The sequence below is a fragment of the Camelus dromedarius genome, chromosome 1 (assembly GCF_036321535.1).
Source record: "Camelus dromedarius isolate mCamDro1 chromosome 1, mCamDro1.pat, whole genome shotgun sequence".
NCBI classification, from domain to species: Eukaryota; Metazoa; Chordata; class Mammalia; order Artiodactyla; family Camelidae; genus Camelus; species Camelus dromedarius.
The window spans coordinates 91,690,008-92,789,161 of NC_087436.1; the positions used below are offsets into that span (position 1 = coordinate 91,690,008).

The 1,099,154-nt window shown below is 39.1% G+C and overlaps 3 protein-coding genes, 2 non-coding genes and 1 pseudogene across 9 annotated transcripts; 3 read left to right on the forward strand and 3 right to left on the reverse strand.

Annotated features, from left to right (window-relative positions):
- Positions 1 to 354,793: 354,793 nt before the first annotated feature.
- On the reverse strand, positions 354,794 to 645,541 carry LOC105089317 (uncharacterized). Its single transcript, XR_004131307.2, has 6 exons — positions 645,271 to 645,541; positions 644,368 to 644,438; positions 557,400 to 557,551; positions 409,065 to 409,307; positions 365,944 to 366,009; positions 354,794 to 355,191 (listed from the first exon to the last, which is right to left on the reverse strand). It is a non-coding gene; the product is annotated as an uncharacterized LOC105089317 (transcript).
- On the forward strand, positions 543,195 to 543,298 carry LOC116148988 (U6 spliceosomal RNA). Its single transcript, XR_004132637.1, has one exon. It is a non-coding gene; the product is annotated as a U6 spliceosomal RNA (small nuclear RNA).
- A 464-nt stretch (positions 645,542 to 646,005) lies between the features above and the next one.
- Positions 646,006 to 860,567, forward strand: ATP8A1 (ATPase phospholipid transporting 8A1). Of its 5 annotated transcripts, none has more exons than XM_031435242.2 (37): positions 646,006 to 646,240; positions 676,742 to 676,856; positions 678,235 to 678,334; positions 679,309 to 679,407; positions 685,285 to 685,330; positions 700,886 to 700,926; positions 706,997 to 707,070; positions 712,952 to 713,021; positions 714,597 to 714,724; positions 717,799 to 717,910; positions 719,249 to 719,414; positions 720,673 to 720,800; positions 723,325 to 723,402; positions 724,347 to 724,435; positions 730,483 to 730,527; positions 737,220 to 737,292; positions 739,433 to 739,538; positions 741,130 to 741,212; positions 745,525 to 745,574; positions 749,223 to 749,292; positions 754,855 to 754,939; positions 757,181 to 757,320; positions 771,100 to 771,238; positions 774,486 to 774,550; positions 791,629 to 791,801; positions 810,295 to 810,478; positions 810,569 to 810,679; positions 817,000 to 817,074; positions 817,179 to 817,301; positions 820,751 to 820,829; positions 826,711 to 826,772; positions 828,992 to 829,048; positions 829,927 to 830,034; positions 850,360 to 850,448; positions 851,146 to 851,238; positions 858,618 to 858,709; positions 859,892 to 860,567. In XM_031435242.2, exons 1-37 carry the CDS (start codon positions 646,192 to 646,194, stop codon positions 859,987 to 859,989), a joined length of 3,495 nt encoding a protein of 1,164 aa, XP_031291102.1. In that variant the 5' UTR covers positions 646,006 to 646,191; the 3' UTR covers positions 859,990 to 860,567. The 5 variants fall into 5 exon arrangements, with proteins under 5 accessions (XP_031291102.1, XP_031291099.1, XP_031291116.1 ...); XM_031435239.2 differs by lacking the exon at positions 706,997 to 707,070 and adding an exon at positions 710,286 to 710,359; XM_031435256.2 differs by lacking the exon at positions 730,483 to 730,527.
- Positions 860,568 to 875,734: 15,167 nt separating this feature from the next.
- SHISA3 (shisa family member 3) lies at positions 875,735 to 880,606 on the reverse strand. Its single transcript, XM_031435289.2, has 2 exons — positions 880,278 to 880,606; positions 875,735 to 877,294 (listed from the first exon to the last, which is right to left on the reverse strand). The coding sequence occupies exons 1-2, from the start codon at positions 880,552 to 880,554 to the stop codon at positions 876,855 to 876,857; spliced, it is 717 nt and encodes a 238-aa protein (XP_031291149.1). The 5' UTR covers positions 880,555 to 880,606; the 3' UTR covers positions 875,735 to 876,854.
- A 65,622-nt stretch (positions 880,607 to 946,228) lies between these two features.
- On the reverse strand, positions 946,229 to 946,544 carry LOC105089355 (histone H4-like; annotated as a pseudogene).
- Positions 946,545 to 1,044,388: 97,844 nt separating this feature from the next.
- On the forward strand, positions 1,044,389 to 1,072,119 carry BEND4 (BEN domain containing 4). Its single transcript, XM_031435294.2, has 5 exons — positions 1,044,389 to 1,044,922; positions 1,052,021 to 1,052,587; positions 1,062,812 to 1,062,903; positions 1,067,978 to 1,068,218; positions 1,071,797 to 1,072,119. Exons 1-5 carry the CDS (start codon positions 1,044,445 to 1,044,447, stop codon positions 1,072,012 to 1,072,014), a joined length of 1,596 nt encoding a protein of 531 aa, XP_031291154.1. The 5' UTR covers positions 1,044,389 to 1,044,444; the 3' UTR covers positions 1,072,015 to 1,072,119.
- Positions 1,072,120 to 1,099,154: the final 27,035 nt, after the last annotated feature.

Sequence of the window (1,099,154 nt, forward strand, 5' to 3'; positions counted from 1 at the left end):
AGTCCTCAAAATACTACTATAAAAAAATTTATTGACATGGAAGGATAACTCTTGATATAAATTTAAAAAAGGGGGTTACAAATAGGATACCACTTTTAATATTTTTATGTTAAGAAACTACTTTGAGGTTTTACCTATGAAATAAACATATGTGCATTTCTTCAATCTTTTGGTTTATTTGTGATCATTTATATGCACACGTAAATTATATACAAGACTATATTTTATATGTGTTTACAAAACAAAGTGCAATTCAAACTTACATTTCTTTCAAGTTTCACATCTTGCTGTGATTTTTCTGCTTCTGCTGGATTCTCCATCACACTAATTCCTTGTGAGGCAACTCCCTTCTTTAAGTTCAGATTTAGTCTGACATGGTACAGAAAGTTTCTTCCTTAATTGCCTCAAAATATCCTCACACAAATCTGTGTATTCGATATTCATGTTTCAGGGTCAATGGGAGGTGACTGCATTGCTGCGAGGCACAGAAATTAAAACCGAATGTAACGTGTGCCTGTCTATGAAATATTTTGGCCATTTCCCCAAAGGGAATCTCTAACCAGCTATACTTTCTCCACAGTCTGGGCAATTCTTGCTACACTGTTACGCTGTTTCTTCCCTCCTTTTCCTCTCATCACTGAGCTTCCACATAGCCACTTCCTCGGATAGAGCTCAAAGCCCCTCTTATTGTACATCTTTGCCTTATCCTACCCCATTTTGTTCATCCCATGGGATCTTCTTCCGCAGCCCAGATGGCCATCAGTGAGCGATGCTGATGCTGCTGCTGCTGATGACGAAGATGAGGACGATGATGATAACTAATGTGCTATCATTAAACTAACATTTCTTATAAACCAGGCTGAAAGAGATTGTCTCACTCAATTTTGAAATTAACTCCAAAGGGTAGAAACTACTAGTTTGTTCATTATGTAGATGAGACCAAAAGATTCATTAATGTGTCTACAGGCACAAAGGCAGTAAGATCAATGAGCTGGGACTTGCAGGCATGTAGCCTGATTCCAAAGCCCATCATTAAGTTTTTTGTTTTTTTAAAGGAAGACAATTCTTGTCTTCAGAACAATTCTGCCACCAATGTTTAAATTGCATTTTTTTCTTCCATGTTACATATTTTTGTATCTAGGCTTGGAAGCAAACAGTAAAAAAATTCTAATGGAAGGCAATAATGACTATTGATTATTTATTATTTCCCTTTCTATATATATTTCAAAAAATTTCTATAGTAAAATATTTGATGTTCTAATATAAATAAGAAACAAAGTTTTTGATAGCAAGATTAAAGAAATTTTACTGAGGTAATTTTATTTCCAATAGAATATCTTGGGTGATAATATAAATTGATGGTATGAAAATATTTAAATAAATCTTTGCCTACTTTCTGGCTTCCTGAGTACATTTTTCTAGCAGTATAAGAAAACCGGTTGTTGGGAAAAAAAAAACCTCAAACTTTATTAAAATTTTTATGTCACGAAGTCGGAAAATCAAAGCCAGAGGAATAATTGCTTGACCAATACACCATTTTAAGAGTCCGTAATCGCTACTGACATTGTTAAAGTGGTTCTAGAATTCCACACATAGAGGCTTATTTTTTATCCACAAGAAATCATTATACTATAACTTGATTCACAAAGTCTCAAAAATTTTCCAGTATTTAGCTTGATTTTCTCCCCCATCCTTGGGAAGACACACTACTTTAAAGAGAAAGAAATACCTTTAACAAATACTTGTAACTTGTGATCTGTCTCAAAGGAGAGAAGAAAGGTTGTGGAAGGTGTCTTTGATCGAAAATCTGAATACTATCAGTCTCCACATTGATGGGAAAAGTGTGGTAGAATCACCCCTGCTCTCTCCCTCCTGGACTGGGGCAGACACTAACAGGCACCTGCCCTCCCCTCATGTATGAACGTCAGTCTCTTGTCTGTTAATTTCTTTTTCCACATTTCTGTACGGTGGATTCAAACCTGTACTTATGATACCATTTCCACATTAAATCATAGACACTAACACTGTGGTGTTTTGCAGCTTATCCAGAATAATAAAGAAATGCACCATTTGCAGAACCTGAAATTGAATAAATGTCATTCAGATGAACTTAATTATTAAGATCATTCTTGTACATCTCTCGCTGAAACTAAAGTTGGACTGACGGTAATCAATTGCAGTTTTAAATCAAGGAGCTAGGGTTCATCTGTGAATTATATCTGTTCATATTTGTCACATAAGCCATTATTTGGATAATTGAGACCTAAATGTGCATTAGAGGCCAATGTTCAGAATATTTTTGTTTTATTATTTTAATCTACTAGAGAGCTAGAAGGAACACTATAAAATAATACCATGAGTGTGAATGCTGAATGTCTGCCCAGTTCAAAAGTCTGGAAAGGGACTACTAACACTCTAGAAACTTAGGTGCATGAGTAAGAACTTAAGAGGAGTGTATGACAGTCACTCAGAGTCAGGAGAGAGAACCCTAGTGTCAGGGTGGATGCTGCAGACAGAACTGTCAGTGTTCTCAGTCATAACATTGATCGCTTGCCCTTCTTGAGAACTACATCAGATGCGAGAGCTTACTTATGCTAAATTGGATTTATTTAGCAGGAAGCAAAACTTTATGAGCCATGTGGAGAAAAGTAACAGAAAGAATTGATCTCTAGCTGAGAGCAGGAGAATGACAGCAGGGAAATGGCTCTACACATCTGCAGACTTGAGGAAACGTCTCCCTTGGGATCATCCCGAGGCTGAATCAGTGGTGGGGAAAATGTACACTTGGATTCTGGGGAGAGAGAAGAAGAAGCTCTGAGAGCAGGAGAGCGAGGTGAGCCGGGAGCACGAGGACGGTTTCAAACAGCTGTGAGAGGGGACTGCACTGAGGTATGACGAGGGATATGTGTGGTTCTCCGGAAAGACTGCTCCATCTTCTATTACAGTAGTGAAACAGGCATGGAGAAATTAATAGTCCCTTTGGGAATGAAAAAGTAAATAATTTGAAAAATTAGAAGAATCAGAAACCTAACAAAAATATGTTAATAAAAAAAATCCCTCTGCAACAAAGATTTCTATCTGAAAGATTATATGATCTGAAAAAAATTTTTAAATAATAATAATTAAAAAAAACCCTTTCCTCTAGCTCAGTGATACAGTGCATGCTTAGCATGCATAAGGTCCTGGGTTCAATCCCCAGTGCCTCCATTAAAATAAATAAATAAATAAATAAATAAATAAATAAATAAATAAATAAACAAACAAACAAACAAACAAACAAACAAACAAACCTAATTACCTCCCCCTCAAAAATAAATGAATAAAAATAATTTTAAAAATTAAAAAAAGAATCTTTTATGTCCCTAGAGATCCCCAAAATATTCTAATTTTATATAAAATCACTTTGGTCTTTGAATTGCATTAATACATTTTGGAAGCTAGACAGCCATACATTAGACATAAAGTGAAATACATTATTTTTCCACAAGATATGTTTTTTCCCGAACTACTAATAGTTAATTGATATTTATTTTATGTTTTCTAGTAACTTTGACAATATTTAAATTTCAGTGGCTTATACTCCTTTTATGCATTCCCTTATTTAACTAGGTGAATATGTTCTTTAATATTAACAAATGATCTGTTAATAGTAATTAATTGTCTATCTGTCTGTCTATCTATCTATGTATCTAAAAATACTCAAAAATATACCCTATGACAGACATTGAGCTATACCGCAGAGAAAAAAGGAGGTAATTACTTTTGCCTCCTATCCTGACTTTGTAAGTGATAAATACAACCATATTTATGACAGGCAGATTATATTTTGAAGCAGTCTGCACCAATAGCTATGACCCTTGAGCCTTAGGACCCTCTAGGCAATTCCTGGAGGATAATTGCAAACAGTTGTCCGAATAAAAAATTCTTTTATATTATTTAATGTTTAATTATCTGAAATTAACTTAAAATAGCATTTACTGGTAAGCTTTCATTATCTATTAAGATTAATCTTCAAAAATAATCACATTTTCCTTTGACTCACTGGAAGAATAACAAAATTAACCTGACTTCTTAGCAACATTCCCTTGAGTTTCTCCAGAAATGTAATTTTAATTTATATTCTTAGCTCCTGTTTGACCAAATGGACGAATGAACTTGGTGGTGGGTGGGTGGGTGGGTGTGTGTGTGTGTGCGCGTGCGCGTGCGTGCTTTCATTCTCCTTTTGATGCTGCCTTTACAGTAATATTTTCCCCTCAAAATCAGTCTGCTTTGTCTTATTTCTATACATGAGAAAAAATTATAGTCTCAAAATATTCTTAATTTTTCCTCCTTCACAAAATGAATCTCTCTTTTCCATCACAAATCACAAAGGTGTTTCTGGGACATAATCTTTGACAAAGACAGGAACAACCTCTAAAATATCCTGAGTGATTAAATATAAAATGAATTTTAGAAAGAACGTCATCCTCAATTAAACTGCAACTTGAGTCTATGCTTAAACTACAAAAACAATTCTGCCTATAATATATTCTGTGGTCTACAAAGATTTCTTCCCTCTAAATTGTTTGTCTGGACTGAGAAGACTAAGATGAATATTAAGAACTAAGCTCTGTTTGGAAATGTCTTTAACTCACGATCTATATTAAGCTTCTATCTTGGTACTGGACACTGAAAGTTGCAGATGAAGTAGGAACACTGTCAAGGAGCCAATGATCAGGTGATAAGCAACTGTGTATGTAACAGAAGAAAATGAGTGACATGAGGAAGGTACAAGGGCTTAGTTCTATCTGTGGAGCAAGACCTCAGGAATTCTTCCCAGAGAAGACAATACTTAAGCTGTATCTTGAACATAAGGACTTACTTATATTGGCAATCCTGGTTGCAAGGGGAAGAACATGACAGCTAGAGTGTATACTCTGAATTACAAAATAGTGATTTGTTAAAGAATCTGATTTTTATTTAAGAAATGAGTTGGGTTTGGCTGCAGCATAGGTTGTGAGGAGAAATAGAAAACTGAAAGGTTGTAAAAGCTGAACAAGTTAGCTCTAAGGAGGTGACAGATCCTGGAAGGTCCTATCTACTATACGAAGGGATGTGGACTTTGTCTTGAGCAATGAACATCAGCAATTTTTTTTAATATGAGAGGAAATGAGTGTACAATCTATAGCAGCTCTCATGAAAGTAGAGAGGAGGAGTTAGTTAGGTCGACGGAATAAAATGTATAGAACTTGGTGACTGATTGCCCTGGGTGGAACGGAGAGGTGGCTATCTAAACCATGTCCTGAAATAGAATTTGGATGATGGGGTGACTAATGGTAAATACTTGGGGAAAGATAATGTTATCCTTTTGTTCATGTGGTGTTGGAGGTATTTTGAAGCCATCTACTTACAGGTATCCCCCATAATCTTATATATACAGGTCCAGAGTTTAGAGGACAAATTTGTGCAGTAAATATGGATCAGAGAACTAAATATTTATTGGGTACCTACTATGTAGCAGGTGGTGTTCTGGGGATGTATTGATGAATGAGATTTCCGTCCAGGGACGTTTGGTCTATTGCATCAGACTAAATATGATCATCAACAGCAGAAACTGTCCTAATAGAGAAGGATGGAAGACCATTTTTGTAAAAAGTAAAAAGAGGAGAGGGAGACGAACGGGGAGAGAAAGAGAAAGGGAAAAAAGTGATGAGCAGAGGAAAATCTCATATGGAATCTTGGCGAATATTGACTTTTAAAGGGCATCTCAGGGAGAAAAATGCCATAATGAATAACAATGTTTCGAGACATAAAAAAGAGAACTAGAACTTTAAACTAGAAATTTAGATCTTAGAATCCAAGGAATAGGAAAGCCAAGAATTATGACCAAAAAATGTTAAACAGATTCAAGTAATACGAGAGAAAAAAATAATCTACTGGAATTTAGCAAGGCCACAAGCAACCTTTTAGAGAGTAATTTCAGTCAAATAGGAGAGGAAGAAGCTTGATGGCAGAAGGGTAAGGAGTGACTGGAAGGTGACATCTCCACTTTGAGATAAAGGCAGCAAACACTCTTTTTAGCAAGAAGTTTGTGGTGGAAAAATGGAAAAAAGTATTTCAGAGACAAAGGAATTTTATTTTTAAGTGTTCAAAGATAAAGACTTTATTGAACGTGTAAAAGCAGTGAGGAGAGACAGAGAGAAGAGTCAAAAATATAAGAAGGTAAGGACTGATAGCGGTGACCTATTTTATGAGGACAGGAGGAAAGAGAGGAATATTTTTCAAAAACACAAATTGAGGGATTTGCTTTGAACTTGAAAAAAGAGACTATTTTTTTCAGACTAGTTGAAATGGAGCAACAATGGTTAGAGAGATAGATAGATAGATGATGGATTGGAGAGGGAGTTATCATTAACACTCTAAATAAAAATTCTATATTTTAAAGTATTTATATGGGAAGAAGGTAGACCTTGTTTCCACTGAGAAAATAATGTCCCTGCTTGATTTCACTGGTTAAAATTCACTGCTTTCCTAAATGTTTATTTGTTGTATGAGCCTTCTGATTGCTAAAAAGATTAGCTGTTATAACCCTTTTAAATTGAATGACCTAGCAAGCAGCATATTATATTGGTCAATTGCACATGACTATAAGGATGACTGCATTTAATACACTAGCATAATTGCAAATCTGCTTTTAAATTATTGCCAACATCCTTTCTATTAAATGACTTTGTATGTGTTTTTTTAAAAAATCAAACAAGTTTTACCAGTAAGGCAACTCTCCTGGTATATATATATATATTTTTTTCTCCTGGTATATTTTAATATAGTGTTTTTTAAATTTTTAAATGCAATTTATATTTATCAGGATGTTGTGAATCTTTATAACTCCACCAGGTAACTAAAAGGCATCCCAGACTTAAGTATCTTAAACAAAATAATTGATACTCCATCCTATTTATCTCAGAAAATAGCACTACCATTGACCTTGTTGCTTAAGCCACAAAGCAAACAAAACAAATCTTGTAATAATTCCTAACTTTTTCCTTTCTCCCATATTTATGCAAACCCACCAGCAAATATTGCATCCAACAACTTCTTAACATCACCAACATGATGCGTAAAGACCAAGCCACTTTTAATAGTCATCTAGACTATTGCAATCAACCCCTTACTTTTCCTCACCCCTCCAGTCTTGACCCCAGTTGGTAATTCACATTTCAGCTGATAATTCTTTTTAAAACCTATTTATATTGTTCATTCTTTCTTGAAACCCTTCAGTGGATTCTCATGATACAGAAAACAATACAGCACCATTACCATAATCTGTAAGGCCCAGTATGAGCTGATCCTTGGCTATCTCTTGAGCTTCATCTCTTACCTTCCTTCTCCTTGATGACTGCACCTCCTAGTGCACCAAACACGTTTTAATCGCAGGGCTTTTCCCGCAATAAAACCACTGGTCCCTGCCTGGAACAATCTTCCCTTACTTCACTTACTCACTCAGCTGTTATCTGTTATTGGAGATTTTTCCTGACAAGCTTCAAAAAAATAACTTCCCATTAAACATCTGTCCTCTTAACCCAGCTGTAGTTTCTCTACTAAGCACTTACCACCAACTGACAGTATCTCCCCACCTTAGAATTTAAGGTCCGTTAGGACAGGGGTTCTAGTAGTTTTGTTGACTGTTAAATCCCCAGTACTACATGCTAATGCTAACAGTAATAATCAGTATGTGCTGAGTAAATGGATGAAAGAATCTTATTCTCTGGAAATATGTTTGCTGATTTTCCTTTCTTGTTAATTTGAGCAGGTTTTGGAGAGAGGTGGTGGTATGGAAAGAGGGAATACCATTGGGATAGCTTGCTCATGCGCATCTGTGATTACTGATTATTTTGTAGCAATCAGTTTATTGGACTGGGTTATTTTGATTAACTGAAATTGATCAGAAAGCTATGGATTTGCTTAAAATGTGATTGATGTGAAAGCAAGGTTAGAGAGACACATAAAGCTATGTCATAGATTTACAAGATATACAATATTTTCAGACTGTTCAATAACATTTTCATGTATTGATGAAATCATAAAAGGATCAAAATAAACATCAAGATTCAAAAGCTGGCAATTTAATTTATTTAATGCATTTCCTAATATTGCATCATATACTAAATAAAAATAATATAAATTATAAAGTAAACCTTTCAGCTTATCTGTGCTTTATTTATTTGTTTGATTGTTGTTTTATTAGTGGCTATTCGAAACCTGCTTCAGTTCACAAAGATTGGTTGCCATTGGGGTTTCTAGGTATAATTAAATTGTCTAAATTTAATGAATAATTTTGATTTATGTCTAATCCCAGTTATATGATTTATAAGTTGTGTGACCAGAGAGAAGTTATTCAGACTTTTCTCATCTATTACATGAAGATATTAATATACTTATTTCATGGGTTGCTGTGATGATAACATAAGATCATGAGTCTAAAATGTTTAGAACAATCCTTCATAGAGAATAATCCTTAAATAATCTATTATTCATAACACTGTGCATAGGTGTTTTGTTATCTAAATATTGAGAAATGTTTCTCTATCTGTTAAGGTATTCATGTTTACGTCCCCTCAAAACACACATGTTGAACTCTAATCACCAATGGTGGCACGGGAGGTGGGGCTTTGTGAAGTAATTACATCATGAGAGTGGAGCTCTCAGAAATGGGATTAGCACCCTCAATAAGAAGAGCCCGGAGAGCGAGCCCACTCTTTCCACCATTCTCGGCTACAACAAGAAGTCAACCATCGGTGATTCAGAAGAGGGCTCTCACCAGAATCCGACCACCTGGCACCCTGATCTCATTCAAACTTCCAGCCTCCTGAACCATGAGAAGTACATTTTTGCTGTTTGTAAGGTATCTGGTTTATTTCACTTTGTTACACCAGCTTGAACTAAGACACTGTTCTTTCCCATAGAGAGGACACAACAGATTTTCAAAGATCACATAGTTAATAAATGTCAGAGCCTGAATTAAAACCCAAGTAGATTCACTCCAGAGTCTATGTTCTTGGTTTCCAGGTCACCTCTAGAGAGGTATCAGGAAACATGAATTGATTTTAAAATATATGTGTATTTTTCCCTGAAAATAAGACTAAGAAATAATTGATAGCTATTAAATATATGTAGTATAGGAGAACAGAGAAAAATAAACAAAAAATTTGAATGTGAACAGACTACCATTTGAAAAATAGAAACCAGACTTATGTTACCTATAAATAATAAGAGTGTTTACATTTAAATTATATTTAAATAAAGCCTTAGGAATCCTTACCTTTAAAGTCAGGTTTGGGAAAAATTGATCAAGATTTAGATTTTTCTGAAATCATGAATCTGATTCAATTTTGAGATCAACAGTTTGATATTGTCAGATATTTTTATATTTTTAAAATATCTGACAATTAATCACTGCTACTGCTAAAATGCTGATGGCACACAGAATGCCACTGACCTAAGCCCTGGGACCAGTGCTGACCAGCGTTGAATGCCAAGCCCATGGAAGAGACATGTTCACCAGAACTGCAGCTCCAAGAGGCTAGAAGGGAGAAATAGCTTCAACAATTAAAAATCATGATTAACATAATTTGAAGAAAGGTATTCTTGTGTAAAACAGAGATAATGTAACAAGAATAAATTGGAAATGCTGCCTTTAATTCCAAGAATTCATTGTGCAGTAAAAGCTTAGGAATTGCTGGCATGAAATTTGTTTGCAAGAGAATGTTCTCACATCTTAGCTGAGCCTAAGCAAAGTCTGATACCTCACACATTCTCCACCGGCTTTCATCACTCTTGACAATTACTCTGATTATTAATTTTATGTGTCAACTTGCCTGGAACATGAGATGCCCAGATACTTGACTAATCACTGTTGTGTGTGTTAGCCTGGGAGTTTCTGAATTGGATTAACATTTGAATTGGTAGAATAAGTAAACTCTGAGAAAAATGGACCAGTGGTGAAGAGTTGCCTCACCCTCTCACCTCTAACCAACTAAGAAATTTCTTTGCCTTGTCATCATGTCTTCTTCTGGTTACAATAGAGAAAATGATCCATTCTCGATCAGAGGCTAATCTCTTCTGCGCTCCAGAGATGGTCTCCCCTCAAGAGTATGTCTCCTGTGTTTTCTCTTCCCCAGTATCATCAGTATCTTCTTCTCTATTGTTTATAACCTCATCACCATGCAATTTTCCTTTAGTACATCCCCCTAGACAGCGCCTGCAACAACAAAACATGCTTCATTTACTGCCTTTCATCAATTTCCCTTCATGGCCAAACACACTGACAGGTTTTCTTCTAAACGTTACAGTCACACTTCCTCAAAACCTATGTGCTCTAATAAAGCTTCTTTCTCCTAGTACTCAAAGAAACCTCCTTAGAGGTTTCCAAAGACCTCCATATTGGCAAGTTTATTTTAAAAATCACTGTTTTCAATATGTGTAGACTTTCAGGATCATTCCACACAGTGCAGTGTTGGTGGTATAGTGGTGAGCAAAGCTGCCTTCCAGGATCATTCCACACAGTTCATAATGTTTTCCTTTGTGAAAAACCCTTTCAATTTCCAGAACACACTACACCCTGGGTTTTCCTTTTACCACCTCTCTGTCTCCTTAGCACCTTTCTCATCTACCCCACCCCCCTAATGTTGCCAGTACTCAGTAATGAGTATTTTTCTCTCTTCTCTCTGCAATTTCTCCCTTTGCATTAAATAATTTCATTCCTATGGATTTAAATGACATCTTTATTATGTATGATTCTTTCAGCTACAAATAACAAAGCCCCCAAGTTGTATTGGTTTACATAATAGAAGCTTAACTGAGTGAATTAATCAAGTTAGGAAGCTGTGTTGTAACTGACATTGTTTTTGTCTTTATCTCATGGTTGCAAAGTGGCTGCCACCTCTTGAAATATTCTATTCTTACACAGTGACATCCTGAGCTGAAAGCAAGTGGGAAGCCTGGAGAAAAATGTTTCCCCTCATGTCTCCATGTAATAGGAAAGATAACATTGATAGAAGCTTTCAGAAGTACTTCTCATGTTTTATTGTCTAGAATTGGATCATATGTTCATTCATAGACCAGTTGTTCTTCATGTGAAAATGTTTGCCATAATTTGGTTAAAATCAAACGAATTCATTTTCCTGGCCTTGAATTCGTTTCTGTATAAATTTGGAATTCTCTTAGATGCCTACTTTGAAGCCATTTCTCTCTTTTTTTTTACAAATCATCTTTGTGTTTCTTCTCACGAATCCAATCAAAATCACTACATTTATGAGAAAGTAGATCCAGCACTTGGTCTAGAGGGGAAGTTATGTTTGATTTTTCGTCAGTGAGAAGAAAAGAGGAACTTTTCTGAAAGGGCCTTTAGGAATGATTTTTTATCTCATGAGAGGGTGGTATGTGCTAAAAGGGACTTCAATTTATGCTGCTTCCAGCTTCCTCATGTTTGAACATGGCTTGATGGTTAGAGTTGCTATAGTGAACTTGTAACTATGGGGGGAAGATTAAACACACACGTACACACAGACACACGCACGTGCACAAATTCCCAAGATTCTTGAGTCTTTGAACCAATACTTTTACCATTGCTTTGACCTTAGCAAGCCTTTACCTTCAGAATTACTGCTATATGAGAAAAAATAACTCCCACTTTTTAAGTCACTGTTTGTCAGAATTTTGTTACCCAGATGGCGTATCTAATTGATACACCACCTATATGCTGTCAGCTTTCTAAACTCCACTTCTCAGACCTCTGTGAGCTGTCGCATCTGTGCCACAAGATGAATATTTGTTAGATAATTAATGAATAAAAGCATTTGATCTTTGTTAACAAGATTCATCCTTGACATCTGCAATTGGATGCTACAAATCAAATGTATTATGGTCAAAACTGGATTCTTAACATACCCACTGGTTTAGAGCATATTCTTTTCTACACAATCTTTAAATAGATGGGACAACATTCACTGTGTTAGGTTCTCTAGAGCAATAGAATAGATAGGATGTATATAAAGAGATTATAAGGAATTGGCTCCCAGGATTGTGGAGACTGAGAAGTCTCAAGATCAGCAGTGAGCAAACTGGAGACTCAGAGCCGATGGTGTGGTTCTGGTCTAAGACTGAAGGCCTGCAAACCAGGAGAGCTGGTGGTGTAAGTTCCAATCCAAGTCCAAGTCTGAAGCAGGAGAAGACCAGTGTTGCAGCTCAAAGACAGAGAAAGCAAATTCTTCCTTCCTCAGCCTGATGGTCCTATTCATGCTGTCAGGAAACTGGATGAGGTCCATCCACACTGGGGAGGGCAATGGGCTTTACTCAGCCTACTGATTCAAGTGTTAATCCAGGAACACCCTCACCAGCACACCCAGAATAGTATTGAACCCAAATATCTGGGCACCCAGTGACTCAATAAAGTTCATACATGAGATTGGCCATCCATTCCAACAAATTTCATCTTTGATTATTCTGTTTGAATAATCCCATTGTAGTGAATTTAAAATTCATTTTCTATCGTGATGTTCAAGCTATGTATCTGGATTCATGCTCCTTTTTCACTTTAATCTTCTATGACTTATCCATTATTATTCACTGATGTCTAGAACCAAATGGAAAGCATTTTAGTTTTGTTTTGGCTTTGTTTTTGTATCTGAAGACCATGCTCATTCCCACTTCTAGACCTTTATCACAATCATTTATTCTTTCTGGAATGCTCTTTCTGCTCTTTGCTGGCATCAGTCTTTCATTTCCTGTAGGTCCTTAAAAAGGGTATCCAAAGAGAGACTTTCTCTGATATTTATACTTCATTCAGGTTTCTGTTATTTTCTATATCATATTTTTTCACTTCACTGTATTTACTGTGAATTATTTTCTTAAAATAATTTAATGTTTTTAAAATGCATTAAAAGGAATTGGATAATTGTTATTTCCTTTGTATTTATTGTGTATGTTTTATTGTCAGACAATAGGACAGGTGTAAATTATGCATGATTTAGAGACTACTTGCCCTTCTCAATGATATTTAAATTCGTGTTTAAATAAAAATTGTATCAGTATCTATTGCTATATAACAAATGACCTTAGAACTTGTTGACTTTAAATATCAAACTTTAATTATCTCAGAGTTTCCGTGACTTAGGTATCTGGGTGCCGCTTAGCTGGTTGCCTCTAACTCAGGTCCCCTCACAAGGCCACAACAAGGGGAGAAGCCTTATAAATCACTCATGTGACTATTGACAAGACTTAGCTCTTCCTGTATTATTAGATGTAGGCCCTTTGTTCCTCACTGACTTTGGCCAGAAACCTCCCTCAGTTTCTTGCCACACAGGCATCTTGGTGGTGACTTGCACAGCACGTCCACTTGCTTCCCTTTGAAGAAACTAACGAGTGAGTGAAAATGAGCAGCAAGTTGAAAGCCATGGTCTTTTGTAACATAATCTAGAAAATGACATTCTATCACTGTTACTATATTCGTTTTCCTAGGAAGTAAGTCTCCAGGTCCAGCTCACCTACATTTGGAGGGGATTACATGAGGGCATGAATATTTGGAAGTGAGATCTATTGGAACCATTTTAGAAACTTCCTACACCAAACAGAATTTTCAGTTTGGTTGTTATGCTGTGACAGCTGCCTGATGCTTTTCGTCCTCTAGAACGTAACTCGCAAGAATATATATTCAAATGTCGGTTTAATACCGTATCTTCAGCCTCCTGGTTAGTGTGGGCTCATGTTAGGCAGCTGTGGTAGACTGAGTAAGGCCACTCTTCCCCCACCCCCTTGCAAAGATGTCTACCTTCTAACCCTCTTAACATGGGAATGTGACCTTAATGTGGTAAAAAGAGACTTTGCAAGTGTGAATATGTTAAAGATGTTGAGATGGGAGTTTATTCTGGATTATCTAGGTGGAACCAATGTAACCACAAGGGTCAGCATAAAGGGGATGCAGGAGGATCAGAGGGAACAGGAGAAGTTGGAATGATGCAAGGAAGTGGCCACTAGCCAAGGGACGCAGGCAGCCTCGAGAAGCTGAAAAAGATGTGACTTTCATGATACCTTATAATAATTATACCTGTACTATTATTTAATTATAAAATACTATGTAATAGTTGAGAGAATTAAAGTAATTAGCCTTAGAAACAAAACAAGGGAATTAGACACTTTTGTCTTTAAATACTCACCAAACCATGAGTTAAAACATCAGCTTTGTTCTTTCCAATGACTGAATGACCTAGTAGGTACTGAAATAGATTTCAAAGTCCCTTACAAATCTAAGAGTCTACAATATCATAATTTTTAGATGAATGATGTGTAAGTTGAATTTTTCTATTTCTGTGATAACTTTTGAAGTTATATTAGGTCAGCTGAACATGTATATAAATCTAAAAATATATGCACACAATTTTTAGAATTATGTGCTACAAACAAATCAGTTCAATGACATACACTTCAATAATCAAATTCTTCTTAGAGAAAAGTAAAACATCTTTTAGCATTTCCTGTTATTTTGTAATTCACTAAGGATAAAGAGAGATTTAGTGAAGTATATGTTTAAATTGTATCCATATGCAAATGTAATTTAATACATTTTAGAAAATCTACTGAAAATACTTCTGCTAAAGTTCTTGAAGCACACATTTCATACATTGCTCTTGAAATTTTATCTTAAGGGACTCTCATGACTATTTTCCATGTTTAGAACTCCATATTACTTACACTGCTTTTTCTGAAGCAAATTGTATTTATTTAAAGAACTGTAATGTACACTATTACTTTCAAATGTTTATATTCTAAGAGAATTTAGATATTAATAGAATTTTAATTTCAACATAGTCCAAGGAGTCATAAAATTACAAATTTCTTTAGAACAAAGCCAAAAGCACATCCAAATAGAATAAGAAAAAAAAAAACTATCTGCCAATTTCTAATATCAAGTTTCCTATCAAGAATCAACCATAAAATGTCTTTGTAAATTAAAACTGTTTATAATAATAATGCATCAAATGTAATATTTGTTTGATTATGGCTTGCACTTAGTCAATAATCTTTCTTCTTTAATTTATGGAAACAGATAAATCACTGATATTTCACAAGAAACTTATCTTTAGAACTCTAAGTTTATTTATGGTGGACTGGCAGCTTACAATTAAATAGAGAAAAAAACTTATAACTTTCTGATGTCTTTGAAATGTCATATAGGATAATGAAACAGATGCATTGTGATCCATGTTTTGAATTTTTATAAGAAATTAGTTTGTAGTTGGGTCTCATAAAAAAATGACAGAATTCCATCAAGAAGAAATAAAATTTTAAAACCACACACAGAAAAACACTTGAGTAAAATGTGTGTGTGTAGTTATTTATTTATTTTTTATTTATTTATTCATTTATTTTTTGGTATTTCTCTGTTTCTTTGTTTTTCATATCATCAGCTCTTTGTTGAAACATAGTTGATTTACAATATCAGGTATATAGTAAAATGATTCAGATTATATTTCATTATAGTTTATTATAAGGTTATAGGTATATCTGGAAAAAATGAAAACACTAATTCAAAAAGATACATGCAGTGTTCATAGCAGCAATATTTACAATAGCCAAGATATGGAAGCAGGTGTCCCTCAACAAATGATTAAATTAAGAACATAATGGAATATATGCAATGGAATATTACACAGCCATTAAAATGAACTAGTGCCATTTGCAGCAACATGGAAGGACCTAGAGAATACTATGCTTAGTGAAATAAGTCACACAGAAAGAGTCAAATGCTATATAATATCACATATATATGGAATCTAAAAAGTAGTACAAATGAATGTATATACAAAACAGAAACAGACTCACAGATACATAAAGCAAACTTGTGTTTGTATTTTACAGTTAGAGTGAATGAGGAAGAGTTCAGGGGATGAATATGGTGATAATTGTAACAGTCTAAACAGTTGTTTGCAGTCTCCTTCAGAAAAATAAAGTATTTTTCACAGTGAATGTAACCCAACTTTCTGCTTCCCTTTATTCAGATGAGACAGTAAAAAACAAGTGGTCAAGTATGAGGACACTTGGAGACACCCTGTCTAAATTTGAATCCCAGCTCCATCCCATTTAGCTGAGTGAAAACGAGCAACTTAACCTATGTGTGACTCAGTCTTCTTATCTCTAAAATGGGGTTAATACTCGAGAATTGTATGTACATAGTAGTGTACACTTGGGAGTTATGAGGACTTAAAATGAGGAATAAAAGCACATTAAATACTAATGTGCCTGTTCACAGTACCTATTCAATAAATATTAGCTACTGTTATTTTTATCATCCAAATGTTGATCAATTTAATTCATAGGAAGTATCTTCAAATCTTTTCAAATTATTTAAGTACTGTTCTTACTCTGACAACTTTTCCTTATCTGGCTTATCATGTAACTTCTTAATTCCACGTTCTTTCTCCTGAAGTCTTTTCTCTTTATGTCCTGATGTTGGATTTTTTTAAATTTAAATTTGCAATAAATGCTTCTAAGATTTAGTCTAAATAAAAACTATACAGCAACTGAAGCCCAATCCTATTTGTGGGTAAATATACAGAGCATGATTCTCAGAGCAAGGCAATATCACACCTCCCACTACATATCTAGACAATGAGACATTGCCTCTTTTTGCTCCTCAAAAACCAGCATCTTAGATCATAACCTGGGGATAATCAGATATGTCCTTATATCTGAAAGGAGAGATGAAAAGTTACAGGTACAGCTAAATGCTTCTCATAGTAAATGGTAGCAGAGTCCAGAATCCATCAACTACAATGGTGAGTATGCAGTGGTTGTGATGTCATGGGTATTAACCTTACCAACCGGCTTCCTGAAAGAATCATTAATTATGCTCTCTGCTACCAATGTTCCCCTAGCGTCTTTGTTTCCAGGCTTCCTTCTAAATTTCAAAATGCTTGTCATACTTCCAATAAGTTTGCTTTCCATTCATGCGAATCAAAGCCAATTTCTATTGTTTATAACTGAGATCTTTAACTAATATTGAAATTAGTTCCAGGAATGGATGACAGACTACAAGTCCTTAGCAAAATGGAAGAGATATATGATTAGTTTAAAGCCTAGATGGGCCTGAAGACAATGAAAACATATCAGTATTCCAGGATGAGAACTGGATACCACACGGTATACAGTGATAATTTAGCTAATAAGTTACCCATCTCTAATCCCCTGTAATCAAGTAGCCATTGAAGGAAAGGTTTTGGGTCTAATGAGACATAGGTTTTCTAAGACATAACAAAGGGTATGATGAATTTAAGGCTGTAGGGTGGTGATATGACTCCTTGTAATGAGACTAAAAAGCTAAAAGAAGATAAATAAAAAATATATTGAGATCAAATCCCTAAATTCTTGGTTCAAAATATGGTGGATTGAAGAGATGGACAACAACAATTACTCTCATCATTGTATGCTCATGCTACTCTTGAAGAGGTAGAGTCATTTCTTGTTTTCTTGAATCTAGATTAGTCTTGTAACTAGCTTTGACCAATAGAATAAACTGGAAGTGATAATGTGCATTATGGGACCTGGACTTAAGAGGGCCTAGTAGCCTCCTCTTTCAGTCTTTTGAGATTCAGCTCCATGGAAAAAAGGCGTGAGTCAGACCTTTGAATGGTGATAGGATTCAGTGGGACAGAGAGGCCCAGCCAGTCCCCAGCAATACTAACCATTCCGGCTGAGGCTTCAGAAACATGAGTGAAGCCATCTTGGACCCTTCAGTCCTAGTTACGGCCCCAGCCAACACATGGTGGCTCCTTATAACTGTGCTAAAATACACTGCTTGTTAGAGCCTCAAGAGTAAGGTAACTAAGAATTCATATAAATTTTTATTCTATGGATTCATTCTATGGACATAGTGTTCATTGAATTCAAAGAATTACTAAGTTTTTATGTAAAGTTGAGTATACTATCGGAAAAGAGATGTTTGAGAACTAGAGTAGAGATTTAAAGGAGGATTTGGAGACTCCAAGTACCAAAATCAGCAATGCCCACTGAGTCTCCTTTGGCCATCAAAGCAACCTGTCCTCACGTCTCTGGCCAGACTGAAGCTCTCTGACCCAAGGTAGTTACTATGAACTGCTTCCTATAATAATAACTTAAACCAGATGCCAGCCCATTCCCAAGTGATACAAAGTCAACTTAGAAAGAAATATGTAGGACAAAACAATTTCAGAGTTTTGTTAACTAATAAAAAGGATTATAATTTATGCATTACATCTGGAAAAGAATTTTGAAAGCATATGAACAAAAAGAAAAGAATGTAGCTTTATATTGAAGTGAATTTTCTGATTATGCTGCACGTACCAAAATTATTGCTTCCTCCTATTTCCTGTGCTATTGCTGTCATGTGTTTTATTATTATATATTATATAAACTCACAGTAACTTGCTAGTCTTTTTGCTTTAGATGGTCAATTATATTTCAAATAGATTAAAAGTAATTTTTAAAAATCTTCTACATCTTCCTTTGCCTTAATCATTTCTAGAATTTGTTTTCTTTGTTTTGTGTGCCTGCACAAGTTTCTCTCAGATATATTTCTTCTGTTTGATGAACTTTATTATTTCTTGTAGTTCAGCTGCTGGTAGTGAATTCTTTCTTCTTTGGCTTGTGTGAAAAAGTCTTTATTTCACCTTCTATAAAAGAACTAGACTTCATCATTTTGTACTAAGACTACATCAAGTCTTGGTTTGTGCTACAATTTAGTCCAGAGAAACCATGATTGTTACTCAGTCTTTTGAACCAATGACATCATCCTAACATAACTGAGAGAAAAGGAAGTAGCAGGCATCCTGAGACACCTGTATAGCCAAAGGAGGTAGATAAGTTATCCAAATATATAGGAGCTTATTACTTCTGTTTAGTTTCTGGGGGCCCAGTGGTCTGGAACATGTCAGAATATCCATTACATTTTGCATACCCACCACTAATAAAGGAGGAAAAAGAAACTTACTCTTTGGGCTTTTTTCCTAAATTCTGGAGATAATATATACCTGCATCTGATTTACCTTCAGTTTATAGTAGGTCTTGGAAAAAGAGAAGAATTTCCATATCTTTCAGACTGCAGTTAAAGCAGCTCTACCTTTACATCCTTACAATTCAACTGACAAAAATGATGATGCAAGAACTTGCAGGAGATCTTGTGCTGTAAAAGAGACAACAGGAATCACAGCAGAGGATCCTTGGCTCTTGTAGCAAAGTAATGCTTCTTAAGCCAGTATTTTCTTTTGAGAAATGGATCTTGGTTACATATTGGGCATGGATAGAAGCAGATTTCTGGACGAGGGACTCCAAGTGACCATGCAAAATAAGCTGCCCACAATGTACATGATGATATCTACCCAGCACAAATATCAAGCATGCCCAGCAGTATTTCATAATTAAAATAAAGAAAAATGTATGAGACCAGAAATGAGCTAGTTCTGTGATGACAAACATTTAGTAAACAAATTGCTTTCACCCTTAGCATGGCTTCTCTGGCCATGCCGACATCTAAGCTCTCTCCTATAACATACACCTCTGGCCACACAAAAAGTTCTCCAAGATCCTATGACTGAGAAGAAAGAAATCTGAGTAGAATGGATGACAGGAAAAAAAAGTAATAGAACGGTTTATTCTGATTTAAAATGTCTACAGGGAGGTTGCACTGGAAGATTGTATAATCAATTCAAAAATTTCTTTCAAAAGGCAGAACTTCAAGTGGTGTATCTCATCCTCTGTTTCTCTTAGAAGGAAAAATGGCTTATGGCGAACCTCTACGTCAATGTGTTGGCAGATGCTAAGGTCTGGCCAGGTAACCAGGGGGCTTTAAGGAATACATTTACAGGACTGGACCAAACTCAGTACGGCTGATATGTTTCACTTAAGGTGACAGTATCAGGGGTGGCCAAGACTGTTGCCTGCATTTTGGAAAATATATGATGGGGTGAAAATGAAGGGGAAAGAAAGGAATATGCATGTTAAAAAGAAGATTCTAATTAGTGTTATAACTTAATAAAAGACCACTACAGCAGTATACAAAAAGGTTTACCAAAGGCTCAGATCTCTTGGGAATGAAGTTTTAATCTCACCTTTAAGCTAAACTTCCTATCTGTTGAGGGCAGAGTAGCATAAAAATTGTGATTAGAAGAGGAAAGTAAAAAACACCGTCTACAGTCACATACTCAACCGTAGAAACAAGTCTTATACCCACATTTCCTTCCTTGTTGTGCTATCTAAATATGAATGTGGTTTTTTTTTTTAAATCTTTACTTAGCTTATTTCGTTTTCCTTTCCCTTTCTTCAAGTGTATGCAGAACATACTGTTAGTAGCTAATTTTACAAACTTGCTCTTAGAACGCAGAAAATAGAAGCAAAAAACACATTAGAGATGCAATGAACATGACGCAGGGATTCTGTGCTTGCATCTGGTAGTTACAACTGAGGAGATTTTGATTTTAGTATTTAAAAGAGCAAAATTTGGGTTACAATATTTATATTTTCTTTTTTCACGTATATTGTAAAATTATCCAGGGGAATACACTTACTGTAATTAAACTATCAAATACTGTTATCTGTCCTCACTCATGTGAATATTTGCAGAATGGAACATTTTTTAAAATATAGTGGAAGATAACTGATTTCATGCATGTATGCATTTGTGTGAATGTAGATATTTATTTATCACAGATGTCAAGGATCATAGTCAACAGAGATGAGTTCACAGAATAAGCAATGACCTGTTCTACTCTGAAGCCCACTTTTGCACTAAAAATATGAAACTTTTGTTCCATAGTACTAAAAGGTTGCTTGCTGAAGAAGCAATCTGGAAAAGTTATCGACTACTTCAAGCAAGAAGTCATGTAATATAACTAAACCACATAAGAAATGAGGCAACCTTTAAAATTCTCTATGAAAAAGCATCACAGTTTAATCTCAGTAATGCATTTTAGCATAAGCAGAGTTTGTTTATACTTTTGAAGCAACCCTAAGACCCAAAATACCTCATTTCTTAGTTTAATTATATTTTTCTCTTGTTCTGTGTTCAGTGTAGAAGAAAAACAGCTGGTGCCCATCCTTAGGGAATAAATCTCTTCTCACTCTTGAATTCTATTATTAAAAATACTTCAAGCTGCTTTTCTCTAAAGTCATTTACTTTCTCAAGGCCACATGGGAAGTTTGATATGTTATATCTGTGAAGATTTGAGCTAGAGTTGATATATAAGATAGCCCTTCAGAAATTCAGCTATCTGATTTATTACTAAAGAGCTGTCTTCTTTTTTGTTTGTTTGTTTCTTTCTTTCTTTACTATGATCAAGTGAAATTTATTCCCGAGATGCAAGGATAGTTCAACCTACACAAATCAACCAATTTAGTACAGTACGTTAACAACATGAAAGAAAAATTGACATGATCATCTCAGTAGACACAGAAAAAGCATTTGATCAATTTCAGCATCAATTCATGATTAAAACTTTCAACAAAATAGGTGTAGAAGGAACTTACATCAGCACAATACAGTGTAAAGTTCACAGGTAACATCTTTTGTGTGTGTTCTTCTTTTTTTTAATTGAAGTGTAGTCAGTTTACAATGTTGTGTCAAATTCTGGTGTACAGCAACATGTTTCAGTCATACATATACAATTAAGAGCTATACAATTAAGAGCTATCTAGTCCGTCTTATTAAAAGCTCTACTTTCCAAAACGAAATCATTTCCTAAGCCAAGAACATTCTCTGCAGATGTTTCTAGTGGAGTTGAAGCACTATTTCCTATACAGTACTTCCAGAAAAGATAAATCCAAAAGTATAAGCAATAACTCTTGATAGAACATCAATGTAGTTTTCATCATAGTAGGTACAAAGCAAAACTGTAACAAATTCAAATATATAGGGACAATTTAAATCAAATTGATTAGCATTTGTGTATAATCAGTCACGGGCTTGAAATGCTTTTTAATCAGGTAATGACTTCATTAAACATGGTTAATCACATACCACCTTGAACTCATTTTCTAAACATAGAATTAATTATTCAAATTACAGCAATTAAAACACACCAGTCAATGCCTGGATTCATTTTTAAAACTACAAGCTTGTCAAAAAAATCTACTCATCATTTGCACGAGTTGGAGTGTATATTGACTATCTAACTTAAGAAAGTAGACTTCTGAATCAAACAATACTATAGGAATAAAATATAGACAACCCTGGGAAATTATTTCTTAGCCAAGTCACATAACAGACTTAGAAAATTAAATAGGATGTAGAGAATATATTTGAATCTTGAAGGAAAAAAAAGCTCACTTAGTGTTTATACATAATTTATCATCCTTTTTTCAAATATGGCGTGCATGTTTATCAGAGGACAATGCTCAATTCAGATAAAGTATAAATACATTTTGCTTACTCCACACAAAATCAACAGATATGTATAGAACAGCTCAATGAATGGTACTATGATAGGTACATCAGATAAACAAAAGAAATACAGCCTCCTTGAGAGATGTTGAATCCACCTTGGGATGCAAGATATAAAATGAGGAATGCTACAGATAACATGCAGTAAACACAGTCAACAGGAAAAAAGGCTGTTGGGCTTCTGTTTTAACAGGTACACTTGGAAAACATATTTCCTTGTATGTCAACTGAAGAAATAAAACTGGATTCTGTTTTATCACACTCTCTACATGGCCACTTTTGACCAAGCTGGCGCTGAGTAGTTTATTTTCCTGAGTATGCTTATTTACGGACTCCCTAAGAAAAGGTTTTGCGTGGTCCAGTGAACATTTAGGAGATGGAATGGAGCATATTGCTTTAAATTTTCCCAGTAAATTTAAGAGATTTTTAGTTATAGCAATTTAAGAATAGTAATTACTTTGTACAATACATGCTTTTTAAAATAATTTGGCACGACTTAATTGTCCCATACTTAATTCAATATTATGACTACTAATGGTCCACATTATAATAATATGTATCCAGAATTGTAACAAAAAAATTTCAAACTTTGTTTAAAAAGTGTTGGCATATCCATAGAGGCATCAAGGTACATCAGTAACTTTGACCTATTCACTGAAACCCATTGTATCAAAATTTCATGTAAATAGAATTTTTGCAAGTTCACAGATCAAAGTGTTACACTGCATAATTCTTCACAATCTTGCTTTCATTAAAGTAATCTTTTCCTTACTAAAATGACCAAATATATAAGCAAAAAATGATCATATTTACTTCTGAAGAAGTGATAACTCTTCGTAACATCACGTGAAAGTGATAATAAAATATATAACTCATTTCTAAGGAACATCTAATTTTCATGTACTATTTGTAACATAGAAAAAAGGTTAGAAGCATCAGCATGTCCTCTATTTATAGACACGAGCTATTCACACAATGTGCTTCAAAATGAACAGCTGTCACCAAAGAAGTAAGGCAAAAAATGATTATAATAATAATTTCAACTTCATTCCATTTTTACCTTATAGCTCAACATCAGGTATGAATTTTCTGGCTCCCTGTGTCATTCTAAAGCTGTATTTACAACATATTGAAATAATATTATTGACCTAGTAATTTAGTTTAATGAGAATTATGCTTCATTTTCAGAAATTTATAAAATAACACTGAATAATTTTATTGGAAATTGTTTCTGAAATTACTTTATCCGTAATAACTCAACTAGAGGAAACAATACGAAAGAAAAGTTGCCCCTTCTTGCCCTGTAAAATGATATTTTAGTAAAGCTATCTGACATATGTCGATATTTTTTTTGAGACTAGACTATGATCACGATAAATGGTAACTCATACAAGCAATACATATTTAAATTCCACCCTGAAGAACTATATTCAATGGCTTGTAGTAACCTGTAGTGAGAAAGAATATGAAATAGAATATGTGAACATGCATATATATATATATATATATATAACTGAATCACTATGCTCTACCCCAGAAGCTAGCATAACATTGTAAATCATCTATACTTCAATAAAAAACAGGGGAAAGTAAGTTCTACCCTGAAAATTAGTAAGTTTTCATATATATGTTTGTCACACATAATAAAAATACACTTTATTATGTACCCATTGAATATTGTTTAGCTGCAGAATTAGTGTCAGGAACTGAGTGTATCTTGGTGAATATAAATAATGTATTTCCAGATGCATCATTCCCTTCACATCCATTTGAAAAGGAGTGACTGGCTTGGTAAATATTTATGGAATAGAATATAGCGATTTTCATTATTTACTTATTTCAATTTGATTTCAGGAGAGTCTGTATTTTAAGGTTCAACTCAAATGCAGTCTCTTGCATGCAGCATTCCCTTTTCTGGTATCAAATCCAGTTTCTCCTCCTCTAAGTTTGCCAGAATACTTGGTCCCTTACTTATTAAATGGATCACTTTCATTTTTTCATTATGATTTTGAGCAATATTTTTCCCAGCAATGATTCAGATGCTGACATTTCAACTCTGTTGTAGGAAGCATAAATTTTCAATGTCTTTTAAATCAGAAACACCACCATATTGATCCCACTCTTGGAAACAGGTGTGCAAACAACTAGGTAAAACAGAGTATGACTATGGTACAGTATATCCTGGGGACATATGCAGATTTCCTAGGTGGTGGTTGCGATGAAGAGGTCCCATCCCAAACAAAGGAGATCTCACCTGTCCAGTCCGCATCATTCTTCTACTGGATGGAAGGATAGATAATAATTTAAAGAAATTTCATTGGTAGTCAAATCATGTGTTATCAGATGAATCCAAAAGAGTTACAGAAATTTCTATACTGAAGGTGTAAGGGAGCTACATTTCAAGATATTGCAAAGCTTAGGAAACTTAATTGCATTCGTTTACATTTTCTTATTTTAAAATTCCTTAATTGAACATATTTCTCTGTTTTTCTTCTTTAGTCATCTCATAGTTCTTTTATTTCCCAGGTTTCTGTAATCAACAGTTATAAAATACTTATATTTACACAATGCCAACAGTCCATCGACATAAATTATACAGCACAATTAGTATGTCGGCAATCTACTATAAGCTAGAAGATAAGTTATGTTTTAAGAAAAAGTAATTTCCTTAGAATGTAAAATACAGACATTGTGCTAATAAAACTTTATAAAATACTCTTAGATATCATGTTCATTCATTTTAGGTGTATGTACCTTAAAAATTATCAAGTGTATAAATGCAGCAGAATGTATGATACAAAATAACAATATGAAATTATAAATTTTAATAAAATACAAATCTTTTTTTTAAAGAAAAATGCTTCCCTTTTCTTGGATATAGTACCTACTGCTAAAATTTAAAATATTTTTTTTTAAATACGTGATTGAAAGCATCAAGGGCAATTGATAATGACTTTACATCAAAAAGTCTAAGATAATACTCTGACAAGCATTGCCAATTCATTATCTCCCATTCTCTCAGACTGTGAGTTAAGATATACAAGAAAGAGCAGAGAGAAAAATGAAATACAGATTGGCTAGAATAAAATAATTAAGAATTTTTTTAACATTTAAAAATTAAGATTTGACATTGACAAATATACAGTAATTTCACAAAGTTTGCCAGTGATTATTAATTAAGAGTGATCTTTCATCTTGTCTGTCAGCTTCCTCTACACTTATTAAAAAAATTTTTACACCCATTTGGTACCATAGGGCATTATTGTCTAAATCCTCACTTGCTTTTTCCAGCAGTGTCAAAGACCTCTAATAACCGTAAAACTCAAAGAGCTTTGTTGTATTTGAATCATTCCCAAAATTCTATGTCTCATTGAAACTGGCAAGTACCTCTTTAGGAAAAAAAAAAAAAAATCTGCTATACTTTTAGTAACTACATATTCGCATTCTAAATTATAATTTAAAAAACCCAAAACCATACTTTTTAAATTTTAAAATAAGCTGTGTTTCATCTTAACGATAAAGTGAAGTGTTAGAGGCATTTCAAATGTTCCTTTCCTCTCTACACACTGGGGAAACATAAATGATTGTTTCATCTTTAGGGAATCATATTTGTGCATTAAAATTTTTTTCATCTTCAAATGTGTTTGAATTATTGGGTTAAAAAACTCTATACATTTTCTAGAATTTTTTTCTCATGACTTTTGTCTTGCATGATAAAGTTTATTTTTGTTAGGTAAAGCAAAACTTTTTTACTCTACTAATTAGAAATTTTATCTATCGATGGCCACTTACTGAGATGAGAGTGTATTTTCTGCCTTTGGTGATGATTTAATAGAGGATATTATTCCACTACATTTATTATTTTCAAGCTTTAGAGGGATTATGATGGTGTGCACTGACCTTTCCCTCCCTGATTTTGTGAACAATAAGTTAATATGTGCCTTAGCCTAAATTATGTCTTCCCAAAATTCATATGTTGGAGCACCTATCCCTAGTACTTCAGACTGTGACGATGTGGAGATAGGGCTTTTAAAGAGGTAATTAAATTAAAATGCAGTTGTTAGGGTAGGCCCTTATCCAACATGGTGTCCTTATAAGAAGAGGTTAGGATACAGACGAGAACATACAGAAACACCAAGCTGCCTACAAGCCAAGGGACAGATCTCAGAAGATACAATTCTGCCAACTCCTTGATCTCAATGTCTAGCCTCTAAAACTGTAAGAAAATGAATTTCTATTGTGTAAGCCACTGCATTACATTGCTCTGGTAGCCCTGGCAGCAAACTAAAACAAATGGGAAGAAGGGGAAAAAACTCTCTTTATTTAAATTTATTTACGGGAATAAGTGAATGGAAAATCTCTTGGGCCACTCACTCATTCAAACAAGACAATAATGCACAGCATAATGGACCGTTGCAGATCTGATCAGGCAAGAAGTTAACGGATTCTAATAGGATCCTAGGACTTTAACAGAATCAGGTCTTACTCCTTGAATGACTCTTTTCTGGGTCAAAGGAGTGAAAAGTAAGTAATTCAGAAAAGTCATAACTCTATTGAGAAACAGTCTAGAAGGAGAAAAAAGAATCCTAAAAAGGGAGTATTTAAAGATTTATATACATGAAAAATGTTCCTAAGGATTTTTTTGGGGGATAAATAGGTGATCCACATAGAATGATAATAAAGCAAAACACCTCCGTTTTGCTCTGCCCACTTAAAAATACTCCTGCATTTTTATTTACGCTTTATTCTTTTCCTCTAAAAGGTCAATATAACGGAAAACACACTAAAAGTAATTCATATATAAATATCTTTAAACCTTAGGAGTTAAAAATACAATTTTAAAACCCATTGTTCAATTTTTTTTTCAAAATCTTTTATTTGTTCTTTCATACTTATAATAAATTCACGATATTTGAATAAATTTATTATAGAATTGAGTTCAAGTTTGACCTGTATTAATCACAAAGTTTTCAAATACTTAATGCTTCTATAATTTGGACAGAGTTTCAATAGAATCTTTACATAAGTTAAAATTAACAAGATATCACTGAAAGTGTTATAGGTCACAAAAATTCAATTATAAATGGAAGCTTGATTTAATAAAATGCTGAGCAACTGGATTTTACTTTAAATTTATAAACAGAGGATTTAGAATATTCCTAAAAATCACTGAATGATTTCATAATTATCCAGGAAACAGAAATGACTCAAGGTATTTTAACCAAAAGAGATTTAATATAGGAAATGACATATTTGTAAAACTTATGAAAGGGTGACTGTTGACTAAAGCGGAATTAGGAAAGGTCAAAAATCACAGGATTCCACCACTGATGAATCAACTGCTACCAGCACTAAAACACATCACTTGAAGCTTCTGAAACACACAGACGTGCTGTCTTCCCAAATGTTTACCTACCACAGTCAGAGGAGAATAACGCATCCCCCTCTCTGTCTTTCAGATCTCATGCAGACGGCCTGCACTAGAGGAGAGAGCCTAGAACTTTGACAATGGGGCTGGAAAGCAACAATTTCCAGAATACTTATCAATAAATCTTAAAGAAGTATTGAGCCAAGGAGAAGTGTTTATCATAAAATACATTCTGTTTGAATTTTAATTTTATCGTGCCCCTTATTAGGAGAAACATAAGTGTTAGCTGACAGGGTATCCCAAAGTGTTCCAGTTACACAGGGCTATCCTTACTCATATTTAAATATAGCTAACTTGAGCCCTTATTTCAATGTAAGTTGGAAAACCAAGTTTTACCTCTACTATTTCAACATATGAGGGCAGGACTTATGTTTATGTATACTTTTCTTAATTGAAGTATTGTTGATCTACAATGTTGTGTTAATTTCTGGTGTACAGCATAGTGATTCTGTTTTACATATACATATATTTCTTTTCTATTTATGTGTAATTTTTAAACTTTTCATATGTATATTATTATGTATAAGCTTAGGGACATTTTAGGTATATTTATGTATATTATGTATGTTTACTTTTAAAGTGTAATTCATGTATATTTTAAAAATTTCATGTAAAATTTTGCCTGTATACTATACCCCTTAGTTCAAATTGCATTCTATCGTTATTGGTCCACAGAAGGCTCCTGTTAAAGACTGAACTGTGTCCCCCTAAAATTCATATGTTGACACTGTAGTCCTCAGTCTCACTATATTTGGGGATGAGCCCTCTAGGGAAGTAATTAAGATTAAATGTAGCCGTATCAGTGAGTCTCTAATCTGTTAAAACTGGTGTTAGAAAAGAGATTTCTTTCTGAAGGAGCATAGAGAAAAAAGGCCATATGGGGAAACACTGAGAAGGCGGCTGTCTACAAGACAAGAAGATAATCTTCACCAGACACTGAATTTGCTTACAGATGTCTAGCCTCCAGAACTGTGAGAAAATTAATGTCCATTGTTTAAGCCACCCAATCTGTAATATTTTGTTATGGGAGCCCAAGCTTACTTATCTAGTCTCTCTTTTTCCTTTTAACAGAGGTACTAGGGATCGAACCCAGTACTTCCAGCATGGTAAGTACATGCTCTACCACTGAACTATACCCAGTCTCCAGTCTCTCTTTTATGTTTTGTGTTCTTTCAACTTTGATGAGTCATTTCCTATACCCTTTGTCTCCACAAACCACTTCTTCCCCTTTGCTTTCTAATCACTTGAGTGTGTTAAGTACATCTTTTATTCTATCGCAAACTTGAAAAATATAATTTTGCATGCATATATTATAACTTACAGGAATGTTTTTGTTGTTCTATCTTATTACTCATTGCATGTTTTTTCACTTGGCACACTGTTCTTATGCCTTATCCATGGGGCTATGTGTAAATCTAATACCTTGCTTGTAATTGCTGTAGACTGTTCCAAGGTCTGCTGCCAGCATGATTAATCTACCCATCTTCCAGAGGTGACCTGCATTCACTACGTCAAGACAATGCCAAATAATTACTCAAGTATGTAATTGCTGTCTTTTACTCTGTTCTCAGGTTTCCTTCATTTATTTTGGCTTCTTTATCTTCCAAGACACTTTTCTCCATGCCCTAATTATATCTTTTCTTACTTATTCCTAGACCCCCTTTTGAAGAGTCTTTGTGAGAAAACTAAAACTCTCAGATAAATTCAGCACTATTTATTATATTCTAGGCCATCCACAACATGCCTTGGGGCTTTGCCCCTAATACTAAAGGAATCAATTAATGCAGAAATTAGACTTCTTCTAAAAAACAAATTCAAGCAGTTGTGGTTTAAAATGGCATTTTCCCCTCTCTGTGTACTTAAATAACAAAATTTCAAATAACAAAATTTAGCAATATTAATTCTTCCAATCCAAGAATGCAGGATATATTTACAAATCATTTTCAACTTACTTCACCAACATTTTATAGTTTTCACAGGATAAGTCTTTCATCTCCTTGGTTAAGTCTTTCCTGGGTATTTTATTCTTTTTGATGTGACTATAAATGGGATTTTTCATTAATTTCTCTTTTTGATAGTTTATTATTAGTGTATAGAAAAGCAACTGATTTCTGTATATTAATCTTATATTCTCTAAATTTACTGGATTCACTTGTTAGTTCTAATAGATTTTTGGTGGAGTCTAGAATTTTCTATATATAGCATCATGTCATCTGCAAATAGTAACAGGTTTACTTCTCTCAATTTGGGTGAATGGAATTCTGCTATTTGCAACAACATGGATGGTTTAGTGAAATGAGTCAGATATAGAAAGACAAATACCATATGACATCACTCATATATGGAATCTAAAAAAATAAAATGAATGTATATAACAAAACAGAAATAGACTCAAAGATATAGAGAACAATCTAGTGGTTACCAGTGGGAAAAGGGGATGGGGAAGGGGACAGATAAAGGTATGGGATTAAGAGATACAAACCACTATGTATAAAATAAAGAAGCAACAAGGATACAGCACAGGTACAGAACAGGAAACACAAAGAAATATAGCTATTATTTAGCAGTAACTTCAAAATAAACTGTATCTATAAAAATATTAAATTACTATGCTGTATACCTGAAACTAATATAAATCAACCATACTTCAATAAAGATTTTTTAATCAGCGCAAAAAATACTAATAAAATAACAAAATTTAATTTAAATTTGAAATAACAAAAAGTGTTTTCAGACTCTACAGCATAAGAATATATTTTATTTTTACATTTTAACCTTTATCCTGTCCCAGCAGCACCAGTCCCATCCCCTAGGGCTTCCTCCATGAATTCAGCTTCAGCTGAATTCCACTGTGGGAGTAAAATAGACAGTTTTGGAGTCTTGTTTTATGTTTCAATCAAATAAGACAGCGTCATTTTAAGTAGGCATTGAAAATTCCAGACTTGACCTTCAATTAAAAGAACTCAAGGAGAGGCTCCTTATGCCTAACAGTCCAAAGCAGAAGACGACGGGCATTAGGATTCCCTCCTGTCCATCACTTGCTATCGTACATCATCTCCCAGTAACAGCTGGTGACACACAGACACTGTGCCTCTAGGAAAGCTCTCTTTTCCCCCTTCCATCTGTTTCAGTCCATTTACTTCAGAAATAAAACACTGTTTTACCGGTCTGTTTATATCTTATCCACAATGTGATTTAAATCCGTTCAGTTAGGGGAAGCAGATTTTGCATTTTGAGGCTAGTTTTACTATACAAATTAGCGGAACTTGAAGGTCTTCACAATTTGATGGTCAGAAAATTTTTATAGGGAGTATGGAAAAATATGATGCTTATATTATCACAGAAAGTAAAACTAATATGTAAATGTGTATGAAAATAAAATAAAAAATGTATTTCTGAAGTTGAATTTAAACTTACATGATCGATACTTTATGTTCACTAGAGAACAGTTCCACCGCTTTGGTTAGGAAATAGCAGTGGACATCAGTGTGTGTGGAAGCAACCACACCTTCCTTTACTGCTTCTTCCCACTTGTTCTGAATGTCCAGACTAGAAAGATATTAAGAGTTTTTACTTTTCTTTTCTTTTTTTTTTTTTTTAAATTGTAACCTCTTCTCCCATGTTTGATGAAAATGCAAGCTCTGGAATCAAACTGCCAAACTCTGAAGCATGATCACTATTTTATGTGTGTCTTTGGGCTAATTATTCAATGTGTCTAAGTCTCAGTTTCTTCATCTGAAATACGGCACACCTACCTCATAGAGTTGTTAACAAAGATTAACTGCTCCTATCCTGCTGTAAGCATCCAACGCAAGCTAGTATCAGTGTTGCAGAAATAATGAGATGGTCTTTTTGAATGAATCTCTTTGTTTTGGGTTTGAGGAAATGAAAATAATAAAATCTTATTCCTAATATGGATGTTTTTAGAATTACAGTGTTTACTCCTAAATTCATTATTACAACAAAGCTAATTTTGTCTAGTGGAGCATAAAATCAATGTTTATATTGATACTTTCTAATGCACTGCTGGTTTTTTTTTTTGTTGTTGTTTCTGATTTAGTGGATTTCTTTTATGTTTAATTTTTTAAAATTTTATAGTGCATATATTTTTTGCTTATTCTCAAGTAAATCTTTTTTGTATCCAGTATGGGAAATTAGAAAATGCATGTTAAATACATTCTTCTTTTCAGTTGCTTCAAGTTTAAGGTATTAATTTGTTCATAAGGCAAGTAAACACATGAATCATAAGCTATTTCAAATGTGTTTATTAATTTCCCACTTTCTAGCAGTAAATGGGCTTTACCCATTGTTTGTCACACACTGTTATGACAATTGTTACTCTGCTCGACTTTGAGCTGCAGACTGTCTACTCAAGTCACCATGCAGAAGTCTAATACAGATCTCAATATTAATTGCCAGAATGAAACTATCAATTCTCCTTCTCCCAACAAAAGTCCCCAATTTGTCCTTCCCCAGCTCTCAATAATAGCACTATCATTCAGCCAGTTACTAGGCAAAACAAACAAAATACTTTATCTGTTTTCTTCAAACTTCACATCCAATCTGTCAGTAAGTCTAATAGGCAGTATATTAAAAATAAATTAAAATTCAAATTACTTGTCTCCATTTCCATCTCCATAAGCCACAATCACCTTTTGAATGGTCTACTATAGCGGCATTTTGTATTAGTCAGAACTGGGCTGCTTTGCTTGTTTTTTGTTTTTCAGAGGGCAGGAAGTTAATTGATTTTGATTCTCTTAAAAACACATAATACATGAGGCCATTACAATTTTTAGTCTTTTCAAGCAGCACAAAAGTATTCAGAGAAAATGTGTAAGTTACCTCCTCTCACCCTGATCATGCCTTTACCTCTCTAGAGGAACCATAGTTAAATTTTTAATACATATCCCATAAAACTTTGATTTTCTTTCCTATATACTTACATCTGTGGTTCTTCACTAGAGTGATTTGCCTCCCAGGGGACATTTAATAATGTCTGAGGAACTTTCTGTTTTGTCATGACTGACAAGGGTTATTATTGGCATCTTAGTGGGTAGAGGTCAGTGACATTGCAACGTCTACAGTGCACAAGACAACCCTCACAACGAATGATTATTTGGAATAGTTGACATTTTGAAAGGCAAGTTTTTGTGTTGTTATTGCTGTTGCTAAATTCAATGTTTATATTCACAGAATTGTTCAACCAATCAATTCTAGAGCCCCCATTTCAACCCCAATTTTTTCAACCCCAAAAGAAACCCCACATCCATTATCAGTCACTCCCCACTCCCCCTCGTTCTCCCCATCCTAGGCAACCATTATAGATTTGATTATTCTGGACATTTCATATAAATAGAATCACACTTTTTTTGTGACTGGTTTCTGTCACTTAGCATAGTGTCTTCAAGATTTATCAGTGGAATAGCATTATCTACATTTTATTTTTTTCAACGCCAAATAATATCTTATTGTATCAATATACCGTATTTTATTCAGTCATAAACTGTTTCCACCCTTTGGCTATTATTTATAATGCTGCTTTGAAAATTTATGTACAAATTTTTACGTGAAATTAGCTTTTCATTTCTCTTGGTTATATACCTAGGAGTGTAATTGCTGAATCATTTAGAAACTTCAGGTTTACTTTTTAAGGAACTTTCAGACTATCTTCCAAAGTGACTGCACATTCTTACCAGCAGTGTATAGGTTCCATTTTCTCCATACTTCATCAATACTTGTTATTTGATTATTATGCTATTTTGATTATAGTCATCAAATGAGTATGAAGTAGTATATCATTGTGATTTTGGCTTTTTTCCCTAATGACTTATGAGTTTAACCAACTTCTATGTGTTTATTTGTCTTTTGTACATCTTTTTTTTTTTTAGAAATGTCTATTCAGATGCTTCATTCATTTTTAAAATTTGGGTTATTTATCTTTTATTATTAGGTTGAAATGTTTATATATTCTAGATATGGTAAGTTTATAAGGTATAAGATTGGCACAAATCTTCTCCATACTTTTCAATTTTTATTTTCTCAATGGTATCTTCTGAAGCACAAAAGGTTTTAATTTTGATGAAGTCCAATTTTCTATTTTAACTTATGTGACCTAACTCATATTTTAGTCCCATATTTTCTTTTAAGAACTTTATCATTTTAGTTATCATATTTAGGTCTAGATTTTATTTTGAGTTAGTTTTTGTGTGTACTGTGAGAAAGGAGTCTAATTTAATTCATTAAAAAAGATTCTTCTTTTCCCCATTGATTTGTCTTGGAATCATTGTCAAAAATCAAGTGAATGTAAATGTGAGAGTTTATTTTTTATCTCTCAATTCTATTTATTTTTCTGCATTTCTAACTTTATACCAGTACCAAATTGTCTTGGTTAAAGCAGATTTATAATAAGTTTTGAAATTCGGACGTGTGAGTTCTCCAAAATTGTTTTTCTTTTGCACAGTTGTTTTCTCTAATTTACCTATTATTGAAAATAGGATGTTAAAATAGCTATCTACTGTTACTGAATTGTCTATTTTCCCTTTCAGTTCTCTCAGTCTTTATATTGTGTATTTTGGGGGCCAATTGTTAAGTTCATATGTAATTTATAACTTTTATATCTTCCTTGTGAATTGAGACTTCTTATTATGAAATGTTCCTGTATGTCTCTATTTTTTTATTATTGATTTAAAGTCTATTTATCAGATGTTGGTATAACTACATCAGTTTTCTGCGATTGTTGCTTTCCAAACTTTTATTTTTAACCTATTTGGAGGTTTGATTCTAAAGTGTGTCACCTCTAAATTCTAAATAGTTGGATTTTTTAAGTCTAGTTTTACAAATTTGCCTTTTGATCACATTATTTAATCCACTCTTACTTAATATTATTGATATAGTTGTATTTGCATTATTTCACTTTACTTTTTGTTTTCCATATGTCTCTTGTGATTTTTGTTCCTGTGTTACTCATGTATGGCATTTTTTGGCATTAATTGAATATTTTCTAGTATAATATTTTAACTCCCTTACTGTTTTTTCACTATATATTGTTTTAGTTATTTCCTCAGTAGTTTTTCTAGAGTTTACCATTTATATCTCAGCTCATCCACTTCAGATTTATGCTAACTTCAACAAGATATAGAAATGTTGCTCCTATATAGCTCTCTTTCCTGTTCCTTCTCTTTGTGTTTTATTACAGTTGTTCATATGTGTTAGTGACTCAACAATACATTGTTACAATTATTCCTTCAGATAATTTTTTTTTCTCTTGAAGTAGAGAGAAGAAAAGAAAGTAGGTATATATTGAGTTCCTTTTCATTCCCATCTGCATCCTTGATGATATTTTTGTCAAATATATTGCATTTCTTTCTTTTATAACTCCAACACAATTTATAAGTATATAGATATAGACATAGATACAAATATATGCAATTGTTTTAGAAATCTGTTAAGAATAGAAAGAAGATGTAATACATATTTGTAATGGGGCTTCTATACTTAAAAAATTTTCTTTATCAGTTTACTTTGTTTTTTGCTATTGCTACTTTTTTAGTTACTATATAAGCTCATTATATTTCAATTTGAAGAGAATTTAGCTGCTAATTTATTGAATTTCCTTTGTACATGACAAGACAAAAATACTCTCTGCATTTACTCAAACTCAGAATGTCTCAACTGAATACATATTCTCAAATATATCCCTCCTCTTGTTTTCTTATCTCACTGTCCATGAAAAGACACCACTGCACCTCTAGTCATCCAAACTCAAATCTAGAAACTCCCTCTAACTCTTCTTCTCTCTCGATTTCCAATTGGCAAGTCCTATCCATGTTTTATTTCCTTCACATCTTCTATAACCTCCTTGCCACTGCCTGGGGGAGACAGTCATCACCTCTCCTCCCTTCCATCTATCCCTCATTCTTTCACAGGGGGAAATGACTATTCTAAAGTACATTATTCTAAAGTACAGTGATTATGCTGCGTACTTAGTAGCTCAGAATGCCCAGTACAATAAATGTCCTTCATCATCTGCTCCTTGATCAATTTTCTATATATAAAGTGGATAAACCGCAAGTTTATACTGTATGGCACAGGGAACTATAATGTAACCTATAATTGTAGTAACCTATAATGAAATAGAATATGAAAGTGAATATACTATGACAGGAACATTATGCTGTACATCAGAAATTGACACAACATTGTAAACTGACTATACTTCACAAACCAAGTAATAGTGGTTTTGCCTAAAGTAAGAATAAAGAAAAGAACAAAACAGGCAAAATTCTCTCCACTCGTGGACTTTACATTCAAATGGGAAGAAAAGAAAAATAATAAATAATAATTAGTATTAATAATAGTTACTATGGAGAATATAGAGCAAGCTCAGGGAAACTGGAGTTGGATTTTGGAAGAGATTGCAATTTTGTATAGTGTGGTTAGGGGAGGTGTCATTGAGGTGATATTTGTGCAAGGACTTGAACTCCATGTAAATTGTAAGCTGCACAACTCCTCTTACCTTACACTATTTTTCCATAGTACTTCTTACTTTCTAACACACACATACGTACATTAATTACTTATTTATTATGATTCTCTCCCCCACAACTAAAAGATAAGCTTCCTAAAATATACGTATTTGCCTTGTTCATAGATTTCTTGTTCCAGAAATAATATTCAGCACCTAATAATCTCTCAATAAATATTTCATGACTAAAGTTACCACATTAAATTGGACTTCAGCAATACTTGAAGAAACCATTAAGTTAAAACAAATCTAGTTAACACCCAGACTCATATATTGCAAAATAAAAGTTTGCCATGGAATCTCGTGAAAAAAAAAAAATCACACAGATTCTTGGCTCCATATATCAGAGTCTCACAAGTTAACACCAATGTGTAAAGCCTGAAGCAACAGCAGCTGGAAAAACATATGTAACTCTGCTCCCCGCCGGTTCAGAAGGATAGACACAACACAGAAACAGAAACGAGAGCAACAAAGATTACACAAATATCCTGGCAGCAGAATTTACTTTAGTTTATAATGAACACTTGTATCTTGACTCTTTAAATATCAGCACAGTCTGAACATTTAATTTTCTAACGTGAAAGCAATTTGCTCTAATGTTAGAACAGAATTTCAAGGCTAAATATCTGTGTTCCATTTCAGTCTTCTCAGACGTGTTTCTGAATTAATTTCCCTCTTTCAGTAATATTTCAAACTGTTATGTATTGATTGCTAGTTATATGCTGGACATCTTTTCATATATAATCTTCATGAAATTCTTACAAGGTAGAATTTATTATCTCTGTTTTATGGTTGAGAATAGAAGGAGGAGAAAGGTTAGGTAAGCTGCCTCAAAATCACATATTGAAAGGTGTAGCGGAGACTGGAGGCTGCATTTGCCAGCTTTCAAAGCTCAGGCTTTTAACCATTAAGTGGTATCCATGGGAGGTGGTTAGCTCAAGGTCTTCCTACTCTGCCATCTTGGCTCCTCCTCTCCCCTTCCTTAAATTAAATTTAAAAAGTATTATATCAACATATATACTGTACAGAATTGTTCCCTAAGTAGTTTTTTTAAAGACAGAAATGTTACTGCACTTAAAAAAGAGAAAACTTGACATTTTGCTTTAAACTACATATTTTTCAGAAAATGAGGAGAAATCTAACTTCATATCAAATGTTTAAGGGTCTCCAGAATTTCTTTTTATTTTTAATATTTTAAATGAAATGATCATACTAACTGTAGGAACTTTAAATGGTAAATTTTAAAATAAAAAAGAAGAAAGTAAGATCACCAAGCATGACCCCACTCAGAGACAACTACTGTCACTATTTGCTAGGAAATGCCTCCAGTATCTTTATTGCTCATGTATGTAAATATATTCATGTAGACACAGTTCTTAGTTTTGAAAAAATAAAAAGTTGTCTAAACTCAGCCTTGTCTTTGAAATAATATTACTTTTGTTTTTGTACTGATTATTATTGCAGAAATCACAAATTTGACTAGTGTCCATAATATGTGATAATTGTCTTTAAATGATATTTTCTTAAAATACATATTTTCTATACATTTTTTTAAAAAGGGAAGGAAGGTTCATGGTTTGTACTGGTTTTATTCTTAAAACCCAAAGAATTAATACTGAAATCATGATGAGTAATTAATGAGTAATTAAATTAATAACTAGAAGTCATCATGGAAAGGAAGTAATATTTAGTTACTAAATCGTTAGTCATTATGAGTACTGATCATTAAGTAATCGTTTCATAAAAACTATGTGATATTTTATAAATACATTGAAAATATTTTATTGATCTTCCTGGCTCTCTTTCCACCATAGTTATTTCTTAAATTCATTAAGTAGTAAACAGTGACTGGGTGTCAGATTCTGGGCTGACTCTGCAAATTAAAGATGTCCTTTTTCAGAGAAACTATGAGATTCCTACTTGTATGTTCAACTTAAGGTATATTCTAAGGCCAGCTCTGCTCAGTCAATAAAAAACAAGTGTTTATAGGCCAGTAGATCAAGGATTCATCATGATTCTTCTCTGTTCTCATATTTGGATTGAAGTACTAGGACTTTTTCTACCTTGTTGTGTATCCCTGTTCCAGAAGCTGTCCCTGTCTTCTCCCCTGAGTCTGAATCTTGTCCTGATTTTCTGTGTGATACGTGTATTGCTTCAGGCCTGTTTTCTTTCCACCACAAAGGTCTCACAGATCTCAGTAGTTCAATGACAGAATTTCTTTTTATCCACTCATTTAATATTTATTTAGTATTTTCAATGTCAGACACTCCACTAAACACTAATTGTGTAGTGGTGAGTAAAATAAACCATAATATATTTGCCCATTTTAGGTCAGGCATAGTCCTTTTACAATCAAGATTGGTTATACCAATAATAATTATTATAGGTTAACTAGCAATTGTAATGGCAGTTCTATGATATAACCACATACACACATGCACACACATATGCACACATGCACACATACAAGTACATATACAGTAACTAGGAAGCCCTTGCACGACCATTTCCTTATTCAGTTAGATATTGATTTACAGTCACCTTGATGTTAAGCTTACCAGTACAAGCATGCCAATAGGTTGAAAAGCATTAAGTACATATTTTCCTAAATTTGAATTCAACCTTTAATTTTATAGTAACTAATATAGTAACAGAATTATTAGTTTCTTAGTCATTCTGGCAATGTGATTAGCAGTAGCATGCATTTTAGATTTTTGCAGCTGAATGTATTTAGTTACATTAAGACAATAAATTCCTTAAGTAAAAGTTTAAGAACATTTACTAGCCCATATAAAGAATTTATATCTATCATACAGCTTCTGCAACTGATAAATATAGCCCTAAATCAGGAATCAGCAGACAGGTCAAACCCATGGGCCAAATATTACCCTTGGTGTTCTTTGGTATGGCCCTTGAGCGAAAAATAATTTCTATATTTTTATAAGGTTGTAAAAGAATTCAAAAAGGGATGTGTGATTGTGCCTATACCTGGTCTGCAAAACCTGAAATACGATCAGCCTCTTTACGGGAAAAGTTGTGCCAACTCCTGATGAAGACTTTGAATCAAGATTCTTACTCAACAGTCTGGGTAACATATCCAAATGCTAATAGAATGCTATTGAAATCTAAATTAGATATCTCAGTTTGTGTCTAGAAGTTGAAAATGCAGATTTATTAGAAAAAGTAAATGGAGAATAATTCTCTTGTATTTCTCACTGATATTTTTAAAAATAAAAATGCTTACTCAGACATCTGCACATGGTTTTTGTATCTAGCCAAATTGAAGACCTATGGACACTTAAAGAAAATAATATATCTTCTAAGTTATTGAAGGATTTCAGAACTGTCAGTTTTTCTTGGAAAATTTGAACATGATAACTCAGTCCAATGAGGGTCTATTTATACCATGTTGTTCCTTTCATTTTTTGCTTATACAATATTGATAGTTTAAGTGTTTTAATGAATATTTCATTTATTTATTTCTATGGCTCACAGAATGTGACTAAGAGCTTAGAGAATCATTAATAATGGAAGGGACTCCCTTGCTTTTGTTGAGTTTCCTACGTCAACTTGGCAGAAGCGTAATGCAACATATGGGTCTCACCACAGGCGTTTAACTTCAACCTATTCAGTTTTCTAACACAGCCAGAAGTAGTAGAGAATTCTAATATTGTAGAGACCTTGATGGAAAACATATCCTCTTGATATTACTATATCAAAAATTTTCACATTCATTATAAATAGGCTTAATCAGAATCAATTACTGTTCAGCATCCTGAGAGTTGAAAAAAAAAGTGTAATAAATCTCAAAAAAATTGTTCTTTAATAAAGTGGATAGAATCTGTAGGATGTCTCTGGTCCCCAATGTTGGGGCCAAATGTCAATGTACATGGTTCCTTTATTTGTAAAATGCAACCTAACGGTAACTGTCCAGTCTGGGGTTGTGAAAACATGTGAGATTAACTTCCCAATTTTAATAATTAGACAATAGTTAAATAATGGTAGAAAATCTATAAGAACCTATGTAAAAAATATCATTGTTTTTATGAGTATATAATGAAATGTTTAGAGATAATGAGGTATCATGTCTGCAGCTTACTCTCAAGCATTTCAGAAAGCATAAATATGCTACAAACACCTACACAAGTACATGTGTATATGTATTCATGTGTGTGTGTATTCATCCATTATTTTGAACCTTAGATGCCATGATTTCTAGCCTTTGCCATGAACTATATATACTCACATTGACAAACATAGCTTTACCATTCCCCTTACTTTTAGGCAGAATTTTTCCCCCAGCTATAGGCTCCTGTCTTCACTTTTCTTAACTCTTTAACTTTCAAAACCTTGCAATTTAAAATTCTTTCTTGTCTCTTAGAAATAAAAATCTTCTCATAGCCTTTTTCTAGTTTTACAACCCAGCAATGTCTTTCTCAAGGACCTAGGAGTCATCCCTTTAAAATATAATCATCAAGAAAGATAACCTTCCTATCTCCTCATCTCTGTGGGAGGGGAGGAGCCTAACTTAGATAACCACCAATTAGCAAAGATAGTCACATTGACCAGCCTTAGCTATAAAGTCCTCTAGTACTTATCTATTAGATCACCCCAGGGTTTAAAAATGTCCCCACCTTTTGCTTTGTAAGAATTGAGCTCAGTCCCTCTCTCTTCTATTCTAATAGTCTTAAATAAAGTCTTCTTTGTCTATATCCATCAGTGCAATTTTTTGTTGACAATGCACAGACATATACACATACATACACACACATTCATACTCATACAAAGTGAAAATGACTAAATAAATATAATAACATTAACTTTTGGGAAACCTGAGTAAAGGGCAAATAAGAATTTTTTTTCTTACTAGTTTTCAACTTCTCTATACTTTAGTAATTACTTTGAAATAAAAAGCCATATAATCATGCAAAAAAATGTACAAGATATGTTCTATAATATCTAGAAAACTATTTAAATGAAAATTCAAATACTCAATTCCAAAAGTACACTGAGGATACATGCTTTCCATAGCCATATCTAAAACAATCCTGTAGCCACACCAAGTTGAGATGTATCTGCCAACACCATAAATTGTTAAGTACACTAAGAAATAATTGTGGTGTGGTATTGCACATAATCATGCTCAAGAAGCTGGAGGCAAATTTTGTTCTTTAGGACAAATGTAAAGTTTCTTCCTACTTGAAGACCATTTAACAATGTAAACTACATATAATATTGTACATGAAATTCAAAGGTAGAGATCAAAGAACTGTTGAGACTTAAAATTAGAGTTATTCTAATCTTACCAGTTATGTAGTGGCTTCTCACACTCAAATAGTAATTTGCTCCATGATATCCATAAGAAGTGACCATATTGTGCTTGCATAATTATTCCTAGTAGCAGGGACCTCGTTCATTCTAATTTTGGACTTTTTTTTATATTAAAAAGAAACCTTACCTTTTCACAATTTATACTTATTAGTTCCTGATCCATCCTCTGGAAAACTTGAAAGTAGTGCATAAGTGTGTCTTTTAAATATTTAAAACAGCTTTCATTCATCTTTTTAAGCTAAATATTCTAACCAGTTCCTCTTTAACCACCCTGGCCTCTATCTCAGTGCTATTTTTTTTGAAAAGAATGCAATATTTGAATTAAACAGAGTAACTGAGAAATGGTCAGACAAACACCTAATGCTAGAGGTGATCAAATGATGGCAGTCACATCCAGCTTCCCTGGACAATGGTGACAGCAAAGCTAGAGGAAGAGCAAGATGTCCAGCATGGGCCATGGTGAAGGGGCAAGATATGGTATCTGTGGTTCAGAATAGTGGTTGTGTTGTTTTCACCAAATATTTTCTGGAACAAGTCTGTGTTCCTTACTTCTACCCAGCTTCCTTTGTTCCTATCCATTTTACAAGTCTCATGTTTCAACATCTTCAGCAAATCTTTCAGTCTATTCCTTTGCTGTTTGAATCAGCCAGAGACAGTTTAATTTGCTCAGTTCTAGGAACCCCAACTGATATTGATATTTCTTTTTACCTAATCACCTGATTATTGAACATTTTTTTCTATGAAGACTATGTGTCAAATGCTTCTGTGAGACTTAGGGAAAGAAACTGAACCTCTCTGGACTTCAGGTTCTTACTTATTAATTAAAATTATTTATGCTACCTAATAGCGGAGTTGAGGATAATAGATACAATAATGAAAGAATCAATTCTAACACAGAAACTGGATCAGAGTAGGAAAGTAGGAAATAAAGTTATTTCCCTTTTGTACCACCCTTCTCCTGCCTTTCTTACTTGTTTTTTGCTTCTTTGTTCATTCTAATCTCCACCTATTCTTTTCAGGTGTAATTCACACTTGTTAGCAGACAAGGAATGAGTGCAGAAGTCATCGTGCTCTTTAAAAGAAGTCCAGAAGAACTGATCTATATAATCATTTTGTGAAATAGCAACAAATTTACTAACAAAATATATGAGTATATCTTCTGTAACCAAAAAGTAATACATATAAGATTTTTTTGTAATCATATTTCTGACATTTCTATTAATATTACTTAGCTTTTTTGGCTTTTGTTATTTATTTTATTTCTTGCTTGATGTCAAAGGTTGAAGAATATTAAGCAGGAAAACTGAAAATTGAACATTTTTATTATTATTTGTTTTCATTTTTTATATACTGTTGAATTGGGAAAACTTGACATTATTTGGCTTTCATATAAGTGTGCTACCTAATATTCCATGGACACCTACTTTAAGATCTAATGGTATGATTCTATAGCACCTTGATTTGTCACAAAATCCTCCTACATTGAAATATTTTCTAATTTCTGAAAAAGGACTGTGGACTCTAGACTCTACTTTTCAAATCTATTACATTTGATTAACAATATATTTGCTAAATGTTAAAAATACTGTTTGACAAGCTAGTTTTTTTTCCCCACTCTGTGGCATTTATTTTCTCATTCCTGAGCAGAAACCTCTGACAACGTGTGAGGTGGGCTCTGTCATTAGCCTGATCCCAAATGCAGCAGTTTCAGAGAGCTCTGACATCTTTCTAAATTGCTTTAAGATCTCATTATTAAGTATATCTTCATCTCAAGGGAGAAATATATACTCGGTCTTTGCTCTATAATTTTTTTTACAATCATTCTCTTTAGCTCCAGTTAATAATCAAAGTATCTTAATTCTATTTCAATAGGGTCTCTTGAATCCTATTATACTTTTCATATCCTTACTGTCTTAGTCTGAACATTATCAACTTTCATATTGACTGTTACAATATCCGCCTATTCATCTCTTTTCCTCAAGTTTCCAAACCCACACTTCTGTCTTCAAAATGTAGAAAGTCTAGGATTAGTTCATGGAAGATCTGTATAGTTCTCTAGACATTATTTTTTAAGCAATGGAGAACATTAAAAGAAGCCATATTATCTATGTCATGTTCCTGTTCCCATTATAGGTAATATGTCCTTAAGCATTATCAATTCTATCAACTTTTCTACTATGAAAGTGAGAGTTGCTGGACTATTTCCCAGATACTTCATGACATGTCAGTCATGTGCGTAAATATATCTGCAAACATGCAAAAAATAATAAGCCAAATGGAAATAGGAAAAATGAAAGACATTATTAATCGTAAAGCTAGTTTTAAACCTATATATGTATGTATATCTATTTTGTATAATAACAGTTCTTATCTCTGTGCAGTGTCACAGTGAGCATTTTACAGAGTTATCCTTAGTATATTATAGTACTATGTATGTTGTTTTTTATTTTAAAAATGAAATGTGACTAGATCTATGATGCTTCAAAATATCCAACAACAAATATTGCTTAAGAAGTTATCAAAAGAAAATGTCATGAATTCTGAAAAAAAGGTAACAAAAGTCAGGGTTATTCTTAAAGGCCCAAATGAAGTAATTTTACATAAAATGTTGTAATAATATTTGTGATGGATAATAAACTGAACTAACTTTTAAAGAAATCTGAATCAAGAAGATAAGTGAAGAGAGAGGTGCAAAATTTTAAAATTATACTGTGTTCAAATACACAACTAGAAAAGGACAAAAGTCATCTAAGAACATAAGAGAAAAGTTAGTGATTAATATATGAGCAATAAAATTGTAAAGAAGTGAACAAAGTCATCAGATACATGAGTATAGATTGGGACAGTGTTTAGGCCATGGAGAAATAGATGGGTAAATACAAGTTTGGTCAATGGTAACACTAGCTTCCTGACTGTTAATTAGCCGTCTTGACATTTAACAGATGATTTAGCTAAAGTTTACTCCATTCAGCAAAGGTTACACAAGTGGTAGCAATCAATAAAGAATTAGAATTGATTTTTATGAATCAGTTTGATGACTTTTTATGTCAATATAAAAAAATTGTGATGGATAAGTTAAAATCATCCTTCAAAACAAATTAATATTAATAAACATCTTGAATAATATTAAATGATGTGCATTAAAATAATTTATGTACAATATTTATCTGCTAGTGGTCATGTTAAGTATTATTTTAAAATGATAAATTAGAAGTGCACATATGAAATACTTAAGTCAATTTGGCATAAAACCAGAAATTCCACTTCTGAGTATATCTCCAAAAGAAATGAAATCACAATTTCAAAGAGATATCTGACCCCTCCCACCCCCATATTCATGGAAGCATTATTTACAATACCCAAGACCAAGACATGGAAACAACCTAAATGTCCATTGATGGATGAATGGATAAAGAAAATATTGTATCATACACAGTGGTCTAATACCCAGTCATAATAAAGAAGAAAGGCCTGCCATTCATTAAAATATGGACTGAAGGCATTATGCTAAGTGAAAAAAGTAAAAGAGAGAAAGATAAATTATGATCTTACTTATATTTGGATTTTTTATTTTAAAAGCTCATAGAAACAGGGAACAGATTGGTGGGTGTCAAAGGCAGGGAATAAGGGGTGGGGAAAATGAATGAAGGTGGTCAAAAGGTATAACTTCCAGTTATAAGATAGATAAATTCTGGAGATACAATGTGCAGCATGGTGACTATAGTTAACAATGCTGTATTGTGTATTTGAAAGTTGCTGAGGGAAGATCTTAAAAGTTTTCATCACCAGAAAAAAAAAAAAAAAGGCATGACTACGTGAAATGATGGATATTAACTAAACTTATTTGCAGTAATCATTTCACAATATATACATACATAACACGGGGGTTAGGGGTACGGACTACCTCTTCTCCCATTCAGTCAAAAATCTGCAGACTGCTGTCTCTGCCTCAAAACACAAGAACTGATAAATGACTCATTCAAAGGCAGGAAGCTGAAGCAACTGGGACAGAATAAGGACTCAAACCCTAGTTCTTTTCATTTCCACATGTGATCTCTAATCAAGCATAAACATTTCCCTATACTTAGCTCATTTAGAGTCTGTAAAATGAAAATATAGGTAATATTGAAAAAATGTGCATGTAAGTGGACCCATGTAGTTCAAACCCATGTTGTTCAAGGGTCAACTGTATATGAAATCCCTATGTTGTATACCTTAAACATATACAATATGTCAATTATACCTCAATAAAACTGGACAAAATAAGGAATAATACTCTCTTCCATAATTAAAATTCAGTCTCTGTTTATATACAAACATTTGAGTTAGTTCATAGTCCCTGTAAACCACATATGGGAAGACATTCTGCCTTAAATGAAGCTTGTAGCCAAAACCAAAAACAAATTCTGATTTTTTTCAATACTGGCAACAGAGATGTGTATAATAAAATAAATTTAAAACATTTTCACCTACAATGCTTTCTAAATTGTTATGTTTATCATTTTGTGGCCACTGTTAACAGCTATCTCCCCCTTTTTCTAGCTTAAAATATTTTAGATAGCTTGAGAAATATCTATGAGTCTAAACTGTTTTCTTCTAAACAAGAATCTCTCTACTCTTGTTGGTTTGCAAGTTTCTAAGGGATCATTTTAAGTGAGTGGGAAACAGTGTTTACTTAATGAAAAGAAAAAAGTTGGCAACATTTCTAATGCACTGTACTTGTAAGCCAAGATACATTAGCACTCTTTCTGGACAGAATATGTTAAGACATAGACTTACAGGGAAAATGAAAAGGCCTTGATCTCATTCCTGTTTTTAGTATATAGTGTTGACATGCCTCCATCTACAGTTGGCTGAAATTGCCTCTGAATGGCAATTACCATGCCTGTCTCTGAAGTATAAAAAGGTCAAATTAACAATAAAATAAACTTCTGGCCCCCAAAAGTTATAGTAATAGCTGAAGTGCTGTGCAAGATTGTGCTAGCTAAACAGTGAAAGTTGCCATTTTATACTTAAATATGCACAAAAATATTTGCATGAATTAGGTTTTTTCCCGTGTAAAAAGAAGGGTTACTGGTTTGAATATTATGAATGATTATCCTCTAGTGTCATGCAATAAAGTTGACATTACAGTTTTGCTTATCTTTTCATACCTGTGATCTTTTCACAGCTATCTACGATTCCATCTCAATTGTAATTTTGTTAACTATTTTCCTTTTGATAGACTATTTTTGCTGTCACACACAATGCTACTAATTATACTTTCAATTTACCTATTTTTCTCATTGAAATTTCTATAGGACAAAAATCTAGAAGGGGAATTTTAGAGGGGGCAAAGGCTATGCACATTTAAAAAGAATCATGGTAGACATTGCTTTTGTGCTTCAAAAATCTACACAAATTTACAATTCCACTAAAAGTTGATAGGAGTGCATATTTTTCTATTCTCTTGATGACTATATTAATACTCTATTTATCAGTACCCATGAGATAAATGCAAAGAATTATGTTATTGTTTTAAATTGTATGTCTAATTATTATTTAGGATGAATACTTTTTCTAAATATTTATTGAACTTCTCTCTGATTTTTTTCTGAGATTCTTTTAGCATCTAATTTGTCTTTGGCTTCTATTAATATATTTGCTTTAAAAATATTTAGAAGCTAGTTTTGGTGTTATACTTATTTATAAACTTTGAAGGATAGAAAATAAGTAATGTTTTCACATTGCCATGTTTAAATAGAAATTTCTATAGTCATTCATTGAAATTCTAGTTGCTTTTGCTTTCTAAATTTTGAAGCTATTTTCATAGGTTGCCTAAAGTATTAAAAAGGTTTGACCTTTTTGGTTAAATGCAACTTTTAAATTAGCTGTAACCAAATTTTAAAATAAGATAATTATCTCTCACCACTCCTTGTCATTTCATACTAGAAGTACTAGCTAATGTAATAAGAAAAAAAAAGGAAAGGAAAGGAAAGGAAAGCCAAGCCAAGCCAAGCCATACAGATTGTGAAGGAAGAAATAAAATGTCTTTGTTTGTAAATGACATGATCACTTCTATGTAGAAAATCCAAAATAACTGACAAATAAACTTCTGGAACCAACAAGCCATATAACAAGGTTACAGAATGCAAAGTCAATATACAATAGTAAATTACTCTCCTACATAACAATAACAAATAAGTTGAATTTCAAATAAAAATGCAATATCATTTACATCATCACCCCAAAATTATATGCATAGGTGTAAATCTAACAAAATCTATACAAGAGATATATGTAGAGAAGAATAAAACTCTGATGAATGAAATCAAAGAAGTAAATAAACAAACAGTCCATGTTCATGGACAGGAAAGACAATATTGTCAAGATGTCAGTTCTGCCCAACTATATTGATAGATTCAAAGCAATCACAATTGAAATCCCAGAAAGTTATTTTGTGGACTAGACAAACTGATTGTAAAATGTATTTGAAGAAAAAGACCCAGAATAGCCAGCAGAGTATTGAAAAAGAACAAAGTTGGAGAACTGAACTACCTGATTTTAAGACTTAATATAAAGCTACTGTTACCAAGGCAGTGTGGTATTGGCGAAAGAGTAGACTAATAGATCAATGGAACAAAACAGAGGGCCTAGGAATGGACTCTCATAATTGTAGTCAACTGATCTTTGACAAAGGAGAAAAGGCAATACAATGGAGCAAAGATAGTACTTTTAACAAATGTAGCTAGAACAAAGACATCCACATGCAAAAAAATGAACCTAGATGCAGACCTTAGACCCTTCTCAAAAATTAACTTAAAAAACATATCACAGAACTAAATGTTAAAATCAAAACTATAAAATTTCTAGGAGATAACATAGAAGAAAACTTAGATGACCATGAGTACAGTGATGACTTTTTACATGTAACACCAAAAGTACAATCCATGAAAGAAATAATTGGTAATCTGGACTTCCTGAAAATTAAAATCTGCTCTGCAAAAGACAATGCTAAGAAAATAAGAAGACAAATCACAGATTTGGAGAAAATATTTGAAAAAGACACATCTGATAAAGGACTGTTACCCAAAATATAAAAGAACTTTTAAAACATATCAATCTAGAACCGACATTTGTATTAGAATAAATTTGATTAAAGAAAGTAAAAGGCCTTATGTTGTTTCTAAAGTTGAATGTTTTCCCTGTTAGTAATGAGTTGTATATTTAAAAAGCATTTATGGAGCACTTATTATTCAGTAGGTCAAGCAGCCAAGTAAGAATTCATTAATGCAACGAATAAAACATTGTATTTTGAAGGATTAAAAATTATGAAATAAAAGCACCTGCATAGGAATTTTGATTTGCTCTTTAGGCAGATGCATTTAAAAAGATAACCTTACTGTATTGAGCAGCAGTTTAGCTTCAGGAAATCCAAGATACCTTCATGGAGCAGCTACTCTGTGTGTAACTAGCACTTTACCAGGCATAATGGTGGTTGTACTGAGGCTAAAAAAAAAAAAAAAAACAGCTAGTATCTTCTGTGCATTTAATTTATACCTAGAACAGCTCTCAGAATTTTATATGTAGTATATAAATTATTCCTCCCAGCACCACCACTAAGGGTAAATATTATTATTATGCATATTTTAGAGGTGAGAAAACAAAGACTCATTAAATAACTTGTCTGAACTAACATAATGAAAATGGAGCTACATTCAACAGGTTCTTATGGTCTAGCTAGGGTCACACAAATCACAAAAGTGAAATATTTCTTAAAAGAGTATATTTTAAAGACCTATGAAAACTATAAATCCTATGGCAGTTCATTGGGCACAAAGTCAGTAAGACTGGGATGATTAAGACAGCTTTTATAAACTTTTAAAATTTAGGCCTGGAAACATAAGTAGATTTAGGAAGTTATAGGAAAAGATGAGGATCTTCTAGGACAGAGGTATAAGAGCAAAGAGAATGAAATGGGGATAATCATCAAGGGCTTTCGCAACTGATGTGGATGGGCCTGGGAAGGCAGACTTCAGGTCCTGTCAGAGAGCAGGCATTTGCTGGGCTAACTGACCAGCATCCATTTCCTCTTCCACAGATTAGAGCGCCTCTGTTTTCATCCAGGTGTCCACGCTTACTTGCTCAGTTCAGACATTTCGTAATTTGATTCCACTATGGGAGGAGCTAGGTTTAAGAACTGTGAGGCAAGCCTGAAGCAATATTGTCCACATGGCTCTGTTAGAAGCAGGACCTTTTTGGTCCTATCATAATTCTCTCCAACACAGTCATTTGGATACACATGTAAGTAAGTAAGTCCAGAAGCCATTATGTGCCCATAAATAGCGTGCATCCTCCCAAGAGCAGCGTCAACAAAGAAGAAGGGAGGTCGTGCAATGGAGACTGGAAATGAGGGCCTGGACTTCCTGAATCTCAGTACCAGTACAGTTTAGAGACTACATTCTTGTTCCAAAGGATACATTTCTTTATTTTTTTAATCCAGTTTGATTACATGTTTTCATTATAACTGAAAGTATACTGATGAATACAGATAATACCATGAGAAGCAGGTAATAGGAAAAGCAAAAATTAAAAAAACAACAAAAAAAATTGCTTTTCAAATTTGAGTTCTCTCATTCTCCAGATGAGTGACATTTTCAAGATATTTAATTTCTCCCCGAGTTTCAGTTGACTCATAGCAAAACAGGGAAAAAAAACTGAATTATGGAGCATTTTGCAGAGGCAGAACTGACAGGGTGAGATTAGATGGGAGTGAGAATGAATGTGCACTTGAAGAGCTCAGATTTGATAAAGTCTGTTACACTGGCTTTAAAAGTGTTGGCTCCAAGGAATGACGTGACTGAAAGCATTAGTACATTTAACTGAATATTATTTTGCTTAAAGAACTTCAGGGTAAGAAGCTATGAAGCCCTAATAGTAATTATGTATAAAGATTAAAGTTTGTGTTAGGTTGTTGAGCACAGGAACAGGAATGGAAAAACTGGCTTCAGGAATATTTCAAAGACCAGAAAAATAAATAAATTAATGGTTCTCTACTTTGATAGAATGACAAAATATATTGGCTTAGTTCTACTCAAAACTGACATTCGAAATGACTATTTTATAAGAATGCAAGAGTTCAACTCGTGGTTTGGCAAAAAATTAATATTTGACTTATAGGTGGTTTTGGAGCTTTGTAAATCTGTGCTTTTCCACCTGGTTTGTAGTTCACAGTTCAGTTAAAGACCCTGCTAAAACATATGACACTTTGCTGCACACTAGAGAGCTATAGAATAGAATTATATATCAAAGGGAAATATTAGATATGTATTTGGTAGAACTGTACAGTAGGGATTTAGAGAAGTTGAAATCAAGTTGACAGCAAAATAAATCAGATAGCATGAATTTGAAAGAAACATTAACCTAAAAATAGTCTTAGGTTTGGACATGTTTATTTACCAGAAAAAAAAAAAAACCAGTAACACCTCAGATTATATACATTTTTCCCCAACCAGGAGCTAGACTTACAAAGATAAAGAAAACTGAAGAGCTGGAAAATTACTGATATATATTATAGAATAAAACTGTGGATTTTAAGGATGACTGAATTATCTAGAATGATAATTTCTCTATAATATTGAGTTGGTTATTTTCAATGGGTTCTTGTTCAACTTTCCACTCCTCTAAAAATAGTTCAAATTTGGAGTAGGATGTGGATGGAACACTGAGAACGTTCCTATTTCAGAGAAATAAAGACTTCTGCCCCTGACATTCCTGCTATGAGTGCAGACTGCTTGGTTTCCATGTTGCTTTATTTCCTCTGCAAACAAGAGGGGAAAAGATAATATTCCTAAGGTGATTTATAGGTTTGTTTTTTAGCAGCAGCTCATAAAACATAGGTTGTAAAGCATTTGGAAGGTATAAAATTTGGGCCTAATGCAAAATCATATGTACCGAAGATACCATGCTGCAAAGGACAGCTTGTATATTCCAGGTGTTCAAACTGAAAAGGCTAATGACATCAGAGCAACTATAATTCATGAAGAAAGACAGAGATCTAAATTCCCCAAGCCAGAGAAGGAAGTAGTAAACATTGTAGGACTTTATTCATTATTAAAATATGCAAAAATTAAATAGCCAGGGCCTCCAGCTAAGAACACTATGGCACTGCAAAATGGATTGCAAATTAGTTATTTAGTTTATGCTAGACTATCAGAAGAATCAAGCAATAATTTACATTAAAGGATTTCTCATTTTAATTTTTCACCAGTAACTGTGAGAGCAAAATATGCAAACCAAGAAGCAATAAGGCAGCTGTCAGTCTGAATGAGTTTTACTATCTCTGGCCCTTCTGCTTTCAGCTTTTTATATGTGCTTCTTTGGTACAACCCCCTCAGTGCCTTGTACTGACCCAGTTCTGAAGCCAGTTCTGATTAAGCTAAGAAATATAGCTGTGCTGCCATCAGGGAGCCGACAAAATCAAGTCAGCGTCTCGCTTTAAGGTCTTATGCTGTTGCCTTGTTTAATATCTCACACGGTCCCTCCCTTGATGGAGACTCCACTTGAGGAAATTTATCTTTATTGAGCATTTATTTCATGTTAAACTCTGTCCTATAAGCTTTTTTAGCTTCAAATATTTTAAAAAATCGAGTTAATCATATGACAGTACGTGGTACTTAATCATCACTGGTCACACTGTTAAGACTCCTTGTTAGTTCATTATTTTTTTCTTCATCCACTTTCTCCTTTCTCCACATCATCCCCAACTGGATGATGGGAAAATGGCCGCTACCACACAATGCAAGGAGGAAAGAATGTATGAAATGCAGGAGTCTTTCTGAGGCGCCCGTTTGTACTGCTCTCTATCATGATGGCAGTTCTTGGAAAACTACCATTCAAATAGGCAAGACTCTCAATAGCATAGATCCTAAAGGAATAAAGTTTGGGGTCACCATACCAGTCAAGAAACCATAGTCATCTGGGGTACTTTCTGAAGCCAAAGGAAATAGGGAATTAGTAGCGAGAAGTGGAATTTTTCAATACAAGCTACAGCAATGTGATCGTTTGCAGCAAGGAGGACTAGAACTTACAGCTATTTCTTCCTTGTTTTTGTCTGTGTGTGTGTATATGAATGAAAGCATTATGTAACTTCATGTTTCTTCTATCAATTTTAACCATTGAAGCAAGTAACAAATTACATGCAGAAGCAAGGTAAAGAAAAAAGGAAAAGTTAAGAGAGAGAGAAAAAATACCCTATAGATATCCTGTTGAGACTTCCTAGGTCAAATGGCTTTATTTTATTCTTTTTTATGGCTGAGTAGTTTTCCATTGTATAAATATACCACAACTTCTTTATCCAGTCATCTGTCCATGGACATTTAGGTTGTTTCCTTGTCTTGGCTGTTGTAAATAGTGCTGCTATGAACATTGGGGTACAAGTATCTTTTTGAATTAAGGTTCCCTCTGGATATTTGCTCAGGAGTGGGATTGTTTTATCATATGGTAAGTCTATTTTTAGTTTTTTGAGGAATCTCCTACTGTTTTCCATAACAGCTGCACCAAACTACATTCCCACCAACAGTGTAAGAGGGTTCCCTTTTCTCCACACCCTCTCCAGCATTTATCTTTTGTGAATTTTTGAATGATGGCCATTCTGACTGGTGTGAGGTGATACCTCACTGTAGTTTTGATTTGCATTTACTTCTTTTTTTAATCACAGTTCCAATTTTTCCCCAGGCATTTTCCCAACATCTGTATTTTCTAGTATCTACTCTGAGGAGGCTGAGGTAAGTAAGGTGGAAATGAACTACATACTTATATACAGAATTTTGGGGTTTTGGCAAAAGAATGTTTAACAAATATAATCAGCATATGTGTGCAATAAATGCCCTTTATTGTATTCATCTGGAAAAAGAATGATCTCAATAACAGAAATTTCTATTTAAGTAGGAAGAAAAAGACCTATTTCAGTTATCTGTAGTAAATTAAAACAACAGCTCTCCTCTGTCACATATTACACCAGTCTTAACTCAAACGCAGCTGGGGGATGTGTTTCCTGAACGGCTCACCCAGTGTCTGGCAGACTAGGAGAACTCTCCATGGGGCTGCTTAAGCCTCCTCATAGCACAGAGGCTGGATTCCAAGAGGCATAAAGTGAAAGCTGTGAATTCCCTAAGGACGTGGCCTGGAAACTGGTACATCACTCTCACTATACCCTAGTGATCAAGCAGGCACAGATCTGATCAAATTCAAAGGGAAGGAACATAAACTCCACCTCTCTATGGAAAAGTTATCAAAGTATTTGCAGTTATTTTTAATCACCACAAAATTACACAGACATGTGGGAAGGTATTTTTACATAAATACATAAGTAAATAAACAAACAAATATATATGTATGTGTGTATACACACACACACACACACATAAAACAACAACAACACAACAAATCTCAGTGTCCTAGCCCACTAAAGTTTGTTTCTCATGCATGTCACAGTACAATGTCATTAGTGAGAGTCAGAGGAGGGGCTTTGCTCCAGAATCAGATATAAACGCAAGGTCCTTCTACCATGTAATCACGACTTATACTTGCGTTTTGTCCTCTTCTGCCATCAGCCAGTGTATGGGGAAAGGGAGAGAGAGAGTAAGCACGGAGGATGGTGAGAGAAGGCTTTAAAAATGCCAGTCTAATAGTTGACGTAAATGATATCTCATTGGCTAAAACTCTCTGGCTAACTGAAAGGGAGGATAGGGGCTTTGGGCTCCTTATATGCTCAAGAAGAACTAGAAGTAGGTCCTGTGAGCATCTAGCTAACCCCCGAAACATGTTTCAAATTGCAGTTGTGTGGTGGATGCCTGCGTAAACCGGGGACTCTCATAAGCCACAGACTCTTTTCTGTTAAACAAATACAAAAGTCGGTGCAGCTTTAGATTCTGCTGCTCCAGTAGGCTGACTTGTGATCTAGACGTTTCACGAAAAGCCCACGGTTCTAGACAAGTGAGTGTCTAACTCAGTTTCTAAGCGGGGCTGATACTCTCTGAGAGTTTTGAGCCCTTGATTTGTCCAACAGCCCAAATCCTAGAAAAATTTGCCTCACTTCATATTTAGTCCTGTTTCTTTAACTGTTCCTTTTCTCCTGACTTCAGACTTTGTTCTCTCTCTCATAACACTCTGAATATAATGTCAATGATACTAGTTCATGTTGAGTTGAACGTGTCTCTTTAACTAGACTTGCAGATCTCCAAGTATGATCCCCAGATTGACAGGAAGATCATCACCTGGAATTTGTTAGAAAGGAAAATCCACGTGTCCCATCACAGACCTACTAAATGGTCTACTAAATGAGTGACTCTGGGGATGGAGCTTGGCAATGTGAGCTGTAACAACCCCTTCAGGTGACTGATACCAGTAGGTTTTAAATCCACTGAATGAGAATATGCTCTTTCCTCTCCTTCTATGTTCCTAATCAGCCCATCTACCCGATTCCTAACCTCCTGTGTTCTTAGTAGTCTACGTTGCTCCTGTTTGCCCAGAAAGCAGTCTCTGTGTAAGTATTAATCTATTTACTTAATTAACATTAATTTTATTAAGAAATAAATTAGGAAATTCATAACAACTTATTAATACCTAGAATAACTTCTGAGATTAGCTCTTGTTTGTATCTTTAATTAATTATATTGTTCGTATGACAAAAGCTGTCCAGTTTGTTTTTCACATTTTTCCCTGTGGGCTTTAATATCTTGTTCTTTTTTACTTGACTAGCTAATTTCTTCCCATCTTAGAAAGTTTTTTTGGATGGTTGTGTAGAATTTTTGAATGTTCTTGATTTGTACATTTCTTCCATTACGTGTTGGTGAACATAATGTGATTATCAATCATTTCTTTATAAAGGTATTTAATATTGTGCATGTCCAAGATCACAGGTATTAGAGTAGAAATAAAAATGTTTAGTCTGGCACTATTAAGTTCTCAAATTGCTCTTGTAATATGAATGTTTTTCACTTCAAATGTATTTCTTAAAATAAGTAAATACTGGGATACCAGCGTAATATATTTGCCATGCAGTGATTACACACAATGCTCTAACATGTCCCTCACATTCCTCAGAGGGAAATTTAACAGTGTTACAGAAGATGTATCCTGTGCTTTTGCTGCGGCACAATAGGGGATCCATTTTAAGCTTGAGACCAAGCAGAAAATGGCTCATTTCATCAAAGAGATTTAAGACGCCTCTCCTATCACCCAGTAGCAGAGGCTGCTGATAAACAGTAGGAAACACACACCCACAAACACACACATTTCTCAGGTTAACAAAAGCAAAAACTGCAGTATCACACAGCCACTTTCCAATGTAAAACAAGTAGCTAGTTTAAAGCAGAAGATACTAAAACAATATGAGGTCTTTTATTACAATCAATTTATACAAACTCAGTACTTACAGGACCCAGACAATGATAAAGGATTTGCTGTGGTTAGAACTCCTTAAAGTTCCAAGATATATGACTTCACCAAGTGTTACTATAAATAGTTTAGTGAATAGGAGAGACTATTTTTCTATTAATAGTTTAATAATTAGCCAGAAGAAACTCTCAAGAATTCTATTTTAGCAAGAATTTTATTTTCATTCATAAAATACAAAATAATTGCCTCCTTTCTATACACTGAGCTAACTCAAGAGGTGTTCCTGCGAACAGAGAGAGAGAGTACTGACATTATTTATCTTACATTCTAATGGAGAAACACTCAAATATACTAGAGGGGAGATATATATTTTTTTCTTAATTATTTTAATTATTCATATACATAAATAGAACTTATTTGATGACAAGTTTAGTAAATTGTTTATGTTATAATCAATATTCTAGTTAAAATATATATTCTGAAATATGAAGTTCTTATTACTATGAGAAGAAAGAGAGAATAAATTTTGGGGAGGTGGGAGGAGCAATTGACAGTCCTTGCCGTGAAGAACATTTATCTGTGATATGTATGAAATTAATATAAAGTCAGCATATTAAATTTAAAGAGTTTTTTCTTTGTTTTTTGCTGGGCAAAGTGTGTGTCCATTCTCTCACAGAGACAATATTCTCCACACATTTTCGCATAAGACAGTAACAGAATTTTTCTTTTTTTTTCTTTTTTTTTAATTGAGTTATAGTCATTTTACAATGTTGTGTCAAATTCTAGTGTAGAGCACAATTTTTCAATTATACAAGAACACACATAAATGCATTGTCACATTTTTTTTTCACTGTGAGCTACCACAAGATCTTGTATATATTTCCCTGTGCTATACAGTATAATCTTATTTGTATAATCTTATTTATCTATTCTATATATGCTTATCAATATCTACAAATTTTGAAATCCCAGTCTGTCCCTTCCCACCCTCCGCCCCCTTGGCAACCACAAGTTTGTATTCTATGTCTGTGAGTCTGTTTCTGTTTTGTATTTATGTTTTGGTTTTTTTTAGATTCCACATATGAGCGATCTCATATGGTATTTTTCTTTCTCTTCCTGGCTTACTTCACTTAGAATGACATTCTTCAGAAACATCCATGTTGTTGCAAATGGCATTATGTTGTCAGTTTTTATAGCTGAATAGTATTCCATTGTATAAATATACCACCTCTTCTTTATCCAGTCGTCCGTTGATGGACATTTAGGCTGTTTCCATGTCTTGGCTATTGTAAATAGCGCTGCTATGAACATTGAAGTGAAGGTGTCTTTTTGAAGTAGGGTTCCTGAGTAACAATTTTTCTTAATCATGATTGCATTGATTTTATACAACAGTCTTGTAATGTCCTTCAATATAAACTAATGGACTAATCCAGTAAAAAACAACTACTCTATGGTTAAAACAATGAAGGGAACAAGGTTTTTAAGTGTTTTCAATGAATGAGTAAATGCAGTGTCCCCCTCAATACAAAGTAGAATTATCCCTGTGTACACATAGTGATTATGTTTTTCAGTAATGGCCATGAAAGTTTGCAAGACGTAATCTATATTCTGTTAATTCACCTTGAAGTTTAATGGGACATATGTAGCTTCCTTTTATTGAAATTTTTTTTAATCTCTTTTAAGTTTGTAAGACATGTATACATTTATTTCTATTACAGCTTTATTATATTGTATAATTGCTACATGTGATTGTTTGCAAATTTTCCATTAATAATAATTATTAAACAGTTAATATCTATTATATCTTTTCATGATAAATACTAATCGACTTCACAGTCATTTTGCTGCATATGCTTCTGTTCTTCCTCTGATAAGCCCTCTCAAGTTTAATTTAGGATATAAATTGTCTTATTTATATTTCAATAGCTGGCATATTACATGTAGTCAATCATTGCTTATTGATTCTGTAAGCGATTTTACAGTACTGTGGTAAAAACTTACGTTATTTATATTAATTTAGATAATGTTAGTTGTTATAAAAATACACACCAGCTTTCCAATGGTTTACCAAAATAGAAATATGTTTTTTTAATGTAACTATCCAACACAGATGCCCTAGGTTGCTTGCGAGCATCTTTCATTTACTTGGTGATTCAAGGGCTCACATCATTTCCGTCTTGTGGCTTCACACCTTTCAGTCTTTTGTAATGGAAGAGGGAATTCTCTAGACAAGCCCAAATGTCCTAAAGCATCCATTGTATATAGTAAATTAACTTCTCATCTACTAATCTAACATGATAACAGTTATGTGGATCCTTGGGAGGTCTTTGATTAGTCAATCAAATAAGGAATCATGTGCCTGTGTATGTGTCGGTGTATGTGTGTATGTATTGTGTCAGAGTGTGTAATTATAAAAATGGAGTAATACTATGCATATTATTATGAAATTGCTAATTTCACAATACAGCATATCAAATTTTACCATGTCATGGCATATATAATTCTGCAATATAAGTATATAAAAATAAATCTAATAATTTTATTAACGGACATTTATGTAGTTTTTATTTTTCTGTTATGGCAACGTATGAGTTTGTACCCAACAATACGTTCTTAAATGTTTCCATGTTCTACATATAATTCTATATTATGCATATATGAAAGTTCATGAAAGAATTCCCCTACTGATGGATAATTAGGTTGTTTCTATTTTTCTATCGTTATAATACTACAATGAGTATACTTGCAAATATATTTGTGAAATAAGCATACATTTGTGTTTGATTTGATTTCACAAGTGGATTTTCTGAGTCAAGGTACAAGTGTGACTTAAACGTATAGATTTGGTGACACTGTCCTTTGAAAAACAGAGTATCAATCTCTTTCCACCAACACTTAATTCCATCTCCACATTGCTTCTACTCTGGATATTTTTGATCTTCTTAATTTTTCTAATCTAGTTAGAAAAAATGTTAATTTTTTCTTTAATTTGCATTCATTTCATTACTTGTGAGGTTGAGCACATATGCATTGGCTACTTAAAATCTATTGTGAGAATTGACTTCATACATTTTGACATTTTTCCATTGGATGGCAATGTACTGATTTTCAGTGTTTGTATAAAGGCATAAATAAATAGTTGCCCTTTTCAATATGTTTTTAATATTTTTCTGTTGTTCACACATTCCCTGGCTTAGTTAATTTTGAAAATTTTAATTTTTATGTATTTATATCTGTAAATATTTTTTCTCACTTGTTCTGGATTCTGTTAACCTTAGGAAAGCTTTCCACACTCCAAGATTATGAACAGTGATCTTCCATATGTCTTCTAGTACATTTTTTGTTTCAATTGTTCTAACTAGTTCCTTCATTTACCTAAAAGTTAATTTCTATATAAGGTATAATTTCTGTATAGATATATAAAAGATATACCTTTATTTTTTTCAAATGGGTTTTGCTAATCCTAAATCCATCTCTTCCCCCCTCATTTGAAATACCATATTCTTAATTATATTTTGTTCATGTATCTATTTGTTTGTATCTCAGTCAAGACCACATTGATCTAAAAGGTCTTACAATATGTTGTCAGTAAGTAAGATGTATCCAAGATGTATCAATATTGGCATTCTTTTTTAAAAAAAATGACTTAGACATATTCATATATACATTCATCCTATACTTTTTACAATCAATTTGTGAATTTGTAAGGTGGGGCTGTGCTTGTAATTGCAAGAATCTTTAGAATATTTTGGTGAGAAATATCATGTGATTAACATGATATATGTCTCCTTTTATTTAGGTTTATTCAGATTTTCCTTTATAGCTTGGGACAAATTTGCATAGTTTTATTCATATATGCTTCACAGCTTTTTTTTTAAGTAAACATGTTACAACTTTCTTCTGCATTTTCTCATAGGATATAATGGTATATAAGAAAATAATAATCTTTGGACTATTGATCACATATCTGCTTTGCAGGTATATGACTTTACATTTACTGAGCTCCTATTATTTGCCATATAGCATGCCATGTGCTTTGCTTGCATTCTGTCATCTAATCTTTATCCAAAAATACTCTATAATATTATTGTCCCCATTTTAGAGAATGGCATACTGAAGATGAAGTGATTATTGTTTGACAAGTAGTGAAGGAAGATACAAATCAAATCCAAGTCTTCGCAGTCAGAACTCAACACTGGGCTGTTATCTAAGTTCTAGTAATTTTTCATTAGGCTCATAATTTGCAAGTAGACAATTATTTCTTTGCAGATATTTGTGATTTTGATTTATCTTCATAACACTTCTATTTTTCTCTTTTCTTTTCACATAGGGCTGGAATTGATGGGTTTATTTTCTCCTAGAAGTTTTAATCAACTTTTCCCAATATTCCAATATTTCAGAAAGGGTATATTTGTTTGTGAACCCTCTCTGAGTTTGCTAAACACAGGGAAGTACTTAGAAATCATCTCAAAATTTCAAGTGTTATGTGAAAAAAAAGAAGTTTATTAACAGCATCAGATTTCAAAGCTTGCAATTTGATTTTGAAATTTTATCTCAAAGAACAAATCCACAACCTCACTAAGAACCATATATATTTTTTAAGCTGGCTCTACAAACTTTTACCTACTCCACAAAGGTAATATCCTTTCAAAATAATTTTATTGTCTAGTGCTTGCTTTTTAATTTTATCTGTAAGGTAATAGAGAAAGATTTACCTGTCCTCTAAACTCACTCTTTTTTTTTTTTTTTTTTTTTTTTTTTTTTTTTTGCTGCAAAGTCTAATTTGGTATCTTTCAGGAGGCTACTCTTAAAAGTCTGTCTTTCTGTCTTTTTCAGCTTTGCCTACACTGAGAAGGCTTTGCTGGGAAGAAACTGGTATTTTAAGTGAGTACTCTGCATCAGGAATATTGATAAGCATTTTCCTTCATTTTACGGCAATTACTCATTTAATTCTCACAAAAACCTGATGAGGTGGGTGTTATTTTTTCTATTCCTAGATATCAAACAATTATGTTTACATTCCTTGGTGATTTAATTCTTCCCTTTCAAACATCAGAGCTGCTACCTGTTTCCTTTGCCCTTCGTTTTCAGTTAGCAAGTGTGATTTCATGCGTAGAAACACAAATTTGTTTGTTTGCAGGTATATTTAGATAATGCTGCTGGGTGAGCTCAGGCTGCAGGTTAGACAATCTTGTTTCACATATTGACTCTAACGCTTACTCAGTAAATTGGTGCAAATTGCCTAACTTCTCTGTGCCAGAGTTTCTTCAATGGCAAAATGGAAATAATAATATTTATAATCATAGCAGTATTGGAATGATAAAATAAAAGAAGCTGTGATAAGTGCCGAGTTACAATATCTGAAACAGTATATGTCAATAGGAACTATTGTTAATAGTATGCTTCAGTACATCCAGTGAAACAATGAATAGAAATATTTACTGTTGTTTTAGACTTTTTTTGAAATATGTCTCTATTTAAAAACTGAAAACATTTTAAGGAATACAATATTTTGCTATGATTATTATTTTACCAGTTTCAACTTAATACAACAGCGAAAATTATAATACTTAAGAAGAAAGAGAATTTAAAAAATCAGAGCATTTCACAATCAGAGTGGTGGAATAAAGCAATGGCAAATTCTAGGACTTATGGGGATTTCTCACCCATATAATTGAAGTTTTATTTTTCGCTGCCTGGATGTCTAATGCATTTAATATTGCTTAGAAATATCCCAAACCACAAAACTCTAATGGAATAAACAAGTTATCTTTTTTTTCAATGCTTCATGGCTCAGTGTTATTGAATACAATATAGTCCAAATTTCATTTAGTTTTAAACATTTTTCTCAAAAAAAACCCTCCCTGTCAGAGCTACTCATTCATTTGTGCATTCTTTCTACACAATTTCATGTCATCTAACTAGACGATTAAGAGATACATTTTAATAAATTATCCAGATATATATTGCTTCGCATTTGAAGAATAAAAATGACTGATCAGATGCTGCCAGAATGTTACATGGGGTATAAAAATTAAATAAATAGAATTTGTAATTGATGAATCTCGTAAAAGTTAATTATCTAGGTAAATTAAATATATTCAGGTCTAAAAAAATTACCATCTAAAATCAATGCCATTAAATAATTCATTGTTTTATATGTTTGTCAAACTCACAAAATTTTCTGGTGAATATTTTATAAGTGGATTGTATTTTAAAAAGTCTTTGATGTCTCTTTTTTTAAGCTCCAAGGTTAATTGTCAAACTTTCTCATCTATGCACTGCATTTTGACATCTGTGTTGGGATAAAGTAGCCAGGGAAACACAAAGCGGAAAAAAATAAATAACAATAGAAATGTGGCAGACACAGATGTGACGCACTTGATTCTCTTCAAAAAACGAAGGTTTGCTGTCCAGCTGCAAAGAATATGGGTCAGCTGGAAACCTCTAGCTATCAGTTCTCCAGAGTGCCCCTCAGCTTCCAAGGTCATGCTGTTCTTGGGGCAACCCCCAACAAAGACTGAACAAGGTACGATGGATATGAATATGGGAGACAGGTTAGGTGTGGTGTGTATGGAGAGGAGTCAACCCTTCAAAGCAGGGGAAGTAGCATATGTGAAAGCCCATAGGTCAGGAAGAATTTGTTCCTCTCCCCTTTTTTCCTGTGTTGGAGACTTTTCTCAAAAGCTTGTGGGATAAAAGGAAAGAAATGCTGTGCACAGCTAGATAAGAAGCACTCCAGTCCTCTGCTGAATCGGCTCTTATTGTGCATTGCTCTGCAGAACAATCATGTGGTCTTCTGTGTCTCCTTTGCTGGAAGATGCTTCTTCAGCCTTGAAGCTTTAATTCATGTCACCTTCTCTATAAAGACTTTCCTGAAGTCCTGGCTCAAGTTTAATCATTTCCTTCACTGTATTTGGAAGGCTAAGATTTTAGCATAAAATGACTGAACAGTTACACCCATGAACTCTTGCTCACATGGAGTTGTTTTTTTGTTGTTGTTGTTGTTGTTGTTTTTTACCGTTACAAAGGAAGTAGCATCGGGTTACACAGAGAGCAGATCCAGTGTCCTCTCACGCCCTCAGCAGAAAGTGATTCTTTCAACAAAGGTGGCTTAAAACCATCATGACAGTGAGTGAAGGACCACTGGTCCCTCAGAACCAGACGCAAAATGCTCACATTGGAGAGGCAGAAGCCATAGCAGCAGCTAAATGACATTTATATGAGCCAAGGAAAGCAGCTGGCCAACATCAGACAGTACTTACTGGGGGAAAACATATCCAGTCTTAAAAGTTATTACATGAAGATTATTATTTGCATAAACAAAGACAAAGCGATTGTGTGATTTGTCAAATGGGTTCCAGGAACAGAAGCCAGTATCAGTGCATGCATCTCGATAGCCACAAACACAGGGATGCAAAAGCATGTTGGTACTGCAAACAAAAATGTATTTTGGGTGAGGACATTTTTTATCCTCACTTGTTAAGGATTCTCAAGTGCTTCAACAAGTAGGCAACTGGTGATTTCGTAGTATATTATTTACTATTTATTTTATGTAAAATTGTGAAATAATTATATATATTTTTTCTAATTACAGAGTTTACATCTAGCACAAGTGCATTCAGAGCAGCTGTCCTTTTCTCTTTCCTCAAAAGTTCCTAGCCAGAGAATATGAATTAGCATTGTTCATATATCCTTTCAGATCCAGAGTTGCTCCTTAATTTGAGTAAAATCTAATAAATAGCCCTTTTGTAAGATTCTAAGTTAAATAGGCCTACTTTTGTCTCAGTTTCCTCAATGTGTATGTATATAATATTGTTCTTTGTTCATATCTTTATCCCAGCATTTTTTGTTATGTGTGTAAATACATATACTTACATAAACATTCACACATACAGATGCATGTGTGTATATATGTGTATATGTTGTGTAAATACACAGTGTAAAATACTATATGTATATATATATATATATGTATATTTTACCCCTTATTGGACTGTGAGATTGTGAGAGTCTTGTTAAAAGGGACTTCATTTACATGATGTCATAGATGTAGGATGCTGTCTCTCATTGTATTTTGATAGGTGAATGAATAAATGAACAGATGGATCCACGGCCAAAAATTTGCAGTTGGGTTTTAAAGTACGGTCTTAAAATAGTATCATGAAGTTATATTTGGAGATACTGAAGTTGAGTTAAAGGAAGCGAAATTTTCAGAGGTAATCAGTGAGGAAGTAAGCTTTGCGGATGAACCCGGGGACTCTCTGACAGTTATGCAGAACGGCAGCTGACAGAGCATATCATGTTAGAAGCCCTCTCACATGAGAGAGTATAAAAGACTGCTTTGTCTTCCCATATCTCCGTCCCTGAGCTGTGTTATCTGATGTTTTTCTGGCAGTAAGAATGGGAAGGAGAGACTAAAGCAGTCCAATAAAAAAGACTATAGTAAAAGCACCAGAGCAATTCAAAAATACAATTCTTTGCACAATAAATATAATCTCTAAAATATCTGTAATTATGTTTTTCAATGGACTATTTTCATAATTGGATAATTTAATAAATTTTATTAAGGAGTTTACTAAATGATTGAATTCTTTTGGTGAATTCCCTTGGAAAATGAATAAGCAACTCTTAATATGCTACATATGTATTGAGTTTTCTTAAGGGAAGAAAATCGTGTATATTTAAACATCTTCTGTGGCACACGTGGTATTTATCTACAAAGAGACAGTATATACCCAGGCTCAGGTCGTTTGGTAATGAGGAAATAATTCTGCTCATATTAAAAAAAAAATTATAAAAGCATGGTAAATGGAGTGGTTATATGCATAAACACCATAAAGTGTAGAAAAACAAAATGTAATAATTTGCAGAACTTTCTTCTAAAGAGATCAAACTGCTCTCTAGTGCATTATCTCATTTAACCTTAACTTTCTCCCTGTTCAGAAAGCAACTGAATTTATTGCCTATAAAATATTATGTATTCCCAGCTTCCTTTATACATCCTGAAATAAAAAAACTTACATTAGACAAGAACTTTACAAGCTTACTTAAAAGCTGAATTTAGGCTATGGGTGTTGCTATTATCATGAGGTCTAAAATCACTTATTTTAAGACAAAAACTTCCGCAATCTAAGTGTAGTCTAACTAGGATTACAAACAGTGGCAGAAAACCAGAATTTCTTAATTAAGACAACATAGCATTTAACCAGGCCACAGGACAGGAGTGATTCAACACACCTTGCATTAGTTGAGGTTTGCAAGATCATGACTCTTTTGTCACTAACCTCTTAGTGCGAGACATCAGTCTTACTCTCCTGAATTATTACCTTATTCTCCTGCGTGGTCTACCAGTTTCTGTTTTCATTTCCACAGCCTCCACCAGCAGCTGGTCATCCAGTTCCATCGGGTCTTAATATCTGTTTTTCCAAAGAGCTCTGTAAATATTTTTATGTCTTTGACATCTACCTTTATTTTTATTCCATTAAGGCTTTTAATTTTTTTTCAATACAGAATATCATAGCATATGCCAAATAAATGTTTTCCAGAAATATTATGTCTAATCTGTAATAATTAAACAAGTTGTTTGACAAATACATGATGTCACATTATTTTTCTCAGCCTAATTTGTTGTGGCAAATTTATATGCATGTTTTCTAATTTTTTTAGTACATTTATTTATATAAAGATTTTTTAAAATTTCAGATACTGTATTTTTATTTCTAAAATGTATTTACTTATTTATTTATTCACTTATTTTTAATTTACATCCATTACTCTTCACTAAGCCTAAAGAAAAGGAGACTTCTTTTCCTTTTTTTTCTTGTGGTTAACACACTAACAAAGGCCTTTTACATACTTCTGTATCTCAGCTAGAAGGGTTAGTGTGCAACTTATGCCTGAGAAAACATACTGAGAGCTAACTGCTTCAAGAAAACCCTAAAGAAGTAAATTAACCAGATAAATAATATTTAGTAATTTTCTGTATGGTACAATAAATGTTAGCATAATTTAACTTGAACAAAATCTGTATTTTAAAGTATTTTTTAATTAAATTAAATGTATATATAGTTTTTCTGACTAGATTTGGAAAACCTCATGAACAACGTCTTAAATAATCATACATACATATATGACATGTTTATTATTTTTTCACCTACCTTCTAATGCCAATTCCATTGTTGTTCAAAAATATTTATCTCAGTGCTTGCCAACATTAAACTGGTTTCCAAAGAATTTAAAATATATATGTTGAGCAAATTATTTTCAAATAAAGATAAGCAAATAGAAATGATGCATTTCACATGACCCAGGTCATTCATGGCTTCTTCAGCCTCTTTGACAGGGACACCTCATGTGGTCTGCAAGTGGTTCCACTAGAAAGAAGACCTTCTCTTAGGTGATATGTTGGTATCTGGCTTACAGGGTCCACAGGCCAGTGCTGGCACTCCTTCTTCTGATAAGAGGTTCTACTCCCCTGGTCACACAAATGGTAAACGTTCCCAACTAGATGAATCAGTTTCCCCTTTATGTCTGATTGATAGGTTGGAAGTATTTGAGCAGAAGGCCATATGTTGTGTTACCCAGTGCATTGAGACAGCTCATTTTTATTAGTAGAGAATGGAGCCAACAGAGAGAGAAGCAGAAACATAAGCAATCTTTATAATATTTAATGTTTTGTTTTGTTTTGGTCTTCCCTAAAACCAGCTCTATATCTGTACTGACCAAGGTTTGTAAAGACGAGCAATACATGTCCCATTTGTTTATACCAGGATGGAGAACCCAAGCTTCTCTAAATAACACAAGAATGGAGTCTGGCAGCACCTCTTGTTATGACTCCCTGGTGCATTCCTAAGACTGCCCCCCAACTCCCTGACCACCCCCATCTCAGCTCTTTCTTCCTACTGGGCTGAACAGCAATCTCAAATCCCTATTGATTCTAGACCAGGTCTCTTTCAGTGATGACTGAAAACCATTCACCCACCTCTTTCCTTCAATGACAAATTCCTTTATCCAATTATCATTAAAGTGGAGAGGTGCAGGAGATATATAGAGACATATTAATAGAACTGTAATTCAAAAAACCCAACTTTTTCTTATATTATTAAAAAAAAAAAAAGACCTGCAAGGTAAATTATTGAATATGTGCCAATGTTAGTCTTCAGTTCTTAATCGATAGAACAAGAATCACTCAGGTTGTTCATTTCTTCTTATTCCTACGTAAAACTTATCAATTTGGATCATTTGTGTTAAGTAATCTCCCCTGAGCTTGCATTAATTAATAAATAACCACTTTAATATCTCTTTTCTAGGGGAAAATGTCAAAGAGTACCCCCCTAATTTTTTTAACTGGAAAAGAAAGACTCAAAGGAACAACAAATAAAGTGATTCCTTGCAAAAAAGAGTAGAGAAAGAAGGCACTTTTCTGTATGGTATATATACACATTTATACAGTGGAATATTACTCAGCTATAAAACATAAAGTAACTCCATTTGCAGCAACATGGATGGACCTCAAGATTATCATATTAAGTGAAGTAAGTCAGACAGAGAAAGACAAATATCATATGATGTTGTTTATATGTGGAATCTAAAAAAAAAAAACAAATTTTATTTACAAGCCAGAAATAGACTCATGGACATAGAAAACAAACTATGGTTATGAGAAGGGGAAAAGAGTGAGAAGGGATAGATTAGGAGTTTGGGATTTAAAAAAAAAAAAAGAATGATCCACTAAGTATTAAGCTTTTAAGTAAATGTGCTTTTATAAATTATTTTTGTTTTCATTTATGATTTTAATTTTTGCTTATTCTTAACATAAAGATAATGCTGCTAATAACATATATGGTTAGTGTGTGCCTTTAAAATTTGCCAAACTGTTTGTAAGACCTCACGAGTCTCTCTCTTACATGGCAGGTTGAAACCACGAAGTTTTCTCCACGGTGTTATCAAAACCCACTGGTATATTAAGAGTAGTTAAAATGAGTTTGTTATACATTAAAATATAAACGTTTCACCATAATTAATTAATTTTGAATGAGTTCAAGGAATTTGATATTATCCCTGTAATGACTGTCATTTGTGTTGCTGTTTCTTTATCCTGCATGGATGAGAAGGACGTGGAACACTGGACAGTGTCCTTGGAACTGAGCATACGCTGTATCTGCCCCCTTTTTCAGCCTCACCCCACACAGAGGATCTCCTTTCAGAACTTAGTGGTTGTGCTGAATATAAATTATGGAAGAGCTTTACTTCCTTAAAAAATAATTTCAGATTCATCCAAATATGAATGCTTGTGGAGTACTGCCATGCATATAGATGCCATCCGTTATGGGTGACTTTTCATCGAGGAAAAAGGAGGCTGAGAATCAACTGCCCAGATTGCCACTTTTATTTACTCAGTAAATCTTCACTGGGTTCCTAATAGGGAAAAGTCACTAAAAATCTCTTAACTCTAGTTTTGATTTCTTCTAATTAGTAAAAGAAGGATTAATCATAAATAATACGTTTATCACCAGTATCTGAGTAGGAATTGTTGTTGAGTTCATTTCCTAATAGTTAGATCTATCTCATTACTAGACAGATGTTTTTAAAAGACTGTCAGTTCTCTTGCCGCCAAAGATATGTCTCCATGGGCTTGCATTAACAAGGAAAAACTCATCTTACAAAAGTATGAATATAATGACATTTTGAAAAAGCACTGCATGATTTGGGAATATATCATCAATCTCAGCCTGTTAGATTAAATAAGGTTTATTTTAGCTTCATTTATTTAGGCTCCTTAAGCCAGTCAGTTGTAAAATTCAATCTGATTAATGTTAAACACACAGATGCCCAGTAGCAAAGAGAACTAATTCTGGAGCTTCTATAAAGGATTTTTAAAGCACAGAGGCTCAGAAATAATTATATCTTTAATTTGAAAGTCTACATTGTTTTGCTTTCAGTTACTATATATGTACGCAGATACATTCATGTATATTATATATGTATATATTCTTTAATATTTATACATTTTAGATATAATGTATACGTATGTTCTTTAAGAGCAAATTTTAATTTATTTTTACATACGAATTCATTTCAAAAGCAGTATTGAAAACAAATTTTGGTTTAAAAAATCTCATAAGGCTCAAATGATTGTCAATTTGTTTATCTCATAGGCAAAGTCTTTTTAAAAATACACCTCTGATTTTTCATGGTGAAACTTCTCATCTGGGGATGTAGAAGAATCTCAAATATCACTCTTTAAATGAGTTTTTACTATTTTAATGAAAATCCATCCTAATTATTAAAGAGGCCTTCTCAACTACTAAAATTGAGTATCGATACCCTTATATAATGGAAAAACAATTTTCCTAACATATGAAACTATACATTAGTTAAAAAAGGAGACCCTTTCTTCAGAATGAAATAAAATGTTTATTTCCCTAAGAACAGAACTACTGCAAGACAGACAAAAATGTCAAACAGCTACAATTTGTATAATCAGTAAAATTCAAAAAGTCATTATATCTTAACACAGGAATAATCTGAGGTCTCAAATATTTCTTTCAGATGGAAGGCTTCGTTGTCAAAATGTATACTTCAATTAACACAATGAAAAAAGTGTGGATACAGCAACCCTTGATCCCTTACCTTTAAAACATCTTAAGATACTTTTGCTGATTTAGAACAAAAAGGAAAAGCAGCATTAAAAAAAAGCATCTAGAAGTTGGAAATTTTCAGGATTTTAAGGATAAGTTAAAGTTCTGGAGTGTGTGTGTGTGCTTGTGGTGTGTGTGTGTAAAGACATAGAGAGAGAGATTCTGTTATATAGAGAAATAAAATCAAATTGCTATAAAATGTTTCTGAACCACAAAATTTAAGAAAATAATGACATATGTGTCCTGTATCCCAAAGACAAATATTATGGATCTCAAATTTTATAGTAAAATAAGGTATTTTTATGAATTAGAAAAATTTTTTAATCCTGATAGTCAATAACTCAGAAAATATACACAATTCCCAAAAATAAGATGCTCAGAGAATTATCCCAGAATACCAGGCAAGATTATTCGTATTACTAGTTATGTATTACTATATGTATTACTAGTTACACTAGTTCAATAAAAGAAAAAAAATCGTTATTTCCTCAAATTTTTCCTAACGTGGTAGAATCTGTTTTCCCTGGAGAAATATCGTAGATGATAATAAAAGGGGGAGGAAGAAAATAGATAATTAAACACACATACACTGCTGTAGAAAGTTATTCCACTGTTACATGCTTATATAACCCATCTATTTTGTCTCAAGCCTTCTCTGAACTCAACAACAAGTAAATAGTTCTCTTCTGTGGGACTTTACCAACAAGAAGAGAAGCAATCTTTAAAATTTCAGATCACTAAGAAAGCCCTCACCTCCCTCACCCACACCCCAGACCTGCCGAAACACACCCCAAAGCAAGGCGTTTCAGTTTGAGGCCTTGGACGTGCTTAGTAATGCTATTCACCCCAGCCCTATTTTTCCAATATAGTTTTTGACCTGAGAAGTCCTGGCATGACCATGACAGGAATTGTTGAAGACCCCAAAATATGAAGCAAGATTTTACCCTTGGAAAGAACAATCTAAAACATACCCACGAGCATGAAAGGAACTGGAGAAATTAACCATGTTTGGCCTCTCTGCTAATGCGTCTATATGGAGCTAGTCAGCCTGCCTAGTTCTTAGGCAGGGTAGTTGCCTTGGTCCAAAATCTATGAAGAATAAAAGAACCAGAGAGGAAATGTCACCTAGGGGCAACCAGACACTGGTGCTTTTACTGTCCAGCTGCACGAATACAAAGAGAGGGAGAATGTCCTATATGTTTTTTTTTTCTGTGTATATATATTTTTATTGAAGTATAATCAATTTACAATGTTGTGTCAGTTTCTGGTGTACAGCATAATGCTTCAGTCATACATGAACATACATATATTCCTTTTCATATTCTTTTTCACTGTAAGTTACTACAAGATATTGTATATAGTTCCCTGTGCTACATAATATGAACTTGTTGTTTATCTATCTTATATATATTAGTTAGTATCTGCAAATTTATCCCTTCCCACCCCCTTCCACCTCTGGTTACCATACTTTGTTTTCTATGTTTGTGAGCCTGTTTCTATTTTGTAAATAAGTTCATTTGTCATTTTTTTTAGATTCTACATTTAAATGGTATCATATATCATATATTTTTCTTTCTCTTTCTGGCTCACTTCATTTAGAATGACAATCTCCAGGCCCGTCCGTGTTGCTGCAAATGGCATTATTTTATTCTTTTTTATGTCTGAGTAGTATTCCATTGTAGAAATATAACACAACTTCTTTATCTAGTCATCTGTTGTTGGTCATTTAGGTTGTTTCCATGTCTTGGCTATTGCAAATAATACTGCTATGAACATTGGGGTGCATGTATCTTTTTGAATTAAGGTTCTCTGTGGAAATATGCCCAGGAAGGGGATTGCTTTACCATATGGTAAGTCTATTTTTAGTTTTTTGAGGAATCTCCATACTGTTTTCCATAGTGGCTGCACCAAACTACATTCCCACCAACAGCCATTCTGACTGGTGTGAGGTGATACCTCATTGTAGTTTTTATTTCATTTCTCTGATAGTTAGTGATACTGAGCATTTGTTCATGTGCCCATTGGGCATTTGTATATCTTCATTGGAGAATTGCTTGTTTAGGTGTTCTGCCCATTTTTGGATTGGGTTTTTTGTTTTCCTATTATTAAGTTGTATGAGCTGTTTATATATTCTGGAAATTAAGCCCTTGTCAGTCTCAGCTTTTGCAAATGTTTCTCTCATTCCATAGGTTGTCTTTTTGTTTTGCTTGTGGTTTCCTTTGCTGTGCTTGGAAGCTTGTAAGTTTAATTAGGTCCCATTTATTTATTCTTGCTTTTGTTTCTATTGCTTGGGTAGACTGCCCCTAGGAGAACATTTTTGAGACGTATGTGAGATAATGTTTTGTGTATGTTTTCTTCTAAAAGGTTTATAGTTTCTTGTCTTATGTTTAAGTCTTTAAGCCATTTTGAGTTTATTTTTGTGTATGGTGTGAGAGAGTATTCTAACTTCACTGATTTACATGCAGCTGTCCAGTCTTCCCAACACCATTTGCTGAAGAGACTGCCTTTACTCCATTGTATGTTCTTGCTTCCTTTATCAAAGATTAGCTGACCAAATTATGGGTTTATTTCTGGGCTCTCTATTCTGTTCTATTGATCCATATGTCTGTTTTTGTACCAATACTATGCTGTTTTGATTACTGTAGCTCTATGCATCCTAGTATTGTCTGAAGTCTGGGAGGGTTATTCCTTCAGCTTCATTCTTTTCCTTCAGTATTGCTTTGGCAATTCTGGGTCTTTTGTGATTCCATATAAATTTTAGGATTGTTTGTTCTAGTTCTGTGAAAAATGTCCTGGATAATTTAATAGGGATGGCATTCAATCTGTAGATTGCTTTGGGTAGTATAGCCATTTTATCAATACTAATTCTTCCAAACCAAAAATATGGGATATCTTTCCATTTCTTTAAGTCATCTTTAATTTTCTTAGTCAATGTTTTGTAGTTCTTTGTGTATAAGTTTTTCACTTCCTTGGTCAAATTTATTCCTAAGTGTTTTATTTTTTTGGATACAATTTTTTAAAGATTGTTTCTTTACCTTCTTTTTCTGATATTTCATTCACAAACTATCTAGGAATAGGGGAAGTAATAAGAACCTTATATTTTCAGAGCTTATGTGACATGACCAATTTATAAGAAAATTAAACAGACTACTTAATATTAAACAAAAAAGAATAAAGTGGATGTGCTATGTCTACCAAGCATTGCTGAGACCAATTTCCCAATAAGTAATAGTCATCATATTTTAAAGTAGTCATAATAATTTTTAAATAGTAATAGTAAGTTTAGAAGAAAGAATTCAGGGAGGAAATCAAGAAGAAAGAATTTATAAATATAAAGACAGGTATAAAAAAAACAAGAAAAATGCAGGAAAGGTAAAACATACCAAAGACCTTTCTTCTTTGAAAACCTCAAGAAAATAAATAAAACTCAGGACAATCTAATCAAGAAAAAAAAAGAAAGTCAAAGCAAAAATTAGGATGAAAACATTCAGTGCAACCATAGACATGAGAGTGAGTAAACATTATAAAATATTATAAGATGTACAACTCTTATATCTATAATAAATCAAAATATTAATGAAATATAGACTTTTTAATTGAAATACATCATTGGAGTTTTTGTAGCCCTTCCGAGAGAAGACCAGCATCTATTCTTAGCTCTCCCTGTAACTCTTACAACAGCTCAGATAAAAGAAGATGAAATTGCCCCCGTGGGTGCCTTGCAATAATTGGTCCAACCTCCAGTTCCTGCTTCACCCTCACAGGTCCCTCAGCAGCTGAGCTTTGCCTCCTTTCATGTCCTGCATGGTTAGAAGATGATCTTCAACAAATTGAGAAGAAACCATAATTTTTTTTTAAGTTACAGACTTTTTGTTAAAATCATTAGAAAATATGCTGATTCTTCACAGAGGTACTACTTATTTTGTATATATTTGTTTAAAAATGAAAATGGCTGTAGTTTAGAATTGTATCATGTTAAGAATCAAAGAAAATTTCCAGAAACGGATCCAGATATATTTAATATAAAGTTACAGAAAGCACTTCATATTTTTCAAACTGTTTTAAAAAAATGTTTTCTTATCCTCACAGTAACTGACTGAGGTGATATAATCATTGTCACTATTTACACAGTGCCGTGGACACAGCTGCCCAAGGTATCCCTTTAAGGAAGGAGATGCTGCTTGAACTGCCAGGCATGCTGTTGGCAAGTGCCTTTTCTATCTCAGCCCCTTCTGGGTTTCCCTCAACTGCAGAGAGCCACTGTCACCATGGGAAGACCCTTTCTAGTGCAGCCCACAGCCAAATCTGGCCCAGTGCCAGATGACTCTGACAGGCAATTTTAGCTCCAGAGCTCCTGGAGGGTTGGATAAGAGTCATCAGGTCTGCATCACAGTTCAAGTTCTCAGCTTTATCTTGCTTCCTTCCTCTACTTTCCACAGATGTTGATCTCAAGGGCTGTCCCTCCACCCTTTCCAAAAAACCACACCTGCTTAAATAAGATTAAGCTATTTGTTTAAACCTACTAAGTTCTTAGCATGTGCTTAACCATACTGTGTGAAGCCTGTGGGAAGATGGGATTTGCTCAGCAGAGGTGGGGTGTTGGAGATGTGAGAAGGTCAGCTCTGCCTCACAAAGGAGGTGTGATATAGACTAAGTTGGAAAATGGGTAGGTTTTTGGCAACCTGGAAAAGTAGCATAGTGTGTGTGTGTGTGTGTGTCTGTGTGTGTGTGTGTGTGTGTGTTCATGTGTATGATATGAGGGGGCTGAGAAATGGGAACAAAGAGCAGTAAGAACGACGTGTTGAGAGTCAGGAGTAGTGCATGGTAATGTGAAGTTAGTGTGCTTGGAAATGGCCATGGGATTCCATCAGCCTGAGAATGAGCTACAGAAGTGAAAGCAGTTATGGTAGCAGATTGTTTCTCCAGGGTACAACTCTCTCCATCTTAGGTTCTCAGGATGAATCAAAATTATACTGCCCTTTACATTAACTTGATACACTATAATAAAAGTTTTGATTTTCCTTTATAGAAAGTCATGATTGACCACTTAGCTTTATAAACACTTTACCACTTAGCTTTGCTGCAGTGCCAAGTTTACTCTCAAGGATGGCTCTAGAAGAGTCTCAGGGAGAGTCTAAAGATGGCAGAGAATTCAACTGGTAAAGACTAGTTCTTATCTGAGATAAGAGATAAGGAAGGAGAGCATGGAAACTTTGAAGAATGAAAAGATTGTGGCTGAGAGAGTGCAGCAAATAAGAAACTGTTGTTTGAAGAAAAGGACTAGATAGAAACATTGAGGGAGATGATGAGGTCATGACACAATCGTTGGTGAGCAATTTAGACTCTAAATCGAGTGAAACTACCAGGTTAATAGCTGCTGCACACTCTGAGAATTTACTGTTTAGTTTCAGAGACTTTCAGGAAAATGGATTTCTTTTTCTCCCAGAGCTTGAATGAAAGTCCCTACTTCTGAGAACGAAGACACTGTCCTAAGATTAGACACTGTCCTAAGATTAGACACAAGTTACTGACCAAAATCATCAAGTTCTATTAGAAATAGTGACAGTAGAAAAAATAGTTTAACCTTTCAGAAGAAATGAACTCCTTTGGAAGTGAACATAATAACACCTTGTAAAAAAGAAGAGTCGGATTAGAGATTTGAGGGTCCCACATACAAAATGGGAAAACGGGATAAAATCAGCAGCCAAAAAATGCAGGGCATAATGAAAGTTATTTCTGTCCAAAATTCAGAACCTCACCCTAGTTAAACAGAGCACTCAAGATGACATTATAGGAATAGTGCTGATAATAAAAAAAAAAAAATTAATTACACAAGAAACACATTGAGACTGAGACTCAAAATTCCATTGATAAACTTCCAAATGAAAATACACTTCATACTTGTTATCTAGTATTTAGAATAGAAAATATTATTATTGAAATTACACTATGATTTTAGGATCTTCGCCACTATTGTGTCCCTATAGAACTATATTCTAAAGTGTGCAGTAAGCATGCTAATTTTATCTGATCTACATGTAACTAACTGTCAATGGTAAAAACCTTAAAAGAACTTCCAAGATAAACTCCCCTTATTTGGAATTTCATATGCTGATGAGTCTAAATATTTAACAATGTAGTTTTTTTTTTGAGCTTGAATTAGTCCCAAACTGCTCTAGGTGATTATTTTAAATTTCTATGATAGTAAGTTTAATTTCCTTATTGCCAGATTTTTATATTTTAATTTTAACTAATAATGAAATGTCTATTATTTTGTACAATATTAATTTATAGGGCAGGATAAGGTAGTCTGCGTCCTTTGAGCTCTTTGTCCCTCCCTATAGGACATGGGAGCAAAGACAGCCATCACCCTACACTTGTACATGACATATTTGCTGAACACTTATTATGTGTCTGATGCTGTGTTATCTGCTAGGTAATAATACTTTCAAGTTTATGCTGTGAAATATGATCAGTATTAACAAGAGAGACACTTGTTTGTCATATATATCCTATCATGACTGGAAAAAAACTGTGAAAATCCAGGACCAATGAGACTTGGTAAACAGGAATGAGAGAGGAGAAATTAGAAATAGTAGCACAGTGAACTGGGAGCAGCTCTGTGACTCCCCTTTCTTAACTTCACAGATCACCAGGACTGTTTTTATAAGCTGCTGTATTCCTAAAAAAAAACCAAAAAACCCTTCCTTACTGCCTAGGCCAGCAAACTCTTCACTGAAACTGGCCTTAAGGGTGTCTTGCCCTTTGGGGCCCAGAATGCCAAACCTCATCCATCCTGTTCCTCAGGGAGGAGAAGGGGGAAGTACACTTTGAGGGCACTGTTTCCCAAGTAAGCCATTAGGAGTGTCTGCTCCCCTGTGAACTTTCTGGCAACAGATAGAACATTCTCAGCCTCCTCACTGCTTCTCTGGAGTTCTTTCTTCTGCCTTCTCAGGAAGATGGTATCTGATTTTGACCATTAGCCTTGTTGATTCCACTAGGTGCATCATGTCCCCAAATTTCCTGCCCTCCCTGGAGACTGGAGGCCTGGGGGAAAGAACCCAGGTTGTTGCAAGGGGGCCTGATAGGATTCTGGGCAGAGAGACAGGATCCTGCTGAGACAGCAGGAAGCCCCCAGAGCGCTCTCCCCCAAGGATGAAACAGGCAGAGCTCAGGTTCCAGATACAGCAGAGGCTGAGTGTGCTGTGGTCCCAAAGAGGGTCCCTCCTTGGTGGCAGGGCTGGGAGCAGCCGGGGTCTGGGAAGGTCAGCCAGGCCCCTCCCCCTACCCATAGGCCTTACCCCTCTGTTTACAGTAACCCGCCCCAGGCCCCTCCCCTAGAGGGCATGGGATTCCAGGGTCCACCCTCTGTGTCAGTGGTTATTTGACGATTTGATTTTTTTTTCTTTTTTTTTTTCCTCTGTAAACTTATAACTTGGCTTTCCCCTCATTTCAATTCCTGTGATTTATGCCAATAAAGTTTGCCATTATTTTCACCTGTTAAAAAAAAAAAAAATGGAAGTACAGCAAACTAGACACTGGGGGTAGGGTAACGAAGGAAAGCAGGGAAGGAAGAAAAGAAATGAAATTCCTAGCCATTATGAAAAGATGTGACACAAACTGAAAACAGAAAATTTAACTGCACACATGTGTCTGTGCATATGCACGGACAGAAAATACCTCTATTCCTTCTCTTGGATTCTCATTGGTTGTACATAGATGGGATGTTTCCTGGTAATGGCCTGAGCTTATATACATCCACAGCAATTAAGCACTTACAGATAGGAACACACAAAAAGATGCTACTCATTGAGAAACGGAAACTGGAAAAGCGTGGGAAAATTTAACATCTTTAGCACCTAAAGTCTTTTTGACTCTTTTCTCTTAGCACTTGCCCATGTCCTAAGCCAATCTTGTCTCCTTTTCCTAAACACCAGGGAATATAGAGCTGTCTTGTTTCTCTTTCTGAGAATACCCAACAACCTCAGTCCTTAGGAATACCAGGGCATAGAACATACCCCCAGGTATGCCCCGGGTTTAAGACAGTGATAGGCACTTTTGCAATTGACATGGGAGATAAAGCCTTCTCTGTGGAGCACGCACACTGCTTCCTTGGCTACATCCTCTGGGGATTTTAAACACCTGGATTGTGCTCCCTCTTTCCAGGACACCTACAAGCATCTACGGGGAGGGAGAGGTTCTTCCTCCACCTGGCTGAAACCTGGGGGATTAGAAACGGGTCATTTTCTCTTGACCTATTTTCCTCCCATGTTTGTTTAACAGCACATAAATATGAGCAAGTCTTTTACTCTCTCTTGGCTTTAGTTTGTTCCTATAAAAATAAGGATAGTACCTGCTCTCAGGGGATTTTAAAGAAGTAAATAGATAAGTAAACCTCTGAAAATGTACTATTAGTCACTCAAGAAACATTAGATAGCGTCACCATTGTCATCATCATCCTCATTACCATCTTGCTTACTGATTATTGCCCCACAGGCTTCTGTGTCTACTCCTTAGAGCTACCTTTGGAGGGAGCAGCAATCTCACCTTCTACCCCTGCAGGTCCTAGCTTTATTCCCCAATGCGTACAGTGACCTGAATGTGCTAGGACTCTTCCGCAAAACACGGTCTTCATTCAGTCATTCTCTCCTTCATGTAACCATTCAACAACACCTAGGAAGCAGCAGACTGTGCATTCAGCACCAACATTAAAGCTGAATTTAAAAGGCAGGAAGAAGACAAATTCTGTTCCCACTTTCCTGAATAACTGCTAGCTTCCTATTAACTCCTTTTTAATTTTTAGCTCTACTTACCAAAGACTATTTTGCTGAACAGGGTGCTCACTCTATCCAGATCAGTTTTCTGTGTGCTGTTACCTCTAAATCAGCTACAAGAGCTTCCTGTGATTATATATAAGTTTTAAAAAGTCAAATGGATTTAGTACTGAATAGAGTGATTGCAACCTTTTATTGAACTCTTATTCTTGCCCCAGTTACGTTTTTTTAAAAAAGTAAAATTTAAGTAAGAAAGTAAAACTCTAAAAACTTATTTTTTTACACCATTAAAGCTTTCTCATAACATTGTGAAGTAGATATTGCCATCTCCATTTTATAGATAAAGATGCTGAAGATCAGGGAAGTTAATTAATTTGCCCAAGTTACACAGATGCTAAGTAGCAGAGTTTTGATTGAAACCTGTCCAAGTCTAAAGCCCATGTTGTGACCATGACATTACTCTACCATCCTTGCCCTGCCTCAGTAATGTATATGAATCAAATTAACTTTACCATAATAATTTATTCATACATCATCTTATAGTTGCAATACCCCCACCTAGATTTCCCAAATTTCTTTCACAACATACCTATAAATCATAATAGACAAAATATCCCTTTACAGAAAAGGAAATTCAGACTATGGGATTTAGATGAGATGGTGTCAAGTCTTCTTATAGTGAGGGGCAGAGTTAAGACACAGCTTCTGACCCTGAACCCTATTTGAGAATTAAAGCCTGTAGATACAAGGCTTTAAGCAGTAGAACACGGTCTACCAGAAATGATCTGAACTGGAAGAAGTCGAGTAAGGACAATTAAAAAAAAAAAAAAAACAAGCTCCCTAGGCAGAAATTGAGGCTAAAACATCTATTCTAATGGCTAGTACAGAACTAGTACACAAGAGCCAAAAACAAAATTATCACCTAAACCTATGATCAGTCAAATGAGAAGACTTAGCTTTCAGCTTCCAGGTTATAAGAGAAACATGCTTAGGTTTACTCAATCAAGGTTTAATGTAAGAAAATCTACAGAAGAAGGAAAATGTAAATCTGATCACATTACTTCCTGGTTTTACATTTGCCAAGTTTCAATAACCTGTCTGATGAAGACGAGAATCCTTAACGTGGTTTACAAACCTTTCAGTGTAAGCTATGACTTTATCTCCGACCTCATTTCTAGCCATTCCAGCTGCCCAGCTAAGCTTATTGCTGCTCTTTAAAAGGACCATGATCTTATCTCTAAACTTGTAAAATGCGTTGCATGCTTTGAATTCAAAGACAAAATGGGAGGATCTGATTGGTCTAGCAGTTGCCAGCTGGTACTATGCAAAACCTCTGCTCATAGAGCTGGTAGGAAAGAAGCTAGCAGGTACATAGTGATCTTTCTTAAAGGTACCATTCTCTTTCATTGTGACCCCAGGTGATCTGTGGTTGCAAAAACTACCTGCAGTTAGTCAGTTCCTTCAAAAAGAGTTTGTGGGAGTGGAATGCCTAGCCCGAGATGGACAATCACAGCATAAGATCCAGCCAGAATGCAGAGTAGACAAGCAAAATCATTAGCAGCACCTCAAGGATACAGTCACACTCCATTGCATAATTCCTTAAGACTGAGTCCACGAATTTTTAATCATTTTATATAGGGTAGTAGGTATGAAGATGCTAAACAATGAACTTGGCTTAATGCCTTAAACAAACAACAGCCATTGGCAAAGTCATTCATTAAGGTTCCATTTACCCTTTTATCATCAACTCTAATTATTTGTTTGAACTGAGATACTGTTATTACCAGGCAACATTGCAGGCAGTAAAGGAAAATATGCTTACATTTTTCAAGTATGGATTGCAGACTTTTGCCAAGTCGAGCTTTAGTCTGACATACTATGTTAAATAACAAGGTTGTTAAGAAAAGGATTTTCTTTACAACAGACATAGGAACCTCATTAGTGAATTTGCTAATTAACTTGGCTTAAATAGATAAACACACTGAAGTAGGAAGACAGGCTAATCAGTTTTGCTAAAGGAGCCTGGCTACTTTCCATTTCAAAAACCCTTGGGCTTATAATGAGATATATTATTTCTAGTGAATAATTTTTAGAAAATGAATTATAACATTACTGGGACATTTTAAAATTTCACATCACTGTAACCACATTAAAACCTGATCACTGGATTGATGATCACAATGGCTATTACAATTGTCTCTTTCAAAATAATCATTAAGTATATTGAAAGTTACAGTTGCATATGGTACTATTTTAATTATCCTACATACAACTGTCAGCTATCATTAAACCAGTTTGTGTTATGGCTTGGCACACTCCAAATAGAACATGTATTCTGCAATTTGGTATGAACAAATCTGACTTGTCAATTAATCAAATAATTGAAATAGTTTTATACAGTTTTTAATTTTTTTTGCATTGCATAAACTAAGGAATAAATTTTTACCACTTACTGTGCTAGTGTATTATTTTTGCTTTCTCATTTCACCAGTGCATGAGCCAAGATACCATCAGGAAACACAAATATTTCAATGAGCAGACTTATAAAGAGACTTCACTTACAGAGGAGTGGGCAGGAATAAGGAAGTGAATAAAGAACGGGGAGGCACCCGCAGTAACAATGCAAAGCCATTACCGTTCCCAGAGCTGAAATGCCAACAGTATAATCAGCATTCACTGAGAAGTAGGGGGCTTTGGAGCAGTGGTCGGCTGGCACATAGATACGCCCAGAGACCCCATAAAGCAGAAAGGAAGGAGGAAAGAAACACTGGTCTTTTCCTCCATTCCAGTACAATCTGACAGTGGCTCCTGTTGGCTTGACCCAAACAGAAGACAGTCAACTAGGGAAACTGAAGATGTAATTCCCAAGGCTTGGCCTCCTAAAGCAGAAGATGTTGAAGAAGGGTGGAGAGTGGATCAGGATGAAGCAGACACACAATTTACACAGTTAGTAATATAAAGCTGTATAAATGGCGCTGTGTGAAAATGTCTTCCTAAGAAGGCTTCTTACTATAAAAATTTTATTTTGTATTATAAAATAATTCAAGTACACAGAAAAATAGAGAGAATATTCTACTAAGTACTGCTCTATAACAACCTGGCTTTTTCTCATCTTAAAAATTGGCCATGTTTACTTCATAAATTAAAAAAACATATATACATGGTTGAAGCCCTCTATAATTCTGAACCTGTTCTCCTCTGTTCATTTTTAAGCCACTTTATAATTGATAATTCTACACGTGTATTTAGAATTTTATTTCATGCATATATATAATATAAAAATATATATAATTATATAAAATGTATGCATACATAATAAATATGTATAGAGTTCCTTAATATGTCTTAGTCTTCAAATAAATTGTATTAGACTGTGTATATTTTTAGACTCACTTTTCTTAGACTTTTTTTTAATTGAAGAATAATCAGTTTATGATATTGTGTCAATTTTTGGTGTATAGCATAATAGTTCATTCATACATATACATACCTATATTCCTTTTTATATTCTTTTCCATAGGTTACTACAAGATATTGAATATAGTTCCCTGTGCTTTACAATAGAAACTTGTTGTCCATCTATTTTATATATAGTAGTTAATATCTGCAAATCTTAAACTGCCAATTTATACCTTCTTACCCACTTCCCCCATGGTAACCATAAGTTTGTTTTCTAGTGAGTCTATTTCTATTTTGTAAATAAGTTCATTTGTGTCCTTTTTTTCTTTTTTAGATTCCCCACATAAGTGATATCATATGGTATGTTTCTTTCTCTTTCTGGCTTACTTCATTTAGAATGATAATCTCCAGGGCTATCCATGTTGCTGCAAATGGCATTATTTTATTCTTTTTATGGTTGAGTAATATTCCACTGTATAAATATACCACAACTTCCTTATCCAGTCATCTGCTGATGCACATTTAGGTTGTATCCATGTCTTTGTTATTGTAAATAGTACTTCTGTGAACAATGTTCTGTGAACATTGGGGTGCATGTATCTTTTCCAATTAGAGTTCCCAGATATATGCCCAGGAGTGGGGTTGCTGGATCATTCATAACTTTTTAATTTGAAGCATTCAGGTAGATACAAAAAATCCTAGTTCATGCTTCAAGCTTTAGCATATTCCATTGTATTTGATATGAAAATGTTTTTATATAAAAGGTTGTCAATTATTAACAATTAGAGAGAATGCTGTAATTGACATATTTATGATCTTCTCTTTGTGGCTTCAGCATCCGCTAAGCCTGGCCAGAAATATACCATTTCACTTGACGGATGTGTGCTGCTAGACTCCTTGAGCCATGACTCAGTGGCTCAGGTCACGTAATCACCCAGTTTTCCATAATACAGCACCCAGTTTCTATCCAGCATTCATTCAGGGTGCTGGCAGGGTGAGAACCATATCTTGAGAAATACTGTTATTTTCTAAAGGGCACATGATCTAGAAACAAAACTCCAGTCACCAGTTCTAGCTATTGAATGTGGCTGAGTGAAAACACTCAGAATAGCTGGAGAGGATGTAATGTACACTCATCAGACAGCATCAGAAAATTGTCAAAGAAGTGAAGAGTTGTAAGAGAAAGATTTAGAAGGAAACTGAGAGGTGAGGCTGGAGAAGACTGAGAGGCTGGGTAACTGAGCAGTGCTGTCCACAGACAGACAGGAAAAACAAAGACTGGACTTTAAGCCCACAAGCAGAGGACCCCTGGTAAATAGTTTCAGGGTCTTACCCAAGTGAGAAACTGAAGCCTTCTGCCAGAAGAATGGTGAATGAGCTTGGAAAAACTCCCAGCTCAGTCAAATCTTCAGAGAGTACAGTCCCCACCAGCAGGTCAACAGTTTGACTGCAAACTTGTAAGGGTCCCTGAACAAAACTATCTATCTAATAACTGTGTCTAATATTTACCAATCTCAAACTCCCAACTAAAATAAACAAAGATTTGATGGATGGGACATAATATAGACATACTTATAGACTACTAGAATATAAATATAGACTACTAGACATAAAGTAGACACAGTTGAAAACCTAATTCAAATTATTTCCCTTTGGTATATGAGCACTAGTACGTAGAATGAATTAATTGCATTGGTGAATATGGGAGAGAGAAGTTAGAAGGTGTTCTGTACTACATAAGGTAAGCTCTTCAAGGATGCCATTTGTCTGATCAGCTGGAGAGAATAATAGAGCACCTGACAAAAAGTTTATAAAAGAATTTTGAGGAAATGGGATTATAAAATTAACTGCAGAATATGAACTATGCCTATATTGAAGATTTGCTGAGAGCTGATCCAGTTTATAGGGTACAAAATGGTAATAAATTAAACATCCTCCAGATCACACACACTTTTTTTTTAAAGTGATTTTCCCAAGGGAAAAAAAAATCTGTATGGGAGTTTATTTCTATTAACTAAGGTAAAAGGGAGGAAAAATGGTTGTGTTAAGAAAACCACTTTTACTTGCATTACTGCTGACAAGGCCAAACCCAGTAAAACAAATATGCTAGATTTCATCTGGCTAAATGATTAACTTGGCAAAAGCAGAAGTTGCTGACATGCTAATAAGAAAAGATTAATTTGTAAAAGATCTGTCATTGCCTCTGTAGAAGATTATGTAACTGCATGCTATATTTTTTTTTTCTAAAAAATATTCGTTAATGCTGAAATATCTCCAGAAGATTGGAAACTCTTAAAAAAAATCTGAGGGCTATGCAAGGCAAATAGGTAAGACAATATTTTTATCTTCTTTCCAATTGCTTTTCTGTAAACTATGTACTAACATGACATGGCATTCACTTCAACATCCTTATAAATGTGAAAACAGTGTGCTCTTCACTTCAAATTGGTTTTGACCCATGCGTATGTATAAAATGTGGCCTAAGCAAACACTTACTATTCTAGAGTATTTCTGATTCCCCTCACTTATTTATGTGATGAGAGCCCTCCTTCATTTTTATGCTTTTACAATCTTTGAATTTCAAGGAACTATAATATCATGAAACAAGTCATGAAGTCATTGGTACCCAGGCCAGAATTAAGATATTTGATTTATCCTCTTTCTTTATGATTTAAAGAGTGTATCCTAGGATTAAGAGCCCCTGGAACCAAAGTTCAATAGACAGAAACTTGATCCATACTTGTGAAAATGTCACATACCCTTGCATTGAAGAATTTCATGTCCTAGAGGCATATTTCCTTCACTGCTTCAGCCAGTAAAATTGTTTCTCCTCAATTGTTATCTGAACACATGGCCTAGACACATTTTCATTTTGTTTCCTTTCTAGCATTTATACAGTACTTTAAAAATACTTCATCATTTTGAAATAATGAAACAAACTAAGAAAGTTAGTTGAAGTATCTTAGACAAGAAGAACAATTCTTATACCATGAGCTATGTGAACTCAGTTTGACATTGTATTGAAAATATGACCTTTCTTAAACTGGGTTATTAAAGGTGACTACAGGCATTCTACATTAAGAAAGGAAGAAGAAAAAACACAGCAAATTATAGTTGTAAACCTATTGTGCTGACAAATAAAGAACCTGCTCACAATGTTCCTACTACTACCTACTTATTTTAAAATATGGAAAACTTACTGATTTCATTTAAAGAGTATCCTTTGTCACTAACTGGAGTTTTAAATTAAATCACAGTGTGTTGAAATTAGTTTTAAATCGAAAGCTAGAGTACAAACCATAAATGGAAAGAGCTATATACATTTTAAATATACACTGGCTTGAAAGATTTTGTTAGTACTGTTAGAAAATTTTTGTCCCTCAAGTGAAGAAAAGGATCTTCAAAGCTAAAGTAATTTTGATTTTTTAAATAATAGAATTCTTTCAGTTAGATAACTGACTACCAATGTATGGAAAAAATAAGTTTTTATTATATCTCAGTATAGGATAGCTAAAACAACAGAAGTCACTGTGATTAAAATGTCACCCAAGTAGTAGGACCTCTTCATTATGCCTCTTGGATATATTCCCAGTCTCTCTTCAAATAAAGTTCTGTAGTCCTTCGCCCTTGAAAATGTTGCCTCGTATCTCTACCATGGGTCTTAATTAAAATTCTCATTTTATGTGTGTATATATTAACTAAGAATCATAAAGAATTATTTTCCATGAGATTCTATTGTTGACATCAGGTCTTTATTTGTGCATTTTTTTTTTCACTTGGACCATCTTATCCGACTACATCAGAACAAATATCCGAGAATTTATCCCAACAACTGTGGTATACCACACAGTTTTAAAAAATAATGACTTAAACCCTAACAAAAATGATTTTTAAAATACACAGTCTATCCAGGATACGAGTCATTATTCAATTATTAGATGTATGGAAAGAAAAGAAATATTTGGGCTTTTTCTCCGGAATTGCTATATTTTCTATGAAGGTCCATCGATGATTGGGAAACAATATAGCTACTGATATACCATAACATTAAATTAGATGTAATTAGTCTAACGCTAGTAGGGAGAAAGTGTTCATAGTGACCACATGAATAAAGAATTTCTCTTTGAAGTTCTTTAAGTAAGTATTCCTATATGATTAAAATTGTTCAAGGTTCAGGGAATATCTGTTATATCTATTGGATTTGATCTTATGAACAAGTCTACTTCTCACCTTCTGTCCTTAATAGCGCTGCAGATTCTAATCATTTTCTTTCTCTTTGCCTTTCAAGAGTGATATGTACAAATCCTTTATATTATCCTCATAATGCAGCCTTCCTGATTTCAAATTACTTTGATTACTTTAGTTACCCTTATCCATGGTTTCGCAAGGTCCTTAAATCAACCTTTGAATTATGTAAAACATTTCATTTGTGAACATTCAATGATCATGTGCAAGAATCACATCATGATTACTTTTTTCCCCTGAACTATACTTTTCTTTTGATGACCCAAATTATTCTTTCTACATAGAAGTGCAAAGCATCAATAGCCTAAGAGAGTGGTCTAAAATTTTTCCTACATGTATTTCTTTGAATATTAATTACATAGATTCCATCATCCTCTTAGTATACTTTGGATTGTTTTCTCCTAAGTATTAATTTTTACTTTCACATATTTAAGCTTTCCATTGTCTTATGCAAATGAAGAAAATGATATATTTCTTATTTTTGTTGATGGTGGCACACAGACCTAGCCTACCTTTCCTGATACAATGACCCCCTACCCTCCTGGGTGATTATTGTATTATGCAGGGAAGGAAAATAAAAATTGTGAAGTTGACCAAGAAAGGCTGGAGGACAGGATTTTGCAATGCTTCCTTAAGAGCAGCCCTACAGGTCACTTTGCACATTTTCCCTGTTATACTTTGACTTTGGAAGATACAATCTCCTCATTACCAAAATTCTGACAGTATTAGTCAGCCAGAGCTGCTATAACAATATAGCACAGACTCAGTGGCTTAAACAATGAAAATTTATATTCTCACAGTTCTGGAGGCTGGAAGTCCAAAATCAAGGTGTGGGCAGGTTTGTTTACTCTTGAGGCCTCTCTCTTTGCCTTGAAGATGGCTGCCTTTTTGCTGTGGCCTCGTATGGTCTTTCTTCTATGTTCGTGCATCCCTGATGTGTCTTCCTCCTCTTACAAAGACAACGGTTTTATTAGATTAGGGCATTGAACCTTAATTACTGCGTTAAAAGCCTCATCTCTAAATACAGTTGCACTAGAGGTTAGAGTTTCATTGTGTGAATTTGGGAGGTACAGAATTCAGTCTATAAAAATAGGCTTTATCTTCTTTAAAAAAAAAAAAAAAAGAATCCAAAAGGCCAAAGCTCATAGCTGTGAAAAATCTTTGGCACCAGTAACAAGGGTGAGACGGAGTCATGCTCCCAAGGTGTATTATTATGTATACAACAGATTTATTTCTGTTAAATCCCTTTAGAGGACAATTTCCTCATTTTAACTACACCAGAAATTAATGTAGAAAAGAAGGAAGTACTTGGTATTATTTTTCTGGAATAACTTATTTTTGTCTTTGCAATTGAATCCTTTATTAGAGCCAGACTGCAGGAGAGGTATCTGCACATTTACCAGGGTATGCATTATGCAATTGCTTTACTAAGTCATCCATGTTAATGGATACCAGAAAACAGAAACAAATGAAAAGACAACATTATGTCCATAAACCCATGGGTGATGTTTCTCCTTAAATACCTCATATGATTCCTTAAGAGTCACCCAGCACAGAGTTATCTTTCAGTATCTATGGGCATTGGCTCCAGGACCCTCCACAGTTACCAAAATCTACTGATGCTCAAGTCCCTATATAAAATGGCTTAGTATTTGCCTATAACCTATGCAAACCCTTACGTATACTTTAAATCATCTCTATGTTACTTATAATACCTAAGACAATGTAAGTGCTATGTAAATAGTTGTCAGCACTCCAAACTCAAGTTTTGCTTTCCAGAACTTTATGGATTTTTTAAAAATATGTTTGATCCACATTTAGTTGAATCTGCATATGTGGAACCCACAGATACAGAGGACTGATGGTATAAGAAATAGAAAACCACCTTCAAACTCAATTCAGTTAATATTGGCCTATCCAAGAAAAAGTCCCCAGAATCTCAATTTAATACATATTTTTTGAATTATTTATATCTCTTTGCTGTAGTGAGCCCTTGCAACTTCAGATCTTCAGGAACAAGGCAAAGCAGATGACTCACACCATAGCTTTATAACATGCTTTTCTTAGGTACCTGGTCTTCTAGAGCATCTGAGATTTCCTGCACAATATAACTTAATCAGCAATGCTTCACAAGAAAATACAAATACATGCAGAAGAAATGTATCACTCTGAGTTTACTGTGGGTTTTCAAGGATATAATGAGAATGGGCAGATTTTGTATGTGTGTGTGGTTGACCTGTATTGGTTTCAGATTTTATTACTAAATAAATGATGTGAGAAGGAATAAATGAGCCTCTTCCTTTAAGTTCATTTTTCTAATCATTCATTGTTTCAGAGCAACAAAAAATCTCTTCCAGCCTACTGAATTATTACCTTCTCACCCTCCTTCTCCCATTCCTCTCCTCTTTCATCTGGTTTTGTTTTTAATGTGTGTATATATTGGACTGTTACCAACATAATGAAAATGACCAATTGGAGAGAAAACAAGGTGAACAAATTTTCACTATGAAAAAGAAGTTTGCTAGGTCAGCAAAGCATAAGGGGCATGCCTGCTCTATGTGAATTGGAAAAGAGTGAACAGTCATTCTTCAAAATGAAAAAGAGGATAAGAAATGTGGACTTCCAAATGATTTCCTTAAAGGAAATTAATTCCAGCCCCTAACATATAAGGTTTTAACAATAATGAAAACAAAGTTCTTCTTAGTAAAGTATTCTCTGTTAGACTGTATATAATCAAGTAATCAATATTTGCTGTGCAGTGGCAAATAATATAGTTGACTCAGAGAAGGAAGAAAGGGTATTATATTCAAAACATATTTTATACATTTCAACAGGAGACAGTTCAAATTCTCTTCAGAAACACCTGTAGTAAAGATTTAAAGCTAATGATGAAAGCAAGTAGGGAAAATGTGGAACGGGTCTCTGTAGCCTCCTTTTAATAGTGATACATTTGTTTTGTTTTGTTTTGTTTTTGTTTTCTTTTCCTTAAGCATGAAGATGCTCATTCTGCTGAGTCATGGGGAAAAAAAAAACAAAGCAAGAAGCCATGCACCCCTGAGAAAGATGAGATAGAAATAAAACTTTGACATGCCATCACAAAAGCTAAAAGGATTCATGTTTCACTAAGTCTGTGTTCTTGACAGATATTTAAAATGAAAATAGCTTAGTTAACTCTGAAAGGGAAGTGGCTAGGAGGAGGAATTTGGAGGCTCACTTTGAAAAGACAGGCAACCTATTTTTGGTTGTCCCAGGGTTTTCTGAGAATTAGAGGTTTTCTTGAAGGGATAAAGAAAATGGAAGGAAGTTAAGAGAAATGAATTCCAGTCAGTATGAACCAAATATCACACAGTCTCTGGAGCTGAATTGACTTTACAGTAATTATTATGGCACATTTATGTCTGTAGTTTTCTCATGGGGAAAATTTAATCCAAATTACTCTACATTTTGTTATTGTCTAACTTTAAAGTACATGTTAAATGTTTGATCACAACTGACAATGTCTGGGAGAAAAACGCTATTTTCATCATTTACCTGGTCAAAAATGCTTGATGCCTCAGTAGTATTTACAGTATGAAGTCATCATCCATAATATGGCATTTCAGTATTTCTAGCACATATCCTTAATCTAGTTCTTAATATATTACCTCCTGGGATTATATTCTCAATCTCCAAGTGTAATGGGCTCAATTGTGTCTCCCCAAAATTGATGTGCTGAAGTCCTTAAAGAGATGATTAAGTTAAAATGGAGTCATTAGGGTGCATCCTAATCCGATATGACTAGTGTCCTTAAAAGAAGAATATATTAGGACAGAAACAACATAGACAAAGGGAAAACAATGTGAGGACACAGTGGGAAGCTGGTCACCTCAAGTAAAGGAGAGAGGACTCAGAAGAAACCACTCTGCAGACACCTTGATCTTGGACTTCTAGACTCCAGAATTGTGAAAAAATACATTTCTGTTGTTTAAGGCATCTAGTCTGTGGTATTTTTTTTTTATGGGAACCCTAACAAAGTAATACATCTAATTTTAGTTAAAGTTGACTAAAATTTTTCCAAAAGAAAGTCTAGTATTTATTGACTATTTATTGAACATTTCCTAAATGTCAAATATATATATATAAAGTAAAACTATATATATAGTTTTACTTTAAAAACCTGAAAGAGGATTAATATTATTCGTGTTTTAAAGATATCACTACTCTGCCCCTAAATTATGTGGTTGTTAGCACTGGTTACACTATTTGAATTTTACTCTTACATGTTATAATATTCTATCTTCCCAGTATGAACTCTTCATAATCTTACCCATTCCAGCTTAATTTCTTTTCTTTTCTGGAGCCCTGGTTGTTGGACTCTTGATCAAGAGTCTGTTCACTATACCAAGCATTCTATATCAGACATCCCCAATGTTAAAATTACAATAAATTTAAGAGCAAGTTCAGTACAGTGGAAGGAGAACAGACCATCTTAATTCTACTGATCAATCTTTCCATGACGTGAGCCTTCCTAACCTTTGTGGACTTTGTACCTTCATCTGAGGAATGGGGTTACCCCTGACAGAAAGGCTCTTCCTGTGGTTTAATGTAAGTCTGTACACAGTGCCTGGTTATTAACAGACTCATATTCATCAATTAGATCACAAATAGCCTTTAACATAAAATCTGTGACTCTATCATAAGATTTCTCGTATTTGTGAGTCTATATAACTAGAACTTTAAGTCTTTTTTTTAAAATATCTGATATTTCTAAGTCTTGACAATAAAAATTTCATTATTTTCACAGTAGTATCACTACAGCAAAACAAATATTCTTTGGATCAGTATCCTCAGCTAAGAATTGTTTTCTCAATAGGTACTGCTAAGCTCATAATCAATCGTGAAATTACTGAGAGCAAGAGTTGTTGTTAACTTGAGTTGACAGGCAACATAAGCCAAAGTAAAGAATTATTAAGAAGAAAATTCTGCCCTCCATTATTACTTTATTTGTTGATTCATTCACTCAATAAGTAGCTAATGAATGACTAACATGTGCAAAGCACTGAGATGATACAGAATTTACAAGAATAAATCAAGAAGGACAGTGTTAATAGGAAATGCATAAAAATGATTAATACATGATAAAAGTGAAGGTTTTCATACCAGAACTGCACAAAAAAATGCCAAGAGTCTGTAGGTTGAAGAAATTATTTTTTAACTGACTTGATTAAGACAGACAATATAGAAGGCATGTAATTTAAACTGAATTGTAAGAGATGAGAAGTATTTAGTCCTTAAGGAAATAGGAATGTGGAAGAAGCAAAATATGTTTTTAATGAAGATGAGGATGCACTAGACATATATTCTATGCCTCAGTGGTTCTGCTTAGCTATAATGTAGCTTTCCTGATGGAAAACAATTGAAATTAAGCTGGAAATTGTGAATGTGTTGAATGCCAGAATTAAGAAGTTTTGATTCTGAATAAAATAGAGATTAGTTACAGATTTTTGCACAAGAATACATTACTCAATTAAAGCAGTGACATTTCTCTAAGTGTACCTCACTCTCCAGTTCACTCTAACAAGGGCCAGGACTAGCCTGATATTTGAGTTACAAATCAGTATATCTCTGCTCTTGCACTCAAGTTTAGTAAATGTAGACTCTTTAAAATTCCTCTGGATCAGAAGCTTCAATCTATTACCTACAAATGGTCTTTAGGAGTTCCATGAACTAGGCATAGCCCAGAAGAATATGTCACAATCATACACACATACACACGCACACACACACGTATAAACATACACACACATCAATTTGATTGTCTTTCTGTCATGTTGAGAAACGTCTATTTGTATATGGAGGAAATACATCAATATTTTTATGTCTTTGCTATAAATAGTATAATATGCTGCTGTGCTTACATATGTGAGTATAGTCATTACTCACACCACATTTTATTTAAAATAGTTTCTGGCTGATATAATTTAATCAACACACATCTCTTTGTCATTGTTTATATTGGGCTTAACTTCAGTTGGAAACTGTCAAAGTAAAGAAGGTTAAATAAAATTAAAATTATTTTTGATTTTAATTTCATTGAAGAATGTAATTGGCCATAAAACCACAGTATTTATAAAGGCGCAAATATTTTTGCCAATGGTAACCTAAAGCCTTTAAGGCTGAGAAAACTGCTCAAATGTGTCCAACCTGAGAATGTGTCACAGCATTGGTATTTCTCATGAGAAGTTAGCTTTGTTTCAAGAACCTGGGAATTAAAGCTATCTTGAATCAAATCCGTCCCATGAAGCAGCCTACAGTACCACATATTCCATTTCCAATCATCAAACAGAGCTGTTCACAGTTGGAGAGAACTTGATACAACCATATTTCCTGGCAATGAATAAGCTGGTTTGTAGCTTATTTGGGAAGAAAAGTGAAGCAGTACTTGTGACAAATGATCCCACCCACAATAGAAACATTTGTCTTCTAACATTAGAGAAGGTCATGAAGAATTAGTGATGCTGCCTTTTCTTATCAGCATGCCGCTACACGAAACTACTGAAACCTCTTTGTGCAGCCAAATCTTAGATTTCAGCTTATAATGTACTTGGATGACATCAGAAAATGATTTCTATTTGGAGAGTTCCGTTTAGAATCTTCAAAATCCTCTGAATTTCCCCTGCTATTAAAATCTTAAACTGAAAGTAAATGCTTGATCCGCTGTTCAGAAATGAAATAACTGCAGTAGCTGGTAATACTGCTTTTGCTGTTTGGGCAAAGAAAAATATGTAAACGAGTCATGGTTCATAAAAGTTGTCAAATTCTAGCCACGGATTTTGGAAGAAAGCTTGGATTTTTGCTGTGAGACATTGATTTCAGAGAAGCTACTGATCCCCACTTTTTAAATGCTTTGCACAAGAATTGAAAGCAGAAGACTGAGGTTGCTTTCTTGTGGCAGAGAATTTTTCATCTCCCAAAAAGTAAATCCTAAAATGTTTTAATGGACTTCAGGCAGCTGTTTATTTTTTTAAATGAACAAGAAAGCCTAGCTCAAAATAATTGGACAGGAAGCTGTTCATTCAAGGCTTCCTTTATTCAGTGAAAACTTTCGATATATAATCAAGTCTATTTTTAACTGCTTTATCTCAAAGCTTCTGAGAGAAGTATGCTAAAATTTCCCATTATAATTTCTGATTTACATTTACACTGTGATTCTGTGAAAAGTTACTTAATGTATATTTGAAATAGTCTGTATTTCATGTTCATGATGAATATAACTTCGTCATCTATTGTGCCTTTTACAAGATCTCTTTTCTTTGACCCATTTTCTTTCTCTCACCTTAAATTCTATTATAACCATTGTTAAGGTTGTTACCTCCAACTTTATAATGATTTGTATTTGCCTAGTATTCTTTTTCATTTTTAACTTCAATATATTTTTAAGAAAAATATCTTGAAAAATTGTGGGCCTTATTTTTAATTCAATCTAAATGTCTTTCTAATTGAAAGATTAAGCCAATAGACACTTCTTTGAAAATCCTGTTATGTTATAACTCATATGTGTTTTACATTAATTATATTTTACATTCATTTTTTTCTCCATTTAGGAGTCTACTGGATTGATTGACCTGTCTTCTGGTTGTTTCAAAGTTATACATGTGTTCCACACTATTCAGAAACACTGTTCATTGTTCTTCATTTTTTTTTCCTTCTTTTCTTTATACTGAATAATCTCTATTCATCTCTCTTTACCATCTTTGTTGATTTTTCCTTTTGGGAGCAGCTAAAATTTACTCTTGAATGCTTCTAGTGAATTTCTAAATGTCAGTTTCTTTTCAACTTCAGAATTTTTAATCTTTGTTCCTTTATAGATATTATTTATTTGATGACATATCTTCATCATATCTTCCTTGGATTCTTTAAGCTTGGTTTCCCAGGCTTGGACTGGATCCAGTGGGAAAGACAGCCCAGCATTCTTGGCTGCATATGCCCTGTGTAGAGCACTGGGTTGGAGTTTCCATAACAGGGAGCTGGAGAATAGGATAAGGGAGAAATTCACAGTTGGAATGTCATAGACTCATGTTCTTATCAAGATTTAGCAGATTTTCTTGAATTAATGTTTCTCTATTTTCTTTGTTTCCTATCTCTTGTATTTCCATATCCTGTATCCATTCCTGCCATTAGGACAATTTCCAGAGGCTAATTTAAGTGACTTATTTTATAATTTTCACATTAAATTGTTATTAGGAAAATGTTCCATCAAGACTTTTACTCTGCCATTCTGAAGCTCTGTCCCACCATTGTGAATGAATATTTGATTCTGCATAGCATGCTCAGGAAAAAGGACAATGTTGAGCATTTTGCTGCAGCTTGTATGTTGGAGGCACTAGGAGATGATGTTAAAAGATATGTTAGTACTACGTGGTAAAACCTATACTCAGGATTTGGACTGGATCCCATGGATAAGAGAAAGCCATCCAAAAAGTTTAAATAAAATAGTTATATAATAACATGTGTTGTGATGTTGGGGAAATACAGTTAAAAACCATAATCCCCTGCCAATCCCAATTCTCTCCAAAAAAGAAAGAAAACATTTTTATTATTGTATAAGCATTAAACCAATATAAGATGTGTTCCACAGGCAATCTGCTAAAGGGATTGTAAAGACCAAAAAAAAAAAAAACAAAAAAACAAACAAACAAAAAACTCTCCCTGTTATATAGCCAAGTAGATACAACCCACTAGATTACTGTTCTTGCAATAAACAATAACTAATCCTCAATAAGAGGACTTGATGGACCATTTGTCACACATAGTTTATCCTAACACCTGGTAATTGGGGTGGTCATCTATGTTAACTAATGGACTTAATCCAAGGGAAAAATAAATTTCTCATACCTTTTTGACAAGGGGTTTGTATCTTGAAGGTAGGCACCGGCTAAATTTAGGCTCTGACCTCCCCATAAAAATTGGGAAATACGGGGACAGGAGGCTTCCCCTATTGATGATTTTAATTCAAAGAGATGGCTTTGAAAACGGCATTTATGGTTTTAAAACTGGAAAGAAGGCTTATTTAGCTTTTAAAAGATTTATATAGATCTCAAAGTCAGAGAAATAAGTGCCAAGTTTTCTAAGGAAAATACTCCAAGAAAAAGGAAGGGAAAAAAGATCTCTTTCCCTATTTATACCAGTGAAAATTCTCTTCCTTAAACATTTTTTTCCATGTATATTTACCTTTACAGTTATAACATCATTCAGTTCAAAATGAGAAGGTTTGTGACATGTGCTTATTATTCATTGATCTTGGAAAAATCAATTATACAAATCTCTCTGCATAAAGAATAACTGAAGCAAAATGATACTGCACTTGTATAACAGCTTGCTTTCCTTGCAGTGTTGCTGATCTAATCTTACTGAAAGCCCAGCAGGACATATTGGGAGAACTGAATATGTGAAGAAAATCTGTTTTCTTCCACATTTTATGGGAGCAACAGTCACTATCTCCCACAAAACTGTGCCTTTGGTTCATACAGAAGAGGAGCAGAATTTGTCTTCCACAAATATGTCTCTTTGGCATAAGGATTATTTTAAGCTAGCTATTTTTAAGAAATTGCAGGGGGGCATGTAGAGATCTGCAGTAGAGTTCATACTCAGCATGCATCCAATCCCCAGGACCTCCATTTAAAAATAAAATAAATAAATAAACCTAATTACCTCCCCCCAAAAAAACAACAAAAGTAAGTAAATAAATAAAAAGAAAGAAAGAAACTGCAGACACAGGAGAAGCTCTGAAAACCTGGTGAAAGTTACCCTCCTGTAAGAGAAATTTACATTTATAAGGAAGATCTCAATTTGTAAAGGTGTCTCTCTGTATATACACTAGGAAGTGGAGGATGAAAAAAATCTCTAGAAACTCTTATTAATGGTGAAGGCAGTAATTTAAATCTATATACTAACCATAAACTTGTTTACCGTGCTTTTCCTGGTAACCTCCAGAACTGGCCTTTCCTATCCAACTTTTTTTTTTTTTCTTTAAATAGAGACGGTATTTAAGATGGTGTGTTGGGCCATTTGGGAAGTTATTTATTTTTTCTGGATTTCTCCCACCTATATAGAAAGTATACATGCTATTAAATTTGTTTGCTTTTCTCCTAATTAACCTGTCCTCTATTATAGGAGGCTCTCAGCCAAGAACCTGGAGGGTAGAGGGAAAATTATTTTTCTTCTCCCACACTGTATTTTTTTCCTTCACCAAGAGTAGAATATATGAAATAAAATGGCTAGATTCAGATACAATGACATTGAACAAAACTGGGTGACTTTTAAACTATCATTTAGTTTTTATCATGAACCAAGATTTACACCTTGTTTTCTCCCTCTTTCTTTTAGGGCATGCTTCCTCATTGCCTCACTTCCCCCACCCTGATGCCACAAAACTAAGTAATGAGTGTGGAACTGAAGAGTATTAGAAGACTTGAAAAAAATCCAACTTGCCCCAAAAATGTACTCACAGAGGAGTGTCAGGTCCCTCCTCCCCACTTCTATGTGACTGGAACACTCTCATCTGACCCAGATACACACACCACTATTTCCCCAAAAGAGTGGCTACTAAATTAAGCTGCAGCAGATATTTTTAAAACTTCAATATTCCCTCTGCCATTTTGAACCAATGATCATTTTGACATTTTCACTTTAACCCCACTTTTGGTCTTTGCTCCATCAAAGTTGGCTAGAATTGAATAGATTATGTTAGCAATGTACATAACTAACCATAGAAAAAAATTGTACTGAACTGAGAAAAAATTGCTTACAGATTAGATAACAAGATAAATCAAAGCCTTTTATCCAGTGACTAATGAATTAATGAAGATAAATTTGAGTTGTCCAGTTCTTTACTTATAGTAGGTATTCAGTAAATCTTAATTACCTTTCTTAGTGAAGGTCCCACTTACACTGCTAATGTCAACATTATAAAATTAGGACTTTATTAAAAGGAATATTTACTCCTGTCAAGGTTGTAAGAGTATCAGACAAAGGGTAAAGAAAACCAAAAATTCTCTACAAAGAGGCAATGGATGATTAACTGCCCAATAGGATAAGCAAAGAGGATTTAAATCCCAGAGTATGTCAGTTACAGACCAGAGGCTACAAGTAAAAAACACTTAGATCCTAATAAAATATTTTCTCCTATATATTAAAAAGGTTTTCTTCAATGTTTATATTCTAATTTGTGTGGAAAGTTAAGATTTTAGAGCCAAAATTATATTGGAGGCTCCATTCTATCACCTTGAATTATTTAACAAAGAAACTCCATTAGAAAAACTATAATGGAGAGGAAAGTTCCACTAGGAGCAAACTCGTTTCAATGAGTTATTATCCTTATCCAAATAAGATTTATCTGAAAGTTAGGGAATCAAGAAGTCTGATAAGTTGATGATGAATATATGACTTAGAATATCAATAAGATGATAATATGATAGAATCCACCTAATTGGCACACCGTGGTGGAAACAAAAATATGCTAATTTAAAAAGTATTCCTATTTTCAAAGGCTCTTAGGAATACCTTGTGCTGCAAAATATGTCCTTTTAATTAAGGCATTGTTTGCAAAAACAACTTGAGATGCAATTTTTAAAATGCAAAAGTTAAGATTTCTTAAGCACATATAGCACATATTATAAACAAACTGTCTAGTAAATACCTGAAATAAATTATTTCTAGGAGTGTGCTTCAATAACTTTCTTGCAAATGACATATTTATAAAACTAAATTCATGAGTAAAATCATGTCCTGTAATTGAATGTTGATGGGTATGTGCAGCTGACACAAGCAAAACTATTCAAAAGTTAATCAAAGATGAGTTCATATCTAGATATTAGATTAACAAAACTAGACACTAATAACCTTAAATTCAAACCGATTCGGACATTATATCATCACCCTACTAACAGATTAACTACTAAAATACATGTGACATGGATTTTTACCTCTTTATTGATCTTGTTTCTGTGCGCTTTTTGCTGCCCAAGTAATTCGATTCAGCGCCCAGCTCCCTCTATCCACTCTGTAGTTGGGGCTTCTTAGATGCTGATTAAAACATGATTGAACATGTATGACTGAAGCATTGCACTGTACCCCAGAAATTGATACAACATTGTAAATTGACTATACTTCAATAAAAATAAATAAATAAATAAACATGATTGAAGACAACTCGAGTAGCAACTCTCATAGAGCTGACTGATTCTATAGTGTAATTTTCATTCTTTTGCATGTATATTCTATAGGATACAGATAGGACTTGATGGAGAACAGATATAAACTCATTTCAGGGCTTAAATAATGACTGCTTGGGAGAAGAGAATATTTAGTGAATATAACAAATAGAAAAGTTTGTGATAACAGTGATTGGCTTTACAAGCCAATGGATGGTTTTCAAAAACAGATGAGCTATAGCAATATACTGTGCAATGTGACTATACCCAACCACGTGGTCTTGTATAAAATTAATAACTGCTCTAAGTTGAATATTCTTATCTGTAAAATAGAGATAATAATACTATCAGTCTCAGAAGACAGGTGGGAATTAATGATGAAATCATCTATGCAAAGTGCTTGGCAGGAGTATTATTCAATAATAGTAGTAATTCCTTGCTTTTGATTTAAATATAGTCTCTTATTAATAACATGTAGAATGGATATGGTAAGACATATGAAGGGATTATTTCCTTCTTCCTCTCCTTTCAAAAGTCAGCTTTGTCTTGTGTCTTGTTACCTTAATTAGAGCGACTGAGTCAGTAGCCTCTCTTGCCCTTCCAATACAGTTACAATTAATGAACACTGTTATGAAAACATTCAACCTGCTTAACCAAAAAAATCTTAGTGTAGCAAATGCCCTCCAATGGTAAAAGCAGCGTCCATAAAATATTTTTCATGAAAAGATTATTTTAATGAGATAGAACTGACCCATATCATTGTGTAACTTTCAGGTGTACAACATATTGACTTATGTACTACAACAGGATTAATACCACAGCATTGGCTAATATCTCTATCATATCATATACTCTATCATATCATATAATTATCATTTCTTTTTTTGAGAAGAAATTTCATTTCTTAGGCAATTTTGAAGTTTATAATACAATATTGTTGTCTATAATTACTATGCTGTGCATTAGATCTCCAGAACTTATTTATCTACTAGTTGTGAGTTTGTACCCTTAAACAACATCTTCACAATTCCTGCCACTCTCCAGCCTTGGTAACCATTATTCTGGTCTCTGTTTTTATGAGTTTGGCTTTTTTTAGATTCCACATATATATGGTAACATACAGTGTTTATCTTTCGCTGTCTGATTTATCTTGCTTAGCATAATACCCTCAAAGTTCACCCATATTGTTACAAATGGCAAGATTTCCTTCCTTCTCATGACTGAATAATATACATACCATACCAAAGCTTCTTTATCCGTTCATTCATTGGCAGACACTTTTAGGTTGTTTCCATGCCTAGCCTATTGTGAATAAAGTTACAGTAAACATGAGAGTGCAGATATCTCTTCAAGACCCTGCTTTCATATCCCTTGGCTATATAACCAGAAGTGGAATTGCTGGATTAAATGGTAGTTCTATTTTTAATCTTTGAAGAACCACCATACTGTTTTCCATAGAGGCTGAATCAATTTATATTCCCATCAACAGTATACAAGAGTTACCTTTTCTCCATATCATGGAAATATTTTTGTTCCCCAAGCGTTTTTTAGAATAATGCCAGGCTTAACAAGAGTTTCCTGGATATTTCTGGAAGAGTACATTTTAAAGCATGAATTAAAATGAATCACAAAACCACAGACACTTAACACTGAAAGGCACATCAAGAATCCTTTATCAGTGTTTCTAATTCAAGTACCAACAGTGGGCAGGCGGGTGATGCAGTTGAGTACATCAGGCAATAAGGAAGATGAAAGTGAAGGCAAATGAGAAAAAGCACAACCCTTCTAAAAGAGGCAGCTTTTATCACCTTCAACCAATTGTTGCCATGTGAGAAATTAGACTCAGTGCTGTCATGTCTTCATATTTTTTCAAGATAAATGGGATACTTACATATTCATGTACAGTCTCATATTGTTAATAATGTCAACTCACATAGAAATTTTGAGAGTATGTCTCTGGCTAGTGATACCCCACAGAGAGTTAGTTCATGAATTCTGAGCTGTGCTGCTCACCATTCTCCTCACAAATGAGAAAGCTGATACAAAGAGTGGCCACTGAACAATGAATTTCAATATGCATACCCAAAAAAATATATGTAGTGATAAGTTTAATAGTTGACAGGTAAATTTCTTTATTCTATATTAAAATAAGAGCATGGTTTTCTTATATTCTTCATCTAGAAAAATCAACCTTCTGTCAAACCTACGTTAGCCATCCTCCTTTATCCATCTTACCAGACATTCTGGTCCACAATGCCCTTTCTCTTACTATTCTCTTTCCTTCACCTAGAATCTGCTACTCAACATCTCTGCATTTTAAAATGCTAGTTGTACTTCAAGGCCACAAACAATATAAGTTTCCTGAGGGCAAATACCATGGATCTCTTATACAATGTTCTATCCTTTGCACTTTTCACAGTGACGGAGGCATTAAATATGTTCTATAAGTATTTATGGAATGAATGAGTATATGAGTGAATGAATGAATGATCACTCCAGTCATAACAAATGGTTTCCTTCTCTGAGAACTTACAGAATTTCATACATTTATAAGAGCACTTGTCTTAACCTGCCTGGAAATACTCCCTTCTAGTACATTCTAGAAGTGAAGTCATGTTGAACTGTTGTCAGCTTTAAAGAGAGCAAGTCTCTTTTAAATGTAGGGCATTTAGGGCCACTCTTCTTAGAAAATGTGGGCTCGAGGAGTGAATTGTGGGGCATCAGAAAAGTCACATTCACAGTTATGTATTCGGTTCTTCTTTACCCTCCCTACAAGTGTTCAAGCCCTTTTTAAGCGGCCACTATGTCTACTTTGTCCTCTCACTCACATTTAAGCCAATGTCTTCCCACAGAGTAATCCCTGCACAAAGTGAAGTGAATCAAACGTGATAAGGAAATGTTTTACTTTAAATCCACGTTTCCCAGTATTTTTTGATGGCATTGTTCATTTTCATCTCATCCTTCATAGATACCCAAAATATCAAAAGGAAGTAGAGTACGCCTTGCAAAATTTAAAATGTCTAACTTTTAGTTCAATTAAATTAAAATCTGAGTTATTGTCTGATCTAGGTGCTGAGGGTACAAAGACAAACACATACAAATAAGCAAAAGGAAGCATGGCTCAGCAACACACTCAATAATGGGAGGATGCTCTAGGCACTGTGGGAGGGAAGGACACTGATTAATTCCATCTGATGTGATGCATGAAGTTCTGTTTTACTAAGGAGCTTTGTTGTAATGTATCCTCTACATTAAAAATAAAATAAAATAAAACAAAAGTAAAGTAGTAAAATAAAAGTAAAGAAAAATAATAAAAGCAAAATAAAATAATAAAACAAAACCTCTCCTGACTTACTGAGCAGTGTCTCCTTACCTATTGAGCATTTGTCTCCTTACCTAGGACACAGATTTAGAGATACATATGACAAATTTATCAAAGTAATTTCCTTTCACATTTTCCCTGTTGAATTTCCCATACTTATTGGGAAGTAAGATCAATATTAATCACAGAATTTAAAATTTGATTTCATATTTAGATATGAAGTTAGAGTGACGAGAGATTACTGGTCACTATTCCCATCACATGTGCTTTTTTGCTTTCCAAGGTATTTACCCTCCAGTTAGGAAGGTTATTGAATTATTTATCTATTGCTGCATAACAAATCCCCTCATATCTGGCAGCTTAAGCCAACAAACATTTATTATTTCACAAAGTTTCTGAGGCTCAGGGATCTCGCGGTGGCATCACTGTGTGCTGCTGACCCAGGATCTTCCACCAGGTGCAGTCAGACTCTTGTCTGGGGCCGCAGTCACCTCGAGGCTTCACTGGAGTTGGAAAACCTGCTTCCAAGATCACTTGTGTGGTTGTTGATAGGTTTCAATTCCTTGATGGCTGCTGGCTTGAGGCTTCAGTCCCTCATTGTTTAGACTTCTCTATTGGGCTATTCACAGCATGGCAGCTTCCTTCCACCAAAGCAAAGGATCCAAAAGAAAGACAAAGAGCCTGGGCACCAGAGATGAGTTCAAAGAGTTGGAGGCTGATCAAGGGAAAACCAAGATCATGAGATGATAACATTTCACAAGATTCAGGTGTGGCATCTGGACTGGGTTGTATGGGAGAGGAAGTCCCTCACAGCCGGAGACCTTCCAGAGATAGTAGGAGGCCACCACCCAGAAGACGAGAGAACAAGGGAACTCCTGGGAAAGAGAGATGGGGAGTTAACTGTCTGAGTGATGTCCTTAAGCCAAAGGAGAAGTTCTGGATCAGTGAGTTCCAAGATGCAGCAGCAGTTTGAGGTCTTCTACAGCTATAGGGCCTGCCTTATCTACGTCTAGGTGAGTGCATTTTCATGGGGTATGCAAGACAGTCTCAAAACAGCTAAAAATATGCTTATTGGGGCTCTATTTAAAACAACTGGATATGCAGGAATTTGAGTTTGGCACCAGTGAGGTTTAAGCTAATGACTCTGCTGTGAAGAAAAAATAGCATAAGTACTGATATGCAGGGACAACTTTGACCCATTTATATATCAGCATCCAAGATGGAAGCTACAATCTTTCATAACCTAATCTCAGAATTGATATATATCATCGCTTCTGCAATATGAAAAAAGATTACAGACAAACCCTGGGATGAGGCAAGAGGAGGCTTCACAAAAATAAGAAATCTAGAAAGTAGAAATCATTGAAAGCCATCTTGGAGGCTGGCTGCTATGTCTACAAGGAATCACAGCCTAGGAAGAGAGGTGTGAGCCATGTACAACACCAGTGAGTCAATCTGACTGTCTAAATATTTCATTCCTGATGTTTTGCTCTCTAGTTTCTTAATCTAGATATCTTATCTTTGTCATAGCTAATTTCCTAGATTCAACTCTTTGCTTCTTTGAACCAAAAGTAATCCTTGGCTCTTGTTTTCTTTAGCTGATCTTTTGGATTTCAGCTGTATAAGCCCTGACTCGATACACCCTTTCATCTGTAAGGTAGAACTCAACTTCTTTCTTAGTTCCCACAAACCCCCAGGGGTCTGTTATCACAAAATTACAACAAGGGGCAGAACCTTTTGAGCACAAGCTACTATAAAAACCTTCCACCAACTTCATATGAAGACAATTCATTAACTCCATATTGTCATATATAATAATAACAAACATAATCTTTTCTCAGGGGTTATTATTCAGTAGCTTCCATCTCTCCCCCTCCAGAAAACCTCTGCAATAAATGAGCAGGTATCCAGTAAACCATCTGTAATTCCTACCTGAAGAAACCAGAGCCTTGAGAGTAGACAAGTTATATCTGTTACTCCTTGCCTCTGTGGACCTACTGCCCTTGACTGTGTTCATAGTAGAAGCTCACATTCAGGTGTTTCCCTGGAGAAAAAGGAAAGCAGGTGACATTCAACTCTCAGTATCCACACTGTCCTATAAAAGTTATGACTGGGTTGACCTTGAGCAAGGAAAAATCCAAAGCAGTAATTCTATTTGAATATGAGTTTAAAGTTTTGATACTTATATCTCACTCTGTTATAAAATGTCTCATACTTTTCTCCTTTTTTTTATGACCAAAAAAAGGGGTTTTGATAAACAGTAATTTATTTTTTTATACCTGTCAAATGAATCAGGTTGTTGTGAAAGTACATTTACTTGAGGACATGTGTGGCATACTAATTTTATATAAAAAGTAAATTTGGGAAATAAGAATTAGTATTTCAAATAAAATAAAAATACCTGAATCCAGATTTCCTGAATTTGCTCCCCCTACCTTTGTTTTTGCATATGCCACAAATATATTGACTGTATTGTGTCCTGTTTTACACTGACACAGAAAATTCACTTAAGTTGTATTTAGTGGCTTCCTCATCTGATATGCAAATATATTATAAACATTAGTGTTACTAAACATATAATGAATGAGTTGCACAAGTAAAAATGTCAATGAGAAATATGTTCTTGCACCTTAGAATATTTGGAACAATGAGAATCATACCAATTCTTCCAGCAATGAAAGATGTATGTGTTTGTGTGTGTGCACAAATGAAGATATTGGACAAGTGAGGGAGTACTCCTGTCAGCTGGCATATGGAGAATTCATATTTATTGATACCATAAGCTTAAGAAGATGAAGTGTCCTGAGGCAGTAGTATTGAGGCAGGAAGGAAAGGGGCAGGGCATAGCCGTTCAAGGAATAACATAGCAATTAACACCAAGGTGGCAGAAAATTCAACTCCCAGTAGACCCTGAGACCCAAGATGGCAGGAGACTTGCCTTCTAATAGACCTTGAACTTCATTATACACTCATTGTAACAGATTAACATGGTGAATGACACTCCCACAGGTGCCATGACAGTTCTGAGGCTGACCATAAGAGGTCAAAAAGTGGGTGGTGGCCCAATTCCTGGGAATCCCAGCCCCTTCCCCAAAAGTAGTTAGAATAATCCTCCCACTTTTTAGCATATGAATTTACTGAGCCCATAAATACTAGCAACACCACACCTCACGGCCTCTCGCTCTGTCGCCTCCTGAGATGGCCTGCACTCTGTCTATGGAGTGTGTATCTACTTTTACTTTAAACTAAGCACCTAACCCCCACACCCCGTGACCTTACTCTTGCCTTTTGAGATGTCTTGCTCTCTGTCTAGGGAATGTGTATCTCTCTAAATAAATGTACCTTTACTCAAATTGTGGCTTACTTTTGAATTCTTTCCTACATGAAGCGAAGGACCCACACTTGGTGGGGCGTCTCCCAGGGACTCAACCGAGACCTGGGACACAGCCCTCCTCTAGCCCACATTTTCCTGTATCAGTGTTGCTGGGAAACTAGATTGTCAAGTGCTTGATCCCAGAAGAATCCCCCACAGTGTGTCTGCCAGGAGCTGTATCTGTCCTTAATGGGTTACTGGGACTGGGAAACCATCCCTCCCTGGGACTGTGGAGGGCAATTGGGTGACTGGGTAATTGTCACTCCTTCCATCTTTGTTGATAATATATTTTTAAGCAACTGATACTTAAAAAAAGAAAACCTCAATTTTCTCTGTCTACATGGTTAAGTTAGAGAAGATTAGAGTAAATCATTCTAACCTGCCCTTAATTCCGCTTGTCCTGTTAGCAGACATGCAGAACAATCCCTGTCTAGACAGAGCAGCTGCTTTTTACTATCATTGAAGGGTGATCTTTGAGTCATATCCTCCTGGAGGTGAAAGAGATAAACAAATGTTTGAGTTGAAATTAAAGATACCTCTTTATTGGTTACCTCTGAGTCACACTTAACAGGGTCATTTATGGTTCAGACCTGTTTCTGCATAAGAAAAATACATTTAAAATTGTGCAATGCTTATTATAATGTATAAGGCCCTGTGATAAAATGGAGAGTAAACAAACAAACAAAAAGATATGGCCTATCATGTAGCTTAGAGTCCATCTGAAGAAAAAGGTGTCAATAAAGTAAACAAGAAATAGTTTAATTGGGGTAAGTCCTGTGATAAGTTCAGAGCAGTATGTAAGCACATGGTAGACTCTGACCTTGTCTGGAGGGTCAGGAGTGGGCTGTTTTTGTTTTTGGTTTTGGTTTTGGTTTGGTTTGGTTTGGTTTTGGGGTTTTGTTTTTGTTTTTGTTTTTTTTTTAAGAAACTGACTTTTGAGCTAAGATTAGAAGATGTAAAGGGCTAAAACTGATTTTTAGTTAAGAGGAAGGATGATGAGGAAGACACTGGAGAAAAAGAACTAGTAACAGAGGGATCGTGTCATAGTCATAAAAAGAAAGGGAAATAAAAAGCAAGTGCCGATGAAGCAGAGAGAGAGAGAGGGTGGCATAAGATGAGGATGGAGATGTGGTTACGGATCAGATAATTCAGGTCCCATAAATGTGGTGACTACTACACTTCTGAGAATGAAAGATGGGGTGATTAATTTTTCCAGGACACCAGGCATAGATCAGGACTTTACAAGGCAAAAAATAATTTGTAATATTTCTGCATATAGGCCACGTTAAAGATTTTGCTCTTTATCATAAGAGCAATGCGAGCTAATTGGAAGTAATAAGCAAGGAAGAGACACGATTATATGGTTCTTTAGAAAAATCTCTCCAAGTTGACATAGAAATGGAGGATGAGAGACCTATTAAAGGGCTATAGAACTTGTTTAAGTCAGAGATGCTACGAACTTGGACAAAGATTGTTACAGTGGAAATAAAATGATTCAATCATAGATTAGAAATTATTGAATTAGGTTGAAGATGAATTATAAAGGCTTCTAATCCGCACAAACTAGATAAAAGGCAGCAGAGGTCAGATTTGGGGATGATCATGCTGAGGACATTTTTTGGTATCATGTGCAGCTTGCATTCATAGATGACCGGGAGCACACTTCTAGTTGAATAAAGTTGGGTTCACTGACTAACTGCAATGAGGGAGAACAGGTACCATGGAGAACCATACTCCATCTTAGTAAGAACATGTGAAAAAAGACTTATTTAAAAATGTGGGCATGTGTTAAGTGATTTGGGGAAGATGAAAAGAGGCAGAGATTCGCTCTGAATTGGGTGCTGTTCATCAGAAGCAGCAATTCAGCAAAGAAAACTGGGGCATTGGGAGCCTAAGAAACATTCCTAAAGTCACAAAGTGACAAAGCTGATATTTTAACAAAGGCAGCTTGACAACAGATTTACTCTCAATTGCAACTCCATGGTATGATTTTTATGCATGACAAAGTATTTATATATTTATGATTTTTGTGACATTAGTCATTAAAAAAAAAGAAACTTGAAGATAAAAAAGAAGAGAGTCTCTTACACTTACCAATTATGTAAACCTAAGTAAAGATATCACTTAAATGAATTTTGTTTATTTCCCCTACAACATAAGGCAACATAACTTAAAAGACTGAGTATTAAAATGCCAACTGTACATGAAACTTCCTAGCATTGTCTAAGACCTAAGAGGCACTCTGTATATGGTAATTCACTTTAGATTAAAAGTTTGGGACATGGTTTGGTGCAAGATTTGTCCTGAAGTTAAACTATATCAAATCAAAATGGAATACCCAAGGCTGAAGGGAAATATATCTGAAAAGAGTTTTATTTTCAATGTCTTATAAATGCTGCATAACCTGTTTGAGATAATGTCAAGGGCTTGGGAACAACAATAAAGGTAAAGAAATAAAAAATAATCATAGCTATGAAAAGTTAGTGAAACTAGTATTTAATCCATCTTCGAATGTCTCTGATAAAAAGGAAAAACAAATGGAATATTGATATGCGGTTATATGACCACAAATTCTACACATCTTCTGAGTTTGTTGGATAAATAAAATTATCTTTTCAAAATATTATGAACTGTGAAAACATAAAATCCATGTGGTTGTTACAGCACTCTTTCTTTTGCCTTTTACAGCAAGTACTCTTTAAGAAGTGATTAAGTTCCCACATTTCGGAATATTCATGGTTCATGGCTTGTGATTTGGCATTTATAAAATAAGTATCTGCCTGGGCACTTAATAAAATAACACGTTGGGGAAGGAAATCTGTGGGTAAAGAAGATATTTGTTGGATCTGATCTTCCATCTGGAGTCTGCTATCAGTGATGGTAGTGGCCTTGAGGGATGTCTTCAGCTAACTGACAGAGAAACAGGCATCTTTCAAGAGCTGAGAAATGAATCTTTCATTGGCTGTCAGGACCATTCCCACAAGCAGCATGAGCTAAATCGCTGGAAAGGATTGTCCAGAATCTATCATTCTAATGCTTCATCAAACCCACTTCACACTCAGAAAATATTATACCTTGAAGCTACTAAAAATATTTAAATCATTGAATTGTCAAGATGAAATTGAAAAAGGTAAGGCTGTTTTGTAAAAGACCATGTCTTTAATTTAACCCAGATCTGTTTGAAAAACTCCAGGCAATATCCTGTAACCCTACTCAATGTGTGATGGAATATGTATCAATTCTTTGCATCCAAGTCATTTTATGTGTCACTTTTTCATTAATATAAAATCCAGCACATCTCTGCTCACCACCAGGAGCCATACTGTTGTCAGCCATTTTTCTGAAGTTATTTGTTCTTATTAAAAATTAAGAAGCAAAGGAACATATCTAAAAGTTGTATAGAAAGATATTAAGTTGACCTAGTTATTTATATAGAAACTACATGATCTCTAATCTTCTAGAAATTATGTTTAAATGCAAAAAATTATTATGGAAAATGGCTGTTACGAATTTCCAGTAGGTTTTGAAGTAAATAAGATCAGACTGCTTGGAAAATTAGCCTGTGATTAACCATGTAGCATTTACAACATCTGATTTATAACATCTCTTGTAATTTTACGTTTTGCAACTTTTCCATGTATACTGTAGGCTTTTTGAGTGCAGAAAAATATTTTGTAATTGAAAAATTTCCATGACAGATCTAGCATAGTTTTTTTTTGTATTTTGTTTGTTTGTTTTTGTTTGTTTGCAATTTAGTATATAGGAAAGAGTGGAAACATAGTGATTAAAAAAAAGTCCTAGTTTGGAATCCCAGTTTTGCTTCTATATGGTCTTGGGTAGTTTGGTTTGGGTTAGGTATAGAACTCATTTTTACCAACTAAACTTAGCTTTCTCACATGCAAAATGGATATCAACCTTGCAGGGTTGCTGTGATAATCACCACGGGTGCTCAAAAAAGTATCCATTTTCACAATTTGCTTTATAAATATCAATTGCTTTAATTGGACACTGGCATAGAATATAACACCTCCCGAAAATACCCAGATTTTAAAAAGAGATTTCTAAGGCAGGAAATTTTTTTTCCTGATGATCTCTTTGGTCTCTTGCTTGCATTCCAAAGCTCAGAATATATATCATTCTCATAGAGCACTTTCAAAGAACACTCAACAATTCTAATCTCTTTGTAATGATGTTTTATTTTTTGGGTGGGGTGGGTGGTAAAGAGAAGTCCAATATCATGCCAGTTCAGGAGTTGAGTCCTCACTAATGACAGTCGATGAAAATCTTTCCAAAATACAGGGAAATCTCCTCCTGATCCCCAAGGATCTGATGACTCACTTGTGTTTTACCAAAGGGAAGAATCCAACATGTTTTTTACCTGTGTTGGGAAATCAAATACCAGGATGGATTGTTCCCTGACTTCTGGGAAAAGCAGGTACTGCCTAAAGCTTGCAGCTGGGTAAAGCCTTCCATTCAGCAGAAGGCATCATTTCAGGTCCCAGGGATTTATCTTTTCCTGACACAGAGAAACTTTAAAGATGAGCAAACCTACTCTCCTGGGTCACACTCAGTGAAGAGGCCTCTTTTTCAAATTGGCAGAGGTAGATATATCTCAAAGCTATTGAAACCTGTGCTTTTGTGCTTTGCTTGGAACAGGTCTATTCCAAGACCATGGGAGAGCTCCCAGACATGTGTTCATATGGGCAGGTGCATTATTAATATGCAAAGTAAGAGATTTTAACAACAAGCAGTTTAGACAGCTGTCTCTTTCCTCTGCTGTCCCCTGAGCTACATTTCCCCTCATGCCACGTGGCTTTGGAAGGAATGTCATTTCAGCTGGGGATTCTGGTGAGGAAAAATTGAATTGGGAAAACAATTGGCTAGATTATATCTACTTGCTTTGCTGTTAGTTTTGTGTATAGTTAAATTGATGCTAGCCTCCTAACTAGCCACATGTTATCGTGACATGATGACACAGGGCCAGAGATTCTTTAATAATATGCCCTATGGGGTCTAGTCAGGAAAGTAGATAAAGACGAGAAACAGGTTTTGCGGACCAATGCTGGTCTGAAGAAAATTTGTCCGATCATCACATATAAAATGCTAAGCAGATGATTTGACACTTATCAGTGTCTAGTCAAAATAGAACTTCTTTCAGATCATAAATATACCTGATAACCCAGAATATGCAATCATAAATGTGCCATAATTTTTCCCTTTCTTGATGGAATCATGCTAAATTTAAATTATAGAGAACAAATTTGGAGCCTGGGCTACACATACTGATCACTTCTAAGGCACATGTTTTATTCATTCCAGCATACAGGGTCATTTTAGCACATCCAATGCATCTGGTCTTAATGAGATGTGGGACATCCAGAGGAAACCAAGTACAGTTCATAATAAAGGCAGTAAGGAGAAGAGAGAATTTTTAAACCAAAGTAATAAATAGCCTCCCAGATTACTTGATAATCCAGTTAATGAAAATGGCTGTTTCATATAAACATTTGTTGGAAAATATCAAACCAGTTGCTGATTTGACAAGAAACACTGAAATCAATAAAGCAAATAAAATTAATATGTTCCTCTGACAGGCACAATGAGGGCCACCAAAGATGTCTGCATCCCAATCTCCAGAACCTGGGAATGCGTTCCTTCACATGACAAAGGAATTTTTCCGATGGGATTAAGGCAAAAACCCAGAGATGGTGAGGCTATTCTAGATTATTCTGTATTATCTTTTTAGGCTCAGTTTAATCCCATCTTTCCATAAAAGCAGGTAATTTTTCCCAGTCATGGGCAGAGGGAGATGTGATTGAAGAAGAAGGGTCAGAGAGATACAACATTGGTGACTTTGAAGATGGAAAGCAGGAGTCAGGAGTCAAAGTATGTGAGTGGCTTCTAGAAGCTAATAAGGGCAAGGAATTAGATTCTTCTCTCGAGCTTCCAAAAAAGAATGCAGCATGGCTGACATTCCTTATTTTAGCTCAGTGAGACCTTGGCCAGACTCATGACATACAGAACTGCTTGATAATCAATTTGTGTTTTTTGTCACCAAGAATGTGGTAATTTGTTACAGCAGCAGTCAAAAACTAATACAGTGCCACTATAGTCATAGTAATGCATATGGTGAATTAGAAGAATATTTGATTAGCTTTTAGAAAATGTGACATGTCCATAAATATTAAAGTTCAGCTATCAAAAGTAATTTAGTGTAGCCATAAGTCAAAGTTGTTCAAGATATTTCTGTGTACACCTGTAGTTTCAGTGTAATTATCAGTAACACTTTTTTTATTTGGTTAAGAAATTACATTGTCAGGTTTTCTAAATTTAACAATTTCCAAACTTACATGAACATTACAAATAAGGAGTTCTGAAGCTCAAAGAAACTCTTCTAAACCAGGAGTTAGCCAACTTCATCTATGGAGTAAATCTGGCCCACAAGCCTCTAACTGTATTAGTGAGGTAAGAATGATTTTTACATTTTACATGGGTATATTTTAAATGGTTATATGAGAATCTACATAATATTGTCAATTTTCCCTAATAGTCAACAAAGACTAAAATCTCTACTACCTGGTCCTTTAAGAGAAAGTTTGTCTACCACTGCTATAAACTATCAATAATAAAAAAACAAATTTTGAGCAGTCCTCCTAGGGAAAGAAGGAATTCTTTATTCTATCAAAAACGATTATACAAAATTTTGTCCTGTGCAGAGATGATTAAAGTGTATACAACCACCTCCACATTCATTGCAGCACTATTTACAATAGCCAAGACATGGAAACAACCTAAGTATCCATTGATGGATAAAGAAGTTTAGTGTGTGTATAGATAGATAGATGGATAGATAGATGGATAGATAGATAGATAGAAAGATAGAAAGAAAGATATACACACAAATGGAATATTATTCAGCCATATAAAACAAAAAGACGTCCTACCACTTGTGACAACATGGATGGGCCTTAAAGACATTACACAGAGTGAAATAAATCAGACAGAAAAAGGCAAACACTATGATTTCACTTATATGTGGACTCTAAAAAACAAAAAAGCAAACCAAAAAAAGCCCAAACCATCAAACTCATAGAAAAAGAGATCAGATTTGTGGTTATCAGAGGAGGGGACTAGGGGAGGGAGAATAAAGAAAAAGAAAAAAAGCATACAGCTAGAAAATAAAGGGGAAAATTATTACAAATATGTTTAAAGAAATCATTTGATTTTTTAAAATGCTGTTCGCTTCAAACATCATAATGTTTGTATCTGTCAGAATTCAAAATTCATAATTCATTGTGTTTTATTTTCTTGCTCAGAATCAACATTAACTTTCAAACTGAATTTCATATTTTGAATCATGTATTCCTGTTTTTATGGCGGACCCACATAACTTAGATGTGCCTTTGCAAATTCAGGAAGTGGCTCAGAGTCGATGCCTCTGCCGCCAGGTCCCCGAGGCACCCCCGGGGGGCAGGGCAGTGCAGGTTCTTACGTGCACTGCCCTCCTGGGCAGGTGAAGGTCCTGGCCTTGGGGAAAAGGTCTGCTCTGGGACTGAAATACTGCTGCATGTGGCACAGCTCGGGGACCAGGACCCTGCTGAGCTCCCCCTGCTGGTAAGCTGAGCCTCCGAGAAGGAGCTGATGGCCTGTGAGGCCAAGATGCTCAGAAGGTCATTATCAGGGAAACTAAATTGTCTTTGAAGGCCAAGTTGCGTTTTTCTGCAATTCCCCAACTGGCCACAAAGAACCTCTTCCAGCTGCATTTAAAATGAAGAGAGAAACACTCTGGCTTCTGTTGAGCTGAAAGTGTCCTAACAGACCAGAGAGCCTCAACAGCAACTTGTAGTTTACAAACAACAGGGCTTCTTAGGAGGGTGGGGTCAGAACCAGAAGTTTCTGTGCTCTGAAGGCAGCTTCCCAGCCACCCCGCTCTGAGCACAGAGCCCCAGCCAGCCCAGTGCTGTTTCATTCTATACCCACGTACAATTATTTCAGGGACCCTCGCAAAGACCCTATCCCAGCAGAATGTCCGCTGTTCTCCCAGCGTGCCGGTCACTCCCTGCTCCCCATTGTACCCGCTTTCTCTCTGCCTGAGACTCCCTCGGCCCTGCTCAGGTGCCGCCTCCTCAGAGAGGCTTTTCCCCGTGACCCCGTCTAAAACGGCAGCCGCCATCACTCTTTACAACCTCGATGCAATCCATTGTTCTTTAGGTCACGTCGCACAACCTGATCTTTTCATCACGTGTCTGGATACTTTTCTCTTTCTCACCAGTAAATGATACCATTGCAAGGACTTTGTCTGTTGTGACCCCTGTTGAATTCCCAAGGCCTAAAACCACGTCTGGCACATGGAATGACTCAAGAATTATTTACTAAATGAATGATTGAACGATTTAAGTGTTGTTCGCTGGTTGGAGAGCTAGCCTCTAACGCATTTATATAATGTGAGATACCCTTCTAAAAATTGCTTCAAGGTGATCTTGAGTCTGTACAAGAGAGCATTTGGCAGTTCCTTTCACTGGAGAAGGAAATAAGAACTGACTTTCGCAGGCTGCACAACCAAATTTTATCTTGGATAGAATTGTTCACTTTATGCGTTTTCCTAAAGAAAGTAGAATACTAGAAGTTGTATATTTCTAGATAATATCTCATTTTCATGGAATCATGGGTATTATATTTGTATGGTAATATCAATGATGCTTACTAACACAAAGAGAGAAATTACTGTATCTTTTGCCTGAAGTTCGAAGGATAATATCAAAGTAAAGAAAAATGAAGGTGGTTTTTGCCTTGTTTGTTCTCTTGCTTGCTTCTTTTGTGTTTTATTGTGTAGTCCAATGATTAAATTCTCAACCAATAATGTATTTATGGAAATAAACAAGGAAAGTACAAAGTTTTGATGGATATGGAAATTTTATGAATACTGCAAAAGAAATGCAACCCATGATTTATTCTTCCTCTGATTTATCAGGAGTCTCCAATCTTTTGGCAACTGAAATTGGGTAGTGGAATAGAAGTGATCATAGGAGATGGAATTATTTGTCATTCTGACTGTCTCCATGCAGGTACAAAAAGCTGCTACTTTACAGAACTCAGCTGAGTGACACATACAGCAGAGGCCAGTGGGTCAGTATGGTACTTGATAGCACCAGCATTCTATGATTCTCTGATAAATCTCAGTGACACTTAACTAGGTTTCATCACAAGTGCTGTGTGGCATAAGGAAAAGGGCAACTAGATTCACACTCCAGAAAGACAGGAAGGACCAATCAAACGCATCAGAAGCTCAACATAGACTGAGTTTATAGATCAATGAACTAGACCTAAGAGATCTGGGCTATAGCCTGGCTATTTTTGCTCTTAATAACCTCCCATAATATCCTCATGTAACCTGTTTTGAGAAGCACTAAGAGGTATATTAACCACGAAACTAATCAATCAACAAATATTCCTCTGTACTTATTATATATAAAGAGAATGCTAGGCACACTGGGGAAGACAGAGTCTGAGCGAGTTCCTACATCTTAATCCTTGAGAAGCTGAAAACTGATTTAGAAGAAAGACATAGACACAAAAGAGATAAACAGCATGATTTAAGTGACTAATGCATGGTCCTGAAGATTACAGATACAGATTCCTCACTGCAAGTTAGGGCAATCAGGAAAGATTGGCTTGGAAGAATGAAGAGTCTTTTGATAAAGAGTAAAAAGGAAGAGAAGGCATTGCTGGCAGGGCTAAAGATTACTCAGTGAAGAACTCAACCAATTTGGCAGAGACAGAGGGTGCACGTTAAGAAGTAATAGAGTACAAGATATAAAAGGAAATTGTGGAGGACCTGAAAAGACAAGCAAAACAATTTGTCTATCATTTATTTGAACAGATTCTCAGCATTGTTAGTTTTAAAAAACCCTTTTATGGTAAATATTTTGTGATGACAAACTTACTAATATTCTGAAGGAAATTATAAACATCTCAAAATATAAGCAAACATAATATCTTAACAGCAATAAAAAGGAAAATATATATAGAAAATAATTTATAATGAAATAATATGTATTTTGGTCTGCAGGTGCTTAAACATGATTATAGTAGAACACAGAACACAGTCTGATGACATCTATATTCACAATCACCAGGAAAGAATATTTTAAGAGAGTAACAAAGTTAGTACTGATTATTCTTGTCTAAAACCCCACAAATATAATGGGTGTTAGTGACATAATCTTCAGAAATATTAAGTAACTTTTCATCAAGTTATAAAAAAAGTCATCTTTCAATGTAAATGTTAGCGGCATCTTGGAAAATTCATTGTATATAATAATGTACAAAACATGTTCTTATGAAAAATAGGGAAAGTTTTTAGGTTCATTTAACTTGACGCAGACTTTTGACCAAATGGTAGATAGAAATCATGCAAGATGCTGGGAAACACTTTGTGTGAAGTTGCCCTGCATTTGCAGCCTTGCAAGCCTGGATCCTGCATCCTCAACTATGCCAGTAGGAACCCTCCAGTTCCCATGAAAACCCATCCTTTGCCATGAAATTCTAAAACACTCCCTAGGGTTCAGTATCACCCCCACTGGGAAACACTGGCCTACAAAACAAGGAATCCTGACAATGGTTGGATAAGGAAAGAAGGTACTAACGCTGGTGGTGCTGAATTAACAGTACATATTCCTGGGGTAGTGAGAGAAATCACAAATTTATTGCAATAGTTCTGTTGAAATGGAGCATAGACTTGAAATAGGAAAATGACACTAGGAATATAAAAAAGAAGACAAAAGTATAAGAAAACATTAAGGGAGAATCAGCAGAAATTGATGGTTGATTGGATGTGAAGAATGAAAAGAGGAAGTCAGAGTGTTTTGTGTATTTCTGTTTTGTTTCTTTCTCTTTTTTTCTTTTTTGAAGTAATAAATCGCCATTGCCCCCCCCCTCCTTTCTTTGATGGCTGCCAATTTTAGAGTAACAACTATATTTTTATGTGTTTTTTTTTTCCACTTATTGTTGGGTTTCTCACTTTTAAACATTGTGCCTTTAATTTCAGTAATGGAGTGAATATAGTAGATGGAGGGGATGTCCTATTGGGTGATACTTAATAAAAGCTAATGGATACTGACTCCCCACACTCCTGCCCCTCTAATAGTCAAACCATCCTATTTTGGCGATGGTCAGCCATTGCACACCATCTGCTACACCTGAGACACCACAGCATGGTGTACGCATAAATGTCTTCTAAAGGCATCCCACAGACCGGAGCGATTTTCTGCTTAAACATAACCACAACCAACTCTTTTCCATTTTGATTAGTATTCAGCATTTGCAGTGGGGATCACGCAGAAGAGTAAATAATCAAAAAACATAAACAATGTCATGTAATTTTTAGAAAATAATAGAATTATTGATTAAAATAGAAATGTTATGGTGGGGTGGATAACTGGTATTGGGAGTTAAGGGGAGAGACTGAAATTGTAAATGTTGGTTTTCAGGTGATGATTTATTTTAAAATAACTTTATAAATAAAAGCATAAAAATTTTCTTTCAAAATTTGTATCTCAGGGAACTGATGAAACTCTAAGTACATAGAGGAGTTTTTTTGTTATATTAACTGAAAATTTTTTTTATTTAGTAAATATATGAGTGTGTGGTATTTCTATAGAAATGGGTGTTGCCCCTAAGGGACAGCCACATCATACGATACTTCTTTAATTCACTGCAATGTAGTTAGTAACTTGGATGGGATCTGTAGTTATCATTAATACTCTTTGTCCATTTTTTTTTGGTTCTAATTCTTCTGAGTATATAGTAGAACGACATGAGGATGCCATCTAACTGAGTCAGGACATGTAAACTAGTTTTAGCCAATAAAATGTAAATTAAAGAAGCAGATATATCTCTTCTAGGCTAAACCTAAATTGGCATTGTGATACATCCCAGAGCTCATAAGTCCTTCTCACAAATCAATCTAGAAATGTCTGGAATTGAGGCTGCTCCTTCAGCCTGAAATCCTAAAGAAGATATAAGTGAAACTTCTTTCCAAAGCATTGTGGACAAACTGAGTGCATAGAAATAAGTCTGTTGCTCTATTTACTTTCTAAAAGGTGCAGCAGATATATAAGGGATACCCGTGTGCAGTTGTGAATCTTCAGTACCTACCAGAGGTCTTAGAACATGATGGGGATGCAATACAGTTTTAACAATGGGTTGAATTTAAATGACACTATAAATCAAAAATCTCATTCTTAGGTGCCATGTGGAAAGAACTTCTGTTCTTGTTTTAATCCAATTAAACAATTCTGTTTTTACAATTATAAATTTTCAAATATGTTTGACATTTCTTTCTTAAATGTGTTCAGTGGCCACACTTTTTCTTTACACTAAAAATCTGTAGCTGATTTAAAGCAACAATGAAGTGATTATTATAAGAACTAAAAGAGCCTAAAAGCGTCCAACCCTAATCATATATCAAATTGTATGAAAACCTAAATAGAAGACAATGTTGATTATCAAAGAGTTGTTTTTCTCAATAGCTTTTAAACATATGGCCACATGAGTCCCAAAATCCTCAAGGAAAGTGAAAACGTGCTCAGAACTTAAAGAGGCCTCAACAACCCATTAAAATTTTTTATTTTATTGAATAAAGTGTAGTGAGAAACCATCCAATTTTCAACTTTCTGTTGTCTTCTAAGGAATATGAAAAACCAACCAAAACTCAGAAACATGCACACCATAGCTAGTTCCTCTGGTTCAAGAAATTCCCTGAAACCGAACTATACATTTTCATGGTCAAGAACAATCAGACATTAATTTTTACCAAGACTCATCATAAAGCATTTTATCAGCTTCCACAGGAGAGCTGAAATTGCTCACTTTCCATTTGGAGAAGACAGAGTCACTATGTACAGTCATGTACTGACCTAAAAGTTGGTGGACCCATGAGGTGGGACAACATGATGCTCTCCACTGGTCAAGCGTTTGAAAGTATTATCCTTAAAATCACTCTTCTTCTCTTCTCTATTTGCCTTTTTTGTCCTGTCTTGTCTTTGTTATCTCTAACTTTTTCTCTTTCCTTTTCCACTGCCAATAAAGTTTGGTTTTCCCATAGCTGTCTTCTCTTTTGACAAAGATTTAATGATATAATTCACACTTGAGATGGTATAGATTGGAGACAGCTTAATATGTGCAATTAGGAGAATTTCCCTTTGCCGGATAACAAAATATATCCTAAAAAGATCCAGTTTTCACAGAAGACAAGAGCTTTTGAGAGCTTTTCAACCCATAACCAAGTATTCTGTTATAATGTAAATGCAAATGCCCCTTTACACAGAAACTCTATATTAATTAATCAATTAATTAATTTCATAAATCCATTGTTTCTTTTTCTCTCTTTACTTTGAATCTAAGCCAACATGAGCAAAACACACAGAGATCATATAGGGAGACAAAAACTCACACTAACATGCTCTATCTCTCATTTTTCTCTCTTACACACACACAAACACACACACACACACACACACACACAGATGACAAACAATTTAGTTCTATCCAAAGTCTCTTCTCTAGTGATCAAAATATGAAGTTTTGGCTAATGTTAGGGTCTTGGGGCTAAGAAATTCTGAGCAGAGCTTCTTGAGGCTGTAATGTATGGAATAATAGGAAGAAGGTGTCCAGCATCATATTAATGGGACCAAGCAGAGCTTTGAAAGCAAAGGGCCATCAGTGAGAATATATAAGAGAGAGAGAGAGGCTGTTTTGGGGAAAGTCTTGGAAAATTCCAACATACAAAAAGATTTTAAAAACTTACATATTATATTTCACATAGCAAATTATGTCCAGGCACATTTTTTAATATAGCTCACTAGAAGCTTTGCAATTTGATTCAATGTGAAATATAATATGCTCTGTTAATAAAATGTATAAAGTCTTGACCAAATTTGATCGAACCCTCTCTGATTATCAAATTTTAAAATTGAATTGCTTTTCAAGTTAAATTCCAAAGAACTGAAAGCCCAGATTTCTATGCTCCTTAATATCTCATCTTAACAGTCTCAGCAGGGGAACTTTAGGGACCCAAAACCAAAAATTTGATATTCACTGCTTTAGCCCATATATATTTTCTTGCATATAACATACTACATTACTGTCCACCTTGATTTTAACAACAACAAGTAATTTTAAAGAAATATGTGTATTGCTTAATTTATCTCTGCTAGTCCTTATCTTACAAACTAGCGTCTCTTCGGATGATATTGGAAAGTAGACAAAGAACTGATAGTTGTGGCTAGAATTCTGCCAAAGCCCCTTTCACAGTTTGTATCCGATTGTATCCATATCCATAAGGACACCATGATCAATTGTAACTGAATGCAATCATTATCAGCTGATTTCAAAAATAGGATTTGCATAATAATAACTTAAAGTGTGGCCACTGAATAACATCAAAATTTTCAGGACAAAAATGAATACCTCTCTAGAAGTAGAATAATTTCAGTTGTGACGTATAGTGAAGAATGTTTTTCTAGATGTGGGAGCCTTATCTGATATCCATAAATCCTTCCGCCTACTTCTATGCATGAGTCTATTTGTAGATCAGAAATTTAATATTCACTATTTCAACAATTTGTGAGCTACCCAGAAGCTCATCACATGTCATTTCTCATTTTCCTGAGGCATGAATTGGAATTACCAAAGCAGCAAGGGTAATGAGAGGGAAAGAGACAGTTAATACATTTGTGAGGCCAACCAGGGGAACAAGAGGCTCGTCTCACTTCCCCACACAGTCGAGGTGAGAGCATCTCATTGGGATAACGGCTGTGAGGGAAGAAATCTTGATCCCTTAACAAATTTGTTTGGGAAACTTGAAGTGGATCTTAGCAGGCAACAAATTAGGAGCCCAGGTTTTTAGTGGGAATAAGCAATACCTTAGCATCGACGCGTCCCTCTTTTGCAGAAAGTGAAGCCTAGTGGTTCTACGCGAGCTGCCCCATTTGGAATGTATAACAAACAAGCGGGGGCGAAATTCAAGGTTTGACTCCCATCGAAATAGGAGGTGCAGTAACTAGGGGGTGTAACTTCACTCCGCTGACAATAGGATGCTTATCAAGAACTAAGTATGCAGCACAGTCATACAAAAAAAGAACCCTTAAAACAGCCCAGGGCTATGGGGTGGCCTCTGGGTCTAACCCCAGCTGATGTGATACAGAGCAGCACGTTTATTTGTACCTTGACCCGTGGAGGAGGAGGGACATTTACTCTTCTGACTTGGTTGCAGAGCTGATTCAGAAACTTAGCTGCAGATATTGTAAGTGAGGATCGTCCCTGGCGTCAGCTGAGTGGAGCTGAAGCCAGGAAGGACTGACATAACCCAAGATGCCTTGTGACTATGAAAAAGTCCTGTATTGTCACCACAACTAAGATCTCCAGAAGCATAAGACGTAATGTCAGATTATTTCAGGAGAATCCTATTAATAGAAATCTAAAACAAAAGCTTTTTCAAGGCCACACAATCATTGAGCATATCTGCTCCTCACCTGTGGTACACTGGTTTACTTAACTATGTAGCTTTATTATTTTATATATTTTATCTTTTCCCTTCTTTCACAAGTCAACCTTTTAGAATGTCCTTGACATTCTTAAAGTTTTCTTTTCTACATGGACTTTAGAATACTTTTACCCTATTTTAGTTGCTGAATTTGTAGATTAAAGAGAAATGACATATTCCTAACACACAAATGAATGAATCTTCCTTTGAAAGCTAATTTATTCAAAACTCCGTTTCTGTCTTGTTAGCAGTGGGAAGTTTCATTCGCATAGATCTTACCCATTTCTTGTGAAGCTTATTCACTTTTCCATTTATCATTTTGTTCCTTTTGTTAATTTTTATTATACTTTAAATGGATGATTCCTATCTATGGGAAAGATTATTTTAATCATTTATTTACCTAAAAAAGAAAATAATTTACCATAGTTTGTGAAGAGTGTATAAGAGAAGAAATGAGAAATGAGTTTAGAAAGATAAGCAGAATTGTATCATGAGCTATTTGGAAGCTTGCATGTTAATCCTGTAGGTAATGGAAAGTCTTAAAATTGTTTTAAACAGAGGACTCACTGCTCATATTTGTATTTTGGAGAATTGTACCTTGTGTCAGTGTGAAGAATGGTTTACTGGGGCAAAACTGAAGTTGGGAAGCCTTCAGAGATGTGTGTTATAAGTGAAGACTGAGAAGGGACTGGACTGAAACAGTGAGATCCAGGAGTGAGAAAGGCGACCTATTTGCTTTTCTTATAGGAAAGAAAATTAACAGGGCTTAGTCACAGCTTGAAGAAGTGTTGAGGAGGAAGAAAGAAGAGTCTGTCGATGAAAGAGGGAACAAGCTGGCTTGAAGTGTCTCTATAAATCCCCAGAAAGAAGAGATCAGTGATAACCAAAAATAGAACAAACATAACAAAGAAAGCTTGGAATCTCACTGAATGATCAATAAAACATTAAGAGGGGGTGTCTAATTATGACCCTTTAGTGATGTCTGTGTACGGAAACCAGATTGCAGCAAACTCAAGAGCAAAGAATGGCAGGAAAAGAGAGCAAGACACTAATGGAGCCATAGTTACATGAAGTTTGATCATAGAAGGAAATAAAGAATAAAATATCCTCTTAGGGGTTATCAAAGCCCAAGGAAAAGAGATCTTCATTTTTTGTTTGTTTTTGCTTTTGCAGAACATAATGAGATGTATATTTCTGTGTGAACTCAAAATATAAAGAACGTGTGCATCCTCTGAAGTTTTGGGGGATTAACAGCAAGCTAAATCCTGGCAGAGTTACAAGTGGTGGTATTAGAAACTTAGGTAGAGGTGGAAAAGACTGCTGTGGTTTCCAGAAATAATACACCTGGAATAAAATGAAGCTCATTTACTCGTGGTTTGCAAGGCTTTAAATATTTAGCCCCCGTCAACTAAAATCGTAACTTCTGCTTAAAAAACTAGTCATGAGTGGATTCTTCTTCTATAGGAATATTTTATTTTGATTTTATTCCACTTTCCCTATTTACTAGTAAAACAGGCAAAAAAGCAAGGTCAGGAATTCACATAGCTAAATTATCATTGCCACTTTAGAACATGCTGTAAATGTTTAAGCCAATTTTACACACACATGCACACACACATATTTAGAGAGATTTATTTATTTACTTATCTATGTAAATATATTTTGGCCATCCTGAAATAACAGCAGAGAATGATGTTAACTGAAAATTTCAAATTTATTTATTCAGCAAAGTAAAGGTAGTCAAGCTTAATATTAGTTAAAATACATCTGTGATTAAGGCTGCATACTCAAATTTCTGATTATTCTTTAATTCTGTGCCATGCGCAGCATGCACATAGCCACTTTAGCCATCTGTCTTTCATATATGTTTCGGGGGCTTTTGTTTTCCAAGAAATAGTCTAAGACCTTGCTACTCAGTGTGTGTTTCATGGACCTGATGCACTGGTAAAACCAGGAAACTAGTTAGGAATGCAGAACCTCAGTCTCCACCCTAGGGCTACTGACTCCGAATCTGCATTGGAATAAGATCTCCAGGTGGCTTATATTTCATATACCCTTTAAGCTGAAAGGCACTGATCCAAAATAAAACACTCATTATTTAGGGCAATACAGTACTAACTGCACTGCAGAAGCAGAAGGAAAGCCACCAGAGCTTTCTGCAGTCCTCTTCACATTGATTTAGTAAGATGTACACCATCTAAAATTGTAATGTTAATGGGAGACTATTTGCTTCCAATCTAATAGCTCAGTTATGATTTCATAAGCTTTCATACAGGAAAGAGCATTACTCAATTTTAACACCATACTGAGTACAAATTCCTAAAAAAAATCCCTTTGTATACATATTAATTCAAATTAAAATTTGAAACTAGCATCACTGGAAAAGTTTAACTCTCCCTTTGGAAATTTTACATTCCTGTAATTAAATATTAGAAAATAGATTTGTTTAAAAGATTCAAATAGAGTTAACATGTGACATAATTTGAAATAAAGTTAACATATGAAACATTTGATGAATGAGGATCTAGCCTAGTATATCACACAATCCTTAATTTGTACACATGTAGTCAAAGAAGTTTATTGGAGTGATGCACTAATTCTCCTGACTCAGCTCTGCCAGATTTGAAATTTTAAAAAATGAAGAGAAGAGAGTCAAGATGGTGGAGTAGAGAGACTCACAGCTCACCCTCTCCCACAGATATACCAAGAATTACATCTACAAACCCATTGAACCGCACAAAACACCTACTGAACTCTGGCAGAGTGTCTCTCATTTCAAAATAGAGGGAGATTCTCACAAAATTCGGTAAACAACAAGTTTATACTGTACAGCACAGGGAACTATATTCAGTATCTCGTAGTAACTTATGGTTAAAAAGAATATGAAAACAAATATATGTATGTTCCTATAGTACTGAAGTGTTGTGCTATACACCAGAAATTGACACATTGTAAACTGATAATACTTCAACTAAAATTTTTCCAAATTTTTAAAATAAAATAAGTAAATAAATGAAAATAAAAAATGAAAAATGACTCCTGCTAAAAATAGTTTGAGACCTGTATTCATCATGTTTTGCTGGAAGACAAACAATATCAAAATCTCAGTGGCTTACAACAAACATATTCTCATGCCTCCAGACATGCAGGTGGCTGCAGGGCCATTGATCTAGGCTAGGCATGTTTGGGACAGGTTAGACTCCAGGCTTCCTCTCGGGGTCAGGTCTCCTCCATCTGTCTTCATTCTGGGACTCAGGCTGAAACAGCTATTGCCAAATGTTCTTCTATTCACAAGTGGCAGAAGCACAGGAGTTTATGTGAAAGTTCAGGATGCTTCTTAAGCCTGCACACTATCTCCATCCACATTCCGTTGACCAAAGTGAGTTGTTTCACCCATCCCCAAATCAAAGAAGCAGGAATGTATGCCCCACCCACAGTAAAAGGCACTATAAATTTACATGGCAAAGAATGTGGGCGCCTAATTCCAGCACACAGAGGAAGTGCATTGGCCCATCAATACTGGAACAATTAGCTTTAAACTTTCATTTAGTTTTGACACGGCTTATGTGCCCTGCTCTCCTATAAGCTTTTTGAAACCAAGATCATTGTAAGCATCCTATTCCAACCTTCCCTAATCCCCTCAAAAACTAGGGATTAAATCTGTTTTGTTGAATGCATTTGAGAAACAAATTTAAAAGGAAAATAAATCGGTCAATTCTTAAAACAACTAAGAATGGAACACAAGGTTTAAAGCTTCCAAGTTTACTCTTCAAGCTAAGTAATCATCTACAGAACAAAGTCGTCCCCAGTTTGGGGGTTTTTTTCTCATTTCAATGTTCTTCATAAGAATTTCTACATCTGCAGAGAGTTTTCCCTTAATTATTTATCTTATTATTTTGAGAATTTGTATCAATTAATTCACTTATATAAAATGGACCAATTACAACTACAACCTCTTTATATGGTGTTGGCAGAATTAAACAAGCAAGTAAAGAATTTAGTATAGTACCATGTACTTAATGAACATTCAAAAGCTGGCAGTCTTCACCCTTTTCCAAAGTTTACATTTTTATTTAGCAATAAATTTCCATTTGAACTTAACAATATTTTCTAATGGAATATCACAATATTTTCCATTGGAAATAATATTTCCAATAGCTGGTCACTAGAATTCTGGTACTATTTCTGCCTGCCTTCTATATTGCCTTTGTATATTCAGATTGCAAGAGACCTATGTAACTTGAATATATCATTTTACAGATAAAGAAACATACCAGAAAATGGCAGGGTATTGTTTAAAACCAATCAGAAGATAAGCATTGGGATTAGGGCCAGAAATTCGGCGCTCTAACTGCTAGTTCAGTGTTTGCTTGTTTCTTTTACTAGGCTGCATGGGCAGTAAATGTATGTTGCCATTACCTTTCCCCAAGCTCATACCCAAAATGCCAAAGGAATACACTTAATTATCTAATACTTTCATTTCCTATCCCCCAAACTTATACCCATTTAAGACCCTGTTGTTTGAGGATTCACTCTTTATAGGCTCTACTCTAGATTTCTTAGAGGGCAGCAAGTGGAGCTGAGTTTTTCACTAAGTCTGGTTGTGTGCTAATGGCCATCTGTGATCAACCCTCAAGCAGAGGCTAATGAGAAGAACTGTAGGACCACGCTGGCGCCTCTGTCAACGTGCTGTGAGACCCAAGCACAGCATGGACGCGTTGGACCACGCAGTGCCTAGCTCCTCTGTGTTGTTCATCATGGAGAGAAACTGGAAAATTTGGCTTGTTGGCAATAATATAAGTAATTATATTTGGGGGGGGGTGGTAACGTCTCCTTTATCTTTGTTTAAATAAGTGGAAATAAATAGACATCAGCACCATCTAGCACATCTGTTTGGCATGTATTCTTGAAGCCATTGCTATAGAGTATGAGTTCCGCTTGAGCATTCATTTGTCCCAAAGGATTTTTAATTATGAAATGTCCAACTGTAACTTAATATTTTAAAATTACAGGCACTAATTCTCCTGATGTTCAATTAATTCCTTCTTTTAGATCATCTGTGCTGCTGAACACTTGTTCACTTCCTAAGAATGACTATTTAGAAATGGAATATTACAACCATGACAGTGATTTAACTCAAAGAAATCTCAGGATAAAATCTGTTTAATCTTATATTAGTGTTGGTTAATGAAAATCGATTTTTATAAACTTAAAATGTAAAATCCTTAGGAGATTGTCTGCAGTTATTTGTAGGAATCAATGGATTTAGGCAAATTCCATAGCAGAATGTTGTCTTTATATAGAATTTATAGGATTACAACCTTTTGCATAGCTTAAGTTACAATTTTTTTACATGATGTAACATTCAAATAGCGCCCCCAACAGACGGTCTAAGCTGAAGATGTACTAAATCTTCACCAACTCACGGCTTTGGCAATGATTGTAACAAAGCAGTTGGTACAGAAAAGTCAGGCAATCTGAGTTTTGTGGTTCATATTTTTACTTAATTTTATGACTTACATAGTTTAGGAAGAAGCATTTCTTTCACCTTTTCTCTGTAAGATACAGTTAATGATTAATAAAATCTGAAATAAAAGTGGCCCATTGCTTTCTTGTATAGAGATTTTATGGGGCGAGACGGGACATTGATCATTTTAACTTCCTCCCTAAGATGGCATGTGACATTCACCCACCTTTGGATTTGCCACACACAAAAAGAAAATCAGTATTGTGTCACCGAGGGCAATGCCCTATAGCACGGATGGGAGGAACTATGGTAGCCCGCACACATGTACCATATATCACCTTTAAAAAAAGAAATTTTATTGAAGTAGAGTTGATTTACAATGTTAGTTTCAGGTGTATAGCAAGGTGATTCAGTTATACATACATATCTATTTTCCCTTCAGATTCTTTTCCAGTGTATGTTATTACAAGAAATTGAATATTGTTCCCTGTGCTATACAGCAGGTCCTTGTTGTTTATCTATTTTACATATAGAAATGTGTCTGTTAATTGCTTTGATATCAAAGAGGGCAGATGCAAAGAAACGAATTAACTAAAACAGAGCACAAGACGTGAGCGTGTGTGCTTGTGAGCATGTGTGCATGTGTCTGTTCGTGTCTGTGTGTGGGCATGTGCATGGTGCAGTGGACCAGAAAATTTCTTTAACTATCAAAAGAGAAAAGGATAAAAAGGAACAGAGTTATGTCAGTGATTTTGCTGGCTGAATGCTTTCCTGTGGGAGGGGAAAAATCAAGAATAAAGACAGAGCTTGGCATGCCGGTCTGTTCTGACTTTTTTTTTAAGCTAGGATTTAAGATTTACTTTTACAAAAGCAAGTTGACAAATATTAAAATGTGATACTTGTATTTTGAACATTATAATAGAAAACACAGAACATCCAATGTTAAACACTGATCTGCCATTCCTGACTTGGATTTATATAATGAGTATTTTATATTTTACAGAAAGGAACTTTCAAAGTTTTATCAATGCTTACAGTATGTACTATTATTTCTCATCAACATCTCTGAAACCTAAAAGGCTGATATTACGAGTAGTTATTTTTCTTGAATATTCTAAAACATGCCAGTTTCGGATTAGCCGTCAGATTTTCTGGCCTGTTCTGACGTGGCCTTCAGAATAAAGCTAAACTCCTTAGCAAGGCTCAAAATAGATGTAATTCTCTGGTCATAACCAGCTCTAATCTCCATGAACCATGGTGCCTCCACCGCCCCTTTTTGGATGTTAGCACACTTTAGTATCTGCAGGTAAACTGAGTGTTGGACCTGATAAAATCTTATGTCTGTTTTTGTGGGATTAATCTTTTAATACCATGCATGCTGACTTGATTCTGCCTTGGATGAGTCCCAGATCTCGATTAACCACCATTCCCCTCCACCGATGTTCCTTGGTCCTAGCTCACATGACCTCCAGTCTTTCCGGCTATTGAAAACCTCCATATTCCTTGTGAGGTCACCCAGCCTTTCCAGTTTCCCATCTCCAGCTATCCTGGAATTTTAGGCATAACATTCCTCTTCATCATGTTACACCTTCTTCCAGGACAATCTCCTGCCGTCCTTTACCCTAGATTCCCAGCAGACACAAGGGGTGTCTCATGAGCCCTAAGCAAGTTGTGCTGTCTCGCTTCCCTTTGCTCAAGTTATGTCTTCTGAAGGAAGAAAAGAAGAAATCTCTGGCCTCTCACCTCTAAACACACACACACACACACACACACACACACACACACACCTGCCCTTCTCCATCAGGCAAAATCTTATTCAAACTACAAAACGCGGTAAAAATTATGCCTCCGAACTGGACCATCCCCTCCTATGCTACCCGATGCTGAGCATCCTGAGAGAACTACTTCCTCCTCTCTCTATGTTTTTCTAGTGTTTTGTTCTTGCTATTAACATGATACTTATTATTTACTCATCTCTGTATTTCTAGGTACTTTGTTATAAATAAAGCATTTGATAAATACTGTTAAAATAATTGGTTAGCCTCTTGCATAACTCTGTAGTTCAGCAAATTTTGAACTTCAACCCCTATTTCTACATGTAAATAGTTTCCACATTTTTAATGTAGTGCTTTAGACCAAATTTTTTTTTAATTGGAAATGTTAGTAAGATGTAATATAATGTAATAAATATAAGATGAGCTCCGAATAACTGTTCTCACTGAAGTTAAGAGAGCCTAAATTGTGATCTTACAGTCTTCTCAATATTGGCTCCTATTATTCTGAGTCGTTTCCTTCTCTAGAACTTCAAAGAGAAAAGTGTTTGGACTTTTCCTTTATCTACTTGCTTTCTAATAGTTCTGAAATCCTAGCACCTGCATATGTCCCTCCAGAGTCCGAGGTAGTGTCCTAAAGTAATGACACACCTTCCCTCACAGAAGTGCCAAGAGGACAATTTTGCTCCTTTTCTCTCTTAGCTACCAACGAAAATACAGGGGCAATTGAGGAAAGACAAAGATAATTCTTCTTTTCCTTCCTTCATTAATTATCAGGTGCTTATTTAATCCTGAATTTTTCACTACGTGTTTTCATTTTTGTTTGCTCGTTTTATTCTGAGTTAATCCAGTATGAAACATCCCTTTCCTGCAGGAATTTTTGCTCAATTTTTACCACCTTAGGTCTAAAACCTTACACTTCACTTATTCTTGATATTCTACTTTATTCATTGTCCATTCTCCAATTTGGGGACTCATTTTGCTTCTTTGAAATACATATATGTCCCTACCTATCCCTCTATCTATCATCTATCTATTATACCAGTTACCTGCTTGATATCTTGATATTAACTACCCTTTCACCATAGTTTATTTATCATACATTGCCTGTCTGGGTAGGCTACACGGAGTACCTTCTTTTGGCAACATCCTGCCATGATTATAGTTCTTACCCAATTTCTAATTTCTCAGTTCATCTAAGATTGCTTCTGCATGAACAAAACAAGAAGAGAATAATAAGCAAATTATGCTATAGTGCTACACTCATCAAAGAAAGTTCTGAACATATTCTTTCCCCAGTTTCCTTTTATGCCACAAATAAAAAGGAGAAAGCTTTCCTACTTTTTCACCTCACTTTCCTAACCTGAAGCTACTTAGCTTCAACACTCACTCCATGAACCCCTGATCTAGAGCAAGTCACTTCTGCTTTTGCATGAAATATTTCTCTTTCAAAACTTTTGTGATGAACAAGATGATGTAAATTGGGCAGAGCCTTTACAGAGAACTAACTTTGGGACAAAATTAAACTCAAAATTTAGCATGTTTTATCAGAGGGTCACAGAATTTTTAAAAATTCCACGTATCTATAACTCCAAACTGTGACTTCTGTGTGAAAACATCAACACATTCTGAATGCATTTCAGTTGGCTTAGGAAGTTATTAGGAATGGCAATTCTAAAATTGAAATACAAACCATGTCTAAAGTGGGCGGGGTATTGGGGTATAGCATGCTTGAGGTCTTGGGTTCAATCCCCAGTACTTCCATTAAAAAGCACACTCGTACGCACACAAAAGACTCCAAGGGAAACAAATGCATCTAAGATTGCATCTTCTAATGGGAAGATGACACAGGCTGGATCATCCCTGGGCGCTGTTAGGATGTCAATTACAGCACGGTAGTCCGGATGTCTGTCTTGCCATCCAGTAAGTGTTGCTCCCACACCACTCGATGTACAGCTTCCCGGGGCGCTGTATCTCTCAGGGAATGCTTTTCTCTTTTCTTATGTGAATTCTTCCTCTGACACCCAAGGGCAAACATAGTGCAATATAGCTGCAGTGTTTTCTCAGTAGCATGAGCATGTTCCAAACCTGACAAGTGAATTTGTTCCTGTGGGGGTAGGCAACAAAGGTGACATTGAAATGTGGCCTGAATGTACTGGACTAGTTTCCCTGAAGTCTTAGATAGGACTCTAAACAGGAACAATGGGTGGTGAACTATTCTTGTAGGTTTTTTCTGACACTGGTCCAGATTTTCCCTCTGCCTCATATACCAGACACACATCTTTCTGAGCCTCCAGGACTGTTAGCAGGCACCTTGCCGTTTGGAGGACATTTGGCTTCTGTGTTTTAATACCTGAGCAAATGTTCAATGTGAACCAACACTTTTATTTCCCTTAGGGAAGTTCTACCCTTTAAAGTGTTTCCAGTTTCCATTTTAGAATATCACAACAATTTTCATCATACAATTATGCTTGAAAATGAGCAAGACAATACATGGTAAAGTTTAGACCTAGATTTATCCTTGAAGTTTCAAGTATTAAAAGTATTAAATCACATTTCTAAATATGAAAAGGAATATCTGTATGTACATGTGTGACTGAAGCATTATGCTATATACCAGAAATTGATACAACATTGTAAACTGACTGTACTTTAATAAAAAAAATAAAATAAATAAAGTAAATTAGATTTCTATTATGTCAAAAAAGAAAATATTTAACTTCCCCTTCACCAAAATAGGGGTAAACTACATACATAATTTCTGCCACATTAGTGTAAAGAGATATTTTTAGAAATGTATCTGTTCCTCTCAAAATTATTCTAGGTCAATTCTGAGAAGCGTGTTCTAGGTCCAAGTTTGCAATTATATCAAACCTAATAAAAATTAAAATGGTTCTGATATGCATTAAATTTTATAATTTTGCTTACCTATCAAATGTTAAATACACATTCCAGAAATACAACAGAATGCAATTTTGAAAGCAAACAGATAACAGACTTGGTATTTACTCAAATTTGAATTGAGTTAAAGTTCTTTAATGAATTTATGGAGAAGTTATCCATTTTTGTTTTATTTAGCTCGAAGATTCTGATATTGAATCATTCTTTTCTTATAGTCATTCTGTGATTAGTCAACTTCTCTTTTCACACTAAAATGTCACCTTGTTAAAAAAAATGTTTTATTAAAGAGGTTTGCATAAGAAAACATTGTTTACTCTCCTTATTCTAATATGCACATCACATACCCTACTTAATTTTGCCTAAGAACAAAGCTTGAAGTTAAAGATAATTTTTTTGTATTGGGAGTATGCAATCAACCTTTCACAATATTCTAGCCTATCTCATTCAAAGGAGATAAAAAAAAGCATCATGTGAATTCTTTTAGAATTAAAGTTTATGAGAAAACACACAGTTAAGCTTTGTCATCACTGTTTTATGAAGACACAGATCACGAGACAACGTGGTATAATTTTTAAGAACAAATATGCATTGGAGCCAGAGTTATAATAATCCAGCTCCACAGTTGATAGCTATGTGATCGTAGCTAAATCACTTAGCTATTCTGTATCACCATTTTCTTATCTGTAAAATGGGAAAGAAATATAGCTACTTGGCATAGAGTAAGTATTCAACAATATTGCTATTAACTTTACTATCATCAATATTACAATCCAAGCATTTTTTATTACAACCAAAGTAGAAGAAATACTTTATGAGGCAGAAGAAAAGATGCAAACATAATTTGAAAATGTTTATCGACAATAAAAGTATGTGAAAAATTTAATTACACAGAAAGTTGAGAGTATAATTTGGGCAAAATAGGTTATTGTAAAAAATAAAATGATTTGTCACCCATATAAGGTCCTTGAGCTCTCTCTATAAAATATAAGAACTCAAAAGGTAAATAAAGATTAATTATAGTCCATGATAAATTCCATTGTATTTCACTGAGCCAAGGCTGGTAGATATTGCCAATCATGTAAGCATTTTCATAAGGTTAAAAATACCGATATTTCCCTTTATCAGGAGAGAACCCAAGATATGTTGAGTATATCAAATATTACAAATCAATTTTGGGAGGAAAGGTAAGAGATTCCAGGGTGTTTACAGTATGTATTTTCATTATATTACATTACTTCTTAACAATCATTGAAGCAAAATATTTGGCTTTTAGTACCTATTCATAGTACCATTAACAATGAAATGTTTCAAAATTTGATTGAAACTATGCTAGGACAGCAGCATTTGGAAAAATGTTTATCACAAATGATACATGGACTAAACCATGCAGTCACTGGTTTACAGATATTTAATTTCAGACTGACTTGTGGTAACAGTAACCAACATGTTTATTGAAGTTTTTTAAGTGCATATAACTGAATTACTTTATTTAATAACAATATAGTGGTTCACTTTCGTTTCCAGTGAGGAGAGTGACTAAAGGAAAGAAAGTGCATGTGTTTTGCTAAAATGAATTCAAACCACAGAAAGGGAATCTTAAAGGTAGGATTAAGCATTCCCCACAAAAGTAAACAATATTATTATCCTCATCTGAAAATTAAGAATTCCTGCCTTAAGGATATTTAGTAATATATTTGGATCACCCAGTACATGGAAGAGATAAGACTCAAAGCAAAGTGTTTGTTTCTAATCCAAATAAAAACATTATAAGTACTATACTATATGGCTCTCCTAGACACAAACCATTTTTAAAAGCCATCTACTTAGCAATACAATTTGCTAGATAATATGAATGCTTTACAGATCAAGCACTGCTTCTTTGCTCCAGAAACTTACAGCCACCTAAAATTTGAAGGATTAGAAGAGGTACATTGGGCTTTTGCAGCTCTGAATTTGTAAAGAGTAACAGGTAGCTGGTAGAATTGCCCATGCTCCAAACCTCCATTAGATTTCTGCCCTTCAACTTCCCAACGAGAAATCCCAACCTTAGTGTTAACTTCCTGTTGACTAGAATAAGCCTCAGAAAATAGGTGTTGTATTTTTCTTTCTCTATCTGGCTTGCTTCACTTAGAATGACAATTATGGTGAAAAAGAATATGAAAATGAATATATGTATGTTCATGTATGACTGAAGCATTATGCTGTACACCAAATATTGACACAACATTGTAAACTGACTATACTTCAATAATATGTGTGTATATATATATATATATATATATATATATATATATAAAAAGAAAGAAAAAATTGGTGTTGATTTTTGTTTTGTTTTGTTTTTTTCAAAGAAAATTTGTCTTGGTCCTTTTGGTCATTTTGTGTAATCGGAATAGTGATACATAGCAGGTGGTTTATTCCTGAAATAAGAACAACATACATAACTTTGACTGAAAAAAATAGTAACAAAAACAAAAACAAAACAAAAATATTTCATGAGTATAAAGCTGTGCAGGATTGGTTGTCAACTTGGCATCATCACCACCTGTCTCTTCAGGATCGGGAACTTTGTTTCCCAGGATCTCCTACATGCTTGAGGTAGAGGAGTTTGTCATTGCAGTGAACTTTCATGAGTCGGAAGCTCAGCAAAGCAGAGGCCATTATCATCAGAGGCCAGGGTGGGCAGACTCAGCAAGCTCCCACTCAGCATCCACGATGCTCCATAGGCTTCTGCAACATTACAGGGACACAAGCCTTTGTCACGACCTCCAGCTTTCTCATTCTGCGTCAGAGCTGCTTACAGGTGAATGTCAGGGGGACTCTTTCTCCAATTCTATAGACACAGATTTTCAGGTATTTACTCCCCCAGCTCTTCTCTTTGGTAAAAATATAGCCATTGAAATTCCTATATTAAACATCATGTTCACCGAATACTTGGAGAGGCCCAGTTTTCCTGACCACAGACTAATACACAATGCAAATGAATTAACTCTGAATAAGGAAACTAAACCCTCAGACAAAAAGAAAGGCAAGGTCACTAAGATCACAGCATGATACTCATCCAACATACCAGTATATAGGATCTATTTCAATGTAGTTGTTTTGTAAGACTACATTGCTTAATCAGTGTATATAAATTAATGTGTATTTCATATATTCTCAGCAATAAATTAAATTCACTATTTTCATCAATCAAAATAATATACATATGATAATAACTTCTTTTGTTAGAATATATATTTTACATGTGAAGATAACTTCCTTTCACATGAGCATATGAGCAACTTCAATCTGGACACACTAGTAACACTCCTTAATTTATAGGTGTTTTCTAAAGGAAAACAACCATTTGCTTCAAGTAATTGCTAACCTAATATGTTAAAAAAGCCCTTCAATAAAGCAATCAGTTTTCCCCCAAAACTGATCATGATTTTAAAGCACTTAGTTCTAAGACACCATTCTTTGCCTGTAGATGTGCTCAGCATGCATTAGATGTCTATGTTTTCATGAGCAAAGATTATTATTCTTTTATTCATAAGTTTACAAAATTGCTTATTTTAATTTTCTTCTGTAGTTTCTTCACTTACCCTTTCAGATGTTAGTGCAAACATCCTTTAGACTACTCAACAATATTTATGGTCCAGCTCAAAACTATTCTACCAGCTTGACTTCACTCAGCTCATTTAATATTCAATTTCAGTTCCTGCTTAAATTCCAATGTTCAGAGGTTATTATTAGACATCACAACTATATATTTAACGTTTACTTGGAATTCCAAAGGTACTCACTGGTTTTTAAGGCCACTTATTCAATCACAGATTACTCATAAATACCACTGCAGAGGAAGCTCTTGAACTTCTAGAAACATGGACGTTAGCAGGTAGGTAATCTGCCTCACTTCATCCTGAAGATCTAAATTGTTCAGAAGTCTCTTTACTTTATTTGACTTATCACTAGCTAACAGCTGGTATGCTTTATTCCAAAGTGTTTTTTGGAAGTGATCATTTAGGTACCTGATAGAACCCAGTACGCAGATGTATAATAAAATAATGAGCTAACGGCTTTAATTTATGCGGTTGATGCCTGTTTTTCTTCAGTGCTCCCCTTAGATACTTCATTTGATTATCTTTGGTGGTTCTGCAAAAAGATGACTGATACATCAATAAAGGTGCTTAGTACCAAACTTCATATGTTCGGTGACTCCAAGAAATCCAAGCCAAAGAACTATCAAATAATGATAGCGGGCAGTCCACATGCTGTCATTTTCTATCAAATTCTATTTAACATGAAAACAGTTTCAAGCCGCATGCTGGAAAAACTCACCTATTAAAATACACCATTTTTAGCAACACTGAGTGTGATCGATTTTTCTTTCTGTTACTTCCTGTGAGGCTTGGTGACTCTTTTTCGCCCTGATTTGTTTATACTTCAAAATGATAAACAGATTGATTCTGACCAAAAAGTCAGAACAGGAAATTATATTCAGTAGTCTATCCATATTTGGCTTAAGACTGTCAACTACAATTTGAGTAGAGGAGACAGAAAGACATTTAACTTATATTTATAAATATTACTTCTAAACATTAAATTGAAGATTTTATTTAAAGGCCTAAATAAATATTATATTTCATAGTTTTTATTTCATTAAAGGTATTTATAAAAATAGTACATTATATAATTACCTGAAATAGATATACCTGGCTTCCATCCACTTTTCATCTGCAAGCCAATGAACTTCAAGGCCCTGACCTCTGACGCGTCTAGCACTGTGTTTTAAAGCTATAATTAAAGGACAAGGTCAATCTCTTCATGAGGCCTTTCAATTTAATGGGAATGAGCTAGTAGACATCTTCGGTACCAAGGGGAAAGATTTTGAAATTAGAATTCAAGCCAATGTGTAGCATAGTGAGGCTTGTTGCTGCATCTTGAGCAGGACTTCCGATATCCTATTCTAAAAGTCCTATGTTGTCTGTAGCTTTTTATCTTTTACAAAATGCTTCAACATATTTTGCCTCATATCCACCTCACAACAATTCTATGACAAAAGTAACAGAACATTGTTAAGCCACATTCTGCTGAGAAGAAAAATGTCAATGAGATTAACAGGTCATTCAAGATCACTCCTGTCAAGTTGGAACCCAAGTTACCCTATTGTTCTGTGTCTTTTCAGAAGTACAGACAAATCAACATGTACAGGTGGATTTTGCTAGGCACCTAATGCTATAAATTGCAAGAAACAATAAAAAACTATTTTATAAATAAAGAAATCTTTTTACTTGCTTGTAAGAAAGGCATTATGTGAGTTTAAAGTAAATTTCAATTAGTGCTTTATTGTAAGGTGAGAATTTCTGTTTGCTTCTTCTCTTACACACATAATTACCAGTGCATGGAAATCAAGATTCACAGTGTAGAGTGAGCTTCTCATCCTGCCTCTATTACCACGAAGCTTTGCTTAAAGTGAAGCCTCTACTGGTTTTGAAAAGAGCTTTGGGAGTTTAAATCAACTTCAGGAGCTTCAGAAATAGATGGGGTTCTGGTTCTTCAGATTTGAAAATCCAGTGCAGAGTAGTTTTAATCCCCTTGATTTGAACTTAATACTTAGGTAATGATTTTTTTTTTCCATCATAGAGTTAATAACTAAGATCTGCAGGCATTTGCTTTCTCCTGGAATCTGAGTGATTCAATGTATTGGACATATGGATGTATAAAATATTTTTCCAAAATACGATAATTTTTTCAAAAAGTTTATAAATTACCCTAAGTATCCTTGTATGAGCATCACCCCCACGCTTTATGTTCAGTCAGTGTCTGCTTTCATACACAGGAGACAAACATGGCAAAAAAAAAATTTCTCTCTCTCCTGTGCACCCTGAAAAGTGCACAAAAGGGATGCACTTTTCATGCATGTCAGCATGAGGCCTTGTTTCTCTGTCAACATAGAGTAATTCAACATGGAAGCACAAATTCCAACTCTAACTAACTTTCTAATGAGATCCTCAGACTGAACCTGATTAGCTCCATTTTAAAAACCCACAGGATATTAGCACTGTGTGAAGAATGTTATTTGGTCTGTGTGTGCATAGAATTACCAAGTTAAAAGTAGTTGCTCCAAGTGGTTCTGGAAGCTGACTGAAGCTGTGATTTTCTTTGTGATGTCATTTTTCTGCACAATCCCCTTCTTCTGAACTCCAGAAATAAATATTTATGCACACATGTGTGCACCTGTGCATACACATGAAAAATATTTCAGCTCTTACCAGAAGTTATCCAATGACAACTATCTCTGGTTGATTTGACAACAGATGACCGACCCTGTATCTTCTAAGGGAATATCCTTTCATTCCTACCTTCTCAGAGAATGTCTCCACTTGAACTTTATCTGTATGTGCTGCCTGGCGACTAATCCAGACCATCCATGTTACCTGCATATAGGATTAATTCAACCCATCTTACATGTCATACAAAATGCTTCACCGTTTAGCTATAAATGATCCTGTCAGCTTCATCTCTGGGTACCACCCAAATATGTTCTTTACACCCATGGAAAACACCTCGTATTTTCTAAACACAACAGACTCTTCTCTCACCTGTGTTTTTGCAGAGTCTGCCCCTCTATTCACAACGCTGAATCTGGGTATTTCTACATCCCACCTCCTCGGTGAACCTTATTTCAGCCCTAAACGCTGCTGTGCTTGCTTGCCGCACTGCTCCCATAAAGCCTGGAACAAACCTCTCTTACAGCATGAATCGCACTGAATTGGGATGAGCTGTTTGCTTGTGTGTCCCTTTCATTTTATCAGAGGATTTTGAGATGATAGACCACTCGTGCTTATATGCCTAATGTCCAGCTATTGCTTGGCACATAGTAGGCCTTCATTAATGCCTGTGGAACCAATAAATAAATGAAATGAGGAGTAAAAGCCATGTGTTTATAACTGAAATCTGGAAAGCCTCCCCCACTACACTGCGCTGACTTGGTTAATCCTAAAATCCTGTCTCTCGGTTTCTGGGTGTCTTCCCTGTGCAGCCAGTCATGAGGCCACTTCAACCTCAATTTAAACTTTCACTTAACTCAGGTGGCATGAATCCCACCCTTCCTTCACTTCAGTTTGGTTTGAGTTAAAATAGATTCATTAATTCATTCACTCATGCATTTATCCAGCCCATGCTTCAACCCCTACTGAGCTCATCTGGGACAGGAGCCCCATCTCAGTGGTACTTTCTGTTCCAGTTTCCTTCTGCTCCACACACATAGCTTAGAAGGCTCCTGACTGGGCAGTCCAGACAAGCCGATCTGACTCTTCCTTAGTTTTTCCTGTAGTGTTTTTGGGGTTTTTTTGGACATTTAGTAGTCTAGTATAACAGCCTAAAAACAGATCACATTTTTCCTATTCTTCCTACATTTACTTTACTACCCCAAGTTCATCACTTAAATTCATTTTCAGTAACTTCAGAGGAACAAAGCACTAAACTATAGAGGGTCAACTAAATACATAACAGTTTGCAATGTTGCCGTTAACAGGAATAAACATTTGCTAATTCCTATTTTAAGCTCAAGTCATTTCATCAAGTCCCCTTGAGAATTCTGATGGAGCTGCAGGATTTTCTACTCTCGGGTGCATTTTTAAATAACCAGGTACGCTGCAGAGATGGTGTTTTTTCTTCCCAATGTGTCATTGGAATCTAACCCAGAGAAAACTCAGATCACAATCTCTTCATTCCAGGGACCTGGAAAAGTTTAAAGGAAATAGTGGAACAAGCCAGGCAGACTCCATAACATGAAGAAATGAGCAGCCAGAGCCAATTTTCTGGCAGAAACCAGAAATTTAAAAAAAAGAGAGAGGAAATCAGTGGAGATGTGGCTTGGGGACATTCTTGGCCCCTCAGTTTGACTAGACAACCTGGATAAGGGGAAGGATAATTGTTTCCCCTCTGAGGTGTCGGGACACAGTCCTTCTAATATCAGTGAAATACACACGTAGGAGGAAGAGATTTTGATTATCTTTTTAACCGTGCATGGCGAAAATAGTTTTGCCTGAGAGATTTTGATCAGTCTTTCCTCAGGCTATTCATTTCAAACATGGGTAGTATTTTAGACTAAACTGAGCAAGCAAAGGAGTAATTGGGACTTTCTTCTCCTTGAGGAACAGATGCAAGCCAGCTGCTTCTCTGAGGCCCGGCTTCAAGGTCTTCTGATAAGCAGGGGAGGTCCATCTTTGCAGGGGACTAACAGTTCTGCCTTACCATCCAGAATCATCCCCAAATAATATATTTTATCAGATGTAAAGTGGCAATTTTTCCTTTTGATAAGGTATCTCAGAGTATATTCAGACTTGAGGCTAGCCTAGAAATGAATTTTATTCCATTCTTACTGTAGAAACTGCTTCCCAAAGATCCACGTGCAATGAATAAGGTAAACCAACCATCTTCACCATGGTAGCAGGAATTCTCACCAAAGAAAAATAACTTTGATCCTCTAATCTGACTCTCCAAACTGTTAGGGCTCCTTGTCTTTTTGTATCTGGAAATTCAGCCTGATGGAAACCCTGAGAAGAAACGCGTAATGAGCTTGTGGAGAGCAGCAATTTTGTCACAGTCGAATTGCTAAAGGAATTGAAATAGAGTTTTCTCTCATTGTTGCTCTCCCAAAATATCACATTGGACCCTTGATTTTCTGCCTTCCTTCCTCCAGAATGCCTTCTTTCCACTCAGGTCCACCTGGCTTCAAAGCATTAGAATAGTTCCTTGCAGTGAAACTATCATATTTTTGAGAAATGGTTCTATTTCTAAACACTTAGGGACACTTATTCTCCCTTAAATTATTCATGTCTTTTAATACCTTCTGTTTCCCTAAATATATATTAAAGCCTATCTTATTCCATCTTATATGCGCAGTACTCAGAACACACTCCTACACACAGTAGATGATTATAAACAATATTTTTTCAACAATTCCACGTTGAGACAGTATTGCAGGATGGTTAACAGCAGAGCTCTGAAACTCTCTTGCCTTATTTTGAAATCCGGCATCACTATTTCTTCACTGTGTGACCTTGGACAAATTGTTTAATTGTCACGCACCTGGATTTCCTCGCCCATAAAATGGATACGATGATCATAGACTCCTCCAAAGGTGGTTGTGAGAATAAAATGAGCTAATACATACATGGTGTCTAGCACAAAGTAAATGTTCTATAAGCATTAAAAATTACTAAACAAAGGAACAGTTTCTATACGAAGCTCTGATATGTGCTGGACACTGTACTAAGTGTTTTACGTGTGTTATTTGATATAAATTTCAGTAAAATATGATAACATATATGTTATCAATATTCTAAAGGTAAGGAAGCTGATAATCAGAAGACACGAAAAGTAAGAGAGTATGTAGTAGAATAAACATTGAATCCAGCTGTTAAATTTTTTTTTCTTTTTTTTCTCCTTTGTTTATATACACTGATACTTACAGGTATACACTGGGTACTCAGAACTTCTTACATATATGCCATGTGATCTCCATAATGATCCTTAATAATCAAAAGATACAAAATAATGATCAGGAGATAAAAAAAAAAAGAAGGGAGTATATAGTAGAATTAGGATTGAATCCAGATGTTTGATTACTTTTTAATTTTTTTCTTTGTCTATACACACTGATACCTATAAGTATACAAGGGTACTCAGAACTTTTTACATGTATCATTTCATGTGATCTTCATAATGATCCTTAAAAATCAGAAGACACAAAATAATGATCAGAAGACAAAAAATTAGGAAGTGTATTGTACAATTAGGATTCAATCTAGATGTTTGATTGTTCTGATTAATTTTTTTTCTTTGTCTATATACACTGATACCTAAGAGTATGTATTAGATATTCAGGGCCTTTTACATACAGCATTTCATGTGATCTTCATAGTGATCCTTTCACAGTCAGAGGTATTATTATTCTTGTTTTACTGGTGAGGGCACTCATGCTTGTAAACACTAGTTTAAATTCAAAAGTCAAATAGCATATTTCAGAGACAAAATTGTGAAGCGTGTCACTCCTCTCCGAAGCCAGGGCTCTTTCGGCCCCACAAAGCGTGATGCGGGCTCTTCTCTTCGCCCATTGCCCGTGAGCACTCCTACCGTTCATTTAGTGAGAGTGAGCACCTGACGTTTCCCTTGAGAATCTGAACATGTCCTTTCTGAACAGTGCAATGTTCCCAGTAATGACCGATTTTCCTCTGTTAGATCACGTGGAGCCGAGGAATCACCAGAGGGTTTTGTTTTGCATGTCCCAGACTTCCTTCTTTACCTCCATCCACAGGCATTCCGTGACTGGCCTCATCCGTCACTATCTGAAAAGCCTGTCACTGGCTTTCATGAATCACAGAAGACCTGAAACATTCATGCAAGAACATCATCTGTTTCTTTGTACTTGCCCACCCCTGGACTTGTGGCCAGACCATGTTGCCAGAAGCCACATTTAATTGCCAACTGTATCAAGCATGTTTATGCCCTCTTTATAGAAGTTTTAGATCTACCAGAGTGGATAAGAAATAAGTAAAATTATACTTTGAAATTCTGTAAGCAAAAATAAGAGGCACATGAAGAAATTCGTGTGTTATTTAGAAATTTTTAACAGCAGAAAAAGAAAAAAATATTTGTATTGGTAACTGAAAATCTATTCTTAATAATAATTAATCACGGTTGTTAGGAATAAAGTAATTTAGAGAAATAATCCTGTATTATTACACTAATACATTTTTCTTCTAACAAAAATGACTCTGAGAAAATACTATTTGTTTAGCTTATTAACAATTTCTTTCTTGTCTTATTATCTTGACTGCTAATAACCACCACTTCATGGGAAATTATTACTATTTCTGCCACATTTTATATGCTAACTCACCCCAAAGTCATTTTAATCATCTGACCAGTTGTTAGTATTTAGTATCATTTCTATGGATATCATAGAAATGACAGCAAATATTATCCATAGTGATACCACATAAATATATATATGTATTTACATATATGTATATAATATAAAAATATTTGCTTGGGAAATGCCAAAAAAGACTATAATTTTCTCTTCTTACTATCATAGTAGTTATATATGGTGGCATAAAAAAGAATAATGCAAACCAGAAACATGCTATGAATGTTGATCAAGGTGTTAAAGATTGCATTTTTTACTTAAATGGCTATTCTTTGGGGACTCCCTTCAGAAACACTTACCAGCCAAGGTGACAATTCCATTAGCATTTGCTGCATCTATTTCTTGAAACTTTGTGTAATCCCTGTGTACGGTTTTTCAATTTGTTTCTTTTTTTCACATGTACTCAAACTAAAACATATAATGAACTAATTCAAACAGAAGGTTTCCAGATACAGTAATAATTCCTCACATTTGTATGCAGCAATAATATCCTTCTTCTAAAACATCCCGTCGGTACCAGGTATTGTTTATTAAGAGATCTTGAACTTCCTATTATCTCTAGTTCCAGACCACTGTCACTCAATTTACTTTCTCATCACTCATGAAAGTATGGATACTTTTGAGTTGAAATAATAAAATAGAATAAACACCAAACTCTACCTATGCAACATATATGGCACTTCAAATTGGGATACAAATACTTTCTGTAATCCATAAAAGTAGAGTTGGCTAATCAAACACCAAATAGTTAAAAGTCTGTCTATTTGAGGCTGGGCCAGGATTCCAGTATCTGCAGCCCTGCTCTGCCAGCTGGGGCCACTGAAACCACACGGCTTGCTCAGCACTGCTTTTGTAGCTGGGATGACGCTAAACTGAAGGCAAAACTATTTGGAGTTGCTCTAGCGCCATGATTCTGTTCATCTGGGCTTTGTCGGTTATATCTACTGTCAAAGAAAACTGGATAGCAGTTAAAGTGGTAAAAACAGGCTCTATTCAGGAACTATCACCACAGAGGGAAAGAGGCCTCAGTAGAGAACTGGGCTCAGTTCAAATACAGCAAAGACAGGTGGGGACTTAAAACCAAAGGTCAATTTGGGGAGTTGGGAGATGGCTATATTAGGGGGATTCTGGCTAAGCCGACCTGACAGTGTTCTTACTGAAGGCCAGGGTGACCAGATATTAAAGGTGGGGGATTCTTGCTAAACAGACTTGGCAGGATTCTGCAGGATTCTTGCTTAAACTGGACCGTATAATGACAAACACGGAAACCCAAAGATGGAGGCTGAGAAAGGGGTTCAGGGGAACTGACTGAAGTTTGTTCAAGGAGTGAATCTTTGTCACCACTCCATCAACCCCACGGGGCCTAAAACTAATATAAGGCCCATGCTTCGGATTAGCTTCGCTTTGGTATTTTTAGGTCCCCTTTGAGGGAGTGCTGGACAGATCATGAAATCTCAGAGATCATGCTACTTCTTAACAGAAATTTGTCCCAAATGTCTCCATGGGAGACATTGGTTCCCTCAGAAGTAGACCTCAAGACCGGATGTCAGTCAGAGCAGTTTACTGAGCCTGTGGTGCTGGGAAGCACCAGTAGGGCACTGGGGAGGTGAGGGGAGGGAAGACGGGAATGAAGAGTGCTTCATCAAAAAGGATGCCACTGTGGGTACTGGAGCTCGGTCCTCACGGGGGACAAGGAAGCTAGGGGATTTACCCACTAACTCTGATGAGTCACTGATTGAGGACTGTCCTTGCAGAATGGTTAGTTCTCCCATGCACGTGGACATAATGGGCTTCAGTAGTCGAAGAAAAACCCTGAGACCACTTGCTTTTTCTCTGAATAGAAAGCCTCAGTTTCAGGAAAATACTGAGTGTCCAGGGTTATATGATGGGGCACTGACATAGTCTACATTTATGAATCTTTGCTTTCCTTTTGTCTACTCTGCCCTGAGATCCACTTGTTTATAATAAGAACTCAGTATTTCCTCATGGGAATCTAATGGCAACTGTCAACCTCGTCTACAGTAGCTTGTTTTGGCTCTACATTTTTAAGATAAGTTTATTGAGATATATATTTATACACAGAAAGGTTTACTTTTATTTTAATATGAACAATTATTTCAAATTTTGGCAACTCCAAGCAACCATGTAACCACCATTCAGTTAAGATGAGAATATTTCCATCACCCTAAAAAGTATGTTTCTTTATATCCAATTTTTTTCTCTCACATCCAGGCCTTAGACACCGATGATCTGATTTCTGTCTTTTCCTAAATTTAATATAAATGGGATCACACAGTATGTAATCTTTTGTGTCTGGCTCCTTGCACTTAACATAATGCTTTCAAGGTTCATTTGTGTTTTTCCAAGTACTAGTAGCCTGATCCTTTTTATTGCTGAAAGTCATTCCATCATTTGGATGTACTACAACTTCTTTGCCCATCCACCAGCTGATGGATGTTTGGGGTTGTTTCCATTTTGGAGGAGGCTTCTCTGCTCCAAATTCTAACTTTTTGTTTTGTTCGACCTCACTATGTGTCTGTCACACGAACTTTCATTCTGTAACAAAAGCCCCTCTGGCATTTCCTCAGTTCAATTCCCTGCCTTTTGCTTTGTCCGACAATAAGTCATCCTCTTTGCTTTCTACTCTCCTGTCATTTCTGTCTTCTCTCACCCCTACTAACACCCAGATTTCCAACAGATTCCCGTTCATTTTAAGAAGAGCTTAGCAATTTCTCTCATTTCCCAAGTTCCTGATAACTCTGTGATCCTGACACAGGAATAAAGTGTGCAGCTAGAGGATGACCGTGTCCTAGGTCTTGGTGTGAGTCCCTGGGATGCGCCCCACCAACTGTGGGTGCTTGACTTCGTGCAGGAAAGAATTCAAGAGCAAGCACAGTTGAGTAAAGGTAGATTTGTTCAGAGAGATACATACCCCATTGACAGAGTGCAGGCTGTTTCAGGAGGCAAGAGAGAGGCCACGAGGTGTGGGGTTGGGTGCTCAGTTTAAAGTAAAAGTAATTACACACTCAGTAGAGTGTGGGCTGTCTCACTCAAAAGGGAGAGGGGCCATGAGGAGTGGGGGTTGTTAGTTTTCATGGGCTCAGTATCTTTACATGCTAACAAGTGGGAGGATTATTCCAACTACTTTGGGTGAAGGGGCAGAGATTCCCAGGAATTGGGCCATCATGTGAAGGAAAAGCTGGGTTGGTCTAAAAAGATAACTCACAAATCTAAGTATTGGAATACTGATCTGAGTTCTGCTAGACTAACTTGTAAATCTAGGTTAATTAGTGTTGGTTTGCTGTTTATGTGTTTTTGCTAGCCAGCTGGATTTTCAAAGATACATATCTGGCTTTGGAATGTTGGTTCGCTGCCTCCCCGCCTCAACTTTTGTGATGATAATGCTGCTAAAGCTGTTCCATGCCTGTTGGCTGAATACCCCAAGCTTGTACTTTACCCTATAAAACCTCATGTGCACATCTTGAAGGTGCTCAGAGCTTCGGAGCAGAAGCCCCTCTGAGCCTGCCAGCGTAATACATCTGAGTACTCCTACCCTCCGAGTGGTGCTTGTTTCTTGACTGGCCTGTCGTTTCCGTAACAATCACTCATGCTTTGACCTTTTACGATCATCCTTAAAACTGTCCTGCACCCCTGGGAGGGCCATTTAGCATGCTACTGTATTTCAATGAGCATATATTGAAGCTCAAAGTCCACTGGGAGTTGAATCTTCCACCATCTTGGTGCTAATTGCTGTGTCATTCTTTTAATGACCGTGTCCCGCCCTCTTCCCTCCTGTCTCAGTTCCATGACCTCATCTTCCCACAGTTGCTCTCTTCCTCTTAGCAGATGAGCAAAGACAGGTCCCTTGCTAAAAGGAATGGATAATGTCAATAAATGGTAGGTATCAATAGTACTTTCTTCCCCACTGACAGTGAGTCTGGAAGCCAAAAATCAGTCAATTTTAAAACACAGAATTCATTTTGGAGCATTAGAGACAGGAATAGAAATTAGTGAAGGGTGGGAAAATAAACTGAAACAAAGAAAGCAGGAAAGAGTCAATGTGAAGGGAAACGCTAATTTGTTTTTTGGTTTTATTATAAAATATGGGTATAAGGGAACTTAAGCCTAAAGAAGGGGGGAAAAAGAGAGAGAGAATTCAGGATAAGAAATCATTGTGAGAACAAGATCGCTATAAATGTTACCAAACACAAGTTCGTGCCCATCATGCACAGTGAGGCCAAACAAACAGAAACATCAGAGTTTGGGGCAGAGAAACCTTTACTTCAGGGCCAAGAGAGGAGGATGGGTGGCTCGTGTTCAGAAAACCCCAACTCCTCAATGGTTTTGGAGAAGAGTTTATAGGCAAAATTTGGGGTGAGGGCTGTAGGGCGTGCGACTTTCTTCGGCTGGGTTGTTGGTGAGATAACAGGGTGGTGTTCCAGGACTCCTGAGCTCAGCCTGAAGCTGCCATCCTCCACCTGGCTGGGGGGCTTAGTTCCTGCAGAACTGGAAGGTATTGTTATGTATATTCATTGAGGAGGAACCGGACCTCTGCCCCAAGGCTGCACTATTGTCTCTTGACTGCTCCTCCTTTCTTTCTACATTCCCTCCCTTCCCTGATTAGCAATTGTTTAAATTTGCCCTTTGAAGCTCAGGGAAGCTGGAGGAGGCTGAATGAAGCCTGCTTCCTACAAACAAGAAGCCGGGGACAAGGAAAGGGCTTGTGCCAGGGAAGGCCCTATAGGATCCTTCTCCATTTTGTAAAAATATAAGGGTACAGCAGATACATGATGTGTGTGTCCATGCTAAGACCCGAGGTCCAGAGAATTCTTAGGTTTCTGTTTATTACAGAAACCTACTCTTGTCTTACTGAGACAGGAAGGGGGCAGGGCACAGCCAGTCAAGGAAAGATACAGCAGTTAACATCAAAATGGTGGAAGACTCAGCCCCCAGCAGGCCTTGAGGGTCAAGATGGGAGGAGATTTGACTTCGAGCAGATCTTGAGTTTCATTATAGCTCATTGTAATATATTAGCGTGGTGAATAACACGCCCACAGGCACCACGGCAGTCCCAAGGCTAGCCACAAGAGATCAAAGGGTGGGCAATGGCCAGCTTCCTGGGAATCCCAGCTGCTGCCCCAGGCTAGTTAGACTGCTCCTTCCACTTATTAGCGTATGAAGCCACCAAGCCCATGAAAACTGGCAACAGGGTGCCTCGCTGCCACTGCCCTCTCTCTCTCCCTCTTGGGAGATGGCCCACATTCTGTCTATGGAGTGTGTACTTAGTTTTAATCTGAGCACCCAAACCCCCACACCTCGGGGCCTTTCTCTTGCCTTTCAATGTATCTCTCTGAATAAACCTACCTTTACTCAACTGTGGCTCGCTCTTGAATTCTTTCCTGTGTGAAGCCAAGGACCCACACTTGTCAGGGCACATTCCAGGGGCTCAGCTGAAGCCTAGTACACAGCCCTCCTCACGCCCCACATCCGTTTTTCCTGCATCATCATGTTTGTCTTACAGCAGCTTGACTTTTGGACTGTCCCATAGAAATATCTGTTCTGTGGCTGGGCAAGAACTGTTATGGTGATTAATGTCTAACACCTATAACTTACACTGTATATTATGAAAGTCACTCCAACTAGTTAAACAGCACCTTAACTGGGAATAACTACATTTGAAATTATTGTGACATGTCATCTCTGATTATCAAAATAAAAATATAACACTATGTCCAATATTCAGTGAAGTAAGAGAAATTGTAACTCATGATTAAAATTCATTTAAATTAGAGAGTCTTTCTTAAACAAACTTGAAAGTGGCATTTTGTTTCACTTGTCTCTGTGAAAATTCTTTTCAAAACTAACAGAAAAAGAAATACTTTCAAATAACATTTTTTATCTTCAAAAAAAGTAAAATGTGGTTAACTTACAGTGTCTATAACTTCTTAAGCCCTATGTCAACAGCTTACACAATTCTGTCTTGTGAAACAGAATGTTGAACATTTATTAGATTTTTCCTTGAAGCATGAAATTTACATTTATCTCCAAGATTTTTTTTTTTTAATTGCTAGGCTTGTTTTGATGAAAAACTTTCACCCTGTTTCGCCACCCCCAACTTTTTTTTTTTTTTTTTTTTTTTGCAGTATATCATATTCTTGAATTTTCAATACAGGCACTTTTATAAAAACTCCATTTATTTCATCTCAAGTCATTTGGACACAAGATGTCATCGGTTCTCCTACAGTGGGATTTTGATTTATCACCAGATTAATCTGCTGAAACCTGAAGTGCCAGCCTGAACAAGAGGCTCACATCTCAACACTATATTCAACTCAAACAGTAAGAGTTAGAGGTTTCAATAGGCAGACATTGGAACTCACCACATCCATAAATGTCCATCTAAAATACGATTTATTGCTGAACACATAGTCTCCTGTCCACCAGTTCCTATTCAACATGTAGTCTCATTCATGAGCAATCTCAAAAGCTATGTCTTTAAATAGATAAAGTGTGTTTATCTATGACTTTTCTACTTGTAAAGTTATATATGTATGTTTCTGCTATCAAGTCATTTGAATGGATTTATAGTATCTTTAGAAGTCACTCATGGATTAAACTGCCACTCATATTTTCAAATATGTAGTATGCAACATTTTTTGAATACATGAAACACACGTTCATGGTAACACTGTTTATCTTAAAAGACTTTCAAGTAAACTGAGTAAGTTGAGATTTGGTTCAAATTCTTTATTTAACATTCAACACTTTTTACAGTCTGGCTCCAACATAACTTTTAAGACTTATTTCCTATAATTCTTTTGAGTTTACAATTAATTTTATTTAAACCAGTCCATTTGTGATCCCCTTAAAAACTTCGCAGTCCCCCCCCAACTGCTTTTACCCTCACTCTTCTCCCATCAAGTAATCTACTTTCCTTCTTTATGTTTAATTAAATTTTACACATATTTCAAGATCTACATCTATTTCCAGCTCTTTGAGTTGTCCTTTTTTATCATCTAAAGTGAAGTTATCTCTACTTTCTCTGAAAAACCATCTAAATATTATATCCATAGATAAAACATTGTATTTGTCTGTTGGGGATGTTATTTAAAATAATATGGAAAAATTTTGACCAATTTAGGTGCTTTGTCTATGATGGGCTGCTTGTTATATAGACAATATCTCCTACACAAAGTTTAGGACTTCTCAGAAACCTTCCCTAAGGAATAGTCTGTCATCCTCTAAAGCAGCTGAGAGTGGAGTATTGATTTGCACCAGTACTGGAGGATATGTGAAGTTTGGTCTAACTTCCAGGCTGTGTGGCATATGGAAGTTAACTATGAACCAGAAGGTAGGGGTACTTTAAAGAGTTATGCAGTAATTCCCCTGGACAGCTAGAATGAAAGTATAAAAAGTTCTTGTGTTACAGGTGTGACATTGATGTTAGGATACCATGGACAGAGAAAACATAATGATTGCCAAAATGGTTTCAAATGTTCAGATCATAAGACACAAACATAGATGTTCTGAACTGGAGGAAGAGAGTAGTAACTGAGCTGTTTCTCACACAGAAAACTCTATCTGGCATTGAGAAACAGAGGGAATTATTTATTTGATCTTGGTTACAATTGAGGAGATCAACAGCAATGTATATATTTTCCAATTACACAAGTATACTATACTAAAATACTGCTTCTATTTTTTTCTTGAATAATTAATGTATACTCATTGAATTTCTGATGGCTCTCTATTTTGCTTTTCAAGTATATTGTACTTTATTAAGGGGGTATACCCTCTGAGAGCAGTGATATGAACAGAATAGGTGTGTAGAATCACTGACTAGTTAAAATATTTCCATTAGGAAAATACCTAGTTTAAGAAAGAATTAAATCGGTATTGGTTTGGGAAGAACACATAAAAAGATCCATTTATTCATCTACTCTACAAACACATTAAAAGTGTATCGTATGCCACTCACTTTGTTAAGACCTGAGATAAAAATTTGTTTTTAACGTAGTAGCCCAACTCAGTCTCTCCATTTGTAAAATAGAGAGGGTATTTACCTCTCCGTTAGTTTTCAATAGTGGCCTTAACAAATTACCACAAGCTTAACAGCTTAAACAATAGAAATTTATCTTACAGTTCCCCAGGTCAGAAGTTTAACATGATCTCACCAGCCTAAATAACAACAAAGTGTCAGCTGGACTGTGCTCCTTTCTGGAGGCTCTGGGTGTCAGCTGGACTGTGCTCCTTTCTGGAGGCTCTGGGTGTCAGCTGGACTGTGCTCCTTTCTGGAGGCTCTGGGAAGAATCTGTGTCCTTGCTCTTTCAGGTTTCTTAGAAGAATTCAGTTCCTTGAAATATCAAACTGAGGTCTCCACCTCCTGGCTGGTTGCCTGCTGAGGGTTATTCCCAGCATTTAAAAGTAGCTGCATTCCTTGGCTCATGGTCGTCTTCCTCCATCTTCAAAGGCAGCAACCTAGGTTGAGTCCCTCCAGCTTCTTCTCCCTTAGTCGCATCTCTCTGACTCGCCATTCCACTTCCAAAAGCCCTTCCAGATAATCCAGGATTATCTGCCTATTTAAGATCTTTAACTCTACCTCCTTCTGCAAGTCCCTTCTGCCTTCCAGGTCACTATGGTTACAGTGGTTAGAGGATGCAGACATCTTTGGCGGTCCATTATTTAGGCTTCTTCATCCTCCCATGTGTATTATGAACGTGATGGGTGATTATTCATACCAAGCACTCAGAGCACTGTATAGAAGACATGGAGAGCTCCACAACTAGTAGTTATCTGCTGCAGTCACTGGTGCTGTTACCATTACTATGATAATTTTCTCAAGGAGTTCAGATACCGGCAAGAAGCAATTGTAATGAAGCAGCAAAAAGAATCGGTATCTATGAGAAACAATCCAGCTATATACTTCAAGGCTAGATGCATTTTAAACTAATCTACTCTACAATAACCCACATAAAAAGATATCCAGCCAAATGTTTTATTAGTGTTTAGCCATAATATGTGTATTCCTTAAGAAGGAAACACTGCTATTGGCAAGAATTGAGAATGAATATTTCCTGATCAAATTTTTTAACCTAACTATTCTTATTAGATTATTACAGTGAGAATTAGAGGACCAGCAAGTATGATAAAATCTGTCACATAGTCACATAGATACAGTCCCAGTATCAGACTCAATACAAAGAACATGCATCTGACTTAAGGTTGGTAATTATTATTAGCGTAAAGATGACATAGCTTTTCCAAAATGCAAACCCTATCCATAAAAATGCAATGGAAGTTAAACAAGCGTAATTTACCCTCAATTTTATGGAAAATACAGGGTCAATTTCACCAAGTTATGATATAAATTCTAATACATGGATTAGCTTTTGTGGAAACTAGAATATAGTCATAACTATTTTTTAGCCCCATCTTAAAGAAAAAAATAATGAATAAAGCACTTGAAGTTTCTAAGATTAACGCAAAGTCAGTGCTACCACAAGGAATGAGTGGAACAACAGATATTTCTTTTTTTTGAACATTTTTTTTATTGAGTTATAGTCATTTAACAATCTATCTCTTATCAGCCACCTACTTTGGACAATCTCATCCACACAGCAAGAGGCCATTAGCCTCTGCCCAAACTTGCCCATATTTATAGATTGACTGACAAGATGAGGTGGCAATTCAGTCAATAACCTTTGACACAAATTCAGACAAATCTTGTGCTCCTCACAATGACAAATTACTCTAGAAAATTAACTGTCGAAAGTGCAGCAATATGATGAAGATTGATTACTTTATTCTTGCAAGTCTGCTTTGAGTTGGAGTAACGGCCTCATTTGGACACAGATGGTACCTACAGGGAAGGACAGATCAAGTCTTCATCTCAGCTGAAAAGAAGAAGATGAATTTTCACGGGATAACAAGGGTGATGATTCTTTTTCCCAGAAAAGGAGCTTGTGTTTTGTGAGTGCCTCTTTCAGATTATCTTTTACAGTCTCAGCAAAGAGGGAGATCGTATTTTTAAACATTTTGCCACCACTTCTGAATAAACTGCCTAAAGACAATTTTAGACACTTGCTACAACTTTTCTGAAAAGTAGAGTTTGTGAAACTTTCCTTCAACTTTTTATATCTTTTACTGACACAATGTAATGGTTTTAAATATTTAAAAATTTCACATAGTGTTTTCATAAAAGACTTAAAAAAGCATATATTAGATCTTAGATTTTTTTCTTCAAAGATTATAAACAATAGCCTACGGGCTAAATTCTATGAGGATTTTAAATCTTTCCTATCCTTTCCAGATAGGTGTGTTGGAAGGGATATTAACCACTTCAAGCAAAAAGATCAGTAAAATTGCTGTTTTAGTTTCCACAGTCTATTATTTATTTGATTTTACATCAACACTTCCTATTGCCAAGTGCCTTATAAAAAGATATTCTTTTATAGAAATATTTAAAATTATATTGCATCTCCCTTCAAAGTAACTGGAAGCTTAATCAAGCATCACCAAAGCAGGCCTGAAGTTATTGCTCTAAAGAATTATTCCCAGAGGGCAGTTGCCCCATTAGAAGACCTACAAAAAAGGGGGGGGGGGCTTGGAATAAGATGAGATGAGAGTCTAAAAATCTTGCATAATGGAGGGTCGGCTGTGAGGAAGATCCAAAGTCAAGAGCAGGGTAGGGGGACACGGGGGACATGAGGGACATGGGGGACATGGATACATGATAGCTCCAGCGTGTATCTGTAGGAACACTGCAGAACCAGATATGGTGGGGAAGAGCCTTCAAGTATGCAAAGCAGGATGTGTGCCACAATTCACGAGAGGCAAACTCTTCAAATAAAGAAACCTGGCACTGTTGTTACCCTACGCATCTTAACTAATTAATCAAAAGAGCCAGGATCAAAGAATCAAAGGATCTTCTCAATCTTTCTTTCAAAGAGAAGAAGAAATGCAGCAATGATCATCAGAGTGCATGGAATCATGTAGTTAAAACATCTGCATGCCCGACTGCCTCTGACCAGGCTGTTTTGGCAAAATGTGAGACTAGTGGGTATTTGCGTGCAGCTATTAGAGAACTAATATGCTGTGATGACTACTAGCCATAATAGAAGAAATCACTGAAGACCCAGCAGTTTCTCCATCTCTTTATTTGATCATTTCTTATCAAATCAAGTGAGGCAATAGAATAGTACAACATTGCCCCAAACTAGAGTGGTTGAACAAAAGGGTCATCTGCTAGTTTTACAAACTGGAGGATAGCAGGCTTACTCCCTGGAGATTCTGATTCAGTAGGATTGAATCGGGGGGTCCAGTATTTTCAACAGACGCCTAAGTGAGTCTTATTATTTGGCATGTGTTTACTAGTCATTTGGCAGCTTTTATTATACTGGCCTAGAGCATGGGTTCAAGAGTCAGATGGATGTGGCTCTTTTAAATACCAGGTTCATTACATGGGGAAAAATGATTGCCTTTGATTTATACCCCAACTTCTTGATTTAAAAATGAGAATAATCACAGTACTTGTCTACTTGCCTTAAGTAGGTAATTTGTGGAAGGTGCTTGGCCCATTACTTGGAGTAAAATAAACCCTGAATAAAATGCTAAGACTGTTACCATCATCATTTAGTTCAGTTATTATGCTGTTCATGCTATTGATGACCTGACGTCATGTCTTTTAATTTTTCCTTAGAGACCATCTACTACCTTCAAGGCAAAAGCACAATGCGAGATTGGAGGGTTTTAATGTTCTCTTCTTTCCTTTTCCATTCTAATTCACTCCTTCATGGTGAGTGTTTTTAGAAGAGAGTGATAAAATGTATCAGTGATAAAATGTATCAGTACAAACACATGTTTTGATATGTTTGTATCAATACAAATACCAAACTCTCCATATACACTACTGGTAAATTTGAGGGTCATTAGAACTATAAAAAATAATCATTTGCTTCACAAAATAATTCCTCAGAAGAGTTCTTTGAGTAACAAGTGTCAAAAGGCTTTCAAAAAGTGTTGATTTACAGAAAGTAGATTTACATAGATCTTCTCTGAAACACAGATACTGTATAAATTGAGGCATCCCAGAAGGTAATCAAGACCCAGATTTCATCATCACCAACTTAGCTGATGGCCCACGTTATCCACTTTCGATAAAATTCTTATTATCATAGTTAACCACAGGGTTAGGCAAAATTTGTACTGCAAGACATCTTAAGAAACATAGTGTTAGACATGACATTTGAGGGCACACTATCTTTGCTCTGGAGTTAGCAGACTTAAGTTTCAGTCCCAAGGTTTGTTACTTTCTAGATGAGTGGTTTTGGTAAATTTATATAACTTCTTTAGTTTCAGTTTCCTCATCTGTAAAACAGAGTTAATAGTAGTATATCAAAGGATTATACATATTAAGACAAAGACATTAAATGAGATTATTATAAGGTAATGTATAAAATACATAGCATAGACCCTGACACATAGTAAACGAGCAGTTTTTCAATAAATGCGTGTTAGGTAAGTAACAGGTATTTTGCAAAAGAAAGAACAGAAACTTTCAATTAAAAGTGGCAGATCGAGAATGCATATTTAGCTGTTCTTTCTCCCTAAACCTCACTTAAATGAAAATAAATGGATGGTGTTTTTTGGGAAAAAAAAAAAAAAAAAAAAAAAGGTACAAATTCCCAAAGGGAAAAGAAAAAATAAAGGAATAGGAAATATTTTAGAATTTTTATTTACACACTTTGTATATGAATACATTTTAGAAGACAGAAAGGAAATGGATGTATGATAACTGACTTAGCAGATCAAAGGAGGCTGAATCTTTAGTTGGCAGGGATAAATCCAAGAAATACTCAAATTCGCATCTCAGAGCTGCAGAGGTTTTTATACATCTGAAAAGAGTCATTAAAGTTGGTCTAAAAATAGGAAGATTGGTTAAAAAAAAGCTTAAAGTTACAATAAGAAGTTATGGTGTTTTCATAATATGGTCAAAAATTCTTTGAAAGTCATCCTGTCAAGAAGTGAGCCATGTGTGCCCACCCCTTGAACTGGGGCAGGTTTGTGACTGTTTCCACCCATACAGTTCAGCAAGAGCAACACCAAGTGGCTTCTGGTGTTAGGTTACAAAAAGTCGTACACCTTCTGCCTTGTTCACCAGAATACATGCTCTCAAAGCTGCGTCAGAGAGTCAACAACCTTGAAACTGCTGTGATGGGAAGATGGGTAGGCGTTCTCGATGACAGTTTCAGCTGAGTCCCACTTCAGGCACCTCCATCAGGGCCATGATTGAAGAAAGTATCTTGTATCTGGATTTTCCAAACACAGCTGTTCTGTCTCCCAATCATTTGTGTCACTCCCAGTCATTTATGCTACCCTCACTGATGCCCCAAGTATCATGGAAGAAGAAGAGCCATCATCTTGTGCCCTTCCTTAATTTCCACAAAATCTATGAGTATAATGAAATAGTTGTTATTGTATATTGCTTAGTTTTGAGGAAAGGGTGGGATTGTTAAGCAGAAATAGATAACTGGAAAATGGATCCACACTAGGCAAAGAGCCCCAGAGAGTTCTTTTCTGTGCTGATACCTGGGGAACTCCCTTTGCCAAGACCCAGTAATTCACTAGTGGGTAAAACAGTTTCTCTAATATTAGAGAGGATATCAGTCATAATTTGAGAACAGAAATACTACACAAAAAACAGAGAATGCATGAAATTGTACATAATAAATCTTAAGATTACCAGCATTCTAACTTCACTTAGCACACAAATCTGGCAGCTAAGATGCACCTTCCAATACTGTATCTTAGAAAAGTCTTATCTTAGAAATCTGATTAAACCAAGAGAAAAGACTTAAACATACTAACACCAGGAGGTTCCAGATAATATAAAACAATGAAGACTCAGTCAACAAACCTTACTGACAAACACAAAATTTCCAAGCATTCTTTTATTACATCATTCTTACATAAGAAGTTAGTTAATAATTATTTGAGCAAAGCAAACTATCAGAGGGGAAATGAGTCAAATGAAATAGCAACTATCTAGGAAGATAAAAACTTGGTAAATAAATAAAACCCTCATTATCATTAATATCCAGAGATAACACAAGATGATGCATTCATGAAATAGAATGCTATAAAAATAACATTATGAAAATGTCTAAACTCTTAGAAATATGATAGCAGAAATAAAAAGTTCAATAGAAGGGTTTGAAAATAAGGTTTAAGAAATCTCTCATAAGAATAGGCAAAAGAATATAAGTGGAAAGGTAGAAGATCTTGGTGATCCACAATAAAAAAAAATTATAAAGTTCAAAAAATAAATGAAATTAAAACAATCCAAGAAAACTACCCAAACTGAATATATGTTATAAAAAGAACATCCCAAAGAATGTGCAGCCTAACAGATGCAAACAGACCCATCTAAGGCTCATCATTGTGAAAATTAAGAACACTGGAAATAAAGGGGAAAAAAATTTAATTTTGGAGATCATGATAAAGAAATACAGGGCAAGGTAAAGAAAAAAATAGGTTTATATAAAAGATTCAGATTAAAATAGCAGTAAATTTCTCACTGGGAACACTGTGTATTAACTAGCTATTGCTGCATAACAAATTATCCTCAAAGTTAGCAGCTTAAAACAACAAACATTTATTATCTCACAATTTCTATGAGTCAGGAGTCTGGGAGTGACTTAGCTGGGTACTTCTAGCTCAGTTAGGGTGTGTCTGGGACTATGGTCATCTCAAGGATCAATTAGAGGAGGATCTGCTTCCACATTCACTCATGAGGTTGTTGACTAGCTTCAGGTCCTTGCTAGCTGCTGACTATAGACACTAGTCCCTTGTCAAGTGGGCCTCACCATAGAGCCGTTCAAAACATGGAAGCTTGATTCTCTCTGCAAGAGAGCAAAACAGTGAGAGAGGGAGAGAATGAATGCTCTAAGCAGAAACCAGTCTTTTTATCCAGTGTCAATGACATCTCACAACTTCTGCCACATTCTATTCATTAGAAGTGAATCTACACTCAAGAGAACTACCTACACTCAACAGGAGAGGACTACAAGAGGATGTGAATACCAGGAGATGGAGACCACTTGGTGCCATTTTAGAGGCCGCCTGCCACACAATGGGAGTTAGAATACAATCAAACGATGGTTAAAAATTGAAAGGAAATAAATTTCTCCAAGCTACCATTCTGTGCCCAAACTAATAATTATGCATGAACACAGAATAAAAGCATTTTCAGACTTTGAAGTTCTCTAATTTTACCCTGCACACCACCGAGGTAGTGGATGGTGTGGAACACCACTGACATCCTCCACACAGATGGAGACACAGACTTGCCAACTGCTGTGAATACTGCCTGCTAAATAGTCACAGCTAAGTCCTTCTTTGGGAATTGCCCTTGACTGAAGAATGAGATCATACCTAAAGTTATATCTGTTTTCCCAGGACAGCCTGCATCCAGTGACTGGTCAGTGGGGGAGGGTAGAAATACTAAGCATCCATCCTCAGTCTGCAATAACGCTGAAGAGCCATCCCAGCTCCAGAATTCCCTCCTGGATAAGCTGAGACTTCTGTTCGGTCTTGTAGTTCAACTTTTCGTTCTGCTCTCACTTCTTCACAAGTGTTCCTGAGAGCACTCCTGAATACATTTCTTGCATACCAATTTCCTTCTTGAGACTATTTCCTGAGGAACCCAACTCAAACAATCACTTACCAGAAGTGATTGAGGAAGCAGAGTCTGAAAATGAGGATTTGGAGCTAGATCATCACCAGCTGGCTGGCAATAAGAAGGTCATCAAGGGTGGTAATGAAGTGGTGAGAGCAACTCACATATTATAGCAGTGACATTTTAAAAATGTACATTGATTGTGAAGTGGGATGGGAAATCAATTAAAGAAAATGCACCAGCAGGTGCACTATCTCAGACACTTGATAAATTCTGGAGAGGTTGCTATCATAAGGACAATGGAATAGGATGGCAGTTGCTTGTGCTGTTGATGCTTTGGAGAAAGAAATGAGATTTACATCTGCTGATGCCAGAAGCCAAGAAATCTAAGTGTCATATCTAGGGCTTAATGATAAGCAAAGCTGAGTTCCAGAAAAGGTCAGTTTGGCAACTCTAGTAACTATGCTATGCAAAAAAACAGGGCTGAGATTAGGAAGGAGTAGAGTGGGACCCCAAAACTTTGGTGGAGACACCTGGATGGAGCAGTAAAGAATCAGAGACCTGAGCTTCCCAAAACCTCTAAGGCTTTACAAGCAGCACACTCCTCCCTGTTACAGGCCAGCACTCTCCCATTTTTTAAAAGATGATGCAGAGGTCTCGCTCTGCCTTTTAGGACAACACACACTCCTCAGGATCTACCTGCACTCATCCTCCTAGTTACCAGACCAAAAATTAGGACCAACTCACAATATAATCCAGAGATATGCTGACCCACTGAAAAGGGAAAAAAATATTAGTCTAAAGGAGTCACAGGATACAACAAACGTATATTAGTAATACCCACAATAATATGTATAGTTGTGGAATCTGAAGAGCTGAATCAAGGTGGGTTAAGTACAAAGTTGGATATGGAAAAATTACTGATATGGGGATACTCTCTCCCTTATGAAAACCTGATATAGGAGGAGAAAGGCCAATTCAGCGTATAAATGGGTCGGTCCATTACATGTATGCAAGCTGAAATATATATTGCTGATACAGAATAGTCTCTGTCAGGATGGCCCTGAAAACTGCAATGTGAGAAATCATCCCAGTGGGAAAAGCTTTTGGCTCTGCACCTGCTCTATTCCATGACGTTTTGAGAGAGACATTGTCCAAGGTAAAATATGAATAAATTTATGTTAGAAATGACTTGATTTCTTATTCAGAGGCATAGAAAGACAAAGATTGGTGGATAAGAAGCAAGGAGTTCTAGGTGAAGCATGTAAATGGACTTATCTGAGTGGTCATGAAGCATAAAGATCTTTGCATCACAGGCCAGTGCCCATCAGAGAGAATGCACTGTGGGAGAGGCAATAAACAACCAAGTAGACAGTATGCTGTAGTCAGTTGACATAAGCCAGCCTCTGTCTTTGGGCGTTCCTATCCTGTAACAATGGATTCTTGACCAAAGTAGTCATGGTGGCAGCACTGAAGATTATTCATGGGCCTAAAACATGATGTCCCACCTACCAGTGCTGATCTAGCTACTGCAGAAACAAGGACCAATTCTGAGTCACCGTATGACAACATCTCTTCAACCACATACTTGGTAGCAAGTTGATTTTTAGAACTGTCCACAATGAAAGGGGCAGCTCTTCATCTTGACTGGAATCAACACTGATTCTGGTTTTGTGTTTGCTTTTCTTTTGGAGCATCAGTCAGCATCCAGGGAACCTGAACAAGAACACTCATGAAGTGACTGTCGGACATGTTCCACAAAACAAAAATTAAACCAAGAAAGATGAACTCACAGGATTCAGTGATTACAAGTTCCAACAGAAGAGACAAATGAAGGGAAACCACAGATTGGCAGTGAAGGAAAATCCAAAATGACCATTGTGCAGCCATCTTAAACAGATATCATTCCAGAATCTTCCAGAAGAGACTTCTTACTAAAAGATTTAGGGGGAAAATCTGTCATGTGTGTGTGTCTGTGTGTCTGTTTGTGCCTGTGTGTGTGTATAGTACAGACACTCAAAAACTGGACGGAACCACATCTGTTAGGAAAATCTTGGCAAGAAATATATCAAAGCAAATAATTCTCTACATATTTTCCTAGTTAGTTTGTGAACTTATGCCTTGTTTTGTTCTTAAGAGAATTTCGTGAACTCAACTAACTGTAACATTTTTATATATAATTTCCAATTTTTACTTCAGCTTAGCAAGGTGGGAATTAATATTATTTTTGCCTGTTTCAGAGTATAAATAGTATCTTTGAGGGTTAAATAACTTGTTCAAGGAGAATAAGTCGTACTCCAAACCAGAAAGTAGCTCTGTTAGAGTAATTATAAGTGATTCTTTTCTACCTCTGTTTAACAAAGTTTCTGAAATATGGTTATGGTGATTTTATATTGAAAATAAGTTTGCAAATAAGAAAAAAAAATGAACTCAGTAGGTGTTCAATACATATTCATTGAATTTTCAAGTGTAGCAGCAACACAGACAATTGTCATTCAAGAGCCTCTGGTTCCACTTGAAAGAGACTTGGTTAAATTTCATGCCAGGAAATTGTATTCTCAGCCTAAATTGTCCATACAATTTCAAGCAAGTATGTCATTTTCACTCTTTAATCTAATAACTCTGAATCATTGTGTTTAACAACTTAGTTACCCGCATTTCACAGCTGACTGAAGAGATTTTTATTTAAATAGTATAATAGATTTTATGTAACAAACATAGTATTTTGTAATAGTAGAAAGCAATCCTTTCGAATAGAACAGAATATCGTCCTAATAAAAAATGTCACAGCTATCAGTTCCATTAGTAACTCTCGGGTCTTCTCTTTTCACTTTATATAATGTGCTCCAAGTGTACTATATACATAAAAAGGGAAATAAAACTGGTAGTTTTACAGCCTCTGGGTAGACAACCTTCTTCATAAAAGTAACTCGCGTTCACAGAGGAGATGAAAACTACAAGCAATGGGATGAATTTAGAGAATATACTGAGCTACAGGCCTGAGAAATACTGCCCTGTCACCCCCTCCCCTTCAAAATTATAAATGGAATTCATGAAAAAGAATTTCCTAGTATTTTCCTAAAGAATATACTATGCATTGCAATTGGGCTATCTTAAGAACTTAAACTGTACCTACTTAAAGTTTAATGAAATCATTTTCTTTATTTTAGCCACTCAGGATAAGAATGAACAGCAGCTATGTCCTCAATGGTCTAAATCAAACTTGTTTTGGGCAGCCATAGATTATTTTGGAAATCATTATTTTGGAAAGTGAGTCGGTCAAATATCTCTCGGGGAACTTCACATATAAAGAGCATTGGGGTGTAAGCAGGTCTAATAACTATTACCCTTTCCTTCAAATCGAGTCCAGAACTAACTAAGGGGTAGGGATGAGTCAAGCATCTGAAGGTGAAGGTATCACTTCTAGCGCTGATAATGTCAATATTGGAGCACGTGAATTAGAGAAGGTGCTACAGAGGCAAAGTAGCGTCTTCTTCATCATTAGAGGAGTGAGTAAAAGGGAAGAGCAAAACTACGTGTTGCTCAAATAAAAGACTGAGTCATCCCTTTCAAACACATTGTCCTGGGCATTTATATGTGATCAAAAACCCGTAAGACTTCACCACTTTATGAGATGTAGTTAGTGATCAAGTGAGGAAGAGCAAATAGTAGCCCAAAAATCGACTGAAATTCTCATTTCCTCCCCACACTGAAAATTCATTCACGGCAGAAGTTGGCATGTACATCCTCAAATTCTAAGTCTGTTTTAGAAAATACTGAGCAAAACAAAATGAGAACATAAGGACAACACATGGCTTGGAGAAGTTAGAGGTCACCATTTGGTGGATGTTCAGGCCAGTGCCCCAGAGGATGGAGGGCTTAGTCAGTTTGAAGAAAAGAGTGGGATATTAAGAATGAAGAAAGAAGGGTTACAGGTTTTTTCAAGTGGACAAATGGTATGAGTAAAACTACAAGGGTGTATTAATAATAAACAGTCTATTTTGAGAAGATGGGTAGACCTTATGGGCTGGAGGAAAAGGTCACATTGGGATGAAACTGTAATAGACAGAATGGAAGTCTAGAACTGAATTATTGAAGCAATTGATGGCTTTGGGTAAGGGTCAGTGGTTGCTTTGTTTTATACAATTGAAGAGACAGAAGGGAGCTACTGAAGGTTTTTAAGCAAAGTTGTAATTTTAAAAAATAGTATTTTAGAAGAAAAAATAAGCAGGCAGCAAACTACCAAGTAAATCAGAAGAATATCAAACTTAGGATAGAGAGATAGAAAAGCACAATTGTCTCTCTTAGCCCCTCACTCCTTACTCGCATTTTTCCCAGTCTTGGACATCCAGACCCACCGTGATAATCAGATTAAAGGCATATATGTGAATGTATATACTGACATTCAAGTATTTTCAGTTTTAAAACTTTACATCAAAAATGATTTTTCTTTTATCATATAAGCTTGCGTTAGTTGACATATTTATGTTCAGCTCTTAAAATTATCTCCTGAAAATATTTAATAAAACTCAAAGAGATTCAGATGCAAAAAGCTCTTCTTACTTGCTTTTTCATTTTACCTCTCTTCTCATTCTATTTTTTTGTTTGTTTTTGAAAACCCATTTATTAGAAAATGTTTAGAAAATCTGATTTCATATGTGAGACCTGGCCTTTCATCTACCACATGGAGAGGTTCCATCCTGCTCTTTATTCCCTCATCCAGGTACTCAACATCTTTCCCTTCTCCTATTCCACGTGTTTACCTTGTGTGTTGTGATCACCCTGCACAAGCAGGGCGGACCCCTACTGCTTGGTTCAGATGTCAAAACTGGTGACACCACATACATACCAAAAGGGTATGAAAAGTTTTATTAGTTACATAATAAGGCTTTTGGGGGATTTAAGGACAGGCTTTTCAAGAAAATGGCTTGAGAGGGAAAGGAAAGGAGACTGACTTGGGGTTTTCTACTGTGGTTAAGATCTATAACCAGGATGAGGATCCCAGTGTGTGGTCAGGGGCTTGCGTGGTTTGAATCAGCCACCAGAGACAAAAAAAAGAAAGTACCAGACTTTCTTATCAACTTTCCCAAACAAGGGGCATGAGGGAGAGGTAAGGGTTGTGAAATACCATCATTGTCTCTCATTTGCCTGTTGTCCCAGCCTCTCCAGTAGACTCCCTTCCTCTGTTCTATGCCATCTGCCGATCCATCTCTCCCCATCGTGCCAACCTTGTACACTTGGGTATCTGATGATGCCATGACACTGTTCAAACTTCTTCAGTGGTCCTACATCCCTAAGTAGTAATTTTCTAATGTTCTCCTTGAGAATTTGGGGACTGAAATGTGGGGACTGAAGAATATTTAAAGTGGTTCACAACAAGAGAAATAGTTTTGAAGTCTATTGTTTTATTTTAAATATCATGTTGATTTTGTCTTCCACTGCAAATAGTCATATGACCTCCGGTCCATAAAAATAATCTCCTACACACCACTTTAAAATAAACTAAAAATGTACAGCACAACTTCCTGGAGGGGTCACCACATTGATCCTACAGCTTTTGTACTTAACCAAGCATAATTTAGGGCATGTGTACTCAACTTAGAGAAGCATAACCTTATGCAATAGAATAGAAAGACTTCTGTTTAGTGCAGGAGATCCTTCACTCTCCTGAGTCATATCTATCTTCAGTCCTGTCATCTTTGTCTGCCTCTCCAAACCATATACAACAAGCACTTCATGTTGTAGTAACAATGGTGACCTCCATGTTTTCCTTCTCTGTGGCTTTTTCAGGTAGTTAGATAAGTGGGGGCACAGGGCAGATAAGGTGGAGGAGAGGTAGAAGGGTCCAAAACATGATGGTATGCCCGTCTTCAACATAAAGGGACTTTACTTCCTCTAAATGAGCCAGCAAGAGACCAGTCAGAACCTGATGGCTACAACTGCGTGGTACCAATGAGGACCCAAACCAGACATGACCCAATGCTCATTGAAATATAATTAGCATTGCAGTTTAACAACAGCCCCATGGATTTTTCTGAGTGCCTCTGGGTAGAGGCTTGTGCAAAAGGGGACAAGCATACTAAGCACTCCAGGATTCAGAGCCATCAATCAATCAAGAGACCACCTCTCAGCAAAGGTATAAGAGAAGGGACAAAGACCATTGCTATTCACTCTTTGATCAGCCTGCCTCTCACTCTTGGAGGTGTACTTTTGCTTTGCTAGTAAAATCTTTAAATCTTCACAACACTTTCATCTCCTGTCTGAATTCTTTTCTTCCCAGCAAGACAAGAACAAAGGCTTTTTCTCTTCCCCCTTTGTGGTGTCCCCTCTATCTGAAGTGTCCTCCCCGCACCCCTTCTTAGACACAGCTCCTCTTGTGGGGCTTGATATACTTGATCTTCAAATTAAGAATTTTTCAGTCCTTCTTTGAAGTGTTCCCCTAGGTTTTCTCTAAAGATTATACAAATCTACATTATAGCAAGGGTCTTGCCACTTTTGCATACCTGCCTTCCCCAAAGATTTTGTAGATAAGGACAACATCTTTCCAACTACACGGGCTGACACAGAGCCTGCTGCACAGCAGGGACTCAGGACACTTTAGTTAAGTGAATAAAGAAATATTTTTGAAGTGGCATTTGTGGTAATAATTGTTGCAGCCCATCTTTTTAAATACTGTGAAAGAAACATCTCTAGTAATAATACAGTTGCAATTCTTAATTTATCTCATATGAAAGCTGATTTAAATACAGTTAAAATTATAAGATTCATTTATTTTAAAAAAAAAGTATCATAAGAATGATCTACAGAGAAAAAAAAATTGGTAGTAGAACAGTCAGAAAGGAAGTAAAATAAAGAAGAAGCCTAAAGAAAAAGAAGAGTGTGAGCCTGGAAATAAATATGTAAAACCTCTCTGTGGACACTCCCAAAAGTGAGAAGCAGGGACAAGGAAGTGCACACAACCGCTCAAGGCTGAGGGGTGTGGTGGGGGGAGAGAATTTACACAAATCACGAGCGAGTGAACTGGGGCAAGAGAGAGGCAAAAAAATTTAAATGTGAAGTAAGCCCATGAAAATATAATTATATGTGCTGATAAGGGGACAGTGGCTTCAGGTGGGCAGTGAGATAAGCTGAATGTGTTATTCTGTGCGTGTGTGATGGGAATACATAAGTGAAAGATGAACTTTCTACCACTGGTTATGAGTTATGTGTTGCAAAATGCGTATCCAAGTTGATTTTTGTAATGTGTTTCTATCCATATAGCACTGGAATTGTGGCTGTTGGGATATTTGTTTTCTATAAGCCCTTCTACTCACAAAGTAAGAAGAACATGAACAAAAATAAGGAAAATGAAGTGATAATCAAAATAATAATGTAACATTTACGTTATAGTCCACAACCTCAGTTGTGTTAGAAATATTTTTTTCTCTGACATAAAGTAATTCCGGTTTTGAGCCCCATAACACTCAGTTGGAAGAAAACAATCTTAGTCTTTTTTAGATCTCTCTTCCAACCCAACTCCCCAGGATCAAGAATCTAATGACCCTAGCAAAGAATGGAGAGAGACAAAGGGAAAGATCTAGACCTCACTAATCAATTCCTGAGCTCGCCTTTGAGATATCTACCACTCTGCACAGAAGTCAAGTCTCAATCTGGCAGCTCTCGGGGACCCTCTGCTCTTAGATGTACAGCTCTCTGCTCCCATCCTTCCTTCACAGTAATTTATTTCTAGATTCAGAGGGAATCCCTCTCACTTCAAGTTGTGGGTCAAGATATATTGCATCTACCCCAAATCCTTCCTTCCTCTGGAAGGAAGGGAAACCAAAAGCCAAGAGAATTGATGACTTCTTCTGTCAGCCCTTAAGTAAATGACATTTTGTTAAATGGGGAGGGATCAATAAACCATAAGGGAGAGAAAGATGATCTTCTCATAAACATTATCCTGCCTTAGGAGTTATCATTTATTGCATGCTTACTGCATGACAGCCATTGAGATCATCACTTCATGCTAGTTAGTGTGTTGGGTGGCATTGCTAATAAAGGGATTCTCTCATATTGAGAGAGAAAGTTCTCAGCAGGAGTCATGAGAAATTATGAGTTAAATTCACTGAATTCAGAAGCAAGTGCACAGAGGTCACTGACACACTGGGGAAAGGCAGAGAGAGCACAGAAAAGGAGGTGGAAAGGCTGCAGGAGTGTAGCAAGTTAAGGGCATAGTTGAAGCTTGACCAAGTAGAGCTTAGGGTTCAGCAAAGACTGAATTAAGAATGAACCTGCTGAATCAGTAGTCCTTGGCAACAGAGCTCTCTCCTTATGCAAATGATGTTATCGTGGGAAAAAGTCATATGTTAATTAAATCAATAGTAACTAGCAAGAGAGTATTTTGCAAAAAGATGCTGTCCAGGTAGTTCTAACATGGAAGAGAGTCTGGGAAGAATTTTTTAAAGAATTTTGTGAATCCATCAAAGAATGATATAAAGAAAGAAAGAATTTGAGTTACATACGAAGAAATTAAGTTGGGTCTGTGTACTAGGGAACTTCTTCCATTCCAGACACTTATTTTGTCTGCTGATGGCTCCTTTCATTGACCAGGTAAAAAAACTAGATATATCCTAGGTCCACCCTCTTCCACTCTTCTGATCCTATCATTGCATGGAAGAAAGCCCTTAAGGGCAAAGGGAAATGGTTTAATGCTTGAAAGATAGCAGAATATGCCACCCCGAAATATGCCACATTGGGACAAGGATTATTTTGAACAAAAGTTACTTGGAAAACAGCAGGTGCCCATTCCTTTTTCTTTGTGAAAGTAGATCAAATCCCCATATAGAAAATGCTTTTTCTATACCAGAAGGAAGGTAATATTTATATCATCAGAAACAGGGAGTCTCACACTTACTAGAATGACTATCATTAAAAAATACAAGAGATAACAAATGACGGTGAAGATGTGAAGACAAGGGAACCATTGGGTACTGTTAATGGTATGCCACCATAGAAAATAATATGGAGGTCCCTTAAAAATTAAAAGTAGAACTACCATATGACCCAGCTATCCCACTGGTGGATATATAACCAAGTGAAATGAAAACAGAATCTTGAAAAGAAATTTGCACCCCCATGCTCATTGTAGCATTGTTCATAATAGCCAAAATATAGAAACAACCTAAGTGTCCATCGATAGATGAATAAATAAAGAAGGTGTGGTGTATATATACAATGGAATATTATTCAGTCCCTGGAGAGAAGGAAATCTGCCATTTGCAACAACACGGATTAATGCTGAGGATGTTATGCTAAGTGAAATAAGCCGGAGAAGAACAAATGCTGTGTGATCCCCCTTATATGCGGAACCTTAAAAAAAATTGTCAATCTCATAGAAATAGAGAGTAGCATGGAGAATACCAAGGAGAATTGGGGGGGGGGTGTTGGTCAAAGTATACAAACTCCCAGTCATATAACAAATAAGTTCTGGGGATCTAATGTACAGCTTGGTGACCATTGTGAGTAATACTGTATCATAAGCTTGAAAGTTGTTAAGAGAGTAGATCTTAAATGTTCTCATCATGAAAAAGGAAGTGGTATGTATGGGATGGGGTGGTAATCATTTCACAATAAGTGTGTCAAATCAACATGGTGTACATCTTAAGTCTACACAATGTTATATGTCAACTCTATCTAAATAAAGTTGGGGAAAAAATAAGCAGAGAAGAAAAAAAAGCAGGGAAGAAGAAAAAGACTGAGTTAGTTCATAAATAAAAACAAATATGTCAATCAAAATGTGACGGATATATTAGAAAATGGCTAATAAAAATGAGTTTTTAAAAGATCATAGTCTATAAGAAAATGGAGTTTTAGAAGTAAGAAAACAAAAAAATGAAAAAATAATGTAAACACTAATGTTATTTCATTTGGAAAACTTTATATTCATTACCATGAACATGGTTTCAGAGGGAGCTCATATACTTCAGAAGGTCATAGAATAATGGCTATTATTTTTTTGATTCATACATGAAATGTTTAAAGGACATGGAGTAAGAAATCAATATTAAAGAGCTGCTGTGCAATTTTAAGATTAGATGCTTACTATATATATATATAATTTATATAGTATAGCATTTTGATAAAAATCCATTTAATTGAAATAGTAAATAATAACTTGCTATATTACAGATGCAATAGTTAAAATAATTCATTTTATTTTTTAATAAAAATTCAGATGAAACACAAGGACCCAGCAGTGAAAAATCTTTCTTTATCTAATTTTGCTTTCTCTGTCTCCTAACTGGCAGCCGTGGGATCGGGGTATGAACTGTGTTTGGGAGGAGGTGACACTTGAAGATGCCAGAAAAGAGTGAAGTATATGATGCAAAGTGAAAACGAAACTGCAAAATGTCAAAAAGACAAAGAACTAAACCTCGCTTCCTTCAGCTTGTCAAACTCAGTTTCCTCTGCTACGTGCAAACGATCTTTTGGAAAATAATTAAGTTCAAGAGATGACAAGGTCTAAAATGATTTCTGAGGTTACTAGAATTCTCAGTGAACATTTCAAGGTATGTAGGTATATCTGAATGTCACACAAAGCTCATACTGTGTACGTGGATTAAGAAAGAAGTCCAAAAAGAGCAAGAGGGGTTTCTGTCAACATCCGCTACCAGCGCCAAAGGCAACCCAAACTCTGAACGTTTTCGGGACAGGGAGAGAGAGCAAGGACTGGCTAGGAGTAAGATTTAAAGCCACCATTTCTCTACTTGTAGTTTACTAAGAAATCAGTTCTAAGAAACGTGTTTTTCAAGAAAGTAGACTACTTTGTCTCCTTTTTTGGGTTTGTTTTAATTTCAGCTTCATTCAGGTATAACTGACATACAAAATAGTAAGAAATTTGAAGTGGATATTGTGGTGATTTCATATACATATACATTGTGAAAAGATTAACTTAGTAAATTAACACACACATCACCTTATATATTTATCTTTTCTTTTTCTTTCTTTTTTTTTTTTTGATGAGAATATTTAAGTTCTACTATCTTAGTAAATTTAAATTACACAACAGTGTCATTAAAGGCAGTCACCATGTTTTACATTTGGTCCTCTGAACTTACTCATGTTATAGCTAAAAGTATGTATCCCTTTACCAGTCTCTCCCTAGTTTCCCCACTCCCTAATCCCTGAGAAACACTTATCTACTCTCTGTTTCCATGTTGTGTTTTGTTTTATAATCTGCAAAACAACACAAGTTTATGGTGATTTTGGTAAAGATTCCAGGAACAATTTTTACAAAACAAAAGTTTTTGCTGTAATATATATAGTGATAAAGGAAAAGATTACAGAAAGGAAAAAGTTGCTTACAATAAAAATCGTTTAATTCTTTGCAGATTTGCTTACACAAGACCCTACCTGTTAATATGTAGTAACATGGAAAAGAGAGTTGTCATAGCCACATAAAGCAATGTTCCTCAAACTGACATCTTTGGACAAGTAGTCATATTGGTTGGTAAAATACTGAAATACTTAGATTCGTATGGTAAATATCTTCTGTCCTATGTGCCCTGAGTGCCTTCCTACTAAGTTAGCTGTGAAGCCCTGGAATCTCTTATGGGTCCGGGTCTGACATAACTAAAAGATATTTTTTCTTCATATAAGTGCTTTTCCTGTTCCCAAATTTTGTGCCCACATAGATATGACTGTCTGGAGAAACTGCATTTTTTTTTTTAATTGACACAAAGAAGCTGTCTAAGCTGGCAATGCCACTCACCTATTTCAGAAACTGACTATGCACTTGCCTAGCCACCAGCTATACATAGCTAGTGCAAAGTAACCACAAAACACTTCTAACGGTCATCTACAAGACTGAATGTTGCAGTTTCTCCAGACAGAAACTCCTTGGTGACTCCAGCTTCAGCCCTCTCTGAGATCCATCCTGGCACTAGCTTGTAACCAAGCATTGCCATTTTATTTCAATGCTTATATTTGCATGTAAATTTAAGATTAAATTATACCAAGTAATTACCAAAAATGAGAAAATTTTATTTCTAATGTATTAGTAAAAACATCCAGCTGCCAATAGACAGGCAAGTCTAAATGCCAAAATGACAATTATCCTGTACTCATGTTGAGTTCTTCTAGTGGTTATAAAGACAAAACTCATTTGCTCAGTATAACAAACATGGGCTTGGCAGAAAATACATTGTACATTCAAAGGGTATAAGTGAATGAAGATGGTTTGATGAAGGGAGTATTCACTAATGTACACTGGGACTAGCAAGAGCAAGGAGCTGTTACCACGCCTAAACCCAAGAGGGTAGATGGGGGAACAGTGTTACCAGAATCCAGGAAAAGCCAGAGGCAATCTGGCTCTGACTGAGCCAGTCAGCCTCTAACTGAGGCTGGCTCAGAGGAACCAGGAGAATAAATACCCGTAACTGAATTGTCCCAGCTCCCCAATCTTCAGCCAGCACTCAGCACAAATGGAAGCCAAATATCAGGGGAAATGCTCAGAACCACAATCTCACTGTGAAAGAAAAGAACAAGGAATGTGAATAGACTTAAAGACAGAGGCAATTACAGATAATATTATTTGTATAGATTCAAATCCTTCACAAGGGAACACAAAATACCTCCTAATTGTTTCCCCTCAGCAAAACAAATATGTATAAGCAAAGATAATTTATTTTATATAATTAATTTTCAGAAATTACTATTGATTTTTTTAAGTGAACTATTTAGAATTTATAATATCAATACCACCTTAAAAGAAAAGTCTTACTTTTATGTCTAGAGCAATTTTTACAAGCTGAGATGCCTGTTATAGGAACACAGATGAATATCTGAGTGTCAACACTTAATGGATGCCATTAAAAAACTCCATTGGTTTGGAACTCTGGTGATTCTACCATTTTGCCATTATAAGTTTATAGCTATTGGTGCTGATTTGTGGAAGCTTTCCCTTTGAGGGTTTTGTGGTTATAAGCTGAGGGAAGTGAATTATACTATCATAAAATGCAGAGGGAAGAAAAGAACACCATTTAAATACATGCATACAGACAATGTAGTTTATTAGGGTGGCCATAATAAAGTATCAAAAACCAGGCAACTTAAAAAATAAAAATGTATTGCCTCACAGTCCTAGAAGCTAGTAGTGAGAAATCAGGCTACCATCAGGACCAAGCTCTCATGGCCCTATCGGAGAATCCTTCTGTGACTCTTGTAGTGCCTGGCATTTGCTGGCCAACTCTGGCATTTGTTGGTTTATAGATGCGTCGCATCAGTCACATGCCCATCTTGCCCCTGTGACTTCACATCATTTTCCCTCTGTGAATATCTGTCTCTGTGTCCAAATTTTCCCTTTTTATAAAGACCCCAGTCATATTGGATTAGGATTTCCTTTAATGACCTCATTTTAATTGGATCATCTCTGTAAAGACCCTATTTCCAACTAAGATAGCATTCTGAGGTACTGGGGGCTAGGACTTCAATGTATCTTTTTGGAGGGACACAATTCAGCACAACACAGATTGCACACAAACAGCATATTTTTAACTGAAAGTAAAAGATAATAAAAGAGCAATAAACACTCCATACATTTGAAGGTGCCGAATGGAAATGTTTGGGGTTTTTTTTTAGCAGATTAGTAAGTACATCTTCAGTGTTAGTGCGTGGGCTATTTAATTCACCTCCGTGAGCATTATTCTGATTTAGCACTTTAAATCTTGGAAAATGAGCCAAAATCAGCAAAGTGAATTTAACAGAATTGTGGTGAGGTATAGGGAAGTTGAGTGAAGTGCCAAGTACACTAATAGTAAAACTACAAAGTAGATTTAGAAGTAAGAAAAAACTAAATGTCACACATTCAAAAGAATCTGTAGAAAAGCCAACTTCAAAGGGATCAACAAATATTATATATAGGAGATTCCTACTTATAACTCAGTTCTTCCTAAAAGGTTTCTTTTACTCCAAAATAAATTATCCCACTTTCTATTTCTATTTCACAATAATACGCATCTTTTATGTCACCTTTTTAAACAAATAGTCATTCTAAACATTATTTGAGTAATTTCTGTGTGCCAGGTGCTATGATCAAACAGAAGTTAACATGACAGAAATATATTTTAATGGGGAAAATGATATTAAGCAAATATTTATAACTGTAATGAATAATCAAAATATTATTCAGAAAGGAAGAGGAAAACCTCATCTAGTCTGAAATTTAAAAAAAAAAAAAAAAACAAGCTTCTCTGAGAAGTAGAATGATGTTGATCTAGTTGATAAGATCAACTGCCTGGAAGTCTTAATGGAAAATTTCTTGGAGTGGTATTACTGTAGATAAGTACCTGGAAGGATGAGTGAAAGGAAATGCAGTCATCAGTGGAGAAAAGAAGCCAACCCAAAGGGACCCTGTAGGCTGGGAGTCAGAGAAATAAGAACCCCAACTTTCCCGTCTCTGATCTCCTGATGCCTGCTGTTAGCCAAACTCAAATGGAAGCCAGATCCACCTCCTAGGGCATAAAGCTGGGGGGAAAATAGTAAAGAGTGAATTTAGTGGGACAATGAGCTAGCCACTACAGATGTAATGGAAGAAAATGTGATCTGTAGTGTGGAAATCAATATTCTGAGAAATTCAGGGACTGGATAAAGAAGATGAGAAACCAGCTGATGTTAAGGGGCTTATCACAGTGCCTGGAACATAGTAAGTACTCAAATAATGGTACCATCATTATTTTTTATGATTATTATTGTTTTAAAATATTATTACCACTGCTGGAAATGAGACTTTAAAGCAAGTAGAAGTGCCATCCAGGTAGATTTCTTTCAGGACTGTGTTGGGAATTTAGAGCGACATATTTTTACCAGTATAAACACTGACCCTGGTGCTAAACTTTTCAGTAAATAAAGAGAAATGACCAGAAAAAAAGTGACTCAATGACCAGAAGGGAGGTAAGTCAAAGACAGAGCTAAATGGATTAGCCTCAAAGAATCAGGGATTTGCATAAGCTGATCCTTGAAAGCTTGGCAAGGGTTTAGTTGGTAGAGATGAACAGACAGGGAAGTACACAAATTAAAAGGAATAAATAATCAAAAATGTAGATATATAAGCTGTCGAAAGGTAGAGTAATTCATTTTAGATAAATGATCAACTGTAAGTAGGAAACATTGGTTTAGGGGACTTTTTAAGAATTTCTTTTTTTTTTTTTAATTGAAGTATAGTCAGTTTACCATGTGTCAATTTCTAGTACACAGCACATGTTTCAGTCATACATACACATACATATATTCCTTTTCACGCTCTTTTTCCTTATAGGCCACTACAAGACATTGAATGTAGTTCCCTGTGCTGTACAGTAGAAACTTGTTTGTCTACCTAGTCTACATATAATAGTATCTGCAAATCTCAAACTCCCAATTTATACCTTCCCACCCTTTTTCCCCTCTGTGGTAACCATAAGTTTGTATTCTATATCTGTGAGTCTGTTTCTGTTTTGTAAAAAAGTCATGGCATATTTATACAATAGAATACTGCTCAGTCATAAAGAAGAATAAAATAATACCATTGCAGGATCGTGGATGGACCTGGAGATCATCATTCTAAGTGAAGGAAATCAGAAAGAGAAAGAAAAATACCACATGATATCACTTATATATGGAAGGCCTTTAATGTAGTTTATTGTCATATTTTCCAGGACGTTTAATACAGGTAAGGAATACTGGCAATGGACACAACAGAGAGTCAGTGAATGATTTGGGGAAAGGAAATAATGTGATTGGAGTAAAATAAACTGTCAAGTGTAATTGGGGATGAAGATTGGTCAATAATATTAGAGGAGGTGATGCAAAGAATGAACCTGGAGGAACTAGCAGAAATTGTATAGACATTAGGGGGAGAGCAACTTATGCAGAGAGAACAGCATGTACAAAGGCACAGAGATTAGAAATTATAATATTGAATTAAGGCAGGTTTTCTTAACACTGGCACTGCTGTATTTTGGTTCATATAATCCTTTGTTACCGGAGGCTGTGGTGGTCATTTTAGGATGTTTTGCAACATCTCTGGCTTCTAGATAGTATATGCCAATGACACCCCTCACAGGTATAGGACCATTCCTTGTTTTTGTGGTTGGGTGTCTTACACTGCATCTAGAACAAAAGACCAAGACCCAGAATTTCTGCATGAATCAGATTCATTCTGTGTGGTTTGTATTTTAAAGCCTTTTCTTAGGGGAAAAAAAGAAATTAACAAGAGTTTTTATGTTTGTACAAGACACAATAATATTTTTTATAACTTGAATGCAAAAAGGGCAACAAAAATTCTACTACTCCCTGTGAATTTGAGTGATTTGGAATTTCATCACCAGCGTCTCTAGTAGGAGATTAACTACTTGCAGATAATAATGAAATCATTTAAGTGCTGGAATGAAGTATTTGAGAGAGGAAGTCATTGTGAGGCATATAATTTTCTTTTTCTCTCCTATTTAATTCCTTAAATATATGGGGAGAAAAAAGTGTAGTTCCTTGAAATTTCCCATATGAAATCTCGTGCTGTTGCACTGACAGACACTTTGCCTGCAGCAAATATTTTCTTTTCATAACATCCTTCTTGTCGAGCTATTTTTGCTGAAAAACGATTTATTAGAAAGTCTCTACATTTGATTGGTACAGTCTTTAATATCCAGCCTGAATAAATCACGTTGGCTGGCTATTAAGAGCTATACTAATCAAACGTAGAGGCAAATGCGTTAACTTCTAAGTCTGTGTGAGTCATCATCCGATCTTCAGCAGGACCTCCTGGTCCTGAGTGTGGTCTCTGCACTAACAACATCAGCAGCAATGGGGAATTCTTTGGAAATGCACATTCCTGGCACCTGCCCAGCACTGGGAGAAACTGTCAAGGACATGGCCCTGCAAGCTGTGGTTTTACAAGCCCTCCACCAGATGCTGACGCTTCTAAAGTTTGACAGCCGCTGGTCCCATCCACAGTTAGATTTGGATAAATACATATTTTATTCCCAGCCTTTATCCTTTCTGTTTTCTTTTTTGTTTTTATTTTTGTTTTTTTGTTTTCTGTTCAAGTATAGTCAGTTTATAATGTTGTGTTAATTTCTGGTGTCCAGCATAGTGATTCAGTTACATACATACACACACACACACACACACACATATTCCTTTTCATATTCTTTTTCATTATAGGCTACTACAGGGTGTTAAATATAGTTCCCTGTGCTATACAGTATGACCTTGTTGTTTATCTGTTTTATTTATAGTAGTTAGTATCTGCTAATCCTGAACTCCCAATTTATCCCTCCAACCTCCCCTTCCCCACCCCATACCCATAAATTGTTTTCTATGTCTGTGACTCTATTTCTTTTTTGTAAATAATTTCATTTGTGTCACTTTTTTAGATTTCACATGTAAGTGATACCATATGTTATTTTTCTTTCTCTTGCTGGCCTACTTCACTTAATATGACAATCTTCAGGTCCATCCACTTTGCTGCAAATGGCATTATTTTATTCTTTTTTATGGTTGATTAATATTCCATTATGTAAATATACCACAACTTCTTTACCCAATCATCTGTCGATGGACATTTGGGTTGCTTCCATGTCTTGGCTATTGTAAACAGTGCTGCTAAGAACACTGGGGTGCATGTATCTTTTTGAAATAGAGTTTTCTCTGGATATATGTCCAGAAGTGGGATTGCTGGAACAAAGGGTAAGTTTATTTTCAGTTTTGTTAAGGAATCTCCATACTTTTTTCCATAATGGCCCCAGCGTTTGTCTTTAACAGTGGTTCCTAATCTGGCTGAATATTAGAAAAATCTTCCAGTTCTTTTAAAGAATACCGATGCCCAGATCCACCCCAGACACAATGAGTCAGCATCTCCCAGGTGAATCTGGTAACCAATGGGAATTGAGAACCACTCATCTGCAACAACATAGTTTGTGGTGGGAAGACTATAGTGTCAATGAATCTGAATCAGTGTCCTGATCTGAATTTTTATTCATGGTTTAACTCTAGGCAAATCATAAAAGTTGCAGATTTCTCCATCGTGATATTTTGCAATTATCTAATGAGTTGAATTATGTGACAACACATTATAAATTCTAAAATTTGCCACTCATGAGTGTTCCAAGACAGGCAGTATCAAATCTTGGCTAGAACTGTAGAATCTCTGGCCCCACTAGAGACTTGAAATGATATCTGCATTTAAAAAAAAAATATTTTAAATTTTTTGTACAATTTTAAGGTAACTTTCCATTTACAGTTATTACAAAATATTGACTATATGCCCCATGTTCTACAATATATCGAGCCTGTTACACCTGATCATTTGTGACTCCCATTCTCCTCCTTCTATAATGCCCCCTGCCACTGGTAATCACTAGTTTGTTCTCTGTATCTGTGAAACTTCTTTTTTGCTGTATTTTTCAGATTCCACATATAAGTGATATACAGTATTTTTCTTTGTCTGAATTATTTCACTTAGCATAATGCCCTCCAAGTCCACCTATGTTGCTGCAAATGGCAAAAGTCCATCCTTTTTAATGGCTAAATAGTATTCCATTATATATATATATATATATCTATCTATATATAGATAGATATATATATATATCTATCTATATATAGATATATATATATATCTATCTATATATAGATAGATATATATATATATCTATCATATCCTCTTCATCCATTCACGTGTTGATGGACACTTAGGTTGCTTCTGAATCTTGGCTATTGTAGATAGAGCTGCTATGAACATCGGGGTGCATGTATTTTTAGTGATCTGTCATTCACACACACACTGTCTGAAAAGCAGTGTTCTAAACCCTGAGGCCAACATAAGGCATCATCATCACACATTAAAAAGAAAACACTTTTGTGTAAAATTTTTATGTGAAATTCCCTGTGACCCAAATTATGCTTAGCTGTAAATGAGTGTGGGGTGAAAAAAGGGGGAAGAAATTTAGAATAAGAATTTCAGCTTCACATTTTCACTGCAAGCTTGTACTTCGAAACTGAAAATGAAGACTTTATGAGTCTGTTTGTCCAGCAAGATATAAATGAATACAGGTCCCTTTAGGGCTTGCTGGGTTACTAAGAAGTGAGGAACAACTCAAGTTTGAGGAATAGCTCTCTTCATGGATGCTGTTCAGAGGTTGGCAAAGAGCAGGGTAATATATAGATGAGCTGATGAACAACTGGGAATAGCAAAAGTCTGCAGGAAAATACTTGTCAATAAATGCACATACACATTAGTAGTAGTAGAAGTATGGACTGTCATAAACAGAACAAGTTTAAACAACACATTATAGATAAATGTCATTGTAATGACATATCAAAAAAAAAGTTCAATAAAGTGGCAGAAAACAGTCCCTCATATGAGTGCTTGAACATATTGAGTTTGATTTTCTTTAGCAGGTATCCCTTGCTGTTTACACAAGTACTATTATTAAGGCACCAGACATGATTCGCCTTGCAATAAAGCTTCTGTTTTCCTCTGCTCGTTGGAGAAAGTAATGAACTGCTGGGTGAACAGCAAGTCTAATAAATACCCCCATACACTTCAGCTCATCAGTTGTGTAAATTTTATCGACTTACCAGGATCATGTTATTTGGATTTATTGTCTGTAAGGATGAAAGGCTGTAATAAAGGTGAATAAATGGGTCCCATTGGCCCATAAATAACTGTTCAACCAAAAGAGCTGTGGAAGAGCAACTTGGTTTTCCACCATCTGGTGCATCGGAGAATATTATCAAAGCAGCAGTAGGTGGTGGTGGGGAAACATCCGTTTCATTTCCATCCTTGGGAAAACAGTAGCATTTGGAAAACACATGCATCCTCTTTCCTGAGCCAACTACCTAAATACCATCCAATATAAAAGGATTTATTTTTCCAATATTTTTCTGCTTTAATGAGCCCCATCATGTTGTAGATGGAGGAAGTGTTAGACTGGGAGACTTGACATCTAAAAGGTCCTATTTTCCTCCATAACAGAAAGAGCTCCATCATGAATAATGCAGAGCTCCAAAGTTAGGGAAAACTGCTGGGAAGTTTCTGAGTAAAACATGAGTAGGAGCCATGGAATTCTCAGAGGACGTAAAAAGGTCATACCTCAAACCTTAAACTACATGCCCCTCCATGTTAATTAAAGCAGCTTGCATGAAGTCCTAAAAATTAAGTATTAATCCTTGGAAAGCTCCATTCCTCTTTCTTTTATAATCTAGCCATCCCAAACATGTAAATTGAGCACTGCTAAGCTTCAGGCGTTTTGAAATCTCATCATCTTGTTTAGGATCATTTTTTTTTCTCTTGCTAAATAAATCTGTCTCCTTAATCAGATTCTGTTCTCTGTAAGTCTCATCCTTTGCATTTTCACAGGCATAGAATCAGGTGTACAAAAAGTTGCAACTGAATTTTTTTTAACTGGTTCTGTTTTATGTACCTTTTGGCCCCAATCTGATGAATGTAGAAAACTGAACAAAGTTATTTTTAGGTCAAAACCTAAATGGAGGATTGAGATGGAGAAGCAGAGCTTACTTCTTGCCACACTCACGTTTAGAAAGTATCACGTCTAATTTTTCCAAATCTTTTCTCACATTCCTTTATCAAATGCTTATGGTTACCAGCATCTTAGAGAGTAGGGAGTTCACTTAATAAAAAATTGGTTCTAGTGTAAGATCTGATGGTGTCACTTTATTATTTCAGTTTCCTATATACAAAATATTTGATTAGATCTGATAAAATGTATATTGCTCTTAAGCTCTAAAGCTCTATAATTATATAGTTTCCAAATCTTCTAAAACTTCATCTATCTATATACTCACTAGTTAAAATCACTTTTAGGAAAGAGAAGAAAAATGTACTGCTAAAAGCCCTGTATGTGGCTCTCCCACCAACTTACATTAATTGAGAATTTACTAGGAGTCAGGCACCATTCTGAGCACCTGTTATGTATTATCTTGCTACATTCATAAAACTCTGCCTCTGTTTTACATGTGGGAAAATTGAGAGTCAAAGATGTTAATTAACTTGTCTATTACCTCATAGTTAACGAAAGGGGACGCCGAGTTTGAACTCAGACAGCAGGGCCTGCACTATTAACAACGCTTTGCAGCTGTGATGTGCCATCTAAAAATACTTTTGCTTCAATATATGTAAGCCTGTGTTATAATATTTTGATGTGTATTTCCATCATTTTTATTGTATAATCTAGAGAGCAAGGTAAGGCCCTACAGAGCGTCTGATTGTCTCAGTGGGCTTGGAGCACTTCAGATAATAAGTTACGTACTCAAGCCAGCTAAGCTAGTCTCTAATAGCATTGGACCTTTTCAGAGAGCAGGTTTTGCTCTTGGAGAAGAGTCTACATGATCAGTTAACACAGATATAATTTAACATGTGGTCCCTTCGAGGCTAGTTCCACAATCTAGTTTGTGTCCTACATTGGAGCGCATGTCAATTCTATTTGATAGGTGTATGAGTAAGAAACACATACTGCTGTGTATTGTTTATGTGCTATGCCTCTTTATGGAGCTCTGCTCCCTCTAATCTGTGGCTCTGACTTATTGTCTCAGACTTATTGCCTGAGATGGGAAATAAACCAGTTTGCAGTGAAGAATGTGGGGTCAATGGCAAGCCTCATACACCACTTACTGACAAAATACAAATGAGGTGAGATTACCTCATTTGAAGACTAGTGTAAATGGAAGAAAATAGGATGCAAAGGAAGAGCAAGGCTGAAACTTAGCCAGTTTCCCCAAAGGACAATGATCCTGCAGCAAAAGTGACAAAAAGTTATCTGAGGAGTTCAGTTCCTAGAAAAGAATTAAATAACCAGCTATACCAAAAGAAGTGAAATTCAGCAAACTGACAAATCAAGAAACTAGAGTAAGCATAAGGAATAACTTCAAAGGAGTAAGGGAGACTATTAGTAATATGAAGAAAGAATAAGTAGTTTTAAAGAAGGACTAGGCAGAAATATTAAATGTGATAAAATATTACTGTTAAATAAAAAAATTCACTGTGTGTAGTGAAGAGCCAAGTAGAGTCGAAGAACAAACTGGTAAACTGAAGATCAGAAGGAATCAGAAATGAATATATAGAGGAAGAACACACATAAAAATAAAAGGAGGTGGAAATCTGAGATAGAAATGTCATCATCCATGTATTGGAAATCTAGCTAAAGAGAATATTACAAAGGTGGAAAATATATTTGGGATTATCAGAGAAAAGTCATATTACCTTACAAGGAGCACAATTGAGCCTGACACGGATTTCTCAATAATAGCAATGAAGGCCAGGAGACAATAGAATAATATCCAAATAATTACAGAAAACAGCTGATATTTTGAAATTTTATATATGGATGGGTGATCATTCAAAAACGAGGTTGAAGCAGGCCTTTATTAACAATAGCAATAGAAACAAAGAAAATTTACCACCAACAGACCTCACGAATGAGATTTCTGAAGGATGAACTTCAGAATGATAGCAGGAGATGAGGTACTATAATACAGACAAGCCTTTTGAAAATCTTTTTCTATCCACTGATCCACACAAGAACTTTACCCTTGCCATATCAACACACCACAAAATGCTATTTCATATCTACCTTTTTTGCAAATTGAATATTCTCTCCCTGCTCTCATACATCACATACCTGGTAAATTCCTAACAATTGTTACAGTCTCAGTCAAAGCTTTTCCTTTGTTGCCTGAGTTTCCAAACAATTCGAAGCCCAACTGAATAAACCCTGTGCAGACCTCTATTATAGCCTGTGTTGCATTCGTTGCCTATTTAATAAATAATTACCAAACAACTATTGTCTCAAGCATGCCTTAAGACACTAAGAAAGCAACCACAGACTTATGGAGTCTCTGCTCTCATTAAATATTTGTTAGTAAACAGTCACAAATTGTGTTGTTGCAATTAATAGTTACAAAATCTTTTCTATTACTGACGTCTCTGAGGGCAGGGAAAACTATGACTCATCTTTGGACTCGTATTTCAGTCAGTTGATACTCAGTCCATCACAACCTGCTACATTCATATGGACACGTATGGAGTGTGAGGGGCCCAGACAGAGCCTCCTAATTATGTTTATTAGTAGAATGAGTCCCGGTCATTCGTGGGCAAGAATCACCACCTTATATCTAAAGGCAGTAGTCGCGCATCACCTATTCTAGGTGAGTCATTTCGGAGCTACAGTCCACACTTAATACAAATAGGAGAATCGCTCACTAGATAACCTGCTTGCAAGTATCACTTTTTATTTTTAATCTGCAAATAAAAGCATTACATACTAAGACTTTAAAGCAGAAAGAAAAAAGTTTGCATTATTCAGAATTAGTGTAGTGTTTAGAATTATTTAGGATTAGAGAGAAATGCTGTGTTTTCTGCCACCTGGCATGATTTGGGGGAAATCACTTAACTAAGCTTTGTTCTCATAATTTTTAGAAACTGTTACTAATAATGGCTGCCCAGTTATTCTTTATAGGACTTTAAGTAGATGGAAAGGAACAGAGAGTGAAAGCTCTTTAAATCTCAGTGTAAACAAGAGAGTCCACTGAAATGGAAGCTCCAAACAGGCAGGAATTGTTAGCTGTTTGTTCACTTCTGAATTCGCAGTATCAGACCAGAGTTGGCACTGAGTAAATACTTATGGAATACCTTAATTATATATTTTTGGTGTCAATGTATCTATAACAGAGACAATTTTTTTTAAGAAAACCAACAATTTCTTCTTCCCAATTGTAAATCTTCAAACTAAATTAACCCTAAAATGCTAGAAGTTTGAAGCATTTCTTACTCTGAAATCCGAGATTCCTTTTGCCAGAATAATCAGTGAGTAATTGTATTACTACAGCTATAGAGTGAAAATGAAAGTTTCTCTTTAGATTGTTGAAAATTGGGTTGCACTAGAGATTTATTAAGAAAAAGAAGGCAGTGTTTTGATGGCATCTAATTATTGTGTGTGGGGTTGGGGGAAAGCTTCGGAGAACACCCTATGTCTATTTAATTCAGCAGCTCAAAATTAGGCTCTCAAGTGTCATCATAATATGGTCTATTACATTTAATATAATTATGAGATATTCAAAGCAGTGTGGTCTTCGTCATTAAATTCTTTTGCCCTCTGTTCTGTTTCTACAATTTAGTCTACTCCTTCCAAAATGTATCAAGTCAATCTATAAACCTTTGCCCTCATTCTAGTTATAGACTTATCTCTCTCTCCGCTTTCCTAAAATGACTATTATCATAAGAAAATCCTAAACAAATGCCACTAACATGTCAGTTCTCACTATGGGCTTTCAGATATTTGTGCCACTTTTACAAATTTTTCATAATATAATGTATTAAGCAAGAAATTCAAGAATATAATACTTCTTAAAATACTTATTGTGTTTCTCCATCTATCTAAATTTGGGGGAAAAGGAATTTAGCCTGATTATGATGATCTAAGTGTATTAAGAGCAATAATTATTAAGATTTCAGTGAATGGAGTGGTGTCAGTTTCTCACAGAAAAATCCTGAATAATACGAGACATCGTATGAATTATTTATCATGCACAAGGTAATAATATATGTTAGCATGTACTGCCAAGAATAAATGGTCAGGTAGAAAACGTTACTGTAGAAATAGCACACTTATTCCTTCAACAACCGTAGCCTGGGAAGGGTCCTTATTATAAGTCAATTACTGAACCAAGAGGGAGGCAGGAAGCTTGGGTCCCAAAGGTTGAGTATTTTATATTATAATTTATTCTCTTCATCTAGCCAGAGAAAGTAGTGCTGCTGCCACTGGAACAGATCGTAGTCTGAAGTCAGTAAGGATCTGACTTGGTAAAATGGATTTGAGGGAATAGCCTATGTCTTGTTAGTTAGTGACAACATTCATCACCCCTGCTGCCACCTTCTGGCTGCTAATAGTGTCAGCCAGTAACGACGAATTACCTTTCCTGGGGATTTGACCTTCCTGAAACTGGCTTGAGCTGGGAGACCCTCTACCTAGACTGCCTTTAAATACTTATTAACTCTTGGTGAACCTTACCAATAAATCCTTCAAACAGTACACCACCATGGTGAGTAGATAAACATTCTTACCAAGTGAAAAAATTCTCTACAGAAGTCCAATAGCAATACATGAAATACATAATTAGACTTATACAACAAAAACAGGGCAGAACTGGAATTTAACTCTAGCATAGCCATTAAGGCACTTGATTTGGGTACGTCATTTCTTTTGTGTGTGTGTTTATTTTCTATTTTATAGAATCAAAGAAGACTGAATAGATAGACAGCTGCAGAAAAGAGGAAAAAACTAAAGATCTAACAGACTGAAATTATTTGCGGATGGTACAAGCAACTTCTATACTTTGGTTGCCTCTTAAGCCCCCGTACAGAGCTTTATACCATGTGTCCTGGGTGGTGTGGAACAGAACGACCCTGAGACAGCCGTATATGATTAAGACACTCAGGACAGTCTCAGGGAGAAGCCGTGCCTTTGAGAAACAGATCTCCTGAATAATCTTCTTTTGCTTGTGTTAATTTGATCCCCTGTAGAGTAGATTTCACTTCTCTGGGAAATGCATTTTTATGGAAGTCCTCCCATCCTGCTATTCTTGAGGTTGGGAGCTCTTCCAGAATAAAGCCTGAAACTTAATCTTTGTGATTCCTTTGAATTACCCAGCAAGTTACTGGTAAGCAGAGGACAGGTAGTGTTTGCATGCATGGATTAAAAACCTAGGCTTATGATTAATTATTTTATGATTAATCATACTATGTAATATATATATTATAAAAATATAATACATAAATTTAGATTATAATATATGTAAAGATTTTATTACAACTGTATTATATTACACTATATTATATTATTGATTCACTGAAATGCAAAGTTATGTTATTCTGGAACAATGAAAGTGTGGGGTATGGGAAATAGGGCCTGTATTTAGTCTGAACTCACGTGATGTAAAGGTTATATAAGGACAAAGAATTCTATATGAACTTACATACATCAGGGTAAATGATCAGTAAGTGAATTTACCACCTTAAAATTAATGTGCCAACAGTTCTAGAAAGTAAAATTTTTCTATAAATTGCTTGACTGAATAAGAGTCAGAATGGGTTAGCAGACATCTGTATGAAATGATTAAATGATAATAAAGTACAAATATTAATCCATATTTTTTTCTCCAGAGGTCTCAGAAGACTTTCTTTTTTCTCTTGTGAATTGTTTTTTTTTTCTCCCCTACTTTGCTGTATTGTCTGTGAACGCAGGGCCTGCTCTGTCCTGCTCACCCTTAAATCTCAGTGCCCAGCACCATGAAGGGATGTTATTTTCTTACGTTTCATTTGTAACCAAAATAACAAAATAATGATGATATCCTGATATGAAATGTTAAACCTCTAAGTTCTGCAATTGCTTCAAATTCTAATAAATATGCAGACTTGCACAGTGAAAACACAACAGAAAAGAGAATCAGATTCTTTTCCTAGCTTTGTCACTACCTCACTTTGTGAATTTGGCAAGACCCTTAATTTCTCAGTGCTGACTTCATTTGTAAAATCAGTAAACACTGCCTGGCATCACCCATAAAGGGGGAAAAAGTAGCAGAATTCAAATGACAGAAGCCGGTAAAGACATGTGACCTCTCTAGTCTAGAGCCTTGTTTGTGAGACTAACTACATTCTTTTAGCTCCCAGCTCCTTAGTGAAACTGCTCTCTCAAGGATGTTTTTGTTTCCAGAGGAACTACAACTGTATCAATCTTGTGTTTTGCTGCGTCTAAAGATGCCTGTCATAAGGTCTGAAACAAAACAGACGCTCAAATATACATTTGTTAATGGAATTAGGATAATTGCTGAGCTCATCGTTCCCTTCGTCACCTTCCTCACTCTCTTTGATGTCCTGGTAACACTGCTACCTCTACTGCTTCATCCTTCTTGAAGTGTTCCTTTTAATAGCATCAGAGATACCACACTATGTTTGTTTTATTCTCCCTTCTTCTTCTTTCCCTTCTTGGTGTCTTACTTTTCCTATGTCTTCAAATACACGTGTTGCCCAAGTTCAACTCATGATTTTCTTCTCTGTATTCTCCACAGGCTCTTTCAGGCAACGGACTCCAGTGGTTTCCATTATCTGCATTATCCATATAATTTTGGGGTTTATGTTTCTGGTGCCTCTACCTTCCAATGCCCAGTCTCACATTTTCAGTAGATTTCTCGATATTTCCAAATTGGGGACTCCAAGAGCCTTCAAGTCGAATGTCCAAAAGTGAGGTTATCATTTTCCTTTGCTGCCAAACCAGTCTTCCTGTGTCCTCTGCATCCTTAACATCCTTATTGTTCCCACTACCTTTCCCTAAACTGTCATAGGAAATTCATCATCAATTCCTGTCAAATCAATTCCATTTTATCTTTCTTACCTATTGCTTTTCCTGTCCCCATTGTCACCTCCTAGTTCAGCTTTGATTTCTGTCACTTGACCTGCTGTGGTAGCATCTTCACAGGTGTTACCTCGTAATGTTTTCTCTCTGGACCACTGTCACCATGGAGAGAATGGAGAAGGAAAATAGCATAATCTGTGTTAGCAACGGTAATAGCTGATGGGAATACAAATAGAGGTGGGTCCGTCTTCAAGAATTTTAGTCTTTAGTAGGAAACAGACACAAATGCGAAAGAGTGACATAAAATATAGTGAGTCCAAGTCCAGATTTGCATAATGCGTTATGAGGGAATCACTTACAATAAAGACACAATCCCTTATCTATATGGAGCCAGTATTTTTCTCTCACTGACTCATACTTTCTGCTACCTAGGAGACAGAAAAGCACAGGGATGGGTCAGACTGAGGACATAATCCAGCTGCAGAGCTTTTGGCCAGAATGGCCATAAGGAGGCCATTGGTGACCTTTGTTCAGCTGTTTGATGGAGTGAGGATTAGGAGAGTCAGAGGCCGTGGGGTGATTTCCGAGCTAGAATTAAAGCAGTGGACACTGTGATGGCAGTGGATGCCATGACACGCCGCCAGACATCCCGACAGAAATAACATCAGAAGTACCACCCACCAGGCGCTGGGACTACTGCCAGGAGATCGGCCCTGGCCGTCAGCCCTCTTTAAGGACTGCTTCAGCTGAAGAAAATGATCTTTTCCAAGGTTCTGCTTCCTTCCCGGAGGTGTGCTTATTTAATGATCGGTCAGTCCAGGGATGAAAAGGCCTCATTCCGTCACCCCCACATGGGCCTCCCTGCCCTGGAGCTCCTGAGCTTCCCACAAGGTCAGTGGGGGCCCTTGGTAGGGTTACGGCACAACTCAACTTCCCTTTCTGTCCAGCCTTGCTTTCTACAGCCCCCATCTCAGAGAATGAACCCATCTCACAAGAACCCAACCCGTGACAGCTGGTACTAGGGGTGGTCTGAGAAACTAAAATGGGATTTTGCAGCTTGGTACCCTATACATGGGGGAAGATAGAGCATCAAATGCCCTTGGAACATGGAAGCAGGCCGATTGTTAAAATTTTCTTTGATGATGAACTGAGATGGTACAATGGTAGAAGATAATATATGAGCTGATACAGCATATCAGGAATTTGAGTAATATTGGGGGAAGGACTGATTCTAAAGAAAATGGAATCTGGTGGCCATCACTATGCTAGATTCGTGCTCGAGAGAAGATAATAAAAAAGCTAATAGTTATTACTGGGTTATTAAACTAAGCGTGAAAGTCAACAAGATTCTTCTCTCCTGCAGTGGGTTGTCAGAGAATGTTGCTGATTGTAAGAGAAGGCGTGCACTAGAGAAAGATGAAATTCCAAACAAGACTTTAACTTATGTCAAAGTCAAGGTGATAACTGGGAAAGAATGAGAGCCTGCCACATGGGATAGGGACATCTGGTTGCTTCACATGAGCTTACAAACGCAGCCCACTCCTCTTTTTCAAAGGCTGGAACACCCCTTACTCTCTCTATCTCCCTCTCTCTCTCCATTGATTGAAAACAATTCATAGACCTATTCCCTACAACACAAAATGTACCACCCCCTACTCAGGACCTGCTCCCCTCCACCTCTCCTCTTGGTCACTAAGCCAATCATTAAAAACAATAATATTAAGTCAAAAGATATCCCAGTTGGAGAAAATGGTGGGTCTGCAAGTAAAGAAAAGAAAGTGCATCCAGAAGGAACTACAAGATGTAGCCAACACTTTTCCATAAAAGACACTAAAATATACATGGACTGGATTCTCAGGATGCTAGATCAAGAGATGTCAGATATACACTTGCATGAAAAAGAGTATATTGATATAGGAGCACTGTTCCATGATATAAATTAAATACCCCACAAAGTCTTTGGTGATGGTGTAGGCATGCTGAAGGATGGCTCCTGGAAGTGTGGGAAAAGCTTTGGGCCACATGGAGTGAGGTAGAAATCTAGAACTGTCATGGAATATAGTGGAATAAAGAAAAACAAAGGCTCAGAAAAGTGGATGTATCATCTAAGACCAGAAAACCGACCAGAGGATAATGTAACGGTAGGGTGCAGGGGATAAGTCGTTTACAGAAGCTGTAAGGGATGTGCTGGTGAAAGAGTCACCATCTCCGAGTTCAGTGACCTCTCACCCCGGTCGGCCAGGTCTCACGGTAAAAGACGCTGTTACTCAACCAGGCTACCAGGAACAATGGATACAAAAGGACCCCCAAACAACACAGGGCAGGGAGCAGCGCTTACTTTGTCAAGTGAGATGAGTTCAATTACCAAAATGAGAGGCAAGATGGTAAAGGTCATCAAGGGGCCTTGACCCACTGAGAATTATGGAGACAGTTCATAGAGCAAAGTTTTCATCAGAGTGAAATAAATAGGGAGCTGTTATCAGTACTACTGAACCTGTGCAATGAGAAGCGATCCAGGAGGGAAGATTAAGAGTCAGGGAGCAGTTGACCCCTAAAAGAATGTCATAATATTTTGTCTGGTTCCAGATCTGGGCCAGATTTTGGTCCTAATACACAAATACTGGACTCACCAGGCCCCAGGGAGGAAAAATACTGCAACCACATAGCAGAAGAATCTTGTAGTATTTTCCCCAGTCCTTTCTTAAAAGGGATTTTCAGTGGTAACTACACATTTGGTAAAGCAGAATAATGCCCAGATAATTTAAGGACTTGTTGGACATGGGGTCCGAATTGAATTCAGTATCCACGCAGGTGGCACTACTCTGATGCATGATCTTAGCTCCAGAGCATCCAGTGAAATTAGCTGAGACCTTGGTTGTGACATCATTGAGTTTTACTCTTCCTCTTGCTTAATCTTATTTCCCTTTTAATCCCACAGATATTCATCCCAAGAGCCTCCCCAATATACTTCCTGCCTGCATATATCTATCTTAAACCTTTTTCCAAGAGGTCCTTACACACTGCTAGTGACTGTCACCCTTCAATCTGGACTCCAGAATAAACACACAAGGGGTGGAAGTGAACCCTGCCAGCAAGCAGAAGCAGGGTTGCTCCACCGAGCCCACGCTAGGTCAGGTGATACACAGTCCATCTACACATTGTGAGCATGAGAACACATACTTCTGATTATAGAGTACAAAACTGGAAGAGGTTTTGTTACACAGTATTATTGTGGCAAGGAGTGACTAATGCAAGGCATTTTCTTTCACATTTTACAGATGAGAAAATCAATACTTAAAAATAATGAGTAATTTGGTCAGTGTTGTACACTGGTAAGTGTTAGAGAAAGTTTTCAAACCAATTCTGGTGAGGTTATGCTACAACTTCTCAACAACTTTCTGTGGCTTTGCATTGCCTCCTGGATAAGACTGAAAATTCTTACCATTGGCATCAAAGACCCCTGGAATAACGTCTCAGTTTATCTATCCTGAAGCATTTTGTAATACACTTTTTCACAGTAAGGACACTTGGTCAGATTGTACTCAAAACGTCTTAAATATGTTCTCTGCTTTCAAACCCCTGATAATTGACTCATGCCTTCCCTTCTCATCAAATGTCATTCGCCCAGTCGCTCGCAGTCAGAAAAAAAAAAAGCTATTTCTTCCATGAATATCACTGATGGTTTAAGAACAGAGTGATGATTCCTACCTCTGAATTACTGGGTCACTTATGTCTCTCTTATGACACATTGCCATGTTTTTCTGAGCAACAATACCATATGGTAAGCTCCAAGGGACAGAAGGTCTATTTCTAACCCTCTGCACATAGGATAGAGGCTACCAGCAGTAAGTTCTCAAAAATATTTAAAATAAACGACTGGTGGGTAATAAAGAATTGTGGGAAAATATAAAAGCTATATACCAGTGTAAGTATTATCTCCTATGTTTTAAATTCTAAAGGTTTTGTTAAGTAAATAAGTTGACATTTCCACTGAGACAGACTTGAATTGAAACCCTGTTTTATTAGTTTAGCAAGATTTTTAGTCCCTCAAGACAGCAATTCTGTTATTTATTGATTGAGAATACTGTCTACCATGTAGGGTTAGCATGAGGACTGAATAAAATGCACATAGAAGATTATTGGCCCAGAAGTTACTGAAATTAATGCTAAGTGCCCTCCTCTACATGCTTCACTCTTCCTCTCTTTTAATCCTTTTACTTCCTTTTCCCCATAAGAATCCTTATAATTGGAAATATTTGTCCGTTAATTTTTTATGAGTAAAAAACCCTCATGTATCACAATCTGGTATGCTGTCTGGTATACATTTCTACACACAAATGATCGTGATGAAGCCATAACTTTGCACAAAGCATCTAACTTCCTTGGTATCATTTTTTAAGTCTGGGTAGTGAACAGTCTACTCTAGACAATCTCTAAGGACCCTTAATAATTTCTATAATTCAACAACAAAACTGATGTGGGCAAGATTTGTGTGTGTGTGTTTTGTTATATGTGGGACTGCAGGTCACCCCCTTTATTTCTGGTATTAACATTTGCATATTGATTCGTAAAGAGTCAAATCACAGATACAAGTTTAAACACACAGCAATGCAAAAAAAAAAAAAAAAAAAAAGATATGTTAACAACTAAGAACAGAGTATGCCCAGGCCAGAGATGAGCACATAACCATGAGAATGTCATCAACGAATCAATTTACCTTTGAACTTACGCATTTAAGAGATGAAAAATCGAAACCGTCACACTACAAGCCTTGTGCTACAGCATGCCATGGAGTTCTGCACAGTCAGTGTGCAAACTGTCACCAGACTGGACAAGAAGAGCTACCACTATTCCAGGAGCCAGAAACTCAATTCCTAAAACGTTTCATCTTCCACTGTGACTCCTTCCTTCCTTCCCACCTTTTTTTTTCTTTCTCATTCTTTATTAATAACCAGCGTGATTTCTTTTCATTGCCTTCCTATTTCATTGCTTTGGAGTAAATAGCTGAAAAAAATGGATGCTGTCTCTCTCATTAGATCATTATCATTTTGGTAACCTCTGGATTTGAAGAATGACTCCTCTAAGATGAGGTGGCAGAATTAGCTACTGATCCCTAGTGAAATTAATATTAAAATGCAATAATAAGGAAAAGAAAAATAATGAATATCCTCCTATCTTAATGGGTTGATTAGGTCAGATCCAGTAAACATTTAAGAAAAGGCATTATAAATGGATCACCTAAAATATGAGGAACAAGGACTTTGTGTGGGCTCTGTCTACTCATTTGAAATAATTTATTAGCTGGGAAAATGCTACCTTTAAGAAGACAATGCGAAACTGCACTCATGTTTTATGCTTACTCATTAAAACTCTAATCTGTGAAAATATGAAACAGGCAAAAAGGTTTGATGAGAAATGGGCACTTAACAAAATTAAATATGAATTTTATTTTAAAACTTCTCGGTTCATAAAAACTAAAGAGCAGGAAGAAAAAAAATGCTAAACAAGCCCAACTTTAAAATTAACAGTTCTCACTGGCGGTGAGCGCCAGCCAAAGCAGGGAGGAGAAAATGAAACGATGAAAATACACATGAAAACACCATAGGATGTTAGCAATTTACGTGGAAGCATAATTCTGTTTCTAAGGAAAGTGAACTCTGGAGTCATGTTAGTTCTCCTTAGTACTGTCTTTAAAATTGGGGTTTAAATAGTTCCGTCATCTTTAATAATTGGGGGAACATAAAGAAAATGCTGAGCGGCACCCTGAACTCTTCCCTTCCATCTCAAGCCCATTTCCTGCTCCTTGTAAACCTCATGACAAATTGTAAAATATTCAGAATGTGGAATGTGACCTGGTCACATGCTCAGAAGAGATTAATGTCTCCATCTGCAAAAGTGAATAAAGGCAGCAAGACTCCCAAATGCTCCGGGTCCACAAAATGCTAAAATACAGGGAAAACATGCTGTGGTGTTTCTTTTCGGAGCTTGGACTCAAGATGAAAAATGGGCTGCCATTTGGTAGTTCAAAATTAACTTGGCAAATTGAATCTAACTGTTGCCCTATTCCCAACTCCAATGTCAGCATACGGTCCTCAGTGCATTTATAATTCAGTGAACAAAACAATACACAAATAAAACTCACATAAACATAAAAAATGGGTATTATTCAAAATTCAGTATTTCATGCGAACCTATTGTGGACCAGTTGCTTTACTTGGCACTGGGAGCTGCAGAAAGGAAATAAAAATGTTAATTTTACTTAAGGACTCACCGACTTCAGCATTCTGGGTATAAAATTAGGCAACTACAAGGATAAAATTCCACAGTTTGGGCCTAAATAGCCTCAGAAGAGAAAAAAGTCAGAGGAAGAAAATGGATTTGTAATGAATAGAGATGAAACAGGTGATTTTCCTAAATTGAAATAAGTCTTCTCTGGGAAGACTTCAGTTAATTTTAGAAACAGAAGGAACCTTTAGAAATCACTCATGGAAACCCATCAATTTTACCAGTGAAAACCTGGGTACACAGGTACACGACGAATTAGCAAAACTCAGGAGATCTGGCTGTCATATGTTACCTGTGTAAGTCTGAGCATGTTGTGTTCCCTCTCTGGGTCTGTTTCTTGATCTGTAATTTGGAAATAACAATATTATCTTCCTTCTTGAGTTTTTTGAGTATTGAGTAATGAAAAACACATACAAAGTTTAAAATATTGTGTGGCAGATAGTAAGCAGTCAATAAACATAAGTTCTTAATATTGATGTTATTGGCAAGAGAGCCAGTGCCCTGCTTTCGTGATGCTTGATCAAAAATTTTGTTCATTCCTGCAGTGTATATTGAACAATCTGCTAAAGGGGGTAGATCTTATGGTAAATGTTCTTATTAACAAAAAATAAATAAAAATAAAGAGGATGAGAGGAAGTTTTGGAAGTTATGGATGTTGATGCTTTCAGGAATACATACTTATCACCAAACTCATCAAGTTTGTAAATATGTACAACTTTTTGTCAGTCATACCTCAAAAAAGTAATTAAAAAAAAAAAAAAGAACTCCACTCATCAGGCCACACTGCCCTCAATGCATAAGTTGACTTATGTATTCTTGAACTTTTAGACTTACACAGCACACCCAGAAAATGAGTCTGCAAATGGTACTGTATTAGTGGAGGTGCTGAAAGGAAAAGTTATACAAAGACAATAATAGAATCAGAAAGAAAAGAGTGAAAGGAGGAATCAGTGTTAGGAAAACAATGAGTCTCAAATTTCTTCATTTCATCTAAGCAGACACTAATGTAGAACAGTCTTAACTCTTGGAACCATAGACAACCACAGGGATCAGCTGCAGATATAAAAAAGAGAATAAGTGAGTCTCCAGTTCTTGTTTTGCTTCTCAACCCTCTTTCAGAACAATAACACGACACTGGTGAGAAGAATTTGAATCCCAAGCTAGATGAGCCCGTGAGAGGGCATCCAACCTCTCTTCATGAAAATTTAAAAATCCTGGGGAACTGAAATAGCTTTTATGCTGCCTCACCAGAGGATTATCCCAGCAGGGTAGTGTGATAGTTGAGAACAGAGACCTCAGGGCACATAGAAATTGATTTAACACAAGCTCTGCTCAGTTCCATTATATGCAAAATGGGGTTAATAATAGTACCTCTCTTACAACAAAAGTTTAAAGGATTAAACAAGTGCATGTATGAAATATGCCTCATAGAGTGAGAGACACATGTGAAGTCCATAAATGTTAACAATTCCAAAATATATGGGCCAAAATATATATTTTTTTTAAGTTTAACCTATCTGGTGATTTAAAAATTAAAATTAAAATAGGAATAGATCTTATTTATCAAAGTTGCAACGGCCAGAAGTTAAACCATAATAGTTTTTGAGGAGTGTTAGAAGGCAAGGCTGAGGAGAGAGGGGAGGGTCAGCAGAAGAAGCTCTAGGGAGAGTGGAGGGAGCCGGATGAGGGTGCACGGGAGCAAACTATCTCCAAAAACTGCACTGATGCCCAAAGTGCATCTAAGGAGGTCAACTTGCCAAATAAAGGGAAGAGAAAAGAGGCCATTGAGATGCATTTCTTTTAAAAATAGTAAGTATCCTAACTACCTTTCCTATATCAATTTGAGATTTTAATCTACAAATCTATCATGAAATTGAAATCATAGGGAAAAGACTGTACTGGAGAAATATATCGTTGGTATAGACATTCTATGTCACCCAGTAGTTTTGTGAGACACTTCCCTTTAGGGAAGGCAGTCTGTCATCATCCTGAACCATCAGAGGAAATAGCTGTGGGTAGAGGCGAGCACTTTTGACTCCGAGCAGGCAGCTTGCTTTGAGGAACATCACCCCTTAAACAGCATTCTGTCTGAGTCACCTCTCCCTGGGAAGGAATGACGTGACCTATGTCTCATCTTAGAAGAAAACAAAAACAAAAATAGAAACAGCGGATTTCTAATGGAAAATAGATTGAAATGCTAATATTCGGTCTTGACAAATGATAGTGCACTTCAGTAACACTCGTGAGAGCATGATAGGAATCATGGTATATTTTTGTTACATATGAACTTATTTGTTATTATCAACCAATAACTGAAAGTACATACTGTTTACATAGAAAGCTTCAAATCTGCTTCCTCTGGGATCCCAAAAGGCTCATCAGTATTTTAAGTAACTAAACATTCAAAATCTTTGATCACAACATTGACTTTAATAGAGTTTAATTTTTTTTTCCTTTTTGGGGGGGAGGGGACAGTTAGATTTATTTGTTTACTTTTTATTGGAGGTGCAGGGGATTGAACCCAGTACCTCCCACATGCTAGGCATGCACTCTACCACTGAGCTATACCCTCCCCCAATATTTCCTTTAATTAATTATTCGCTCATTCATTAAAGATCATCTACTGATCTTTATTAAGTTATCACCAGCACAAGCTGTTGTTAAAAGCAGCGGCCACCACTTATGTTCAGTCTGTATGTATATACATATTGAGTGATTCTTATGATGTCATGAGCAACTGTGACTTATTTGGAAATATTCCAGGCTCTGTGGGAAAGACTTGGGATGTTTAAATCTCGCTCTAAGCTTCCATTTCCACAGGTAAACACAAACAGAGAGAAGTCACGATTGATCTCGAACTCCTTAAAGAGGAGAGGGAGCTCCAGGGACTCAAGAAGAGAAAGAGCACCTTGCGTGCCTTTAGCTAAAAGGAAACAGATGTGGGGTGATGAGTGAAAAAAATGTGTTTTTGTGTCACACCAATCAACCTCCCCAGGAATCTGCGAGAATATAGACAAATTGGCCAGAGACAGGCAGAGAATTTTACAGCTGACAGTTCAGAAGCGCTGAGGCACCCTGGTGTGAAGCAGCAGCCCTGAGGATCTGAAGCTGCAGGAGCAGCTGCGCCAGTCCCCCGGCTCAGCACTTTCCCTCCCAGCCACTGCCAGGCCGTGCGTGAGCCCAGGGCAGGAGCCGGCAAGGGAGCAGCGGCCAACTGGGCATTTATTCAAATAACAAAGGCCGCCAGAAAACGGTATCCACTGCTTCGGAGAAAATTTCTGCAGAGACATGGAAAGATCAGAGACAGTGTTTTCTCAAGATTATGCATTACCATGTATGAAGACAATAAAAACCTAACACTCTAAATGATAAGAATTTTGTTTTGAGACACAATTTTATTTAATTTATTTCTGTTTTTACCTTTTTATTAGAGTATACTCAGTTTACAATGTTATGTTAACCTCTGGTGTACAACATAGTGATTCAGTTATGAATACATGTATTCCTTTTTATATTCTTTTTCATTACAGGCTATTACAAGATATTGAATACAATTCCCTGGGCTATAGAGTAGGACCTTGTTGTTTATCTGTTTTATGTATTGTGGTTTGTATCTACAGACCCCAAACTCGCAACTTATCCCTCCACCCCCATTCACCCCAGGTAACCATAAGTTTGTTTTCTATGTCTGTGAGTCTGTTTCTGTTTTGTAAATAAGTTCATTTGTGTCACTTTTCTGGATTCCTCATATAAGTGATATCATATGGTATTTTTCTTTCTCTTTCTTGCCTACTTCACTTAATACGATACTTTTTAGGTCCACCCATGTTGCTGCAAATGGCATTATTTTATTATTTTATGGCTGAGTAGTATTCCATTGTATATCTATACCACATCTTCTTTATCCAATCATCTGTTGATGGACATTTAGGTTGTTTCAATGTCTTGGCTACTGTATATAGTGCTGCTGTGAACATTGGGGTGCATGTTATCTTTTCCAATTAGAGTCCCCTCTGGAAATATGCCCAGGAGTGGGATTGCTGGATCATATGGTAAGTCTATTTATAGTTTTTTAAGGAACTGCCATACTGTTTTTCATAATGGCTGCACCAAACTACATTTCCACCAATAGTGTAGGAGCGTTCCACTTTCTCCTCACTCTCTTCAACATTTATCATTCATGGACTTTTGAATGATGGCTATTCTGACTAGTGTGAGGTAATAAGAATTTTGAATCACTCAACTTGAGTTAAAATTCCCATCTAGCCACATACTAACTGTGTCAGCGTGGACCACCCACTTTGCCTTTTAGGATGTCAGTCATATAGAGTAGGAGTCGGTCAACTTTTTCTCTGAAGGGCTAGATAGGGAATATTTTAGGGTCTGTGGGCCAAGAGGCAAATCTGAGGATATTATGCAAATACTTATTAAAGAAGAGAGAGAAAAAACATAAGTAGTTTGTTAATAAAATTCAAATGAATCATGAAAACTGAAGTCTAAATATGTGTCACAAAATATTGTTATTCTACAGAATTTTTTTCCAGCAATTTGAAAATCATTTTTATCTCATGAAATGTACAAAAATGGTTGGCAGGCTGGATCTGGCACCTGTGCTATAGTTGGCCGACCTCTCAGCATATCCTGACTCATGAAAAATTAGCAGCAACTGTTACTAATCATTGCTGTTACTATTTAATAATTTATTATTTAAAACTGATTAAGAAAATATTATTATTATACACGGAAGTTCTACTGATCTGTCAAGTCCCAGATAGCATCACACCTCTTCATTTGAACACTACCCAAAACTCTGAACCAAACACAAACATATAAAGCATTGTAGTATAAGTATAAAACAGCTTGGCATTTATTTCTTCCATAATCACTCATGAAAATCAAGTATGCATCAAGTATCAGATACTGGAGATAAAAACATCGGTAAGTCCATGTCTCGGTCTTGGAATTGATTACAGACCAGGAGTAAGATAGACACATAAAGACACAGGATAACTGGAAGTGACAAAGTATCAATAGCCCAACTGGAGGCTTAAGAAGGAACCCTGGGGAAGCATAAGCCACCAAGAATTTCTTCTCCTACACAAATACATGAATTTTCAGACCAAAACCTGATGTGAAGACCAATTAAGCTCCATCAGTAGAATTTTAGATTTGAGACAGATATTTGAAAAGCAAGATTGAAAAAACATGTCTTCTTATTCTCAACCCATATTAAAGCAACAAGAGATTTCAGGCAGAAGATCAGCCTTGGAGATCGAGACAGACAATCTTCCCCACTCACAGAAAGGAAAGAGAGAAGATAAGTACTGAAAGAGAACTAATTTTAAGGCTGCAAATCGGGAAATCAAGGTTATTGGGGTTGGACTGTTCTCAGGGAAGAGTAATAAGTGAAATAAAAATGCTTAAGCTAGACTCCTGTGGTGTGTATGCTACCCAAGAAAGACACATCTCATCACTGACTGCAGTGCGTAGGCTGAAGAGCCACAAAGTTGTTGAAACTACATGTTGAGTTGGGTAACTTTATCTCTGGCAGATGATAGAGGCTGGGGCACTGGGAAGCAGAGGACAGCAGCGGAGAAGATCGAAGAAAGGAGCTCGAGGTTTGGAGGACTGTTGATGTCAACATGGCTAAGCAGGGTGTCCTATTCCCATAGGATGGCAAGTGAAAGCCAGACACAGACAATGAACTGGAACAGGGATCACAACTTAAATGCCTTCTGAGTCAGGGAGATGGAATAAACGAGCAATGAGAAATGAAAAGAAACAGAAGCAGACTGGCCAATGGTAACCGTAGAGGGGTAGGCTGTGGCTAAACGAGGAAAGAAAGAAAGGAGGAAAGACATAAGGAAAGAAGGGATGGGGGAGGGAGGAAGGAAGAAAGGATAGAAGAATAAATAGAGCTTAGAGCTTGTCTACTAAACAAAACACCTAGATTTTGTCCTGACTTAGTTTTGATACATGGACTGGAAAAAAAAAAAAAAAAAAAAAAAAGAGAGAGAACCTAAGAGATTGGAGGTTATCCAGAAGGAAAATAGCATGTTTATTAAAAGGATGTGGATTGAAAGTTTAGAAGGACAAGAAGTATCCAGGAAAAAAAAGCATATATATATATATACACACACATAGATACATATTCTTTATTGCTTATCTGAAATTCACATTTAAGTGAGTGTTCATTTTTTGTGTGCTTTGTACATTAACTCTTTTTTTTTAATTGAAGTACAGTCAATTACAATGTGTTGATCTCCGGTGTACAGCACAATGTCCCAGTCATGCTTATACATATATATATTCGTATTCATAGTGTTCTGTATTTCATCTGGCAAGTCTAAAAGGATTGCATGGCAAAGCTAAAAGGATTTTGCATACATAATTAAGATTTCTAATCAGTTAACTTTAAGTTAATCAAAAGGAGATAACCCTGAGTGGGTCTCACTTGTTAAAGTGAGACCTATAAAGAAGGTGAAGTACCAGAGATTCTCCTGCTGGCCTCCATGGAGAAGCAAACAACCGTGTTGTCAACTTTCTAGGGAAGGGGCAGCCTCTGGGATCTGAGGAGCTCAGTCATCCCATGGCAAGGAACTGATTTCTGCCAACAACCACATGAACTTGGAAGAAAATTCAAGTTTCAGATGAGACTGCAGCTCTGATTGACACCCTGTTTGTAGCCTTGTGAGACCTGGAGCAGAGAACTCAGCTAAGTGATACCCAGACGCCTAACCTCTGAAAATGGTGAATTATATTTTTAAGCCACTAAGCTTGTAGTGATTTGTTGTGACAACAGAAAATTAATACAGAGTTATCTCAGATTTCTTAGCGAATTTAGAAATCAAGAACTTGAGTTTTGAGTCTGAGACTGACTGCCACTTTCCAGATGAACTGGGTTAAGAGGATGCTGTTATACCTGTGATTGGGCTAGGTCTAACTTCAGTCTAAGTTCTTCCATTTCTAAAGAGTGAGGACCTCATGCCACAAATCCTAAAGATAGTGCCCAATAAAGCAATTACCACCATTCTTTAGCTGTTCTGACAACTGGCTCATCAGCACTTCCACCGTTGCCCTGGAAATTCCTCTTTGCCCCCATACCTTCCCCATCTCCTTTAGAGAAGGAAGATTACAGCAGTCAACAAAACTTGACTACTCATGAAATAAGAGCATTCTCAGTAATTCAACAACACTTACTAAATTCTTAACAAGCCCTCACAACAACTCTGCAAGGCTGGGATTATTATTCACATTTTACTAATGAGTAAACAGGGCTCAGATGGATTAAATGACTTTTAAGGTCACAGATACAGCAAATCATAGAGCTGAGATTAAAAACTAGTATGGTCTCATCAAAATCTATGTTCTCACTTCTGTGAAATAAGCCTTCTCATCAAAGCATAGTTCCTCCAGCTCAAGCCCCCATCCATGATCCACCCACACACCATTTAGTGATTTATAACTGGACCCAACATTGACATTAACTCTGTAATCTAGGTTACCGATGAATTTTACCTATGAGGTTGTTTTTCCCATGTAGCCTGTGTATCCTCCACAGGTACTTGATACAGTAAACATGTAGAAGGTCAGAGAGTGGCAAACTTCCCGACCCAAAAATAAGTTTCTGCTGTATATCTCCGTGCTCACCTAATTCTATGGAGCTTTTACTTTCTGGATATAAAGAGAAATTATATGAGCTTTGCAAAGAAAAATTACAAATGGCTTCTGCAGCCAAGGATAACTGCTAACACATGCCCAGGGCTTAATTACCCTCACTGTATAATGACTGCATTCAGAATTCTGAAAAAAAGGATTCAGTTTTAATAGCCTATATTTCCTATTTCTAGATTTATAATTCTCTGGGAAATAAATGAATAGTGTTTTGCAACATTTGCTCTGGTAGGCAAAGAGCTTACAATTTATGAGAAAACAGAATTTGAATAGATAAGTCATTCAGAAAGACTGCATCACATTTTATCAGATGCCAGAATCAGGATGGTATTGATTTTTTTTAGATAACCTTTCATAACTGTAGCATATCTCTTAAATAAATATTAACTAGCAAGAGAAACATGTTTAATAGGGTATCAATACCTTGAAAATACTTTTTACTCTACAGAGTGTTTCCTATTAATGTAAAATATATTTTCCAGGGCTTATATGATGATTAAAAGGCTACTGTAGCCTTAAAACAATCACATAGACACACATATATAAAATAATAAATGCACATGCATACATATATATATCTTTACATGTACACATTTTGTATGTTATGTGCCTATGTGTGTGTATGAGTGTGTGATGTTAAATTCACATGATTTGCCCTAATACTGACTGATATGACTCCCAAGTGCCCTTTTGTTCATCTAAAGGGCGTCTGATGATGGACAAAAATTTACCTTGTTTTGATTCTCCTTGGTCTGACTTAAGGCACAGCAAAATAACGCAAGCTCCGTTGGGCAGAAATTTTCATCCATTTTATCAGATCACAAATATTGGAATCATGCCTGGGACACAGTAAATATATGCAAAATGAATATAATAAATAAATGGCCTAAGTTTTGACTATTTCTCCATATATGCAAATGGAGGACGGGAAGAAAATGTTAGGTGTTAGCAACACATCTTGCTTTAAAATGCAAATGCATTTAAATTTGTGAGCTTTTTACCTCCTTCTAGATAAAGTTTAGCCCACTCATTTTATTTCAACTGGAAAGATTGTGAGGTAGGATGAAAGCAGAGTGCATCTTTCTCAGTGAGGAAATGGAACAATTTTCAGTATCATTAGGATCATTTTAAATAACAGCAGTTTGAGGATGGATGGGTAATTGACATCCTTTTCCATTTTTCTCATTATGCTTTAAATTTTGTTTTAAAATCAGGGCTGCCATTCCTGCATATAATATATACTTATAGCATTGCAAAGTAAAATCTTACATTTTTAAAATGAGGACAATTACACACTTACAAGCAAGTACAACATTACTTCCTGTATGTGGAAGCCACATTGGTATAATTAAGCAATAATAATCATAGTACTTAACTAAAAATTAGGATTGAAAAAATAAAATATTCATCTTCCCTTAAGAGACACACCTTCTTCTATCTCCAGAAAAACACTGACAACAATTCCATTATGAATCTTTCATTAATGTATCAAATATGGTGCTAAGACCTAACTAGCCCGTACGTGCTACTGCAGAAATAATAGCATTTAATCAGACCTTTAGACTTAAAATCATAAGTATTAAACCCAAAGTTTCTATGAGGCCTTATTATTCAGTGTTGCAAAGTATTTTGCAGAATTCTTTTCAAATATATTGGTGGTGAATTCATGAAGGCAGAGTAGCTCATTGATGAGATCACAAGAGACTCATTTCCAAAATCAGAAATTTCATCTAGAGCTAATTGGAAAGTTAGCCCCATAAAATTGTTTTAATGGTCAATATCCTGCCACTCTGCCTAATTTACCCAAAGGGAACAGTTTGGGGCTGATGAGTCAGAGGGATGAGTCAGAACTGCTAGGCTGTATGTGGTGGTGGAATCCTGCAAACAATTATTTCATTTCTAGACGCCACTTAGATAAATAATGCATAACATTAGAACCCAGCATGAGGCTCAATATTTTGACTTAGGAACAGCTTTGTTCTTTCTCGCAGGGCAATTAATATCTGGTTAGCTGCCTCTGCGAATGATGAATTGTTTCTTAAAATGGTGTATGATTGCTTTTCACCTCTTCCCTTTGGCGCTTTGTTGCACATAATTTTTTTATGAGCCCTTGAGTGCCTGGATAGCAGTATAAGTGCATTCGAGCACCATGGAAATGGCCTTGAGACAAAAGCCTTAAGAACAGGCTTTTTCTGCATCACAGAATCAAATCAGATCTCTTGCAAAAAGGAGAAATCAAAAAACCAGCTTTCAGGGTTAACACTAAGATTCATGGGGAGGTATTTTATTGAGGACATTTCTTGAATATGGGAAAGTTCTCTTTACCCAGTTTCCACTGACTTTCCTGCAGTCGATGTGCCACTTTTACATACGCCCTTGCTATTGCTTAGGTTTCAAGTTCATGTGTCTGCAGACCCATATGAAAAATGAATTATCCGTCAATGCGTGAGCTGGGGGAAATATGTGCAGGCAAAGCTACCTTATGCTTTAAAAGGAAAATACAGTGGCTTGAGATCCTGAGCAGTTTCCAGTAAATCACAGACACGACGTCCACAAACTTCTTTCTACTGATGAGGCATGTTGCATTCTTACTCTCACTCCCTCATTGCTGAGATGAAGAGCATACGAACACCGAGAAGTGGCATCTGCCTTGAACGGTTCAAAACAAAGGGCCAGCAAAAGCCACAGGTCTGACAATCCCAAGATCTGCAGTAAATGTCCACAGAACTGGTTAATTAAAGGGAAGAGATTATAGATTTTATCAAGAACTTTTTAACAATGGGCTGCTTAAACAGTTACTCAGAATGTCTGCTTCTGAATAACTTGCTGTAAATAATGTACATTTCAAATGAACACAAAGTCTGATTTCTGCTGTTTGGCTTTTTCCAAAAGTGTTAGTTCAGTTATCAATGATAAAACAAGAACGTTTGATGTCTTTGGGTAACTTCCTTAGCACTGGCCCAAGTGTTGAAATACTGAAACCAAAGGCAAATTCAAGAAAACAGGAAGCAAGTTGACTGAACGTGAATGAGTAAGGCATCGCAGGTCACGCTGCAGTGCCACACACTTCACAAGACAAAGCCTTCGGTGTGGGATTGGGTTCAGGAGTAAAAGGAATCACGTTTTCTTGTATTTTCCTTTGTTTGCACTTGTCTTAGTCTGTTCAGGCTTCTATAGCAGAATAACATGGACTGGGTGGCTTACAAATAACAAACATTTATTTCTCGCACTTCTGAGTCTGGGGAAGACCAAGACCCAGGAGCCAGCAGGTTCAGTATCTTCTGAGGACCCTTCCTCCTGGTTCTTGCTGGGTCCTCACAAGGCAGAAGACACAAGGAGTTCTCGGGGCGGGAGGGCTCTTCCACAAGGGCACTAATCCCATTCATGTGGACTCCACCCTCATGACCTAATCACCTCTGAGAGCCCCACCTCCAAACAGTTTCACAGTAGGGGGTTAGAATTTCAATATACGAGTTTGGGGAGGGGGTGCTGTGCACATTCAGTTCATTGCACTGTTGAAAAGCAGAGAGCAATTGCAAACAAAAGGAAGAAAAATGTTTCAAAACTTATCTAGAGAGAAATCAAGAGAAAGAATCCAAGTAGAGTTGTCAGTAAAACCATACTTTCTCATCTTGCAGTCTATGATTGTTTTCTCACTGTTTTATTATTTCAGGTCTAAATCTTCTTTCAGGGATGAACTATCTTTCGTTCACTTGTATGCTCACTTACACTCCCTCACTCTCTTTACATTGAATTTAAAGGTATTTTAGAGATTTGAAAGTAATTCTTCAAAATGTTTTTTATATAGATGTGTATTTTTTCCAGAGAGAGAAGTACATAGATGAATAGAAAACATGCACATATTTCTTATTTTCCTAGAGAAGAACTGGTCTTGTAGTTTCCTGTCCCAGAACAGACTGATATTGATACAAACATCTATCCATTAACTAAAGCATTGGTATATTAATCCCAGAAAGAATCCTTACTGAAAATGGATGTGCTGGTGGAAAGAAAGGAAAGCCACTGCCTCTTCCACTAACTTTCTTGTAGGTGGAAGAAATAACTGCTGAATCACGGACGGCGTGTTGAGCTTCAAGCGATCTTTCCGGAAAAAGAATGACTACTTGAGAAATAATTTATTCTGAAAGTTGCTCAATCTTTCCCGTCGGCATAACTTATTAATACCCTTAATGGCTTTCCTGCAGTTGTTGTTTTATCCTGTACGTGCAGCTGGAATGAAAAGGTTAATCATAGCTCACGAGGGTTTATTATTGTTGGAGGCAATTATTGGTCTGAATGGAGTCCAGGTACTTCGAACCCTCCAGCATGATGAAGAAACCAGTTCTGAACCGGGCTCATGCCCTGCATGCTACGGAGTGCATGACAATTTCCACTCTCAACAAATCTGGAGTTTAAAAAACATGGGAAAGTTAAAGGGGCCCATCCAGCACCTGTTTACTGCTGGCTGCATAAGTCAAACTTAACATCGGATAAACTGGCTTTTTTTTCAATTGACCTAACAATTTCCAATTAATTATTAAGAGTGTCATTTCCAGAGTCAGAATGACTGAATACAAAGTTAAGTGTTGCAAGTTTTAACCTGTATGACCCTGGGCCGGTTGTTTTACCTCAGTATCCTTCGGCACAGTTTATTTATTCATAAAATGAGGATAATTGAAGCACTTAATCTCCAGGATGGTGGTGAGCCTAAAGTACAGCAATCCGTGGAAAAGGCTCAGCCCAGTGCCTAACACACAGCAAGCACTTGGGGAATGTCAGCAGTTATTATGATGTGAATATTATCATTATTTTTGTTACTGTCCCAGTAGGATGAAAATGAAAGGTAATAAAAGGAGCCTGAAACCCAACAGAGATTGTTTTAAACTTAAAAATAATGACACATGTACAAAATTCCATTTATGAGTTCTCAGGGCTGAAATACAGCAACATCCTCAATCCCCGGCATTCTTAAGAAAATGTGCTGTCGTTTGTCTGTAAATTTGACACTGCTGACTCAACTGTCCTCCAGTCTGAATGAGGTTTCCGTCATGGTTATGGCTGTTCACTGAGTTGCATACAACCTTTATTGTGGTAACTAATGGCACACATTTTTTCCAAAGAGTAACAGGGTACATGATAGGTCGTAATAGTTGAATGGCAGACATAATAGTAAACCGCTCAATAAAACCATGATACTGTAGCTTCCTTATAATTCATGTTTTTGGATGTTTTTATTAGAATGGAGCCAGTACATCTTTGTTCATATCATCACAAAATGTTAACTATTATTAGCAAAACACTTTCAAAGCAAGAATATCTAATATTTTGTAGTCTGAAATTTTGTATCCTCTATTGTCCACGAGTCCAGTCTTACTGAAAAACTAAGCCATACGTCTTGGGGGTAATTTTCTTCCATTCTAGAGGATGCTGCCATTTAATGGTGCTCCTTCCTGTGGAACTCTGGCCAACAGCTTAAAATGCCAGATGAGGGGATTTGCCACCAGAAACCTGACATCATCTGTTGGCTAGAAAGAGACCAATGATAGTTCCTGTCCGGGAAATAATATTTGTTTTCTGTAATAGCAGTCACTAAATGAAAACCCCAAATTTATTTCATTTGCTTGTGACGAGAAGGATTCTCTTCATTGGCCACACCCCTTCCTCAGACCTTGCTAAGATAAGGTAAGGGGGCTGTGAGAAATCCAAGGGAAAATAAGCAGAGGAATATAAACGTTTAGTTTAATTACTTGCCGGGTGTATATTATAGATGGTGGATCCACCAAGTCTTGCAGACAGCATTTTCTAGGGCCAGACCTTGATGAACAGACTTCCCCTTCCCTTCTTTCATTTGAAGATTAATGCTTATCATCTCCTCTCCTCCCCTCTCTCAAAAACAGGGCTCTCAAAAAGTAAGATGGATGGAAATGAATGATGGACCCTTCTACCACAGGCAGAGAAGGAAAGGTGAGGCAGCTCCTCGCAAGGAGGTGGAGGGGCAGAGGTGATGAGGGAAAGCAGGGGAGATTGCACAGGGCTGGGGACCTGCCAAAGCCAGAGTGGGAAGAGGGACAGCCAGAATGGGGGACAGACTTAGAGAAGGTATCACGATGGGGTAGTCAGGGATGGAGTGAACACCTCCCAGTCAAGGATGAGTTGAATAGAGAGGACAAGCCACTGAAATGACACCATTTGCACGCTATTCAACTTTTATAAAATAGGAATCAATCCAAAGTAAAAGGTATTTTGTACATTTTTGTGTCCCCCCTAAAATTTACATATTAATGCCCTAGCCTCCAGGACCTCAGAATGTAACTGTATTTGGAGATTAGATCTTTAAATAGGCAATTACATTAAAGCAAGGTCTTTTAAGGTGGGCCCTAATCCAATGTGACTGGAAATTCGGACACAGACATATGTGCACACAAGTATGAAGACAGAAAGAGGATATCAAAGATAGACTTACAAACCAAGGAGAGAACCTTCAGAAGGAAACAACAGAAATGCATTTCTGTTTAAGCCAGCCAGACTGCGGTGCTTCGTTATGGTAACCCTAAGCAAACGAATATACCTGGTCTCTGACGAGCTTTTGTCTAAGTTACAGGAATATCATTTATTGACGAGTGTTACTACCCCACTGTCCAGCTTTTAATGCCTGATCCTAGAATTTAACAAATAATAAAGCACTGCTAAGTTTCCAGCGTGGTGACAGGTGCAAAATTTGCAGGGATGAATGTGACTTTGCCTGCGCTCTGTGCTGCCTACATTCTCACTGGGGAGACATGGGTGTAAAAATATACATTTAGGTGGAAACTGGCCGGGGCGGTGTGGGAGAGCCAAGGAGGGAACGACTGCCCAGCCTTTGTAGTTGGGGGAGACCCTGGGACAGTCTGGTAGAGAAACCCTCTGGTTAAAGCGTCCTCAAAAGGTAGGTTGAAAAGCAAGGATCAAAATGTCATTTTCTGCTGTTGTATGTAAATATTTTATAAATAATAAAATTGTTAAAGCTTAGGGATTTTAGGATTCTAGTATTATTCAGGGTCAATGTTCCTTACTGAAGCAACCCTTTAATGCTGAGCATATCCATAGCATGCTATTTGCGCATCTCCTAGGGGCATGTATTAAGAGGCTTTTGTCAGCAAATGGAAGACACCCGGCTCATGCTTCTTAAGAAACATGAGAACATGTTGACTCACGCAGGTTAAAATCCCACTCACATGCTTACTGCAAGCACAGCTGCGTCTGGGAACACAACTGATGTCACAAGGACTCTCTCATTTCTCTCTCCCCCATCTCTTGGCACTATTTTCTTCTAGTTTAATGTCCTTCTCATTTACACTCTTGACTCTATGGTCGTTCTTGGCACCTCTAGATTTAGAAGGGAGGAGTAGAGAGCGGATCATATCAGCGGTAAGAGGAAGCAGATCCTTCCGCCCAGATGACCCAGTTGCGGAGGTGGGGCAGTTTCTATAAAAGCTTGAGCTTCACGCTCCCTGTTCTTTTGTGATCAAGTAGGAGGCCAGTGGGAGTGTTCCTTCACATCATAATTAAAACTAGGGATACCTACAGACCTAGAGTTTTCCAGTAAAATAGATCAGCAACATTTTTAGTATTTTATCTCATCAGAAACACCTTATTTCACATATTCATCATGAGGGAAATGCGATGGCTTGTGGAATAGAATATGCTTACTGGTCAGACCTAAAGAAGTGCCCACCTTAGAAACTGGGGGCATAGACTGCACCAAAGACTAAACCCTGCTTGCGCCATGTGGGGTGTGTTAAAATTGAGGTGGCATTTAGATAAAGTGTAATGCATGAAGCACAGACACAAAACAATAATTATATACATCCTAGTTAATACAGAATTATTTTGATTTCACATGTGTATGTCTTATCTCTCCTACTTTGACTCCGATATAAACATTTCTTCAATTTGTCCTATGTTAAAAAGAGCAAAGATGCTTACAGTATGTAATATGCGTCAAGCACTGTTCTTTGTAAATATTAACTTATTTAATAAGAATATATAATATACCTTTATTGTTCCCATTTTACAGGTAAGGAACTGAAGCCTTCCAAGGGTTAAGTGACCTTTGCAAGGTCATGTAGATAGGGGTCAGAGCCAGAATTCAAACACAGCGTGGCTCCAGAGTTCATCATCTTTTTTTTACTACGTTATATTACTACTTCCAGTAGGTGGTGTTCAATTAGCGTGTACTGAGTGATTAAATGACTGGAGATGTGATAGATAAATACAGCTTCAGCCTCAAAGCAAGGAACTGAATCTAGTATTCTTGATTATTGCACTAAGATTTTATTCACAAGACCATACTGCCTCTGGAATGATTCACTTTGGTGTTCTTCTGAATTAATTTTAAAATTTTCTGAATTAGACTATCTTTTCATTGGTATGCATCCATCCTTATTTCCGAATGAGAATAGATTTTTCTTCTAACCAGTGTCCCACTTATTTATTTCATCTTGTTTAGCTTAAGATCCTCTCCTAAAAGCTCTGGGAATCTAGAGAGTTCTAAATCAGGATGCTAATCTGTAAGATTCATTTAATCAAATGTTACCAGTCCTGTCAAAATATTAAAGATGTGATTTAATACCCTGTTAGAAACATATTTACACACAGGAGATTTTTACAGTACTTAGGTTTCTGTCTGCAAGAAAATGGTGAATGTGTGCATGTATACATTCTACTTTCTGTATAAATATATCCATGTTTTCTACACTATTACACAAGGGCAATTTTCCATTATGAATCAGCTTTGGTCTAGTCTACAGAGTAATTAATTATAGTCTGAACCTGATGAGTTTTAGCCTTCGAACCATGCATTCATGGATATTGAGTCTGTACACACACATACACACACACACACACACACACACACCCTTATCTTCTACCCTACAGCCACCCCTGCTGGTGCTGCTGTCATGCACCAAATCCTTGCTTAATTGGCTCAGAGGTATCAAAAGCTCAGAAGAGATGGCACTGAAAGTTCTTGTGAGTTAAGAACAGTCTGGCCCAAAAGTATTCCTCTTGATACTAGATAGAAGTTTGGCCTAAACAGAGCTCCCTAAAGCTGCCTCTGCTCTCCAGAAGCCAAATGACAGACAGGTTTGTCTTTCCCTATCCACCATTCAAATAGATGATCAGAGGATTCTTGGCTATGGATTTCTTTATTTCTATTTTTAACCAATTTATTAATTCACCAGAAAACAGCCATTGCATAACTAAAAGGTGAGTGGTAATAGATGCATTTAACAAGTTATCATGAGTTTTATTTTGTGAGGAAAAGTGGTAAATGTTTAATTTGATAAAAGTCTTTAGGATACACCCAAACTCAATGAATCTTACTAAATTCCAATAATCATAATAACAACAATATAAATATGGGAAAAGAAACACTGTGCTTCTGTTTGAAATCATGGAAGAAAGATAATCTGTAGGGGGAGCATTTCCCAAGAAGAAAGAAGGAACACAGAATTATAAATTAGTAAAGTTAAAAATATAGTCAGACTTTAGTAATATTAAAAATGTTATAGATATTCAATTAAGCTTTTGAATTATTTGTATAAACTTTATATATACATAAAAACAAATATACATGTACATATATAATATAACATATACATAGAAACTTTATATGTACATATATGCATGTTTTAGATATATTTTATATTTCTTTATATTTCAAAATCATGAGTCAGGGTTACCTAAAATTCAAGTCTAGAAATCAGTCATAGAAAACCGCACAGTACAGAGAAAACAGCTAAACAATCTCACAAATTTCAATCTTGTTTTTCTTTACTTTCAAAGACCGTTAATAAAAGATTTTTGTACTTCAGATGAAAATTCTGCCATATTCTCTTAATCATTCCTGTCAGTTCTAACTCCATTATCTGCCTTTTTTTTATAGCCACAAGTTTAGACACTATTCCTATAGTTTTCTTAAGTGTTACTAGTTCTCTCAGTTGACATCAATGTGCAGAGATGAACATTTAGAATCTAGTTATCAGCTTTCTTGTCATTTAGATTGTCAGTTTCATTCATCTTCCCATGAGCGAGTCACTATGAAATAACTTAGACCTATCAAAGGAAAATGAACTCGTGGGGCTTCTCACTGTTTCCAGTCCTATTCAATGTAATTATTAGTTCCTTATGTGCACAGGCTTTTGGTATTCAGAATTTGGAAAAAATTAGATCTGATTATTACCAAGAAAAATGTCAACTTTTTCATTATCATTTTAAAACACTCACTGATAGCTATCAAATTTTCCAAATGATAATATGCTCTGAAAAGTTGACATTTTTCTTGGTAATAATAAGGTCTAATTTTAGAAGTGGAAAAAAATGGTCAATTGCTATCCTCTTTGGGCTTTTGATGGGCTGTATTTGAAAAGACAAAAAAAGATGAATGTGCATCTTAACATGTTTGGAAAAGTCCCATCAAAAGACATTGAAGAGTCAACATTAGGCAGCCAAGGAAACTGTGGCATTGAAGATCCTTAACAGAAGACCTAAATAAAGGACTAAAATAAATTATTACAATGCAAATACTGAAACACATATAATGGAATCATGTAACATGCAATCTTTTTCAATTAAATGGTCAACTGTACACTGGCTGAGGGGGAAACAAATGTATATAATCATTAAAAAGCAAATAAGGAGAAAACCATGCAGTACTGTCAATACTGAGCTAAAATCCCTGATTAAAATGCACAGGTTTCCAGCTAACTTGCCGTGTGACCTGAAAGCGTGATTTGTCTTCCCTGAAAGCTATGGTCGGCATGAGGCGAGGTGTCTGGTCAGGTCACCCTGGGCCCTTGAAATCTAGTGACATACAGAACAGTCAAGCAGAAACCCCTATAGAGTGTAAACACGTGAAGAAATACCTGGAGTGAGGTGCCTGATTGGAATACTATCAAACCACAAAGAAAAGGCAGAAAAGGTCCAGGGAAGGAAAAATGAAGGAAAGTATACAAATACAAAAATCATAAAGGAAAGTCAATAAATACTTCAAGACAAACATTTTTGAGTAGTTTTGATGTGTCAGTTATTGTGCTAAATGCTTTCACTTGTTATGTAATTTAGTCCCAGAAACAATTTATGTGATGTGCTCAGTACAGTTTCTGCTACATGGTCAAGCTCTACAAGGCAGCAGTGGCCATGACTATTAGTTTTGTTAATCATGCTCATTGCCATTAATTTTTCTTTAAGATGTAATGATATTAAGTGAAGAGGAAAGATATGTGTCTGGGGTGGGAGAGGGGCAGGACATATTTATTAATGTGCCAGATTTTTACATGACTTAGTGTATATCAACTTAAAATAACTCTGGGAAGTAACTTCATCATCCTCAATTTAGGGATAATAATGCTGAAATTTTCTCTTTCCTCTTAAATTATTTTTTTCCATACTCTCTTTCTTACCTTTGCTCTTTCCTTCCCTCCTTCTTTTCTTCCTCCTTTTATTTATTTATCTGCTTTCTCTCAAGGAACCAGAGAATAGTTGGTTTGCTTAGCTACAAAAATAGATATAATTCAAACTAAAATAAATGTGTGTGTGTGTATATATATATATATATATATATATACACTATATATACACACACACATATATATATAAAATATACACAATGTGTGTATATTAATGAAAAGAAGGGAATCTTTATTAAAGTTTAGTTGATTTACAATGTTGTGTTAGTTTCTGGTGCACAGAATAGTGATTTAATTGTGTATATATATATATATATATACACACACACACACACACATTCTTTTTCATTATAGGCTATTACAAGATATTCAATATATTTCCCTGGGCTAAATAGTAAGACCTTGTTGTTTTTCTATTTTATATGTAGTAGTTAGTATATTCAAATTCTAGGATCCTAATTTATTCCTCCCTTGCTTCTTTCTCCTGGTAACCATAAGTTTGCTTTCTATGTCTGGGAGTCTGTCTCTGTTTTGTAAATAAGTTCATTTGTGTTGATTTTTTTTATATAATACATATACTTGTAGCATATACTTGTCTTTGTCTGACTTACTTCACTTAGTATGATAATCTCTAGGTCCATCCATATTGCTGCAAATGGCTTTATTTAATTTTTCATGGCTGAGTAGTATTCCATTGCATATACATACCACATCTTCTTTAGTCAATCATCTGTTGATGGACATTTAGGTTGCTTCTATGTCTTGGCTATTGTAAATGGTGCTGTTATAAACAGTGGGGTGCATATATCTTTTTGAATTAGAATTTCCTCTGGATATATGCCCAGGAGTTGGATTGCTGGATCATAGGGTAAGTCTACTTTTAGTTTTTTAAGGAATTTCCATACTGTTTTCCATAGTGGCTGCACCAAATTACATTCCCACTTACAGTGTAGGAGGGATTGTGAAGGGAATCTTAAAAAAGGGAAACTGATAGTGGAACATATTGAAAGTAAGATTTGGATTAATAGACCAATGCATGACACATATTCAGCTTGAGGAGTATTCCAGGTTGGTCTCTGAGCTTCCTTACATCCATCAAAGAAATTTGAGCAAACTTACAGGGGTCATTGTATATGTGGAATGAAAACAAAACAGATAATACAAATCATCTTATTTTTTCCTGATACTTAACGAGAGAGAGGACAGAGTAAAACTATTTTACTCCCTTCCCCTCTCCAAAGCCACCCCTTTAAAAAGAATAAAAGAAATGTAAAATCTGTCTTCAATGAAACAGGGGGACATTTGTGACCCTAAAACACAGTATCATAAAGGGAGAGTAAATGACTAAGGAGAGATAAAGTCAAAGCTAAGAGAAAAAGAAGGGAGGAGAATTTTAGTCTCCTGGCCAAACTCCAGAAAGGCTTAGGAATTGCAGGAACAAGTTATATTTAAAGGCAGAGAGGAGGTGAGAGGCTGAAACAGGAGAACTGTTCAAAAATCTGTTTCACAGCAATCAGATCTCCACATAGTCCTCATCTCCCTCCCACTTATGGAGTCAGGTGACCATTCTTCCCTGCCCTTGTAGGAGTAGAAGTGTTACCTCTGGAGAAACTGAGACAGAGTGGCCCTTGCTTTGGGGACAGAGGATGTGGTTTGTGCGAGAAAGAGGAGACAAGGAGGCCTTAGTGAGCCCGGGGTCTAGGGTACCATCTCCCTTGCCTTCATTGGCTCAGGACACCAAAAACCAGGTATCTGTTCATTAGGCAGAAGACTGAAGGACCTTCTTTTGGAAAGCTGAATCACTCCAGAAAAGAGTCCTGTAGATACTGACAGGAGAACAAGTCTAGTTCATGACATCAGAGTGAAATCACCAATCTACAAGCTACCTCCATGAAATCAAGTCTTTAGTGCCCCACTCGTAAATATGATCACTAAAGTTCTGAGTATGAAAGATAAAGCATGACAAATAAAAACTAAAACAACACTTAACTCAGAACAGAGACAATGTAGGTTAAAATAAGAACATTAAACATATATACCTATATGTATAATATTTGAAAGATATTTTAAAAAGATATTGCATCCTCAAAAAAAGATCAAAGTCACATTAAAAGAAAGAATATTAGAAGAATTTAAAAAATCCCCTAGAGATTAAAAAGTGATATCAAAAATATCAATTTCCAAAAAATGGACAAAAGAGGTTAGGAAAAGCTAACAATTTATTTTTTAAATATTTATGTATTTATATGTAAAATAGAAGAGAAAAGATAAAATAATTAAAGGAGCAATCCATGAGATTCAACAGCCAGTTTCAGGAAGAAAAACACAGGAAATACTTGAGGGGAAGAAATAAAGACCATTTCTCCAATCTAGATGGACATGATTCTCCAGAATGTAACTCAGTGAATCAAAAAGTTTCTGAGGCACATTACCATGAAATCTCAAAACACCCAGGATAGAGAAAACATTGTAAGGAAAAATTCAGAGCAAATAAACATGTCACATATAAGAATGGCATACCAGAATGGCAAGCGACTTCTCAAAACAACACTTGAAGCAAGAAAACAAAAAATAAATTATTTTAGGACATAATCTTTGTCATCTAAAGTTTTATGTAAGTCATCTTTATTAATCAAAGTTTTGAGTAAAATTATGACATTTTCAAATTTTCAAAAAAGATACTGCCTATGTATGTTTCCCTAGGCAGTTGCTAGAAGATATTTTCCAGCAAAAATGAGGTAAGTAAACTAAAATAAGAAAGGTTCTTCAAAGCGGAGAGTTAGAGGGACTCCCCCAGGAAAGTGCTCTATAGCGTAAAACATTTCAGAGCAAACAGGAAGTTGGAGCATCCAGGAAAAAGATTTTTCTTCAGAAATAAGCAATCAATTATACAACAGGTTTGACCAAATAGGAAATTATAACAACTAATATTTTATATACTTGTTGGGGAGCATCATACATCTTAGATCTCAACATTACTTTAATACGTCATACCCTAACTATTTTATTTGCATGTTAGTAATTCTCAGTTGCATGTCAAAAATCAAGTTCCTCTTCTTTCTTAAAAAGTCTCAGCAGCATAGACTGTGAGGTGGAAAACGTCACTTCTCCCCCTTTATTGTCATTGTGAAAGACAGCTTTTTTCTGTGAAAGGCAAAATTTACAAAATTGTATAGTGGATGAGTGAAAAAGTTCTATTTAACCAATTTCTATAACAAAGATTTTTTTCTTTTTCTAACCAAACTGTGCTTCTGACACTTCTCCATTTAAGACTCGCATTTGTCACTTTACTTAAATGCTGACATGAATCAAACTGCTGAGGGCTCTTTCAGGAAACAGCCTGTGACTTTTTTCAGTGTTTTTTAAACCACTTGCGTGAGCTGGGTGTCTGGTGGTAAATTTGTTTTGAGCTTTCAGGAGCCTGGAACTATCTGGGTCACTGCTCCACTCTGGACACATACCTCTCGACCATATGCTTTGAGAACACCTCACACCAGCTCCGCACAGGAGGAAATGCTCTTGAGTTGGCTGGTGCTTTTGCACTGATTGCGCAGATCAAGAAAAATCGTCCAGGGTCCATGAACAATTCATTCTTATTCAAGTTATCCCCTTTTGCAATTGCACTAGAACCTATTCCCATAAGGTATCGGAATGTGGTCTTAACTACAATACAAAATACAAAGAAATTAAAATTCATCTTAGTAAATGTTTTCCAGTGTCTACATCCCTGTCATACCTTACATTCTTCACATTCCTTTAAATAATTAAATGTATCACTGGGGACTCTTTTAATGAGATTGATTTGGAACATAAATCAAAGATGTGAAATGGAAATTAAAGATTTCTAGGTGTCACTGTCTTAAAACTCTTTTTGAAGACACTTCCAAATGGACTATTATGCTGCCTCCAAGGGGGCCTCTGAGATCATCTGACTTTATACTGAATGGTCCACATGCCCAGGATGGGTGGCGTTTAAGCCATATTTAAGTCACTTTGTAGGCTAGGCTGAAATTTGACTTCAACAATGGAAAATTCCTGTGGTTCATATTTGGGTCTCACAAAAATAGTATAAGAAAAAAATGAGATTTTTACCTCCACTTTAAGAAATGTTTCAAGAAATCTGTGCAGAAGAACCAGAAGGAAAATGAGAACTTGCTATATCTATGCAAATTGGTACTTGTTACTCATTTCCTGATACTAGACATTTTCTTTTATGCATATTCCTAGTTCAGGAAGAAGCTAAGACAGTAAGTAAGAAGAGCCACCGGCAGCCCGACCAGAGCCCACAAAATCTAATAGAACCTATTAGCCATTGGTGAGATGCCTGAGCTTGCAATACGTATACTCTGAAATGCACTTTGGAGAACTTAGGAAACTCACCAGTTGCACGACTTAACCTTACCTTGTTCATGTGAAGTGCTGAAATCAAAGTTAACTTTGGGCAGTGTCAGTTAAATGTCTGCATTTATTTTTAAACATGAATGAAAATCTACAATATTTCCCCTGAAGGCAGACAAGAGTCTTAATGGTTGTTAAAGCTTTCCAAATATCTTTCAGGTACATTTTTAAAGCCTCGGGTCTCTTACAATGAGTGTTTCCGTCTCATGGAATAACTTCTTCCTCTTCTTTATCATTTTTATACCCTAGACGTAAGCTGACATTTAGCAAGGGCTTACGGAAAAAAATAAGATCTCCTTATTATTGTAAGGACCATTCTTCAGGTCAAAATATGTTCTACTAGAAGGAAAAAAAAAAGGTAAAAGAATCCCATATTATAGGAAGATTTGTCACCTTAGTTTATTTTGTGGAAACTAGGAGTTTCCAATCATATTTCATATGGCAGAGTGGTGAATACTGGTCCAATATTATTGGATACTTGAAGTTCATCTTTGTCTACTTTTTGTGCACGTCCACTAAGAGTTAAGATGACTTTTGAACCCTGGGATTATCTTAAAATATTTGTCTGTAACAAAGGCTTTACTGCAGACAGACTGCATTATTCACAAAAGGTCTAGTTTTGACATATGGTTCTCTGCATGAGTTCAACTGCTGGCTGACTCCCCATCTGTGAGCTTTCCTGCCGGCCAGAATCAATACCATTTTGTAACAGGGCACGGCCATTATTCCTTTGTAGAAACAGACATTTGTCTCCTGTGTCCCAAGTCATCCATGGTCTGTACTACATATTGAGTTGCTCAATCAAAAAAAAACCGGTATCTTGTATTCTGTTTCATGTTTGTATGATTTGTTCTCCCAAAGGAATTTGCCAAGTCAGGAACTATGTTTTGCATATTTTTGAAACTATCATAGTTTCATAATAGTGCTAGATACATTGGTAGGTGTTTATCAACTATTGAATTGAAAGCCTTATGTAGACACTAACCACTAAATGCATTTTGTATTTTATTTCTGTAATTTAATGAGAAAACCCATTATAGAATATGAATATTTATGCACAACCTTACCTTCCCCCAGGCATTAAGTCTTTAGGAAGTCTAAGTAGAAAACAGTAACAGCTTAGCCATGACACAAATTAAAGTAAGTATATCCCAGAGAAAGGTGGATGCAAAATGTGGTGGGTGCTACCACAGGATGTGGGAGGTGGGGGATAAATAATGAAACTTCCAGGCTATCTCCTGCTCTTTTATTTATTTATTTACTTACTTACTAACTAACTAAATAGGAGAGTCATTGTAAACTGAGGTTCCCCTAAAAGGAAATTGAACTTGACAGCTAAGAGAGCAGAAGTAAACATTCACCGCCCTAACAAAGCAGAGAAGAACATGGCAGAACTGATTACCTAAGATGTAGTCTACACGATTCTCAGAACAGAAAAAAAAAAAAAAAAGAACAAGAAAAAACAAAGTAGGACAAGAGAGAAAAGTTATTCTTATTCTTGACTAAGAATAAATCATACTTTCACAAGTGTATAGTTATGTTTACATAACTATAAACAAGAGTTTTCACTTAGTAAAGTAAAATGTATGATTTTTTGAGAATTTTTATAAAATTCCAATGAAAAATTATCCTCTAGATATTTGTAGATAGATCACAAGAACTAAGTAGACATTTTTAACTATTGCAGTTGTGATTCTGTTGCCAGAGTGAGGAAAAGATGGGCTGTGTGTGTGGAGGGCGACTATTGGGAATTCCTTTGGCCTCCTTCCAATTCCTAGCCCCGCCTTAGTTTTCTCCTCTATTTTACTGGAAAGTGCATTCCTATTGTTTCCTAAGGAAAGAAAACATACGTATGTATTTTATTCCTTTTAAACAGCTTTTAAAATTTACTCTTTATCCATATGCTATTCTGAAGTTTCACAACAGTATTACTTTGTGTGTGTTTGGTGCGCCATCGTGCTCAGCCATCAGTGGATCTTTCCAATCTGAATTTCCCCAGCTTCCTTCAACCCTGAGAATTGCCTTGAACCATTTCTTTGACAGCGTCTCCCTTTGATTTTATCTCTTCCTTCTTTCTGGAACTCCTCTTATTTTTCTCTGGAAACTCCTTTCTCTCTTCTTTTCCTTTTTGTTTTTCTTCCTGGGTGATTTTTTTCAACTTTATTTTCTAAGCCCTCTATTAAATTCTCATTTCTGAAATCATGATGACTTTTAACTTCCATGATCTTTTCCTTGCTGCCTGATTCTTTATTTTATTCTCCTTCTCTGGTTTCAATATTGAAATATCTTCATTTATTTTTCTCAAAGTATTCATTATGTTCCCTTTTTTTTTCTTTCAGCTTTCTGTTTCCCCTGCATTGTCTCTGTTTCCTCCTGTTCAGTCTGGTCTTTGTCGTTCACGATTTTAGAGATTTTCTTGATTGATGCATGGATTTCTGTTCCCATTTAAGAGTAAACAGGGAAAAGCTCACTGGAAGTTGTGTGTATGCAGAGTGGAAAGTCAGAAAGCTAAGCATCGGGCTTCATTAAAAATCGTACCTCAGTGCTATTGTCTGTACATCGGTTCTCTTTTCTCTCAACCTGCCCATTTCTCCAGAGAGAAATCTCTGTCTCCTCCCAGGACTGAGGCCAGAATTCTCTGAACCAAATGGGTAAAGGGGCAGAGACCTTCCCATTTAGTATTCAGACTTTCACATGGCCCTGCTCTCTTCACATCCTTGGGACTGGAAGACGAGGTTTTACTCTTCAGAGAGTGACATTTCCCTCTCCAGCAGGGTGAGAAGGAAAACTGTCTGTGGAAAGACATCTGGGCATCTCACTGCTTTTATACAATTGATGTTACACAAACAAGACCCAAGACTATGACCTCCAGTGCCTCCAAGACTGTGACGCTGCTGGAGAGAGAAGGCAGGAGGTTTTATAGTAAAAGTTCATGAGTTCAAGGGATGGAGCCAGTTGCCATGGGGATTGTACACAGGGTAACAAATTGTTGCAAAGTTGTTCTCGTTTTTGCAGATGCAGTAGTCCCCTTCCTTCTGCTGGGTGTGAAGCTCATCTTTGGCTTTGGAACTCTCTTAATATTCTTGTACCTGGAACAAAGGATGCATAGGAAGGGGCTCCGTGGAAAAGAGCTCTAGAAAAAAACTTGTGTGGTTTAAAGTCAGATTGATAAATGATAAATGGGACCTCCTGCTGTAGGTGGAGGCTGGCAGCTCCAAAAACAGGACACAAGGAAAACCACAAGGGGTCAAGAGCATGGCACTAGGGGCGAGAGCAGGGCACTGAGTGTGAACCCTGCATACAACACCACAGTGGGGTTGGGCCGACCACCCAAGCCTCCCTCCTCTCCAGTCCAACCCCGGTCAGCAAGAGCATGAGAAAAACCCTTTAAACCATCATATAGTTAAGCAGTTACAAACATCATTACAGATATCAGATGGTCACAAATGATGGCAGTAGTGTCTTGCTTGGTTACACTCTCTCCTGGACTCCTTTGTGAGATCCTGGGAAAACCCCATGAGAACTTCCGTTGCAGCTCCTTGACATCGGAAATGCATGCTTCCCTTGAAATAGCATAGACATCTCCTCTTAAGCTCTGCTTTCCCAGAGTTTCTATCTCATAGGGACATTACTCTTGAGGTCCACTTGCCCATAAGCAGAAGATCTCTTGGTATAGAACTAAACATCCCCCAGCTAGCTCTCTCACTCTACCCTTACAAATCCATGAAGTGCATAGTAATCTATACTCTGCTGTCTTGGGCCATTTCATCGTCCTCAAGCAAGAATCAGACATCAGCCATTTTTATTTCCCTGATATAGGGAACACATTTCAGTATCTCTAATTGTGGTCCAGGGAAGCCCTCTTCACGAGGCTGGAAGAAAAGAAAGAAAATAACAGCATACAAAAACTCTCTCCAAAGAACTTGGTTGATAAAATTTGTTTTCCCTACTTTCTGAACAACTGTGCATTCTACAAATAAGTGATAAAATCAAGAGACAGAGAGCAAATTTCGCTTCATTTCTCTTACAAATGATGCCCTCATGATCTGGGACCTCACTATGAAACGTCGTGTTCACCCTACCATTGTATCTTGTTGCAAATTTACGTGTAAAACTCTGCTTCACAAACTCTTTGGCCCACCATCAGAGGTACTGATGCCTCTACTTCTTGAACATGTCTGTTCAAGATATTTGATATCCTTATCACCTTCTTTTGTTGAGTCTTCTCTTAGACGACTGGTAGAGATTAGATTTAGAATGGAAAAAATTAATAAGCCCTTTGTACATAGTCGGTTGCCAAATAATTTAATGTACATGATGAACAAATTCAGACCAAGGTTTTAACAATTTTTAGGGCCTTGATATATTATTACTCTCCTTCATTTGCAAAAAAAAAAAAAGCACATTCTAACTGAAGATTCCTGAGGAATGAATCTGTAAATGTAGAAATGTAAGCTCCCTGACAGGTGGAGAAAAAGGAATTTTAAGCTGGCACAAATGATTATGATGAGAGTGAAGTATAATGCGGAAACACCCAGATGACAGAGCAGGCAGACAGTTTAATTCTAGGGGAAAAAAATTCACAACTGCCACACTTCAGTTTGAATGCTACTCTAACAGCATGGGTAATTCTTTATACTAAACATCTGAGTTCTTCTGAGAATTAATTCAATTACAAATGTTGAAGAAAAATGTATGATTAGCCTAGTCCCCTAGCAGAGTCTTCGTCAATCCCAATATTCCATTTTCAAGTTCTAGACCACAGAGGGTCTGAATGTATGGCCTTATGGTGACTGTACACATACCCTTTTGGCTATGGTTATGAAAGATGTCCTTGGAAACACAAAACAAAGTGTTTGCTGTGTATACACTCAGAAAGTGCCACATCAGGATGTCCTAACAAAAATCAGTTTCCTGAAGTTGGGTTAGGGTTAGGGATAAGCCTGGGCCAGCTTCTGGGCCTAGTCCCCAAGATCCTGTATGTTGAGATGATGTTTATGTCGAGAAGAGTACGACGATACTGAGTTCTTTACAGCACTTTAGGGCGTTTAGAGCTGTTTCATCCATGTGATCATAATGAATTTTTGTGTTGAATCCATGAGATGTTTATTATGCCATTTTAGGCATAAGAAAACTGAGGCACAGGGAGCTTAAACAACTAGCCCAAGAAGAACATCTAGGTAGTCGCAGGGCCCAAATACCAGCCGACTCACTTTGGCAAAACATCTAGTGATCTTTTTTGTGTGAAGTCCCTTATTTTAGGTTAAGGAGCTTTGCCTTGGGATCCCTTTCACCTTTGTTCTAGCCTATTCTGTCTCCTCTTCTGCCTTCCTTTCCTCTCCTCTCCCCACCCCCCATCTCCTTTTTGGGGAGGACACCTTCCCAAGTGCCCAGTAGACTAATGGCTCTGGTTACCCTGAATACTATCAATGAGAAACTGTTCAGTGTCCCTTCTGGGGTAACATTCTAGGACTGTGAACCTCTTTTTTTACATGTTTTATTTTTTATTTATGTATCTTTTTATTGAAGTATAGTGGGTTTCCAATGTTGTGTTAATTTCTAGTGTACAGTATAGTGATTCAGATATATAGATATATATTCTTTTTTATTATAGGCTATTGCAAAGTACTGGGTTTAGTCACCTATGCTCTACAGTAGGACTTTGTTATTTATCTGTTTTATATATAGTAGTTAGTATCTGCAAATCCCAAACTCTCAGTTTATCCCTCTACTCTCCCCTCTCCTTTCTGGTGACCATTAGTTTGTTCTCTATGTCTGTGTGTCTGTTTCTGTTTTGTAAATAAGTTTATTTGTGTCATTTTTTTAGATTCCACGTATAAGTGATATCATATGGTATTTTTCTTTCTCTTTCTGGCCAACTTCACTTAGTATGATGATCTCCAGGCTGATCCATGTTGCTGCAAGTGGCATTATTTTATTCTTTTGTTATGGCTCTATAGTATTCCAATGTATCAATATACCACAGCTTCTTTATCCAATCACCTGTTGATGGACATTTAGGTTGTTTCCATGTCTTGGCTGTTGTAAATAGTGCTGTTATGAATATTGGAGTGCATGTATCTTTTCAAATTAGCATTCCCTCAGGATGTATGTCCAGGAATGGGATTGCTGGTTCATTTTGTAAGTCTATTTTCAGTTTTTTAGGGAATCTCCATACTGTTTTCCATAATGGCTGCACCAAACTACATTCCCAGCAACAGTGTAAGAGGGCTCCCTTTTCTCCTCACCCTCTCCAGCATTTATCCTTTATGGACTTTTTAATGATGGCCACTCTGACTGATGTGAGGTGATACCTCATTGATGTTTTTGTTTACATTTCTCTGATAATTAGCAATATTGAGCATCTTTTCATGTGCCTTTTGGCCATTTGTATGTCTTCATTGAAGAAATATTTGTTTAGGTCTTCTGCTCACTTTTGGATCATGCTGTTTGTTTTTTGTTACTGAGTTGTATGAGCTGTTTATATATTCTGGAAATAAAGTCTTGTCAATTGCATCATTTGCAGATATTTTCTCCCATTTCTGTAGGTTGTTTTTCTGTTTTATTTATTGTTTCCCTTGCTGTGCAAAAGCTTATAAGTTTAACTAGGTCCCATTTGTTGATTTTTGCTTTTATTTCTATTGCCTAGATATACTGCCCTAGGAGAACATTGCTGCAATTTATATTAAAGAATGTTTTCCCTATGTTCTCTTCTAGAACGTTTATGGTGTCTTATCTTATGTTTAAGTCTTTAAGTCATTTTGAGTTTATTTTTCTGTATGGTGTGAAGGAGTGTTTTAACTTCATTGATTTACAGGAAGCTGTCCAGCTTTCCCAACACCACTTGTCAAAGAGACTGTTTTTACTCCATTGTATATTCTTGGCTCCTTTGTTGAAGATTAACCATAGCTGTGTGGCCTCTTTCTTGATTTCAAAGTCTAGTGGTGCTGTTGACTCCTTCCTGGAAGGCTCAGCTCTCAGTAGGCTGAAGCAGCACTGGTCAGTGATCTGAAGGAGTCATACCCACCAAGATGCCACTGCCTGATGTGAGGTCAGGTGTTTCTCATGGTTTCTAGACTTTAAGTTCATATAAGGCGACAAAGAGACTCAGCCTTGGCTATGAACCATGAATGTCAGTAGCACGCTGCCTGGCAATTTCTCTTGCTCCTACCTTTTCTCTCTCCACTCAGTCTTGCCTTAATCAGAGATTCCAAACAGAACATCAGAGATTAAACTCTGGACCAGCCTCCTCCTCCACTTCCTCCTCCCTGCATTCCTTCCCTTTTCCCTTCCCCTCCTTCTGTTTCCTCACCTCCTCTTCCTCCTCCTTGTCTTCTTCCTCTTCCCCCTCCTCCTGCTTCTCTTTCTTGTCCCTCTCCTCCTCCTCCCCTTGGGCCATGTAATCTGTGGTTTGCCATCATTCTCACCCTCCCATCACTTTACATTAAACCAGCTTCACTTATCTGCTTGAATTTTCTGTCTTCTGAACATTTGAAGTTGTGACTCCTGATCTAGGTCATTAGTGTTCACTTCACTTCCTGTAATCATTCTTCTTCCTTTCCTTACCTCACATGGACATTTGGTCTCCCCAATGCCAGGAACTCCACCCTCAATTTTTTCGACCTTAACTCTTTGATCTTTAGCTTGCTGTATTTCCTCAGCTACAGATTGCATATTCAACATCAGCTTTATAACATCTAATTTCTTTCATTTTAAAGAAGATGTCAAATATGACAACATATTAATGATTATCAATTCTGGGTAGTGGTAGGTGACATTTATTTCAACATTTTATGTATTTTATGTATCTTAAGACATTTCCCAAATAAGAATAAAACTTTTAGTAACTCTTACTTCTTCAAACCCCATACAGTTTAACCCTGGATGCAGCTGTTCATCGGGTGTGCCCTGAGCTATCCCTTCTTCTTCAGCCTGTGCATGTGCAGCTTTAGACATAAAATACTCTTCCCAATGTAGTAAATTACAGCCAAAGACAGTTGTGTCTGAAGACAGTGTATTTGAGTACTGTTCAGGGAACAATGCCTTGATCCAAAGGAATAAAGCTTAGGGGTGGAATATCAGACACCTACTCTCTAGTTCAGAGTTTCAAAGCAGGTCATGTACAGAAAATCTGCATCTGGGTGACCCCATCTTTTCAGGATCAAGACTGAGGTGCACAGGTGGCTCTTTGGTGTTTTACAGCTCTGTAATTTGTTTTCCTTCCTCTGGGCTGTCACATTTGAGAGCTGCCTTTCTGAGCCTCTTGCATGAACAGAATGCTTCCCTCCTCACGTGCAACCCACTTATCTCCTGCTCAATCATCACGAATTTGCTTACACAGCACTTTCTCAAGCAGACTTGACAAGAAACCCCAAATCGGGTTGGGTTCCTTCAGTTATATTTTGTCATTGTAATTATTTGTTACGTGTCTGTCTTCCCACCAGGCAGAATGCAACGTGGAGGCAGGACCAGACCCAGCTTAGTCACTGAGGCATTAGAGTGCCGTGCTCATCATCAAGTATGCAGTATGTATTTAACAAATACTTGTTGAATGAAGGAAGGAGGAAAGTGATAATGGGATGGTGAGGCAAGATAATTAGTTTTCTAGCGTCCATGAATCAGCCAACATCTTGAGCTTTTGGCTTCTATTTCCTACTTCTCTGCACATTTAATTTCATCACCTTTTGCCTGGGCTGAGATTCTCAATGAAAGTGTCTGGGGAAAGGTTCACACAGGGATGATTGTGACTTTTGTAATCATTAATAACTGAGGGTTTTTGTGGCAGAAGTCTCAGTACCCCTCCTGCCACTGAAGCCTAAGAAGAAAACACTTAATTCTCAATAACGTCTGTCTAATAAATCTGGGCTTCAACAAAGTTAATTAACTGGAAAGCATGTAACTTGGAAAACCCCATTAAACCTCTCCTAGATTAAATGCTGATGAGAGGCTGGACCAATACCCACGTTGAATCTCTGACTTTGCTGTCAATCTTGTGGAATGGGGCAAGTTGGCTGCCAGTGGAACCACCTGGATACAGTGACAAAGAATATGTTAAAGCAACTTTTCAGACAAATGGGTTATGAACACATGTCAACGTTTTATTTCAAACATGCCCTAAAGGAAAAGGCTCTTAGGAAGACTGTCTCAGTGATTTCTCTGTAGTAGAGATATTTTATAGTAGAAAAGATAATAAAAAGGCTGGGGGAGGTGTCTGATTAAAAAATAATTAGGAAAGAAATTAACGGTTGTCTTAGTCAGTTTGGGCTGTTATAACAAAGTACCATAAGACTGGGTAACTTATAAACAACAGAAATTTATTTCTCACTGTCTTGAAGTTGAGAAATTGACGATCAAGTCACCAGCAGATTCGATGTCTAGTGAAGACCTGCTTCCGGGTTCACAAATGGCCGTCTTCTCCCCATGCCCTCACGTGGAGGAGAGAGAGAAAAAGCAACTTATACTATCTCTTACAAAGGCATTAACCCCATTTATGAGGGCTACACTTTCATGACCTAATTACCTCCTAAAGGTCTCACCTCCTAAGACATTGAAGGTGAGGATGTCAACATATGAATTAGGGCGCAGGACACAAACATTCAGTTTATAGCATTCCACCCCTGGCCCCCAAAATCCATGTCTCTATCACTGGCAAATACATTCATTCTATCCCAAATAACAGCAATTATTGCCAGAAAAGACCGAGAGGGTCACAGGGTCCTGGATATGTATTTGTCCTGTCTCCCTGAGCCTGGCAATGCCTTTCTTTCCTTTCAAGCGTGCATGCACTAATGAGCTAGATTCTCTGGGAAATACAGAGAAAACTGGCACAGACAGATTTAAAACTTTGGCCAAAATTACAAGGCCATTTAGGGGAAGATCTAGTTTTGGAACCCAAGGTGTTCATCCTTTTCCCACAGACTACAGTTTTATTCAACAAGAAAACTATGACCAATGACCCAGGGCACAGAGAACACAAAGTTCAGGGGAAAACTGGAACAGTACACAGCCACTCAGTTTTCTGAAACGCACAGATGTGTTGATCAATTTCAGAGTCACAGTCACTTTATAGAATAAGACTAAAACTCTATCGGGCATTTACTATGTGCCGGGCACTGTGCTCAATGCATCACCTGCATTATTTTTTCCAATCCCCTAACTCCACTGAGAGATAGAAACTATAAACCCCTCACTGTACAGATGAAGAACAGAAGCTACACTTGGAGGTACCCTGGAATCCCCTGAGGGAAGAGGGATTAAAAATGCTGAAATCTGAGTCTTATCTGGTGAATTTTTTATTTAACTGATGTGGGGTGGGGTTTATGAAGCAGGAATTGTTTAATCTTCCCAGATGATTCTAATATACAGCACAATCTGAAAGCCACTGGGGTAAGTTACAAGCCCAAGGCCAAACAGACAGGGCAGATGCTTGAACCCAGGTACAAGCATTTAGGTCAAACACATGAACCCAGGTGGCACAGCTAAGCCTTCTGTACTAACAGAACACTATATTATTCTGCCTCTGCTTTGTGTGCATCCAATGGCATTTCATGCTCACAAAGATGGTTAAAGCAGGCAGATTTATCTTCATTTTACAGATGAAGCACCTGAGGTAGCAAGTTGACTAACTTATCAAGAGACATTGCAAATCGTTGGCAGAGGTTGGATTTGAACCCAAGACTTTCTGGTGTCAAAGCCGTGAACCCTGGAGTATAACACCACTATACTAGAATCTTCACTGTGCACAGTAGAGAGGTAGAAACAGCAGGGGATTAAGAACTTGCTCAGGCTGAGAAGCTGATATCTTTATCCCCCTCTATTGTGATACAGGAAGAAATAAGTTCCTATCATTGCAGTGTATTTTCTCAGACACACATGCAGAATGATGCTTAATATTGATATAGAATTAAAAGAATGCCCTCCTTATAAAACTTCAGGAACATGAGGCTTAAATTAATTTCTGCAGACCGGCCTGATGATCTGGGTATCATTTACAGCATTACTTCTATGGGAAAATAACAAATTCACAAATGAGCTTCTGGGTGACAACTGCAAGGTGGGGGACTCTCTGCACTGTATAAACACCAGATGTGAATATTATAACTGCTAATTTGTGTATGTAGAGAGAGACGTAAAATGTAAATATAAACTGAATTCATCTATTTAAAAATATCAGACCATGATACCCATTTTTTATCCTCAGAGGCCGACAGAATGGTTTTCAAATTTGCACTGTAGCACTAAAGATTGTTTCTTGGAGATACATTTCGCTATTCCTGGCAGCTAGCATCTGTCATGGGAGCCACATATGGTGACTTGGTTGGTGAAGTGCTAAAGAATTAGAGTGGGAAGCACCCACCTGATTCAATTAGTCATCAGTCATTTCAGACGTATCGAGCTTTGTTTTGACAGCCAGGGCCTTTGCACTAACTAGATAAACAGCCGGTGTTCCCCATTGAGGCTCACAAAATGAAGGCCACCCTTGATCTTATTGCTTAACTGTATAGTCTCTCCCCTTCTAGCAAGCCTGCTTCAGTCATCACAGTCTCCTCAAATTTCCCAGCAGCCATTTTTCTCTCTTGTTCTGGTAAAGCCCTCCTGCCCCACCCCGAATCCTATGTGTATTTTCCCTTTCGTGGAGCGGAGGACCAGCTTAAACGTCAGGTCTTCCTGGAAGCCCCCCAAAGGCTGCCGTGAGGAATTTCTCCTTCACATCTCCTGCATCCCTTTATCACAGAAGACTGTGGCTGCGTCATCCTGCTCACCAGAGGCCACCTTGCGTTCCCTCCATAAATGCAGGAATGCCTGCTCTCAGCTAAGGTGTCAGAAAGCGCTGGGCATTTAGAGGAGTAAAACCTGGATGCTCCTAGAATGGCAAGAGATACAATTACATAAACAAATTCATTATGATCGCGTTGAATCAGAATTGTTAAAATACTTTATTGCATTTATTTAAAAATAGATAATATACTTATAAGTAAGTTACAGAAATGTGAAAGAGTAGAAATTCTGCCTTTTACCTTTCTTCCCAGTTGTTCAGCTTCCCTCTCCAGAGGCAACCAAGCTAATGGTTATTGTCTATCCTTCCAGGAATATTCTATGAATATATAAGCAAGTATATATGTGCACATATACAGGCATATCTACATATATATAATTTAAACGAATTTTACCCCAGCATTGTAAAAAGCAAAACAAAGTTTTGCAGCTTGCTTTTTCACTTAATTCTGATATTTTGTATATCGCTTGATCAGTGCATAAAGAACTTTCTCATTTGCTTTTAAATTTGGTTATGTACTATTCTATCATAACAATAAATTTATAGATCCAAGCTTCAATTGAAGAGTATTTGGTAGTTCTCAATCTTTTGCCATTACAAGCAATACTATAGTGAACAACCTTATATATACATCGTGTGTGTGTGTGTGTGTGTGTGTATGTGTGTGCAATTGTTCTTACCTGAACTGCCCTAGAAAATATAAGAATGCCTATGTCCTCACACCCTTACCAACATGTTACTGAACTTTTGATCTTTTCCAATCTTATGTGGGAAAAAAATTCCATATCTCAGTTTAATTTGTATTTCTTTGATTATGAGTGAGTTAAGTCTCTTCTCATGTTTTAAAAAAATTTTTTAATTTCCCTTTTTCTGAATTTTCTGTATATATTTGTTCCCAATTTTCCATCTGGTTGTTTCTTATTGATTTGGAGGAACAACATAAATCAAGGAAGTTACCCTTATATAAAGTGAGTTGTATATGTTTTTACCCTCAGTTAATCATTTTTCTTTTGAATTTGCCTCGTAGAAATTGGAAAGTTTTATAAAACTGAATTTATCAATTTCAGAATGGATGAGAACTTTCAAATTGTGACACAAACCACAGAAGCCTTAACTAAATTTTTTTTTTTTATTGAAGTATAGTTGATTCACAATGTTGTGTTAGTTTCTGGTGTGCAGCACAGTGATTCAGTTACACACCTATATATTCTTTTTCACATTCTTTCCATTATGGTTTATCACAGGATATTGCGTATAGTTCCCTGTACTATACCATAGGACTCTGTAGTGTATCTATTCTGTATAAGTAGTTCGTATCTGTTAATTGGGAAGTCCTAATTTATCCCTCCCTGCCACCTCTGGCAACCACAAGGTTGTTTTCTACCTCTGTAAGTATGTTTCTGTTTTGTAAATCAGTTCATTTGTATCATCTTTTAGATTCCACGTATGCTATTTGTTAACTAAAATTTGAAAGTATATCTGGCTTTCCAGCTAGAGGAGAGAAGAGAAATCACACCCTGGTTTTGGTTTGTTTCATTTCCACATGCATCTTACATATGACACAGCGGTGTATGTGAGACTAATTAGGCTTCTTTAGGAAGCAGCCAATGAAGACTTGTTGTTCCAGTTACTATGGCTGAAAAACAAATTATCCCAAAACTCAGGGCAGAAAAATGCCATTTATTATGCTCATGGATTCCGTGAATCAGGAATCAGACAGGACACAGCGGGAAGGGATTAGCTCTGCCCCAGGATGTCTGAGGCCCTCTGCAGTCTCAGAGCTGGGGGCTTGGGATAGTATTACAAAGGCTGAGTCAAACCCATTAGCTGGGACTGTTGCCTGAAGAGCCCTCGATAGGGTGCCGGCAGGCTGCTTGGTTTTCCTCACGATATTTGGTCTGGGTCCCAAGGGTGGGTGGAACAGAAAGAGCCAGCCAGACTGAAGCTGTAACATGAGACACAAAGCATCACTTCTGCTGGACTGCGCTGGTCAGAGCAGTCACAAGCCTGCCCAGTTTCAAAGGGAGAGAAGATGGACTCTACCTCTTGATTGCGCGTGGCAAGTTTCTGCAAGAGCATGTGTGACTGGAATACCACGTTGACCTTTTTGAAAAACACAATCTGTCATACCTGTCCAGGGATCTGCCCTGCACATCTTCAGTCCAAACAACAGTCTCAGGTCACAGGCTGGACTCACCTGTGGGGCCCATTGGATCAGAGGATGATGCCTGGCTTTCCTGTTGCAACAGGTAAAGAATTATCCCCGTGTCAATCCGTAGGGCAGGTTCCTGCACCACTTCTCGTGAGTCTGGTTAACGAGGTTGCTATCTCCTTCATCAAACTTCTCAGGGCAATACTGGTAGAAACAAGAAACAGTCAGTTCTTACTTATCTAGGACGATTTCTTTTCTTCCCCCAACCCCCGCCCCTGCCACCCCATCTTCTGCTGGTGAATTTTGTGTTTATTATTATTTTTTATCAAATAATGGAGAAGATAAGAGGAAAAATTCCCATCAGCTCACTTGATTATGCATTAGTCACTCTGGCATGGTTGGTGCTCAGTTAAAAAAAAAAAAAAAAAAGAAGCTATTTACCAAAGGCAGAGTGTGCAGATTATCTCTGGGTTTCAATTATCCATATTTGTTTTCTTTTGCCCTGATTAGCATCATTGACTAATCCCATTCTTAAAAAGAATTTTATATAAGGACTCAATTATTTCATATGGAATATATTTTGCTCAGTTAAACAAGTTAACAAATGCAGTCTTTCATTTGGCTGAAATATACAAGCATATTTTAATTAGAAAACAAATAAAAATAGGCACATGAAAATAAGTTCAATATTGCTAATTATCAGAGAAATACAAGTCAAAACTACTATGAGGTATCACCTCACACCAGTCAGAATGGCCATCATTAAAAAGCCCACAAATGATAAATGCTGGAGAGGGTGTGGAGAAAAGGCAGCTCTCCCACACTGTTAGTGGGAATGTTGTTTGGTGCAGCCATTATGGAGGACAGTATGGAGGTTCCTCAAAAGACTAAAAATAGACTTACCATATGATCCAGCAATCCCATTCCTGGGCATACATCCTGGGGGAACTTTAATTTGAAAATATAAGTGCACCCCAATGTTCATAGCAGCACTATTTACAATAGCCAAGACACAGAAACAACTTAAATGTTCATTGACAGATGATTGGCTAAAACATTGTGGTATATTTCTACAATGGATACTACTCAGCCATAAATAATAATAAAATAATGCCACTTGCAGCAACATGGATGGACCTGGAGATTGTCATTCTAAGTGAAGTAAGCCAGAAAGAGAAGGAAAAATACCATACGATATCACTTATATGTGGAATCTAAAAAAAAAAAAAAGACACAAATAAACTTATTTACAAAACAGAAACAGACTCACAGGCATAGAAAACAAATTTATGGTTACCAGAGGGAAAGAGGGTAAGAAGGGATAAATCAGGAGTTCGAGATTTTTAGATACTACTATATACAAAATAGATAAACAACAAGTTCATACTGTATGGCACAAGAAACTATATTCAATATCTTGTAGTAATCTATAATGAAAAAGAATAAAGAATATATATACGTATATATGTGTATGCATGTGTATGTATAACTGAATCACTAAGCTGTATACCAGAGACTAATACAATATTGTAAATGGACTGTATTTCATTAAAAAAAGAAAAAGGAAAAAAGAAAACAAACAAAAATAAAGCTATTGGTTTATCACTATGGCTTTTTGCTCAACAGCACTAAGAAGTACATTAAATGTGAAAACAGAAATTGCAAATGTCTTAAATTGAGTAGCTAAGGTATATAGTGTGTTTGGTATGTGAGTGGACCGAACTGGGAATGTGGAGTGAAGACAAAGAACTACCACGGGCAATTGTCTTGATTCCAATAGAGTAAAAAAACAGTGCTCACGGGACACCAATAATCTATTGATTTAGAAATTGACAGAGGTAGTCAGCAGACGGGGTAGGGAAGCAGGGAATTCAGATCATAGAACTGCGACAATCATCGTAGATAATACTTGTAATGCAGCAGACACCAAAAGACTGAGCCATAAAGGCGGGACCTCATGTCTCAAAGGGTGGCCAGCAACTACCTGTAAGCCAGCTGTACACGGGTCTCAGTAAAAACCAGTGGGTGCATCATAGCTCTTAGTAAAAGTGGTACATTTGTTTCAGGAGAAGCAAATAGCTTTAAACTAGCTTCTAGGAAAAAGTCAGATTCTACTCATTGAAGAAATGGGTAGTTGAGATCAGATACTGAATTTATGAAACCCTGAGATCAGACACACAGAAGAGGAGATTCAGGGTACAAACCTAGTAACCCCAGAACAAGCATCAGGCCATAGGCTTCTAGAGCTGAGCATAGGATTTAATGTCAAGTCCTCATCCGTTCTTTAGAAAAGATGATTTTTTACAATCATTTCCACATTGCTCCTTTGCAGATTGGCTTAAAAACTTGGGAAAGGTTTGAATCTGTCTAAGCGGGAGAAAGGATTCAAGGGAAGCTATGAGAAAGCAGATTTCAAGAAAAAGAGGCAGCTGCAGAGAGCACAGTTTAAAAGACGCTGTAACAAACAGAATGATGCTGACCTCTGAAGCATCCGTTATTTCTTTCCAATAGATCATCACTTTCATCAAGTCTTCTTGAAAAATTGAACTCTTCTTGATTCCTTTCAGTGTTTCAGTGTCCGCCGGAAGGGGAAGTAGGCTTTGACTCTCTGACAGGACTGTCACTTTGGACCTTGCAAGCAGCCGCTGCACGATGCATAACGTTTTACCCCACTCAGCCTCCTAGTAATGGGTGAGGATAATTGGACACCATCCTCTCAGCAACCAGAGCACCATGACACCTGATTTTACATTTTGTGCCCATTTCGTAACAAAAGGGACCATTACAAAATCCCTCATGCTGCCCTGAGCATGTTTTAAATCTGTTATAAAACTTAATTACAGCTTTTTACACTGATTTTGTGCCCTATATAATCCAAATCATTCCACGTTTCAGTTTTATTTTAAGACTTATACTCAGCTCTGATCTTTAGAATCATTTTATCCCCCTCTCTCAAAGTATTTCATCCCACCTGCAAAAAAAGTACTGATTATTTCAAATTGTCTTCTTATATGAACACGTAGGAAAAATATATATATATATGTTTCATGTATCATTTGAGTGTCATGCAGTGCTTTACTGAGCCCAGCGTTATTCTAGTCTTCATATTACATTTTATGGCACAGAGACATATATAAAATAATAATGATATTTCACATCTATTGAGGATTTATTACATAACAGTCACTGTTTAAGAGTTTTATATGTAATATAAATACCTCACTTTTATATGTATGTCTCAAATATATAAAATAATACTGATTTTATCTATAATATCTCATTTAAGTCTAACAACAAACTTACAACATTTAAATGTAAGTTGGAAGAGTTTAATGTGATTAAAACTGTCAAAAGGAAAGAAGCTGAGTCCCTCCTCTTAAACAGATTAGGCTTCAGCCCTCAACTGTCTAAGATCTTTAGCCAAATCAATGTTTCCTCTTCCTTCAGCAGGGAACTCCCTCCACTGATGAAAGGGTTTGTAGGCTGCAGCCGTTCTTTGTACACTAATTGCATGGCTGAATACTGCCGTGTCCTCATTTGTGATACTAGAATCGTTCTAGAAGGAACTATGGAGATACCACTACTGATCGTCAAGAGCTTATTATCCGAAAAGATTTAAAGATCAGAGTCAAACTCATGTCATAGTTGCACTCTGGACCTTTGTATCTCGTGTTAGTACTGGACCAGCAGATAAGTTGTTTCCGCTCTAAGGCTAGCGTCTACTCTCATTTGATATCGCTATTCTTTTGCGTGGACAGTTTACTTTTATATTTCACCCTAATCCACATCAGTGTAAATGTACAAATATACTTACCTACAGAATGAGAGTAAAGGAGTTAACTGATTTCAAACTACTATAAAAAGCTAGGGCTTTGTGGCTGGGACTGTGGCAATTTGAACATTATATGCTACTTGCCAGTTTTATCATTTGTTCACAGCTAGAAGTTTGAGGCTTTTCTAAAAAAAGTATATAGTCAGTGGTGGGATAAAATAAAGAAGTTTTTATTCAAGTAATCAATTTATTCCTCCTTAAGTTTATGGGACAGAATACAGTCCTTTGGTATCCTAGGGGGATTGATTCCAGGCACTATCCCCCCAACCCCTCACCTTCTTGGATAGCAAAATCCATGGATGCTTAAGTCCCTTACATAAAATGGCATAGTATTTGCATGTAACCTACCCACACCCATCATCTTGTACACTTCAAATCATCTCCAGATTACTTTTAATACCTAATACAGTGTAATGTAATTTCATTGTATTAATACAATGGAATGGAATGTAAATGCTATGCAAATAGTTGCTAGTGCCCCCAGAAAATTCAAGGTTTGCTTTAGGGAACTTACTGAATTTGGAGGGAATGTTTTTGATCCTCAGTTGGTTGAATCCATGAATGTAGAACCTGTGTATATACAGGGTTGACTACACGTAGCTTCTGTAAAATACTGTCAGAAGAGGTCTGTTGAGAAGGTGCTCGATGTTTGTTGAGTGAATAAATGAAAACAAGAGAGGTAATTGTACTGAAAGACCAGGAGAGAGAAGGCGTTCACTAAGAGATGGGAATTAGAGAAGAGGTGAGTGATGTGTTAGCCATACTGAGGCCAGGCAGGCTGGAGAAGGAGATCATTTAAAAGAGGGAAGAAGACGAGATCAACAATACGGGCATTGGAATGAATGACTGTGAGCAATGGTGGTCTTAACAGCGCTGGACCAAAACAAAACAAAAAAAATGAGAGCTTGAGAAGAAGGTAGTGGCGGTTTTTGCTGGGGCCCCTTCCTAATGTATAAATGACAGTCAGAGATGAAGGAATGCTGCCTGCAAACAGCATGTTCCCAAGAAGAAAAGAAGGGGGTGGAATCCCTAGCATTTCCTTCAAAAACTCACTGTTGAGGTTAAGTCTCTCCTCACGTGGGGAGGACTGAATGATGGTTTCCACGTAACGTAAGTTATCCTAATAGAGGACCTTCCCACAGAGGAGGAAACACCCGGCAGGGAAAGAGGTGTTTTCCCATGAACATTTCCCAGTTTGTCGGCTTGCTCCTGCCGTGCCACTAAGTCCTAGACTGAGGAGAAGAACGGCAACCCTTTCCCCCACTTAATAAAGCAGCACCCCAACACCAGCTGCTGATCTTTAGAGTTTTCTTGTAAGTCAAGGGATAAAGCCCCCCAGGGGACTCAAGGATCGCTATGAGAATTCAATCCCAAGGCCCTGCTGTACCCGAGTTTGTAAATTGATTCCCAATTCTATTTACCTTCCGTCTTAGGTTGAGTTCAGTGCCTGAGCTCAGGATTTCTGGGGAAGTGCTTTATAAGGAAGTTTGCTCCATAGTAACCAGTCATGGAGGAGGAGGAGCAGGAAGGGGAAGGGGAAGAAGCCAAGAAAGGGTGTGATTCCAGATGGAGTCAAGACTCTGCCTGATCCCACAGGGCTGTTCAGGATTTTATGTTCTGCCCACATAAAAATGCATGGAAATTTTAACAGTCTCAGATTAAATTTCAATTGGTTGAATATCACAGCCTTTCTAAAAGCATAATTATGGCTTGCATGTACCACAGTTTGTACCAAGTACATTTCTGCTCCCTGGGCTTCTTAAGAAAGAACATTGATTTTAAAATGATGTAGTACCACACCAATGTATTTATTATGTATATTTGTTATATATACATATATTCACATTGTCATTGCAAAACAATTATTTTAATAGTTTTTAAACAATCTTAAACTTACAGAGACTGATAAGCACAGTATGATTTTTTTCTTGAATCATTTGAGATCATGTTGCTAACCTAATGCCCCAACACGTCCTAATACCTGTGGGTACTTCTTTAAAAAAGGATATTCTTCTACACAACCATGTAAACCAGGAAGTTAATACTGATACATTACTACTATCTAGTCCTCAGATCCTTTCAAGTATCACCAGTTGCCCCAATCATATCCTTTATAGAAAAAAAGCTACTTATTTAGGATCATCTGTTACATTTGTCACTTGTTTAGTCTCCTCCAGTTGAATACTGCCCTCAGTTTTTCCTTGAATTTTGTGACTTTGAACAGATTTATTATTTTGTAGATATCTCTCCTTAATGTTTCTTAAATTACACCCCTCTTCTCCAAATCCATAACCAACAACCTTTTCTTTTTCAGCTTTCTTATCCAAATACTGCAGAAGTTTCTAACTGCTTTCTCTAGATCCATTTTGACTTTGCGAATCCTGTAGACCACTGTCTGAATGAATGTTCTAAAATAAGTCCATCCATCCCCAGATTTAGAGCTATTAATATTCCACCTTCCTCCTAAAATCTCAGGATCAAGTGAGAAGTTAGGGCCATCAAAAGTTTGTCTTACCAAGTAACCCAATCATGTGACCAGAATAGATCCAGACACTTTTATACAGCAATGTTCAAATATTTTAGGCAAGGGTCTCTTAAAGAAATTTTCTGTCAGTTCTTTATATTTTCCCAGACCACTCTGTTCTTGAACATGAGTATCTCATCCACTAAAAAAAAAAAAAAAAGACCATGTAATCTGCAGTTGTTGTCCATTCTGAGAGTTTGGTTTCAAAGCCTGGAATGCCACCATAAAACAAGACAATAGATCCTGACATCCGCGATTTTTAACATCCTTCCATTACACAACATTCACTCTGTCATCTAAAAAGGGGAGAATCAATCCTTCCCCAGCCATGGGAGTTGAATCAGCAAAATCACCCAAGAGGAGTGACATTATTGATATAAGAAGGTTTTCTTTTGTTGTTTGCAATGTATTTTTGAATGTTTCAACCTGAAATATCTCTTAGGTGCAGTTAGTTCTTCTAGAGCAGTGGTTCACTATAGTTAGTGTTTGGTTTTGTCTCTGTTTTACTAAGAGATTAAAAAGCATCCTGCAAAGCCATGCTACTTCTTGACTTTGGCAAAAGGATTTCTTCAATAAAATTGCTGTTTGGGATAAAATAAAATCTCATGTAGATGAAATTAAAAGTCTAAATATTTATGATTAATTTTAGGAGATTGGCAGACCCTTATCTATAACTTCATAATGTTTTGAAAGATTTTTCAGTCTTTATTTTAAGCATCATAAAATGGGAGTGTCTTGAATCATAATGTCATAAATTGTATTCAAAACTTTTTTTCAAAGTGGTCAAATATTTAATGGGTCATGTATTTTTGCATACTAGAATTTATCATGTAAATTTACCATACAAAATGTCAGCAGATCAAAAATAAGTGATTAAATATACACTCACTTTCCATTGTGTTTGGCATCAAAAAGCTACAAAGTAGAGAGTTTACTACTATGTCATTGCTAGAAAATTTTATGATCTATTACTATTTTCTCTTCTTAATAGGATCATCCTAGTTATTTGATTTACTTAATCGAATTATTCTAAAAATGACCATTATCCAAAAACAAACAAACAAAAAAACAAATAGGCATGTAGGCTTAGATTTCAAATATTTTTATAGTTTATATACTAAATTGAATATAAAAAAGAATTATCTCACAATAATTCATTTCCAAGACAGTATTTGCAGACTGAGGACATATACTTTCTGACAAAATGACTCCATTTTGGTTTTTTTTAAGCCAACCACAAGATAAATTCTCAAAAACTTGAACAAATGTAGTAAGCCCTACATCACTTTGCAAGTCAGGAAATTCCTAACAGCACTTCATTTTCTTTTTCACTTTATAACATAATGAAACAAATACGAAAGCAAACTTTTTATTCATTTATTCATTCAACTATTTATTGATGAATTTCTATAGGGCCAGTTAACTATTAGATATATGTGTGTTTTTTATGTTTATGTTTCTGAAGGTAAAATATATAATCAAAATCATTATTCAGAAATAAAGGAAGAGATGAAATGTTTGTGAAATAAACAACCTTGAAGTAAAAGGAATGGACATGAATGATTTAGGTAGACTAGAAAAATTGATTGAAACAATCCAGTAACTCATCTGAGAGTTTGACTCCACCCATTTGAATACTAATCACAAGTCACCTGTGGTAGACACGGACAAGTGCTGCTCATTTTCCCTTTTAATGAAAAACTGGGTATCTAGCTGCAAGGAATGTGGTCAGCGGAGTGCCTCCAGCTCTCTCCCTCAGGATCTGCCTTAGCTGCAGAGACCCACCTCACTGCCAGCCAGGCCATCCTGGGGCAGCCCACATCCAGTCTCTTCCCAAAAGTGGGGGGGAGGGTCCACAACTTGAGCCATTTGGAAACAGAAAGGGACATGTCCCTAATGAGTTAGCTGAGGCTTCAAACCTCTAGACCTGCATCACAGTTCAGCTCCTCCCTCTACCCAGCCCTGCTTCATCCATTTTCAAAGGCATCAATCTCTACAAAATACCTTGTATCAGTTCCTTTCTGCTCTTTAAATTGGCTTTAAAATATTCTTTCTTTTGGAAACGGTGAAGTCAACAGGTAATAGTTCTTTTTATGTTGTTTTTGTATTGTTTGTAATGTTTTACAGGCAAAATCAAAGCTGGTAACAGTTACTCCGGTCATCCTTGCACTATTATTTCAAAATTTTACTGAATGGCAATACTCACTGTGAACCATTGATCTCAACCTTTCATCAAAATAATATGCATTTAATTGATATGAATACTGATTTATTTAATTGATACTGATACCCAAAAATAGATTATGAAGAACAGCAGGCATGGATTTATGCTCAATGAGTAACGTTTTTTTGTAAATTTACATATATTTCTGGTCAGCTTTTGAATTCTAGAGAGGGTAGTACCTCTCTAGAACATGTATTCCCATTACTGAACCTCTTTTCTCAATGATTGCCACCATTTTTTCCAAAAGTCTAGGCCTAACTACTTTAAGAAAAAAAGGAAAAAATCTTAGAAAAAGTGGTTCCAAGACTTCCATTTCTTACCTCTTTGAGTTGACCTCTCCAAAATTACTAAGAGCATAGAGAAAGGATTTTTTGTCCTTTTTCATTTATCTCAAAAAAAATGCCTTGAGCAACAATTCATCTACCCAAATCTAATACTTTCCTTCTTCTTAACAGACAAGTTAACATAGTGTAACAAAAACACCAGTAGACAGGGAGTCAAGATTTATGAGAGTGCCAAGTGATATTGTGAATAATATTGAGATAAGGCTTTAATAACCCAGCACATTCATAGTGTAAATCAATCCTCAGATAAATATTCTCCTTACTCAAAGACCAGTATTATTACTGCTTCTTTTCTTTACCCTTTGGTGACCTCCTCCTGCCCACTCTTTTCCTTGTCCACAAAAGCAAGTCTTCCTTCTCGACCCTTCTCTTGGTGGTCAGTGACTGTGTGCATCACGGAAAACATAAATATCTGGAGCTTCAACCTGACAAATGGTCACGCAAATGTCTCTTTTCTCCATAGAGACTCTTCCTGGCAATTGTCTTCATCTAAAGCAGATACTGAACAAATCACTTTTTGCACTTATTTCAACAAGATGCATGAGTAAGTATGATAGTCTATTTACTTCTGACCTATTTAAGTACGTCGCCTTCTCACTGGTGAGATGTCACCATGATGAAACCAATAATTTTTCCCCTTACCTCAACCCTATGTCAGACATGGGAACCAGAGGTTTATCTAGAGGTTTTGGAAGTTTTGGAACAGTAACACCAAAGCAGGCGATGACCCAGCCAGGGTTCAGATTTCTTTCCAAATTATAGTTTTATAGGTGAGATGACTATATCAATTACACTCACATAGTTTTGTGTGGTGCTATTTAGATTGCAGGAGCTGGGGAGAAAAGTGGGATACAATATAGTCTTCTCTACATTTTGGAAGATTAATGTTTCAGTTCCTGAAGAATAATCTAAGACAATACAGTCAAAGTGCCCTTCTTTTACATGAAGTACAACTTTAGAAACCTATATAACCACACGATTGTTGTAAAGACCATATAGAAGTAAATAAACACATTTTGTGATTTTTAAACACTAAAGACAATAAAAGGTAATGAAAGGGGAGGGTAGAATTGAATTTGAGTCTAAACTTCAATCTAATAAAAGTGTGCTGTGCTGAAAGGAGTAATTATTCTGATTTTTTTACTTCACAAAATGTAAACTGATAAGATTTCTCATGTCTTCAGTATTTATGAATCCCTTATTTTGTTAGTATTCATATCAAAACTACCTCCAAAAATATTTAAAGAGCTATTGAACAAAATGGTGGGGAAAAAATTTTTTAATGATTATAAAACCAAAAAAAATTTAAGAGAGACATGAAATCCTAGGATGAGATTATTATTGTTGTGCATGGAATTTGATCCTGAATATTCAAGATGGGCATGTAATTTGAAGAGACAGGTGCTGAGGAAATATAGCATAAGAAAAAACAGTGTTTTTGTCTTCCAGGAGCTTAAACCAATGAGGAAAAATTATACAAAGAAACAGTAAAATTATGCTATAAAACCAAGGGCAGAGGTAAGAGCTTCTGGAAAAGGGCAGAGACACATTTCTGCAGACTCGAGGGAAAGCTGGTTGGGAAAGCTCCAGACACATTTTAAGGGTGAGAGAAGAGACTGGAGACAATCCATTTCAGAAGACTTTATCTTCCTACAAACACAGTAAGTGAAGTTACCTGCTGCTTTGGAAATGGGCTGATTGTTTCAGGGTCAGTAGAAAAAGTGTGCAGTGGCCACTGGGGAGAACACAGTAGGAACTAGACTTTTTATTACACCCATCACTAAAGGAGTCTGTCAATAAGTAAAAAATATAGGCAGCTGAGTTTTCTCTAAAAATATTACGAAGACATTCTCCAATGATCTTCTTGTAGGTCAGAGAATATTTGGTAGGCCAAGCAATTTCTATTAGCAATTCTGTGTAGACAGTTTTATTTATTAAATATACATTAGAGGAAATGATATTTCTCCTTCAGAGTCTAGACTTGTGGCACTGTAAACTGATTCCTTTAAATATATGGAAACTAGCTATGTTTATTTTATGACTAAGAAAATCTCATAACTCTCAAGGCTCATATCCAACTCATATCTCTAAAATGTTTTTTTAATAAATTAGAATAAACATATAATCTCTTTTCTGCAAACCATGGGCTATTTATCCAGACCAAACAAAGATATTTGAACATGTTAATAATTTCAGTGGGGTTTTCAAATACAGGACTGGGCTGTGCACACAGAGCCTGCTTGGGATACCGTACTCCATTGTAACCTCTCCAATTCACTTGCTTTTTAATTCCTGCTGTTGAGGAATATTATTATTAGCAATCAGGCCTTAAATCTATAGAAATACAATTTTCCCTTTATAGATTCAACAGTGGAGAGACTGGAGGTTATCTGGGGCTTGGAAGAAGGTACTGTGATCAAAGGACTTCAAACTCCCTTGGATTTGATCTGCGTAGAAAGTGAAGTTGTAATGAATGGGAGAGGTACACACCTTCCATGCATATCATTTTATTGGGCTATAATTGGGTAGATCATTTTTCTTAAGAGTATAGAATGTCTAATTAAAGGCAAAAAATGGAATTAGCCTAAATGTCTGTTAATACTTTTAAAAATAATTAAATGTTATAGAATATCCATGCAACCACTAAAAATACAAAAGATCTATATACACTGAAATGAAAACGATCACAAAACATTACGAAAACAAGTAACAGAATAAGACACAGGGGTAAAATCTTGTTTTTGTATACCAGCAAAAGTTGTGTATATGCATACATTCTTAAAGACAGAACAAAAATATTTTAGAGGTACACAACAAACAAACTCAACAGGGGTTACAGCTGGAAATAGAATGGGGGGGTCCAAATGCTTTCAATTTTTATTATATAGGTATTATATTATCTATATTATTATATTTTATTGAATAGATATCTATGTTGTTTGATTTCTGCATACATAATTAATTAGATTTGTTATTAAACAGAAACAATATAAATTGTTACTAAATAAATTTATTGAAGACAAGAATAATCTATTTTATATTTTTTGGTGATTTCAATTAAAAATAGTAAATATTTATTTTGTTATAATTATTGACTAAATAATAACTCTCTCTGTTATTGTCATGTAGACGTGTCCAGTGTGCCACATATCATTCCTTGCCATTCTGCCTTTGTTGCAACTTCACATGTACTATGCAGAAGGATTGAAGAGTAGATAGTCTGGTTGTACACAGGTTGTGCAGCTCAAAGGTCCTGCTGACAAGGAGCAGCATCAGCATCTGAGAGTTTGGTAGAAATGCAAAATCTCATGCGCCACTCCAGATCTACTGACTTGCAACCTGCATTTTAACAAGATTCTGAAGGGAGAAGAGATTCACATTCTCATTAAAGATTAGGAAGCACTGCATCAGAGGACTCATCTTCATCCTATGATTCTGTAACAAGTATTTTATTTTTATTCCAATCATATGTTTGTGAAGAACCTAGAAACATAGGGGTAGAGAAGACTTAACAGAGATTAGAAGGGCTAAAGCATTTGATTCATTTCCATATTACCTTTCTAGGGTTGATGGCTTCAATCATTTCCTTTATTTGAAATCACCTCAAAACAAGTAAGATCACAGAAGACCACAAATCTGAGTATAAACCTCTACTCATAGTCAGATAGAGAACAGCATGAACCTCTATGGGTTTTGACCTGCAAATTGAAAGTGGCTATTAAAAGATATGCCACACAAGAAATATGTTGTTTGTATAAACATGTATTTATTCACATTTAGATGAAAGTTCAGAAAGCAAAAGGCAGGGTGAAATGAAATGTGGGCAGAGTGAAATAAGGATTGTCAGACTACAAAATGCAAAAAAAAAAAAAAAGCACATATCAGGACTGCTATTTTCTGAGTGTATTCAAAGTATAAATAAAATACATTGGAATAAGATTTTTTAAAAAAAAGACACCTTAACAATAGCGAAGGGCACTGTCGTTTCATTCATTTATTCTTTTCCCATTGATTTATGCCCCCTTATATTTAAAAAAATGTAAAATAATATTGCCTGTCAAATTGTAAACAGTAAAAGCTTTTGAAATAAATGCAAACCTCTTTTCTATTTCCTGGAAGTATTCCATTTCCTATACTATTACAGATTAGGTATTCTGAAAATCCTTCTCCACAAAGCAAATAGAAATGCTAAGTGAAATATAACATATGTACTTTTAAATTCAAAGCTGTACTAACAAAATTTAAATGAAATCCCCAGGATACTAAAGCAAAGAGGTCATTGAAAACCAAGGTGGTGAGCACAAGAGCCAATGCTCAGCAGCCTTGGGGAAGTTGTTGATGTCAGTAACCTAGAGTGTTGGGTTTTAATGCTCAGAGGATACATGACACCTGTGCCAAATGAACCTTGGACCTGATATCTCACCCAAAGCCAGGATGTGCAAAAGACTACATCTTCAGTGAAAGGATCAACTTAAAAAATAGATGCACCAGGACAAGGAGGAAATGACATTCATGCCTGGACACCTGGGCTCTGGGTAGAAAAATTAGTCTCCTATAAGAATTTATGTCATGTGTTATCAGAATTCAGTTTCAACTGTCTATGTTTTCTGAGAGATTAGAAATTAAATAAAATGTTCTTAGGGTAATGATACCCCTAGAATTTCTGGCCAAAACAAACTGAAATCCTCTCTTGATACATTCTCTCTCAACACAGGCCATACAAGACTCCCACGAATAAAGCCCTCTGATGACATGAGAGTCAACAAGCAAAAAAGCAGAAGAACCAGATGATACAACTATTAGAGATAGATGATAAAACAAGTATGCATAAAGTGATTAGAGGCAAAAAACAAGGAAAATAAATCACAATGAGAAAAGAATACATAGGTAAGAAGAGAACCAAAAAGAATATCAAAAAAATACAGTTTTTGAAATATAGAGAAGTGTCATTGGATGAATTTATTAGATTGGCCACAGCCAACAAAGAATTAATGACCTAGAAGAGATTATTCATAATTTACTCCCAGAATATAAAATGAGAGAAAATAAGAAAGAGGAATTAAGGAGTATTATGTATTTCAAAGGACCAGGATAGAGGGAATGGAGAAAAGGCAATATTCTTAGAAATAATACCTGAGAAATTTCTAGAATTAATGACATACATATTTTTTTCTTATTCTAGATTCTCAGAGTGTAAATAAAAACAAATCCACACCTACATGTACTGTAGTATAACTATAGAATTTTAAATTATGGAAAAGATTTTAAAAGTAAGAATTCAGATTGTTACAAAAAGACAATAACAAAACTGCAGACTTTTAAAAATGGAACAGTATCTGTAGAGAGTTGAAAGACTAGAAAGGCAACCTATTTTTCTATACTCAGCTAAAATAGCATAGTGAAATAGTGAGGACAAAATAAATTCAGATAATCAAACAGAGTTTACCACTACCAGCTTCTTATTTACAAAGGCTGTAAATCTGGGGAGAAAGAAATATGAACCTAGAAGAAGGAAGTAAGTTGCAGAATTAACTTTCCAAACAACTATAGCAAATAAAATGGAAGATAATTACCTGGGCTAAGCATTTTAAGGTCTTTGTATTGTTCTATAAAGAAGAGTAAAGATACTGATCGTCTTTAAACTGCATAAATTTTAAACTGTTTCAAATTTGTCATATTAAAATGTTAGAGTAAGTCAGTTAAACAACAGAGGGAAAATTATAACAGTCAAATCAGTAGAAGGGAAAAATCAGGATAAGGAAAACTTGAATAATACAAAAGGTAAAAGGAAAGGGTGGCAGGGGGAGACACAAACAAAAAGAGAAATTAGGAATTACTCAGTGTAATGGGAAAAATAATCCTTAATTCTGAAAATGGAAGTTGTTTGAAGATAACATTTTAACAGAGAACCGTGCCCAACCATCCACCTCTATCCCCATATACACACCCCAGAAGGAGTTTGGAGTAGAAGGCGGTGCCTTACCTAACATTTTATCCAGCCCTGTCTTAGAGTTGCTTGATTGCAAGCAATATTTGTAATAATTGAAATAATTTTTAAAAAATTACATTTTATTGGAACAATATGTGTACCTTACAGATAAAACAAAAAATAGGAGCTAAAATCTCTGCTATCAGGAAAGACAGGAACCAGACTGAGAACAAACAGCTAATTTCTTTAGAACCATCCAACCAAAATGAATGATTCTTCTCTCGGGCTTCAAATGACCAGTCTGATTGTCCAGGGTAGGGCTAAGGGGGACAGACAATTTGATTAACAGATGCACTAAGAACACAAGGAACTGAGCAAAACAGGATCAGTGGGCAGGGTTCCCCAAAGGGAAATCAAAGTGCCATGACCAAAGGAAGTAAAAAGAAATCTTCAGCTGAAAAAAAAAAAAAAAAGAATTTGCCAGAGGTAATCTGCTGGATCTTTGTCCAAGCCTAGCAACAATCATTATATAATATTTGACTCAAGGGGGTATACATTCTTGAATAGTTTTTAAGTTCTTCTTCTTTCTCCTTAAGCATCCAGACCACCAGGGGTCACAAATCAAATGACTGCTGGCATCAGACAACTCAAGGAAACACGGAAAGCAGTATTGGAATAGAATGATAAATGGCAACTGACTTTCAGCATCGGGAATAAAATCAGAACCGGTGAAGGGAAAAGAAAACTGGAGAGCCCCTGGCTCAGCCCAAGGAAGCAGAAGTTACTCAGCTCAAGCTGATTGCTGCCATGCAGAAATGCCGGCCCACTGGAGCCAGATCTTTTTGGAGTAAAATTAAGAGTCAGGAGTTTATGCAAAATAGTCAGATTTTTAAATATTGGCAACTGACCTCATTTTGAAAATACTGTGTGAACCATCACTAGGCAAATCATTCCAACAGAAACAGCTAATCCTGCTTATTCGCCATCCTTGGATTGGGGCTTGTGGATCAGAGACATGTGGATGGACTGTCTATGCAAGTTAATGGGAGGGCGTTGGGAGAGTCTGTCCTTTGGCTTCCCTCCTCTCATCTTTCGGGCTGTCATCAGCTATGCATTTTATTTTTATATAGATTAAAAACCTTGCCGTGTAACACTACTGTTTTTGTTTTAACCAGTTATCTTTTAGAGAACTTAAAAGTAGAAAGTAGATCTGTTATTTGTACCTTTATTTTTATTTATTTCAGGAGCTCCAATTTTTAAAAATATACTTTATTCTTTTTAGGGAAGTTTTAGGTTCACAGCGAAAGTAAGCAGAAAGTACAGAGCTCCCATATACCCTTCTGTCCCCAACCCCCTCCCTCCCCGCAAACTTCCCCACTATCAACGTCCCCACCACAGTGGTACATTTGTTATAACTAATGAACCTAATGATGCATCATTATCACCCAAAGTCTATAGTTCACATTAGGATTCACTCTTGGTGGTGCACATTCTATGGGATTGGACAAACACCTAAAGATGTATATCCACCATTGTAATGTCATACAGGGTCGTTTCACTGCCCTAAAATTCCTGTGCTAGTCTATGCACCCCCCTTTTCCCCCAGCCCCTGAACCACTAATCTTTTTACTGTCTCAGTAGTTTTCCCTTTTCCAGAATGCTGTATGGTTGAAACCATATAATATGTAGCCATTTTAAATTTACTTTTTTTACTTAGCAATACACATTTTAGTTTTCTACATGTCTTTTAGCCCATTTCTTTTTAGCCTTGAATAACATTCCATTGTCTGGATAAACCACAGTTTATTTATCTATTCACCTGCTAAAGGACATCTTGGTTGTCTTCAAGTTTTGGCAATTATGACTAAAGCTACTATAAACATCCATGTACAAGATTTGGTATAAACATAAGTTTTCAGCTCTTTGGATAACTACCAAAGAATAGGAATGCTGAAATGAACTGGAAAGAGTATGTTTAATTTTGTTACAAACTGACAAACTCTCTTCCCAGGTGGCTATACTATTTTGCATTCCCACAAGCAGTGAATAAGAGTTCCTTTTGCCATACATCTTGAATTTGATGCTGCCTGTGTTTCAGATTTTGGCCATTCTAATAAGAATGTAGTGGTATATCACTGGTGTTGTAATTTGCAATTCCCTAACGACATGATTTTTGAGCATCTTTTCATATGCTTACTTGCCATCTGTAAATCTTGATAAAGTTTGTGTTCAGATATTTTGTCCATTTTTTAAGTGGGTTGTTTGTTTTCTTTTTGTTAAAAGATCTTTATTTTGTATAATAGTCTTTTATCAGGTCTTTTGCAAATATTCTTCTGCCAGTCTGTGACTTGTTTCCTGATTCTCTTCATCCTTACTTCTTTTGAAGATCTATGTTTCTGTCTGCTGACCAGCATGGTCAGATACCTAATCATCACTTCAAAATGTAACATCCTTCTCTATTTATCAGATATTAAATAAAGGCAGTGCATTTCCCTACATTGTCAAGATATTTATTACTTAATTGATTACTATAGAACCCATTATAATTTTTAGAAAGAATGTTAGCTGATCTGGGTTATCAATCTTAGACATGTTTTAAGCAAATATCAAAATTACCCTTAAAAGTCTCCAAGCCATAAGATAAGCAGTTATTCCTGGTCTAATATTTTAGCCAAGCCAATAGCTACCTGAGGAAAATATATTCAAAATCAACTAAAATTAAAGGGAAAAAAAGAGAAAAGTAGACTGTTCCAGAGCCTTTTTTTTTACTTAACTCAAAAACAAAAGCTATGCATGAATAGCATTTAAAGACTAAAAAGACTTAGAAATGATTATCACACTGTTAAACCAAAAGATTCAATGGTTGCTCGGAAATTCTGTAGAGAACTGTTTATTCCACTCCAGAAGATCACTGGGAAATGTCAAGCTTCATTATCTTTTGTGAAAGTATGACTATGTGTGTGAAGACCCCTCTGCTGACCTTGATTACGGGAATACACTTGACGGAAGTTTCTAGCTTTTTTTTTTTTCTCATCTTTATTATTTTATCTTCTACCATTATTATGGTTTTGCCTTTCTCACAACATAAAGATTTGCCCACTCCTCTGGATAGATTTTTAATCTAAGGCAATGATCTTCCAACATTTCCTTTTAAGTAATAGCCTGGGTTCTGACCTAAACTAGTTTTCTGGAAAGAGAAAAGTGGGCCACTGTGGGCATAGGAAGAGCCAAGGAGAGAAAGGAAAGCAAAGACAGAGCATGAATTAGCAAGTCCAAGAAGGTGGGCAAAGGGCACTAGGTATGAAGCAAATAAAAATTAGCTTAGGTTAAATAAACAAGAGAAGTTCTTTCTGGAATGATAGAGAAAAGTAATATAACAGGGAATTTGTAACCTGTTGTTTGGTCAGGGAGAAAGTTATTAATGTGGAGTCAGTGACAGACCTGAAAATATAATCAACAGTCAAGAATTATTTAATCAAATATATGCCCGTATCCTCACTCAAAATATAATATCTGAAAATTTTTATTGCTGACTTTATAAATTTCTTAAAGGTAAAGGAGAAAAAAAAATACTTGAACTTTTTAAAGTTATCCTTACTTAAACTTTTCCACTAGTAAACTGGTCCAAATTATTAACATATCTTTGTAGAGAATAACGTTCTTTAAACATATAACATAAATAGGTAGTTATTACAACTTTTCATCTGTGTTTTTATTATTTGTTTCTTCTTGGAAATTGGCCCTCCTTTGGATCCATCTTATTCAGACATGGCATAGTGTTATTTTGAAAAAATGTATGCAATGGTTGAATTATAATGAGCAAATGAAATTTCTAGCAAGGGAAAATAATTTTAACTCCACGTATTTGCCTTAAAAGCAAATAGAAATGGAATCACACTTGAAACAAGCAAGAACGAGAACACACACACAGAAACAGGAGCCCATCACTGAACTGCTGCACAAAGAAGTATTAGAGTGAGGAGCTACCCCAGCTTCACACCATGCAATTTAAATGCACTGTGAGCAATTAACACTGACATAATTGAAACTGTCTCTGCACCATGGTTCAGTTAGGTCGTTTGAACGTTGTGCTAGAAAAACCTGAAGTTATTTTTAAGAAAAACAGGGGAGATAGTCACTATATTTCATTTAATTCAGGTACCATCCAAGATCGTAACAAGGTAAGAGAGACAGTCTGTGACCCACACTGCCCTCTGCTCCAGGCTGTTCCTGCTTCAGAAAGTAACGTAAGTGATATCGTATGATGTTTGTCTTTCTCTGACTTACTTCACTTAGTATGATAATCTTATTTACAAAACAGAAACAGACTCACAGACATAGAAAACTAACTTACGATTCCCAAAGGGAAAGGAGGAGAGGGATAAATTAAATTAGGAGTTTGGGATTAACAGATACAAACTACTATCTACAAAATACATAAACAAGAAGGTCCTACTGCATAGCACGGGGAACTATATTCAATTGCTTGTGATAACCTATAATGAAAAAAGAATATGAAAAAAAATATAGTTGTATAACTGAATCACTTTGCTATACACCAGAAATTAATACTACTTTGTAAATCAACTATACTTCAATACTTCAATCAAAAAAAAAAATTGTAGCGTAAGTATTACTGCATTGCTTCTGGGAGAAACTTTTCTCACCACCACCCTTCCCACCCAAGACATGTTTAGGTGTCTTGATATAGGTTTCTTGGCATGTATAGCATAAATAAACCCTTGCAGCATTGAGCCCTTTTTGATCACTGAAGAACTTTTTTATTAATATTTTTTCTTTGTATGTAAAGGAGGAATCATAACTCTATACGCAACTGTGCATATAACCCTTCTCTTCTAAAGAGGACTCAGTGCTCCTATAATTTTCATTATTTTTGTCAATGCCAGATGTAAATATAACTATCAAATATATAAATAAATGGTTAATAAGTTGAAAAAATGTGCTTTTAATGTGATCTGTACTGTTCCTTTGCAGTACTTTTTATGACCATGAGTAACTGTGGGTGTAAGTATTCACGTAAAGTCCATTTCACTTATTAGACTGTAAAATCTAGGAGGGCAGGAATCATTATTGTCAGTTCAGTGCCCAATGCCAAGAATGACACTTGGTATAGTATTAAGAAAATACTAAAAATAGATTAGTACAGTGAATGAGTTAGGTAGACAGGAGACAGATAAATAAAATAATTAAATATCTGGTAGATAGGTAGATAGATAAAGATAGATAGAGATACTATATAAATATTAAAGAATTAAATCTTAGAATTGTTATTCATTTTATAACACTCAGCATGAGCAAAGTGCTGAATTAGAGAGATGAGAGATGGAATGGATAGAAAGGAAGAAAGGAAGAAAAGAAGGGAAGAAAGAAAAGAAAAAAAAGAAAGAAAGAAGGAGAAAGAAAGAAAGAAAGATTGATTCTTCAAATTAAATGGAAATAAAAGTAATTTTGTTCTTAGTATCACACTGATATAAAATGAAATGAACTGAGATGACATTAGAAGAGCTGTTAGAAAGGATTTACCATTTACAAGAGACAGTAGCCCTGGACCACATTGCCAACAGATACTGTCCGACATATGCCTGTGTGTATTTGACGTAAGTAAGGGGCCGCACCACACGGTGCCACACAGAGGTTGCACTCAGAACAGAGTGCACCCCCGGGGGTTGTTGGGGGACCAGTTCTCTAGAAACAGGAAGATGAAGTGTCCCCTGCTTCCCACAGAAGGATGTGATTGGCTGGTTTGAATATTTCCACAGGATGGCTAGGAACTGAAATCCACTCTTCAGGGATAAGCAGGAATTGTGCCTGCTCCCTTTGATAAAGAAGATTGTTTGGCTAGCAGACCTTAACTGCGGGGACAGCAAAAGGAGGAGAACCTACGTCAAGTCATTCTAGGCCCTCTGGGTTTCACCAGATATGAAGGCAACGCATAATATTGAACTTTTTGGGTCTTAACACCATATATAATTCACCTTCATACCAACACAGTCATAGAATACAATTTTTAGTATTTTTTTTTTATGGAGGAAGTGACTCACAAAGGCAAAAGTGCCTGGAGCCCATGGAAGTCATATGTGGCACTTCAGGGGACTGACAAACATAGAACTAGTGTGCCCCCATCTATCTCAGACTAAAACAAGTCCCTTAATTAATTTCAAGATCCATCAAAATCTTGCTGTGCTCTGAATCTTGAAATTTGAAAATGATGAGGATCATACATCAAAAGTTACTGCATGAAGGACACGAAGGAGAACTGTTTAGAGTCAGAAAATGTGATTGATGTGGTTTTCTTTCCTGGGTATATAAATAAATGAACTTACATGTATACAAGAAGTCCTTGTCTTTAGTCACACTGTCTTCCTTACCTAGAATGTTCTCCCCACTCTGCCTTGCTTAGCCAAGTTCTGCCCTAGTATGGAAGATCAACTTTCATTTCATCAAGTGATTTTTTTTTAACAATCTGGTTCTCTTTGAAATCTTTTCTGAACATTTGGAGAATTTATTTTCTAAGGCACTCATTTTGAACTGAACCTACGATGCCTTGATTATTAACTAATTCTTTAGATTATTTCCTAGTTCCCTAGGCTGTAGAATGTTAAGTGCTAGGCAATAAGTCTTGCATGTTTTTGTGTTTTTAGCCCTCGTGTCATTTCCTGCTCACAGTGGGAACTTAGTCAAAGATAAATAGCGGTCTTTTCCTATCTACTCTTTCTTCTTCTGCCTCTTTTAGTTGACACATTCTCATCCCTGCAGCCATTTAGACTCAAAACTTCAGGATTTCCAAAGATAAATACAGATTCCTGGGCACTGTGGGGTGAATGTGATTCCAGTCTGTCTGAAGATTTTATTGTCAAAAAGTGCAGATTTAGGGCTTGGGGAGGAGGGTCCACCTGCCTAGAACACCAAATCCACGCCATCCTCCCTGATGACCCAGGGTTCCACATCCACCTCTGTCTTTCCTCAAACCCTTCTACCCTCCTACACTGTCCCTCAGTCATTTACACTGTTTTGTCTCTGAAACATTTCCCGTATATGCCCCAGTTCCGTATTCTCTTGCATTGCTAAGTCAGGCCTTCATCAGTTCCCTTCTGAATTGTTGAAGTAGCCTCCATATGGGTCTCTCTGACTCCAGGTTACATCACCTTTAATTTATCCTATCTCTTACCACCCGAGTTATCTTCATAAAATAGTTAATTTTCTACTCAAAAAGACAGTCTCTTGATCTAAATAGTCAATTGTTCATTCAACATCCAATTGCTTACAGCATAAAGTCCATGTCCAAATTCTTCTGCGAGAACTAGAGGTTCCCAGCAGTATTTCAGTAACTGCTTGTCCAGTCTTCATCATGTGTCATAGCACACCCCTTAAACACTATGCCAGCTGGATTCACAACTCCCTGAGAGGCTAACAGTATTCCCTGTCTCTCTGACTACATTCAAGCTCTTTTTATTCAAAATGTCTGTCCATGAACTGCGCTCTTAAGTTATAGCTCCATTATTCTAAATCCAGTTCAATTCTCAAATCTGTTAAGTTTTCTTGTTGTCCCTTCCAGGAAGTCTGTATATCCTGTTCCCTATGTTTTTCAAACTTCTCAACATTATTCCTTTCCTCATTCTTGTGTTTTCACAATTTATCATAGAAAAATAAATGTGTGTATGAGATTTTCTGCTAGAAATTTTCTGTTTGACAAGAATTAATGTCTGATATTTTTCCATCCTTAATAGTTTTTAGAAGAATGCCTTGCCCAGAGTGAGTGATCAATAAATGCTACTGAATTGAGCATTTCCTGAACTGAAAGAGGAAACGCCTCTAGGACTTTAGTGTCAGAAAAAAATTCCAATTAGGTATGTCCACCTAAAATGGAACTACAAGTCAATGAATTGTTGTTCTGTGCGTTACGCCATTAATCGCTTTAATTTCTTCCTTCGAATTTGAGTGTAGCACATCGCCTACTTTCACACAAGGAATTTTGTTATTATTAGAAGCAGCAGCAACAAGCAGTAAGCTGATTTTTTCCTTACAACAAGATTTGTCAAATATTTTCTAAGAAAAGGTATTTCACAAATAAAGAGCTCCCTGCATGGAGGAGTTTTTGATATATCCAGTTAAACAAGATTGAACCAATCTTTTTGCTGCAGGATTTCAATACATTTTTAATGCATTGTGAATATCAAACAGAAAGACAGTAAATAGAATTCCCTAAACATGTTGTTGCACAAAACCTTTTATCCCAAAGTACACTGCGTATTTGATGGTGGTGTTTAGTGGAACATTTTGGGAAACACTATTCATGAGTGCAAATCTGTCCTAACAGGAGTATAAATCTATTGTAGAGACTACATCATTTTTGCAAGAGATAAAAAACTTAATGACTAACAAACTTATTTATATAAGCATATTGAAATATCTCTCTCAAAAGTTAAGGATCCAGTCAAAATAATATTTACCAATGTAAGCCATGTTAACACTTCTTTATAACATTAATGAAGTGGTATCTAAAAGGAGCAAAGTCCTTGAATGCTTGATTAAAGTAGCACACATACATTTTTTTCAGTACAAAACAGCAACTAAACAAATTTTATAAACCTATGAGTTTGTGCATACCATTTGGACTTCATGGAACCTAACATTTACAGACTGAGCAGGTTGTCAAACAATGTGAAGTCATTTAATATTTAAGCATTTAATTTTTATTTAATAAAAATCCTTTGTGTTATATAGATGTCAAGTTTATATATATAAATGTGTGTATATATATATATAAAATACAGATAAAACATAGATATATATATATATGTTTGTATCAGGCAAAGATTGGGGATTATAGAGACAGCAAATCGTCACTAGTTTAAATACTTCTTGAAAAAAAATCTAAAAATGTTTGATTTGATCATAATAATGATTTAAACATTGACTTAGTATTGTTTTACTATAAACTGGTTTGCTCTTACGAATACATAACGCACAGTACACACTGGGGGAAGCTTGTGTTCGTCTGGAATACTTTGAAAGGTTCTGTTCATTGGAGACACTAGAGCATCAGCCATGGTTATTACTTACTATTCTCTCAATACTCAAGTTAATCTCTAAAAATATGCATTTATTTGGTTTACTGCTTAGGCATCATAAAGACAGCAAAATAATTGAGACTAAAACCTGCTTATGGAATAAAAATGACACGTGCTGAAAATTTTTTACTGTTTCACCCTAGCTCATGAGCCATCATTAGTGGGACTGAGAGCTGAGACATGTTTTTAAGCTGATGCAACCGTATGTGGTCCAAGCTGAGCTAGTCCTGCTCTTTTAGTGGAAAAGGGACAGGAAACTGAAGGAGATCCACCAAGTACCTGTGAGTGACTAGGGCGCTAGTAAGCCCTGGAATCAGCCTGTGTGTGTGACTCAGGTGCAGCACGTGCTCTTGGCAGCTGCAGATCAGACTGCCCCAGACAAGGCTATTCTGCACGGACCAGGAAACAGTGAGGGAAAATGAACAGTCAGTGAGTCTGTTCTCTACGTCTGTGAGTCTGTTTCTGTTTTGTAAATAAGTTCATTTTTTGCGTCATTTTTTTAGATTCCACATGTAAGTGGTATCATATGGTATTTTTCTTTCTCTTTCTGTCTTACTTCACTTGGTAGCACAATCTCCAGGTCCCAGTGGGGTAAGGGGTGGGTGGAGGGATGACTGAGACTTCAGGACTTGTAGACATTAACTACCATATAGAAAATAGATAAAAATAGATATACTGTATAGCACAGTTAACTATATTCAATATCTTGTAATAACCTATAATAAAAAAGAATATGAGAAGGAATGTAAATATACATGACTGAAACATGCTATACACCAGAAATTACAACACTGTAAACCGACTATACATTAAAAAACATATTTTTTTTAAAGCAAAAAGACCTTCAAAAAATAGTCAATGGGAAATAGGAGAGAGAAAAACAGAGAGAGTGAATACTTCCTAAGTTTCTGCTGACTTCAAAGTTCTCTTTTCAGGTGTTTCTCAGGCTCATTCACATTTCAGTTTTTGCAAATTTTGAGCCACTCATGGATTCCAAATTTCCTTTTAATGTTTCATTCTGCTAAGCTAGTTCAAGTGAGTTTATGTTACTTGCCATAGCAAAGCTTTAAATAATGCATTCATAAAATTAACTTCAGCATAATTGTCTCTACAGCAAGCTACCGCCAATGCCCTCTAGGGAGAGACCGCTAGGAATATACTTGTGGTTGAATAAGCTGAGTCTAATGTACACAGCAGCAGAAGAGAACACTCCCCAGGGAACTGTGGAGCAGTGGAGGGTGCTAGGACCGATCCACCACAGGGCTTGGACTTATGATTTGGGGAGAGGCTTTAAGGAAGTTCGCTGCTGCTCTCGGTCTGGCTGCTGGCAGGAAGTGTGGGTAAATCTGTGACTGGGTATCTTTTTAAATCTTACCTAGAAGGAGAGAAGACTTGATGGAGGCTGAAGATGTAATTTGTAGAGAAGCAGCACTCACTCATCTTAGCCAGTTTTGGTCACACCTTTGTGATGTGGACAATGTTCGTGGTTTTTACAGGTTCACATATGATTATTGAGTGGTTTTATTTTCATTTTAGTAGAGTAGCCTTGTCTAATTCTGATATTCTGTAAATGATGCTCAGCAGGAGAACACCAAAACCCAGCTGATGATGTCAAGTGATGCTTTTCTTTTTCTTATGGTAAGAAGACAGTGACCTGATCTTATCCTCAATCCCTCCTCATTATTAGATCAGTGACACTTTATCTGCCCTGGTTCACCCTGGTTCATCTTCTGTTGTCATCCAGGCTCCGTGTGTTTGAAGCTGATCTTCTCTGTAACCAATGCCCACCTTGTCCCATGCCATCAGTGCAATGGTGGGCATTTTTCTGTGTCAAAGAATGTAATTCTAGTAACCAAAGTGTCAGTCTCTAAATTGTGCAGAAGTTCAGACAACAACAGCAGCATCTTCATACACTGTATTTCTAAGTCTCTAAAGCTAGTTCTTAACTCAGACAGCTTCTCACAATGTTGAAATACCCCAGATCTGCTCTACAGTTATTGCCAGCTTGAGGCCACACACTCACTCATTTCTCTCTCTTTCTCTCTGTGTTCAGAGCAACATCTGGCAAAGCTTTCTTATGGTGGGGAAAAAATGGGTTTTATATCCCTTAATTTGTTTAGGAAAAAAAAAATGTACCTTCCACTATGAAAACAACTTCCAGGATTCAGAAATGATCAGGGATGGCTTCCCTACTGGAACTGCTATTACTATGGCTCCACAATGTTTTCTGTCCCACTCTATCAGATATCACCCTTGGCTGCAGTAGTCTGAGGTTTTCCAGGTTAATTAGTATATATAAATTTTTTTTATTTTACTTTTATGAAGATGATTTAAGCACAGTTTGAATGTCTAAGGGAAACGGAAAGCGCAGGGATCACTGATCTGACCATCAACTAGGCATGGAACACACAGAGCCAAGTGAGCACCATCACAGAAAGCATTTCTGTAGATTCTAGCATCGTTATGACAAGCGGGCATTGTCAAGTTGCGCTAACTGAATTAAAACATTAAGTCTTCCACGTACAAGTTGTGTGACTGGCTGGGCTACTTAATCTCTCTGCACCGTGGTTGCTTTATAAAATGAAGTGAAGAATAGCATTTATCTCATAGGGTTACTGTAAAGGCTCAAAGAGAAAATGTGCAAAAGGAGTTTATCAGAGCTCCTGAGGCATAATACATCCTCAATAATATGCATACAATAAACACACACACACACACACACTGTTCTGACATAAAACAGTCAAACGGCTTACTAGAGAATTTGATAACATTTAATGAAAACATTTGTAAAAACAATAAAAGAATGAGCTCTTCTTGTAGAACAAATACCCTTGAATAGTTACAAATTTCCCTCAATTTATAAACACAGATACTCTCTCATCTATTCATTTCCTAAATTCAGAATCTGTGCTAGATTCTGGAACACAACAATAAAAGCACATATCTGTGATATTAGGTAATCATTTTACCCAAGAACAGGCACCCACGGACTTGGTTTTTCTGCGTAGTTTTACACTGCGGCTGAAGCATGTGAAATCGCAAATTCTAAAGAAGAGTAGTACCGCAGCCCGCCCGGGGTCATTTGAGAAGTGGACATATTTTTTATAAACGCCGCACTATCTGCCCTAGTCTGAAAACAAGTCTTTTGTGATTAAGAATGAAAATATGCTACCCTAGGTGCCAGGAGCAGTGAAAAACTAGGCTTGTCTACCAATAGAGGCTATAATCACTCAATCAGTGCTTTTTCTTCCAGAAAGTTGTTTCCACAGCATAGAGAGAAAAAAAAAAGTTGCCAAAATAACTCATCCAGATAAAATATTGAAATACATTAAATTCTAAAAGAGAGTAATAGTAGATATTGCACTTTCCAAAATATATTACCCCTTCTATATTTCTGTTGGTATTTTTAAGATTTCTCTTTCGTTATTCAAAGTACAGTGAGTATTGGTTTGCCTTCAGCAGCGATAATAAACACTAGGCAGATGTGTGAAAAATGAGCTAAAGACCAAAAAGGAAGAATATTCTTAATTATGACTATACATGCAGTTTGAAATAAATAATTTATAAAAGAAACGCTGGGGGTTTTTTGTTTGTTTGTTTGTTTTGCTTTTTTCCTTTTAAATGGTACTTCTCCAAAAGGAAGTTATATTACAATGTCCACACATAAATAGTCCAGTGGAAAAAAATGCCAGGTCTTATAGATACATAATAGATCAATTATTAAAAATTTTAAATAAGGGTACTATTTTTAAAAATCTCTTTTATCATTTGTATCTGGTGATGTACATTGAAAATGGCTCTTAGTTACATTTAGATAGTAACATTGAATTATAAGATCTGAATAGTACCCTAATAAATTTTTCAAGAAGCCTCAATGTAACTAGTGATACCTTCTCTAAGGAAATCGACTCTCTTACAGTGTTTATTACGCACTTGCCATGTGTCAGGTTCTGTGCTAAGTGTTTTACATACATCGTATAATTTTCACTCAAGAATAAACCCTGTGGAATCCATATCATAGCCACCATTTCACAATTGAGAGAACAAATCTCAGAGAGACAATTGACTTGTGCAAGATCACATGACTAGCGGGCGGTGAATCTATTGTTCTTGGTTACTAAGCTACATTAACTTTCCTGGGCAGCCTTATGTTGAGTCCTGAGTACATGCTAAGCCCTCCATTATCTTATTTACTTGTACAACTACTATGCAGGGGTCGGTATCTACTCATTTTAAAAATGAGAAAATAGAGTTCAAGGTCACATCGTTAGTAAGTTAAGAGTGTTCATTGCAAAATCAAGATCTAAATATAGGTTTGTCTAAATCCAAAATCATTCTTGTAATCTGCAAGTCATACCTGCCTGAAAAAAAAAGCATTTTTTTATTCTGTGTATATCTCATTCAGACTAGCATTGCCTTAATAACTGATAATATATTTTGGAAGCAGTAGATATAATTATTACTACCATTATTATGTATTTTTCCACTCTACCTGAGAAGGAATCTTTTGCATGGTCTTGGAGAGTTCTTTGAAAAGTGTCAAGGGTATTGAACTATATCTTCAGAAACAGATTTGAATATTTGAATTCAGGCTTAATAAATGCAGTTAGAAAATGTAATGGAAAAATTTTAAGTGGCAGAAACAAGATTACCTATTTCTGACCCCACTGTGGGTACTTTATCACATTCCTAGATCAATGAGAAAGTGGATGCAGGAAAAGACTAACGTCTCTAACAGTCCACGTTGTCTCTGAATTTAGCTGCTAAGAGTGGAAATGTATTAAAAATTATTTAAAATAAAAACTGAAAGATTATCAACTTAATGGAACGTTAGTGTGTTCACTGTTGCTTATGCTTTAATTGTAAACTTACATAATCACAAGCACTCCCACTAAACTGCCTATGAGTTTAGACTTAACGGGACAAAAATATCTCTATCCACAAATCAGATTTAACAAGCACAATTTACGGTAAATTTTGTGACAATAGGAAAATCCGTGAATTAGAAGAAATGACACCCTTGCATAACTTTTTCACGTGTCCCTGCTTTATACTCCATCACGCTTCCTTGCCCATGAGAAAGAGTTCGCAGGCAGATAAGAGCAGTGGTGTGTCCAGCAAGGAAGGGCAAGGCGTTGGGGTCAGACTTATCTCAGGTCAACGAAAATGTACCAGAGTATGAATGATGCTGAAATGAGGAGCATTTAGAAGAAGAACAACTTTAAAGATGTAATTACTAGGAGGCTCTAAAGAAGAGAATATGAAAGCCATTTAAGCTCTGAAACCTTAAGTCTTCAGGGAAGAAAGGTACAAGAATATTAACTTAATGGAATGTTAATCTGTTTACCGTTGCTGTTTGCTGTATTTGCTGTCCATTTATATAGTCACAGGTGCTCCCACTCAGCTGCTATTTTAGCTTTGCAGAACAAAATGCCCCTGCCTAGAGTTTTATTCAATAGACATACTTTATTTGTGAGCTTTTGTCTTTAAATGTTACAGATGCAGCATTTAGGAATAGGCTGTATTCTCTCTCCTCCACTCCCAATTCCAAATCACCAAAATAACATGCCAACTGCCCCAGACTGAAAGTTCAGGTGCTCACTCCTGAGCTAGTCAGAAGTGGCCAGGGGTCTCGGTCTATTGTACAAATTGTCAGAACTCTCTCTCTCTTTCTCTCTCTTTCTCCCTCTCCCTCTCTCTCCCTCCCTCTCTCTCTCTCTCTCTCTCTCTCTCTCACACACACACACACACACACACACACCCCCCTAAGAAAACATGGTGGATATCCCTTACACATGCTCAGAGCAAAGTTTCAATTCGACTCTTTTTCCAAGGTACAGTTTGGGAAGTGTGTTAGACCCCTCTCAAGGGATCCTCCCAGATTTTACCTTTCCCTCGTTTGAGCTGTCCCTGCAGCAGGAGCTCCGTGTGAGCCGCAGTCCCCTTCATGCAGGTAGAAGCTGACCACAACTTTCTTCTCACCAGCCTATGTTGTCCTCAAGTCCTGTCCTGGAGCTCCCCTCCTCAGGGTTTAGAAGGCATAAATGAACAGAAAGGAGAGGAATTTCACATCCTTTCTTTGTCGAGGGAAAGAGTTAGTGGATAAAGTCTTACCCCTTTCACTCCCCAACCCCCTCCCCAGTGAACTGTCCTGAGGCACAAGCATACAGCTCCTTATTAAATGGCCCCAAAATACCAAACAGTCAGACTCACGCAGTGACAGTCATCTCAATAGCACATCCTCAAACGGATTATCTCGCTGTGTCTCCTTTCCTCGCCCCTCACTTCTGCTTCCTGGGATTAGACTCTCTAAGTAAAAACTATCAGCCTTTGCCTCGGGCTCTGCTCAGTCTGGGGAAAGCAGGCTAAATCAGGAGGAGTTTCTTTACCTCGTTGATTCATTCATCAAGCAAATAATAGAAGCTGAAAAAACTAAAGCTTTCAGATGCTTCATACATCGCTTCAAAAACATTTACTGAGCGGTTATTAAATGTGCCGTGGATGCAGTGGTGCCTAAGAAGACCCTGCCTCTGCCCTCCAGAAGCTTACAGCCCCTTCGGAGATACATCAAAATTGTCAACAAAGAAAAGTTAATTAGACACTGTGTTAAGTGCTAAGAAAGAAATCAAGTGGTATCCTGAGAAAGAAACTAGTCGAAGGGGACTCCCTTAGACAAGGCTGCGTTGGTGGATGTTTAACAGAGTTCTTAGTTGTGAGCAGCAGAAGCCGACTCTGGCTGGTTACCAGGAAAGTTCGGGTAGCTTACAACATCGCGGAGAGGACTGGAGAACCAGGCTCGGAGACAAAGCATTCCAGGACAAAACCCGAAAGCATGCAACTGAACCGGCCTGATGAAGGAATAGTTGTGATGTTTCTGCACGATGGTCATAAGTTGTTTCTCCGGCTCACCGATGTCACTTTGGTACGGAGAACTTGACTTTCTAACCACCGAAATACTGCCACCATTTCCACCGTGGAAGACATCACTGTTGCCTTCAGTGACAGCCAAAGGGGAAAAGGGGCTCCCATTCCGAGCCTTGGGGAGTATTGAGAGTGTGTTCGCTTGGTGGGTCTTGGTCATCTATCTGCATCTAAGGCAAGGGAGCCGGGATTTTGAGTGATGGTGTTTGTGTTGGGCAGGTGAATCTCCTGATGTAGGGATTCCCATACATGGAGAGAGGCAGCCATAACAGGTCAGATGCCATTAGAAGAGTATATAAAGGCTTTAGAAATTTACTTCAGCAAATTACTGTGTAAAAAACTGTAAAAAAAAAAAAAAAAAAAAAAAAAAAAGGTTATGCTCAGATCTAGACAGAGACATAATAAGGCTATGTTAAAGAGACACTGTATCTGGATCACAGAGGGCAAAAATGACACAAGATGATGTTGGAAAGCTAGACAGGGCCACATCCTGCAGGACACCACCTCATGTTGTCCTTTAAATGTCACCCTTGTCTAGCTACCCTCTGTTCTGACAGTCAGTGTGGAGATAATCTGGAATCTATGTAAACCACAACTGTGAACTTGAAGATTCATTTTCTCTGCACTGTAAAGAGTTCAGGCACCCAGTAAATTCTCATGTGGAGTGAGTGGATGGTACAAAGGATGAATTTTTATATAAAGATTTTAGTCTTAAAATTGGAATATTTTAATAAGACTTCAACATTTCCATTTGGATGCTAAAGTTCTGAACTGGAATATGACTAATAATCATGTTTCTCCAGCTATTTATGATGTTTTGAAAAACAGAACTACAAAAAATATTACTGCATTTTCTTTTCAGGTAAACTGTAACCATATGCATATTTTCCTAAATCACAATATAAATCCACAAATAATCATTTATGGAATTAATACATCTGTAGCTGAGTTTCTGTGCACATTAATTTTTCCATCACTAGAAATTAGATTTTAAACATTCTCGTTAGAAACCCAACTTTGGGCAATATTTAAGGACAAATAGTATGTCGCCTTGAAGGTTTGAAGGTATTAATACATAGTGTGTGAAATACGTCTGTGTAATACCTCCAATCTTTTATTCTCTTTCTGAAATGACACATGATACAGAAGCATGTAAATATTTTACCTTGGGGAGAAATCTGGGGGTGGGGGGGTTGTTACAAAGAATAAACCAGTTTGAGATATGTGGCTACCTGCTACACATTTTCTGAGTTTGTAGCAAGAGATTACTTACTATAATAACTAACAGCAACTATTTCTGAGCATGGCCACATGAAATATCACATTTACTCCTTACCTGAGTGAAGTGGTTACTCTTCCCATTTTACAAACAGAAGAATGATGGTTTACTGACCTTCCAAATATTGCCAAGCTAACATAACAAAGAATGTCACATAGCTGCATGGAACACATGAGCTGGAGAGTCCATCCAGCTCCTTGGTCAATGAATGTGATGGCCTTACTCTCCAACACTGTCACCAGATTCTGACCATTCTTCAGTAAATAGCTCTGCTGGTATGTATTTATAGACTAGTTATAGTAGCAAAATCCTCACTATGTACAGATTCTTCTAATAGAAGGACAATATAAAGAGAAAAGACTAAGTACTTGCTGAGTAATAGCATACGCCAGCATGGTCACAGGAGACATCACATGTATTCCTTGCCTTGACTGATGCTGCAAAGGCTTCTCTTCCAGGGGAGCCTACAGGAGGAGAAATGCTCAGAGAAGTTGTGCATGAAGAGAACAATGTGATGTAGTAAGTCCAGCCTAACACTAGCTAATGATAGCCTGGTTCCATGGGTCTCTACATTTCTCTGGAATCAGAATCCTAACTGTCTATTTTGGGGCTTAGTTCTGGAAGTCCCCAGAATGCATCTCATATGCACTTACAGATACATTTGGCTGCAGTCACTAAAATAGCAATGAGGTTTTTTGTAGCTCTTAATGTGCTGAAACCACAAAGGTGTTCTGTGCCAAGAGCAGCGCTTGAGACGATCTGCTTTCATCAAGCAGTAACCTCTTGAGAATTTCTCAAGAACACATTGTAACAGCTGAGAAGTAAGCATCTGGATTCACATCTGAATTAGGAGCAGTTAAACATTTTCTCTTTGTCTTCTAGTTCTAGTTCGTTCTCCAAATATCCTAGCTTCCTTGTATGTACTTTAAATTTCTATTAGCTTTTCTTGAATGACGTATAAAGGTATTATCCACCCATTTCTTCCAGATGTCACCTATGGGGAAGCTATTCCAAGCTGATTCTCAATTTTGCAGATCTGAAAATCTGATTTAGTTCGTTCACTCAGAAGACAGACTCAAGCCAACAAAATTTTAAAATACTGATTTCTAAATCGGATGCCAACTTACTAATTTATAGGAAGGATATTTATTACCTAGGGACATAAATATTCATGTTTATAAGTGGACTATGATTAGAAATTTTCAGTTATTCTGATTTATATTTATACATTTATCAACATCTGTATTTTCCCAGTAACATGAGTGTTCAGAAGAGCTGACTTTCCCTACTTTATTAGAAAGAAACAGGTATAACACAAAATACGCCTACCAAAGATATTTAAGTCGTGTACAATAGAAAAGTGTCAATATCTATTTGACACTTGGTCTACAGATGCCAACTTTTCAGGTGTTTCCATTTCATTGAAATGATGAACATGGACTGGGAAAAAACTGGGTAGAGAGACATAAATCATTTTTCTCACTTGTGGTCTCCCAGCAATTATATTACAGCATCAATTCAGATGCTCAGGCAACTGAACTACATACGTCATTCAAAAGTCCTCAGATGAGAAGTTGATATAATGTCTTCCTGACCTGGCATTCAGAATGAATTAGTAATATTATTTTTACTAAACTCAGGTCATACTTTGAATAAGGTAGAATTTTTTTTTAATTTAAAGAGATAGAGTGTATGTTTTAATGATTTTAAAATTCCAAACTTTGTATCGCTACACATTTTCTACTTCCAAAAAATTAAGTGCTCCCTCTTTCCCTCCATCATTCAATTATTACTAATGTCACAGATTTGATGCCAATATTAATGTCCTTAAAAAGGTAAAATGTTATGAAGGTAAAGGATGTCTTACACACTCACCTCACAATATTATGATTGTGATCTCTGCCAAGGAGTAATAATCAAAAGCAAAGGAGAGAATGCTCCTAAGCAGAAGAGGCTGGCTCCCCAGTTTTGTGTTATCACTACTACAGTTTTCACTCTCCGTAATCTATTACTCAGGATTATTTTTTAAGGTACTTTTTATTCTCGATTCATTAGCTGAATAATAAGGTAGAGATGCAACAAAATAGTAGATATAAAATAGACCAGTTTTTATAACGCTGCACATGAATGATACAGACTTGAATAGAACAGAGACTTGGATTATAACTAATGGAAAAATAAACCAAACACTCAAATAGACATTATCTAAGATAAACTCAAATGACGTGCACCATTATCTCATAATAACTCACTATGTCTATATAGTTCTTCTATCATTTGAATAGTGTTTCCAGTGGCAAATCTTGTTTTCTTCTGAAAATGGCTTCAAACATAGTTGTAATTATTTCTTTTTCTATTTTAAGAAATATACCTGCTATTGTTGATTTAGTCGAGCGTCTGTAAGATCTGAAGCAGCACACTGAGCACACAAAGAATTATGGCTGTGTCTTAAAGTAAGATTGATATGTCATTAACTGAACAAATTCTCTCATAAATTGCCCCTGAAACTAAAGGATCAGCTCTTTTGTGGAGGAGACTGGAGTCTTCACATTGACAATTTCATGTAGTCTTTTTTTCTTTCTTTCTTCCTTCCTTCCTTTCTTTTTATTCTTATTTTTATTGAAGTGTAGTCTATTTACGATGTTAGTTTCAGGTGTATAGCAAAGCGATTGAATTATACATATACTTTTTTTCAGTTTCTTTTTCATTGCAGTTCATTACAAGAAATTGAATATAGTTCCCTGTGCTCTACAGTAGGTTTTGTTTCGTCTTCTTAAGTCTACACACTAGGGTGTCAAAAATAGGAGGTGAACTTAGGGGATCTAAAGAAAGCTGGAGATAGCTACGTGCTACATCACAGCTCTTCCTAATTCTTTTATCATATTCCCTACAAATGAATCACGTTCAACAGGTAAGAAAAGCACTTTCTATAGGAAAAAAAAAATCACCAAAATAATCACGAATGCTGTCTGTTTCTCAGACAACAGGTAGTTCACTTTAACCATCACTTTCCTTTTTAACTCTCTCCTGACTCACATGTTTGTTGAAAACTAGCTGATAGGCACGTTTATGAATGTGTGTCTGTATCTGTCGGTATCTGTTATACCCTGAAACTCAGTGGCCCTGTTTTTCTCTTGTTCTTGCTGCTACACATTTCAGCAATTTACTCCAAGTCCACATCTGCCTAAGTGCTTTAACTATTCCAGAGAGCAGTTACAGTATTACAGAGATCTTCTACTGCATGCTAAACCAGATATTTAACTTGTTCAAATGCTACAAAGGCCAGTGCAGTGGTATGGCCAACAGTCACTCCCTGAATTCTACAACCCTCAACCTTAGGTTCAGAGAGTTGGCTATTTTTTGTTTTGCTTTGTTTTATTTTAAACTGAGTCCTTTAGTTCTCTTGGGTAGCTATGCATTGCTTTGCAACTAATTCTGAGACCTGACACTTCCAGGAGAAGATAGATCCTACAGTGTGAGCAGAGTTTTCCTGGTTGGGGTTAATTTATGGGGAAATCGTGTTAAGGACTCTCTCTAGGCACATGGATATTTGAGTTCAGGGCCTTAAGCTTTAGGCATAAGTTGCCCTCATCTATGTTGTCTGGCTCCCCATGTCACCTCTACTGCCTGAATTAAATTGCATTTTAACTAGTCCTTTATCCTAGGCATTTATTTTATACATTGGTTATAAATTTGTTCGGCTTTCTTAAGAGTTCAGCTTTGTTATAGCTAAAAGCTGATTGTCTGCTCATTGAGAATGACTGCTATGTTTAGGTCAGTATATGACTAGGGTGGGAGTTTAAATTTATCTAATAATGAAAGTCCCTTTTGAGGATCAATATATACACTGGAAATTCTTTGGCCCTACTCCTTGGCAAAACGGCATTAAAAGTCTAGGACAGGGAAACTGAAAGGTACTTCTGGGTAATTTTGTGGGGCCAAGAAGTAAGAAAATGATTTTTTTTTTCATTATGAAGACATATCCAAAGGAAACAGGAGTCAATTTGAAATGGCTTCCAATGGCCAAATCTGGACAATTTAAGGAGCAAAATAAAATAATGATAGCGATAAAGTATAACCCATAGAATAAATCAGGTATCCATGAGATCATGCTAATATAAATGGATAATTGAATAAAAATGAGTAAAAAAAAGGGAAAGCTCTTCCTTGTCATTAAATTCCAATGAATAAATTTAGCAGTAATGATGAAAAAAGAAAATCCACCATTTAAAAAATATCACATAAATAATTGTTTAGGCAAGATTTACCAACAGATGCTAAAATTAGTGGGCAAAAGTAAGATAAGACACAGGATTTACACAGTCTCCAAGTGTATCCCCTCGAGATAATGATTAATTACAAAGTAAAAAAGAGCTCCAGTAACTCGACAGTGGGGAGACTTGGCAGATGCCACGTTACACCACGTGCCTCCTGAAGTCGTGTTCCACAAACGGCACAGAAGCATGTCTGTGTATTTCTACCGATACTATATAACCTGAATTTAATCAAGAGGAGACATAGCTCAAATTGCGGCCCATTCTACAAAATAACTAGCCAGTACTCTTCCAAAGTGTCAAGGTCATGAAAGATGAAGAAAGCTGACACATTGTCCCAGATTAAAGGAGACTATGGTGTCAGGCCAGCTAAACACAATGTGTGGCTCTAGGTCAGATAGAGGACATTCATAAGACAACAGACCAGATTTGGATAGAATATGCAGATTATTTCACAGTACTGCATGAGTATTAATTTCCTGGGTTTGGTCATTATACTGTCATTATATAAGAGGAGGACGTGTGGGAAATCTATGTGAAGAGTATAGGGGAAGAGTAGGTGGGAATTCTCTGGGTTTTTGCAAATCTGAAACTATTTTAAATATTTTGTTTAATGGGAAAATGTTTTTAAAAATTATAAAACAGATTTCTGCCCCCTAAAATGTTGGCATCTTTCTATTTGTCAGGAGCCCATTCATGAAAGCTGCCTCTTAGGTGACCCTGATATACGCTAGAATCTCTAGCTACTATTATCTAAACTTTGACCTTGGCGTGGACTCCCATAGCAGCCTCCTAACAACGGTCTCCTGTCCACTCTCTGTATTATAGCCAGAATGAGCTTTGTGAAACCTAAGGATGATCATATCACTTGCCTCCCATGACTCCAAGTTTTCTCTAAGGGTCAAGATGCCAACGTGCCCTCCAGTAAGAGCTTCTTCACAATGACAGTCCCTTTTCCCACGAAATGCCTCCTTCTCTCTTTGGCCTCACTGATTCTACTAATGTTTCAAACACCACCTTAAGCCTTCCCTGACCTTCTTGACTTGGTCCAACACCTCTATCATAGACATCGTAACATATGGTTCTATCTTTTTTAGCATCTGTCAGTTATAATTGTACACGCTTGTGTGGTTATTTGACTAATGCTTGCCATTCCCACTGCACTGTAAATTCCATGAAAATTTAATCAGCATTGTATCTCCAGCATTTAGACCAAAGCATAGGATTCAATAAATATTTGTTGGGGAATTAAATAAATAAGGTACATACAAAAGTATCTATGGTTCACTCTTCAAAAAAAAAAAACTGAAATGTTTTTCCAAAAATTGATGTATGAAATTAAAAAGTATAATTTTTAAATTTCACCAAATAAACATATAATTTAAAGATATTAACTTCTTTATCCTTTCTTGCTAAACACACATTTTCTGTGTCTAACATAGATTTTTGGAGTTGCCTAAGACAAAGTTTTTCCTGAAATAATTAGGGCAAATATTAGTAGTTTGTACTTAATATCTTCACTCTGCCAAGGAAATTTTAGTGGATTATTTCAAAAATAGATATTCTTAAGTAGCATAATATAAGTAGAAATAAAATGTCAGACAGGAAAATATAAATTTATCAATAGAAAGATCAGCATTCTTCTGTGATTGGGATTCCCATTTGGTTTATAGAGTCAAGGCAGCAGAAGCCAAGAGAAAAATCCATTCACACAAAAAAGGAGCCCTACCATTTCTTTAGACAGGTCCATATTTCCTTATTCTTGGTACTGCAGAGTTAGCTTTTATATGAAAGAATGGTAAACAACAATGGCTCCAGGTTTTCTTACAAATCCTCCTCCAGCTTGGTGTCCAGCAAAGCTGGATTTGAATCCTATCTTTGTTAACTTACAAATTGCATAATTAAAGAAAAAAATCACTTCCTTATGAACCTTTCTTTTCTCAGCTAAAATAGTGTGGCTAAAAGACCTTACTCTAGAGGATTCTTTAAGATTCAAAGCTATCGTGTGTGCGCACCTAGTACCTGGAGGTCCATGTACATCGTGTCTCCCTGTTCCTATTATCCTCCCTTAAAAACATTATATTTCTAAAAATTCTGCTTGAAGAGATATATTTTATGGCAGAGAAAAGGAGTTTTGAAAGTTATTGTGAAAAGTGGCATTTACATTTAATATTACCTTTTATTTCAAGCTTCACATTCAGGATTTAAACGTCTCTGTCCAGAGGAAGGAGGAACAAGTGACAGCCACAGGTCAGTTTATTATCCAGTGCTCAAGGCTCCCCTATATTATCAGATAAGATGTTTTTATTGGGATTCTGATAGTTCTGCTTCCTGGGATCGGAAAAGCTGAAATAGACATATATAAAAAAGAGTAGATGACAGAAAGCTGTGATATGTAGTCCAGGAGAAAAGAAGCTCGGTTTCCACAACTAAAATTTAACCTTTCATGCTGACAAGAGCAAAGAATATTCAACCGGGAAGTCCCCACTGGCCTCAAAGTCTCTACTTAAAAGAAGATAAAGACCGGAAGTGAGACAGAATAGAAGGCTTACATGAGTGCTATGGACTCAACTGAGCATCTCCACCTAAAATGTACATGCTGAAGCCTTAACCCCCAGGGTGACTACACCTTTAGGAGGTAATTAAGGTTAAATGGGGTTATAAGGGTGGGGCCCTGATCCTCTGGAATTAGTGTTTGTACAAGAAGGGACCCCAGAGAGCCCCTCTCACTCTCTCACTGCCGTGTGAAGACACAGGGGCCAATCTGCAAGCCAGGGAGAGAGCCCTGACCAGCAATCAGCCCTGCCAGACCTCTGGCTAGGATGTCCAGCCTCCAGAACCATGAGAAAATGCATTCCTGTTGCTTAAGCCACCAGTCTGTGACCATTTGTGATGTCCGGCCCTAAGTAACACAGCGAGGGATGTGTTTGACTTGACTTTCATCCCCAAAGTTCAATGGGCACAGTTTGAAAAAACAGATCCTGATCATTAAAACAAATAATAGAATAACCTATCCTAATAAGTAATTTAGTGAACACAGAGTCCAGAACTCACCAGCTAACAAGTTTATTTTCAAAAGGCCTAACCCCTGTGCCACTCATACGGACTATTTCAAGCTCCCTGTGTCTTGGCTTCAGAGTCTGCTTTTACTCTGGCTAGATGGCAGACTGTGAAGGGAAATTCCCCCTTGTCTAATTAAAGGTATAGTTAATTTATCCCCCTTTTTGCAACACAAATAGTGAAGTTCTGATTAATCAGCTCTAGAGCAAAAGTAAACACTGCTTCACTTAATTAAGAATTATATTTCTCTGGGGGGTTGATTACAGCAGGGAGTTGGGATAAGCCTCTTCTAAATAAGTGTTGCTTGCAGGACAATCTCAGAGACAGACCTTGGGGACTTGTGCATCAGGATAAACAAGAATATGTTCAGACATCAATTAGGTCTCTCCACATTTTCATTCTCAACAAGGAATGGGTGTAGAAAGAGAGGCCAAGGGGACTTGGAAGAATTTTAGAATGATTGAGACACAAGGGTCCAGTTAGTTATTATCCAGAGAACAACTATTCAGGTAATCACTGCTAAAAGAAAAGCCAGGTGAGTTATATGCACATAGAACTAGCATGGCTACTGTGCATATTCCAATTTAAATGCTACCTAAAGGTAGCATCCTGATTTACTAAAAGTATAATAATCGCAACATTGCAACGTTACCTTAGTATCACTGTATCTAATTACATATGATCATTCCATCAAGAGCGACATTTCATTTTCCAGTCCCATGCCCATGGGTAACTCTTCACTGTCTATTTCTGAAGAAGAGACATAATCTCAGGTTAGGGAGCACTGAAGATCTCGAAGGTAGCAATCAAAATCTCTACCTGGTTCAAGGTCCAGGCAGATAACAGGAAAGAGCAAACAGGCTTGATGTAAGGAACTGAGGAAGATGGAGACTGATACCCTAGAGAACTTTGATCCTCTGGCGGATGACAGGCCGGGGGTGGTGCAGAATGGAGAGCTTCTCATTGTCAAGCCCTCATCACACATGTGGGAAGGAATACCTGGCCAGTGTATCCTGATTTTTCAAAAAGAAAAATGAAAATCCTCGTTTTCAGTATAAAATATTCTGGCTTTTATATGTTTGCTGATTGTAAAACTACTTTTAGAATAAGCAAAGCCCTTCTGCACACCTTATCTCCTCTCTCATTCTTTGTGACCTCTGAATGGTGAAAATTGAGCAATGTTTTTCCCTTTTATAAAGGTAGGAAATGTACATTTTCTGATATATATATATATATATATATATATATATATATATTTGAATACATATAGCATATATTGTGTTTCTGTTATAGTAGAAATAATACTGAAGTAGGATTCTGGAGACCCCAGTTTTTATGTTGGTACTGCCCCTGATTAGTAAATTACCTGCTAGATCCTAGACATGCGACAATGAACCGTAGCACCTCCATCTAAACACTTGGTAGGTAAGATGTGTGATCTAAGGTTCCTTTCACCTTCAGTATCTACAGCATTTCAGCAAAATCAGAAAGAGAAGTTAGAAGTCACATCCTCCAGCTGCTCACTCAATGTTTGAAATATTTCTACAGGGCAGGCTTTATGGCCATGTGACCTGTGCAGTCACGCTGGCCCTACTCTTACAAGGATCCCGTGCTTGGTTTGATACTCTGCTGCTACTAATTTGAAAATCTTAATAATTTACCAATAGGCTCCACATTTTAACCTTATACTTGGCTTCACATATTATGTAGTCTGTCCTGATCTCTAGTGTATGACCTGTTCTAGGGTCTTTATTCAGTCTACCCTACCTTTATTCTATGTTTGGAGCATTGTTTTATTGATTCTTTACTTCTCCAGCTAGGATATTGCTGACCTGGACTCGGCTCAGCTGAGGATGGTTCTGTTCCACTTGTATTTCATCTTTCTCTTGGAACCAGTGAGTTTGCAAAGGCATGTTCTTCTAATGGCAATAGCAGAAGTGAAATAAAGCAAATAGAAGCATAAAGAGCTTTTGATGCCTGGGCTCGAAACTGGCACACTACCACTTCCACCTCATTCTATCGGTCAAAAGATGATATATACCCAAACACAAATTCAGGAAGCAGAGACATACACACTGCCCACAGTGTGAAGGCACTACAGCCGTCCATACTAAAATGGGTCCAGGCTCAAGGTGGGGTGAAAAATGGGACCAACAACGCCATCACCACCGTACCTGTTTCTGTCTGTATTTTCCCTGTACTCCCTATTCTTCACTGTAGCAAAATATCAGAGTAAAAACATTTCAAAATAAAAAATAGCATCCACTGGAGATATCAAGTCAACATGAACAAAGTCATAGGGTACTGTTTATATCTATTTTTTCATGATTAGCATATAGTAAAGAGTTATAAAACAGACTTCAAGAGTTCAGAATCCATTTATCCATCCTCACAGAGTATAGTAACATCTATATCATTCTACCACCCAAAAATCCGGTCCCTTTTATAAAGCTTGTTCTAACGCAACATATATTTATTTTTTAGAAATATGAACTCTTTGAATGTAAAGAGTGTTCAGATTAATCTTATCCTTTTAGTGAAATTATTATCCACTTTCTCTAAAATATGGTTGAACAGCTATATCACATATCATTTAGAGATCAATTTCTTTGGGAGCACTTTTTAAACTCTTGAAAATGTAAATTAGAATAATTAAATAGATGAACAGTCTACAACAAAGTTGAAATCAGTTTCTGTTCCTTTTTCTCTTAAGGTTATCTATCCTTGAGGCTAGAGTTTTCAAACTAAAATTCTTCCTTGACTATTTTCTCTTCTGAGTACTGTTCTAAGGAGTCTTATTGAACCATGTGTTTATAAATCATCCTTCACATTTTGGCAGATTCTCTGAGTGTGAAGGGAACCTTTATGCAGCTATGCCAACAGGCAGCTCTTAAATCAGAGGAATGTTTTTAAATTAGTTGCTTACTTAATCATCAATGGAACATATTTTGTACATGTTAAAAGTAATTAGCATTCTTAAAGAGAATCTTAAGTTGTGTCTTTATGACAGTTTGGTGAAAACTCAAAGGATATCACTACACAGCTGTCACCACATAGAAATAAGGGAAAAGAATAGATAAGAAAATTCCGCAAAGACATATTCAATAAGACGCTTTGGAAATGGGAATGTTTTAGGAAGACTATTTTCTGGTTAATTATATTTTCAGTTGAAAACTGGTTTAATCCTTGTTAAAAATGTTGGAAAATGGTATTTGTGTTCTCTAAAGTAGGTGCAAAATAATTACTCTTTGGTTTAGTATCAGTATCCCCTTTTGTTACATTCATTATTGTTGTAGAATAGAATGAAATTAGAAAATAAAATTATGCTGAAAGAATATTGACACCAGGACATCTTTGAAAATGCTTACTTTTAAAATAAACCATTGAAAACAGATTGCTTTGTTGTCGACTTCATCATTTTCTCTAAAGGAGAGCAAAAATAATTTAATTTATTAACAAACTGGGTTCTTTCCACTGAAATTTTACACAGATGCAGTTAAACATAAACCAGTCATTTTAATCTGAATGAACAGAAAATATGACACTATTGGTTTCTTTTACAATTTATTTCAGAAGATTCTCATAGAACACGATAATTAGCTCTAGTTTCAAAGACATATGAAGTATATCAGAGCTTCCAGCTTGAGAGTTTATACTGCATTCTGTGTGTGATTCAGACAGAATTGGACACATCTGGAAAAATAATGAGAAGGGTCTAAATTCTGTTTTTGTGTGTGAGTCCATAGGGAAAAAATTAAGACTGGATGAAGTGGGGGTAGTAGAGTGGATTGAATCATGAATTAAAGTTGAACTCCCATGGGACTTTCTGTCCATTTGACTTGATTTTTTAAAGTTTGCCTTTTTATTCTTCTTTTTTTTTTTTTACTTTTATAAATGATACTTATTTTCATTTATATGGCTTAATTGATGAGGAGAGCACTACAGTGTGATAGGAATAAAAAAGCAGAATTTTTTTTTTTATCTTCTGTACCAACCCCATCACTGATTTTGGAACCATGTTCTGGTTCTTTAACCTCCTAGAGCTCTGTCTCCTTATCCATTGTCTGCTTTCAGAGGATTCCATGTAACATACATTAATTACTTCAGACAATACCTAACAAGTAGTAGATGCTAAAGAAATATTGATTTTCTTGTTTCATCACATTTTTCAAGAGACAAGTTCATTCTGCATTATTGTTTTCAAAATAAGAAGTCACTCAAATCTTAGCCTCTGAAGTGAGGAACTATGCAGTTTGACTTTCTGAACATTTAGCCAGTGATGTCATAGCATTATACAGCAATGTTGTTGAAGCAGGAAGTGATTCATGATAAAACTGAGCACAAAAGTATCATAAGATCTTACACAAGGGGAAGTTGAAAAAGTATCAGTAGCATGAAATCACTTTAAATCAGACTAGACAAAACCCTAAATGGATTTCTGCTGTGTCATATAATAAGAAAAGTAAAGACATTTACAAAGTCACACCCCCTGTACAAAGCCAATATGTTTCTTACAAATAGTACGATGACATTGACTTTCATGAGATGCCTTCTTTGAGTGACCATAAATTGCGTTGTTCAAAACTTCTACAACAATAGACTCTGTTTCAAACATGGATAAGAAGCAGAGAAAATATATCATAGATGATATTTTAATAAAAACTTTCCAAGTTGAGGGTACATATGCTCTAATTATTGAAAACACACAAAAAAGTACTAAAAAAAATTTAAGAAGGAAAAAAAATACATATGTCCCATCAGGCAAACACAATCACTAATAAAATGCTTATGACTTTGGTAGAATTTTCCAACCAGTTTCTTACTATATAATTACTAAAATATTATTATTCCATGTGTATATGTTTTCCTTCCCTTTTGCTTATCTTATTTTTTTTTCCTCCTCTTCTCCTCCACTTCTTCTTCTTTGTCCTCTTTTAATTTCCTCTTCTTCCACTAATTGGCAATTGAGAAATTTTCCAATTAAAATATATTATTGGGTACAAGACATAGGTATATATCTCAAAATTAGAGATCACATTTTTCTCTGACCTACGTGAAATCATGCCACTGAGTTCACACTCATACTGCTCACTGCACAACAGTTCAATAAATTGAGAGATGAGGTGCTGGGGCAAGGAATAGCAACTTTATTAAGAAAGCCAGAAAACAAAGAAGATGGTGGACCAACATCCCAGAGAATCATCTTGCCCGATTCAGAATCCAGTCTTCTTTTACTAAAAGGGAAGGGGGTGTGGGTGGTTGTTGCAAACTTCTTAGTACTGGCCAGGCCCTGGAGGGATGTAATAATCCTTTGTTCCTGTAGTGATACATGTAGGTCTGGTCATGATGTTCCTGCAAACCTCCCACAAGACAAATGTTATTCTCTGTTCTGCAACTTTTTTTCTCTATATGAATGAAAAGTGTTATATCTTTAAAGATCAAGCCTTGGAGGCAGAGCCTTGGGGATGGGCTATCATGTATACTTCAGGCTACAGGCAACACTCTCTTACAAGGTGCAGAACCAGCATGACCAAGCACAGGCAACAGAGGACAAGGGTTAGAGCCAAAGGAATAGATCACATATGGAGTCAGGTTTGTTCTTCTTTGTTACAGTCACACACAGGGAAGCTAATTTCTGGCCAAATGGTAATTAAAAAGGAAATCACAAACTTTTGGTCAACTCATCTTTGACAAAGGAGGCAAGAATATACAATGGAATAAAGACAGTCTCTTCAGCAAATGGTGTTGGGAAAACTGGACAGCAGCATGTAAAACAATGAAGCTAGAACACTCCCTTACACCATCTACAAAAATCAACTCAAAATGGATTAAAGACTTAAACATAAGACAAGATACAATAAACCTCCTAGAGGAAAACATAGGCAAAACATTATCTGACATACATTTCAAAAATTTTCTCCTAGAAGAAATAAAAGCAAGAATAAACAAATGGGACCTAATGAAACTTACAAGCTTCTGCACAGCAAAGGAAACCAGAAGTAAAACAAGAAGAAAACCTACGGAATGGGAGAAAATTTTTGCAAGTGAAACCGACAAAGGCTTGATCTCCAGAATATATAAGCAGCTCATACGACTCAATAAGAAAAAAATAAACAACCCAATCCAAAAATGGGCAGAAGACCTAAACAAGCAATTCTCCAAGGAAGACATACAAATGATCAAAAAGCACATGAAAAAATGCTCAATTATCACTAATTATCAGAGAAATGCAAATCAAAACTACAATGAGGTATCACCTCACACCAGTCAGAATGGCCGTCACTCAAAAATCCACAAATGACAAATGCTGGAGAGGCTGTGGAGAAAGGGGAACCCTCCTACACTGCTGGTGGGAATGCAGTTTGGTGCAGCCACTATGGAAAACAGTGTGGAGATTCCTCAAAAGACTAGGAATAGACTTACCATATGACCCAGGAATCCCACTCCTGGGCTTGTATCCAGAAGGAAATCTACTTCAGGATGACACCTGCACCCCAATGTTCATAGCAGCACTATTTACAATAGCCAAGACATGGAAACAGCCTAAATGTCCATCAACAGGTGACTGGATAAAGAAGAGGTGGTATATTTATACAATGGAATACTACTCAGCCATAAAAACCGACAACATAATGCCATTTGCAGCAACATGGATGCTCCTGGAGAATGTCATTCTAAGTGAAGTAAGCCAGAAAGAGAAAGAAAAATACCATATGAGATCGCTCATATGTGGAATCTAAAAAACAAAAACAAAAACAAACTAACAAACAAAAACAAAGCGCAAATACAGGATAGAAATAGACTCACAGACAGAGAATACAGACTTGTGGTTACCAGGGGGGTGGAGGGTGGGAAGGGATAGACTGGGATTTCAAAATTGTAGAATAGATAAACAAGATTACACTGTATAGCACAGGGAAATATACACAAAATGTTGTGATAACTCACAGAGAAAAAAATGTGACAATGAGTGTGTATATGTCCATGAATGACTGAAAAATTGTGCTGAAAACTGGAATTTGACACAACATTGTAAAATGATTATAAATCAATAAAAAATGTTAAAAAAAAATAAAAAGCATGTATCAGATCAAAAAAAAAAAAAAAAAAGGAAATCAAATCTTTCTCTCAAGTCTTGAAACCTTCCAACCAAGTTTCTTGGAAGACCTAATTGCCACTCCATAAGTTTGCTGCTCTTGGACTCTGTCATGTTAAACCTAAAACTGTCTTGCAAACTCCAGCCCCCATTGTTTTCTCTTATCCTACAACCTATCATTTATTTGTTTCAAATTAGTCATCCCACCTAAGTTATCCTTCTCCCCTGACTCTTAGATATTAGCATATTGTGATTCTGAATCACGTATACAGAAAGGAAGGAAGGAAGGAAGAAGGAAGGAAGGAAGGAAGAAGGAAGGAAGGAAGGAAGGAAGGAAGGAAGGAAGGAAGGAAGGAAGAAAGAAAGAAAGAAAGAAAGAAAGAAAGAAAGAAAGAAAGAAAGAAAGAAAGAAAGAAAGAAAGAAAGAAAGAAAGAAAGAGAGAAAGAGAGAAAGAGAGAAAGAGAGAAAGAGAGAAAGAGAGAAAGGAAGGAAGGAAGGAAGGAAGGAGGGAAGAAAGAAAGAGAGAAAGGAAGGAAGGAAGGAAGGAAGAAAGAAAGGAAGGAAGGAAGGAAGAAAACCTGAGAACCAGGCTTCCAAAGACTCTCCGGTCCCAAGAAGGAGCAGTGGAAGGCTAAGGTGGGATATCCTGTCGCGTTAGTAAATCTTGTCTCTGCTACAATTATATTAAGCAATTTTTATTGTATGAGAAACTATTTGTGAGCGTATTTTAGTGGCCAGGCAACATTAATACAGCATAATTTCCAGACTCTATTTCCTACATTAAAGGTGTTTCATTATTATAAATAACAATACAATCATATTATCATGCACACCCTCGCCAACAGTTGCTATTTGTGATCTTTTTGACAATAGCTGTTCTGATAGGTGTGGGGTGATATCTCACTGTGGTTTTTATTTACATGGGGAGAGTGTCAAGATAGGAGTAGGGGATTAAGAGGTACAAACTGCTATGTATAAAATAAGATACAAGGATACATTGTACAGCACAGGGAATATAGACAGTATTTTATAATAATGTTAAATGGAGTATAATCGATAAAAACACTGAATACATTATGTTGTATATATGAAACTAATATAACATTGTAAATCAACTATACTTGAAGAAAAAAAGAAAGAAAAAGAAAACTGTACCATTCACAATAGCGTCAAAACAATAAATACGTAGGAGTAAATGTAACCAAGAAGTGAAGATTTGTACAATGAAAACTATCAGACGTCCATGTATAAAACCATGGAGCATTTTTCCTATCTCAACGGTAAAGCACAAGAATATTTTAACCCCTCACTACAATACACAGCCACTATCTAACATCTACCTGCGGGGAAAAGGAAAAGGAAAATACAAAAAAAAAAAAAAATCAGCATTTGTGTTGTGTCTATCATGTGTCAAAATTTCAGAATCACTATGGAGCTACTTAAAATCTGCACTGCCCTACACGTATTTTGACTTTTTTTTTTTAACTTATCATCGTCAAAATCCATTCTCTAAACTATGGTCAAAGCAAATCTTTCCAAAACAAAGTCAATCAAGCTATTCCTCTGTTGAAAACAGTCATTGTTTCTTATTCCCTATAAGATATAGTCCAAACTTAGCAAATAAGAGCCTCTATGGGGTAGTATTTGGGTGTCTTTCTGGTTTCCTGACCTCTATATTTCATGCCCCATGACAGCAGTTCACTTGTGACTATGTGTGCCTCCACACTTTCTGCCCATTCTAGTCAGACAGCCTTTCAAACTTGTATCTATATGGGAAACACCTGCTAACACCAAAATAGGTAGTACCCCTTCTCTGAGAGTTAATCTGAGAGTTTTAATACTTTTGTGTTGGGCACTATGATATTGACACTCTATGTGGGCTAGTGATTGTGGTTACTAGTTTAAATTTTTGTTCCTTTCACTTACTTCATAAAACAGTAGTACATAGCACAATGCATAGGGCATGGTGGTGTTCAACAAACGTTTTTTGAACGGCACTGAAATCTCATCAACTCCTGAAATATGAAGCAGAAGATGTTCCTTTTTGGTGCTGTAAAGTCTCACTGTCAATCAAATCAATGAAAGTTATAACTCGAGTTAATTAAAGGGCATGAAGAATCAAAGCAATCAGTTCATACCAAGGATCTTTAACTGTTCAATTGGTTTGTCATGACAAAAACATGATTTCACTTCAGTTGGAAAAAAGGTGTGATTTCAGAGGAGAAAATTCATATTCTCTTGATTGTTTGACATTTTCTAGTTATCTTGATGTAGTTTAAATAGACCTTGAATGGCATGGTTTACCCTACTTTCTTTTCCGTGCAGCAAAGAAACACTGAATAACTGGCATACCTGCTCATCTGATGTTTCTAGGTAATTATTTAAGGCCTGTAGCCGTCACTGTAATAGTCAACTTCCTCTGTTTATCCAGAAGAAGCACAGTGACATTCATCACCAAGTTGCCAGGTGATGTCAGCTTGAAAGTGTCATGTTTAAACTTTTAAATGTGTAAGGTTTAATTTACTTGAGTTTGCTTGAGAAATATTTTATACTTAATCCTTTATCTTCAAGTTAGACGACTAACTGCCTTTGAAAAATTACACTAATCAATTTCATATTCGACTGTATGGTAAATGCTGATAAGTAACCCTCATTTATCAAAAATATTCAGCTCTACTTGAATTATTTTCAGAACATAGTGCTTTGGGTAACAGTTGCCTTTGGTGATGCTCAAATTAGGTATAAAATGTAAAATGTATAATGAATTAGAGTAAAAGTATAAAAACGGAGAACTCAGTGAGATTAAGAAAATAACATGTCTAATATATCACACAAAAATCACCATTAATCTTTACATGGAAATAAATATTTTGTATGTAAATGAGGTGAGCGTGACCTTTACTTGAATGGTCAAAATGTACTAGACTTTTTCTTTAACAGTTATCGAATAATTGTATTGATATTTTACTCCTCTAAGCAAATACTCTACTTTCAAAATTTATTACTTTTAAACGCAGCCCGACTCACTGAACAGATTTTTAACCTACATGAAAAATGAAGGAGAAATGAGGCTGAGTCAAGGAAACAATTATAAGGAGGTTGTGTGGAAGGTGTGTAAAGTGCAGCCTTAAATCGGACTCAGCCAGGCCGCTTTGCTTTTGTAAAGGCTCAGCTCGTCTCACGCCTGGACCATTAAAATATCTTTCTCTAATTTTTTTTAACACTAGACTAATTCCAAAGCCAGCCCAGAATATCGCTGTGGTAGAGGTCTAAAAATCAAACTTTATCACATTCTTCTGAAATATCTTTCATGATTTTCTATTGCCAAGAGAACAAAACTGAAATCCCTTACCATGGGTCTAAGGGCTTTCAAATACATCTTCGGTTTACCTTTTAAATCTAATCCCTATTCCATTTCACTCCCTAATAAGAATGCTAAAGCTCCTACACATTGAATTTTCTTAGTCTTTTTCAATTATAGTATATACTTATAAAGGTTATTTATTTAGCCTTTATCTCCTTCTCCAAAGGAAAAACTCGTATTATTCCTTCAAGACATCTCAAGTAGTGGCTCTTCTGTGAAGCATTTGGCAACATTTCCAGGCAGATCAGTGGCACTTTCCCGTATTCCCACACTCCTTTTGTCAACTATTAGAGCACTTCTCTTCTTGTGCTCCAATTACCTGTTGTATCCCCTTATCTTTAAACTGCAAGTTCCTCAAAGGCAGAGAGCATACTTCTTTCTGTATTTCTAGCATGAAACACATGGAAGATACTCAGAAAGTATTTTCTGAGTGAATACATGAATGAATGAATGGTTTGTTCTCTGTGTGTGTGTGTGTGTGTGTGTGTGTGTGTGTATGCTTTCCCAAGAGGAAATGCAATTCATGCAGAACACAATAAACTACCAGGAGTTTATTAACAAAGGGAACACCTTCCAAGATGTCATCATGGAGTGACCACCAGGCATATTGAACTAATTCCAGCTAGCCACCAAGTTCGTACCAACTGTAGACTCAACAGACAAGGAGAGGGAATAGTTCCTGGAAACAAGAAAGACAGAGAGACATATAGAGTTAAAGGCCTTGAGAGGCACAGTGACTTTCAGTCAACGGGCACAGATTATTGGAGACCACACCAAGGAAGTTAATTATGGAATAAATACTTTGATCTATTCTATTTCTTCCCTCTGCCTGTGTCGGTAGCCCTTATTGGCAGACTTCAGCTGGAAGCCTGGAGACCTGGGAGCCTCTTGGCGAGCCACATGGAGAAGGATGGAGAGTGGATCTAAAAAGGCAAATGGAGACACCCAGCATTTTATATATACGTTAACATTATATGTTACACATAATGTTATCTTGAGGGACAGCCCAATAAGTATCTATATTATCCTTTCCCCTTGCCCAGGTTCTGAATAAACTGAAAAACAAAAGTTAAATTTGGGAAATCAAACTATCCTTTTTTTTTACTGGAGAGAGGCTAGATTGAAGAATGTGACTTTAAGTCTACTTTCCAAGTAGGTTTGCAAATACTCAGTCTTAAAGCTAAAAGACTTACATCTATTCATAACACTCTAACCTGGGACAGTCCTGCATGGTGCACACAGCTGGTAGAGCAGGATCCGGGCTCCCCTCAGCAGATTAGCCCCAGGAGAAAGAAGAATAGCATTGAGCAAGAACATCTGGTTATTCTTAGTAAATGCTGTTGCAACGCACACTCCATAGTAATGTGAATTTGTAGACAACACGTATCATGACTGACTTTCCTCCTGGTTCTAGACTCCCAGTTATCAAGCGGGAATACATAAGACTCTGGAACCTCAGGAGGGGGAAGAGGTGGTAGAGGAAAAGGTGAGACACGGCAGTGAAATGATAGCTAACCCCATCTCAGGAAGCTGGGAGGTGGATGGCGCATCCTCTGTCATCAGCATTCATTCCCCCGACCCAACCCGCCTATATCAGATTGCTGAAATTAGCACCAACAAACCTGAAGATTTTTGAACTTGCAGCCTCTGTTTTAGCAGTCCCTGCCAATCTTAGGATCCAGAATGATCCCTAGCAATATTTAACTTTGATCAACAACAATCTCCAGATGGTGTCAAACTAGTTAGGATTTGGACTGATTTGAAATGTGAAATCAGATCTTCAGAAATCCAGCCAGCCCACCCTGGTCATTCATTAACCTCTCAATGGCAAAACCTCACATTTCACATGATTAAAAATTTTAGACTCTGTACATAGTGTTACAGAGATGTAGTAAGTAAAGGAGAAGAGACGGGCACTTAAAGGAAAGCCCTCTTCACTGAATCAAGAGCAGAAAACCATAGACACCATTGATAAAATCACTGGCTGATTTGGTGATTGATTCAACCTCCACGCCCCCTCCCCCCCCTAGAAGTCAGGAGCTGGGACTAAAAGTTCCAACCCTCTATTCACATTGGTTCCCCCAGCAATTTTAGGAACTTTTCGAAAGTTACTTCATTACAATAAACCCAGTCATGGTGGAAAGAGGTTTGTTATGAATAATAAGACACCTATTTTACCTTTATGGCTCTGAAATATTTTCAGAAACTGAGGACAAGAAACAAAATATTATAACCAAAGATACTCCTATTGCTCTTATTGCTCAGGAAATTCCAAAGGTTTAGGGAGTTGTGATCCAGGAACTGTGGATAAAGACCAAATGTGTATTTCTTGAAAATATCACCAGAAGAATAACAATTTGGGAGGCACAGATCCAGGTAACCCTGAAAGCGTGGTCTGAGGAAGAGAGAGTCAGGGAGTCATAAAGACAAAAACCCCGAAGCTGGTCAAAGTTGCCAGGGGAGAACTGTGATTGACTCTGATGCAAGTCAGGAAACACTTGTCCTTGAGGACTCACAAGTTTGTTTTAGGGCAGGCGTCTGAGAAACAGATAGACTGTCACGAGTTGTTTCAGGGTGAGGGTCCCATAAGCATCCTGAGTGCTGGGCAGGTGTTCTGAATCACTTTATTCGGTCAAAATGTCAGATCCCATCCCGGCTGAGACATACATAAATCATACTTCCTTCCTGGCCTCTTGGCTCCGTTTTAGAGAGCTCTCTGAGCAATACCAACTCCATTTTGATATTCCTTTCACAATCCTCAGGTTATTTTTCCCTGGAAAAATCTTTTGTTTTGTTCCTTTAGTTAAGCAGCAAGCAAAGGCTCTTTCTAGAAATGGAACTGTCAGAGACAATTTCATTGCAACACTGTGCCATGCTCTGTAATGGGTAACCCGCTTGTCTACTGATCATTCCCCTTATGGAACAAATGCTTCTTTATTACATATGGTTTGAGTTCTCTATGCCTACCTATTAATGCATGTCCTTGCAGAATTAGAATGTGTCTGTTTAAAGAGTTGCTTGAGGTAGATGAGGCAGAGAGATGGGGAAGGGGCGATGGGGAAGCGTAGATCTTTCCTTCTCTTTCACTGCAGGAGACACTGTGCTGACCGTGGGCCTGAGCTCGGCACAGCACGACCGAATCTGGACTTCCAATGACCCTTTCATGCTATATATAGAGAGGATGCATCACCCAGGTGTTGAGTCAAATTATGTTTAAAGTTTATGGGAGTAACAAAGAACAAAACCAGGCATCAGCAGATCGAGAAAGGTTTCCCCAGAGAAAGGAGCCTGATGATACACTCTCAGCATACCAACACACAGTAGTGTGCAGTGTGAATTTTACATCATTTCTACGATTCTCAACATTCAGTGAAGTCAGGTTAAAAGCTAGTGCTTGGACTTTGTGTCTCTGGGTAGAATTACAAATCTGTCTCTCCTAGGTTTCTGATTAGTAGCCCAAAAGGGAGAACTGAGTCCCTTTCATAAGGTTTTACGGGTAGTGACAAGAGAAGTCAGCAGGGAAGCATGGCTGTGCCCGGAGAGTGCTGATACCACCACAGCTGTCATGGGCGGAACCCGCGTTGTGGCAGCATGTCTGGGGGCTGAAGCAAAATACTGTGGGAGACTTATTTCTGAGCACCCATGTGACAGCTATCTGTGGCACTCTTAGAAATAGCTAGAGGACATGTTGAGAGATGCTAATTTCTGTCATTCAGACACATAGGAATGATGCCTTGGAAACTTGGATATTTAGAGTTATTTATGATGATGTGGGATAGCCATAAGCTGGTCAAGCCAGGGAACATTTGGGTTACATAAGCCTCATTTATTATGCAACACAAGCTATATGAACTTCTTTTTTCATTTTTATAACCCAATATAGAGAGATGAAAATTCTATTCTAGCAATTTTTTCCTCCTAGGGGAGTCTCTCTGTTTTGGAAGAGATTTTTGAAACTGCCATTTAACCAGAATATCTTTTTTTGTCAAAGAACTTACTCTGTCTGGTAAATAAATTAGTTTAATATGTATATAGTCAGTTCTTGTTTTATAAACAGAATCTCGGCTGATGGGTGAGCCCATCAATTCAATAAAACTAATCCATTCAAAACACAAAACAAAAGAAGAAATTGTCAGTCTGTGCAGTCAGGAAGTAAATGTATGTTTCTTCTTTAAAAGTCCATGGGGAATTAGATAGCTGGATTGTATCAACCAGAATACTGCTGATTTTGCAAACAAAAAAATAAGATACCTTGATTCCATATAGTCTATTCTTTCATCAAGTGGTGAAGTCACTCAATATTTGCAAAGCTTTTGGTGGAGTCGGGGTGAGAGTGGAGTAGGGAGGAGGAATCTGAAGGAAAATGTAATTAATTGATAATGTTTTCCTTAGAAAGTCTTCACAGTAGGAGGAAAGTTTAAATAAAATCATGGTATTGTTGGAGAGTAGGTTCCTGTCTTGTCACAGAAATAATTCAGTGGTGAGACACAGAGGTCAGGAAAGTAAGGTCAGGATTTATTAAGTGGTAGGATGCTCTCAAGGGTGAGCAGGCAGACTCAGGTGCGCAGCTGGGCTGAGTTTCTTTGGCAAGCTGGTTATATGGGGTGTAAAAATGAACGGCTGGAATGTTTATTGGGGAGGAAGGGGTTATCGGTCGTATTTCCTGATTTACACTCCCGCTCCACCTTCCTGAAGGGAGGAGGGATTTTTGTCCTTATTTAGTCTTGATCAGCAGTGTCATGATATCAGTACATGATGGGTACTTCTTGTACTGTTTGTTTTTCTGAAGGGAAGGTAATTAGGTTTCTTCATTGATTTCCTCTTGGAGGAGGCATGGGGGATTGAACCCAGGACCTCTGGGGTGCTGAGCATGCGCTCTACCACTTGAGTTATACCCTTCCCCCACCTATTTCTTATCTTCAAGGCTAATTTTATTGTAGAGGGCATAATGAGCAAAAGGTTACATAGGAGTGAGGGCATAAAAGATTACATTCAGACGCCGGAGATTCTTGCTTTATCCCACCTTTCTTTGTCTGCCTCCAGGACACTTGTCAACCCAAGATGTGTGGTTTCTTATAATCCAGAGTTTCCTGCTTTTCTTTGTCTGCCCGAGAACCCCTGTTGTATGCAAGATGTATGGTTTCCAGCCATTTGGCCCCCTTTCTCTGCTCATTTCTAGCTATCTATCTGCTCCAACAGTGGCACGTGCTGTAGCTGAGACCAAGTCACCAAGATGTCTTGGACAGTAGTGTTATGTATGTTTTCCTCTTAGCAGTCTCTTAATTATTATTATTATTATTTTTTGGAAGGAGGTAATTAGGTTTACTTATTTATTAATTTTTTAGAGGAGGTGCTGGAGATTGAACCCAGGACTTCGTGCATGCTAAGCATGTGTTCTACCACTTGAGCTATACCCTCCCCCTTGTAGTCTCTCGGTTAAAGTAAGATTTTTTTCCCAATACCTAATAAAAAAAAAAAGTCAGGGTAGCCGTGACTATTCACAATATTCACAAGCTCAAATATGCACCATCTCTTTTTTCAATCTCTGCTCAGAGATGTGGCCTGTCGACTGAAATAAATGCACAACCTAAAAGTTGAGTTATGTTTTATTTAGCGGACAATTCTGAGGACTTAGCCAAGATGACAGCCTCTCAGATCGCTCTGAGGGACTGCTCCGAATATGTAGGGGAGGAGCTAGGTTATATAGGAGCTTTACAACAAAGACCAGGTAATTGGAACATTAAAAGATTGCTTGTTAACTAAAGAAAACCAGGCATCTCAAGTTAAAGAATTTACGGCTTTTGTATGTATGGGAGGAAGCAAAGACTTGGGCTTATCGAATTCATTCCTTTGACAAGCACCTAGCTTGTCAGTGTCCTGTCCTTTCTTATTCTGAGTCCCCTCAGGGTGCACCACTGTGAGTGGCTGCAGAGGCTGGGCTGCAGGCTTGTCTTCACTGGGGGATGGTGGCAGCCACTGATGACTCGATGGCTTCAGCATTCTTTGTTTCCTGATGTGGCTTGCAGTATTCTTCATTCACAGGTCTGAGTCAAATTTATCATTGAAAAAAGAATCAAAGCCACAGAGGATTTGAAGCCATGCCCTCCTTTATCCTGGAGAAAACATGGTCAAGATGTTTCCAGCACTGTTAAAAAGAAATAACAAGCCCCAAATGGTTGCATTTACCCCCAAGACAGAAAACCAAGACTTAATTTCAGTTTCAGCCCCTCTGGGAACTGTGACCTTTAAAGCAGCCCCTCTGAAGTTTTCTGATCAACTCTAGTGAGGCGATCTGCATGATAAAGACCTCTGCTGTTTCTTTTCCCAAAAGAAGATAACCTGCACTGAAATAATCCTTTTTTTGTTGTTAGTAACTGCCTTGCTCCATCCTCCATCCTATAAAAAACCTTGCAATTTGGCCAGCCCCTCGTGGCACCCTTCTAGATGCTAGATGGGATGCTGCCCAAATCATAAATCGTTGAATAAATCAAATTAGCTCTTCTAACTGACTTAGCTGAATTTTGTTTTTTAACAGTAGAAAACATTGCTCAACATATTGTTCAAACAGAGATAGAGGAAGGTTTTTAATGATATCAAGTACCTCAGAAATGTTCATTAATATACTAAGTTAGAAATAAAGGAATAATGGGGAAGGAAGAAAGGATGGAAGTAAAGAAAAAAGGAAAAGGAAGGAAGGAAGGAAAGAAGGAAGGGAGGGAGAAGAAAAAGAAAGGGAAGAAGGAGGGAGAGGAAGAAAACAGAACAGGAGAGGATGGGAGTTAGAAAATCAAGCTTGGTTGTAGCTCCTTTCCAAAGGCTGCAGTTACCTCATCCATACTGGGGAAGCGTAGGGGCAGACGGTCCCTTGGTTCACATCAACTGAGAACACCACAAATGTGTTCAAAAGTGAAATTCCAGTTGTTACTTCCGCACACTGACTTCTCTCAGTTCTACACAGTGCATAGTCCTTACCATCACCTGGTAAATCTCCCCCATTCCCCCGAGACTGTGCCCTCTGGGATCCCAACTCCTTTGGAAACTATTACTCTCCCCCCCCCCCCCCGCCACCCCACACACACAGCTTTAGGTCTTCTAAGACGGTCTAACCACTTTCTTGCCCCTAATAAATTTTTCCTTCCCTAAGTCCCCCACTTCCTTGAAACTCTGTCCAATACAGGCCACTTCCTCTCACTCCTTCCATGGCACAGATTTGGGAAGCGCTGTCAGAATGTTCACTCCCGATTCCACGTCAAAGCCGCTACACGTCCATCCTTAGGCAAAAGTCTGCCTTTTAATTTGAGATCACTGCCCTCCTCACAGCAAGTCCCTGCGGGCTTCTGCCTCCTTCTCTCCCCTGCAACACTTTTTCACCGAGTATGCTTCTGTCTCACACACCACAAACAGGCTCAATCCTCCGCCTACTTGGAAAATTTTCGCTTGATCTTATGACCCCATTGGCTCTTTCCATTCTCGTTTTCTCAACCAAACTCTTCCTAAACAAGATGAATATAGTGTCCCTACTTTTGTTCACTCCTTAATCTACGACAGCCCGATGTCTGCCCCACAACATATTGGCAGAGCATCCACACACCTGCCAATCACCAAATGCAAACACCCACTGCAGAGCCAAATTACTTAGCTTTTCTGTCGTGCTTGACATTGTTAACTCTTTAATGCGCTCTACTTCTTTGCCTCTAGAACACCTGCTTTCCTACATTTCCTCTCTCATCACTCCATCCCAGTCTCTTTGGCTTGACAAAATCCCTCGTGTTTGCCAAGGTTTGTTTATCTCTTTTCCTTTCATAGTGTTCAATTTCTCAGTCAGGCATACCCACTCTTAAACTTCTAAATTTTTATTTGTAACTATACCAGAGAAGTTTTCTTAGGTGTGAAATACTTACTACATAGATTTATCAATAAGACTAAATACAAAGAGGTGTATAAAATATCCAATGCCATGCTTGGTACATAGGAAAGACTCAACACATTGTGGTCATTATTTTACCTCAGAGAATTTTCAACTCTCTGTGTTGGTTTATTTGGTAATTGCCAAATATGACTCCATCACAGAACTCAGTTTAAATTTAAACATCACAGTTTAAATATATATGACTATATGCTGCACCTAGACAGCAGACGAGACCTCCAAGACATACTCAAAATTAAACTCTCATCCCCTCTCTCACCTTCTTACCTCCTCTCCCCTGCCCCTTCTCCCCCCAAAAAGGTCTGCTGCTCTGAACTGCATATTCCCTGTTTGGGGTGAAGGCATCCCAAATCTGAAACTTAAGTCATTTGAATTCCTTTCTCTTCCGGATCACACCCACTCTGCATTGACCCCACTTCCCCCCCAGCCAACTGCTCACCCCATGTGGCGGATTCTACCTGCTCAGCATCCAGGACCCGCTCTCCTCTCTAATGGACCCTATCCAGTCAGGTGTCTTGTCGTCTCATTCCTGAACTGTGATGACAGCCTTCTACTAGGCTTAGTGTTCGCTTCACTAGTCCAGAGTCTACACTGAAGAAAAAAAAAAAAGAAGAAAAGCAATGTTTAGGCAAAATATGTCATGTCTTTATCATTACGGGAAATAATCTTTCAGCAGGCTTCCGGTGCCCACAGGAAGACGATTAGCAGGACCCACAGGGCTTTTGCATTGCTTGTCCCTGGCGACCTTCAGAGGCGCATCTCCTGCCGGTGTCTCTTCTGAGCTCAGACAGGCAGCATTAACCTCCTATCATCTCAGAAACACGCAACGCCGCCTCATGTTCTTATGAGCATCCTTCTCCTCCCCTGGATCACGCTCACACTTCTTATCCACCTGAAAACCATCTATCAATCTTTTAAATTCCAAGTTATTAGTTCTCCCTCCCAGAGAGTCTTTTTCCATTATCCCAGAAACATTAATCACACAACATGTCAGAGTCACACAACGTGAAAGGGTGAGATTCAAATCTGGGCTCGGCCTCTTTGTAACCATCTGATCTTGAGTGAGTCACTTAGCTTCTCTTTGCCTCATTTTCCCCACCTGCGAAGTGGGAATAGTAGTCATATGGTTTAGCAGTTATGAACACCTGGAAGAGAATAAGTGTCCAACAAACATTAGTTACATGTACATGTGCAGAATTATGCAGGTCTCACTAGGCAGTAAATTAGCATTTTTCTCGTACTAGCCTGTCTTCATTACTGGATTATCAGATCTTCCCTAAGACTTTATGCTATTATAAATCTCTGTATCTCTAAAACTTAATGCTGTGCCTGGCATTTAGTAGCCCTTCAATAAATATTTGTTGAATAAATGTATAAAATGATGGCTATTTGCTATCGTTACAGAGATATTAGTGAATGGGAAATACTGAGGACTCGGGCAGCTCCCTCCCAGCCGAGAATCCTCTATTAAAGGCTGGTCTCCAGGTGCAATTACAGCACATTTGTGAGTCAATATTCTCAGGTGCCACAAAATAACTTTCTGAAGGTCAGGGAGTGGGAATTAATATATAGACAAGCGTATTTATAAATCTGGGATCTAGTATTCAAAGGTAAGGAAGTTTCTAGTTTTGTTCCTCCTGACTCTTCTCCCTTCTGCACAGCTCTCTCCATCCGCACAGGCAGGCTTGTCTCCGGGACGAATTACGCTCTCCCATCCCTGGTCCCAGTGCTTTATGATTCGATACCCTAGCAGGGACTTTTGTCTTTTTTGGTGGTCTGGGCACTACCATGTTCTGGTTTCCTGCTGCTACTGCTGGTCTGAGATGAACTACTGGTGAATATGTTCTAGTTTCAAGCTCTTGCAGATGATCATTCTTGATGGCTTTATTAGATTACAGAGCTATTGGCCGTTACATTAGGTGAAGAAGAAAAAAAGAAAGAATAGGAACTAACAGAAATTAGGAACCCACCATGCGCCAGTCACTGTGCTGGGTAATTTACATGTGCTGTGGTGTTTAATTCCCACAAAACAGGTAATTGTTTTATCCCTTATTTACATATGAGATCACTGATGCCTCTAGAAATTAAGTAACTTGTCACAGAAGCAGCAATTAATAAAGTAAATACATTAATTGATGAAGGTGATCATTTTGCCTCTTAAAGATATTTTGACTTTTTTTTAACCTTGAAATCTAACCATGAACCCAAGAAAGTGTTAAGTAATTATGCATGATTAGAACAGATAGCCTTTAGGATAGCATAGAGCTAAGTGATTGGTGAATCTGAAGTAACCACTGAACGTAAAGATGATAAAAAGATTTCCCATTTCAGTGGGGAGCCCAGTAAAGAATCCAACAGAGCTATGTTCAGCCAGCCCATAAAGTTCTTGTTTTTATAGATTTTCATGAAAATACTTGGAGAACACAGGAAGATATTTTTTTAAGTGTATTTTAGCCAAGAAGTCATTTGCATCCTGGAGTCTTTTTTGCTCAGTCCTCCTCCTTATCAGCCCCTCAGCAGCCAGTGTTCCACCTAGCTCCTCACTCTGACAGTGAAGTGGAAACAAAGAATTGATGCATTTTAGGTCAACTTTAAACGAGAAATGTTTGTGCTTGGACTCAATGACTACCAAGTTCAGAGTTGGCTCCTTAGTGGAATAATTAGAGAGAATGTGCTGTTTTACATTGTCTTGGTGCCTTGAAAATTGAGTGGAGTCAAGCTAACTTAATGAGAAACTGCAAATAATAGGCATATTTTATGTGGACTGACAAGAGTTGATCATAATAACATCAGTATACCTTATAATAATGAATAAATATCCCTTTAGCTCTTGCATTATTGCCTGGTTTTGAAACATGTATCAGACACTAAGGACCATTGATTAGACAGAAGTGGAGCTGGTTATTTTGATGCTGATTATGGAAATGGTCTCATTTCTTATAGAACACACTGGGCGGATTCTAGAATGTAAACGACCTGTGATTACTTACATATGATTGCATATTTCACATTTCCCGGGAAGAAGACTACAAGCCTAGGGCTCATGTCCTTTGTGGAAATATTTTTGGGATTCATTCTGCTGTTTTCCTCTAAAACAAAAGTAGTGTAAGTAAATCTTGCTATTCGAGGAAACAGAATATTTGATCTGATTCAAGCGAAACTGCTCATGCAGGGAAAGGTTTCTCCACTGATTATAATGACAACACGAACAGTGCATTCATCAGTGCACAGCCCTCAGAACTGGGTCTATTTTATTACCACAACCAAGTCAAGGACTAAATTTTTGTGTATGTTTAGTAACATTTTACCACACCGTCCTTACATGGTAAATTAAATTATGCAAAAACCAAACAAGGTTTTTGCAGAATTCTACAATATTTAAGTTAGGGTATAGAAAACCCACCAAAATAAGTGGACCTAGAGAGCTGGAGGAAAGAGAGATCAGGAATCTTTCCTTCACAACTTCCCACATTTCTTGAAGTATCAGTGTCCCTCCAGGATTAAAGTTCCTGCCAAGAGGCCCTCCTCTAAGGTTTCAAGTTTTACAGAATCTGTGTTACAATTTCTCCCTTTCTACTTTCATGCTTGAAAGAGGTAATGGCTTCCTACTATTTCTAGTCTCTGGGTACCTTCACACCCTTGCCGATTCCAATAACCATGCCCATTTCCCTGTAAGGTGCCCCTTTGTTAACATTTCTTTGCCAGACCCAGCTGAGTGGAATTCTATTTTCTGCTGGGACTCTGACTGCCCACGGTGAGGTCATATGCAATATTATTAAGCAAATATGTACTCATTAAATGTTTCCATATCTAATTTGAGAGTCTAGAAAGGAAAGGAAGGAAGGAGGAAAGGAAGGAAGGAAGGAAGAAAGGAAGGAAGGAAGGAAGGAAGGAAGGAAGGAAGGAAGGAGGAGAGAGGGAGGAAGAAAGACCCAAACACTTAACCCAGTGATTTCCATCCAGAGATGTTCCAATTAACAATGAAGTGCTCAAATTCATCATTTTGAAAAATATTGAAGCTAGTCTTAGATTAAACCCTGCAGGTTAATCAAAACAGTGAGTTCTATTTTAGTTTTGTTCAATTTTGCTTTGGTTAAAATGATGACAACTCAGTATGATACGAAGTGTTACCTTAGGGTAATCAAATAGTCTAATTAATGATTTTATACATTTGAATAAAATAACCATGTGACAGATAATTATTTACACTTAATAAGGACAATGAGGTGAAAATAAAAATGAAAATTTCAAATTCACTGAGGAAAATCTGTAAAAAGGAGTTCTAGGAATTGAAAGCTTGGTAAAGATTGGATTAATACTGTGACCTCAGTGAAGAAGGCTCTCCCTAACTCTGGGGCCTCTCCCTGCAGGCTCCGCCTCACCCTTAAGGACACTCTGCCACCCACCCATGAGCATTTAGTCCTCAGAGGCCCCAGGAAATCAGCCATGCTAGCTTTCCATTTTGAACATCCAGCACTGTTAGCTTCAGCCCCATGCATTAGGCAAGGAAGACAGAGTTGGACAAAAACTTCACATATATCAACCATAAACGTGAGAATCAAGCTCACAGACCAGCCCTAAGCTTGACCTCTGGGTGACCTCGTGTATCTAATTCTCTGTTCTGCTCGCCTCACACCAACACCCCTGACGCAGAACTGGGTGTGACAGGCTCTTCTGTGAAGGCAGTCCATTTCACACGGCGGCTGTGGAACTGGTTCACCCCCTTGACAACCCTTGTTTCATGTAACCACCCTCCAGTGGATGACTGCTGTGCTGGATTCAGCGAGCAGTTTCCAGAGCGTCAGAGGTAAGATTTGCCTAACAGGCCCCTGTGGGGCCAACACATGCTATTGTTGGTGCCCCTAAAAGATAAAGTCTTTGCAAAATTCTCTGTCATTCTGATCATTCTTTTCCAAGGCTATTTTCCTTGAAGGTCATATCTTGGGTATTTTGGGTACAGTTAGTGGTCTCTACCTTGAGATCATCTCTGATGCCAGGCAGAAGTTTAATAATCAGCCTTGGGTTAGTGTCTTCAATTTTATATGGTTAACATCTACCTATTTTTCTCTCTCTATCTCTATTTCTCTCTCTCTCTCTCTGTATGTATATGTATGTATAGTGGTATAAAGACATACACTAATATACAACAAAAATTCACTTAAATATTGTAACTATTCTTAATACCTTTTCCTCAGGGAAAAGGACTTCTTTTTCTTTTTTTAAGACACATGTTTATAGTGCTACACACATCCGAGAAAAATAGTTACTGAATTTTACAACCTACCAGGCTATCTGCAAATACTAATTAACAAAAAGACACCAAGTGAAAACTTCTGGGTCTTGAGGGGGGAGACACAGGTCCTGGTGTTGGCCTGTCACCTCCCTCAGCGACCTCACCCAGTCCTGCGATCTGTAAGGACCCCGCTTTCTCATCTGTAAAGCGAGGAGACCGAGTCCTTCTCTGACACGCTGCCTCCACCTCCAATTCACCATCTGTACCAACAGTCTGTTCCTCCCTGTGATAGCACTGCTCATATTTATAATTTTCACAGCTTGTAATTACATCCCCGAGTGGGCGAATACACCTACTCAGGGTTGAACTCAACTACCCCGTTAAGCACCCACCCAGACCTCCTTGTTAAGTTCAAAGACGCTTCGTGGTTTTGAAAAGAGTAATTGATGGGCCTGAGCAGTGAGACCTGGGCTTGAAATCCTTCTCTGCTGCTTAGAAATTGTGTGGCTGCGGAAAAAGAACTGAACTCACATTTTAAATCTAATTCCTCATCTGTGGAAATCAGATAACAAGCCCTACCTACCTACTTCATGGAATGGCTATGAGTCTTAAAGAAGCCAGCTCCGCCAAAGCACACAGCACATATGAAATTCACTAAATACACCTGCACTTGACTATTTCGATTCACCTTTGGGAGAATTCATCTTTAGGAAAATTCAGCTTGTTATGCTTTCTAAGATCAATGTGAAAAATGCAAAAGCTGGTTAGTGCTTTTATAAGAAAGACTACAAAAGTTATTAGTAATGACAATTACCCATAATATTAAAAATATGTACAGAATTACCTGAGTGTTAGAGTAATTAATCAGCTAACTTGACTCCTTCTTAAGAGAGGATAAAACTTTTGTCAAAGATTAAAATGATACCTACAAGAAAACTATGATTTTAAAACAAGGCTGAAACAGTGAAACACAGTTGTAGCGCATAGTTGAGCATTGAATTCTGGCTATTAATGTGTCCCAAGGTCACCACAATCTACGAACTCAGAAATAAGCTAGTATCAATTCCTGCAGTCCAGCAATAGCAACTGCTGATAACAATGCTGGCAAACGGAGCAACCGCAGTCAACACGCACTGACGGCTTACTCTATCAGAGCTGTGTTTCCAAGCATCGTGGCTCCTGTAATTTCCTCTTTATAAAGTTAGGTTCCGCTAAAACTCACATTTTATAGATGAGGAAACTTAGGCTGCTTCATGGTGCCTGCCAGTCTGAGAAGCCATTTACTTGTGATGACTCAGTTGCTGAATATGCAAGCATGAATTACAAAGGTAACAAATGCCCAATGAAATAAAACTGCCCTTAGTCAGTGTCCTACAGCTGGCACACATATGGACAAGCAGTATGTGTCTGGGAACTTTTACTCAGGGAAACAAACTAGGGATCAAACTTAGCAGGAAGACTAGACTTAAGGAGAAGTGTCTGTGCCTGCCCAGGCTAGCGCCACCTCCCTGACATCGTGGGCACCAACTAAGTGGTCTTTACTGATCTCGATACCCCTACTGAGATAGTAATTTATTATTACAATCATGTAATTAAATGACTCACAATTGCTTTCTCATTTCTTCTTTGGGTACTATTTAAAATCATAATTATGTAATTAAATTATCCAGAGCTACTTATTTTTTCATTCCTTTCAGTGATGTATTTCACCCAGTTTTTAGATTTGCTGTCAATGTTTTCATTTGAGATAGCTTTCATTACACTCATCTTGTAGTTCAATCATCTCTTTGGGTGAAAAGTCAGTCAGTCCAGAAAACTAAAATCAGAATTAAATTAACTTTTCACATTTAGTCAATAATTTTATTTTCATGTGTCAAACATTATTTAAAACTTTCAAGTCGGTATGCCCAACTTATTATCTGAATACATAACAACATCTTCTTTGATAGATGACTCAGGGTTTTATAGGATTCCAAAATGATTGCTATAAACCAAAATACAGAAGAGATATTATTTTACTTCTCTGTTTGTTTTATTATTAGCGAGTCAAAGTAACGAAATGACCTCACCAAGGTGACTTATCTAGTTAAAGATCACCAGGGCTGAGCATAGGTCTGATAGGAACTCCTGAATAGCATTGTTATACAAAGTGTAGTATGAAGACCTACAGTGTCAGCAGTATCAGGGGACTTGCTAGGAATGAGAATCTCAGGTTCCACCCGGATCTCCTGAACCCAAACCCACACTTTACAGGATTCTTAGGTAACGCGCATCACATTAAAGTTTGAGGAACTCCGCTCGATAGCACACTGCCAATTTCCCTAATTTTCTGCCTACAGAACAGTGTGTCCCTTGGCAGATGAATTGGTCCAGAACTTAAAGGAAATTTAGAAGAACTGAGCCTGGAAATTTTTTAAAACTTACGTTGAGTAATTTCAGATACACGTTTTTATTATTAGGCTTTTTTTTTTTTTTTTAGAAATAACTCATGAATTTGTAATTACAAATGCAAATCATCTGTACATACATGTGTTTAATATATTATATATACTAAAAGAATTATGCATCTCAGATTTGTATTGGAGTGCACATATCGCATCTCCAGACACCCTGCGGAGGAGAGCAGTGCATCTCCACAACCCACAGACCGACTTTCCCAGCGCATACCATCACCTATTAGAAGCACACTATCGCCACCTGCTGACACTGCCGTCGAAAAGCTAGCAAAGTGTTTTACCACTTGTTTTCTTCTATCAAGATAATCTCATTATAATTTTACTGTTTGGCATTCACATTTTTTCTTAATCTCTGATTCTCTCCAACTCTATCACCACCCCATCCAGCATCTTTTCTCTCTGAAGCCCTAATAGAGTAGATAAGCTTTAGCTCACCACATTGTACAAAAAGATTTTAAGCTCAACTTCCGCATTTACTGACAGCAGTTTACCTTACTGTCCTCTTTGCATAGATTTACAATTACCAGGGCAAGTATCCCAACTTATGATGCAAAAAGTGAAATGGATGTACCAGGTGAGCCTAGTGGCCAGTGCAGAAGGCCCCATACCTGTGTTCAATAAACAGTATTTAAGACTCATTCATGATGAGAAATTCCTGTGTTCATCCTCCCTTGTTCCTTGTCTGTATATGTTTCTATGAAAGGGTGCTGTCTTTCCTCTACATTTAGTTTTTAAAAAGTTAATATCACCTTGCTTGAATATCTTTCTATCTTGTAAAGGCAAATTTTCTTTAGCATCCATTTTATTTCTCTCCTCAGCTCTGGTTAATTTACATCCCCCAAAATCTCTCTTCTCTCCCTCATATTATTAAAAAAAAAAAACTGACCTAAGAAAAGGCAACTGTTTAGACATTTCTAGAAACACGTTGAAGCTAGCTCCAAATGATTAACCAAATTAATATAACCAGTAGAAAGAACCTTGAGAATCTCAAAATTTCCTCCAAGATGCCTCAAAAGTTCCACTGCTTAGCAAAGATAATTTTTATCGCAGTTGTTTTGTCGTTATTAACAACGATTGATAGTGGCATCATCAAAAGAGATCCCATTAAAGGAACATAATTGCCTACCCCAAATATTTCACCACTGAGTACTGTGTGATATCCTATTAAAACGGAATACAAAATATCCTTTATGTCACAGTTACATTGAAGAAAGTCCCCACATTTCACGTTTAAATATCTTAAGCCTCTATGGAGAGAGAACGTTACTTCAATATTAGTAAAATTTAAAGGGATGAATTCAAAGGAAAAGAAAGCTAATCCCTGAAGAATTATGTACCTTCAAATCTTAAAGTGCCAATTCAGTGTGTTAAGAAATGACTAAACATAAAACTCTCAAAAGGAATGAGAGCAAAGGAAATTGACTTTTAAGAGCTTCTCAGGTAAGAATTTATACAAAATTGCTTCCATTTTCTTCTTTATATTGGGTTTGGTTACAATAATAATAATTTTTTAGAAGTATACATGCTGGGCTTGATTTGTTTTGAGAAAACCAGTTCAGATTATTATTTTGCCTTATCAAAGAAAATTTGCATCCAGCGGAGTTAAACAAGCAAAGAAAACTCTACCCAAGTCTCCTGCAATAGGGAAGAGAGATTGAACTCCACTCCACTGGAACACAACGTGGGAAGGTTTTTGCATGAGGGATGAGCTAGTGGAGAAGTCCTGGAGGACTTCAGGGTGGAAGTTAGTCAATGGGATTAGTCCATCTGTGTTTGCTGATTGGTGCTTATCTAAATTAGGCTTCTACCCTTCCACAGAGACTGAAAGGTGGGGGTGCTTTTTTTTTTTTTTAATTGAAGTATAGTCAGTTTATAATGTGTCAACTTCTGGCATACAGCATAATAGTTCAGTCATACATATACATACATATATTCATTTTCATATTCTTTTTCATAATAGGTTACTAGAAGATATGGAATATAGTTCCTTATGCTATACAGAGGAAACTTGTTGTATATCTATTTTATATATAATAGTACCTGCAAATCTTGAATTCCCAATTTATCCCTTCCCATCTCCTTTCCCCCCTGGTAACCATAGTTTGTTCTCTATGTTTGTGAGTCTGTTTCTGCTTTATACATAAGTTCATTTATCTTTTTTTTAGATTCCACATATAAGTGATATCATATGGTATTTTTCTTTCTCTTTCTGTCTTACTTCACTTAGAATGATGATTTCCCCAGGTCCATCCATGTTGCTGCAAATGGCATTACTTTATTCTTTTCTATGCTGAGTAGTATTCCATTGTATAAACATATCACAACTTCTTTATCCAGCCATCTGTCGATGGACATTTAGGTTGTTTCCATGTCTTGACTATTATCTTTCTTGATAATTATATTCAAAAGGATGACCCTCAGGTCTTTGGGAAAGACATCCCTGGGTTGTAAACCTGGCAAGAGGTTGAGAAATTTACATTCTATGGGCCAAAAAAAGAATTTACAATTGCAAGTTTTCTAAAGTAAAAGTGCTAAGAAATGGGAGGTCAGGGGATTATCGAAAGGAAGAAATCTGCCTAAAGTTTAATCAGGTTGACAGGGTTAAAGCTGTCTGAGTCAGCGTTCAATTATATCAAAAGTGTGTTAATGAGCTTTAAAATAACATTGTGTTCTGCATTCACAAGATGTGGCTGTGAAGTAAATAACCTGGATTTTCTTACTGATTCATAAACTGGCTCAGAAAGTAATTGCAAAGAGAAATTTTTAACCTATAGTAACATTATTAAAATAATTGAATAGTCTTGCAATAGGAGGGCTCTGAGGGCCACATTCATTTAAACACATTAGTTTTTGGAAGCTTGTGTAAAAAGTCTGTTCACACAGCGTTATAGGTGACTCTATCCATTGTCATTGGGTAATTCTCATTTTTTTCCCTTAAATTGTAGAGATTTCATTTTCTTCCTTTATTAAAAAATCTGCCTTTAAATTGTGTTAGTTAGCTATTACCATAAAATCATTGCCATGAAATCACTGCAAACAATGGCACTTCAGTGACAGACAGACAAAAATAAATGTTTATTTCTCATGCTTTTGCAGGTTCAGTTCTATGTAGGACTGGCTGGAGTGATTTAAAATTTGTCCACGTCCTTTTCCCAGGATTAGCATGCCTTCTCAGGAGGATGTTAGAAGAACCAGAGCAAGCAGGAACACGCGAGGTCTCTTAAAAACTAGGCTTACCACTACTTCCGCCTAACATGGGCTAATGAAAGTCGCATGGATGGGGCCAGCATCACAGTAGGAAGCCACTGCCAAGGTACATGACAAAGGGCACAGACACAGGGAGGAGGGAGCAATGAGGGGTGCTAACGCCTTCCACCACAGGTGTGGTCAATAAAGGTTCACTGAAAACTTGCTATCTTCACAGAGTAATTGGAAGAAGACTTCTTTTTTTCTCTCAAAAAAAATCTGATAAGGTCAAAGGCTAAAGGAAACACAACTGGCCTTCAAGAATGAACACCATTTAATGGACTGGAAATGGAGAAAAAGCATTCCTGGAAGAGGAAACATTGTAAACGAAATGACAGGAGAGGAATACAGAGCATACTCAGAAAGGCTCCATCTGAAAGGAATAATGGGTGCTGTTAGGTAGTTAGGTAAGTGAGGGTACCTGGCAGATAAGGCGGAGGAGAAGGAGGAAGGTCCAGAAGATGGTGTTATACCCATCTGCAGCATAAAGGGGTTTACTTCCTCTAAATGAGTGCCAGCAAGAAACCAGTCAGAATCTGACAGCCACAACTGCACGATAGTGACAAGGACCTAACATCATGGGTACAGACATGCACAAAAGGGGATGAGCATGACTGAGCACTCTCGAGGCAAGAACCATCAATCAATCAAGAGACTACCTCTAAGTGAATGTGTAAGAGAAGGAGCAAAGACCACTGCTTTTCCTCCTTTGGGGCAGCCCACCTCCCAATCTTGGAGGTGTACTTTTCCTTTGCTAATAAAACCTTTAAATCTCTCACTACACAGTGCTTCCATCTCCCATCTGAATTCTTCTCCTTTGGGTAAGACAAGAGCCTATGTCTTTTCCCTTCTCCTTTTGGGGTTAAAAAGTGTGTGAAAAGGAATCATTTGAAATGTCAAGAGAAAATGTTGATCCAGGATCCTTTACTAGATCATCACCTTTGTCCCACTCCTCAACTATAAGTAGCCCTTAGGAGTTAGTCTGTTTCTTCCTCACTTCTCTCGACTCTCCTTTGTTGACTCAGTTTCAGCATCCATATTTAAACTGACTCACAAAGCAACTTCCCGTCATGACGTTCTCCTTATATTCAGAATCGCTATTGACAACTTGTTTCTAAATAGCTGTGATTGAATATCCTAGAAATGTTTCAAAGGTGGCGTTTATACCTGAGTTTCTCCCTCCCCCCAACCCACAACATATTTGACCTTCTGCATTCCTCATCTCAGTAATCAGCACCACCAGGTCCTCTTAGCTAAAAACCTCGGTGACTTCCTAACTTCACTCCTCTTCCTAACTTGGCCATGTCTAACCATTCAATTCCAATCAATTCTTCCTCATGAACAAGTCCTAAGTCTACCTCCTTCTTTCCATTTCCACACTGATGCGTCTTACCTGCATGATTGGACTAGTCTCCAAACCTGCCTCACGTCTCTAATCCTTTCAATGCCTGCACGAACAATCCAAACTGAGTTATTTGATCATTATAATTCTTCTGTTCAAAAAAATTAAAAGACCCTCTCCCACGGTCAGCATTCTCGTATTTGAGCATTGATTTATTCCCCAGGGAGAGCTGAGTCTCTATTTTTGCTTCAGGTCCTCTTCAGGCAGTAGAGAGAGAGCAGTGAACAGCCCAGGCAAGGCCTCTGCTCTTACGGGAACTGAACTTCTAGGGGGCGAAATAATAAAGGAAGTACAGAAAAAATCACGTAGCATGAGCTACTTTAACGGAGTGACAAGCACTATCAAGAGTGTAATGAAGGCTAGTGGGTAGCGGACAAAGAGTACCCAGGCGTGAAGAGTCTATTTCAGAGTCCAATTAGGAAAACAGTGCTTCTCAGAGATGATGGTGTCTTAGATTTAGGCTGAGAGCAGTGAGGAGGTGATGGAAGATGCACTGAGATCCAAGGTACATTCTGAAGCTTTGAGCTAGAACTGACAGGTCTGAATGATGGGTTGGGTGTGAGAGACGAAGGAAAGAAGAGTCAAGGATGCTTTCTACGTGCTTGGACAGAACCACCGGGTGAACGGTGGTGCCCTTGGCTGAGACAGGGGATCCTGGGGGAACAGTAGTGGAGGATGGCAGAGTCGTAATTTCTAGTTTTGCCAGGTTTCGTTTGAGATGCTGATATAACTGAAATAATTGCTCCACGGTGCAGAAATTAAATGAATTAACTGATTAATGAACTATGAAACTGCAATGTACTTTAAATAAATTACATACATAAATTGTAATGGAAACTTTAAATATATATATTAATGCCCTTGCCTCTCTGCATTTCCAGGTGCATCATTTTCTTGCTAGTCAGCAAAGGCTCCCCTTAATGATGAGAAATGAGGGTGGCGTGGATGAGAGGTACGTTGTGGTCACTGTTTGGGCCTGTTAGTACTGAAATGCCCTTCACATGTTCACTAACGATGTGGGATTTTTTAACTGAAGCAATAGTTTTAAGAGCTATTATAATAGTGTATCTGTCATTGAGCATGAAGAACGAGATTCTAGCAATCACGGCAGCATATAGGTGAGATCACCTTTTCACGGAGTCAAACAATCATTCAACAAATGAATATTAAGTTTCTCCTGTGATCCAGGCTCCATTTGGTTCAGTAAAACTAGCCCATGAGTCTTGCTGCCCAAAGCTCGAAGGAGAGAGGAGGGCACACAGGGAAAGGAAAAATGCTAAGTCCTTCCTCCATCCCAGAAATTGTGGAAACGGGGAGACAGAAATGCTCAGACTCCCGGGTCCTTCTCTCCCCACCCCTTCACTCCACATTTCAGGCTGTCCCTCAAAGAGACTGTTTTAACATCCAGATATGTATCAGGATACCAAGAAAGTCAGAGCTAGAGCTGTGTTTGGGGGGCACAGTGAAAGGAGAAATGTGCAGGCCATTAAAAGAACCGCAACCTGGGCTCAGCACCGCATCCAATGAGAGTGAACTGGGGAGGCAGCAACAGGAGGCAGTTAGAGAAGTGAGTCTGTGCTGGGGGCTGGGCTCTTCTACCTGAACTTGGACTGCCTTGTGAGAGAACACCTGGACCAGGAGAGTCTGGTTGAGGGCAGAGACCAGCTCAATTAGGACTTCAAGCTTAGGGCCAAATGCCAGAACCACAGATTCCAGCAGTAGGTCCAGTACATCACTGCTTTTCTAATTAAGACATGTGAAACTTGCCAAGGGTTATGCAGGCATTGAAGGTTTTAAGTAAATTATTTTCCAGATCCTCAGCTTTCATAATTTGTTTTTCTAAAAGCGGATCTGACAAGGAACACACCTGCATTCACAACAAAACTTTTCCAGTTTTACAGAAAAGTAACAACCCTTCACCACCCCAAATCTTGGTGAGATATACTGCCCTGCAGGGTAAAATGTCCAACAAATAAATGCTTCAAATTATTCATTTGAAGTATTCCTTTTTTTCATAATAAATCACAATGCCATAAATGCTGAGAACTTCTAATTTTTTTCTCATTTATACATATTTATGCAAAAGTGGACTCAGGATGCTTGTAATGGAGTATTCTGGCTTGAGTTGTAATTTTCTGAGTCCAAATACTGTATATGGATAGATGAGGTGGGTAATGATGTTCTGTTTGACAAATTTGCCTCTTCCATTCCAGACTCTTGTCAAAAAGGCAGATAATTTGAAGCGAAGTCCCATAGAGCAAATACAGCATTGAAAATAAATATTGAACACTAAAAAATGTCTATTTTCAACAATTTGCTTTATGTATTCTCAATACCCATCTCTAGAATTCATCATTGACTAGTTTAAAGTAGAAAAGGACCTTCAAACAGATGAAGCAGTAAAAGCTTGTGACATTGGTTCTTTAAATGTAACAAATATTTTCAGACTACCTTTCTTGATGGCTTTCCTGGTAACACTGGCTAAAACCCACAGGTAAAACCTTCATGTAATTATTGTCAGAGTTATTATTTTGAACCCAAAATAATAATTAAAACCTGAATGAAATCATGAAATATTTGCTCATTTTATTTTATCTTACAAAATGTTTCTCTGCTTCTTGGTACTATGAAAAAAGTAACATATGTGCTAGCTTCCAGAATGTTAATTTTAGTGGTATGTATCATTCTCTTTTGTAAAAAAAAAAAAATAGGAAAAATTAGATTCTAATATCTAGCAAAATTAATAGGATATTTTGATTTTAATCCTTAGCTCTCATTTTATTATTTCTCAACCCAAATAACTGAATTAGATGTATGTGCATATTTATTAAAGGAGCATCATGCCTGTTATAAATTGCATTTTGTCTCCCCAGAAAGGTGTTGAAATTTTAACTCCCAGTGACTGTGACTGTGACCCTAGTTGGAAAGAGGGTTTGGCCCAATGACCAAGTTAAGATGAGGCCATTAGGATGGGCCTACTCTAATGTGACTGTTGTCCTTGTGAAAAGGGGAAACTCAGACACAAAGGCACATACAGAGTGAAGATGGTATGAAGACACAGGGAGAAGGCATCTCCGAGCCATGGGACTCCCGAGGCCACCAGGAGCTAGGAGGAAGGCATGGAGCCCCTTCTTCCTCAGAGCCCTCAGAAGAACTAACCCTGCTGGGACCTTGATCTCAGACTTCTAGTCTCCAGAACTGGAGACGTAAATTTCTCTTGTTAAAGCCACCAGTCCGAGGCATCTTGTTTTGACAGTCCCAGGTAACAAATACAATGACTTTCATCAAATGACATCCCACAATAACATCATTTCCAGAAACTAGTGCATGATAGCCTTACATTTAAGATGAAAAAGCATGTTGATTTGTCTTGAATTATATTACAAAATAGATGAATTCATCTATCATATTTGCTGCATTTCAGTCTTAATTAGACAGCTTTTAATATTTTATCATGAGTTATGTCCAATAATCTATTTCTCTGGGTTTTAAAACAATATCCTCTCAAGCACATATTGGTAAGTGTATTTTAATTGAAAATAAAATCGAACTTCATCTGATAAAACTGTTTGGAGATGACTTGTTTGAGATGTGAATAGCTTTGCCAATTCAGTTTTATGATAAATATTTTTCCATACATTGGATGAGTTAGCTCTGTGTTCTAACAGTTTGATGAAACACATTATAAGACGAAAGCATTTTGCCAAAAAGATCTTGTATTGGAAAATGTGTAATAAAGTTGACTATTTATTAATTTTCTTAACCCTCTCTGACTATATTTTATCAAAAGCACCTCTAAAAGGAAGAAGAACAGAAATAGTTGTTATTTTATAACCAGATAAATATTTTTTATATATTAATCAGAAATTGAGAGTGTGAAAGACTGATAGCCAAGTAACTAATATTTTTGTTAGCTAGTAAGTTTATAAATTTTTACTCTTAATATATTGAAGCATCACTGAATTGAATCAATTATTTTAAATAATAGTGTAAATGTTTTTAATGATAGATCACTATATGGTTTTTGATATTACTCAAAAAGAAAGCCAAGTAATACATAGGACTGCTATAACAAAACTCCTTTCAATCCTGTCATACTTTTCAAAATGACGATTCCAGCTCTCCCCTGTGCCCATACCCCAGCCCTGTGACTTTGAGTACTCTCCCATTCCGACTCTGGGCTTGGCCATGTGACCTGTTTTGGACAATGAGGTGTTAGCAAACATAACTCCAGAAAACACTTCAAAATTGCTGTGCATCAGTTTTCTTCCCTGCTGCTCTTATAACACCACTGTTAAGGGAATAAGCCTGGGTTAGCCTATCAGAGGATAAAGGACATATGACTCCATCGCTCTCCCTCATAGTTAGCCAACCACTAGACTCCTAAGTGAGGCCATCTGAAATCAGGCGGCACCCAGCTAACCTGCCAATTCCTTGAACATTCATGAATCAGACAAGCCCAGCTCAGGTCAGAATAACTGCCCAGATGAGCCCAGCCCAAATCACTGACCTGAAGAATCACAAGCTACATAACCTTCATTTTCATTTTCTTTTTCTTCTGGTTGTGGTAAATATGTATCCTGTTCTTAAAATTTTCTCATACTGTCTCTGTACCTGAAATCCATTTAATGTTAGAATGTGAGTTCCATGTGGTCTGAGACACTGCCAGTCTCATTCAGAGCTCTATATCATCTATATCATCTACCCTAGGTCCTGGGATAAAATAAGGTTCAATAAATATATTTTGAATGAATAACTCTTTTCTACCTTGTTTTAATCTTATCTATCTTCACGTTCCAATGCATGCCCCAGCTGGTCCATGAAGAACAGTGCTCTCCTCCTTTTTAATTCAATGATCAGAACTCCTGGCTGGGCAGTATAGAATTAAGAATTAAGAGCACAGGTTTCGGTGCCAGAACACTCGGGTTCAAGTCTTAGCTCTGTCACCCACTTGATACAGTAGGTAACTTATATTATGTGTGACTATGTTTCCTCGTATTTCAAGAGATATAACACTAGCTCCTAACTCTAGGCTTGCTTTGAAACTTAAATTAGAATTTATATGCAAAACAATAGAAGCAACACCTGTTATATTTTAAAAACTATGTGTGCATCAGCACTTATCATCCAGTAGTGTTACTATCTAACACACTAATTTAGCAGCCATCAGTAAATAGCTTTCTGTGCTCCTGCCTTGATTTTCTACTAGCTTGAGAGCTCTGCTACCTTGGTGAGGGCAGAGGCATTTCTTTGCCATCTCTACAGCAATGAAAACCATACTCTGCACATTTATATTTGTAAACTAAAAGTTGTCAGTTTGTTTAGCAGGACATGTTTAGCATTGCATAAAATACTATTATAATTCATTAAATAACTTCTAATGTATACAATTGATTTTTAACAAGTGAAGTATTTCATTAAATCTGGGCCAAAATTGGAAAATTCTTTTATAGCAAAATGCTAACACAGTATATTGGTTTATCTGTAATTAAAAACACAACAATATATGTCTGTGCAATTGCCATTAATTCTGTAACCCATCTCCTCGTTGCAGTATTTCTCCACAAATCCTGTTTAAAACAGTTTACTACTAACCCTACTTCATAAGAGCCACAGATTTCTACCTCCACCCAACTTCCTTATGTGTCCTGGCCAGGAAGGCTGATGTCAACTAAAAGCACACTAAAATATGTAACCAATGAGTCATAATTATCAGTGTCTTTCCAGGAGACTTTCAGCTTCACTTGAAAAAAGTTATGAAGACTTTCTTCCACGAGTCACAGTCCTGTGATTTATGAATGAATGTGTTCACATGCAGTTACACCATTTCCCAGAAAAACTGATGAGGCATCATTAAGAAATTCTAAGTCACTGACGGCTGCTTCAAGAAGTACTAATTCTTCCATGATTGTCTTGGGTTTGGAGGGAAGTAAAGGCAAATGGATTTGTGGTCATGGTTCTTGGGCCAAATGAAACACTGAGATACATTGAGACGAAGCCAGATCAAGAGCAGACCCTGGAAAAACAAGATTTGAGGGATTCCAGCAAACAGGCGACAGAAATATTACTCAGGGACACCAGGAATTAGTTCTGCTGCTTGGTCCTCCTGGAAAAGGAGTGACCTTGCTGGCGTGAACTCTGATGCAAGAATTCAAAGAGCCTAAAATAGGCAATTGTTTTATTTTTCTAAAAAGCATTAAATGTTAATTTATTTCATATTAATAATGAATACATATATATGGACTTGTTAGGTGTGCCCACTGGTCATGTGTTGGTAAGTGTTCAACAATTATCTTTCCAACAGAGGAGACATGTATATCTGTGTGTGCACACATGCACATGCACATTTTTCGTTATGTAAATATACATATATTTGTTTACTGTAAATTTTACTACAAATGATAACAAAATATGCCCCACTCTTTATTATAAATTCTTTATAACCAATAGACAGTCTTAGGTTTTTTATTAATTTTTGTCAAACTCTTATATCCATGGCCAATTTAGGGTTGCAACTGATGAACAAATGCAATTTTAACATGAATTTTGGTTGATATTTTTGGTTTTGTAACAAGTAAGATAAAAATAAACAATGAAGATGAATACTGGAATTTTAATCATCCATCAATAATGTTAGTGACACCTTTCCTCAGTCAGACAATAGTTTTGAATAATGGAAGGATGTTTCCTCAGTTTTTTGTGTGTGTATGCTATTCATAATATAACAGGTATCAGAAATGACACAATTTTAAATTTAATTTACTTTATTAACGTTCCATCACTTCTGAAGACAATAAACAAAACAGTAAACCAAATCTTGAATTGTAGAGTTTGCCAATTTCTGTCATGTAAAATGTCCCACCATAGAGGCCTTCATGTTATAATCACAGTAGCACATTATTATATAGTATTTCCACCACTAGATACAATAGATATAATCTTACTTAAGAGCATGGATAATACAAATACATAGTAGTGTAATTATGAAGTGATGAATTTTGAGTACAATTTTTTCCTTTCTTCTTTCTGAATATATCATGTCTCTCCCTTCTGTCCTGCCAAGTTTCGGCTGAAAAGCCAGCTCATAGTCCAATGGGAGTTTCCTTGTATGTTACTAATTGCTTTTCTCATGCTGTTTTTAAGGTTCTCTCTTAATCTTTAATTTTTGCCATTTTAATTATAATGTGTCTTATTGTAGCCCTCTTTGATTTTATCTTATTTGGGACTTTCTGTGTTTCCTGGACCATCTCTGTCTGTGTTCTTCCCCAGGTTAAGGAAGTTTTCAGTTATTATTTCTTCAGATGGGTTCTCTCTCCTTTCTCTCTCTTCTCCTTCTGGGATCCCTATAGTGTGAATGTTAGTATGCCTGATGTTGTCTCAGAGGTCTTTTAAATTATCTTAATTTTTTAAATTTTTTTTTCTTTTTTCTGTTCAGATTGGTTGATTTCCACTACTCTGTCTTCCACATCACTGATCTTTTCCTCTGTGCCATGTAATCTTTTGTTTCCTTATAGCGTAATTTTCAATTATATTCTTAAACTATGTTTGTTTGGTTCTTCTTTATATTTTTTAACTTCTTATTAAACTTCCCATTGTTTTTATTTATTCTTCTCCTGAGTTCAGTGAACTTCTTTATGAACATTACCTTGAATTCTTTATTGGGTAAATTGTTTGTCTCCATTTTGTTTAATTCTTTTTCTGAGGTCATGTCTTGTTATTTTATTTGAAACATATTTCTTTGTCTCCTCATTTTACCCAATTCTGTGTTTATTCCTATGTGTTAGGTCAAATCATGATTCTGGATCTTGGAAAAGTAGATTTACGTAGAAGACACCAGTGGAGTCCAACAGCACACTTCCCTCTGCTCACCAGAGCTATGTGCTCTAGAGGTGCCCCCTACATGGGTGGATTGCACCATTCCATTGTGGTGAGTACACTGGTAGGCTATATTAGCTGCAAGGCCATGCCTTGTGCAGTGGCTGCAAGCCTGCTGGAGGGCAGGGCCAGCTCCCTGCATGGTTGTCTATGCAGCCTAAGGAGGCTCGAAGCTGGTACCAGCCCCCTGGAGGATGAGACTGGGTCCTACATGGTTGTCTACGTGCCCCTAAAGGCACTCAAGACTTGTATCAATCTGCTGGAGAGCAGGGGACGTGCGTTTTATTTTATTTTTTGATACATTATAAAATGTCACTTCTGAAAGTAAAGGTACTTAGTATTGTATGCACAAGGAAGCATTGACTTTTGAAATAGGCATGATGTCTTGGCTTCCAGGGCTATCATAACAACACAACACAGATTGGGTGGCTTTAACACCAGAAATTCATCTTCTCAAAGTTCTAGAGCCTAAAAGTTCACAACCATATGCTGGCAAATTTGTTCTCTGGTGAAAGCTTTCTTCCTGGCTTATAGAAAAAACACAATGGCCTCTCATGGACTTTTCTCTGTGCTCACAAGGAAAGGAAGAGAGAAAGAGGGAGGGAGGGAGAGACATCTGGTGTCTTTTCCTCTTCTCATTAAGATACCAGTTCTATTGAATTAGGGCCTTACCTTTATAATCTCATTCACCCTTAACATTCCGATAGGCTACATCTCCACATATGGTCACAATGGGGATTAGAGTTTCCACGTATGAATTTAGGGGTGGCACAATTCAGTCCATAGCACACAACATTTTAAGAACACATAAAAACAACTACAAACACTTATGCAACACTTATTATATGCCAAGTACTATTCTAAAAGCTGAATGTTCACCAATATATTTACTCCTCCAACAACTTTTTGGGCTAGATACTATTATTACTACTATTTTACAGATGCGATAACTTAGGTACAGAAGTGTTAACTTACCCAAATTTGTCCTGCTTCTAAAATAGAATCTGGCTAATAGAGCCAGAACTCAAGCTCTTATAGGCTTCAGAGACCAGACTGAGTGAATCTAGTAAAATCATCAGTCATGTTAAGGATGGGGCACTGAATTCCCAACTTGTTTCTCTGCTTTATGATTAGAAGGACAGTTATTATAAACTATTTCATACTGAGGGTCACTGGCTGTTATGTTACGTAGCATTTTCATTCATCTGTTTGAATTGTAAGAAGAACAACAAGTCTTTCTGAAGAAAACCATCAGCTACAAGGTGCTTTGCTTGAGTACATGTAGTGCAGATATATTTGCCCATTTGAACAACTCAGTTATTCTCACAAGAGAGGCTTACATCAGCATTCTGTGTGCAAGAACAAGTAAACAGATTAATTGAGAAACTGAGCTGTGGAGTTTGCAGCCTTAGAGAGCCAGCTTGGATCCTGGGTGTCTCGATGGCTTGTTAATGAACTCATCTGAATAATTCACTAAATATATTATGAACATTATGCAGAGGCATTTGAAAGATGTTATGAAGGGCTTATATTAATATTTTCCAAATGAGATGACAGTAATTCATGAATAAGGAAAAATTTGCCATTACACTCAGTTATTTTTCCAAAACTTGACCAATTCAGAAATTAAACAGATAAGAGTTACTTCAGATGACTTCATCAACAAAACTGGAAAGTCATTCACATCATTTTCTTTGGAAAATAATCCTCAGCATTAGATCTTAACAGAGAAGTCAGTTAAATATTTTCAGTTCTTTCCAATCATCTGTGCCATTGGGTTGCGATTTCATGGAAACTAACACACAAATCATTTCTTGCTTTAAAATCTTTCTTTATCTTAAACTTATCAAACCAAATCTTTCTTCACTATAAACCTAACATAAAGATTCCTCACAGAGCAATATTTTCAAGGGAAAATTTTGATAAAATTTATCAGACTCAGTGTTATTTGTGTATCATAGTTACCAATTTTAAAAGCATTGTTTTTTATTTTATATTTTAACAACTATAATACTTTTTATATTATAGTTTCCCTCAACAGTAGTATAATAAACTTTCTTTTTTAAGCAAATATTTTTGAGTAAAAAAATATGTTGTCGAGTAACACAGTTGACTTTTCTTTTTTATCAGATTTTCAGAGAAAGATCTAGAAAGGTCAAATTCTCATACAAGAGGAATAAATGGTTTTGCTAACCCTTTACCAATAGCCTTTTTCTGTTCAAAGGGTTGACAATTACCCTTGTCTGATAAAGAGCAAATTGCTTGAAGACAGGTGACTAAAATTGAGAGCAGCTCATCTGTGAGTCTATCCCCTTTGGCTTGGGAATGGAAAATACCTTCTCTTCTCACTTAGCAGATTCCACCATTCACATGGCTTTTTCTCCAGTCCCAGTTGTCCTTCTGTCACTTTCCTCTTCTCACCATCACCCCACATTCCCCCTTTTCCCATTTGATCTACTCTGTGGAAGTGGAACTTCTGACTCCACAAGCTCACAGCCAGATATTTTCGGTTTACACTCTGAGTCTTAGTTTCCACATCAGCACAGGCCGGGAATGCATTTGTTGAACCAAAAAGACATCATAGGATAATGCTTACTATGTGCTAGGCACCCTGCTGTGCAGCGGGGATGCAATAGTGAACAAGACCCACAAAGCCCATGCTCTGAGGGGACTTCCATTCTCACATTGTAGACAGATGATAAAAATAGCAAATAAAGAACCAAGAAAATGTCAATGTGACAAGGATATGCAATGAATAAAGACTGGCTGAAAGCAACCTAAATGTCCATTCAGACGACTGGATCAAGATGTGGTCCATAAACACAATGGAATACTACTCAGCCATGATAAAGAATGAAATTCCATTTGCAACAACATGGATGGACCCAGAGATTGTCATTCTAAGTGAAGTAAGCCAGAAAGAGAAAGAAAAATACCATATGATATTATTCATATGCGGAATCTAAGAAAGAAGAAAGAAAGAAAGAAAGAAAGAAAGAAAGAAAGAGAGAAAGAAAGAAAGAAAGAAAGAAAGAAAGAAAGAAAGAAAGAAAGAAAGAGAGAGAAAGAAAGAAAGAAAGAAAGAAAGAAAGAAAGAAAGAAAGAAAGAAAGAAAGAAAGAAAGAAAGAAAGAAAGAAAGAAAGAAAGAACACTAATGAACTCACCTACAAAAGAAACAGACTCACAGACACAGTAAACAATCTCATGGTTATTGGGGAAAGGGGATGGGAAGGGATAAATTTGGGAGTTTGAGATTTGCAAATGTTAATCACTATATATTAAAACAGATAAAACACAGATTTCTTCTGTATAGCACAGGGAACTATATTCAAAGTCTTATAAAAAGATATAATGGAAGAGAATCTGAAAAAGAAAACACATACACATACATATGTATACAAGCATCTGTGCATGTGTATGTGTGTGTGTATATATATATATGACTGAACCACTTTGCTGTACACCAGAAACTAACACAACATTGTAAATTAACTCTACTTCAATAAAAAAAATTTTTTAGAAGATTGGCTGAAATGATAGAGTATCTATATAAACTGACTAATCCTCCCTTTGTGCATTTTACACCATGTCCACCAAAGGATAACAAGGTGCTTGGCTCTTAAACTGTTAAATATCTCTTAAGAATCTGTTCAGTTGTATGTAATAGAAGCCTGTGACTTAAGTAAGTAAGATTGTATTTTTTTCCTTAAATAGCAATTTTTTAAATGTTTATTTATTCTGCCGAGCTATACAAAACAGTGTCTGAATGATTCATTAGGCTCTTTCCCCATGGTCACAAATGGCTTCTCTAGCTTCAGGAGCAGCAATGGTAACTCAAGAATGAAGGGGAAGGAGTCATGACCCACAGTTGAAAAAACGGCCCACGCTGGTCCCCTAGGAGAATTATGCCTGGGTCTCAGCCTCATAGAGGGGTGACATGGCCACCCTAAGCTACACAGGAAACTGAGAACATTGGGGAAGTGATTATCATTGTTGCTTCACACACATTAAGACCTGTGACCCAGGGCCTGATGTACTGCTACCTCAAACAGAAACAGAGTACTTTTAGCAAAGAAGCGTAGGAGAGAAACGTTTGGTGGGGGCCGAACAGTGAGTTCCAATCATTGATTTTTGCATTAGTCTGGACTTAACCATCTGTAACAGGAAGAAATATACTGCTCATTCCTCCATAAATTCTGAAGAAACTATGATCTTGAATATAATTTCAGTCTTTATTCAGAGCCCTCTGCACCAAATACTTGAATAATATGAGACGCCAAATGGGATGGTAATCAGATTTCCCTAATTCATCCTCAAGCCAATCAATAAGTGTCCACATGTTTTATGTTTGTTTAGAAAACCCTCTGGTCTTCACTTTCTAAAACAAATAATGACACAAGACAACACTACAACTCAGTGACACTAAGAAAAATAATTATTTTGGTATAAGATCAGCAGGTCTCCAGCATGAGAAGAGCATGGTGGAGAAAGTTTTAGCTTCTCCTCTGTGGCCTGAAGGGTATTTTACAATGGAAAAACAACTTGGATGAAAGATGAAAACTGGGGAGAAAGCCTCAAAAGGAGAAGATGATACATTTCTGGCATTAAAATAAAAATTGCCATGGTCTTTAGAAAGTGTGAGATAAGATGGTTAGAATATTTCCCGATCCATTGGTCACTGTTTTATAATTCTGCAGAAAGAATTAAAATGGAAAAGAACTTACAGTGAAATTTCACTCCAGAAATATCGGGGTGCATCCACGCAGAACTGTGGTGTATGCTCTTAGTCTGTCCTGGTCCCCTTTTGAGTCTAGACTGCTAATAGTGCATAAATGCACTTTCTCTGGAGAATTTTGCTCTGCAGGTGGAAGCAATCTCCCTGGAGAGACTGTCTCCTTCCTCTCTGCTAACCTCCTGCACAGCCAGCAGCCTGCAGCCAGTGACACAGAAGATTATACAAAATGACACACACACACACACACACACACACACACAAGTATTATACAAAACACCACCCCTTACTTCAGAGCTGGATCAACTCTGTATACTCTGAGGGTATAGCTCAGTGGTAGAGCACATGCTTAGCATGCACAAGGTCCTGGGTTCAGTCCTCAGTATCTCTATTGAAATAAATAAATAAACCAAATCACCCCTCCCAAAACAAACAACAAACAAACAAACAGACTATAGTTCGTGCTCCAGAGGTTTCCATGGGATCAGGCAGAAGCTAGCTTCCTGCTGACACATCTTTCCTAGGCTGCTTGCTCTGCCCTGTCCTGGGGCCTTCATGCCTTCCTCAGTAAGATACAGCTGAACACCGACTCGGTCTCTGTGACTTGGGAACTCCATGCTGCACAAGAGTGGGACGCCCCTTTTCATCTGTGGAGATGTTATAACCTGCAGGCTAGTGAGGACCACAGAGCCCACCTTCCATAGAAAAAATGTCCCATCTGGGTTTCCTCAGAGTCTCTTGATTGCAGTACAAGTTGCTCTGATGTCCTAGGTGTGTCCTTTGCCCCTTGGGTCTCACAGGTTCGTTGCTGTTTCTGTGAACAGCCAACAAGCCAGCATCCTCGCTCCGAACATCTGCTCCACGACTGCTCTCTGCTTCCTTTCAATCCAAGCAGAGCTTCGACAACCCTTACCGTCCCCTAATGCAGGCAGCGAGCTCTTTCTGGGAGTAACTTCAGAGAAGAAAAAAAATCTGAAGATTCTGAAACTGGCAGCAAGAAGAAATAAGAGGCAGGGAAAACAGTGTTTTGTTTGATTTTTTTTTTAACCCACTCCTAGATATGCATATCTGGGTAAGAGAGGCATGGCACGGATTCCCAAATTCCAGTTTGCCCAGCGTTTCCTCTCACCCAGTGTTGGCACAGGTAAGTAAATGCTGGCAGAAGACCTAAACTCTTCTTAATACGTCCCAGCAGCAATTCTGGTAGTTGGCTTTTCCTCTCAGATAAAAACACCAAAATGGCTCTGTGTGTGTGTGTGTGTGTGTAGTTTATATACATATATACACACATATATAGGCGTACGTCTATACACACACGTATACATGCAAATATATATGTTCATTATGTAAAGTTTTAATACATAAATATCAAATTTCCATTACAATGTCAATTTACTTAAATCTGCTCTCTGCTGAAGTGAGAAGACATATTTCTTTTAGTTTCATAGGTAGACAGCATGTAAAACATAACTTCGGAATCTCCTGCATTATTTTAGGTTAAAAATAAATAAGACCAAGTTGAGTCCCTTTTATTCTCTTCCTCTAACAATAATTTCATTACTTTGTTAACTCTGAAAGTCTGCTTGATTTCTGTTGCTAAATTCAAGTACTTAATGCTACAAAGCAATCCAAGAAAAGCACTTTAGGAGAATTACTACAATTTCTGGTGGTTAAAATCACTCGGTTTGTGCTGCTTAGTTCATTCCTAAGTCTTCTTAAGAAGCTAAAATGTTTATTGTGACACCAGAGCCAAGCTCTATAATGTCTTTCTTCACAGCAGAGTTGACTGAAAGCTTTCATTTTCCCACATGGAGGTTTCAAGGCAATAACTTTGCATAGTGAGGAAAGTTTCTGTAATGTCATTTTCAGGAAAGTCAAACACACACACTGATGAAGCTGTTGACAGAAATATAAGTGAATGATGGCTTGGCAAAGCATGAAGCCATTAAAGGGAAACCGTCCTCCAAGTCGTCCCCAAGGATCAGCAGATTTCATACTTGACAGCTTTTCTTTGTGTAATGGAGTTTCAATGGGAATTATAGTAGCACAGTTTGCATTAGACAATTCTTTATTTAATGTGTTGAAATATGGCTCCTGGTTAGGGTAAGCTCTAGAGAGAGATGGAGAATAAGGACCATGGAGTCTTGCTTAGAAATGAGAATGAAATTTCATTTAAAACCCAACAGTCACACTTGTTGTAAGTGATATTTTAGGGAGAAGTGCTTCCCTAAATGAATGATAGTTCGGATGGTTCAATGGGTTCCTCTCAGTTCTAAGTTCTGAAAAGGGTTTTGTTTTTTTTTAACAGTTTTTCTGTAGACGGTGTCAAATCTATAAACAGAGGTTTAGGGACCTCTATACTAATATTATCTTGATTCAATTTGTTGTCATATTTAGGACAAATTATTTTTGCTTTATATCCAAGGCACTTACTTGTAGGATCTAGGTAATACCACTGGCTTCAAAAGGATGAGAATTTCAAAAGACTAAATCAAAAAAGAAAACAAAATAATAACACTTATTGTATACCTTGCTTTGGCCATATGCTGTGTTAAAGGTTTTATTTCACAACTAATCCATTCATAGCTCTAAGAGGCAGCTGGCACTTTTTGTTCCTCGGCACTAGAAACAAACTATCTTTTAAAAAGTTGTAAGAAGTCTGTAAAAGCTGTTATTTTGTGTCCTAGAATGAATATGGTGAGAACTTATATTGCTCTAGTTTTATTCATAAATGCATAACTGAGTTTATTTCAACACCTTTCTTTCCAGGAAAGTAGTTCAGAAAATCTCTGTGGTCCCGGCTGAATTTATTCAATCAAACAAAGAGGAGAAAATGCTGTTTGAATAGGACCATTGATTGAGCATATATAAAACTTTTACATGTGCTGGGTTTAATTATGCATAGTTCCACTTCAGAGTGAGTCAATATGTTTATTTTGGGGAATAACACCTTAAAGGTTAGCTGGTTGGTGGTTCTGCCATGAGCTCTATGCCCACTGAAATGCTTTAGGTCCCCAGTGTCATGCATGAAACCCAAGCCAGTTGTATAGAACATCATCCTACTTCAGTGGCTATGAACTACCACAGAGTAAGCGTGGACTCCTGGGTGAAAGATATCAACAAATTTGGCTGAATTGACATGGATAAAATCCCTATTTGAGATACGAGGAAAAACTAAAATCAATGTAGCTAGAAAATTAAAATTGAACATTTGGGAGAGTCTCGAGAGATCCAATACTGACATGAAAAGTAAACTGAAATGCAAATTAGGGAGTCTCTTGTTAAGAGAACCAGCGTCCCAGTCCTGGGTCTCACTCCCTGGCTTCATGTCATCGGGAATTTGCTGGGTCTCAGTTTTACCTCTAAAATGAGGTTGTTGGACTAGATATTTTAAAATTTTCAATTACCCTTTTTCCCCACATTTTTAATCTCTTTCAAAGGGCAAAAAATGTACTAAAGTGAAAGCTTGGCTACGTGTACATTTCTTTGACCCAACTTTTCAACTGAAGCTCGTGATGGCACAACTTATTCCAGTGCAGAGATCACTGGGGAGGTTAAAAAACACAACTGGGGTCAGTTTCACTTAGCATGGTGAATACATGGACATTCTTGCCATTTGTGAGCCGCCTTATTCTTTCTTCTAAGCACCTGCCACACTTGATACATGTACCAATTACAGGCAATTTAGCAAATACAGTTGACCTTGAACAATGCAGGGGTAAAGGGGTGCCAATTCCCCAAGCAGTCAAAAACCCATGTATAATGTTTGAATCCCCAAAAACCTAACTACTAGTAGCCTGCTCTTGACTGGAAGCCTTACTGATAAAATAAAGTTGATTAATACACTTTTTAAATTTTAGACATATTATGCACTGTATTTTTATAATAACGTAAGTTAGAGACAAGGAAATGTTAAGAAAATCAAAAGGAAGAGAAAAGACATTTACAGCATTGTACTGTACTTACTGATACCATGAACTTACATCATCTCTTTACAAGCTGAATCATCTGTCAGTACCTACATCAATCGTGTCTTATATGATACACAACACTGTAGCTGTCAGACATATTATTGACCCCAGACATCAAAAATGAAAAGATAATGTGAAAAAGAAGTACATGATTATTTACAGGTATAATGATTCATTCACTGATAACAAAGAAACAGCAATATGATTGCCTCATGCTGGCCCAGGGTAATCAGGGGTGCTGTGTATGGTCTGTAAGCATTTGGGTGCATAAGTTTTGGTAAATTTTAACTTTTAAATAATAGATTTATGAATATTGTACAGTAGTAAATAATAAAATAGACTAGAATCTACATATATTTTATGCACTGATTGCGTACTTAACTTTTTCTTAATTTTTAAAAAATATTTCTAGGCTTTGAGGTTCATCTGCAAGATTTTTTTTTTCAAATTGTCTCAGATCTCTAAAAAATTTTCCAATGCAGTTATTGAAAAAATTCTGTGTACCAGTGGACCTATGCGGTTCAGACCCATGTTGTTCAAGAGTCAACTGTACCTTGTATTGTCCTATTTTATGCCCATGAAGCCTTTCATTCTCACTGCCTGGATAAACTCTATAGCATCCTGGATTATAATTCGGCTGTGTGGCTTTCTTCATAACTTTGTAGATAGTAAGTCCTGAAATAAAGTTTTGCAACTACTTTATGAGTGATAAGTGTGAAGGTAAATGTCAAGCATTGCCTCATTTTTTTGGTGATGAACATCAAGTCAAGTATCAGGTCAAGTAAATCCATTCCACTGAAAATAAGCATCTATGAAATAGCGAAAACAAGAACTGATAAGATCAGCCAATGTAACTATAGCTCTTTCTATGTAACTGGCGTTGTCTCCAAAGTTTTACAGGTATTATCTTGTAATTTCCACAACAACCCTGTGAGCTCAGTGCCATCCTGACCCTCACTCCTCAGTGAGATTTAGTAATGTGCCAGTACGCACACAGCTGGCCAAGGGCAGAGCTGGAACTCAAGCCAAAGGGGTCTGAAACCAGTGCTCACTTTTTAAGCCTGAAAATGAAAAACATTTGTCTGTCTCTAAGTTAACCAGTGAAAATTAGGAGAAATGACGTTTTGATAGAAATTTTTCCAGAGCAAGGTCTGGAAAATAGTTTGTAAGCCAGTTCCAGTCCTCCATCATCTTTGAAAAAATGTTTTGCTGTCATGCAGGCACACTCACTCATTTGTGCCTTGTCCGTAGCTGGCTTTGCACTGCAGTGTCAGGGCCGAGCTGTTCACCCAGAGCCTAGGTATTTACTATCTGCCCTTTTACAGGAAAAGTCTGCAGATCCCTCATCCAGAGAAACCTTTCTCAGGCTCTTCTTGAATAATCAACCATCTTTTTTCCCTCCTCTTGTAAATTCCACAATGAAAAGGCGTCACATAATACATATATCACCAAACCCATTCTATCCGTTCTACAATTCAAAAATGGCATTCCTTTTGCCTATTTCTTGTCTTTTTATAACAAACCAACTCGTTTTATTATCTATTTCCTTTTCCCTCAATCATTAAAAAAAATTTAACTCCGTTTACATGTATTCTATTTTCCGTATCTATAATTAATATGATGGTCTCCATTTTTACTTCCATTTTTACTTCCATTTTTACTAAAATATTTTTCTTATTTTGTGTTTGTTAATATGTCAGTAAGTAAGTGGTCTTTCTATCCTCTCATGCTTACCCTGGCTCAGTTTGCTCTGATTCGTTCTTCTCTTTTTTCCTTTCTCCTGTCACAGGGGATCTGAGCTCTGCAGGATGTGTTTCACAAATCCCTCCATCACGGGCATCCAAATTGGTTCAGCCAATGGAAGGCCTCTGGGAGTTGGGGAGGTAGAGAGAAGCCAGGGTATTTCTCCAACTCCCTGCATCTCCTCCATAGTGTATTATGGCTCCAGCTTACTGGCCAGTAGGGAAGGTGGAGGGAACGGGGCTGTAGCACTTGGATTCAAATAACACCCTCTTCTCCCTCTCCAGGTGGTCCCAGCCTCCTTCGAGGCTAATTTCTGGACTGTATATCACCACTCCATTTGTCATCCTTCCATCTCTCGTGTAATCATCCCTCTGCATTTTTAATTACACTTTTAGGTGTAAGTTCTTGATGCGATTTCTTTTTTTTTCTTTTTTTGACTTGACAATCTGTATAATTCTATTTTGTATGAACTTTAGAAATAGACAACATTTTGTTGTCAAACATGACTTTACCATAAAAGGCCTGCAAGAATTAATTATTCAAATCCTGTACATGTGACACGTGTCCTCGAAGAGATACTACCCCCGGAGCAGTCCTGCAAATTGAGTTTTCAAGGAACAATAACAAAAAAAAAAAAGACTTTTTTCTTTTACTAAATTTGAACTCTATTTGTATGCAACAGGTTGCCAAAACCCATGGAAAAATATGAACCTGAGCTCACTTTAGTCATGATGCATTTCAATGTAGCAGGAAATAATTCAAAATTTTTGGCTTGAGATGTAAATTATTGCTGGAAACTTCAAAATGAAATATGGCATATGGCAATTAAAGAAAAAAAGTCTCTCTTTGCCATTTCCTTTTCCTTATGCTAAATACTCAATAAGAACTCAGCATGCAGACAGTACGAAGGTCTCCCCTAAGATGCCTGCCTTTCCCAAGGTGAGGAGCCAAGCATGGCTTGTAATGTGATACTGAAGCGAAAACCAATGATGGTCAATACACATTTTCGGGTTAGAGGCAGAACGAATTGTTCTATCCAAAAAGCTTTAATATTTATATTACATTTTGTGCCTGACACAGTTTTTACCCTCTAAAAAATGTGACGTTTTGGAATTTTTTTCTTTTCAAAGATTTTAGACAAAATACATTATAGGAAGTGGGAACCTCCCTGAAGGAATACGTATGTGAATTTATGACACCATTTTATTATGAGGAATAGTAACTAGTGTTAAAAACACTTTTAAATTTCTCTTCATGCCTAAATTAGAATGGCATTAAGAATGTTTTTGGTTGGCTGAAGATTCACTGAATTTCTTATTCTTTTCTTCCTCTACTCTGACCTTACAACACCTCTTTAATCTCATTCCAAGTATGTTTTGTAATAACATGGCAAGAGTGTGGGTTTTGGAGACAGAGACTCCCAGGCAAATCCCAGATTCCCCATGTCTGACCAGGGAACGTTGCTTACTTCTCTGAGTCTCCATTTCCTCACATGCAAAATGTCTCTAGTATTATCCTTTCCACACTATTTTGTTAGGACAAAATAACTTTTAAAAATGTGCTAAGTTCCTCCAAATTATGGACACTCAGCCTGTCTGAGTTTCCTCCACTTGCCTCCTCACTTCTCTCTCCTTGCTAACTTCAGTACTTTACAGAAGAGCCAACAAAAATCATATCTAGCATTATCTGCATTTATTGTTCCTCTTGTAAGCTGGGATTGCCACTTTCTATATACATCCACCCGAAGAATAAGAGGAAGATGCAAAGCAATATGCAAATTTGCAATTCTGTCTGACTTGAGTTTATTCCAGAAATAACTATGTGTCTCTGTCCAGCTGACTTTACCTTAAACAACCATTCAGAAGGGCTGGGCTCATTGACTTGTCTCTCCTCCAATCCGTGGTAAACTCTTACCCCTGCCCCACCAGTACCGCACGATGCAGGAGGGAAGGCCAGATGTGGGGAGAGAGAAAGAGATGTAGGTAAGGGAACTTCCAAACATGGCTTTGCAGTATCCTGATGGCTTCTGCTCCTGAAGACCTGTAGGGCCGCTGGCCAGGAAGGCCATTTAACCAGGACAAATAAGCAGGTTGTCATAGGTGACACTCCAGTGATTCTGCTGGAATAAAATGCATATTGTCCATTACAGACAGCTAACTCCTAGCGATACCAATGCCTAAAAACAGAAGGTAAGTTGTGAATTCTCAGCTGTGAAGAGAAGGTATATTTATTCCCCAGGAGTGAAAGTTAAAAGATACGTATTCATTTCACTGAATTTTTTCAATTGCAACAGAAATACTCTACTCTAGACTGGTTATTCATGGAAGTTCCTAACCCTCAATGAAGCACAGGCAGGGTACTTTGTGGCATTCTTGCACTGACGCAAAGCTGCAAGTTTAGACGTCAGCTCAGAGGAGAAAGGGTTAGCGTTTCCTGCTGGTACAATTGCCACACATCTCTTACTTCTGTTGTAGAATTATAATGCATAGTCCCACTTTTTCTACCACTTAGATATAGTAGTGTGATCTTCAATCAACATTTTAACTTTTCTATTATACTCTTTTCTTTTAATTGAAGTATAGTCAGTTACAATGTGTCAATTTCTGGTTATATCCTTTAATTGGCTGTCAAATCAAACACTTTTTAAATTGTATATATTTTAATGCTAAAGCAAGAAAGGGCAGAGTTAACGAAAAGGGGACAGGGTTGAGGGGCAGAGTTAAGGAAAGTATTCTGTGGTCTTACTTCCAGGAAGGGTAACAGGCCTTGAGGTTTTTATAATACAGGCTTTTGCTGGTAGACCATTCAAATTTATTGCTTTAAAAAAAGTAGCAGTGGAGAAAATATAGACTAAACCAGACAATTTCAGGAAACTTAAAACAAATCATCTAAACCCCTGGCATAAAACTGACCCACTTCGTACACTGCAGGACAGGAAAGGCCTCGGAATCTGCTGGTTTCACCAGGTAAACACTTAAACTTATGCTGAGGCCAGCACTTCTGAGAGGTAAGGATTTGAAGGGAAAGAGCTATGAATGTTCCCACCAGGACAGACTCTAGAGCTGAAACTGTGAAAGCCAAACCAAAAAATCCAGAGGCAACACTGGTTTATGGCATCGCCCTTTTTGAACCTGGAATCCAGGAGGGAGACTTTGCTACATCCTGGAGCCCCAGTGACACTCAGACTGGGGACGTCTGACTGCTGGTCTCAGAGCAGCTGGAATCAAGGATGACAATGGCAGTGATGGGCTGAGGAGCAAGAGGGCTTTTTCCTGCTGGAAAGAGAAATCATATGAAACTTCCTCTTGGATTATATAGGCCCCCTGAGTTCCTAATCATTACAGAATAAGGAACCCCGAGAGTGTGACACAAGTTTCTTGCCAAGCAAACAAGTAAAGACATAGAGTTTATTCTAATTTGATGTGAAAATAAACAGGGCTAGTACCCTGGCTGTTGCAGAACACGGTGTACCTGTTGATGTTAATCGGTCCCAGTGGCCATTAGTAAGTTTTGTCCAGCTCTCACCAGAACAGCAAATTAAAACCTCTTCTCACCAGTAACATCAGTTGTGCTGTAAACTGCACAGTTATTGGGGAGGGATGGTGAATTTGAATTACCACCCAAGAGACTCTTTCCAAATTACCCTCACTTTCTTCTCTGTATTCGTATCTCAGCTCTTTTTCCACCCCATTTACAAAATTCTGCGTAACTGTTTCAGGCCTGTGACCAAACTGCCACATCATATCACAGAAATACCATTTGTTTTCATTGTGGCTGTGCAATTTGCAATTATGCTTTAATTTGACTTGATTCCTTCCCATCTGATCAATGTGTGACCCTGTCATCCAAGTGGCTCAGGAGTCCTTCTTGGCAGAACCATCAGAGGTAAAAGCCAAAAGAGTATGTGTAAACCATATTTATTTTTACTTTTCTGCTGGGTCTTATGTAGATGTTGGGTTTTTAAATTATGTAACTAATATAATGAATAAGCAAGATACTTGGAGTCCATTCAGAAAGCAATTCTATTCTTTATCCCTAATCGTCCATTCAGACTTGGCAAATTCCTCTTCTGAGTCTGGAAGAAATCTCAGATTTCGTACAACTGTTTTAGCAGCTTTCCTGAGGAATAACTGACATACAGTAAACTATATATATTTATAGCATACAATTTGATTAGTCATGATACAGATGACGTTAAGTATGTACTTTCAAACCATTATCACAATCAAGTTACCAAATCACTCCCAAAGTTTCATTATGCCCTGTTTTATTCCTTCCCCTTCTCCTTTCTACTTTTAATTTTTATTTACAAGCAACCATTGATCTGAGTCTGACTTTAAATTAGTTTGGACTTTCTAGAATATTATATAAATGGAATAATTACACCATGTAATATTTTAAGTGTTGTTTCTTTCACTCAGCATAATTATTTTGAGATTCATCCACATTGTAATGTGTATCAAAGTTCATTCTTTTATTTACTACTAAGCAAGGAGTATTCAATTGTACGGATAAAGCACTGAAGCACTTTTGCAAATCCAGTCGCACGTTGATAAACATTTGTGTTGTTTTTAGTTTTTCGCTATTACAAATAAAGCTACTGTGAATATTCATGTACAAGACTTTTGTATGCACATATCTTTTGTAGCTTTGGGTTAGGCAAAGATTTCTAATATATAAAATTAAACACACACTCTATAAAAGAGTGAATTGTAAACTTCTGCTCTTGAAAATTAGTGTTAAGAGAATGTAAAAACAAGCCAGAGATGAGGAGAAAGTATTTCACATCATACATATGATAAAGGACTGATACAAGGAATATTTTTTAATATTGAAACTCAATAATAAGGAAACTATCAAATTAATAATTGGGAAAAGAGTTAAACAGACACTCCACCAAAGACAATATATGGGTGGCAAATAAGCACATGAAAAGATGCTCAACATCATTTGTCATTAGGAATGCTCAAATTAAAACCACAAAGAGATGCCACTGTACACAACTATAGTTAAAGTTCAAGCTGCTTCTCTCCCCAAGCTCAGGCTTACCTGATGTTGGCACCTAAAGAAACAACGGGTGACTGGCTTCTAATTCATTCTCCTACCATCAAACCCTTCATCCCTGCACCACTAGCTGATCTTTCTGACTCCTTTAGGGTCTGGCCCAGAAGAAGAAAGACAGATGAGGCTCTTCATGTGATAATATCAGGATAATCTGGTTTCTCTGAATGTCTCAAGTGTTCAAAACTGATTTTTTTCCCTTTTAAGAGTCTTTGTAATTTTTCTGAAGGAATCCTTGCTCATTGCTTCCAGTTGCTGGAATGTCTTGTTGTAGATTCTTGACATCAGTGTTGCACTTTCTGGCTGGAGAATTCTGACTTCCAGTGGTTTAGGGAACCCAGATATTGTGCCTCTATAGACAGATCCTTTGGGCTGCAGACCAGCTGTCTCTGTACATGGCTCATATCTTAACCACAAAATGCGTTTATACATGGTTTAGCTTAAGTAGGTCTGTGAGTCCAGGTTATTGTGAAGTGGCCACCTTTCCTCAGAGCTAGCTTCTGTCTCTCAAAGGGAGGCATCAAAGATGTCTTTTGTAGCCCTTGAACCTAGGGACACAGGTAAGCTCTCCAACAGCTTCAGAAAGGAATGTACCACAAATCTTTTGTCTATGGGGATTGAGACCAGGGTTCTTCCTGCCCTTTTTAAAGTTATTGATATTGGAGTATGAAGAAATCACTCTTTCAACCTTCAAATAGCCAGAACCTCAGCAGTTTCAAATCTTTTATCCATAAAAAAAATGCATGAGGGGCTAGATATCACAAGACTAAATTTTGGAATAATCTACTTCATTAAGCTCACATCACGCTCTGGAATGCAGGAGTTCATTCTAGAGAAAAGAAATCCTCTCTAGACCGGAAATGGAGATGCAGTCCTAGAAGAAGGAAGCCAACCAGAGGCACAGCTCTAAACATAAATCACTTCCATCAATCTGGAACTGACCCTGCATTAACACAGTGGGAAAACTTTTCTTAAAAAAAGGAAAAGTGCCAGCAATGGAGTTCTTAAAAAAAGGAAAAGTGCAAGCAATGGAGAATCTCAAAATATGTGAGAAAATCCAATACCAAGAGTCATTGATAAAAAATTCAACAATATAATGTACAAATTAGAAACAGAGATTCTAGAATAATTTGTAAAGGAGTTTCAAATAAATAAGCTAATATTTTCAGAGAATGAACTCATCTACAACAAGTAACAAAAATGAATACTTATGAGAGAGGAATTAAATAGAAAAGGAAGATGCAATTATTAAAATGTTTTATTAAATATGCAGATAATTATTAGTCTGGACACAGGCAAAGAACAAACTAATGAGTCAAAATATAAAAAGGAATTTTCCCATGGTATATCTTAAAAGTATAAATACATGTGAAAAGTGACTAAATAGATGAGAGGCAAATAGAACAAACTGAGAATATTTGATACCCATACAAGAAGAAAATAAAGAGTAATTAGAATCATGTATAAGATAAATATAGGTGAAAAGTCAAAAGATGTAAAAATACATAACATGTTAACAATAATCAAAACAAAAATGTAGAATTGCCATATTAGTATCAGACAAGTAGATTTCAGAGCAGAGTATTACTAGGGATAAAGGGTACTATTTCATAATAATAAAGTAATCAATTCATTAAATAAACAAAACAGTCCTGCATGGTTTTACACCTGATACCAGTGTTTCAAAATATATAAAGCAAAAATGAATAGAACTGCAAAAAGAAAAAAACAAATCCACAGCTATAGCTGGAAATTTTAGCACTCATTCAATAAATGATAAAAAAAATGCCAAATTCAGAAAAGAAAGAGAAAACATGAACCACATTATCAGCAAATCCAGCCCAAATGACATTTACAGAACACCCCACCTAATAACAGCACAATGCACGTTCTTTTCAAAAAAACTTGGAAAATTTGTCAAAATAGACCATGTTCTGGACCATAAAACAAATCAATACATTCATGAATAATTCAAGTAATACAGTTTTCAACACATGTATTATTGGCATAAATACAGACAAATAAATCATTAGAACAGAATAGAGAGTTCAGAAGTAGATCCATACATATATGGCCAACTGATATTTGAAAGGATGCAAAGGCAATTTAGTAAAGAAAGGGTAGTCTTTTCAACAAATGATGCTCGACATTGAATATCTTATGCAAAAATTAAAAAGGTTAACTTCAATTCGTAGCTTGAATCATATATCAGAACTAACTCAAAATGATTATAAATGCAAATGTGAAACTTAAAGTTATAAAACTTCTAGAAGAAAATGAAAGAAAATCATTGTGTCCTTGCATTAGGCAAAAATGTCTTAGTTATAATGCCAAAAGTATAAAAGAAAACAATAATAAATTGAATTTTATTAAATTCAGACTTTTGTTCTTTGAAAGACACTGTCAAGATAACAAAAGGGCAAGTCAAAGACTGGGAGAAAATATTTGCAAATCACATATCTGAAAGAAGACTTGTATCCAGAATATACATAGAACTCTAAAATGTCAGTTATAAGAAAATGACCATATTAGAAAAAAAAGCAAATATTTGTGAGACATTTCACAAATAAAGATATACAGGTGCCAGATAAGAACATGAGAAGATGCTCAACGTCATTAGTCTTTGGGAAAATGCAAATTAGAACCACAAAAATAATACTATATACCTGTTAGGTTGGTTAAAAAGATATCTTTTTAAGAAATTATTTTAAATAATTTTTATTAGCTTTACCAAATAATGACAAAGATGTAGAGCAATTGGAACTTTCATACACTATGGGTAAAATGTAAATGGCATAATTTCTTTTGAAAACTGGAAGCTTCTTAAAAAAATTAAATACTCCCCTAGCCTATGATGTAGTCACTCTACCCCCAGGTGTTTACTCAAGAGAACTGAAAGTTTAAGGCCTCATAAACTTTGTACATGAAGGTCCACGGCAGTTTTATTTGGAATAGCCAGAAACCGGAAACAAGCCAAATGCCCATCAAGAAGTGAATGGACGACTGACATTGAGGTTGCTTTTGGTTATTGTGAATAATGTGCTTCAACATATGTGTACATTTAATGACTTTTTAAAAATGATGTTAATGACTTTAAAAATAATAAAGAAGTGAATGGATAAACAAATTGAGATACAGCCATACATCAAAAGGCTAGTCATTAATTTAAAAAGTGAAGTACAGACACCTGCAATGACATAGATGTTTCTCAGAATTATTATGTTGAGTGAAAGAAGCCAGAGGCGAAAATAAGAAGTATATATTACATGATTTCATTTATATAAAATTCTGAAAATTGAAAACTAATCTATAGTAACAGAAAGTAAGTGAGTAGCTGCCGGGAGGAGGGGGAGTGACGTGGGGGCGGGAGAGTGGAAGGACTTACCGAGGGAGAGGACGCTTTGGGAGTGAAGAATATTTTCATTATCTTGATTTTGGTGATGGATTCATATGTGTCTAAATATGGCAAGAGTTATCAAATTGTATAATTTAAATATTGTAGATTATTATATGTCAATTGTACCTCAATAAAAGCACTGAAAGTATTTTTCAGATATTTTACAGAAATAATGAAAAAAACACCCAACCCTCAGCATGTGTTAGGGCTGGGCTGATCGTGACTTGATTCATAGCTCCCAGAGCAAGGTGAATGCCCTTTTCTGCACTTGCCACTGAAACTTCCATACAATTATTGAGCAAAAAGACCAAGAGTAGAAAGGTCAGTCCGAGGTGGCTTCTCTGTAGACAGAGACTGACCTCCCCAGCCTGTCTCACGTGGGATGCAAGATGCAGCCATGAATCTCAGCTGTTCATGTGTGTCTGAGTCCTGCTACCACCACTTCCAAACTCTGTTAACACTGCGCTAAACATTTTTGTTCTCAGAATCCCATTTTCTTTATCTGTAGACTGGAGACTATAATACCTACCTCCCAAGGGCTGTTAGATGAGAATTCAGTGAGTGACATATGCAGAATCAATTTTTCAAGAAAAGCTCTATTCCTCCATAATTATGGTTATGACAAGATGCATGATCTGAAGAAGCTGTCAGTACCTGTGTTGAAATACATCCCTTACTTGTTGAAGAGGACAGTCCGAGAACAACGTGTGCTCATATCATTTCCATTTCTAACAAAATAGTGAAATAAAATGCTTTTTAAAGAAAAAAGATTAGGTCACTTTTACCCCAGAGTACTCGGAGCAGTAAAGCACGTTCCAACATGTAAACTTCAGTTCCTTTTAAAGTACAGCCAGCTGAACAGACAAAAAGAAGGAATGCAGTTGCTACATTATGGGGGGAAATGTTCCTGAGCAAAATGTCTATTGCTCTGTCACAGAGATGCAAAGCCTCACTAATTAGAATGAATTAGCATTGGTAGGGCTCCCATGAAATGAACTGAAGACTGGTTGACATGTAATCAACAAAGAGCAATGATAAATGACGTTGTGCTGAATTGGGCTGATGTGATTAATAGAATCTACAGAAGTCCAAGCTGCCTTTTTACTTGGCTTAATATTTTCCTGAATGGATTCAAGAAGGAGATTTTTTTAAAGCACATCAATTTAAATAAATAGGAAATAGTGGAAATGATAGATGTTTTAAATCCCAGAGAAGTCAAGTATAAGATAATACCTCCTCCTTACACTCTTCTAGGGCTGTTTCCAAAGGGCTCTCACATCCTTCCATTTAATGCTCAGTAAGACGTAATGAATTAGACAAAGTTGACATTAACCCCCATTGTATAATTGAAGATCCAAAACTCAGAAAGCTCGGGTCACTTGTCCAAGGTCATACAGCTAGTAAATTTCAGACCTGGATCTATGGAGATCATTTGCTCTATTTTTATCTGCTCAGCAGCTATTAACATTCTGAAAATAATACCTTGATTTTGGAGGCGGAGGTAATCACCACTCTCTCTCTCTCTTCAATCATGTAGTTTTAAAGTGGCTAACACCACTCATAGGTTCAGGGTGTAGTTTTTAACTCCTGCTGGATTTGTCAAGGAAAAGATGATCCTTTTTTTATTCTGGGGCTGTGTAACTTGCTTAGCTGGAAACACAGATCTACCAAAGGTCACCACATACCACATGGAAAATGTCTGCCTAAAAATTAACCCCAATTAAAGGACAGCAATGCCAACAAAAGGAAGGGGAGAGAGAGAGAGAGGAGTTGTCTGGGGTCATCATTTGAATCCCTGAATGTGGCATTGAGCTGTGCCCAAAACCAGACTAAGTGTTAAGTGTGCTAAGGTTGGTCCCTGCCCACATCCCCTTTCTTGCCCTCTCATGACTGTGACCTCATGCCATTCAAACACACCAGTAAGGTCCCCTCATGCTTTTTGCTTGCCTACTCAACCGTGACCCCCAATAGAGGCACTTGCTCACAGACTCTCCCTCTCCCTTAGCCCCCCACCTGCTTGGTGAGCCCAGTCTCTTGGAGCTTCTCCCATATGGCCCCCTACATGCTGTGCTTCCCTCTTCTATGATCTGTGAGTGTAATAAATTTATTACTCTTTCATATGCCTTGCCATAGCGTTTTTCTATGTCTGCACCACACTGAGCATCAAAAACCTTTTTTAAAATAGTGTAATTATTCCTTACAACACATGTATCCATCTAAAGTTTTATTTCCATACTCCACCCCCCGGACTCCTTCCCATTGACTGCTAAGTTATGCCTTGGCTTACTTAGCTAACCTGGAATCAGAAGAGTTATAGCCTCAAATAATTACTCTGAAATAAATTTTACATACTACCAAATGTGTTCCTACATGTATTTCATTTGATCCTCCTCAACATAGCTTTGTGGCAAGCCGGGCAATAAAATCCCATCTGTGAAGATAAGAAATCCGGACTCAGATGAGACATGTCTGGCCTAGGGTCGCCCCACCATTGGGTGAGGAGATGAACCAGCTCCCCTTCCAGGATGCCATTCTACTTTTCATTGTTTTCTTGGATGAAATCTGTATGTTTCTTCAGTCTAATCTTAAAATATGACCAATTTCCATCTCCTTAGATAGCTCCAACCCAAAGCTCACAATCGTTATCTCTAACCCATTATCTGGTGATATCCCTTTTATTATTTGCCCTTCAGCTATTTTCACTCAAGTTTAATGGCCTTCTTTGATGCCCTTGACTGCCATCTCTATTTTTTGTAGACTGCCCTGTGGACAGGTTTGAGCATCTTAAGGCCATGATGCACTTCGGCGATCTTTAATTTACTAACAACCACCTGTCTTCTTCCTGACACTCAGTCATTCAAACTGCTCTCCACCCTCCCTGAAACCTTCAGCCCCTCCCCACCATCTTCCCCAAACCCCCCACCTTGAACCTGCAGAACAGTAACCTGGTCACAGATAGTAAAGACTCCACCATTTCCAGCAGCTGATGGCTGCTGAAATCAGATCATACAGATGTGTCACCTATGTGCTCAATAAATAAAAAGAACAAAAAGAGAAACACACATCTAGGTCTCCTCATGTTCTACCCTGGTCCCAGATTCAACATTAAACATTTTTTTTTAATTCTCTAAGGGAATATACCAAGAGATATTCCAAAGCCTAAAATTTACAGTATCATAGAGTGAAAGGAATCTGGTAGATGAGGAAACTGAGCGCCAGAGAAATAAGGAGGACCTCTACTAGTGAAGGCAGGCTAATTGCTGTAGCCCACAATGCCAAAATTACAGGGGCTTAGCTACTATTATATCACACTGCTACTCTATTCCTCAATTAAATTATAATCCAGTTCCGGATGGCAGATGCATACATCAGAGGTCCAAGGTCCTTCTATCTGGGTCCTTGCCTTCTTTTTTCAACTGGTGGATGGAGAAAGAACAGCACATGGAGAGCCCAGCAGGGGTTTTCAAGGGTCTGAACTGGACCAGCTGTACATCATGCCGGCTCTCACTTCAATGACCACAACTCAGTCACAGAGGTACATTTGACAGCAAGAGAAGCTGAGAAATATGAGAAAGTCAAGAAAAATGAGAAAGCTTTTTTTGGAAAAACATTGCAGAGATGACAACGAGACTTATCATGGTGATTATTTTGAAATATAAAGAAATATCGAATCACTATGTTGTATACCATGAACTAACATAGTGTTGTAGATCAATTACACTTCAAAAACAAACACACACACCCACCGAAAAAGAGATCAGATCTGTGGTTACTCAAGCTGGGAGGTAGGAAGTTTAGAAGTCTGACATGGGTCTCTCTGGGCCAAAATCAAGGTGCAGGTAAGGCTGTATTTCTTTCTGGATGCTCTTGGAATTGGATCTGTTTCCTTGTCTTTTTCACCCACATTCCTTGCATGCGGTTCCTTTCTTCCATCTTCAAACTCAACATTGCATCTCTCTGACCATCCTTATGTCACATCCCCCTCTGATCCTCTTCTTCTGCATCTTTCTTCCAATTAAGGATCCTCAGGATTATATTTGGTCCAGTGGATAATCCAGGATAATATCTCTGTTTTCAGGTCACCTGATTAGCAACTTTAATTCCCGTTTGCCACGTAGGGCAACATATTTACAGGATCCAGGTATTCGGACATGGACTTTTAGGGGACTGTTATTCTGTCTACAACAATTACTGTTTTACAAGAGGTTGAGATGGGGAAATGGATTTAGGCTGTGTATTAATTGATATTTATAAGGCACTAGCCCAAATGACTGTGTGTTCTTGTAAAAGTGGGATGGAAAGGGATGGAGAAAGGCAGTAAAATGTTAGTATTTGTGAAAGAGAAGGCCCAGAGGAGAGCAGCTGAAATGACTGTTTTTTTGAAAACCTTTGTAAGTCTCCGGCACAATTTTGGGAATTTGAAAGACGATTCTCTTTGTTTGGGTTCTGGCAGTCTCACGGGGCATCAGGAAGGCTCTTTCAGGAAACTTTAAGGGCCGGGTGAGTCAAAATAGGGGGGGGGGGAAAGACGACTAAAGCACTTAGGCTGACTACTTTGCCAGCATAAGGATGTCCTTCTTTGGAGAAATCATTGAGGTCACTATTCTGGGGGACCTTAAAGCCATTGTTCAGGTAATAGGTTCTAGAGCTAAAATTTGGTCTCAAAAAGCTAATTCCACTTCAAAACCTCCTCAGAGAACTTTAAAGCCAATAGATAGATAGATAGATCAATCAAATATATCACTATCTTAACTCCTCTATGCATTTTAATTCTCTTCTATCATTAAATAAGATCAAAGCAATATCAAAGGATTCACTTGACTACGGCTTCTTTTGGTTCCATGATCCGAGGTAGAATTTGGAAGTATTCTTTTTTATTGTACATTCTGCCATCTCTTCATTCATTTACGCTGTATTAGTTCGCGCTATACAGCTTTGCTTAATGGAAATACTGTAGCAGCGCTGAAAGCAAAAGTTACTCGAAAGAATCTCCTTCCTTGCTGTAATTTCCTGAAAACAATCCCACTGAAGAGATTGAGGTACTTCTCCGAGAGAGAGAGAATAAATTTGACTTTAGAGGAGTCCATGGGAGGAACACAGATGGGGAAGGTCTTTCCCAGAAGAAGACTTTTCTGAAGATCAACGTAGGATACCGGTATCTGTGGTTTTTCATTAGGAGCCTGCGCACTGTTTCAGACAGTATTTCAAGAGGACATCAACCTTAGAGGGCGCCAGCCAGCAAAAGTGATTCGTTCACAATGGGCTTAGGGATTTCAGCCACTGGGCCCCCAGCCTGTGAAAGATTCCCATGCTTTAAGTATGACCTAGAAGCATCAGAACCAGTGGAATCCCTGAACATCTCAGCAGCAATTTGTGTCGCTGGTAATAGATAACAAGGAGGCATCCTCAGGATCCGGACCTTAGCCGTGTGAAATCTGCAGTGCACTGTACTTCGCTGGAGAAAGGGAATGCAGCAATGATGGAGTCGGATTTCCTGTCCCCTCAACAAAAAGGAATGGGATTTCAAAAGTGAGCTGATTCAAAAAAGTCAAGAGATGTGCTCTTTCGTGTTAATTTGTAAACAAAGATTCTTACCTGGTTTTAGCCCCCTCTCCTCCATGACTGCATTGTTAGCAGTAGGTTTTCTGCAAACACTACTCTTAAGCATTGTCATAGTATATGTACTGCCCTTAACTCTCCACCCACCCTCGATGAAGGAATCAGAATAAACAGTTACTGTGTTTTCTGGTATCTACCAATAAGCCTTCCCTGAATCTGCTCTTTCTATAAGATCACTAAGGATCTTCCTGGATTGTGGGTTCAACCACAACCTCCACAAGACTGTAACTGTGAGCTCTGAACAGAAGTAATTCAGAGAGGACCCCCACCACCACCCCCAGTGAAGGAAGCATAGCTGTCTTAAGCACCAAGCACACAGACTGCAACAAGGAAGGGTGAAATGACTGAGGAAATGCACTTCTCTCTGTAGGTCTGGAGGTGCAGACCAGCACCTCACCCCAGAGTGGATAAGTTGCCTATGTATTGCTCTGTCATTGAAGTGTTCACAACGACAGGATTGGCTCATTTTTAGAAATAATAGCAAGAAAGAGAAAGAAATGCCTAGGGTATTTTGGGACTTGAATTACTCAGAAACAAGGGGTCCAGTGATTTTTATTTTGTCATCATTGATGCTAAGCTCTCCTTATGGAGAAGAGAGACATCATGTCCACTATATTTTAGGGTCAATCCTACTTTGTGATTGATAGTAAATAAAAACTTACTTGCTTTCAAGAGGCTGTTAAGGTTCTTGTAGGTGAATGGGAGGAAAGTATTTGGAGAGAAACCTACAGAAGATGCGTAGCAAAGAAGCAACAATAAAATTAATGATACTATATGCTAAGTCATCTTCCAAGTATCTTATGTGAATTATCTTATTTAATTTAACTGATAAAATGTTAGCATGAAATTACAAATTAAAAACAAAAAGACTTCAAACTCATCTTTTCTATTTATGGGTAACATCAAACTATTGCTATTATGCCAACCTTATTATTTTGTAAACGTTTACATTGAAAATTAGTAAATATTTCAATAATACCCACATCAATGAAATGAGTATGAATTTTATTACACATATAGCTGTTAACACCTGAATCTTCTCGGATTTTTATTTAAGTATTTAGAAACATTAAATAATATGATCAGAGGCATGCACAGATAATGCTCAAATTCCAAAAGAGTAGAACCCATTTTTTAAAAAAATTTTATTCTGGTAGAAAATATTTAAATACAATAGTGCTTTCTTTTCTGGTTAATTATTCTCAGTGACATTTTGAGATCAGAATCAGCCTGTAATTATTCTTTTACTAAAACCCCTGAAATTTAAGTTGAGCTGACAAAAGACTACTTAAGTCTAAGAACTTTTGAAAAATTACCTCTAAGTGAGTCAGCTAGAACTAATTTTATTTTATTAAGATTTAATTTTTTTTTAAATCCCGGATTCTTCAAGGTGAATAAGAGGCTTCCTGATATTGAAAAAACTTAAAAGACAATACAGGGAAAACCTGTCACTGAAAAAATGACAGTAAGCTTTCATAGAACTTCAGTTCAGCCGGGGACTCCTGAGATGCACGTGTTAAATTCTTATCACGTACCCTGGAAGGGAGCAGGTATTTAACATTTACCTACATTTACCTACAATCATTTACCTACAATTTACCTACAATTCAAACATTTACCTACAATCCAACTGTAGCACCAAGGCTTGGTCAAGAGAGACTTTGTGGAGAGCAGGAAATCTCTGCTGACACCTAAAAGAAGTAGAAGTTTGGGTGAAGAAGTAGAGGATGCAGCAGGGGAGAAATTTCAAGCAGAGATCAGTATGTGCCAAGTCTCAGGGCAAGGATGCTCACAGTTTGGGCAGAGGGTGGATAGAGATGGAGTGGGGAAAGAAGGATTAGGGCAGTGGTACTGAATACAGAAATAGTGATTCATTTATAAAAGATTTTGCAGGGGATTTTAATAAGGGGATATTAAAAGGGGATATTAAAAGAGGATATTCCTTTTCTCGAAAGGAAAGCTAGCTCATGCAAGGAAAAACAATAAGGATGTAAACAGCAAGACAGAAATGATCTTGGTACTGAAATCTCCTTCAAATATTTTCTATTTTATTGGGAGATATTACTGGGGTGGGGAGGGAGGGGGAGTTGGTTTGTGGAATATTTTCCAAGTAGAAAATACTCTGGTTCTATCAGCAGCAGAAGAGAATGATTTATTGTTCAACAGTAGCTACTGGTGAAGGATTAAGCATTTCTGATTTTTAAAGCGACAGGCATGACAGGTCTATGAGGAGGACTCACAGCCATGCTAATAGAAAGCCAAACACCTAAATTAGAGTCTCCTGTAATTTGTGTCTGTCTTTGGGAAAATCCATCATAGACTTCCGGTTTCGGTCACTTCCTCTTTCATATCTGGGGCTTTTCTCACCTAGTGCTGCTCAAGGGCATCATAATTAACTCAACTTTCATTTGTCTGTGGGACCACCATTACCGGACTCTTGGTAGGGGCTAAGCCTGACACTTCACTGTGGGGATTCAGCTCCGAAAGGACAGGGACCTAGTCTCAATGAGTTAAATAATCAAAACAGTGCTGCAAAGCAAACAAGCCACTACAATGTAGGGCAAGAAGAAGTCAGTCTGGGGAGATTGCTGAGCCAACTCAGCAAACATTTATTAAGCACCTTCTGTGTGCTCAGCCATATGTTAGATGCTGATAAGGAAACAAAATAAACCAGGATATAATCCAGTGCCAATATGTGGCCTGGTTTATTCATAATTCAAAGTAGGCCCTAGGGTGTAGACAGACACCTAAAGATTTAGCTCTGGAATCTGTAGCCACAGGTAATGACAACTGCTCTTCAAACAACTAATGAAATGTGGTCATTAGTATGTGTCATGAAGGATTTCTCAGCAATAATTATTATCAGTGCCTTTCTAAGTCTTGTAAGAGGTTTCTTATATCCTGACCAAACACAAATTCAATTTAGTTGGCTAACATGGTCATAATTTGAAAGAACTGTTGTCACATATAGCTTATGACTTGCTGCTGACTGAAGGCTGCATAAAGCTTGTTTTCTCTTAGTTGTTAACTTTTTTTAAGAGCTTTTACAATAACATACTACAGAATGTGATGTATCAGATCGAGTCTAACCCCAGCTAGCAGGCCCTAGAGGGGAGAAATAAATTGTTTTTTCAATGCATTCTCCAAATAATTCTTGCAGTGCCTTCTTTAGTTTGTCATACCCTTATTCCTTTTAGTTATCTGTGGCATCTACTTCAGAATGTGGAGTTTAAGCCTCTCCCCCAAAAACATTTTTATTCTTTTTAACTAACTAGGAGAATACAAGATCGTAAATCCTGAAGTGTCTCGTAAATTCATAATTGAACTTCATCTGTCACATTCTTTATTATTAGCGGCTAGTTGAAAGGATTCATCCTGGGTATCTCGGCGTTGAATTGAAACAAATTATGGGTCCAGTGCTAATGGATGCTGTGGATATGATAATCTCTCCTAATGCTCTAAGATCATGATATAAGTTTTGAGAAAAATCAAGTAAATAGCACAAATATGTAATTTCTTCACGTAGAGTAACATTGTGTTGCTGTTAGTATGACAGAAAGGTAGTCATGGGTTAATGATCAGGAGCTTCTAGACTAGTGATTCATGTGTGCAAAATAGGTAAGAGAAAATATGGCTAAAATTCTGATAGTCCACATGCTGGCGGTCAGGTGAGCTGCAGTGGCCCATCGGTAACTCCCAGCTCCTCAAAGACCCCCTACCCTCTGAGATCCAAAAGTTAGCCCATGTCTGATCCTCATGTATGGTCAAATTCAGCAAATTTTAACCATTAGAGATATAACCATTTAAGAAAAAAAGAAGTGTTGTGACTGAAAGAAGTCCTAAGATTGAATTACACCCAGGTAGGAAGTTATTGAATTAATATCAATATGTGGGAAACACTGGCCCCAACATCTGGCATGAGGTGAATTAACAAATAATTTTGTTTAGTCTTCCTTAACTTGTTCTCGACTCATTTTTTTCTGATGTTAATTATAGAATTTAAAAAACACACAAATCTATACTCAAACAGTTTCTATCTTAATATTTTTTATTAGGACAAAATCACCCAGATTGAAAACTATTCAAGAGTGCACAGGACAAAACCCGCTTTTGGAGAATGTGTCAAATTTTTACTGAATGAGAAGACAAATATACCTGATTATTCCTGGAGGGTAAGTTTTGTACCTACTAAAAGGACCAAGAGAAGAATGTGACAGATGAAGCTTAATGTATGAATTTATCCTTCTCAATGGACATATTGGAAGAAAACGAGAAATTTAGGACTTGACTGTTTTTTTCATTTTTGACATTCCATTCTTTGCTTTGGAGAGGGAAGATTAGTAAGGTGGTAAAAAGATGGTAAGAATCTGTAAGGAGCAGCACATGGCAAAGGGAAGAAGTGAGCTAGAGGTCAATGACTGGAATGAGTAATGATTAGGAGGAGGGGCAGAAATGACTGAAATCTGAAGCCCAGACACTAGTAGAATGTGGATGCTTTAAAGATGCTGATGAACAGGTAGCCTACTGCCCTTGCCCCTTTCTGAACCCCAGACGCCCATGTTCTTGCCCATGATGTGACCGAGAAACTTCATGGACATTCAAGACACTGCCGTGGGAGGTACATTGGCCCTTTGGGGCAGTGTAGACGGCAGTTAGCTACAATAGAATCAGAGCTTTACTAGACAATAATTCTTTATGATGACATTTAGTAAAATCCTTTGCTTTGGGCACCTAACACCCCTTTCATGTTCTTTTCATTTAAAAAAAAAAAACACTCCAAATTTCCCGTGGCAAGCTACTTTACACCTCCTTGAACGGCGTGCCAGGGATTTGGGAGATTTGGCTTCAGCAGACAGCTTTAGAAAGCCACAGTAACTAGTCAAGGGATGGACACATGACATCCTGAAAAACAGTGACACACGATGGAGCTTTTGTTAGGACTCCATCGCTCTCCTCTGTGTGGAGCAAGTCTATCAGCGCTGTTTTTCTAACAGCGTTTGCTCACTTTCGGTCTTTGTGTCACATTTTGGTAACTCTTGCAACGTTTCAGACTTTTTCATATTATTACATTTGTTACGTTGATCTGTGACCAGGGGGCTTTGATATTACCACGGTAATTGTTTGGGGGCTCCAAGAATCTTGCTCATATAAGACAGCAAACATAATCAATAAATGTTACGTGTCTTGAGATTTCTCCTTGGACCAGCTGTTCCCCATCTCTCCTCCTCTTCTTGGGTTTCCCTATTCTCTGAGACACAACCATATTGAAATTAGGCCAATTAGTGACCCTGCAGTGGCCTCTAAGTGCCCAAGTGAAAGGAAGATTTGCACATTTCTCACTTGAAATCGCAAGGTAGAAATGATTAAGCTTAGTGAGGAAGGCGTGTCAAAAGCCAAGACAGGCCAAAAGTTAAGCCTTTTGCTCCAGTCAGGTTGTGGATGCATAGGAAAAGCTTTCAAAGGAAATTAAAAATCCTACTCCAGTGAACACATGAATGATAAGAAAGCAAAACAGCCTTATTGCTGGTACAGAGAAAGTTTTTGTGGTCTGGTTAGAATATCAGACTATCCCCAACATTCCTTTAAGCCAAAGCCTGATCCAGAGCAACACCTTAACTCTCTTCAATTCTGTGAAGGCTGAGAGAGGTGAGGAAGCTGCAGAAGAAGAGTCTGAAGCTAGCGGAGTTGGCTCATGAGGTTTAAGGAAAGAAGCTGCCTCCATAACATTAAAGTGCAGGGTGAAGCAGCACGTGCTTATGTAGAAGCTGCAGAAAGTGATTCAGGAGACCCAGCTGAGATCATGCATGAAGGGGAACATGCTAAATACCGGATTTCCCAAGTAGATGAAACAGCCTCATACTGGAAGGAGACATCATCTAGGACTTTCATAGCTAGAGAGTAGAAGTCAATGCCTGGCTTCAGAGCTTCAGAGGACAGGCTGACTCTCTTGTTATGGGCTAATGCAACTGGAGATTTTAAATTAAAGTCAGTGCTCACCTACCATTCTGAAAATATCCAGGCCCTTAAGAATTATGCTTAATCTGCTCTACCTGTATTTATCAATAAAACAACAAAGCCTGGATGACAGCACATCTATTTACAGCGTGGTTTTCTGAAATTTCAAGCCCACTGTTGAGAGCTACTGCTCAAAAAAAAAAAAAAAAAAAAAAGAGAGAGAGAGATTTCTTTCAAAATATTACTGCTCACCAACAATGCACCTGGTCATGCAAGAGGTCTGATGCAGACAGACAATGAGATTAGTGTTGTTTTCATACCTGTTCATACAACATCCCTTCTATAGCTCGTAGATCAAAGGGTAATTTCAACTTTCAAGTTTTGTTATTTACGAAATACATTTTGTAAGGCTACAGCAGCCATAAAGAGTAATTCCTCTGATGAATTTGGGCAAGTAAATTGAAAATTTTCTGGAAAGGATTCACCATTCGAGATGCCATTAAGAACATTCATGATGATGAGGAAAGGTCAACATTAACAGGACTTTGAAAGATGTTGATTCCAACCTTCAGGAATGATGTCCAGGGTTTCAAGACTTCAGTGGAGGCAGTAAATGCAGATGTGGTGGAAGAAGCCAGACACCTAGAATTCAAAGTGGAGCCTGAAGATGTGGCTGAATATCAGCCGATGAGGAGTTGCTTGTTGAGGACGAGCAAAGAAAGTGGTTTCTTGAGATGAAATTTACTTCTGGTAAAGATGCTGTGAAGATCGTTGAAATGACAACAAAGGATTGAGAATATGACATAAACCTAGTTGACAAAGCAGCAGCAGGGTTTGAGAGGACTGACTCTGATTCTGACAGTTCTACTGTGGGTAAAATGCTATCAAACAACGTTGCATGTTACAGAGAAATTGTTTGTGAAAGGAAGAGTCAATCAATGCAGCAAACTTCATGGTTGTCTTATTTTTAGAAATTGCCACCCACAGCCACTCCAGCCTTCAGCAACCACCACCCTGATCAGTCAGCAGAGATCAAGAGTGAGGCAACAAGCAGAAAGATTACAACCTTCTAAAGGCTCAGGTCACTTAGTATTTTTCGGCAGGAAAGTATTTTTACATTAAAGTATGCATGTTGCTTTTTTTAGGTGGGGGGAGGTAATTAGCTTTATTTATTTATTTCTAATTAATTTTTTAATGGAGGTACTGGGGACTGAACCCAGGACCTCATACACGCTAGGCATGTGCTCTACCACTAGGCTGTACCCTCCCCCCATACATTGTTTTTTAAGACACAACGCTATTCTACACTTAATAGACCATAGTATAGTGTGAACGTAACTTTTATATGCACTAGGAAGCCAAAAAATTCGTGTGACTCACTTTATTGTGGTTTTTTCCTTTATTACGGTGGTTTGGAACCAACCCATAATACTTCTGAATTATGACTGAATACGAACAAGAAACTATTGTTTTTATTAAGCCAATTTTATTAATACTAACTAATATGTGGTACTTTGCCCAAAATAAAGAAAAGTTCTTCAGTATAGCAGAAGAGATTTAGAATCATACACATCTGTATTTAAATCCTAATTCTACTACTGTCACAGGTTTGACTGTGGGTAAGAGAATTAATCTCTCTGCAGTTCATTTTTTTAAAATAATATACAAACAATACAATCCAAATTATCAATAAAAAATCTGGTATGGAAATCTTTTAATACAATATATGCCACTAATATTACATAATAATGGAATTCAGATCTGCCTGATTCTGGAGGATGGGCTGTCAGGAGGGACTGGCAGCCAAGGGACACAAAAGAACTTCCTAGAAGGATGGAAATATGCTGTTCATTAGGATGGTAGTTAGGCAGTGTATGCTGTTGTCAAAAGTCATAAATCTAAATTTTATTGTATGCAATTATATCCCATTAAAGTTGAATTTAAAATAAAACAAAATATTGCCAATAATAAAAAATGATAGCAACAAAAGAAAAGCAAGTAAAATATCAATAAGAACAATAAATTTTAAAAAGCCAGCTGCAACTGTTCTCTTTGGAAGCATTTTTAATAAAGTATGAAATGGTAAGTTACCTATTTATTTACTTAAATTTAATCAGCTAGCAAATGTAATAAGCTTATAAGTATTTAATTTGCTTATCTCTCTTAATTTTAATGTTACGTATTTAATAAAATCCTATTACAAAAACAAAAATTCTAAACCAAACCACTTCATTATGTAAATTTATTGAAAATTTCCCTTATCCTAATAGCTTAACTTTATTTTAATTATGCTTTGTTAAAGTAGTATTGTTGTATTTCAACGCCAAACAATTCAATTAGCATAATGATGAAGGTAATGCTTTGATTGGCTTGGTCAAGAAACTCTGTGACTTCATTATGCACATCTCCTGTTAAGTACCTGAAATGTTGTATACCAAAACCTTTATCATGACTCTGATGTACCTGAACACATCTATTCTAAAACTGAAAGCATTTTTAATTGCTACAGGACCAATGTCTTTTAAGAGCAATATGCCAACATTCAAGGGGACTGTAACCCTTCTTTATAAAGGAAACATATTGTGTGAAATATACAGAAAAGGAAAAATGATTTGTGTGAAGTGAGTCTTGCAGGAGAAATACAGCAAGGTTTTCTATAAGCTGGGCCTTATATTGGGCTATAATCTAGCTCCTTGAAAAACACTCAAAAGAGTGCTGATAAACTGCTGAGAGCTGATATTTTGAGAGCCTACTCACAACCCATTCCTTTTGAAACAATTCTTTTCAGATTGATTTTGCTGGAATAAAAGAGGAAAGGCATCCAAGATTTAAATATCAAAAATTATGCACCATAATTTTGCTCCTCAATTCATGGGTGGATTATTCAAGTGCCTTTAAGTGCCACCCCTAAATTATTTAAAAGAAACTAAGTAATCTAAATTCTTCTGCTGCCTGAATTATTTAGGGCAGAGATGTTTCCTGTTGAATGCTTTTGTGGTCACATTTTTATGTCTTGGCTCAAGTGAATAAAATTAGCTTTAATGCAATAATACAAAAGCAATGGTTAGAAATTATACATGAAGTAATTGTCGTTGTTTTTCTCTTATGAAAATGATGAAGTAGGTATCAGCAATAATACACATTTCTTACTTTATTTTTAATAAAGCCCTATGCCAACAAGAAATCGCTCCTTTCTCTCTCTTTCTCTCTTTCTCTTACCTTATTTGAAAGTCAATTGCAATAAGAGTTCCTCTGCCAAGTTTTTAACTCATTTCTAAATCTGCCATTGCTGGTTCACATTTACTATTACCTATTATGAAATTTTATATTAGCAATAAGCCACTAACCAGTGTGGCCAATTACCTTGCTGAAGAGAAGCTGGCAATCTGTCATTTGATGTGAAACTCAGTGCATTCTCTTTGGAGCAGATCTTTGATTTTATTGCAAAGAGATAAAGCTGTGCTGTATTTGTTCCACAGGCTTCGGAACAGGCTACCCTGAAGCCTTACTAGAGCCTCATGTTTGTCATTAAATTGAATTGTCTCTCATTTACTGACACTTTTAGCAAGTCTAAAGCCACATGGTTTGAGTTTCAGATTTTATTTCTCTTCTATCCTTCAGTTCAGGAGGTGGGAGAAAGGAGGGGGAAGGTCAGCTACAAGTTCCAAAATCACAGGACAGTAGGAAAAATAAGAATGTGGACGTGACTAAATAAATCAAAAAGGGAATATGATGGCAATACGGCATTATTTTTTTCATTAGATACTCTCTTGAATTAAGTTGAGATATTCCTGAATTGAATGGTATTTTAAATGCAATGAGCATCCTTTGTTAGTGGTTTCTGGAGGCAAGTAGCAGAAGGAAAAGGAAAAATATAGCTGAGACAGACTGAGGAGGTAGAATTTACTAGATGGACACAGGGGTATTCACAGAATTCAAGGGCTCCAAAAGGAATTGGAGCAAGGCATTGGAAAGTTGTAGAGTTCTCACTACACCCCTCAACTTGCTTCTCCCTGGACCTTCTCTTTCTCCCTCTGCACAGATTGGCTTTGCAGTCCACATGGCATGCAGACTTTGGCTAACCCAAAGTCCCAAAGTTAGATCTGCTATGCTCAGGAGAAGCCCAGACTTACCCAAAATTCCCTGGAGGAAGAATTTTCTCAGCTCACTTGAGCCAGATGACTTCCCAAGGTCAAATCAACTTGTGGACAAGGACTTCGTTATGTGGCTTTGGGGACTAAGGTCGCCATAAGTTCCTTGGCAAAGGAGAAATTAGTTGTTCATGAGCTGGGCAGATACTCAATATATGCGCACCACAGAAACCTGCAGCTAAACCATTTTAAAGCAAATTGTCCCTTTAGGTCATGTCCTTTAAGAACTGGTATTCTTAAAGTAATTTACCAAACACTAACAAGTGAGACTTCTAGAATTCTATATTTTGCCTACATGAATAGAGATACTTTGTAAACTGAGTGTATAATTTTCTCCCTCCAGTGTCTACTTTTCCCTTGTTTTTCAGGTTTTTTTCTACCTGAAGCACAATTTCCTTTACTTCCCTGAAGTTGCCCTCAAAAACTGGGCTAGAGCATTAGCTGTCAATTTATCGTGACCCTTATTCCCTTCGGAGGTCAATTAAGGACTACAGGTTTACTTACAGGACTGTAAAGGTCAGGACTAGATTTTATAATTTCCACCATCCTCTTCTTTGCATGGTTCTGGATTAGGGCTTACCAGTGAGAAGCATTTGCATGAGGTTTGTATGAAGCCATTGTCTCCCAGGGGTAGCTGCATTCAGCTACATAGACAAACAGGAGACCCAAGGTCTTCCTAGGGAGCTGAAGAACCACCAGCCTCACCACTGATGACTGGGCATGTTGTTGGGAGCTTCCTGGAGACGCTTAGGAACTGCAGCAGCTTCCAGGTGAGAACTTGATAACCATCTCTTTGATGTTTCGGGCTGAGATCTTCAACGGGCGGCTCCCTTGACCAAACTCTTTCAACAACTGTGTGCTTTCTTAATTTAAATATTAAGCCTTCTATACCTAGAATACATGAATGGCCTCTGTGTTCTTGCACCATGTCTGATAAAAAGATTATTGAAATCTGCTATCAGCTTTAGCTGCGTTCATTAGCTATAAAATATACGGTCCTCCAGAGTCCATGCTCTTAGTCACTCTAAAATTAAATTCAAGGCCCCAAGCTGCATCATTTTTATCTTAAATAATACTTCTGCTTGTATGATCTGGAGTCTGATCATTTTCACCCAAGATGAGAAAATTTTCAAAAGTTTTCAAACTTAGAAGTCCCACAAAGTAGTGTTTGTATTTCTTTTAAGAAGAGTATAATATCATTACTTTTAAAAATATAATTTCCCCTTAACATACCCAAAGTCCTGTGGGAAAAACTTGGCAACGCTTATAAGTTGAAGACTGATGGTCTAGTCATCATCAAAAAGTTGCCTTCAGAACGTCTACCTTTCTCTTTTATGTACAGTTTTGTATGTGACTGCCAGCCCAGTTGTGCCCCCTGGAAGTGTCCAGAGGCAAAGGTTCTTTATTTTTGGAACCAATTTGGAACTCCTTTGGAGCGCTCATTGCTCCCTACTGGTAGGACCCTCAGTGTATCACACATGACTCATCTTTCCATACTTCCCCATATAAGTATTTGTTTTTATTAAAATTAGTTTTGGCTGCTGGATTTTCCTTGGATCTTGAATTTGTATTAAGTTCGCATCACATCAGAGCACTGGGAGAAATAAGCACGGTATAAATAAATCAAATCCAATGAATAAAGCATTAGGTGGGCTGTGGAACGGGGCAGAAGTGTCTGTATGTTTGCAGGAAATTCAATACAAGATGAATGGTTTTGGAAAATGTGTGCACAGCTAGAAAAGGCCTCCAAATGAGCAGGCCAAAGGCAATAAGTCTTTCATTTACACTTCAGTGGCCCGTCCTGCTCAAATTTGCACGGTCTTTGAAATCCAGCTGTGGAAACCCTCTTTTTCACTTTGAAACCAAAGTCACTGGATTCTACTATGATTTTCACACATTAAAATAAACATGTCTATGGATGGATGATTATTCTCTTGGCTAGAATTTGTGAAAGTAATGAGAAAGTTTATAGTTAGTTGGGAGATGTTGATGAGGCTAGGTTCATAATCAGCAGAGGCTTGCTGGAAGTCTTATGGCAGAACTTGGCACCCAGCCGTGGGTGGTGTTATATTGTTATAGCCCTACTCACAGTTTCAAGTGAAAATTTGTTTTTTAAATGACAGTAATTTCCTTAACTTGTTTTCTTATTATCGAGCAATGTCTACAGTGAAACGTTAAGGCTTCCAGGATGCGCTGTGCCAAGCAGTAAAAGGAGTAGCACACATTTCACCGGCATCCACAGCCCTCATTCAGACCATGAAAAATGTCACTACATTTCACCCAGATCTGCAAAGTTGGCAAGAGTTTGAAAAAGGTCTGTAAGACTGAAAAACAAAAACTGATGATCTGATTTCAATTACATTTAACTTTTATGTGTTGATTAACTTCAGTGTTGATTATTTTGGGGGGGATAAAGTATGAACCTAATTACATGTTTTGATTTTTAATTACTTTTCCCTGTATCTTAGAAAGATATTATACGTCAAATCCTAAAGCATGTTCACTTAGCAAAAATCTAGACTTTTAACTTTTTAGAGACTTTTTCAAACTACTAGGGAAATAGTATATTTTCAAAATATCATTAAGCAGCACATTTTTAGCAAACACTAGTTCATCACTTGGCTATTCTTAAGACAGCAGTTTGAGGAGGAAGAAACCATGAAAGAAAAAAAAAATGTTTCTATTCCTACACTCTGAACTAATCTTCAAGGGAGAGAAAAGAGCAGGAAAAAGAGCAATGGAGGATGATGGCAGGGGACTGTCATCTGCTCAGAGGAAGTTAAACAAAACTTCCTTCGGAGAAGAGTTATGACGTCACCCACCTCAAGCTGTATACAAGCTTTAAACATAAGCAACAAGAATTTTGAAAGAAAGCCCACGTCTACATTAGATCTCAGAAGACAGTTTACTAAAAATTTACCATGAGTTTCCTTGTCCAAATCATTTAATCATGAGTCTTGTTCAGATCTCAGAACGTCGAATCTTCCATGCTGTGTTTGAGCTCATATTCTCTACGGACACCCACACACACATAAAAATATTAGCGATCTAGAAGCCTTCGTGTTAAAGTCTTAACAAGATTTTACCTGTGCAAGGAAGACTTGATAGCACTTTTTGGAGCAATATTGTTCAAATGCCATCAGGGAAATTACATGGGAGGGGAAATCTTATTTATACACATTATGAATTTTTGTTCACTGGATTATTATCTTAGCCCATAAAAATCCCTGAGTAGTTAAAGTTAAAACCTCCTTTAAAGTTGTCAGGTGGAATGTCAACACTAACACAATGTAATACGTAAATCCTGCGATACTTGTCTTTAATAAGCACAACTAGATTTTAGAAGAAGCACAAAGTAATGGCATTATCGTTCTCTAAATTTTAAGATTTGTGTATTTTTCTTGAATAACGATGAATACCTTTCACAGCCTCTCCCAGGATTTCAGGTTAAATGATTACTGGTATAAGACAAGCATCAAAGTGTACTTTGAACCAGGGAGAAAAATATTAACATAGTTTGCAACAATAAACTCCAGAGGCAAATCAGACATTCCCTGATTCAACTTAACATTCATTGTATGTTTATGGCATGCCAGTTTGGAGCATGCCAGAAGGAAAGACCTCTAGCAAGCCACATGGAAATTTCCAGCACCTAGAGAGGAAAATGAAGGGACATTGATAAATATGCTTTAATAGAAAGAAAGTAACCCAGAGCTTCAGAAACTACAAAATACGTAGGTCACAACTGCACCTCTGCTGCACGTAAAACATACACACCAAGGTTTTGTAGGTTGTCTGTTTATTTTGTTTTATAATCTAAAGTTCTCTAATTCTGTCCTAATATTTTTTTCAATAATCTTCCAAGATGAGTGTTCCAGTGAGCTTCATCCATTTGCTCCCTTTTAGCATCTCTTTGGTGTTTTATTTTAATTTTCTTTTTTGATGGAGGTACCAGGGATTGAACCCAGGAACTTGTGCATGCTAAGTGTGCACTCTACCTCTGAGCTATATCCTCCCACCTCTGTGGTGTTTAGAAATCTCATTACATTTTTTTCACACAAGACAACAAGGATGAGTGGACAAATGAGGGAGAATTAACACGAATTAACACTCTCTGAGGAACAACAACAAAAAAAGGTTAAGTGTAGACTGATGGCCAAGTGTGGGAAATTCTAACTAGTGTCAGAAAAGCTTTAATTTATAATCTGAAACTCTAGCTAGAAAAGTAATGATTTTTGTAACCAGGAAGTAAAATTTAGGATTGAATCACCACTTCTACATATACACTTTATACATATGTGTGTGTGTGTGTGTGTGTGTGTGTGTGTGTGTGTGTGTGTGTGTGTGAAGAGAGAGAGAAAGAGAGAGAGAACACAATGTCAGTAAGATGACAGAAGAAGAGTTTAAAGCGCTCCTCCACTCACAGAAACATCAATTTGAACAACTATCCATGTACAGAAATTCCTTCACAAGAGCTAAGGATTTCAGGTAAGGAATTACAGCACCTCAGGGGAGCACAGAAATAAGAAAAGTCACACTAAATAGGAGACAAAGGCCAGTTTCATGTTACCCACATCCCCTTCCCCAAACCCTTGGCAGTGAACCACAAAGAGAGACCCTCCCTGTGGGCTGGGAGAAGAGTGATGTGAACGCCAGGCTTCTGCACAGACCCCAGCATCTGGACCCTTCCCAGCACCAGGCCAGCCCTAGAGCTCCAGCCTCCCACCACGCCCCAGTGTCAGAATAGCCCTTGCAGCCCGAGGCTCCAGTGAACCTCGGGTCGGTCCAGGCCCACTCCAGTCGACCCAGAGTCCAGGACTGAACCTGTGGACCCAGCTCCAGGCTGCACCTCAGAGTCCCAGGACTCAGGCCTTGTCTGAGGACTGAAGTTCCATGCCTGCTCAGCACCAAGCCAGCCCTCTGATGACCCAGCCACCAGCCCTACCTCTGTGGACCTACATGCCAGGCCATCCTCAGACTTAGGACCAAGTCCATCCCTGTGGACCCAGACACTACATATTTTCCAGTACCAGGCTGGCCCCCGTGGGTCCAAGCTTCAGACTCCCCTCCATAGTCTCCAGGCCCACCCCTATGGACGAAGACCCCTGTGGACCAAAGGCAATTCTTACCAAAATGCCAATGGCATTGTTTTTCAAAAATAGAAAAAAATCCTAAAATTAATTTGGAACCAAAAGACTTCAAGTAGCCAAAGAAATCTTAAGAAAGAACAAAGCTGGAAGAATTACACTACTCAATTTCAAAATATATATAAAGCTATAGTATCAAAACAGCATGAAACAATCATAGAAACAAACATATAGAACAAAGGAGCAGAATAGAGGGCACAGAAACAAATCCACACATTTAGGGTCAAGTGATCTTCAACAAAGATGACAAGAACACACAATGAGGAGAAGACAGTCTCTTCAACAAATAGTGCTGAGAAAATTGGGTATCCACATGCAGAATAATGAAACTGGGAATTTATCTCACTCCATACACAAAAATCAATTCAAAATGAATTAAGATAACCTGGAAATATGGTCATTCTGTCTGGTGTGAGGTGATACCAATGTAGTTTTGATTTTAATTTCTCTGATAATTAGTGATATTGAGCTTTTTTTTCATGTCCACAAACAATAAATGCTGTGGCGAGTATGGAGAAAAGGCAAACTTCCTACATTGTTGGTGGGAATGCAGTTTGGTGCAGCTATTATGGAAAACAATATGGAGATCCCTCAAAAAACTAAAAATAGACTTACCATATAATTCAGCAATCTCACTCCTGGACATATATCTGGAGGGAACTATAATTTGAAAAGATACATGCACCCCTATGTTCATAGCAGCATTATTTACAATAGTCAATGCACAGAAACAACCTAAATGTCCATCAACAAATGATTGGATAAAGAAGCTGTGGTATATTTATGCAATGGAATACTACTCAGCCATAAAAAAGAATAAAGTAATGCCATTTGCAGCAACATGGATGGACCTGGAGATCATCATTCTAAGTGAAGTAAGTCAGAAAGAGAAAGAAAAATACCATATGATATCACTCATATCTGGAATCTAAAAAAAGAAAAAAGAAGACACTAATGAACTCATCTACAAAAGAAACAGACTCACAGGCATAGTAAAAACTTTTATGGTTACTGGAGGGGGGAAAGGGGTGGAAAGGGATAAATTGGGAGTTTGAGATTTGCAAATATTAACTACTATATATAAAAGTAGATAAAAACCAAATTTCTTCTGTATAGCACAGGGAACTATATTCAATTTCTTGTAGTAACCTATAATGAAAAACAATATGAAAATGAATATACATATATATATATATGTATGACTGAAACATTATGTTGTACACCAGAAATTGACATATTATAACTAACACATTGTAACTGACTATACTTCAATTAAAAAAAAAAAGATAACCTGGAAAGAGAGATTTTGATCACCCTACTGGGAAAAGAACCCAGTCCACAGGGATACTGACTGAGGGCAGATTTAACATGAAATAAGATGAGGAAGAAATTTGTAAATACAAACCAGGTTTCATGACCAGCTGTAAAAACACAGATGAGAGTAGCTATGCACATGTTTATACTTTCCCCATTATCTCCATTTGTTTCTTTACATGTATCAATTAACTCCTGAACTTTATCTCCCCTTACCTTCCCCTACTATTTTTCAGAGTGTGGATTTGGTGATTAACTTTATAAGTGACTTGATATTAATTTTAAATTCATATCAAAATCTCATCATCCATGTCAGTCATTGTCTCTATCTTTGGGTCAGCTTCATTTCTTCTCCAGTTCAGTCAGGTATCTGGGGTAACCTGGGTTAGAACCAAAGAATTATAGGTTCTTGTCGGTGGGGGAGATATTTTCAGCATATCATGTAGCTGATGAGAAAAGGTCTTTTTATTTTGGGTTTTGTTTTTTTTTTAACATTAGGCCAGTTTATCATTGTGCTTTGGAGAACAGTGTCTGGGAATGAGTGTGTGAACCAAAAAATAGTATAGATTTGGCTCCTTTACTGTGGCCTGGATGGGAATTCAGAATAGTAATTGTTTCCCAGTAAGAAGTGACAAGCACCAGTCATCAAACTGTGTAGGATGTGTCTTCCACAGTGACCTGTGACTGTGAAAATCAGGCCACTAATGGAATAATCAGATAATCAAAATGGATTAAAGACTTAAATGATCAACTAATACTCAAGGAAGCAGATGTCCTCCCTGAATTTTGGAAAATCTAATAGCTTAAAAAATTCTTAAGTGGGAGATATTTACTCCCTGTTGATCCCTGATCAAAAGGAAGATGTTAATTTAGGCAATTGTTGAAGAAAATCAAAGTAATGCTACATTAGGTTTATGCCAGCATGCTTTTCGCAATAACATTATTAACAAACTTAAATGTTTTATTCAGAGACTTCTATTTCATAAATAGGCTCAAAGATTTTCCTCAGTTCCTATTTCTGCAAACATGGAAGGAGAAGAAAGCGGGAACGCTGGCTAATGGGAGTAACGCTGTTGCAGCTGTTCCCATATTTATAACAGCAAAGGGTTCATAGCAACTACTGAAAAAAACACAAAGTATGGGCAATTTTACCTTAGGGAAGAATGTTCTGGAAAAAAAAGATGTATTTCTCTTTCTTAAAATAAAGTATGCTATAATATTTCCTAGCCAGAAAACAAAAATGTGACAAAATATATTGACAATTCTGTCTCCAGGCAAAATCTACAACAGACAGGAAACCTCTCAGAACAGACCTCTAAAGGTCAAAGCAAATATGTAGACTTCAGAGCAAGGAGTGGCATCTTGTCTTCCAGGAACCAGCACCTTAGAGCTGGTAACCGTGCTTCTCCTAAGGGCTTTTCAGGCTTCCCAATGTCTTCATCCATCAAATGCAAAGCAATACACAAAAATATACAATATGCAAAACACAGATCAAAGCAACCAAATTTATAAGAAAAACATTTAAAAGGTCACTATTTTCCATCAGTCTTAATATTTTTCTTTTCTCGTATAAAATAGTCATTGCATCTAGCATCATCTTCTAGATGATGCAAACATTTTGCTCTCTAGCTGATCTGTCTACCTCTCTTTTGGGTACTCAGATCATATTTATAATTGATATTCCTCTAACAAGAGGATGGGAAGAAAAAGGTTAAGATCATAGAAAACAGAGAGAAAAAAAAAAGCACTTAAGAACACAGAATGCTAAATGAGGCATGTACAGTGCTGAGAATCTATATGGATTTTCTAGATATTGATTAATATTAAGAGGAGGCTTCAGTTTTGCTACATACAAGCAAAGCTTTATGGACATCTTACATTTTTCTGTGAAAGCTATATTCCCTTCAAAGTCACCTTGCTACTGAATTGGGCATTTTGAATATTCCAGTGTGTTTTGTGCTGGGTTTAATGAAAAAGTTCAAAAAGTTCAGAATAAGGTCAGAACAAAAAAGTTTCCATCAGAATGGTTGCTCTTTCTTAGAGAAATAACACTTTGAAATACAGATACTCCGCATAGCTGAAAATCCTTTTTCTCCCACCAAAGAACTTCCAATGGTTCTCTAAAGAAGAGTGTTGCCAATGTTAGCCACTAGATATAAAAATAGATTTAAAAATTTCTTCTGTATTGAACAGGGAACTATATTCAGTATCTTGTAGTAACTTTTAATGAAAAAGAGTATGAAAATGAATATATGAATTTATGTGCATGACTGGGATATTGTGCTGTACACCAGAAATTGACACATTGTAACTGACTATATGTCAATAAAAAGAAAAGTGTTTCTTGATAGGAATTCATTACAATGTCCTCTAGTAAAGCAAAAAATTGTCAGTGAGTTCAGTGAGACTTTTAATTTTTGAATTTTTATTTTTAATATAAATTGTATATATTTAAGGTGTACAACATGATGATTTATATCCAGACATGTAGTGAAATTATTATTATGGTGAAGCTAATTAACACATCATCTCCTCACATGGTTACCATGGCGGGTAGTGGGGTTTACGTGCACGTGTGTGGTGAGATCACCTAAAATCTACTCTCTTAGCAAATTTCCAGTGTTCAATACAGGATCCTTAACTACAGTCATCATGCTATTCACTCTATACATTAAATCTCTAAAACGTACCGCTTCTACATAAACACAACTTTGCATCCGTTGACTAGCATCCCCACCTCCTTGACCCTGGTAACTGCCATTCTACTCTCTGCTTCTATACATTCAACTTTTTACATTCCACATAGAAGTGAGCTCATGCAGTGGACGTTGTGCTAAGTGAAATAAGCCAGACACAAAAAGGGATTGTCTCTTTCTAAGTGAGGCAGCTGTGGAAGTGTTTCACTCTTGCAGAGAACAAGGTATCTTCTAAAGTAATTGAGTGTCCAAACGCTGCAGGTCAAACACAGGCTGCATTTAGAAATGCCGGTAGCGAAACCAGCTGCTGACGAACCTGAAGGGTGTTGAGGAAGGTGATGCTGAATGACCTTGAGCATATTACCAACAGTGCCCCTGGTTACTGTCACTGAGACGTCAGTTAGCTAGAGCTCTCTCAGTCAGTTTCACTTCGCGGACTTTCAAGGTAGGCAGATGTCCCCTCCCCCCGTTCCCTCTGTAATATGTTCCTTCTGATGCCTCCTGCCTGCTGAATGCTTGAAACCAGGAAAAACGCTCCTCCCTGCCTGCATATGTCTGCTACAGCAAACAAACATATCTCCCAAGAGTCAGTTTTGTTTCTTCACAAATTTGTTAGCCTTATAATTGTGTTTATAATTGTATGTATAGTTACATAACTAAATAACATATTTATTTTAATTAAGTGTAATCATTAATTATAACAAAATACTACACAGCCTGGCTAAATATGAGCAAACAGAAATACATTTATTCTTTGAAAACTAAGTTTAATGCCTTAGAAATAACTTCGTGGAATCAAGTACAAACAAAAATTACGGTCAAATTTTTTCTACGCGAGGAAACTACAAAAGGTCAGGAGAAATAATTGCCAAAATCTTAAAGAATATTATATTCAGACTGCTTAGCAGAAGAGTCTTTAAATTTTCCACTGTGCTTTGAAAGATTGCAGACCAACTTCTCTGCGGTGTCTGAGGTTTGTGCATGAAAGACCAGATGAAACTTTAATCAATATACTAATCATTTATGCTTTAAAAAAAGACAAGGATGACAAGATGATTAAAAAATAACTATGTATTTATGTTATTAGGTACGTATCATCTTTTGATTTCCCCTCTTAATCTTTTCCCGAAAATTTTTTCATAGCCTGATTGCATTACTGTGTATCCCTTGCCAACAACCAGCATTTCCTGGCTTTTGAAATAAGTGACTAGTTGCAGAGAGGAAGTGATGAGAGCACAGAAGCACAGGACAGACTTTCTCTGCAACTCAACTCTATTGTTTATGTAGGTGTTTATCTTTGGGCAAGTTCGGTGTTTGCTCGACAGATTTCCCATTTTATACCAGAAATAAAAGCAGCTCACAGGGACGCCTAAGACACAACAGATTAGGATACATTTCAAGACTTCAGAAAAATTAATTAACATTCTGAATCACAGTTTCTTCACAGTATTGTGAATGATAAATGAGACACCTTCTAAAAAAGCCAAGCATACAGAAGGTGTCCAATACATGTTAGTTCGTTTCCTTATCTGGTCGGTAAAAGGATTTATTGCTGAAGCATAATTTTCGTGGTAATTAGGAAATTACTCCATGCCTCTGTATAGTGCTTTGTTTTTAAAGTACCTTCCTATATTCCAATTAATCCCGCACAACAACAGTGTGGAATAAATATAGCAGGTATAATTACCTCCCATTTACATTTTATAAAACTAAAACAGATAAATGTGAAGTGTCTAAACCAAGTTCTCTCAGAAAGTTAACACAAATTTGTTTAAGAAAGCCTATGATGAGCTCATTTCTGAGCCTGTCACTCTCATAAACTTCTGCAATTCTACAAGATGTCTGAGATTTCTTTTAAAATTTCATTACTCTTCCATGAAGTTCTTCTTCAGAGGCTTGCAAATATCCAGAAGAAAACATAACACTTTAATTCTGTGCCAACACAGGAAGAAAAGAATAAAAGATAGAATCCGAAACAAATGCCTCGTGAACACAATTCAAAGTCAGAAAGGTTTTGTCCTCTGAACCCTTAGATGGGGCCTGAAAACCGGAATCTCTCGCCCTGCTGTAATTCTCCATCCTGATTGCACCCCCAGACAAAAGGACACTGGGACTATGGGTAGGTTTGCAGAAACACAGCCCAAGACCTGAGTAGTCAGGAGTTTCCAGATAGGCCCTACTACTTAATGAAATCTCAGACCCATGTTGGAACTGTGATGAGAAACTTGTTCACTTATACAAGAAACTCTTTTCCCCTTTCCTGATAGAGAGGAAATCTACTGCCAACTAATTGTAACTGGTACCACTGCTTTAGTTCTGGTCGCTTTTAATTTCTCCCTCTTATCCCCTCCCCACTGTGAGGCAACCACTCTGTGCATTCATTTTACCTATTCTATAGCATCATATAAATGGAATCACATAGTACATATCCTTCGTATCTGGTTAAGTTTATTCATAAAATGTTTTTGAGGTTGATCCATGTTATGCTGCTAGAATCAATAGCTTGTTTGTTTTTAATGCTAGATAGAGTGTGTCTGTATTAATATACTGCAATTTGCTTATCAGTTGTCCTATCAGTGGGCATTGGAAATCTTTCTGCTTTGTGACTGTCATGGATATAGCTTCCATGAAACTCTTATACAACACGAACATATATTTTTATTTCTCTTGAAGAAATAACTAGGAGTAAAACTGCTGAGCATACAATTAGCATATGTTTATCTTTATTAGAAATTATCAAATGGTTTTCCTAAGTGGTTGTACCATTTGGCATTCTCATTAGCAAGATAGGAGAATTCCAGTTATGCCATATCCACTCCAACACTTTATATTTTCAGTCTTTTAAAGTTTTAGCCATTCTAAATATTATGTAGTAATGTCTCATTGTGGCTTAAATTTGCACTCCCCTGATGACTAATGATATATATTGTCCCTTTGCTTTTGGCCATCCATGTGTCTTCTTTGGTGAAGTGTTTACTACCCACCTCTTTATTAGATTGTTTTATTACTGATTTTTCAGAATTTTCAAAATTTTATATATGCATATGGTTATATATTATATATATAACCATATATAATTATATATATATATATATATGTATGTATATCCTAGATATAAGTTCTTTGGCAGATATTTGTACTGTGAATATTTTCTCATGGTTGTGGCCCCCCTCTTCATTTTTTTAAAGTTTCTTTTAACGAGGAGATTTTTATTTGAATTAAGTCCAATTTATCATCTTTTATACTTAAACATTTTGTGACTTATTCAAAATATCTTTGCCTACCCCAAGATTGTGAAGATATTCTCTTGGTTGAGCTTTAGCATTTTAGCACCCAGAGAATTTAGCATTTAGCATCCATAGTTTCTCAATTTTGACACCATTGACTGGACTGGACAATCCTTTCTCAAGGGGAGGTGCTGCCTTATGTCTTACAGGATGTTCAGCAGGACCCTTGGCCTCCAGCCCCAGATGCCGGTAGTGGCAGCAGCAGCAGCAGTAGTAGTAGTAGTTTTCAAGGTCACTTTTTCCCACACAGGAATATAGTAGCTCCAGCACTATTTATTAAAAAAAAGATTTCTGTTCCCCATCCCTTGAATTGGCAAAAATCAAACTGACATCAATTTGATGTGAATGTGTGTGTCTATTTCTGTATTCTTTGTTCTATCCCATGGACCTATTTGTCTATACTTATTTTATTTGTTCAAAATTTTCTTGGACACTAGATTGTTTGCATTTTTATATGAATTTAGAATTATTGGTCAAATTCTACACAAAATCTGGTGGGATTTTAAATAAGATTTGCATTGAAACTACAGACATCTTTAAAATGCTATCTTCCTATCCATAAACATGGTATATTCTGCTGTGCCTGGCTGATTAGAAAACACTTGATAAACATGTATAGCTTTTTGCAAAACCAAGATGTAAAATACTTTTATAACCTTATCACAGATACTGTGAAAGTGTCTTATTAAAATTATCCATAAGGGAATCCATCAGAGTACAGACATGGACAGGTAGGCATCAGCTAATAATTATAGCAAAATTTCATTTTGTCCACTTTGCTAACATTGTTTACTGTGTGTTCAAACTTTGTTATATTTTCTGTCCAGTTCAAGAGACATAACTTCTTTTTGGAGGGTTTTCAGTGACCGTAGTACAAAACAGATGTTTAAAAAAATAAATCCAGATAAATCTTCTGCCACTTTTGCTTCATCACCAAGACATTCATTGGGTAACATCAATGATTTTTCATTAATATCATCAGCTCCAAGATGATTTTACAGCTTTAAAAAAATTTACTAAGTAAGATAACTTGTCTTCCCACCAAGCAGCACACTCTTCCCTAGACAATAGTGTGGCATCATAATAGACACCATTAGCTATATTTTATATTTTCTTTAGAAAATCAAACACTTATTTAGGGAACCATACTGGGGATATCTTGGAATTTTATTGGGCCCTCCATTAATTCCAGTTAGAAACCAGGGCCTGGCACAGGGCTTGGCACATTGTACCTGCTGAATAAACATTTATTTAATAAATCAATGAAAGTGGTCACAGCAAAAATTCCAGAGGAAATTATAATAAACAAAGTTTATTGATTAATCCAGAAACAGAACCATTTAAAAAAAAAGTACAAATCACATTATTGCTGTCATTCGATGAAACGAGGCACGCCTGCGTGGCGGCTCTGTCTAACCAGCGCAGCTCTTACAGCGCTGAAGGCCATTCTCGTTGCAAGCCGTGCACTTCAGGGCCTTGAAAGAGTCTGTAAAGCAGTTTCGAAACACTGACATCTTGCTCCCGTGGCAGACGGCGCATGGAAGGAAGCCGAAGCCGCCACAGGAGGGACACTCATGTGGATGCTGTACCCTCTGTATAGGTGGCAGGGGGACAAGAGAGGGTAGAAAATGTGTTAGCTTGACGGCTCACTCAGCCCTCCCATCTCTCTGTCCTGGGGATGGTCACACAACGGTACTGGCACACCGGACTTGAAATCACCTACCATGAGTGTGCGATACAGCCAAGGGAAAGGCTAGCTGAAGTTCCCTTTCTTATCTCATTGGTGGCCATCAAAAGCATGAGCCCGGTTTGGAAAGGCTGGTATATTAGGGTAAAGGGCATATACTTCAAGAAATCCATCTTCTGAAAACCCACATTTGGGAGCCAAACAATTCAGGAGACTTGATTTGTATTAAAGGAAAAATACTGTAACTCTCCCCTTAGCTTCTCTTCATAGTTTTGTGTCTTTGTTTACAGCATAAGATCACTAATAGTGAGTCTGGAAAATCAGAAAACAGAAAGCTGGAGTGTGGAGGGGCCACTGTCAATGGAAGATTCATCATCATATCACACATGTGAATAACGCTTTGTTTTTTAAAAGAGCAATTTCAAATGCATTACTATGTAGAATCTTCCCTCATCCTACTCTGCACACATACCAACACCTTCTTCTGTAAAGCAGCTAACTCAAGCATCATTGTCCTCATTTTATATTTAAAGAAACACTCATAGACATCTTAAGACATTTATCCAAGTCTGTAAAACTTCCCATAAAAGCTATCAGCCTTTCTACCTCATGTAAACATAAATTACCCATTATAGTATAATGAAATTAACTAAAAAGTATGTTAAGGATATTTTGAAAAGTATCCATACACATTTCTATTTAATTTTTTGAGCATGTGACCTTTGATGGAGTCCACCCAAACCATCTGCTGGGGGGAAATTAGGAGCCATTACGGAATGAATACAAAGAGAATATGAATTAATATCGAGTTTTTGACTTGCAAAATAGGAATTTGCAGTAATGTTTGCAGTCCTGTCTGTGACAAGAATAATTGCTAAAATAAGTTTGAGAAATGTAGCTACGTGCACACACACACAAACATATACACACACAAGCACACTCAAACGTATCTTTCATGCTTAGACATACGTACAACTTTTCTCTCGAGGTTCACAATCATACTTACTAAAGTCTTCAAAAAATCCAGCTGAAAAGGAAACTGATTAACCAGTTTTAACCCACCATTTCCCCAGCAAGAAACTTTTCCCCAGGAAACAACTATAATTTTATCGTAATTAGTACCCTGTATGATTGCCTTATAATTTATATATTCCCAGACCACTTTTCAGATATGTATATTCTGTATGTAGCAAGATTCACTTACAATTACAGTTTGACTTAGTTGTTATATCAAGAGTGCAAAATCCATGTCACAACTCATTTTGAGTGGCACAGAATTACTTTGATGGAAAGTAGTGGCTGCCAATCTGAATGACACAAAGAACATTGTCACGTTTGTTGATTCAAAGCTCTTCCAAAAAGTTAGATCTAGGTCATATGTAGCAATTTAGTTTCTCTGTAGATGGGTTTTTTTGTCATTTCTTTGTACAAGAACTTGACCCAAAAATGATGTACTGGGCTTAACAATTTTGCATTATATCAAAATGTCTGTAGGAAAAATAACTTTGGGTAAAAACAATAAAAGCAATAGAAAAAGTATAGTCTAAAAGCAAAATATAAGAGATTTAATAAGTAATGGTATTCTTATCAAATTTTAGAAAGAATATGATAAGGCAGATATATACCCTTGACATGCATCAGAGCCATGCCAGAGGTTATGTTCCAAATATTTAATGATTTGTACAAAAAGAATACCAACTAGTCAGAACAGATGCTGGGCTGCTTAAGGCCTGGAAAAAGGACTTACAGTGAAGTCCAGGACTTCAGTCATCAGTGCTGGATTATAAATAGACCTGGGTACCAAGCAGAGTGTAATTGTCAAATTCTGCAATTAAAAAAATGAGTTGCCCGGTTAATTTGAGTTTCAGATAGATCACAGATAAATTTTTATATAAGTATGTACCAAGTATTTCATGAGACATGCTTACACTAAAAAGATTACTCATGATTTACCTGAAGTTTAAATGTAAGTGGGCATCCTATATTTTATCTGGCAACCCTTATAGGGGAGTTGCAGTCAGGGAAGAGGAGAGATGCTTGAGAGTCTTGGGGTAGCAACTATTTACCAACCAGTATAAATCATTTCAGTATCTTTACACCCAGTATAATGTTTCAATGTTTTCAAATTCTTGAATAGCATATGTTCTCCATAAACATATTTGCAATGGCAAACAAAGAACAACAAAGCCAGAATGAATGTGAGGGCTAAGGAAGCTTCCTACACTCACTGCCTCGCTATGCCACTCACTCCAGACGCCAGGCCCTTAACCCAGGGAATTCCAAATGATGATGCAATGAAATTAAAAATTACTGAAGCCGAGCAGGACCCTACAGGGCCTTCCTGAGGACAGACTCCCCCATCCTCAGTGTGTCCTCCACCTCCTGTTTATAGAAAAGATTTAGACCCCTAGGCCTTCCCTGAATTCTAAAGAGCAAATTTAATCAGAGAAGTGAGAAAATGCAGAAACAAAGGAAAACAGTCAAGCAAGACAAAATAATAATACTTTAGCCATAAAATAAACTCAGGGACCTTTAGCTCCTCCTCAAGGGCTGTAGATAAAATCCTGAGCTGTATCATTGCGTTGTTTTGGCAGAGACTAAGACCCTCACCAGGTGGAAGAAGTTCACTGCATGCCGACCACCAGCACGTAGACCCTGGACTGGTTGGAACCAGAAGGTTAACTCCTGAAATACCACTCTATTACCTCACCACCAGCCAATCAGAAGAATGTCCATGAGCTGATCAGCCACCTTATGACCTTCTCTCTCACTTTGTCTTCAAAAACCGTCCCTGAAAGCCACAGGGGAGTTCAAGTCTTTTGAGCATAAGCTCCCCATTCTCCTTGCTCAGCACCCTGTAATAAATGCTATACTTTCCTTCGTCACAACCCAGTGTCAGCAGATTGGTGGGTGAGCGGAACCAAGTTTGGTTCAGTAACATTACTTTATATCATGGGCCTGCAATGTGACTTACAAAGATTACTTTCAAAGGGCCAAAATATCAAATGTTAAATCTGTCTGATGACTTTATCATTTCCTAGTAGCTTGCCCACAATTCAGAATAAATAAATTTCCTAAAATAAAGTTAATGTATAAATACTGAAAACAACATTGTCATTTTTAAAGGGAATCACAAATAGACCAAGGTCATCCTAAAATAGTGTCATCAGAATCTATGCAATGCTATGATGAGAACTGTCTTTTACTTAAAGGGTTGTAGAGACAATTTAATAAGTTAATTTGTGAACACTGCCTGGCACATATTGGCCACTCAAAAAGGTTAGTTTTTATTAGTCACTATTTCATTGACAAATCCTTACTTAGAGGGACTTTTATTGACTGCTGCCTCAAGCTAAATTGCTGTGGTCACATGACACAACTGTTTTCTACCATCCATATAGTCACTTTATTTAAACACTTCTATTCTTAGCCTTATGGTTTAAGGTCTTGCCACTGTAAGAGAGGGAGAGTAAGTGTGTTTCAATTCCCATGTGAATTCTGGTGTTTTGGAAAGATTCGGAGGCCACTTCCATTCTTAAGAGAAATTAGCTGTGTCAGCCATAAACCTGGGAGAAGAAAAAGATGGCTTACACAGCCTTACAGTCTATACCCAATTCTCACACCAACCTGATGTAGTAGAGACTACCTCATTTCACAAGTGATGCAATAAAGGCTCTTAATGAATAAAAGAAATGTTCAGGTCACCAGAGAATTTCAAATTTGGAAATTGGAGCAAAATCTATGTTCTTTCCTCTTTAACGGTAGTTTTCAACCTTTACTTACATCCATTTTTTCCCCAAATAATATATTACATGGGATTCCCCAAATGCAAAACAGTTAAAAGGATGAATGCTGTGACTGATGCAGAAGTCGGGGTGGGGGTGGAGTGGGTCTCGAGGGCACCCACCAAGGCTCCCCCAGTGCTCCACCAGCCTCCAGGAATCCTATTCCTGTTACATCATCCAGTACAACCTATTCTACTTGTTCTTCTAGTAACAGTAGATAACTCAGCCACTCCTAGCCATCTCCTTCAGAGCGTGCTTTTGTTATACTGGAACTCTGGTTCCAATTTAAAAGAGTTCCAACAAGGAGAAAGATCTGGCTTACGTGAGATGCTCCTTTGTCTTAAGTCTTATTGCTCAGTAGACAGTTTTGTCCTCAGTGCAAGATGGAAAAAGAGCTAGGAAATTCCCCAAACCTGGACAGTGTTCTAGGTTGGAGGAAGGAATAATAACTGAAGTTAACGATAACCATTATTAGTAGCAACAAAACAGATTTCCACTTTCAGTGAAGAGGGTGACTACAGAAACTGTGACCTTCAACAATTTAGAAATCTAGGGTAGAGGGGTAAGTTATATCTCAGTGGAAGAGATCCTGGGTTCAACCCCCAGTACATCCATTAAAAGTAAATAAATAAATAAAATGAATTACCTCCCCTCCCCTCAAAAACTTAAAATAAAAAAAAAAAAGAAATCTAGGGTAGCTATTCAGTGTCCTGGTGTCCAGTAAAGCCAGAACCCATGCGGACTTGGTTGAAAATAGCACCCTAGAAAGTACTGAATCTATGGAATGTCCCTCGTCTGAAGAGTGGTTTGGGCAGAGGCAGTCCTTTTGGGGTGGAGTTCAAGAAAAAAGGAGTAAGAAAGCATCCTCTTTTACCTGTTTCTGTTCATATATGTTTGGTGAAGCACTTTTTTGTCTGTTTATTTTATTGACTTTATTGAGGTAGATTGCAAGGGACTTTTAAAAAATAAATATATAGTGGGTTTATTCCAAAAATATATCCACATTACCAGGCACTGTGCGAGGCATAGAAGATATAGCAGTACACCAGAGACTTCCTTGTTCTCTTTATTTCCTCTCAGCTAAAAATAAAGATTTATTACTGAAATAATGACTAACAATCATATTAAGTGGCTACTATGTACCAGGCAATGCTTTATTCACTTTACATGAGTTAACTCATCAAATCTTCTCAACAACTCTTCAAGTGCAAAGCAGACCTCATAGCATTGTAGAGATTCTGACGACATTATTTTAGGATGGCCTTGGTCTGTTTGTGGGTCCCTTTAAAAATGACAATGTTGCTTTTAGTATTTATATATTAATTTTATTTTAGAAAACTGATTTGTGATCTTTGGAAAGGCCACTCCATACTGCAGTCATTGAAATGAAGCACACAAGAATTCCTGTGTCTCTAATGGAGGATCAAGGGGATGAGGGAACAAGGGTGGAGTTCATGAATTACTGTCCAATGGATTTCCTTTGTATCACAAATTCAAATGTCATCAATATAAAGAGTTTTTGCTGTTATCTACCATAGAACGAGGATGCTAAGATCAAGAGTCTTCAGAGTCTTCTTCAAGATCAAGAAATGATTGCACTTCTTATTTTTAACCGCAGATCATCCAATCTTACTTTAGAAGAGCTACAAAGTCTCTTAAGTATTCTGCCAAACAGGAAGCAACGTATCTGAGTCTCTGTGACCATAAACCCCATCGTCTAGATTGTCTGTGAGGCAGACCTACTTGGTGGAGCAGATTGTCAAAGACTACACACTTGGCATATAATCCCACCTCTGGAAGATTCACCTCTATGTATTTTGTTTTAAACTGTATTCAACAATTTAATTCAGCAAATTCTCATTAAGTGCCTAATAAACACCTCTCTGTCTGACCAAGCTGTTAATAAGCACTGTTTCCTGATAATTAGGATTTCTAGCATCCTCAATTCATAGAGTTGGGAAAGAAGCCCCTGAACAAAATGCTGACCCAGAGGAAATGTGTTGCTTATATTCCTAAGTGTGTGTAAGTCTGATGGATGAGTCTGAGTACTGACCCAGCGGGAATACTGCCACAATCTTACTTAAAAAGATGTTCCAATTTCAGAGAGAGGCAGCATGGCCTGATTTCCCAGGTGAGTAGGTGGTACTCTGCTGCTGTAGTCTCTGAACGTGCCGTGGCCACACACCCCACGGAGAAGGAACATCACCTTCAGTGGTGCTCTCTAGGGAGGGTCAGGACAGTCTCTGATAGCTCCAGTGCCCTGCTCAGACAGCCAGAGCCATGGCCAGCATCCTCAGCGTGAAGCTGGAAATCTTACCCCTGTTCTTCATGAAAAACAAATCAGACTTTAAAAGAAAAAAATTACAGAAACTGGACACTATGTTGGTAACCTCACTAGCAATGACAACAAAATGTTTGCTTATGTTTTAAAAAAATAGCAAATCCAAAGCTTACTTAGAGTTTCTCTACCATCTGAGATCTTTAATCCAGTACCTGCCAATACATTTCTAATATATCTCAGGGTGCGTCTGGTCTCTGTGTGGGCATCAGCAGGATCAGCTGCCATCTTGGTTATTGTCTGGGGGGAATCTTTAGACACCTCTTCGCTTTTGCTCTTTAGCTTGCTTAGTAATGTGAATAAATACATAAATAAATAAAATTTACCCCCAAATGGTGTTTTTATTCACTCTTTTCATTCAAGCATTCTCTTGCATAAAATAATTCCTTTTCTCTTCTTTTTCATCAAGTAACTGCTTTGCCTTCTCAAAAAAAAAAAAAAAAAACACATGGGATGAAAGAAGATTCATTCATCTACTCACTCCACGAATGTTTATTAGGTGCCCATGATTTCCCAGTTCCTATCCTAGGCTCTAGAGGTGAAGAACAGAACAAAACAGACGAGAATCTGGGTCCACATGGAGCTCATACTTTATTGGGAGGATCCCTGGCAAACTGCTTCAGGAGCAGAATCCCCACCGGTGCAGCTAGCCTTGTTGCACCCAAGTCTCATACCAGCTACTGCCATATTTCACCAGCTTCTGCTGCCTCCTGATGTTGAGGCCACTGACAATCTTCATCAGTGAGCCAGGCCCACTCAGCTTCCCAGAGCAGCTTTCACTTGTGTGGGATGTGTAGTAGAATTCTTGGGCCAGAGAACTTGAAATGATTTGCTGATACCATGTCTGATAACTTAATTGTAACTGCTAAGCCTCTTCCCTCTCCATTATAACTGCTGAAAACTGGGGCTTGAATTACAAAGACCAGGGCAGTTAAAGTCTAGGAGGCAGCACCCAAGTAACAGCAAATTAGATTTTGGTAGGAGCTGTCTGGTTTCTCTCTGAAGTTATTGTCAATTTACCCATCTTCCATGATGCCACTACTAGTATAAGAGCCAAGTGTTAAAATCCAGTTTGTTCCCTGGTCCTAGTACTCTCTCTACCTCCCAGTAAACACCTCACCTGGGTCTTGGTTTCTGCCACGTATGATCAAATTTCCCAGATACCTACATCAGTTAATTTGAGAGTGACAGCAGCATAGATTCGTGGTTAAGATCATGGAGTAGACTGACTAGAACCATGAATCAAACACTCTCTGTAAGGTCTTGAGCAAATGAATTAATTCTCTGCCTCCATTCCCTTATCGGTAAAGCAAGAGTAATAACAGAACACATCTTGGAGAATTATTGCAAGGTTTCAATAACTTAATACATACAATGCCAAGAATATTACTTTTCATTTAGTAAAGACTCCAGTGTTTCCTGCCTCAGGAATACTTAACCCTGCTTCATTGCCAAAAGCCAAGAATGAGTTTTGGATCTGAATCTTGTCTTTTCCACTTTCTTGGTTCTTCCAACTGCTTCTCCAGGGCTAATACCTTTGCCTGGGTTGACTTGCTTTAAACCCCAGCACCCTCACAGGCAGAGTAGGGCTTTTTTGGACGGCTGCAAATTCTCTAGTTTTGTTGTATGGGCAAAGCAGTCCAACAGAGTTATAGCACCTTCCAATTCCTACTAATGGTAGAAGCCAGTATCATACCATTCTTTTCAACATTAAGAACAGTCTTAAATGTTTGTGGCTTATTTATGTCATCTGTAGAATTGAGACAGACTTAATGAAGAGAATATAATCTCCTTTCCAAAACTCTTTGAGATGAGGAAAAGAGAGAGGTTATGTTAATATATAGCATGGTGGTGTTAATCAAGTTGCAGAATTGAGGAATTATAGATTCAAAAATAAAGTCCATGTATAGCTAAATCAGTCATCAATCTTTAAAAAGAAGAGTAATGAGGGACATTCACTGTATAAGACTCTAAAAGATACTATTAAACCATAGAAATAAAAACAGTATGATACCAGGTACAACACAAAACAAATACATTGATGGAATGATTAGAAAGCTAAAAGACCCAAGTAGATATGGAGATTTCCTATAATATGAAATTGGAAATAACAAGCAATAGGAAATAATAGATTATTTAATTGATGATGTTGAAGCTAATTCACCGTACATAAGATAATAGAAATGGATTCTACATGAACAAAAGAACCAGATGTGAAAATTATAAACTTAATAGAAGAAAATGTAGTATAATATCTCTGTGACCTTAAGACAGAAGGATACTTCATAAATAAAACTCAGAAGCACAAAGCATAAGGAAAAGTGGTGGATTTGATTATATCAGAGGATTTCTGTTGGATGAAGGACACCATGAAAGAAACTGAAGAGAGAGAAGGAAATACTGACAATGGCTAAAATCAACAAAAAGTTAATACCCAGAGTATAGAAGGATCTTCTAAAAATCATCATCAACAACAACAAAAAGACAATTCCAAGGCGTTTAATGGGCAAGGATGAGAATACACATCTTAAAGAAGAAGAAATGTGAAAATTTAAAAAGCATACACTGAAATGCCCAAACCCAATGGTAATCAGAAAAACATAAAATGATAAGGCAATGTACCTCTATACCTTCTACCCTGGCAGAAATTAGAGAACAATGTAAAATATTGTCAAGAATGTGGGAACACATGACATCCCTTTCTCTTCAGGAGGGAGTGTTCATAACCGTACAACTATAATGGAGAGCCATCTGGCACTACCTGAAGAGCTCAGGAGGTACATAAGCTGTTATCCAGCAATTTCTACTCTCAGAGAAATCCACAAAGGAACATGTTCAAGGCTGTTCCTTACAGCATTGTTTGTTTGAGAGAGGAATTGGAAGGCATCTGGGGAAGGTGGGTAGATAAAAAATAGTGGGTGGGCTTCACGGAGCTGCTCTGTCCAAAACAGGAGCCATTAGCCAGACATGGTTATTTGAATTTAAATTTAAATCAAGTAAAATTAAACAAAATTAAAAATTCAGTTCTTCAGTCACATTAGCCACACTTTAAGTGCTCAATAGCCACATGCAGCCAGTGACTACTATTTTGGTTAGGACAGATATAAAACATTTCCACCATCAAAGAAAGTTCTATTCAACAGCGCCATCATAGAGAAGTATGCAGCAGATACAAGAAATGGATTCAATGTTCACATAGCAACATAGATGGCTCTTAAACACAAGTGCCTAGAGAAAATAGTTTGAAACACCATTAGGTATATTGTGTAACATTATTTGTATAAATATATAAAAATGTGCAGAGAATAGAATACATATGAACCAAGTTAAATGACTTAAAAAGATACATATTAACCCAAATTGATAGCTTCATGGAGTTGGAGTAAAGGGACAAAAGTACAGGGACCCCATCTATACAGATGTTATTGCCAAAAGGAGTTTTAGGTTATCAAGTACACACTCTCATTGTGTTTGTCCTTCTGGGCAAGACTACAATATGAATAAAACATGATTCCTAAAACCAAGGAGCATAGAGTTCATTTGGGGCATAAACCAAATGTCCAAAGGAAAGTAATACAAAAATTAAAAGACTTTGATAAGCACCCAAGAAAAAGAGAGATACAGGAATTCAAAGTTGGGAGCGATCAGGAATAATGTGGGGAAGAGGTGTTACTACAGGTGGGCCCTGAAGCTGGTAGGAGGAAATGAGGAACTGGAACAGGGGCAGGCTAGGCAGACAGAGCAGCTTGCACAAAGGAAGGGCAGGAATAAACCACAGAGTGGAAGGAGTGGGAGAGAATCAGAAACAAGGTCAGCAAAGGAAACTGGACCAAAAAGAGCTGGTCGTGGCACACAGACACCACATAACCACCTTGCGTAGTTCACCGGGGAACATCTTGGTTCATGTTTGTTGTCCCAGAATAATTATCCATGCACCCTTTTCACCCTCAAGGTGTCCTAGTTCAGACTATAAAATATATATATTTTATCCTACACATAGAGAGAAATAGGCTGATAAAATAGTTGAGCAGAGAGGTATTAAGGGCTTCCTCATTGCATTCTGATTTGACATATGCTATATTTAAATAAGTATTTCTCAGATGTTGTCATTATAAGTATAGGAACAAAATTAAAAGGTGCACCTTGGGAGAAATCAATTTTTCTGTAATCTTCAGAAATAATGAGTTGGGCCATGGGGAAAATGAAATAATTTAAATGAAAATTTGTGTATGTGCTTCAAGACAATGGCCTGACTTGAAGTACCTCATCAGCATCTCTGTTACAGAGAATTGGGCTCTGATAAAGCTGCCTGGAGTTCCCACCTAATACTACGAGGTTGTTACACACTAGCACTAAAGCCACTGGAGCTGGAGCAAACCTACTGGCAGGTGATAGCAAATTAAAGCTGCTACACGTATCTTGTTACATATTTCTAAGAACACGCATGGAAAAATTCAATTAGGGAAACTCAATTATCATCAGAATGTGTTGAACATTTTGATTACTAAAAATAAGTTGCTAAAAGCACAATTACCTCAATTTTGGTTAAGAGGTCTTGCAGTTCTCCTGATTCATTCATTGACAAAATTTTCTCAGCACCCTATTAACAAGAGAGGGTAGGGGAGAAAGAAAATCCATTTCGTTAGTATCTGGGAAAACAAAGTTCTAGCCAAGAAAGTTTAACCCACAAAATACTGAACAGGATTTTTCCCTTCAGATCTAAGTAAACTTTGAACCAGGAGGTCAAAGAGGAGATGACATTGCTTTCTTTCGAATATTCTCCCATCTAGTAAGGCTAACTGTGGTCAAGAGGACGGCTGCCAGCAGGAGGTGAGCTGGGAAGCCCATAGCTGTCAGATGAGATGGAAGGTTCCAGCACACCCTTCAGACTTTTTCAGGGAGCCTAAGCCAGCCACCGGGGAAAGGAAGCCTCTGAGCAAATTCCCAGCCGGGGCTGCTTCCCCACTATTCCAAGAAACCCTGGACATGCTGTAAAGATAACAGCTGCTAATAATAATCATAATAATACTAATACCCATTCACAGTAATTAAACAGGTATTGTGAGCTAGGCACCCAACCTCATCTAATTTGATGTTGTGGACTCTTAAAGGTAGAACTTGAGCCTCAGTGAGGTTAAGTAACAATTCCAAGGTGGTCACCCAGAGAGAAAGCAGAGTGGGTATGTGAACCCAGGCAGGGACTTACTCCAGAGCCAGTGTTTTCAACTTTTAAAACTTTACTGTGGAAATGAGAACGGGGACAATGTATGTGCTTTCCAACGCTCATCGTGTTTCTTTCAACTACCCCACTTTTCTTTCCTTTCCAGCCTCTTCTTATATCCCCCCACTCTACTTCCCAACATGCAAGTGTAAAAGGGGAAGAAGGAAGAAGTTACTTCCAGTCAGAGGCGGAGATCACCTGTGTCTTTCTCACATCATATCCCCGGCACAGAATAGGTGCTCAACTAATCAACAAGACAGGGAGAAACATCATCACACAAAACATACATTTTGGGTTCCAATTTGTGCTGGGAAGGGTGGAAATAAAATTTTATTTTATTAAAAAAATAAAATGTCCTGAGCATTAGGAGGTTACAATGTATTTTTTTCTAAGCACACAACCAAGGAATCCACAATGTAGAATGGGAAATAACTGCCAAATGAGTGGTGCAGGAAAAGGATGAGCCAGATCACAGCATGGAGAAAAAAAAAAGATGTGTTTATGGAGGGCAGAGAAGACTTTCTGAGGCTGGAGACATTTGTCCTGGAGCTTGAAGTTTGGGTGAGGTTGCTAAAGACAGGGTGGGCAATTCTGGTGGGATGTTCAGGAGCCTTTCGTTCTGGGTTTCATTGACTTCAGCTTATTTTATATAACACACATCATCTTAATCACCATTGAGGTCGTCAACTTGCTGTATTAAAAACAGTGATAGATGAATACACAGGGATACAGGGAACGTGTGTAGCCCAAACAGGCAGATTATATTCTTTTATTTGTCGGTGGCTTTGCCAGGAATATAGACACGACCCACTTAGAGTGATGAGAACAAAGCAAAGAAAACACAAAAACAAAACAAAACATTAAAACTTAAAACATAGTAATAATTGGCAATATTTTACTTTTGCTACATTCTACTTCTTTTAAGAGTTAGCTAAGCTAAAATGGGAAAAGCCTCTGGGGAATTTGGTACGTGAACTAAGCAGTAAGGAGAATATGTGACACATTTTTTTTCAATGAAAGAAAATGTACCCTGAGACTCCAAAGAATATGAACGTACCAGAGCAGCTATCACTCATCAGCTCCCCAGCAAACTTCTTATCTTAGCAGGTGCCTCGGTTCGCTGTTTAGAATACCACACATAGGCCAGGAAAGGACAGTCTCATTACCCTTCTTAAATACGTGAAATCTGCTCTGCCTCTGCCAGATCATTCCAGCACCATCACTACTGTGGGAGCAGATTCCATGTTTCAGAAGAAACTCAGGCTCTGCTCACATCAAGCAATGCGCCTAAAGGCAGGAGAATCACTTCCCTTGAAGACACGTGGGGGTCTAGTGCACAGCTGGTGTACCAAGCACTTAAGTGGGGGGGGGGGGACTCTGCTCTGTAACAGAGAAAACCTGGGAGCTGAGCATCTCCATCCTTCTCACTGCAGCTAGTTAACGTGGCTCCACCCACAGCTCCACCTGTAGCTGGTGAGAGGAGCCCTCTGGTCCCTGTGTCACATCTGGAGCAGTGACAGTAGCCAAAACCCCCTCCTTACACACAGCATTCCCCATCCCCACCCTCCACCTGAACTTGTCCTTGCTGAACCCAGGAGCAAGAACCTCTGGCGAGGACAAGGAAGTCAAATGACGTCCTCCTTACTCTTAAGCACCAGCAGCAGGATGGGGATCTCAGCCTAGTCGCAAGTTTTAGGGAAAAATTGGATTTCTCCCATCCTGAGACCTGGGATATTCACCAGCATAAGTCTCTACCTGACCTGTCTGCACTGCATTTACATATTCCAGAGATCTCATTCCCTATAGTTTTCCATCAAGAGCATTCCAATGATTATTTGGCCTATAATAAAACCCCTTGTGTCCACAAAAAAAAAGAGTGTATTTCCTTAAATATCAACATTCTTAGGAAACAATCTTTTCCTGATGATATTTGGCTAAGAATGTCACATGTTAAGTTTCTTACTATTTAAATATAATTCTGCATTCAATTCCATGCAAGTAGAAATTAACTAATCATTCTATTGTTTGTCATAGTTTACCAAGACTGCCCAGATACCTATGGAAATATTTCTAGTATACTTTTCAATTAATTTAGAATCTTTTCTTCTGAAAATTAATGCCATCCTGAAAATAATGATAATAGTGATGTGTTAAGTGGTTTACAGACATTGGCCCTTTTAATCATTAGTGCTAAGTAAGAAATATTACAGCAATTTTTTAAATGAAGAAACTAAAGTTTGGAGAAAGAAGCAAGATGGTGGAGTAGAAGGACACTTGTAGCTCACCCTCTCCCACAAATACACCAAAACTCACATCTACGGACCTACTCAGCCAATCAGAGCACCTGCCAAACTCCGACAGAACATCACCCTCTTCAAAAGACTAAGATGCCAAAAATCTGGTAGGAGAAAAGGAAAAAAGAAAGAAGAAAAAGCAAAACAGTGTGGGACGGTTCCCGCGGGGAGGGAGCGGCAAAGGAGGACTGGTGCTCGTTAGCTGGGTTCCCCCCCTCCAACAGAGAGGCCAGCGGGACGGAGGGGGAGCCTCTGAGGCTCAGATCTGCCCTGAGCACCCCTTGACTGTTAGAACTGAGTTAAATGGGCAAAAAGGGTCCCTATGACACCCAGCCCGAGACGCAAGCCGGCAGCTGGGGCCAAGACAGGCCGCTGGAGCAGGGCGGGGGATGGGGGCGGCTGCACTGAGGCGGCCCTGGGGGACTGCAGGGGGCTGTGCGCCATGGCTGGGAGGGGATACGGAGCAGAACAACCTCGGTCCCCCATAAGTTGCGAAAAAAGCAAAGCAACGCGGCTGGTGTGCCCTAAGGGGAGGGGTGCCGTAGCCTTTGTCTCCTCAGACCTGTGCCACCATTACTGGCACTTCTCCTGAGAAGAGAGGCGGGGTGCAGCCACAGCGGCCATCTCCTCCTGTGCGCAGCGCCGGGGCGGGGGCGGGGCCGAGACCTGATCCGCACCTGGGGGCTCCGCAACCTCCTGGGCAGGACTGAGGCTTGTTTACAGCCCAAGGCAGATAGGAGCTTTCTGCCCTGGCACCTCAGAGAACTTGTGCCGCCAAGACAAACAAGGAGCTGAGATTTGGCAAGGAGCAGAGGCGGGGCCGTTCCACGGTCTTCCCCGAGCCCGCCTTCGGAACGCTGACCCGAGGCGGAGCGGGCAGCTGCACAGAGCAGCGGAGCGACCGGCGCTGGGAGAGGATAGGCGGCCACCCCACTTCCTGGCAGGAACACAGCTCCTGACCATGGTGCTGGGAGGGGGCGTGATCCACCCACTTGCCTCACCCAAGTGCAGCATCTGACTGCGGCATCGGGAGGGGGAGTGACCCGCCCACCCACCAGGTAAGAGCTCAGCACCTTACCCAGTGTTGGGAGGGGGCACGATCTGCTAGCCGACAGCCTCTGGGGGCAGCGCAGACAAGGGCTCCAACAGAGGGCCTCTGGAAACAGCAAGCTGAGTTTGCAAAACAGGGTGAAGACACAAAGACCTCTTGATAAAATCATTAAGAGCACACCGTCTCCAGGAGAACTAGATAACTGATACTCCTTAAACCACAGTGCCAGAGAGATATGAGCAATATGAAGAAGCAGAGGAACCACTCCCAATCAAAAGATCAAGAGAAATCCCTTGAAAACATGATCAATGAAATAGACATTGATGGCCTACTAGATCAAGATTTCAAAAAAGGAGTGATCAAAGTACTGAAGGAACTAAAAGAAATAGTGTTTAAAGATATAAAATATGTCAAAAATGAAATAGAAGCTATAAAGAAGAACCAAGTAGAATTAGTAAACTCATTTGCTGAGATGAGAGCTGACCTAAAGGCTGTACAAAGCAGGCTAGATAATGCAGAGGAAGATTAAGTGACCTAGAAGACAGGACAACAAAAAGCACCCAATCAGAACAGCTGAGAGAAAAACAAATAAAAAAACAATGAAAACAATATAAGGGACCTATGGGATAATATAAAGCATGCCAATCTACGCATAATAGGAGTTCCAGAAGGGGAAGAAAGAACAAAGGGGATTGAAAAGGTATTTGAAGAAATCATGACTGAAAACTTCCCGAATCTAAAGGAATCAGATATCCAAGTACAGGAGGCTCAGAGGGTCCCAAACAGGAAGTACCCAAACAGACCCGCACCAAGACATATCATAATCAAGATGGCCAGAGTCAAGGATAAAGAAATGATCCTAAAGGCAGCAAGAGAAAAAGAAAGAGTAAGTTACAAAGGAACCCCCATAAGGCTCTTAGCTGATTTCTCTACACAAACACTACAGGCCAGAAGGGAGTGGCAAGATATATTCAAAGTCCTGAATGAAAAAAAGATACAGCCTAGAATACTCTATCCAGCAAGGCTATCCTTTAGAATAGAAGGAGAGATAAAAGATCTTCACAGAGAAGCAAAAACTAAAAGAGTTTAGCAACACTAAACCCATGCTAAAAGAAATATTGACAGGTTTACTCTAAATAGAAAAGAAGCAGGATGCTACAAAAATGAGAAACTCATAACTGGAAAGGAGATAACTGCCATGAATTACAAAAAGAATAAACACAAAATTGTAAAAGAAGACATCTAAATCATTGAGTGGGAGAGGGAAGCAAGGAAAGCCACTGTGGAAAACAGTACGGAGATTCCTCAAAAGACTAGGAATAGACTTACCGTATGACCCAGGAATCCCGCTCGTGGGCATATGTCCAGAAGGAACCCTACTTCAAAATGACACCTGTGCCCCAATGTTCACAGCAGCACTATTTACAATAGCCAAGACACGGAAGCAGCCGAGATGTCCATCAACAGATGACTGAATAAAGAAGAGGTGGTATATTTATACAATGGAATACTATTCAGCCACAAAAACCAACAACATAACGCCATTTGCAGCAACATGGATGTTCCTGGAGAATGTCATTCAAAGTGAAGTAAGCCAGAAAGAGAAAGAAAAATACCATATGAGATCGCTTATATGAAGAATCTAAAACAAACAAACAAACAAACAAAACATAAATACAAAACAGAAACAGACTCATAGACATAGAATATAAATCTGTGGTTGCCAAGGGGGCGGGGGGTGGGAAGGGACAGACTGGGATTTTAAAATGCAGAATAGATAAACAAGATTATACTGTATAGCACAGGGAAATATAAACAAGATTTTGTGGTAGCTCATTGCAAAAAAAATGTGACAATGAATATATACATGTTTGCGTATGACTGAAAAATTGTGCTCTACACTTTCTAGTGTTGACACAACATTGTAAAATAACTATAACTCAATGAAAAAATGTAAAAAAAATTGAAAATTTTTTAAAAAAGAAACTAAAGTTTGAAGAGGATAAAGAACGAGCCCCAGGCCTTTCAGTTAATCACTGCAAGGCCTGGAGAGATCTTGAGCTCAGGTCACGCTGCCTCAAAAATCTGCACCCTTTCCACTGGGCCAGCATGCTGCCTGCTCACTAATGTAACACCACCATATTAGTGGGAGATGGTACAGATGACACCTAGTCAGGGAAACAGGACAGCCTGTGGGTAGGGCTCTCTGTTGACCAGGGGTCCAAGAAGGTCAAGTGAATGAGCATTTTCACTGCAATGACTCCAAACAGAAAGAATGTGCCTGGGAAGCCACGGCACATCCCAGGTCTTTTTTCATCTCAGCACCATGCTTTATTCAGTTATTTCCATATGCCAAGAAAGGACCTAGTTCATTAACCCTCAACATATGAAACTAGCTCTAGTCTCAGTCAATACTTCCCACCTTAAAATTCTCAGCAGTGACCTGTGACGTGTAAACAAGCCACTTTATTTTACATGTAACAAGCTGCTCAAAGATAAGGCAGCCTACATTATCTTTCCTCATATATGTACTACCAATGAATAGACTCACACCTTTGGAGGAGGTCAGTCTTAAGCAAAAGATCACTCACATAAATGTAAACTTACTGGTCATAAATTCTACAAAAGAGACATTGGTACAAGATGCTGTGGAGGCATACACTAAGGTGAATTTAACCTATTCAAGGTTATGGAAAATTCTCTCCATAAAGTAGTGACTAAGTTGTTGTCTTTAGGAAGAATGGCAGTTAACTGAGTTCAGAGATAGGATGGGGGAAGGATATTAATTAAGACAATAAGGTTACCAAATAGTATATGTGCATGTCCCTTCAGGGGTCACCATTTTCCTTCATTCAAGATAAGAAAAGCTAAGTTCAGTGAAGCTCTCTATGAGATTCTGCATCATACTATGACTTGGTACCCTGGGGGAAGTACAAGTAAGATTCCAGGCCAGAGCATAAAGCATTCTATTTTAACAACAAGCTGAAGAAAATAATAGATTAGTATAAGCCAGCTCGGACTTTGTACACTCTCTTAGATCTCTGGAAAGAGTTGCTAGGTCAAGAGTTTCCAAGCACAATTATCAAGTAAATAAATAAATGAATAAATAAAACACAAGTATTTTCTCTCAAAAATTATTTACTACTTGCACTACAGATATTAGCTATTGACATGCTGATATCCAGGCTCTGGAATTTTGCAGGGAAACCAGTGTTTAAAAACAGAGGCCCATCTCTGAAGGGCCCAGAGGAACTAAAAAAAAAATGCCCTCATTAACCAAAATCAAACACAAAAGTATATATTCATTTTGTATATGATGTGTGTACGTACATATATAGTATCTATAGTACTGTATTTTATTTTTATTTATATTTAATCACACACAACTTCATCTCACTAGGAAATCAACTTGCAATAAAAGATCTGTACTATGATATAATATAATAAAAAATGAATAGGAATTCACGACACAGGAAATGTCCTAAGTAAATCTCCAAATGATAGCTCTGCTTGAGCCTTGTCTGATTCTGAGCCAGCTCCTCCATTGAAACAAAGTTTTTCTTAGCACAGTAGTTTAAATAGTGCAATGCCTTACATAAGATTTTAGATGAACTGGCTGATATAATAAATAACCCTTGCTTTTTCCTTAACTATAAAAATACAGTCCCTAGGTAAATGCCATCACGGAAATGGATCTTGAACCAAGTGTAAGTTTTCATCTCTCCTGCTGGCTCCAACCTGGCTTCCTTCCCTCTCACTTAATTGCCTCCCTGCATTTATTTCTCTCTATATATTTTTGTTATATCTTTGAGTGACTGGGATGAAATCTTTAAACTCTAGCAGGTCTACAAAGGTCTTCACTATCTTTTTGTACCAAACTTTCCAGGCCCCCCTGTAACACCATATGCTCCTGGTACTCTGAATTTCTTCCCTTCTCCTGGCCATGTCAGGTCCTTGAGATAATATGCCTTTACACGTGCTCCATCCTTTGCCCAAAGTTTCTTCTATCCTCCCCACACTCTCCTGTAAAACTCCTATACATCCTTCCAAATCCAACTGAAATGTTACCTTCTCAATGAATTTCTTTGACTTTCCAAGACAAAAAATCAGTCCTTCCCTCCTTGGTGCTTTCAGACCACACATGCCCCACTGCACAGCCAGCGCAGTGATGACCACAGGGTCCACGGCTTCTTCAGGGACCCAGCACTCTGGGTGGTGCACTATATACACTCAACAGGTATTTGCTGTATTTATGTCTTCAACTGTTTTGTAGTAAATGCAGTATTAAACTCCAAAGGGCGGTTTCTTATCATGACTGCTAATTTAAAAGGAAAATAAGCAAGGTGAAGAATCAAAATGCACCTTGGTGGATGGAGGTATAAACCTGCAAGGGACCAGGCTGCCGTGACTGGATGACAGAATGCCAGACCCCTGGAGGAGGGAGAGGGATGAAGACTGTGCCGACGACTTCCTCTCACCATCGCTCCTCTCAGCTGGGCCCTTGGTAGGACGTGAAGAACTAACCACTGGAGGGTGAACTCTGAGGAAGACCAGGAGACTAGGATTGTCCAGTGCTGGCTGCTAAAGGACCCGTCTGCCGTGTAATCAGGAGAGCAGATGGCAGAGCTGGCATTTAGGGAGCCCAACCAGCACCTGGCAGGATGCCTGCCAAAGGAAGTGCTCGATCAGTGCGTGTTGCTGTGGCTGCCGTGTCCCCCAGAAGGGAAGGGTGCCTCAGCCCTGGAGATGGGCCACCTGAGTCCTGCTGACAAAGTCAGGACTGCCTTCAGGAGTCAGCTCTGGCCCTTCTCCAGCACTTGAACAAATTCCACCGAGTCCCCGGAATTCTCCACCAAACACTTAGGCCTGGAAGATGTTCAAAGCAGCTGTAGCAATATCCCACCAGTGTCTCAAGAAACACAGTCAAGTCTCCCGTGGATAATCTCATTCTACAGAGCACAGTCTTCCTGTGTCCCTGGCAGGAAGAATTAAATGCAAAATAACTAACCTATTTGACTTGCTTTGTGCAATTACAGAATGCGGACTCTTGGTGTCAGAAAATGCCTGCCTAAGACGGTGCTTTTAGTTTTATGTAATTGGTTTTTTCAGTGTAGTTACAAAGAACAACTTCCCATGGAGGCCAATCTTGAATTTTTTTTTAAATAATAAAGCCACATAATCAAAATAGATGATCATGGGACTATATATATATTACTGTCTTCTCTGTGGCAGAAGGCCATCTCTCCTGTTCCTTTAAAATTAATATCAAATCATACAAAAGTGGTATCAAGTCACCAGGTTAAAAAAAAAATAGTATTGAGGGTTGAGCCAGAATAAGCCAGAAGACTGTGTTATTTAATAGATTTAGGATTATTGTCTACTGTGTCACAACATTTTCTTTGCATAAATTGAATTTTAGAATGCAATGGTTAAGCTCACCAAAGGGTTTTTTTTAATAAAAATATAATTGACATATAACACTTTACTAGTTTCAGGTGTACAACATTATGATTTGACATTTGTATATATTGTGAACTGACCAGCATAGTATTTCTAGTTAACGTCCATCACTTCACGTAGTTACAATTTTTTTCTTGTGATGAGAACTTTTAAGATCTATTCTGTTAGCTACTTTCAAATATGCAGTACAGCACTATCAACTATAGTCACCATGCCGTACATTATATTCTGTGACCCACTTATTTTATAACTGGAAATTTATACCTTTTGACCCCTTTCACCCATTTTGCTCCCCACACCCCACCTCTGGCAATCATCAATCTGTTCTCTGTATCTTTTGAGTTTGGGGGTGTGGTTTTTTTAGTTTCATTTTGGGAGCTTCTTTTTAGATTACACATAAAAGTGAGATCATACTGTATTTGAGCGGAAGGAAATCACATGGATAACAAGATATGTTGGGAAGGCTGTAACATTGGGGTTAAAATTCTGGGATCAGCCACACATTAAATCCTGTCTCTGATACTTATTTGGTGTGTGAGCTTGGGCAGTTAACCCCCCAAAACCTCAGCTTTCTCAGCTATAAAATGAAAAGGAAGATATGTCTATCATGTAAGGTTGTAAGAAATAAATGAGATAATGCCTGTTACGTGTTTAGCATTGTGCCAGGCAAACACAGAGCCCTGAAAACGAGAATATTTGTTTATTCTTGTTGTTTTTCAGCAGATTAGTGGAAGTAATAGATTTTCCACTTAGCTTAATTCCAAAGACCTGTTGGAAAGACTCATTGTCAATTGCTTTCTTTTTTTAAATCAGCTGCAGTGACCTTTTCTTGGTGGGACTACCCTCCTTCTACTAATAGTGTGGAGAGAATACTGATGACCTCTGCTCCGCCGTCACTATCTGTGCTCCATTCTCATTAGTTAGAAAATCCTCTGAGATTTCTTTGGGCAGAGCACACAGTGAAAGCCTGTTTTGCTCAGCCTCTGTGTGCTTAGATGCAGCCACGTGATGCAGTCCTTGCCAAGGAGACTTGGGCAGAAGTAATGCATCCAGGTTCCAAGCCACACTCTTAAAAGCAGGCAGATTGTCCTATTCTCACTCTTTTTACCTTTCAATAAGCCGGAAAAGAATGTGATGGAGTTGGGCTTTTTTCAACCTTGACGTTAGGACTCAGCCTGAAGGGAGGTGCAATGCGTTAGAAGAATCACTCATGAAGAAGAGACAATCTGTGCTCCTGCACCACCACCAACTCAGACTTACCTGAGAGACAGATATCCACCTTGTTTGAACCAATAACCTATGCATGACTCATATAGATGATAAATACATAGATCCATAGACTGATACAGATGTATAGATACTATGTATAGATAGATATATGTATGTATAGACGTGTAGGTGCACATATATATATATATATATATGTAAGTGCACATATATAGAGAGAGAGGTTCATGTAGAGATGAGATAGAGACGGACAGAGAGAAGGCTAGGAGGAGGATGACATTAGAGAGAGGGAGTTGAAGGTCAGCACAAACTCTTGGGTACTGCCAAAATTTCAGGTTTTGGGGGGTTTTTTGTTTTTTGGTTTTTTAAGCTACAAGATTTAGGAAAAGTAAAACAGGGTGGTGCAACAGCCTGGTCCAGAGAGATTTCTTTAGATTGATAGATTCTGTTCCTCCATCTCTCTAGGGACTCCCCTTGCCAGAACTATCTCTTATTTGGAAAAGTAAATCAAGGAAGCAACTGAGGACGCAGGTTCAGGAAGGATGAATAAACTCAGGTCTCCAAATGTGGACTGAGATCAAGGCTTGGTACTCCTTTGCCATCTCCTTTCGTCCTGGCATCTGCGGCCTCCAAAGAAAGCGAGCCTGGGATTTTCTCAAAGTACACAGCTTCCACAATTCCTCTCTTGAGGAATTTGGCTGTTTCAGTGGGTAAGACAATGCCAGGAGGACAGCTCTTAAGGGGTGCAGGAGGGAGGAGTTTGAGCAATGACACAGTAGCAGACCCAAGGAGAAGACCGTGTGCTCTACAAGCCTCACTCATTTAATCTTCACTGTTTCCATGTAAGCTGTCTTTTAAAAGCCTTAGTTTTAAGAAATGGGAAAACTGAGACTCAAATAAATCATAAAAGCAAGTGTCCTTGTTCAGGATCATCACACAGCTGACTACTGTCAAGGTCAAGATTCCAATGTAGGTATACCTGTCTCCAAAGTCTGCATTGCTTCATTGAACTTCACTTTTTTCATTTATAAATAAACAAACAAATACATACATACATACATACATACATACATACATACATACATACATACATATATACATAAATGCGCACATACATATATAGATGTGTTTTCAAAATACTATCTACCTTTAAGGGATACTGTAAGAATAAAGCATGATATAAACACATGTTGAGCCACAGTTTAATATAGAACATAGTAAGCATTTATTAATAATCTGTTACTACTATTACTTTTATTATTATACTAAAACACCATGATAGTAATATATTATGAATGTCTGATGCTAAGTGATGGTAGACAATAAAAAACAAAGATTTTTGACCTGTCATTCCCTATGCCTCATAGTCAGCAGTTCATTTATGCCGTCAGTGTAGGTGAACTTATGCTGTAAAGTTCTGAGCTGTGTATCTCTATTCTCCTTCCTGTGAAGCACAGAAGCAAATAGATGGAAATAAAGGTCCTTTGTTAAAGGACACAGGGAGGTCTGTTTCAGGACCTCCAGAGAGTAAATATATGGCCCCCTTATTTAAAGGATGGGCTACTCCATGAAATAACCATCTACCTTCCAACCTTTTAATAAGGCATAGCACATTCACAGGTAAAAGATAATATACTAAGTACTAGAAAGATGTAATAAACTAAGAGAAATAAAAGCATACCCAATGCAGAAAAAAAGTAAAATGTAAAAGCAGATTCTGAAATAAAAAGAAGTTTAATATATAATCAGTGAAAACTAAATAAAACTAAGCAAATAAAAACTCGGGAAAAATACTAGTGAAATAAAATATTATAACCAAAGCCACAGCAGACTAAGAAAATGAAGATAAAGAGAGCTCCAGAAACATTTTAGAAATAAAACCAAAAATATTTGAAAATATAAAATTAACCAGTTAAAACATTATGAGGTATAAAAATAAAAGCCAAGGAATTTTATTATAATGTATAAATGAGATTGCCTCTAAGACCCAAAGCATAAACCCTCATATGGAAACTATCCAGGCTTTTAAAGCCAAAGTACTTATTACCAAACTATAAATGACACCACCAAGTCGCCAGTTACTCAGATCAACATTTTAGTTGTTGACCTTGACTCCTCACTGTGCATCACCCCACATCCAATCAATCAGTAAGTCCTGTTGATTCACTGGCAATATTTATTTTGAATCCATCCACTTGGCATCACTTCTATTGCTAGCATCCTGCTCCAAGGGTCCGCTATTTCCCTGGTTTTATTCTTGTTCATTGCCAGTCTCTACTCTATGCAGAGACCAGAATAATCTTTTACAAAGTCAAAATGGTCACTTTGTTTGCCATTCCCCTGATGAAAAACATTGACCACTTTTACTTTCCATTTATGCCAGATGCCAGACCTCTTCCCACAACCTACAGGATCCTGAGCATCTATAGGATCTATGGCTGCATCTAACTTTCTAACCTACTTCACAGCCTCACTTCTGTCTCAAGCTCATGAACTTCCCATTGGGCTTTCTTTCCATTTTCTTTTAGCTCCTCAAATACGCCAGCTCTTTCCTGCCTTAGAGCATCAGCACATGCTTGAATGTACAAAGTCTCCCAAATCAGAATGCACAACTCCTAGGGTCTCTTTACTGTGGCCTCCCTGTGATGTTCCAAGTCTTAGCATCAAGTTTCAGATCCTTAAACAGATCTCTGAAAACTCAAATTAATTAACCTCTTTTCCTACTCTCAATCTCAGATCCTCTTAACTTCACAGCAATTTTCAGTCTGTAATACAGTACATATTTACTTACCTGTTCATCTCCCCTGGGGGAATGGAAGCCCCATGACAGTAGGGACTAAAACTCTTTAATCCAACACTGTGTATAATTGGTACCTAGCATGGAGCCAGGATCATCAGTTTCTCATAAATATTTTTCGAATGAAAGACCAGGCTATAGGCTTCCTTTTCAAAGATTTGGCCTCCCTAAAGGACAAAATCCCTCAAGATCAGAACCAAGGAACAGAAATCAAGATGACTGGTCCTCACATCCTTCACCCATGTCAGGCATCTCACCCCTCTGTGTACTGCCTCCCTCAGATATGAGTGTTAGGATAACTCAGTACAGCAAGAGGAAATTCTGTGGCCTGGCTCCTTGATGCCTATAATTTGCAATCTGGCCACAGTCTCTCTTCCCACAGCAGCTCTTTGTTCTTGAATGACATAAGGTCAAACATTCAGCATTGCCATCAGTGCCACTTACTATGGTTCAGCATAATAAATAACACATTGGTCCACAAAAAAAGGGAGCAAAGAATTAAAGCTAAAGAATGTGCTACAAATAATAAAATGCACCCAACCATTCTCTCAAAGTGTACTGCAACAAACAGGTATGTATTTTAAAGATTTTAATGAAATTGAGGTTAAATTTTAAAATGTAGGTGAATTAAAGACAACACTTCAGAAACTAAACTCTCATTTAATGCAGGTCTTGTTTATATCAGACCGTAAGTATCAGTACCTCCTTTTTCTGTGAGACCAAATTAAACTATCAGCTCTTTGCTCCTGGTATTTGCAAGCAGGATAAAAGAGAAAAGGAAGCAGCGAAAAGCATAGCATTGGTTCCTGTAGCCCAGCATTCAGGGACAAAACCAGCTCAAATAAAAGAAGGATGTCCAGTGCAAACAATTACAAGCAGGCCAATTGGAAGCTTTCAGTGAGGTACACAAACTGCCAAGAACCTACTTTAGAAGAGCACAAATAAATAGGTTTCTCCTCCAGAAATACTCCACGTCAATCCAGACACCTTTCCTCGCTGTGAAGAATAAATAACTGTCCCTGATTCCTGACTTCAGTGTTTTGAATTGGATATTTTCCAGCGGTGTAGAACTCAATTAAGAGAGCAATTGGACCCTTTGCAAAGTCTAGCATCAAGCCCCATGCCAAACTATCGTCCACTGCGTCGTGATGGGCTTAGCCCGTGCTCAAGGTGAATTCAAAAACTGAATATGTAAACAAGACAACTGAATTTGGGACAAGCAAAAGAAACAAAGTGAAGAGTCACTGAAAACATAGTTAACTGATGACCAAGGAAGGAAAATTTGATGGTAGTACAAAGGCACCCAATAATCTCTGAGAAAGATGCAAGTGTTGAATTGAAGAAGAAAGAAACGCCTACAGCTATGCACATTGGCCTTAGTATATGGCTAAAAAAATTATAATTGATAATATAATCCTTGCCACTTCCCCCAATACATTCTGGTAATAACACAATCAGCACAGGTGTATATGTCACAACAGGTAACAAAAGGCACAGCAAGTAGAAGTTAAACTCCAGCAACCATCTGATAGCAAATCATTTTAGAAATTAAGCGTGCTTCTTGTTTACTAACTGGTGCCTACAAACTCTTAAGCCAGCCGTACACTTTGGACTGGTTTAATAGTTTGTCTACTTCTTAGGAATTGTTAGTAAATTAAAGCTGTTTGTTTAATTCAGTGTATGATGAATTTTATACCAGTTTTTAAAAAATGTCTGATAGTTGCTCTAAGTTAAGATACCTTTTAAAGGTTTAAGCTGTTCGGGGGAAAAGTCCTGACTTGGGGGTATCTTGAGGGAAAAGGTGGGCCTGAGGATGGGAGAGGGGCAGAAGCCCAGAGGGAGCAAAGGAGAATGGCCTCACTGCTCTGAAGCAAACAAGGACTGTTTTTGCTTTCAGAGAAAGGGGAGGGGACAGAGAGACAGCGGGCAGAGGAGAAGGTGTGCAGTGATAAGTCAGGGTGATCTAAGGTCATGTGCTGAAGAAACCTGAAGGGGTCATGCAGCCAAAAGAACTTAGAAGAAATTCCTGCTTAATTGGAAGCTACTCAGTCAAAGCAAGGTTGTTCAGTGTAAAGCAGGTTCCTCCTCTCTGCTCACCCAATCCTCTGAGTACATTTTGCTCCCCCTGTGCTTTGTAGGTCTCACTTATAGAGAAACTGGAAAAGGCCTCAATTTCACACCAAGGCTGACTGGTGCAGGAAAGAAACTGCATAAAGAAGTACATCTGAGGCCGAAGTGATCATAAGAATGCAAGCCTCTCCACCCCCATCCCCTATTCCCCCTCAAGCTTTCACGAAAATCTTGGTGAGGATTTTGCACATGCACCAAAAATGCAGTCTTCTGGCTCGGTTTTATGTTGTCCATATCCTATGTGGTTAGGGGCCCCAGGTGTCCTTTAAGACTGTGCTTCTGTTAAGCCTTACTTTTGTTGTTCCTAAGTTGTCTGTTGATTTTTAAATACTCTTGACATCCCAGAAAGACCTAATGTAGGTACCAGATAATGAAGTCAACAACACATGTTATATTTCATTGCTGGGAAAGCCAAATCTACTAATTTGCTAATCGTTTTTTAAGCCAATTCTCAAAATGTATTTGTGACATACAAAATTGAACCAATGACTATAGTCAAGAATGACTTTTTTAAAAAGGTGAAAAAGATTTCTTCCGTTTAAATTTACATTTTCAGAGGTGATTATTCTTTGGAACAAGACCCTCTGCTTTATGTAAAAAATCAGGACGCACGTGTAATGTTTAAAACAAATGACTCCCTGTTGGGAAATGAGATAAACGTGGGGTTCAAGTTTGCCTGTCCTAATGCAGACACTGCTGTGTTTCTTTATTTCTTTTTAAGAGTATGAACAGATTCTTTTTTCCTTATAAAGCTTGACTACTTTGATGACTTTTTATTTAGTCATATACATTCTTGTAATTTGTCATTAACTTGTAGTTCTGTGGTATTGTCTTCAGAACTTGTGATTTTCATGCTTTCCATTCTTTGTGATGTGTTGAAGTTGCCTTTGTGCTCTACTTAGCTACATGTACATGGAGCATATTGATTATATAAATAAAAACATGGAGATGTTACTGGAGATTACAATCTTGTCTCACACAGGAAAGAATTCAACAGTGAGCCATTCTAAAGTGAAAGTAGATTTATTCAGGGAGATTACACACTCCACAGACAGAGTGTGGGCCATCTCAGAAGGCAAGAAAGGCAGCCTGAGGTGTGGGGGTGGATAGTTTTTATAGGCTGGGTAATTTCATATGCTAATGAGTGGGAAGATTATTCCAACTGTTTTGGGAAGGGATGGGGATTTCCACGAATTGGACCCCACACAATGTTTTTTATGGTCAGCCTGGGAGCTGTCTTGGCACCGGTGGGTGTGTCATTTAGCATGCTAATGTATTACAATGAGCCTATAATGAGGCTTAAGATCCACTGGAAGTAGAATCTTCTGCCATTTTGGGCCGAGTTGGTTCCAACCAGTTTATGTCATATACTCAATGTCTGTGTCATTCTTTTAATGATTGTGCTCTGCCCATTCCCCTCCTGTTCCAGAGCTTTCTATTTATGGGGCAGAAGTTTCAGCATATATTCCTGTCAGGTTTATTTCTATATTAAGAAAAGAAAGGAATATGCCAATCAATAAAAGTGTGAAGAGAAAGGAAGGGGAGGAATTTGGTAATTTTTTAGACATAGCAAGTGATAGGAAGCACAGTCAAGCCTGGGAGCTGTGTGTACAGGCTCTGGATTCAGAAAGCCCTGCTCTAGGCCTTGCTCCTCTACTTCCGCTGTGGGACTTCGGGTAGGTTTCTTAATCTCTCACAATCTCAGTCCTTTTATTTTTAAAAGAGGGGCAATAATAGCATCTACCAAAATGCTGGGAGGATTTAGTGAGATCCTGCACATAAAGCATTTACCACTGTGCTTGTCACAAAGCACTCAAATGGAAGATTTTTTAAGAAGTACTAAGTTCTCCCCTATTTTAAAACGTAGGTTTTATATTCAGGTATGGTGAGGCCAACAGGAGAGGACTGCCATTGAAAAATAGTTGTTAATCTGTTACATTCACAGTTCCCATGGCATGACAGGCCATGCACAGGCCAAACAGGGAACACCAGCTTTGTCCAAAGAACGTGGGCAAGAGCCTTTCTTGTGGTTTCCACAGGAAAGGCAAGGTGGGATGAGCAGGGTTAGAACTGGCTAATTTGAATAATTTGAGGGAGTTCTGGGGTAAAGAAGCTGTCTCTAGTGGCCTGGTACCTAGCCCTGGGATGACTGGGGCAGTGGGATAGTGTCCCTGAGTGTGCTAGAGAAGATGGCTGAGGGTGTGGCCTCTGGACTGGTTAGTCTGCATATCAAAGGCTCACTCCCGGGCAAATTGTTTTCTATCTCTTGGAATCAGCCGTCCCTGGGAAGTCCCTCCAGTGTCAGCAAGGTCCCAGATGTCAAAGCATCAGAAAATACAGAAAAGTATAAGTGAACCACTATTCTGTACACCAGAAATTAACACAACATTGTAAACTGACTATCCTTCAACTAAACGAAGAAGCCAAAAAAAGAAAATACAGAAAATAAAAAATATTTTAACATGTCTTCAGCTATACATGTTTATGATTCTCTTCTGCCATAAATTTCACTTGGAGTTTGAACTTCCCCATGACACAGCCTATGGAAATAGACACACAATGTTTCTGATCATTAAAATTGTAATTTTCAGATCTACTCTGTGATCAATAATAACCATCACCATAAATGCATCAAGGAAACATGTTGTACCTCTTAAATTCACACAATGTTTTACATCTAACGTATTTCAATTTTTTAATTGAAAAAATAATCAAGCACCTAATATTTGACGTATCCTACAGATATAAATAAATAAATAAATAAATAAATAAATAAATAAATGAAATAAAAAGAAAAAATAGCATATAGGTAATCCAAACTCCAACATCTGGTGATCTATCTGAAGATATCATCTACTCCAAATGTACCATACCTGTGGGTAACAATCTATTGATATAGAATATTTGTCTACATGCATCAATTAAAATATCCATAAATGACATACAGAGAAGCTTGTACGTCATTCATTTGCTCAACAAATTGTCAAAATGGCTACAGACCAAGTATGATAAGAGACTGAACGGACATAGTAGGAATTAAGGAAAAAGAACAGAATTAAACATATTCAGGAAGTAGAATCCAGACTATTTGGTGGCCAAGGGATTGTAACCAGCGGTGGCCAGCCCTTTGTGAGGAAAGAGATAAAGAGAGGAGTATAAACTCGAATTGTAAGATTTTCATATTTTATCAACATGTTGGTTTTAGTAACATAAAATATTAACTTATAAATTTATAGTATTTACTGGCATTCATTTTTTACACAGTCAGTATGTTATTTTACCACCTTTTACAATTGCAATTTTGAGGGTACATTACAGTCATCTTCAAAACACTAATAAAGATGACAGCTCTCCACAATAAATTTAAATGTGTAGGATTTATGGTTTTGCTACATAAATTCACATCAAAGTGCATACTTGACAATTTTAAAGAAAAAGTAAAACTTGGTTACAGGCAAATCTGGTATTTTACTAGAATTACAAAAATACATCTTCCAAATACATAGATTATTAGTCAAGATTTCTTCATTGTGTAAACCAAAGGGCCCACATATCAAAAGCAGAAGTTGGAAAAACTAAGACTATTTATTCTCCAAGTAACTTTAGGTCAAAGTTAAAGATGACTTATTATGGTCATAAAATAGCACTAGATGTAGTAAATCTATGTCTTTGCGTTGTCCCCTGTCATTTTGTAACCAAAGCTATTTCTACTCTGCCATAATGTGTATCTTTAATCAGACAGTATTAGCCACAGCAGAGCAAGCCACAAGTCACGGGGACAGATGACTACAACTCTATTTATGATAGAGATAGGTGTCTGTGACATTGCATATAAAGCAGGATTTATAAATCAAATTAAATTCCTACCTCATTTCCATAATGATTTTGCTCCTAATGAAATCATTTTGACCCTAAATTTTCATCTTTAAAAATATACTTTAAAAAATACATAAATTTTTCTGCAGGTTTCTAAAGTAACAACAAGAGTCTGAAAAAATAACATTTACTCTTTATTGATTAAATGTTGCCTATGATAAAGTAGCATAATGAAGAAATCTGAAAGGTGCAAGATGTTTATATTTGAGGAGTTCTCTGGTAAGACTAAACAGTAGCAGGCAAAGCCTGGTGTTGTCTGACAGCAGTCCTGAGCAAGTAAACCATAGTTTTCCTTTAAACAACTTTTGGGCTCTCAGACTCAAGGAGACCTTACCCTGAGCTGGCTGAGTGGACCTTCCAATTTTTCAAAGATAAAACTGTTTATTGTGCACATCACCTTTGAAGGGAAGAACCATTAAAATTTTAAAATATAATTCCCTAATTTACCAATTCACTTTATTGATCTGAAGTGTGGCACGCATCTACTTCATGTTCTTTTCAAGGCAGCAAATGCACTGGCAGTTTAGTAAGATTTGCACCGCGAGCGGCTTTCCTCAATGCCACGCAGTTCAGCTGTGTGCATGGGATTGCACATGCACTCTACAATGAGGATGCAGTAAACTAGCGACTCCTAGTGGTTGGCATATAATTGTGCAAATACTCACTTCCAGCACAGCCAAAAAGAACGGTGGAAATAATATATACTGCCTCATTTCCTTCCAAAAAAAAAGCTTATTGCCATCAGAAGTATTTTTAAATGGATAACTTCTACACATGCTAACAAAATACATGTAAAAATAGACATTTTAAAATTTCTTTATGATAAAAAGAACATTGAAAAGTATCCAAAGAAGGAAAGCTAAAATTTATTGATGAGTATCGATTAAACTACGACCACAGCTCAGTACTGCGGTCTCTGGAATTTTGTCTTAAAAATGTAATTCAACAAGAATAAGAATCTATATCCAACACTATCTATAAAGCAAACTCCAAAACTAGAAACCTTTATTTCCAACAAGAGGGAAATGTTTCAACAAATTCTAATGTGTCACCATTATGATGTATAATATAATCATTTTCACGTTTAATTATAAGTACTAGGGGAAAAATGAAAAATGTTCCTGATAAAGTATTATGCTTAATAAGCACTTTAAAAATGGCCCATTTATTGTGAATGCCACTATAAAAATACATAGACGCATGTATATACACACTGGAAGGCAATATGGAAAAACAAACTTGATTGCACTAAGGCAGTAATTTATTTTTAATTAAAGACAATTTTTCTAGAACAGTTTTAGGTTCACAGTAGAACTGAGAGGAAGGTGCAGAGATTTCCCGTTCGCTCCCTACCCCTTCACATGTGCAGCCTCTCCTGTTACCAACATCCCCCACCAGAGTGGTACAGCTGTTACAACTAATGAACCTACACTGATACATCGTGATCAAAGTCTATAATCTATGTGAGGGTTTATTTTTGGGGTTGTACATTCTGTGTTTAGATAAATGTATAATGACATGTATCCATCATTATAGTATCACACAGAGTATCTTCCCTAAAAATTCTTCAGTGTTGTTATGTATTTTTAATGTTTAAAAATCACTCATTTTCCCAAAAAAAATGAAAATAAAATATCTGCATTGCAAATTTATTTCAGACTCACATGTAAGGATGAGCTACAAGGAGCTTTTCAAAACTCAAATCTAATCAAGTCTTTGTCTCCAAATTTTACTCATTTTCATAGCTTACCTCCTCAGGAAAGTCTTCCCTAACTCCTAGTCTGGATAAAGGTACCTTATTAAATGTTCTAAGAATCTATCCCTTTCCTTCAGAACACGTTACTCACTTTGTGATTATGCACTCAGTAGGGTGATTGTGAGTTTGCGTCTTCCACTAGATTGCGAGAGAAACACTATGTACACAGGAAGAACTCAATAAAATCTGTGGAATACGTCAAACAGCAGCACATGCTCAACGAGATAGTTAACTTGCACAACTTCTGTCCCCACTGCGGTAGGAGCTGGGCTACAGGAAGGCGTGAGTGTGGTCCTTCATTCATTTTGGCAATTTTCACCAAGCCATCTAAGAATCTTGATAATTTTAGAATTACCTAGCACTCTGTGGTAAAGTTAACAGGAATAAATTCATGTCCTTTTGTTTATCAACTCAAGTTATCTTGAATATGAGGCATTGAAAGAATGAGGATGTTTCACATGGGCCCCCCCTTGTCCTTGTCTCCTGCAATTGATTCTGCCCATAATCTCTTGCACGTGACTTCAGCCCCTAACTAGTCCTCTCCAACGTTCTTGGTACAATCCAAATTGACCAACAGTTGTTGCTAATCTTCAAGAATGATACTCCTCTCTTAAGAACCATCTTTGGCCAATTATTTCTCACACCTGGTGAACTTCTACTGCCCTATTCTTGCTACAGCCTTAGAAACCATTTTGCCCTCCTTTCCCAAGAGACCTTCCAAGCCTCCTTGTGGTCAGCATTATCTAATAAAGGCTCAGGCTCGAGGAGCTCTGGTTGATTTCCTTCCACATCTGCTTATTTATGAAAGAGATAGACAAGAGACAACATGTCTGTTCTACTCTTCAGAATATACACAACATCCATCTCAATCATTGGAGCCTAATAATGTTTCTTAGTTGAAAATAAGTAACTGAAAACTAGAGCTTATGGTTTAGAAGTTGATACAACAGGCTAAGGTAAAAGCCTATACTTTCACTGTATTTTCCCACTTTTTCATCTCAAGCAGCAATTCATCAAGGAGTTAATAACCCTGAGTCCAGGAAAAGGAAGGAGACAGCGAAGAAGATGAAGGGAGTGTTTCTGAGATGTTACTGAAGTGAATTGCTCCCATCAGGCCAGGAGTATATTTTCAGCTGTTCCTTTAATTTCATGTATGTTTTGTCTGTGAAAGATAACAACCTCTTCAGCAGGAAGGAAGGAAGGAAGGAAGGAAGGAAGGAAGGAAGGAAGGAAGGAAGGAAGGAAGGAAGGAAGGAAGGAAGGAGGAAGGAAGGAAGGAAGGAAGGAAGGAAGGAAGGAAGGAAGGGAAGGAGGAAGGGAGGAAATCCCACCATTGAATAAAGCATCATTTGCTGCTGAAATAAAGTGTAGTATATGTGACGTCTGCCAAGAAAGGAAAGGAGAAAAAAAGAGCTTGTAAGAAAAACTACATTCAGAAACAGACTCACAGATATAGTAAATAAACTTATGGTTACAGGGGGAAAGGAGGTGGGAAGGGATAAATTGGATAAATAGATTTGCAAATACTACTATATATAAAATAGATTAGAAAACAAATTTGTTCTGTATATTCAATATCTTGTAGTAACCTATAATGAAAAAGAATATGAAAACAAATATGTCTGTATATGTATGACTGAAACATCACACTGTACACCAGAAATTGACACATAACTGACTATACTTCAATTAAAAAAAAAGAAAGAAAAACTACATTTTTATTATTTTTTCCCCAAATTGGGACTGTAATAAAGAAGTGTAAGAAATTTTAAAAATAGATAAACCAAAAGAACTACAAAAACTTTAACATCCTTATAAAAATATTTTAAAATCTTTTTAAGAATTTTAATTTTAATTATATTTCATATTTAAATAATTATACTAAAGCATGTGAATTTTAACCCCACCGCACTTTGCTATTCTGAATGTACTGATAGCTCTGAATGAAGGAAAGTTATTTCTTTCAGCATGTTATTTGCCTGAATCAAGCTAGTAAACATTAAGAGCTTCTGAGTCCCAATATGAAACCAAAATCAAGAGCCCTGAGGTTGCTGAAGCAACAGCATGATCCACTACGAATGGGCTGAATGTCATATAGTCAAATCTAATTTTCAACTCTCTTCCACACTAATAGTGGAATTCTAAGCAGAGAAGTTGTGACAAGAGAAAAAAAGTGAAAATTATGAATCTGGATAATAAAGTGTTGGCAATTTTCAAAGGTATGAAAAAATAGCAGTCAGCATAATACATCTTACATTATAACACATAAAGCACAAAATCACCTTAAGTTACTCATCAGTGTTGTAATTAATTTGAAGTGTGACTTTTAGTATGCAGGGAAATTGACATTCCAATAAAATGATTATCCCGGCCTTGACTTGTAACACTCCCCTTCTCCTGACTATTAGTTATCAATCATATTAAATTATTTAGCTCTCTGAAGAAGGGCATTTGTTCAGTTTCATTTTCATTCCAAGCCTACGTTTATATTCCAGAACTTTCTTCGGAAACAGCCACATGGGTTTCTGGGTAAGATGGTGACAGAAGCCTGGGAGTCTAATGCCTCTGTCCTCCACTGATAAATCTCTTCTCAAGAGAAAAAGGAACGTTAAGAGTTGGCGGGAGGTGGGGGGTGGACTTGATTTAGTGATAAAAACTAGGACAGTGTGACATCCACATGTCAGGTGCTTACAGGAAGTGCTAAAAAAGGGAGGGCACACAGGGCTGAATGTTCTACAGACTCTGCCCCACAGAGGAGTTGCATGCCTTGGGCGGAAGAGGGAAATACCGTCAAACACACGACCAACACTTGCCCGCTCAGAGGTGAGTGGCCGTTGGGGGACCTCCCTGAACCACATGTCTTCTCTGTAAGGACAATACTGTCTCCAAGGGGATGAAAATTGATTCTTAGGAGTGAGAAAGTTAAAAAAAAATTAACTCTTTTTATATATAAATCACAGATATACCTACAGTACTTAAGCAGATCAGGGGCAATAATGAAAAATAAAGATTGCGAAATGCTATCGTACAGCATCAGCTACGCAGAGAAGGGCTCTGACACAAGGAACGCTGAGCAGCGATGGTGGCACGTACACCCGGCTCACAGCGCCAAGTGTGCGCTGCCTCACTGAGAGAGGCGCTGTGTTGTTGCAAACGCTCCATATGCACTCTCCCTCCCTCTTTTCCTTAGACTGAAAAGAAAGCATAGTACATTTTGAAAAAAAGAGGTTTTTTTTAAAGAAAACAGAAAAAATACACAAAACATTAAAAAAAAATGACGACAGTAAAGAAAAGAATTATAGCAAACCCAATGAATTTAAATAAGTTGAATTCTCTTACTAAAACATAAAGTTCATAGATTATGTCAAATAAATCCAATTCCATTTTTGTTTACACAAGAAATACCTAAACCAAAGTTACTGAGCAAAAAAAAATAGGCAAACTAGAACAACATACATAAATAAAACATAGGAAATGTGAAGTGGGCTGTGAAAATAGTAACATAAGAAAAGGAAGATTTCAAGCCAAACAGCATTAATTTATCAAATATTATTATTAGAAAAGTCATGAAAATCTCTCTATGTATTTAAATATAAGAAGCCAAATTAATAAAGACCAAAATACAATAGCTCACCATAAATATCTGATTAAAAATGGGGACTAAAATAAGAATCAGAGTATTTAAATAATTTAATTATAATGATATGATTAAATTATGGTGTGGTATTTATGAATACATATATACATATACATATGCACCTATATATGTTAAAATAAAAATCGCATACTTTCCAAAAACATATACATACTTAACAAAAATTTACATTCTATTAGACTACAAAGAAAATATCAATAAATTTCAAATGGTGACCATATCATAGGTCACATCATCTGACAACAATGCAATAAAATTAGAAATGTATAGTTATATGTAAAGCCAAACAGAAAAAACAGTTTCTTGGAAGTGAATAAATTCTCCAAAAAACAATTAGGTCAAAGAGAAAAATCCTGAAATTAACTACTTTAACCATAATAAAAATCAAAGTGTTACAAATAAAAAAGTATATATAAAATAAACATAGTTTTAAGAGGTAAATTCATATCCATGAGTTATATTCCTTAAAGAAAAAGAAAAATAAATGTACTCATAATTCAATTCAAGAAATTGCACAGTGAACATCAAAAGTATTCTATCAAAGCAAAGGAAAAAAATAATAAAGATTGAAACAGAAATTGATTAATTAAAAGGCAGAAGCATTTAGAACCGGTAATACGCTATGCTTAACTTGAAGTCAATGAAGTTTTTCGAGCAACATTTCCTCCATTTATTAAATAAAAACTCTGCATCATCTTGAAAACATTTAGAACATACATAAAAAAGATGGCAAATCTGGCACTGGAGTTTCTTCTAGGAAATAAATTACATTTAGTAGGAAAAAAGTAGATAAATGCTTGTAGAGAGAAGGTAATACCCTAACAGAGCCATTATATGAGGAACTCTTCTAAGACCCAAGAGGAAAAGCTTGTTTATTGTGCTAGAAATGGTGGGAAGTTAAGAAAGGATGAAGAATTATATCTTCAATTAGAAATAAAGCTATGTTGCACAGTGACCCTTCTGTATTTAATAAAATCCTGACATGGCTAGATACAAGGGATTTATAGTGAAAGGCAAGGTAGTTCTAGATCTAGGATACTACAAGATGAAACAGAAATTGCCCACATGAGCGTAACAGCACAAGGGCAGGAGTAAACTCATGAAAATACTATGGAGGAACTTGCATTGTTACAAGACATACAAAGTTGTACATTTAGAATCAAGTTTAACCAGATAGCCAAGACGGTAGCAAGAGCTCAAGTCCTGATTATACTAAAATGTCCATCCTCTCTGCTCTAAATCTGAATTTTATTAAAATGGTTATGTCCTTGGCCTTAATTATCTCATTTTTGGAAACTTGTCTAAACAGTCTAACAATATAAAAATTACATTCACAAAGATATTTATCTCAGCATTTTCTACATCAGTGAGTCTAAATTCATAACAGTAGGGGAAAAACAGGGAAAAAAATGTGGCACGTTTCAAAAGAAATTATAAAACCCATTTAAAAAACACTAAAATATATTACTGTGAGACTCTAATATCCTGTTTGGGCAATTCACAATGTAAGTGGGAAATACTGGCATGTTTCCTAGTATCTTTTACCACCATAGTCTGGCTCAGGAAGCCCATAAGCAACGCCAAACAGCTTCATGTAACAGAGCACAATCCATGAATTACTCCATGAACTGGCTCCAGAAACTTCTCCAATCTCATTCCCCACAACTCCCTATATACAGTTGTGATAAATCATCTCCAATGATGGCCATCATCGCTTCGTTCTCTCCCTGTAGACACAGGTCACTCCATCCATCAAGAGATGGAGGCTATCCCTTCATCCTGAATCTGGGCTTGCCTTGGGACTTGTTTTGACAGACAGGAAATGGGGGAAAGGCTATTCTGGAACTTCTGAGCCCAGATCTTAAGTCTAGCATCTTCTGATTCTTCCCTCTTGGAAGACAGATGCCATAGGAATAGTCTGACTACCCTGAGATCATTATGTTGTGAAGAAGCCCAAGATAGCTCCCTGGAGAGGCCACATGGAGGAGCACCAAGGTGCCAGATTTTTAAGTGAAGGGTTCTTGTACTTCCCAGCCCAGCCCAGCCCAGCCGGCATCTCAATGCAGCTAAATGAGTGGCCCCAGCCGATGCCACATGGAACCCAGCTGAGTACCATCAACCCATGAAACTGTGAGAAATAATAAAGTGTCCTTTTAAATCAGTAAATATGAGGATGACTCACAAGGAATTTGGTAACTGAAACACAGTTTATACTCTAGTTACACTAAATGACTCAGATGGTGATCCCTGCAAGTCTGCACCTTCTACTTTTTGTCCCTGCTACTGCCTTTGCCCACTTTATAAACCTTCTAGTCAACTTGTAAGATGCAACTAAGCATTTCCTCTTCTGTGAAGCCTTCCCTGAGTATCCCAGGCAGAACCACTCTTGAAGTCCTCTTAGGTCATCATACACTGACTCAGCACACACTGCTTCTACTGAGCTCTCACCCTGTGAAACACTCACTCATTTCCGCGTCTGCTTTCACGTGGACTCTGGGTTTCTTGTGCGCAGAGTTTGTGATGTTATCACTTTTATATTTCCATTGCTTAAAACAATATCTAAGAAGCAATCCTATGAAGCAGATGCCACTGCCCCTCTTTTATACATGTGAAAACCGACATACAGAGTGTTAAATTTAATGTGCTCAAGGTCACCCCACCAGAAAGTTGAGTTAGATGTACAGAGAGATAGATTATGAACGAACAAAATTCTATGAGCTCAAGAAGTCTTTTCAGTAACTCCATCTTTCATTGATCTTTTTCTCCTCTGATGTCCTCTGGCACTTATAATCTGAGAGGGAAAAAAAACTATGCATTTTCCGTATATACTCTTGTCACTGCAAGCTTCTGGCATGCAAACATCACAGCTTATATTGTGACAAAATCCTCCAAAAGGCCCCGCACGGCACAAAACAGATTCTCGCTCATTTATTAATCGATCACTTCAAAAGTATTAGTCAATAATGAGAATAAGTTCAAGAAAATGTATCAAGTCTTTTTCTACAAAATAAAAATATCACTGAGCATTCAATTATATTTTCAACCCCAATATTCTGAGAATTTATTATACTATGAATGACAAATGCATTTGAAATATATGTTTTTGAATGTAGGAAAAAAGCGATGCTGAAAGAATATCTATGGTGAGTAATCTCCCATTAACCTGAATTCTGCATTACCCAAAGTGAAAGAGTAGGCTGAACTTAGCAGTCTTCAGGAAAAAACATAGTTATTTTTATTGTATCCTTTGTCTGAGAAAGGACTGAGCTTTGGTGTCATTGTGCATCAGTGCTCTCAGTCAATGACAGAATGGAATTGATTTATTTCTCATTTTGACTTGTAAAAATCTGAGGATGTGGATCTTACCCTTTTTTCCCCAAGGACAGAGTGGAGCCAGGATTCTTAGCAAGCATCCCCACTGCCAAAAGGGTACTTCCTACACTCAGGTCCTCCAAACCACCTTCTCATACCCTTGACTCCATGTTTAAACTCTCTTGACTCACTCAAGGGAAAACTAAAAGACTGAAGCTCAAAGGAAGGTCATTTCAAGCTCCAGAGCACAGCACACTCCAAAAACATGTGATATTTGAGGACCCCAATGAGAAGAACAAGGAGAAACTCTCCTGCTCTCTGTGGACGCCAATGCCTTTGGGCTTTTCTATCTGGCAGCCTCAGTGACACTCAGATCAAAAGGAAACCGGATGCAATCAGTATGGAGCTAAGCTGTATGTCAGAGAAGGCTCACAATGTTTTCATTCAGTACTAACATTTTATAGTCGGTCTGTTATTTCTTCAAGGAAAACCCCATGAGTCCCTAGAGTTTTTTTGCCTTACATTTCATCACCTAGATTTTTCCCAGAATTCAACTGAATCACAACTCATTAGAAGGACTCAAAGATGTTCACAAGTTAGGCATAGCACTAGGTCTCTCTCTAGATTTCTAGCTAGGAACATGTGTGGTGTGGAATTAGGGGCATGTTGCCACCACTTCTTATTGAAATCCTGCTCATTTTGCAAAGTGCATCTCGAGTGCCTTCTCCCTCTTAGACGCTCTCCTCATTGCCCTGATGGAAATGCGTCTCTCTTCTCCTCCTTCTAAATAAATGTTGTTTTACCATTAAGTCAGCACTTAACACAACTAGCCTAGCATGATACAGTATGTGTCCATACTCCCCCCCAAGTACACACCCGCTTAAATTTTGAACCTAGATGGCAGGGACTGTATTTAAAATCTTTGGACCCTAAATATTGAACAATACTTTGTACACAGACAGTGCTCATTGTTGAATGACTTTTCCCCTTGTTCCTTCTAGTCCTTTCAGAGCAACAACTTTTACTATAGACTGGAGGTTGTAGATCACCACTCCCACCCTGTATGGCCTATGTTCCAGAGAAAGTCAAATATTATAAAACTGCTGAAAAAAATACCCCTTTAGACATTTGTTTCTTTGTTTTCCCAAGCCCCTCAGCTGAACTTTTTGTTTATTCAACTCTTTCAAGGGAAATCATATGGGAATACAGTAATGTGCGTGGATCTGAGGGCTTAGTTTGGCATTCGGAAGACAGCCTGAAATCCCTCCCACCTACCCCCTCATCGGGTGCCCCCTAAGGCAAGGTCGAAGGACCCTCTAAGGCACCACAGAGAACAACTTGCTAACTGCTTATTCTGATTCAGGCTCCTCAGTCTCAGACAAGCCACTTGAGTCTAAGAGAGGTGCCAAAACTCACGGCAAACACTAAGCACTGGCCCCGGGGGCCACTGAACCTTGTTGATTTCCTGCAAGACTGGCCTTGACAACCCTGAGAGGAAGCCCGCAATGAGCCCCTTGCTTCCGTACTTCAGGGCTCATTGCTGGACAGGTGGCTTTCTTCATTTTATTCATTCTATTCATTCTTTGAATCTAATCCAGAGAATAAACACCATCAGGACCAAACATATGGTCAGGCCTTTAGCTTAATTTTTGTTTTTGGAGAGAGAGGCATCTTGGGCTGAGCTCAACCAAACTAGGAGTCCAAGGAGTGATTGAAAACAACACAAACCCACAACACAATGTCCATAATCCTACCTGAGCATAAGGAAGCTGGCCACTTGGCACAAGAGTTATTTACTTTGTCAAATCCCCACGTGAGATGTTTGCTCGGTTGTAATCATATATAATATCAAGGTAACAAACTAGATGTTTATAGATAAACAGGTCCTGAGGGCTGGAAACTCTCAGAGAAAATACATGCACTTTCCTTTCATTTTTCCCAGGGAAAATATAAACGAATAGCATAAACGTTTGATTCAGGATTAGGCCTCCCAGGTAGTAAAATCTTAATTACATTTGTTTTAAGTTTTTGAATAGTCGATTTAAAACAGTTCTTCCTAATTTTTTTCTTTCCTCAAAAGGAAATCTGGATTCGAAATTTTGTTTCTAATCCATATGTTTAAGACATTTAACTTTAATCAAACACTAAAAAAAAAAAAAGGTGTATCACAAATAATTTCTTCTATTTTTATTTATTCTCTTAAATATTTAATATATTTTCTTATATTGTGAGAGCCCTCTGGTGGTTGAGATGGTACTAAATCCCTACGTGCATAAGAACAGAAGTTCTTGCCAACCAGTCTTCTTTACTGAGACACTGATTTCAAGTTCTGTCAGAAATGGATGCTTACTAAAATTTCTATTAATTTTTACCTGCCCATAAAATGGTACATTAACTTATTTTTATGTATTTTCTAGAATTAAAAAAAAAAATCTTAAATGCTTACATTAGGACTTTAAATCCAAATAAGAAAATGCTGATAATGTACAAATACATTTTCTTTTCAGTCAGCTTGAGAATAATTAGCAATCCACATCTAAATTGAGATGTAGGTAAATCGGCCCCTGGAGATCTCTATTAGGTGACATGTTCTATATCTTCTTTTAACTTGCAGCCAGGTTGCAAATAGACACAAGTATTTTGTACTTTTATAGTGTCCAAAGGGCCAAATTTAAGACTCAGGTTTTGACATATGCAAATAATTAAACCATGGACCTACCAGACACCTTATCAGTATCCTGCCACACAGAAAATTACAGCAGGAAAAACAAAGTGGCAAACTCTTGGGCAAATGTGACAATGGATTTAAATTTGTAAAATGAAAGCTGTAACTGAGCAGGACCCTATGAGGACTTTCTGGGACAGACTCTCACCATGCCTCTGCCTGCCTCTGGTTTATAGAAAAAATGTCCTCAGTTAGGCCTTTCCTGAGTTCCAAAGGGCAAATTTAATCAGTCAGAGAAGTGAGAATATGAAGAAACAAACCATCAAGCTAGACAAAATAATAATAGTTTAGCCTAATACAAAATCAAGGACCTTTAGATCCTCCTCAGTCTATAGATAATATCCTGAGCCATGTCCTTAAGCTATTTTGCAGATACTGAAACCCCTACTAGGTGGAAGAAGCTAACTGCCTGTTGACCACAAGCATGTAGACCCCAGAGCAGTTGGAACCAGAAGATTGATGATGTTGACTCCCAAAATACCAGAGTTCCCTCACCACCAACCAATCAGAAGGATGTCTACAAGCTGATCAGGCACCCTGAGACCTCCCTGAAAGCCACTGGAGAGGTCTTTGAAGAATTAGCTGCCTGTACTCCTTGCTTGGCCTTGCAATAAACACTGCACCTCCCTTCACCACAACCTGGTGTCAATAGATTGGCTTTACTGCACACAGGTAAGTGGACCCAAGTTTGGCTCAGTAACGAATCCAGGGTATATATTAAGGAAAGACTGTATGGGTGAAGCTATCCCTTGGGCCTGTAATTTAGGAATACTTAGTGCCAGCATATCTCAAGAGTTCCTTCTCTTTAATTGACTCTAAATGTGGGCATGAAAGTTGAATTGTGCATAAACAGGTTTCAAGGCACTTACTACTATATGACTTTTCATGTCATTGAATTAACTTCAGCACGCAAAATATGAGATGAAGAAATTGTAATCATGGTCCTTCTACATTTCTTCTGTGAGAATAAGTGACAGACAAACACATCTGTTACGTGAAAGGCAAAGATTTAGTCCACAGACCAAGAACATCACAAGATACTAGTGGTGATACTACAGGATTACCAAAGTGACAGGATGGGGGTGTGTGACTCTGGAAATTTGAAGGGTGTTTAGAACTTTGATTTAGTCCCACACAGCTGTGCTTGAGTGCCAACTGTTCTACAAACATTTTGTGGGCACATGAAGTGCTAGAAGCATAACCAAATTTATTAAATCGAAAGTATGCAATCCTCCAACATGAAAATGTCAGTGAATACACGTGACTCAGGCAAAAAGCCAGGATTAGATGATGCTGAAGTTCTGCACTTTGATAGATTGCTGGGGTAACTGCCATCAATTTGTTCATGCCTCATTCTATGTGCACACTTTACAACATGGTGTGGGTGGTCCTGCCATCAATGGTTTCTCTCCATTTTGAACCTGGATCTGACCACATCACCTGCTCTGGTCAACAGGACAAAATCAAACAGGAAATGTGCTTGACCATTGGGGCTTGGCTTCTTCATTGCTAGAAATCCCACTGCCACCATTTAGCATGCCTCAGCTAGTCTGCTAGAGAAGAGGAAATCTGAGAAGCCAATTTCCAGATATGTGACTGAGGTGACCCTAGACCATACATCTCTAACCAAGCCACTAGCAGACCACAATTCAGCCAAGCCCAGCCAGCACTGCAGTCTACAAAATAATTGTTTAAAGCCACTCACTTTTGGGGTGGTTTGTTGCATAGCAAAAGGTAACTGATACAGCTACTTTCATCAAGAGCCCAAACTCTGACTGTGTTTTGTTCCAGTCCATGGCCATATTTCTCTGGAGATGGAAGTTTGAGACATTTGGTAACTTTTTTGCTTCCTGATCTAAGGAATGATACTAGCACCAAAATGAATTGCTTACAGAAAGAGAGGGACAGTCATCAAAAATCATGGGCTACATTTCACCAAAAACTTTTATTGCTTGTGTTCTTGATTATTGCCTAGCAACCACACACCCATGTAAAAGAGGTCTTGGGACCTAGTAAAATGCATAAGAAAAACACAAGAGTGTTAGGAGTTTGAGAAATAAGTCACATGAAAGTTACATGAGACTTTAAACTAGCTTCAGACTCAGTATGATCAATTGTATGATACAGATGTTTAAAGAAAATCTAGGCTTCATTATTAGAGGAATAGAGGTCTTATTCAAGGAGGTAATTACCTAGAAGATTGATTCTAGTTTTGGATGCTGCACTTAAAGACCAGAATCTATCCTAAGGAGAATAATTATGATGTGGAAGCTCCTAAAAACATGAGATGAGAGTAAGTGTTAGAGGAACCGTGGAGAAAATGTGCCAACATTTTTGTACAAGAAGTTTCACTTACGAGGATGAGAGAACAGTTTTAACTTGTATTAACAGTTTTAACTTTAGGTAGAAGAACTAAAGCTAAAGGGTGAAGGAAGTTAGAGGCAGGTTTGTTCTCAACATGAGAAAGAACTTTCTAATATTTACAGGAGTACTACAATAAAATAGGTTGGCTTGAACAGTAATGAAGTTGTTGTCACTGAGTGTGTTCAAAGATTGTTCATCTTTGCCCAGAGATATGGTAGAAAGAACTCTTACACTAAGAGAGAGGAATATTAGACAAGATGACATCTAAGCTTCCTTCCACATCCAAGATTCTGTGCTCTTGTATGAAACTTCTGTGTGCATCTGTCTACCACATTTGTCTTTACAAAAACTAATAATTAAGCAGATCTTCTGCATCTTAATAGTTGTCTTACTACTGTCCTAACTTGGTCTTGATATGAAAGGATATGAGAGAGGGGAGTTGCTAATACAATGATGTAAGAAATTTACCTCCTTCACTCTACTTCTACCTTGAGCACACATGTTAAATTTATCAGCTTTGTTCTAGAAATTAAGACCAAATCAGATATCATCTATTCGCATTTTAATATAATGAAATTCATTCCAAGTTGAATAAAGTTAAAATTAGATTTACCATTAAAAAGAGAGAGGGAGGAAAAATCAAAGTTTCATATTGTAAGGGAAAAATAATCACAGTATAGTGTCTTATACATAAGTCTCACTTCATTTCAAGGGGAAATAAGTATATTGTTAATAAATTTTAAATCTCATAAGTTATAAACTTATTAATATGTTCAAATAGCATTGTTAATTAAAATATTAGGAATTGATATGGTATTAAAATTTTAAATAACACTATTTAAATACTTATGTTTAAATTCATGGTAAAGCATCATGAGTGTTGATGGAATAGCTCTAATAGCCCATGTATCAGCTCACATGAAACTGGTATGTGAAACATGACCTTGATACTTGCTTCATATTAAAAGTACTGCCACTATGCAGAGTTCAAATACTGTGTAGCATCCGCCCCCCCAGAGCAGGGAACTTAGACATTAATGTGTGAAGGTGGACTCAGAATAATACTCTGCACCTTTTCTCCTCTCAGGACCTAGTGATCCAACCCTATCTTAATACTGTTTATTCTCTCTATTTCTTTTCACCTATAGACCCTAAATGTAAGCATTCTCTAAAGCTCTTGCTTTAAATATATTAGCAAGAATTACTTATTGTGCACCATGTTCCAGGCCTTGTGAGTTTTTATGCTTTATCCCATTTAATTCTTAAAACATCCCGTCATAGGTATTTTATTATCTTCATCTTAGAGAGATTGAGTAACTTGACTGACATCCATGCCAGTAAGACAAGGAGCTTACTCTTCCATCCAGATGTCTGCTTCCACATAGCTCTGCTACTTTCAGGAGGAGCTCCCAAAATGTGGAAATTGAGGTTCCATAGGATATGCTGTAAATCTCGCCAAGTGACTAGATACGAGAAACAAACAGAAAGATGATGGAGTCAAAGAAAACTGAGATTTAGAGTCTGAGTGATGGGGAATTGTGGGATCATCAATCAAAGCTGGAGAACTGGAATAAGAAACTAAAAATGAAGAATTTTTCTGCTATAATTTTTAATGTTGAAGTAGAATATCTGTAAAAAATTAACATTAACAAAATTATAGCTGTAAATAGACCTGAAGACTGGAAAAAGTGAAAGATAATAATGGATGTGAAAAAGAGGGAACAGGAGACAGCAATGAAACTTCTGTTTGGGAGAAATTAGAAAACATTTTTTAAAGCCGTTGGTTATGTGGACCACAATAGAAAACAAACAAGATACTATTAGGAGTGTTAGATAATGGGCCTAGATGACGTCGATAATACAACTTTGTTGTAGACTTCTTTGCTATTATTCTGACATTTTCTCCAGCCCTTGGTGTGCTGGAAAAAGAGAGAAAAAAAAAACAAAAAACAAAAACAGTGGGAGTTGTACAGGACTGAGAACTGATAAATGTGGAAAGTCAGCAGAGCTTGTCCAGCAAGTGATAACAAACTGGATATTATTATATTCCTGAACACAGTGAGGTAGGGAAACAAGTGAAACCAAAATTGTGACTATAAGTAGAGAGAAATGGAAAGGGGGAATGGATAAACAATGCCAGTGATGACGGAGAGAGTTCAACAGAGGGACAGAGGGGAAGGACTGAAGGACAGAAAGTGGAGGTCAGAGCAGGACATTGCTAAGTGAAAGATCCTGAAAGTGGAGTGTTTTAAAGTGAGGAAGCAATTCCAGATGTGAATGCACTGCTAACGAGTGGAGTTGAAAGCTATTGGAGACAAGGGTTAAGGACCTTTATGGCTCAGTTTTTAAAAGTTCAAACTCTAGAGCCAGACATTCTTACGTTTGAATCCTGGCTGTGCCACCTGTGATCTGAAGGTATTTAAAGGGTTTCCTAACTTCTCTAAGTTTCTTAACTTTTCTAACAAACTTTGGGGTGAGAGAGATAAGAGTGGTACTATTTACATTTTTATTTTAAAATTTTACATTTTAAAGTGTGTCAAACGCTTAGCAGAGTTTATCATCCAAGTTAGATTTTACTATCATTGTCATTATTGTTGTTGTTAAAAACTATCCTCAGTTATTCAGGGAAAAAAGGACAAGGAAGCAATCACATGACAAAGTATTTCTTAATTTAAATTCCAAGAACCTGCCTTAAAGTGTAAATTTCAACCACCCCCAACCAACTCCATACTGTCTGAAGTAGAGTGAACAGGTCAGGAGCAAACATTTCATGACTTTGAACAAGGAAACTTGAAGGTTGAACATTTATTGTGTCTATTACCAAGTAAGATCCAAGAGAAAAAGGTAGGTTTGAATGCTCAGGGGATCCTTCTCTCACCCACACCTCTGATGAAATTGTTAACGATCAAGGAAATGACCAAAAAGATGACTTCCAAAGAAAAAGGAAGAGAAGATAAAGATCTAAAATTCATCTATTCCACAATTAAATGCCAAAAAATCCAAATAAGACATGACAGTAATTACTTGTAATGAAGTGGGTTATTTACCAGATAAAATACTCAAAGACAACTAAGAAGTGGGGTTCATTTTAGTAGGCCATCTCCAAAGTTCTCCTTTTAAAGAAAAGTTAATTGCCTAGGGATAAATTCTCAGAAAGCCCTGATACTGTAAAGAAGATTGTCTATACATGTACAGTGGGAAGGTCTACAGCTTTCAGCAGATTTGCAAAGAAGCATAAGACTCCAACATTTAAAAACCACTTCTCACAAGTATATGGTAACCATTTTCAGGAGGTTTAAAACAGAATAGTTTCAAGACCTAACAAAGATTTACGCTGATGGTTTATGACAATAGTTGTTATTTCATATAACACACTCTCATAAAGAAACACCAAATTTACCTGCTAGACTTCCCACCGTCTCTGCAACCCTCATTAACAGAGTGAATACTAGGGAGCTGTCTGATTCAAGGAAATAGTTAGTGTAAAACACACACAGCTTAAAGGAGCTTATTCTAGTCAACTTCTCATAAACAGTCTTGTTTAGTGTGGCAGACACTAACTTCTTACCCAATATCCATGATCACTCTTTGCTTCTAAGAAAGATTTGCTTGTTTTTCTTTTCAACACATCATTGTGTTCCTCTGGAAGATCACAATTCCCAGCCTACTTTGCAAAAAAGGTGAACAATAAAATACAAAGTTGGGTGAGATTTCTAGGAGAACTGTTTAAAAGGCACCCCTTTAGCTAGGATTTGAACTTCTCTTTTTTCCTTTTCTTTCTCAGTCCTACCCTGCCGGGAATGCAGGCATGGTGTCAAGACTTTCAACAACCGTCTTGAATCATTAGGAGATCTTAAAGATAAAAGACGTGTGCTAAGAACTATAAAATGGAAAGTGGCCCTAGGTGACATCATGGAACTTTATACCCTCCCAGGAGCAGCTTCCTATACATTTTCTATGTGAGAAAAAAACAATTTTTAAGGCTTCAGGGATTTCTGTTGTTTGTTTAGGGACATTTTTGTAGAAAGGAATCATTTTTATTCAGAAAAAAATGTAATTCATAAATACCATGGGCATTCAGCCCCCAAATTTCACTTTACTTTGTTAAATTACCTAAAAGTGGACTAACTGATGGTTCATTTTGATAAATTGTGATGATTTTAATGGATTGTTTGCATGATATTGAACATTAGGCAATGAAGAACTATGATCTTTGAGAGGCAGGAAGTAAATGAAGTGAGTTCTACAGTTTCCCAGGTTACTATCATGATAGCTTTTCCAAACTATATACAGGAAAGGGGAATTTAAGCAGAGCCTGGTAGGTTCCCTGAGTTGAGGCAATAGACCTGAGAGCCCAGAAAGCTAAGGTGGCTAGAGTTCATAGGACAGAGGTCCAGGGGGTAAAGAGCTTCACAGAGAACTCTGGAGCTGGGCAGTGGGACCAGCTTGTATTCAGTAGAGTAACAATCAGTAGACACATGTGAGGAAACTACTCAAGGCCAGGAAAAGAACCACCTGAAAAGATTAAAAGGGACAGTGTCTGGGGATGGGCCTGGGAATAGTGCCTGTTCCCACCAGCCAGACTGGAAAACCTTAAAATTCATGGGGCATTGGGTAAAGTTATCAAAAGGTCATGTCCCCATAATTGGGAATAATTAGCTTTGGAACACTATTCCAGCCCTACCTAGAAAATCTTAATAACAAACCCCAAATAGCAAACTATTCCAAGTAACTTAACTACATCCCAGTGAAAAGCTAAAGAATATTTATAGGAATACAAAAATATCCCAACAAGGAATATTTTTATCCAACCAGGTATTTGGAATCCAATCAAAAATTACCAGGCAGGCAGAGAAGCAGAAACAGGATTCATAATGCATAGAAAAACCAATCAACTGAAAACAACCCAGAACTGACTCAGATAATGGAACTGTCAGACAAGGAGATTAAAAGTTATTATATCATCAAAAAGCTAGAAGAAATATTGAATATGTTTACGTAGAGACACAGAAAATACGTTTTTTTTTAAAAGAAATTAAATGTCTAAAGACAAAAATTACAATGTCTGAGATAAAAAATAGACTGGATGGGATTAACAGAAGATTGGACCTTATATAAGAAAAGATTAGGGATTCAGGAGACATAGCAATAGAGACTATCCAAAAAGAAATGAAGTGAGCGATGCAGCTACTTCAAGCAGGCTGAAATGCATGTAATTAAAGCCTCTGAAAAGAAGAGAAAAAAGGGAAAATACAAATAATGCTTTTTAAAAGGCTGAAAGTTTTTCAAATTTGATAAAAACTATTATCCAAGAATCTCAATGAACCCCAAACAAAAGAAACATGAAGAAAAGTACACCAAGACATATCATAATTGAGTTTCTCAAATCTGGTGATAAAAAGAAAATCTTAAAAGCAGCTGAGAGATTAGGGGTGGCAGAGAAGACATGTTATATACAGAGAAACAAAGATAAAGATGATGATACTTTTTTTATTACAAGTAATGCTAGTGAGAAAATAAAGGGGCAACATCTCTGAAGTTCTGAAAGAAAAAAAAAAATCTTTTAACTTAGCATTCTATACCCAGCAAAAATATCTCTTAAAAATAAACATGAAACAGAAACTTTTCAGATAGTAAATGGTGAAAGAATTCATCCACAGCAGACCCACACTACAAAAGTCCTTCACATAAAAGAAAAATGTCAAAATGGATATAATGCTCTACATCAAGGATTAAAGAGAACCAGAAATTAAAATTGCAGCGGACAGAGTACTTCCAGACTCACTTGATGAGGTCATCACTATCCTGATACCAAAACCAAAGGCATTAGAAGAATAGAAAACTATATTGACAAAAACATCAATGTTTGCCAGGAGACTGAGGCTGGAGGAAGGGACTGACTGCTGAAAGGCACGAGGAATATTTGGGGGCTTATGAAAATGCTCTATGTCTTGAATGTACTGGCAGATTCATGTGTGTACATGCCTGTCAAAACTCATCAAATTACAGAATGTAAATGTGTACATTTCATTATATGTAATTTATACCTCAATAAAGCTGAATAAAACAGAATGAAATAAATGAAAACAGCATATCTGGCAGATCCTATGGTTTGTCTCACTCAGTAATCAATCCAATCTCTTTCTAGAATGTCTTCCTGTGCTATAGAATGTATAGCAATGTATAGAGGCTAGAAACTGAAAAAGCACATTTCCCATTTTCCCTCACTGCTTTCACACATGACTTATTTAGTAACCACAAGCAGATACATTTACTCAAAGACTTTAGCTAGGAATAGAATTTTGTAGAAAGAAAGGCAGAAAACAAATCATCAATTTTGCTGGTGTGGACCACAGCAAAGACAGCAAGTTACTGGAGCTGACCATATCCAGACTGCGGCAGAGGCTTCCTGGATGGTCCATTTCTGCAGAGAAGTTTTGCGAGTAGCCCCTAGAAACATGCCCAGAGTCTATATTTCTAGTGTGTAAACTAGCTATGCTCAATAATAATTCCTTCATTCTTAAATTGAATAAAACACTACTTTAAATAGATATAGAATTACCAAGCGGTCTCAACTCAAAGCAGCTAGTTTAAGAGACCCCATTACATCAACAGCCTTTCCATTCCTCTCTCTGTTCCCAGAGTCCCCACTTAGATTCATTCTAAATGTTTTACAGTTCAGGTCCAGTGTGGATTTTGTGGGTTCCAACCGTAGTTTTATGACTGGTCCAGAATCAAGACACTATTTCTAACTCATTTCCTACTGGAATTTCTAAGATAATTTATGTCCAAACTGTTGGAACACAATCTTTCTGTGTAAAGAAGGTTTTCTGATGCCAAAAGAGCAGGACACTTGCCCCAAGCAAGTTCCAAGCTGAACTTGCTCCTACGCCCTCCCCGGCTCCCCCACTGAGCATCCCAGGGCAGTGTATATTTGTTTTCTAAAGTAATTTCTTTCCCTTGACTATTTCATCGCTTCCATCTTCAGTTCTGAGTTTGACCGGGGAAGAGAATCATCAGGCAAAAAGAGCTCAGTATCCTTGTCAATCCTTTCATCCTTGCCCATGGAGCCCTGTTACTTTCTGTTCAATAACTAAATTCCCTTCTCACCACCCACCCTGGGTCTGATAGCAGTGATGGCAGTGAAACAAGGGAGCTGCGAAATGTTCTCAGCCTCTCCCCATCCCATCTCACTGTCTCCCACACTCTGCCTCCATATGCCTCTGTGTATGTCTCTGTCTACTTTGTTCTCTGGCCCGTTCTGTTTCTCTCTCTCCATCCTTAAAGACAGCTGTATTTGTGCAGATGATTCACACATCTTGATTTTTTTCACTCATTTAAATTTAAACTCAATCAAATGGTTTCAAGTGACTGTTTAAAACAGTACAGATGTTAAGGAAACTACCAGCATCAGCTTCTTTCTCTACCTCCCTAAAAGTTATGCTTCACCACGTGCCAAAACCCAGCAGAGGGCATCCTTCCATTTCAGATGCATGAATCCTGCAGGGAAAAAGCTCTTCAATCCCAGCAATGTATTTGTTCTCGAGTGCTTGCCTCTATTTTGAATTTAGAAGAAAAATCTCCTTCTCTAAGAATAAGAAAGAAAAAACCTCTGTCTCTGGACTCTCCAGATTTGGGGCATTAGCTTCAAATTTCAGATGCAACAAGGTAGCACCTGTGTGATTCTTCTGCCTCTAGGCTGCTATGTGTGTAAATAAAGTACTCACAGAGAAAAAGCAACTGTGAAAGAACTCTAGCTCCTTTGTCTGTTGCATGCTCCCTCTACCCCCGAAACTGGAAGACAAATAGCAGGAAAGGCACTGCAGCCTGTTAGACTGAGAATTAGGAAGATGAGCGTGGTCAAAGGTGATGTAGACAGAGGGGTCAAACTTACCCTTGTACAAGTAAGCAGTCGCCTACTAAGTTTAATTGTGCAGTTTCACAGAACCCAAAATTCCACACTGAGAAATACCTTACATGGTCAGAAGAATTTTTCCCGAGTTAAAATGCAAATACCCACAACCCTTATTGGTGATTTTCTCCCTGGTGTGGATGAGTTTATCAGATTGTTTCCTTATGGAAGAAGGTCTTAGGGAGAGAAGGAAGGATTATGGAGACAATACAGCAACATTCTTACATCCATTCAATGTATGTTTCTAACAACTTTGTGCCAAACCCTGTTCTAGGTGCTAAGAACAGATCAGCAAACAAACTAGCAAAGATGGCTTTCCTTGAGGTGGTGTGCCAAAGCACAAGGATTTGGGAAGTCGGACAAACCTGGCCTTGGACAAAGGAATTCATGCTCTCTTTTTCAAATCAGGGACAGTAATTGTTACTATTTATTAAAAGCATACTTTGTTCCAGGCAAGGGAACTGATCACTTCTCTATATTATATATATATCATAAAATCCTCACAATTAGCCTGAAGAAAGTTCTATTATCGTTCTCATTTTACAAATGAGGAAACCAGACGCAGAGCGATTTATAAATTGCCCAGAATCAGCGAGAAGTATCAGAGCAGGAATTTAAAAAACGCTGCCTAACTCCAAGGCTGTCTTGCCTCTTAAACAATGTGCCAGCATTGACTTCTAGGGCTAGCCTGCAGATTAGATGAGATGACACGTGTAAACTGAGAGTGCAGTATAGTATTTTTTTAATTTGTTTATTTCTTTGTCATTACTATCACTGCCATTGTTGTGGCTTTCTGGGAAGCCTGGGTATGTGTTGAAATATCAGAGGCTCAATACTTCAATCAAAATTTTTCTAGTTCAGAATTCGTTTGTGTCCAGCTCTGGTTACAAGAAGAACTGCATAACGTCAGAGCTATTAAATCATGGCTTCTCTGCATGAGTCTTTCCATAAGACGACAGGCTGCCTCTAACAGCCATGGCCCTAGACAGGATGTCAGAACGCAAGCTCCCTTTAACAAACATGAGCATTTCCTGCTCTGGATTTTTCTAACCTCCCCTGAAAGCTGAAGACCAGATGCAAAACACAACCAAGACCCAAGTGTCCATCTGAGGCTGACAGCTGCTTTTTGTTCTCTGATAGGCGATCTCATAGTCAGTCCCGCCCCTGAACCACGGGCTCTTTGTTCGCACTCTTTCCAAAGTGCACGTTCCAGAGCCCCTTCTTGGGCTTCTTACTGATTAAACACGTGGATAGGTCAGTGGGGGTTAATAATGCTAACACAGTGTTTTTTGAAGAGAAATGAAGCAGTCGTGCTTTGTTGCTGCTCTGGGAGCTCTCTGCTCACTGTGAGCCTGAATTTGTGCCTCACATTTCCAAATTCCCCGAATCAAGACTAATTTTAAACAGTAAGCAGATAAAATTCTGGCTCCAGGCCCCACTTTTATTGATTTCACATCAGGACTGTCATCTTAGTTTCATTAAGTAAGAAAGTGAGTGTTCAATAATAGGGTATTAGAGAATTCACAAAGACGTATCTCATACACTCCGTTTTTCTCGCCTGCTCTAAAAAAAAAAATAGTTTTTATCCCACATGTCCAGCTTCACAATGCAAAACTCAAGTCGACTAAACATTTTAAAAATGTATTCCTGTTCAGAAAGACAATTTCACGCTGATTTTATCTCACCATGCTTCTGCAGAGCTGAATACTGTAGCGACTTGGGGTAGAAATAAACATTTTAAACCCTTAGGCTTGAACTCCAAAAAATAGCAAGTGTGCCAGTAGTTATGATGCAAGTTGCCCGTCATAGGCTTGTAGATTCCTATCAACACTGGTTGGGTTCAATTGAAAAGATTTTCCTTAGCGGAATACTCACCCCAAGATAATGGCCATCGATGAACACAACAGGGAGGGAGGGAGCTTCGGAAACCCGTCGGCACCGTTCGTCTAACTCTTTTCCATAGTCACCGTTCAGAGCTATGTTTTTCTCTTCAAATTTTACTCGATGGTTTTGGAAGATCTTTCTAACCAGCTCACATCTTTCGAAGGTTGTCCGGACCACACGAAGGCAAGTGGTATAAATCACTACGCGGTCAAATTCTAGTTCAGTTGATGGTTGCTGAAGGAAAACATTGTAGTGTAAATATTTTGGCGTTTGCTCTCTTATGTCTTATCATTTTAAGACAATTAATGTTTCAGCAAATGTCCAACACATTAAAGGCATGCAATAAAAGTTGAATAAGCACCATATTTGTCAATTCTAAGACACATCTTTATAATTTGGAACATCTGCAATTGAGATGAGGATGACAAACAACATAATTTAAATGACATCATTTAACTGACAGTATTTTTTCTGTTCTCAGTGGCATATCAGATAATGGCATATCTTAAAATTGATGATGCCATGTGGTGGAAAATAGAATGGTTGAATTCGTTTTCTCATGTTTTGTAGACATCACTCAATTACAATATCTGCCTCTAATACCCAAAGTAAAACATGTGACAGAACAGTCAAGGTTAGCATTTAACCATCTGAAAATTCTTCTCCTTATCAATTTACCGATTTTATAGTTTTTGAGCTACAATTTCCTGGGAATAACAAGACCTATATCATAGGATTGTTCTGAGGTTTAAGTAGCACAATGTGTGTGCATGAGCTCTGTTGAGTGACAGGGCTCCAACGTGCAGTGAGAAGGCTCTGCCACGACGAATAGAAGACTGAGTGGCTCAGAGGAAGCACGCAGAAACCAGCACCAAGCTGGGCAGTGAGAGGGTCAAAGCCAGGCGTGAAAGGGAAACAAGAAACAGAGGCAAGCGACTCTCAAAACCAGGCTGAAGATGCCTAAGGAGAAAATCTTATTTTTTTTTCTACATTTGTTTCCTGCTACATCAGAAATCAGTGACTGCCTTCCTGGGAAGCCGTGCCCAGCACTGCTAGGGCCACATAAGATGGGTCCTGCCATCATCCTTCTCCTCCTTACCCCATTCTTACTTGAAGGAGACTGAGCAGAACACACACAACTCTATACCATGAGATCAAGGGATATGTGAGTCTCCACAGGGCTACAGTTGTTGAAACACAACCACACAACTTGGAAACCCCTGTGAGGTCAAAACTTTGATTGAAAACCACTCCAGACAGCTAAATACTAGAACCTGAAGGTAGGATACTAAGCTCCACCACATTGCATTCAAAGAAATGGGATCACTCTTCTGATGCAAACATACAGATGGTCCTAGAAAGGTATGAAGTGATGAAAACAGTGATGCAATGGTCTCCACTTCACCAAGAGAGAGGATTTTTTTTTTTTTTCCTGATGATAAAATTTAAGAATCATTTCTTTCCTCAATAGAGTTTAGAGCTTAAGTTGAAAGCCTAGAGGCCTGGAGGGGCCAAGCAGGAGTCATAAATGCTGGAGCAGGTCAGAAGTAAGAGATATTCATGAGAGGCAGGGAGAGGGTCATTTGAAAGGGAAAAACCTAACTCAGCTTTAGGCAAGCTTCAGGCTTGCAGGCATGTCATTCAGTGTTGTCGGATATGATTATTATAAACATAAACTTGAAATCTGGATTTTTATAGGAAATTTTCTGCTTTCTAAATCATGGCACCTCACAAAAAAATGTATTGAGACCCCTGGACCAATATATCTGAAGGCTGAATTTGGCTTACAAACTGCTATTTTATTAACATTGGGGAAGGGAGAGTTACAGGGAGGTATTCCATATAAACCTGGACTCTGCCACTGGCCATCTGTGTCTTTGGGAAGCTAATAAACTATTAAGCCTCAGTTTTCACATCTGTAAAATGTGGTAATAGGAGTAGCTACCTAATAGGTTTGCTAAGTAAGTGAGAATACATAAACAACGAGTGTAGGGCTTGAAATACAGTACTGTGCTGAGTTATACAGCACTCCACATCGGGGAACTTTTAAGATTAAAAACACAAGCAAAAATAAGCCAATGGAAATGATTAGTGTAATTAATGACAAGAAAAGGGGGTTATTACTTTGCATTAGACTAAGAAGCATTGTTCTTCAAAGCCTCAGGCTCCTCTTCATGTTCATGATTATGGACAAGTCAGGAATCAAGGAACTCACTGTGCCTGCTGCAGCTGTTGGAAGAGCACTGAAGTTTTCTTTTTCCTGATGATATTATTTGAGTAATTATGCATTATTTCTCTGGCTGCAAAGGCTGCTATAACTGCATTTGTTTCTACCAAAATGTGCCACTTTTTAAAATAATACACTTACTTTTGAAATATTTGATAAGAAATACACTTCCTGCATCAGAAAAAGTGGGAAAGTTTAAGATTGGACCATTCTGTTGCCACACTAACCAACTCACATAGGCTTCTTTCTGCTCATATAACAAATACTTGGTACCATTTTTCTGTCTGTCCCTAAGAGAAACACATTTGAAAAATAGTAAGAAGATGAACTCTTATCAGGTGGCCAAGTTAAATGCTGTCTAATGCAAAGAGTAATGAAAGTATCCCTTTACCAACTGTTGAGGATGAGCTTTGCCTGGAATCAATGGATCCCCAGGAGTATTGGATATCAGAATAAACTAGGGCACTTTAAAAAAAAACCCCAAAGCCCAGGCCAAGCACATACCAATTAAATCAGAATCACCAGAGTGAGGCCTCAGAATTGAGATTTTTTTTTTTTTGAAAGCTCCTATGGCAATTCTAATGTGCAACCAAGTTCTAGAGCTAGTTAGATACCAGTTGAAAATGCAGAATCATGAGCTTCACCCTAGATCTACTGAATCAGAATCTGCACTTTAATAAGATATCTGGGTAATCTGGATGCACTTTATATTTTGGGGAGCCTTAGTAAACTCACATAGGCAGCCTGATTTAACAGAGCAACCAGGTTTACATCCTCTTAAAATAACTGCTAGTCATTTATACAGTCATTAGAATAATTTATTTGCCAAACACAGTGCCAGGCACTAGATATAATGGTGAGCAAAGAATGTAACGCCCTAACAACATGGAACTCATAGTCTTAAGTAATGAAAAACTAAGATGTTACATAAACAAATACAGAATGACAGACCATTAAGTGCTGCAAAGGAAGTGCACAAGTTGTTAGGAGAGGCTGTTGTAGAAAGTGTTTTCTGGTATTTGAGCTCTGATTGAAAGGATAAGAAGGAGTTACAGAAATTAACTAGACAGAGAAAATGGGGAAGGATACTATGGTAAGTGCAATGGTCCTGAAATGGAGGAAGATGGCATGTTTGAGACCCTGAAAGAAGGTCTTTTGCTGAAACACAGGAAGGAGAATTACAGTAATACTAAATGATTCTGGACAGGTATGCAGGATCAATATCATGTTAGATTTAATAGCCACTTTAAAGATCTAAGGGCTTTAATATAAGAGCAATGGGAAATTCCTGAAGGTTTTTAAAGAAGATGAGAAGGGTTTACATATTTTAAAAATAAAGCAGGATCAATGCAGATAGTCATCCAGGACATGCACAGCACAAACCTAGGGAGTATCATTATTCATATAGTGCAAACAAATGATGCCCCCAGGGTTGTGTAGTCCCCACGTGAGCAATCTGGCTCAGTCTCATTCCCAAATCCCTTGGTCTGGGAAACGAGATTGAATATGGAATTCAAGGTAGGAAATATGGTTATCTAGTAGAATAGGCTACTAAGTAAAATTTTCTAGAAATGATCTTATTGAACAAGTTTTGGTATGATTTGAAAGTAAATCTTTCTAGAGTTAGAAGTAGGTTGAATGATTTCTCAAGGTTGTTTCCAGTTTTATAATATGAATTTTAAATGATATTGTCTTTGGGGGAAAAAAAAAACCTCTTCTACATTTGCCTCATTTTTTCTCCCTCAACAGATTTGTCAAAGCATCTGGCCAGAAGTCTAAAAATAGCCTCTTGGTGATGAGCTGTCCCTCTTCTCCTTTCCTGAGGGTTACCATGGGAATAGCGGAATGAAGGATGGAGGCATCTGAGACAGCAATGAGAAGCCACTGGGATTTGCAGCCTGCTTGTTCTGAGAGAGCCAACCTAGATGTTAGTAAAAGCAAGCCATTTCTTCCTTACCATTGATGAAAAAAGATGAATCTTTGGTTTTCCCCCAATCCTCACAACAACCTGTGGCAAACACAGATGTGTTGACAAGGGATGGAAATCGCTGTGAACGAGACTAAGGGGTTGCTATGCAGCCAGTGTATGTCCGCAACCTGAACCTTGTCCAGCGAGAGCCACTGTGAAGCAGTAAGTACTGTAGTCACCTAGTCATCCTGGGACAATGCTGAAGCCCTCACATCCACGGGAACTGACACTGGAATTTAGGCCAAAAAGAGTCAGCTTAGTGCAGACCCAGCAGCCCTGGTTGGAGCAGAGCCAGTCGGTTATTTCCTCTCCACCCTTTGCCTGTCCAGTCTGGCACTGGTTTGAGAAAGTCTCCTGAAATCAGGGACTCCAGACAACCCTAGGAACTCAGGTCTTAAACAAAACCAAAAAATAAAATAAAAAGTAATATTTTAAAATGTCAATATAAATAAATAACAAATAAATAAAGGCAGATATAATGTTAATAATTTTACATTCACTTAATCCTCCCAATAACTTACATGCTGTTAGTGTCTTTATTTATAGATCAAGAAACTTAAGGCTCAGAGGGAACAAGTGTCCTAGACAAAGTGAAGAGTTAAGATTACAGCAAAGCTAGAAATCATGCCATTTGCAGCAACATGGATGGACCTGGAGATCGTCATTCTAAGTGAAATAAGCCAGAAAGAGAAAAAAAAAATACTACATGATATTGCTTATATGTGGAATCTAAAAAAAAAGACACAAATGAACTTGCTTACAAAAAAGAAACAGACTCACAGACACAGAGAACAGACTTATGGCTACCAGGGGGTAAAAGGGGTAGGTAGGGATAAACAGAGATTGAGATTTGCACCTTTTGGGGAGTGATGGGAATGTTAGGTATCGTGATTGTGGCGGTAGTTTCATAGGTACGTATATTATAAAAATTCATCAAATTGTACATCTGAAATAATTGTAGTTTACTGTACAGAAAATTATATCACAACAAAGTTGTTTAAAAAAAAGAAAACAAGAAAGATAATCGGAGCCCAGATGCACAATGTCCCAAGTCCGTGTGTCTCCACTGAGCCGGCTGAACCCTTGAACCACACTGCTGTTTTGCTGTCCCTGCCCAGGATGAAGCTGTTGCCAAAATGCAGACTGCTACAGACCTAAGTCAACGCCCGTGAGATACTGTGGGTGATTTAAAGAGGTTTGCCTCTTTACTGAATTACAATCCCACATTTAACAGTAAGTAACGTCATAGGAGGGGCCTTTTCAACCTTAGTTTTTTTTCAGTCTAAAAAGATTCCTTTGAAATGGACAAAGGGTAGAGATCTTTTTTCCTCTGTCTGAAGACAAAGAAGTGAAGTGATTAGCTCAGAGCCACTGCAGCATGTCGGAAGGCAAACTGGGACCAGACCCAGATTTCTTGATTATCAGGCATTGGGCCAATCCACTGGCTCCAGGAATCACCATTTTACATAGAAGACGCCATGCCCCTGGCAGGAATTTATCTCTCTCTCTCCCTCTCCATGCTACTCTGTAAACCCCTCTAGCTATATGCAGATGCCGGGATGCCTCTTAACGTTAAATTTAAATAAGTTAATAATCACACACACACACAGACAAACCACCCGCCTTGCTTTCAGATCACCTTCTGAATTTTCACTCTTGCACTTTTAACTACCCTGATTTGAAAACTGACTTCATTCACACCAGGCTCATCTCCTGGCTTATTTCCGGGATATGGTTCCATTCTAACCGTATGCCCTATTCAGTTCTGAGGATCAATGGCAATTTCTGTGCCATACCCTCTCCCCACAATTTGACCACGAAATACCAAGGGGAACTTTTCTGTGTCCCTCTGTAAGACATAGATTATAAAAATAGTTATTACAACTGTTGCATGAATCCTACATATATATACATATATATATGCAATTCCAGGACTGCAAGGGGGAACTTGGTGCAATTTTCACTTATCATAAGAGGTAAGGATTATCATCCAAATTTTACAGCCAAGGAAACTAAAGCTTGAAAATAAACTGAAGGATCCAAATACTTCAGGGGAAAAAAGGAGCAGAACCAGAATTTTAACCTGGTTCTGCCTCTTAAGTCCTTGCTCATGCCTTAGGAAGATACTACATGATCCTCTTAAATACAATCAATCAATAGCTGGTACCATTCTAGAACTAATGGTGAATTGTACCACGGGGGGACTGTCAGACGGACTGTCCTAGAAACTCCCATTGCTCATCCCTCCACTTCATTCTAATATCTCTGGTCAGATGTCACCCCCTCGGACAGATCTTCCCTCATCATCCCATGTAAAACAGACGCTTACCCTCTGACCCAGCTCTTTCCTTTAGAGCATCCAGTACTGCTGGACATTCTATTGCGTGTGTTCATTGGTTTACTGTCTATCCCCACAAATAAAATATAACCCCGGTGAAGCAGGAATTACTTTTATTCACTAAACTAAGAACCCAGAATATGACCTGGTACTTAGTAGATGCTCAGTAAATACATTCTGACCCCTTCTCCGTACATTTAATGAAAACTTGTTTGAATCTGCCTCTTAGTAACTGAATAATCTTGGAATGCATAATTAATCTCTTTAAGTCAGTTTTCTTATCTGTAAAATAGACATCAATGGCTACTTCATGGGAATTTGTGAGGATTAAACTAGTGAATGGAAACTCCTTTAACATGAAGCCTGATGCATAATAAACACTCAACCAATGGTATTTCTTTATTATTAACATCATTTTTCAAAAACGTTTTGGATACACACCAGGGTCAGCACTGTCACCACCATTATTATAACCAACAAGTCCAAATTCACATATGTCCTCAACTTCATAAGTTTGAATGGTAAAGTTTAACATAATAATTACATGATTATCAAACAATAAATTTCTTTAATGAGTTAAATTACCACTTACATTTGGTTGGATGTGCCATCAGTTCTGAGAGTGAAAACAATGAAGTAGAGCATGCATATAAGATGTCATTAAAATCCTAAGTTCAGGTGCCCCCTTGGTGGCGTGGAAGAAACACATGAACAGAGTATCTGCGTGCAAAGATTTCTACAGTGTGTGTTCTGTTTTCACAAGCTCCAAGATCACGTACATAAATGGATTTCATTTTATTTCAGTCATTGTACTTCATTTCCTTTAACTTTTTAGGAATTACCTATTTGTCCAAATCAATTATTGAGTTAGCTTAGACATTAAATGAAAAGTCAATGAATCTAATGAACCCTTCAAACCAAGGAAATATATTTTTCCAGAAAGTTTAACTGAAACGATACTGATTTTATGACATATCAGAGTTCATGGAAATGAAGGTGACCCCCTCCGTAAGGAGCTTAGAAAGGGGTCATAGTTCTGTCAATTCAGCATTAATTAAACACAGGAAGGTTTCATTTGAAAAATCTAGAGTTTTGTTCTCTCTTTAAAAACCAGAAAATTTGACAACCCTGGTTTTGTTGGATTCCTCTCCAAAACCACACCAAGAGCTTGACAGCAACTCCTGCCTTTAGATGGTAAAGTCTCTCACTGCCACATTTAATACCATTCCCTTATATCTAGGCAATTTCTTTCAATTAACATTGTGTGCACTGCCCCTTTAAGTCTGAGTTTGTAACGTCACATCTAGTCCATATGCTCTTTATATGGGAGGAAATTGAGACTCACAGCTTAATAATTTGAATCAAACTTTTGTTCTAGGAAGCAACATGGTGCAATGGAAAGAAAATCCATCTGGAGCTATTGCTTTGGCACTTAGGAGCTGCATGAACTTCCTGGGACTACGCTTTCTCTTCTTTAACATGGGTGTAGCTGTAACCAAGTACATAAGGGAGTTGTAGGATCATATGTAAAATGCACCTGAAGACACTGTAAATTATGCACACCAGCTATCCTCATCGCCTGAAATCACACAGCTCGAAGAGCAGGGACTAGAATCGCATGGAAATCACCTTCCTAGCAAACAAAAGCCTCCCTCTTCCAATAGGAATACTTTGGTTTCTACAGAAATTGCCACAAACATCATTTATCAGCATTTGCAATTCTGCTTGTCTCTACAGAGAAAACCAATACTAAAATGAGTGCCAAAATCATCATTTCGGGAGCATCCAATCCCAAAGTGATGTGCACACCACAGTGATAACCCAAGCAGCAAATGAATCAGAAACATCCTACAAATGAAAATATATTTTCCCTCTCATCCTATGAAAGATTCAAGTTGCAAAACCAGAAGAAACTGAACTAAAATATTGAACAATGGCGTCAGAATAATAAGTGACTAGTCCTGCCTTGACCATTTTCATAACACCTTGCATCTTTTTATTTTATAAAAAGCCAGGTGCTTTCTTAAAGGGAAAGGAGCCCTTTCCTTTCCACTCTCCTAAATCGTAAATAAAAATCCAACAATAAAAGATTAAAATTTTCCTGGATTTTCTACATCAAAGAAAATGCCTGACTAATCAGCTAAATGTCCTCAATCCTTTTTAGTGGGTTAGGGTGTGATAAGAATCTACTTTAAAGGTTGAAATACCTGCATCTCACCTGAGCTTGCCACTTTTATAAATTCCAGTGTTATGAAGAGAAGTGATGTCAATCTCTGTGGAACTCCCAGGATAGATTAAGAATCAGTTTCAAAGCCAGTGAAAACTCAGAGGTTGAGACAACTAGACCCAGCCTCAGGCAGATCCCCCATTCCTGCCTCCTCCTCAGGCTTCCAGGGTTAACTCATCTGTCCCTCTGACTATTCTCAGTGTCATGATCCCAACCTCACCTGAGTGTACTCTTCTCCAGATTCTAAACACTGTATTTAGAGGAAGAAGTTGCTGGAGAGCATTTATGGGAAGCCTGGGAGTTGGCACCAGAAGCTGTTATATGTTTTATGAGCATTGTGTCCTTTAAATCTATAAGGAAAGTAGGTACTATCTTGGTCTTCACTTTTCAGAGGAGGATAACAGAGAAATGTGTGACAAGCCTAAAGTCAGAGAAGCAGCACGTGATGGAGCCAGTTTTCAATCTTAGTAAATCACAGAACTCAAGTCTTTAATCATAGACTCAAATCTTTAATCATAGAACCCAAATATTAAATTGTATAACTCAAATCTTTATACGATATTCTTGGTCATGTCCTGACTCTTGAGTCTCTCAATCCTCCATCTCATTTGGTAGAGAAATAAGTTACAGGGACAGATACAGGATTTATGAATCCTAAAGTTTCATAAATATATAGGTATTTGATATAAACACTGTATTAGTTTTCTAGGGCTGCTGCACCAAATTACCACAAACGTAGTGACTTAAACCAATAGAAATGAATGACCTTGCGATCCTGGAGGCAGAAATCAAGGTGTTGTCAGGGCCACACTCCCTTCAAAGGCTCTAGGGGAGACTCCATTACCTTGCCTTTCCCAGTTCTAGAAGTCACCTGAATTCTTTGGATGTCCATCCCTTCCTCCATCTTCAAAGTGCAGTTGGCCCTTGAACAACACAGGTTTGAACTGCACAGGTCCACTTACACACAGATTTTTTTCAATAGTAAACACTACAGTACTATACCATCTGATCTGAGGTTGGTTGAATCCGTAGATGCCAAATTGCAGGCACAAAAGAACCATGGATCAGGAGGGCAGACTATAAATTATACAGGGTTTTCCACTGTGCAGAGGGTCACTGCCTCTATGTCCCGCATTGTTTAAGGGTCAGCTGTATACTCTAACATCCTCTGTTTCCATGGTCACAACTCCTCTCTGACTCTGACCTTCGTGCTTCCTTCTTATATAAGGACTCCTGCGATTACACTGGCCCCATCCAATAACCCAGGATAACCTTTCCACCTCAAGATCCCTATCTAATTATGTCTGCAAAGTCCCTTCTGTTGTAAGGTAACATATTCACAAGTTCCAGGAATTCAGATAAGGAGAGCTTAGAAGTGGGGAAGACTTCATTATTGAGTCTATGATAGATAGATAGATAGATAGATAGATAGATAGATAGATAGATAGATAGATAGATAGATTGACTGATTGATTTTAAGGTCATGGATCATAGGTATAAAAGTAAAAGAACTTCAAGTTACACAATCTTCAAACAGACAGGAAACTTGGAGATCAGCCAGCTCAACCTGAACAAATGTATGCCACTGTCAAGAATACACTCAAACCTCTGGTAATTGGACTAAATCTTCCTCATTGTGCTTATTGGCTTCCTTTATAAACACAAAATGAGGGTAATTCTAGTAAGGCTGGCATGAAACATATTGTTCTTTCAAGACCTTGATACAATTACTTGTGAGAAAGACTTTCCCCCAAGTTGCTAATGAAGAAATGGAAAGAGTATAGAAAGAAGCAAGTGCCCTAAAGAAAGATTTGCCTGATCTTTATCAACCTAGTGTGTCTCATCTCCCTTTCCCACTGTTTCCTATCTCTTAACTTGCAATTTGCTTTGTCTCTTATTGTCAAACAAGCTTAGAAATTACCCTGAATACCAGATATTAAGCATGGCCGAATGAGGGAGGTGCTTTGCGTTATATGAAAAGAAAAACACAAATGAAAATGTTTGAAACGTCTACAGAAAGCCGGAGGTTGAATTTGTCTGTGTGCTCCACAAAGGAATCTGGCTAGCTTTTCAGCTCAACTTCAAAGCCAACAAACAAATAACCATAAGATTTCAAAAGCAAGAAAATGCTGCCTTCCCACCTCTTCTCAAATTTCCCCAAATTAGGTTGCTTTAATATAAGGAACTAAATTGTACAGCACATGAAGCCTGCAGCAGCAGATGTGAAGAATAGTGCTCAAGACCTTAATAGTCATCTTTTTCAAGTATGTCCTATACTGTTTGGGATGACCCATGTAATTTTGTAAAGGAAGACTTGATATTGATTGCATATTCAAATAAGAAATAAACACAGGTGTTTTCAAACAAGATTGATCACAGTGTGAGCAGAAGGAAAAAAATAAAAATATTTCCGGAAATGTTCTTCATCAGACACTGCTTGCTTTGATACCAGCACTCTTTATTGGAGCTGATTATTGGATTTTGGAGATTCAGCCATTAGGAAGGAGATCTGGATAAATTATTGAAGGAAATAGCAAGTCTCATTAGGTGGAAGATTTTAATATTGACAATTTTATTCATAGCCCCCCCTGACACTGGAAGCAGAAAAAATACTCACTGATGATTTTTATGCTACAGGCATTGTATCAGATGAATGGATTTATTGTCACTATAATCCTCACAACATACAATGCTATAGATATTATTATTCCATTTTCACTGACAGGGCAAATGAGTCACAGGGAGATTGCAAACTTACTCCAAGCACCAAATCATAAAAATATTTTCCCATTGGCATATATAACATCCTCCTTTCCTAGATTTCCTCTTAAATGTTTGGCTAGTCCTTCCCCGTGTTCATCTTGGGTCACTCTTCCCCTGAAAATTCTGGTTCCTAGGGACGCTCAGCTTGGTCCACATACTTCTCTCTGAATGACTTCATCCAAACTTTCAACAGCTAACTGAAGGCTAATGAACTCCCAAGGGTATATCCTCATCTCAGACTGCACTCCAGCATTCCAGGTTGGATGTCCAGCTATCTATGTAACATCTCTACCCACAGAGGGACATACCCTCTATACCTTGCGTTCAGGATGCCAGAAGCTAACCTCATCATTGCCACTAAACCTATTCAGCCAGTTACTTGAAATCTGGGAATGGTCCTGAGTCTTTCAGAGCTTTCCTTCACCACCATCATGTTCTATAAATCAAGTATCAATCCTTCCTTTATATGTTTCAAGCCTGTCTCCTTCTCTCTGTCCCCACTACTACAGTTTTAACTTAGGTCGACACTATTTCTCGCCCAGATTGCAACAGCCTCTTAATTGGTCTCCATGCCTCTAAAGTAGGTCCTTTCTATGCATTCTCCAGAGTGCATGTAAGAAGCTGATCATGTCATTTCTTGGCATAAAATAAACAATTGCTTCCCTTTCAGCTTTCAGGATGAAGGTGAACATACTTACTTATAAAGCCCTGTGTGATATGGCTCTTACCTTCCCCCAGCCTTCTCTCCCATTGCACACCTTGCCATGGACTGATGATTTGACACATATTTGTAAGTCCAGATATTTGCCAAATTCTCCAAGACACCAAAACACGCTCTGTCCTTTAGCAGTATCTCCAGCATTCTCTTATGTAGTCTTTGTGCCCAGAACACACTTTCTTCCATTATTCCCTCTTCCTTCTCAACTGACACAAGTCAGGTCAAGCAGCACCTCCCTAGGGAGCCTCTGCCATGCCTCCCTCCAACGGGATGGGTGCTGCCCATCTTCTGCATCCCCCGCACATGCTCTGCACTGTCCCCTCCTGCTTCACCCTGAGTCTATGAACCTGCCGAGATCAAAGTATTTTTGTTATTTACTTTTGCATGCTTTACACTTAATGTAAGGTCTGGAGCGTGATCAGAGGCATTAAGCGCATGTTTGCTGAATGAAGAACAAACAGAAATTTGAACCTAAGGCTGTCAGATCCTAAAATTTATGCACTTCCCACTACAATATAATAACACAATAGGCAATAATACAGGGGAAGATCAAGGAAAAGTCAAAATCCTCAAAGTGATGTTTTTCATCTAAAATAAGCAAACCAACCAAACCTCACTAGGATGTCATCAAACTGATTGTAACCTAAGGAAACATTTACAGTATATATCTTTTCTATCTCATTAACAAATTTTTAACATAATCATAATGACTAATTTTCTCTTAGCAAAATTCCCAAGGCAAAAATGCAGGTTGTCGCTGTTGCTTGGCCATTCAGGAGGTGTATTTAAGTCTGGATAGAATGATTTAATCATGGTTGTCTCTGATTAAGCTGAAACGAGCTTGCCAGGCCAAAAGCTGCAAGCTGAGAATTTCACAGCAGCCAACAGGATGCACTCAAACAAATCACCAAAGGACTCTTGCACTTGTCCTCATTTTATTGTTTTTAATAACATACGGAGAAGAAAAAGTCAAAAAGATTGGCGTTTACAATTAAAATAAAATAACATAGTTTCATTCAAGTTAATGATTCTGAGAAGTGGTACTCAAAAATGTATATTTGTGAAGCAGGAGGTAGGATTAAAAACTGGCTAACCATCTTTAAAGCAGAATGGAGAGCATCATTATTCTCATCATTCTCCAGTAAGATGGGGTTAAAAGCCTGTGCGGATGTTAGCTGTGCCCGAGGAAAGCCCAGCCTGTTGGTATTCGTGATCATCCACCGTCTCCCTGGTAGCACCTACTGAAATGCTACTCTAATTACACAACCACTCTCTGAAGAAGGGGATTTACAATCCCAAACCTGCATACCACAGTCACATCGTCAGCCAGCCCTGGGAGAGAGAAAGCACCTTTCTCTCTGGTTCACAAGCTACGAGAATCTAAGTATTGAAGATGCCAGACGTGGTTCCCACCGTCCCCCAACGTGAAGAAGAAAGAAAGGAGGAAAGAAGCAGAAATGAGAGAAAGGTTCTTGGCAGTATTTCTACGTTTCTTTCCATCTCCATCCCTGCTATGGCCATGGTTTATTACATCAGTTAACCAATAAGTTCCTCTTTCTGCATTTTGTTTGTTTGTTTGTGTTAGTCATGTTTCTGTCATGATCAAAGACACTGTTGCAACAACTAGGATTTCAGCAGATTCCATAAACTTTAGTGATTACATCCTTGCTCTCCCAAACTAAAAACTTTTCCAGGAACAATACTTTTTTAGAGGAAATCAGCCTTTTTAGCAGTTTCCACATGCTTGTGACACTGCCCATTTCTCCACTCCCGTATCACCTGGGCTTGAACAGAATGAGTGACAGAAGACCTCAGGAATGCCTGGCTGGTCTCCTCCTCCTGACTTCATGGCTTCAAGAATTCTGAATTTGGAGGTGTGGAACCCACGTTGTGAATCCCATCTCTAGGAGTCTGCAGTAAAATGACTTACAATATACCAAATAGAGTCCCACATTCATAAAATAGGTAAAACCCTCCTACCTCCATGGCAGTCGGCTCTTATGAGAATCAAATTAAGTAGCTGGCATTGCTATACTTTGTATGACTCTGCACGAGTAACTGTTATTAATTACTGGTGTTTCCCAAGGCTAAGTCTTTGAACTTTTAATACTTTTCTATAAATTCCTTCCCTTGAAGGACTATCCTATTTGATTGCCTTCACTACAACCTTCCTGCTCCTGGCTCCCACATCAATACTTTTTTTCCCCCCTTCCTTCTCATTTGAGCTAGACTAATGAACATTTCCTTTCTTAAATCCTGATGTAACCTGAAACTCGCCAAGTCTAAAATCAGACTTTTCCCCAAATCTGTGTTCTCTCTGATCTTCCCTCCCTGGCTTTTGTCTGTTCATTTTCTACTGGGCCCTGGAGTCTCCATCCATTCCTCTCTGTTGGTCAGACCCAAACATAAACCAGTTCCCATGGGGGCAGTATCTTCATACATTTTCTCTCACATCCATACTGCTCTCTTCTTACTGCCCCTGAGCAGCACTGAACTCTCCTCATCTTTTGCCTAAATGACCTAAATTCTATTTTCTCCCCACAACATCTCCTCTCAACCAATGTCAGAATAATCTTCTTCAAAATGCCCCCTCTCCTAGTAACTTACTGATTAAATATATATATATATTTAGTATATAGTTATACATTATACAGTATAAATATATGTATATATTCACACACACATTGCAACTTAGCAATACAAATGTTCTTACGTTTTAGAAAGATGTGGAAGCTGAGACTCAGAGCTATAAAACGATTTGCCCTAGGTGACATAGTTATGATGTGCAAAAACAGAATTGAACCCCAGTATCTCTACCTCCCAAAACAATAATGCAATGCTTTCCACTAATTGATCACATCTCAGTCCTTCCACAGGAGGCAGTGTGGCTTCCTCTTGCTCTCAAGAATCTTCCTATTCTCCCCTTACCCTTCAATATATGCTTTCTTGTGTCAGTTTATTAGTGGCATCTTATCTACCATGTAGATTGTGAGTACCTTGAAGGCAAGGCTTAGATCTTCAGGTCTTCCACTACTGTCTGCTACTAAAATAGAGCTGAGCATAGGGAAGGAGTAAGAATGAGAGAGAGAGAAAGAGAGAGAGAGAGAGAGAAGGAGGGAAGGAGGGAAAAAGGGAGAACAGAAGGGAGGGAGGAAAGGAAGGCAGGAGGAAGATGAAATACTTCAAAAAACTTATAGGAGACAAGATGCATTACCATCATTTCTCAAAGTGTGGTCCATGGATCGTCTGCATCAAATCTCCTGGGATGCGGTCCCAGCCCTTCCACCCCCAGATTCTAGTGCAGGAGCCCTGCCACTTCATTAAGGACCCCAGACAATGTTTAATGCAGACTACAGACTGCAAATCACTGAAACCTGAAGTCCCTCAGTGCTCTTGCCATCAGACAGAATTTTTAAACAGCATAATCTGTTTGCCCCCACTGGGAGTAAACAAACATTTTATAGGAAATTTGCCCAATTCTTAAGACTGTCAACTGATAAGACTTGTCACCTTATTCTCATTTCCTCATTCTTACAGAAAGAAGGGTTCTTAATTAAAACCTCCCACTGAGCTGACAGTGAGCCAGGTTCAGGTACCTAGACTGTCTTAGTTCCTTTCTTGCTTTTGTGAAGGAAATGTGACAGAGACAGAGTGAAATCTTATACAAAAACCCAATTCATTGTCAAAGCACTCATCTCATTTTAAATAAACCTCAGCCTCCCCAACTTTTCTATTTGTATATGCTTCAATTCACCTTCAGTTTACCAGGTTTAGAGTGTTCAAAATTAATCTATTTTTCTTCCCCTTCTATTCTGTAGAAATGATTTCATTGTTGTTACCATGCCCACAACCAGAAGAGTTTCCTATTATAATGCTGTAATCCCACACAAACAATTTTAGCTCTACTCTGTCTTTGAAAGCCAGCACAAGAACAGGCTGTGAACTGAAAACCTCGTGAGCAGATTTTGAAATGATGTGCTCAACCTCCTGTTTTAGTTCAGGAGCTCTGCCAAGTTACCAAGGAAAGAAGACTCCTGATGGCTTCCTAACGTGACCCATTTGTATCATTTTAGAAAGGGGCGAGGGACATCGCCACAGGCCTGAAGTCTGTTTTGTTTTGTTTTGTTTTTTGTTTTGTTTTTCAATTGTAAGGATAACTGTGTCCTCAAGAATTTATATATTCTCCCCACGAACATGTATTATGAAATGATAGGTCAAACTCACACCCTTGAGTCTACTGTCATTAAAGAGAGACGTGATCTAAGCAATTCAAACTACAGCACATAGCATGGCGCAACGGTCACGACGCTGGCGTAGGAATCACAAGTCCTGGATCTTATTTCCGGTTTGGTCACAATTTGGGAGCCTTTGTATATCCCTCTGGAATTCACTTGCTTCCCTATTAAATGAGACGAATGGACTTGATCAAGGGTCATGCTTTCGAAAGTTTTTCAAAAGCTATGTGGGTAAAGCAAATGTGGGAAGCAAAGAGACAATGTTAAGACCACAGGGAACAGTGGGACTATGAAAAACTAGACCCTTGTGCTCTCTCAAAAAGTACTTACATTAAAAAGAATTTTAAAAGACTGTTAATTAAACCTCTGAAAGTCAAATCCAGCCCACAGACTACCTATGATCCCTGAACTAGATAGTTTTTCAAGTACCTTCCAGCTTTAACCATATGTGATTCTAAAACAGCAAGTAATGGTAATTGAAAGCACCTGATAACCAAGGTAATAATAATTGTTAACATGTATCTGGTGCCTACTATATGCCAGTCTCTTAGCTAAAGACTTCAGTTATGGTAACTTACTTTAATCCTCATAACTCTTTAATGAGGTAGGTATACTATTATATCTATTACACCTAAAAGAGGGATCTCTTTTCCAGAGAGGAAAATTGAGATATATGGAATTTAAATAACTTGTCCAAGCTAATCCACTGAAATTTCTGTATGTATAAGAAATATAATAGCACCAAACAGTAGAGCAAACCAAGCTTAATCAATTTCACAATAAGTACTTAAGTGGTAAGCCTTAATCAAGAGACTCAATGAAGGATAAAAATATTTGAAAGTTAGGAAATACTTTATATGCAACATTGTTTAATGTTCTACTCCATTAAAAGTAACAGATAATAAAAGCTATTTTTAATGTCTCTATATTGCTGAAATAGCATTGCATGTTTAAAGGACTAATTGTTATTAAAAGCTACAGAGTAAGAAGAGTAAAATTTTTAATAAAAAGTCAATTCTCTAAAATGTTGTTAGTTTTTAAAATTAAAAACTGTTTTATCAATGTCATTTGAAAGTTTATATAGGGGGAGGGTATAGCTCAAGTGGTAGATTACATGCTTAGCATGCACAAGGTCCTAGGTTCAATCTCCAGTACCTCCTCCAAGAACAAATAAATAAATAAACGTAATTACCAGCCCCCCCCAAATAAAATAAAATAGAAGCAATTTCTTAAAAAAGAGAAAGTTAATATAGCCATAAAATCAGAATAATAAAATTAGAAAAGCTTTCTAGAAGTCAACGAGTACTCTACCTTGACCTAATTATTAGACTGTTACAGTTGCAATATGGTCATAGAAATTAACAACTTATTTTAATCCAAAATACCAAATGACATTGATAATAAGCCTGAAAATTTAATAGTTTGGACTTCTGGTTTCAGCTCCAGCATGTAAAGAGTTTGGAAGTTGCTACTTATAATAAGAAAAAGTTGGACAAAACTAAAATCAAAACTAAATGACTTTTCTTGGGTCCAAAACAGAATGAAGGTTGCCTAAAATCTGGAGAAACAGATGCATTCAGAGAGATAGTTGAACTCAGCTTACCTGGAGCCAAAGTCCTGGGACACTAAAATAGTCATTTTGATAAACTGCTGGAGATGGTGTGTAGACTAGCTTAGCAGTGTGAAGGTCCAAGGAGCTGCTGTTCTTTTAGCATTACCCCCCACCCCAACTTTTATGAGTTTTATTTGCAGGAACTCCAACAGATTCTCACAGTGAAGAACCAAGAATATGCCCCAGTCTCTGGCAGGAGGAAGGGAAGAGTAACCCCTGTGAAATGCACTCAAAGCTAATTCCTCACTCCTTGAGCATGGATTGTGCATAGTGACCTCCTCCCAGAGTACAGGATGGAAAGTTGCGGGGAAAAGTAACCATTCAGTGGGGAATCCTCACAAGCACAACCTCAGCCAGGTGATCAAGTTTAGTTTCACCAGTGATAAGTCAGGTTGATAGCATGTACCCTGAATATGATGTGCTGAAAATGAATTTTACCTCTGTGATCTTCCTCCCCAAAACACGTAACTCCAGTCTAATCCTGAGAAAAACACCAAACAAATTCCAGTGCAGGGATATTCTTCAAAATACCTGAGCAATACTCCCCAAAACTATCAAGGTCATCAAAACCAAGGAAAATCTGTGAAACTAAGTGTAATGTGCTAGCTTAACATGTGCTCCTAGAACAGGAAAAGGACATTTCTGAGAAAATCTGAATAAACAATGGATTTAAATCATCAAAAAGTCTACAAATAACAAATGTGTAGAGAAGATGTGGAGAAAAGGGAACCCTGTACACTATTAGTGGGAATGTAAATTGGTGCGGCCAGTATGGAGGTTCCTCAAGAGGGACAAAAGTAGAACTACCATATGATTCAGCAATTCCATTCCTGGGTATAGATCCAGAAAAAACAAAAACACTAATTCAGAAACATGCATACAACCCAATGCTCACAGTAGCACTATTTATAATAGCTAAGATATGGAAGCAACCCAAGTGCCCATCAACAGATAAATGGATAAAGAAGATGTGGTATATATATGTTTGTATATGTGTGTATGTGTATATATACCAAATATGTTATACATATGCAATGGAATATTACTCAGCCATAAAAAAGAATGAAATCCTGCCTTCTGCAGCAACATGAATGAGCCTAGAGAACATTATGCTTAGTGAAATGTCAGACAAAGACAAATATTGCATGATATCACTTACATGCAGAACCTAAAAAACAATACAAATGAATATAAATGCAAGACAGAAACAGACTCACAGATATAGAAAACAAACTAGTGCTTACTAAAAAAGAGAGGGAAGTGGAAAGGCTCAAATTAGGGGTATGAGATTAAGAGATACATACAAACTACTATGTATAAAATAGATAAGCAACAAGGATATATTGTACAGCAGAGGGAATTGTAGTCATTATCTTGTAATAACTTTTCATAAAGTAAAATCTATAAAAATACTTAATCACTATGCTGTACATCTGAAATTAATATTGTAAATCAACTAGACCACAGTAAAAAAAAATAAATAATAAGGTATCAACATTGGTTCATTAATTGTGACATACTAATTTTAATATGTTAATAATAGGGGAAACTGGGTGTGGGATATATGGGAACTCTGTATTATCCTCACAATTTTTTTTAAAAATCAAAAACTGTTCTAAAATTTAAAACCTGAAAGCTGATAGACATGAAAAAAATCTAATACTAGTAGTGAAAAACTCACAAATTAATGTGAAAATATTACTAGTTTCTGTAATTCAGATAATTATTAATTAAAATTAGAGAATTGGATGTTGTTCCCTCATTAAAGACCAATTTTCAGCTTGGTATGTGGTTTCAAATATCAGCCAATTCCGGTCTACTGTAATTTTTATTGAAATGATACTAGAAAATAAAGTGCCAATATAAATCTAATATTTATATCATTTGACAAAGAAGCACAGTCACTCCAAAGAAGGATACGCCTCACCCTGTTCCTGCCCCTCAACCAAATTAACGTAAGTCAGGACGACAAACTCCCAGAGAAGATCAGGCAAATACCTGATAGAACATTTTCCAAATTGAATTTCATAAAATCACAAGTTTTTCCTCCCAGGGTGAAAAAAAAAGTAGCATGGGAGTTCCTTAATGAACTGTTGCATCCTCTTCTTGAAGAACCACAATATGCTTTAGCATAGAGGACTGGGAAGTCTTAGAGTCAAGAACCATATCATCCCACTTTGTATGACCACTGTATAATTTTTCACAAAGCACGTGTTAACATCAGAAGGAACACCAGACTTCCAATACAGTGCATTCAGATCATTCATTCCAGAAGAAGAAACTTAATTTAACTAATTTTAAATGCCCTTTCTTTCTGTGACAATATATCATTTTATTAGAAAATATATTTTGATGAATATGGCCATTTATAAAAGTGAGCAAAAGTAAATTCTATTAGTGTGTCCTCTGACAACTATGATACATCTACGTACCATCCGAGTTTAAAATCAGTTTAAAAATATGAAAACAAACATATGTATGTATATGCAAGACTGGGACATTGTGCCGTACACCAGAAATTGACACATCGTAATTGACTGTACTTCAATGAAAAAGATTAATTAATTAATTAATTAATTAATTAATTAATTAAAATAAAATGAAATAAAATCACTGTTTAGATCAGGGTAACAAAATATAAATTCTTTGCCATCAGCAAGATGATAAAGTAGACCTTTCCTTTCTTCAAATAAGGGTTTTAAGAGTGGCTGATTCTGAGATTTTGTGCTTGGTACCCGGCTCACCTAATGTACCAAGCACAAAAATCTTATTTTATACAACAGAGCAAAGCAGCTGCCCTCGGAGAGATTTGAGGTTCTGAATAGACTGACATAAGTCACAGGGAAAATAGCATGGAAGAAAATTCTGGGAGAGGTCACATTTGGAAATGCCACATAAAATGGCTTTTTTAATCATGCCAGAAGCTTCTGCCTGGCATTCACGCCCCTCTGCTATTCAGTCTACTTACCCTTCACTGCACGTCCAGCCCACATCTCAGACTCCTTCACCTCTGCTCTCACGAAGGTTTCCCTCTTCATCTGGAGATTAGTTTCGTTTCTGAGACTTGCTTAAGACTGTGTCTATGACTGTCTGAAATGCCTCCAGACTTCCCTCCTCTTCGAATTCTCCTCATCTTTCAAAGGCTGGCTTAAAGCACACCATTGCACAAAGCCCTCCCTGATCTCCCCGGCCCTAACCATTCCTTTCTTCTTTCTTCCTCCACGTGCCACTACCCATGATGCAGACGTTGCCATTTACTGCACAATGTCCAGTTGCTTCACTCAGTACTTCTCCAAGTGTGTCCCATGGGCCATCCAGCGTTTGTTTGGTTTTGTTTCTCCTGACCATCTCTTAGTACTAAAAGACTACCTACCTCAGTGGAGAAAACGCTAACTTTGCCATTGTTTGTGTGTTTCTGAATGCATGTGTGTGTCTTTTTCTCTTTATAACTCTTTGAGGGCAGAAAATACATCTTTCATTTGATGGTGACCTATCATTTTGATGGCAATGTGTAAGATATGGAGCATAATAAATACTTCATGCCTTGACATGTTCCTGTGCAGTCAGGGTTTCAGGCATTCCAAAATAACCTGCATCTTCAAAGAACTTGTTTAAGAATCTTTCTCTCCTCACCAGTCTGGAGTCCTCACTGCCATCTCCAACCAGAATCCTAATCCCAGACTCAGATCCTGGAGAGGAAACATCCTTAACAAAATGTACTACGTCTCACAGAAAAGTGTCCTTATCCATAAGAATAATCTTTGTCCAGGACCCTGAGCTTTCTCTGAGCTCATTCATGGGGCCTGTCATCAACAATCAGCTATTACGTGAATCTGTCGAGGCACTAATTTTACCTGTTATATATGTGAGTCTTATTTTTGCAAAATTTAATCACACAGCAGGCCTAATATAAACAGATAAGTGAAAATATTTTGTAAAAACCAAAATAGGAGTCAAGGAAAAAAAAAAAAAACTCTATTGAGTGATAGAGCCAGCGACTAGGAAAATGTGTAGACTCTGTTGGCTAAGATGGAGAAAAAATGTGTTCCTTTTTGGGCAACCTCAAATTTCTTGCTACAGGAGATTAGCATTCTCAAGAAATTATATGAATTTTATGAAAAGAAGTGCTAACCCATGGGTTCAGACATAAAAAAGAGACTGTGGGTGTGTGTGGATGTGTGGTGCGCATGGTGCAGAGGCAAGGTGTTAAGCTGTATTACTATTTGTCTATCACGAAATTGTTCAGTGTATCTCTTCCACCCTTTTTCCTTGCTGCTTTCTCTATCACTAGATGTGCTAAACTCTGTGGGTCATTTTGTGCATCTGTGACGTCACATCACACATGTAACAGGTGCATTTCTGAGCCTCAATTCAGCATGGAACTGTTTTAGTTTTTCAGTCAACTGTCCCTACCTGTGCTTTATCAGATCCCACTAAGAAGAGGCCTCCTTAAGGATTCCAGAGCTTATCTGCTCCTTTCTGACTTAGAACTGCACCATTTGGGTATTTAAAATAACATCATTAATTTTAAAGCTTCCATCTCCAACCTGACGGAGAACCCTTCTCTCTCCTCCCTGGCCGGCTACATCCCTCCTTGCTTCTGGGTCACTTGGGAGAAGGAGGTGAGGAACGTCTTTTTTTCCCTCTTCAGAGCACTGACTCCTCATTCTTGGAGGTGAGGAGAAGGAAGCGGGAAAAGGGCAAACATCTGGCTTCACTGAGCCAGCTTCACTGAGCCAGCACAGTCTCCCCTGTGATAGAACGTGGCAGTTGTTCCAGCTTCGTGACTGTGAAGGGACGGGCGCAGTGCTGACTCTAGCAGGCCCGGGCTGCACCCCTTGGAAGTCCTTGGAAGATGTGGCCATTCTCCCAGCTGATCCCCAGCTCAAGGATTTGGGCAGCATCCCTCTGATTCACCTGCCTCTTGTTCCCCCACAAAGCGCTGGTTCCAGAAAGACTGCAGCCTCCAGCATCACTGACCTCAACAGCCAGGCATGTAGGGGAGAGTCCCTCTTCCATACCTGTTCAAACTGAGAGCTAGACATGGGATGCATCCTGGCCTCCTCTCTGACGAGTCATTCCTCACCATGCCATTTCTCCCTAATTCTCTTTCCTACATTTTCCTATGTACTTTGGCAGGTTAGAAGCTCTCATGAAGCATACATCCAGTGCTGAGTAAAGTGATAGTCTCTCCTTCTTTGAGGCTCCCTAAAATCATGGGTAACTGTCTCATCACTGGCCCCCTCAGCCTTCCTTAGATTAGTAAAGAGGAAACACTAGCCCTCTTTTTCTCTCCTCACTTCAAGGGGTAGGAGAATGGTCAACAGAGGAGTAAGGTTGAGCAAACTTTCTGGAAGGTTGCTGCCAGCTCTCTAAAAGTCAGGAGCACTTAACTCCTTTTATGGTTAGCCTTGGTCTCGGCTGTAATTCCAGGGCAAAAGGAATTGCAGCAAGTAAACTGCAAACAACTATGAAGACAGAGATGCTTCACATTTCTTTAAGGCCCTGCACATAGCACAGTGCCCCGCACTGCCAAATTAAAAAAAAAAAAAATTCATGTATTGATTCCAGAGCTGCCTTAGTGGAGCCTTAACAATGGGACACAGCCCTTCATCACAGGATGCTCACCTGGTGGTGATGATCCACCATCCACAGAGGGGCTTTGGTCCATGTTTAAATTTGTCTTTACGAATTCTGAGACGCCATCACCACATCTGAAGCTCCTGGCGGTGAAACTAAGTCAAGAAGGACATTGGTCACCACCTCTTTGGTGTTGACATTCAAAAAGGAGAGTTAAAGGAATGAACTCGAATCCTGTCCGGGTGTCACAACCTGGCTGTGTCTCTAACTTCTAGAAGACTTTCTTTCTTAGGGCAGATACTCAGTAAATTTTAGCTGATAGGCTGATTGAGCAGCTGGATGAGAAACTATGCATCAATATGGTAACATACTTACAAGGCTTCCTGACCTGTATGGTCAGGCCACCCTCCTCTTGCTCTCTGCACATCCCCTGCTCGACCAGTCCCTGCCTCACCCCTACCCTACTCACCTGACTGACCTTCCCACTGAATCATAGAGCCTAATCAGTGAATGCCTACCTACTTGTCCCCGGCCCCAGCTAGTGATTGTTCTAATCTTTAGATCAGAACTACCTCCACTATGATAGTTTATCAAAGGAGTAGTGAGGAGTGTGTTCCTCAGCTGGTTTCCCTGGGAACCAGCCAACTTGATGTCTACTGCCCCTGTAACTGGTAACCTTTCTCTTCCCCAGGAGTGAAGACTGCTGCCATGTCCTGTCCATCGTCCACCACACACAGTGGGTGTCACCTGGGGACTTGGCTTCAGACACGTAAGATTCTCCTATCATTAAACCACTGATGTCTCTGTTGCTGAGAGGGCTCTTTCTGTCTTGGGGCTGGGCGAGTACAGGGCTCATGGTCCTGCAGGGTGTAGCCCCACATGACTGCAGTCTCACCATCTGACACTGGACAGAACACTGAAATGGGACTTTCTCTGCCACAGTTCTGACCATGATCTAAAAGTGGAAATAAATAAATAGGTCCTAAAGGATCCCTGTATCCTAAAAGGATGTTCTCCAGAATGGTAAGCAGTGCAGTGCATGACCCAGCCACAAGAGCATCACCTGGGAGCTCGTTAGAAATTCAGAATCTCAGGCTGCAACACAGACCTACTGAGTCAGATCCTGAGTGTTAACAGCATCCCTGGGTGATCCACAGGTACACCGCAAGCTAAAGAGGAAAGACCAGCTTTATCACTGTCCTTACAAACCTGAAGAGTATGAAAGGGTTGAAGCCAAAAAGGAAAAGAGTGTTTCCTCTAAGTGTGTTGGAGGGCTGGTGCATCTGTCCTTCACCTGGCTGGAGGCAGAGGGGAGCTCTAAGACAAATATGCAGAGGGACCTGAGCCTCACACAGCTCTTGGAGTTTCTGAAAAGGCAGGAGTCTCCAGGCAGGACTCCAGCTGAGAGGCTGTGGCTGCATAATAAGGAAGCAGAATCGGACAGCAAACTGCATTTGAACCAGATCTGGAGGGTTGGTGTGTTTTGTCCTGTGGACCAAACCTGGGCCATGAGAGGAAGAGCCGTCCAGAGCTATTGCCGAAGAATGCTTACTGCTGTGGGGAAACCCATTCTAAGGGATGGGGCAGAAACAGCTGGATGCCAGAGGCCGAAGAAGGAGTCTGTACCCGCCTGGCAGAGCCAGTATTGCAGGCACCAAGAGGACAGCACTCGAAAGGGCCCAGGGGACAGCAAGAGTGTCCCACGGAGGCAGAATCAGCCTTGGAGAGGCGAAACTCTAGAAGATGCCACCACAAGGTAGCATTTCATCAGCCACCTGACACTTCTCCCGCAACCAAAAGCAAAACCAAAAACAAAACAACCCGAAATAAGCCAGAGGAAGTCCAGTGGTGGGTGGGGCAGCCAGGTAAGGAAACAGAAAAGCCCTTCTACCCCCTGCCCCACTGCCGACCTACCAGACAGGAGAGACCCCAATTGGACAAGGGAAGAAATTGACGTTGAATACAGCCCAAAGTTCTGATGATTGCGCTAGATTGAACATCTTACTTATTGAAATGCCCTGTGATCGGACCAGAAGACCCTTTATTTTCTGATAAGGGGTACAACTATACGACCTGCATGAAAATTTTCCAAGGTTTCAGGAAGAAATCGTCCATAAGTTTGGAAGACATCAGGGAAATGGAGTATCAATGTTTGGGGCTCATAAAATAACAAACGATGCTCAGTGTACTTGCTACACCGACAAGAAAAGACCTAGAGAGAAGACACCAGACGCCGTCTTACTTTAACCTTGCTGAGCTACTGTCTGCAAGCCTTTGCTTCGCCCAGAGGATGCAAAGCAAGGTAAGTTAGCAGACTGAGGCCATCCTGTCGTCCATTCTGCCTCGAGAGGAGCCCAGCTCACTGTGGACACGGTAACCTAAACACGGAGTGCCATCTCCAAGCCACCTGAAACGTGCCTGCTCATTGACGGTAGTGTTAACTGCAGGCTCCGAGAGCACACAGAAATGGCTCCCTTAAGACCTATATGTATACACTTGTCACTTGGGTTCCAAAGTCTATTTAATTGATTCTGAAACAACCTGAAGAGCTGGCAATGCTGGGGGTAAACCAGGCCATGAAATTTCCCAACCTAGAAAGCCAACCTCACACAGTCTCTTTAATACTATGGCACGCTTAGAAGGGTTAAGTAATGACACTGCGACTCAAGTCTCATTGGGGAAAAGAAAAAAAAGCTTTTGTCTTTCAGGAAGGCTGGGTTAAACACGCACTATTGTCCTCATGTATATTCCACGTCATCGCTCAGGTATAACACACATCCCTGCTCCTGCTGGCTCTTTGCTTTAGGGTTTACATCTGACATAAATCACATCCTAAACTCATAAGAAAATTTACCAGCTTGATTGCCCTCTAATTGCTGTTATAGCAAAAGAAAAGAAAGGGAAGAGTGGAGGGAAGGAATTAGCATTACTGAGTGCTGTTCTATACACCAGCCTCTTCCATGCACATTATCTGATTCCTCTGTCCATTGCAGCCCCAAGGAACCTGAGGCTCAGAGAGGAAGACAGCAAATTAACAGAGGAACTCAGATGGAACAGAGGAAACAGATTAACCCAGGCCTTGATGACTCCACAATGTTCCAGTCTGAAGAAACCAATACAGTACAAAAAAATGAATATTTTGTCCACTCATCTCAATATTTAATCAGCAAGAGTAAATATTAGCACTATGATCTGAATGCCAGAGGCTAATGAACTACACAGATGGATGAAAAGAGAGGAAAGACAGAACACACAGAACCTAATGAACATCTCAAAACACACATGTGCAAAACACACTTCTGGATATGCAAAGACAGACCCACTGTTTGGTTTAGTAAAGACATTTAGCTAATAAAATACAAGGAAGAATATAAACAAAGAAAAGGCCTGACTCAGACAGGACAACGGTCTAGAGAAATTCCCCATGATAGAGAGTGGCTGATGGCTTCCTAGCACAGTGGTGTCTAATAATAAGTCTCAAGTAGGTCTTCGCTGGTGCAGGGCTAGCCAGGAATCCCTTTTCCTCAGTTCCCAACCTTTAGTAACAATCTCCTACACACAAATACTATATGATGTTAATGGCATTTTGAGGGGGTGAAGAAATGCTTGAGGGCGATGACAAGCGGTGAAGCAGGCAGATAAACAGGAGTGAGATACAGAATGGATAGAGAATGAATGTAGTGAGTCCACTGAAAACCAAAAATCAGAGCAGAGAGGCCAAGGCTCCAGACCCTGCTTGGGTTCCTTTCCCAGTCCTGCTGTCTACCAACCGTGTAGCTGAGCAAGACAAAAATCGGTCCTGAGAAGTAAGGTGCTGCTGTAACAAATGCTTAAAAATGTGAAGTGGCTTTGGCTTTGGAACTGAATAATGGTAGTGACTGGAAGTTTGAAGTGCAAGCTAGAAAAAGCCCAGATTACCATGACCAGCGTTACAAAGGTGAACCTGATAAGAGCTCAGAAAGCAAAGAGAAGAGTTATAGAGGAAGAAAGCGGAGAGCTTTAGAGCCACCTTCTCAGAGAATACTACCTAAGTGGTCCTGAACAGAATGTTGGTAGAAATATGGATGGTAAAGGCCATTCTGAGAGGTCTCAGATGGGAATGAGGAAAATGTTATTCAACAGTGAAGAAAAGGCAATCCTTGTTATAAAGTGACAAATAATAGTGAAATTTTATTTGAGTTGCAGGGTTTTTGTGGAAGACAGGACTTGTGAACAAATAAAATTGGATACTTAGCTGAATTCTAAGCAAAGGGTTGAAGAAGTGGCTTGGTTCCCCTTGACTGCTGATAGTAAAATGCAAGAAGAGAGAAATGAACCCAAAATGGAATTGTTAAGCAAAGGGGAAGCAGAATTTAGAGAACTGGAAAATTCTCAGTCTGTCCATATTGCAAAAACAAATGAGAAAGCATGTTTGGAAGAGAACACCAAGGGTGTGGCTGAGCAACTGTGTCTATGGAGATCAGTATGGATGGAACAACCATGGACTTAACTAACCACTGCAACAAAAGCCAGGAATAGGAACAGGATTATACCAGATACAATGGCAGATACAATGCCAGCTGGGACTAAAGGAAACAGAGAAAACAGGACAAATGAAGGAAGACTGTCAGACTTCTGAGCTCCTACAGGACTGTACCATGGAATTATTTGGTTGAGAATACAGGCTAGTCTTCATGACAGGAAAAAAAAACCCAAAGGTGGTTCAGAGATCATCAGAGCTGCCACTCCCACCACAGACCTAGGGAGACAGAGCTGCCTCCACCTTGATTTCAAAGAACAAGACCCCAGAGGAGTCTTAGGGGCACAACTCCTGACCCAACAGAGAACCACAGCATGGCTGAGGCCCCTGCACAAAACCATGGAGTGAGCAGGGCAGGGCTCTGCCGAGTGGTGAGAGTGACATTGCCATCCTAGTAGGTCAGAAAGGCAAACCATCACACCAAAGATTATTCTCAAGCCTTGAGATCCCGTGGCTCTTGCCTTGCTAGGTTTTAGACTTGCTTGGAACATATCACTAGTCACCCCTTCCTTCTTTCACATTTATCCCTTTTGGAATGAGAAAGTCTACACTATACATATCCCATCATTATATTTTGGAAACACATAACTTGTTTGGTTTCACGGGTTGAAAGGTGTGGAGGAGTTTTGTCTCAAGATGAATGATACCTCAAGTCTCACCTACAGCTGATTGAGATGATAATACACGAAACTTTGGACTTTATATTTTAAAGCTGATGCTAGAATGAGTTAAGACATTGGGGGCTGTTGGGATGAAATGAATGTATTTTGCATGTAAGGATATGACTCTTGAGGGGGTCAAGGTAGAATGAAATGGACTGAATATTTGTATCTTCTCAAAATTCATGTTAAAATCCTATCCCCCCAATGTGATGGTATTAGGAGGTGGGGCCTTTGGGAGGTAGTTAGGTCATGAGGGTGCAGCCCTCATGAATGAGATTAGTGCCTTCAGTGCCCTTCTACAGGGACCCCACAGGGCTCCACTGCTCCATTCCTCCATGTAAGGACTCTGCTATGAAAAGATGGCTGTCCATGAATCAGTAAGCGGGCTCTCACCAGACACCACCTGCTGGCTCCTTGATCTTGGCCTTTCCAGCCTCCAGAACTGTGAGAAATAAATGCTAACTGCTTAAGCCACTCAGTTTATGGTGTTCTGTTATAGGAGCTCAAAAGGACAAAAGCAGTGGTCTTAGATGAGCACTTGACCTCTTTATACTTCAGCTTCCTTATTTCCAAAATGGAAATAATAAGCAGAACTTACTCCATGGAGTTATGATGAGAATATATGAAACAACATATGGAGAAAGAGTATAAAGATTCTTTGAACTCTTTTGATAGTGGTGGTGTTGCAGTGGTTGTCATGATGAGGATGATGAGGACGACTATTATTACTATGTTGATAATCATGTTGATGAATGCTGGGTTTCCTACTACTCATTGGATGGGGGCTGAACCATTCTATTTGAATTCTGCATGAAAATGTAGGTTTACATAATACAGCTAAAGTGTGAGAGGCCCAGGCAGCCTACTCTTATGTTACTATAAGAGATAGCATTTCCCTGCCTTACACTCCTCATACCCAACTCCCCACATCCACCACCCACACACACAGAGCCAACCTCCAAGCTTTCCCCCAAACAAATCCGGGGGTTTTTAAGGGAACTCACACTTACTAATGAGTATGATTCTCCAGTGGCCATGCTGAGCCTGCCACATTTCTCCTCTCCGGCTCCATCTGTCTCTCTTGCCCAGTGACAAGGTTTCTGCTGAGTAGGCTCCATGAAGTCACTGCTGCCAAAGGCCCTGATGCTCAGACTCGCTGATGCCCACTGGAGTGCCCTGTTCTTATAGTTCTCCGTTTCCTGGGCACGCTGGTGTACACCATGGTGCAAAGCTCCCTGTGTAGGCAGGTTTGCTGGCTGGGGTAAATCCGTCTCAGTCCTTGCCATCCAAGACATAAATGGTGGCTCTCGGTCACAGACAGGTCATCATTTTCACGGCTGTGAAGTAACTACATACTCCTGATAGGTGGCTGTGCTTACATAACCTATGGATAATACAGTAAGAGGGTGCTGCCAGCATATTAAGAAATTATATCCAGAACCCAGATGTTAAATCTAGGTGAGCAATTTCTGCAACCAAATAAGGTAGTATCTGGAGTTCTAGGATGTACTGTATCTTTTTTTCCTGTAAACTAAAATGTTTTGACATCTTAAAAGCTTCTGGCTAAGAAGAGACTGCCTTTTCTAGTGCCAGCCAATGTTCAGAGACAGTAAAGGAGCAGGACTTTAAAATGCAGAGTAACCAACCCAGAGCCCTGCTTCCTCTATCTGGACCACACACTCCCAAGAAGCAATATTCTTCTGCCTTAATCATCCCAATGCCCAGTATCCAACAAGTCGGAACCACTCCCATAGTTTACAGCCTGCTGAAAGTATTCAAACTAGCCAGTCCTAAACTGTTTAAACTGCCCTGCCTTATATTTCCTGTGAAAACCCCAATGTTTGTGGCCCACGCTCTCCCCTCATCCCAGTCTTCTGCCTCATGCCCCCCCTGGCGGTTTTCCCACGTGGCTCTGTATGGTGTGCTGTGCCTCCTGCCTCTAGGACCTGTGAGTATGATAAACTTTTTCTTATTAAGTCTCTGTCTTCTCTCGTGGCCACATCTGACTGACCACCTCATGAAACACCTCTCTGAAACACAGAGGAATGCAGTTATCGGTACAGACGTGTGGTGGGCCTCTGACCAGCAGATTCTCACTCTAGGAGGCAGAAGACTGTTGCCGCTAACACAGACACATTTCTTAAGAGAAAATGAAGAGACACAAGAAACCAAGTGTCCTAAATATCCCCAGGCCCAACATCTGCTGGTGCCATTTGCCAACGTGTATCCTTCACATTTATCGCAGCAAATTCAACTTCTAATAGACTTAAGTATCAGAAGGTTTTTAATGCCCTGCCCAAAAGCCTCTGCGTGTATATTTCCCTATGCATGCTCAGTAGGAGCCCCGCCTATACCCCATGGTGTGCAGCTCTACAACACCTGTGACTCTCTAACTGCTGGCTTTCTTTTGGCTGGAAGTTCCAAGGAGCTTACCACCCATCCTGTGCAACCCTCAGCCAATGATTTAAGGGATTTGGAGGATGAATATCCCAGATTTCTTGCCCCTCTGGAGTGTGTTCAGTATTTTAGGATTGAGCTCTAATTGTCTATCACAGTAACTCCTCAATAATACCCTGCATTTGCTTCCTTCTTTCTCTGTTTCAATCTTCACTCTCCTACGGGGGCTTCCTAAAATCACTTCCCAAATGCATTACATACACTCCAATCCTTGCCTGGGGGACACAATCTAAAACAAGTATTTATCTTTGATGGGAAAATTTCTTCCCACCCAAACACATTTTTACTCTATTTTCGTTTCCTAGATTTCAAAGGGAGGTTATCTGAGGTCTCCAAACTTTCCAAAGATTGCAGAAAAATGATTTTCTTTCTGTTTACTTGCAGCTCTTTCTACTTTGAATCCAAGCATTTAAACTATCTTTTGCTATTTCTGTGGTTGCACCTATATTTATCTGTCTCTTCCAAGTAACAGGTAAAGAACTTGAGAAAAGAAACTGAATTTTCAGCATCATCCTGTTTCCTCCAAAATGCCTACAGTGATCAGTTTTGCATGCAGCAATGAGGGCTGTACTGTAAAACACAGTAGATGCTCAATAAGCCTGAGTTGAATTACACAATGACTGGAGAATAAGCAACTCCAGGAGAAATGAAGAGAAGAAAATCACTGAAAATAAATATGTTATTTGGGGATTGGTTTTTCTGATGGACAATTAAAAATACATTTGTATCAAAATAATAAAGGCTATATATGACAAAACCACAGCCAACATCATACTCAAAGGTGAAAAGCTGAAAGCGTTTCCTTTAGATCAGGAAAAAGACAAGGATGCCCACTCTTACCACTTCTATTCAAGATAGTACTAGTAGTCCTAGCTCAGCAGTTTGGGGGTGGGGGAAGAGAAAAAAGAAAAAAATGAAATACAAAGCATTTGAATACAAAAGGAAATAACAAAATTGTCTCTATTTTCAGATGACATGACCCTATATACAGAAAACCCAAAGACTCCACCAAAACTGTCAACTGATAAATGAATTCAGTAAAACTGCCAGATCCAAAAGAAACATACAAAAATCACTTGCCTTTCTATACACTGACAACTAACTACCTGCAAAAGAAATTAAGAAAACAAACCAACTTGTAATATCATCAAAAAGAATAAAATACTTAGGAATAAATTTAACCAAGGAAGGGAAAGATCTGTACACTGAAAACTTTAAAACACAAGTGAGAGGAATTTAAAAACAAAACATAAGTAAATGGAAATACATCCCATATTCATGGATTGGAAGAATTAATACTGTTTAAAAAGCCAAGTCATCTACAGATTCAATGCAATCGTTATCAAAATTCCAATGCCATTTTTCACAAACATAGAAAAAACAATCCTAAAATTTGCAGGGAACCACAAGAGACCCCAAATAGCTAAAGCAATCTTGAGTAAGAGCAAACCTGGAGATAGCATACGTCTGGATTTCAAACTCTATCACGAAGCTATAGTTACCCAAACAGTATGGTATTGGCATAAACACAGACACACAGATCAATGAAATAGAAGACAGAACTTCAAAATAAACCTGCAAATATTCAGTTAACTAATTTTGAACAGGGCTCCAAAAATACAATAGAGAAAGAATAGTCATTTCAATAAATGGTTCTGGGAAAACTGAATACACCCATGCAAAAGAATGAAATTGGACCCTTATCTTACACAATACACAAAAACCAATTCAAAATGAGTTAAAGATTTAACTAAGACCTGAAATAATAAATCTTCTGGAAGAAAACATAGGGGGAAAGCTGCTTAACATTGGTTTTGGCAATAATATTTTGGATCTGACATCAAAAGCACAGGCAACAAAAGCGTAAATAAACAAACGAGACTACATCAAACCAAAATGTTTCTGCACAACAAACAGAACAAAAAAACAAATCAAAAGGCAATCTATGGAATTGGGGGAAATATTTGCAAACCCTGTGTTTGATAAGGGGTTAATATCCAAATATTTAAGGCAATCTTACAACTCAGTAGCAAAACAAAAAAACCCTCCCCCCCAAATAACCCAACTTTTAAATGGTAAGATAACCTGAAGAGATATTTTTCCTAAGAAGACGTGCAAATGGTCAACAGGTACATGACAAGATGTTCAACATCACTAATCATCAAGGAATATAAATGAAAACCACAATGAGATACAACTCACACATGTTAGGGTGTCAATGACCAAAAAGACAAGAGATAAGTGTTGGCAAGCATGAGGAGAAGAGGGAAACTTTGTAATTTCTTATAACAATGCTTGTTGGTGGGAATGTAAATTGGTGCAGCCAGTATGGAAAACAGTATAGAGGTTCCTCAAAAATGAAAACAGAACTACCATATGAACCAGCAATAGAACCAGCAATCCCATTTCTGACTATATATCCAAAAGAAACGGAATCACTATCTCAAAGAGATATATGCTGTCCCATGTTCACTGCATCATTATTAAAATAAGCCAAAAGAAACAATCTAAGTGTCTATTGACAGATGAATGGATAATGTGATAGATAGATAGATATAATACATATATATGTAATATTATATATATACATTATATTATATATAATAAGTATATATGTTTCTATATAAATATTAATCAGCCCTATAAAAGAAGGAAACTTTGCCAATTGTGACAACATGGATGACACTGAAGGACATTATGCTAAGTGAAATATATCAGACAGAGAAAGACAAATACTATATGGTATCACTTATATGTTGAATATAAAAAAAGGTCAGATTCAAAGAAACAGTCAAATGGTGGTGCCAGGGGCTGGGGAGGTAGAGGAAAAGGGAAGGGAGATATTGGTCAAAGGATACAAACCTTCAGTTATAAGGCAAATAAGTTCTAAGGCTCTATATAGTCAGCATGGTGACTATAGTTAATAGCACTGCATTGTATACTTGAAATTTGCTAAGAGAGTAATCTTAAGCATTCTCAACAACAAAACAACAACAAAAGCAACTATGTAAGATGATGGGTGTGGTAATTAAGTTGATTGTGGTAATTATTTCACAATGTATATAAATATCAAACCATCACATTTTATACGTTAAATATAAACAACTTCACTTCTTAAGTATAGCTCAATAAAGCTGGCGGGGAAATCCTCAACCACACGTTTAGCTATCAACCACAGTTAAAGAGCATTTGGTTAGAGGTTTCAGTGCCCCAAATGATCTTCAACTAACAAAGCATTGGGACTAATTTAAAATTCTGCAAAACAACCTAATGTGAAATATGTGTAACATTGATTTTGAACACTAAAATTGCACAGGACAATACACTAAAGCATTCAAATCTAACAGAAAAAAAATCGATATTATCTCTTAATAAAGGGATTTCACCCCAAAGGTTAAATAAAAACAAACCAACAAACAGAACAGAATCACAGAACTTGAGAATGGTGACTTTCAAAAGCATTAATTGGGTGATACCAGCTCCATTGTACATTTATTTAAAAATATTGACTGTGCATCTGCTATATGCCAGGCACGGTTCTCTGAACTGGTGATGCAGTGGTGAATAAAACAGACCAAAAAATAATTTCTGCCACTATGGAGATACTCTTCTAATGGACACTTTGAGCATTTTTACCCATATTTACCCAAAGTTGGGCTCAATAAACCTCAGAATGAGGGGAACATCAAAATAAACTTAACTCTCTACTAGAACTAATTGCACTTTTTTTCCCTGAATTTATGGAGCTTATGAAAAGCTAGACTAGATTGTGCCATGCTGAATCATTCTTCCCTCACAAACAACCCTGTGGCAACCAGGAGAATGAAAAAATATCGAGAATATATCTTCAAGTGGAAAGAGAGTTAAGAGGTTAGAACCCATATGAAAGAAACGTTTTCTCTCTAGGAGATTTGAAATGTTCGGTGAAAGCAGTTTATCCCATGGCAATATTGAATGGAGCAACTGAATCAGAGTTGCCTGAGCTTTCCCCATCCAGAGGTATTCTACACTGAAGTTCTCGCCCATTTACCCCCCAAGGTGCCTAACTTGGCTTCAGCGTCTGACCTTTGGAGGTGATGAAAATGTTTGAGGGGATCAAATGAATCAGCTGTCTTTTGGTCCAACCCCTCCTCCTCCTCCACTTTTTGCCTCTATCAAAGCAAGTACCTTCTCTTCTTTCCATCCTGCCTGTCTTCTCCACCTCATTAAATCCCCTGTAAAGATGGCAGAAGGGCACAAGTCCAAATGGTTCCATTTCATTTACAACTGTGAAGAAGGAAATTGACTGTAAAGTTTTTACGTGCACGGGTTCACTGTATTTTTTGGAATACAGTTATATCTGAGAATGTCATTCTAAGAAGGTTATTAAGGAAATTGCTGAAATAAATTACAGTGATAAGCAAACTGCTGGAAAAAATAATAGGTGATTAAATTAGCAAATCTGGTTCATTGGCCTGCTGAGATTTATTCTTAAAAATGAACATCTAATTAGGGTGCTGCTGCACTTTGTAAAATGACTCACTTTTTGTTTGCTTCCAGAACTGAATTACTTCAAGGTTTATGTGTTCTTTCAGTAAAACAAAGGTGAGGCTTCGTTGACAGACCTGTGGTTTTCAGATTCCGCTTCCATTAGCAATTTGCCCTCAGTAAAGCCCTCTCAAATTCCTCACTGACCTCTCCCTTCCATCTAATTTTCTCCCTCCTTCCTAAACATGTAATATTGGTCCTAGTTAAAGAGGCATCCATCCTGAACACAGGATCTCTATTCCCTTGCCATATAAAACCTTAAAGTGTTTCTAAACATATTTGGGACATCTTCCTATACTTTTAGAAAGAGCTCACAAAGTTTCCTCTTTTATTTGGGGGGAGGACGGGTTGTGCTCAGAGCAAATGTATACAGTACTACATAACAAACCGTGAACTACACATAAATTGCAGAAAGCACCTAAGGGCTTCTGCTAACAAACGCATATTTTTTACAGGGCTCCAGTGGAACCAGATACTTCAATAAAGCAGCCAGTGCCTTGTAAGCTATATTAATTGTCAGACTTCTCCGACCCCCATACCTGAAAAAGCACCCTGACCCTGCCCCCACCTGTTACCCCACCCCTCATTATCAATCTCCTTATCTTCTGGAAATTTCTTTCATAGCATTTATCATTACCTGAAAGTACACTGTGCATTTCTTTAGTTATATATTTGCTTGATTACTATCTGCCTTTCCAAAGGGACTGCAAGTTCCAGGAAGGCAGGAATTTTGGATTGTTCCTGCTGTATACTCAGCTTCTAGAAATATCCCTGGCACATAACAGGTGCTCTATTTATTTCTGTTAAGTAAAGGAAAGACATAAAGAAGAAAAGGACAGCAGGAAATAGTGGTGAAGAAAACTGGGTTTGGAGTCAGAAGGTCCCGAGTTGCAGCACAGCTTTGGTGCTTCTTTTGTGGCTGTTGTTTTGTTGTTTTGGTTGTCTTTCTATTCCAGCTTTATTGAGGAATAATTAACAATAAAACTAAGATATTTAAAGCATACAACATGATGATGATTTGATCTGCATATACATTGTGAAAGAGTTTCCCATATCAAATCAATTAACACATTCCATCACCTTACATATTTACATATTTACTTTTTTAGTGTGAGAACATTTAACTTTTTGCTTTATCCATTCATCCGCTGATGGACAAGTAGGTTGTCCCCACACTGTGGCTATTGAGAATAATGCTGCATTGAACATGGGAGTACAGATATCTCTTTGAAATACTGATCTTGTTTCCTTTGGATACATACTTAAAAGTGGAATTGCTGGATCACATGGTAGTTCTATTTTTAAATTCTCGGGGACCTTTCATACTGCTTTTCATAATGCATCTACCAGTTCATCGATTCTCACATGTATGAACTTGGGCAGATTATTTAAGCTCTCTGAGCAACTGTTTCCTTATGTATACAAATGGAATTGACTTTATTTCTCCCATAGAGTTGTTTTTAAGAATTAAATATGATAATATAGGTAAAAATCATCAATCCATCAATTGTTGTCACTGTATATTTCATGTGTGCATATATACATGCATGTTTAATGTACAATTCTTACTTTGTTTCACGTAAATATTTCTAAAAGTATGACAACTATGTAAAAGCATATCAATAGCCAGTGAGTGCCTGCTGAACTTGAACATGAATTATAAGACGTGGTCCGTGTTTCTGGGGCCTTCCATAAATTAGGGTCCCTCTTAGGAGTCAGATCCTCACTTTTTGTCAAAACATCCTGCTCTCTCTTTTTTTTTTCCATTTTAGATCATCTAGGGAATTGCTTGTCAACTTTAGTATCACAATCTGTTGTGCAATTTGTGGCAGGTAACTTATTACTGATGATAGCAATATTAATAAAAAGTGATTTACCTTTTAATACAGAATAGAGTGAATTCAAGGTTATCTCCATTATAATTTTATGCTCACATACCAGCATTCGGAAATGCTCCCCGGAGTAAACAAGGGGGAAGTGAAGGTACTATATCAGAGGCAGTACGTCACCTTCTGTGTTGCACATGGAACGATGCTTGGTACGTGACCAATATTTATTATTTATGTCGCAGAAGGAAAGCAGTGTTGGGGCACCTTTGGAGATTTTTAAGGAACTGGTGTTTGTGGGAATACTGTTTATGTGCGTCGCCAAGCCTGGTGACAGACGGAGGCGTAGAAGCATGGGGCGAAGCTAGAAAGAGAAGGCATTAAATTGGTAATTTGCATGTTGCTCAGACACATTTTTAAGCCAAGTTACAATTATGCTATTTGTTTAACTATGAAGTAAAAGAAATCTTCTATACACACAAAGCAAAGATCAAGGTAAATATTTGGCTAAATAGTCTTCTTTCTTTTTAATTGGCAGAGTTACGTGCTCTATTAAGAGAGAGGTTTTGTCTGAATGCATATTAGGATATTGAGAGATTCTCTTATTGGCTCTGGAAAGGGCTACTCAGACTGTAAGCTGAGAACACAAGAGCATAAACTATCTAATAAAGGGAGACCAAGAATCCCTCCTAGGCTTATTAAGAAACAAATAAATGAGCTCTGCTATCCTCTAACTACTCCCCACCCCATTCCCCCACCACCACCTTACATCAGCAGAAGATGAAGAGGACCAGAGGGATGAAGAGGAGGTAGCTGTTAGCCTGCTCTCTAGAGGACCCCATTCTTGCCCTCCTACAGCCATGTGCTTCCCTACAAGGTGAGGGACAAAGGGACCTGCCTGTCTGATGCTTGTACCCCCTTCTAAATCATGCCTGAGGACTCCAGAATTCTCTCTCCAAATGGCCCTATGCCTACTTCCAGAGCCTACACAGACTTCTTCCCCTGGCCGATTCTTCTGAGGAACCCAGCCCCAATGCCCAAGAAGTAGATGGCTGTGTGATGCAGGCGGCAGGAGGTAAAACGAGATTGAACATGTTGACGGCAGTGACTACACACAGGTGCACAAGGTAAGCGTGAGATCCAGGAGGGATAAGGATGGGAGGCTTTCGGCCACGGTGGAGAGGAAGGCAAGGACAGTTTATCGCATGGCACCATGTTAACGTGCAAATTATACAGAGTTCAAGGACTCTAAGTTCTAACCTGGCCTTGAAGGTCATTATGAATATGTATCTATCAGGATAAGTGTATGGAATATATTTATTCAATATTTTGTTAGCTTGACATATATCTCCTTAGTAGTTAGACACAGGATGCCTGGGCTTCCATCTGTAATCTTGCCCCAGGCCCCAAAGATGGTAGGGGCACCTGGCAACAAAGAGGTACCTGGGGCAGCCAACCAGCGTCAGCCAAGAGATAAATCAGAGATGCTTATCACCTTCAATCACTTTTCTCCTTCCTGCAGCATGGGCATGAGGAGCTGGGGAAGGAAGTGGGGAGAGGGAAAGGAAGGCAGATGGGATGTTCTAGCAGCAGACCACACCCCTCATCTCTCCAAGTCCTTCCAGCCCTAAGTCAGCAATGGGAGAAGGAAAATCCTAGCATGGGATAAGAGAGGGAATGTTTTAGGAGTAGAAAAATACGGAATCACTATGGGATTTGTCTGAGATGTAGATGAAATGCAACAAGAAATTGGATGAAACATATTTAAGACAGTGATTTGAAAAAAGTAAAACCGTTTATTGTTCAAATCTTATCAAATTCAACTAATGAACTGTTTGGAGATGAACTGAGTGGGCAACTACCGGATTCTCTGAGTACAGCATGCCCCACCCCGAAATTCTGAGTAGAAAATTACCCACTGCCCTCCGTCATAGCCAGTGTGCCTGGGCCTTCAGGACCAGAAGCAGGTTGCGACTCTGAATTTCCAAATTTAGAAGATCCTTAGAAAAAAAGGGACACCTAGAGATGGATACAAGTAGGGATGCAGGATGAAAGCATTCCTTTTGTGGGATAGAGCTTTAAAAGGAAAATCTTGCAACCCCATAGGGAAAGATAACCCCGTAGTGAAGTGAACTGGGAATAAGTCATCAGCCTCTGCTTTCTCAGGAAGAGTGGAAGAGGGAAGAGCAATTAAGGGCACTGCCATAAGGACGTCATCAGGGTTAGAGTGACTGCTCAGGGTGGGAAATGAGAGAAGAGGGAAAAGTATTTGATTTTCTGAAAATTATTTTCAAGGAATCTTCTAAGAAATAAGTGGAGGAAAAAGAAGACAGGATGGAGGGAGGAAGGGAGGTTGGAGGAAGAAAGGGTATGTTAAACCCTGCAGGATTCATCCAGTTTGACAGAGAGGACCCCCCCTCCCACGCACTGCACAGAGCTGAGCCCTGGAGCAGAACCCCTGAGCTCTTCTACTGGGTGCTGTGCACATAATCCATGTCTACACACGCTCCAGGCTCCTGGCTCCTCTCAGCATGTTCACCACGCATTACACTGGGACTTGCTATTTCTACGTGACACCCTGCCCCAACACATATTTCATAATTTCATAATTGGCTTTGAAAGCCATTGTTCCTGGTGTGTGCCTTAAGTGCAGACGGCAGGGGTTGCAAATTAGTTCTCGCACTAATTCATCATGAGCTGTGAAATAAAAGCCTTCTTGGCTGAATGGGCAAGCATATGATTAAAAATACTAAAGAGTTCTCTTTAGCTGAGGTAATCGCCAGGGAACGGACTCATTCTCTGGGCTCAGTGCTTCTGCCCACCCTCCCACTTTGCCTTTCCTATGTTGCTGACTCCACGAAAGGCGGCCAGCACTAGAAGGAGCCTGTCAGTGTGTCCACTGTCCTACGATACACTCTCTCTGTCGGAGATGCTGAAGCAGCACACTGCAGGGAGGCTCTGCTAATGGGTGGTCAGCAATGCAAACTCCCTGCCTGCTCCTCAGACGTGGGCCAGCCTGGTCACCTACCTCTCTGATGTCTGGGGTCCATTCCCTTGTGCCCAAAGACCACAGTGCGTCGCACAGAGCAGGCACGCCACAGACAGGCTGGAGATAGTCACAATTCTACAGACTCCATATCTCCCAAAGCAAACCACATGGTAGGATGTATCAGACTCCTTGAGACATATAGAAGTCTGCTGATAAATTTCCAAATCACTAATATAAATGGAGAGGAACCCTTACAGAAATTTACATCTCTAGAAATGAAAAGTTTAAGCTCCCGCTAGAAAATAATGAGTTCTGAAAATTGATTTTTTTTTTAACCCACTCTGTGACATGTTCTTGAAAATGACCTTGAGTCTACTGGTGCCATTTATTCTAAAGGGTCAGGTGAGAACCACCAAGAAAACATGGCTTAGTGGATTTCTTTATCATTCGAGTGTATTCCTTTCACATTCCTTTCTGTTGAGCCCTCAGTTCTGAAGGCCCTGATTTGGGAAGGTCCAACTCTTTCTACATTTGGAATCACAGATTTATGTTCTATGTTTGGAATCCAGAGTTACCCTGGAAAGGAATGAACATTTTATAATGCACCTTTATCAACTGGAAAAGAAAAGCAAATGCACACTTTAAAAATACCATGTCCAGGGAAGTAGACCAAGAAGCTGGCCCATGGCCTCAAACTCACACGTCCACGGGAGACACAAGCAGGCAATGTAAACGTGAGGGACTTGGGCTAGGTATGAGGAAACAGAGCAGATAGAGGATAAATACCAAGGATCCCCGGAATTGGAGGTAGGGCAATGATAAACGGGAGTAAGGACAGTGGCATACTGGAAGGTGTAACCCTGTCTGACAGGCCAGCCACTAGACCACTCCAACTGACATCACAAGAGGAAATGGTGACCTAGGCTTGTCAAGAGACGCCACTGATACAGACTTATGTAAAAAACTCCTGATTTAAAAGTATTAGAAGCTAGGGGTGGGGAGGGTATAGCTCAGGGGTAGAATGTGTGCTTAGCATGCATGAGGTCCTGGGTTCAATCCCCAGCACCTCCATTAAAAATAAATACAAACCTAATTACCTCCCCCTTGAAAAAAAAAAAAAAACTTGAGGAGTTTATAGATGAATGAATAAATATCTGTCTTCTTTTGAAAATAAAATAAAATATTAGAAGCTAATACAGGTCTTTTTTAAACCCAGAGTATTATTAAATCATTTATGGTAACTACTATTAAAATGACAGCTAGCAGAGCTCCCAACATGAGCCTAAGATAGAGTAACCATAGAGTTAGTATGTAGACCAAAGGGGAGCACCTTCTAGAGCTTTATTCATGTGAGTTAACTGAGGACCCCACTGGAAAAGAACTTACGTATCAGCAGAGAGATGGTCAAAGCACAAAGCACATGGGCACCTGCAGGGGCAGAGGCAGGGGTTGTTCCCGAGCATCTGCAGCAGTGGGAGGCGGGAAATGGAGCTGGAATGCAGAGGTGGGGTACCATAAAGTCAATGGCGAGGTCTCTCATTCTCACCAGCAGTGCTTCTCCACTTGTAATTTGCAAAGGCATCACCTGAGCATCTTGTTAAAATGCATTTCTGATTCAGTAGGTCTGGGTGGGGCCAAAAAGTCTGTTTCTAACAAACTTGCAGGTGATGCTGATGCCGCTGGCTCTTAGATGACATGTTGAGAAGCAAGGAGGCCTTTGACTCTTCCCGGGAATTTCAGTGCCCCGGGGGAGAAATAAAGCGTTGTCAGAACTACAGTTGCTCAAGAAATACATAACTGTGATTCCAGGTTTAGCCCTTCCTGAAGGTGAGGCTGGTGTGGCAAGTGCAACAAGCAGCAGGGGAGTTTTAAGAAACACTATACACATATAAAACTGATTCCAAGCCGTGGTCTACTCAGATATAAGGAAGTGCTGGCTGTGCTGGAATCTTAAAACGCCTGTTCACCAGTTAGATTCCCCCTTAGAGCTCATCATATTGAAAAACTAAAGATTAAGGTGACTGTCTCATGGGCTTCCTTTCTTCCTATCATTATGTTCTAACTTGGATCTTGTTTCCCTGTGAGAGGACTATGATTTATGCTTCATAATCCCAGCTGAACCTGTTCTACCCAGAAATACTAAGGTAGCTTTCTGCCCAGCACAGCTTCTTTCCCAGTGAAATTCACTCACCCTAAGAAGCTCTTATCTAGGAAGCGCTCTGTACCTCCTTCGTCCTGACTGGTCACCTGTTTCAGAGACTACTTAATTAAAGGGAGTGTCAGTAGCTCCGTTTGTCACTCCCTACATAAGTAAGAGGAATCATAAAGTCATGTGTCACTGCCAGCGAATCCCTTGCTGGTGAGTCTCAGCTGAGCCGCCGACACACGAGCATTTTCATTGGCGGTTGTTCCAGCCCTTCATCTGGGATTAATTACTCTGCAGGAGCAGCCTGCCTGGGACGACAAAACAATTTTCATTCATCAGCTGGGAGTGTGAGATTAATGAAAGCCGCAAGCTCATTGGAATGAAGCACTAAGCTCTCATTTGTGCTATCCATACTGGAGGAAATGGGACACTTTTTTTCTTCTCCATATATTTCTGCCTTCAGTAATGAAATCAGATTAGACTTTTATAAATGCCAAGGATTACACTTTTTGGCTCTCTCTATATATTATAATTGATATATATAATACGTAAGAAAAATTGGCAAACGTATCGACAGCCTCTGAAGGCAATGCATAAAAGCAAATCACAGAAGCCATCCTCCTACCAGTGTTCTTATTAAGGGAGTAATTCTTGGCTTGGCTTCTTCTCAAGCTGCCTTCTTTGACCCTAAAGCAACCACACACTATGAAAGTGAAGACTGTAGGAAGATAGAGCAGAAATTTCTGTTCTCAAAAATTCATCAGCACATTCATCAATTCACTGAAAATTCCCCATTTAAATTTTAATTACCCTGGAGACTGACAGTGTTCCGGACACAGGAGATAACAAAAGATCTTGGATCTCAGAGGTCTGATCTGCGCTCAGATAATGGTGGTTTCCTGAATCTAAATCACTGTACACATTCTCCCCACCAAAATAAGATAGACAAGGAGCATAAATAAAACCACACATGTCCCATGCCTTCAGCATTGCTAGGAGGGAGAGAATAGCATGGATTTCAAATACATGCCAAATTGCTCCCTCCACCATCATCATTCACTTCGTCCACTGAAAGGACCAGCAGGTAGTGACATGCCAGCAGCAGTGAGCAAACCCACCACCTAAGCCCTCTGGAGAAATGGTAGATGCCTGGGATGTGCAGGAAAAGTATACGGTAAGCAGGGAACACCTTGCACCACAAAGTAAGGAAATGGTCAAAAAATTGATGGAGATATGTCAAAAAAAAAAGACACTAGCACCAGTTTTAAGGGGCTGCCATAGGCCAGAACTGGACTATTTAGAGTATTAAAATAAATAAGAACAGTGATGGAGCATAACTCAGTGAATAAGAATCCATGAGTCTACACAACGATTAATAAACAGATGGATACATAAATCTATAAACAAAAGAGAAACAAAGATTCTCCCTTACAGAAAAATCTTGAGTAATCACTATAGGGAAAAATTTTCATTTTGCAAACATCATTCTAACATCATCTTTAGGCAAAAATAATCAATGATTGCTTAATCTTGAATGTCAGAGTTTGAGAGGAACAAGATAATGGCACAGCCTCAAATAGCTTCCGACAAATTATTTATTAATTTAAAAGGGAATAATGACTATGTATGAGAGAAATTAGAAAATACCATAATAAAGTGATCAAAATTAATATCACTAACAGGGGGCAAATGGATACCATGCACCTTCAGCTATGAGACCTCCAGAAGGGCACATTATCACTTACATACTATCCCAGCCAAAAATGCATCATTTGACTCTAATCCGGAGGAAACGTCAGACAAAGCCAAATTAAAGGGTAAGTAACTGACCTAAATTTTTCAAAATGTCAGTGGCAAGAAAGACCCAAAAAGGCTGAGGAACTACTCTCCTTAAAATGACAAATTTTCATTTGCTACATATTTCGATTATGACTATTTTTCAGCTTCTATGATCTCAGGTGGCCCCCTTTAAGCAAGAAGACTTCCCTCTTACTTGCCTTTATTCTGCTAATCCAATCCGGACCAGTTGTTCTCTGCAGCTGCTGAAGACTTTCATCCAGGAATCTTCCTTTACTGCTCTTTTGAGTTGGATCCAGTGTTTCCCAAACTCCTTCTCATCTCTTAAAAAGTACATGCTTAAGTAATTTTGTTTTTCTGAAGTGATGTGAGCAAGGCGAACTCTCGTTGAAACTTTGCACATGAGGAAACATTTTTTGCTCTACACTTAAACTTGATTAGTACTTTGGCTGGGAGTAGAATTATCTGTTCAAAATCATTTTTTCCAAGAGATGTCCAGTCAAGATATCATTGTAACTCTATGTTGAGATGTGCCCCAATTCAATGATCCAAGTAGTATGAGGATTGAAACCAAAAAAGAGTATATTTTCAAAAACTCAAAACACAGTATTCATGTCAAGAACCAGAAATAGAACAGAAACGAAGTAGTAGGAAGGGATGACGTCACAGACCTCCCACAGACTGAAACCAGACTCACTGCTTGAAATGAGGCTAGGCTAGGCCTCCCATCTCAGACAGGTACATGGGGAAAAAAATAATAACCTCTTTGGCTGCCTGGAAGTATGGCTAATATAAAACATGGCAGGAAACAGAGCCTCGCAGACAAAACCTGAGTCTAGCTACCCCCTCGCCTTCTGACATACCCGGTATCACCAGACAGCAAGTCATAAGTCACCAATTAAGGTGTGGTTCTAGACTGGGTGACAGCACAAAAAACTACTAAACAGGGAATGGAGAGAATGAAAGAAAAAAATATGCTTCCATTCAAGGTGACCCTGCATATCCCAATTCCAAATTGGAAAAAATTAACTCTAAGAAAAATAGTACAGGTGAAATGAAATTACTAATGCAATCTGAAAAAGATGCTTTGTCAGACACCTCTCACACAACGCTTCAGATCTGTGTGGCCTCACATCTCTCACATCCCATTCCCCCCTCGGGTACCAGCTTTGCATGAGTTCTAACCAAATTCAAGAAGTGCCCCAACAGGGAATCACCAAAGCCCTGCCCCACACCTCTTCCTCCTGCCCAGGGAGGTCTACTTAACACTAGATTGAGGCTACAGATTTGCTTTTATGAGCACAAACAATGGTTTCAATTTTTGCCTTATTAAAGCAATGAGATCTATGTTTCATATTATTAGCATCAGTACTTTGTTTCCCAATTTCCCGATTACATTTATTAGATAACAAGGGCAAAGTGCAGAAGAACGTGGCAGGGTGCAGAAGGAACTCGCTGCGCAAACACTGCTGTGTGATGGTGTCATCACTCTTCAGACCAAACCACTGACTAGTGTACACAACTCCAAGTCTAGCATATGAAAGTAATCCAGGGCTGTCATTTCAACATGAAGTAAAGGGCTTCCCAAACACATGAGCTGTATGTAGTTTATTTGCAATGGGTTTTAACTTTTTTGTATTTTTTGTTTTTGTTACAAAGAGTTCAGTTTCACATGCTTCTTTGAACATGTCAAAATACATTGAAAGCAAATTATGGTCTGCCAATATGAAAATGAAGAATGAATTCTACCAGATTATCTCCAGGTCCCTTTCAGTACTGAGGTTTTATGATTTATGGAAACTAACATGACTTCCAATAACACACCATGCTTTGCTACCAACCTATAAACTGCTGTTCTCCAGTGCATTTTACACGCTTATGCCAGATAATCTCCAGAAATCCCCGTGAGCCTAGTTTAAATATCACTTTTTTGGCTATTTTTAATCCAAACAAGATTTGAGAATGAAAGGTGTTCTAATAATTATACCAAGACAGTGCTTAAACCACAATTATTTGGGAGAGACCAAGACATACAATCAATTTATCTTCCTCATTATTCACTGCAGCTGACTTTTGGGGTCCTCACGAAGAATCCAAAACAGTTTTCCAGTTTTACCTCCCACCATTCCCCACATAAACTCTCTGCTACAAGTGAACTGGTTCCTCCGCCGATTCCCAAACATATGATTATGTCTTGGCTGAGAAACTAACCTCCCCATTTTTTTAAGGTAAGATACCGTAGGTAACAGAAGTGTTACATGCCAAGCACTGTTTTAATCTTTACATATGTACTAATTATTTTTAATCCTATCAATACTCACATTAATTGCTAACTGAATTATAGATGAAGCAACAAAAATTTGCCCACAGCTACCCAGGCATATGAGGCTCAGGAGTTTGAACCTGAGAGCTTTCCTTCCGGAGTCACTGCTGAAAACCATTACACATACGAAGTCAGATCTTATCTGCTGCCCAGAAAACTTGACCTTGTCCTTCTAGCCCTAGAGGATCTCAGAATTCTCTGGTGTCACGGCAAACATATCTTCTACTAGTTATTTCCCTATTCACTCATAATATCTTATTTCATATCTCAGTGTGTTGTTTTCCCCTCTTTTATTATTATTCATTATGCTCATTATGTGTTTTATTTTATTCATTATGTGTTCATGTCTTACCTAATTCTCGAGAGCAGGAGCCATATGGTCATTATTACTGATCTATGGCCTGATTTTCTTACATTTCATTGTTATTGCTTTGTTGGTTAAATACACACATATACGTGTACATACACATATATAGATGTCAGACACCTATTTGGATACCTAGTGCATTTCTTTCAAAATATATCTATGCTTCCATGGCTTTGGAATAGCCTTAGATTAGATTTTCTTTTTTGATAAAAGCAGTCCGTTGCAAGATCAAAATGCACTCATTCTTTTAGTCCACAAGTATTTACAGAACGTTTATTATATAGCCAAGCACTATGCTAGACACTCAGGACATGGACTGAAACACAGTCCCTTATAAACCTACACACAGGGCGGGCAGGAAACAGACGTCCGTGTTGGAGTTAGCCCCTGCTGCAAGAAGGGCTGTAACCAGGGTATTTCAAGCTACAGAGGCAAGGAACACTGACCAGGGAAACGACGGAAGCTTCCAGGAAAGACTCACAGCTGAGGTCGGCTCAAAAGACTGAGGAAGCTGAGAGAAGAAAGTGGCGGCATTTCAAGAAGATAAACAAGTGTGTTCCAAAAAAAAAAAAATCAGGTTTATAAAATAGCAAAGTATGGTCAGGGTGCCTGTATGGGTGTGAACTGGCTGTAAGGAAAGAGAGTCCAGGGCTGAGACAGGAAGTGTGAAATGGAAAATCATGGAGAGCTTTATTTGCCACACATGTCAGCTGCCCTACCCCCGGCCCTCGACCCCTGCCCCTGACCCCAACCAAAGCTTCAAGAAAGAGTTCCATGTGAGTTGCAAGTCATTACAAGTTTGTGCCAGGAATCTTTTGCTTTCTTCTCTGGGTTTTCTCCAACTCCTAGGTACAAGGCACTGGAGGAAGCCCACCCAGCTCTTAGGCATTATAGCCCAGAAGTGTGTGTGTGGATGGGATGCGGGGAGATACAGATCTCTCGGGGCAACTCTCACCAAGGGGTAAAAGTGCATACCTGCTGATCCTTGTCTCTGATGTGGACTCTGAAGGGTATTCTATGCAATCCTAAGAAGGCCCCAGCAGGATCCAGGATGGAAGTGATACAGGAAAATGGGGTGCAAGGAGATAGTCATGTCTCAGGCCCCAGGCAAGTCCCTGGGACGCGCCCAATCACACAAGGGACATTGGCTTCATGCAGGAAAGAACTCAGGAGTGACCCATAGTAGAGTGAAGGTAGATTTATTCAGAGAGATACATATTCCACAGACAGAGTGCAAGCCATCCAGAATGCCAGAGAGAGTGACAGAGGAGACACACATCCCATAGGCAGAATGCAGGCCTTCTCAAAAGGCAAGAGAAAAGCCATGAGGTGCAGGGTTGTCAGTTTCTATGAGCTCAGTTATTTCAAAAGCCAACAAATGGGAGGATTATTCCAACTACTTTGGGGAAGGGGCTGGGATTCCCAGGAACTGGACCACCATCCACTTTTTGACCTTTTGCAACCAGCCTTGGAAACGTCACAGCGCCTGTAGGAATGCAGGAGTGCCATTTGCCACACTAATATATTACAGCGAGCGTATAATGAAGCTCAAGGTCTACTGGAAGTCAAATCTCTTGCCATCTTGGACCTCAAGGCCTACTGAAGATTGAATTTTCTACCATCTTGGTGCTCACTGCTGTGTCATTCTCTTAATGGTTGTGCCCTGCCCTCTTCCCTCCTGTCTCAGTAGGAACCCTAGTCGCCCTTGACGGTGATCAGTGCATCTCTGTGTCAGCTTCGTCTCCTTCCCACCTCCTCATTCCTCCATCTCTCCCTCCTGCTCTGAGATGACCTTTCCAATAAACCACCTGCACACAGATCCTTACTTTACACTCTGATTTTGAGAGGAACTCAGGCTCATATACCAGACTAAGAAGTTTTATTTTATATGTAAATACTACAGAGAACAATTGGTTTGCTTTTAGCAGGGGAGTAACATGATTAGATTTCAGCTGTGTGTGAAAAGGAGCAGCCGAAGGCAAGCCTGGAGGCTGGAAGGCGAAATGGGAAGTGTTTCTTCATGTCTCCTGCCGCATAAACTTACTGAGCAGTCCCCAGAAGTAAATGTGCTTTTTAATGAGAAAATAACAGTAATGACCTTAAAAAGTGGCTAACCAGATGGCACTTTCTGATTGCATTTTCAGAAAAGGAAAATGTGCGGGGACTAGCTCTGACTCCAGGAAAAATTATTAATTAGAGTTCGGGGTTTTTTGGCTCTCTTGCACTTCACCTTTTCCCACTTTGCTGTTCTTTTCAGGAACTTTGTAGTAGCCGTGATGTGCTTGTAAACTACATTCAGGGGAGGAAAAAAAGCACTAATTTGTAGCATTTGCTGATTTTCATGCTGGGAATACTCCCACCAGGGCCAATTTCAAACTGCCTTCGGTTTAACAATTGACTTGCAAATTTTATGAATATGTAACAATCCTCTCCCCACCCACCCCCCACCACTGCCGCTTCCCACAGGAAAGAACTCTTGCAACCAATCTCCTTTCTCTCTCTCCAAACAGAACTGCCTTTCACTGCTTTTCAACACAATGCTTTAGTAAGAGATTTATTTTTGTTCCCTTCCCTACTCAGCACCATTCCTCCCCTGACTCCAGATAACATCGTTTTATGTTTACAGGGTGTAGTGGATGCTGTGGGGTGAGTCCCCACCCCTCCCTTCCCTTCACCTGGCTGGTACCCTATCTCGGCTGTCATGAGTGGTGACTGCTAACTGTTCTCAGCTGCCTCGTCCTCTAGACAGAGAATGGGGGAAAGGACTGCATAGAACCACATACTGGTCTACCAGCATTAATAACTCATCTTAATAAGACCTGATGAGCAAGGAATACCAAGTACCTGGATGTAAGACACATCTGCTCCAGCGTGGGAGAAAAACCCTACAAAGGTCCAAGAATCTGCAACACCTGGAGAATGATTTAGGAGACTGGTGGTCTGGGGTATGCTGGAACTTCCTCTCAAAAGGAAAAGACAAGTTACTGTACTTTGCATCTTCGATCTCTAAGAAAGAAGCACAGTGCTGGGTGGACCTCTTTGGGTGTTAGAGGACTCACAACCATTTATCAAGTGGCACAGAAGGTTGCTAGGTTTAAAGTCAGCCTTACAAGAAAGAAGGGCTTTGCAACAGGCCGAGGCACAAATACCCTGAAGTGTGAGTCAAAATGATATGTCAAATCTCTGACCAGTCTCAACAGGAAAGACAGCACCAGCCCTTCGGGTTCTGGATCAAAACCATGCTGTATGCAGGAGGAAATACACAGTATGTGAACAGTAGCTTCTGGCGTGGCCTGGGCCCTGGTGGAAACTGAGCACTTACCCTTCCAGGCCATCAGAACTCCTCTGCACGTACACTACTTCGTAGATGCTTACCGTTACATCCGCAAAGTCATAAGGTCAAGTAGGCCTAGCAGCAATTCATCCTGAACTAAAAGCGGTTTCCCTCAGCTCAGGCTCTAGCAGGTTCAGAGGGCTCAAGTAACGTACCTGAACAAGAAGAAGTACTGGCCCCACCATCTACTACATCATCCAGAACCTGCCAGAGCTGTAGAGGAGCATCTTGAAAGCATGGATGATGCATCAGCTTGGAGATGACACCTTGTGGGAAGGGGCATCATTCTTCAAGGATGCCAGTTATACCTTAAGCCCAGTGGACATTACAAGGTGCTGTACTGCCAATGTCTAGAAGTCATGGGTCCAAGAACCAGTGGGGAGATGTAAGCATGATCCCATTCACCATCACTCCCAGTGATCCGCCGGGGGCGCTGGGTTTTCTTTCCCACAACTTAGGTACCGTTAGTCTAATTCCGTGGTCCCAGAAGGGAATACCTCCACCAAGCAGCACAGAAAGAGGCCCTCTTATACTTAGAGCTACATTGACATGTGGTCACCTTGGGCTTATCATGACAATAATCCAGCTGGCATAAGAAAGAGTTACCACACTGGCTGGGGTAACTGACTGATTTTCACAAGGAGGCAAACTGCCACGACATATTAGGGGCAGATAAACATGTGTGGTACTCAGGTGCCTCTCCTGGTACTTATTTGGTTTTAAATGTAAATGGGCAAATACAACGACCACCACCTAAGGAGGCCATAGAGACCAGAGGCTCAGACTCCACAGGGACTGAGAGTTTGGGCCACCCAACCACTCAAGCCGCCTAGATGAATAGAAGTGCTAGCTAAGAGGAGGGGGCCTAAAATGGAAAGTAAAAGAGGGACAAAACAAATATCGGTTATCACTTTAAGATCAACCACAGGGTGGAGGCTAGAGTTTATCCCACTGACTGGGCTATGGCTGTGCCTGGAGGGAAGAAACTTCATGGGAGAAGTAAGTAAATCTGATCAGAGCAAGAGGTGGACTGTAATGGATGCTCCCAGACTCCCTTCACAATGCTGGTTGACCCACCCTCCAGCTGTTGTGAATATTGGCTTTTAAAAACTGACAGCTTCGCCCTTCTCTGGATAAATGTCTCAGCAGAACGGATGATCCCTTAACACATGCACACAGACATACACACATACGTAGACAAGCCAACAGCCAACAGACTAACACAGGCATGAAAAATGCCAGCCCTTTCCCACAAGATGGGAGCAAATTTGTACTGTACAATTTGTATTCCGAGTATTCAGGCTGAAGTTACTCTCTAGCCAAGATCACTTCTTTGCTTAGCTTTCTTTCCGCCCTAAGCTCCTTCACTTCCTTTCTTCTGAGAGTCCTCCAGCAATAAATCACTTTTCCCAAGAACCCAATCTCAGCTTCTGCTTCTAGGGGACTCAACTTTAAAAAGGAGATCTCTGGAGTAGCAAAGCAGGAAAAACAATGGAAAAAAATTCAGATGGCAGATCAAAATGAAGGCCAATATATTGGAGACAATACTTCTTTATTGTCCTTTAACCATACTGGGATGCTGTCAGCTTAAATCATGCAAAATAAATTAATATCCACCTTGCAAATTTGCTGTGAGGATTGAGAAACAGTATTGTAAGGAAGGTACCTACGATAATTTCTGTCACGTGTAGGTATTCAAAAAGGATTTCTCTCATGACGAATACTAACAGTATTCTCTTAACTAATATTTTTAAGGCTAGTTTGTCACCAGCGGAATCAAGAAGGCTGGAGCAGCACTGCTAAGAGGCTTGCTGAGCGGGTTTCCCTGCTCTGCGCACGGGGAGCGGCTTTACCACTGTCCTCCGCAAGTGGGAGGGGAGTTCCCCCTCACTGCCTGCAGAGCCCCGAGGGGACTGGCTTCCGAGGCAGGAGGAGCTGTGGGAATAATTACTGGACTGCAGTCTCTGTGCTTTGCATTTGGTCTGTTTTTGATTTAACACAGGCAAGCAAGAGGGAAAAAATAAAGCAACATGCACTGTTTGGAGGAAGTTCTTTTCTGTTTTAGATTGCTCAGCTTAGGTCAAGTGTGGCATGCACCTTTTTCAAATTACACAATTAGAGATGTCATAATTAATATACTTTACACACTGATTGCTATTACTTTACCATCCCTAATGTCATTTGAGGTTTCTGAAGTTCTAGTGTTAGAATAATGAAAGCCATCCAGTAAAAAGCTCTAGGGCTGAAAAAATATAGATGGCAGCCAGAAATCAAAAGGAATGAATACTGAAAAAAAAAAAAGTTAAGAAGAAATGAACCCAGAAGGACAGACGGAAAAAAAAATATCAGGCAAAGTAAATGTACACAGATTATACAGCAAGATCACTATTCATAGCATATGCTTTTGTAAGGTCCAATGTGAGTCAAACTGCATAAAATAGAAATTAAGTCATATCAAAGTTCTTGGCTACTGGTGTGGCAGGCAGGGCTGCTTGCTTACCCAGAAGCTGTTTCCAACCCTGTGCTCCAAGCCCTCCTCTGCCACAGGCAATGCCATGTACCTACATTCCCAGCCTCCTACTATAGCAAGCAGAGGCCAGAAGATGCAATTCTGGCCAATGAAATTTAAGAGAATGCCCCTGGGAAGTTTCTGGAATTTTCTTTGCTTGTCTGGCAGAACAGACAAACCCGCTTTCTGTTTTGACTCTGGCCTGGCAGCCATCTTAAGTCCACAAGGAAACATCTCAAACAAGCCAAAGATGACAGCGCAGAACAACGGGAACTAGGTTCTCTATCACATTATCAAGCCCGCAAGCCACGTCAGCAACAGCCTCTTCTGAACGTCTTCTGAACTGATGATAATACGTGTCTGTATTTTAAGCCATGTCCAGTAGTCACCCTGTGGGTTACAGCAGAGCACATCCCATAGAGATACAAACAGTTCCCTCGGTTAGTCTTGAAAGGCGTAACAAGTCAGTCCAGACTGTGGCTAAAGGAGACGGAGGCCACCTCGGCCCGGAAGGAGCAGGCCAGGCTTCCAGGATGGCAGGTGTGGTAGAGAAGCTCCGGCACAAGGTGCGTGGTGGGGCGGGCCGGGCTCACAGCTACAGAGCCAAGCGCAGAGAGCCAGGCTGGCGAATGTGGGGCCCAGCAGCCACGGGAAGTTAAAACCAGAGAATCCAAGACAAAGGCCCAGGCAGGGGCCGGAGCCAAGACAGGATCTGGGACAGAGGAACTGGCCACAGGAAAACAGGTTTGTGCAGCAGAGGATAAGCCAGATTTAGAGGCAGCAGCTGAGACTTTCCGAAGGGAAAGGAGTGCTGCCAACAACGCCTGCGGTGCCACGATGCCTTTTCAGGAGGGGCCCGGGCAGGACCAGACAGGCCTAGTTGTAACAGATATTACATGAGGCCATCAGGGTCTCTTTAAGTGGGTCGGATGTCCTGCCCCTGCCCCCTTGTAAGCTCCTGCACATTCACCGTATTTTACAGGAGCTATGAGTTTATCTTCCTCGCGAGAAGGAATTTAGTTCCTCTGCAGACAGAAATCATGCCTTATTCCTCTGTGTGCCCTCACTGCCTAGCAGAGTACTTAGCAATGATTGATTCGGTCTGTTTGGGGGATGGATAATAAAAATAAGAACAGTTTTACTGAGCACTTGCAGGCTGTCAGGCATTGTCGAAAATGTTTTATACATGAGTTCATTTATTTCACAGGAAGTAGTCTCTAGGTTATCCGCAAATTACTGATGAAGAAACCAGGGTTTACAAATGCTAAGTAAATTTCCCTAGAACGCCCACCCAGGATTTTCAGGCTCTGCATCAGAAACCAGGTCATCTCCCTCCAGAGAATAGTTCTCTTACCCATAAACGGAGGGAAAGAGAACACAAAAATCATTTACGATCCTACTAGAGGATGATGGCAAATGTCTCCTCTCTTTCTCACAAAGACAAGTGAGGCTTTGATTCTTAGAAACTTGGGTCTTTTCCTGCTCTGGGAATAACTGATAGAGCTATGCTTTCAACAGCCTGGACATAAAAATGATGGAGTTGGGTAGTTCCAGAATTTGAAGTAGTAAAAGTTGAGCTTCCTGACAGAGGACTTACGTGAAGGGCCCTGAGAGCTGCCTGGAGCAGCAGTGCAGTGTCACGGGACTGATGGGGCCACATGAAGACGGATCCCCCAGGATCCGTGGACCAGGACCATCTCGAGGTCTTCCGGCCCCTTGAAAACCTGGGTATCCCACAGATCACAATGCGTGGGGAAAGGGGTCCCAGTGATGACTTAGATAAAATTTCCTGTCCACCCCTACAAATAAAAACCAAGAGTCACTTTTAATCTGATGTGGAAAAATCAAGTCAAACGATGCTCCCGACGGTGGTCAGTTGTGCCTCATTTATACATAAACTCCAACAGCAGGAGGGGAAGGGACGGAGACAGGGAGGGATGCTGTGCAGGCAAAGCAGGCATCTACCTAGTTCCCGACACAGGCTTTGCGTCAGTTCAGTCCTCAGAAGCTTCCACCACCAGGCCTCTTCTTGAGGGTATAGTTTCATCTCTAGGAATCCTTCACAAAAATATTAAAAAAACACACACTCCCTGAGAAAACCAACTGGTAACTGAGTTACCAAGGCAGGCAGCACTGGCCTTGCAGGATGTGAAAGTAAGCAGAAACTAACCAGAAACTAAAACAATGGGAAAAAAATACATATGAAAAGGGAAATTCCACAATCACAAGAGTCCTGACAACTATGATTAAGAGAATCTACGACACTGTGTCCCAAAATTCCATTATTTAGCTTTCTGTGTGGTCAGAAAGAGAGGAACCCTCAGTAAAGGACGGTTGGTTTATTTGTGTTGTCCTTGTAATAGATTTCTTAATACTTTTTTTTTAACTGAAAAAAATGTGCATAACTGTATGCACTAGACCTGCAGGTAAAACCACCAGACACTCAAGAGAGGGAAATCTCCAGCCTTTGGGCTCCTGCTGCTGAATTTGAATTGTGCTTGAAGCCTCATGAGTCTCGAAGCCCAGTACTGCTGAGTGTTATTAATTCAGTTGACCCAACATACAATGCTGCATCGTGACTACAAGCTATTTGCTTCCCGGAGATGGTAGTTATTGCCCTCAGGTGGCAGGAATTAGAATTCATGACCTCTCTGGGACACATGACTCCCTTCCTGATAAACAGTTTCTGGCACTGTAAGAGTAATACACAAGGATCCTTCTTAAAGAACCTAATAAGGGGAAACCCGTGGCATCCTCTGAGGCTGGCAGTCTGTGTCACAACCACTTATCTGTCATTTGTCTCCCTCCTCTTTCAATGCTAGAATAAGACCAATGGTTTAACTTTATTGGTTTGTAATGCTTACGAAAATACACTTGCTACTGCATTAGGGATGTTTAATTTTCTTTAAATTTATTTCTCTAATCTTGATATTATTCCATACAGATAATTTGCCATGATCAAAACTGTTCTGCTGACTCAATAAGGTACTAAAGTACAGTGAGATACAAGACCAGAGTCCAAAAGGATTTTAACAGCCTGGAATAACACAATAAAATTAAATTTTGTTGAATGTGGAGCCCAGTACCTACACTCAGAAAGGAAACTAACAAAACAGTATTATATTAAATGAAAAACAGATGTTTTATGGAACATGTTACATCAGTCAACATGCCAACATCACAACAGTGTGATGTAGGACATAGAAGGGGAAGGGCAGGGAGGGATAGATTAGGAATTTGGGATTAACAGATACACATTACTATATATAAAATTGATAAACAACAAGGACCTATTGTATAGTACAGGGAACTATATTCAATTTCTTGCAATGAGCCATAATGGAAAAGAAACTGAAAATATATGTATGTACAAAAATGTATACATATATATATGTGTATGTATAACTGAATTGCTTTGCTGTACACCTGAAACTAACATTGTAAGTCAACTACACTTCAATAAAAATAAGAATTAAAAAAAAAAAAACAACAATAGTGTGATATAGACACCCAAAATGTTAATTTAATCTTAAATTACATTCATAGAAGTGGATGGCAGATGGTCTTCACTTGCTCCCAGTAGATCAGTTTCGGTAGATTCAATATCCATAGAATGGGGAGAAGGCTTGAAACCTTGTCCTGACAATGACCCTAAATCTCATGTGCCTAGGAATCCCCACCGAAGGCTAGATAATACCTTGGCAGTAACACTGTAGAGAAAATTCAGGCATCTGATAAGAGGCTGGACACTACTTGCTCAGCAGATCAGAGCCCAGTCTTTGAAGTTAAACGTTCTGGTAGTTACATCACCTACCATCCTGTGACTTTGAGCAAACTGCTCAGTATCTGCGAGGTTGAGCCAGTTTGCTTCTGCAGTTAAACAGACCACCCACACTGAGTGGAATACAACCTTAAGCATTTACTGCCCACTCATGAGTCTGAGGGGCTGCTAACGGTCTAGGATCTAGGCTAAGCTATGCAGGGCTTGGGTCCAGGTCTGTTCTCTGTGTCTCTCATTCTTCTGGGACCAGCCAGCCTCCTGCAGCATGTCCTTCTTTTGGTGATGGAAGGAGTACAAGAGGGCAAACCCAAACAGGCAATTCACACATTTCAAGCTTCTGCACATGCTACATCTATTACCATCCCATTGTCCAGTGGGAGTCAGGCGGCCAAGACTAAAGTCAAAGGCTGTAAAGGCACACTCCATGCAAAAGTGTGTCCGTGCGCTACCAGGGCATGGAGATAACAGAGCCAATGATTTAATCTACCACAAACTCCTAGTCTTCTCGTAGACAAAATAGGCTCACCGCACCTACCAGGTGTAGGAGACAGACTGAGTCACCTCAAAATGGCCATGCCCCAATCCCACAACCTGTGAATATGTTACCTTAAACGGCAAAAGAGATTTTGCAGAAGCAATTTTGTTAAGGATCTCGAGATAGAAAGATTGGCCTGGATTACTCAGGTGAGCCCGGTGTAATCACAAATATCTTTAAAAGAGAAAAAGGAGGTGAGGGAGTTAGAAAAGGAGATGTAACAACGGAAGCAGAGGTCAGAGTGATGTGAACCCTCGAGCCAAGGAATGTGCAGCCTCCAGACGCTGCAAACGGCAAGGAATGGACTCTTCCCTACAGCGTCCAGGAGGAACACAGCCCTGCTGAAGCCTTGATTTTTGCCAGATTTCGGACATGTGACCTCTAGAACTATAAAGTGATAGATCTGTGTTGTTTTAAGCCACTAAGTTTGTGGCATTTTGATTCAACAGCAATAGGAAACTAACACACGACGTGAGTAACTATCATCATTCAGTCCTTCCTAAACACGGATACTGCAGGCTTTATTTTTCACATAAACAGCATGATTGATCTGGATGCCAAAGGCCCTGCTTTTTGTTTCGAGGGGAAATCAGGAGTCCTGTGTCAGGGAGAAGGGGAGTGTTTATTTGGGACAGTTTGGAAGGAGTTCAGCAGAATCTCGGGACATGAGAGAGCATCACTTCAGCATGAGCTGTGTGTGCTGGTGGCTGTCAAAAGAAGGTGCTCCCGAGACGGCCATGAGGGGCAGGTGACCCTGGCTCCCCACCAAAGGCGCTGCGCAGGTAAGGACAGCTCTCTGCCAGCGTGGGCTGCTTCTGGGGCCCTCGAAGCAGGGTTGCCCACAGCTTCTTCACACAGACCTAGTTCTAATCCATGAAGCCCCTCCCCATCTCTAGACCCACCGATTTCCTCTACGGTCATAGCCCATCCACCTCCTGTCCCCTTCCTAAGGTGACCCTCACTGAGTTTCCACTGGTTTGGGACTCTGACTTCCTTCCTATTCTCTTTCTGCTGACCTGGTGGTGCATAATTCCGCAGCCCCTTCTCTGCTCACGAAGACTGTACCTCCTGCAAATCAATACCTTGGCTTTCACGACTCCACCCACCTCTACCCACCTCTACCCACCTCTATCCACTTCTATCCACCGACTCTACCATCTGTCCACCCAAACCAGTCAAGCTTTCGGAAATTTCACATAATGAAGATCTGTAATTCCATATCATTAGTTCCATAAAAGATACATAAAGAAGCAACTTAATGCTTTCATGGCCTAATTTTGTTGTTTAGGAATCAATAAAATAAGGAATACTCCTATAATTTGGTCGATTAACTGTGTGGGAGAGCTACATGGACAAAATGTACATCTGCTTCTTCCCTCTTCATGGTAGGTTCTAAGACATAAATAATTTGTCCGCAATTAGGTGAGATGACAAATTATTAGAAAAATAAAATTTAGCAGAGAGATCCAAATTCTTAGTTGAATAGACGTGTGCACATGCATACAATTCCCTTAACCAAACATTTCTGTATGGTATTTTATTCTGTGCATAATGTTAAAAATTCCTTCCAGGCAATAGTGATTGAGGGATTGATATATTTATATAGTGTCAACTAATAGACAATTAAATGTTTATATGGCTTTTATACAACATTCAAATACTGGGTTTCAGAGATGATAGTGGAATGTCTGCAAGCATGAGTAGGCCACCCAGAGGATGTTTGTCTAGTCCTGCTCTTATATTGCTTTTATAAAGCTTGGAAACATCAGGTGCTAATTCCCTAATTACGTGGTAAGCATGGGCTGCAGTAAGAGCTCATTAAGCAGTTTCGAGTCATCTTGCGGGATCTGTGGGTTTGCTCAGCATGTTGTTCTGAAGTCAGAATCCAGACAAATTCATGGGATTAGTCTTCAAGCAGTTGAAACCAAGCTTCTACAAATTAAAATGTCATGATCATACAAGGATTCTGATAAATAGAGGAGAATGAGACATATTCCAATTTAGAGATTCATTGAACTAAAGAGAGAAAACTTTAATAAGATTCACGGGACTTGATTGGATAAGTCAGTGCTCACAGTCAGAGCCACCATTACTGACTTCTGGAGACTTGCAGTGTCAAGATAAGGTTCATTAATTATATAGATTACCCTTCAGATCTTGGGCCTAGAGACAGAAATAAATTAGATGGAAAGCAAGAGAAAGAAGAGATTAGATCCCTATCTAATATAATGATGGTCTAACAAGAGAAAGACTAAACTGAGGAAAATATAAGCATTGGAGAAATGGAGACTGGGTGGCAGAGGCAATGATTGGCCAACAAGAAAACAAGGAGGGAGAATCCTCTGGAGACGGAAACAGAGTCCAAGTTCAGTGTTACATTTGAATTCTTCCAGGAATCACTTTACACAGCCATTCACAATACACTGCTGAATATTCCATGATAGCAGGAATATTGGGTTTTAGTCCTCATCTTAGCTAGCATAATGCCTGCTCCAGAGTAGATACGCAGTAAACGGTTATTGAACAAATGATTGGATGAATATTGAAGATAACTCACCACAGAAAGACTTGAATGGAGCAAGCTACCACCATGCAAACTCTGTTCCTATCCAGTATAGGAAATCTCCAAACCCAAAAGAGCAGGGACGGAAGAAAATAATCACTGTCAATGAGAGTGTCATTCAATTCGTAAAGTCTGAGTAAGAACATTTCTTGGGGTCCTGATTACTATCACTGTTAAATGCTGTGAGAAGGAGTAGCAAAGGGATGGTATGTGGAAGGTGGTCACAGTACTCAAACAATTTACAACAATTCTTTAATTGCACCCAAGTAATATATCAGTAGTACCAACTCATTTTTGGTGCTTTTTTCTGCTTCTTGAGTGATGTCATCTAATTTCTCAATGTAGATTCTTGCATCATTCAAAATTGTTATCAAAACTATGCTCACAGCGAAAAAAAAAGTGACAATGAATATATGTATGTTCGTGTATAACTGAAAATTTGTGCTCTACACTGAAATTTGACACAACATTGTAAAATGACTATAACGCAATAAAAAAATGTAAAAAAAAAAAAATCCTAGAGTTTCTTGCCTACTGATAGCTAAAAAGGCAATTATTTCCATTAGTAGATGCTTGTTTTGACAGCATATTACATGAGAATTTCCCTGGATAAATGATATTTTAAATCCTACAACTTAATGTTTCATATAGAGAAAAGAAGCACAAGTTGTGACTAATTGATTAATAATGAATGATACCACCTTATAGAGTTGCTCGGAGGATTACACATGTCAATGCACATAAATAATGAGAGCAGTGCCTGGTGTTCCGGAAGTACTTAATCAATGTTTACTATTGTTGTTGTTGTTGTTGTTTGTCCAGAGTGGTCCAAATAAACCACTGGGACTAAAGAGTCATTAAGAGCATTGTTTCGTTTTTTCCTAGGATATTATTCTATTACCAAAACTAGATTCAGTGAACTAGACAAGTATGGCCATAAAGTTGGGTCAATACCCTCCATGCTAGTCAGTGAGCAACATGGAGCAGCTGTCTTCCTTCAGGGCACTAAGTCATCCCTCCCGTGGTCTCCATCAACTCTTGCAGTCTCATGACAATTCAATCAAATGCTGCTACAAAAATGTAAGTTTTGATAATTTTTCAAAGTACAATTTAAGAAGCTATTTAACTCTGCAGAAAAACCTCCCCTAGGAGAGGACCGAATGTTCAATAAATGATAGTTAAAAATCTGCTAACCAAATGTTAAAGTTTCAAAAGACCAGATGATATTATAATGTGATATATTTAGTCTTGTAAATCTTCATATTTTGTCATTGTAACATTTCAAGAGGTAAAGTTGGAAATTTTTATATGGCGCATGATACTTTGAAAAAACAACAAAAGGCAGCATTTGGGGCCAGCTGATTTCTCTGATATTTATTTATTTAAAAATAGTTATTTAAAAACAGGCATCACCATCATAATAACGTGCTGTTTATTTCACAAAAATTGGGTAAATTAAGTACAATAATGTATGTAAAACCCTTTGCATAATGTAAAATGTTCTGCAAATGCATTATTACTTATATTTTATTTGTTTTGAAATGTTAGACTGCTCAACACACGCACACCAACCAGAGGTAGGAACGTATATACATAGATGGAGGTTATATGTTTGAGTTCTTAGAAAGGAGCCACTAAATTAGAGTATGTGCTGTAGTTACTTTTCTTCTTTGCATCTATTTTTTCTCTAATACAGTAATTTTAAATTTTTAGAAATTAAAATTACGGAAATTACAGTAGACGATTCTAACAGAGTATGATTAGAAGGTTTGCAGAGAAGGGCAAGAAAAGATTACTGCCTGAAATTTAATCCCATAAGAATAAATTAGAAACAGTTAATGACCTTAATTATCTGCATCATTGACCCACCCTAAGAGACTCTGGAAATAATGCTGCTGCCAAGAGCAAGGTGTATCTCAAACTCAGTCATGCAAACTAGATGGAGAACTATGAGCTCTACAGTTGTTTTGTAATTTGTCTTGCATGAGAAAACAATATGTAATTTTTTAATAAATAAAAAAGGTTTTCTAAAATTTTCCAAAAAATGAATACAATTATTTATCTAGATATAAATATCCTTACAGTAGAATTTCTTAAAGAGACCTAAACCAGAACACCTATTTCAAAGCATACTGGCAAGATTTCTAGGCCTGTTTCTAAACCAACGAGTGATTGAGGAATTCGAGCACCAGCAGGAAGCACATCTATCAGTATGCCTCTACTTATCTTTGGCTCAAGAAAGACCCTCCTGGTGATCCAGCTGATCAGAATAAGATCACAGATCAACACACATCTTCTCCATTTTCCTCAATAAACATGGAAGCCATAAAGAACACTAAGGAATATTTTTTATTAGATTTTCTTTTTACATGTAGGTCAATAATTCTCAAACTTCTCTGTTTGTAGGAATAACCCAAACAACCTCTAACACATCCCTATTTCCAGGCTACATGACTAGATTCTAGGTTTTCAGATTTCCAAATTGGCTTCTCTCAGGCATTACATTCTTGTCATCTCTGAGAGACATGAAAAAGTCAGGTATTCACATCTGAAGAGCCACAATTTAGACCAGCTCAAGGCCCTGGAGTGATTCACCAGCAAACCACCATCTACAAGGCCCACCTGATCATCCAGGTGACCTTTTCTCTCCATCACTACATTTTACAATCTTGATTAACACTGCACATCCTCAATTACCCAGAATTCTATAGGGTAAATGAATTGACAAATGAAATGAAGATTTGTTCTAATTTTATAGACAACTTTCTAAACAAGTGCTGCTAAGAGTACAAATGTTTGAAACAAATACTTTCAATGACTAGTCTCTGCACAGCTCAAATTTTTGCAAGGCACATGCCAATGTTTTATGAGGCAGTAATAACATAATGCAAAACTAATAGAGAGGAAGCCAAGTGACATATAGGGTCTTTGAAAGATTACATTTATATTTAGAGTTTCCTCTCAAGTTGCAGGTTGAATGCTTTAAGGTTTTATAACCTAAAACGGGAAGAAAAACCTGACTATTTCTTCAATCACAGTTCCTTTCTTCAATAAGATTATTTATGCATTGGAACACTGATCAAATACCTGACTCCTAGGTCCTCCCTTTTTCCTGCCTCAGAGAAACTGCTACATTAAAGTTACATCTAGTTAGGTCTCCTGCTTGCTTTCCAAAGGATTTGGAAAATATACAGAGATCCAGGGAAGAGTTCTATCTGGCCCCACATCCATCTATGGGAGCAATGGAATGTGTAACTTCTGCTTTTACCCCCTGGGGCTTCTCGGCTATTGCATTTTGGGATGCCTGTGGGAAACTATTCAGTCATGCCTGAGACATGCGTCACCCCTCATGTCATACACATCTCTTAGCGAGCATCCAAGTCAGCTCTCAACACAGCACTGTGTAGACTGTACTGCACAACCCCAGGGGGTGCTGTTCACACAGACAGTGATGTGGATAGAGCCCCCAGGACAGTGCAGCTAGCAGCTCTGATCCGGGGTAGGAGCTCTTCTAACTTCTGTTTTGCCCTGCAGAAATTAGAGATTATGATAATGATGAAGGTGATGGTGTTGACGATACTAACGATGATGGCCCACATTTGTAAATACCTACCATGTGATGATTACTTTACAATTATTAAAAAAAAAAAAAATGAAGGACCAGCTGGAAAAAAAAAAAACTGATTAACTGATTTGAGGGACCTCTGCCAGCAGCCATTATTGTCTTCTTAAAGCATGACTAAATGAAATGAGGTAAAATTATTAGAAAATGACAGTCTTATTGGATTTTTTCTCAAAAAAGTGATGAAATTATGCATAAAAATATAAGTAAATATTGTAACCTAGTCTAGTACTAAAATTTTGATTTTGGGATTTCCTCTATTTGCTATTTGTGAATTTATAGCACTGTCAGGATAAAGCCATAGCGGGGAAAAGCTTTTCTCTTGTAGGTTTTGAAGATTTAAGGTATTTACTCATATGATAGTTTTTGGGGGGGATTTGAACAAATTCAAATCGAAGTACTTAAATAGGTTCCGCAGTTTTGTAAATAACCCTCCAAATCATAGAGTTAATTCAAATCATGACAAGCTAAATTAATCACAAAAATGCAAACATTTTTAAGCTTAATCGTCATAAAGTCTTGGTCAAACTTTGGCAGTAACAATTTCTGCATTGGGTGAAATACGGAGACCACTAAGGTGAACTCAACCAAATGACTAGACATCTGCACAGGATTGTTTCCAAACTAGTAAAACATAGTTATTAGTTTCTGATTTTTGGTTCTTGATCCCACCCCTAATCTATGAAACCCTTCACTGGTAAATTCTATATATGAAAAGAATCTTTGATTTTTAACTGCTTTTACCCTTTAATTTCTTTTCTAAATCCTCATAATATGACCTTTCCAAATACTTCCTTTAAATGAAAAATAGAGTGTCTTTGGTTAAAATTCTTTCTCCCCACCCCTCCCATGTCATGATATAATGTCAAGGCATTGAATAATTCATCAAAAGAGATCATTTTATTTAAATATTAAGAATAACATAAAATAGTATTACAATGAAAAATATTGGTTTGCTGCCTTAATGATAGTGATTATGAATCCCATTCCTGAAATAATAATGCCTATTTTTAACAGAAAATCATTTCACCAATGCTTCCAGGCAATTTCAAAAACTTGTCTTAACATAAGATCATTACCAATGGCCCCAGGACCTGAATAATATATTCCTACATTACCATGCAGAATCTATCACATTTTAAGGGTTCATTTTTTACTATAAAATCTGGATCATGGTCTGTACATTTATAGAAGAATAACTTTCCAAGTGCTGCTCAAGAGTTCTTAAGGGAAAATTAATGGAGAAATGCACCTCAGATGAAATCTGCGACCTCCCCAGGAATGGGAGGAAGTCAAATTAGCCTTTACATCTTCGTAACATTCCAACTGAATCCACATCCACTGAATGCAGCAATCAATCTTTTCTGGTTTAAATATCCATACAAGTGATGATAAAAGCTCAACTGGTGTCTTAAGGATGATTAACTAGAAATTAACTCCTAAGCTTTGCTCAAATGCTTTGAACACTGTAGTCTGTCTTCTTCCCCATCCTTGGCTAAGAAAGAGAGACGTTGTTTTAGTCATTACACACTGGGAGAAGACTACTTATATGTTAGAAATTTGGCTTTGAGAAGTCAGTCAATCTATTTCATTATAGGCTTTTATAAGGTATTGAATATAACTCCCTGTGCTATAAAAGAATATGAAAAGAAATATTTACATGTAGAACTGAATCACTTTGCTGTACACCAGAAAATTACACATTGTAAAGTGACTATACATCAATAAAAAAAAGAGAGAGAAGACAATCTGAAAAAAAGTCAATCTAGTTTGTTAAGAATAATGACCTAATTTTTAACTGATGGCTGTTGAGACAGTATCTTAGATGTGGAAGTGACTCATGAAGTATGAAGTCATGAATAAGAGAGGTTTGCTTTAAACTGGAGAACAGAGGGATGTCGAGATGGCGAGTTAGAAACAAAGAGCAGGAGGCAAAAAGTACAATGGCTTACCTGTAATACTTTGGTCAAATTGTTAAATAGAGCTTGTCCAGCACTGACTTTATATTTAACACCTCTGACTGTGCCATTTTTGCTTAAAATGTTGACTCTTCTGGTACCAAACACCTTCTCGCTGGCAGCCCTTGCTAACAACAGCAAGTTATCCTGGTCGTTCTCATGCTCATCACCTTCCGATCCTATGTGGCCATTCTGCTGTCCATCAGACTCACTCAGTCCATCTATGCCACAGATACTGGCACATTCAGAATCCAGAGAGCCTGCCGGCCGCCCATCTTCGTATACCTCCTTCAGAACTCGCCCACTGTGAGAGGATGCGATTCGAAACCGGACTTTGCGTGGCCGGTCATTTTCTGGCTTCATCTCCCTTTTCAGCATGGTCCCATCCACCCACATAATACACAGTTCACATAATTCTGGATCCCTTGTTACTGTGTTAGCCCACTTGCCACGTGGCAATGTCAGAGCTAAATTCAAGTGACAGCAGCACTCCTAGGAAACTAACATCGAAAGGAAAGAAGATTCCCCAGAACTTACAGTGCATCTCTGCCATTAATAATGAATGTGTGTGTGTGTGTGCTATGGTTACCTTTAAACTAAAACCTGCAAAGTGATCCCAGCCTTTAAATATTAAATAGCCATGGTGGACTCCTTAACAGGGCAAGTGCAAGAAAGCAGCAGTCAATGAAACAGAAAATAAGTATGGGACAAGGAAATGAAAGACTTGAACTTTGAAGCCAGTGGTGAGTGCTGAAAAGGATCTTAGCAGCAGAAATACCTGTTCAGTTCAGTGTGGAGACCAGAGATAAAATTTGGAATCAAATGTGTAGGATGGGAGGTGTCAGAGTCTCATAGTGCTTATTCCTTCTGTCTTTCATGCTCTTTAAAGAGGGCAGTCAACATGTTGCATGTCTACATAGAGCCATCAATATTAGTTCTTATTAAATCAAATAGACTTCATCTGCATTGGAGACGATGAATTACTGCTAGCAAAAAACATTCTTCTCTTCGACAGAGGGAGAGGTTTTGGAAAGGAAACATGGAAACAGTTAGGGAAGAATGGAAAATCCTCCCAGCCAGCCAGATCAGCCAGAGCAATCCAGGAGATCAGCACTGATAAATATTATATCCAAATCACCCGTGCATAGAGAAGGTCCTCCTTACGCCGCGCTCAGTGGATTTCCTGTCACTTACGCGAGCACTTGAACAACCTCCTGAGATCCAAGGTCATACTGAAACTTACTCTACAGTGAGTGCCCCAACCTGTCTGCACCTCCAGAGGGAGGGTACTCAGATGGCCCTGACACCGTGCTTCAAGTTTTTTTTTTAACGTTTATAGTTTTTACCTGGTTATCAACTTAATATATACCTATTTAGAAACTTCAGAAAATAGCATAAAGTTGAAAATAAGTTACGAATAATTTCACTAGAGACGTTCATAATTTTGTGAATTTTCTTCCAGTGAGTACAAAGGTGAGACACTCTGATACACACATAACTACACTGCCCAGCCTCTTGCATTTAAGGGGAGAATAAACAAGTGGGGAGTTTTTGCCAATGGGCTGTGAGCAAAAGTGACGTGTCATTTGTGGACCAAGGCAGTTGACAGACGGTGTCCTGTCCACGCTATTTCTCTTCCTTCCCCATCTGCTAGGTGGATGATCCCAGCGATCATGAAGCCATATACTGAGCTTGTCAGAGTCACAGAGAAATTCACAACCACGACCACTGCATTGGACTACAAGTATAAAGAAGCAACTGCTAGAGAGAGAAGATATGTGCCCTGATGTATACCATGCCCTCAATAACTATAATGCACACACTTGTCTTAAGCTAAAATAAAAATTAAGCTCTTCTTTTCAGTGGCTTAATTCTTTTTTCATTCAGGCAATGAGTATTCTGTAAGTATCTACTGAGTGCCACCCAAGGATAAGATACAGCAAGAGACTATAGTAAATATAAAGATATATAAAATTATGGTCCATTCTTTCCATTGTAACATAATGTTAAACAAAATAGCTGTAGTTCAACATGGTGTGTTTTAAGCACGTACAGAATCCCTCGTTTTTGAAATGACCAAATATCTAGTCAGCACCAATAAAAGACACCAACGCTATTCTCAACACTCTCCACCCTCATTCTGTTTACAATTTGCTTCCAGCTGCTCAGTATGAATGTAGTACTTTCTAACTTTTTGCCATCTTTTCCCAGAATCAGTTTATTATTCCCTATATTACAATTTCGTTTTGCTAGTTTAGCATCTACCCTTCAGCAAGAATTTCCTTCAGATGTACTCTTACAATCATTTATTCATTTAACAATATTTATTGAGCACCTACTAAACATCAGAGTTGCTGAATCTATACAGGTGAACATAATAGGCATGATCCCTGCCCTTAGAGGGAGACAGATAACATTCAATAAACACATAAATATGTAATAAAAATTGTAACCAGCATTACCAAGGGGAAAAAGTGGATATAATCAGAAATGATAAAAGAAGGGAGTCTACTTTTAAAAGAAGTAAGCCTCTCTGAAGAGGAGTCGTTAAATACCATCCACCAAAGCTAGAAGAGATCAATGCAAAGATCTGAGGTGGGCAGGAGTGGTTGGAGATAGTTCTTCAGCTGCAGTCGCAGGTGAAAAGGCCCTGAGGCAGAAAACCACAGGTTTGTTCAAAGAAGCAAAAAAAGCAGAGTGGCTAAAGACAAGCATGACTCTCATTCTGCAAAGGTCTTCTCAAAAGAGGACAAGACTAGAAATGGCTTTCCTTCCTAACTTAATTCTTGATTTATGCAACCACTCAAAACATGAACAAAAACACTATCAATGATAGGCGATTTTACCAATCCAGAATTATTTCAAGTTTGACACGAATGAGAATCTATTTATTTAAAATAGTAAGTTACAAATTCTAGAAGCTATATAAAGGGTTGAATGTGATATTAACCAAACTAGAACTACCTTGGAAATTACCATTAATGATTAATTCAAAGAAAAAAATACCCCTTGTTCAATTCCTAGTTAAAACAGAAATTTAGCAGGTAGACCTAAGCCTGGATATTTCTTGTTAGTATTATTTTTTTAATCATAATATCAAATTATTTCCTTATTTGTAAAGAAAGTATGACATAAAACATATTCTTTTTTATTGAAGCATAGTTGATTTTCAATGTTGTGTTAGTTTCTGGTGTACAGCATAGTGATTCAGTTATACATATTCTTTTTCATGAAAAAAGTTATTACAAGGTTATAGGTTATTATAAGATATTAAATATAGTTCCTTGTGCTATACAGTAGGACCTTGTTGTCTATCGATTATATATATATAATAGTTATTATCTGCAAATCCCAAACTCCTAATTTATCCCTCCCTCCTTTCCCCTTTGATTTTCTATAACATAATTATTCTTTCACTCATCTTGTCTCCAAATATTGCCCACATATTATTCTGTGTGTGAGTATCATTGCTTGGCGAGAAGTGATTTTAACTATATTCCTGGCATTTGGAGCATATTTTTAAATCACTTGATCACAGTAAATATGTGCAAAATGCTTCCACTTGCTGCTACTTTACAGCGATCACATACACTATTTTATTTTTTGGTCTTGAAAGTGCTAAAAATTGATCACTGAAAGTGAAGAAGAAATTTTGCCAGTTGTTGGCAAGGTAATGGACTTTCTCCAGTAACACTTGTCCCTTGAGAAGCAATAAATTATGACTCACTCCCCAAGTGCTGTTCTCAGAACTTCTATTTGGAGAGAAAGAACCTATCAATTTTTATTTTCTAACTATCTTGGTGATGAGAGGGGAAAAAAGGCTCACTAACCATCAGTGAAATAGGGGAAATGAGCTATCCCTGAAACTTTTCAGCTTATAGAATATTGAACCTTTCTTAATCAACATGAATTTGCAAATCAGAATTTACAGCTCAATTGTTAATTTAAAGTGCAGAGAACTTCTAATCAGAAAAGAAACTGAGTGCATTGAAGAGAATATTATTTGAAAACAGGACTACTGTATTATAAGAAGAAAGACAGACGATTTCTTAGTTTACAGATTAGTGGTTAGGGATGGGGGTGTGGGTACACACAAAGCTGGGTTTAAACTTTAGATATGCTATCCCCTAAGTAACCTGGAGCCTCAGTTTCCTCATCTGTCAAATGGTCATTTTTATTGCATCAAATATTTGGCAAGACTGAATAGAATGATGGATATGAACTGCTTAGAATGCTGCTCAATGGATGATAGGTATAAGTTCTTATAAGTTTCTTAAAATAGCTAAATATAAATAAACTCATCCCTAAGTATATTGGGAGATTGGTTCCAGGACCCCCACCGATACTAAAATCTATAGTCCTTTATCTGAAATGGCTTAATATTTGCATATAGCCTATACACATCCTCCTTTATAGTTTAAATCATCTCTAGATTATTTGTAATACTTAATACAATGTAAATGCTATTTATATAGTTGCCAGTGTGTGCCAAATTCAAGTTTTGCTTTTGGAACTTTCTGGAATTTTTTTGAATATTTTTCCATCTGCAGTTAGTTGAGTCCTTGGATGCGAAACCCCATGGATATGGGGTGGGGGTTACCATTTGGAGGACAGGAAGAAGAATGGGGCCAGGTGAGCCTAAATAGCTGACAGGGACTCAAGGTAATCTGTTTCTGATCTGATTCTAGGGCTTCAAAGCTCAACCAATCTGTCATCACTTAGATCCTGGAGAAGGGCTCCAGGTTGCTGCAGCTCATTCAGTCTACACAGCTCTGGACTGTTGACTGTGTGTTAAGTGCTATTCTGGGAGCAAGGGGTTTCAGCCCTGGTTCTACCTGTCACTTCGGATCCTGAGTGGGCATGGTCATCTCAGACTCCCGGGGTTGCTTGGCTGTGGACTCAGCATGTATCCAGCATTTCCCTTACATAATTACCTCAACTCTCTACAATTAACACAATCACCGATGAAGGAGAATCCATGAAGAGTCCCCAGAGCAACAGCTTCCCGAAATAGATTTTCCAGTTCAATTCTTACCTTTGATTTCCCCACTGTATCTGGTAGAGCGTTTTGCATATAAATAGTGCTCAGAGAAATGTTTGCTGAATTAAAATTAGCTAAATTAGATTTTAATGTCAGAACAGACTGAATGACACACTGAGGAGCGAGGTGAATAACACCTAGCATGATTACCTCCATCCCTTCCTGTCCTGCTTCCAGTCTAGACGCAAGGTGGGAAATAATGTCTGTTTACTTTTCAGGCAAAAATATCTGAGTCATATAATGCTACTGGTGTCAGTAAAGGCCCCATCTTCACTACATTAGAAATTGTTGAATGCTGGAGAGTAAATAATATACTGTGTCTTTAGGATCTACCTCCCAGAAGAAATCAAAGAGCAATGAATCAAGTTTACCTATTTAGGTGCTGAAGCCTTGACTTAGCTCCCTTCAACTTACAAAAGCCAAGTGATTCAAACATCCACTCCACTTAGCACCAAGGAGCTATAAGCTTCAGCTTCGTTCTTGAGCACTAAATGAGGATTTTGCTATTTTCTCTTGAATAAGGAGTTTCTTGTGTATTGTGTGGCTAAGGTTCTCAAAACTGGAAGGAAAAAAAAACCACCTTTATGTCCTTCTTCGTTCAGACTGTCACTATGTAAAGTATTAATAAATATATCTTATAGCAAAAAGAATTTTTTAACTACCTCCATTATTATTTCAGGATATTGGTGTAAGGATCTGACATCTCTTAATTTCTAACAAAGAGAAAAATCAATGAATGAAATTATGCATATATTTATCCTACACAGGGGACATTTACTTCTCCACATTCTGCCTGGAACCATAACAAAAACAAATCCAAATGCTACGGGATGGAAGAAAGGTCAGACAGAATGAACAAATACGGCACTTGAAAATAAAGATTAATGAATAAAGCATCAAAAATACTGAATCAGACCCAGAGATACTTAAAGTATTCTTGATATTATAAAGATCAGGCTTTATGCTTGGGATTTTCCAGAATCAGGAAAGAAACAAGAGAACATGCAAGTAGAGTCACAGTATTAGAAGCATCAGCTCAGGAAACTAATTTGGAAAAGCAGTTTTCCAAATCAGCAGCAGATTTCAACAGAATGTCATTGCTGAATGTGGTAGTTTGGAAGTGTAAACCCCTAGAGTGTCAATTTATTTTTCTACAGTGAGAATGTGCTTGTAGAAAGCATGAAGAGCCTCAAGAATTCTCAAATCTATTCAGATAAAATGGCAATGGTCTTAAAGACTGCCATGCTGATAACTTTTTCTTAGCCATTATTTTCAAATTGATGAAAAAGTAAAAGGTCAAAAGAAACATGTAAAGCTGACTGAAAAAAATATATACATATACAAAAGAAATTCTTATCCTGAGACAGACTTCCAGTCTTATTCTTGTGGTTGAAATTTTTTTAATCACAGGAAGTTCAACATACATCATCTTTTAATCAATAAATGCCATATGCTTAAAATGAATGGATGCTGCCACTTCAAAGTAGCACAAATTATATTTCATAATTGTGTTGTCTTTCTCTTCCAAGAGCATGATGCTAGGAGGGAACACTGGGAGATTATAATTCTATTATCCTATCATCGTTGCCAAGGTAACAGGGGACTGTTGATTCCACTGTCTGAGATGAAGGTTAAACTGGCAAAGAGGAAAAACAGGGAGCCAGCAACACAGAAAAAAATTCTGTGTTCATGTAGAGATCTAGAGGTGAGATTGTAATTTTGAGTCCGCATGTAAACTAGAAAGTTATTTAAAAGCACATAAGTGGTGCCCAGAAAAGGACAGAAAGTTTCCCTGGAGAGAAGGCATGATGGGCTATACATTGTGAGCTCTGTGGTTGAAAATCACATCCCCCTAGAAAGCAGAGTTCAGTCAACTGTCCCACAGTACCATTCATGCAGTGAAGAGACAGTGTTTGCAGAATGAGTTATGGTGTTTGCAGAATGAGTTAATCTTTTGCAAAATGAGTTAATGCAGTTCCCAAAGCTTTTGAATTTGTATATATATAAACTTGAAAGCCTAAGATAACCTAACTAACTTGGTTTTGATCTGCTTGGTTTGCCAATAGAATCTTTTTCCAGTATGAATTGATGTCATACTAGAAACGAAATAAAAATTATTAAATTATTAATCACTTATATTGACTGCCCACTATTAGAAGATATTCACAAAGGATAGTTGAGATAATCCTTGTTCTTTAGGAGTTTATCATCTTCTTGAGGGAAACAAACTATTATTAAAATTTAATTCATTACAGAGAAGAGGATACATGTGCAAACTGAGTAAAACATCATTCCTATTTGGGCTAAAACTAGCGTGATGAAATACGAATCAAGCTACCTGCAATTATTTGTGTCTAAAATTGAATTACCTTAAAAATAATATTCTTCACAGCAAGTAATTCTGTTTGTTCCAGGAAAGCATGCAAGAAAAAAGTGAGGCATTTCCTCGTATATAGTCTGCTTTGAACTCTCTTATTAAGGATATATTTGTCCTTCATAAATAAGTAACTTAAATTATACTGACCTGATACAAAGCACAGTGCATAGTGACTAACAATCTATCATTGAAAAAGAACACTTTCATGCATGCTTATTTCATTTTTTTCAGAAGTTTTCCTCACTCTGTACCTAAAAGTCTAAGTAGATCTCCAAGAGAGGCAGAATGTTACATTTTAACCAGAGAATCACAATCAGCATTCATCTTTCTTTTTTTATACGAGGATGTCTGAAATTCCTTTTACGTATATCATGTGGTACATTACGTGCATAAAAATCCTTAATCTAAAATGTTGACAACTCTCTCTCAAGGAAGACTTCATGATCAAAGTCTATGAATCTACTTAATTTTTGTTTGCTGAAATAAATCCTTTTTAGTTTCAGATATCTTGCTCAACATGTCAATACTGAATTCTTCAAAGCCAATTAATAGCAAATCTTGATGATCTGAAAGTATCATAGCATCACCCTAACATTAAATACAGACTTGAAGATTTGTATCAGAGATGGTGTTGGGGGGGGTGGGGAAGGAATAATCATTATGTACACCTGAAATATTGAATCACTGAAGAATATAACATAAATGTTGGCTTAATTTTACTTAATTTTAATTAAAGAAACTTGCAAGGATGTTTAGCATATGAAAAGTAAACATATTGCTAAAACTGGGGAATTTTACTATTTTTGATTACAGTCTGTCCTAGGGTAATTCTCGCCAATGAGTTAGGTATCCCTCTACACAAGGGATAGGATACACCTCACGGCTGTTTTTTATTTCCACTGACTACATGCATGCACAGGAACATGACTGTCAGGACATATGATGTATAGAATTGCTCTGGAAGTCGGGTTTCCATTTCTTTTCAGTTTATCCTTCAAGTTATTGAATCATTTCTCTTTATACAGTTGAAATTTCATTAGTTTCCTTTAAAAAGTTACTCTTATAAACACTACAAGATGGGTAAGAAGTAGATCTCTATCCATGTCCATATATCGGTAACTCGATTTATTAATTTAATAATCACGTTGCCTCAACTATAGACTTTTTTCTGTCCTATCTTGGAAGCATATTTTTCCTGAATATCATGAAAGAGAGTAGCAGTTAAACAAATGACGAGTAATTAAGGCCTCGCTCTGACTGTAACATTAGAATATTATTTTAAATCATGAAAAAAGAATACTTTTACTTTTTGGGGGGAATGAGAGGTGATAAGTTTTATTTATTTATTTACTTAATGGAGGTACCAGGGATTGAACCCAGGACCTCATGCATGCTAGGCATGCACTCTACCACTGAGCTATACCTCCCCCTGTAGAATACTTTTAAAAGTAAATTTTATGACAAGAAATTTTCTATTAAAAATTATAGACAGAAGCTAATTAAATACATAAATGTTGAAGGATATGTGGAAAATTGAGAGCCTCCTAAAATTACTGGTGGGTGTATATACACTGATGCAAGCATTTGGGATCCTATGACCCAGCCAATCCACTTACAGATATACAACCTAGAGACGTGACCTCACAGACCCATGAGGGGACGTGTATAAGGAGGTTCATTTCAACATTGCGTGGGGTTGTGGGATACTGGAAACAATAGCCCTGGAAATGTTAAATAAGAACTGGGATCAATGAGCTACATTTACACATAATCTCAATATACCTTTAATACATAGTATTAGTACTGGATAAAATCATTCAGAAATAGAATGGGTTCTATGGACAATAACATATGTAAACAGAATTTTTTAAAATGAATGCACAAACAACAGTGCATATTTTATAAGGGTAATATACACTGAAGTATAGTCTTTAAGTGCACATAAGATAGAGGAGGGAAACGGGAGCGGAAGCAGAGGATGAAGGTGAACTGAGAGGCTTTGCATGGACCAGGGGTGACAGAGAACAGTGAACAGCAGGATGGGATTAATTCACCCCCCGTCATCAGAAAATAGATATGTGATCATCTCGTAGTTGACATATTATGGCGAGTATCTGCACGTGTGTGTGTGCTTTTCTGTATTTTCAGATGCACACGTGTTATCTTCATCCTTAATAAATAAAGCATAGTTATTCCTCAGGTTTTACAAGTTACATTTACACAGGTGTAACTTACATAGAATAAATGTCACCCTTTTAATGCTACAGATTGAGGAATTTTGACAGACACATAGAGGACTCCATGTATTTTTAAGTGATTTGCTTAAACCAGATCTTCTGTGCCCAAATCCAGTGCTCTCTTCACTACATCAAAATACTTTTTAAAATTACCCCCCAAACTTTCACTCATTTGTTTCCACTTCTTAATACCTTATGCCATTTTTTTTTTTTGCCTTGAAAAATTAATTACTATAATAAACGCCTCCACAGAGCTGCAGGTGGGAGGACATCATCAGACAGGCCCTTTGTTGTATGAAACAATGGGATTGAGAGAAAATAATTCCTGGTAGCGAGACAGCAAAGACCAGACAGGAAATCAGGACACCCTGGGCCTGACAATTGCTTTAGAGAATTTTAATGATTAGCCTTTTTCTTTTTTTGGCAGGGGGAGAACATCTGACCCATCTTAAAAAGCACAGGAAACCAAAACTTCATATATTGAAAATTACACCATTCTAGAAGGAGTGATAACTTTCAGCTCACTCCTGGGTTCCTTCTGTCCGCCTGACACAGATCATTTTGGGGCTCCAAGGGAGTTCTCACAGAAATTAGAAGCAGACAAGCACAGACAATGAGAGTAACATTGAAGGGTAAGAAAACAAGTTGCTGGCATCCAGCAGACACGGCGTGGTGAGTCTGCATAATGTAAGATGGATACAGTATGAGGTCGGCCACCCAGACGATGGATGATATCCCTGTTGCGACTAGGACATTGTCCCCAGCTAGAGTGGCAACAGCTTGTAGTCTGGCTTAGAGATCATATACCCGTCACCCCAAATAAATTAATTAACACCCACCCTCTGAATTAAATAGCCCTGTCTGCCTGCCCAGCTTCTGTCAGTGTTCTTTCTTCCTTAGTGCCTGTGCCTTCTCCGAGCTTCCCAATGGCCTTCAGAGCTGCCAAGCAGGCAGCCCCTGTTCTTCAGTTCGGTGTCATCATGTCAGGAGATTGCAATCAAGCCTTAATAACACTCTGCAGCCTGGGAGACATTAGCCATCCCTAAAGCTCAGCTAACTTTTTGTTACAGGCATCTGTTCAAGACAGATCAAAGTCCGCCCAGGCTCGGCCAGCCCACCACATGCACTCCAAAGGAGTGTCAGCGAGGGGGCACCAAAGATGGACTCGCATTTCTGTGTTTATGCCTTCGTCGGGTTTCTTACTCCTATCAGAAATATGCGAAGATCAGCAAGGGATGTTCTGTCATCTAAAAGATGACCAAGGAGAGTTGAGACTAAAATCTTGAGAAGCATTTCCTTCCAAGCTGTCCAGATGGCACTCAACTCATCATAAAGCTAGAAGAGGAAGATTCTGCATTGGTTTGGTGCTATAGTTTCTGGCTCTCACCTGCTGTGTCTTAAAACATCAAGTCAAAGGGATGGGATCTGAAGAAGCTGATTTTGCAAAACGATCACCCGAATAGCTTCCGAGCGAGAGAAAACTGTAATTTCAATCAGGTGATGATGTTGGCAGCCAAAGTGGTCAGATATTCCATCAGTAATTATTCGCAAACTCAGACATCTATTAACCGAAGCACAGCCAGTTCTATACGCACAGCGGAGCAAATTGGAGCTTTAAAAATTAAAACGAGTACACAACTTCAAAATTTGATGCCCAAAAGATATATTTGTGTTGCAGGAAAATTTGTAAAGACATCAATTTCTCTGTTGTCCTCACTGCTTTGGGAAACTGTAAGCAAAGTTTATCTTTTTCATTTGGTGATTTTTTCCAATCACCAAATGAGCCCTCATAATTCTTATATAATCTTAGAGGGGCGTACCCTGAAATAATCCTCCAATTGAAGTTTTGTCTACCCAAGAGTGGGGGTCCTGAGCAATAGATTTTGTGATTTAGAATCTTTCTAGTCAATGTGTGGTCCTCAGAGCGTTAGTATCACATGGCTGGAGAGCCTGTTAGAAATGCAGACCCTCAGACCCCACCCAGAGCTACTGAATCAGAACCTGCCTTTTGACAAGATCCCCAGGGGATTCCTGTGCACATCTAAGTTTGAGAAGTGCTCGTTTTAGAAAAACCAAAGCAGAATATTTGTTATATTTGTATAGAATATTCCTTATACCCATTCATTATGGACTAAATCCACACCTGCCAAGCTTAGGTGCTTATTGAATCTTGGTTCAAAGAAACACACACTTTTTTAGCTAGTCTAAGTAAACAGTGTGGATTAACCCAACCACTTTATGAGAAGGAGATGGAAACTAAGCTCCTTTACCCTTGAACACTACTCTAGAGAAGTAAACAAGGCATTCACTGGACTTCTAGGGTGACAAATAGTTCTGGTTTGCCTGGGAGAAAGAAGGGTTTTCTAGGACCAGCGACTTTCAGTGCTAAAACAAGGACAGTTCTAGACTAAAAGGGATGACTGACTTTATGATATCTCTCTAAATGTTTATTTTCTGACAAGTCTTAAGGGGTTATTCTTAATATTTATATGCTCACAACCTTTAAAAAATTTCTACAGATTAAAGCCACTCCTTCTCACGTTACCTAAGATCAGAACAGCTCTTATTCTAGAACCAATACCCTCATTTATTGGACTTATTTTTTTTACCGGGAGTTTTCAAAGTAAACCCAGAGGAGCATGGAAACAGGACATCACAGCCTCCTGAGGCATGGGGCAGTTTGGGACAAGAGACAGCAGACCGCGATATTAGGGTAAGCTGTGAGGATTCCTGAGTGAGCACAGACACACCAGAATAGAAAAAAAAAAAAAAAAGCATAAAAACAAACGTCTAGCTAGCTTCTCAATGTGGTTTAATGCCAACTGTAACAAACATGTCGATTTGCCTGCTGCACTATATCCCTTCCTTAGAGAGAGTGCATGGAACCCACCCCTGGCCTCAGGGGACCTCTGGCCCAAGCATAATCAGTCGGTTTCTCTCTCTGGGGAATTTCTAACTAGATAACAGTGTTTTTCACCAGTATTTGTGGTCACTGGAATTTAGGGGCATTCTTGGGGTGATCACTTTTTGCCATATGCATGGAGAAACTGAGAAAGCCGTTTGTAAAGGTAGGGAAAAAGGAGATACAGATATCCAGAGGAACACAAAAGCAGAGTTTTGGGGTCAGGGTGGGGGCAGGACAGAGAGACAGAGAGAGAGTCCTTCGCTCCTGGTCTCATTCCTGTTACTGCTTCTAGTTCAATTGCAGGAGAATGCAGTTTCCCAGCCTTTTTGCCTCCAGGCATCTCATCTCTTGATGGACATGGTACTTGAGGAAGCCCCACTTGCAAACTTTCAGCTTCCCACAGGCTCCTGCTTCACAACAGGACCACAGCAATGTCCTAGCAGGGCCTCTCAGCCAGACTCCCTCTGAGTTGACTGTTTTGCCCAATTGCCCAATTCCCTTTCCAATTTCTAACCTCACAGGGCCGTAGCATTCATGAGCTTAGGTTCCAGGGTGTCACCCTCAGGTCCAAATGTCCCAGCTCTGGGTCAGTGCTGTGCAGAACAAGTCAATTTTGCAGGCTCTACAAATCCCTCTACAGCTGTATGCTCTAGCCCGAAAGTGCTCCAAGGAAAGAACCAATCAGCCTACCTTTTACCAGACCCAGCAATCAGGCAGGCCCAGGGGAAGGACCAGTGACCCAGAGGCCAACTGCCTGGCGTTCAAATGTTAGCTCTGAGTCAAGGTGTGTGACTCTGGTGAAAAAAAAATTTAACTTCCCTGAGTTTCCCCTTCTTTGCCTGCAAAATCTCAAGTCTAACTGTATGAAATGATCATTTCTGTAGGTCAAAATGATGGAGTACGAGTAACTTCATACGGATAAACCTAATAGTATTATACCTGTCTCAGAGGTGAGTGAAGATCTGAGGTTTTAAAACAGTGTTTTCCGGTATCTGACCTCAATGAGTATAGCTATTAATCTCAATGTGCTGTCATCCAGCGCAATAGCTTTCTTTCCAAAGGTACTTTAGGACAATGAGGAGGAAGAGGAGCTAACACAGCAGAAGTCGCCCAACCTCCCCAGGCTGCTAGGCGCCCTGGCTCACAAGCCCCGGAGTGTAATTCTCTAACAGATTATGATCTTACTGAGCTTGGCAGGGCACGTGGTTAGCAGGTGGCCCCAGGACGGCAGCTGCAGGGTGCTCGGGGAGCGGCACTGTGACAGCCGACAGCAGCAGGGTGGGCAGCCCAAGCTCTCCGAGGACACCTAGAAGCAGAGGCTCACGTGTGAGGTGCAGGGCACACCCAGAAAGACAGGTGACAGTTTGTCCTACAGCAGCCATCCGGGTTTGGTCCAGCCAAGTCTCCAGACAGAAAAGGCTTCTCAAAATAGAGCCACAGATTGAGTCCAGCCTTTCACAAAGCACCCTCACCATAAAGCCATCTTTCTGTGACCGCGGTGTGGAAAGGGCTGCCTGCTCCCCAGCAGTGCTTCTGCGCCGACACGGACAGTCACCCGTATCAACAGTCAGGCTCCGACAGGACAGGTCAGCCAGTCCTCACACAGCTGGTCCTTGAGGTATCACTCCTGGGGCAGGCAATGCCATGGTGGACTCCTCTCCTCTCCTAGCTTTAAAAATTCTAAAATTATAAATGCCCAGTGACCCAAGTCTACAGAGTGGTTCAAGCATTCCCTCTTCCTGGACCACCTTCCCTTAAACATCACATCACCCGCTCCTCCATGTCTCTTGGTGTCACACTATCAGCAGGGTGACCAAGCTGCCATTCCAGGTTGTTATCCCAGGATTACTAAGTGGCACTTTTTTTTGTACTCAAAGAATCTCCATTGGACAACACACTATACAGTCACCCTTCTCTGACAACTTAGATAAAACCTATTACTATCTCCCTTAACCTGCCTTATTATTCTTCATGTTTTACAATGATTTGTCTCTCATGGCCCCATGTAAGCTGCTCTAGAGCAAAAATGTAAACAATTTTGATACATGCTATATCTTATCACCTAGAACAATGCCCGGAAAGTACTTGGAAGTTATTCCAAAAACGTCTGTTGAATGAATTTAAAAATTAAGAAATAGAGGCTTTTTTCCTTCTAAATATTAATTTTTAGTTCAATTACCTGGTGAAATACTAATAAAGTTAATCAACTAAGTCCGTACCCAGTCTTTCCTTAAAATGCTTCAGCATTCTAACAAAGCAGTATGTTTCACAAATTGGTCATCCTGCTGTATTTCCACCAGCCTCCCCAGGACCCATTGCCTTCCACAGACACAGTGGAGAAGTTAGCCAGCGGCACTTAGCAGGCATATTTTCATTCTGTCTTGGCCATGCCTCTACACAGAGTGTCTGTTCCAGCAGCTCTACAGAGTGGGCAGTCAGACAACCCTGTCCCTGGGCTGGCACAGTCAGATAATCAGATTCCTTGGAGTGAGAACACAGCAGTTCTAGGAGCTTCTGGCAGAGAACAAGGTGGAGAAGTCAGCCCTGTTGATTCCTGGGGATGTCCAGCTCTTGCCTCCCCACCAGGCCTGGCGTAATGTCCTTCCATGTACAGCTCTAGGTGAGCCACCTGTTTATTTGACCTGGTTTGAGTAGCTTTCTGTTGCTTACAACCAACAACCCCGAGTCACTGGGGAAATTTGCCAGAATTGCTCCTTCTTATTACTACAAAACACCGTCCAGGCAAAAGCTCTCGGGAGCTCACTTCCCTGGAACCCCAGATTCCACATACAAAAATCTTTAACTCTCCAGAGCTGATTTGTACATTGACTAGCTGTAGGAAAATGGAGCATTTGAATGAAAATACGCTGATAGTTTAAAACCACTTGATGACTTTATTTCTACATGCCCACTAGACACTTTCAGCAAGATGGGATGCTGTTACCTAAGTGTAAAATATCTAAAATAGAACTTCATGATTCCTTGTCCTCCTCTTTCTAATCATCTCCACTTCTGCCAATAGCACTCCTCTTTGTAGCAGATTTCTGCTCTTCTCAACACCTCCCTCGACTTTGTCTCTCTCTACAAGCACTGCTTGTGTTCCTTTCGAAACACACCTCCTTTCTCCTCATTCTCAAGAGTCTTCACTTAAGCCCAAGTTCTAGTGTGAAAAGACACTGCACTCAGAATTGGCAAGTCTGGGTTTCTTTCAAGCTTCTCTACTAACTGCCTTTGGATCCTGTGTTTTCAAATGTAAAAATATCATCCAGAGAACTTGAATGGATGAACCCAAGCACCCAACCTAACTAAAACAATGAGGTGAATTAATGATCATTTCTTATCCAATAAATTCACTCTATTTAATAAAATTTTATGCATACTTTATCCCATTAAAGGGTTTTCATACAGCTATTTTTTTTTCTTTCCTTCCTACCTTGTCATTTACTTTCTTTTCCTTTACCTCTTTACCTATTCTCATTTCCTGTTTCTATTTTTGAAATATCTTGTATCAGCTTTCTCCACTTTTGATTTTTATGCCCTGGCACCTGGTGAGCACATGAATGAGCTCCAATTTTAGAAGGCACAGCTGTGCTTTTAAGGGAACTGGAAAAGGACAAAACCTCTTTTTAACAACCTGGAGAGATCATCTGGCTTTTTCAGCGATTGCTTTATGTTTCATTTTTCAGAGGAGTAAATAACATCCTCACATCAACAAAGCACCAGTGGCCCTGAGCGCAATCCCTTGTTGTAAAAGCGGATAAAGATAAATAACCTGGCTTGTACATTTCAATATTTTATGAATGGGCTTGAGCCTCAGGGACCCATTTCAGAATCAAGTCTAGGCCGTAACTCAGGCAATGATTCACTGCACATGGTTATTTAGAAGCCGAGTCTCCTCAGCTCCATCAGTGATCCCTGCCTGCGTCATACCTCAAACCTCCTTTTGTACCAAGTATCTTAATACCCTCCTTACTCTCCTGGAGTGACATGCATAGCACTGTAATCCATCTACACAGAAATAATATATTCATTCCACAGTTTCTTCTCCAAATTCTAAAGCCCAATGAGCTCTGAAATATGAAAAGTTTTACCAAATTTTGGCACCTAACCTCACATGGCTGCATCCCCTGATCTGCACTGACGAGAGTAACTTACTCTATTTACCCCACCTATTATGAAGATTTGCTACAATAAAACCAATGTTTTTAGTTACAGGGGCTCACCTATATCCCATTATGGGTGTTACATTATACCAGGTGCATGTACCTCATTGGCCTTCTAAAACCTGGAGAAGACTGAAAATGCTTCTGGCTAAGAGATACATAAAATGGCTTTTGGAACTATGTGACCTACCTTCACACAAACACTCAATATAACATCCTGGCTTTAGCATGAAGAAGAAATACAAGGATATTAACTGATGAGAAACCACACATACTTCATTATGTAAGCCCTTGGCCCTGACATAGTAGAAGATGTATTGAAGTGGTCTGATGCCTGCACCAGCACACAGAAGCATCCATCCCTGGGATGACAGGCACATATGCAAACTGGCAGGGGGTCCTGTTAACCACTCAAATGCACAACCAACACAGTGACATCACTTTCTAAAATGATGAATAACTTCTGAGGAATTTCCAAACAAAGCAAAATACTATACGCCTCTCAACTTACACATCAGCTGCATTTTCTGGAAAATAAACTGCATATTAAAACTGCCCAGAAAGCACCTGTGTTCAGATGCCAGCTGGAGTTCATTTCCAGGCTAAGATAATATGAAATGTGTACAGCATATGTGTACATTTGTTGTGCTGGGATCTCCCACACTTGGCAAAATGACTAGAATCCCTGGATCCAATTTTATTAAATGACAGTGGAGAACCCTCCCCAAGTATTTAACAACCAAAAGACATTCTCCCATGATTTCCAGAAGGCCCCCCAGGGGGAGGAATTTCCTTCCTACAAACCACTGAACTCATTTCTCTTCAGTTTGTCCCAAACCACACTAGCATTCCGGATTATAGACAGCATGGTACCAGAACAGAAAGACAGGCTTATTGATGCTCCTTTCTCTCATATTTCTGGCTGAAATTGGGTTCCTGATTCCACGTGCAGAAAATGCAAAAAGTTTCTTATCCTTAAAGCTTTTTTATTCTATGACCTGTGCTCCCCAAACCCTCTTCACAGTAGACAGGTTTCACTCAAATACCTTCTAAGACCCTTTTGGAAGCATCAAGTAGGGGGAAAAAAGTCCCCAGAGGGTAGCCGGCAGTACAAACACACTTAAATAGTGGTAGATCTTTCATGAGCTGGATGTCAAAATGTGATTTTTTCTAAAACTAGAAATTAAATACTACACAACAATGACTCATGGTTTACAACAAGCATAGCCGGTTTCATACACCATCATCTCCCAACAACTAAATTTTTCCCCCATTTCTGGGACACGTCTATCTCTTTAAAGAACCTGAAAACAGCCGTTGGCTGAACCCGTACTGTGCAGACCCACATTTGAGCGTGGACCATGGGCAATGCTCATGGAATGTAAGAACTAGAAAGAAACTTAGAGATAAAATTCAGCTTCATCAATTTCATCAGTTTTCAAAGGAGCAAATCAGGGTGGTCACATGGATAGTTAGGGACATCACCCAAAGTAAGACCGGCTTCCAGTGGAGACATTGTTCCATGACCACTGTTCCATGCTACCAGGTCTCAATAATGCCTAAGAGATCATACGCACATTCTTGGGTTGAGTTTTCAGTTCACTTTCTTTATTGCTGTGATCGGTACGTTGTTAAATATACGGTCGCCTGAGGCTATAAGTAATTGTTTGGGATCCCCTTTCCTGTTAGTCTCTCCTGATAAGGGCTGCTCACCTGCTTCTCCATTATTTTCCCTTCTATTCCACACCTGTTGGGCTCCACAGCCTCTGGCTTTACAAGTTTACCTCGGCACTTATCTTCCTCCCCTCTAAAATTTCAGTGCCCAGCTTTTTAGGTGCTTTTATTTGGAATGACAAGAAGGAAAGTGAAGGCTGATGGAAGCCAAGGAAACAGTTCAGACTGAAGACGAGTGTCATAATTCAGGCAGGCTCAAACGATGGACCTGCTGAGGAGAGGACAGAGAGGGCGTGAGAAGAGAAGCAGCCAGGAATGGGCAGCACTAGGGTTGGACAGAACAGACCAAGAGGAGTCATCAATCTCCAAAAGAGTGTGGCAAACCCGCCTTCCATTCGGATGAGTGCCTGTGTTCACTGAGGGGTGGCGCAGCAGAGACCAGGTAGGGGTCATTTTCAGAGCAAGGCTAAGGTGAGGTGGGGAAGGGGACTGGGTCAGGGCTCAGAGTCATCCTTCTCTGGGAACAGACTCCATCATGTGCCTCCATCAAGTAAACACGAGACAGTTTTCGGCCACGGATGGTTAAGAGGGTGCTCGCAAAAGAGCTAGTCCGGAAGTGGGCAGAGACCCATCGGAGTAGGTAAGGGTTCAGGACTCAGGTCCAGCACCAGCAGGACCTGAGGCAGTGGAGTAGAGACAGGTGGAAACCCAGCTGCATGGAGGGGCCAACAATATGAGGTGAGGCTGCAGGCCAGTGCCCAGTGGGGGGCTAGTGCCGGTTTTGTGGCTTTAGGCACCAAAACTTGTCTTCTACTGCTTGACCAACTATAGTCTCCTACCTGAGTCTCTACTGTGTCAGAAAATGAGACCTCAGTTCCCAAAGCCAAGCTAGAGAAAACCGAGGCTGACCCAGGCCATGTGTAACATGCAGAATGACATCAGAGGAGACAAATAAATTGATGATAAAGGGAAATACACGTGAGCTGAACTAATATTGTGGTACTAGGTACCAGCTACGGAAGCAGGCTCGCTGTCCATACATACAAGAACAGCTCTGAAACTGGCAAAGCCTGCTCTGGGAAGTTGCCTTCTCCGTGGAATAGGGACCCAAGTAGCTTCCTAGACTCCGAACAGCTCAGGACTCACAGGCTCCAAGTCTGTAAAATGTGAACTCCCTGTAGTTCACTTTGTTATTACTCCCTGTGGTACCCAGCAGAGCCTGACACCCTGAGAGGAACAGTCCCGTGCAGTTCACTTTGGAATTACTGCCTCCTAGACTTAAGCACCCAAAATGCAGGACGGCTTTGGGAGCAGCAGGCATCTTCCCACCGACGCTGCAGCTCACAGGCAACACCAGTTTTAAGTACTGAAAGCCACTTTGTGCCAGGATCGTCTCCACTATACTTCCTCGTATTACACAGACTGTAACTTTCCTAAGGAAGAGATAGTAAAATAAAAATAAAGGTGTGTTTTTAAACCTCTCTCCCTTCTTGTCGGTTGGCACAAAAACAAAAGGCAGTTTGCTGTAGTGGAGAAAAAAGGGTATCACTCAGGAATCACATTAATTTTTTTAAGAACTTTAGGTAACAAATTCTTAAATTCTTGTCTTCTACTTATTCAAATGTAGCACAGTTTTCTACACATTCTCAAAAGGTTACATTTATAGTTTCTGAAAGAATAGAAACATATTAGGATGCTAGTTTTATAAAACCAGTTCACTGATAATAAACATCATAAGCTATGTAACTAAAAAGGATCAACACATGATCTAGATTTTTTTTTTTTCAACCTTTCCTGGCTGTTTTGTGTAGGCCCTTCCTGGGAGGGTTATCCATAAGGTTCTAGTCAGGAAAACAGACACAATTCTAGGTTTTTCAAAGCAAGGAAATTTAATTGAGGGGATTGGTTACATGGATGTCAGATGAGGTAAGAGAGAAACCAGGGGCGATGAGGTAACTCAGAAATGAGTAACTGAATGTTCCATTTCTCTATTTTTGCATACCTCAAACTTCAGTGGCTCGAAACAATCACTTTTTATCATGATCTTTCGCAGTCCTGGGATGTGGGTGGGCGCCGTTAGGTGACTCTCACTTGGATTCCCTTGTGCAGTTGTAGTCAGATGGTGACGGAGATTGGAGTCATCCTGAAATCGTACTCGCTCACGTGTGTGATAGTTAATGCTGGCTATTGGCTGGGACCTTAGCAGGGATTACTGGCCAGAACACCCACACAGAGCTTCTCCGTGTGGCCTGGCCTTCCTTAAATGACAGTCTCAGACTTCTACTTAATGACTCAGGCTTCAAAGGCAAGGAATCCAAGAGAAAGTTCAGAAAATCCATCCCCTTTTATGACTGACCCTCAAACATCATTTAGTGTCACTTCTGCCATATTCTGCTTGTTGGTTAGGCAGCAAATTTGGTCTAGAGATAAAGGGGGAAGACATAGGCCCCATCTCTTAGTGCGAGGAAGTCAGAGAATTGGTGGACATGTTTAAAAACCAGACAGAGGAAGCAACTACCACCCCTATGTCTGGGAGATCCGAAAGAGGCACTGTTACAGGAATCAGGAACTTGGGTGTCAGAGGCCAGTGCTGGAGCCTGGGGGAGGTGGTGCTGGAATCACAGAGAGAGATGGAAGGCGGATCTACATCTTGCCGTTCCAAGCCCAGTGACCCCACAGGAGCAGTATTATTATTCCACCACCCATATTGCCCCTGCTGTCAGCTTCTTATATAACTATGCCTGACATGACAAAGTACTGACTGGCACACTAGTAAACTGATGAGTAGATTACTGGCTTTTGTTATAATCATATTTTTCAATGAACAACTCCATGAAAATAGGCTGCCTGCTTTTTTAAGAAACTAAATCTTTGAGTCTGATATAAAACAAACTCTTTGATAAGTCAGGGTCATAAGGAAAAGCATTAGTGCCAAATTAAAATAACCTAAGAGACATCATAACCAAACACAGTGTGTGGTCTTGACTTACACAAATCAACTGTAAAGGACATTTTATAGCCAACTGTGGAAATGTGAATATGATCCGGGTATTAGATGAGATAAAAATTTACTGAACAGGAAAGATGAGGATCATTGACTAAGAAAAGAAGCTTACAAAACAGGATGTACAATATTAATATGTACTGAGGTATTAATGCTGATGATCCCTGACGGAATAGGAAAGGGACATTTCTTTAAATTTTTCTTGTTTTGTGTTCTAGTTTTCTATAATGCATGTGCATTATTTCTGTAACTATAAAGAAGTTATTCTACTAAAAACCTTTCTTTAAACAAGGAGGACATACAGGTGGACTCACCATCACATGGAACCTGTGTCTCAGATTTATAGTTTCAGAAATGCACTGTCAGGCTGAGGAGCAAATTTATTTTCATGAACCCTGAATCCAGACAGAAGCCAGAGACAGAGATATGACCCCCTGCAGGAATCAACATACTTTCTCTTGGATTCAAGTAGATATTAGTGATTTTGAACAAAGCACTAAAGAAAAGGAAATTAAAGAGTCTCCCTCTAAACTGGTGTCTTCTGTCTTGTCTCAGCACATGAAAGTATCCAAGTATCTCCATCTTAAACTAAACATGATGCTCCCCACAGTTCTCTCCTTGATATTCTTCTTTTTCTTCTCATTTTATATTTTCCTCCAAACAGGCCATCATCTATAGAGATGACTCCCAAATACACATCTTCATTCCCAATAGCTCCCCTAAGAATAGATGTGATTGCCTGCTAAATATTCCATTGGGATTCTCAGGGGACCCTAGAATTCAACACATCCAGCATTAAATTTAACCATATTTCTTCTTGCAAAAGACATTATTAATTCTATATTTCTAATCCTTATAAATGAATGATATCAAATCAGAAACATGATGGTCATCCCAAATTTCCTCCATAATCCCACCACCCACACACACACCTAGTTATTTGCAGATGCCCTGGTAATCTATCTATGCAGAAAATCTATGTAGCTACTAATAAGTTGAGTTTTCAAGGTTTCAGGATAAAAGATCCATGTTCAAAAATCAACTGTATTTCTACTAGCAACCATTGGACATTGCAATTAAAATATATTTTTATAATAGCATTAAAATATAAAGTATTGTTAAAATATGGACACTGAAAACTAAAAAAATATTGAAAAGAAATTTAAGTTCTAACTAAATGGAGAAATGTGTCATGTCTGTGGATCAAAAGACTCAATTTAGTTAATGTGGCATTCTTCTAAAATGAATGCATAAATTCAAACCAATTGCAATCAAAATTCCAGCAGTGTTTTGTAGAAGTTGATAAGCAATTCTAAAATTCACTTAGAAATGCAAAGGAACTAAAATAGCCAAAATAACTTTGAAAACAAATAACAAATTCCTTCCACCTTACTTAAAAATTTATCATAAAACTACAATAATCTAGATACAAGTACTGGATCCAAGACAGACAGATTGATCCATGGAACAGAACAGAGAGTACAAAAATAGACCAACACATACATAGTTAATTGATTTTCTACAAAGTTTCAAACACAGTTCAGTGGATAGTCTTGTTAACAGATATTCATATATCTATATATATAAATAAACTTCAATTGATACTTTGCACGTATACAAGTATTAACTCAGAAATAGATTATAGATATAAATGTAAAATATAACACTATAAAATTTCTCAAACAAAGCATAAGAGAAAAGCTCTGTGCCTTATGTTAGGCGAAGATTTCTTAAATAAGATTTCAAAAGCACAACCATAAAATAAAAAATTAATAAATTGGACTTCATCAAAATGAAGAACTTCTGCTCTCCAAAGATGCCATTAAAAGAACAAAAAACACCAAACCACAAGCTAGGAGAAAATATTTGAAAATCTCATATCTGATAAAGTACTTTATCCAAATACAAAGAGGACTATTAGAACATAATTTAAAAAAAAAATTAAAGAAGTAAATAATTCGAACATTTTGCCAGAGGATTTACTGATGCAGATGAGCACATGAACATGCTCAACATTATCCATCACTAGAGAAATGCAAGTAAAAGCCATAATGTGATAAACACACCTATTAGAATGTCTAAAATTAAGAAGACTGGTCATACCAAGTACTGGGGGAAATGGAGCATCTGGAACTCTCATACACACTGCTGATGGGAATGTAAACTGACACCACTTTGAAAAACCATGTGACAGTCTCTTAAGTTAAGCATGTACCTGCTATATAACACAGCCATTCCAATCCTAGGTATTTACCCAAAAGAAATAAGAGCATATGTACATAAAATACTTATGCATGGATGTTACACAGCAGCTTTTCTGGTAATTGCCAAAAACTGGAAACAACCCAAATGTCCATCAATGGATATAAAAATTGTGGTTCATCCATCCACACAATGGAAAACCACTTGGCAACAGAAAAGGAATGAACTGCTATTACATTAACAACTTGGAAATGATGTCAAAACGATTATTCTGAGTACCTCCTCTTTTTTTAGTAAACACACATGTAAACTTAGTAAATAACTATTTAATATTACAATAACCTGCACACATTTATACATTGTGATTGTCTGTTCATAGTTGGAGGAGGTCATTGCGAGGACGTGACTGTCAGTTGACCCATGAGCTGGACCTGGACAATGGTAGACTCCTCACCCCGCCCCCAGCTGGAGCCCTTTCAAGGATGCAGCCTTGAGATAGTAATGCGTTGTTGAGGCCATCTGGATGGTATATGCGACTGAACCCAGTTAAAACCTCTATATAAACTTTTAAGATTCTAGTGGGTGGGTGTGGAGATCTACTCATTTTAGGGCTGCCCAAGGCAAGCCTCATAGGTAAGTTCCCTTGCTTATTAAAACTGCTACCTGCCAATCAGCAGTGGCTTGCCTCTTCCTTTGGTCTCCCCTTGCCCTTTGTGTGTGTTGGGGGTAATTTCAAATTCTACCAGGGAAGCTCCCGAGGTTTTGGACAAACACAATGCAATTTAAGTCTTAACATATCATTGAACTGAGGACCCTGTCTGCCCCAATTTCAGTAACAACTATACTAAACTCTTATATTCCGGAGAGCAGAACATTCTAAGTCTCACTGTCTGTCATAATTAATTTTAATAAATAAAAAATATTTAGGGTTTCTTAATAATATTTATTGGTATGTTAGGACATTCAGATATGTGAATACAGCCTGTGATGTGTGGTTTGGTGGACAGAGGACTCTAGCCCTGAGTTTGGGCACCAAAATTTTTCCTATACAGAATTTGAGTCCTCACAAAAATCCTGTCTGTGTGATAAGTGAATGAGGGCATTAATACAGTGCTTGGCATGTGGTAAACAGTCCATAAATAACAGCTACTACTAGTTATTTTCATACAAATACTTAAATAACTTTTCAAGAGATTTTTTGAGTCCTAGTTCAAATTAACATCAAAAAGTTCTTGGCTTCTTTCTTGGACTCATATTGTCAAAATATTCCTCCTATTGTCCTGCAAATAATACTTTCCTACTTAGACATAAGCCTTTACTGACTGCACTGAGATGGTACTCTCTGGCAGCATGTACGCTATCCCAGGCAGGGTAGTGGGGAAGGGGTGGATATAATGTGATTTTCCTGTGTGACAGGGAAAGTTAAAATATCTTCTCCTTTTGGAAATTGCCAGTTTCTTACCAAGTATGCACACTAGTCAAAAATACATATACACAGAAAATATTCAGAAATGTGGGGACTCCAGAAGGACAAAAAAATTTTTTTTTAACTTTTCAGTATAGCTGTTAGAGGTTTACAAATTAATAAAACGCTTTCCCCTATATTTAGAATGAAACACTCTAGATGTGCTACAAAACACTGTAGGCTTTGATTGTAAGACTTGGTTATGGATAGAAAGAGAAGAGACTGAACACATGTTCCCCTGCAGGAGGAATTAAGGATGTGGCCTCTTCATACCTCGGGGGCAGAAACCACTGGACTACATGCACCAGCCTGTTTTTAATGTCCACTTGGAAGCAGGCCCAATTTCACATGAAAATCTAAATGTCAAAAGTCCTGGTAATTTTCATTCTAGACATTCCCCTAAAGTTGATTATCTTTTTTATGATGATACCACAGGGGATATTTTGGGTCAGAAATGAAGCAATATGCTCACATACAGCTTTTGAAATGACACTAACCTTCTCTTTCTGATTCACCTTCCTTTACTGCCTCGTGCTCTTTTGGTAGAGGGTTGCTTTCATATGTTCCATTTCTACTCGAAGTTTTTCATATCACTCCTAAGAGGCTAAATATCTTTTTTCAATTCATTGATTTATAACAGCATAGAATTTTCTTACAGCTGGTTCACTCATATTGCAATTTGTGGCCAAAGTTTCCAAGGTGCTGGCTGGCCCCTGAGTGTATGCATAGTATACATAATATCACTGTGTTCACTTTTCTTAATTTTTACTCTATCAATTCAATATTCTTTATATGCTTTTTAAAAAATTCTTATAATTGGTATTTGTTTGCCACCGTAACTAAGTACTACAAACTGGGTGACAAAAAAACCCAGAAATTTTCTATCTCACATTTCTGGAGGCTAGAAGTCTGAGATCAGTGAGTCAGCAGAGTTGATTCCTCCTAGGGGCTGCAAAGAAGAATCTGCTCCACGCCTCTCCTTTAGTTTCTAGTGGTTTGCTAATAATCTTTGGCATACCTTGACTTGTCTAAGCACCACCCCAGTCTCTGGCTTCATGGTCACATGATGTTCTCCCTGTGTGTATTATCTGTGCCCATAATTTCCCTTTTTATAAGAACACCAGTCACATTAGATTAGGGTCCACCTTAATGACTTAACTAATTATATCTGCAATGGCCCTGTTTCCAAATAAGGTCATATTCTCAGCTACTGGGAGTTAGGACATGTGAATTTTGGGGAGACATATATAACATACTTATGCCACATAGGAAAGTTTTTTTAGCATTTCATTAGCACACTTACATTTGCTTCTTCAGACCTTTTTTCATAAGATAAAAACAAGTTTCTTAAGACTATCAACAATAGGGAACAGCATAATAATTAGAAGTACTAAAGTTAAGTCACTTCAACTAATGGTTCAATTATAGACCCTCTGCCTCTTGGAATAGACTACCTACTATTCTGAAACATAGGCAGTTTATGCCCAAGCTCCCTTTCCTAGTATCTTTTCCTTTTTGCTTGTTGTTTTCTAACTATAGTCCTACACAGATAGTCACTGCCTCCTGATAAATTTTATAAATATGAAATATATATGGTCTCTAGCCCTGTGGGCAGACCATTGGTTTTGGTCATCAAGTTTTAAATGATAATAAATGCTCCAATCAAAAGACAAAGAGTGGCAGATTGTATAATAAAACAAGAGCCTACAATATGCTGCCTACAAGAGACCCACTTTAAGGTGAAGGACACACACAGATTGAAAGTGAAATGATGGAAGAAGATATTTCATGCAAATGGAAAGAACAAGAAAGTAGGAGTAGCAATACTCATATTAGACAAAATAGACTTTAAAACAAAGGCCATAAAGAAAGATAAAGGACACTATATAATGATAAAAAGAGCAATACAAGAAGAGGCTATTACACTCATTAACATATAAGCACCCAATACAGGAGCACCCAAATACATAAAACAAATAGATATAAAGGGAGAAACTGATGGGAACACAATAATAGTAGGAGACTTTAACACCCCACTAACTTCATTGGACAGATCTTCCACACAGAAAATCAATGAGGCAATGGAGATACTAAATGACACAATAGAACTGTTGGACTTAGTTGATATTTTTAGGACACTCCATCCTCAAAAAACAGAATATACATGATTTTTAAGTGTGCACATAACATTCTCTTAGGATAGACCACATACTCAGACACAAAAGAAGCCTCAACAAATGTGAGGATAGAAACTATTTCAAGCATCTTTTCTGACCGCAATAGCATGAAACTAGAAATCAGTCACACACAAAAAAGATAAATAAAAGACTGCATGGAGACTAAACAACATGCTACTAAAAAACCAACGAGTGAATGATGAAATCAAAGAAGAAATTTTGAAATATTTTGAGACAAATGGCAATGAAAGCACAACCACACAAAATCTATGGGATGCAGCAAAAGCAGCCCTAAGAAGGAAATTCATAATGATATAGGCCTTCCTCAGAAAACAAGAACAATCTAAAATAAACAACCTAATCCATCACTTAAAAGAATTAGAAAAAGGACTAACAAAACCTAAGGTCAGCAGAGGGAAAGAAATAATAAGGATCAGGGAGGAAATAGAGATTTAAAAAAAAGAGAAAAAAATCAATCAAACCAAGAGCTGGGTTGTTTTGTTGTTGTTGTTGGTTTTTGTTTTTGTTTTCTTTTGTGTTGTTTTTATGGAGGTACTGGGGATTGAACTTAGGACCTCAAGCATGCTAAGCATGCTCTCTACCACTGAGATATTACCCTTCCCTCTAGAGCTGGTTTTCTGAAAGGGTAAACAAAATTGACAAACCTCTGGACAGGCTCACCAAGAAGGAAAGAGAGAGGACATGAATAAACAAAATAAGAAAGGAAAATGGAGAAATTACAATTGGCACCACAGAAATACAAAAAACAAAAAAAAAAAACAAACCAAGAGAATACTATGAAAAACTATATGGCAACAAATTGGACAACCTAGAAAAAATGGACAAATTTCTAGAAACATACAGTCCACCAAAACTTAATCAAGAAGAAGTAGATCATTTGAATAAACTAATCACTAGAAGTGAAATAAAATCAGCAATAAAAAATCTCCCTGCAAACAAAAGTCCAGGATCAGATGGCTTCACTGTGGAATTCTACCAAACATACAAAGAAGAACTCAGACCTATCCTGCTCATACTCTTCCAAAAGACTGAAGAGGGACAGAATACTTACAAATTCATTCTATGAAGCCACCATCACCCTGATACCAAAACCAGACAAAGACACTACCAAAAAAAAAAAAAAAAAATTACATGCCAATATTGTTGATGAACAGAGATGTAAAAATCCTTAACAAAATATTAGCAAACAGAATCCAACAACACATAAAAGATCATATACTATGATCAAGTTAGATTCATCCCAGTGACACAAGGATGGTTCAACATACACAAATCAATCAATGTGAAACACCACATTAACAAGAGAAAGGACAAAAATCACATGATAATCTCAGTAGATGCAGAAAAAAGCACTGGGTAAAATTCAACACCCATTTGTGATTAAAAAAAAAAAAAAAAAAACTCTTACCAAAATGGGTATAGAGGGAACATCTCAACATAATAAAAGCTATTTATGACAAACCCACAGCCAGCATAATACTCAATGGTGAAAAGTTGAAAGCCTTCATGCCAAAACAAGACAAGGATGCCCACTCTCACCACTTCTATTTAAGTCCTAGCCATAGCAATCAAACAAGAAAGAGGAATAAAAGTAATCCAAATTGGAAAAGAAGAGGTAAAACAGTCACTATATGTTGATGACATGATACTATATATAGAAAAACCTAAAAGCTCCCCCTGTAAAACTACTAGAGCTGATAAAAGAATTTGGCAAAGTAGTAGGATACAAGATTAACACACAGAAACCAGTTGGATTTCTTTACACTAACAATGAAATATCAGAAAAGAAAAGTAAAGAAATAATCCCTTTTAAAATCACATCAAAAAACAAAATAAAATACTTACAAATAAATCTGACCAAGGAGGTGAAAGACTTATACACAGATAACTACAGAACACTGATTAAAGAAATTAAAGATGACTTAAAGAAATGGAAAGATATCCCATGCTCTTGTATTGTAAGAATTGATATTGTTAAAATGACCACACTACCCAAAGCAATCTACAGATTTAATGCTATCCCTATCAAATTACCCAGGACATTTTTCACAGAACTACAAAAAATAATCCTAAAATTTATATGGAATCACAAAAGACCCAGAGTTGCCAAAGCAATACTGAAAAAAAAAAAAAAAATGAAGCTGAAGGAATAACCTTCCCAGACTTTAGACAATACTATGGATATACAGTAATCAAAACAGTGTGGTATTGGCACAAAAATAGACATGCAGATAAATGGAAGAGAAAAGAAAGCCCAGAAATAAACCCACAGACTTAATGGTCAATTAATCTTTGACAAAGAGGCAAGAATATACAATGGAGAAAAGACAGTCTCTTCAGCAAGCGGTGTTGGGAAAACCAGACAGCTGCATGTAAATCAATGAAGTTAGAACACTCCCTCACACCATACACAAAAAATAAACTTAAAATGGCATAAAGGCTTAAACATAAGACAAGACAGGATAAACCTCCTAGAAGAAAACATAAGTAAAACATTCTCTGACATAAATCCTAGCAATGTTCTCCTTGGGCAGTCTACCCAGGCAATAGAAATAAAAGCAAAAATAAACAAACAGAACCTAATTAAATTTGTAAGCTTTTGCACAGCAAAGGAAATCATAAGCAAAACAAAAAGACAAGCTACAGAATGGGATAAAATATTAGCAAATGATGCAACTGACAAAAGCTTAATTTTCAGAATATATAAACAGCTCATACAACTTAATAACAAAAAAACAAAAAACCCAATCCAAAAATGGGCAGAAGACCTAAACAGCAATTCTCCAATGAAGATATACAAATGGCCAATAGGCACATTAAAAAATGTTCATTATCACTAATTATCAGAGAAATGCAAATCAAAACTACAATGAGATATCACCTCACACCAGTCAGAATGGCCATCATTAAAAGACCACAAAGGGTAAATGCTGGAGAGAATGTGGAGAAAAGGGAACCCTCCCACACTACTGGTGGGAATGTAGTTTGGTGCAGCCATTATGGAAAGCAGTATAGAGATTCCTCCGAAAACTAAAAATAGACTTACCATATATGATCCAGCAATCTCATTCCTAGGCATATATCTGGAGGGAACTTTAATTCAAAAAGAGACATACACCCCAATGTTCATAGCAGCACTATTTACAATAGCCAAGACACAGAAACAAACTAAATGTCCATCAACAGATGACTGGATAAAGAAGCTGTGGTACGTTTATATGATGGAATACTACTCAGCCATAAAAAATAATAAAATAATGCCATTTGCAGCAACATGGATGGACATGGAGATCGTCATTCTAAGTGAAGTAAACCAGAAAGAGAAAGAAAAATACCATATGATGTCACTCATATGTGGAATCTAAAAAAAAAAAAGCACAAATGAACATATTTACAAAACAGAAACAGATTCACAGATATAGAAAACAAATTTATGGTTACCAGTGGGGGAAGGAGGGTGGGAAGGGGTAAATTGAGAGTTAGAGATTAGCAGATACTAACTACTATATATAAAACAGATAAACAACAAGTTTCTTCTGTATAGCACAGGGAACTGTACTCAGTATCTTGTAGTAGCCTCTAGTGAAAAAGAGTATGAAAAGGAATATATATATCTCCATGCACGACTGAAGCATTATGCTGTACACCAGAAATTGACACAATATTGTAAACTGACTACACTTCAATAGATAAAATAAAAATTTTTAAAGTTTCAAACAATTACAGCTCTGTGGTAGTGCAGTCAGTGGGACTAAGTACGGTTGTTTCACAAGTTTTGACAAGCAAGGTAGCAAATAGGTTTCATTTCTCTCTTAGTGCCAACTCCAGTCAGTCATCAGTAAATTGAATTACTGAAGAGCTTAGTTAAAGACTCTAAGGCCCAGAAAATAGTGGGTCATGGTAGATCCTTAATGTTTGCCATCAGTTGGGTTATAGGGGGTAGTTTAGTCATTCCATGAGCCATCATCCTGGCTCTAAGTCATCCAAAAGCACCTTAAGACAATCCACGTCACCCAAAGACAACAGTAATCTACACTGAGGCATCACGACTTCTCGTCCCTCAGAACCCGCTCCCCACAGCTGCCTGCTATGAATCATCTTCCCGCCCCACTACTTACTGTGCTACTAATACCAATCATCTCCGTCCCCACTTCCCTGGCCCTTGAAACCAGGGTGCTTCACTCTCTGGTTTGCCTCTCTTGACTTTTGCACCAAGTTATCTTCCAGGTGCTATAGTCTAGAAGCAAATTAGGTTCTGCGAATCACAGGCCTCTTCATAAGATTCCAAAGGCAGAAATACTGTGAACACCGTATCCTGAGACTCTTGCCTAGGGCTGCCATCAAGAAAGCCATGGACATGTAAGATCTCTCTTCACCAGCATTCTAGTGTCCTTCCTCTGGTTCTATGGGTTGAGAGGCAGGTTTGGTGAGAGTGGAGACTTCTTGTTTCCATCAAGGTTGTGTTAGTGGCGTCAGACACAATGGCTCACCTGGTGGGACCCTGACACAGTCTTTCTAAAGATGTTTCTAGAAACCCAACCTAGACCTCTTCCTTTAGTTTCTCCAGTTACTTTCTAAGCACCTATTTTGCGGTAATAAATCTCTTTCCGCTTCAAATATATAGAGTGGTATTCACAATTATCATAGATTTCAATGACCATGAGGGAGGGGCGGAGCCTGAAGGGTTTATGGCACAGAAACACCATTTCAAACTGAACATCGGACATTAGATGTCTTTATTATTGTCTCTGGGCCAATTTCCTGCAGGAGTTTTCACTGGATACTTTACATCACATCAAATCCCTGCTACAGGCCATCTCACCCCTCCTTTCTAGATTGTTTCTGACTTGCCAAATTCTTCCTAATTGCAGAGAAATTCATTCTCCTCACTTCCCAACCCAAACCTAGTTCTCAGGCCCATTTTGTATATCCCAACGCACCAGAGTGCATAGCAGCTCAAAATAATCCATATAACAGGAACCACTGTCTTATACAGCAGTTGTGCTTATACACAAATGTCTCATTCACTAGAAGCCAATGGAACAAGGGCTGATATGTCACGTGAGAAGTTGAAGGTGTGACCACAATAGTGTTTTCAGAGAATATCAAGATTGCTCCATCACATGGCAAGAGCACTGTGTACTCCCCAAAGGAGTGCCAGTGGAGGGGGGGACGAAAAGCCAAGCCAGCATCCAACAACTCGTTTGCTCTCTCTCCCTCTCCTCTCCAGCTCTCAGCTAGGATGGAAAGGAACGGACATCAACTCTGCGTGGACAGTTTCAATCTGAATCTGCAAGTCTTTTTTTCAATCCAACGTGATTTTTCCCAATTGTTATTTTGATTGTTATGTTTCCTTTGATGTGTTCTTTTCCCCCCTTTTAAGAATCTCTATTCTCTCCATACTTTAGAACTCTTGCTGCTGCCTCAAAATTCTGTAACTTCTTCCTCATGATTTCATTCTCTTTGTATTTTTGCTGTTTTAAAATGTGTCTTCTACTTGACTCTCAAGGATGATCTCTATAGCGACTAATCTCTCCTTAATTCATTCACTCAGTTTCTAAATTTAAATATAATCAGATTTTTAAGTTTCAGAAAGTCTTTATTAAGCTGTAATGGAATCTTCTTGAGTCTTCTTTAAAAACATTGTGTTGTGGTCATTCGAATATTTATCTGTTTGCTCTAACAGTTTAATTACTGTATTAAAGCTTTCCTATTCTTTTTATCCATTTTCTCTGTCTCCCTCTGTCTGTCTGTCCGTCTCCTTGTTTTACCTCAAAGACACTGGTGCTGGGTCCCCTTAGATTGCAATTATTTCCTTTGCATACACATACCCTGAGTTTGTTTACACACCAAGCTAAAGGAGTACCTGGGATGTGATGGGAACCCACAAGTGCTCGGATGTAGGGCTCGTCACAGACAGGGATGTGAAACCAGAAACTCTCCAGTTCCTTCTGCAAACACAGAGAAAAGCTTGATTGCTATCTCCGACAGGAGGATGATCGCAATGCCCCTCCAGAGCCTTGACAATCAGCAGGTCCTCCTGGTACGGCATGAATAAAATGACAAGGCTCTTCCTCTTGGGGATCCACAGACATCAGAGGTACAATCTCTCTTCAGGAACAAAAGAATTCAGATTTTCCTCCCATGCCAACTTCCAGACACAGAATTGAAACTTAGCCTAAATGTCCAGCTCCTGGGAAGGTCAGAGTCTTCACACACACCCTGCAGTCTGAGCACCCATTTCTCTATGGAGACATAGTTGATAGTCAGATTAGAGCCAAGAGTAAATGTCAAGACAACAGGGAGGTGTCAGGCAACCATCTCATCAGAATTCTGATCACTTGAGGCAGATGGAAGAGATAAAACAAAGGAGACAGGCAAGATAGATTGAAACAGCCAATATTATTTGTTTTATGCCTTATCACTTTCCACAAAAATTTAATATGATTATAACAGACTACATGCAATAAAACAGCAAAAATGTAAACAGAGATTAAACATAAGAACCAAGTAAAACATAATTTAGAAGAGGAAAGCTAGACAAGGAAAAAACAAAATAAGTAACTTATCTTGAGCTGGATTGATGGGCAGATTAGCCAGGTGGTTGCCTGGGACACTGATGTCTGATGGATAACGAAATATCACTGGGATAAATTCACACAATGTAAATTGGTCCAACTCCCATTAAAGCAGACAGAATCAAATCACAATTCAAAACACCCCTTACTGTATTACTTTAATCTTTTTCTTCTCCTTACAGTTTTACTGAGATATAAATGACATGTAGCACTGTATAAATTTAAGGTGTACGGCGTAATGATTGGCTTACATACATCATGAAGTGATTTCCACAGTAACTTTAGTGAACATCCATCATCTCATATAGGTACAAAATAAAAGAGAAAGAAAAAATGTTTTTCTTGTGATGAGAACTCCTGGGATTTACTCTCTTAACAACTCTCATATATAACATACAGCAGTGCTAATTGTATTTGTCATGCTACACATTATATCCCTAGTACTTATTTATTTTAAAGCTGGAAGTTTGTACCTTTTGACTGCATTCATCTTATTCCCCCTACCCCAACCCATCACCTCAGATAACCACAAATATGATATGTATACTACTTTATCTTTTGAATATTTTTCCCCTACACATATGTAATTTTAGTGTGTTTAGATGTCTGCAAGGTGATCTGATGTTCTAAAAACAAATGAGACCTAATCAACCATATAAGCTTTTGCACAGCAAAGGAAACCATAAACAAAACAAAGACAACCTACAAAATGGGAGAAAATATTTGCAACTGATGTGACCTACAAGGGCTTAATTACAAAATATACAAACAGCTGATACAACTCAATATCAAAAAAAAAAACAAAAAAAAACCCAATCAAAAACTAGGCAGAAGATCTGTATAGACACTTCTCCAAAGAAGACATACAGACGGCCACCTGGAATGTGAAAAGATGCTCAATATCACTAATTGTTAGAGAAATGGAAATCAAAACTACCATGAGGTATCACCTCACACCAGGCAGAATGGCCATCATCAAAAAGTCTACAAATAAATGCTGGAGAGGGTGTGGAGAAAAGGGAACCTTCCTATATTCTTGGTGGGAATGGATTTTGGTGCTGTCACTATGGGAGGTTTCTTAAAAAACTAAAAATAGAACTACCATATGATCCAGCAGTCTCACTCTTGGGCATATATCCAGAAAAGACGAAAACTCTAATTCAAAAAGATACATTCACCCCAATGTTTATAGCAGCACTATTTACAATAGCAAAGACAAGGAAACAACCTAAATGTCCACTGACAGTTAACCAACATACACACAATGGAATATTATTCAGCCATTTAAAAGAGTGAAATAATGCCATATGCAGCAACATGGATGGACCTAGAGATTATCATACTAAGAGAAGTAAGTCAGAAAAATACTGTATATTATCACTTATATGTGGAATTTAAAAAATAATACAAATGAATTTATTTACAAAACAGAAAGTGACTCACAGGCACAGAAAACAAACTTACAGTTACCAAAGGAGAAAGGGTGGAGGAGGGATAAATCAGGAGTTTGGGATTAGTAGAGACACATTCCTATATATCAAATAGATAAACAAGGACTTCCTATATAGCACATGTATATGTGTGTGTGTGTGTGTGTGTGTGTGTGTGTGTGTGTGTGTGTGTGTGTATATGTGTGTGTGTGTGTGTGTGTACGTATGTGTGTGTCTATATATGTGTATGTGTATATATATACGTATTTCCCAAATAACTATTTTGCAATAACCTAGAATGGAAAATAATCTGAAAAAGAATATATATACATAATTATATATATAAATATAATATACATATTATATAAATTATATATATTTATAACAATCACTTTGCTGTTTATCTGAAACAAATACAATATTGTAAACCAACTATATTTCAATCAAGAAAAAGATACAGTGGAGAAAGTGGTAATGTGAAAAAGAAAAAATAATCATTAAAAATAAAATGAAATAAAGCCAGACATAGGTTGGATTATGGGGATGAGTAATTCAGTTTACTAAATTTCAAACCTATACTGTGGCTTCTAGGAAGTTGTCTTGGAACTCTGTAACTCTATAACATCTACAGATTAAAAATTATAAAAGAAAAATGGAAAGATAAGAACTAGATAAATAGAATATAACCTGACAAATATCTTGGATATTATCAATGTTTATCTCCTCTCACTGTGCTTTGCAGATTCTGCATTTTTCACAAATCAAAGTTTTGTGGCAACCCTGAATTGTCAGATGATGGTTAGCATCTTTTAGCAATAAAGTATTTTTCATTAAGGAATGTACATTGTTTTTTCAGAGATAATGTTATTGCACACTTAACAGACTACAGTATAGTGTAAACATAACTTTAATATGCTCTGGGAAACCAAAAAACTCATGTGACTGGCTTTATTGTAATATTCACTTTATTGCAGTGGTCTGAAACTGAATCTGCAATGTCTCCAAGGTATGCTTGTATGTGATTCTGTCTGTGATAACTTCTTAGAAAAAAAGTTTCTCCTCACCTCCACTATATAAAAATTTTAAATATATTTTTAAAATTTCCGTCTGAAAAAGTTCAAGTTCTTTAACCTGCCTATCAAGTTCTACACCTCAGTGTGGCCTTGCAGGTAGCACATTCAGTAATAAACCCTGTTAAAGCAGTTCTTCTAACCCAGCTTTACCTTTTCCAAAAATCAGAATCTTGATAACAATAATTATGTATGCTCTATCTAGTTCAAGTACCTATCTATAAAAATACTTAGAATTATTTTTAAATTCATCATTTGAAGGGAAAAAAAACAGTTTAACTGAGAACTACCAATCACATACTTTGAAATGAAAAATTTGTTCATATTAATATACAGTTTACTTGAACATCAACATACACAACTTTCTCTAAATAATTCTACAATTTTATTCTGATATTAACCAAAAGTTTCTTTTTAATGAGGAATTCATCTTCCTTACCCAGCCTGGCCAAGGGAATAGACTGTGTTGGTCCCATCTGGATGTATCGTCTTCCAAATTCTACCAGTAACCTTGTAATTTAAACCTGAAATTCGTTTAACATATTGTTCTGAGACTCTGCAAAGCACAAAGTTCACTGAAATGACCAAATCTTTAATAACTGCCGTTGGCTGACGACGACTTTCTCCAATATGCTGTGTATTAAGGGTCATTTCTTTCTGCAAACTCAGCTCTAAGCTCTGTCTCTTTTTACCATCGTGATTATCCTTCTAACCTCTATTCTCTGCTCTGGGTGGAGCCAAGAGCTCCAAGAGTAAAAAGAGTTATCTCCCTATTGGGGTCCAAGCAGAAAACAGCTAATCCAGTAGGCACAGAAAACCTGCAATGTCACTACTTTTGAAAGACATTTAAGTAGCTCCATTTGCTGCAATATCTCAGAGCTGTTACTGTTGAATAATTTAATACTCCAAATCACAGGGGCTGCATGCCGAGCTGCAGACCATGAGCATGGTTTCATATTTACGGAATAATATTTAAAGTCCTTTCTCACAGCCTGCTTCATTTGATGGCTGACACAATCCTGGGAAGCGGGTAAATAAGACATAGTTATCCTCATTTTATAGAAGAGGGATCTCAGAGTCTTAAATCTGTAAGTCATGTCAAAAATCATAGTTCATAAAGTCAGACAGATACAGGTTCTAATTCCAGCACGTCCACTTGGTGTAAGTTCTGCATCCACTCAGCGTAGCTTCTTCCAACCTCACAAACCAGCTGTGCGGACTAAATGAGACCATGGATGAAAAGCGCTGGTGTGTTCCTAGCATTTTGCCCTCGGGTGTCCAATAAAGAGCATTCCTCTCCCCTTTTCCCTCCCTCAGAGATGTGGATCTGACTGAGACAGGAAGAGGGCAGGGCACAGCCATTCAAGGAATGCTACAGCAATTAACATCAAAATGGTGGAAGATTCAGCCCCCAGTAGGCCTTGAGGCTCAGGATGGTGGGAGATTTAACTTCTAGTAGATCTTGAGCTTCATTATACGCTCATTGTAATATATTAACATGGTAAATAATACGTCCACATGCACCAGGGCAGTCCCAAGGCTAGCCACAAAAGGTCAAAGAATGGGAAATGGCCAACTTCCTGGGAATCCCAGCCCCTTCCCCAGGCTACTTAGACTGGTCCTTCCACTTATTAGCATATGAAGCCACCAAGCCCATAAAAACTAGCAACACAGTGCCTCAAGGCTGCCTCCCTGCCCCCCCTCAGAGACGGCCCGCACTCTGTCTATGGAGTGTGTACCTACTTTTAATCTGCGCACCCAACTCCTACAACTCTTGGCCTTTCTCTTGCCTTTAAAGGTATCTCTCTGAATAAATCTACCTTTACTCAACTGTGGCTCGCTCTTGAGTTCTTTCCTGCGTGAAGCCAAGGACCCACGCTTGGTGGGGCACATCCCAGGGGCTCAGTGGAAGCCTGGGACACGGCCCTCCTCATACTCCACAGCCGTTTTCCTGCATCATGACGACTCAGCCAATAAAATTGCTGAGTTCAGAAGAGAACCTCACCCCTGAGCAAGTAGAAAAGTCTCAAGTCAAGGCCCACAATCCCCTTCTCCACTTCTGCTTTATGACCTGCCCCTCACGTGGGAATTTCCTCCACAGAGACGGGGAGGAAGTGTCCAACCTGACACTTCATTTGGAAGCTCTCTAAGAAAAGAATGTAAAATTGAGAATATCAGGTTAGATATAAAAGGGCTATTTATTTCGAAGGAGAGATGAAATCACAACAAATTATAAATTTTAAAAAGCCTACTAAAAATGAAAACATTACAAAATTAAAATAATAATATAACATATTAATCAATCATCAGAAACACCTCTATAATACCTTTTTTCCTCCATTTTTTGGCTTTATACTCTTTGACCGCCTCTTCATACAATCACTTTGAAACATTTTCCAATACAGAGACTAGCAGTGAAAGTCATTCTTTTCCTTCAACACAGTTGATTGCTCCATTTTATTGCAGACAAGTTACCTGCCATTTGGTCTGGAACCACCAACTTCATTAAGGCAAGATATATCAGATATTCTGAAGTGCCACTGATGTGCTGGGAATGCATAAAATATGTAACTTCACCAGTTTGTCCTACTGCTATGTATGTGTGTCCTATAAACACAGGAATTCTGATAAATTCTATTTCGTGGATATCCCATAAAAAAAAGGTAGAATGTTACTGACTAGAAAGAATTTCTGCTTTAATTAGGTATCAACACAAACTGAATTCTCCACTTACAATTTTACATGTCTGACCGTGGAGAGAATTTTCCATGGACTAGTTTCTGACTCCACACATTCCAAGATTTGTTTCACCCTTTTTTCTGTTGACTGAAATAAATGCGCTGCCTAAAATTTGAGAGTTATGTTTTATTTGGCGGGAGGACTCGAGCCGGGATGACAGCCTCTCAGATCGCTCTGAGGGACTGCTCCAAAGAGGTAGGGGAGGGGCTACGATATACAGGAGCTTTACAACAAAGACCAGGTAGTTGGAATAATAAAAGATTACTCGTTATCTTAAGAAAAACCGGCATCTCAAGTTAAAGAATTCAGTGCTTTTCTATGTATGGGAGGAACCAAACATTTGGGCTCCTTGAATTCATTCCTTTGACAAGCATCTAGCTATCTAGGGCCAGTATCCTGTCCTTTCTTATTCTGAGTTCCCTCAGGGTGCACCATTGTGAGTGGCTGAAGAGGCTGGGCTGCAGGCTTGTCTTCCCTGGGGGGTGGCAGCAGCCGCGGATGACTTGATGGCTTCAGCATTCTTTGTTTACTGATATGGTTTGCAGTATTTTTCGTTCACATTTCTTACCAACATGCTTCTGGAGCTAGTTTACATCATGATACTGTATGTAGCTTTAGGTGATGATGCCGGATACAGTGAGCGGTGAGTGTAAACTATGTAAACGTTAGAATACCTGGCAATAACCTAGGTATATATTGAAGTGACTGCAAACTACACAAATTATCTTATAAACCCCTTAGCCAGATCCCAAAAACACGTACAGCCCTTCCAAGGTCACATACCATGAGAGGAAGTACATCAGAGGAAAATTTGGGGTGGAGATAATAGTCTTAACTGATTGATGTTGAAACACCTTTTTTTTTTTCTTTCAAATTTTACAAAACATATGACTAGTAGAACTCATTGCTAGGGCAGCTCCTTGCAGGCCCTGAGATGGGACTAGTGCAAGTGAGGGGCCCTGGGGCTTGATAGGGAAGCCCATCCCCAAAGCCTTGCCAGGGAGCCAACTCAGTCAGAAGCTTCCATTTTTGTTTACAAGAGAGAAAACATCACTAGGATTCTCAAGCAATTGAAAAAGATAAGTTAACTCCTTGCAGAGACCACCTTTACGCCACGCTTAATTTGCTTATTTTCTTGGACCAGTCTTGTTGCTTTGAAAACCTTGAGGCGCATCGAGGCAAAGAAAAACAAGGGATTGTTCATCCTACATTTTGACACCTGAACACATTTTAGAACATCTGACCTCTAACCCCACCTTTGGTTTGTCCACGTGGTATTACCATCTCAAATTTAACCCTGAAAATGCAAGCTGAAAAGATCGTGTAGCACCTAGCCACAGGCTGTCCCTATTTCACCATGGACCTCTGAGCAGTCGCTGAGCTAATTCAATTTTCAGGCCCATTAATCTGGAACTTCAAATCAAAGGGGAGATGACGCAGCTCCCTGACGGGTCGGCAGGGCAGAAGCAACAGTGGCAGCAACATCCTAAAACTCCTTGTACCGCCTATAGATCAGTGTGTGCTCCGTTTCCCTGAGCCCCCGACCTGCTTGTCAAATGCTCCTGAGATGCCCAGGGGAAGGGAGGGCAGGCTCCCGCTGGTCTTTTCCTCCTTGTTTGTCATTAATCCTAACAAGCCTGGCCTTCAAGCACTATGAAACGAACAATGCTTGTTTTTGGAATCCCCCTGTTCTCCAGTCCAGTCTCTCTGGTTTGACTGTGAATTGCCTCTACAATCCACAGTTCTTTTTATTGCCCTCCTCCCTCTAGTAACCTGTTTTCTCAGACAGGTAGGTAATCGAAAAGAAAACAAGAACAAAACGCCCACGCTCAGACATCTCAGATGCAGATGAGTACATTTTAGTGTCTCACTAACAGTGTTCACGGGCGCTGGCTGCACATTAAAATTACCCAGGGATTTATTAAAACAATACCAATACCTGGGCCCTAATCCAGATTAATAAAAGCAGGCGCTCTGGAGAATCAGGCCCCAGCAAGGGGACTTTTTGAACATCTCCCCAGGGGAATTTATTTTGTCATTTTATCTTCATGGGGAAAGGAAACAGAAGAAAAAAGCTGGAGCACCATTTGCGGAATTTCAGGCAACAAGAAGCGAGGGAGGTATTCTGGGGAGCAGATGGCAGAGGGCTTTTTCTGCAACCTTGAAATCCCTTAGGCAGTTGATTTTCTTCTCACATTCATGGATCTGGCCCGCTGGAAAAAGGCTTCACCTATGGCAACCACATTAGAATTAAACAGACCAATTGAAGTGTCATTATCTTGTAACACTCCAGCCCCACAGCCTCTGTAAAAAGCTGCTTTCACAATTCAGTTACGGATTTCACCAACTGCATTTTGTGCACGTCACAAATAGTGACAGCAGATGTCATTACAGGACAGAAATTTTCATGTCTAGGTTATTGTTGTCTGTTAACTAGCACTAGGTGAGCACCCACTGTGGAGAGAGGTACGGGGAGCCATGACAAGATCAGGAAAGAATGGCAGAGACAATCCCTCCTTAGCTATAAAATCCTGTGATTCTGAGGCAAATCTTGTCTATGAATGCTGAACACTTTAGAAAGATATCTAATAAGATGGAATTTTTGGAGGCATCAAAGATCAAATTATTCCCCCAAATCATCTCTTTCTTGATCTGCCTGAAATTCTTATTTCTTCTTTATGTGTCAATGTACATTTCATGGACTTAATTTGGAAAAGGTGATGTTATACTGTATCACCTACTGATGCTTCGGCATATACTGGTCACCAGATCACCTAGAACAGACCCCTCAAGGTTTACAGCCCTGAGCAGGAAAGTTCCACATGGGAAGAAGGGACCAGAATAGTGCGAGCCTCAGGGAGGCAGTGTGAACACTGCAGGCCTGGAAAGAACACGGATACCTGAAAGAAGAGAGCTTTATGAGGATGGGCACGAGACAGGGTCAGAGGACAACACGTATCACAGTTTCTGCCTGCTTCCCAAGTGTCGCCTTGGCGGGTCCAGCCTCTACGTTTCCAGGACAACCTGTTGCTGGTTTGAAACTTTTTTGGCTCTATGGCCTTCATGGGGTTTATTTGTTTGTTTCCTCCTTTCTTTTCTATTATTTTATTCTTTTTTTATTGACGTGTAGTCGATTTACAATGTTAGTTTCAGGTGTACAGCAAAGCGATTCAGTTATACATATACATACATACATATATATATTTTTTTCAGTTTCTTTTCCATTACGGCTCATCACAAGAAATTGCATACAGTTCCCTGTGCCTTACAGGAGGTCCTTGCTGCTTAGCCACTTCACGTATAGTAATGTCACTTGGCCATTCTCCACCAGTATTCACTTGGCTGCTTACAACCCAGCTCCCCCTGCTGCCTGCTCCCAGTTTCTATCTAGTTTTACTAGCTGACCCCTCCACTGCCTGACCCCAAATCTAGGGTAGGATGATGTCCCTTTAAAATTAAAGTTGAAAAGTGAGCCGTAGGTCATTGGGAAGCAGAGGAGAAGTAAGACACGTGGTGGGCATGGTAACAGCATGTGTGTCACTAAGACACTGCACTTTCTTAGTGAACAGTAACACCAGCAGTGATGGGGTAATGCTCCCGTTTCTAGGACTGTATTCCTCCCTTTCCCCCTTTCTCTCAATGGGATAATCTTACACTATTCTCTGCCTAGAAGGAGACTGTTCAGTGCACACGTGAAAAACTCACATAACCTCCAGTCTGAACGGAAAAGATCTAGGTATGAGTTTCCTGCTCCACAGTGAGTGAGACCTGAGTCTAAAAAAAATACCATTAGTATATTTATGTAGAAATTCTAAGGGTAAGGCAATCTGTAAATTACCCACACATGTAAGGTATTTTTATAATGTTGCTTTTCCATGCTACCTTCTTTAAGGAAAATTAGCATTTGTTAGACCAACTGTCTTTATCATTTAAGACATCATTATCATCCCACCTTAAGAAAACATATTTATGTTCTGAAATACTCTCTACCCCCAAAGCATTGTTTCTCATTCATGCTTGCTTTTCACTCACTACATGTAACCTGTGTAAAGTTACTCTGAATTCATTGCAAAGTAGACCAGGATTAGTGAAACAACTCAAATTCAGAAGTTCCCAGTCAACGGTAAATGATAATGAGAGAGGTTCTGAGATGAGGAATTGAACAATATGCCCTAGATATTATAAAGACTTTGTCGACAAAAAAATTAGTCTAAGAAAGAAATAGAGAAGTTTATTTCAGCTAACTTGAAGATTATAACTCGGGAGACAGTCTTTCAGAAAGCACTGAGGACTGTTCCCCCATTAGAGGTCAAAGCAGTTGTACAAATTTTTGAGACAAAGGGTCAGTTATACATCAAAGGGCTATGCATCAAAGTAACATACTGACAGTTTGCACAGCCCAACAAGGTGAGTAGTAGGTTATCGTAACCCCTTACAGGATTGAGGAGGAATGTTATCTCCTAAGAAGCCATCGTGCTGGTGCCAGGAAGAAACTGCTTTTTTTTGGTGAGCAGGCATTTCTGTGTCTTCTAAGAGGATCCAGTTAATGTTTAACGCAGATGCACAATGCACACTAAAGGGGAGGGGATATTGGCTCAAACAGCAGAGAAAATTTGATGTTAAATTTTTCTTGTCCTGCCTAAAATATAATTTTATTTTGTCAGCTTAAATAAATGTATCTCAAATCAGTCAGTAAATACAGAACAGCAAAATTAAGTTCTGGATGTCTTAATGGGCGGTCTACTTACATGAACTTTTAGTTCACTTAGATCATTTAGTACATTTAGATCATTAATCAAGTACATTTAGATCATTAATCAAGACCAAAGCTATTCTGTCATTTTTGTTTAAATACGGGGAACTCAATAAAAACGGGAAGCCGATAAAGAGCCCTTACTGTGACCTGTATGATGGGATTTGACAAAAAAAAAAAAAAAAAAGGAATATACAGGATTAAGATGAATTAGTGAAGGTGACTTTTAATCAGGCATCAGATTTGGTTCAGGAGAGAGAATTAAAAAGCAACGTCAGTGATGGGTCCATCTCGTTCATTTAGTCAATGAATGTTTTTTGAGTACTTACTATGGGTCCAGCACTGTAAGTTCAGAGGACTTAGTGGTGGCCAAGATCGCCCCCTATAGAGCTCACCCTCTAGAGAGCCGTCATCAGCCTGGTGTATCACAGCCCTGAGAATGGAGGATCATTTTCCAGCGGGTACCTGGCCCTGGGCGGTTTTAAGAATTTCAATTTCTAAATGTGATATATACATATGGTGTTAGAGAATGTTCTAATTTCATTCTTTTACATGTATTTGTCCAGTTTTCCCAGCACCACTTATTGAAGAGACTGTCTTTTCTCCAGTGTATATTCTTGCTTCCTTTGTCATAGATTAATTGACCATAAGTGTGTGGGTTTATTTCAGGGCTCTCTATTCTGTTGCAACAATCTATGAGTCTGTTTTTGTGCCAGTACCATACTATTTTAATTACTGTAGCTTTGTAGTATAGTCTGAAGTCAGGGAGTGTGATTCCTCCAGGTCTGTTCTTTCTCAAGATCGTTTTGGTTATTTGGGGTCTTTCTGTTTCCATCAAATTTTACCATTTTTGTTCTAGTTCAGTGAAAAATGCCACTGGTATTTTGATAGTGATTGCATTGAATCTGTAAATTACCTTGGTTAGTATGGTCATTTTAACAATATTAATTCTTCCAATCCAAGAACATAGTATATCATAGGAAGTTGCAAAAATAATCCTGTGTACACTTCACCACACCTCTGCCAATGGTGACATCTTTTATAACTATAATATAATACTCAGGAGCATTCTTAGGGTATTGGGTGCCTTGGAATGAGATTAAATTCCGTGAAACAGAGGAGGATGACGTAGAAAGAATAGAAGGAAGAAGCACACACTAGTGGTATTCATAAATTTGTCATCTCCTATATTTGCACCCAGTGTACAGACTTTGAGCCCACGAAGGACTCTGGGCCAGATACACTCAGGTTCAAAACCAAGCTCCACTTTTCATTGGCTTTGGCATCTTGAGCAGGTTATGACGCAGTTTAAGGCTGAAAATTAAGGCTCAGTATCATGTGCTGCTTTTTTGTGTACGTATCTGATAAAACCAGGAGGGCCTTCAGTGGCCTAACACCAAGTTCCCCTCCCCAGTCTACTCCTGGGCATGGTCGCCTACCTGAACAACCCTATCAAAGGGACCAGGCACGGGATACCTACCCCTGAGTATTGAGTTTCAGTTCCCTGCAAGCCTCAGAAATATTCAAACCAGCCAAGTCACAGCCTCTCCTGGGAACCAGGAGTCACCCCACCTCCTGATTCTATGAAGCTGCCTCCCAGAGCCCCTGGCTGTTCACTCTGCTCCTGAGTGCACCCCTGTGTGGCCTTGCAGAGCAGCGTGCAGCATCCTCCTTCCCTCACTGTGAACATGTGTGACTGATGAACTGCTGTCAGTCTCACCTGTCCACCATCAGGTGTCTTGGGCTCGGTCACCCCCAGCCCCATAACCCTCAGCCTGGGATCCCTCCTTCTCCAGCAGGATGAATAGGAGATGATCGAAACAGAGACATCACCTCTCTTGTCTTTTAATCTATAAAATGGGAATTAAAACACTGCTCCTCTCCCAAATCAGATAAATCATCTTGCACAGTCTCTGGAATAAGTATTCCCTTACTCTCCCTGGAGATGGGGGCCTCAGATCTCAAGACCCATTTTCTTCACAGTGGCTTACCTCTCCTTTCTTTGAACTCTTACAGCAATAATGGCATTTATTACCCTAACAATATGTACATTATCTCTTCATATGTATTCATCCTTACCACCACTCCCAAAATGGTAAGAGAAAAGAGTCTCTCTTATACCTCTTTCCTGTGCCTCAAAACACTTTACACATGTTTATGACCATAGCAGATGTTCAATAAGTAAAAATAACATTCACTGAATGCTTACCAGTGGCCAGGGCCTGAGCTAAGAGTCTTACTATAACCCTCACAATGTATGAGATGGTGTTTTATTTACCTAATGCTCCATAGCAAACTACCCCAAGCATGGTGACTTAATGCAACAACAATTTCATTATATTTCATGATTCCGTGGGTCAGAAATTAAGTCAGGACTTGGAGAGGTGAAACATCTACATCATGTCGGTGAAGGTCACTCGGTGTTCTCTGGCTGGCAGACGGACTGGTCTGGACGACCCAAGATGACCTCGCTTTCATGTCTAGAATCTTGATGGAGACGGCCAGAAGGCTGGGCTCATCTGAGATTGTCAGATGCAGTATTTGGTGCACTCCTGGTGCTAAGACTATTTACATGGAGGCACGAGACTCCAACAGCAAATGTTCCATGAACAAGATGGCAGCTGCAAGACCTTTATGATTAGCCTTGGGAGTCCCATGACATCACCTCACTGTATTCTGTTGGTCAAGTAGTCGCAAGCTCACCTATTTCAAGGAGAAGGGATATAGACCCAACCTGTTGATGGGAAGTGTGTCATAGAATTTTGGGCCAGTTTAAAAGCCACTATAGATATTATCCCAACTCTAAAAAGAAGTAAACTTAGAGTTTACTTTCCATACGTCATGCAGCAGGGCCACTGTATTGACACCTGAGACGGTGTCTGCCAATCACACTCCAAGGTAGGGGCCTTTAAGGTAACTGCATTACTCTTTTAATTAAGATACTATATGTTGAAATCTTCTAATGGTGTTCAAAGAACACCAGTATAGAAAGAGAGAGCTGCTTCCTGTAGCCCACGTGTTTCTTAGACAGATACTCTTACAAATCAGAGCATAAAGTTTACAGTGGAGAGGAGACTGATCACTTTGCCAGAGCTAGCATATGGTTATGACACATTTATAGGAGTGACTGAAATGATTTGGGAAGATGTGTGTAAGTCGTGTCCCATCACCAAAGATTACAAGGTACCCTTAAGGAAGACTGATTTAGAGGCAACCTGGCTACTGTGGTCGCTGTTAAAACCTGCTTTGAATTTGTATATGCGCATCTTGAAAAGCAAAAAGTTACTATAGTCTGACTTTTCCAGAGACTGTTTAACTAACATATGTAATATTAGTGCATTTAATACGTGCCCCTATGACTAAAGTGTGTGTGTGTTTGTTCATGTGTGTTTCTACTGGGAGGCGAGGCTGTTAAGAGACAGTATTAGCACATTACTTTGAACACATTACTTTGTACAAACGTGATCCTATCTGTGGGAGATTCTGACAAGCGAAGTGACCTTAGAGGGAAAGGAACATCACGGCAGTGGCAAAAAATGCAAATGTGGCGGCACGGGACCTACGTCCCTGATGAGAAGTCCACTGAAGCATCAAGGGGCATAGGAATGAGGCGGGTGATGTAGGAAGGAGGCACTAGAACAGCTGATGGAAATTTGAACCAACTGCCAAATGCATCTGAGACCCCGTTTCCTTGTATGTAAGGTGGAGGCGATAACACCAAAGTAAGACATGGCTGCAAAAATCACGGAGGCCACACTTTCTCGGTACTTCGTTAAGTGCTGTTTGGTGGTGATGTTGATTAGGAAACTGTAATTCTCCGTCTCCTCTGATCAACTGTCAGTTCTGTGAATGGAAGAAACGCGCATCACATTCCCTGCTATATTGAGAGCATCTAGCACGGGGCAGGACACATATTAAGAACCTCATCACTCTTTGATACATAATGCACGAATGAATGAATAACTGGGACAGAAGCAGATGACAGCAAGAAGTATCGGGGTTAGGGAAGATGCCGTGGCAGCATCTCCAGGTGGATAAGAAAATAAGCTTTGGAAAGAGACTTGCCTTTGAATATCAGTGGTGCCTCTTAAGAGCTGAGGGCTGTTGTGAGGATCATAATCCCTCCCTAATGGGTTGTGGTGATTAAATGAAGAACTGTGTGTAAAGGGCCCTGCACTGGGCGCGCACAGAGTGCACACTCCACCACTGACTGTTGCCGTTGTTGGTGTTGTAAATAATCTGGGTTAGTGCCCCCTGTCCCATTCCCTGGCTTTCCTCCTCACTATGGGGCCAGTGCACTTGGACATACACCCAATTAGAACAAGAATTTGGTGAGCCTGTTAGAGTTCACGGGCATTCTGCAGACCTACGAATCTATGCTGATTCTACTGATTGCTTTAATCTCACAGCAAGTGTTTTTTAACTTAGAGAGGATGCTCAGCACCACAGGAGAATGGCTGTAAAGGCCCACATTACAGTTATCAAAGTATGCTATTTTAATCTGAAATACAATGATTCACACTTGATGCCACCTCCTCCAGCAGCTGACATGTAGGCTTATTTGATTTAATTTCATTTTTTGTTCTCTGTAATGGCTTGTCTCCATTAATTACACACTAAGCACATTCCTCCCCAAACAAGCTACAACATTTCGGAGTTCTCATCATAGAATGTCAAACTCATAATTGATTCTGTAACTCAAAGATATGGTTGCATAGTCCCCTAAGTTCTGTAATGAAACGTGTATATTTGTTTCTTATTATACTAACCCTTGGCTTTTTCCATTATCTTTCTTTTTAAATTACAAAAGCAACACATGCCCTGGTCTACACATCGATTGCTGAAGCCAAAGAAGGTATTCTCTGCCAGTACTGTATTTCTTAAATGCGCTCTATAGATTTTAAGAGTTTCATTCAAATGTTAAGTCTGATTCAGTCAATACCCAGTCTCTTTGCCTTCCCTAATAAACAGAAAATACCACATCCTACCTTAAAGGACTATTGCTGGGAAGCTTTTGTCTATGAATTTTCTGAAAATAAGTACATGAATAGTATATTTGCAAAAGGAAAACACGAGAGGGCAAGAAACTCAAGGAACAATGTTCACCTTTACTATGGTAAGGGAGGAAAGATTCCTTTTCCTACCAGCCTGCTAGATTCTCCAGCTGGGGCTCTATAACTGGACGGGCAACAGACAGATTAATAGGAGAACAGCATACAAATTTATTTAGTATAAATTTTACATGGGAGCCTTCGTAAGGAAATGAAGAGGAAATGGTTAAACCTGAGCATTTTTATACCAGGTCTGATGAAGAAAGCCATGGAAAAATATGATAAGACAAAGCTTTATGAGCTAAGGAAATAAACTGGGAGAAACACAGCAAGGCTGTGTGTTTTGGATTCCTATCCAGGTCCCTCATCTTTGGAGATACAGGTGTTCGTTTCCCGCGGTGTAAGGAGGACGCCTCTCACAAGAGGGTTTTATGACCTACTCAGGGAAGAAGGGGGCGTCAGAGAGTCCTGCCTGCACCTGCAGTTCTCTCTTATTCTTTCAGGTTGAAATATTCAGTATGCCGTATTTTGGGGTGGTGTGTTCTGAACCCCAAGATAACCAGCATCTATCTAGTGCTTACTGTATACAGGAGAATTGCCTATATTGATTCACTTAATTCTCACAACCATCCTGTAAATAGAAACCTCTGGGATTCAAGCACAGATAAACTAGAGCTCAGAAGACATGCAAATTAAGCAACATAAAACATTAAGTTTCACCTACTGGGTTGATCAAAGAGTTTTCCTTCTATTACTCAATGTTGATAAAAATATATAGTAAAACAAATTTTCCATAAAGTGACATGGAAATACAGATTGTATATCTTTTCTATAAACTAATTAAGAGACTGAGTAAGTTCACATCCTTTAGTCCATTCATTATTCTTCTAGAAGTCTGTCCTTAACAAAATATTAAGAGATGAGATGAAAATCTCAGGGTGATTCTGGAGAGATGGAGTCAGGCTGCTTGGACTGGATTCAAGCTCTACCAGTTGCCAAATGTGTGATCTTGGAAACTTAGCTACCTTCTCTGTGCCTCAGTTTCCTCAACTATAAAGTGAATGTCATGATAGTACCCATCTCTAAGGACCACCAGGAGGATTCATATCCTCAATCCACATAAAGTGGTTAGAACAGTACCTGGCACACAGTCAATGCTATATAAATGCTAGAGTATGAACCAAGTATTCACTGCAGTATTATTTATAACAGAGAAAAGAAATTGTGAACACTTAAATGCCCTACAATTTATAAATAGTTGAATACATTGGCCACTTAAAAATATTTCCAACTATCCATGGATAAAATAAGAAAATGTTTATAAGTCAGTATTACATACAGAGAAAAGAAAACAAAGTCTTACAAAGAGTAAATTCTCAATCATGCACATAGATATATTTGTGTGTTTATATGCCTAAAAACTTTTGAAAGGAAATGTACCAAAATTTTCAAACAATGGAAAATGTTAGTGTAACATAGGTTATAAACCCATTTCTTTTTTGTTCTACAGGTTCAGCAGTATTTCTGATACTGTAAAACTAGTGCATATGATCATGAGCTCATTTCTTTACCTATAAGTTTTAAGGTGAATTTACATAAATATTTGAGCTAACTTCTGAGACTTTCCCTTACACGTATCATCACACTACTGTCTTTGTGGGATAATGTGCAGCATTCCCCGTCTTCCCTGAAGGGGTGGAGAACCAGGTCACCACCTTTGAGTGATGCAGGGCAATCAGGCACTTTAGACAGAGCCAACTCTTAGGTTTCTCTGTGAACCATTCCACGTTGAGAATGACAGGCACAAAATCTGAGAGAGAAAGACAAAGGATGGCACGCTTCCTCATGTGGTTCAGGAAGCCACTGTGGTTTGTACTACAAACTGAAAGAGGGGAAAAGCAGTGCAGTGACCGACATGGGCAATGCATGGATAAAGGAAAACCGGCAGTGTGTTAGTGGAGCTTGAACCTAACTTTAAAAAAAAATTTACGTGCTTAAGGATTTAACAAAGCAGAGTAAATGTGAAGGATAGACGGCAGTGAAGGACAGCGTCATTCATTAAATACCTACTTTATAACTCGGATATCAGGACATATCATGAAATTTTAATGTCTTCTCATAACACAATCACTTGAATTTGACAGTATTTCAGTTCTTATCTCAAGAAGGACTGTCATTTCCTGGCTGAAATACTTATTACGTTATAAAATTTTTTCCTCAATCTTTGGCAGTTATTTTAATTCCAATCTGGCCACTTGTGTTTTTACATTACTAATAGCATTCTGTAAATATCTTCCAAAGTTTTATATAAAGGTGGCAGAATGCAAATTCTAAAAAGGATATAAACCTCCAAAATATAACTAGGTTGTCAGGAAAAAAAAATCTGTTGGCAACATACACAGGAAATTCATTTTGCAATCAACCTGGGTCTTATCAAGGTTCTGTTTGCTATACAAATATTGATGAAGTAGAAATCTAAGAGGTGGCTGGGATTATTCACTAGGTAATCACCCCACTGTTCTGTGGTTGAGTAAGTGGCATCAGCTAGAGTTAACAGAAAAGGAACTCCAACAACTCAACGAGCATGCCTACTTTATCTATAGATGATGAAAAAAGAAAATACTGCTTTCCCTTATTTAATGTACCAATCAATCCAACACAAAACAAATAGTTGGGCAGTTGGTTTCTGTTTGCCTTTAGAACATGAAAAATCAAATTAAGAACATGAAAAATCTGATTACGCAGTCTTGCCCAAAGAGATGCAAAGAAGACATTGGTGATTTACAGAAAGAAGCCTGAAAGTGTTTAGTGAACAAAAAGAGGAGTGGAGGTGAATGTCTCCTCACCTAGAGCTACAATGGAAGTCAAAAAGAAAGGAACAACACCCAACTGGCCAGGTGGTTGGTGGCAAAGTGGCCCTTCATCACCCTGGTAAATCCATCTCTATCCAGCATCTGGTTAGCAGATCTGTAGACTAGAAAACCTGATTAAAACACACACACACACACACACACACACACACACACACACACACACACACACACACTATAACAACAGTGATTTATTAAAGAAAATAAAAATGAACTGTAATTCCCAACACCAAGATAAACTACTGATCTTATTTACTTCCTTCCAGGCTCTTTCTATGCACAAACACTTTTAGAGACAATATGCTACCTCATTGTACTAGGAAGCCTCCAGATTTATGCCACAATTTTAGTTACATTTAATGTATTCATTTGATAATTAAGAGCCTGGCCTTTGGAATGAGACAAACCTGGATTAATATCCAGTAGTTTGAAAATACATAAAATTTTTCCATGGTTTACTTTCCTCAGTCATAAAAATGAGGAAAATAGTATCCTCTTAGAGCTCAACATTCAGTGAAGATTTGTGAAACAATGTACTGAGAGCACTACATACAGGATAGGTCACACAGGAAGCCCTAAATTAATAGTAGTCATTTAATTTTAGATGTGTTTTAAAATTAGCAACGTAAACAACTTGGCTGTTAACTTGCACCAAGTTACTCTTTGGAAACTTGGATTCCGGTACCTCCAAGCAAGAACATTGTTACCCAATGCACACACTGACCAAGGATTGCTGACTCACACTTCCTCAGCATTTCCAGGCCCATTAGTTGACAAAAGGAGACACTCAGTCTCAAACCAGTTGCCATTATTGGAAAATAATCTAAAAACAACCCATCATTTTAAATACAGATGCCAAATAAATACATCTTTACTTGCAGATACCCCATTTACTATGACTTACAGAGAACCAGCATTCACTTGGTAGCTAGAGAAACTAGGTTTGAATCCCTACTCCACGTCCTCCTGGCTGCATGTCCCTGGGCCAATCACTTAACTTCATTTGGTCTCAATTTACTCATCTATAAAATAGTAAGTAAAGCTTAGAACTGTAAGACAGTAAGTGAAGCTGGCACTAATTTATAAGTCAATTTATAGCTAATTTTTAAGTAAAGCAGCATCATACAGAGCTTTGCGGGATTCACATCCTCAGAAGCACTGATTCAAAGATTGTCTTAGGACCTGATCCCCATGAGAATGAGAACCAGATCTCCCAAGATTGCTTTCCGTGTTCCCTGCTGCCATCCACAGCGTGTCTCTCTCAGTTGCTATGCAAATGTCTGTGGCAATTCCAGGTATCATGAACAGATGCAGTTCAGTGGAGGAGAGGGGCATCTCTTCCCATGAATATCCTTTTATTAGCAAAGAAAGCCTTTGCCAGAAGCTCTCACCAAAGTGTCCTCAGATCCCACCGGCCAGGACTGGGTGGCATATCTGGGCCTAAACTAGAAAAGAGGAATGAGACGACCACGAGCGACCTAGACCAACGATGGTTCACCCTAGGCATATGGGGGAGTGGAAAACTGAACCAATCGAGGTGGAGGGTGTCTGCCAGGAAAATGAACTCGGGGATGCAGGGAGAAGGCAAGGAGAATGGCTGCTATGGGCAACCCACAAAATCTGCCACCAAATGATCATTTCTCAGTAATGTCTACCCTATGTGAGGCACACACTGTGTACCAGACACTTGCTTTGTGTGAATTATAATTCTCTTAACAATCCACTTCAGTCCTGGCTTTTGTCCCTGTCACTCCAGTGCAAATGTACTTGTTTTGAGTTGCTGTGAACAAATCTATCCTGATACTTACCTCTCAGCAGCAACAGATATAATTAACCTCTTCCAAGACATGTAACCTTTTCTCCTGTTTCTCCATCTGCAGGCTACTCCTTTTCAAACTCTTCAGCTGAATTTTTTCTTTTCAATAAGGCATCTAAATGTTAGGGAGTGTCCTGTTCTGTGTTCATTCTTTCTCCCTGAGTCATCTCTTCCAGACCTATGGCTTTAAATATCAGCAAATTTATATCTCCTGCCCAGAGCTCTGCCTTGGGCTCCAGCTCGCATATTCTACTTCTTATTCTTAGATACCTAGTTGATATCTCTATTTGGATCCTAAAATACAACTTAGACTTTACATAACCAAAATGGGACTTTCTTTGCCCAAACCAGTTTCTTCCCAAGTCTTATGCCATTTGACTGGTCCTTCCCATCAAACAAAAACCTTAGGATTTATCCCAGACTTCTCCCTTTCTTAAACTCCTCACATTCAGCCTATCAGCAAGTTTTTGTCATTTCTACCTCTAAAATATATCTCAAATCCATCTGTCTGTCACCATTTCCATTGTTACTTCACTAGTCCTGGCCACCATCATCTCTTACCCTAAACACAGGAATAGCTTCCTAACTGTCCTTCCTGTTACCATTCTTAACATCTACCCCTTAGTCCATTTTCTACACAACAGTCCACTTTTTAAAATATAAATCAAACCATGTCATTACATTGCTCGAAAGTCTCCAACGATTTCCACTGTACTTAGAAAACATCCAAATCCTTACTATGGATGAAACACACTACATGATCCAGACCTGCCTTCCTCTAGACTAGTCTTCTGATGGTTCTTAAAACACTCCACGTTCTGACCTACTTTAAGGCCTTTGCACGGCTACTGTCTGTCCAGAAAGTACTTGTCCTGAACCCTCACAAGGCTAATGCCGTTTTATCATTCAGGCCACCCTCAATGTCACATCCTCAGAGGATTCTTCTCTAATTATCTGGTGTGATGTTGGGATGCCTCTATCAGCCAAGGCATTCCCACCACATCACCCTGATGTATATCCTATGTAACATTTAAGACTATCAGAACTTTTTTTTATTATATACTGTTTGTCTTCACCAGCTAGGGATTTTGGGTTCCTTATTCAACATTGTATCCCAGCATTTAGAATAGTGCCCAGCAAAAAGTAGCTACTCAATTTTTCTGGAGTGAATAAATGAAACACTAGAAGGTTAATATTTTTATCCCCAATGCATGGATGTTGAAACTGAGAATCAAAGAGGTTTAAAAAATGTTGTCCGAGGTCCCCTAACTTGCTGCAGGCAAATCCACATTTTAACACTAAGTGTCATCAAACTTAGCCAGTGTTCCTTCCACTACTCCACTGAGAATTCAAATAACTTGTTTAGAACCAACATTAATATTCTTTTCTAACTACTCTACAGTTTTCTCAATGTGATCAAAGTTTGAATATTGCTAATTTGGTAGTAGTAACAGTTAATTATAGGAACCAGTAAGAGTTAGACCCTGGAACACTGAGGTTAATTCTGCTGAGACAAGAATTCCAGGACTTCAATCAAATGTTATCACTGGGTAAATAGAGATTAAATGGAATGGTATTGTACATTGAGGGTCACGCGAAACTTCATAAAAACACAATCAAAGCACTATGAAATTTATGACGTTTTAAACCAGAAGTCCCAGCTTAAGCCCAAATTATTGGAATATTTTTCTCTTTTATAAAGCATATTTTGATTTTATAAAGCATATTCTTTATCTCCTTATGTCTGTAAGGCTTCCTTTTAGCCTTTCCAAAAGTGAGGTGGGGCAGGGGCAGCCTGGTTACAAAAGTCTAGTCCATGAAAATGCACATTTACTGAGCACATTTGCCACAGCTGAGAGCTATGACTGCTTTGAGACCAAAAAGCCTGTTGTAATTTATGATCCTTTAAAGTCTTAAAAAGAAGTATCAGTTGAACTCAGTGCATATCTGAGAGTCCGGAAGCTCATCCAGTGCTGCCTCCAAGATCGGAAAGAACCTTGGGGAAAACCAAAATCCACTAGCAGCGCTGACATATCAGAAGGAAGCTAATAATGTTGGAACACCCTGTTGGCCAACAGTCCTCTGGGTTTCCTTAAGCCATTTCAGAAAATATTACTGTCCATCACTCGGCTGGGCTTCAGAGAGCCACATGATGGAACTGGCTCTGCTCCCAGTGATTGACGCAAACGTGGATTTCACGGACAGCAAAATGCTCAGCCTGGTGTGAAGCTCTAGTTCCCAGTGAAAGGAAGGTCGGCATTCGATTTGCCTCAAGGCTTCGCTCATTGCCCCTTGGGTGTCTCCAAACATTTGATGTGGCAGCATTGAGTTTCCAAAACATCCAGTTTTATAGCATTGTACATCTCCTTTCATGTGTCGTCAGGTTCTAATACTCAAGTGAAAAATGTGTTCTCCTGGGGCGCCCTGAAAAGCTGGTGTGCAGTTTGCAGGGTTTTAGTTGCAGTACTCAGAAATTGCCACGTGGGGGACAAGCAGCTCTGCCACCTGGGCCCTGTGACAGCTTCTGATAGCAAAGCCCTCTGGTCAGATCAGTTCCCTTCAATATTAAAAAACAAACCTACTTATTGTTACCGGGGGGAAAGGAGATGGGGAGGGATAAATTGGGAGTTTGGGATTTGGAGACACACACTACTATATCTAAGGGACAGTAACAAAAGAACCTACTGTATAGCACAGGGAACTATATTTAATACCTTGTAATGGCCTATAATGAAAAAGAATGTGAAAAGGAATATATATGTATAAATGAATCACTATGTACACTAGAAATTAACACAACATTGTAAACCAACTATACTTCAATAAAAACAAATCTAGATATGGAACAGCAGAGTCTCAGTCTGTAAGTAAATATACACTCACATATATATGCGTAAGTATAGATGTATACGTATACGCAGAAGTCTTCTAGCTAACAAGACTTGAGAAACTCTCAACTGAGAAACTTCTCTCACTTTGCCTGTTCTTTCTTCCGATCTAGTGACTAGAGAGTCTTTGAGAAGCTCAAAACAAAGGAAAGGTCTCATGTCTGGAATAACACAGCTTCACTGACACATGAATGGAGCAGGGATGTGTCAAAAGCTCAGCTCCTTCAGATCAGGTAGGAAAAGGTATGAGTGAAAAGTACTTCTGCATATTTCACATCTGAGCCACACAATTGTTTTTTTTTTTCACGTTCACTTTGAAGTAACGCCTTTTTCCTTTTTCTTACTCTCTTTTTTCTCGTTGTTAATGTTAAAAAGGGACGTGTCGAGCACGTCTAGATAAACTGCATAGCACAGCTCCCATTTCTCCACTCTGTCTGGGTCCCTGCCTCCCTCTTTATTCACTTTGACATGAGAACCTTTATTCTTGCCAAAAGAGAGGCAGCTGAGGTGAGAAAGCTAGTTTATGTGTCACCACTCTGAAAACTAAAAAAGGAACCAAATTATCTGAGGAACACTGTAAGATAAAAAGGAACCGCTATAAATTTACCTGTCCAGATAAAACTTTGAACTATTTTTTTTCACTATGAACTACTTCTTTTCACTTGTCTTCAGAAAATGGCCAAAGGTTATAGTTTGTTATAACAGGTCTTGGATGTCAGAAAGGCACCCTTAAACTATGATCACAACAATATACATTTACACACACACACACACACACACACACACACAAGAGAGGTCATTCATTCAAATCCCAAGAAGAAAACCAGATAAGCAACAAGGATTTATTTACTTTACAACACAGGGAACAATATTCAGTATCTTGTAATAACCTATAATGGAAAATAATATGAAAAATAATAATATATAATTGAATCATTTTGTTGTACATCTGAAACTAACACAATATGGTAAATCAACTATAATTCAATAATAAGAAATAAAATGAAGAAGAAAACCAAAAGTCAACATAGATCAGACCCTGATCGGTACCATGGTCAAATATCAGTGTTGTGGGCTTGTTAGCACAGAACCATCAAAACAAAAAGAGTGGGGTCAGGCAAGCCAATGGCATTTCCTTCTAGGCCAATCACCAACTCACCAATCAATCACAGGAATTCTCTGAACAGCCTCTGACGGCTGTACCAAGTGTTCACAGCTGGTCTGGCAAGCAGAGCCTAGAGCCCAGAGCAGGAAACACATGTGCTCTTGGTCCAAAAAAGGATACTTGAGGAGAGAAGCCAGTTCAAGAACCTGGTAGCTCTTTCCACTCCAAGGTCAGTCTGCCCTGTCTGAGCCAAGACCAGCTCCCCTATTAGTCTATGAGATCTCCTTAAAAATATATAAATAAATGTAATAAATTAAAAAATACAAGATAAGACAAAAGCAGTCAGCACTGCAGGATAGGGCCCAGTGCAGGGAACTATGGAGCGGTTCATTATGAGAGGTAACCTTCAAGTCAAGTCGGGCTGAAACTTTACGGTGATGGCCAAGAGCTCACTGATTTAAACAGTCCCTAGGGAGGTTAACTGGTTTGATTCTTTTTTTCTGCTTCTGTTAAGAGCTTAGGCTCAGGAGTAACTGGTTTAACATGAGTTCCAGAGGGAGTGCCCTGACATTCGAAGTCTGACCACTTGAACGTATCGCTTAAGCGGTCTAACCCTGGTTTCTCAGCTCTCACGTGGCACTACTAAATGGGTTTACTTCACAAGGTTGCTGGGAGAATTAAATAAAATCGCCAATGTGAGAGGCCTGGCACACTATAAGCCCTCATTATCATCACCACCAGGAATATTCTCATTCCCTCTGTTACCATGAAGAAAGTAACTTTGTCCCTGGTAAAGGTCAACAGCACACCCTACACACCAGAGGACTTGGGTGAATCTGTTAGCACCTTTCTCTCCTTTACCTTCCACCCCTCTCCTTCTCTACCAGATTTTCCAGCAGCACGTGTTCACATTTACTAACATGCCTTCTTTCACAAAGGCCCACCTGATTTCACATCTTCCAGCTAACTGCATTTTCCCTCCTTGCTTGAAAACGATCTTGAAATAGTTAGATGCACATGTGGTCCAACTTCCAACGTCCATTCTCACTTCAACCCACCCTGTTATGACTTCAGCCCCTACAAGTACTTTCATTTTGCCAACTCCAGTGGACACTTTTCAAACCTCATACAACTAGAACTCTCAGCCACATTCAATATAGTCTACTACCTACTTCTTGAAACCTACTGGGTTTTTTTCCCCTTTCTTATAACATGACCTCCTATTCTTTGTAAGTGTCGGATTTCCTCTCTGTTCAGTCCCCAGCCTCTTTGGTTCTCATTGCATTCACTGATCACATACAACCCCATAGCTCTTCATATCTCCAGGCCAAAATCTCTCTCCTTGACTTCCCTTGAAGTCTTCCAAGCACCTAGATTTACCACGCCTAAAGTGAACTCCTAATATTTATACATACACCTCCTTATATTCTCCCCCTGAAGTCACTGCAGTTCCATAACCCACACATCCATCTACTTGCTTGCTCAAATGAATGTCATTCGTGGTCCCTCCCATCCACATATCCAATCCTTTGTCCATTCCAGTGAAGTGTCCCTCTAAAATACTGGCTCTCAGCTGGGGAGATTCTTACCACCTAACAGATACTTGGCAAGGGATCCCTGCTTTGCCTGACATTTCTGGTTTCCACAATGGGGGCGGAGGTGAAGATGGGGAGCAGGGAGTACTGCTAGCAGACAAAAAGGCCAGGAATACTGCTAAGTATCCTACAGTGACCAGGAAAGCCCTACAACAAAGAATCACAGAGCTCAAAATGTCAGTAGGGTTAAGGTTTAAAACTCTGCCCTTAAATATGTCATGAATGTGTCCAGTTCTCTCAGTTTTTATTGCCAGCATCCTGGTCCAACACCTGACTCTCTCTGGCTCTATTCCTTCAGTCCTCTCCTAAGTGGTCTCTCACCTCCTTCCCTCTGGCCCCCACTCCCTCATCCTTTTCTCTGCACAGAGTAATCTTTGTAAAATGTAAATCTGACCCTGTTAAAACCCTACCTCTACCATAACACCCTTCAGTGGTTTCTCCACTGCACCTAGCATTGCAGCCCAACTTCTAATCAGGTCCTGGGCCCTTGCCCACCTTTCCAAGGTCACCAAGCACATCATTCTCTCATCACTCAGTCTGTCGGCAGCAAGCCAGGCTTCTTTCTCTTCCTTAACACACCAGGCCCTCTGCTTCCTCAGGGCCCTTGCCTTGAATTTTCTTCCTCCCACTCTTTGCCTGTCCAAGCCCTACTCAGTGTTCACTTCACAGTAAGCCTCTCCTCAAAAGCTCTATGATTCTGACAGCACTCTTTCCTTCCATTCATGATGCCTGGGACAATTTATAATCATATTTTTGTGTGTTTATTATTTAGCGTCTGTCTCCCCAAATAGACTGTAAGTGCTTTAAGGTTCAGGCAGTAAGAGAATGAGAGGAACTGTAAAAATTCTGGGATCCTGGGGCACATGGTCTGAGCAGTTCAGACTCAAGGTTGGAGGAATTAAAGCAATCTTCACTTATTTCCTTAGGTCTCATGCTATTTTCAGTGAGCTCCTAAGCTTCATCATGGGAGAAGAGTGCATCTGCCGGTAACTGCTGACAGTGGAGGTCCATATGGAATGTAAGTGAACACATCCATGTGTCCCCATCTCCAATGATGTAGCCTCAGCTTCGCTCTCTGACCACCGTGATGGGCATCCATAGATCAGTGGCATGGTGGCTTGTACAGACACACAAAAGCAGTTCTGTTGCTTTCCCTTTGTAATAATTTATCATGAAATATTAATTTTTATACTTTTCTTTACAGAAAGTACATATGAATCTCTGTGAAGATGGTGAGAGGAATTCTAACCTTGAGAACACTTAAAAATGTTATGACAGGAAAGCAAAAAAGGAAGAAACAGTCAGTGTTGAGGGGTTTAGGGGTTTTTTTGAAATTCAAAAATGGCTTTGACTTTCAAAACTCTTGCTTCTGAAGTCCTCATCAGAAGCAAGAGTTTTGAAAGTCAAAGCTGCTGATTTGCAAGAGTTTTATTTTGTTGAGACCAAAAAAAAAAAAAAAAGCTCTTGAACTTCAAAAGGGAAAGTCCTCAGGGAAGTAGTGTGTAGTTGATTCTATAACAAGATACTAGAACAGAATGAGACTTCAAATCACCCAGCCTCTGGGGAGACTGAATGAGTTCCTCTGGACTAAGAAAGGATTGCAAGATGGAAAAGAACAAGGTGTAACCCTGGTGGAGGCCAGTAGATCTTTAAACCTGACCAGACCTGGGGGAGCATGTGCAGAGAAACAGGGTCACTTTTGAGAGAGAACTGAACATAGCTGGTCTCCGACACCAGAAAGCTGCATGGGAACAGAAATGAGCCATTCAAAATGGTGGCCACTAGGTACATGGGGGTATTAAAGTTTAAATTAATTTAAATCAAGTAGGATGAAGAGTTCAGCTCCTCAGTCTCACTAACTATATTTCAAACGCTCAGTAGCCACACGCAGCGAGGGGTTCCCTAGCTGTACTGGACCGCATGGAAACTTTTCCACGATTGCACAAAGTTCTAGTGGGCAACACTGTTATACAGCCGGGGCCCCTACCAGCAAAGGCTGAGGCAAAAGGAGGCACACACCACATGTCTAAATACTTAAAACTTAGGTCAAGCTAACAAATTGTTAAATAAAGTTGTGTTCTATCCGCCTACTTTGACAAATATACTCATAATTACCTAGAAATCCAAGTGCAAATTTAGAATTCTCAGATACCTCTGAGTTCCACGCTGACAGAAATGTAATGGCACAGAGAGAGCCAGCCCCTGGCCCTCAACCCACATCCCAGACCCTCCCCATCTCACCCACAGCTGCACCTGACACTGTGAGGAGCCTTCCACCCACACACGGACATCCCAGCATATGCATTCAAGTTCTATCACACCACTGAAAGCAGGGGACTGTAGGCACACCTGCAGCACAGCCCACTCTAAGGAGTAAGAAAAGAGTCCCATGTGGGTCTCTGGAAATAGGGTCAGGGTCTTTTAGATGCCAAGATCCCAAATATACAGAATAGCATTGTACGGTCACACCACCGAAGATGGCTGTTCTCTTGCTCTCTGTACATCCCCTGCTCGAACAGTGCCTGCTTCCCCTACACCCAACTCACCTGAATTACTTTCCTGCATACTTGCCCCAGGCCCCAGCTGGTGACTGTTCTCATCAAAGGGGCATTAAGGAGATGCCCCTCTGCTGGTTTCCCTGGTAACCGATGAGCCAACCTGACGTCAATTCCCCCTATAACTGCTAACCTCCCCCTCTTCCTGGGAGTGAAGCCTGCCGCCATGTCCTGCCCACGGTCTATCACACACGATGGAGAGTCTCTCCAGGACCTTGCTTCAGACATGTAAGGTCCCCCTACCCATTAAACTATTGTCTCTGTCACTGACTCTGGACTTTTCTCCAGTCTCAAGAAGGGGCAAGTACAGGCTTTGTAGGTCTGCAGGGTGCAGCCCAGCAATAATCTACACAGATAGGGGAAGGTGCAGGCTCCTGGTGGCCATGTCCCCTCAAGCTTATAGACTCTTTATTCCATGATGGATCACAGCCAGAAAAGGCCAGAACAGGGTCCTCTAAGGGGGAAGACCCAAGGCAGGTGCCCCTTTACTCAGAGTTTAACTCTAGTTCGAGCCATGTTGCATAATCCCGCTTAAGAGTCAATACCACAGATCTTAAATGGGCACTCAACACTGCCTGATAATCCTACTGGGTTCCCCTACTTCATTCACTACATCACTCCTCTCCTCCAACCTCCAGCGCATTCTCCCACTCCTCATTCTCAGCTTGCCTCATATTTCACTGAGAACAAAGAAACCACCAGAAGGAAATGCCATTAGTTTTCCACCAAATCTAACTGCGACCTGCATCGCTACCTACACTGCCTTTTCTTGTTACAGTGAACAAGCTCTTCCTGCCAGCACCAAGGCCAGCTCTTCTGAGTTCCATTCCTGCTTGCCTCTCAAAGACCCTGTTCCTGCAACTACAACCTCTTCCTGCTGGATTATCCTCAGATATGCTCTGCTAGTCCCTTCCTTTAAAAGGAATGCGCACACACACACACACGCAAAAGAAACCCTCACCTAATAAATGTTCCATTTACGGCAAACTCCTCGTGAGATTTCTCTTCAGTTGCTAGCACCTCTTTCTCACCTTTCATCCTCTTCCACTTACTCTTATCGAAGGCAGTAACTTTCTGCATCTTACCAAATCCAGTGGTTACTTCTGGGTCATCGCTTGTACAAATGCTCAGGATCATGTGGCACAGTTGACTATTCTTTTATTCTTAAAGCACTGTCCTCTTTTGGGGTCTGGATCATAACATTCTTCTGGTTTTCTTTTACCTCACTGGATGCTCCTTCTTAGTTTCATCCGCAAGTGCCTCCTCTTCTGCTCAGCTTTCAAATATTGGAGTTGCCAAGGGTTTGGTCCCCACGCTGTCTTCTCCAACCTATCTACAGTCTCTCCCTAGGTTATATCATTTATTCAGATGGCTTTAAATACCACATATATGCTCTCAAGTCAATGGTGTCCAGACTTGTATATTCTACTGCTTTCTTGACAACACACTAGAATGTTTAAATTGTATCTCTGAACAAAACTCTTGCTCTCTCCACCCCGAACCTGTTCTTCCTCCAGTCCTTACACCTCAGTAAGTTCTTCCACCATTCACCTAACTGCGCATTCCAAAATCTAGAAGCTATTTTATTCCTTTCACTCATTTCCCATATCCAATCCAACAGCAGCCCTGTCAACCTACCCCTTCAAAGTATACCCCAAATGTGTTCATTTTTCACAAACTCCATCACTGTTACTTAAGCCAAGCCAATATTATCTCCCAGCTGGACCATAAAATAACCTCCTAACTGATATCCCTATTCTACACCTGCCTCTCCACAAACCACTGAACCATTCTGCACACAACAGAGTTCTGTTTGCTTGTTTTAGTTTAATTTGATCCTGCCATTTTCCTGGTTAAAAGAAGTGAAAGTGTTGGTGCAATGGTGAGCAGTTGTCATATTTTGAATATATGTTAAAGGCATAGATGACCGGACTGCTACTGGATTGAAGGTGCTTCCCATTACCCTTAGAATAATATCCAAGCTCCTGGCCAGGGTCCATAAGCCCCGAATGAACGGGCTCCTACCTACATCTGCAGTCTTACTGCATACTTCTCTCTCCTTCCAGCGCCTAGTTCAATCCACGCTGACCCTCGTTCTCTTCCTGAAGACACATGCCTTTGAGCCTCTGTACTTGCTCTGCCTTCCGTCTGGGATGCTCCGTCTCCAAATCTTTGCATGTCGGTCTGGTGTCAGCTCAGATGTCACTTTGATCCCCACCCCCACCATGAGCTAAAGGAGCTCCCCAATCACTATCATCCCACCCTGTTAGCATGTTTATAGAACTGATCACTTATCCACACTTTGTTCATGTTTGTCTCCTTGTTAATAATGAGAGAAGAGCTTGATTTAGCTTATTCCCTGTAGTATCCTCCTTGAGTCCAGGAAAGAGCCCAACCCCTAGAAGGTGCTCAATAACCATCTGTTGTGCTACTAAGTTAGTAAGTTTAGGAGAACATTTTAATGTCACCTTTGTTGAGGATCCCGGTTAGCTGTTCTTCTTGTCATCCAGTCAGAGGGTGTTCAGTGGTGACAATAAGTCATTTAATGATCAAATTTCACATTTAACAATCGCAGGCAGAAGTGATGTCCATCTGGAGCTGGACTTTGCTAAACCTAATCTCAACTGCTTCATTTGGACACACTCCCCTTTGCAGTGACCCAAGAGAATCATAAAGCACCCAAAATAGGAAATGGAGTCCTTGATATCAAAAATAATGGTGATTATATGAAATAAAACACTCCAATATCTCTACTTATGACAGATTAGGCTAACGTGAAATGCAACTGCATTATATCACTTGTATTACAACCCTTTGAGAAATAATGTCTTGGTTTTATCTGATACCTGCTAGTGGCTATGATGACCAATATTTTATATATACTCATAAGGTCTACACCACATACAATAGAATGAAAGAAATTCAAAAGGATGCTTTAATTTCACTTAATGACTGATCACTTTGGTGTCTACTTACATAACTAATGTAATTAATGGTAGCTCAGTGGATACATTTGAGCTGAGTGAAGAATTTGGTACGGTCCTCTCTAGGACTGGCAATAAATTTAAAATGTCAGCTTTTCTTTTGCTGAAATGCATTGAGGGAGCCGTGAACAATCCGAAGTACTTTGTGTTCTCTGTCAAGTGAAGGGACAAGTATATGCCGCTTCCTGCAGCGCCACGTCTCAAAGGCCGATGTGAAAAATACCCTTTTCTTCTAAAATTTTACTCGAGGCTAGTTAATAACAAGGCCTCCAGTCAAAGCCCAGCGGAGCAATCAGCTGTGACTGTGTCCTTCTGTCACAACATTGAGAATGTACCAAAGATGGAAAGTTCTTCTCTGAGTTGAAATGCTCCAGGGCATATCAGGACTACTAAGTCAAATTAACACATTACTAAAATGAGAGTGTGATCATGGTCTCCTAGTTCCAGGATAGACGGCAAAATAACATGGAATACTGGGTTCCTCTACCTAGTCCTGGAGCAACACAGAAGCAGGAGGGGAGCATGGGTTACAGGAACAAATGCACACTCAGAACACAGACTCCTGAAACACTGGGGACCAGATGCTTTCTCTAACTGGATTAGGTGTAGGAGGTAGAAGACTGACTGCAGCCTGGGGCCAACGAGAGCCAAAACCAGTCATAAGGGAAGAAAACCTTCCAGGTCGGCTCTTTCCTCTCTCCACATTAGTCTGGGATGATCGTAGCCTGGCCTTTCAGAAATCAGCAGTATGAGTTCAAGTCGCCCTGATGAAGGCATTGCAAAATCTCTGCTAAGGTGAAGAGCAGATCAAAACATGTGAGCTCCCTGGACAAACTGGAAAACCCGCTCTCCAACCTCCCGTTCCCTCAAACCCCTAAACTGGTAGCTTTCTTCCAAAGCCACTTCTCTTTGTTTTTTTTATAACTTGTTATTGTATCTATTTTATCTTTTTAGACCTAATATTTTATCAAAATATATTTGACATATAACATTGCATAACTTTAAGGTGTACAGCACGATAGTGATAATTAGTACTTCCATCACATAATTATCATTTCTCTTTCATTGTTGGAATAATTAAGATGTAGTGCCTTAGTAAGTTTGGTGATTATAATACAACCTTGTTGGCTCTATTCACCATACTGTGCGTTAGATCTCTAGGACGTATTTCCTACATGTTGTAAGTTTAAACCCTTAAACAACATCTGTCCTATCCCCGTACCCCCATCTCCTGGTAACCACCATTTCACTGATCTCATTTAGCATAATGTCTCTTAATTAATTTAAAGGTGAAACTCTGAGTTGCTTGGTGAAGTGATAGCAAATCGGAGTGATAGCAGCCATAGTTTTCTGTATCTGGAGATCATATTCTCCCCTCTCCTTCAGCTCACCAAGACGGTCAGCGATCAGGGCTTAGTCTTCGACCCTTCCCCGCGCACATTGCTAGACCCGAGGAAGTACGATTCCATGAGCCAAAAGACAAAAACAGGCAAATCAGGAAAAACACACCTGAGCACTGCAAGCATTGCTAAAGAAAACAATAAACTGAATCACATAAGTGAAGCAGAATTATTGGAAAAATGGGCAAAAAAATTCAACATAAGCCTAAGAAGATAGAGAAGATATTAGCAACATGCAGCAGTGATGAGAAATTATGATGAAGAAATGAACAGAAATGTTAGATATGAAAAATATAATGGCTGAAATAAAGAGCACAATAAATAAGTTAGTTACCAGGATAAATGATTTGAAGAATAAACTAGTAAGTTTTACCCAAAAAAGTATGGACTCTCTCAGAAGGCAGCAAAAAAGTATAAAAGGATTACAGATATGTGTGTGTGTAACATCTATATATGTATGGTCACATGTAGGTAATAGAGTTCCAGAAGTAGAAAAAAATGCAAAAAAGTTAACATTTGAAAAAATACTAAAGATAAAATTGCCAGAATTAAAGAAAGAGATCTCAGACAGAAAGGCTTCTAAACTCATAGGTACTAAACAGGAGACATAAGGAAAAATCTGAGTATTAGTATATTACTATCAAACTAAAGGATATCAAGACTTGTTAAGAGAAAATAATAAAAATTTACAAAGAAAAAGAATGGATTCCCTACAAAAAAGAAAAAAGAATTAGATGGGCATCTGCCTTCTCAACCACACACTGAATGTAAAAAGTCAGCACAATTTTGAAGGTAATAAAGGAAAAGAGCTTCCCTCTTAGAATTTTCCATCCAAGCAAACTACAAATCAAACATGAGAGCATAATAAAACATATTCTTGGGCGCTGAAGATCTCAGATGGTTTATCACAGTAAGATCCATAGTAAAAACACTCTCAAAGGAAATAATAGCAAGATTAAGGGTGGAGTCCCAGGATGTGCTGCTTCAGGAGATACAGAATCTGAAATCTGTATTTCAGGGGGGTGAAATCTTCTGGTAATTGTACTAGGTTGAATAGTTTCCTCCCAAAAATTCATGTCCACCGAGAACCTCACAATGTGATCGTATTTGGAAATAAGATCTTTGCGGATATGATTATTTAAGATGAAGTCATACTGCACGAGGGTGGACCCTAAATCCAATATGACTGGTGTCCTTACAAAAGAGCAGAGGAGACATGGAGGCACAGCCACACAGGATGAGGGCCACGTGGAGAAAAAGGCAGAGGTCAGAGTGATGCAGCTAAAAGCCAAGAATGCCAGGATGGTCCGAAACCACCAGAACCTAAAAGAGAGGCAAGGAAGGATCCTTCTCTAGTGCCTTCAGAAGGAGCATGGTCCTCTGGCATCTTGATTTCAGACTTCTAGCATCTAGAACTATGAAAGAATCGACTTCTGTTGTCTTAAGAGATGCAGATTGTGGAAATTTGTTACTGCAGCCCTGGGAAACTAATATTGCAATATTTATTATTGTCTTTTGAAAAAAAGAGAGATAAAAAAACCTTCTAGAACCAAATCGGTAAGCACTCTGTTCATTTAAATGTGCTTGCTTTGAAAAAGCCCGAAGGTGCTCAATTCACTTTGGAGGCTGCTCAAAGTATCACTTTGCTATCAAAATCAGACAGTAGACAAGAAAAATTAGAAGCTCATTTAACTAATTACAAAAATAAACTGTGTTATAAGCATTTACATAGATTTTATTATGTCAGGCACTTGTCTAAGCATGTGTAATTGCAATATGTAACCTGAACATATGTAATTCAAAGACAACTCTTTTACTATTATCTCTACTTTACTGATAAGGAATTTAGGCATAGAAGGGTTATGTGGCTTACCCAAGGTCATACAGCTAGCTAGCTGAATCCAACAGTTCATTTGAAATAAAACAAAAAGTTCACATCATGCTCAAATAAGGTTAACCCCAGAAGTGCAAAAATAGTTACACTTGATGAAACTCATCAATGCCATTTATCTTATTAGCAGAGTGGGAAAAAAAATCATATCATTATTTAAATGATGCAAAGAGACTTTAATAAAGTTCAGGAACTATTTATTTTTTCAAAAATCTTAGCAAGTTAAGACTGTAAGAGAAACTCCTTGCACTGATAAACATATGCCAAAACCTTAGAGCAAACACTATATTTAGTGGAAAAACAGATAACATATCCTCCAAATTATGGGACAATACCCAATATCACAACTGGTTGATATAGTACTAGAAGTCTTACCAATACTAATAGGTCTTATTAATTAAAATAATTAAGAAAAAGAAAAAAATGATCACTATTTGCAATTGGTGTTATCCTCTCCTAATAAAACCACATAATTATCACCACATAAGCAATTAGAAAACTCAGAAACTTAGCTGGATATAACAACTTTACAAAATCAATAGCACTGTGCTCGCTTCAGCAGCACACATAGTACAAGTGGAACAGCACAGAGATTAACATGGCCTCTGCGTAAGAATGACGGGTGAGTTCACAAAGCGTTCCATATTTTTTGAGATTAGCAGATACACACTACTATATATAAAATAGATTAGCAACTAGGTCCTCCCGTATAGCACAGGGAACTTCATTCAATATCTTGCAATAACCTAGAATGGAAAAGAATCTGAAACAAGAATCTGTATATATATATATATATAACTGAATCACTTTGCTATGCACCTGAAACTAACACAACATTGTGAATCAACTGTATTTCAGGTTTTAAAAAGCTTTAAATAATCAATAGCACTAATTTACCCCCAGCAATAACCAACTAGAAAATCTAACAATACCAAAAAAAAAAAAAAAGAAAAAACTATAAAGTATCTAGAAATTAACTTAACCAAGAACACACAGTATGAGCACACAACAATACACTCTACGGAGAAAACATAAAAACTCTAATGAAGGTCATACTAAATTATTTATAAAATAAAATAGACATATTCTCTTGGATGAGGTGACAACATTACAAAGATACTCACTCTATCTAATTATTCTGTAAACTCAATATAATACCAATCACATTTCTGGTTGGATTTTTAAAGAATTAAATATATTTATTCTATTATTTAATAGGATGCCAAACCTTAAAAAGATGAAAATAAAGGGACAAGCTGCCAGATATGAATACATACTTTTAAATAATAATGATAAAAAAATTAAGATATCGTCACAAGAACAGTCATACTGAACAATGGAACACAGTAGACATCTCAGGGACAAACCATGTATATGGGCCACTTTTATATAAGATATAAAAGCACCACTAATTCATGGGGAAACAATGAATTATTTAGGAAAATGGTTTGGGAAAAGTGAATCCCTACTTAACCTTATATACCAAAGCAGACTATGGAAGAAGTAAATATCTAAAGATGAAGAATAAAACTAGAAGGTAGGTAGAATAAAATGTGGAGTAGCTACAGATCTGAGGAGAGGGAAGGATTGCTTAAACAAAACTTTGAAAGCACGGACAGAAAGAGTGACTAAGTTATTCACATAAAAATGAAGAATTTCTGGTCAATAAAAGATACTATGGATAAAGTTAATATATAGCTGGCAGAATGGGAGAAGATATTTGTAAAGTGTAAAGTCAACTAGGGATTAATGTTTAGAATACACCAGAAACACTTACAAATCTATAGTGACTGACAACAACCCAAATAGAAAAATGAGTCAGAAACATGACTATCCAGTACATAGAAGAAGACCCAAGATGCTGACAAATCGATGACAGATCAAAACAACTGGTAATTACAGAAATGCAAATTAAGTCATTGGAGACTGGCAAAAATTGGAAAGCTGAATAATGTTAGCCATTGGCAGAGATGCTGACAGATAGAAACCTTTGACTTTTGCTGGTGAAAATACAGACTGGCTGCAGACCTTCTGAAGAGCAACTTGGCACTAGTCAAAATAAATATATGTCCCATATGACCAGAAATACCGCACCTGGGTGTACGTCCAAAAGAAATTCTCACAAGGTCCCTGAGGACATGGACAGAGTTATTCATCACAGCCCGAGCAATGATGCCAGAGTCTCCCATAAATGATGGCAGTTTCCCATAGGCCATGTGACCGACCAACAGGATGGGCAGCTGGGCTTGAGCTATCTACTGGCAGAACCCCACTCCAGAGCTCAGCTCACCTGCGAAAGAATCCAACCAATAAGAGGCTGAAATATGGCTTATTTTGGCCAGAGTCAAAGGGGAGTGGAAGGAGAAGGACCAGACTGGACCTCACATATGAGGGCAAAGTGCAGTGTCATCCCCCAAAGTCTCCTCTGAAACTTACACGTGTGTCCCATGAGGGGTCAGTATTTGGTGACTCATCATGGAGAGAGCATTGATTATAAGCTACTGTTAGTCAGAAAAGCAGCAAAACGAATATATGCATATTTATGTATGACTGAAACATTACGCTGTACACCAGAAATTGATACATTGTAAACCGACTATACTTAAATTTTTTTGAAAAGTCAAAAAAAAAAAAAAAAATCAGCAAAAGAACTGACTGATTAAAGTAGGAGATAATTATCTCTTTTTTGTCTTCCTCCTTCTACGTTAATAAAACGGAGAAACTGAACTTCAAAGAGAGTTTGGAGAGGAGGTTCCTCAGAGCTCATCATATCCAGTAACCTTGAAGCAACCAGAGCCAAGATCAGGCCCCTCCTAGGGAGGGGAGAAAATGAGGCAGTTGAAAGAGTCTTTATAACGCTTTTCATCTTTATAGTGTCCTTTCTCTACGGACCCTGCTATGGTCTGAATATTGTGTCCCCATCCCCCAAAACTGATGTGTTGAAATCCTAACCCTACGGGTAACGTGTTAAGAGGTGGGATCTTTGGGAGATAATTAAGTCATGGAGGCAGCGGCCTCATTAATAGGATTAGTGCCTTTAGTAAAGAGGACCCAGAGAACTTGCTTGTCCCTTCCACCATGTGAGGTTACAAGAAGCAGTCTGACCTTCACCCAACCATGTTGACACCCTGAACTCAGACTTCCAGTCTCCAGAATCATCAGAAATAAATTTCTGTCGTTTATAAGCTACCATCTAATCTAATTTGTGATAGCAGCTGAAACACACTGAGACAGACCCCAAAGGAAAAGGGAAATCAGGGCCAAAATGTGGCTGAAGCTGGCTCAGCAAGATGCAAGAAGTAGGAATTCATTTAATTTTTCTTTATTTATATCCCATGTAATTACAAAAATCATTTAAGCGGAACAGAAACTATTTAATGTTGTTCTTCTGCTCAGCATTTCAAATGACAGTCCCCATCCTGCAACCTGAGAATCAAACGGCACCATGTAGAGAGTACCAACCTGTGTCCAATCATAGCAGCTCCTGAAAGATGGGATGAAAACGTTTTATCAGACCACAGTGTACAAGTCTGCCTCCTATCATAGCTGGACCACAGATCTGTGAAAGGACCAGGACGAAGAAAATGACAAGCAAGACTATAATGTCCTCAAGTGTCTTCCCCTTGCAGGCCCTGGAGGACACGATTATTGAGCTCCAGAGCTTGAAACAGAAATTGATGGTCTTAAAATGATAGAGAAAATAAGGGAGTTAAATAAGGGAAAAAAACTTATAAAAAATAAAAGCAATTAAAGAATGGAAATTGTTCATTTTCCTCATCTATATCTGTGTGCTCAAAGACAAAATGAGTTGTCATCAAAAAGGATCAGTCTTACTTCTTCAGAAAAATACTTCGTGTTTCACAAAAGCCAGGAGTTACTGCTTTCAAGTCTCAAAAGTCCTTTTAACAACTAGACTGCAACAAAATTGAGCATAACATGCATATTTAACACTAATTTGTTCTTGATTATATTAGAGCCAGTATGGGTTGTCAAACCACTTGGTTTGAGAACTGATATCAAAATATCACTTTCTACTCCCTTGATTGTGTGTCAGATGTTCGAGCTTTAGATGCCCTTGGGAGTTGGTTATTATTGTAGTTATTATTACTGAACGCAATAGAGTATCCTAACATCTTCAAATACTAAGTTTTGCCATGAAATAAGACAAGCACATGAAATGTGAAGATTTGGGTTTGAATTAAATAAAGTAGATAGAGAAGTAAAGAAAAGGTGTCCCAGATATAAACAGTTAATAGTTCACAAACTCACGGTATGGCTGCTTCTCCTGTGAACAACTAAGATTTGACAATATAACCATAAATATCAGGTCAGTTCACTCCTTTTGCCTTCAACAGGATCCCCACATCATGAAGGAAAATTTTCTTGTTAAAGCTAAAGTCCTCAAAAGCAGGACTGGGTATAAAATTCTCTTCCACTTCTGAGTATTACTAAGGAACTGGGTTGTCTATTTATTATACTTGCTCAGTTTTATATTAGGAAAAGAAAATGACATTTAAGAAATTCATTGAGTTCAGGTCAAAAGCTATCTCACATTTGGTGTTTTTGAGGGTCTAAATATAAATAAAAATGTCAAAGCATGTTTCTGAATTTTTATGACTATAATTATACACATATTTAATAACCCCATTAGGCAGGATGCTTTAGAAAACATTGAAGACTTAGATTATTATGATTAGCATAATAATTAGGTCTTCATCAGGAAAAATATGAATAATTCATTCTAATTAAGTAACTGATATAACAGTAAATCAACCATTAGTGCCAAAGGCTCGGAAGTTATGGACTGCAGTAAATCGCCAGTAGAACTAACTTCTGAGTACAAGATAACAAATTAAAATGTTATTAAGTATTTGTTCCATTACTAAAAAAAATTTTTCTTGGACTTCGCATGTTTGTCGGTGTTTCCCTAGGTGTGGGAAACACTTGTTTGCTGCATAATTTGAAAAATACAAGTGTTAGCTATGCGGTATGAGAGGAAAGTGTGCCTCTCTTCTAGATGATAAATGTCACCGATGTGCTGCTTTCCTCCTGGGTACACCAAGTGACAAGCTTCTAGAATTAAGTGTAGGAATATGCATTATTCAGGGAAGAAACAGCCCATGGAGAAAACAGGTCGCTGAAACTAACTACCCCAGTCCATTAATGCTGGCGTAAATGATTCTGAAAAAGAACAAGATTCTGTCCCCACATCTGTTTGCCACCGTGTAAAATGAATGCCAACCCTCACAGGGAAAGCAGAGCCAACTTGTAAAGCCCACTGAGCTCCTGGGACTCAGAACAATCTAGCAGGAAATATTCTGCTGCTGCTTTTGGTTCAGCCAGAAGGAAAACAGCCCAAGAGTTATCATCACTTTTTGGAAGACAGATAAAGATCAATTTAAAGATTTTTATAAATGATCAATATTAAGATACAGGGACCCCTAATACGTGAAGCTCTAGCTAACTTACAGAAGTATTAATTTAAATTTTAGGATACAATGCCCTTTAAATCAAAGCATCCTTCTATTTTTTTCTTATAATCTGTAAGGTTATAACTGGTCAAGAAGACTCCAGAGTTTTGAAAGCCTAAATAAAGCCTTCTTTTAATGTAGGAGTAACTAAAAATAAAGCATTAGGGAATATGCAAAAGCTCAACTGAACACAGGAACTTGGGGATTGTTTTCTGTGCTAAGCAGAGGACACGCTGGATGAATAAGCATTTTGCTCCAATACAAACTGCCTGACCCATCCCCCAATTGGCCATAGCCCTGACCTCAGAAATGCCACTGCTGCAATACTGAACGGGCTTTAGAGTGGCAATGATCACTGACAAGCAACCCAACAGGTGGCACATCAGCCAAGAAACACTGCACCTGGACATCTGCATCCCACCATTCTTCAGGATGGTCAGGCCACCACCCTGGGAGCCACTCCTCACTCCTGGCCTGCCTGTACCAGGAATTCTATCTGCAAACATCTTTCCATGCTATCCACAGTCACAGTTGTCATCGGCACTACTTACATTCACGACTCATCATCTCTTAGTTGTTGTAATAGTTTCTTACTGGCTTTTGTGCCCACCTGCATGCCCCGCTCCAACACAAATCTGGCCACAGCAGTCCATTACTTAAAAATACCTCAGCTATTCCCAATTTCTTTGCTTACAGTTGGTGTCTTCCAACTATTCCAGCACCTGCCTTACGAACCCTATAGCTGACTATAGTTCTTGCAGATCTTAGATCACATCATGCTCTCATCTCCCAGTCTATACAGATATATCCTGGGTTCAGTCAAATTGAAGCTTTCGCCCCTGTAGCTACCACGTCAAAGCTGGATAGCATTTGATTGTAAATTCATACTTAAACAGAAGCCCCGAGATTCCTTGGTACCAAGTCTGGTCCTGTTTACCCCTTCTTCTAATTTCCTGTTATCTACAACAACCCTGAATTCTGTCCCTCTCCATGAAGGTAAGGGAGCTTCCTCCACCCGTGCCAGCCCAGAACCCAAGCTAGTGCAGGAGGAGATGACTTAGCACTAAGAGCAGAACAGAAAGCAATTTTTCTGAAATCAGCAGCTAGGTCCTTCAAAAGTTACAATGGACCATTATCCTGAAGAAAATGCCCAATATTTTTTATTACTTTACTCAAAAACAAAATTAAGAACCCATAGTGACTTCCATTCCTTACATTTTTATAACTTCTCAGGGCATTGGGAACAGATTTTTCCCTAGCTTATTATCCATAAATATCCATAAAAGAGGAAGCTAGAATAATTTTCCCCAAGAAAAGGAATTTTTGTACAAATGACTTCAAATACTGAATAACTCACTTTCTGTGCTAGAGTGATTTAAGTGATCAATTTCCCAGAAGAAGCCCAGCAACACTGGCCTAGCCTGTTCAAAAGGAAGCATCAGTATTAAGAATTGATGTTAATTTGTGTGTGTGGTAAAAGATACCACTAATCAAAAAGAGTCTTTATGCATTGAAGATAACTAAAGTGTTTACAGATGAAATTACACATGCCTGGGATTTGCTTTAAAATATGCAATGGGAGTGGGGATAAACATAAATGAAATAAGATCAGCCATGAGTTTGATTATTCTTAAGCTAAGTGATTAATACATAAGAGTTAATTATACAATTCTCTCTTTTTTGCGTAAGTTTTTAAAATCCTATAACAAAAACTTTTTTTAACTTTAAAAAAAACCTTTTTTTTTCTTTTTTTAAAGAAAAAAATGCCTGTTCTAGCCTGTTGATCCCATTTGTTCCTATAAAAGGAGAAAAACACCGGAAGGAATGCCAAGAGTGTTTCAGGCCTCCCTTGGGAGATTTTTCTGAGGGTTTCCATTAACACAACCCTGCTCTCTCTACTTGAAATCATCACGTCTCTCATCCCCCACCTTCCCTAACTCCTGTTTATTCTTCAAGGCTTGGTCTAGGTATGCCCCTCTTGGAAAGCCTTCTCTTAAAGTCTTCCTCCTTCCCTATTATGTGTTCTCATAGCCCCCATGTTTCTTTCACTGGAGCTCTTATTACACTAAATTGTACATATTTGTTTACTTGTCTGTCTCCTCCACTAGAATCTACAACAGAATCCAAGCTTTTTGAAAACAGGAAACACACTTTATTTGTGTTACAAAAGGATCTTAAAATACTCTATTTGCTTTATCTTCATACCATGACTTTCTGACTGTTCTCTAAATTTAATCTGCTATCTGATCCTCTTTCTTACTTTGAGCATCTTTTACATAGTGGAAAGGCCAGGAACAAAAAATTTTATTTCAAATCCAGCAAGTCCTTAATCTTTTATGTTTCCTCTAAGGTATTGCTGAAAACAACTATTTCTTTTTTGACTTGCCTCTCTGTATTTGTATTGTAGAACAAGCAATGAGATGAAGTAAGGTGGCATTGTCAGGGTTCTGCCTAGATACCTTTTTAGCTGGACCACTGGATTCATCAGTTATATTTTCTATTTTCCATATTACTACAGGGTATAATGCTGATAAACTTTCTTCTATTATATAACAAGGGTCTCTTTTCTCCCAGTGTCCAATAACATTTCCTCTCTCCTTGAATCGCTCAATAGGCTACTTGAGGTCCCTTAAGCAACTGCCAACATGTTCCTCATGGCCTTTATGATTTTATTAACATCCCCCCAAGACTACCCACCATTAAGTCTATGTGTTTCACTGTTTTTTTATGGCAGTGCCCCATTTCCAAATGCCAAAATCTGTTCTTGTTATCTAGTACTTCATAACAACACACCCTAAAACTTAGTGGCTTAAACAACAATCATTTTCTAACACCTCATGATTTCATTGAGTTGGGAATTTGAGAAAGGCTTGGCTGGGCAGTTCTGTTTCGAGATCTCTTGGGCAGCTGCAGTCAGAAGATGTCTGGAGCTGAAACAGCAAGAGGACGGAGCATGTGGGAACTGTCCAGCCATCTCTCTCCTCTGTGGTCTCAGAGCCTCTCCGTGGGGTGTCTATGCATGGGATACTTTGGGCTTCCTCACGGCATCATGGTCTCAGAGCAGTCAGACTGTTTACCTGGTGGCTGAGGGGCTCTAAGATCAAGTATCCTAGAAGAAGAGGTGAAGGTCGCATGACCTCTTATGACCTTCCTCAGAGGTCACATTACTTGTGTTACTCCCTTGTATTCCATTGGTTAAAACGGTCACAAAAGGCCACCCCGTTTTAAGGGGAGGAGAGGTAAAGCCCATCTTTTAATGCAAACAGTGTCACAATTAGATTATTAAAAAAAACAACAACAAAATCCCTGTGGGATAGGAAGTACCGTGGTAGCCATCTTTGGAAAGCACAACCTGCCACCCTCCGTTGTTTATATGTAAATATATTCCATAAAAGTTGTTGTAATGATTAAATAAACTAACATAATAAGAATCCTTAGCATCCAATAGGTACTTAACAGCATCTGTTACCTTCCCTGCCCCTACCAAGAAATGACTCAATACAATCTACCTTCAGTGGATTTGAATAGCACTTTTTTTTAAAGTTAAAGAAAGTTCAGTGTGGCCAAGTATCAGTCTCTTTCCTCCCACACGTGCCCGTTCCTTTCATATGTCTCGGAGGATAATTAGAACTCTTCTTACACAAGGAGTGGTTATTTTTCAGACTAGGCCAATAGTGGTAAATTCACTCCCTTTCTTGGTGTTTAGTGTAAGAAGCAGCAAGTAGACAGCAGCTCTAGCCTTTCAGTTCTGAGAGGGAAAAACAGGGGTTGGGGGAGATTCTGGGAAATTCTCCTCACTCATACCAAGGCTCGGGGATCTACTCCTGGACAAGCTCCCCCACCTTCCGCCGGCTCGTGTGACTGCCCTGCTGCTTCGCTGGGGACTCGCTCTCTTCCCTTAGACTCTGCATTTTCCCAGTCCGGTTTACTGAGATTCTGTCTTAGGTATGAGCATGGTAACCATGAGGGGACAGAGGGATAGATCTGGAGGAGAGCAAGCATTGTTTTTAAGGCACTTGCCTCATCTGAAGTCTTACATAGTCTTCAAGGAAGAAGGAGGGCCTCTAACTTCCAATAAGGAAAAGCAGGTCGTTTCCACAAGTCCTGAGGATGCAGAGCGTTCAGGGGGTCTAGGCGTCCAAGTAGGACAATCTGAATATTCCATACATATGAGCCTTCTCATATACACACAGTTTAACAAAAAGAATGACTCTATATAAATTCCCAAGCAGATGCTATAAAGAGATGATATAAATGCGCATATAATGTATGTGGCATATATGATATACATGAAAAGTATACAAAAATATCCCATGATATGTATGTATGTATATAAAAGCATACAAAAGTGTATGGAAGGAGACAAACCACAAATAATTCTTTCCTATTGTAAGGGACATGAAAGTAGCTTTCACTTCTATACCGTTGTATTGTTTGAATTTTTTTCCTGGACCTTCATTAATGAGAGTTGATGAAAGTTAAATTACATCCTCAGCTCACAGCAGAGCATCCTCATTTGTCCTAGTAACGCTTTCTCTTATTTGTATTACTGACTCATGTCTTCACTTATTTATTTTTACCCCGCTCTTAGTTCTCTCCCTGTGCTCCGCTGGCAACTCTTACAACATGCTTACACTAACACGATGGGCTGAATCATCGATCAGACTCACAAAACTCAAGCCTCAGCTGGCACCAAGCTTTACTAATGACCAGTCAAGTTTACAAAAAGCAAGCCCCACCTTCCCTTTTTCACACTGGGTTGCATTTTGGGTTCAGAGCAACAGGCACTCTGGACAATACGAAAGGGCACAAGGAAGCACCTTGGATCAGCGCTTCTCTCAGCCTTCGTGCTCTCTAGTCATGCAGTAAAAGGGTCTATGTGGCTAACTTCCACCATTCAACTCAGCTACAGCTTTGTAAGGGATATAGGAAGCTGTGTCCTGATATTTAATCCAGAGCATTATTCTTGGGCCATATGGAACAAATATTCTGAGCTGTATTAAATACCACCACCTCCAAAATGAATACACTCAGACTATATACCCTGATCAGGGCATGAAGACACCTGCATCCCCACATTCCTGACAACATTTGCCATCACCCACCCGACTAGGGGTAATCATTACAATGAGGATGTCTCATTTTGTTTGGGACCCTCTAATTACCAGTTATTGTATTTTGATATGTACTTGTTACCTTTTGGAATTTCTTCATCTCTAAATTGTGTATTCACGTCATTTGTGCCTTTTCCAAATGGTAGCTTAAATGGCACATTCCCAGCTCACTTCCTCTTAACCGGATCCAAAATTTGTCCATGGACACACTCGAATACCATGAGACAAATAGGGAAGTATAATCAAGTGGTAGTCAGAGTGGCAAGAACTAGTGGTCCTCAGAGTAAAAATAACTTACTCATGCAAATTTTACTAAAACATTTAAAAATGTGAATATCTTGTGAATATCTCAAAGCAAGTAAGGAGCCCTGAAGCCTAAGCTTTGTTTGCACCACAGTAAATCCACCTGAGGTCCCATGTATATATGGGTCCAAGCTGAGCCCTCCATTTGTTTCCATCGATCTATTGGTCTTCCACCACACGAGGGCAACACTAGGTTTATTACCATGTCTTTGCAGTTGCTTGAATTTTATCTATAAGCATGTATTAATTTATTCTATAATTTTTAAATATCACTGAAGATTTCCTATAATCCTAAATAACCCTTCATATTTTAGTCTTAATTCAAATTTTATGTACCCCCATCACCTACCACTTATCCCCTCACAGTGGCTAGTGGACTCCTGTGACCAACAGAACCTCCCACCTTCAGTAGACGTCACTCATCTCCACGTTCCTGGGGACACTCTTCCCTGTAGTTTTCATTACTTTTATCAATGGTAGGATCTAGCTAATAAGCCACTGCTCGGAAAAACTCGGTCTACCCCCTTTCAGATTAATGAATTAATTCACGCATTTGTTTATTCAGTAAATAGTTCTAAAATGCCTAAACTGTGTTTAAATGTTATGAATTCAACAAGAACAAAGAGCATATGTTAACCCTCATGGAGTTTAATTCTTACTACAAAACAGAAAGGGACTCACAGACAGAGAGAACAAACTTATGATTGCCAGGGAGTAAAGGGGTTGGGAAGGGATAGATTGGGAATCCAAAAACTGCACCTCTTGGGGAGTGATGGAAATGTTAGCTATCTTGATTGTGGTGGTGGTTTCACTGGTGTATACGTCTATCAAAATTCATCAAATTGTACACTTGAAATGTGTGTAGTTTACTGTGCAGGAACCATACCACAGTAAAAGTGCTAAAAAATAAAATTAAATAAACAAATACATTTTTTAAAATCCTTACTGTAAATGATTTCCTTTACCAAGAAGAAAGAAGAGTATATGGAAGATACGTAGGCACTTTCTTCCTTCCTCTTACAATGTAAAGATTTTAATAATAACATGCCTCTTTCTGATATCCATTACTGTACATTTCCAGACACTGCAATGCATCAGTGGTGGCTTCTGCAAAAACAAAGACTTCATGTTTGTTCTCTTTTCCATAGGTCAGCTCACCACTCTACACCGCTACAGCCACGTACATCTAAGTCCCAACGGTCCACACAGTGTGGAGTGCTCTTTTTAATGCCCCCAGTAAGTGCAGTGCTCACTTAGATATCATCTTATTGGACTATAATTCTTTCCCACTGTGTTCATGTTTCTTTCCCTTGCTGCACTATGAAGAGACATAACTTCATAAGCCATTCTCCTACTAAGGATGAATGTATCCTAAGGAAATGGAGCAAGGACTTTCACAGTAAAGATGAAACGAGTCCATTTTTCTTTTGAACCCACGGTGGCAGTGGTGGTGGTGGTGGTTTCCCTAATGTAGAATTCACGACAGCACTTATTCACAGATAAATTTAAGCATGTCAAGTTTGGTAGATTCTTTCCAGAGACTAGCTTATCTCTCCAGCCTTATTGTCTGCCTCTCCCGCACTGTAATTTGCATCTTGGCAAAGTTCCCAAAACAGAAGGTGCTGTTTCAGACATCAGCATGTTCAGTTTCACTGTGACTTCTACCTGGGATGTGTTTCCCGCATTCATTTCTTCATCCACCTCCAACTCCTCATTCAAAACATAGTCCCAGGGGAAGTGATTCTTCTCCACTCACATAACGCCCCTCTCCTGAGACCCATAACGCCCTGAGTACCCCGGTATCCTAATACATAAATTAGTCTGATGAAATGATCTATTTCGGTGCCTGTCCAGCCCACCAGCCTACAAGTTCCTTGAGAGCACAAGACTGTATCATTCTCCTCTTTACATATCCAGCTACTACCACGGTCCTTGCCACAGAGCATGCAATCAATAAATATTGAACAGTGCTCAACTCAACTAAAAGAGCATTTTGGAACAGAACCTTGAGCTTATAAAATTATAATTACCCCCAGAATGAACCCTGTGGGTAAACAAAATAGCCAGCTTCTGACATAGGAACATTGAGGAGCTTTTTTTTTTTTTAAAAAAAACTTTGGTTAAAATCCTTTCTTATCTTTTAATTAAAAAATGTTAAATGCCATTTAGTATACTGAGCATGGAGCACATGCATAATTACTAATTCATTCCTTGATAAGACAACATTTTAGTGCATGCCTTAGCAAAGTGGCTTTTCAACTTTGCTTTTTGAGTTGGGCTGGGGATCATTTTGTGTTTATTTTTTGGTGCATATTTTAAGCTGTGACTTTTTTTCTCTAAATAAAGTATGAGTAGGAAAATTGATAAACGAAACCGATGAAAGTAAGTGAGCCAGCTGAGGACGGAAGGAGTGGTGAGGGAAACTGAGATAGTGCCTTAGCATCCCCTCTACTCCTTGAAGCTCATGGTGATAACCATCTGTAGGCAGCAAGCACCACCCTTGGGTGGAGCTCAAAGAACTAAGCTTGCTGTGCAGTGCCTTCCTGCCTTCCTCCCTCCTCACTGCACCAGCACTCATTTCTATTCTCCCTTTTTCTTTTCTTTTCTTTTCTTTTTTTTTTTTTTTTTTGAGGAGGGCTAGTGGATTCTGAAACTACCAACTTCATCTGTATTCAGAAGCATCAAGTTTTTATCACTACAAGGATTCTGAGGTGACTCAAGAATGTTAAAGAGGTGGCAAGAAAACAGTAGCAGTGGAGGGCGTTCTGTCAGTGATATATAATTACCTGCCTCACATGCTTTATTATGCTTTACTGTCTGTATTATTATTTAGCATGTGTCGTATGAAAAGTGCTAGAGAGCAGCTTTACTCAATTTTTAATATATGCATTCGAAGCACCTGGGAGCTTGTTAAAATGAAGATTCTGACTCAGTAAGTCAGGAGTGAGGTCAGAGATGCTAACAAGCTCCCAGGTGATGCTGCTGCTGCTGGCCCACCGACTGCACTTTGAGAGGCACTAAAGGATGCAAAAAAATGGATGAGAAACAGTTTCTCATCCTCACAGAGTTCAGTCTCATAGGAGGTAGACCTTAACTGTAAGAACTCAAATACAAAGCAGCAATGAGCGAGCACTGGAGACGACGCCAAACATCAGGCGGCCCTGAGGTCGTAGCGGAAAACGTCCAGCATGGGAGGTTCTCAGAACCTCACGTCAAGTGCCTTAAGAAAGTAACACAGAAGAAATCAGGAGGACTCGCAAGAAATCAGCCAACAGGTCCCAAAAGAAATTAAATATGCTCTCCTTTTTCTGGTCTCTTTCTTGCTCATATTCTAGCACAGTGGGAGAATGCTGACTTTGTTTACTACCAACACACTTCTGCTTTCTTGTCGCAGAGAAAACAGTGAAGGAAGAGGGACCCCAGAAAACACTAGTGTCCGCCCCATGGTTTCCAAAAAGAGATGTGTGCTCTGCACAAGTATTCACCCCGGCAGAGACGTCACCTTGCAGAGACAAAAACTGTGCTTATTATCCAACAGCCTGGCCCACTCTTGAGTGTAGGTGTCCAAGTGTCAGGCTGAAAGGGAAGACGAATGCAGACCTGCCCCCACAGGCAGCCGGGAACTGTTTTGGAAAATTCCATGGTGTGTGACAGGTTGCTTTTCTGTACTCTCACATTTTAACAGGTTAACGGTATCAAAGCTATACTTTCCAAACACGTGTTTACAAACCTGGGTATCTTTGCAAGGAAATCACAAAATCACAGGACTAAACTGAAACGCGGATCCCATTCTGTGAGTGTGCATCGGGATTTCACACTCAGGGCATCGACTTCAAGGAAACATACACAAGAGCCCGACTCACCTGCAGTCAAGCGGTGAACAGACAATCTTCTTGCTGAAGGAGCCTGCTCTGAACTTCATCGAGATCTATTTCTCAGAAGGAACATTCTCTCTCAGTGTTGTTCCCTCGTCTTTTTTCCCCAAACCGATGATGGTGCAGTGATGGGCTGCACTCTGTAGAAGGAAACACACGGGATTGGGAGAACATCAGGCTTTCGGCTTCAGGCAATGCTCATAAGTCCAGGTTCCTCATCCATAAAACAAGGATAATAAAATCTATTAGTTACCTCACAGCATATTGTGAGAATTTAAGGAAGCAAATGCACGTGAAAAAACTGTAGAAACTACAAAATAATAATGTAATACCTAATATTTTGAGTGAACACTATGTACCTGGAATTTCCCATCTACTATCTCATTTAATACTCACAGTAATCCAAAAGATAGAACTGCTATTAGCCTCATTTTACAGATAAGAAAACTGAGCTTAGAGAGGTTAAGCAACTTGACAGCATCACATTGGTAGTAAGTAGCCAAGCATAATGCACATTTGTTACTTTTTGGCCTTTGACACCCATTGTCCCTTGCCCACAGGGCTCCAGCTAGTCCTTTTAGGGAATTATAGCTCATTAACTCTAGTCTTAATAGGTAGCAAAATAGTTGATATCCATTATAAAAGTTAATAGGCCATCGTCTTCTTTCCACTAAACTGGAACTGGAAGTGGGGGACAAAATTTAGCCCAACACTTTTTTCTGGGATTTCTACCCTTGAAGAATTCGTGTAAGGCTTTAAAAAATAATGAGGTCCCATTCCTTTAGAAACATCATTCTGATCTGACTGTTCCTATCTTGAGAAATTTCCTTCAGTTCTTGTTTCCTTGCCCCACCTCAAAACCACTGGTTTCCTCCTATTTCAAGATGTGGTTCTCCAATCTTTCAGTTTACCAATAAATTTCCTTTTTTGTTTAAGTTGGCCAGTATTTGTTTCTTTGCAATCAAAAAAAGCTAACTGATATACCAAGCTAGGATCTCAACCCAGGGCAGCCTGAAATCCGAACCCCATGCACTAAACCAACAAATTATACTGTCTCTTAAAAGGTCACTTCAAGAATTAAAATGTATGTCTTCTCTTCTCCAACTTGCAGCTGTATTCATCTATGATCCACCTGTTAGTTCATATGGTAGCTTCCGCCTTCTGAAAACAGATGTGAAAATTATTTATTAAGTGATAATTTAGAAATTCTCTTGTGCCATGGATTTAAGGTGAATCACTGAGTCATTTGGAAATTGAATTGTCGAGCTGATAGGAACCTACAAGATCATTTTCACCTAACTTGGTAAAAAATAGAAGCATAATAAATTTAATGAAAATATCATCTGGTAGATTTAAACATTCTTCCTTCACTTGGTCTAGGAAGCAACTAGCACACTGCTTAGATGCAGTGTGTTATGGATGAGTCTTACCAAACACAAACTGTATATATGACTACAAAGACAAAAATTTATCTTTCTCAGCTTTGTTTCAAATTTAAGAAATATCCAGACTCTGCTAAGTGAGTAAGCATATTATTCCAGCAGCCCCTGGAGTAGCCTGAGCAATCATCATGGACATCAAACAACAGGAAGCTTTCAGAAAGAAAAGCTTTCAGCCACTGTTTAATTTCCTCTCTAATTCCAAAGGAATAGATTCACTGAGTTCCTTGGGAAAGGACTCTCTTCCACTCTCTGAACACTTTTTTGTTTGTACTAGATGAAAAAGAGAAGCAATAAATCGATCTGGGCCCTTCGGGTCACACTTTTCTGAAGAAAGGACCGCAGGAAGGGAGTGGAGGAAACCACAGCACCGGGTTCGTGCAGTTGTTTGGAGCTGCCACCACCCACCCCAATGGATGGCCAGTTTTTCATGAAAGACACAAAATGTAAAACAGGTGCATTACTTTGGATTGTGTATTTAGAACTAAATGATATTTTCAAAATTCCCACTCATATTTATTAAAGAGCATTCTCCCCATTCCAGGGCTGAAAGATTCTTTCATCCAGCATGTACTTTTTTTTTTTTTTGAGGACTTTGAGGGACTATGTTAAACATGCACTGAGCTCAAATCAATACCTCACTCACTGTGAAGTCCACGCTGGAGGATCATCTTATAAAACATGATAGGGTCCTTCTAGTAATGCTGAGAACCCAATCCTACTGAATGTGCCAAGTGGAAACCACAGAACTGAATTTCATCAAATGTAAGATGCTATCAGAAAGCAGGCTTTATAAATTTAAGTTTTAATGAAGTAAATAAAGACGTATTGATCACAAAATTAATTTGATGACTAGTTTTAGTGAATGTGTACCTGTTTGGAATCATATAAATATTATAATGACTTGATCTAATATAGTGAATTCTGTCCAATTACAAGGTTTGAAAAACCATAGCCTAAAAAAATTATAAGAACAAAAAATACTGGCATAGAATCTTCTCAGCAATCTCGAATAGAATTATTTGATGGATCTAGAACACCATTTGAGACATTTCTATTCACTTCTTTGAAGATCTTTAGTGAGAAAGTTAGAATAATGGTATAAGGGGATAGGAGCCTTCTATGGAGCCTTCTATGAAAGAAGGAATATCTATAACGACATGGCCCAAGAATACCACCTTTATCCTAAGAGTTGCTACTTTAAATATTTTCATTTACAATTCATTTTGAAAATTGATCTAATGCTTTTAATGCATGAACAAACTTTCATCAAAATGGCCTTTTTACAGAATAAACTTCTCTTCAGTTTGCAAAGACTATATTCTATTCTTAAGCAAACAATTCTGGTTTCATATTTGTAGCACCATTAAAGAAAACTGGAGAGGTAACTTTTGCTTTGCACATCTTTTTGTTGCAAATCTTATTACCTCAAGCTTTTTTGTGGCTGCCAAAGTGGGGAAGAATTAATGAAATTGATGTTTGTATTTAAACTTGGAAATATGATGAGAAAATATGGTGTGTATTGGGTTTTTTCTTTGCCCTGCCTACTTTCTGGAATGTAAATTTATAATATATATATGTACAAATAGTTCCTTCTCCTCCTATTACGGAGATTTACAATCCCTTTCTCTCAATAAACATAGAAGCTATCACTTGTTGAGTACTTACTATGTGCCTGGTACACATACTAAGTTCTTTAGACTCATACAAGAACTCTATCACAAAGCTCACATTAAAACTGTGAAAACCCACCAGAAATTGACATATCATTGTAAACTGACTACTTCAATTTTAAAAAGAAAAAGAAAAAAAACTGTGAAAACCTTTCCATTATTCATTCAAGATTTATCAAGCAACTGCTATCAGACATCATTCCAGGCTTTGAAGATATGAGTAAACTAAAAAACATTAAGTCACTGTTCTTATAAAAAATAACAAAAATAGAGAGAACTTAAAAGCATCCACACATGAAAGGGTATCTTTAAAGTATGACAATTTGATTGAAAACAAATCAGCAGTTACAATGGAAGCCAGAAAATGCTGTGAAAATGTATTCAAAAAATATATTCAAAAGTCAATCTAGAATTGTATGTCCCAAAAAATTATTATTTGAGAATGAGGACAAAACATGAAAATCATTAGATGAAAACAAACTGATTCTTCCATTAATAGATTCTAAATAAAAGCACTTAAAATATACTTCTAAAAGAAGACAAATTATCCCTGAGGGAGGTCAGAAAAGCATACAAGAAGGGTGAACAAAGTAGATTCCATAAAATACCAATTGTGGTGGCCATATTATTATTTGTGTCCTGGTATCATCTTACCCATCCTGAAAATAATGCATATAAATATACATACAAATTTGACACAACATTGTAAAATGACTATAACTCAATAAAAAAAAGTTTAAAAAATACAAACATCCATCAATATTACATATATTACTATTATGTTGCATGTTATTTTATATATGTATAAATTATTATTAGAGGGAAATATTATTTTCCTCTAAAACTTAACCTGGATATAAAATATAGAATTTATATGAAGAGAAAATAAAGCCCCACTTTCTTTTAAGCATATTATGAATAATGGCTTTTTCTAGGCTCTACTATTTTAATCAACTGCAATTTTTATTACCTTTTTTAACGTTCAAATCATCACAGCTTAGCCAGTGGGAGCTCTTTTCAAGTTGGTTTCTGAGTCCTGTCAACACCCTATTAGAACATTTCAAAGCATATTTGCTTTCTGGCAACAAAAATTTCAAGGCTAATCTTGAAATATCTCTTCCCCAAGGCATACACAGAATTAGCTCCTCCTAGAAGCACTGACATTTTTAGTTGAATTTTACCATTTCTCTACAATAGCCCTACTTGAAATTTAACTCTTCACAAAACTATAATTAAACCTCCTTACTTTTATAATTTGATGAACTAAATAATTTTTACTATTCTTATTAATATTTATATAACCACTTGATTTTTAAAAATCTGTTGGTAAAAATTGTCTAAAAGACAGTGCTAATATTTTGAGCGATCTGTAACGTTTTTATTCTGCTCTGATTTTATGCATTCAAATCTCATTTCAGCCCGATGTTTCTCATTATTTCCAGGAAGTTTCATCATTTTTTGTAATTTTTATACAGCTCTATTTCTAAAAGCTGTCATTGTCTTTAGTAAGTATTGTAATTGCTTTTCATTTACTTATGAGAGAAAATTTTTAAATCAACTACTTGACAAAGGCTAAGATATATACTTTATCCCTCCATACACAGAGACAAACATATAAAAATCTTTGGTAGTTCTTTTTTAATTCAAGTAAGAAAAGCATTATATCTGTAAATAACAAGGCAAATTAAAATTGGAAAACACTTTTCAGTTTTTGCTTGGAGAAAAACAGATTCTGAGGCATGCAGAAAGATATAATTCATCATAGAAGTTCAATATGTAAGCCCTCACAGAAAAAGCATCTTCAGATCTCTTTGATGATATTTATATGGGCAAAGATATCCTCTGGTGCAAGACTGATTGAAACTGATGCTTTCAACTCTAAGCTCAAATTAGGAAAAGGTCCCGTAAGGATAGAGCAGCAATTCTCAATTAAAGATGCCTGATTGTTAGAGAAAATGATACTGATTATCTTGCCTCTGAATCTCAAATTAATTATGCAAGATAATTCTCTACGATTTAAGATTGCCTCTATTATGTGATTTATTAGAACTATCCTGAACCTTCTGGCCACTTAACATACAGCTTTTTAAAAGTAATTGAAAAATGTGTTTCTTTTTCTGGCTGGCATTTATTTAAAAGTTTTAAGGACAATAACTTGAGATGTATCATCTAGACACAGGAATACTTAAAACATAGGTTTAGCTTTGCCAAAACGAAGTTGCAATTAGAACCTAAATTTTTCACTAAATCATCTAGTTTTTTTACAGTTTAAAAACCAAAAGTAATTTTGGCTGAATCTGAAATGATAAATAATTTGTCAAACTATTGGTGTTAGGTCCTATATTCATTATAAAGGGAAAACAAAGTGAAGAGATTGAATCTATATTAAAAGGTAGGCTTCCCTGAGATTATTTCTATGCTAGTATTGCCAGTCAATAATTAAATACTTTGTTAGAGTACAAAATGTGATTTTTTTTTGCCCTGAGAACTACCATATGAACCAGCAATTCCATTCTTTGGTTTATACCTGGAAAAAATAGGATACATGCACCCCAATGTTTATAGCAGCACTATTTACAATAACTAAGACATAGAAGCAAACCAAGTGTCCATCAACAGATGAATGGGTAAGAAGATGTGGTATAAATATACAATGGAATATTACTTGGCCATAAAAAAGAATGAAACACTTTCTTCTGTAGAAGTATGTATGGAACTAGAGAATATTAGGCTTAGTGAAATAATTCAGAGAAGATAAATATTATGTATTACTTATATGTGAATCTAAAAAAAATAACACAAATGAATCTATATGCAAAACAGAAAAAACTCACAGACAGAGAAAACAAACTTATAGTTATCAAAGGGGAGAGGGAAGGAGGGGAGAGACACATTAGCAGCATGGGATTAACAGATATAACCTACTATACATGAAATAGATAAGCAATGAGAATTTACTGTATAGCACAGGGACTTATACCCAATATCTTATAATAACCTATGATGGAATATAATCTGGAAAAAAAATAAACAATGAACCACTATCCTGTACACTTGAAACACAATATTGTAGATAAACTATACTTCAATAAAAATAAGTAATAATAATCTAAATGAATAATTGCATCATGCTTTGCAATTTATTTTTAAACATTATCCTTACTTGAATTTCCTGGAAAAAGCCCAATTTGTCCATGATGTATTTGTTTAGGAATTTTGCATCCATTTTCACAAGGAAGGATGACTTTTAATAATTCATTGTCAAAAAAATATTCATTTGATTTTAGCATCATGATAATTTAGCCTCATCAAATTATTTGTAAAATGTTAGTTGTTCTATTTTTCTGAAAGGATTATATGGTTTTGGATTTATTTGTTTCTTGACAATGTGTTATATCTTGCCTTTTAATTGATCTAAATCTGTTTTATTTGTTCAGTTTTGGTTTTCATTTCGGCTTTTTTACAGGAAGGGGGAAAGATTTTTCATTACTGATCCAATTTCTTTAGAGGTGATAGGTCTATTAAGATTTTCTGGTTTTATTTCTACTTGATTCAGTATTGCTAAATAATTTTCTGTGTGAAATTGCCCGTTGCAAGTCACTTTTTTTACATAAGATTGTTCATTGTTTACTGTATGTGTAATTTGATTCTGTATCTGTTGATTGGTCTTTTTCTCTCCCTTTTCCTTGATAAATTTCACCAGAGTGTGTACCAATTGTCATGAGTTACCTTTTTTTTTTTTTAACAACTTAAATCAATTTAGCCAGTTAGTTTGGCTTCATGCATAAAGGCCAAAAAATGGTAGGCTTTTTCTTGGTAATCTTTTTTTTTTTTTTTTTTTTTTACTATTAAGCCTCTCATTTCCTGAAGTATATTTGTAATTACTCTGTGTTCAGTAGCCATGAAAAGAAACCAGTCTTTCATTATTATGAAGTAAATTTTCATGTCTTCTTCATGGCCAGTAAGAGGTGATGTTTCCTCTTTTTAGTCTCTCTGTGAATCTTTATTCACACATTTTACATTTCTCTGAGTTGTTCCTTTAAACTCTTTCTAGGGTTTCTCCATATCTTTAAAATTTTGAAACACAGAACTTAATATTAAACTTTAGAACTACCTGCAATAGTATTTAAAATAAAAGGATGATCCTAGGAACCCAAACACTCAATATGTCGTCTCCCTTTAACATTGCTTTAGGAGCCTTGAATAAGGAGGCTACGCAAAGTGGGTGAGTGGAGGTAAAGGCCTTCTGCACAGAGGACATCGTGACCCCAGATAAGCGTCCTCATTACCTTTTTTCTTATTAAGACCTCAGAGACTGCACTCTGATTTCTTGTCTGCTTCCACATAGTCCTTCCAAACAGAGTTTCCCATGATCCTAGACAGCTCCGAGCTTTCTGAGTTTTTGCAGATTTCGTATGGATTTGTATTGCAAAAACGATAAGGAAACTGACTGAGATGACCTTAACTAATCATAAAGGTTTAATATTTTCAATAAGTCACTGAACAAAATGACTCCAACATTCCTAAGGTCTGGGAAGGAAACTCTGCCTCCAGCCCTTTTTCTCTCTCTTTCTTCAGGCTCTCTTTGGTTTTGGTGACACTGCACCTCGGCAGGCAGGAGATGAATACGTCTGCTTCCTAGGATTGCTAATTCTGGAAAGGACAATAAAAATTAATTATATCTATATTACCCACATATCTTTTGGGGGGATAATAAAGGAACACTAATGACAAGTTAAAGATGGCACTGAATCCTTGGAATCACAAGGTCTGAGGTAAGTTTCCTCTACATTTTAGGAAATAGACTTTTATCTGTTTCTGTTTTTGCTTCTGCTTCATGAAAGTAAATTATAATGATCTTAGTCATTATTCCCAGACAAAGGATGACAATTTATATTTCTTTCAAGAATCACTAACTCAAAAAAAAGAAAAATCAAAGTTCACAGAAGGAAACTAAGATATTAGGAAAGTATTTGTTTTTTAAAGAAAATTATAAAAAATGGGAATACAAATCCTTTCTGGAATAAGGCATGATTATAAGTCTATAAATTAAAACATTTTATCATCGATTTTTAATGATAATAGGAAACAGAAAAAATATATTCAGTGAATATAAGTATAGTCTTCATCTAGGTTAGGAAGACAAAGAAAGGGTCACGGGTAGAAACAGAGAAGAAAGCAACAGAGATCAACAAGATAGAGGGAGAGGGAAAATGGAGGAGAGAAAAAGAAAGATATAGACATGCTGCAAGAAACAGTGTTGCCCATTAAAGGCTTTTTAAACAATTACTGTTACAGGCTGTTAAAGCTGGGCAATGGTGTTGCCCCAATAGGATTAAACAAAAATGCCAAATTTTGAACTTTACTAAAGAGCCAAAGGACAATAAGCTATGAGCTGGAGGTTTCCCATAATTTAAAGACTGCAATAAAATTTTAATATTCATTTAGAGAGAGAAATATGTATTTCCTACTCTATCATTTATAAATAAGTTTGGCTGCAAGTAAAGAAACCATGATTAACAGCAGCTTAAACAGAGTTTCTTTTCCTTTACAGAACAAGAAGTTCAGCGGAAGGTGGTAGCTGGTGTTCACTGACTGCTCAGTGATGTTATTTCTCTTTGTTCCAGTGCCCTGGCCACATAGACCTTATCATCATCGTGGCCTCCCATTCACTAGATAGCTCCTGAACCAGCAGGCCTCATGCCAACAGGCAAGGGAAGAAGAATGGGACTAGAGAAAAGCAATAAAGAACAAGGCCACAGGGGGATCCCCGCTGTGCCTGTCCCTTCTCATCAGGGCAGCCACGACATCCTGGGCACCTCACTCAGCCAGCCTGCACTTATCTCTCACAGGCTGGTACCACATTCCACAGGGGATGTGGATGGGGAATGTGTGGTAAGCCACTCACAGTTTTAAGAGTTCTATTTTGCCTGGGGTCATACTTTAATGAAGAGGACAATAGCTACGGTTCCCTTGGCAGTCCTGTTGCAGTGATCTGGTGGCAAAAAGAAGAAAGAGTTTCCTCCAAATGAAATTTTGTTCAGGGACAAATACATTTAGTCTTGCTATTGTAGTCAGTCATTCAAAGATACATTCCGGTTTGCACAAGATGTGTATCATAATCGTATGAAAAATGCAAGCACAATGCATGAAATTTTTCCAATTCTGCCAAGTCTTTACAGCTTAAAATTTAAAATACTAAGCTGTTTGCTCCACTCAAATTTGATTCTTCAAGAATTTAATTTGTCATTTGAATCTCACAACATAAGTATTTGCCCTTATGTATATTTGGTGAATACAGTTGACCATGAATACTCTTATATCCTCTTATGAAGACACAGGAAAACACAGGTTAGGCAAATTACGTCTTCTCTCTCCAGATTATCTGGGTAATAAATATAATTCAAAATTTAGTATCCCTGATGATTAATATATATATGTATGTATGTATACACACACACACATATACTAATGTATACATTTCTATATATATATTATATATATTAGTATATATATGATGATTAGCATATATGTATATATACTAGTATATATGATTAGTATATATATAAACTAGTATATACAGTTATATATACACTACTTTATAATATCTTATATATATATAATATGTATTAGTTTATACATACTAATCCATATGGACTAGTATATATGATTATATATATAAACTAGTATATATATTTTTATATATAAATATATATAAATAATGTATGTGTATATATAGATATAAACTAGCATATTTTAGCATATATATAATTATATATAAACTATCACAGGGTTTCAGGGATATAGTTTCATAAGTTTATGGCCCAGTATGTGTTTTAATATAATTTAGTATCTATCTTTAAAATTGTAGATATAATGTATCTGTATTCATGTATTCCTGGGGCAGAGGCATATTAGTCTATAAGGATAGCTACCAAATTTACCAAATGATTAAGAGTCGTGCTGTTTTCTGGGTGGTGGAGTGGAGGCATTTTGTGTTTGGGGGCACACGTGCACATGCACACTGGCACTATACTATGCCTGTATGATTATTTTTATCAAAATCCTCATTACATTTTATTAGAAATGTTTGCATGTCAGTCTCTTCCATTAGCCATAATCTCTACAAGGATTCAAGGATCTTGTCATTTATTTCTATATCCATACTTTCCAGAAATTAGTAGGTGCTTGTTCTCAGAATGAAGTAATGACAGAGTGGGTTTGGTTTTGGACTTTCTCACTCAGGTCAGTCAGTGTCCAACCATTTGTCCACACACTCTAACCAGGATTTGATGATCTGTGTTCTTGTGGTTGTGCTAATATGTTAGCAGTGTTGCCAAGTAAACACTGTGGTTCTACAAAGATGAAGTCACGAGCCGCTGCATCCGCTGACCTTCAACACACCCTGAAAGGCGTTCAGGGTGGAAAATTGGAACGAGGCGCTCTGTGCTCTGAGAAAACTGGCACAACAAGCCTTCAGATAGTATTTTCAGGAGAAGATTCTATGAGCGCAATTTCTTGCATCTTCTCATACCTAGGAAAGCACTAAAATCATTGATGGAGACATCTGACCCTCGTGACTAGCAGCAACCTTCTATGGACATGTGTGTTTGACTGCACGTATCCCCTTCCCCAAAATCATATATACTGACCCACCTCTTCGGAGCAGTTCCTCCAAGCTCCCTGAGAGGCTGTCTCCCAGGCAGTGGTCCTCATTTGGCCCCAAATGAAACAACTCACAACTCTCACGTTATGCCTTCTTTAAGTGCTAACATAGTTTTGGAAGATAAAAGTAATGCATCACTCAATATCCTTCAGATGCCTCTAACAGTAACATAACATCACATTCCTAACATTGCCTTAGGTCCCATGATTACAGAGAACTTGATCCCAAATGCTGACCTATCACTATTGAGAATCTCATTGAATATTGCTCTAAATTACTGTTGACAGATACCAGTATTGACCTGTATCATCATTATTTTAATTTCCTATTCAGAAAAGAGTAGCATTTTTATCAACATTTCTTGTAATTACTTGGAAGTAAAAGAACTACTTTAAAATATAAAACGGCCGGGTCTAAGACTTGATTTGATTTACAAGCTAATAAATGAGCCCATTGTTCTTTCCTGGATGCTGGCAGAAGAGACAAAACTCCTGAGTCAGAGGCAGAGGGTTTTATTACTCAGGGCACAGCAAGCAGCTGGTGGATCAACATATTTACAAGGGTTCCTCTTGTCCCCAGGTCTCACAAGGAGACAGAGAGGGGCCCAGATGCAGATATTTACATCCCAGCTGAGAAACATTGAGATTGGGGAACCCATCACTTTTACAGAAAGAAGTACACAAGTTTGCTCTTTGGGGATAGAAAGAGATGCTACCTCATCTGTCTACATTACAACTGCATAAACATCCCTGAAAAATGGCCTCAGTAAACAGCATTAGGGCCTTACAATCTTAGCACACTCAGCAAGACATATAGGACACCAAGTGGCCTACAAAAACTATCTCTCCCCAAAAAAATTATTATATAAGCAAAAATTATCAATCAAAATTTGCACATTATGTATTCTGCAGTGAACATAGAACAAGCCTATTTCCATGCAGTTCAATGCCTTGGTTCCACCCGGTTTTTATCCATACCTACTACGACCAGAGCGAAGAGTTGATGAATGAAATGACAAGAAATGAGGCTGCAGCCAAAGGCAGGGCCAGAAGATGAAGGATTTTATACACCATGATAAGGACATTGAACTTATCCAAAGAGAATAGGAGTTATTTGAGAGTTCAAAGTGAGAGAAATTCAATTTGCTTTTTAGACAAATGTCATGGAAACAGGCAAAAACAGAGGCAGGATGGCTAATTTGGAGGCAGCTGAATGATTATGAACTGACCCAAAAAGTAGCAGTTAGGGTGCAGATAAGAATAGACTTCAGAAATATTTAGAAGAAATATTTAAAAATATTTAGACTTTAATTGTATACAAGAGATGAGGAAGAAGAATTTAAGAAAATTGTCCCAGTTTCGGCCACATAATGGTGGCACTATTCCCTAACATAGAAAGTACAGAGAACACAGCAAACAGGAGAGTGAAAGCTTACAGCTCTTTTGATACTGTAGGTAGGCTGAGATGCACTGGGATGTCCGAGATGTCCATCAGAAGTTGGATGTGCAGATCTGATGCTTTAGAGATAAAGCTAGGCCATGTGCCATGCTAAATGGTAACTGAAGTCATGAAAGAGAACAGGACCATGTGGGAGCAGATGAAGAATAAGAAGAAAAAAAAGGCTCAGGCAAGAACCCTGAAGCACAACCACTCAAAGACAATCAAAAGTCTTAGAAGTCCAACCAGAAAGAAGAAAGTCAAGAATGCAGGATACCATGGGAGCTAAAAGAATAGAATACTTCAAGAAAAGAGACATCAAAGTCAAAGGCTACAGTGAACTCAATCAACTTCAGAACTTAAACTGTTTATTAAACTGAATAAAGAAGCTTTTATTTACATTGACATGAGAAATTCCATTAGAATCATAGAGGAATAAATCATATCAACAGAAAGAGAAGTAGAAGTGAGATGAAGAAATGATGAATGTGTGTGTGTAGGCAGCTCTTTCAAGAGGTGTAAAGTATAAATGGAAACTTTTGGTGTTTGTTTTGTTTGTTTTTTAATGATAAGAGAGATTTTAATACAGGAAGAAACCAGTAGATAAGGATTGATTGCAGATGTGGGAGTAAGACAGGAGAGATAATCAAAAGAGATGCTAAAGCAGAATTTCAAAAAGACAAAATCAAGACTGTCATGCAAATATAAAATGAACATGTGTCAAAGATGTCCTTCAATTTGCTAATAGTGAGGTACCTAGTAAGATATTAAGACCAGCTCAAAGTGATTTGAATAGCAGGTTTATTTATAAGTAATTTAATAAAGAAATATAAGGATAAGATTTCTCAGTAAGTGCAAATTGACTAATATCCTGGAAAGTAAAAAACTGAAACCTTTGTAGCCATCTTTTTATCAAAGAGAAATCTTGGACAGACTTTCTATATATGTCACTGTAGGGCATAGTGAACACATGAACCACGCACATAACTTCACTAAGTCTGGGAAATCTCATTCATAATAAATTGTGAGCTGAACAAAGCACATTACCGTAGATAACCCTTGGGTGGACCTGAAAAACAATGACCTCATATGACAGTAATGGGACTTTCTGTTCACCTTTTGGCCTCATTTCCAACTTTTGCATGATTTCTCTTGACAGAGAATAGTTGCTGAGGAAGTAGGAGAGGAAGTGTGTCCCTCAAGGTCGTGGCAAGGAGCAGAAACGTTAAAAAAAAAGTGAGTTTAGTGAGTTAATGAAGAATCCACTTATGAAATTATGGACAGAATTAAGAAAAAGAAACCAAAGATGATGACATGCCACTGGGATCGGCAAAAGGTAGCTCCACTAGGTCTGATAATGGAGCAAATGGTTAACATTACCCTTTGAGACATATAGCTGTAGGAACCAACTTCCCAGTGTAAGTGCCGTGGACTTCATCCACTGACAACCTCTCAGCCTGGGAAGAAGGATACTAAAGGAATGAATATTCCTCATTTTCCTGCTCACTGATCTCTGGTGATTTCCACTGGCTAAATCCAATCTGGGGGGAGTGTATAGCTCAAGTGGTAGAGCACATGCTTAGCATGCACAAGGTCCTGGGTTCAATCCCCAGTACCTCCTTTAAAAACAAACAAACCAACCTAACTACCTCTCTCCCACCAAAAAAAATTGAATTAAATAAATAAATTTTATCTGACACCAGAGGGCAAAAGAGCCTTTATGTAGGTCCTCTAGATCACTCTCCTGGGACATAAAGCAGGGCAGAAAATTGTGGAAAGTGGACACAGAGGGGCTGATGGAGAATATCCAGCTCAGGAAGAGAGCTAGAGCTTTCAGGGAAAGATAAGCCTTTGAGATGAGAGATGCCCTTCAATTGTAACAGGAGGATAGAAGGGTGATGAGTGTAGTTATAAGGTTGCTTGTATGTTGGAAGGAATTTAAGGAGCTTCTCACAAAATGAATTGAATTTTCTTTATTATCTTTAAATTAAAGTCATTGTAAGTCATTGTATGAGGGTGGAGTTGACAGCAACAAGGTTGATGGGGTTGGATCTTTGAGAAAAGAGGAGAAGTTTGGAATGGCTCCCATAGAGAAGTATAGAGGAAACTGACCAGATAAATTGTGGTAAGAATTTTTGGAGATGGGGGATGGGAGGTGGGGACTTAAGTGTAAAGAACATGAATTCATAGTGAAACCCATCTTCAGCTTTGATTTTTCTCCAAAATTCAGCTGCTGTCTCACTTCCTTCATGATGTCTTCTGTGCTCTCTTCAGTACAAGTACAAAGGAACAATGACTGATTAATTGGTACCATACCAAAAAGGTCCTCTTGATAGATTCTAATATTCATGGATGTAGTGTCTCATCACATTCTGATTACAAATTAGTACATTCTTTTATTGCTTTTCAGGAAAGGAAATGGATGGTCAATGGTTATGATTGGAATGAACCCATTTCGTAAACTGTGTTGACCAAGATTATTTCAAGTCAATGTGAAATCAGTAAACTTTGTATCACTATTTGTATTATCTTTCATAAATTAACCAAATAAGCAAAAGTTGCTCAGTGTATCAAATGTTGTCACTGGTTATAAGAGAAGGAAGCATGGCATCCAGCAATATTCCATGACACTAACTACTGGAAGTATTCATAAAATACTGACTAGATTATGATGCCTAATGAGTTAACAAAGTGAATTTCCTTTATCATGTTACAACTTTAGATGTTACATCCTTTATAAGTCTTTTAAAACAGAAATCCAGACTGATGTAAAAGGCAAGGCAACAGTCATTTCAAAAGAAAGGTGTTGAAATCCAGGGTATATTCAAACTAACTGGATAGCAATGTAGGGTGATTTGCTTTGTGCTAAAGTATAACCACACAGCTCCATAAGACACATGTTGGAGCTTCTGTAACTAGCTGCTACCACCACTCCCAGATCTCTTTGGCAATTATTACACATTGCTGTAACATCTACAACAACAGCACCTCTCAATAGCAAATACCTCCTACTTGCAACCTTTCCATTTTCTCTATTTAAATTAAGTCTTTCCCTAGATCATTTCAACAAAGAATTTCATTTCAACAACAAAGAATTTGTTGAAACATCATGGTAGGCAAAGACTTGTACTTTGAACTCACTGAGGCTGTATCTGAGTCTCAATAAATGTCATTTTCACTTTCTATCATGTATTTTATGGATTTTTATACATGCCCCTCTCTTCTCTACCAGATTATAAATTCTTTATGAGCGAGTTCTCTATTATTCACCATTATGTATCTTGTGGAAATAGCACATTATCAGTTCTTGTAAGCATTTGTTAAATACTTGATGAATGAATAGATGGATAAATAAATGAATACAAAAGAAAATTAAATGGTCTGTTAATTAACAGATATTTAAAGAGCTCTCATCTAGTTATCAACTGAAAGGGAAATGCAGTAAACACTATTGCTAATTGTTTTGCTAGGAATATCAGCTGAAAACAGTATTCTTCGATGTCTATGTCATAAATCAATTAGAAATCTAAAATGATAAAAACATAAAGCATAAACTCCTAATTTTGTTCTACAGATGAGGCCATGGAAAGATTAAGAGGTTTACAAAAGCATTTACATAAATACTCATAGCAGCACTATCCATAATACCTAAAAAGAAGGGAAAACTCAAATACCTACCAACTGCTAAATGGATAAATAAAATGTGGTATATCCATATAATGGAATATTATTTGGCAATAAGAAGGCATGAAGTACCAATACATGTTACAGCACGGATGAACCTTGAAAACATTTCATTAAGTGAAATTTATACGAAATCTCCAAAATGGGCAAATCTATAGAGACAGAATGTAGTTAAGTGGTTAACAGGTTTTCGGGCAGAGTGAACAGAGCAACTGCTATTAGGTTTCTCTGTGGATAATGAAATGCTCCCTAAGATTATGACAATTGTATAATTCTGTGAATATATTATGAAGCATTGAATTGTACACTTCAAATGGGTGGATGAGATAGGATGTAAATGATATTTTAATAAAGCTATTTTTAAGAAGTAAAGATTAAGTGGCTTGTTCAAAATTACATGAGTAATTAGTGAAGCTAGAACTGTAATCTACATTTTCCCAACTAGGACAATTCTTTTTTTTCACTTTGCTGTTGTCCTGTGTGTAACACAGCTGTTTTTTTCACTCCCTTATTTTCTAAAGATCTTCACTTCTTTTTTGCCATTTTTGTATTTGTATTTAGTCCTCTTTCTTTCCTCCCATTTCTTAACTTCCTCAAGAGTTCTCATGCTGTCCTTTCCAGCTGTTAAATAACTTCCATGTTAATAATCATGACTCAGCTTTATTTCTTATTTGGCTGCACCTCAGATCCTATTAATCTATTTCTTCTACCAAAGGGACATTTGGGACTAAGCATATGAAACTTGATGGGTAAGACTTTGGAGAAGATGACTTTAACAGGACGTGAGCAGCAGGTGGGAAACCACTGAACAAAAGAATGATTCTGTTGATGGAATCTTATTACAGTCATAGAAATGAGAGACCTGCAAGGGTTGTTTAACTTGATACTCGTACCCAGGAGATTGACTTACAGCTGGTGTGTGAGAAATGCCATTTTCCAGATGACTTCCTCTCCTGTTACAAAGTCTGGCTACAGCCCCTGCAAAGTGCTGGATCTTCTCCATGTTCAGGTGTTTGAGACACTTATCTTGTCTTTCTCCTCTCTGCTGTCTTTTTCCACTCATCTTTTTTTAATTGTAAGTATTCTACTGTAGGAAGATTCATTCTTCTCCAATGAGTTCCATGTCTTTTTGAATATGTGTGCAGCCACTGGGATAATCCCAGCAGGGACTGAGAGAAGGCATAGGTAAATGGTGGTTCACACTACTAAAGAAAGTCATCAGGTAATACATTTTCTCTCTGCAGGACATGACTGGGTAGCTCCCTCAAATTTAGGAAATAAAAATGGACATCTCCTTGTCCATCATTGTCAGTCTCTAGCAATGTGATTAAATGTGATTAGCAGGTGACTTTTTCTTTTTTTCCAAATGCAAACATCCAATATGAATCTTTCACTGGTTTAAATTGCAAATTAGATTTTTTTCATTTTTAAAAACATTTTCTGGTGGCTTTAAGCAGCTTTTATTCACTTACTGTCCACAATTATTATTCATTTTCTATTAACCCCAAATTATTTGGGTCAATTGTGCGAAATTTTTTTGTGCAAAATTTTTGTGTGAAAATATGTTAACATTGATAAATTTATGTCATTCAACCCAACATATAGTAGTAAAATATATAGTACAACTTGTTATAAATTGTGGAGTAAAGAGGAGAAAACGGAGAAGAAAAAAAATTGTTCTGGGTCCAAACATAGAAGTAACACTCCAAAGTGGAGCCGTGATGTGACACTATTCCATTTCTCAAAGTTAAAAGGGAAGGAGTGTAGGAAGCAGACAGTGTTAGCTGCCTGCCCAACAGCCATTTTCTCCCCTCTCTCTTGCTACAGAAGCCCACTTATGTTTGGGTTGACAATGCGCCCTGCCCCAAGGACTGAATCATAGATTAGTCTTACCAATCATGACCTTAATGTTTCCTTTTGATTCCTTCCTGTTTCAGATAATGGTGTGTCACAATGATGCTTAGAACGTCAGCAGCCATCTTGCCACCATGATGCAATAAAGGAGGACAAAAATTAAATGTGCTCAAGAAAAGAAAGGTGCAAAGACATTGGGTCCTTGATGACATCCCTGCACTGATGAACTAGATGTACTGCCTCCTCCAGACTCTGTAATATAAGAGAATAAAACGTCCAAAATGCTCAGTTGGGTGTTTATTAATTGCAAACCGACATATCCTAACTGAAACAGTGTGAGCATTTATATACCATCAAGAACACATATGATGTTCGAGATTATAAAAAAAATTAAGCCTTGGATCAGGCTTAGATAAGAAGCCTTTTCATCAAGCTCAACTGCCCTCTCTGAGTGGGAGGGGGTGCTTCTTTTCCTCATATGCCCCTCTGGACAGCATGACTGTGGTGAAGGGCACAGTTATGGCTGAGCAATGGATACCACGCTGGGTCCTCTCTGAATCTTGAGGTGTAATTGACAAGGACCATCCTTTAAGAAAATAATGGATGACTATTAAGATTTTAGAAATTTTCCACAAGAAGACAAGCTGTCTGATGATCTTACTTGATAATCTTTTTTCAAATTTACACTTCTGGTTATTAACACACAGCAAAGAAGACATACTTAAGGACATATAAGGAGAGGACACATTCCACATTTACAAACAAATCCTGGTTGAGGAGCAAAGCTGGAGCCTGGGAATGTGTAGCCATGCTAAGAGACACCATTCTCCTCCCTGCGAGCATCCCTCAGGTGTGCCCTCAGCCACACGTTTATTCAACAATGAAAAAATAGTATAAAAAGTGGCAACACGTGAAACACAGTTTTTAGACATCTGCCTTGATTTCCTGAGTAGAGAGTTTATAAAAAATACAATAACTATATCCTTCTATCATTTTTCTATTAACACTTTGATCTGGGGGGATTTTCTCAGCAACCAAAACACAGTCTATCAGAATCATTAACTAGCTGATGTTAAGCTTATAATCATGCAGCCAGCAGTTACTGAGCACCTACAATGTATCAGGGACTGTATTAAGTACTGAAACACTGAGGTGGAAGGTGTGATTCTCACCATCAGTTTCCACAGATGAAAATGAAACCTAGTTATGTACCCAAAAGTGACATTATGGTAGAGTGCTATCACAAAACTTTGGGGACAGAGAAGAGAGATGCAAGATGCAGCTGGGGGTGTCTGGGAAGGCTTGGGAAGGTAGAAACTTGAACAGAATCTTGAAGGGCTAATTAGAATTGTCTAGATGAGAAGAGGATAATTACCAGCAGATGGAACTGGATGTGCAAAAATTGCAAGGCAATAAGGAAGCAAAGAGTTAATTTTGGCAGGCTCAGTGAGCGATCCCTGTGAGGGAGAAGCAGCAGATGGGAAGGGAAGGAGTTTTTTGGCTGCACGGAAAATTTAATCCCAAGGGAGATAGGAAGCCCTTGGGGGATTTTAGGCAAGGAAGTAAAAGACCATTCTGGCAGCTTAGGGCAGAATGGATTAAAATAAAGAGAGTCTGGAAGTAGAAAGTAAGTAATCTCAACAAAAAATTACAACAGTGGCATTGGGTATGAATCAAGAAATATCAAGAGAGAGTCTGAAGGATTTAGCAGTCAATTGATTTTAAGGGTATCAGCACCACGGAGGGTTTGAGGATAACTCACAGATGCCTGGCAACCAACTGGGATGGATCGTTATGACATCTTTTAGGATATGTAATAAAGAAGAGTTGGTTTTTGTGGCAGGGGAGGGGGGAGAAGGTGGTAACAAATATACTTTTCACAGTGTCAAATTTGAGGTGTTCATGGTTTATTCAAGCAAAGCTGTCCAACAGATCAGAGGCTCCTAAGCTTTCAGATTTCACACACCAGCAAGATTTCCAAATAAATATGTGGAACCAATTTAAGACTGCCAATTTTTCATTTTGCTAAATCAGGATATGTTTTTTAAAAAAACTATCATCCACTAATATAAATATTTCATTTTTATTAAAGGATATTCCAACACCAAAAATTAAGGAATGAATCTTAATATAAAAGGCAACTTATTAAATTAAGTAAACTTGACTTCATTTTAAAACTCTACTAAAATGGCCTTACTTTTTATTTCAATTCCCCTTTACCAACGTAATCCCCTCATCACTGACTCACAACAGACCACAAATTGGCACTTAAAACCACTGAAATAGATTGTACGTACAGAGGTTTGGGGCTCAACAGAGGAGCGTTAGCTGAAGATCTAAAATCATAAACATGTTATTTGAAATTGGCAAAATGGATAATCATAAGTACTATTTATTCACCACATTTAAGTGCCCAGCACTATGGTAAGGGCTTTACATAATTTCTCATTTCAAAATGTCAACTGGGAGGTAAGAGGCTCATTTTTTCCGATGAGGAAATTGAGACTGAAGGTATCAAGTTGCACAAGATCACAAAGCAGGAAATGGCAGAGCCAGTATTCAAAGTTCCTTTAACTCAAAGCCCAGTGCTTCTAAGTGTGATGTTAGATTGCCACCTTAGAAAGAATACATAGAATGAGATAGAGCATCAAGGATGGAACTCTGAGGAATACTGACACTCAAGATGATGCCCCAGAAGAAAAGAGCCTAGAAAAGGAAAATAAATTGGGCCACGTAAAACAAAAGAGAGAATTTCCCAAAGAAATGTGTTGTCAAAAAGTCCAAACATCACGGAGAAGTAAGGTAAATATAAATTAAATGTGCATCAAAATCAATCTATCTATCTATCTATCTATCTATCTATCTATCTATCTATCTTATCTATCTATACAAATTGAGGCCAAAAATATTATACATAGCATTTTCTTGTAAACAAAACCTATTTTAGTAATCCACATCCGCCCTGCTGACTCTTTCACGTGCTCAGCAGTCACTCAGTTACTAGGATCGGGAACTTACTCTAGAACCCATGTATCTGAGCCCTTTTGCAAGTCTGTAACCAACCTGCATCTCCTTTTGGAAATCCTTGTTGCCTACTGTAAGGGGCTTAAACCTGGTTGAACAGTTGGATTAGCTAGTATGTGAAGTCTTGACCCTGGCACTTAAATAAATCTTACAGATCAAATCAAAGAACATTCAAATTTATATGATATCTATGATGCAGGATGAGTGTCTCCAACTAGAAATAGTTTTTTTTTTTTAATGTAATTCATAATTTAGGAACTCTGGATATAGAGTAGTATGTTTGTTACAATCTTACAGCCTGTTATGAAATTTCAGTTATAAAAGCTGCTTCTAACAGGCACAAAGATTCAAAATGCAATTTCAATATACTATCACCAGGAGGCACTGAGACATTAATATAATGGTTTGGTAATTATAACACTAGGAAACCTTGTGGGTCCAAAATTTCTCTAGAGGACATAGAGCAAGTATATTATCTTTTAACTCTAGTTCTCCTAGGGCTTTAAGACTAAAAATTTATAATCTAGGTGACCAAAATTAAATTATTTTAAAAAGTGTTCCTATCACCATTAAGAAAAAAAAAGTCATCAAAATTCATTGTTCAAATTTCATAGGTCTAATGTTTTCAAAATTCATCTTCTATCAAAAGGAGTTTCTAATATTTTGACAAACTGTGGTAATTAGCACTTAAATTAGCACTAAATCTATCAAAAAGTTTTGTTACAGAACATTATGATACTCTACATATTGAAATAATGATTTATTTTAAAGTTCCTTAGCCTATTTTCCAAGGACCTCCAAGCTTTGACCCTAACCCACCTTTCTAAGCTTATCTCTGATTATCCCCACATGGCCATAAAGACCAACAAAACTGGGCAATTCTTACTTCCTTGACAAATCCCTTATTTCTCCACATTTATTTCTTTACAGAATAACTTCATCATTATGCTTTGGAAGAAACTGCTTGGGTTCAAGTTTCTTAGCATTATTTTGACACAAACCTCAAACATCAGTATCGATTTATCTGTAAATACTTCATTGTATACCTTTAAATATAAGGGTCTTTTTTTTCAAACACAGTCATGGTGTCATTCACTATCACATCCAAATTATTAACCATAATTCCTTAATATCATCAAATAAACAGTCAGTATCCAATGTCCATGACTGTTCAGTTTGAATCAGGATTCAAATAAGAATCATACATTGCATTTGACCGTTTCTTAAATCCCTTTAGATTTTTCCATGCCCACCTTTCCCCTTTTGAAATTTGTTTAAAAAAAAAAACAAACATTTGTCCAATAAATTTTCCACACTGTAGATTTTAATGGCTGCTTCCCCACGCTGTCTTTTAACATGTTCGTCTATCCCCTGTATTTCCCATAAGCTGGTAGTTAAATCTAGAGGCTTGATCTGTTTCAAGAATTTTGGCAAGAATACTTAGAAGTGGTGGCGTATATTTCTATCAAGAAGTATGTAATGTTTAGTAGTTTCTCTTCTTGTGGTGGTTACCGCTATAAACGATCATTTCCTAGACCCATGATATCACTGAAGGTTCACCAACAGGTGATAATCCCATCCTATTGTTCCTTTTTTCTTTATTGACTGTCATAATTTTATAGAGAGAAACTCACCCTCATAAACTATTTGACTGCCCTGAGATATAGTTCATAGGGAAAAGGTGACTAAATGCTTGAATCTTTCAATGGGGAGAAAATTTCTGAAGTTGACTTCTCAGGTAATAAACTGCCACTAATGGAGAGGTTTAACGTGCCCATGCTCACCTGAGAGCTCGTTAGAGGAGCTTCACTGGTACGACTGAAGCAGCTTCATATGTACGCAGGATGGGAACCCAGTGACTGGAGTCTGACTCCGACCTGACAGATATAAAGAGCTGGAGGCAAGGTGATTAGCTGTTGATGAATGAACCCAAGGACTGTGAGGTCTACCTCTACTCCAGAGCTTATCAGGTCAAAGGGTACATCAAGGATTCCAAGGCATCCAGATACGGGTCACGCACCAAAGAGAGAACCTATGAAGGTTTGTATTATGTCCTACCCAGCAGAACCCACTAGGAAGGGCCATGGGACTTACATAAATGCTAGATTCCTAGCAGCTGAGGAGAGAGTGAGAGGAGTGGGCATCACTTACTACAAGAGAACTACAAGTGAGAAGTTCCTAAATATGTGATGGGGGTCTCTGAGAACCTCGTGAGGGAAAAGTTCATCTTTAAGCACTTGCTGAACCCAGAGAGTTTAAAGTCCTAGTAAGTCATTTTTAAGTCTTTGGTTAACAAAACAGACAGTCTGTCCACTATGGTTATGGATTTTTTTTTCTCTTCCACGGTATCTGCATTTGGCTATATACCAAAGTGTTAACTGTGATTGTGGCTGAGAAGTAGGATCTTTTTCCTACTGAAAGAGTAGGATTTTTTTCCCAGAAGTTCGACTATTTTTATAAGAGCAACAATTAAGTTAGAGGGATTTATTGTTTAGGAAATGAATGAGTAAATATGTCCAGGCAACTAATGGCCTATGTCTTGGCTTATAGATATTTTCATATTGATTTTCCTGGTTCTCACCCCACTATGCCCTAGGCTATTTGAAAAGCTGCAGCTAAAACCCATCCTCTGCTTTGACTATTTTCTGCCCAGTCATTTTATGCTTCAGCAAAATTCTTGCTGCCTTCCTTAATGGCCTTCTGGGGTTGGAAGAGCAACTTCAATAAAAGCACAGTGAACTAGGCGATGGGACCAAGCCATTAACAAAACTCTAATCTAGTTGTAGATCTTACACCATATTACGTTAGGAAAGCCCCTCTAACTTTTAACATATTTCTATATGTATTATTTAATTGATTTAATAACTAGGTGTTTACATTTATCAAACGCTTTATCTGCATTAATTTAAATAGCCTTATTACTTTCTTTTTCTTTTTTGTCTATTAATATGGCAAATTCTCTGTTGAGACCTGGGGTTACTGGGATAACCTTGATCTGAATAATGAATTACTGTTTAATAATCAAATGTTTGATTAGCTAATATTTAATTTAGAACACTGAAGTGTGCATTAACAAGTAAAATTGAGCTATAATTTTCTTGTAATTGCCTTTATCTGGTATTGGAATCAAGACTGTACTACTAATCTCATTAAATAAGCTGATAGTGCTTCTTTTCTGGAAATAAATTTGTAAGATTAGTTTTTTCTTGAAAATTTAGTAGAAATTCCTCGTGAAACAGACTGGGGGCTACAAAGTTTTGGTAAGAGGAAGGTCATTTTAATGTCTGTATTGCTTACTGACCTATATCAATTTTTCTAATTTGGGCACTTTATATCTTTCCAAATAGACTTCTAATGACTTTTAATGACTTCTTATAAGTTATCAAGTTATCAAGCAAAATCTTATATAGTTATTCATAATATTGTTTAGTTAAATTATGTCATATCTGTAGTTATTTTTTTCATTGTGTGTGTCTGTTTTCATTTGGTTTTTCTTTTTCTTGCTCAGACTCTTAGTTTTGTTAACATTTTATAGTTTTAACTCTTTATCAATTTCTCCTTTATTGTTATTAATTCCTCCTTCCTTGTTTATTTCAGTTTGTTTCTTTGGATTTTCTCTGTTACATTTTCAACTTCTTGAATGTTTAGCTTAATCATTTTCAAACTCTCTGTGTTCTGGTAAATTTATTTGAAACTATACATTTCCATCAAAGGACTGTTAGCCACGTCTTACAAATATGACAAATGAAACTTTATTGTTGTTTGAGTCCTAAAATTTCATAATTCCCTTCATGATCTTCTGTTTAGCCCAAGGATTGTTTATTAATATAAAACTGACATTCAGGATTATGTAAACTATACTTATTTTCTTCGTTAAAATTTCTAGCGTTAATCAATTGTGATCAGAGAATGTAGTTCATACGATATTGGTTCCTTGGAATGTACTGAGGCTCCCTTTATGGCCTAGTAAGTTTTCCATGTGAGAACACATTTTGTAAATCATCTGCGTGATCACTTTTATTCTCAGTTGCTTCAGTACTAAGTTGTGTTTTGTGCATATGCATTCTGTGTCTATGTACACCTTTTGGGAGACACAATTCAACCCAGGACACATGGCAAAAGGGACTTTGCAGATGTGGTTAACTTAACAATCTTGACATGGGGTTATTATCCTGGAGTATCCCGGTGGGCCCAGTGTAATCACAAGGGTCCTTCCAAGAGGGACGCAGGAGGTCAGAGAAGAGAGAAGGTACTACACTGCTGGCTTTGAAAATGGAGGGAGGAAGGAGCCATAAGCCAAGGGACGTAAGTGCTTCCAGAAACTGGAAAAGACAAGGAACAGAATCTCCCCTGGAGCCTCCAGAAGAAACTAGCCATGTTGATACCTTGATTTTTAGCCCCATAAGACTCATTTTGGACTCTAAACTCTAGTTTTATAGGAGAATTGTATGTATTGTTTTAAGCTACTAAGTTTTCAGTCATTTGTTACAACAGCAATGGGAAACAAAGACAACCCCCTTAGCTCTTTGAGGGTCTTTACTGTGCTTCTTTTAAATTCTTGACTTATCTGTCACCATACTTCTAATTCCTGTCATGTATGTTTCATTATCTATCCTTTATGAATTCTTTGGGAATCTAGTTATTTTATTCTGTGAGCTTGTGTTCCCCTGGGGCTATCAGCTGTATCAGCCAGCCTGCCGGATAATGTGTGCTGAAGAGCAGGAGTCTGCCCCCACCCTGCATCATCCTGGGCGAGCTTTTAGAAACAGCAGGGGAAGAGATTGATCATGATGGCAGAGTAGGAGGACAGGGACTCAACTCCCCAACAAACACATCAAAAACACATACACATGCAGAATTCTTAATGAAAACCAACTGGAAACTGGCAGAAAGACTCCCGTATAACCACGGCTGTAAAAAGATCCACACAGAATCAGATAGGAAGGGAAGAGAAGCTATGAGACCTGTGCCCGTGGGAGGGGGACTCTGAGGAAAGGAGAGATTACACAGGCAGAGATCCTCCCTGGGGAATGAGTGGTTCAAGCCACATACTGGGCACCCAGCCCTGGGGTCTGAAAAAGGAAAGACAGGCCCCCTTGGCTGGTTAGATGGCTGGGGGAACTAACAGGAGGGCTGTGGGAAGCCTGGACTTTGCTGGTGAGGACCGCACAGATGCTTGCTTGCTCCCAACGCAGGAAGGAGAGGGTGGCTTGAAACCACACAGGTGGCTGACTGGTTTCCAGCAACCACCTGAGCTCGCACCCAGACTGAGCCCAGTGAACGCTCCAGCACCATGTGCCTCAGGTCACAGCTCCACACTGGAGGGAGGGCCGCCACACCTGAGGGAACAGCTCGGCCATGAGACACTGAGGTAGTTCAGTCCCTAAATGGTGCCTGAGCAGGGAGGGGCAGCATTTCTGATGCCTGCACAGGCAGTCTGGATCTCTGACAGTGGCCAGACCAAAGCAGTCCATGCCCTGATCTTCACCAAACACCCATCCAGCCCCTCTTGCCCCAGCATGCTCCCTTCTCAGGCTAGGGTACTGGTGATGGGAGGGGAAAAGCATACACTTAAAGGGAACTGAGCCAGCTCAGGCCGACCCTCAGGGCTTCTGCTCCAGCAACCCCACCCCTAATAGAGCTGTAAAGGCCACTGAAGAGAGAGGAAGCCTCACCTCACACTCAGCTCCAGCCCCAGCCCCTCCTTCTCCAGCCCCACCTCCGACCAAGGTGATAGCTGCCAGCACACCCCGAGGAAAGATGTGACTTGTGTTCACATCAAATCCAGCTCTCCCACCAAAGCCAGTGGGCACACACAGACTGTATAAGGACATTCTCACAGAGGGATACCCCTTCAATACCACAGTAGGTAACTGTTTCACCTAATTTCACTGACAGATAGAAAGATCAGCAAAACGAAAAGGCAAAGGAATTTGTCTCAATTGAAAAAGCAAGGGAAAACCCCTGAAGAAAAAAAAAAACTAATGAAACAAAAATAAACAATTTACCAAGCATTAGTAATAAGAATGTTAATTAAATTAGGGAAAAGAATAGATGAACACAGTGAGAATTTTTAACAAGGAACTAGAAAACATAAAAAAGAACCAGTCAGAACTGAAGAATACAAAATGAAATGAAAACCACACTGTAAAAAACTAAATAGTAGATTAAGTGATACAGAAGAATACATAAGTGATCTGGAAGATAAAATCATGGAAAAAACCCAATCAGAACAGCAAAAAGAAAAACAGATTTTAAAAATGAGAACAGTTTAAGGGATATTCAGGAGAACATCAAGGATGCCAACATTCACGTCATAGGGGGTCCAAAAGGAGAAGAGAGAGAGAAGAGGGTCGAAATGCACTTGCTGAAATTATGTTACATGTAGCGCATGTTACTTAAAAAGGCCTTTTCCTTGTGAGTCTCTTGTTTATAGACTGTGAGTACTACCATGTCCAATGTCCCATATTTAGGAATTCAACCTACGCATAAGGGGCAGGAAAAATGAGCCTCCTGAGGAGGAAAGCAGTATGAACTGACGTCCGCCAAGCCTTTCTTCAGACGATTTACCCTAGTTACTGACTCCCATACAGTTAAAAAGGAATCAATAGGAATCACTTTGTTTCTTTAAATGTACTTTGTACAGTTTGGTAGAGTGTTTATCACTTCAGTCTACAGAATTAACAAGCATAATTACACACACACTCATTCAGAAGCCTAAATAATGAGACCCCCCCTCCAAGAGTCACTACAGAAAGCCAAACAATAGATGCACATGAATTATAACAATTGGAACCACTGGGTCCAGAATAAAAAAGCAGCATAATATCTTCAAAGAAATAAAGGAGAAAAGTGTATATGTATGTATTATATATATAATATATATATTCTAAGATTTCCCCTCATGTCCTCCCTCCTTTATTTTTCTCCACGAAACATAATTTATGCTGTATTTACTGTACACATGCTGGCTCAATATTCTTTTTTTTAAAACCACCTTATTGAAATGTTAACTTATAAAAAGCTATCTCTAGTGCATATAATTTGATGAGTTTGGAGGTACATATACACTCATGAAACCATTACCATACTCAACGCCATAAACACATCCATCACATCCAAGTTTCCTCCCACCTTATTTATTTATTTGTTTGATTATTTATTTATTTATTTATTTATAAGATCCTAACATAAGATCTATCCTGTTACAAAATTTGTAAGTATACCATACATCATTTTTACAAAACTGCAACGTTAAAACAGCATATGGTACTGGCATAAAAACAGATATAGACGAAAGGAGCAGAATAGAGATCCCAGAAATAAACACACACGTATGGAGTAAACTGATCCTCAACAAAGATGCCCAAAGTACTCAATGGGGAAAGGATAGTCTCTTCATTAAATAGTGCTGAGAGAACCGGATATCCACGTGCAAAAGAATAAAATTCGACCCTTTCCTTATACTGTACAGAAAAATGAATTAAAGACTTACATGTAAGACATGAAACCATAAAATTCCTAGAAGAAAACATAAGGAATTAGTCTCTTGACACTGACCTTGGCAATGATTTCTCAGATCTTGATGCTTAGACACCAAAAGCACAGACAACAAAAGTAAAAATAGACAACTGGGATTATATAAAACTAACAAGATTCTGCACAGCAAAAGAAACAATCACCAAAGTCAAAAAGGCAACCTCCAGAATGGGAGAAACCATTTGCAACCCATACATCTGATAAAGGGTTAATATCCAAAATATACTTTAAAACTCCTTCCTATAACTCAATAGCAAAAAAAAAAAATTGATTTTAAAAATGGGCAAAGGACTTGAATACAAATTTCTCCAAAGAAGACATACAAATGGCCAACGGGTATATGAAAAGGTGCTCAACATCACTAGTCATCAGGGAGCTATAAGTCAAAACTACAATAAGAGATCAACCTAACATTCTTATTAACGCATTTCAAAGCAGGGCCACAGTTATATCACCTTGTGCATATGATAATCAAGCCCAATTCTCTCTTGGAGGTCAAGCTCATAAAAGAGAAGGACATTATTCCCAAACAGGAGGACAACAGAAAGGAAGGCATTAGGGACTCTGGGGTCAGCCTGTCTTATTTTCTTTAGGCTTTCTCAAGATACACGGTGTATTTTTTTGCCTGTTGAGTGATGAGCGATTCTGAGCACACTCTGAGCATTCTATAACCATGGAATTGTTTGTTCCTTTACAAATGGAAGTTTTATGATCTCTGTGCCTCATCAGTAACACTGCTTTGAAACAGCATGGATAGGAATCAGGAAAGCAGGTTCCAAAAATTCCAGTTCTGCCATGAAACTTTAGACAGGTGATTTAATTTGTCTGTAAAATGAGGACAGTAATACTGCTCAGGATTATTTTAAGGGTCAATTGAGGTCACATAAATTCTCAAAGAGCCTAAGGTCTATCAAGGAATCTTCTGTAGTTCTAGAAATATAACACTTGGTGTGAAGTGGAAAGTGTAATATTCCAGCTATTAAATAATGAAGAAATGTTAGGTAGTAATAAATCTAGGTAATGCTTAACAATAACTATTAACATCACACACATAAAAAGGGAGACAGACATCATCTATCATGTATTCCTAAAAAAAAAAAAAACCAAATCAGATCAAACCATCAAGCTAAGACTCTAGATCGAATTGCCAGTTTTCAGGAAATACAGGCGGCAAAAATACAAGTTAAATGACACCATAAGGAAGCAATCATCAAAGTCCAAAATTAAAGAAACTCTACAAGATAAATTGCTTTGTTTCTTCAACAACTTGCTAAGGGAAAAAAAGAGATAGGAGGAATTTATAGATTAAGAGAAACGAGACGTGAAAACCAAGTGAATGTGTGAATATTGTTTGGAAATTGATTCAAACAGCCTAAGATTAAAAAATTATTTTAGAGACAATCAGGGAAATCTGAATAATGACTCAACACTTCTTGATATTAAGGAATTACTGTCAATTTTTTAGGTGTGTAGTGGAATCGCAGTTACGTTTTTAAGCAATTTGTTATCTTTTAGAGAGACAAACTTAAATATTCATGGATAAAATGATGTAATGTCTGGGAGCCTCCTCAAAATAACCAGAAGGTGTAGGGGGATGGGGGTTGCAGACAGAAGTAGGTGGGGACAGACATGAACCTCCTAGTAAATACACCCAGACAACGAATTAAAATAAGGACATTATAAGCATAGTACATGAAGTATGAATTAAAAATCTGTTTTTAGGAAATCTTGAACACGCCATGCTCCCTGTGGAGTAAATTAATATTCACCTATCACAAGCATAATTTACACTAACACAAGTTCCAACAAGTTCTCAGGAGTCAAAAATCACAAAACATGGAAACATTATTTTTTTTAACACTAAACTTTGAGGTTTTAAACACAAATCAGTGAGAAGAGTGTCTGTTTATTTCCACAGAAGACTAAACAGTTCTAGAGATACCAAAGCCTTGTAATTTGCACATCCTTCCTTATTTTTTCAAAGTATAATTGGAAAGGTGGGTTTTATCTTTTCAGCTGTGAAGGGAATCTGGGGAACGCTTGTGAGATTTATGCTCACCAGCCATGACCCTCAAAAAACAAAGAATTCTCGGGGTATTTTTAAAAACTGGTTTGTGATGTACCATTTGTTCCTCAGGCTCCAAGACCTTTTACCGTGGATGCTACAAATGCATTTCAGCTGCAAATTATTTGCACTGTTAAACTTTACAGCCCATAAAAACATTCATGCTGATAAAAAAAATTGAAATACTAGATTTCCAGGAAGAAAAATGAAGGCAAATTACCAGCCAACTTTTCTATTTTTAGCAGATTAAATAATCATAATGACTAGAGACTTCAAAGCATCTTGGCTTTATATACACTTCCTTAAATATATATAAAACTAAAAAATTTTGGAAAAAACCTTTAAAAGGAAAATAAAGTATATCTTTAAACACTCAAGCTCAAAAGTCCCCAGTAACATCCAGTATAGAGTATAGAGACTACCTTTGGCTTTAGTTCTTGAAACCGACAGCGTTTAAAAGTAATTCTGTAATTAGAGGATGTCCCAAACAACATGAAGGGAAAAATCGCAGAGCCACCCCATCTCAGACACATGAATCTATCCTCCTTTCATTAAAGGATGGAATCATATTAGTTTGCTAGGGCTGCAGAAACAGAGTGCATGCCACAAACTGAGTGGCCTAAACAAGAGAAATGTGTGGTCTCCCAGTTCTGGAGGCTAGATGCCCACCATCAAGGTGCTGGCAAGGTTGGTTCCTCTGCTGGCTGCGAGGACGAGCCCCCCAGGCCTCTCCCCCAGCTCCTGCTGGTTTGCCAGCAGTCTCTGGCGTTCACTGGCTTGTAGAAGCACCACCTTGATCTCTGCCTTTGTCTTCCCATGGCATTCTCCTTGTGTATGTGGCTGTGTCCAAATTTCCCCTTTTTATAAGGACAGTAGTCATACTGGTTCAGAGCCCTTACTACCCCAACATGATCTGATCTTAACTAATTACATCTGCAACAACACTGTCTCCAAATAAAATTACATCCTGCGGTACAAGGGATCATTAGGACTTCAACATAGGAATTTAAGGGATTGAACAACTCAACCTATAACAGGAATTAACATAATTTATTTGCTCAGATGGTATACAAATGCAATCATCCAGGACACACACAGGGCAGGGGGGAGGGGAGCAACTAAATTAGAAAGGATCTCTACATATCAAAGCTGTATAGATCTATTTTGTTTCAATAATTCATTTATGCATGCATTCAAGAAAACATTGAAAAATATCAACAATGGAAAGACACAATCGGGGATAAAGGAGCTCACATGCCTTAAGGGACAACCTGAGACACGTGCTCTGCACAGACAATTTTTTAACTTATTATTCAACATTCATTTAGTGGCAGTGGAAAGAAACTAATATCTTACTAATAAAATGACGTATTTTCTTTATTTCAAAATCATGCATTATGTTGGTGGTATAGTGGTGAACATAGCTGCTTTCCAAATCATGCATTAAAACTATAATTAACATTTGCTTTTATTTGGGAAATTCTTCCTAGTCACAGTTTTCTGTCATTCATAATTAAATAATGTTAATAATTCATACTTATTAAAGATCAAGGTTACAAGACTAGCTACAGCGAATTTGTTCAACAAATATTTGAAAGTGTTCTGGCTGCCATGTTGGCAAAACAGTTCCTACTTTTTTGTAGTTCTTGATCTCTTTTCCGTCTTTTTTTTTTTTTTTTTTTGCAATTTTCAAACTGAATGAAGTCTTGGGAGGCATACTTAATGGTTCAAACGCTAGATAATAAAATAAAGCACTCATTCTCCTCAAATAGCACTACCCCAAGCCAGAATTTCAGATGAGTATGAGTGCCAACTTCAGGGAGCTGTCACTGGCTGGTTTCACAACGCACTATACCCATGTATCCCAAAGAGAGTACTCGGAAATAAAGAACACCTGTGGGGAATCTCTTTAAAGTCTGTTTGTTGGCCCCGTGTAGTCAGAGGTAGAGAGCAGGAATGATACACACTGTGCTGGGTGTGTAAGGAATTACTTATAGAACTGTGGCTTGATAAACACCATACTCCCCATTCACTCCAGTGAGATTTTAGTATCTCCTTATGAATTGGAGCCCCAAGAAGCTCTTTGATGTGTCCCTTAGTTAGTTTTGCTAACTAGTAGGGGAAATGAACACATAAATCAGGGATCTCAAAACTGGGGACACTGTGCAGCTAGAGGAAAAAAACCAGAACATCACTGTGGTCTGTCTTTTTTCCAGCTTTACGCACCAGGGAAATCAACTCTCAAGTGGTGCAGAGTCTGGAACAGACGTCTGGGTACAAATCTCACTTCTGGCATTTATTAACTATGTGGCCTTGGGCAAATCATTTGACCTTTCTGTATCTTGTTCGCCTCTTGTACATAACAGTAATAACAACAGTGCTTGCTTTGTGGAGCCTTGTACAGGTCAAATATATGAATACCTGTAGACTGTTTGGAACAATGCTTGGTGCATACTAAGCACAAATGCTCGCTATTATTAGATGTTTGTAACTGAAGAGCAAATTATTTTGCTTGATGTTACATGTTGATCTGAACTTCAAACAAGTGAATTTCTTAGTTGGCGTAGAGTGGGCAGTGAAGCAGCCAGGTGTACATCCTACTCAATAAGCTTCCTGAAAGGGAAACACTGATCTCTCTCTCCAGGGCAGTCCCACCCCCAGGCAGATGCTCTCTGACCACGCTGATCCTGTTGGACAGCCTTCAGAAGGCACTTTGCTAAATAGAAAAGAACCACCCAGCACCCTGGTGCACACTCAGCTTACTGAGTCAACCAGCCTCTTACATTTCCTTAATTAGCACGCACAGACTTCTGCTATGGACTTTCCCTTTATCCCCTTCTTATCAAGGAATAATTGAACAATTTAATAAAATTGTACATATTAAAAATATACAATATGATGATTTGGTATACATTGTTACATGATTATCAAAATCAAGTTATTTAATATGTCCATCACTTCAAATAGTTAACTTGTGTGTGTGTGTGTGTGGAGTGACAAGAACACTTAGGACCTACTCTCAGCAACTTTCAAGTATATATACAGTTTTGCTAATAGTCACTGTGTTGTACATTGGCTCCTCAGAATTAATCTTATAACTGAAAGTTTATACCCTTTGACCTACATCACCTTATTTCTCCTCATTTCTCCTACCCTCTACACCTTGGCAACCACCATTCTCTTCTCTGTTTCAGTGAGATTGGTGCTTTTTTCTTTATTTTTCTTTTTTATATTCCACATATAAGTGATACCATACAGTAGTTGTCTTTCTCCAACTGGCTTATTTCCCTTAGCGTAATGAACTCTAGGTTTATCTATGTTGTCACAAATGGTAGGATTTCCTTTTTATGGGCTTAATAATATTCCATTATATATGTATATATAATACATTTTCTTTATCCATTATTTGTTGACACACACTTAGGTTGTTTCCATATCTTGGCAACTGTGACTATTGCTGCAATGAACATGGAAATGTAGATATCCTTTTTTCATCTCTTTTGGACATACATCCAGAAATGGGATTGCAGGATCACATGGTAGTTCTATTTTTAATTTTTTTGAGGAACCGCTATACTGTTTTCCATAATGACTGTATCACTCTGATACAAATTTTGAGAATGATATTTAAAATGCTAAGTGTTATGGACTAAATGATTGTGTCCCCCAAAATCCTATGTAGAAGCCTTAACCCCCAATGTGATGGCATTTGGAGGTGGTGTCTTGGGGAGGTAATTAGGTTTAGATGAAGTCATAAGGGTGGAACCCCCACAATGGGATTAGTGCACATTTGAAAAGAGGAAGAGACCAGAGCCCTCTTTCTCTCTGCTGTGTGAGGACACAGCAAGAAAGTACGCCTCTGCAAACCAGGAAGGGGGCTCTCAGCAGACAGCAAATCTGCTGGCACCTTGATCTGGGACTTTCCAGCCTCCAGAGCTGTGAGAAATAAACATTTATTGTTTAAGCCACCCAATCTATGTATTTTATTCTAACAGCACAAACTGATTAAGATACTAGGTAATCACCTTTGGATGGTTGTTGATTCTTCTCAGGGTCTTTCAAATGCCACCTCTAAGGTATAGATTAGCATTTACTTATACAGGCACTCAGATAACACTGTTTATACTGAAATGATTTTAAATTACAGACTATAAAATATTAGAGTGTTGTTTTCTGGGTATTCTTTGCCAATAATTATTAATATATACAAAATTGGTAAGTTATAACTAGGATAAACATCTATTTTAAAGATGAGAAAACTGAAGCACAGAAATCTATCTACTAGATTTGTGACAATACTCAGCCTTAGATCTTTTACTTGTATAACATGGTCATAGTGATGAATACATACGATAACGAATGTAAATTCCTTCTCTCAGTGCCAAGCATTCAGGAAGCATTCAATGAATTATAATTTCAACACTCTAAATGAAATATAAATGAATTAAAGAAGTTTTGCACCCTCACTTTAATATCTGAGAGTACTGCCTCCAGGTAGTAATAGAATTTTACTCTTCTACAAAAGTTCAGAGATAATTCAAGACCAATCCCTCCAAGAAAGAAGCTTAAAGAAATTTTTTACTGGCCTGAGAGAGCACAGAAAATCTTACTATAGCTAAAGCCTGACTAGGGTCTACTATTGGCCAGTAAAACATTTATGAATTAAATCCTCTTTATGTTTTATTTAACATAACTATCCTCAATGTACTACATCCCAAGCATGGCCTTTCCTGGTTACCTGTGTTTCTTAGAAGCCATTCCAAGCATCTTATTATCTTGTTCATTTCTCTTTGGCTATTTTCATGATCCTCCTTTTGGGGCTATGTCAATAGATAAGTGACATCATTCTAGAGGGTTGCCTTGTGGCCCTGATTCTGGCGCTAGTCCGTCAATTTCAGTCTTGGCCCAATGCCACGTTAGTTTCATACTGATTCACCAGTTGGCAAGAAACCAAAGTGTTTCTAGCCCTGGGAACTACAAGAGACAAAATGAAGTGGAGATGGCAGCACAGAAACCCAAAGTCAAAGGCTCACTTCCAGCTCTTGGCCCAGCACTGAATACAGGAGGAAAATATTCAATAATGCCAGCAGACACTGGGAATTTTACAGGGTATGCTGAGTAACTGTTGGCTTTTTCACAATTTCTGGCATGAACAATGCATTGAAAGAACACTAAATCACCAATGATTTTTTCCCCGTTTCTAAAACTCTAAAATCCAAACTATTTTTCCTTAAAGTCTTTGATTTGAAATGGATATTAGAGGTTTTAATTCAGCCTCCCAAACAACACCAAGTTTTATAACCGTCCCTCAGATGACAGCCAGCTCCACTGTTTGACAGATCAGTTATTAGAAAGTCTTCATTTCCATTCAGTGAAACCCGCCTTTCTGTAACTTTCAGGTGCTGATCAGAAAAATCAATCCTAAGACCACAGCATTTCAAAATTGGCAAGAATCTCGAGATGGTTCTGCTCTCTAGAACAACCGCAAATTAAATCTTATCACATTAGAACGCATATGACTTAGGATTTCCTGAATAATTAATCACCTCAAACATCCTAAAAAACCAACGTTTATTATCTCTCGTCTGGGTGATTCTTCCAGTCTGGCCGGATGGTCTGGGGTGGCCTGATTCACACACCTGGCAGTTGTGAGGCTGGTGGTTCTGGAGGTGGCCTCAGCTGGGACTGTTTGGTCTTTGCTCCACATGGTACTTCGTCCTCCAAGAGGCAACCCCGGGCTTCCTCATATGGTTATGTCAGGGTACCAAAGAGCAGCACTCTTACAGCCTCTGACGTACCACGTTTGCTAACATCCTTTTGGTCAAAGCAAATCGCATGGGTGTACTGGGTTAGATAGTGTCCCCTATTAAGTTCATGTCCTTCCCAGAACCTCATAATGTGAACATCATTGGAAACAGGGTTATGACAGATGTAATTAGTCAAGTTATAGTAAGGTCGTAATGCAATAGGGTGGGCTCTTAACCGATGTGACTTGTTTTCTTATAAGAGGAAAAGAAGAGACATAGAAACACACAGGGGAATGCTGCGTGATGACTGAAGGGGACCAAGGGTTGCCATCAACATCAATAACTAAGAGAAAGGCATGAACAGATTCTCCCCTGGAGACTCCAGAGAGAGCCTGGCTCTGCCAGCACCTTGATTTCATAATTCTTGCCTCAAAAACTATGAGAACGTTTCTGTTGTTTTAAGCCCCCCAGTTTGAGGTGGTTTATTATGGCAGCCCCGAGAAACAACACACATGACCAAACAGAGATTCAAGTGATGGAGAAGAAAACATCACTACTAAAAGGGAAGAACAGAAATGTCACCTTGCAAAGTGATGTGCACAGGGATGGGAAGAATCTGCAGCCACGTTCTCAACTTACTAGAGAGCCTTTCAAGCATCTGACACTTACCCCCCTTTGTCATCCTTTCCAGGACAAGTTCTCCCAGTTCCTGTAACAAAGTCGCAAAACCTCTCCCATGTAGGCTGCTCCCTTGTTGTATTACAAACTTGTAAGAGGCAGGGCAATGATCTTACTATCCACCCCACATGTTTTCTCTTGAGCGGCACTATTGAGTTCTGTATTAGTTAGGCTGAGTTTGGCTGCAAGTAATAGAAGAATCTGACTAACAGGGGCTTAAAATATAAGATTACTTACTGCTTTGCTTAACAAGAAGTCTGGAGACAGCTGATCCCAAGTGTGGTAACTCCACAGTGTCAAGGTTTATGTCAAGATCTCTGAATTTCTCTTAGCCTCGCCTGTATGGCTGCCAGAGGTCTGCCTTAGCTCTGAATATCCTACTTTCATGTGGCCATGACCCAGGTGGGGCAAAGGAGTGGACGGAGGAGTGAGAGAGAAGTTTCCTGACTTGCTTCTGTCCTGCCATCAGGAAGGAAATGTTTCTCAGAAAATTTTCCCACAGTCTCTGGCTAGAACTGAGCCAAACAGCTACTCTTAGGTCCACAGAGGCTTAAAGAGCAAGTTTCTGCTTGGTCAGCTCTACTGGGGGCACCAGTAAGGTAACAGCTATGGGGTATGGTTCTTGGGCAGCCAACCAAGAGTGTCAGACACACCTCCTCAGAAATACATGATGTTCTGAGGTAGGCATGTGGATGCGGTCACTTTTATGTAACATATTTTTAGAGATGACGAAGCAATTTTACCCAACTCTTGAAATCAGCAAGTAATGTACTCATTCTATAGGATAGGGCATAGAGAAAAGTAATTAAACATGAGACCTCTGAAATCAGACTATCTGAATTCAAACCCCAACTTTTAATTTACCAGGTGTGTGACCATGGGTAAATTACTTAACTTCTCCTTGTCTTCCGTTCTCCATCTTAAAAATAAAGATAATAACAGTATCTAATCATAGAGTGGCAAAGATTAAACGTAGTACACTTGTTGCAATGCCTAGCACATCGTAAATATTCAACAAATATTAGTCATTACTATTATCCCTGTGCCCGCTCCCACTATGGGATACGGTAAGGGCCAGAGACGGAACAAGGAACAATGATGTTAGTGTACATGCATTTACATGAAAATCCTGTAAGAACACAAAGGAACGACTAAAAGCGACTACCTCCGGTAGGGAGACAGAGGCTTTTTAGCGAATACCTTTTACATATTTGAATTATGAGAATGCATACTATCTAGTCAAAAAATATTAAAGTCCCCATTATGTATTTAAATCAATTAGGTCCTGATTTCACGAAATGATAAGGCAAAACATCTTCCAAAATGCTAACAGTAGTTATCTTTGGGCAACTGATTTTATTTACATATTTTTACTTTCCTGGAACTTTTCTCCTCCCCACCACTGAAAGATGTCTGTGTCCGAAACTCTGGAATCCATGAATATGTTAGGTTACATGACAAAGAGGAATTAAGACTGCAGATGGAATTAAGGTGTGAACAGTTGACCTTTCATAGGGAGATGCTCCTGAATTATCAGTGGACTCAGGATCACAAGACTCATTGAATGGGGAAGAGGAGAGATGAGGAGTCAGAGGCAGAGTGATGCCATGTGAGAAAGATTCATCTGGCCACTGCTGGCTGGGGAAGGTGGGAGGGGACAGTGAACAAAGGAGGACAGGTAGGTACAGCAGCTGGAAAAGGCAAGAAAATGGATTCTGCCCTAGAACCTCTGGAAAGGAACATGGGTAGCCCTGCCAATCCTTTGATTTTTAGCCCAGTGACTCCCTTTTGGACCTCAGATCTCCAGAATTTAAGGTAATAAGTATGTGTTAAGTTACTGTTTATGGCAATTTGTTGTAGCAGCAATAGGAAGCTAATATGTATGTCCCCCATGTTTTAAATAATGAAAATGCATTAACAATCAGAAATAAAATTTAAAGATTATATAAATACAAACTGGAAATGTGACCAGAGTACTAAATTACATTTCCTTGGTGAGATGACACACACCATTAGCTTGTGTTTATTCAGATACATACCCTCAAGGCCCCCAGGCAATCTTCAAAAGGCACAAAAGACCATGTGTCTGCTCCCACGTGCCTGGTATTGATACAGTTCATTCCACCCATTTCCCCAGTGCTTCGTCTACTGCTCTGCAGGGAGTGGGCATGCTGCATATGCCCAGCCTTCAACAGAAGTGCAGATTTTAGAAAAAAATAGGCAAATTAAACCGTAAAAAGGGAAGATATATCGAAAAGACTGCTGATACAACAGCATTGTTTGAACAGCAGGAAATATTCTGAGACACTGGATAGAAATCCATTTCTAATGTGATGTACCTAGTTTTCCAGAGAACAGAAAATTGCCTGTTACAAATGCATTGTCATGATGACAGCTGGAAACAAGAATAAAATTGCACCAAATTTCTTTGTTTTTCATTGTCCCTCTGAAACCTAGAGACCTCAAAAAGCTTTACATTATAGTAGCTCGACATTTTTTAAAGATGAAAAATAAAAGCAGTTGGAAAACCTTCCTTAAAGAACAGAAAGAAGTAGTTCTTATAAGAAAAGTGCTTAATTTAAAGTTTTCCTTAAATTGTTTATTTCCTTCCCGATTACGAAAGTAATATATACTCATGGCGGAAAATTTATTGAATATGGAAAAATATATAGAAGAAAACATTAATCATTCATATGCAGAGGAAATCGTTGCTAAAAATCTTTGTTATATTTTCTCCCATTTTATGGGCTTTTTTCATATTAAATATATAGTATATACAATTTTGTTTTAATTTTTCTGTTAACATTAAAAATAGCTTTTAATTCAGAATACAAAATTGTACTACTGCCATAATTTTTATATTGCATAATTTTCATATTTGCATCCATTGTGTAGATTTAACAAAATATATTTACACTTTCCCTAGAGATGAATAATTAGGTTGCTTATAACTGTTCATATTGATAAATATTGCAGCAACCAAAAGCTTTATATGTAGATTTTTCTACATTAAGCATTGTTTCTTTAGGATCAATAAAAATGGAATAAAATAGCTTAGAATTGGAATATCTGATATTCCATGCTCTTGGATTGGAAGAATCAATATTGTTAAAATGGTCACACTGCCCAAGGCAATCTACAGATTTAATGCAATCCCTATCCAATTACCCAGGACATATTTCACAGAACTAGAAAAAATCATAATAAAATTCATATGGAACCATCAAAGACCTAGAATTGCCAAAGCATTACTGAAGAGAAAGAAAGAGGCTGGAGGAATAACTCTCCCAGACTTCAGACAATACTATAGAGCTACAGTCATCAAGACAGCATGGTATTGGTACCAAAACAGACATATAGACCAATGGAACAGAATAGAGAGCCCAGAAATGAACCCACAAACTTTTGGTCAACTCATCTTTGACAAAGGAGGCAAGAATATACATTGGAATAAAGACAGTCTCTTCAGCAAATGGTGTTGGGAAAACTGGACAGCAGCATGTAAAACAATGAAGCTAGAACACTCCCTTACACCATCTACAAAAATCAACTCAAAATGGATTAAAGACTTAAACATAAGACAAGATACAATAAACCTCCTAGAGGAAAACATAGGCAAAACATTATCTGACATACATTTCAAAAATTTTCTCCTAGAAGAAATAAAAGCAAGAATAAACAAATGGGACCTAATGAAACTTACAAGCTTCTGCACAGCAAAGGAAACCAGAAATAAAACAAGAAGAAAACCTACGGAATGGGAGAAAATTTTTGCAAGTGAAACCGACAAAGGCTTGATCTCCAGAATATATAAGCAGCTCATACGACTCAATAAGAAAAAAATAAACAACCCAATCCAAAAATGGGCAGAAGACCTAAACAAGCAATTCTCCAAGGAAGACATACAAATGATCAAAAAGCACATGAAAAAATGCTCCATATCACTAATTATCAGAGAAATGCAAATCAAAACTACAATGAGGTATCACCACACACCAGTCAGAATGGCCGTCATTCAAAAATCCACAAATGACAAATGCTGGAGAGGCTGTGGAGAAAGGGGAACCCTCCTACACTGCTGGTGGGAATGCAGTTTGGTGCAGCCACTATGGAAAACAGTGTGGAGATTCCTCAAAAGACTAGGAATAGACTTACCATATGACCCAGGAATCCCACTCCTGGGCTTGTATCCAGAAGGAAATCTACTTCAGGATGACACCTGCACCCCAATGTTCATAGCAGCACTATTTACAATAGCCAAAACATGGAAACAGCCTAAATGTCCATCAACAGGTGACTGGATAAAGAAGATGTAGTATATTTATACAATGGAATACTACTCAGCCATAAAAACCGACAACATAATGCCATTTGCAGCAACATGGATGCTCCTGGAGAATGTCATTCTAAGTGAAGTAAGCCAGAAAGAGAAAGAAAAATACCATATGAGATCGCTCATATGTGGAATCTAAAAAACAAAAACAAAAACAAACAAACAAACAAAAACAAAGCGTAAATAAAGGACAGAAATAGACTCACAGACAGAGAATACAGACTTGTGGTTACCAGGGGGGTGGAGGGTGGGAAGGGATAGACTGGGATTTCAAAATTGTAGAATAGACTACACTGTATAGCACAGGGAAATATACACAAAATGTTATGATAACTCACAGAGAAAACAATGTGACAATGAGTGTGTATATGTCCATGAATAACTGAAAAATTGTGCTGAACACTGGAATTTGACACAACATTGTAAAATGATTATAAATCAATAAAAAATGTTAAAAAAAAAAGAATTGGAATATCTGAGCTGAAATGTAAGAATGTTTTCGAGAACTTAATACATACTGCTAAAATTCTTCCTAAAGATGTAAATTTTTATCTTTGAGCACTACTTGGGACCATCTATATCACAACTCTCATAAGCACTGAGTATTACTACTTTAAAATCTTTGTAAATTTGATAAACAGAAAATAGTATTTCCCTGTATTTATTTTAATTTATTTTTTAGTTAGGTTAAATACTTTGTTCACTTTCTATTTGTATGGCCTCTTTTGTGAATTTTCTAGTCACATCATTTGTCAATGTGGTTTTTTAAGGTTAATTTATTAGAGTTTACAGCAGCAGGGCAGAGAGGCTGAGCAAATGACAGAAGCAAATAATTTATTATGGGGTTAGTTTCAGATCAGTTACACCCAGGGAGCATCCTCTCTGACAGCGAGAAATGGCAACCACATAAATGCTGACAAGACCCTGCTCTCTGCTTCCAGAGAAGCTCTTCCAAAAGTCACCCCAAACTGAATGTTTGCACTTCATAAAAAATGTCTAGTGAATGGCAAGAAATAAATAACTTATCTGCACTTTCCTAAAAATTCTTTCAGGAGCAAGTTGGTATTTCCGAGGAAGTCCAGACATACCTTACCTAGGAGATCTCTAAGAGACGGACGTGGAGGTGGGCAGAGCAGGGCCAAGAGCACACGTTAGGGATGAGAAGGTCCCCTAGTCTATTGTATGTCTATGGGGATGATTCCCTTCAAAAAAGAGAGAGGGTCCCTAAGAGCTACCACCATAGGATGAAGAGTTGATCAGTGACTTTCACCATATATTTGTCCTCAAGAATATGAATCACAGGTGGATTTGCACTAATGGTGTTTTTAGAGTGGCTTTATAAAGTTTCCATGAATACTTTGTATATTGTTTCTTCACCCTGTTAACAGCTTGGTTTAGTTTAAGAACAATGTAATGCACACACTGGGTTTGAGGGAATTTTTGTTTATTTTTTGGTTTGAGGTTTTTTGTTTTGTTTTGTTTTTGCTTGGAAGTAGCTAAATAAATAAAACAAAATGGATGGTTTTATAAAAATGAAACTCCACATGGAATCACAGATTCAGGGAGGCGGAGGTAGGAGAAGGGGTGTGGAGAGTGCCGGGTGCATTTTCAGGTCAAATTCTCATCCACTTGAGAATTAAAAGAAAAAAATACGTACGTCATGAAAAAAGAGAGAGGGTCCCTTATTGAGCAAGATACCCTATTGGTAGTTCTGCATGGTATCTACTCTCTGAGACTTTCACTTGGCAACTTAGAATGATACATGTGCAGAGAAATACCACTTTTTAAAGAACCCTTTAAAAAAGTAGAGATTTGTGTAAGATAGAGAACATGTAAATTATTTAGGATTACTTTGGTTTCATCTAAAGCACAACAACACTAAAAATGGCTTAAACAGTAAGGGTATTATTATCTCAAATAAAGAGAAATAGCAAATTAGGCTGATCTGAGGGGATGAATTCAGTGGCTCAACAATGACTAAACTCCATTTCAAATTTCTGTGATTTTTGGAGCTGTTTTCTTAGGGTTTTCAGACAACTACCATAACACAGAATATCATGTCCTCAAACAACAATGTCTAATAAAATATTTAATCAGGGAAGAAAACATTTTCCAGAAGCCCACAGCAAAATTTACCTAGCAATGGATTGGCCAAAATTGGTCACAAACCTCAACCTACACCATTAGCAAAGGGGAACAAGATTACTAAAAGTGTCTTAAACCAAACATGATTTGCCCCCTCAGCTGGGCATATTAACCCCCATCACCTAGATAAAATCTAGGCTCTGTTGGCAAGGAAGGAGTGGAAGAACGGCCTATGTATTAGCAACCAAGTGTCCACCATACCATGTCTTATTCAATCTGTATTTCCCCAGAATCCAGTGCAATAGAAAACAAGTATTTGTAGCTAAGTTAATAAATAAAAGCAAATTGGAAAACCTTTAGAAAATATCACAAGTACATTGCTTCTACCAAGATCATTCAAGAACCATAAAATATTATCCTATTTTAGGAGAATACTAAAAGGTAACACTCAACAAAATAAATTTATAATTATTTCCTTGAGTGAAGAAATACGCTACATTTCACAGCATCAGACTTCTTTGAAATTAAAATACATAAACACAAGTAAATTGTGGTTTGACAAATTTGGGTAGATCAAGTTGGAAGAAACACTTATGAGGAAATATTCAAAACTGTGCCATACAGTTTTTACCAATTACCTTCAAACTGGCACCAATTTTCATATAATTAAGCTACCTAAAAAGCACCTAATTAACAAACAACCTATTCAGTTGGTTCCCATCTCTATGCTCCATGATCATAATTGTGTTGGACCATTTTATCACACTACACCACAATTTATCTTATAAATCAGCCTCCTTCCCTCCTTTTGGAAGGTAGAGTCAGGTCATATTCAGGACACTCTGTAAAGTATTTATTTGCCCAAGAGCCAGGCACCAGTATCTACAGTGTTTCACAATATTTACGTCCCAGTTATTAAGTAACTCTCTCTCAGTTCCATATGCACCCTTCCTTATACCCTGCTTTGCTACCTGGAGTTGGCTCTGCCAAGAAGGACACTAGACGGCGGCAGCAAGGCTGGAAGAGGAAACTACATGCCCTTTCCTATCTGCTTCCTGTTCCCGTGAACATCACCCCAGCATTTCTTCACCTAAGGGCAGTTCTTTCTTCCAGTAGCAGCTGAACTCAATTGGCCTTTTTTCAGCACTGGAAGAGCCAACTTTATCAAGTCCCACTCCATCTGGAGACTCCAGCAGCAGCCAGGCAACACCCCTCTTTCTGGCTCCTCCCCCAAGCTCAGTTACCACAACCAGCTCAGCAGAACCCCTCCTCCAAGACCTGACCTTAGCTCTACTGGGTGTATCTGCAAGGACTCTAAATTCTAGTCATCCCAGCCTCGTCCCTTTGTTCCCTCCGTCCTAGCTGCTTCCTGCAATTACCACCTCCAGGAGACCTCGGAACTCTCTCTTGGCCCTTTCTGTTACCTAGTTCACAACTTTATATCTAGTTAGCAAGTGCTTATATTGACTTCCCCTGTTCAGATCCCTTGATCCTTGACGATTTACAAGTCCCCCCACTTAACTAGTCCATGACCCTACACATCTACACCAAATGAGTGAATACACTGGTGCCCCATTCTGCGCAAATATTGTTCCATACTGTATTTTGAGGAACTCGGGAGCCTAGTGGCACTGGAGGGAGGAGGGGAGAATGACCACCTATGGGTGCTCTCAGCCTTCTCACTGTTGCTCTAAGCTGGCCCAGAGTTGCATCAGCAAAGTGAAACCCCTACAGTTACTTGGGCCTCTTCCTGAGAAGGTCATTTAGCAACCACCTAGTATTAGGTAAACACGCTCCTTGGGTTTTCCCACTCCTCCAACCCAAGCGCCTAACTGAGGCACCCCTTCCATTAAAATGCAATAGCCCCACTGAGGGAATTCCAGTCTCCACATTTCTCTCCCTCTTGCTATAAAGCCGCCATGGTTTACCATCCCTGAGAGTTGGTGCCTAGCCAGCTGCTCAGTTTCTCTGCTCCCTGATGCAGTTCTGCAGACAAGCACATGAGATATATTGTTCTCCAGAAAGTAGGAACTCAACCTTTCACATTTCTGAGGATTTCACCTAAAAATGAACTTCTGAAAACAACAGGCAGATGGAATCATAATAACTAACCCTGAGCCCTAAGCAGTGATGCAAGCAATAAACATGGGTTATCTCATAGGATACAATAAAGAGGAAGGCACTGTTTTAAGCCCACTTTCCATGTAAAGAAACCAAGGCATATAGCAGTGAGGTTATTTACTTTTTTTTTTAATATGAGGATATAATCACAGACCTTCTGGCTCTTAATCTCTCTGCTATAGTCGGATACTCATACCAGACCTTGACAGTGGGCAGCTCTGATCGGGAGTCCTCACAATTCTCCAGAGAGCAAATGCAGTCTGAGGCTTCCACTTCTTACTTGTTTTGGTTCCAAACATTCAGAAATGGCCAGTGGCTACTAAATAAGTCTGCAAATGAAATGCTCTCAAGAAAATGTTGTTCAGCAACAGCATAATAGTGGACTTTTAAACTAGATGCACACAATTTGGCTTTAACCAATTTGGCTTCTCGGGGAGTTGTTCATGAGACTTTTACGACACAGTGCCAAGTCTTAAGGAGACTGACACAGAGGATAAGACAAAGAAACACATAATTGCGTGAGGTGAAAACAGAAATGAAGTGTAGTAGATCCAGCACGCCTCTCCGTGAGGGCTGCTATGCATGAAGTCTTCATGCAGGTGCCAAGGCGGGAAGACGCCCAACAGCTGATGCAGAGGAGTTGAAAAGGTGGAGCAAATCTTGTTCAATTTGTATCACGTTGGACTCCCAGTATGGAATTTTACTTGAGTTTATCTTTAAAAGGACCACAAATAATAAAGAATTTAGGCAATAAGCTGCCACTATCAGGGAGTAGTCTGGAAGTTTATTATTTAGGAATATTGCAGAGGACATTCACCAGAATTTTTAGGATTTAGAGCCAAATTGTATATTGATTTTCCACTTTCTTCAATTTATTTCCACAGACAATGTTTCTAAGTAACATAAAAACCATACTATCTGAAAGAGTATTTTGATCTACACAGTACAAAGAGTTCAAAAGCAAAATATTATGAAACAGAAAGAGTGTGTATGTGTGTGTGTGCATGTGTGCGCACATGCCAGTCCTGGCCACATTTGTCCCCAGATCTATTCCCTCCCTTCCCCCTTTCTGCTGTATATAGCAAGGGGGACTGACCCCTGCAGGCTGTTCCCCAGGCTCCCCTGTCAACTGGCTGCCTGCTGAGGTCAGCCAATGAGAGGCACTGGAGATGGATGGGAGGGCTGGGGAAGGAGGGGCCAAGGCTGTGCTAACAGCACCTCTCCTCCCTTCATTGAAGGTAGGCAATGTCTTCCTGTTGCTACAAGTCTCTGAGCTACCTTGTAACCCAGCAGGACACTATGGGGCCTTCCAGGGACAGACCCCTCTGCCATATACTCTGCTGTAGCTCCTCTCTGAAATACCCACATAATAGCATCTCATGAATATTTCCTGAGTTTTTCAGATGCTAAAAACCACCACCAAATGGAAGAAATTAACTATTTGATAATCATGAGCACGTGACCCACAGACCTTCTGGTGCCTAAGGATTGATCACTACCAACCAGTCAGAGAACTGTGCCCAGCTGACCCTGTACCCTGGGCCGCCACACTCACCTGGCTTACAAAATGCTTTGCTGAAACACTTACGGGAATTTGGGGCACAAGCCACCCATTCTCCTTGCTTGGCCCTGCAGTAAACCTGTCTTTGCTCCAAACTCCAATATTTTGGTTTGTCTGGCCTCACCGGGCACACGAACGTGCATTCCGTAACAACCTCACCATGCCCGAAAGAGCCTCTCAACTCCTTCATGGCCTGAGTAACCAAATTCAGTGCCCTCCGTCAGGGACACCAGAAGTAGTTTCCCCGTTACTGGCTGATCAGTGGTACAGAAAGGAAGGCTCCTCCAACTTTCCTATTTTTCCCCACCATGCATAAGGAGCTCCAGTTATAAAATAATTCTGGCTTCTCTCTGTCAAATGCCCATGGACCCAATGATGAAGGAGGAAATCCACTTGCCTGACAAGTGTGGAAGCAGAAGTCAGACACAGACAGCCCAGTCTTTTCCCCTTCCCTTCTCCTCTGGAAGTCAGTGCACCCTCACTCAGTGTGTGCTCTGCTCAGCTCTCAGCCATGTGGTGAAAGGGAGTGGCTGTGAAGAGGATGCTTGCAGACTTCCAGGGCTGCCAATGGCTGGGCAAGTCTGCCTAATCTTAAATTTCTGCAACCACATTGTGCTTTATCAGCGTTATCAATAATAAAGGTAATATTTTGATTCCTCCATCTCTATCACGCCTATTTCCTATATATCAGTTAGTTCAGAACTCAGACAGAGGACGAGGGCACTTATTGGGGCCCCTCAGAAACCCAGCATACATAATATTCATATATGGTATATTCTAATTAATCCTATTGCTAAGTCACTAGACCAATTAAAAATAGCAGCTAATCCTGTAGGTTACAGTGTGCCGACAATTATTCTAAGTGCTTTACATATAACTCATTCAATCCTCAAATACAGTATGTATTAAGATTCCTGTTTCAGAGCCAAGAGAACTGAAACACAGAGATATTACAGAACCTGCCCAAAGTCACACAGATAATAAGTGGTAAGATCTATAATCAAACTCCGAAAGTTGGGCTGCAGAATCTGTACTCTGAAGCATCATGCTATGCTGCTCACAGCTTAGATTTTAACAAAAGATTCTGAACTTCATCTAATGCGATTTAATTTTCAGTCTTAGATATGCTGTTTTCAAATATCTCACGGAACACAGCAAACCTTCAGTTTTGCCCCACCTCAACTTTGATATAGAATTCTGTGTTATTTCCCTCTCCAAGAAGAATCCATTCCCACTAAAGATACTACTAAGCAATGCAGATTTTACCAAAGATTTCATAAAGGAAATGGAAAAAGAGATTTGCATCAAATAGCCACTGGCAAACTACAGTGATTTTTGCAATGGACACATTCCTAAAGACTCCAATCATTCTACTCTGGCAACTTGAAAGACAATTATCCCACAGAAATAAATATAAAACCTTGCCTCCAATCCCCTGTAATTCTAGCACTCACCCACGCCACACACAAAAGCTTCCATCCTTTATTACACTCTGCAATTTACTTCTGCTTCCGCCTCCAGACCTGCTTACCTTACCCCTACCATGCAGTTCAACAAAGATCTCCCAGCCACAGGGGCCTGCCCTTCTTAGAAAAAGGAAGAAGTGGACAGAAATAGGTTAATACAGTGTTGTGTTGGGGACCCTTTATACCAGCTTGCAAAAGCCAGTTGCTAAATTTCCAGGAATTCTGCACACAGTTCTTAAACACAGCTATCACAAAAAAACTAAACTACATAAACTTACAATAAACAAATGGCACTGAAACAAAGATAATACTCAAGTTGACTACTTCCTATATTTTACTATATTTTACATTTCTCTCTGCTCTAGAAGTTACTTACATTTATTGTATCTGTCTGGTGAGAATATTATATAAGTGTTCTGTGTATCATTTCCTAGCTCTGTGTTCAATTATGTCATTATCAGTAGCTTGAAATGAGCCATGGTGGGAGTATTTATGCCATGGAAATGGGCAAAAGTTACAAATTAAAGAGGTTTTTTGGAGAGCTTATTGTTAAACTTTTACCAGCACACCACTAGACAGTTAACAGATGATTGATAGATAAATAGATGGATGGATATATGCATATATACTTATTTACATATATACATAGATATGTAGACAGATCAACACAACTTTCCTTACAAAATACTTCTATTTTCTTTAGCAAAAATTCTTGTAAGTTTCAGCTAAACGCCTGCACACTATTTGTTTTTCCCATTAGAATACAAAGAACATGGTTTCATACAGGGCATGAAAATCAGAACTCAAGCAATCCACTGAAACTCCTTTCACATAAACAGACAAAAGTTGGGAATGGGAACAATACAAGCCACACAGAATGGTACAAAAGTCTCTTTGAAGACTTGCAGGGAAATGCTGAGTCAGCACAAGTCCCAGGGAGCACGGCTGTATATTCCAAATTATAGGTGGTCAGCATGAACATCCTCCAATAGTAGGGTGCACTTAGAAACTTCTTCTCTAAGCAAGAAAAATGATATTTTAAATTGCAATGGAGGGTAACCAATTTCTACTTGAGAGAGCAAGACCAAGCAAATATGCAAAACCTGTCAACTAGGGAATTGGGAACTGATTTTGTGGGGCAAACCTAATGCCAATCTAAGTAGACAAGATAGTTGTTTTTTAATGTAATGACACTGTATCTTTCTGGGTTTTATTATAATGCAAATGACATTATACTACAGGAGTAACTGAAGTTACTACAGCAACATTTACTGCAGAAGCACCTGCAGCTTGAGACCCCAGAGAGCAGAAGCAGGCCTGTGTCATGCTTTATTCCAGGCAGTCCATATCTTCTATAGGAATATTTACAAATGCACCATATTTTTTATGTATTTTATGATATTTATTTATTTTATGATTCTAGTTATAAACATTAAAATAAACATAGTGTAGAAGCAATTCAATTCAAATATTTATTATGTTCTAATCACTGTTCTCATCACCAGGGAGATAAAAAGATTATTCCGCAAGGGCCCCACTTTGCAGATATTTACAGTTGGAGACACAACTAAGTGTAACCTGGGTAACCTGCCTAACCAGCTTGTAGTGAAAACATGGTAACATTTTTAATAATCCAACTGCCCCATCCTTGAATTATGTAAGCTCTTTCTCCAGCAGAAATCTGGGGACAGAGGTGCCTGCTCAGTTCAGACAGGACCATTTGAAGTTCACAAGACAAAACTGGAGAGTTTGGTCAGGGCACCATGAACCACAGTTTATCATTTTCACTACTTCTATTGCTGTCGCCTGGTGTCACTGTTGAAAATGGGCCCTTGCCCTTGGCTGCTAAGTCATCCTTGCTGGGCCAGATCTCTGCGGAGGCTGCAGTGATACCCTGTGCGTTGGCTTTCAAAGCTTTATCTTCTTTCGTTTGCATTCACAAGCCCACCATGCCAAACCAAGAATATTTGCTACATATTCTGTGTCTACAGAGACAGATGGCCACTTTGGTCCCCTTAAAATGTACAGTCTTACCAGATACACTGCATCTTAAATAATTTAGGAAGTAATCTGGTCTATGATAAATGTGTACACAAACTCAGCGGGAACACAGAGTACAGGGCAGTTAAGTTTGACTGAACAGATAAAGCTTTCCAGAGCCAATGATGTTTGATATGAGAATTAAAGTGTGGATTACAAAAACAGAGCAAGTAAGGTGTTTATGGGCAAAACAGTCCCAGAGAAAAGAATGTTTAAACATTTGAAAGCAAAGGTGGCAGAAATACAAGGTTCATGGGTAGCCAGGAATGAAGGAACTTAAAAAAGGAAAGTTAGATGGAGACCCATCTTTTGTGCAGCTTTGAGTATCATGTTAATGAAACTGAACTCTATTCTGAAGACAACGTGAAGTCACCCAAGGATTGAGAGCAGAAGAAGTAGTGTGTTTGGACCTGTAATTTAGAGAGATAATTGGTACCTATGCTGAAGGTGGACTGGCTGGAGGCAAGAACCTGAAGGTGCTCCCCACGTCCAGCAGAGAAATGGCAGAGCCCTCAGAGCAGAGGCAGTGACAGCCAAAGGGAAAGGACTGAGTCCAGTAATATTTCAGGACAGAGTTTAAAAACACTAGGGAATAGCTGTGTGTCGGGAGAGATGCAGAGGGAAAAGTCAGAAGTGCTGCTGTGGTTTGTAGCTAGGCAGACTGGAGGAAAGCCATGCCATTAACCGTATTAGGGAACATCAGAAGAGGAGAGTTGTAATGGAGCCACAAATAATGGGTTTCTCTTGGACACACTGAGTTTGACGTGCCTGCAGGCCATTCATGTGGAAAAGCACTTTCTAAATTCACATTATTAAAAAAAAAAGAAATGCTTTTATTTGTCTCTAGGCTCATAATGGTAATAACTGTGCTATAAAGACATCAAAACACTCTCTACAACAAAATTTCTCATCACATACAAATATTATGCTACAAAAACATTTCTGGCACTGAGAAGACAGAATAGATAGGTTGAAATTACACATCATTTTTGGCTTGTGTATTTATAGAATGAATAAGACACTATAAATTGATGCAAATGAAAATAATAAATAGCAGGGATTCATAGCTGGCTATTTGGAAAAAATATATGGATTTAGAGCTTTACCTTATATCATATACCAAATTTAATTAAAGAAAAAATAAAATAGAAGACAATGAAGATGAATATTTCTGCAGTCTCTGGATGAGAGATATCTTGTACACTTAAAACAATAGAAAAAAATCATAATATTTATAATTAATAAATTTGACTATGTAAGCATTTATATCTCACTCCTTCAATAAGAAACATTAGCTGACTTAAAAAGACATAATGTACTGAAATTTATAAGTAAAAAAATAACAAAAAATAGTATTATTTATATATAAATATCTAATAAGATTCCTTAAGAAAAAACAAAAGGGAAAAAACTAAGGATAGACAATAAATATTTACCTCAATTTAAATGAAGTTTTATATATTTTTAAAAACTGTATGAAAAAACCACACTAGTAAGTATGCAATAAACAGACACTCTCAAATATAGCTGATGAGAGTATTGTTTTAATTTTTTTAAAGAACAAATTGTCAATATTTATAAAATCTATATTTGTCTCAATTCTGATACCATAATCTAAAGAAACCATTCAAAATGCAGACAATAATTTATACTGTTAAATATTTAAATACTTATCTTTAAATATGTTTAAACATTTTTATATTTCAAAGTGTATATGCTGATGTTTATAATCATGAAAAATAGCAAATGTAAAAGTCTAGGAGACTGATTTAGATGTAATTATCTTAGGTGTTATCAATATAAAAATGTGAATATAAGAGATGGTTATATAAAAGAAAAGATCTACCTGTATAATGTGTACAAATTCTAGATCCTGCCAAGCAAAGGAAGAATTGTGTTCTCCCATTTCTACTGACTGGAATGTGGGAGTAATCATGGAAGAAGGGGGCCCTGCATTGATGACAGTCTATCCACAGATAGAGCCCAGATCCTCAACACAGAGACCTCCTCAACTGGTCCTTGACTTCATCGCACGCAGGTGTACCTGCCATGTACCTGCCATAGACATTCAGTGTTCTAAGTGACAACATTGTCATAACATTAAATGCACACTTGGCTACAAAAAGTAACACATTTTGCTCACTGATCAAAATTTGGCAACACACCTGTGAAGGTTTGGGTACACCTGTGTGTCAGAACAGATGGATGAGAAACAGCATATAGATCTGTGTGCCCCCCCAATTCTTCTTTACCATTTAAGAAAGATCAGTCTACTTTTTTTTGGTATAAATAGTCTCATTAACAAAATGTACCGAACTATTCCGGAAAACAGATCAAGATCTCAAAGAGAATTTGTCAACTGTTGAAAAAGTGGACAAGTTGACAACTGCCCCTGGAAAATATTGTTAAATAAAGCCCAAACTAAGAGGTTATGACAGAGACAGCTGATTTGCCCCAATATTCATCTTCCCCTAACTCTTTAGTTATAGAATCACCAATTTTAGCTGGGAATAGAGTTGTTGGAATAAAATTCACATTTCACGAATTTAAGTTTACATTGTAGCTAGACAAGTGACTAAACTCTGGCCAAGAGGATACAAGCAGAAGAGTAGTGTGCACACTCCGGGAAGCGTCCTTTTTTAACGGGAGGGGCACCCTTCCTCGTTCCTGCCGGCTGAGAGCAGATGCGAGCCTTTCCCCCTGGAGCAGCCGCACCGGACCTCCCACTGGGAGCTGAGTGTCAGGATGGCGGAGCGATCCGACGGAAGGAGCCTGAGTTCCCCTCGGCTGCGGAGTCTCCTTATTAGTAACTGATCGCCTACCCTTGTTCCTGCTTTTGAGAAAGAGAAATAAATCCCTGCCTATGTTTCACACAGTGGACATTTCTGAGGACTCGAACCCCTCGAGCCCGGGATGACAGCCTCTCAGATCGCCCGAGGGACTGCCCCTAAGAGGGAGGGTGGGGAGCCAGGATATACAGGAGTTTTTATAACAAAGACCAGGTCATTGGAACATCAAAACATGACTGTTAATTAAAGAAAACCAGATAGCTCAAGTTAAGGAGTTAGCACTTCTCTGTGAATGGGAAGGCTCAAAGGTCTGGGCTCGCTGAAATCATTCCTTGGACGTGCACCTAGCTCTCTAGGGCCAGTGTCCTGTGCTTCCACACCCTGTGTCCCCACCGAGGCACCGCTGGGGGTGGCTGCAGAGGCCGGGCTGCCTGCTTGTCTGCATTCTGAGTCGGCCATATTGGCTGATGACTTGATGGCCACAGCATTCTTTGTTTACTGACAAGGTATGCAGTATTTTTCATTCACAGAGCTCCCTCTGGGTCCTAAATGCAACCAATATTTTGGGAGACATTTCATGACCAATTTTGTCCCATGGTGCTAGGAAGGTTCATTCCTGGATCAGGTGAAGATTTTGTTGACATGCCACTCAAGGAGCTAACTTTTGATTCAGGCCCTGTTGATACTCAAAAATTCTCTGGATCACCTGTCTTACTAGTCTTTCATGATCCAGAAATTGTTTTTCCCTCATTGTTCCTTCCCATACCTAGACTCACACTATGACAATTATTGTATGCAGGGTTATAACCCTGCCTTCTTTCAGTCACTCTTACTTGGGGCCTCCTATCCTCCTAAATGTGACAAAGATCAAAACCATACCATTGTTCTACGTTCCCAAAAGTAACAGAAAATAAAACATAAAATCTACTTCTGTGGAAGAACAAATGAATAATTTAAAAATTTTGACATGGGAGTCAGTATCACAGATCAGCAAGATTCACAGTGCCCCCAAAATACCAGTTATCTCTCTTTCCTCTTTTAGATCTCCACATTGTAAAGCCTGCAGTCCATGAAAATTCCCGTCATAGGCTCTCTGCTGACTCATTGGGAAGGCAGTGAAGTCACTGCTGTGTTATTTTATAGGGTACTTGGGGAATTAACTTAGCCTCTTATGTTATAAGAGAAAAAAATAAATACAGCTACTTTCCGAAATCAATTGTAAAGCTCTATGGCACCATAAGAAATCTGGCAATTGGTCCAGATTGAAATGTATTGACTATTTTGTTATCACCAGGAAAACATGCCCCGCTGGACAGTGCAGAAATAGAAGTTTTAGGCAGTTAAATAGAAATGAGCACCGGGCAGAGGGAGAGGAAGGGGAAAGGAGCAAACCTGAAAATAACATTACATCTGCGCCCGGGATAAAGGGCTCCAAAAACTTCCTTTCTCTAAATGAGGGCCAGCGAAGAAGTTGGCTAGGATCAAACGCTGTTGCTGCGCAGTAGAGAGAAGGACCTGGCTTAACCTGACCCAATGATCATTACAATGTAATTAACACTGCAGTTTGAACCCCCTCCCTTAGGTTTCTCCATGCGCATCATGGGTAATAACCTGCACAAAAAGGATGCGCGCACCTGAGCACAAGGGACTGACGCCCCTAAGCCAGGATATAAAACAGGAGAAACAAAGCAGCAGCGCCACTCTTCCTCTCCTGGGATGGCCCGCTCCCAGTACTCAGGAGCTTACTATGTTTTACCACCTTTTCACTTTACTAATAAAACCTTGTTTACATCACGCTTTCTGTCTCTCGTCAAAAAGCCACTTCTTTCGGGTGACTAAGAACTAAGGTAACTTTTGTCCCCCTCCTCCCGGTAGCAGAAGGAGCCGCTGCACACACACTTCCTAGACTCTCCGTGCTTGAGTTCTAGAGAGAGATTCTGTGATAAAAGCTTATTTTAAAAAGGTTACTGTTAGTCACTCCACTTGCCTCAGGTGTGTGACCCACGGAAAACTACAGACAGTGGTAGAACTTAGGCATGTCTCCAGGGTAGCATGTTAGGAGACAAAGAGGAAAAAGCCATCTGGCCCATGTGGTGTGGCAATGAGGCATTTGGTGAGGGTGAGAGGGGAAGTGAAACACAGCTACTAGAGAGGACAACGGTTTAGGGAGATCGTGGGAACTTGGTTAGTTACTGTGAACGAAGAACGTTGCCTGCCATATCAATAAACAAAGGATGTTGCAGCCATCAGGCCACTACAGCAGCCCCCAGGGAACTCAGGATGGAGATAAAGGGCTTCCCACAGCCACCCCCAGCAGTGCACCCTCGGGGACTCAGGATGGGAAAGAACAGGATACTGGCCCCAGACAGCTCAGGTGCACATCAGTGATTTCAGTGAGCCCAGACTCTGGCATCTTCCCATACAAAGTGCTAAATTCATTAACTTGAGATGTCTGGTTTCCTTTAAGTAATGATGTTCCAACCACCTGGTCTTTGTTGCAAAAACCCCTATATATCCTGGCTCCTCCCTTACCTCTTCAGAGTGGTCCCTCAGATCTACCTGAGAGGCTGCCTCCGGGCTTGAAATCCTCCGAAGGTCTGCCAAATAAAACATAATTTTCAACTTTTAGGTTGTGCATTTTTTTTTCAGTCAACACAATGAATGACCTATACCTAGAAATATTGCCACTCACATATACATTAAGTAAAAAAAAAAAAAAGATAGTTCAAGAGGCATATCTAAAAAAAGAGGGGGATGACTATTTTCAATAAATCACCACCGTTTCCCAGATTTCTCCATAAATGATATAAAGACAATTTACTTCAGGGCAATATTAGTTAGATTACTAAACATATCAGCACTCTGAGTAGAACAAAAATAGCAATAAAATTTATATTAAAACTGCTTAATTATTAAGGTATTAAAATCTGATCAAGAAAGAGACTAGTTAACTGTTGTTTTGCTTTGTTTCCTTCCAAAGGGAATAGTTTTTCAAAATCTCTCAGGAAAAAATTATGAAGTAACAGTGAGAATTAGCCACATTATAAGTCAGCAATAGAATGAGAAAAATAAATAGCAATGTCTCTTTTAAAGTCTTTTTTTGACCCCTTAACTTTTTTGGTTAAGTTTTTGTGGTCCCACCAAAGCCACTGATTATTACAAGGTATCTACTGCAATTTCAGAGAGTAAATATAAAGAAAAACTTTAAAGTGGTTAAAAACCTATCATAATGAGTATTTTAATGGTTTTCCTTGAAATTCTAATACGTAAAAACAAAAAAATCAAGTAGAAGTTCCCCAAAGATTTCCATTAATAATGTGTTGCTCACTTTAAACACTAGAAATATTTCTTTAAAAATAAGCAGCTTTTTACCACAAAGATGTGAAAGATCATTTCCCTCTTCTGAGGGATCAGGCAAGGTTAAAAAATGATCATCAATATCTGTCATTCTCATCAAGGAGTGTAGCCTTTAGACCCCCACCTGCCCCTTCCCACTGCTCCTGATACAGTCACGTGGGCACAGCACTTGAAGGAGCGTATCCCCGAATTTCACCAACACTGCTGCCAGGGTTAGTTAACCCAACCTTTGTCTGCGTGTGTACCCTTCATGCAAATTACAGACAGGCACTCTTCCTTCTGGCTGAAGCCTCTTGATTCTTATCATGGTGCATGGCTCAGCAGTCAGAGCGTGGCCCCCACTTTCCTCTTGGCCAGGAGCCCCATTGCAGGGCACCACCTGTCCAGCAGGCCACAGCAGCCCTGCCTGCACCTGAAGGAGAAAGATGGTTTGCCTCAAATTCTTCTGAAGTGAAAACAGAAAAACTTCTTCTCCCTAAATGAACAGCACAGGAAGGTGATCTCCAGGGATATGCCCTTCAATGGAAGATTCGGGGGACAGTTGAAGGCGTAAATTCCTGGGAGCTTTATTTAAAGGAACAGACAATTTGTTTCGAACTTTTGCAAATGCACTTCTTTCTAATACTCCACCCATTTACTGAACCATTGATTTGGCATTTTCTGAACTTTCCCAGCACTGAGAAGGCAGAGTTTTCAAGAAAACCAGAAAGAGCACAGCTGTAATGTCATTACATTCAGCTACTTTAATTTTTCTTAATTTCTATTTTAATGGTAATCCTTAATTATTTGATCCTAGGTTTTTTTCTTTTCCTATACATACTTTTAAAAGTATATATAAATTAATTCATAAGACTAGGTCTAAATGATCATAAGCTTTTTTTCTTAAGTTTATTTGAAGATGGCATTTTTATCTAAAACACTACTTTTTAAATAATGGTTTGAGTCTTTTTAGTGTAATGAACGTAACTTACTACCTTTAATCACCATTCACTGTATCACAACTCAAATTTTATTTTCTCACAATTCATCAAGGTTATATTTTGCTCACATTCTAAAAGTTGTTTCCAACCATTGTGATCTAATTAGTAACTTTTATTCAAGGAATAAAACAGATTTTCTGAATCTTAGTCATTTTTTTCTCCTTTTAGCAATATTAAAACCTGATGACTCATATTACCAGAGAAAATATAAAGACTCTCTTCTCATAAAATTGAAATATTATGTGTATACATAAAGCATATTATTAAAACATGTCATATTCACTTATATATAAAATACTTTCAGAAGACTACTGAACTCAAAAAGGCATGAAAATCCACCAGAGAGCAAGTCTATGATCCAAAGTCAAAGCAGATTTCTCTTAAAAGTAGAGTATAATTACAGAAATCTGAAAAAAAAAATTCAAGTCTAAAAGATCCTCTCTGGCTATCCTTCCTTTACTTTGCCCAAAATATATCAAAGAAGTCCTAAGAAGTAATAAAAACTAGAACAGTAAAGGACTGAACCATCTCATTATACACGTCTCATCTAATCTCTTTTCTGATTTTTCTATCTAGGTATAAGTCCAGTGACCATACAGTTAGCATCATTCATCAAAAACTATGACGCATACCTGCTTCAAAAATAATAAATTTACTAAACTGAGACATGAAATTAAATGACATTATTAAGAAAATGTTAGCCAAGTAAATGGTGATGACACATATAAACATACATACATTCATACATGCATACATACATAATGCATAGTATAAGAAATGAGAGGAAAAGGGGAAAATGATGGAGGAGGCAGTTCTTCCTTCCAGAAGAATGCCAGTTGATAAATGTAGAAGTAATAGAATTTTAAAAAATCACCATTTTGCAACCCCCTGTGTGCTTTTGATTCAGAGAAGGATTCTAATGGATGCTAACACCATTGGGTAAAAAGTTGTCGAAGAACAGAATAATCCATCCTATGATCTCCAAATACCATCCCACACGCCACTTTTGATTTACAAGAGGGGTCCCCCTGTGTTGCAGATCTAGCAGACATCAGCTAACTAAATAACCACACTGTTCATCATCAAGAATGGCACAGACAGACATCACATGTTTCCTAACCTGATAAAATGGGAAGTGCACAAGTGGGAAGTGGGATGTTTCTCTAGACAAGTAGCCAACACTCCAAAAATGCCAATGGCATAAAAGCAAACAGAAAGACGAAGGACTACTCAAGATAAACAAGATGAACAAGACACGGCAGCAAAATGCATTGTATAACTTTTGTTGAATCATCAATTAAAAAAAAACATATGGGACTTTTTCTTTAATAATTAGCTAAATTTAATATGGACCATATATTCATGAGAGGGTGACATTTATCACCTTGAATGTGCTCCTTCACCATCCCATTGTCTTGTACATATTTTCCTCTGCTGGAAGATCCTCATCATTTCCATCCCTGTCCTGAGTCTGAACACACATAAGCCTCTCATTAGCCAAGAACTGAACACAACATGTAAGCTACACTTAGTTCCACTATGGGTTTTTTTTGGAAATAGTTGTCATATGTAACAAGCGTATATTTCTTCTGGAATTAGTCTGCTATATCAATGCCTGTGTGTAGGGGGTTCAGAGAGAATTGTGCCCAGTGGTACCTTCATGGGCAACTAGCATAAATCTCAGAGCCATTCTACCCAGCTGGATGTCTGCCCTGATTCCTAATTTTCATCCATGTTTCCTGTTAGGCAAATAGTACAGCTGTGACCCTCAGCCTGATCATGTTGGATCCTTCTCATCCACCAGCCCAGGCTCCCCTACCCCCAGCATGATCTCAAGGATAGTCGGATAAATCAAATTTCTAGTACTGGACTCTGTGAACCAGAAAGCTCATTGTCACAGACCTCAGGTGCCCCAGATGAGACCTCTCTTTGCATGCCACTGTCCAGATCAAGTTCAAGCTTACTCTGTACTCTGACTTGGGTTTTTGGACCTTGACGCCTCCTGAATGTTTATCAAAAGAATAGTATAACAGATTGTAAAGAGCATAGGTTCTGGACACCCAAAGACTTAAGCTAGAATCCTGGCTTGATTACTAGCTAGGAAGCCCTTGACCAAATTACTTAAGGTCATTTGAGCCTTAGTTTGCTGATTTATACAATGGGAATAACATAACTTGCTTCATAAGATTAAATGAGATAATGCATATGAAAGTACTGAATTCAGTGACTGACTACGGTGAGCATGAGAGGTGTTAGATTTTTTTCTTAAAAAATTATAGTGATGATGAAGAGGATGAGGACAACTGCCAGCAGGAGGACAAGAAAGGAAAACATTCCTATTGGTGAAGTTAAATCTTTGGCTATTTTCTGGCCAGCTTCTGCCCAACATTTATCCCTCCACTTTAAACTTCCACCATGCCTCATAGCACAAGGGACTTTAAAAACTAAATTTAAAAGATCTTTCCAATGGCTGTCCTAAATCCAAAGATCTATGAGTAGATGTTCTGTTCTTCCCATGAAAGAAAGGACTTAGCGGACAATGACTATGCTTCATGGACTTCCTTAATGGTGAAGATGTTCCCAAGGGCCCTCTCTTCATGGAGGGCTGTGACTCTAGAGGTTGGAAACATTGCCCCTAATAAAACTAGACCACGCAGCGCTCTATTCTGTAATCTCATGACATGGGATCCTTAGTGAGAGATACATGCAATAGCTGAAAAGGCAATGGACTAGAAGTTAGGATTTCAGTCATGATCTCTTACCAGTAACTAGCCCCTTGGCCTTGGACATTATTCTGGAGTCCTCTCTTTCCTTACATGTAAAATATCTACTCACTCTGTAGGACCTCTTCTGCCTTTCACTAACTATGGTTATCTCTGTTTTAATTTTGGTCCTAGATTAGTCTCCCCACCTGGAAGAAGAATTATGATTGACATATAGATTTGTCAACTTCACAGTTCAGTTCATGAAAGTCCTGACATTCCCCTAGTAGCTGGCATCAAGAACATTACCACAATTGTGATGAATCACCTTGAATTAAAAACTAATATATATAAAACAGATAAACAAGTTCATACTGATAGCACAAGGAACTATAGTCAATACCTTGTAGTAACCTGTAATGAAAACGAAAATGAAAATGAATATATGTATGTTCATGTATGACTGAAGCACTATGCTGTACACCAGAAATTTACACAACATTTCAACTGACTATACCTCAATTAAAATATATATATATATGTACAAAAAAAAAAAAAACAAGAAAATAATGCTACATTCAACTGAGGTTTATGGAAAGGTAGTCAAAAATCTCACGGATATAGACTTACTGTACTGACATTTCTGTAGCTCCATTTATGCCCTAAAGAATGAAAACAAATGCTTTTAACTTTTGAAAAACTTGTAATCAGGTAACAGAACAGGTTTCACAACATGACTTGATTTGTAAAGAACATACATAGAGTTATGCACACCAAGGTAACAGTAATGTTTATCACTCAGTGATAGTTATAGACTTTGTAAACTTTTTTCTTTTCTTTTTCTTTTTTTGATTATCAGTATTTTCTAATCTCCTACTATGTGCATGTACTGCTTTTGTAATAATAAACAAAATACAATCTTCTGAATCTGGCTTCTCTATTTCACAGTGTTTTTACAGTTTCACTGCCTGGGAAGTAATTCAGAATTTTTATTTTTAATCTTTTTATGGATAAGAAGGATGAAAATACCATTCATAGTTCCCTAGCATGTCTTCATGCAGAACAAAATTTTTTCCATTAAATTGTATCCCATGTTTAAGAGCTCCCTTACTGTAGTATCCTTAGGTTACAGTCCTTAATTGTGACTGTTTCTCATAAAGAAGCAGGAAGTGCTACCACTAAAAAAAAAAAAAAAAAAAAAAAAAAAAAAAGAAGAAGAGGTTGTAGTTTTTAGAGCTCAGATTCATCTGCTTTTCCCAAAACCACTTATGGTGGTTTTCACATTGAGACCCCTTAACAACCTGAAGGAGGCAGAAAAGCAGAGTTGCCTGCATGAATTTGAATCCTACTCTCAGTTGAATAATGACTCTGTTACTCTCAAGTTGTGTGACCTTGGGCCCTTTACTTCCCCTCTCATATCCTCAGTTTTCTCATCTGCAAAATGAGTAGACAGTTTTGTTAGGACTGCATGAGATCCTACTTGTAAAGACAGCTCAGTGCATGGGAAACGATAATTGCTTATTGGAGCATCTGATGGCTCAACAGAATGATAATTAATTCTAAAATAAAACTGAAGCCTCTTTCCAAATAAACTTCAGAAACTTAGCTTTGTTGGTGCAGGACAGAATTTAATCCCACCCTCATCAGCTTCCTCCTATTTCTGAGAAAAATAAATATATTTAAAGAATATTTTAGGTAATTTTTCTGCTTTGATTTTATTATATGAAAATACAATTTCTCAATCTTAAAATCTTTAAAGTGCTCAAATGAGCAATTTGTATTTCTTCATGAACAGATTATTATTTCTCAGAAGTAGAACTAATATCTAATCAATCTAACAATACAAAGAATTTTTTGAGCTGGAAGGAAATATAGAAGTAGCAATGTCTTTTCTATTCAGACAGGTGCCTGTTAATATAAACTTAGGTTTATATGTTTTAAAAATGTGTTGAATATTCACATATTAATATTCACTAGTTTTAAGTTCCTAACACTGAAATAAAAAGAAACTCTGTTAAATGTCATATCAAAAAGTGATGTTATGGTGTCTGTTAATACATAAGCTTAATCCTTCTTAAATTAATTATCAAACTCTTTTGGTAGCCACTCAGTGAGGTATTCTACTATAAAAGGAGAGCAGAGGGATGTTGAAAGGACCATCCCCGTTACTTTTAATGTTTCATTGATGTCCTTATTAATTTGTTGTTCTCGTAAAGATTCTAACGGTTAATCTTGCTATCAGTGTACTGTCTCTGCTGTGTGGCTAGGGAAAGTACTTAGCCCATCTTTAAATGTGGTTTATAGTAACATCCACTTCACAGAGACATTGTGAGGATTAGATAAGAGAAATGTATAAATCATTTGAACATAAGTGCTTGTTAAATTTTGTGCAATATTATTATCATTATGTTTTATTATTGAGAAAATAAGAGTATTGGAGAAGTTAACTTCTTAAGGTTCCTTTAAAGAAGATTGTACCAGAAGAGATTAAGTTCCCATGAGAACAGCAGTTTCACCTGGTCTATTTTCAAATTAATTTTTTCCCCGACAAATTAATTCTTCTTGCTACTTACTTGGGCCAGCTTAGAATAAAACCTCTTCATTTCCCTACTTTGGTGGTTTTACCTCTAAAAGGGTTATATTCACTTGGTTAACTCAACCCTTCACAGTTAGTAATTAGAATTTTTTTTCTTAACTGTAAAATCATTTAAACATATCAGAGTACAAAAGACAATGTGAAAGACACCTGTAAATGCTGACAATGCTAAAATACCCAGATAAAGCATATGTTGATGTTTTGCTTTCTTTACTTCAATTCTCTCACTTTGTTTTATAAAAAATGAAATGTTACACCTACATCTCTATCTTCAATCTGCCATTTTCCTTCCCAGCAGTAACCACTGTCCTAATGCTGGTGTGTATTGCATTCATGATGTTTTTCTACTTTATTATGTGTGTAATATCTATAAATAGTACAATTTTTTTAACTCTGCATAAATGAATTATGCTTTAAGTATAATTTGCAACTAACTCTTTTTTCAGCATTGCATTTTTTAAAAAATTAACTGTATTTACCCTTGTAGATCTGGAACATTCATTATAAATCTTTGCATAGTAATTGTTTGACAATGTATAACAACGTATAAACAATGTTTTATACATTTATTCACTGTTGAGTAAACTATTTCCCTTGTTACAAACTTGCTCAAAGAATCTCCCTATGCACAAATGCCTGGGGTTTTCTAGGGTAAAGAAGTAGACTAGTAGGATGGTAAGGCAGATGCAAATTCACCTCTACAAGGTATTTCCAAATTGCTCTCCAAAGTCGTCAAACCAACTTATACTCCAACCAACATGTACGTGGTTTCATCTTCCCCCACATCCTCATGAATGCTTGGCATTTTTATATATATTAATTTTTTCTTATGTGTAATTGATATTATTTTTAATCTGCCTGAATTATTTGCCAATCCAATCATTTGCCAGGAATCTCCTAATGTCATTTTCTGGAAAAACTCTTTGTAATATCAGGAGACAAAGCAATTGGATGCATGAGTCTAACAATTCAATCATGCATGAAGGAAGTTTTCTTAAATAAAAAGACAAATAAGATCAATGAAGAGGACAAATCAACATTTGAAAATACAAGTATGAATCAAAAATCAATTTCTTCTTATGAGGTAGCTGAAGGTAAACCAAACAAAAGAGATCTTAAAGTTCAGCTCCTGCTCTGAAGTTTAGGGTCAACTGGTTTGTGTTTCATTCCTTAATAAGCCACAAAAGCTGCAATTTCCTCTTTGTATCTTTCAGAAGCAGCGTAGAAATAGATAAAGCCCTCGTAGAAATTAATAAATACCGCCCTTTGAGATCTCATATTCCATTTAGCTGGCAAATCAAGATTGGCTCAATAATTTATACATCAATTGAGGATAAATTAATGAGTTCTGTGTACAATGCTGGTTTTATGTGAAGGGAATTGAATCCAAATCTTTCATGTTACAAACGTGCTTGCTACTGGGTCTTCATAAAAATAAAAACCACAGTGTTTCTATGAATATGAATGCCAACATTGTTTTATACAAAGGAATATTAAACACAACAATGAGCTATTATACATTCCTACCTACCAATATTGTACTCATCTCCCTATAAAATTATGAAGAATAATCCTCACCTTGCTAAATATAATTTTTAAAATTTGGATTTTTGTTGTATCTTCTGTCATTTTCTGTTTTTGTTACTCTATTCTTACTTACAGATTCTACCATTGAAAAATGACAATATTCATCCATGTAAATTGTTTATATTATGGCCTAATCATTGGGATGTATGCTAAGGTAAACTTACCACAAAAAGCATGGAAACATCTAGGAACAGTATCTCTACAGAGAACGCAGAAAAATAAAGCTGATGCCTAGTACCGACACATTACATTCTAAGGCAGCCATAAAGGTGCTTAGATTTTGATCTTAATAAGACTGTCTGTAAAATATGAAAAATAACTTCCTAGAGATTTGTTAATTCCATATTAGACGTAAAATATATTGCACGTCCTTTCATTTCTATAACTTGTTTCTAAGAGGGAGCAGGAAGGAGGCCATTTTCATTTAGGGGCCTTTTGAAATTGACAATGCTCGATCACTGGGTGTTCAGTAGAGGCAAGGATTCAACTAAGTTTATATTTGTAAGTGTAATCATCTACTGAGAAATGATATCTAACAAGCCAAAATGCGCATTTCATTAATAAAGCAATGCGGTGATTTTTAGACGTTCATTTTAAAAACCACCCTGTAGTTATATTTCTCTTATAAATGCAACTTATGAAAATATTCACACAAAACTGCTGTAAGCTCACCTTAGAGGAAACTGCATAACTAGTAAAAGGAAATGGAATCAACACCTTGGTTTATATTCCCGGGTGTATGCAGCGCCCATGATAACCAAACAGCACGGTGCACTTTATAGCACTACTGAGCATATCCTGTGTTTAAAGAAAGAAAATAACTAAGTACAAAAAAATTCCGTAGTTTTGTATTTTACTTTATGCTCAAATCTTCTTTAAAAATAAAACCATTTCATTGGGCTTCTAAATTCTTAATGCATCCGTGGAATAAACTCCACTTGGTCATGGGCTGTAGTTCTTTCCATATATTGAAGAATTCTATTTATTAATACTTCGTTAAGGATTTTTGCATCTATATTTATATGAAACATTATCTACAGTTTTCCTTTTTTTCTACCGTCTTCGTTCGGTTTTGGTATAAGGGCAATAGGAGCTTCATGAAATAAACTGAGGAGTATTTTCTCTCTTCTATTTTCTGGAAGAGATGGTATAGAATTGGTATTAATTCTTCTTTAAATGGTTAGTAGGATTCTCCAGTGAAATAATCTGGGCTTGGAAATTTCTTTTGACAGTTTTTTTTTTTTCATTACAAATTTCGATTTATTTAATAATCATAGGGCTATCCAAATTATTTATTTCATATTGGGTGAGATGTCATAGCTTGTGTTTTTTGAGGAATTGGTTCATTTCATCTAAACTGTCAAATTTCTGTGTGTAGAACTGTTTGCAGTATTCCCCTATTATTATCATCTTGATGTCTGCATTGGTTTTAGAGACTTCCCCTTTTCTTCCTGGTTATTTGCGCCCTTCCTCTTTTTCCCTCCGACAGACTTCCTAGAGGGTTGCCAATTTTATTGATCTTTTCGAAGACCCAGTTCTTTGATTCACAGACTTTCTTTATTGTCTATTTTCAATTTCATTGATTTCTGCTTATATCTTTATTATTTTCTTCCTTCGGTTTGACGTGGGTTTATTTTGCTCTTCTTTTTTCTAGGTGCTTGGGATGAGAGCTTAGACTACTGATTTGAGACTTCTCTTTTCCAATAAATGTGCTTAGTGCTATAAAATTTGCTCGAAGTGCTTCAGCTATGTCCTACACACTTTAATACGGCACATTTTCGTTCAGTTCAATGCATTTTTTCATTTCCTTTGAGACTTCCTCTATGAATATTTAGAATGTGCTGTTTATTTATAGTGTGTTGTAAAGAGTTCCCAAGTGTTCTGAGATTTTCCTGTGCAAATTTCCCTCTTTTATAAGGAGATCAGACATACTGAGTTTAGGGTCCACTCGAAGATAGTATAATCTTGTCTTAATTTAATTACATCTGCAAAGATACTATTTCCAAATAAGGTTACATTCACAGGTTCCAGGGATTAGGACCTGGACGTTTTGTGAGCCATTATTCAACCTACTATACAGACTTTGCTTTAACCCTAGAACAAAGCATTGAGCAAAGAATCATTCTCTCTCTTTTTTTAATGAATCACAAACTAAGAAAACATTTAATGCCTTTTACTCACAAATGCATACAGGGTTATGATGGGCGGAATCCAAGATGAGAGGCAATAGATTGATAACTGGCAAAGAACTATTTTAACTATAAAGTGTTTTCTTCAGTAAATTTGATAAATTCCAGATAACACACAATTGTCATTAGTTTTCTTTTATAGCAAGATCAAATTTTGTAATGGCATATTTGTCTGAGTAGTTATTATTTTAAAGTATGTCCTTCTCACCAGAGACTGACCTTGAGAGCAGGGATCTTGTCCTGCACTGCTGAACCCTCAGTATTTAGACTAGTGCCTGATACAGATTAGATTTTCAATAAATATGTGTTCAATAGATTGAATAAAAAAGTGAAAGCTTACAGTGTGATCATAGCATTTGTATGAATTCCCTTCATAAGACCAATGATGACATTCTCAGCCAGGAGCCAGGACTATGGCAATGCTTTTATCTTGGTCCTAGTCCACATCCTCTGCTCTAATTATGTAATTGTCCATTCCTATGGTGGACACTCAAATCCATGGTAGTCTAGCCTTGCTGATATAAATGCTGATATGACATAGTCTACTTTAACTTTTTCAGTTCTATTTAACTCTCCTACCCCACTCTGTCTCCTCATCATGATGACTTTGAGCTGGATACTTCCAGTCCTTTCTAAATATACGCCTACATTTAGATTTTTCCAACCATCTTTATTCTTTCTCACATAGCTTGAGAAGAAAAGTATTTTAATTTTTAAACGTGGATACTCAATTTTCTGTACAGCCTTCACTCATTAATTTATATTGTTACTCTTTTTAAAAACTGAAAGTTTACATTTATGTTGGTATCTCCTGAATCCTCTTTTCTATTCCACTGGCCTTTTAGTTTATCTCTAGTTAATAGTATACTGTTCTCATCATTACAGTTTTATAGTAATGATTGATACCTGGTAAGGCAGTTCCTCAATCTTGTTCTTTATCTTGGTTATTCTTGGATCCTGACTCTTCCACATAAATTTTGGGTCAGCTTATCAAATTTCATAGCAAAAAAAAAAAAAAAAAAAAATCTGAATTGGTATTTTGCTTGGAAATGAATTTATACGTAATTTAATTTAGAGGATTTTACATTATTATGATATAGGATTCCTTGAGTCTATGAACATGGTATCTCTCCATTTTCAGATCTTATATTTAACACATATACAATAATTAATGTAAAATATTTTTAATGTTTTATAATTTTCTCCATAAAGATCTTTAACAGACTCCAGCCATCTTTTGCCAGGATTGAGAATTGTTTTATTTTTAACGTCTTCTAAACAACTATTGGAATAACAGCTAATGCTTATTGCATGCCTATGAGGCCAGACACTGTTCTGAAGGACTTCACCTATGTTAACTAATTTAATCCTCATAACAACTCTAAGGAATAAATAATATTATCAGCTCCCATTTTATAGGTGAGGATATTGAGACACAGAGAGACTAAGTATCTTGCCCCAAGTTACACATTTAGTAAGTGGCAGACCTGGAATTCGAGTCAAAGATTCCTACATACAGTGATATATTAGGATTAGAAGAAAATGATGGTGTCCTGGCATTAGGCTGCCAGGGAGCATAATGCTCGGTAGAAGGTCTTAAGAAGAACTGAATATTTAGAGTAACCATGGCTATAACAGGGGCAAGTAGGAGGTCCTTTTCTTGTCCAAATACTCTGTGACAAAATCAGATCTGATTTGCTTTCTCAGTGTTTTTGGTTAAAATATCAAGCTCATACTAAAATCTAAAAAATAAAAGTATAAAATGTGAAGCAATAAGCAGGTAAATACCCCTTTAAGAGTTGTGTTGGTCTAGAATATGAAATCATTTTGTAGCTACCTGGCCATACAACAAGAACTGAAGAATAAGAAAATGAGTTGTGAAAAGGAGAACTCATTCCTGAGTGCCATTGCTACATATTAATAGGAAAGGGCATGTCTCATACTAAACATGCCAATGCAGATCATTAAGGAAGTTATACAGACTGCTACCAAGAACCACTGACAATGGGGAAAATATAATCTTTCATGAGGCAAAAGTTAATGTTAATTCTGCCTTGAGTGATAGCTGGACTCAATATGCCCATCTTTTCCGGTGATGTCTCCAAACTAGACACACACAGTTTATTATTGTCTGTTTCATACTTTTGCATAGATAGGTCTGCTTGATTTATTCTTGATATATTTATCTAGTTACTTATAAATTGGGAGGACTTGTAAACTTTTTAAAATTTATCTTTTAATCACAAAATGCCAGGGTCCTGGTTTGTGCTCTTTTGAACCCAGCCCTCATGGTTCTGAGTTTACCAGACCCTTGCATCATCCCTACAAACCACCTAAGCTCACGAGCTCCTGCTGGGGACAAATCTCAGGTGCTGAGATCACATTCCTCAGCAAGGCTCTGCAAGACTTAATTAAGAGTCACCACAAAGCTTCAGCTCAAAAATAAACAATGGCCAGCAAGTCACACCATCTCACTTTCTTCTCATTCCTTGCAGCCTCTCATTTTCCAGACATTTTTATCAATGTGCCTGCCTTAGATTAAAATTACTTTCCAAGAAGCTGAAGTTATTCAAAGAATAAAGTGAAAGTCTTCTGTTTGGGCTGTTTTGTAGCACATCTTTAATGATTACTTTTTAAACAAAATACCTCCTCCAACTGTAGCTTTATTCCTCTTAGATGAGAGTTTATCACCCTGTACTAAATATTCCACATCTCTCTAAAGATCATTCATGAGAGTTCCATGAATCCAGGAGAGTGACTGAGGCCAAAGAGGCCAGTTGCGTTCTGGTGACAGTCAGTTGCTACCCCAGCAGCTCCACTTCTTCCTCTTAACAGAACCTTTATCTTATTAGTTGTCCTCCATGTGGCCACATTTTTTTTTAGGGAAGACAGAATCCACCTTCTTCCTCAGCAGGTGACTCCTGATTGGCTGGAGCCAATCATGATTGTTTTATCCCCCTAGGCAAAGGTTTGGTTTGGCATGAAGCATGTGACCCAGTTCTGTCTAATGAGGCATACACAGAAGTCTGATGAGAGACTTTGGAGAAATATTTTCCTTCTCTTAAAAAGAGACCCAAGATAGAAAGATTTCTTTTTAACTTTCTTCTTGACATTAATATGACAGTACATGATGTCTGGCACTTGTTCAGTCACTAAGCAACCAAGAGGTAATCTGCTGTCAGGCAGGGAATGAAAAAGCAGAAAGAGGGCAAGAATCACAGTTTCTGATGACTCTGTTGAGCCACTAAATTAACTAACTCTAGAATAGTCCTATCTTACAGAATTCTAACAATGTAAGAGACTCAGCTCAGGAATGTATTCAGTTAAAAGTAGTGGAAATCCCAAGACAGGGGTTTATACTAATAAATGTTTATTTTTCTCTTTCAACATGAAGTCCAGAAGTAGGTACAGAGAAGCGTTGGAAGATGACTAACACAGAAGAGGCCTATGTTTAAAGTATTGAGCAACATAGAAATAAAAACATGGGTTTAAAACAGGAAATTGGAAGGGAGTATGAATTAGCCAGACCACAAAATTTGGTCTAGAATGATAACTTGAGCTATTTTTAAAGTTGTGTTTCCTTCAGTTTACCACTGAAGAGCCAAAAAAAAAAAAAAAATGAAGAAGATAAATATGAGACCAAGGGAACAAGTGAGTCAACATAGCTCCCTGTCATGATGCAGTTTCTCATAGAAGTACACCCAAAGTTATCCATATTTTAATAAAGGAAGGAATCGCACTGGAGGAAGCCAAAATTGTGAGCTTTCTGTCTCTTATTCTGTTAAGCTAAGGAGGAACAGCTCTGGAATCAAGGATCTATATCCTCTGTTATCGTAAGACGGGAAAAAAAAGTTTTACCAAGAAAAAAAAAAAAACCTTGCTAGACCCAACTCTGTGATGATCCCATGGCTTGCATAGGATTTTAGAACTATACTGATATAATTCAGGACTAAATATGGAGAAATAGGTACTAACACCAGGTCCTTGAAATGAGATTACGGTGTTAAGGAGGCTAAAAAGCCAAGTCACAGTGTTTTAGATTTTGCTCCACTCTGTTACAGAATAATCCCTCATGGTGTAAAGCCCTCAACGCTGAGAAGGGGAGAAAGCAGCATGCGATGCAGACTTTAAATACATGAAGCTCAGTCACTCGATACTTTTCCTACATTAAAATACAAAGAAGCAACAGGCAAGGAAGTTAAGTCCCTGGCAGAGTCAAAGGACCAAATGCACCAGGGAACTGAGCTGCAAGAGAAAGGAACTTCCAAATGGCAGCAGCTGCTGTAAAATCCATAAATTCAACACCATAGGAGTTGGGCCACCAAAAGTTTTAAAACAGCTGAATGTGTGTGTAATAGTGTTTGAAAGTAAAAGAACACACTGACAGCTTGAAGGGGCAACTGCCATTAATAAGATAATTTTAAAAATTGGTATTAAAAATAGTCAGGAGTAATATGGTATCCGTAGCAGTTTGCAAAGTGTGACTGATGTCTGGACCAGCAGCAGCAAGACCACCCAGCAACTCAGGATGCTGGTTCTCAGCCTCCAAGGTGGAGACCAGCCATCTTACCAGTGTTTGAACAAGCCCTCCACGTGGTGCGAATGCACGCTCAAGTCCGAGAAACACAGGCGTGGGGACTAGAGCCCTAGCCACCAGGCAGGATGGTGAGGTGACCAAGAGCTCCAGCCCTGAGGTCACACAACCCTGAGGTCATACAGCCCTGAGCTGGCGTGTCAAACCGTCTGCTTCTAGCTGCATGAAGTCCAGCAAGTACTTAGATCCTCTCAGCCTACTTGTAAGTAGGCCTGTCTTACAGGTTCACTGTAGGGATTACCAGCAACATTCATGAAGGCTTCTCCATAAACAGTATCAATTACCATTACATCGCCATCATCTTCACAGCACTGTCTGAAGGTGTGACTGCACTATTTCTCTGTGTATAAAGGCACTGAGTACTCAATGTTCAACATTTTCTGTAAAATAAAACAAGGTGGGTCCCATTTTACAGCAAGATTTGTACAGGAATGGTTGAATTAATAATAAAAATAAAAACAACTCTACTGTGACTCAACATATTGGCATGGTTCTAAGTGCTTTACATTTAATACTGCTTAATCCTTAATAAGATAGAAACTATTATGACCCCCACGTTATAGATGAGGAAACTGAGGCACGAGAGGTTAAGGACAGTGCCCAAAGTTACAAAGCTGGAAAGAGGTAGAGTCAACACTCAAGTACAAACCATCTGCCTCAGAGTCTGTGTGCTTAACCACTATGCTATACCACTTACCTAAGTTAAAAACAAATTTCCATGTTGAGGGCAGAATTTTCAGCTGCCTAGAAAAATACACTCACGTGAAATATCTCATTCTCCAAGGGATCAGAAAAATGAAACCTCCTATTCTCATTTCTGCTACCTGCTTTGTAAGCGTCTCTTCTGTGTGCATTAAATGTATCCAGCTGATTCCACAGACCAAGCTGGTAGCCTGAAAAGTAAGATGGTCATTCCCTCTAAAATGGTAGGAAGAAACAGAAGCAGGAAGAGCTAGTGAGAGATGCACACAGTGGGAAAATTCACTGCGTTCCCCAGCTTCTGATTTTCTCAGTACAAGGGCATTCCAGGATAACAGAACAAACCACTACCCTCCGGCAGCAACAGTAGCTCTGCTATGTCTGAGTCAGATGCTCAGACAGTTGAAGGTACTGAGAGGAAATAAGAGAAGAGAGCTCAAGGGAAACAGGCTGCACTGCTCTGAGTTGCTCTCTATATGCCTAAGCAAGCTGCCTGGCTGCCTATCTGTGGATGTGAGGAAGCAGGTTCCTTGACCTTGCTTGATAGATTTTACTGGGTATTTGTCAGGGCTTTTAAAACCTCTCAGTGTGCCAAACAAGAGAATTCAGACTCCGAAGCTACAACAAAGGGAGGCAGTCTTTTGGACAAAAGCTGCAAGACAGATCAATTTTACCCTTAACTCATCCAATCTCTGGCTTTTGAATGCCTGCCAAATTCTTTAGACTTCTTCAAGGTGACCAATGCAAATAATTCACTCACTGTTTCAACATTCTCGATTGTCAGTTGTTCCAAGACATGCTGTGTTGTGATAAGAAAAAACAGAAACAAAACTCCCTATTTACTTCCCAATGCCAGAAAATCAGCTGCAGTGACATTGAGAGAATGTGAGATGAGCTTTTCGTCTTATTATTTAGGATGAAATAGGCATTGGACCAGGTTTTCTGCAGAGCAGAAATTTCAATAAATGTGCTACTGCTCCTGTTACCTCTCGCTGAAAGTGGCATCTCATGTCTCACACAGTCCCTGAACATCTTACTGAATGCATTATGGAAACAGACATCGAATACGGTTTACTCTGTAATTTGTCTACTGTCTAATCTACAAAGAAAAACTAGAAGCAACAAGATTTCTTACAGGTTGAGTAAAATGTTTCCTTTCACTGTGGCTGTTCAATTGTGCTAACATCAAGAGTGTTTATATAATGAGAACATTTCCCCTAATTTTCCATTCAACTCATCTGCAAAGAATTGCTAAAAGTTAAAGAACTTTGAGCTTTTGCTAGATGTGTAATAATATTAAGAAATCAATATTAATTTTTAGGTGTGATAATAGTATTTTTTAGGTTTAGTGACTTTGACCTCATGTAGGAACTAAGCTTCACCCATAACAGAAAGGAAGGAGCATGTAGAGTCCCTGGAACGAATTGCCTCAACGTCTTTTGTAAGAAAGGCATTAGGTCAATTACTGAGCAGAAAAAGCTTTATTAAATGTCATCAATTTAAAAAGAAACATCCTCTTATTTTCCATTTTATATAATCCCTTTCAGTAAGCCGTGAGGCTCTTACCAAAGTACTTTTCATGTAGTTTTGACAGCTGTGTTCTGAGGATTGAAGAGATGGGGAGTAATGGGAACTGAGGGCTCTTCCCCCCACCCCTGAACACTGCTAAGGCCAGTGTGGACAGGCCTGAACCTGAGACATGTAAAGGGGAGGTACCAGCGGCAGAGCTGAGAATAGGCAAGTGGACAAGTAAGGAGCAGATCTGGAAAAAAAGAAAGAAGAAAAAGAAACAAAACTTCTTTTCCAAATATGCAGAGTGGAATTACACTGTATGACTTGTTAAAAATATAAATCTAGTCTCCCCACCACGTTTCTAAATACAAAAGGATAAACAGTAACCTTTCAGTGGAGCAAGCTGGCAGTCACCACCTTAACCAAGTGATGAAAATTAACATCAGTGGTAATGGGGTATCCACACCACATGCCTCCTGATAGGCTGCACTGAGAACACATCACATCTGCAGCATTCCTGCCAGAACCCCGAGGAGACATAAGACAAACCCATACTGAAGGATGCTCTACAAAACAACTGGCCTGTGCTCCTCGGAAATGTCAATGTCATGAAATGAAAGAAAGGCCAAATGACTGGTCCAGATTAAAGGAGACTAAAGGGACAGGAAAATTCAGTACAACTCATGATCTGTTACTGGGACAAATGACAAAATCTGAATCAGGTCTGTAGATTAGATACTAGCATCATTTTAATATTAAATTCCTGATTTTAATCATCACATTGTAATATGTAATAGAATGTTCTTATTAAAAGAAAATACACACTGAAGTGCTTAGCAGTAAGGTGCATCATGTCAGCAAATTACTCTCAGACAGTTCAGAAAGAACAAGAGAGAAAGAGAAGGATAAAGCAAATACAGTAAAATGTACTTTTCTAACAACTTTCTGTAAATCTGAACTATGTCACAATTCTTTTAATTTCTCACATAAAATATTAAGGTAAATATATTTCCGTAAAGAAAGTTTAAAAAAAATAGCTTAATCCCTTCGCAGGGAGTCTGTTTGAGGCCACACTTGTTTCTAGACTTGTTTCCCTGTCCTGTTTTCCATTCTTCCTTTTTCCCCCAAATGCTTAGACCTTCAGTGCCAACTTCCATTTCTACTTAAGGAAACTCTCATTCTCTCAAGACCAGTGCAATACATTGGACTTAGTAACTTGTTTCCCAAAGACAGAGTAACTCAGTCCAGAATGAGATAGAGGGGAGGGTTGTAAATGGATGAATCGTGGTACTTCAGGGACGTGCCTTGTATGACATCCTCCCAGTGGTGCGAGGCAACAACATGCCTCCTCCTTCTTCCTGCTCAATCACAAAATAGCAACTATATCAAACTTGTGCACCTCTCTCTCTTTTTCTAACACACACACACACACACACACCCAAAGAACACAGAGATATTTTCAGAGACAATACAGAATAGATTCATACTAGACAAGAGATAGTTCCCCAAGAATTGAATAATCTTTACACAGTCCCTCTTTCAGCAACGAGACAGCTCTTCCCCTTATTATTGTGCATTCCAACCACAGTTGACCCTTGAACAAGATGGCTTTGAACAGCAAGGGTCCACTTATGTGAAGAGTTTTTCAATTAATATATTGTAAAAAATTGGGGGAGATTTGGAATAATTTGAAAAAACTCACAATCACATGGCCTAGAAATATCAAAAAATTAGGAAAAATTTAGGTATGTCATGAATGCATAAAATATATATAAGTATACGTAGAACATACAAAATAGGTATCAATCAGTTGTTTACTTTATCAGTAAGGCTTCCGGTCAACAGGAGCCTATTAGTAAATAAGTTTAGGGGGAGTTAAAAGTTACACATGGATTTTCAATTGCACAGGAGGTGGGTGCTCCTAGCCCCCTCATTGCTTAATTTAACTACTCTCATATTCATCCTCCCATTTCCAAATCAAAAGAGGGGACAGTTGGTGAGTAAGACAAATCCATCTTTTCAAACAATAGAGATGTCTGTCTTTGCTTGCCAAATTCTAGCCACCAAAAGACCCGGGGATGCTCTGGAATTATAACTTTCCTATACCTTACTCTAGATAAACATTTTGGGTTGTGTGTTCTTCTAGGAGTCGGCAGCAGGACAGATCATCATCTATCCAGAAGAACTGCTGGGGAGTTGCGGGCGGAGGAGGGATAAAGAGTGAGGATTTGGAACGCTGGGCTCCACCTTGCCTCTGGAGTCTTTATTCAGTGTTTCCTTTTGTAAGAATTCATCACCAACCTTAGCATCCGCCCTCTATGCTCCCTTCAGGACACCCCTCCATTTCTCCATTTGTTTCTATTCCAATTCTCCAACTTCATTCAGGGTCTCCCAACTGCAAGCTTAGACTTTAAAACTAAACAGAACCAATTAGGAAACGCCTTGGAAAATAAACAAAATCCAACCCAATGTCATCAAAAGAACTATACACGTTAATGCTAACAGATAGAAACAATATGAAAAGAATGTAAAGTAGAGTAACACAGTAATAGATTAGTTGATACTAATTCAATGGACCAAATGTGGACTTCTGTACATGGAGTAAAGTATTAGGCAATGGATGACTTGAATCTAGAGATGGCTTCCACTGACAAAGATGTAAGAAAACTTTCAAGGACAACTGTAGTTCTAGAGCTCAGAAGTGCTAGACGACATCTCTGGTTAATATTCAGCCTCAGCCAATTTCAAGTATAACCTCCAAAAGTGCTTGGGATGCTAAGCCTAAACCTGTTTGGATGACATAACTGTTTCTAAGAGAATTATTTGCTTTAAACCTGGAGAATTAAGTGTATCTATGATCAAGTAAATCAAACCTATAGCACTAATAGTTTTTAGTAAAGTTTAGAAATAATCAATGTATTTAAGAGAATTTCACCTATTACAAAGATATTTCATCCTTGTGATTCCAAATTAAGACTGGATACTTGATTTAATCAAAGATTTTATGTTGAAATCCAACAGTATACAAAAATTTTTAAAAGCCTAAGACATATTTTTATTAGCTAAATGTATCCTGTTACGGTTACTTAAGTACTTGGAAGGTTCTTTCAGGTGAGTAAAGGACTTAAAAAGAAAACAAAATGTATCAACCTCATAAGCATAGTTCACAATGTTTAAGGGAGTTTTAGTTTGTGAACAGAATCAAACATTAACACCTCCTTAAAAGTAATTCTTAAAATTTGCTAGATTTTTAAGTAGAATAAAATTAAGTGGAATTTCAAAGCTTAAGAAAGAATTATGTTTTAACATAAATTTAATACATTGAATATTAATTTTTAAAAATAAAATTGCTTTGGATAATTTTTTGGGGATCCAAAAGTCATCCTCAAGAACACAGAAAACTCTCATCACGAGACGGCCACGGTAGCTCCCTAACATGGTATGAGCCTCTTCCCTCACAGGGCAGTCTGTACAGAACCGGAAGACTGATGTTTCCACGATGCTGTTAAGTAATATTGCCCTTTCTTTAGAGGTTTAGAAATCTCTAATTCTTTGATTTTTCCCTTTTCTGATATAAAAAGAGAAAACACTTAAATAGAAGATCTTTCTATTCTATCATTTACTTTATTCATTGCTTTGTGAATCTTTCACCTGTTTTTTTATTTAAACTTAAAAAAAAAAAATTGTTCACCTATTTCTCCTATCCCCTCACAACACTCCACCTCTTACAACCACCAGTCTGATCTCTGTATCTATGAACTTGTGTTTTTATTTTTTGTTTGTTTGTTTTTGGGTTCCGTATATGAGAGAGATCATATGATATTTGTCTTTCTCTGTCTGACCTATTTCATTTAGCATAATGCCCTGGAATTCCATTTGTGTTGTCACAAATGGCAAACTTTCATTCTTTTTATGGCTAAATAATATTCAATCATATATATATATGCAATTTCTTTATCCATTCATCCATTGATGGTCACTTAAGTTGTTTTCATATCTTAGCTATTGTTAACAATGATGCAATGAAAGTAGGGGTACATATAGCCCTTCAAATTAGTGTTTCTGTTTTCTTCAGATAAATACCAAGAAGTGGAATTGCTGGATTATATGGCAGTTCTATTTCTAATTTTTTGAGGAACTTGCATATTGTTTCCCACAGTGGTTGCACCAATTTGCGCTCTCACCAATGGTGTATGAGGGTTCCCCTTTCTCCATTTCCTTGCCAAACTTGTTATTTCTTGTCCTTTTTATAATAGCCATTTTAACAGCTGTGAGGTGATACCTCATTATGATTTTGACTTGCATTTCCCCGATGATTAATGATGTTGAGCGTTTTTTCATGCACCTGTTGTCTTTTTGGGGGGAAATGTCTATTCAGATCTTCTGTCCATTTTTTAACTGAGCTGTTTGTTTTCTTGCTATTGAGTTGTATGAGTTCTTTTTATATTTTGGATATTAGTCCCCTTATCAGATATATGATTTTTAGTTATTTTCTCCTACTCAATGGGCTGCCTTTTCATTTTGTTGATGGTCTCCTTTGCTGTGCAGAAACCTTTTGGTTTGACGTAGTCCCATTTGTTTATTTTTGCCTTCATTGCTTTTGCTTTTGGTGTCAGATTCAAAAAATCATCACCAAGACCTCTGCCAAGGAGCTTACTGCCCGTGTTTCCTTCCACAAGTTTTATGGTTTCAGGTCTTACACTCAAGTCTTTAATTCATTTTGAGTTAATTTTTGTGTATGATTTAAGACAGTGATCCAGTTTCATTCTTTTGCAAGTAGCTGTCCAATTTTCCCAGCACTATTTATTGAAGAAATTGTCCTTTCGCCATTGTATATTCTTGGCTCTTTTGTCATAAATTAATTGACCACACATGTGTGGGTTTATTTCTGGGCTCTCTATTCTGTTCCATTGATCTATGTGTCTGTTTTCATGCCAATATCATACTGTTTTAATACTACAGTTTAGTTTGAAACCAAGAAATGTGATTTCCAGCTTTGCTCTTCTTTCTCAAGCTTGCTTTGGCTATTTGGGGTCTTTAGTGGTTCCACACAAATGCCAGGATTGTTGTTCTATTTCTGTGAAAAATACTACCAGAATTTTGATAGAGATTACATTGAATCTGTATTTTGCTTTGGGTAGTATGAACAATTTAACAATATTAAGTCTCCCATTCATGAGCACAGAATGTCTTTTCATTTATTTATGTTCTTCCTCAATGTCTTTCATTAATGTCTTGTAGTTTTCAATATACAGGTCTTTCACTTGCCTGGTGAAAATTTATTCCTAGGTATTTTATTCTTTTTGATGCAATTATAACTGGGACTGTTTTTTAAAAATTCTCTTTCTGATAGACTGTTACTAGTGTGAAGAAATGCAACTGATTTTTGTGTATTTATTTTGTATCCTGCAACTTCATTGAATTTATTCACTAGTTCTAACATTTTTTGATGAAGTCTTCAGGGTTTTCTATCTATAATATCATGTCATCTGCAAATGTTGACAATTTTACCTCTTCCTTTCCAATTTGAATGCCTTTTCTTTCTTGTTCTTGCCTAATTGTTCTGGCTAAGACTTCCAACACTATCTTGAATAAAAGTGGTGAGAGTAGACAGCCTTGTCTTGCTCCAGATCCTCAAGGAAAAGCTTTCAGCTTGTCACTGTTGAGTATGCTGCTAGCTGTGGGACTGTCATATATACTCTTTATTATATTGAAGTATGTTCCCTTTATACCCAGTTTGTTGAAAGTTTTCATCATAAAATGGATGTTAAATTTTGTCAAATGCTTTTTCTGCATCTTTTGAGAACATATAATTTTTATCCTTCATTTTGTTAACATGGTGTGTCACACTGGCTGATTTGCAGATGTTGAACCATTTTACATCTGTGAAATAAATCCCATTTGATCATGTTGTACAGTCCTTTTGATGTATTGCTAAATTCAGTGTGCTAAGACTTTGCTGAGGATTTTTGCATCTAAGTTCATCAGAGATATTGGCTATTATTTTCTTTTTTTGTGGCTTCCTTGTCCGGTTTTTGGTATCAGGGTAAATTTGGCCTCCTAAAATGTGTGTGGAAGAGTTCCCCCTCTTCTATCTTTTGGAAGAGTTTTAGAATAATTAGTATCAGTTCTTACTTGGATGTTTGATAGACTTCACCAGTGAAGCAGTTTGGCCCTGGAATTTTATTTGTTGGGAGGTTTTTGATTACTGATTTAATCTCCTTGCTAGTAATCACTCTGTTCAGATTTTCTATTTCTTCATGATTCAGTCTCAGGAAATTGTACATTTCTAGGAATTTATCCATTTCTTCCCAGTTGTTCAATTTGCTGGTGTATATTGTTTAAATTTTATTTGCTTTGAAACAGGAAGTCACCTTAATTAAGTTATTACTTTATCAACTTTTATCTCTATTTTCTACTGTACTCTATTCAATATTATATTCAATTAGCATTTAATAAATTCTTTGCTAACCCCCAGCAATTTGAAACCTATTTCATCAAGCCTGTTTCTAAAATAAGGCAAATTCTTTTTCTTATAAATATTTAAAAACACAATTTGAACAGAATGTAGTTTCATGATTATGCCCATGAAGAACTCCAGGATTTTAATACTGCAACCTGGAGAATGATTTCTGATATTTATGGGAAAGCCAGAGAATCCTGGCTGCCTACCCTCAAATGCATTCTTTCCTTCCTCATTGGCATCAGACTCTCAAATTTTCTCTAGATTCCTTAACAGTTGAACAAAATAACTAAATTTACCAGCTTCCCTTTCAGCTAGGTATGGCCATGTGACTAAGTTCTAGCCAATAAGGTATAAGCATAACTTTTATGGAGACTTCAGCATAAAGAGCTCTGTCTCAGCATGGTGGGGTCTCTTTATCCTTAGTCCCTTTCCCATCTCCCAGTGTGGATGTTATGGCTGGCACACCAGAAGCCAGCTAGGACCATGAGGTGACCTTGAAGACGGAAGCCATATGTCAGCACAGCAGAGCCGAAAGGGAAGACCCTAGATCCTTGATGCCAGTATGGAGCCCATCTTCAGACTTCTTTTATATGACAGAGAATAAACTTTCACTTTGCATGAGTCACTGTTATTTGGGGTTTTCTATTATATGCAGTCAAACTTTATTCTAAAGGACATAAGTACACATACTTGTTTTAAGATTTTAATAAATATTACTAATGAGCATTCTTGCCACAAGTCTCTTGAAACCAATAAATAGAATCCTGCATTAAAATTACATATTCAACATCCCTGCTATTTGTCGTACGAATGATAGATTAAGTATACATATGTTATTTGACTATACAAAGAAAGGCAATATTGAGGAAAATGCTTCTAATAACTAAAATCATCTAGTTTTATGTCACTCAGAGTAGAAAAACATCTTGGGTGCACTAAACAATAATAGCTAAAATTTGTACAGTACATCATAATAAACTATGTTATGTTCTTCTCACAACATTCTGATAGTGTACATAGTATAATTATTCTCCATTTTACAGATAAGAAGATTGAGGCACAGAGAAGTCAGGTGACTTGGCCAAAGTTGTACCAGTGGGTAAGTGGTAGAACTTGTATATTAATCCGTTTGCCTGCATGTTAACTGGGTTTTTTAATGATATTCTCAAGATCCAATCACTACAATAATCAGAACTGAGATGCAAATCGAGTCTTCTGATTCATTTTTTTCGTTATATTAGGATTGATACCAATGAGCTTTTTACGTTAATCATAACTTCTTTTTTCAGACTACTAAAAGCTATAGTAGCATTAAACGATAAGTAAAGCACTTCCACTAATTGAGTTGTGCTCAAATATAACACACACTTAGGACTCTCAAAGAAAGTAACAGAGGTAACCTCCCCTCCTTGAATGTCAGAATTTCTGGTTCAATAAGAAATCAACCCAACATCTAAAAAGATCAAACACAGCTGTATCCATAGCTATACTTATATCTGTAACTACATAGAAAAGATTATATTTTTAGATAAACAGACTATTGTCCTTTACTCATAGCACCCTAAGTATTACTAAAATGCCTCATATTATATTCAAGCTTGAGTTTTTAAAACATCGTTTCCTCTGTTAATTGAGCAGATCTTTGTCATCTTCAGCCTGACCTCTTTACTTCTAATCCTTGCTCCGTATTCTATTACCAACACAAAAAACCTTATTAAAACACAGTTTTATCCTGTGTCCTAGAGCCACAACTGTAACTCCCTTTCACCTTGTGCATTCATTCCATCACCTTTGCAATCTGCATGGTCCTCCATAATTTGGTTCCCATGTACTTACTCAAGTTTATTTCCCAGTATTTCCCAACCTATAGGTCTCCTTTTTCCTCCTGCACTGTCATTTTAGATCAAAAGTAAGTCAGGAGACGCCAACAGGGGCTAGATGCAGGCATGGAACTGAATTAAGGGGCACTGGAAACTTTGAGGCGCTATGCAGACAACAGATTACAGCTGTTTCAGTTAGAGGGGATATGGCTGCTGGAAGCCAGGGAAGCAAGCTGGAGTCAGAACAGCCTGGATTCAGGAACAGGAGGAAAGAGGTTCCAACTTAACAGGCAAAGATCATTTTTAAGAGTTCAGATCGAATGAAAAACAGACAACAGAACACAGGCAGGGCAGAGGAGCTGACATGTCAGGCTGGAATAGGCAAGCAGATCTATTCAAAAGGTCAAGCCTCTGCTCTCATACTTGGCACTAGCTCACTTTGCTCTTAGCCTCCAATACGTCCACTTCTACAAGTCTTCAATCTATAGTTGGTTCACCTTATTTACAGCTTTTCTTTATAGTGTTTTTCCCCCTGGCCTCTTTCTTTGGGGTGAATACTAAAATGTAGTCTTGGGTTAAGTATTGACTCTCTTTCTCCATTTGGTAGATTTCCTCAGAGTTCAAAGAGATAAATGATTCCTCTTTCTGGCAGATGTTGTTTCTGAGATTTTGGGGGGGGGGGGTCAGAGGGGAAAAAAACAACAACATTGTGATTTTCCAGTAAATCTGCTAAACGCTGCAGTGAATTGTGAACCTAAGAAGAGAATATATCACCCAAGAGGGCCAAGTACAATTGGCAAATATTTCATATTTGAAAGCCATGGCTTTTTTCAATTAATCAGGACACCATCTTGTTTAAGCCTGGCGTTCTTTCCAAATTAAGAGTCATGGAATTACAAAATTGTATTTGATAACCACATTTATTTATCTCATTTGCTGCTATACTCAATTTTTGATAAAAATTCCTCTTTCTGTACTTTTACCTCATTATTATCACCTCTCCTCCCTTGAAATAACACCTCATACGACACAGCAAAAAAGAAAAAAAAAAAAAAGCAAGATTTTTCTCAGGAGGTTTTTTTTTTCATTTCTAATATTGGCTTTCTGGTTAACAACAAAGAAATAAATTATAAATAATTTCCAGTCTTCACTGGCAATTCTTTCCATATAAGAAATATGGACACCATTTTCAAGATAAAAGCTGTAACATCCAATAGAAACAAATTGTTACTGTGCATTTTCAGATATATTACAAAAGTACATATAAATATTTCTGAAGCATTCCAGATACATGTATGAAAGCCCAGAAATATTTTGAGGTACAATCAATACATACAGGTGTGGACTACCTTTCCATTAGAGTGTGATATGCACTTGTGACTTTATATTTATTTACTTACATAACTATTTGATGAGTGTCATAATTTTTTATGGGTCAGAATCTATTGGTTTAGCTGACCATTCAATCTCAGATACCCAGCACAGTCTCTAGAATACGGTGGGCACTCAATAAATTGCACTGAATGTATGAAGAAGAAGTATCTCTAGTTGTACAGAACCATACCAAGGGGCAAGATGAACTTCTGGAAAAGATGGATATGTTTATTATTTTGAATGTAGTGATGGCTTTGTAGGCATATATACATATATATACACCAAACTTGTCAAATTCTATAGTTTAAACATGTTAAGTTTATTGTTTGTCAATTATATCTCAATAAAGCTGCTTTTTAAAATGCCAAAATTAATGAAAATGTTACACTAAATATATTATCCATTAATTTTCACTTCCTGGCTCTGGTAGGAAGGAAATTTTAAAGTAAAAATCATGCCATTTAATCAGTCTCTTATCAATCTGAAATAATAAGTTTGAAGTCAAATCTTAACACTAGGACTGTTTTGCCTTGAATGCTCATTTACTTTTTGAGTAAAAATTTCAGTAAATGTTTTTCCTAAAAAATTGTGTGTGAATTGAACACTATTTTAAATGTACTGGAGGATATTTTTAAATGTTTTCTATTAAGAATTTTTTTATATAATAAAAAATTCACACTTTAAACCTTGTTTCATTTAAACAGGAACAAAGTATTTTCAATTACAGTGAAGAAAAAAACCATTGTACTTTTTTTGTTGGAAAATCCCAGGACATGAAGAAGATAACCACGTTTAAAGACATTATAACTCAGAATTAAAAACCTTGCTAAGGTGTTTGAAAAGGGAATGGTAATAGAGTCATAAGAAATGAATTACAGACATGAGAGGAAAGTATTGATTTTATCATTATGAGTAAGAATAAGTGACTGGATTACTCAGTGACAATGAATTTAGAGCTTTTGGTTGAAGTCAGTTTGTTTTTAAAGTTTGATCACTTGATTTTAATAAAAGCGAATATGGTACTCAGAAGATTTTTCTGATATCAATTAATTCATAGCAAATATGTTCTAAATTATTTCATGACAAAGTAATATTGTATTTATGCTTAGGAAGGGTATAACTTATTATCTATCCCAATAAAATGCTACCTATTCTTTGACTTATTTCCAGTCTCCAATCTTAGGGAACCAGATCATTCACAGTACACACATTTTTTCAGTTCATTCATTCATTCAACAAATATTTATTGATCCTGTGCTATGTGACAGACACTGTTCTTAAAGTCAGATAAACTGCAATAAGTAAGACAAATACAGCAAGACCTATTTATCATGAACAGGTAAACAAACAGGAAAACTTCAGAGATAAATGCTATGAGGAAAAGAGAATAAGGGAACGTGGTGGTGGCTGGCACTAGGGGGAGTGGGGCAATATTAGCCAGGCTGGGCTGAAACAATGGGAGGCCATGGACCAAACAGGGGGCAGAAGGAGAGGAGTCTGAGAAGCAGGCAAGGAAGGATCAGAAAGGGTTTGGGTTTCACTCCAAGTGCTATGGGAAGCCACTGAAGTCTTAGGAAATGGTATAAACTCATTTGTGTCTTAAAATAATTAAAATAAAAATCACTTGTGCTTTAAAATAATAATAGACATTAACTCATTTGGTTTTTAAAATAGTAATAAAACTCACTGGTGTTCTAAAATAATAATCATAATAATAACAATGAATGGGTGACAAAAGTAAAAGCAGGGAGGTCAGTTAGGAGTCCATTTCAGGTGAATGCTGATGGTGGCCTGTACAAGGTGGTAGAGGGAGAGGTGAAACGTGAATAGAATTAAGTGTGCATGTTTTTAAACTGAGCCTAAAGAACTTGCTCATGCATTGGAAGGGTGTGGGCGGTGACAGCAAAAGAAAATCAGGATGCGAAGACTTGGGGAAAATGCCTTACAAGTCCAGTAACATAATAATCTCTTAACCATACACCATCCATTGAATCAACGTAACACAAACTATGCACCAAAGGCAATAAGCACCTTCTCTTAAAACAACCAGGTAGTTTTACAAATTGATAGAATTTTATGTTATATCTAAACCTCAGTTTTAAACTAAAAGATGTAATTATCAAAGTTTAAGATTGTTTTACTCAATTATTTTGTGTTTCTGCAAAAGAATTTAGAGTACAGTAGCCAGTGTTGTCCAGCACCTGTGTTCCATGGCAGCACAGTTCTCAACTTTGCAATCTTCAGTTGCAATCAGAAGCAGGATCCCCAGGAACCCCTTCAACTACCTTCAGGCCGTAAGTTCCCAAAGCACTTCTAAGTGTATTATAAATTAGAAAAGTAGTCAGCATGCCTCTCTCACCTAGTTAACTATGAGTTCCTCCTAAGGAGGACCAATTCTTAATTCTTGGTGTCCCCAACAACAATAAACTCAGGCAACACCAGGTACTTAGTAAGTGAAAACCCATCAAGATAGGAATATGCTCTGACATCTCTTTTAGACTTTCTGGACTTGATCATTTTTGTGGCTCACACCTCTGGAGACAATTTTTTAAGCAGCTTTATTAAAGTATAATTCACAAACCATACAATTCACCTGTTTAAAGTGTACAGATTCCCAATGAGTTCCCTGCACACAACAAATTAGTCTCTTTTGTTTCCCCCAAACATAGAGGCTCTTCTGTCATCTCATTTACCTTAATCATTCATTAGAAAATCATTATTGAGTACTTACTATATACCAAGCATTCCTACCTGGAATGATGTCTCCTTTTCATTGCTACAGACTTAACCCCTACTTCAAAACCTAGCTCAACTAGGTTGATCACCCAAGCTCTTGGAATCTCCCCTTCCCTTAATGTTTGTGGTCGTTGCTCTTTGTCTTTTTGGCATTATGTGTCAGTCATCTTGTTACACTGCTGGTTACTTTCACAAATGCATTAAGTATCTCTGTAACCTAGCACCCTGGCTCACACCTCACATGTTATGCATTCATGGATACTTTGTGGAGGATGATAAAATCTGGTCCTTTGAAAAGCTGTCCCTCAATAACCCTCGCTTTCTAAGTCCATCAGGAGTGTAGTCACAGGACCTGAAAGTTTTTAAGCAATCTTGCTGACATCTGAATTGTATTACAGATTCTGTGACAAGGTCATGTTGCTGGAACCAAGAGTTCCTTGCCAGGGGCTGGCACACTGTGCCTCTCACAACAATGGAAGACGAGGAGATCTGAGAGGACTTTGAAATCAAGTCCATGCAGATTAGTACAATACTCTCAACTTCAACCAGGGTTCTGAGCCAATAAAAACATACGTGATTTCCAGCAATCAGGAAATGAATGGTTTTTCAGAAATGAGTTAGGCAGGATACTCTTGCCATTGTGGATAAAGCAATTAACACAACTTGGGAAAGGGCACACTACATCATGCAATGTTCTCTGTGTCCGAGACTGTTGCCATTTCTTGTATGAGTATGTTGTCAATTTTGCTGATGGGTTGTTAATGGGATACACACACACACACAGACATATTAAATAGATTGTTCTTGGGTGTGAGTGGGGAGTGGGTAGAGCACATGCTTAGCATGTACGAGGTCCTGGGTTCAATCCCCAGTATCGGTATTATCTCTGGAACTCCATTCAGTTAATTATTATTTGCAAATAAGCAGAATTGAACTTCATTGGAGGGCCCATAGGAATTACAAAGGTGATTGCCATAAATGAAATATTCATGCTGCTGCGCACTGACTTTGAAAAAAAACTGGTTCTGGCTTTATACACAATTATGTCTAAATTGTTAACAGTAAAAGAACTGCATTTTCTATGGTTTCTGTTCACTAAATTTTAAAGCTGATTTTTTTTTTTAATTTCCTTGTGGCACTTACCCTTTTAATTTTTTTCAGACACATGTTCATCGAGCCAGAGGGAGTCTGTTTTGTACAAGGAGATCCTGGACCTGGAAGGAATAAAAAGTGCCAGTGATGACTGTCCTAAAAAGGCTGTGTGTTCATTTCCTACTTTTAGAAGACCGTACTTATAAATCAAGACCATCACTGAAACAAACACATTTATCTGAGACCTGCTCTATCCTGCAATGTTTCATGAACACTGGAAATACATTTTCTTTGTTCTAACCCCAACCTCTGAATCAGAGCCAAGTAGAGGGGGTTCTTCATAAATATGCATCGACTGCCTGACTCAGTATTAATGTAGGGCAGGGTGCTGATTAGCAAATGCTACCTGCAGGAGGCAGAGGAAATACCACAAATAGAGATAAGATGCTATTAGCAGGCTTTATTTTATTTTTACTTGAGGCTTGGGAATAATCACTTCACTCTCTGTTCAAGCCTCTCCAGATCTCTCCCCTAAGAACCTGAAAGCTGTTTACATAAAAGGCCTCCATGTAAGGCTCTTCCATCTAGTACTGGAGGAAGAGCATAAGATGAGGGAAGAAGCAAATTGCTTCTAATTTAATTTATTCCTTTCTTGCCATCTGAGCCACCCATCAGAAAATACATGAAAACTTACATAACTTAAAGATGAAATAAGCGATAAATAAAAAACACGGAACTTGCTTTGATAACTTGTTAGCATAGATCTCTGTATACAAAATAAAAGGCAACAAGGTTGTGATTATCTCTAGGATGTGAAGCAAAGGAAAATTTACTGTACTTATGGATTTTACACTAGGATTCCTCTCCCTTTCTCAGGTAAAACTACTGCCCCCAACTTCCTGCAGGTTTGACTAAAACCTAAAACCCAAAACAACAAAGTCCTTTTTGAAGCACCTGACCCAACAGTTGATTTTATTTCAAGTCCACAGCTTGGGCAGGCTGCACAGCACGCACGGGCGGGAGGCGCCGGCCCTGACGCACGCGAGCACCGCGGGCAGGAGGAGCCCCGGCGCCTGGGGAGCCCCGACCTCAGAGCCTGTTGCTCGTGGGCCACGCGAGGAAGCAAGTGTGGCTCAGGCCCCGAGGGCTGCCAGGGGCGAACACGCGGTCCCCTGTCCTTGCTCAAGCAAGGCCTTAAACCTCCTCACCCCAAGCCCTTTGGCCTCTCCCGCCCACTCAGACCCAACCCCACTTTTCCGACCACGGGCGACTCCATTGTTATTAAAACCAGAGGGTGGCGGGAGGGGATGTCCGAGGACGCAGGAGCTAGAACACCCCTTCCTCTCCGGCTAAGAGGGGAGAATCGCAAAGGTGTTGACGAAGGACAGGTCGAGCCGAAGCCGCTGGGCGGAGCCCAGAGGCCGGTAGCTGATCTCCCCCCCCCCACCGCCGCAGGGGTGGTACGGTCCTTAGCGGGGCGGGGCGGGGCGGGGCGGGGCGGGGCGGGGCGGGGCGGGGCGGGGCGGGGCGGAGGGGGGCTCTCCCAGGTATCTCCCCGCCCCTCTCCCGCCTTCCCGGCCGCTCTTCCGCGGGAGCGAGTGAGCGCGCGCTCCGACGACCCCTCCCCCGGCGCCGGCGTCCGAGCTCCGCCCCTCCCCGGGCCGCCCCCTCCGCGTCTGCAGGCTGAGCTCGCCCAGTTCTGCGGTCGCCGCCACCTTCGCTGCCTCTTCCTTCTCCTGCCGGTGCGGTAGGGCCGCGCCGGCAGCGGCGCAGCTCTAGGCGGACGGCTGGGCCCGCGCGGCTGCTGAGCGCTCGGCGCGGCGCCGTGACAGGTGCAGAGTCTGGTCGGAAGACCCACCTGCGGCGGCTGCCGGGATGCCCACCATGCGGAGGACCGTGTCGGAGATCCGCTCCCGCGCGGAGGGTGAGTGGCCGCCGCAGCACGGGGCTGGGTGGGGAGCGCGCGCGGGGACGGCTTGGAGCCAGCCTGGGGTCTGGCGGTGTGTGTTTGTGTGTGTGTGTGTGTGTGTGTGTCGGGGAAGAGATCCCCCGTCCCACCTCTCCCCCAAGAAAGTCTAGCTGTCGCGACTGATCCCTAGTGAACCCTTCTCCCAGCGCCGCTTTCGGTGCCCTGGCAGACCCCTTCCCAGCTGCAGAGCTCCGGAATTGGTGTCCTCGGCGGGATCCCCAAGGCTCGCTTTACACTGCAGCGTGACTCTTCGGTCTGTCACCGAGCGCTCTCGCCCTGCCCACCTCCCTCCCCACTAGCGCACGAACCTCCCTGTCTCCACTCTGCCTCTTCATTCTAGGGAGCACATCCCCAACCCGCCGCCCACCCTAGTGCAGCCCCCACAGCATGGCTCCCTGAGAAGCGGATTTGCTCTTCCCAGGCTGCAGGATTCTTTGATCCACAGCCCCTCGCCCCTCCTAGCTAGAGGAGCCGTCGCTGGGGTTGGTCGCTCGGCGTGTGCTGTGCTTTAGTCTCTGCAGTTCTGCCTCCTGCAGCCGAGTCTCACCCAGCTGCCGTCTCAAGTGTCAGAGGTTTTGTTTTTCGTTTTTCCCTTCGCCTGATACCTGCGCTTTGGCCAGGTGAGCTGACTTTTTAGCAAGGTGGAAGCTGTTTTCTTTGCTCCACCGGGGACCAGCTGTTGAATGGCTACACTTGTCAGCAATGAGCAACAGATGCCCGAGGGTAAAGGGAAGTAAGCTTTTGGAGGGTCCAGATGTTCCTCATCCTCTCCGAGGAGCCCTCGGCATCCTGCACAGCATGTGACAGTCACCTGGTAAATATTTTTTTCATTTTGCTCACGACAAAGCCAAGATTATACATATCTCGAGTTTTGTTTTGTTTTCTCTCCCATAAACCCATGCTTGAATCCTGCAAAGGGTGGCGTAACGTATTTTATGAACTAATCTGTCTTGCCATCATCACTGATGTCCATCCTTCACCCCTACACACCTCCCCAACTTCACCCTTTAATATTTGACAAGTGTCAAAGTGGTTTTAGAAAAAATAATAATAAATGGAAGTTAGAAGAATCGAATTGCAGGGGTTCGAGGCAGACCATGTTATTATTTTCCTTCCTCAGAGTCCCCATGTTAAAAAGGGAGTTCTAGGCTCTAATAGCTATGATTTTCTGATTATGGCACTTAGGAAATACTCAATAACTGTTGTGGGGAAAAGGCCACAACGAGTCAAAACTAACCTGTGTCCTACTTAGGAATTTAGTATGTACTTACTGTTATCTGTAATATAATGAAAAAATACACAGGGCATTACTGTTTGGGATGCACATTTGAATAAATGATACTGTTATTTTAAAACGTACACAGTAAAAATGTATTCTTTTTTATGCTTCTGAAATGAATGAATTTTCTTTTTTCTTATTTTTTCTTCCAGTTTTATTGAAATATAATTGACATACAACATTGTGTAAGTTTAAGGTGTACAGCATGATAATTTGACTTATATATATCATGAAATGATTACCATATTAAATTTAGTGAACATCCATCAACTCATATAGATACAAAATTAAAGATATAGAAAAAATATTTTTCTTGAGATTTGCTCTCAACAAATTTCATGTATAACATACAACTTTTGTATATAAACATAATTATATGTATCGTGTTATACATTACGTCCCTAGTACTTATTTATCTTATAACTGGAACTTTTTGCCTTTTGACTCCCTTCATTCAGTTTCCCCTCCCCTTACACTCCACCTGTGGTAACCACAAACCTGATCTTTTTCTATGAGTTTGTTTGTTTGTTTTTGAAGTATAATTGACATACAACACTGTTAGTTCCAGTTACACAACATAGCAATTCAGTATTTCAATACATTGCAAAATGATCACCATGTCTAGTTATCATCTTTCACCATACAAAGGTCTTACATAATTATTGACTATATTCCCCACACTGTACGTTTCATACCTGTGACTCATATATTTTGAAACTGGAGGTTTGTACCTCTTAATCTTCCTCACCTATTCCTTGCATCCCCTCACCCCTATCCCCACTGGCAACCACTATCTGTTCTCTGTATTTATGTCTGTTTCTCTTTTGTTATGTTTGTTCATTACTTTTGTTTTTTAGATTCCACGTATAAGTGAAATCATTCAGTATTTGTCTTTCTCTAACTTATTTCACTTAGCATAATACCCTCTATGTCCATCCATGTTGTCACAAATGGCAAGATTTCATTCCTTTTTTGGTTGAGTAATATTCCATTTTACGCACACATGCACACACATGCATCTTTATTTATTCATCTCTTGATGGGCACTTAGGTTGTTTCCATATCTGGGTTATTATAAATGATGCTGCAGTGAAAATAGTGATACATGTATCTTTTCTAATTCGTGTTTTTGTTTTCTTTGGATAAATATGCAGAAAGAAATTGTTGGATCATATGGTAGTTCTATTTTTAATTTTTTGAGGAACCTCCATGCTGTTTTCCATAGTGGCTGCACCAATTTACACTTCCACCAACAATGCACAAGGGTTCCCCTTTCTCCACGTCCTTGCCAACACTTGTTATTTGTTGTCTTTTTGATAACAGTGAATGAATTTCCTTAATCATCATTTGAATGAGCCATATAAGTAATGAACACATAGTGGTAATAGTTGGGATTGTTCTGTCCAATGATAGCAGTTGGTTTCTGTATTGTGGGAAATGGGAAAAGAGACAGGAACAAAAAGCAATGTAAAACCTGTGCCATTTGAGAGGGTTTTGTTAAGTGTTGAGAGGCTACAGTATTGGTTTTTTTTTTTTTTAATTCTTATTTTTTATTGAAGTGTAGTTGATTTACAATGTTAGTTTCAGGTGTACAGCAAGGCGATTCAGTTCTACATACACATACGTATATTTTTTTTCAGATTCTTTTCCATTACAGCTCATTAAAAGAAATTGAATATAGCATGTGTATTTTTTAAAGCTTTTTTAGAAGGGTTACCTTACAGGACCTTATCGTATTCTGGAGGTTGGTGAAGATGATCCCATCTGTCAGTTGAGGAAGCTGTGGCCCAGGTGGTTGAGATAACTTGTCCAAGGTCAAGTAGCTAGGTCAGTGACACATTTAAATTAGGAGCTCTGGGAAACAATAACTGTTTCTTGTTTAAGACTATTAAATAAGTTAAGCGTGACTTTATTTTTTAATTAAAATTTGACTTTTTAATTAAAATATGACTTTAGATTGTCTTATTTAAGACTATTAAAACAGTCAACAGACTGTTTCCACTCCCTGTGCGTCCGGCACAGTGCCAGGGGCATAGTGGCACTTGGTGAACAACCCTTCCTCCCATATTGGTTGGTTTCAGTTTATTATGTGCTTAGCGTTTTGCTCAGGACTGTGGTGAGGACAACATAAATACTGATTCTGTGGGCTGGTGATGTGGCTCATTGCCTGCTCTGCCCACACTTTTCTTTCCTAAGAAATAGTCTCTTTTGACCTGCTGCCTAAAGAGCCTTGTTCTCAACTGCATCCCCCTTGACACCAGTTGCTTGGACCAGGGTAGGCTTCTGACCCAAGGGCAGACAATCCACAGGTGTCTCAGACACTTGTAACCTGGTGACTTGGCTCAGAAAGATGCTCTGTGATGATTATGTCTCTCATGGGAAAAGTGAAGCTCAGAGAGTGGAAGTGGAAGCGGAAAGGGGCAGAGAAGAATAGGCTGGGAGGGGGGAGAACAGCTGGCTGTGATGGGTCATGCACGTGCTGCTGATATGAGAAGCAGAAACTGCGTGAACAGGGAGAGAGAGGAGAGACAATGGACTGGATGGAGAGAGTGAGGCAGAGACACAGATGCTGAGAGACGGTGGCCAGACCCTGGAGCATCTCCCTCCCTGACTCTTCTAGTCCCAGTTCCCAGGTAGCCTTAGAACAGGTTCTTTTTTCCCTTGAAGTAACTTGAATGGGTTTCCTTTCCCTCTATCCAGGTTGGCCGGATGCAGGGCTATTCTATGTGCAAGTTATTTACAACCAAATTAGGGAGAAAGGACTTCCATGAAATAAAAAATAAATAGTCTAAGAAGGGATGTTATTAATTAAATGACTTGCTTGCTATGGTTAACAAAGATCTGTGGAAGATCAAGACATAGGAACAGGAGGCCTGCCGTGCAGACTTCCCATTGAGGAAACGATTTGAAGTGAGTGCTCACACAAGGCTTCTTAAACTTTAAGGTGCACACGAGTCACCTGGGAATATTGCTCAATGCAACTTCTAAATCGGTATGGCTGGAGATGCATTTCTGACAAGCTCACAGGTAATGCTGGATGATGCTGGCCTGCAGGTCAGTCCGGGTACCCAGGTTCAAAGGTCCAAGTTACTGCCATCTACTTCAGCAGTCAGGAGGGCGTTGAAGGTAACCAGCTGAAAACGTGGTGAAAGTAAGTGTGGCTCATTTGAGAGTTCTTAAGGAAACTGGCCAGGAGCAGAGGGAAACTTGAAAGAAATATGATGTAAATTTGGATGATTACAGAGCATTTTAAATGCCAAGATGAGTCATTTGGGTATTGAATCGAATATTTGAAAAGCATCTTAGAGTTCATCTCATCCAATTTCTCATTCAAGCATGATGCCCATGTATATCTCTAACTGGGCCGGTTAGGAGCCAAATCATCATAGGGGAGTGGCATCTCCAAAGAAGAATCTCAGGAAGATAAGCCTGGAAGTGTGTTGGATGGTCTGGAAGGAATGACGCTGCAGATAGACTCTATTGGGTTTTTGTTGTTGTTGTTGTTGTTGTTGTTTTTAAAGGTCTAAAAATGACAAAGGCCAGTGTTAGTATTGGAGTGGGAAGACAGAAACTAGAGCTATTTCTCAGTAAATCATGAACTCATTCGACAGCTATCTGTTGAAGTCCTATCAGCACTGTTCTAGATACTCCAGGTACATCACTGAACAGATGAATAGAAAAGACCCTGCCCTGGAGGTGCTCATGTTCTAGTGAGGCAAGAGACAAAGCAAATAACAAGATTAGCAAATCATAGAATGTATGTGGTAAATGCTATGGGGAAAATGGGAGAAGGTAAGATGTGTAAGGTTGATGGATGAATTTTAATTTTAAATAGGTTGGAGAGGCTAGCCTTCATTGAAAAGTTGATGTGGAGGAGGTGAAGGGGTTAGCCTGGTGGGAATCTGGGGAAGTATCTTCCAGGTAGAGGCCCCAAGGAAGGAGAGACTCGAGTGTTAAAGGAACAGGGAGAGGGAGAATGGTAGGAAATGAGGTCACAAGGCTCACATCGTAGGACATAGTGATGTAGTGAATATATTGCAGGAGATAGATAGATTAAATAAAAGGAAATTCTCAAGCAATAATTTCAAATTTTAATGTTACAAGATCCCAGGTATCTCACTAAAACCGCAGTTTCCTGGGCTGGCTCATAAGGATTCTGTTCAGTAGATCTGCTGTGGGGCTGCAGTCCTAATGAGCTGCCCAGAGTATTCTGGTGCAGGTGAAACACGTTTTAAGAAACTTGCTTTACAGTCTTGAACCTGGTTAACTGGGAAAATCTATTAAAAGATAAGGAAATTGAGGAGGGTCAAGGCAATAAATTTTGAAGTAATTGTGGGACATCCAAATTGGTATGTTTTGAGGATACTTAGAAATTTGGAGGTTCGATGTGGGAAAAACCAAATGGGAATCTGAAGTTCAGAGGTAATAGTTGGAACCCTAATAGTAGATTAATTGGCCAGGAAGCAAGATTAGATAAAGCATTGTAGATAAAGCATTGTAGGTCTCTTCACTTCTACTCCAGCTAATTCACATAGGTCCTTAGGAATGCTAGAAACAGAGACTGAGATTACACAAAACAGAGTTTTTCTCACTCTTGTAAAACTAACGTGGAGGCAGCCCGGGTCAGCTAGGCTCACTGCCTAGAGTCATAAGCAACATGGTCTCCTTATGCCTTTCTGCTTCCCCCACCTGAGCGTATAATTTCCATAAAATCATAGCCTGGTTGCTGACGTTCCAGCCATTGTGTCAGACTTCCAGGTAGTAAAAAAAGGAAGGCTGAGAGACCAAAAGGTTTCCCTGGAAATACCCCACACAGACGAATGCTAATTTTTCGTTGGCTCCCTCTGCAAGGGAAGCGGGGAAATGAAGTTTTCTAACGGGTCCAGTACTCAGTGTTTTATTCCTAAGGGAAAAAGGAAAAGTAATCGTGGGGTAGGCACAGTCACCATCAGATACTCAGATTGTCAGAAGCTCTGGCTGGAATAAAAGAGGTGTTCTAGAGCTCATAATTTACAAAATAATGACCATTGAATTGTTCAAAACTAAGGAAATGCGCACACACACACACACACAAAACGTATCTGTCCAGTGGATTGCGTTTTCTTCTGCTGAATCGTGGTGCTAAAATGTAAGACACTCATTTGATTATGTAAAACGTGTGTGAAGTGATAAATTTAGGAGTTGTCCTAGGGATTGTTTTCCTCAACTCGTCTGTGTAAATGGCACCTTTAAAATGTTTGCAATTATAAAGAGTACTACGTTTCATTTACGTCAAAGATGACAAAATGAGCATTAAGGTAATTTTCTTAAAGAATTGTTCAAAGGAAAATTTTAGGAGACTATTTGTCCAGGTAAAAGATGACTAAGCTCTTTTGTTCCTTTAGCAAGAATGTATTATGCACCTGCTGTGTGCCAGCTAATTGGATGGTGGGACAGAAAGGTGTGGTGACTGAAGGAGGCCCCATAGGAAATGTGGAAATGAGTTAAAGACTTCTAACTGACCTGGCACTGTGAGTGAGAGAAGGTGTGTGAGCATGGTGGTGCTTCATGTGATCAACATTTGAGAATCCCCAATGCATGTCATTTTGCTCCACGTAATCGAGATAATAACTGTGGCGGATGTATTTATTTTAGGTTTTTTAATCTATAGTGCATCATTCATTTTTTTTCATTATATCATTTCAAAAATGATGAGAAATAAATCAGGTGCCTACCTTATAGCCATAGAAACGTTGGCATAGATCAGAGTGTACTTTTTTTTTTAATTTATCGATATTTCTGAAAATGAATCTGGGTAAGAGCACTTTCAAGACTTTATGTGAAAATTGAATCACATTTCAGAAAGGTTTTTATAATGTTTTCATGTCCACTAGGTTTTTTTTTTTAACATTTTTTGAATTATAATCATTTTACAATGTTGTGTCAAATTCGAGTGAAGAGCACAATTTTTCAGTTATACATGAACATGTATATATTCATTGTCACATTTTTTTCTCGGTGAGCTACCGTAAGATCTTGTATACATTTCCCTGTGCTATACAGTATAATCTTGTTTATGTATTCTGCATTTTGAAATCCCAATCTGTCCCTTCCCAGCCCCCGCCCCCTTGATCAGAGTGTACTTTTGAAGTTGGTGAAATGTCGGCTGCCTGGCTCTCTATCCACACGGTTTCATTAAAATGTAAATGTAAAGGCAACAGTTTCACTTCACTCTTCGCTAGAACCCACATCTTTCCATGCTCTCATCCTCTGGGTGGAGACTTTATCCTCCCTAAAAGCAGGGGGTTTTGTCTGTTTTATTCACTGATACGCTGCTAACCGAGGACATTGCCTGGAGTGGAGTTAGGAGCTCAGATATTGGTTGAATTAAAGGAATCTTACGACCTAGCGATGAGATGACCTACAAATGCCTTATAATCAGACCTATTTGATACCTTCCTACTAGAACCTGAGCACCACAAAGGGGGCGATTTTTTGTGTGATCTGTTCACTGCTGTGTGCTCTGCACTGACAGCTTTGCCTGCCATCCAGTTGCCCACCATGTTTGTCAGATGAATGGGTGACTCCGAACTTTGTTTCTAATGGAAGAGCTTAATTTTGTTCTCTTGATAGTAGAAATAACACCTGCTCATTGGAAAAAACTCACACTGCAAGGAGGTGTCAAGAGGACTGTAAAAATCACCCCGAATTATGCCTTCCAAATATAACCATTTAACATATATCCTTTCCAACTATTCTGCAGGAGAGTAGAAATATATACATTTGTTAAGAAAAATCAGCTCATACTCTGTTTTTAATCTTTTTCTTCCCCCTTAGTATTTCATGGACATCCTTGCCTATCAGATATAGTTTATATAAACTCCATGAAGGATGGGGTTTTTAATTTTATTTTTTCTACTTCTATTGAGATATGATTGATACATTATATTAGTTTAAGGGGTACATGATTTGTTATTTGTATATGCAGTATTGCAAAGGGATCACCACAATAAATGTAGTTAATATACATTACCTTACATAGTTTCAAATGTTTTTCCCTGTGATAAAAACTTTTAAAATCTGCTCTCTTAGCAACTTCAAATATACAGAACAGTCTTGTTAGGTACAGTCACCATCCTGTACATTACATCTTCAGAACTTAGTTATCTTTTAACTGGAAGTTTGTATCTTTGACCACCTTCCCCTATGGGAAGGGCTGTTTACTATCACCACTTACATCCTCAGTACCTAGAGAACTGCTTGGCACTATTTGTTGAATGCATAGATCATGAATTTTACAGCAGCTGAGAACTTCTGTGTTAGTAAATAATAATTTACTAAGGAATCCTCTATGGGTGGACATATAGGTCATTCCAGGTTGTTGTTTTTAAACCACTCTCAAATAAGCGTTTTTATACATCTTGGCACACTTTCCTGATTATTTCTTTGTAAGAAAAATCTTTGAGAAAAGGGATTTCTGGGTCAAATATATGTACCTGTTTTTAATGATGGTAAAAAAAATACTAGAAAGATTTGACCAGTTTATATCCCCCACTGAAAATGAACAAGCCTGCCTGTTTTTCTCCCCCTTCCCCAGCACTGGGTGTCTTCTTTTTTATCCTTCTGAATATATAACACAAAAAAATGAATCTTTAAGTTTACTTTGCTGTACTTATTAGGTTGAATGCATTTTGGTTAGTTTAGAAATTATTTCTATTTTTTTCAGAGCTGTTTATTCATTGTAAGTTCCTTTATGAAGATTATCTTGTATTGAATTTTAAGAGCTTATCAGATGTTAAGTACATTCTCTTTTCTCTGTTACAGTTTATCTTTTATCTTTACATATTTAATAACTGTGGGATTTCTTTTGTTATATGAGGTAGATGTATCTTTTTTCCTCAAATTATTATCCACCTGACTTGATAACCATATATTTAATAATCCAGTCTTCCCGCACTGGTTTGAGGTGCTTCTTTTGTATACTAAATTTATATACACAATTGAGTCATGTCTGGAGTCAGTCTCTCCCTCCCCTCTCGATTTTGGTCTGTCTCTTTTGGTCCCTAGTATCAAATTCCTTTATTACAATTAATAAAAATAAATCCTTATAGCTGTCCTATCACTGCTCTTTCCTGTAACTTTTCCTGGCTATCTTTATGTTTATTTTTCCACTTGAACCAATGAGTGCATCACTGAATCTAGTTAATGTGTTGGGATATTTACTGGGGTTGCATTAATTTCATAGATTTATATTGAGAGGATTGACATCTTTCATATTCTGAGTTGTTTAAGCTTAGTATTTCTCTCCATTTGTTGGTATTTCTTTCATGTGCTGGGGAGAGTTTTCTTAAAATAAATCCTGTCCATTTTAATGATTTGTTCCTAGAAGATATGTGTTTTATGAAGATACTGTGAATGGATACTTCCTAAAATTGTGTATTTTTGTTTGTGACTGTTATTGAAACTGTCAGTCTGAATTCTTTCATTTTAAATAATTTTTCAGTTAATGTTCATCTCCATAGGTTTTTAAATTCTATATTATAAAGCAAAGTATTTTTAAACAAAGTTTTCAATTAATTAGACTTGACCAGGTGTATTTTGGTTACCCTGTTTCTTCAGCAAAATTTGTTCATTTTTTATCAGCTGGGTTTTTGTGGACTCTGGTTCCAACTTACTACTTCTAAGGTTTCACATAGCTCTTACAGAATAGCCAACATATTGCTCTTTTTCATCCTGTCTGCTGGGAGTAAAGGTCAGAATTTAGACCAGCTGGAATTTAATAGTTCCATGGAATCTACTTGTATCAAATTGTCATTCGTGTCTTAGATCAGCACCAAAAGAAAGTAAATATGAGCCACAAATGCTAGACACATATGTACTTTGAAATATTCTAGTAGTAACATTGTTAATAATAAAAAAAAGAAATAGGTGAAATTAGTTTTAATAATATATTTTCTTCAACCTAATATATCCAAAATATTATTTCATCATGTTACTGATATAAAAACTAGTAATGAATTAGTTTGCTTTTTTTGTACTAAGTTTTCTAAATCTGTGGTATATTTTATATTTACAGTACATCTCAATTAAACTAGCCCCATTTCACATGCTCAGTTGTCACATGTGGTGAGTGGCTGTCATACTAGACAGCACAGCTATAGGTTACACCTCTAGCTTGGGCTGACATGTGAGGATTTACTAGACTTTTTCAGAACATAAAATTTTATAACAGAAATCATGTCTCAAAGTCAGTTTATTAAAAGTACATGTGTAAACATACTTCTCTCTTAAGTAGAGATTTTAAGCCTTTAACTTCCTTCCTTACAACAGAAGGACTTCTCGAATGTCCTCATAAAACCTCACACGATGGATGTATTAGTGCTTGGATAATACTGCTTTTGACGTGGCCCTTGTGGCAGTTTAGAGGTTTTATGTAAGTTCATCATAGCATCTGTTGAAACCTGTTGTTTTGGTCCCATTAAAAACAATTCTTCTTAAATAGATTTGATAAACGCATTCTGCCCTACCTTCCTGTTGGTTTTCCCTTAAAGGTTAACATGAATGTGTGTGCCTAGATAGTAACTTTGGGTAATATGCTTTCATATACATCGTTGCCATCAGTTTTGTTAATCTAAGGGGACTGTAGAACTTGGCTTCTGGTCATTTACATGTTGAGTTGACTGGGCAGAGGGAAGTGGCTGTTTTGAATTGGGCCTCTTCATTGGAGTTGCTTAAGCCATCTTTGAGGAGGACTTACCTTGATCCATCTGGAGCTGTACTTAATGGGACTGGATTAGTCAGGTGATAATTTAGGTAGACCCTGCTGCTATGAAGGTTGAAACCAGTCTAGGCACTGGACCAGGAAGCCGCATTAATGGGCCAGATCTATCTAGAATACAGACTGGCCTTCATGAGTGAAGCAAGCAAACAGTGGTTCACAGGGGTGAGTCAGAGAGATGGCTTGTTCTGACACCAGTTGAGAATAGCTGAGCTGCTGTAATTGGCTTAGGTCTCTTTTGCTTACTTTGGTTTTAAAGCCAACTTGTTATGAAAAAATCTTCTTCCAGCATCTGCAGTCCATCTTTCCCCCTCATTCCTCCTTAACCCCCATGCAGAGTTAGCCCTCCCCCAGCCCTGGAAACCTTAGATGTCTCCTACCTCTAGGGAGCTCTGACTTAGCGCCATAAGGATGTGGCCTGAATCACACTGTCACCCCTTCCTTGACCTTTAGTGCGTGTCACAGCAGCTCGCAGAGCTCCGGAACTGGGGGCCCTGCCCTGCTCTGAGAGAGGAGACGCTGATCGCTGACCCTCACTTGGACTCCAGGGCTCTGCACTTGTGAGGAGTTGTGGTGACAAACCAGGCTGCCAAGGGCTCAAAATATCATTTGCTTTCATCTTCCCTGCTGTTGCTCTTGGCCAGCTCATCTAGACAAACTTGTTGCCCCATGTTTGAGTTCTTTGGTTCCGAGCGCACCTGTTGTCATGACCGTTTTTTCCCGGATCCCTTGCTCTGACACTGTATTGTCATCCTAATGGCTATGACTAGTTGATCCTGTCCAGTCCCCTTCTACTCTGTCTCATTCTACTTTAAAAAAAAACTAAGCCAAAAAAACCTCAAGCCATGTCCTATCTCTGACCAAAGAAATGAAAGAAATCTCTCTGTATAGATTTTTACCCAAATCTGATGTACATTCTATACCTTAAGCTTAAGTTGGGTTCAATCCACCATGGATGCCAGAATGGCTGTGATGAGTATTATCAGGTGGGCTTACTCAGCTTTTGTCACTTTTTTTTTCCCACAGCTGTGAGTAAAGGTTAGAGAAATGGCATGAGGAAGAATGATTCTGCTGTCTTTAATGGAAACTGTGCCCAGTGTGGCCAGGGCAGTGGGAATCTTGTAGAATATGGGCAGTTTTATAGTCACGTTGTGTATCTCAGCAGTGCTCAACCCTGGCTACACAGTGAATCAAATGGGGGTTGTCTAAACAATACTGATCCCTGGACCCTTCCCTGGCCAGTGAGGTCAGTCAGTCTGATCCATTGGGCCTATGGACCACGCATTGATGTTCTGTCTCCCAGGCAATTCTGGTGTGCAACAGTGCTGAAAAACAGTGGTGTGGCTCTTTCAGTTTCCTTGCTTGCAGAGAGGAGGAGGAATAGACTGTATGAAGTCATATAGATTGCCGGCCAAGACACTATGAGCATATGGATTCTTTTTTGATAAATATTTTGTTTATTGCCCAGTTACTTCATGAGTCTAATTACACTTCTCTAGCTTTCTCCTCTCAGACATGATAAAGTTCATGTGATGATACTCAGTTATTTTCTTTTGAAGACTTTCTTTAAAATTCTGAATTAAACATTCTGTTCAGTACAACCAAATGAAGAGTAAACACATTCAGTTTATTTTTAGCTGGTGCTGTATCTTCTCTGGGAGCCTGGTGAATATGATCCTCTCTGCAGTGTCATTATAGTTTTTGCTAACCTACTTACTTTTAGTTTGTTGTAGTAATTAATCTCTTTATTCATCCCGTATTGATAGCCTACGTATGTAGTTATTTTCACCTGGAAGAAATACCTTAACAATTTGGTAAAAAGTCTCTGAAACATCTGTGTACTTTATTTTCAAAGGGTTTATTTTCTTTAGTTTACAATTATTGATTTATCTCACCACGATGTTAATAAGTCTTTTACAGGTTAATGTCCAGAAAGCAGAAACTTACCACAAGTCCCAACTTACCTGTCTTCCCTGGTTGCTGAGGTGAAGCTTATTTTGAAACTCTTAATTTAGCCGATGTGATTTCTCTGTGGCCTCATGGATGGATGCAGGGGTCTGGCTTCAGAGGGTGATGGTTGTTACTTCAAACTTCGAGGACTGGAAGGCAAAGTGCCTTAGGTCAGGTGTATGGTGTCCCACCTTTGTGGGACTTTTTTTAATTTTATATTCTCTTCTAGCCTTTATGTTGTCATCCATCCTCATTGTTTTTGCATTTAGACTTTACTTTTTGAGGTGATCATGTTACTTGTACTCTACAGATGGAAATCTTCTTAGACAGAATTTGCCCAGGGGTACGGGGCAGGTAAAGTTCTGAATCACTGGCTCGGTTTAACCCCAGATGGCTACTTTTTCACATCTTTTTGTTTAAAGTTCAATGAAAGAATCATTACCTGAGTCGGCCGTTTGTTGACTTCCAAGTGAATATAATTAGCAAAGAAGGAAAAAAGCCCTCTTAATTTCCCCAGGTGCCTACTGACTCTCCCTTAATTGTTAAGTGATTGTGTTAAGTGATTTTCCCTGTGGAATTTATCCTATGGTCGGTGAACTACTCTCCTATATGATTTAATTTTAACTAAACCTGAATACCAAGACCTTCCGTCTGAACTGATAGTTTTCTTTATAAGAGATCAGACGTTTTTCCATATATCCAGCTGAGATTGTCTTTTTTCACTTCCATTGACACAAGTTAATAGAATCAGTAACTTTACTGTTTATACCTTGTGTCTTTAGTCTGTTTGCTACCAGACTGTTCGACATAGTAGCCACTTAAAAAGCAGAGTGCATTGGTTTTGTGTCAGCAACAAAACTTGAGACTGCCCCCACTTTCCTCAGCATCATAAGCTGCTACCCTGTAAATAATTGACTTAAGGAAAAAATGAAATAAGGCACACAGGGCTCCCAGCGGGCCTGGAGTGATATCTGACTTTAGGGTCTTCCAAGCTGGGTGACCTTGGGCAAGTCATATAACCTCTCTGAGACTCCTGTTTTCCTTTTGCAAAGTGGTAGTACTGCCTACCAGTAAATCATCTGCTTGTTGGCTAGATGGTAGACCAAGCCTGGCTGCATATTAGAATTCCCTGAGGAGCTTGAAAGTAGCTGATCCTTGGGTTCCACCCCTAGAAATTCAGATTTCATCTTGGAGGTAGAAGTTGAAATGAAGAAAGATGTTAGTGGCTTGGACTACTAGGTATCAGTGGAGGTGATGGGTCAGATTCAGGATATAGTTTGAAGGTAGATCGGACAGATTTATTGAAGACTAGGATGTGGAATGTTAAAGACATTGAGAATGACTAAAGTTTTGGGCCCTGAGCCCAAATTGATGGCACCTTTTACTAAGATAGAAAACACTGGGATGAAGGACTGAAAACCTCCTCGCATTTTAGAGAAGAACGAGAAGATCCACATGTGGCAAAATATGTTATGTTTGTGCACATTTTTTTTATTCTCTTGGAAAGAGTATTGCATTTATCCTAAATTCCATCTACTTCCTCCATCTTCTTTCAGTATTCTTTAGAACCTCAGTAAACATAACTATTAGTGTGTTACCTGCTCCTCATTGCTGTGGATTTTAGGCATCTGGGAGATGCATGGACTTAACCTGCTTGGGATTGATAGTTTTAACCCCGGGACTTCAGAGTTGACGAGAACACTCTTTATGTCAACATCGTGTTCTTTTGGCTCCTGAGCTGCTCCAAACTGCAGGGACATCTTTCAGAGTGGAAAATTAAAATAAAGCACTTGAGTAGAGGCTTAGCAAATGTTACTTGAATCTGTGTCTGATGAGTGATTGGGATGAGATCAAGCTGTTCAGATTTTGGGAGCTGAGCTTTTTAACCTGCTGGAGTGATTTTGAATCTCATGGAGTCTTTTTTTTTTTTTTTTTTAACTTTTTTTTATTGAGTTATAGTCATTTTACAATGTTGAGTCAAATTCCAGCGTAGAGCACAATTTTTCAGTTATACATGAACATACATATATTCATTGTCACATTTTTTTTCTCTGTGAGCTACCACAAGATCTTGTATACATTTCCTGTGCTATACAGAATAGTCTTGTTTATCTATTCTACATTTTGAAAGCCCAGTCTGTCCCTTCCCACCTCCCGCCCCCTTGGCAACCACAAGTTTGTATTCTATGTCTATGAGTCTGTTTCTGTTTTGTATTTATGTTTTGTTTTTTGTTGTTGTTGTTTTAGATTCCACATATGCGCGATCTCATATGGTATTTTTCTTTCTCTTTCTGGCTTACTTCACTTAGAATGACAGTCTCCAGGAGCATCCATGTTGCTGCAAATGGCATTATGTTGTCGGTTTTTATGGCTGAATGGTATTCCATTGTATAAATATACCACCTCTTCTTTATCCAGTCACCTGTCAATGGACATTTAGGCTGTTTCCATATTTTGGCTATTGTAAATAGTGCTGCTTTGAACATTGAGGTGCAGGTGTCTTTTTGAAGTAGGGTTCCTTCTGGATATATGCCCAGGAGTGGGATTCCTGGGTCATATGGTAAGTCTATTCCTAGTCTTTTGAGGAATCTCCATACTATTTTCCACAGTGGCTGCACCAAACTGCATTCCCACCAGCAGTGTAGGAGGGTTCCCTTTTCTCCACAGCCTCTCCAGTGGAGTCTTCTTATTGTCAAATACGAGCCCATGGCACTTTGCTCAGCAGTGGCCACAGACACCCCAGCAGATCTAAGGGGCTGATTTCAGTTCTAATTCGCGGTGGTACACGGAGGTACCAGCATTGCATTTTGAGGCTCTTTCTGCACTGGGTGGTTTTCATTTACGGCGTCAGAAGGTTCTTGAAGCATCTGTGAGCTGGGTTGGGCCGAGTGCAGTCTCACAATGTGTGGGTGTCACTGCTTTCATGTCGCCCAGCACCGTGCTGGGTCTTTGAAGTCTTCGCGGCCCACCAGCTGTCTTTCACACATCCCTGCGTAATCCGCTTTAGTGGAGGTTTCTGTCTCCTTTTTGAGCCACATCCTGACAAACCGAAGGCAGCCGTGCCTCATTTGCTTTTGTGTAGGTGACTCCTGTATCTCTGAGCCTGTCTTGCCTGACCAGTCTCGGTGAGTTCTTTAATGACTGCCCCACGGTGCTGGCAGGCAGGCCACCCCAGAGGCACGCCTGCTCTCAGGGTCATGCTGGGACCTGGTGGAGTTCTCCAGTGCTCCTTTGTGGTTGTCCAATTTTTCTAGCCTGGTTGATAGACTTGTTGGAAACTTCCCGTGCCAGACTCTGACACCGCTGGTCACCAGTAGACAGTGGGAAAGTGTCACCTTTTTCCTGATCCTGGGCAGTGTCTGGTTCTCTAGAGTAGAAAGCTGTTCTTGCTCATGGGTGACTCATGCTGCTGTGTGTGTGTGTGCTGCACTGACTTTTCCAAAGACACAAATTAGCAGGTAGGATTTATTGTCTTCACTGGGTGTTTTTGACACTTGAGACAGTGTTTAAAAAAAAAAAGTGAATTATTTTTTTCTCTCTTGCAAAATCACAATGGAGATACGTGGGTGCCCATCAAACTCCCTGGCTCATTCTGAGAACAGTGCAGTAGCAAAATGATGTTGTTTGTGTGCACCTGCTAGCGGTTGGTTGTGCAGGTCCTGCTTGAATACCTCTCACTGACAGGAATCACACCCCTTGTAAAATAGCCCTGTGCATTCTCAGACACTTCTAATTTTTAGCAAGTTCTTTCTTTTTAAGAAAGTAATAAGAGCAATAAAACCTTTTGTTCTCTACATGTTTTGCTGGGCTGAATCCCCCATATTATATTTGCACAGTTGATTTTTTTAGGCCTTAGTATAGGATCTTCAGTTTATTCAACCTCTCACAACCTTCCTGAATTGATTCTTTCGTGTCCTCTGCCCATTTATTAATCCTGCCATGTATGTCCTTATCCTGTCATTGGAACCTGGCAATCTGGCTCCCGAGTCTTTGGGAAGCTGTGCATCTACTGGGACTGTCAAGGGATCCTGTTGGATCACAGCAGAGCCTGGTGGGACTCAGTCTTTGGGAAGCTGTGCATCTACTGGGACTGTCAAGGGATCCTGTTGGATCACAGCAGAGCCTCGTGGGACTCAGTCTTTGGGTCTCTCACTTTGCCCAGCGTTTCCCTGGTTTTTCCTCCCTACATCTACTCCATTCTCCTCTTCACACCTCCACCATGCATGTGGCTTTACTGTGACCCATCCCCCTCCAGCCCAACTTGCCATGATGGTCCTTGCTCAGTGCCAAGCCTGCCTGCCTAGGTCTCTGGATCACAAGTCCACATTCCCAGAAGGAAGTCCAGTTGGCCCTGCTGCTCAGGTGCCCCTTGACCCTGACTCCACCCTCCCAGTGCAAGCAAGTAAGCCCAGAAGAGGAGAGGAATGGTAGGGGCCAAGGGTGAGCCAGGGTAGGCTCCTTCAGAAGGTGTTGCAGGCAGGGAGGGACCCAAAGGAAAGCTCCAGTTTGAGTCCCCCCATGGAAATTTGTGGACCAGTTGTGAATCCAACATTGTTACATAATCGTGGGATTGTGGGTCTCAGTTCTACAAGAACAGGGTCTAGCTGAATACCTTGTTGAAGTACAGAGTGCTAAGGATTTCGATTTGGCTAATAGCATCATTGTTCAGACTCGGGTAATGTACACCATCTTTACAGGCAGCAGACCTAGCCCGTTGAGTTCCTGTAGTCCAGATGGAAGGGAGAAAACATTTTGGTAATCACCAATATTTTTGAAAACACCTTTCCTCTATTCCTGGATGATCATGCTTCTGTTATTATTTGTTATTGACTATGTGAGCATAGTTCCAACCTTTCTGGTGATCTTTTTACCTGCTTTACCTTGTTCAAGGACTTCCTGCACTGCGACAGTGGTCTCTTTGACCACACCTCTCTTTTCCCTCTTGATAGGACCTTCCACAGTTAGTCATCATGTTACTTCAGACAGCCTTCCGGACTTCTGCCCCTTTTAGGTCTTGATGTTAACTTGAAATACATCCTCCTGACATCTAGAACACGTCTGGCTTGGCCTGGTGTTTCCCTCTTTGACTGCCGAAAGCTCTCTGGTCCAGCTGTGTTTTCTGTGAGTGTCATCACTGCTCTGTCACTTCTGCTTTGATTAGAATCCAGTCCATGGTAGCAATTCCTCATCTTGTTTCCCATACCTTCTCAGAGACAAATTTGCTGCCAAGACAAGTCAGCGATGCCTTTAGCTAATTGAGACTTCTAGGAGATGCCTAGTAGATGTCTGGTGGTTGAAACTCCTCATTGCTAGTGCAGTCCGTCTCTGTGCCAATTTTCAGTCTACGTTTCAGTCACTTACTTCTTGTCAGACCCAGTGAACTATGGGTCGTCCCCAAGGGGATATCATTAAACTCCTTTTATCTTTCATTATTCTTCTTCCTTTCTTTGTTAAGCGTGATTTGGCGTCAATACATGTGTTCCTTCTTTGCAGTAACTCGCCATGCCCAAGATGATTATTTTTCTAGGTTAACATCCAGGCTGGCAGCCAAAGAAACTGAGTGCTTGCTATGGGGGAGGCCCAAGCCTGGGCGAGCACAGGTTTCCATGTCACACTGCTCCAGGACAGCCTTTCCCCTGAATGTCAGGGAGCCTCGTTTCAGCTTCTGCCTCTTAGAATTTGCGGTGCTGCTTTCGGAGCTTGTTGCAGTTCAGCATGAGTGCGGGACATGTTAAGACATTGTTTTTCTTATTTTAGACAAGAAATAATGTCAATATGTTTTTCACACTTGTTTATTTTTAGATCAGTTCCCACAAAGACACTTAAATCAAAATATCACTTACCGTGTATGGTAATGTCAGGTCCTAACAGGAAGATATATTAGGGGTGTCAAGATAGGGACAAGACTATAAAGTTCTGGGAATTTTTGGTTGGCCTGATGTTAAAATAGAAAATTTGATCAACATTTATTGCATTCAGGGGACTTCCCTGAAATGTTCTTTATGTTACTTCCACATATTAGGTTAATTTTACGTCTATAACACCTAGTATGTTAATTCTCAGTTACCAGTTACTATATACCTAAGTATATAGGTCAAAAGATTAATATTGGAGTAGTCAGAGAACCACTGCATACTCAAAATGTTTGTAGATGACACTTCGAGGAAGAATGGTCAGGGAGACTGCTTTGACATCTAACAGCGTTGACAAGGCCGTGAGCTAGGAGAAGGTTGGGAGTGGAAAACTGTGTTGAAGTGGCAGACGGCGTAGTGAGAAATGTGCTTAGAGGGAGAGGCCAGGTCAGGCGTCACTGTTGAATGAATAAATGTATCTGTCAGTTTTAAAGCTTTAGGACTAAGTTGGACTTCATCCATTTCCAAATGTTATCCTGGCTCTGGTACTCACTGGCCCCCTGACCATCAGCAATTCTACATTTGAGAAGCAAAGTTTCTTCATTTTGAGAAGAATTCTTGAGGGAAAAAAAGTGAACTCTTTTATAAGATGAACCAGTTTTTCTGAAGCAGGTAACTATGTGTTACATCATCAGGGCAGATAGACATTCTCTGTTACATTTTGTTATGACTTAACCGCACTGGAGGGTGGTGAGCCAGCGTCACAGCTGCGTGAACATGAGAGCAGGGGCGAGGAAGCCGGACATGGGGAAAGCCTTTTGGCTGTTGTGCAGGTTTCTTAGGGTGGAAACCCCTGGTTGTCCCAGAACATGCTGGGCTCAGGGCGTGGATAGGGCAGCTGTGAACATCAGAGGAGATCCGATCTAGCAAGTAGGGCCTGTTGGGGAAGGTTCCAGGCAGCCTCATGATTTTGGGGGCAGGGTAGTTGCATGTGGTTCCAGGTCGTCGTCCCATGCAGAGCAGAAAAGCCAGCTCAGTGACTGGGATAGAAAGCAGGATTCAGCTCCTCGAAGAGGAAAGGCCAGGTTCAGGTCCAGTGTCGGAGCCCACCCACGTTAATTAGATGGGCGTTAGGACAGGACTTGTCTTCCAGCCGAGAGGACTGAAGGGCCTCTGCGTACACTCCATACTGTGGGAGCTGAGCATGTTCTTTAAGTAGATAGGCTAGTTCCCAGAATCAAATGAAAAGCTCGAAGGAAGGTCAAGGATCATGCAAGGCAGCGGGACCAATGGGCAGTTCCTTCTGGATGCCTCAGAATCCGTCTTATCTGTGCCCAGCCTTTTCATAACTCCAGATAGCAAATTGAGTGTGATTAGCTTAGCGTGGGCCATGTGCCCACCTTTAAATCAAAAGGGGGAATGGTATCTCGACGGACCGGTCTCTCAAGACTGCCTACAGTTGGGGGAGGGGAGTTCTCCAAAGGAAATCAAAAGACTGTTCTCAAGAGAAGCACATGCTGCGCTGAAATGAACAGCAGATGTTCACTGCATAGAGCCTGAATCAATATTCAGTCTGGGGAAGGTGTATTGATGCAATAGAAAATTTCATTTCCCCTCTGGCTATGGCAGTCATGGTCTAGAAATTTGAGATGCATTGCTGAATCTTTTCGATTTAATTTCCATGCTTTTAAAGGTGTTTGATTCCTTCAGTACCATATTTGGAACTGTAGTATGTGAGTCTTAACCTTTAAAGCACGCGGTTCATTGTTTCCAGGCTGGTGGTTCCTTCCTTTTGTACCCTCTCTGTCTGAACAGCTGCCGTCAGGCTCACAATCGAACGTTTGAAATGACCGTTCCGCTCCAACAATGCAAAACATGGGATTTCAAACCTCTTTTGTAGGTCTAGCAACTGCTTCTGTATTTCTAATTAAATAAACAACCTATATATATGGTAACCACTAAATATAAATAAAATACAAGCATCTAACTTATTCAGCCAAAGATTGTTTTACTCTGTACACTTGAACGAAAAAAAAAATTACTAGATAAGGACTTTTAATTTATTATTATTTTTCCCAATGAACAAAATAAGGCATATTAAACCTTAGACAGGAACTTGGATAATGCTCATAATTTCTTACTAAGTAGCACATAACTTTAACTACACCTAAGTTCTGCCATTGTGCCTCTCAAGTCTCTGGCTAGTTTTCCAGTTAATATTCTTTTATTAGATTCTGTGTATGTTGCATGTATGACTGTTGTCTTAAGACTTCATTCTAGCTCAAGAAATGGGAGCAATTAATAGGGTCCTTTTAATGTCTAATATTAGAAGCCACTGAGTAGAAGGATATGTAGTTGGGCTCTCCCAAGTATGTTTAGGAGATAACATAGTAGATACTCTGATTCCAAATACAGCCTTACTTATAATTGTAATAAAGTTGAGTCTGCAAAAACTTAGTGGTTCTGTAACCACATTACCAGGCAACAGAATGATTTTGTATCTTGTTCTCTTCTCCCTCCTACCTAACCACCCCTGCTTCTGTTACATAACCCTACAGATGACAATTTGGGGAAAACGTACTTTTTTAATAGTAATTTATTAAATTGTAGGGTAAAACCCATTATTCTACTGTCTAGATTTATCCACTGGTTACAACTTTAATATTATCCAGAACATTTTTAAATGTTAGCACCTACCTTAGTGTGTCCTTAAGACTTTTGTTTTTCCCATCTCAGATATTTTGAAGGAGAGATGAGCTTGATAATCTCTGGGGATAGGATAGGGTGACGGGAACCATCTAAGTGACTAGTATTGTGCTACATTGCTAACATAATTATTTAACCCTCATATTAACCCTGTTTTTACTTGAGGAAGCTGAGGTCAGAACATAAATTAATTTGCCCAGTGTTATGTAGACGTGTCATAATCCAAATCTGAACACACATCTGATACGTTGAATGAATGAATGAATGAATGAGCAGGTGAATGAACTAACAAACAATGGATCTTACTGATTGGGTCGTGATATTTATAATGAGAAATGAAAAATTTCAGAGATGATATTTCTGCTATAATTGTACAAGAGGGCACAAAGCCTTTCACTTTAACTGTTGAACATTTTTCTTCTGTGCTACATTGTACTGTGTGCACGTAAGCCCATGATCGTGCATCTGGGCAGAGGAAGAAAGGACGACTACGTGTCAACACACTGTATAACTCAGACGTTGGTCGGGGGTGGGTGCCAGGTGGTTGCTGGCAACAGATGATCGTCACCACTTATCTTTTCAAATGGGGAGATCGAGCCGTCATCACAAAGCACCCTTTGACTTTGTGCCTGTGTTCTGAATGCCGATTATGTAAAGCAGCGGTTACTCTGAAACATCTGGCTCAAGTAGGGAATTTTTTAAATTTCCCTGTTCTGAACAATTGAGGTATTGACTTTTTTCTTCCTGATGCCCGGCGGAAAGTAATTTCACCGGATTTTAAAGGTAAACGAGAAGTTCAGATTATTAGCCTACCTTCCTCATTGTACCAGGGAAGGGAATCACCCCCGGGGATTATGTGCGCAGGATCAAGTGAGTAATCAGTGGAAGACTCAGTGCTCGCCTCACGACTGCTAAGTGGGCTTAATGATCAAACGCTGCTAAGGGAGGAAGGATGCTTGTTCACTTCAGGACCGCGACCGAGATGCTGTCTCATCAGCATCTTATGTTTTCTTGATAATGGAAATTACTGTTGGAAGCTGAAATGGTCAGCAGGAAGATGTTGCTTCTATTTCCTTATTTAGTAATTCAAAGTAATCTCTTGTTGGAAGTGATGTGTCTTTATTTCCCCATACTGGAATCGCTGATCCTTCAGAACTCTAGAAATCACATTTGGTCATTTTATAACTAAGAATGCAGAATTTGGTCTGCTAAAGTCCCTGGTTTTGGTGTGTGCTTAGAAAATACTAATTTTATCATTAATTGAAGTAAACCATGATTCAGAAAACAACTGCTTTTCTGCTGGGGTAAATAACAGTTGAGTGGGTATTACAAACACAGAATATGGGGTTTTCAGTATACCTGGAGTTGTGAATGGCTGCATTGTCTATGCTATTTGGCCCTTTTTTCTCCTTACTCATTTCAGTAAAAAGCAGCCCCAAGTAGTTTATCTGGGGAGACTGGCTTGATGCTGGCTGGTCTAAGATGTTATGGGCTTTGGAGGGTACAACACTGGAAGCAGCGAAGATGTTTTGGAAGCCTCTGTTGAGCCCTTGCTCATTTCTGATCCTTAAAGTGATGGGTGAGTAAAGGCAGCTGCGGAGGTCTGCTCTATAGAACTTTCAGTGTCAGAAGAGTAAAGATGCTTTAGTGGGTGTCATATGCCTGATTGGGCCTGAGTGATTCTCTTGGAGAAGTCTGAACATGGTGAAGAGGTGTGTATCTGGTGGCATGATGGTCATTGATTTGTGTGTCTGTACTTTGGGGCCATATTGAGATGCCCCCAAGAACTTGAAAAGGAGGGGAATGAGCTTGCCCTCTTAATTTCTCTGTAAGATCAACACGTGATAGGAGCAGAGTCACCTGCATGAGGGGCACATTTATTCCTAGGCTTGCAGGTTTGGATGGTAATCCCATTGGCAGATTAAATGTCAGTTTGAATTTGGAGATGGTCTAGAAACGGGTGAGTTGGAGAGTTGAACACTGACAGGACTCTTCTTGGCTCTGTGGAGGGAAGAGAAGTGCTGACTGAGCGATCTGAAGTATCATGGCCCCATTGCCAACATATTCCAACAGACTTTGAATTTTTTGGTCCTATGACCCCTGTTCCCTGTTGTGGGATTGGGTAGCTCAGGCTGTGATGGCCCGATGCCATTAGACTCAGGACAAGAGCCCACTACCAGTGGGTTTCTTCAGTGCTCACCAGACACCATCACTTGGTCCTTTGACTTTCTGCAGTGGCCAGCAGGGGAGAATTCAACTGATGAGGGGACTTCATTCATGCTGGTTCCCATGGCAATTATTTCTTGTCATAAACTTACTCATCGTCATTTTGAATTTCTGCATCAATCTTGCAGACTTGGATGACCTGTGTCTACTTCTAGGAGAAGGATCTGTTCCTGACACATTGTTAAACATGTTTTTGCTCACTTGTTAATTCATCATACACTGACTGCTTACTGTGAGCCAGGGGCAGACTATTCAGATAACTCTCAGTGTAACAGGGGAAGTAGATGAATTAACAATTACAGAATCACCACTCTGGACATTATGTGGGAGGCAGTGTGCTAGCCTCTCACTTCTGTAAGGTTCAACATATGAATTTATCATTATTTACTCCTATTAACTCTATAAGTAAAATAGGTAAGTGTAATACATTACTATGTACTTAACAAATATTGGGCATTTTGTTAAGTACTTTGCATAAGTTCTTCCATGTAATACCAACTATTCTGCATAAAGTGTCTATAAAATTTTACAGACTAGGAAACTGAAGCCAAGTGAGAGTAAGTCAGTAAAAGTCACATTTTATTCTTGGCTTTACTATTTACCAGATTACTGTCCGTTTGACAGTATCTCAATATGGGGCTTGAATGTGTTCCAAGATGGCTTCAGAGTTCACTTTGGACCATCTCAGTCCTAACTTAGTGAGGGTGGGTCACTGAGGGATCCCAGAAGCAGTCACCCAAACCCCTTGAAGTCCATTTCCATTAAATGTGTATCACATGACTTCTTTGTGCAACTGTTGTGCTGGGAAAAGCTGCAAGAGATAGTCACGAGTGTAATTAAGATATGTTTTTTTCTCTTGGTAAACTTCACTTTTTATATGACTTAAGGATAAAGAAGCCTCATCTGACCTTTGGGGAGGACCTGTGAGAACTGTTAATGGATATGTGGCCTCATCCTCTGTTGTGTCCCATGAGGGGATGACACATGAGCTGGCTCGGTTCTCAGTTGTCCTTAGAAGTCAAGATAGGTGGATTAAGAGCTACTAGTGAATTTTAATGACTTATGTGACCAGGCTTTCTAAATTACTAAACAAATCCTAAAGGTCATAGCCTCCCTCCTTAAAACAAAGGGCCGACCATGTATGAGAAGGAGTGACAAGTATGCCATCGAAGTTCTGCCTCCTTTGGGGCAGAGTGGGGGGTTCTCCCTTCGGTTACCTTTGCCACCATTGCACATCAGTCTCTCAGTGAAGGCATCGCCCAGGTGTGAACACAGAGCTCTTCCTGTGGTCATCATACGATGTTGAAGGGGGCAAGATGTAAAGGAAGTTTTTAAAAGAGAAAATGAAGCATAAGAACAGAGTGGTCTGGTGCATGCTGAGTGGCTGTCGTGTTGAATGTAGGGGATGTGTTTTCACCTTTAACCCGGAAGTAGTATGAGATCGAAATTGTTGACAACTCCCCCACAGCACTGGTCCACTAATTCCAACAGAAGGGGCTTGTTTCTCTTCTACACAGAGGGAGTCTGGATTGATATGTTACCCATATGTCCAGACTTAACCTGCCTGCTTCTACAATGTAAGGTAAGAGTGCATTGAAGATTCCAATTATCATAGTTACAAGCTCCCACATTCCAAACTAGTAAGAATGCCGGTCTTTCCCAGATGCCTCCACGGTACACCCCTGAGTCTCTCTGGGGTTTGGTGCATTCACTCAGATATCCCCGAGGATCTCTGGGGTCACTGTGCCTGCTCACTGCCAGCCTGCTGCCACCTGCTAGAAGTAAACAGGGAATTGGGTGCACACACACAAGGTGGGACCTGCAGCCTCTGGCATTTAGACATCCCAGAAGTGGGCCTCAGGACCTGTGGGGTCCCTCAGTCCCTGCTGATGAAGGGGCCTGTGTGGCTGGGCCCACTGGTGCCCTGAGGAGACAGGGCAGCAGTGACCACCAGCTCCTATTGCCTCCCTCCTTGCTTCAGTATCATACCTGCCCAGGGCATCTAGCCACCAGAGCCCCAAGGTCCTGCTCCACAAAGTCAGCAATATTCTACACCTAGAACCAACCTTTTAATGATCCTTCTCTTTTTTTTTTCAATCCTTTAAAGTCACTTTTTAAAATTGAAATATAGTTTATATACAATATTTTTAATAGACTTTATTTCTTTAGAGCAGTTTCAAGTTTACAGCAGAACTGAGCAGAAAATACAGAGTTCGCACATAGCCCTCCCCGCCCACACGTACATACTCCCCTACCGTCAACATCCCTCATCAGTGTGACATATTTGGTGCAATCGATGAACCGACATGGGCACGTTATTATCAACCAAAGTCCATAGTTTACATGAGGGTTCACTCTTAAAGTTTTACATTCTATGGGCTTTGACAAATGCATAATGACATGTAGCCACCACTATAGTATCATACAGAATAATTTCATTGCCCTAAAAATCCCTTGTGCTCCATCTTATACAATATTACATAAGTTACAGGTGTAAATATAGTGATTCACAATTGTTAAAGGTTATGATGCCCCATTTATAGTTATTATAGAATATTGGCTGTGTTCCCTGTGTTGTACAGTATGTCCTTGTGGTTTATTTTATACCTAATGGTTTTTACCTCTTAATCCCCTACCCCTAAATCACCCTCCCCACTTCCCTCTCCCCATTGATAACCATTAATTTGTTCTCTGTGTCTGAGTCTGTTTCTTTTTTTATTATTTTCACTAATTTGTTGTATGATTTTTAGGTTTCACACATAAGTGATATCATATGGTATTTGTCTTTCTGTCTGACTTTCTTCACTTAGCATAATACCCTTCAAGTCCATCCATGTTGTTGCAGGTGGCAAAATTTCCTCCTTTTTTATGGCTGAGTAGGATTCTATTGTATATATTTACCACATCGTCTTTATCCAGTCATCTGTCAGTGGGCACTTAGGTTGCTTCCATATCTTGGCCATTGTAAATAATGCTGTGAGCACTGGGGTGCATATATCTTTTTGAATTAGCATTTTTGTTTTTCTCAGATATATACCCAGGAGTGGAATTGCTGGGTCACATGGTAGTTCTATTTTTAGTTTTTTGAGAACCCTCCATGCTGTTTTCCACAGGGGCTGCACCAGTTTACATTCCCACCAACAGTGTAGGGGGCTCCCTTTTCTCCACGTCCTCACCAACATTGGTTATTTGTGTTCTTTTTGATGGTAGCCATTCTGACAGGTGTGAGGTGATACTGTGGTTTGGATTTGCATTTCCCTGATGATGAGCAATGTTGCGCATCTTCTCATGTGCTTGTTGATGGCCCTACTCTTGAGAACAGGTCAGCAGTCTAGATTTTTCCCCTCGTTTTGGTGAGTTTTCTCTTTAGAGGTCCCTTACTATCAGACCTTGGTGAGGGTCCTACCAAGTCCCTTGGATTTGTTTTAATTACCCTGACTCCCATTTAAGGGAAGAAGTGATTCCAATCCATTTGTCCTAGGAGGGTCCTTTCCCCATAGGAATTCTTGAATGCAAATTAGTATGTGAGGAGAAGAGGTGATTTCCAACTCCACCTGGCAGCATTTGAGACCCCACTACAAGAGGGAAGTGTCAGATAAGGGGTGACACCTAATTCCTCAGCTGAGCACACCCCAGGGCCAGGCCCTCAAAAGTTCAGTTATGTCAAGTAAGTGCAACTTGAGGACACCAGTCCTGAGCAGAGAGCTGGTTTCCCTGAGGCTCTTTGCCCAGTTGAGGTGCAATAAACAATACACTACAGTCTTTGTGCTGTCACTAAGGAAAATCTGATGAAAGATTTTAAAGATTTTTTGGTACTGATATGCCTCTATTTGATAATCCATGACTTCCTCTGTTCAGGCTGCTGTAACAAAATACCATATGCTGACTGGCTTGTGAATAGCTGAAATTTACTTCTCACAGTTCTGGAGACTGGGAAATCCAAGATCAGGGGACTGGCAGATTTGCTGTCTGGTGAGGGCCAGCTTCCTAGTTCACGGGTGGCTGTCTTCTCCCAGTGTCCTCATGTGGTAGAAGGGAAGAGGAATTCCTCTGGGGCCTCTTTTAAAAGGGGCACTAATCCCACTTCTGAGGGCTCCACTACCAGGACCTAATCACCTCCCCAAAGCTTCTCCACCTAATACCATCATATTGAAGGTTAGGATTTCAACATACGGATTTTGGAGGAGCCATGAGCATTCATTCTATAGGAATTCATATGTGAATTTTTTTTTAACTATTTTTTTTATGGAAGTATAGTTGATTTACAATGTTGTGTTAGTTTCATGTTATAGCAAAGTGACTCAGTTATACATACATATATTCTCTTTTCAGATTCTTTTCCATTATAGGTTACTATAAGCTATTGAATATAGTTCCCTGAGCTGTACAGTAGGACCTTGTTTATCTATTCTGTATATAGTAGCTTGTATCTGCTAATCCCAAACTCCTAATTTATCCCTTCCCCCTACTCTTTCCCCTTTGGTAACCGTAAGTTTGTTTTCTATGTCTATGAGTCTCTTTCTGGTTTGTAAATAAGTTCATTTGTATTATTTTTTAAGATTCCAAATATAAGTAATATCATATGATATTTTTCTTTATCTGACATGATTCACTTAATATGATCATCTCTAGGTCCATCGATGTTGTTGCAAATGGCACTATTTCATTCTTTTTTATGGCTGAGTAATATTCTATTGTATACACACTACAGCTTCTTTACCCCGTCATCTGTCGATGGACATTTAGATTGCTTCCATGTCTTGGCCATTGTAAATAGTGCTGCTGTGAACATTGGGGTGCATGTATCTTTTTGAATTAATGTTTTCTCTGGATCATATATGAATTTTTGACTATATATACTAGGGGGAAATCTTGTGTTGTACCTAAAACACAGTGTAGTGACAAATAATTATTACCATAAGACTGTGGGCAAAGCTGCTAATGTGTCTAAAACTGCAAAATAGTATGACAAGGAGGGAAGGTACAGCTCAGTGGAAAAGTGCATGCTTAACATGCACAAGGTCCTGGGTTCAATCCCAGCACTGCCATTAAAATAAATAAGTAAATAAATCTTAATTACCTCTCCCTGAAAACAAAATAAACAAACAAACAAAAAATAAATAAAATCTTTTTTAAAAAATAGTATGACAGTGCTTAATTTGGAGCCATGTGACTCCAGAATGATGAGTATAAAATGTGACTCTTGCTCTGTGCCTCTCTGCTTGGAAAGCTCTCAGTGGCTCACGGCCAACCAGAGGATACGATTCAGACTTCCTCACAAGCATGAGCAGTCCTTTGAAACCTGGCCTGTGTGGTTTTTCAGCACTGCATCTCACCTGTCCTCACCTTGCCTTTTGTGTGTTCTTTAGGAATATTGCTTACTTGCCCTGTCCCGGACACACTATACTGTTTTCTCCCACTCTGGTCCCTATGCTCATGTTCCCCACCTTTGTAGAAAGCCAAGGTGATTTTCTGATTTCCCAGAGTGACAGAGGCCCACAGGCACTTGGCTGTCCTTAGTGTCTTTATCAGTGGGTGGAGAAGCATTTGCCTCCCCTGAAAAAATTGGCCACATACCCACTCCTTTGCCCTTCGGTTTTTATTTGGCAAACAGTTATTGAGAACCTGCAGTTTGTTATTACTGATGTTAGAAGAGGGGTAACATACCAGCTTTGGCCCGTGGAGCTCCCCTTCTGGTAGGGGGAGATTGACTCAAGAAGGCAGTGCCACAGCCTTCTGGTAAGTGTTTTGCTGGGGACAGGAAGGTGTAGAGGCCTCTAGGCTCATACAGGAGGTGCACTGACTTTAGCATCAGAGAACACTCCAGAAGAGACCCCATGTTGGCAGGTCTTTTAGGAGTTGGCACTGGCTTGGCAGAAAGGAGAATAAAAGTAAGTGTTTGAGATAAAATGCTGTTGGTAACCTTTTCTGGGAAATGGGCAAGGGGTTGCTTTAATCAAGTCTGATTCTCACTAGAAGGTAAAATAAACCATTTAAAATTGTATCTTTTCTCCTAGAACCTGTATGTATTTTTAAAAGTGTTATCAGCATTGCAACAAGATGTGACCCAGTTGAAATTGTATCTATTTGCATTGTTTCAGTGATTGTGAGGTGACTTGAAGTGATGTTAAGAAACTTAAAATTCATTTGTGAACATAAATTCTAATTACTAAGAAAGGTTAAGATGATCATAGTTAGATCATTGTGGTAGTTGCTAATTTAAACCTTAATGTTTCTCTTTCTGTCTGTATCCAAAAAGAAAAAAAAAAACAGCAAAGCCTTCAATGTGTAAGCTTAAAATTTCAGAATATATTGTAATTACCTCTGTCTTGTTAGTCTTATCTAAAACTAGATCGTAAACTATTTTAAACTTTTGTGTTACTTTTAGAAATACTCTTATGTAATAGAAGAAAACCAGTTGAACAGTTATGGGGCCAGATGAATACAAACTAAAAGTTGATGTTGCTGCTTTTGAAATGAGTTAGTTGCAGATGACTATTAAATGCTGCCGTTTAAATTTAGCAGAACCGTTAGATGTGGGGATTTTTCCTTTTATTAAACAGAAACAAGACCAATAAGGGGGAAGCATCTAGCTTTTCACAGATTTCAGTTTCTAGAATAGCTAAGAAACGTGGTTTTGGTCTGCATGATGAAATGAAAGCAAGTAAGAAGACTCTCTCTTTCAGGTTATGAGAAGACCGATGATGTTTCAGAGAAGACTTCCTTGGCTGACCAGGAGGAAGTAAGGACTATATTCATCAACCAGCCCCAGCTGACAAAATTCTGCAATAACCACGTCAGGTAGGAACTACCTGAGAGTGCCGTGGGGACCGGCTCTCGCCACAGAGCTCTGGCAGAGCATCTGCCCTGGCCCGCCAAGGCGAAAGTGCTGGCGAGGAACTTTCAGTTAAACCAATTTAGTATTTAAGAGCTTACTGGAGGCCGTGTGAATCAGCTGTGTCTCTGCCTCTAGCCAATAAGGAGATGTTAGTAAGGGTCTAGAAGCAGGAAAGAGCAAAAAGATAAGCGGCTACACTCTGCCACTTCCCCGTATAGTGTCTGAATAATGAGAGCGGTTCATGGGTGAGTGCCTTTGTTTCAAACCTGTTAATAGAACCATGAACTACTTTTGGAGGGGGGTGGTGGTTAGGTTTATTTATGTATCATTAGTTGGTTTTTTTTTTTTTTTTTATGGAGGTACTGGGGATTGAACCTAGGACCTCACGCTTGCTAATGAGCACACCCTCTGGCACTGAGCTACACCCTCCTCCCCTGTGAACTGTTGTTTTTGATGAACAAGTTTTAACCTTTTAAAAAAAGTTTGCAGTTCTTCACTTAGAACTCCTTTTTGTTAAATAGCCTTTAAATATTGGCTTTGGATATTTGCAAAATTCAGTGTGGTGTCAAGGAAGGGAGGGCTCTGAGAATTACTTCACTGGTGAATATTTTCATTCCAACAATAATGTAAAAATATTGCTGTTTAGGTACTAGTCACTAAGTGGCCTCTGGAACCAAGAGAACAGCCCCGTGCCCCGTGTCAGCCCAGTGTTTTTCCAGCGATAAAATTCCTAGATTTGTGAAGTGACCGTTTATAATTAATATTTACACCTTCAAGTTCTGGAGTAACTTTTCTGAGCTTGGGGAGTGTGGCATGTGTCCCTTTAACCTCCTTTCTCTTTAATTAACAAGAGGAAGATTGGAGGTTTGATTGTGGACGTGGCTGGTGTGTTGAGTGTGGAGTCCTCGCCACGTTTCTAGAGGAGCCATGAAGAAAAGTTAAGCAGAACCCAGAAAATTCCCCATTCCTCTGCAGTTAGCCAGGGAAGCCAGCTCTAACGTTTCTGGTCCTGCTCAAATTGCTGATTTATTTTTTGCAGTATATTGTTTTCTATTAACATTATATACTATATTAACTGAAGTTGTTCTTCTTTGTAAGCAAGCTACTGCTAGTCATGTTACACAGGATGATTGGCCAAAGAGAACAAAAGACATAATGCAGAAAATTAAACTCTTACTATTTAGACAGTTCCTTTCATTCAGGTAAATAAATGATCATTTGCAATATTCTCCCAATTAGAAACAGAGGGCAATTTTTCATCATCAAAATTTTCATACGGTGATAACGGAATTTTGTCATGGTGGAGTAATGATGTGTGCTGCTGTTCACTTTGTTTTCTAGCACTGCGAAATACAACATAATCACATTCCTTCCGAGATTTCTCTACTCTCAGTTCAGAAGAGCCGCGAATTCATTTTTTCTCTTTATTGCACTGCTGCAGGTAAAGTCATGTCATTGTAAAACCTTAGTTCAAGGTCATGTGTTCAGTTATTAATAAATATTTTTGTCAAGGGCATGATCAATTTTCCAAAGCTTATCTAAACACAGAGAGATAAGCTGGTTTGGGTGAGCATTTCCAACTCCTGCCGCAAAGCCTGCCATGATACCGCTACCTCGTCAAGCCCTTTCATTCAATCAGCTTATTTTAAACATTCTGTAAACTCGATGTGGCAAGCACTGTTCATTTTGGGTGGTAAAGGGGGATGGAACCTTTTTCTTAAAACATCAGCTTAACATTGTCAATTCTGAACATTGTCAATTCTGAACCTTAGGACATAAGCGTTACCATTTTAAAACCTTTTTTGTTTTTTATTTGGGTTAGTTGTAATCAGAAAACATGTTTTATTTTATTAAAAGGTGGTATATGTTTATGTAAAAAGATAAGAAAACACAACAAACCATAAAGAAAAAGATTTAAACTCTTATTATTCCACCACCCAGAGGCAAGTACTGTCTTAAAATTTGAGTGTATATCCTTCTAGCCTTTTTTTTTCATCCCAAGCATTGTTAACTGACTTAATTTATAAAAAGAGGATCACAGAGAACATTTGTCTTAGCATCTGCTTTGTTATATAGTAATGTGTGGATATTTTTCCAAGAGATTCATTGTGTTTCTAAAATATCAGTTTTAATGGTTGTATGAAATTTTAGTATATGGATATGCTGGAATTTGGTTAACCAGTCTCCCCTTGTAGGTGTTAGTCCTACACACAACTGCTTGCTGTGAAGCTGATTAGCATCCTCTTTTAGCCACTTATTAGATACATGCAAATTGCCTTACCCAGTGTTAGTCTGCCAGGATAGTGAAATCAATGAAGTGTATCTTAAGAAGCACTAAGAACTTTGTTGTTTTTAAATGTATTATAAACTTTTTAGTTCTTACTGAATTTTATTTTTATTTTTTTCTTCAAATAGCAAATACCTGATGTATCACCAACAGGTCGCTACACAACACTGGTTCCACTCTTATTTATTTTAGCTGTGGCAGCCGTCAAAGAGATAATAGAAGATATTGTAAGTATTTATTTTTTTCACAAGTAAATGTGACTCTGTTATTTTTATATATGTACTTTGAAATATTAGTTTCTTTCTAAATTAAATACCCATTCAGCTTAAAAGAGTTTTAAAATATGCTCCTACCCCTGGAGTTAATTCTTCTTGATTTCTATAGGAGTAATATTACAGAATGCTTATTACAACGTCCTCTTATGTTTGTACCTTTGTAGTGAAATAAATTCATTTGAATGTAGTAAATAAATTCATTTGAATGTAGTAATTGGCTTGGAGAGAAAAATGTATTTGCACATTTTTTTCAATTACACTCAATTTTCAATTTGAACATTATTTCAAATTAAACAGTACCTCCAAGTTACCTAAATGTAAAGTTTTTTTATATCTATTATTTTTCAATGTATATACCATAGTTTTCCCTTTATTAAGTACCTTTGATTCCTGTTCGTCTCATTTTAGTAGTTCTAAATTTCCTTTTATGAAAAGAACATAACAGCAAATTTGCTATTTTTATTATTCCATAGTAGAGAAAAGGGGAAGTCAGTAACTACTTCAGTCAAGGAAGCTAGTATTTTTTTCTATGTCCTTTAAATAAATATATTGCCTGTCTGAAATGACCTTCTGTCAGGACTCAGGCAAGTCAGATGGTAAGGCAAGGAAAGACTGAGGCATTCTTTAGAAAGCTCTGACTTTCGGGTTGTACAAACACCGCTATTATTTTTGTAAAGAATCAAATTGGATCTCATGAAGAACACATGATCAATAGCATCACTGGCCTATTAGAAATGGGCAAACTGACCATGCAGATCATCTGCCTCAAAGCTATCCAGCTGTCTAGGAGTGCAGACAGAGGGTGGGCATGTGTGTGCGTGTGTGTGTGTGTGTGTAAAACATAGGCCTCTTGTTGGAAGTGGCATACTTGTGGGGACCACTAGCTAAAAATTCAAGGGACTCTCTTCTCACCCGCATCTCTCCACACAGACATGCCATCCTTTAAACTGTGCTTGGACTTGGCAGTCCATAAAGTTTGGTCTTTACTACAATTTTGTCTCTTTCTTTGCCTTATGTATTCCCTTTTCTTTCTTCATTAACCTAATTTTCATTGAGCATCTGTTATTTACTAGGAGTTGTGCTATTGTTTCTGCAAATTTTTTTTTATTTAATTCCTTCGATAATTTTGAAAATTGGATATTAACCCCATTTTAAAGTTAAGGAAGCTGAGGCTTAGCAAGGTCATGTAACCTGCACAAGAAGTCGATGGAATCAGAATTCCATCCCATCTTCCTGTGTATTATTGTGGTGAGTCACCAACAATAATGTTGATAACATTTATTGAGCTTCTGGGTTCCATGTACTTGTTTTATGTCCTTTTCATTTGTTAAATCTTAAAACAACCCTTTAAAGGATTGTTAATATTATCCCCATTTTACAGATGAGGCAGGGGAGGCACAGAGGGGTAAGGTAACTTGCTGGAGGTCACAGAGCTCAGAACTGAGCTGTGAGAATTCAAACAAGGCAGTTTGGCTCCAAATGCTGCCTTATAATCACTGCTCTAAACTACCTCTCAGTTTTCTTTTCTTTTCCCTAGTGAAACTAAAAGCTCTCCAGCCGTGGTTTCTAGTACTCCTCTCTATGAAAATACATAGTAAATAAAATGGTACCCAAGAAGTTTGGTTGTTTTTAACAGAACTCTTATTGGCGTCATGTAATAATTGAATACTTTAGAAAGCAGCTTTTCAGGCAGTTCATGAAGGATGTAATAATAATATTGTGGGGTAAGAAGAGTATCATGTGAAGTAGTTTTCCAGTAAAATCAGTGCTAAGAAATTGACTAAAATGTTTTCTGAGAATGGTTTGATAAGTTTATATCAGCATAAGGTGACAATGTTTGAAATGGTACTCCCTAGAAAAGGAAAAAAATAAAACAATAGTTTACATAGTTGGACAAAGAGTATCTCTTTCAGTAAATTATAATTAATACATAATTTGTTTACTCAACAAAAATATATGAAGCAGTACTTAGGTACCAGGCATTCATTAGGAATTATATTAGGATGTCTTGCAAGTTTTTGTCCAGGGGGAAGGAAGGGCAGGAGACGCCATTGTTCATGTAGTTACTCAGGGCTGCAGCTAAGTCAGGGCTCAGCTTTGTGGAATATCAGTGGTCACCAGGACAGAGGAGGAGAGAGATGGAAGTCTCACTTCTTCTGCATGTTGGCCCAGAAATGGTACATATCACACATATGCTTACAGCACAATGTTAGAACTAGTGACATGATGAAGGGAGATGTAATCTCAGTCCATGGAATTAGAGGAGAACTAGATATTGGTGAACCTAGTAATGTCTACCACTCTTACATCAGTGAAGAAAACAGAGCCTATATTCTAGTAAACCTTCCTTCATATTCTACTAAACAGCAGTTTTAAAAAATTTATAATGAAACAGTAAGAATTACCTAAGACTTGACCACCCCAGTGCATTTTAACTCTTGATGCTTTAGACACCATCACATAACATGATTTCCTATTTTTATGTGTAAGTAACAAATGACCTAATGCTTATTTGAAAATACTATAAAATTATTGGAGAACTCTTAGTTTAAAAAAAGTCTGCATCATTCAAATGCCAATTCTTATGGTAGGAGTCAAGGTTGTTCATTACATTGTTAATATTCATCATAAAAATCATGCCTTCTTTGCTATACACTTGTTAAGTTAAACACTGATTTACTTTATTCATTATAAAACAAATATTTATTTAAAGTCTGCAGTGTTCAGAGACAAAAATACTGGGAATATGCCAGTGAGTAAAAGTAGCCATGATAGAGCTTGCAGTCCAGGACAGGGGGCAGACATTAATCAAGTAACCACATCAGCTGTTACTAGGATTAAATGATGCCCTGAAGTCCTTAGAGCAATGCTAAGTGTGTGGTTAGTGCTGAATGAATGTTAATAATGTTAATCATCATCATCCAAAGATCTTTTTGACCAAAATATGTTAAATGGATTGGAAGGAAAACAAAAAGAATTTTGGTAGTAGTTGGTAGGAAAACATGAAGATGTCTTAGACTTAAGTGGTATTATAAAGATAAAGAAATATGGAAAAATGAATTCAATATATATTTAGGAGTAATATTGACAAGACAACACTATCTGGCTTGCTATATACTCTACGTATTTTACTTATTTATTTATCTAATTTTTTATGTTATTAATGTTTTCTCTCCAACCACTGGAATGTAAGTTCCATGAGAGCACGAGTTTTTGTCTCTTGTTCATTGCTCTATCAGTAATAGTAACAGGGCCTGGCACATAGTGGTTTGTAAACATTTATTGGGAGAAGAAATGTATTGGATAGGAGTGAAAGGGAGAGAACGTACTTAGGAAACTCAAGTTCCTGGTTTGTGCAGATGGATGGTATGTGGTTGCATGTCTGAGACAAGTATCAAGTCTTGGGGCTTACAGGCATAGGTTGCCTTTTGAACATAGCTTGCGATGCCTTTGAGACTGCCAGAGGGAGCTGTTAAGGAGACAGCTGGATGTGACTGGGGCTCAGATGAGAGTCTTGGCTGGTATATATTTAGATGATGGTTGTCATTGAAATTGCAGATATGAATGATCAAAGAGAATATAGAATGAGAAGCAGAGAGGGCCAAGGAGTGAGCCTTAAGGAAACCCATCACTGAGAGACAAGAAGGGGCCAAGATGCAGATGGATCACCTGGGCAAGATGTCTTAGGAAATGCCTAGAGGGGAAGGGTTCCCAGGAGGAAGGGGTGGTCAGCACTGCATGCTTAAGTACCCTACAGTTCATGGTGGTCTTTATTCAGTAGAGTTTATTAGAGCACTGTCAATCAGATACTGATAATAATAAATAATTCACGAGCTCTCAGTGATACTGAGTTCTGATTGCAGGACAGTAGAGGCATTTGAGCTCAGAGGATAGCTGTATTAATTTTCTGTGAACTATTTGTTTTAGAAGGAATGATGATCTCTTTAAGATACAAAGTTTTTTTTTGTTTTTTGGGTTTTTTTGGCGGGGGATAATGATAAGATTAGAATCTACCTCTCTGGGTTGGATCCTCATGTATCTTCAACACAATTGTTTCTTGACAGGTAACTCAATTTATTTTGTGGTGGGAAGGGTGAGGAGGGGAGGCTTCTGTACAAGAATTCTCTACAGGTGGAAAGTAATGTTCAGAATCTCCTTAGGTTTCACTAAGATTAAATTTCCAGTTTAAGTGGAATGTTTCATTAATTAGCTTTTATTTGTCTCCTTTAGTTGGAAGTCTAACCATTGTCTATCATAGATGTGAATTGTTCTGGAAACATTTGCACTGCCTTCAAATATCTAAATTTGCCTTGGACTGTTATTTTCGACCAAAATTTATTTTGGGTTACTTTCTAATTTTCTTAATATCTTGATTAACAACAATCACAAAAAAAAATATTTTAGAGTTTTATCAATCATGGAATCTTCTCCACTGATGCTACAAATTTAATAGAACTTTAAAATTTTATTTAAGAACATTTGCTGGCAAATCATCTGCTTTTGGAAGCAATAATTTGCCTATTAAAAGTCTGCATTATTACACTTTTATTAGTGAGTGTTTCATTATGAGAAAGAACTGTAGTGTGTTCCTGCATGTGGATGTGGCAAGAATCATTTTCAGCAAGCCTCCCACAGAGGCATTCTGAATGCCCTATTTGCATTTTGTGCAGTTCAGTGGCTGATTGTTTGGATGAACTGAGTTCACACTGCCAGCTATTATGCCTCTCCTCGTGAGCATTGCCGGGTCTTGGAGTGCTAATCTACAAGCCCAGGCTTTTCTCTTGAAAAGTGTTTTCATTTGTGCCCTGTGATTCTAAAAACCATGTTTCTTCTCGGACGGGGGACTTAGGAATTCGTTTGTTTTACATTCGTGCCAACCCACCTTATAGTTGGGAGTGTGCAGCTAAATCTGACCCTGGGCTTTCTGTGATAGAATCTTTGATTGGTCACACTCAGCACTTTTGTGCAACGTCAGTAGAGGCTGACTTGTTAGACTCGATGCTGCGAGTTCAGACGGAAGCCATGGAAGACCTCTAGTTGAACCATAGAGAAGATAACTGCTTCTCGCCACGCAGATCCTCACCTTTCCTCTGACCTTCCCTTTCTCTTTCTTACTGCTATAAAATCTTGGCTTATGTAACTCTTCAAACTCACCCGCCTAGACTTAGACTAACTCACTTGTTTACCTTTTAATTTTTTCGTGCTTTGGAGGAAGAAAAATGAGGTTCAGCGACTTATGATGGGGGAGGCGGGCTGTGGGGAGCAGTGGAGAGAAGCAGCTTTATGCAAATGGTAGATGTATTTGGTTCTAGTCACTGACAGACATCAACACGTCATTAAATGATAGAGGATGTGCTCAGCTTAATTGGATAATGAATTTCATAAGAAACAATAATTCTGTGCCATTACTAAATGGTAGTTACTACAGATGATTCTCTTGGGCAATCTTCTTATTTAAGTAAGTTATTTAAGACTAAATCAGCCTTTCAGCTCCATCTTTTCTAGTACATTAGTATTTGTAAAACTTTAATCTTACGCATGTGGTAATGTCCTATCTTTCTGAGGACCACACACCTATACTCCAAGAAGAGGACTAGCATATAAAGATGCTGTGGATCACACTTCCAGTTTTTAAATTTCTATATACCCTCTGATTGTTCCCATACCACACCCCTGGCATGGGAACTTCTACAATTGATATGGACATGAAAGGATAAAAGCCTTGAGAAACAGAAGTCAAAAGAAATCTCGGTTTTGTTACAGGTGCTATTTTGTTTTATTAATCTCATACTTGTTTTCACAGTTTTTGTTTTTGCTTTTAAACTTTAGAAACGACATAAAGCTGATAATGCAGTGAACAAGAAACAGACACAAGGTAGGAATTTTATATTTTGTTTCTTGTATCTATCAAATACGCTCATGCTAATATGTACTAATCACTTCAATTACATATATTCGTGGGAGAGGGTGAGCATCGCGTCCATGTACTCTGCCATCTTGGCAGTCCCCCACAATGGAGAATATTGTGTATCTCTTAAGTTTTTGTTCCAGGGTAGATTCTTGCTTTGTAGCATTTATTAGCATGACACTTAAAAATTCAGATTAGAGTGATTTGCAGGGTAATACTTTTTGAAAAGTAACATTTTTAATACATTTAAGTGCCTCATAGCAATGTACTCACAAGTATTGTCCATAAAATCTTCAGTTGTTTTTGACAGTGTTAAAGCAAAATGTCTTTATTTGTGTGTGTGTGATCTGTAGATATTACCTGAGATAAGATTTATAGAAAATAATCAGATATGATGTTTCTTTGGTGGAAGGCATTTTGAAAGCACTTTGAGTTATCCTGGACTTGGAGATGATATGTGCTCCTGAAAGAAATAAAACAGGTAAAACCAGGCCAGCTGCTGGGAAGCACATCTCATTTTGACATGGCTTTTTTGTTGGGGATCTCATTTTGATGGAATCAAAACCAAAATGACGTTTGATGCAAGCAAATAGACCATTGTGCTCTCAATTTAAAAAAAAAAAACAAAAAAAAAACCCAGAAGCATGGGAAACAGATGTCTCATCCCTGAGCTCGCCCCACCTGAGAATCTCATCTCTCTCTCACCTGCCCTGTTGTGATGAGGATGAGCCATGTCTGCCTAAATGGGCTGGTAATTAAAACAGTATTTTTATACGGCATGACTGTTAGGGAACCCTGTCAAAACGCCCTGCCTCTTTTCTCACCATCTTCCACCAAAGGGATTATCTGCTGATCTATGATGCATTTGAGGAAGGTGCATTTATTAAAACATTGCCTAATAAATCAACTAAATATTTACTGAGATTATATTTATTATGGGACATATGAAAAAGTGTAAGATGGGAACTATTTAAAAGGTAAAACAATCTTGTGTGGGAAATGAAGGGTTTGGCTGACATGATCTCAGTGTCTCTAGATTTTTGTGGCAAACAGTGGTTCCTGTGTCAAATGTTGTATGGATTCAAAAGAAGGAGAGAGAATGGTGGGGTAACTTGAGCTAGATCTTGAATTCGAGGAAAATTTTATATGAGCAGAGGTCCCTGGGGAAGACATTACTTGTGTTGTTGAGTGAGAAGGAGGAAGAGAGATTTTCCTGAACGGAGATGAAAAAGGCTGCTGGATTGCTTTGCTGAACCACTATTAGAGTGGAGATATAAGGAGATTTATAGCAAAGAAGAGCAAAGACATGATTAGAAATGTAGGCCAGGGTCAAATTTTACAGGGCCTTGAATGCCAAGCCAAGGAGATTCCAATTTGTCTTGTGTATGCTGAGCAGCTGTTGAAGGTTTACAAGCGAAAAAGAGACACTAAGAACATGCAGATTAAAGCTGGAGAACAGAACGAAAGGGAACAGGGGACTATTAGAAGTGTGGGGACTAAGCTGCTCCAGGAGTTTGGGTGGGAAGGGACAACCCCAGGTAATGAAAGGGGAAAAAACCCAAGTATGTCAGGTACTGGTATTTTTGGTGATGTGCAAGTTTTTGTGTTTGTTGCCATGTTGCTCAGAATATTCAGTAACAGCTTTTGAACTAAAAATATGTAACTATTTTTTCCCAGTATGTAACGTGTCTTGTACCAGCGGGATCCTATCCTCAGGGACTGGCATTCACTTATTTTCAAGTCTTGGCCCGAGAAGTCGACGTTGTACGGGTGAAGAGTCGCTGTCATAGCCAGGATGATTTTAGGCTACTCCATCCTGTATTCATGGGTTCTCTGGTTTTCCAGACACTTGCCTACTCCCAAAAATACTTCCTTTTGTCTACTCTTCAGAGAAAATATTCTTTCTTGGTTACCATTCTTGGTTCAGCAGTTCATTGTGGGCTGACAGGATTAGCTTAGCCCTATGGCTAGAAATGAAGAATAGGCAAGTGAGAGGAAAGGCTTCTACAGTATTTAAAACTCATGTCGAAAATAAACTATCAGGGCCTACATGTAAAGACCATTTTAAGTCAGCAGAATTCTTAGAAATCCCATATCTAAGAAACGATGGCCTTAGTTTGATACTTGAAATTGTTTTCCAAGAGAAGGGAATCACTTTTTTCTTTGCCTAGATCAAGTATTGATCATCTTTTTAGTTTTGCATTTGTTAGGAGATAACAGAAATGTTCATAGGATTTACAGGATGCTGTTACAGGGTGCTGTTTGCGGTCAGATAGCTCTAATTGCTTTATATGAAAGCCATCTGTTGTCATTAGACAAGAATGAAATTCAGTTTGCTTTTCTGAGTTGAGGCAGCGATGGGTGTAGGAGTGGAAAGGGGGTTACTTTTGGCAGATAATTAATTTTTGACAGACATTTGAAGTATTTAACATAAAATTTTATTTTCTAAATGTTTACCAAGACCATGCAGTACATAAAAGGACACCTTTCCCTCGGATTCAAATGTTAATCTGTCTACATTCTTAAAGAAATGATTATCTTCTCTCCTTATTTTGATCTGAGGCACCAGAAAGTGACTTTTCTCTGTCATTGCCTTGTGACTTCAGAAATATAAATCTATAATTTCATTTACAACATTTTCAGCCATTTACTGTGAACTGGTACCTGTCTGATGCCTCACCTTCACGAATTAATGAACTCGATCACGTGTTATATTATGGATTCTGCAGAAGGCAGGTCCACCCTCTCCCTCATCTTTGTGTCTGCACAGCTGTAGCATCCGCCCCTTCCTTAGCAGGTGCTCTGTGTGAGTGAGTTAACCATTCTCTGTATAGATACTGCTGTGCAAATAAGGAAGCAAGAAGAGAGCAGAAATGAAAAGAGCCTTGTTGGAAATTCATTATCCAGGGTGTGAGCAAGATGAAAAGCAGTATTTTTTAAAACGCTGTGTCTCAGACTGTTTCATAGGCACTGATTTCAAAAAGAGAGAAAAAACTAATACAGTGGAAGTTCTTGCTGCCTCTTTACTTTCGCTGTTGAAGTCATTACATCATCATTTTAGTCTGCTCTGCCTCCTGTGAACACAGTATGTATCCATTTATTACTTCTGTTACCCGAAGCCTCAGAGCACTGTCATATTCAGAATGCCCTGGCTTTCCTGGCATGTAAACTTACCTTCATTTTTTCCTGATTGCTTCCTCAGTATTTGAACTCGCAGTATTTGACATATCCTCTTCCATGTGTCTACACACACACTGGAGGCAGTCTCTCAATGTATTCCTGAATTGCTTTTTTTTTTTGCCTAATCTGGCTCTGCAGAATTTTGTAAATTATACACTGGTAGTTATCATTATAATATGTATATTGAAGCCAATCCCTGTATGAATTTGTTGTGATGGTTGAGCTACTTCTTTTATTAAATTATAAATATATGCTTTTTAAAATGAAATACTATTATGGTCAGCATGCCAATATTTCAAGTGGAATGATAGATTTGCATAAAATCACAATATGGAGGCCTGGGAAAGGATAGGATGGAGGTACGGACTAAGGTAATTGGGATCTAAAAAATTGAAATTAAAAATGCCTCTTAGTGAAGTAAGTTTGCTTTTTTAAAATCCCAGGCTTGGATATATTCTCTGAAGGTTGGTGCACATACCTTCTGCAGGGGTGCATGTCTGGGAGACGCCTGTGGCCTCTGGCAGCACATCAGTCACCTGGCTGGATGCTGCAGGGGAATGAGGGCCACCATGACCACAGTTAGATTGTTTCATACCTTGTAGGTATTAGATTAGAATAAGTCTTCAATAAAGTAGTTTTGCTGTGTTTAATTTAATTTAGAAAAAGACAGCATGAGATTCTTCTTAACTAGGCACATAGCTAAAAACAATAGCTCTCATCTCCACCTGTATCCTCCTTCCCTGGAGCTCCTTCAGCCTTTGCAGAAGTGGTGTTGAGTTGGTGGTGGCTGATAACCGCTAACAGGGCGACTTCCCTGCAGGATACAGAGTTGCTTATCTTCGACTGGAAGCTACTTCATCTTTAAAGTCCTTTATGGAAAAGGTGTTGAGTTGGTGTGGGTTGAATACATTCTAGGTTGTTAAGCCTGAAATGACCTACTAATAGGGCTGAGTCCATCTGGTTGAATTTATTACCTGCAAAGGGACTTAAAATAGCACCACTTTCCTGACTTATTGAAAAAGCCACTGTGCAGCCTTTTTGTCTCCCTGGAGGTGTCTCCACACCTGGTCCGTCCATAGGCCTAAACCTGTACTCTACAGCATGTACATCACTTGCCTAAAACAGTTCTTAGGAAGTATTGTTTCCATGAGCTTAAAAATTGGACTTAAAAATTAAGTGCATATATGGCCTAAAGGATGTTTTCAGACACCTCTAAGATTTTTTTTTAACTGAGTTATAGTCAGTTTACAATGTAGAGCTTAATTTTTCAGTTATACATGAACATACTTATATTCATTGTCACATTCTTTTTCACTGTGAGCTACCACAAGATCTTTTGTATATATTTCCCTGTGCTATACAGTATAATCTTGTTTATCTATTCTACACATGCCTGTCAGTATCTACAAATTTCGAACTCCCAATCTGTCCCTTCCCACCGGCAACCACAAGTTTGTATTCTATATCTGTGAGTTTGTTTCTGTTTTGTATTTATGTTCATTTATTTTTTTAGATTCCACATATGAGCGATCTCATATGGTATTTTTCTTTCTCTTTCTGGCTTAATTCACTTAGAATGACATTCTCCCGGGACATCCATGTTGCTGCAAATGGCATTATGTTGTCGTTTTTTATGGCTAAATACTATTCCATTGTATAAATATATGACATCTTTATGCAGTCATCTGTTAATGGACATTTAGGCTGTTTCCATGTCTTGGCTATTGTAGGTAGTGCTGCTATGAACATTGGGGTGCAGGCAGACACCTCTAAGATTGTTAATATCTTCAAATTAAAATTTAAAAATCTTAGGATTTTATAAATTGAACTGGTCAGATACTTTCAGCAGTAGCCCTGGGTGAAGAGGAGGTATTTATTTGTGGGGAAGTACAACCCTATATTGTCTTTCATTTGTCCTATAAATAAAAGTTGCACACCCAGTTGCAAAACCCACTAGGGAAACTGAGGGCCATAGTTAAAGTGAAAGGAGAAAAATAGGTGTGATCCAAAGTTAGAATGTTTATTATTTCAGTTCAGTAAGTCTTTATTGAACATCTACCTTGTGTAAGACCCAGTGCAGAAAATGCATAAAGAAACCAGGCTTCATTTTTGCCCTACAGGAAATTAGAATCCGGTAGGGGAGATAAGATACTTGCTGATACTATGATACAAGATAGAAAAACTAATAAAGGCCAAATGAGAGAGACGGGAATTCAGAAATGCCACATGCAAGGTTTGTAAAGTAAGCAGAGCTGTCGGGATGGGTGCAGGAGGAAGTGGGAAGGCCTGAGATATTTTCTGGGCATAGCAAATACAGTTGTCCCTCAGTATCCATGGGGAATTGGTTCCAGGACCCCCTCCACTCAGGTACCAAAATCTGAGGATGCTCAAGTCCCTTATGTAAAATGGCGTGGTAGGTGGTGGATGCAGAAACCGTGGATACAAAGGGCTGAATATAGTCTGTTTTGGCTGCAGTATAGCATACACGGCAGGGAGCAATGGGGGCTGGGACAGGAAGGCACATTAGGGTCATAATTCGGAGGCTTTTGAAAACCGGGGTGAAGAACTTGGAGAGAACTACTGAAGAGTACGGCTAGGTTCCCAGTTGTGCTTTTGAGCAAAGAATGTGACAGCTGTATGGGGATGGGTGGGGTGAGGCCAAAGGAAGACTGCCTTTTGATTAATTAGGGAAGAGGGAAAGGGCAGTGACAATGAGAAGACAAAGGAGAATACACAGTGGATAGATCCAACTAGGCTTGGCAAAGGAGGGGAAACCCCATCAAACACTGCTGAGTTAAAAGAGGACCAGGATTGTGAGGCCCACTAATCGAGCATTTAAGAAGTCATCAAATAGATAAGCAGTAAGGATTTACTGTATAGCACAGGGAATTATACTCAATATCTTGTATAACCTATAATGGAAATATAATCTGAAAAAAACTGAATTACTGTGCTATACACCTGAAACTAAACAATATTGTAAATCAACTGTACTTCAATTTAAAAACAAAAAAGTCACCGTTCTTAATTGGAGTTCTGATTCCAAACTGGAGAGCAGTTGTGGAGCTCTGAGAACTGAAGCCTGGTTGCAGGGAAGGGTGGAATGACTGGTGAGGCAGTGGAGGGAGATTTTTCTTTCAAGGAATTTCTTCATTACATAAAGGAAAAAGCAAGTGTTTCATGGTGGTGAGCAGGATTGCGGGAAAATATTTTGACAAAGGAAATTGTTGACCCTTGTGCTCTGGTCACATCATCTCACACATATTTTTTTTTTAATAAGTCACTGGTTCTCAAACAGCTTGCCGGGACCCACCCCTGTAGTTTCTGTAGGCCTTGCACAGGATCCCAGCATCTCACTGCTAAGAAATGCTCGGTGAGGCTGATTGCTAGTGCTGACCACTGTTAAAGGTTTTATAAGTGAGTTGATAGAAGTGATATCAACTCACTGGAAATCTCTTCAGAGAATGTGGACGAGTGGGGAACTGAGGACTTCCCTGTTGTCTTTTGTGTTAAGACCCCAAGCAGACTGTTGCTTAACTTGACCTTTGTAGACACGTTCGTGCAGGAGACCTCTGTGCAATGTCAGTTTGTTGCACAAGAGATTTTTGCCTTCAAGTTGTCTTTGTAAGTAAGGGTCTGCGTAGTGGACCAATTGATGCTTTAACGTGGCTCTGTTGGTTTTCCTTCTCGGCCTGTTTCAAAGTCAGAGTTCAGTCAGTTGCACTCTTAACCTTGTTGGTGAACTGAAGTTCCTCTTCAGGGCTTACTCCCACCTAGAAATTGCAGCATACTGCCTTTTCTGTGGTTTCTCTGTCTTCTGTGACAGCGGTGGTGCCCATTGTCCTTTTGGACAACTTGCCTCTTGTTACACACTTCAAGAAGTGGCTTGATTGCTCAGGAACGGCCCCAGTGGTAGACGAGTTCGATTGCAGGGCTGGCGGCTTCTCTCAGAGAAGCCAAGCCGGCACCTGTACCCGTATGATGAGTCCTGAGAGACTGACAGTTGCTCCAGGGCCTTTGATCTGATCAGCGGATTCCCAAGGGACTCTAACAGAATGTTTTCATTTCGAGAAAGAAAACCCATTACAACAAAGCTGTTCAGTAGCATCCTGCTAAGTAAAGGCAGGTCACACTTGAGGTGCTGAGCCCTCCCATGCATGCTGTCAGACTAATTAGCCTGTGTGGAAACTGTGGCAGGTGTGTTTGGGGAACTGGGGAGAAGTGGAGGAGCTTTGCATTTAAAAGAAGGAGCTGTTAAAGCGTCATAAGACAGGCCATTGTCAGCTCTGTCCTTGCATGCTCTGTCCCCTCTGTCCCTACCAGGCTTCACTAATCACCTCCTCCGTGGCTTCCCTTCTTGACCTCTTACACTCCAAAGTTGTAAAGTAGGTGTACTTTTGGCGCAAGAAAGCTAAAAATTCAGCAAAGGACCCGGCATTTTTCCTTGTTTCCTCTACACCTGGTTCGAGCCAGGTCAGAGGAAGTCAGCGGTTAAAAAATAACTAGGTTACTGTTTTAGTCACCAGCATGTGACGTGGTCTATTTTAATTGTTCTCCAGTTGGCCACTTAGGAACCAGTTCAGAAGTAGAAACAACAATGAACTGTAACCGACTTTTATCCTTGACCAGTATTCAAGCCTTGATTTGTATGTTGTGAGTTGATTTTCAACTTCACCAGAATTCTGCATTGTTCTCCATATCCTAAGATGGGTCTAGCCGCAGATTTGAAGAAGCTGTGCACTTCGAGCTTTTATTTCTGTGTTCCAGTTTCGTATTTCAAAAACAAATGAATTGGGGTTGGGGGAGGGGGCTGTGGATAGAAACATATCCTTAGTTCTAAGAAGCCTCCAGGAAAGCTGATGCTACAGGTCTCTGGACAACCTGTTGAGTAGCAAGGTTCTGTGCTATATCCAGAGATGTGTTGCTCTGCTTAGTTAGAATTCTAACTCAGAGTAGGACATAAAGGTAATTTACACTTGGAATAATCCAGGCCATGGAAGCTTTCAGAATAAATACCAAATGCCCATCAGATGGACAAAATTCAGATGGCTGATAGCAATTTGTGCCTTTCTGAGTTCATAGTCAGTGGAACCTCACGTAGTGCTGGTGACAGTGTGGATCGCAGCAGGGAAGTCATGTAGTTGTGTATGATGAAAGTATAAATGCAAATGCCCTCGAGCTAGCAGCACTCTTTGGGGACCCTCTCCTGTGGAATATAATCATGTGGATATATTTCAGTGTTGTTTGAGGTGGTAGAAAAAAATAGAAGTCAGAATTTCCATCAACAGGAGGATAGTTGACTATACTATGATACAGCTGTTGTGTAAAACAGAGCTGTTTTGCAGCTGGACTGGAATCGCTCTCTGCTTGTCTCAGGGACATTGGGAATTGTGATGCCCAACCTTGGCCACGAGCAAGACGAGATGGACTCCCTGGTGAATTAACACGCTGTGTAGGGTTTGAAACTCCCTGGAGCATCTGAAACTAGCCTCTCTGCTCAGTTTAAGGATGTATATAGATTGATGGCTTACCTGGTTTTACCTGTTACATAGCCTAGCTTATCTCATTGGCTAGAGGGTATAAAAGACCCCCTGGAAGCTTTTCCCCAGGCTTCCCTGAAATAAAGATTTATTGTGCATATCATAGAGGTTCAAAATTCTTGCCCTAGGTGGATGGAAAGGGACCCCAGGGGACTGTGCCTAGAAATTTCCAGGCCCCTGATGCTTACCTAGGCTTTTGTTTTCCTGCTGTACCATATCCTCTACTTTGATTAAAGCTTTTTATGAATACACCCTGGGGAGTCTTGTGAGTCTATTCAATTATCTGACCCATCGTACACTGGATTGTTTTTCAAAAACAAGCCGTCTTTATACTTTGTCCTGAAAGTATCTTTTGTTAAGTGGGAAACCAAGTTGCAGAGAAATACATTTTTAAAAAGAAAGAAAACAAATATGCACATGTTTGTCCAGGGAAAGGTATGTGAAGGGTGCATCAGTTAGCATTCCTTACCTTGAGAAAGTGCCGTGAGATGAGGAAATCTCAGCTTTTCCTTTATGTAAATCCTGTTGGCTTGTACATTGTTGGCTGAATACGTATTTAAAAGTTTCTTAGACATGTACATTTTGCAGTAAGCTGTATTTTCCAGTGTATGTCTTCAGTGATGAGCAGAGAGGAACCGTTTAGTTGGAGAATAGGGGAGAAGAGAGTAGCTGGATGTACTGTTTGGGTGGAGGCAGACATCCCCTAGGGGATGGGGGGACAGGTTAATTAATAGAGGGAGAAAAGTGCAGAAGGGTCAGTTAGGGGGAGGTAGATAGGGTTCAATGTGCATAGAGAAGCCATCTGAGCAGGGTTGAGGGGAATGAGCAGATAACGAAGATGGAGAAGTGAAGCAGATTTGGATGGTTTCCGTGGAAATGCCGCAGGCTGCCACCCTTCTTCGTGGAGCAAAGATTCCCTGGCACGGTCTGCTGAGTTTGGGCAGCCTGTTGTGACATCTCCCATCCTGGCAAGTGGCACCCAGTAGAGTGATTCCAGACTATTTTTAGATGTGAACGGACAAACATCTTGGAAGTGGCAGCATTTCACAGAGGGCTAGTTCAGATTTCAGAGCTGGATAGGGTGGCCCAGAGCTGACATCAGAGGACGTTCATGTCCCAAACACATAAGAACATTAGTGCATCTAACTGTTGTGTAACTGCTTCCAGTGGCTCACACTGGAGTCATTTTAGGAACTTATAAAACTGAGGAGTCTATTTTAAGCAAATGTTTAAATAGTTCATTGGCATCATTTTATGTAGCTTTTTTAAATAGAGCTATAATTCACATACCATAAAATTCATTATTTTCAAGTATATAGTTCAGTGTTTTTCAGTGTATTCACAGTTATGCACCCATCGCCACTATCTGATTCTGGAATATTTTCATTACCCCAAGAAAGAAACCCCATACATATAAACTGTCAGTCCCCACTGTCCCCTTCCATGAGCCCCTAACAACCACGAATCTACATTCTGTCTCTATGAATTTTTCTATTCTGGGTATTTTCTATAAATGGGATCATACAATATGTAACGTTTTGTATCTGCTTCTTTCACTTAGCATATCTTCAATATTCATCCATATTATAGCATGTATCAGCATTTCATTCCTTTTTATGGCTGAATAATATTCTGTTGTATGGGTATACCTCTTTTGTTTATCCATTAATTGGTTGATGGACATTTGTGTTGTTTCCACTTTTTGCCTATTATGAATAATGCTGCAATGAACATTTGTGTATAAGTTTTTGTGTGTACATATGTTTTCAGTTCTCTTGGATATACACTTAGATGTGGAATTTCTGTATCTCATGATAGCTCTGTGCTTAACTTTTTGAGGAAATGCCAAAGTGTTTTCCTATTGTTTTATACATTGTATATATATTGTTTTTAACATGAGATCTACTAGGAGCGGGGTTGTATATTTCATAAATCTGTATAACTATACCATGGCTTCATATAGTCCCAAACACATAGCAACATCAGTGGATCCAGCTTTCCATCCAGCAGGTGTTGACCGAACACTTTTGTGTTCCTGCATTGTAATGCTGGGAACATAGCAGTGAACAGAATAGAAAAAATTCCTGTTGTCACAGATCTTGGAGTCTAGGGGAGAAGAAAATCTTTAGTAAATCCTCTCTCAACTAAATATATAGTAAAACTGTCACAAGTGCTCTGAAGGAGAAGTGTAGGAAGCTCACTTAGACTTGAGGGGAGTGGTAAAAGAGTAGTGTCAAAAAATGTCCCCTGAGAAAGTGGTGTTAAAGCTGAGATCTGGAAGACGTATGGAAGTTATCTAGGTGAGGATGGAGGAAAAGTGTGTGCCAGTCATGGAAACGTGTGCATAGGATTTGAGGCTGGGAAGAGCAAGCTGCTTTCATCAGGGTGGACACAGGACAGGGGCAGAGGGTCATGATGGAGAGGAGGCAGGTGCTGCTTCGTCAGAAACCTTCTAGATGTTTGAACTTCATTTTACCAGCCAAGAGAAGCCAGTTGAAGAGTTCTAAGCAAGGAGTGACCTAGTCTTGTATATGTATGTGTGTAGAGATATATGCATTTAATCCATGTATACATAATAATCCATAATTGTACTTATATGTAAAATCATTGTACTTAGCCATTATAGCTATGCCATAGAAACTAAATTAAATCAAGAGCGAATGCAGGAAACTGGTGTTGAGGCTAATTCAGAGCTCCATTTGGGAGTAGGAGTGCTTGAAGTAGGGATGCTGGGGTTGGTGATGGTGGAGGAGATAAAAGTTGGCAGGATTTGAGATGCTTAGGGCATGAAATCAACAGGATATTTTTAGTAGTAAAAACTATTCGTGATTTCCAAAGGTTTTTTTGTTTCTTTGCATAAGAACAGCAGAGTTTAAAAATAGTGGGATAAACTGTGAGGCATATGTGCATAATAGAACTGCCAAAAATCATAATTCAGCATTGTTAACAAACAGAAATTAAGTTTATTAGAAAGTATTGCTGCAAAAACAAAACCAAAAAACCCTACCTGAGTAAGTGAATTTAACAAAATTACACAATGACAAAGTCATTGTATGAAAGTTTAATGCATTTCTATATACTACCAGTGACTAACTGGAAAATGGGGTAAAAAATATAAGAAAAAGATCATCAAATATCAAAAATTAAATCTAATGAAAGAGCCAAACACTGTTAACTACAAAAACGTACTGGTGAAAATTTATGAAGACATAAATAAATAAATGGGGAGGTATAGCCTGCCCATGAATTGAAAGAATCAAGCTCCAAGTCAAAGTCCCAGGAGTCTGGGGGATTTTTCTTTTCTTTTCTTTTTTTTAAAGAATTAACAATTTCATTCTTAAATCACATGGAAATGCAAAGAACTCGAAATGAGTATGTTTTCAAATTAGAGTTTTTGTCTTTTTTGGATAGATGCCTAGGAGTGGGATTGCTGGATCATATGATAGCTTTCTTTTTGATTTTTGAAGGAATCTCCATACTGTTTTCCATAGTAGTTACACCAGTTTACATCCCCACCCACAGTGTAGGAGGGCTCCCTTTTCTCCACACTCTCTCCAGCATTTATTATCTGTAGACTTTTTGATGATGGCCATTCTGACTGGTGTGAGGTGACACCTCATTGTGGTTTTGATTGGCGTTTCTCTCACAATCAGGAATGCTGAGCATCTTTTCATGTGATCGTAGCAGCACTGTTTACGATAGCCAAGACGTGGAAGCAACCTAAATGCCCATCACCAGACAACTGGTTTAAGAAGATGAATATGTGTGTGTGTATATATATACATGTGCACACAATGGCATATTAAAGAGTGAAATATTGCCATTTGCAGCAACATGGGTGGGCCTAGAGATTATCATACTAAATGAACTAAGTCAGGCAGAGAAAGACAAATCTTATATGATATCACTTATATGTGGAATCTAAACAATAATACAAATGAATCTATATACAAAACAGAAACAGACTCACAGAAAACAAACTTAAGATTCCCAAAGGGGAAAGGGATGGGGAGGAAGGATAGATTAGGAGTATTGAATTAAAAGATACAAACTGCTATATGTAAAATAGATAAACAACAAGGATTTACTGTTTAGCATAGGAAGCTGTATTTAATCTCTTGTAATAACCTATAATAGAAAAGAATCTGGGAAATATATACATGTATAGCTGAATCACTTTGCTGTATACCTGAAACTAATACAACATTGTGAATCAGCTATTCTTCAATTGAGAAAAATTGATTCCAGAAAAAAACCCTCCCCCCAAAAATAGCCAAAACAATATTAAAAAAGAACAACATAGGATGGCTGTCTGACTTCAAAACTTGCCATGAAGTTACAGTGATCAAGGTGGTGTGTACTGGTGTGAAAATATGTAAACTGATGAGTGGAATAAATACAGAATCCGTAAGTTGATCTACCGTAGGACTGTGTCAATTTAATGGGGGAAAGAAACATCTTTTAAACAGAATCTCAGATATCTTGATTGAAAGCTCAGTACAAAAATGCATACATCGTGTGTGATTCGGGGTATATGAAATGCAAAACTAATCTATGGTGAGTAATTTATATTTGCCCCAGGGGGTGGGGGTAGGTTGTAAAGGGACAGGAGGAGTCTCTCTGGAGTTGTATCTTGTTTTGAGTGGTGGATTCACAGGTGTTTACAGCTTTTAAAACTCATTGAACAGAACACTTAAGGTCTACACATTTCGTTGTAAGTTTTACCTCGATTAACAGAAGAAAACCTCATAAGCTTGAGCCAGGTGCCATACATACAGGAAGCAGGCTGCGTGTATAAAGCAGAAGCAAACCACAAGTGGTGATGGAGTGGTGAGCCCCATCCAAAAGAGTGGCCACCGCTCCGTCCAGCCGCTGTCACAGTGCAGGAATGGACTGACCTGAGCTTCCCAGATAAGCCTGAAGGCTTCATTTTCATGTCAAACCTCTTGATTTTAGAAATATTGGACACTGATTTTTTTAAAAAACCGAAGTATTTCAATGGGGAATGTTTACTAATATGAGATGAGATTAGAAGAAAATAAATGGCAATAAAGAGCTCTAGATACTGCTGAACAGGATCTTTTTTCTCATGTAAATAGATGCAAATTTCAGCCCCATCGTTCAGAGTCGGGTAATCTTGGTTGTTATGGAGGACTTAATACTGCAGCCACCGGGGTCAGTGATTAAAGGGCAGAGTCCTATAATTTGTTCTTTATTCTTTGTAGCAACTGATTTTGAGGAAGGTACTGCGAGACAGTGATGGAGGTGGCCTCTGTACCTAGGGCGTTTTTACTCTGAGTCTCATGCTCTGAACCCCTGTGACTCCAGGAACAACATTAGGGAGCCCTTTTATTCCTGGCATCACTTTGGACAAGTTCTGCAGCAGTTCAAGTTTTGTGTATTAGAAAATAGGGATCAGTTGTAGATGCCCAGGGCTCAGGTCCTTGACCCCTAAACCATGCGAATACTATAAAAATTAGAACTTTAACCTATTCATAGAGTTACAGGTACTGCCCTGGAAATAGTTCAGTGTTAGCTCTTCAGCTTGGAATGATCATTATTATTTAAATCAATGAAGTTGATTCGCCAAAACCCACTGTAAGATATTCATCGTTGCATTTGTTTATCTGCTTAGCAAGCACTGGAGTGTCTGATGTGCCAGGAGTTCTAGGAAGTGCTAGACGTACAGAAATGAATAAAACACAGTCCCCAGGGCTCAGGGGATTTTGAAACACAAAAAGGTTATATTTAGATTAACATAATTTAAATTGTAACACTGGTTTCCAGACCTGTAATTAGCGTTAGATCTGCCCTTGAGCATTTTGAGGATTATTCTCACTGTGATTTACTTCAGACGGTTCAGCATCTGTCTCCTCCAGCATCACAAGAAACTGAATCTAATGTTTTCATTCCTTTAAATTATTCATCTTGCAAAATGTTAATTCAGTAGCTACTTCGTGCCAGGAACTGTGCTGTTTCCAGGGACTACTGTGTTAAACAAAGCAAATATTAGCTTAGCCCTTGGAATTTGCTGTCAGGGTAATTTGTTGACTGACCTTGACTTATTCCTTTTTTTAAGTACTAAGTCCTTAAGTAAGTGCTACCTACTTCACATTACTCTCTTTCCTGTTTTATCTTTTAGTGTCTACTAGTATATAAGTATTATGCCGCAGACACATTTTGGGGGAAAAAAAGATATATTGAGTAACTTTACTATTGGGAAGCAGTAGTAAACACTAAGAAATATCAACCCCCCATCATAATTTAATAGGAGCCTCTTCTTTCATTTCTCCTCCGTCAACCAAAAAGAAACATTTGCTATTTTGCATTATTATAAAGCTAAAGGTACAGATTTTTTAATCTGTTGGATTGTGTGTTAAATTTTTACTAACCAATTTGAAATCCATTCCTTCTAGACTTGTAAATCTTTTTTTTTTTTAACATTGCTGCTGTTACAGCTTCTGAGATACATTTTAAGCTTGTCACTCCCCTTTTCAAGTCATTTTTATAGCTTTCTCCTCCAGCCAAGCCCTGTAATTCTTCCTTGTGCTGAAGAAAGCCCCTAGCCGACACCAGCAAGATTACCATTAGTAATGTTTTATTGTGGGATCTAAAATGTGCATTGGTTGCTTCTCTGTATAGTTTTACATATCCCTGCTGTCATAATTCTTTTTAAACCTGAAAAAAGTATTACTAGTTAATTTATTTGAAGCTGTTCATCCAAAATGATCATTTCATCAGAGGTGGGCTTTGGATAAGTAATTAAAATTGTTCTTAAAGCTGTCACCTTTTCTCTTTCCAGTTTTGAGAAATGGTGCTTGGGAAATTGTGCACTGGGAAAAGGTATGCACTGATTTTTATTTTGTTATTGATTTTATTTTGTTGTTATTTTGTTAGAAATGCATAGAGGTGTATTCTAGTAGATATAATTTTTGTATATAATATAAGCAAATGTCAAGAATTCCACTAATATAAAAGCTATTTAGTAATTAATGTTGTAGACATACATAGAATCTTCAGTTAGTGACTTCCATTTAATAATTCTGCAATGTATTAGAAAGACTGTTAAAATAATATTTGGAACTTTTTGTTTCTTTCATAGTGTATTTTGAGTACTGTTTTCATAGATTACATTTAACCATGGGCTGTTTTTGTTGTAATTTTTTGCTTTAATCATCTACTGTCCAAGTAAAGTAAAAATTAGATTCTGATATTTCACATTTGTATATTTTACTTCAAATTTATATACTGCAACTAATCACATTTGCACATCGTTAATTCATTTTTTAAAAAAGTCTTACTAACATTGTCTTATAATGAGCTGGAAATCAGTTCCACAGCATCAAGAGGTTAATTTGCTGATAGGACCTCTTAACATGGCAGCTAGTGAGTTGAGTCGTGATTTAACAGAAGTTATCCAAGTGTTCATATGCTTTTCAGGCCTCAGTTTCAAAAGGTAAGCAATAATTGTTAGATCGCCCTTAGTTCTGGAAGACCATTCTGGTCACCAAGTATGTAACCTTCATAACTTGGTAAGAGCCTTTTGGAGGCAAGGCCTTTCTACTCAGGGGCTCTGTTTTCTGAGATCACTAGGACAACAGAGGTGTCGTCTACTCTCAGTTTATTTGCACTCCAGTATTTCCAAGCAAGTTAAAGACCATGTCCTTGATGCTGCCTTGTGGTGTTCCTAGTCACCTCATATCCCCCCAGGGACCAGGAGTCCCTCTAAATTAATTGCATTTTTGTTGATTTTACATCAGTGACCAGAATAGAGATTGACATCTCCTTTTTTGGATATTTGAAAACTCACAGCTCTCTCTCTCTTTGGTCTTTGACATAAAAATAAGAAAGAGGAAAAAACTTGGTGTCTTTGTATTTCTTTGATAGTCACCTGTTTTTCAGCGGAGCAAGATTAAAAAAAACAAAAAAGCTCAATTTACTGTTTCAGAAGAACTTTCTTATATGCTCTTGTATGGTGCTTATGGATTTAAATAGTTTAGAGGATAGAATCAAGTATGACAGATTGAATTATAACTGTATTTCATTTACTAGGTTTGTCTGGGTAATTAACATAAATGCATATCCTAGTCAGTTGGTGTATCCATCTCTCCTTACCTGGAGTGCTTGTTGTAAAGCCAGGAGATAACCATCTACTACTTCACCCTAAAATTAACCTGTTAAAATGCCTTATTTTCCTAATAGGCAGTCATTATTCTAAAACTGGATTATTTTAACTCTTACTTTTTCCATTTTTCACTGACAAAAAACATTATATTACCAGCCCATGATTACCTGTGATGACAGTGTTCTCAGTTATCTCAGAGATCCATGCCACGCCTTACCTGGGCACCCCACTTTGAGATACAAAGGGGTAGAGTTTAAAGTGTTGCCAAAAGTCATCCAGCCAAAATGAGCTGATAACACTTAATAACTAGAATTAGACACTTAATTAGAATTAATAAAAGTTGGTTCAGTGACAAATTCAAGATAAATATTCAGAAATTGACATCACTCTTTTTCCAGCAATAGAAATTTAGAAAAATACAGTGAAAAAGAGATCTCATTCCTGGTGGCACATGGGATGCGTACAAGTAAACTTGGAATGTGTCTATGACTTTTGTAAAGAAAACTTCAAAACTTAAGGTGTTAAAGTTTCATATAAATGTACAAGTATATCATATTCCTAGGAAAACATCACCAGTTGTTCAAAAAATAATGATATAACCTATCTTTTTTTTCCCTCAAGAGTTGACTATTCATTGTAATTTTAAAAATAAACATTTAAGAAAGTAGAAGAATATTTTGGAAAAATAAGAACTATGTGCAAGGATTAAATGTAAGTGAAATGGGAAGTAGAAGTTATTAAAATAGTTTGGAAGAGTTGACATTGATGAATAGTGTAAAGGAGAGTAGAATAGAATAGGATACCCTGAAATAAATCCCATTTAATATTTGCTAAACAAGGCAAAAATCACTGAAAAAAGGGTTATTTAATCATGTTGGGACCACAGATGAGCAGTTTCAAGATATAATACAGTTTATATCTAAGTGACATCTTAGCTTATTATCTAAGTCATATTTGAACCTGTGCTGAAATAAATTCCAACTGGCTAGAAGAAAATGTTAAAACATTGTTTTTGAAAAGCATACAAATAGAATAAAGACTTTCATAAATATCTGGAGAAGAGCAAGATCTCAAGGATCTATGGAATTTGATTATATAAAATTTTACACACATAACACAAATAGGCAGAGAGAACATAGAAATATTTGCACCAAATATAACAAAAGATTAAAATCATTGTTATCTGAATAGAAAACGGAAAATTGCCATCAGCAAGAAGTATAATAAACAACCAGACTCAGTGAAATATTCAACCTAATAGTAAAAGTTGTAAATTTAAATAATATTGAGGTCTCATTTGCTATCTAGTCAGGGAAAAGACTCATATTTGAAAAATTTTATGAAATATTTTATTCACATACTGTTGTGGATTAGCAGCTTAAGTCTTCATACTGAGAATCACAAAAAAAAAAAAAGGATTCTGGGAATTTATCCCAAGAAAATAATCATGAAGTAGGGAAATATATGTACATGTATAAAAGTTACCTTTGTAGCATTATTTATAATAGTAAAACATTAGAATACATGAATATCCAACAGTAGAGAAAGCATTTTATAAATAAATTAGTGACATTCTACACTCTAGTCAATTTTATGACAAGTAAAAGCTGGAATTTCAAATACTGTGGCAACATACAGAAAAATTTTCTATCATCATTCAACTCAAAATACTTTTTGAGTGTCCATGCCAAGCAGTGAGCTCAACAACAGCAAGCGAGACATACGAGGGTTCCTGTGTCGTAAAATAATCAGAGGTGAAAAGAACAGGACCGTGCATGCTAAGATGCTGGCATGTGGAAGTGGTTTATTAGCACTGAGTGCAGGCTGACTTGTGTCAGCCCAATTGCAAGGCAGGTCTCTTCCTTTAGCTTATATAATATTTTGTGCAATTCAAAATAAAATCAATAAACTGAAACCAAGAGTCTGACCCACATGCCAAAGTAATATGATAAACCTTGGTGCAGATGGCTTTAGTTCAGGGTTCTTTCTTCCTTGGCCTTTCTGAATGTGTGGCTACTGTAGTTCCTTTGTAATGTTTCTCAAAGGACCTACCAATCTGCACAGTGTACCTCCAGTCAGTCACAGACAGGCAGACTTCAGCTCTCAAAACACTAACCGTTCATCCTAGTTACTGCTCTGAAGCCTTTGCTCTGTTGCACAAGGTTACGTTGCCAGTATCTGGTTTTCTAAAAAAATATTACAGTGACAAAGCCCAATACAAGGTGTTGCGTCCCCACTCTTGAAAGTAAACAGCTCTGTTCATTACTCTTACCACAAAGGTCAGTTCTTCAAGGTGAGATGCAGCTGACTGTTTACAGGTTTTTGAGATAGCTGCAGGTGGAGAATTTAGGTAAAGCATCTTAGAATCAACACATTTTTCTGGCTTTGCAGAGAAACATGGAGCAGTGGGCTGTACATATGTGTAAAAGTCACTCTGTAAAGCTGCTTTACTGCATGCAGTTTCCACCATGAAAAACCTTTCTTTGGATTAAGAATTCATATCTCCAAAAATTCCTTACTAAAAATATAAATATGCTGTGGCCTGCAATTGGACAAATCAGATTTTCAGTCAGTCTATTGCAGTTTGATAAGCTTACCCTTTTTCATAATCCTTGATTGTAGTTACTAATGTCAATTACTTGAGAAGGCTCAGGGTATTGGCCTGAAGCCCTAAATATTTTTGTTTTGTTTGGGGGTGATTAGGTTTATTTATTTATTTTAATGGAGGTACTGGGAACTGAACCCAGGACCTCTTGCATGCTGAGCACGCACTCTACCACTGAGCTATACCCTCCCCACTAAATATTTTTATAACTTCTGTATTTTGAGGACGAAAACTGCTTTGTCATGATGTTCCTCCAATTAGAACATGTGGTCAAAAAATTTTTGCCATCTTGGCTTTCTCTTCTGTCTGTCCTTATGCACACACCAGACTGGAAAGGAGAATAAATGACATATTAGGAGCTCAGAATCCAAAAGAAAGAGATGCTTGGATATGTTTGAGAAAGTGAACTAAAGCATAGGCATCAGGAGGGGGAAGTAAGCTCCCTGCTTTCCTCACAGAGCTGGGAGGGCTATTTAGCATTCAGTGAGCCCTTGGTTTTCCCAGGCCACTGAGGTAACCACATCAGACCATATAAGATGCTAATATTTTCTTTTAATCTTCAGCTAATAACCATAAGCCTGTATTTTTTTCTTTTTGGTCTTACTGTGAATAAAGATGTTGGAAGACAGTGCAATTAGAGTCTAACAGACTTACGAAAACCCCTTAACACTGTCGTGTAGACAGATAGGATCCCGATTGTATGAAGCATGTAGTCTGATGGGAGAGCAAACATTAAGGCAATGGAAGTGATTAAAGAGCAGTCAGATGGTAACCTGGGTGGTGTTCTCTCTAAGTGCCGGGGCTGCAGAGAACTTTGGTAGCACCCACTAAAAGCAAGATTAAAACAGGGTACTCTTACAACACATTACTTTAAGGGCCAGTTTATGCCCAGTCTTGCTGTTTTTTATTTCCCCAGTTGCCCTTTTTGGAGAAAGGGAGTTTTTGATTCCAAGGTCCCTGACAATTTATCAATTTCAGATAATCCAGATTTCATCTGAAATAAATCTCTTTTGAATCAAGGCATGCAGAGTTTTCCTACCTGGATAACCAACAGATATACCGTAGATGAGAAGGTCCCCTCCAACCTTCCCCACCCTATTTCTCCCCTGGTATCGCAAGTAGACCACAGTGGGCTGTCTCTGCAGTGACTTCTTACTGTGACTCCCGCTGAGGACATCATTCTCTCCTTCCCGCTCCCCCCAATAAGGTGTTATTTTAGGGGTCAAGGAAGAGTAGGAAGGGGGAAGAACAAAAAGCTTTTAACCAAAAAAAAAAAAAGGGCTTTTCTTCTCTTGATTAATTATTAAAACTTGTTTTGGGGTTCATTTGGCTCCTAAGAGTGGGGCAATATATTTTTTCATAATATGATGGGAGTATGGCTATCAGTGTAGCTTGCTCCTCTCGGCTTGGTCAGCAAGCCAAATTGTTACTTGGTTGGAGTTGTATTGTTTGCCAACAGCTCTGTGGCAGACCTATCCCTTAAGTTCCTTCTAAGTTTCTGAACATAGTATGTCTTTAATTTGTCTTCAGGCCATGCTCACAAAAATGCTAACAGGTAGTAAAATGAGAAAGACACCAAGCTGTTGTGTTTTGTCTTTTTTAATTTAAAATACAGTAATCATTTCACTATATTTGCTTATACAAAATCGGGCTTTGCAGACAGATGTGGGTTTGAGTCTAAGCTCTTCCTCTGTGATCTTGGGCGAATAACTTAGAATCTAAGACTTACTTTCATCCTCTGTAAATTGTGGTTTATAACCAACACCTATTCTGTAAGGTCATCTGAGGAGTAGTGAGTACATACAAGCTAGTTTCTCTAGCTGTGTTGAGGTTTCCTTACACAGGGTAAAGATTTCATTGGGTAAGTTCCTCCTTTTTATTTTTATGTCATCAGGAGAGAATCATGGGACAGTGAGATGTCAATTAAGTGGACAGAATGGATAGATTTATCTTTATTAAGCTAAAATATATAGCTGGTACAAAAAACATACAAAGCTTCATCTTTTTAAAGGATTGCCCCATCCTTGGCCTCACTCCTAGATAATTTTATACCATTTTGCAAAGATAAGTGGTTCCTGTTCGCCAATAACATTTTTACTGTATTCTGTGATTAAATACAATGGGTTGTATATTTGTAACTATTTTCAATGCAGATGATTAACCGATTCCCAGTTTTCTTTCAGGTAAATGTTGGAGATATAGTTATAATAAAAGGCAAAGAGTATATACCTGCTGACACTGTACTTCTCTCATCAAGGTAGAGATACCTGCTGATGCTCAAACAGTGTAGAGGATGGTTTCTCTACCCTGCACTGACCTTGTGGCTCCTCCAAGGAAATAAGGAATAAACGAAGAATTTTAAGCCTCTCTAATGATTTTGAATTAAGCGATAAAAAAATTGATTGGACTTAAAGGACTCTTTCATGTTTGTCATATAGAATAAGTGATAGGTTCTACAATTATAATTCAGAAATTATAATTACAGTTAAGAGTCTACCCTCCCTCTGGATATGTCCATATCTACTGGTGTAGACTACTAACTCCTGTAAGATTTCCTATCATTTATTTTATATAATACATGGCTTGGGTTCTGTTGATTTTATCTTGCAATCCTTGTTCATGACAAATTTCTTTATGATGCATTTGTATGTCTCTCAGAGTTTCTTGATCTTTATGGTACATCGGTACAAGAAAATGGTTAAATGATTTTTTTTTGTCATCATATCTTTTGGAATGTTACACCTTCCAACAAAAAATTAAAGCACTTTGCTCTTTCTTTTACGTTTTTCCCATTACTGAATTCAGGTAATTTTTGTTTTACTCATATTTAAGATAGTCAGGAATTAGTATTCAGAACATATGGGACTGTTACCCTTTAAAGAATATGGTTTTCAAGTGGCTTTAGATTTAAAAACTGTAAAACTAGTCCTAATAAAAATTAAGAAAAATATTTTTAATATTTTAGAGATTGTTTATCATCATTTCCTTGGACAGTTTTATATGTAAAATCCACATTTAAATATGGACAGTGTCCTTTTTTCAAAATCTGTTTAATCAGGTCATTATTTAAAGTGATTGAATTGTGACACGTTAGTGAAACTTAGGTAAGCAAATAAATTATTCAGATATTTATAGAAGTAAGCCTACAGGTAGTTCAAGTAACTACAGGTATATTTCTGTATTTTATATTTGGGAGCTTTTGTGCCACTTACCTATAGGTTTTTTTTTTTTTTTTTCAGAAAGATTAAAATTAATAGATTTTTAAACCAATCTTTCTGCTGTTTCCTTTGCTTCTAGCTTTATCAGGGTGAGTCTCTAAAACTGAAGGGTGAAGGCAATGGTCCGTGTGAGAAGGAGTTTGACAGTGAACTTACTATCTCGTGTCATGTACTAGAGAGAGCTCTTCTTAGGAGGCAAAAGCCAGGATTCTTATCCCGTCTTGGTGATTTTAAAGGAAGTACTTAATCTCTCAGGCCTTGACTTCACATCTTTTAAAGTGAGGAAGATGGATTAAATGATCGAACTCTAATGTTCCCCGATTCTCCTTTCTGTTTAAATCCTTAATCTTTCATTTAAGTTTTAAGAACAATTAACCAACCGAATGATGTGTATTTGGTGGTTTTAAGTAAAAGTTTGATAAATGTAATGAATGTTTGACCATCGGAATGTCAAATAACATAGTCAAGCATTCCGGCAATTTAAGAAAGTATTAATGTTTTCCTGATTAAACTCATCATAGACGCCGCCATATGCTGAACCATTCATTACAATTTTCATTTTTTGTTTGCTCAAAAATATGAAGATAATTGACTAGATGGCCCTAATTTATATTTAATTCTCAGTCGAAAGTTTTCAAAATATTCTTCATCTGCCTATATCCAATCTGGACTCCCAGTGAGCTCTTAAACTTGAGAGTATTTCTACAGGATTTATTTTCTCAGCATGAAAAACATTTACTGCTGGCTGTCAATATTGGTAGATCAGAATAGTTTCTATATCTTAATATGGCATCCACCATAATTTACTTCTTTCAAAGATGATTATTTTTTAAAAGATTATCTGATTCACTGATTTTTGTTGCTGAGAAGAATCAAAGTAAAGTGTAAAGCTTGTGCTGCTAAGTATTTCTATCAAAGTGGCAAAATACCACCTTTCAGGGTTTTTTGGGGTTTTTTTGGTTTTTTTGTTTTTGGTGGGTTTTTTGTTTTGGTTTGGTTTGGTTTTTGTTTTTTTTTCTCAAAGGGCTTTTGCATTACTTGGCTCTTTTGAATCTACGTCTTAAGAAGTAGGTAGAAGCTTTTGCCGTCATTGAATAGAAAGAGGAATTTTGACTTTAAGTCTTATTTTTAGTCATTTAGCTTTAGCCAGTGACTAGGCCAAGGCTAGAATACCTAGCTCCTGATTTAGTATTCTTCATTATACTACACTGTCCGCTGTCAAAATAAGGACATGGTGATTTTCACCGACAGGGTTGCACCACTTAGCAAAAAAGCATAAACAACAGTTTATAATATTTTAATTTCTAAATATTCTTAAATTATTAATTGCTAATAGTACATCTTCTTTCAGGTAGTTTGAAATTAAAGCATGAACATAGTTCACAGTTATTATGTTTAATCGATTTTCATATTGAAATGAAAAACTGAAATTTTAGAAAAATAACAAAAAGCACATATATGGGTTTAGAAAGTTTAAATACAGTAAAATAACTCAAGCTATTCATTCAATTTCAGACAGGTTCTTGACATATCTATTTCATACTTCCCCTGAAAAATTTCTCCTGAATTCAAAGGCTTACTCCCCAAAAAACAATGCATTATCAACACTTTATTATTAAAATAATTCAAAAAGAGGTCATAATGACTTCTAACTTCCCACAACCCATGTCATTGCAGCTTTACGTTAAAGTTGACATTTATGCAATTAACTCTGAAAATGTTTTGGAATCAGGAAATTTTAACAAAGTTTTTTTGTAGTATGTTGTGTAGGGGAAGAAATAGTGTAGTATACTTTGTTTTTCAAAAGCCTCAAAAGCCTGAAAAGTAGTTTCCACCATTATTTCTTTTCCTCTTGGGTAGGAGTGGACATGTAGTAGGTGACAGTTTCAAACAGGAGAGTGAGGATTTGGAGAAAGAAAAATCTATAAGATGAAGTAGCTCTCTCTATAAAAATATGTTTTTATTTAATTTGCTAAGATATGCGTGTAAGTAAAATTTCAGAAATGAAAAGTTTCTGCCTTAAAAATTGAAAATTGGGCTTAAAAGCAAATAAGTGATTCTTAATTATTCCATTTTCTTGTGCCTTTAGACCTGATCAAAATAAGTTTTGAAAAAATTGGCATTAGACATTTTTATTAACATGTGTTATTTTCTATAATAATTTCAAACTTTCTGTCTCTTTTGTCCATTTGTTTGTTTTTTTCCTGTTATTCATTTTTTTTCCATTTTAATTATTTTAAACTGGGACCTGTAGGTGGCAGTAGGGGAAATAGTGAAAGTGACCAATGGGGAGCATCTCCCAGCAGATCTCATCAGCCTGTCCTCAAGGTTAGAACCACTGAGTTGTACAGGATGTGTGTATGTGGATCCTCACCCTACACCAGAGAGCAGTTTGCACCCAAAGATGGTTGAGTTCTGGATCTCTTCCTTTAAAACACAAACTTTTTATACTTCTTGGTGATGGACGTTTCACAGATGTTTTAAAGCCCTTTTATGTGAATACATTGTTGGACGATGTTCGTCCATCAAGTGGGCAAATTCAGCTCCTATTGCTATTAATAGGAGTCAGAGTCCATGAGACATGCCAGTAAAGGTAGATTTTAATTTACTATGAAATAATCATTAATATAAATTCATATTTGTTTTTAATATATATTCATATTTTGAAACATGCCTAATCACTAAGGCTTAATTTATTACCTCTCCAAAATACTGTTTTCAACAATGTTAAAATTTACATGAAAGACAATTATTGAGCAGATTTTACAATTTTAAACATTTGTCTTACATTTGAAATTTTCTATGAGTTCTAGAGAATCCCTTCAGCAGCTATGACTAAAATGTGGGCTTGTATAGGGTTTACAGAGGACCCCCTGCACAAAGCTGGATGTTGTACATTTGGTACCGCATGCTTTGGGATCAATTTTTATCCCACTTGTAACTAGTGACAAAGTGCACGTCACAGTGATAAATTTCAGCTGTCTACTAGTGTCTGTATTGTGGTATGCATCTTGTTTCGTTTTTCTACCTACTAATCAAAAAGCCTGCTTTGCCCCTCTGTAGTTTGTGTTTTGGATGTCATCATAATTTGCTGAAATACGTATCTAGCATGATCCTTTAACTGAGACTTGCTGCTTTTTCATAGCATTGTTAAGAACTGCTTCAGTAACAGTTGTCTTAAGGGATTAAGAATGTTCTGAATTTGGATGTATATTTTATTTGCCCCACTTCAGATAGGAGCCAGCCATTTAACTTTCTAACTTCCTAGCCATTTAAAATCCTAGAAAAATTGTTTAATGAAAAAAAAAAAGATAGAAATAAAATTAGAATATTCTTTTCATTTTGGTATGAGAATGGCTTTGGTTATATTGATCACTAGAAATTTAATGCATTTTACTGCCAAAATATGGAATTGACCTTGTTCATTTAGCATTTGTTTGTCATCATACTTCTGTATTATCAGAAGATGTGTTTTGTAATTTTATAAACTTTTTTTATTTCAATTATATACATAAGTAAATTACAAATTGGGAACAGTTGCCAGGACCAAATTACTATTGTGACAGTAATAAAAAATGAAACTTTAATTAATTGCTAGAGTAAAAATACAAATAATGAAAAACTTCACCAGTTGGGAAAAAGTGTCAGCCTTTATAGAAAGAAAGAAAAAAAAAGCCCATAGAGAAATTGAAGAACTTGCAAAGTTACTTTAAAATGAATCTGTAAAATATTTGATTAACAATCGTGTGTTTCAGTAGTTTCCACAAATCTTTAGCTCACAACTAAGCTATGTGCTCAGATCTGAAACTCAGAATAGTCTGCTTTACACATGTACAAATTGGAAGCTGATTAGAAAATTCCAGGTGTTTGTGACTTAGAAATTTCTTTCTTTCTAACTTTGAGTACACCTGCTTATCAGAAATTACACTTATAGTTACTTATATGATATTAATTAATTGGGCTTTTTATATAAGCAAATGCCAATAAGTTTTATTTAACTTCAGAATGCTTTTCCTTATAGCTGAGGACCAGGTTATACAGTTGGGCTGTCTGTAATTGCTGAGCAAGTCAAGTCAGCATGTGAAGGAGCAGGTTATATACAGTCAGGTGTGTGTACCTGTGATAACACTGGAGAACACCGGCCCCTGACACCAGCCACTGTGCATGAAACTTGACTAAAACACTCTGGCAGGGCACCCATAGAGTGGATCTTCAAGGTTTAGGTCAAGGAGTAATAGCCAAGTTGGCTAATTTTAGTTTTAGCTTTTACTGCCACATGAATCTCTGAAGCAACTTTAATACAACAGAAAAAATAGGGGGAAGAAAGTGTACATCCACTTTCATTGTAAAAAATCTGTTCATACAGCTTTTTAAAGTAGCCTTAAAATTTAAATATAATTGTTCATATGGTCCTTTTCATCTTTTTTAAAGATGCAATATGATACAATCTAAAGATGTAAATGCAAGTTTGCAGAAGCAACAATCTGGAATTTTCTAATCAACCACTCTCCTTAATCAATTTACATGTGGGCTATGAGCATGAAATCTCCTTTGATATTTTTGAGCTAAAGATATATCTAGACACAAAACTGCTTTACATTTCAGATACAGTCTGTGTCGTGTCTGTGTGGATGAACAATTTAAGTATAATGTGACAAAGCTAATTATTTACATTACCTTGAAGCTCAGTACTGACTGTTGTCAGGAAATTGCTTTGGGGTCCTTCTGGCTGAACAGCTGATCTGTGAGTTGTCATGCATGGGCTCTGCCTCACAGCATTTTGTGGTTAGAATGAAAGTCATCAAGAAACTAGGCGACTTCGTTTAGAATGAAAGGCTTCAGTGAGTCTGAACATTTAAATAAGTTATTATGCTTTCCTTCCTCCACTAAGTCTTTGTGCTTTTCAATTTTAAACAACAGTGAGCCCCAGGCCATGTGCTACATTGAAACATCCAACTTAGATGGGGAAACAAACCTGAAAATTAGGCAGGTAAGATCTAATCTAGGTTTATATAATTATGGCTGTTCTCTATGACAAAGCTTTGCGGGGGGAAGAAAACTTCTCTCTATCCGTCTTAGGTTCTTCTGGTTGGTCTAAGAATTACATTGACATGAGACAGATTAATAGGAAAAAATCAAATTTAATTTCATACATATGAGAACTCCACATACATGAGAGGGTCAGAGACCCTACACACACACCTGCGAGGTTCACAGACAGAAAGGTACAAGGAGGTGTGCATGCCATCCTGAGCCAAGGAATTGGATAGGGACCCAGGACTTCCAAGGACAGGAAGGTCGTTCACAAGATGGTAAGAAGGAGAGCAGATGTTTGGGAATTCGATATTTGCCCTGCCATATGGATGGGTCCAGACAGCACTTAAATGTATCCCTAGTCGTAACTCTCTTCTGCAGAAAATCCCTAATTTAAATTCTTCTAGGTAGTTAACAGAGGGGCAGTAGTTTCTCTTGAACCTGCAGGATCTCCATTGCCTTTTGCTCAAAATAATCCTCAAGCAAAAGTGATACATTTTGAGGAATCTTACAGCTTTATTTCTTAGTGTTATTGTCTTGGGTTGAGGCAATTCCACCCAACTGCAAATATTTTCTCATTGAGCCACTGTGGAGTGGTTTTACAAACTGGTCTAGTTAAATATTGTGGAAAACCCAGTTTTACTTGCCTGATTAAATATGGTCCATTTATAGTATTTTTAATATTTTATGTACTAGCCAAACACCCTGATGATATTGGTAGCCCTACATGCTTTCACGTGTGTTAGCTTGTTTCCTGTGTTCACCTGGCCACAATTATCTGGCTTTGCCATGTTGAAAAGATGTAGTTTCCATTGCTATTTTAAAAGTCTCATGATCTTGGGGAATAGGTTAGATTTCTACATTTACTTCTCATACCATCCATAACAGAAAGCAACTATAAGGTTTTTATTTTTTAAGTTTTAAAAGGGACTTTAAAAAATGTATTCCTTTGGGTTCTAGACAAGTAGTGGAAATGACACATGGGAAGGTTGGATTGTGGTCGAAGTAGGTCGTCATCACAGGCCCTGAACTCAGACTGCCCCAGGGAGTTGGGGCTGTTCCACTCCAGCCACTTCTAGCTGGAGCTGTCTTGGAGTTTTCCTTCTCCGAGGAATAAAAGAACAAAAACCTAACTCCTGTCTTTGGGAATAGGTTCTATTTATTGTGCATTCCCTTTTGGAGATTCAGCAGACAGATTTAGACTGTATAATGCTAAATATTAGTTTTATTTTTGGAAGCAAACAGTTCTTTGCAGACCTATTTCAAAATGCCTTTACAGGCTAGTTTATAGTCTCTAAGATATTTTAGGACTGTCACAAAAGATGCCCTATTCTTATGCTAAAAGCCTATGTTCAAGTGGAGAGGAAGGTATCTCCTCCTTATGATTTGACAGAGTGTTGTACAGTGGAGGATAATTGCTTATCAAATAATAGGATCTCTTAGATCTTAAGGTGTGGATGAATTTAGAATTCCCCACTGCCTCCCACACGCAACTTAATCTACTCTTGCTTATTTATAAATTTCTAAACAGGGCTTACCAGCAACATCTGATATAAAAGACATTGACAGTTTGATGAGAATTTCTGGCAGAATTGAGTGTGAAAGTCCAAACAGACATCTCTATGATTTTGTTGGAAACATAAGGCTTGACGGACACAGGTATGTAAAACTGGTCTTCATAAAACCACAGACGTCACTGTGCGGCACTATGTTGCTGACCTGGGTAGACATTTTCTTGTACTCTTAGCTCGATGGCTCAAAACCTCTTTCTTAAGCATTTCTGTATTCTACCCAGAGTTCTTTTGTGAGAATGCTTTTAACCCTGTGCACATGGTATAGCTGAAGACTTCCCCAGGGTTCCTGCCAGCCTGTGAGTTGGATATTTTCATGTATAGTCCAGGCTTCAGGCACATTGTTTAGTGGCTTATTCTTTGGCCAAAATACTTATCTTATAGGTTTAACTGTCAGTTCCCATGGCCTGAGTCCTTTCCTGGGTGGGAGGGGATACACTGGGAGTTCAAGATTTGCAGATATTAACTAATATATATACAATAGGTGAACAACAATTCACACTGTATAGCACAGGGAACTATAATCAATATCTTGTAGTAACTTCTGAAAAAGATAGGAAAACAAATATATGTATGTCATGAAGTATTATGCTATACACCAGAAATTGACACAACATTGTAAACTGACTATATTTCAATTTTATATATATGTATACACACACACACACACACACACACACACACACACACACACATATATATATATACACACACACAAAAAGAGGAAGTGAGGAAATCATACCAAGGCAGAGCGAGTGACTAAGTGGGCCAGATGTTGCTTATGGTCAAGTACAATGAAGTCAATTACAATGAGTCTGATTTGGATTTAGCAAGTGGAGATCCTTGATCTCTGTTGGGACAGGTGGAGCCTAATGAGAGTGAGTCTGGGATAACAGAAGAAGAGTTGAAAAATAGAGAACTTTTTCAAGGAGTTTTGTTACAAAGGGGAGCAAAGAAATGGGGCAGAACTTGGCAGGAAACATGGGGTCTGCCCTGCCTCCCTTCTCCTTCTCTACTAGGCGTTTGTAGTGGCCAACTAAACGCAGTTAAATTTACTAGTTCAAACTACCAGCCTGAGAGATTACCAGTGCTTTCATTATCTGTAATTCCTTTATTACGGTATTTAAATTCTAAAGGACACTTGAATACCCTGCACTATCATCCTCATTCAGATCCACCAAAAGTCTTCCTGTAATTTTTGAAGAAATTATATATTGCTCTAAATTTTTCACAGAGTGATCTTTCCATGAACATATGGTTATAGACTATTGATAGATTTGGCCGTTTATATAAGTAATGTTTCTGTTGTCTGACATATCTAACTGGCCAGCTTCCATTTCTTATCAGTTCCCCCATCAAACCAACGCCAAGCAAATCCACACAGTGAAGGAGAAGCTTTGTGTGGTGCCAAGGTTTAGGGTACAGATAGAATTTATATAATATGCTTCAATTTATATGAAAGGTGGAAACAGATTTTCAGTACCTTTGTGCCTGTAGCACGCTTGACGTTTACAGTAATTATCCAGCGCTCTTGGAGCCCCTTAGTTTGGAATGAGTCTACTTTCCTTTAAGAATGAGGGTCATTGTCTGATGCCAGAAGCTTTGAAATTCCAACTCTGATGAAAGCTAATAACTAATTCTCATTGAGTCCTTGTAATTAAAAAGTCGTATTTTTTGTTTTGAAGAGTTTGTCTCTAATTCCAATCAATCCACACCACTAATGCTGAGGTGACCGTTGCCACATTATACCGCATTGGACATATAAGAAATGGTTGGCACATATGTGCCCCAGAGCATAATCCAGCAGCATCCCAAGAACTTCTTGAAAACCTGCTTTAGGCCTGAGGACCCCTCCCATCTCTGAAGTGCACCCCAAATCTTGAGACATGTACTAGAGAGGTTCCCTTCTGGATAGGTCAGAAAGGCATGTTGTTGTGCATAAGCAATGAGAGTTATAGTTGCTGTGTTCTCTTCTTAAATTGGAATATACTAATTCCTAAGGATTTACTCACTTCATGGAAGGCTTCAGGTGCCATCATTGTCCACCCATCTGGATTGATTTCACCTGAGCTGGTGACATTTGTATTGTTCCTAAAAGAAGGCCACAATCCCAAGCTACTACTGGCCGTGGACACCTACTGGACACCAGCAGTGACAGCTTCGGTCTTGGTGTGCCTCCTCTGACAAAGATACTGTTTCTGGAGACTTCTTTGTGGGAAATTTCTTCCTTTTCTCTGCAAGTTTTTTAATGAATTTTTCTTTATACTTGACTTTTTTTATTTTTTTTAAATCAGTGAAATGAAGAAGTAGTACTAGGAATCTCTGAGCCATTAAATTTTGTGTAGTACATTACATTTTGAGAACCCCGCTGTATTTGGTGATAGCTTGTACCCGTCTGATGGCTCTATGAGAGGTTGTATCAACCCACAACCTACCATAGGGGGCAGCCTTCCAAAAAACCCACAAAAGACCCAGCTTGACCCTTGAAAAATGTGGTTCAAATTATATGAGTTGGAGCGCCTCCATTTGCTGTCATTTCAGAGGAGTGTATAAGACTTTTATATGCTTACCATTTACTGGAGATGTACTTGCAGTTCTTGGAAAACTGATTTTCAAATGCAATAAAATGCATGTCCTAGAGATCTTAGTACAGAGACTTAATCTCTGGAGGCAGAGAGGGCAATCCAAGTGTTATGATGAGATCTGTGTATTTACCTTACCTCATGTGTTTTTTTGAACGTTTCTTACGCACAAAGCTAATTTTAATTTAAAGGAAGGTGGAGGAAGGGGAACAGATCCCCTAATCTCACCACTTCCAGACATTTCAGAAACCTAAGTGGGCTTTACTGAATCAGTAAAGTCTTCAACAGGTTTGAGAATTGGCCCCTGAATTCCCTAACGTTACCTACCATCTCGGATACTGAAGTTGTAGGAAATGGCTGGTTTGGTGCTAGGGAGGAACAGCTGGCATGCTTCCCTCCAGCTGCCCTTGTGTAAGAAAATTATTCTTATAGGTGGGAAAATTACTTCTTTCCTAAAAATAAAGTAAATGAGAGAAGGGTTATTTTCATAACAGAACCTTTCTTGGAACTCTATAGTGGCTGTAAAATTCGTAAGCATTTTAGAAAATGTCGTTTCTAATGTCAACATAATCTGTCATAGCACTGTTCCCCTGGGAGCAGATCAGCTGCTTCTTCGAGGCGCTCAGTTGAGGAATACACAGTGGGTTCATGGAATAGTTGTCTACACTGGACATGACACCAAGCTGATGCAGGTGGGATTTTTTTTACCTATAAACACCTTTTGGACCTAAGTCTTTTGAAAATGTGCTATTTGTAGCTGTCAGCGCTGTAGTCCCAAACATAGCAGACCATCTGTCACAGATTCTTGAGCCCACACTCTACATCCAGAATCTCATTCTTTGGTGAGTGGGGCTGTGAAATGGCTCACTTCATGCAAAAACTCTAGAAAGTTCCACCAGAGATCACCAATGCATGAGTGACCCAATCATTTTATGTACCAGGCAGCATTCACTGACTATTGCAGTAATTCATACAAGTTGTGTAACGATGAATGCTCTGCATTAAAGTATTTGTCCCATAATTTTATTTTAATACAATGATCAAATTTTAGACCTTATCTTTTTTTCATAAAAATGAAAGAAAACCTTGTGAGTCGAATGTTGACTATTTTTTCGCAGTATTTTTATGTTAAGCCATTTTTAATCACCTTTAATCCTAGCACTTGTAATGTTAACACAAGTTTATGGATTTTCCTTCTCTACATTATAATATTAGTATTCAGGGGACTAGATGGATATGGGAAACTCAGTTTTGAAATACTAAATGAAAATCTCCTTTAAGGGCTGATAACTTTGTACCTTGTAAGGGCACAGAGATGTTTTCAACAGGCAAGAGGGAATGCTGTTAATGATGCCATCCCTAACTGTTCTATGAATTCTCTGAATTATCATTTTATATTAATTTTGACAATGAATTTCCTGTCCTGTGGATGCCTTGGTTAGCACAGATCTGGCATGGTCATTTTTATCATTAAATACAGGTGAGGAGACTCCTATTCTTTATAGCCAGCACTACTTATACTGCTGCTGTGTTTAGTAAAACAAATACAAAATGTCACCAGAAATCTGGAAACAAGAGATCCCGGAAAGGTTGCCTTCATAGTTTGGAATTTCCAGGTCTCTGGCTGTGGGTGCCCAGGCCACCTTCTCTGCCTCTCTTCTGGAGCTGAGATACTGGATGCTTTCTTTAATCTACCCTGTTTGCTTACGTAGTCAAGTAATGAATGCATTGTTCATCTTACCTGCCACAACACAAAAGCTATGTCTATAAAAGGAATAGTATTTCCTTCTTTCTTATTGTTTTACATCCTAGAAAAAGGATTGGGTGGTATAGTGGCCTTTAGAAAAAGAAGTGGTTAACCTTTGACAGCTTTTACGTCTGTGATTGTTTTCCATATAATTTTCGTGTGTTGACTCATGTCTAGATTTTGAGTTGTGACTTACTTTGTCATCATCACCAAAATACTGGATATACATTACTTAATCATTTGAACACTCTTCTTATCACTCATCTTTTGTTTCCTTTTACAGAACTCAACAAGTCCACCACTTAAACTCTCAAATGTAGAACGGATTACAAATGTACAAATTTTGATTTTATTTTGTATCTTGATTGCCATGTCTCTTGTCTGTTCTGTGGGTTCAGCCATTTGGAATCGAAGGCATTCTGGAAAGGACTGGTATCTCAATCTAAACTGTGAGCATTAAAGTGCTTATTATACTTATTTCTTCTTCCATTAAAACACGTGTTTGTTTCACAACTGATCTTGGAATTTCCTGTTTCTGAAAAGAAAACCTTGTTGCCAAGATAACTGGGCATTTAAACTTTATTTTTTGATGTAATTTCCTGTAAAAGAAAGTAAAATGTTAGAATCCCTAAAAATATAATGAGCGCTCCAAAGTAGTATAAAATGTTATTAATGTCATTTTAATTTCGTTAATTTATTCTTTTAAAATATTTTAACACAGTTGTATAGCTATCTGGTAAATAAAGCAGGTTGAATACTTATATTTGAAGCACCTAAAACTATTTTACATGTTTCTAAAATGTTTAAATTGGATGTACTTTCATTTGAACTCATGAATGCTGTGTATTCTGTTAACAGTCTTGTCTTAGGGAAAGTGCTAGTAAATAATTTCCTTTTGGAGCGTTTATCTTATTACTGAGTATTTCTGGGAAATAAGTTTATACTTCCTTTTGATGAACACTAAACCAATAAATACTTAATTTCCAAGAGTGCAGAAGCAAATTCTAGTAAGGTTTTATAGCAAAATTGATTTTTTCAGTTGTATTTTAATTTTACTGCTTTAGCTTTGCAGTTATTCCAGGTTGTTTTTTTTTAACAGTCATTGTTTTGCTGTTCAACATTCAGCATTTCAATTCAGCATTGTTAAGACTGCCATCCTTTTGTTTCTTCATATGCTTTACAGTTTATCTGGGAGAGCGGTTTTAGTTACATTATTGAAGAGGAAGAATATAATTTACCTCGGGCTAAATTTACCTAGGGTTCAGCCCTGTTGTTGTTTTTGCTATTTGTGTTGGTTTTGCTGCCATTGTTTTGTTTGCTTTCAAGACATAGTTTAAATTGGAAATGTTTTTCAAAAATTTATATAAAAGTGATTCTACCCAGTTGAGATTTTACATCTGTAGACCATCAGTCCTATCTCTAAAATCTCTAAACTTCATGTTTGGAACAGGTTTGAAATATTTGTTAGTACTTTCACTTTTTAGTACCATTATGCAGTTAATAGAATTAACAACATGTGTAACACAAATAATGCTATTCCATCTTGGAGAATGTACTTGAAAATAGGAATATGTTATCAGCACAGTGTTCCTCCCAAACTTTCTAAACATACTATGTAGTATGGAAAATTCTTGTTATACTAAAGTTCTGGCCAATGCAAATAAAATATGAAACTGTAAACGATTTTATTCCTACCTCCCCCAACAGATGGTGGTGCTAATAATTTTGGACTGAATTTCTTGACCTTCATCATCCTGTTCAACAATCTCATTCCTATCAGTTTGTTGGTTACATTAGAAGTGGTGAAATTTACTCAAGCCTACTTCATAAATTGGGTAAATATGAATTACTATTGTTTTTCATTACATTAAACATACGTTTTTGTCTTTTTTCCTGAAAGAGTCTTTTGATCTTTCAGGAAAAAAAAAAAAAATCTTAATTATATCTTACCTTTTATTGACTCCAAGACAGTATTTCAAAATATTTTTGAGCCTAATATAATAATAGCAAATTTATTTGACGTGTGAAAATCATAACAAAGTCTCTCATCTCAGACTCACACAGATTTACAGACCAGACATGCTGGGGAAAAGAGGTCTGGAGTTGAGGAAACCTATTTTTAGTTACATACTGGTCTTGGGGAAAAGAAGAGCCATGGAGTTAGGAGTTAAAATACCTGGATTTTAGTCCTCATTTTATAATTTACTAGTTGTGTGAACTTTGCCAAGCCACTTGACTTCTTTTAGGCTTATTTTTGTGGATAATCACAAGGGAATAATAAAACATGCTTTACCTGTATCTCACTGTTGTTACATAGATCAAAGGACTCTCACTGCATAGCAGACAGCTTCATAAACAATTGAGCACTATGGAAATAACACTGTACTTGATATTTGTAACAACCAGGCTGTCTGTCATGTTTTATACATCTGTGTAGCTTGCTTTTCCACACTGGAAACAATTTCAGCTGTGCTTGAATTTTTCTTCTTAATTTTTTTCTTAAAATTTTTTTAATCCTGTGAGAGTGTGCTAGACATCTGTTTCCTGAATGTTTTATTTATAGAATGTTACTCTTCTTCATTTAAATGCCAGTTATTTTTACCAAAGTTAAAATTAATGAATTTATGTAAACGAATCTTTAGACCTAATCTGCCAGAAACTTTAATTTTGCCTTGTATTTTGAGGCATTTTTGGCATTACCTTTTGATTTTTTAATTATTTAAAAGTCTTTCAATATGAACAATGTTAGGATTTTTTAAAATAAGCTACTTTCACAACCACTCATTGTCTTCCCATGGTAAATGGTCCACCGCAACCATCAATCTCTTAATTCATTGGTAAAAGATCAGTATAACTTGGAAATCCGAAATGAGCTGCAGGCATAGCTCATTTCATGCAGGAGATTTGTTGCTGAAAAAAAATGTGTAACAAAGTTTGTTTGTTATAAGTACAATTAAAACTCATTGAAGGTTTTCAACTCGCAGAGATAATAAGGCAACTCATTAGGAAAATCGAATAACTAGTCTGTCACTTAATTTTTTTATTTGGATTTTCAAAAGTAATATTTGCTTAAAATAATTATATAATTTTAGTGTTGGATGAACCCAGTAGGCTTATGCTTTTCAATTGTCTTTCTAACGTACAAAGATTTTTCTAACATTCCTGACAGAGCATCCCTTACGAGGTAGCTTCTTCCTTGTGTGGGAATGAGATTAGTAACTGCCTCCCTTTGATTCTGGTTCTTCCCAAATAGATCTTTTATGAACATGTCTAATCTTGTTTCCAAATGACAGCCCTGCAAAGCATTTGCACTTGGCTCTCATGCCTATTCTGTCATATCCCCACCCCCCAACTGAAGTCCCTCATCTCATTTCATTCTTTATGTGACATGATTCCAACTTAGTCCCCTGTCCCATCGCTACTCCCTAAATATTGCCCACTTGTTTACTGTCCCTCTTTAATACATGGCGCTTACAACTCAAAAGCCTTTTCCAGAACTGATGTTGCTCCATCTGAAATACAGATGTAGGAGAGATCAGATTTGGGCTTTTCATTTGACATGTGAAAATCAGTAAACCCTGGCTTGTCAGTAAAATGTTCTTTGCTTTCATGTATATACAATGTAAGAAACTTGGCCAGTGGTTACTGGGGAATATGGGGTGGGAAGGGATAAATTTGGGAGTTGCAGATTTGCAAATATTAACTACTATATATAAAAACAGATTTAAAAAACAAATTTCATCTATATAGCACAGGGAACTGTATCCAATATCTTGTAATAACCTTTAATGGAAAAGAATATGAAAATGAATGTATGTATGTATATGTATGACTGGGACATTATGCTGTACACCAGAGACTGACACATTGTCACTGACTGTACTTCAATTTAAAGAAAAAAATAAAAAAGAAAGAAAGAAACTTGGCCAAGAAAGTATAACAAGATGGAATCACTTAGGTAATTTTTCAAGGGACTTAAAGTCTTAATTATTTGAGCAATGTCTTGTTGCTATTATTTTAGCTCACATTAAGCCTTGTGTCAGACACTGTAGGAAGCACTGCACATACATTATCTTATTTAATCCTTATAATAGGTCACATATTTAGGAAATGGTGGAATGATAGTAAACCAGGATTGCCTGATTCCAGACACATGCTCTAACTACCATATAGTTCTCCCCTTATTGTGAAATATGATATTCTGTATTGAGTACTTTTTTAGGAAATCAGCTGACATAGTGTGGGGACGGCAAGAGATGAGAGTGTTACATAGCTCACCAGTTAAATAAAATTGTACTCAGTCTCTTACTATCAATTGTATTCAATGATTTCTTGTCTTTTTTTTTTTTTTTTTTTAAGGATCTTGACATGCACTATGAACCTACAGACACTGCTGCTATGGCTCGAACATCTAATCTAAACGAGGAACTTGGCCAGGTAAACTAAATTTCTTATTGATATGCTGAATTGGCAGTCCTATTTGGTGTGATTTCTGCTGTATGTGGCAACTTCAGATGAATTGACAGCTCCTAATTTTCCATTTTTTAAATGATTGATATAAATACATGTTAGGACCTAACTATCAACTTTCATTTTTAGTAAATGAACATTATTTAATGCATATTTTGCTCTCAGAATAAGGATGTCCTTTGGTATATAATCTGATTGGTATGTTAAGTATTGGCTGTTTTGGAGTTATAAACTCGCAGTATTAAAATTGTTTATAGCTTTTGACTAAGAAGGAAGTAAAAGTTAAAAGCTGATCAATGAAGTTGTGTAAATCAAACAGGAATTTCAGATTTATAATTTATACTCTATTCACACATAGATGTATATTTATAATTCATTTATACAGACTAGCTGAGAAAAGATCCTTCTTTTTTTGTACCGTTGCCATTTGCTAATAACTCTTACTCTTCGAATAGCATTTAAGCCAGCATTATCCTTTTTCTTACCAATTCAGATGTTGTGTGAAGTTAATTTTAATCACAAGCTATCGCCAGTCTTGTAATTGTTAGTAATGCTGAGGGTGCTTATAGACATTGTAGTGCCCTACATGTGTTAGGTAGCTGCAGTGGCACTCTCTAGTGGATATCCACACCATGTTACAGCAGATTTCTACCTATGACTGATAGCTTTTCTATTATCTTGATAGCCTTTAATGTTAGTATATAATTCATTGCTGAAATACTGAGAGAAATAGTTGAAAATATTTCTTAATGATGTGCAGAAAGTAGTCAGTTAATAGCATTCATTGTGCCCCTACAATGTAACGAAATTGCTAAAGCAAATAATGTAAGGGTTTTTTCCCCCCTTCTATAAAAGACTGGCTTTAAAAGACCTCTGTAATTTTAATGAGAAATTTTAAACCTTTTTTTTAGGTAAAATACATATTTTCTGACAAAACTGGGACTTTGACGTGCAATGTAATGCAGTTTAAGAAGTGCACCATCGCTGGAGTTGCTTATGGGTGAGTGTTCTCCCCTGAATCAGAGTATGATACACACATTTAACTCTTGCTAACAGTTTGAAACAATTTTGGGAGTTCTGATTATCAGAGGTTTTTTTTTCAATCTAAAAGGCAGTTATTATAATTTTAGCATACTTACATATTTTGTGTTTTATAGTTTGGTATTGTTTTTCATTTGGAATTTACAATAAGATAGGGGCCCTGCCCCATAATTTTTAGGTGTTTAGAGTTGCTGAAGGACTCCATCTGGCTCTGGTAATAAAGTACAAATACTCTCCCCTCTCCATTGCCATAAAGTTAGGGTACAGTCCTGTCTGAGGGAGGAACATGCAGTGCGTCCCTGGGCAGTTTTCAGGTTAAAATATGGTTGTTTCTCTGACAGTTATTCCTTGGGTTTGCTTTTTCTTTTTATCATCTCTCCTTTTTGCAGTCACAGGGCAAGCTAGATTTCTGATGACGGGAAGAAGGGAGGGACACAAAACTCTTAAATCTGGGGGATAATGAATATCACCAAATAAGTTTATTAGTCTCTTAATCTCCTTTAGAAGGTGCTTGCTGAGCACCCATTTTTTCTTACTTCCAGGTATGCTTGCCTAACCTGTTCAGAAACCTTCTTTCTGAAATACTTTATTAGGGTAACTTGAGAAAATGAATTTCTACGTTTCCTAAAAAGGCACGATCAAAAGAGGAAACATCCTCCTGGTTGCTTGACCTTGGCCTATTATCACAGTTTCCAACTGTCTTGATGTACGAGTGGTAAATACTGACATCTTAGCCATGTAAGCAAGGGCACTTGCTTTTGGTTTTTCTGGCTTGCACCCACCCCTTCCACACTCATACTCTGTCTCTAAGCAGTAAGCCAGTATAAAAATGGGGTATTGAATTGTTATGAAAATGCCTATAGTTAAAATTATAAATAAATAACCAGTTGGTTAAAAAAATTCTCGAAGCATGTGGTTTTACCCCTGTACACGGGGTCTACAAAGAGAAATAGATGGAGGCTGACACCCCTTTCTTTGGGTTAGCAGAGAGTGTGACTAAAAATGACTTCAAGCTATGTGTGTAAATGAAGCTAGAAAGACAGTTGATGTAATGGCTTTTTGACACTGTAAGGGCAGGCTGTGAATTTAAGAAGCATGCCTACTGTGTCCAGGGCTGCATGCCATTTTGCATCTTCCCTCTTTTATCTGAAGATCTCCTGATTCCCTTAGATGAAAGAGGCCTCCCTCTCTTCTTACCCCCACCCCCCAGCTGCTGCAGGCCTCTTTGTTTTGTCGGTTGCTGGGGTAGGAGGGGTACGGCCACACTCTTTGACACTTTGCGCTTATATATTCAATCCACAGTTATCCCAGATGAGAGACAGAAAGGTCTGTTGTGATTCTAGATTTCGTTATATTATACTTGCTGACAGATTCATGGTGATGTCTGTTTTTACACAAAATCTGCATTCATTCATAAGTGTTATTTTTGGAGGGATCTGTTTGGTAATTGACATCCTTTTTTTACTTTGTCCAATTTCCAGTTGAATAAGCAAGCTCTTCAAATTAGCAATTATTGACTGTGAACTTGCCAGAACAGAAAGCTAGAATGATATCTAGGTACTCTTTTCTTTTACATTTTGTAAGGTTTTTTCTTCTTGAAATAAGTCCTTAAACACAGGCAATAGTTCTAAAACGCAGTGTTCTTCCTGTGTCTTTTGGTGATATTGTCATTAACAATTATGTATTATATATTATGATAGAGTAGGTTTAAGATTGGTAAATATTAAAGTAATTTTAGGAGTTAAGTATTGTCATCATTTAGATTAAGTTTCCAGTGAAACAAATTTCCTCTTGAGAAAAATGATATCTCTTTAAAACATGAGTTCTAGTCCTGGCTTTGTCATTAATTCACCATATGACCTTAGAAAATTCCCTTTGCGATATTCCAAGCTCTTTAAAATGAGGCTGATGAGACCAGACAATCTCCGAGATTCTTTTCCATATATAAACTTCTAACATGTTTAGAAATTTATTTTTTTATTTGCAATTTTTAACTGAAATGGAAATTCCTCTTTGGATAATGTGTCATGTTTTCAAGAATACCAAGAACCTTGTTGAGTGAAGCTAGTTGTTGAACCACTTCCAGTAAGTTGTGTATGTGTGTTTAGGATCCTTAATCCTGATAGAGTTTCTATCAGTTTTTATTCCTGATGGGCAGTTCGAATGCCAGCATTGTAGAGAGCGGTTGCTATACGAAGGCTCTGGACAAACTATGAAACTTCAGACTACTCAGGTGTTTACAATAGGAGAGACTCATGGCTGTTACTTTTACCTGCAGAGTTTGGTGGAATTAAGTAATTCCTGAAAACCACCTTTCTGAGGGAATTTCCTCTGGACACTCCTGAGCTTTAGGAACCCAGAGAGTGGGACATAGCGTGTTTTCCTGTCTCATTCGCCCAGGAGCAGTGTTTAGCACTTGTTTAATGTGGGGAACTATTACATACGTTTACTTCCCCCTCCAGCAGAAGAAAGGACGGTGGTTACCTCCTCAGAATATGACAAAACAACGGGAATAACACAAACTTTCACATACTAACAAATGCCTTTGGAGTTATGGTTTCAGAGCTGATGCTTCTTAAACATTTTTAACAAAATAAAGCCTCCTTTTAACCTAGATAGAGTCAAAGATAGAGTCAAAGACAAAGATTAATCTGTTGTCTTTTTCAGTTCCAAGGACAAGACTTCAAGTCTCTTGGTAGTACAGTCTGCCTAGTTCTGTGTATTACACAGGTTTGTAGGAAGAAAATAGTTAACACTTAAAACAATGCTCCAGAATTTAGTCTTAGTGAGTTATCTCTCATTTCATATAACATTGGCCCCAAATTAGATTCATGATGGGCAATGAAATAAAAAGATTTGCACATACTTAGCAGTGATGATTATTTTGTAGAGATCAACTTTGTCAAAAATGCCACCATGCTTAAACTGATTAGGTTGTTTCATTAGATCTTTTTTTTCAGTCACATGTAAATAAATTATGATGTCACATCTGTAAATTTAACTTACTGCAAACTAGAAATTCTAAAGAATATGAAAATGAATATATGTATGTGTATGCATGACTGGGACATTGTGCTGTACACCAGAAATTGACACGTTGTAACTGACTGTATTTCAATTTAAAAAAAAATAGAAATTCTACTGTTAAACATTTACTAAAGTATCATTTCAGCAAATTTCTTCCTGTGGGGAATAATTCAGTTTTCTCACAGGCTGCTTGAATACCAGGAATAGGTAAGGAGGCCTTTATGTTCAGTGGCCAGAATTCTCAATACAGTGAATATTCTGGGCTATAATCTAAGTACTGTCTTTGTTGATAATTTAGATCTTAGTATTAAAATCAGCTGATTACCTGGGTACAGTCTCTAAAGTTAAAAAAAATTCTGTTAAGCAAATTAAAAAATACTTTTTATATGGAGAAGTGATTTAATCAGTATTTAAAACATTTCCTTGACATTTTCCTTTTAAGTAAAAACTGAATGCTCTTAAAACCAATTTTTATTTATACATGAAAACAGTATATGGGTAGTTTCACTTGACAATATTTTGTTTAGCAATATGTTTGCTGAAAGGATCAGTAACTTCTTTAACCTTAAGAAGAGATTAACCATGAGAAAACTGACAATTATCTAAATACTTTGCCCCAAGGTCTGTATTGTAACCAACAAGCACATCTTACTGCTCGCCATGCCTGCTGGGTAAAGCTGCGTAAACGCCATTCATTTTTTATTCATGTGCCTCAACAAATGTTCATCTCTTTCTATGTATGTAGCGCTTTGTTAGATGGTTAGGATTTAATGACCAGCAAAAGTTCACATGGCTTCCACCCTCTTACAGTTTATAGTCTAATTGGGGGTTAATAGATGTAATTAAATAATCACACAGACAAAAAAATCATAACGTAGTACAAAGGTCTATGGGAGTCTGTGACTGATGGCCAGCTTGGGTTGATCTAATCAGGGAGATCAGGGACTGCTCCCTGAGAAAGTGATGCTGAAGACTGAGATCCAAGCATGAGTTTGATTAAATAAAGAACTTACCAAGCATGTATAACAGCACTGACATATAAAGGCAAATAACCAGACAGAGCATCCACACCAGAGCTGCTGGAGCAGTGATCTTGGGGAAACTCATGCAGTCAAGATAAGTAGCAGGTGTGTGGGTCACCTGCCACTCATCACCCAGCATCTGCCAGGGCTGGACCACCGCTGGGAAGAGGGACCCTGGGCCTTGAGTTCCGAGGCTTTTGTACTGCATGATTTGAGAAACACCAGTCGCTCTTCCAGTGTGAGATCCAGGGCTGCTGTACAACAGTAGTGCAGCTTGGCAGAACCTTGGCACAGTGCTTTTGCTTGGGTAGCACCAGACCCTCTCCGGGTCTAGTTCAGGGGCCACTCTAAGCCTTGAAGTTGCTGAGGAGTGATTGCCTAGAATGCTGGGCTGCAGCCAGTTTCCGACAGAGCTTGGCAAGAGGCTGTTGCCTTTTCTAGGAGTCCAGCCCACCAAGACTTGCTTAGCCCTTCCTCTCAAGCATCCAAAAAAGTCCTTTGGTAGAAGAGAGAATAGTGGGTAAGGGGACTGCCTCCACTGTGATGGGAGTGAAGGTAGTGGATACTGCACCAGAGACACATTGATTCTCTGGAGGTGCCTTGGGATGATGAGGCTCATGTCGTGGCCAGTTTGGTGAAAGGATAAAGAGAGTAGAGGACACTGAGGAAGTGAAAGGGTCCCACCAGTTTTCAGTGAAGATTATTGTATATCTGCCAAAGACAATGACTTCACATTTGTACTGAACTCCGCATTTTTTAAACTCTACCTATATCTAATTAATTTAAAGGAGAACTATTGCATGGTCGTATATGATGAAAGAAATGGGAGATTAGAGAATCTGTTCTAGCTGCTGAGAGAGCAGATCTTAAATGTTCTCACCACAAGAGAGAAATGATAGTTAGGTGACAGATGGGGTGTTAGCTAAAGCTGTGACGGAAATCACTTTGCAGTATATACAGGTATATATCAAATTATCATGTTGTACACCTTAAACTTGCACTTGTTGTATGTCAATGATATCTCAGTAAACCTGGAAAATTTTTGAACAATAATAAGAAAAATTTAACAAATAAATATATAAATGAAAGAAAATCTGCTCTGTCAAATACTACTGGCCATTTCTGGCTAGAATACAAGACTGGCTAGCTTTGAAATGGAAGCTATAAATGGATCAAACTTTCCTAATGCTCAGATGAGCTAATGGATGAAATTAAAGTATTGATGAATGTGTTTTCTTTTTGACATTTGAGGGGGGGCAGTAATTAGGTTTTTTTTTTTTATTTTAATGGAGTTCCTGGGAACTGAACCCAGGATCTCATGCATTCTAAGCACACACTCTTACCACTGAGCTATACCCTCCCCCCCATATTTTCTTTTTGAGATAACAGATTGTTTTATGAATGTATTATGGTTTAAGTGAAAAGCTTTTAATATCTTTTAAAGTGTTAATCTTTTAAAATGTAGTTCTTTTAATCATAGTCCTTTAAAAACCTGTTTAGGGGACTTTCACATAATAGTAATCAAATTTACTTCTAAAATATGCTTGGCAAATTTTTTCAGTGTGATAGTTTGTTCTTAGGTGTGAGCATGTCTGTTTGCTTAAAACACTTTATTCTGCTTATACAGTATGTGATTAATTTTCCATCGGCTTTAACATATATTTAAACCACTAAGTTCAGGTTTTCCTACTGAATACTGAACTATCTGCATAAAAGTAGGAAATTTCATGGTGAAGAGGCAAGTTGGCTCTCCAATTAAAGAATAATTTTGTAAACCTGCTTAGTAACCATAAATCATACTTTTGTACTAACTGCCATTCTTTGAAAACCAACTAAAAATTCATTTTCTTAACTTTTTCAAGACCTTTCAGTACTTCTCTTATTCATGCTTTTATGTTTCCAGCCTTTCTGTGATTATCTTTTCCTCTCTTTCTGTCCCTCCTCTTGCTTTCTGAAGCCATATCCCTGACCCTGAGGATTATGGTGGCTCTCCTGATGAATGGTAAGCGGCATGGACCTTTCTGTCCCATTGATCCCTTTAGAAGGTTTGCGTTGTATTGTTTTGTTAGACACACATTTCACTACTTTTGAGAAAAATGACTGATCAGGTAGGGTGACAATGCTGTAAAGTATCACTTAAGAGCCACTGAATATCTCTAATTTCCTATTGAATAACCTTTAGTCATTTTATAAACAGTAAGTTCAAAGTTTAGGCTTCCTAGATTTTTATAGAGATATGTATCTGTAATAAAATCTGTAATGATCAACTGAGAGTCCCTGAGCTGGCGACTACCTAAGATTTCAGCTCCAGCTCCAGAAATGCTCTTGTTTTTTTAGCTCAGCACTGCCACCTTCTGCCACTATTCACATACTCTGCAGAGCTACAGAAAGATGCTACTAAAACATGCCCACGCAGTGGAAATTTCCTTTTACCTTTCTTTTCATTAATTTACTAAATCTGTTTGGAGGCTCGAAAATGAACATTTTTTTAGTGAAATGCCTGGAACAAATGTTGGAAGACTATGCTAGCAAGGACTAGAGTTAACTGGAATATAATTAATTTTAGAATTATTTAATATGGCATTTACTGAGCTTAATTTCAATACTTAATGGGTTTTTTGTCTAACCTCAAAATCCCCCCATCGATTTACATATTCATTTAGAATAGTATAAGTTTATTTTGATAATTCATCATGATTTTGTGACAAATGAAATAATCAGAAAACAGTTTCCTTTAATGCTGGTAACTGTAGAAAACATGTGGCTTTTTATGTAGTTAAATTTCTATTTTCAGATTACACGTATTTTAGGATAAAGCTACATTTCCAATATACATAGCAGTCCAATAACATCATTCAATATTTTTCAACTTGGATTTTAATAAAGTGGAGATTTGGTAATAATTTGCAGTAACCTCATAATACCTGGAATTAATGACAGAGGCAGCTGTTTGGTTCATGTGATAACTGATGAGTCATTACGCTGAAGCTCATTGCTTGGAGTGTCATATATTTCAATACCTACACACAACTGGATAATTTTTAGTAATTTTTAAATGTGCCAGAGCATCTTACTGTTGGTGGATAATTCAATTTAATGATGTAGATATTCCCTTTTATCTAATTTTTTGAGAATGTAGTTAAAATTTTGACTGTATCTTTTTACTTGTTGCTTTTCTGTAGAACTAATGTAATTCTGTTAATTTGAAACACTGTTCGTGAGTATAGAATTAATACATATCTTTCTAAGATAATTCATTTATTCTTAAGAGAAGGAATTGACCTTCATATTTTTATTCAGATTGGATGGAAATGTTAGAAATTGTTGTTTACTCAGGTCATTTAAACAACCTCTATTGAAAGTAGGATATTTCATGATTTTTATCACTGTTGGAAGGAGAGGATGCTATTTTGTCTGTTTATAGGTTCTTTTTGTAAAACATCCTCTCGGGAAATTTGATATTCTAAACTAGGTAACTCCAGATTTTAAAGAGCCAGCTTTTTCACAAATTATTTGTTCAGTTCCTCTTGCAGTTATGTATAAACTTAGATATTAGTAATATTTTTAAAAATAAACACTAAGGAAGGCTTTTGCCAACTTATTAATAAAGTGAGCTGTATTGTAAATACATACTTGGATTCTCCATCTGTCAAAGAGTTACCTTCGTGCAGTTAAGATGAAGGAACAGATAGTACCTGAACTTCTGCTGTGTCCTGGGTCCTGGGGAGTTGTCAAGCATGCATACTTCGAATTCTGACCACTCTCGTTCACATCTGATCCTCTGGATACCCTTGAACCAGCTACCTAATCTCTCCTCATCTGGAAGAATGTAGACATCACAGGGAGGTTGTGAAGATTAAATGAGTTCTGTTTTTAAAGTGCTTAGAATAGTATCTGGACATAGTAAACTCACAGACTGTTAGCTCTGATGTCTCTCGCTTAATTCTTGAGACATATTTGAGGAGCTGTAATTGGCATGACCATTCTAGAGTTGAGGAAATTAAGGCGAAGAAGCTAATAAGTAACTTGCCCCCAAGTACACAACCAGTAAATGTGGGAGACAGAGTTAAAACTTCACTCAGCCTCCTTATAACATAGGTGCTGGTTATATTACGCCCCATAGATGTTAAAGAGCTTTAAAGAGTGTCTCTTCTCTCTTGTTTTGTGAAGGTAGCAAGAGCAAGTAAAATTTAATTGACCGACTTGAGAAGAGTTAACATGGGGTGGAGGAGCGGACATAACTTTGCACAGTCCTAAATCTGGCATCTGCCCAATCTGATCCAGTTGGTTTCATGTTGCCAATGAAACCAAGATCAAAAGTGTGGTCCTGGTTGAATCCTATGCTCCAGGCAGCTGGCCATATCTTCATGCCACTGGAGAGTGCAGATGACTCTATAAATCCAGGATCTGGATGCTTATTCTTGTCTGACCGTCAGCAGCTTCACCTTTCAATGTGAAGTTCATTCAGTTCCCCAGATAAGACCTGTGACCCGTACTATTTCACTACCCTGCTTGCACCATATTTGCCACAAAAATACCAAGTTAAAAAAACACATGATGTTTAACACTTAAGTGTATGTAGATTATTTACCGTTTTTACATTTAGTCAAATTTGAAGGCAAACCTATAACATAGTAACACTTTCAAAAGCACTCTCTTGACATTAAAAATAATTGTGTGATGACGGTAGCTCTACTCGCTTAATCTATTAATATAAATAGTTTACAGAGATGAAATCATTTCCTAACCAGTAGCCACTTACTCCAGAATTGATATGATTTTCTTATTATTGCTGACATATAACCTTGCAGGTTAATTCATTTCTATTAAAAATCTACCGTTCTCTAGACAGATAGTTTCAATATTTAGGGGATTACGCAAAAAAATCTGCTTATCATCAGCATCCATGTGGTCCTAAGATATGATTATTTTCCAAAACTATATATTTTATTACCATTTTTTTCTTTTTCTAATTTTTTGGTGGAAAATTTCAAGCAGAAACAAAAGTAGACAGATGTACTCATTCACTCGCTCAATAGTATGTACTGAAAGCCAGTTTCATCTATATTCCCTCCCGCTATTACTTTGAGGCAAATCTGAGATAATGTATTATTTCACTTTTTCTTAACTATTTAATATGGTTCCACATTATTCCTTTCTGACAGTCATTGTTTTTTAAGTAAATGATAATGAGGGTAATTCTCTGGGAGGATTACCTTAAATTGTCCTGTGTTTAGTCATTTCACTGTGATTTTTAGTATTATCACAGTATTAGTGGATAGTACCATTTTCTGTTTTTATTTTCCCATTTCATTTTAGTCTACAATTATGTTTGGAATGAGTGGTATTTCTTTATTCTACTGCAACAGCTAGGCTCACCAAAACACTCTTCCAGCTGCAACTATATAGCAATGAGATTTAACACATCCAAATTAGCGTTAGTCTTCAAAGTAGTCACTTTGACAGGTAATTTACATATTCCAGTGAAGCAGCTATTTCCTAGAATGTTTTTGGAACTCCTCTTTTGAACCTGCCCTCAGAAATACTTTGAACCACACAGAAAAGCAGATGTCATTACTTTGGTCAAAGCCAGTGTCTAATGAAAATATTATTATTAAATTCAGTCACTTACTCATGTTCTTGGACTTCAGTGGACCTGACTCTGAATAACAAAATCATTTCTGAAAATTAAATCTCCCTTTAAGGAATTTTGACTTAGAACCAGTGGCGCCATTCAAAAGCAGAAAGTGCAGATCCTTTCCAAAACACTGCTTTCGAGTTCCACTGCCTTTGTCTTCCTGTGTGTGGCTGTGGGTAGTATGTATATGTATATAATGTATACATTTGGTTTTTATGTAGGATGTGTGATGTATTTCAGGTGGCCGACATGGATTGTGTTCTGATTCTTAATTTTTTTAACTTAAATTTGATTTAGTTTTTATATTCCTAATGCATTCACATGTTACAAATACAAAGGAGGTAAAGAGGGGAAAGTTTCCCTTCCTTCCCTGTTTTCAACCCTCCACTCCCCCTCCTGAAGGCAGCCAGTGTGACCCGTTTCAGGTGTATCCCTCCACGGATACATATACGTGCATATATTTTTTTCTCTCATGTTTTTACAGAAAGTGAAATGTACTATATACATACTGTTTTTTTACCCGCTTTTCCTTTGACAGTGCGTAATGGAGATTTGTTCATATTCCATGAAGAGCTTCCCATTTTTTGATTAGTGTTCTGTTATGTGGATGTACCACAATTTTTTTTAATCAACAACCCTGATAAAACCTTTTAATCTTCTGCTATTAAAAATGTGCTGAAAAGAAAGAATTTGTACATACAGTATTTTGCACTAGGTAGTATAAATTTCTCGAACTGGAATGTTTGGATCAAAGGATTACATGCGTTTTAAATTTTGAAAGAAATTGCCAGTATCCCTTTTTAGAAGTTGTATTGAGTTCTTTTTATTTTATGGAAATTAACCTTCATTATAGGTGTTGGAAATATTTTTTTCCCAGTTTGTCATTTGGCTTTTGATTTTGCTTGCAGTAGTTTTTGCTGTGCAGAAATGTTTTAGCTTTATGCAATCAGATTTATCTATTTGTTTTGTTTTCTGATTTATGTATTATACTCAGGCCTTTTCTATTCCTAAATTATTTTTTGAATTTTCTTATCTCTTTAATACATTTAGTAAGTCATTCATCCATTGGTCTAAAATTAAAAGTATGGATTGAACTTTTTTTTCTGATGACCCTCTTGTTGATATGATTTCATAATAGTGTCATATACGAAATTAACTGATACTGACTAAGCCATATTTATTCTAATTTATATTTATTCATAAAATTCTGAATTTTCTCAACTTTTATTGCTGTGGGTATTCTTCATTTTTGGTTGATCAGGAAATAATTATTTACAGTGTAATAGCTTTGAAATCAGGCTGCAAGAAGCTGCAAATTACACATTGTGGGTGTAACTGCCCATCTTTCTTCTTACCTCAGCATTACACTCCCTGCCTTATTACTTTTTGCAAAACCCCACAATTTCTTAGTCTCCTGATGAAGCAAAGTGTCACTTGAAAACGTCTATGGAAAATTTTAACAAAATGTGCATGTTGGCTTGCACTTTTATGTGTGAGCAGCTTGCAAATTCGTATAGTTACTGGCTAACAATTTAAACTATTTTACATTTAATGCAGTTGGTTCTTATTTTAAAATGAGCTTCCTAATTTTATCTGTTTGCTTTTACTAAAGGGGAACATTTTGTGAGATTTTGGAGACGGGTGGTGAGAGCTCCATGCCTGAGCTGTCTAACCTGGGCTATGTGATTAGCAGATGTTGTTATGATCTGGGAAAGGATGCCACTTTCTGGGAGAAGAGTTACTTAGCATCACCCCTGTTAGAAGTCTTCATTAGTGAATAAAGGGCAGGATGTGCATGTAAATATTGCAGTTGCATACCTAAGGTCCCTATTTGTTTATAACTACATTTGCAAGTTGTGTCAGTTGTGGTGACTGTGATTAATGAAATGAAAGAATTACTGGCGAGATTAAGAAGATATATCTTCAGATTTATAAAGGCTTTTAGTCTGGAATTCTTTAGAAGGAAAATAGACCTGCACATGCAAGATGTGACTGTGAATATTCCTTGACATTTCAGTTTATCTAACAAAGAGGTGGGAAAGTATAACTAAGACTCATTAATGAATATGTTTTAATAACAGGGAGATTTTTATGGAGCCCTGAATAATAAACTAGTTTATTTAGCATATGGGCATTAGTAGTATTCTTTGTAACCTTTAAACATTGTGATTTAAATCTTTCTGGATTATAATTATTTAGTATTAACACAATTTTTTTTCTCCATGGATTCTGAAACTTCCTTCTGTGCACAGACGTTTAGATCTGTATACTTTCACTGAACATTAAAAAGTACACCCTTGGAGTTAGACATTTCCTCTTAAATATTCCTTGTCTTTCCTTTGAATCTCAACACTGATATTAAATTGCAAGGCCATGAGATTAGTAGTAGCCTGGTTATAGAGGTAATTCTGACTCGATTTGTTTCTTGTAAAGTTCATGTTTGCTGATCTGAAGACAGCCACAACACAAAACCCCATACACTTGTTCTTCTTATATACATATACGGAATAAATGTGCTATGTATGTAAATATATCAGGTATTTGTTAGTGATAGATGTTGATAAAATAAGTAAACAGTTGATTCATATTTTTATGTTTCATATGATAATCATGTAGTATCAGTCATTTCAAATAAAGATTTCTCATGGCTAAAGTAAAAGAATTAATATTTTTATAATAACTCCATTAATTCTCAAAATTCTTAAAACTTAATAAAGTTGAAGAAAAATTCAGCTCCAGGTATTTTAGCAGTTTGTTACATTTTTAAATTAATTTTTTAAAACTTCATGTGACTACAACATAATTTTACTCCCAGAAAATAAACTGTAAAGTACTATTTTTCATTACGCTGCAAAGGCGTTCACATTTTGAATGTTGGAAAGTATTTTATGATTCAGTCATGAAATCTGTGATGTCTCATCTAGAAATGCAAGCTAAATTATATTTAATCTTTTAAGGGGTTTTCAGGCATAATGATTTATTTTAAAAGTAAGTTACAAATAGATCAGTGGGCTTGTATAAATGAACCACGTTTGCTCCATTTTTTTTCCTTTTAGGCAGAGCTCACAGTTTGGAGATGAAAAAACATTTAGTGATTCATCATTGCTGGAAAACCTCCAAAATAATCATGTAAGCAACATAAAACTATTAACTTTTCATTAATAAATGAAAGCTAATGAGTGTTTCTCTGATTATCTTCCATGTTTATATATTCCTTCTTTAGTTTCATGATCATTTTTAATAATTATCAAAATCTGTTGCTAAATTCCTTTTACTTGGCCAACATGAATTCATGGTTGTTAGAAATTTAGTTGTAATATTACCATGAATATTCTGTCTTTTTAAACTATTTCATATTCTAGAACTCTATTTGTATGAAACAATCATTGTTAATTTCAAAATATCTGTAAAAATGGATTACCTGCTCAGAATTGTAGGCCAGTGCCAAACGTACACAGTAAGCACTTCAGACACCTGCCACCCAATGTGAACATGCCACCTGTGAAGCTACTGAAACTTATTAAAATTCCATCAGATCAGATGATATGGTCTCCTAAGTTTAAACCCCAAACCTTTTTCTCATAAGTGCTTCAAGCCTAGTGTGCCAAAACTTGAACACATGCTCATTACCCCGAAACCTAATCCCTTCCTAGCAGCGGTAGATTTACCCACTGTGCCCAGGGTGGGGCCCTAACATTGTGTTCATATGGGTATTTTTGCCTTCAGCAAAACATGAGCTTCGAGATCCACAAAACCTAGATCTAGACCCACCTCTTCCCTCTGGTGCTCTCAGCTTCAGTTAATTGCACCATCACCTCTCTTATTCCTCATTCGAGGACCTTAGGGTTGCTCTTGATACCTCCTTTCCCTCTGTGTCCAGATCTGTGATGAGTCACTGCGCCCTTGTCAGTGTGACTGCTAGAACATATCCTGAATGTCTGCTTCACTCCATTCTCACTTGCTCTCCCCTTGTCCAGACGAACAGTGCGCTCCAGGTGAATTACCACAGTGGTCTCCCAGCCATTCTCCGCGTTTCCATTTTTACCCCCTCTGGTTCTTGTTACACGTGGCAGGTGGAGTGAGGCCGGTGGAAATCAAGTCCCATCACTGCCCTGTTTAAAACCACGCTCTGACTTCCCTCTCCAGTTACAAAGTTATGTCATCCGCCCCTGCCTAAGGCCCCACCCTCACTAGGAGCCACACTCCTTTTCCTTCTTCTCAGGCCACACTGGACTTCTCTTTTCTCACACTTCCTTCTTTCCTCTTTTGGGGCTTTTTCAGTCGTGTCTGATTCCTGCTAGGTGGAGAACTCTGCTCAGTGCTTCACGATGCTAAAACCTCATCAGCTGGTCTTGAGAACAACCCCAGACTGGCCCAAGTCACATTCATGATATTTACACATTCTCTCCTTTGTAGCCCTTTTCACACTAAAATAATACTTGTGGACTGTTTATCTGTGTTCTGTACTTTCCCCACAAGTCGAAACTTCACATCACAGGGCCTGGTCTATTTTATCTGTTGTTCCAGCCTGAACACGGTTTTTTCAGTTACTGTTCTGATTTGCTTTTCCAATCAGCTTTTTTTTTTTTTTTTTTTTTTGTCCAAGAGCATAGAGGAATATTTCCCCTTTATTAATTTGAATGACGTTTTTCTTCATCAGGAGCCAGACAAAAGATGTTTCATTTAAAAATCTGGCTTCTTGTCTCCTGTAAAGTCTGAGCTCCTGCAGAAAGCGTCCGCTTTTATGTCTTCCTCAGACTGTAGAATTCCAGGTGCAAGTGCTCAATCAAGTTTTTTTTATTAAGTAAAACATGTGTCGGTTAGGGTTGCCATTTTTGCAAAGAGAGAGGACAAAACAGTACTGAGGAATTCCCAGCCGTCATCACCCCAACCCAAAGTGGTGGAACCACAGAGAGGTTAGGTGCCTAAAATTTACATTAGAATTCAGGAACCAGGTAAATGAATATTTTAGAACTTCTCTCCTGTCCCCTGATGACAGGATCCAACCATATCTGTCTTTTTCGCTACAATGTTTCTATTTGACAAGACAAAGTGGTCTTGCATAAATGTTTGGAAAAGAAATGAGAAGGTGTAAGAATGGATGATTTCAGTTAATATTTTTCTTCATAATAGATGTTGACTTCTTGTCTTCTACACCCTCAATAGTTAACAGCCACACTCTTAATAGATATACATGAGGTAGTAATACTGTCATTAGTGTCAAGTCGTTTAAATGAAAAGGGATGAATTCTGTGTTCATTTCTGACAGCCAACTGCACCTATAATTTGTGAGTTTCTTACAATGATGGCCGTTTGTCACACAGCAGTACCAGAGCGAGAAGGTGATAAGATTATTTACCAAGCTGCATCTCCAGGTACAAATGAAGCAATTGTGATGTAATGTTTTGGTGGAAAATTGTTCTGAAATTTGAGATTGTTCAGAAAAAAATCAATTTAATTTGGTGAAATAAAATAACCAAGTTTCATTTTTTTAAATCAAAAATCTTATTTACTAATTAGAAAAACGTTGGTTTTCAAAATTATGTCTATGCTAAAATATATAACTTTGTGTAATTTTTGTTGTATGACACAAATTACATGGAAATTTGAATGACAAAATTCACACAAGTAAAAAATGGTACTTTTTAATATATACAAGCAGGCTCTCCCTTCTTCGTAAATAAGTAAGAATAAAGTGATAGTCAAGCTTTTGCACATAAGAAACTGGAAAAGGAAGGTCTGTTTGCCTGAACAGTGTGCATTTTGGAATACCAGCTTTGCTTTCTTCTTTTGGAAATGACCATCAGGGAGCCCATTGCATATTTATATGGATGAGCAAAGTTTTGAACATTTGAAGGGACTCAATGAAATATGTGTTAGCACAGTTATCAATGTTTAGTGTTTAGGCTTCTTTTCAATGGAAAATTGGGTAAGTAGTTCGTTTGATGATTGTAAGATTTCAAGAAAGAAAGAGCACACTTTGGAGAACTTTGTTATAAATGTTTTAAGCTGTATTCTAAACCAGCACCTGCAACCTTGTAGAATGTGCCAATTCCTAAAAACCATTAGGATGAATCTCCTGTCATTAGGATAGAGACTATGGAAATGTTTTCTGATCCCACACCCTACCCTCAGAAACAAGGTTTGATATAAATGGTGATGAAAGTAAATAATATATGATGCCATAAAGCGTCAATTCATTTATATCCATTTAAATTGCACCCTAAATAGTAGTAGTGTTAGTTTCTCTACATTCAGCATTTTAGGAGAAAAAGGGTGAAACAAGGCCATTTTGTCTCATTCATTTTTTTCCAGTTTTATTTAAATAATTGACATACATAACTGTGTTCCCTAGTACTTTTTTTATTTTATAACTGGGAATTTGTGCCTTTCACTGTGCTCCGATTCCTCCTTCCCCCTCCCTCCACCCTTAATAACCACATCTGCTCCCTTTTTCTATGAGTTTGGGTCTCTTTCTTTCTTTTCTTTTCTTTTTTAAATTCCATATATAAGTGAGATCATGCAGTATTTTTCTTTCTCTGTCTGACTTATTTCACTTAGCATCATGCCCACATGGTCTATCCATGTTGTTGCAAATGTAGGATTTCCTCATTTTTTATGCATTATTCATTTTGAGAAAAGTTCTCTAGAGAATACGCTGGACCAAGGGTTACATTTAAATTCTCCTTCTGAGATGTGTATGTCTAACAATGAGACCCAGTCTTCAGAAATCTGACTCTGGTGTCTGTACATGTCTCAGATTTGTAAGATCATTTTACTCACTCCTTTGGCATTGTCATATAATTTAAAAACAAACAGACTTCAATAACAGGGGCCAGAATGAAAAGAACTCTAATTCTTGTTAAAATTAAGCAGAAAATTCTGTATTGCAGTAACATATTTCTTTTGTTTTGGAGATAATTTTTTTTCACCATCTATTTGCTTACTTTTCTGTTCCTAAAACAGATGAAGGAGCCTTGGTCAGAGCAGCCAAGCAACTGAATTTTGTCTTCACTGGAAGGACACCTGACTCAGTGATTATAGATTCAGTAAGTTATTTATTTTTCAGTCTCTTTTTTATTAAAGCAATACATATGCATAGCTTCAAAGGTAAAATACTACCAAAAAGCTCATCATAAAACAGAGATTCCCTACTCTGTTCTCCCAAAACAACCACATTCTGTTCTTTTAGCTGTTTCTTCAGGCATTTACACATCTCACAGTTTTTAAAAATGTGTGATGGCTGATGTACGTTTTGATTCTTCAATTTTAGACATTATCTACTGACTTTCTATTCTGTTTTATTAAATGAGGAGTTATTTCTCTGGTGTCACCATCCCTTCCCAGTAGTATTATAATTATATTACACTGTTCGGTTAAACAAGTATTCAGACCCAGAGTTTTAAATGGGGAAAAGACTTGAACAAACATTGCACAAAAGAAGATATACAAATGGCTAGTGAGCACATGAAAAAACATCATTAGTCATCAGGGAAATGCAAATTACAGTCTAATGAGATGCCACTATGTACCCAGCAAAAAAGGGTAAAATTAAAAACATTGCAGCACCGAATGTTAACAAAAATGCAGAGCAAGTGGAGCATCTGTGTATTGCTAGTGGGTATGCAGGATGGTACAACCCCTTTGGAAAACCTTTTAGAGCTTCCCAGCACAGGTAAACACGCACCTGATCCGGCGGTTGTACTCACACTTACCCAGGAGAAATGAAGGCGTATGTCCACAGATTGATGTTTAATGTTCACAGCAGCCGTATTCATAGTAGCCAAAAACTAGAAACAAACTGAATGTCCATCTCGTAAGAGGATGGACAAACAAGTTGTGACACACTCATACAACGGCATATCTAAACAGGGCAACAAAAATGAGAAAAGAAATACTGATCCATCAACAGCATAGACAGATTTCAGAAACATTTTGTTGAGCACCAAAAGAAAAAGCCAGACACAGAGTGCATACTCTTTAATTTCATTTCTATGCACCTAAGATCAGGAAAAAGTGGTTTGTGGTGACAGAGTTCAGAATAGTGGTTGCCTCAGGGTCAGGGAGGAGATTAGAAAAGGGCACAGAGGAATTTATGGGATGAAGGAAATGTTCTGTGTCTTGACTGGGGTGGTGGTTACACCAAGTAAACCTTTGTCAAACTATATCATTTTCACTGAACTATATTTTAAGATCTATGTACTTTGTTATATATGAATTATATCTCATCAAAAAATTACTAGTGTTTATATTATTATGACTGTGCTGATAATCCTAGCAGAACATTATTGTATTCAGTATTTTTCTTTTTTTAATACTGTGTTTCCAAATATAAAATTATCACCTGAAAGTAATTTTTTTGTTTATTTCCTAAAGATAAATCTCTTATCTTTTTTCCAATTGCTTAATTTTCTGTCTACCTATTACTAGTTGTTCTGTATCTTCTTAGTGCACTTTTGTCAGTACAGTTACACCAGATAATCTGCCAGTGGGCAGTTCTTTCCTTGAGACATCCCTCTTGAAGTCCTCCATTCTCCTTGGCATGGGTCAAAAAAAAAATTTTTTTTTTGTTCAGAGACTGGCTTCTGTGGCACTTGGAATTCCTTTTGATTTTCTCGTGGTTTTGGACTTTCTCTCCCCTGGAAGTCAAATCTTCTTTCTTAGTAAACTCTTTGTGTTGATATAACACATTTTCTGTCAGTGTCATCCTACTGGAAAGGTGTTACAGCAGCAGAGGGCACAGTCGTGAAAGCCCTCAGGAAACCCAGCTCTGGCTCAGGGGTCGGGGCTGCGCCGGTGGACACTTGTGTCTCACGCATGGGCGTCCCGCTGGAATCGCTTTCCTGTGTCCCGGGGGATTTTCCTTACCTGTCTCCTGTGTTAGAGCTTCTATTCCCTAAACCTCATGTCTTCCTTGTTCTTGGTTTACCCTTGTTTTTGTGGAACACATTCTTTATTGGCTTCTTGAGAAAAGGGGCATGGGAAGCTATTTGTTTGTATTTTTGTTTATTTAGTCCTTTCAAGTGTAAACATTTATACTTAATCAGTAGTCCTGCTGCATGTAGAACTCCAGGGTGGAAATCGGTTTCCGTACGAATTCTGATTGCTCCTCCATCTCCTGGCTTCCAGTACCCCTCACTGAGAAGTCAGAAGCCATTGCAAGTCCAGTCTTCTGTGACTTACCCCCACCCCCTCTCTCCCTGGAAGGTTGTGGGACCTTCTTTGCCCCAGGAGTTCTGAAATTTCGTGACTGTGTACCTTACTGGGAGTATTTCAGCCCATTGCACTGAGCACTGAGTGGATCCTTTTCCATTGGAAATTGATACCCTTCAGTTCTGGAAAATTTTCTTGAGTGAATCCACTCATTTTCCTTGCCTCTTTCTCCTCTTCTCTCTCTTTTTAGAACTTGAGCTAATCTGAACTTTTCTGTCCTAGTCTTCATGTCTTTGCCTTTTTATTCTGCTTTTTTGGAAATTTTCCTCTGCTTTATCTTCTTAGCCTTCTATTGAGGTTTTTTTTTTTGTTTTTTTTTTTGTTTTTTTTTTTTTTCATTTCTGCTATCATATTTTTAGTTTCCAGAAGCTTTTTTTGTTTTTTCAATATTTCTTTTTTTAGTAGCATCCTGTTCTTGTTTCACACGTTATACTTATGTTACTTCGAGAGGAATAATGATAGTTTTTTTTATATTTTCTTTTTTAAAAACAGCTACAAGCATTTAATAGTTTAAATAAGCGTATAGTTTTTACTAGAATATAAAATGGTCTTAAACTGTCACTGTAGTTGTTTTTGCAGTGATTATTGTACTGGGAAAGCATACTTTGCTAAAGATTAAATACCAAGTTTCAGGTGTTCTTTTCCAGAGTTTCCCCTCCTCCACTTAGGAGAAAAGAGCAGCATCTAATTACTGCATCACTTGCATGTGGGATGTATAATAGACCGTGCCAGACCTTTGACAAGAGCTGCAGTATGCAGAACAAAAGGCCAGTCTCCTCCTTTGTCACCAAAGAACAGCATAGGACATAAATGTTAATCACAAAAACGGAACAACTGTTACGAGCAATTTTAATATTTCAAACATTTTCTTCACTTGCTCCATGGGTCCCCTTAAAAAGCATATACTGGCGAGTACAGCAATATTCCCAAGGGTATAAAACACTGCAGAAAGTTTTACGCAACCAGGGAGCCACAGCAATCCAGTTCCAATGATACAACAGAAAATGCCACATACAAAGCCACAACAGACCACTTCATCGTGGTGATGAAACTCAGGGAAGAGGCATCCAGGACCTGCTCACCAGACCCTTGTACCCATCAGGAAACCCAGAACCTGACACTCCACAGGCTGAAGTGGACATTTTCTTCTTGAATTCGCATTCCTCCAAATTGCTCTTACCTATTTTCCCAGAGTGTATTTTGGGCTCCTGTGTTGCACGTTAGTCACTGTCCTTGGATACCTGTAAATCTTTGGTTTTCTCATGGTTAGAAGTGAAGACCTTGAAAGCTGGTGAGGCAGGGGGTTCTGAGCATAAGAGGGTATTTGTCAACATCCGGCTTCACTGCAGGCTGGTCTGGTGGGATTCATGTGGAAGGTGGTAGTTAGTTGTCAGTACCTTTAGGGCTTTTCTTGGGCTGGTTGGGTTCCCCAGAGAGCCGTCTTCCCATGTCTGCCTGGAAAGGTCTGGTGGCTAGAATGTGGGGGACCGAGTAGGTCGGGGGTATTGGGTCCCAGCATATAATACGAATATAACCACAATGCCATGTCTTCAACTGTGCCAGTCAGTTTCTGGACAGAAGAACCTCTGTTTTACCCTTTATAGAGCAAAGCCTCTGGTCTTCTGCCAGCACGCAGGGAGAGCCAGTGCCCAGAGCTGCTTTTCTAGTCTTGCCCAGCCGTCCCAGTTGAGGCCCCTCCTTTACCACAATTCTAGAGCTATCTGGTATGCCACTTCCTTAGGCCCCTTAAGGATTATGTGACATAAATTGGGTTGGTTCTCAGCTTTTCCCATGACTGCTATAGCATTCGAAACTCCTCGTAGCTGCTAAGTTAGCCTATCTCATTGACCTATTTTCTAGCTTCCAAATTTTTAGTGCTAATGTCTCTTATTTTCCTGCCATTGCAAGTTTCTTTCTAAGGGTTTTTTGTAGTTTCAGTGGGGCTTTGGGGATGAAAATTAAATGTGTGTGTCCAGTCTTTCATCTTTGCCTGAGAGTGATTAAGTTCAGTTAAAGACGATGTATTTCAGAAGGGGCAGTTTGTTTGTGTTGACTTTTTTTACATTAATACTTCATGACTAGGGTTTATTTCCAAGAAGCTAAAGATAGTTCCAAGTCTATGTAATCACGTTTTCCCTTTTTTCATAGCTGGGGCAGGAAGAAAGATACGAATTACTCAATGTCTTAGAGTTCACCAGGTAAGACATCTGGTCTGGGGTCTGTATGTATGATATAAATGTCTATTCTTTTTTTTTTTTTTTTTTTTTTTGCCTTTGAAATAAATAGAAAGTATGCTTTATTTTTATTTAACTAAATTTATTTAGACAAAATATTAAATTAAGATGGTCAGTCCAAGTTTTAATTGTCATATCTGTAAGTAAATCATAAGCAACTCTCTTCAGAGTCTTGTAAGATATGACTCCTTGGAGGCAGTATAAAAATATTTTTGAACATAACATCACAACCTTAGGGTGTGAGACCAAGACAGTGACCTGGAAACACTGTTAAACTTAGAGGTGCCCAGAATATATGAAATGTAGATGAATCAGGGTCAGGAACCCACCAGCCTAATTATGTGCTCATTATAATATCTAATTGTCTTGGGGATTTCAGAAACCGTATTTATCTCTCTGTTAGGTATAAAACCACTTCCCATCTAGTAAGAAAGAACAGAAAGCAGAGATTGTCCTACTCTATTTCTTAAGGTCAGATAAGAGAGGTCTTCCGTTATAGTCAGTGATGTCTCTGAGGTTCTGGCTTCTTATTCCTACATGACTGTGTAACTTCCCAACTAACCCACAATCTTGGAGCAAATTGGCCTCAGCTACAGGTAGGAGGGTCTTTAAAGAGTGCGTCATCATTCAGAAGACACTTAAAAATATCTTCAAGGCCACAGCCAGGAAGTAATGCTGCTGTTCAAGGAAATAAGTGTCCACCTCTTTTCTTGAACTTTCTCCTACATAAGGCAAGGTTGTACACTGGCTAGCAGAGGCATTTCCTCCTCTGTGCCAGCTTTGGTCACAGTCTTGGTTGGGAGTGACCACATGCCAGTGGTTAATATCAAAAGTAATGGGATCTGTCTAATTTATTGTTTAAACCTTGTTTTTTGGTTTTTTTTTTTACTTGTCTGCACAGAAAGGCTCAAGGGGAAATGCATAAGAAGTTGGATGATTAACTGTAATAGGGTATTCCCAAAGTGTATCCCCCATCTTTTTAATTTCAGGTCAAAGTGACTGTTTTTCCTAAGCCTACTTGTATTATGTGTGTAGTATATTATTAATAGTGTATCAGTTAACATTTAGATATATTTGTTTATGAACACACATTCAGAAGCACTATGTAAGTGATTAAGTGCCATGAAGGGAAAAAAAGCAAAGCTAGCCTCTCTTTCAGGCTGCTGTGATGGGGGGGCTGAAGGGCGCAAGTGAGAAAAGTGGAAATGGTGGTATTAAAATAGTCTCTGTGGAAGACGTTAGTGGTGTAGACTAGGGTGACGGTGGTGAAAACAAAGTGAAGTTGACAGAATCCAGATACCCTTCAGAAGGATGTCAGGGAGACCCTGGGAAGGATTGGATGTGGCAGGAGAAAAGGGTCAGGGCTTCTGGCATGAGTGACTAGGTGGATGGAGGCACAGTTTACACAAATGGTGGAGACAGGATAGAGGCTGAGGATGAGATGTTCGCATCGGTGAGTTTCGGATACTGTGAAATACACAGTGGAGGGGTCAGGTAGGCAGCGGGATCATGGGACCTGACACATGAAAGAGAAGCCTCTGGCTGAAAATAACAGTTCAGTCGTCGCTGGCCTGCAAATGGTAGTCAGTGCCGTGAAAGTGGGTTGGAGTTCCTGGATATAAAATAGAGAGTAACGGGAACAAGAAGGGCTGAAGACTGAGCTACAAGTAACTCTGACTTCTAGAGGTTGATTAGAAAAGGAGGAATTTGCAAAAGAGAGTGCTCTGTGGCTAGAGAAACAGGATGAAGAAAGGACAAGAGCACAAAGCCAAGGATGAGGATGATTTCCAGGAGAGAGTGGTCATCCATGTCAGAGACCGCTGCACGGTTAGGTAAGACGGAGGCCGAAGGAATTTGCTGGATGTAGAAAGTCAGTGGCCCGGTGAGGAGAGCAGCAAGGTGGGGATGACAGAGGAGCCGGGGGGAGAGGGGGCGGTGAGTGGAGACAGTGTGTATGGTGATTGTTCTGGGAGGCGGAGCTGGAAGGAGAGGAGAGCATTGAAAAGGGATGTGTGTGCTCGGTGGCGGAGGCTGAGTTTCTTAGGGGAGAGACGAGAACGTCCTTTAATACGGCTAAGAGTCCACTCTAGGAGGAGAAGATGCACCTTCAGGGAGAGCAGCATACCTTTATGGGTGGCTGGGAAAGCAGGGTGAGAGAAGGTTCACAGCACGTGTGAAAGGAAGGTCTCTATTAGGAAAAGGGGTATTTCCTCCATGGTGTCCAAAAAGAGACAGCGGGGATGGTGCACAGTGGGTAAATGTGCAGGTTTTAAGGGCAGAAAGAATGGGGATTTCTTGTTGAAAGCTTCCTTTCATTAAGGTGAATTGCGAAAATTCGAAGAGTCTAGAGTGACTTGCAGGGAAGAGGGACAGTGGGACAGTTAGAGAAATGTAGGTGACGAGGCAGAATGGAGCGCCCAGAGACATTGGGACCATGTATTTACTAATCTCTGGCTGGGTGACTTTAGTAGTGTCCACTTACTCTGGTACACCACAGAAAGGACTCCTGTTCACCCAAGATTTAGGAGTTTTGCCAGGAGAAGAAAAGAGCAAGGAAGTGGATGAGTTTGGGACCATGTCATCAAAGCTGGATGCAGAGAGACACGAGTCAAGAAGAGCTGAGATAGAAAACACAGATGTCCCCACAAAGGGGTCCCTATTAAACGTAGTCCTAAAGCACAGGGATGGAGATCACAGGTACTAATGCAATGGGGATTACAGATGGAGAAAGAGAGGACAGAATATTCCTGGGTACCTCTGGAGGGAACTCCTCACTGTACGCGAGGACAACACGTCTAAGTGCTGTGCTGGACTCATCTCGGGGTTTTAGCAACAGAACATTACAGGGTAACATAGGTAGACACAGACACTTGAGAAGTCCTTTGTACCCCTCATTTTTGGTGAGAATGTGTATACACACTTTGTCCCAAGTGAGCCGTATTCTGTCCTGTGCAGTGCCGAACCAGTTTGTTCTGTCTCTTTGCTAACGCACTGGAAATGTTGTACCGTTGACTAATGATTTTTATCTGTCCGTGTTGCCAACACAATGTTAAAACGTTTGTGCTCATTAACTTAGTTTTATAATATAAATCAGGTTTTTTTACATGATGCCACTGGTTTACTAGTAATCATTGAAAAATGATAGTTGTGAAGGCTTATGTGGGTTTTTAAAATGCTAGTGTTTGCCATTGTGTGTGATTGGGTGTGTACTTTTTAAAAAATGGGTTATCATTTCTGTTTTTAATAAAAGCTGTAACATGCAATTCATTGTAACAGATACTGGCTTAAATATTTTTTAAATCTGAAAACATTGAACCGGAACTGTCCTCTACCCTGGTGGGTATTAACTCTTGCAGGTTTCTAGGGAGCTATTTTGTAAATTATTCCTCTAGGGCAGCCAGTGGTACCCTCGTGCCTTAAAAAGCATAACGTAACTTTCAGGGTACCCAGCGGTACACCCAAGGGATGGTTAGATGTATATGGAAGGATCAACCTCATAATTTGGCCAAATTTATTTTTTCACTGTGAGTATGAAAGTATGTGAGGCATGACAAACACACAGATGCATGTTCTCAGTGCGATGACACATCCTGGAAACCCTCTTTCTTTCAGTGCTAGAAAAAGAATGTCAGTGATTGTTCGCACTCCATCCGGGAAGTTACGACTTTACTGCAAGGGAGCCGTAAGTTGTTATTTTTGTCTTTTACAGTTTTGATTTATGGTGGTTTATAATGTATATGTGAAGTGTTCTGCTGTGGAAATGCAACACAGATGTTAAGCCTGAAGTTGCTGACATCCACTTTCGGTGGTGTTTTATAGTATAATGTGCAGCCTCTTCTGGTGAAATGCGGAATTCCTTCTGGGCAAATTTGGTGCTTTGAAAAAGTTTGGCCGAGGTTACTTATATAATTCAATTTCTGATACATAATATTTGAGGTTTATATTTTATAAATACATTAGAAGACAAGTAAATACAAAAAGTGGTTTTTAAATTATATTAGAAATGTAGCAATCTCTATCAGTTTGAATCTGATTTTTTAAACACCATAGAAATGGAAAGAAAATTGGATCACAATTGCTGCAGTGTCTTCATGTGGTGATTACTATTTGTCTTGCCTTGTTTTAATTGTAACAATTTCTAACTTTGGTTGGCTTGGGGGTATTGGCTTGTTATATTGATACAAATAGTAATTTGTCATTCTAACTAAATTTTTCTAGTTAAAATATGTTTACATTCATGGAAAAATTAAAAAATTAAAAAATCTACTGACCAGGACCTTTTTTTGTTTTTGAAATTAGAATTTTCCTTCTGAACTATACTCTCCATGTACTTGGTCTGTTTAGACTAGTCAGGTAACTTACCAACTTGGAACGTTCCAATTTTAAATAGAACCAGCAACCTTGCTTTATTACATGGAACCTGAAAACAAAACTTATTAAGAAACCCAAGCTTATTAGTTAAACTCCTGTTGAGAATGTTTTTCAGTGCCTTGGTTTTAAAGCATTGAAATGCAATTTTTGAATGCCTTGATTTTAAAGCATTTGGGTAGAATTATTTCATGATATCTCATGACTTTAGTTTTAGAATTCCTTCCCTTGTTGATTCAAACACCTAACATTTGTTGTGTGCATTTTATCTACCAGACTTTGAACTGAATTTTGGGGTTAGGAAGAACACGAAGACCTGTCAGGAGCTTAGGACTAGTCAAGGAAATATTTATAAAGAGAAGATTAGGATATAATATTAAGGTATATTGGAAGATCTTTCCCATCCCAGTGATAACATCCAGCAATAACGGGTTAAAGAGAGCCTTTAGACCTTCCACTTTAAATGGTTGATTTGTTTCCAGTTTACTACACCCAATTCACATCCTCTTTTCTTAGTTTTGAGTAATCTGGCTAGACACTTTGAAGAGTTAAAGCATTGAATAAAAAATAAAAACGTTGAGCTTCCTTTTTGAATAATCACAGAGATGGTTTGTGTACATTAACTTACTTATTGCATTGTTTCCCTCCACTCCCAAATTAGCAGTGATATGTGATTGAACACTAAAAAGGCATAAACATATAAATCAGCAAGATACATTTGAGAACTACATGTTGTTTGGCAGGAAATAACAAAATGTGAGATTGGAAAGATGGGTGTGAGTTAAGTCATGAGCTCTTCGTGCTCAAGAACTTGTACTTTCTTTGTGGATCATTCTCATGCCATTTAGGAGATGATTTACAGTAGAAGAGAGACACAGAGAGTTACCAGTTGAAGCTGTTGACTACAGTCCAGACAAAAATTGATAAGGATCGAAATCTTATCAACAAAGACAATTGCAGAGAGGATCAAGAGGACAGAGATTTAGGACTTTGTAATGGATTACATGTGGGTGATGAGAGAAAAGATGATCTAGGATTATTATCAGATTTCTTTTTGGTAACCGAATAGACTAATTGATACCACTTACTAAGACAAAGGATTGGGAGCTGCATCTGGGCCATAAGGCAGAGATGCCTGAATTTCACAGGGGAAGAAATATGGGAGGATGATACAGATTTAGGAGTTAAAAGTATAGCTGGAAAGTAAAAGCAAGGGATTGATGAGCTCTCATACTAAGAAACTATTGCATGAAAAGAGAGGAGGGCTACATGTGAAAAGTAGGGGATCCAGGAAGGGAACTGAGATTTAGAGGAGTGTCTGAGGAGTCTGTTGATTCCTTGGCAGAGTAAATAATCAGCAGTGACAAGTGTAACAGAATACCTTAGTGATGAAAGTCAGCTAAGAAGTTGTCAAGAATACTTTCCAGTTAAGGTAGCATGATGTGTTCATACTTTAATGTATCTCCTCTATTCCGAAATCCTGGTAGCAATGGATGCAGTATAAAGATAAAACAGGCAGTATAAAGTAGCAAGTCAAAGGGGTACACTGAACTGAAGTCTTGATCTGAGACTGGTAGGTGTCCCAGGCCCTGGGTTTGGAACCGGGGAGCAATGTCTGCAGTTTGGTTGCTGTGGGACAGTGGGCACAAATAGTGCTTTCTGTAAAATGCAGATGGGAGCCAGCCTCCCATCTTTAAAATCTCAGACAGTAGTGAGCTTCCTTGTCCAGGCAAGAGCTGAGAAAACTCACGCTAGCCCCTGCCGAGTGGTGCTGGGGGGGGGCAGGGGTGGGTACATAAAACCACTAGATTGATCTGGAATGCATGCAGAGAGGAGAGGGCAGGCTTAAAACTTGCAGACACATGAGGACATCTCATGCCAAAGAGGGAAGCAAGCAGCCCACAAACAACTGGAGCGTGGACTCGCCCCGGATGAGGTCATCTGTGTAGACTGTTCTGACAGAGGACAATCAGAGCTCGAGATAAAGAAACTACATTTGTGTTTAATCAAACAGAAATTGAGGGGAGGTGGGAATGGGGTACACATAAGATAAATTAGGAATCATAATAAATTTAAGGAGAAAAAAATCAGCAAATGAAATAAGCTCTAGATGGAGTTGAATGGCTTGGGGTGGAGTTGGTGGATTGGAAGAAGGTACTGAAGAGTTCGTCTAGAAAGTCCATACACAGAGCTGGTGGCTGTGTGTGTGTTTGTATATGTTTATAGAAGACTTATTTTTCTAGCTTTTTTCCAGATTTTCAGCAATGGGGTTGTCTTGCTTTGTCAATTTTTATATGGGAAAAAAAAAGTACACAATACACAACTTATGTCTGCCATAATAGCCAATTTAGGAAAAGTTACATTTACACAAGTAAAAATTTAATGTATTCAAGAAAATAATCCTACTCTGCTATTTATATTCCAGAGGAGAAATTAGAAACTTGACTAATATACTTAATGCTTCAGGGACGTTAGAGTGACTGAAAATTTCAAATTAAGTGCTTCCTAAATAAAATTCTGTGCCATATGCAAAAAAGACCACATCTGTAATTAGTTATTTCTAGCGGTTCCCCACCGTATCAGAGACAAAAGTACAGATAATTCTGAATGGCACACAGAAACACAGGAAATGTTTGTCTATATTTAAACATAGTTGTGTTTAATGTCTTTAGCAAGCATTCCAGTTCGCAGAGTCCCCAGCTTCATGGGCAGGTCAGTCTCAACTTGATGTTTAACCTGATAAGGTCAGATTCCTTGATGGTTAACTGGCTAATTTATAGCAAGATTATCTACATAATGTCAGTATCAATGGCAGTGCTTAAATCAGTAACTATGTAAGACGTTTTTTTTCCTCCTTGCCCCCTTATCATTATGACCTTGCTTTTCATCGTATAGTTCTTTTCTATTTGGCTGTGTTGTATAATGTGGTGTTCCATACAAGTGAAATTTGGGGGTGACTGAGAGCGACATCAAGTGTTTTATTCATTTAACACGTATTTTTGAACACCTGCCATGAGCAAGGCACTGTAGGTGAGACAGAGCAGCACTGGGACTTCTGACTGAAGGATGAGCAGGGAAACAAAAGTTTTGAATGAAAACTTACTGAATACAAATCTTGATCATGAAGCTCTAGGCTCTTCACGTAGGTGGCTGTGATCTGACTGTGCCATGCCCCTCCAGCAGCATCACCCAACCAAGATTTTCCACTTTTATCTTGCTGAGGGCTGAGACACTGCATCAGTAAACACGCTTAGGATTTTCCATAAAGGAAGACTCAGTAGGTTCTGGGCCTCATCCTAGGGGTTACGTATGCTTTAGTTCCTATGAAGAAAGCTTTTTTGGTTTCTAACAATGTACCAAATACTTGATGTAGTCCTCTGAATAAATGAAAGTTACTTCGAGTGGGAAGGTATCTATATGCATGTATTTTTCACACGTGAGCATGGCCAGTTGTGCTTGTCATTTTGAAAACATACTATACAATTCAGGCAGGAGGCGTTTTCTGTCCCCTGCTTTTGGCAATACTACAGAGGTTGAGAATTCCTCTAGTCTGAGCATCAGACTTCTTCCACTAGAATGCTTAACCAAACTGCAGAATTTAATCTCCCTAGCCTTATTACTTACCACTTTTGTTTTTGTGACTTTAATTTTTTTTTTAAGATTTTGTTAGTTTTAAAAGGGCCTGTTTTAACTTCATTGAAAATTTCATTAGCCTCCGGAAAAAAATAGTTTGTAAGTTACACCTTTCATTCTCAGAAAGGAACCATGAGGGGAAATTATCATTTCCTTTTGCTTTGCCCCCCCTTCCCATTCCACCACTGAAAAATGAAAAGAAATTCATAATTGGGGCCTGGAATATTCCATCTGTTCTGAGGTCACAAAGTTCTTTTTCTCTCAAGGGTTCTAAATCATACTCCATTTGTCTGCTTCCAAATCTCAGCCCAGACTGGGGACCCCAAAATGGGTAATACCACTGAGGAAGTAATTGCAGGTAAATGATTTATTTTTTCCTGCTCTAATAAAACCATGAAGGCCAAATGCTAAAATTCTTAAAACATTAAACTGGAGCCACAGAACAGCCAAAGGAACAACAGGCAGTTTATAAAGGGGCAGCAACTAGAGAAGCACCGTGATGCGTAAAGTTAAAGCTGAAAGGGACTTGAAAGATAATCCAGTCATTTAATTTTACAGACTAAGTAAATTGAGTCTTGAAGCTAAAATGACACAGTCAGAAATATTCAACTGTAAGGCTGTGCTTGGTGCAAGATGCTCTCCGCTCTGCCCACCAGGCCACTCTGTGGATTTGGAGCTGTGTTTGCTCAGAGCTTGTTATTTTGTTAGCATCAGTCCCGCCAAGCTGCCCCAACCCCTGAAAGCTCCAGTAGTGAGTGAGTGTGGGGCACATAGCACGCTGTCCCTCAGAGCCTCCGTGCACGTGAGCATTTTGAAGGCTCTGAGAAGTATTGCAGCAAGGCGAGCTCTTTAACTTTGTTCAGCCCAGCATTTCCCATACGGTTTGAGTGCTGCACCGTGTCTCCTCGTGACACCTCTGAACACTGCAGGGTCCTGCAGAATCTTCGGGGGTCAGGAGTAATCTTACAGCACATCAGAGCTAAGTGAGGTATTGACAGAGTATTAGTGGAGTAACTTCAAATTTATTCTGAAAGGAGAAAGATGAAAATATAAGACTAGAACCTTATTGCTTAGTGTCGTAAGGGAAACTGTTATTAGGGAAAAATATTTTGTGCTTTCACACTAATGCTAAAAGTGATTTTTTTTTAAATACTCATTTGCTGCTAATAATGTTGCCAACATCAATTTTATTAGACTCAGAATACTTCGTTTAAGTGTATTATACCTTCTGTTTGTTTTCCAGGACACTGTGATTTATGACCGACTGGCAGAGACTTCAAAATACAAAGAAATTACCCTAAAACATTTAGAGCAGTTTGCTACAGAAGGTGAGTTTAATGTGGCATTAAAGCATGATTAGAATAAAAAGAAATCATATGCTACTAATATCTTACAGGATCATTATTATTTTACTTAGAGTTCCCTAAAGTAAGATTTAACAATAAATGTTGATAATTTAGATCCTGTTACATGCTGTTCCCACCCATTGTTTTTATTTTGTTTCCCTGTATTAAAATCTTGAGACACATGGTCCCCACGTTTTGGGGGTGTAGAGCCCATAGATTTGCTTTTTAGAATGGATACTATTTAAATATTTAATATCTCAAGCAATGTAGAAAGAAAGAAACATGAGTCAAATAACTGGATATTCTAATCTGAGTAAGAGGAGAAGAAATAAATAAACCTCTATAACTGTTAAGATCATTATTCGACTTAGTTTCAGCTCAAGATTTTTTGTTAAGCCCCTACCACATGCCAGGTTCTGTGTGAGGCCTGAGAACCCATGGTAAACACGCGTGGTCTCCGTCCCACTGAAATACAGTCTAGGGAGTTGATCTGGATGGGATGAAAGGAAGTGAGGGTTGTTACACGTTAGGGTAGTTACTACAGGAATTTACAGCCTTGTCTCCAAACTGAACAAAAGTGGCCAGTGCTGTATCGGAACCTCCCACCTAAGTTTTCACTCTTTCTGCTTCTGCCGGAACGGTTGCCGGAGGCACCGCACCTGACCTCTGATCAAATCCTTTCCCTCTTAATCCAAGCTGCAAAAAGATAGGAATGTTTTTTTAAAAGCACTAGGCTTTGAAAAGCGGGGACATGAAGAGCCTTCTTCCATTTCTCCTCCCAAAATGAAAGAGCACGGAGACCCCGTGTTTACAGAATTCAGACGCGGTGAGGCGTGACTCCGCCTGGACTTGGCAGGTACCGCTGCCTCCCCAGCAAACAGCACAGGTTCCTTTTTTTGAGGCAGAGGAGAATGAGGGGAGCCCAGTCCTCCTCTCTGGTTGTGATGATAAAGATGCTTCAGTTCCCAGACAGATCCCACTGGGCTGGGCCTCCGCCTCCACCCCGTTCTCTCTGGCCTGAGGTGGATCGGCACGTGTACTCCATGTCTACTCCAGAGCGAGTCTCCAGCCAAGTTTCCAGAAGAGGAAAACATGTCCTGATAAGGCCCCAGAGATTTAAGCTCTACTCGCAGTGATCTGGCAGGAGACAACCCTACTCCTTTCCTGGAAGGTGGAGTTCTCTGGCCCTTTATGTCCTGTGTTCTTCGCCCCCTTTTCTGACCTGGTCCCAGGTCACTAGCAGCCAGTTATCCTGAGGGCTGTGGGACCTTGAGCGAGGACATCGTCCTCTTGGAAACTTAGTTAACTGTGTTTATCATGGCTGGCCAGCGCTCTTGCCTCACCCTTGTTTCCAGCCCATCAACTTTTGTCTGGCAGAGGGCAGCCTACAAGTGAGTTATAAAACCGACAGGCACTGAGCCCTGGAAGCAGGTCACTTCTAACATCAGTTTGGATGGTTTTCCCAGGGTGTTTCTCATGGATGTCTTTTTTTGTTACTATCCCTCAATTCTTTAGACTCTTTTTACCATAAATTCACAGTAGTAAAAGTGCAGTAATAAATGCAACCACATATCCCAGTAAGAGGAAGGTGGCTCTCCCGGTAGACCCCACTGGACTTCCTCTCTTCCTTCACAAGCGTCTGTGAAGCCACTATTACGAGCCAGTCACTGTGCTCAGTACTGGAGTTACAGGTATGAAGAACTCAGGGACCCTGCCCTCCAGGATCTTCAAGCTAATATGAGAGATCACAGGAAAAAACAATATGAAACATGGTCATTCCCACCTTGGCAGTGTTGAGGACTTCGCCTGTAGGGTCTGGGTGAGAAGAGGATGCTTCAAACAGATGATCTGAAGAACTGAGTCTTAAAGTAGATGCGAGGCAGCCAGCAGAGGGGGAGCAGGAGAGGGTGGAATGGAGAAAAGGTGACCAGTTTGTGCAAAGACCCTTCTGTGAGAAGTGAATGGCAGAGGATGAGGTTGAAAGCAGTTGCTGTGTGGTGATTGAGCCAGACTTTGGGGTTTGGATTTCATCCTGGGGAACGGTTGAAAGATTTCAAGCAAAGGAGTAACCTGATAAGACAGGATTTGAGAAAAGTTTCTCTAGGCTTAAATTGAATTAGCGTTTTCAAAATGAGACTTTGTTAAATGAAAATAGAAGTGTCAGACTTCTGAATAAAGCCTGAACTTAATGTTGTGGGGGGCACGTGTGCCCCCTTTTTCCAGGGTTGAGAACTCTGTGTTTCGCCGTGGCTGAGATTTCAGAGAGCGACTTTCAGGAGTGGCGAGCAGTCTACCAGCGCGCGTCCACATCTGTGCAGAACAGGCTGCTGAAACTGGAAGAGAGCTACGAGTTAATCGAAAAGGTACGTGGAAGACTGGCCCCTACAGAAAGTTGGTTCCCAGAGAACTTCATTCTGAACTCACAAGCCAGTAAAATAAAAATCAAAATATCTTGACACGCTACAAACTGTTGAATCTCCTCCAATCTAAGCATTGAAAAATCTTAATACTGGTTAAAATTTTTGCTGGAAAGTCTCTGGAATTACTCCGTATAGGTCTTCAGTCTCATTGCAGTAACAGATCAAAGTTGGGCTAGTCTAGCAGTGTCCTTGTCAGCGTCTTCCACTGCCTCTGCATCGTTGAGGATAGGCATGCCCCGTCCCCACACACAAGCATGCATGCGTACTTATAGCAATAAAGGTGTATAATATGTCATACAAAACAATATGAGAGGTACACAGCTTGTGTTACTCTGTAGCCCATAATAAAGAATATATAAGTGGACAATCCAGGGCTTATACCTGGCCAGTCATTGTTCACTTAGATACATTATTTCTGCCACAAATATAAATATCCTCATTTTACTGATAAAGAAACCAAGGCTCTTCCGCCAAAAAGTGGTGGATACCCTATGACTGATGCTGCACAAGCAGCGAGAAATCTTGCTTCCTGAATCAAGAGGAGCAAACATTTTTACATTGTACTTACCGTGTGCCAGATGCTGTTTGCAGCCTTTGAGTCTATTAACCTATTTAATCTTCACAGCATCCTTTTGAGGTAAGTACTGTTAATCATCCCAACCGTACAGATGAAGAAACCAAGGCACCAGAGAGGTTGAGTAATTTGGCTGAGATGGCTCAGCTCATAAGAGGGTGAGCCAAAGTTCTCCCTCTGGCTCCAGAGTTCACGCTGTTAGCCACTCAGGTGTGTTTATTCTAACCTTTAATTTTCCATTAAATGACTTCCTAGTTATATAATTCCTTCAACTCTCCTCGTGCCTTTAAGACAGAGAATCAGGCTTGCCTGTGAGCTGCAGCGTACTTGATCTTGCCTTCAGGGAGTAAAGGCTGCTGTGTTTTCCCTTCTTCCTCTCTCTCTCGGTGTCCTTCTGGGTGCTTCCTGTTGTGAGTGCTAGCCGCACCACTGCTGCCCCCCTGGGCTTTGTCCTCTGTCCTCTCCCCACATGCCTCCCCACCATGTGGTACCTCCTCCGGCTGTAGGGGCTTTTCTCTGCAGTGCAGTTGCCACATGTGACCATAGACCCTGTGCTCCTGTCTCCTCAGTAGACTGAGATCACTTTAGAGGCTGGTGTGTTTCTCATCCCTCCCTTACATGTGAACTTATTTTTGCATCCTGCTGATTGCTCAGAAGGCTTGGCATAGCGTGGGTGGAACCTTCCAGCTTGATAACCACCCCGCCCCCGCCCCCGCCACCAGCAATTTGAAATGTGCACAGTCAGCTCACTGAATTTCTCTCTTTTCTAACATAACGTATATATGATTATGCCTTGGGGGTACTGTGTGGTAAAATAAAATGACATTTTATTTATGAGGCCATGATCATAATCTCTCTCAGAATCTCCAACCAAAGTTACATGTTGTTCTGAAGCTCCGATGGTACTGATTTTTAATCTTTGGCTTTTCCTACATTTTTGAGAAGTCTAAAACAAAAATTTCCCTGTTAGAGAATGACTCTTTTTCTCCTGTCTCCTTTCATACACAGCCTGAATATAATAATAATAGAATATTAATTCTAGCATTTACCCTGTGGCAATGATAGAATTAATGTATAATAGCTGACAATAAAAATATTTTAAAATGGATTCTAACCATTAAATTTTGTTTCTACTTGAAGCGCACTATAGCAGCTCCCAGAGTTGAATGTTTAACGTACCAAACATTTTTACTGACTATCCTAGAGTTTATAGGTTCGATTTTATAAGTTTAGCAGTTGGTGTGTGTACGTGCGTGTGATACCTGTAACTAATTTTGACGTCTGTCTCTTAACTAAAACAGATGTTCATCCTTTCATCAGCAGATGGCGATCGTGAGTCGCACTGAAATTTAAATTGCCTGGGGAAATCCATTACATGTATATGTATATTTTTAGTTTACAGATACAGAAGCCTCCCTTACAACTGCCTCTTTACCTAAAATAAATGGAAAACAGAATTTGTAGCTAATTCCTCTGCACTTTGTGATAAGCCATGCTCTCTTTTATTGAAAAATCAGGAAAGTGAAGAGATTGGTTCCCCTGTTCAGCCAGCTTGTTCCAAATAACGTCTGGTTTTTCTGTGTCCATCCCTACTTCTGAAACTATAGCTTCTTCCAGTTATTAACTTAATTAGCTTTCACTAGGTGGTTAATAGATGCGAGATATCAGCGATGCACAACCTAGTAAGGAACACTTGGCCGTGGCCCTCTGAGTCTCGTGGTCTGAACCAGCTCCTGCAGGAAACCCGGAGGAGTGACCCGCAAACTTGGTCCGAAGGAAGCTTTGGAGAGGTGGTAGCTTTTGAAAGGAGCCTCAAAATACCATTTTACCAGTTAGAGAGAAGGGACCTCTTTAAAGAAAAAGAATAAGGCACAGTGACAAGGAGGGGGTCTCCGCAACTAAAAGCTGCTTTTCTGAAAAAGATCTTCCCAACCCTGATCATTTAAGGACTGTAGGGTTTTAATATGTCTGGAGCCAGTGTGAGATCTCTTCCCCCTTGGTCTGAGCTTCCACTCTTTGTTGAGATCAGCTGGGGTTAGTGTGCAGGAGGAGTTGGGGCTGACGGTTCTCACACATCCTAGTGAGGCAGGTGTCAACGTGTCAGAGCGCAGATTCTGCGGGTGTGTCACCCTGGCTTTAAATTCTGCTGTCATAGTCCTGGGCTTATCCATTTTGCCTTCTTTCTTGACCACGCTAAGTGAGCGTTGTTTATTACATAATCTGTTTCTTATGTGATTGGGATCTATTTTTATATAGCTGTTGGTCTTAACCGTGTAAGATAGTGACTCAGACTGTGAGAGAGGTTTTCAGAGTAAAACCCATTTTCCAAACTTAATATTGCCTAAATATTTTTTCTATATATATATATATAGAAAATATAAAAAAGCAGAGCTGCTCTGGTTAACAGTGGAAGGGTAGGGAGAAGCCCCTACTGGACTCTCCCCTCCAACCCTGCCTTGCCCTCTCATGGTCCATGAGGAACCTCTGAGGACCCTGGGGCTCCACGGAGCAATTTGAAAAACTAGACAATATTCCACCTGTGTGTGAAATTTTTGGAAAACATGCTTCTCAAAATTAGATATCTTCCCTCCCCTTTCAACGAAAGTTCCGAACATCCTTGTGGTCACATACAAGGTATTTCTGGACACATATTTGAATTAATGATGCAAAGTGCCATTGACATGTTAACAGTAGCACTACATTAGAGACATTCAAGATGTGAAAGATTTGTAGAGCTTTTTCTGAAAATAATATATTCTTAATATGTTATAAAATAAGTGAACATTTTATAATACGATTAAGGCTGTACTTTTAAACCCTACTCTCTGTCTTATCCCTCCAGTGTTTGTTCAAACAAGTCATTCAGTTTTGGAAATTTAGGTAAAGCCCTGTTCCTCTGGGGGCTGTAACTCCTAGCCTAAGCTGAAAAAAATACCCAAATAGGCCAAGAACATCCAAGAAGATAATGACATCTGTCCCTTGGTGTAGTGCTTTGCTGCTTGACCCAGCACGTCTGAGACTAGAATGCCCTCCCTTCACCTCCAGGGCACACTGAAGGAGAGAGGACGCGGAAGGTTTGAAAAAAGTGCTCCGGATAGGGTTATCCCTAGGGACAGTCAAATGAGAGGAGGTAGGACTTTTACATCCATCTGTAAAATACCTTCAACATCTCCGCTACAAGGAGGTACAGTGTGGGCTCCAAACACTTGCATTCAGATGGTAAATAAACCTTTAAAGATTTAAAAAAAATTAATTTTAATGCTATGAGTTGTGTCAGGATGTTCCTGAAACATCTTTTTTCTGTTAGTAAATAAAGGTCAAGGTGACATTTATTACCAGAAAGCCCAAGTCATTCAGGAATGAGAAGGCTCACGTAGTTAAAATGCAGAAGTTAAAATAAGAATCACATTAGGTACTTGAGGTGTCTTGACCTGTTTTGAGACGGAGAATTGTAGCCTCTCTTGGGCTGTGTGGACAGTGACACCTCCTCGTCTCTCTTTGTCACCACTTGAGAGAAGTTACAGTTGTCTCATCCATACAGACAAGACACTTGCCCTGTCTTACCTGTAACCTCGTTCTTTTGAAAGACAGTGTGTTTGGACCTGCAATTTTAGACAAGGAAACCGCTTTCACTGTTGATCTATGTTTTTTAAATATGAGGTTTATTTTTTAAATTAAGAATTTATTGATTTGTATTTGAGCAGGAAAAAGCTGCAAATAAGTAACAGAATAAGTATGAAGCTTTATCCTTCATTAGCAGTAGTTTCTCTGAAATTTCTCACCTTCTTTGATCTGCCACTTTCTATTTATTTTTAAGACACAAATTTTTTTGCCGCTGGGTTCCTTTGTAAATTAGTGGTGCAGAGGGCTCTGATCTTACTTATCAGGGAAGATTTTATAATTAAACCATGGTGTGAAATATAAAGGTATGCCTTCCTGGTAAATAGAGCTTTTGAAAAATTTTTATATTTATTTGCCTCAATAGGAAAACACAATTATGTCTTTAGCATTGCATAAATTACCTTTTAATCACTTCTGATGTTAATAAAAGCAAATTATCTTGAGCATTACAGAATATAGAGAGATATGGTACCTGTCTAGATTGGGCAGTGATCAAAGCAGTATTTCCCTGGTGATAAAATTGTTCTTCTCTTCTTATTATGAGGCATAGATTGCAAAATATGCTTTTTAAAAAATGAAAACTTACTCAATACTTTTATCTATTAAAAAAATTTTTTTAATAAATTACAGGTCAGAGAGGATCACATTTGAGCTTAAGAATAATCAGAAAGCTGTAATTTTGGCAGCATCTGGCTCCCCTTTATATCCCTTTTGTTATGTTTCATGTATACACATTTTGTAATTCACAGCTAACATATACCCTCCGCTGGACTGAAGCTTCCTGAGAGCAGGGACCGTTTTCATCATACGCTCTTCTAAGTCTCCAAGGCCTGCCCGCGTGGCCTGTGTTAATCGCTGAAAACATATTCAATGAATAAATGAATCAATCAATCAGATGATTTATTCAGAGGCTGAATTTGTGCAGCGCTGGCTTAACGAAGCCTGCCTGCTGTCACCCATATGAGTCATGCTCTCTGTACCTTGTGGACATCGATTTCAGTTACGTGTCACTGAGGATTACTTTAAGGATGTGTTACAAAAAATAGCTAATGATTTTTAAAAAGGCATTCGTCAGAAATTTAGACTCAGTCATTTTAAAACCCTTTCTTGCACATGATTTAACATTTGACTGTGAGAAGCACTGGGCTGGAAAGATTCAACAGCGTTGGCCTGAGCACCTGTCAGGCTCTGCAGTGGGCTCTGGGGATGCAGCAGGGGAGGAGGCTGGGAAAACCCATCTTCGCTTCAGTGCTGGGAGGTAAGGCAGTGAACTGGTACCTGGGAAAATGCCATTCCCGACATGGCCTAGTGCCCTGGGCCTGTGACAGGCACTGAGATAGGACAGTGAGGTAGTGATCTTTATTTTTTAACCTTATTTCTGATTCCTTCATTTCCGGGATTTTTTAAAGACTTCCTGGATGTGGCATAATATAGATCAACCATCATGCTCGGTGTGACTAACAGCAGTCCAGCACCCTTCACAACATGTGGCAGCGAGCGGTCTAGAGAATTCCTAGAGAAATATAAAACTTAATGAAAAACAGGACTTTCTTGAACATTTATGACTGCCAAATGCACAGTCACTTCTGTATTAGAACTGAACGCTTTTTCAGATAAAACTACCCATTTCTATTCTTAGTAGCTGCCAATATCACTTTTCATTTGTACTAAAAACTGAAATGTACTAGATGAAAATTTACATGATGTACTGGTGATTTCGTGGTTTCAAATTCCAGTAGTTTCCTGTTTTACTGTTTGCTTTAAGAACATTTGCAGTCTGTCAGCTTCTCTACTGAGAAGACCTGCCACTTTTTGAGCATTTTTACTAAGCTCCAAGTCCTCTGCTCCCTACCCTGAGCAGTTAGTGATAGTTTAGTTCAAGGGCCTCAAAAGTGAGGTACACAAAATGAACTGCTGGAGTGAGCAAGAAAATGATATAACTTCAGTTTCTACCTCTGTTTTATCTCACCCTTTTTACAATTTGTTTTTGCATTTTTCAATGTATATAATTTATTAATACTTGCAAAGCAAATGTGTCATACAAAAAAATCTGGACAGTACCTATGTCTTGGGTAGGTACTCAACGTTTTTTTCCTACCTTACTACATCCAGATTAATAGCCTTATCTTGCTGATGTAGAAATTCTTAGGTAAGTTAAGTTTTTTGCTGAAGGATCAGATTCAGTCATTGGCGCAGCAGGGATTCAAATCCCAGTTCTGTCTTAATTCCAAATCCCGAGTTAATAATCCATATGTTATTCTGCCAGCATGGTTTAGAAGAAAGCAGGAATGTATGCAAAATGTTGGCGACTTGAGAAATAAAATGTAACTGCGTGTGTAGTTGAGTAATCATGAGATCTGCACTTGGGGTTGGGCGGCATCGCATGTGCAGGACCTGTCTGCTTAGGGAACGAGGCAGCCTTGGTGCACCCTTTTGGGTCTTGTTGAAAGTGCTTAATGTGCCCTTGGATCTCTGATCACATGCTTCTCCTTCCTGGCGGATAGATCCCTTATTACAAATGCTTTGCCGTAGACTCCCACCCTGGGTATTGCTGTCTTCTGACTCAGATAAGATGGATGTGTTGTTTTTGCAGGCTACACCCAACTGCCTCTCGAATCCTGATTCTTTTCAGCTGGGTGTATGAATTCTGACCTTATCTGGCAAGCCTTTGGCTGTGTGAGAGTTCAAATGTGATTTCTGTGGTTCGAAAACTAACCAAGTTAAAGCATATTTCTTGGCCTTGGGAAAATTAACGGGTTGCGTGGTTTCTCCAGAAGCAGGCCAGTGAGCCATTCCAGATTTGGTGCTCTGATCTTAGTGTGCTCTAACCTGGCTTAAACTGAACAGGAAGAGGTACGAGATTCTCTCCTTCTAAATCAAACCCCCGGGTTGTGGACAAACAGATGCTGAGAAGCACAAGAGTGAAGATGCCAGTGGAAGGCGGAACAGAGGGGAGTCCGGCAGCCTATGACAGCCAGCGCTGTGGAATGACCCTGAGAATCCCGGGGCCACCAGGGCCAGCATATTCTAAAGCTAAAGAGGGTGATGGCTGCCGCAGCCTCTTGGCTGCTCTTGCACCCTCCATTCCTTCCAGTCCACCCCCAGTCAGCCACCAGTCAACTTTCTGCAACGTATATCTGATCCTGTCGCTCCCCTTCTAAGATTCTTCCCCAGATGCCCTTTGCCTTTGGAATACTCAACGTGAAACAGTCCTTTCAATTTCCATTCCCTGCTGGCTTCTCCGGGCTCATCAGTTTCCCAGCTTACTACTCAAAGTTTGGGATGACTGATCCAATTTCATCCTCAGAACAACCCTATTAAATTAGTAGTGTTTAAATCACCGCACACCGCGCTTCATTTTATTGGTTCCATATTGACTAAATGGCAACTTCTCAAACACAATATGCTTTCACATACCTCTGTCTTTGCACATGTGATTTCCTCTGTTTGGAATTTCTTCCCCCATCCCTCCCCACCTCTCCCGAGTGCTTCGCTAACTCTTAATTCTTCATTTAGGATTTAAGGTCAAATGTTAACTCATGTTGGATGGGGTTTTTTTTGAGCCACCCAGACTAAGAAAATACTTACTTCCTGTGTTTATCTTTTGTACTCACAGAAAATTTTGTGCTTACTTTTAAGATAGGATATAGCATACAGTAATGTGATTATTTGGGGAGGCCAGTGTTTCTCTCTGGGGGGTAGTCCTGTATTACAATTAAGAGGCTTTGTCTGTAATTTGGGATGGGAGAGAGAACTGGGACCAGAGGACCAAAGGCCAGGCTAAGAAAGAAGGGCAGGAGTTGACCAAGGAAATACCAAGGGTAATCAGTCAGGATGGAGCCCGGTGCAGGGACAGGCTGCTCAGAAGTATTCTGCCTCAGGTGTCTGCAGACACCAGCACAAGAACCGCAGTCACCCACCACCTACTTTTGTAAATGAAGTTTTATTGGAACACAGCTCCGTCCATTTGTTTACAGATTGTCTTTGGCTATTTGCATGCTGCAACAACAGACCTGAGTAATTGCAGCAGAGAGTGTACCACCCTCAAACCCTGAAATATTTACCACCTGTCCCTTTACAGGAAAGGTTTGTCATCCTTACTCAAGTCAAGCAGTTAGGTCCTCAAACCAGGAGTCACCAGTGCACATTTCCAGGCTTCCCCTCAGACCTACTCAGAGAGAAATGCTGGGTATAGGGCCCACCGATCTGTGTGTGACAAGCCCTTCAGGTAAACATGAAGACCACCGCTCTCCACTCTTGGCCCTGTGGCTAATTACTTGGGGCTTGATGACAGCCAGGCTGCCAGGGTCCAGGAGAAACAGATACCAACAAAAGGCAAGGGAGTACAGGCGGAAAACAAGGCAGGGAGGAATCCAAAGGATGGATTCTAAAATGCAAATGCCAGGAAGGAAGAGACTCATGGCTGCAACCCTCCATCTTTCCCAGAACTACTTGATCCGTGTACATTTGTGAGTGAATGGAGACAAGCTCACATGTGCTCTTGGAAAGGGGCCAGTCCCAGGTGTGAGTCTGGGGCTCACAGGTGGAAACAGGAAGCAGGTCCACCTGGCAGGAGTGCCTCAGGACTGAGGCTGAGACCCAGTCATAGAAACAGAATATTCCTGAAAACAGAGACAAATGTTTCAAAACCTGATGATTTGCATAAAATGCTTTCTTTGAATCTCGGTTTCACTTCCCACTCACTGCCTTGGGGTGTGTATTGATTCTTGGTGTTCTGTTCTTACCATCCTAGCTCAGCTGTACCCCGATTTGACCTTACATAATTTACTCAGCCTCCCCGAAGCTATGAACTGAACGAATCGATGTGAAGCCCTTAGCAGTATCTGGTATTTCTCAGCTAAGGAAATACTTCTTCATCTTCCTAGTCACAATCTTATTTCATGTTGAAATAAAGGTTACCAAATGTTACTAGTATTTATCCATATTCACTCCAGTGACAAAACTTTATTTACCAGCATTATTTCTTTCATTTGTCTTTAAAGAAACTTCTGCCAAATAGTCCATGTTGTAATCTGGAGCCCAGTTGGCATGACTTTGATTATTATGCTTTTTCTCATTTAGGAATACATCACAAACTTTTTAAAAATACGAAATAATCTGAGTCCAGACAAAATATTTGCTAATACACAGATATGTTATTTTGAGGTTCTGTTATTTAGCATGTACATGTATTGAGAAAAAACAATTTCTAAATCTGTCACAATTCATTTTACCATGCAGGTTTTGAATACTCTACAGGAAGCTTTTTATCTTCACTAGGGTAGAAATTTTATATATATCCCTTTTTTAAAAGCTCTACATACATTATGAATATCTAAAAGAGAAAAAAAGATTATTGAGGGCTTTAGTAGGTAAATATTATTCCATGATTTTTCAGTGATAACTAAATCTATATTATGTCAAAGAGCCATCAGCTGAAACCTTTATAACTTTTGGCACAGTGACATTTTGAAAGTAAAATTAGTGTTGGAAGTTTTTTTTTTTTTTCTTTTAATTCCATAAATGCCATGGGAATTTTATCCCGTTTCAACACTTGCTGACTATGTAATTCCCACAGTGGCCATTAGTGGCCATCTGTGTAAGGTAATACATGTTTGGGATGAAATTGATTACAGCCTGAACACTCTCGTGTTATGATCAGGAAAAGCACGCAAAGTTCAAATCTTTTTTCCTAACGACCATTATGTAGCTAAAGATATTAATTTCCAGAGGCAGAACAGCCTATCACTCAAGATCTAATCTCACAATAAATGACACCAGGGCCAGAGGAAAGGAGGCTGGGGAGCCTTGCACTAAAATTAGTAAGTGCTGTGCTGGAGGAGCTCCTGGGATAAAGGGGAAATTAACAGGCTTGCAAACACACCTTTTTCTTTCGTAGACATCAAAGCAGACCCACTGCAATTTTGCCAAATATTCGGAAACATTTCACTACCGTTTTTAGAAATTCCTGTTATCCTAGTCACCAACACACTCCAAGTTAACCTCCTTGTAACTTTTCTCAGCCTACACATTGCTGGCCCTGCCTCGTTGGTATTTTATATTGTTTATGCCCAGTTTAGAAAACGTTTCCTTTTTACCTGTGCAAAACCAGGTGCTTCCCTTCTTTCAAATATGCTTTCAGTGTGATCTCCCCAGTGCAGTCATTTTATTTTTATTAGATTTCTGCAGGGTAGTGTATACCCGCATGCTTCCCCAGCACATTCATCCCCAAAGAGTGGAACTAGAACATATACCAATATATTTGTTTATCCGTTTTTAATTAATGTATTCATAACTTGGCTCTCATATTATCTGGTTACCCTAGGGTTTTGTGAAACGTAATTACAAAAAAATAACTTTTTGGTTTAAAAACTTTGAGAGCTTGGATGACTGAACTACCCTCATGGTCATTTAAAATCTTATTGTGCCTTCTGTAGAGTAGCTAACAGTTGAACACAGCTATATCCTGACCTTCCCCGGGACGTCGGGCAGAGTGATTTAGCTGCTGATGTCCTGAGAGGAGCTGGAAGGACTGGTAGCAGCAGCGTGGCCTCAGCCTGAGACGCAGCAGTTGTGATGCTGGCACCGCTGATGCTGAGCTGCTCTTCCTTCTCATTCTTGAGCTTCTTGATGATGATCATTCATCGGGTTTTGATAGATTTCAAATCTGCTTCCCATTAAAGAGAATAAAATAACGCCATCTTTTTAAAGAAGGAAATTTGCCCTCCTGTCTTATATACTAAGAAGTCATGCACCAAGCGTATCTAATAGCTATAGAAGTTATTTGAATATACTGAAGAGAAAGTGGTCTAGAATACTTTATAGCATTTGGATTTTTTTTCTTTTTTTTTTTTTTTTGGTCATTCACCCACTCAGCAAATATACCCAACGCTGACTGTCAGTATTCTGGAGACACAATATAAAGGTGAACAAGATATGGTCCCAACTTTATTTTTTTCCCAACTTAAAATTGCACTGTATTTATAGGTGGTCAGAGACCAGAGACTTCTCAGAGCCCTAACTTAGCCTCACCCCAGAATCTGATGTGGTGCATCTCGTCTCACAGGGCCTTCCTTGCATCAGCACTTAGTGCCAAGGCCAGCATTCTTACAAGAACTATGCTCCAGTCTGGGGCCCTTCACCGCCCCCCAGGCCAAATAGGGACATAAGTCTACATCCAGAACAGGAGCTGCATTTGTTCCTTCGTCCTCCTACTCATTACTTAAGTAGAGAGGTACTTACATAGAGAAGTCAGCACTAGCCCTTGATACACTGTTGCCAACTGAATTTACTTCAGCCAACAGAGACTGGGAGTTGAGCACGGTACTGGGCACCATCAGGGACAGAGAGGGACACACGGCACGGGCAGTACAGAGGATCCTGGCCCAAGCCCTGCCCTTCCATGATCTACCAAGTTATGTCACTGTGACAAATCATTGCTCCTTTCTGGGCTTCTGTCTCCTCGTTTGTGAAACAAGGAGCCTGGAGATATGGTCCCTACTTTGGGACAAAAGCTACCAGAGTCATACATTTAAACATCCAATCTTAATATGATAAATTAAGATGTGTAAAGATGAGCAAAGTTCTGTCAGAACACAGCAGAGGGGAAAACTTCAAAGAAGTGGTAGCTTTTGAGTTTGGACATACAGGACGAGCCAGGCTTTCCATTCAGGGCAATAGGGGGGCTGCGTATGTGTCTCTGTGCAGGCACCTGCACATGTAAAACACTTGCTGCAGGTACGCGCAAGCACTGATGCACACGCATGCCCGCCTCTATGTGAGCCTTGTGCCAGAGGCTGTGGGCTGGCCAGTTAATACCTATTCCCATCCCCGTCCCAACTTGCCACCTCCACGAGGGAGGCTGGACAAGATAAACACCGATAGTTAGGGATGGATGGCCGTGTAACACCATCTGGCCAGTTGCAGTGTTTGGAAATATGCTTTTGGAAACCCTTTTGCTTTTCAAGTAAGAGATGGATACAGTTGGTTTTACCCCCTTATTCTCTTAAGTGTGGCTGTTATCATTATTGCTGCAACAGCCACCTTGAGACATTGAGAGAGGTCTGGAGAATGAGTTGAAATATGGTCAAGCCAACAATCTTATACCCACAACTACCCACTTCAGTACTAATTATATACAAAATATGGAATTTATTTAATTAATAAATATTCTTTAAATAATTTATTTAAGGCAGCTTTAGTCTGATTTTTCTACTATTTATAGCCAAAAACATTCCTAAGTAATACACATTAACTATTCACACTCACTCTTACACGTTTGTGTATATATTTAACTTTATCTTCCATGCCCACCAAGACTTGGGACTGTTTTTAGACTTGCATTTTGGTGAAAAGTAAATAAGACTTAATATTAGAGAACAAATAGAAAGTGGAATGATTTCTTTGTTGCTTTCTTTGTTATTACAAAGCCAAACACTAATCACAGCATTTATTTCCCTTTTATCTATTCTGTCCTTGTCTGATATTTTAAACAAAAATGAAGTTGAGAAAGGAGAAAATGGTTGAGAAGAATAACACCGGAAGTAGAACACACTGGAGGTTAAGTTATGGGGAAACAGGCTAAGACTGAGAATCAGTTGGTTGTGGCTTGCAGAACACGGTCGGGAAGGGTACCCAGCGAGTGATAATGCCTGGTAACAGGCTGGAAAGAAAGATTTCAATCCATCACTGGTCCTTCGTTGCACATTCTTCTGTATTTAAGACCAAAAACACCGTTACCTGTTTCCATTTGGCAAACCAGGTTTCCCTAACAGCCAAGAGATTGTTCTCTTTATTTACCTTCGTTTAGGAAGATGAGAGCAAGAAGCCATTCTTCTTTGTGAGAGATTAGAACAGCTTTCCACAGAATGTTTTGGTTGTGTTTGGTCTTGTATGAAAAATACCGTCTAATGAGCAAGAGGTCTTTAATAGACTCTGACCTCCTACTAACTAACATGGAACCATGTGAAAAACACAGCCTGTTCTTTCTTACAGCGACTAATGCTTTTATTGCTCCTGTCCTCATTCTTTCTGATTGTATATTGTGTCTACATTTCCTGCTGTGGCATCGGATTACAAGTTAATAGTGTCAGCATATAACCTTACTCTTTTTTGAGCAGGGCAACTAGATTGCTTCTTCACTGCGGTGATCTTCCATAGTTTTTGTTTTTCTTTGTTCTTAGCCTCTGCCTACTTCTTTTTAACTGCTTTTGATTTCCCCCTTCTGTGTGTGTGTGTGTGTGTGTGTGTGTGAGTGTTTGTGTTTAGAATCAGTTCCTTACCTCGGGGAGAGGAGTAAGGCAAGACAGGTAATTCAGGGAGCCTCAGTCTCCTGCCGAAAGTACTGCATGAAAGTCAAGGGTCCTTTAGAGAGACAACTCAATGGGAGAGATGGAATTTACACTAAATCCATGAATTATCACTTAGTCTCAGATTTTAAAACATGTACACGCTTCAATTTTTTGTTCTGAAAGAATCTAAACTGTTTTTATTTTTTCTTCTCAAAATTTTTCACTCTTTTTCTCCAGAATCTTCAGCTACTTGGAGCTACAGCCATTGAGGATAAATTACAAGATCAAGTGCCTGAAACCATAGAAACTCTAATGAAAGCCGACATCAAAATCTGGATCCTTACGGGAGACAAGCAGGAAACGGCCATTAACATTGGTAACTCATCCAACTTACACTTTAAATGGTGCTTTCTAACCTGTTGATATATTTTAGAAGATAGATTTGAAATATTTCAAGATTTGAAAGATGTGTTACTCTGAGATCTCCGTATTTGTGGTGTCATTGGGCTTCTCTGTCTACTTGTGGCCCCGATGGCCCTTTAAAGTTGCAGCGACTGTATTTGCAGCCAGACTTCAGCTCTTGCAGCCCATAATGCCCTCCCTCACCTTTGTGTGTCTGCCTGCTCCCGCCTTCCATCCGTGATTGTCACAGGCAGATAACCTTTCTGCAGTTGTCTGGGAAAGTCTGGAGACCGGGGTTATGGCAGGCTTGTACACTGACATTTGTTTATGTGAAAGGTTATTTCTGAGATAGGAAGTAAGATTTTTGCCAGTTTTCATCCATCCTACAGTTAATTCCAGTTTTGCAGAAAGAGGTGGTATGAGTCAACGTGGGCTGCCGTAACAGAGCACCACAGATTAGACGGCTTACATGACAGCAAGTAATTTTCTCACAGTCCTGGAGGCTGGAAGTTCAAATCAAGATGTCAGCAGATTGGTTTCTCCTGAGGCCACTCTTCCAAGCTTGCAGGTGGCCGCCTGTGTCCTCGCCTGGCCTTTCCTCTGTGAATACTCTCAGAGCATCCAGTGTCTCTTCCTCTTCTTAGAAGGACACTAGTCCTGCTGTATCAGGGCCACCCTTGGGACCGCCTTTAACTTTGGTGAACTCCTTAAAGGCCTTGTCTCTAAATCCCTTCATGTTGGGGGCGGGGCTTCAACACATGAATGAGGAAATAGGGACACAGTTCGGTCTATACCCGACGAGAAAGTTAATATTTGCTGTTGGAGGCCTGAAGTACCAATAATATGCTGGAAAAATACCACCTTTTTTCCCCCTCCAAGTTCAGTAATAATATGTTGCCTGAGCACCATGAATCCATTATCCAGAGGATAATGGATAATACTGATGATATGAATTACATACAAAACTCTCCCCAAATGGAAGAAACCATTTCAGGGGTATTCACAACATAAACCACATTTTTAGAAGGTCATTAAGTGTCATTTATCTAAAACACATTAAACTAATATTCCTTTTAGGAATGTAAGTAATCACAGTATTCTGTGGTAAATACTGTATTTATAAATACAGTATTTGTATTAAATAGTAAAATACTCTAAATTGATAGTAAATTGAGGAAAATTGATTTTTAAAAGAAAGCTAAGTAGTAGAAGTTTAAGTCTACAGGCCACACAAGTTGTTAATTTGGATTATAAAAATCATCACTGGTGTTAGAGGCAACATGGAAGGAAGATGTACAGGATGAAGAATTGTTTAGATACAGGAGACCTGGGGACACAGATATGACCCAGCAGCATGACTGCAGGTGGAGGGAGAAGGTATGTGGGAAAGTAAACCACCCTCCAGGTAGGTCCAGACTTGTAGCCATGATGAAAGTTCCCATGAAAAGGACAGGATGGTGGTGGTTTCTGGCAATATGCAACTTTTAGATTCTTGGGCCATAATTGTTCCTAGAGGAGGGAAGGTGAATTCATTCATTCATTCAGCAAACTGATGGTGTGTATGGTGCCAGGTGTCAGTTAAAAACAAGGAACAAAACATATTGGAGTCTCTGCCCTCGTGGAGCTAAGATCCTAGTCAGGGAAACGGACGGTAAAAGTGAATGAGAAAAACACAGAGTATCTTCGATGGCAATAACAGCTCTAAAGAAAAAGAAAGCAGGCAAGGGGAAATAGGGCGTGGCACAGAGGGGTTCAGTTCTACAGCGGGAGGTCAGGAAGAACCACCTGAGAGGGGAGGGGGCCTTGTCCATCAGATGATTAGGGAAAGCTGTCTTCTGTCCTAGAGAAAAAAGCAGAAATGCACAGGGCGAGGGTGGGAGGAGAGATCAGCTGCGTAACAGAGCCCAGGTTGGATGGGGCCTCCCAGACCTGTGCAGACTCGGTGTTTACTCTAAGTGAGGTGGGAAACCACTGGATGGTATTGAACTAAGCAGAAGAAAAACTTGATCTGACTTTCCTGTTTAAAAAAAAAAAAAGCAAAAAAACTGTATGAATCTGGCTGCTAGACTGAGAGTGGACTCAAAGGGAAGCAAGTGTTGAAGCAGGAAGGCCAGAGGCTATTCTGTGAATCCAGGTGAGATGTGGTGGTGGCTTGGACCTGGTGTTAACAGTAGAAGTAAGAATTGGTTGGGTTCTGCATGTATTTTGAGGATAGAGCCAACAGGATTGATTGATTGATAGACTAAATGTTGGGTATGAGAGACAGAAAGGAATCAAGGGCAGCTTCAAAGTCTTTTAGCCTCAGCCACTGAAGGATGGAGTTGCCATTAACCAAAATGAGGAAGACTAGAGGAGGAGCGGGGTTTCTAGGGGGAGGGCAGGAGCCTGGTTTCAGATGTGTTACGTCTGAGATGCCTATTTTATACCTGAGTGTCTGTTGTTAAGTGGATGCTGGCATGTGAGTCTAGAGTTGAGGAAGGAGGTCTGAATAGGAGAGATGAGTACTAGAACGGTCAGCATTTCGATGGTATTTAAAAGCATGGGAAGGAATGAGATCACAAAGGGAGTGAGTGTAGATGGTATTGTTTTAAATGTGAGATGGGCCAGCGGGGTTGCCTGGTTTTCTACAGCCACGTTCAGCTCTAGGTGGACAGGTGCAGAGTAGGCAGAGTTGGTTTAATCAGCAAGTGGTTTTGCTCTTCAGCAAGTGCAGCAAAGCAGGAGAGGGCAGGAGAGAAGAGGTTGTCATAAAAGTCCAAGGGCAGGGAGATAGGGGTGGGATCGGTGGTCCAAGAGATGACCAGACAACCGCCCTGCCCCCTTCTCCCAAAACCACCACTGGCCCGTCTTCTGCTCTTCATGTTGGTCATCAGGAGGGATATTCCATCCGCATTTATCAGTTTTCAGGACATTGAGAATCATTACCCATCTCTTTCCATACTGGTTTATCAAGACAGTCTTAGAAAGGCAGGTGAGGTCCTTGTATCTTATCCCTCTTACAACCAGCAAGAGCATTTCTTTTCTAAACTTCCTGCAAACCAGGAAAACAGCTGACTGCCATCACTCCTTAAAAAAAAAATAAATAAAATAAAATTTTAATTTTATCAAATAAAATGGGTAAAATTAAATAAAATTTAGACTTTTTAGTAATATCACTTTAACCTTTTCACCTCTTCTCTCTAGAGAAATTAATTATGTCAATTTACTCTGTTTGGACATAGGACATTCCTGCAAACTTTTGAGGAAGAACATGGGAATGATTGTTATAAATGAAGGCTCTCTTGATGTAAGTAAGATGGTCTTTTACTAAAAAAATTTAAGATCTTTGATAACTTAATTATCTTATAGTATTTTATTTTATATTCAGATAGCCGTGGAGTATTTTTTTTTCCTGAAGTTAAAAATATCTTATTACTATTGTTCTGCTGGAACATAATCTGTACTATTTTGAACCCTTAATGTAAATAGATTTTAGCTTTGTATCTGTGACAGCTCAAAGAAATTGCTACATGATTTGCTTAATGTTGTGAAACAGAAAAGCTGCTTTACAAAAGCATTATGTCAGGAGGTTACTGAGTGACTGCAACTTATTTGTATCTACCTGAGCATTTTGTATAATAAGCATTTAATAACTGCATTAGCTTTCAGTGTTAATATTTTGCTTCTTTAAAAAAAAATGTTTAAACTATTGAGTGACACCATGTAACCAATAGTAGAGTTGTTGTTGTTGTTGTTGTTGTTGTTGTTGTTGTTGTTGTTGTTTTAATGTCCTAACTTTTGGGCTGAAATATAAATTCCTAGGATGTCTTTTTTTCATGACTGTGATCACATGATACTATATCTGGGAAAGGGGGAAAGATTTGTTAGGAGTTAACCAAAAAAATGTAGATCAAATGACCTGCAAATATTCTAAAGGAAGGGTGACTATGTGTAATTTAAGGTGGAAGACAGAACCGGAGAGGTGATGATACAGCTGCTTGAAATAGTCATTGTGACGCAAAGAGCAGCCCAGAGAAAACCTGATAATTAGAGATGTTGGAGAAGCCGAGAGGCCAGCTCTGTGGAAGGCGTGATGCAGAGGCCAGTGTTCAGAAGTTGGATATAAGATGGGAATTAAGTGTGAGAAGTATTTGGCTTCTGATTTTCAAATTGGAATGATGATTTCTTCACTATTTGTCCTTAAAGCAATCCATGTGATATTCTTCCCTTTCTTGTGACATCTTTGAGCACCTTGTAGTCTGAAGAGTCATGTATGCTTTTGCAATCATGAGGGTTGTTTATATCTTTCATTATTGGAGAAGTGCTTTTTGTGAACCAAGCTTTAATCCTAAAAACAAAAACAAACAAACAAAAAAGCCAGCCTTCCAAATGCTTAAAAATAATAAGGGAAGTAAAATGTATTCAAGTATCAGTACAAAATAGCTATGTAAATAAGGTAGGTAGCATGCTATGAACGTATCGTGACGTTTAAGGAACTATATGCAACTGTGAAAATATCCTAAAGTTAAGGAACTATGCACAAAGTAAGTGGCATTTAGTTACATAGAGGTGAGTAAGGGAAACAGGCAGAAAGTTACTGCAAGTAAGTGCAAGGCATATTGGGGGCATGAAAGAGGAACATTAAAACTAAACACAAGGTTATAATTTTTAAGTGTGTTTTGTTTGGATGCATATAGGCACAGAATGTAAAATTTTAAAGTCACAAAAAGGGAACGCATAGGTGGTAAAAAGTGACTCTCCCGCCTCCTGTATACCCAAGCTACCAGTTTCCCTCTCTAGGGACAGCCACTGGTTCCAGTCTTGTGTGTGCATCCATAGATATTCTGCCATATCTGAGGGGTACGTGTGCATGTCTGTGGACACGTTCTTTGTTGTTAAACAGAAATTACAGCATGCTGTCCACACTGCTTTATACTGTACTGTGCTTTTCTGACTTACTATATCTTAGCCATTGTTTTGTAATGGTATATATGAAGCTACATAATTCATTTTAATGGTGGCACAGTATTTATAAGGCACCAGTAAAGAAATGACAGAGGGGGTTAACACTGGAAAGGTGACTCAGGTCAACTGTGGAGAAAGCTGGGTCAGGTTTAAGAATTTGCCTCCATAGGCCAGGGGAGCAAGAGATGTGAAGCATAGAAGCCGTTGTCCATAGGCAAGTTGGAGGGGTGGGGAGGCATGGGGTGCAGGCACGAGACAAGGATAAGAGTTAGGATGGAGGAAATGGGGGCACCAGTGCCAGCGATGTGGTGTGACATTCAGGGAGACCGATCCCAGGGGTCCCTGGAGAAGGAGCCATCAGAGGGGGTTCCAGAGCTGGGTTCCAGTTGCTCACCATGTTGCAGAAACCTTAGCGTTGTGAGCATCTGCATAACCTCTGCAGCCCATTAGGCCCTTGTCAGCGTCCTGGGTACAGGTGGTGCACGGGTGCCTGACACTCGAGGGAAATCAGAAGTGGGGCCAGTGACGCTGAGGCACAAGCACGGCAAGTCGCGCGTGATTTGACGTGGTATCCTTCCATCGGGATCCAGGCTTCCACCTCGTGTAGGCTGTGCTGGCATCGCTTCTTTTGTTTTCATCTGTTTCATCGTTTCTCTCCCACTCTTGGATAAACACATTTCTTGAAGTGTTTCAAGTATCAAGTGATGTAAATAGTAATGTATCAAGTAAAAAGAGAAAACCGAAATGCTGGGGATGTTCTATGTAGTGAATCATGTGTTGTTAAGACAGCAGCATTTATGTTCATTTTGAAGTTTCCAAGATGGTAACTCAGAAGCAATAAACACCTCAAGGATACTTGCTCTATTACCTGTTTCTACAGGAGCAAACACAGAGTCTCAAGGGAATAGTTTCAGTGCACGCAGGGACCCCGTCTGACTGTTGTGATTTGCCATTCTCTCTCACTCCCACATAGGTAGTACTCCGTAAATGCTTGAGGAGTGAGGCACTGAATAATTTTTAATTAAGAGTTTCCTTTTAAAAAAAAAAGTTGTATGTAGGTTTAAATTTGGCAGTAGTCAATCACATCTGATGAAAAGCAAAGTGATTAGACATGTCCTTAGCAATTCAGTCGCCGGTTGGGTGTGGAAGGTCACAGGCAGCGCCTGGGGCTGAATGCATTAACACTGATTCATCCAGCTCCGGACTGCCACAGGTTGTCTCGCTGTCTGCAGAAGGTTTTCTCCCAGGGAGTTAAGTGGTGACTTTACAGCTCTGGCCACCTGGGGTCGGACCTGCTGTGGGGAACTCATTTGCTGCCCCCCAGGGAAGGAAACATCACGTTGCATCATAGTTCCTTCAGATCTTGTGTCCTGCAACCCAAGCCTGAGATTTCAGGCAAATCATTAGAATGACTGTGGGTAAATCTTTTTTTTTTTCATTGCCATGGAAAAGAGGAGCATCCTATGTGTTTACATTGTACTGATAATAATTAAAAATGGGATTACCCTTCCATCAGCACAGAGAGTCATTAACATTTAGGTAATAAACTTAGGTACATAATGTCTTAGGGAGTAATATAATAGGAAATAAATTGTGGGTGTGTAAATTATTGTCAAGTGACAATTTTAATGAATGTGTACTCAGATTACTTGTGTGATAGCATAGTGGTTAAGGGCACAGTTCGGCTCTACCTGGATGAGCAAACTGAAATGAGAAGACTTCTCTGAGCCACGTTTGCTGCCTGTAAAGTGAGGCTAATGTTCCCTCTTGACATTGGTATGGTTAGCCAGGGCATGGCACGTATAAAATGGAGATGTTGCGTGATTTTGTAGGAAAATGGTCTATGTAGAGGTTTCACTCTGCAATTGTAATTCAGAAATCCGACGGGCCTTTCTGCCTCCGGCTGTTCCCAACTTCTTTCATAGCGCGAGCAGCCTCCCCTGCCCACTGATGCCTGAGAGCAATGCAGGGTGTCCTCACCCAGTTACCTGCCCAGCCATTGCCAGGTGTGGACAGTGTCCACAAAGGAGTTTCTTAAAAAGCTTGATCATATTTTTTTTCATTTAGAAAGTAAGACTTTCTTGGATAAGCATCTTTAAGAGTCATCTAGACCTGATCAAAATCTATTAGGTATTTGTAATAAGTAGATAATTTAGGTAACTTGTATAATTTTTTATCGTGCTACTTTGAACCTCTTTAATAGGGGTCCTAATTATGTTCTTGATATGAGACATTTCCTTAAGGGTCTGCAAAGGCTGGGATTTCAGATTCCTGGAGACTGAAGAATAGTTTGTACTTCTTCCCTAATGCTACAGCAGTGCCCAGGAAATACCTCAGAAACCCCTTCCACTGAATAACCTAGATCCAGATTCTTCCAGCATCTCTTTTATATCTTCAGTTGGCCATGCAATTATTTGTTCAAAATATGTCTGTTAAACTGCAAACATCTAAACCTGTGGGCTAAGAACTAGGGAACCTCTTGCGTGGCCTATCTTTAGCTCCCAGTGTCTAATTCACGTCTTTCACAATGCAGTAAAACAATTCTGGAAGGATTGGGTTTACGTTATACGAAGGAGTGTGATGGTTCTATTATTAAATCCTCCATAGTGTACCAACTCTGAGAATCTCTGGAAATACTTTCAGGTGACCCAGATTATTTTTTTTTAATAGATATGGTCTACCTTTATTCTAAAAAGGAAGAATAAAATTGAAGGCATGTTTCATTGAGGTAGCTTAGGATTTTACCACCCTCATCTGTCAAGTCTAGGGTGGGAGGGAGGAACCATAATTTCTTATGCTGTTAACTCTGTAGGTGCCAGAATGATCTTTCTCTAGTCTCACATGATACACTCTTCACCTTGGTCTCTCCTCGTGTTGCTTTTCTGTGGAGAGTTATGGGGTCTGTCCTAGGAGGTACGGCTGGATCTATGCTTTGTTCTTCTTGTTTTTCTCTCCTCTTTTCTACTCTCTGGCTTCCCTAGGAAACAAAAGAGTGCAGAGAGGAAAACCATTGACTATTTTATTTATTTATTGAATCAGCAGGAATGATGGTTGAATATGTATGTGAGGAACTTAGAGAAATAAATTTTCCTCCACTCAATGTCAAAAGGCTTCCAGTGTTCCCAAGTTTAACTCCTGAGAAGCCATGCCCACCTCTCCCTCTGATCATCTGGGCACAGGTTTTTCAGTTTCTGTTTCTGTAAAGATTCCACTTTAGCCTGGTTAGGAGTCAGCCTCTGACGTATGGGAAGCAGAGGAGGGATCCCACAGGAGAATGCGGCTTTCTGACTGTCTGTGGGAGGGGAACCCTGCTGCCCCCGCAGGGTTCTGTGCGTTGCTGTTGTAGTCATGAGGAAAACACTAGCTTGGGTTTCTGACGTGCTTATTTTTTGTGCTCAGTACTGGACCAAGGATTTTACAGGAATAATCCCATTTTCACCGAAAAACATTAGTAGGCAGGTACTATCATGCCCAGTCTTGAAAGGTAACTTCAGCTTGAGCGCTAAGTGGCCCTGGAAGATGGACCCAAGTCATCGGATTCCAGAGTCTAAGCAATGAGATTTTTCTGGGCCTCCATTGCCAGCGACTCTTATAAATCTCTTATAAAGCAGGAGTAATAATAATACCCGTCTCTAGGATGCTGCTGTGAGGATTAAGCAAAACAATACCTTTTAAGTACAATGTCTGGCATGTAAGCACTTAAGATATATGGACCATTATCGTGGTCGTCATTATTATTTCTTTTATCGTTATAATTCCTGGTGGTAGGGGAGTTCCTCATTGCCAGCTGCTGTAAGAGGTGATTTTTTAAACAGCCGCCCTTCTCACTACTTAAATTTCTCTGCTTAATTGAGAATATGAACCTGAGCCAGCCAGGTCTGATCATGGATACCAGTGTTTTTCCCTCGCTCATATATTTTACAGAAAATGAATTGTTAACCACATTTGATATTAATAAGCATATGAATATACATTTTTCAACACCATGGTAAAAGAAACCTCTTTATGGGATTCCTCTTTTTTTTTTTTCTAGCTAAATTTGGTTTTCTAACACCATGGAAGCTTCAGATCTAACTTCCAGGCATTCATGACATAAATGGTGAAGTTGTCATCTGTACCCTTTTTAGCTCGACTTATATGTATTCTGCAGACAAACCTCACTGTTTGGGGATCCAGCCACTGTTGAATGGCCCCTGAAAGAAATCCAGAATAAGCAAGTTGTTGACTTGACTCCAGAAAAGGAGGGGGGAATAAAGAATTGAGGCTACTTTGTCTTGATATGTCCCGTGAGTCTAATACAATGCATTGTGTATTGCTTTGAAAAATAAGTCAGGCAGATTTTAAACCGCACCGAGTTTTCCTCCACTGCCAGCTTTGGAACTTCAGTATTGTGAATTCTCTTTTACCATTAGCAAAGCTCCTTCAGTGTTTTTGGCCTGAAAATGTTTAAGATCTTAGTTTAACTTTAAAGGTGTTAATGTGTCCCTATCAAAAGCAAAGCTGTGTTGTTATAACGTCCCGTTTCAAGATGACTGTTCAGATACTGTTTGGCGCATGGCTTGCTCCAAGTAGCTCTCAGTGAAGGAAGCCAATTTTGTTACATTTGAGAGAAATGGGTTTATAAAAAAATGCAAACATTACCAAAAAATGAAAATAACATATAAACAAATAATCTGTTCTCTTTTCCTCTGATTTAAGATGGTGTCTGCCACAAGCCAAAGTATGTGGTTGAAAAAGTTCCATCAAACCTTTCGTTTGGTCTCATAAAAACTGAATGTGTCCCCTTTTCTTAAACAAAATTCAGTAATCTTGGCTTTTGTGCAGAAAGTGAAGTTGTTCACAAATTCATAGTGTTTATTTTGAGAAATTCTTCCTCCCTGGAAGCCTGAATATTCTGTATCTCTGTTTTTGGCTGAACATCTGAACTTTCCTAAGAACCCCTGTGAGACCTAGAATTACAGATAAAGGCTTTCTAACCAGCCTGCCCTGCTGCCATCTCCCCCCAGCTTGTTGGCATTTCTGAGGGGAGTAGGCCATGCCTGGGGACTTCTTTGTGCCTCTGATGAGTCGGCAGGACCATAAAACTGACAGTTTCTAGGAAACCTGTGTCCCCGATGTGTCTGCATGCCTTCACCCCTGCTCCTCCATGGACATGGTATTTATCTCAGTTACAGATGGAGACTCTGAGTTCACAGAGCATGTGGGGTGCTGAATTTTGGCCTAGGTCACTCTACGTCCAAAACTGTTTTCCTTTTTGTTTTTAAATAACCCTTTCTTCTCCAGGGGTGATGGGGACTCGATCACAGAAAAAAAGCACTCTAGGAGGCATCCCCCACATCTTCCAACTTGTCCCTACCTCCTTTCCCACTCACCACCAGGACACAGAGCAGCGGAAAGAGGAATGCTCTTCTAGCAAATGAAGGTGTTTGGGCATCTTGTATTTATGAAATTCACGGAAGACCCTAGATTTCATTTTACAGCAACAATAGTACATAGATTTATTTGAATAGATGTAGGAAATAATGGAAATTGTGTGCATTTGGGTTTTGCAGTGAGAAAACACAACAGATAATGATTCCTCTCTATTCCTGCCTTAATTAATTAATTCAAGTCATTGGGGAAATGGGCCCAACATTAGCTTTCTTTGTGGTTCTGGGTAGGAATTTCTCTCAGGCCCCAGATGTGACTTTCTCCAAACCGTTGATTTGGTAATTTGCTTACTTTCAAAAACCCAGTTGTATATTCTGAGCAGCCTCTTCCTGGCTGAATTGAAGGCAATAGACTGAATGTCTGCCCACCCAGCCCCTCCAGAATGCTTCCTTCTGCGTGTGAGTCACTGCCGCCACTGGAGAATATTTACTACCAGGCTCAAAGTAAGTGTTCAGGAGGCTTTCAGTGGTGGTTTCAAATAATTACTATGAGGGCTTTGGTAAAAGCCTTTATCCACAAAACTATTTAAATTATATAATTATATCCCCTACCTCACTCTTCCTTCCTTTCCTGGGGTTTGTTTCTCTTTGCTCCGCGCCCCCAATCCCAACACGAAAGATAGATGTGGACCCAGATTGGACACTTCTCTGCCTTCTCTCTAGGGAACGCAAAATGAGACTAGATGCCTCACAAGGAGTAATTTGCCTGATGGAACCTATCATAATCCCAAATCTCAAACCTCTATCCCAGGACCAAGAGCAATTTACCCAGCGCTGCAACTTCCTCTTCCGACCGTCTTCCATTTTGTAACCTTTGACCTTTTTCAGATGGCATGACCCTACTGGGAGATTGGACCATTTCCTCAATTACAGTGTTTTATATCTACTCCAGCCCTAGAAAGCCCATGTCTGTATAGCAGCCAGGCATGAACATTTTTTGTCAATTTCCCTCTCCGTTATATTTAGCAATATGTATTGATTAAATGCATTCGCTTGGCTGCCTTCCACGAAGCAGTTTTAGAAGACCTCTTTGACCATATGGTTTTAATGAGTTCACCTTCTGTCTGCCTTTACCCATTTTGGAAAAAATTACTTTATGTTGGTTTGGATCTACGTGAATTTGTTTTTAAATGTTATATTCTAATAGAGCCTGGGAGTTTAGAAACACCAAACTTTTTTGGTCAAAAACTGTCCAAGAGAGCCAGTGATCCTGACGCGAATGAATACTAAGTGGACCAACTGTATGTAAATATAGTTTCTCTTTACTCTCAGGCATACGTGCTTTACAACTTACTATCGCCTGCAGTAGCTACAGGAGTGGTTGATACATGTGTTGCACAGGGGCATGTGGAATGTCCAGTGTTCCACTGAATCAGTAACACATTGTCAAAAAATAATACCCAATGGCTTATCTGCACGGCTTTTATGGGCGTCATAACTCACTCTTTAAGAACGTGCTAACACTGTTCATATTTGATATGGTCATAATGTGTTACTAACAGTGTCCTTGGAATGCTCTGTTAACTTGTAATTTTAGGGTGTGAACACTTGGAGGGTGTAAAAATAGAGAAAGAATGAAACATTTGGCCATAAATTTGTAAATATTTCATGTTTTAAATGATGATGAGGTGGGGCCACAAACCACCAAAACGGCTAAAAAAAAAAAAGTGTAAGATTCTTACATATATCCTGTTATTTGACATTTTAAGTTAACTGATAGTAGATATTAAAACTAAATAGGCAAACTAAGGTTTTTTCACCCCATAGTTTATTTATCTGCTTTTAATAATAATACCTAAGAAGTTACGTTGATAGTGTTAAGTTTTCTTTATCATATTTTCAACCTAGTATTTATGAATTGCTCATTTGCATATAATGCTATTTTATGTAACTCTGCATTTATATATATATAATTTTATATTCTTTATGGGAGCTTAAAGTCTAACAGATATTGATGTGGTCATCTGTGCAAAAAACATAGATACTAAAAGAGAAATGCGAAATCAGTTTGTAACTTTCGGGTTATTTTCTGCTCAAGAGTTGTATCAGGATGGAGATGGAAATTAAGAGATAAAGGAAAACAGTCCAGGTGAATTATATAAATATTTGTCCTCCTACCATCTACCAAATAGCTCATAGGAGAGGAGATAATGCCATCTTCTCTGTAATTGGGGGAAGGCAGGTTTCCAGATACTTTTATGTAGAAGAAGTAGCAGCTAGGAGAGTTGAGTGTGAGCAGTCAAAGGGTAGACTGAAATAAATTTGCCATAGGAAGATTTCAAAAGGAAGCTGGAAGTCATCTCAGTAATATCCCACTTGGATTGCACCGTTGCTGTGCGGTGATTGGCAGGTTGCAGACCATTCTTCTTCATGTGTTGACACCTCTATGAGATCCAATGTTAGAGGAAGGAAACGAACTAGTTTTCTTGGATGTCACCTCTGAGCCATGCACCAGACAGGACACTTGAGTTAGCACATCTTGTCACCACAATAGCCCTACAAAAGAGATATTAACCCAATATAATGAATGAGAAGAATTTGAGCCAGAGAAGTGAAGTAACCTGCCTGGAGGCAAACGGCCACAAGTGGGAAAGCGGTGATTCATCCCAAGCCATTCTGATGCCGCGTTACCGCCTTCTAGAGCACATCAAATGAAAAAATAAATGAGGAGGTAAATTAGAATATATTTATATACTCCTGGTGAAAAAGTTTCTCAGTAGACCATGAAATGAACTTACCTGTGACGCCTTTTCATGTAACATGGCTTATAGCCCTTTCTAGAACACTGAGCCTTTCTAGAACATCTGATCCAAAAGTATGTTTTGGAATTTTTGTTGGTAGTGAACCCTACCTACTCCTTACTTCTCATTTAGTTTTTTCCTGTCACATCACTAAGGAATTTTTTTTCAGAATCAAACACTTACTGTTTCCTTTCCAGGGAAAGTATAACTGTTTGATGAGCTTGTTTTCTACAACCCCCTGAAACTGGGGAAAACCCTGAGTTTTGAGCCATGGGCTATGTTTCAGTTTCTGGAACTTAAGTTCTTTACAGTGTGGCTTCATCATTTGGCTCCGCCATTTAGCTTCAAATCTAACAGTGCCCAGAAGCATCATGTGAGCCCTCATGGCCAGCTTTGACTTCCTAACGACAAAAGCACCACTTTTTCACTGTCATACATTTGTTATACGATGCTGGCTGCCTCCTCGCCACTGATGGGTGACTTGTGCACGTCAGCTGATGAGTTTTAAAATTATTTTACAGGGACTCAACCTCCAACAAGTTGTCTTATTTCATAGGAGTCCCCATCTTTGTTCAACAAGTTTCCTACAGATGTTTGCCTATAATATAATGTTGCATTTTGCCCTTTTTGTGGAAAGTAAGTGAAAACAAACCCGTGGTGCTCATGCTAAAGTAAGAAGTACAGGCTTCATAAGCTTAAGTCCATTCTGAGAAGGGTGAAAGTTGTGTCTTCCAAAAGTGACTCATCATTAACCCAAGTTGTATGCTTATTTTACTTCAGTGGTGGTGAACTCGTGAAGGAAAAGAGCAAATCCAAGAACAATGCAGTGCATTGTTGAATAGTGTGTCCAAAAGTCAAAGTGTAATTCAGAACTTTGGTATCTTTTTTTTTTTCCCTTTCTGGGAATAGAATCCTCCTTATAAGTTTATCACTAGACCTGCACACCTTTAACAGATTCCCAGGAGTAAATACAAGTGCTGAGTGTTTATCTGTGTTCAGACCCAAGCACCAGCATATAGTGGGAACTAAATCAGTATGTATCTGTATACTTTTTTCCTTTAACTTGTGCTGTTTGGCTTCGCCTTGCTGATGACACCCTCTGGGATATAGAGAGTGATCGCACATTTTCTTCTGTTGCTGTAAGTATCCGCGGCCCTGAAGCAGGGTGTGGAAGCCACAGCATTCAGGTGTTACATCTTAGACTCTCTGTGATCTTCACTTCATCTCCTCATCTCTGCTGGTTATGCCGGACTAGACTAGTTTTCTAGTCAAAGGCTAGAGGCTCTAATTTTCCTTTCCTTAGGGATATTTCCACATTCTCTACTAGGGTGTTCCCGGGATATGTTCCTAAGTAAGAATATCTGTCCTGTAAACCCATAAAAGGAATCAGGAAGAAAAACCAAAATCCAGAAGCCGAAAGGGACCGTTTATATGCAGGTGCTTTCCGCAGCATTGCGTGTGGGGCCATCAAAAACATAGTTCTTAGGTGGCCTAACATGTTCTTTGCACATCTGGCCTCTGGTTCTTTAGACTGTTCCAAGCAAAGTTTTTTGCCAAAATGAAAACGACAAGTTGCATGCTATGATACTTTCCAAACAAGTCAGGGCTTTCCACTTATTTCACTATAAAACTGTATCAGATTTCATTGTCTAGGGTGCCCTATATGATTTTTATCAAGGATTTCCTTGGCAAAGGTCATGTAAAAGTAATGAAAAAGATCATCATAAAGCTGCCAGTCTCTAATGTCTTAAAAATCATTGTTATTTTATCTTATTTTATTATTTTGGAGGGTATATTGGGGCTCAGGACACCCACCCGAAAATGTGCCAGAGTGGCATATCGAATATTGTGAATTGAAGTTACTTAACAAGCAGCCAGTACAAGAGGAACATTCTTACCCTTCTTTGTCCCTAGAAAACAAGAAATAAATCTCCCATTTGAAAGCTACCCTCCTTGCATCAGGAGGTAGAGAGACATCCATCCTTATCATCAGAGATAGGGAATTCAGGGCCACAAGGGCTGTTTAAACAAACCTTGTTACTTCCTCACTAATTTACTACTCCAAGCTTAAACTTCTTTGTCTTGTCAATTCGTCACAAATTGATTGTTTCTTTATCTAAAAAGTATAAGAGCTGCCTGCGTTGGCCACTTCTTAGGTCCCATTTCTATGAGACCTCCATACACAGGAAGTAAGTATGTTGGTTTGTTTTCTTCCTCCTGTTAAACTGTCTTGTGCCAATTTAATTATTAGACCAGTCAAAAGAATTCCGGAAGGGAAGGGTGGGACGTTTCCCCCTCCCCAACAGGTATTCTATGGACATGTTATCTGTTTTGCCAGGCAGAACCCCAAAGGTTCAACTAGAACTTTATTTGGGGTTCTAGTTGAACCCCAAAGGTTCAACTAGAACTTTATGACTCTGACTTTATTCCAGTCAGAGTCATCTTTGTGAGGAATTCTACTTGACCTAATTATCTGCCAAGCATCGTTCTTTCCTTTTATTTTTCTTTTCCAAGCGTGTTTCTTATAAACCAAATGCCTATTGTTTCTTCTCCTCGGTCCACAGTTACATAACCTGGCTTGAGCAGTAAGTAGCTTGTCTAGGCGTTGATTATGTTATATTCATCAGGCAATTTATGTTCTACGAGATAGAAGGAAGTGTTAGATCATAACCACCACTTTGTTCTCCATTTCCTCTATAATAAAATAAGCCCAATAAATAACATTGTATTTATTGCTCTAATTAAGAGTATCCAAGATGACACAGAAGTTTTACAGGCAGCAAAAAACAATCCTCAAAATGGTCCCACAAGAAAACCACTGTAACTTCTCACAAGGTATTCTCCGATCACTAATGATTTGGTTATTCTTTCATTACTAAGCTTGTGCTGATTTGATTTTCATCTCTTTATCAAGGGCCTCAGTCCCAAAGGGAAGTAGAGATATAAACAGATAAGCAATTATTCATCATGGTACACTGTGTGAGTATAAACAAGTATTTGGAGAATCTATAAGATGGGGGTATTTGCGTCATCTGGAGGACTGGGGAACAGTAGAGTCAAGGGGACATTTCTCAGTTTATTTGTTCATTGCTTTTAGTATGTAGTCTTAAAGGAAAAAATAGTGATAATGGGGGATACTAAAGATGCCAGGGAGAAGTGGGAGGGACAGAAGTGAGAAAAGAAGCCAGGTCTTCCTTCTGGTTTAAGATTAGGGAGGATTAGGTAAAGGGAAGTTTTGAGAGAGGAAAGTCGGTATGAATGTTCTCAGTAAATAGGTAGATGTTTGTTGCAGTGACAGGGGCCAAAGCTGGAGTCTCGAGCAGAAAAGAGAGGGTCTGAGTAGCCTCCGAGAGCAGTGGAATCGGCTCAGCGTGGGTACAAGCCTAGACCAGCATACTGGGCACCTGTGGATAAGAGAAGAGCTGGAGTAGAGCCTGTCCCCAGGGGGAGATGATTTTATTCCCTCCTGTAGTGTCAGGACTAAGAGCGCAGGAGGACTGCTGGTTGTGGACTGAACTGTGACCTGGCACAGCAGGCAAGCGTGGTGGGAGAGCAGAGGGGCTCCTGATGAGCGCGTGCGGGTGGTGGGGAGGGAGAGGAGAGCTGGACTCCAGCGCCCATGTGGGATGCAGGCTGCTGGAGGTGCCAGCAAATCCCACTTTCCCTGCAGCTCCCTCCCTTCCCTGGATCCCCGCCTGGCCAGGTGCCTGAGCCCCGCCTTTCCCCATGCCTCTGTCTCCCCAAACTGCCTTTACTTCTGACTGTCCCTGATGATGGCAACAGATACTCCTTTTCTCTTAGCCCACAAATCGGACTTTGTAGCACAAGGAGATACAGAGCTTTATTTTGTTGTACTATGTGGTCTTGTATCCTTTTTCAGAATTAGCTTCTTATTTATGTATTTTCACTTTCACATGTCACTAAGTTTCAATGTTGAAACATTTCCCCATTCAGTAGCCAAAAAGAAAACAAAGCAACAGCTAATGTAGTAATAAATTTATTTCTAGCTACAGGAGATAAGCTTCAATGCAATATGGCCATAAAGTATGGCTCCCAGGCTTAGGGGAGAAGCAATAAGCTTCCATAAGGAAAAAAAAAATTTTTAATACTCCTGGCAGTATAAATAAGGGTAAAATATAACATGTAACTGGCAGCGCACACCAACAACAGAGCTGCTTACAAAAGAAAACTATAAACTAAAATAAGAAAATGTTTGAAACTTTTCTGTTGTTATTACCTTGCACCCCAGGTGGGCTGATGGGAGAATTCACTGTGCAAAGAGCTTGACTCACCATCTGAAATGTTATCTCTGTGACATATCCTGGCACCTTTTGATTTGCTGAGGATCTGTGATAATCACCCAGGGAACCCAGGGGTGCTGACACCGCGAATAAGTTCTCAGCACATTTTGAGGTGTTAGAGGGCACCAGTGGAAGGAGTTAGAGTGGGTCCCACAGGCTGGTTAATGAGGGAGCTTGCACAACTCAGGGCTTTACTTGACTTTCAGTCTTGCTTTGCAGCAAAGAAGTTTGAAGTCCTCCTGCAGTGCATCTCAGGTTTCATTTGGGTTTTCAGATCAGAAGTGACTTGGGCAAAAGCTTAAAAAACAGAGTGGCGGATGGTTGGATGGATGGATGAATAGGAAGATAGGTGCATAGGTAGAATGTTAGATAGGGAGATAGGCAGGCAGGCAGGAAATAGATACGCAGGTCCACACGCATGCATTTTAGGGGGCAGGGCCTTGGTCTGAAAGACTGTTGAAGTAATAGGAATTATTTGTTCTCTGGAAAATTAAAGAGCATAAAACAGAAGACCAAACCCTCTCTCTGTCTCTCTGGAATCAGAAGTGATAATAGAGGGGAAATGGAGTGCTTCCAGTGGGGTGAAATCCGAGTGTATCAGTGCTCTCATTCCATAAATATGTATTTCCCGAGCATCTGTAATTGCAGGCTCTGTGCTTGTGGCTGGGAACCAGATTAAACATTGTCCCTCCCCTCAAGGAACTGAGGGCCTTGCTCGCATAGAGTGAATTAGACTTGGTAGCGTGGAGTGAGTCTGGGAGGGCTTGGGAGGATGAACTTGATTTAAAAGAGAGTGGAATCTCTTCAGGAGGAAAGGGGGGTCCAGAGAGGGGGAATTGAAGGAGTCAAGATTTCGAAGGGAAATGTGAACAAAAGTTAGTAAGGCTTAAATTTTGGGCTTTATCAGGTAAGCAGTAGGAAGCCATTGAAAAAATCTGGAGCAAGAGGAGACATGATTTGTGTTTCAAATTTGTTTTGTAGAGAGAAGTCTCCGTTGGCGGTCAAGACGAGATGAGAGACAGATGATGAGGGCTCTGGGGAGACTACGGAGGGAGTGGGTGTGGGGATTCCATCTTATAATTTGCTGTGCCTGGTACTGTTGGTTTGTTTTTGCTGGATTATGTAGAGAAAGACAAGCTAGCACAGAAATTTAATTCTGAGTTTGGAATTAGAAACCATGTATTTGTGGCCCAGGAAGTTCCACTCTAAGTCTCACTCTTGTCATCTGCAGAAGGGGGACAAGGGTCATGCCTCCTGCACAGGGTTGTCACAAGTGTTGTATCTGTGTGTGCAGCCCTCAGAACCATGACTGGTGCGTGGTATGTGCTAAATATTGTTTTATTTTTATTTTTCATCAGTTCATTAATTTGCTTGTTCATTCATTTCACCCATGGGAATTTGCTTTTAAGACAATCCAGGGTAATCTACGATGGGTAGTTATTGATCAGTTTTGCTTACAGAATTTTACTGACATTTTTCACCTCTTTTTCTTAAAGTCCTCTTGGACCAAAAATTTCCAACCAGAAATGGGAGGGGGAGGCCTGTAAATTAAAACAGCTTTTTTCCCCACTGATGTAAAGTGTGAACAGAAAATTTTGCAAAGAATGCTGCTATGTGGTGGTCCTCCGTGTCACTGTAACGAGGAACAGGGGAAGTGTTAAATGAATTTCCAGTGTTGGGAAGTTTGGGCAGTCTTACTTTACAGTACAACACGGTTCTATTATTCTGATAAACAGGTTCTGAAATTCCAGACCATAGTGTGAACCACATTTGAAATACAAATGCAGAAACACCTTCAAAAATCCCCAATATAAAATTTTAATCACCTCTGCCTTTGCATCCCTGTTTGTGAGGATAACTCACATAAAGTGTACCACAGTCTTAAATTGGAACAATAATTGTATCTCCCTTGACTATAACAATAATTAGTATGTAAGTATTACTTTATTATAGGTATCTTTTATTATATAAATATAGATTTGTGTTTATTATATAAATAGCTACCAGCTCAGATTCTAGCATTCAGAACAAAGCTTCCAATAGTTGTTTCTTATATTTCCTTGTGCAAAGCTCATGTTGTGTTTCTTGGCAATGTTGGGGCTCTGTTGAAATAAGAAGCTGACTGTATTAGGTTATAGGAAAAGTCTACAGGATTTGGGGAGAAAACTAAGTATCCTGAAACTTTGAAGAGCTGGGAAAGCAGTGGTTCTTCACAGAGGGAGACAGATACAGCCCTTCTGCAGCCTGGAGGTGAACAAAGCGTTCCTTGACGGTGAAGGTTTTTATTGTGCCTGAAGGTGAACTCTTCATTGATGGAGGAGGTTCTTTTATCCAATCCGTCGAGATTACTAGGCCACATGTCACCAGCCCCAACTGAAACACAGCACCTCGTGAAATCATGATTAAAGTTATAGATGCCAATCCATGAAGTGGCAAGAGATTACAGATACTGCATTTCCTCCTCTCGGTTACTAGGAATTAAAGTTTCCATCGCATTGAGTATTTCTGAAAGAATACCCATAAATTATTTAAATTATATTCCCTGACGTTTCCCCTTGGTTCATAGCTAAGCAGTTTTGACTAGTTCAGTGTTGTGGTGCATTAACAAGATACTTTACTGAATATGTTTTTGCAAGATTGTGATTGTGCGGTTGAAATAGTGAGCAAAGATGGCAGGGCCACGGGTGACGTATAATCTAGTCCCTACCCTGCTCGGAACAGAGGTGTGACTTTAAAGGGAGTAATTTACTTTTTTTTTTTTTCTGATAATGTTTGTCCAATCTCCTTTGAGGGGCTTTTGTGAGAATCAAATAAGTGGAGGTTTGTGAAAGCAGTTTGAAACATAAAAGGCACTAAAAATAACTCAACATAGTTGCCGAACATCCTGAAGGCATCTTTGCAGAACAAATGGGAGTAGATGTTGAGGGTGTTTTTTGTTTAATTTTACAGGCAACGAGGGAAACTCTCAGCCGTCACTGCACTACACTAGGTGACGCCCTTCTGAAGGAGAATGACTTTGCTCTCATCATCGATGGGAAGACCCTCAAGTACGCCTTAACCTTTGGAGTGCGCCAGTATTTCCTGGATTTGGCTTTGTCGTGCAAAGCTGTGATTTGCTGCAGGTAGGTTCCCAGTCATGTCGTCAGATTTCAGTAAGAGCAACTTGATCCTAAGTTCTTGGTGTCTAAAGTTCCTGGAGGTTGTTCTCCCCAGAACTTGTAAATGTCAGCTGTTTATGAATTCATTCACTCAATACTCAGGGCTGACAAACTGGGTTAGAATTTATTAGCCGCATTTTGAAGGTGAGCCCTAGCAATCATTAATAGTTATTGTTCATAATTTGAGTAGGCAGGTGGCTCGCCATTTTCTGTGTCTCAGATTGATCATTTACCTGCATTTCTGTATCTGCAAATCCAGGGTTACTTCTGTAAAGGTTCTGTCTTCTACACTTAAATCTTTGATTCTGTTACTTAGTCTTATTTTAGGAGAATGTATGATGGGAGGCACCAACTAAGTCATCTTCCAAGTAGCTGAGCATTTTTCTGAAGGCTGTTTATTGACCTTACAGTTTTCTGCCCTCTAATCTGTAATAGTGCCTGTATCCTAAATTGAGTTATCAAGGCCTACTCCACTGAATTATATTTTTGTGAATCATTTACCTCCAGTCCTTCCTGAATTTCTCGCCAAAGAATCTTCCCTATGTCTTCCTAAAATTTAAAGTATATTCATGACTACGCCCAGTCTCTTCCCTTCTGCTCACCATGAAACGCAAGGCTCTTCCTCTTTGCCACCCACTTACTGAACCTTACCAGCTGGCCAGACCAGGTGTAAGGTGTAAGCAGTTTCTCAAATCGCTTTCTCTGCATGGGAGATGACGTGTTAGCAGGGCTTCTGAAGACTTTCTCAGAATCTGTGCTTTTAACATTATCCTTAAAACTGTACTGTTGCTTTTATTTTTTTTTTCTTTTAAAATATTTATTAATAAAAGAGTCTTACACTTTTTAAAACCTTTTTTGGGTCTGGGCTTGATTTACTTAAATATCCTGTATATGACGTTGTCTCCAAATTTATAAGTCATGCCTTATAGCTATTTCCTGAATTTTAGTTGAAATAATACTTTGTGAAATATTGTTTAAACCATACTTAAGAAGTATCCTTGGTAAGTATCATTTCAGCCTATAAACTTGTATTATATTCAGAGCAGTAAGAGTTGCTTATTACTCCTAGTAATCTAATTATTTCAGTCAGTCATTTAATTTTTCTTCTCTGTGACATGTATTGATAAATACTGTTACTATAAAGCTTTTAGGCAATATGTCATATGGATACTTAATATTAGTAAGAATCAGACTCTGCTTAACCGTGAGGAAAAAATGGGAAATTATGTATCTTAACTGTCTCGTTTAAAAAGAGGATACTGATGATTTTTAAAATCTACTTTCCCAGTGGCTTTTCTTGGTTCCTTGCTAATCTCTCAACCAAGTCTTAGTCTTGTTCAGCTCTGATACTCCTCCATCAGGACAATTTTGTGCCAGACTTAGTTGTTTAATCACTTTCGTTAATGGGATCACAAGGATCAAGGAAAGATTGCCCGAAAGCACATTAGGTGATATGACTGTTGGCTCTGATTTGGAAACAGAACAGAACACAGAGCTGTTTAGATAAAATGACCAGCTCCGTGGAGCCAGCGTCTGCTCTGTGCCTACTGTGTGCTGAGTGTAAATGCTGCACAGACGAGGGTGAATAAGACTGTCTGCCTGCGCCGCTTCATGTTTCTGTCTGCCTTTTGTTTTAAGCAGAATCACAATTGGTTTGAAAGATGTGGGAGGCCGATTGTCACCGCAGCCGAGCCTCATTCTTAGAGCATTGCTTAACACAGTCCCTCCCACCATTCTTCAAAAAGTTGAACCACAAAATTAAACAATAGCAGAGGGAGAGAGAAACTAGAAAGCAGAGTCAAGGGAGAAAAAATGTGTTCTGCGCTTGTGAAATTCCCTCGTGAGATCCTTGTTCTGGATGCTCACAAGTCCCAGGACCTCGGGGCTCCTCCAGGTCCCAGGCCCCTGGGTGGGAATCACGTGCTGCACGTGCGGCCCAGCTCTGACACTGAGCTTAGAAAGATGTGTGTGGCCCCTTCCTCCCTCCGTCCTGTTTTATGCATGTTTGAGGACCGTGAAGGTCCCTATGCAGACACTGAGTTTTATTTAGAGTTTTAAGGGTTTGTTTTTTTTTTTTAAAGTAAAATAGCTTTCCTCTACTTTTTTCTTCTAATTACCTTCATATTCTGTCTTTTCCCATAAGGACTGTGGTTCAACTTCCGGTCTGGCTTTGAGAATTCGTCTAATCCCATAATTATATCAGTGCCACTGCCCAGTTTATGCCTGTGCACCTTCTTGGCCTGGTGCCTCTTGGCATTTAAACTATTGGCACAGACCGTCTTCTTGTCATCTCCTTTCCTGACCTCGAAGCATCATTTCCACAATAACGCTTCTGTCACTAGTGAGGAATAGGTGGGCAATTCTGCATATCATTCCTTACAGTTAAATTCAGGCATCACTCCTGGTGTCTCAGATGATTGCAATCTCCCAGTCTCAGGAAATTCTCTATTTTACTCCATTATAATAAGTGCTCCAGATAAACATTGAATATTATCTCAAAATACAGTACGGCACTGTTTTCCCAATTCGTTTCTGTTCATTCTGGCTTTATGGGTTTTCCCCACAAACCACTTTACAATTTATTTCTCATCAGTCCCCCCATGAAGATAATTCAGAATTCAGAATCTGTTCTTCTGTGCCATCTTCTCTGCTGTAGCCAGAGTGGAATTCGGGGAAAGCCTCCCCTTAATGGGTAATGGGGCTCTGGATATTAGTTCCATCCTCAGGATTACATCAGCCACTTTCTTCCCTGACATTATCAGCGTGGAGGGCAGGAGGCGGTTTTCAGTGTTTGCCTAATTGACACAGTTATAAAGATGAGCGTTTTCCCTGAAGAGTCTGCAGTTGAATTGAAAGACACAGTTGTTCTCCATCAGTTGTCATTACATCTCTTACTCACCCTCATTTTCCAAAGGGAATACTCAGAGACAGGAATAATCCCCTCACCCCAAAATTATTCAGGGCTTTGGAGTCCTGGTTTTGGTTTACAAAGTGAAGTTTGCGTGTTATACCTCAAATAATTCTTCCAAGTATGTAAAACCCAAGAAGTAAAATAAAATCTGTTTTTATCAGTCTACCAAGCACCATATTTTCATATATACCACACAGGTTTTGTTTTTACCTCTGTGCGAATTTACCTGTGTAACCTGAGTGGTTTAATAGGAAGCGTGCATCTTTTGTTAAGGGAGTTTTGGGTAAGTTCAAGTTATAAACATTGAACCACTCCTTTTGTGGTCCTTCTCTTTTGTTCCCTTCTTCAAGTACACTGATTCTTACCGTTTGGTGTGATCACAGATACTTTTGATGAACAAATGAAAGCTATGGACCAATTTTACACAAACATGGAAAATTGAATGCACCCCTTTAAGGACCTCACAGACTCCCTGAAACTCCTTGGACAGATAGAGGTGGGGAACCTCGCAAGACTGATGATTTGTGTACACGGCTAAAACAAGAGCTATTCTGCAAATTAACTGGACCAGAGAAATAATTTCTCGTCTCAGCTGCCCGTATTTATGCCCTAAGGTCTTACAGCTTGTGTGATTGGTACAGTGGTGCTTTAGCTGGGGATTCATGGAATTCCTCTTCTCACTTTACCTCTCTTGCACTTTGGATAACGAATGGAATCTCTCTGGCCTTGGTTTTGTGACCTATACGATGAAGAGCTTGGCATATAGCAGTGATTCAAATCCTCCAGGAAGGCTGGATGTCCTCAGCAGTTAAGACTGGAGCTTCTCTGGCATAGAGAGGTGGGAAACCCATGCACGCACCCTTCCTGGGTTAGCTCCTTCCAGCTTGAAAGCCACTGGGCCAGGGGCCCTCTCCCAGCCCTTTCAGTTTTGAGGTGAACCCTACTTCTGTTGGCTGCTCTGTGCTGGGAGGAGTCATCTACTGCTTGGATCAGCTTAATTCAGGGAAGCATCTGTCCTGCCTCTTTTAATATTCCCTCCAGAAGAGAGTGGGGACACTGCAGTGGACTAGCTGCGTGTTAAGTAGCATGTGGTTTCTGAGATCCTCGTCAGTTCACATACTCCAGCCTTTCAAAGAATTTTACATTTTTTTCTGTAGTTGTCAGTGTAGTTTAAACATATTTTGAAACTTACATTCTGTGACAGTTGGTTGAAAATTGGCCTAGAGCCTCCAAGCTTTTAGACTGTCTGGTAATCACCGTTCTTCTACATAATTTATGTACTCATGTCTTCTGAAAAGCAGAAGTTAAATTGAAGTCAGCATTTTTCCCTACTTGCAACATCTCTAATCAAAGTGTAAGCCCCTTCTGGGCCATTTTCCCCATCGTGCGTAAAAAAACACTTGACTCCGATGAGTGTCGTCACTCGGGAGTGACATTCCAGGCAAAACCTTTCACCTTAGTTCAATCGAGGGGCCCTCCAAGAAGAGGTCTAAGGGGACACCTTGAATACTTTTTGTCATAGCGTGAGTATGTTAAGTAAAGGGTCAAGTCAGGTCTACTTCTTGAATCTTTTGGGACTGTCTTAAATAAGGGATTTCTCTAAATAAATGTTCTACTTAAAGGGTAGTCATAAAGCACAAATGAAGCTAATAAATGCTCAACAGACATTCCTTTAAAGAAGAAAGTTTATGAACACCACTGGATGCCAAGCAGATGTTTGGCTTTGAGAAAATTTACAAACTCTTAATGAATGTCAACCTTATATTTGCTTCCAAGAAAATATGAATAAATGTTGGAAATGTTGAGAGAAGATTTATTTCATAAATATATGGCTAAAAGAGGACACACTGAAGAAATTTTATAACTTCATAAAATACCCATTTTTGCTTTAATATAATAATAAGTTGCTCAGCCCTGTCCATCTCATTTGTGGTTCTGCCTGTACTGAGTAATGTTAAAGGAGCCGCATGGCCACATGACAGCCTGGTAGCCAGTTATGATGTACACGATCAGGGAAGTCCTTATTGGGCAGTAAAGTATCTAAAAATTTATGAGGAATCTAAATGCTATAGAGTCTCACTTTAATTCAACATTATACAGTTTCACAGGTGACTCAGTTTACATAAACCTCCATCACCTACACACACACACACACACACACACACATACACGAATTAGAACTTCAGGTTATATAATTCTGATCAAACATGAGTGTAAATCTCAGTGAATTTTCACAAAGTGAGCATACTGCCTTATCAAACACACAAACATGACCAGCACCCCAGAAGCCCCCTCATGCCCCCTTTATTTTATTATCCCCACAAGGATAACTGCTGTCTTGATTTCCATCACCATCCCTCTTAAGTTCTGTCTTAGTTATTAAAGTTTCTTTCTGTTTTGTATCTTGCTCACTTGGAATAAGTAAATACCTCTTCCATAACTACATTCAAATTCTTTAGGATTCTTTTCTGTTCAGCAGTCAGAAGTACAGAGCTCTGCAGCCTTCCACTAAAGGCCTCCCTAAAACTTTACATAAATCAGTAAATCACTCTAATATGTTCCTCGGTCACGTGCACAGCCACCTGAGGCTTCCCATTCTCCTTCATTTCTCCAGTGATGGAGTGAGAGGACTTCATTTTCTGGTTTGCGAAGGACATGGGATGTGGAACCTACAGTAGTTCTCTGATCTGCCAGACTGGGGATCAGCTTGTCCGGGAAACGGAAGCAGAGTTAGTTTGGTATAACTGGTTCCCTTGAACCCTGGATGGTTTCTAGTGATGACCCACTTGTTAATAAGCCTATCTGAGCCATCGCTGCTTAGGGCAAATTAAAGGTTTGGCATCTTGAGCCAGGCTAGAGTTCCAGGAGTCGAGATCAGGCAGAACAGCAGGTCATGGCTGCCTGGACGCTGCAGGGCACAGAGCGAAGAGAAAGGAGAGACAGCATCCTAGGGGAAGATGGTCTTGGAAAACAAAAGGTATATTGCCAAGAGGGCAGTATAAAGAAAACAGAAACAGCCATAAAACGACAGGCTTTATATTGAGACATGAAAGAAGCGATGGTGCCAGATGGCATTTCCAAGAGGGAGTATTTTATAGAGCAAGTGGCAAACTTTTTCTGCAAAGAAATCAGAGAGTAAATATTTTAGGCTTATGGGCCAGTCTCTGTCACAGCTACTTAACTCTGATGTTGCAGCTTGGAAGCAGCAACAGGCACTACACAGATGAATGGGTGTGGCTGTGACCCTGTAAGTCTTTATGTAAAAGTAGGATGCTGCCCAGATTTGCCCCGGAGGCCGTAGTCAGCCATCCCCTGTAATGGACTCTGTGGCTCATGAACGAACAGTAGAGGGAGTCAGTTCTGACAAAACTTTTCCCAGAATATTGATGGAGTTCACCCCGGACTTCTAGTCTGTTACTTACAGATGCATTCTTTTTTCTTGAGAACTGAGACACGTGACCATCTCTCCTCACCTGGCATGTTTCCCTTCCTTCATGATTCCTCAAAAATGACTGACATTCTTTCTGTTGGGACAGCTGCACAGTCTGGCATCCCCGTTAAATTTTTCTGTGCCCTTGGATTCAAAACAAATCCATAAATGTGTCTGTTTCCTGAAATCAGTTGGTTTAAACTGAGGTGTCAATAGCAAGGGATACAACCATAAAAAAAGAATGAAATAATACCACTTGCAGCAACATGGGTGGACCTGAAAGTTACCATCGTAAGTGAAGTCCGTCAGAGAAAGACAAATGTCATATGATATCACTTATATGTGGAATCTAAAAAGATGACACAAAGGAACTTATTTGCAAAATATGAAGAAGACTCACAGACATAGAAAACAAACTTATGGTTACCAAAGGGGAAAGGGTTGGGGGGAAGGATAAATTAGGAGTTTGAATTTAGCAGATACACACTAAGATATATTAAATAGATAAACACCAAGGTCCTACTGTATAGCACAGGGAATTATATTCAGTATACTGTAATAACCTATTATATATATATATATAAACTGAATCACTGTGCTGTACACCAGAAACTAACACAACAGTGTAAATCAATTACACTTCAGTTTTTTAAAAAAGAATTAAAAAAATAGCAACAGATATATTATAAACCCAGGACCATATACATGCATCCTGCTCTGTCACCTCTGTGCCTTCCCTCTGTTCTAGGGGGAAGTACCTCCAAGGTGCTAGAGGACCAGGGAGGCAAAGGAATCAGGCTGGAAGATGTGCAAGCTAGCCTTCTCCCTAAGCTGGAAGCACCACAGAATCTCGAACTAAATGAAGTTCTTGGATTTTTAGGCATTGTTTTAGTGTTTGCCCTTTATCCCCAGTCACTTTCTTTTCACTCCTCTTTAGGCAGACATTCTTAGGTATTTAATAGGTTCCCGTCCATCTGCCATACTTTATGTGTATAGCTGTGTAGCTATGAAAAATGCATAATATTGTTAAATGTGATTTGAATTGGGGGATAGATGCCTATTTATAATAATATATCAGCATAATTTTTTGCCTTTTTTTAATCTTTCTACATGTTTTTGAGATCTCTCCATGTTACCATGTATAGAACAAGTTTACGTCTTCACATATACACCACTTTATTCATCTGTTCTTGTAGTGATAGACACATAAATTGCCCCTCAATCTTTGCTACCATGGAAAGTGCCGAAATGAATATCCTGTGTACCCATGCAAGTGTTTTTCTAGGATATATACTTAGGAATGGGAATGCCTGGCTGTGGGATATATATTTCAGTTCAATCCGAATTATCAGAACTATCTCATTGCTCTAAAACAGCTGCGCTAGTATGTACTCCCAGATCCATGTAGGAAGGTTGCTGTCTCCCTACCTTCATATCGACACTTAACATTCTTCCTTTTACAACTTTGCCAATTTGATGTTTAACAAGTGGCACCTTGTTTTGATTTTCGTTTCTGTGAATACTAGGGAGATTGAATAGCTCTTTATTTAAATGTTTAACCCTCTGGATTTCTGCTTTTGAAGTACATTCACTCATTCTTTCTTTTTTTTCTTTCATTCATTCATTCAAAGTGTTTTTCAAGCACCTATTATGTGCCATAAATAGAACAATGAACAACAAGAAAAAATAATCCATGCCTTCACATTGTAGCTGTTATTCAGTAAAATAAATACACAGATGCATACAAAAGGCAGTAAATGCTGTGTGTATGAGTGATTATAATTGATTTATTACATATCAGATAGACATAAAGTCAATGGTAACACTTGTTATGAGAAAAAGTAGCACACTGAAGAAGGCTCCGGATACAGAGCTTTCCATTGGGTTTCCTGTATATTTTTCCTGCATATGTACAAGAATTCTTTGTATGTTCTGCATATTGATTCTTTGCTGGGTATAGACATGGCGAATATCTTCTAATCCAGCTCCCTTCTCAGTTCTGCCTGTGGTATTCTTCCTGGAACAAAAATCATTGACCTTGAGACAGTCAAATTCCATTAATTTTTCCCTTTAAGGTTTGTGCTTTTGGGATAGTAAAAACTTCCCACCCACGAAGATATTCTCCTACGTTTTTTTCTGTTAACTTTATAGCTTTATGTTTTTTGTATGGATATGAAGGAGAAGGGGTCCAGCATTATTCATTTCTACACAGTAAGCAAATTCTCCCAATACCACTTATTAAACAATCCACCCTTTTCCTTCTGTTTATAATGCTATATGATCCAGAGCTTAAGCTCTGAGGCCAGACTTTCCAGAATCTAAGTCCAGACTCCACCTCTGAGTAGCTAAATAATATGTTAACTTCTCCAGCTTCAGTTTTCTTCATCTTTGAAATAGAGATAAAAATAATTGTTCATAGAGTTGTGAGGAATAAATGGCCTAAGATATGTACTCAATGCATTGGTAGCTATTATTAAAAATTATATTCCTCTTTGAAATGCTATCAAATTTTATTTTGTATAGCCTAATCGAACATTTCTCATGAGAAGAATGCTATCATACATTATTAATATTTCTCTCTGACCATTATGGCCTTTTCTGTGTCCTAAATTCTGTTTATCTGGCATTAAAATTGCTAACGTGGCTTTCTTTTGTTTCATATGGGCCTTATCTTTTTTTTTTTTCCAACCTCTAAACCTTTGTGTTCGATCCTTCTGTATAATATAGTAGCTAAAAATGCTGTCCTCTCTCTAAATCCACACTGCTTAGTGTTGAATTCTGGCTTCACCTCTGTCTTTCTTACTATTTTGCCTTAAGTTATGTAATCCTTTTGTGCCTCAGGGTCCTCATTTGTAAAATGGAAATAATAGTAACCTGTCTCATACAGGATTCAGAGAATTGAATGAATTAAAATAAGAGCTCAGAACATAGAACAAGTAAGTGTTATATTAGCTGTTATTGTGAAGTGTGTCTCTTAGATGCCATATTGCTAGATATTTTTGTTTTAATCTAATGTGAGAATTCACCTTCTAATTGATGAATTTAACCCATTTATATTTATTATAATTATTGCCATATTAGGCCTCACTCTCTAAATCAGATTTTCTTCAGCTGGTTTGAGACTTTTACAATCTATATTTATGCTATGTCTGATTATTTCTAATGTTTTGATGACCATATTTGTACTTATTGTCTGTATGTATTAGTATGTCTTTCCTTCCCTCCCCCCCCCCATAAAGAGACAAGAACTGAAGATATTAAAGTAATTTTGTGCATGCATCCAGGAGCAGTCAGATTGCTTTCTTTGTAATTAATCTACTTTTATATTAGAAGCTTTTAGAAGCTTTAGAATCTTTAGAATTTTTTCTTTTTTTAACTTTTTTTTATTGCGTTATAGTCATTTTACAATATTGTGTCAAATTCCAGTGTAGAGCACAATTTTTCAATTATACGTGAACATACATACATTCATCGTCACATTTTTTTCCACTGTGAGCTACCATAAGATCTTGTGTATATTTCCCTGTGCTATACAGTATAATCTTATTTATCTATTCTACATTTTGAAATCCCAGTCTGTCCCTTCCCACCCCCTACCCCCTAGAATGTTTTCTTAATCGTAGTTTAACCATAATGTGTCTGCAGTAGGTACGTTTTTCTTGCATTTCTTTTTGGTGCTATATAAGCCCTTTCAATCTAAGGATAGATATCTTTCTTTAATTCTGGAAAATTATTAATCATTCTTTTTAATTTTATCCTTTTTTATTCTCTTCTTGGACTCCCATTACATATATGTAGTCACCTCTTTTCCTCCATTCTTTTCATTTTTTTCACAATCTTTAATTTCCTCTTATCTTTTGGGAAAATTTTTTGTTTTCACTTTCAGGTTCTATCATATTGACTACTCAGTTTACTATTGGCTTCTTTATTTTAGCAGTTATAGTTTTATATAACTTATTCTCAATTGATTCTTCACTGTAACTCCTTGTTCCCGTTAGATGTTTCCAGGATCTCACCTTATTTTTCCAAGGTTTATTTTTCATTAAACTTTTTAAAAATTCTTGTTATCTCTGCTTTTACAAGTTCTACTTTTTTATAAGTTATTATATTTCTTTTGTGCTCATAATCTTCTCCTATCTTATAAGTATTCCCTTTGAAACCATTTTTCCCCATTTTCCCTAGTGAGCAGTAATGTTCCCTCTGAGGCAAAAGTGAAAGCTAGGTCCTAACATGAGGCAAATTTGGAGACAGGGCTCAGTGAATCCCTGTTTTCCCCTAGTTCCTTTATCCAAACACCACTCTTGTTAAAGGCAGCCACATTCTGATGAAATTGCCTGAGCGAGGTAACGTTCAAGGGTTCTCAGCACACCCATACCATTGGCACCTGTCTCTGCCTGGCTTCATGCCCTGAGGTTGACCAGAAAGCTTGACTTTCCTCTCTGAGGCATGAGGGGAGAAATTTCCTGAGGTTTTACCTTTAGAACACTGGGGATACTCCTGGATTTGGTATGTTTTGTTTTTCAAACATATTACTTTGTAGACTTCGAGTTTCCACAGACTCCAAGCCTAAACCAAAGTTCACAGTTTTGTTGGGAGAGGAGCCCCTTAGCTCAATCCAGCCCAGCCTCAGCCCCCCACACTGGTCAGCCTGGGCTTGCACAGGGCACCACGGAGAAGTGGGAAAGCTTTCCCCACCTGGCTGTTCCCCTACAGCCTCTGGTACACCACTCTTACCCATTTCCTGTTTACCCAAAGGTTTCTCACAGATTTTGTGTTAACTGATAATGGTGACCCCGAAGTCTAGTGAACTCCTTTTCTAATTCATGGCATCCTCTGGGTTTTATTCCAATTTCTGTCGATAGCCTGTGCTCCCACTTCTTCCATCCACCACTAGGTATTTCTGAGAGAAGACTCCTTGGAGAAACCATCCACACAGAAGAGAATTCAAAAGGAGTGGAGGGCAGAGGAAGGAAGGAAAGAAGGGCAGACTGATTTTCTTTAAGCCTAGAGAAGCTCCAGCCTTTCCTTACCTAACCAGAGTCACGGGAAAAGGGAAGAGAATCAGTGCCCCATGGGCTACGAGCAGACATGGTGTATGGGGGGAGATGGAGGCCGTAGGTCTTCCCTCTGAGAGCAAGGTCACTATAAGGCAGAGCTAGAAGGGGAAAGCAGTCCGCCTTCTCGAGTAGACGTGCTTCACGGTTGGAAGCCCACCAGTCCTATCAGGCAAGGCTCCCTAGACAGAAAGTGGTGGCTGGGCCTTGCCCCATGTTGAAGAAATTACCATCTCTCTCTCTCCACTACTTCTATCTCTTTAAAGCAAGAGTCCATAGAGAAACCATTGTCATGTAGGCTTTTAACATCTGACGCCTGAGACAGTGGCTCAATAAAAGTCCTTAAGCTAGTAACTCCTAGGGGCAGAAGGAGGATTCTGAGGTCTTCTATTTCATTTCCTTTCTTCTCCTTATATTCTTCCATAGAAATTCTGTCACATAGTAAAAGGTCACTAAATACTTGGTGAGTGGATGACATCTGAATGTACAACCCCGGCTCTGCATCCTTTTCCAAGCTCAGTTCTGACTTTTCCATCAGCTTGCTTAGTGATTCCACTAGAATATCTCAGTGATATCTGACCTTCTGAGTATTTAGAACATCCCTGATATTTTTCTTCTATATATCTTCCTGCCTTTTCTATTTATGTTTAATCCCTCATTTTCCTAATAACCCAACTTTGAAACCCTAGGGATCATCTCTGATTCCACTTTGATTTGAAAACCCCCACCAACTAAATGTCCCTTCTTTTCATTTTCATTGTCCTCATCCTAGGTAAAGTCCAGATACATCCACAGATATCTCCATCTATTTTATATACAGACATACCTAATTGTATTGTACTTCACAGATGTTGTCAGATGATAGCATTTTTTTAGCAATGAAATATTTTTAATTAAGGTATGTGTATGTCTGTCTGTATGTATATATGTTCTGAGCAACCCAAATTAATATTTTTAAGTCACTGCTTCTATTATATTCACTTTTGGCTCAAAAACTTTTAACTTACTGCTTAGAGCCAGCTGTGACATTCGGACTTTCTTACCGTGCATGCAGAGGCCCCTGTCATCTGGTTCTAATCTACTCTGAATATGCCCACTTTCCACTAAAGAAGTGGTAAGTTTCCTTCTCCACTTAATGGTTTTTCACCTGTCTTTCCCACCCTGAAGAATCCAGTATCCTGTACTTAGTTCCTCTCTACTCCAGATACATGGCGGGTTAAACAGACTGCCTCCTAACAGTGAGCCATCTAAAATGAACAAGAGTTGTGATCTTAGCTTCATGGATAGTGAGGTTAATTTTTCTTTCTTGCAAAATTTCCATTTATTCAGTTCTACTACCATGTTTACATCCGCTGAGTGCTAAGCAGAGTACTAGGTCCTAGATAGATAGATAGATAGATAGATAGATAGATAGATAGATAGATAGATAGACAGACAGACAGACAGACAGACAGACAGACAGACCAACCTTTTTTTTAATGAATGGTACCACTGTGGACAAACTTTTCTGTGGTGTGACTACAGTGATAAAGATTTCTACTAGAAGGAGCTTTGTTTTTAGTGCCTTTTATAAGGTATCTTTGCCAGTTAGTAGTTTGGGGTGCCTACACACACACACATACATGCATATTCAAACATACACTATCCATATGGTCAGTCGTTATTTAAAATATTTTCTGAACCATTGAAACCAAAGTTTACCTATAACAACATAAATTCCGCAAAAGAGAAGTTTTGCATCTAAGATGCATTGCAAAAAGAAATCTTTTTTAAAGTTACTTTCCTTTTTTGTCCTATGGCAAGGCTATCTGCATTTTATTTCTGTAGATTCCCCACGTTGTAAGTTCCCCTTGATGCCTCTGCCTTCAGAGGGCATCCACAGATGTTGCTTTTGGAGGCTAGGGGAGCGAGCACTCACTCATCATTTGGAGGCTGGGGGAGCACCCACTCATCAGTCACTTGAACATCACAAGTCTCTCACCTAGAAGTGGGTGAATGTTTCATTGTGTGCCCTGTGCTAAGAATCATTTTTAGGATTTGCTTTTTAAGCAGCTGTTTTCATTCCAGTAATAAATTGATGGTGAGTTTCTAGAAGTGTTTATAATATTTATGTAATTTGGGTACATGTAACACAGATTTTTTTTTTTTTTTGCCCTATTTTAACTCCTCCTCGGTTCAAAACTTTATAAATGAGCCTAGCAAATTTTAGTTCAACAAAGAGTTAAGTAAGATCTCATAAATTTTTCTCTTAGGTTTTTCTCCCCTTGTGTAATTTCTTTATTAGTCATCATAATATGACTCAATGGGGAATAGACTGATATTCACAAAGAGAAAACTTAGGAAGTTTGTTGCAAAGCAAAGTACAGCAGATCCCCCACCAATGACCCTGACATCTTGATAGCCATCAGGAGCAGCCCTCAGGCTTAGTAAATACAGGGGCTCTATCCATATGGGGTCATTATGCAAAGCACTTCAGGATAATAAAGAAAGATGATGTTACTCCATGTTCTTAATTTTTTTCTAGATTTACTTCCCAAAAGCAACTTTATAGTAACTTGTAAGTTTACAATATAAATTTTTAAGTGAATGTATTATCAGCATAACTTCTAGTGTACATGTGAGATTTTTCTAGGTTATTAACCTAAAAACACAACACAGTAAGATAAATTATTGTACTCCTGTTAGCTACCTATAAAAATTCCCTTCAGATATTCTTTATTATGTGACTGTGTATATACATGCTCATATAATCCTTATTCCATTCAAAAAGGTGATTCATTTAGCTAATCCCATTAAAAGGGTGCCAAATGCAGCTCGTATGATATGGGCTTCCCCATATGCTTTCCAGCTTAAATGGTAAAAATTTCCAGTGCTCCGACCTAATGTTCACAGGGCAGAGAGTTACTACATAGCAAATAAGAAAAATAATGAATAACACGTGCGGAAACTGCAGCCAAAATCATATCTGAAGAGCATGTTGCACTCAGTGCACTGCTAGGTTGTGTCGCAAAGGACCACCCTCTGTTTGTGGAGTCACGAGGAAGAAAGCTGGACTTGACAGCCTATGCTGAATGTGTAGTCCTTTTCCACAGAGTCTCTGCCTTCTTACAAAGAAGAAAGAGTGACAGTGGAAGAGAAGAAAACCGTGAATAATTTATGTCCTGATGCAGACCCACTGGTGATTATAAAAAATTTTTTTATAAAACTAGAGTAGAAAACAGAGTGCTTCTGTGATATTTCTGAGCTGTGCATTGGATCACTATTGGTATTTGTAAAATTTAGGTTTGAGATCATTTCAATCATGGATTTGTGGTTCTTGATAGACATTTGGAAGAGTTAACTTGTGTGGTAAGATTGTCCTAGACTATTCTGGAAATTGTACCAATACAGAAGCAAGTGTACAAAAGTTAAAGTAAACTCTAATGAGTGAAGGAGGTGATCTTTTATAAGGTGGAAACACAACGGTAGAAAGGAATATATTCTGGAGAATTTCTAACATGAGGTTAAAGAAATTTAATATGTGCTATTTCTGTGATGTGAGCACTCCTCTCCTGGTCAAGGCCACGTCAAATTCTAACTCATCAAAGAAGGCTTTTGCAGCCCATGCTAATTTCGACATCCTCTGAAATTGTTAAGAACTGGCAAGTAGATGAAACAGCCTTATGCAGCACTCATTTTTAATGTCTTATAATTTGGTATTGCTATCTTGTAGAGCCCCCTTGTAGCAAGGAACAATTTTTTCAAATGGATGCTATAAAAGAAATAGAAGATCTGTTGAACTGAGTTCAGCTTGACTGAGCTGAGTCCCATTAAACCACATTCCCTCCCTAAGACATGCTGGTGGTTGCCCACCGCCCATCATGCCCAGACCTGGAAGGACAGTCTTTAGTGCCTGCCTGCACTTCTGCTTGCATGAGTCCACTTGGTGCTTACTGGGACTCTGTGGGTGCTTGTTCCTTAATCTGTGTATTCCTGTTGTACTCCTTAAAGTAATCATCATTTAATTAGATGCAAGTCGTCAAAAAGTAATCTAGTCAGAATTGTTGCTAGGAAAACCAAGTATCATGTTCTAGAAAAACTTTAAAAAATATGCTGTTGAACTTGGGGTAAGATCATAATAAACTGGGGGGGGCATCATTACATTCTAGTCCTCACTTAATGAAACAAACCATGGATTGTGCCTCATCAGTGAGATTTCTGCAAGAAAAATAGGCAGAATTGTAAAAACAAACTCCTTTGCAGAGTAAGGTTCTTTGCCCTACATCACAAGCTGGTACATTTATATCTTGAGTTAAATGTTTTAAGTGGATACATTTTATTTTATGAGTCCCCACTTAAATCTAACATCTTTGTTTAGCAACCCACCGCTATTTCAAACCCGTCAGATACCAGGGCTTCCTCTGTTTCTTGAGTCTTCTTCCAAGCCAGTTGTCTACTTTTATCTTGATAATGGAAGCAGATACCCTTGCTCGTAGCAGCTGCAGTGTAATTTGGGGGATGTCTCTCACTACATCATCATATTTAAAAAAAAAAAAAAAAGCATTGTTCTTGCCAAGGGAGCTCATACTCTGTTTTTAATACCTGAGTTAGCCACACCCACAGAGTTGGTATAAAATCTTCAGCTGATTTTAATTTGGGGGTATTGAAAATTGCAGTGTCAAGCAGAGAAAGCACTGGTTGGTTGTAATAGCCATGAAAAAAGATAATGAAGTTTAATCCAGCTCTTTTCTTTTTTTTTTTAATTGATTTATAATCATTTTACAATGTTGTGTCAAATTCCAGTGTTCAGCACAATTTTTCAGTCATACATGGACATATACACACTCATTGTCACATTTTTTTTCTCTGTGAGCTACCATAAGATTTTTGAATCCAGCTCTTCTCTGATGCTCCTTTAAATTACTAATATTAGCTCCCTGTGCAGAGATTTCTTCTTTATTACACATTCAGCATATGGGGAGAAAAAAAAATAAAGAACAATACCAGTGTTTCAAGGCTCCATTGATTCCATGGTGTGACTTCACAATGGATGTACGTCGTGAGCCTGTTAAATTGTAAAGGGAATTTGATCAATGTTTTCAAATGCTTTTCTCTTTTCATGCCCATTTCCCATTTTCTTTTTAGATCATTTCTAGGTGAGCATTCTTTTTTGACATTTACTAAATGTCAGCCGTAGTCCATGTTGAAAACATTGGCCTAGAGCCAGTGGGCTTACCAATTTATATTAGCCTGTTAAAAAAAATTAAATAAAATGTGAAAATGAATTGAAAATTGCTTTGAAGAAAAATGAGGGCTCACAGTGGAAAAGCCCATTCATGGCCTGACATTTATCCATTCCCTTCCTGTGTCACAGTTGTCACTTGGTGCTATCACCAGACTCCGAAAGGAAATCCAAAGAAAGAATTAAAAATAATTCTTTCATGCAGCAGCCGTTTATTGAGTACCTATTCTGGATCAGCACTAGGAATACGAAGATGAGGAGACTGGTTCACTCTGCATCAACTCAGAGCCTAACGCAGTGAATCTCAAACTTGAAATAAAGACCGGATCTGTTCTTGGCTAAAGCCTTTGAGAAGGGCAGCTGGACCTCCTGAAAGCACATGTTTATGCACAATATCAACTGCGAGGAATTTTTCCTAAGGGAATAATCAGGGAAACATGCAAAGATGTATTGAGTCTTGCAGAGTCATGATCTCCATTTCTAAGTAGAATAACAAATGATATTTGTTATTTGTTGTTTTTTTGGGGGGAGGGGATTACTTGTGGGGGGTTAGGTTTATTTATTTATTTTTTAAATGGAGGTCCTGGGGATTGAATGCAGAATCTCGTGCATGCCAAGTACATGCTCTACCACTGAGCTATCCCCCCTCCAAATAAGTTTTTGGAGTTTGCTAGAGATACTGCTTTTTTGCAGGGAGAGGGGTAGGTGATTATGTTAATTTATTTCTTTTTAATGGAGGTACTGGGGCTTGAACCCAGGACCACATGCATGCTGGGCATGCACTCTACCACTGAGCTATACCCACTCCCACCCCAAATAATAAATAATTAATCATGTTCCTGCAGGTATGTACTGCACTTAACCTTGATAAAGAGTTTAGCTCTGAGTTGTTTCTATTGTCCACTAACACTGTATATATTACGTGTTTCTCAGTTTACTTAATAGTTTACTGAGCCAGTTCACTGTTCAGTTTTCCTTTCTTTCTCTTCAATCACCAAGACCATGTGGACAGTATAAGTCAATCACACTGATGTTTTCTGTCATGGAGCTCTTCTGTGATTGTCATGGGGTTTATTTCTTAAACGGCTTTTAAAAGTCTGTGATAAGTTGCTCCAAAGGTAACACCAAATACGATTTTAGTGTGAATGCTCGTGTTCCCTGTTCCTGACCTGCCTTTCTGTTAAAGGTTGCTTGATTCTACTTGGCCATTGTCAGTAGCTTTGGAAGAAGACTGAGGCACATGAGCTTTGCAATCAAGTGCTTGGTATTGACTCTGGTTGATTCACCAGGGTGCCTGAGGACAGGTTGAGAAGTTAGCCAGTTCCCTACTGTTAATTCAAGTAAAGGTTTAAGTCGTTCTAAATGTATAGTCCATCGTCTAAGGTCAGCTTGCAGAGGCTCGAAACTTTTATTTTCCACGTATAGTGTAGGGTTTAGTTGGTATTTGGACACCACTCAACAGCCTTTCTGGCTTTCTTTTTCAGTCAAAAATGAGGAATTAGACATTCTGATGTTATTTGTTAGGAAGTAATGGAATTTCTGAACTCAGATGTCATTTTTTAACAAATGTCTGCAAGCATTCTGGTACACTGATGCTTAGCAAGGCATTGTAGTTTCTCTCACCTAGAGGTTTGCTCCCAGGGCCTTATTTTTTCCCTAAAAGTGGCCAGCCAGGCTCACAGAGAGCTAAACATTTGTAAACCTAGGGCTTTTCCATGATGATTCTTCAGAGACCTAGTCATTTGCCTCTTCTGCGGCTTTTATCCTTCAGGACTATAACATCTCAAAATTCTTTTTCAGAAAACGAAGTTAATTAATTTTTTTTTTTTTTTAATCTAAAGGGTTTCTCCACTTCAAAAATCTGAAGTCGTTGAGATGGTTAAAAAACAAGTTAAAGTCATAACCCTTGCCATCGGGGATGGAGCAAATGACGTCAGCATGATCCAGACGGCACACGTGGGGGTTGGGATCAGCGGCAACGAAGGCCTTCAGGCGGCTAATTCCTCCGATTACTCCATAGCGCAGGTACAGCGTCGCCCCGCGGGACACACCGTTCGTCCCGCGCAGCTGCCCTCTGAAGAGGAAAATACTAATTTTTTCCCACTCTCATTTTAGTTCAAGTATTTGAAGAATTTATTGATGGTTCATGGTGCCTGGAACTATAACAGAGTCTCCAAGTGCATTTTGTACTGCTTCTACAAGAACATTGTCCTCTACATCATCGAGGTAACACGTTCCGTTTAAAATCCTTGTCATCTGCGCATGTACGTGAGAATTCTCTTGGTGAGGACATTTTCTCATCATTGTAATTAATCCTTCATTTGCCCACTTTTTCTAACTTCTTAATCTGTTAAAACAACACGTTTGTCAGCCATGGAGAACAAGGTTTAAATTCTGACTAAAAACATGCTACAGCTTTGGTTAGAAATGTTGAATTACAATTGGTCATAAACTAATGTGTTCAGGTTTTAAAAGACTGCAAACTCTATAGCATTTTTTTATAAAGCTCAAAAACATGAGAGAAAACGATACGCTGTTTCGGGATGCAAACAAGGAAGACGGTGTTTAAAAAGAAAAGGAAGGGACAGTGGACAGAAAACTGGGGATGTCAGCTCTACCAGGGGATCTAATCTGGTAGGAGGCACGGGTGGCTTTGCTGGTATTGGCCACCTTGCAGTTCTTAGCCTTCTCGTAGTTCAAACTTAGATAATTATATACAAGGATCCCTTGTTTTGGTTTCTGAGTTTGGTAAGTTGAGTCCAGACAATGAGGAATTTGTCTAAAAATTAGAAGACTCACTTCCTGTGTCTGGATAACAAGAAATTTCTATATTCCTTTTCATGTAGCAAATATGACATCATTTTTAACATGAAAACATAACCTGGGTCAGGAATATCGCTTCTAAGAGGATGCATTTTGTTCTGCGAACATTTTTACAGTACCTGCTGGATGCCAGGCCCCAGGCTTAGTTCAGCAGCTACAAAGTAAATCAAGCAAGGTTCTGTTGGAGCTTGCCAACAGAAACATAAAACAAGCTGCATGTGTGAATGCACATTTTCTAGGAGCCACGTGAACAAGTAAAAAAAATTAAAGCCTAAATAAATGTTTTAATTATCTTTCAATTAACTGGATATATTCAATATTATCATTTCAGCATATATTATTAATACAGTATCTCACTTTTTTCCTTCACACTAAATGTTCAAAATCTGGTGTGTATTTTACACTTAGAGTATATCTCAGTTTGGACTAATCACATTTCAAGTGTTCAGGGAGCCGCCTAGCCAGTGGCTACCACCGTGGATAGCACGACACTAATAGATGAATAAGCAGATTCAGGGTGTGGTACGCAAGTTACTTTTTTTTTTTTTTACCATTTTATCATCAGAAACAATATTTGTAATGCTTATTCCTTGCTCCTCTTGAGGCTTCACAAAGCATTTTTTTCTTTTTGTGTGTGTGGTGGTGGGGGTCAGGGAGGTTATAGGTAACTAGGTTTACTTATTTGTTTAGAGGAGGGACCGGGGTTTGAACCCAGGACCTTGTTGCATGCTAGGCATGCGCTCTGCCACTTGAGCTATACCCTGCCCCCTCCATAGCTTCTTAAGAAATCCCTCTATCTTCCACTCCTGTCAGAGGAGCTGCCTATGCCCTCGTAAATCTGCTCCAGGCTCCCTTACAGATGTTTGCTTATGCCACCTTGCCCTCGACTCTGTTCACTGTTTCTGCCCATCGATCAGGAAAGACAGAACCTAACCATTTGCCAGGTGGAAATAATACCCCATATTTTACACCACAGAAGTAACACTTTAAACCAAAAAACTCAGTAGATTCCCCCTTACCCCTGTTGATGAATTAGTTGTAGCTGCTGTATGTTTGCTTCAGCTGGTCTTTATGCCTGTCAGAATGTTTATCTCCTTATCAAAATGTTGACTTGGCGTAGTTCTTTTTATGCATCAGACTAGTAAAGGGAAAACTTAGGTTTGAAGCATGCAGGCAGGTTATTTATCAGTCACTAAAAAGCTGTCATTAGATTGCAACCCATTAGGTAAAATAATCAAGAACTTGGAACATAAACAGGATAATCTATGAATTTACTTATTGTTCATTACTAAGTTTGGTCTGGAATAGTCTGTGTTTTGAAGCAAAATGCACTTCCAGAAAAGCTTATAAGATTAAAAAAAGAACTCTTTTATACAAATTTGTGATTCTTTTCTAAAATAATTATTTTTGATACCCAATCCTCTCTATAGTTCTAACTTTTGTAGTTGCATTTTCTTCTCATCCCAAAACATTGACATTCAAAAGAATATCAATTTATACAGTTTTTTTACATACACTTTTGAAAGTAGCAGGAGTTTAAAGCCACTGGCAGTAATAAATCTGCTTACAAAAATTTAATTGTTCAGAATGAAATAAGAGTACTCAACTTGCCACTTTTTAAATCTATATTATTTGACAACCAACGACGAAGTGGTCAAAATTACGCACTAATGGGAGAAATAAAATATATTAAACTCAAATGAAAAACGAAATCTGTACGCTCTGTTTCAAACCCAGAGTTATGCGATTTGTGGTTGATTAGCCCTGAATTTCACTTGGCTTTGAATTTAAAGCCTCTTTGAGAGATATTTAACACTGATCAAATTCTTTACATGTTGAAAAGGAAGTACGTCCTAAACTTTACTGGAAATCTCATTCTTAAGTTATTTTTCTTTTAGCAGTTTATGTTAATGTATTTTGAATATAATTCAACTATCTTGGAAACGAATTGACCTTTTAAATCAATTCCCAGATACCCAACTTTTGCCAGCTAAAACAAGTTCTGCAGATGTTAATGGCTCATGTCAATACTGTGGATGAATAGACAGAAAACACATCATTGAATGTCTCTAGTGAGGACAACTGCCAGTCTCGAACCTCTCCTTTCAGTTTTTTGTGCTGATCAGGCGTGGGAGCAGAGGACTCACTGACTGTTTGTAAGCTGCTGTTTAATATGCAGAAATGCTCCATCAGGGAAATGTCTGTGAAGCTTTAACTGCCACGCCGCTGCTGGGGCATGGAAGCTAGAAAATAAAACCAGGAGAAGCAGGTCCAAAGTTTCTTTGCTAATAAAGGAATAGCATGGGACACTAATGGTTTTATAGGTTATCTGCAAAAACTGCTTTTCCCATTGCTGTCCTGCCAGGGATATCACGAGCTAGCTACTGCATTGCCGTAAATTACAGCCAAACAAATAAATACAGATTTGGCAGGTGGCAGGGTAAAGCACTTACTTGTGGGGGCCGCCCAGCAGCAGCTCTAGGTGTTCACTGAAATTACTGGCATTTTCTAAAGACTTGGGATTTTGTTTCGTTTTGTTTTTTCCCCATTTCTCTGGAACATCTGACTCCTTCCTAGCAAAATAAGACCTTTTATTTCAAGCAGTTAGTCGCATCCAGGTTTTCCAGGAAGATCCCAAAGCAACAGAGTATTTCTAATTTCCGGAAGCTTTGATTAAAGTCAATGAGGTGATACTTTCCCAGAGAATTGTGCTGGGATATGGACTTCCTGTGAATTTAAATAATGTAGGTAACTTCCCAGAGGGGCTGATGTTTTCTTTCCACGTCATTGGTTTTATTGAGTCAAAGGAGGGACTTTGATGTGTTTATAGTAATTTAGGTGGCATTTTATTTAGTATGGAATACATTTCTAATACAGCTTTCAACTACAAATCTCAGACTGACTTGAAATCAGCCTTCTAGTAGACTTCTTCACCATAAAAACTTTTTTCCTTTAAATGATGTAAACTTGAATGCCAAAATATTTGTACAAAGATAGAGGATACTATCTTGCAAGGATCAATTCCTATCTAGTTATTTCTCCTTTTTTAATAAAAGAAATTAGAATATTAAGTTTTTTTTTAAATACAGCAAGAGGCCTTCTAAAAACATGTTCACATGTTTCAGTAGGAAAAATAAAAAGATAAAAATGTGTTAATGGTTTTCCACTTAAAATTTTCCGCATTTGTCTCCCAAAGCAGTTAACTGGTACATTTTAAAATAAAGTTTAACTGCAAACATGTTGGTTTATTTGCAAGTTATTTTGAACTGGAAACTTTATGTAAATATCCAGTGATCTGAGTGATCCTAAATTTCAAGCTGGTATTTTAACCAGCACTGAATGTTGTGTACAGGGAAGCTAGGAGACCATTCATTTACAGATGTTTACTCACACAGAAATTCATTAACGTGAATTTCTCATATTATCCAGTACTGGTGATTGCAAATGCACTTATAACTATAACCTTGAAGCCAAATCATGTCTGTTAAACAAATTTGGTATGCAAGCAGCTTCAGCTTTCTTCAGACCAATGAAGATTATATGTATCTTCATAGACTACTAAAGCCATAATTGAAAGTTCATGTTTAAAAATTCCAGATATTACCATCATACCCTACGAAATCTGAACTGGCTTCTTGGTGTGTAATACTACAATAGACCACAGTCGCCTTCAGGGAGAACACTGGCATCATCCAGAGGATCACAAATATGTATTTACATAATCCACATCTCAGAAAAGCCAACTGTGAAAACACAATAGGGAGCATTAAAGTCAGTCTTGTCAATTTGTGTCTACTTACGCTTTGAAAAAAAAGAAGTTTTGAGTCAGCAGCACCATCCCAAGGAGTAAATTTAACATCACATGAAGATGCTAAATTTGCATATAGCAACGAACGATCTGGCTCTTAACTGAGGGTACATGGTCAGGTTTTATTCCTATAAATATATGTAGCAGAGCAAGTAAGAATTTCAGATTTGCCTCCCATGTTTATGCTTTTGTTCTTGTTGTTGCTAATGTCTGTTACAACCTTAACACAATTTGGGCTTACTTTTCATGTGCTATTGCTACTTTGTTTTCTTTTCCATCTCATGAAGCAGACATTCATTTTTATCTATGCTCAGTCATTCCTTTCCACCATAAAAAGGAAAAAGATCAGTGTGGGTGCAGAAACTGTTCATAGGGAGGCCGGCCTGGGTACATATTGATAAATGGTGAATTTGTAGCAATTCATGCTTCCATAATGAGGTTAAATGAAACGTGAAGTGTAGCAAAGTCCCTGCGACTCCAATTCAGAAATTCACTTGACCGGCTCCTCAAGGCTGCTATCCCCTAAGGGGTTTTTTTTGTGGCTGTTGTTATGTTTTGGTTTTGTGTTTGTGTTTATGTGATTTCATTGTTGGGCCAGACATTTTACTCTTCCAGATCAACTTGATTTTTAATTACATTTTAGGTCTGCATTTTTAAAACAAATAATAATGTAGGGATTATTGATTTACTAATATTCACTTTAATTTTCCATTTGTCTTAAACATGTTGGAGAAAGGTTCTCTATATTGCCCTTTAATTTTTATCAAAAGTTAGCTTTCTGTTTTAAGCTATCTGCAGAATATATAAGAACATGATGCTCTATTAAAGATTTGTTTTTAATTGAAGCATAAATTTAAGTTACAAAACTATTTTTTAATATATAAATTCAAATTTTGCATTATGATGGCTATCATTATCAAGAACTATTTTTTAAAAGCTTATGTACTTTGACCCATTAATTCTACTTCTAAGAATTCAGCCTAAAAGAAGAAAAAGGACACAAGAAAATTTTTGGAGGTGGTGGCTATGTATGTTTCCTTGATTAGGTGACGATTTCATGAATGTACACACATGTCCAAACTCACCAAAATGTATACAGTAAATGTATGTCTTTTTTGTATATCAATTTTATCTCAATAAAGCTATTTTTATTAAAAAAGAATTAATCCTAAGGAAATAGAGATATGTAGGATTTCTGTACAGGAATATTCAGTTCGGAATTACGTATAATAGCAAAAACTGAAAGCAAGCTAAATATCCAAAAATAGGTATAGCCACACTGTAGGGGATATACATTCATTAACATCATTTAAAAGGATATGTAACAACATAAGAAAATGCCTATTATATAATGTTAAGAAGGAGAGGAGCAGAACATGACACTACATACTAGTTTCCAGAGGACAGATTTATGAACATATATAAATGAACTATATGAATACAACCAACACGGAAGAAAACAAATGGTGATGGGACTATTATAGGAAATTATTTAATTTTTAAAAATAGACATATTTTATATTATAATAAAAATAACAATAATCTTTATCTATCGGAAGGTAGATATTTTAAAAGGGAATTAAAGCTCTAAAAATTTAATGGCATAAAATACGTTCCCTAAAATACCTTTTAGGAAACACAGTTTTGTCTAACTTTTTAAAAATCTGATTGCCTATAGATATAGTTCTTTTTTGATTCAACAAGTGGAACCAATTCTGACTTAAATAGCAAAGACCTTATGAAAGCATCCCTTCAAATTAAAAAGTGAAGCAAAGAAATGCCATTTTCAAGAGAGTCATGAAACTGCTGTGTTAATGACGCTGTTATGCAGTGGTTGAGTTTACCGCAGATTCTAAGAAATGTGTTTATGGTTTTGTGTTCTAATTTGAGGGTCTTGGGGTTGTTTTCTTCCCAGATCTGGTTTGCCTTTGTTAATGGCTTTTCTGGACAGATCCTCTTTGAGAGATGGTGCATAGGTCTTTATAACGTGGTAAGTTTAGGCCTTCTGATTATTCCTGTTCCTTGGAATACTTTGAGATAAAAGTTCACCCTGTGTTTGGCTGGCTGGTGAAATGACTAGTTTGTGCACTTTAGATGTTTACAGCAATGCCGCCCTTAACTCTGGGAATATTTGAGAGGTCATGCAGAAAAGAGAATATGTTGAAATATCCTGAATTATACAAAACGTCTCAGAACGCCCTGGACTTCAACACCAAGGTAGGACTCAGTGCCCTGGTGGGACTTGCTTTTCTTCTCCGATCGTTTGGGCCACCTGGTCTTCCACAGCCAAGGAAACAACTCCAGGGTCCCGACCATGGCAAGTCAGATTTGCTTAAGATTCTGATATGACTGAAGAGGTGTTTTGTTTTGCTGTAAATTTAAAATGTAACCACAGTTCACTGGGGTTTGCCAGGCAGCAGTAAACTGGATCTGGCAGGCAGAGGGGGTATCCCCTTGGCCCTCTGACTTTCTGTCTTCGCAGTGTTGTAGGAAGGTGCTCACTCATCCAGGACTGACAAGGACTGTATTTACAAGTATGAAATAGTGAGGATGATATATCACTCTTTACTGATTTTTGGTTTTGTAAAATGACTTTGTCCCCATTCGAATATTAAATTGCTTTGGGCATTAAAAATATAGTCTCTGGTAGATAACTCATTTAACCTTAATACTTCAGTATTTCCAAGCTATAAAATTTAATGTAAGATAAAATAGCCAACATTTTATCCAAAATTATATTCTGGGTTTATATCCTTCATAGCAAACTATGGGCTACTGTCACCTTTGTGATCCAGGGTACGTACTCATCCCAGCGACAAAAATATCTCATTTCCTGTATAGTTTATTTTACTGCAATTATTTATTCTAGTTTTCCACTGGTGTTTGTTAGTAATTCAGGTTTCTATCCAGTGTCAGTGAGGGAAAAAAAAATTTTAATTTTATAACAGTCAAGGTGGATGCCATTTCAAAACTATCATAAAAGCATCAAATACGCCTTCAGAGAATTTTTTCCCATTGTATATTTAGTGCATATTTATTAGCATGTTACTAATAATTAGATTAACCTAACTTCAGTGTTTTGAATTTAGGAAGTGAATATAGGATATTTTAAACATTTATTAATTCATAAAACTCTCAAATGGACATTTGTTCTCAGTCTACCGAGAGAGTAAAGTGAAACAGGTGTGTCAGTGCCTCCACCCTCGCACAGTAAATGACGGTGTGAAGTTTATCACCAGGATGTTATTCATCTTCTGAGACTAGGTCTTCATGAATGTCCTGTGCAAATGTGTCCAGGTGTGCATATGCATACAACTTGAGGGCATGGTTTTAAATTACTGAATTTGGTTAAATTTTTTTTAAAAAACTAAGATTCTTTGACTTACATCGTTGGTTCTAATGGATATTTTTAGTGGTCCCTTAAAACTTGCTATTTATAATATGCAGTGTCTGCTTTTATTTTTAAATGTTTTATTTTTGGATTTTTTTCAGAATTTTTTTTTTAGTCTTCTTTTCTTTTATTCCCACTTTAATTTATTGTCTTATAATTTTTTCTTCTTTTAGTTCAGTTATTCATTTTGAGCCTTTTTTTTAGTTAATAGGTTTTGTAGTCTATTATTTATTATGTCATTAACTACTATGAAATCATACTAATATTCTTAAGAGATCTTTCCATTATTGATCATTATCCAATTTATTTTTGATATCCAGTTTGTGTTAAACTCCACTGCCTTGCTGTAATGTTTTTCATTACCTGTGGTGAATATTTTCACATGGTGGAAAGCCACAATCAGGGCAGATAGAATAGACCGTGAGCTCTTGTTTCCTTGAAAATGTGATCCGAGACTAAGAAAGTTTCAGGCACACTAACAGTAAACCTCCTCGACCGAGACCCTCGCATCAGCCTCCGCCACCCTTCCCCATCTGCCGCAGCTCCGGCTCCGCAGTGTTCTCTCAGGAGTTATGTCCCAGCCCCTAAGTTGGCCGTGGTACTCTTGCTTAGAAACATAAAGTGATCCTCACAGGATGACCCAAAACCACTCCTGGGAAGTCAAACCCTTTCATGCCCTTTGCACATGGCACCATGGAAACAGTTTTGTGGCCAGAGAAAAAGGTGCAGCAGGTAGTGTATAGTTTTAATGTGTGAGCATCATCCCTTGCATTTTTGCTGTTCTTTTGTTGTACACAAAGTGTTTCATTGTCTGCAAAGCCCATGCATTTCGAGAAGTCATCAGATCAACCCGAATAGATTATATAACTCCTGTATGCATTTTAAGTATTTATAGATGCACAAGATGCCAACAATTTTTATAGGGTTATGGGTTTTTCTAATGATTTCAGTGAAAAATTCTTTGAATAAGTCCCATATAAACGTTTTAAAATTCAGGGACAAATGGTTACAAAATGCAGAGTTGTATACACAGCAGTGGCTGTGGGTCCCCAGCGTGGAAGCATCGTTGCCCTGAATGATGATGATTACGTTTGTTATGGTAAAAAGGGTCGGAGGTTCTGAGGTCGTGACAGGGGTTAAAGGATTAGCATGTGACAATAAGTATCGGTCAGGAAAATGGAAAAGTAGAACTAATTTTTCTTGCACCCACCTGTGCTTTCTGTCAAATAAAAACTTGCGGTAATGACATAGTGAGGAGAAGAGACAAAGGTTAATGAGTAACACAAGTTCAAATGTGTAATGTATTGGAGCGTAAATTGGATCATACAATCCAGTGTGGCTGGGTGAACTAACAAAGGAGGTTGAGATCACAGTGGAAAATGTTGGGAGGCAGGCAACTTAATTTCTGTTGTTTGAACAGCTTAAAACTATTAATACATGCCAATTTTATTTAGCATAAGTTTTGTTTGCAAGAGGCACTTTTAAATGACAAAACTGCAACCGTTCAAAGGGTCGTTAAGAGTTCTTAATGGTTTTTCTGTAACTTAATCTTTCACATCCATGTTACGAAGAAAGGACCAGTGATACTTGCTTCCTTGTTCTTAAAATACAATAGAGAAAGTAATTACTATTAAATGATGTTATAATTGAATGAAGTTTGATGTTGACAGGTGTTTAAAAATTGTGAAAGTCTCTTATATCTTCGGCCCTAGTGAAAATGCTTTGCTTTAAGGAGTTAATACGATTTAAATGTTATACTTGTAATTTATGGTTGTGTGTGTGTGTGTGTGTGTGTGTGTGTGTGTGTGTGTGTGTGTGTGTATGGAGAGAGAATGCATTATATCCTTACCATTAAAATGTTTACACTTTTATTTGCCTGAAAAAGAGAAAATAGGGATTTCACCAAATCATAGTCTTTTTCAAAATTCTGTTCTCTTCTGGAATTATGAAGATAGTCCCACTTAAAGAATTTCAGGATCTGCAGTTATCTTAAATTTTATTTTCTTTTTCAGGCAGGAATTTAAACTTTTAATACTTGGTTTTTAAAAAGTAGAAAAATTTCAGTGAGGCTGAAAAAACATTTGAGAAACATAAAAATAAATAAATGACCCATGAAGGTCTAAGAGGCAGAAAGTGTCTGTCAGTTCTTTTAATTCACAGTGGTGGCCCGACAGAAACACGTTTTGTGAATCTAGCTCACAGATAAAAAGAAAGGTCAGGGTTCACAGAGCTAGTTTATCGCAAATGGTTCTCATGGATTTTTGTTTTCCCTCAGGTTTTCTGGGTTCATTGTTTAAATGGCCTCTTCCACTCCGTTATTCTGTTTTGGTTTCCACTAAAAGCCCTTCAGTATGGTAAGTAGAAAGGATTTGAATGCTAAGAGATGACTTTTTACTTTTTTAGAAAAATAACATTGTCAATATGCGTTAAAAATGATAGCAATGTTTCATTTTATGGTATTTTCCTTAACCTAAAATACATGCGTCTAGAAGTTGTACACACTTTACAGATTTTTACTGTTCCTTTGGGAGCATAGTGATTTAATATATGCAAAGCCTTTCTTCCCTGCTTCTCATGTTTTCCAAATATGCAGAGAGCTTAATTTTAGGGCTCTTTTTTCCCCTCTGCTGAAGACAATAGTGCTAATATTTTATTTAGTCTCTTTATTACCCCTGTGAGGCTTGTACCAACTCGTTATACTGAACTTAATCAGGCACGCTAGTATTTTCCAGTGTACGTCCTTGGGCCGGTGTTTTGAATGAGATTTTTAATATGTTTTTATGTGCATCTTGAAGGGTGATCTTTTTCTCTGCTTGCTCTGAGGCAGTGAGGTTATTGTGTTAGTTGTGAGAGAGAGGATCATGGTAAATTTCCTATGCACATAAAAATGTTAAGGAGCCACGTTAGAAAAGAGATCCCTGGGATGCTGAAGCTGGTGCTGCCGTGTCCGGAGCAGTCCTTGCCCTGAGATCCCGTGGACGATGGCTGACCGTTCAGCTCCCAGACTATGTACTTGACACACGACGTGTGCTCCTCCCGAGCATCTGTGCATCATTTAGCGGTGCCAGTGTCCCTGTGGACTGTGAGTTAATGCCGGCCGAGGGAGTGGAGTGTCTTCTCTTCCTCCCACCTATAGTCGGTTCACTACAGGCGGCCACAGGGATCCCTGGAAAACAGAAATCAGACCCAGTGCCTCTCTCCTCAAAACTCCACAGACTCTGTCCCATTTTTTAATATATATATTTTTACTGAAGTGTAGTCAGTTTACAGTGCGGTGTCAATTTCTGGTGTACAGCACAGTGCTTCAGTCATACATGAACATACAAGTATTTGTTTTCATATTTTTTCACCATAAGTTACTATAAGGTATTGAATATAGTTCCCTGTGCTATACAGTATAAACTGATTGTTTATCTATTTTATATATAGTAGTTAGTATCTGCAGATTTCAAAATTCCCAATTTATCCCTTCCCACCTTCTTCCCCACTGGTAACCATACGTTTGTTTTCTATGTCTGTGAGTCTGTTTCTGTTTTGTAAATAAGTTCGTCTTTTTTTTATATTCCACATATAAGTGATATCATATGGTATTTTTCTTTCTCTTTCTGGCTTCCTTCACTTAGTATGACAATTTCCAGGTCCATCCATGTTGCTGCAAATGGCATTATTTTATTCTTTTTTATGGCTGAGTAGTATTCCATTGTATAAATGCACTACAGCTTCTTTATCCAGTCATCTGTCAATAGACATTTAGATTGTTTCCATATCTTAGCTATTGTAAATAGTGCTGCTATGAACATTGGAGATTCCTCAAAAGACTAAAAATCAACTTACCATATGATCCAGCAATCCCACTCCTGGGCATATATTCAGAGGGAACCTTAATTCAAAAAAATACATGCACCCAATGTTCTATCACATTTAGAACGAAATCTACAGCCCCAGCCTTGGCCAACCCCACCAATCCTTCCTCCCCATCACTGTCACCCTCCGAGCTTTCCCCCACACCCAGCTCCAGCCCACAGGCATTGTGCTATTCCTCACTCTTCACCTGCTGTTCCAGCTGGCTCTCTCCCTTCTGCCCTGGCCCTGGCGTCTGTGCTCTGTGCTGGAAGAGGCCCTCCCAGATCACTCAACCCTAAAGAACCACCAGCCCCACCGCCACTGCTCCTGCCACTCTCCCCCTGTCCTCCTGTGTCTTACTCATGGTGCATGACTATCAGGCTGTGACATATTTGCTTATTTTTTTTTTATTGTCATTCTCCTCTGTTAGAATCAAAGCTCCAGAAGGGCAGGGAACTGTCCATTTAGTTCACTGTTGTTTTCGCAGTGCCTAGAGCAGGGCCTGGCTCCCTGGAGGCGCCCAGGCCACCGTGGCTGAGTTAATGAGGGCAGGTGGCATGAGTGGGGGTAGAGAGTGTTACAGGGAAGGCAGCAGTTTCATGTTCTCATCAGGGATTCCTCTCCTTCCTTTATTAACGGCTCTGCCAGTACAACAGTGACTGCTTCTCATTTTCTACAGCAGGGAAATACATGTGGTAAGAAAATCTAAATATAAGATATTGACCCAGTAGGCCAGGAGAATCACAGTGGGATTTTTTTTTTTAGATAAAATTTACATACCATAAAATTCACCCTTTTAAATTATACAATTCAGTGGTTTCTAGTAGATTCACAGAATTGTGCAAATGTCCCCACTCTCTAATGCCAGAACATTGTCATCACCCCATCCCCTAAAGCAGTCCCTCCTCGTTTCCCCTCACCCCCACCCCCCAGTCTCCAGCAGCCACTGATTTTTGTCTCAGGTTTGCCTGTTCTGGACATTTCATATAAATGGAATCATGACACATGACCATAGTTCATCCCTGTTGCAGCATGAATCAGTACTTCCTTCCTTTTTACAGGTGAATAATATTTCATTGTATGGATAGACCATATTTTGTTTATCCTTTTATCCACTGAAGGACATTTGGATTGCTTCCACTTTGGGGAGCCATGGGGTGTTGAAATCCAGGGTACAATACAGGACCCATTAGATAAGTACTCCAGGGAGTTTATTTTCCTAACGCAAAATCAGTATATTTGTATGGAAGACCAGGCATGGCCATCTAGGAAACTGTTATTCTAGTATTATAAATTAGAAAAAAAAAAGGAACTTACTGTCAAAAGGAGCTCAAACTGAACAGCATCTAAAACGCCCTACCGATCAAAACACTTCAGCAGTAACAGGGTTTGAAAGGAACTCCCAAGTAATTCCAGCCCCTTAAGACCAGACCCTAGGTCTCCCTTTGCATTTGTCTTGGGGGGCTGCCAAAGCCATCGGCCTCAGCAGAGGCTGCTCACGAGGGGTTCTGCCTGCGGAACCCACTTCTAGCCAAGTCCCAAGAATGCATGCTTTCTCATCTTAGGAGATAAATGACATAGCACATAAACTGCATCTCAACATTCTGATGTTTTTTGCCTTGTTTTTGTTTTTAAATTAGGAGGGGTTTTGTTTTTTTTTTCTTTTTGTGTTTTTGTTGTTTTTGTTTGTTTTTTCTAGCTTTGGAAAGGATGGGGTGCAGAAGAAATAGAAACAGCTATATAATGTAGAGCTAAATATTCACGTATTCAGTTGCTTCAGCCTTTCTCAAAGTATGGTCTGTAGACACCAGGGAAATACCCAAAACCTTCTAAAGGAAGATCCATGAGTGAGTTCAAATTTTCAGTTTCAAATTTTTTGTATTTTCAAGACATTACTTACCTTTTTCACTGCTATTGCAAGAGCAACAGTGGGTAAAATTGCTGGTACCTGGACACAAACAGTGGTGTAGTTGTACCAGAAGTCATTGTAGTCTTCACTGCCATGGACTCACATGGAAAAAACAACCCAGAAAAGCCATTTCACTTAAGAATGCCCTTGAAGAAGCTGTAAACCTCATACTGTTATTAAATCCTGAAACTTGATACACAGTTTATTAATATTCTGTGTCACAAAACGGAAAGTATGCACAGAGCGCTCCGGCTGCCTTCCACGGCGCAGCCGCTGTGTCAAGGCGGAGTGTCTGGGGATTGTTGTGAGCTGTGAGCTGTGGGCTGTGAGCTGTGAGCTGACCCAGCTGCTTTTGTGAGGTTCCAGAAAAGATCCATTCAAAGGGCAAACTGGACCAATGGATTTTTTTTCTTTTTTTTTATTGTAACATTAGTTTATAGTATTATGTAAGTTCTGTGTGTACAACAGTGTGTTTCTTCTTCTGTCTGCACAGCAGTGTGCTCACCACCAAAACAGTTTCAGGTTCCACAGTGAAACTAAGCTTTAGGAAACTGTCTCTACCTCATTAAGAGACCACTTGTTGAGTTTTGATGTTGTCTCAAAGAGTAGCCGTGGGTATTAGAAAAGGTTATCAAAATACGTCTCTCCTTTATAACTCCCATCTCTCTGTGAAGTTGGATTTCCCTCGTATATGTCAACCAAAACAATACGAGAATCCAGCTCTGTTAACCTAGACATTAAAGAGATGATAAAAAAAAATGTAAAACAGTGCTGATTTTCTCACTAATTTTTTTTGTTTGAGAGAATAGTTGTTTCGTAAAATCTGTTTATATTACATATATTGGGATTATTCCTGTTATGTTTAGATAAATCAATACATATTTTTTAAATTTCTGTCTTAATTTCTAATTTGGTAATTATCGATAGTTATAAACCACATAAACAAAAGCTCTGGGAGATTCCTAATAAGCTTTAAGAGTGTTAAGGGGTCCGGAGAACAGAAAGTGTTAGCACGAATAATTTACCTGAACCATCCAAATGCTAAACCTGACAAATTCAACAACAGCTTTTACCTTTTTTCCTCAATTCAATTTTGAAATGATACTCCAGCTCCCTTGTGACAACCCAGTGGTGACGAGAAGGTCTAGTTGGACCGGACTGTGATTATGTTGGATAACTCGCTTATGTTGATCAAAGGACCTAACCAATGTGCCTCATAGCAGAAGCATGGAAGTTCAGAAGTAATCACAAGATACCTTCAGTTATTTTGTAGATTTGAGTTTGTTAATTTGGGTCTACGGAAGTTTGTGGATTAATTGCAGACATCTGCGTTTGTCCACCACATCCCCACAGGACATGTTAGCACATCAGAAACTATGTCTTCCATCATGGAATACCCTAGGTTTCTACTAGGCTATTCTGAACGCCTTCGAGAGGGAAGGGTCACACTCTGGAGCCTGGCTGGGCGCTTTATATATTTAGCTCACTTTAACCTCCGAACCCCTCCAGGGTAGATAGTTTCACTCAATCTTTTAAGTGAAGGAACTGAATTCCATGGAGACTGATGACAAATAACCCAAGATGACGCAGCCTGTAATGGACCCTAGCCTGGTCTGTCTCTCCAGAGCCCACCGGACTCATCTTTCTCCCTCATTCCAGCACCACTCTGCCTGCCTCCCCACATAGTCAACTCTAACATGCTTGGTCCTTACGTATTAGACTGAATAAATATTGTCAAATATGTGCCTCAGTAAAATCCTGCATGACACATACCATGGGTTTTTAATTTTTCAATGGTACCAATGATTAAATTAGTATTTTTATTTTTGTTTGATTTTTTTTTTAATCAGTAATAGTGATTTTTGTTTGTTAGTACCACTCCCTTCATCTGAAGCCATGTTTGTTAGTCACTGTTGGAATAACAAAATACCTTTAGGTAAGCCCCTAAATTCAGCCGGATCCTCAAAGCGCCGTATGCCTGGGATTAAATTGGTGCTCCCCTGCCCTCTGTAGGTTGCTTTTTGGAATCCCTTTCAGCCAATGCCAACAGACTTTACTGAGAGACAGTAAGAAGGCTCCCTAAAACCCCGTCTATGCTGTTAACCAAGTGCTTTAGTAAGAAAGGTTCAGAATGCCTTCTCCTGTCTGACTGCCCACAGCATGAAGCTTTACTGGAACGATTCATTTGATTTTTTTTTTAAATCTAATGAACCTTGAGAATTGGTTAACAGGTCCAGTTTCCTTCTTCACGTTGGCTACTAGAAATCTGATTTTCATTTGTTATGATGTTTTACCCGTGTTAATGGCAACTTTACGAGGCCTCATCCAGTGTTTAAAGTAGCCTCAGTTCTGGCTCCCTGTGTGGCCATAGGTTCTTGTTCTCCTTCTGTGTTCAGCACTTTTCAGTGGATTTATCTTTGAAAGGATTCTGAAAGGACCTCATTTATTTTCTTCTCTAACGAGCCTCTCTTCTTTTCACACAGGTACTGTGTTCGGGAACGGGAGAACCTCCGATTACCTGCTGTTGGGCAACTTTGTTTACACTGTGAGTGCAGGACGTTCGCCTCATTTGTGTATAAAGTCGAATTCGTTCATACGTGCTTATTTTATTTTCACATTTAAATATGTGCATCTCTGGATTTAAGGGTTGTTTACACTTCCCTTTAAAAATGAAATGAGATATTTTGACTGTTAGATTATTTCATATTAGGTTATAAAAATGTCATGTAGGCTCACCGACTTTATAGGCCTCGGGTTGCTCTTATTTTCAGTCTTCCTTCTTTACTCTTGTCCCCTCATGTTCTCTTTTTTCTCTTTCTTGTCCCTTTTTCCTCAGTTTTATTTTACTGCCCTTATTAATACTGTCTTACTTTCTTGAATTTATGGCAGATATTACCATGCTAGTTGGGTGTTTAACCAGGAATTATTCCAGAGTCTCATGATCACGGAAGTGGGACAGAGACCTCTACTCTTTGGGGACCTTTAACTCGCGCAAGGCATGGCCCCCAGTGTGTTAAGTCACTATGTCAAACGCTTATGGAGGATGTGCAGATGAGTGTGAGCCTATCTCTGCCATTAAAGAGCAAATAAAAAATGTTCTAGAACCATTTTTCCTCAAACATCAAAAGCACCACCTGGATGCTAATGCCCAGGGTCGCACAGTCAGTCTCCAGTGAAAGTTAACTGTAACCTTCAACTCTGAATTCTCTGGCCAGTGACCTTTCCTCTCTGCTCCTGGTCTCCCTTCTTGGCCCTCAGTGGGGCAGCGTGCTGTCCTAAGTACTAGGTGGCCATCAAACTACAATATGATGTTTAAATAACTGAATGATAGGAAGTTTAGACCATTAAGTAGCAGAGGAATTAAAGTTCTGGCAAATCTGGGGTCTCCTTTCCATTGACATCAGTCCACTGAAGTAGTAAAAAAAAAAAAAAAAAGGAAAAACATATCTGGGGCCAGTCATTTATTCTCATACAATGTGAGTGCAAAACAGAAATCAGTAAATACTTGAGAGTTGGAGTAAGGTTAGAAATTAATCAGAGTATGTGCCATAGATGTCTCTGAGGGACACTTTCAAGTATCCAAGTCTTACGAGGAAGTGTTTCTTACATTTTGCATAATATTTTCTCTCATTTTAGAATTTCTTATATAGCTTAAGTTAAATAATACATAAATTTTAGTAAGAGTTTTATTTCTACAGACATTAATCCTAAATTGCTATTAGCTCTCCTGCTGAGGAAGCCCAAGTGCTTCTCTTTGTCCTGACCCTGTGACCTCACTGTGAAGCATCGGATACCACGTACATACACACCCTTACAGGGCCCAGAAGTAGTACCACGCACTTGAAGTGCTCACTGACCATCAGTGCTCGGCGAGCATCGCCCGGCCATCCCAGCAAACTACCGAAAGTGCCCTGAATTCCTTTGAAGACTAACAGTACATAAAGTTTCCTTACTGATGATAAATAGATAATAACAGGTAATTCTACAGCGCTAAGCACTGCTCTTGGTGTTTTATACTCACACCCCTGTAAAGTAGGTAGGCTTTGTCCAGCCCAGCTTGCAGATGAGGGGACTAAGACACGGACAGGCCAGGTAACTCGCCTTGTTCCTTAGCAGAACAGCTGATAGACGTTGGGAGTCTTGAGCACGTATAGCCTGACTCCACTTAACCGCCATGCCATCCTCTGGAAAACACGGGGCAGTTCATTAAACCCCAGTCCCCTCCGTTAGAATTAGTAGCACAGGCACCAGTGACCGTGGGTGTGTCATCAGGGAGGTGTAACCGGCTCTTACATTCTACTCCACGGGGTTTCAAGTAAGTAAGGTTACAGAGTAAGTGCTCAGGTTTCTAAACACCCAGTTATATTACTTTTACAGCTCATCTCTAAAATTTAGAAAGTGGAGGCCCCAAGTATTACAGATGATGTAAAATAAAATTAAAGCCAGGCTGAAAACCCAAGTTACTGCAGACGATTCTCTGTCGCTATTCATGAATTGTACAAGAGGTAGGCAGGCCCACGCTTGGGAGTCTCGTGGAGGGGCTGCAGGGCAGTGACGGTGAGGAGGAGGCAGGGACGGGAGACGGGACGGTGGCACCTCCGCTGGGCGGTGCTGGCTGGTCGTGGTCGCAGCGTCCAGCCCCGCAGCTAACACACTTGTTTCTTTGCTTGTTGGGTGTACAAGTCGAGCTGTGAATAAGCTACCATTCCCATTTGATGAGCTATGGTATTTATGAAATAAAATAATATTTCTCTTCTGTTTTAGTTTGTGGTGATAACTGTGTGTTTGAAAGCTGGATTGGAGACATCGTATTGGACGTGGGTAAGAATTTCCTTAGTCACAACCAAGAAATGTCACATTTACTTTTTGTTGTTTTTTTTCATCCTAACTTCATGGGTCAGAATTGTGGTTAATTGTGGGGTTAATTGTGGGGTCAGGCATGGAGCAGGGAGAACTGGGGATTTTAGTTTAGAAACTCTGAGTAAAACCAATTTAAGGAAGTTTATTTACCACAAGACTTCCCGGAGCCCTGAATGTATTACTGTACATTGTGGACACCCCTGGGCGGGGGGGCTTGCAGCTTACTGACGAGGAGTCTTTTCTTAATAGAATGTGTGACAAGACTAGCAGAAAACCCACTGGAAAGTAATTTTCAAGAACAATAATATTAGCAAAAAATTTGTCCTCAGACATTTTAAATATCCAGTCTGAATAAAACAAGTTCCTTTCTGGATACGTTCATCCTGCAGTATATTCACATCCAAGTAGCGAGACCCAGGAAACAAGAAAAAAGCAGATACTCAAGGGAGACTCGACAGACGAAATTTGGACTTGACAGTCATTGGTGCAGATTAGTAGTCCCACGAGTGTCTTAGCATCTTTCAGTGCGAGCATACAGAGCCAAAATTAAGGCTGCTTAAAGATGGTTAGGGATAAAAAAGGTACAAGATGAGACCCACCAAAGGAAGTAGAGAAGGAGCAGTTCTAAATGCCAGCACCACAAGCGTTATAGCTGCGGTGGAAGACGTTAGCATTTAATGAAAGACCCAGTTAAAACACACTCAGTTATTTAGAAATCCCCAGGGATAATATTTTATGGAGGTGGTAAAAATCAGCAAGGGGGTGTGTGGAAGCTCCGTCAGCGTGGGGGTCCTTCGTCCACCTGGAGGTCCTTTGACTCGAATGTCCTTGCTTCTCAGTTCAGCCACATCGCGATCTGGGGCAGCATCGCACTCTGGGTGGTGTTTTTTGGAATCTACTCATCTCTGTGGCCTGCTGTTCCGATGGCCCCCGATATGTCAGGAGAGGTAATGTATGCTAATCGCTCACGATCGAACCAACCCGAAACGCTGGTATTCATCAGCGAGCCTTCATGGCTGAAGCCTGGGTTTATAGTAAAATAGTATTTGACAATTTAGAAAGCTGTTTTTAGTCCAAAGTTGAATGATAAAAGTTTAGAGAATATTTTAAATTTGGACATTTTACTTAAATCTGACTTTTCCTTTCATAAGCATAGCTGGGATAAGAAAACAGGGTTGTCAGGAGCTTAACTCATGTTAAGAATAGCCATCTTATTTTGTAGTTGGCTTTATTTCTTTGATAACTATGTAAGTTTAAAAAGCTAAAGATCTAATCTGTTCTTAGAAGCAATAGTGCATATATGTAAACTCAAAAAAATTACAGTATACTGTATGTATGTATGTATGTACATGCAATATAATGTGTATGTGCAGTCGAACTATAATAATTCTACATAATAAAACTGAAAAAGGGAAAAAGTTTTTTTTAAAAAAGGGATATCCATCTGAAGGATGCCATTTTAATTTGACCATAAATCCACAAATGCATTTTGCATAAGAGATTTGGGGAAACTGTGAGCTTATGCCTTCAGAACCATCTGTCATTTCTTCTCTTATCTCTGATTCTAAAGAAAAGGCTACTGTGACTAGATTAAATGCACTTTTAGAGTTGCCCTCATGACATCAGTTTGGTTTTCATTCTGAAAGGGTTGGGACAGCTGACATTTCAGCCTATCGTGGTCCACTTTCAGTTCTGTCTTTCAGTTTCTTGTTACACTGGTAAGAACTGAGTTATTAGGTGTTCGTAGGGGAGTGTCACAAGATCTCCTTTCGTTCAGAAGAGATTCCGGCAGTAGGAGGGTTTTTTATTTCAATTGCAGGAAATTTGACATAAAATGTATAAAAGAAAATGTGGAAAACATTTCAGAATTTCCTGTGACCTCACAGTAACTAGCAAATCAAGGTAACATGAGCCCCGTTACAGAACGTTGTTTTCCCGCAGTCATAGGAACCCTTTCCAGGGGTTCCATGTATTTGTTTCCCTAAGTACTTACTGCCTGAGTACCTTTCACTTTTGACAGTCTGGTTTATAGATCATTTTCCTGAAATTTTATCTGACAGCATCCTGCTTTTTATAAATTAGCAGAATGCAGACACATTAAAAAAAATCTGTGGTTAAATTTATTAGAGAAAGGCATTATATACTATTACAGCAAAACCAGACATATCAAGGAGTGTGTACTTCCTTCCACCCGAAGTGAAGGCTTCTTTTGAAACATGTACTGTGAACTCGAGAAAATTTACAGCATGTGTTTTGAGGAGAACAGAGAGAAAGCTGACTCCATCTCCTCCTTCCCTTGGTTTGAGTCCTTTTTTCCCAATAAAATGAAATCAAAGACTGTATACGTCTGCTGATGCCACTTGGAAAGTCCAGTCCTGTCCTTCATTTTTATCTGATGTGCGCTGTCCGATTGGACGTGCTTTTCCCCAAGGTCAATTCTAATGTAACATCTTTTTCATTAGACCTCAATTTATCTCATGTATGAATGTTTTATCTTCAAAATGAATGACACAAAGGGTTTTGAAATTGAGAACGTTTAAGCAGCTGTAGCCGATCACTTTGAAGACAAGAACAGAGTTTTTGACCACCTACTTCTAGGACAAGTGTGAAGTTTGACTGGCTTTTAGCCAACCAAACAGAATTCTCCCCTTGCCTGTAGAATTCCTGGTATTACCCAAACACAAAACATAATATCTATCTCCTGAGATTTGCGGTGATGCTGTGTTTAATTCAAAGTGAAATGAATGTCAGTACCCCATCACGTCTCTGCTCACTTCACGTACACCGGGACGTGCTAACAGGGATTCTTTTCCTTGTTGTTTTATTGCTGCTGATACTTCGAATGTAATGTTTAAATAGCTGGTGCTTCGCTGAAAATAGGAAGAATGGATTAATGCAGCCGTAGGCTCGACTAGCTTGTCCAAAATGTAAACTGTTTAATGTATTCAAAGAAAAGAATAATACTTTAAACTTGTGTAGTACTTAGTGCTTGCAAAGCACTTTGGTGTGCAAGTGTGTGTAACTGAGCCTCATGATGGCTCCAAAACAGAAGGACAACAAGAATGCCACTCAGATTCTCAAGGAGGGAGAGTCTACACTGACTGTTTCTTGGGCACTAAGCAGTGGGTCCCTAAGAATGTTGCAGCAGTACTCAGTAGTCACTAGCTCTATTACAGTCTAGTTAATTTCAGAAAGAAGTAACTACCCTTATATTTACATTTTTTAATCTTAAAATTCTATATTTCAATCAAGAATATAGCCAGACACATTTCTGTGCTAGTAGTTACATCTGTATAAGTCAGACATAGAGATGTAATTGGCCAGCTATCTTGAATATAATTTACTCGTTCATCTGTTAACTTTCATAGCAATACACTATTATAATATGTATTACTATACACTACATGTAGCAATACAGTGCTGTAGGTAACACCAGGATAAGTACGGATATCAGTGTTCCCTGACTTGACCTGTTCTTTGTCATCCGTACAATGAAACACAGCCCAGGGCACCCGAAGAACATAACGCTCTCCCTGAGGAGTCCTGGTGTGGTACAAAGGTAACCTTCTGTCGCCACCACCAACTGGGTCATAAGTGTCCGATCCGAGGACTAGACTCCAGTTCTTTTCTGTACTGATGCGGCAGACGTTCCTTCCAAAACTAAATAATTAAATGTGTGTTTGGGTTGTCTGAAGGCATAGTGAGTGCCTCCAGGACAGTCCAGCGTCAGCAGCAGAGGTGGGGTGGGCAGCCCGAAACAGCAGCCCCGTTCCACGCCCCCTGCCCTGTCCCGGATCAGGTGATGTTTGGAGGGTGGAGTACTGTGTGGTTTCAAAGGGCGTTGACACCGTAGAGAGGCTCCTCAGAAAGACAGCCAAGATCTGGGAAGAACAGCTCCAGAAACACTAGGGTATACCAAGCACTTTAAGTGCTTCCTCTGCATTCATCCAGGCGATTCGGCAGCTGTTGAGATTCTTCTGTGGGTCAGACACTGTTCTAGACACTGTGGATTCATTTGCAAATAAAATATACAAAAACCCATGCCCTTCTCAACTTTCCTACTGGGAAGAGACAGACAAATAGAACAATTGGGTTAAATATATGGCCGAATGTAAGTGCTGTAGAGACAGACACAGCAGGCCAGGGGAGTCAGGATCTCTGAGACTCAGGATCTCCTCCGTGTTTCCCACAGAGCCATGTGCCTTTTACTCACGGAGAGACAAAGAGCATTGGAGGGGCTTGAGAGACAGGTGTCGTGATCTGACTTAGGTTTCCGCAGCAGGATTCTAACTGCCGTGTTATGAGCCACTGTGGAGATTATTGCAATAACCCAGGCCAGAGGTGGCGGTGACTTGGGCCAGGAGGGCAGCAGTGGTGAGAGTGGTCAGAGTCTGAATCCAGTTTGAAGGTGGAGCCAATAGGATCTGCTGACAGACTGGATGCGAGGAGTGAGAGGAGAAGCAGTCAAGGCGGACGCCATCGTGTTGGCCGTGACCGTCGTCAGGCCATGCTTGTCCTCAACTCACTGGATCCCCCCCAGCAAACTTGTTACCGTGCCCATTTCACAGATGAGGGGACAGAGGCACAGAGAAATTAAGTACTCATCTGTTACCCCACTGATATGCTGAGTGGCAGAGGTAGGATTTGACTGAGCTGTCTGGTCAGCTACCTTAAACCCTGCCCTACCTGCTCCTCTGGTCATAGTTATCCAGAGGAACCTGAAGTGGCACCTGAAAATTAGACGTCCGAAGGGACTAACCCTCCTTGCAGGTGTTCGGGGATTTGTGTAGATGAGGGAATCTCTGTTTTCCTGACAGCACTGCCTCCTCCACGTTTCTTCTCTCTGTGGACATTTCAAGGTCTTGTCCTTCCTCAGTCCATCCTCCGCGCCTGAGCCACGAGCCAGGTGCTTGCACTCCCTCCTCCTCAGGGGTGCCCTGCCCTTCATCTCTTTACTGACTCACTCAGATATAGCGGTGTCGGGCATCTAGTGCCCCCTAAGTGAGTGTCAAATAAATGATCGTTAAGTAAATTTCTTTCCTTGCTTGTTTGTTTTGAACAAACAAATGAGAAACAGTGGAGCAGAGGTAAAAGAGAGGCAGATTTCAGCTCAGATAAGAACGTCTCCCTAACATCTAGAGATTTCCACGAAGTAATGATTTCCAGCAGCAGTGCAGGATGCTGGTCTCACTCAACCAACCCCAGTATCAGCCACTAGTGGTACTTAGCAGAGCCTCACTCGGCTACACCTGCGACATTGCCTTCCAACTCCTAAGATTCAGTTTCCCTGCAGGCTTCCCTTCACGGTGTTCTCTCCCAAGGAACATCGTCAAGGCTGGAGGGCACAGACTCTTCTGCTCCAGTTAACAGGCTCTCAGGGTGCAAATTTTACACAAATTAGGCAGCTTACAGGAACTGGTCTCCTGCGTCTATATTCAGCTTGGATGCGTATCCATACATAGATCAGGACTTTATAGTCATTTCCAATTTATGTTGTAGATTCATCTTTGCAGCCCCCGTCTGAAGACAGCCATTTCTCTCAGTATGTTGGAAAGAAAACCCTTGCTCACCAAGACGGAGGGGGAAGGGAAACAGCATTTACTGTGCACCTGCTGTGTTCTCGAGGCACTGTCTGATCCCAGGCATTCTTTGCTTTGTGTAAATCCGTATCAGGGACCTTTGTGGTAAGCAGAGAAATAGCAAACGACCCAGAGAATTCATTCCAGGCTTTCTTCTCGTGTCCTGTTGGCTTGTTCTCACATCCTGAGGACCTGAACACCTTCTTTTCAGGGCCCATGCCAGTTCCCTACTCCAAAATGGAAACTCTTTCTTTTCTCCTTGCAGCCATTTTCCTTGCATTCCATTGATTTTCCTGATTTATCTGCTATTTCCTGGGATGCCCAGGGCCCTGATCAGTTTCCCTAAGTTAGCATTCGCATCTCTATTTAAAAGTGCCTGGGTTTTTAATTCTTCCTTCTCAATACCCACCAGACTCCCTCAACACGTTAATAGAAATTCTACCTGACTTTATATTCTAGCCTTTCATGTCTTCTTAATGGCAAAACCAGCATATATAATATCCATCCCATTAAATATATATATATATATATACATATATATATGTATGTATGTGTATATATACCAGTGAAAACCCAATCGTCCCACGTCATCAGAGAATGTACAGTTGCCACTCAGATGGTAAAGGGCGTCATTTACTGAGGGCCAATCACCAGCATAAGCATTTCTCATGTCTTCGCTCACTTAACACTGTGAGCGTTTAATACAGCACTGTGAGGTTGTTCCTATTACACATTTCACTGACACAGAGTGGTTAAATCACTTTCTCAAGGTCACACAGCTTGTAAGTATCTGAGCCACAGTTGGAACCCAGCCAGTTATCCCCTTACCATACACACTGTTCTCTGTTCATTTTACATTTCTTCTCTCACCTTCTCATTCCTCTCCGTTTTTCTCCCAGACTTGTTAACATTAAAAGTATCAATTCCTTTTCATGTCAGTGCCCCAGTCAAAGTATTTACTTCCATCTGGTTGATAAACTAAGCCATTCATTATCTGCATATAATGTTTCCATCTTCAGCTCTGCTCAGCTGCTTGTATCACTGATCGGGGGTTCTTTCCACACCGACACACTGTTTCTTTCCCCTTCCTTTAGTACATTCTGCATGCCTGAAGTCACCAGAAGTCGGTGTCCCAAATGTCTGAAAGTTCAGTGCAGACTTCAGTTACTCCAGCCACAGCCAGAGAGGGCTGTTCTCAGTTGGTGGGCAGGGTGTTCCCGTTGGGAAACATTCCTTCCTTTAGTTCTGTTTCCAGTACCATAATTCTGCATCTTTGCCTGTAATAATGATTCAAATGATAATGATTAACAAGTGTCCCTGTACCACAAGTGACTGAAATATTTAACTACTAAAAAGGAATTACGACATCAGGTTAGGGGGAGCGTGGATTCTCCAAAGGTAGAAAATGCAACAAGAAGAAATTATTTAGGAAAGGAAAATAAAGAGAAAATAGTGTGACAAGCTTGGCTGCAACTTTAAATATGTCGCTGTCTTCCTCTCCTCTCGCAAATATGGTTGTGATTTAAGAGGAGGACTTTTCTTGTTGTTGTTCAGACCTGACTTGTATTTTTTCACACCAGTACAACAATTTATGGGGCAAGGTAGGCCCTGGGGAGAATTGCTATGTTATATAAACATATGCTGGCCTGCTTTTCCGACTCGGCTAGATGATGTTACGGGGTATTTTTTGAGTCTCCAGAAGAAAATATTTAGGCACTGTGATTAGTACACCAGATTACAAAATATAAAGCAAGCTACATCAAGGGTCATTTCATATCACGATTAATACCAGAAGCTTAGGATCGGCAGAACTTTCCAGCGTGTCATGGCTTTGCAGACACGCACTGTAAAACCCTTCCAAGCGCCATCTGGTTCTGCTCTCGCAGGCCTGAGGGATCTATAAAACTACTGAAGGAAATTGAAGTTAAGGAACGAGCATATGTTTTACAGAATTTCAGATCTCTTGATTGAGGTTTGTAAAGTCTCTCTGAAAAAACAATAAAAATCTTGGTTGAGGCCTTTAGTGTCACCCCTGAAGGAAAGGTATTAATAAACTACGTTAGTGATATGATTTTTCCTAAGTTGTGCTGTTGCCCGTTTTACCAACATAATGAATCACTTTACATAAGAGGAATTTCCGGGTCTGAAATAGCCCTTATTCATCTCTCAGCTTTTAATTACCTGGATAGCGTGTCATATGTTTTGGTTGCAAGACCAGCCCTTGCAGATGGGGTGGGGCAGTGTTATGATACGAAGGAGTTGCATCCAAGTTGACTGTGTTTAGTCAAGTAGCCTGGAGGGAACAGCTGCCCTAAACGCTGTCAGATGTTCTTCCGTGAGCCGACGGTTGGGATCTTACCCAGTAAAACCTGTCACTGGTCACAGTCCTTGGGCCCCTGACTGTAAATGAGACAGACAGACAGACCTCCATGGGTCTTAAAGAAGCTGGCCGCATAGCCACTACAAGGAGAAGCCTTGTAGAAATGCTGAGAAGCCAAGAGAGACATGGGCATGACAAATGGGATGGCAGATCTGGACACTGGCACTTTTAAAGGCTTTAAAGTTGGAGCCTCTTTAGAGTCGCTAGGAGAGCTGGCCTTACTTTTGGTGAGTACAGCACCTTTTCATACAATACAGCAAATATGTATTGAGTGTCCATTGTATGTACGTTACAGGTTCTGTGTTAGGCTATGGAGGACACAGAGGTGAACCGAATTGGTCACTACCCTTAAGGATCGCCTTTTTTTTCTTTTTTGGAAAAAATAATTTTTAAAATCTCATTCTTTATTTTTTTCAATGATAAATTGCTTTTTGGGGAGTGGGTAATTAGATTTTTTTTTTTAATGGAGGTACTGGGGGTTGAACCCAGGGCCTGATACATGCTAAACCTGTGCTCTGTGCTCTACCACTGAGGTATATATACCCTCCCCCAAAGATCTAGTTTTTAATGATGGGCTGTTGATGTCATAAATGTGTAGGGTGATGTGAGGCACCCCAGGTGCTGTGGCAGTGAGCATGGCATGGGATGCTGAATGCAGCTGCTCCTAGTATGGCCTTGGCTGTTGTCTAGAATCATTCATTCTCACATCCATTCATTCCATAATCCTGTGTCCAGTGCTTCATCGGTCTAGGTGCTGTGTCTAGGTAACGGGTTAATTGGGCAAGATCCCCATTAGTGTTCAGGGACCAGGAAGTGGGAAGGAGGCATAGTCACTAAATCAGTTAACAAATGACTAAAGGATGAACCACTAAAGATAATTTCATAAAGTGGTAGGAGGAAAATAGGATGATATGATAAGGGACTGGACTGTAATGGCTGCTCTGGGAAGGTCTTGTTGAAGAAGGGATAGTTAAGCCAAAACTCAAGTGATACAGATGTACTTCGTGTGAAGAAGAGCATTTCAAGCCTGAAGGAACAGCTCATGCCAAAGCACTGAGGCAGGAGTGAGCCTGGTGGGTTCAGGGAATACAAAGTCCGTGTAGCTGGAGCAGAGCGAGTGTGAAGGAGTGCTGTAAGCTGGAGCTGGCAAGATGGGCAGAAAGCAGATCACCCCTCCAAGCTCAGCACTCTAGCTCAAAGGACCAATACAGCTTGCTTTTGAGTTGCACACCAGGGAGCAGTCAGAAATGCTGATAGAAGAAACTGTGAATGTCACTGTGCCATCTGCCTCAGTAAAGCTCATAACTGGACACAATTCTTTCATTCCATGATATGGTAATAAAAAGAGATGGTCAATGAGTGGTCAGAAGCTGCTTGGTTCCAACTTATCACTTAGGATCCCTAGCATGTATCGTGCAAAGCAAGTGATTTTATGTTATATTTTTTGATATTAAAAAAAAAGCCACTGTGGATTAAACAAATAGAAACATTTCTCTTTCATGTAAGAAAAAGTCTGGTGGAGGCAGACAGTCCAGAGCTAGTGTAGCAGCTGCACAGTCATCAAGGATCAGATTTCTTCTATTTTGCTGCATTTGCCAATCTTAGTGTACTCCTAGTCCAAAATGGCTGCTTAGACTCTAACCATTTCACCAACATTCCAGCCAGCAAGAAAGGAAAGAAGATTAACACTTAGATGTTCTTTCCTAGACATTGCCCACCACATTTCCACTTAGCTCTCGTTGGCCAAAAGCTAGTCACATGGCCATACCTCACTGTAGTAAGACAGCCAGAGAAATATAGTCTGAGCTAGAGGACACCGTGTGCAGCCAAGAATCAATCGATTGCATCTGAGAAGGGGAGAGGAGCTATACGGGGAGGGGACAGCTAGAAGTCTCTGCATTGAAAGTCAGTCATTTTTCTACATAATCCGTATATCGGCTTTTATATGTCTTTTCATAAGTAAATACCTTTTGAAGTTTTGAGTTTTTAAAATATAACTTCCTAAAATGGATGGTAATTAGGTGATGGAATGGTGGTGTTAGTTAATGTGATGGCAGTAATCATTTTGCAATATATAAAGGTATCAAATCAACACATTGCACACCTTAAACTTACCTAAGGTTGTATGTCAAGTATATCTCAATAAAGCTGGAAAATAAATTTTTAAAGGAAAAAAATCCTGCAGTCTGAAATATAGGTCATTGTGTTTCACAGATTGAATTACTAGTAATCAAACAATTGATGCTTTATGAGATGGTTTTTAAGAAGAAAAAATACAGAGCCATACAAAATTATAAAAATTATAGAATGGTACAACAGGTAAGCATACTGAGCATTGAGATAAGGTCCCCTGTCTTACACAATTTCTCCAGTAACATCAGAACATTTCTGAATTATATTTCTCATAATGAAAAGAATATTTTGTTACTAATTTTGTCCTCATTTTTCTGGTACTTTCAAATTTTTTAACTAGCACAATAAAATTAAAATAAAACAAAGCAAAACAAATTCTGTTCTTAATTATTTTTACTATTCTGGGAACTACATCCCTGGAAAACAAACTTTCAGAGCCATACATTTTCTAATGCTCTTGATTCTTTTTTAGAAAGACTATTTTACATGTTTACCTCTCAATATATGTTGATACATAGTCAAATTTTACTTTTAAAAAGTTAGCTTCTGATTGGTCTAAGTTCCAACTAGCTCTTCCTCCTTTTCCTCTAAACATCCTTTTTAACATTTATTTTCCCATTACTCCCTTTGCCAGAGGCTGGAGAGGCAGAGGTCATTTCTTGAATCCTACAGCTAGATTGAATATTGGTCCTGAGTCCCTCAGGGGACCACTCTTCCTTCAGTTCCTCACCACCACCAGAAATGTCCAAGGGGGAGAAAGCACGTGAACACTGTGAGCTGGCATCTAATTTGCATATTTTCTAAGATTTTCTTTGTCTGGGATAATTTTCATGTTTTCTACGATGTTTGTTTGTTTGGGATAATCTAAGCCAAAGGTTTTCTTTGTCTCTGAGTAATCAAGAGCTTCTGCTAATAATTGCAAACGTCGGGGCTTATCCAAAACACCCTCTCCTTAGTTATTTTCTGCGTATTCTGCCCTGTCTATTTTTATAGAGAAAGTAATCATTCAGACTGTGTAAGAGCCCAGTTCAGCTCAACTCAACTGAGATACATGGAGTGCCGGTGCATCAGGACCTATATTGGGTGTCAGTGGATCAAAAGTTGAAAAAAGGAAGTCCTTCTGAGCAGCTTGAGTCCTGAGTAAACAGATCAACAGATTGTTAGAATATGGCACTGATTATTATAATCAGGATGCACACAGCTAGCAGAGGACAGGGCACTCAGCCTCCGGACTATCATTTGCAGAGCTTAGAGACATTTCTTGGTACTGCTATTTCCCACGCTGTTGAGGAAGGCAAGAGAAAGAAGGGCTTTCCGAGTGGCGAGCCGCCCAAGCAAGGAGGGTGGCTGGGGTTGCTGGCGGCGGGAAAGGTGAGCACTGGAACTGAGAAGTTTAGCAAAGTCCAGGTCACGGAAAGTTACCCCAGTGTCATTAGTATCATTCCTTTAAGCCATGCAGATTACTTTTCGTTATGAAATACGTAGTATTCCAGAAAGAACCTGAGGCCGTAGAGCACAGGTTTGAGTTAGAGGACATGATAGATAAATGCTAGTAATAAACTAGTGAGTGATGAAAAACATTTTTATACTTTGCATGAATATATATCATAATATAATTGAAAATTTGCAAGAATTCTATTGAGCTAAAATAAGACATCAAAGACCCTTCTCAGTGATATGCCCTGGAACATAGAACTTGGCATGTGCATTCCTGTCTTTGGGTTTTATCAGAGGGAAGTTTTGAGCCTCACTTCCCAAGATGTGCAACCACTGAAGACTTTCAGTGGAAATTCACCTCTTCAAGCCAAAGTTCACATGAGCTTGAAATTTGTCTCTGGTTAAAGTGCAAGACTAGTGAATTCACCACTTAGTGTTGACGCAGTGATGCTTACATACCCCTGCGGTCAGCCCCACGCCCAGGCACCATGATGAATTCAGACAGAAAGGGTGAAGTTTCTGAAAAGGGCTCCCACAACTTAGAGACTTCTGTCGCACCATGGTGTTTCCCAGGCCTTGGGCACAAAGACACTCTTAGAAACCGTTGCAAATTTGAAATCAAACAACACAGTATTATCTGAAAGCAGAGTTGATTTTGATGAGGTGATCTCAAGTTTCCATACATTAGTGGTTGTGTTGCCAGGAGAAGGCACAATTTTGATGTAGCTTAAAAAAATTGATACTTTGCCATAAAAATGTAGATGTTAACCTTGTGGATTTCAGCTTTCAAGGTATTGAAGCGTATCGCTGTATCTCAGGTTCAGTGGATCAGCTCCTCCAGGCTCCTGACAAAGAGAAGCTGGAGGAGAAAATACCGTACGGGCAACTGAGGCTGGATGAAATAGGACTGAAATTGAAATACAGTAGCAGAGTCTACCTTTTCCAAAGAAACATTTAGTTGATACAGCATCACGGAGCAGTAAGGGGGAAAGAGCCCCAGTTTGGTTGTAAAGATCCAGACAGTTTGTATGAGAAGAAACAAAACCTACAAACCTGAATTTGAGCTCTGATTTTTTTTTTCTTTTGATGAAAATGGTCTCATAAAGAAGATGCTTCCAGAGGAGACTAGAAGGGTTAACTGAAACATAAGAGGAGGCAGGAGAGGTTAAGTGATCTCATAACTCAGTAGATGGCTTTGAAAAAAACAGAAAAGTGGGAGCTGTGAGTTTTGAGGGTCACAAAACCCCATTACAATAGAGACCATCGAGTTGCTCTACCGAGATATTTCAGAGAAACCATAGCCAGAAAGAACAGTGAAACTCTTGAATCTGACACCACAGCCAACCAAATCCTAAGAGGCACGTAATAGAATATATAAGCTTTTTGTAATATAAACTTTCAGAGTTTTCTCCAAAACTTGCTAACTCCCTTGGAACAGCCCTAAATTTTCAAAGATAAATAGCCGTCCTCCACAAAGAAAATTGAAAATCCTCATTCACAGCCACAGCCAGGAGAGACTTCAGCCAGATATGTGTGTGGTTAATAGGAAGAAAACTAGAAAATTCGACCAAAAGGAGAAAGATTTAAAAACCAAATTGAGTAAATATACATCCCAGTTCTCTGAATAAGAGAATCACTGTTGAATCGTGACTTCTCAATTAAAGAACCATTTAGGGGAAAAGAAAAAGAAACACATCTTCTCCCTGTGGTTGTGATCTAGCCTAGGAAAGTCATTCTAAATACAGAAAAAGTGGTCAGTGTGTGACTGAAAATAGCAGCTTTATTATAACCATTTAGCTTGACCATTTAGATGGATACCATTGAGGATCTGTCCCCTCAAATGCCTCACAGCTCTGAAATGCCCGTTGTGACAAACGTGTCAAGACACAGTATTTCCCTAAACTCTTATGTGTTCCTCACCTTCTAATTCACCTGGTGACCCGGGAGGAGGAAACTGATCCTAGACACCGTCCCCTCCCTTATCCGAGCGACCATGAAGCACTCCCGTCCACTGCTAGGCTAGCTGCAGTCTTGGCTTCTTCCCCGGAGTGCCTCTCACATCAGTAAAAACTGATGGTTTTGCCTTTTTAGATAAAATTCATAATAAAAAAAATTCTCAATTATATGGTTAACTCATAGTCATTAAATAAACTTTTGGAAAAAAAGGAAAAATAGAAGAAAAAACAACCTCGCTATCCAAAGGTAATCCCTCCTAACGTATCAGTGCAGTTTTTTTCTGCCTTTAATTTGTGTGCTTATCTTTGATTAGATAATTTATTATTTTTTAAATTTTTTTTCTATTGAAGAATAGTTGGTTTACAATGCTATGTTCATTTCTGGTGTACAGCATAGTGATTCAGTTATACATATATATATATATTCCTTTTCGTATTCTTTTTCATTCTATTCTTTCAACAAATATATCCAAAGGACTATTCTAGTTTCTGGGGCTATGACAGTGAACAGAAAAGAAAAGGCCTGCCCTCAGGAGCTTACATTCTTGAGAAGAAAGAGAGAAAAACAAAGTGTTTATACTAGAGCACAAGGATGGTAAGTGCCGTGGAGAACGGAAGTGCAGGGAAGGGGACCAAAAGCACTGAAGTGGGAGCGCGTGATGTTGTATGCGGTGTGGCCGTGAGAATCACTGGGAAGATGGCCTTTGAGCAGACCCGAAGTGGGGTGAGCAGGACCTGCGGCTGTCTAGAGGGAGAGGACTGCAGGCAGGAGAAACAGACAAGTGCTGAGATGCTGGGGAGACCAGAGAGTGGAAGCAGAACAAGGGAGGGAGGGAGGGAGCAGTAAAGAGCTGGAGAGATGGGTGTGGGGCCAGGAGACAACTGTAGAGACTCACTTGTACCCCGGGTCCCTGGAGGGCTGAGCAGGGGAGCCACAGTCTGGCTGTTTCAGTGTTGCTTTGAGTGCTTTGTTGAGAGCAGAATGCTGTGGAACAGGGTCAGGGGAGGTAAGTGGCACGTGATAAGGCTGTTGGGGGATCCAGATGAGAAATGGCGGGACCTTAGGCCAGGGAGGAGGGACTATGATGTGGGTAGAGTCTGAATTTAAGGAGAAGGGTGTTGTTCCTTTAGAATCTTTTAAATTTTTAAATTTTCTTGTTTGACAAGATGTATATAACTTACTGTTTATCGTCTTAAATATACGGTTCACTGTTACTAAGTACATAAAGTGGTGCAACCATCACCACCATCCATCTTCAGAATTTTTTTATCTTCCCCATCTGAAACTCTGGACCCGTTAAACAATAACTCCCCTTTACTGCTTCCCCCACGACCCCTGGCTGCCAAGAGTCTACTTTGTGTCTCTGAATTTGATGACTCCAGGTACCTCTTGTGAATGGAATCATATAGTATTTGTCCTTTAGTATCTGGCTTATTTCCCTTAGTATAATGTCCTCAGGGTTCATCTGTGCTGTAGCGTGTGTCAGAATCTCATTGCTTTTTGAGACTGGGTGATACCACGTTATATGTATGAGCCACATTTGATTTATCCATTCGTCTGCTGGTGATGTTTCCACCTTTTGGTCATTGTGAATAATACCGCTGTGAGCATTGATGCTGAGGATTTTTTTTAAGCAGAGTGGATCAGATTTGCCAGTGGGTTGGAAGTGCAGTCTGAGAGAAGAGCAGGGAAAGCAAGAATAACTTGTGAGTTTTTTGGCCAGAGCCAAGCTGGAAGGATAAAATTTATACTTGCTGAGATGGGAAAGACTAGGATTTTATATTCTTCTTTTTATGTAACATAGCAAAATATTCTTGCTGTGTAGTTAAGAAAAGTCTTCATTAATGCTGGTAGGAAACCTTCCTTCTCTTCCTGCCCATTCTACATCCCTTCTCTCCCCTCTAAAAAAAAATTGTTTCTTACAGTTATCATGCTTTCCCTGGATTTACCAAAATATGTCTGTTGATTCAAAAGGGGAATGGGGAAGGTAGTTTGACATACTTAGCTTTTAATGTGTGTCAGTCAGCTTTTGTAACAGAAAAGACAGTGTACATTGGAAAAGGATGGTTATGGAGTTGCATCAGGCCCCTCCACTCTCTCCCCAGATCACATAAATATCCAGTTATAACTGCTCCCAGGATTAACTCCCCCACCAAACACAAAAAAAACCAAGCAGCATCTCAGGAGCATAGTCCCAAGGCTCTGATGTTCTTTGACTTTTAATATTTCTAAACACTAGGTTGTAAGGACTTATTTATTCAACAGTTGTTTATTGAACACCTGCTTGGTGGTTAAGCACTTGGGTTTTGAAATAAATCAAGAGCTGTTTCTTCTTCTTACAGGGATAATAGTCTGTAACTAGAAAATGGGTAACAGTTAACCACTGAAAGGGAAGCACAGAGTCAAGTCAGCTACCCAAGTCTAAGGAAGGAGGTGACCTCTGATGTGAACAAGAGTCCCAGAGACAAGCGCCCGAGCACGAGAGGAAGCCTGGGCGCATTCCAGGAGCTAAAGCACATTGTGTAGCTAGAGATGGGCTGGCTTGAGAGAGGAGATGGGGGAAGCCATCTGAAGTCAGGTAGGAAAGGTCATGAAGTCATATTAAGGATTTCTGTACTCTGTCCAGAGGGTGTACGTGGTATGAAGCCATTCCAAGGGTTTAATTCAGAAACTGCTCAGATCCGATTTGCACACTGAAGACATCCCTCTGGCCACAGTGTGGGGACTGGCTGGAAGCAGAGTACAGCTGGAGGCAGCGAGTCCACGCAGGAGGCTACCAGGAGGGCAGGCAGGATGTGGATGGACTGGAATGGTGGCTGCAGGGCGAGCAGGAAGTAGACAGGTCTGAAGACACTAAAGCGCAACAGAACCTGGTGATGTGTGGGGTGTGGTATAAAGAAATCGTTCAAGGACAGAGCCCAGCTTTCTGTCTCAGATGGTGGCGATGAAGCCAACTCCCTGAAGAGCCTGCAAAAAGGAGGAGCAGGTCTGGGAGGAAGACAGTGTGTGTTCGGTTGGGGATGTATTCAGTTTGAAGTGCCTGTGTGACATTCAGGTTCAGAGCTGGACAGTCTGTGTTTGAAACACAGGCAAGATATCTAAGCCACAGTGGAGACTATGACTGGTCCCCACGTAGGTAACAGAGACCACCAACCCTCCCAGGGAGTGTGTCCATGTGACGACGGGAGGTCCCTGAGAGAGTGCCGGGTATCCCACCTTCCCCATTACTCAGGACTCTTCCAGACAATCAGCTTCCTAATAATTACATTCTGTGAACAGCATCTTTAATAGCTTAGATAATATTCTCACATAGACCTACATTTACTTAGGCAGTCACATCGTTTTTTCCTGTTAGTTTTCACCAGTGTCTTACTATTTTAATAAAACCACAATGCATATTTGCATTCCCCAAAATTAGTTCCATGGGATGTTAGTAAGCAGTATATGGGACGAAGTGTACCATGGTCGATAAATACATTTTGGAAACCTTGGTTTACAAAACTGTTCAGTAGGCTTCTCTATTGTGATGTCTCAGAGCCTTAATATGCTTCTCCGCCCTGACTCTCCAGGAGGGAGGAGGCTTCTGTGGTTGGTTTATACCGTTACTAAGTCTTGGGCCGTGACTCACTTTTGGGGGAGAGTGCTTTCAGGACTAGTGACCACAGAAGAGTTTCATGAGGTACTAACCTATGTGCAAAAGCTGTACAAGATTTCAACAGAGTTCTGGAAAGTGAATGGTTACATTAATGGGAATGAGTATTTGCGTTCCTGATGCACATGTCAATTACCTTTCCCAAAGGCGAGGACGTTTCTGATGGGACTTGGAAATTACTCCACACAGCTGTTTTGCCATACCTTTGTCCCCTCTGAAGTGTGATCATGAGTTATTTAAATCTGATGTATTTTGGTAATGTTTCTGTGACCACAGAGAGGCTCAACACCCTTCCGTGTCACTGACTGCTTGCTGCTGCTTTTGTGAATTTCCTTCTCAGGTCATTTGCCTATCTACTGAGACCCCAGCTATTCTTAGGAAAATAAGTGGTCTAGTTTTATAATCAGATATTAACTCAGAATTTCATATACTTCTGGCAGCTGTCTTCCCAGGTTCTTAGTTATCATTTCCTTTTTGGTTACGTTCTTCTTGAACATGTGGAACGTCTACATTTTCATGAATCAGTTCTTCAAAGCGTTTCTTTTTATATGTTTTTCACTGTTTTTAAGCTTAGAAAATTCTTATGTAAAATTTTATCGAGACACTTAATAATCACTGCTTACTTTTTTGTTGTTATTAACATTAACTCTTAACCCCTCTTGTATTTGTACTAATTTATCTTGCTGCCCCCACCCCCAGGAAAAAAAATTGAAGTTTTATAGCAGTGTTTTCTGAATGATTTTCCTTATTTCCAAGTTAATATATTGTGCCCCTACAGGCCTTAATAATTTTTATGAAAAAAAAAATCATTTATCTCCATTCCCTAAATTAGCAAACTGAGGCGAATGGCAATTTATGAGTGTGCAGTTACTTGTTCAGTTTCAGTCCTGAGACGAGCATATACTGTGATGTTAATGTGATGAAAACCATGACATTTATAAACTGACACTTAATCTGATGTTGTGATAAAAATCTCCTTTCTTGAAACTCTTGGGAGAGATCACTAAAAAGAACATAAGACGACAGTGTTTGAGGGAATGTGAAAATTAAAATGGGGAGGGGACCGCTTGTATAATAATCAGTGTTAGTAATAAAAGCAGCCACTTTATAAACGTTGTTGGTTTAATTCTTACAATCCACTTTACAGCTGAGGAAGCTAGACTCCCAGGTTACTTTCCCCAGCTCTCAGAGCTGGGAAGGGCAGAGCCCGGCCTGCTTGCAGGGCTGTTTATCACCACCCTGCCCCAGGTGGGGTCTGCGGATATAGTTTTAGGACTCCCAGGGGGGCCTTCTTATTTAGACAGCGTCTGTGCTTTAGTGAAGAATCAGCATCCTTGTGCCCCGCTCCGACATTTATGGGGTAAAAAGAGGGGCAGACTTAAGAAGTGCGTGGCTGAAGATTTGTAGGCAGGTAGCACATCGAAATTCTCTCCTCCAACACCAACCTGGGGGAGCCTGCAGGTGAAGAAGTAAGTGTTCCTCTCTAGATGGGGACGTCCGTACCACAGGGTCACCTCACTGTGAATCAGAAGGTCAGCCCTCTTATCGGGTCAGGCCCCTGGGCTTGGCTGACTGCACAGGAGCTGGGATTTTCTCAACCGTTCTCTCTCTGCAAGTTCACTGGGAAATTTCAGAACAGTTCTTCCCTCCAGCGCCACAGCTGGCGCTTTCCGGCAGCAGTGGTTCACGTTGGAAGTCCGCGTGGCCCGATGCTGAGGCAGCATCGCTCTGCAGACAAGCAGCTGTTTGTTCCAGCAGGGCCTGGGTCCTTCAGTGTACCGTTTTGCAGCTCCCAGGGCTGAGCCTTTCTCAGGTCCCCTGGGAGCCACTTTTGTGGCAGATTCCATTCGGTTTCACAGGGCCTTGAGGAGGGGCGGTGAGGCCGCTTGGCAGGGCCCCCCAATCTCCCACGTTAGGGGCGACTTGCAAACTGCTCTCGGAGGGAGCCCGAGCCCAGCCCAGCACAGGCTGCTCCCGTTACCCCATTGTCTGCGGGGTCGGGCGTCTGTTCCCAGCTGACCTGCCTGTGAGGGGAGAGATGTGAAAAGTTAGAGACAAAAATGGTCTCTACAGAGAGCGGGGGAGGCTTTCTTGTACAGAAAGGAAGGAAATACCTCTGTGGGATTTTTATTCCCCCCAAACCCCCATCCAAAAAATACAAAGAGACTCTCTGTCTTTAATGCGAATGTCAGCTTTAAATCTTTTAGGTTTGGATTAACTCTGCAAAAGGAAAAAAAAAATCTGACAGGCTTTCAGATATGACGCAGAAAAACTTCTTTCCCCTCAATTCATGGTGTTCATTTGCAAAGCCAAAGGCTGGGGGACTGAATAGTGGGCGCCAGTGTCGCCGTCATTGTTAACATCACAATGGTCAGAATTAGCGGCCCCAGCCTCCCCTCTGCTGCCCCAGCGGAAACTTAATACAAGGTGGCAAAGGCAAGAAGAAATCTTTCTTCTCTTGCCCACCTCCCCAAATTAAAAAAGATTAAAATTAAGTCACGTAAACGGGGTACTTTCAGTTACATGACTTAGAATCTTATCTTACCTTTTTCCCGCAGCAGGAGAAGGAAATGTGGCATTTTGCAGTCATTACCTTACTCCGAAGCTTCCTCCCGACTAAACAAAACCCACCGACTTGATGGACACTTCCTATTACACAGTTCTTGTTGGTTTTCACTATTGAAGATGTCAGCAAACATGTCGAAGATCATGTTTTGCTTATAAAATAAAGTGACTTTTATGGACTATTTTTCATCTTGGTGGTGTCTAGACTGGGTGCTGTGCCATTGAACCCACGTGGCAACATTTATTTTCTGAAATTTGAGGGAAAAGAGTGTTTTTATTTTAAACGTGTTCAGAGCTGTTCATCCTAGGTAGGGGAAAACCTGAGTATCCTTGTACCGAAAATTGTGTCAGTAAGCTTGTGTTAACGTAGGAAAAAAAAAATTAAACAGCACTTTCTGGTCTTCAGTTGAGAGTCAAAGTGAATAGGTAATCTGAAACATAACTTAAAATTAGTCGTCTTTATATTTGATAAGGATTGATTGCTTAGGACTATTTATGTGTCATTGTGAAACTGCCTATACGAATTAAACTCTGAATCATTTTTAATTCCTGACCCCATGCCTGGTTAAAAAACATTTCTTGTGTGATTTTTAGTAGGATGTAAATGTGCATGCGTTAGCTACAGATTTAAAGAGATGCTACAGATTTAAATAGATACTGCAGATTTATTCTTGATAAACAAATAGACTCAAAGTGAAACAAAATAATCCTTTTGGTTTTATTATGTGATACTATTCCTCTAAGCTTGAAGTAACCTAATTACATTATAAAGTATTTTTTATTATAATTGCACATAACTAATACAATTTATTAATTTTTTAAATTATAGAATCATTTTCTTTGCAACCCAAAAGGCTCTGATATTTTATAGTAATTTGGGATTTAATACAAAAAATGCTTAAAGTCATTTGAATACACTTTGGTTTAGGTTTTACATACTAGGTATTTGGTTTGAGTTTGCCAGTAACAGGATGCACCAAAACAAATTATGTAAATCTTTGAACAAAAAGCAATAACATCAAATTGTTATTTTTTCATAGATACCTTAATTTGTTTATACTGTATTCATGATTTATCCAGATGATCTTTTAATGTCATGTAATATTTCAGAAAAGTAAATTTTTATTTGCCAGAAATAGTAAATTTAGTTTCTAATTGGGATTGATTTTACATATTGTATTATAGGGGAACTTAATCCAGAGTATGTTTGAAGTTTGCTCAAACAGATTGATTTTTATATTCTAAGTTATAAAAGTAGATTAAAGTTTATTACTCCATCCATGTATTGTCACAATAATAAAAATTTCACAGAAAAATATGAAAAGATTTGGCACATGGTAAAACTTTGCTATATTAACTACTTGAGGGAAAAAAGAGATACAGTAAATGCATGTTTTAATAAATTTGGCTTTTAATTCCAAATACTTCTCAAGCTTGAATTCAAAGTTATTGTATACCCTCTTGCAGAATGAGATTCTTAAAATTATTCTACTTGAAATCATATGAAAACTAAACGTGCATGCTGTATTTCTTGGTTTTAAAGTAATGCTGTTTCTGACGGTTTACGCAGGCAGCCATGTTGTTTAGTTCCGGAGTCTTTTGGACCGGCCTCTTATTTATCCCTGTGGCATCTTTGCTTCTTGATGTGGTGTACAAAGTGTAAGTATAATACTCAGTCACATACACAGAAGCATAGGTGCTTATTAACCCTCAGATTTCTCTAGTTGTAACTTCAACTCGAGTTTAGAGCTTGCACAATAGGAATTAGTAATATTAATGAATTCTATATAAATAAAGAAGAAAGAAATGATTAAAGAACTAAAAAAATAAATTAGCGTAAAAGATGGAACAGATGAAGAACAGGTAGCTTCAATTTAACATTTTTATTAATCAGCCTGAAAAACCCATTCAGGGTGGAAGAAAAAATTCTATTATCTCCAAACACATAGATTTAAAGTTTTAGTAAACAAGAATTGTGAAAGGAAATTTTTTGCTTGCTTGATTCTTAACATATGTAAAGTATAGAATGAAAGAAATTACAACTTTGCTAATCTTTCTCAAGAATTGTAAGTTTTAAAATGTTATCTCTTCCCACAAAAAAAGATATTATTAAAGTTAGTCGTATGATGCTTATTTAATAGGAATAAGGGTTTTCATATTATAAACCTAAACCATTTATTTAATGACTATTGTTGCTATAATTATATTAATGCCCAAAATTACTGTAATTTTTTAGATTCTGTGGAAAAGCTGCTGTTTGTAATCTGGTTACTCTTGTATTTATCAGCAGCATGATAAAAGCCAATTTCATAGAGTCTTAAATCTTCATGCTAATACTTGCATCCTGTTTCTGCAGTATCAAAAGGACTGCTTTTAAAACATTAGTAGATGAAGTTCAGGAGCTGGAGGCAAAATCTCAAGACCCAGGAGCAGTTGTGCTTGGAAAAAGGTAAACTACACACTATATATGTTCTTTTCCAAATGAACTTTTAATTTTTCTTTTGCCAATGATTGGAAATACGTGATTAAACCTGTGTTTATCGGTTAACGTGGAGCTAACTAACGTGGATCAAAGTGTCACTGACAGCTTTTGGAATCAGAGAGATGTGGATTCAAATCAGATCTTTCAGTCACTAAGCTGTATGTGGCTTTAGCCACGTGGCTTCGTGCTACTGAGCCTCAGTTTCCTCACGTACAAACTGGGGGTGATAATACCTACCTCGTGGCTAGTTGTGAGGATTGATTAAAATACTGTCCATAAAACAGGTAGCTTGCTGTCTGGTGCTCAATGAGCACTAAATAAATGGTAGTTACAAATTGTGTTGTATAATTAAACTGAAAAAGGGGGGAAAAGACTTTTAGCTTGAAACAGCATCCCTAACACAGAAGAATGTAACCAAAATCGGAGCTTGACATAAAACTCTCCTACAGTTGCATTCATGGTTCAGTGCATTGTTCAGAACTGAGCTGGGCATGTGTCTTACACGAAGTGAGTTATGTCTTCCAAGTCCTCTTCCTCACGACCAGCCCTCTCCCCTCTCCCCCTCAGAAAAGAAGATTAGGAAACTAATCGAATTTACTAAATTTCACAAAAGCATTATAAAAAGGAAATTAAAGTTTTTGAAAGCACACCACAATAAAACACAATTTTGAAGAAAATACCAGGAATTTATTCTTTCTCCCTTTCATCACACTAAAATGAGCTTAAGTTTTGTCTCAACCACAGGAAACATTTTGCCCTGGTCTGTGTCACCTTCATTGTGTGTCACTGTTGTTATTCAGCTGGACACAATGGAGTAAGTGTCGGACTGGGAAGTGGAGCTGAGACCTTGGCTTCCGGCCCTCTCTCTGGCTCTCGCTAGGACAGAGGGACACGCCACACACCAGACTGTGACTCTATTTAAAATGACAGCACTGGCCTCTGGGGGGCACTCACCACGCGCTAGCCCTGCGCTTACCACTTCATAGGTGCTCTCGCATTGGGTCCCTGTAACAACCTATACGAGTCCATCATCCCTATCTTTTCCAGATGAGGAAACTGGGGCTTAGAGAGGTTCTCAAGGTCAGACGTGACCACCGTGAGCCCACATCAATTGATTCTAGAGCCCCCGCTGCTAACCACACACTAGTCCGCCTCCTTTTGCTGCTTCTTAAGAACATGGAGGCGGAAGGGCATAGTTCAGTGGTAGAGCGCATGCTTAACATACACAACATCCTGGGCTCAATTCCCCAGTACCTACCTTTAAAAAAAAAAATTGTTTTTAAATTTAAAAATTAACTGAAAAAAAAAGGAGTGTGGGATAGCAACAAAAATGGCCTGCCGCTAACTTGACAGTTCTTAGCTTCTCCAAGTCGGTGTCTCTGTGTGCGTGATGGGTGGATACACCTGCCTTCAGAGTTACAGGTATAGTGCCTCCCTCCACCTTCCCCTGCATCTCTTCCCTTCATCTCCACATCTACATTGATGCCATGGCCGTTCATAAATATTACCTCAGTAAATGTTTTTTCTCTCTTCCACTCTAGCTATAAAAAAAACATGGTTAGAGTTCTAGCTCACAGAATTGTGAATAAAACCATTTATTCACAATTATTAGGGAAAAGCCACTGATAATACTTAATACTGTTACTACTTTTAGTAAATTTCTCCTGTTTGTATATTAATAAAACTTACATTGAGCCCCTCCACATGATACTTCGTTTTCATCATTTATAGTATACTGGTGACTTCAACAATTCAGAAATCAGGCTGAGGGTTTGCTGTGATGACCTCTGACTTCGAGATCCTAAAGATTCAGTGAGTCTGTGCTGTGTGTAACCCCTTCCAGTAAATAAGTCAGAGAGCCTAAAAGGGAAGAAGTGAATTCTACCATAAATGACCATCAACCTCGCCACAGAAAGTGCATCAGATAAATTTCCTGCCACTCAGCTCATTTGCCTAAAATAGCTGTTCAGCTTTTCTTAAGAACTCAGGACTAAGTTAGCTGTTTGCTGAGTACCAGACAAAAACCCGTGGTCCAGCACATGCCCCACATTGCCACTGCTGCCCATCAGTGATCAGAAGGGTGGTTATTGGGAGCGAGACCATGGGTCTCCCTGCTAAATGATGGCTAGCAAGGAGGGGAAGGAAAAGATGTGTGAAAGAGGCAACGTGGGAACTGGTTAGAACAGTCTTCACACAAAACTAATTACATTCTAAGGCAATTTAGAAATTGCCAGGTTGATTTTACTGTCAGAATTAAGTCAGAAATCTTGGAGAATGAGATTAATGTCAAATTTCAAACAATTAGCTAATTTTATCTGCAAAGAGGGAGAAATTGTGATTTCTGTGTATTCTAGTGATACCAGACTTCCTTTAGCTCCAGTGCCTCCCAGTCTTTGCACGTGCTGTTCCCTTGCTTAGGAGCCGATACCCTCTGACAGACTGGGTAATCCAATTCCCAGCTTTCAAAACCCAGTTCAAATCTAATTTCCTCAACTTTTAAGAGAGAAAATCAATTCCTACTCTGCTGTCTCTGTATTTTATTTTTCTGTTTTTACATTTATTGCTTTATAGTGTATTTGTTCGTCCTGTATTTGTTTGTTTCCCCTACTAGATTGAGCTCCTTGGAGGAGAGGCCTCTGTCTTAGTCTTAACTGCAACCCAGCACCAACCACAGAGCCAGGAACATAGTAGCACTCAATAAACATTTTTTGAATGGATGAACGAGTTGTCAAGAGAATGAACCAAGGCATGAATGAATGAATGAAAGCATGGATGGAAGGGATAAGGATAGTTGAGTGGTGGGTTGACCTGTGGGTGGTTAAATTAAAATGTGATAGAGAAGAACACAGAATTATATAGGTCACATTTCCCAAACTAGTGCCGTCCAAAGTGATGCGTGTTTACTTTTTTGTCATAGAATGATGCAGTTCTTAAGAAAGCTCTTGAGTTGATCATCCTCAATTTTTTTTAAATCATCACTAAGCACTACTATGAAGTCAAGCTAGATGTAAAATGAAACTGTGTCAGAGAAACTGTATCTCATAAGCACTGTATCCAGATTAGTATTTATAATAATTTATCTCTCATCTCTACTCATTTTCAAAAATCAAAACATCTTAGTTAAAATAATTAGTCTTTTTTATAGAAATAGTATACTACATCATATTATCCAGCAAATTAGGTACGTTGTAATTTTACACTGAAATTTTGAGGGAAAAGATATGTTTCATCATCTCAGTATATTGACTTTGAGCCATGGGTTATGACAGAAATCAAATTTAAGTCTAAAATGTTGGGAGAATACAGCCAAACGTTATTCCTAATCACTGTGTAGCCACGGCTTACTATTTTGGGTTAAGAAGATGACTTATCAGCCGTGAAACCCTGGTTTTTGCTATTACTTTTATGTGAACATACATCCTCCAACACTAGAGAGAAGCATCTTCATTTCCAAAATCCAAAAAGCTTTGAAATTCCTTAGTTTTTTTCCTTAGTTTTAGAGCCAAATTTGCTGGAGAAACCTAAACCAGTTGTTCTATAAATATAAGGACATTGATAGTGTTTATCTTTTCTACAATGTAAAAATTTCTATATTATATAGCAGAAATATTCATTTTTGGAATATGGGCCTCGCAGATCCCACATGGGAGTATTACGTCTATAAGTCGTGTGTTACATATTACTTTTTCCAAAACACAACAAAACAAAATGTGAATTCAGAAACCCAAAGGTTTAAAACAAAGACTTGTGGACACTGGGCTCATTGGAGACAAGGCAGTGATTACTGGGTATCTTTCATGTGCGTGTGAAGCAATACATCTTACGACAGGCAATATGAGTAATGAGACTCCTAACTTCTTATATCTAACTGTAGACATTAGCCAGCATATCATCATCGGCCTTTACTAAGTAGAATTTTAGCCCAGGATCTTCAGGTCAGTCCTCATTAATTTCCATCACCACTGTTTGGCTCACAGCCTTAACTTCAAAGAAGAGAGTAGGGAAGTATGGATGTCGGATAATTTGGTCTTGTGGACAGTGATGGTGGTCTCCCCAGCCTGTGTCTGTATTATTTGTCTTAATGAAAAGCAATTTCAGCCTTACCCCAGAACTAATAGAAAAGAAACTGTATTTCTCAGTGTTCGCACTGGACTTTATGACATAAATTTCTTGGTGAGGGTTTAGGATAGGAGGACATATCAGATGTTTTCCCCCAGCCTGCTCTTGTATATTGATCTCCCTACCGAGTACAGGGACAGCTGTCATATGCTGTCACTAAAACATTCCGTGAATGAATGGTTGTACTTTCTGGAGATCCATTTTAATGAGTCAGCCAAAATAGCTTAGCAACCCAATACAGAAACAAATACAAGTTTACCACTCTTCAAAGATAACTGAAAAATACCTTCAAATAACGTGTTCCAGGATAGTAAGTGGGTTTTTACCTATACTTTTTTTAATGTTTCTAAATGAACTGTTCTTTTAAAACATGGTATATTTCCACCTCACCTCCACCAGATACTAACGTTGCAAGCGTTTAGTGGGCTTGGAAATGACCTAACAATACTTAAGTGGTAGTTGGGTGATTGCACTAAATAAATCCAAAATTTGCAGAGGTTTGTATGTAAATGAAAGACCCTACAAATTGAGTCAAACTACTGACCAAGAGTTGTGAATAAGATGTGGTTTTAGTTAGAAGGGATCCTGGAGTCTTTTTTTTTTTCTTCTTCTTCTTCTCACACTGTGTTAAGCTGTTCAACAAAAACTGCACTTTTAACATATCCATTAATGTTAACATGTTACCAGTATATTTTATAATGTGACTTGACAGTAATATCAGTACCCATAAACCTTGATAGCAGAGAACATTTTGAAATGATGATTTGTTCCCTAAAGGCAGGATAAGACTAGAGAAATACGGATCATCAACACGTAGGATTTATTAAGCACCCTCCCGTGAACAGCATCCGTGTTATGTAGGAGGGATTCTCTGCTCTGTAAGAGGGTCGATATAGCTAAGACAAAAAACAGAACAAAAACCCAGTAGTTTTCCTACTAAGGAAGTGGAGTTGGGGGCATTATAAATTAAAACTCATGTTCAGCCATAGACATGTCTCGTCAAGATAATGTTGAATATAAACCAAGACATCAGAAATGATTCTCACAAATTATCTTTAGTGCCGACCTCTGTTGTAGCTGATTTTTTAATCATAAATTCCTTGGGATCTGGGGGCTGGGAAAGGTGGGAAGAACTAGCACTTGTTCAGTGCTTCCGAAGTGCCAGGAACTGTGCTGGAAGCGGTACACCTCCCGGACTCCTCAGTCAGCCAGAGGGGTGGGAATGGTCCTCCTGGTCTACGTGAGGTGTCCGAGAAAGGTTGCCGGAGGTGGCGGACTCAGAGTCCAGGCTCCTTCTGCAGTGGTGTGCTTCCTTCCCAAGAAAGACACTTTCTTTTTCTTTTCTTTTTTCCAAACACTAGACATTAATTGGATGTAATAGCTGAGTGAAAGTACAGCCTTATATGAACCATTACAAAACAGAACTCCATTATCTTATATATTTAAGTAGCCATGATGTGAAAGACGCAGTTCTCACATCTGCCTTCCTAACACATCCGTGTTATAACATTAAAGGATCACGCATCTAGGAGGGCCTGCCTGAAACCTGGAAAACGTATTTTGGGAAAAAGAAGTTCCATAATGATACACTGTCGTCCTGCAGTCTTCTGTAGTCATTTCCACTTCGAACACCAGAGACTCCCCAGCACCCCATCCACAGCGCTCTGCTAACAAAATCAGACCACCTGCTGCTAAAGCTGCCGACTCACTCAAAGCAGCTACATATTTTAGTGTCCCTCAGAGTCCCGTGGTCGGTCATGTTAGATCATTTTAAGAGTAGAGTAAGAAAAGTGACTATAAAAATGGCCCTCTCTCAGTCCCCCATCTGCTTATTTCACTGGCAAAAACCAGTTTTACAAATATTTGCAAATACAGTTTTACAAATATTTGCAAAACCACTGGAGTTTTAGATTAATTAGCTTTCTTGCCTTAATTCCCAATGACAATTAAGTATGTCTAAGAAGTACCAGTTAACACCCCTGGACTTTTAAAAGTATGTGTGGAAGATTACTACCAATGTCAACATTTCTAAATATTTCACTTCAACAAAAGCCTAAATGTGTAATTGCAGTGAGTTCATTTTGCAGATGATCCTTTTTTTTTTTTCTTGCATATGATAAATATTATTCCATTGCAGGGTCTAAAAATATCTGGCACAGTACAGAGCTAACATAACTTACAGCGGTTTAACTAAAGCTTTTACAGTGGGGAAACTAAAAGATGGAAATTTGTCCACAGAGTCATTTCCAGTGGTTAAAACAAAATTGCATAAGCATTTGCTGCTACACATGTGGATTACTAATTAGTGCTTCGTGCTTGCATGGGCTTTGATATCAAAGCGAAGTTTCATAAATCAACCAATGGAGAAATGGCGTGTTTGGGAGGATTGATGATGTTTAAAAGTGCGTTTCAGAATTATTACTCAAATTCATTTATTCGACAAATATTTGACTTCCTACTGTGTGAGACACTGTTCTGTGTGCCATGGAGAAAAACAGAGGCGTTATTTCTTGCAGTCTGCTTTTAGAAGGGATACAATTACATGGATTTGTTTCTTCTGTTGCTAGAAGATTATTCTTAATGTTTATTGAAAAATAAATGTTTTTTCTTGTCACTTGACCTAGTAAATTATTTTCTGAAAATAGTTATTTTTTTTATTTTGAAATTAAGGAACACATTTCATACCATATTAGAGTGGCAATGGAATTTTTCTGATTAAAAATTCTGTGAAATTTCCTCTTTGCATGACTTTTGGGATTTCTCTGTATAACTGAGAAAATTATTTTACACCAGAATATGTGCAAAGCAGGAAAAAGTTATAGTAATGGCTAATTTTTTAATTCTTAAATGCCATGCTTACTATATGCGGTAAGTCAGCCAATATTTTAGAAGCTAACACTACTAATAGATTTTGTGTTTTTTATTAATTGTTAATTAATTACAAGTTCTGTGTCTCCATTTGTCTTAAATATAACTGAGGGGTGTGGGGAAATCTTTTGGCTGGACTACTTGGGACAAAACTCTTCTTAGCTGTGGAGGAAACGGCCTCAAAAGTATCTCAGTTCTTGAAGTCTCACCTCCTCTCTGAGAAAATGGGGTAAAAGGACTAGACTACAGATGTCTCAAGCAATCTTTTGTTTAAGTCAAACTCTCCGGTGGTCCTGTGGGCACTCTGGGGTCTCCGCCGAGTTGATAATTCATTTCACACATTTGCACCTGCTCTACAGCCTCACCGAGAGGGCGCAACTGCTCAAGAACGTCTTTAAGAAGAACCATGTGAACTTGTACCCGTCGGAATCATTGCAGCAAAACCTGCTCCGTGAGTATTTGAGTTCTGGTTTTTAAACACATTTTCTGCCATTCCCTCATAACATTTATGAGAGCAGTATTTTGACTTTAGGGATATTTCTTTAAAATTAACACCTAAAACAGGTTTTGCACAATTCCAAGATATTATATAAGTAACAAATGTGTAGATAATCCTTTGACCACAACCGAATCTTGCTTTCAGCAGAAGAGACAAAGCATTTGGAAATCTTGCTGCTTTCACTTAAAGAAAAATATTTCCGCCTGCCCCTTGCTTCTGTAAATCTTAAAAAGAACCAGTGAAATAAATCTTAACTCTTAAAAGCTTGTATTGTTATCTTTTCTACTTGAATAACTTTGCAAGAGCCTTTTCAGCTTTCATACACAATGAAATGTGTATGAAACATTGCACAATGAAACATATATTTTCCCCTTCAAAAATATTTATGAATATTTAGAGCTGTAAGAAATTATTAGATATCACGCCCTCTTAACATTTCAAGGATCTAAAAAAGAATATAATATATAAAGCCCTGTAGTAAATGTATTTGTGTTAGTAATATATCTTTTGTTTCATGTTGCTTCCACATATAATTTATTTTCATTTACATATACTCATGTTTAATGCTTTTGCTTCTTTATACTTCAAGAGGCCTTTTCTAAAGATGTGATCCCCTGGAGGGTCGTTTCTTATCCCCAAGGCCCCTCGGACCAGGCTGGGGCATGAGTTTGTACTGAGAGCCAAGAAGAATGTTGTCTGAGAGGAGACCACTTTTCCACTGTTCAGGGCCGTGGGTGTTTACCTCCTTGTCGTCTTCGTTTTTATTCTTTCTTCCTTCTCATCTGCCTGATCTGTTCGGAACACATGTGCCCACTTGACAGGAATCCCACCCCTCTGATAGTTGGGAAGCAAAAATTAGATGGGTTGGACTCGAGATGCTGAAGGGAGCAGGGGTGAGAGCGTCTATTCATCTACAGAGCAGAACTCATAGCTCATCTACACCACCGACATCTTACTCTTCCTTTTCCAGTTGAGTCTGTACCTTTTCCGGACCCTAAAAATTCACGCCTTCATGCTTTTAAAGATGGGAGGGATGCATTAGTTCCCTCGTTAGAAAATGAGCACTCAAAACCCAGAATAACAGATTTCCAGCGACTTTGTGATGATCATTTCTATTTTATCTTTAACTTCCAGACGGGTATGCTTTCTCTCAAGATGAAAATGGAATCGTCTCCCAGTCTGAAGTGATTAGAGCGTATGACACCACAAAGCAGAGACCCGATGAATGGTGACGGGGAGGGGCTGCGAGGCCAGCTCTGCTGTGTCTCTAAGGAGTGCTCCCAGGTCTTCGGTGGAATCTGCTGACCCATTCCAGTCTGGCCCCAGGAGGGGAAATGGATCTGAGCGCATCTCACTGATTGACATTCAGATTCATGTATATTATAGACATAAGCACTGTGCAACTATACTGTAACACCATCTCTTTCAGATTTTCTAAAGTATTTGCTAAGTCTTTGTAAACAGAAATGGAAAATGACCTTGTATCTTGCCAGAGTGTTTCCTTAAACTGAGAACAGGTCAGTATTCTTATGCTGTTGCTCTGGGGCTGTAACTGTCAGTGTACTGGATATGCTACAAGGTGACCAGCCATTCGAAGTCTCTAAAATGGTAGTAAGTTAAAGGGACTCTTGAAACCCAGTTTTAGATTTCAGAATATGCTGAAGAAAAAAAAAAAAAAACCAGCATTCTTAAGGAACTGACTCGCTGAGCAAAATTTCTAAACAAGACATTAATAATAAGTGTTTGTGTCAAAAATTGTCTTGATAAATGTTTGCCAAAGAAGTTCAATAAATGTATTTCTCATTCAGTAGTCATTTGCCCAGAAATTTAAGAGAAGGTTTACCTCCAGTTCTGCTGTAAGATCTGCATGCTTGACTTCTCAAATCTAAGAGTGATTTGCAAAAACAAGTATTTCAAGGCATTTGCTACTAAAATCTGTGATGTTGCACCTTCGGCCTTACAAATGCTTCTTTCTTGTTTGTCTTGTTTATTTGTTAAAGTCGAAGTGCACTCATGGTAAGTGACTCTGTCGTTACGGTACTGATTTTTTAAAGCTGTGTTTATGTCTCAGTCCTTTCTGATGAGGTTTCATCATCATTTAGATTTTTCTAACAGTCTGGCTTCTGCTGTAGATTGAGCAATGTCATTTTGTCTTCAAGTTTTCTCTTTTAAGAAAAATATGCTCACACATGTATGTGAGATTTCCCGTGCTTCTGTCAAGACGTTTGGAATACCCCGCGGGATACATGCATGGGCTTTTGTAATGTCGGAGGCTCAGCTTTTGCCCTGTGCTTTGGTTTCTCTGTTAGTTCTCACTTGAGATGCCTGCTGTCCTCGGTAGCACACCCCGTGTTTCGGCGACTGCCGCTCCTGCACTTAGGACTGAGAGTGACTTCACTTTTCACGTGTCAGGCAGCTCCCAGAATTAGTCACACGCTGCTAATTGGGACAAAGAAGTAGTACATGTTCCCCATTTTAAAAACACCTATTTTACTCAAGCCTGTAACTTTATAAAGAACCCTATTCATCTTGAGTAGATTCTGTTAATATGCTTTTAAATGTCTATTCTGTTTAATTATTTTCAGCATTTTCAAGACATCTCCTGAAAATACTTACTTTGCTACCAACTATAGATGGTGAGGGGAGGGGCTGTTTAAAAACCACAACCTATTTTCTACACTATTTTTTAAATAAAGCTTTCATGTAGAAATAAATAAAAAGGAATTCTAGCTTTCAGATACACTTCAGAGATTGAAGCAAACTTTCTGCCTTGTATTCAAAAGCCTGTTTGCCTTTAAGTGGACTTAACCAGCAAAATAGGTAGAACTTCCTCTTTTGAAAAAGTCAACTAGGATTGAGAAAAGAGGTGATTTTCAAATCACTCCTTGAGTTGAATCATTTACATCCTTTTCACCCTTTTTCTCAATCCAGACTTAAAATTAGGTTATTGCTTATTTCCTTACCTGTATTCTTAACTATTTAGTCACATGTATGCCTCCCACATTTTCTGCAAATAAGGGAATTTATAACACATACATAATTCTAACCTAAAGGAGGGCAAGGAGTGAACATAAATACTCCCCAGACCCTTCCCATCTGGGGCTCAGATTAAGAGAATCATGAACCCAAACGTCTAGCAAGACCACAAGTATGAGAGTCTAAGGTCATCTTCAAAATTCAGATGTCACACTCTTTGTCTACTGAACGGATATTCAGAGTGGCTTGTCTGGGCCTCCGCGGGGAGAGTTGAGGTCAAACCACAAAAAACGAAAAACGAGAATGAAGTACATCCCTCTGGAGGAACAGTTTACAGCTGTGACAGAGAAGGGCTGCCTCCGATTCCCCTCACCTCATAGGTGACATCCTTCTCCAGAAGGTTAATATTAAAATGGGATGAGCATAAGAGCACTGAATTTTCTGACTTAAGAAAACTAAGCGTTTTATTTCTATCTTGAAACACGGCTTGTTTCTGTGAAGCTCTTCAACGTGGGTAGAAGACTCATGGTTAATATTATAATGTTGTTGATCATGATGTGAAATATGACTAATTTGTGCTTTTTTGTCCCAAGGACCTATTTTGGAATTATCAACATTAAGTCAATCTCTTAGCTTCTTGGGTGGGAGTTGGGGGTGGGCAGAGAGGGAGTGACCTCCATGGTAAAATTTAAAATATAAGATTGCAACTGCAGCAACCTTATAGTGGTAATGAGAGAAAACCCTCTGATTTTTTTTAACCTTCCAAAGGCTGGGAGCGGGGAAGTAACAGTTTTACCAAGATTAAACTAAACAGTTGAAGTGTATTTTCTGAAATAAGGGACACTCCAATTAAAACGTCCCTTGTAGGGACTGGCAAATGCTAACACCGTTGCTTTACAATGTTTACAGTTCAGAAAATACTACTTTCAGCAGAAAATCATCATTCATCTCGCATTGAAAAGCTGGAAGTTGCTTCTTTAATGTTGACTAGTACACAGTGATATTGAGCATGGACTTTCTAAACATTTTATACATCATATAAAAATATATTGGTGTCTCACACCCAGAAAGATGCTATATGGTAGAAATTATTAGCAGGAAAATAGTGTTTCTCAGGAATGTAGTAAATTGTAAGTGAAATATATGCTGCCCACCCCCCGCCCCCACCCTACTCTGTCTCATGTGAGCCTGCTTCAGCCATGCGGCAAAGTTAATGGGAAACTTTTTCTAATCAAGTCAGGTGAACCTGTATTCTATTCAATAATGTCAGCCATTTACATGAACTGTATGGTCATTGAATGGAATCCTCTTAATTAAGTGATTCCTCTTAATTTCCAAGGAAAAAGAAATGAATTCAAGAAATCAACATTTATTCTGGTCGTTATATTTTAATTTTGCAGTTTCGCATTCTCAATAACCAGTGTGAAAGTCACACGATTTGTTCTGCATTGTGTGCACTGTACGTCACTTAGAATCTGTCATTTAAGATGTTCTTTCAGGAAATGAATGCTAATCAGGAAGTACTTGATTGCATATTCACAATGTTTTCTTTATAACAATGTCATCCTTATTACAAAGCTAAATGATTCTTAGTGTTTATTTTAGTGCAGTTTGCCCTTGGATAGTTCCTGGTTCTAAAACTTGCATCATCAATTAAATCTATAATCATCCACAAAATTTATTGAGAAAATTCCCACTCTATTCACATCACATGGGCCAGGCCTATAGAACTCTTTTCATAAATTACTTGATGTAACACCATGCAGCTCGGTGCCTAATAAATGCTTTTTAATGATGAACATTTCTATAATGCCTCTTAAAGAGACCATAGTTTGATTTTTCTCACATTGAAATAACTGAAAGTCACTTGTGAAGCTCTTATTTTTTGCTGTATTTTAATTAACCTTCAACAGCTATTCAAATGGAATGTAAGTTAAATTTTGAAGGAAAGGAAATAAATGTTTTCCATTTTTCGTCCTGATTTATTTTCTGTATGAGAGCAGCTGTGTTTTTGATAGGTTTATGGTTTGCATGAATTAATATTTAAAGTGGCCTAGGCCAATGCATGGCTCTTGCTGTAAATCTTGATGTTTATTTCTGCCTTATAAAATTCTTTCGTGGCCTACCTGAAATTTAATATTCAGTGGGCAAATTAATTGGTCCTCTGCACTTTTTTTTAATAAGTAAATTATTTTACAAATTTGAACTAATTTAATTGAAACTTTTGTTTAGCTTGCCTCTAAGAACTTTCCTTAATAAAGCTCACAAAACTTCTCAGCAAATAAATCTCCCTTAAGTAGGAAAAAAGCTAGATTTCATACTAGCTTACTTTGAATTAACAGCAACTTTCCATAGGTAAATCTGCTCTTGCAAAGATGTGAGCAGAATATTTAAAAATATATATTTTTATGTTTCCTGGTTCTAGACTAGCAGCCATAAATGCAGTAAATACTGTTTGTTTGTTTAACTACTTCAAGCTTCATTTTTCACATTTTCAAGTTTCTTAGGTTAAAAAAAAGGCAGCCTTGGAAGGCAGCTACTATGGAAAATTGCAGTTTGCATTAAAGATAAAATCGTATATTTTCAGCTCCATGAAAAACCATTCCTGCTGAAACTGCTGTAGAGATTGTGAAGCTGCATGAGTGGAGAGTGTTGACTCTGTGATTATAGTAGTTTCCTCAGGTTTGCTTATCTCGATGTTCAAAGCACTGTGTTTTATAAATAGTTATTAAAAGTTGAGTAATGTTCAATTCTACGCAGTGTTACGTGTCATTGGCCTTTTGTGGATGTGCATGTTTTAAACTGCAAATTTTAAACATTTTGTCCTGATTGTTATTAAAAATGAAATAAACCTTTCCATTCCATAAAGAAAAGTGTTCAAGTTTTAATTGCTAGTTTTAGAAACTAGATTGCTTTATAAAACCTTCAAATCTGGCCTAACTGTAGTCTGAGAAGGTGTATCCATTTAAGAGCAATATTAACATTTTGTTTACAACCCCAGTGATATACGAAATATCCCTGCATTTTAATCCCATTAAACACAACATAAAATGGAGGATATTAACTCTAGTTTTGCAAGAGCTGGTAGTTTTGATAATTAAGTACCAAAAAAACAATTTTAAAATAAAACGACTGTTTTGATTCTTCAGTCAGAAAAGCCTCCCAGGATGGTCCTCATTACAGATTTAAATCAGCCTGCAAGTCAACAGCTAATTCATGGCCCCTTCCTTTCGCATAGGGTGAATTTCTTAAGGTTTTTCTAAACCCACTGAATTTTTTTAAGTTCAGGAGAAAGTGGCCATACTTAGCCAATAAAATTGGAAGGAAGTAACCAGAAAATATTAAAAGTGCCACGTGAGACAAAAATACAAGAAACACTGAAAACTGAGGACAAGAGCTTAATCAAAAATAAGAATCCCTCGGTAAAAGAAACAACTGAAGCTGCAGTTTGGAAACCTGCTAGGGCAGGATTAGTTCACAAAGAAGCACTGGGGGAGCAATCTGAGGAGCCTCTAGGCTTGTGAGAGTGAAACAGCTTGTTCTTCGCTGTCAGGGGCCCGGCATCCTTTCCCACAGTCTAGCCGGGGGCAAGGACTGTGTGGGTGCCCCCGGCAAAACCACAGAAAAACAATGTACAGAAAAGCTACCTGTGAATTCCCCCAAATACTTTTCACATTCAACTCCATCCCCCTTAAAATAAGCACTGTGTTTTCCCTGACCCTGCCAGTTAAGATGCCGTCTAATACAGCCAGAAGAAAACTGCAAACTTGAAAGACATTCCCATAAATTCAATACGTCATCCGTCAAAATGTTTACACGTCAAACATTTAAAGTTTGGTTTTGGATGCTTATGGCTTCTAAAGCTTCCATTTCAGTAATACAGAGCTGCTCATTTTAATGAAGAAAGCTCTTCTTAACCTGGATTGTTTCACTAGCAGGCTAATAAAAATTATTGGAAAATGTATTTTTTTTTAATCATTCTGCCTTTATTCCAAGTACAATCTATGTAACAAGCAATTCAAATAAGAATTTTCTGTCAGAATAATTTCATTAATAGTTAATGTTTAATTGCAATTTTTAAATACTCTTGTACATACAAAAATACTTGTTTGCTCCCTTTATAGTTCAATGTGTCCGTAAATCCTTATTTTTCCCGAACATGTACTAAACAAGCTTTTTCAGTTATGCCAAGTTAAACTGATCCAGACCCAAAAAAATGTATCAAATTCCTAATTGTGATTGTATATATTTTCAGGAACCTTTCTGGTTATCTCATTTTAGAGAGAAAATTTCCTATAGACTTTAAGTCAGTCTGACAAATTCTCCACCATGAGGAACAGCTAAGAATAACATCAGTGAGAATAAACAGTTCAGAAGATACGAGGGAACTATCTATCCACTCGGACAATTAAAAATACAATCTGTTGGCTTTGGAGTGAATAATCATTTTAAAGCAAATTTATCCAATACCTCTTTCTAAAGCAAATGGTAAAATAAATCCACAGGCCATGAGCAGTGGGTGGGAGAGGGCTCTGTCACAGGCAGTAAGAAGTTGGCCTCTCTATCCAAGGAGGCCATAGAGTGACTGTCAAACTGTTACCGGGAAAAGGAAAATAAGAATTACCTCAGTTCTTAGTCACCCAAAAAAGAAGAATTTTTGATGAGAGACAGAAAGCATGATATAAGCAAGATTTGTATTAGTGAAGTAAAAAATAGCAAAAGACAGTACACTCCCGAGAACTGGGGACGGGCAACCCAAGAGAGGAAAAATGGCGCCGCTCCTTTGCTTTTCCTGTTTTTATATCCTGGTTTCGTGATTGATTGGTGGATTGATTGACAACTCAGGTTCCCTGCGCTCCGGCTCGCCCACCCCCTTTTGAGCAGGTTCACTGGGTCAGGTTATACCAGGCGCCCCACCCATGCGCAGCGGCAGCGCTTTGACTTTAACTGGCCCTCACTTAGAGAAAGTAAAAATTTCTGGCGTCCCTTTTCCTGAATGCAGACACACTGCCATATTCTGGGTTGTTCCTCTCCCCTTCCTCTCCCCCTGCCCAGTGCTCATCACTATCTAAACTACCTAACATTCCCCCCTCTAGTCATAGGACCCCCAAATCTTTGGGACGTAGAGGGCGATGACTGCTCTAGCTACTTCCTGCTGATCTGGGTGATGATGGAGCTTGTTGAGGTCCCAGACTAGCTGGCTGTCACTGGGCAGGTGGTGAGTGAAGGGTCGATATCCATCGAGTGGCTTGTATAAAAGCTGTCTTGGCTGATTGGTTGATTACCTTGTTATATAGCCATTTAAAGTTTGACTCTAGACAAGAAGAAACACATTTTATAAGAAGATTAAAAAGACAGAAATCAAATATATAGAGCTAACCCTAGCCAGGGGATGAAAGGGGCAAACAAGGGTCATACCTACTTAATCGGAAAAAACTGCCTTAAAAATAACTGATTTCTGTGCTTTCTGTTGGTTTGGTTTTAGAAGGCAGACGTTGGAGTGTTAGTCCAGTGAACTAAAGGAGGAGTCAACGAGGGACCCTAATGTCAGAGACATTTTAGATTAGTATTAAAACAGTTTGGTGGGGGCCCCAGAGGAGAAAAGATGAGAGCCAGGAGACATTTAAGAAAGAGGTTTATCTAACAGGGATCTGTAGTCCCCTAGGGTGATGGGACAGTCTCACCGGAGAGTCACTTGAAAAGCAGTCGCAGATCATTAAGAGGTTCAAAGAATATGTGGCTCCCATCAGTGAACCAGATCTCATCAGGGTTTTCCAGGCCTTGGTCGGTGAGATCTGTTCTAGCTCCTAGAGAAATGGACAGGGTCTCATGACATAGGTGAAAGGGAAGAGACTCGTCTGGTGATGGTAACAGTGTAGCAGGATTGAGTGTCCCACAAACGGAGACAGTGACATCTGCATTTTCCAATAATAATGCCTGATATTTAAGAAGCCGAGTGTCTGAGAGCCAGAAATGTCCCTTGCCTTTAAAAAGATCAGAAACTTGGTGGTTAACGTATGCTTGTATAGGGGACCCCAGAGTTAGCTTAAAAGCTTCCTCCAGGAGAGAAGACAGGGCTCCCAACACTCTTAGGCAGGAAGGCCAGCCTCGAGCAGTGGGATCTAGCCCCTTGGAGCAGTATCCCATGGGCTGTTGGGTAGGACCCAGCCATGGGGTGAGGACCCCCAAGGCTCTTCCTCCTCTCTCATGAACATACAACTGGAAGGGTCTTGTGGGATCTGGAAGCCCCAAGGCCAGGGATCTTACTAGGAGATTTTTTAATTCTTCCATTGCTTCTTGTTGGGAAGGACCCCACCAAGAGATACTGAGTCATCTTTACCCTTTAAATTGTCACATAGTGGTTGGGCTATACACCCATAGTGAGGGATCTAAAGCCTACGGTAACCTGTTAGTCCGAGAAACGTCCTGAGCTATTTTCGAGTAGTGGGATTAGGGAGTTGTAAGGTTCCCTGAATTCATTCAGGGGAAAGGCTACAGGTTCCAGGAGTCAGAACAACTCCTAGATAAGTGACATCTTGTTTGACCATTTTGGCCTTGGACCTGGAAAGTGGATTGCGTGCTGGATGGCCTGTTCTCGAGTAAGGGGGCAGATAAGTAGGTCATCTGCATATTGGAGAATAGTCCCTTTTTCAAGCTGTAAGTCCTGTAAATCTGGGCCAAAGCTTGCCCAAAGAGGTGAGGACTGTCTCTAAACCCCTGTGGCAGTAGTGCTGTCCAGGCAGCTGGCGCTGGTACCCACTGGGTGAGTCCCACTGAAAGACAAATAAACACTGGGACTGGGGACTAAGGGGCATACAGAAGAAAGCCCCTTTCGGTCTAAGGTCGTGTACCCCTGGGCTCCTGGAGGGATGTTCCCCAGTAGCACACAGGGGTTCGGAGCCATTGGGTGAAGAGGTACTGCTGCCTCATTTATGGTTCGTAAATCCCGGACCAGCCTGTAGGTCCCATCTTTTTTAATGGCCAGAAGGATAGTTGTGTTGCAGGGGAAGTTAACAGGAATTAGGACTCCACACTGTAAGAACTTAGAAATTATTGGCTGAAGGCCCTTCCTTGCCTCAGGTTTTAAATGATACTGCTTTCGATTAGGGAGCCAGGTGGGATCTCTGTGGGAGATGACAACGGGAGCAGCCGTCTTTATCGCCCTGCAACGCCTTGACCCCAGGCAGCAGGATCAGTTTTATTCTCCCAGGCCTCTGGGTGTGGAGGTCTTTCTCCTTCCCCAGAGAGCGAGGAGTTGTAAAGAGGTGAAAGTCTGGGGATTTTCTCCCAGGATAACTCGGGTTCCCAACTTGTAAAGAAGGTCTCGGCCTAAAAGGGGTCTAGGACATTCTGGCACGCATAAGAAAGAATGTGCAAACGAGCGTTCGTCCCATCAACAACAAAGGGGGGCAGTAAAGAATCTTGAGGTCAGTTTACCTGTGACTCCCATAACGGCACAGAAACTGGAGGAGACGGGTCCGGAGAAGGAAGTCAGGACAGAGTAGGTGGCCCCGGTATCCGTAAGAAAAGTTACTGTCCTATCGCCACATCTATTTGTACCCGCGGCTCCAGCCCAGTGATGGAGAGCTCTTGCGTTGGGTATGATAGAAGGGGCTTCTTCAGTCCTGGACGACCATCTGCAGGTCTTGGGCCGGTTTTCCCCTGTGAGCCACTTTGGCTCAAAGGACAGAGGGCCATCAATGACCCTGTTGGCTACACCGAGAGCAGGCAGATCTTGGAGGCTTGTCCCTGTAGGGACATTCTTTGACCCAGGGACCAGGTCGGTGGCAGATGCTGCACTTGTCATTGGACTTACTCAGGCCGCTGGGGGCCGGGGACGTTAGGATGGTGGCTGCCCTTGAGGGGCCGCAGTCATCTATGTAGGCCTGGCCTCCTTCCTTCTTTCCTTCCCTAAGCCTTGGCCTCTTGCTTCTGCTCTCGATGATAAAAAAAAAAACCGTGGCAGCAATGGTTAGCATTTCATCAAGAGTTACTCCAGGTTCCTGGATCACCTTTTGGAGTTTTCGCCTAATATGAGGGGCAGATTGAGTGAGAAATTTATCCGTTAAGATGATTTGTCCCTCATAAGAGCTGAGGTCTGAGTTAGTGTACTTAGTAAGTGCCTCCTGGAGCTGCTCTGAAAAAGCAGTGGAGTTTTCTCCAGGCTCCTGGCTAACAGCTAACACCTTAGAATAACTGTAATCTTCTTTCAGGCTGCCCAGAGTCCTGCCTTAACAGATTAAAAAGTGGTCTCTTTCCCACTTTTTGTTAAGGTCATTATAGTCCCATCCAGGGTCCCCTGGGGGAACAGCTGTTTCCCCTGTGCGGTACTTGTCGTTAGATAGATGTAGACTGTTTGCATATTTTCTGGCTTCTCTGAGAATCCTTTCCTGTGCTGTGTCAGATAGGGTTGGCCAAGGATAATATTAACATCTTTCCAGGTGAGATCGTATGCCAGAGTGAGGTGTTGAAATGCCTCTATGTATTTGTCTGGGTTATCTGAATAGCTTCCCAGATCAGTCTTAATTTGTCTCAGTTCTACAAGAGAAAATGGCTTATGTATGAATTGAGGACCAAATTCTCCACCTGTTTCTACCAGGGGGCGGGTCTTAGCTATCAAAGGTAATGGAGGCGACAGTGTATTTCCTGAGTATGAAGGAAATGACGGGTATATGGTAGGGAGAGTAGGGTAGGGTGTAGGTTTAGGAGAGTCCCCCTCCCTAGGGGGTGTCAGGGACAGTAGGTTATTAGGTGTAACCGTTGCCTGAGTGGTTAACTTACATCCTTCTAGGAGATCATTGCTGTCCCTCAGCAAGTAAAAGATATGAACATAGGGTATTCAGACCATTTGCCTTGTCTCTTGCAGAAGAGATCAAGCTGGAACAAGATGGCTGAGTTTATGCTCTGTTTATAGGCCATGCTTTCTCGCAGGGAAGTCGATATTGTGGCCAGGCAAAATTACAAAGGAATATAAGTGTTTTTCTTTTGAGGGTTTGTAGATTAAAACGGTCCCAGTTGGCCAATATGCAGCCCAAAGAGTTCCAGCCGGGACAGACTCTTTGTTTCCCATCTGAAAAACAAGGGTGGGATACGGAGGGGTTATCAGAGCCTAGAGTCCTAAGGTGAAGAGCCCATGGACTAGGCCGAGTCTCAGCCTCTGTCCCCAGCCAAATGCACCCTAGAGGGTAGCCATGGATTAGCAATGCCTAGCGTCCTAGGGTCCTGATTCGGGGATGGAAGCTGATGTCTCAGCCTCCGCTCCAGAAAGGGGGAAATGGCCACAGTCTTACCGTGTGCTGGGTGTCCCCGCAGTCCAAGGTAATAGCCAGTTTTAACCCCGTGGGTGGTGGGTGACCCAGGAGCAGGAGAGCTGCTCACCTGGAATAGCCGGAGAAAGGGGGAGCAAACACAGAGGAGTGAGTCAGGGTTAGAGGGTCCAGATGGAAGCGCCTGCCCACAGCCGGCCCCAGGAGCTTGTGCTCCGCGGGCCTTGGGGAGGGAGAGGGCAATGAAGGGGGAAAGATTAAGTTTAAGCACGTGATCCGAGTCATGGGCACCAAAATTAGTGTTACCGGGAAAAGGAAAATAAGAATCACCTCGGTTCTTAGTCAAGCAAAAAAAATTTTTTTGACAAGAGACAAAAAGCGTGATGTAAGCAAGATTTTTCTTAGTGAAGTAAAAAAATAGTAAAACACAGTACACTCCCAAGAACTGGGGACACGCCAACCCAAGAGAGGAAAAATGGCGCCGCGCCTTTGTTTTTCCTGTTTTTATTTCCTGGTTTCGTGATTGATTGGTGGATTGATTGACAACTCAGGTTCCCTGCGCTCCGGCTGGCCCACCCCCTTTTGAGCAGGTTCACTGGGTCAGGTTATGCCAGGTGCCCCGCCCATGCGCAGCTGCAGCGCTTTGACTTTAACTGGCTTCTCTTACTGGCCCTCATTTAGAGAAAGTAAAAATTTCTGGAGTCCCTTTTCCGGAATGCAGGCACACTGCCTTTTTCTGGGTTCTTCCTCTCCCCTTCCTCTCCCCCTGCCCAGTGCTCATTGCTATCTAAACTGCCTAACAAAACCACGGGGCCATTTCCCCTGCTCCCTGCGTTGCAGTCAGCAGTTACATCTGCCCTTCCCGGGTCCGCAGCCGCTCATCTTTATGCTAGGGCATTTCACCTGCTTTCTGTTATTTATCGTGGGCCCACTATGCAGCTCCCTCCCCACTAGAACGTGGGTGATTTGAGACAGTGATTCTAAAGTGATTCCTCAGGACAACCCTCAGCAATAAGGTGCCATCGGACCCTCCATCTTACAAATGAGAAAACTGAGACATGGTGACGTAAAGTAAGTGGCCTGCAGTCACTCAACTTATGGGTAACAGAGCCAGAAAACTAACCCAGACACTGTGACTCCAAAATCCATCTCAGCCACCTTCTGGCCTCACAAGTTTCTCAGGTGTAAAGGAGGAGTGTTTGTCTGTTAGGGCTTCTCCCCGCACGGTGTTGCCCTGTGTCCTCTGAACACAGCATCGACTCTATTGATGGATCCCGTGCCCTCCGTCTGTAGGGGATGTACAGTATCACACAGTCGATCACTTTGCCCCAAACTTTTTGAAAAGTAGGTTGGATGTTTCTTCCTGAGAAAATTAGGCCTTCTGGATATATGTCGTAAAGAATGTAGAGTTTCAAAGCAGACTACCTGGGTTCAAATCCTGGCTCTGTTGTTGTAGGCCTTTAGCAAAATGTTCAACCTTTCTGCTTTGATTTCTTCATCTGCAAAACAGGCGTGGTAACAACCCCGACTTCAGGGCTGTGAAGATCAAATGGTACACCACAGAACACACAGCAGTGCTTCATAAATGTTGCCCACTACTTGCTTAACTACCTTTCAAAATATGGAATTTGTGTTCTCCAAAGTAGTCGTGGTTTTAGGGTGTTGGGACTTGGAATCTTTGTGGAAGTAATAATGCATTCGTCAGACAAGCCCCCCGGGTGTTTTGGTGCTGGCGCAGGTTGTGGTGAGTATCCCCTTGGAAATGTCAAGAGATTTGATTTGAGTCTTGCTGTCTCTTCTTTCTGAAATGAAGATTAGGTCACGACCCCTTATAAAATCCTTCATCCCCCTTGCATTTGGTGTTTGTGCAGCCACTGTGGTGTTCCAGGTCTCTGCTCTGACCCTGCTTCTCTCTCCACTCTTTCTCTGAATTCTTTGTCTAGTTTCCGCAGTGTTCCTTGTTCTTTCACACTCATGGGGTTTCTCTGCATTTGTATGAATCCTTTGCCTAATCTGCTCTCCCCCTCATTTCCAGCACCCCTCTCTCCCTCCCCGCCCCTTCCCCTCTCAAGGCTCAGGTCCAATCTCCCCTGTGCCAGGATGAGTTAGGCGCCCTTTGTATGCACTGCCAGGGCCTTCTGCACCTCCTCATTCCTGCAGCTCCCATCGTGAACTCTAAGTGTTGATGTGGGGCTTCACCTTCCCCTACGTGACTGTGAGCTCCTGGAAAGGAGAAAAGATAACAGGCTTCTTTATAAAGTACCTGGAACATCTTATCAGAGGCGTTTGCTGTCATGCCCGAGCCCATGCAGACGTGGCTCCTTGAATCGGAACTACATCTTACTCATCTTGATACACCCAGCTGTCCATAGGTGGCGTCCAGCAAATGCTTGTCAGAGGGGATGATTACTGGAAATCTGCCACAGGATGGCCAACTTACCCTAGGATTGTAAGTAATCATAGTATTATCGCCACAGATCCCAGAGAGAAGTTCAAAGATGAGTGCTGTATGTCAACAAGTATGTGGGCATATGATTCAATTCAGTGTCACTGGTTGCCATGGTACAATGAGGTGCACAATGTCTATTTAACTTGTTTCCTTAACTAGAAAACAGTTATACAAAATCGTACAATTTATAAAACCAGTTAACCTGATTGACTGGAGCATCCTGCTAAGAAAGGGAAGGTTGCAGATGTGAGGTTTCTGAATTCCTTAGTGTTATTCTGCCTAATGGATATAAACTATTCCCCAAAGGGTGGGAAGTAGAAGTAGAGTCACTTGAGAAACCTGACAAACTAGGTTTTCAGTGGGGACAGTTCTGCCCTCTAGTGGTCATTGTGGAATTGGTGGGGGCATCTGTGGCATCAGAATGTTTGGGAGTGGGGGCAGGTGTGCTATGGACCTTCTTTGGATGGGACTTGGTTACAACAGAGATCCTACAGTGCATGGGTCAGTCCACCCACCAAAGACCTGACGTCCATGGGCAGGACTTTGGAATGTCCTGCCATTTCTTTCTGTGGAGAAACCTAATCCCGAATTTACCAATAGAGCGTTTTCCACACTGCCTTAATATATGCTGAATTTTCCAGATATATAACTACTGTGCAAATCAAAAGAAGATCCAACTTTGCTTGGTTTGAAGAGAAATCACATAACAGCAGCTCTGGTGTGTGAGATGCCAGTCTAGCAAACGCGTGGGCCTGGATTGGCAGCCATCACATCTTGGTGATTCTTGGGTCGTGAGGTTCTCATTTGCGTCCTGCCGAAGCTGTTACATTGTGAAATAAATTCCTCTCCTTTTCTTTCTCCTTTCCATTTACCATTAGGATATTGTATTGAATATTTTTAATTATATGTGTAGTGAGTGATTTTATCCATGAATTTCATTTTAGGACAGTTAAAGGGATTGACAAAATCTTTGTTCTAGGGAGAGCTCACTGGGTCCAGTAGCGGTGACAATCACTGCCTTAGAGAAAGGGACAGTGCCTCTCGCCTTACTCTCCCGTGGATCTTGTGAACAGAGGCAACAAAACCTCAAAGCAGGTGTTCCCTTGCTGTTTGAATCTGGCTGTACATCCAGCTCCAGTATCGACTAGCTGTGGGACCTTGGGCAAGTTAACTTCATTCCACTATGCCTCGGTTTCCAAATTTATAAACAGGAATTATAACACCTCCCCATGGCGGTTGTTTGCGGATGAAATGAGTTACTGCGTGTAAATATTTAGACTAGAGTTTGGGTAGTAAGAGCCCAGTAAAGATTAACTTTTAAAAGATCAAAGGAGGGGATGGTATAGCTCAGTGATGGAGTGCTGCCCTTAGTATTAGCATGCATAAGGTCCTGGGTTCAATCCCCAGTCCCTCTGTTGATAAAGAAATAAACAAACAAGCAAACCTAATTATCTCCCCCCCAAAATTTTTAAAAAACACACTTCAAAGGAGCAGTACATAACAAGCATGAATAAAGTCAGCCTAATGACATAGGAGTGAATTGCAGAGCTTCTCACAAGTGTTTATCCTTTTGTGTTCAGCCCTTCCTCCCTCCCTCTTTCCTTCCCTTCTCTTTCCCTCCTTCCCTCCCTCCCTTCCTTCATTTCTTAATTATTTGGCTAATTGGGGATACCTGGAAGTCAGGCCAATGTTAGTTACAAGAGAAAGCAGGAGACTCGAAGCCAGAGCTCCTCTGCCATCCGACTGGGCAAAAGCACAGTATCTCTGAACTCATTTCCTTAACTAGAAAACAGAGTCAAGGCCAAATGACTTCTCTGAGGTCAGAACTCCACCTCTGTGTACCTGTATTTGACACGAGCTACTGAGGACGACATAGGAGAGTATGAATTCATATAAATGCTCCTGGGTTTCCTGACAACACCCTCAGGGGCCAGGAGGTTAACAGAGCTGAGGAAGAGAAGCCAGGTTGACTGGGGGGGGGGGGGGGGGAGGATGTTGAGAACCAGCAAACAAGTGTCCTGCCTGAAAAGGACTTCCTGCCCCCTGGCAGAACAGGACCCATGGTGCCACACCCTCCCAGTGGCAGGAGAAATCCGATTCTTATGAGAAATGTCCCAAATTTAAATCTGTGCAAATAACACATCTGAGGGCTGCAGCCCACAGGCTGATAGCTCTATAAAAATTCACTTCCTCAGCTGATTTCATGAGCCCCAGTGTAGAAAATAACTTTTTAATGTGATTCAAAATCAGTGTGGGATCTTTTTTTTAATTTCAAAATATGAAATGTTAAGTAAAGACATTTCCTTTTATTGAGTAGCAAAGGGTATCATTAAGGAGATAAAATGAAGCACTTTGATCTAAAATTTCAAAGAGATTTCACGAAAACATAAAGTATTTTATTTATTCTAACCCAGCAGGAAATATGTGCCCAAATATTTAGTCATCAGACATGGCATTCAGTGGCATTCAAGCTACATAATATTAGATGATTATAGCCAAAGCTGGACTTTGAACTCCACAGTTATTATTAACATAAAAAATTACAGTGTGACTACTAAATAATTAGTACCGTCAATGTGGTAAATACATTAAATTACAATTCTTTACATTTGTACATAACTCATTTTACAAGTAAATGTTTTAAGACCTGACTGTCCAACTTTCATTTAAACACTAAATGTTGCTGAACAAAAAAGTCTGCAATAAATATTCCCTTGGGTGGGTGGGAGAAATGCTTTTACATAAGATCTCTGTTATAATGAATATCTGGGTAAATATTTTGTGTTAAACTCCTCATGTGGTTATTTAAATCTTGTATTCTGAAAAGGCTTTTATATCTTAAACAAAATTTAGTTATTAATTTAAAAAGTAATTGTTCTCATGATGCTAATATTATTCATGGTTATGTTGCTTTCCAAATCATAAATTGCTTGTTCACTGTCCCCACAGTTTACTTAGTAGTTAATTTTTTTAGTGAACCTTCAATCATTACAATCAGGCATTTTTCTTTGCTTATTTATGTATGTATTTGTATTATCGCTCACTAAACAACTTATAATGAAAAAACACGTAGACCTTTTCTAAGCAGTATAGCTGAGTTGTCCAATAAAACATCTTCAGCCAATTTGTAACTTTAAAGTCGACTGCTGCATATTCTGAATAAAAGTTGCATAAATTGAAATGTAATAATCATCTTGTTTTCAAAGCCAGAAAGCAATTATCTAACACAGTCATTCTGTGACTGAACACAGGAATCTTAAGACAAGAAGTGCTATGTTTTCCTTGTTCTTTCCTCCAGGATGTTGCTGGGTTCAAGGGAAATTTCCTCAGAAATCCTGGTGGCAATGGCAGCAGTGCCCCACTGGTCTGTCATTGTACCAGGTGGCAGATCTGTAGCGGTGGCCTGTCAACTGGAACTGAAGTCTGGACAGCTCTTCCCAGTCAGCGGGGGCTCCTGCTGGAGCGGGTAAGCGAAGTACTGGGGCGACACCAGGAAACCCGATGGCTGGGTCAGGTGGATGGGGTGGCCTGTGGTGTAAGGCGGGGGCGGTGAGGGCACCAGGCAGCCTGGCTCCGCCCTGGCAAAGGAGAACCTTCGGATGGAGCCTCCTGTGGAGCTGGAGCTGGTGGCCGTGCTGGACTGCCTGGAAGGTGCCCTGAGGCTCGTGGAGGTCAAGATCATGGGCAGGGTCTCTGTCTGATAGCTGCGGAGCGAGAAGCGGATTGGCTGCTGTGAGGGCTCCTTGGGTCTCAAGCAGGTGCAGCAATAAATAGCCACCAAAGAGCCCAGGATGATGAAGGCAATGAAGATGGAGCCGACAATCAGGAAGGGGACGTAGACCGGCTCTAAAAGGCAAAAACAGACATGCACAGATGCTTGGACAAGAGTCTCCCAAAGTCCGGAGTGCTTAAGGGAGGAAGGTGGAAGGTTGGTATTAACACGCTTGTCAGCCCAGCTTCTCAGAGCTTGTTACTGGTAACCTCTGAAGTGCAAACTGTGATGATGGAATATTCTTTTTTTTTTTTTAACTTTCTTTTAAATTGTAATGATTTATGATGTTTCAGATGTACAGCAAAGTGATTCAGTTATACATATATATCTATTCTGTTTCAGCTTCTTTTCCATTATAGGTTATTACAAGATATTGAATATAGTTCCCCTGTGCTGTACAGCAGGTCTTGTTTATCTGTTTTATATATAGTATTGTGTTTCTTCGAATCCCAAACTCCAAATTTATCCCTCCCCCTCATTCCCCTTTGTTTGTAAGTTTGTTTTCTATGTCTGTGAGTCCATTTCTATTTTGTAAATAAGTTCACTTGTGTCTTTTTTTAGACTCCACATATAAGTGATATTGATGGAATATTCTTGCTCCTAGCAGGGAGGGAGCAAACTGATACTGTAGACTCTGTTAGCAATTAGCCATCATGTTGCACATCTGCAAGTCAGAAGGAACAGAATCTACCCTCCTGTTCCTGCACTGGCGGGAGGGAAAGGATGAGTTTGGGGGTTACTGTAACACTGGCTTTCAATGCGGGTTTTAGTAGTTTTATCACGAGGTGGGCCACTTAGGGCTCTGACGCTGGAAATCCATCTCCTCTCCAAGAATCTCCAATCTAAGCAACAAGAACCAGGCCTGCTAAATGAGACCCCCAGGAATTTACAAGACTACAGAAAGAACAGTATTAAGAACTCTGTAGTGGGTCCCAATTAACTGTGTCTCCTACTGCATCACAAAGTGCCTCTCATCTCTGGATGCCTCTTTTTAGAAACGATTTGGGACGCCACTCCAGCTGCCTCACCTCAGCCTCTGGTTCCCACCAACTCTGAAAGGTCAGGCTGAACCTCAGACCACGACGCAGCTATTGGTGTTGGCGGCCCAGACTTTCTGTGAGAGCATCCCTCAGAGCAAACCTCAGTTTCCTTCTCTCTCTTCAGAGCAGACATAAAATCTCCCACTCCAAAGCCCCACCTGGGCAACCCTTCAGGTGTGTCTCCTGTCAAATAGAGCCACCACTGGATGCAACCTCCAGCTTAGAGGTAGAAGGGAGAAACCTGCACTTACTAAGGCCCTACCAAGTGCCTGGCTCTTCCATATTTATTGTGGGGTCCATGGAGACCAGGGGAGGTGGGATAGCATGATGGTATTAGCTGGATGATAACTCTCCATTTTCCAGATGTGGAAACATATTGGAGGGTTGTTAACTTTCCCAAAGACACACAGGCAGTGAGTGACAGGTAACTACCCACGCCAAGATCTGTGGGCTCCTATGGGTAAGCTCTTCAGCAGACCACCCATTCGGCCACGTTTAGTAGTCCCTGTGGAAGGCAAGTCCAAAGTGCCTACTTAGCCAGCACCTTACTAAGCCTTCATGCATTCATTTAATCCACAGCTTAACCCCTCTGACAGCAATATGCCCATGTTAGAGTCAAGAAGAGGCCCGGAGCAATTAAGTAACTGGCCCAGGGCTACAAGCTGGCCAGCAAGAGCGGCACAGTCCCTGAGACTGGGCAGATCCCAGCCTGGGTGACCCCCGAGACTGCCCCCTCTTCCACTGGGCTGGGCAGCAGAGCAGAGCAAGGAGGCCTGGAAGGAGTCCTCGCAGTCGGCTGGGTACTTAACACTCACTCCGCAGAGGGCACCGGGTTCCCCAGGGGTGAGTGGAGTCAAGCCACAAGGCAGAGTCTGTATTTTCCTGACAGGCCAGGCGGCCCTCCTTCCCACTGAGCATCTTTTCTCCAGATACCCTACCCTAATCCTCTAGATTGGTACTTTCCCTCCAAAGTTGAATTCCTTGGAGGTCTAAGGAAGGGCAGGCTCCCCTTTCCTCTGGGTTGTCAGTCTCAGGGGGTCCGGGGCTCCAGGACCATTAATTATCTCTTCAGCCTCTTTATTTCCCGGGGACCGTCTCGGCCGGCTTTAGACCTCCTCTCCGGAGTTCTGGGGTGTCGCGACTCTTAGCTCCGCCCGCTCCTCCGGTTTCCCGGCCGTAAAACTGTCGCCTCGAGCTCTAAAGGGTTTCCCTGATGTTCCGATTCAGGTGGAAAGCATTTTTTCTTTTTTTAAGGTGTAAAGTTTCTCTGCTGGGGTCATGATTTATTCCGCTCTGAAGTGAGCGGAAATTTGACCCGTGTTTTCCGACGTGAGAATAGGGGGCGGGGAAGCCCCTGCGACTCTGGCTTCTAAATCTCCACCTTGAGGACCTGGGCATTTCTGAAAAGCGTGACAATAGGGGGTGGGCCGGAGAGGGTAATTCGATGCAGAGAAAAATGAAAGGAAGTCGGGAGAATGGGGCAGTGGTTTAGAAACGCTACCAAAAGGCCACCAGAAAAAGAAGAAAAGTGGCAGAAATTTTTTACCCCCGCGGGGCTACAGATGACCGCGCCCCCAAAAGTTGCGCTCCCTGTGCCATCGGCACTTCTCAAAACCTCCCGAGCTCCCAGGGCGCTCAATGGGACGCCCTCACTGCTCCTGAACACCCAAGCCTGTAGCTGCCCCTACAGCCCTTCTCTGCAGGGTTCCGAACGCCCCTGGCTCCGGCTGTCTTCCCCGGGGTCACCCGGTGCACGCCCCGCGGTCCTCGCTGACCCTTGCAAACTTTCCCTTGGGCAGACCCGCGGAGACTGTGTGTGGCGGGAATCAGGACTGCAAAGGAATAGGGCCCCTGACCTGAAACGCGACCACCCACTCTTCCCTTGATCCTCCCACCCCCAGCCTCCCCTTTGCGCAGAACCGGGAAGGCCCGCACGCCTGTCCGTGCGCACATGGGCCCGCACACACCACAGCCCCGGCGACCCGGCAGGGTCCGCCCCGCGAAGGCCCGCACTCACGCGCCGTGATGCCCGGGTGCTCCAGCTCGCCGCGGTCGTTGGTGCAGCCGCCCTGCTCCAGTCTGGCGTCGGCTGCGGCGCAGCAGTAGCGCAGCGCGCAGGAGCCGCAGCAGATGGTGGCGTCCAGCGTGTCGAAGTCCTCCGGGCACTGGAAGCCCTCGTGATAGTTTCCCTGCACGTCCACCCAGCCGTGGCAGTACTCTCCGGATTGCTGCGCGCCCGCCGGGCCCCCGCGCAGCCAGCCCAGGAGGAGGCAGAGCGCAAGCAGCGCCCCCATCGCCGCGGGCGCGCTGGGCGGCCCAGAGTGGGACGCGGCTGGCGATCGAAGGGCTGAGCCGAGGCTCCGGGCGCCCCGCGGTTCCGCCTCCCCCGGGGCGCGGCCTGGGCGGCTGCTCTGGCGACCAAGGCCACTCCCGCGAGGGTCAGCGGTGGCCAGGGAGGCGGCAGGGGCTGCGCGGCGGGCTCCACCGGCCGTGGGTCGGCATGGTGCGCGGGGGCGAGTCGGCGAGGGCCAGCGGGAGGCGCTGGCAGAGGCTGCGGCCGGGGCTGCTGCTGCCGCCCTTTGCCTGGCTCATAACGCTCCTGACAAGAGGGGCGCGCCCAGACCTCGGCCACCTCCCGCCCCACTCCTCACGGGAGCCATCGCGACGGAAGCTGGCAACTCCTGGGCCGCGCAGCTCGCTGGTGGAGCCCGAAGGCAGGAGAAAGTGAGATGCCCACGTGCGGGTCCCCGGGACAGGCGGCCCCTCAGCCCCCGCCCCTATCTGTCACGGGAGCAGGAGTCAGCCTGGCCGCGGCCAAGTACAAACGGCCTCCCGGTTGCTGACAGCTCTGCTTCCACGGCGTCCTTTAAAAAGAAAGAGGGAGGGGGAGACAGCGAGGGTTAATAGAGAGTCCGCCTCCCGGGTCGCGCGCCGGAGCTAATCACAGTGAGCGCCGCAGGGCTGCGCGGCGGGGCTGCGTGTCCTGTGCGCCTTCTGGTTCGCGCGCCCTCCTCCGCCCTTCCCGGGCCACCCCGCACACCTCAGCTTTCGCACAGCCCAGCAAACTCCGCAGAGAGACGGCGAGGGCCGGCGGGTCTCTCCGTCTATCCACGCCCGTTGGCGCTCGGGTGGAGACCCGGGTTTTGCTTCTTAGGGATGTAATAAAAAACGAGCGCGGTGAATGAGGTTTGTCGAATCATCTGTCGCCTGTTTCACCGATCCGGCTAGACTCGTTCTTGGGACCCCTTTCCTAAGGGTTCAGGACGGAAAACATGATATTTAAGGCCCGCCAACCTTTACACCGAGTTTGCCACCTAAGTTTCCACTTCTTCTAGAAGGAACAGCACATTCTTACAAATGCACACACACCCGCACTCTTTCCCCGGTCACCGCAACCTGCGCGCCGCAGGGTGAAGAATCGCGTGTCACCTCTGCCTGCCGAGGGCAGCTCGCAAAACCTCAAAGAGCACGCCTCCTCCGTTTGCGCCCGCAAAGGAAATAAAAGAACAAAATTAATGATAACAGAGCAGATCTGAACTTGGGTTAGGGCAAAGAGACACATTTATTTAAATGATGTGTCCCCTGTGTGCTATTTTCAGGGGCATTGCTCCTTTAGCGGCGTAAGTGCCTTACGAAACTGGCGCTCTGTGAAACCTGGGCTAAACTCTAGGTTTCTTTTTACAGCATCCTGAACTTCCTCTCACCGTTTATTGGTATGTGCGAATATGTTCCGCGTATCTCAACCCATTTGTCAGATACACTGAATGCCCGTGTCACTGATTTAGATGTTGGCAAGTCGAGTGAAACAGAAGACAAAGTTTGCTGCGCACCAGCCGGAAAAAATGTGCGGTCAAAAGCATTCACCACGCCACGCCCGCGGCTCCCTGAGGGTCCGAGTCGGTTCACAGAAGTTTTTTTTTTTAAAAAAACTCTGAATGAAACGGTTTCTGTTTTAAAATGTAACTTAAAGTATATTCCAAGTAAAGAATCACTTCTGACTTCTGGGTTTAAATACTGGGATGAGTATTTAGTTATGATAATGCAAAAATATGCCCCCAAATGTTGTTATATGTTAAGTAGGACTGTGCAAGTATTTAACTTCATTGCTTTCTTAAATATTTCTTTGGACAATAATATGATATTAAGTAAAATCAAATGAAGTTTAGGCTTTTATCCACAAACAAACGAGACAGTTTTTCTTGACTTAAAGGACTTACATTACGCACATGGGAAATTATTTTTGCAGAAATTCTTAGGTACTGTGTTTTTACGAAAGAAAGAAAGAAAAGAAAGAAAGAAAGAAAGAAAAGAAAGAAAAGAAAGAAAGAAAGAAAGAAAGAAAGAAAGGAAGAAAGAAAGAAAGAAAGGAAGAAAGAAAGAAAGAAAGGAAGAAAGAAAGAAAGAAAGGAAGAAAGAAAGAAAGAAAGAAAGAAAGAAAGAAAGAAAGAAAGAAAGAAAGAAAGGAAGGAAGGAAAGGAAAGAAAGGAAAGAAAGAAAGAAAGAAAAGTCCAGACTTAAAGAGTTTTTTTTTAAGGGGTGTTGTTTGGATTATATAAATCCTGAGCAATTAAGGGGGAAAGTCACGTAGAACCACAGCAACAGTGAGATATAATGATCATAGTAAGATGATAAAACTCCAAAGACATGTTTGCTGCTAATAACTTTCCCAGAACCACACCTCTTAATATTTTTTTGTTAAATTTAGAGGAAATCCATGACATCACAACTGCATAAAGTTCTGCAGGAGCAACAGCAACCTCTGCCAGTCCCCCAAGGGTCAAGTTTCTCTCATTATCCAGCTGTTCTTTGATAGCATTAATATTTTAGGGAGTGATTTGTTGGCACTTACCTCCCATTAATTACATTCTCCATGCCACAGTGGGGTTCTTTTCCTTGGGACACTAGCTATAATTAATTCCCTCATTCAAAGCCCCTGTCCATTTGACTTACTTAGAAGGCATTTTACTGAAATTTAGTTGAATATTTACTAATGGAAAATAACCGAACCTCCAGACTACTTGGTACTCCTTAGCTCTGATGTGTGTGGACATTAAAGCAATGGTACACCATGCTTTCCTATCTAGATCCTGATCCAAAGCGCCTTTAAACCATTACAACAATCAGCTCAGGGGGGTTTCTGTAGGGAGAAAATGTGTTTGGTTTCTTGTCATAGAAGGTCTCTATAAATTTTGCACTGACAATTTTTTACTGCTAAAGTTATGCTCCCAGAATGCTCTTTGCAAACAGAAAGAGAATATATTCTTTTTAAATTTATAAACATCCAAAGTTGCTGTTATTCTATTACTACTTTAATAGTAAAGGAAGATTTAAAAGTTCTCATAGACCCCCCTCAAAGACTCTAGAGAGAGGACGTGGAGACGGAAAATAAAATCTGCACCACCTGGGGTATTATGTAGAGGTTTTAGAAATTCTATATTTTTCCTTATCTCTAACACAAATTCCATATTTTGGTGAAGAACACAATCATAAGAGATCATTTCCTCAGCTTACGTTCCCTTGTGGCCCTCCCTGCCTTTGGGAAATGCTATAGGAAATGAGTTAAATGATATGATGTCTGGGATTTGCTTTAATAAACGCCAGAGAAAGATGGGGGAGGGGAGAAAGGGAGAGAAAGACGGAGGAGGAGATAGAATAGAGGAGAGGAGAGAGAGGTAGGAGGGACGATGGAAGGAAGGACTAAAGGAAGGAAGGGAGGGGAGAAATAAAAGGTAGAAGAGAAATAGAGACGTGAAGATGGAACAGAGAAGCTGAAACCCAATTGAGAATATGTTGATCATTGTAACTGGGTGAAGGACACTTTCAAAATCAAAATGCAATTCTTTCTATTTTTAATGTATGAATTAAAATTACATATTTAAATTTTTTTATTTTTAATAGAAAGGAATCGTTAGCAGCATGAAACTGACCCCAGACCATATTTTGCAACCTAGTCTCGTTCACATCTCTTTGTTTTATGTTCTTTGGAGCAGAGTGAAAGATTTGAGAAAGGCAAATGCAGAGAAGTAAAGGAAAACAAGGCAAAATGAATACATCAGAAAGGGCTGGGACCTAAAATGTACTAAGGAAAGAAGAAGAAAAGGCCAAAGGAATGCAGAAGTGAAAAAATAAATCAATAGAAAAGGACAATTCACTTTGGCTATGGGAATCCCCTCCAGCTCATGTGCTCTGGATCCAGAAATTAAATAGAAAACCAAAAGTTTCTCAACCCTCCCTCAGGTTTCTTCCTGGAAAGATATATTATCACTCACTAACCTTCCTTGAATTACTTTCTGCTCATGACTTGGTGGACTTCTTCTCTTCCTTGGATCACTCACTACAAATCTCTTAATCCCGGACCCTGTTAATCTGAGTTACTGGAAAGGCATATTTTCTCAAATTTGCTTTGGTGCATAGTTGCCCGTAGAGAATAGCCAGGTGCCCAGAAGTGTACTCCCAGACCCCGGCAGCCCTGCCCCGAGCTGTGCCCCTCCCCTTGTCCTGTTCTTTAGCCTTGGACTCTTGGTTTGTAAAGAGGCGATTAGACATAGGGCCCTTAGAGCAGTGTTTCTCAAACCATAACGTGCATACGAATCACCTGGGGTGTTAAGATGCACACTTAGTTTCCCAGGGTCTGTGGAGGGGCCTGGGATTCTGCATTAACCACAAGCTCCCAGGTGATGTAGAAACTGCTGGTCTGAGGACCATCTTTGCATCCCTCTGGGCCTCCGCGGCCTTTGCCCACACTCACAGGGGAATGAATGAATAGAGCCAATGGGCTGTGCCCACCCAAAGCCCATTTCCTCCCTTTCTTTACAAGTCTCTGGGCCTTGGGACCCCAGCAATCCCTGCTCAGATAGACCCAAGCTGGTTTCTAGGAGTTGAAAAAACTTCTTCCAGGTCATAAGTGGTTCTGGGGAGACATGGTTATAAACTTGTAAACGCAGGTGAGGGTGTCCACACATGAACATGAGAGGCCCCTGCAGTGCAAGATGGAGTCAGGAATGGGCAGATTCAGGTCAGTGTCCTCCACTGGTACCCTGGCTCGCACATGGTAGAGTGGGCCCATTGCCCAGCACATCCTAGGGTCTCAGTAAATAAATAGTCATAGAGAGAATAAGTGAATGATGAATAAATGATGAGATGAATGTTTTCGATCCGTAATTCCAAGCATCTACCACACCTCATGGTAATACAGGGTAAGGTAAGATAGGACATCTATCTTCCCCATCAGTTTGACCTTTTTCATTATTGCATCGTGGGACCTCACAGAGCACCTGGTACATAGTGAGTGCTTGGTAAATGCTGAGTAAATAACTGACTTCATAGATGACTGGCTGAGGATTTGTGACAATTGAGTGACATTATTTCGCTACCATACAGAGCTGCAGCAAGTAAGTATCTGGGAGCTGAACCAGTGGAGAGCAGGGTGAATTTCCAGGACACGGGGTATTTGTAGAGTCAACTCCTGGTGATCTAATTGGAACTGTCCAGAGTGTCAGCACTGCGAGAACAAGGCAGTCACCAGCCAATTCCCCATGGAGACAGTGGTGACACTTGTCCAGGAGAGCAGAGCTTGGACGCAGAGAAAACCAGCCAGCACAACAGAAAGAGTATTCCAGGTCTGAATCAGACAAGTCTGGGTCTGAGTGTGCCTCTTTCTGATCACGTGAACTTGAGCAAGGTCATTTCCGCTAACTGAACCTCAGCTTCCCTGTCTCTAAAATAAGGGCAGTGGGAACAATCCTTCCCTACCTTGAAGGATTGTTATAAGGATTCAAAATAAAACATGTAACAAGTCTGGCTCAGAGCTGGGGCTTCAGAAACAGTAGGTATTACCTACCACCAGCTGGTTTGAATCTATATTTAAATAATCATGGCAAGTTTCCTGCTAACCAATATAGGCCCATGCCCTGATTAATTTGCATGGATTATTTACAATTCTCCATCATTCATTCCCTTATTCATTCAATGTGCCTATTCATAACCACTGGCAATTGAATATTGATTATTCTTTTCTAGAGCTGTTCTCTGGAGACATGCCCCAAAGCTAGGAGCAGAGGGGGATAAGGGTGGGTGTCAGATGATCACAGTGTAGGGACAAGCCCTGCCATACAGACCTTATTTCAGCTGGATTTCTACAAGGTGTAGCCCCAAGCACAGGTGGGCATTTAATAAGTATCCGATTAGTCTGCGATTCCATATTATGTCAGTAGACATGTAATTTATTAACCTGGGTTCCTGGCATCCTTCCAGTGCCTGTATAATAGAATGATATTTTTCATGCAGAAATATAAATTAAATTAATTGGTATCCGTATTTAATTGAAACTTCCTTGACAGTAGATGGATTCCTACCCCCGCCCCCAACGCCACCCCTTTCTCAGCAAGGGGCATTTCCTTCTGAGTGCTTGCAGACTGAAGAGAGGCCAGCCCCAATTCCTGGGGCTCCCGGAGGAGCTGGCTTTCAGCAGGGTTTAGAGCAGCACAGAAAGTGAACTGACCCTGGAAAAATGGTAAGTCGCTGCTCAAGGGCCATGTGTTCTTTTGGTGGGGGAGAGGTTTACAGAGGAGAAAGAAAACACAGAGGGTTCTTGTCTTATTTCTGTCTTCTTACTCCCCTTCTCACCCTTACCAGCCACACAGAATGTTTTGAAAATTTTTAAGTCACCCTTCTAGTTTGTAAATCATATGGATTTCTTTTGAAAGCTGCTATACAATTGCTGTCAAAGGCATCTTTTAAGTTTTTTCTTTTTTCAAATAGCCTGTATTTTGTTAGCGCTGGTGGTAACATAAGGGGCCAATGAGGTAAAGGTCCTCATTTCTACACCTGTGGGTCAACTAAGTTTCTTCTGTCTCAGGAATACAGAATGCACACTTGAACTTGGCTTGCAAACACCTGCTGTGTGTTGTCTGAGGGCATCAGCCAGAGAACATGGATGTGACAGAAGCAAATACTCAGCATGGAAAATGAACTCAGTGTTACACACTCCTGCAGCAAAGGGGCCAGCAGTGTCATCTTCAGAATGTGCCCCTCATCCTGTCCTCAGAACTGGGCTTTGGAATTCTTTCTGCCTTGTCTAGTTAATCATCTGATTTTGTGCAACCATTCATTCTATAAAATCACTACACTTTAAATTTCTTTAAACACTTTTTGTATCCAAGGACAAGAAGAAACCTTATCTTTGGCATCTATTTTTGGCTTCTCCATGTGAACGGGGCTTGAAAGTAGAGACGACATTTGCAGCTGTCTGCATGGCTATTCCAATTTGGTATATAAAAAAACTAGGATCTAATACTTCTTTAGTTTATGTGTCATTTAGCCTCTTCCATCTAGAACTTAACTATTTGGCAACCTCAGCTTTCTTGAAGACAGGGGAAATCCAGGAAATAATCTTCACTGCCTGCTCCACCTCCCCAGGCAGGCTTATCTTCCTAAGAAGGCATAAAAAGTTACAAAGTCTAGTACTAAATTTAGCTTACTGTATTGATAAGAGAGTGGTTTATGCCCTTACACAGAACCTATCTTTCTACATCAATCTACTCTGTTTATCTCTCTTGATTTTTCTCTTGGCCTGAGAATTCCTCCCCTCATTCTAATAAGAGTACCCTACTTCCCCCCCTTCCATGTGAGCCTGGAGGGACTGTCAATCATGGCATTCCACTCCTGGCCAAGGGTTGGGCACGAGACCTAAGGGAAGCAACAAGAATTCCTCTCTCCCTGGACTTTGTGACTGGTTCAGGGATGTGCACACGATTCAAGCATGGCCAATCAGAGTCCTTCAATGGGATTTGTGGAGGGCTTCTCTTCTTTGTAGATTGTGATGGTGGACCTGTTTGCTTGGGGTAGTCAAACATATGATCCTTTACTTGTAGAGTAGGCCTAACTAGAATAAGGCTAGCTCATAGAGGCAAGAGAAGAATCAAAGGGAGATACTAAAATGTTTGAGTCCCTAGATCCAGCTGTGCCTGAAGCTTGCCCTAACCCGGTCTTCTCTGTTACATGAGACAATACATTCACTTTTGCCTGAAGCCAGTTTAGGTTGGGTTTTGATCACAGATAACTGAAAACATCTTGACTACTACAGTAAATATGATGGGGTCAGCTTTAATAACTGAATGCTGCCTGCAATGGAGGGGGCAGTAAAGTTATCAAAACAGAACTATATGAAAGCACAGCAACTGTAGCTAAACTGTGAAGGGACAAATGTTTTCTTTACCTCATTAGGCCTTTAGGACAGTATATTTCAAGCTGTAGGTCACAACATATTGGGTGGGTCATGAAATCAATTTACCGATGCATAAATGACATTTGTTAAAAGATAGAATAAAATATAAAATAGAGAGTACATCCCCACAGTAAAGGTAGGTTTGATTTCACAACATTTTATTTCAGGTATATGTATAAGCATATATGTTCTGGATAGTGATATGAAATAACATTTTTTACTGAGGGTCGTGATCCAGACATTTGAAAGTCACTGCTTAGAACAAAACTGCATCACATGGCTGAAAAAAGCAGAGGAGTCCAAATATTTAGCACACGACTATTCCTGTGTTCTAAGGAAAGGTAGCTGCCCATTGTCCATAACTGATACTTCGGTCCTGACCTTGCTAGATGCACACGTGTGGGAAGGATGGGTGGGAGTCATGCATGGAATTAAAGTAGGTAATGAAAGGTATTGGGTTCTTCTAGTTCAAGGCTGCTTCCTCTGAGTTACGAATTCAGTTAGTTGTAATTCATCTCTTCCTCAGGGCCCTTTTGGCCCCTGGGCTATAAGGGGTGGAGGAGACAAGCAGCTAACCTCAGCTTGCAAGGGCAGGAGAGAGGATCTGGAAAGCACACGCTGTCCTCCAGATCTTCTCTGTTACCTTTCCCAGGGGCATTGGTCCACTGAAGAAGCCTGTGGTTGGCAAGCACATGATTTCTTCTCCCTTGCCTGGCCCAACCGTGGCTCTCACGTGCTGTGAATCTCTCTATCCTTCCCTGACCACACCCCCTCCTCAGGTCTAGCTGTCTCAGGCAGTGGATCCCTGGTCCTTGGCAACGGGGTAAATCACCCTCAACACAGCAACCCTGCCAGCCAGCGTCGTGTTTCCCATGGTTGTTTCCCCAGCATAAGGAGCCTTTCAGATCCCTCCACAATACACAGGAGCCAGGAGAGGTTCCAGAATGCTGACTCAATCTCTCTCTCTCCCTGCCTGTTCACCCACACTGCCATTTTAACTGGCTTTTCACACTGGAGCGAGACCACACATCATGGCTGTCTCCCCCAAACAGAGAAGGGGCAAACCCCACACTGCTCTTGACTTCACCTTGAATTTTCTGACACCTTTCCATCTCCCTGTTTCCTCTGGGATTTGGGCTTGGAAAGGAGCAGCCAGAACACACTTGTGTCACCAACTGCTTCTTAAATGTGTTCCCCACTGCTACCCACTCTCCCCTGGGACTCCAGGGAGCATGCTTTCCCTTTTCCCCCCGGGGTCAGGGTCTTCCCTTACATCATTTACTGAGTTATTTCTACCAGTGACTTACCTATAAACCTGAAGTCACACAGGCACCACCCTTAATAAGGAAAGGAGAGCTTAAAGAGTTTAGAAAATCCTCAAGATTCTCAAGACCATTGTCTCTCTTCGGACTTAAAAAAGGAAAACCCCAGGGGGAAGGTATAGCTCAAGTGGTAGAGCACATGTTCAGCATGCACAAGGGCCTGGGTTCAATACCCAGGGCCTCATCAAAAAATAAACCTAATTACCTCCCCCACAAAAAAACAAAAAGAAAGGAAAATCCCATATTTGTAGTCTAAACCTGTCCATTGACCTTTTCTCTCTCTCTCTCTCTCTCTCTCTCTTTTTTTTTTCCTCCCTGTTTTAACAAATTTTGAATACCCTGAGGTAAATGGCGGCCCTTGGCTGGCTAAGGGGAAAGGTTACAAAAATTGAGATACGTTGTTTAAATTACTGACGTAATTTAATAAATATTATCCTTTTACAAGAATAATTTATGTTCATAATTAGCATCACATGTGGTGGTCAGCCTGAAATACACTTAGGTATTTTAAATACTTAGTTTCTGTACACATAAACACACACATACGGCCTTGGCATTTCCACCATAAGATTTTGGAATAATTCCTCACCATTATTTATAAGAGTGGGTGGGCTTTTATAAGTATGGAAATTGCCCTACTTCTCTGTCCATAAAAAGACATTTCTAAGCAGAAGACAAAGAAAATTTACTCTTCTAGACCAGTGATCAGCAAACTTCTCCTGTAAAAAATGCCAGAGAGTAAATATTTTAGGCGTTGTGGGCCATATGGTCCCTGTTGTAACCACTCAACGCTGATGTTGTAGCACAAAACAGCCACAGATGAACATAAGCGAGTGGATATGGCTGGATTCCAATAAAACTTTATTTATGGACACTGGAATTCGAATTTCATGCCATTTTCAATCATTACAAAATATTCTCCTTTTGATTTTTTTCAACCATTAAAAGCAAAAATCATTCTTAATCGTGGGCTATATGAAGCAGGCAGCAGGCTAGATTTGGCCTCTGAGGTGTAGTTTGCCAACCCCTGCCCTAGACCCCCTTTCCAAATTAGATATTTTAATTTCCTTCCTCCTCCCATTTATGATGCACATTATTGTAGCAATAGCAGCAACTAAGGCCAGTTTTTTTCTTTTTAAAAATTTTTTTGTGGGGAGAGGTAATTAGGCTATTTATTTCTTTCTAATGGAGGTACTAGGGATTGAACCCAGGACCTCATGCATGCTAAGCACACACTCTACCACTGAGCTATACCCTCCCAGCTAAGGCCAGGTTTAACTTACTGACTTTACCGCCCTCTCCCTGCTTGTTGGCTCGTAGAGGAGAAATGCTGTCACACACCTGCACTAACAGTGAGTTTGTGACCTGGACAATCTGAACGACACCCTGCTTGGTTGGCAAAATACAGTCAACTGACTCACAGAAATTGCTCAAGACAAGGGCCATGGTTCTTGGTGTCTCCTTACCAGTCCCCTGAGTTCCTTCCCTGGTTGCACACTGGATGGCAGAGGCCAGACCACGGAGGACTCAGCCTGGATGGCAGGAAGAGAAGGTCTGCTGAAACCTTCATCTCTGCTGGCCCGGAGAGTACCCCTGCTGGAACCAGGTCCTCTGGCCGGTCACTGGAAGTACCATGCCTTGTGCTTTTGGCCAGTTCTTCACAAGAAAAGTGACTCCAGGAGTAACATGGAGGGAATCATTCAAATACCAAGCTCTAGATCTGGTTCCTTAACAGCCAGGTCACAATGAGTCATTAAGAAAAGTTTGCATCACAGTCCTTACGCCATCTGTTTAAGAAAAAATTAAGTGTATGACACAGTTAGAAAATGTTCCAATCCAAATAGTTGAAATGTTCAGTGTTTTGTTTTTTCAAATCAGCTACCTGGAACATTCAGCTATCCAGAACAACTCATTCTGAGCAGGTCTGGGATAGCCCTATTTTACTGTAAAATTGCCTTTGGGGAGATTTGTCACTGTCACTCAGAGCGTGGGATTTGCCAGAGTCATTTATGGCAAAATGTGTGAGGTTAGATTCAACTAATTTTTATGTAACACTATTTTTATTACCTAAAGAAAATTCTAACTAAATAAACCAATGTGTGAAATATAATTTCTCACCAGAATTACACTGGCCATCAGCCTCCTGGCCATCATTCATTTTCACATTACATAATTTAAGTTAATTGAATGAAAATATTCTAACATCTTGAAGGCAGAGCTAGACCTCAGAGGTTTCATTATAAGAAGGAAAAATAAATTATTCACACAAGACACACTCTGTTTAGGAGAACTTTATGTAAAATTGATGATAATTAGTGAATACTGGGGGTTTTGACTCATTAAAGGTAACTTTGTAAACACTTTTTTGTAAATGAAACATTAACTTATTTGCATTGAGTTAAGTTCTTGCTATAGATTAAAAAAAAAATTTTGCCCTGAATAGAAAGATCACAAAATGACAGTTTTATAACACACTCTTTGGCGTGGAGGGTCTTTCTGAATAATGCTTAAGTTTCTAGTTTGTGTTTGGTACTATAGTACCTGTTTGCCGTGTGTTACCTTGTGTATTGGTCACATCAGTCTTGTAAGAAGGCTCAGAATTTAAGTAGCTTGCCCAATGCACCCACGTTCTCACCAACTCCAGAGTCTGCATTCATCCAGTAGGTGGTCCGTCTACTCACTGTAGGTCTGCTGCACCATGTGAATAGGGACATATTTAATTAGTCAATTGGATGTTTTATTTATGTGATACAAAAATTAAAGTTGATTCATTTTTTTTCAGTAAATAGATTTTTTTTTTTTTACACAATTCACCCAACATACTTTGAGATTTAATATATTGATTAGCTTCTGCTTGGAAAACCCAGGTCCCCACACAGTTCTTAAGTCACTTGGCAAATTTGCAGAAAGCTAAAAAATTAGACTTCTTAAACAACCCCTTCACACTGAGCATTTGCCTGGCTGACAGTCTGAACGTGTTAGTATTGGAGGGAGTGTCATTCCATAATTTCATTTTTTTAATTAAAAAGCTCAGATTTCAAGGATCACAACTGAATTAAGCTTTCATTCCTGGATATTTCTTTCTGCAATTAAACACAATTTTTTTTCAGTAATAGATTGGTTATATAGTATATTAAAGTTGACTTTGGGGATTTCTTTTTTCATTCACACTTGTGTAATACTCAAGTCTCACTAAATGTTGTGGGTTGAAAAATAATTGGCCTCTGGAGCAGAGTTGCTATGTAGAAGAAGAATAAATAGACTTCCAAGCAGAGGCAACTGATCATTTTTATCTAGCTTGAAATCGTTTTTTCCTGAAAGAGGGCAGAGAACACTCTGTGGAAAGGCTATGAGGTTGGCAATACAGGAGCAAGGGGTAAATGGGGCACCTGAGAAGCTAGAGAGAGGGATGGAGACCTGTGTACCAGGCTAAGGGATTTTCATTTCACTCAGAATGTGCTGGGAAGCCATTAAATGATGTTTACCGGGAAAAAGGCATCATTGAGATTCACATTTTCAAAAGGTCACTCTACACAGTAAGTCTAGAGATATTGCAGAGGATACAGTAGAAGGTGTAGAGTTGGAGAAACAGAGACTGGGTGGGAGACTCTGAGTAATCCAAGAGAAATTACTCAGGCCAGATCTGGAAAAGCTGAGGGAGATATCTTTGAACATATAGCCAGGTCTAGTTTAGTGGCATTTCCATCAAAAAAGCAAATACAAGTCCATGTCCTAATTGGTCCACTAAATGCTCTGCAAGGTCCTCCACTATAAAACAAGTAGGTCACGCATGAAACAATTTTCCATGCATTACTGGGATCTCAAGATGAGGGAAAATTTTCAAGAGAAAAAAAGAAAACTTTAGCAGTAACTATATGGAAAATTTGCCTTCAAGCCCTGCGTTGGTGAGTCCAAGCTGTGGGCTAGTTGCAAATTGAAAGAGCTGAATTGTGAACCTTCATGTTAGGCTGGAAAAACTAGAAGGAGGGTAAAGTTGCCACAGGTTCTTTCGATCCCCTGACACCTAGAAGAAGCAAATGCATATCCTCTCAGGGGAAAAAAAAAATGTGTCTTCATGCAAATATGAACTCACAATCAAAGACAAAAACAAACTCACTTGAGGGGAAAAATACCATAAGTGAGAGTCAGCAGACACCACAAAATATAGATCTAGATTCCCTAAGACTTCAGAATTTGGAATTATCTGATACAGAATATTTTTAAAATTATATGGATTTTTAAAAAGAAAGATGGAATTAAAAATAAGCAATTAAGAAGAGACAAGCCTATTAAAAGTTACCAGAGAAACTTAATAAATAACTAAATATAGCTTTTTAAAAGTAAAAGTTATTATAATATAAAACACAATAGATAGGTTAAATGGTAGATTAGACACAGGTAGAAAGAAAGAACTGGTAAACTAGAAGATATATTTTAAAATGTTTTCCAGAATACAGCAAAAGAGAGCTATAAAATGATAATATGAACAAAGGATTAAGAGATGTTAAAAGTAGAACAAGAGTTCTTACATGCATATATTTTGAGTTCCAGAATAAAAAACAGAAATAGTGAAGGGAAGGCAACATTTAAAAATACAAAGGCTGAGAATTTTCCAGAAAGATGATGAAAGACACAAGTACACATATACATAAAGCACAACCTGTACCAAACAGAACAGATAAAAAGAAATCCACACATACCCACATAGTAATGGTGCTGCAGAAAATCAAAGAAAAAGAGAAGAGCTTAAAGGCAGGCAGCAAGAAAAGACAAATTACCTTCAAAAAAATGACAATTAGACTTACAGCCAACTTCTCATAACAATAATGGAAGCCAAAAGATAATAAAATAAAATCTCAGAGATACTGAGAGAAATGTATACGGTCAAAAGTTGAATATAGTCAGCAAAACTTAGAGTTTTGAGTTAAGAATGAGGAAAAAACAAGACATCAGAGAAGGGAAAATTAAGTGACTGAAATTAAGACATTCTAGAGTAATTTTTTGCTCAGGAGAGGGGGCTAAGGCATGAACTTAACTCTTATTCACACTTGTTAAATATGAATAATGATATTTCAGATGTACAGATGGAAGAATAGAAATAGCATCCACATTTTCAATCCAGTAGGTGGAAAAAATGAAATAAGAAACAATAATGAACATAAACGCAAGCAACTTTTAAAAGAAAAGGAGAAAAAATTGATGATAACAGCAAGTTCATATATGTCAGTAATCACAATAGATGTAAATTGACTAAAACAATGGAAAAAATAGACAAAAAACTAATTATAGTCTCTTTACAAGAGGCACACTTCAAACATATGGACTTAGAAATGCTGAAAGTAAAAAGGTTTTTAAATGCCAGGCAAATATTTACTTTTAAAAGGTGGTAAGGTTGTATTAATATCAGACAAAGTGAACTTAGAGTTGAAGGCATTATTAGGGAATGGGACAGTCACTATATTTTGATAAATTCACCAGGAATATAGAATAATTCTAAACTTGTATGCACCCAATAATGAAACATTCATGTACATAGAGAAAAGTCAATAGAACCACAGAAGAATGTTGACAAATAACACATTAGAAGGTTCCAACAGATCTATCTCAGTTATTCATATGTCAAGAATATAATAAATCTTTGTGAAATTTTGGAAATTGAAAACTTAAAAAATGAACAATCAGTTTGATTTATTAGGCAGTTAAAAAACCCTACTTTTTATCACTTATATGTGGAATCTAAAAAAATGAAGTAAATGAACTTATTTACAAAATAGAAACAGACTCACAGACACAGGAAACAAACTTATGGTTACCAGGGGGAAAGGGGGTGGAGAAGGATAAATGAGGAGTTTGGGATTAACGGATATGAACCACCATATACAAAATAGAGATACAGCAAGGTCCTACTGTATAACACAGGGAACTATATCCAATAGCTTTTAATATCCTATAATGAAAAAGAATATGTATATATGTATAACTGAATCACTAGGCTGTGTATCAGAAACTAAAACAATGTTGTAAATCAACTATAGTTCAATTTAGAAAACCATATCTTTAACAGTTAAATAATACACAATCTTTAAAAAAAATTATACAATCTTCCTCAATACATACAAAATATATTAAAACTTGACCACATGCTAATTCATAAGTCATCTCCAAATATTACATATTTCAATGACTGAGTAGTATACAGATTATAGTCTATAAAAATTTTATGAAATGCAATAATAAATGTTACTGGGAGAGCTAGTTATCCATATAGGAAAAAAACAGGGTTTTTATCTTACACCATGCATGTTAATCAAAGATACTAGGAAATAAATGGTTAAGCAGCAGATCTGTAATTCATTCTCTCCAGCTGGGAAATGAGAAGCAATGACTCCAGGAAAGAAAGAACATAGTCTAATCTCCTTGTAAACATACTCATGACAGACATCTTGGCAAATGAATGACTGGAATTTGTGACTAGAAAGGTCCTTACCCATGGAACGCTTTTAGCAGATTGTCTAGAACTGGTCATGGTAAACAAACTTGCGATCTATGGATTGATGGTGTATAGATGGAGACTTTTTGCTTTCAAAATGACCTCCTTCTGTATCGGTGACGTGAATCTCACACACTGCTTAGAGACTTCTTTTATTAATCTGGGACCAGCGTACATCCAGTGTAGCAAGAAAGGATCTGAAGAGCAATGTGGATGGTCTCCGACCTCCGCCTTCTGTGCCTGCGCCTCAGAATTACCTGTATCCTTTAAATTATTGATAAACTTAACAGCGGGTGAGACGTCTGATCCACATGAGCCTGATTTGAGAATCTGACCCACAAAGAAGGCAGAGAGGGAGAGATTTGAAGATGTAACGCTGCTGGCTTTGACAATGCAAGAAGGGGCAACAAGCCGAGAAATGCAGACAGCCACTGAAAGCTGGGAAAGGCAAGGGAACAGCTTTTCCCCTGGGGACCCCAGAAGGAATGCAGCCCTGCTGATCTATTTTACACTTTGGATCTCCACCACTGTAAGATAACATTTTTATGTTGTTTCTAGCTGCTGAATTTGTAGTAATTTGTTACAGCAGCAATAAGAAACTAATACATTATGAGAAGAAGTCAAGAGGTTGGGGCAGCAAAGTCCCACACAGATGCAACAGTATTGGTTAATGTGCTAATTTCTAAGCTGAGTGAAGGCTTCATGAATATCTATCCTGTAAGTATGCTTAATAACATACGTAACTCATGTTCTTTTTTTAAAGTATCAAACATTATTCTGAAAAACTTCCGCACACACACAGACACACAAAGGTGAATGCAGAAGGGCAGCAGGTCTGGGAAGAGAATAATGAAATTTTTTTCTCCTCCCACAGGTTGCATTTGAGCCACTGATGAAATATTCATCAAGAGAGGTTTAGAAGGGAGAGAGAGGAGTCAGGAGCTCAGGTGAGGTCTGGAATCTTCATCCTCTGGGTGGTAACTGAGTCAGTGAGTGAGTTATGAAGCCCTGGGATGAGCCTTGATTAAAGGACAGAAGAAACTCACAAAGGCAACTGAGGAGCATGCTCAGGTTGAAGAAAACACAGAGAGAATAACTGATACATCATTTAAGTATTTTGTCATTTGTGCACATGTGTTTTTAAGTTCATAGTGGTGCGATTCTCAAGAAACTCAGTGATAACCCTCCTGGAAAAGTATTGGCCATTTCAGATGCACCAGAACCTGGGAGCTCTTATTGATCTTCCAAGGAGGCCCAGACTGCCCTGCTTGGCCCTCCCGAAATCTCAGCCCGCAGGCTCACGGAGGGGAGGGGGCTGGGGGTGCTGGGCACTGTGGGCTGCTCCACTTAGAGTCACTTAGAAAGTACCTACTTCTTACCTTTGACCTGTTGCATTTATTTGCAAGGATGCATCCACATCTGAGATGGAGACTTCTTGATGAGACTGAAAAAATAATTTTGGCGGTAGCTGCTCTTCTCAAATTTTAGGTCAATGACTTAACCCTGCGTGGCTGTTGGTGCTGCCACCGCTCTCCATCCATCTTGTGTTTGACCAGGACTCCACACTCATGTGAGCTGCCAGGCTGCGCTTTTCACAACACTCTTGTCGCTGTTCACTTCTCAGATCTGCAGGTGAAATAATGGGCATAGGAAATTATGAAAATTATAAGCAATTCTACAGAAAATAAAAGTAATTGGGGGTCATGGTGGGAGCACTGTTTACATTTGGCACTCAGATGAGTATTTCACACTTTGGGTATGCAGACCACATGGGGTTAGGAGTTGTTTTGTTTTTAAAGCACACTGTGTGTTTAGTCCTTGTCACTTTCAATCTGAACACACGAGAACTGCAAAATGCAGCATCTGCTCTCTAAAGCATCATGCCAGAGCTCCAGACATCTGCAAAACACCCTGGGTTTTACTGCCACTGAAGGATAGTAATCTCTGAGGGGGAATGAATTAGCAGCTTGACTTCTTAGTATTCACAAACATTTTAATAGTGATAACCTATGGGTATTTTCTTTCTCTTATCTACAAGTCTATCTCCTTTCCTTTTCTTCCAAGTTCTGACCTAAGGAAAGGGCCTAAGAGTAAGAACACAGACATTTGTAATAAATAAAAACGTATGAACATGCTTTAATAATTCAAAAATTTGAAGAAGCAAGATATATTCCTAGAGATTCCATTTTTCCCCCTAACCAGCCCTTGAAATTAAGAATTGAATGTCATATTAACATATAAACTCATATAGGAAACAGCATGGTGCCATCTGTTGGTGAGTTCTTGGGTATTGCTGGTCCTTTTAGTATTTCAGGATGTTGAGATTATCTTTACTCATTCATTCAGTTATACTAACACTTATTATGCACCAAAATCTACAGTGAGTACAATGGAAATTAAGGTAAGACATGATAACCAAAATTTAATGTGAGTTTGGCACTTGTGTTCTATTCCAAAGTTCTAGAATTCCACTCTTTTACATAGTGCAGCACAGATGATGCCACAGTTTTATATTTTAGGGAACTGCATACAATCCTTTGCTAGTCATTTTAGTAACTAAACACAGATTTAGTAATCCTAGATCTTTTTGTTCATAAGGATTCTGTGAGCCGAACAACACACTGGTACTCGTTTGAAATCTTCAGAATTCTTCAACTCTGATTAAACAAAATGAGAATCATCCTGCTAGCTAATAGATATTTACCAGATGATATATTTAGGGTAAAATTTTAATAGAGAATAAAAAGCAAGTAGCTATTATAAAAATGTATTTCTCATTAAATTAAAAATAAATCCTTCCTTGAGCCTCACTCCCCAGCATCTCCATTATTTTGGTTCTCTGCAAATCAAAATTTCTTGAAGGAGTAGTGAATTTCTATCATTGATTTTTTAATAATCTACTCCAGTCAGCCTTTTGTGCCCCACTACACACAAAGACACAAAAACGCATACACACACACACTGAAACCATCAAGTTCACCAATAGTCTCCACGTTGCCAAATCCAATGGCCCATTCTCAGTCTACATTGTATCTAACCTCTCAGCAGCCTCTTACTCAGTAGCTGCTGTCTCTTTCCTAACACTTTTTTTTACCTGGTTTGTAGATCATCTCACTCTCCTGGTTGGTTTCCCTTTGGGGCTACTTCTTTCTGAGGCTTTTTCCAAAGATTATCCCTCTCTCCAAGACCTCTAAGTCATAAACTACTCCAAGGGTTCAATCTTCAGATATTTCTTTTTTTATTACATTCTCTCCTATCCAACAGAAAGGTAATGCGAGCCACATATGTAATTTTTAATCTTCTAGTAGCCACATTGTTAAAAGAAAAAAGCAAAAAGAAACAGGTAAAATTAATTTTCATGACATGTTTTTATGTCAGTACATACAAAGTATTATCATTTCAGCATGCAATCAATATTAAAACTAGTGAGTTATTTTACACTTTTTGTACCAAGTCTTTGAAATGTGTTACGTATTTTACATTTAGAGTACATCTTAATTCAGATGCTACACTTTCATAAAAAAAAAGGTCTGGTCTCCATCTTGTAGGAAATGCCTGATTTCATAACATTTACAGTTGAAAACTATACCTAAGTCTTTCCAAGCATACTTAAAAGTTTTCCGATAGCAGAATGAAGTGTTCATTTTTACATTTAAATTTAAAGTAATTAACATTAAACAAAATTCAGTTCCTTGGTTCCACTAGCTGCATGTTAAGTGCTCCATAGCCACATGTGGCCACTAGCAGCTACCATATCGGAAAGCACGGCTCCAGATGATGCTGTGAGTCTCCTGTGTTTAAACCGTATCTTTATGCCCCCCATTAGATCTCCAGCATGGAACTCTCCCCTGACCAATATGTCCAAATGTGTGTTCAACATCTTACTTAGATATCTAATGGGCAAACCAAATTTAGGATTTGATTTTGCTTTGGCATCCTTCCCCACTTGTACCTACCCTCGACAGGGGAAGTCTTTGATTTCTCTTTTTCTCTCACACTGCCACAACCAACCTATCAAGTTTCCTTTTAAATTATATTCAGAATCTGACCATTTTTCACTCGCTCCGTAGGGCCCTAGTCAAGCCACCAGCACCTCCCTCCTGGACCAGTGGAGTGGCTCCTGCGTCTCCCAGCTCCTGCTATCCTTGTCCTTCTACAATCCAGCCTCCAAACGGCACCATAACAAAGGTATACAATGGAAATCAAATCATATCTCTTCGTGATTCAAAATCCATCACTGTCTTCCGGTCCCTCTCTTAACAGTATGTTCAGGTCTTGCAAGATCTGCCTCCCATCTCCCTCTCCAGTCTGGCCTCTGGTCACTCTGCCCCAGCCCATCACTTTCCAGTCCCACTGGCTTCCTTGATCACATCAAGCTCATGAGGTCCCAACAGCCTGGCGTCTCTTTCTCTGATGTTCGCGTGGCTTGCTCCTTCATCCCAGGCGCTGCTTGCGTGTCACCTGGCCGTCCCATCCAAGCAGGCGCCCCCCTCCTCCGTCCCCTACCCCCAACCCACTTGGCTCTCCTCCCGCCACTGAATGTTCCTTCCTAAGAGCCATCACCACCTGGGAGTCTAGCCTAGGTTTGTTTGGTTATTGCCTGCCTTCCCATCTAGGGAGTAAGCTCCTTGAGGGCAGAACTTGAAATACTTCTTCTGTTCCTCTGGAATTTCTGATTCCATGTGTGAGGAGCTTAGCGGTCACCATTCTGTCATAACAACAAGTAAAAAGCTAAACAGACTAAAAACCAACAACTCCTCTTGGACCCGTAAGAGAGGGGAGGACACAGGGCAAAACACTGCCCCTAAGATGGGAAAGACTGACAGGCGAATGCAGGCAGTCACAGCTTACTGGAGCAGAGACTCAGGAGCGGAAACCAGCAGAGGAACCAGGGCAGTGGCAGGGAAACTGGGACTGTGATTGATGAATTGCTAGAGGCTGGAAGCTAAGAACTCAGTGGTAAGGGGGGCAGGGGCAGTCTTGGGGCAGGGGCATAACACCTCCAAGAGCTCAACTGAATTCCCGCAATAAACATGGGAGAAGAATCCCTCAAGCTTCCACCAGGATTGGGAAAAAGAAACCGCTTTGCGACAGGCCAGAGTGCCCTGTCCCTCTTGACAATGCCCGCACTGGTGGGAGACTAGTTAACCAGAGGCGAACCTGCCGGGGCATTATCAGAACCTAACTGACCTGGAGAAGAGAATACCCAATCCCAGCCCACTGTAGCCATCCTGTCCCGCCTAAGGGAAAGAAAACAAATGAGAAGCACGCGTGAGGTCCACAGCTCAGGCGCACAGGATCACTAGGAGACAGAGACTTAATCGTATGACTATGGAACACTTCCCTCCCCCACACCTCACTGTCACCTTAGTAAAGCCCTATTTATCCAGTAGTTCCTGTCCAGCTATCAAGAAAAAGTTACAGGGCATACTAAAAGGCCAAAAACACAATTTGCAGATGCAGAGCAAGCAACAGAACCAGACATGGCAGGGTGTTGGAATAATCAGATCAGGAATCTAAAACAGCTATGATTAATATGCTAAGGGCACTAATGGATAAAGTAGCCTCATGCAAGAAAAGATGGGCAATGTAAGCAGAGAGATGGAAATCCTAAGAAAGAACCAAAAAGAGATACTAAAGATCTTTTGTTCATCTGTTTATTTAATGAGGTTTCACCAGACAGAGAACCATGCCATCGCTGAATGAACAATTATGCATGAATAACATTTAAAGAACACATATAATAATAACATGAATAACTTGTTATTTGTATTTTGAAGCATTTTATTGCCATTTAAGTAATATTTGTCCTGACCGTCACTGACGAGGAAGTAATTTCCTTCTACCTATCTAGGTTCCTCTTGCTGGTCTAAGAATTAAACTGACGTGAAACAGATAAACAGGAGAAAATCAAGCAAAAGTTTAATAACACGTACACAATGGATAGACCCAGGAAAACTGAGTAACTCACCAAAATGGTCTAAGCCTTCCCCTCAAACACCATCTTCAACTGAAGACAAAAGAGGGGTTTGGGATAGTGGTTTGGGACCTCAAAGGGGAAGAAGGCAAGTAACATGGAGATGGGAAAGCAACTGTTTAGCGAACAAATGTTTTCTGGACCCGGACAGTTATAGGACACAGAGGATTCTAGTAAACAGACTTCACTGGGTTCCTCGCTGTCTACCGCACCCAATTCCAACTGTGGTTGCATAGATGAGAGGGCCTTCCTGGAGCAGGACCTCTATTTACACTCTTTTAGGCAGTTGGGGAAAAGTCACAAGTTCTTCCTGAGTCTTTGGGTATTAAAAATAATCAGCCTAAATCAATCCTCACGCCACAATTTGGGGTGGCAAATTTTGCTCCCTACACTGTCCACTGCCCTAGTTTGGGAAGTGTCACCCTTAACTTCAGTCAAGAGCTGTTTAGAGAGAGAAGTAGAAACACCCACTCCTCAACAGGTGCCAGAGGAGCACCCCCCAGCCCCCTACATGCTTCTAGAAGGAGCTGGACGAAAGCTGGTTGGCTGCACAACAGCCTGAGGTGCTCATCTTTCAGGGTGCTAAAATATCAGAGAGAAAAATTAAAAAATAGTCTGCCAAATAACTCAGGACTTCACACATAAAAGAGAAATCTAAATGTATCCTCTTCCTCAGAAGCAGATCGTGTTCTGGGGTAGATATAAATATTGAAGAAGCACCTGAAGCATTTCCAGACGCTTAACCCATCACCCACCTGGTGCAGGCTGACCCTCGTCCTAGACCCCTAAGAGACAGAGGCAAGCCCCTAGCTCCCAGGGTCTCCCCAGCTCTCCTGGTGTTGCCTATTCAAGAGTCTATATGGTGTAGCAGTGAAGAGCGCAGACATCGGGATCCACACCACCTGAGCTGAGAGCCCAGCTCTGCCACTTACTAGCTGTGTGGCCTTGGGCAAGTTCCTTGGCCTCTCTGAGCTTCAGTTTTCTTCTAAGAGTACCTACCTAATATGCTTATTGTAAGAGTTAAATGAATCCATATATGTCAAACACTTAGAATGTGCCTGGCATACAAAAATGCTGCCTGAGTGTTAATTACTATTATTGTTATCTCCACCCCCAGGCTAAAACAGCACCAGGAAAAAGCATCCATTTAGAAAGGAAGTGTTTAAAGATATTTTATGTGCTTCCTATATTTAGTTGATTTTTATTCAAGTTGGCATTTTTCCAGTACCTGCTCTCAATGATTTTATAATCTTATGCATTCATTTTAAAAATGGAGAACAAAAAGCATACTATAAGCTGGTGCAGAAATGGTGCAAAAAACAGGAGAAGAAAAAAAGGTGTATTGTGTTCACAGGGTCAGAGTGATGTGACTCCTAGTGTTATACTAATGACATAGATGAAATTCTAAGTTTCATTGGAAATCATCTCAGAGGAATATTTCACGACATGGAAGAATGCTCATATTTATGGTTTAGAGGAGTAACAAGTTATGAAACAGAAGATACAGTGAGAGGCAATCGGAGTTTTAAAGTGTACAGAAATGGATGAAGAAAGACTGGATGGAAAATGTCAAAATGCTTATAGCATTATTTCTTGTTGATACTTGTTTTCCAATATTGTTTTAAATTGGCATGACACACTTGACTTCTAAACCGAGGGGAAATAGGATCAATAAATATATTACTCTTTTTAAAGGGGATATTAGAGATACCCTACTACAGTGGTTCTCAGCTTGGACAGTATTATTCCCCTACCCCATCCCAGGACACTGGGAAATGTGGGTGGGGCTTATCATATTGACTGGGATCCCTACTGGCATTAGGGTATGAAAGTCCTTCACAGCAAAGGATTACAAAGGATTATCTCGCCCAAAATGCCAAGGCACAAAGTTGCATCTAACTCATCTATCCTATAATCAAGCATGTTGAAGTCCAAAGAAATGAGGTGCCCAAGATAACTCAGCAAGTTAGTTCTAAGTCAGAACTAGAGTCTAGCTCTTCTGGTTCCCAATTCAGAGCTTCTTCCACTTTCCTACTTCATGGAAAAGGCAGGATTTGAGATGGGTTAGAAGAATGAGCAGCGTAGGATGCAGGATAGCGGCCACCCAAAGATATCAGGTCCTAATCTCTGGAAACTACATATGTTGTAAGTGTGAAATTGAATAAAGGAAACCTCATTGAAAATGAAGCTGGGAGGCTGGGAGGAGAAGCCCTCACAGGCTACCACTCAATGTCAATTACAGACCCCAGCGGGAAGAGAGGAACCTGTCATTCCCAGTGGGAAGCTTACTTCCCAAGCAGGAGGAAGGAAGATTCTTTGCTTGCCCAGCGACAGCTGCTCCAGGAGAGATTGTCACAACTCAGCCAATGAAAAGCCACTACACTTTGAACTCCTAGTTTCCTCCAATGAACCATTTATAACAGCCCCTCCCAACTTCCCCCTTTCCCCTATAAAAGAATGGTCCTCTCCTTTATCTCTCCAGACTCGCCTGTAGTTTTTGCTATAGAATACTTGTGCAGAACTGCAACTCTCTGCTATTCCCAAATAAACCCATTTTTGCTGGTAAAATAACTGGTAAGAAAACTGGCTGTTTTATTTTTAAGGTCAACATAAGGATAGTCTTTGCAGATGTGATTAAATTACAGATCTTAACGTGGGGAGGTTATTCTGGATTATCTGGGTGAGCGCAAATCCATTCACAAGTGTCCTTATAAAAGAGAGGCAGCATGACCCCGGGGGCAGAGGTTGGACTGATAAATGGCCACAAGTCAAGAATGACCAGCAGCCACCAGAAGCTGAAAACGTAAGGAATGGATTCTCCCCCAGAGCCTTCAAAGGGAGCACAGCCGTGCTGACACCTTGATCCGGCCTCATGAAACTGATTTCTGGCCTCCAGAACTTGGAGAGAATACATTTTTGCTGTTTGAAGCCACCAGGTTTGTAGTAATTTGTTATAGTAGCGTCAGGACACTAATGTGGGTAGGACTTGACAACACCCCAGGAGGCACATGGTGAGATGGAAATGGGATCTGAAGAGACATCACGAGCAAAGAAACCAGGGTGGGAATGACTGCCCTCAGAGAAAAGACCAGTTAACTGCCGAAACTGCTGTCCGTGGGGTGCAGTAGAAGACACAGTCTTCCAAGTGCCTCTTAATTCCTCAGCATTTGTAAAGGCTAACAAATGCAGGGCACTTAATTTAAAACTACTAGAAAGCTTGATGCAATATGCTGGTTTCTATTGCCTTCTTATATTTGCTTTCTGTGAAACATAAACAAACTACACAAACTAAATACGTAAAACATAACAAGTTGAAATCTTATGTATACATTTCTTCTCCACTGAAAGGCAATTTACATAAAACGCAAACATAAACAACATCTGTGTATATCTCCAGTAATATATTAAGTGACAATGATGTTCTCTTTAACCAAAAATGTACTTATGCATTCAAAATTACCATTTACATAGAATTTGGGAGAAAATACACATTTTTTTTCCCATGGAAATTACCCTAATGTGTCTTAAAATGTGTAAACATAACCTAGATACATCAGAGTGGTATTTGTGAAATATCACACATGTTCAGAGCTTACCCAAGTAATTATGTTTTACAGCTTTTAAAATGGTGTGTATCTCTGAACGAACACACACACAGTTCACAGTTAAGATTTGAATATAATGATTTTATGGTTCTTTCTCTGGACAATTAAGACACTGAGAATTTTAATCAACTTTTTGAAGAATAAAACTTGCATCTTCTGGTGGTGGAAAAGTGGTACAGGTTTTATTACACACCATTTGAATCCCAGGGACTGAACAGTTGACTCATTCATGTTCTTGAGGTGTGCCTACAAGAATAGGGAAGCAATGGGCTCAGAGCCACCAGTCCCACCATTCACAAAGCCACCTTCCTAGAATGAAAACCCTCAATTATAGACAGTGTCGAGACTTGAGGGTGAGGGTTTTCCTTACCTTTACTTTCTCCTCTTGTTTAAAATTGATTTTCTCCATTCTCTTCCACCTCCCCATCTCCTATCCAGTCCTTGTGATTCATCGATATTTTGTATTGTCCAAAGACTGTCGTGGTAGAGTCAGGGTGATGTAATGATTAAGCTCATGGGCTCTGAAGCCACGTGGACCTATGTCTAGTTACTGGCCTCCACACTTAGCAGTGTGACCTTTGGCAGATTACCCACCATGTTGAAGCCTCAGTTTCCTCATCTGTAAAATGGGAAGGGCCATTTTACTGTGTTGTTATGAGAGATGAATGAGTCCTGAGTACAATATCAGTATATAGTATGAAGGAAGATTCCTAGTGCAGCCCATCTCCTCCCTGTGTTCCCAAGAACCTGAACTCCATACAGAATGAGCTGAGAAGCTCACAAATTGCATTGCGTGCAAAGATCTCAGGGCACGACCGGAACGCCCCTGTTCCCTCTGTATTAGATACATGCAAACCTTTCTTGCGACTGTTTAGCTATGTATGCATCCATGGTCCTCAGGAACACCTCCAACTTTCTGTATTTCAGACCTCAAGGGGCAAGAGTTGGGGTGGCGTAAGTGCAGACAAATCACCCATCTGCTGCATGGGGACCACTCGATTCAGAGGCTATTCGTGAACTACATCATATTTAGTGGCATCGATTGTAAGAAATGTCATTGTTTTGGTACCAATAAGAAAGTAAAAACACCTTCAATTAAATTGTGACGTGTCATGATTGTAAGATACATTCTGACTTCAGAGATATTAAATGTAAAAATAAGGTGCAGCCTAGAATCCATGAAATATAATATTATAAAGAAAATGGATGTGTGCATAAAAAGGTCCTTGTGCCTTCTCTGATTAGATGGGGAAAATACTTTTGTATAGATGCTGAAATGAATTTAAATATCAGTATGCATGAGCTTATGAGTGACATCCAATTCTTAAATCTCCTCTAAATTATCCCTACATAGTCACTTTCCACTGTCACATACATACTTCCCACTGTCACAAATTTGTCTTACAAATTTCCATTTGGTATCTAACTCTTGGTGCCAACAACATTTAACTTCCATTTGGACACCTTTTATTTAAAAATATCTCCATTATTTCTCTCTTGCTTTCCTATCTATACCTTCCTCCTATTTCAAAGTAGTCAAAGACCAGAATCTCATTTTTTAAAAAATCCTTGCAGTAAAGATGAGTTATCAGATGCTCAGTTTGCCTTTTAATGTTGGAATTCTGTGTACATGGTTATTAATTCCAGGGCTCCAGCCTTAGTTTGAGCCCCCAAACAGAGTGAACAAGGTCCCCTATCTTCTCTTCTCTTTTCCCAAAGGGGTCCCTGGCAGCTTCTCTTGGGGCTGCTTCTTCTCAAAGGCGCCCCTTCATTAACAGGCGCTTTTCTGGGCAGTGGCTTTGCCTGTGATTAATCATCATGAACCCAAGTTGGACCTTTGGCTTTCTGGCTCTTAGCTGAGTAGCCAAGACATTACTCGAGACTGAGATAGTTGGCTTCAGTTCTAATTAATGATCAGTTGTTATCAGCTTGGTTTAGACTTTTTGCTCTCTGACTTTTTGGCTGGGTAGCCTAAACACTTCCCAGATCCAAAGAGCTGGCTGAAATTTATGTTCCCTTTTTTGGCACTGTCTTGATCATTCTGATGCTTTCCCGGATCTGGAAAAAGATTTTAATTGTTTACGGTCTTGATTAATGGGTTTGCTGTTGCTTGGATAGTCCATCATTTATAACGATAAGAAGCCAAAAAACAAATGGGCATGTTATATTGCTCTTCTGGGATATTTTGGTCAATCCGTTTTAAGGAGTTACTGTTTTCCTTCCTCCTCTATTACTATTAACTTACTAATAATTTCATTATAATTGAACTTTAAACTATCACTATTTCTAACTCCTTTCTCCCAACGGCATTTATTAGGCTGTAGAATTTCTTACTGTTGTTTCAACAGAGCCTTTTCTCAGAGCCTCCTGGCTGTCTGTCTGAAGTTAGCCGCTCACTCAGACAGTTTGCTGTCAGTTTGCTTGCAAACGCTGGACGTTCTTATCACTTCTTTAGCATCTATCACGAAGCTCAGTGAAATTGGATTCTTACTTGTTATCAAACAAATGGATCCCTTATACTCTATAACTGCTCTTTGGTTAATTACCCCGTATGGCCAAGTAAGGAATCCTCATTTGAAGTGGAAGCCCAAGTTCCTTTCTACTAACGAGTTTACACTGCACCCTCCACCTACCATCTCAGCTCTAGGTCACGGGAGAGGCTCCCCTTGACATCCAGCTATTATTTATGAAGCTTGTGGCTGTTGTGAATTAATACATTGTTAGCCGAAGCTAGCTGTCCTCTGCTTTCCAAATACTTGGCTTAGATGGAAATATGTTTTCTCTGCAGGAATTCTCTGTAGCTGCTTTCTTTATTTCCGAAGGGAAAAGAATGAAAAGAGAAAAAATACAGAGTATTTGAGAGAGGTGACGGTGTCTGATTTTTTTTCAATTTTTAAAATGATTTTTGCGTATCTAGTTTCATATGACATTTTTTTGACAATGACCCTAAAGAGCCAAAGTTGCTTTCAGATATTTTGGTGCCTTAAATCAACAAAGCTCTGCCCCCACAGTTTATTCATGTCTGTCTTGTTTCAGCTGTCTTTACATATTTTCTGTTGGATGTTAATCGAACTTTTACACATGGTAGAAAGCATTTCTCTCTAAGTCCGCTGATGATGTCCTTTCGAGAGAAATTCTAGGTCTCATCCCCAGCCTCGTTCTTTTCGACCTCTCTACTGCGATTGACATTACTGACCCTTGAAACCCTTCCCGCCTTTGGTTTGAGTGACCCTACAAAGCCCTCGCCCTCCCTACCCTCTTCAATCGTTCTTTCTCTGTGTTCCCCACAGACCTCACTAAATCCTCCCACCTTCTGACACTAGACACCCAAGGGCCTGTCGTTAGCCGTTCGCTCCTCTGTCCCTACACTTCCCCCTCCGGAATGCATAGCCTCTTACAGCTTGACCACCACCGCTGCACTAGTGGTTCCATTATCACTAAATTCAGTTCTCTTACCTGAGACCTGATTCATGTTTCTGTCTAGAGAATTTCCTCTTGGATATCCTGTTATTATCCCACATTCACTTGCTCATTTGTTTAACCAACATTTATTATGTATCTATGATGTGCCGAGTATGTGCAAGGCCCTGAAATCCAGTGATGAGTACCATTCCAAGGCCAGACCTGATAGCTCACTAGAACTTAAGGTAAGAATTGTATCATTTTTTTTATAAATCAAAACAAAACGAAAATCATGCTGCTCTTCCTGTCCCCTAGATCTGCTCTGCTTCTCTTTTCCAAGTCTCTGTTTATAATCAGCCCTTCATTCCTCCATCATCCAGGCTGTAATTCTTGGCCATGGTCTTCGTACATTAGATCTCTTCTGTAATAATCTATGTAACAAATATCCTCAAATTTCAGCAACTTAGAAGCATTTATTTCATGGTTATAGGTCTGCCGGTGAGTCACAGTGCAGCTGACCTCTGACCTCTGGCTGGCTAGTTTGGGCGGGGCTTCAGGTTTAGGTCTGCTCTGTTGACCTGCTCTCCTGGACCAGAGCAAAGGAGTGACGGCTGCCTGGGGCGTGCTCTTCTCAAAGCAGAGGATGGAAGTTTCAGGAGTGTGGGTAGAAACTTGCCAAACCTCTTTTCCCCACCTCTGTGTTGAGATATAATTGACATATAACACTGTGTAAGTCTTAGGTGTACAGCATTGACTTGGTACAGTTGTATGTTCTGAAATGATTACCACCGCAGTATTAAGTAACGCTTCCATCACCTCACATAATTACCATTTCTTTTTTGAGGTGAGAATATTTAAGGTCTACTCTCTTAGCCGTGCAAGTACGTAGCAGAGTATTGTTAACTGTAATTACTGTGCCGTACAGTGCTGCTGTCCTCACTGTGGTCGGTGGACGTTGGGGGCTATTGTTGCGGGAGTGCCCAAGGAAGGTCAGGCAGAATGCCTTCCTGGGATTATAAAATGGGTACTGAAAGAGTAAAGTTTCCTCCCACTGGAGCTTCTGAGCTAAAAGGGCCAAAGGAAGGAGGAGAGAAGAAGGCCAGTCCCTAGAAGGAAGCAGCAAATCGGCCTCACAACAGGCCCCAGCCTCTGGCTCCAGGCATCGGCGTGTGACCCAGTGCCACCCAGTGATGGTAGGGCTGGAACGCCTAGTCCCTCAGCAAACGGAAGTTACCTTCCTGTGAGACGCTCAGGCAAAACACAAAACCCAGAAGATGGTGGAAGGGTTCTCAGCTCTTCCCCTTGGGTCTAACCTTGTGTCTCCTCTCTGGCTTCCCCCTCTGTCACCCTTTCTCCAGAGCCCCTTAGGTCTTTGTGCCTATCCTCCTGCTTCTCTGGCCTTGTTGCTGTCACCTCACTTCTTGCTCTGGCTTCCATCTGTGTTTCCCTGGGGGAGCTGGAGCAGGCAGCGCCAGAGCCTGCCTGTGCTTCTGCGGGAAGAATGAAGGGAAAAGCCCCCTCTTGGTCAGGCTTCAGAATGAACCATCTCCAGACAAACCTAAGGAGACAGATATAAATTTCACTCAACAGCACATTATTTTAATAAACCAAATTAAATCTGACTCCCAGACCACATGTTCTGAGGTGGTGAGAAATTTAATTAGAACAGCTTAATTAAAACAGTGGAAGACAATACAGTCTAAGTTGGCAGCTTTTTTGAGAATTTGGCTTGATTTGAGGGCATTAGGAAATTCTCAAGGTGATCTTGAAATGTATAGGGTGACTGGACTCTGATGGCAAGCCAGACTCCAGCTCATTGCTGGTGAAAAGGTACATAAAGACAGGACTTGGGGAAGCCCTGATTCTTACACTGCTCGCACTGCTCCATCCTGAGCCCCACCATCTCTTGTCACAACCACAGTGGAGGCTGATTGGGGAAAGGGACAGTTTGTGATTTCCCTCCTGTATATGCTTCTGGTTGGTGAGCAGCTGATAGCGGATTAGACTAGAAGAGGAAAGAGCTATTCTCCTTTCCTCCTGATCGTTGGTGAAATTCTCCCCTCCCCTGCTTGGGCCTCCCACTTGGCCCTGGCAATCTGAGCTCACAATCTCCAATGAAGACCCTGCTGTTTGTTTACAGATTCAACAGGTCATGTGATTGACGTCCTGCCCCTGTCAGGGTGAAGAGGTACCCTTTTCCTCATAGCTATTCTTTTCTTCTACTGTTGTAATTGATTTGAAAACTCCTCTCTAAACTTACGCGCCTATGAATCATCAGACTGTCCCACACAGGATCTTCTCAGGACTCCGTCTGGGGGGCTTTATGTGATAAGAGCTCCTCCCAGCCTCGGTTCCATGGAAAACAATTTTGTTGCTGGGATTTTGGTGGAAGCTGATGTGAAATATAATTCTACATTTGGAGGGAGGAAAAACAAAATCTAAGTAGATTAAGAGCTCATCATTATAATTTACTTTGGCTTTTTAGTTTGAATATTTTAGCTGCTTAATTTACAAACTGACCTTTAAGAAAAAAAAAAAAAAGAATTGCAACTTTGATTCTCCCCTTAAAGGGTTGTGCTTTATGATTTCTTCTAAGACAGAGAAGCTATATGCCCCTCCAACTATTTCCCACTATTCTTTCCTGCCTCTGTCCTCATCTCCAATTTTCTTTTCATCCTTTATCTCCCCCTTTTTAAATGAAAAATCGTTAAAGGACCTGACATTGCAATTCTCTGCTTATTCCAAATGAGCTGGAGAAATTTCTGGCAGTCTGTTTGTTTTAGGGCAATAGCTGATTTATCTAAAGTCCAGGCGACAGTGAGAAATAATCCTTTCATTTATGAAGTCAGTTTACTAGTCCACGAAGAGCCCATCTTGGATGGGCATCTGAGAATGACCCTTTCTCTGGTCTTACCCCACCTTCCTTTATTCTCCCACTGTCCTTTCCATCTTTTCTCCATCTCATTCCTTCCTTCAATGTCCATGCCTCACCTTAAAGAATGATATCCCACCTTTACCATGTGTTTCTGGAGAAGGCTTTTAGCTCTTAATATTTTTCAGAGTGGTAATACACAAGTAATCCAAATATAGCTGGCCCTTGAACAACACGGGTCTTAACTTCATGGGTCCACTTACATGCAGAGTTTTGTCGATAAATAGGTACTACAGTAGTCTATGAACCAAGGCGGGTGGAATCTGTGGATGAGGAACCCCAGAGAAGGAGAGCCAACTGTAAAGTTACAGCAGATTTTTGATTGCTGAGTGTCAGCACCCCTAAACCCTCACATTGTTCAAGGTCAACTGAAATACAAAATATATTAGGGCTGGATCCAACGGCACACAACAAAAAACCCACATGGCCTAAACAAGACAGAGATTTCTCTCTCTCTCTCCTAAGGAGGTTGAAGAAGGGCTGTCAGGGCTGGTATGGGGGCGCCTCTTAACAGGGGCAGATGCTGTTTCAGTCTCTCTGCTCCTCTATCCTTAGTCACATCCATCTTCAAAGTCACCTTATGGTGCACAATGGCTGCCAGACTTCTAGTTCCAGACAGATAGTAGAAGGAAGGGGGCAAAAACAAGGGTGTTTCTGCCAGTGGAGGCAGCCCCCTTTAATGAGGTTTCCCAGAGCCTCGCCCAATGACTTCTGCTTTTATCACCTGAACCAACTCTACGGCAAGGATGATAAGGAATCTTACCTTTTAGCTGGGTACATTGCTGCCCTGAGGTTCTACTAGTATGAAAAAAAAAAAAAGGGAGCGTGGAAATTGCACAACCCAGTGGCTCAGATCACATGTTGGAAACATCTGGAGGGCTTCTTATCACACAGACCGCTGTGTCCCCAGAGTTTCTGATTTAGAAGGCCTGGGGAGGGTGTGCCTTGCTAACAAGCTCCCAGGTGATGGTGAGGCTGCTGGTTTGGGGACCACATGAGGGGAAGCTGAAGAACCACTAGCATTTTCTTCAAAGCAAGACATTTTTTCCCCCTAATATCGACCATTTATTTATTTTAACCTCAAGACATTAGTTTACCAACAAAGTCCCAGATTCTTTACCAAAGAGACACTTCCCTCCAGAGACAGATAAGGGAAAAAGGAAGTCAAGTCCTGCCACAACGACCATGGCTGGAAATCTGCTGTTTCCCACCATTTGTAAACTAGACCAACTAAACCATGTGTGAAGCTGAGAAACAAAGTGAAAGGGACGGGGCTTTTGCGGTATCAATTATGGATGCTCAGCCGATGAAACAAGAGCTTTAAATAGAAGCTTAAAAAAAAAAATTGGCATGACGTCCTTGAGGATTAGGGAACTTCCTAAAGGTCACATAACTGGTCTTCCTTTGATATTGATGGTTCAGGGTAATTAAGTGGATTCATCCTTAAGCAGGGAGATGACATTGTGGACCAGCAGCTGACAGGAGGAGGGAGGAAAGAGTCATGGGCCTATGGCCTTGCCAGCAATGCCCACCATCCTAACCCCCAGTATCTAGGGGGAGGGATAGATTCTCCTCGGGATCAGGGACCCATACACTGAATACTCAGCCTGGTGATACTTCCTTCCTCTGCCCTCCCTTCTTCCTCTTGCTTTTTCTTAGCTGGTTTTTTTTTTTCAACATACTGAGTGAAGGAAGGAAAAGAAAAGATTTTTTGTCTGCGCCTCAGCATAAAGAAATAAAGATCTACAAATCCTTGGAGACTGGTAGGAAGAGTGGAGGAAAAAATTAAAGAAACCCAAGGGAGAAGTGAAAACTCGGGCCCAGACAGTCAGAGGCCACTTGTACAGAAGTGCTTGCCCCTTCCGGGGCTGTCTACCACACAGGCTGTGTTTTTCTTACCATTTGGGGAATTTTTGAATTTTATTTTATTTTGTGATATCATCCCACCCAGACCATTCTCCTAGTGGGGTCTGACTTGAACATAATACTCTGTGGTTCCAATGTTGGTTGTGTGCTTTGTGTGTGTGTGCGTGTGTGTGTGTGTGTGTGTGTGTGCATTTCTTTAAAATTGTTCACTGTCAAAAGGAAGGTGATGTACGTTCATACATCTCAAGGGTTTGGGCCCCCAGAAGGCAATGACTATTACTTCTAAATTCTATATATTTGGAAAAGCTGTACATGGAAAACAGAAACTCAAAGTTCACTTAAAACTCATTTTAATTGAGTTGCAGTGTCATTTAGACCTTGAATTTCTTCATTCACATAACTGGGGAGGCACTTCAAAGACAAGAAACCTACAGGGCTGACCAAGAGCTATAAGAGGGTAAAATGTTCACCATAGAACAGACCTTTGCTAGATCAACACTTTCACTCAGGACAGGGAAGCCGAGGTTTGAGGCTGGGAACTGAGTTGGCCCAAGGTCACCAGCAGTGACTTCCAGTGTGTGCACTTTGCTCTCCCCGCACAGCCATTCTTTTTCTACTCATACATCACTAACCAGTATTTTATGAGCCGTCATAAAGCTCTGAAACATCACAAATATTTTGGTAGCTGGAGTTGTCAGTTTTAATTAATTAAAACAATTCTGACTTTGCAGCAGACATTGAACCAGAGGCTAGGTTAGACGGACAATAAACACAAGCACCACTTTCCCTGTCCATGGGGAGCCCCTAGTCCAGCATGAGGGATACAATGTACCCAATAGCCAGCATACGGTGCAGACAGGGCCCATGCCACAGAAATGCAGGGAGAAATAGATGGGGGACTTCTGAGAATCGCTTCCTGATGGGAGGAAGTGTTCGTGGAGGAGGGGGCTTAGGGGCTGCCGTGGGAAGTAACAGGAGATGGGACCATGAACTAGAGCGTTGCAAGGAGGAGCCCACCACACGGGCGAACAGGACAGAGGCCAGCTCTGACAGAGAGGCATGAAGGACAACAGAGAACACAACATGCGAAGGGAATTAAAATGAAAGAAACACCCTTCCAGGGCATTGAGAAACAAATTCCTTAAAATACAGGCTCGTGTGTTCATTTGTTGCCTCCATAACAAAATGGTACAGACTGTGTGGCTTAAAATTCCCTTTCTCACAGTGTTGGAGGCTGGAAGGCCAAGGTGTGGGCAGGAAAGTGGTGTCTGCAGTCATTGTACTGATTTCTCCTGAGACCTCTCTCTTTGTCGTGTAGCTGGCCACCTCCTTGCTGTGTCCTCACTTGGCTTCTTCTCCATGCTCAGGCACCCCTGGTGTCTTTCATCATCTTATAAGGACACCAATCATATTGGATTAGGGCCCCACCCTTATGACCTCATAGTGTTAAGACTTCAACATGTGAATTTTTGGAGGACACAGTTCAGTCCATATCAACTACGACTCTGTATGGTTACTTTATGCCAAGGCAGATCGCACTTTTATAAAAGCTACCAGGCATTAAGAAAGCTTACTAAAATAGGTTACATATTTATTCTCCCACACATTTTCTGTGAATCTTTTATTCAAGTACAGAGGTTAAAAGTAGAGATTCAAATACCATGTAAAAATTTAATAAAACCACCCTGCATTTCTACTCCTAGGAATTTACTGAAGAGAAATAAAGACATACACAGAATGTATGTCTACATGAATGCTCAGAGAAGCATTACCCATAATAGCTAAAATGTGGAAACAAACCAAATATCCATCAACTGATGAACAGATAAACAAAATGTGGTAAACCCATACAATGGAATATTATTTGGCCATGAAAAAGGATGAAGTACATTCTACAACATAGATTACCCTTGAAAACATTATGGTAAATTAAACAAGCCAGATGGAAAAGATGACATTCTGTATGATTCTATCTATACAAAATGTCCAGAAAAGGCAAATTTGTAGAGACTAAAAGCATACCTGTGGTTGCTTAGGGCTGGAGAGGGGAGTGGAGACTGATGTCAATGTGCACAAAGGAACTTTGTAAGGTGAAAGAGGAGTTCTAGACCTGGATTGTGATGGCTGTAGAACTTAGACATTTACTGAAAAGCAGTGGATTGTACACTTAACAATGGGTGAATTTTATGGTATGCAAAGTTAACTTTAGTAAAGCTGGAAAATATTAAAGGAAAAAAGCCATAGGAGAAATTGAAAAAAAATGGTAAGAAAATAAAATAAACTTCTAATATTTCCTGTAATTAGGCAGGAAACCCATCTGTAGCCTGCAAATGGGAAAATCCTATCCCCATCCCAAGTGAGTCTTTCTTTCTGCACTGTGTGGGGTAGAGGGAGGGAGAGAATTTTGCAGCTCAGAGGCCTTGTACACCGTTTCTCACCCACTGACTGATTCCTGGTGAAGTCCAGCAAGTGATAAAGCCCTGGAGCAGTCACCCTGGGAGGGCCCTCAAGGGCCATCTTGTGCAAACCTCTCATTTAATTGAAGCTGGAGTGGAGGCTCAGAGACCTTTATATAACCGACTCACTCAAGACACCACAGACAGTGAATGGCCAGGTCGGATTCTGTCCCAGATGCCGATTCCTAATCCAGTGCTCTCCACTGGGCTCTCTCCAAACCTCTTAGCCTCTCTTAGCCCCAGTTAGCTCACCTGCAAATGGGGACAGTAATATCTGCCCCTGCCTGTTTCGCAGGGCTGTGTGAAGAGCAAATGAGGTCAGTGATTTAAAATAGATGCTTTCCCAAAGCAGAATGCTCTCTACTACAGCAAAGTGCTGTTGTAGTGGTATTAGCAGGTCAACTGTGGGTCGCTCCACTCAGAGTCCAGACCAGTGGTATACAAGGGTACACTTCGAGGAAATGTCTGTCCTGATGTGAACATCAATCCCGGTTAAGGCCACTCCCCGGTATCACGAGGGGTGGGCGTGGGGCAGTTTAGCCATCATTTCTTTAAATTTCCAGAACATTCTCTCATTCCAGAACACCATTGTCTTTCTGTTGTCCATCCATGACACTTTAATGAATCAGATGACAACAAAATTTAGTCTGTGTGCATTCAACTATGACTCCTCAAGTAACAAAGATGAAAATGAAGGCTTGGTTTAGGTCTCTAAAACCTAAAACTTATTTATTTTACCCTTGTCTTTTGAAAATTTATCCATTCCTGTTTGGACTCCATAAAGGACTCTCTGCATCTAATAACACCTGGAAATCCCCAAGACTGTAAACTAAGCGTATTTTGGAGCATATGAACCTCTGCTAAAGGAGCCCCTCATCCAACCGCCTTCCCTGAGCCTCTTACCGCCCACACAGGGGCCGATCTCACTAGGAACCCTCAGCGAAATGAGAGCCCAGCAAACCAGTCATTGCTGCCGGCCGAGGGAAAACACCAGGTGCAGAGCCCAGCACAGAATGTGATCTGGGAAAACACTTATAAATCAGTCAGGTCCCAGGGAGTGAAAGTCCAAGTTAGCAAAAAATAACAACAAAGTGGACATGAAATGTTACATCAGACCAACCTAACAGCAAGCTGATTACTGTGGCCTCTATGAAAACCCAGGGCGAAGACTGAATGATAAGCCAGGGGGAAGCCTAAGATGCGTTCTCACCTCCCGCGTCCGGTTACTTTTTATGTATTCGGAGGACTGGCCCCTTAACTGTGATATACGTTGCAAATGTTTTCTCCCCATTGTCTTAGGACTTTGTCATGATTTTTTTTATTGCCCATACAAATATATTTTATTTTTAGGTAATTCAAATTATTAGTCTTTTCTTTTGCTACCCCTGGATTTTGAGTTGTATTTAGAAAGCATCTCCTCACACTTACGTTATAGAGAAAGTCACCCATCTTTTCTTTTAATACTGGTAGGTTTCATTCTTGATCCATCTGGAGTTTATTCTTGTATGTGGCTATCCTGTGGTCCCCCCAACATTCATCAAAAAGCCCAAGATGCCATCTTTATCATGCACTAAATTTCCACATGTGTTTGAGTCTGTTTCTTGACTTTCTATGCTGCTCCATTAGTATGATGGTCTATCTGAGTGCCAATATCACACTGTTCTACAGAGGCTTTATTGTACATTATATTATCTGGTAGATAACTCTTTTCCCCCAGTGTTTTCTCAACTATTCTTGCATGTCTTTTTTTTTTTCTGTATAAACTTTAGTATCAATTTGCCCAGTTCCAAGAAAAAAGCTTACTAGTATTGGGAATCACATTAACTTAACAAGAAATGAAATCTGTGATCCTTTTGATACTGAGCCATCCTATCCAAGAACAGAGGTTTCTTTCCATCTGTCCAAGTTTGTCTTTTATGTACTTTTAGGTCTTTCTGGAGTGTTTTAAAGGTTTTTTTCCCATATAAAATCTGCACTTTTATTTTTTAAGTTTAATCCTAAGTATTGTATCTTTTCTGTTGTTGCTCAATCTTATTACTTTTTGAAGCTAAGCTGATCCAGGCACTTGGTCTTGAGTTCCAAACAAGGAGTAACATACTCTTTCCCACCCACATTTTGTGTTCCCTTTCCCTAGTCTCTTTGTCATGACTTGAGGGTCTCTCTATCAACCATGTTGGGACAACAAGAAACAACAGTAGGTCCAGGGTTTACGACAAGATGACAAAAGACAGTGGTGAATAAGGTCTTCAGGTCTTAGCAGGAAAGAATTCACATCTGTCTAGGGGCAAAGATAAGAAGTTGCAGGACTCTCACATATTTAGAAATCTTAAATTGGATTTAACTGGTCTGCTTTTCTCAGTCAAGTAAACTCTATCAATCTTTGCGATGTCTTAGACAATCTTCTAAATCCTCCTTCCTCTTCTTGGTCTGATATAGTACAGTATACTTATGAGTAATAGTATTGAGTTGATAAATCTCTTCTATAAATTCTCCTTTCTTAATATTTTCCTAATACTTTCATAATCCAAACTCCATGTGGCCCCAGGAATCTCTGACAGATCGTTGTCTCCAAGGCTATCTGTAACAGCAGGTTAGAACCAGGTCCATGAATCGTGGTTCACATCTCAGGCTGTACATTTCTGTCAGATTTCAGACTCCGGGGTCTCTAGCTGTTTTCTCAGTTGGCACATGGTCCCACTGAGACCAAGAGCAATGCTGGGATTTCACTCCCGGCCAGTGCCTCTCTTCCAAAGGTACTTTAATCCCTTAGACCCAAAGAGGACTAAGTGAGAAATCTAGACGGGTCACAGGAAATGCAACGTTGAAAAAGCAATTGGAGACTCTAAGCCTTTGGCAGGAATGAGAAGAAAGACCCCGCTGGGCCCTTCGCCTGCAACACCTCTTTCTCCCTTAGTTACACTGTTGAACTCCTAAACACCCTTCAAGGTCAAGCTTAACCGTCACCTTTGGTCCATAATTTTTCATGACACCCCTTCACCTCTCAGAGATGTTATGACTCCCTCCCCTGTTTCCTCAATAAATTTTAAGCATGTTCCTATTATCATTTTTATCACATTTTATTACAGTTCTCTCATTATTTATTTGTATCTCTGTCTACCAACTAGGCTTCAGATTCCTGGAGGGCAGAAGTGTGTTTCCTTCATCTCCATATCCTCAAGATGTAGCAATTTAATTGAACTAAACTGACCAGAGGAAAAGATTCGAACTTTTTCTTTTATGTTCACTGGGATCTAACAGTCATAACCCCAGCAGGAAGTAGTGTTGTGAGTAGTACCCCCTTCTCATCCACACCATGGACCCAAGACAAAGCTCTGTGATGAAAGTGTGCAACGTGCTCCAAATCTGTCTCTCTTTAAGCCCACGGGTGAATGCTTAGTTGGTAAAAATGTGAATTGTTATGAGGATTATATAAGATAATAGATCTAAGACACTTATTAGTGAAACATTAAAATATTAGTCAAATATTAGTAACTTTATACTACACATTGATGAGAAAAATCAGACAACAAAGGGCAGAGCTACCAAGTCAAAGAAATTCTCATAAATTGCTATGTTACCCAACAATAGTGCCCCCCACTTTTTTCTACCACTACATATAAGATGGGTGATATCACATGCAGGACATAGTCCCAGGGTCATTGCTGTGGACTGGCATGTAGCTAAGGACACATGCAGATTACAGTCAACGTCAGGTGCATTTGCTGGAACTCTGTCTCCTTTCCCTGTGTCTGAAGAAAGCATACTGGAACGTCTGTGAATAAAAATGGCATAGTGATGAAAATAACGTGTCTACTCTCATTAATTTACTTTTAATGTGCAAAATCAGTTCTTCATTATTACTAACACATTACTTCAGCACACTTCCATTTTGACACACTAGAATTCTATGAAACCCAGTTGCTAAGGTCCATTATTACAGATCCCGAGGGCTTAAGGCTGACCACTGTCACAACGCGAGGTGTTTGCAAACTCTTCTTCATAATAACTATGAAAAGTGGGCTCTGTCCAATGTGCCATCAGAATATTCTCATGGATAGTCATGACACAGAATGTATCTGCACTGTCCCCTAAGACGTTTCAAAGCTCAGGGTCCTGGCAGGAAAGAGATTGCAAATTCAAAAGGGGAGATTAAAGAGAGTCTGATGAACGCACTGTTTACAAGGCTCGGGCAGGTTTAAGGGAAACCAACAAGGGACAATAATGCACCCGGGGGCTGGTACCAACGGGAGGTTGATACCACCTGCATCTTGAAGGAGTGAGCAAGGCATCAGCCACTAGGACCCAGGGAGAGCTGTAGCTGTCGGAAATGGCTGCCTGTGAGATGCAGCCGCCGACGAGCTCTGCCTGGCAGGCAGTGAGCCAGGGGAGTAAGTACTTCAACGTTTGTCCCTTTTCTTGCCTCTGACTCCCACTGGCCAAACCCAGGGGAATTCAGAGGGCATGGACCATAGATGCAGTCCTTAAAGGTAGTCCTCTCAGCTAGGGAGGGGGTGAGGGATGCAAACTGTATCTGGAGAGACAAATGGGAAACAATTTGGCATGGAAGCCAACTAGCTTTTTCTTCTTGATTCTGCACTGTGATTTTGAGCCTGTTTTTCAGATGTACTGAACAAGATTTGAGTCCTTTTCTTCTTGGTCTAAAGGAGAAAGGCTCTTTTATTTTTTAATGAAGCAAAACTAGAAACAACTCGACTCACAAATGTGTAGCTAAACCCAGGAAATACACGACCTCCTCTTAAATCTAAAAAAAAAAGAAATCTCAGACATGCCTTTCCTGGGCCGTTTTAATTAACTTTGTCAGAAAAATCTTAAACGTCTCATTTTCTTTATCTCCGTTTTCAGATTATTTGTTGAGAAGAATGTAAAGAGAAAACTTGACAGACTTTACACTGAAGGGGAGGGAAAAAAACCTGAAAAAGAACAGAATTACAAGGGGATCTTTCCCCTCCTCTTCCTCTTTAACTCTTGTCTTACTTACTTGATGGGATTTTGACAGTTGATAGAACTAAAAGTCCCACGTGTTTGCTTTGATGACACACCTGCTTCAGCGGGAACCCTCCTCAAAAAACAAAACAAAAAATGAGCAGAGGTCAGGCTGACCCTCCCTGCTGGGCAGGTGGAGGCTCCCCTCTCAGTTCAAGGTGTCTCAGCTGAAAGTTCTGAGAGGACACCAAACATTTACTCTTTTTAATATTTACATCTTTATTTATTGTTTAAATGATAATATATATGTTAATTACATATAATTTGGAAACTACAAAAATACATAAAGAAGAAAATTGAAGCCTTACCTAACGGGGGTGACTCCTGTTAACATTTTCTTAGACTGCCTTTCACATTTTTTATACATAGATTTCCCAGATAGGCATTGCACACCATGCAGCTTTGCATCCACCTTTATTATAATGAACTTTATAGAACAATATTGCCCACATCATAAAGTACATTTCAAAATAAGAAAATTTAAGGACTGAAAGGTTTTGTCGACACTGTGTTCACACACATGGTCCCACAGCCCCAGGCTGGGTTTTTGTTTTCTAGGGGCTTTTTCATGTTGCATCCATGTCTGCATTTACTTCTTGTTTCCCTCTCAAGTGAATCATGGCGAATGTACAGGGGTTTTTTGTTAATAATGTGGTAGGATTTGCTAAAAAAGAAAAAAACAACAACAACAAACCCTTTCGAGTTTGCCCTAGAATAAATGAAACTTATTTCAAAAAGAATTTATATATGGATGGTGTTTTAGTTCATTTGGGCTGCTATAGAATAGAAGGCCACAGACTGGATGGCTGAAACAACAAGCAGGTATTGCTCACGGATCTGGAAGCTGGGAGTCCAAGGTCAAGGATATAGGTTCACACACTGTCGGGAAGTTCTGTCCGTAGGAAAACTCTCATAAGCCAAAATGGCACACGTCAAAGAAGCAATCACCTTTATTCATATTTTTCAGAAAAGTGAAAATTCTCTCAGGAGCTCTTTTAGTTAGCAAAAGTAGGTGCTAATGTAGGTCTTTCATAAAAGTGAAGTGGTATAAAGTGAACTTCTGAAAAGCAGGGGGTACCTATACTGGTATGGATGGGTTTTGGTCTAAGCCTTCTTCGCGGTTTACAGATTGCTGTCTTCTTCTTGTAACCTCATATGGTGGCGAGAGCAGCAGCTAACCCTCTTCCTCTCCTTGTAAGGGCACTAATACCACAGAGGCTCGATCTCATGACCTAATTACCTCCCAAGCCCCCTCCCCCCAAAACCATCCTACTGGGGGCTAGGGCTTCAGCACGTGAATGGAGGGGGGAAGAAAACATGTACTTCATAACAGATGGTTATACCCCAACGTACTTAACCACTTTCCTATTCTTGAATATTTAGGTTTTTCCAGTTTTCCTCATTATGAATAAGACCATAGTCAACACCTTTATTCCTAATTTTTAAGAAATCTATGATAAATTTCTTAGAACAAATTTCTTTCAGCAGAGTTGCAAAGTTAAAAGTTTCACTTTAGATCTCACCAAACTGCAATCCAAAAAAGATTGTACTAATTTACATTCCCAACCACAGAGTACAAGAGTGCCCGTTTTTCACAGAACCTGGCTGACAGTGAATACTGGAATTTATGTTTATCTCCATCAATGGCTTTTTTGGTTGTTTTAACTGACATTTTTTTGTTCAGTAAGGTTGAACTTTTTTTTTTCACACGCTGTAGGCCATTTAACTCCCTTCTTTGTGAATTGTCTGTTCCTGCAGTTTGGCAGCAGAACTTTCTTCCAATTTTTGTTCCTCTCCAGAGGATCACAAAACTTTGTACAACTTTATTCCAATTCATTGAGTGTTTTCAGATGGTTGGTTGCCTTTAACAGAGTGAGTTGATTCCAAATATGTCATTTCAGTTTGGTTTTGACAGAGAAACGCTATATGTTCCATCAAACGCTCCCAGACTGTTTTCCAAAACTATAACTAAAGTTATCTTAATTGTCTCTCTGAATATATTAAAATACACAGTAGCCTACAGTCTTCAGTTCATAAATCTAAAGCTCTTGGAAACACGTTTCTTTTGTGGGCCTCTCTAGGCCTAATTAGGACTATACGATCCTTTTTAGGTGCTGGAAAAGAGTGAGAAAAAGCAGTTTGGTCAAGCATTGGTCTTCAACTTGACACAAATCCCCAAAATGTTACTACAAATGTGCTCTTAAAAGCCTGGCTTCTCCCCTACCATTTCTCTGGTAGGCGGTGGTGAGATTGCCTCTATGCTGGGCACACCTGTCAGTGGCTACTAGGAGTTAGTGATCCCAAAGGAGGGACTGAGAAAACCCATGGGAGTTGAGTGCATAGAATCACCTTCCATTGCAAGGTGACCAGGCGCAGCAAGCAGCATTTGCTCGGAGCTTTCTGTTTCACACAGCACTTTCTCATACACAGTCTCATGTGCTACTCTCCACCCCCATGGGATGTCTGATACCATCATCCTCATTTTGCAGGGATAAATGACTTGCCCAGGGTCACACAGCTAGTAAGTGGTGGTCTGTGCTCAAACTCCTGGCTTCTGTCTGTGGACATGATTCCAACTATAAACTCCTCCCACACGGCTACTTTGTCTACTGACAATGCAATAGAAATGTAACAGGATCACGTAACAAGAATAAAGAGTAACACACACGCACCCCCCAGGTACAACCGTGGTCACTGCCTTACTTCAGTCTTACTGTGGATTGAAGAGAAGAAATAAGAGAGATTTGTGTCATCTTTTCAATGAGCAGTTGCCTTCTTGGTCTTTGCATATGCCTCTCACTGTATGACTATCCTGAGTCATCACACACCCTGTGTCCTAGTGAGACCTCCTTGACGTTACTCTCAATCCAGCTTGAACTTTTACAGTGTTACGGTCACTTTTGACTCTTCAAAAATGCTGTAGGATTTGCTAAGGCCACAGCATCCCGTAGACAGCTGGATGAGAAAATGGGGTGATCACATAGCAGTGAAATGTCCCACCTCTCCTGGAAGTGTCTACTATCCCTCCCCATTGGCACCGCATTTGTCAAATTCAAGGAATTTCTGAGGTAAAAAACAATTGCAAGAGGATATTTGTGCTGGACTTTGGGCCAGTGGTGTCTCCAGTGTTGGATTTGGGAATTACTTCCCACAACTTAACCATTTTCACTGCGGACTTGGGTGCTTCATGGTGAATAAAGATGAGTGACTTTATTTTTAACATATGTGTATGTGCTTATATGGGTTTCCTAAGCATGGCTGAGCGTCCTGGGAGACAAGGAATTTTGACTCTTAATCCCTGTCCTCATTACTGGGAAGATGCAAAGCAGTAGATTGTTCTCAGCCCTACTGAGACCAGACTATTGGAAGACACCATGCAGTTTCTAGTCAGAAAGCCTCACTCAGAATTCAGAGTCCCCATCAAAGCCTAAGTGACCAGAGGCCTCTGAATAAGCTGATCCTGAAATCCACCACAGCCCCTAGGAATGGGCATTCGCCCCGGGGTATTGGTGGGTGTGTAATTGAAGGAGTGGTAATACTTTGGGGTCCAGGAAGCTCTCCTCTGGTGACCACTTGGCTGAGCATAATAAATGTGAGTCTTGTTACTACCACTTTCAGTGGGACTGCTGAACTACCTCAGTGCCGTGATGATCCAGGGCACACAGCTCGCCCTCTAGGAGAGAGGAGATGGAAATTTGGGCAGCTCTGTTGTGGCTGTGGGACCATGTGATTCCGTCTTGTTCCTCTTCCTGTGCTTTCTGCCCCAGTGAATGGCATCACCATCCCTCTAGAAGAGCCTCCAAAATGATGGAAGCATGGAGGTTAGGACTGAGATGGTTGTGTTTCCCGGCTCCCACTTCTGTGCTACGTCCGTGCCATCCCACCATCTCCCACTAATTCGTAAAGTTTTTATCAGCCCTGAGCAAAATATTTGCAAAATGGAGTCTGCAGAATTTGGCTCTCTCAAGTTCCATGATTCTGAAAAAAGAAAAATATCTTTACTTAAGAAAGGCATTTCTCCCCATCAAACAGCAAGATCTGCCTATTAACTCACGCCTCCCCATCTTTAAATCCACAGCAGAGGAGTTAGGTCCCAGCATGTAGAAACATGCGCATAAAACTCAGACCACATTAATAGGACATTAAAGGTAAGACAGAGAGAAAAGACATTCTCTTACCTACAGGAATCCAACACACCAGCAAAATGCCTTCAAAGAATCATGCAACGCAAATGCCATCCCATCAAAGCTGGCTGTTTTCAAGTTTTCAGTCACATGATGAAGGTCAAGTACTATCTGGGGATATGCTGGATATTTTATTTGGAAGTCCTAGAGTTATTCAGTTACCTTTGTACCTATTTTCCATTCTTCCTTACATTTAAAGATAAAATAACCTTTATAAGCAAACGTAAAAGTTTTCAAATTTAAAAATGCCTCTTCAGACATTCAAAAGCAACCAAAGCATTTATGGTAATAAAAAATTACATGAAATGGACAGTTACTATCTTTAAGCTTCCATTCCTCCACTGACATTGGTGGTTTCAAACTCTCGCAATCCAAAGATAATGTTCAAAGAATTATGAAATTTAGATTTACATTCACACCACATTTTTATTAGCAACAGGTGAGACTGGTTATGTTGGAGGTTCATACATCTGTCTTTACTGAGTCACAGAGATTACAGTAGACTTTTCAATTAGGTACCTAAATTAATCCCACTCCTCCCCCTGCCACTCCTTTCCCCTGAACTTTTTAAGTCCATTTGACTTAAGCTTCTGAGGCTTGCATGCCATTAAAATCTGATTAATACAGTATCTCTGAAAATGTGTTGACCAAGAAAATGGGAATATCATTTCCTGACTCTCAGGCAACTTTTATAACTAATCAATGTATATACCAACTTTATGATTAAATTTTCTCAAGTAATTCTAGTTATAAGGCTTCCTAAGTTTTTTTTTAAGAACTTACTCTGTACATTAATTTATCATGATTATACTCCTTAATCTGGATAAAATGTTTATGGGGAGAAAAGGGAGTGAAGGGGCCATCTTCATCCATTCCAAAAAGTGTGGTTACTTGATTTTGTGGGAACTGTCTCTCCTGTTACCTAGTTCCAATTTGTAAAAGTCAGTGCCTGTACTAAAACCAAAAACTTGCCCCTTCAATTTAGTTTCCATTCTACTAATCTGTAGTCAAAGAGTCCCATTTCCTGTATCCATTATCACTTTGCTTCATCCAATCAGGGGAAAAAAATATATTTTAAATCTTCTGACATTATTTAGCAAAGAAAATATAGCACACCTCTGCATAGTTTTAAAAATTCTAAATAACCGTTATAAGTAATGCAACATTTCAACTTAGTGACTCAGGCAACCTATAAACAACCACAATTAACTAATGAACATGTTTTAAAGATTCATTAGTTATATGAAGAACATACTTCCCCAAAAAATTGATCTTACTTTTGGTGGATAGATTTCTAGGCCATCCCCCTATGACTCCTTTACTATAAGGAACATGACTAACACCTCTCAATCCTTCAGAGCCCCCGAAGCCAAGGTCCTGGGCCCCCTAAGTAGTTAAAACTCAGCTCCCATCATTAACCAGATGGGTGCTTTCACCATACTATCCTGTAAAATGGGTACATTGTTATCTACCCTTTAGGAAATACATGAAATCATGGAAGTAGAGCACTAGATACAGGGCTTGGCACAGGACAGTGACAACTATGATGACAGTGATGACAAAGGCTTTCAAGTTCTCGGCAGCTCTGAACCTCAGGTAAAGGAGGGTCTAAGAAGTTTCTTGCTCCAAGTATGTGTTCACATTATATTTGAGAAAAATGCATGGGACATGGGTTAGTTTCCGAAAGTTGCAGTAACACGGTACTAGGTGGCTTAACAGCAATTTATTGTTTCAGAGTTCTGGAGACTGGAAGGCCAAAGTTAAGCTGTCAGCAGGGTTGGTCCTTCTGGGCTGTGAGGCTGTTTCACGCCTCTTTCTAGCTTCTGGTAGCCTCAGGGGTTCCATGGCTTGCAGACTTCCTGTGTCTTCACACTGTCTTCCCTATATGCATGCCTGTCTCTCTGTTCAGATTTCCCCTTTTTATACTGACACTGGATTAGGGCCTGACCTAATGACCTCATTTTAACTGGATCATTTGCAAAGACCTAATTTCCAAGTAAGGTCACATTCACAGGTAATGGGGGTTAGGAATTCAATGTCTTTTTTAAGGGACACAATTCAACTCATAACAGTGAATAAGTGAAAAAATTTCACTGAGCATCTCCCAGGAAATGTTGTGGCAGGCTTCACAAAGGAGTGGGACAGGAAATCTCAGCACCTCTAGATCCACGAAGGAGAAATGGGGGCCCCGCGTCACCACTGCCATCGGCGGCGAGCAGCAGCTCTGGGAATCGTGCCTGCGTGGTGTGGGTAAACCCGGGAACTCTCTGTACTTCTCAAAGGTAAGGCAAATAGCCCACCGTTCTACCCAAACATTTTATCCAAATGCAAGCCTACCACTGCTTTTTTCTTCAGAGTTTCCCTTGTTTCAGATGGTGACATTGCCTCCCGTCCTGAGCTACGTAAGCACCTTAGGAAACTAATTATTCTTTCTGGCTGTTAGGGTCTCGAACGGATCATTGTACTATTCAAGTCTTAGAAACGGTTTTGCAACACCTGGGGTTTCATCAATTTCTCAAAACGCCTCGAAGTGAAATGAATTTTATATCCAGTTAAATGTTTAACACAAGCACAAGCCTCACAGCACTTTCAGAGGATGAGGTAATCATGAACTCTAACAAATGACATCAGGACGCCCCAGTTTTCCGGAAGTTAGGAATCTCGGTACTAAACAGCACGCCTGACCTCTGGAAGGAAAGTCCACTCCCCCCTGGTGACTAATTTACAACCAGGAGGTAATTTCTCCACCGGGAGCCTGTGGATCAACAAGGCTCGTTCTTGGTGTCCTCCCTGGGCTGCAGTGAACCAGGCAGGGGGATCTAGGTTCACCCTTCCCGCAGGCAGAACACCCCCCAGGTTCCAGCAGGGGGTCTGCAGAAAAGGGGATTCTTCTCTACAACGGCTCAACTACTCAGGATAATTCTTTGAATCTCCCAACATCACAACTAGCTAGTCTCAAGCCGTATTCTAAGTGAGACAAAAGTTCAGGTTTCTAATCATCTGGTGGATGAAGAAGCCATGAGTGGTCATTATCCAGCAATATTAAGGTGAGGAAAGGGTCCTTTGCTGGCTCACTTCTCTCCTCTGGCCCAGCTGGCCCCTTCTCATCCTTCAGGGTCAGCTGAAATGTCTTGCGGCAGAGGCACCTTCCGTGACCCTCCCCGTCTTCATTGTGCCTTATCGCCTCACCCTCGTTGCTTCCTTCATAGTCCTACTGCCTGTCTACAATGATTTGGTTTACTTGGTCGAGCCTCTCCATAAAATACAAGCTTCAGAAGACCAAGAGCCTGCCCACCCTCATCCCTGCCTTGGCCCCTGTGTCTGATACCGTGCCTGGCACAGGGCAGATGTTCAGTAAATACGTGGTCAATGATTGATGTTCTCAATGACAAGCAGGCAAACCTCTACCCTCAGAGCCCCTGTTGACCCATGTTCAAGGTGTAGTACATATTGTAGCCTGGATCAGGCAATAAAGTATTGACCTGCAAAATATTACTTTCCTGAATGCTCACTCTGGCCTAAATAAACAGAAGGAGCCCTGAGGAATTATCCTGCAGGGCTGATTTAGTAGAATCATGGGCACTTGTGTAAAATTTTGGAGAATGATGTCCTAAGCCCAAATGCTATTTTTAAGAACTTAACACCAGGAAAAGCCTTCTGGGGCTAACTCTGTGGGAATGAGGCCTTTTTCATGTCATGGGTGATGTATGAACTGATGGCTCATGAAAGGTGAAGCTCAGACTGAGTTATCAGACTTTTTCCTTCTGAGTTATGGCTCAGCAAGCAGACTTGACCGATTACAGTCACTGACAAAAGCTGAGCAGTCCGTGGGCTTGTTTCTATCACCAAAGAAAAGGAACAATATGGCTCAATTTAGTGCCTATGACCCAGCATAACTAAGCAAATTCTCTTTCCAGCCCAAGCTGAGATTCACCTAAGCTGGGCTGGATTTATGGTGAACAAATGCCAAAGAGAGCCAGTCATTCTGCGGTGCTTGTTTTGGGCCAAATGGCTTCCAAAAGCCACAAGCAAGGACCCTCTAGAAGTTGAATAAGAAGAAATTTCTTTAAATGATACAACTACAGTTCTGGCCTCTGGGGGTCAGGTGCGTTGGGCAAGGCTGTTTTTGGTGGTAAGGAAAGTTCACGAGGTCACTCAGAGCCCCCTACCCAGTAACCATCTCACAGAGGCAGAAAGACTCAATAACTCTGAGTCCAGGAGGGCTTCTGCTCAGCTGCGGACTTTTAATGACAACATTCATCACGGAGTTAAGGGTTTCAAGGACAAAGATCTCCTAGAAAAGGCAAGTTTACCTGGTCTGTGGGCAGGTCCAGAGACGGGGGTCTGTTGGGCTCAAGACACAGGACTTCCTCCCATGAGAGTAAAAATAAATACTTGAGGGAAAGAAACTGCACAAAAGATTTTGACCTTTTTTTACTGCTACAACTTCTGTGTTAAAGAGAGTGGGAAAAGGTCCAATGAAATCGGCCTCCCAGCCTTTTGCAGAAATAAATAGTGTTTAGGTCCCAAATGGGGTAGCATTTCTGCATCCATCTTCCCTCAGAACTGTGCTTCCTAAGCTTTGCAGGAGAGGGGCTGGAGGAGACTCATGAATGCCCAGGCTTCTCTAGCTGGAGAAATGTGAAGCAGTGTCAGGGGCCACAAACCTCATCTGAAGCCCATTCATGGACCCACCAGACATCCTTGTATTATTGGAACAGAAGTGCCCCCTCTTTGGGGTCAAAACTGAAAGATATTGTCAAGAAGTGAGTTTACAGAGGGAAAGACAGGGGAGAAGGAGAGAGAGGCATCCTCGGCTTTGTCCTCCTCAAGACCTAGGCCTCCAAGTCCCAGTACAAAGACTCAGCATGTGCCAACGACACAGAGGAATGACTTGGACAAGAGGGAAATGGGGAAAATGCCCCCAGAGCTAGTCGACTAGAGCAGCCTCCGATGAGCTCCTGTCACCGTCCGTGATTCTCCTCCCTCCTCCTGCAATTATAAGTCATTCAACAAGGTTGACGGCTACAAATAACAGCCACAATAGGTACGATGGACGCTGGGAGGAGTGCTTTTCTGCCATAGACACTCAGAGATGGATATTCTTACTGCTATTTAACAGATGAAGCTACGGACTAGAAGGTTGGAGAAAACTGGCATTTTTCACAACCTCTACATTCATTATTTCATAAAATTTGATAGCCCTGAGAGATGTGTATTAACATGCCCATTTTATTGATGAAACTGAATTTAGAGAGTTTAGATATTTTTTTCCGAGGTCACAGAGGTAGCAAGTGACAGAGCCAGGAGTTGATCCCAGAAGTGGCTGGCTCCTAAAGCCCCCATCTTTCATTCCGCCGCGCCTCCCAGCTAGGGATGTTCCCATTCCAGAGCACACCTCCAGATCCCCAGTCTTCTTGTGAGGCACCCTCTTGGAATGTCAATTCTCACAGTTGACTATCGGATCATCAGATCAGCCCTATACTAGCTTACTCAGTCTGTGTAGGCACCCTGTGAGAAGGTATTATTGGCTCTGTTCTGTAACAAGAGAACTAGACTTAAAGAGAGATGGGGACTTACTCAAGGTCACACAGCTGGGCTTCTGTCTCCAAAACTTTGTTCTGCTTATCATATCATTTGGCTCCTGCAAGAAATCGAGGAATCCCTTTGTGCAGTCAGTCTCTTTAATAAGCACAAATCATGCATTTGCCACTGGGGCCTGGTGTTCCAGGCTGGTGCTAGCCTCCACCCCATTCATTCCTGCAGAGCAATCCACCCGTTCCAAGCTGCTGACCAAATTAGAATGTGCTGTCTCCATTTTTCTCAGAAGGAGGGACTCAGAAGTTGAGCCTCAGAAAATTAAGCCTTCAGTGCTGAAGCTATGGCTGCTTTTGTAAAGCTCAGGGGATGTGTCAGATGGCACCAGAAGTTGCAGCTCTTAAAGACAGAGCCACAGTAGGACTTGTACTGGACTCTTCAAGTCTTCCCTCCAAATGGTGGTTAGGAGAAAAAATTTGACCCCAGGTTACCTGGTGACACCTCTTACAAGCTGGGTCACCTTCAGCGAGTTACTTAACCTCTCTGTGCCTCAGCTTTGTCATCTGTACAATGGGACAGATACTTCATAAGGCTGTTAGGACGGCTATAAAAGTTACTCTTTGTAAAGCACTTGGGGGCTGCAGGGAAAGTGTTGGTTAAATAAAATATGCATCAACCTGGGGCAAGCTGCTTCCACAGCATATCTTTCACTCTTCCAGTATATCAATCTATTGTCAAGAACTCTCTGCAGTTCTAGAGAGTTCTAAAGGAAAAAGTCTAGAACTTGGCGCCCACACAAGCAGAGGCTGTGCTCCAATATTCTCAGATGCAGCCCAGGTGAAGCCCCCCCTTTTCTGGGGGCCAAGCAGTAGATGCAAATCCAGCCCCTCGGGCATCTTCCAAGAGGTTGGTTCATCCCAAGCGCACCCTCGTGCTCAGCCCCACAAAGCCCAACTTATCTTGAGGGAAAACTGAGGAGACTTAAACCCTGACAAGCTTTGAAGCTGTGGTGTGGTGCACCACACCATGTGCAGCCCCTGGGGAGGGGGGGTGAGGGCGCAACCTTTCCCAGAAGCCTGGCTTCCTCCCTCCGCACACCTGCTGGCTTTCTGGCTGACAGGCCTGATCCCAAGCAGGGTCCTGAGCACATCTGGGCAGGAGCGAGCCTCTCCCCACTTCTGCAGGGAAAGGTCACTGCCTTGGAGGAAGAGCTTCGCACCCCGCTCCCGCCCCAGCCCCCTTGGCTCCCCGTGGAGCATGGGGTCTGCAGGTCCTGAACTGCTTCCAACTGCACTGAAAGCCGTGGGGACAGGAGAGCCGTTCCTGCTTGTGCATGAGCATCTGAGGCAAAGAAGTTCTTCAAATAGAGTTTGACACCAACCACGAGGGCTTGAACTGAATCTTCTCAGGTGTGACCCCAGGTTGGTACCTGCCCTCTGAGCAACCTGAGTTCAAGGAAAGAAGAGGGCAAACTGTGACTCCTGTAAACCCTGGGTCTAAAGGGCACGCTTCTCAGACCCCTTCTCCAGACTTTTCTTTTTTGTTGTTGTTAATTGTGGCAAAATACACACAGCACATAATTTACCATTTTAGCCATTTTTAAGTGTGCACGTCTGTGGCTTTAAGTACATTCATGTTGTTGTACAACCACCACCTCCATCAGTCCAGAACTCTTTCAGCATCGAGAACTCTTTTCATCTTCCCCAGCTGAAACTCTGTCCCCATTAAATAAGTCTCCTTTCTCCCCACCCCCAGCCCCTGGCAATCACCATTCTCCTTTCTGTCCCTTTGAATCTGACTACTCTAATTACATCATATACGTGGAATCATACAACGTTTGTCTTTTTGTCACTGGCTTATTTCACTTAGCGTAATGTCTTCAAGGTTCATCTATGTTGTTGCGTGTATCAGAATTACTTTTTTTGGCTGAATAATATTCCATTTCATGTATGTAACATATTTTGTTCATCAATAGACATTCGGGTTGTTCCCACCTTTTGGCTGTTGTGAATAATGCTGCTATGAACATGAGCGTACAAGTATCTGTTCAAGTCCCTGCTTTCAGTTTTTTGGGGTGTAGATCCAGAATTGCTGGATCGTATGGCAATTCCATGTTTAACTTTTTGAGGAACCATCGTATCGTTCTCCACAGTGACTGCGCCACAGCACACTCCCGGGTTTCTTACACCTCTTCCCTTCCTCGCGTCCTGTGTTCACCTCCCCCTTTGTTATCATCTCCATCCCAGACCAACTTCCCCATTACTGCCTTTGAAGAGACAGGAATACGATACAAAGAGAAGAGTTTCTCTGGTCAAATAAATCTAGCTTTGAGGTCTTTTCCTTAGGAAACTCAAAACCTGCTGTACTTTCTTTTCAGTAAAAGTTCAGGATGACACTGCAGCTAAGATCTCTGCTCATCACCTCTGGATGTAAATCTGGCACTTACTGACCCTCCCCATGCCTCACTTTTGTAATCTCTAAGATGGGCATAATAAATAGTACCCACCTTCTCATGTTACCATGAGAATTAATAAGTTAATGTATTTAAATGTGAAGAACAATAGCTGACAAATAAATAAGTAAACCTTTGTAATAATTTTTCACAGCTCCTAGTATTTTGTTTGAAAGAGAGTAATTTAGAAGATACACAAAAAGCAGTCTTCAAAGGCAGTGAGTTAAAAAAAAAATTCCAAGAAATATTATGCCATATTTTAGTACTATAAACTACTAGAATATAAGCTCCTTGCAGGCGGAGTGGGTTTTGCCTGTTTGCTTGATTTTTTTTTTTTCCTGTCTTGTTCATCAGTTTCAGAGCCGGGAACAGCCAGCCTGGCATACACAAAAATGTGTCAAATAAACAAACTCTAAGTGTCAGAAACCCAGGCTCCTTAAATGTTTTTCTTAACCCAGAAGTCACATGTCAATGTGAAACATTCATAAAGAGATCTCTGAAACTCTATTCTGTATCCTCAAACACTCGGAAACTTTACACAAAACAGAACACGATTTACAACAGTTAAAATAGGTTGGTTTTTTAAGACAGAGATTTAGTCTTGTCGCATTATATAGCCAATCAACACCAAGTACTATAAAGGGCTCAAAAGAATACAATCAAGGCTTCGTGCTCATAAGGAAATTTAATCTGAAGCGATAGGCAAGAGTAAACCCGTGGAATTACGAAGACCACACAAGGCGGCAAATTCTGCCCGAGAGGTGTGAGCAAGGAGAAGGGAAAGCCCCGGGGTGAGTCTCTTTTTCAGAAAGTTGTGTGCCGAGCACTTTCTCTGCTGTATGTGATGTGACGACTCGCGCCCACAACGGTCCTCTGCTGTTCCCATTTACAAATGAAAAAATGAGCTCACAGAGGTTAAATAACTCTCCTCGAGTGACACAGCCAGTAGGGAGCACAGCAGGCCTCTGAATCCACGTCAGCACCACCCAGTGGCCCGTGTCCTGCGTGGTGCTCCCCATGTGAAGGCTGGATGGGGTGAGTTCTGCTGAGCCTGGGAGGAAAGGCCAGGCCCAGCACAAGCAAAATCATGGGACTCAACCAACGTGAAGGGCTTGTACTGAGAAGCAGAGACCTAGGCTGTCCAGACAGAGGGAGTCATTCGATTGGCACCGACCTTAGAGTCTGGTGGAATTTAAATATTTCTCTCTCCTTTCAGCCCCAAGCGCTACAACGTGTTTGTAACAATGAAATTCTAGAAGAGCAGAACAGAGAAGAGTAGGTTGTGAAGGGGAGAAATAGTGCCACTGTTGCAGGCAGTGGCAGCCAGGCTGTGAGCACGGCGGAAGGGCGGGCGGTGCGGCAGGTCCGGCAGACGTCAGACTGAGCCACGTGGCCCGCCGAGGTCGTCACACAGTCCGCCAGCAGGGCTTCACAAGGAGCTTTTACTCCAGCACTATCCCCTCCCCGACTGATTCTGGGCTCAGATTACAAAACACAGGCAGCGACAGGCTGGGCCCCTGCGGACTGCTACTTAGGACTCCCTCACTCATCCTTTTGGAGAGAAAAAGTCTGAGGAAAAGGGAGAAAGTAGCATGAAAACCCACACAGGGATTTCACCCATTCTCCCCTTTCAACGGTTTCCCTTTGGTTCCTTTTCTTTTTTTTTTTTTCCTTTTATTACTCTTTTTCTGTTTATGGTGTCTTCCAAACGCTAAGCATCACTTTGCTTCTATGAATTTCAAATGTAAAGGTAAGTTTTATTTTCCTAAGAAGACATACCAGTGAAAATCTTGAAGGTTCAAATTAAATGTCTAGACGACATTCCAAGTCAGAACTGAATTCGTAGTCTCTGTAGATCTAACTTGGCAAGCGGCCCTTCAGGAAAGCCCTCACTCCTGCGTCTGGTCCTTCGCTTGTTCCACAAGCATTTATTGAGCATCTACTTTGTGCCAGGCACTGTCTGGGCTCTGGAGGCACAATGATGACGTAGCCCTCACTCTTCTGGAATTCAGTTTAATAGGTGAGAGGAAGAAATGAAAAACAGCGACACAAATGCTCTAGAAGGAAAATTTTAAGAGTTTTGGTAACACATAGGAGAGATTCCTATTTTTATGCAGGAGGCGATGCCAGACTGAAGTATTATTCTCAATTCTTTACCCCTCCCTGTATCCATACTCTTGTCATGTTTTCATCATGGGTGTCCCTTGGCTTCAGGCTTGACCACGTGACTTGCTTTAGCCAGCAACACATGGGCAGAGTGACAGTATGCTAGTTCTGAGCGTAGGATTTAAGAAGTGTCACATATTCTCACTTGCCTTCTTGGCCATCTACCATTTTGATGAGAAGAATGGACTGGGGCTCACCCACTGGTCCAAGGAAGACGTGAGACACCTGGAGCAGAGCCATGCCTATCAGCTGAATCCCAGCCAGCCCATGGACAGGTGAGCAATAATAAATAATTATTATTTTAAGCACTAAGTTTTGGAGTGGTTTGTTATGGAACAATATCAAACCCTTGCAGAAACTGGTGCCTCAATAAAGTCCTAAAATGTATGGTCTTAGCTTTGGGCTTAGAAGGCAGATAGAGGCTGAAAAAATAGCAAAGACACTGTTATCAAGACTAGGAAAGAGTGACCTATACTATGCGATGATAAAACATCTGGTAAAACTGTCACCTGAGTTAATGTAGAAGATAGAAAATGCATCTAATGACCCTGAGACTTGGGCAAAATGACGGCCAGGCCAACAATGACAACCAGCAGCTGGTTGCTTTCAGCCGCACATGATATGGTGCCACTCAGAGAAGTAGTCAGATCCCAAGCAGAATTTAGAGGGCTCACAGAGAGCGCAGAACTAGCTGGGTTGGAAAATAAGACTCTTTCATTGCCAGACTTCCCAGCCAGTTAAAGATTCTCAAATACCGCACAGCCTGGAGACAAAGATCAAGTCAAGGCTGTGGTCACCAAGATACACCTTGGAAACAAGGACCAGTCCTGGGCACTGCCAGTTAAGCCAGGTCCTCAGGGTCATGACCAAACTCTAAAAGAAATAAGGTGCCATCCAGGAGAGTGCGCTCAAGCTTTAGTCTGCTCCAGAGTCACCTGGAAGGCTTGTTAACACAGACACTGGGGCACCAGCCCTAGAGATTCTGAGTCAATGGTTGTGGGGAGGAGCTTAAGAACTTGTGTTTGGACTAGGTTCCAAGTGATGCTGATGCTGCACCTTGGAGTAGCCCTGGGCTAGGAGGAGATCCTTTTGGCTGGACGGCCAGGTTCCTGGAAAACTTATGCACGGCCCCACAAGCAACCTGATATGCCCAGATTAACAGCAAATATGGAGAAAGACAAACAGACGGAGATACAGAGAGGCATGTCCCAAATGATTCCGACACATTGGTGGACCACAAAAAAAACACATTAAAAAAACTCATACAGGTTTTTCCTCAATTTTATTCATTTTATTTTCTTGTTTGTTTATAGTATGTGTATGTGTGTGTGTACATATATATATATATATATATATATATATGCTGAGAAATTGTGCCCTTAAATGAAGTTAATGAGAATGGAAGGAATTTGGTCAGAGCCATGTCATTCAATTCTTTGAACGTCTTCTGAAGTAAACGCTAAAATCACAGAGTAACCATTTATCAAAGCTAAATTTAAAAGTTCTGTCAATTGAAAACCCAATTAAACTCTATTGTAATTTTCTTAAATGCAAAGAATTAGAAACCATCATTTTTGCATAAAGTCTGTACCCAGACATTAGTCATTCACTTTCTCAGTGGTTGTGACATCTTCTAAACAGACTTTCTTAGGACTTACATGTTAACCACTAATTACACAAATTATACTAATTGCACAAACATTTTCACTGAAGAACACCTTGTTTATTCTGACCTACTTAGATTCAGGGAAGTTAAAATATCCATTTCAATATACTACTACCAAGATAATACCTGTTATAAATTATTTTATTAACTGTATGTTTTAGTACAATCTTGAATTACTTAAATCCCTAAAACTATGCCTATGGAAATATGTATGGGATAAAATTTTAGTTGGTCTTCTTCTTTTATTTATTCATTTAAGAAAATTCATTCCTTTATCTCACCTTTCTACGACAAAAAATGTGCTTTCTTGCCACTTATTTTGTTTGTTGTTTGTTTCCGTTTATTTGTAAAACTGAGAAAAATTTTGAGAGAATCATTGGCAAAGGTATTCCTAACCTTGACTAAAATGGACTTGACTGTTTGAAATGTGAAAAAAAATGTCTGAGCCCCCAACTTTTCCCAGGCCAGAAGCATTCCGAGAAATTTGCACAGAGGCAAAGATTTCTTTAAAGACAATATGCCCTTCCAGGAGTGGTCAAAGCAGGTGATGGACATGAAGGGCTACCATTCTTCCATTTCCATTTTCATGGGGGTAGTTTTGACCCCACTTCTTTATGTCTCCCTTGCCATGGCTTCATCATGGTGTCATTTGACTATGAGCTTGACCACGTGACTTGCTATGGGCTGTGTCATGTGGGAAGAAATAGGAGTGTGTTAAATGGAAGTATTTATTTCAGTTATTTTTGTGACCAAAGGGGCAGACAGTGGCAGGTTGACTTCTTGGCCCCAGTTCTTTACTCCTCCGTGCATGCACGCATCCACACCCTTGCTAAGGCCTCATCCTGTCTTTTGACTTTGAGCTTGGCCATGTGATTTTGGACTTTGGTTAACTGCAAGTGTGTGCTAGTGAGCCTAGGCTCTGAGAAATTTCACATTTTTCCACGCATCTTCTTGTGCCTCTGCCTTTGCCATGAAAACATACACTGGCCACACCACTGGTCCATAGAAGGTGTGAGACATGAGGACTGAGCCACCCCAGCAGATGCACAAGACTACAGTGAGAAGCAGAGCAGCCCAGCCACTGCAGCCTGAAGCACAACCACCCAGTCCAACCCAGCCTAAGTCAGCTCAACTCCATATGACACACAGATGCATGATTGTTGTTTTAAGCTACTGGATTCTGGAGTGGCTTGTTACACAGCAAAGGCTATCTGATACAATGGGGGTGAGTAACCTTCCTGCAGAAAGTATCAACTAAGCTGATAGTTCAAATGAGCAGAAATGGCAATAAGTATATGAAAAGAGGCTCAACAACACATGTCATTAAGGAAATGCAACTTAAAACAATAATGAGATACCACTATGTACTTACTTAATGACTTAAGGCCAAAGCACTGACAGCACCAAATGCTAGTGAGGATGTGAGGCAACAGTAATTTTCATACAGTGTGAGGGGTGATGTAGAATGGTACTGCTACTTTGGAAGACAGTTTGGAAGTCTCTTACAAAGCTAAACATAGTCTTAACCTACATCCAGCAATTACATTCCTTGGTGTTTATCCAAGTAAGTTAAAAACTCACATAAACATAAAAATTTGCACACAGATGTTTATAGCAGCTTTTTCCATAACTGCCCAAATGTGGAAGCAACCAAGATGTCCTTCAATATGTGAATGAATAAACAAACTGTTGACAATATTATCAACAATAAATAGAAATGAGATAGCAAGCCATGAACCCTCATGAAGACACTTTAAATGCATACTGCTAAGTCAAAGAAGCCAAGCTGAAAAGGCGGGAGGCTGCATGATTCCAACTGTATGATATTCTGGAGACAGCAGAAGGTTCAGTGGTTGCCAGGGGTCGGGGAAGAGAGGAAGGGATGAAAAGGCAGAGCATAGGGGATGTTTAGGGGAGTGAGAGCAAACAGTATCTGTATGATGCTGTGATGGTAGATACATGGCACATTGCATTTGTCAGAACCATAAAACTATATACAACAACAAGGTGAACCCTGCTGTAAATGATGGACTTCAGTTAATAATAAGGTATCATATTTGGTTAATCAGTGGCAACAAAGGTACCACATTAATATAAGATGTTACTAATAGGTGAAACTGTAGAGGGGGGGGTGGAAAGGAAACATATATATGAGAATCCTTTGTACTTCCTGCTCAATTTTTCTATAAAACTAAAACCGCTTTAAAAAAAAAAAAAAGAAGTCTACCAAAAAGCTCTTTTAAAAATTGAGAGAATAACCCTGAATAGTCTTAAAAAAAAAAAAAAAAAGGCATGGAGAATAGGGCACCTGGAATCAAAGAGTATCACAGGCAAAGGACAGCAGGGACCAAGGCTGGTATGAGAGAGAGCATTTCATGGTCTCAAAACTGCATTGAGTGCAATGGGTGAGGGCAGCAGATAAAAACGTGGCTCACTGTACACTGTGTATCTCAGTCAGCTCGACCTGCTGTAACAGAATGCCACAGACCAGGGAGCTTATAGACAGCAGCAATTTATGTCTCATAGTTCTGGAAGCTGGGAAGTCCCAGTCAAGGAGCTGGGGGATTCGGAGTCCGCTGAGAGCAGACTTCCTGGTTCACGGATGGCCATCGTCCCCCCGTGAAAGAGCCTTCCCGGTGTCTTTCATAAGGGCACTAATCCCATCCATGGGGGCTCCACCCTTGTGACCTAATCATCTCCTAAATACCCCACCTCCAATATGATCACATTGGAGATCAGGATTCAACATACGAATTTTGGAGGGATACGTTTCCGTCTGTGGCACCGTCATGAGGAGTTTGAACTTTATCCTAAGGGCAGTGAGGAGCCGTTCAAGGGTTGTAAGCAGTGGTTGTCCCCCATGAGCCTTGTTCAGACTATCTAGGGTAAATCTACTTTCCTATCAGACCCAACTGATACTGCTGCCTTAACTTAGGTAGTGGTGGTGGAACAGACAGAAGGAAATCCCCAGGGAGATACTTTGGGAATGAACTTGACAGCAGAACTTGGACGCGGCAGGGACAGGGAGGGAAGGGCAAGTAGGAAAAGGCTGTGGGCGACAGCTAGATTTTTAGCCTCAACCCCTGGGTGGATGGGGATTATCTTGGTGCTGCTTCTTAGTGCTGGTGGATTTAGGACAAACCACAATGAGAGTGACCCTAACTTGAACATTGGTAAAAATTGCTTTTTGCTGGCATATTTCAGTCACTTTTAAAACATACAGTTCAATGACTCACTTCGCTTAAGAGTCGGTAACTCTCCAGGCCTATTTAAAAGGTTTCTGAAAACATCTGTCCTCGATTAAATAGCAGATACCATTCACAGACCATGTCTGTTTTCAAGGGTTTCAGAGCAGTAATTAATCAGGCAAATGAAAAAGCACAGACCTCATCTTTTTATCCAATTAGAGAAACCTCTGTAAGTCTAGGGCACCAAACTGTTTGGTTTTGTTGAAATGCACTGTGATGAGTGACTGGTTTTATATCTTGGAAAATATCAATATTTACTTGAAACTTACAGCTAAATTAAAGAAAAACAGAATTTATTAGTTAACTGTCACAGGATATATGGCGACTGCTATTGGATGGCTACCGCAGGGCACCAGGAATGAGAAGAGGGACACCCAAGCCCCGTGCCTCCCTCCAGCCAGGGCCACTTCGGTTCCTCCCTGGGGTTTTGCCTTTCTGTCCCCCATCCATCATCCACGCCTGATGGGCTTGTCCGCCTCTCCACCTTTACCCACCGGCCCATCAGTCCTCCTCCCTCCAGTTCCATCTGCCCCTCACTACCTTAAAGATGTCGCTCCAAATACCAGTCCCAGGAAATCCTGCCAGAGGGCCACCACGGAGTTCCCTTCCTTTACTCAGCAGAAGGGAGAGCTATTCTCACACCAAATGGCCGGGTAATTAAATCGCTGTAGCCTAACAAAGTCAACTGTAGGCTAACAGTGGCCCTATTTCCCCACTGAATCCCATAAGGCACCAAAGACTCACCGCAGCCTCGTCCTGGGAGGGGTGGGGGACCCCTGTGAGCACAAGGAGACGGAGGCCCTTAGCGCTGGCTGGCGTCGGAACCAGAACCCGCCCTCCAGATTCCCAGTCTAAAGTTCTTTCCGTTCAGTTCTCAGATGAGAAGCTGACTGGGTCTGTACTTTTTGGTCATTCATCTACCTCCATCTCAGCCAGACAAGTCTGTCACGGAGGAATTCCAGGGAGTAAAATGAAGTACAAACAAAAAAGCACCATAACCACCTGAAGTAAAAGTTGTCTGTAGTAGGTAGAATAAAACTATACTGAAGGAGGCAACTAATCTCAAAATTAAAAAAAAAAAAAAATTAAAAACACCCACACGTACAAATTCCACTTCCTTTCCTACTATAAAAGCAGAACATGCTTATTGAGAAGGATAGAAAAGAAAATTAAAATAACCCATAATCACATCACCCACAGACTTGTTAGCATTTTACTGTTATTTCCTCCAAGTTTTCTTAATCTACACAAGACCAAAAAAAAATTTAATATCAGATATAAAAGAGAAAAGTAACTTTAATTTTGAAAATCCCAAACATATTAAAAAGAATGCTATATATACACTCAAAAAGTTACAAAATAAAATAACAGAAAAGAGAGAGAGCATCTGAGAGTCAGACATGGGTAAACTGGTTTTCTGTGAAGGAAGGAAAAGAAAGTACTTGCTAATTTGTGGCTACTCATATGCGATTCTGTAAAAATGCCCTTTAAGCCTCAGGGTGGTCGTTCTGACATGGGCTGTCTGGTCATTACTTTGCGTATTCCCAGGGCCTTGGGATCTTCTGGAAAGCAGCCAGGGACCCCAGCCGATAGGCAGCCGACGGCCTTTTCTGATGGCCCAATGCCAGGGGACAATTACCCACTCCCTGGTCTCCCTCTGGTGCCCTGCAGATCTCAAGCTGGGTTCAGAGGAGCAGACAGGCTCAATGGGAGGCCAAAGAGGGCACTGGTTTTCTGTGTTCTCATCTCTAAAGACATGACTGAAGAAACAAGCCGCCACATCCATCATCCGCAACACTGAAAAGAGACCCCTCTACTGAGTTGTAAGTGTGGGCCAGGTCCCGGGCAAGTGTACTGTAAATCCAAAAACAGAGGGCCCCCAGGCTGGAGGTGGGGTGTCACATTAACACAGATGCCCAGAGTTTTCTGATCACCGGCTCATGTAGGAATTCAGCACCCCCTACTCCAGGGCTCCCCAAGAGTAGGGGTGGGACGCTCACCTGTGCTCAGGAGCCGTGCCAGTTTCCCTGATGAGGGGGCAACCTGGGGTAAGGGCTAAGAGCAGTGGCTCTGGTTTCTGGTGGCCTGGATTCAAGTACAGGTTTCCCCTGCTCTCCAAAAGCAGAGTGTTCCTATGAATCTTTTCTGATGCCGAAATGGTGTAAAGAAAAGAAACAATTATCTTAGGACACATCTTGCTAATGGATGCACAAAACCAACCGAGATAAAGCGCAGATGCTCACAGACACAGCTCAGAGCTATGGTGATGATGCTGAGATGCTGAGTGTGGGTCCCGGGGAAGGAGGCTGGCGGTGCCACCCTCTGCGGGGGGTGCACGGCCTCTATAACTGCTCAGTGCAAGGCAAACACTCAACAGTATTTTCATTTTTGACTTTTATTCTTATAAGCAAAAATTCTCTTCAGATGTCTTGGTCAGTGAAAACTGGTACTAATGTAAGTTTTTCGTAAAAGCGAAGTGGCATAAAGCAAACTTTCAAAAATCCAGGGAGACCTCAACCAGTTACTCTCTGTCACCTTGGAGGAAGTTATTTGATCCCTCTTTGCCTGTTTCCCATCTGTATCACCCCAACAGGGATGATAAAAGTACCTGAGGTTGTTGTCACAGGATTGCTGTGACCATTGAAAGTGATCATGTATGTAAAGTGTTGGCAGATCACGAGAGCCTGTGGCCGCCAGCTGTAACGGTATTTAAAAGGCACCCCCTCCACCCCCCACACACACTCACTCCTTGTTCCCCTCTCCAGCGTGCACATACACACACACACACAGGTCTCTGAACTTCATAAGAATGCTTGTCTCCCAGGCACAGCCCTCTTCCATCAGGCACCCTGGGAGCCAGGATAGAAAGCTGCAGTATGGAAGCGGCGTGGGCCGGGGGATGTCCTCTGGGCCCTAAAACAGCCCTCCTTCTGCCTAGAGTTACGCAGTCATTCACTTACTTAATCAGGTCCCTCAGCTGTTTGCTCACTCTTTCTACTGGATCTCAAACAAGTGGGCACGAGGCCCTCTCTCACATGGCTCCTCTGAGAGCCCCTCCACGTGAATTAGACAAATCACCCCTCCCAGAAGCCGACACAGCCCCGTGTCCGGGCATGGATTTCCACCCCACCTGCCCCTTCAGCCAGGCCCTTGTTACAGCGAACACCTTCACTTTGTGGCCTGAAAGGGAAGACGGTGCCCGTGCCCGTGCCCGTGCCCTCCCCACCCCCTGCCCCTTCATTCTCTTCTCCCTTCTCCCCGGACCCACAGCCTACCTCAAACCACGCCTCCCCTTTCCCTGAGCCCCCTTCTGAAACAACAAAAGCTTTAATGCATATCAGCTCATGCAAATGGATGTTTGGGTGGGAGTAAGGGATACCACTTACACACTGGAATTATCTAGAATGTCAGTTACGACCCAGCCAGTTTACCCTATTAATATATATTCTCTCGTTTAATCCACCTGGCACCCTCATGCGTAACTTTGTTATTATCTCCACCTCACAGATGAGGCCAGAGAGATTAAGTGACCTAGCAAATGTCACACAGCGGTAAGCAGCAGGGCTATCTCATCCAGGCATCACCACCAGTCAGAGATGTCCTAGCTGACACAATCCACCCTCCCGATGGTTAAAACAAGAGCTACTCAAGAGCAATCAGATATTAAGATGTAATCAGATAGTGTCAAAGCATAGCCACACAAAGAGTTCTGTGAAGTAAATCAGATATGAATCAATACATTTATCAAAAGTGATCAGCGTGTGATTAGGATGAGTAATCTAATCAATCAAGTATTAATACACATTAGCATTTTCAACATCTAATCACAGAGCACATAATCAAAATATAATGGCAGCAGGAATAATAAGTCAGTCTTCAAAGTTTCTCATCTAAAAATCCAACATGCTTCTCCAGCTAGAGCCAGATTCAAACTATAATGAATCTAGCGGGAACCACGTGGAATCCTGCCCTGATCCCACAAAGGTCCCGCTAATTAGGGTGCCTACAGTTTATACTTTAAATCTGAGAGTGAATGAGGACTTAATAATTACATCTTGCCAGGTTCCAGGCAAACACGAATATATGAACACCCTACTTGTAATCAGCTCTGGTCCGTTCCGTTTAATTTAACCCTTCCCAAGTTCTAAAAAATAATCATTAAGCCCACATTTTTTTTGCAGAGCTGAAGCTAGATATTAGAAATATAACAGCCAGCAAAACGTCATTCCCGGCCCCATATCACCTACAAGGAAAGACGGACAGGTAGATATTAGGAAATTAAGCTGTAGTGCAGTAAACTCTACAGTGGGGCCAAAACAGAACACTATGGAAGCATAGATAGAGAGAATCATTACACTTACTTATTGCCACCCCAAAATGCAGGGGCTTAAAACGACCGCTGTTTTATTACAGCTCATGACTTTGTGGCTTGCAAATGTCGGCAGGGCTTAGTTGGGTGATTCTGTTAATCGTGGCATCACCACTGACCCTTGTTCTCTCCCAGCCTTCTCCTCCTCCCCTTCTGTCCCCCCCCTTCCTTCCTTTCAAGTTCTTATAGTGACTGTTCCCTTTTAGATACACCACCCTGAATACGCAGTGCTAAACTAACTAAAATCAAGCCGATCTTCCTACAGCTTAGCCTTACTGGCCGGTGCAGTGCTGGGCTGGATCTCAAATGCCAGTCACCCGCACACCACCTTAACAATTTTTCCCACATTTCTGAACCACCAGTATTTTTTTTCTTTAACTTCAGCTTTGTTTCAGCCTCATTCTAAACAGACACATCAGTGAAATCACAGATTTGGTGTGCATGTGGTATTTTTTTATTTAGTAGACATTAAAATAAAAATATTTATAAAGCTTATGATACCACAAAATAAATACGTTGAAGGTGTGTGTTAGCATCCTCCTTGAACTCGCCTCACTTACCACAGTGGGTACGTGTACCATACTTGGAGACATGCTGCTAAGAGAGATTTCTTTAGGCATGGAAGGCACAATCGTTGCAGGCACAAAGCTTTACATCTGCTGAGAGATAAGAGGAGAGGAAGATTTCACAGGCAATGGATGGATGGTGAACAAGGCAGACTGTAATTAAATCCCAAAGCGTGTGGCCAAGGCAGAGGAGAAAATGAGAGGTCAGAGAAACAGAGAAGCCAGTGGGGGAGAGAGGCTGCCTGGAGAGGAAGGATTAAACCACACTGAATAGACTGATTTGGAGGTGATACTTAAAACCCTCCAAAGGCCCCACAAAGCTGCAGGACAAAAGGCAAACTTCTCAGCGCACCCATCCCATCGGGAGTGGCTTCTGTCTGTCCTGCAGTCTAACATCCAGGAATTCTCCTAAATAATCTTTTTTTTTTTCGGGTGGCCCTGAAAAGGGCTTTAACTTTATTATAGGGGAAAAGAAAAAAAGCTTGCAAACAAAGTGAGGCTTAGTCACTGAAGCCATAGAGGGTGCATTCCTGGTGCTTTAGCGCATAGACCACGTCCATGGCCATGACCGTCTTGCACTTGGCGTGCTTGGTGTAGGTGACGGCGACCTGGACCACGTTCTCCAGGAGCACCTTCAGCACCCCGTGGGTCTCCTCGTAGATGAGGCCGGAGATGCGCTTGATGCCACTGCAACGAGCTAGACGATGGACGGCAAGCTTGGTGATGCCCTGGATATTGTCGCGCAGACAGAGCCTTGCGGTGGCGCTTAGCACCTCCCTCTCCTAGCCCCTTGCCACCCTTGCCACCTCCAGACATGTGAATAAAAACTAAGAACTGCTGCTGACAGCCTCCTGAATAGTCTCCTTAACAAGTGTTTGTTGTTCCTCCAATACACCGTCCCCAGTACGTCTGCACTGACTGCTCCTTCTGCCTGGAAAACTCTCCGGCACTTCTGTCTTTTGGCCAATTTTTATCCAAATTCAGTTCAAATATCCCATCTTCTCTCATGATTGCGTGGTAGATTTTACAGCTCCCTTGTGCAAATTAGGAGGTGTTACTTGCTTTGGGTAGACGCACTCCAGTAGCTGGAGGGCCATGGTATTTGGTGAGCAAATGGCACCTTGTATGCACAAAAATGCAACACTTCCCCAGGTGTACGCAGCCCTGCGCCAGGGTCCTCGGGCTGAATTTCTGTCCCCTTGGCTTGGCACCCTTGTGCAGTGCACATCCTGCACGACATAAATGGCAGACCTGCCTTCTCCCCACCGCACAACTCAGGCAGAGGTGGCTGCCCTCCCATCTCCATGTTTAATGACTTATTCATGTCCCCCAAGAGACAGTCAACAACTGAAGGCAGCAAGGACCTCATCTATCTCTGTATTTCCTGCAACTAAAAGAGTGCCTATAAAGTGGAGCAAAATAAATACTTGCTGGGCAAACAGTGATCAATCAACAAGTAAGTACACGTTGGAATGACTCAGAAAGCATGAATTCTGACATATTCATGTTGGAACGAATTTGAAATTGGAGTTTTAACTCAGTGCCTTCCCACATTGCCCAATATATAAATTGTACCACATTCTTACATAGTGTGGGCAGAAAATACCTCCAAGTGGCCACAGTGTGCAACGAACAACAACGACAAATCTTCACCCAGACAGAGGAATGGCCCGTCCCTTCCTTTATTCCAAAAAATAACCAGTTGCTTACAGAAAGGACTATCACTGTGTGAAATAAAGACTGTCCCTCGCCATCTGGTTCTACAAGAATGAAGTCACGAGCTGCCGCAGCCGCTGACCTTCAACACCCCTTGAAAGGAGTTCAGGGTGGAGATCAGGAATGAGGTGCTCTGTGCTCTGGAAACAACTGGGTAGAACAGACCTTCAGATAGTTAAATATTTTCAGGAGAAAATTTTATGAGCCCAGATTCTTGCATCTTCTCATACCTAGAAAAGCACTAAAATCATAATGGAGACATCTGCTCCTCGTGACTAGCAGCAACCCTCTATGGAGATTGTGCTTGACTGCACGTACCCCCTTCCCCAAAATCACATATATACTGACCTCCGCCCACCTCTTTGGAGCAGTTCTTTGGAGCTCCTGGAGAGGCTTCTCCTGGGCTATAGTCAGTGAGCCCCGGCTCTCACGTTGTGTGTTTTTTTTCAGTGGACACCTGTTTTGTTCTGTGCTGCACCACTACAGGAAGCATGTGCTACTTGTCCAACAGAACAAATGAGGCAGAGTACACACTCCTTGCCTAGCTCATAGTTAAATAATGAGTAGAAGGAGCTGGGTTTAGTAGACCCAACACTGTGATAAAAGCAAAGTTTACATGATGACTCGGATGTGAAGAAAATAATCTCTTTTGTCACTATAACTGTTCCCTCACATCATGATCTTGAGCCCCTCTCCTATTGGTTGCAGAAAAGAAGCTTAAACTTGCAAATTAAAGATAACGCAATCTCTTCTCATTTAAAACAAACTCCCTTGATCTAACTCAGTCTCCTCTGAGTAAATAAATACTCACTTGACTCAAAGATTGAATTTCCCCTCAGGTCTATATCCTTCCTCCAAAGGTCCAACCTGAGTGCCAGACACAGGTCCTATACCCTCCTGACGACCAAGTGCTGTCCCCGCGGTCCTGCCTGCTGCAGTGCGGCTGGTCGACTCTGGCCGCGTGGGTCCTCATCGAGACCAGTGGGCTCCACCTGAGTATCCTGAGTATCATGTGGTGTGACCCCGACGGCTGCAGGCCCATTCTGACCCCAGACTCTTCAGCCCTCCACCCCAGCATCCCAGGACTTAGAGATAGCCTGCCTTCTCACATTGACACCTACCTCAGCCACCCTCTAACTACACCCTGAGTGTCTCCATGAGGCTCCAGCTCCACGTAAAACACAGGGCTCCCCTTAGGGACTGACAAGTTTCCGTGCTATCCCTGAGAGATGAGGAACAAGCACTGCCACACTGGGAGCCCACACCTCTCTGGCCCGTATTTATCTCCTCTTACTCTGCCCCTGGGGAGGGGAGCCAGGAACCTCATGTAGAACCTCAGGCTTCTCGCCTTCCCTCTCACATATTCCTTGTTTGCTCCCTGGCCCCTAGGGCTGGTAGGACTTTCCTCACAGTATTAAGTATCCTAGGTTGTCTCTGTCTTTGGTTTAAAATAAAACTCTGTTCAGATCACCAATTTGAATGCACTCCCCTTTCTACTCTTGACATGTAAAAGAAGCTTTTGTAATTGACAAATCCCTTTTTTCTCTCAACAAAGCCTGCCTTTCATTATGGAATTCAAGATCCTGTTTTAAAGTCAAAGCTGAACGCTGATTCCTTCTTTATTTTGGGGTTCCTACTAGGGTACTTCTGTATGAATATGCGGGGAGACCCATTCACGGGGATGAGGAGAAGACAGGATATTCATATATTCTAACAAGTAGCGTCTCTGTTGTATCAGCAACTTTGACTATTCAAATCGTAAAAGCATCACGATCTGCTGCCTTCTGCCCTTCTGCAACCCTTGCTGAGAAAGAGAGGTCAGGTGAACCTAAACCCCTGTTAGATGTGATTGGACCAAATCCCTTTCCAGCCAGCTTCTACTAGCTGGTCACTGACTCATCAGAGGTTCTTATGAATACGAACCAAAGACATGGAGATGCGAGCCAGACCACATTAAGTACCGGTCCCCAGACATCAGGTAGAGTTAGGACCAAAGTCAGCATCCTGGCAAGATACAACACAGGCACTTGCCCCAGAACCACAAGGAAGCAGAGGGTAAATGAACATGTGTCCCTGAGACAGGAGGGAAGTGGGCAGGGAATAACCATTAAAAGAATGACACAGCAATTGAGGGAATGACATAAACTGGTTAGAAGTGTCGACTGAAATAAATGCACAGCCTAAAAGTTGAGAGTTATGTTTTATTTGGCGGGAGGACTCGAGCTGGGATGACAGCCTCTGAGATCGCTCTGAGGAACTGCTCCAAAGAGGTAGGAGAGGAGCTAGAGTATATAGGAGCTTTACAACAAAACCAGGTAGTTGGAACAATAAAAGATTCCTGCTTAAATAAAGAAAACCAGGGATCTCAAGTTAAAGAATTTAGTGCTCTTCTGTGTATGGGAGGGAGCAAACATTTGCACTCATTGAATTCATTCCTTTGACAAGCACCTAGCTATCTAGAGCCAGTGTCCTGTCTTTTCTTATTCTGAGTCCCCTCAGGGTGCACCACTGTGAGTGGCTGCAGAGGCCGGGCTGCAGGCACTTGTCTTCACTGAGGGGTGGCGGCAGCCCCTGACGACTTGATGGCTTCAGCATTCTTTGTTTACTGATGTGGTTTGCAGCATTTTTCATTCACAGAACCAACTAGTCCCAAGATGCTGAAAGACTCGACTTCCAGTGGGTCTTGAGCCTCATTATAGGCTCATTGTGATACGTTCACATGCTCAGTGACACACCCACAGGTGCCACGACAGTTCCCAGGCTGCCCAAAAAAGCCCAAAAAGCGGGCAGGAGCACCAACTCCTGGAAATCCTCAGCCCTTCCCCAGCACAGCTGGGGTAATCCTCCCACTTGTTCGCTTATGAAATTATTCAGCCTGTATAAACTGACCACCCGGCACCCCAGGGCCACTCTCCCTTCTGAGACGGACTGCGTTCTGTCGATGGAAAGCGTACCTCTCTAAATAAACCTGCTTCCATTTTAATACCCTGTATTCTTTCCTGCGAGAGACAAGAACCTACTCTCTGGTAATATCCCAGGAGCAGCGAAGCCCAAAGACCACGTGGTCGCAGCAGCTGAGACGGGGCCTGAGTGGCCCTTCTGTGACTTTCCAGGGCCGTGAAGACTGGCTGTACGAACGGTTTTCAAGAGATTCCCCTCCCCCATACTTTCAACAAAGCTGTGTGGATGAATTCCTGTCCCTTCCTAAGTAAGATCCCAGACTGGGACACCAGAAAAAGACAGGGTGTGGTAAATGAGTAGAAAGCAAGCTTGTGAAGGTGACACAGACCGTGGAACCCTTTGCTTTACCAAATTATTATTCCCTGAGTCATCCCTCGGGGGCTCCAGGTTCAGAACTCAAACACCCAGATCCAGGCAGACTGCTTTTCAGAAGCTCAGTGAAGCTCATTATGCTTTCTTAAGGGGTAAGCCCCAGCCCTCCAGATTACAGGCTCTTTGCAGAAAGCTGGCTCCCCAGACATTACTAACACAACCTGTTGATGAGACAAAGCTGAGTTTATTGCTTCCATACGAAGGGAGAACATCGTTTTGCAAAGGTTTGGCAGTGTTTCTGGGGAGTAAGGAATGGTAATCATTTAATGAGAATTGGAACTCTGACTTGAGGCTCCCAAAGCAAGGAGCTTGTTAGGATTGGGCAAGGATCATGATACAACAGTTCAGAATTGGTGGGAAATGCAAAGTGAGAATTTTGAAGCAAGAGATTCAAACACTCTCAGGGTACAAGCTGTCTGTTTATGCTTTTCCACTGAAGAGCTGGGAAGAGCCTTGGGTGACATTCCTGTGATGAACAGTCAATCCCATTTGCCTGGACAGGAGACTCCTGGAAAACTAAAGTCATGTTAAGAAAGGCAGAGGAGTAGTACAGTCATGTTGATGGAGATAGGAAAGTGTGGTTCCAGTTCCCAGAGTGCAGGATGAGTGTGAGGGTAGACAGTTTCGGTACTGAAGCAGATGAGAAACTGTCTGTTCTTTGCTCTAGACAGGCTTGGATATTCAGATAGCACTACCAGCCATCCTCCTGGAAGCCCTTTCAGCTTCTGGGGGCAAACCCTATGTCACCAGGGTTAAGGATGGAACAGAGCGTGATGATAACATAGGAAGGGGCGTCCAACCCAGTCTTGAGAGTCAGTAAGGCTTCTTGGAGGAGGAAGCACTCAAGCTGAGACCCAAAGCATGAAAAACATCAGCCAAGCAAAGGAGTGTGTATGTCGTGGCGGGAGGGGGTATGCTCCAGGTGGAAGGGACAGCAAGGACCCGGAAGTGAGAGAGAGAGATTAGTGCACAGGATGTCACCAGAAGGGCTGAGATCATGCAGAGTCTTGTCAACTGTGTGTGCCAGGGAGTCTGGGCTTTTTCATGAAGGCATTACGGAGCCACTGTAGAATTTTAGACAGAAAAGAAAACCTATATACCTTTTTAAAGGATTGTTCTGGTTGCTTGAGAATGGTTTTGGGAGGGGCATGACCAGAGGCAGGGCAAACAGTCATACCATTTACAATGTTGAAGTCACATTGACTTATTTATACATTGCCTTCGCTTCAGAACCTGCAAATTCATGGAGTCATAGACCCCAAAGGTTGAAAAGAATCCTTAAAAAATCATCCAGACCAGTATTTCCCTACCAAATCATACTGCAGACCCACAAAAACTCACCCCTCTCCCTGACCCTAAGCTTGAAGCAGGGTGCAGAGGGGATGGAGGGACTGGGCAGGCATCCTGTCACTGGGGAGGCTCAGAGGCAGATCTTGGGAAACAACATTCTGGTCCATCCACCCACCTAAGCAGTGATTGACTTCCCCCTACACTGATCTGATCCAAGGAAAACATACGCCTTTCAAAACACGGAGAAATGTGTACCCAGAATGTGCTTCAACAACTCAAAAGCCAATTACGGTCTGTCTAATCTAACCAAAGCTGATTTCCTCAGGTGGCCGAGGGAGAGGTCAAATGGCCACTGCCGAGGATTTCCACAGAGTTCCGCCAGAACATGACGTCCCCGGCGTGTCCCCAGGGCCAGCAGCTCAACTGCTGAAGAGTTAAGCAGTTGAATCTTTTAATTTCCCTTCCTCTCCTGATAATTATAAATATGGCACAGCCGTGAACTGCAGCAAACTCCCTTAGAGGTGAGGATTCAGTATTCTCTCACAAAGGAAACAAAAAGAAATTGTCCATATTTTATGCTCCCACATGTGCTCACTGATGCCGATCTGAAAAAGACAAAGAGGGATTATTTTCTAATGAAAAAAATCTGCACATCCACATTCATCTATTTATATAAACCTCATTTTGCTCCCAAGCAGTCTGTGCCATTTCTGTAAGAACCGTGATTTCGCAAGCTCTCGATTCATGGGGAAGCTGTGAGTGCCCTCTAGAGGAATTTTGTCTCCATTACAGCTACCCACCGCGGGTCCGGTACATTAGAGCGGCTCTTACCCGGGCTGAATTCTGGAGAGCATCAATTTCTCAGGATGTGTGTGCAGTTTAGGTCCATTTTCAGCTTCTCTTTTTATACATGTGGTTCGTAATTCAGAGATCAATCCAGTGCTGCTGGCCATAGTAAGAGCTGGGCTGGCTAAAGTTTAGTGAGATTAATAGCCATTGAGAAGATGCTTCCCTCTGCTGGGGCAACCCCAGAGCAGAGGACAGCCCCTGCCGAGGAATTCAACCAGGAAAAAGCCTTGCAAATTCACGGTGTGGACTGTCCTCACTTCCATGCTACCAAGAACCAAGACTGCCCAAAAGGTGAATCTCTGCAACCCTTACAAAACCACCTCACTCTCCCTACCCTGAGGTTGCACGGACCACAGCACAGGACCAATGAATGCCCTTTAGGATCAGTACCACCTGCAACCCACAAGACCTTGGGCAAGTCAGGCAGCTTTTTAAAATAAAGGCTGCGGAGATTTACACCAGAAACTAGCACAACATTGTTAATCAAATATACTTCAATAAAATTAAAATTTAAAAATGTTTAAAAAGGCTGAGGCTATCCTGGAAATGCTGCATCAGCAGCTGTGGGGTTATGGGGACACACATCAATAAAATCTCGATATGAATGCCTTCTGAGCTCTTTCTTCTGCTTGAATATGATGCTGAGTTTTGAGAACTGAATGACATCAAAGTGCAAAATTCACTTCAAATAGATGAATAAATTCTTATATGAGATGCTCTAATGTACGGTGTGTTTGAAAACTGTGTTATCTTGAAGTCATTCATATCTTCATAGAAAAAAATTTTTTTTACTTATAGAGAGTGCCCCTTTTTGATATAACACACTAAAAATATTTTAAGAGCGATTCTTGGTGATTTGCCTTAATCAAATATTGAGTACTTAATGTTCTGGTGGAACCCTGTGGAAATCCCCTTTCATTAAGTTGAATGGAAATGATGTGGGGAAAATGAGCCTTGGATTAACTTGGTTTGATTCATGGAATATTTTAAAAATAATATTAGGCATCTAGATAATTCAGAGACAGCAGTTGCTTCCAATGATGTCAAATCCTGGCTGTGGCAATGCTGCTTCCTCTTAATGTAGTGAAATGAGCAAGTTTTGGGGCCAGAGAACTCTGGGTTGGATGCTACTGACGGTACAGATCCCAGTCCACAAACATGTAATGAATTTTTCAGTTTCTCTAATTGAGCTTCATTTCTGTAATGAGCTCCTGTTCCACCAGGGGGCAGAAATGGGATCTGAGTCAATTACATTTTCTCCTTGTTTCTCCAGGTTGGCACTTGATGGGGAAGGAAAGGGGACCGTGTGATGTCACAGCGTGGCGGGCTGGCAGCTGCTCTTGACCCTTACCTCTGCCCCCCGGCACATCCACTGAGCCCTCCCCTTCCCATCCAGTGTTCACTGGCATCACTCTACGTTGTCACTGAGGAACATCCTTCGTATTCCTGGGGACTCCTTCCTCCTGGTTGGTTCCTCCCCTGCGGGACCCAGGCCTCTCCAGAGCACAGGAGAGCACTGTGCTGCTGGGGAATCCGGTGAGGCTGCCCCAGGCCCGGCTGCCAAGGCACACCACAGCCACGCTCCTGGGGTGGGGGTCTCACACCCACCTGGAAAGGGAATCACAGATCACTTGGACCTCACTCCCCCCAAATTAGCTGGGCTCGTGTTTTCCCCTGACCCTGGCCCCCAGCCCACCTGCAGGATGAGGCATAGGGCCTGCCTTCCTCAGACACGCACCCACAGTGTCTCCTCACTTTCACTCCCTCTCCAGCTCTCCCCACCCCAGCTGTGATGGTTGATTTCATGCGTCCACCTGACTGGGCTAGGGGATACCCAGAAAGCTAGTGAAGCATTAGTTGAGTGTCTCCTGAAGGGATTAGCATTTGAGTCGGCAGACTGATAAAGGACAGCATCCTCACCAGTGTGGGTGGGCTTCACCCAGTCCCTGGAGGTCCTGAATAGAACAAAAAGGCAGAGGTAGAGCAAGGTCACTCTCTCAGCCAGAGCTAAGACATTTGTCTTCTGAGACTCTGAGACATCAACACTCCTGGGTCTTGGACTCAAGTGGAACTCGCACCATTCGCTCCCCTGGTGTTCGAGCCTTCAGGCTGGACTGGCTTTCTTGGACCTCCAGCTTGCAGACTGCAGATCATGGGACTTCTCAGCACCCGTAATCACAGGAACCAATTCCTGTACTTAATCTCTTTCTATGTATCTATACCTATGTCGCCTATTGGCTCTGTTTCTCTGGAGAACTTTGACTAGTACACGCAGAGATTCACCTTGCCCAGAGTCATCAAGTTTTCTCCATGCTCTGAGACCCCTGGACAGTTCCTGTAAAACCCTTTTCTGAAGCCATTGATTGATGTGCATGATGCTGGGGGATCTAAATGCTGCAGGAATTGGTGGAAGGATCAAGAAACATTGGGAAAAAAGAATACACTGCAGCTCCCCAACTTTACTGTGGACCATAGGCAAGCTCCTTATTTTCTCTGAGCCTCAGTTTCTTCATCAATGGCATGTATCCCATAGGGCTGTGAGAAGGTGGATCTTAAACCAGCTCAGCACCGTACACACTCACTCCCCCTCTTCTGCTCATTCTGCTAGCACTGTTGGACAGCAAAGAGAGTAGAGGTCAGTGTGCCCAGAGCAACTGCTTTCCAACAGAGAAAAGACAGGAGGAAAAGTGCACAGACAGGCCCAGGGGATCACATGGCTTGCAGAGGAATCCTGGGAAATGGAACAGTGAGAGAAAGAAGAGCCTGGCACACAACGGGGAAAAGGCAAGAACAAAGGTGCAGAATGACCAGGCCCAACAAGAGCCACACGTGGCAGCCATTATCTCAGGAAGATGGCTCCAGAGACCTGCTCAACCAGACCCCCTCCGTCCGGATAATGGATCTGCAGGGTTTCAAAGACAGATCATGAAAGATGCTCAACATTGCTAATTATCAGAGAAATGCAAACCAAAACCACAATGAGGTATCATCTCACACCAGTCAGAATGGCCATCACTAGAAAGTCTACAAATAAAGAATGCTGAAGAGAGTGTGGAGAAAAGGGAGTCCTCCTACTCTGTTGATGGGAATGTAAATTGATGCAGCCATTATGAAGCACAGTATGGAGTTCCTTTAAAAACCAAAAACAGAGTTATCATATGATCCAGCAATCCCACTCCTGGGCATATGTCCAGAGAAAACTTTAATTCCAAAAGATACATGCACACCAATGTTCACAGCAGCACTATTTACAATAGCCAAGACATGGAGGCAACTTAAATGTCCATGATAGATGACTGGATAAAGAAGATTTAGTGGAATACTACTCAGCCATAAAAAAGAATGAGGTAATGCCATTTGCAGCAACATGGATGGACCTAGAGATTATCATACTAAGTGAGGTAAGTCAGACAGAGAAATATCATATGATATCACTTCTATGTGGAATCTAAAAAATGATATAGATTAATTCATTTACAAACCAGAAATAGACTCACAGACATGGAAAACAAACTATGGTTACCAAAGGGGTAGTGGAGGAGGATAAATTAGGAGTTTGGGATTACAATATACATACTACTATATATAAAACAGATAAACAACAAGGCCCTACTGTAGAGCACAGGGAACTTGTAATAACCTATAATGGAAAAGAATCTGAAAAAAAATATATGTGTGTGTGTGTGTGTGCATATATATATATACACACACATATATACATGTCACTTTGCTGTAAACCTGAAACTAACACAACATTGTAAATCAACTATACTTCAATTTAAAAAAATTTTTAAGTAATTAAAATAATAAATTTGGAATAGAAGACAGATCATGACCCAGCAGTGCGCACACCTGCCCCTGCTCTCACTTCTGCCACCTGCTGGGCAAAGTGCTAAGTTGGGGCTTCTCCGATTTTCTACTCTGGTCAATTGACCACCTTCATGAAATTCTGCCATACATTTCATCATTTCCCTACCCAAACTTGTTTCATTTTTTAAATGATACTTCTATGATTTTGCATATCTTTAGCAACACTGTATCATCCAGCCAATTAGGTGATAATTAAAGAATTTCCCAAAACTCTGGCTCCTTGATATCAGAAAGCCATTTGCTTTTCTCTGATGCATCTATTAGCCTATTATTTCCATTTAGCCTATTTGTATAGAGCACTCTACTTCTCCAGACTCTCGAATTACTGATTTTTATGCTTGTTCCTTAGCACTTAATGCAGTTCATAAATTTTACTCTACTACTTTAGGCATAAATCACACTAAAAGCCCAAGTTGCTGAAGAAAAGTAGCAGCAAATCAGGCTTGGAATATCGAGCCACCAGCATCAAGTATCAATTCTATATTCACACACTTCAAATTAAGAGGTTTTCCCCTGTTGTTTAAATATAATTTAAAGTTTTCTTACGACTATCCCTGACTTTATATTAAGCCCCAAACTTAAAAAAAAAAGAAAGAAAGAAAGAAAGAAAAAGAAACTCAGAATACTCATTTGGTTTTTGTTATGATTCAACATTGAACTTTCTGAAGTATATGCCTAAAAATCACCTCAGTATAGAAACAAACAAATGAAAAAAAGATGCCCTTGAGAAACCACTGTTCACTCCTGGCCAAGGTGACATGTAAGTTCAGAGTGTTCTGAAAGGGAAAAAAAAATTATATCTACATCTCTGAGACCCTGTACATGATTCAGGTTTATGTCAGCAGCATCTGAACGATGTGTGGCCGGCAAAGGACAAAGCACCAGTGCCTCTGTTTTACGTGGTAAGCCCCTTGCTGACATCAGCCTGGATGTTGACCTTAACCACGTGCCTCAGTTATATTCTACGGTGGCAATTTGGCCACATCCTTTAAAAACAGACGAATGAGCTTCAGGGAGCTATTCTATGTGGATAGAGATGTTTTTCTTTATTGGTAAATAAATATTCCACCTGTGACATGCAGAGCATTCAAATGAAATGTCAGTGACCATTCTGCAGCTCCCTTTAAAAGGCAGAAAATTTCCCTTAGACAACATAATAATAATAATAATCAGCACTTTTCATCTTCAAAGCAATTTTTGCACATTAACTAATCAATCTGTCCAACATCTGTGTGACGTGGATGAAAAAGGGTCTTTATTTCAATCAGAGAGAGAGAAATGATGAAAAACATGTTGAGTGACAGAAGCTCAGCTGAGGCCAGGAAAACCCTCGGCGGAAAATCAGGGGACCCCACTTCAAGACCAGTCTGGCTTTGGGACCACAAGGCAAGAGAACAGAGGCTGCAGCATCAGTTTGGAGGATACTGCAAAATTCCAGTGAGACGTCTGCTCTCCATGCGATGGGGACGGTAGTGGAAGTTAAAAAGAGAAGCCAGAATGCTTTGGGAGACCATCAGACCCTCCCAAGAAAGCAGTCTTTCGTTTATCAACTCATTCACTGATTCATTATTTGACTCATTCCCTCGGTACCTCGCTGATGATGTATTGACCAAACAAGGGAATTTACCCATTTACCGTGTATTGGGTGTCTGCCAGGAACTGTGTTAGGTTGGGGACGCTAAATGAAAAAGACACAATCCCTGATCTTAATTTCTTAATTTACAACACAGATAAAAAGAGCTGCCCTGTCCATCACTGAGATCACTGATTCCTGTCAGTCCTGCTCTCCAGCCTCCTCAGCAGTCCGGCCCATTCTCCTCCTCCTCATCTCTGCGACTACCCTGGCTTGGGTCCTGGTCCTCTCTGCTACAGGGCTCTGTCCTCACATCCTCCTTCCATTTTGTTTCTATCTTTCTAAACTTCATATCTGATGCGGACACTCTCTTGCTTAAACAACTTCAGTTATGGTCCACATCTTCCAGAATAAAGTCCAAACAAAGCCCTTCCCATTCAGACCGATGCCACCTGCTCCAGTCTCATTCTCCTTGTTCCTTACACTTCAGCAATATGGAAATAATTTCAGTCCCCTGAACACAATATGCTGCAGAGGAGAAGGGTGCCTCTCTGGCTCTGGACATGGTTTTCTCTCTGCCTAAAATGCCATCCACTGGATCTTCCACCTGGCCTGTGTGCTGAACTGTCATCCTGAAGCTCTTCCTTGGCCCTGCTTCCCTTTGGAGCAGTTTCCCCTGACCTTCTCAGGCAGGGTTCACCACTGCCCTCTGTGTGACCACATTATACCCACCTCTCTTGAAATTACAGGTGTCCCTTGTTTTCTGAGGACTCATCATGGGAACATTTGCTGTAATGACTTGCAAAAATGTTCACCCATCAGTCTCTATCCAAATCAGAAACCCATCATAATACATCCGCATACTTAGGCTGCATGGAACGTATTAGTTCTGATAGTTTTCTGGAATCATGTCACCTGCAAATAGTGAGTTTTACTTCTTCCTTTCCAATACGGGTGAATTTAATCTCTATTTCTTGTCTGACTGCCATGGCTAGGACTTCCAATACTATGCTGAATAAAAGTGGTGAGAGTGGGCACCTTTATCTTGTTCCTGATCTTAAAGGAAAAGTTTCCAGCTTTTCACCATTAAGTATGCCCTTAGCTGTGGGCTTGTCACATATGGCCTTCATTATGTTGAGGTATGTTCCCTCTACACCCACTTTGTTGAGAGTTTTAATCATAAATGTATGTTGAATTTTGTCAAATGCTTTTTATCCATCTATTGAAATGGCCATATGATTTTTTTCTCTTCATTTTGTTAATGTGGTGTATCGCATTGATTGATCCATCCGTGCATCCCTGAAATAAATCCCGCTTGATCATGGTGTATGACCCCTTTAATGTATTGTCGTATTTTGGTTGCTAATATTTTGCTGAAAATTTTTGCATCCATATTCATCAGCAATATTAGCCCGTAATTTTCTTTTTTTGTGTTGTCTTTGTTTGGTTTTGGTGTCAGGGTGATGTAAGCCTCATAAAATGAATCAGGAAGTTTTCCCTCCTCTTAAATTTTTTGGTAATTAAATCTTCTTTGAAAGTTTGGTAGCATTCACCCGTGAAGCCATCCAGTCCTGGGCTTTTATTTTTTCAGTAAGTTTTTATTACTGTTTCAATCTCTGTACTAGTGATCAGTCTATTCAGATTTTCTATTTCTTCATGATTCAGTTTTGGAAGGTTGTATGCTTCTAAGAATCTGTTCATTTCTCCTAGCTTGTCCTATTTGTTGGAGTATAGATGTTCATAATATTCTCTTACAACCCTTTGTGTTTCTATGGCATCTGTTGTTATTTTTCCTCTTTTTTTTTTTTTCTGGTTTTATTTATCAGAGCCTCTCTCTGTTTTTCTTAGAGAGTCCAGCTAAAGGTTTGTCAATTTTGTTTATCTTTTCCAAGGACCAGCTCTATCATTTCTATTGTCTTTTTAGTCTCTATTTCGTTTATTTCTGATCTGATATTTATTATTTCCTTCCTTCTCTGGGACTCTGGGCTACATTTGTTCTTCTTTTTCTAGTCCCTTTAGGTGTAAGGTTAGATTGTTTATTTGAGATTTTTCTTGTCTTTTGAGATAGGCCTGTATAAGGTCTTAGTACTGCTCTTGCCACATCCCATAGGCTTGGGATGTCATATTTTCCTTTGTCTTCAGGTAATTTTTGATTTCTTCTCTGATTTCTTTATTGACCCAGTAGTTGCTCACTAGCCTGTGTTCAGTCTCCACATGTTTGTGACTTTTCCAGGTTTCTTCTGGTAGTTGATTTCTAGTTTCATACCATTGTGATCAGGAAAGATGCTCGATATGATTTCTATCTTCTTAAATGTATTGAGACTTGTTTTGTGTCCCAACATATGGTGTATCATCCAGAAAGTGGCACGTGCACTTGAGAATGCGTATTCTGCTGCATTTGGATGGAACGTTCTGTACAAATCTATCAAGTCTTGTTGTCTGATGATTCATTTAAGGCTGCTGCTTCTTTGCTGACTTCCAGCCTGGATGAGCCTTTATACTGATGTAAGTGGAGTCCCCTAGTATTATTATATTACTGTCAATTTCTCCCTTTATGTCTGTTAACGTTTGCTTTACGTACACAGGTGCTTCTATATTAGATGCATAGATATTCACAAGTGTGATATCCTTTCGTTGGATTGATCCCTTTATTACATGCACTTCCCTTCTTTGTCTCTTGTTATATTCTTTATTTAAGTCTATTTTGTTGATATAAGTATTGCTTCCTCAGCTTTCGTTTTATTTTATCTTCTTTGCATACCTTTTTCCATCTTTGCTTTCAGTCTGCGTCTGTCTTTAAATCTGAAGTGAATCTCTTACAGGCAGCACATATATGGGTCTTGTTTTTGTTATCCATTCAGCTACCCTCTGTCTTTTGATTAAAGCATTTAGTCCATTTACATTTAAAGTAATTATTGATAGGTACTTACTGCCATTTTGTTAATTGTTTTCTGGTTGTTTTGGTCATTCTTCTCTATTCTTTTTCTCTTGTTTTCTTCCCTCATAGTTTGATGACTTCCTTTCGTGCCATGTTTATACTCCTTCCCTTTATCTTTTGTGTATCATTGTAAGTTTTGGGTTTCTGGTTACCATGAGGTTCATATTTACCAACCTATATATTTAGCAATCTATTTTAAGTTGATGATTGCTTAAGTTTGAGTGCATTCTAAGAGCACTACATTCTTACTCCCCCCCCCCCCATTTTGTGGCTTAGATGTCACATTTTATCTTTTTATTTTGTGTGTCGTCTAACTAACTATTTTAGCTATAGATAGTTTCATTACTTTTATCTTTTAACTTTCATACTAGTTCTGTAGATGGTCAATCCATTACCTTTACTCTATGTTTGCCTTTACAAAGTGAGTTTTTTTTCTTTCATAATTTTCTTGTTTCTAGTTACAGCCTTTTCTTTTCTGTTTAAAGAAATCCCTTTAACATTTCTTGTAAGGCCAGTTTAGTGGTAATGAACTCCTTTAGCTTTTGCTTATCTGTGAAACTCTCTCTCCTTTAATTCTGGAATGACAGCCTTGCCAAGTAAAATATTTCTGGTTATAAATTTTTATCTTTCAGAACTTTGAATGTATCATGCTAGTAACTTCCGGCTTGTAAAGTTCATGCTGAAAAAGCTGCTGATAGTCATATGGGGATTCCCTTGTCATAACTAGTGGTTTTTCCTCTTACTGCTTCTAAGATTCTCTGTTTATCTTTAACTTTTGATGCTTTAATTATAATGCATCTTGGTGTGGGTCTCTTTGGGCTCATCTTATTCAGGACTCTGTGCTTCCTGGACTTGGATGTCTGTTTCCTTGGCCAAGTCAAGGAAGTTTTCAGCCATTTTTCCTTCAGCTAAATTTTCCATCCCTTTCTCCTTCTCTTCTCCTTCTGGGACCCCTATAATGTGAATGATAGTACACTTGATGCTGTCTCAGAAGTCCCTTAAACTATCCTCATTTTTAAAAAATTCTTATATCTTTTTGCTGTTCCAGTTGGGTGATTTCTACTACCCTCACTTCCAGATCATTGATCTATTCTTCTGTGTCTTCTAATCTGCTGTTGATTCCCTCTAGTGTATTTTTCATTTCAGTTATTGTTTCTTCAGTCCTGTTTGGTTCTTTTTGTTAAAGTTCTCATGGAGGTCATCCATTCTTCTCCCAAGTTCAGTTAGTATCTTTATGACTATTGCTTTGAGCTCCTTATCTCCATTTCATTTCATTCTTTTTTTGAGGTTTTGTCTGGTTCTTTTGTTTGGAAGGTATTCCTTTGTCTCCTCATTTGTCTCTCTGTATTTGTTTCTACGTATTAGGTATATCAGTGATGTCTTCCAGTCTTGAAAGAATGGCCTTATGTAGAAGGTGTCCTGTGGGGCTCAAGGGTGCAATCCCCATGGTCACCAGAGCCACGTGCTCTGGGGGTATCCCCTTTGTGGGCTACGTGTGCTCTCCTGCTGCAGCTGGGCTGTGATTGGGTTGCAGCTCCCGCTGCAGGTGTGCTAATGTGCAAGACTAGCTCCCGGCATGACTAACTGCAAGGCCCGTTTGTTAATGTTGTGTGCTAGTATGTGGGGCTTGACCTCAAGAGTGCCACTTTGGAGAGGCACCATTGTCAGCCAGGGTAGCCCACCATGTGGGGTGGGGCAGAAGGTGTTTGTGGGGTCCAGCCTGGGTGGGCAGGTTGGATACGGTGGGCCCTCAGGGTGGGCTGGACTGGGACTGGGCACACAGCATTATCTAGGTTCATGGAGAATGACAGAAATGGCATTCACCAGCACCAGGCCAGCTAGGTAGAAGGAGAGTAAAAAGAAAATAGTGCCTGTGAGCTATTCCATCCCTGGAGAAAGTTCCACCAGATCCCTGCCTCTCCAGGACATGCCCTGAAATTAACAAATGAATTTCCTTTCCATGCAACCCAAGGACTTTTCAAGCTGCTGCCTCTGTGATGGGACTTAGAGTGAGTGAGTTTGTGCATGAGCCCTTTGAGAGCAGAATCTTGGGTGCCAGCAGCCCTCTGGCTCTCCCAGATATGAGCCCTGTTGATTTTCAAAGCCAGACATTATGGGGATTCATTTTTCTAGTGTAGGTTCCCCAAGATGGGGATCCCAATGTGGGGCACAGGACCTTCACTCTTCAGGGGGGACCTCCAAGGTAACGACATCCTTCCTGCTTATGGGCCACTGCACTGGAAGGTGTGGGTTCTGACCAAACTGAGTCTCTGCCCTTCCTACCCATCTCAGCGTGGCCTTTTCTTTATAGCCTCAGTTGTAGAAAATCTGTTCCACAGGTCTTCAGGTTGTTTTCAGGGAGAGTTGCTCTACATGCACTTGTAGTTTTGGTGTGTCCGCAGCAGGAGGCATGCTTAGGATCTTCCTACTCCATCTTACTCCTAATCAGTGCAGACAAATTTTGAAATTGTTGGTTCTGGACTGTTTCACTGGACATGGCATGACATCTTTTAAATCTAGAGAATGACCACATACAGTGGACTGATGGCCACAGTCTGAATGGGATGCACTGAGGGTATGTTCTTTGCAGAAGAAGTAAACATGATTCATATCCAGTGCTCTTCCGTATCACTGTGTACTGCACTATAACCACAAGGATTTTACTGAGTGCTAAACAATAAGATGATTGATGTTTAAGATATTTTATACTAAACCAGAAGTCTTTAGTGGATAGTTGTACAGGTGTTTACAGATGTTTTGAGAGATTTTTGGAGAAATTGATTGGGGTTTTTGGAATGGGATGGGGACACATTATTTTTCCAATTTAAAACAATACAGTATATCGAAATACATGAAAATATGCAATCCAACACATTTTTAAAAGATTAAATTTGGATGACAAAGATGCCTACATTTGCTGGCATAGCTGTCTCCCCTTCTTCCCTACAAGACTGTAAGCTCTTGAGCCAGATATCTGTGTTTTGTTTATCTACGTATCCTCAGACATAAACACAATGTCTTGTACCCAGTAAATGTATAATGGATGAACAGATGGATGGATGATGGGTGGATGGACAGATGAACAGATGTTCCAACTGCAATATTACTAAGTGTCCATTCCCCTGGAATTCACCACTGGACCCTCAGCCTCATTCTGCTTTCATTCATAGCCAAGAATATGACTTTTCTATCTCCCTCATGACATGATGGTGATGGAAGCAAAGAAGGGAGATCTTGGAAGGCTATTTTGAGAGGGCCATACATTAAATAACTGCAAATGACTTAACATTTGCAGATGATTGAAAGGAAATAAAGGCAGGATCCCAGAGCTTGTCATACTCACTCTTGACCCTGGTTTTTGTACTCAATCCAGTTTTGAGTGAGGTAGATTCTTCCAGGACTGTACCACTCTCCTTTAGGAAGAAAAATCAACAGTGTTCCTTTCCAATAGGCACCCCAGTTCAGAGAACTCCTCTTTGCATTATCAATTTCCCAAAAGGGAATCATGTTTGCTCTCTGTTCAGGGCTGTCTCCATAGCCACCTATAGGTTTTGAGGCTCTGTTAATTATGCCTGTATATCAATAACCACAAAGCCATAGGCCATGCTGCATTCTCCATCTGTTGAGTATTTATAAACAAAAATAAAAAGATCCCCCAAGGGCTTATTGGCTTTTTTAAAAACAATTCTGTAGCCTTATTTATAAGTAACCCCTACCACCTATTATATGAGCTAAGAATCCAGGCACCAGCTACCAGGAATCAATACACACTCAAATTGACCCGTCAATATGCACAATCATTTATTCCATTCAAGGTTATCTTGGCTTCTTCAGGGCAGAGGCTCATTTTCTCCATTATAGCCATGACTTCCAGGTTAGGTGAGACAAGCAGAAAGGAGAAGCCTCTTGTACAAGGACATCAGCTTGTGTATTTGCAGCCCTGGGAATCAGGCCGACCTCACCAGTAAGAGATGGGAGCATGTGGCCAGTATCTCCACTTGCTTTTCTTATTTATCCCAGGGATTTGTCTTCCTAAACACAGCTTCTCCAGCATTTCCCCAGACAGACATCAAGGTCACCAACCACACAGGCAAAATAAGAGCATAACCAACTTAATCTGTTTTGTATCGAAAAGCTTGGCACGTATGCACATAATAAATGTTCTTTACATGAATAAAATGTGCTATGTAGAAAGACAGCCTGGGTTCAGAATGAACCTCTGCTACTTACTAAATGCATGTTACCTAACTTCTTGCAGAAGTTTCCGTTTGTGGGTTCCTGCTCTGGTTAAGTTGTAGGATTTTCCGTATCTGTCTGTCTCTCCGATTTTGGGGACAGTGGCTTGCCCTGTGACCTCACTTCTCTGACAGATCTAAGAAGAGCTGTTAATTTCCAGTTTGTTTAGTTTTTTATTTGTTAGTATGGAGTGGGGACTTCTAAGCTCTTACATGCCAAGCCAGAAACTGGAAGTTGAGGCATAATTTTCACTTCATAAATTTGGACAGGCCAGAAACAACCCATTGCTTTGTATTTTTATTTATTCAAAAAATACATATATATGTATTTAATGCTTACTGCATGCAAGGCACTATTTTAAGTGCTTTATAATCATAAACTCATTTTCTTTTCAAAGCAACTCCAAAGAATCTTCAAAAGCAGGTTTTTTAATCATCCTCAGTTTATAGGTGGAGAAGCTGAGATTGAAAAAATTAACCAATAGGACACAGGATTAGGGCTCTAGGCAGGCAGCCCTTTTTAACTCAGTTTAATTTGATCTAAGGCCTCATCTTCCTAAACTGGAGGTTCTTGTTCCGGCTTGGGTTGTAGGGAGTCTTACTTTGAGAAGACGGTGGGATGCGGGGAGGAGAGGCAGGCACCAGCACTGTTCCTGTCGATGAGCTCCTGTCCGAGTCTGGTTTCCTGAAGATGAGCATCTCTGCTCACGCGTGTCCCTGGGTGGGCCTGAAGTTGGTTAAGGGCTCTCAGCAGTGGTATAAATAGCAAATCATTTCATTTCCTCCCGTCACAACTTCCAGCTGTGCCACGTCAGATCCCCTTCCTTGTTCATCACTGACGTCTTGGGCAGACTTTATAACTTACAATTATTTTTGATTATTAAAAGCCCAGTCCAGTTACGGGCTTATCTCAAAGGTGCTTTAAATCCCACTTCTTGCCCTTTCTTCTAGCGCAGGCTGGGAGAGAGCATCAGGGTGCTGGCCTGGTGTGGGTCTGAAACATTGCCAGCCCCCTCGCCCTCAAAGCTGGCTTCCCTGGCGGGACAGTGATGCCAAAGCAGGGAGGCTCTCAGCCCTCGTTCTGATTTGGTCTGGTTTCATACGGTAGTTTCCCGCATAGCTGATGGAAGTGGTTTTCTTGGGGTGTTGTTCAGCTTCTCCCCAGCATCTCTGTCTCTAGGACTACCTCCAAGAGGCAGTCATGACTCCTGGCCCCACCAGGAATCAGGCCTCCAGCCAGTTCTCTGAGTTAGACACGGTCTGGCTGGGCCCCGGAGCCACCAGGGCCACTCTGTGCCTCTGGCTGCTCCTCCAACTTCCCGCCCCTTCCTGGGAACCACGGGAACCACTGCAGTCCTGCTCCATTTCCTCCATCCCCTCCAGGGGCGTCTGGGAATGCGTGGTTTTGCCTTCATCCTTTCCTTCCCAGGGTTACTCAGGCTCTCCCTACTTTGTGAAGAGAGTGGCGCTAATTTGCATATTTAAATACAACGCTCACCTTCAGCTTCCCCCGAGTACTCCTTCAACACATCCCATTCTGCTCTGTAGCAGCTCCAGGACAGGCAATGACGGCTCAGCAGGGCAGAGAGATGCCTTTCCCCTTCGGTGCAGACACTCCCAATCTCTACAAGAGTCTCTCGAAGCCCCCTGTCGCCAGTTAGGCCTGGGGTGGGTGAAGGTCCCCCTCTGTTTCCCACAGAGAAGGGTGGAAACCTTCTTGGTGTCAACAGCGCACTGTACAGACTGAAGAATCTGGCCACTGTCTCACCCCCTCCACCCCCGTGCGCGCTTCCAGGAGGGTGGCTGGTGGCTGGCTGTGCTGGGGCTGGGGCTGCGGCCACTTGTAAGCCCGGGGGAGGCGTGGCTGGCACCTGGATTGCTGGGAACTTTCTTTAGCTCAGGCTACACTTAGTTCCTCTTGTTCTCAGCTCTCAGTCACGACTAGGAAACAAAGGAAAAGTCTCTCCAGACCCCCACCAGAGAGTCGGGCATTGCTGCTTCCTCTGCCTGCCCTGTGAGGGGCTGTCAGAGCTGCTCTGCTCGCCCGTGACACTGTTATCCCCTAACCCCACTGTGGGCATTCCCTTCCCAGACGGGGGAGTGGAGAGGAAGGCACACAGGATGACTTTCCTCCTCTACAAGGCTCGAGGCAAAGAGGAAGAAAAGGACTAGGAGTTGAGAGTTTACACGCTTTTCCACGTTTACTCTTTCCAATAATTCTACGCAAACCTGATACGGGTGAAGCAACTGAAGCCAGTAACTTGCCCCTGTTTTCAAACACCAGCCTGTGTCTGAAACCTCCGTCTTTCTAGCACAACCTGGCTTGCTGTAAGCATGAACCCCAAAAGCCAGGGAGAGCCAGGACAGATGGGACTTAATCATAGGATGTTTCTTATATTATCAGTTCTGTTTCTATTACTCTTCAGTGTTGATGTTAAACATGTTATAACTGTGTGTCATCTCCCAAACTAAACTATAATATTTCTGAAATCAGGAACATATTGATCCTTTTCTTCTCCTCCCAGGGCATTAAGAGCAGTGCCTTATGAATTTATGTGAAAGTTTCACCATGTTTGTTGAATTAAGAAAAGGAAGAATAGAAAACAAAAAGTACTGTATACAAGTATCCGGACTTCGTGACAGTATTGCGATAATGGCACAACGTGAGCAGCAAGTACTCAGCGAGCTTTGTGGAATCGAGTAAGTTGCATGGAGTCTTCCACGTGTGGCAGATTTATATCACCGATGAGCGTCTCCAAGGACACAGGTATAGATTTCACTGACTATGAGAATCTGAAGATTAGGACATAGGAACAAACCAGGCAAAGCTGTGATAGAAATGAAATCAAACCCTACTTGTAAATCTTCTCCAGGCTAGCCTGAGTCTTCCCAACAATGTCAGTCGAAACCATTAGTTTTATATGAGGCAAAGCTACGATTCTTGAAGCATGGGTTCAAATCTGACTGCAACTCAATCATTTCAGATTTTCTTAGTCACTTAAGAAGGATGATTACAAAATAATGAGACTGATATTAATGTGTGGCTGGAAGAATCAGTTTTGTTGTTTTACAGCTGCACATTATATTTTCAAAAGGTCTTTCTTTAAAACTTGAAGCAATGACAAGGGATCAATATTCAATCAGTTTCTGCAGAATATGATGATGGATTTGAGATCACTGGGGTCTGCAATGATTTGGTGCCCAAAAAGTCAATACATCTCATTCATTCACTCAACAAACATCTCCTGCATATTTACTAGGCACTAGGCATCGAAATATAAAGGTAAAAGATGTAGTTCTCTCTTCAAGATGCCACTGACTTGCTGGAAACTCAGAAGTACAGGCAGCCAGTTTCAAGGCAGTGGGTGAAGAGTTGTGGCAGAGGCTGGCAGAGTGGGACCTGATTCAGATTTTGGTGGTGTCAGGAGAGGCTTTCTTGAAGAGGTGATGGATAAGGAGTGTTTTGAAGGATGAGGACTAGCCAGATGAAGAAGGGGATGAAGTGGACCTCAGGCAGAGAAAAAAGACGCAAGACAGAAGCCTAGCATGCAGGATGAGGGCACGCTTTTCCCCGTAGAATCCAGGCAGAGCAATGCAGAAAGTAACAAGTAAGTAGCCCCTGTTACTTACTGTCAGGAGTAAAGGATGGATCCAAGAGAATCAAACTGCATTCTTGGTCCAGGTGGTCTTGTGTCATCTTTCTCAGTGCCAGCCTTGGGGCTGTGTGTGAGGAGAGCAGTTAGGGGATCCTCCAGGAAACCTATGACAACTCACCCAATCTTGACCACCAGGGATCCTGCAACCTCACAGTGCCCAGTGAGGGAGAGAAGGGCAGTGCCCAAGCTTGGGTGGCAAGGTCAGCCATGGGTGTGCTGTCTATGTGGGAGGGAAAAGGCTCCGTTTGATCTTAGTGCCCAAGATCGCAGAAAACTCAGGCTTCCCCTGTTCTGGATGGATCTGGAGGTTGGGGTGAGCCGGCAGAGTCTCTGGGCAAGAGGGTGACAGTTTTGTAAAGTTTAGGCTATGCATTTAGGATGGAACAAGACCCCAGTCAGGGACTGGAAGATGGGTAGTAGGATCCAGCCCTCACAGGGAGAGAATTGGCAGGTCTGGGCCAGACGTTTCAGGACATGACAGCAGAGCCGGGGTGGGGGATGATTCAGGATGACAGCCCCCCTGACAGTTTCCTTCTCATGTGTGAGTCCGCATCAAGGTCATGCCATACAGGTTCTGATCCCCCTTTAATGATAAGCTACAAGCAAAAAGGACTTGAAGGATGCCTTCTACTGCACCATCATGCAAACTGGTGTCAGTATCAGGTGTGACCCATTGGTAAAGTCTTCTTGGCCAGTGAGCAGGCCTGGGGAAGGGAGCTAGTCTTAGAGCAGGTGGTGCCATTCACAGGCAGCCATCCGAATGCTATGGAACCCAAACACTGGTACTTGGCCCCAAGTCTGGAAACATAGGAATAAACTGGTCCATCTAAAATTAGAAGGCCACTTGACCCCTTCCCATCCCCGCCCCCACCCCATGTTGGCTCCCCTAGTGTCAGGACGTGAAAGTACAGGGTCAGAGGTAGAACTGGGGTGTAAACCTGTCCTATGGCATCCAAAGCTGGTAGATCATGGTTGATGGAGGAAAAACAAGATTTAAAATACAGCTAGTCTGTGGGAATTCTTCTAATTGTCAAACAGGTATAATTTAAGTGGAGGATCCGAGGGGGACCCCCCCCAATTGTATAGGCTTCAAATTCCAGAAGACTGGGATCTACCCCACTATCTAACTATTGTGATGCTAACTTGTCATCCCCAGTTTGCTTGCTCTTGTCTATAAATATTAAATGCATTCTTATTATGTGCCAAGCACTGTGTAAAATGCTTGGAAATTTTTATTTGTTTTTCAGGACTAGTCCTTTATAGAAAACTATCAGAATATTTTCCTGGGACATCTGAGAAATAATGCAAACATCTAAAACTCAGGACATTAGAAATATTTTTTAAATGTGTGGAATCCTTGGAAACACTTCGAACTCTAAGAAAGAATACAGTGGAACTGTATGGAGTTTGTGTTTTCTTCAAAATTGGAATTTTTTTTCTAGATTATATATACTAAACCTGCTTTTTTGCAAATCTGTTTTAACTTGGTTGACCATGAATAAAGGCCTAAAATTCTCGTGAAAAACTAGATAAACGGAATTCTGAGATTGTGCAATGGTTAAATGTTACATTTTTAAAAAGAAGCAAATGCAATTCTCTGCCATAACCTGTATTACTCAGTCAAATATAACTTTCATGCAAAAGAAATTTAATTGGAAGTTTGACTATATTTACATGACATCCAGTAGTATTTATTGGGGGCAATACATAAAGTTCATAAAGTCTATGTTTCTTATTTACGGAGTTCATAAAGTCTATGTTTCTTATTTACGGAGTCAATCAGTTATATATGATTTATATATGATTGTTTCTATATGACTGTGTGTTACACTTGCCAAAATGGTAAATTTAGACTTCATTCAAGACTGTTACAAAAAGGGAGAGAGATCAGGCTCAATTCCAAATATGGCAAAGACAAATACATAAAGTTCATAAAGTCTATGTTTCTTATTTACGGAGTCAATCAGCTTTCACACGATAGTATTTTTATGTCACTCTCCGGCTTTGCTGGGCCCTTAGCCCCACGATTCGTCTTTCTCACTAGTGTATTTCTCATGCCTGGAATGGTGCCTGGTGCATAGCACACACTCAAATATTTGTTGGACAAATGAATGAACTATTTCATAACTTTCTATTCAGGAAATAGGAGTGTTTTCCAGCCTCCAAGTCCAGAACCTTTGCTTGTTCCAAAACACTAACTACTAGATCTTTTAGACTATGTGTCTCTTTTCTTCATGCCTCATGTCAGATTTACAAGCATTCTCCAAACACGGGGTGCCTAGGTAATGTATGTGCATTATGATGGCTTTTTTTAATCTCTGTTGATATTCAATTCGGAAATGATAGTCTTACAGTTTTGTAAGCATCTAGCCAATTTGTCCCTCCAAATTTGTGAATTTCAGCAGGCCCCACAATGCAACATGATACGTTTGGATTGTGAAATTTCAGCCGTACAAATAACGATGGAAGCGATCAATTGCTTTAACAATGCCTAATAGCTTTTTCTTGGTGCTCGGTAGTTTCAAGCTGCAGTACTTAAAGAGTCTGATTGTAGCAAGTGATTATCACCTTATCAAGAGTCATCTTATGCCGGCAATGTTCTTCTTCTGGACAGAAAAAAGGTCCCATAAATCCTCAAATCACTCACACTTCATTTTTCTTTCATTTCCATCCACTGTGATCCTTTCTTGGCTTCATTCTCTCTGGTCCAGAACACTCACATGGTGACCAGATTTACAACAAGCCCCAAGCTTGAATTCATGTTCTGACAAATCATGCTTCTTATCTGTGAAGTTATTTTTCGAAAGCCTCAAAATCAGAAAAATTAAATTCTGTAAGTCACACATTTAACCCATCACCTTTTATTGACAAGAGCAAATGTACATGAGACTGAATAACAAATTCTGCAAAAAATTACAGATGGGCTAATACAATTTTTGTCATCTTTATCATCCATATTGAAGCTGATGGCAGGGTTTTCCATTTTTATGCTCATTTGTAGAATTCAACTTGTGAAGTTACAATTTATTCTTCATCTTTCAAACATCTCTTGTTAAGTCTGAGTAATTCATTTGGATTATCAAGAGAGATTTTATATCAATTACTTTAGTAATTCCCGAAAGCTGTTAGCAAAAATGATCTGATGAACTGGAGTCAGGCCAGGTGGTATGAAATCTTGAAATATTAATGTTTTTCTGTGAAAATCTTTCCGGAGAATTTTGTTTTCTTCTGTTCCCACAAAGAAAACAAGTATTCAAGTAATAATTTGAGGTTAGGATCTCATTTTGAAAAGTCTTCATAGTAATAGAAAGCGAAATATCCTAGGAATTACTCCATGCTTTCTTCAAATCATTCTTTTCGGGGCCTTTTAATAAGTTTTTGTTGTTCTCTCCAAATAATGCAAAATCGTTAAAGGCTTTTCAATATATCCCCTCTAAAGGTAAGGGAATTTAATTCCCATTCCCTTATCAGTTTCACTAAATCTACATCACAATGAATATTTAACCTTGTTAGCAATTTTCTTATGAAATTCTTTTATTTTTAGAATTAAACCATTCACATTTTTATCTTTCTCTTCAATTCTAATTAAAATGCAGAAATTCACATGGAGAAATAGTCTGCCTCTCCATTCTGAAAAAAGTGTCATGGAAAATTGCAATGGTATTGTTTTGATTTAGGGTCTTTGGAAAATGTCTTGACAATGGAACTCTTTCAACTGATAAAAACCAAGCCTGTGATGGTTGAAACATTATTAGTATTCTTCTGAGAACAGGCATCTGTATCAGAAATCTTATGTTTGAATAGGACCAAATTTGTCTTTGATAAAATCACACGATTATTTCAGTGTCTTCTCTTATATTATAGAAATGTAACAAATTTTGAATAATTTTACAATAACAACTTCTACATCAATTGAAAAAATCTGATGAATTATTAATACAATTGTTGCAGATGTGTGCCATGCAACTGATCCTAGTGAGATTCTGATATTGGCATTATTGGAAAAGAATCTCAAAGCTGGCGTCGGAGATATTGGATGACATGCTGACAAGCTAATCAACCGGCCTGCTGAGGCTTAGACTTGGAGGGAAGATGGTCATTTCATTGGCCACTTCAGTCCCCTGGGAGGATGTCACCTTCAAGAACTCTCACAATAATTTCAGTATTTTCATTAAAATATCTTATTAATTATTTGTACACTACAAATTGCATCAACATAGTCCAGAAACATTTAAAAATTACTATTATACACTGGAGAGGTAGCACAGGAGAGTGGCTGAGAGAGCAGACTCTGGAATGAAATTGCTGGGGTCCAAATCCCAGTTCAGCCACTCACTCACTCGTCAGGAGATACTGGTCAAGTTACTATTTAACTGTGCTCTGTGCCTTTGTTCATCCTTACCAAGAATGATTAATAACACTGTCTCCAAAGGGTTAGTATGAGAATTAAGTAAATTAGTATTTGTATCATGCCTAGAACAGTGCCTGGCACACACTGAGCACCATATACACATTTGGTCAGTACATTTGTGGCTAGGCCAGGACCTCATGATTCTAAGATCTAATGTTTCACACAGTACTATCACAGTTTTCTTGAGCTTCTGCAACAAAAATGTTATTCACAGATGTTAATCTTTTTGCTTGTGCAGATGAAAATTTGGTTGTGAACAATATCAAAATTAACCTAGATGTACAATCCAAATATCTGAAACTACGACTGTGCCTTGTAATATGACAGGCAATTATTGTTTCCTAGGCCATAAACTCCATTCCGGCAGAATGACATTTTCAGTGACACCAAAGAGCACACAGATCTTTGACTGACTATGTGAAGTTGTAGTAGCCCCACAGAGGCTTGAAGTCCCCACAGTGGGGGCTTGATGAAAATAAGCACTTGAACAGAAAAATGCAGAGAAGCTACTGCTTGCATAAAAAGAGGCACCTTCACAAAGCAACTGGGCGATAGCTGGCCGCGGAGTGTTTGGTGAGCCCAGCTTCTCGGGTTTCCCCAGGTCCTAGTATGGGACATACGCTTAGGGCCTTGGCTCTGGTCTTTGGTCTGCTCAGGCTTAGATCCTGAAGGGTCACAGGAAGAACGTCTGAGAAAAGGGATCGAGCTTCTCATACCCCGGCAGGTCACTCTTAAACTCCAGCATTGCCCCACGTATTGCGAAGCCATGTCACCTGGATGCAGCATCTGGCTCTGGGAACCATTTCTTACTAAGCTACCAGGGCTATCTGGCTCCATTTTACAGATTATATCAGGGGATGGCAAACTGTAGCCCACAGGCCAAAGCCAGCCAGCTGCCTGTTTCTTGGGTTTTGTTTTTTCCATGCCCCAGAAATGGCTTTTACGTTTTTAAGGGTTGAAAACATAATAAAAAGAATATTATTTTTGTGACAGGTGAAACATGGGCTGAGACTCAATTTCAGTGTCCATTGGTTGTTTTACTTGAACACAGCCTTGGTAGACAGACTTCTAAGACGGCCCCCAGTATTCCCGCTCCTGGCATATACGTGTCCTGTGAAATCTCTCCTCCCCTGAAGTGCTGGTGGGACCTGCGAATATGATAAGCTATCACTCCTATGATTGTGTTACCATAGATAGCAAAGGTGAAGGGACTTTACGGATGTAATTAAGGCCTTTAATCAGTTGAGTCTGAAGTAACCAAAGACAGACCACCCTGGGTGGACCTGTCCTAATCAGGTGAGCCCTTAAAAGATGGCTTAGGTCTTCCCCGAGCTTCCTCCTGAGATGAGTTAGATGAGGTCCACAGCTTGTCCATCGTCAGTAAGCTACCATGAGTTAGACAGCTGCAAGGAAATGAATTCTGAGAACACACTTGATCTTGGAATAGGATCCCAACCCTTAGATAAGACTGCAGCCCTTACTGACACCTTGATCGCAGCTTTGAGAGACCCTGAACAGAGGACCCAGCTAAGCTGACTCCTGACCTGTGGAAACTGTAAGGTGATAAGTGTTTGCCATTTTAAACCACTAGGTTTGTGGCGATTTATTACATAGCAGTAAAAGCAATACAATAGCCATTCTCATTTTTTAAGTATTGTACGTGGCTGCTTTGGGGCTGTAGCAGTGGAGCTGAGTAGTTACGACAGAGATTGTCAAACCCACAAAACATGAAATATTTACAAAAAAAGTTTGCAGATCCCTGGTTTATATAATTATGACCCAGCATCACACATTGCAACTAGGTGCCAGGGGTCAGGCTGTGGATGCACAGAGTTGGATGAAGGCTGAAGAAATAACAGATGTCTTGCTATAAGCAGTTTATCTTACCAATTTAAGTACGAAAACATAGATGCGGATTGAGATGCTTCCTTAAGGAGTTAGGTTCTTTTGAAAAGTCTCACAAAACAGCTCCTTTTTTTTTTTTCCTAGTCCCTGTACTCCTTTGGAAACAAACTAGAATTTTATAATTAAGTAATCTTGAATTTCAAACAACTTTAAACTACAGACAAAATAACTATGCTTGATTATACAAGAAATGCTCGATATTATCACCTTGTATTGCAGTCAACTCTGCCTGGCAGCTACAATTACATGGGCTCTTACATTGATGCTGTTTGGGTGAGTTCTACACCTAGAGGCACCCACGCAACTCCCACACAGCCATGGCCAGACACAGCTGGTGCCAGCCGGGGCACAGCTTCCTGAGTCACTGCGGCGTTCCTCCAGCCTGTGCCCTCTCCTGTCATCGTATGGTCTGGTCGATGCACTTGCTCAGAAACCATCATGGAATATCCCCTCTCTGCCAGCTGGGGATTCAGAGGTCAACAGGACAGATGGGGCCGCTGCTACATGCTTACAATCTAGTGATGAATACACGCATTAAATAAGAAATTTAAAGTGAAAGGAGCAAATAAATAAGTACAGTGCTGTAGGAACACCTGTCCAGCATCCTAACTTAATGGGAGTCCTGGAAGTCTTCTCTAAGAAGTGCTGTCGAATCTACAAGAACTGTAAGCAAGCCTGTTCAGTGAAGATCTTGGCAGCCTCGGTCTCTCGTTAGAATCACCTGGGAGAGCTGGTTTAAAATCCTGCTGCCCAGCCTATACAGCAGATCACTTAAACAGAACCTCAGGGCTGGGACAAGGCAACAGGATATATTTTTGAGCTTCTCGGGTGACTCCAGGAAACACCCAAAGTTGACAACCAGACTAGAGCCATCTTTTCCTGGAGGAGTGTTCCTCTGCCAAGCTAGAGCAAATCCTTCCTAACCCGTCCTCGACATCGCATCCCCTCCCACTTTCCCAGGAAATCTAGCCACGATCTCTTGTCTCCTCCTTACTTAACTTAACCCTCACTATTCCAGTCACTGTTTAGTCATGTTCAGCCTCACCTGTATTTTTTTAATTCCCTTATGCTGCCCACCCACTTCAGCTACTTCAGCTACCAGCCTCTCCTCCTCTTTGCCGCCAAACTTCCTCAAAAAAGGGTCCACAGTGTTTCTCTGTTCCCACCCACCCCTCAGAGAACACAGACTTGATGTCAGCCTCCAGGTCTTGCTAAGACTATCGATAGCCTCCTTGCTGCTACACACAATGAATCTTCCCAGTCCTCATCCCACACGACCTCTCAGCAGCATTTTCTGTAAAAGTCTGCTCCCAACTCCCCACCCTCCTGAAACAGTCTCTCCCCTCGGAATTTCCTGGGGTTTTAGGCTGGAGCTTTTTCTCATCTCACCCTCTTCTATTCTTTCTGAAGGTGAACTCATCTCCCCAGTGGCAGCCGAGTACCACCCCTGTGTTGCTGAACGTTTAAAGCTCTAGACTAGTGTTTATCAAATTGCAGTCAGCACAGAGCCTAACTCCAGACCCACCACAGCAGAACCTCTGGGGGCAGGACCCAGGAGTCTGCATTTTTAACAAGCTCCTTCAGAAGATTCTTCTGCACAGTCAAGTCTGAGACTCAGAGTTCCAGACCCGTGTGTCCAACTGCTTATAGGATATTTCTGACTTGGATGTTTCTGACTTGGATGTTTCAGGGGGTACCTCAAGTGCATCAACTGCGTGATGTGCCTTCTTAACGTCCACGGATGTCTAGCTGTCCTCGTTCCTGGGCACACAGAAGACAATGCCTCACAGCCCTCTTCACAGTTAGGGAAAGTCATGTGACCAGCTCTGTGCAGTGGACCAGAAAGAGTGAACACAAATGAATGTGTCACTTCCAGGCTGAGGCAGTGAGTCCGCTGCCGTGGCATTCCAGAAGTCACCTGGAAATCTGGAAGTCGTGGGGAGGCCACAGAGCCCCGAGATAAAAGTGACCGGCTTTCCTTCACAGCCTGGAGGGTTGCTGCTCAGAGGACTGCCAAGTGCACGACAGACACTGTGTGAGCAAGAACTAAAACTCTGTTGGGGTAGGTCACTGTGATGCTGTAATTAATTTATTCCAAGAGCAAACCTTAGCTCACCCGACATGGAAGTTATCTGTCTCTCTGCCTCCTCCCACTTCCCACCTGCTCCTCTTGCTAGTGTTCCCTCTCCACGTAACTGAGGAGGCTAGAAACCTAACGTTAGTGGTGAGTAGATATTCTCACGTATTTTTCATGTTTTCTTAGAGAGGAGTAGTCATGCCCGCTACACTCCAGGAGGGAGCGAACTGGAGAGCTCTTTGACTCAGTTTCTCGACCATCCCCCAGTAGGTAGATGGGAAGAATGAGTCACTCACCTAATTAGTGAGATTCATTGAACCACGTTTCCTGTCATTTATTTTACATGTCCTGATACTGTATTTAAATCCTAATCGAGTCCTCAGGTCTAAGCTCTGTTGATATAGGACTGAGAGGGAAGGAAAGAAGAGCTGATGGCATCCTTAAATCTAAAATACAGAGACCACCGCTGTCTTGTTTTCCTCTGTATTCCCAGCACGTGGCATATGGAAGACATAAATACTTGTTGATTCATCGACCAACTTCATTTAATTGCTATTTGCTGAGATGCTAGAATTTCCATGACAGTTGGGCTGTTTGGGAGAAAACAGCACAGGACTGTCCTGTAACAGCCGGGTCATCTGGGCCCCGTGCTTCCTTCGCCACCAGTGCTTCTCCACACTCAGCTCATACGGAACTTTTCAGGCACAAGGGAAGTAGAACATGGCTTGTAATAATCCTTCCTTTTCCCCATTTCCTTTTTTCACTTTTTCAGGCTGGTTTTCCTCGCATGGGTGGCTAAGGACACAACCTGCTCCTGTCTTTGTCTTACGTCTGTCTCCTCCCTCCGGGGCTTACAAGAATTTCCAAGAAGTGTCTGTGGACTGGCTCTACCACCAACTGCCTCCCATCACAGCACCCTAGTCAATATAAACGGAGGATCTGAGGAGTGAGGAGGTGGCATCAAGGGGAGGGAAATGTTTGAGATTGTTCCCTCCACTCGTCCTAATAGGGACCTCAAGAGACTCACTGGTTGAGAAAACGGTTCCTGAAGGGAGAGGAGACCAGCCTTTCATTTCCATTAGATGACTGCTTAGCTAGGAGACTTGTGATTTGTCCCCAGTGCTTGTGACTGTGAAAAAGGAAAATTACAGAAGTGCAACATGGAAAGACAGGCATGAGACTACCAGGGGGAGGAAGCCAGGACCACCCCTTTGAGCTCCTGGGGGAGGAGGTATGGGAGGCAGATCTTCCACTGCTGAAGAGTCAGCTGTGGTAGCAGAGACTGGCGACTGTCACAGCATGAAGGACAGCGAGGTGCATACATCAGAGAAATGCCATGGAATGTCACCATCCAGGGGTCTGCGGTAAGATGCAGCTGTATCTCAAAAGGATTTGCTAATGCTTAGGGAACTGCTTGGCCAGTGGACAAGGACAAGTGACCCCCATCCATACCACTCCTACACGGATACCGAGCAAGAAGAACACTCACGGCCAACCAAGGGGAGGGTGGAACTTGCCCAGGCGGGCAGGGAGGTGTTTGCCCTTTTCCCCTCTTTGCCCTGAGCATCTTGGAGCGGTGCGTTCTTAGAAGGAGGAGGAGATGGCCAAGAGCAAGACCAGCTCCTCTCCATAAACACACACACACCCCGACACACAGTTACAAATGCTTACCACACCCATACACACTCACACCTCTACACACACACACACTTATACACACTCACACAGTTTTACACACTCGAGCACACAATTACACACATACATCCTTACCTACATTCCAAGCCCCCAGCCAGGGCTCAAGGCCACACTGGAGAGAAGGGAGGGCATAAGACCTGAATCACATGCAAGAGTGGATTTTTTTAAATGAAGAGCCTTGAGTTTTGAATAATACAATAGGAACTGCTCTAGTAATCAAAAGTGACTGATAAATTATGGAATCAGGCTCAGAAGTCCCAGGAGAGACACTACTGAACAGGAAAAGGATGCTCCACATACACAGTTGAGAGCATCCAGAGAGCCAAGTTTAGAGAGAACTGAATAACTGAACTGATATCATTGAATCCATGGGCACCACAGCTGTGTGGGAACAGAGAGGCTCATCTTTCGGTGATGTTAGGAGCCAACAGTTCAATCATCCAACAGGTATTTAGTAGGTACTATCGTAGGACATGGTTCACTGTAGATGCAGAGGATTAGGACCTGGTCCCTATCTACAAGGAGCCCAAAGGAGACTGTTCAAGCTTTGGGCAGGGACTTAAGTCACTCCTCAAACCTCACCTGAAGTGAGCAGTCCAGCATTGGAGGTTTAATCTCCGAACTGTCCAATCACCTTGAATCTTTCCAGAATTCTAAGATCACTTCCTGCTCTAAATTATTTGATGCTACACACATTTCAGGAACAACAGTGAAGCCAAAGAACTTTTCCAACTATATTCTCTGCATTGTGAATTGCAACTTCTTTGCAGCCTGGCAAGGTTTTCTTTTCCCCTGCTTTGTTTCTCTTCCTTCTGTCTGTCTGGTAGAGACAAATGGGACAGGCATCAGGATGGGACAGAAGAAAAGACGAATATCTGGATATACATTTTAAGTTCCACTTAAAAAAAAATCCGGGATTGAGATCTCCACTCTACCTGCCAGCAGTTTGAAATTATTCATGTAAACATGCTAATGATTTTCTGGTGGAATTTGCCCACGGGAACCTGACAGAATCCAAGTAAAAGCCAATTTTCAGTAAACCAATGACTTTTCATGCTATCAAATTTCAACCATTTTTAACCTAACCAAGAGGCATCCATAACCCACATTTGAAATCACTGAAGTTAATTCCATGATCCTCATTAGAATCTTGATAAATTAGCAACTCTAGTCTGAGATTTGGGCTCCTCTGTGACAAGTGATTTTTAACGGCATGTCCCATAGTCAGTGCAGTAGAGATATAACAGCTTTGCCTTGGAAAGTAAAGATATAAAAGTGCTTTTTAAGCTGTCAAACCCCAAAACCCAGAGTCTGCCCACTAAAGCAACAAAGTTGGTTGACAATCTAAGATGTAAATAAGAGGATATGGAACTATATGCTAGTTTAAGTGGCAATACATCACCTAAAGCAGGAAGAGAATGGACATCTATATTGCTTGTATATATTAACTTAAATAAAAGAGATACCTGGCATCAAGTAAAAGTTTACTGACGTTAGATGTAACCAATTTTCTTTTCTGTCTAGTTATGATTTGTTCTAAGCCAAATAATGGAAAACAGAGGGAAATGTTATCCACAATTTTAAACCGAAGTCCTTTGGGAAGAGCTGTAAATGTGACATTTGCAGTAGTCACATTATCCAAAGGTTACGTGTGAGACTGAAGTTTTAAAAGGAAGAGAACAGACAACCAAAATATTTTATTTTAGTTCTCTGTGGAGATTGTTTAATAACCACCAGGAAGGGTGAAAGGAGGTGGCATTATCTGCTGCCACAAGGATTCAGGTCAGCACACAGGGAAAGATGCAGTGAAGGGAGTAACAGTTGATCGGACCTGGGTTCAAAACCAACCCTAACTTCCCACTTATGCAGCTTGAGGAAGTCTGAGCCTCAGTGCTCCTATCTGTAAAGTGAACAGTCCAGCCATTAAGGGGATTAAATGAGGTGATGAAAGCAAATATTTAGAAAAAATATGCTTTGTACACAGAAGGTGCTCAATAAATGTTAGCTGTTACTATTATAAAAGTTATTGAGCAAATGATGCCAAAAAACCTCCTGCTCCCCCTGCTCCTTTCTCTACTGATGAAGCAGTGTTGCAGCAATCTATTCTTCTAAACCAAATGGAAACCAGAGAATTCTAAACTTCTAAAAACAAAATTGTTTGAAATATAAGCCCCTTCAAGATAAATAATAAGACTTCAAGAAGCAGCTCATCGTCCAAAGGAGGCTCAGGAATCTCCCAGACGCCACTCTGGAAGCCACTCTGTGACAGAGACACTCAGTGGTGCATTGTAGGGGAGCATGGTCAGGACATGCTCCACCCCTCACAGGTAGTGGACGTAAGTGGTAAATGCCCAGACCCTACGGCCCAGGCCCCAAAACCCAGACCTGGGAGGCAAGGCTTGCTGAGTGGCAGGATTACAGCCCTAGGAGGTAGCATAAGTTGTTTCTGGGCATAAAAGGCAACAGGCCCACAGTTCTTTGTTCTCGGAGTGACCTGGGGTCATCTCCACACAGGATGCCAAGGCCACCAAACTGAAGTGGTCCTCTAAGAGAAAAACAGGAGAGCCAGAAAGAAGCCATTTCCTCTCACCCTGGCCAAGAGTAAAGCCTTTAGATTGCTCTTTAATAGGTTTGATTATAAGTCAGAATATAAGCAACCTTGAACTAAGCCCAAGCCATCCTTTTCAGCCATCCTTACACCTGGTCAGGCCTAGCCCACATATGTGCCACTCCTCCCCCTCCCTTTCCCAGGGCAGACATTGCTAATGGATCACAGCACTCTTTCTGGCTGAGTATGAATGCACCTTCATCATTCTTCTCAACACTGTACTTCAGGCAGCCGTTGCCACCCAACTAGAGTTAGCGAGTAAGTTGAACCCAACCTGCCAACCCTGACTGAGACTGAATTTTATGCAGAAGACAGAAATTCTAAATAACTCCAAATTAAAAAAATTAGGGAACCAAAGTCAGTTTGTGCTGCCACTATTTTTCAAACCAGAGAGGGCAAACAGTAAAGAATATTGCTGTGAACTGGCTATCTCCCTTTAGATTTTTTTTGTTTTCATGGCTTTCCAATCTTACGTCTATTTTAAAGTTTCCCCTCCATTTCCATGGTGTTTCTGACTCATTCCATTCTCGTATCCTCTTAAATGTGGTGACCACTCAGTGGCTAGATCTTGCCTCCCCATCTAAGAAGCACTTCTCCATTTCAGACCTTTCAACACTTAATTCCCTCTCAGTGTCACTATCAATAGAGCTATGAGTGAGCTCAACCTTTCCCTGGAAGTGGTGATTTAATGTGTGAATTATATGGTTATTAGGATGGGTGTCAGGGAAACAGTGTAATATATGTAACATGGAGGCTGATGGGGCTGGAGGAGCTGAAATGTTCTGGATGATTTCTGGCTCTTCTTCTAATGCTATGTCAATTATTCTTATGACCAATCATTCAAAGCTGTCTATTACCTGCTAATAATAATAATAATATTTTTCACTTAATGCTGCACCTTTCACCAGAGGATTTCAAAGAGATTTGCAAACATTCATTAGCACTTTATGAAGTGGGCAGGTAATATATAAATACCAAGTCACATGTCCCTGAATACCAGCCACTAATAGTTCCCTTGACACCACATTCAGGTTAGGGCAGAAACCAAAAAAGACCATATAAATGAAAAGCCAGGTGTCATCATTATCGGCATTTACTGGGCATCCACAGACTTCTAGCAGAGATGAGCCCCATTTTCTCGTCTCTTAGTGCGGCAGGAAAGGTGATCTGTTTCCCTCCTCTTGCCATCCCTCCTTATACACACAAACACCTCTTCTTGAGACACAGGACGGACCGATGTACAGACAATCCAGATCCTGGATACTTTCAGCCTCATGACTCTTAGAATCCCTGACAAGAAGAAACATCTTGACAGGGGAAAGTTCTGACTATCCTGAAGATGCTCCTTACACCAGACCCTAAGTACCTTCAACCCTAACCTCGGGACAAAGTGGAACGAGTGAAATGCACACCAGAAGCTGTCAGCCCCTGGGTTAGGGGGTTAGAACAAAGAGTCTGGGTGCGAGCACTGACCACCTGAGAAGCAAGCACAGGAGGTGGCCCTAAGAGCCAAGGTTGCAGATATCCCAGCAACTGTCCATTCTAATTCTCCCAAGCAGTGAAAAGAAGGGACTTGAGAGGTACAAGACTAAAAGCAGTGGACTGTTTCCACCCCTGCCTAAGTATGTGCCTTTGGACAATTTACTTCATCTCTTGGTTAATCTGTTTACCAATCTATAGAAAAGAAACAATAATACTGCTGACATCATAAGATTGTCATGAGGAATAAATAAGATTGTATATGTGAAATGTCACAAAGAAAGTATTAAACTCCATCTTCCCTTCCTGAAAAGGCAGTTCCATCTACGATTCCCTCTCCTTTTCCCAGTCTCTCTCTCTCTCTTTCTTTGTCCCCAGCCCCCAACCTTTTCCTCTTCAAAAAATTGAGAGACACACAGTGAACCTTTCTTTCCCCAAGACCTAATCCCATGACAAAGTTCCATTATACCTTGGCCAGGTAAAATCCCATTAGCTTTTAAACAAAGGAACAAATCTCTCACTAGTTATATTAAGAGGCATCAAGAGAAGTGAATTCCTAATAACAAATCTGCATACATCATTTCTTATTTCTACACACAAGCACATATGCAGTGATCCTTGACATGTCTTCCTTAAGAAAAATGGTTTTAATATTGATACTTTCTCTTCTGACTTCAAGCAAGAAGTACTGCATAAAAGGCAGCTAAGGGGTTTCAGGTGCCACATGCAGAGGGTTAACACGGTGAGTTAAGTCCTTCCCAGGGAACCCCTACCCTCAAGTTTCCACATTCCTATTAAAGCGCCTCCTGGTGCTTTCTCATCAAGAATCTCAATCCATCTTCTGGGAAACCCCAGCCTCTCCTCTTGGAGATTGGCCTTAATCCCAAACCAATCCCCTCCCACACCCTGATCCAAGGTATATCTCTCCAAGTCTGAGGAGTTAAGTGCACAGCAACACTTTGACCGGGGCTTCAGCAGGAGGGCTGGAAGAGGCAGGCTTCCATCTGCCCAGCACCACCCAGAATCCAGAGGACACAAATATGCCAAAGTGGGCTGTCCATTCATAATCTCCTTCCCCATCAGTGTGAACTGAGGCACATCTATTTATTCCCCCAATTTTACAGCTAATAATTCTTGGGCTACACAGGCATGCCCCAAAGACAAAAAATCCTCATTCATTTATCTGTTCATTCATTCTATAAATATTTACTGGGCACTTATAGTGGCAGGAACTCTCCTGGACTTTGGGGACAGCTGCCCTCTCATGACACTTACATTCTAGCAAAGGCACGTACTGGATACTGGCTGTCTCCTGTTTGCCCCGCCAGATCCTCTCTCCTCTATTTGCAAGCCTACTCTGTATCGTGGAGATTGACCTTTATGGATTGCATCAACTGGCAGCCTCTCCCTTTGGTTTCTGGTTAGGTTTGGCCGATGAGGACCCCAGCAGGAGACTGGGTGGAAGCAGCAGAGTGAGGTCTGAATGTCTACTCCCCCGGACAGCCTCCCTGTTGGGCCACAGTCCTGACAGATGGCCTCTCCTATAAACTATTGTTAACCTCTCCAGCTTCAAGTAGCTGCTCCCTGCCGCCGCCCCATTCAGGGCTAGAGATGGTAACAGCTCCCTGCTGTTGCTACAAGGAGCACCACCATCGCTTGCTGGTTTCCTTTTACCCCCTGAAATCTTTGTAAAGGATCCCTTTATTAATTTCCCTTCCACTATTTCATCTGAGTGGGAAGTTTTCTGCTGGGACCTCACTGATGCAGGGAAATAACTGCAATGATCCCAGATACTGCTTATAAAACCTAGACAATTGCCCTTGGGGCAGGAATTATACAGTGTGGTCAGGAAGGGCTCTTACACTAGTAACCTGTCTAGTGAAGGGAGCCCCACAATGATCTGGGGCAGAGCCTCCCAGACAAAGGGAAAAGCAAGCGCAAAAGACCTGAAGCAGGAAATATGCTCCGAATATTTAAAGAAGGAAAAAGAGGTTACTGTAGTGAAGGAAGAGGCTTGTGAGCCTTGATGAGATGAGAAGCAGGTAACAGCCAGACCAGGTGCAGCCCTGGTCGTGGTGAGCAGTTGAGATTTCACAAGAAAGACATTAAAGGGGTTTGAGCAGGAGGGTAGCATGATCAGATTTATGTCTTTGAAAGAATCCCCTCTGGCTGATGTGTGAGAATAGATTCTTGGGGATGAGGGAGGCAGAGGGACGATCAGCTGGAGTCTGGCAGCAGTCCAGAGGGGACGTGATGGTGACCTGGAGTAGGGTGATGGTGGTGGAGATGGACAGTGAACAGCGTCGGGACAGAATACATTTTGGAGGAAAAACTCACAGGACTTACCAGTGATGAGATATGAGGAATGAGGAAAAAAAGAGGAACCAAGGATGACTGGGAGGTCTGGGACTTGAGCTGCTGCGTACATGATGGTGCCGCTTACAGAGACAGTGAAGACTGGGGGCCTGGGAGTGGGGACAGCTTAGACGAGGCATGCAAATGGAGATGTCATCAGGCTCAGAGATATGACTGTGGGCCTCATCAGGATAGAGAAAGGGCTTTAATACAGGCTGGGCAGGCCTGACCGAGGGAAGGGATGTAGTCCCTCATCACCACCTAAACTTGGACAGATGAAGAGAAATCATTTTCCCACTGCTCAGAAATTTCAAGGTGCCGCTCTCTTAACAGAGTCCATGTGCCACATTAATATGTGGAACAATGTTTAGTTTTTTTCCTTCATTTTCCATTTCCAAACTGTGTATCTTTGGACCCACAGAAAATAAAAAAGAGGCCTAGCTCTGAGCCATATATTTTTTTAAGAAATTTTTTATTGAAGTGTAGTCGGTTTACAATTTTGTGTTAATTTCTGGTATACAGCACAATGATTCAGTTATGTGTATATATATATTCCTTTTCATATTCTCTTTCATCATAAGCTATTACAAGGTATTGAATATAGTCCCCTGTGCTATACAATAGGGCCTTGTCGTTTATCTGTTTTATGTATAGTAGTATGCATCTGCTAATCCTGAACTCCCACTTTGAGCCACATGTTTTTAATAGATGTTCCCTTAGAAATGCAAAGTCTTGAGCTCACAGGGGTGACATGATTAATTTTTTTTCCGTGGACCCTCTCTCTCCTCAGTTTCTGTCTGGAGGAAAGGGAAAGGTATTCAGGTATTCAACAAACATTTACTGATCACCTAACATGGGCCAGCATCCAAGTGCTGAGGGTATACCAGACAAGAAGACAAAGATATCTCTGCCCCCACAGAACCTCCTCCTAGAGGGGGACAGACAGAAAATAAACAATAAACATGATTTTTAAGATCAGATGGTACAATGTCTTAGAAACTAGGAAGAGCTACAGAAAAACTAGAGCATAACAGGGGGCATTCAGAGCATGGAGGTGGATTCTGATTTTAAATGGGGCGGTCAGCGTAGGTTTCATTGGGCAGGTGACATCAGAGCAAGGACTTGGAGGTGAGGAAATAGCTTAGCAGATCAGGAGATAATGTTCCAGGCAGAGGGAACAGTAAGTCAGGAAGGAGGCTGGGGTGTTGGAGGAACAGCAGGGAGGCCTGTAAATAGCTGTGCTATCACGCCCTCCTTCCCGGCACCCACGGAGCATCCTTTGTCCTTCAAAGCCCAGTTTAAATCCTACCAACTCCATGAAGCTCTCCGCAATTCACACTAATCTTCTCCTCTCTGGACGACCCCAGTACCCGCGACTGAGGACACATAGCTTAGACGTTGCTTTCAAATGGCTTTATTAATTTTGCCTCCCCAACCAAACACTAAAGTTTTCTGAACTCAGGGGGCCATTCTTTGTACTTCTTTGTGTCATCTGTGGCACTGGACAGGTTAATAATAAATATGTGATTGATTTATTAACTAAATGAGCAATTCTTAAATCATTTATAACTGACTTCAAAATGCAGGCACACAAATATGCATACACATATGCCTGGAATCTCCCCCCATCTTGTACTGACCCTGTTCCAGGACCTGGCTTTAATGTCAAAAGATTGGGACCAAGATGGATGGGAAGGACAGAAGGGTGAGGAAGCTTCACGTGATGATGACTTGTCTGAAAGATGGATGACAGACACTTGAGAATAGATTTTTAAAACAGTACAGGGCAAGAAACAGATAACTCTGGTGCCCTGGGGAAGACAGTGGACAGTAGAGGGAAAAGGTGAAAAAGTATTTTTGTAAATTTTGTAACTTTAAAACTTTTAACCATGTGAACATGTTGTCTGTTCAAGGAAAAGAAAAACAGTTCAGGAGAGACCGTCTTAGTAATGGTCTAACTATGGTGGCAAAGCTGACTAATCTCTCTCTCTTCAGTGGGTTTTCCAAAGTTGAAGAGGACAGTGGACATCCTGGTAATTACGGCATCAGTTAGAAAGAGGTGACTTCACTTCATATTTTCCATCCCACCTGGTGCAACCCGAGAAGTAAATGTGGGCAACGTTCTAAGAACACTTTTCCTTCCACCCCGGTGTTCTCACCCTAAACCATAGACAAGTCTTCATCTCAGGTCCTTGAAGGGGCGCTGGGGAGCACACCCGCACCTTCTCTCCTCTGTCACTGGCTCCTCAGGACAGTCATGGGCCACCTTTTCCAGGAGCCAGGCCATCCCCAGAGTGGGGGCCAGCTTTGGCCCACCCTTCTCGCCTGTGCTTGTCCTCTCAGATCTGCGTGTGCAACAAGATGGAGAGCGGCTTCCTCTCCCAACCAGGAAGCAGATGAATCGAGCCTGCATCTGGCAGGCCCGGCCGCTTCTCAACCTTCCCAGCATGGGCTGAGCGTGACCATGTCAGGACTGGGATAGTACCAAAGCTTCTGCTTTGGGGAGGGAGGTGGAGGCCTGCCCACATCCATTGGCTTTACTAGTAATAAAGTTGGTCAGCATTTTGGTCCTTGCGTTAAGAACCGATAGAAGGGGAAGGGTGATTAATTAGCATCCTCTCAGACTTCCAACACAGTTGAATTCTCCTGATAACAAGGCATCTGAGCGAAGTCCCTAAGATATTTAAACATTCAAACACATCAGCATTATTTCTAGTGATAAAGCCTAGAATGATGAATCTACAACCATTTTTCCAAGAAACAGTGGCAAGTCTTATGGCCCTAATGTTTCATATAACAAGATTCTCAAGGAGATTTTTCCAACTAAGAAATACTCCAGAGTCTTCATTTTAACAAATAAGAAGTAAAACTATTGAAATTATATTTTAATGCTGATGAAAATTCTCAAACTGACATTGCATATCCCCTGTGATGAGGCACTGGCAAGAACACAGCACCTTTTCAGTGGTATTCCTGAAAAAATGGAACAGATCATAAAAAAACACTCACACAAACCCAAATCGGGGCACATTTTACACAATGAGGGGCCAGTACTCTTCCAAAATGTCAATGTCAGGAAATACAAAGAAAGTCCAAGGAATGTTGCAGGTTAAAAGAGGCTACAAAACATGACACCTAAATATAATGTGTGACCCGGGAGTGGAAAACACAATTGCTAGAAAAGAGACTTTCAGGACAATTGGCAAAATTTGAATCTGGACTGTAATAACAGATAATAAATAGCCTTGGATCAATGTGAAATTCCCTAGATTTGACAAGTTCATGATTTGATGCACTTAATGTTCTTTAGGAAATATTCACTGCCACCATTTGTGATCTCTGCAATTTACTCTCAAATAAAATATATTACGTATCATATATCACATAGCTATGCATAGACATAGCAAATGTGGGAAAACAGTAACAACAGACTGACCCAGGCGAAGGTAAGTGGCAACTCACTGCATCACTCTTGAACTTTTCAGTAGACGAAGCTTTTCAAATTAAAAGGTGAACCAAAACTTTAAAAAGATACTCCCAACGAGATACCATAATTCTTATGTATTCTTCATACTTTGAGAGAGGATTAAATAAGACTTGAGGATGCCATAAGAGATAGGAGATAATTTTGTGACAAATCCCCCGTGTCTCAGTGTACCGAGGCTGTAATTCAGGTCACCTCACATGGGGATCTAACCGCCTGAGCTACTGCTCTCCGATCTGTGCGTGGGAAACAGACTCCCCACCCCCACCCCCCGCACCCCCCACCTCAGACTGCAGGGTACAAAGCAGTCGTGCTTAAACACTGAGGCTTGCTCTGACTGGTCTCATTTTTGGGGCCACTCGTCAGCCCTCCTCGCCTTCCGTCCCTCCCTGGGCTTGCTCTGCTCCGTCTTCTCCATCCCCGTTCCAATCTATCACTATATTAAAAACACAATTTGTACCTACATAAGGGCATTTTTAAAAAATCAAAAGAATTATGCAACACTCAGACTCAGCTGTATCACAGACTGTTTTCAAAATATATTCACATTGCCCTCAGGCCTTTGCTGTGGGAACAGGCATGCATAAATCCACTGTATGACGGGCCTTTTTGTTATACCAGGCTTTTTTCACTTCCTTGAAAAGGGTCCAAGACACACATGCCCTTTGCCAAATAGTGTTAAGGTGAGGTTTCAGTGTATAGTTACGACCATTTCATATCATTCATGTCTGTCCTAAATACCAGGTAATTTGCAGACTCTAGTTTGGATGCACAGCCACAGTGCCTCCATCTCCTCTACATCAGCACACTCGCAAGGCGACACAACATTTACAGACCCTTGCTATGTGTCAGGACTGTGCTCTGTAAATATTATCTTGCTGGAGACTCTCCTTATTAGGTATATGGTATTGTCTCTATCTCACAGACAAGAAAATCGAGGCCCAAATCGTTACGTCACTTGCCCAAGGACACACAACTTGTTAACAGCAGAGCCAGAACACGAGCCCAGATCTGCCTGACTCGAAGGTCCAGTCTTAGCACTACTCCGTACCCACCTCCTGTTCTCCGCAAAGCACCACCCTGGACTCCAGCAGACCCACGTGAGGCCATGCAGAGACTCCAGAATACTGAGAAAACTCAAAGACACACCAAAAAAAAAAAAAAAAAAAAAAGGACATTTCCTACCATAGGAAGAATGAAAGACTACTCTCATTTACAAACCAAAAAGAGACTCATGGATATAGAAAACAAACTATCATTACCAAAAGGGAAAGAGTGGAGAGGGATAGATTAGGAGTTTGGGATTAACAGATATGAGTTACCACAACTAAAACAGATAAACAACAAGGACCTACTGTCCCGCACAGAGAACTATATTCAATTTCTTGTAATGACATACAATGGAAAAGAATCTGAAAAAATATATACATATGTATGTATATGTATAACTGAATCACTTTGTTGTACACCTGAAACTAACATTGTAAATCAACTACACTTCAATAAAAAATGAAATATTAAAAAAAAAGACTTCTGTTAAACTCTCACTTTTTTGTCTGAACTGTTTGAACTTTACACTCAAAGAAGAAGAAGAATAAAAGGCAGTATGTTTTACTGACATTTGTTCCCTTCCTGAGGCTTGCCTAGACAATTTAGGATGGCCCAGGATGAATCAAGTTCTTTGGCCACCCATCCAAAACTTCAAAATGCCTATTTTGTACAGACTGCACCAAAAGCTCAGGATATAACTCACATGTAAAAAGTGCAATACTGAATATGAAAATCTGAAATACACACTGCATAAGTAATGGCAGTAAAAAACCAATGATATTTTAAAGATATTTTAAAGATTTAGTATTTATCATTGTAACACAGCTTTTATGTCTGATGTTATACGAAGCTATGAGCTCACTTCTGAATCAACGCTATTTTATTGCTTGCTGTTATATTTATGGAATGTTACTGTGAACAAAGCAAAGCAGGCCAAGTGTATTCCCAACATAACCTATAAATAATGTAAGTAAATAAACTAAGCAAATTTCTTCATGAAGCAATGCATTATTTACCATTCCTTGTTGCTGAAATACGAGTTTAAATTTTGGTTACATATTAATGTAAGACCTTAGCCATTTCCAGGTCTCCCTAGGGAGTCAAATCCTAAAGTTCAACTCAGAATTCACCTTGTATGCCTTCCCAACTCGGTAACTGGAAGCCACATTCCTCTCCAGAGTCAGAAGCAACATCTCCACCACAGGCAAATGATCTACACTTATCCCAGGAAATTCTGTGTCAGCATCATAGTGTAACTAACCTACGCTGGTGTTCTACAGTTTGGCCATTTGGACTTTGCAAGACAAAATGACTAGGACTTTATCTCAGTGACTGAGGCTATATTCTCAGAGTGGGAGTAACTCAAATTTTCTTCAAATTTTAGAGTGTTTTTAGCGACTCTTTATTTAGTTAATTCATTCAAAAAATATTAGTTAAGTCCTACTATGGTGCCAAGCCCAGTTCACATTAGGATATTACAGTGAACAAGAAAGGTAAGGGTCTCTTTACAGAGCCTTCAGTCATGGGGAAGTAGAGAACTGGACAGCAAACAAACAAATGAACAAGATAATTTCAGTAGTAATGAAGAAAACAAAAGAGTAAGGCAGTAGAAAATGCGACACACAATGATGGAGTCACTTTAGAAAGTGGGGTTAGAGAAAGCTTCGGTGAGAAAGTAACATTTGGACTAAAGCACCCTAAAGACAAACTAGCACCTCTTATCAGAGTTTCTCCTTCTTCTTCCCTCCTCCTCCCCATTCTCCCCTTTGTCTGTTTAGTGCCAGCTAAGGGCCACTGATACATGAGGAAGTCACAAGACAAGCCTCAGTGAAGAACCATTCCAAGGTAAGCTGGGGTGCGGTCCTCTTGGACAAAGGAGATCAACATGATGTGAGGCAAGTGCCAGTGGGTGGACGGCCATCCCTCATAGAGAGGATCCCCTCAAAATGATGCCTGGGGACACAATTCAGTGATGAGAGATGGATTCATGCAGAAGGTGGGTACCAGGAGACCCCAACAGAAATAGGGGTTAAAGAAGATTTGCAAACAAAGCAAAGGTAAGTATGGCCTTGAGTAGCTTGGGTGGACTTAGGGGGAAAGGGCTAGGTAAGGGGTTGAAGAGACACTACTGAGCTGAAGGCAAGATGTCTTGACCTAACGGCCAACAGATTTCATCACTGCCTTCATTCACTCCTATGTGAGTGGGATCCCTGCTTGGGACCGGTCACCGCAGAAGTGGTCTCACTCACAGCCCTAGGATGCTGGAGGTCTTCCTTTTATGAGAGGGTGGTCCGCACCTCCTAACCATGTTTGGCAGATTCTACAGCTTTACCATTCATGATTATTACCCCAATAGATGTAATTATTGGAAATAAAAAACAGAAAAGATCTCCAGACAGTTCCCAATCAATGCCCTGCCTCTAGAGAGAGTAAATGAACAAACTACCCAGAACAAAGATTTAAAACCTTAGTTAGATGACCAGGTGCTGGGCAAATTTGTGACCAGGATGAAAGTGGCCTCTCTACCTACAATTACAGCACCCCTCACCGTGTGAGGCTAATGGGCCTATTTTCTTCATGCCTAACGTTTATTTCAAGCTGTCTGCACCTGTTCTCTCTACTAGGCTGCCCCCTCAGTAAAATACCAGGTGGAAAATACTGTAATAAATGAACTCACTCTTAACTCATCAACGTCTCAAAACAGTTTCTAAGTTGTCCCTCGGTATCCAGAGGGGATTGGTTCTAGAACCCCTGCTGACACCAAAATCCAAGGATGCTCAAGTCCCTCATGTAAAATGGTGTTGTATTTGCATATAACCTCGCACATCCTCCCATGTACTTTAAATCATCTCTAGATTCCTCATCATACCTAACACAAGGTAAGTGTATGTAAATAGCTGTGCACGCAACGTAAATGTTATGTAATTAGTTGCTGATGTGTGGCAAATTCAAGTTTTGCTTTTTGGAATTTTTTTTCCCCAAGTATCTTTAACTCGAGATTGGTTGAATGCGCGGATGCTGGGGATACAGGGGACCAACTGTAATTCTAGTCAATCATTGCCCTTATTAAAGATTTACCCGTGAGATGCGAGTGGCATGGGGAAGGAAGAACGGTCGCCTTCTACCAAGGACACTAAGCACGCCAACTAAAGGAAGGGCAGGTAAGAAATGCAAAAGAAATTGATTTTTCTTGACATACACATAAGAAAGTTATACTTATCATAAATATATAGACTGATGAAATTTTCAGAAATGGAACAGACACATGTGCTCAGCACCTAGATCAAGAAATTGGGTGTCAAAAAAAAAGACAGAAAGAAAGAAAGAAATTGGGTGTGACCAGCACCCCCTCGTGGCCCTTCCTGTCATTCCTGTCCCCAGGGACAAAGACTTTCCTGACTTCTGACAGCACTGATGAGTTCTGTCCGGTTTCAAATTTTATGTAAATGGAATCATAGAGTGTGTTCTTTTGTGTCTAGCTTCTTGGGGCTAACATGTCTGTGCGATTTGTTCATAATGTTGCATGTTGTCGGGGGGAGGGTTGGGGATCTGGAACCAGTCCCCCCTGGAGACAGAAGGGATGACTGTTCTTACGGTTATTCATCCCCACTGCTGTATAATACAAGAAGTCATCTTGTAAATGCCAATATTTGATCCTCAGGACTGAATTCCAAGCATGCTTAAAGGGGGAAAACAGAAACTCATCCCCAGGGTAAAATTAACTCCCTTGGCTGTAATCTTCCCTATTTTGTTCATTGAGCACTGAGCTCATAATGCATTCTCCCAGACTTTCTTGTTTAATTTGAAATTTACATCTGAGCTACTCTTAACATCAGGATACAGGCAGATGAGTTCAAGTCACAACTCTTTCCCACTACATAAGGAATGAAGCCAAGCTGCTCTCTTGCTCCAATTTTATTTCTTCTCTCACTAGTAATTACGCTTGAAGATATACCAAGAAGCAACCCAGCCTCTGGGACACTCAGCCAGCTCAGCCAGTCAGTCAGTTGTTGGCATCTGTTCACAGGTGGCAAACATTAGGAAGTCTTATGATCATTACTGAGACAATTCTAAGCCTTGCGAACACACACACACACACACACACACACACACACACACACACACACACAGAGGCCTGGGCTACCATGCTCTCTTATAATTCCCGAGCATGTGGTTCTCCCATTCCACTAGCTTGTTGCTCCAAAATAAACTGGCCCACGTCAGACACCCAGGAGCTGTGGCTGTGGACCAAGAGGCTCCCAGTACTAAATGGACTGCAAACCATCTCTGACTTGTGCTGGGATGGCAGTAAAATGAAAAACGAGACAGGCAGAAGTTGGTATCAGTTTGACGGTAGGTGTCGTGCCAGGTCTGGTAGGAAATGGTCAGGGCCAGTCTATGAAACTTTCTGTTTACTTGGTGTCTCCAAAACAAATGCGTTCAAAACCACAGACCATCTTCAGGGCTGTGCGATAGCTACGGTGCAACGCACAAGAGCCTGTAAAATGCCCAAAGGTCTTCTAAATTGGTGGGGAAAATAAGCCCATTTGGAATAGGTTTGGTGCCCTTTGCCCAGAGTAAGAGGCAGCATGGGGCCGTGAAAAGAACACCATCTTCTATGTCAGAAGTGAGTGGAGCCCGGTGTTAGCGGCTGGGAGACCCTGGACCTTTCAGAACTTCACAGGCTCTGGGCCTCAACCCTTTGGAGACTGACCCCACCTCATTTTCCAGCCAAAGGGCTCTTAAATCTTTTACAAATTGTTCTTAATGTCCAATGTACTGGGTTTTGTGTTTTTTTTTTTTTTTTAACGTTGGTAATTTGAGTCTGAAGGGAAGTAATTGGGATTTGAGGACCTGAGATTTTAGACTCTGGGAAGTCTTACTTCCTAGTGTGTATTTGGGAAAATATTACCCAATCAGAGGAGAACTGGTCCATTCTCCATAAGCTGATTTTCTGTTCTTAGGCAAAAAATAAAAATTAAAAACTAGGCAGAGTCAAGAAACAATGTCAGTCAGAGAGTCCACTATCTTGTTTGGTCATTTTAACATTTTTAATGATTTTTTTTATTTTGAAATGAACATGCTCATTGTAATAAGTGATACAACCTAACAATGTACAAATAAAAAATCATGCATCTCCCTCTTCATTTCCCTCCATTCTCATTCTGTTCCCAGAGAAAACCAATATTAACAGCCAGCTGTACACTTCCAACCTTTTTCTATATATATAATATATACATACAAAAATTGGATCATACTCTTCACACAATTTTGCAGCTTGCTTTTCTTCCTTTAATTACCTTATAGACATCCCTCCAAGTCAACAAATCGAGGTGGAATTCATTCTTTTAAATGACTGCATAAAATTCCAATGTATGGATCTTCTTATTCAATAGTTCTGTTGATGGGAAGTGAGATTGTTTCCAGTTTTTTGTTTGTTTGCCAATAAAAGTAATGATGTCATAAATATTAGCACACGTGTCCATACGTGCTGGTGCTTTAATTCTATTGGCCAGACTCCCACTCACTTTGCAAGGTCAGACCTGAGGTATATTACTCATTTTAATAGATATCGACATACTACTTTCTTTAATCCATCTAGCCTTTATTCTTTGTATGAGGAAATAGAGATTATAAATTTTCTTTCTGCCACATGTGTAGTCAGTTTTGCCAGCATCATATTAAATAAACCCCCCTTTTCAGAGGTATCAATGCCACTTTTGACAATATGGTAAATTCTCATAAACACCTATATCTTTTTGTGAAGTTTCTACTCTGTTTCACTAATCTGTTTATCTGATTTGATGCCAATAACAAACCATTTTGATTACTGTTGCTCTAAAGTTAGTTTTAATATCTAGTGAGGTAAGTATATCTTACTATTCCTCTTTTGGATTTTGTATTTTAAGATAACTATTCTTCTAGTTAAACTTTAAATTATTTTATTCAAAAAAATCCCATTAAGATTCTGAAGAAAATTGCAAATATGTGTTTATTGACTTTGAAAGAACTGAAAATTGTACAGTTTTAAATTCCATATAAAAAATTGTACATTTCTCCAATAAGTTATTTTAGGTTTTTTAATGGGAGTCTGAATCTTATAAAATTATCCCTATGTATTAAAAATTTTTGTTGCTCTTATAAATGAGATCTTTTTCAAAGTCTATTTGTAGCTGACTGATGCTAGTAAAAAGAAAAATTACAGACTTTGTATATTTATCAAATATCCAAACACCTTATCAAAAGCTATTATCAAATCTAGTATTTTTTTTCAGTCTTGTGGGTTTGCTAAGAAATCAGTCACATCATCCCCAAATACAACAACTTTATCTCTCCTAATATTTCTATCTATTATTTACTCTTCTCAGCTTATTACATTAGCTAGTCTCTCCAAATCAATGTAAACAATTGTGGGCATAGAGAGGAGCTCTGTTTTGTTCCTGATTTTAAACAAAATAACTTCATCAATGAACTGCTTATTATATTTGCTAAAAGGATTTTTATAGTCTTTTCATGTTTAAATATCCCTAATATTCCTATTTTGCTTATGGTTTTGCCAAGAATGGTTATTTAATTTTATGAAATTATATTATAGTATCTAATCATTTAATCCCATGATTCTTTTCCTCTTTTAGTTTGTTGATTTAAAGAACTTTCATGCACTCTATAATGGAAGAGAATCCATAAAAAACTGAATCGCTTTGTTGGACACCTGAAACTAATACAACATTGTAAATCAACTATACTTCAATAAAAATTTTTAAAAATAAAGAATTTTCATATTGGTTGTCTGATATCAAAACACCTTTACATTACAGAAACCAACCCTACTTATTCATGGTATGTGATTCATTTTATACAGGGCTAGATTTGGTAAGCCAATGTTTTAGTTAGACTTTTTGCATCCATATTTATAAGTGAAATCAATATATAATTATCAGATTACATTAACTTTATAAAATAAACTAAGGAACTGTCCATTTCTCTCCCATGGTCTGAAATTATTTAAATAACATAGGAATTTCAATTTTACTTTATAAACATAAAAAGGTATTGTTAGATATTATTAGAGAGGGTATTATTGTTATCAATTTTTAAACATGACAAGGAGTAGATGTTCAGAAAAGTACATAAGTTAACTAAAGTCAAGCAACTATTATGGTACAAATCTGGGAATGGAACACCAGGCTTCTGATTCTAGGCCTGGACCTTGGTCTATCATGTACTACCCGTCTCATCATCCCTGAAATCCTGACCTAAACAAAGGTGAGCAGAAATCCTCTAGCAGGATCAACAAAAGAAAGTCACCTTTTGGAGAACCCCCAATAGAGCAGACACGAGCCTTACAAAGAAGAGCTATGCATGCTGGGAAGCCGTAACCACAAAGTGGCCTCCTTGGTGTTTGGTTCTTTGACATGGGATCCCCCAGATGGAGCAAATGGACCATGAACAGAGATTCAGTATGGCGAATTCATAAGGACAACTACGTAGGGCTGTATATAACTATGTAGAGTAATGATAATTCGCCTATGTATCTTCTTTTATTTACAAAAAGTAAGTTTAAAGAGGTTAAATCATTTGTCAAAGATTATACTACATATCTTAAAGGTGATGGAACAGCCCATACTTCTTAAATCATACTCTTTGTGTGTTTCTTTCATAGCATTTATCACTCTTATTGCAATGATTTTATTTATTTGTGCTACTTGTTCATTGCCTACCTCCCCAATTACAATGGAGGTAACATAAGAGCAGAGGCCATATAGCATTATTGTTTTATCCACAGGGCTGAACACAGTGAAAAGACATTCAAAACATACTTGTTATGTGATTGAAAAAATAAATACCATACACCATTTATACCCAAAGTGATCCCTGCATGATCCTATAAAGGACACCAGCTTTCTCTCCAGAAATGGTGGTCCCGCTGCACACACGGTTAGAAATAATACCGTTTGCTGCTGCCTTTCTAAATATAAAATGTGCTATACATCCAAGTCAGAGCTCTCCAGATCAATCTTATACAATCACTTTATTTGACAGTGACATTCTTTTTAAAGGCAAATCAGTGTGAACTCTCAATATCCCAAATTAGATCAAGCACACAAGTCCAAATGAGTTGGCCATTAATTACTCACCACCACTGGCCTAAGTTTGAAACCACCAGATCCCATTTTTCACTGGGCTGACATCCTGAAAGGCACCATTTGTCAGGAGACCTTCCTTGTATTTTTTTCTTTTCCTTCCATTGTTTCACTGAATTAACCAAAGCAATACTAAATAAGTTGCTAAATACAGATATTAGCTCATTTGTAGCTAATTATTACAGGTAAATGGTGCAGTAAATGAAGCACCCTTTTACCCTCCCCTGGCCTTTCTTTTTTTTTCTTTTTTTTTTTTTTTTGTAGCTTTTGTGATGTTCTCCAGGTAAATCCCATGCATAATGTAAGAGTGGCAATGTTGTTTGCATAATAAGCTATTTTCTACCACAGAAGCAGAAACATTTTATCGCTATAGAGAAAGCTCAAATTATGAATACATTTTCATATAAGTTGATTTATGTGAAAATTACAAATAAATGCAGAGCCGAGCTGCAAGTGAATTGTTTGTTCCCAGTTCAAGGAGTGGTGTTATTTGAAATTAAAAAAGAAAACAACCCACCACATCCTGCTAAGAGAAATATTTTTAATGTTATTCAGACTGAAGCACGTATCATATGACCCAAGAAGAAAAGCAGTAACTGGTCTGGAAGTAGGACCTGAGGTTGCAAAAGCTAAGATAAATTTGTCCGCTGACTTCTGAAGCCATCTTATCATGGATAATATAAATGTTATATATATAATATCCATGATAGAAGTATTTTCACTTGCACTTGGGCTGCAAAGATTCTCAGCAAATGCTATAGCTACTTCCTGCAAAAGTCAAAGGGAGTTGATAGAATAAATGGAAGCCCATTACCATCTGTGCACAAGTAAGAGCGAAATGTGTATTGAAGACATCAAAATGGTTCTGCATAAGACCCAAAGCTTCTCGGACAACTGCAAGGCTCTTAAAGCGGGGTGCACATTTCTAATTCCAGAAAGAAGCACTGGGGGTAGACAAGTTATCTTGCTAGAACAGCCCTCCCCCATTACACAAGGACACCGTTTGGCATCCAGATGGTTGATCCCACAACAGGGAGGTGAGGCTGGCCACAAAGCTTTGGCTAAGGTCTCAGACGAAGAGAGGCAGGTTTTAGGGGAAAGAGATTGTGACATGGCACAATCTCTTTGGATGAGTCTACAAAGTAAATAAATGCAACCTGTTTAGCAATTCTGGCAATATATGCCTGCACTTTTCCTGGCCCTTTAAACTTGCCTGGCTTACACTCATCATGGGTCATGATCACAGAAAACACCCCATCCTGGCTGTTGCCCCAGACCTCTGCCCACTTATGCTTTAACTGTTGCTTAATAATCCCTCATCTTTCAAGTCTTGGGTTCCAATAACGAGCTCTGATCCCCTTCACATTTTGCAACCCTTCAGACCTCTAAACCGGCTTACTGGACTTTGGTATCTTATTGAGCTCTTTTCTCTGTGTGTTCCCTCAGGATCTCATGATGTTCAGAGCCGCAGGGGAGACTCCTATTTCCAGCCCCAGCCCGTGGAGCTGTGCCACCACCAGCCATTCCCTCTTCCCGCCCTCCTCCCCAGACCACAGAGAGACCAATCTGAGTAGCACAGATAACTAATCTAAATATGGGTCTCAAAAGTCTCACCTTTACTGTTGTCAATCCACTGGCCTGTCAAGAGATGTTGCACATGTAGATCTGACTTTTTACAAGCCTTCTCTGCCATCTTCAAACTACCAAGATTTTGGGGGGATAAGTATATTGCAGTCAAGGCATAGATGGGAATCATGTAACCTGCCCAGCCTCGTTCGATCAAAGAGACCAGAGCCTGTCCCTTCACTGTGTCCCAGATTTAGGTATGAAACAACTGGGTCTCTGCCACATTCATTCTGGTTTTACTTCTTATTTGCATTTCTGGGGTTGGTTCTGTGCTTTCCCTCCCACACTACGCTGGAAGTCTGAGTCAGATATGAAAACAAGCAATGTTGGGGAAAACACTGTTTAAATTACAGTGCCTTGGATTTTCACACTCAATAGGTTGACTGTCGGGGAGGAAATGCTTGGTCCATTCCCACACCATGTGAATTTTAATCCAGCAACAAACCTTAGACTTGGGGCTTAAAAGCCAGAAGCCTGAAGATGACTCCTCCTTCTGTTATTCTCTGACTCTATCAATATAAGCAGGTCAAGAATAAGCATATTTCTCTTTAAACTAGGTGGAAAAAGACTCAGTCCAACAAACACTACCACATAGTTTGTGTCCCTTGCTAATTCAGAAGGATAAAAGTAAAAAGGTGTTTAAAGGACCAGCGCTGTAAGTGTCACTTGCACGAGGTACCCGGAGCACCTCATATTCGGAGAGGGAGGAAGCACACTGGTGCCTGCCAGGAGCTGGGAGGAGGAGGACATGGGGGGTTAGTGTTTCATAGGTACAGAGATTCAGTCTTGCAAGGTAAAAAGGGTTCTGTGGATGGATGTGTGATGGTGGAAGCACAACATTGTGAATGTACTTAACACCACTAAACTGTATGCATAAGATGGTTAAGATGGTAAATTTTATGTTACATGAATTTTACCACACACCAAAAAAAAAAAAAAAAAGGATATTTATTGAGCCACACATTCCAAAGTAAAAAGGAGTTTCTAAAATACCGTATTTCCAAATGTTAATAGAACCACCGCTGAGTCCCTGATGTAACACCTCTGCTAGATGCACTCTGCTAGATGCTGGGCTGCAGCATTTATTGTTGAGAGACACACACTCCATGCTCATGGGAGAGATGGATATTTTTTAAAAATTACAATTTGGTAAGGACTTTGAAGGAAAAGCAAGAGCTGTGCAGGACCGCCGGGCAGACCCCATCCTCCTGACCTGGCCTGTAGGATCACGGGGCCTTTCCTGAGGAAGAGGTGTTTAGTGAAACTTGAGGAACGAAGGAGGGTTCACTAGGACAAAAGCGTCTGAGGGATGCCTGATCCCACAGTTCTCAGGGCACCATCTCCCGACTAAGGACCCTTGGGCTCCGGGTTTCTGTAACACTCATCACCAGCGGTTTCCCAGAGACCAGATTCATACCGAAAACAAGCACCTTTCTCTTAGTTCAGTCTCAAATAGCAAAAGGGAGTGGGACCTAGACACCAGGGCCAGGCCTGTGATAACCAAGATGGTTTAGCCTCCTCCTTCACCATTCCCTTCCAAAGCTCCCATCAGCATACACTGAATAACAGAATTCTCTAAGGGCCCAATGAAGTTTTTAATAAGGTTGGAATAAATTCTAAAAAGGCAAAATGTTTGGCTAAAAGTTTGTCATTAGTAGCTCAATAGTATGTTACATATTTTAATTTAGGTTTTCATACTCACATAGTCACCTGTCATCCAACTGACCTTAGATTTAGAGCAATTTTCCAACGTCCTAGATATATGCATTCTCCTAACAAATGGTACAAGTCTGGAAGTCATATCCCCATGCTCGCCTCACTTCAACACACAAACACTTTCCCATCTCTGCTATTAACTTCACAAAAGCAGGGCGCCTGGGTCTGTTTTGTCTCGAATGAATACTCTCGGAAGTTCCTACATCACAGGTGCTCAATAAATACTTCTTAACTGAAGCCCCTTCTTGGTCCCAGCTTCTGAAACTCCCTTCACATATTGCTGTATTCGAGCCCTGTCACAACCAGGTATGAGACAGCAAAGAGTCGGACAGAATCTAGGTTTAAATCCTGGTTCTGCCATTTACTAAAAATACGAGTTTAGGCCAAATATATTAACACTCCAAGCATCAGTGTCCGCATCTATGAAACGGGAATAAGAATATATTTCTCAGTGACATGAAAGGATGCGAGTAGGTGAAGTGTAGGTGTGGCACATCACACACGGTGAGGAGGCATCAGTTACTAGTTCCTCTTTACAAAGGAGGACAGTGCGACCCACTGAGGTGCACAAACGTCCCCAAGGATGCGACCTCATCAGCTTCATACGCTTGATTTTTAAGGAAAGTAAAAAGGGCAAATAATGGAATTACTGAGGCTGGGGCTTAATCATGGTTAATCAGATCAAACCAATGTCTCGTACCTCTGGGAAGGATCTAAAAATCAAGTCATACAGCATAATATGAAATAAACCCAGCAGTGCTCCTCAAAGCTTAAAGTGCATATGAATCACCTGGGGAACTGTTAAAATGCAGATTCAGATTCCCTGGGGTGGGGGTTGAGAGCCTGCATTTCTCACAAGCTCCCAGATGCTCCCCCAGGCTCCTGCTACCTGCATACCACACTGTGAGTAGCAAGGCTTTAAAGCACCACACAGAATATTGGGCATCACTCTAAGGATGACACCATTATGGTGAAACATAGAACCGTCTCATTCCTGGGGTCCATGCAATGATTTCCCCGAAGTACTGTGATTTTCTCGCATTGTCTTTTTAATGTCACAAAGTCATACTTTGACCCTGATAATGATCAGGATAAACACCTCTGAATAAAGATCCTCGGGCCCCTGTAGGCAATGTCTTTACGCTTAGTGCCATATTGTTTGTAGTTGCCTTAGCTTTTCTCCTCTTTAATCTGTCAACAAGTCAGAGAACCAGACTCACATCAAAGCCAATTTTAATTCATTTTGTACAATTTCAAAAGATACTATTTCCAAGGGCTCTGCTAACTTCAAAAATAATATTCATTACCTGGCCATTGAAGGAAACTGCTCTCAGGATATTGTACACCAACGTCCTCTAATTTGGTAATTCTATCAGGAAAAGCAATTAAGTTTGTCTGACATGACTTGTTTTTATAAATCCATGATGCTTACTGCTCTTAATTTAATTCTCCTCTTACCACTTATAATTTCATTCTCATCTGACAGTTCATATTTTCTCTCTGAATGATTTTTCCCCCTTTTATGTTACTAATCACAGAAAACTCAGTGAGTAATGTCAGCCTTTGGGTAGGAAAGAGACTGGAAAAATGATGGGCAGTGCACAGGCTTCCCTCAGGGAGGGCAGGAATTTTGTTCCTTATGATCCCCGCAGCCCCTGGAGCACTGCTTTGCACACAGATGGTGCTCAGTAAATGCCTGCTATCAGGTGTCGTGCCAGGCACTGCAAAGAAGGCTGACCCAGGCCTTTCCCCATGTTTCATGTTAGTCAGCAGGCAGACATTTAAAAAAACATTACACAGCAATCTAGGGGGGAAATGGTATTGTGACAGGATTCCCGGTGAAGACTAGACCTTAAAATTTTACGTTATTTTCAATGCTGGAAAAACATTCAAATGCTGACAGCAGGTTCTGTCTTATTGACTGGAGACTTGAATTGCCTGTGATAACGTGTGAGTTACAGTAGCACAAATGAGAAGATGGTCGACTGTCCTGGAAAAGATGGGGTCGGGGAGATGACGGGGAGAAGTCACCTGATGAGTCTCGAAGGATGAGCTGTGGTCAGAGGACAAGGAGGTAAGAACACATTTTCGACACAGGGAGGAGGGTGTGCAAAGCCACAGACTCGTGCAAGTGGGTGGTATGTTCAGGGAAGAAAAGGCATTTGCTCAGGAACATGGGGCTCAATGGGGAAGCAGCCAAAGACGGATTCGATTGAGCCGGGAGCCAGATCCTGGGGGACCTCGTGTGCTGAGATTAGAAACATAAACAATAGGCAATAGGCAGACACTAAATGTGTTCTGAGAAGGAGTGAGATGATAAGATGTGTGCTATGAGAAAAATTAATACTGACTGAAATAATTTAAGGGATAGATTTGATGGGGACAAGAGTGGATGCAGGAAAACAGGAGATGATTGCCATTGTCTAGGTAAATGGGAACGAGGGTTTGAAGCAACGCCTACTAACAGGGACAGCTGCCATGTTCGATGTCCTTACAGCTACCATGTTCAATGTTCTTACAGTGAGGAGGCACAGAGCCAACACGTTGCAAACATCATCTAATCATTTGACAACTGCAGGTATCGTATATAAATGGAATCATACAATATTTGTCCTTTTGTGACTGACTTATTTCAGTTAGCATAATGCTTTCAAGGTTCATCCACGTTGCAGCATACATCAGGATTTTCTTCCTTTTTAAGCCTGAATAATATTCCACTGTACAAATACAGCACACAGTGTCTATATAAAGTACCTGCAGCAATCAAATTCATAGAAGCAGAAAGCAAAATGGTGGCTGACAGGAGCCAGGGGCAAACGGGACTGGGAAGTTACTGTCTAAGTGGTACAGACCTTCCGTCTGGGAAGATGAAAACTGTTCTAGAGATGGACAGTGGTGATCGTTCCATAACACTGTGAATGTATTTAACGCCAGACAACTGTAGGCTTAAAAATGATTAAAATGGTAACTTTTATGTTACGTACATTTTATTATGATAAAAAAAAAAGTACTGGAGAAAAATGAGTCTATTTTCTTTCAAGATGACCCAAGAGAGAAAAGGTTTGATTGTAAAGGGCTAGAGATGAACAGTTTTTCAAAAAAGAAGTATTTCTAGATAGAAAAGACACTTCATGGCACCACAGCTGACACTACTTCTAGTACTGTTACTACTACTAGCGCTGCTACGGTTACTATCATTTACTGAGTGTTTATTATTTTGCAGCCATGTGAAGTATTTTATATACATTTTTTTCATTTTCAAAAATGTTGTAAAAGTAAGAATGGCTATCCCTAGTTTACAGATAAGGAAGTCAGGGCTCAGAGAGGTCACGTAAATTGCAAGAGTTGCAAGGAATAAGAGGCAGAGCGAGGCTTCAGATCCACAGCCCCTGTCTCCTGAACCCGTACTCTCAAACACTCTGCCACGGGGGATTCAACTACCACGCAAGGCTTCCATTGGGAATATGTGTGGCCTTATCCAGAAAACTACTTACATAGGCAATTGTCCTGTTACTTAAGGTGGGAATAATCCCCACTGAGAACTAATCAACCAGTATTTCTTTCCTGTGTATTTCTTAGTAGAAACACTGTAGAGTAGTGGTTATAATATGGGTCCTGCAGTGAGGCTGCCTGGGTTTCCTCCCTGGTTTTGCCCTTCTAGTTGGTTAACTTTAGAAAAGTTATTTAGTCTGTTTGAGCCTTAATTTCCTCACCTGAAAATGGGGATGATAACATCTTACTAAATTGTTATTAGGGTTAGATGAATTAATAAATGTAAAAAACATAGGATGGTGCCTGGCCAATAGAAAAATTACATTAGCATTAGCTATGTGGTTTTTACTAGTTTAACTCCCTTTGCGCTGAATGCTGGCAAAATCCTTCAACTGGATTGTCAACACTGAGGAATACATTTGGAATATTTGAAGATGCTTCCAAAGTTTCGATGTATTGTCAGGGCCCATCTCCAACCTCCTCTCTTCAGCACACCAGTGGTGACCCTGAGGAAAGAATTCAAGAAAAGAACCTACCATGTGCAAAGCACCATGCTAGGAACTAAGAAGATGAAGATTTCATCTGGATCCTTGAAGAGACTCCATCTGGTCAGAGAGATGGGCATAAATAACTAACCAAGATAGAATACAGTGCTACAGAGTATGAAATGGCGGTGCTTACACGATCACCAAGACAGATTTGGAAATGATAAAGTTGCCGGGGTTCTTACTCTGTCCTTTACAATATCTCATTACCTTATAGATTCTCAGACTAGGAAGGCATCTCCAAAGTCAACAACTGAGCCCAAACTTTACTTCATGGAAGCCCACAGGCTGCCCCTTAAGAAATTGCATCATGACTTAAGACCCAGTTTTGAGTCTTTCTTCCCTTGAATGGATCTGGATTTAACAGAAACAAAACGACCTTCAAAAATAGAAATTCAAGGTAGTTATTTCACAGAGGACAACTCCAGGATATACGTAGAGAAGAATGTCTTTGTCAGTGGTTTGAGAAGAATCTCCCCCACTACTTGTCTTTGTGCCCAGGGAGAAGACAACCCAGGCTCTCCTCCAGAGCACGGCAGTTCCAAGCGGCAGCAGAGCATAGTAAAATCATACATACGGGCCACTGATGTGTACACAAATGCTCTTAGCAGCAGTATTTGTGAGACCCAAACACTGGAAACAACCCAAATATACGAGTCACAATAGAATGATAAATGAAATGTGGTATATTCACACAATGAAATACATAGCAATAAAAAAGAACAAAGTATAGCCACATTCAACAGTATAGATGGATGTCACAGACATAATTTTAAACAATAGAAGCTAGACACAAAAGAATGTATATTCTATGACTCCATTTATAAAATCTAAAACAGGCAAAACTAATCTGTGCATTAGAAGTCAGGAGAGTGGTTTACCTCTGGACTGGGAGGAGGAGGAACTGGCTGGGAAGGTGAAGTAAGAAATCTTCTAGATCCTGGTAAGGCTCTACTTGTTGACTTGTGTGTTCATTTTGTAATAATTCATTAAGGTGTACACTGGTGCAGTTTTCTTTATACATACTTTGGTGTAATTGGTTTATTTAGAAAGGAGGAGAGAATTTGCAAGAAAGAATCTTAACCCAAAGCAAAATAACCATGCACAACTGGATCAGGTTGCTTGCCTTGTCAAACACTTATAATGGTCCCCGTTGCCCACACAATCAAGGTTAAGCTCCTCAGCATGGAGTATCAGAAGGTTCTTTAAGTTCCCAAAGAGTAATACACCTCCTCTTCTTCTAACTGGTATCTGTACTCACTGTCATCCACCAAGGCAAGGAGACAGATGCTACCATCCATGTGGCAGAATTTTATTTTTTATTACCTCAGAGGCAGCTGGTCTCCCTGTATTCAACCATGGTTTCTTCCTTTGGCTCACACAATAATCACTGACCCAGTCATTTCTGGTCAGGCTTAGTTTGCAAGCAAGTTTACCCACTTAACAGCTAAAATATACAAGAAGTATCATACGAGTCAACAGCATGATGTAGACACCAGAAATGTTGTCATAGAAGTACAGTATCTCTGTCTAGAGAGGTGAAGGTCCCGGGTGTCTCCTTTGCTGATTAGACTGCGCCTGGGGTGTAGGTCTGGGCACCATGCTGTGAAAAGGATGGAAATCAACCCGACATGACCATCGGAGAGAGGCCATGATGACGAAAGAACTTGAATCCACATCATGGAAACAATGGCTGAAAGCGTATCTTCCCAATCTGTGTGCCTTGGCATCCTGGTGTGCTCCAAATGGTTTAAAGCTGTGTCTGGAAGTGAATGATCAGCCCTTGAGCAGGACTTGGGACAGCTGAAGACCCCAAGCTAGCCATTTGTGGCCAAGACAGCCCTGATAGGGGCTCTACATTGCCCAACAGTGGGCCTGAGGATGCCTTTCATGGTCCCCCCGGGGAAAGCACAAAAAGTGACTCCTGGCACTCACTCTCATCCCGGAAACACTGAGCACAGGCAAGAAGATTCTGTACACCTGCGACATCTACCTTGTCAACCAGAGGCAGAGCACACTGCTGCCTATGCTGACAGTGAGGCCGAGGAGCTGCTGCTGACATAGTTCATATTCCAGGTGCCCAAAGAGCACGGTGTGCTACCCTAAGTGCTGCCAGCTGGAGGCAGCGGGTGGGGGCGGGGGCTGGCAGGGGCTCCAGGGGATGTCGTTGTGGTGCTGCCCAGAGCCTTCCTTCACACATAACAACCACTTTCCTCCCTGTGCCTCCCCAGGAGGCATCCGTACCACCTGGTGGGTGCTCTAACAACACACATGCATTCTGCAAAATACAGCTTCGGTATATTTTGAAATACTTAATATGAGAAACTTTGACTGGATTAGAAACCCTTTCTCACCAGCATTAGAAATTTTAATATTATATTTGTTAATGAAAGTAAAGAAAGAGCTGTTAGAGTCTTTAACTATAACTTCAACTATTACACATTTTTGAATGTTGTAAAAAATGGTATTAAATTTTTAATCACAGCTCCTTGTCCATCATGAGTATCAAGAATTTGAAGAAACTATCATTAACAAGTCTTGATCAGGAATTACATGTAGCCACTGCAAATGTAAAACCTGATATTAAAGGTTATATTCATGGAATCAAGCTAAGTTTCACTACAAGCTTTATAAAAGATTTTACTTGGAAGCTTTATACCAAGTCAATATTTAATATCCTCCCTAATATTTTATATTTTATTTTCATGTCATAATTATACACTACTACAAAGAAAAATGTAATGAATTTTTCACTAATCCCCAGACAGACATCCCTAATTCACTTCGTGTCCACCCCAGGGTGCCATGCAAATAGTATTTTCCATATCTCCCTTGGAGTTCAAAACTTTGGGGAACATTGGTAGAAAACAGATGTTAATGTAGGAGAAACACCATGGAAAACCAAATTGGAAGAACAGTCATCGGGGACGAAAACTCAGTTTTTCAGAGTGTCCCCAGAGGGGTGAACTTGGACCCCTAGTGAAGGCTCCAGGAAGATGGATTTCAGTCAGATCTTGAGAGTCAGCTCTGCCCAAAGAGAGGCCGTGGATACTCCAGCAGAGTCTGCCTAACCACTTGTCAGAACATCATGGGTGGAGATTCAAACTTCAGAGCATGACTGGCCTGTGGAAACTGTAAAACCTCTTCTGACCTTTAGATTCCATGATCCTGTACCAGCCAGCTCAGGAAGGCTTCTGGCCTCGCCCTCCTTGACATTTCTTAAATTCTCAGTATGGAAAGACAAGCAGTCATCCAGGAGTGTAAATAAAAAGGCAGCGGCGTGCCGTGCCTGGCAGAAAGATGTTGAAATAAGATTGATATGATGTACACAGAAGCATCTCTACATCCACTGCCTTTCCCCTTGAGGAATACGTGTGGGGAGACAGAAGACGCTGACCATGGCTGAGGGTTCTAGACTTTACTAAACCACCCCCTGACTACTAGATACTGGGAAAACAGATTCCCTATTTAGCTTTCTTATCAGTACAAACAGTGGTGATGAGGTGGGGAGGCTTAGTTAATTTCTAAGGGTCTTCTCAGCTGTAAATTTTTAATCTGAGGTTGTAGATATAACTTCTCTTAATTTAATTGTTCCAAAGAATATGGAACGGCCTCTCTCTCACAGGGTGGTAGTTCCATTTATTTCAATATTTACTAAATAAACATACATTCTATGTCAGGCTCAGTGATGGACACAAATATATCAAACTTTAGTAGAAAAGGCAGACTACAAAAAGGCAGGTTAAAGGACAGTGTACCCAGAGAGACCCTGGAAGCACCTACAGGTGCTGAAGTTACTCTCAAGCTATATGGGGAAATGATGTGCAAGAACAAAACCAAGATGGTGACTATTAGGAAAAGAAAATAAACTCTCCCACCCAATCTTGTCCCCCATAGCAGTACAGCAATCACTATATGTGCCTTGAACAAAAACCATGCTAGACAGACAATAGCTACTTCATGACCCAGGGCTTCCCTAGAGGGACAGGAAATAAAAGAGTGGAGACTGAGCAACAAATAAGCATGGGTGGCACCAACAGATGAGGTACCATCTGTTCACCTGAAACAAAACAGAGAAGAATTCCTGAAAGCTTACTGATGTAGTTTTAGGGCTCCAGGAGGTTGAATACAGATGCACACATGTTCGCCAAGACCTTGTTAGCTAAAACCTTATTAGCCTACTTGGGACACAGAATACAGTGACAGTGCATGAATTTTGCAGACCGAGGTCATCCAAGAATTCCGTGTGCAAATTCAGTTCACCCGTATTAATGTACGTGGTATCTTCTGTTCATTCACCAAGTTAATGTAATCGTGTAACAATTTTGCCATAACAGTATTTGTTCTATATGCCATATAATCCCAAAAATGCTGGGAAAGAGAGCTGTTCCACTGGCAGAGTTCTTTGAAACAAATTATCTAGGATAATTGTTCATTATCCATGAACAATTAAATGGAAAGAGGATGAGTTTCATAAAATGAGAAAGACCCAGTTCCTGCAGTCATAGAATTCAAACGCTAACTGAGTGCACAGACTTGGATTCAACTACAATGTGAAAATATTGTGAGAATTAAACAGGTAACAAATGTTGAGGGTGTGGTAAACACTAAATCACAATATATATTACATAAAAGGTGCATCAGTATTAGTAGTAGCAGTGGTGGTAGTATCACAGAGCAGTTCCTGATTTAGACCAACTTCCCTACGATGAAGGGGCATCATCTTTCTCGCAGATCATTTGCATAGCATTTAAACAGCGTCTGTTTCTAAAAGTCATTATTCTAGGCAAGGCTATGTTTGTCACTCCATCCTTTTAACCAAGCATTCTAACACCACTTCCGTCCCTTAAAAAATCCCCAGTTTTCCCCCATTTTGAATGTCTCTTTGTTGTTTATTCCTCTGCTCTCACACAGAACTTGTCTGAAAGGTCTGGGTGCTTTCAATCGGGCCTTATCAGAGATCATGGTTATTGGAACTCTCTGTATTTTATAGCTTCCATCTCATTAATGCCAGCACTAATTTGTGGTCCAATCCAATACCACTCCCATAAGATCTGCATGAATACACACTGGATTTCCATCTGCCATTCAACAAGCATGAAGTCCTTTATGTTCATTATTAGCCAATCAACAGCCCCAGTTTTCTTTTCCCCTCTGCATTTTTTTCCACAGTGAAATCATTTTGTTATTATCCCAAAGCAGTGGCTTGGTAGGAAATATTAGAAAAAACAATTACAATAACCTGCCTCTCCTTCTTTTCTCCAGCAAATGCAACTATTTTAACCTGGAAACTCCAAACTGAGTCGCCAATTGGTGAAAATGCTTTTTCCCTATAATAGCTCTTACCTGGATATATCTTATGGTATATCATCAAACGGGCTTATCTTTTTACCTAAGAGAAGCAGAAGGGCTGTTGTGATAAAAACTAACTCATGCTCCAGCAGAGAATCAAACCAGGCTGTCAAACCCAAGTGGACTGATGGATTCAATGCCATATGTAGCAAGGTGACCTTATTTTGATGCCCACCATTTTCTTTTCCTGAAAACTAAGGACTAGGGTCATTATCATGGAATTCTCTTTTGTTCACTTTACATGGTTAAATTATTTCCCTTTCACATCATTTCAATCCCATGCATCATCACCAAAAGTATTCCAGGCTGCTGTAATGTTCTGTGTTTCCTGTTCCAACTAATGCCTTGTCCTTCAAGTTCCTCATGTGACTTTCTGGTCTGCAACAAACTTCAATGGCAAAATGGGTTCAAGTAGGCTTGGCTATTCGTATTTTGAGATAAAGTAAAACTAAAGTGAAAGTTAGTAAATAAAAGGAAACAATAAATTGCATAGTGTCTAGTTCAGCCAGAAGACCTAGTAAATTTCAAGAGGGGTCTTTTTTTTTTTGTCCTTTCCTTTTTAATGAACAAAGACAGTAAATCTCAGAAGTGGGTAGTTTCTCATACAACAAGGACCTGAGATCTGTTTTTTTTTTTTTTCCTACCTCCCACTGAGACCTGGTTCCATGGTTGTGTTCCCCAGGAAGCAGATTCTAAGATGATGATTTAGGTGTGGAGGTACTTTTGGGAACGCCCTTGGCTCAGCACCTGTGGAGGGAAGGAGAGGAAGCGGGGCTGGGCAGGGGGAGAAACTGGGTTATGGTGCAGGCACAGCAAGGTCTCAGCCAACCCCACAGGAAGTCGAGAGCAGGAAGGCCCTTCAGAGTTGTCCCAGTTAGGGGAGGGGAATGGGGCTTTTATAGCAGCATCATGGGATGCAGGCTGCTCCCAAAGAGGGAATGGGGCTCTCTCCCCACCTGATGGCAATTCCCAGAGAGACATTAGCCAACAACCTTCCTAGCACCTAAGAGATTAAGCCCTTTAGTCCTGAACGAGGGATCTAGGTGATGCAGCAAAGCACAAGGTAACCCCATGTAATAGGAAATTTCTGATTAACACCTTAAACTGAAACAGATTCCATGAGAAGATGTTTTGCCAAAGTTCTTTAAATCCTATTTGTAATGTTGGCACCAACAGCTGCTAATCAGTTTACTCTTCATGGGTTCAAAAATATATATTCATCCCTATTTTCATAAAGAACAAAAAGAAAGTGAAGAACCGGGTTTAGTTGTCAGGTCAGTACATTTGCGCCTTGAAGTGACACTAAAACTTTCTAAGACTCTGCTTCTCCACCAACAAAACAAGGAGAACACTATTTACTGTATCTCCCTCCTTGGATTACTAAAAGAGGCCATGAATAGACAATAAAATGATACACAGATAGAGCTTCTAATATTTGTCACAGACCAAGAGTTCAAATATATATATATATGTTGAATGGATAAAGGAGTATGATTCCAATTCCCCAACAGCCCACCAAGAGCCCGTGACCCAGGGCTTCCTTCCAGCACACGGCCAGTCTGGTCTCTCATCCAGCAGCTTCTGGAAGGGACAGGTAGGACTTGGTGTGCAGCAGGAGCACACCCCCTACTGTGACAAACAGCACAGCACAAAGACGAGCATCCGCTCTACCCTGACGTCATGACTTTCGGCTGGCGAACAGGAGAGGTCTCCAGGAGCCACTGCTATCATTGCCTGGATGAGTCTAAAATATAGCTTTCTATCAATTATGCCTAAACAAAAATTATTTTTATGATAGACGCACTCCAGTGTTCAAGTGGAAAATATTAAACAAGCTCACCCAGCAAGCCAACTTGTTTTCAGGAATCTTGAAAACATTATCATGTGATGTGGGTTGCAGTCCTTTATCCGCAATTCCAAAATCCAAAAGGCTTTGAAATTCAAGATTTCCTGAAATCATTTGGTTGCAAAAACTGACCTGAACCAATAGGAGGTTGTTTAGGATTTTTATTTACTCCTCTTAGTACATTTCACTGCATAAATATGAGTGTGTTTGATTATCAGGAGCTACCCAGCCCCTGCTGGTGATGTTAGCATACAGTGTGTGCTATGTAGGCTTCAGATATGGGACTACAGTAGGCCTATAATAATTGCCAAAACTTATTAAGAAGTTGCTATGTATCAGAATCTATTCTAAATGCTTTGTGTCTATTATCTCAGTTAATCCTCACAGAACCTTACAAAGTACATCTGAGCATCTTTTCCATTTTACATGAGAAAACTGAGGCACAGGAAGGTAAATAAGCTATTAAGTCACACAGCAAGTAAGTGGTGGAACCGGGGACTGAAACCAAGTGGTCTGACTCCAGAGCCTGCCTCTTCCCTCTGCAGCAAACTCATCTTGGCAAATCCTACAGGAGTCGGCAACAGGCAAAAACTACTAGCCCCGTAGGAGACATACTGAAAATCTGCGGCGACTAAGGTGTTCAATAATTTCTACTTGAATTAGTTAGGGTATATATTTTATGGGGGCTGGAAAATCCAAAATCTTGAAATCTGCAGTCTGCCAGCAAGCTGGGGACCTAGGGAAGGGTTGATGTCTTTTTAATCTTAAGGCCTTTGACTGATTAGATAAGGCCCACCCAATTAAGGAGGATAATCTGCTTTACTCAAAGTCTATTGATTTGAATGTTAATCACAGTTTTTCAGAAACAGACTCACAGACATAGAAAACAAACTTATGGTTACCAGGGGGCAAGGAGGTGGGAAGGGATAAATTGAGAGCTCAAGATTTGCAGATACTGACTGGTATATAAATAGATAAACAAGTTTATACTGTATAGCACAGGGAACTATATTCAATATCTTGTAGTAGCTTACAGTGAAAAAGAATATGAAAACGAATATATGTACGTTCATGTATGACTGAAGCATTTTGCTGTACACCATAAATTGACACATTGTAAACTGACTATACTTCAATAAAATAATTAATTAATTAAAAAATGTTCGCAACAGTTTTTAAATACTTTCAAAGAGACATCTAGACTGGTATTTGACCAAATATTTGGGTACCATAGCCTAACCAAGTTGACACATAAAATTAACCATCATCTACTCTTAAAATTATCCAGTCTAAACTGAGTCTGTTAATGCTCAACATTACAGTTTTATGGGACTGCAAACTAAGTACTCAAGCAGATAACCCAATGCCGCCCCTGGAGAAAAAGATGCTCCTGATCGTAGGCCCCCTACAACCCACCCCTGTACAGAAAGGGTAGTGAGTTGATAAGATACAAGCTGGGCCCCTCACTTCTTACCAGAAGGCTGCCTCCCACACCTGTGACATTGCATTTGTTAGCACTGTTTGGCTTATAAGTGACAGAAATCCAGCTTTACCAGAACAAGCAAATAAGGCTTTATTATCAGGATGCTGGGAGCAATGAAGATAGTCAGAGACTCTCCCCTTTCAGTGCCTAAAGTCACATGATTAGCAGAAATTTCACCAATATCCACCAAACAAGAGGAGGCAGGAAGGGATGAAGCAGAAGTTTTTGGCCTAGCACAGCTCCCAAATATGACCCCATCCCCTCCAGCTGAACCACCACCCACCCTGGCCCACCAGGTACAGTAACGGGGAATCAAAAAAGTCCTAAACTGTAACTCCTTTATTCAGAATCAGGAGAGAAGTGAATTGAAGGAATATCTTTATATTTTCCTCTTGTTACCAGAAGGGAATAGCAATGCCTCCCAAAAGAAATGGGAGAGAACAGAAAACAGTGGATGAATGAGATAGGAGGAGACATCCTGGGCCCAATTTCTCTGCCAGAAACAAAGGCTTCAGGGGGGCCCTTCAGTGAATCGAGGCCTGGGGATAAGGTTGGGGTGGAATCATCTGGAGCCAGGGACCTTAACACAGGCATGTGACCCACCCCAACTAGCTGGGGTGAACACTTGTAGAGCACAGTTGACAAAATCAGAATACAGAACAAAACATGGGCCTTCCAGTGAGGATCTCCCACAGCTTCAGCACACCTGCCCTCTCTTTTACCCACTCTCAGGGTTAAGGGAAAAAAAGGAAAGAAAACAAAATGCCCAGCCTTCAAATAGCACAGAGTAGGAAATGATGAGTTTTCAGACACAGTGGACAGGAAGGGTCAAAGGGAATTCATGCACTTAACATGAGAGCAGGTAGTATTTGGAAAAGCTTCTTGGAGTAAGCATAGATAGAATGAAAAAGGACAAGAAACCATCCACATATGCTACAGCAAAGGAGGAGGAAGAAATGTGAGGGAAGAAGGGAAAAAAGGAGGAAGGAAGTGAGAAGGAAGAAGGGAAGGAAGCATGATCCAGCAGGGGTCCTGGGGTGCATCCCAACCAGATGCTCACCAGGCGTGACCTCAGCTGCGTTTTCTCACTGCTCAGTCTCCCTTAGCTCCTGCCTAATTTTTGAGCAGGATACCTCAGCCTTCCCACCTGTGAGTCACTCAATATCCTTGTGATCAATTCCTTTTCTGCTTGTATTAACCAAGGTTAGTCTCTGTTGTTAGAAACTAAGAACCTAAATTAATACAGATGGTGAGAAATTAATCCATTTAAATAGAAGGCTAAGATTAAGTAACTGAGGGAATTTGAGATATAAACAGGTGTAAATGTTATAAACTTTGCCAATATATAATAAAATAACAAAGAAAAACGGGAGGTTGGGGAGGAAAGTAGAAAGAGTGGGAGTGATCATTTCCTCACCTTTCCTAGCAGGGAATTAATAGGTACTAATTAAAATGGAAACATATCATTTTAAAAACATAATGACTCATAATGTTTCTCATAATCATTTTATAAATCTTAGAGTGATACTTTAGGGCATGCAGGTGAGGAAGCTTAAGTTCAGAAATGATATCTGACTTAACAGCTTGTTCATTCAAAAATTCAACAAATGTGCTTCCTAGGTGCTAAGCATTGGGTTAAGTGCTGGGCTTACTATGGAGGACAGCCCAAGATGGTTCCTGCCTTCATGGAGCTGACAGTCTAGAGGGAGAGGCTGACATAAACAAGAACAAAGACATAAATGTGAAATTACCACTAGGATCAACGCTGTGAAGGCAAAGAACTGCACACTATGAGAGAGAATAACAGAGAGGTGGAGGCACAATTGACAAAAGGTGGACAAGACATGCTTGTCCACAAGAAGGAGGACATTTAAAAGGAGACCCCAAAGTTGCGAAGGAACCAGCCTTACAAAGATTGAAGGGAAGATAATTCCAGAAAGAGGAACAACATGTACCAAGACCCCAAGGAAGGTGTCTTAGTTCGTTCTGGCTGGTACAACAGAATATCATAGATGAGGTGGCTTATAAACAACCGAAATTCGTCTCTCCCAGTTCTGGAGGCTGTCAGGGAAGTCTAAGATCAAGGCACTGATAGATTCACAGTCTGCAGGTGAGAGGCTGCTTCCTGGTTCAGAAAGAAAGGAGGTGGCATGTTGGAGAAAAGTGAAAGGTGATGTGAGGGGAAGGGCATGAAATGAGGTGATGAAGATGGCAGGAGCTAAACCACGCAGGGCAGGCTGGTATGCACGTGGAATGGCCTTCAGCATTTACTCCCAGAGCACTGGAAAGTCTCAGAGTAGTCTTCATCAGGGGAATGGCAGGATGAAATCCACATTGTGTAACATCCACTGTGGCTGCCGGGTGGAAAGTGGTTTGGAGGGCTGCCAGAACAGAATGGGGAAGACAGTAGGAGTGGTGGTCCAGGAGATACACTTAGTTGGTTGCACTTGGTTGATAGCAGTAGAAATGGAGAGATGGAGACTAGGAAAGATATTTTGGAAGTAAAGTCCAAAATCTTAGTAATGGATTAGATATGGAAGGTAAGGGAGAGAGAAAAAACAAGAATGACTCCCAGGCTTCTAGGCTGGGCCACTGGGTGATACCATTTACTAAAATGGTGAAGGCTTTGAGATAAACATTTAGAGTGACTATTAAGAATTTTAGACATTTCATGACTCAGATATCAGCAAAACATCCTAATGGAGATGTCAAGTAAGCCATTAGAGCTGAAGCTCAGAAGAGAAGTTGGAGCTGGAACCATCATCACAGAGATGGTGTCTAAAAACGTGGGAATGGAGAGGATGACCTGGAAAGAGAGCATGGAGATAAAAGAGACCAATTCCTGAGAAAATGTGACACTCCAAGGTAGAATGCAAAAGGATCATGGAAGATAGTTATAAAACTAGGAGAGAGTGGTGCCCTGGTGTTAAAGAGGAGGAGTTTTTAACTTTGTTGACTGTTGCTCCTAAGCCAAATAAAATGAGGACAGAAGAGGGTCCATCATACTGGGCAATCAGTAAGAATGAAGAGACAAAAGTCAGCTCTTTTGAGAAGTCTGACAATGATGAAAAGCAGAGAAATGGAGCAATTACAAGAAAAAGATTGGGTCAAGGGAGGAATTTGAGGATGCTTGTTTGATCCAGTAGAAAAGGGAGACAGTAAGGTAAGGAAAGAGGAGAAGGCACGAAGATTACATGTGCAGGAATCTCACGATCAGAAAGAGGAGAAAGGGGATGGATGCAGAGGCAGGAAGATCTGTAGTTATAATGGTGGAAAGATAAAGGTGCTCCCATCTGATGCCTTCCATTTATCAAAGAAGATAATTTCATTAGCTGAAAACTACTTGGAAGAAATGGAGGAAGGATTGGGAAATTTGGATATCAAGCAAGTCACAAAACAGTCACTGGGAGAATGGGAAAGCAAGCCTGTCTCAGGTTTGAGGTAGGGCCGCTACAATATGAGCTGGCAATGCCCAGATGCTCAGGCGCAAGTTCAGAGAAGTTAAACGCTTGGGTTCATTCAAGGTCAGAATTTTGCCAGGTAAATGTGACATAAGACGAAAAATTCAAGGGAATTCAGGGTATCTATAAGACACTGATTATAATGATGTGTCATGAAACACAAGTGGGATAATGAGGGAAGGAAAGGCACTGTAAGATACAGAGAAAGGAGTTTGATCGGTGGACCAGAGATCTCAATGATACCAAAGAACTGTGACAGCAGGGAGTCAAGCAAGATAACTGGACGTACAGGAGGTTTCGGCTGAAGAGCGGGATCAGCGGAGCAGTAATTTTGAAAAAGTTGCGTGTTTGATGATGACTAGGACGGTCGCTGCAACGGAATGAAGATAATCACTAGCTCCAGTACTGGGTGGATCAACTCTCAGAAGCTGAAGGCATCAGTGGTGACAAGCACAGGGATGACTAGACAGACTGGTGGACAAGAGTCTTCAAGGAGCGAGTAGGAATGGTGGGACTAAGACTAAAGGGCTGACTCTTTAGTACCTGGCCCAGCAGCAGTCCTCTTCACCCAGCTGCTTCCTTGTTTAGCTGCTGCCACCCTGGCGCTCACCTGCCGTTTCCCGCTGAGGAGCTCCTTCTGATTTCCTCAAGTTTCATGCTCACAGGTTGACCGGAGACGAGGAGGCCATGGAATAAAAAGAAACACAGGGTGGAAACATCAACTCTGACTCTCGGTATGTGTAGGAGCTGGAAAAATCAAATTCCTGGCGAGGAACGCTCTTGACAACTCTCGTTCCCCACATAGACTCCGCATTAGGGGTCATGGCAACTCCACTCAGGATGAAGACTACCCAGGTAAAGCGGCAAGATCTACCAATGGGAGTGGCCAGCCTGGGAGGAAGAAAGGAAGACGGAGACAGGAGGCAGAGGGGAGAAGAGGAAGCATACATTAAGTCTGCACCTATTAGTGCTGGACTTGTGTGGGGCTCCCCAAGCTGCACTCTGCACAGAGGCACCACGTTCAAAGTGTAGATACTATAGACTTGCATATTTATCCTGACAACCTTCTGGCAGACAGTAATGTTATGAAGTGACCTGTGTCCCCTGTAAATGCCCTAACCCCCAATGTAACTGTATTTAGAGAGAGGGCCTTTAGGAGGCAATTAAAGTTGAATAAGGTCATTAGGATGGAGCCCTAATCCAACAGGACTGGTGTCCTTGTAACAAGAGGAAGAGACAGCAACAAGAGGTGCACACAGAGAGGCCAGGTGAGGACACGGTGAGAAGGTTGCCATCTGCAAGCCAAGGACAGAGGTCTCAGGAGAAACCTACTCTGTCAGCACCGTGGTCGCGACTTCCCGGCTCCAGAACTGTGAGAAATAAACTTCTGCTGTTTAAGCCACGCAGCTTGTGGGATTCTGCTATGGCTCTAGAAAAATTTGTAAGCAGCAAAGTTCTAATTATCAGTATATTAGGAAGACTTTCTAACAGACAGAAGTCAAACTATTTGAGGAAGGGGTTGATTTCTGTAATTCACATAAAGCTGTCCTTCAGGCCGGCAGTGACCCTGAGAGTCACTAGGCCAGATGCTTTCTTTCACATTTTCTTGTTTAACCAATACACAGCTTTACAAAATGGGAGTAGTAAGATGAAGAAAAAAAAAACTCACATAAGTTCTGTATACTGATTAGAGTCAACCACACACTAGTAAGTAAGAAGCTGACCTAAAATTTGTATCCAGATTAGCCTATTCCAAAACTCACCTGTTTCCCATGCTACCACACTGTCTCCCTTTACAAATCCTAGTATAAAAGAGATGCTACTAGTATCAATTGCACTTTTACTCTGCCTCACATGCTCTGCTATATGCTTTCCCATAAAATAGTGAAGTAGGTCTTATTAATTCTGTTAGAGATAAGGAAACTGAGGCCCAGAGAAGTTAAGTGATTTGCCCAAGGACACACAGCTTACCAAATTGTAACCTGTCTGTTTACTGTTTCTTTCTCCCCCTTTTCATCTCATACTCCACCACTGAACATGCCCTCTTCTCATATGCAGCTTTTCCTGAGCAATCCTTAAACACAAAATCACCTTTCCCCTATTCAAAATAGTATTTATATCCTTTGAGTACAAACAACAGTATCAAAAGTCATCTACAAAGTAAATAACGTAGCAATTGTCTGATAATGCATTTGCTCCCCAAAAACAAATAAATGAAGGCCAAGTTAGAGTTAAGCAACAGCTGCATTTCACAGAATAAATTTCTAGCTCTTTTTCCTGATGTATATAGTTTTTATCTGGTTGAATTATGAATTTCACCCTAAAGATTAATTTGGCCCTCTATTAAAGAGCATAAGAATTAATATTCAGCCAAGATATGAATCTTTTTTCATTTTACTTTTAGTGGAAATCAATTTGTTAAAATGTTATTGAGTACAATTTGTTACTTATTCACTCCCCCTTTTCTGCTCAAGTTGAGGTATTTGGAAATATCTACATAAACACTTTTTGTCAATATTGCCAAGATTTACATTGCCAAGTTCCTGTAACTGTTATCTCTAAAAGCTCTATGAATTATGCTATGTGATGTTAGATCTTATTGAACTTATATAATAGAGAAATGATCAATTAAAAAACAACTCAAAATGATTTTTGTCTCCAGCAGGCAGTATTTGTAAAAATGACTTCTAGGTCATTTGATTAAAGAGGTGCAACCAAAACACTGGATGTAGCCCTCTTCGGGACGCCTAGTCTGATTCGGAGGCATTTCCATGTGTTCTGCAACACGTTTTCCCACAGTGGTCACTAAGCAGAATGCCGCTCTAACAACACCACCTGGGCCAGAGCCTCAGAGTGAGGATTTATCCCATCTCCTCTCCCCATCCCTTCCCCTCCTCCTCTTCTCTCTCTGTTTCCCAGGGCTCCCGTAACAAAGTACCACTAGCAGAGTAGCTTAAACAACAGAACTGTAGTGTCTTACAGTTTTGGAGGCCAGAAGCTGCAAATCAAATTATTGCCAGGACGAGGGCTCCCCTGATAGTGCTAGAGAAAGGCCAATTCCAGGCCTCTCTCCTGGCTTCTGGTCGTCTGCCGGCAACCCCTGGTGTTCCAAGGCCTGGAGACACATCATCCCAAACCCTGCCTTTGTGTTCATATGGCATCTCCCTGTCTGCATATCTCTGACCGAATTTTCCCTTTATACAAGGACACCCATTATACTGGATTAGGGCCCACCCTACACCAGTATAATCCCATATGAATTAATTACATCTACAGAGACACTATTTCCAAATAAGTCACATTCTAAGGTACCAGAGGTTAGGACTTCAACATACAGATTTTGGGTAACACGATTCAACCTAACACCTACTGTGACTTCAATTCTTTCTTTCTATTCACAGCCAGCTTCTCAAGACTCATCTCTTTCTTCATTACGACATGAATTTATTCCTAAACCCATTTGAATCTTGCCTGGCCCCAAACGTTCTCAGTAAGGTCACCAACGACTGCCTAACTTTTACACATCTTACTTTTTAATCCTCATCTTGCTAAAAACCTCTGTGTGCCTTTTAAACCTGTAAACCACATCCTCCTGGAATTGCATCCTTTCTCATAGTCCGAGCTCTTCCTCTTCCCTGCTCCCAGGTGCCCTTGGCCGAATCCTCCGGAAGCATTCTGGGAACTCTGTTCTTGTCACCTCTCTTCTCACTGCGCTCAGTCACTCACCCAGGCTTGTGTCATCACCCACCTCCTGTCCCTCGATGTCTCAAGCCCATGAGTCTAGCCCCCTCTGTTCCTCCCCTCTGAGTCTAGGGCATCCCAAGGGCTTTACTGTCCCAAGTCACCTAAAATTTCAAATATCTAAATAGAAATCTTCCTCCTCCTGTCACCCTTACAGTGAAAAATGGCACCACCACCGAGCCAGGAGTCCTGGTCAGAAGTCTGGGAGTCACCCTGCCTCTTGTTAACCACTCCCATCCCAATCAGAAATTCACACAGAAGTCTAACAGGCCTTCCCATAAAAGTCCCTGGAACATAATCACAACACACAGCAGGGCTTAGAACGCACTCCCGGAAAGCCTGAAATTTGGATTGTTCTCACGGAGATAAACACTAGATTGGAAATGCTCAAGGCCACTCACCCTGCCTTTTAGACTCCTCCGTGTGCACCGCCCCATCCGCACCTGGGCCCGGGCCGACTCCTCCATTAGGCCCGCTTAGCGCAGTACCTGGGACCATGGTCCTTTCACGAGCCCACAGAATTGTTTTAATTTAGTTTTTTTTTTAAACCAGAAGGAAAAAAATGAATATAATCTACCGTGGATTTTATTCTTCTACATATCAACACAATTATAAAATATAATTTTTTATTTTTTTAATGGAAGAAGGTGCCCACAGAAGCTAAAATACCTAGGGGAAGAAGCGGCCTGCCTAACCTGCCTTTCCTCTCTGACTGCCTTGCCAAGGGCCGTTCTCTTAGCTAAAAAGGAAAAGATACATAAATTAATTCACACTGCAGCACCAAAGACTGATAATTTAACTGGGTAGCCATCCAAGGAGGATTTGCTCAGAATTTGTCTGAAGCCAAAAAGAAGGAAATTCTTTACTTTTTAACATTTAATCCTTTTTCCTTTAAGTATAGAGGAAATACATGAGTATTGTAGACATTTCAGAGAACTCACAAGTTTAAAGATAGAAATAAAAATCACCTACAATGTCAGAGATAATCACTATAAACAATGTGATATATTTTCTTCCATTATCTGCATGTGTATATATATGTATCTCTTAATCAAATTTAGATCATCTTTTTACACATAATTTTGTCATGAGCAATTTCCTATAGCATTCAATATTTGTGATTGTAATGCCGTAATAAATATTTTTGTACAAAAATTTTTGTCCACACTTCTGATTATTTCCTTCCTAGTTATTTGAGTGAAATTACTGGGTTGAAAGCTATAAACTCCTTTTTTTCAATTTTTTCAATTTATTTTTTATTGAGGTAGTGAAAGCAGTAAACATTTTAAAAGTTTCTGATGCACACTGCCAAATTTTTTACCAGAAATATTATATAACCCTCTCATCTATGGTATCAATTTTCCTATACCCCAAACAAGACTAAATACTATGATTTGTAATCTCTGAGAGTCTGATAAGCAAAAATATATATATATATACACATATATATATACATTCATTTGATTACTTGTAACATTAAAAGTATTTTCTTAAACATTTACTTAACAGTTGTTCAGTGAAATTTCTATTCATGAACTTAAATTATGATATTGGAATGATGATCTTTTTCTACTTATAAGGGCTCTCTATATAATAAAGATATTAACTTTTAAATGATTGTAAATTTTGGTCCAAGTGTATACATCTTTCAATTGGGTATTATTTACTTAATCCTATAGAAGTTCTTAATTAAAATCTAATAAAAATCGATCCACTGTTTCTACTTTTATGCTTTGAAAGCTCTTTACCATCCTAAGATATTTGTTTCTAATATTTTAAGGAGTTTTGTTTTTACATTAAAATCTCCGCCAAGGGGAATTTATTTTGATGAAAGTAATGAGAAAATACTTTGTCATTCTTTTTTCCTAAGGAATTAGAAAATGATAGAAAAAATTTTTTTGAATAATTCATCCAGGCACCTCCTGATTGATTCTGTTTCCTTTTCCAACCTGGAAGTGAGTCTGTTTCTTGACCTTCTAGTTTGATTGATTATCAGCTGCCTAATTCCTGGTCAAGCACTGTTTTCATATTTGTAAACTTACAACATGTTTTCAAATTATTGGCTAGGTCCTCACTTCTTATCCTACATCTTTCGTAATTTTGTTGGTTACCCTAGTACTTTTTTTCTTTCAGATGAAGGGAGGACAACAGAGAGACAGCAAGAGAGAGAGAGGCTGAGAGAGAGAGAGGGAGAGAGAGAGAAGGAAGAGAGAGGACACTGAAGACAAACTGATTCCTGGGCTGTTTCAGTCCCTCCTCAGCCTGACTCTCCAGCTGAAGAGCCTCAGATCCCAACAACATATAATGAACACATCATGACCTAAGCACATTCAGACAAATTATGCAAATTATGTCAGCTCCTTCCCCTTCAGTGTTACTATCTAACTTTCAATCCATTTCCATTTTTTTCAAACATTAAAATCCAAAGACTCTGGACAAGGCTTTTATGTTTTCAGGACTATGGAATAAATTTATTTGAGCAATGAATATCCTAAGGACTGACATTCCCACATGTCTTGATTTCTTGAGAAGACTTTGACAAATGCATCTCAATATAAGGGATTCACATCTTGGGACACAATTTGCTGGCAAGCACCATTAGTATTCTTTTATAGGTATCAAAGTTCTGAGGTTTTATTGTGTAACTTTTTAAAAATCTATTTTAAATGGTAATATCCACGGCCAAAAGAATCCCCAAATGCTGCCACGTTAAGGTTCCATAACCCAGAGCATCAGGAACAGTTCTTGCAGTCACTGGATAACAGGCTCAAGTAAAGATATGTCTTCACAAAGGTACAGGACATGTGAAATTTCTCTCTGCCACCTAGATCTAGAGTACTCCAGATAACCACCTTTCCCATCCTGGAAGAATGGCTCTGTGCAGCAGCAAAAGGGCCAGCCTTGAGGCTGACAGGTTCACCTGCCCAGCTCAGCAATACGGCCCCTTTGCTTCATTACGCAAGGGTCAATTGCTTTACTTTCCGTGATTCAGTTTCCTTATCTGTGGAACAGATAAAAATAATGCCAGATCCTGGGTGGTTGTGGAGATTAAAACGTTTAATGCATGCAAAATGTTCAACACAGAGCCAGCCAGGGAGCAGGCTTCCTATAAATAATGACATACTTTTACTGAAGTTTTGAGTTTTAAAGGATTTATGCCTTTTAAAATCAACTACATTAAAAATATAGGCCCTAGCATACTGCTGCCACTCGATAGATGTCAGGCAACAACTTGATAAGGCAATATCTCTCCAGGATAATAAATTTTAAAATTCATGAAAATCTTTAACAATATAAATTTTTTAAAATTCAAATATTAGAATTTTTCCCATTCACCCATGTAATGCAAAGGGAAAGAAGCAAAAATGACAACAAGGACTATTTAAAATGTTGTAAATTTACGAGGTATGTTTTTAAACCTCAGTTTTGCACTGTACAAGGAATCCCTGCCTTGACTACACAAGTGCTCTTAAAGATGGATGTGAACAATCCAGTGTTTTGAACAGACCTCTTTTCCCACCCAACTTAAAAGTATTATAAGTTCCCTATACAATCCTCACTTTTAATTTCGCTCTTTTTCTTTGTAGTTGACACAGAGGAACAATTTAACTGGCTTAAATGCAGATGGTCCCACTGAGATTCAGAACGACCACTCCGCCTTCATAATAGTTTCCGTCTTTGTCTCAGTGGAGTAAAATTTATGAGATACTCATTTCCTAACAGTTTAATTTTTCCACTTGCCACTCATTTTTTTAAATATCACAAGCAATATAAAATAATAATTTTCGTAAGTTTTTAAAACAATAAAAACCTTCCTTGAGAAAAACAAAATCTATCCAGAAGCCAAATATGTAAAACTGATGGAAGTGAGGCTGCCAGGGCTGAAGGGAGGTGGGAGCCCTGGAACCCTTCCAGCAACAAGCACAACCACGCCCAGCCCCACAGCAAAGGTCTCTGCCACCCCGAGGTCTCTTGGCTAGACCCTAAGTTGGATTATCATGTCAGGCCTTGCTCAAGACCCTCCAACGGCTGCTCATCACCCAGACATTAAAACCCGATGTCCGTATCTTGCCCAACTTGCTCTGGCTTCTGACTACCTCTCAGACTATTATGCCCTAAGGTATTTTCCTTCCTACCCCCCCCCCGCCCCCGCCACGGTCCTGATGCCCCACTCCACTCCCGTTACTGTCCTCACTATTCCTTGAACAAGCCAAGCATACTACTCCTCAGCTCTTCTGCATCTGTAGCTCCCTCTGTGCAAAATGCTGTTCCCCCACAAAACCACGTGGGGCTTCTTTCAGGCCTGTGCTACAATGTTATCTCCTCCAGAGGTCTTCTCTGCTGCCCTGCACCCAGCAGCGCCCTCCCACCCCATCACTCTCCATCACCATCATTTTTCCTTCTTAGCACTTTTATTACTGACATATTTCTCTTTACGTATACATGTATTCATTGCCTGTGTCTCAATTAAATGTGTGCTGACTGAATGAATGAACGAGACACTGACGCATGGTTCATGAGGCAGTTTTAAACTGTGATGTGTAAGTCAATACTGTTCTATAAACAAATATGGGAACTCTGTCGAAACTGGCATTAAAAAGGGACACTGAAGGCATCACATACATAACACCCAAAAGTACAGGTTGCTTGGACATCCAAATTATGTGTCTCAGGCTTAGATTCAGGAGAAACAGAGATGGGTTTGTAAGTGGTGGAAATGAATCTCATGAATGCAGGTTATTTTTACTCACAAGCTTTAGGATCTGTCAAAAAGCAAAGGCTGCTGCTGGTTATTTCTTCCTGGCATACACCAAAGTTGGGGTCCATGACTCAAAAGAAATCCACCAGGTCCAAAGGCTCCACACATAGGGGAGTCCTTGGCTTCCTGCGTCTGCCTCGCCCTCTTCCAGAAAGGTTGTTCAGCTCCCAGAGATCATGTATTCCTTTGTACAGGGCATTAAATATGCTTGTCGTCAGGCTGCATCCCCTCCACCTGATGCCTCTGTACTGAAATTTCTTATAAATGCCTTTTTTCCCTCATTTGTGTCTCAGGATCCAGAGTTCCCCTTGTACGTACACTCAGAGGCTTCCCAAGAGCAGATCCAGCAGATCCAGATCCAGCTACCAAAGCATGAAGCTGACAACCACTTTGAAAAACATACCTCGGGTTTCTACAGCTTAAGCAAAGGACTAGATTCTGGATACGATTTAAATAAACAAAACTAGACCAAAAAGTTGTTCAACAAAAGAGTCCTGGCATTCTTATTAATATTCACTTGACACAGGTTTTGACAGAGCAGGAAGCAGGTGCAAAGAAAATGTGTCCCGAGTCACTGGGAATAAGAAGTGTTTTTTTGGACATTATTACGACCCATGTTTAAATTGAAGTTTACGTGATGCACTCAGCCATTTTGCTAGTGATGAATGAATGTTTTACGTATTTTATAGGTCCCTGAAACCTTGATCTTAAGAAATTCTCTGCCTAAACTAACCTTGCTCTCCTCTTTACTCCTAAATAACTTTCACCCATGTTTCAGGTCTCAGCTTTCCTCTCTGTCAGACCCCTAGGGGGGCTGCCCTTGAGCTCCATTCCCACAACCCAGCAGGCTGTCCCACTTCTTCCTCCACATGCAATCTCAGAAAACCTGGGCTGTTCCTTTAATGCTCTTGACTCATGTGTGACCAGTGTGCATTTGTCTGCATGATATCCATCTCGCTTACTAGACCACAGGTGAGCGCCAGGTGGGCAGGAGCCATGTTTGTATGGCTCACTGTTATCTCCCCAACGTCTTGCATGGATTAAGTGCTCAGTGGATCTGGTGAATAAAGGAATGAATGGAACGCAACGTGAACCATGTGCTGACACTACCATGGATACTTGCAAGGGCCAGCTTCATTAGGGTAACAGGTTCTCCTACACGACAACAAAGCAGCGAGACTTAGAGCAAGATGGGGATCATTCTCTCAAGGCTCTCATTCCCAAATCTCTCCAGTGGAATAATTCACATCCTTGCAGGAGCACCTACAGGTTCAAGAAGCTCATGGAATCTTAGATTTGAGTTCTGATTAAAATTTGCCCTTAAGATTTTTGAAACACTGGTAGGAATGGTAGAAGTCAAGTCAACCATCACTCCAAAGCTGCAAGTAGACAATAAACTAACTGTATCCAAAAAGAGAAACCCAAGCAGTGCTTTTCAATGCCCAAAGGGCCAAATGCAGGAAAACCCTTGGCACTGGGTCATTCTTCTACTTCTCAGAGGTGAAAACTCCAGAGGGCTGGCTGCCTTGAGAGCGTCTAGAAGCAGCAGCCCCCAGTGGACACCACCTGCATTGATGACGACGAAAAGTCCTCCGAGAGATGACTTTGACACTGGATTATCAACTAAGAGCCAAAGCAAGAGAAAAGGAACATGGCAGACACCAAATGGTGTCTACAGCTGACATTCAGGCTGTGGGGCTCACCTTTGAGGAGGACTCCAAGAAATACGTTAGGTGAGGTGTTTTCAGGGCAAGAGACTCTGTAGTGCGACTGAGGAAACAGGAAGAACAGGAAAGCTAAATGGACGCTGTTGTTCATTTGCACCTGTAAGATGCTGTGCTTGATGACCTTGCACAACACCATCACACATCAGGCCCCAGGAGAAGGAAAGGAGAGGAAAGTTCAGAACATTATGCATGGAGTGAGGGGATCCTAGCATTAAAAAAAAAGAAAACCCTCTCCCTGGAGAGAGAGAGGCATTAGAACTGCACTGTGGGCTGTAAGTGCTACAAAGGAGCGGGAACAGGTAAGCGAGTGCCAAGGCAGCAAGCAAGCACCGCATGACAGTGATGCCCAGAAATGATGGCGCTTGGAAGTTTTCCTAATCCTTGTTTAATCTCATGAGAGTTTTTTTTTTTTATAGAAATGCATCTTTAATTTCATAATGAAAATCAAGAGGCAAACAGATTGTATAGACAACTTAACCAAAAGGTATCTATTCCATTAATGAGTGGACATCTGCATTTATTTAAAAAGCAGGGGGGCAGTTTCTAGATGATGATCATTTAGCCTCCAAAGAAACTGCCTTCAATTCATTCATTCAACAAAGATGTTCTGAGCCTGGCAGTGTTGTGGGTGCTGGGGATACCGCAGTGTACAACACCCTCTGTCTCCACGGAGTTTCCACTCCAGTGATGGGAGGCAGACAGCAGACAAAGGAAGCAGGCAGAAAGAAGTAGTCATAAAGTCTGGAGAGGACACAGGCGGAAGGTCAGTGAGTGGGAGGATGGGGAGGCACAGTGGGGATGGTCTCACTGAGAAGTGAGGTTCTGCTCCCTCACTCAGGGCCTCCTTACTCAAACAGGGAATTTGATCAAAGACTCAAAGAAGCTGAAGCAGCAAGTTGTGTGGATGTAGGGGGGAAGAGTTCTGGCAAAGGGTACAGCCAGCGTTGAAATGGGGCAGCTTCTCAAATGCCCCAGAAACAGCAAGTCTGGCATGGATGGAGTAGGGTGAGCACAGGAGGGTGAGAACAGAGATGGGGACAGGTGGGGCAGATAAGGGTCTGGGCAAGCATTGTGTCACTGTGTGGGCTTTGTCCTGAATGAGAGGGGAAACCGCCGTGGATCTGAGCAGAGCAGTGACACAACCTGACTTCCCTTTAAAAAGCATCCCTCTGGCCACACACTGGATGTGTTGGACCTGAAGTTCCCAAAAAAGATGAAGACAAACTTCCGAAGAGTTTCTACCTGCCACCAACTCAACTTCAATATTCCCACTGAGATTTTCAAAACTGGGCTGAGAGGCCATCTTGTAAAAATGCAGGAAACAGCCACTCTGTCATTTTAAACATATTACAGAGAAGCACAGGGTGGTACAGGATGGAGTAAAGAGTTGCCGCTCCACAGGAAGTCAGGTTATATATACATCTGTCCACGTCTACAGCTTCTGGACCATACTCAGAACTCAGTTTTGGTCCAGACAGATGTTTGGCGGTACAGTGGCCAAGGGGAACCTGAGGGGAGAAGAAAGGAAAAAACAAAGACTGCATCTGACCCAAATCCTAAAATTCAGTCTTGATGAAAGGGATTACCGCCCCAGACTGAAGTATGCCCCATCTACAGGAACTAGGCACTTACTGTGATGTTTGATGGTAACCTTTGGTCCTAGAAATTCCAGGACAGCCATGATTTCATATACTTTCCCCCACTGGCCCCACAAATCATTAAAATGTCCCTGAAGAACTTCCCACAAAGCTGAAAACAGAAAGCACCAGAGGTGTCAGTCACAGGGAGAAGAAAGAGAAGGGAAGGCTGGAGGAGAGGGATTCCTCCATGGGAAGCTAACTCTCAGGAGTGACGAGGAAGGGGACAGAGTGGGGTCCAGCCAGGGCACAGTGGCTGAGTCCTGGGCTGGGACCACTGTTCTTTCCATTGTTCCTGGGTTCACAGTCCTGATTCAGTGAGCTACGTGCATATACCCAGGCATTTAAAAAGGCTGATTCTTTCTCCTCTCCCCTGAGTCATCCTATCACCTTTCAGGAAGACAAGAGGAGAAAAGCAGGCTTTAGACAAGTTGTATGACATGGTTCCACTTTTGCTAAGCATACACACAGACACACATGCACATAATAAAAAAGAACATCCAGAAGAATGTAAGTCAAGTGTTTACAGTCACTATCTCTGGATAGTGGTATTAGGGGTGAGGTTTTTGTTGTTCATCTGCATTTTTTTCTTTTTCACAATGAACACAGATTGCTCATATTTTTTAAAACGCAGAGAAGTATGTACTATATATCATAGAAAGGTTCCCTCCTACACTGTTGGTGGGAATGTAAATTGGTGTAGCCACTATGGAGGACAGTAGGGAGGTTCCTTAAAAAACTAAAAATAGACTTTCCATCTGATCCAGCAATCCCACTCCTGGGCATATATCCAGAGAAAACTCTAACTCGAAAAGATACATGCTCCCCAATGTTCACAGCAGCACTATATACAATAGTCAAGACATGGAAGCAACCTAAATGTCCATCAACAGATGACTGGATAAAGAAGTTGTGGTATATTTATACAATGAAATACTACTCAGACATTAAAAATAATGAAATAATGTCATTTGCAGCAACATGGATGGACCTAGAGATTATCAAGTAAATTAAGTCAAACAGAGAAAGACAAATATCATATGATATCACTTACATATGGAATCTAAAAAAAAAAATGATACAAATGGACTTATTTACAAACCAGAAACAGACTGACAGACATAGAAAAACAAACTATAGTTACCAAAGGAGAAAGGGGTTGTGAGGAGGGATAAATTAGGAGTTTGGGATTAACATATACAAACTACTATATATAAAATATACAAATGACAAGGATCTACTATATAGCACAGGGAACTATATTCAGTAGCTTGTAATAACTTATAATGGAAAAGAATCTGAGAAGAATGTGCGTGTGTGTGTGTGTGTGTGTGTGTGTGTGTGTGTGTGTGTGTGTGTGTCTATGTCTATGTCTATGTCTATGTCTATGTCTATGTCTATGTCTATGTCTATGTCTATGTCTATGTCTATATCTATGTCTATGTAACTGAATCACTTTGCCAGGCACCTGAAACTAACACAACATTGTAAATCAACTATACTTCACTAAAAAAATATACTGTAGAAAAGCCCCAGTACAAATAGTTCACATGAAAAAGAAAGTCCCTGATAAGCTAATGTTTTGTCCGCTGAATCCTGACTCACTGGTCAGAAAGCCTGGTTTGGGTTTTGGAATATATGACCAGCACATCATCCCAAGCATAAACAGACTGGTTTGAAGATGGCATGGATGTTGGGGATCGAGTATGTCTTCTCTGTCTCCTGAAGTTAATGTGCCATACCCATCCTATCATTTGATTATAAGCTTGCCAGTACAATTACTTCAGTTCAAGCGACTGGATCTTTGCAGGGGTTTCATTGCTAGGGAAAGGACTGCTTGCTATCTCTACCTAGCAGGATATGGAAAAGGCAAGGAGCAGTGATTGCTGCGTTTTGCTATTTTCTCTTTTTTCTAACTAAGAATTTTTACTGCATGTATATTCTTTCACCTCCATTGTTAGATACTGGATATTTTGGAGATGGTTAGTCACAGGTTGCCAGACCATAAAGAGCGACACTTGAACTGGACCTAGAGGGAAAGGCATTGCCCAGAAATGCTACCCTTGGAGACAGATGTAATAACTGGATGTGATGTTAGGCTGTTTCTTTCAGGGGGAGTATGTGAGTGTGTTTGGGTTGAGCACGGGGCAATTACAATAAATGAATGCATTTTTACAACTGTATGATACGTGCGTATAGCAGACAGCCAAGGGATGGACTGTCCTGGACTCCAGGGACAACTATTGCACCCCTCTTCTCCTGGGAACACGCCTTCTGCCCCTGGCTACAGCAGTAAGCATCAGACCCAGGTCAACCAATCATAATAACCATCCACAGAGATTGGCTGGTCCGAGGGGCAGGCATATGTCCCAAAGTAGAGTGAATCTGCTTCCTTGCCTGGGATTCACATACAAGCACTGGACCAAAGGAACTCTCTTTGCCTGGATGCCAAGCTGAGGCTGAGGGCGGCTGTGTGCTCTGACATGGGGACAGATGGATCTTCAGTAGGAGAGAGTAAGGATGACTCTCAAAGAGAAGCCAAGACAAGCAGGGACAAGGAGTGGATGGGGAGGAAGGAGTCCGCCCAGCACCAACTCCTTGGTTCCAGTCGCTACAGTCTTGACTGCTGTAGCCAATCTATTACCCCTGTAACCTTCCCGATATGTCAGTACATGCAGGCCTCCGCTCCTCCAGCTGGCCTGGGCTGGGTTTATGGAAGATACTTCGACCCAAGGATTCAGCTACCAAAACTATTTTCAAAGAGGCACTGGATCCAAACCCACATTTCTCTGTCACGAAAGGAGCTTAATTAGTTTATTCTTCACTCTAATCCATGCTGGTCTTCCACAGTTTCCTGTTCTAAGGCTACCTTCAATGGGAGTTAAAAGGCCTCAGGATTACAATGAGACATCAAATAAAGAATGTAAACGTTTTGTCATTCAGACACCCATTTCAACATTTCTCACAGCAACAACTGCTGTTAAAATAGACTTATGTTTCCTCTGTGGAATTCCCTGGCAACTGAACATAAATAAAGAAATCAGCCCTGGGGAGGGGGCCCTGGGCGTCACGGGATGACTAGGGCAGGGAGGGATGGAATTCAAGGCCCCGAAGAGAACAGTGTTTCCTGCGCTGCCTCAAAGACCCAGCACCTCCCAGGAGTGCAACCCTGACAAATATGCAGAGTGTCGTCTCTCACCATAGGAATCACCAAAGAAGCTAAAAACAGAAACATGCACTGCATAATCTCTAACCTCCGGGGACAGCAAAAACAGAGAGTTGCTGTGTCAATCTCATCTCCTCGTTACGCGTATTACCATAAGCGCGAGCCTTTCGTTCTGAACGCCACACTTCACTAACATTTACCCGGCTCTGGCTTCTGAAATATTGAATTCCACAGTAATTTTATTTTTTGCTTTTGATCTTTACTGTTTTGCTCATTTATCCATAAACATGAGCTACTGAACTGAGTTTAAATTAAACAGCTAAGGTTAAAACCCGAGGCCATCCAGATAGGACTCAACTGGTAGCCCAGGAAGGACCTCACTGTTGAAGTGAATAATAAGTTTTAAATGTCTAGCTTTGTATTCCTCCACATAAGGTTATTTGGTGATGATCCACATCTTGATTTGTCGTGACACTCTGGTTTAGGAAGGGAAGAAATTTCTATGCCACGAATCTTCCTGGGTGTGGATGGTAAGAGGCGTTCTCAAGATGTGAATTTCGTTAAGTCCTCCCCTTTTGTCAGAACACTCTCTTAGAGGATAGTTCTGTGAAGGGAAATTACTAAAACCACTCTGCAAAGCAATACTTCATATCACTTGACTAATTTTAAAAGTAGCTCATTCAACCAATTTTGGCAACTGAAATATTTTCTGAAATCCAGAATAGCAAAAACTTGAGAGCAAGACAGGAACAAATCGGGAGACTGTTAAAAACAAGTCACAGCGCACTGCAGGGCGTCTTCCATTTACTGAAACCTCAGCACTGAGGGGAAAGGAGAGAACGGAGGGCTTCCGAGCCGCTGGCCGCTCACCTGCTGGCCCCAGGCCGGGGGCAGCTGTCAAACGCCGTCCTTGACCTGCCCGCCCAGTGGAGGAGGAGTGTAGTGTGATCATCCCAGCTTCACAACTGAGGACCACAGGACTCAGACGGTGCCTACTCTGCCCACAGTCACACAACCTGCCCTTATCTCAGAGTTCTAAGTGGTAGAGCCTAAGTTTGGGTCCAGGGATGCTGGTTCCATAGTGTGTGCACTTTACACAGCTTAGGAAGAGGCCAGCAGAGGAGCATAAGCTTCCCAGATCCCTCTTCTGGGCAGTTGTTCCTCTGGGATTAAGATACACCCAAAGACTTCACTTGACTGTACCTAATGATGATGAAGACCATGCGAAGAGCTAATCTCTCCTGAGTGCCTTCTGTGTGCCAGGCTCTGTTTATGTGCCTCGTACTGATTCTGTCCATCCTCGGAACAATGCTGCCACGTGGGCACTATTATTATTCCCGTTTTATAGATGGGCAAACTGAGGCACTGAGGGTTAAGTAACTGGTGCAAGGACACATGGCTGGTAAAAGGAAGAGCTAACAGAAACCCAAGCGACTGGTTCCCAAGCTCACACTCCTAACTTCTATCCCCACACTGTACCGCCCAGACTTTTATTCAGAATAACCTCGTGCCACCCTTCTACTGGCAAAAATGAGACACCTGGGACAAGGAGCAGCTTACAAGTGTCTAAAGGAAAAAACAGGATCTCTTTCAACTTTACTCCATAGAAAAATAAATCTATATTCTTGAAACCACATCTGTGTTCTTGGAAATCTGAAACACCTATGATAGTTTCAGTAGGCTGTAAACACATGCCCCCCAGGTTCAAGAGGACTCCCCAAGGTGGGGGGGTCACACCCATAGGTCTGTTCTTACCATCTGAATTCATAGATGACCTTTCTTGGAAAGCTAGGAGTCCCACTGGGAGAGAAAAACAAAGCAAAGCCGCTACGATTTTTCATTAAAGGTAAAATAACCTAAGTAACAGTGTTGTCATGCATATTACAGAAAATGCATTACCTGCTTTACAGAGCAGAGTGTGTCGAGAGCAAGTCAAGTCATTGTTTGCACAGGTGTATCTGTCAAGTCCAGATCAATCCTCCTAAATTTCACCAACTGGAAAGGAGAGGTAGCTAAGCATGAAACCATTTGACTCTCACTTTTGACATTCAAGATTGTCTTCCTTTGTCATTTCATTTTTCCCTTACATTTACAAAGAAGGCTTTTTCCTTGATTTAAGGAGCATTCTTATCCACAAAAATGGCTTTTTTAAAGGTTGAAAGAGTAGCTATTAATTCCCTCTCAAAGATGCAGTAGAGAACAGTTGCTTTTGCCTAGCCAGCATCCCTTCTTCTGGGAAGCACTCCCCCATGTGCAGGACCAAGGACTAGCCCATAACAGAACCCTCTGTCTCAAGCACTGAAGATTGGTCCAAGGATGGCATGTGACAGCTGCCTTTCTGCTGTGGATTTTAAGCTGGGAAGATGACACTTTGTGTCTATGGGAGGCCATCTATCATGCAACATGGAGAGATGAGAGTTAGATGGAGAGAGAGAAAATTCTGGTATCAGTGAGCCCCTTTTCCTAATCTCAAAGACTAATTCCTGCAGTCCTGTCACCCTTCCTGGGAGATATCGTAGCATCCTTCTGAGTTGAAGAAACCAATAAATTTCCCTTTGTGCTTAATCTGGCCTGAGTTGGATTTCTGTCTCTTGCACCAAAAGAGTCATAATATAAAAGACTAAAAGTTTAAATCACTGTCTTGACCTCTCACAGAGGTCGTGACTGTCTGAGTTGAATGTATTTTCCCCTCTTACAAAGGACTGAGTTTCTTCTGCACCCAATAAACCTGTTATCTTGCTAGTCTCAATCATCTTCTGCATTCAACCCATTTCTTTCCTTTTTTTTTTTTTAACACCCACTTATCCCAATGTGTACTGATCTTCCATGTGGTTACCTTGATGCCATGATGTGTTTCATTCTAGTAACATTGCCATTGCTTCAATCAGTGGGTCTCAAGATAGCTGTATATTCAAACCATACCAAGAGTTTCTTAAACCAACAAAGCAAAAGTCCCATTCCATTCTTTTAATGGGTCTAAAGAAAGATCTGGGCAACTGTATTTTTCAAAATTCTCCCAACCAAGGTTGAGTCAGCCAAGGTTAAGATTGGCTGACTAAAAATACATTTATATGTGCTTTTAATAATTTTTTATGTTTGATTCAACTTGTTCTCTGACCATGCCTTTGGGAGTGGAGAAGGCATAGAGGTTTTTTCCCTGTGTTATTCTCCTTCAGCATTTCCTGGGATGTGCTTGAATTCATTAAAGCATACTGGGCATCTATGGGGCATGATGGGAATGAACAAAGGTCTCTGTTCTTAACATCACTTTCACATTGGCCTTGTGATCTGTAGCCTGGCAGGAAACCATTGTTTGTGCCCAAGTGTGCATGTTGGCTGTGTGTAATTAAGCCTTCTGTTGATGTATATTAAGTCAGACAAGTTCTGGTAGACTTGTTTTGAAAAAAAAAAATCAAACATTTGACCTTTCTGTCATTTTGGTTACTAGAGATTATCATATAATCCACCTATATGGCAAATGTATTAGTTTGCTAGAGCTGCAGTCAGAGAGTACCACAAACAGAAATTTGGACACAGACAGGCACACAGGGAGAAGGCCATGGGACAATGAAGGCAGAGATGGGGGCGATGCTTCTGCAAGCCAAGGAACGCCAGAGACTGCTAGCAAGCCAGCCACCAGCTAGGGGAGAATCATGGGACAGAGTCTTCCTCACAGCCATTCAGAAGGAAACCAATCCAGCTGATATCTTGATCCTGGACTTCTAGCCTCCAGAACTGTAAGACAATGAATTTCTGTGGTTTAAGCCACTAGTTTGCAGTACCCTGGTATGAAGTCCTAGGAAACTAATATATCCCTTACAGAAAAGCAAAGCCTATGATTCTGTAATCGCTCACCTTTGAAGCTGCCTGCAGGGGCAGGGAAAGACCTAGAAGTTTGACTAACCTGAAAACAATAAGTTAAAGGATTCTTGCTGATACTCATGTGACACATGAAGTTTATTACCAGCTGCTTTTTGAAGACAAAAGAAGAGGACAAAAAACAAAACAAAACAAAACATTCCTCTTTCCTAGTCTAGAAAACTGACACAAAAAGCCTAGCTGCTTGGACATTACAGAAGTCAGCAGTAAAGTTATTACAATTTGATCAGTAGAAACATATTTCTATTGGTTTTCAAAAGTAAGTACTTAGAGAATTTTGTTAGTAAATCATGAAATACTCCAGGCAACCAAGACAAATCCAGTTGCTTTTTTGGTTGGGGACATATGGCATGAATTAATTTGTAAAAAATCCTGTAAAGTGTACAATACGTGATGTTGCAAACCCTTAAGTTGCCAGTATTAAAGATTGTATTTTACTGGCTCATTTCAAACCTTCTCCATGGAAGCTGGTCCTCTTGTGGCACCGTGGAATAAAACGCTGGCTTAAACACTAATTACCGTTAGGAACTGATGGTTTCCTATTGCAATACAGTACTCATATAAAGAAATTAAGAGAGGGCAGAATGGAAATTGATCTTGATGGTGGAGACTGAAAACTCTACCTGGAAACGAAAACACCACAGTTCAACTTAACGTAACTACATCTCATCAACTTTCTCTTAATGACTTGTTCCTCTTTTCTTCCCTCCTGGCTTTAATGGCCAACTTTATTCTCATATATTTCTCAAGTTCATACTTCTCTCCAGGGTGCTTTCAGCTCCTTGGGAGGAATGTTCTTTTAGAAATTGAAGGGAAGTGAAAAATAGAGACTAAAAGATTAAATTTACTAAGCTTGACAAGTTATATTTGCTGCTTTGATCAAACAGAATCTTGACTTGAGTTAAACTCTTCAATGATTTGTTTTGTGACTTTGGGGAAATTTCTTCAATTCCTTGTTCTCTAGTTCTCTTCACTTTAAGGGAAATAGTCCCAACATCATAACATTGGAAGGACCAACAAACAAATAAACGAATCCATTATCATGACCCAATTAGACAATAATAGTCAATGCTGGTATTGTCTTGGAGCTGAAGGGAAAGAGGTGCTCTCTTTTCACACAGGTGACAGCTGCTGGTGGTCACATGAACACCACAAAGCAAGAGGCTGCCAGAGAATGAATCAATACACAAAAAAACTGCAGGCGAGAAATGGAGAGAGGTAGGTTCCTAATAACACCATATGAGCTCTCATCCCTGCGCTATACCAGATATACCTCCAGTTTTCAGGGTCTTGTGAGCCATAAACATCTTTATTTAATCCATTTGCATTGGGTTTCTGTCACTTGGTACTGAAAGAGTCCTAATGAATATAGAATCCTATTAGTGAGAAAAATAGTAATTAGATCAAAGATGACTGTCCTTTTCTACAGTTTAAAAGGCTGAATCTATTTCAAAAAGTCCTGGAAACCTTCCTGAATATATTCTGCATTTATCTACCTCATTCCATCAAAACTATGCCACACTGGTCCAGGCAGTCTCAGCTCTCATTTTTGCTACACCAGAGGCTCCAAAAGTCATTCATTCATCCAACAAATGTTCATTGAGCCTCTACTCTGAGCAAGGTGCCATTTCAGATGCTATAAACTCAAGGTGCAGGATAGACAAAAGTCCCTGTCCTCAAGGAGTTTCTAATCACAGGAAACACAATAAATATGTGCAGTCACTCCTCAGCATTGGTTCCAGGACCTCTTGTGGATACCAAGATCCTCCGATTCTCCAGACCCCTACACAAAATGGCTGCTCAAGACCCCCACAGAAAATGGCTGCTCAAGACTCCCACAGAAAATGGCTGCTCAAGACCCTCCACAACATGGCTACTCAGGACCCTCACACAAAATGGCTGCTCAGGACCTTATACAAAATGGCTGCTCAAGTGTCCCCACACAGAATGGCTGTTCAAGACCCTATACAAAATGGCTGCTCAGGACCCTACATAAAATGGCTGCTAAGTCACTACACAAAATGGCATAATACAGTCAGCCCTTGGTATCAGAAGATCGAATTTCAAAATTCAATCCTCGGTTGGTTAAAATAGCAAATGCGGAACCCAAGGATCTGGAGGGCTGACTGTACAATGTACAGTATATAGCATGGCAGACTGTGATAGGCGCTGGATAGAAGGGGAGATAAGGAGTATGGGGGAGGGGAGGCTGGGTTGCAATTGTAAACAGGGTGATTAGTGAAGACCTCACTGAAAGAGCAATACTAAAGCAAAGACTGGGAAGAGATAAGGTAGGGAGTTATGTAGGCATCTGCAGAAAGAACATTTTAAGTAGACGGAAACTTGAGAGTAAGAATCCTGAGGCAGGACATTTGGGGCCTGTTCAGGGCCAACGAGGCAGGAGTGGAGTGAGGAAGGGAACGGAAGGAATGAGGTCCCAGAGGCAAGGGGTAATTGTAGATTCCGAGGGGCCTTAAGTAGGCAACTACATGGCTTTGAATTGTACTCTAATGAAGAGGAAGACAATGGAGGGCAGCAGAGAGACACGACTGTATTGGGAAAGGGTTACTCGGACACTGTTTAAAAACAATCTCCCTGCTGCTAGTCTGAACCTCTGCAGTCTATTGTCCACCAAGCAGAATGAACCTTGTAAAATATTACAGAAGGACCCAGGAATAGACTCCAGGACATTTACTCCCAGAGAAATAAAACTTACATCCACACAAAAACCTGTCCCTGGCTATTCAGAGCACCTTTTTTGCAATAGTCCCAAACTTGAAGCAACCAAAATGTTCTACAACATGTGAATGGTTGAACAGTGGGATATCCACTGTGGAATACTACTCAACAATGAAAAGGACCAAACTATTGATACAACAACATGGATGGATTTCAAGGGCATTAAGTTTAAGTGGAAAAACCTCAAAAGACCACATATTGCATGATTCCACTTACGTAACTATAGTTACATGAAATGTGCCCATGGGAGGAAATGGATGAAGTGTACCTGGGACCTCTCTGCACGATCTTTGCAACTTCCTGCAAGTCCGTATTTCAAAATAACAAGTTTAGAACCTGTAACTCATTCAAAATAAAAAGTTTTCTTTAAAGCATTGTAGGAAAGAAATTGTGTTTCACTGGAAAACTATGCCTTGTCTACATACAGCACACCCTCCTCGATTATCTGAACAGATAGACGTGCAAACCGTCCCTCCTGGTAGAGGTTTCCTTCCCGCCCTCACACACACCTGCCACGGGAAAACCAGTTTACACACAAAAAAACCATTTACACATTCAGTTCAACATTCCGTTATCCCACGCCAAATTGTCACCTGACACTGAGCAAATTAAATAAAATCTTTAACATCTGTTCATTTTTATGTATGGGAATCATGATTTTACCTTTTGTGAAAATTTTCTTTTAAGAACATAAATCTGGTCATGTCACTCACCAGCTTAACTGCCTCCAAGCTTCCCACTGCATTTAGAATGAAGCTCAAACGTTTCCCCAGATGGACAAGGCCCTGCCCAGCCAGGGCCCCGCCTGCCTCTCCAGCCTCATCTCCTCACTCTGCCTCTTGCCAGGACTCTCCGACTGCCCGCCCGTCCTTCAGCTCCCTGAGAACATCAAGCTTGTTCCCACCTTATGGCTTCTATGCCTGTTGTCCCTCGGCCCGGACTGCTCTTGTCAACCACTGCTCTTTTTCACAAACAACCTCTCAGCTCAATTGTTCCACGTCAGAGAGGTCTTCTCAATCACTCTATCAAAAGTAACATTTCCACTCCATTTTTTCCATCATAATTATTTCTATCTGAAATAATAATAATAATAACAACAACAACAGCAACAATAATAATAGTATTATTATGTTTTATATTAACATTTTAAATATTATAGCATGTTTATTACATAAGCATACTATATTTATCACATATTTTATAAATCTGTGTTTGTTATATAAATATACTAATATTGTTCTGTTAGTTCCTGGTTCATTTGTTTATTATCTACCCACCCCAAATCTATATTAGTAGGATCCTGGAATTTGCCTTCACTATATCCTCCAGTGTTTAGAAAGGTCCCTAGCACACAGTAGGCACTCAATAAATATTTGTTGAATAAATCCCTGGGTGAACAATGCTTCCAGAAGCAGCGAGGTCCCCATGACTGAAGGTGGTATTTAAGCATCATTTGTACAACCACTTGGCAGGGTCCTAGAAAAGCCATGGGCATAGGCTCAGTCACAAGAATAAAAGACCACTTTGGTCCCTTCTAGGACTACGAGTTTATGATTCTGAAGCCACCGTGACCTTTCTGCTATGCAAATAGGAAAAGCAAAGGAGTATTCCTCAGTCATTTTCCACCGAATGATAGTATGCACACCCCTGTTCCTGCTGCAGTAGCATCTCAGCATTAAAATGTTGAAGCTAATCAGACATTTAATTTCAAAGTGGAAGGTCATTATCTTGTCACAAAATTTTATTCCAATTACTTTTTTTTCCTATTATACGAAATGAATTAAAAGTAGCACAAAACATTGGGAGATCAAACAGTCAATCAGAAGCTCATTAAATATCACTGAAATTGGTGCAATAAAAAGCATTTCCCATGGCTGACTTATTATTTAAAAGCTATATTCTGGATGGCTCAAGGAATTGACAAGCTGCCAATCAAAAAATCACCCAGTCCATAAATAGCCACTAGGCTTTTAAAAGTTCACTACCTATTTTTTTTTTTTTTGGAGATAAGAGTAAATATCTAAAAAGATTTAAAGCATGGGTGTAATTACCATCCTGTCAGCCCCTATGAGACCCTAAAGAGAAGATATCAACAAAAGCCACCATCTGATCATCTGGACTATAATTTAGAGCAAGATGCTTACAAAGTGCTACCAGTGATTTTATAAACACTTCAATACATTACATTTACGTACAATACTTAGCTAAGTACAACCCCAGGCAGGGAGTAGTGGTCAGTTACAATTTAAAAACTGAGTTCAACTCCACACTTAGAGTAAATGCCCATTTTATTCTCTAAAGAGTGATTATTGAGCACTTCATTTTTCTATGGACCCAGACATAGGTGACTGCTAGCATGAGAATCTAAAAGCTGGTCATTTAAAAAATTCTAACATTTTTCCTCTAGGACCTCTTTTTATTTTCTTAGCTAAACCACTCATTTTACCGTTCAGTTTTATAGAAACATTCACTTTTTTACATACAGGATGGCAGGTCCTTCTCGCTGGTAAAATATAACAACAGAACTACTGTTCCCAGTCTCTTACGCTGTTTAAATGGTGAGGATGATACAAATTAAAAATACATAAGCAAAAGAGAAAGCTCCCAGGTATAAGAAATTACTTCTTCAGTAGGACTGAAGAATTTCTCCTCTCTAACCCCCGCAACACACACACACAAACTGCCACCCCCCAATTTCTTTTCAAAAGCCAGGACTTATTGGCAAATTATCTGGGAGGAAAGTGGGAGGGAAACATTTCAATGCAAAATTCAGAACTGCTTTATAGAAGGAGAAGTGTGGGGAGGTTTGTTATCATTTATTTCCTCCACTATATCATTCAATTTCAGCTGTCTCACGTCTCAGAAGAAGCTACCCCATTTCTCACTTATGTGCCTAAGAAACATCTCCCTGGCATCTCATTCTCTCTCCTTGTCTTTCACCAGCATTTCATTATTTCTTAACTGTCCCTCTCATGCTTGTCTCCCTTTTTCTTAGTGATCCACGTGTCCTCATTTAGCAGTTTTCAGAAGCCAGGGAGAAATGTTGCAAATAATGTTAAATATGATTAATATCTTGAATTCCTTGAAATATGACATGCATGAGTTACAATGAAACCTCTTTTATTTCCCCATGAAATGCTTTTGCATAATGAGAAAGAAAATGTCCTCTATGCCCTAATCAGCCCTGACAGTTCCTGGACTCCCAAATACTTTTATTTATGGCATTATTTATTTCATCTCTAATAAATGGAGGGGGGGTGCGGAGCACCATCTGAGGAGGCAGAAGGAGAGAGGGATACTATCTAGGGTGGAGAAACACAGAAGCTGATCTGCAAGGAGAGAGGCTTCCAAAGGAAGGGGGATCTGGCAAATGAGAGGCCAAGGTCCTGAACCCTCAGAAGAAGAAAATAGCTCACCTTCCCAAGAGTAAAAGGAAAGCTCTGGAAAGGAATCTAACTTCAGAGGGGAAAGATGATGGTCAGGCATTGAGGAAGCCAAGCATCCAGAATCTGAACGTGGAGAATGAAGATTGAAGGCTTGAAAACCAAACCTGGGAGGGAGTGTGCTGGTTTTGGAGTTGCCCTAGGGGAGGGGTGATTTGCTCCCAAGAGTGGCTGGGAGAAGGCAGGACAATCCACGACGAGATTTGAAGACATCTCTAGCCCATGGGATCCTCCTCCAAACCACAGAGGCTCTTCCCTCATTCAAACAACTGCTGAAACTGTGTGTCCTCCAGAAACCCTGGCCTGGTGGCCCTAGGTGCACTGAGGAACTGTCTGGGCAACGCTGGAAGCAAGAGCGTTCATACTATCTTGGTCCTACAAGCACATACACATATATATCAAATGACATTGCTGAGGGTCACCATCCCCAAAGTAGATATCATGTCATGTTTTTCCCTCAATTGCACAGAGGTCTACCTGCTACAAGAAGTGAGAATTTGAATACCTGGGTACATCTGTACAACTCAGCCATACACTTGAGTATATGACTTTGGGCAATACCCTTGAAGAGCCTCGGTTTTCTCATCTGTAGAATGGGGAAACTAATTCTATCATGCCCTCTCGGTACCCCGTAGTAAACTAACCAAATAATGTGAAACTCCAATTCCTTGTGTGCTCCTATGACCGTATGAGCTGGAAGGCTACGAGCTGGGTATAGGCAGAAACCCCTGGGCGAGCAAACAACTCGCAGCGACCTGGGTCAAGGCCGTCTAGGTATTCTTTTCAGAAGGTCGGGGGAGCAATTCCTGACCGGCAGAAGAACGGGCTGTAACATCTACCCGAGGCATACACGTACTCCAGCTACCCCGCCCCGCCCCAACTACTACCAGTCCCTCAGTGCAGCCCCGAGAGTTTGGGGTCATGCAGGGGGCGCCAAGAGCTCCTTCCTGAAACTGGACCCCGCCCACAGCAGCACATCTGCTGCTCCGAAGTCTCGTCCCGGCTGGAACCTCGCGCTGTTACCAGCGCGCCCTCCGGGTCCCGGCTTATCCCTTCCCTGCCCCCCGTCGGAGACGCACACTCGACCGGGCGACCACGCGGGCAGCAGCGGCGGCGCCAGGCTCCGCCTCCGCCCCCATTATCATTAGCAGATATTACCCTAAACACTTGCTCTTTACCTCCTTTCTCCCTCCAGGCATTGGCGAGGCAGCCTGTCAATCAGCGCTCTGGCGGCAGCCCCCCGCGCAGGGGCTCGGCGATGCCAGCCTTCGCGACAGGCGGCAGTGGCGGCGGTGACGGCGGCCACGGCACAGATACCCATCCTCCCACACGCGCGCACACGGGCACAGCCGGCGGGCGGGCGGCAGAGGCACCCTCGGAGCCCGGCGCCCGGCGCGGAGGGGGCGTGGGACCGGGGACCAGCCCCGAAGCGCAGGATGGAGGAGGAGATGCAGCCGGCAGAGGAGGGGCCCAGCGTCCCCAAAATCTACAAGCAGCGCAGCCCGTACAGCGTCCTCAAGACGTTCCCCAGCAAGCGACCGGCGCTGGCCAAGCGTTACGAGCGACCCACCCTGGTGGAGCTGCCGCACGTGCGGCCGCCCCCGCCGCCCTTCGCGCCGCACGCCGCGGTCTCTATCAGCAGCAGCGAGCCGCCGCCGCCGCAGCAGTTCCAGGCGCAGAGCTCTTACCCCTCCGGGCCCGGCCGGGCCGCCGCCGCCGCCTCATCGTCGTCTCCATCGTGCACGTCCGCCGCGCCCCAGGGCCACTTGAGGACTCCGGCGCCGCCGCCCGCGGCCCCCGCCGCCTCGTCATCCTCGTCTTTCGCCGCCGTCGTCAGGTACGGCTCGGGCCCGGCGGCCGCCGCGGGCAGCAGCAGCACGGGCGGCGACGGCGCCAGCCTGGAGCTCAGCGCAGGTACCAACTCTTGGGCGCAACTTTCCGTCCCGCCACGGCCGGGGGGAGGGGGGTGGCCCGGGAAGGAGATGGCGGGGACCGCGGACACCCGCGCGCGGGGCCGGGCGTGAGGGGCGCGCGGGGAGAGCAGGGGGCGCACAGACCGGGCTGAGGGAGGGTCGGGGCGTCCGAGCGCACCCCCGAGGCCTCCACGCGCGGGCCGCAACTTCTGGAGGATTCCGCGCCGCCGCCTCCACCGCCGCCGCGTCCTGGGCTTCCGACGGCGCGCGCGCCTCTTAACAGGTGGCTCCGCCGCTCGCATCCCGCTTGGCGCCCAGGAAGCGCGGCGGTGGCGATCGGCGGCCGAGACCGTTCGGGAGGGGGCCGGGGAGGCAGCCTGGCGTCGGACCGCGGCCCGGGAGTAGGGCGGGCGGGACACCCTAAGGTGACAGCGGCGGCGGCCGCTCCGGGAGAAGCGAGCGCTACTCCGGCGGCTCTCAGGGCCGCCCTCCGCTGCTTCACTTTCTCCCCCACTTCTTCCCTTTATTTCCGTCTCTTCCATTTGTTTTTTTCCTCCTCTTTACTTCTCGCTCGCCTTCCCGTTCCCTTTTTCCCTCGCTGTGTCGCGGTCCACTCTTACGGCCCTCGGGCTGTCTCCCTTCTCTTTTCCTGTGCGTTTTTCCCGGGTGCGCGCTGTCTGCGTCTCCCTGCTCCTCTTTCCCACACACCCCGGAGTCTCAGCCCGTGGGTGTGAGAACGCCGCACGCCTCGGCACCAGCCACGCGAGTGGAACGGGGGCTCGCCTGGCGCCGCCGACTTCGGGCGAGGAGACGTCCGCCCCGCCCCCCGCCCCGCCGCCGCGCCCCCACAAGTGCCCTTCGGGGAGAGCCCCCACCCCGGGTTCGAGACTCCCTGCCGGCTGCGGGGGGCGGGGGAGGCGCGCTGGTGGAGAGGCCGCCGCCTGAGGCCTGCGCCCCGGGGTGCTCCCTGCTCCCTTGACGCGCAGCCGCGTTTTCCCGCTTCTCAGAACTAAAAGTTCCCGCTCGGGCCTTTTATGATACGTTGAAGCTCCCAAAATCCTGCATATCGGTGAATCCAAGGCGCTTTTTTTTTTCTAATGAAAATATGAGCGTTGTCTTGAAATGAGTTATAGATGCCTAAGCTCCTGTTCTGTTGTTTGTCAATATTTTGACACATGAAGGATTGGTTTTGAGGCAGAAAATCTAATTACAGTTTATAGTGAAGACTTACTCTGTCACATCCCTCACTGATTCGGAGATGTTGGAGGGCTTTCGCCGGGGTTCTTAGTTGGATGTTCTTATTGTTTGTGGGGTGTGGTTTTATTCTGTTTTGATATTCTATTGTGTTTTTATATTCGTTTTTAAGCTACCCTACTTCTGTTTTCCTCGTTTTTCATTTGTCTTCTCCCCCTTTTTAGTGAGGTTTGTGTTCCTTCTGGGTTTGGGGTTTGATTTTCTTCTATACTACTTGTTCATTTCTTGTTTATTTCCCAGCTCTGCCTTTTCTTTATTTTTGTCTTGTCCAGAAGTTTGGGTCCTTTTCCCATATTCTATATTTTGCTTACTCCTTTGCAAAATCTCAGTTCCACCACGTTCACTGGGGTTTTCCCCCTCTTTATCTGCCCAGTTCAGTCTTTAATCTCATCTTGCTTTCTCCTTTCAGTCTTTGCTGTCTTTCTTTTACATTTTTAAATAGGATATAAAATTTTCCCCCTCTCGTTTTCATTTTCCTCCATAGTTTTAACCTTGCCTTTTCTTTCTGTTTTTCGTGTATTATTCCTTTTTTCTGCACCAGTCACTTGCTGTTCTTTTCCGGGCCCCTTCTACAATGGCAGTTCCCCTGCTCTTTCATCCAGGACTTTTTGTTGTTTTTCTTCTTACCTTGTCCTGAATGTTCTCTTTCGGTATTTCTTCTAATGTCCTGTTTAGTTTATTTTGTCTGTGTCCCCAGGTGGAAATCCCATAACAGAATCCGAAAGAGTGAAAAGGGGCTTGTTGATGCTCCTCAGACTCCCGATATTTCTTATTTCCTTTTATTGTCAGTTTTTCTTTAGGAGAGATCGTAGAGAGGTAAGCTTGGTAGCACCAAGGGCAGGATGCCGTGTGTTTTTTGAAAAGCTCGGAATTGGATGGTAGATTTCTTCCATGCAGTGAGGAAAATGGTCTTGGGGAGGGTGGGGGGGGGACCACAGTACTAGACATCATGAATTGTGGTCATAATACTAATCACTGAGGGACAAAGCCATCTGACAGGCACAGAGATGTGAGTGGCCATCAGAGGGACAGTCACCTGAAGAGCTGATTGGCTCTTTGAGAAACTAGTGGTTCCACTTTGAACCAATAAGCATGTGTGCACAGAGCCATTTAAGCATACCAGGTGGGGTGTGGGTGGGGGGTTGCTTGTTGCACCCTCACAACAGTGTTTTTGCAATGTCTCAGGGCCACCTGGTAAACTGAAAATAGTCAAAACATTGATGTGATTAAATGAATCAAGGATGGAAGGGAGATAGCTGAGTGTCCAGAGTAAATGCAGTGAAGAGATGAAAGGGTTGAAGTGAGTCTTACTTGCCATTAAGGGCCATAAACCATTGAGAGGAGAAATACACGATTAAAAATAGATTTTTTCAACATTATAAAGTCTCCTGAAGAGTATAATTTTCCTTAAAAGGGGTAATATACCATGATTCTAAAAGCATATTTTTCCTCTGTGGGAGGCTTAGAGTTAAAACCCATGTAGATCTTGATATGCAGCCTAAATTTGGCATCAGGAAATGGGAAATTGCATCTTTAAGCAGAGTACAATCAAAAATGAATTACAATAAATCCTATATAATTGCATAGGTCATTCTCTTTAATGAGATTTTATTAACCTGACTGTCAAGCTTTTGAGTCAGGCAGATATTTTATCTTCTTCAACTGATAAAAGTGTCAGCTATAAACCACCATATAAATATTCATAAATCTACACATCTGTGGCAGCCTATCAGCATCATTCTTTTGGACATTAAAAGCATTCTAATTACTTTCTGTCTAGCAGAGCTGAAATGCTGCCTGTTATAGTATGTGCTTGGCAGGCATGATTGCTTTTGTTTGCCATCACAAATAGCAGCATCCTATTTTATATACCGATGGTCCAGAAAATATTCAGGGATTGACTGAGCAGGATGAATATTAGGAAGCACCATCTGGTTTTGATAGCACCAAGTATATTAACTCATCTGTTAATTTTTGACACATCATTGATTTATTTATTTAGAAAAATTGCATCCTGTTTTGCTGTGTTGATGTTTGCCATTAGGAAAAAAAATTGGATGGCATTTTTTTTTAAAGACATACAGTAGTTCATTGATTTAAGACAGGGGTGATGCTTCCAAAGATGCTTTCATTTTCCAACTTCTATTTTCTATGCTATGAAGTCCTCTCATGAAAAGAAGTTATATTAATGTTTTAAGGAAGTCATCTATTTTGAACTAGTTGGAATTTCTTTTGGTAGATGTAATATATGGATACATGATAGTATAGGTCAGAAAAATTTTCCTTCTGCTTCTGCATTTTTAATATTAATAAATTTCACCCTTCGCTGGGCTAAAATCAAAAGGTTACCACTAATCTTGACTACTGTGATCTCCCTTCATGGAAACAGAATACTCTTGGGATTATGCTGTGATGGGCAAATTCCATTCAAGGCTTTCTTTACAAAGAAGGACGTTAAAGTAGGGAGTCTGTGTTTTGATTGCTCCATCCCTCTTCTTCATTTATCAGATTTAGCTTGGATTAAACCACTTACATTTTGAAGAATTTCTCGAAATGAATTTTTTAATTAAAAAAATAATCATGGGTTCAGATTATAGAATCAGACTAGGCACAGTTTGCAACATGATATTATCTCTGAACAGATTGCACAATAAAGCTAAATAAATTAGAGAGACGTGGTCATTTTAGAGTGCTCTGTGATTGTGACTTATTAACATTTTATGGTGTTTAATTTTAGAGAAGCTAGGGATAAAGGAGGTTGTTTTAGAGCCCTTTTGTAAACTGTTGACTTTGTAATTCTCTACCATCACTTGAGGGGAGCATTCTGTGACTAGGAAAGAAAAGTTTTGAAAATTCAAAATACATTTTCACACTTTGCTCAGTTAAGAATCATGGATCGGTGACCATTCAATTGTGTTCATGTGAAAACAGAACTTTTCTCCATTTCTTAGTGATAATGGGCATCGCACAGTACTTGTGTTTATAATTATACTGTCTGGAAAGCTAAGTATTGCTGCTAGCAGTACACATTAAGTGGAAAGATTTGCTGTTTTCCATCAAGTATAATAGTAATATTTTTCATTGCACACTTCAATGTATTGATGTGAAATACTATTCAGATATTTTAAGGTACTGAAAAAAGAATTCAGCTTTAAGGATTACAGTTGCTATTTTTACATATATCAGTTCTGAGAATAAATTCAGAATGAAGCATTTGAAAAAAAACTGTAGACAAGAACTGTTTTATGATTATAGTTACTCTCTGATATTCTGAGTGCACTTTCATACATTATCTTCATAATGTAGTGTATTACATAATGATTTTTTCTCGGCATATTACAAGTTTATCCTTCATTTAAGAAAACAAATCATGCTTGTCCTGAAGTCAGATTTTTTTCCCTAAAAATCTATATCATAATGTGAGTTATCAATATGATTAAAACAACTGAGTGCTCTTTAGGACATTGGACAAAATATATTCAAACAGTTCTTTCTAGGTAATTCTGTTTTAGCCTTTCCTTTCATAGTTTGCTCCCTTCATCAAGGTTATGTTAAAGGTATATAGGCTGTAAATCAACTGGGACATGCTGATTAAAATGCAAACAGTAAATACAACTTTGGGTCTAGAATGGGATTATAGGATTAAATGAATGAAAACTGCTAGTGTGCTACAGTTGAGACTCCCCAATCAGTATCGTCCTTTGATTTTACTGATAAAAGAACAAAAAGCTAGAAGTAAATAAAAATCTCATACCTTCCCCACTTGTATGGTTCAGCTGTTTACTTTCTTGTTCATTTGGTTTGGGTCATTGTAAGATATAATACGCAACTATTTGAGGTCTTTTCTCCATTAAGATTTGGTTTAAATCATGAGCTCGGTTCTTCCTTTCCACCTGGCTGGGGACAGAGGCATCATCTCTTCCAGTGTTCGGTGTGTGAAAGATACTTCCCATACCCGCATCCCTTCTTCTCCAGGGCAGCAAGCCCACTCTGTCTTGGCTGCCACTCCGGCCAAGTTCCTAGCTCATCAGGCAGCTCTAGCCTGAAACTCTACCTGGCATCCAGTTATTTCTTCAGCACTCAAAATCACTGTAAAAAACAAGCTTGCGCCCAATATTTGTGGAATGTTCAGATGAGAGTACAAAAGCTATAAACTAAGACACTCTATTCATTTATAAGAGTCTCCGCGTGTATTAGTAAATATTTCTTGAGACACTGTGCTGGTCCTCATCCCCCATCTGCTCATGGAACATGCAGCCTGTAATCCTCTCCTGAACTTCAGAGAACTGGCCTCCGAGTTGACTTGTCATTTTTCCTGAGGGATTTAGGAGCAGTAGCATTTTATAGATTCAGAAGATTGTCAAAAGTGCTTCCTATATGCTCTGGGCTGTGTCTGTATTCTTATTAAATAGTTGAAAAAGGAGACTTGTCCCACCTTCCCCTGACATCTTAGTTACTTTGGGAAGAACAGTAAGAAGCAACACAATAAAGCATGAAGTACTGCAGGGAGCTTTCTGAAGGTTGGCTTCGGTGGTCATCATCCTGCATTTTCTAGAAGAATCAGTTTCTTAGCCACAGCTATTTGATTCGTTGTCCCCCTGGAAGCCCTTGAGCATCTCACCATTTTTCATTTTTAAAGGTTCCTAAGGGGGGAAAAATACAGCTAGTCAACATTTCCAGAGACTGCATGTTGTTGGTTACATTTCTGTCATAAACAATGGACATTGGCATCTAAAATCTACAGTATTTTGTTTGTTGCCATTGTTCTGTGTTGGCGGAGAGGAGATGAGGGGCACCCTCATACCTCTAAGTAAACCCTAAAATGTATCTCTCTCTGGGTATTTACAAACAGCCCCTTCTGGGTGGTGGTCTGGAAAGAAGAGAATGTTCCTTGTAATGGTTACATTTAGGGTGAAGTTTCAAGATCCTTGGACTGACAATATTAAATCACATTTTCACTATGGAGGGGTTTTTTTTCCTTTCTTTTTTTCTTTTTGAAGTGAACTGATTGTTTTCTGTTTGCTGTTTGCTTTCCACTGATCGACAGTTAACATGCTTTAGAGTACGTTTACGGGGGCTGCCTGGCACTCGGCACATGCCGTCGTAGAGGTTTGGTGATTTGATGGGAGAGGCTCTAAGGGGAGGCAGTGCTGCTTTTCAGGTGATCCTGATATAGATCAGCCTACACGTTGATCTTGACAAGAAATCGAAGTTGGCAGACAGATTAAAAGAAAGAAGCGTGAACACAGATGTTGGCTGACATGGTCTTGCTTTGGGTTTATCATCATCGGCCTCAAAGGCCCATGCATCGTTTTACCTTAGATGTTTCGCGATCTCTTCAAAGAAACTTATCTTTCTTCTCCAGTTTGCATCTGGGAGCGACGTCCTCTCAGCAGGGACTGGATCAGCTGATTAATAGCAAGGGCATGAGGGCACTCCAGAAATAGAAGTAATGATTGCTCTCAGCCCTCCTGTCAATGAGGAATTGAGTCTGCAGGGCTGGCTCGGTTCATTAGAATGAGGATATTAATGAAGCCAAAGGTGTAGGTTCAGATCTGTGCTGTCCAGTTCATGCCACAGAGAGGGTGTCTCTGCCCAGTGCCCCCATCAGAGCCCAGCCTTCTCCCAGAGTCTGGCTGGGGTGACTCACCAGGCACCCCATCAGCCACAAAGCCACAGGAAGCTATGCATCCTATTACAAGTGGACTCACCATGTCACCTTGGTGTGTGGCAGAGAGTAAAAATCCATGTTTTTGACATTTTTTAATGTCAAACTCCAAATGGAGGACCTAATTTGTCCTTGTCTTGGCTCACAGTCTCTGATGTGTCTTCTTCTGTGTTTCAGAGAGTCGTATGATCTTGGACGCTTTTGCTCAACAATGCAGCCGAGTCCTTAGTCTCTTAAATTGTGGAGGAAAACTTCTGGACTCCAACCATTCTCAGACCATGATTTCTTGCATAAAGCAGGAAGGCTCAAGTTATATCGAACGGCAGGAACCATGTCCTGCTGGGAAAGGGGTCCACAGTCAGACCTCAGACAATGTAGACATAGAGATGCAATATATGCAAAGGAAGCAACAAACTTCTGCCTTCTTGAGGGTTTTCACCGACTCCCTACAAAATTACCTGCTCTCAGGGAGCTTTCCGACTCCAAACACCTCCTCGGTCAGTGAGTATGGCCACCTGGCGGATGTGGATCCACTGTCAACGTCCCCAGTGCACACACTAGGTGGCTGGACCTCCCCAGCAACATCCGAATCCCATGGTCACCCATCCTCTTCTACACTGCCCGAGGAGGAAGAGGAGGAGGAAGAGGAAGGCTACTGTCCTCGGTGCCAAGAGCTGGAACAGGAGGTGATTTCACTGCAACAAGAAAATGAAGAGCTCAGAAGAAAGTTAGAGAGCATCCCAGGTACGCTGCCCTGTTACTTGCAAGCCGCCTGCAACTCCTTCCTTTCCATTGTCCCATCTGCATGTATGTATGCATGTGTGCATGTGTGTATGGTTTTTGTTTGTCTGTTTGTTTTGGCCAGCGATGTAGAACAGTTGGAAAAACAGCCATGCAGAGTTTTAGCCTGCCAGTGCTAAACAGAAATTTCAGGATGAGCCACTAGCCACAGTCTTCTTGAGTTTAGGCCAGAAAAATATAGTCACATTAAAAGATGTCTGTATCAATACAGAAGTGGTTCCTAGATGTGGTGCAGTGAGATTGAAGTAGGCCAGGTGCTGTGAGCCTGAGTTTTCTTCAAAAAGTGACCCTGCTTCTTTAAAATAGTTTCTGCATGTTTTAAAGACTTTGATACATGTGTTTTATTAGTCAGTGATAGAAATTAAAGTGAAATGATAGCTGCAGAGGCAGGGTTCACATAGTACTATTTCTAGTCGGTTAATTTCTGCCCTTTCTTGTTAAGTTTCAATGGCATAGTCGCTTTCTAGCATGCAAACTTCTCCTTGAGGTTAATAAGCAACTGTAAACTGAAAGGAGTAGCTCATGATTTTCCTTATATCTTTAAGTTCATTCCTACATGTCTGTGGCTTATAAAAGATATTAATATCATTAACTAGAACAGTGTCTTCAAACTTTTTGTTTTGTTTTGTTTTGTTTTGTTTTGTTTTGTTTTGTTTTGTTTTGTTTGGGGAGGGGGATAGTTAGGTTAATTCATTTATTTATTTTTAGAGGAGGTACTGGGGATTGAACCCAGGACCTCTACCACTGAGTATACCCTTCCCCAAACTTTTGAATTAAGCAGCTCATTGATAAAAATTTTTTTTGGATAGAAAATCTACCAAGGTACACATTCATTGGTTATTTCCATACATGTACTACTATTCTAATATATTATGTTCAGGGTAAAACACATGTAGTACCTTAAAAACTTTTCAGGCTGATCCATAAATAGAAGTAGAAATTATGCTCTTTTCCTAACTCGATGTCTTCGCACCACCCAATTTTGTCTTTGTAGCTGATGTAGAAAGAAGGAAATGTTAAAGGAAGCTACCCACTTGTTTATTAGAATTGCCAAATGAGAAATTTATTTTCCTTCTGTCCTTGTATTTAAGAGAATTCCCCCAGATACGGTTTGGCTCAGAATACTTTTGAATTAGCGAGTGCAGTTGTCTTGGAGAGAAGCAAGAGGTGAAGTAAATCCATCCTGTTTTTGTCTTTGAGCCCTGGGGTTAGATGCAGAGTCATGGCATTTTCCCACATCAGGCAGGCTCTGACTGCAGGGGAGAGACTGGGCAGGACCCCTAAGAATGCCCTGGAACCAGATCGCAACTGGTTCCTCCAAGTCAGAGAGATCATGCATCTAACTAACCGGGATTTATAACTTTCACGGTTTTGTAAATCATGGTCAATTAAGTACGGATTTTACCCCAAAAGAGGATGTTCCATCTTATTCCCCACTCCTCCTCTTTCATTAGGGGAGAGCACAGTGTCCTAGGGATCAGCCAACTGCAGATCCTAACATCAGCCGTTCAGAACTGTGGGTGAGCGTTTCCGAGTGCAAGGACAGGTGACACAGATGTCCAGACCGTTATTGTCTAATTCTTAACCCTGAATATTTGGCAAGCCATCTATCCTTGGTAAACTTACCAACCAAATTCAGGATTCGCTCCACCTCCAGTCCCCTGGATTAGTGCAGGTGGAATGTCTATGTCAGAACTCACTGCTGTCCTGCCACTAATCATTGTCCTCTACATCCCAGAAAGATGAAAATGCTGCAATTTCTTGAGTCCTCCTGATGGTCAGACATTAATAATTGTTGAAGTTGGGCTAATGGTCATCACTGTTACTGTAAGGCGTCCCCTCCATCAACTTGAACCAATGGCCATTGTACATAGAGAACCATGATTGCTTTAAATAATCCACACTGAAACTCAACTATATAGATGCAAATCAGTTTGTCAGTTATGATTAGAAAAAAAAGTGTGAAATGCCTGAAAGATTAGCTATTTGTGATTACTTAACACATGGACTCATTACCTAGGGACACCTTTGTGCTGGGCGTCAGGTCGAAAGCACCACTTGAGATGAAAACTTGAATCCAAGAGAGACATCACTGCCCTCTTGCCCTCACCTCTCAACTTCCATTTTTGGCTGTGGGTGGATCACCCAGGAATCCACTTTGGCACTCTGTGACCTATGCATTTGCGAGGGAGGAGAAATCTGTTATTTTTAAATACCCATATGAAGAAAAGTGCAGCTAGTAATACTCCGGTTTTGCACGTAACAAGAGTATTTTGTGAGCAGTAACTTTCCTGTATGATTTGTGATCAATTTTCCCTAAGCAGTGTTCATTCTTACTGGTGATCCCAGTAGGCCTCTGTTACCTTGGAGGCGGGTACATTTGCATGGAAGGACCTGGGGCTTTCTTCTAGTAGAATGTGCCCTTGTGTTGTAGGATCATTCTTTTTACAGCCAGCTGGCGGGATGAGCACAAAGGGGAGAGGAGCCCGCAGCAGTGAGCAAAGGAAATAAGGTTAAGGAGGAGGTGGGGGCACCGGCCGCAGGTCAGAGCCAAGACAGTGTTCCTCAGTCCCTTCCCTCTCTTTCCAGAGTTGTGCTGCCGAGCAACTCTGAGATTCCTGTTTGGTTTTGTTCTTTCCTGAAATAAAGCATTCATACGTGGGAGCAGTTTTTGATCTGAGAGTTCAAAAGAAATGAGCCTGTTAGTCTACAGGGAAAAGTGCTTTTACTGGGGCAGCCGTCAAAGGGGGAAAGGAAGGTGACAGACCTACGGAGAGGAAAGAAACAGAAGCACCACCGAGAGGCCTGCGGTTACTGTATTTGTGAAACAGTCAACAAAGTCTTATTGATTATCAACTACTTGCAGGCAGGGAGCTTCTGAAACGAAGTCTTTAACTTACCTTCCAGAGTTACTTGCAGATGCAGGCAATGAAATATTTTGTCCCAAGGAAGTAGCATCAGCACATTTTCTTTTGTATTAGACTATCACACTAGACACTAGAAAGTCTGTTTAAAAGGTTAAATTTGTTAAAAGAATGTGAAAATGGGGTAAAAGAAAAAAGTAGCAAAAGGAAAAGATACTTGGATCAGGAATACAAAGAGCTGAGAGGTTATGAAAAGATGGGAAAAGATAGACAGACTTCCTCGAAGGAGAAGGAATCAGGTTGGAATGTTCACATTTATTTAGAAAGCTTACAGTCAGCACTAGGTGAAGAGAACCCATAAGGTAGGGTGGATATAAAATACCCCTATCATCTAATTTAAGGCCCCACTGAACATAAGAAACACCAGTACTTTAAAATATTTCAGTAAAAAATAAAATAAAATAAAATAAAATAAAATAAAATAAAATAAAATAAAATAAAATAAAATAAAATAAAATAAAATAAAATAAATTCCAGTAAGAAAGAAGAAAAAATACTGCAATTCATAATTGTACATTATAATTATCTTTGAACATCAAGTTCAGAGATTTTTAAATATGATAAAATGTGGTATTAGAAACATAAAATACAATAATTAAAAATATAACTTCCAAAGTAAAATAATTATGACACATTAAAAATACCTTGAAATTTTCAAAGTGCCAAATGTAGAGAAGGTACACTTATTGTTGGTATCATTAAAGGACTTTCTACTTTGTAAAAAGTACATTTATGAGCATCTTAATTTATCTTCATAACACTAAACAAACACTAATATTCCCATTTTACAGACAAAGAGGTTGCAACCTGGACAGGTGCAGCCTGTGGCAGACCTAGGATTAGAATCCAAGCCTCTTGACTCCAGAGCTAGTGCATCACCCTCTTCTACCCTCAGAACACAGTCCATTCCCATTCGCTGTAGCTGTGTTCTGTAAAGTCACTGCACACACTGAATCAGCGAGTACTCCCAGGGGATTACAGAGCTCGGTTGCTGTAGGCCTCTGGTCACAACATTTTCATCAGCTGATCAATACATAACCTCATTTTAAGTATGTTTTTCTTTAAAGAGACCTAATTTAATATATAGTGTTGCTTGGGTAACATGGAATTCGCGGCCAACAGCACCATAACTCACACCTGAACAAAGCTGATCTATCGTGCATTTTCTGCGTGAGGCACATCACAGCCTTTTTGAGCTTAGGAACACCAGACAGCACTTCAAGTCTGCATTTGGGGCCCCTTTGAAACAGTGAAATCACCAAGCCAAGAAAGCACAAAAATGCAAAAAAGTGACACTAAATAGACCATGGAAAGAATACTTGCTATTGTATGAGAGCTGAAACAAGAAGGCAGCGTGTTACCTCATTCAGCCTCGGCCAGGAGTGTGTAAGTTCAGCTTTCTCATGATCTGCCCAAGTCTGCCAGCGATCACAGGCGCACCAGAGTTACAGATGCATTTAGCGAGTAGGCAAATTTGAAAATACAGAATCTGCAAATAATAAGGATCGACTATACTGGCTGAGGAGGCTACAAACTGGACGAGTAACCTTGGACTATGGATCCGCTCCTTTCAGTCCATGGTTGTCATTTTCTAAGTAAGAAGATTAAAATAAGCAAATCAGTGCCGGGTTTTGGATAACTAATTTTGCAAGAACAAAAAGCCTTTGGAGGAAACACGGTGTTGAGGTGTTCTCTCCACCCTCCACGCGCACACGTGCCCCGAGGTGCCTGTGGGAGGAGTCTCAGGTCGGCTGCTGGTCCTGAGAAACATATCGATCATATTTAATGTGGGGGTTCCAAGGAGAATGAAGAGACATAAATATGTTCTGAGTGAAAAATTAGAGTGAGTGATAGGAACAGAGAGGAATGAAGGACTGAGTTATTTTAGAATTTGGTGGAAGTCCTCACAACTCTTGCTGCGGCTGTGAGGGAGGCTGAGGGAGACAACAGCGTGAGCTAAAGAAGATGGCTTTGGAGTCAAACCTGGGTTTGGATTTCTGCTCCTGTTACTTGATAGCTGTGTTGTTTGGCAGATAACTTAACCATTCTGAGCCTCAGTTTGCCGTTTCTGTAAGTGAGGTCAATAGTACTATGGGAATGTTGGAAGTACTAAATTCGTTCAGTGTCAGCTGAGTGCCTGCAAGTTCTTCCAGGAAGCACTCAATAAAGAGCAACTTTAAGAAACAGAGAGGGGGAAACTGTTCTCGCCTGACAGTACGGAAATGGTTTTCTCATATTAGTGGCGGTGGTCTGACCTTGTAAAGAGGTAATATTCAATTAATTACCCAGCTTGGGAACCTCAGATCCATGACGCATCTCTCTCCCTACTTCATGTCAGTCTCCTCTCCTCTGATTCCACCTCACCCATATGCATCAGCGTGAGGTCCTCCTCCCTCTCCACTGCTTCACCCAGGCCTGTCTCGCAACATGGACTCTTGCAACAGCCACTCAGCTCCTCCCAGACCCCACGCTCTCCCCACTGAAAGCCCCACGTCACCCACTGCTGCAAAGCCTCTGTTGGCTTCATGTGGTCCGTGGAGTAAACTCCAGCACCCTCAGTGTGGCCCGTGATGTCCTTCACTATCTGAGTCTTCCTGTTCATTTTTGCAAACTCGCCCCTCAGATCCCACCACACACCAAGGGTTCCACCCCACTGGACAGGTCGTGATCCTGAGCCACCGTGCGCTTGCTTCTCATCTTCCCTTAATTCCTGCTGTCCTTCCAAGCTAAGACTCCTTTTCCCCACTTGAGAAAGTCCTGTTCATGCTGCAGTACCCAGGTCAGGTGCCACTCTCCTCCGTAACAAACCCCTTCCCCAGTTCCTAGGCAGAATTAACCGCTTGCCATAGTACATCGTGCACGCTTCTGTTAAGTTAGTATCAGGGCAAGGTTTTACTCTGCTTGTCTGTCTCTCCCGGGGTCTTGACACAGGAGGGGCAGGCCACATGGGTAAAGTCCCCAAGGACAGAAACTAAGTCAGAGTCATCCTCCCATCCCCATTCCCAGCCCAGTGTCCGGCATATTCTGTCAATACGTGTCAGTTAAACGGAGACAGGATGTTGTCATTATCAAGAGAATAACCGTGCTTCTGTAGGCTGAGTAATACTTAAAGCTCATTGTTTTATTTCTAGATATTTATAATTCAGGAGCTTATACTTTATAGAGACGATGTGGATAGGACACTTAAAGACAATTTAAGCACACAGGTGGCATGGTCATGAGAGCAGTCAGTAATTTCAGTCTTCCCATAAAGTTGTACATGGTGTATTTTGAGATAAATGTTTTGAGTCTATAAGGACAATTAGATAGCAAAGTAGGTTAAATAATGCTTTGAAGAACAAGAAGAGAAACTGATCAAGATGTTAATGCAGTGATCGGCCAGGAAGATTAGCCCCTCGAGACCCAAGTGCCCTTAACATGGGCAGAAACGGGATCAGAGCAGTTTTCCCTGGAAGAGCCTTGCCTAGCCGTCTCAGGCGTCTCAGGCGGTACAGCAGCCAGCTCTGCAGAGGCAGCAGAGTGGCCTCCGCAAGGAATCCACCACACTCCTGGCTGTGAGTGACGACAGCTCACATTGGGCAGTGTTTATGGGGTGCCTCCTGCTTTCCGTGTATTACTTCAGTTAGTCCTCACAGTGACTGTGTTCAGTGTGTAATTATCCTTGGTTTGCAGATGAGACAACGGAGGCTGGGAGAGGTTTTCACTTCCTAGGAACACACAGTTTGTAAGTGCCAGTCAGTACATGAAGGAAAAAAACGGTACCCAAGAGTTACATCAGGACCAATTCCCACACCTCTTTGTTGGTGAACTGTTACTATTATCAATAGAATGTGCTGAAGCCCCTGTCTGTGTGGATTTTAGCTGACTGACCTGACTGTGACAAAAACAAGCCCTGCAGGCTGGGGGCATCTTGTTTCTGAGAGTAGCACATTCATCTGGATGTCTCAGGTACCCCATGGAATATCTGTCGTCCATTCCAGGATTGTCTGATTTGCATTTTAAAATGCTGTTGCATGGAGGGGGAAGAGTCACAAATACCAGTATCAGGATAGGTACTAGAGACCTGTTGGGTACCTTTATCTCCTGCCTTCCCCTTAATAGAAGTTTCTACAGTTGTTGGTTCCTCACTTATTTTCTCATTAAACCTACCAGATACATCTGACTTTCTTTTGCAGAAAGCTTAAGTGAATAAAGGAAACCTGCCTCATGGGTCTGAGGTGGTAGCTTCTCCATCAGCAAGAGGGACTTGCTGAAAATTCAGAAATTACACCACGAGACAGTTAGATGTGAAGTCCTCTGGGGCATCATTGGCTCCTTGAGGATCCTGCCCCGATCTCTCTCTTCCCTTCGAGGCTGAAGGAGCAAAGTCTGGCCTGGACGGCAAGCCTCTTGCATGGATCCCTGGCCGCTTGTTCCCCATCAGTGAGGGCCCCATGTCCTACTGGGAAATTCCTCAGCGTGTGCGCAGAGCTGTAGATGAACACAACAGACGGGCAAGAGGAGAGGAGGTCTTCCACGATCCCGCTCTCGCTGCCCCTGCTGTCTCCCGGGCAGGCAGCACGGCGTAGCTGTCGGGATGATACGTTTTTTCCCCCTTCATCCCCACTTTGATAGACACACTCCTTTCTCCACTTTCCAAACTGATTTGATTTTTTTTTTTTTTCACCGAAAAGATTTCACTTGTTTCTTCAACTTCCCCGTGTCAGTACTAGGCAGTTCTGCAGAACCCGCAGTCAGGAGAGTCATTCCAGATCCCTAACAGCAGGGACACACTCTGACCCTGGGCTGGAGGGGGGCCTGGAGGCCTCTGCCATGGAAGGATCAGGGCTGGGGTTCAGCAGGGAGGGGCGTTACTCAGAGGGCTCAGGGCAGTGGCTAGTACGGTTTTTTAGCAACTAAATGTGAGCCTTGTCTTCAATCTTCTTGGCCTTCGGCCTAGAGCCCAGATACCAGCCTACAGGACACACTTGCCTTCGAGAGCCCTTTACACCCAGTAAATGCACATGAAATTCCATTTTCTTCTAGCATGTTTGAATCAGCTGGCCTTGCTCATAGTTTAACACTGCTGCCTAAATATTGGGGGTGTGGGGATAGGAGAGTGGTCTCCAAGCCCTTCCAGAGATAAACAAGCAGCCCTGAAGGTCACATACAGCAAAGGAAGGGGAGATAACAGTTATGTAGACGTTCTTCAAACAGCTTTTAAGTTACTATAAAAACTTCTTAAAGCTGGTTTTTACAAGGATGATCAAGGATACAGTTAATAATAACTGCCCTAACCCTGTTACCAAAATATAGTCATTGTTGATTATTAACACTTTGATTTACTTCTTTCCAGTCTCTTCTCTATGCACATAATTATTTTTAACATGGCTGAGGTCACACTGAATATTCAGTTTTGTAAGCATCTTTGTGCTGCACTTATACATTTTTTCATAAACATATGTAAAATGTGAATAAGGTATCAAAAGAAGTTTCATTTAGATCCTCATCTGTCAGTGAGTATTTACACATTTTGCTAAAACTTCCAAACTAAATCCAGAGTAATGACTCGCACATGTCACTTGGCAAAGCAGTGACATCCGCAGTTGCATTGCTGCTGCTGGAGTCTTCATATTCAGCAGCGTGCAGAAGAGACTTAGACAGAAGTTAAACAGAGTCCCCAAGGCCACATAGTTAGTGAAAAGCCAGACCTCGACTGCAGACCTGTTTCCTGTCTGCATTAGCATCTCAGGTCTTCTGCTTTTTTCCTGTAATCAATGCCCATTGCCAGGAGCTTCATTCTCACTCACTGTGGCATCAGTAAAGTGGGTTAGACCTTTAATAGGCTGGTGAAATTAGAGGTCCTTGATTGGTGTTATTAAACTTTGGTTTAACAAAAGTCCTACTTCAGACTGATACATATTTGCCTTCTTTTTGTTGACTTTTGTGGTTGTCCTTGAAAATGCTCCTTCAGTGTATTCAAATGACTGTACAAGAGTGGCCTTAAACACAGGTCTATAAAGACGTTATTTAAAAAAATTTTTTTTGGCAAGAAGAAAAATTTCCTAGCCTACTTCTACTAATTCTTATTCAAATTCTTCAAAAGGAAGTAGATGTACTTTTTGACTTGTTATGTTGCAATGTGATGTCACCTAAAAAACAAGAGCTGCTAGCAGTGGATAAAGATGATGTCTTTAGTTTGCTATCTTAGAAAAATTTGGTGAGAAAAATGAAGTGAAGAAAGCTCAGTGGTGATACTTTAAAATTAGAGTTTAGGTTAAATATTTATTATTTTCTTTAATGTGACAAAAACATCTTAAGAAAACACACAGCCAAGATAGATAATGACAATAATTTATATCAAGTAGGTTATTAACTGTGCTACCAAGACCTTTAAAAGCAACTAGTTAATACTCCCGAAAAAGCTCTAACATAAATCTTAAAATGTAAGAATTATTTATGCAGTGGTGCAAAAAAAGTCAGGCTCTATGTTGGGTTAATATCTGTTCAGTTTTATTGTAATTATTCAATGATTCTGTAAAACTACCTCAAAAAAAATAGTGCAGCAGTTAAGCAAATACATAATAACCAAATCTGAATTGGACCAGATCAGTTGAGTTTCTGTTTTTCTCTTTTTAATGGAGGTGCTGGGGATTGAACCCAGGACACCATGCATGCTAAGCATGTGCTCTACCACTGAGCTCCACCCACACCAGTTGAGTTTCCAGAGAGAGGAGAAGTGGGACACTTACCAGAAGAATTGTGTGGCCCAGCGTGTCCGTGTTGGGAAGCAGGTCTAAATTGCGTGGCTTGCTGCTTACTGACGAACTGGGAATGAACGTTAACTGTTGATAAAAAACCAGTGAAACATTGGTTTTCAGTACTTTAATTTTGAAAAACACCATCGGGTGCTAATGTTACAGCTTGAGTCAAAGAAGACATGTCTCTTCTGTGGGTTGTTCAGTGTGATATCATTATTATTGACCCAAATTCTTCTTAGAGTACGTTTAACTTGAAAGTTTTCAATGAATTGTGCTGAGCCTAAAAAGTCTCCCCAAATCCTAGCATCTGTTCCATATTTACAAACCAAAATAACTACGGGTGTCAAATGAAAGAAGATTCTATTTCCTTTAGAAAATAAATCTTTTCTTTTGTTTTTTTTTTTAGAAGTTTACATCAAAAATCTTTTTAAACCTTAAGGCTTTTTACTTTCTCAGCACAGGACAGGTAACGCGTAATAACCATTGCAATTTCTTCTGCGCAGTGCCCTGCCAGACAGTTCTAGATTACCTGAAGATGGTCCTGCAGCACCACAACCAGCTCATGATCCCACAGCCAGCTGACCAGCCGACCGAGGTAGGTCTCCATTGAAAACGTAAATGTTATTCCATTTGGAATTTCCTTAAGATGAAGCGTCTTGATAGTTAACCCATGTATATACCAGAACATACTAGCTAGCAAAACACATGGTTAACCCTGAGGTTACTGGGTGAGTATATATATATTCTGTAGAGAAAGATCCTACACCATGAAGATTCAACTCTGCTCTAAGGGGGAGAAAAAGAAATAGTTCAAATAGTGTGAGCAGGTCTCCCACCATTCTTTCGGCACAGAGGGGCCTGAAATGGGAGAACCAACCTGTCGTTCCGTCCGGCAAAGCCAGTGCTTGTTCCGGAATGCCCCTCACCCTGGGCATCTCCCACACAGAGTAAGATTCACCAGTGTTCAGATGGGTGTTTTCCAGACAGTGGGGCCCCCAACATGGGCATTTTCTTCCTCCAGACCTCAGTGTCTTCCAGTGTGCAGGAGAAGTGACCTGTTTTGATAGTGATGATGTATCTGTGAAAACATGGTCCATTTTTACAGGATTTTTGAGGCTCGGTTTCAAGGATATGTTGTTTCCATCTTTTGGAGTTTAGAACCTAAATCCAGTGGAAGAGACAATTGCACTGTCCCTTCTGGGGTAATTAGTGCCTTGGGTTGATAACAGCAGGTCATGCTCTGTTTATGCAGTCAAGTTTTCTTCTTCTCTTGGCAGGGTGAGTTCTTCGTGCTGGTAACAATAGGATGCTGCCCCTCTCTCATCGTGTGGTCACATGTCCATTGACAGTCCCTGTATCTATTTAAAATCATCTTAAAATTCCATCCTCAGGCCTACCATTTAGTAGATCCGACTGCACACTGTTGTTCCCGCCCTGACTGCATGCCTCTCCTGAGGAAGTACAAGAACACTCTGTGCTCCAGTTCTCTGTACATGAAGGAGACCAGAGGACCAAAGGAGATCGGTCTAGTGCAGGTTGAAACCCTCCCCATCACTTTGAGGAGCTGCTTCAGAGGTCTGCTCCTTGCTCCCAGCCCCCAGCCTCTCCCTAGTCCCACTACCCTCCCTGTCTTGAGTCAGCAAAGAGGTAAGAGATACCAAGCTGAACTCAGCCCGCTGAGTTCTGCCAGGGCCACCAGTCCACACCTGTTCTTTCACCCAGCACCGCCCCCCCGCTGCTAGGACTTTGTGCCCATCAGTTATTCCTTGTCTTGTGCGCTGATTTCTTCCCCGATGTTGGGTCGTTCCCCTGGGTGTCAGACACACCCTAGTCTTCCCACCCTGAAAGTCAGTGCTCCTTTGATTCTCCCTCCCTCCCTCAGTGATTGTCTTTTCTTTTTCCTTCCATCACCCAGAGCACCCTCTCTTGGCACCTTCGTTCTGCACCACGACACATTCGCCCCTGAAAAGTTAGGCCCAGGTCTCATCCCGATTGGCATCCCCTGTGCCTGTCATTGAAGGCACTTGCTGAATGGTGACCTCCTTCTTTTCGGTGATTAAACACTTGAAAGACTGGTCCATATTCATTTCTCCACTCTCTCAGTGTTCATTTACTCTTCCACCTCCTGTAATTCGGCCCTGGCTCCACCTCCACTAATTAGCAGAATGCTCTGCAAGCCGCCCCAGCCCCAGCCGCTTCCCAGCTATCCAGTCCAGAGGCTTGTCTTCCAGCCCTCGGCATGCCCAGGGCCTTGCCCCTCCTCCAAGTGCTCTTTCTCTGGGCCTTAGTGTCAGGACTCTCTTCTGGTTCCTCGTGCTTTTCTTACTGTGCTTTAAGAAGTGTTCCATCCACTGTTCTCTGGAGTTGCACCATCCATCTTCTCTCTGCTGCCTTCTCCAGTCAGGTGTGTTCTCTGAACGTCACCTGTGTGTGGGTTAACAAGTCCCAGATCGAGATCTAGACCCCAGTCCCCAAGGCTCACCTCTAGATAAGTTCGTGTCCAGCTGCCTGACCAGAAGTGGAGTGCCCATGCACCTCGAACTCAGCGCTTTCGCCTCTGAAAATACCCATCCTTACTCCTAGTTCCTCTTCCCTAAATGCAACACCAGCCCGGGAGGAAACTCCCCAGGTGTCACGGACTCTTCCTCTTCCTCCTTCCTGACATCCACTCACTTCACAGCCACATTGAATAGTCTCGACTCTAGTTCCCTCTCATCACATCCCACCTGGACTGGTGCAGTACATTCTTTCTTCTCTGTCCTGCACATTGAAAAGTTGTTTTTCTGAAACGCAGATCCAAAACAAATGACGCATACTTAAAAATCCCTTGATCACTCCCTAGGATAGGGTCCCCATTTCTTAACTTGACATTTCTGTTATACAAAAAGTACATCTAAAAAGCCCACTTCCTCCAAGAAGTTCTCCATGATTGCTCTCAGAGCACTTTGTTCATGAGACTAATTCAGAAGTTACTTAAAAGTTAATGCACACTTGGATCTTCCTTCTGGTTATGACTCTATGAAGACATTAAGTAAGTGCTGTTCACGTTGATTTTTTTTCTAAATGACTTGATAATAGGTCAGAGTTAGTAACCTTTTGGTGGCTAATTGAAGGGACTATGCAATCAGAATTCTATAAAAACATAAAATAGGAGCAATACCGACATTTCTTCCAGACAGGACTCTTTAAACTTCCCTTACCCATCATCATTTTTATTACTCTACTATTTTTTTGTCATTCAGGCAAACGAGCATCCTCTCTTTAGTATTATTTATCACATTCGAGTTCTTTTAGCTGTGCTAAAACTGTGTGATAAACCTCATTCATGACACAGAGCCATCTGAGATGTTTGGGGCAATAAATTACCTTCTTTCTTACTTTTTCTTTTTTTTTTTTTTTTTGAGAAAATGACCTCCAAATGGTATTTGTACATTTTGGAAGAGCTGTTGTGCCCTTCTATAGGAGGGACTGTTTAAAGATCGGAGAAGGCACCCTCCCTGGATTGCCAGCTCCCTCATCTCAAGTACCTCCCATCTTGAAATAGACTCAACTCTGGTTTTAGGGGTGAACTCTGAATTCGAGAACAGGGTTCCCAGCTCTGCCTTTTGACCTGTTAGACCTGGGGAGAGGATTTAACTTCCTTGGCCAAACAGCCACAAGAATCCCTGAGGGAAAGCTGTTTTTAAAAAGTGTGCAGCATTAAATAAGGTTTGAAAACTAGCCACCCAGTCTTCTTTTCTAAAGCTGACAAGTGTACTTACAGGGACCATGACCAAGAGGATGATTTCACATTAAGGGTGGTGGAAGGCCTCCGTCCTCAGTGGCCCTTTTTAGAAGTCCCTTGTCTTGCTCTCCTGAAAGTCCTTTAGCTTTGCCAATTCGTATTCGGTAGGAGCTCTTCAAATGTCCCAGTGTCACAGCAGTTAAAAAAAAAAGTAAGAACTCCTTGTAGTCACAGTGCGGAGTGTCTGCTTCATGCCGGCTCGGGAGTGTTTACTGCATCATCTGACAAGTGTTCACCGCACCTCCCGTGTGTTGGGCGCTGTTCTTCCTTGCTCTCTGCCTCCTCCTCCCTCCAGCCTTAGCCCTCTGTTCCTTATCTTTGTGAAGGACACCCCTCTTTCTCCTGGGAGTCATCCTGACTCCCCAGTCCCCACACCCTGTCTAACTGGATTGGCTGCCTGACCTCCTTGGTTTTACATCTTTACCCTCGATTCTCCATCTGCACTGCCACACACTCCAGTCATCCTTCCATCTCTCCCCTGAAACACCTGGTCTGAGGGGCCCTTTGGAACCTTTGGGCTCCTGCCCATCTTTTGATCATAGTACACACAGTACACAGAGCCAGGGTTTGGTTTATGCTCCCAAATACTCATATTTTAAACCTGTGATAATTTAGTTCTTCCCGTATTATAGTTGGGGAAGCTTTGATCCAACAAGTTGAAGTAACTTGCTCAAGAAACTCAACTAAGAAGACCCAGAACCAAGATTCAGTTCAAACCCAGGCTGACTCTAAATTCAAACCACAGACCATGTCCCTCAGCCTCTTGCCTTGAAAAGGAGACTAAGTCAACCCTGCTGCTTCAAATGAGTGTGGACGCGGCGAGGATGAGTTTCCATAGGTGTAATCCGGTGACGGTCTTACAGCCGTACCTGTTGCCTCTGTCTTTCCTATCGGCTCCTATACCGCTTGCCCTTCTCAAGGCTTAACTGAATAGAGCACTTTTTAAATAAAAACCTACCAGACCCAAACAGTGCCAAATTTACAACCTATAGTAAATTTACAGAGTTGTAAAACTGAATGAGTTTCCCTTCTTTATTTTGTACACCTTAATTACTGGGGAAGGAGTACATTAAAACTGAGATCACAGGTTAATTAATTTGTCCTGGAGTGTAGAATTTTATGGACAACTGGAACTAAAGTAATGGTTGTGTAGGTGCAGTTGACTAAACATGGCTTGTAAATGTTACAGAAATTCCTGTAATTAGTCCCACTGCAGCCATTTAGCCTGGGAATTTTATAGCAGACATAAATTATGAAGGTGAAAAGTAAGAAAAATTTTGAGTTGACATAGTGGCATTTGCAGAAGCTATAATTTGAGGAAACTTGTTTTGCATTATTATTAGTGATTATTTTTTTCTGTTTCTGAAATTCCCCCTTTTTATTGTTGTTCCCACTGAAATGCAGTGGCTATCAGGTATTAGGTGCATTTAAATAAAGTAATGACTTATGGAAATAGACCACCAGCATCATTTCTAGAAGTACTTAACCGCCAGCCAAAGTATGAAGAGACCTGTTTGATCACACTCTTCAAAGTCATTTTTGCATATTTTAATAGATTGAAAGGGAAAGTTACAGGTTAGATTTAAATAGTGTTCCCTGTCATTGGATCTTGACACACTTTAACCTACCTGTTAAAATGCAAGTTATAAATAGCTCCTGTTTCAAAGGTGTTCATTATACCTCATTGGCTCTTGTTATAGAAAATGCAAATGTAATTTGAAAAGTGCCTGTTCTGAGAGTGAGCAATTACTCGTGCTCTTCAATACCTGGTTCATTGTCAGCATAGCCACTTGGTTAAAAAGCGTGTTTGCCTTTGAAATGGAGATCGCCTGGGCTTCTGGCTGGCCGGCTAAGTAAGTAATGAGAAAATATTTCGCTTTTCCAGGGAAGCAAGCAGCTGTTGAACAACTATCCTGTCTACATAACGAGCAAACAGTGGGACGAGGCTGTAAATTCATCAAAGAAAGACGGGAGGCGGCTCCTTCGATACCTCATCAGATTTGTTTTCACAACCGATGAGCTTAAGTACTCATGCGGCCTTGGGAAAAGGAAAAGGTCAGTGCAGTCAGCAGAGACAGGTCCTGAAAGACGCCCTCTGGATCCAGTTAAAGTAACATGCCTCCGAGGTACTGCATCCTTCCGCTCAGTGTCGCCATCTGTGATCTCATTTCACCGCATTGGCTGTGGCTCCCCCGTGCAAGTGTTCAGCCTTTCCTGTATTTTGGTTTTTTTCTGCTGAGACCTTATAGGCTTCATGTAGCCCATCTCCTTGGTATCGAGAAGCTCTTTAGAAATTCGTTTGCTTTGGCCTTGGTGTTCTCACTCAGTGGCTCATAAGCACTGCATAGCACCTCATGTTTCATGCTTTAAATTCAGGTTTTATTTGCTGCCAGAGAAGGCCACCTCTGGCAAAACTGGAGCACTGGGGAAAGCACAGAGGAAAAGAAGACGAGGAATTTAAAAAATTACCCCATTTTCATTTGTAGCCTATGATGCCCTCCCCCAGTCTAGCTACCTTCCCAGGAATGCTTGCCCCAACTCCTTAAATTTATTTAGGATTAATTTTCCTTAGGCCTGCCTAAAGTATTTCTTGCCCAGCCAGACTTTATTAGGTTTTTAAGTTTCTGTATTAAAAAATTCTTAGATAGTGTCATTTTATCAGTACTGACAGCTGATTGCTTGGTAGCTAATCCACACTCTGGCTGGGCCGGGTAGAGGGCGGGGAGGGAGAATCTGGACACTTAACCAGTGGGTGAAGATGAACACAGACTTAGACAAGTAGAAGCATTATAGTGCCATTCACACCTGAAAAATCCATATCACATAGCTCAGGTGTTAACCTGTATAGTTCAGTAGTGATTTTTTTTGTTGGGAAGACTTAATGATTTGCTCTGGACAGGGATCAAACTGTTTCCTGGCAAAGAAGTCACAGTAAAAGTCATTATCACTGATGAGGCCTTAGTCATCAGAAAGGACACTCCTGTAGCCCTCAGGATGCCCACAGCGATCTGTAGCCTGCCTAGGATGCACGTGTAGTATTTGTTAGAGGCGGAGATTCCCGGACCCACCCTGAACTTCTGATTCAGCGGGTATGGGGTGAGGGTGGGGGAGACATGCGTTGCTGCTGTGTGTCACGACCACCCCATGTGATTGATGCAGGTGGCCCACACTTGAGGAAACCTCTTAGGATGAACACACCAGTATTAACGTGGCACAGGTGTGCTGGCGCACCCCCTGTTGGCCAGTCTGAAAATTCCACTTACTCTGAGTGACTGATGAAGATTTCCAGAGTCTGTCTTAGCAGATTGGCTGTAATTTCCTTTATTCCCATTATTATTGGGGCAGATGAAGGAACCAGAGGCAGTGGTGAGCTTGGGGGCTCTCCTGAGAGCACACTCAGCATGTACTCAGGAAGTTGCCCTGAGGCTCCTAAGGGAATCAGGATAAGGGGCCTCGCCAGGGTACCCCCTTCTAGAAATCCTTGTTAAACATTTTACATTTTAACAAGCAAGGCAGTGAAACTGAGAGATTAACGTACGTCCCAAAGGGCCAGTGTCGCTGCCCTGGGAACGCTGCCAGGCCCGCTGTGATACCGACCGAGCCCAGGCTGCCTGAGCAGAGAGTGTACCGTCCAGCTCTATCCCCACGGGGCTCCCAGCCAGCCCATGGCGGGAGGCATAGGCAAGAACTGGTTATAGCGCTGGGACAGTTGGTTAGAGCATTTATGTCCGTTCCCAAGGCTGAAGTCCTGGGGCCTTCCTATGACCTAGGTGGGAGTCCTTTCCTGAAGGGTTAGGCTTGGTGACTCCCAAGGTGGATGTCCTTGTGGTGAGCAAGATCAGAATTGCCAAGGAAGCCCCAGACACTTGAGCACTTGAGGGATGGAAGGCAGGGTGCTTCAGGGAATTAAATCAAATTCTAGGCTGACCTGCTCCCCAAGGTGGTTTAACCCCAGAAGGATGAGGGTGGTAGGAGGGCGCTTCACATCTGTATAGCAGAACGAGCACTAGTTTCGGCTGGTAATAGTCTGGCCCAATATTAGGGAAAGTCCTGTCACAGCATTGGGGGTGAGGGTGTCACAGAGCAGCACGCCCTCCACGTGGCAGGGCTGCAGCATCCTCAGCCGTTAGCCTTGATTTCCTCTGGTTGATACTTTGAGTCTTTCCTTTCTTTGTGATCCTGTGAGAATGAGGGATCTGGACAGAGATGGGGAAGCCACTAAAACAGTTGTTGAATACTTACTGAATGCTTGAGGCTTAGGGACTTGAGGAAGGACAGAGAGGAATAGGAAACAGGGTCCCTGACTTCTGGAGCTGATAGTCTGGCTGGAAATGATTTGAGGACAGTTGTGAATAGGTGTGAACACTAGAAAAATCACCGGGAAAGGACTAAATATTTGAGCCTTAGTGGTCCCAGAATACCTTCTTTCTCTCTGCGCAGCATTATAATGACCGTGACCAAGGTTTGAGAATTAGCCTGCAGTGTTTCCTAGGCTGCATCCCAGGATAAGCCACCTGGTTTCTGACAGTTTTCAGGGTGAGGAGCTGCATAAATACAGTTCTTTCCGCAAGGAGGGCCACCAGGGCCAGGACTCAGGCATAAAGTTAAAGGGGGCATGGACAGACCTGGTGATGCCCTGCTTCTCTGCGAAGCCAGGCTGTGCGGAGATGGGCACAGTTCAGGTCGTGAGGTTTTTCTGGTCCAAGTACTTGAAAGCATCAGCTTCAAAGAGCAAATAGGGCTGGGATTTCACAAAGAAATTTTAGACAAATCCAGTCCTACAACCAGAAGCATTGTCTTGTAGAGGGAGTGGTGCTGGAGAAGAAACGACCTGTAAATAGCAGTCACCTTGAACTTCCAATCAACTGTGCAAAAAAAAACACAGTTTGACTTAGAACTCTTTCCAAAATGCTCATTTGAGTTCAGAGATGTCCGTATTAAATTAGCTATGTTGGAATTACGTATGTGCCCTGAGAAAAGAGGAAGGGTTAATCTGAGCTCAGCCCAAGGGAGGCCAAGTTTGTTTCACTGGAGTCCTAGCTACTTTTCATATTTTTACTCTTCCAGGCATGCTAATGGCATGCTTCCAGGCTTCCAGGCAAATTAAATATTTAGAGGAAATCGCACTTAAAAAAATATTTGTCACTACATGTGCAGATACTACAATTAGAAAAAAATATATAGCCTGTAATTGTAACATTTTAAGAATGTGGAAACCGCTTCTGAACTACAGCCCCGGCAGTTTCTTACTCGTTGAGATTTTATTTTATTGCACTTAATCTACAAATGAATAGTGGGTTAAAGAGTCCCATGCTAATGATATTTGCTGTGCTTCTGGAGATTGTTGACATTCTAACAAAATAAGCATGTAACAACAAGGTTTTGAAACCTACTCTATAACTTTGACCAAGCATGGTGCATATCAGGTCTTGCAAATTAAGTTTACCTTTCATCGCAGACTTGCCTTAGAAGGATCACCCTCTCACGTGATGTTTTACGTTTGCACGTGAGTAGAAACTGTATATGGCGCAGGTTGGGTGTAATGAGTGGCATCATCATGGCATTGCATTGGATGTCCCATAAAGCTTTTCTTACAGAGCTTCTGTTAAAGTTTAAGCAGCCTTCCTATCATCTTCTGCAAAAACCAGCTGTGTTTCTCTCTCTCTCTTTTTTTTTTTTTTAACTGTTGTGTATATTCCCACAGAATTCATTAGGATGCACTGTACCTCCAACCCCGACTGGTGGATGCCCTCAGAGGAACAGATAAACAAAGTGTTCAGCGACGCTGTGGGTCACGCCCGGCAGGGGCGGGCAGTGGGGACTTTCCTGCACAACGGTGGCTCATTTTATGAAGGGATTGATCACCAGGCTTCCCAGGATGAAGTCTTCAATAAAAATTCCCAGGATGGGTCTGGTGATTAGTGGACAGAAACCTGTCCACACTAGCAGCCGGTCCTCTCAAGAGTTCCAATTGTGAATGTCCTGTACCATCACTTTAGAATCCAAAGCATGTCATTCTGTCAGACTTTACACATCCTAAACCTTAACTCTCTTGACTTAACTTCCGTAGTTCCCAAATAGAAATCCATTTTAGGGTTGTTTGGGAAGTCTGTGGAGCCCACAGAGATTTTCAGAATACTATATTACAAAAAGAAAAAACTACAGTTGGTTTTAAATGATTATTAGTTAGACAGTGAGGATGAAAAAAGTTAGGTGAGCTCCTGGTCACCTGTTTGAAATCTTCAAGTAAGCTCTACCTCCTGAGCAGAGCTGGTTTCCACGGAGCTAGCGTCCTGCCCACGGGAGAAGGTAGAGACACGGCATTATCTTAAGGGACAAGGAACAAGCATTCACTTATTTCAGTTCAGATAAGTTGTCTTTATTTTCCAAAGACTTGAATTTATACTTCTCAGTGAAGACATGGGCTAGGTGACATCATGTGCTGTGTCTCCACTGACAGAGCCTATTAAAAAATCAGAGAACAGAGGCCACCTCTAGACAGTGATTAATTGGAAGTCAGCTGTTTTTCTGTTAGTTTTACAAAAGAAACTACCGTGTTGATCAGAAAGGCACTCTATGATCTCTGGAGTTGACAAACAGAAATAGTTTTCACTGTGTCAGTCAAGAAACATCCAAAGATCCGAAAGTGTTTTCAAATGCTCGGTTTTGTAGGTTCATAGATCCACAGTTCCCACAGCCTTAAATCGGGCTTTGTTGACGCAATGCCAAAGTGATGGTTTGAACAATGAGAATTTCAGTCAGTTGTTTGGTGCGCTGAGGACCAAACAAGTAGTGTGACTGATGGTATTCACCGAATTGACCAGATGTTCTGGAATTGTATACACACAGCTTCAAGGCCATTCTGACAACTATGCAATGGGCTTGTCTGTAATTTCTCTGAAATTGGAGGGTCTTTTTGTGCTGAGTTGATCTTCAGAATTTGCATAAATCTTGTTTCTCGTTGTCACCGATGGAAATGTCTCATCCCAACCGTTGCGTGCCTCCTCGCTGCCAGTCCTCTGAGTGGCTGGCTCTGGCTGAGTTAGTGCTGAACCGCTCCCACCCAGTTTCACTTGTTGACCTCCATCTGTGAAGTCAGTAGTGATGTCTTTGGAACCATTTCTTATCAACATTTGCTCTAGAGTTGCTCGAATCTATTTCTAAGGACGTCAGGTTCGGATAGGGGGGACTTCCTTTGTCGCCCTAACCAAGATTGCCACATGCTTTGTACAGCAGAGGGGGCTCGGGGGGCAGCCTTGATTGAAGGCTGCTGATATCATCTACAAACAGGACTAAAGGTTTTGAAAATGGGTTGCAACTTCATTTCAAGTTTATGAGCGTCCATTCATAAAGAGGGGTTTTTTTTTTGCCACTTTTTGACAAAATGAAATAATAAATTACCCTTTATGGTCTATAATTAGCACCAACTCCATGCATGACCCTAGGAACAGGTCCTTCTTTAGCTTTTGTTATGATTTAGTTTCACCCGTTGAAAAGTTTGTTTATGGAGATGGTCATGGTCTGTTAAATGATGTGGGGGAAATTCTATTTCAGTCCTGGGGTAAGTTAGCTAAAATTTGCAAGTAAAAGAGATGATAGGGCAAATGCGATGTTGCTTATGGGAGCGGTGCAACAAATGTCTTTGACTCTCCAAGGAGAAAAGATTCTTCCTGTGGAGTTTTCGAGGTCTAGAAAGTCAATATCTCACAAGATTCTTTGGTGACAGGAAATCTTGGCCAGAAGAAAAATACCACCATAGTCTCATCTGTCTTTCCATCTTACTTTGTCTTTCTTTGCATTGCGCTTTAGTTGCCTTACTGCTGAGTACAATGTCTTTTTTTTCTGTAGCAGCCATATTTGACCACTGCCTTAAAAAAACAAACTTTCAATTCTTACCGTTTTCCTGCCAGTTTGAGAATTCCACACATCTTCACATCTCCGTGTCGTTGTGGAGCCGCGTGTGTGCTGGTCTTCACTGGGGTGGCGGTGAGAGCATGTCCACACTCAGTCTCCGCTGCGGGACAGGTTGGCGTGCTCAAAGATCAGGTGCTTGCCCCACTCCTGTCAGCATCGCCTGCAAAGGCCGCTGGGGTGGGGAGGCCCGGCCTCTCAAGCCATGTGGTTGCACACAACCTTTGCTCCAGAGGCGCACCTGGTCTTCCTCCCACCTTCATTTCAGGTGAATCATTTATCAGCTGTTTGCCAGTACTTCACAAATTCTGAAACGTTGGCCATCTCATATGCACGTGAGCAAGGCCCAGAAAAATGACTGACTCAGCATCGCACGGCCAGTTCTCATGCCTCTCCGGGGTCTAGGACCTACGATCCCCTGCCCCCAGTCAGATGTTCCATTACACCATTGGTGTCGTTGCTGTGTCCTTCAGCCGAGCCCACCGCCTGACCCAGACACTGACGGCCACTTGGGCTGTGACATGGCACCTGCTTCAGTGTTTTGCTGTCTCCTCTCCTTAGTCTATGTCCCACACTGCCATTTGTGTTTCAGCTTTAGGGCTGGCGTATTACCTAGTTCATGGTGGTTGTCTGCATGGTCATCTGATTTTTAAGTCAGGGCTTGCAAAGATTGTTCACTTATTTTTTTGGTTAAGACCATTACAACCTCTGTAGCAAGGTTAGAAGCTCACCACTGTGACAACTGAACACTGTCACTGCTCTGTCAGCCTTTCAGCTGATCTCTTTGGAGAGCTGAAGATGTTGCATATTTTCTTCGTTTGATTTTCTGCATCTTTGACAGTTGGACAGATTGCTCTCGTCACAAGACACTTCAACACTCATGGCAGCTTTTAGCATCTTTCTTGAGCCATGTTAGCATTGCTGTAAAAGACTGAACTAAAACAGCTCAGCATGCAGCTGTGCTCCACCTCGTTGGCCAGAGAAGAGGTCGTAGGGCTGGCCTGCCACCACACACCAAATCTGGCATTTTTGCCAGTGACTGGGTGTGGCCCATGATCCCAGCTATCACGAGGGTCCATACCTACCCACAATGACTGAGTCTTGATTTGTCCTGAGTTTTCCCAAAGGAAAACCACATCACAGAGAGCATGCCTGCTTTCCCAGTGAACTAAACCCCAAGTGCCATTCCACTGAGCTCAGGATAACCATTAAGGGTGATCTGTTTTTGAGGACGTAGACCAGGTACCTGGGGAGGGGATCATATTCTGCTAGCAGTTGCTAAGGTCACATTTCTCAAGGTCTCTTTTGAAGGTCCACCATTCACAATCTCATGGTTTAACCTCAGTGTTAAATGTTATGGAGAAAAACTTTCTTGAAAATACTTCACTCAGTCCTTGAACCTGGGCATCATTCTCTCGGTGTTCCTCGTTTCCTCAGGTCACTGTCACATTTGTGTTTCATAAGGCTTCCCGAGGAAGGGAGCGGATATTAGAGCATTTGCAGGAAATCGTCACCTTCTTGGGTGGGGAAATTGAAGGCTACGTTACACATGTGGCTGCTTCACAGCTGTAGAGCAAGTGCGTGATTTTATATTCTGGAGCTTTCTCAGCCCTTCTTCAGCCATGAACACATGGACCTAAAAGATTTCTTCACTGGGATTGTAAGGAGATATAAATCACTATAATAGGTTATTTGATCCAATTCCTCCATGTGTCTGATATCAATAGAATGGTTTTTCTAAATCCAGTAAATTATTCTTGTAATAGCAGACATTTTTCCAAAATCTAGACAAGAAGACAAACTTGGGAATCTACAGGCCCATGATTTCTACATTTTCTGCCGCTGTTAATGGCTTGCCCTCCCTTCTGTTGCTACCAGAGAATGGACGGAGCATCAGCTTGGGTGAGATATGCACTCTTACTTCCAGAAGAGCAAACATACATTGCCCTCAGTTACAACTGTCGATCAGTATGTGCTCTAAAACCTAAACCTAATACCCACTAACTATGTCCTTCGTTTTTTCTTAGATTTCAATCATTTAAAAAAGTCTCATTCTTGGATAACTTCGTTTTTAGAAAAGATTTAAACATACATTTCTCATTCAGTGCTGTGGCATTTCATAGTACAGATCCTTGTAATTTTTGACAGCTCCTATATACCAGTTTTTAGGAATGTAATAGAAATGATTTTGCACATACGGTGCAAGTCTTGCCGGAGTATGTTTAATGCAGTGACACTTGCCAAAACTGCTTGGCAAAACATGTCAAATAGAATGCTTGAGTCAGAACTCTCGTGTGAATGTGTCTAAACAGCAGTATGTATCGTTATGACATATTTTTGTAAACATAGTGATGGCTTCTTTCAGTTGTGTAAGTACTAGATAAAAATAACCATTTCACTCAGAATAGTGTAGGAAAATGTCACCCAGTTGATGGCCATCCAAAAAGTTATTTGCGTAATCAGCCAGTGGCATTGGTTCTTCTATTTGTGTTGTTTTTTAGAGGAAGGTGAAGAATTGATATCAGACAACATGGAGTGCAAAAACAACCCACCAATGCTTGCCTCTTAATATGTAAAATTCGACTGTAATAGATAAATTTATACATTAGAAGCCACTTTAACCCTCCATGGTACATTCAGTTGCAAGAAACATTGAGAGGACTGGACTTCACTCATCGAATGACCTGCTTGCTCAGTCAGCTCAGCTATTGAAAGCACTAAATTACTAAGTCTACATGGTGAAACTAGCCAGATTAATTCTCCTCATGACTATATAGCTGATAACATAAGGGCTAGGTTTTCACTGAATCACAGGTCCCCAAATTACAATGAAAATACATCTGCTAAGAGGACTTATTCAAAAGCCTTTTCATTCTCAGAATAATTGCCCCAGTACGAGTAGCCCATTGAGCCTTGTCCACCCTGGAAATCTATTTAGGCCCATCCCAAACCACTGACAGTAACAGTGGCTGCAGCTTATATTCACTGAGTCCTTGAGTGCCAGGTACTTTGCTAAGCACTTTAATGCATCTTCTCATTTTAGTCCTCACAGCCACTCTCTGGGCTGTTACTAGCCTCGTTTTATTGTTAAGGACACTGCCCAAGGTACTTGGCTAATAAGAGGAAATCTTTGGGTTTAGTAAGCAGAATGACTAGTTCAGTTTTCCCCTGTAGCCAAGGTTCTCAAAACCCCATCAACACTTTGGAACAAATTTGTTGTTTAACTAAAGTAGCGAGAAAATTAAAATTACCAGTTTGTTCACATTTATTTCACGGGTTCCCAGCAGTACAAAAATGCAGGGATATAACTTTAAGCTCAGTGAAGCAATGTTCTTCGGGAACAGAGAGATGTTAGAATGGCTCCGGGCATCAGTTAGCTAATGCCCATTCACTTTTCACGTCTGTTGTATTCGTAGCCTTAGAACTGATGAGTATGGTTTGGAAGAGAGGGTTTAATCCATGATGTCACTGTGAGAACTGTTGTGAAGATTTTGTAGGAAAATACAGTAATCTGTTGATTCTTTCCTGTAGTTTTGGCTTTAACATCTCTGGCTGCATTTAAGTTCAAGAGCTTGCCACGGCCTTTAGGGCCTGGCTTTGTTTCTAGGGAACAGGGCATGCCAGACCATGAGAGGAGTCCACTGGTCCAGCCCAACCCTGCCACATTGAAGCATCGCCTTTGTGTGTCTCTTCTCTCTGGAACTTTGTGTAGCAGCCTAACACTGGGGCCAACTTGCCTTTACTCTATTTTCTATGATAAAAACTTGTGGAGAAACTGTGACAAATCCATTGATCTTAATATTTTTATTGTTGAAGTCTTGTTGATTCTCTATGAATAATTTCTATTTGATTGTATTGTGTAGAGTTAATGCCCGCTAGGGACATGTTAATAAAACTATAAATGCATAGTGCAATATAGAATAGCAAGATTTTTGTGAACAATTTATATAGAAGAGTAAGTTGTTTTTTAAGTGTTAGGCACATTTCTTTTAGGAACTTAAAATGTTATAAGAGTTTTTTAAACATTCAATATTTTTAATTATAAGAAACATTTGTTACTAGAGCCAATTATTTCAGGTGTTCTAATTGGAGTATTGATTTTATTACCTCATATACCTCTAGAATGCCACATGTTCTGTTGGAGAGAAAATTGCACAATAAATGTCAAGTCTCTGTTAAGTGTTGTAGCTTGCTTTTTGCATCTTTTTGTAATTCATTCAAGACGCTTTTTGGGGTTTTTTTTTTTAACAGAACTGTTTTTCTCCCTAATGCTAAGGCTTTTCTCTTGTATCTGAATGCCAAGAAAATTTTATGCTTAGTACCCAAATAAAAAGATACTCAGTTATGTCAGGGAACTGACCAAAAACCACCCAGAAAAATCCATTTGATCTAGTGAATCAAAGGGACAACCAGAGATGATCTAAGGGTGACATATAATCCAAGATTTCCATCCAGTATTTTGTATATTCACACTTCAAACACACATGCTTCCTACTCATAGTTCCATCCTATCAGGGAGAGAAAGACCCCTACAGCTGCTACTCATGACTTAACAATGAACAGATGTTGATTATTGGTGGTTTTTGAACAGTGATCTGAGTGCAAAAGCGAAGTAAGTAGCTATGACTAAATAAGGTAGCATAGTTTTTGCTCCGCGTTTCTACTTATTGCATAAAATAAATCTACTGTCAACCATTATTGAACAGAGAAATTGAATAAATATCATTCATATATCAGAGTAGGTAAAAACTAAGACAAAACACATTTTCTCATTTTAGGAAAAATAGATGTTTTATTTTTGCACTAGAATATGCAATGTTCTAACCAGTAATTTTGGAAGAAAAAAGCAATAATTTAGTCCAAATAATTTGGGTTTGAATTGGGATATCAATTAAAATGAAATTTAAATTATTTTATTGTTCTAAAGCATTAAAAGAGGATTATTAGTACCTTGGGTTTTGTTTTTTTTTTTTAATATTTTGCAGCAGAACCCACAGGGTAAAGCTACAGGTCAAAAAAGTATTAGGAACAAATTCAGCAAGGTTGCAGGATACAGGATTGATATACCAGAATCAGTTGTACATCTCAACACCAGCAAAAACATCAGAAAGAATAAAATGCTTAGGAATAAGTTTAGCAAAATAAGTGCTAGACTTACACATGGCTAACTACAACATACCACTGAAAGAAAGTTTAAAACATCTAAATAATGAGAAGACATCCCATGATAATGGAGTGGGAGAATCGATATTGTTAAGATGGCAATACTCCCCAGATTGACCTACAGCTCCATTGCAATTCCTATCTAAATCTCAGGTGACTTCTCTGCAGAAATTGACAAGCTGATCCTAAAATTCTTAAGGAAATACAAGGAACCCAGACAGCCAACAAAAATCCTTACATTTGTGGTCAATTGATTTTTAACAAGGATGCCAAGACAATTCAATGGGGAAAGAATCAACTTTTTAGCAAATGACCCTGGGACAATAGGATATCCACAACCAGAAGAATGAAATTGGACCCCTACCTTACACCATATGCAAAAATAATTCAAAGTAGATCACAGACCTACAAGTAAGAGCTGAAATTATAAAACTTTTAGAAGAAAAAATAGGAATAAATCTTCATGATCTTGGATCAGGTGATGGTTTCTTCAAGAAGACGCCCAAAACATGAGCAACGACAAAAAAGGATAAATTGTATTTCATCAAAATGAAAACCTTTTGTGCTTCCAAGAACAACATGAAGAACAAAAAGATAACTCATAGAATGGGAGAAAATATTTGCAAATTATATATCTGATAAGAGACTTGTAGCCAGTGTATATAGATCTCTTACAACTCAATAATAAACAAGTAGCCTAATTAAAAGTGTGCAAGGGATCTGAATATATGTTCTCAAAGAAAGATACACAAATGGCATATGAAAAGATGCTCAAAATCATTAGTCATTAGGGAAATGCAAATTAAACCACAGGGAAATACCAATTCATTAGGATAGCTAAAATGAAAAAGATAAATTTATCAGCTAGGATATGGAGAGGTTGAAACCTTCATACATTGTTGATAAGAATGAATGTAAAATGGTGCAATCAGTTTGAAAAACAGTTTGGCATATCCTTAAAAAATTATATAGAGTTATCACTTCCACTCATAGGTGTATACCCAAGAGAATTGAAAACATGCCTACACAAAAACTTGTACTCAGATGTTAATAAGAGCTTTATTGGTGCTGCCAAAAAGTGTAATCGATCCAAATGTCCATCAGTTGATGAATGGGTAAACAAAATGTGGTTTGTGTCTACAGAATGGAGTATTATTGTTCAGCCACAAAAAAGGAATGAAATACTGATATGTACTACAACATGAATGAACCTTGAAAACTTCATGCTAGATGAAAGAAGCCAGACCAGAAAGGCTACTACGTACTGCATGGTTCCACATACATGAAATGTCCAGAATAGTCACTAGAATGCTGCTCAGTACACAGTTTACGTAAATTAAGGAACAGGTATATTATGATACAATCCCTTTAAAGTTGATTATACATTCATGCAATATATTGACTGAGAGCCTGATGTGTCTGGCACTGCGTCATGTACTGTGTCCCAAGGACAGAAGCAACACAGCCAATGGCTGAGTAACCATTTGGAGAAAAATGACCAAGACCATTATGAATTATGAGAAAATCCCAAGTTCCACTGAGCAACGTATTCCCCCAATAAAGCTGTATTTAAAATGCTGAACCAGGCATAAAATGAGAAAGCAAATGCCACTGAGTGTCTCTATCATATCAAGACAGTTCAAAAAAAAAAAAAATGACGGTTCAATTTGAGCATCTCAGCCAAAGTACATGCCAGTTCAGGGAAAGAATTATCCATGTTTGGTTTGTGTGCTCCCAGTACTGATGGAATCATTCTTTCTCTCTCCCTTTCTCCATCTCTCCCTTAAGGCTGTTGTTCAGACCTCACATGGACACCATCTTAGTAATACACACCTGGTATTTCAGCTCGACTGTCAGGAAACAGCACAGTCAATCTGAGAAGAGTTTGATTAAAAAAAAAAAAAAAACACTTGATACAAAGGTGTGAGCAGAGAGGCCCGGAACTCCAACAGGGAGTGTAGTCTCCAGACCCAGCACTGTCATTGACCCGAAGAGGCGCGGTGAGTGAGCGGTTGGTGGCAGTGGAACTAGAGAGGGCTGTGTGTGGAGGGGGCTCCCTGCAGGGAAATGTGATCTCCATGTAAGGAAACATGGTTAGACTTTGCAGAGCCTGCAGGGAGGGAGCCAGAAGAATCAGTGCCTGACCTCTTCCTCCCTTCTGCCTCCTTCAGCTGCTCCCCTCTAGCTGAAAGCAACTGGAAACCAGAGGGCAGAAGAGCCCATTGACGTCCGTACGGGTCGGCCCCCTACAGAGCAAGGGGGAGAAGGACGAAAGGGAGGGAATTGGGCACAACTGATAATGGGGATGAATTGGATAGTTCAAAGATGTCTTTGGTTCCGCTTCACTGAAATCCTGAGAGTTGACTTCTTTACATAAATGACTTCTTCATTCTTAACAATTTGAGTAGTAAGTCAGTAGTTTAATGCTTTACCATCATTATTGCAATGACTCTTCTTAACAAGCTATAAGGTAAACAGTAATACTGTCCCCGCTCTACAGATGAGTAAACTGATGCTTAGAGACATGGGCCCAAGGTCACAGAGCTAGTCCTGGCAAAGCAGTGAAGCCAAGATGCCAATCCAGGCAGTCCAACTGCAGGTGAGAAGCCCGTGTTTCACCCACTCTAATAAAACTGATCTTTGAAGACTTTGAGAAAAAAGTTGCGATGAGGCTGATAAAACAGTAACTACGTAAGTCTGTAACTACTTCTTAAGTCTACTCAGCTCTGGCTGATCAAACTATAATTCATCTCAATTTGGCCCGAGCAGACTGCTGCTCAAAATCCTGAAAAAAACGCCCAGATGAACATTGGTGCAACTCCTGGGTCCCAGGTGAGTCTTGGTTCTGATTCAGTCCTGAGCCCCATAGACACAGTCTCAGTGCCTCCGTCAGCAGTCCTGTGTTCACCGGTCCCGATGTTTAAGAAACATGCTTGCTTCTATAAGTGAATGAGTGAACGAATGAAGGACTAGATAAATGAATAAGGTGGGATGAGATACATCAAAATAGAACATCTTGAAGCTTGTACTCATCAGTTGTCAAAATTTTAATAAATCAGTTTCAACCGTGGTTTTGAAATACAGTTTTCAGATAAACATTCTCATCTAACAAGCATTAGGGACTAGACTGATCCTGAGTTTTTTTACCTTCTTTACTATTAAAAATTAAAATTCATCAGGGCACAAGAATAGTTTAGAATACCACTAATGAAAATGAAATTTAGTGAGCAGTAAGCTCTGTAGTTAGATAGAAGCAGAGGTATCAGAACACGTAACTATAAACATTTTTAAAAGCTAGAGTCCACTTCCCAGCAATAAGTGAAGTTTAAACATTCCTCAATTTCTGCCAGATTCTAAAAAGAAATTCAAGCCTTGTCGAGATATGAGGAACAGGGAGAAATGTCTTCTAGTCTGTCTCCTTTTTGGTGCCAATAACAAGGATTCTTCCTCCTTCCTGGCAACATAGAAGCATTTTCAACTCACTTTTAAAAACATAATAATTGTGTTTAATTGTGGCTTGTGCTGGGTTTTCTATTAACATTTTGTGCTTAATAATTATTATTTATTTTTGGTGTATTTTTGGATATTTTTTTTTCTGTGACTACAGAAGAATGTCAAAGCCAAAATTAGGCACGTGACATGTGAACTATATGTTAGCTTAAAAATTCATAAAAATTGGGGAATTCTGTCACATTTCTCTGGATACTTAATGGGAGAAAATCTCGTGAGTCTACAGGGAACTATAAACATTTGTTTAATGAAGACATGTATAATCCTGATGAAAAATATAAAAGAAGCCATTTCTCAGAAGTTTCATTAATAATTGAGAAATTATGGATAGAAGGAATTTAGAGATCTTCTAATTCATCAGGCAATTGCTATCACTTATGGGAAAGTAAGGCCCAGAACTCTCTAGTATCTTGCTCAAATTCAGGCAGGTATTTACTAGCCATGCCAAAATGAATATCAAAATAATACAGTCCCCTAGAACCATAAGATTTTTACAACTATGTGTCCAAATTTCTTACTGGTGTGTTTCGCTTTTTCCCTTGGCTGCCAGGAAGCCGAATGTTAATTTATATCTCAATTGCAGCTTCCCTTAGCTCAGGTTTCTGGTCTGCTTATTCTCTACCACCCTCAGCCATCTTTTTCTGTTCTTGTCTTTGCATTTAGGTTTGAAAGTTTATTGTCACCGTGCTTTATTCTTATAAGCTATTTTTACCTGGAAATAGATGAAGTATGGATAAGTATATTCGAATGCTTCCTAGAACATAAATTGTAGTATTCAACAGCTAACCCCAGAAATAAGAAATCTCCTTTACCCCTTCCTGCCACCTATTCCACCCACCCACCCCCAACACTAACAAAAACGTTTCAAACTATTCATTCCAGTTTATGTATCTGGAATCTATTTCCTCAACCTTCACTTGCCCACCAGGATTCTGTCCCCTCTTTGTCTGCAGTGAGGATAAGAATCTTAATGGATAAGGAGAAGTGAGGACCTTGTCCAAAGATAAAGACATGTGATGTCCAGGGGACCTGACCCCTCTCTCTTGGAGGTCCTAGTTAGGAGCTTTTGAGCAGAATTAGCTCTGAACAAATATCTGTTGTCTGACAAGAGTTGGAACAGGAAGTAATTTAGGAAGAGAGAAGCAACTCTGGCTTCAAGCTACTGGGGTCTCAAGGTTAATTTGTTACTGCAGCATAACTTGGTCTGTCTTGACTCACATTCATAACTCCTTTGGGTCAAGACCACTCTGAAAATCGTATAAAAACTAGGGACTCTCCCTACATGAGCATACACGCAGGCTGTTCAGGAAATTCGAAGGGGTTCTTGAATCCCCTAAAGCTTATCCATGGTCCCCGTGTTAAGAACTCCTAATCAAGAACCTTCTCCTCTGCTCAAAATCGCTTTCCCTGACAGCATATCTTACAGCTTTTTGTTTCTTCGTGTAGTATTTGTTGGCTACATAGAAAGGCTGTGGAGTAAAATGAATTGCTCTAAAATATTAAAATGAAATGCCCAAATCATTAGTTAGAAAGAGGTTATCAGAAAGACAAATGGATGAACCTGTTCCAAAAATGAAAATTCCCTTATAAAAAAAGCATTGTGCTACAGTCATATTGAAACAAAGCAGCTTTACTCCCCAACACGCCCTAAAAATTAACTCACATGCCTTCTCAAAATGATGCAAGCCTTAATCTGGCGGGTTCTTTAATACTCAAAACTTTATGGTCTATTAATAAAAATATTTATAAGGAAACATTTTTTTAAAGACAATCATTCTGGACTAGAAACAATCCTTCCCATTCCGTTAAGCAGACGCGCCTGCGCGTTTACATCGCAGGCAGGCACGCCCTGCAGACTCCGCCACCCACGTCATTCTCCCCTGGTTCTGGGCACCGCCACCGCCCCCCACTCTCTGCTCCCCTTTAATCAGAAAAGCAAATGCAATTGTTTGAGTGCCTTTGGTCTATGCAGTGACATCTGTTCAAGAAGCAGGTGTTTCTGTCGCCCAGGTACTAAGTGTCTAACCAGGAAGATACTTGGGGAGAATGTTTAAAAGCTGGTCACTTAAATTTTGTTCCTAAAATAAAGCAACCTTTACAAACAAGTCACCCAGATACTGATCCAGCGCTTTTGTAAAACCTTTAAAATCATTGTTTCTGTCCCTTCCTGCTCCGCTTCTTACCCAACAACTAACAAAAACTGATTTTATTTCCATCTCCCTTTGGAGCTCTCTGAAGTCAAACACCCAATTTTATTTTACATTTCTTTTTCTTTTTTAAGCACTTACGGAGTCTTCAGCATGTGCTAGGCCCTATGCAGGTGGTCAGTCCTGGGTCTGCCCTTGGGGGTCCTGCTCCCTGTCACCAGGAAGAAGATGGGATACGAAGGAAACAGTATTGTGGTCTTTTCAGGATGACACTGAGCACCTTTCACATCAGCTGCACCTGGTCGCTGGACTCCAGCTAGTGAGCTCTGGTTGGAGAGAATCAGAACTAGCTGCTGCTGCGAGATGTGGTCTTGTTGAGACAGGGAAGTGGGGTCTCCCAGAACCGTGCCTGGCTCAGTTTCCCCAGGACACAGCTCAGGATGAAGGCTGCAGGTTCTGGGTGTGCCCCTCACTCTGCAGGCTACATCCATTACAATGTATTTTACTGCTCTTTATAAATCATCCGCACACATTTTTAAATGGGCTGCTAAAAGTGAAGAGCTTTCTTCTGAAGTCCCGTGATTATAGCATGTGTTGTAATGAAAGATTCCCAGTTAAATCTTTATTCTTAAAAACCATCATTCTTTTCACAGATTGGCAAGAAAAGGATGAATAACTTTCAAAATAATTGCGGGTGACAGTTCTTCCTACTCGAGAGACTCCATTAAAAACATGTCACGTGGCTCCAAGCATGCTGAAGTTGAAAGAATTGTTTTATTACTAAACTATCTTACTTACTGTCAACTTCTAGCTTGGTGGCTTTGTAACAGAGTCAAAGTCTTCGATATGTTTGGAAAAGAAAAAAATAGCTATTTCCATTGATGACCTGCAAATAGGTCATCCTGTCTTCTGTCACAGTATCCTGCTGCTTTCATAGCACCTATGGCAATATTATAATTATACATTTGTGTGATTCTTTGTGTGAAGTTTTTGTGCCTCATGAGACTTTTAGCTCTATGATATTGGGGGACATAATTATTTTTCTCACCTTTTCAGATCTTTTGCCTACCACAGAAACTTGCATATTGTATGGAGTGCCAAAATATTTTTTTATGTGTTGGTGTACTGTGCTCATATACGTGTATGTACATAGATGATGAACACAGCAAAAAGCTTTTAAAGATTTGAAGGAAGGGGGAGGGTGTAGCTCAAGTGGTAGAGCACATGCTTAGCATGCACAAGGTCCTGGGTTCAATCCCCAGCACCTCCTCTAAAAATAAATAAACCTAATTACCTCCGCCCCCCCCCCCCAAAAAAATTAAAAATAATACAATAATAAAGATTTGAAGGAGATTTGTGGGAAATGATTTAGGTTGTCCTCACCATGGTCAGTGAGGCAGGGCCCATCTGCAGTCCTTCTGGTTGCTGACACCATGTCATCCCACCCCCTCATCTGTAGAGAATCTAGGCGTATCCTGACCTGTGCTGGATAGTGAAGATAGATGGGAAAACCCTCAAGAAATAATGCTGTAACGCTTGACCATAATTTGAAAAATGAGAATATATTTTATTATATAGGCATGCAGAAATTTAAATGTCAATCATATGCACAGCTGTTGGAAGACCTAAGTTTAGTTCTTCAAATTATACTATACACAACGAGAGCTAGGATGCATACACACACACACACTACAATACTTCGGCATTCAATAAAGTGCAGAGACCTTGGAAGACACGGACCTGAATTGAAACCCCAGCCCCAGTCCACACTGGCTGTGTCACCTTGAGCAAGTTAGTAAAGCTCTCTAAGTCTCAGTTTCCTTATCTGTAAACTACCTCTTTGACTTAACATAAGAATTGAAGCTAATATCTTGCTATCTGTTTTTTATTTGTCTCATTGTCACTTTGTTCCTTGTTTATTGACTTGTTTGGGATTTGCTGAGTATTTATTATGATTCCATTTTATCTCCACCCTTGGCTTACTAGCCATACCTCTTTGTGTGCATGTGTGCGTGTTTTAGCAGTTGCTCTACGATTTATAGATTTATAATGCACATCTCTAACTTAATCACAGTCTGCCTTGAAACAAAGGCAAACCACTTCGTTAATAGTGTAAGAACCTGCAACAACACACCTCCATTTCTCCGTTCCTGTCCTTTGTGCCATTGCTGTCATATTTTTTAATTCTACATTTTATGGGTTTTTTTATAACTCAATTCCACTTTGGTCAAAGAACATACTTTGTATGATTTAAATCCTTTTAACTTTATTGAAACACGTTTTATGGTGAAACATATGGTATTTATTGGTAAATATTCCGAGTGACCTTCAAAGGAATGTGCATTTCTGTGTTGGGACAGAAGGTACTATAAATGTCAAACAGGTCGAGTTAGCCGACAGTGTAGTTCACCATCGTCTGTGTACTTAACTGATTTCTCAGTCTACTTCCACTGATGGTGGTGAGAGGGGCACTGTGTGGATTTATACCCATTTCTCCTTCCGGTTCTGTCGGTTTTTCCTCATGTACTTTGAAGCCCTTTTTAACAATGAGACTGATCTCCTTAACCAAGAAACCAGAATTTGTATCTTCAGGTAAGCCTTATTCTTCAAATTAGTAATTACCTTGAAAGGACATGAGCTTATTTTATGGTTCATATTGTTTGTAAGGCTTCTCCTATAAAATGAGCTGATGAGCCACAAACACGAAATAGATTTCATTACAGAGTCCCTTTTTTTTTAACCTAAAATAATAATAACCAGCTTACCCATCCACCATATTCATCAGTCTAGGATCCAACTAGTTTTGATTGCTTCCCCCCAAATTCAGTTTATCCTCAAAAGATGAAGATATCCATTATTGCTCAGTCCTGTTTTTACAAATGGGTCACCATCTAGTTAACTACCAAGCAGGTGTTCCAAACACGGCCTAAAGATGGTCGCGTTGTTAGAATAAGATGGCCTCACAAGGAATTATTTTTAAAGGAACACTTAAATGATCTTTAATGTTTATTTAAAATACTGTTGACATTATTTTATGGTTATGCTTTGGATACAATTCCAGATTTACTCCCAATAATTGATTATGTTAGAGTGCACTCTTTATGAGAATTAATAGTGATCTTTCTTTAAAAAGTGTTTCAATTTTACAACCACAGTAACTACAAATGTCTTTAGAAAGACATTCATTGTGAAAGATGAGATATTCATGTGCCAATAAACTGCATGTACAACATCTGAAAATAATCTAAGTCTTTGATAGTCAAAGTGTGGTCCATGGGCGAGCAGCTTTAGAATGCATTACCTGTGAGCTTGCTGGGAATGCAGAATCTCAGCTTCAGTCCAAACCCACTGAGTCAAAAAAATCTCCATTTTAACAAGATTCCCAGGTGATTTGTATGCAGGTTAGAACTTGAAAAACATAGCTCTAGCTGATCCTATGAAGAGACAACAAAATTTACAATTGTCACTGCATTGTAAATTTTGTTGTCTCTTCACAGGATCAGTTAGAGCTGTGTTTCTAACGAAGATAATAACAACTAATGAAGGTAAGGAAATCCTTTTCGAATAGAATAGTCAGCGATGGCTATCTTTATTAAGGAGAAAGTTAATTCTACGGTTAAGTTTTAGGAATGCAAATCTTTGAGAGAAATTCAGTTGATAGTATCAAATAGTATATGATATCACTTATATACGGAATCCAAAAAAAAAACCCAACAACAACCAAACTTACTGAAACAGAGAACAGATTAGTGGTTGCCAGGGGCATGGGGGTGTGCAGTGAAATGGGTGAAGGAAGTCAAAAAGTATATACTTTGGTTATAAAATAAATGTCATGGGGATGTAATGTACAGCATGGTGACTATAATTAACAATACTATATCCCCTATTTAAAAACTGCTAAGAAAGTAATTCTTAAAAGTTCTCATCACAACAAAAAATACTGTAACTATAAATGGTGATGGATGTTAACTAAACTCGTGATCATTTCACAATTTATACAAATACCAAATAATTTGCTGTACACTGGAAGCTTATAAATGTTATATGTCAATTATACTTCAATAAAAATAAGTCAGTAAGTAATTTATAAGAAGATTGAACCCCTTTCATCTGAAAACACTGCCAAGCTTTGAGGGGCGGTCCCACTGCAGCACGAAGCCCGTGTTCAGGACACAGCCAGAACTTGGGCTTCAGAGAAGGAAAGGTTCCCAAGAGGAATCCTGCAAGGCAGGGGCAGAAATGAAGTCCCATGGGACAAGTGAGGCGGAAACAGCTGTGACATCTGTTTCTTTCCTTCTGGAGGCCCAAACTTTTCTCCATTTAGAATAAACTGTGAAATTCTATGTCAAATACAACTGCCTGTAAAATTTTAAATTGCTTCAATCTGAGTTTACCAGCCGCCTCTCCTTTCATCACATACTAAATCACCTTAAAGCTACATCTGGAATTCAATAAGAAAAATTACAATAAAAATGGGTTTTAGAGTTTTCTCAGATTTATTTAATATTTCTACCAAGAACAGATAAATCACAATTCAGAACTCTAGCAAGAAACAATACCTTGAAGCTACACTTCTGAGGAGACAAGTGAAATACACTGAACCACCAGAGACACTACAGATAGCGTTTCAAAATAGGCATGGGGATCCTATCCATTCTGACTCTCCAGCTCCAGGAGAAATGCAGCAAGATGGAATTCACTCAGTACTGACGACTAGGGACAATCTGTATGAGCACTCAGAACAGTTCTTAGAAATGAAAATGCACCCTGATATTTCTGTTAGGACAAGATTGTACCCCCTAGTCAGACGGAGCTATCAGCGGAAGACCGGCACTGTATTTTTGTGCACATTCCTTCTCTCTTCCCCGGAACACTCTCCACCTGCTCTCTGTGCCTGACCCGAAAGGGCACTTCCTGGAGGAGACTTTCCTACCCCCACTGCCTATAGGTAGTTACGAGGTAGCCTCATGACACAGGGCACTCAAAAATACTTGAGCAAATGCAGTAAGTGAAGGCTCAGTTTTTAAATTTCTTTTTCAGTTTCCCAAATCTATAGGACAATTGCCCTAGTCTTCTCTGATAAACATACTGTTTTTATGATAACCTGTCGTGAGACCCGAGAGCATTACAGATTATATAAACAAAAAATTAAGCATCCCACCATGTGGAGTTCCACATACCCCTATTACTAGGGATGGAAATCCCTATGGGAAACTTTTGAGGTCTAATGGTATTAACAACGTAAGTTAAAAAATAATGAAAAGAAACCAGCTTATCTTCAATGTTTTCCCTTTAAAATTTTGGGTTCTCACCTCCTTTTGAAAAGGAGTATTCAAATTAAAATTCTAATTCAGGAATTCTCACACCCTGGTTTTATGATACACTAATGTTTTTGATTAACTTAGGAGGACTGAAGAGCTGTTTGTCTTTTTTGTTTTATTTTTTGTTTGTCTTTTTTAATTTACCTTTATATTATAGAGGACAAATTAATTGTAGGGAATCTCTAAATGACAAAAAAGAAGAAAACAAAAAAAATTACCCATGTATGAGCACTGTTAGTATTTAGTGTACATATTTCTTTTCAATCTTTTTCCTATATATGCAACATTGGAATTATTCTGCATATAGACATGTGTCCTATTTTTATTTTACAGCTAAAAAAATGAGTCTTAAGCCCTTTCTAAATTTAACAAAACTAATTTATGTTCATAAAAATATTTTTAATATGCAGAAAAAAAAAAAACACATCTCCCACACCCATCCTAACCCTTAACAGTAACAACTTAAAGTGGTAGGTGTGTATTTGAATGTTTTTCTCTATCATAAGCACTTTGTTATGTTATTAAATATTCTGCAAAAAATGATTCAAAAGACTGCATTATGCTCTACCTTACAAACATGCCACATTTTAGCCATTTTCCTAATTTCTTTCTACTAAAGCAAAGCTGTTTCCTTAGATTGTGTTCCTAGAAGTGGAATGACTAGGTCAAAAGGAATGAATTTTTTCACTCTTGATACCTACGACAAAAGTGCCCTCAGATAGACGGCCCCAACTCACACTCCCCTTAGCAGTGTATCAGCGTGCCTAGTTTTGATGATGATTAGTATTAATCCATTTAAATGTCTTTTGATAAGCACATTATTACACTGAATTGTAATTATGTGTATAGGACTCTTTGTCAGTTAACTAGACAGTGAGTCCATGCCTTTTTTATCTCTGTACCTCTAGAGACAAGCATCATAAGTGAAATACTCACTTATCAGCATGTATTTACTGAATGCCTACCATGTGTCAGGTGCCATTCTAGTTTCTGGAGATCCAGCTCTAATGGATGGCACTTTCTAGTGGAGACAGACAATAAACAAGAATAAAGTTATAGTGTGCAGGTAACAAATGTTATGGTCAAAACAAAGCAAGGAAAAATTAGAGGGGTGGGGAGAGAAAGGAAGAGGGTTTGCTATTTTATAAAGGGCAGTGAGGAGAGGCCTCACTGATAAGGTGGCACTTGAACAGATATTTGAAGAAGTAAAGAAGCACGCTGTGCAGGCAGGTGGCGGGAAGAGTATTTCAAGCAAGACAAAGGCCCTGGGTTGGAAGCATGCGTAGGATGTACGAAAAGCAGAAAGGAGGCCAGCCAGGCTGGACCAGTGAGGGAGAGAAGAGTTGGAAATGGGGTCAGAGAGACCGTGGAGAAGCTCCGTTATGGGGGCCTTGTACGCTTTGCAGAACAGACTCTGTTGTTCTGCGTGAGATGAGAAGCCATGGGAGGGCTTTGAGAAGAGAAATGACGTAGGAGCTGACATGTTTTCAAAACATCCCAAGCTGCTGCGTTGACATAGAACGCGTGGGCTAGGAGGAAGGGGGGAATCACGTAAGAGGCTATTTTGAAAATTCAAGCAAGATATGATGGTGGTGGACATTAAGATAATAGTTGAGATGATGAGAGATGGATTCTCAGTATATTTTGGAGGTGGAGCCAGTAGATCTTGCTTAGGTGTAGAATGGCCATTGTATAGGAGATGGAGAGGAGTCAGGCACGAATCCAAGGTTCTGGGCAACTGAAAGGATGAAGGTGTCATTGAATGGAAAGAAAAAGACTGACAGAGATTTTTTTAAAGGTGAGGTGAAGAAATTGGGAGTTTTCCTTTTTGATGCATTGAGTTTGAGATATTAGTCATCTCCCTAATCTCAGTGATGCTCACATTACAAGGGCTGTGGGTTGGTTGTCTTTCTGTTCCATGTGTCTTTTTCATTCAGGAACCTAGGTTGAAAAAACTAGCCCCTATCTGGAACATGCCCTTCTCAAGAAAGAGGGAAAACAGCTATGGCAGAATCATGCAGTAGCTCCTAAAACATCTGCCCAGACGTGGCCTGTATCACCTATGCTCACATTGTATTGGTCAAAGCCTGTTTGATGATGAAGTCTGATGTCAGTGGGAAGTACTGCAAGTCATATGGCAAGGGGATGGTTATTCAGCAGGGGTGTATGATGTTCTTACTGAAGGGCCGTGAATAATTGGGAGCAATCATATCTATCACATCACCCAAGTGGAGATGCCAAGTAGGCAACTGAATTTATAAGCCTGTGGTTTGAGGTGGAGAATTCAGATCTCAATAAGCAGTGATTTTTTTTTTAAGTTACAGAATTGAAGCACTCAGTGACTGAGTGTAGACAGAGAAGAGACAAAGCCCCGGGACAGTCCAATTCTTGGAGGTAAGGGAAATGAGGAACTTGCAGAAGAGACTGGGAAAGAGTGGCCAGTGAGGTAGGTGGAGAACTCAGAAGGTGAAATTCTGGAAGCCAAAGATTCAGTGCCAATCGCTGCTAGTAGGTCAAGAGTCAGCATTTAAGGCTGACTACTGTGCTTAGTAGTATGCAAGTCAAGGACAGGGTTAGTGGAGAGATAATAACAAAAGCCTGATTGCAGCAGGCTTCTGAGAAAACAGGAAAGGAGAAGGGCAGCAAGTGTAGTAGCTGCTTTGAGTTTTTTGCTGTACAGGGAAACAGAAATCGGAAAGTTAGTTGAAGGGTTTTTTTTGTTTTCAGGGATTTGTGTATGTGTGTGTGTGGTTGGTGTTTGCTTTACTCTGTTTTCCTAAGATGGGAGAAATAAGAGCATATTTATTAAAATCCAGGAATTTTGTGAAGATCTTACACATTGTCAAGCTTAGGAATCTTACGTGAAACTGCAAAAACAAACACAAATTAATTCTTTATGGGCATTGCTCAGAATACCTTCCATTAAGTGCACTCAGATAAGAATCTCAGCATCTTCTATACTTGAAATAGCCTGCCCATAATTACCAATTGCTTGGTTCTGATCCAGGCAGGCCTTAGTGATCCCAAAAAGGACAGAAGCCACAGCCATGAGTAACTCCTCGGTTCTGGTCCTTGGAAGAGGGAATGGTCTGTGAGACATCCACTGTCCTTGACCGTCAGGACTGATTCTGCTTATCTGGCTAAAACATTGCCATTATCTCCTCTCTCCTAGAAGGGTCCCTCTGGTATCTAATACATAATACATGTATGACAGTATATAGTAAGTGCTCAATAAATTTTGATATGTACTATTGATACATACAGAAAATATCATAAGGAAATTGGATCACCTGAGTTAATTCTTTGAACTTCAAATAGAATTGCTGCTAGACCATCTATCACCCAATCTCTTAATGCTCTTCTAAACCCAACCTGATCTGCCATAGTTCCAGGGGTAGAGTCAATCTCCTTCAAACAGGATCTAACAAAACAGAAATAATAGCAAAAGGATTTCAAAGGATTTCTTTAAATTGTGAGATCCTCCAGTGCTTTTAAAAAATGCAGATTTTAAATTATTTAATTTACACAACTTCCAGGAACTTATTTCTTATATGAAATATGGTAAAACTGTAACTCCTGCCTTTCTCACCACTTGGGCTCACCAATCCCAAGTTTTCATCTGTAAGGCCTTTAGATGATAAATGATGTCATGGTGATTTAGCTCTTTGCTGGACCACCATGTAATCTAACATTAACTTGCAGAATCACATAGTGTATCAATCTGGACACAAATTTGTGATGGCCCAAGAACATTTTCTTAGGGTTGACTTGTTCCCTGATGTTCAAAATGTTGATTGTGAATTTGAAGGAAAGATGAAGTCAAGTTCAAAGTATTATTTCTCTTCGTTCATTATTTAAAAAAAAACCTGTCTACTTTTTACATTTTACTTTTACCTCTCAGAACGTTTACTGTACCAGTTAACAATGTTATTGTATAAAAAGCCCACCAGTTGCTTCAAATGGCTGTGAATTTTTTTTTTTTTTTTTTTTTTGTCAGTTTCTGGTATTAAAGTGGTTTGAACTCTTTGGAAAAAATTGGTGTTAACATTAAGTACCAAGATTTCATATTCCCAGATTAGAAACAAGATTTTTAAATCAGGAGGAAATTTAGTAAAAATTCAAGGCTGAGAGGAAATGTTAATAAAAGAAACAAAAACAAAAATATCATAAATAGCAGGTTTTCCCTCCACCCCCAAGTTAGGTAAAAAAACAATTGCAAACAACCCCACCCCACCTTCTATTTTTCTCTTAGAAAAGTCACCCAATCCTAAACACGGGGTCTCACACACAAATACAAGGAGCTTGATTTGCAGATCAGCACCTGGGATCTTGCACAGGCCCTAGTGTTTTTGTTTTTGTTTTGTTTTTTAACTTAAGTTAAGTAGTTAGACTTCCATAAAGACTGGTATCTAAATGAATGAAAATTCCTGGCTTTGGTACAGCTATAGAAATCTGTAAAGTGTTCAAGAGGACACTGGCTTAGCATGCACAAGGTTCTGGGTTCAATCCCCAGTACTTCCTCTAAAAATAAGTGAATAAGCCTAGTTACCTCCCTCCTCAAAATATAAATTAAAATTAAAATTAAAAAAATTAAAAAAAAGGGATAAATGTGTGTGTTCTGACTGCTCCACCAATCAGCCACTCCCCTGTCACTCTCCCTCTCCTTGGGCCTCCCTGTCCTTGGAGACGCAGCAATGTCGAAATTAGGCCAATTAATAACCCTACAACGGCCTCTAAATGTTCAAGTGAAAGGAAGACGTGCACATGTCTCATTTTAAGCCAAAAGCTAGAAGTGAGTAAGCCTAGTGAGGAATGCTTGTCCAAGTCAAGACAGGCTAAAAACCGGGCCTCTTACACCAAATAGCCAGGTTGTGAAGGCAAAGGAAAAGCTCTTGAAGGAAATTAAAAGTGCTACTCCAGTGAGCACACAAGTGGTAAGAATGTGAAACAGCAGTATTGCTGATACGGAGAAAGTTCTGGTGACCTGGATAAAAGATCTAACCAGAAACCAGCCATGACATCCCTGTAAGCCACAATCTAATCCAGAGCAAGGTCCTAACTCTCTTCAATTCTATGGAGGCTGAGAGAGGTGAGGAAGCTGCAGAAGAAAAGTCTGAAGCCAGCAGAGTCTGATTCGTGAGGTTTAAGGAAAGAAGCCGTCTCCATAATACAAAAATGCAGGGTGAAGCAGCAAGTTACTAGAAGATCCAGCTAAGATAATTTATGAAGGGGGCTATACTAACCGAGATTTTCCATATAGAGGAAACAGCCTTATATTGGAAAAAGATGCCACTTAGGATTTTCATAGCCAGAGAGAAGCCAATGCCTGGTTTCAAAGCTTCAAAAGAAAGACAGGCTGACTCTTGTTAGGGACGCATGCAGTTGGGGACTTTAAGCTGAAGCCAATGCTCATTTACCATTTCAAAAATCCTTAGGGTTCTTAAGAGTGCTCAATGCTCAATCTCCTCTGCCTGTGCTCTATACATGGAACAACAAAGCCTGGATGACAGCACCTCTGCTTGCAACATGGTTTACTGAATATTTTAAGCCCACTGTCAATGAATGAGCACAGAAAGTGGGTTCTTGTGATGGAATTTACTCCTGGTGAAGATGCTGTGAAGATTGCAGAAATGACAACAAAACATTGAGAATATTATGTAAAGTTAGTTAAAAAAGCAGTGGCAGGGTTTGAGAGGATTGACTCCGATTTTGAGAGAAGTTCTACTGTTATCAAACAGCATTTAATGCTACTTAGAAACTGTTCTTGAAAGGAAGTCAACTGATGTGGCAAATTCATTATCTTCTTAAGAAATTGCCACAGCCATCTCAACCCTCAGCAACCACCATGCGGATCAGTCAGCACCATCCACATGGAGGCAAGTCCTTCCACCAGGAAGAAGCCTTGCTAAAGGCTCAGACAATGGTTACTATTTTTTAGCAATTTTTTAAGTAATATTTTAAAATTAAGGTACGTACGTGTGTTTTTAGACATAATGCTACTGCACACTTTTACATGCACAGGGAAACCAAAAACATTTCTGTGTCTTGCTTTATTGTGTTATTTGCTTTACTGCAGTGGTTTGGAACCAAACCTGCAATATCTCTGAGGTATGCTTGTACATATAAAAGGTACCTGGCATGAACAGTTCAAATTACTCTGTTGATAGCTATTAGATATGTTTTTACTTTTAGGTCTATTTAAAAACCTTTACAAGCCCTTAAAGACAGACGCAATTCTGTACTTTGCTATACAAATTCTAAACTATAGTGCTCTATTTTCAATATGTTTTGATTTTGGGGAAGGAACTATGCCCTCTCAAAATATCAAATTACTTTGAAAAATTACCTTGGTTTAGTTACTTATGAAAAAGAAAACAGTTGGAATTCCTACAGGATTAGTATAGACTTCAACTTGGATCCTAGTGCAGGCTGGCTCTAGCTTTTGGTGTTTTTAAGTTTTGGGGGATTTTTTTCACCGTAAATGTACTATATAAACACATCTCAAAAGAAGTAACTCAATTAACACGTTTAAATATTTTGTCAAAATGTAATAATACTATGTATCACTAAGGGGTATTTTGGATTTTCACTTTACCAAAGCACATGATATCCTAATGGTATATTAATAATAGTTGTACTAAAATTGATTATAATATGATTGAGTTGTTATATCTTGGTTTTATAAAACCAGGACACTCACAAACTAACAAGCATACTCAAGGAATAATAAATTCTGTTCAAATACAGTGGCATGATTTTTAAGGTAAAATGTATCAGATTACAACAGTTTAGTTCTTAGCATGAGGTAAAGAGGGATTTATGTTTAACAAACATTTATCTATCAGGGGGAAAAAAATCCCAAACTAAGAAGTGAACTGCTCTTCTTTACATACATTTATTAAGGAAAAAGCCCTCCAAGGGACCAGGACCACTGAAATCACAGATAAAATAAAACGTAACAGAAAGAAAATTTTTCCCTGTTTCATAAAACCAGGTCTAGAGATGCTAGTAAACTTAAATGCAAATATAAAGGCTGCCAGACAAATCTTCTATATAAATGCCTTCCAAAGTTCCATTTCAGAGACAGGTATGAGGGATTTAGGGGAGACAATCTTTGAATCAACATTTTACCTTCAATTCTTTGCTTCACTGACTTCTGACAGTTTGGCAAATGGGAGGTCATCACATTTAAAAGAAATGCCAAAAGAAATGCAATCTAAGAAAGATAGTATAAAAATTACAAATGCCTGTGCAATTTTCTGTACTTTCCAGCATTCTACCTCAAAAAGTTATCAGATTTAAAACTTAAGCCATCTCCTCTAGATGGTGTTAATTTGGGCAAAAAGCATTATCCAAAGTATGAAATAATTAAGGTAACGTTAAAATCATGCACCCAAAATTCAAGTCTTATGCCACTTTGTTGTTCTGGGTTACTTGGTGTGTGTGTGTGTAGGACGATGGACGCAGGTATCAATTTTGTTTTTGAAAAACTTGAAAGTTTCCCAATCTATCTTACAGTTTCCTTAATATTGTTCAGGAATCTCCCTCTTTGGAACTGAATACTAATGGACACCAACATGTCCACTTAAAAATAGGTCTCCATCCCTCATCCTCCCACTGCCATGGTCTAAAAAGTGTGTTAATTTCCATAGTTTGGGGACTGGACTTACAGTCAGAGCTGAAAACAAGTAAATCTCACCTTTGACAGTTTCCAGATTTCCACTTAGTACAAACAGGAGTCATGGGCTCTTGACTGACCTCTTCTCTGTCCAACATTACTTTTGCAATCGTTCTACTACAGAAGCTATTTTCCTTAAAAATATTACGATTTATATTCTTAAATATTCAAATACTATGCATGAGGGCAAGACAAAGTAAGAATTATTAATTTGGGAAAAAAAACAAAAACAGGAAACCTGAACAACTACGTTATCTTATTTTTGAAGAAAGGGGATCAAATTCCCTGGTTTTGTAATTCAAATTTGACTTCAGTTTAAAAGAAAAAGAAAATGTATAGCACAGGGAAATATACACAAGATCTTATGGTAGCTCACAGAGAAAAAAATGTGACAATGAATGTATGTGTTCATGTATAACTGAAAAATTGTGCTCTACACTGGAATTTGACACAACATTGTAAAATGATTATAAATCAATAAAAAATGTAAAAAAAAAAAAAGAAAGCAGGAATAGATTTGGCAGTTACAAGTCTTTTAGATCTTGGAATTTGACCAATTTTTAAGTGATTTGTATGTGTTCGTGGGTGACTCAATATAATAAAAATAACTACAATGTGTAAAACACTTTATAAAGGACTTTTCATGTTCAGTACAGTCCTAGACCCTTATAACTAGTCTGTAAAGCAGGTATCAATACTCTCATTTTCTGGGTGAGGAAATTGAAGCTTTGAGCAGTTTAGTAAATTGTTTGCAGTCAGAGAGCAAGTAAATAGCAGTGCTGTGACTCAGTCACAGCTCCACTGGTGACGTAGGTGATATTATTCCTACTGCCCCATTTTTACCTTGCAATCTGGGGTTACTGAAGTTTTCGGTGTTTGTAATTACCTTGGGAGCCCTAGGTAGTTATGTTGACAAGAGTCCCTGTGTCCATGTAAAAAACGTGAAGAAAAAAAAAAAGACCAGTGATGTCATACATTTCACAATTCCACAAAAATACTCAAATTCTTAAATAGGCTGTACTTCTTTATGTAGAATTTTGCTTTGACAAACTTTATAACAGCAATGCAGAACAGAACTAGAAAGAAAATACAGAAACATAAGCCTTCAATTATTATTTAAGAATAGGTAGGACTTCAAATTAGATTAGAAATATCAGGAATTGGCCTCTTCTGGGAAGTCCTTAAAAAATTCTGCCACTTAGAAAGAATAACTTGTGCACATCAACTTTGAAGTTTTTTTTTTAAAAGAGTTAATATTCTTGTCTAGCTGTGTGAAATTTTTCAGAGTAATTTTACTAGGAGAAAATTAGATATAATTTGGTACCTCCCCAT

Excerpts from the sequence above, each read along its gene's own strand:
- SHISA3 (XM_031435289.2), bottom strand. The coding sequence starts at position 880,554 with ATGGGGGCGCTGCTTGCGCTCTGCCTCCTCCTGGGCTGGCTGCGCGGG. Across the intron at positions 877,295-880,277 it reads GCACCCGGGCATCACGGCGC|AGCCGGTCTACGTCCCCTTC; the intron begins GTGAGTGCGGGC and ends TTTGCCTTTTAG.
- BEND4 (XM_031435294.2), top strand. The coding sequence starts at position 1,044,445 with ATGGAGGAGGAGATGCAGCCGGCAGAGGAGGGGCCCAGCGTCCCCAAA. Across the intron at positions 1,052,588-1,062,811 it reads AAAGTTAGAGAGCATCCCAG|TGCCCTGCCAGACAGTTCTA; the intron begins GTACGCTGCCCT and ends TCTTCTGCGCAG. Across the intron at positions 1,068,219-1,071,796 it reads TAAAGTAACATGCCTCCGAG|AATTCATTAGGATGCACTGT; the intron begins GTACTGCATCCT and ends ATATTCCCACAG.
- ATP8A1 (XM_031435242.2), top strand. The coding sequence starts at position 646,192 with ATGCCCACCATGCGGAGGACCGTGTCGGAGATCCGCTCCCGCGCGGAG. Across the intron at positions 700,927-706,996 it reads AAATTGTGCACTGGGAAAAG|GTAAATGTTGGAGATATAGT; the intron begins GTATGCACTGAT and ends GTTTTCTTTCAG. Across the intron at positions 851,239-858,617 it reads GCAGTTGTGCTTGGAAAAAG|CCTCACCGAGAGGGCGCAAC; the intron begins GTAAACTACACA and ends CCTGCTCTACAG.